The sequence below is a fragment of the Hesperophylax consimilis genome, chromosome 19 (assembly GCF_061612785.1).
Source record: "Hesperophylax consimilis isolate HC1 chromosome 19, BYU_Hcon_1.0, whole genome shotgun sequence".
NCBI lineage: Eukaryota > Metazoa > Arthropoda > Insecta > Trichoptera > Limnephilidae > Hesperophylax > Hesperophylax consimilis.
The window spans coordinates 31,288,168-32,441,600 of NC_142854.1; the positions used below are offsets into that span (position 1 = coordinate 31,288,168).

General features: G+C 34.8%; 14 protein-coding genes, 4 long non-coding RNA genes and 1 other non-coding gene across 20 annotated transcripts; 8 read left to right on the top strand and 11 right to left on the bottom strand.

Annotated features, from left to right (window-relative positions):
• Nucleotides 1-34,928: 34,928 nt before the first annotated feature.
• Nucleotides 34,929-45,736, bottom strand: LOC149415141 (uncharacterized). Its single transcript, XM_089643014.1, has 4 exons — nt 45,482-45,736; nt 41,218-41,373; nt 40,982-41,122; nt 34,929-34,933 (listed from the first exon to the last, which is right to left on the bottom strand). The coding sequence occupies exons 1-4, from the start codon at nt 45,615-45,617 to the stop codon at nt 34,929-34,931; spliced, it is 438 nt and encodes a 145-aa protein (XP_089499140.1). The 5' UTR covers nt 45,618-45,736.
• A 49,039-nt stretch (nt 45,737-94,775) lies between these two features.
• On the bottom strand, nt 94,776-113,227 carry LOC149415142 (uncharacterized). Its single transcript, XR_016303921.1, has 4 exons — nt 113,113-113,227; nt 111,550-111,724; nt 95,728-95,853; nt 94,776-95,608 (listed from the first exon to the last, which is right to left on the bottom strand). It is a non-coding gene; the product is annotated as an uncharacterized LOC149415142 (long non-coding RNA).
• Nucleotides 113,228-132,730: 19,503 nt separating this feature from the next.
• On the top strand, nt 132,731-137,576 carry LOC149415143 (uncharacterized). Its single transcript, XM_089643048.1, has 2 exons — nt 132,731-135,857; nt 137,438-137,576. Exons 1-2 carry the CDS (start codon nt 133,374-133,376, stop codon nt 137,441-137,443), a joined length of 2,490 nt encoding a protein of 829 aa, XP_089499174.1. The 5' UTR covers nt 132,731-133,373; the 3' UTR covers nt 137,444-137,576.
• A 19,505-nt stretch (nt 137,577-157,081) lies between these two features.
• LOC149415144 (uncharacterized) lies at nt 157,082-162,107 on the top strand. The gene is made up of 4 exons (XR_016303901.1): nt 157,082-157,401; nt 158,641-158,814; nt 160,772-160,915; nt 161,011-162,107. It is a non-coding gene; the product is annotated as an uncharacterized LOC149415144 (long non-coding RNA).
• A 17,566-nt stretch (nt 162,108-179,673) lies between these two features.
• On the bottom strand, nt 179,674-185,140 carry LOC149415145 (uncharacterized). The gene is made up of 3 exons (XR_016303919.1): nt 185,001-185,140; nt 180,771-180,896; nt 179,674-180,647 (listed from the first exon to the last, which is right to left on the bottom strand). It is a non-coding gene; the product is annotated as an uncharacterized LOC149415145 (long non-coding RNA).
• A 5,849-nt stretch (nt 185,141-190,989) lies between these two features.
• On the bottom strand, nt 190,990-193,864 carry LOC149415146 (uncharacterized). The gene is made up of 3 exons (XM_089643482.1): nt 193,591-193,864; nt 191,913-192,068; nt 190,990-191,817 (listed from the first exon to the last, which is right to left on the bottom strand). Exons 1-3 carry the CDS (start codon nt 193,724-193,726, stop codon nt 191,177-191,179), a joined length of 933 nt encoding a protein of 310 aa, XP_089499608.1. The 5' UTR covers nt 193,727-193,864; the 3' UTR covers nt 190,990-191,176.
• Nucleotides 193,865-206,413: 12,549 nt separating this feature from the next.
• LOC149415147 (E3 ubiquitin-protein ligase LRSAM1-like) lies at nt 206,414-213,547 on the bottom strand. The gene has a single exon (XM_089643179.1). It carries the CDS (start codon nt 213,354-213,356, stop codon nt 211,197-211,199), a length of 2,160 nt encoding a protein of 719 aa, XP_089499305.1. The 5' UTR covers nt 213,357-213,547; the 3' UTR covers nt 206,414-211,196.
• Nucleotides 213,548-228,787: 15,240 nt separating this feature from the next.
• On the bottom strand, nt 228,788-839,776 carry LOC149415148 (uncharacterized). Its single transcript, XM_089643088.1, has 11 exons — nt 839,299-839,776; nt 676,411-676,808; nt 257,572-260,806; nt 255,267-255,532; nt 253,061-253,137; nt 245,936-246,096; nt 243,037-243,275; nt 241,445-241,572; nt 236,077-236,223; nt 234,370-234,560; nt 228,788-231,569 (listed from the first exon to the last, which is right to left on the bottom strand). The coding sequence occupies exons 2-11, from the start codon at nt 676,514-676,516 to the stop codon at nt 231,443-231,445; spliced, it is 4,677 nt and encodes a 1,558-aa protein (XP_089499214.1). The 5' UTR covers nt 676,517-676,808; nt 839,299-839,776; the 3' UTR covers nt 228,788-231,442.
• LOC149415149 (uncharacterized) lies at nt 619,972-623,635 on the bottom strand. Of its 2 annotated transcripts, XM_089643171.1 has the most exons (5): nt 622,807-623,635; nt 622,639-622,728; nt 622,352-622,486; nt 622,066-622,200; nt 619,972-621,915 (listed from the first exon to the last, which is right to left on the bottom strand). In XM_089643171.1, exons 1-5 carry the CDS (start codon nt 623,012-623,014, stop codon nt 620,018-620,020), a joined length of 2,466 nt encoding a protein of 821 aa, XP_089499297.1. In that variant the 5' UTR covers nt 623,015-623,635; the 3' UTR covers nt 619,972-620,017. The 2 variants fall into 2 exon arrangements, with proteins under 2 accessions (XP_089499297.1, XP_089499296.1); XM_089643170.1 differs by having other exon boundaries at nt 622,639-623,635.
• LOC149415150 (uncharacterized) lies at nt 828,181-830,428 on the top strand. Its single transcript, XR_016303899.1, has 4 exons — nt 828,181-828,804; nt 829,595-829,721; nt 829,966-830,112; nt 830,297-830,428. It is a non-coding gene; the product is annotated as an uncharacterized LOC149415150 (long non-coding RNA).
• A 5,781-nt stretch (nt 839,777-845,557) lies between the features above and the next one.
• TRNAA-GGC (transfer RNA alanine (anticodon GGC)) lies at nt 845,558-845,627 on the top strand. Its single transcript has one exon. It is a non-coding gene; the product is annotated as a tRNA-Ala (tRNA).
• A 141,007-nt stretch (nt 845,628-986,634) lies between these two features.
• On the bottom strand, nt 986,635-987,906 carry LOC149415152 (uncharacterized). The gene has a single exon (XM_089643016.1). The coding sequence runs from the start codon at nt 987,904-987,906 to the stop codon at nt 986,635-986,637; it is 1,272 nt and encodes a 423-aa protein (XP_089499142.1).
• A 41,290-nt stretch (nt 987,907-1,029,196) lies between these two features.
• On the top strand, nt 1,029,197-1,032,576 carry LOC149415153 (uncharacterized). Its single transcript, XM_089643293.1, has 6 exons — nt 1,029,197-1,029,251; nt 1,029,823-1,029,939; nt 1,030,022-1,030,183; nt 1,030,402-1,030,670; nt 1,031,231-1,031,299; nt 1,032,141-1,032,576. The coding sequence occupies exons 1-6, from the start codon at nt 1,029,247-1,029,249 to the stop codon at nt 1,032,269-1,032,271; spliced, it is 753 nt and encodes a 250-aa protein (XP_089499419.1). The 5' UTR covers nt 1,029,197-1,029,246; the 3' UTR covers nt 1,032,272-1,032,576.
• A 23,398-nt stretch (nt 1,032,577-1,055,974) lies between these two features.
• LOC149415154 (uncharacterized) lies at nt 1,055,975-1,063,958 on the top strand. Its single transcript, XM_089643017.1, has 4 exons — nt 1,055,975-1,056,073; nt 1,058,749-1,058,901; nt 1,062,398-1,062,553; nt 1,062,649-1,063,958. The coding sequence occupies exons 1-4, from the start codon at nt 1,055,995-1,055,997 to the stop codon at nt 1,063,956-1,063,958; spliced, it is 1,698 nt and encodes a 565-aa protein (XP_089499143.1). The 5' UTR covers nt 1,055,975-1,055,994.
• A 3,504-nt stretch (nt 1,063,959-1,067,462) lies between these two features.
• LOC149415155 (uncharacterized) lies at nt 1,067,463-1,072,789 on the top strand. The gene is made up of 3 exons (XM_089643018.1): nt 1,067,463-1,067,663; nt 1,068,939-1,069,051; nt 1,071,518-1,072,789. Exons 1-3 carry the CDS (start codon nt 1,067,472-1,067,474, stop codon nt 1,072,554-1,072,556), a joined length of 1,344 nt encoding a protein of 447 aa, XP_089499144.1. The 5' UTR covers nt 1,067,463-1,067,471; the 3' UTR covers nt 1,072,557-1,072,789.
• A 2,270-nt stretch (nt 1,072,790-1,075,059) lies between these two features.
• LOC149415156 (uncharacterized) lies at nt 1,075,060-1,079,197 on the bottom strand. The gene is made up of 4 exons (XM_089643019.1): nt 1,079,062-1,079,197; nt 1,076,853-1,077,005; nt 1,076,668-1,076,765; nt 1,075,060-1,075,131 (listed from the first exon to the last, which is right to left on the bottom strand). Exons 1-4 carry the CDS (start codon nt 1,079,195-1,079,197, stop codon nt 1,075,060-1,075,062), a joined length of 459 nt encoding a protein of 152 aa, XP_089499145.1.
• An 11,562-nt stretch (nt 1,079,198-1,090,759) lies between these two features.
• Nucleotides 1,090,760-1,098,804, bottom strand: LOC149415157 (uncharacterized). Its single transcript, XM_089643102.1, has 4 exons — nt 1,098,679-1,098,804; nt 1,097,822-1,098,039; nt 1,091,742-1,091,885; nt 1,090,760-1,090,888 (listed from the first exon to the last, which is right to left on the bottom strand). The coding sequence occupies exons 1-4, from the start codon at nt 1,098,720-1,098,722 to the stop codon at nt 1,090,875-1,090,877; spliced, it is 420 nt and encodes a 139-aa protein (XP_089499228.1). The 5' UTR covers nt 1,098,723-1,098,804; the 3' UTR covers nt 1,090,760-1,090,874.
• Nucleotides 1,098,805-1,118,141: 19,337 nt separating this feature from the next.
• Nucleotides 1,118,142-1,127,115, bottom strand: LOC149415158 (uncharacterized). Its single transcript, XM_089643020.1, has 3 exons — nt 1,126,962-1,127,115; nt 1,119,864-1,120,007; nt 1,118,142-1,119,205 (listed from the first exon to the last, which is right to left on the bottom strand). Exons 1-3 carry the CDS (start codon nt 1,127,113-1,127,115, stop codon nt 1,118,142-1,118,144), a joined length of 1,362 nt encoding a protein of 453 aa, XP_089499146.1.
• An 8,829-nt stretch (nt 1,127,116-1,135,944) lies between these two features.
• Nucleotides 1,135,945-1,139,534, top strand: LOC149415159 (uncharacterized). Its single transcript, XM_089643101.1, has 3 exons — nt 1,135,945-1,136,059; nt 1,136,398-1,136,544; nt 1,138,956-1,139,534. The coding sequence occupies exon 3, from the start codon at nt 1,138,958-1,138,960 to the stop codon at nt 1,139,465-1,139,467; it is 510 nt and encodes a 169-aa protein (XP_089499227.1). The 5' UTR covers nt 1,135,945-1,136,059; nt 1,136,398-1,136,544; nt 1,138,956-1,138,957; the 3' UTR covers nt 1,139,468-1,139,534.
• Nucleotides 1,139,535-1,153,433: the final 13,899 nt, after the last annotated feature.

The window sequence follows — 1,153,433 nt, forward strand, 5'->3', positions numbered from 1 at the left end:
ATCGGCAAAACTAACGATTTTCCCCTGAATATTAATGTTGCATAAGTCGTTAATATACAACAGGAACAAAGACGGACCTAATATACTACCTTGTGGTATACCGTAGTTAGATGAACAAGTGTTGCTAAGTATGTTATTTATTTTAACTTGTTGCTTGCGCTCATTAAGGTAACTTTTAAAAAAGTTAAGTTCGTTTCCCGTAATACCGATTTGTTCAAGTTTGTTTATTAATTTACTGTGTGATATTGTATCAAAGGCTTTGGAAAGATCTAAGAAGATTGAAATACATTTTTTCCTTTTATCAAGGTGTTTTACAATGAAATCTGTGACAGCGGCAATAGCGTCCGAGGTGCCCTTGTTTTCTTGAAACCCGTATTGATTTTCTGAGATCAGTTTATGGCTCACGAGGAATCTTACCAGCTGTGAGTTGATGACTTTTTCAAATACTTTTGATAGGCTTGTTAGTAGGGTTATTGGTCGGTAATTATTTATATCAGTCTTGTTTCCTGTTTTATGTATAGGAATAACGATACCTTGTTTAAGATTTGAGGGGAAGTGGCCCTGAGTGATACTAAGGTTTATTAAATGTTCTAGGGGCAATGCAATTTCCGTAGACAGCGTTTTCAAGATCTTGGTTGTTATGCCATCAACCCCGGCTGAAGAAGTGATTTTTAGGGAATTGATAATTTTTAGAATCTCTTCTTCTGACACCGTTTGGAAATTGAGTCTTCTTTTGGAGTATTGAAGTCCTCTTTCAGTAGGATGAACGTTCCCATAATTTGGTAGACGAGAAGCAAGATTTGAACCAATATTAATAAAGAAATTATTGATGTAATCCGCAACGACCTTAGGATTTTTCGATGTGTCAATAATTTTTCCATCAATGCAGAGTTTTTGTATGTCCTGTTTGTCTTTGGCATTTTGAGTATTTGTGGCTTCTCTTAGAATTTGCCATACTTTTTTGGGATCGTTATTGCTTCCTTTGATTTTGTCTCCATAGTAGATTTCTTTTGCCTTTCTAATGATTTCCCCGCACGTATTTCTGTATCTTTTATAGATGTTTAATGAGATTACGTCGTAAGGATTGTCTTTCACTTTTTTTGTGTAGTGCATTTTTTCTGCGAATGCAGTTGATGATTGAATGACTTATCCATGATTTCAAGGGTTTAATTTTGTTTGGAATTTTTTTTGACAAAGTTGTGGTATTATTACTTAATTCATTTTTCAAAAAGTCAACAAAATATCTCCATGCATCATCTGAGTTTTTTTATTTGGAAAAGCTCTTGCCAAGATTTATTTTTAATTGAGGTTTTTAAATTTTCAAAGTTAATATTATTGTATATAAGAGACTGATCTCGTCTATTTTGTGTGGTGTCGGATTGCAAAGTGAAGATTGTTGTGTAATGATCTGTAATTGTTGATTTGTAAACGATGCTTTTGTTTTGTTTATTAGTTTTGACCATTATGTGATCAATACATGAACTTGATTCATTGACTATTCTTGTTGGTGTATTGATGGTACTAATTAATCCATGGAATTCTAACATGTTCAGGTAGTCGTGACATTGGTGATGTGGATTATTTGGGAGTATGTTGATATTTAAATCTCCCATAATTATCAAATTTTTAGTATGGGAAAGATTGGATAATATGCTATTAAGACTGTTTAGAAATGGTGTGATATTACGATTCGAAGGAGAGCGGTAAATTGCTAGAATGCAAGTGTCATTATTGTATGTTATTTGCAAACAGTTCGCGCCAATAATGTCTATTTCCGTTACAATGGGGTTAAGATCATTTTTTGTGTATACCACGACTCCATCGTTCTGGCTATCATGTTTTGTCGAATTGAAGGAAGAGTAGTGATTTATTAATTTTGGAGTATAAATGTTTGACAACCAACATTCCGTGAGAATAATTATATCGAAGTCTATATTAAGGTGGTTAAGCTGTATCTGGAGTTCATTAAAGTTTTTATTAATTGACCTAATGTTTTGGTGCATAATTGTAGTGTTTTTTACCTCTGCTATAAGGTATTTGCAAATTTTGGCATCTGAAGTAGTAAAAGGGTTGATTTGATCACCATGTTCTGCATGTACGCGATTAAAGTTAATAGCCATTATAAAATTTATAATAAACAAAAAAAAATTGTTTAGTTCCCTTGAATGAGAGCTCCACTAATCCGTGGCCATCACTGGGGGTTTCAACCTTTTATTGCTAGTGCAGGAGTTAATTATTGTTACAGTGCGAAAATAAGCATAAAAGATATGACTCACCAATATTGGGGGAAACGACCCAGTGAATGACCGGTAAAAGTTGGACTCTCAATCAAAGAAATTAATCAATTTTTTTAAGATCATCCGAATGTTTGATGTAGTGTATTTGCCTGTCGCCGTCATTTTTCCTAATCATTATTTTACAGTCTTTGTACCAGACATATTTGAAGCCCATTTCTTTTGCCTTTGTTTTAGACCTCCACAGAAGATCTTTGAAATAGGGACCAAGGATTTCACCAACAAAAATCTTCTGGAATCCGTTTCCTTGTGTTGTAATTGTATTAAGTTGCCTTTTGTTCAGTAGAATTTGTCGTCTTTTTTGGGGGTTAGTAAATCTGACGTGAAGTTTTGGGGGGACTCCAGGTCGTCTGTCCGGAATTTTCTTGATGTCGAGGATGTCATCGCTTTTTAATTCGATTCCTGAGACTGCGGCCACCCGTTTAATAATTTCTGCAGGCTGCTCACCCTCTTTTACTTCGATCCCAGTAAATTCAAGGGTGTCTTCATGAGTTACTTGCTCCACTTCTGCCAGTCTGACTTCCAGGCTCTTTATTATTCTGTCTTTTTCCGTTAGCTCCTTTCTCATTAATTCAACTTCCGAAACCAGTTTGATAATGGTCTCCATCTTAAGATGAATGTCATCGTACTGACGGCTGATGAAGTCCCTTGTGTTTCTGGTTTCTTGATTTTCGTCATCTATTTTCTTTATTATTGCTTGTTTAAATACTTCCAATTTTTTTTCCATTTTCATCTCCATTTTCTCCAGGAGATTATCGAAGTTTAAAACGTAGGGCTCAGATGAAAGGTTAGCAGCTGTCGATTGTCCTTTGCTTCTCAGATTTTTTTCTGAATTTGCCATTTTGGTTGACACTGTGGGTCAAACACTGCCTCTATTACCCTTTTGGTTGACTTGCGATGTACTGATAATTTTTCGATTTTAAACTATTGATAATTATTTATTCACTGGTCAATCACTGACAAATCAAACACTGAATTAGTAAAACTAACAATTCTCATCGGATTTGACACATCCACGGGGAAATTTACTCGCTGTACCAGATTGTTAACTATTTATTTCGGGAGCAGATCAAAACACAGCTGTCACTCGATTATAGGTATTGTTGTAATGGATATTATGTTCATACTGCAGTTACTCATGTTCTTATAAAAGAAGTTTAAAACTTCACATGTTTACCCATACTGGAGAAAAACCTTTTTCATGTTCTTACTGCAGTTACTCGTGCTCTCAAAAGGGACATTTAAAAACTCACCTTTTTACTCATACTGGAATAAAACCATTTTCATGTTCCGACTGCAACTCTACATTTTATCGAAAGGGCTGTTTAAATCGTCACAAACTTACGCATAGTGGAGAGTAACCAATTCTGACTGCATCTATTCATGCTCCCAAAAGTGACGTTTAATATATCGAGATGACAATGAATTATTTTACGTAAACATATTCAAGATCAATCAATTGTTTTCTATTTTTAAGTGTCTTTAAGTTGATTTTTTCAAATGAATTAGGTACTTCGTATGATCTTAAATGATCATGTAGACCATAGTTAAAAAATAACAGTATTAGCCTTTTTTGAAAGTACGTTTTTCATATTTGCAGCAAAGTGGATTCTACATAGGGGAGGTAGGGGAGGGACGGGCAGTCGGGAGACATAGGCACCCCCCTTTTATTCTAATCCGGTCACAGATTTTATTTTTTTCCTAATTTGGTAGTTTACTTTACCGACTGACAACACTGTTCATCCATAGACTACCTGTGATTTCTGTCAGTTGTTACACACAGACACGTTTGAAGGTAATGCACTCGTAAAAGTGAATATTTTGCTGTCGTTTCGGATCGTAATAAAGAGACAACTAACGAAAGGTATGTCTATTTTTTATTATAAATCTCTTGTATATTTACTAACTTATAAATCAAACTTAAATTCATGCTTAAATACCTAAATAAAAAGAAATACCGGTAACTTATTTTGAAAATGTAAACAGAGGGAGTAATGGGCATTCTGATGTGAGGGAGGTTTGGGCATGCCCAAAGCTCCCTACTATATATTGAGTATAGGAGGATTTTTTAAAATTCTTATTACCTGCTTTAATTAAACTATTTGAATATTTTTTTATTACAGAAAGATGCCCTTCAAATTCAAAAAGAAAGGTTTGCAACGGGATATTCCTAAATATTTGATATTGCGAGCCATAGAAGAGGTTTCAAAAGGATCAAAAATAATAACAACAGCTGATAAATATCATATCCCTAGATCAAGTTTGCAACGGTACACAAGATTCTGTAAAGGATTCTTCGCACAGATTTATAACCTCACAAATTTTCACCGACGAAGAAGAACAAAAATTGTCAAATTACATGATAGTTTGTTCTAAACATAATTATGGATTGGCAAAGATACAAGCACGGAAATTGGCCTATGACTGTGCTGTAGCCATAAAGAAAACTAATATTCCTGAAAATTGGATCGATAAATTTACTTAAAAAAATACTGTTGTGCACTATGTCGGCCGAATCGAAGACATTAGTCATACTATGGCTACAATAAAATTTGTGAGGCTGAGTAAGATAAGAAACACCTTTTTTTCCTGAAGTAGATGACGTAGCTAGTGTCCCACTAGACGACATCAAAACTAAATTGCCAGGACCAAAGACATGCAATAAAACCAAACGTGGTAGCTCTAAGTACACATTTCATAAACCTTTATGGGTTATACCTAATCTTATATAAGTTAAGATACTATTTAATATTTTTTTATTTGTTGTTAACTTTTATTTTTGAATACTATTATGGATATCAAGTGTTTTATAGGCCATGCCCAAGCCTCCCACAGGGTGTGTCCAAACCTCCCTGCCATAGGGAGCATCGGGCACTTTTGAATAACTTCTGAAATTATCTCGTAATGTTGAGACTGATTATAATTTCAAGAAAGTTGTCTCTAAAATATCTAGCCAAATGTGTGGTGAAATAAGAATTGGCAATAAATATTGATTATCTATAAGATCTAATTTTTTATGCATTTAATTGTGAAAAAGTGCCAATCCCTCCCCTACCTCCCCTACTGCTTCTATTAAGGCATTTAACAAAGTTTATTAAAGTAACATCGTGCGTTCCCCGGTGTTCTCAATTCGATAATAAATGAAAATTTGTTTAGTATGCAGATGATATCAAATTTAAAAAAATCTATATCTGACTGTGAAGGGCTACGTAGTGTCTTAGGTAGGCTCTGTTATGACTTCAACGTTTCTAATTTCCACAATGTGTCATTTATTATAAACAGCGTGTAAGTAACATCATAATAAAATTAGCGTACAATCGTAATACATTATATTAATTATTTATTCTTGTTCTTCATAAAACGTTTATGCACCAATTTATATAACGGAAAAGCGTTCAAATTGAAGTATAAAAGTAAGTAAGTATAAAAGATTTTTTTATTTTTTTTTTTTTATTGAAACATATAAACAAGGTTACAATTTTTTAACAATATAAACACCAATATTTCAATCACTCTCCTAATAAAGCAGCTGCTTGTGTTTAGGAGAGGACAACAAAAATATTTTAACATTTGGTTAAATTAAACAAAAAATATTAGTAATAAAACAAAAAATAGCAATAAAAGTAATAAAAATATAGATTAGTTAATAAATGATTCAAAGAATTTAAAAGGCAAAAACATATTTCTAAACAATAAGTAAAGTTATGAGGTGGTACAAGAGTATTTTAATTTAATTTTTTTAATATTTTTCGTAGTTTTCTTCCGATCGTATATCAAGGGGTAATTTATTAAATAATTTTACACCCTTGAATATATTGTGATGCTGTGCTGTTGTGGTTCGTGCTAGTGGCACGGTTAGTCCTCCAACAGATATTATTCTTTTGCTAATATTCAATTTTGGTAAATTATTTTTACTAAAGAAATCTTTATGTATTTGTAGGAGTGCAATTTTGTCATAAATTTTTGTAAGTGGGGGAACCGGGAAATCTTGAAAAACATTTATAGTTGGGTAGTAATATGGCTTTTTTAAGATGATTTTTATTAGTATTTTTTGAATAGTTTCCAGTGGGAGTAGGGATGATTTATATGCACCCCCCCCAAGCCACGATTCCATATTGTAGGACAGAGTGCGTCAGTGCATAATAAATATCTTTTAGTATTTTTAATGATACAGTATTTCTTAGTCTAAAAAATATATAGATCAGTTTTCTCATTCTGTCTACTGTGGAATTTATTTGACTTTTCCATTTGATGTTATTATCAATAATTATTCCAAGATATTTTATTTCTTCTTTACTACTAATGTTTATACAGTTTAAGTTACAGGGTGCGATTCTAAGGAGGCAATTTCTTTCGTGAATTTTTATGTTTAGATTTACATTTGAGTTATTCCCTGTTAGGCTATAAGGTATAAAATGGGTTTTTTCGACATTTAGTGTCAATAAGTTTTCGTCAAACCATAGTTTAACGATATTTATGGCATTATTAGCTGATACTTCGACCTCATTCCAAGAATTTCCTTCAATAGTTATCACTGTATCATCTGCGTAAGATATAATGTTTCCAATGATTGGGGGTTCAAAAAGTTCATTTACGTATAATATAAATAGTAAAGGTCCCAAAACAGTTCCTTGTGGAATTCCAAAATCTATATTTTCTATTTCACTTAATTCGTTGTTTACTTTAACCTGTTGAGTTCTTTGATAGAGATAACTTTTTAACCATGTTTTAGCTTTGCCAGTAATTCCTATATTATTTAGTTTATTAATTAATTTTGAATGTGAGACACTATCAAAGGCTTTACGGAGGTCAATGAATATACTTAAGCACTTTTTGCCTCTATCTAATGTTTTGTAAATAAGCTTAGTTAATGATCATGGATGCAGTTTAACTATTTTTTAACATGATAATTATTTTTTTAAATTTTTTATTTAATATGTAGATTTAAATTAAAAAATAAATATTTAATAAAATAAAATACTTTTTTGTTTTAAAACCACGATATTTATTAATTTAAGAACCGACCGGTTTCGCTTTACTTAAGCATCATCAGGGTACAAATTAATACTAAACAAGAAGTACATAATGTGTGTATATATATAACAAAATATAGAGGGAGACAACATGATACAAATATAAGCAACACAAAGACGGTCATAAAATACATTAACATAAGTGCACAAGTAATGGAAAAACCGCTAGATAATTATGTAGACTAATGGGTTATATCAATAAATCGGGAGAAACAAAGCATCAACTGGCATGGTGGTAAGGAGGCAAGGAGAACTGGGATTTTTTTATGGGTTTATTGGAAACAGACCTAATATTGGACTACTTGATATGTCTAATTGATTATTAAGTATCTGACTTTTGGTTTTTACAGCTTTTTTAATTTCTAGTGCCTCTAAGTTGTTTAGTCTGTTACCATGCCCGTTTTTATGTAAGATCTTAGCACCGGTGCTATGACAGAATGTATGATCTTTATCGATCAAATGATTTGTGAATTCGGAAAACCCGTTATTATTGAGGCAACGAAGATGCTCCTTTATCCTAATATTAACATTACGTGATGTCTTACCGATATAGAAAGCCGAACAATTATTGCAATTTAATTTATAAATCCCCGAATGACTTAATTTATCGTCCTTATCTTTAGAATTAATTAGAAATTTACCTATATTGTTATTAGTATAAAAGGCCGGTTTGACTTCAGAAGGAAGGTTTTTTACACTTAAGGTAGAAAAGTGATTAATAAATAAAATTCGCCGCCATTGATAATTAATATTATTATCATTGATTTGAGGACAAGGACTAGCAAAGAGGAAGCGATTAATGGCTATTTGTTTTAGCTTTTTATTTAAGATTAAATCTATAAAATTTGATTCATAGCCATTATTTACTGCTATGTTTTTAATTAGTTTTAGTTCACTATCAAAATTACTATCGGACATTGGAATTGTGACTAAACGATGGACCATTGAATGGAATGCGGAGTGCTTATGTGAAATAGGGTGATTGGAGGTGCTAAAAAAAAAAAAAAAATTTTTTTTAGACCTTATCTTATCGATCGTTAATAACCGAATTAATTTTAACATTTTTCGTAAACCCTCCTATACTGACGTTGTCATACACATCACCTCCAATCACCCTATTTCACATAAGCACTCCGCATTCCATTCAATGGTCCATCGTTTAGTCACAATTCCAATGTCCGATAGTAATTTTGATAGTGAACTAAAACTAATTAAAAACATAGCAGTAAATAATGGCTATGAATCAAATTTTATAGATTTAATCTTAAATAAAAAGCTAAAACAAATAGCCATTAATCGCTTCCTCTTTGCTAGTCCTTGTCCTCAAATCAATGATAATAATATTAATTATCAATGGCGGCGAATTTTATTTATTAATCACTTTTCTACCTTAAGTGTAAAAACCCTTCCTTCTGAAGTCAAACCGGCCTTTTATACTAATAACAATATAGGTAAATTTCTAATTAATTCTAAAGATAAGGACGATAAATTAAGTCATTCGGGGATTTATAAATTAAATTGCAATAATTGTTCGGCTTTCTATATCGGTAAGACATCACGTAATGTTAATATTAGGATAAAGGAGCATCTTCGTTGCCTCAATAATAACGGGTTTTCCGAATTCACAAATCATTTGATCGATAAAGATCAAACATTCTGTCATAGCACCGGTGCTAAGATCTTACATAAAAACGGGCATGGTAACAGACTAAACAACTTAGAGGCACTAGAAATTAAAAAAGCTGTAAAAACCAAAAGTCAGATACTTAATAATCAATTAGACATATCAAGTAGTCCAATATTAGGTCTGTTTCCAATAAACCCATAAAAAAATCCCAGTTCTCCTTGCCTCCTTACCACCATGCCAGTTGATGCTTTGTTTCTCCCGATTTATTGATATAACCCATTAGTCTACATAATTATCTAGCGGTTTTTCCATTACTTGTGCACTTATGTTAATGTATTTTATGACCGTCTTTGTGTTGCTTATATTTGTATCATGTTGTCTCCCTCTATATTTTGTTATATATATACACACATTATGTACTTCTTGTTTAGTATTAATTTGTACCCTGATGATGCTTAAGTAAAGCGAAACCGGTCGGTTCTTAAATTAATAAATATCGTGGTTTTAAAACAAAAAAGTATTTTATTTTATTAAATATGTCAAACCACAAAGTGATTGCTTTCTACAATAATATAAAAAATAAATATCCTCAATTCTTTAAACGAATCTTTGTTCAACGGCAAAAAAAATCCAACAGTTTTATTTCCTGTATCTCGAGAGTGAAAATTGGTCACTTCTCTATTTTCATCGTAATTTCGAAAGTTCATTCTGCCAGGGTGGTGTGGAGGGAGAGACTCTAGATCATGTCTTCTTCAATTGTAAAACCATTCTTCTTTCAAAGGCATGTATCGTTTGCTTATTCAAATCACCCACAAGTCTCCCCTTAGTATTCCGTATTTGATGTTCCTTAAAAACTTTCGCGTATATTCAATTCTATATAAGTTCATAGACCGGAGTGACTTCGGTATATGATTTTTTCTCTCCCCTTAAAGATAATCCACAAAAGTTAAATAAACCATATATTTATCTTAACTTTAACAGCACAAAGTACTCTTTAAGACCACGCATTCAAACCATTTTATTAAATAAAACTTTGGCCCAACAAAACATCTGAATTTCAAAGTGATAGATTGACAATGATATCTTTATCTTGGAATAATGTGTAAGGAAGGTCGCCGCATCGTCTGCATCCAACGGTCAATGAGGGGAAAGCTGGGTCACTCGGATGCAGTCAAGACAATGACGTTGGTTGACTTCTGTGTCCTCCCCCAAAAGCTGGCTAGTCGGTGGCGAATAATAATAATAATATTTGGCTAATTTATATAGCGCCGTTTTCGTGAGAAATCACCTCAAGGGCGCTGTACAAATATATTTCTTAAATATTTAATACTAGAACTACTGACTTATCTCTAAGACTTATATCTAGTGACTTACGACTAAGGCCTATAACTACTATCTTAACGACATATACACGAGTATTTACATATTTGGCAACTTAAAACTAAAATTAAAATTAACAATTTAATCTTACTAACGCCAGAAGAAGAAGGAAGTTCTATTATATTAGGGTGGATTTATTGTTAGCTGGATATATTATATGTTAAATGAATTAAATTAATGAATAAAATCAATCAATCGCCAATCGGCGAAGTATGCGTTCAACAATAAATAATTAGATCTATTAAAAAAATTATATTTAAAGATGCAAAAGTCGGTCATTTTAAATACATGTAGGATAAAGAAAGATTTTTTAAATATTTATGTTGAGGGATCAGTAGGATTTATAGGCCCTGTTAGGAGTTCTACCGAGCCGAACCCTCTGATATGAAAATATCTGGAATCGGTGAATTATTTTCCCATTTTATCTCTGGTGAGTTGACGTGTTGTTCTTGTATTGTTTTGTATTTATTTTGCTTATATAATGCACTTGCATAATGTTGATTGACTAGATGATCATTTGTGGAAAAGTGTGTGGAAGGGTTTAGTTTTTCCTGTGGGGAAGAAGTAACCCGGACATAAAATCGGAAGTTTTAATAATGTCTCCATTATTTAATTATTAAATAAATTATTAGAAGAAAAAGTTTACAAAGCGAAGAAAAATATAGCAGGAACATAGAGACAAATACACACATTAGGGGAGTTGTTAATTATATTTAATCGTTTGACTGAAGATAATATCAACAACTGTTCAAAAAAATACTAAACAGACGCAGAAAATAAAAAGGTCGTAAGTGGGATTCAAACCCGGGTTGTCTCTGTTCTTACCGGGATTATATACCACATATTTAATAACAAATTCCAAACAAAACCAGGCCAATTAAATTAGAATTTGATGAAGTCAAACAGGCGAAACTAATACTCTTTAACAAAACTACTCTGTCCAATGGAATTATAATCAAACCTGACAGGACACTACAACAAAGAAATCACTTAACTGACCTCTGGAAGGAATTAGAAGAGAGGAAAGAAAAGGGCGAAGTCGATTTACGAATCAAACATTTCAACGGAATTCCCAAAATCATCAAAACCCAAGCAAAAAACTAAAAAACAAACAGAACAGATTTTCTAGACTTACAGGATATTATCAAAATGTACGGGGAATGCGTACAAAATTGCACCAACTTAAAACTAACTCCCCAATCTTCTCACACGATATTCTGTTTTTAACTGAAACATGGTTAAATGCTGATATCAGCTCGTCAGAATTAGGCCTACATCAATATACCACATATCGTTCTGATCGAAATTCTATTACGAGCAAAAAGTCTAACGGAGGAGGTGTGATGCTGTGCGTATCCAAGAATATATCATCTACTAAATTACCGGTAAAACACAAAAGTGTTGAACAAATTTTTGTATTGCTCAATATACCTAATGGAAAAATTATTATTGGCTGTGTCTATATCCCACCTGCATCGGATTTGCAAACGTATAAAAATCACAATGAGGACATAGAAGTACTCAAATTCAAATATCCTAAAGCAAAATTCATTATTGCTGGTGATTATAACCTTCCTAACTGGACCAGCCAAGATGACAACGGACCTGCTACAAACCAAGCCGATTTACAGTGTGCTAAATGTAGTGAAATTCGTGATATGTCTTTATTTTTGGGACTAACTCAATCAAACAAGATTTTCAACTTTAACAATCGAATGTTGGATTTAGTGTTTTCAAGTGATTCGAAAATAGTGGTTGAGCTATCCGACGAATTATTATTACCATTAGATCAACACCACCCACCGTTGGACATTATCATAACAAATAGGCCTTTAACATCTTCAAAAAAAACAAGTGTCCCATCGTATAACTTTTCCAAAGCTGAATACCATCATATTACGGAGTACCTTGCCCAAACAGATTGGTCCTTTTTAGATGAGGAAAATAATATAAATGATCAATTAGAATACTTTTACTCGATTTTAAATACCTCTATAGAACAATTTGTTCCCAAGGTTAGCTTTACATCATCTAATTATCCGAAATGGTTTACAAGGGAACTAACTAATTTAATTAATAAAAAAAAATGTATCCACAGAAAATATAAACATACCAGAAATTCTAACGATTATATAGCATTTACTAAACTACGAAAACAATGTAAAGAATTATCAATAAAGTGCTATAGTGACTATGTTAACGTAATTGAAAATGAGGTACATCATCACAATGTGAAAAAATTCTGGAATTTTACTAAATCTCAACGAAAAGACAACTGTGGATATCCTAATAGCATGTTCTTTAAAGAAAAATGTGCCGACAGTATTGAGGGTATAGTTAATCTTTTTGCTGACTCATTTAAAAGTGTCTACGACAAAGATATTCCCATCAAAGCAGTCTCCAGTACGTCAGTGGAAGAGTCATTAAACCTAAGTCAATGTTTCATAAAATTAGATTCCATAGAAAGAAGCATAAAAGCACTAGATAGTAATAAATCTGCTGGACCGGATGGTATTCCTCCCATATTTTTAATAACTTGCATTGATAGTTTGATATATCCCTTACATAAACTTTTTAACAAATCCTTAGCGTCTGGCTGTTTTCCGGCTCTGTGGAAAAAGAGTTATTTAACGCCCATTCATAAAAAAGGCGACAAAAGCGATATATCTAACTACAGACCTATTTGTATTATGTCTGCTTTACCCAAACTTTTCGAGTCATTAGTATTAGATACCATTGTAAAACCTATCAACAATATTATTGTTCCTAACCAACATGGCTTTATCAGAGGTCGATCTACCTTAAGTAATTTAACTATCTACAATAATTACATATCTGAATCGCTCAGTCTGAAACAACAAGTGGATTCTATATACACCGATTTCAGTAAAGCATTTGATAAGGTTCGACATCATATTCTTATATCCAAACTCCGACTGTTAGGCATCAAAGGTAGTTTATTGACATGGATTATTAGTTACCTCAGTAATAGAGTTCCTTGTGTCAGGATTAATTTTATAGAATCCTATGTATTCGAGGCCACAAGTGGTGTCCCGCAAGGGTCCCACCTTGGCCCAATATTATTCTTAATATTCATTAATGACATTGTAAACATATTTAAAGATGTACAAGTCCTACTTTTTGCAGATGATCTAAAATTGTTTAAAAGAATACGAAATATATATGATTGCCTAATTTTACAAGCTAATTTAGATAAATTTTTTAAATGGTGCGAACAAAATATGTTATTTTTGAACATTGAGAAATGTCAAGTAATACGATTTTCCAGAACTCATTCTCATATCTTACATGAATATAATTTAAATAATGTTAAATTAACACCAGTATCACAAATTCGTGACTTGGGAGTTATATTCGAATCAAACTTAACATTCACAGCGCATATAGATGATATAACTAATAAGGCTTTAAAGATTCTTGGCTTCCTTTGTAGAACCCTAACTGATTTTAAGTCATTGGATTGCATGAAAACACTCTACATTTCACTAGTTAGAAGCCAAGTGGAATATAATTCACCTATTTGGTCTCCTTTCTATAAAGTACACTCTAACAAATTAGAACGGGTTCAACACAAATTTCTTAGGTACTTAAATTTCAAGCTTAAAATTCCAATAGAAAACATTAATTATGTAAATTTGATGAATGGACTTAATTTAATTACGCTGTCTGACAGAAGAACCATTTCAGACCTAATTTTATTATACAGAGTCATGAACAACCTTATTGACAGCCCTGCCATCGTTGCTGCTATTAAACTCTATGTACCGACAAGAAATACTAGACAAAATACAACATTCTTTTGCGACACATATAAAACCAACTATCAGTCAAACTCACTTACCAATAGGATGCATGATTTGGGCAACAAGTTTGGTGGTATTATAGATATATTCCATGATTCCCTTTATAATCTTAAATTCAAATTAAACCAACACTTTGTGGAATCATACAAATTATTGTAATAGATTTAACGATTAGATATGTTATTGTAATGTTTTATATTATATTTTGTTCTTTGTTATTGTTAAATATTATGTTGTTTAAAATGTTTCTTTACGCCATATTCTTCAAAAACTACTTGTATATTTTTTTAAAATTCTTCACTTTTATAACTCTTAGTATAAATTCTAACTCGATAACTTATGTAAAACTTATTTATAATCTATGTAAAAGCCCCTATGGGCGTATAACAACAACAATAAACAATGATTAAAATTCACATTATAAGGAAAAACTTATAATATTATATAAATGAAAAATGTGTTAAGGGATCAATAACAAAATGTATTCAATTCAATTCAATTTCGTTTATTCATTTAAAAAACATTAAAAAAAAATTTAATTTCAATGCGTTTTAAAAATATTTTTGTAATAAGAATTCTTAGATCAATAATAACAGTATGTATATCAACTATACCAGTATTAATAGAGCTTGCCTTTTAAAGGAAGTTTCATTGATGCTAAAAATGTTGATATCGGAATTGATTCTGTTCAACAGCAAGATTGCTCTCCCCACAGGCATGACCATTGGTAAGTTTGTTCTGCAAGTCGGGAGATAAAATAGTCTATGTTGTCGGTGACGTAGATAACCATCGGGAACATAGAAATGAATGCTCTCCATGATGACCGAGTTTTCAAACCATCCACGAATCAGTGTAAAGAAATGTGTAGCAATGCGCACATCCCTCCTGACCCGTAGATAGTTCATTCCGAGCATACCCAAAAGAAAGTCAGTGGGATAGAGCCACGGGTAGTAGCCATACTCCCTCATGTAGAGAAATCTCAAGAATTTCTTCTGAACTCTCTCCAACATGAGAGAATACTTTACCTGGTGTGGACTCCACTGACATTACCGACCCACTTTCAAGTCTACTCCTTACTAAGGAATTAAATAAAAACTATAAGCACCAGGTTATCTCTAAAATTCTTTGCATTGCGTAGAAAAAAAGCCCAGAATTCTCAGTGAAGTGCTACATGCCACCTCAATATGAGCATGAAATGTCAACCTACTATCAAACATGATTCCAAGATCCTTCATTGTCGAGACACGTTGTAACGGGATAAATTAAGTACCCGTTGATTTACATTATTTGGTGTGGATGTCCGACAACTGGCGACACCATGAGAGAAGGTTCGGTGTTTGGCTGACAGAACAAAAGGAGCTTCGTCTTCAGTATTCGGGTGGCGGATCCAGCAATCACACGTACGGGGAAGAAAGGACTCTTCGCGGATGGCGGTCAACACGAAATCGGGAAGTTTTTAGTTTATCATTATGCATTTCAACATTCAATATTCATTTCAAATATTCAATATTTAGATTCTTTCTGTTTGCAATATTGGTTTAGTATAAATTAATAAATTTTGTTCTATCGTTATATGGAACTGGCGCCCTTAATATTTATAGTAATGATATTTAAAATTATAATTCATTTTACTACCTACAATGTAGCATAACTTTCAATCACCATGTTAATTATTTTTACGTAATAATATACCGACCTACTAACGCATCTTCGAGGTTAGTCGCACCCTGAGATTATTTATATTTAAATTATTCTTTGAGTCTCTTGCTATGTTTTGTTTTATAATAAATTATATTCCGTTAATATGAATCTTTTATTTAAGATTATCATCTCCTTATTATTGCATACATTCATTCACACTAAAAATCTTACGTTACATTTGGCGACCCAACGTGGTTAAACCGGGTTTTTTTTGTTGTTTCATGGTGATTTAATGTGCTGTTGTGGGTAGTTTGAATAGTTTCATGTTAATTTCATGTATTTTTTTTTTAATTTTTGAATTATGGAATGCATATATGAAGCTTCACGAGTTCGTGTTGATTCGCGAGAGTTTTTTTGTTCTTCCGTCGTTATAATTGCAATCGGGGGTTTAATTTTAATTTGAACATTTTTTTTGCAGTCCGCCACCAAATACTCAGAACGCCAAGAGTTCATTATTTTTTTTCTTTGTGACGTAAAATTCTATTTCGTCATATATTTTATTTTAATTGTTACCGTTTTGAATCCGTGACGCATTTAGTAAGGCGTCATCGCATTATTTAAAACATTCTGAATCAGAATACCTACTTGATTCACTGGCAAATAATATTATTTAAATATGTACAATGATTGTGTGTGGGTAAACTAATTATTATTTTATTTCCTCAGTGCACCGGTAGTTTATTTTTTCACAATATTCGTGAACAACATGCGTCGCAATTTTTGGTAACTATTTATTGCAACAAAATTAATTGATCAAACGGAGTAAGTTAAATTCTTATTGTTATCATGGATTTTTTCTCATAAATGAATAATAATAATGATTACTATTATTTGATTCACATAACGCCATTTTTGTGCAAAATTTCCTCAAGATATATTAATATTCCTCGTTCAGGTTATGTTGAATTACATTTGCATACCAATTCAAATCCTGTATAATTTTAATAATAACATTATAATATGATACATCTTAGACATTTTCATTTCAATTGACTTAGACTTTTAAATCTTCCTGTTATAAGGCATACATATAAATTATTTTTAAATGAATAATCTTTTTTGAATAAATTGTCCTGTTATAGGAAATAATTAAACTTTCCATTAAAGATAAAAGGGAGTTATTATTTTATTTTTTTTTCAAATAATATAATAAAATATATAAATGTGAATTTCAGATTTCTACACCAATGCGTTCAAGTATCACGGGATCGCTTGCTGGTAGTTTTGGAGGAGACGTCTTTCATCACTGCGGCAGACGACTCCTGTATATTGCGGTTTGCCTGTATAAGCATTGCATAAAGAGGTTATATTGTTTGTTTATTTTGTTGATTTTCTTTGGGGCCATGCGAGGTGATATAATGATATCTTCTAGGAAGGATTTAAAGTCATTTTATCGGTTCAATTGGTTTCGTTGGAGTTGACTCAAGTAAAAACAAAAACAAAAAATTTTCTCAATAATTATTTTTTTAACTGTGTAACCTTTAATTTTTATTGTGGGTACTTTAAATTTATAATTGGTATTGCATCATCTGGGATTAATTGATAGTCAATGTTACATGCTTAATTTAGATCATGACATGGAAGTCCATTAGAATTTCGATATAATTAACTTATTGCTATATTGTGGATGTAACACATAGTTTGCCTAGTTTGATATTTTGAATTTTCTGAAGAATTTTTTCTTGAAGTCAGACATTTAATTTTTAATTAGAATGGTTCTTTTAACATTTTACATACAGAACAATGTTTCATATTTATTCGAGGAAAGATTTATAATGTCAATATTATCTATAAAAAAAAAAAAAAAAAAAAAAAAAAAAAATAACGTCACACACACACACAATTATTATTTTCATGCATATATTTTTTTTCTTTTCTCAACACATATTTGATGTTGATGATTTTTCAAGTAAAATTTACTAAAATACACTTGAATATTTTACTACAACATGGTAAAATAATGTTGTCTATCTAACTATAAATATTTATATTATTCGTTCAACAAATTCTCGTAATCGTTTGAACGCCACAAACGAGAAATGACAATTTGATCGCTCACATTTGATGCGTAAACGTAACGCGTATGTTTACACATTAAATGTATGTTTTGTTTTAGTCTTGTTCAGTGTCTTGTCATAATGTCAAGTTTTGTTTGGGTAGGTCTTAACGTATGATTTTCAACTTAAAAATAAATAAATATATATGTAGCCTGTATCTTGCAGTGGGAATGTCACTTCATGCTTGGGTAGCCTCTGAAAGTGAATTTTTCTTTTACATTGCACATGTTTTTTTAATATAAAACCGCTGAGGCTTTGTACAGCTCGTAAGGGTTGACTGTAAGGGTGGGAATGATGTATATATTTACATCTAATGTCCATAGGGCATAGAAGGCCTGTAGCGTGTAGAAGTTTTTGCCTACATGAGACAGGGGAACTATGTGCTATGTGATATAATGAAAGCAATTGGCTTTTGTTGCAATTTTTTCTCGGGAGAAAAGTACTACATGCTTTTTAGCCTCTGAGAGTACATTTTCTTAAATGCCGCCATGCTTGTATAAGCCTCTGAGTGTGCACCTGATGAAATAGTTGATAGTGTTTTGGGCATTTTTTTTGGAAGGTGATAATTTAAAAAAATAGAAAATCATAACGTTAATTTCCTTGTGAGAGCGTGTTTTTGTTTTGTGTTTTCCTTTTGTTTTTTTTTTAAAGTAAAGGATTAAATTGTTCAAATGCTAATTTCCATCTCTATTGCAGAGGATATGTTGGTTATTATTTGACAATTTTTTTTTTTTTTATTGCTGTAAATTCAGTAAATCTTAGACAATTCTTGCTATTTTCCATCTCTATTACAGAGGATATATAAGATATTATTTGGCAATTTCTTTTTTAATTGCTGTAAATTCAGTAATTCATAATATTTCCATCTCTTATAGAGGATTTGTTGGAAACTCATAAACAGTGTTTTTATGTTTAATTGTCCATTGATTTGATTTTTTTTATAAATTTGGACTATTTTGGTCATTTTCCTTCTCTATAATAGAGGATTTATCGGAAACTTTGTTTTTTGGATTTCAAAGCGTAAAATTTTTCAACAAAAAATTAATAACGTAATATGGTTATTATTAACTATTAATTAACTATTAATATTAACTATTATTTTTCTGAGGTATTCATATCGGGTAGAAACAAATACAATTGAATTTGTTATTTTAAAATAAGTTCAATTTGATGGCAATCGAAGTACAATTTTATACAATCTATCAGTAATTTTGAGTTCTTGAGCTCGTGCAGTTTATTTAAATTAAAATAAAATTTATTATTCAACTTACATTTTCATTCATCGATAATAATTAACGATGATTTAAATATTAATTTCAAATTCATACATAAATGATCTCGCATTCGAATTTTGCAGGGTAGCTCAAATATGACAACATTTATCGCTTGACTTAACAATAAATTATTTTGGTCTTTATTTCAACTTATAGATACATAATATAGGAACTTATGATGTAATCTTTACACATTTTCACACTTTAGATTTGTGATTTTCATAATTATTATTTTGAAATTTAATAATATTAACTGCCATCTTTTGGAAATTGTTCTAAACTTCGAACTCACTTTTAACTAATAGGTTCGCACCTTGGATAGGATGTTGACATTAATTGATATTAATATTGGTTATATATTTTTTTAGAAAATACCATTGAATTTTAATAGGTGTTAAATTCTATTTTACAATTTTTACCTAAATTTTTAATGTTCGTACATAAGTAGAACTGATTGACACATTTAGTTTTTTTTTCTATAATAACTGGCATTGCAGTTTGATCGCTTCTGATGCTCATACATTTCTATTTTATTTTTTTGGAAATTTAGGAAATTCCATATAATTGGTTATGACAATTTCATTATATCTTGATTATTGGGGCCAGTATGTTTCAATCAAAATTATAACTTTTGTTAGTATTTATCATCACTTCTATTTTCTTATGATTATATTATTAATATGATTAATTATAATTTCTTTTGCCTTAATTTGTAAAGTAAACCAATTAGTTAGGGGTTAGAAAATATGGGACTTTAAGAAGACTTGGAAAAAAGAAGCGGAACCAAGGATCTCAACATAGAATCAATTGACTACTACAGAGGCTATGAACATCGCATGGCTTTACTTCGCATCTCCTACGGGCAATCTCATCATCAAGACGTAAACTACTTGGATTCTTCTCAACCCCACATTCAACGACTATCAGCCTTCTACTTCATAATGAACTATATACCCTTTGGCATTCATCTCAGAAGAAATTATGGAATAGCTTGGCTCTAAAGGCTTCATGCGGAGTTGGATATTCTCTTCAAACTTCTTATAACCGGAGGGCTGCACTGTACCCAAAATAGACTTTAAGGAAGTGCCAGGAGGCACTACAAAAAAAAAAAATTATAATATAACATAAACATAATTTTTTTTTCTCAACGGAAAGGGGTAATGTAACGGGATAAATTAAGTACCCGTTGATTTACATTATTTGGTGTGGATGTCCGACAACTGGCGACACCATGAGAGAAGGTTCGGTGTTTGGCTGACAGAACAAAAGGAGCTTCGTCTTCAGTATTCGGGTGGCGGATCCAGCAATCACACGTACGGGGAAGAAAGGACTCTTCGCGGATGGCGGTCAACACGAAATCGGGAAGTTTTTAGTTTATCATTATGCATTTCAACATTCAATATTCATTTCAAATATTCAATATTTAGATTCTTTCTGTTTGCAATATTGGTTTAGTATAAATTAATAAATTTTGTTCTATCGTTATATGGAACTGGCGCCCTTAATATTTATAGTAATGATATTTAAAATTATAATTCATTTTACTACCTACAATGTAGCATAACTTTCAATCACCATGTTAATTATTTTTACGTAATAATATACCGACCTACTAACGCATCTTCGAGGTTAGTCGCACCCTGAGATTATTTATATTTAAATTATTCTTTGAGTCTCTTGCTATGTTTTGTTTTATAATAAATTATATTCCGTTAATATGAATCTTTTATTTAAGATTATCATCTCCTTATTATTGCATACATTCATTCACACTAAAAATCTTACGTTACAACGTTTTACACTTCGGGCGTCCATTGTATACCGGTAATACTAGGTATGACTCGCCCTAGTGAATGACAAAAGTAAACATTTAGAAACATTAAACTCAATCCGATTTATTTTACCCCATTCAACAATTCTATCAATGTCTCACTGGGGTTGATTGCAGTCTTCAAAAGTTAGTATTTCTAAGAAAAGTTTTAAGTCATCAGCAAAGAGAAGAAACATAGAATGCAGAATTACTTCTGAAATATCGTTTATAAATGTGGAAAAGAGGAGTAGGCCAAAATTACTGCATTGGGTTACCCCCGATTGCACAAAGAAATGTATCGATTGGAATAGTCAGTGAGTCACAAACTGCTTCCTGTCTGCAAGATAGCTAGCAAACAAAGTAAGTAGTCTTATGGAGAATCTTATTGTAGCCAGTTTATTGAGTAAAACGTCGTGATTTACAGTATCGAAGGCATTTGAAAAATCATTTTATGAACAATCTACTTGATGGCCTTTGTCTTATGATTTTGATACGAAATCCGTAAACACCAATAGGTTGGTTTCTGTCGATCGACCTTTTCTAAATCCATGCTGTTCAGAAATTAGAAACGGTTCAGCTTGTGGTAGTGTGAATTTATGAAGAATCGATTCGAACAATTTAGCCGGTGAAGATAGTATTGCCATCGGTCTGAAATTTTCCACAGAAAATATAAAAATTCCACACATATAACTCAGTTGGCAATATAACCTCAAATCGTACAAGCAAAAAAATCCTCCGATGTCATTTTAAGCAATAACAACAATTATAACTGATAAACCAAAATTTTCGCATAAAAAGTAATAATATTAAAATGGTAGCAATAAAGACAAATCAAATACAATTATGACAATGTTTTCAAACTGCTTAGGTCTAATGAAATATCATTGATTATTATTGCCAAAAATATTCACCACCAATAATAGAGCCAAATCAAAATCAGAACAAAGTCTTTGCTTTATACCTAATACTTATTGTTTGGTTTGAGAGTTGTGCGGAACATGCTTTAAGTTATAGACAGATTGACTAGGTTTGTTAGAGGTCAATAAATTGTTTACATGGATATTTTATTCTACTGGACGTGCTTTAACTTCGCATCCGAAGATACATTTGAGTTTAGAGAAGTAATTGTGGTTTTGAATTCATCAACTGTAATTTTTTTTCGAAGAAAACTTCTTCTAACTGCTTTTCACTTTGTGATGGCATTATTTATTTTTTATTAAAACACAAATAACATTGTTTACATCACTTTATTTCGATACAAAATCTCAACATGTTTCATGAACCAAGTTCACTTCATCAGGAGCACAAGTATACTAAAGTTATAATTAAAATTAGGTCTAGAAAGAAGAGGTAGAAGGAGCAGGGAGGGGTAAGAGTGGGGGAGGGTTATTCAAAGTAGGAATTAAAATGTCATTAGACGGGAAAGACCGGGTAATTGGGAAAATATTTAAAATGGGGTTTATAAAATTTTTTTTGTTTATTAATAATATCTGCTTTCATATTCACGTGTTTTCTTATTTCTAGGATTTCAAAATTATTGATTTGAGATACCTTGTAACCAGAATGTAGTATTTTAAAACCTGAATTAATATCGAAAGTATGGTCGTTATTTAATAAATGATCCGCAAATTCTGATTCACAGTTTCCCTTTAAAGCCCTAAGATGTTCTTTAATTCTGATCTCAAAGTTTCTATTAGTTTTTCCTATATAAAAGGAATTACAATCATTACAGTTGAGTTTATAAACACCTGATTTTTTAGTTTGACTATCAATATCTTTATTATTAAGAATATATTTTTTTAATTTGTTATTCGTATAAAACGCCGGTTGAATAGTGAAGGGGATGTTTTTATTTATAATTTTGGAAGTATCATTATCTACAAATAGAATTCTACGCCATTGTTTGTTTGTATCTTTATAAATAGGATAAATATAAAGTTTAAAGAATTTATGTTTAATTTTTTTATTTAGTATTTCATCTATCAATTTATTAGGATAGCCGTTATTAGATGCTATTTGTTTTATGATATTTAATTCTGAGATATAATTAGGATCCGACAAAGGAATAGAAATTAATCTATTAAGCATAGAATGGAAAGCTGCGACTTTTTGAGAAAAGGGATGATTTGATGAATTATGAATGACAATATCAGTGTACGTATCTTTACGGAAAATATTAAAATCTATTTTATTACCTATTATTGTTAAATTTAAATCTAAGAAATTTAAACTCTTATCTATACCTATTTCTAATGTAAATTGAATATTTTTGTGTATTTTATTTAAAAAGTTTAAAAACATGTTCAATTGTCTTTCTGTTCCTAACCAAATGCAAAAAATGTCGTCCACATATCTCTTCCAACAATATACATTTTTAAGTAACAAGGCACCGCTATTAAAAATCTTATTTTCTAAATTATTAATAAAAATGTCTGCAATCAAAGGACTCGTACTGTTCCCCATGGCCAAGCCATCCTTTTGTTTAAAAATTGTATTGTTAAATTGAAAATAATTTTGTTTAAAAATAACTTCGAAAAATAAAATAAGGTCATGGATAAGGTCTTTCTGTAAGTTAGATGAATTTAACAAATTATTGATGATGGTTTTACTTTCTTCTATTGGAATACTAGGGAATAAATTTACTACGTCAAAAGAAACCAACATAGCATGATTAGGAATTTCCAAATCCTTTAGATAATTAACTAATTCTAACGAATTTTTAACTGTGTATGTTGGTTGAAATATATTAGCATTATTAATTACAGTATTGATAGCTGACGCTAATTTAAAAGTTGGGGCATTACAATTAGAGACTACTGGCCTAATAGGTTTGTTCAGTTTATGTATTTTTAATAGGCTGTAAAGTTTAGGAATTTTTGGGTTAATTAAAATCAAATTTTTGTTATTTTTCATGTTTACAAAGATATCACTTTTACAACGTTTAACCGCTTCTTTCACCATTTCTTGACACTTATTAATAGGGTTATTTAGAATTATTTCAAAATTGTCCCCTTGTAGAAAATCCATTGTCTTGTTAATATAGTCAACTTTATCCATGATGATAACACTGTTACCTTTATCTGCCTTTGTAACAACCAGATTTTTTTCCCTCACCATTTTAGAAATATTCTTAGCAATTTTTATGTCAGTATTAGAAATTATATTCTTTTCCCGATTAGGAACTGTTTTTTTGTTGTTAATGTTTTTTATCCCTTCAGCACATTTATAATGGAACGATTTGGGTTGATTAATTAATGCATTGTCCATATCCACTGCCAACAACTCTAGTTCTTCTCTATTTTTAATATTAGAATTATAATGCAAGTTATGATTTAGTCCTTTATTTAATAATTTTAACTCTTCCTCCGCAAACTCATGATTAGACATGTTAATCACTCGATCATGGAATTTATACTGTTTATTTTCAGTTGGTGACACTACCGCATTAACTTTTTTATTATTATAATAATAAAAATGTGTGATTATCACACATTTTTATTATTATAATAATAAAAAAGTTAATGCGGTAGTGTCACCAACTGAAAATAAACAGTATAAATTCCATGATCGAGTGATTAACATGTCTAATCATGAGTTTGCGGAGGAAGAGTTAAAATTATTAAATAAAGGACTAAATCATAACTTGCATTATAATTCTAATATTAAAAATAGAGAAGAACTAGAGTTGTTGGCAGTGGATATGGACAATGCATTAATTAATCAACCCAAATCGTTCCATTATAAATGTGCTGAAGGGATAAAAAACATTAACAACAAAAAAACAGTTCCTAATCGGGAAAAGAATATAATTTCTAATACTGACATAAAAATTGCTAAGAATATTTCTAAAATGGTGAGGGAAAAAAATCTGGTTGTTACAAAGGCAGATAAAGGTAACAGTGTTATCATCATGGATAAAGTTGACTATATTAACAAGACAATGGATTTTCTACAAGGGGACAATTTTGAAATAATTCTAAATAACCCTATTAATAAGTGTCAAGAAATGGTGAAAGAAGCGGTTAAACGTTGTAAAAGTGATATCTTTGTAAACATGAAAAATAACAAAAATTTGATTTTAATTAACCCAAAAATTCCTAAACTTTACAGCCTATTAAAAATACATAAACTGAACAAACCTATTAGGCCAGTAGTCTCTAATTGTAATGCCCCAACTTTTAAATTAGCGTCAGCTATCAATACTGTAATTAATAATGCTAATATATTTCAACCAACATACACAGTTAAAAATTCGTTAGAATTAGTTAATTATCTAAAGGATTTGGAAATTCCTAATCATGCTATGTTGGTTTCTTTTGACGTAGTAAATTTATTCCCTAGTATTCCAATAGAAGAAAGTAAAACCATCATCAATAATTTGTTAAATTCATCTAACTTACAGAAAGACCTTATCCATGACCTTATTTTATTTTTCGAAGTTATTTTTAAACAAAATTATTTTCAATTTAACAATACAATTTTTAAACAAAAGGATGGCTTGGCCATGGGGAACAGTACGAGTCCTTTGATTGCAGACATTTTTATTAATAATTTAGAAAATAAGATTTTTAATAGCGGTGCCTTGTTACTTAAAAATGTATATTGTTGGAAGAGATATGTGGACGACATTTTTTGCATTTGGTTAGGAACAGAAAGACAATTGAACATGTTTTTAAACTTTTTAAATAAAATACACAAAAATATTCAATTTACATTAGAAATAGGTATAGATAAGAGTTTAAATTTCTTAGATTTAAATTTAACAATAATAGGTAATAAAATAGATTTTAATATTTTCCGTAAAGATACGTACACTGATATTGTCATTCATAATTCATCAAATCATCCCTTTTCTCAAAAAGTCGCAGCTTTCCATTCTATGCTTAATAGATTAATTTCTATTCCTTTGTCGGATCCTAATTATATCTCAGAATTAAATATCATAAAACAAATAGCATCTAATAACGGCTATCCTAATAAATTGATAGATGAAATACTAAATAAAAAAATTAAACATAAATTCTTTAAACTTTATATTTATCCTATTTATAAAGATACAAACAAACAATGGCGTAGAATTCTATTTGTAGATAATGATACTTCCAAAATTATAAATAAAAACATCCCCTTCACTATTCAACCGGCGTTTTATACGAATAACAAATTAAAAAAATATATTCTTAATAATAAAGATATTGATAGTCAAACTAAAAAATCAGGTGTTTATAAACTCAACTGTAATGATTGTAATTCCTTTTATATAGGAAAAACTAATAGAAACTTTGAGATCAGAATTAAAGAACATCTTAGGGCTTTAAAGGGAAACTGTGAATCAGAATTTGCGGATCATTTATTAAATAACGACCATACTTTCGATATTAATTCAGGTTTTAAAATACTACATTCTGGTTACAAGGTATCTCAAATCAATAATTTTGAAATCCTAGAAATAAGAAAACACGTGAATATGAAAGCAGATATTATTAATAAACAAAAAAATTTTATAAACCCCATTTTAAATATTTTCCCAATTACCCGGTCTTTCCCGTCTAATGACATTTTAATTCCTACTTTGAATAACCCTCCCCCACTCTTACCCCTCCCTGCTCCTTCTACCTCTTCTTTCTAGACCTAATTTTAATTATAACTTTAGTATACTTGTGCTCCTGATGAAGTGAACTTGGTTCATGAAACATGTTGAGATTTTGTATCGAAATAAAGTGATGTAAACAATGTTATTTGTGTTTTAATAAAAAAAAAAAAAAAAAAAAAAAAAAAAAAAAACTGTAATTTGTTTGAACTTGAGCCTCTTCCCTTGCTCAGGAGGTTCATTTATTAGTATTGCTTCATCACATTGCGTATCTTGCTTTACTACATACGATCACATATTTATGAAAAAAAAACATCGACATATTGAAGAATTTTTTTAAAACATTGTTTTTACTCAGTTGTTCACTTGATGAAACTTAGGTAAATAGAGAGCTGGATAAATAAATAATTATTTGCGAAATTTTTCTTGGATATTGTAAGCAAAATTTATCGTTTTGTTTTCTTAAGTATGTTTCGTTTGAATCTGCAATAACCATATGCAAATTTTTCCATAAATTTTATAGTATCTTATCGTATGGATTTCATAACATAACAATTCTGTGTGATCCGTGGATTAAGGTAAACATGTTTATATTATATTTTCTTTACAATTTTGATGGTTGTAGGAAAAACGCAATGCTGGATGAGATCTATAAAATAATTCGATACTTATTTTTTTTCGTGCATACAAGGTAGTTTTTTCCAATGAGTAAATTGGCAACCTCAGATCTAAGTTCCATAATCGCTAGTTTAGAGTGAGGTTTTTCTGTGAATTAGTCCGAATACGTCTTATTTAGGTACACTTTCGTGAAAGTGAATACTTACACAAGAAACAAAAAATTATTGCCTCAATAGTGAGTCAGCATATGTCTATTCAAAGTTCCTTTTACAGAACATGAATAATTACAGTCAGAGCATGAAAAAGGTTTTATCCTTGTGTGAATCAGCATGTGTCTTGTCAACATATCCTTTCGCGAACATGAATAGTTACAGTCAGAGCATGAAAAAGGTTTTATTCCACTGTGAGTCATCATGTGTAACGTCAATGATCTCTTATGCAAATATGAATAGTTACAGTCAGAGCACGAAAAAGGTTTTATTCCACTGTGAGTCATCATGTGTAACGTCAATGATCTCTTATGCGAAAATGAATAGTTACAGTCGAAACATGAAAACGGTTTTTCTCCACTGTGAGTAATCATGTGTACCCTCAAAGATCCCTTTCGAGAACACGAATAATTGCATTCGGGACAAGAAAAAGGTTTTTTTCCACTATGAGTCAGAATGTGTTGTATCAAATTACTCTTTACATAACATGAATAATTACAGACAGAGCATGAAAAAGGTTTTTCGCCACTGTGAGTCTTCATGTGAACCGTCAAAGATCCCTTTTGAGAACATGTATAGTTGCAGTTGGAACATGAAAAAGGTTTTTGTCCACTATGAGTCAGCATATGTCGCGTCAAATTAGTCTTTACAGAACATGAATAATTACAGTCATTGCATGAAAAGGGTTTTTCTCCACTATGAGTCAGAATGTGTTGTATCAAATTACTCTTTACAGAACATGAATAATTACAGACAGAGCATGAAAAAGGCTTTTCGCCACTGTGAGTCTTCATGTGAACCGTCAAAGATCCCTTTTGAGAACATGTATAGTTGCAGTTGGAACATGAAAAAGGTTTTTGTCCACTATGAGTCAGCATATGTCGCGTCAAATTAGTCTTTACAGAACATGAATAATTACAGTCATTGCATGAAAAGGGTTTTTCTCCAATATGAGTCATCATGTGTCGCTTCAAAGATCCCTTTTTATAACATGAATAACTGCATTCGGGACATAAAAACGGTTTTTTTCCACTATGAGTCATCACGTGTAACGTCAAAGATCCCTTTCGAGAACATGAATAACTGCATTCGGGACATGAAAAAGGTTTTTCTCCACTGTGAGTCATCATGTGTACAGTCAAATGTCCTTTTCGAGAACATGAATAACTGCAATGGGCACATGAAAAGGGTTTTTCTCCAGTGTGGGTGCGCAAGTGACGTCCTAAGTTTGACTTGAAAAAGCAGGAGTAGTTGCAACGAGAACAGAAGAATCGTTTTTTTATGGGTTGCATCTTCAGATCTGTCAATAAGTCAGAAAAAGATTTAAAATACAAGGTGTTAAGTCTAACCACAGTTAAATCATACAACGTTAAAATAAAATAAAAACATGAATTCTTCACTCCAACAGAGAAAGTCGATTTTACCTGCTGTCTGGGTAATTCCATCAAAGTGATCTCGGCATTCCTTTTTAATATCCGACAGGTCAATGTCAATTTCCATATAAGGAATTCCCCCACCATATTCTTCTTGTTGTCCTGGTTTCGCCTTGTCTGAAACAGTTTTCACATTAATGCTACATGTGAAGACAAAAGAGCAACATGAATGTGAAATTTATATAATAATTTAACGCGGGGCTTTGAAAAAAATATGGGTCGTCAAATTTTAACATGAGAATTAATTTTAAACATGAGAAAGAAATAGTGAAAAAAATTACAAGATACAAAAAATACAGAAATTAAATAAAAATACAAGAAACAAAAATATGGTATTTTAAATAAGAAAGTTAAATCAGACATTTTGACTCTGTCTTCTAATGTATGAATTTTTTGGGGTAAATAGTAATTTATAGGAAATGATAATTTTTGTATTCAAGCGAGATACTTCAACATAAACATATGAACGGAATATATTTGTTTGTATTCGCTCGTTAAAATTACAGTCCATGTAAGCACCAATAGTCGGTATGCATAGGTAGTGTTTAACAATGATTTTCATTAGTATTTTTTGTAAAGCGTGATATCATCAGCAAAGAGCAATACCTCGACATCGTATAAACAATTTGTTATATCGTTGATGAAAATAAGGAATAAAACCAGACCAAGGTAAGTCTATAAGCCTTGCTAGAATAATGCGATGTCAAAGCGCATGAATAGTCGCAGCAAATAAAATAAAATACCTCCGCTGCTCATCTCACTAGGGAATTCCTGCATCGAGATGAGCAGCTTTAAAATTATATTTAATCAAATAAGTTAAGTACATAATACAAACATAGATGGATTACATCGATTCAGAAATTACTTTCTTAGTAGGATAGGAGTTGTTTTATAGTATTTGTCCAATATTTTTGAAAACGTATTGAGTAGGCTTATTGGTAAATAGTTGTTAATGTCATTTTTATAATATTGGTTAAACAATAGCTTGTGTGAGAGCTGTGGGGAAAACGCTTTCAGTTAAAGACAGATTGACTAGGTTTGTTAGAGGAACGATAAGTACTTTAAAGAGATATTTCATTGCATTGGTTGTGATTAAGTCCTCCAAAGATACATTTTATTTTAGAGAAGAAATACTGGTTGCGCCAATGCGCAATAGAAGTTAATTTATACATACATCTCATGCACACATACCTGCGACCACTGTACTGAGATAGTATTGTTGTCCTTTGTCCTACCTTCCTTTCCATTCCTGCTAATTTATGTGCCCTTTGGTAATCAATCAGTATGTTGCAATAACCCGAACCGCTCACAATAAAACCGCATCCGCGAGATTTCATCTCCCTTATCTTATTGCCTAATTATTCGCACCGTATATCGTGCAAGCCGCTCCGTGTTAAGTGACATTGTTGTGAAGAGAAAAGACGGGAAGAAACAAGTGCCCTTTCCTAATGGTGAGTCCTTCCTTTATCCGTACAACAAATATTGTCTTATGTGCAGTGGTCATTGCTCAATCATCCAAGGTCCTTCGACAATCATTTCTTACACTTTCATAAAAACAACTACATAATTTCACACACCAAATACTGTTTTCGATTTGTAATTTCTTTAAGTCAAGCTTCTTTCCCTGCTCAGAATGTTTCATCACATTGCATACCTTGCTTTGCTAAATTAGTCCATACATTTATTAAAAAAGCATTAAAGATTCAAGAAATTGGTCAGGATTATCAGCGTATGCCCTGGGGAGATTGTTTATATTCAGCTCGTCAATTGTTGTAACGTTGGTATATTTAGAACTGGTTATTTCATTACAAAGATAATTTAAACAACTGCTTAAATGGGCACATGATGTAGGACTAATTGTGAATGTTTCAAAAAACAATTGTACGTATAAAAAGTGTTTCTAAGAAAATATCTTCCGTAATAAAAACCGTGTGTTTTCCGGAATTTGGAAGAGAGACTTTAAGTTAATTTCAGATATATGAAGGACCCCAGATGTCCACTTCAAGACCGATCCTTTAAGAAGGATAAAATGTTAACTCTTGAGCACCTTCAGTACGGCGTTTTGTTGTATGTAACCAATGGAATAATGCTTCATTGTATCAATATTGTGTTTTCAGTGCACTGTAATTAATTTAACTATAATTATATCACAACTAAGGTAAGGTTAAATCATGAGATTTGTAAGAATAAATAAAAAGATTGCTGTAGTACTTTCCGAATCCTGCAAACATTCCTTCTTTACATCTGGGAGGTCGAAATCCATATCCGTATACGGCATTTCACCTCCATTGTCTTCCCGGGGCACTGGTTCCGTCTTGATGTAAACACTCTCTGGATTAAGTAGATTCATGGCTCTGTTGTGCACAAAACATTTATCTGAAACTTCCTAAAACAGAACGTTGTTTTAACGGAACTCCAATTTCTATGAGCTGCGAATATTGTTCTTAGGTTTTAATATTGTGCCAAGCAATGGATTTTACTGTAAAAATATTTTCAAATAAGGATATACTAGTGACATTGACGATAAGACGATTGAAATCGGTGGAGAGAATCGTCGTCGATCGTTGGAATACAGTAATCTAACGCTGGACTTCCACTATATCTCTACATAAAACGGCAAAGCCGTGTATCATGAATATGCTTTTGATAAAATGTCGTGGAATATTTTAGAATTAGTTACAATTTCAATCAATGCCTTTGTAAATCAATTATCAAAAAGGTAGACTTCAAATTGATAGTTCAAACGTTCCTCAAATAAAACGTCATATGGCGTCAAAAGTTGAGCTAGATCGCACCAACATTTTGAACCGCCGACAGAATTATTGTTATTCCGACAACGGTGTATTAATAATTCGGTCGGCGGTTTTGCCTACACACCATCCGGGTTCAGTAAGTCAGATTGTGTCACGCGCCTGGCATTGCGCGTATATACAACCAGTGTTCCTGTAGGAAATAGAAAACCAGCTGAAAACGGCGGTTCACGTGTTCACACAAGTTCAGGTTCACATGTGAACCGCGTCAATAGAAACATCGCAGATGTGCATTTGCAGAAAATATCAGCATTAGAACTTACCAATGACTAACACAAGGGATGATAACTGTTTTCGTGCGTTAGGAACTGTTTTCCTAAAGAATATTATATAGAATTAGAGTTTAAAAGCGGGATGCAACGATTGGCAACGACAAAAGCATGCGTCAGTGATAATTTTTAGGTTATACTCATAAATAAACAACTCACTAGATTGATATCTTCGCGCTTTTTGTATGGAAAACGTTTGTACACTACTTAACCACAAATATAGCTGACGGAGCGGTGATGATGGACAAGGTAGAAAATCTCAAGGCTATTCAAAAAAAAGGTGCGACCATACAATATAATTTTTTTTTTTTTTTATACATACATGGTTACATAAAATATTGAAAAATGTATAAAAAATATTGAAATAAATGTACATGATTAAAAAAAATCCCACGAAGGCGAAGCCTGAGTTTGGGTATTATAAGTATTTTTATCTTATTTCTATGGTTTAAGTGGAGATACAATATTAAATATAAATTTAAGTTATTTTAAAAGAGTTACTGTAGAGATGAAATACAAGAAACTAAATCATGTAACATGTAAAAGTTTTAAAATAACACAAAAAATAAGGTAAATACTAGTTTTGAAGACATCTTAAAAAGTGAATTGGCAGACAAAGCAATACAAACAATAAAATATATCCGCTGTTTTGTATGTATGTGAAATAATAAAAAATAATGTATACATGGATATAAATGTTACAGATAGCTTTGCTAAAACTTATAAGAAAAAAATATCTAGTTCAGTGTTTTTTAGCCAAGATTTGATGTACTTTTTAAAAGATTGAAGGTTTACACACGTGTCCCTTTTAAAGGTTGTACATAAAGAATTATACATTTTTGGAGCAATAAAACTAATATGCCTTTGGGCCAACCTGGTTTTGCAGTGAGGCACAGCATATTCACAAGTGCCATGTAATTGCATTCAGCAATTCATTATATGGCCCCAAAAACTATTTTAAAAACTAAAATGTCATTGAAGCAGAAAAATATCGAAATGTTTCCTGACGGCAAGGTTCATCTGACTAAGAAAATGAATTTTTACAGCATATTTTCTCAAGATGAAACTTTATTATGACAAGAAAATCTCAAAATGGCTTGAATTTTTTTTATTAAAGGAACAAGAAATTTGAATAAATGAAAAAAAAAAGAACACTAAAGAAAATTTGCAAAACATGATTGTGCGATAATACGACAGATGAATTTTGAATAGAAATTTGAATATCACCAAAACAATAAGATAAAACAGGATACCTAATCACTTATCAAATAGCAGTTTAAAATTCACTTCATGGGTTTTTCGCCGGTAGTTGGGCTTCGGCCAGTTCAATTTATACTAACAACAGTTACATTTAATATGTAGATATTAGGTCAATGGGTAGATATATAATAGTTAGACATTCTGTTGTAGTCAGAGCGAGGACAGTGAGAGGAACACCCTTCACCCTGTGCATTAGATATGAATTATCAATCTGACGGACCGCCCTCTACTGCACTGAATCAAGTAGGTTTATCAATTTTTGTGGAGCTCCAGCCCTGAGATGGATCCCAAATTCGATTGTAAGGCGTACTTGAGATTTGTACAGAGTTAACTGCTGGATTCTTTTAACCCTAGAAGCCTTATCTACGCCTGCGAGGAGTACACACAATCGTAAATTCTATTTCTCTTTCTAACGGTTGAAGTTAGCTCCTCGTGCTCTTTAACCAACCCAGTGGCCGACAGGAGCTCGCCGATGGTACCTGTATCACTAAGGTTAATCCAGCCATTTGTGAGTTTTTGAGGTATAGTACGCCTGCGAGACGTATGTTTAGGCTTTGTGTAACTTTTTAACTAAGATTATGTGTTTTTACTTTCGTTAATTTTTCGTCCATTTTATGTTTATTTTGGCATTGTTTCAGATACCAATATGTCATGGTCTAATATATTAAACAGTAACGATATTTTGAAAATCTTAGACCAAGAAGATAGTCTTTCTCTGGGAGAATCAGCTCCTGAAGTCGAGGACAGCCAGTTTGGACGACATTCAAAGCAAAGATGAGAATAACTATGTAACTGAAGAGGCTTTCCCTTTACAAGAATCTGCTCCCACTGAAGAAGCGGACTCAAAATTTCAAAAGCTGACCTAGCATCTTATTCTGCTCATGCTTCGCAATCTGCCAAGTCAGGGCGAATTTATCGTGTTCCTGGAAATACTCTTCACGGTAAGAATGGACGCGGGATGTTTGGTCAACAAATAAGGGTCAATCATCTCACAGAACTTCAGCTATGAATAAAGTCCGCACCTCTCGAGGACCAACTCAAATAAAAATTAAATCTAGTGGGCATTATTCGATCAAATAAGCGAGAAATGCACGAAAAATTGAAGAACTCGAGATCTCGACCTGTTGGCAGTTCTACGTTTTGTTTTGATGGCCCTCTGACACTTCTATCGTACAAGCCAAAACCTGCAAATATGGTTTACCTTTTATCTTGTTGTGATGAAAATGCAATAATTAATAATTCAAGTGGCAAACCAGACATGATTCATTTCTAGAACCAAACAAAAGGAGGAGTAGATTCATTTGATCAAATGTCCGCCTCAATGTCGTGCAGCCGCAAAACTAATAGATAGTCAATGGCTGTTTCTATGGCATTTCTTTCGTTAATTCTGCGGTAATTTATGGCCACAGCATGATCAAATAAACTCTCAAACAAAAGAGAATTCATTATACAACTCAGCACAGATTCGGTCAAGCCTTGGATTCAGACTTGAAGCTCCGACTTAAAAATATAAGCCAAATTTTCGCAAAAACTACTGATTCAGGTAATAAACTTCCGGCAGGAGAACCAGAGCCCAAAAAACGTAAATACTGCGCTTTTTGCTGCTAAAAAAAAAGAGAATGTCAAAATTAGTGTGCTATAAGTGCAAAAAGTCAGTATTTTCTGAGCACAAAGTTGATGTCTGTGTAGATTGCTCTAAAATTATAGCTAGTAATTAAAAGCATGATTACTTTTAATGTTTACCCTAAGAACAAGAAATTAATCTTAAAAAATATATGATTGTTTAAAAAAAACATATGTTCAAGTTGATTTTTAAGAAGACGATTTTTTTGTTTGAACATAAGCATAATTTTTTGATTCGTTGTAATAAATACCTGTGATAGTAGTTTTCATTGATAAAACTTTGTTTTATTATTAGTTTACATTCCAACCGTAGCTTTCCATCGAAAAATAGGTCACAAGTAAGTATATTTTGGCCTACTGGCTGTCATTTACATGTGCACGCCTCTGAGACGTATGTTAAGGCTTTGTGTACCTATAAAATAGATTAGGCTTCTAGGGTTAAGAATCTTCTAGCCCTGTACACGTAAGTATTCATTTTCACAAAAGTTTGTCTTACTTTAGACTCATTCAGAGAACAGCTTGCTCAAAACTGGCGGATTCTCGATCTAAGGTCTGACTTAACACAAGGGAGTCTGCAAGAATTCCGAAATCGCGTAATTCTAAAATATGAGTACAATATTCTGTCTGCCATATAAAAGCGTACATCTAAATAAATTACATGATATTAAGGCGATGCCATATGTAGTAATGCAAAATCATGTGTTTTTGGTTTGAAAATTTGGTAGCCTAGAAATGTTTCTGTTTTTGTTTTTGATGGTGTAATTAAATACTGCGAGTAGAAATACATCTTGGCCTTTGAAATAATTGAGAACTTTTTAGAAAAGTCTTTTTATAAGCCCAGAAAAAATTAATGTATAAGGCCTATGAAAACTGCTTTAAAGTTGAAAATCTCCTACTTACGAACCCATTTTCGGTTAAGATTTTATTGTATAATGTGGCAAATTAAGTTTTTTTATAAAATGATAAAAAAATATATATTTATGGCTGAACATCCACAAAATAAAATAAAGGGCACTTTATGGCCATGTTTTTTTCTTGCATAAATGAAAACAGGCGGATGGTGTTAAGCGGAATTTAAACCTTATCGCCATCTACGTAGGGGCTATTTTTGATAGCGGCTCAATTTAAAATATCACACGACGTAGTGCATCGCCTTAAGTTGAAAATAAAATAAAACATTTTTACTTATTTTTACTCGGGAAATATTTTCAATTTGTATTGATATTTCAGGCGACTAATTATTGCTTGTAATTATTTGTTGTCTTTGATGCTATGCATAAAACCTTGTCTTATAAACATTAGTTTATCATTTAAAAATAATAAAATAAAACATATTTAGCACTTGTACTACGGTGGTTTGAGGGAAATTTACATGGCGCGCCTTGCCACTGGGCGACAGCCTGGACAATAGTGTTTTCCGGTGGCGCTGACTCATCCCGGCTACTCTGTGGCGCATGAAAACCCATGCACCCTTCCCTAAGCGAACATATCTGAAGCGCTGTATCGCCAAGGGAGGCCGGACAGCGCCCTGTATGCGTAGTTATAATGTAATAGGAGTGTATTCAAAACGCCTTGTGTATGCCTTGTCCATAGTTCGCTAGTGTAAAAACTCTTGTCGTATGTTTGGAATAGTTGCTTCTTCACCGAACGACTGCACTTGTTGAACTCCTGGCGAGCACGTTGGCTCGCACGCTCAGTACTCTTCTTTGGAGTACTATATCATTTATATGATTTAGGTCATCAGTGACAACATGCCCCAAATAATTTATTTCTTTGCAGATTTTGAGATTGGCTTTGCCGAGACACATGGGTGGAATGACAGCCGGACCCGTTTATGCTTTAAATATCAACAGTGATGATTTTTTAGCATAGTTATATATGGATATAGTTTTAAAAATGCTAATAACTTTAACACTTTACTATACGAAGTTGCATGTCATTATCATTCCAGTATACTTTGCATACGTACGAATCCATTTAGAGTTTGCGTCGACTATGTGGTATCAGTTTATTCATTACTTATATACAAACAAAATTGAATGGATTCCGAAAAAATCATTAAATAAATTTCTTACAAATTGCACAATCGATTTTATAATTATCTTTAAGCAACTAATAAAAATACTCAAAAATGGCTTATTGAGTGAAGGTTAACAATTTGCAGGTGCAATTTTACAATATGACTTAAACATTACTATATAGCAAAAAAACATTACTGATTGTACTGAATTATTAAATAGAATTTATTTCAAAGTACTTACGCGGCATGCACGTCCGTGCATTCAATTTTAATGAAAAACGCTGTAAAATAAATTCGAATCAAAATGCTTGCCTTGTAATATTGTGTTCAACATAATGCCTTGGAGACATTATTGCGCTATATTACATGCACATATATTATGGGCGAAGAATGTACGTATTATATGTTGGGCTGACACACTACGCTATAATCTTCCTCAGGAGAGGGGGTCAGATCTATTGTGGGACTGCCGCGGATTATCATTTATTTGTATGGGAGCTGTTACTTTGACAGATGAAAGGTGCGAAAAGACGGAACTCCGTAAATTGTTCTGACCCATTCTCATGACGTAGGTAAGAGAGGTGATCGCATAGTTTTCAAATATAGCCTGGCTAGCCGATCACAGTACACACGCATATCGTCGCCTAGTATGGATTTCTTCCTTGTGACTTTAACTGTGACGGCATAATATGGAAAAAAAAAATTTAAATTTGTGAGAAAGGAATATGAATTAAAAAATGTACACAAAACAAAAGATTATATAAAACGAAAAATTTACAAAAAAAAAACATTTATAGCCATGGAGAGAGGTTTTAGATATAAATCAAATCATAATAGAGATATAAACAATAGAGACACACACATTATTCACAAACCATCAGAGAAATCTTATTTTATGGACCTCTTGTATTTGGTAAGTTCGCAACTGATAATATGTTAAATCAATTACACGTGGTCTCAACTTGAATTAAACATATCTAAGGAACTTCCTTTGTACACTATCCAAGCACTTATTTCACACCAGCTTGCCTGTCTGTCTATCTATGTTTATCTGAAGGATAAGTGCATCATTTGAATATTTTATAATCTTGAAAAGCTTTAGGTCATTTGCAAATAGAATGAATTTAACATTATAGAAACACAAAGAAAAAATATTTATAAATATAATTAAAAGAAGTGGACCTAAATGAAGGCCTTGAGGCACTCCTAATGTTACTTTAAATTTAAACTAAACTTTATTATTCAATTCTACCAAAAGTTCGTAGTTACCAATGGAATGATATACCTATACCAAGACGTTTATTTAGTTATTCACGCCTTGAAGGTTTTTTACATGCGTACTTGTTATAGGTAAGTTTTCAGGAATACAATAATGAGTGTATAGTAAGTAACATAATACAGTGAGTATGAACGATATAATCAGGTACAATCAGTGGCGGCTTGTACTCGCTAAAATGGGTACTGCGCTAAAAATATTGCCATTTTATCCTTATGTCAGGACAGGTAAATCTTCAGCGGTGAAAGATACTAGAAATTAGCAGTTTTGAAGCTTGTAGCTACCTACTGGAATTATCGGTATGCAAACTGTAAACTAAAGTGGCACCATCTCACCATAGAGTTTAAAAGGCATTGGCGAACGCCGTTCATGTTTCGGAGAAATTTCAATACTATGGTCGACATCCACGCTCTGCGTCTTCATATAATTGATGTTCCCGGGTGACGTTTCTCCATGAGCGATATGGAATTCGCTCGCACCACGTGACTTAGGACACGTGATACAAAAATCTAAAATTCGAGCCTGTTGAATTTAACTTGATACTTTTACATTATTAATTTTATAACTCTTACTTGCTTATCGGTTGATATTTTAGACTGAAATTTCATGAGTTCGTTGCTCGAAGTGCCAGCCGCCACTGGGTACAATACTATTACAATAATGGTTGTCATAGAGAGTTCTGTTGAACAAAGGAATTCAATAATTGTATATAATATTTATTATTCATGTTTTTTTTAATTACAAATTTCGCAATCCCACAAAGCCACCAAATACAAGTGACTCGACAAATAACATAATACCAAAATCCGAACTGTCTAACTTCAAACGTATAAAACTGTAGATAACTCATGGTTTAATTGGTACCACATAAGCAAGCTCTAACTCCTCTTCAACCAAATAACAAAAAATTACTTAATTATGATTTTAAAGCATATAAAAACAAACTTTCATATATTATACAACATACAAAAGAAATTTATGAAAAACAGAGTTGGATCAGGCTGAAAATGGCAGTAAAAGAGTATGGACTTATAAATGAAATAAATTACATGAAAAAATACAAGAATAACGAAATCAGTGTTATTATTCATAACCCGGAAACATGTCGTAAATTAAGATAAGGTAATGCTCACTATTTTGATTAATCTTTATAACGAATTGGTTTACATTATGAATACAAAAAAATATACTTTAGATAAATTGAAGGTTTTCCTATCGTTTCACTTGAGTAGAATACAAATAAATAATAAATTAAAAACATATATGAGAAAATAGTAAAAATTATTTTTTCAATAGAAATGTATGAACGCGTAAAGGAAAGAACTTAAAAAACATCAGTATTATAGCAAATATTATCTGTGACAGTTTCATTTGATTAACTTTTTCGCTTTCTTATAAAATTATTTACAAAATAAATAAAAACCAGTTTTGTGCTTGAAATTGAACGTTTCTAGACTCCGTTTGCCAAGCGATTTCAATGCCTATTACCTAGGTATACCAAGAATATACACATTTTTGGCTTGTAGCTTCCTCTTAAAAGCTGCAAATATATTTAACACCTTCGTTGCAAATAAAGGGGAAAATATTGTCAATCCCATACATATATACTGACCCAAATGCAGCAAAAATTATCATGAATTTCAGCTAAATTTGAAAAATTATCTTAGACAACTAAAGAATAAGTTGTTTAAAATTATTCAAATTTCAAAGTTAATTTTCAAGGTCTGTGAAAGTTTTATTTAAGTTCTGCTATTTTTCACTTCTGCCAAGTAACTGGCCCATAATGATATAGTGACAGAAATTGAATAGGAAGTTCACTGAACTTGTACATTAACGTTGAAATCTGATGAATTGTTCAAATTCTATGAAACAACCCGTCCTAACAGTCCACATATCTGTTATTATTTTTTTTTAATTTGAAAATCTATTATTGATATCTGTTTTTCTAAATCTTCTTGTTTGCTTAATTTAGAAAGTAAAACCTTTGGGGAAAGGAATAAAAATAAGAGAGAGGGCAATTAAGTGGGAACCGGATTGTTGGAATAACCACAAAAGCGTTTCAATATTAAGCAATCTGAATAACATTGTTTCAGTTAGACTTTGCGATATACTTTGATACATTAAAAGGTTTGGTTTCAACCGCATTACGTAAAATATTTTTTTTTACATTGAGTCGGCATGTAAAATATTTAAACTTCCCTATCGTCAGCATGAATTAGGTTTTACTCTAGTATGGGTGCGTAGGTGCCGATTTAAATGTGATTTGTCTGAACAGCAGTAGTTACAATGGGGACATGCGTGAGGTTTTTCTCCAGTATGGGTGCGTAAGTGACTTTTTAAACGTGATTTTTCTGAGCCAGAGTATTGACAATGGGGACATGAATGAGGTTTTTCTCCAGAATGGATAAGAATGTGACTTTTTAAATGAACCTTTTGAGAACATGAATAGCCGCAGTAGGAACATGAATAAGGTTTTAAACCAGTATGGGTGCGTAAGTGCACTGTTAAACGTGATTTTTCTGAGCAGGAGTAGTTACAATAGGAACACGAATAAGGTTTTTCTCCAGTATGTGTGCGTAAGTGCACTGTTAATTCTGATCCTTGTGAGCAGGTGTAGGTACAATGGGAACATGAAAAAGGTTTTTCTCCAGTATGTGTGCGTAAGTGCACTGTTAATGTTGACTTGCGTGAGCAAAAGTAGTTACAATAGGAACAAGAATGAGGTTTTTCTCCAGTATGTGTGCGTAAGTGCACTGTTAAATCTGATCCGTGTGAGCAGGTGTAGGTACAATGAGAACATGAAAAAGGTTTTTCTCCAGTATGTGTACGTAAGTGCACTGTTAATGATGACTTGCGTGAGCAAGAGTAGTTACAATATGAACAAGAATGAGGTTTTTCTCCGGTATGGGTGCGTAAGTGCATTGTTAAACGAAATTTATCCGAGCAGGAGTAGTTGCAATGGGGACACGAATGAGGCTTTTCTTCAGGATGCGTTTTCAAGTCCGTTATCAAGTCTGAAAAATATGGCGGTAAAGCTCAATAAGTAGGTATCTTTAATGAAAATAGAATATTACGAAAACGAATTCAGACAAACAAAAATCGATTTTACCTGCAGCAGTCTCGGTAATACTCTCAGAGTGCTCTAAACATTCCCTTTTAACATCTGGGAGGTCTATGTCAATTTTCGTAAAATGAATTCCCCCTCCATCTTCTTCCCGGTGTCCTGGTTCTGCCTTGATATGAACACTCTCCACGTCAATGCTATCTGGAACAATAAAACAACAATACATTGATAGTATGTGTAAAGACATGCTAGTATTACAATTCGTCTTTTATCGGTGCAATTTATATGATTATTGTTTGTATTTATAGAAGGATTGAATTAATTGTTTTAAAAAGCTCCTGCTGATAAGCTACTTGAAGTAAGTTAAAAAAAATTTACATGAGTGACCAGATGGGTATTTTGTTAGTAAATTGGAACAATATTTATATATTTATACCGATTTCACTTCTCTCGAATATATAAAAAATATATGAAAAAATTGTAAAAAAACAAATTTGGACATTCTTAGAAGAAAATAAAATAATTAATTATAACCAATTCGGATAAAAAAAAATACAAGTACTCACGACGCGATAGCAAAAATAACCAACTATTTATATATGGCCCTAGATTCCGATAAAAAATGTCTTGCCATATTTATAGACCTCAAAAAAGCTTTCGACAGCATATCACATAAAAAATTAATAAGTAAATTAAAATCAGTAGGGATTAGTGAAAAGTCTTAGCATGGATAACTAGTTATTTATATAAAAGACCTCAACAAGTAAAATTACTCAATCAAGTCAGCGATTCAAAATATAGCGACTTTTCAATACTCCAAGGCACGGTTTTGGGACCATTGTTATTTATTATATATGTCAATGATATATTCAATATTTGCAAATATGGAGACATTGTCTCTTACGCTGACGATTCAGTCCTACTACTAAAAGCAAACACCTGGTCAGAATAAAATAACATGGCAAATACAGATATCAATGAACTAAAATTATGGTTTGATGAAAACCTGTTGACTTTAAATTCTAAAAAAACCTTATTATTTACCATTTTTCATTAAAAAACAAGAAGCACCTAGAGAAATAAACATAATTATCCACTCTGTAAAAAATACAGAAAACCACAAATGCAATATGTTATGCACAAAAATAGAAAGCAAGACCGATATAAAGTATCTAGGCATAACAATAGACCAGCGTTTAAAATGGTCCCCACATATAAATATTCTGAACAACAGAATAAGAAAACTAACATATATATTTAGATGTTAAAGAGATATTTTAAACGAAAAATTACTTAGAACCACATACTTCGCTTTCTGTCAATCAATTATACAATACGGCATTATAGGCTGGGGCGGTACATATAAAAATCAAACTCAAACAATTTACATATCACAAAAACTAATAATAAAAACCATATTTAAAAAACCCTATTCATATTCGTCCGAACTTTTATTCAAACAATTTATGGTCAGAAAATTAAGTGCATTATACTTCTACCATGCAACATTACAAATTTATAAAAAACTATTGTTCAGGATCTCAACTTCACTCTCCTGACAGAGGAATCCGGCGTGGTAACACCAGATTCCAAAGGGAAGTGTGACTGGAGTAACTCTTCAATAATAACTCCAGCTCTTGAATATTGGTCTTTATTTAAACAATAAAAAAGACCCGTAAGGCAGCTCATGTACGGTGAGCCCAATATTGCTATCTCTCTCCGCGGTTTTATAAACCACATGTAAGTGAAAACCTGGCAGCTCTGCCGTTTTGCCAAAAACGACCCGCCCAAGACGGATGGTAACAAGAAAAGGAGGATTAAAAATCCGTGGCAATACGAAATTGCCCCGGCAATCGCTGACACAAAATAAATGTTGCCACACCCATTAGGGTGACAAGCACCAATATTAATATTTCAGTACCTGAAATCTTAACAACTATATTCAAAATAAAATTGCACCCTTTAAAAATAACAGAAATCTTAGACAAACATCAATACTTCCTACTCCTAAATGTAAAAAAACAATAGGACAGTTCAACCATGAATATCTCGGAGTTAATTTTTTTAACTCATTACCAGAAAAAATTAGAAACATGAATGCAAATATAAACGAATTCAAAAGCCACCTTAAAAAGTATTCCGAACAGTTGAACCGAATCGTACCAAATATAAACCAATATAACAACACCCCCATACACACAAGCCCTGCTTATTTATGGGGGTACATCAAATACTTATATTATGTAATTAATAACTGTACTATATTGTGTAATTATATTATGTAATTGTTATATTATGTAATTCGTGTATCTTTTTTTACTAATAAAAAAAAAAATATATTTGAAACATAAATAATCATTTATTATTGTTCCCAGGAAGAAATAAAGTAAATGATAAAGACAGCTGCTTTGTCACGCCATTGGCCGTGTTAGCTTCGTTCTGCTTCAGAGACGTACAGCTGTTTTATAAACACAACTTTACATTATATCGACAAATATATGTGATATTTATTTTCTAAGGGGAAAATGGATGTTAAATAGATAAAAAACAAATCACTAAGTTAATTACATAGTTTATTATTTTTATTTATTAATGTTTTTAATCCAACAGGACTGGAAGGGTAGTCCAATCCTAGTCTGCAATATTAAATGATATATAAATACAACTATAAAAATTAAAGGGTGTGATGTATAGTAATAAGGTTGAGTATTTAAGCGATATATGGCGGTAGTCATAAAGCTTACTCCAAAGTCCGTCAGATGTCCCTAGAGTGTAACGGGTACTTGTGAGGTTATAGTAACAGGGAAAAAGCTTCTTGAACGAGAGAATTACCAACCCTCGGGTAATGAACAGAGTAGCTTAATCCAGACCTATTAATTGTAACGTAAATAAAGACAATTATAATAAAGAACCTTTTACTTTTACGAAGAGTTACCAACACCGAAATCTGCATAGTAACGCAGATATAACAAAGAGATAAATACAATTATCATAAAACCTAGCCGCAGTTCACGATGAGTGGGCGAAAACGGTAATAATAAAGTATTTTAATAATAAGGAGAGGAAATTCTAGGAAGGAAAAGGATATGAGGGATGGGTGAGTAGTGACTGACGTATGAATGCATCCCTCGCAATTCGGTGCAAGGCTATGGTTTAAGAGTCTCGCTGGAGGTGTCAAAAGTCTCCTTCATCCAGTCTCTCCTGATCCGGCCCACCACGCAGTCGATGGGTTGACGTATCAGCCGCCAAGACCTAGACAAACCTCACTCCATGAAACCGGGGAACCCCTGCTTACGTAGCAAATAACTTGGGGTGACCTATGACATGTTGGTTATCTAATAAATGGTTCCCGGGGCGGCGTTACCCAAACCCGACTCCCAAATTCGAACCCTTCCCGCGGTAAGTGTGTTAGTAAAATAAAAATACACCAATTAATGCAGACCTATTGTTTTCAATTGGTTCTGGCTTTCACCCTTCAAGGGTGATCTAGGCCATCATTTTAAATTATGGAATGAGTCAAGGTAAATTAATAAATCAATTTTGTTTAAATAGGCAAATTTCAACATTATACGGAAGATTGGAGTCCAATTCAGACTTGAGAAGAGATGAGATGTTGAATGGAGGAGAGGCAATTTTAGACAAGGCTTGATAGAAGAGAAGACATTTGTTTAGAGAGGGACAGCAAAAATATGTGATGTAAAGTTCCCACTTCAAGACCACAGAATGTACAATCTGAGGAGTCAAGAACGTGAATTTTAAAAAGACGAGAAGGAACGAAACAATGTCCAATCCTCATTCGAATAAGTGAGCAAAATTATTTTTGGAGAAATGGGGGAATTCTTGAAACAATCGGATAATCCTTTGTATTGAGGCGATTGAGGTGGTTTTGCACAAAAACGGCGGTGTACAAATCATTCAAATATTTTTAATATTACGAGCAGGCTCCCTTGGATTGACTAGCAACGTGCCAATACTCTGACCAAACATTGCGAGATCTGTCTTTGAGGATGGAAAAATGTCGGATAGAGGAATGTGGTTTAAGAGGGTAACAATAGGGCTGCATTCCTTGGCAAAACAAAACAAAACATCTAACCCTATGAGGCCTTTTCGAGGTCCGAATTGTAGAGTCTCAGACTCCCCTCCCCCCAGATCGTTGCCCAACTAAGGGTAGACAACTCCCCCGTTTGCATACCGCACATAAAGGGGCTCTTTCGTGAGGTCGATGTATGTAAAAAAAACTGCAGTTTTATTTTCGATGGCATTTTACGTCCATATATCAGTTATGTACCAAAAAAATAAAACAAAATACCTGAATTCTTTTCGGTAATGGATTCCAGGATTTCTTTTTTCATAAAAGGATAGTCTATATCGATAGGAGTTAATATCACAGCAACACTTTCTTCCACACTTGTGCCTGGTTCTAACTTGATAGTGGTGGGATCCATGCTTTCACGGAAGGATCTAGTAGTTCACCCTCCTTTGTATGCAGCGGAATTCAACAAGTTTTTTTAGTTGACAAAATGCACAAATTGACGAAAGCAATAAAGCCAAATAACATAACCAACAAAAAGTGACAGGAAGCATACGAAGAAAGCATAGATATACAAGTCGAAATTTTATCCATAGATTATACAAAAAAGAAAATAATTTTGAGCTTACGATGAAATGCAAGTGTTGCCATTCTTAATTATCAACCACTAATTTAATTTTGGTTGTACGAACAGGTACCGAAACTTGAACATTAAAATTATGATATAACTCTAGTTGGAAAGTTCTAGTATTTTTTTTAAAGAAAGACAAACATTTCCGTGTTTTTATTAACGTTTACATGAAATTACATATAACGTGCCAGTTATACAAATAAAAAATTATTATAAGTCATGCAATTAGAGTTGAGGCGGGCAACAACAATTGTGTGTATTGGTGCATATATTTTAAATAAACTTACGACAGCCTTTTGTCTTGCACGCCCATTAATATTGTTGTTGATGAGTCACCGAACCTCGGAAGTGTGCAGTTGTGTTAACATCCAGTGCTCTGTGTTTGACGGCTTGCTGACGGCGCGGCGTACTGATAAGATTTATTTATTGTTACCTTTTCTTATTCATTATTTTTGTTAGTGTCATTGGTTTGCGACGAAGTTGCGTGTATTATTTCTACCATTTTTTATTTCTAAAATAATAATTATTGTTTAATTTTTTTTTTAATTTGTTGAAATGGAAGAGGACGAAAATCGACCTCCGGACCCTGAGTCCATTTCTAATATTGTAGACGACTACGATTCTGATGATACCCAGACTTCTCGCTGCCTTAGTTCTTGTATGTTCAATAGACCATTTAGCAAATTTTTCAGGAGACGTTTTTTTTTTGTTTTAAACGGCAAATTTTAATTCTAAAAAATTCTCGATTTTGGTAATTTCGTTTAATACATATGTGTAACAGGAAATTATTAAAGATCATTTTTCGAAGATTGAAGCTTTAATTTGCCCATATTATGACTTTAAAGGTAGACGTTGAACATGGCTTGAAAATGATGATTGATTATTTTGGATATTGAACATATCGTCTGGAGATTGAACAATTCGGCTCCCATAAGTTTGAGGTATTTTTTGTTCAATTAACCAATTAGTGGTAAATTGTATATACAGGGTGATTTTCAGATTTCAAATACTTTACTTCTATTTTAGTTAGTAGTTGACTTAAAGTATTACATTAAAATATACAAACAGAGTCCTTGAGTTGATTTTTCACAAAAACTGCTCTATATAAATCATCCAATATTTTGGAAGTTTGAAAACAATGCACAAGTACAAAGGTACCTACCGCTAATATACTACTATCGGTTGTCGGTGCATGCGTGATGTGAAATATTCTTACATCGTACGTATTACGGCCTCCGTGGTCTAGGGGTACTCTTGACTAAAAATCCGGAGGTCGCGGATTCAAATCCCGGAGTGCGCAAGTAAATTTTATTTGATTCATTTATGATATTTTCACATATTATTCATTAAAAATAACATATAGTCTATTTGCGGCATGTTCCAGAGAGGAACATATGGTGTAAAGACCACCATAAGAATTGAAATGGCTTTAGCCGTGTTTGGTGATCAGATCTGAATAGATACTCACATACCATCTCTCTTCTCCTTCATCCTCCTTCCTCTCTTTCTCCTCTCCATCTCCTTCCCCTCCACACTACCTTCAGCCTCACAATATACTAATATACCCCAATTAGGGATTCCATAGTCTCACTGGCTCCAGATGGTTGGGAGCAGTTAAGACTGTGTACGGTATTCCATAAAATAAATCCCGAGTGATGCGTAAAATTATTGAAGTTCAATTCTCAGTTGAAATTTTTTTTTATTGTTACGTTACCTACATTTGATAAATGTAATTTTTAAAGTTTACTTACTTTAGAAAGATTTTTTTTCTTTTGGAAGGTCTTATTTGCCGTGAGCTTATTATTTATGTTGATTATCGTCAGTGAAATATTATTTTTTTAAATACTTTAAGCTCTTAAAATCCTAAAATTATAATATCCCGCGATTTGGGTTATGGGTGTGCGCTATTTAACATTACATTTATTGTTGTTAGTCGTTTGCCTAGTTGGTTTTATTGTAGTTCCTACATAAGAATATTATGTTTACTGTTTTTTATGTGACTAAAAAAAACAAAAAATCAGAAACTTTTAATTGAATGAATTCAAAATTGAAATATTTGGACTTCGTTTTTATCAGCGATCTCAGCAGTGATAACGGACAAAATATGTGTCGTAGATGTCTTTCAATCAGACTATGAGGACAGTCGACTTTTTGCACATTTCCATTTCCTGGCTCTTTTGTTGTATTTCTTGAATAAAAATAAGTTTTAACACACTTATATAATTTATTAATACTCATTTTAGGTTAAAGTTCTAAGTTTGTAAATAAATAATTGAATAAATATATAATAAATGAAGCATCCTCTATACTTGCCTAGCAAATTCAAGAAGTACATGTAAAATATGGTGAAAATGACAAAATTTTAAGACTTACCTTTCTATTTGAGCTACTGTTCTAAGGTTTATTGATTCTGGAGTCGGTGAAGTCATTTTTTAGTTCAATAACAGTATATATTCGCAACTAAACTATTTTTAGTGGAACAATTTGGTTGTTAGAAAACAAATAAAAATCAACATGGCTGCACATTTTAACTAGCCGGCTCCTGATTGGTTGAAAGTGGAGATTGAACATTCAAGACCTCAACCTTCTGCGGGATGTTGAACAAATATCTATGAACTTTAAAAAATATATTATATTCATAACATTGAGTGTTTGAATGTTCAATATCCAGGAGATTGAACATATAAGAACTGAAACATTGTTCCGTGAGTGGATATTGGCACTCGAAAAATGCTTAAAATGTCACTTAAAAACCAAAAAATATGGTTTTTTTGAGCTTCATTAATGCGCAATAGGCTAATGAACATATATTGACATTCATAACTCAGTTTTGCAAAAAAGGTCTATTGAACATACAAGAACTAGGACAGCGTTCTGTAACCATTCCTTCCCGAAAACGACGACCTCCGCTTTGCCTTAATGTACCTCCTAAAATTAAATCTCTTTCACAATCAAACGAAGCCCTAATCTCTCATGGAAGTTATAATGATACCATTCCTCCAGAAGCAAAAGCCATTGAGCTTATGTATTCTATTTCATCTTCAGCTCAATTTATTGTCAATGTCCAAAGGACTGAACAGGGGAAAATAATTCATCCCCTGGATTTTGGTAAATTTATTTTTAGCTCAAAACTCAATAACCTCGGTATTATAAATGGATCAATGAAACCGGAAGATCGATACAAACTATCCATAGAATTTAAATCCGCCACATTAGCTAACGATTTTGTTAAAAAAATAGGTTCTCTTTCAAATAATAAATTTAAATCTTTCATACCTACTTTCAATTTAACCAGAATGGGCAGAGTAAGAGGTATCCTAACCGATCTATCAGAAACAGAAATAGTAGACGCTCTTAATGACTCTCAATTAACTCCAAAAGTTTTAAAAGCACGTTGTTTGAATTTCAAGGATACTTCCACCGGCACCACTATATGGAAACCTTCCCAATCCGTTGTTATTACTTTAGAAGGTCAAACATTACCATCCCGTGTATTTATTTATAATAACGCTCTTCGCGTTGAAGTATACAGATTCCCTACTATCCAATGTTTCAACTGTTGCCGTTTTGGCCATTCAAAACCTATTTGTCGTTCCCCTCCTCGTTGCTTCCATTGCGGAGAGGATCATCCCTTTGAACAGTGTCAAAATACAACGAATAACCCTATTTGTATTAATTGTAAGGGCAACCATACTGCTGTTAGTGTGGCCTGTCCAGAGTTATCTAGACAGAGAAATATCAAACAGTCAATGGTTGCAGACAACATTTCCTACTTTCAGGCCTCTAAATTATTCCCTCCTACAAAAAAAATATTTTGCAGAGATAACGTTTAACGCTTCTCTCTATTTTTTCTTCCCCTAAATCCCCTCTATCATCCCACAAAGAAACGATTTTCAAACCGATAAAATCTAATCCAAAATTTATTCCTTCTTTCGATAAAAAACTACATAATGATCTTTTACTTAACCCGAATGGGAACAATAAATCCCAGGCTCCCAATGGGACTGCCTTAAAAAACTGTTCCACTTCCAATACCTTCCCTAAAGTCATGATTGAAAATTCTTCTTTTATTCAAACTTTAATTACCCTATTAATTTCCATCCTTTCAAATAACAATAAAGTAACGTCCAACGCTGCCGATTATATGAAATCTTTACTCTCTAGCCTTCCCGATGTATCCGCAACTGAGCAAAATACTTAATGGAATAGTAGAAGTCTATTCGCCAACAAAATTGATCTTGTACAGTTACTTGATGAACATAATATTTCAGTTGCTGCCATCTCCGAAACGTGGTTAAAACCCTTATACCAATTCAAGATTCCTGGATATCATTGTCTAAGACATGATAGACTGGATGGCAAAGGTGGCACTGCTCTTATTATACATAATTCTATCCCTTTTAAACAAATCATTTTCCACACTCTCTCCAATAATTTTCAGATAGTAGCAGCTGTTGTATCTGATATTACATTACTATCAATATATATCCCTCCCTCTACAATTTTTGTTGAAAACGAATGGTCAAAATTTATATCCAAGATTCGTCCCCCGTATATGATACTTGGGGACTTCAATGCTCATTCTCCTTCTTGGGGCAGTGAGTTAACAAACCGTTCTGGCCATAATCTATTAGATTTTATGGATACCTATTTTTTTTTTTTTTTTTTAAAAAGAAAGACAAACATTCCCGGGTTACGAATAACCCAACAATGTTTGAAAATCTCCTACTACCACTACAGAAAGCCGAAAATGTTGCTTGTGTTGTGATGGAGGACTTAGCCAGCCGAGGAATCGAACACGCGACGCTCGGGTGAGACCCAAGCGCTATGTCCACTCAACCACTGACCGGTCAATATATATTATATATAATTTATGTATTCCAGAGATGTGCAAAATGGGTACCCAAAACCATTTGAAATGCAAAATGGAAATGGGTCAAAACTTTTCCATTTGAAAATGCAAAATGCAAAATGGTTTTGAGAAAAGCATTTCAAATGCAAAATGCAAAATACCTATTTTCAAAATGCATTGAAAATGCAAAATGGTTTTTCAGGTCAAACAATCAAAATAATTATAGAATTTTTAAACAATTTTGTCATTTGATAATGGACATCAATGTAGAACAAACATATTACATGATGGTAAATCCAAAAACACCACGACTAAAGATTATGAAACCACAAAAGATTTGCGCGGGACTAATGTTGCCAACGTAAAAACATAGAAACTGCTATCTAACATTTTTATATTACAGCGTCATGGCCCCATGTTCAGTATTTGAATCAGTATTTTTTGTAATGGTATCACTAAATTGCCAGGGCTTCTACCAGGGAGCAACTTGACAAATGTAAATTATCTCTCATAGCGAGGTTGAGGACCGACTGATATTTGGGGCGTATGAAAAAAAGATGAGTGGAGATAGTAGGAAGAATGTTGCGAAAAATCATTTAAAATGGAAAATGCATTGAGAAAAGCATTTAAAATGCCAAATGGTTTTTAGAAAAGCATTTAAAATGCAAAATGGAAAATACCCATTTTGCATTTTGCATTTCCATTTGAAATGGATTTATTTGAAATAAAGCACATCTCTGATGTATTCTAAATGACGGATCTCCAACTCGTTTCACTGCCCCTCAACATCGAAAAAGTGCAGTCGATTTATCTCTTTGCACATCTTCGGTGATTCCCATATATATGTTCTTGGAACATTCTTAAAGATCCCCTTTCCAGTGACCATTTTCCTATAATAATTACCTTCAATCATCTATCTTCCACGCATTCCTTTTCGATAAACAATAGTTTTGAATTTAAAACGAAAGACGCGAATTGGAGAAATTTTTCTTCAGAATTAGACTCCATTGTTCAAGCATCTAAGTCTTCCCTTGTCAACACTAGTTTAAAATGTCAATTATTTCCTAACACGATAATAAAAGCTGCAGAAAAAAACACTTAAAAAACGTTATGTTAACATTATAAAACATCCCACAGCATGGTGGGATGAAGAATGCACTAGTGTCGTTAAATCCAGAAGAGAAGCAATTTCCATTTTCCGTAAATGTATGTCTTTCGAAAATTACTTTTCTGTGAAACGCGCCCAGGCAGAAGCGAAACGCGTTTTGAAAAACAAAAAGCGGTCTGGATGGCGAAAATTCTGTGAACGCTTGTCTCCTGAATCTCCCCAGTCATCCGTATGGTCCAATTAAAAAAAATCGGTTCGTCATATACTCCGCAGCGTTCCAAACATATTCTAGAAGAAATTATTATAGGTTTTGCTGATAAGATAGCTCCTCCGTCAGTTGCCAGATGTGAGGAAATGCCTTCCTTTATTTCTTATCCATCTCACTCTAGCTGGCTGGACTCTCCTTTCTCAGTAAGTGAATTAAATCTAGTAATCAATTCCCTTCCAGACTCTTCTCCTGGCCCTGATGGAATCTTATATAGTTTCATTAAAGCATTCTCAGACATGTCGGTTGAATATTTTTTATCCCTAATTAATTACATGTTCGATACCGGATTTATTCCGGAAGTCTGGAAAGTTCCCAAAATCCTTCCGATTTTAAAACCAGGCAAAAATCCATCTGAAATCTCATCCTATTGCTCTTTCGTCATGTTTAATGAAAGTAGAAGAACACTTGATAAAGAACAGATTAGAAGGTTTGTTGAAAATCACAGAATTATCTCTCCTAATCAATATGGCTTCCGGAAAAAGAAATCAACCATAGATAATTTAAGTGTGTTAACAACAGACATCCGTATATCTCAGTCCCTTAATTCTTGCACTCTGGCCACATTTCTTGATCTTTCGTCCGCTTACGACGATGTATTAATTAACATTTTGAAAGAAAAAATAATTAAAATAAAAATTCCTTTAAAACTAGTTCAATTTATTATTGATTTACAAACAGACAGATCCACTTTTCCTCAAAAACGATAAATCGCAAACTATGGAAGGGGTTACGTCAGGTGTCCATTATTATTTAAAATATATATAAGTGATTTAGACTGTGTAATTCCTGCATCTATCAAGCGACTTTATTTTGCTGATGATTTTCTTATATATTTATCACACAAAAATCTATCGCGCGCTGCGAAGGAATTGAATTTGGCTTTACATAATATTACAATTTGGCTGTCGAAAAATGGGATGAATTTTGCTACGTCTAAAACCAAAGTAGTGGCTTTTACGCGCAAAAGAAAAATACCCCCCTTTTCTGTCTGCTTTGATAATGCCCCTCTTCAAATCGTTAAGCAAATTAAATTTCTTGGACTACTTTTGGATCATAAACTTTCCTGGCTCCCGCATATTCAGAACATTTCGGCTAACTGTGAAAAGGGGCTAAATATTATGCGTGCTGTTTCCAGAGTGTAGTGGGGATCTCATCCTACTACTCTTAAATTAATGTATGGTGCTCTAGTGCGAAGCCATTTGGATTATGGAACATTTCTTTTCGATCCTCTTCCTAAATATTTGGACAAAAAACTTGAAAGAATTCAGTCCAAAGCGCTCAGAATAATTATTGGGCGATGAAATCTTCTCAAATTAATTCTCTCCAGGTAGAATGTGTTGATCCCCCCTTAATTTTGAGGAGACAATTCCTGGCTGATAAATATATTTTTAAATCTTTTTCTCGTCACCCTCGCATCGACATCGATATTTTAACCTCATCTAATCAAAATGTTGAGGAAACATTTAAAAACAGTACATCTTCTAAGTTTCCAGAATTTTCACTCATTTACACAGATGGTTCTAAGTCTGATAACAAAGATTGCGAAGCTGCGGTAAACATTCCCGAATTTGATTTAGATATGTCTTATAAATTGCCTAAAGAAATTTCTATATTTAATGCAGAATGCTTCGCAATTGAACAAGCTTTGAGTCAAATCCAGCTTTTCAATATTCGACGAGCCTTACTGTGCACTGACTCACTAAGCGCAGTGTTGAAAATTTCCTCAAATATCCATAAACCAGAAGACTATATTATTATTTATAATATCAGAAACACCCTTCAATCTTTAAAAGAATTAAATTTCGAGACAATATTGGTTTGGGTCCCTGGCCATTTAGGAATTGAGGGTAACGAGAAAACCGATTCTCTAGCTAAACTTGGAACAATTTCTGGCTCTAATCCTTTAGATTTTAGAATTCCTATCTCTGACTTCATCCCAATTCTTAAATCCAACATGATTCGCTCCTGGGAAAAAAATTGGACTAATACGAAAACCCGAACTGGTGCTTTTTATGCTGGAATACAAAATAATATTCCAAGTAAACCTTGGTTCCATGGCAAGAAAAAATCCAAAAAGATTTATATCCTGTATCTCGAGAATGAGAATTGGTAATTGCTCCATTGCATCCCATTTGTTTAAAATCCGGGTCCTAGATAGTCCACTCTGCCAGTGCGGCATGGAAAATGAGACTATTGATCATGTTTTCTTTAATTGTACAAATCATTCATCTTTCAAAGGCATTTATTTACTTTCTCTCAACAAATCTCGCATTTTCTCAGTTCTATACAAGTTCATAGACTTGAATGACTTCAATATTTGAAATTTCCTATTCCCGTATAGATTTCCCATAAAATTATAATCATCTCCCTTAACTTAAACGGCACATAGCACTCTTTTTAAGGTGAATTGCCTAATACAAAAAAAAATTCAACATCGACAAATACGGTGTTCTAAGAACGAACAGGGGTTGGAATAGCCGCACTTTAAAGGGCTATTCCACACAGATAAAGTATAAATGAATTATATGGCTTGTGACAGGCGATGCAAAAACACAATACATAACGTTAATTCACAATCAACTTACCGGGAGGAGATGGTGAAATCTGCATAGTGAGCATCATCTGTCAGCACTGGGACGTTTAGCGTGGTTGTTAGTACTCGTTATTTTAGATTAAATTGCGATAAAAATACGTCTTATGATTATTCCGATCAGACAACCGGCGATCGAGAGTTGACAGGACGAACCGTTTTTGTGCAACTGCTCGGCCCACGGCCTCCGTGGATCCAGCTGACATGTGCGAAATTTAAACTATACAGTTTAAATTCTGACGGTACGATTGGCTAGTACACAGCCTGTCAAAAGCAATCAGCGTTACGGAACATTCCGCCCACCAAAATACAACAACGTGTATTTTAAAGAAAATTTAGAAACCAAACGGGCAATGCTGTGGAACGTTGCGTGAATGAAGAACAGTGAAAAGAAATAAGAAAAAAGAAAAAAAAAATATATTAATAATAATAATGAAAATGATAAGAAAGAATGCGCCGCGGAAGCGACGATGATTAGTCACATTGACTAGGCAATGGACATAATTTGGTTAATGTAGAGCGATGTAGAGCGTCTATCACAAGAGAAGTAAGCTTAGATTCGCGAGGAAGTAGGGCAGGATGTTTATACTCGAATTCAAGCCCAGATCGAGATAACCTGCCACCCACCCTGAGCACACCGTGGTCGTCAATGAAGGGATTAAGCTTCCGCATTTGTTTCGACATAAGGTTGCCCTCTTTCAAGCGCGTGATATCATCATTAAAATGTACATGTTGAGTGCGTTTAACTACTGTCAAAAGTGGAGTGTGAATTTCGGCACGGTTTAATGGAAGATACAAACGACGAGATTCTTTATTCTGTAGGTTGTAGATGAATCTAAGACAGTAACCGAGAATGCGTTGGATCTTCTGAATCGAAGAAAATTTAATTAGTAATAGGTCCACCAGATTTTTGTCCTGTTGGACAAATAACGATCGAACTCGTTCCTCAGAATGAAGTTCAATTTCGTCGACATTGCCATCGAAAGACGGCCAAGAATCGAATGACTGGATTCGCCACGAAGGCCCCGCCCACCATAACGTGTGATCGATCAGATCGGCTGGGGATTGACCACAAGAAGCGACATCCGCTGGATTATCTCCAGATGACACGTGATGCCAGGAAGTCCCTTCGAGAGCATCTTGAATGTGACTGACACGGTTAGCCACGAAAGTCTTCCAGCGACACGAAAGAGAACGTAACCAGGCGAGCACGATGGTTGAATCCGACCAAGCAAAGGTATTGGAGATCGGAAGCAATGGTACGTATAAATCTTTGACGAATTTTAATAGATCTGCTAGAAGAACTGCCGCACACAGTTCAAGGCGAGGCAATGAAATCTTTTTTGTGGGGGCGACTCGAGACTTGGCGCAAACCAAATATATTTGGACTTTATCGTCAACATCCATGATTCGCAAGTAAACTACCGCGCCATATCCAAGTTCCGAACTATCTGAGAAGCCATGAAGTTGACACGACTCCATGTGAGGGAATGACACCCATCGAGGGATTTTGAACGACTTCAAGAGCGGTAATTGTTTAGTATAACGATCCAATTGACGAACAATGTCAACAGAGGGGGTGTCATCCCACCCAACCTTTAGAACCCACAACTTTGGTACTAGGGATTTGGCGAAAAACGTCAAAGGGCATAGAAAAACGAGAGGGTCAAAAACCCGAGCGACTTCACTGAGGATAGTGCGTTTAGTAAACTCGCGATCGAGGCATAAGACTTCGAATGAAAATGTATCATATCGTGGCTCCCACTTTAATCCCAATACCTTGAGAATGTGAGAGTTATCAACATCCATGGACACCAAGTCATTGAGGCAGTATTCCGGAGGCAGATCGGCGAGTAATTCTGGTTTGTTACTAGCCCACTTCCGCAATTCGAATTGACCTCGTTTGAACAGCTCGATAACTTCGGTTTTCGTTTGTTGAGCTTGGTCCAAGCTGTTACAACCGGTGACGATGTCATCTATGTAAATATCCGAAGTTAGCACACGACGCGCTAGCAGTAAATCATAACCTTCATATTTGGTCAACTGTTTGACAGTACGACAGGCTAAAAATGGGGCGGAGGATACACCATAGGTTACAGTGTTTAGTTGGTACTCTTGGATGGGTTCCGACGAATGAAAACGCCAAAATATTCTTTGGAAAGCACGATCTGGTTCTTGAACCAATATTTGGCGATACATTTGTCGTACATCAACAGTAAACACTACCGATGGTATACGGAATTTTAGCAAAAGCTCCAGCAGGTTCTTTTGAAGCTTTGGACCGATAAGCAAGGTATCATTTAACGAGGATCCGTTCACATCCGTCGCTGAGGCGTCGAAAACCACTCTTAACTTAGTGCTAGCGCTGCTTGGACGAAGAGTGCAATGATGAGGTATGTGATACTTTCCCTTGTGCAAATCTTTTCCAGGAACACGAGTCATGGGACCACTGTGTAAATAATCAGTCATGAAAGCAGAATATTGTTCACGTAAGGTTGGATTTGCAATGAGTTCGCGCTCGAGGGAATGGAATCTACGTAAAGCGATCTCACGCGACCCTGGAAAAGAGATATCCCTTCCCCTTTCTCGGAAAGGCAAGGATACGATGTATCTTCCCGAAGTGTCCCGTGAGTGGTCAGTGTAGTACATTTGTTCACAAAGTTGTTCCTCAGGAGTGAGGTGTGAAGACTGAGGAATGGTGTCTAACTCCCACAGTGGCTGGACCTCTTCGTGGAGCCGGTCTTCGTTAGTAACGATGAAAGAATTCGTTTCATGAGCAGGGTTCGAACAAACTGAACCTAGAAGAAGCCAACCAAATGCAGAATTGAAAGCTGATGGCTGACGTGGACCACCATTCAAATTACCAGGTCTCAGAAGAGAAGAGAAAACCTCAGCACCCAAAAGAAGATCAATCGGTCCCGGTTTGTGACAGTCAGGATCGGCAAGAGGCAAGTCTCTCAACTGATGCCACGATGACTTATCTAGACGAACAGTTGGTATGTTGCCACAGATACTAGGCAGCGTAAGTGCCTTGATGTTGAAGAGAACCCGTCCCTTAACACCGATCTCTAATTGAATGATTCCTGACGTGGTTGCGGAAGATTGGCCTAAGCCGCTAACTCTCTGAGAACTGGCTTGACGAGGGATGCCTACAAGCTCCGCAGCACGATCGGTGATGAAGTGAGCTTGACTGCCCGAATCGATCAATGCGCGAAAGGTTTGGAAACGGCCGGACGAATCGCGAATGCCAACATTGGCGGTTGACAATAGTACTATGGACTTGTCTCCTAAGTTGGTGAGGACCTGAATTTTAGAGTCGGAAGAAGGCTCCTGGTCCGTAGACGTCGTGGAGTGTTGATACTGATCTTCCAAAGAAGCGTTTTCGTCTCGATGGAGCAAAGTATGATGTTTTTGCTGACATTTTTGACATGTAAACAAAGATTTACAATCTTTAAGATAATGAGAAGAATGAAGACAATTGAAACACCAACGGTATGATTGAACAAACTGTAGGCGATCCTGAACTGACTTGAGTGCAAATACCTTGCACTTGGAAATGGAGTGGTCTTCCCCGCAACAGGAGCATTTCAGGTAAGTGGTGGAGTTCGAGGACCTATTTGTTTTAGGCTGTCCTTTCTTAAGATCGCAAAGAAGCGCTGAAGTGCGTTTTTTGGCAGCCTGATTAAAGTTCCGTGCAAGAGGTTTGTCAATAGTACTGCTATCGCGAGTCGAAAAATGTAAATCTCGTACAAGAGCTTCGCATTTGTTATAAAGAAACTCTTTGAGTTTCAAATATGAAGGCAGGTCGGTAGGAGACTGCAGTTGTTCGAATGCGCATCTTGTAGGTGAATCTAATTTCGACAGAATTAAATAACAAAGCACGAAGTCCCAATTATCTATTGGGAGATCCAATTCTTTTAAAATTGTTAAATCCTCATTAAATACATCGAACACGCGACGAAATTCAAAAGGATCGGTAGACGGAAAATTTAAATTTAGCATTTCCCGCCAACACGTAAATGCGAGTTCACGCGCGTTACGATAGCGCGCGATTAATCTTTGATATGCTTCAACGTAGTGAGCTCCTTGTACTGGAAATGTCCGAATTAACCCTAAAGCTTCTCCAGATAAACATGAGAACAAATACTGCATGCGTTCGATGTTGGATAAAGATTTGTTTTCATGAATCAGAGCGTTAAACATGTCGTAAAATTCGGGCCATTGCTTAACATTTCCAGAAAATATTGGAATGTTTATTTTTGGTAATTTAACGTTTGTGCACGCATTCGCAGTTTTACAATCGAGAGGCTGACTGGTTAACTCCTGGTAAATTTCGACAATTTGATAATACATCTCGTCAAAGGTTTCGCGAATTTTATCCTCATCAATTTCGTTTGTGTCATCTAAAGCTAATATTTCCGCGTGAGACGTTTCAAATTCAAGAACTATCTTTTCCAGAGTAGTATAATGCGCTAACAGTAAGTTGCACTTAGTTGCATCGTGCAAAGCGCTTTTTGCTATTTCATGTGTCTTGACTAACCTATTATTCGCTAATGTCCGTTTCCGGCGCAATGTTTGAATGGCTGGGGCCATGTTGAATAAACACGATTGGAAACGTACCCAAAAACGAAACAAAATAAATGATAATAATTTAATCTATTATAATTATATGCGCGGTAGGTCGTAAATACTCAAGCGCTAGGTACCTACCTAATTACTGTTCGAATTGATTATTATTCAAAATTTAAGAAACATTCCACAGCATTATCCGTTTTGGCATAGATAGATTATAATCTTAAAGTTCCCTGGTTTCGGCACCAAAAATGTTCTAAGAACGAACAGGGGTTGGAATAGCCGCACTTTAAAGGGCTATTCCACACAGATAAAGTATAAATGAATTATATGGCTTGTGACAGGCGATGCAAAAACACAATACATAACGTTAATTCACAATCAACTTACCGGGAGGAGATGGTGAAATCTGCATAGTGAGCATCATCTGTCAGCACTGGGACGTTTAGCGTGGTTGTTAGTACTCGTTATTTTAGATTAAATTGCGATAAAAATACGTCTTATGATTATTCCGATTAGACAACCGGCGATCGAGAGTTGACAGGACGAACCGTTTTTGTGCAACTGCTCGGCCCACGGCCTCCGTGGATCCAGCTGACATGTGCGAAATTTAAACTATACAGTTTAAATTCTGACGGTACGATTGGCTAGTACACAGCCTGTCAAAGGCAATCAGCGTTACGGAACATACGGTTTTAGTTGAGTAACATTTTCTGGACACCCAGTAGACTTAATTTTCTCAACTTTCGACAAGGACGTACTTTTGCCTTGACCTGACAAAGTAAAATCTAAAAATTCAAAAGAAGATACAAACAATTCACTTCTTGACACATACATTAATTTTAATATTACACTCATTTAACTTTGACAAAACTTTTTCGATTATCCTCGTCACCATATCACCAAATATACAGGAAATTATGCTCTAATTCAACAGAACCTCCAAACAAAATTATTAGAAAAAAAAGTTGAATCAAATAATGTCCCAAAACAAATATGGCAAATAATTAAAGAACTAACTAAGGCATAACACAATAATGGTAAAAAGTCGAAATAATAGAAACGGAAAATGATATAATGAGACGAAGTATTAATGTGAATGAGGCAAGGAGTGTGTGTCAAGACCGAGTTGTTTGGCGATCCGTCCTCTCTGCCTACCCCTGCGGGGAAACGGCGTGATTGTCATTAACTTAGTAAGAAAATGATATCATGTCTCTATACATAGATGCGAACCTATTTTTAAATTTTATTAAAATATTATATATATAGAACCTTTCAGGGATGTTACGCAATAGGAGTGTCTCTGATTCTTGCTCGCCATCCAACTCATGGCAAGGACGTCTGCGTCCGAGGTGATCGGCTCTCCATATATCCGGAAGGGGTGAAGGGAGAGGAGAGGAGAAGATAAGAAAAAAGAAAGAGACATTCGAGAAAAAGTTATTGTGTGTTTTATTGTATAATTTTATCTTATGAGTTTGTACATGAAATATGTAGCTAGGGAGAGGAAGTTAAATTAAGTAGGGAAGGATGTGAGAAAGGTTTTAGAGTCTGCTTTGACTTCTGTAGTATATATGGCAGAGACAGAAGATGAGGTAGATATAATCACCTATATAACCCGCTGTAGTTTATAGTTGGGCTCTCTCTGTCAACAGCTCTAGTTAGAAACTAAACTCTGTAAAATACTCGTTGTTACAATATAACATTATAAGAATCAAACCGTGTACTTAATACAAATATCTGTAAATCTCGGCCAGAATATTAACAGTTTTAGACCAGTATGGGTGCGTAAGTGCACTGTTAAGCTTAACTTGAATGAGCAAGAGTGGCTAGATTAAGATTTTAGTTCAGTATGAGTGCGTAAGTGCCTTGCTAAATTTGTTTTTTGTGAAAAGGAGAAGTTACAATGGGAACATCGATAAGGTTTTAGACCAGTATGGGTGCGTAAGTGCACTGTTAAGTGTGACTTGCTTGAGCAAGAGTAGCTACAGTATGAAGATGAATAAGGTTTTTCTCGGGTGTGGATGCGTAAGTGCCTTGTTAAATTTGTTTTGCTTGAAGATGAGTAGTTACAATGGGAACATGAATAAGGCTTTTCTTTAGTGTGGCTGCGTAAGTGCCTTTTTAAACATGATTTGACTAAACGTGAGTAGTTACAATGAGAACATGAATAAGGTTTTTCGCCAGCGTGTGTAAGAATGTGAATTTTTAAATGTCCCCTTTGAGAACATGAATAGCTGCAGTAGGAACATAAATAAGGTTTTAGACCAATATGGGTGCGTAAGTGCCTTGCTAAACTTGATTTGAATGAACAGGAGAAGTTACAATGGGAACATGGATAAGGTTTCAGACCAGTATGGGTGTGTAAGTGCTCTGTTAAGTATGTCTTACTTGAGCAAGAGTAGCTACAGTAGGAACATGAATAAGGTTTTAGTCCAGTATGGGTGCGTAAGTGCCTTGCTAAATTTGGTTTTTGTGAACAGGAGAAGTTACAATGGGAACATAAATAAGGTTCTTCTTTTGTGTGGCTGCGTAAGTGCACTGTTAAGTATGACTTGCTTGAGCAAGAGTAGTAACAATGTGAACATGAATGCGATTTTCCTTCAGGTTGCATCTTTAGGTCCATTATCATCTCTGAAAAAATGTCAAAAGAAGTTCAATACTTAGATATCTATAATTAAATCAGAAAATTATTATACCAAATTCGGACAAACAAAAATCGATCGTACCTGATGCTCTTTCAGAGCGTTCCAAGGATTCCTTTTTAATGTCCTGCAGATCAATGTCTATAACTGTATAAGGAATTTCCCCTTCATCGTCATCTCTAGGTCCTGGTTCTGTCTTGATGGGTGCAGTCTCCACATTAATGCTACCTGAAATAACACAACGGCAATACATTGATAATGCGTGTAAAGACATGCTAAATTTATAATTAAAAATTCGTCGTGGGTCGGTGCTATTAAATGCTCATTACTTAGATTTAATGTTGAATTTATTTCATTCTTTAACAAAATTCCTGCTGATAAGCTACTTGCGATTGGTTAGCCGGTTACTCCGGCATTAGCGACAGCGTTCGGTTTTGTGTTAATGGGTGATTACCCTAGTGATGTGCTAGTGATTTTTCAATTTTTCAATTCAATTCAATTCAATTTGTTTATTCCTTTAAAAACATTACAAAATTACATTTTATTTCATTTTTAAGTACATTTGTAAAATGGTATTACATAATAGTTAGCGGTGTATAAACTATACCAGCATCAATAGAGCTTGCTTTTTAAAGGCAGCTTCACCGTTGCTAAATATGTCGATAAACGAATTAATTCTGTTCAACAGCAAGACTGCTCTCCCCACCGGCATGACCATTGGCAAGTTGGTCCTGCAGGTCGGGAGATAAAACAATCTATGCTGTCGGTGACGGAGATAACCATCAGGAACATAGAGACTAATACTCTCCATGATAGTCGGATTTTCAAACCATCCACGAATCAGTTTGAAGAAGTGTGATACAATATGCACATCTCTTCTGACCCGTAGATGGTTCATACCGAGCATGCCCAAGTGAAAGTCAGTAGGATAGAGCCACGGGTAGTAGCCATACTCCCTCAGGTAGAGGAATCTCAGAAATTTCTTCTGCACTCTCTCCAACATAAGGGAATACTTCACCTGATGTGGGCTCCAAACCACCAACCCACTCTCAAGCCTACTCCTAACCAACGCAATGTATAGCACTTGGAGAACCCGGGTGTCTCTAAAATTCATCGCAGTGCGTAGGACGAAGCTCAGCATTTTCAGTGAAGCACTACACGTCATTTCGATATGAGTATGAAATGTCAGCCTACTATCAAACATGATGCCAAGATCTTTCATAGTGGAGACACGTTTTAAACTTCGGGCATTCATGGTATACCGGTAAAACCAAGTATGACGTGCCCGTGTGAAAGAAAGAATGAAACATTTAGAAACATTGAATTCGATCCGATTCCGTTTACTCCAGTCAACAATTCTATTAATGTCCGATTGGAGTCGAATGCAGTCTTCTAAAGTTTTAATTTCCAAGAATAGTTTTAGGTCATCAGCAAAAAGAAGTGACCTGGAATGCAGAATATTTTCTGTAATATCGTTAATAAAAATCAGAAAGAGGAGCGGTCCTAAATTAGAGCCCTGTGGAACGCCTGACAGCACAAGGAATAATTTTGACAAGAATATTCCATGAGATACAAATTGCTTTCTTCCAGTAAAATAGCTTGCAAAGAATATGAGAAACCGTAAAGAAAAACCTATAGTTGACAATTTATTTAATAATATGTCATGGTTTACGGTATCAAATGCCTCCGAGAAATCATTATAGCAATCTACTTGGTAGCCCTTATCTAAAGATTTGGAAATATAATCTGTGAGTACCAGTAGGTTAGTATCTGTTGATCGACCTTTTCTAAACCCATGCTGTTCCGATATTAAGAAAGGCTCTACTTGAAACAGCACATGTTTATGAATTATCGATTCGAATAACTTAGCCGGGGCGGAAAGTATTGCCACTGGCCTGAAATTTTCGACAGATGTCTTTGATCCACTTTTGAAAATGGGACAAATTTTTGAGACTTTCCAGGAATCAGGAAATATACCAGTATCTAAAGATAGGTTGAATATAAAACTTAGTGGCATTTTAAAAAATTCAACACATCCTTTTAAAAAAAATACTGGAAGAAAGTCTGGCCCAAGTGAATGTGTATGTTTCATGTTATTAATTGAAGATTTAACATCTGATTCGTCTATATGACTTATATCGGTTATAAGATTGACGTCACAGCGCCTCTGGGATCATCTGACCACTGCCTAGTGACGACATCAATCCCCGTTAGCCTCAGACCAACCAATGAGAGGCTGAGGAGAAAAGTGTGGCACTATAGGTCAGCAGATTGGTTCGGTATGCGGGCCCATTTCAACGCTTTTCCGTGGTCAGCTGTTTGTTTTCGGACTTCGGACCCTTCAAGATGTGCCCAGGAGATTGGTGAAGTCATCAAATCGGCGATGGATGGCTTCATACAATCGACTACTAAAGAAACTGGTGTGGGCTCAAAGCCGTGGTTCAGTCGACAATGCTCCGAAGCAGTCCGACGAAAAAACGCGGCTTACCGAGCCTACAACACATCTCGAACGCCCGAAAGCAGATCAGCATACAACAAATCGGCAAAGGAATGCAAGAGAATCATCAATAGGTCAAAATTCGAACACGACCTGCAGATCAGCAAAAAGCTGGCTGCCTGCCCGCATGGCAGCAGAGCATTCTGGTCGCTTGCGGGCTCAATAGGTCGAAATTTTTGCAAACCCAGTTTGCCACCTCTTACCAGACCTGACGGCTCACTAGCAAACACCGCCACCGAAAAGGCTAACTTATTAGGGAAAATGTTTGCGGAAAACTCGACCCTCGACGACGGGGGTGCTGTTCCGCCGTCGGTTCCTCACTGCGGCTTCTATATGTTGACATCGACATTCTTCTAAATAAGCTAGCTTCATTTGGTTTTTCCAAAAGACTACTCTGTTTTTTTGCTTCATATTTTCGAAATCGTAGACAGTTTGTTTATTATAAGGGTTCCAGTTCTTTGGAATTCACAGTTTTTTCTGGAGTTCCTCAGGGGTCTATCCTTGGACCACTTCTGTTTCTGATTTTTATCAACGATATTGGTTCAGTCATCACACATTCGCTGTATTTACTATTTGCAGATGACTTGAAACTATATCGTTCAATAAAAAACCATCTTGACTGTATTCTCCTTCAACGTGACATTGACTGCGTCTCAAACTGGGCCAAAATAAATGGCTTGAACTTCAGTACACCCAAGTGCAATATCGTCTCGTATACAAGATCAAAGAAACCGCATGTATTTGAATATACAATCAATGAAATTATTCTCCAACACCTAAATCAAATCAAAGATCTAGGAGTTATTTACGACAGCAAACTAACCTTTCACCAACACATCGATGATTTAATAAGCAGAGGATACAGGCTTCTCGGCTTCGTAATTAGAAACTCATATCCGTTTCATAACACAAAAACACTGACGTTATTATATAACACACTAGTCCTAAGTGTACTTGAATCAAACTCGATCATCTGGGCTCCACATGAATTAACATACACTTTACGCATTGAAAGAGTCCATAAAAATTTTTTAAGGTTTTTATTCTCGCGGCTCTATGGACGTTACCCTTGGCTTTACCCATCGATTTATATATTAGGCATGACCAATTACCACTCCCTAGAGACACGTAGAGGTATTGCTTTGCTTAAATATTTTTTCCAACTAATAAACGGTCACTTATCTAATAATGAGATACTGGCCCAATTAAATTTTTTTGTACCAGAGTCTCACTCTCGAGGACGTCATCACAATCTTCTATATAGTAGAGCAAGCCGCACTAATTTATTAATGAACTCACCTGTGGGGAGAGCTACGTGCTTTTTGAATGCGGTAGATAAGAAATTAGATTTATTTTTTGTGTCCTATAGCGCATTTACGAGATTTTTGGCATTGCATATACACTGCATAAATGGTACAATTATAACGTCTTAGGCTTTATTACCTGTAATTGTTATAAATAAATGTACAAATTATATATATAAATAAATATAAATAAATAAATGTATGTATGTATATGAAAAAGCTGAGGATCCGGCATCGGGATGTACTCCACGTCGTACGGGGGCTCGATGTTAACAAAGCTAGTGGACCTGATGGAATACCTGCCCTGGTATTGCAGAGGTGTGCTGCGGAAATAGTTCCAGTTTTGACAAAGCTCTTCAAAATGTCCCTGAAGTGTGGCACTGTGCCCTCTGGTTGGAAAAAAGCGGTAATTCACCCTATTCCCAAGAAAGGTGACCGCTCCAACCCGGCCAACTACCGCCCCATAGCGATCACATCAGTTCTGTCCAAAGTGATGGAACGTGTGATCAACGACAAACTGCTCACATACCTCGAGAAGAACAAAATTATCAACGACCGTCAATACGGATTCCGGCGGAACCGCTCGTGCGGTGATCTTCTCGCGTATGTGACGCATGTTTGGGGGCGGTGCCTGAAACGTCACGGTGAGACCCAAACGGTCGCACTAGACATATCCAAGGCCTTTGACCGGGTCTGGCACCGAGGACTTGTCAACAAATTGCATTCTTACGGACTTCCCGCATCCCTGTGTACGTGGATTGCTGACTTTTTAAGGGATAGGTCGATTCAGGCGGTTGCTGACGGTTTCACCTCTTCCTCGCACTCCATAAATGCTGGCGTCCCACAGGGATCGGTTCTGTCTCCGACTTTGTTTTTGTTGCACATCAATGACCTTTTGACATGTGCACCGATTCATTGTTACGCGGATGACAGTACAGTTCATGATAGCTTTTTGTTTGACAAGCCCCCAAAGGGCACACAAACTCCAACGGCTCGGAGGGCTTTGAAGCAGAGAATGGACGGTTATCTCGAGAGTATTTCCTCCTGGGGTAAAAATAATCTCGTCGAATTTAATGTTTCAAAGACCCAATCCTGTCTGATTACGTCTAAAAGGGATCCAAATGATAATCTAGTCTCCTTCAACGGAAGCAATCTTCCGAACAGGCCTTCCATTGATATGCTTGGTGTAACTATAAGTGACCAGCTCAGGTACGGGGGCTCCATCGAAGAGAGAGTAAAGTTGGCCTCTCAGAAGCTGGGCGTACTGTACAGGGCCCGCAGATACTTTAATAGTACACAACTGCTCACCCTGTACAAATCGCAAGTGCGCCCTACTGTCGAATCTGGCAGCCATCTCTGGTCTGGAGCCCCAAAATACCTGAAAAAAACCCTTGACTCTGTGCAGAAACGGGCGGTCCGTTTGATAGATTCCCCAATCTTAACAAACGGACTGCAATCTTTAGAGCACAGGCGTCAGGTAGGTATGCTGTCCTTGTTCTATCGGTATTACAATGGAAGATGCTCTGAGGAACTAGCGTCATTGATCCCTTCGGCACCGGTGCGTAGTCGGGATACACGCCAAACGCGCGCCCAACATTTGTACACAGTTGACACTTGTCACATGAGAACGGGTCGCTTCTACGATTCGTTCTTAAGTTCAACAGCTCGGCTGTGGAACGAACTGCCGGCCTCTGTGTTTCCTCCCTCCTACAACATGGGACTCTTCAAGACCCATGTTCACTCCTTCCTCTCCAAAAAAAGACCCTCCACACAGCATCCCCAAAGATGACATAGGCCCCGAGGGAAATTATTTTCTTCTGGGCCTCCTGTGTGGAGTAAATATAAAAAAAAAAAAAAAAAAATATCAATGTTTTGGGCTCCCTTCACATTCACCTTGGAAGCAGAAATTGGATTTAATAATGGAGGCTCATTACTGTACACTGATTGGAAATGAGTTGCAAATGCATTGGCTACATCCGCTCCTCTAACTTCCCGATCACCATGCATCATGATGTCTGTTATACCACCATCCTTGCGCAGTGATTTTACGTAGTCCCAAAATGCCTTGGGATCATGCTTGATATCACTCTCTATTGAGTCGACATACGTTCGGAATGCTATATGAACATTTCTTCTAACAACTGCTCCGAGATTACTGAACATTTCATACTCATTTTGGTCACCAGTAGCTTTCCATTTTTTATGGTGAGCATGTTTTTTCTCAATGCTCCTGATGGTATCTCTAGTGAACCACTTCGGATATCTACGTCCACCTCTGTTGGGAGGTTTCCTAGGGAAGCAAGCGTCAAATACATTATATATACATGAATAAAAATGGCGTAGCGCCTCATTAACGGTATCGAATTTAGAAAGTTCATGCCAATCCAATTGGCTCATCATCTGATAAAGTTTGACAAAATCACCCCTACCAAAAATCCATCCCCGCAAAGTGCCGTCTGTAGTTTTAGGTAATTTGGTAGTCTTCGGAGGCTTTTTACAAGAATACCGGAACTCTAATGCGGGGTGATATTTGTCCTCATATACGAGGGGAGAATCGCTATGTATGACATTTAATTCAATGTTACACAAAACGAGATCCAACATCCTCAACTCAGAATTGGGAATATCATTATTCTGGGTGAGCCCAAACACTTCGCATAAAAAATTGAGGTCATTTTCAACATCGTTGCTGCTACGCGCTGAATGGATGTTGAAATCTCCCAAAACAATAATATTCCTTCTGTTCAGACTTTAGCCAAGAATCAAACCAACGAAAATGCCATCTGTATCTGTATTGAGTAATTGAAATATCCGACAGATGTCTCCCCTAAGGGCAATAATTGTGATTATATATACCAATACATTCAAATGAATTAGTTTATAAATAGGTTTGCAAGCCCATTTTCTTCCTCTTCTCTCTCTAAATAACGCATCAATAACAACCATGAAATAATTAAGGAATTCGAGGGTCGTTGTTTTTTGTTACCAGTTATGTGTGTTTCTAAAGAATAAAACTTATCAATTATATTTCTTGGTATCATTAATTTAACGAGGCCATTATTATAACATATGGTCCAATCGAGCCGCATCGTGCACCAGAAAGAGCCGAAATATGAACCAGCAAAAAACCAAGAAGATGCAGATCATCATCAGATAAGTATCCCAACGCCATCCTATCAAAACTGTGACCGAATCCCGAATCCTTCCTATTTCAAATTATCCCAAATGAAATATTTAAATATGCAACAAAGATTAAAAAAAAAAAATTATTGTTGTTTCTGATTTTTCAGTTGCATAAAATTTTAATAGCTACCTACATTGCAAATTGATACGATTATTGTTAAATGAGCATCTCAATTGTAAGAGTTTTGTCATTGGATTTATTTAATTAAAAATAATTCACGCAAATGTTCAAATTTACCGGGTAAATTAAATCTTGCTACAAAATAATTTCAGCGAATTTCTGATTTAAAAAGTTGTCAGTGGTGAGTGGTTCTTCTTATTTAAAAGGTTGTCAGCCCTGACAAGCATTTTTACTAACACCGCAGTATTTTCATTCGTAAACTGTCAGTTGTTTGAGGTTAAAAGTTAAATTGTTTATTATTTACCATTAAAGATGGAAAAGTTAAAGCAGTTAATCAACAAGCGTGGAGTTTTGAAAGCGAAATTGACAAGGTTTAATGATATTTTTAAGACACTCGATAAAACGGAACTAGAATTACGTTATCAAAAGGTCGAAAAATTGTTAGATGACTTTGAAAAAATTCAATCTCAAATCGAAGAACTTTCGGATGACGAGGCAGAAAACGTAAGTCAACGTGAATTCTTTTGAAAATCAATATTTCTCTGTACTTGCATTAGCAAAAGGTTTATTGAATTCAGTAAATCATGAAAAATGTGAAATTAAATTACCAACTTTGAAACTTATTGAATTTCATGGTGAAATTACTGACTATGCTAAATTCGCTGAGACCTTTAAAGCACTAGTTCATGAAAATAATACGTTAAACAATTCTCAAAAATTCTTTTATTTACAATCGTGCCTTAAAAAAGACGCAGCTAAATTGATTGCCTCCTTGACCATATCGCACGACAATTACGAATCTGCGTGGCAGATACTGCAGGAACGTTACGCGAATAAAAAAATAATAGTTCATAGGCATGTTGCATCTTTATTTCAGTTAAAAGATATGAAACAAGAATGTCCAGTCGCGTTAAGGCATATTATTGATCAGGCTAATATAAATTTAGAAGCGTTAAAAAATCTAGGATTACATGTTGATTCCTGGGACGCGATTATGATATATTTAATATCTAATAAATTGGATGGATCAACTCGTAGATTTTGGGAAGAGCAGCCAATAGATGGTGCACTCCCAACGTTGAAAGAATTTATTACATGTCTAACCAAACGTGTTGAGGTACTGGAGTTCACAAATTTGCAAGAAAAAAGGCCTACCTACAAGAATGTTACAACACGTGATGATCGCAAGAAAGATTTGTCTGTCTCATTGATAGCAACCAAACACGGATGCATCCTATGTAAAAAAAATCATCCAGTGTATTATTGTAAAAAATTTCTCAAATTAAATATCCAGGGAAGATTAGAATTTTTAAGAAAGGCCCGAGCCTGTTTCAAATGTATGAGGGTAGGACATTTTACACAAGATTGCAAAAATAAATTCAAATGTAAAATCTGTGCAAGTGATCAACATAATACTTTGATACATGTTAATGAATTAAATAGTGAAAACACAAATGAAGAGGCACACAGCTCGACATCAGTGGCAAATCATACGGTGTTAAATAAAAATGAAAAGATAATTTTATTATTTATTTATTTATTTATTTATTTGTTTGTACACGCCCAATTAGGGCTTTTACATATGATACAATTATAATACATTTGATATAATCAGAGAGTAGAAGAGATAAAACAATTAAAAATGTACCGAGTATAAAAATATTAAGTTAAAAACAACAAACAGAGTAAACTATAGGATGCACATTTCTATAACTTTAGATACATTGAAAATTATAAACATTACAAAGCTCAAGATAGACATACAGATTTAATAACAATGAATCTCAAAAAAATCAAGATAGACATACAGATTTAATAACAATGTTTTTATAGGCTGACAGACATTCAGTACCGTTGGTGTTCATGTTATATTTATTCCCTGCACTGTGCAGTCGGTTCATTACTGAATTTAATTCTGCTTTCGTACCTGCAATGTTACAATGGTAAGGTACCTTCTGACGAACCGTTCTACTAGGCACATGAAAGTCAATCAGCCTAAGGAGTTCAGGGGAGTCAAACATGTTATTAACAATTTTATAAAGAAAAAAGAGATCAGAACATATTCTTCTTTCTTTTAAAGTGGCAAGGCCCATGACTTTCAATAGTGAGGTGTAGTTAATGTTTTCAATGGGAATACCTAATCTATAATTTATGTTTCGTAAAAATTTATGTTGGATTCGCTCGATAGATTTTTCATGAACATTGTAAAATGGATTCCAAATGGTTGAGTTAAATTCTAAATGGCTTCTGACAATGGATGAATACAATATTTTTAAAGTTTTTAAATTTTTGAAATCTTTTGATGTTCTTAATATGAAACCCAACATTTGCATCGCTTTAGTGGTTGTATTGTTAATGTGGGAGATAAATGTTAATTTGGTGTCAAATATTATCCCCAGGTCTTTTATTTCGGGAACAGATACTAAGACTTGATTATTCATACAGTATGTGAAAATCAATGGGTTTTTCTTCCTATAAAATTTCATGACTTGACACTTTTTTACATTAAGGGTTAATTTATTTCGGATACACCATTCAGAAAAGCTAATGAGATTTGATTGTAATAAAAAGCAGTCATTAATATTGTCAATAATTCGGTAAATTTTCATATCATCTGCGAACATCAAAGTAAATACACGTTTAAATACATTTGTAACGTCATTTATAAATATGTTGAAAAGAATGGGTCCTAGATGTGATCCCTGGGGCACGCCGCTTGTAGCTTTAAAGGTGTAGGACAGTTGACCTTTAATGCAGACAGTAAGCTCTCGATTAAACAGATAATTCTTAAACCAGGATAGTACGTTACCGGTTATGCCAATTTTCGCCAGCTTGTTAACAAGAATTTTATGGCAAACCTTATCAAACGCTTTGCTGAAATCAGTATATATAGAATCGACTTGTTGTCTATTAGCAAGTGCATTTGTTATATAATTTTCGTACAGGGATAGATTGGTTAAGGTTGATCTGTTTGAAACAAAACCATGTTGGCAAGTTGTAATGATGGATTTCACGCTGGGGTTTATCTCTAGAAGAATTAATTTTTCAAAAATCTTGGGTATTGATGATTGGATACAAATTGGACGATAATTTTCAATTGCAGATTTAAATATTGGAGTTAAGTAACTTTTTTTCCAAAGTTTTGGGAAATTTCCCGTTGACAGAGACTTATTAAATAATATGAACAACGGAATGGATAAGCTGTCTGCACAGTTTTTAATCAAGATGGGTGGAATTTGATCCGGCCCGGAACATAATTTTGGTTCAAGTGTTTTAAGGTAATTTGTAATGTCGGTGATGTTAATATTAATATTTGATAATTGCAAGTTTATATCAGAATTAAATTCAGGAATTTGTTCATCTGAAATGTCAGGTTCAAAAGCATCTTTAAAGAAATCGGCAAACATGTCAACAATTTCTTTTATGTTGCTAGAACTCCTTTGTTTATGATTCATAGTTCCGGGGATCCCGACTTCATTTTTTTTCATAGACTTTACGTGTTTCCAGAAATGTTTTACATCATGATTTATAGTATTTTCCACTTCCATTATATAATTTTTATAACAATTTTTAGACAAATTTTTGCAAACTTTCCTGACACTTTTAAATTTAATATAATTAGGTACAGATCTATGTTCTTTATAGATTTTATGAGATTCTTTTTTACAATTTATCAAATGAATTAATTCCTTAGTGAACCATATTGGATACGTTGATTCTTTATGTTGGGTAAGAGGAATATTATTTGAAATTACATTATTGAGTTGCGAGTAAAAATAGTCAGTATTGAAATCAATATCACCGTCATTTAGACTTGTCCAGTCAATGTTAGACAGTACCTCATTAACTTTATTGTAATCTGCGTTTTTAAAATTATAACAAATTCTTGAGATTTTAAGATTATCATTTCCAGTGTAGGGTATAGAAACTATAAGTGTAGGATGGTGTTTATCTATAGGGACAAAGAACTCAGGAGATTCGTAAACATTTACATTATCTTCATTTGAGAATATCAAGTCGAGAATGCGATTGTTAACATTAGGTACATTATTAAATTGAGAAAGATTTAAATAAGAACACATATCCAGAATATCCCTTTCACAATCAGAAATTGGCGAGTAATTAGGATCATTAAACTTACAATTCGGTAGGTTGTAATCACCACAGACAATTATTTTGTGTGTTGGATATTTTGTTTTTACATACTCAACGTCCTCACAGTGATTTTTGTATATCGACAGGTCCGAGTTGGGAGGAATATATACACTGCCAATAATAGTTTTACATGATTTTCCGCTTAATAGTACAAATATTTGCTCGACATCATAATTTTTATGTTTAATTAATTTAGAGTTAGTGCTTTTATTTACTGCTATTAAGACGCCCCCTCCTCTTGATTTGGCACTAGTATTATGACTCCGGTCCATTCGGTATATGTTGTGATTCGGTAATCCGAGCTCTGCTGAATGAATGGAAGGTTCCAACCAGGTTTCGGTGAGTACGATGACGTCTTGTGTGATGGTAGGAGCTGTAACTCTGAATTTGCCGAGTTTTGATTTGATACCCCTGATATTTTGGTAGTAGATGCTGCATGATCCCAGTTTATGTTTATTAGCTGGCCTCTGTAATTTCACATCAACCACCTTCGTGCGTAATTCTAAAACATTTTGATAATTCACCATAAAGTTATTTACTGGGTTATTATTCATGTGTGAAATTAACCGTTTTTTGTAACTAGTGGAACACCATTAAGCTGCATCTCGACAATTTTAGGGCTGGAGTTCACATACTTTATTGTTAAGTTTGTTTCGCCATTTTTTTTTCTGGACTCCAGTTCTTCACGAAGCATTATCAATTGCCGCCGTTGTTGGAAAGTTTGATCATTACTGGCTTTAACACCGTCCTTTAATTTTTTATTGTTAATTAGAATCGTCCGGGCTAATTGATGATCTTTAAGTTCCAATTTGATAGGTCTTATTTTACCATCAACTTTCTTTGCTCCTAATCTTTGGATTTTAATATCATGAGTATTAATTGAAATATCTATGTTTTTAAGAGCTGTAGATACCTTGCTAATATCCTCTGAGATGTTAATTGCGGTGAGATCTGACACACTCTCCGGGATATTGAAGAGAATGATATTATTTGCTCGCATCTTTCTCTCTTCGATTTCTGTCAGTACATCACACATATTAGATGGAGGAATTTGGGAGTTAACTTCTGATGACAAAGTTTGAGGAATGCTTTTAAAGGCTGATAATTCGCCTTCAAGGATCCCCATTTGCACCGCCATCAATCCAGTGGTACCCAGAAGTTCTGAAGTTATCGGCGTAATTTTTCCCATTTGCTCCTTAGTAAATTTGTTAACTGGGTCATTGATAATTTTTATTAGTGTACTTAAAAGGTCTTTTGCCTTGGTCATGTAAATCAGAGAGTTTTCGTGTAGATTGATTGAGTTCATGATTGATTGATAATTTGGCAAAAGGATATTACTCCGAGATAATATTCAAAGAGAAATAATAATAAACTGAAATTTCTCAACAGCGATCGTGAATATCGTACGTAGCGACAACCGTTTACACAAAGCGAGGGTATTATTGGATTCAGGCGCCCAATCGAATTTCATAAGAGAGAGTTTTGCAAAAAAATTAAAATTAAAAACAGAAAAAATAAATACGCCGGTGTCTGGAATACAAAATCGCATCACACATATCAATCGAAGAGTTACAATTGACATGTTAGCAGTGAATAGTGATTATAATAAGAAAATTTCTTGTTTAGTATTGCAGGCTATAACAACCGACCTACCCCAAATGACCTTCAGGAAACAAGAGTTGAAGATCCCATCTGGCTTGCAACTAGCGGATAAGGATTTCAATGTCACGTCTCCAATTGACATCCTGTTGGGTGCGGAAGTTTTTTGGGAAATAATGAATAATAATCGAATACGCTTAACGGAGGGCGGGCCAACTATTCAAAGGACTGAACTCGGTTGGATTGTTTCCGGAGCGATCGACATCATCACTAAAACAAGGCCAGTATCAATTAATTGTAATCTAGCCATTAATAAAATAGGTAACCAGATGGAAAGATTCTGGAAACTAGAAGAGGTGGATGCCATGAAACCTCAGAATTTTGAAGAAAAGGCTTGCGAAGTCAACTTTACAGAGTGTCATAGTAGAGACACGGAGGGCAGATTTACGGTAGCCTTACCAACCCGCCCTTGTATAGACCAACTAGGGAGTTCTTTGTCAATGGCTGAAAAAAGGTTTCATACATTGGAAAGAAAATTTTCCACCAATAAAGAATTGAAATGTCAATATAGCATGTTTATGAGAGAATATTTACAATTGGGTCATATGGAAGAGTGCCGAAAATCCGAATGCGATGCGAGATCATATTTTTTACCACATCATGCTGTGATGAAGGAGTCAAGCACCACTACTAAAGTTCGCGTGGTGTTCGATGGATCGGCAAAAACATCTTCTGGTATTTCCCTTAATGATGCTCTGATGGTCGGACCTAACATACAAAAGGATTTAAATATGCAAATTTTACATTTCAGAAAACATCCTGTAGTCATAACTGCGGACATAGAGAAAATGTACCGTCAGATAAACGTGCAGGAAAGCGACCGCAATCTACAGAAAATTGTTTGGCGCTTTTCACAGGATGAGGATTTGAAGCATTACAAGCTAAGGACAGTGACTTATGGATTAGGACCGTCATCTTTCCTAGCGACAAGATGCCTGAAGCAAATAGGTATTGAAAATAGACTTTCATTTCCTATAGCAAGCGATGTCATTGAAAACGACTTTTACATGGACGACCTATTAACGGGAGGAAATGACGTTGAATCGTGCCACCTTCTAAAACAACAGGTAATCAGTTTACTAAAATCTGCAGGGATGAATCTAAGAAAATGGAGATCGAACGTGGCAGAATTATCTTCCGAACCAGGTCAAGATATGCAAGGATTGATATCTAAAGAACCCCAAGAAGAAAAAATACTAGGATTAATCTGGAACAGTGAGTTTGATTACTTTTCATATGTAGTGAAAAAACCAGTATGTACCGTACAAAGCAAACGGCGGATATTGTCAAGTATCGCCTCAACGTTCGATCCTTTAGGACTGCTAGGACCAGTAACGGTCGTAGCAAAACTAATTATGCAGAGATTATGGATATCTAAGACTTCCTGGGACGAAGAAATACCCGAGGGAATATTAAAAGATTGGGAAAATTACATGAAAAATTTATCTCAAATAAACCTGTTGAAAATAAAGAGAAGAATCTTGTGGGGTCAAAACAACCTACAAATCCATGGTTTTTGCGACGCATCAGAAAAGGCCTACGGAGCCTGTGCGTATCTAGTATCCAGGGACGCCGAGGGTAAGATGCACTCTCAGTTAATATCTTCCAGGTCCAGGATAGCGCCATTAAAAAACATATCCCTGCCAAAATTGGAACTTTGTGGTGCGGTGCTGTTAACGAAATTATTAAAAAACATCAAAGAAGCGCTCAACATGGTTGAGGTGGATACATACTACTGGTGTGACTCTACCATCGCACTATGCTGGATAAGAGGACAGCCAGCTAGATGGAATACCTTTGTGGCCAACAGGGTTGCCGAGATACAAGAGGCCGGCGATCCCGCCCATTGGCGACATGTTTCATCGCAGGAAAACGCCGCTGATATTTTATCAAGAGGAGTTACAGCAAACAAACTATTACAAGCAGATATTTGGTGGAAGGGTCCAGATTGGCTAATAAGAGAGGCCGATCGCTGGCCGAAGCCAGAAAATTCCTGTATAAATCCTCCAGAGATAAAAACCAAGGCGGTATGCGTGTCTACTAATGTCACGGAGTGGGACATCTTTTCAAAATTTTCCTCTCTCAACAAGCTAAAGAGAGTAACTGCATATATATTGCGTTTCTTTAATAATTGTAACACAAAAAACTGTTAATTAACCGGGAGGTTAAGCGTGCCGGAGCTGGACAATACATTGCATCGTCTAATAGCAATAATTCAACGCTACCATTTTAAGGATGAGTTCAGGGCTTTGAGTAATAAATGTTCACTGGATAAACGTAGCGTTATTTTGTCGCTTAATCCATTTATAAATAATGAATTAATTTGTGTCGGGGGCAGGCTAACAAAGGCGAAACATTTATCATACCAGCAACGACACCCAATAATTTTACCAAAAAATAATAAGTTAACAGAATTAATTATTCGACATCTTCATTATGTACATTTACGTGCAGGGACACAAACTTTGTTATCTCTAGTGAGATTACAGTTCTGGCCGATTGCCGGAAAAACCACTGCTAAGCAAATATTACATAAATGTATAGTATGTTTCAGAAAAAATCCAGTAACCAGTCAAGTTATCATGGGTGACTTGCCGGAAAACAGAATAACACCTAGCAGGCCGTTCGAGGTTACCGGGATTGATTACGCAGGTCCTATCATGATGAAAAGCGGTATCACCAGGAAGGCTCCATTGGTGAAATCTTATTTATGCATTTTTGTTTGTTTCTCAACGAAAGCTGTGCATTTGGAACTGGTAACGGACCTCACCACTGACAACTTTTTAAATTGTTTAAAACGTTTCATTGCGCGGAGGGGCAAACCCTTTAAAATATATTCAGATAATGCGACCAATTTTAAGGGAGCATATAATCAACTGAGAGAATTGTATGATAAGTTAAAGAAATCTGATGACAAGATTCAAAAATATTTAGCTGATTTGTCAATACTGTGGGGATTTATTCCACCACGGTCACCGAATTTCGCTGGACTCTGGGAAGCAGCAGTGAAATCCGCCAAATATCATTTAAAAAGAATAACCGATAATTCAAGTTTAACCTTTGAACAATTATATACTTTATTGTGTCAGGTAGAATGCTGTTTAAATTCACGTCCGCTCACTCCTCTGTCCAACGATCCGACTGACCTGAATCCTTTGACTCCAAATCATTTCCTGATTGGCGGAGGGATAGCTTCTATCTCTGAGAAGGATGTTCGGGAGATACAATATAATCGATTGAATCAATATCAAAAATTAAATGCACTGATTCAAACATTTTGGTGCAGGTGGAAACTGGAATATCTTGCAGAATTACAAAGACGTACCAAATGGAAGAAAGACAAGACAAGGGCCTCAGGACTGTTGAAAGGGACGACATGGTCATACTAAAGGAGGACAACTAATATGTGGAAACTAGCCAGGATCCTAGCTACTCACCCTGGAGCTGACGGGAAAGTGCGGGTGGTTACCCTCAAAACCGCACAAGGAACATTGAAGAGACCTATCAGCAAAATATGTTTATTACCCATGGAAAGGGATTCAAGCATTGCTACAGGGGCGCCCGATGTACCCCCCGGACTGAATAAATAAGTTCCTGCAGTCATAAACAAGAGAAAAATCAACAAACTACCTGAAGGATGACCTTGGGCCATCAAATTTTTGCTAGCATTCATAAAAAGGAGAAGAATTATCAACCTACCTGAAGGATGACCTTGGACCATCAAATTTTTGCTAGCAGTCATAAGAAGGAGAAGAATTAGCAACCTACCTGAAGGATGACCTAGGAACATCGAATTAACTTGTTCATATTGTGATTCTCTTATTTTAGAACTTTTTGTTCATATTCATCTCATGATTGTTTTTCAAATTAATTTGTCCATATTTATATTATGTTTATTTTTCAAATTATTTTTGTTTATATTATGGTTATTTTTAAAAAAAATATTTTTTGTTTATGTGTAAAAAAAATAAATTCTTCCGTGCCCTGGCAGCATGTTCAGACTTTAGCCAAGAATCAAACCAACGAAAATGCCATCTGTATCTGTATTGAGTAATTGAAATATCCGACAGATGTCTCCCCTAAGGGCAATAATTGTGATTATATATACCAATACATTCAAATGAATTAGTTTATAAATAGGTTTGCAAGCCCATTTTCTTCCTCTTCTCTCTCTAAATAACGGATCAATAACAACCATGAAATAATTAAGGAATTCGAGGGTCGTTGTTTTTTGTTACCAGTGATGTGTGTTTCTAAAGAATAAAACTTATCAATTATATTTCTTGGTATCATTAATTTAACGAGGCCATTATTATAACACCTTCCTCTGAGAAGATCCACGTTTTCGTGAAACTTATCGAAGAATAGTTGATATGTTTCCAGAGTTGATGCCGGTGGAAAATATATTACACATATAAAAGTAACAAACAAATCGATTGTAATTTTTATCCACAAGTCTTCGATGTCAGCTTCCAGATCAGGCATGTGTTCGGCCTTAAACTTAGTTTTGACAGCTAGTGATGTGCTAGTGATGTGCTAATACAAGTACGTCATTTTCGGCACTCGCGCCTAATGACTTAGTACAAAATTTTTGGCTGTTAGAGGAAATACCCAACATGCAATTTCTAAGTCCGGAAGAGACGGAATGTGAGAATTTATTTATATCATCCATTTTTCGCACCGTTGACGGAAGGTATTCTGTTGCTTTACCTTTCTGTAAAGACCCGAAGCAATTGGGTAATTCTCTTGCTACTGCTCAGCGCCGATTTATGGCTTTGGAGCGAAAATTTAAACATTCACCGGCTTTGCGGAAAAATTATAATAAAGTAATTCATGAGTACATTGAAAACGGTTATTTAGCAAAAGTTTCAAGGTCGGATATTACCGATGACGGATATTACATTCCGCATCACGCTGTCACTCGCCCAGATAAACCTATGCCTCGGATTGTGCTCGATGCTAGTGCTAAGACACATACAGGATTGTCATTAAATGACGTTATTTAAACTGGTCCGAATTTACAAGCCGATCTGTTTTTGCTTTTGTTAGACTTTCGTCTTTTTCCCATCGCTATGACTGCAGACATAAAGCAGATGTATTTACAGATTGAAGTTCCAAGCAAGCATCGCAAATATTTGAAAATCCTATTTCGATTCGCGGACAACGATCCCATACAAACCTTTCAATTCAATCGGGTCCCTCTCGGACTAACTGCTAGTCCATACTTGGCAATGCGTACTGTTCGACAGTTGGCCCATGATATGAGACAACATTTTCCGGACGCTGCCAATGTGGCAGAGTCTAAGTTGTATATGGACGACCTGGTATATTCTATTGTAGATGAACCCAGTGGCGTACGTCTGTCGCGAGAATTGATCTCGTTGTTCAAGTCCGGTGCCTTTGATTTGGTAAAATGGACTAGTAATTTTTCAGTGGTACTTGAGAATCTTCCAGATTCTCACCGAAGTCCAGTGGACTTTACTGTTGGTTCTAACAATGCCGCTAAGGTGTTAGGCCTTTCGTGGGAACCAGCTGATGACAGCTTCTTCTTTACGTCTTCTTATGTTCAGGAGAAGTGCACGAAGCGGAACATACTCTCCATAGTAGCCCGCTTATTCGATGTTCTCGGCTTGGTCGCCCCTGTCATTCTGTATGCGAAGTTACTTATTAAAGAGCTATGGCTGTGCAACATTGGTTGAGATGATATACCCCTTGAGAGCGTTATTCAAAGGTTTTCGGCTCTCACACAGGAATTTTCTCTAATTTTGACGGTAAAAATTCCCCGCCATGTTGGTGTCCTAAAGGACAGTAATAATAATAATAATAATAATAGTAGAACTAGGCGTTCGGGTCACGGGAATAAAAAAAATAAGAAATAAAGGCATCCTGATCAATACGGCAACCACGGGCGAACAACAAAAGCTATTAAATGCACCTTGCTTCGACAACTCGAGCAAACTGAAGGCCCGACTACCGTCAAAGCGTCTACCGAGACTGATATTCTTTAATGTTCCCCGGGACCTGACCGACGAAGATTTTTTAAGGATGGCTCTCACTGGTATTCCCAACGTTGAAGACATTGAAGAAACTATTGCAGGCTGTAAACTAAGTCACCTGGCTGGTGCTCGCACAGGTAACGCTTGTCACCGTATCTACGCAGTACCCGCTACCGTACGTAAATTTCTAGTCGAGCAAGAGAAAGTATTTATAAGCTGGACTATTTGCCGCGTCCGAGATTTTATTGGCCTTACTGTCTGCACCAAATGCTACATGATTGGTCACTCATACAAGTATTGCAGAGATACCAAACCCACATGTGGACATTGTGCTCAACAGAATCATACTGGTGAGTCCTGCCCAAATTCCACCATCAAACCAGTTTGCGCGACATGCACCAGATTTGGTAAGCCTGCTGATCACTCAACTGGAGATAGGGACAACTGCCCGGCCTACATCGCTGCACTCAAGAACGACCTTGCAACTATAGATTATGGAGTGTAACATACATGAGCATAAGTGCCTCACCATCGAGAATTATAATCCCGTGACGAACTGTCTACGAATAATGTATATGAACGCAAGAAGCATCCGTAATAAGTTTGATGAGATCGAAGAAAAAGTAAGAAGTTCGCGGTACATTGTACACGTGCTCGTCATTACGGAAACGTGGCTTAAGATTGGAGAGGAAAAGTTTTACTCCCTGAATGGTTACAAAAGTGTTTTTTCTTCTCGCCCCAACGAAGGAGGAGGCGGCGTAGCAATATATGTGATTGATACTATGAAGTGTGCAATTATTGAAAATTTCTCAAATGAAAATTCCTTTTTAGGTATAACGCTTAGTAGCAGTGATAGGAAACCAGTTAACATCTATGCTATCTATCGAAAACCCAACACAAATATGCAGGATTTTCTAATACATCTAGAAAAAATACTGAACGAAAGTAGACAAGATACATTAATATTCAGAGACTTTAACATTGACATATCCATATCCACACATTCTTCATTAAATTTTTGCAACATCTTACAATCTTACAATTTTTCAATACATAACAAAACATTTCCCACGAGAGTCACTGATACAAGCTGCACCTTAATAGATCACATCTTATCAAATAGGCAAAACATTCAGACTACTATATCGAATATTGATGATCCACTTAGTGACCATAATATACTTATTGTTGATTATAAGAACAACTTAAAAAAATGTTTTAATAATAGAACCAAATCCCGGATTACGAGACCTATCATCAACAGTATGTCAGTAAAATCCTATCTTCTTGATAACAATTTCACGATCAACTTAAGCAACTCAGAAGACCCTTTTAAAAGTTTCAATTATCACATTAAAAAGGCAATAGAATCAGGTACAACTACACCAAAAACAGGATTAAGAAGTCGGGTACAACTGAATACTCCGTGGTTTGATTCCAAATTAAATACATTAATCAAAGAACGAAACCAGATTCACAAGCAGTGGAAACAAGACCCTGGTAATCTTACTCTTGTAACACTTAAAAAGAGATTGAGAAATACCATTACTAATTTTTTTTTTTTTTTTTTTTTTTTTTTTTTTTTTTTTTTTTTTTTTTTTTTTTTTTTTTTTTTTTTACTAATTATAGGCGAAATCTAAAACACAAATATTATGCGAACAGCTTTCAACAAAACCAAAATAACCCCACTAAAACCTGGAAAATCATAAACTCTATTCTATCAAACCGAACACATAAACCAACTAACGAAATAGAATCCCTCGTGGTAAATGACTGCGTAATTAAGGATCCGAGCCAAATAGCATCCGCATTTAATGAGTTTTTTCTCTCAATAGGAAAAAAGCTAGCAGCTACCATTCCGTCATTCCCGGATGACTGTAATACCGTTTTTGTGGAACCGAAGGCTTGCCAATCCTTGTACATGGCTAGGACAAACAAAGATGAGGTACTGAGGATCATCTCTAAAACTAAGCTGAAAGCAGCACCGGGACTCGATGGAGTAACACCATCAGTTCTTAAGACTTGTAAAGAAGAATTAGCGGGTCACCTTACAGAACTTTTTAATTGGTCACTGTCCTCGGGAAAGTTTCCAAATGAATTAAAGTTAGCGAAGATAATACCTATACACAAAGGAGACTGTAAAACATGTATCTCTAACTACCGTCCTATATCAATATCGTCCTATATCGGTTTTTTCAAAAGTATTTGAGACCATAATCAAAGATAGACTCCTAAAATACATATCTGCGAATAATATCCTTACACCACAACAATATGGCTTTCGGAAAAATTCTAGTACTCAATGTGCCGCCTTTGATTTTATCTCTAACCTTCAACAGTATATAGACCAGGGTGAATATGTGGCAGCCATATTTATAGATCTCAAAAAAGCCTTTGATACGGTCGATCATGAAATACTCTTAAAGAAATTGGAATATTTGGGAATTGTTGGGAAGCCCCTAAATCTCCTCCGAAGCTACTTAGATGATAGATTTTGTCTTGTTGAAGTCAAAGGTGTCTCGAGTGGCTTAGGTAAAATCACATGTGGAGTGCCACAGGGATCAATTCTTGGGCCTCTGCTTTTCTTGCTATATGTCAATGACATAACTAAATGTGGTATCTCTGGAAACCTCCAACTTTATGCGGATGACACTGTAATCTATTATCACAGTACAAGCCTGAGTGACCTGGAGTCTCAAATGAATGTAGATGTCTCAATTCTAGCTAATTGGCTGCGTATTAATAAATTGAGCCTCAATATAAAAAAAACGCACTACCTAACTTTCGGTAATAAGGATTATGTGCCAATGAATATCACACTTGGAACTGAGAAGCTCCAAAATATAGAAGTCACGAAATATTTAGGGCTATTAATAGACTCTAAACTTTCGTGGAATTCCCATGTTGAGCATGTGAAATCTAAAATATCCCCAATAACCGGCGTACTGTACCGACTCCAAGGTCTTCTCTCTACATCTCTACTAAGGGCCACATACTATGCGATGATTCACTCCCATCTGAGTTATTTAGTTAGTATCTGGGGAACTATTACTAAAAAACAAATATCAGAAATACAAGTGATTCAAAATCGAGCAATAAGGAATATCTACCGTCTACCGTGGGATACACATATCAAAGATATATATTTAAAGACAAACATACTTCCTTTTACGGTTCTACCTAAATACAATATCACTTGTACAATATTACAAATCATACATAGATCCTCACACACTAACATCAAACCAGCATTTAATTCAGACATACACCAGCACAAAACACGGTCCCAAAATCTAATACACCTAGCATCGTCTACCCACACAACAAAATTTGGTATTAACTCATTACAATATATTGCATATAGACAATACAATGCATTACCTAATGAAATAAAGCAATCAGTAACTAACAAAAAAATATTAGTTAAAACGCTTAAAGATTATTTCCTGAAAATGTTTTTAAACCAGTGAATTTTCGCTCGCTTTCATATGTTGGTTTACTATGTTTCATGTGTATAGATGTCTCTCAGTATTTCTAAAATCTCTATTCTTAACAATGTATTTTTCCTTTTTTATTTATTTTTCTTTTCCTTTTCAATATGTTGTATTTTTTTTAAAAGTGTAATATCCTTGTAAAATGTATTTTATGTGTCTGTACTTCCCGTAATGAGTTTTATCTCAACTCATTGGGAATAATGTGTTACTTACCATGTTTTTTGTAATAGTTTATAAATAAATAAATAAAAATAATAATAAATAATAATAATGATTTATTGTCTTCTTTTCTTATTAACACATAGATATAATGATATCCTCACTGGGATCTCCCGTGCTGAGGATGTCATTTACATATTATAATTTAATTATAAGAAATTAATATTACAACAAAGTATAATGTAGTATATATATATTTTTTAAGTAATTTTAAAATAAGTAAGGTACTGTTTTTTGGTATAGTTCAGTTGATTCTGTTTTAGTCTGTGTTTGATTTCAGTAAATTTTCTATTTCAGATCTTCCTATGTTAAGTATCCAGCTTTTTATTTCAGATTTAAATGTTAAAGTGTTGAGGTTTTTGAGTGTGAGTGGTATTTTGTTGTAGAGTTTAATACTGTGATATAAGAAGCTTTTTTGCCCAAAAGTTGTATTTGTAATTATTTGTTGGATAAGTTTCAATTACTAAAGCTATGGCGTTGGATGTTCCTAGATTTTTTCTGAAACCAAATTGTTTTGGTGATAATAGTTTATTTGATTCTAGGTAATCGATGAGTTGAGTTTTAACTGTTATTTCTAAGATTTTAGATAATGTGTTCAGGATTGTGATTGGTCTGTAGTTATTGATATCTGTACGATTTCCTGATTTAAAGATTGGTGTAATAGTCCCTATTTTGAGTTGTGATGGAAATCTGCTTTCCGTAATAGATTTGTTTATTAGAAAGAGTATCGGTTCGGTAATTTCATCTTGTATAAATTTTAATGTTTTCATTGTGATTTCATCACTACCAGATGAAGATGTTGGTTTGAATTTAGAAAATATTAGTATTAGTTCTTGTTTAGTTATTTGTTTTAGAGCAAATTTAAACCTTTGTGGATTTGGGTGTTTGTTTATTTTTGGGTTATAGTGTTGGGGTTTGGTTATTTTATTCGCTAAGTTCGAGCCTATGTTTGCAAAAAAGTTGTTTGTGTAGTTAATTAGTTGATGTACGTTTTTGTTGAGCGAGAGTGTGCCGTTCTCTGTGTTGATTTTTTCCAATGGGTTTGCTTTGTTTTGATTTGTGTAGGTGATTTCTTTAATTATTTGCCAGAGAAGTTTTGGATTATTATTGGATTGATGAATTTTAGATCTGTAGTAATTTTGTTTGGCCGATTTAGTAAGATTGGAGCAGATGTTTCTATAATTTTTGTAAAATAGTTTTAAGGAAAGGTCGTATGGATAGTTTTTTACTTGCTGATGGAGCTTGTCTCTTTTTCTTATACATTTTAGTAGGCCAGGTGTGATCCATGCTTTTTTGATAATTTTATTGTGTGAATATGTGTAAGTTTTTATTGAGGTGTGGTTATGTATTTTTAATTGCAATAGTTTAATAAATAATTTCCAAGCATCTTCAAGGTCTTCAGCTTTATATATCAATTCCCAGGTTTCAGTTTTTAGTGAATTTTTTAGTTCGTTGTAGTCTATAACATGTCTATTCCCCGTTAAATTTTGAGTCGATGGTCGATTTTCCTTTGCATGGATGTTAAAAATTAAAGTGTAGTGATCAGTGATAGTGGATTGATGTATGATTGTGGAATATTTTTTATTTGTTTTTGTCATTATGTGGTCAATGCAGGTTTGCGAGGGGATTGATTTATTAATTTTGTGATCCACTCTTGTTGGTTCCCTTACAGCGGCAGTCATCCCGTGGGAGAGGAGTAGTAATTGGTATTCCTGTGTTTGTGGATGTTGCCTTCCGGTATCCAATATGTTAATGTTGATGTCCCCTATGATGAACAAGTTCCTGATGTTTCGTTCTTGAAGTAGAATGGAGTCTAGTGATTCAAGAAATGGTGACAAATTTGTAGATGAAGGGGATCTGTAGATAGCGAAGATGCATGTGTCTTGATCAAGTTTTACTTTCAAACAGTTTGCGTCTTGTAGTTCGATTTCTTCTATTTTGCATTCCATCTTATTTTTACAATATACAATTACTCCATCGTTTTGATGTTTGTGAAGTTTAGTATTGAAGACTTTGTAGTTGTTGATGTTTTTATGCACATATGTTGAGGAATTTATCCAACATTCTGTAAGGATTAATAAGTCAGGTTCTAAATATAATTCATTTATCAGCACAGTGAAATCTTCGAAGTTTTTGTTAATACTTCGAATGTTTTGATGAATTATGTTCAGGATCGGTAACTCGTCCTGGATTATACGGTTTAACATGCAGGTATTTGTGGTGATTATTGGGTTAGGTATCAGTTTTTCAAGTGTTTCTGTTGTGAAAGAGGCCATTATAAAGATATAGAGTAGATGAAGTGTCTATAGGTTTTTTTTTTGATTTGTTTAAATCATCTTAGTAGGTATATCGTTAAGATGTTTTATTTCGACAACCTTTGAATCTTTAGTTTTTCTTATAAGTATTTTTCCCGATTTCACCCAAACATATTTATATTCTTTTATTAGGGCTCTTTGTTTGGTGTTCCAAAGTAAATTTTTGTAATACTGGGTTAATGCCGGATTTAGATAGACGTATTGGTCTTCTTTCCCGTTGAATTTTTTTATCGGGTCAGTATGTTTCGCTGCTAACATGATGTGAACTTTTTTGCTGTCTGCAAAATTAATTGTAATTTTTTTTTGGTTATTTGGTTTGGTAGTTGTAATTTTAAATGAATCCTCAGGTGATATGGTGACTCCTGCGAGCTCAGCAATCTGGGTTACAGTATGGGCTGGGGGTATGTTTTCTTGTAATTTAAGGCCGCTTATTTCGATACTGTTTAATAGGCCTGATTGTTCAATATCTGCCAGGTGAATCTCCATCGCAGCCAATCTTTTCTCCTTTTCTGCCATTTCTTCCTTAAGTTTGTTTATTTGTTTTGGTGAGTCCATGATTTGTGACAGTTTGAGAATGATGTCATCATATTTATCGTTAATAAAGTTGTTAAACGTTTTTATTTCTTGAAGCTCAGTTTCTATTTTTTTAAACATAATTGTTTTCATTTCTTCGAATTTTGAGTTGATGAATTCGAATATTGGGTCATCTTTGGTATTTTTGTTAGACCTTGTTTCCATGTTTTTAGTTGGTTTGGACATAAGGTTAGTAAATGATCCAATGTGCAATAAAAACTTTGATTTCTATTTTTTATAAAAATAAAATAAAATTTTATTTTGATTTTTATAAACACTATCACCATCTATTGGGCAATAGTTGAATTAAAAATATTTTCCTTCACAAGTGTGCAAACATTGCCATCTATTGATTCGTAGGCGTAACTCAGTTTATTTTATAATTTTAATGCATGTAGGTATTTACTGACATCTATTGACTAGTAGAATAAATATGCCATATGTAGGTAGTGTATCCAAATAATTTGTTAAAATCTCAGTTTTTTAAATTTTTAAGTGAGTTTCTCTTAAGAATGCAGTTCAGTACATACATAAAATTAGTTCCAGAATTTCCGCCGCACTATGATGCACAGATACACAAGTTATATAATGTTTAAAATAAACTTTTTGCGTGTTATTCCACTATTTTATACGGAGCAAAATTATACTTGACGTCTGTCATTGACTTTGTTGTAATTGTTATGTAGTAGTACAGTGCTCGTTGTCGCCTTCTGCGATGCGAGCATGAATGGTTATGGCTGCGTGATTTATTTGCACACCACTGATCTCTCTGGAAATATTTCAGTGAGGTTATTGTGTGCAAAATCAAAGGTTTCTCCCACGAGAGTGACAACTCTCGCTCGTTTGGAGCTTTGTGCCGCAGTTTTGATGTCAAAATTAATACGGACGGTTCAAGATAATTATCGTGCGCGTCTTTCTATTGCAGGATGTGATGATTTGAATACTCACATAAAATGAACGAAATGAATGTACTCCAAAAAAAATTTTGTTTAGACTGGGAGAAGATTTATTGACAGGCAGGTTTTATGAGTAAACACGTTCCCACGGGAAGGTGGAAAGAAGAGATCGCTGGGACAGTCGGTTTTTGAACTTGGGTACGTTGACAGCTCCGATAAATCGATACAAATCAGAAGTGTTGTGTGAAATTACAGTTAATTAGTGAATTCAGATGGTGTTGGAAAGCTTTGTTGAATATTGAATTAAAGTGAAATATTATTGAACCGGTGAAGTGAAAAAGTGATTGGACTCAGTGAGAATACAATAAATAATAATAATAATTGGATAATTTGTAGAGCGCCGTTTTATGAAAAATCACCTCAAGGGCGCTAAGAGTTGTGCGATCGCGATTATAATATAAAATGTGTCAAATTAAACGTGTATACGGTTCCAACTAAATTACTTGTCTTAAAAACATGGAAATAATAATGATAATGATTGCGTTTAAAACAGAGTGAACGTATTTAAAGGCAGGAAGTGTTTGATCGGAATAGGGGGGGGATTAACGATTGGCGAGATGGCGTTCGAACCACGGAGACCGTAAAACAGAGAATCCAAACAAATCATAAAACTCGGGTTCGAATCCTGACAGAGATTAGGTTAAATTAGGGAGGTATAATTTTATTTACAGAGTTATTTAATTACCCTTTTATAGGCGTAGGGAGGGGACCAAAATTGAACAAATTGCAGGGATTTCGCTAAAAGGAGGGAGGAATGCCGGTAGGGAGGAGACCGTAAAACTAAACTGATTTAGCTTTTTAGTGTGTAACCAGGTAGACTTCACGCTGAGAGTGAGAGATGGCTAACTGGGTGAGTTTTTTTATATTATTTATTAAATTCCAGAGGACCCTTTAAAAGAAGGATACACAGGAACCAAGTTTGCAACGCCTGCCACCCAAATAATATGCCCATAAAAAGGAATGCGCTAGACGAATTATCTATCAGCTGTGAGCGTGGGGACGGGCCAACGACTTTTTCATATGTAGGCCGATAATATTTGTTTGAGGGGAATAATAATAATAACCAATATAAATTCGCAGTATAAAAAAAACACCTATCTACAAAGTACCTACCAAAACACTGGCGTACCATTTAAAACGGCGATCACCACCAGCCGGGACAAGGCGCGGTGTACAGTCAGTCAAAGGGGGAGTTTTGCTAGCGTATGGCCGCCCGAATAGAAAGCGATCGGATGCAACCAGACAGAACAAAAATGAATACTTTTCATCTGTTATTTGACTTTCTAATTTAATACTTTTATCAATTGTTTGACTTTCTAATTTACAAATTGAAATACACAGGACCAAATCTAGAGTCAAAAGGGGGAGATGGTAATCTCCGAAATAAAACTACCATCCGAACAACTTTTCTCAACAGGTTCCTTTCGAGAGGTAGGCAGCCTCTTTAAATTAAATGCAAAAAATCAAACAAATTGTCCGTTTATACCTACCTGAGAGGATAGGTATTCAATAGAAGTTACCCATACCTAATACACGAGGATGCTAGTATCCTCATGAAATAATTACTGGAACAAAATATAAAAATACAGACAGTCCTCATCCTAAATTTGGCATTTCGAGTAAACCTTACATATATCTCACATGATAATTGGCTGAATGGGTAGGCACACAACCTATCGATAGAATCGGGCTAAATGTCGACAAGATCGTCGTGTGTTATCTATGTTATTGACCTAGAAAGGGATGTAAATTCCCGACGACGAGGAAGTTACAGCGTTTTCTAGAGGTGGCATGTAACTAAGGACCTTACGTGTCACATTTTCGCGATTAGATTCGTGACAAGGGATGTCATGGTTTTCCGCTTCTACACTCAGTAAAGTAGATTTTCCTGGAGGTGCATGAGGTTGGGGCAATTCTGAAATTGGTGAGGAGACCTGGTTTTCTTTATTCTGGCGTGACAGGTAGAATCACGTAGCTAGTTGAAGAGCAGGCGACTCAGAAAATTAAGGTTTATGAAATGGCTTTAAAACACAGCGGTAATGGATTCAACTCACTCTATCTCAAAAGAACCGAGGGGTACCACACACATACAAAGATAACTAGGTTTCTATACCGAGAAACAAAAAAGCCAACACAACGTTCGGTGAAACCTTTTTATACTGAATCGTCACGTGAAATAATTACGTTCATGGCCGTAAAACACGTAGACAAACTAGGGTGCACACACTTGAAGGGGTGTGTAATAAAGAGAAGGAAAAGGTTGAAAAGGGGAGATCATTACAAGGAACATACGCGTTTTCAGATTCTACCATTGCGCTCTCCTGGATACATTCCTCACCGCATCGTTGGTCGGTGTTTGTTAGCAATCGTGTAGCTCAGTGCCATGAAAATTTGTCTCCGAAGAATTTGTACCATGTCGCCGGTAGTGAAAACCCGAGCGATTGCCTTTCTCGTGGCATGCTACCCTCTCAACTCGTTTCACATGATTTATGGTGGAACGGCCCACCATGGATTCGCCACCCACCTTTGGAATGGCCAGTAAAACCGTTTCGCCCCACCAATACCAGTGAAATGCCTGAACACAAAGTTAATGTGCTCACTGCAATGTTTCTGGGTGAAAAATCGGTTCTGGGTGAACTGGCCCAGCGTATATCCACTTGGGATAAACTACTAAGAAGTGTCGTTTATATCCTCCGATTCATAAAAAAAGATATCACCTTCCTCTGGAATTGTCAATAATCTTGTGACTGCTGAAAAGGCTGTACTTCGTTCCGTGCAGAATGCTCATTTTTCAAATGATATTGCAGCACTTCTGAAAAGCAAATTCCACTCCAAAAGGCTTCAGGGTTTGTCTTTATTTCTTGATGAGGATAATTTGTTACGTATTGGAGGCCGCCTTTCTAAATCGGACTTACCTTTTGAGGTTAAACATCCAGTATTACTACCTAAACATGACTGTGTTGTAAATCTTATCATAGATCACTTTCATCACATCCTACGCCAAAGATGGCAGATTTACCTTCAAATCGTATTACTGAAGCAAAAGCCTTCGTTCATACCGGTGTTGATTACGCGAGTCCCCTCCGTATTACGCTTGCTCGTCGGAGAGGACAACATTCGCAGAAGGCATATATTTGTCTGTTTGTATGCCTTGTGACTAAGGCTATTCATATTGAGTTGGTCTCTGACTTAACTTCAAATGCTTTCCTGGCTGCTTTCAGCCGTTTTATATCACGGCGTGGCCCTGTGTCGTGCGTGTATTCTGATAATGGTACCAATTTTGTGGGTGCAAAGGCACAATTAGATGACCTTTACAAGTTTTTGGTTGAATCGGAATATGAGCCCGCGTTAAAACGAGAACTCGCCAAGCGTCGTATCGAGTGGAAAATGATTCCACCACGCGCACCCCATTTCGGGGGTATGTGGGAGTCTAACGTGAAAAGCATGAAGACTCACTTATACCGAGTGATTGGAACTCAGCTTCTCACTTATGAGGAGCTTCAGACTGTGTTGGTGCAAATAGAGTGCATAATGAACTCTCGTCCGCTCACAGTCGTATCTTCCGACCCTGATCCGGAAATCATAACACCTGCGCATTTTTTAATGACTACACCATTACAATACTTACCTGCATCTTTCCCGACGGGCAGTAAAATTAATTTCGCTCAGCGCAAACAATTATTGGATAGTACGGTTCAGTTTTTCTGGAAAAAATGGCGTGTGGAGTATCTGCACACCTTGCAAGTCAGGCAGAAGTGGGCTACCCCTGATCATCCGATTGAGATCGGGACTGTCGTTCTAGTGGGACAGGAAGATTCCCCTCCGTTGAACAGGCCTTTGGGTGTAATCACTGAGGTCCATCACGGATTGGACAAAATTGTTCGCGTTGCGACGGTGAAGACACGATTAGGGTTCTTCAAACGACCGGTTATCAAGTTATATCCCCTTCCGACTCAATAATTTGCTTCTATTTTTTGTTAATTTTTTTGGTAGTTCGAATTATCTCCGACTATGCCATGATATTCCGTTACAGTTAATTGTAATCTTGTCAGTTGAACTTTATTAAGTTTATACTTTTCGTTCTGTTGAAAGTTTTTTTTTTGGTGACTTTCCGACGTAATTCTTGGATATTATATGTGAATAGAGTCACTTGAAATTGTTTGACGTTTATTTATTTGTACGTTGTTCTCTTACGTCTTTGCAAAGTTCTGAGAACTTCCAAGGCGGGGAGTATGGAAAAGCAGTCGATTTAAAATTTAATTTAAAATTAGTGTGAATTAATTTTTAAAATAGAAACATATTTGAATTAATTCATTTTTAATATATATGATGGACAAAAGAGACATCTCTAGTCAGTTTTGGATAGATTTTGCTCTGCAGGTAAGTGATGACAAATTCCACCTCAGTCACATTTTGCATTGATCAGTTGGATTCATCCGGATTGTATAATTTGTCAAAAGAGGTCTATTTAAGACAAAAATTATTAATATATTTTTTGTCACAATAATGTGCAGTGCGTATTATTACAATGTGCTGATTCATTATTATTTAAAATTCTACTCTCTTGAGAGCTGGTTGACATATTATAATCTCCTAGTGCGAATGCAAATATATTACAGTGCTGATTTGCCGTCTGCCGCCGAATTTGAAGATCAAGGAGAAGAACTCAATTGCAAGTGCTATTTTCTGGTGAGTCATTCTGTTTATATGTATTTTGGTGGCTGGTTTATAAGTGTTACTTCTCCTGCAGAGTATATTCAATGATCAATCCATTTTTTTCATAGGGAATTAAAATATACCCTGATGGTCTGTGCTATTTACAAGCCAGATTATCACCAATACCTAATACTTTTGTTTGAGAGCTGTGCGGAACATGCTTTAAGTTAGATTGATTAGATTTGTTAGAGGTCAATAAATTCTTTAAAGGGATACTTTATTCTACTGAACGTGATTTAAGTTCGCATCTGAAGATACATTTGAGTTTAGAGAAGTAATTGTGGTTTTGATTTCATCAACTGTAATTTGATTGAACTTGAGCTTCTTCCCTTGCTCAGGAGGTTCATTTATTAGTATTGCTTCATCACATTGCGTATCTTGCTTTAGTACATACGATAACATATTTATGAAAAAAAAACATTGACATATTCAAGAATTTTTAAAAACATTGTTTTTACTAAAGAAAGTAAAATTTTTATTAAAGAACAAAAAAGAAAATATTTCCGAAATTCTATAACATAAAAGAATAAAACATATACACGCAACACAAAAAAATATATAAAACACGCAACACGCACAAACACATAAATCATTATAAATACCGATTTCCATTCTCTTTTAATATTTTTCTTTTAGTGTGATAATTAGATTTTAATTTCTAATCTTAATTTTTAGTTTAAATTTATCTTTTTTTTAATGTTGTTTTTTGTTTTGTTTTTTTTTTTTTTTTTTCTTTATTTATTTTCATTTCTTTAAATATATTATACATATTAATAGATAGTATATAATAACATAATATATAATACAAAATAGTATACATAAGAAATGAAAACCCACTAAGGCACTGCCTGAGTCTGGGTAATATAAAATGATTACTATATTTCAAGTACCTAAAGTATAATATACATTAGAAGAAAAAGTTTTTTTTTATTATAGTTATTATAAAAAGTAAAGAGAAAACATTATGTACAATAGTTTATAAATTTTCAGCAAGTGAGTTGTAGAAAGGATCAATAAATTTATAGTAAAAGCGTTTCAATATCTGCGTCATTCAGCCATAATTTTACCTCTTTAATATATTCTATCTTTTTATTTATCATTTGAGTTTGTAGTGGTAGAAGGTTAAATGTACGAGGACCAATGAAATTAAATGTAAAAATTCTTATATTATAAAATGGGGGCCTCTGCACGGGTAAATAACCCAGTGAGGCCAACATTACTGAATTAAAATATGAAATACTGTAAAATAATGTATCAATAATAAAAAATAAAAAAATTAAAAAAAACTCAGTTGGTCACTTGATGAAACTTCGGTAAATAGAGAACTGGATAAATAAATAATTATTGAAATTTTTCATTGATATTGTAAGCAAAATTTATCGTTTTGTATTCTTAAGCATGTTTCGTTTGAATCTGCAATAACCATATGCAAATGTTTCCATATATTTTATAGTATCTTATGGTATGGATTTCATAACATAACAATTCTGTGTGATCCATGGATTAAGGTTAACATGTTTATATTATACAATTTATACAATTTTGATGGTTTTTGAAAAAACGTAATTCTGGATGAGATCTATAAAATAATTCCATACTTCATGTTTTTCGTGCATACAAGGTAGTTTTTTCCAATGAGTAAATGGCAACCTCAGATCTAAGTTTCATTATCGCTAGTTTAGAGTGAGGTTTTTCTGTGAATTAGTCCGAATACGTCTTATTTAGGTACACTTTCGTGAAAGTGAATACTTACACACGAAACAAAAAATGATTGCCTCAATAGTGAGTCAGCATATGTCTATTCAAAGTTCCTTTTACAGAACATGAATAATTACAGTCAGAGCATGAAAAAGGTTTTATCCTTGTGTGAATCAGCATGTGTCTTGTCAACATATCCTTTCGCGAACATGAATAGTTACAGTCAGAGCATGAAAAAGGTTTTATTCCACTGTGAGTCATCATGTGTAACGTCAATGATCTCTTATGCAAATATGAATAGTTACAGTCAGAGCACGAAAAAGGTTTTATTCCACTGTGAGTCATCATATTGTGAAACGTCAATGATCTCTTATGCGAAAATGAATAGTTACAGTCGAAACATGAAAACGGTTTTTCTCCACTGTGAGTAATCATGTGTACCCTCAAAGATCCCTTTCGAGAACACGAATAATTGCATTCGGGACATGAAAAAGGTTTTTTTCCACTATGAGTCAGAATGTGTTGTATCAAATTACTCTTTACAGAACATGAATAATTACAGACAGAGCATGAAAAAGGTTTTTCGCCACTGTGAGTCTTCATGTGATCCGTCAAAGATCCCTTTTGAGAACATGTATAGTTGCAGTCGGAACATGAAAAAGGTTTTTCTCCACTGTGAGTCATCATGTGTACAGTCAAATGTCCTTTTTGAGAAAATGAATAACTGCAATGGGCACATGAAAAGGGTTTTTCTCCAGTGTGGGTGCGCAAGTGACGTCCTAAGTTTGACTTGAAAAAGCAGGAGTAGTTGCAACGGGAACAGAAGAATCGTTTTTTTATGGGTTGCATCTTCAGATCTGCCAATAAGTCAGAAAAAGATTAATAATATAAGGTGTTAAGTCTAACCACAGTTAAATCATACAACGTTAAAATAAAAACATGAATTCTTCATTCTAACAGAGAAAGTCGATTTTACCTGCTGTCTGGGTAATTCCATCAAAGTGATCTCGGCATTCCTTTTTAATATCCGACAGGTCAATGTCAATTTCCATGTAAGGAATTCCCCTACCATATTCTTCTTGTTGTCCTGGTTTTGCCTTGTCTGAAACAGTTTTCACATTAATGCTACATGTGAAGACAAAAGAGCAACATGAATGTGAAATTTATATATCTAAACGATTTACCTACTAAGATGATTTAAAAAGAAGAAAAAAAAAACTTATTACACTATTTACTCAATATGTTTATTATGGCTTCTACAAAGATAAAAACCAATTTTTTAACGGTAACTAACCGTAATATACCAACACCTGATATACCAAAAAAATTTGCATCTCTGAGAAATGCAACTCCAAAACTGATTATAATCAAATTTAAAAATCCAAATGGTCGAGATAAGTTTTTGGAAACAGATAAAAATTGCAATAAAAAAAACAGAGAAAAATGAAGTGAGACGGAACATTAACAAAACAGGATTCGCAAGACGGCGTGAACCTATACACATAAATTTGGAAAGAGTTTGAAACGAGAAAAGCGGAAGGGGAAACAAACATAACAATTAAGTACATAAACTCTGTTCCAAAAATAATAAAAAACGTGCCAAAAAACTTAAACAGCACCTAAAATTGTTTCGGTACTACCAAAATGTTCGCGGAATGAGAACTAAATTACAACATCTTAAAATAACTTCTCCCACATTCCCACATGATATTTTGTTATTAACAGAAACATGGTTAAATGAGGACATCAATTCATCGGAATTAGGTCTCAATAAATACAACATCTATCGTCTTGACCGTGACCCCATTACAAGCAACAAATCAAAAGGAGGAGGTGTAATGGTGTGCATATCTAAAAACATTTCGTCTAAAAAATTGCCAGTTAAACACAAAAGCGTTGAACAGATGTTTGTAATGCTAAATATTTCATCCACAAAAATCATTATCGCTTGTACTTATATTCCACCAATGTCAGATCTGCAGATATACAAGAACCACATCGAGGATGTAGAAACACTAAAATATAAATATCCTAAAGCCAAATTTATAATTGTAGGCGACTACAATCTTCCGAAAATCGACTGGTCTTTCGATAAGAACAATGAAGTGATTATTAACGAAACAGAAGTGCAGTGTGTCAAATCTAAGGAAATGCTTGATATGTCTTTTTTCCTAGGACTAAAACAGTTAAATAAAGTGCATAATTCTTATAACCGAATGCTTGACCTAGTATTTTCTAGTGACTTAAGTACAGTGGTAGAACAATCGGATGAATTGTTGTTACCTTTAGACCAACACCACCCCGCGTTAGATATTATTATCACAAATGAGTCTAGAAAATTGCAGAAATTATAAACTTCATCGTACAATTTTAAAAAAGCTGACTACCCAAATATAATTGATTATCTTGACCATATAGACTGGTCATTTCTAGAAGATGAAAACAATATTGTGAATCAAGTCCAACAATTTTATTCAATCCTAAACACTTCAAAAGAACGTCATGTTCCAAAAGTTAATTTTATTGCATCCCTTTACCCTACATGGTTTTAAATATATATAAAGAACACAATTTTAAACTTTTTTCCACTTGTTTTTTATTTGACCGTGACCGGTTTCAGCCTGTTAGGGCCATCTTCAGACTGGTACAATTTTTGTCTTAAACTAGGGTTTATATACATAGGCAAATTACATTGAGGGGAGGGGTTAACATAGTAGGTTGATTTGAATTATGAGGGGTTTTTTCGTGAAATATGATATTTCCCAAATAAGTATTGTTATTAAAATCAAATGAATTTATCTGTAGAACTATGATAATTATGCCTATTAGGACTATCAATTTAAGGATTTACCCAACATAAAGCTATCGGTAATCTATTGTGTGGTTAGGAAACATATTTTAATGGATTTTATATAATTCAAATACATATTTAGGATAGGTGACACACTGATTATAATGGGTATAGCAACGGAGATTTAGCAACTGATTCTAATTTTGTGTTCATAACATTGTTGGAGTTTACTTTTTTAGTTAGGCGGGTTATCTCTAATGACTCTAGCCTATCTAATTTATGACCTTTGTCGCAGGTATGTAAAAATTTTACATCTCTATCCTTGTCAAACGAGTGTTTATTCTCAAGTAAGTGTGCCGCAACATTCGACATTTCGCCTTTGTCATTTACCCAGCTTGAAAAATGTTCTTTTATGCGGGTTTTGAATGATCTACCTGTTTGGCCTATATAGTAAGACGGGCAATTGGCACAGTTGATTTGGTAAACTCCTGAGTTTTCCATTTTATCCCTTTTATCTTTATTATTTATTAGGATTTTACCTAATGAATTTACATTATAGAATGCTGTTTTACAATTGTCTTTATTGGTTATCCTAGATATTTTGTTGGATATATTACCAATAAAAGGTATTTTAACCCATTGTTTTTTTGTGACATCATTTTCATTGTTGTTTCAAAAGAATTAAAAGAATTGGTTTTAACTAAAAAACAAACTCACCGAATATATAAGCAATCTAGAAACGTCGATGATTTTATAATGTTTACTAACATAAGAAAGCAGTGCAAAGAATTGTCTAAAAAATGTTATAATGATTATATTAGTTTAATAGAAATGGAGGTTCATGATAATGTTAAAAAATTGTGGAACTTTTCTAATGCTCAGCGAAAAAATGATTGTAGTTTACCAAATATTATGTATCTGAATAACAATTGTGCGGATAATACCGAAGGCATTGTCAATCTTTTTGAAGATTTATTCAAAAGTGTTTATGATGATAATATTACCGATAATGAAATCCCAAATGATATATCACTTGAAGAATCACTTAACCTAAACCATTGTTTTATTGAAATAAACGCTATAGAAAAGGCTATAAAAGCATTAGATACTAATAAATCCGCTGGACCGGATGGTTTCCCTCCAATATATTTAAAATCTTGTGTTCGCAGTTTGACTTATCCATTATTTTTACTATTTAATAAGTCTTTGTCGTCAGGGTGTTTTCCAAAACAGTGGAAAAAAGCTATCTTACGCCTATTCATAAAAAGGGAGATAAAAGCGATGTATCAAACTACAGACCAATATGTATATTGTCCGCTATTCCCAAACTATTTGAATCGTTAGTCCTAGATGTAATATGTAAACAAATTAATAATATTATTGTACCCAACCAGCATGGCTTTATCACAGGTAAATCCACCCTAAGTAACTTGATCATATACGAAAATTACATAACTGATTCTCTTGCCTTGAAGCATCAAGTGGATTCAATATATACTGATTTTTCCAAAGCATTTGACAAAGTTAGGCGACATATCCTTGTACAAAAATTAAGTATGTTGGGTATCAAGGGTAATCTGTTAAGTTGGATTGATAGTTATCTTAGTAAAAGAGAGCTATGTGTCAAAATAAAATCTGTGGAATCTTACATTTTCGAAGCCACAAGTGGGGTCCCTCAGGGGTCTCACCTGGGACCAATTCTTTTTTTGTTATTTATTAATGATATTGTTAGCATATTTAAAGATGTAGAAGTTCTTCTTTTCGCAGATGATTTGAAAATATATAAAACAATACGCAGTTTAGACGATTGTTATACTTTGCAACTTAATTTAAATAAACTATATCGTTGGTGAATCATCAACTCTCTGTTTCTTAATATTAAAAAATGTCAGGTCATTCGTTTTTGTAAAATACGAAATCATACAATTTATGAATATTCGCTTAATAATGTAAAATTGACAGCTGTCACTCAAATCAGGGACTTGGGTGTTATATTTGATGAACAGTTAACATTCAATCCGCATATAAATGAAATCACAAATAAAGCCCTAAAAATGCTTGGTTTTATATGTAGAACCGCATGTGACTTCAAGTCACTAGAATGTTTGAACACACTGTACACATCTTTAGTAAGAAGTCAAGTAGAGTATAATTCGCCTATTTGGTCCCCGTTTTATAAAGTACATTCCAACAATATTGAAAGGGTACAACACAAATTTTTAAGATTTATTAACTTTAAACTAAATATTCCAATCCAAAATATAAATTATATCCAACTCATGCATCAAATAAATTTGATTACGCTATCAGATAGGCGAATTATCTCCGACCTTGTTCTACTAAATAAAATTATTAATTATAGAATCGACAGCCCTGAAATTCTTGCCACAATAAAATTATTTGTACCTTCCAAAAATACGAGACAAAATTCCACCTTTTTCTGTGACAATTTCAAATCTAATTATCATGCGCACATATCGTTAAATCGAATACAAAATTTTGGTAATAAATTTGGTAATGTTGTTGATATATTTAGAGATTCCGTAGCAGTGCTTAAACGAAATCTACATAAACACTTTGCTGAAATGTATGACTTCTCCACTCCATAGTAAAAAACCCATTTTTTAGCTTCTGTTTTTTCACTCTTTTCTTTTATGACTTTTTAACTTTAATTTATATGTTTTAACTTTACAAATTAATATTGTAATTTAAATAACAATTCGAATATGATTTTAAGTCCCTATAAATGCTGATTAATTTCAATCCATTTATTTTTCTAAGTAAGTAAAAAAAAAAAAAAAACTGTTCTCCATAATGGTATTCTGTATTATTTGTAAAACATTTATGTACTACAGATATAATAACTATTTTATTTATATATGTACGTAAACTTTTAAATGTCACATAGTTAATGTAATAACACTAATAACAATGTATGTAAAAGCCCAATGGGCGTTTAAATAAATAAATAAATAAATGAACATCTAGCCACTCACACAACAAGAAAACTATATCTCTACAAACTATTTGCAAGAAACTACCTTTTCACCTACTTATGGAGTACAACAAGGCGAGTATATATTCGCCATCTATCAACCGACTCGCGAGCAATTCAATCTAACTCAGAAAATACCACCAACCTCATTGAAGAACAACTAGAGGAAAACCAACAAATTGATGACATAAGTACAACAGCGGAAGAAATTGTTCCTGAAGTAGGCGCCAAACTGTATCCTTATATTACTTCGTACTTAATAATAACCATAACCCAATTATTGCAAACCCAGTTTGCCACCTCTTACCAGACCTGACGGCTCACTAGCAAACACCGCCACCGAAAAGGCAAACCTTTTAGGGAAAATGTTTGCGGAAAACTCGACCCTCGACGACGGGGGTGCTGTTCCGCCGTCGGTTCCTCACTGCGGCTTCTATATGAAAAAGCTGAGGATCCGGCATCGGGATGTACTCCACGTCATACGGGGGCTCGATGTTAACAAAGCTAGTGGACCTGATGGAATACCTGCCCTGGTATTGCAGAGGTGTGCTGCGGAAATAGTTCCAGTTTTGACAAAGCTCTTCAAAATGTCCCTGAAGTGTGGCACTGTGCCCTCTGGTTGGAAAAAAGCGGTAATTCACCCTATTCCCAAGAAAGGTGACCGCTCCAACCCGGCCAACTACCGCCCCATAGCGATCACATCAGTTCTGTCCAAAGTGATGGAACGTGTGATCAACGACAAACTGCTCACATACCTCGAGAAGAACAAAATTATCAACGACCGTCAATACGGATTCCGGCGGAACCGCTCGTGCGGTGATCTTCTCGCGTATGTGACGCATGTTTGGGGGCGGTGCCTGGAACGTCACGGTGAGACCCAAACGGTCGCACTAGACATATCCAAGGCCTTTGACCGGGTCTGGCACCGAGGACTTGTCAACAAATTGCATTCTTACGGACTTCCCGCATCCCTGTGTACGTGGATTGCTGACTTTTTAAGAGATAGGTCGATTCAGGCGGTTGCTGACGGTTTCACCTCTTCCTCGCACTCCATAAATGCTGGCGTCCCACAGGGATCGGTTCTGTCTCCAACTTTGTTTTTGTTGCACATCAATGACCTTTTGACATGTGCACCGATTCATTGTTACGCGGATGACAGTACAGTTCATGATAGCTTTTTGTTTGACAAGCCCCCAAAGGGCACACAAACTCCAACGGCTCGGAGGGCTTTGAAGCAGAGAATGGACGGTTATCTCGAGAGTATTTCCTCCTGGGGTAAAAATAATCTCGTCGAATTTAATGTTTCAAAGACCCAATCCTGTCTGATTACGTCTAAAAGGGATCCAAATGATAATCTAGTCTCCTTCAACGGAAGCAATCTTCCGAACAGGCCTTCCATTGATATGCTTGGTGTAACTATAAGTGACCAGCTCAGGTACGGGGGCTCCATCGAAGCTAGAGTAAAGTTGGCCTCTCAGAAGCTGGGCGTACTGTACAGGGCCCGCAGATACTTTAATAGTACACAACTGCTCACCCTGTACAAATCGCAAGTGCGCCCTACTGTCGAATTTGGCAGCCATCTCTGGTCTGGAGCCCCAAAATACCTGAAAAAAACCCTTGACTCTGTGCAGAAACGGGCGGTCCGTTTGATAGATTCCCCAATCTTAACAAACGGACTGCAATCTTTAGAGCACAGGCGTCAGGTAGGTATGCTGTCCTTGTTCTATCGGTATTACAATGGAAGATGCTCTGAAGAACTAGCGTCATTGATCCCTTCGGCACCGGTGCGTAGTCGGGATACACGCCAAACGCGCGCCCAACATTTGTACACAGTTGACACTTGTCACATGAGAACGGGTCGCTTCTACGATTCGTTCTTAAGTTCAACAGCTCGGCTGTGGAACGAACTGCCGGCCTCTGTGTTTCCTCCCTCCTACAACATGGGACTCTTCAAGACCCATGTTCACTCCTTCCTCTCCACAAAAAGACCCTCCACACAGCATCCCCAAAGATGACATAGGCCCTGAGGGAAATTATTTTCTTCAGGGCCTCCTGTGTGGAGTAAATATAAAAAAAAAAAAAATAAACATTCCCAAATCTTATGTAGATTATCATGTTTGGCTTTCCATCCAAATTTCTATTTTTATCCTTGTAACAAATGGTTTCTGCACTGAATTTTGACTTAGAAACAATAAATAACACAGAATACACTTTTAACCAAGCAAAAGAATACAAACTCCTTGTCTCAGGAAAACACAGTTTAAGCATAATATGTCAAAACATAAGAAGTATTCAAAAGAACTTTGATAGTTTCTGTGTCCTACTAAATGAAATAGATATAAGTTTCGATATCATTATCCTAAGTGAATGCTGGTTAGGTGATTCTTACACCAACTTAAACTTAAATGACTATACCACATTCCAGACCACAAGACACATAAATCAAAATGATGGTATAGTAATCTTTGTCAAAGATTCAATAAAATCTTCCATATCAGAAATTAATATAACTGAAGCAAACTGCATTCAAATATCCCTTGGCCCATGTCTTTCTATATTTGCTATATACAGACCACCTTGCTACAACAATCTCTCCCCTTTCTTAAATTCCTTAACTTCTTGAAGAACATAAAAAAACTCAACAAATAATTATTGCTGGTGACATGAATATTAACATATTAAACTGCCTACCAAAAACTACGGAATTCTTAAATCTTTTTACTCACTACGGACTTAAATCTACAATAAACTCGCCAACAAGAACTACATCACACTCCAAATCCTGCATCGATCATATATTCGTTAAAACTAGAAGAAAAACTTTTTCATCCATTATTCGCTCAACTGTCACTGACCATTTTACAACTACATTAAACATACATAATATTAACAAAGAACAAAGTAAAAACAAAAATGACAACATGCAAGACAAAATAAACTTTAAGTCCCTAAAATCGGATATTCACGATGAACTTTGGACTAACGTACTAAATGAAATAGACCCAAACACAGCGCTGAACACATTTATAAATACGATTGAAACCTACATAACCAAACACACCACAAAAAATCCACAAAAGAACTACACACATAAAGAAAAAAAAATAATACCATGGATCACGAAAGGAATAGTCAACAGTATTCATAAAAGAGATGCAATGCATATGCGAGTCCACAAAAACCCGAATGATAACAAACTAAAGAATGATTACTTACTGTATAGAAACCTGTGTAATAAGTTAATTAAACAAGCCAAATACAAATATTACAAAAAAGAAATAAAAATCGCCAAAAATGATCCTAAAAAAATTTGGGAAATTGTAAGAAATATTACTTATTCCACTCTGAAGAAAGATTCACATATCAAAGAACTATTAATAAACGGAGACAAAGTCTTAACAAACAATGAACCTAATAAAATAGCTAATTTTATTAACACACAATTCTCAAAAGTTGGATCTACCTTAGCGGAAAAAATTCTTAAAAAAAACTGTACATCAGAAGACTCTTTATCCAAACTTTGCTCTTCCATACGACCAAATCACTCGTTTAATGCTTATCAAGTAAATACAAAGGAAATCTCGGATCTTATTAAATCTCTCAAACCAAATTGCGCGATGGGACCGGATAACATTTCCAATCAAATACTGATAAATCTACGAGAATACATACTTATACCGCTTCAACACATTTTCAACCAAAGTTTTAGGCTCGGAATTGTCCCTGATCACTTAAAAATAGGATGTATTACTCCAATACATAAATCGGGAGACAAAACTCTGATATTAAATTACAGACCAATCACTTTGCTAAACTCACTATCTAAACTTCTAGAAAAAGCTATGAAAAAAAGATTACTTGCGTACCTTGAAAAACACAACCTGCTCTCAAGCCGTCAATTTGGATTTCGTGCCAAAATGGGTACAGAAGATGCTTTATCAGAATTAACCAACTACATAGTGAAAAGCATAGATGGCGGATCAAAGGTGATTGGGGTGTTCTTAGACCTAGCAAAAGCTTTCGACACCATTTCGCATAACTTACTACAACAAAAACTCAAAAATATCGGTATAACTGGTCAACCGCTAAAATGGTTTGTCAGCTACATTGAAAAGAGACAGCAAATAGTAAAAATAAATAAATACAGCAGTGACAAAGCAGATATTAGGTATGGAGTACCGCAAGGCAGCGTTTTGGGTCCCATACTATTCCTCATATATATAAATAGTCTAACTGAGATAAACCTAGGAAAAATTGAGTACAAAGTAATCAGTTATGCAGACGACACTGCAATTTTGTTCAAGGCACAATCATGGGAAAAGGTATTCAAAAACACAGAAACAGGGATGACTGTAGTAAATAAATGGCTACAAAATAACCTACTAACACTGAACATTTCAAAAACAAAATATCTAACTTTTAGCAAAACAAAGGCTGGTCAACCACATAGCCAACCACAACTACATCTTAACCCCTGCACCAATATTTCGTCAAATAACACATGCTGTACTGGTGACAAAATTGTTTATGCAGACAATATTAAATATCTAGGTTTAACTGTTGACCATAAACTAAAATGGGATCTCCATATTAATATATTATCAAAAAAAATACGAAAATTATCATACATCTTCAAAACAATAAGAAACATCATGTCATTAAATCAACTAAAAAATATATATTTCGCACTCTGTCAAAGTATTTTAACGTATGGAATATCAGTTTGGGGAGGAGCAGCAGATACTTACCTCAATTCTCTTAAAATAAATCACAAAACAATAATTAGAATTATGTTTAAAAAACCTTACCAACATCCGACGGAACAGCTAATGATCAAAAACAAATTACTAGACGTAAATAAACTATTCATAAGGAAGATCATTTACAAAAACTGTATCAAAACTTCACATCTCCACATACCTCACTCGCAAAACACAAGAGCAAAAATTAATAAGCACTTTCAAGTTCCCCATATCAAATCAACTTTTGCAAAAAAACACGAATCTTACCTAGCACCACACATTTTCAATACCTTCCTAACCCAAACAAAAACTTACGTCACCCCAAATAATTTGAATTGGCTGTTCAAAAGATTTGTATTATGGCTGAATGAAAAGGAAAGAACAGATATTCAAAATATTCTAAATAAATAACATTTCATACAATTTCTCACGAAATTATATAATATTCAAATAAAACAAATGCGAGAAACTGCAATTTTGCAATATAATTATCATGTAACCACTATATCTATATTCAATTGTCACAAAATTTAATTTACTTTTATCTATGTTACATAGGCAATCTTCTCACGGAATGTAACTAATACTAACAACTAGATACTAACAAGTGAATTGTTCGTGAAGGACGTGTTCTTATCAGTGCTCTGAATATTAACTGTATAACAGTGTTGATATGGCGACAAGATCGACCCAAGCCTGGGAAACGGTCACCGCTGCCATTAAGGACCTCACGGACCAGATTAGTGGCCTAAAAAACATCATAACAGAGCTACATAACAAGGTTAGTGATCAATCGAACCTTATTGTTGCACAAAATACTACCGTCGCCAAACTGTCGGCGAAGATAGTTGCACTGGAAGCCGCCAGCACCTACGGCACGAGGGAGCACGCAACCAGTGGGCCGTCTACCTCGGGTAATTCTACGGAAGGATCAATCCCGATCAAGTCTTCATCTAGCGGGCCATCGGCCTTGGACGAATCGGCAGAAGGTACAAACTCATCAGCATCTCCGACAAATGAGGAATATCTCGGGAAATCTAACCCGGACGAAAAAACAAAGAAAAGGAAACCAAGAAAAAATAAAGCTAAGCCACTGAATGAACCAATCAATTCTAAACACGATGATGATCAGAGTGAGTGGCAGGTGCAAGCACGAAAGCCGCGACATCGTACATCCCTCATAATAACGGGCACTAAAAAAGAAACGGCGTTGCGAGCAATAGAGCGAAAGCATTATATCCACGCTTGGCGCTTTAGCCTAGATACCGATAGCACACACGTGCACGCATTTCTCAAAACCATTGAACCGGACTCCGAATTTGATATTGTCTCATTGAAGGCAAAAGGGAACTACACCTCCTTCAAAATAGGTGTCCCGGAAGAAAAGAAAGATACATTCCTAGATGCCGCCAACTGGCCGGCAGGTATCGCTGTGTCTAAATTTAAATTCTTATCACCATCAAATAAAGAAGGTGGCCCACAATCAGGTAAATCTTTACCTACCTAAAAATGGCAAAACTAGCGTTGAAATACCAAAATGTGCGTGGTCTAAATACGAAAATAGGTGAATTTTCGAACAACGTTATTTCACAAAATTCTGAAGTTATTGCTCTAACTGAAACATGGTTGCAAACCTCTGTATTCGACGCAGAACTGTTGTCCACCAGCCAGTACACAGTACATCGCCGGGACCGAGAGGGGCAACGAGGGGGAGGGGTACTGCTCGCAGTACGTAAACCGTTAAATTCAATAAGAGTAAGGGAGCTAGAAACAGATGGCGAACACCTCTGGGTAAAAGTCTGTAAAGATAACTTCACTGTGTTTATATGTGTAGTGTACTTCTACTGCACAGATGACAGCGAAAATAGACGTATTTTCTATGAACATTTAGACAATAAAGCCAATATATTATTAAATAAGAACATAATAATTTTGGGTGATTTTAACTTAAATAATAAACCCGAAGACGTCTTAACTGATTTTTCGTATTTCACAAACTCGAATGGACTGACGCAGTACAATAAAGTGAAGAACAGTAGCGATAACATTCTCGATCTTATCCTTAGTAATATAAATGTGTGTGACGTGATGAGAAGCGAGGAACCACTGGTGAATGAAGACCAGCATCACCCGACCCTGGACATTTCCGCGCGCCTATCAAGAGCGGTTCGGTGCAGACGAAGACCCCGCCAAAACGATCGCCGCGCCCCCCGCGGGCCCCCGCCTTCGCTCCACAATTATAATTTCCACCAATTTAATTATAAGCGAGCAAACATAGAACTGTGCAATAATATTCTTTCGCATTTTGATTGGACATTTTTGTACACCATAAAATCTGTAGACGAAGCAGTGAAATATTTAAACAATGTACTGTTTAGTATTTTTGAATTATGTATACCAAATAACAAACCCAACATCACAAACGATGTATATCCGATATGGTTCAATAAGAGCATTATAGATAAACTGAAAAGAAAGGAATCGCTCAGAAAAAGATATCTATTGCACAAAAAGCAATCCGATTATCTGATATTTTCAGCGAGTAGATCCGAGCTAAAATCTGAAATAAAATTTGCTAAAAAACAATACATGGAAAATGTTCAGAATGGGATCAAAGACGACATAAAGTTTTTCTGGAACTATATTAGGTCACAAAAAGTTAACCCAACCTCACCAACATGCTTGATTGAGGAAGGCGTAACTTTTACTAACCCTAACACAATTGTAAATAAGTTTGCTGACTATTTTCATTCCGTCTATAGTCAAGTAACCCCTAAACTTGAAACCAATTTCCCAACAGCATCACCCTGGAACGTTGGAGATATCTCACTCGGATTGACCAACATCCAGGAAATAGAAACTTGTATCCGGAATCTCCGACCTGATAAGGCTACTGGTCCGGACGGTATTCCTCCTTCAATAATTATAAAAATCTCTCCAAATATCTGTGTTCCCCTTGCGTACATATTTAATCTCTGCATCATGTCTTCCACATTTCCACAGTGTTGGAAACTAACGAGGGTCAGCCCCATTCACAAAGCTGATGAAAAGACTGACGTCAGAAATTATAGACCAGTTGCAGTACTGGCAACAATTCCAAAAATTTTTGAAATGATTATCTGTGATAAAATCAGTCCACAAATCACGCCTTTCTTAAGAGGTAATCAACATGGCTTCTTACCGAAGAAATCAACGGTAACCAACTTACTCTCTTTCTCTCGACGGGTAGCACAAGGCCTAGACTGTAGGCATCAGACGGACGTAATTTACACGGACTTCGCAAAGGCATTTGACCGAGTAGATCACGATATTCTAATAAAAAAGATGCATAAAATAGGTTTTAATCAACCCTTACTGACATTTTTTGCGTCATATTTAAAAGATAGAAGTCAGTATGTAAATATAAATGGATACGACTCCCATAAGTTCGCAGCTCTGTCAGGAATTCCTCAAGGATCGAATCTCGGTCCCATGTTATTCCTCATTCTGATTGATGACATTCAGGATTGCATACGTCACAGCTCATGTCTACTATTCGCAGATGACATGAAACTGATGAAGGAAATCGAATCAGATTATGATTATTCGAAACTGCAGGCTGACCTCGATTCAATCATGATATGGTCGGTAGAAAATAAACTTAACTTCAATATTAAAAAATGCGTTGTTATGACTTATAGTCGTTCACAAAATCCGGTATTCTGCCAGTATATAATGAATGGTGAAGTACTTACACGCGTAAACATCATCAAGGACCTTGGGGTGATCTTTGATCCCAAGCTGACATTTTCAAACCACATAGTCCAGCTTACCTCGGCTTGCTCCAAAACTCTTGGTTTTGTAATTAGAACTTGCAAACAATTCAATAACAAAGAAGCAATGACCTCCATGTTCAACGGAGTGGTCAGAAGCAAGCTGGAGTACGCCAGTACTGTCTGGATACCTTATCAACTTAAATACATAAATATGATTGAACAAATTCAAAAAAAATTCCTAAGGTATGTTTACATGCGATCATACGGAATATATCCGAAATTCATGCATCACGTGGAACTGCTAAAGGAGACAAATTACCAAAGCCTGGAGACTAGGCGTGATGCCGGACTCACGGTATTTGAATTAAAGTTACTAAAAAACCTTATCGATTGCCCATATCTCCTGTCATGCTGTGGATTATTCGTTCCCGATAAATACTGTCGAAATCGTAGCCACGACCTATTCTGTATACCGCAGGGTCGGACAGATGTCATTGCCCGACATAGCATGACAAGAGGTATGACCTTACTAAAAAGCCCTACCAGCGGATATAGATGTGTTTAATATCACTATACCATGTTTTAAAAAATATATGTACATGTATTTTAATACAATTGTACCATAATTGGACTTACCTGTCTGTCGTACAATAATAATAAAAAAAAATAAAAATAAAAAAAAAATAATAAAAAAAAAATAACAAAAAAATAAAAAATAAAAAAGTATGTATGTAAATATTTAATTTACCACCACATAATTGTATCTTTTTGTCTTTTTACATAGATATATATATATTTTTTTAAATACATACATTTCTTTTGGAACAAATATAATATGTGATTTACCCGCCTCGGAACAGACTTTGTCTAGTGAGGCGGGTAAAAGAAAAGAAAACAATGTAAACAACCATGAAAGTAAATAAACGCCCGGGTTGCCGGCACTGAAACTGATATAATAATTTAACGCGGGGCTTTGAAAAAAATATGGTTCGTCAAATTTTAACATGAGAATTAATTTTGAAGATGAGAAAGAAATAGTGAAAATAAAATTACAAGAGACAAAAAATACAGAAATGAAATATAAATATTTTAAATGAGAAAGTTAAATCAGATATTTTGACTCTGTCTTCCAATGTATGAATTTTTTGGGGTAAATAATAATTTATAGGAAATGATAATTTTTGTATTCAAGCGAGATACTTCAACATAAATATATGAATGGAATATATTTGTTTGTATTCGCTCGTTAAAATTACAGTCCATGTAAGCACCGATAGTCGGTATGCATAGGTAGTGTTTAACAATGATTTTCATTAGTATTTTTTGTAAAGCGTGATATCATCAGCAAAGAGCAATACCTCGACATCGTCTAAACAATTTGTTATATCGTTGATGAAAATAAGGAATAAAACCAGACCAAGGTAAGTCTATAAGCCTTGCTAGAATAATGCGATGTCAAAGCGCATGAATAGTCGCAGCAAATAAAATAAAATACCTCCGCTGCTCATCTCACTAGGGAATTCCTGCATCGAGATGAGCAGCTTTAAAATTATATTTAATCAAATAAGTTAAGTACATAATACAAACATAGATGGATTACATCGATTCAGAAATTACTTTCTTAGTAGGATAGGAGTTGTTTTTATAGTATTTGGTCCAGTATTTTTGAAAACGTATTAAGTAGGCTTATTGGTAAATAGTTGTTAATGTCATTTTTATAATATTGTTAAAACAATAGCTTGTGTGAGAGCTGTGGGGAAAACGCTTTCAGTTAAAGACAGATTGACTAAGTTTGTTAGAGGAAAGATAAGTACTTTAAAGAGATATTTCATTGCATTGGTTGTGATTAAGTCCTCCGAAGATACATTTCATTTTAGAGAAGAAATACTGTTTTCGATTTGTGATTTCTTTAAGTCAAGCTTCTTTCCCTTCTCAGGATGTTTCATCACATTGCATACCTTGCTTTGCTAAATTAGTCCCTATATTTATTAAAAAAGCATTAAAGATTCAAGAAATTGGTCAAGATTATCAGCGTATGTCCTGGAGACATTGTTTATATTCAGCTCGTCAATTGTTGTTACGTTGGTATATTTAGAAATGGTTATTTCATTACAAAGATAATTTAAACAACTGCTTAAATGGGCACATGATGTAGGACTAATTGTGAATGTTTCAAAAAACAATTGTACGTATAAAAAGTGTTTCTAAGAAAATATCTTCCGTAATAAAAACCGTGTGTTTTCCGGAAATCGGAAGAGAGACTTTAAGTTAATTTCAGATATATGAATGACCCCAGATGTCTACTTCAAGACCGATCCTTTAAGAAGGATAAAATGTTTACTCTTGAGCACCTTCAGTACGGCGTTTTGTTGTATGCAACCAATGGAATTATGCTTCATTGTATCAATATTGTGTTTTCAGTGCACTGTAATTAATTTAACTATAATTATATCACAACTAAGGTAAGGTTAAAACATGAGATTTGTGAGAATAAATAAAAAGATTGCTGTAGTACTTTCCGAATCCTGCAAACATTCCTTCTTTACATCTGGGAGGTCGAAATCCATATCCGTATACGGAATTTCACCTCCATTGTCTTCCCGGGGCACTGGTTCCGTCTTGATGGAAACACTCTCTGGATTAAGTAGATCCATGGCTCTGTTGTGCACAAATCATGTATCTGAAACTTCCTAAAACAGAACGTTGTTTTAACGGAACTCCAATATTTATGAGCTACGAATATTGATCTTAGGTTTTAATATTGTGCCACGCAATGGATTTTACTGTAAAAATATTTTCAAATAAGGATATACTAGTGACATTAACGATAAGACGATTAAAATCGGTGGAGAGAATCGTCGTCAATCGTTAGAATACAGTAATCTAATGCTGACTTCCACTATATCTCTATGTAGCCGTGTATCATGAATATCGCACACCTAGTTTTCGAGTTGTGCTACCAAAGGGTAGCACAACTCGAAATAATTCAAAATTGAGTTATTGCGATTTTCAGAATCTGCGTCGAAAACTACACAAACTACAAAGACACCTGTTTTAAAATCTCCATCAATAATAATGTGATGGCGATGTAAGTTAGTCTTTCTGAGTTGCTCCACGTACACACACCACCAACAACAGTAACACATCACCAATTACGACATACCAGCTGTAGGGGAAGGTGCTGTCAATACGCACAAAGACTGGATTATTTCGACTTAGTTTTGTATTCGTGATTAACTGCAGTCATAAAGCGTGAATTATTTTAGTTGATTTGGTATTCGTGATTGAACCTGTCTTGTTTCTCGGGCGTTCTACATATCAACTCAACATACTCCGGTTTTGTTTACAAAAGTAAGTAATTTTAATTTTACTAATTCATAATAGCTGATTAATTTGAGTTGATAAAATTATTAAACAATGATTTAGTCACGAATACTAAAATAACACGAAATTAATTAATAAACAAGTGATACGTGTATTTGATGATAAGTAAATGAGCAAATAAATATCCTAGTAAAATAACATACAACATTAAATAAAAATATTTTTAATCGGTCACATAAAAATCGAGTAAAATGTTTTTTGCTGTTCCTGAAAAAATAGGTATTTTGAGTTGTACTACTCTTCATCTAGGTGTGCGATATGCCTTTGATAAAATGTCGTGGAATATTTTAGAATTAGTTACAATTTCAATCAATGCCTTTGTAAATCAATTATCAAAAAGGTAGACTTCAAATTGACAGTTCAAACGTTCCTCAAATAAAACGTCATATGGCGTCATAAGTAAAGCTAGATCGCACCAACATTTTGAACCGCCGACAGAATTATTGTTATTCCGACAAAGGTGTACTAATAATTCAGTCGGCGGTTTTGCCTACACACCATCCGGGTTCAGTAAGTCAGATTGTGTCACGCGCCTGGCATTGCGCGTATATACAACCAGTGTTCCTGTAGGAAATAGAAAACCAGCTGAAAACGGCGGTTCACGTGTTCACACAGGTTCAGGTTCACATGTGAACCGCGTCAATAGAAACATCGCAGATGTGCATTTGCAGAAAATATCAGCATTAGAACTTACCAATAACTAACACAAGGGATGATAAATTTAACTGCGTTAGGAACTGTTTTCGTAAAGAATATTATATAGAATTAGATTTTAAAAGCAGGATGCAACGATTGGCAACGACAAAAGCATGCGTCAGTGATAATTTTTAGGTTATACTCATAAATAAACAACTCACTAGATCGATATCTTCGCGCTTTTTGTATGGAAAACGTTTGTACACTACTTAACCACAGATATAGCTGACGGAGCGATGATGATCGACAAGGTAGAAAAACTCAAGGCTATTCAAAAAAAGGTGCGACCATAGACAATATAATTGCATTCAACAATTGATTATATGGCCCCAAAAACTATTTTAAAAACTAAAATGTCATTGAAGCAGAAAAATATCGAAATGTTTCCTGACGGCAAGGTTCATCTGACTAAGAAAATAATTTTTTACAGCTTATTTTCTCAAGATGAAACTTTATTATGACAAGAAAATCTCAAAACGGCTTGAATTTTTTTTATTAAAGTAATAAGAAATTTGAATAAATGAAAAAACAAAGAACACTAAAGAAAATTTGCAAAACATGATTGTGCGATAATACGACAGATGAATTTTGAACAGAAATTTAAATATCACCAAAACAATAAAATAAAACAGGATACCTAATCAGTCTAATCACTTATCAAATAGCAGTTTAAAACCCACTTCACGGGTTTTTCGCCGTTAGTTAGGCTTCGGCCAGTTCAATTGATACTAACAACAGTTACATTTAATATGTAGATATTAGGTCAATGGGTAGATATATAATAATTAGACATTCTGTAGTAGTCAGAGAGCGGACAGTGAGAGGAACACCCTTCACCCTGTGCATTAGATATGGATTGTCAATCTGACGGACCGCCCTCTACTGCACTGAATCAAGTAGGTTTATAGAGTTTTGTGGAGCTCCAGCCCTGAGATGGATCCCAAATTCAATTGTAAGGCGTACTTGAGATTTGTACAGAGTTAACTGCTAGATTCTTTTAAGAATCTTCTAGCCCTGAACACGTCAGTATTCATTTTCACAAATGTTTACCTTTGCTAAGACACAAGCGGACTCATTCACAGAACAGACTTGCTCAAAACTGGCGGATTCTCGATCTAAGGTCTGACTTAACACAAGGGAGTCTGCAAGAATTCTGAAATCGCGTAATTCTAAAAGATGTGATTAGAGCTCTTAAGACAGAATAGTTTTATGAATAAGCAAATATATATATATTTATTTTATTTTATTAATACTTTATTTAGAGGGTACATATTTGTTATATATGTTTAAATAATAATACTGTTTGTTTATTTCAGCTGAACAGAGCAGTGAGTACAATACTCTGTCTGCCATATAAAAGCGTACATATAAATAAATTTCATGATATTAAGGCCATGCCATATGTAGTAATGCAAAATCATGTGTTTTTGGTTTGAAAATTTGGTCCCCTAGAAATGTTTCTGTTTTTGTTTTTGATGCTTTAATTAAATACTACGAGTAGAAATACATCTTGGCCTTTGAAATTATCGAGTTTTTTTGAGAAAAGTCTTTTAATAAGCCCAGAAAAAAATAATGTATAAGGCCTACGAAAACTGCTTTAAAGTTCAAAATCTCCTACTTACGAACCCACTTTCGGTTATGATTTTATTGTATAATGTGGCAAATTAAGTTATTTATAAAATGATCGAAAAAAAATATTTATGCCTGAACATCCACAAAATAAAGTAAAATGCACTTTTTGGCCATGTTTTTTTCTTGCATAAATCAAAACAGGCGGATGGTGTTAAGCGGGAATTTAAACCTTACCGCCATCTACGTAGGGGTTATTTTTGATAGCGGCTCAATTTAAAATCTCATACGACGTAGTGCATCGCCGTAAGTTGAAAATAAAATAAAACATTTTTACTTATTTTTACTCGGGAAATATTTACAATTTGTGTTGATATTTCAGGCGACTAATTATTACTAATAATTATTTGTTATCCTTTGTGCTACGCATAAAATCTAGTCTTATAAACATTACTTTATCATTTAAAAATAATAAAATAAAACTAAATCAAAAGAAATAACTTTCTACTACAACACAAAAATACCTGTCACACTTAATCACAAACACGCTCACACCTCAGCACAGGTTCTCCTAGTGAGGTGTTCATGTAACATACAATATCACCCACACACAGTTTTACCTATATCAACCCATGTTCTTTATTTTTAATACTTTTTTTCTGTACTTTTTTCTCTGTACTACAATATAAACCACTGTAATCGTTTGTAAAATGTGTATTCAAGAATAGACTTAAATAAATAAATAAAACGTATTTAGCACTTGTACTACGGTGGCTTGAGGGAAATTTACTTGGCGCGCCTTGCCACTGGGCGACAGCCTGGACAAGAGTGTTTTCGTGTGTGAGTGTGTGGCGCTGACTCATCCCGGCTACTCTGTGGCGCATGAAAATCCATGCACCCTTCCCTAAGCGAACATATCTGAAGCGCTGTATCGCCAAGGGAGGCCGGACAGCGCCCTGTATGCGTGGTTATACTGTACTCGGAGTGTATTCAAGACGCCTTGTGTATGCCTTGTCCATAGTTCGCTAGTGTAAAAACTCATTCAGTATGTTTGGAATAGTTGCTTCTTCACCAAACGACTGCACTTGTCAAATCTCCAGGCGAGCACGTTGGCTCGCACGCTCAGTACTATTCTTTGGAGTACTATTTCATTATTATCCTTTAGGTCATCAGTGACGTCATTCCCCAAATATTTTATTTCTTTGCAGATTTTGAGATTGGCTTCGCCGAGACACGTGGGTAGAATGACAGCCGGACCCGTTTATGCTTTAAATGTCAACAGGGATGATTTTTTAATATTTTTTACAGAGATATAGTTTTAAAAATGCTAATAACTATAACACTTTACTATACGAAGTTGCATTTCATTTTCATTCAAGTATACATTGCATACGTACGAACCCATTTAGAGTTTGCGTCGACTATGTGGTATCAGTTTATTCAATACTTATATATAAACAAAATTGAATGGATTCCGAAAAAATCATTAAATAAATTTCTTACAAATTGCACAATCGATTTTATAATTATCTTAAAGCAACCAATAAAAATACTCAAAATTGATTTATTGAGTGTAGGTTAAGAATTTGCAGGTGCAATTTTACAATATGACTTAAACATTACTATATAGCAAAAAACATCACTGATTGTCCTAAATTATTAAGTAGAATTTAATTCAAAGTTCTTACGCGGCTCGTTCATTTTAATGAAAAACGCTGTAAAATAAATTCGAATCAAAATGCTTGCCTTGTAATATTAAGATCAACATAATGCCTTAGAGACATTGCGATATATTATGTGCACATATATTATGGACGTAGAATGTACGTATTATTAAATAATGTTGGGCTGACACACTACGCTATAATCTTCCCCAGGAGAGGGGGTCAGATCTATCGTGGGACTGCCGCGGAATATCATTTCTTTGTATGGGAGTTGTTACTTTGACAAAAGACGGCGCTCCTTAAATTGTTCTGACCCCTTCTCATGACGTAGGTAAGAGAGGTGATCGCATAATTTTCAAATATAGCCTGGCTAGCCGATCACAGTACACACGCTTATCGTCGCCTAGTAAGTATTTCAGTTTCCGAAAATGGCTTCTTATTGTTATCTAACTGATAAATATTGTTTTTTCTCTGTTAAAAGTGCGTTTTGACCGTGTCCTTAATTTCTGTATATTTATCAATTTACTAAATATGATCGCGTTAACTCTTTCCCTAGGGGTCAAAATTAGATGAACTTACTAATCGCCAGGGTTTAATGAGTGCCAACGAAAATCGACAATGAATAATGAACAGTGGCAGGGAGGGAGAATTTTTTTGTTTTTATTGTAATTATTGAACGCCCGTAGGGCTTTACAGACATAATATGAAATAATATATTAGTACATACATACAATAAATATCAGTATGATAAATACTTTAGTCATATAGATATAAGTTAATGCTATGGTTGTCACAGTGGAAAATATGTTGGAGTGGTGCCGATTTTACAGGGAAACATAAAATTATAATACAAAGCAGTCAATGAAGATATTCAGCAACTTAAAAAAAAATCATATTTAGTTCTCCGGGTAGAAAGTTGCTGTAGTTTTAGATGAGACATTAATGTTTTGTAGCAGATATCAATCATCATATCATCCGTTTGTCAAGCGATTTTAATGTTTATTACCTAAAATATAAGGTATACTGAGAATATACACATGTTTGGCTTGTAGCTTCCTCTTAAAAGCTGTAAATATATTTAACAACTTCCTTGTAAATAAAGGGGAAAATATTTAATCTCGTACATATATATTGACCCAAATGCACAAAAATGTTCATGAATTTCATTTTGAAAATTTAACACTAAGCTCATTCAAAATACCTATCTTTATCTAGGCATAATTTATTTTAATAACCTTCCATTAAATTTAAAAAATATCGAAAATATTCAGGAATCTCACCTTAAATTAAAAAATTACCCTAAACTATTATAAGTCCAAAATACGTTCACTACTTACATCTAGAAGTAATATTGTTTAAATCTTGTGTTGTTTCTTAATAATTTATTTACCTTAATACTAACATGTACATAATTGAACTAGAATTAACTCACCAAACACAAGAGCATTGTCTCTTTATGGTGAGGAAAGGCTACTTTAATTTCTATTGTTTTATATCTTGTTTATATCCTGTATACTTATCTATGTAAAAATATATTTTTTTCAAATATTAAATAAAAAAAAAAAAATAATAATTCAGCTAAAATTGAAAAATTATCTTAGACAGAAGTTTTATTTAAGTTCTGCTATTATTTCACTTCTGCCAAGTAACTGGCCCATAATGATATAGTGACAGAAATTGAATAGGACATTCACTGAACTCGTACATTAACGTTGAAATCTGATGAATTGTTCAAATTCTATGAAACAACCCGTCCTAAGAGTAAAAATATGTGTTTTTTTTTTTTTTTTTTTTTTTTTTTTAATTTGAAAATCTATTATTGATATCTGTTTTACTAAATCTTCTTGTCTGCTTTATTTAGAAGGTAAAACCTTTAGGAAATGAAAAAAAATAAGAGAGAGGACAATTTAGGTGGGAACCGGATTGTTGGAATAACCACGAAAGCGTTTCAATATTAAGCAATCTGAATAACATTGTTTCAGATAGATGTTGCGATATATGTTGATACATGAAAACGTTTGGTTTCAACCGCATTACGTGAAATATTTTTTTTTACATTGAGTCGGCATGTACAATATTTAAACTTCCCTTTCGTCAGCATGAATTAGGTTTTTCTCTAGTATGGGTGCGTAGGTGCCGATTTAAATGTGATTTGTCTGAAGAGCAGTAGTTACAATGGGGACATGCGTGAGGTTTTTCTCCAGTATGGGTGCGTATGTGACTTTTTAAACGAGATTTTTCTGAGCAAGAGTATTTACAATGGGGACACGAATAAGGTTTTTCTCCAGTATGTGTGCGTAAGTGCACTGTTAATTCTGATCCTTGTGAGCAGGTGTAGGTACAATGGGAACATGAAAAAGGTTTTTCTCCAGTATGTGTGCGTAAGTGCACTGTTAATGATGACTTGCGTGAGCAAAAGTAGTTACAATAGGAACAGTGTTCAGGATCTTAACTTCACTCTCCTGACAGAGCAATCCGGCGTGGTGAGTCACCAGATTCCAAGGAAGTATGACTGGAGTAACTCTTCAATAATAACTCCAGCTCTCGAATATTGGTCTTTATTTAACAATAAAAAAGACCCGTAGGGCAGCTCATGTACGGTGAGCCCAATAATGCTATCTCTCTCCGCGGTTTTATAAACCACATGTAAGTGAAAACCTGGCAGCTCTGCCGTTTTGCCAAAACGACCCGCCCAAGACGGATGGTAAGAAGAGAAGAACGATTAAATCCGTGGCAATACGAAATTGCCCCGGCAATCGCTAACACAAAAATAAATGTTGCCACACCCATAGGGTGACAAGCACCAATATTAATATTTCAGTACCTGAAATCTTAACATATTCCCGCCCCAAAACGAGTATTAAGGAATAGTCGTTTTTCATAAAATAATGTAGGAAGAGATTGCAACATTGGTACTCAGAATTTACCCAACAGGTTCACATACAAAAATAAACAATATTCAATACATGGATATCAAAATAATAACAAAAAACTTATAACAACGTATATAACCCTATGTCAGACTTGACATTAAAAAATAAAAGTCTAATAACGTAGAAACTTCTGGTGCGCTGCACCCACTTATGAGAAAATATCTTATCACTTGGCACTGTTGAGCCTGACGGCATTTTGATTCACACATAACATCACTTTTAGTGTTGTAATTTGTTCTTAATCCAGGTTGGAGGAAGGATCCTCCATGGGAAGTAGACAGAGCTGTGTCACGGCTCTTTTGGTGACACCTCTGGCCGTCCTCAAGGAGACGACGCGGACGCGTCCGTCTTGACCAGGGTGGATCTCCGTCACTCGCGCCATCCTCCAGTACTGCGGAGGTAGTTGGTTGTCTTTGATGATGACCATGTCACCAGGCTGTAAACTGCGTTGACGTCCTTCTTGCCATTTGACTCGGTTCTGCAATTCTGCTAGGTATTCCCGGCTCCATCTGTGCCAAAAAGATTGAACAACGGTAGACATCTTTTGGTAAATATTAAGCCTGTTTGTAGGCAGATGATGGATATCAAGCTCAGGCAATGCTAACAGGTTGTCGCCAATAAGGAAGTGTGAAGGAGTGAGTGCGTTTAAATCATTTGGATCTGATGATAATGGAGTCAAAGGACGGGAATTTAAACAAGCCTCAATCTGTATTAGTATGGTATTCATGCCTTCGTATGTCAAAACAGTTGACCGCATTGCTTTTTTTAAATGTAACTTGGTCATTTTAACTGCACTTTCCCAAAGTCCACCGTGATGCGGTGAGCGGGGAGGCAAAAAACTCCAGCTAATATTCTGCTGGGCTAAAAAATTATGGATTTCCTTATCAGATGCCTTCAAAAAATCAAATAGTTCAGTAAGTTCCCTATAACTACCTGTAAAGTTAGTTCCATTATCACTAAAGAGTCGTGAGGGTTTACCCCTCCTAGCTATAAATCTTTTCAATGCATTCATAAATGCCATTGAAGTTAAATTAGTCACTAATTCTAGGTGAATTGCCTTCGTTGAAAAACAAATAAATAAACATATGTAAGATTTTACACTCTTAGCATTTCTGGTTAAACCAGACTTAATTAAAATTGGACCTGCATAATCTATGCCGGTTACATAAAATGGTCTTTGGATTCGGAATCGGTCAGCAGGAAGGTCACCCATGAGCTGGCGACACTCGCGCGGACGGACTCGGAAACATACAATACATTTATGCAGTGCTCGCTTTACTGCGTTTTTACCAAATATTGGCCAAAACCGTAAACGCAGTAATGCGAGCAGAGCATTACATCCTAAATGCAAACTCTCATAATGCAGATGGGTTATTATTAAGTCAGTCAACTTATGATTTTGTGGTAACAAAATTGGATGTTTTTGAGAGACCGAGGTAATATCAGATTGTGATAGTCGACCTCCAACACACAATAACCCATCCTGCATAAAAGGATTTAGTGCCTTTACCTTGCTCTGCCTAGATACAAATCTTCCATTACTCAAAGAAGCTATTTCATCACGAAATGAGAATCGCTGAGCGTTCAAAATCAATACATGCATGGCATGTTCCAGTTCGATTACAGAAAGCTCGTCGACTCGCATCGATTTTTGTTTAGAACAGTTATGTATGAAACGTAACATATAAGCAACTACGCGCCTCAGTCGTCTTAATGAAGAATAATTATTAAATATTTCCCAATCGACAGGACTACTAGTAACCAAAACTATCCTCGCCGTTTCTGGCAACTCCGTGGGAGTATCAAATGTAGTAAATGAAACGTCATTACCTAGCTGGTGCAGACAACGTATTGATAAATAAGGCGAAGGAGCCAAACCATATGTCACCGTGTTTAGCGTATAATGTTTCAAACAATCCTCCGCATCCCTTTTCCATAATATACGTTGGTAATTTCTGTGTTCCGGGTTGATATTAATTTGACGGTACATCTTTGCAATATCTGCGGTGACTGCATATTGATGTTTTCTGAAAAATACCAAGTGACAAAATATATCATTTTGAATGGTGGGCCCAATCATTAGAGCGCGATTCAAAGAAATCCCTCGAGCGGGTTTAGCCGACCCGTCAAAAACAACACGAATTTTAGTAGTTGTGCTTGCTTCTTTAAATACAGCGTGATGTGGTAAATAATAAGTAATTTCATCGCGTTTTGGAGGTTCACATTCAGTCATGTGACCTAACACAAGATACTCATCAATAAATTCCGAGTATTGTTCCTTTAAACTAGGTTGTCTTAAGAATTTCCTTCCCATTGACGCTAATCTACCTTTAGCAATACTAAATGAATCTCCTAATTGAGATAGGTTAGATTTAAACGGTAAGTTGACTACAAATCTACCGTTTGCATCGCGTTTATGCGTGCCTTCAAAAATCCTTTCACATTCACTATCTTCCAGAGAGTGATGCTTACTATTTTCGGTTTCTTCAACCTTCCAAAACCTTTCTATTTTGTTCTGCAAAGAATTTAATGAAATATGACAAACTTTAACTGGCCTCGTATTATGACGACTCTGTACAGCTCCTGATATTATCCAGCCTAGCTCCGTTCGATGCAATGTAGGTTTACCCTTTCCTAACTGTATCTGATCCGTACGAAGCACCTGCCAGAAAACCTCTGCTCCGATCAGCATATCAATAGAAGCTGGCTGGTAAAACTGCGGATCAGCTAACCGGACACCGTCTGGAATGTTCAACATTTTTGGGTTAATCACGGTCTGTGGAAGATTGCAAGAAATCTCATCTAATACCAAACAAGATATTTCATCCTCGTATTGAGAACATAATGATTTAAATTTAATGTCAACTGTTTCCTTTACATGAATTAAATTATTATGCAAACCTGAAACAGGTATGTTCAATTTTGTACAATGCAAATTTAATCTCTTACAAGTATCCTTTGTAATAAAATTAGACATTGAACCTGAATCCAAAAGTGCGCGTATTTTGTGTGTTCCACCGTACGCGTCTTCTATTTTTACTATTACGGTAGATAGTAAAATTTCTCGCCCGTTCATGTCGCTATGACACGCTAAATTCACTGGTGCCTCCGACTGACCCTTGCCAGTTGAAGTACCCGCTTGTACATTATCAGTATTGATATGTAACAGAGTGTGATGTTTTCGATCACAAACATTGCATTTTTCCTTCCACCTGCACACCTTTGAAGGGTGCCCCGGTTTTAGGCAGTTATAACATAAATTGCTCTCTGAAACGAACTTTCTTCGTGCCGCTGGTGCTTTGTTAACAAATATTTTACAAGAATAAATGAAATGGCTGTCATTACACAGCATACAATTAACGTTGCTTGACGCTAACGTAACCTTGTTCGTAGAATTCCTTTCCTTAAAATTAAAAAACTTTGGTTTTGTTGCAACTGGTTCCGCTTTCTGTTGCATTCCACCATTATCACCTTGGATAGTTTCCAGGATCTGCGACCTTTGTGAAATAAAATTGCTAAACTGCTCGAACGTAGGATAAACTTTATAGCACTCCATGGATTCCCACAGGCTACGTGTGTGATTATCTAACTTTGAGGTTAGAATATGTATAATTAATGTGTCCCAATGTTCTGTTGGAAGCTTTAAATTATGTAACGCTCTCAAATGAATGTTTGCTTGATCAATTAAATTTCGCAATTCATGATGATTCTGTCGTTTTAACGGTGTAACATTACATAAGAAATTCAAATGTCTATTTGCAATAAGTCTGACATTTTCGTATCTTGAAATAAGCATCGTCCAGGCTGAACTATAATTATCCCCGGTTATTTCTAGAGAACTAATCAAATCAAGTGCGTCTCCGGACACATAACTAATAAGGTAATGAAATTTCTGAACATGATTTAATTTACTGTTATCATGAATTAGGGCAATGAACGAGTTCTTAAAAGTCAACCATTTATGATTATCTCCTGAAAAAATAGGTATTGAAATTGGTGGTAAATTCACTGATGTAATCGGGACATTTTCAATCTTCTTAAATTTTGATAATATTTCCTGTCCTAATGCAATTACATTAAAATATGTACCTTCAAAATTATCCCTCGCGTCATGATCTTCTGATTTATTCAATAAATCAATCTCCAGCTGAATTTTGGAGAATTCTATCAGAGAAGGTTTGATGGCATCTAATCTCGACGACAATACGCTGGGCCTAATATCATTTTCGTTGCTTAAATAGGTTTCAAATCTCGTTAATGAACCTTTCAACACCCCGCGCTGTCTAACCAACTTGTCGAGTTCCATTTTTTAGAAACGAATACCACAATAACCTGATTTAAAACAATACACAACTCGGAACGGCAGCTTGACGTTTGACGTGAAAAAAAATAATACTATGGATTATAAAGAAACCGATCACAATACTATGGCATGCAAATTGCAAAGCTTGCAAACGCGTGGCTAGATATGTAGGTAAGCAAAGCAAAGTTATTCGGCAGAATACAACAATAAAAATTATTATCACCAACAATTTTATGCTATTTTGAAAGCATCTGATTATGAACACCCGAATATAATTCGATATAATCAATACGAAATAATGTGGCATCTACACAGATTTTTAGCTTTTTTTAAATGGAATTTGAAAGGACAATGAAAGGAAGGCTACAACCTGATTTGCTGTGCATGCGAGCGTCGTGATGAGGCTCGCTTGATCAATCCAATGATGGTGATGAGGACGCCGACTGGACCACTCCCGATGATGATGAGGCCCGACTGGACCACTCCCAATAATGATCTTCCGTCTCAAATGGATCAATCCAAATAATAATCATCCGGCTCGAATGATCAATGTTCAGGATCTTAACTTCACTCTCCTGACAGAGCAATCCGGCGTGGTGAGTCACCAGATTCCAAGGAAGTATGACTGGAGTAACTCTTCAATAATAACTCCAGCTCTCGAATAATGGTCTTTATTTTAACAATAAAAAAGACCCGTAGGCAGCTCATGTGAGGTGAGCCCAATATTGCTATCTCTCTCCGCGGTTTTATAACCCACATGTAAGTGAAAACCTGGCAGCTCTGCCGTTTTGCCAAAACGACCGCCCAAGACGGATGGTAACAAGAGAAGAACGATTAAATCCGTGGCAATACGAAATTGCCCCGGCAATCGCTAACACAAAAATAAATGTTGCCACACCCATAGGGTGACAAGCACCAATATTAATATTTCAGTACCTGAAATCTTAACAAACAGGAATGAGGTTTTTCTCCAGTATGTGTGCGTAAGTGCACTGTTAATGATGACTTGCGTGAGCAAGAGTAGTTACAATAGGAACAAGAATGAGGTTTTTCTCCGGTATGGGTGCGTAAGTGCATTGTTAAACGAAATTTATCCGAGCAGGAGTAGTTGCAATGGGGACATGAATGAAGCTTTTCATCGGGATGCGTTTTCAGGTCCATCATCAAGTCTGAAAAATATGGCGGTAAATTTATTTATTTTAATATCAACGGTATAAAATATACCATATACAGTAAATTATAAACAGTGACATCAGAAAATATACAATTAACAGAAACTCTAGATGGATATAAAAAGTTGGAGATACAAGTACATGCAAAACTTATAGGTAGACTAGGTTAGATTAGTATTGATTGAAATATATGATAGTATAGATACATGATATAATATATTACAATAGCTAAAATGTTTGCATTTATATTCAGGTTTTGGTTGAAAGTAGTTAAGTGTCAATCAAGCTGTTGGTTCACCTTATTGACTATTTTTATTGACCCAAGTTTCCTCAGTTGCTCCAGACAGTTCATTTATATACATATTTATTTGACTTTTTACGTAAGTATGAGTAGACTTACATTTTATTGGCCATGATTTAAAAAGATATGATATTAAGACTTTTTTGTACCTAGCTTCTGTGCAGTTAAACAGATCCGCTACATCTGCGTACCTATTACTAATTTCATGTAATCTAGGTACAAGCGAGTGTTTAAAATGTTCAGTCTTAGAATTGTTACAATTGAAGAGGGTTTTAGAGCGAGTAGCTCTTATGGGTACATGAAATTCAATGAGGTTAATTAAATCAAGGCTGTCTACACTACCATTTACAATTTTGAACATAAATATTAAGTCGGATATAATTCTTCGATCTGAGAGTTTTAATAAATTTAATTTTTTCATTAAGTAATTATAGTTTATAATTTCAATGGGAATACCGAGTTTAAAGTTAATGTGTCTTAGGAATTTGTGTTGAATTTTTTCTATTGAATCTGAATGAATTTTATAATGTGGGGACCAGATCGAGGAGTTATATTCGACTTGACTTCGAACTAAAGATGTATACAAAATTTTCAAGGTTGAAATATTTCTGAAGCCTCTGGAGTTTCGAAAAGGAATCCAAGCATTTTTATTCCCTTATTGTTAATTGAGTTTATGTGAGATATAAAGTTTAACTTAGAGTCGAAAATGATGCCCAAGTAAAGCTCAATAAGTAGGTATCTATAGTGAAAACAGAACATTAGGAAAACGAATTCATACAAACAAAAATCAATTTTACCTGCAGCAGTCTCGGTAATAGTTTTAGAGTGCTCTAAACATTCCCTTTTAACATCTGGGAGGTCTATGTCAATTTTCGTAAAATGAATTCCCCCTCCATCTTCTTCCCGGTGTCCTGGTTCTGACTTGATATGAACACTCTCCACATGAATGCTATCTGGAACAATAAAACAACAATACATTGATAGTATGTGTAAAGACATACTAGTATTACAATTCGTCTTTTATCGGTGCAATTTATATGATTATTGTTTGTATTTATAGTAGGATTGAATTATATTGTTTTAAAAAGCTCCTGCTGATAAGCTATTTGAAGTAAGTTAAAAAAAAAGTTACATGAGTGGCCAGATGTGTATTTTGTTAGTATAGTGGAACAATATTTGAACCATAAATAATCATTAATTATTGTTCCCAAGAAGAAATAAAGTAAATGATAAAGACAGCTGTTTCGTCACGCTATTTGCAATGTTAGCTTCGCTCTGCTTCAGAGACGTACAGCTGTTTTATACACATAACGTTACATTATATCGAAATATGAATATGATTTTTTTTCCAAAGGGAAAATGTACGTTAAATACATAGTAGGTATGATTTGAGATTTTCACGGCCAAAAATAATATTATAGTGATTTGTTTTTTGTGGTATTATGCCGTGTTGCGCTACCGCCTTCTTTAGCCAACGTTTCGGACAGCATTGCAGTGTCCATCATCAGGGCAGATGTGCAATTACGTGATTACACATATGCCTTGATGATGGACACTGCAATGCTGTCCAAAACGTTGGCTAAAGAAGGATGTAGCGCAACACGGCATAATACCCCAAAAACAAATCACTTTAAGTAAATTGCATACTTTATTTATTTTTTTTATTTATGTTTTTAATCCAGCAGGACTTTTTTTTTTTTTTTTTATATTGTCACCTCACAAGAGTCCCAACTGCTCCCGTCTGGAGCCAGTGAGACTATGGCATCCCCAATTGGGGGATGTTGTGAGGCTGAAGGTAAGTGGGGAAGGGAAAGAGGAAGGTGGGGAAGTACCTGGCTATTCAGATCTAGTCACTAAACACGGCTAAAGCCATTTGGAGCAACGTTTCAATTCTGAATGGTGGTCTTACACCAGGGCGATACTGGTAGTATCTTCCACTCTGGAACGTGCCGCAAATATACTATTTATTATTTATTATTTTAATTAATTAATTGTGAAATAACACAAATTAATCATTAATCAAATAAAATTTATTTGCGCACGCCGGGTTCGAACCCGCGACCTTCGGAATGGCAGTCCAATGCGTTACCACTGGACTATGCCGGCCGTCAAAGGATAGTCCAATCCTAGTCTGCAATATTAAATTATATATAAATACAACTATAACAATTAAAGGGTGTGATGTATGGTAATAAGGTTGAGTATTTAAGCGATAGATGGCGGTAGTCATAAAGCTTACTCCAAAGTCCGTCAGATGTCGCTAGAGTGTAACGGGTACTTGTGAGGTTATAGTGACAGGGAAAAAGCTTCTCGAACGAGAGAATTACCAAACCTCGGGTAATGAACAGTGTAGCTAAATCCAGACCTATTAATTGTAACGTAAATAAAGACAATTATAATAAAGAACCTTTTACTTTTACGAAGAGTTAGTAACGCAGATATAACAAAGAGATATAATTATTATATAACCTAGCCGCAGTTCACGATGAGTGGGCGAAAACGGTAATAATAAAGTATTTTAATAATAAAGAGAGGAAATTCTAGGAAGGAAAAGGATATGAGGGATGGGTGAGTATGAATGTATCGGACGTATGAATGCATCCCTCGCAATTCAGTGCAAGGCTATGGCTTAAGAGTCTCGCTGGAGGTGTCAAAAGTCTCCTTCATCCAGTCTCTCCTGATCCGGCCCACCACGCAGTCGATGGGTTGACGTATCCGCCGCCAAGACGCAGACAAACCTCACTCCATGAACCGGGAACCCCTTCTTACGTAGGAAATCACTTGGGGTGACCTATGACATGTTGGTTATCTGATAAATGGTTCCCTGGGCGGCGTTACCCATACCCGACTCCCAAATTCGAACCCTTCCCGCGGTAAGTGTGTTAATAAAATAAAAATACATCAATTAATTCAGACCTATTGTTTTCAATTGGTTCTGGCTTTCACCCTTCAAGGTTGTTCTAGGCCATCATTTTAAATTACGGAGTGAGTGAAGGTGAATTAAATCAATTTTGTTTAAATGTGCAAATTTCAACATTGTATCGAAGATTGGAGTCGAATTCAGACTTAGAAGAGATGAGATGTTGAATGGAGGAGAGGCAATTTTAGACAAGGCTTGATAGAAGAGAAGACATTTGTTTAGAGAGGGACAGCAAAAATATGTGATGTAAAGTTCCCTTTCAAGACCACAGAATGTACAATCTGAGGAGTCAAGAACGTGAATTTTAAAAAGACGAGAAGGAACGAAACAATGTCCAATCCTCATTCGAATAAGTGAGCAAAATTATTTTTGGAGAAATGGGGGGAATTCTTGAAACAATCGGATAATCCTTTGTATTGAGGCGATTGAGGTGGTTTTGCACAAAAACGGCGTTGTACAAATCATTCAAATATTTTTAATATTACGAGCAGGCTCCCTTGGATTGACTAGCAACGTGCCAATACTCTGACCAAACATTGCGAGATCTAAAGTTCCCACTTCTAGACCACAGATTGTACAATCTGAGGAGTCAAGCACGTGAATTTTAAAAAGGCGAGAAGGAACGGAATAATGTCCAATCCTCAATCGAATAAGTGAGGAAATTATTTTTTTAGAGAAATGGGGGAATCGTTTAAACAATGGGATAATCTTTTGCATTTAGGTAATTGAGATGGTTTTGCACAAAAACGGCGCTATATAAATCATCCAAATATTATTAATATTATGAGCAGGCTCCCTTGGATTGACTAGCAATGTGCCAATACTCTGACCAAACATTGCGAGATCTGTCTTTGAGGATGGAAAAATGTCGGATAGAGGAATGTGGTTTAAGAGGGTAACAATAGGGTTGCATTCCTTGGCAAAACAAAAGGTAATTTTTGGATAGGGCCTGACACGCTTATTACGAATATTTTTTAGAAAAAAACTTTATATTCGCCTTAATTACTATAAAAGAAAACTTTTTGCATTTCGGGCGGCGGAAAATTATGAATTTAAATTTTCAATTGCGTTAACCAAAATTCACTTCGCGAATCGATGCGGCGGCAATCAGCTGCCATTAGGTACGTCACGGTTATGTTGGTATCCCTGATACATTGCGTAGATACGACTATGGCTAACTTCGTGGAATACAAATGGATTTGTATCACAAACCATGTTACACAAACCTAGCGTAGCCGGTAAACTACTTGAAAACTGGGATGTTTTTCTTGCCTTGACGCAAGCAGGCGTTATTAAGAGGCACTTTCTTTCGTATCACAAACCATGTTACACAAACCTCGGTATCCCACGAAGATAGCAACGGTCGTATTTAGCTCTTGTTAATGCATCAGTGATACCAACATAACAGTGCGTTCCTAATGGCGGCGCGTTGTCGCCACATCGATTCGCGAAGTGAATTTTGGTTTTACGCAATTGAAAATCAAAATGCATAATTTTCCGCCGCCCGAAATGCAAAAGTTTTCTTTTATAGTAATTAAGGCGAATATAAAGTTTTTTTCTAAAAATTATTCGTAATAAGCGTGTCAGGCCCTATCCAAAATTTACCAAACAAAACAAAACATCTAACCCTATGAGGCCTTTTCGAGGTCCGAATTGTAGAGTCCCAGACTCCCCTCCCCCCAGATCGTTACCCAACTAAGGGTAGACAACTCCCCCGTTTGCATACCGCACATAAAGGGGCGCTTTCGTGAGGTCGATGTATGTAAAAAAACTGCAGTTTTATTTTCGATTGCATTTTACGTCCATATATCAGTTATGTACCAAAAAAATAAAATAAAATACCTGAATTCTTTTCGGTAATGGATTCCAGGAATTCTTTTTTCATAAAAGGATAGTCTATATCGATAGGAGTTAATATCACTGCAACACTTTCTTCCACACTTGTGCCTGGTTCTAACTTGATAGTGGTGGGATCCATGCTTTCACGGAAGGATCTAGTAGTTCACCCTCCTTTGTATGCAGAGGAATTCAACAAGTTTTTTTAGTTAACAAAATGCACAAATTGACGAAAGCAATAAAGCCAAATAACATAACCAACAAAAAGTGACAGGAAGCATACGGCGAAAGCATAGATATACAAGTCGAAATTTTATCCATAGATTATACAAAAAAGAAAATAATTTTGAGCTTACGATGAAATGCAAGTGTTGCCATTTTTAATTATCAACCACTAATCTAATTTTGGTTGTACGAACAGGTACCGAAACTTGAAAATTAAAATTATGATATAACTCTGGTTGGAAAGTTCTAGTATTTTTTTTAAAGAAAGACAAACATTTCCATGTTTTTATTAACGTTTACATAAAATTACATATAACGTGCCAATTATATAAATAAAAAATTATCATAAGTCATGCAATTAGAGTTGAGACGGGCAACAACAATTGTGTGTATTGGTGCATATATTTTATATAAACTTACGACAGCCTTTTGTCTTGCACGCCCATTAATATTGTTTTTTTTTTTTTTTATAGTGAATGCCTCACAAGAGTCCCAACTGCTCCCGTCTGGAGCCAGTGAGACTATGGCATCCCCAATTGGGGGATGTTGTGAGGCTGAAGGTAAGTGGGGAAGGGAAAGAGGAAGGTGGGGAAGTACCTGGCTATTCAGATCTAGTCACTAAACACGGCTAAAGCCATTTGGAGCAACGTTTCAATTCTGAATGGTGGTCTTACACCAGGGCGATACTGGTAGTATCTTCCACTCTGGAACGTGCCGCAAATGTACTATATATTATTTTAATTAATTAATTGTGAAATAACACAAATTAATCAAATAAAATTTATTTGCGCACGCCGGGTTCGAACCCGCGACCTTCGGAATGGCAGTCCAATGCGTTACCACTGGACTATGCCGGCCGTCATTGTTGTTGATTAGTCACCGAACCTCGGAAGTGTGCAGTTGTGTTTACATCCAGTGCTGTGTGTTTGACGGCTTGCTGACGGCGCGGCGTACAGATAAGATTTATTTATTGTTACCTTTTCTTATTCATTATTTTTGTTTGTGTTATTGGTTTGCGACGAAGTTGCGTGTATTATTTCTGTCATTTATTATTTCTAAAATAATTATTATTGTTTATTTTTTTTTAAATTTGTTGAAATGGAGGAGGACGAAAATCGACCTCCGGACCCTGAGTCCATTTCTAATATTGTAGACGACTACGATTCTGATGATACCCAGACTTCTGTAACCATTCCTTCCCGAAAACGACGACCTCCGCTTTGCCTTAATGTACCTCCTAAAATTAAATCTCTTTCACAATCAAACGAAGCCCTAATCTCTCATGGTGATACCATTCCTCCAGAAACCAAAGCCATTGAGCTTATGTATTCTATTTCATCTTCAGCTCCATTTATTGTCAATGTCCAAAGGACTGAACAGGGGAAAATAATTCATCCACTGGATTTTGGTAAATTTATTTTTAGCTCAAAACTCAATAACCTCGGTATTATAAATGGATCAATAAATCCGGAAGGTCGATACAAACTATCCATAGAATTTAAATCCGCCCCATTAACAAATGATTTTGTTTAAAAAAATTGGTTCTCTTTCAAATAATAAATTTAAATCTTTCATACCTATTTTCAATTTAACCAGAATGGGCAGAGTAAGAGGTATCCCAACCGATCTATCAGAAACAGAAATAGTAGACGCTCTTAATGACTCTCAATTAACTCCAAAAGTTTTAAAAGCACGTCGTTTGAATTTCAAGGATACTTCCACCGGCACCACTATATGGAAACCTTCCCAATCCGTTGTTATTACTTTCGAAGGTCAATCATTATCATCCCGTGTATTTATTTATTATAACGCTCTTCCCGTTGAAATATACAGATTCCCTAGTATCCAATGTTTCAACTGTTGCCGTTTTGGCCATTCAAAACCTATTTGTCGTTCCCCTCCTCGTTGCTTCCATTGCGGAGAGGATCATCCATTTGAACAGTGTCAAAATACAATGAATAACCCTATTTGTATTAATTATAAGGGCAACCATACTGCTGTTAGTGTGGCCTGTCCAGAGTTATCTAGACAGAGAAATATCAAACAGTCAATGGCTGCAGACAACATTTCCTACTTTCAGGCCTCTAAATTTTCAGTTTCAGTGCCGGCAACCCGGGCGTTTATTCAAGGTTGGTTCTGTACAGATTTTTTTTTTCATTACCCTCCTCACTAGACATAGTCTGTTCTGAGGGTGGTAATTAACATTTTATATATAAACTGAATGTTTAGTAAAAAATATTTAAAAATAATAATAATAATAAAAAAAAATATTTAAAAATAATAAGAAAAAATAGAAGTAAAAAAAATGAGTAATATAAAAATAGAAAAATAAGTGTAGTACTATATGTGTTGGAGAATTATGTATAAAAATATGAAATGAGTATTTCGAATTATAATAAATTGTAAAATTTTGTAATTTTGTTAGAATTTGTGTGCAGTATGTGTTAGAAATTGGAGTTTGTTGGCTTTGCATAGATGTCTCTGTGTGTAGATGCTTGCCTTTCCAACGGACTGAAGTTAATAAATAAGTTGATAGTTTTTTCAATAGATGTCGCCATAAATGCTCCCCTGCTAAAAGTCAATAAATAGGTTGATTTATAATTTTCTTCCTCTTCTGCAATAAACATTTCTGGCGAAATAAGTGGTTTAAATTTCTACCTGGATCCAAAATCATACATTGTGGTCTTCGTGCCGCATCCGTATTATCGATTGAATCGCGGATGATAAAAGAACCAGCAAACATCTTCAACATCCAACATCAGAGGGGATCTTCAGAAAAACGGGCAAGTGACCATATCCCATATACCTACCTTATTTTCCCAGGCAGGAGAGCATGATTTATTACACAGCCGTATTTCTTTGTTTGTTTTAAAATTGAATCGGGCTGATTGTTACCAAGTGTTGTTTGAATTGATTTCATACCCATCATCGAAATTGTAGTAAGCAATAATAATTGTTACAACAATATAAAAAGAAGTTAGAATACAAAGCAAGTATTTTAAATTTCTTAAAAGATTTATTACGAGCGGTTATATTTGAAAATCCGTTAGTTTAAATTTCGAAAGTTACCGCGAGTCGGTAAAAACACCAACCCAGCCGCGAAGCAAGCTGACGCATGCGCGGTGGAGATTGTGGAGAGAATAACAATAGTGTCAAATTGTTTTCTTTTTGACAGCCATCGAGCTGTTGCATTTATAAAATTCAGATAAAATTCATTGTTTATCGGTTAGTTAGTAAAGTTCTGTGATCAAGGACAGTGCACGTGTAGTGATTGATTACAAGTGATTATCATTTGACAATACGTTCTGTGAATACCTCCTTTCTTGATATTTAAAAATGGATCTCAAAACTTTGATTAACCAGCGTGGAATTTGCAAGGCGAAATTAACTAGGTTCAATGAATATATAAACGGTGATAATTTGTCGCAATCTGAAATTGAAGTCAGATTGAAGAAACTTGAACCAATTTTAGACACTTTCGACTCATTACAAGATAACATAGAAGCAATTTCGCCGGAAGAATTAACCAAAACAGAAAGGCAAGCATTTGAAAATTTATATTATAATCTTGTTGCTAAGGCTAAAGATAAATTGTTAAATAAAGTTCAGAATACAACATCACATAACATACGTTTGCCTATACTTGAGTTGCCAAAATTTAATGGGAGTTACGAAAAATGGTTGAATTTTCGGGATACTTTTGTTGCTTTAGTTGATAATAATCCATCTTTAGAAGTTATTCAAAAATTGTATTATCTGCGATCATGCCTTGAAGGTGACGCAGCTAAATTATTAACCTCACTTCCAAATAACCAGGAGAACTATCATACTGCATGGGAAATGTTAACTTCTCGCTATCAAAATATAAAAATTATTATACATAAGCACGTTGAAGCATTATTTAAATTGCCTGAAATAAAATTTGAAAATTCCGTAGCATTAAGGAATCTTATCGATGAATCCGAATTACATTTAAAATCGTTAAATAAGTTAAATATACCCACCGAAAATTGGGATATCATGTTAATATATTTATTGTCGCGAAAACTAGATAGTGAAACTCGACATCATTGGGAAGTATTTGCCACAAAAGAGAATCTACCCACATATAAAGAGTTTATAAAATATTTATCAGATCGAGTTCAGATTTTAGAATTTGCTGGGATTACTGAAGGAAAATTTAATCAAAATAAAACTTTTCCTTTCAAATACCGAAAAGAAGCTATGATTTCTTTAACGCCTCAAATGACAAAATGTATTATTTGCAAGGGCGATCATAAGGTTTATAATTGTAAAAAATTTTTAATATTAAATACTAAGGATAGAATTATAAAGATACGTCAAGTAAATGCGTGTTTGAAATGTTTGTGCTTGGGTCATAAGCTAAAAGAATGTAAAAGTAAATACAATTGTCGTATATGCGAAAATAACTCGCACAATACTTTGTTGCATTTAAAAAAGGAAACAGATAATTCGAAGTCTCAGGATAAGGATTCACCATCAACATCAAATAATGAACCTTTAGTTACAAATCACTCTACGAAAATATCTAATAGTTTTGTTTTGTTATCTACCGCCGTTATTAAAGTGTTGAATAATAACGGAAATTTGATTAAGGCTAGAGTTTTATTGGATAGTGGTTCTCAATCCAATTTTATAACAGAAGAATTTGCAACAAGGTTGCAATTAAAACCCAAAAGGGCAAACATACCGATTACCGGAATCCAAAACAAAATATTGAATATTAAAAATAGCATAAATTTAAGAATTTTCTCGAACTATTCACCGTATGAAAGAGACATAGAATGTCTCGTTTTGAAAGAAGTAACAAGTCATCTGCCGCAAATTTCTTTTCAGAGAAAGGATGCCAACATACCTGATGGTCTTCAGTTAGCGGATCCTGCCTTCTATGAAACAAGCTCCATAGATATGCTACTCGGAGCGGAAATCTTTTGGGAAATTATGAAGCAAGATCAACTTCGAAATGGAGACTCAGGACCCATATTACAGAGAACTGAATTCGGATGGCTGGTGTCAGGACCCATCGTCACAACAAAAATAAAAAGGCCAGTAAAATCTTGTCAACTATCATTAAATATAATCCATAAACAGATTGAAAACTTCTGGAAATTAGAAGAATTCCAACCGGTGAAGCACCGGAGCCATGAGGAGCGAGCGTGCGAGGAGATTTTCAAGGACACTTATAAAAGGAATGACAATGGTCGTTTCATGGTAAGCTTACCACAGCGCCCCTGTGTTAAACAGTTGGGAGAAACGCTGCCCATGGCGGAAAAAAGACTTTGCAATTTGCAAAGGAAATTTTCTTCAAATCCTGACCTGATGAAAAAATATAAAGAATTCATGCAGGAATATATAGACTTGGGTCACATGACCCAGTGCGAAGCACCTTCTAATGAAGATTGTTATTTTTATTTGCCACATCATGCAGTATTGAAAGAATCGAGCACTACCACTAAGACTCGGGTGGTATTTGACGGTTCAGCAAAATCATCCAATGGTATATCGTTAAACGATGCTCTCATGATAGGACCTGTTTTACAGAAAGATTTAGCCGCACAATTGATATGTTTCAGAAAACACCAGTACGCGATAACAGCCGACATTGAGAAAATGTACAGGCAAATATTGGTGCGACCCGAAGACAGAGATCTACAGCGAATAGTATGGAAAAATTTCCCGGAGGAGGAAATTCAGCATTATCGACTTAACACCGTTACCTACGGTCTGGGGCCGTCATCATTTTTGGCAACTAGATGCCTCCAACAGCTGGGAAATGAAAATATATCATCAAACCACAAGGTCAGTCAGATTATAAAGAATAATTTTTATGTGGATGATTTAATTACTGGAGATGAAACTGAAGAAAACTGTTTAATAATTAAAGAACAACTAATATCCATCATGGCATCCGCTGGGATGAACTTAAGGAAATGGCGGTCGAATTTGCCCTCGTTATGTTCGAAGGAAGAAAACATGTCAGATATGATTATTAGTACAGATTCAAATGACAACAAAATATTAGGCCTGTCTTGGAACAATCAGCAGGATAATTTCCTATACACAGTGAAGTTATTAAAAAATCCAATTAATAGCAAACGACAAATACTGTCATGCATTGCGTCCATATTTGACCCGTTAGGATTAATAGGTCCTGTTACTGTTATTGCTAAATTATTGATGCAAAAATTGTGGCAGGCAAAGCTTCAATGGGATGAGCCTATTCCATATGATATGTTGAAGACATGGGAAGCATATGTGAATGAACTGCCTCAATTAAATAATTTAAGAATAGGTAGAAAGATAATATGTCAAGATCATGTAAATTTACAGCTACATGGATTTTGTGACGCCTCAGAAAAGGCATATTCGTCCTGTGTTTATATGGTGTCTACTGACAAATTGGGTAAGAAGTACTCCAATTTGATAATGTCCAAATCACGGGTAGCGCCTTTGAAAAGTGTTTCTCTACCCAAGTTAGAATTATGTGGAGCCGTATTACTGACAAGACTAGTGAATTACATTAAAGATGCTCTATGTACTCCGGATATACCTACTACATACTGGTGTGATTCCCAAATAGTACTGTGCTGGATCAGGGATCAGCCGGTAAGATGGAACACTTTCGTTGCTAATAGAGTGGCGGAAATCCAGGAAACCAGTCAGCCGGAGCAATGGAACCATGTACGGTCAGAAGACAATGCAGCAGACGTGCTTTCCAGAGGAATCGGCGTTTCACAGTTATTAATTTCCAGCATTTGGTGGCATGGTCCAGATTGGCTGACGTTGGATTCAGCGTGCTGGCCAAATTCCAACTCATTTTGTATTGATCCACCAGAGATCAAAACAAGCTCGGCACTGTTGTCTGCTGTGAAACAGGACTGGGACATTTTTGATAGATATTCCAATTTTTCCAAATTACAGAGAGTAACAGCATACCTTAATAGATTTATTTTTAATTGTAGAAACCCTTCGCAGCGCCGCTATAGTAAATTGACAGTTAGTGAGTTGGAAAATTCAGTAAACAAATTAATATCTCGGGCGCAATCATACTGTTTCAGAGACGAAATTCGAGTTTTAAATAATGGAGGTAATATACCTAGGAATAGTGCACTAAAGTCATTAGATCCTTTCATTGAAAGGGATCTAATTCGTGTGGGGGGAAGGCTCTCCAAAGGTAAAATGGTAACCGAGGGCCAGCAGCACCCAATTTTGTTACCTTCGCATCATAAATTAACAGAGTTAATTGTAAAACACTATCATTACTTGAACTTACACTCGGGAACGCAGTCATTATTGGCGTTGATTAGAATGAAATTTTGGCCGATTAAGGGAAGGAATATTGTAAAAAAAATAATAAAAAAATGTATAATTTGTTATAGATGTAATCCCAAATCCGAACAGCAGTTGATGGCCGACCTGCCAGCTGAAAGAATAACTGAATGTAGGCCATTTCAGATAACAGGAGTGGACTACTGTGGACCAATATTAATAAAGTCGGGTATTCACAGAAAATCACATAGCGTTAAATCATATATTTGCTTATTCGTATGCATGGTCACTAAAGCCGTGCACTTAGAAGCTGTGCTGTCCTTGAGCGCAGAGAGTTTTTTAAACTCTTTGAAACGGTTTATCTCGCGTCGTGGTAGACCAAGCAAAATGTTCTCGGACAATGCAACCAATTTTAAAGCGGCTAATAATGAACTAAGAGAAATTTATAATTTTTTAAATATGTCTAATGATAAAATTGATAATTATTTATCCACATTAGGAATACAATGGCAATTTATACCAGCTCGTGCGCCGAACTTTGGGGGGCTCTGGGAGGCTGGGATAAAGTCAGTTAAGCATCACTTAAAAGAATAACCAGTATCGCTTCATTAACTTATGAAGAGATTAATACGGTGTTGTGTCAAATTGAATCTTGCTTAAACTCCAGGCCACTGTCTCCCTTATCAAATGATCCTTATGACCTTAATCCCTTGACTCCCGGTCACTTTCTAATAGGAACTAGTTTGGCGGCGATTCCAGAACAAAATTTGGAACATATCACATTCAATCGATTAAACAATTACCAAAAACTAATCCAGATTGTACAATTTTTCTGGTCGAGGTGGCGGAAGGAGTACTTAGCAGAACTTCAAACCAGAAGCAAATGGACCAATAGGAATCAAAGGCAGATGCGGTCTGGCGACATGGTCGTAATAAAGGAGGACAACGTCCCTTCTTGCTACTGGAGGCTGGGACGTGTGAGCGCCGTTCATCCTGGCGCTGATGGAAGAGTTCGCGTGGCGACCATCATCACGTCGAAAGGCATCATCCAGAGGGCCATATCAAAGATCTGTCTGTTGCCAATAGATGACAACGAGGAGTTGAAAATGTCGACACCCCCACCCAACGGACCAGACGCTGAGTAAGCGCAAAATAAAAAAAGGTTTTGTGCAAAACAATATAAAAAGTTTCGTGATAAAAACAATATAAAATTTTTGTGTATTATCATAAATAAGAATAAAAAATAATAATAATAAATTAAAAGAAGATAAGGAAGAAATAATAATAAATAAAAGGTAAAAACAGTGCATAAAAAAGTGGATAACAATAAAACTTGCGAGTTTGATAAAAAATGTACAAAATAAAAAAAGGATTGTAGATCCGTATATACCAAGAAAAAAAAAAAAACACTTTAAAAATGAACGCTTATAAACCGAGATAGCCTGCTGGCTATATGTAATTTCAAACTACACAAATACATCTGAAGAAACTAATTATAAATGTGGTAATGAACTATAGAAAAACACAAACCCTTAAGAAGGATGACCAGGAAACCAGCGCTCCATGTTGTGTTGTCTATATTATTTGTTTTATGTTTGATTATTGTTATGATTTCTGTTAGAACAAGGTTATTGGAATTATCTTAGTTGTTAAATTATAGTATAGAATAGCTTAGTGAATTGCATGAATTTGATTTGAACGAAAGTAATAATTTTAATCTCATAATTAATTTGTATAATTTTAGTTAGTTTGAAATTGTCATTTCGTTTTTTAGAGTAGTCTTATGTTTAAACTTATGCTTAGAAATAGGTTACCTATTATTTCAAATATTTATTGTTAATCATTTTTTTTTGTATTAACAGTAATAGTAAATAATTACTATTTTTGTTTCTTCCAAATTAATTTTGGCATATATGTAGATATTTAGCTGCTTAATTTTTATTCTTATGTTTTGGGGTTTGTTTCAGAAAAAATGACCTCCAATCCTTTTTTTTCGGGGGGAGTTTATGTTAGAAATTGGAGTTTGTTGGCTTTGCATAGATGTCTCTGTGTGTAGATGCTTGCCTTTCCAACGGACTGAAGTTAATAAATAAGTTGATAGTTTTTTCAATAGATGTCGCCATAAATGCTCCCCTGCTAAAAGTCAATAAATAGGTTGATTTATAATTTTCTTCCTCTTCTGCAATAAACATTTCTGGCGAAATAAGTGGTTTAAATTTCTACCTGGATCCAAAATCATGATGGGTATGAAATCAATTCAAACAACACTTGGTAACAATCAGCCCGATTCAATTTTAAAACAAACAAAGAAATACGGCTGTGTAATAAATCATGCTCTCCTGCCTGGGAAAATAAGGTAGGTATATGGGATATGGTCACTTGCCCGTTTTTCTGAAGATCCCCTCTGATGTTGGATGTTGAAGATGTTTGCTGGTTCTTTTATCATCCGCGATTCAATCGATAATACGGATCCGGCTCGAAGGACCAATGTATGATTTTGGATCCAGGTAGAAATTTAAACCACTTATTTCGCCAGAAATGTTTATTGCAGAAGAGGAAGAAAATTATAAATCAACCTATTTATTGACTTTTAGCAGGGGAGCATTTATGGCGACATCTATTGAAAAAACTATCAACTTATTTATTAACTTCAGTCCGTTGGAAAGGCAAGCATCTACACACAGAGACATCTATGCAAAGCCAACAAACTCCAATTTCTAACAGTATGGTTTGTAAAATGCATTAGATGTTTAGAATATTTCTAATATCTGTTCTTTGTTTTATCATCAACCAGTTTACAAATCTTTTGAACACCCAATTCAAATTATTTGGTAAGACGTAAGTTTTAGTTTGGGTTAGGAACATGTTGAATATGTGAGGAGCCAGGTAAGATTCATGTCTTTTAGCGATATTTGATTTGATATACGGTACTTGTGATTGTTTGTGTGTAATTGCTCTCGTGTTTTGCGAGTGAGTTATGTGATGTGGTAATTTTTTATGCAGTTTTTGTAGTTGATCTTCTTTATGAATAGTTTATCAATGTCTAATAAGTTATTTTCAATCATTAGCTGTTCTGTCGGATGTTGATAAGGCTTTCTGAACATAATTCGAATTATTGATTTATGGTTAATTTTAAGGGATTTGAGATGAGTGTCTGCTGCTACTCCCCATACTGATATACCATACATTAGAATACTTTGACAAAGTGCAAAGTATATATTTTTTAGCTGATTTAATGACATAATATTTCGTATTGTTTTTAAGATGTATGATAGTTTCCGGATTTTTTTGTTATTAGGTTAATTTGGAGATCCCATTTTAGATTATGGTCAACAGTTAAGCCGAGATATTTGATATTATCCGCATAATCTATTTTGTCACAAGTACAGCGTGTGTTATTTGTGGAAGTATTGGTGCAGGGGTGAAGATGTAATTGTGGGCGACTATCTGGCTGACCAGCTTTTGTTTTACTAAAAGTTAAGTATTTTGTTTTACAAATGTTGAGTGTAAGAAGATTATTCATTAGCCATTTATTTATTTCAGTCATCCCTGCTTCTGTGTGTTTGTAGACCTTTTCCCATGATTGTGCTTTGAATAAAATTACAGTGTCATCTGCGTAACTGATTACTTTGTACTCTATTTTTCCAAGGTTTATCTCAGTAAGACTATTTATGTAGATGAGAAAGAGTATGGGACCCAAGACGCTGCCTTGCGGTACTCCATACCTGTTACCTACCTTGTCACTTTCGTGTTTATTGATTCTTACTATTTGTTGTCTATTTTCAATGTAGTTGATGAACCATTTTAGTGGTGGACCGGTTATGCCGATATTTTTGAGTTTTTGTTACAGTAATTTATGTGAGACTGTGTCGAAAGCTTTTGCTAGGTCTAAGAAAGCCCCTACCATCTTTGACCCGCCATCTAAGTTTTTGACTATGTAAGTAGTTAGTTCCGATAAGGCATCTTCTGTTCCCATTTTCGCTCGAAACCCGAATTGGTTCTTTGAGATCAGTTTGTGTTTATTAAGGTATGCGAGCAATCTTTTTTTCATAGTTTTTTTCTAGTAGTTTGGATAGTGAATTTAGCAAAGTGATAGGTATGTAATTTAAAATCATAGTTTTGTCTCCCGATTTGTGTATTGGAGTAATACAACCTATTTTTAGGTGATCGGGGACAGTGCCGAGGCTAAAACTTTGGTTGAAAATATGTTGAAGAGGTATAAGTATGTATTCTCGCAGATTAATCAGTATATGATTGGAAATGTTGTCTGGTCCCACCGCGCAATTTGGTTTGAGAGAAATAATGAAATCCGAGATTTCCTTAGTACTTACTTTATGTACATTAAACGTATGATTTGGTTGTATGGTAGAGCATAGTTTGGCTAGAGAGTCTTCTGATGTGCCGTTTTTTAGAAAAAGTTTTTCAGCCAGGGTAGAGCCAACTTTTGCAAATTGTGAGTTAATGAAATTTGCTATTTTACTAGGTTCATTTTTTGCTAGGTTTTTTTCCATTTATTGACAGTTCTTTGATGTTTGAGTCTTTTTTCGGATTGGAGTAAGTAATATCTTTTACGATTTTCCAGATTTTTTGGGGATCATTTTTGGCGGATTTTATTTCTTTTTTGTAATATTTGTATTTGGCTTGTTTAATTAAAGTATTACATAGGTTTCTATATAATAGGTATTCATTTTTTAGTTTGTTATCATTTGGGTATTTGCGCACTTGCATGTGCATCGTGTCTCTTTTATGAATACTGTTGACTAATCCTTTCGTGATCCATGGGGTTATCTTAATCTCTTTGTGTGTGTAGATTTTGGGGGGATTTTTTGTGGTGTGTGTAGTTATATAGGTTTCAAGCGTATTCATAAATGTGTTCAGGGCATTGTTTGGGTCTAGTTCATTTATGACATTTGACCAAGATTCATTTTGTATGTCCGCTATTAGGGACTTAAAATTTGTTTTGTCTTGCACGGTGTTGTTTTTTTCTTCTTTTTGTTTCTTGTTGTGATGAATGCTTAGTGTAGTTGTGAAATGATCTGTGACTGTTGAGCGAATAATGGATGAAGATGTTTTTTTTTTTGTTTTAACAAATATATGATCTATGCAGGATTCAGTGTGTGACGTAATTCTTGTTGGTGAGTTAATTGTCGATTTAAGTCCGTAGTGAGTAAATAGACTTAAGTATTCCGTGGTTTTTGGTTGTAGGTTTAGTGTGTTTATATTTATATCACCTGCAATAATTAGTTGTTGTGTTTTTTTTATTTTTTTTCAATTTTTTTGTTTTTTTATTTTTTTTCAATTATTCCCTCCTACAAAAAAATCTTTTGCAGAGATAACGTCTAACGCTTCTCTCTTTCATTTTTCTTCCCCTAAATCCCCTCTATCGTCCCACCAAGAAACTATTTTCAAACTGATAAAATCTAATTCAAAATTTATTCCTTCTTTCGATAAAAAAAACTACATAATGATCTTTTACTTAACCCGAATTGGAATAATAAATCCCAGGCTCCCAATGGGACTGCCTTAAAAAACTGTTCCACTTCCAATACCTTCCCTAAAGTCATGATTGAAAATTCTTCTTTTATTCAAATTTTAATTACCCTATTAATTTCGATCCTTTCAAATAACAATAAAGTACCGTCCAACGCTGCCGATTATATGAAATCTTTACTCTCTAGCCTTCCCGATGTATCCGCAACTGAGCAAAATACTTCAATGGAATAGTAGAAGTCTATCATATGGATATGGATATCATTGTCTAAAACATGATAGACTGGATGGCAAAGGTAGCACTGCTCTTATTATACATAATTCTATCCCTTTTAAACAAATCATTTTCCACACTCTCTCCAATAATTTTCAGATAGTAGCAGCTGTTGTATCTGATATTACATTACTATCAATATATCCCTCCCTCTACAATTTTTGTTGAAAACGAATGGTCAACATTTATATCCCAGATTCGTCCCCCGTATATGATACTTGGGGACTTCAATGCTCATTCTCCTTCTTGGGGCAGTGAGGTAACAAACCGTTCTGGCCATAATCTATTAGATTTTATGGATACCTATAATTTATGTATTCTAAATGACGGATCTCCAACTCGTTTCACTGCCCCTCAACATCGGAAAAGTGCAGTCGATTTATCTCTTTGCACATCTTCGGTGATTCCCATATATGTTCTTGGAACATTCTTAAATATCCCCTTTCCAGTGACCGTTTTCCTATAATAATTACCTTCAATCATCTATCTTCCACGCATTCCTTTTCGATAAACAATAGTTTTGAATTTAAAAGGAAAGACGCGAATTGGAGAAATTTTTCTTCAGAATTAGACTCCATTGTTCAAGCATCTAAGTCTTCCCTTGTCAACACTAGTTTAAAATGTCAATTATTTCCAGACATGATAATAAAAGCTGCAGAAAAAACACTTAAAAAACGTAATGTTAACATTATAAAACATTCCACAGCATGGTGGGATGAAGAATGCACTAGTGTCGTTAAATCCAGAAGAGAAGCAATTTCCATTTTCCGTAAATGTATGTCTTTCGAAAATTACCTTTCTGTGAAACGCGCCCAGACAGAAGCGAAACGCGTTTTGAAAAACAAAAGCGGTCTGGATGGCGAAAATTCTGTGAACGCTTGTCTCCTGAATATAGGTTTTGCTGATAAGATAGCTCCTCCGTCAGTTGCCAGATGTGAGGAAATGCCTTCCTTTATTTCTTATCCATCTCACTCTAGCTGGCTGGACTCTCCTTTCTCAGTAAGTGAATTAAATCGAGTAATCAATTCCCTTCCAGACTCTTCTCCTGGCCCTGATGGAATCTTATATAGTTTCATTAAAGCATTCTCAGACATATCGGTTGAATATTTTTTATCCCTAATTAGTTACATGTTCGAAACGGGATTTATTCCGGAAGTCTGGAAAGTTCCCAAAATCCTTCCGATTTTAAAACCAGGCAAAAATCCATCTGAAATCTCATCCTATCGTCCTATTGCTCTTTCGTCATGTTTAATGAAAGTAGCAGAACACTTGATAAAGAACATATTGGAATGGTTTGTTGAAAATCACAGAACTATCTCTCCTAATCAATATGGCTTCCGGAAAAAGAAATCAACCATAGATAATTTAAGTGTGTTAACAACAGACATCCGTATATATCTCAGTCCCTTAATTCTTGCACTCTGGCCACATTTCTTGATCTTTCGTCCGCTTACGACGATGTATTAATTAACATTTTGAAAGAAAAAATAATTAAAATAAAAATTCCTTTAAAACTAGTTCAATTTATTATTGATTTACTAACAGACAGATCCATTACTATCCACTTTTCCTCAAAAACGATAAATCGCAAACTATGGAAGGGGTTACGTCAGGGGTCCGTAATCAGTCCATTATTATTTAATATATATATAAGTGATTTAGACAGTGTAATTCCTTCATCTATCAAGCGACTTTATTTTGCTGATGATTTTCTTATATACTTATCACACAAAAATCTATCGCGCGCTGCGAAGGAATTGAATTTGGCTTTACATAATATTAAAATTTGGCTGTCGACAAATGGGATGAATTTTGCTACGTCTAAAACCAAAGTAGTGGCTTTTACGCGCAAAAGAAAAATACCCCCTTTTCTGTCTGCTTTGATAATGCCCCTCTTCAAATCGTTAAGCAAATTAAAATTCTTGGACTACTTTTGGATCATAAACTTTCCTATCTCCCGCATATTCAGAACATTTCGGCTAAGTGTGAAAAGGGGCTAAATATTATGCGTGCTGTTTCCAGAGTGTGGTGGGGATCTCATCCTACTACTCTTAAATTAATGTATGGTGCTCTAGTGCAAAGCCATTTGGATTATGGAACATTTCTTTTCGATCCTCTTCAAAAAACTTGAAAGAATTCAGTCCAAAGCGCTCAGAATAATTATTGGAGCGATGAAATCTTCTCAATTAATTCTCTCCAGGTAGAATGTGTTGATCCCCCCTTAATTTTGAGGAGACAATTCCTGGCTGATAAATATATTTTAAAATCTTTTTCTATATCGCGTCACCCTTTAGAACAAAGCCTTGATTATTTGTTCAATAACTTAAACAACGAAAAAAGATAAAACAGATAAAAATCGACTTCCTCTCCTTCTAAAAAGTTTTCTTTCATTCAAATCTCTGTCTTCTTCCCTCCAAAATCTACAAAAGATCCTATCCTTCCTATTTTCACCATCCCATTTGATTCTATCAATTATATCCCCAACGTTATAACTTCAGACTTCCGAACTGATATTTTAACCTCATCTAATCAAAATGTTGAGGACAAATTTAAAAACATTACATCTTCTAAGTTTCCAGAATTTTCACTCATTTACACAGATGGTTCTAAGTCTGATAACAAAGATTGTGGAGCTGCGGTAAACATTCCCGAATTTGATTTAGATTTTTTGTCTTATAAAATTGCCTAAAGAAATTTCTATATTTACTGCAGAATGCTTCGCAATTGAACAAGCTTTGAGTCAAATCCAGCTTTTCAATATTCGACAAGCCTTACTGTGCACTGACTCACTAAGCGCAGTGTTGAAAATTTCCTCAAATATCCATAAACCAGAAGACTATATAATTTATAATATCAGAAACACCCTTAAATCTTTAAAAGAATTAAATTTCGAGACAATATTGGTTTGGGTCCCTGGCCATTTAGGAATTGAGGGTAACGAGAAAGCCGATTCTCTAGCTAAACTTGGAACAATTTCTGGCTCTAATCCTTTAGATTTTAGAATTCCTATCTCTGACGTCATCCCAATTCTTAAATCCAACATGATTCGCTCCTGGGAAGAAAATTGGACTAATACGAAAACCCGAACTGGTGCTTTTTATGCTGGAATACAAAATCATATTCCAAGTAAACCTTGGTTCCATGGCAAGAAAAAATCCAAAAGATTTATATCCTGTATCTCGAGAATGAGAATTGGTCATTGCTCCATTGCATCCCATTTGTTTAAAATCCGGGTCCTAGATACTCCACTCTGCCAGTGCGGCATGGAAAATGAGACTCTTGATCATGTTTTCTTTAATTGTACAACTCATTCATCTTTCAAAGGCATTTATCGTTTACTTATAAAAATCACCCATCAATCTCCCCTTAGTATTCCTTATTTACTTTCTCTCAACAATTCTCGCATTTTTTCAGTTCTATACAAGTTCATAGACTTGAATGACTTCAATATTTGAGATTTCCTATTCCCGTATAGATTTCCCATAAAATTATAATCATCTCCCTTAACTTTAACGGCACATAGCACTCTTTTTAGGGTGAATTGCCGAATTCAAAAAAAATTCAACATCGACAAATACGGTTTTAGTTGAGTAACATTTTCTGGACACCCAGTAGACTTAATTTTCTCAACTTTCAACAAGGACGTACTTTTGCCTTGACCTGACAAAGTAAAATCTAAAAATTCAAAAGAAGATACAAACAATTCACTTTTTAACACATATATTTTACACATACATTAATTTTAATATTAAACTCATTTAACTTTGACAAAACTTTTTCGATTATCCTCGTCACCATATCACCAAATATACAGGAAATTATGCTCTAATTCAACAGAACCTCCAAACAAAATTATTAGAAAAAAAAGTTGAATCAAATAATGACCCAAAACAAATATGGCAAATAATCAAAGAACTAACTAAGGCATAACACAATAATGGTAAAAAGTCGAAATAATAGAAACGGAAAATGATATAATGAGACGAAGTATGAATGTGAATGAGGCAAGGAGTGTGTGCCAAGACCGAGTTGTTTGGCGATCCGTCCTCTCTGCCTACCCCTGCGGGGAAACGGCGTGATGGTCATTAACTTAGTTAGAAAATGATATCACGTCTCTATACACAGATGCGAACCTATTTTTAAATTTTATTAAAAAATTATATACATAGAACCTTTCAGGGATGTTACGCAATAGGAGTGTCTCTGATTCTTGCTCGCCATGTTTCAGATCCAACCCATGGCAAGGACGTCTGCGGCCGAGGTGATCGGCTCTCCATATATCCGGAAGGGGTGAAGGGAGAGGAGAGGAGAAGATAAGAAAAAAGAAAGGGACATTCGAGAAAAAGTTATTGTGTGTTTTATTGTATGATTTTATCTTATAAGTTTGTACATGAAATATGTAGCTAGGGAGAGGAAGTTAAATTAAGTAGGGAAGGATGTGAGGAAGGTTTTAGAGTCTGCTTTGACTTCCGTAGTATATATGGCAGAGACAGAAGATGAGGGAGATATAATCACCTATATATCCCGCTGTAGTAGATAGTTTGGCTCTCTCTGTCAACAGCTCTAGTTAGAAACTAAACTCTGTAAAATACTCGTTGTTACAATATAACATTATAAGAATCAAACCGTGTACTTAATACAAATATCTGTAAATCTCGGCCAGAATATTAACAGTTTTAGACCAGTATGGGTGCGTAAGTGCACTGTTAAGCTTGACTTGATTGAGCAAGAGTAGCTACAGTAGAAACAAGATTAAGATTTTAGTTCAGTATGAGTGCGTAAGTGCCTTGTTAAATTTGTTTTTTGTGAAAAGGAGAAATTACAATGGGAACATCGATAAGGTTTTAGACCAGTATGGGTGCGTAAGTGCACTGTTAAGTGTGACTTGCATGAGCAAGAGTAGCTACAGTATGAACATGAATAAGGTTTTTCTCCGGTGTGGATGCGTAAGTGCCTTGTTAAATTTGATTTATCTGAACAAGAGTAGTAACAGTGAGAACATGAATGAGGTTTTTCTCCGGTATGGGTAAGAATGTGAGTTTTTAAATGTCCCCTTAGAGAACATGAATAGCTGCAGTAGGAACAAAAATAAGGTTTTAGTCCAGAATGGGTGCGTAAGTGCCTAGTTAAATTTGTTTTGCGTGAAGATGAGAAGTTACAATGGGAACATGAATAAGGTTTTTCTTTAGGGTGGCTGCGTAAGTGCCTTGTTAAACGTGATTTGACTGAACATGAGTAGTTACAATGAGAACATGAATAAGGTTTTTCGCCAGTATGGGTAAGAATGTGAATTTTTAAATTTCCCCTTTGAGAACATGAATAGCTGCAGTAGGAACATGAATAAGGTTTTAGCCCAGTATGGGTGCGTAAGTGCCTTACTAAATTTGGTTTTTGTGAACAGGAGAAGTTACAATGGGAACATGAATAAGGTTTTTCTTTTGTGTGGCTGCGTAAGTGCACTGTTAAGTATGACTTGCTTGAGCAAGAGTAGTTACAATGTGAACATGAATGCGATTTTCCTTCAGGGTGCATCTTTAGGTCCGTTATCATCTCTGAAAAAACGCCAAAAGAAGCTCAATACTAAGATATCTATAATTATATCAGAAAATTATTATGACAAATTCGGACAAACAAAAATCGATCGTACCTGTTGCTCTTTCAGAGTGTTCCAAGGATTCGTTTTTAATGTCCTGCAGATCTATGTCTATCACGGTATAAGGAATTTCCCCTCCATCGTCATCTCTGTGTCCTGGTTCTGTCTTGATGGGTGCAGTCTCCACATTAATGCTACCTGGAATAACACAACGACAATACATTGATAATGCGTGTAAAGACATGCTAAATTTACATTAAAAATTCGTCGTGGGTCGGTGCTATTAAATGCTCATTACTAAGATTTAATGTTGAATTTATTTCATTCTTTAACAAAATTCCTGCTGATAAGCTACTTGCGATTGGTTAGCAGGAACAAATTTCCATTCCAGAGTGGAAGATACTACCAGTATCGCCCTGGTGTAAGACCACCATTCAGAATTGAAACGTTGCTCCAAATGGCTTTAGCCGTGTTTAGTGACTAGATCTGAATAGCCAGGTACTTCCCCACCTTCCTCTTTCCCTTCCCCACTAACCTTCAGCCTCACAACATCCCCCAATTGGGGATGCCATAGTCTCACTGGCTCCAGACGGGAGCAGTTGGGACTCTTGTGAGGTATTCACTATAAAAAAAATGAAATTTTAAAAAAAAAAAATCTAATAAAGAAAAGGTACATCATACCAGGGGCGATATGATATACCTTTATTTAGGTAGGGGGCAGCTAGACACACCTCCCAACGTAGACAAAATAACGGTTAAAAAATAAAAGAAAGAAAATCTTCGGTTTATAATTATTGGTGACCAAATTACAAATCAGTTATTTTTATTTCGAAGGAAGTGAAAATTTTAAAACTGCTGGAATACACGGTTATTCAGTATCAGTTAAAAACAATTCTATAAAAAGGTATAATCTAAGGAATTCCTTCATAACTGATTACTGATTACCCAGAGGAACCTTTTTGTGTGTGGATAAAAAGATGTGAAAATAATTTTAAGTATTAAAACTAACTATAACAATAGAACACATGATCGGTCGGTGGCTTAGTTGATATCTCGTATGGGTTCCACCCAGGCATAGTGTGTACAATTCTTCAAAAAAGAATATGAAGTTCGAAAACTAAATGCATTATACTTCTACCATGCAATATATCAAATTTTCAAAGATAATCAAGATAAATTAGCACCATTTATAAATATTAGAAAACTCATGGAAATATCAATACATCAAAGTCGAAAATGAAAATCACAATGCAGCACTTGAACTTGTAGTAAAATAGTTTAATTCATTATATTAGTATGATAAATATAAATAACAATTCAGCATTTTTTACTTCATCTGTAAAAACCCACTGAAAATATAAACTGAATACTTTGACTTAACATAAACATTAATATAACTTAAGATAACACCATACACAAAAGCCTAGCTTTATTATGATGGTACATGTTAAATGATTTCTAAATATTCTGTAAAATTATGTAACATATTTAAATTTTGAACTGTTTGAGGGCTTAAAAAGTTAACAAATTTCTGAATTCGTTAGCCATCTGTCGTGACTGCGTCCATCTGAAAAACCTTTGTGATATACGTAATGCAACTTACTAGTTGGCTGAACACTCTCGACATTCTTCAAATATTCGTTCTTCACATCTTGAAGGTCTATTTGTATATCTGTATACGCCATTTCACATTCACCTTCTTCCTGCGACCATGGTTCAGTCTTGATGGAAACACTCTCTGTGTTGGGAAGATCCATGGCACTGCTGTGAGAGCGTCCTGTTTTGTGATGGTAATTGTTATCATCTGAAAATAAACAAGACCTATAAAAAAACATCTCTTCACTAACATTTTATATAATGTTCAAACAAAAATAAAGTGTAAGTCGACCCAAAATTTTTAACGGTAAAATTATTTAACTGTTAATCACTTAACTAATGTTAAAGCTTTTGTCTATTTTAACAAATTTTTATAAATGTCCACTTTCGATGTGTATTTACATCATGTAGCCCGTAAACCTAAAGAACGTCTGCTCGTTATTTGTGGGTAAAGCCAGGTTTTTTCACACTAATTAAAATTATGAAAAAATTAACAGAATGTTAAAAATAAGTCTTGGGAAAAACACGCACAGAATAAAGATGTTCTTTCTAAGTAAGTCTTATTAAATCAAAACTAGATAAAGACACACTAGGTTAACAAGTTTTGATTGAAACAATCAAGTTTTTAAAGAAAAACACAGCCCGATTAAATAAATTATCGGATCATTTGCGATTAAAATAAAAGTAATTGACCCAAAGCACGGCAATAAATAGACTGACAGAACGACAGCCTTTGGGACCAAGACGGTAGATTTAGCAAGAACGCAAAATAATAATGCCAGTCCCACAAGACGGACCAATTTTCCTATTTTGCCTGAAAGAACAATTAAAAGTGGGAATTTCGAAAAAAGTATTACATCTCTTTTGCTAGTACTATCTCGTAAAATCACCCCTCGAAGTTATTGAACTTTACCCCCAGACAACATGTATATTAACCACAAACTTTTAACTAGGTCTATTGGAACCTTAAATTAAGAGATGAAAGAATTAATTAACAGATCATTTCCGACTTGACAGTAAAGATGGTTTATAAAGCAAATAAAAATTAAATATTACTAATCGTTTATATTTTACTGTGTGACAGCGGATGTTAGTCAAGAATAAACAAGCTTATGTACTATCGTCCGTGTCGACACGTGTTTACCTGCTAGTGTTGGGTAACTCAATATGTTATAATACGAATGCTGTAAAAACTGATCAATCAAATGTTAAGCGATATATTCCTACGATAAATAAGTACTAATTAAGGAGTTGAGGATATTTCGTCAATGTAACTAGAACCTACTTACGTAAAGGCGAAGTGCGGCGGTCACTTCCAAAGCAGTGAAGAAACGTCAATAGAAAATTTTAAACTCGCCAATAATAAAAACTTTGCTTTAAATGTGTTGGTTATTGAAATAATCTCAAGTGCTATAAATTTGACACCGTTATTGTCTTGTTTACACGAAATTACTTTAGTAAAACGAGGCAAGAATTACCGGCGACAATAAACGACAGGAGACGAAGACGCCAAATCGCGCCAAATATTGACTGACATTAATTTGACATACGCACAAGAGATGATCGATATTCCTGTCGAAGTTACAAGCAGGGTTGGTATGTCCAAAATTTATTTTTCCCTAGATTCCGGGGGGGGGGGGTTTCTTACTATTGGTCTCTGTTCAGAGAGAGATTGGACCAGGCACTCATTTTATATGATGAGAAAATATTGTCACCGGAACGCAAAAGAGCGTTTTTGTTAAATAACATAACAGAAGAAACTTTTTCTTTGTTAACTAATCTATGTTTTCCCAAGAAAGTTTCCGAAACTACTTTCGAGGAGCTATGTAAATTCTTAACCTCACATTGCAAACCTATTCATAATGTGTACAAATCTCGTGAGATATTTTATAGATGCAATCAGTCTGCTTGCGAAACAGTTAAAGAATTCGCCGTAAAGTTAAAGAAAAATAGTTTACTAACACCTAACACCGTTTTATATGTTTATTAATTGGAAAGAGATTGGAATGATTGGAACGTAGTAGATGTACTTTAGGGTGGAGTGACATTGCAAAAATCAAATCTCGGTATTGTAATAGCTGCCAAAAGATGCTTCATGTCATTCATATTCTCGTAAAAATACTTTAAAAAATCTAAACTTATGTCTTCATTCAACAACCTAGCGATTTCGTAACGTAAAAAACGTAAATTTATCCTTTTTTTCCCAAAATCTGAATACTGTCTCAAAAATATAAAATAATATCCATTACTTTCAATTGCATTTACCTTATTGAACATTACATGTTTTATAAAAAAAAAAAACACTGCATAAATTGCTCTTAAACTAGTGAGTTTGTGAGCGCTGTGGAGGTGGGGGGGATAATTTCGCTCCTATTGTTTCGTCGCAGAAACTAGATGCGACTAGCATCTAGTTTCGTTTCGGCTACCGCTGACCGTAGACGTGTTAGAATCCTTGTCCGATTAAATTTTAACACATATAATTGTTGTGAAAATGAATGCAAATTACACGAGAAGCAAAATTTTATGTCCAATATTCGGGGCACCAACTGAAATGAACTCTCAATTGTTACCTACTATCTCAGAAGTGATTAAACATTATTTATTTGTTCTTACGATATGAGCGTAATCTTAACTCTACAAAAAAACCGTCAGTATTCGAAATAAAATGTGTTATATCTGCAATTGTTGAAGGAATTTGGAAGCGCGCTTCTATTCCCATTGTTTCACACAATCGAGTGATGAAACTGATCCAAGATCATTATAACGAATACTCAAAACTTAAAAATTGGCCAGAAAAAAGTGTGCATTATTATGTTAAGTTAAATTCTTATAAAATCAAAATTAATAAACTTTTCGATATTGCTTCATGCAAATGTAACAATCTGAATATGTGTTCCTGCGAAAAGACGCGCAAGGTACCCACCAAAGAACAAGCATTCCTTGAAGACCAAAGATCCTCGAGAAAAATGATGCTGGGAGCAATAGACACCGACACAACAAAAAAATTACATCGGAAAATGAGGATGCAAGCTCGTTTATCTGAACTTGCTTCGAAGGTCAGCTCATCTAAAGCATCAGCGACAAAACCACGTCAACCCTTTTTTGATGAAAACCAATAATTTTCTTCACATTCTTCGCAACCTCCAGAAAATTCCCGTATGATGTTAAAACTCCCCACTTTGGCCAGAATCTGCGATCAGTATGGTTTGTCAGACAGGTCGGCATCAGCTGTTGCAAGTGCTACATTACAAGATTTTGGCATAGTAACCGAAGACGACTCTAAAATGGTGATTGATAGGAGCAAACTCAGACGAGCTAGACAAACGTGTCGCACTTCTTTAATAAAAACATGGCAGATGTCGTCGGAGTCAACAAAAATTCGAGGTCTATATTTCGATGGAAGGAAGGATAAAACACTGTCTCAGGAAAAAATAGGGGATGATATCATCGGAGAACGATTTCAGAAGAACATTATTCCATTTTATCTGAGCCGGGGTCTCAATGTGTTGGACATGTTACACCATCATCAGGAACTGGCAAAAACATCGCAAAGAGCATGTTACACCATTTAAAAGTGAACGGTTTTAATTTGAATGATTTATCAGCGATTGGATGTGATGGGACTGCTGTCAATACAGGCAAAAGAAATGGAACTATTAGATTCATGGAATTGGAATTAGGTCATCCGTTACAATGGTTTATCTGTCAGCTGCATGCAAACGAACTTCCCCTTCGCCACTTGTTTCAACACTTAGATGGTGCTACAACAGGACCTTTGTCACTCACGCTGGTTGACGACAGCAAACTCAACACTTCGATTATATATAGGAACAACTAACCCTTCAGTGAACCTAAAAATTCTTGCTGAATATGTTGTTAAAGCATATGCTCCGACCAGAGGCGGATTTGCAGTCTTGGCCGCCCTAGGCCCCAGACCATGTAGCCGCCCCTTTCTCAGTACCCATCATAGGTGTGGCGAGGGCGGCTGCGGGGCGTGGGGGCGCGCTGTGTGCTGTGTGTGAACACGCTCTTGCATATCGCTATTTAATATTTTGGTACTTAGGAAGTAATAATAGTAATTTCTTGTTATCATCTGTGACTTTTATGTCATGATTAGCCGCCCCTAATATCTGGCCGCCCTAGGCCCGGGCCTACATAGGCCTAAGGGCAAATCCGCCTCTGGCTCCGACATGGTTTGAGATAAAGAGGCACCCGTCGTGTAAAGATGGGGCATTACATGACTATAATAAAACTCACCCGATATTAATTTGAGCACCGATCTACGAGATATAATTAATCCAGTAATTCAAAGAAACGCCTATTTTTGCCACCCGGAAAATCTGCTACTATCCATGATAATGGATGACAACGTTATTGTAAGAGAATTGGGTTTGAGACGAATATTAAAGGCGCGAGATAGATGTCCTAGTCCATCTGTTGTTAGAGACTTTATTATTCCAACAATAAACTTTTCAGCAAGTAAATATTACGATATTATCAACTGGCAGGAATGCGAAGTTACACCGCCACCGATACTATCCGAAATCAGTAATGACGACCTAGTCAAAATGATAAATAATTTCGGTGAAGAAAAGGACAGTATTGAATTTCCCAGATTTCCCTGCCACACTCAAGCAGTCGAGAGGTGCATCAAATTAGTTACCCAGGCATCGTTGTCTACAGTTGGGCCTGAAGCAAGAGATGGATTCATTCGGGCGACAATAAAATCTAGGCATATAATGCCCGAATTTCACACCAAATCTCATTTCAAAACACGATAAATATTATAAAACTTCGATAATGTTTAAAAAAATTCTCTTTGTTAAAGTATTTTATTTAATAAAAAAAACATGTTTCTCAAAAACACGAAAAAAACAATAAAAAATCAATAATCCTCTTCAAAAAACCAAAAATAGACCCCGCCTTGAAACTATGGTAATTTTATTTTTATTTTCAGATGTGTTATGCACCTTATTAGCTATAAAACCCCTAATAAAATTGTATTTTTGCTATGAATATCGCTTGTTTATAATGCTTGGCAGAGTTTTCAGCGACTTTTTTCATAAAATTTTTTTCTAAATATAAATGTGCTGGTTGTTGAATAAAGGAATGTTTCGATCGAGTTGATTTTTTTAGACGAAAGAGGTGTTATATAAAGGCAACTTTTTTTTGCTATTACAGTACTGGCATCTTTAAAAAAAAAAGTCCCATACAACGTCACTCCACCCTAATGTACTTATAATATTGTGCTTTTCCAAATAAAACAGTGTTTACTAATGTAATAATATTGCCAATTAATAGTTTCAAACTATGTATGTACTTACCACAGAATTCCTAGTAAAAACCACTAACTTTGTAATAAAAAATCAAATAATTAACTGCAATCACCGAAAGACAAGATAATTTCTTGCAATATTCATAGAAAAAAACGTAATCGGAAACCTATAAATATCTTTGAGGAATCCCCATTAATGGTTTTTATTTTCATAAATACACATTATTTTGAGTTGTCAGTGTTAAAAAAATATTATTTAAGAATAATGGGAATCCCAATAATATAAAATTATAATAAAACCATTTTCACTATCAATCCCAGCTATATTGTCATATGTAAAAAAAAAATTTACCAGAGTTCGAAATTTCCCTAGATTTCGTAACATTTTGTGCTAATAAGGAAGTTGAGTGAAAAATATTTTGACTTATAAAAAATATGTTCATGTAGATAAAAAAATATCGATTCTAAAAATATAAATATATTTCTATATTATTATTCTTAGAATTAGTTAAACGTTCTTGAAAAAGCATTCAATAGCAATAGAGTGTATACGCTCCACGATTGGTCGAAAGAATTCTGACGTCACATGTGTCGTGACTTGTACGTTCAACGGATCACTTATGGTGCATTTCTTTCTCTTACATGAGAGATGGTCGGTTTAGATGAGAGAGGTGTATAGGCCAAAGGTTTATTTGGGTTTGTCAAATATATGTACGTATTTGTTGTTATTATTATATGAAATGGATTTCTAAAGATACATATTAGTATAGTGCTTTATAATAATATGTTGTTTATTGCATAACTAAGAAGTTTTTTACTATTATACATGTCACATAGCATGTGATACACTTCAGGCCGCCGGCCGCCCAGAAAGGTCTCACAGTGAACTGGGCTGTAAACCGTTATTTTACTTTTGGTCTTTACTTTTCTGCGCGGTGGTCCTGAATTAGCGCGTGGAACGTCAACAAGTAGCGACGGCAATACCGTACAAGTACCGTACTGGGCGGGAAAAGCAAATATTCTAACTTAAAATATTAATTTAACTATGAAATCTTAATCAATTTTCTTTTTTTTTTTAATAACATCAATTCTAATAGACGGTTAACATTGGTAAAAAAATTACTGGAATTCCTTGTTGAAGAATTAAATTTTTTTCCATACAAAATGCTTGAGCGTCGTGGTTTTAACAGTTCGAATGACGTCACACCACACCCCGCCTCTTACCGCTCGGATTCCGCTCGTTTTGGCGGGCTTAATAAAATTTAAACTTTGAGAATTAATTTAATTATGAAAACAAACTTAAAAAAAAAAAAAAATACCAGTATTTAAGTTTGAATGCGAACATTGATAAAAAAAAATTAAAAAAATGGACTCAACTTCCTCATTTCCCTTTTCCCTAGACAATATTTTTCTCCCCTAGATCTAGGGAAATTTCCCTAGACATCCCATCACTGGTTGGAATGCCGGTGCTTACTTAGTGTTGACTGATGTTTATTTTCTTCATATTTCTATTGTCTATGGATGTGTTCTGTCAATTATTTTCTTATTTTGCATTAATAATAACGATTAATTATTGCTTCGCCTTTCAAAAGGAGTATCGTGTGGTTTACACACTAATAACAATAACAGTTGTGTTAAATTGAACGAATAGAGATTATTCCAAAAACAGTCACCTTTTAATAATATTATTTTAAAATTCAAGCGCTTCTACTTTTGAAGTGACGTTTCTTTAAAGCTTTTGAAGTTTCGCTACGCTTTACCTTCTTCGTGAGTTAGTACCTGTTAAATTGACTAAACAACACCTTAAACGAGACAATACCCTAAAATAAAGCCAGAACTTAACGAAGTAAGTAAAGCAGCCGTGCACAAAAATACGCGACGCACGGCCCTTGTGTATTGAACAGGCCTGCGGTTGAATTTGCAGTATTAAATCTTTTAAATGATGAGGGAATCTTAACGACATAAGTGATGAAGTCGTGTAAAAACAATATTCGGCACGCGGCCCGTCATAAGGGATGGACTTACGGCCGACTTTGCCCTAGCAGGCCTAGAAAATCGATCTTTCCAATTGCGTTTATTTTAATTATCTCTGATGAACGGATTACAAAAAACTCAGGTACCTAGTTATTTACCTACAAATACCGTTTTTATACGCATTAAAAAAAAAACAATCATTTCATCAACTTAATGACAATAAACAACAACTTTTTGCATTTACGATGTTGAAAAATGTTTATATTTAAAATTATTTACGTTAATAAAAATTTACGAGAAAATTTGCCATACGACACACCATTTTGACAGAACATCGCGCATAATTCGCGTTTGTTTGTAGATAGTGTAGAAAACATGAAAGACACAATCGGCATAATACACAATTATTCGAGATCGCTGGCCACGCACCCCTTCATTATTAGGCGACCAAATTTTGGTCCCAAACATCATATAAATTTAGTTTCTTAGTATTTAAAGGTTTACTACTATTTTTTTTTAAATAAAAACAAAGTTGTTGTTTATTGTCATTAAGTTGAATCAAATTATTGTTTTCTTTTTTTTAAATGCTTATTAAAAACGGTAGTCGTAGCGAAAAATTTATCAAATCTCGAATGTTTACATAAGGTTCCCTCGGGAAGATTCTAATTCATCGTCTAGAAAAATGAAATCTTGAGCTAACCTCTACGTTTATTAACATAAACGTTTTATAAAATTTTCAAACCGTTTTACAAAACATATTTATTTGTAGGGTCCTGTTTTTATTAATCTCAAATATAAATAACTTGCATTCGTAAGGACCCCTCTAGAAAAATGTAAGATATTGGTAATAAGTTCATCAGAAATAATTGAAATGTGAGCGTCGAGTAAACTCCCGTGTTAGAGTCTTATATCGCTTTAACTTAATTCGTGCTTGTATAATGTTAGAAGATATCGCTTAGCACTCGATTGATCAGTTTTATCAGCATTCGTGATATAATATATTGAGCGAACTAATACCAACAATGACACGTGAAATTGTTGGTATTGGGTAGCTGTCACACATTAAAAGCATGCCATTATTTTTATTTGAGATAATTACCATCACAAACAGGACGATATCAAAGAAGGGCCATGGATCTTCCCAACACAGATAGTGTTTCCATCAAGAGTAAACCATGGTCACAGGAAGGGGATTCAGGTGAAATGTCGTATACGGATATAAAAATCAACCTTCAGGATGTGAAAAATGAATGTTTGCAGTACGCCGAGGGTGTTCAGCTAACTAGTAAGTTGCATTGCGTATATCACAAAGGTGTTTCAGATGGACGCAGTCAGAACAGCTGCGTGTTTTTTACTTCCCCTCTTGTAGTCTATCGGTGCTTTTGATTTTACCTTTCTAATTTTGCTTTAACTAAGAAAACGTTTAACTTATGATTCCCGCAAACAGTTTCTAATTCCTTAAGCTGTTGCCTCGCTATATTTTATCACTAAAATAAATCATCTCACGTTCTCTAATTCAAAAATTCTTGACGATTATAATAAGGTCTACTACGGAATGCTGTAATATGTAATTACAAAACTATCGATTATTGGCAAACTCAATTCAAAGTTTTGCGTGTTTTAAAAAAGTGTAAAATCTCATGAAAGAACTGTGTAAAAATATTTGGTGAAAAAGGTTTGTGAATCGTTTGGATTAAAGTTTTGAGGTTGTGAATTCTGGTGTACCTTAAAAATGGGTAGAAATAATATTTATTTTTATTTTTGTTAGGTTTTTTTCTAGGTTTTCTAGGTTAGGTTACTTTCTGTATATATAAGGGATCGTCTTATAGTGGCTTCACCACAGTTTGATAATAACTTAAGAAGATGAAACAGTTGTCACGCGTAATAATAATAGTTTGGGAGGCGGGTTTGAGTACCGCCGCCCGGGACCCATTTATTGGATAACCAACACCTCTGCCAAGTGGTCCGCTACGTTTGGTGATTTGGCAGTGTTTCTCGAGTTCTTCGGGCGATGTGTGTTCAGGATGCGCCTGCCCACCAGCTGCTTGGCGTGCCACATCGGGAGGGGGACCTTCTGACCTCTCCAACTGTCTCTCTTGACCCATCGCCTTGCACCGCAGTGCGATACATGAATCTTACGTCTGTCCCTCCTGGATCCACTGAAAGATTCCTACCCATCACTCATATCCTTTTCCTTCCCAAAACTTCTTCTCCACCCTTTTCTCAAGACCCTCCAGATAGCATCCCCAGAGATGATATAGGATAATGTAAAAAAAAATATATAAATAAATACTCAGCAGAATTTTTTATTTTTTAAAATTGAATTAATATATTTTTTTAAATCTTGTACGTAATGTAGACGTATGACACGATGTATGAAATTGAATGAAGTAGGCAGTATTTACCTAGATAAAGTTGTGTGGCGGTCATAATGTTTTTAAAAATAAAATCAAAATGAAAACGGCCGAACACAAACATCAAACCAGAAGTAAGGGAAGAAATGACATTTCCTTTCCAACAAGCAACAGAGCGGCTTATCAAAAAATATTCTCATATCTCGGTCCTATAATATATAACAAAATCCCCTCACAGCTGAAACTGAGTGAATTGTCTTAGTTCGGTCCAAAAATAACAAAATGATTACTAGATCTAGGCAGGACTGATTCCGAAATATTACTAAAAATGTAATCTGATAATTATTTATCACCAACGCCTAGTTAGATCTTCGCTTTTACAAACTTATTTTATCTATTCTTAAATCCTGTATTCCTCTAGGATAATTTGAAACCTGTTAATTTGACTGTCCTTAAACGGGAAACCTTTCTAGTTGGACAGTCAAAAGCTTCCTTGCAGATAATGTAATGAGTATTATAAAAATAAATAAATGCTTGGTCAATCCTATGTGCCTACTTTTACGGGATAGCTAGTTAGTCCTTATTTTCCTTCTTGTTGATTTTTCAGTGAAATGTTTTTTTTTTTACTTTTACTGTAAAAAATATGTTTTTTTCTCCGGAATGGGCTTCAAAATATCTGCTTATATGTCTGTAATTGTATAATTTTTATTCCATAGGAATTTGTACCCGCTAAGCAATTGCAAGTACATTGTCAGCAGGAGAACTGTCTTAACCAGTCAAATATGATCCCAACATAAATTAATAAATAATCATAAAAATAACCCTGATGACGAATTTTTAATGTTACACCGAGTGTGTGTTTAGTGTATTGTTGTTTTGTTATTCCAGGTAGCATTAAAGTGGAGGCTGTACCCATCAAGGCAGAACGAGGATCCCAAGAAGAAGATGCAGAGGGAATTACTTTTACCGAAATAGACATAGAACTGCCTGATGTCAAAAAGGAATGCAAAGAAAGAATTACTGAGACTGCAGGTAAAGTCGGTTTTTTGTTACAGGAATTCGTTTTAATAATTTTCTGTTTTCATATGGTTACGTACTTATTGAGCTGATTCCGTCATCTTTTTCAGACGTGCTAACGGACCCGAAGACGGATCCTGGAAAAAAACCCTTTTCTTGTTCCCATTGTAACTACTCCAGCTCAAGAATTTCGACTTTAACAAGGCACTTACGCACCCATACTGGAGAAAAACCCTTTTCATGTTCATATTGCACTAACTCATTTTCTCAAAAGGAAATTTTAAAAAACCACATTCTTACCCATACTGGAGAAAAACCTTTTTTATGTTCCGACTGTAACTTTTCATGTTCTCGTAATGGAATCTTGAAACTTCACATGCTTACCCATACTGGAGAAAAACCTTTTTCATGTTCGTATTGCAGTTACTCAAGTTCTCAAAAGGGAAATTTAAATAATCACATGCGTACCCATACCAGAGAAAAACGTTTTTCTTGTTCCGACTGCAACTATTCATGTTCTAAAAAAGATAGTTTAAAACTTCACAGATTTATTCATGCTGGAAAAATACCATTATTATGTTCATACTGCAGTTACTCATGTTCTTATAAGAGAAGTTTAAAACTTCACATGTTTACCCATACTGGAGAAAAACCTTTTTCATGTTCTTACTGCAGTTACTCGTGCTCTCAAAAGGGACATTTAAATACTCACCTTTTTACTCATACTGGAATAAAACCATTTTCATGTTCCGACTGCAACTCTACATTTTATCGAAAGGGCTGTTTAAATCGTCACAAACTTATGCATAGTGGAGACTAACCAATTCTGACTGCATCTATTCATGCTCCCAAAAGTGACGTTTAATATATCGAGATGACATTGAATTATTTTACGTAAACATATTCAAGATCAATCAATTGCTTTCTATTTTTAAGTGTCTTTAAGTTGATTTTTTCAAATGAAATAGGTACTTCGTATGATCTTAAATGATCATGTAGACCATAGTTAAAAAATAACAGTATTAGCCTTTTTTTGAACGTACGCTTTTCATATTTTCAGCAAAGTGGATTCTACATACTGCTTCTATTAAGGCATTTAACAAAGTTTATTAAAGTAACATCGTGCGTTCCCCTGTGTTCTCAATTCGATAATAAACGAGAATTTGTATAGTATGCATATGATATCAAATTTTAAAAAATCTATATCTGACTGTGAAGGGCTACAAAGTGTCTTAGGTAGGCCCTGTAATGACTTCAACGTTTCTAATTGCCACAATGTGTCATTTATTATAAATAGCGTGTAAGTGATATCATAATAAAATAAGCGTACAATCGTAATACATTTTATTTATTTATTCTTGTTCTTCATAAAACGTTTATGCACCAATTTATATTACGGAAAAGCGTTCAAATTGAAGTATAAAAGATCATGGATGCAGTTTAACTATTTTTTGACATGATATTTTTTATTTTTTTTTATTTAATTTTTATTTAATATAGGTATAGCTTTTAAATTAAAAAATAAATATCCTCAATTCTTTTAACGAATCTTAGTTCCACGGCAAAAAAAAATCCAACAGTTTTATTTCCTGTATCTCGAGAGTGAAAATTGGTCACTTCTCTATTTTCATCGTAATTTCGAAAGTTCATTCTGCCAGGGTGGTGTGGAGGGAGAGACTCTAGATCATGTCTTCTTCAATTGTAAAACCATTCTTCTTTCAAAGGCATGTATCGTTTGCTTATTCAAATCACCCACCAGTCTCCCCTTAGTATTCCGTATTTGATGTTCCTTAAAAACTTTCGCGTATATTCAATTCTATATAAGTTCATAGATCTGAGTGACTTCGGTATATGATTTTTTCTCTCCCCTTAAAGATAATCCACAAAAGTTAAATAATCCATATATCTTAACTTTAACAGCACAAAGCACTCTTTAAGACCACGCATTCAAACCATTTTAATAAATAAAACTTTGGCCCAACAAAACATCTGAATTTCAAAGTGATAGATTGACAATGATATCTTTATCTTGGAATAATGTGTAAGGAAGGTCGCCGCATCGTCTGCATCCAACGGTCAATGAGGGGAGAGCTGGGTCACTCAGATGCAGTCAAGACAATGACGTTGGTTGACTTCTGTGTCCTCCCCCAAAAGCTGGCTAGTCGGTGGCGAAGTATGCGTATTAGACAATAAATAATTAGATCTATTAAAAAAATTATATTTAAAGATGCAAAAGTCGGTCATTTTAAATACATGTAGGATAACGAAAGATTTTTTAAATATTTATGTTGAGGGATCAGTAGGATTTATAGGCCCTGTTAGGAGTTCTACCGAGCCGAACCCTCTGATATGTAAATATCTGGAATCGGTGAATTATTTTCCCATTTTATCTTTGGTGAGTTGACGTGTTGTTCTAGTATTGTTTTATATTTATTTTGCTTATATAATGCACTTGCATAATGTTGATTGACTAGATGATCATTTGTGGAAAAGTGTGTGGAAGGGTTTAGTTTTTCCTGTGGGGAAGATGTAACCCGGACATAAAATCGTAAGTTTCAATAATGTCTCCATTATTTAATTATTAAATAAATTATAAGAAGAAAAAGTTTACAAAGCGAAGAAAAATATCGCAGGAACATAGAGACAAATACACACATTAGGGGAGTTGTTATTTATACTTAATCGTTTGACTGAAGATAATATCAACAACTGTCCAAAAAAATACTAAACAGACGCAGAAAATAAAAAGGTCGCAAGTGGGATTCAAACCCGGGTTGTCTCTGTTCTTACCGGGATTATATACCACATATTTAATAACAATGATTAAAATTCACATTATAAGGAAAAACTTATAATATTATACAGGGTGTATCGGCACTAACCCGACAAACTTTAACCAGCTATTCCTTAGCACATTTGGAGTAAAAAATGTTATGGGCACTTTGCTGTCCGGTAGCATTTTTTTTTCAATTAAAAACAAAAAAAAATAAAATTTCCACACTTCATCACTGTCATTGGTATTGCGTTTCGTGTTCAACAGCTGTTATAAGCAAGTATATCAAAAAGCGTCTTCGCTCTTTCGCGCACACTAAATAATAATAGTTAAAAATGAGACGAATGGTGCCGTGCCATTTCGTTGTGATTGTAAGTGTGCGCCAATATAGGTACACACGTGCATTATTCAACGGAATTCGAATAAAATATTTGCCAGATGGGTTTTTAAACTTTGACAAAGGATAAAACAGTGGTGACATGTGGTGAAAATATGAATAGTAAATTTTTTATTAAAAAAAAAACGTTACCGGACAGCAAAGTGCACATAAGATTTTTTACTCCAAATATGCTAAGGAATAGCTGGTTAAAGTTTGTCGGGTACGTGCCGATACACCCTGTATAAATGAAAAATGTTTTAAGGGATCAATAACAAAATGTATTCAATTCAATTCAATTTTGTTTATTCATTTAAAAAACATTACAATTTTTTTAAATTTCAATGCGTTTTAAAAATATTTTTGTATTAAGAATTCTTAGATCAATAATAACAGTGTGTATATCAACTATACCAGTATTAATAGAGCTTGCCTTTTAAAGGAAGTTTCATTGATGCTAAAAATGTTGATATCCGAATTGATTCTGTTCAACAGTAAGATTGCTCTCCCCACAGGCATGACCATTGGCAAGTTAGTTCTGCAGGTAGGGAGATAAAATAGTCTATATTGTCGGTGACCTAGATAACCATCGGGAACATAGAAATGAATGCTCTCCATGATGACCGAGTTTTCAAACCATCCACGAATCAGTCTAAAGAAATGTGTAGCAATGCGCACATCTCTCCTGACCCGTAAATAGTTCATTCCGAGCATACCCAAAAGAAAGTCAGTGGGATAGAGCCACGGGTAGTAGCCATACTCCCTCATGTAGAGAAATCTCAAGAACTTCTTCTGAACTCTCTCCAACATGAGAGAATACTTTACCTGGTGTGGACGCCACCGACATCACCGACCCACTTTCAAGTCTACTCCTTACTAAGGAATTAAATAAAAATTATGAACACCAGGTTATCTCTAAAATTCTTTGCATTGCGTACAAAAAAAGCCCAGAATTCTCAGTGAAGTGCTACATGCCGTCTCAATATGAGCATGAAATGTCAACCTACTATCAAACATGATTCCAAGATCCTTCATTGTCGGACACGTGTTTTAAACTTCGGGCGTCCATTGTATACCGGTAATACCAGGTATGACTCGCCCTAGTGAATGACAAAATTAAACATTTAGAAACATTAAAACATTTAGAAACATTATAATAAAACTATCTTTATTCCCTTTTATAATTCCCAAAAGTCATCCCCTAAAAATAATCTTAATCTGAAGTTCCACAACCCTTATTGTAACTTTGCGACATGCTTAAATTGCGAAGACGTGAAATTCGGACAATATATCAAGTATTTAGGAGTAACTATAGACTGCCAACTCAAATGGATTTACCATATAGAAAAGACGGTCAATAAACTGAGATACCTAAGTTACATTTTCAAACGAGTGAGCAACATTGTCAATATAAGAACCATGAAACTTGTTTATGACGCGTTAGTACTTTCATCTATTTCCTATGGAATAATTGCCTGGGGAGGAACTTACAATAATCACGTAAAACCCTTAGAAATCGCTCAGAAATCCATCATTAAAATAATGTACCAAAGGACCAAGACATATCCCACCAACCAGTTATTTCAAGAAACAGAAATCATGGAACTAAGACGGATCTATTGTATTCAATGTCTCAAATTTATATTAACACTTCTTCTTCCTAGCACTATCCCAACTCATTGCCTAGGTAGGCTGTTGGGGTCGGCTCTTCTCGTTCTCAGGTTATAGCTTCTTCGGTTCTGAGTGTCGCTTTCATCTAGGCCGTTTCTTTGTAGGATTTTGGAGCATTGGGTCATCCAGGAGTTCTTTGGTCTACCTCTGGATGACTGTCTTTGAAGCTCTATAGACATTGCCTGCTTCACTGTGTGGTCTGGTGGTCTCCGTCTTATGTGCCCATACCATCTTAACTGTCGTTCCTCTAGCTTACTGTTTATGTCAGTGACACCCAGGCTACCACGAATGCGTGAGCTTTTAATTTTATCTTTTAATGATACTCCTGCCGTCCATCTAAGCATTCGCATTTCTGCTGATTCGAGTTGCCTAGAGTAGGAGTTGTACATAGTCCAGCATTCGGAGCCATACATTATCGCGGGTCTAACAATAGTCTGGTATGTCTTTCCTTTAAGTTTTATTGGCATTTTCGTGACGCACAAAATTCCTGTTACGGATCTAAATTTCATCCATCCCACTCCTATCCTATGGTTGACATCCGCTGCACATCCTCCGTCTCTGTGGATGAGTGAGCCCAGATATTTAAATGAGTCGCAGTTGGCTAATGTTACTCCATCCAATTGCATCGAAGGAGTTACAGCATTTGGGTCTTCAAATGGTAAATACAAATATTCCGTCTTTTTCCTGCTAATTTTTAGTCCATTTTCCTCCAGGATCTTTCTCCACCTTTCCAGGTTATTTTGTAGATCACAATGATTTTCTTCTATCAGTACTACATCATCTGCAAAAAGCATAGTCTTGAGAATACTGTTCATTTCTTGACTCGTTAGGTAATTCATGACCATTATGAATAGCAATGGGCTGAGGACAGATCCTTGGTGTACCCCCACTTTAATTGGAAATGTTGATGACATCCCTGATGTGCATCTTACTTGTGTTTCTACGTCTGTATACATATCTTGTATGGAGAGCACATATCCTTCTGGTACGTTATGAGATCTCAATGCCGCCCATATCAGGCTTCTCTCAAATATATTTACACGTCCTATCAATTTCACCAAAAACACAAATCGCTCGAGCCAGAGACATACCACATGCGTGTTCACAGTCCCTCACTGCAAAACTAGGCTGGGCCAAAGGCACATCAACTATATTGCCCCAAAATTGTTCAATTCTTTACCCAATTCCATCAACATGACGTGTCAAAACCCGAACTTATATAAGAAAAATGTTAAGAATTGGATAATAAATAATTTCGAAGCGAGTAACATTTTTCTATAATTTAAGCCATCTGTTTCTAAATAACTAAACTACCACATGTCTTTCTGTAAATTAAAGATTAATTTCTTTAAATCAAAGAAATATACATGCATCTATGCTTTATGTGTGTGTGTGGGTGTGTGTGTGTGTGTGTGTGTGAGGGTGCGTGTGTGTGTGTGCGTGTGTCTGTGTGTGTGTGTGTGTATATATTTGTAAATTTAAAAAAAAAATAGAAACTTCTGTAAAAAAAACTAATCACATTGATTTCTATAGATACTTTTAACAAGTTTAAAAAAATATATTTTAAACACCACTGTTTTATCCTTACACTATAATACCCACGCTCAGGCTTCGCCTTTGTGGGAGTTTTTTGTTACTCTTTCATTCTATATTACTATGTATGTACCTGAATTGTATACATTCGAGCCATAATCGGCAGAACAGCGTAAGCGACAATTTGTAAATTATACAGAAGAAGGTTTTTTTTAATTAACTTTCTTAATTGATTCCAAAAAGGATTTAGGTTAATCAAGATTAATAATCTTTGGTTACTGCCTGTATGAAATGAAAATACTTTTTATTTGAATGCCTCCAGTTGTCGAGATAGTGGCGGTAACGCTGTTTTGCCTGTAACCCTAACAGATTTTTTTCCCTCTGAAATGTCGCTTACGCTATTTGGAGTAGATTTTTTTTTAATTTTTTATCAAGCAATAGGCCATAAGTAACTAATAATAAAAAACATATATATTTTTAAAGTAATATTTTTTTAATTATCTTGCTTGTACTTTACAGGGAAAATTAAGAAAAAATGTTATTTTCTAAAAACAATAAAAATAAAAATGTTATTTCCAAAACAATAAAAATAAAACAAAAATATTTTAACAAATAATAAACATAATAGATACAACGTATATATTTTTTAAATAAAACCACTTATATCGGAAATTTTTAAAAAGTTTGTTGGTTTGAGCCACATTTTTCAAAACTATTCACATGTCTTCCTGGTTGGATTCAGGTAAGGTATCTTCCACTGTAGATCCATGTGGCAGTTCCAAAAATGTATGCCTCATCCTCTCAGGAATAATACCTTTCTCGCAGAGACCTTTAAGATCCCTATACTTGATCTCCGATATTGGCAATTTAGCACTGTACAGTGTTGGTGGCAGCGATTGAAGTATCGCGGCACTGGATCGGGATCTGATTGCATTGTCCAGGTCTAAGAGCTCAATCTTACTCTCATTGAAAAAGCCGTACATTACTTCAATATTTGACGAGTTGTTTTTAAATGAGGCCTGTCGTAACTCTCCAAATTTAATTTTAAATTTTGAAGGAAGGTAAGCAGCAGCAAAGGATTTCCAGTCCCGGAATTCTGACACAACAATGATTTGATAATTTTTAGGCTGTGTCCTAGCATTGGAAATTATGGTGGGCCATTCTGATGGAGCCCAAATCACCCTGCGCCTGATGAAAGTTTCAATTGTCGCATTTTGTTGGAATTTATTAGTGGGGTCTGAAGGCAATATTTCAAAAGCATCATTATTTAAAAAGTCTTCAATTTTGCAGTTATATTCTGCTCTGGGCATAATTATTATAGTATTGCCTTTATCTGCCCTTGTTATCACTAGGTTATCATTCTTTAACTTATTTCGGACAGCTCTTGCGTGGAGGGTTTCAGAATTAAATGAAGGGAGATTTGTGGGTATCAAGTCCTTTAGCCTTTCTGCACTTTTGTATAGGAATGTACTTGGAGCCTTGTGTAGCGCGGTTTCGACATCTACTGCAACATTTTCAATGGCGTCATTATAGTCACGTTTGGTATAGTGAAGGTTGTATTTCAATCCCTTTGCCAAGAGAGACATCTCCTGTGGGTGAAACTGTGTGGACGAAAGATTTTTTACGCGGTCGTAAAATTTTTTTGGTGGTACCTAGTAATACAGTTGTTTTATTTATAGATTTTTTTTGGTCACAAAGAGTTTTTAATTTCTTTTCTAGGTTTATACGTTTTTCAAAACCTTTACTAGACACATAATTTCTCACTTTATCGTCAAATAAGTCCCATTCCACTGGGTGTAGATCATGTACTAGTTCACTATGTAGGGTAATCCCCACCCTTCCCCGACCCCACTACCTACTCCGCTGCCCTGATGCTCTCTCCCTCACATTTATATACTTTCTCTTTCTTTATTGTTTACTTAATAATCTTCCTCTGTATTATATTTTAGTTTATATTTGTACTGTCCTGATGAAGGTTGAGTTCAACCGAAACCGGTCGACGTATATAAATGTAATAAAGTGGTTTAAAACAAAGATATTCTTTCATTTGTGAGATATTTAGTTATTTTACATTTGGAAACATGATAAATGGAAGTTCTATTCACGTAATGTTTTTGGTGATTTAAGAAGTACCTATCAGTACCAATTTCTAGCATACATAAATATTTTTTCTAGCATTAGAAATTTGCGTATTTTTTTGGTAAATTTCATTAAACTTCAAATTACTTAATATTATTTAGGTATTGTGAATTTAGTTTCGTTTTTTTACGTATTCTTTGGTAGATTCGAAACATATAATGTATTGGAATTGTCGTAATGTTTTGGAGAATTCTAATTTACAATAGTGTAACGTCAAAGAATTGTGCAAGTTTGGATTTCCAGGGTAGTGCCCGATTATTGTTTTGTTTAGAGTTTTTTCGGGTGGCTGCCCTGCGATCGGTTGGATGGGGGAGCAAAAATAACGCGGGTAGATTTAGATCGGGACAATACGCGAGACGACGATTCCGCGGTGCGGGTGGTTTTTGGGCGAGAAAGAAGTGAGATCGCGCGGATACCTTGAACTTATCCTTCGGAGACTTTCCGTTTAAATTTACAAAACATAAAACCAACGTTTCGACTCCTGTGTGAGATCGGCCTGTGCTTGTTCGAGTGTTGTGGCTTGAAGAGATGAAAATATACAATCGTTTATTTGAAAGTAAAAATGGTTTTATTTGTGAGTGGTTTTGAGGGGTAATTCCTTGGAGACTGCACTGGATTGCCAAGCATGCTGTCGAGGTGACGCAAAGTGCCTCGCGCACCCTTTTGCACTCTATCCCACGAATCTCTACCCGGCGCAATCTACTCACCGCTGGCGGACCCTCTAAACACCTTCAAACATTATCAAGGTTCTTCAATGCATTTATACATTATGTCTCCTTGCCTTAGCCCCATAATAGCCCTGGTGATTGACAAGGGTCCATGCTCATCAGACGGGACATCAGACGGGACATCAGACGTGACAATAGTTACAACATCATTGTGTACATTTTTTTTGTCTAATAATTTTGTCAACTCATTAAAAATGCCGAGAATTGCTGAGGATGTTTCTGGAGATATTCAGGATAGAACGTTGACACTTTTGACTGCAAAAAAAGGAGAATCTTTTTTTGCGTATGAATGATTTGTACAATTTATCAAATAATATATCTTCTTTTGAGTCAAGGAAGAATGAGGATTTCATGGCAAAGTCGGATATGATTGATAACATGAGGGTTCAGTTTGAAACTGTTATTGACCAGCTTAACGATCTTCAGTTAACTTTGGACGACTCATTTAAACCGGATTTCCAACAATTTAATGCAGTTGATAATATTTATTTGAAGGTCAAACGAAGTCGATTTAACCTTCAAAACGCGTCACGCAATGATTCGCGGGATCATTGCGTAATTAAACTGCCACCATTGGAATTACCATCCTTTGATGGTAAACGGGAAAATTGGCCGACTTTCTATCAATCTTTCAAATCTAATGTACATAATAATAAGCAGTTAACCGACGCCCAGCGTGTTCAGTATTTAATTGGTAAATTGACACATGGCGCTTTAAAGGTTACTTCAGGCATTGTACCTGGAGGTGACACATATAATATAATTTGGGATGCTTTGGTGAACAAATTTCAAAATAAACGTGCACTAGGCACACATTATTTAAATAATATTCTTGATGCAAAAAATTGTACAAACACATCTAACAGTATTGACTTTTTTATTGAAACTTTTTCTGCATCAGTAGCAGCGTTAAAACAATTAGAGATTGAAAATTTAACTGATATTATTTTATTTCATTGCGCATTTAGAAAAATTGATTCGCAAATCGCACAGATTTTCGGGCTGTCAGTTAGGAATAAAGAGATTCCGACATATGACGATTTAGTCTCGTTTGTACAAGATCAGGTCAAGATTTTAGAACGTTTAGGTAATTCAAATGAAGCCGGTAAAAAACTGCCCACCACGTCGTCATTTCGTTCTAATAAAATTTTAAATCGTTCGTTGCTAGCAAAGAGAATGTACCTCGGGTTACGGCTTCGCGCACAAACTGTTGTCTTGTTTGTAATAAAACGGATCATACAATTAAGGATTGCGTTAAATTTAAAAATATGAGTTCCTCACAGGCGCGTTTCGAATTAATAAAGTCAAAACATGCTTGCGTAAATTGCCTTAGTGGAGGGCATACAATAAACGCGTGTAAATCGGTTTTAACTTGCGAGTTTTGTAAAAAGCGTCATCACACTTTCTTACATTCCGGCAGTACGGATAATAATGCTAATACTTAATCAAGTACCCACGCACACACGTCGCGAGCATCTACAGGGACATCCTAAATTGTGATACACAATTAGAAGAACCTCCGCTAAACAAAAATAACTCATGTTCCCTTTCTGTGAAAGCGGCCCATAATACGACAATTTTATTATCAACCGCGCAAGTATTCGCAAAGAGTAAAAATGGAAATAAGGTTATTGTTCGGTGCTTGATAGATAACGGTTCACAGAACAATCTAATTACCGTTGATTGTTGCAAGATCCTCAACTTACCAATAATTCCTTTAAACAATTCCTTTGTTAAAGGAATCGGTTCAGCATCCAAACCAATTTTGGGTTACGTTTATTTGGACATTGAGTCCCGCGTGTACCCGAATAATAAATACAACATTTATGCGCTTGTCATCGACAGTATTATGGATCAGCTACCCAATCACTATATAACCAAGGGTGATATAAGTTACTTAAAGGGTATACCTCTCGCTGACTTAACTTGGAATATTCCTGGATGCGTGGATAAAGTATTAGGTGCATAACTGTTCCCATATATTTATTTAGGGAACCGGGTTTTTTTTTTTTTTTATAGTGAATACCTCACAAGAGTCTCAACTGCTCCCGTCTGGAGCCAGTGAGACTATGGCATCCCCAATTGGGGGATGTTGTGAGGCTGAAGGTAAGTGGGGAAGGGAAAGAGGAAGGTGGGGAAGTACCTGGCTATTCAGATCTAGTCACTAAACACGGCTAAAGCCATTTGGAGCAACGTTTCAATTCTGAATGGTGGTCTTACACCAGGGCGATACTGGTAGTATCTTCCACTCTGGAACGTGCCGCAAATATACTATATATTATTTTAATTAATTAATTGTGAAATAACCCAAATTAATCAAATAAAATTTATTTGCGCACGCCGGGTTCGAACCCGCGACCTTCGGAATGGCAGTCCAATGCGTTACCACTGGACTATGCCGGCCGTCATCTGAATGGCGTCGTTTGAATCTGGTAACGGCGAACCTCCAGCATTAGCGACAGCGTTCGGTTTTGTGTTAATGGGTGATTACCCTAGTGATGTGCTTAATACAAGTACGTCATTTTCGGCACTGGCGCCGAATGACTTAGTACAAAATTTTTGGCTGTTAGAGAAAATACCCAACATGCAATTTCTAAGTCCGGAAGAGACGGAATGTGAGAATTTATTTATATCATCCATTTCTCGCACCGTCGACGGAAGGTATTCTGTTGCTTTACCTTTCTGTAAAGACCCGAAGCAATTGGGTAATTCTCTTGCTACTGCTCAGCGCCGATTTATGGCTTTGGAGCGAAAATTTAAACATTCACCGGCTTTGCGGAAGAATTATAATAAAGTTATTTATGAGTACATTGAAAACGGTTATTTAGCAAAAGTTTCAAGGTCGGATATTACCGATGACGGATATTACATTCCGCATCACGCTGTCACTCGCCCAGATAAACCTATGCCTCGGATTGTGCTCGATGCTAGTGCTAAGACACATACAGGATTGTCATTAAATGGCGTTATTTAAACTGGTCCGAATTTGCAAGCCGATCTGTTTTTGCTTCTGTTAGACTTTCGTCTTTTTCCCATCGCTATTACTGCAGACATAAAGCAGATGTATTTACAGATTGAAGTTCCAAGCAAGCATCGCAAATATTTTAAAATCCTATTTCGATTCGCGGACAACGATCCCATACAAACCTTTCAATTCAATCGGGTCCCTCTCGGACTAACTGCTAGTCCATACTTGGCAATGCGTACTGTTCGACAGTTGGCCCATGATATGAGACAACATTTTCCGGACGCTGCCAATGTGGCAGAGTCTAAGTTGTATATGGACGACCTGGTATATTCTATTGTAGATGAACCCAGTGCCGTACGTCTGTCGCGAGAATTGATTTCGTTGTTCAAGTCCGGTGCCTTTGATTTGGTAAAATGGACTAGTAATTTTTCAGTGGTACTTGAGAATCTTCCAGATTCTCACCGTAGATTCTCACTTCTTTTGAAGGGCTCTCTCAGTAGAACAAGAAACCCTACCATCCGGATGGGAGACACCAACATCAAATTTGCAGACACGGTCAAGTACCTAGGTGTAACACTCGATCGATCGTCCTCATTTCTGGCTCATGTTAAAGATGTTTCAAGCAAGGCTCAGGCGCTGTTCCTAAAGCTGAGGAGACTCTCCACCGCTGAATGGGGACTACGCAGTCCGGCACTACGTGCTCTGTACAGGGGCGTATACGTGGCGCAAGTTTCGTATGCTGCCTCTGTTTGGGAGCACCGCCTGGGTAACTGCCTTATACTCCTCGCTCTTACTAGGGGCCAGCGAACTTCTTTGCTGGCACTATCTGGCGCATACCATACTGTTGCTTCGGACGCTTTGCCAGTTTTGGCCGGCATTTTGCCAATCGATCTGGAGATTAGGGAAGTCTTAACCAAGCAGAGACTTTCCAGAGGATCCCCGGCAACCCATCTTGGTGTCGTTCTGACACCAGGTGGACCGGGAACTCTCCCTGGACTGCTTCGGACGATGAGGGACCTTTCGCTTAAAGAGTGGCAGGTCCGTTGGGATAGGTCGAGCATGGGAAGATGGACCTTTTCCTTCTTCCCATCAGTTAAACTCAGAATGGAAGGGGCCTTCCTCAAACTGGACCATCACATGACGCAGCTCCTCTCAGGACATGGGGAATTCAGGGGGAGGCTTCACAGCCTTGCCCTGTCTACCCATCCCAATTGCGCTTGTGGCAATACTTACCAGTCGGCCGAGCACATTCTGTGGCACTGTGAGATCTTGAAGGATGCCAGAGACGAAATGATAGACGGTCTGAATGTCCCCATTAGTCCGGTGTGGAACACCGATCTTGTTTCTAACAGAGTTAATTTCGAATGTCTGAGGAAGTTTACTAGGATCTGGGTTGAGAGATGGTCTGTGCTTGGAGTCGCTGACTAGCGTGATAACTGAGAACCCCTGGTGTATTGCTCCTGCTCCATGACTAATTCTTTTACAAATCTCCGATTATTGTTTATGCTATTCTGTTCTTCTTATTTTTATTATTTTTCTTTCCTTACTGTACCAGCTGCTGCAGATGATTTTTCTTTCGTTTACATTTCTTTTAAATAACTTGTCTCTTATTTTCAGTTTTCTTTTCTTATGTTTTACTTTTTATTATCTTATACTTCACATGCTGTCCTCTTTACAGACTATGCAGATTTTATTTTTACACTTTCAACTTTGTTTTTTTGGCACTTTTGGATTGTTTATTGTTTTCCTTTTCTTTTCTCTTCTTTTATATGTATTTTTTTTCTTTTTTCAGTAACGGCAACGAGTTTAGAGGCTAGAACTGAACTCCGTTGTTTGTCTTGTATTGTTTACTTCTCCCCAATAGGGGTTGGACAACGGGCCTCGTCCCCGCATACCTTGCTGGAGCTTCTTTTATTTCCTTTTTTTTACCGGGGGACTCCGCCAATCACCTGCGCCACCCCTGAGGAGCGTTGGTGGTCAGAGGGGCGACTGTGCGGGTTGGGGTAACCTCCACCCTGCCTCCGACCTCCTGACGCTTCTTTCCCCTAGGTTCTTTAGGGTTTATCCCTCTTTTTCCCATACTTATCTTCAGGGCTCCACCGGGTGGTTGGCTAAGGGGTGTGGAAGTCCTGACCTGCGCCAGTCGCCCCAACCACCACCAATCTCTCAACAGGACTGCCAGTCGTGGTTCGGCGAAACTCCCCCGTCACTCTATTATGTCACTTATTTCTTCTTTGTGTTTACAGGTACTGGAGTGTGGGTTCCCTCCACCAACTATTTGCCTGACACTTTTTACCTGATTGTTTGATGTTTATTGTTCTGTGTTGTTCTTAGACTAGTAACTGTAAGCGCTCGCATTACCGCTTCCTAACACCGTATGCGGGGACATTGAAGGTCTAGCTTCATTTTGTACTTTGTAGAGCCGTTTATTCAAAAAAATTAGATTCATGCGAGAGCTCCGAAGGGGTGACCATAAGTCACCTATACCGGGGTGGGACAGGGTGGGTGTAACCTTCAAAGATTCTCACCGAAGTCCAGTGGACTTTACTGTTGGTTCTAACAATGCCGTTAAGGTGTTAGGCCTTTCGTGGGAACTAGCTAATGACAGCTTCTTCTTTACGTCTTCTTATGTTCAGGAGAAGTGCACGAAGCGGAACATACTCTCCATAATAGCCCGCTTATTCGATGTTCTCGGCTTGGTCGCCCCTGTCATTCTGTATGCGAAGTTACTTATTAAAGAGCTATGGCTGTGCAACATTGGTTGAGATGATATACCCCCTGAGAGCGTTATTCAAAGGTTTTCGGCTCTCACACAGGAATTTTCTCTAATTTCGACGGTAAAAATTCCCCGCCATGTTGGTGTCCTAAAGGACAGTACCTACAGTGCTCGTTGTCGCCTTCTGCGATGCGAGCATGAATGGTTATGGCTGCGTGATTTACTTGCACACCACTGATCTCTCTGGAAATATTTCAGTGAGGTTATTGTGTGCAAAATCAAAGGTTTCTCCCACGAGAGTGACAACTCTCGCTCGTTTGGAGCTTTGTGCCGCAGTTTTGATGTCAAAATTAATACGGACGGTTCAAGATAATTATCGTGCGCGTCTTTCTATTGCAGGAACATACGCGTTTTCAGATTCTACCATTGCGCTCTCCTGGATACATTCCTCACCGCATCGTTGGTCGGTGTTTGTTAGCAATCGTGTAGCTCAGTGCCAGGAAAATTTGTCTCCGGAGAATTTGTACCATGTCGCCGGTAGTGAAAACCCGAGCGATTGCCTTTCTCGTGGCATGCTACCCTCTCAACTCTTTTTACATGATTTATGGTGGAACGGCCCACCATGGATTCGCCACCCACCTTTGGAATGGCCAGTAAAACCGTTTCGCCCCACCAATACCGGTGAAATGCCTGAACACAAAGTTAATGTGCTCACTGCAATGGTTCTGGGTGAACAATCGGTTCTGGGTGAACTGGCCCAGCGTATATCCACTTGGGATAAACTACTAAGAAGTGTCGTTTATATCCTCCGATTCATAAAAAAGATATCACCTTCCTCTGGAATTGTCAATAATCTTGTGACTGCTGAAAAGGCTGTACTTCGTTCCGTGCAGAATGCTCATTTTTCAAATGATATTGCTGCACTTCAGAAAGGCAAATTCCACTCCAAAAGGCTTCAGGGTTTGTCTTTATTTCTTGATTAGGATAATTTGTTACGTATTGGAGGCCGCCTTTCTAAATCGGACTTACCTTTTGAGGTTAAACATCCAGTATTACTACCTAAACATGACTGTGTTGTAAATCTTATCATAGATCACTTTCATCACATCCTACGCCAAAGATGGCAGATTTACCTTCATATCGTATAACTGAAGCAAAAGCCTTCGTTCATACCGGTGTTGATTACGCGGGTCCCCTCCGTATTACGCTTGCTCGTCGGAGAGGACAACATTCGCAGAAGGCATATATTTGTCTGTTTGTACGCCTTGTGACTAAGGCTATTCATATTGAGTTGGTCTCTGACTTAACTTCAAATGCTTTCCTGGCTGCTTTCAGCCGTTTTATATCACGGCGTGGCCCTGTGTCGTGCGTGTATTCTGATAATGGTTCCAATTTTGTGGGTGCAAAGGCACAATTGGATGACCTTTACAAGTTTTTGGTTGAATCGGAATATGAGCCCGCGTTAAAACGAGAACTCGCCAAGCGTCGTAACGAGTGGAAAATGATTCCACCACGCGCACCCCATTTCGGGGGTATGTGGGAGTCTAACGTGAAAAGCATGAAGACTCACTTATACCGAGTGATTGGAACTCAGCTTCTCACTTATGAGGAGCTTCAGACTGTGTTGGTGCAAATAGAGTGCATAATGAACTCTCGTCCGCTCACAGTCGTATCTTCCGACCCTGATCCGGAAATCATAACACCTGCGCATTTTTTAATGACTACACCATCACAATACTTACCTGCATCTTTCCCGACGGGCAGTAAAATTAATTTCGCTCAGCGCAAACAATTATTGGATAGTACGGTTCATTTTTTCTGGAAAAAATGGCGTGTGGAGTATCTGCACACCTTGCAAGTCAGGCAGAAGTGGGCTAGCCCTGATCATCCGATTGAGATCGGAACTGTCGTTCTAGTGGGAAGGGAAGATTCCCCTCCGTTGAACTGGCCTTTGGGTGTAATCACTGAGGTCCATCCCGGATTGGACAAAATTGTTAGCGTTGCGACGGTGAAGACACGATTTGGGTTCTTAAAACGACCGGTTATCAAGTTATATCCCCTTCCGACTCAATAATTTGCTTCTATTTTTTGTTAATTTTTTTGGTAGTTCGAATTATCTCCGATATTGATATCCATGATATTCCGTTACAGTTAATTGTAATCTTGTCAGTTGAACTTTATTAAGTTTATACTTTTCGTTCTGTTGAAAGTTTTTTTTTTTTTTTGTGACTTTCCGACGTAATTCTTGGATATTATATGTGAATAGAGTCACTTGAAATTGTTTGACGTGTATTTATTTGTACGTTGTTCTCCTACGTCTTTGCAAGTTCTGAGAACTTCCAAGGCGGGGAGTATGGAGAAGCAGTCGATTTAAAATTTAAAATTTAATTTAAAATTAGTGTGAATTAATTTTTAAAATATAAACATATTTGATTTAATTCATTTTTAATATATATAATGGACAAAAGAGACATCTCTAGTCAGTTTTGGATAGATTTTGCTCTGCAGGTAAGTGATGACGAATTCCACCTCAGTCACCTTTTGCATTGATCAGTTGGATTCATCCGGATTGTATAATTTGTCAAAAGAGGTCTATTTAAGACAAAAATTATTAATATATTTTTTGTCACAATAATGTGCAGTGCGTATTATTACAATGTGCTGATTCATTATTATTTATAATTCTACTCTCTTGAGAGCTGGTCTCCTAGTGCGAATGCAAATATATTATAGTGCTGATTTGCCGTCTGCCGCCGAATTTGAAGATCAAGAAGAAGAACTCAATTGCAAGTGCTATTTTCTGGTGAGTCATTCTGTTTATAATTATGTATTTTGGTGGCTGGTTTATAAGTGTTACTTCTCCTGCAGAGTATATTCAATGATCAATCCATTTTTTTCATAGGGAATTAAAATATACCCTGATGGTCTGTGCTATTTACAAGCCAGATTATCACCAATACCTAATACTTATAGTTTTGTTTGAGAGCTGTGCGGAACATGCTTTAAGTTAGATTGATTAGATTTGTTAGAGATCAATAAATTCTTTACAGGGATACTTTATTCTACTGGACGTGATTTAAGTTCGCATCTGAACATACATTTGAGTTTAGAGAAGTAATTGTGGTTTTGATTTCATCAACTGTAATTTGATTGAACTTGAGCTTCTTCCCTTGCTCAGGAGGTTCATTTATTAGTATTGCTTCATCACATTGCGTATCTTGCTTTAGTACATACGATAACATATTTATGAAAAAAAAACATTGACATATTCAAGAATTTTTAAAAACATTGTTTTTACTAAAGAAAGTAAATTTTTTATTAAAGAACAAAAAAGACAATATTTCCAAAATTCTATAACATAAAAGAATAAAACATATACACGCAACACAAAAAAATATATATAAAACACGCAACACGCACAAACACATAAATCATTATAAATGCCGATTTCCATTCTCTTTTAATATTTTTCCTTTAGTGTGATAATTAGATTTTAATTTCTAATCTTTATTTTTAGTTTAAATTTATCTTTATTTTAATGTTGTTTTTTGTATAAATTCTTATATTTTAAAATGGGGGCACGGGTAAACAACCCAGTGAGGCCAACATTACTGAATTAAAATATGAAATACTGTAAAATAATGTATCAATAATAAAAAACTCAGTTGGTCACTTGATGAAACTTCGGTAAATAGAGAACTGGATAAATAAATAATTATTGAAATTTTTCATGGATATTATAAGCAAAATTTATCGTTTTGTATTCTTAAGTATGTTTCGTTTGAATCTGCAATAACCATATGCAAATGTTTCCATATATTTAATAGTATCTTATCGTATGGATTTCATAACATAACAATTCTGTGTGATCCATGGATTAAGGTTAACATGTTTATATTATATTTTCTATACAATTTTGATGGTTGTTGAAAAAACGTAAAGCTGGATGAGATCTATAAAATAATTCCATACTTCATGTTTTTCGTGGATACAAGGTAGTTTTTTCCAATGAGTAAATTGGCAACCTCAGATCTAAGTTTCATTATCGCTAGTATAGAGTGAGGTTTTTCTGTGAATTAGTCCGAATACGTCTTATTTATGTACACTTTCGTGAAAGTGAATACTGACACAAGAAACAAAAAATTATTGCCTCAATAGTGAGTCAGCATATGTCTATTCAAAGTTCCTTTTACAGAACATGAATAATTACAGTCAGAGCATGAAAAAGGTTTTATCCTTGTGTGAATCAGCATGTGTCTTGTCAACATATCCTTTCGCGAACATGAATAGTTACAGTCAGAGCATGAAAAATGTTTTATTCCACTATGAGTCAGAATGTGTTGTGTCAAATTACTCTTTACAGAACATGAATAATTACAGACAGAGCATGAAAAAGGTTTTTCGCCACTGTGAGTCTTCATGTGAACCGTCAAAGATCCCTTTTGAGAACATGTATAGTTGCAGTCGGAACATGAAAAAGGTTTTTGTCCACTATGAGTCAGCATATGTCGCGTCAAATTAGTCTTTACAGAACATGAATAATTACAGTCATTGCATGAAAAGGGTTTTTCTCCACTATGAGTCATCACGTGTAACGTCAAAGCTCCCTTTTGACAACATGAATAACTGCATTTGGGACATGAAAAAGGTTTTTTTCCACTGTGAGTCATCATGTGTAGAGTCAAATGTCCTTTTCGAGAACATGAATAACTGCAATGGGCACATGAAAAGGGTTTTTCTCCAGTGTGGGTGCGCAAGTGACGTCCTAAGTTTGACTTGAAAAAGCAGGAGTAGTTGCAACGAGAACAGAAGAATCGTTTTTTTATGGGTTGCATCTTCAGATCTGTCAATAAGTCAGAAAAAGATTAATAATACAAGGTGTTAAGTCTAACCACAGTTAAATCATACAACGTTAAAAAAAATAAAAACATGAATTCTTCACTCCAACAGAGAAAGTCGATTTTACCTGCTGTCTGGGTAATTCCATCAAAGTGATCTCGGCATTCCTTTTTAATATCCGACAGGTCAATGTCAATTTCCATATAAGGAATTCCCCCACCATATTCTTCTTGTTGTCCTGGTTTCGCCTTGTCTGAAACAGTTTTCACATTAATGCTACATGTGAAGACAAAAGAGCAACATGAATGTGAAATTTATATAATAATTTAACGCGGGGCTTTGAAAAAAATATGGTTCGTCAAATTTTAACATGAGAATTAATTTTAAACATGAGAAAGAAATAGTGACAAAAATTACAAGATACAAAAAATACAGAAATTAAATAAAAATACAAGAAACAAAAATATAGTATTTTAAATAAGAAAGTTAAATCAGATATTTTGACTCTGTCTTCTAATGTATGAATTTTTTGGGGTAAATAGTAATTTATTGGAAAAGATAATTTTTGTATTCAAGCGAGATACTTCAACATAAACATATGAATGGAATATATTTGTTTGTATTCGCTCGTTAAAATTACAGTCCATGTAAGCACCAATAATTTGGTAGGCGGGAATGGGTACCGCCGCCCTGGGAACCATTTATTGGATGACCAACACCTCTGCCACGGGTCACCCCAAGTGGTTCGCTACGTTTGGTGACTTAGCAGGGGTGCCCGGGTTCATGGGTTAAGGTATGCCCAGGTCTTGGTGGCGGGTGCGTCGGCCGACCTTCTGCGTGGCGGGCCGGTTGGGAGATGCTGGTTGAGGGAGACCCTTTACAACCGGTTACCGCTGTCCGGGCCGCTCGATAGTACAGGGGCCCGACCCTCAGGCTCACGACTAAGGGTGGGCTGCCCCATCAGCGAGTGAAAAAACCCCGCCACTGCTGTTGTGCCGGTTCGTGACCGGAGGGGACCCGGCAGCAGCGTTTGGGGATTGGATGCCCTCTCCAGCCGGACTCTCCCAGCCTATCGCCTAGCACCGCAGTGGGTGGGCTGGAACCAAACGCTCATCACTCTTGGATAGCCTGATCCCCAGATTCCTACCCACCCCTCATACCTTTCCTTTCCAGACCTTCCTTTTACCTCATACCCTTACAAAAAAAAAAAAAAACTTAAAATCATGAACCCACAACAAAACAAACTTAACATCGTTACAGCGGCGAGTAGCATGCGTCCCCGGTGCGGGCCAAAACTGTTGGTAAATTTTGCCAACATTCGCGGCCTGCACACAAATGTAAATTCCGTTCATCACCATCTTTTATCCCAACGTCCCAACCTTCTCTTCCTATCCGAAACTCAGATAGCCGAGCCGCCAGACTCCTCCTATCTGGACTGCCCGGGCTTTACCCTTGCAAGCAAGTTCAGACCCAAAGGAGGAGTCTGCCTCTATAGTCGAGCTGACGTCAACTGTTTACGACTATTGAGTCTGGAAAACTCCAGATTCGACGTAATGTGGGTGCGCGTCAATCTTGCCAGTACGGCAAGATTCTACGCATGTCTATACCGCTCACCGAACCATAACGAATCAGACACTTCCGAACTCTTCAAACATTTGAGCGATACTATTGATGATCTCTTGCCCCGCTACCCTTCGGCCGAGTTTATTGTTCTGGGGGACTTCAATGTTCATAACGAACCATGGTTGAAGTTCTCAGGCCCAACGGACTCGGCTGGCCGACAGGCGGAATCCTTTGCCATTTGCTACGGATTAGAGCAACTAGTTCAGGAGCCTACAAGGGTTCCTGATGCCCAGACTAACCGCTCCAATCTGTTAGACCTATTCTTAACTACTGTGCCACACGGTTATAAGATTGACGACACAGCGCCTCTGGGATCATCTGACCACTGCCTAGTGACGACATCAATCCCCGTTAACCTCAGACCAACCAATGAGAGGCTGAGGAGAAAAGTGTGGCACTATAGGTCAGCAGATTGGTTCGGTATGCGGGCCCATTTTAACGCTTTTCCGTGGTCAGCTGTTTGTTTTCGGACTTCGGACCCTTCAAGATGTGCCCAGGAGATTGGTGAAGTCATCAAATCGGCGATGGATGGCTTCATACAATCGACTACTAAAGAAACTGGTGTGGGCTCAAAGCCGTGGTTCAGTCGACAATGCTCCGAAGCAGTTCGACGAAAAAACGTGGCTTACCGAGCCTACAACACATCTCGAACGCCGAGAGTATTTCCTCCTAGGGTAAAAATAATCTCGTCGAATTTAATGTTTCAAAGACCCAATCCTGTCTGATTACGTCTAAAAGGGATCCAAATGACAATCTAGTCTCCTTCAACGGAAGCAATCTTCCGAATAGGCCTTCCATTGATATGCTTGGTGTAACTATAAGTGACCAGCTCAGGTACGGGGGCTCCATTGAAGCCAGAGTAAAGTTGGCCTCTCAGAAGCTGGGCGTACTGTACAGTTGAGTGTACAGGGCCCGCAGATACTTTAATAGTACACAACTGCTGACCCTGTACACATCGCAAGTGCGCCCTACTCTCGAATTTGGTAGCCATCTCTGGTCCGGAGCCCCTAAATACCTGAAAAAAACCCTTGACTCTGTGCAAAAACGGGCGGTCCGTTTGATAGATTCCCCAATCTTAACAAGCGGACTGCAATCTTTAGAGCACAGGCGTCAGGTAGGTATGCTGTCCTTGTTCTATCGGTATTACAATGGAAGATGCTCTGAGGAACTAGCGTCATTGATCCCTTCGGCACCGGTGCATAGTCGGGATACACGCCAAACGCGCGCCCAACATTTGTACACGGTTGACATTTGTCACATGAGAACGGGTCGCTTCTACGATTCGTTCTTAAGTTCAACAGCTCGGCTGTGGAACGAACTGCCGGCCTCTGTGTTTCCTCCCTCCTACAACATGGGACTCTTCAAGACCCATGTTCACTCCTTCCTCTCCACAAAAAGACCCTCCACACAGCATCCCCAAAGATGACATAGGCCCTGAGGGAAATTATTTTCTTCAGGGCCTCCTGTGGAGTAAATATAAAAAAAAAATAAAAAAAACAATAGTCGGTATGCATAGGTAGTGTTTAACAATGATTTTCATTAGTATTTTTTGTAAAGCGTGATATCATCAGCAAAGAGCAATACCTCGACATCGTCTAATCAATTTGTTATATCGTTGATGAAAATAAGGAATAAAACCAGACCCAGGTAAGTCTATAAGCCTTGCTAGAATAATGCGATGTCAAAGCGCATGAATAGTCGCAGCAAATAAAATAAAATACCTCCGCTGCTCATCTCACTAGGGAATTCCTGCGTCGAGATGAGCAGCTTTAAAATTATATTTAATCAAATAAGTTAAGTACATAATACAAACATAGATGGATTACATCGATTCAGAAGTTACTTTCTTAGTAGGATAGGAGTTGTTTTATAGTATTTGTTCAATATTTTTGAAAACGTATTGAGTAGGCTTATTGGTAAATAGTTGTTAGGCATTTTTATAATATTGGTTAAACAATAGCTTGTGTGAGAGCTGTGGGGAAAACGCTTTCAGTTAAAGACAGATTGACTAGGTTTGTTAGAGGAACGATAAGTACTTTAAAGAGATATTTCAATGCATTGGTTGTGATTAAGTCCTCCGAAGATACATTTTATTTTAGAGAAGAAATACTGTTTTCGATTTGTGATTTCTTTAAGTCAAGCTTCTTTCCCTTCTCAGGATGTCTCATCAGATTGCATACCTTGCTTTGCTAAATTAGTCCATACATTTATTAAAAAAGCATTAAAGATTCAAGAAATTGGTCAGGATTATCAGCGTATGTCCTGGGGAGATTGTTTATATTCAGCTCGTCAATTGTTGTAACGTTGGTATATTTAGAACTGGTTATTTCATTACGAGATTTTAAACAACTGCTTAAATGGGCACATAATGTAGGACTAATAGTGAATGTTTCAAAAAACAATTGTAAGTATAAAAGGTGTTTCTAAGAAAATATCTTCCGTAATAAAAACCGTGTGTTTTCCGGAATTTGGAAGAGAGACTTTAAGTTAATTTCAGATATATGAATGACCCCAGATGTCCACTTCAAGACCGATCCTTTAAGAAGGATAAAATGTTAACTCTTGAGCACCTTCAGTACGGCGTTTTGTTGTATGTAACCAATGGAATAATGCTTCATTGTATCAATATTGTGTTTTCAGTGCACTTTAATTTATTTAACTATAATTATATCACAACTAAGGTAAGGTTAAAACATGAGATTTGTAAGAATAAATAAAAAGATTGCTGTAGTACTTTCCGAATCCTGCAAACATTCCTTCTTTACATCTGGGAGGTCGAAATCCATATCCGTATACGGCATTTCACCTCCATTGTCTTCCCGGGGCACTGGTTCCGTCTTGATGGAAACACTCTCTGGATTAAGTAGATCCATGGCTCTGTTGTGCACAAATCATGTATCTGAAACTTCCTAAAACAGAACGTTGTTTTAACGGAACTCCAATATTTATGAGCTACGAATATTGATCTTAGGTTTTAATATTGTGCCATGCAATGGATTTTACTGTAAAAATATTTTCAAATAAGGATATACTAGTGACATTAACGATAAGACGATTGAAATCGGTGGAGAGAATCGTCGTCAATCGTTAGAATACAGTAATCTAATGCTGACTTCCAATATATCTCTATGTAGCCGTGTATCATGAATATCGCACACCTAGTTTTCGAGTTGTGCTACCAAAGGGTAGCACAACTCGAAATAATTCAAAATTGAGTTATTGCGATTTTCAGAATCTGCGTCGAAAACTACACAAACTACAAAGACACCTGTTTTAAAATTTCTATCAATAATAATGTGATGGCGATGTAAGTTAGTCTTTCTGAGTTGCTCCACGTACACCCACCACCAACAACAGTAACACATCACCAATTACGAAATACCAGCTGTAGGGGAAGGTGCTGTCAATACGCACAAAGACTGGATTATTTCGACTTAGTTTTGTATTCGTGATTAACTGCAGTCATAAAGCGTGAATTATTTTAGTTGATTTGGTATTCGTGATTGGACCTGTCTTGTTTCTCGGGCGTTCTACATATCAACTCCACATACTCCGGTTTTGTTTACAAAAGTAAGTAATTTTAATTTTACTAATTCATAATAGTTGATTAATTTGAGTTGATAAAATTATTAAACAATGATTTAGTCACAAATACTAAAATAACACGAAATTAATTAATAAACAAGTGATACGTGTATTTGATGATAAGTAATTGAGCAAATAAATATCCTAGTAAAATAACATACAACATTAAATAAAAATATTTTTAATCGGTCACATAAAAATCGAGTAAAATGTTTTTTGCTGTTCCTGAAAAAATAGGTATTTTGAGTTGTACTACTCTTCATCTAGGTGTGCGATATGCCTTTGATAAAATGTCGTGGAATATTTTAGAATTAGTTACAATTTCAATCAATGCCTTTGTAAATCAATTATCAAAAAGGTAGACTTCAAATTGACAGTTCAAACGTTCCTCAAATAAAACGTCATATGGCGTCATAAGTTAAGCTAGATCGCACCAACATTTTGAACCGCCGACAGAATTATTGTTATTCCGACAACGGTGTATTAATAATTCAGTCGGCGGTTTTGCCTACACACCATCCGGGTTCAGTAAGTCAGATTGTGTCACGCGCCTGGCATTGCGCGTATATACAACCAGTGTTCCTGTAGGAAATAGAAAACCAGCTGAAAACGGCGGTTCACGTGTTCACACAGGTTCAGGTTCACATGTGAACCGCGTCAATAGAAACATCGCAGATGTGCATTTGCAGAAAATATCAGCATTAGAACTTACCAATAACTAACACAAGGGATGATAAATTTAACTGCGTTAGGAACTGTTTTCGTAAAGAATATTATATAGAATTAGATTTTAAAAGCAGGATGCAACGATTGGCAACGACAAAAGCATGCGTCAGTGATAATTTTTAGGTTATACTCATAAATAAACAAGTCACTAGATCAATATCTTCGCGCTTTTTATATGGAAAACGTTTGTACACTACTTAACCACAGATATAGCTGACGGAGCGATGATGATCGACAAGGTAGAAAAACTCAAGGCTATTCAAAAAAGGTGCGACCATAGACAATATAATTGCATTCAGCAATTCATTATATGGCCCCAAAAACTATTTTAAAAACTAAAATGTCATTGAAGCAGAAAAATATCGAAATGTTTCCTGACGGCAAGGTTCATCTGACTAAGAAAATAATTTTTTACAGCTTATTTTCTCAAGATGAAACTTTATTATGACAAGAAAATCTCAAAACGGCTTGAATTTTTTTTATTAAAGTAATAAGAAATTTGAATAAATGAAAAAACAAAGAACACTAAAGAAAATTTGCAAAACATGATTGTGCGATAATACGACAGATGAATTTTGAACAGAAATTTAAATATCACCAAAACAATAAAATAAAACAGGATACTTAATCAGTCTAATCACTTATCAAATAGCAGTTTAAAACCCACTTCACGGGTTTTTCGCCGTTAGTTAGGCTTCGGCCAGTTCAATTGATACTAACAACAGTTACATTTAATATGTAGATATTAGGTCAATGGGTAGATATATAATAATTAGACATTCTGTAGTAGTCAGAGAGCGGACAGTGAGAGGAACACCCTTCACTCTGTGCATTAGATATGGATTGTCAATCTGACGGACCGCCCTCGAATGCACTGAATCAAGTTTAGTAGGTTTATAGAGTTTTGTGGAGCTCCAGCCCTGAGATGGATCCCAAATTCGATTGTAAGGCGTACTTGAGATTTGTACAGAGTTAACTGCTAGATTCTTTTAAGAATCTTCTAGCCCTGAACACGTCAGTATTCATTTTCACAAATGTTTACCTTTGCTAAGACACAAGCGGACTCATTCACAGAACAGACTTGCTCAAAACTGGCGGATTCTCGATCTAAGGTCTGACTTAACACAAGGGAGTCTGCAAGAATTCTGAAGTCGCGTAATTCTAAAAGATGTGATTAGAGCTCTTAAGACAGAATAGTTTTATGAATAAGCAAATATATATATTTGCTTTATTTTAATAATACTTGATTTAGAGGGTACATATTTGTTATATATGTTTAAATAATAATACTGTTTGTTTATTTCAGCTGAACAGAGAAGTGAGTACAATACTCTGTCTGCCATATAAAAGCGTACATCTAAATAAATTACATGATATTAAAGGCGATGCCATATGTAGTAATGCAAAATCATGTGTTTTTGGTTTGAAAATTTGGTCGCCTAGAAATGTTTCTGTTTTTGTTTTTGATGTTTTAATTAAATACTGCGAGTAGAAATACATTTTGGCCTTTGAAATAAACGAGTATTTTTTATAAAAGTCTTTTATAAGCCCAGAAAAAAATAATGTATAAGGCCTATGAAAACTGCTTTAAAGTTCAAAATCTCCTACTTACGAACCCACTTTCGGTTATGATTTTATTGTATAATGTGGCAAATTAAGTTATTTATATCCACAAAATAAAGTAAAAGGCACTTTTTGGCCATGTTTTTTTCTTGCATAAATCAAAACAGGCGGATATTATATATATGTTAAGCGGGAATTTAAACCTTATCGCCATCTACGTAGGGGTTATTTTTGATAGCGACTCAATTTAAAATATCACATGACGTAGTGCATCGCCTTGTTGAAAATAAAATAAAACATTTTTTTTCGGGAAATATTTTCAATTTGTACCTATTGATATTTCAGGCGACTAATTATTGCTAATAATTATTCGTTATTTTTTGTGCTATGCATAAAACCTTGTCTTATAAACATTAGTTTATTATTTAAAAATAATAAAATAAAACATATTTAGCACTTGTACTACGGTGGCTTGAGGGAAATTAACTTGGCGCGCCTTGCCACTGGGCGACAGCCTGGACAAGAGTGTTTTCGTGTGTGAGTGTGTGGCGCTGACTCATCCCGGCTACTCTGTGGTTCATGAAAATCCATGCACCCTTCCCTAAGCGAACATATCTGAAGCGCTGTATCGCCAAGGGAGGCCGGACAGCGCCCTGTATGCGTGGTTATAATGTACTAGGAGTGTATTCAAGACGCCTTGTGTATGCCTTGTGCTTAGTTCGCTAGTGTAAAAACTTATTCAGTATGTTTGGAATAGTTGCTTCTTCACCAAACGACTGCACTTGTCAAATCTCCTGGCGAGCACGTTGGCTCGCACGCTCAGTACTCTTCTTTGGAGTACTATTTCATTTTTATCATTTAGGTGACGTCATGCCCCAAATATTTTATTTCTTTGCAGATTTTGAGATTGGCTTCGCCGAGACACGTTGGCAGAATGACAGCCGGACCCGTTTATGCTTTAAGTATCAACAGGGATGATTTTTTAACATTTTTTACATAGATATAGTTTTAAATATGCTAATAACTTTAACACTTTACTATGCGAAGTTGCATGTCATTATCATTCAAGTAGGTATACATTGCATAAGTACGAAGCCATTTAGAGTTTGCGTCGACTATGTGTTCTCAGTTTATTCATTACTTAGGTATATATAAACAAAATTGAATGGATTCTGAAAAAATCATTAAATAAATTTCTTACAAATTGCACAATTGATTTTATAATTCTCTTGAAGCAACTACTAAAAATACTAAATATTGATTTGTTGAGTGTAGGTTAAGAATTTGCAGGTGCAATTTTACAATATGACTTAAACATTACTATATAGCAAAAAACATCACTGATTGTCCTAAATTATTAAGTAGAATTTAATTCAAAGTACTTACGCGGCTCGTTCATTTTAAGGAAAAACGCTGTAAAATAAATTCGAATCAAAATGCTTGCCTTGTAATGTTGTGTTCAACATAATGCCTTAGAGACATTGCGATATATTATGTGCACATATATTATGGACGTAGAATGTACGTATTATTAAATAATGTTGGGCTGACACACTACGCTATAATCTTCCTCAGGAGAGGGGGTCAGATCTATCGTGTGACTGCCGCGGAATATCATTTATTTGTATGGGAGTTGTTACTTTGACATATAAAAGGCGCGAAAAAACGGCGCTCCGTAAATTGTTCTGACCCCTTCTCATGACGTAGGTAAGAGAGGTGATCGCATAATTTTCAAATATAGCCTGGCTAGCCGATCACAGTACACTATCGTCGCCTAGTAAGTATTTCAGTTTCCGAAAATGGCTTCTTATTGTTATCTAACTGATAAACATTGTTTTTTCTCTGTTAAAAGTGCGTGTTGACCGTGTCCTTTCTGTATATTTATCAATTTACCAAATATAATCGGGTTAACTCTTTCTCTCGGGGTCAAAATTAGATGAACTTACTAATCGCCAGGGTTTAATGAGTGCCAACGAAAATCGACAATGAATAATGAACAGTGGCAGGGAGGGAGAATTTTTTTGTTTTTATTGTAATTATTTAACGCCCATAGGGCTTTTACAGACATAATATGAAATAATATATTAGTACATACATACAATAAATATCAGTACGATAAATACTTTAGTGAAATAGATTAGTTAATGCTATGGTTGTCACAGTGGAAAATATGTTAGAGTGGTGCCGATTTTACAGGGAAACATAAAATTATAATGCAAAGCAGTCAATGAAGATATTCAGCAACTTAAAAAAAATCATATATAGTTCTCCGGGTAGAAAGTTGCGGTAGTTTTAGATGAGACATTAATGTGTTGTAGCAGATATCAATCATCATATCATCCGTTTGTCAAGCGATTTTAATGTTTATTACCTAAAATATAAGGTATACTGAGAATATACACATTTTTGGCTTGTAGCTTCCTCTTAAAAGCTGTAAATATATTTAACAACTTCGTTGCAAATAAAGGGGAAAATATTTAATTTCGTACATATATATTGACTCAAATGCACAAAAATGTTCATGAATTTCAGCTAAAATTGAAAAATTATCTTAGACAGAAGTTTTATTTAAGTTCTGCTATTATTTCACTTCTGCCAAGTAACTGGCACATAATGATATAGTGACAGAAATTGAATAGGACATTCACTGAACTCATACATTAACGTTGAAATCTGATGAATTGTTCAAATTCTATGAAACAACCCGTCCTGAGAGTTAAAATATGTGTTTTATTTATTTTTTTAATTTGAAAATCTATTATTGATATCTGTTTTTCTAAATCTTCTTGTTTGCTTAATTTAGAAAGTAAAACCTTTGGGGAAAGGAATAAAAATAAGAGAGAGGGCAATTTAGGTGGGAACCGGATTGTTGGAATAACCACGAAAGCGTTTCAATATTAAGCAATCTGAATAACAATGTTTCAGATAGACTTTGCGATATAAGTTGATACATTAAAAGGTTTGGTTTCAACCGCATTACGTGAAATATTTTTTTTACATTGAGTCGGCATGTACAATATTTAAACTTCCCTTTCGTCAATATGAATTAGATTTTTCTCTAGTATGGGTGCGTAGGTGCCGATTTAAATGTGATTTGTCTGAACAGCAGTAGTTACAATGGGGACATGCGTGAGGTTTTTCTCCAGTATGGGTGCGTAAGTGACTTTTTAAACGTGATTTTTCTGAGCAAGAGTATTTACAATGGGGACATGAATGGGGTTTTTCTCCAGAATGGGTAAGAATGTGACTTTTTAAATTAACCTTTTGAGAACATGAATAGCCGCAGTAGGAACATGAATAAGGTTTTAAACCAGTATGGGTGCGTAAGTGCACTGTTAAACGTGATTTGTCTGAGCAGGTGTAGTTACAATAGGAACACGAATAAGGTTTTTCTCCAGTATGTGTGCGTAAGTGCACTGTTAAATCTGATCCGTGTGAGCAGGTGTAGGTACAATGGGAACATGAAAAAGGTTTTTCTCCAGTATGCGTGCGTAAGTGCACTGTTAATGATGACTTGCGTGAGCAAGAGTAGTTACAATAGGAACAAGAATGAGGTTTTTCTCCGGTATGGGTGCGTAAGTGCATTGTTAAACGAAATTTATCCGAGCAGGAGTAGTTGCAATGGGGACATGAATGAGGCTTTTCTTCAGGATGCGTTTTCAGGTCCGTTATCAAGTCTGAAAAAGATGGCGGTAAAGCTCAATAAGTAGGTGTCTATAATGAAAACAGAACATTACGAAAACGAATTCAGACAAACAAAAATCGATTTTACCTGCAGCAGTCTCGGTAATACTTTCAGAGTGCTCTAAACATTCCCTTTTAACATCTGGGAGGTCTATGTCAATTTTCGTAAAATGAATTCCCCCTCCATCTTCTTCCCGGTGTCCTGATTCTGACTTGATATGAACACTCTCCACATGAATGCTATCTGGAACAATAAAACAACAATACATTGATAGTATGTGTAAAGACATGCTAGTATTACAATTCGTCTTTTATCGGTGCAATTTATATGATTATTGTTTGTATTTATAGTTGGATTGAATTATATTGTTTAAAAAAGCTCCTGCTGATAAGCTACTTGAAGTAAGTTAACGGGAAAATATTCCAATTGTGAAAATCAAACCATCGGATTAGTTAGATTATTTTTTGCGTCAAATCATGTTTCTTCTCATAAAAATCAACCTCGCTAGGACTAAGCCTGCATCGGGGTTAACAATATTTACATTCGAGTGAATCAAACATTAGTAATCACTTTATACTACATACAAAAACTAAATATTTGAAAAAGAAAAAAAAAAGTTACATGAGTGGCCAGATGGTTTTTTGTTATTATATTGGAACAATATTTGAACCATAAATAATTATTAATTATTGTTCCCAAGAAGAAATAAAGTAAATGATAAAGATACCTGTTTCATCACGCGATTGGCCATGTAAGCTTCGTTCTAATATCTATTTTCATCATTTAATAAATGGTTTCCGGGGCGGCGGTACCCATACTTGACTCCCAAATTCGAACCGTTCCCGCAGTAAGTGTGTTAATAAAATAAAAATACATCAATTAATGCAGACCTCTTGTTTTCAATTGGTTCTGGATTTCACCCTTCAAGGGTGTTCTAAGCCATCATTTTAAATTATGGAATGAGTGAAGGTAAATTAATAAATTAATTTTGTTTAATTGGGCAAATATCAACATTATATGGAAGATTGGAGTCGAATTCAGACTTAAGAAGAGATGCGATGTTGAATGGAGGAGAGGAAATTTTAGATGAGGCTTGATAGAAGAGAGCACATTTGTTTAGAGAGGGACAGCAAAAAATATGTGATGTAAAGTTCCCACTTCAAGACCACAGAATGTACAATCTGAGGAGTCAAGAACGTGAATTTTAAAAAGGCAAGAAGGAACGGAACAATGTCCAATCCTCCTTCGAATAAGTGAGCAAAATTATTTTTGGAGAAATGGGGGGAATTCTTGAAACAGTGGGATAATCCTTTATATTGAGGCGATTGAGATGGTTTTGCACAAAAACGGCCATGTACAAATCATCCAAATATTATTAATATTATGAGTAGGCTCCCTTGGATTGACTAGCAACGTGCCAATACTCTGACCAAATATTGCGGAATCTATCTTTGAGGATGGAAAAATGTCGGATAGAGGAATGTGGTTTACGAGGGTGACAATAGGGTTGCATTCCTTGACAAAACAAGAAGCATACAACCCTATGAGGCCTTTTCGAGGTCCGAATTACAGAGTCCCAGACTCCCCCGCCCCCCCAGAACGTTGCCCAACTAAGGGTAGTCAACTCCCCCGTCTGCATACCGCACATGAAGGGGCGCTTTCGTGAGGTCGATGTATGTATGTTAAAAAAACTGCAGTTTTATTTTGATTGTACATATTTTGCGTCTGTATATAAGTTCTGTACCAAAAAAATCAAACAATTTACCTGAATTCTTTTCGGTAATGGATTCCGGGTTTTCTTTTTTCATAAAAGGATAGTCTATATCGATTGGAGTTAATATCACAGCAACACTTTCTTCCACACTTGTGCCTGGTTCTAACTTGATAGTGGTGGAATCCATGCTTTCACGGAAGGATCTGGTAGTTCACCCTCCTTTGTATGCAGCGGAATTCGACAAGTTTTTTTAGTTGACAAAATGCACAAATTGACGAAAGCAATAAAGCCAAATAACATAACCAACAAAAAGTGACAGGAAGCATACGGCGAAAGCATAGATAGCTGGTCGCAAGTTTATCCATAGATTATACAAAAAAGAAAAATTAATTTTGAGCTTACGATGAAATGCAAGTGTTGCCATTTTTAATTATCAACCACTAATATAATTTCGGTTGTTCTCAAGATATTACGAACAAGTACCGAAACTTGAACATTAAAATTATGATTTAACTCTGGTTGGAGAGTTCTAGAATTTTTTTTTAAAGAAAGACAAACATTTCCGTGTTTTTATTAACGTTTACATGAAATTACATATAACGTGCAAATTATAGAAATAAAAAATTATTTTAAGTCATGCAATCAGAGTTGAGACTATGGTATTAAAGGTCCTTTAAGTAAAATGTTTAAAAATTATCTGTTAAATAGAAAATTTAAAGTTAAAATTATTGACGGAATTTTCAGTGATGAAATGTTAACAGACACTGGAATAGCAACAGGGTCGATATCGGGACCTACGTGTTATATAATGCAAGTAAACAGTTTACCTAACGTAATAAAACGTTGTAAATGTTACATGTTTGCATATGATACTTGCATCATATGTGCTGACAGAAATCTATAGAAAATTGAGGAATTTTTACAAACAGACCTAAATAACATAATTAAATGGTCCCACGACAATGGAATTATTATTAACGCAAAAAAAAACAAAATAGGTATATGCTTAAACACTCTCCATATGCAAGTTGTCAGGATAAAGAACTGCATATAAAAAGTCATTCATACGATTGTTTTCACACAAAAAACCAATCTCTGCCATGTAAATGCCCAAACATAGAAAAAGTTTACCAATATACATACCTTGGTCTTACAATAGATGTCAATTTTAACTGGTCAAATCACATTGAAAATGTATGTAATAGATTAAGATCCATATTAGGGAAATTTTATCACCTAAAAAACTTTGTTAATAAAAATATATTATACTGTATATATAATGCATTAGCGGAATCAATTATAGGATACGGAGTAAATAGTTACGGATTAACGTATAAAACGTACTTAAATAAAATAGAACAATTACAAATCCGTTTCCTAAAATTGATATCAGGTAAAAAAAAAATACAATTATGTGAAGGCGATTATAAAAAAATGTTTTCTTTGTGTAATGTGCTCTCTATACATAGTAGGATAGATTACCAACTAACGCTAGATGAATTCTGGAACACAGAATTCAAAAAACCTGTAAACCATAACTACCCTACTAGGCATAGAGAAGCACAAATGTTCATTATTAAAATATCGCAAAATGTATACGGAGATAGAACAAAAAGACATAAAATTCCGGAATTATTTAACTCATTATCAGAAGATATTAAAAATGAGACATGTTATTCAAAAATAAAAACGAAAATTAGATCGTTCTATCTCCGTCAAACATAAAAACAATTAATATTGAGGATCAAGATATCAAGTTGAAATTAAATAAATTATTATAAGCTATTACTACTATTAAACTTATTGATCAGTTTTGTAGGATCTAAGAAAGAGAAAATAATGTACAAATAAAAAAAACTGAATAAACACATTAAAAAAAAAAACAACAATTGTGTGTATTGTTGCATTATATTATGTATAAACTTACGACAGCCTTTTGTCTTGCACGCCCATTAATATTGTTGTTTGTTAGAAAGGGTTATGCTTAAGTATGCGACTGATATCGCTGAAAATTTCAAAGTTTGTTCTTATTAGTGTCAGGAGTTTTAGAGAGCAGTTTTGAATGGTATAAGAAGTCGGGGATACCCGAGGAATACTTAACGCAATATCTCTGCACTGGAATGAGATATAGAGCCGAATTAAAGTCGATGTAATGTAATTTTTTAATAGTAACATTCTGGTATAGGTACAGTAGTGAATGGTAGAAATAGTCAGAGGCGCCCGAAAAGAACATTGCGGGGGATACACTAGTAAATATATTTATATTTTTCAATTAATTATGCAATTATTACGCAATGATTTACGTAATATTTTCACCATTGCTTTATCCTCACGCTCGCATCATTCTTCGAAAATATTCTTCAACAAGACTCCGACAATGATCAACAGCAGACAAACTTATCTGTACCTACAGTTAGAAAAGAGAGAAATGAACAAACACTTTTTTTTTCACTAGTAAACCAACACCTCCACCGCAGGTCGCCTCAAGTGGTTCGCCACGTTTGATGACTTAGTAGAGGTGCACGGGTTCATGGTGTGAGGTTTGTCCAGGTCTTGATGGATGCATCTGCCTAGCAACTGCGTGACAGGTGAGATCAGGTGAGGCCGGTTGAGGGAAGCACTTTTTGACACCTTCAGAAGGATTATCTAGACCCACGGCAGTTAGAGGGATGGATTCACACGTCACTGCTGGACACACTGATCCCTAGATTCTTACCCACCCCTCATATATTTTTACTTCCCAGAATTTCCCTTTCTTAAAAAGACCCTCAACACAGCATCCCCAAAGAAGACATGCCTCCTGTGCGGGGTTAATGTAAAAAAAAGGCCTTGAAAAAAATAATTTTCTTCAGGCCCTGTCATCTTTGTCGAGGTCTTTTAACCCTAGATTCATAACCTTATCTAAGAGGAACATTATTCATAAACATTCGTCTCACAGACGACTAAATTGAAGTGACGAGTTTTGGGGTACTTGTAAATAAAATAAATAAATTGAGTATGGCACTCTTTAATATGTTTAATTAGGTAACAAAAAAAATAATAAACGAGTTAAAATTAAATTTCATTGCTACATTCCACACACATGAGGCCGCGATGGTCCATGCACATATACTTTTTGCATTGCTTGCATTGGAACCTTGTCATATGCCGTTTTTTACACAATATCCATCACATAACCACACATAATACACATCACAATAACCACAAACCTTTTTTTGAGTACCACTTAGACCAGGTGTGGCAATGGTAGGCATTTCATCTAAAACTTCGGCCATTTTCCTTTTTAGGGATCTCTTCAAAGTTAGCATTTCGTGTCTTTTACGTAACCATGTCGTTATCACTGTCGGAATCTGTCGGGACCATTTTATCTAATTCAACATGTTCTTCGACATCACTGATTTCTACGTCCTTTTGCTGACTGGTAAAATCATCATCACCAGAATCAGATAAACGATTCAAATGGTCATCAATTTGCCGATCATCCATTCTAAAATAAAATAAAGATTTGATGTAAAATACACACAATAATACATTTTGAATGATAAAATAAGATATAATTATAAATAATAACTCATATAGAATAATATCAAATACTTACTTTTACTCTGTATAACCAGAATTCATCAAAAACAATGTTTTCAAAATAACTTGCAGTCTCGTCAAAAGTTACACTATTCATAAACATTCGTCTCTCAGACGTTCAAAGGTCTATAACTTGTCCACAAAACTTCACTGCGAGGCAAACGCACCCCCATTACTAATGAACAAGCGATCTAGGAAGGTACTTGAGAGGTCATCATTCTATCTCTTTCACTAGAGACACTAGAAACAAATTTACGTTTTGAGCGGTCTGTGGGACGAATGGTTATGAATCTAGGGTTAAAGAAAGAAATAAGAGATAGTTCTGGGAAGTCAAAAAGATGGGGAGGAATCTGGGATTCAGTGTATCCAGGTGTGACAGACATATAAATCCATCCTTACCACTGCGATGCAAGACGATGGGTCGAGAGGGTCCGGCTGGAGAGGTCAAAAGATCTACCTGCCACACAGCTGGGGACAGACCCATCCGCCTCCAAGATCTGGATAAACCTCACACCATGAATCCGGGCATCCCTGCTAAGTTATTAAACGTAGCGAACCATTATCTATGTTGATTATCCAATAATGTCTGTCTAAAAAATTAACATTTTTATATCTGTTAATATAGGTACTATTATATTTGTGGTATTTTTAAAATTATTTGAATAAGATTAATTTTTAAAGTGTTTGAAAGACTTCAGACTTAAAAATGTAAATAATTATCTGTCCAAGTAAAAACCCTCGACTCAATGAACGGTCCGTTTGACAGATTCTTCTCAACACACTTCCGGCAGGAAAGGTAGTTATACTTGCATTGCTGTAAGGGTATCGCTGTCAGATAATTCTATATCAATCTTTTTGTAAGGGTCTTAACTACAAATATGTAACGGGTGTTTCTGATTGTTTTCCATTCTGATCGTTATTGCCGGATCTGAACTGATCGGACCTTTTTTGGATTCAGAAATGAAAAATCAGATTGTTTACAACCGCAACACATTTTTTCAGCACAATGGAGCCACTCCCCCACGTAACAACTGACTCGTTAGCTGAAACAGTAATTAGTCGCCGAGGAGACATTAACTGGCGACCGAGAAGTCCAGATTTAACGCCTGCTGACTTTTTCCTATGGGGCTACTTAAAAGTAATGTTGTTTTCAACCCAATAACACCCAACTTGAATGTTTTAAAGCAAAGAATCACAGACGAAATCAACGTTATTCCAATGCTCCAGCGAGTGATTGAAAATTTTAGTTCCAGGCTAAACGAGTGAGATAAACTGGATGGTGTTCATTTACAAATGGTTGTTTTTCATAAATAAATAATCTAAAACTGCTCTGTAATTTAACAGTAATTAAAAAGAGTTTGAACTCATTGTGGTGCTTTATTTTTAAATATCAAAAACTAACATTTTGAGACACCCTTTATAAGTGTAAACAATGTATTACAAGTCTACCATTTTCTTGTCTTCTTGTCTCATCTGTGGAAGAATGTTTAAGCATAAGGAAACTATACTAAACCTGTAGAAATGGTAACAAATCCTCACACTTATGGGACTCGAGATGCGGTTTGTGTTAATATAAAAACCCAATATTTTGTAAACTAACTATCACGTCGTGCCATGTCTTCCTCGGGCGTCCCCGACTTCTGCTACCATTTACATTTGCATCATATATTCTCCATACACTCTTTTCTTCATTCATTCGCTATACATGCTCAAGCCATCTAAGTGCACCTTTCTTGATCTTACTCACTACGCTTACATCAGCCTTGCAGGATCTCCACATTTCTCAGACGATGAACATGAGAATGTGTGTGCTAAAAACATGAGACATGGTGTTAGCACACATACGCCTCAAGGATCTCATTTCTACAGCAATCAGTCTACTTTCATCCTTCCTCTGCCAGTTCCATGCCTCACTTCCATACATCAGGGCAGGAACCAGCACTCCATTGTGAACTGCTAGCTTCGCTTCTTTAAACAATTTTTTGTTAGCACCAACTGCGTTCAGTCCTCCATTAACGGAGTTACCTGCATTTCCTCTTGTTTCAATATCTCTTGTCAGCCTTCCCATCTCTCTAGAACATACTTCCTAAATACACAAACTCATCCACCTGCTCCAAGTATTCCTCAGCAACAACTATATTTCATACTGTTTTTTGTACTGTCTTTTGAATATATAATATTTTGTAATGTAATAAAATCTGTACATTTTTTATACATAAAACATCTGACTATAACTTCAGTTTATGGAGTTATATTACAAAGCAGGCAGTAATTTCTGACAGTACTTCTATAGTTGGGGTGTGGTGATTACTGGTAAACTAGAATACATCAAATGTATGCATTATTTTAAAGGATTTCTTTAAATTACAATTTTAAGCAAAATCAATTTTCTCAAAAGGGATCCTATTCTTGTCCACTTGAAGTGTGTTAACAAATGGATTGCAATCTTTACAGCACAGGCGTCAAGCGAGAATACTGGCCTTGTTCTACTGGTATTTCAATGGAAGATGCTCCCAAGAACTACTTCCGCAAAGGTGCAGAATCGGGAAACAGGTACAACTTTTGTACAAGGTTGGTATTTACATGAGAACGAGTCATTTCTACCGACTCGTTCTTGAGTTCGGCTTACAAGTCTCTATTTTCCTTCTCTCCAACAACATGGGTCTCTTCAGGATCAAAGTACACTCCTTCCTCTCCTCCAAAAGACCCACTACCCAGCGTCCTTAAAGATGATGCAGACCCTGCAGAAACTTTGTTTCCTCATGGCCTGCGGTGAGGAGTTAATGTACAAAATACATAAATAAAAACAAGATCACTTACCAATAAAAATATCAATTTTATTTCAGCAGAAGGACAACTTGAACTTATTTAGGGCGTATGGACTGGCAATGGGTCATGACTCACATCATTAAGATATGTACGTTCATATACGTGTAGCGCCCTTCGTGGCAGCGGGACGCGTCCTAAGCGTCAACCCCTTTGTGTTTATTTAGTATTTTCAAGGGAAATGAGGCAACATCCCTTTGAAATTATCTTAAAATCAATCAATCAACATTTTAAATAAACTTATCAACTATTTATTAGAACTTTATAATATTTGATTTGAGTGCAGTGTGTTAGAAGTGAATATTCGGATATTTTGCTCAAAATATTCGACATTCGAAACGATCGTCGATCGGTAAATGCACTCCAGATGTTTTCAACGGAATTCTCGGAAACTCTGAAGGGCCTAGCAAGTGTTTGTAAGCTAAGCCAAGGGTAATTTATTATCCCGACCGTCGCCTTTTATTGCGGGCAGAATGCACTGTTTCAATAATCACCAGGATGGACTCGCCGAACGTCTATGTGAGGTGTCAGCGCTTTATTAGCAGACACATACCTGGACGGATGACGAACCTCGTGCTGGCACTGTTGGTGGACGCGGTGGACTCTCGCTACAGCAGCTGGTCCAGTTTCTTCACCACCTAGGATTCTTGCTGCAGAGTCTCCATCTTCTATCTTCATGACACCTGTTCCTGTGCTTAATTTTACTTAACTTAACTTCACTTTATTTTTGTAATACCTAATACCTGCATCAACTGTAAAGCGCCCCTGAGGTGATATCTAACAAAAGCGGCGCTATACAAATTGTCCAATAAATAAATAAATAAGAGTGGGGTTCACGGTACGAGCTCAATATATATTCATACGGCTCAAAGAGTCGAATCAATTGAATGACGACTCAATTGAACGGGAGCTGTGAGCTGAATGCTGCGCTAGCCCGATACGGCTTCCAGCGAATGAATGATCGTATGACTCTTGATACCGGTATGCTGCCTTGTACCACGAGAAAAATAAGATGCTAGATAGTTAGTAGATGTAGGTACATATATCCAAGTCCAGATGTCAGACTGTCAGACGTCATCACGTCAGGTGCTCTGGGCCACTGAGCTACGTCAAAAAAAAATTAATAATATTTGAAAAGTCAAAATATTTCATCAACAAATGTAGACATAATATGTCTCGACGCCATCTAGTGGGAAATTTAGCACTAACAAAGCCTTTCCTACAAAATAAATTTGGTTGTTTACAGGTGAAAAATATAATAAGCAGAAATTGTTGATTGAAGTACTAGTACATATTGAATTATTTGGCGTCGTTCAGAGCACCTGACGGGACATCAGAAGGTACGGGTTCAATTCCCGTCGGCGGCATGTATTTTTACTCGGGAGATATTTTTAATTTGTATGGATATTTCAGACAACTAATTATTGCTTATAATAATTTGTTATCCTTTGTGCTATGCATAAAAAAACTTGTCTTATAAACATTAGTTTATCATTAAAAACTGTCTAATCTCTTCACTGATTTTGATAGAGGAATTTGTTTGAGAACTTAACATAATTAACGCCGTTGACAAATATTGGAGATTAAAGAAGTAACATGTTGTAAAATTGTTTAATTGGGTATAATTTGATGATATTAAACAGGAAAGAAAGAAAAAAACATATAATTCATTGACATTACAAAAATTATAGACACGTTACAAAGATCTCAAAGTGGCAAGCGAAAGATATGGTCTTTGTAGTTATTTTGATTAAGTGGTTTTAGTAGTAAACTGCAACGTGACGCGTGTCTTTTTATTGTGAATACTGCACAAGAGTTTCAACTGCTCCCAACCATCTGGAACCAGTGAGACTATGGCATTCCCAATTGGGGTGTTGTAAAGCTGAAGTAAGTGGGGAGGGGAAGGAGATGGGGAAGCAGGTGGTGGGAACCAACACCTCTAGCATAGGACACCGCAAGTGGTTTAACAGTCGTGCACTGGTTCATCGGGTGAGGTGTGTTCAGGATCCCACCAGCTGCGTGGCGTGCCAGATCGGGAGAGGCTGGTTTGAGGAGACCCCTTGACCTCTCCAACTGGTATCTCTTGGCCCATCGCTTTGCTCCGCAGTGGGAGGTATAGATCATTCGTACGTCACTCCTGGTTATCTAGCACGGTCGATCGATAAAAGCTTTATCGATAATGTCGGTAACTTGTCATCGTTCCAGAGCGTGACTGAGCAAACAATAGTTCACAACGACTATGTGATATTCATTTATTCAACGTGAATTGTTGTTCGTACTTTGGCCGTCTTCTGTCGTGCTCGGGAAGGATAACAAGTTATTTTTTTTTTTTTTTTTTTCATGTTCTCCATGAAACGGTTATACACCAATATATCATGGAGAAGATTACATATTAAAAGGTTTACACAGGCAGTTTTACTATTTTGTCACATGTGTTATAAGATAGTTACTGAATTGTCTGTAGGTGACACTGAAAATGTCGATGGCTAATGCAGCATCGTTAAGCAGTTGAGTCGCTCTGTTTATTGGCGCGTTCTGACAGGCAGAAGTCCTCGCTTTCGGAGCATATAAGAGTGCATGGGATCTCCCTCGAGTTTAATTGTTAGGGACATAAAAGTTAACCTCTTTCAACATAGGCGGATTGTGTATTGTACCAGAGATTAACTTAAAAAAGTGTTTGCCTAAAAATATTTTTCTGCGGGCTTCTAATGTATTGAAATCGAGCATTCCTGTTAAGAACAAGGATGGATACAGGAATGGATAGTATGTATATTCCCTCATATACAGGTAACGCATAAACCTTTTTTGTACTTTTTCTATTTCTAAGATATGGTTTATGTTCTACAATATCGATAAATTCTTTATCGATCAACCGTGCTAGATACCCTGGACATACTGATCCCTAGATTCCTCCCACCCCTCATACCTTTTTCCTTCCCGGAACTTCCTCACCACAATTTCCCTAAAAATACCCTTCACACAGCATCCCCAAATTATTTTAATTTATTTGAAATTATTTTCCTCAAGGACTCCCGTGTGGGATTAATGTAAAAAAAAAATCACACCCGTGATGTATTGGAATGTAGTTTTCAACGCAACTTTTAGATACATAAACGCTGCCTTTTACTATATCTATTTTTTTAATGACCAACGTTTGAATTAAGAATTTATTATATTATTTTTGTAAAGTCATCGGCATAATAAGTATTTCAATCTACAAGATTTTTGTGCTGTAAACATGTGACAACACTTACTTATCAAAACCTTTGTGAATGCCCCTTTCTTCATCTTATTCATTACTAATTATTATTTGGCATTCATTTATCATCTCACTTCTTCTCTCATTCATATAAAATTAAATTAATACAAGATTTATATGTCAATAAATGAATCTGAAAGTATACAGGCAAATCAAATTGTAATAGCACCAATCGGTCCTGAAAAAACGGGGAAAATTAGTAGCAGTGTAAAAAACTTGACTAAATACCCCAAAATGGATAGATAAAAGTTCAGGCTATACCGCACAAGAGTCCCAACTGCTCCAAACCGTCCGGAGCCAGCGAGACTATGGCATCCCCGGTTGGGGTGTGTTGTGAGGGGAAGTTCCTGGATATTCAGATCTGGTCACCAAACACGTCTAAAGCTATTTCAAGCAACGTTTCAATTATTATTTAAAATGATTTAATTATAAAAATAACACATATTAATCAAAAATGTAATTTACTTGCTCACGCCGGGATTTGAACCCGCTATCTCCGGATTGCCAGTCGAAAGCCTTACCCCTCGACCAAGGAGGCCAACAACATAATATTTTATAACACTATTTAGTTAATTTTTACAAATGTGTTATAATTTACCCATCTCACTCAATTTTAGTGTCGCTACGGCCAGAAATTCGTTTCAGAATGAACATTCAGATTCTCTGCAGAAAAGTCCCTTGAATGCTTTTGTATTGCGCATGGTTTGATTATTTCAATGTGCGCTCTTCGGTGGTCAGCGTACAACCAATGTCATAGTTTAAAAAGCGTTCTCGAACGCTACTAGTGACAAAATTATGGCCATGTGGTTTGCCAAAATATTAATTTTAATAATAATGTTACAATGCTATTCCAAATTCCTGTAATATTCAAAAATCTGTTAATGAAAAAATAAGAAAATACACAGATTTAGGAAATGAGATAAAAAGAATTTTGCATTCTCAGACTATAAAAATATTACCATTCGTTATTTCGGCTACTGGCATTATACCTAGCTCTCTCATTCAAAATTTAATCGTATTAGATCTATCAAAAAATTTATATATAAAGATGCAAAAGTCGGACATTTTGAATACATGTAGGATAACGAAACATTTTTTAAATATTTATGTTGAGGGATCAGTAGGATTTATAGGCCCTGTTAGGAGTTCTACCGAGCCGAACCCTCTGATATGAAAATATCTGGAGTCGATGAATTATTTTCCCATTTGATCTCTGGTGAGTTGACGTGTTGTTCTTGTATTGTTTTGTATTTATTTTGCTTATATGTATAATGCACTTACATAATGTGGATTGACTAGATGATCATTTGTGGAAAAGTGTATGGAAGGGTTTAGTTTTTCCTATGGGGAAGATTTAACCCGGACATAAAATCGTAAGTTTAAAAAATAGGTGGCACAAATAGAGTTGAGGCAAAAAACACGTCATACTTAGTATCGTGTTTACAGGTGCGTGCTTAACAATAATAACAAGTTTTGAACACGCCGTATGCAAGCAATTCATATGTGTGAATACTGTATTCGATTCAACTCTGAATGCATTAGCTTTAAATAAATGTGAATAAAATAACATTTACAGGGTGATTCAAATTTGGTGGAAAATACTATGTTTTTTTAAATTTTATTTGATACCATACAAAAGGTCTAACTGCCCGTCAGATTATCAGTATATAGGACTAGTAGATACTCTCAGTATCGCCCTGATGAATGACTACTGCTTCCCTAATGCTTTCAACTTCTTAAATACACCAATTGGGGATCCCATGGTTCCACTGAACAGCAGTGGTGGTCGGTGACTTTTTGTAGAAGGTATGCTGGACATCAAATACTTATAATCGTACTTACCGTGTACTTGATATCAAATATGCACATCTAGACGCTAGCCCACCAACAAGATACAATTGGGTACCATCTAAAATTATCTCCATAAATCCATTAAGCTCCATAACTCAATATTTCCAGTATAAGTTTTTTTTCTGCAAATGGCCGACACACAAAACTTTTTTGCATTAATGATTCAATTATACAACCCACACAATTCACTATTATCATTTAGAAAACGTTGGCGGAAGTATCCATCTTATTTTGGGGATTAATTTTTATTTATTTAAATTATGATTAAAAAGTAAATCGCAGGTTAATAATATTCAATAAGAATTCGACATCAGTATTCAAGCTCAAAGCAAACTGTCAAAGCGCGCGCATACAATCCAATGGATTAGTAATAGAGTATACGATTCTGTGCATTATACAGGGTTTTCCAATAAGAGGTGTTATTTTGATATTCAATCGTAAAAGATCAATGGTTTCGTTGCTTGTGTGACACGTAGCGCCGTCTTGTTGAAAGTAAATGTTGTCCAAATCAATACCATCCATTTCCGGCTATAAAAAAACATTAATCATCTCTCGATAGCGCAATCCATTCACCGTAACTGTTGCTCCAGCCTCATTTTCGAAAAAGTAAGGTCCCATGACTCCGCCGGACCATAAACCGCACCAAACAGTCACACGTTGAGGATAGAGAGGCTTTTCAACAATAACTCTTGGGTTTTCCGAGCCCCAGATGCGACAATTTTGCTTGTTGACGAAGCCACCGAGGTGGAAATGGGCATCATCACTCAAGATGATTTGCATTTGATTCACTCAAGTGAATTTTAATAATTTCAAAGCGTGTATCGTGCCATTTTTATTAATGGCGTAGTTTCTACTTGTCAAATGTCAAAAAATGACAGCTTCAAAAGTAACATCTACCGAAATAGCAGGCTATTCAAAATAACATCTCTTATTGGAAAACCCTGTACATATGAGCATTAAAGACATTTTTTTTACGATGGATGCTGTTATTAATATCGTATAAAGTTGACGAAGATATTGGCTTGCGGGTCTCAGTGCGCATGCGTGGAAAGAACGTACGTTCTAGCATTCTTGAATACGGTTTACTGATGGCTTCCACACCACAGTATTATTGCATGTATACGTGTGTTTTACGCGTTTCACAGTATTTGAGAATGTATGTGTATTTAGACTTTGCCTCCGAAATGAGATAATTACACATCTGCCATGATGATAGACACTGCAACGCTGTCCAAAACGTTGGCTAAAGAAGGAGGTAATGCAACACGGCATAGTACCCCAAAAATAAATCACTTTAATACTTTTGGCAGTGTAAATCTCAAGGCATATCTAACATAGTTTTTGTTTAAAAAATAATATTTTACATTTTTTTTAAATGAAAAACACATAATTTTCATTTATCTTATGAGGTAAAAATAATTATATTTCATACACAAATAGAACAATGCAATAGAAATAGATTATACAAGATTGTCCTTCGAAAGGAAGAATGGCACAATATAAATAGTCAATTTTGTCACTGAGCGATTGAAAATTTTGAAACAAATAATACGAAAAATTATATCATCTATCCACAGTTGAACAGATGTTTCAAAGCTTCACAGCTCATGATAGAAACGACTTGTAAAACTGTAAATATTACATTGATCGAAAAAAACAACATAAGATTAAAAAATTTCATGATGCCAGAGCTCACGCTAGAAACGACAAGTCAAACTCAAAAAAATTACATTGACCTAAAAAAACACAAGATTTAAAAAGTTGTACAAATTTCATGATTCCAGAGCTCACGATTTTTCTACGGTTCCATGATGACTCAACACACCTTTAAATAGTGGTATAAAGTCATTAAAAGCGATGGAAAAAAAACTAAAATATGAATACAATTACGTATCCTATTTAAGCTAGTTTTTGTTTCATCACTTTTTATCACCCCCGTTACTGCAAATTTGTGACCATTTAGGACATATTTCACCATCCTCTCAATAAGCTGTCAATAGCACTATCCGTAAGATAACATATATTTTCAATTAATTCGTTTATACGAGTTAACTTCTCGGTGCTCGAACCGAGTAATAAGTGATAGTAATAGTTTGTGAAAAATCCGTCCAATTGGGCAAGTTCGACATCCAGACTATCCGCGTCTGTCTGTTTGTGCGCTTAGTACTTCTTAAGTATGCAACGGATTTTGATAGGGTTTTCTAGAGAATTTATTCCGGAAAGTTTATATCTATAATCAATGTATATTATATTTATAGAAAGTAGAGAAAAGTTGATGTTTTGTAATCAAGTCGTAAAAAAAATATTTTAGGGCGCTTACATTGCTAACGCTGGCTAAACCTTATGAGATACATCAAAATAATGTACTACGGAATTGTATATCTTAAAAAGGCCTACAAAAAAGTCCACAGTGATATATGTCTATCTCCTAAGAGAGGATGATTACCAAGAGGATGTTGGAATGTCTCTTACTGTGTTTTGTTACAAAGCTGAATAAATACAAAAAAAAAATAAAACAATGAACAGAATTAAGATAACAATGATTTATGATCAATTAAGATAATTTTAATTTGCTCACAAAAATATTAAAAACACTTTTTCGAACAATAATATTATATAAAGGGGTTATATATGGCACAAAATTTTATCATAAAGGCTGATTAATAAGTTTATTATATTCTATTTAAACATTACAGCAGCGTTATAGAAAAATAAGCAAAAAAAAACATTAAAAATATATTTGATTTAAAAATACATAATAACTAGGGGTACGTAAATTTCGCAAATAAAAAATCGTGATTTCGCATTTAAAAAAACTCAAAATAGAAAATTTCGCATTTATTTCGCAAAAAAAAAACAGTGTTAAAAACTCAATTAAAGGCTAGCATTGTTGTAATTTCTACATTTTCATCTTTCATTGTTTGCCTGCGATCAGTAACGACAATGTTGTAGATACTAAAGTACCTCTCGACAGGGCAATTGAGACATTGAATAGCTGCTTTTGCAAATCCAGGGTAGCAAGATTTTGATGTAACTAAAACTTGCATTACATCCACAGGAGCTTCTTGGCCGACCAATCGAAGTAATTGTCTGTGAAAATGAGAGTACCCGTCAATTAGTTCTTCTTGTGGTACACTTTTAAAAAACGGAATTTTTGCGAAGCTTTCCTCTATGGAATTTGAATTGACAGAAGAAGAGGGCACATTTGCTGCTTCCGATGGACAAAATAATCTGCCAATGTGCTTGTAGCACTCATTTGTTGGATTCGGCCCCCCATGGTGTACCAACAATTTATCCAAGCTCTTTTGAGCTGCTGTCTTCAACATCATGCTGTGATCGATAGAATTTTCGGTTGATAAAATAGCCGTCTCTGTCTGTTTTGAACAGAGTTGTAATAATTGTTAGCGCGTCTGATCAACATTTGAAAGCACGTAACGTATAAAAAGATGCGAAAGTATTTAATTTTCAAATTTCGCTTTTATCGCAAATAAAATGCAGATTTCGCTTTTATCGCATCTATTTCGTAAAAACGAAATTTACGTACCCCTAATAATAACTAATAAAAATATATTATGTTCATGCAAACAGTGATGGGTATATTCCAGGAAATTTTTATTAGGGAATATTGCAGGAATTTTCATCTAAATTAATTCTCCATGAGAAGGAAGGTGGGTAAGTAACCTGACTATTCAAATCTGGTCACCAAACCCTTTTGATTTGTTTTGAAAAAAATTCAATTACAAAATTTTTAATTATTATAAAGATTGGTATATAATATTCATATAGAATTATCGGAAAGCAATGCAATCATGCGGGGCCGGTGTATAAGGTAGAACTAACCTTATCGCCAAAAGTGTGTTAATTCAAGCACGCTGAGGACAGAGCTTTTAGGTCAGGTTGTTTCGCAGAATTTTAACAAGCGAAATAGTGCATCAAAATATTGCTGGTCAATAAGTGTGTGATGTTACAGTATACAGCACGTACAAAGACTGGCGCGGCATTACTGCGGCACTGCCATTCAAATTATCAATTGTATCGAACTGTTTCTTGTGCAACGTCACACTTCTACCCAAGTTCAATTTGAAAGCTAATAACTAATTTTATTGTCATAATTTAATTGTATATTCAGAATTACTTTTTAAAATGAATAAAATTAGGCCATGAAGTATTATACACATCACTGCTTGCAAATAACATTTAAAATCTATTTTTTTATGTGAATTCAGCACAAGAGTTCCAACAACTCCAGAATAACAAATAATAATGAAACAAAGAATAACATAAAAATAACTGTACCTTTTTTTATATCAATGAGTAATTTTATAAATTGTGAGGATTTAAAATATCACATAACTCTTAAAACATAATTAATATTTTATTAAATGTACGTAAATAATTATATTTAAATAAAGTAATTTATAACAATAAAAAACTGTATATATTTTAGACTGAAATATGTTCACATAAAATTATTTATGTTGTAAGGGATAATTCACCACCCTGTCGATAGCTAATTAGATATGGGTAAATGCTGGTAACTCCATTAACCTTTCCGTTAGTATGCTAAAAAAAATTCACGCGTTCGGGTGCTGTATAGTCAATACACATCTCAAAATAAGCGATTTAATATCGGAAAAATATGAATATTCATAGCTAATCGCTTATGTATATTATATTTTATATCAAAAGTGATAATAATTGTGATTTAATTGCTGAAAACATGATGAAACCATCGGCATATGGTAAAAAATCGTGCGAGGGATCCACATCTAACGACGGTCCGCGACCGACTGGCTGGCGGCTAGCACACACACAGCTATGCGGTCGTAGGTATCGATGGTCTAAATCAAAATACAACTGCGGACGTGTGGATTTCTCATGTTCCCGCATAGCGAACATCAATAGCGTGTCATTTCCTAGCACACTCTTCGCGTAGCAGTATCACACGGTTGATTGTATTGGTGTATTTGTTTCCGATTTTTAACAAAAATCTCTGATTTTTAATTGAATTTGAAAACTATGTTATATATTATTTTTTAATTCAGTGCATAAATGTATAACGGAGGAATACCTAAAATCTGAACCCAGAATTTATAATATTTATAGAGTTATTAAAGTTATTAGAAGCAATGTGTAGTAAATACACACAACAGATAAGGAAAGGTTAATGGAGGATTGAACGCAGTTGGCGCTAACAAAAAATTGTTCTAAGAAGTGAAGCTAGCAATCCACAATGGAGTTCTGGTACCATGGAACTGGCAGAGGAAGGATGACAGTAGACTGATTGAAATCCCTGAGGCGTATGTGCGGTAAAACCATGTATCATCGTGTGAGAAATGTGGAGATCCGCAAAGAACGCAAGGCTGATGTAAGAAGCGTAATGAGTAAGATTAAGAAAGGGACGCTTAGATGGTTTGGGCATGTAGAGCGAATGAACGAAGAAAGGAGAATATATCTAGGATAGATCAAGTGAATCAAATATTTGAGTCGGACCATGTCAAGAGTCAGATTAATAGAAGAGTATGTATGAATGTGAATGAGGCAAGGAGTGTGTGGTGTGACCGAGTTGTTTGGCCTCGTCCTCTCTGCCTACCCCTGCGGAAAGGCGTGATGTTTAGTTAGATAGTTATTTTTAAAGTCCGAGTTTACTATTCGATACTCGAACCTATGAAATAGTATTGCGAGAATTTTTTTGTTTATTTATCAATATCCTATGAATAAGCAATCTAGAGAATGGTGTAATACCCATGTAGTCTTGTAGAAATTAAGATAAATCAAATATTGTAAAAAACATTATCAAAGTAACGTTATATTAAAATACACTTATCATTAAATTCCACGCTACAATAATATTATTTATTATTGTTATCAAAAACCGATGAAAAGCTTACATGATTACATTATTTTTAATTTTTACATCAGAATTAATTCAAATATTTGCAAATAGACTGTGACTCAAAATGCAACAATATTATATTCAGTGTTTTTTTCTCAAAATCAGAACAACCGTGGGGTACATAAAAACATGTTTTGTACATTGTGCAATTGGCGTGAAAAATACACATTTAACATTATAAATATCAACCGAAATAATAAGGCCATTTGTGTTATATGTTTTAAATTGAGACGAGTATATTTGCTAAGCCTGTATCACTCGGATTCTGCGCTCAATCTCCCCGCGACACATCGGACAAAGAGATTCCACGGAATCCGAACATTTAACGCAGCAGCAGAGATGACCGCAAGGAATAAACACCACAGCGCAAGTCTTTTCCATGCAAATGACGCATTCCGATGAAGGTTCGCTTGTATCCATGGATTCGCTCTTGGTCGGGTGTTCGATGACTTCGAAATCGCTGTCTCCTGAAGACTCGCGTCGCATTGGGGCAGTAGGTTGATAATCCGCATTAATTTGAGAGCCGATCTTGCGTTTCTCCGCTTCCGTATCTTCTAGATAGAATTTGATTGCGTTTAACACGCTGGTTCGATCGGAACTCAATCGCACGCCTTGTTCTTGCAACAAACTACTCGTAAGCGTGGACAGTTCCTGCTTGGACGACACGAACTTAACCAAGAACGGAAGACAGTGTATGACTCCTTCTTGTAGCAAATAGTTTGCAAACGCCGGGTCCAATTGCTGCTGAGCAGAAACGATAACTTCGGGTACCGATTCCAACAGTTGCTGGTAGCGAATCAGCCAGAAATCTGACGACGTTTTCTTTTCTTGTTCCATGGCTTGTAACGTGTCTATAAGTTGACTTCTACGCATCTCCTGCTGTCCTAACAGATCAACGAGCAAAATAGAAAGTTTAATTCTTTGATCGGCCAAACTGTCCATGTTATCGTTTAGCTGTAGTTTCTTGCGACCCAATTCGATAATTGATAATCTACCGAGGTGTGATTCTACAAGCGTTATTTCTTGTACCAATCCCCAAGTTCTAGCGTCGCATTTCTCCAGCAAAGCTCCTACCGCCGCTTTCTGTATCACTTCGTCTTTCAATAACCTGTCCATTAAGATGAATTGAAGTTCGTCTCTCGTCTTGAGAATACCTCCAAGTTGTTCGTTTGAACTGAGTTCCGTCATGAGGAACGATTGCTTAACTTCGCTCTGCGATTCACCGTATAATTTTAAAGACTTTTCATATTGACACTCTTCTTCTAGTAGACTTTGCATTGCGTTCAAAGTGTCCGTCGTCTTTAAGATAGTATAATTATTGCGACACATCTCGAGTAAGCGATCGTATTCCTTCTGATCGTGCTCCAAGAACTGTTGGATTCTCTGTGGATTTGCAGCGTTCATCTCTAGCAGGTGCGATACAACCTTTTCTACAAATTCTTCTTCTTCTCTGATCTGTTGTATGAGATTGTTTCTGTCCCTATCACGGTCGGACTGTATTTTGCTAAGATCCGAGTCCATTTTAGTCTGTTCTCGTGTGTAGTCTATTAGAAACTTTTCTTTTTGTTTCTTTGCGGCTTCGTGCATCTCGTTTTCGAGTCTGTGAAGATCTTCGTCTTCCTGTTCCCAATTGGTGAACTGTCCGCGGAGGTTCCTATCGTTCCCTAACGGACTGAGCAACGGAGGACTGTTGTCGGTTGTGGAATCGTTATCCGTAGATTCGGGCGGAATGTAGCGAATGCCGCAACTGTCACATAGATATTTCATTATTTCGACGGTGCCTTGGACAGCGACTTCGCTGGGAGGAAAAGTGAAGTTTTCACTGTCTAATTGTAAGAGTTTGATGTTCGTAGCGTTGCACAACTCCACGCATAAGACTTTGAGGTCTCTATTGCCGCATAGCAACAGTTTGCGCAATCTTTTGAGCTTACCTAATGTGGTAGGTATGTTTGTAAGGCAGTTCTTGGATACATCGAGCAGGCGTAATGAGACGAGATCTCCGATGCAATCAGGTAAATGCTTGAGTTGATTCTCGCTGAGGTACAGCTCTCTCAGATTGACCAAGAAGCGTATTTCGGTACTAAGTTTATGGAATTTGTTAGTGTTAATATTGAGCACTTTGAGGAGGAAAAGGTCACTTAGAAGTCCGCCGTCTTCGAGTGTGGCGAGCAAGTTGCCTTGCAGGTTGAGGGTTTCCTTGCGGAAGACCTTGCAGAGGGAGAATATGCCTGAGGGGACGGCCTTGAGTCGGCACTCCGCGAGGTCAAACGACGGATCAGGTGTTTCCCTCGCCAGGTACAGTTTCCTCTCCAACTTCTGTTTGTAATCCTCTCCGCTAGCTCCGTGCCGGCGGCCCATTGAAGACATGACACAATGAAACCCACTCGTAATGGAGCAACCCATCTATTATTAATTAATCAATTGGTCACAACACGCATCACACATCCGAAAACACTATTTTAGGTATTAAACTCTATGTTAATAATCGACAAGCTTATTTGTATGAATCACATTATAGATAATCACTAATTTTACGACTACATTCGGTAAAAATTGTCCAATTTAAAAAAATAATAAAATGATTAACATTCTTTGAAAGAATCTGTCAAAATATACCTATATCACCATTTTCATAGACAATTTAAAATGTGACTAACTTCTAGGGTTGCCAGTGTATATGTTCCAAAATACCCACGAGTTCCTTAACCACCAAAATTAAATAAAATTCAATTGTAATTATGGTTTATTTTTTACTATCGAGTTATTTTTGGATTTTCTCTTTCATTCTGGCTATAAGAAATTTATTTTAATATTAGATTTATCGAAGATTTTCTTCTCCTGTTAATTATTTTCTTCTTCATTGCTCATACTTAGCAGTACTCACTTTTTAAAACCTTTTTTTAATAAATAATATTTTTTATACATTTTATACTTATAAATATTGTATTATTTTAACATTTTATACTTTTTACTTTATACTTTTCTTTGAGATGTTGCACATTTACATTTTATACTTGTTACTTTTCTTCTAGTTGTTGTGCTATTACATTTTATACTTTTCTTTCGGTTGTTTTACTTTTACTTTTATTTGAGTTGTTGTACTTTTAGATTTTATACTTGTTACTTAATACTTTTGTTTGAGTTTTTGTACTTTCACTATTCTTACTTTTGTTGATGGCAACGTTATGCCGTATATATGAAAAAAAATATATGTTTATATATTTGTGACTTAATAAAACGAAATCATAATAAATTCAACAATAATTTCGGTGAAATTTTTTATACGTCAAAATGTTTCAAAACTAAAGTTTTCTTCGTCAAGATTAACGTTAAGTTTATTTATATTAACTATAATGGTTGAATTTTTACATATCGGTCCAAATCAATTACAATATTTTACAATGTGTTCTTAAATTAAAAGCTGTTTATTTTTATAAATAAAATACCTCTCGTTACTGGAGTAATCACATTTATTTAGCTACCAAATTAATACTGTTGAAAATATAAGTAAGCTCCTTGAGACTGGTGACGTCACTTAAGATAAACCACAGATTTGGTATGTTTAGTCTAGACTCAAAAATTAAAGCGGTGAAAATTATTTTAGCAAACTAAAAAAAAAACTGATGTTTAAGTTAGATGGTATAAGATATAATATAAATATTATTTTTTATTGTTTATTGATAGTTCAGGTGCACAGAATCCCCGCATTTTTCTCACAAAAGGTTCTCTCCCCAAAATACCCAATTCTTGAAAAATCTTAGAAATTTCCCGGTATTTAGGGAATTTCACAGAATTTGGCAGTACTTTTAACTTTACTTGTTTTTTCACTTATTTTCAGCTATCCAACGAAAGAAAAGTTTATTATCTATGGAATAACGAAATTAATGAAGATAAATTTCAACTTTGTTATCTAACCAATTATTTTCTAACAATAACAATAAAATCCTGCTCCAGCAAAGTTGTGTGTACTCAATATTGAAAAAAAAATAAAACTAGCTGTACCCCGCCATGCATTGCTTTGGCTCCTTCCAGAACTTTCAAGAGTATTCTCGAACTTTCCGGAACCTTCTAGACTCTCCTACACACTCCGCCATTGAGTTTGGAACCTTATAGAACCTTCTTGAACTTTCTACTTCCAGAACTTTCTAGAACCTTCATGAACTTTCTGAAACCTTCCAGACTCATTCTAAAATAATAAAATATTCACGGCCCTCCCATAACAAAGCACATTTCCGCCACCCACTTCCACCCACGCTCAGCCACCTCCACCAAACTCTTTTACTTTCGATGTGACACCAAGGGCTATCTACAACCATAACCACCGGTGGCAGTGGCTGGTTGTGAAGAAAATTAGGCGGGTAGAGAAACACAGGATTATTTTTATAATATATATTAGATGGATTAGACTAAACACACTAAATATTAAATTTCATAGATTAGATAAATATTATTTTTTGCCACTGATCACTTCAAAATAATAATTGATACTCCACCAGCACTACCTAATACTAATACCTAACACCTAATAAAGCGCCCTTGTGGTTTTTACCAGCGCCAGGCGCTATTAATTTAGTCTAGTTCAAGGCAAACCCTTTTAATAGGCCTCAATAAAATTTCTGGGTAGCATTTTTATAAAGGTTTAAAAGGATTGTAATCCTGATTAACAAAACAATTTTTTTTAAACTTTCTAAGCCAGCGTTCAAATAGGAGTTACGGACAAACATTTTGATGTTTTATTTGGCAAAGCGAGTCGATGGCGAGTCGTTCGAAATGGGTCGAAAAATTAACAACATGCCCCATTTAAAATTCTAACAAAACTTTTTGCATGCCATCTGTGAGTGAGCCCCGTAAACAGTTTATTTGTAATCTTCGTTTTCAATTAAAATGGTTTGAGTCTTTAATTTGAATTTTCGTAAGATTAAGATTAATCGTCGCGTTCGTAGATGGCGCTAGCTAAAAATATATAAATATAAAATGAACGTTTCTTTGTTTATCCCCTATCGTCCATATTCAAAACTAATGCTCCGATTTCGCGGAAAATTTCAAAGTTTGTAAGAGGTAGTGTCAGGTCTTGAATGGTACAAGTAGTCGGGATCGCCCGAGGAAGACTTAACGTATCATCTCTCGAAATAACAGTAAAAATCGAACAAAATTCGATCATATAATGTAGTTTTCTCTCTTCTCCCCACCTACTGCGCGGCGGGCCAGATCGGGAGACATTGGTTGAGAGAGACCCTTTGTCTTCTCCAACAGGACTCTATCGACCCATTTCCCATTACCCATTGCTAACCCCCTGATTCCTACTCACACCTTGTGAGTGACTTTTTGAAATAATGACGTACAGAGCTCCGGACCAAAAAGGCCCCTTTCTCTTTCATGATTTAAATTACAGGTAGAGGAGGTGGAGATTGGAACAAGACTGAGGGCAACTAGCCCGATAGCTGGAATGAAGCAGGTCAGCAAATAAGCCGAATACTTCTTCAGACGGCAGTTTGGGGTGATCTACCCCACAAGGAAGGAATGGGACACGGTTCCAGGTCCTACCTTCAGACAGGAACTAATCTGGTTCACAGATGGGTCCAAGATGGAGGAGGGAACAGGGGCCACTCAGAACTCAGTATACCTCTAGGAACACACTGTAGTGTGTTTCAAGCTGAGATGGAAGCCATCTTGGCCTGCCCACAGGAGAATATACGTATCGGGGACATGAATAAGAACATAAGCATATGTTCTGATAGCCAGGCAGCCCTAATGGCACTGGGAAGTAACCGATGCGACACCAGACTAGTGATGGAATGCAGGACTGTTCTTACAGAACTCGCTACAATCAACAAAATAACCCTAATCTGGGTACCAGGACATAAAGGTATTGAGGGCAACGAGCGGGCTGATAAACTAGCAAGGAAAGGGGTAAAAGCACCACTTGTAGGATCCGAGCCGGCCGTAGGAGTAGCAGCTTGCCACACTAAATTACATATTGATAGGTGGGTCAAATCCCAGCACCGCAAAGAATGGGAGAGGGCACCTGGAATGAGACAATCCAAAGTACTCATAAAAGGACCAGACCCTAGACGAACCAAGAAACTACTCGCTGAGGGAACTGGTAGGACTATTCGGGACACTGCCATCTCAGGAGACACATGCAGATATTGGGAGTGGAAAACATCAATAGAAGCAGGAAATATGAAGAGGATGAAGAGACTCCAATTCACCTATGGTGTCAATGTCCTGCCCTGGTGGAAACTAGGCTCAGATACCTGGAGATTACAGTAGAACCAGAAGACATAGCCACATACCCAATGACAACCCTGGTGAACTTTATTAAAGGGACTGGGTTGTTGTTAAAGGATTGAGGTAAAATGGGAGATAACACAATGGGCCTATGGCCTAAGTGCTCACGGAAACTACGTGTAAACCGTCTCTGCCCTTTAAAAAATAAATTATAGGTTGATGAAAAATAGATGTTACATATTTTGGTTTTGTGAAAAATTATTTGAAATGAAACATGGCTGCAATACGAGGAGAATTAATCTTTGCGTAGGATTTGCTTTGGTTTTTATATTTTCGTCGTACCGGGCGAGACAATTAATAGACTCGTTTTCATGGGTGGGGATACTCGCATAAAATGATTTTGCAGACTTAAGATGTGTTTTTTAAGGAGTGGGACTTCAGAGTCCCGATGGAGATGGAAAACCCTCATCCATTTGGGTGCTCCCAGGGCAATACGTATTGCTTTATTTTGGAAATGCAGTCTTTTCAAAAGCTACTCTGAAGCGTGGGCCCAGAGCCCAGATGGAACTTGCATAAGTAAGTTTCGGCCTTATTGTCAATTTATATATTAAGAGTTTATTTTTGATTGAAAATTTTCTGTTTTTTCATACATAGCATGGGGTAGAGTGCTGATAAGTTTTTATTGGCTGAGGATAAGATTTCATCGATGTGTTTTTTCCAGGATAATTTACATTATTTAAGGTTACTCCAAGGAATTTAATACTTTTTCACCCCTCGTGCCTGTTTCCTTCCCAGAACTTCTTCTCATTTATTTCCTTTGAAAAGACCGTCTACACAACATCCCCAAAGATGAAACGGGCCATTATTCTATAAGTTCTCCAGTGAAAAGCTAATGTAAAAATACTTTTAAAATTCTTTACAATAATATTTATTATAAATACACCCAGTTTTCAGGTAAACTAGAAATCAAAATCTCAAAACCTTTCTCGAAGCCATTCTATAACCTCGAACAAGGCAGAGTAAACGTTATATAATATAAAAAATGAGTGTTTCTTTGTTTGTGCACCATAGACCACTGGAAGTTCCGCCAAACAACTCGGTCTTGACACGCACTCCTTGCCTCATTCACATTCATACATACTCTTCTGACATTCTGACTCTTTACATGACCCGACTCAAGAATTTGGTTCACTTATTTGTTCCATGTCTTTCTCGGGTGTCCTCGACTTGGTCTACCATTCACATTCGCCTCATATATCCATTACACTCCTTTCTTCATTCATTTGCTCTACATGCCCAAACTATCTAAGTGTCCCTCTCTTAAATCTTACTCATTATGCTTATATTATCTCATTTCAACAGCATTCAGAGTCCCTGCTATACTTCAGGGTTAGTACCACTACTCCATTGTGGACGGCTAGCTTCACTTATTTGATCAATTTTTTATTAGCGCCAACGGCGTTCAGTCCTCCAATAATTATTACCTGCATTTACCCTTCTTTCAATATTTACATGGCAGAAATTTCTAGCACTTCGCAAACTAAGAAAGGTAAATTAGTAAGACAGAGTATATTTTTATTGTATTTGTTAAAAAGGTGCAAAGCTGTGACTCAATTTTTTCAATTATTTCAAAAGGCGTCAAACTCCTACTGCTCTGGGGCGGTATTAATTTTTAACTTGACTAACAGCGGGTTCAGACGTTTCAATTTTAGTTGATCAACTTTTATTGAATGACAATAATATTCTTTAATATTAACCAGCTGCTAACCCTATACAAATCTCAAGTACGAACGACAATTGTATTTGGAAGCCACCTCTGGGCTGGAGTCCCACAATTAACAAAGAAGGGCGGTCCATCTTATTAACAATCCATTGTTAACAGACTGCTTGCATTCTGTAATGCAGTTTTCCGCAAACTTTTTGTGTTCAAGGTACACCTATCAAATCAAAAAATTTTAGAGGTACACTAAAGAAAAAAGCAATGTTTATTTAATATTTATTACTAAAATCAATATACCTAATATGAAAAGATATTTAGTGAGAAATGTGAGCCTCTTTAACTGAGCACAGGAGATCAAAATTTGGAGCAATCCTTTATAAGACTGCTCTCATCTCTTCATTGATTGTCCTCAGGCGTTCTCTTTTTTTATTCCATTTAATAGTAGTGAGAGTTGAAAATCCCAATTCGCATAAGTACATAAGTTGTGGCAAATGGATATATATTTTAACAGCATGCTTTGAAAGCAGTAGATACTCATTTTTTATATGCAGCCAAAAATGTGCTAACTCTACTTTGGAAAATTTTAGTTTTGATGTCCGATCAGTTTTTAACTCTATGAATTCTTTCTGCTCGTTTATCGGTAAGTGTCCAAGGGAAATGTTATTCGAGAGTGGATTTCGTACCCAGTCCATAGGTTGTAGGTCACACTTGGGAAAATAACAGTTTATTTTTTCTGCTAATAGCTCCAAGTGTTTCTGAATCGACAGCAAAGACATTTGGAAACAATTCATTACTACCATTGACAGCGTGGCTGATCAACAATACCAACTTAGCGTGAAAGCTTTCATATTTGTCCGAAGATGTTAAAATATAAAAATTCCTGCCTTGCATTTTTCTGCTAAGCTCATTTAAATGAGCGAATATGTCCGCCAGATATGCAAGTTATACTACGTATTCTTCTTTTTTAAACACAGAAGCAAAATCTGAACCCTGGGCCTCTCAAAACGTCTGGGACTCATTTTTTAGCTTGTAAATCCGAGTAAGCACTTTTCCGCTAGAAAGCCATCATACTTCTGTATGAAACAGAAGTGACTGATATTATCCCTCATCTGCTCTCATTTGCTTTCTTATTATCTTCACAATACCTTGGATTTTTTCCGCGGCACACCAACTGATGACCACGGTACACCAGTGTGCCGCGGCACACGCTTTGCGGAATACTGCTCTAATGCACAGATGCAATTTTTAATTTATTTGGTTTTATGCGTAGCTGGGATTAACATGTATTTTAACCCTAGAAGCCTAATCTATTTTATAGGTACATAAAGCCTTAACATACGTCTCAGAGGCGTGCACATGTAAATGACAGCCTGTAGGCCAAAATATACCTACTTGTGCCCTATTCTTTGCTAGAAAGTTAAGGTTGGTATATTAACTAATAATAAATTACAGTTTTATCAATGAAAACTACTATCACAGGTATTTAATACAACAAATCAAATCACTGTGCTTATATTCAAACAAAAAAATCATCTTCTTAAAAATCAACTTGTACATATGTTTTTTTTTAAAAATAAACTTATATTTTTTTGAACATTAATTTCTTATTCATAGGGCAAACATTAAAAGTAATCATGCTTTTAATTAATAGCTTTAATTTTAGAGCAATCTACATAGACATCAACTTTGTGCTCAGAAAATACTGACTTTTTGCACTTACAGCACTCTAATTTCGACATTCTATTTTTTTTAGCAGCAAAAAGGTCAGTATTTATGTTTGTTTGGGCTCTGGTTCTCGTGCCTGAAGTTTGTTACCTGAATCAGTAGGTTTTGCTAGAATTTGGCTTATATTTTGCCTTTTTGTCTATATAAGTCGGAGGTTCAAGTCTCATCTCCATCCAAGGCTTGACTGAATCTGTGCTGAGTTGTTTAATGAATTCTCTTTTGTTTGATGGTTTATTTGATCATTTTGTGGCCATAAATTACAGCAGAATTGACAAAAGCCATGTTCAAAATGCCATAGAATACAGTCATTGACCATCTATTAGTTTTGCGGCTGCACCATATTGAGGAACACATTTGATCAAATTTATCTACTCCTCCTTTTGTTTGGTTCTAGAAATGAATCATGTCTGGTTTGCCACTTGAATTATTAATTATTGCATTTTCATCACAAGATAGAAGGTAACCATATTTGCTGGTGGTTTGAACGATAGAAGTGTCAGAGGGCCATCAAAACAAAACGTAGAATTGCCAACAGGTCGAGATCTCGAGTTCTTCAAATTTTCGTGAATTTCCCGCTTATTTGATCGAATAGTGCCCAGTAGATTTAATTTGTAATTTGAGCTGGTCCTCGAGAGGTGCGGACTTCATTCATAGCTGAAGTTCTGTGAGATGATTGACCCCTATTTGTTGACCAAACATCCCGCGTCTATTCTTACCGCGAAGAGTATTTCCAGGAACACGATAATTTCGCAATGAGTTGGCAGATTGCAAAGCATGAGCAGCATCAAATGCTAGTACTGATTTTGAAATTTTGAGTCGGCTTCTTCAGTGGGAGCAGATTCTTGTAAAGGGAAAGCCTCTTCAGTTATATAGTTATTCTCATCTTCGATTTGAATTTCATCCAAACTGGCTGTCTTCAGGAGCTGATTCTCCCAGAGAAAGACTATCTTCTTAGTCTAAAATTTTCAAAATATCGTTACTGTTTAATATATTAGACCATGACATACTGGTATCTGAAACAATGCCAAAATAAACATAAAATTGATGAAAAATTAACGAAAGTAAAAACATATAATCTTATTTAAAAGTTACACAAAGCCTAAACATACGTCTCTCAGGCGTACTATACCTCAAAAACTCAAAAATGGCTGGACTTACCTTAGTGATGCAGGTACCATCGGCGAGCTCCTGTCGGCCACTAGGTTGGTTAAAGAGCACGAGGCGATAACTTCAACCGTTAGAAAGAGAAATAGAATTTAAGATTGTGTGTACGCCTCGCAGGCGTAGATAAGGCTTCTAGGGTTAAAAATTGAACATACCTAGATAGCTATCAAAAATTATACAAAAAAAAATTAAAACATGATATAACAGTAAACTGATAAACTGAATATAAAACAATATTAGTAAAACATGTAACAGTGACATAAAATAATAAAAAAAAAGAACATTACTAGATATAAAACAAATCACTAAAACTACATTACAAACGCTACTATAATTTGTAGGGTTCAACAAATTGCTGGTATAGATTACGCTTAATTCTATAAATGGGGTCAATACATAAATATCAATAGTACCCCAGAATTTTTTGCTCAGATCATGCATCCATGCAATGTTGGCATGCTGAGTCCGTTCTACAGGTATTTTAATGAAGCCTGCTCTGAGGAGCTATCAGCATAGATCCCGGTGCACCAGTTCAGTTGATATTGACTTCATGAGGACAGGCTGCTTCTTTGACTCATTTTTGAGTTTCGACTCGTATGTTGAATGAGCTACAGGCATTTGTTTTTCCTTGTGTTTGCATTAATAAATCCCTTCCTTCAGCCCACTACCTTAACCCGCTTCACAACGCTGGCCAACTGGATGGCGACATAGCTCCCCTGCACACTGTACAGACAGACCTATACCTGCTATAAACCATTTCAATAATAATAATAATAATAATAATTGGATAATTTGTAGATCGCCGTTTTTGTAAAAAATCACCTCAAGGGCGCTGTACAATTTATTTCCTAGGATCTACATTTGTTATTTAGAAAAGATACCAAAACATACTTACCTGGCAAGTCACTTCCAACAAACACACTTATATTAAAAAGTTTATGCTTATAAAAGATAAAACTGCACGCAGGACACTATGTCAAAAAACACTGGTAATCGCATGACCTTAAGTCTGCTATAGTTTTTATTTTAATTTAACTGTCTTAAAAAGCCTACAACTTGTTAGTTGTTATCATTTTTATTTATTTATTTTTAATTATTAATTTTATTTATTTTATTTTATTTTTAGTATTTTTTACATTTTGTTAATTTAAATTGCCGTCGACTGTGAAAGTGGAGGTTTCTGAAATTATGGATACGACTGTCTGAAAAGGTGCGTTTTAAGTTTAGACCTAAATTCTGTCGAGTCTGCGATCATTCTCAAATCATGTGGCAGTCCATTCCAGGCTTTAGGTCCTGACACGGCGAAAGCACGCTCACCGAACTTAGTATCTGGTGTGCGCTTTGGTTCCTTCAACCTTCCGATAGCTGATGACGTTGCTGACCTAAGGGTTGACTGTCGGGAATTGGAATCTTCTGGAATACACAATTCTGATAAGTAAGCCGGAGCCATTCCGTTAAGTGACTTAAATACCATCCAGCATACTTTGAACTGGATTCTTTCAGTACATTTGAGCCAGTGCAGATTTTTGAGATGCTCTGAAATGTGGGAGTATTTAGATACTCCGGTGATAAGCCTTGCCGCGGCGTTGAAAACGGATTGTAATTTGTTGATTTGACATTTGGGGAGACTTGCATATATTCCGTTGCAATAATCTAGACGTGAAACAACATAGGAATTGACTAACAATTTAGTCGCCTCTGTTGGCAGGTTTCTCCGCACTGCTTTAATTTGCCTTAATTGAAAGAACCCCGTGCTTACAGTTCTGTTCACCTGAGTTTTAAGGGAAAAATTAGCATCCAGATTGACACCCAGTAATTTGATGCACGTTTTTGGAGTGATGTCACTTCCTGAAATGGTTATTACACCTAATTCATCTTCAATTCAATCATAAACAACGAAAGGGGAATGTAGCAAATTAATTTGTAATTAAACAATAATCTTCTGTGTACAATCAACTTTATTATCATTTAAAATTGATAACATTTATTATACATCCATCTTACTTAATGTATATTTGACTTAAATTCATTGACAATAATTAAGTGCCCCCACACAGCATTTAAAAATCTAAAAACCATAGACAAAAAACAAAAAATGATATTTATATAAGTAAAATCTTGCTCAGACTTCTATGGTTCTCTTTCAAGACAATAATCTCCTATCTCCGTTTCAATTATTTCTATGACTTACATTCTACTATAATATATTGAGCTATGGTTTCGATTATTTCAATGAAAATAACATGGAACTTACTTATAATATTATTTTTATAAATTAATACAAATGATTCTTTGCTAAGTTTTATGATTAATAATGAATTGTAATTGAGAGATTAATTTAATTATACAAACTAGTTATTTACAGTTAATTATTTTTTTCTTTTTCTTAATCCAAACAAATTATGGATTATTAAATTTTGAGTGAACGACAAATAATTTATAATTTCAAATTCGAGAGTGAAAAAAATTGATACAATTACAAAAAATAATTACTTTAATTAGTAAAAAATAGATAAATATTTACATTACCAGGCCTTTAAATAATTTAGGCATTTAGTTTTTTTTTAAATTACACATATTTGTGACGAAATGTGACAAAATTTGAGCATTTTATGTATATTTTGTGCATAAATATGAAAAATTTGTAAATTCAAAAATTTGGCCAATTTTTTGATAATTTTATATCATTTATTTTTATTGTAAATTTGGCTAACATCCATACATATCTAAGATATATTTGAATATTTAAAGGGAAGAACGGTATTGGATCTAATACTTTAGTAAATATTTTAAAAAATCAAATTTCAGAGAAAAAATATCCAATTTTTGACACATATGAGAATATTTACATTGTTTTTCATTTTTAGCTATCCAAATTAATTTTCATTTGAGAAACAATTCTAGTAAAATCTACTGTCATAAGCACATGTATATAATTGTTTTAACTATGATAAAACACTATGTTTTAATTTAGCACTCGCGTAATAGAAATTCATTAAAACTAGCAAAACTTGAGTTTGAAAACTTCAACGGTTCTTTTTGAAAATAACAGATGGCGCCACTTCAGTTTACAACAATTCTAAACCATCAGATATTGTTGCATATATTTTTAAAATGTACTTTGATTATTTGCAATAATTTTGTGGTTTCAGCGATCTTTGTATGATTTGTCATAATTTAAAAAATTAAGTTTTCATTAATGATAATAATTATTATTGACGTTTTGAAGCAATATTTTTTTTTGTAACAATGTTGACTTTTACATATTGAACAGTTTGATGAAAACTAAGTTAAAAATATAAGTGATTTCTTTTGTGATCTTATGACTACCTTCTTTAGCCTACGATTCGGACAGCATTACAGTGTCCATCATCAGGGCAGATAAGAGATGTCGCACTATAATGCTGCTCGAAATGTTGGATAAAAAAAAAGGTAGCGCAACACGGGATAATAACCCAAAAATAAATTACTATAATTATTTCAAGATATTTAAAAAAAAACAGTTATTTAATTGCATTACGAATCATAAAAAAATCATAATACACAGTATTCGGAAATTCGTAGAACAAGTCGAAAAATCTGCATCAAATTTGCAGTCGATTTATGTAAATCAAATCCAAAGTTTTTTTTTTTGGGTTCTCATGTCATGTAGAATCACTAGTTTTCCGCTTGTACTTCTAGTTTCCGGACACCTTTTATAAAAATTCAATCCTTTGCGACAACAGAAAAAACCTGCATTAAAAATTGATTGAGATAATCGACAAAATTTCTGAAATACTAACCATTTTAGTAAAAGAAAAAATTAAATGAAAATATGAATTAATTAAATTATCGCATAAGTTTATAAATACAAGAATCTCATATGATGAGTATTGGGAATAATGTTACAAAAATACATCTATGTTAGCCCATCTAGTATGGGTAAGTTAAAGTCAATGGCAGGAATACGAGTTATTAGGTGGAGTAGCCAATTTACAATAATGCATTAATTATTAATATTAGACAAACTGGAGACATTCTTTCCTGAGAATGGGACAGTTTATCATTAACTTCGTCCTGAAGGAACACGGAAAGCAATTATTTTGACAATATAATGTGTACATCGACCGCCATCTTCATTTCGAACTTCTTGCACTCGGTTTAGCAGGGTTTAGTACTAAACCATTTTCTACAGCATGGCTTGTATTAATAAATATTGAGGTGGTATGTCTCGATAACATTACAATACATCTAGACCAGGGGTTCCCAACCCCGTGCCCGCGGGTGCCATGGAACGATTTGTATGTGCCCGCCACTATTCGACAGTGAAATAATTTTTTCATAAACATTAATTAAAAATGTGAATTATTTTTATTTATTTGTTAGAGTTTAATTTTTTTGAGTGCCTAGTTTTATTAAATACGTTCGTATGTTTGCGATATTGTATGTATGAGTGGTTCCTTTGCTGACAGTACTTGTCGCAACCTGTCTAGCGGCGAGCCAGACTGCACTCTTCACGCTAGCCTGGAACGGAGAGTTCTATTTGCACATCACTCCTGGTACACGCAGAAAACCCGAAGTGAACGAACGCCACGAACTAAGCCGATGAACGCCGAAGGCGTCAAAACATATGGCACATGACTCTGCCAGCTCTGTCTGTCAGTGAAAGCAATAAGCATGGCCCCGACAGCCAAACTGACAGTAGTCACGTGCTCGTACCGTCCCGATCGGTTCGGCTATCATCGGCTCACTTCGGATTTTCGGCGTGTACAAGGAGTGATGTGCAAATAGCATTCCCCTCCTGCAACCGCATTGTTGTCATATTGATTGCGGTTGCTGCCCCGAGTTTGTCTATTAAAAATAGGTGGTGCCCGCCACCCTACCGATATTTTAGAATGTGCTCTAGAGTACAAAAAGGTTGGGAAACCCTGATCTAGACTGTTATTTTCTCACAAAATTGATATAAAGTGTGGCAAGTAAGAAACAATTTTATGTTTTCAATAAATTCTTAACCCCTATGAGACAGGCTGAATTTTGTAAATATCTCAGAGCCAAATTTAATGTTGAAATTTAGATTTGAAATAATAGAAACGATAATACAAAATCATTTTTTTTACTTTGGAATTTTCATGGACATTAATGAAATGTGTCAAAAACTTTTCAAACCAAGCTCAACACGCTGCACATTGCAGTGCACCTAAAGGCAGTGTTAATTTCACTGGACTGCAAATGTAGCCAGCCGCACAATAAAGGTTAAGGCGATGCCATACGTAATAATGCAAAATCATGTGTTTTTGGTTTGAAAATTTGGTCGCCTATAAATTTATTTATTTATTTATTATTTTTATTTACGCCCTAATGGGCTTTTACATGAAAATATACATTTACATTGATTACAATAATTGAACATAAGAAGATAAATGGAGTTAATTGTAAGAAAGCAACACATATAATAAAATTTTGTGCAAATTAGCAAAACACTAATAAGATGGATTCAATATAAAATATACCCGAGCATGAAATAGTAAGTAAAAGAAAGTTCAACATAAAAAGTAAGTAAGTGGGTGTGTTTAAACCCAGTATTAATTGTGTGTTTAACAAATCGATAAACCAATATAAATTAGAGTGTAACTTACTCGTGAGGTAAAGAACATTATAACAGAGATTTAAAAAAAAAAAAAATAACAAAATAAGAGTTGCACCTGTAAAAAGCAAAAACTAATAGAATTTAGCAATATCGACATGAATAAGAAATAATAAGATCTGAGATGGAACATAGTGTTATGTATAAAAAGTAGTTAGTAGGTATATGCATACAATTATAAGTGTATAGTAGAGCAAATAAAAAACAAACAAATATGGATATAATTTACTTGAAAGGTTTCGAATGGGAGAAGATGTAATAAAATTATTAAAGCTATAAAAGTTAATTATTAGCCGATAGAATCGAAATAAGTTGCCTTTTAAAGCTCACAAAATTGTCAAAACCAAATATATCTATAAGTTCACAGTATTTATTCGCAAGGTTGTGAATTCTAGGAATTGGTGAAAAAATAGAATAATTAGTGTTGAGGTTCTTGTTAAATTTAAAAGTATCTTTACTGCGAGTTTGCCTAGCAGGAACATTAATGCAAATAAGTTCCAACAAATTAGGGCTGTCAATTAAAGATTTGATAATTTTGAATAAAAATAGCAAATCAATTAACACTCTTCTATCAGATAATTTAAGAAGTTTAGTTTCAGCAAGCAAGTTATTGTAATTTATAAATTCGATTGGAATTTTCATTTTAAAATTAATGTACCGAAGGAATTTATTTTGTACCTTTTCTAATGATTGAGAATGGACCTTGTAGTAAGGTGACCATACGGTGGAATTGTATTCTAATTTGCTTCGTACTAACGAGCAATACAGATGTTTTAATGTTGACATACTTTTAAAATTTGCTCCCATTCTCAAAATAAAACCTAGTATTCTCATCGCATCGCTTGTTATTTCATCGATGTGTACGTTAAACTGTAGACTCTCGTGGAATATAACACCAAGATCACGAATCTGTGATACACGAAGAAGATTAGCACCATTCATAAAATAGGAAAAATTAAGTGGATTTTTGCCTTTGTAAAAACTGATAATCTGGCATTTACCTAAATTTAGTTGCAAATCATTGACAGAACACCACGCACATAGTTTATTAAGGTTCAACTGCAAAATTGCGCGATCGTCATCGTCTTTGATTATTCTGTATATCTTCAGATCGTCGGCAAATAACAGGACTTTAACATTAGTAAAAATATTAACAATATCATTGATAAACAAACAAAATAATATTGGGCCCAAGTGAGATCCCTGTGGTACTCCGCTCGAGGCAGCAAATGTATAAGAAGTAAACGAATCTATCTTGACTGCTAAGTACCTTCCTAATAGATAACTCTTAAACCATTCCAACATACTCCCTCTTATTCCCAACAATTTTAGTTTACGTAATAATATTTTGTGGTTTACTTTATCAAATGTTTCAGATGCTTTAATTAAATACTGCGAGTAGAATACATCTTGGGCTTTGAAATAATAGAGTATTTTTTAGATAAGTCTTTTTATAAGCCCAGAAAAAAAATAATGCAAAGGCCTATGAAAACTGCTTTAAAGTTCAAAATCTCCTACTTACGAACCCATTTTCGGTTATGATTTTATTGTATAAATGGCAAATTAAGTTATTTATAAATTGATTGAAAATAAATATATATTTATGCCTGAACATCCACAAAATAAAATAAAAGGCACTTTTTGGCCATGTTTTTTTCTTGCATAAATCAAAACAGGCCGATGGTGTTAAGCGGGAATTTAAACCTTATCGCCATCTACGTAAGGGTTGTTATTGATAGCGGCTCAATTTAAAATATTACACGACGTAGTGCATCGCCTTAATCCAAATGTTTGCATGTACAACAAAGATGGAGATTTGAAGAATATGTTTGTATGAACTATGAACAAAATAAATATGGAATCGCAGCAAATACTACATTCTAAATCACGGATGTGATTGAGATAACAAAATATGCTTATTCGCTTACACAATATGATTACTGAACGCTGTAATAGACGATCTACTATCAGTAGGTAGTTCTTCTTATACTTATGTGTTGCTACATTCTCTATCTCATTTCTCTAATGGCGCTTAAAATCTTCAGGATAAACAGTTGCAATAATTATTTCCACGCGACGTCTTATAGTTTAATACTAAAATCACTTAATCAAAAGTACTACAATTTGCGTATCTTTCACTTGCCACTTTTGAGATCTCTATAATTTGTAATGTTATTAGTTTGTCTAGCTAAATTTGATACACGCCTCATCTGCCTGAACAAAGCCAATGAAGCATTCTCGCTAGTGTGTGTCACACTTTATAATTTTTGTTTTTTGATTTGTGAGACATCCATTACCTGTGTGTGGCACAGTTTACAATGGAGATTGCAAAATGCCCGATAAGCGCCAATTTGAATTATTGGCATATCAAATGGTTCTTGTTAAAGGCCGATAATGAGTCATGTTATATTATAAGTTATCGAGTTAATTTTCCGATGAAAGTTAGGTTAAGTCACATTTTGTAAAATGGCTACCCCACCAGGAAATTTCAGACCCCATTTATTAAAGAGATAAGTATATTTGTGATATTATGATAATTTGATTTTGTGACTTTGCAGTTTGTCCACAATAATTCATAAGGTTAAATAATTTATTGTGTGTATATATATATAACAGTTAAATGTTTAACAAATGGGGTCTGCATTGATGAGAACATTATTTAGGGAGATATCTTAATAACTACGGTTAACACTCAAAAGGGTATAATATTAACACTAGATCAATCTATCATTATTTTTTCATTTGATATTGCTCGATGTGGCACAAAGAATACCAAATTTACAAAAATATTACTAAAATTACAACAAAGAAAAGATTTTTAATGTGACCATTAGACCGGCATAAAGGAGTATTTGTTCTGTGGGTGAGTTTGTTTATATATTCAAATCTACAGTTTTATTCAGAGATTGATGAAATTTTGCACGCTCGACCTTAAAAACAAGAGAAAGGTCAGTGTTTACATTTTGAAATTTTATCCCTTTTTCACATCCTTAACCTCAAAAAACTTTAGCGTATACAAAGAGATATGTTTCAATCATTTCTTTGAATTTAAGTAGCTATTTTGGGGAAACTACATACGGTAGATTATATACTGTCTTTATAAATATTTAAACACATTATCCAGTAAGGCGTTACAATTTACAAAAGCAGCATTTAGCAAAAAACAAGTATGTTATGATCAAAATAGAATGAGATGACAAAATTTTTTCATCGGCACACCAAGAGTTAATGCAGTATTTTAATACTTCTTGATGAAATTTTGCACACTTGACGTTCAATATAAGAGGAAAATTACTATCTTAATTAATTTTAGTGTTACTTCATCATATATCAAGTAGAATGTAGTACGAATGTAGAACAAAACAATGCTAATAATTTGCCAAAAATTTTGCAATTCTCGGTTTTATTTCTATAGTTTGTCTACGTCCACAAAAATCATAAATTGTATAGCGATTTGCGTATATAACACAAAATAACTCAATAAAATCAAAACATATCATGTAAAATTAGTATTTATAAGATTTAATGAGTGCTGCAAAACAGACTGTCCAGTTAATACAATACAAATATTTCAGTAACGACTGAAAACAGCACGACCCTCCCGACACATTGAGACCCCTCCCGTACCAGCCTTTCAAAATTGCACTGTCTGTTTTGCTGCACCCTGTATTAATGAAAATAATGATATCCCGACAGAAAATATCTTTCTTATCGAACGTAATCGCGTAAGTTAACATGTCGACGTGTAATGTTTGTTTCCCATAACTTGTTAAAATCGTGTAAAGAACAAACCAAGGTTCTGGTCTGAGAAAATTACAACACTTGTTCAATTATTTTACTAGAAAAATTTTAGTTAACTGGGTATTATATATTGTCGATTCTCAAAAAACAATGATTAAGCATTTTTTGCTTGGTATTCTTGTACCACATCGAGAGTCGTAATTAATTAATTAAGAATTATTAAATTTAATGTTCTATCTGCCCAGTTGGGTTGGAATAGACCTATTGACTTCCGAAGTGGGTCGCTCAGAAGGTACTGTCGAAGTCAGACCTCCTTCGAGGGTAAAGGGTCTTCACTCCTTCTCCGGAATATCCGTAGTTTTGGGAACCTCCACCACCGCTATAGCCGTAGATCTGGGATCCGCCGCTGTACCTGGAATAGAAGAAATATAACGATATTATTTCATTGAAATTATGTATATTTCTTGTAACATGTAAACATCATCTCGACTTGAAATATATTTTAATTGATATATACCCACTTGTAAGCATTTATTATGTTTTATAATGATTTGTTTTTGGGATATTATGCCATGTTGCGCTACTTCCTTCTTTAGCCAACATTTTGGACAGAATTACAGTGCATGATTATATAAAACCCTTGTCAGATGCCAACTTGAGTATAACTCTACGTTATGGTCTCCATTTTTCAATATTCATTCAGATAACATTGAAAAGATTCAACGGAAGTTTCTAAGGTTTATAAATTATAAATTGCATATTCCTATACAAAACATAAATTACAATTACCTCTTGGATAAAATGTCTATTGAAACTTTCAGAAAGAAGAATAAGCACAGATTTAATACTGTTTCAAAGAATACTACATTTTAAAATTGACTGTCCCGAATTACTTCAATGTATCAATATCCATGTTCCCAAAAAATCATGCCGACATTTCTTACCTTTTTACTTCAATAACACCAGGACACTAGTTTACCAAAATTCTCCGATTCCGAGACTTCACAATCTCGGAAACAAATATTCTGATCTGGGTGATATATTTCATTTGAAAACTAATCAGTATAAATGTTGTATATTCTATCACTTTTATTCTTCTAGACACAAATAGACCTATGTACCCATATAACTTCTCCGCTTCTACTATTTTGTTTTGTTGAATCTTTTAAATTCAATTATATGCGTGACGATTCATTTTTGCCATTATGTTTATATTCTTCTTTATTGTATCAATTTTTAAGTGTTTTCTCTGATACAAAATGCTTGTACTTTTTTTAAAGAAAAGCCCACTAGGGCGTGTAATAAATAAATAAATAAATAAATGATACATCTGCCCTGATGATGGACACTGCAATGCTGTCCGAAACGTTGGCTAAAGAAGGAGGTAACGCAATACGGCATAATACCCCAAAAACCATATCTAGTCTATTCTATAAAGTTGATTGTCCCTGACGGGCGGACGGCGTGGATTTGTTTTGTATACAAATCTACAGTTTTATTACGAGGTTGATGAAAATTTGCACACTTGACCTTCAAAACAAGAGGAAGGTCACTGTTTATGTCTGATTATGAAAAAACTCTGTAAAGCCCGAGCAAGGAGGGGAGACAAACCCGAGGGGAGTTTACCTGGTATAATATATTTTTAATTCTAATTTCTCATGAGTTTATCATACACAAATAAATAAATAAATATTACTAGTGCAGACCTGTAAAAAGATTAAGATAACAGGAAAATTGCTCTGTAGAACTGGCATAGTTTTTTAAAAAAAATTTTTAAAAGCGGAGACGGTTTACACATAATTCCCATGAGCACTTAAGCCATAGGCCCATTGTGGTATCTCCCATTTTACTTCATTCCTTTAACAACAACCCAGTCCCTTTAATAAAGTTCACCAGGGTTGTCATTGGGTATGTGGCTATGTCTCCCAAGGTATCTGCACCTAGTTCCCACCAGGGCAGGACATTGGCACCATAGGTGAATTGGAGTCTCTTCATCCTCTTCACATTTCCTGCTTCTATTGGTGTTTTCTACTCCCAATATCTGCATGTGTCTCCTGAGATGGCAGTGTCCCGTTAGTAGTCCTACCAGTTCCCTCAGCGAGTTTCTGTCAATATCAAGTAGTTTCTTGGTTCGTCTAGGGTCTGGTCCTTTTAGGAGTACTTTGGATTGTCTCATTCCTGGTGCCCTCTCCCATTCTTTGCGGTGCTGGGATTTGACCCACCTATCAATATGTAATTTTGTGTGACAAGCTGCTACTCCTACGGCCGGCTCGGATCCTACAAGTGGTGTTTTCACCCCTTTCCTTGCTAGTTCGTCAGCCCGCTCGTTGCCCTCAATACCTTTATGTCCTGGTACCCAGATTAGGGTTATTTCATTGAAGGTAGCGAGTTCTGTAAGAACAGTCCTGCATAGTTAGAAACACGCCAAATGAGTGCCCATCATTTATACACAGTGAACATTTGTCACGTGTCATGAGAACAGGTCATTTCTACGACTCGTTCTTTAGTTTAACAGCTCGGCCTCTGTGTTTCCTCCCTCTTACAACACTTATCACTCCTTCTTCTCCACACCACATCATCAAAGATGATACAGTCCCCGATATTTTTTTTCCTGTCTGGTAAAAACGTAAAAAAATGTATATATATCGTTGGTGTAGCGTAAGAAGTCACATTATAGTAAAATCATGTTAGAAAACTACTTGTATTTCGCTTTTATTTTCAGTAATTAATGACTGCAAATCTTGAATGTCGAAATTAACCCATTTCCAGATACATATAAGATTGAGCTGAAAATCGGCAGATCGACTCGTTTCCGAAGACAATGCATTCAATCAACTTTTATACGCATTTCTCTGAAATCGGGTGACATTACAGCCGTCAATATAATGTGAAATAATTGTCGGTCCTACCCGATTGGCATTTGGCGTGCTTGGTAGGGTTGTTTACTCGAGTTCCTGAGTAGGAAGATTCAAACCAACAAACTCAAACAGAGTCAAACTCTCAAAATGTACTTAATGTAATTAAAGCAGAGATTATCAGGTTACTTTATATTGTCTTTAAATGATATTTAACGACTTCTTGAGCTACACCGACGATATAAAATATCAATAATACAGAGCCATTGATTTTTGAATTATTATTGCAACAGTCCAATATTATGGCAGAGGAACAATGGCTAGTCTAAAGTTCTCGCCAGCGATGACTGAACTTACCCGTAGTTCCCGTTGTTGCCAGTGTAGCTCTGGCTGCCTCGGCCCGAGTCGGGCGTGTAGTGCTGTGGCTGCTGGGATTGCTGCTGCAGATTGGTGCTGTACTGTGTGTAGTACGGGCCCCACTCGGAGCGCCAAGAGTCCCCAGGATTACCGGGGTACGCCAGCGGGTCTAGCATGGCTGCCGATCCGCGCTAAACCACAAACACACAATGTTTAAAGGAACATCAAAAGGATAACACCATATTTTGGTTTTACTATTTCACGGCCAAAAACGTAACAGTGGTTTATTTTTGGGGTATTATGCCGTGTTGCGCTACTTTCTTCTTTAGCCAACGTTTCGGACAGCATTGCAATGTCCATCCCTGATGATGAACACTGTGATGCTGCCCGAAACGTTGGTTAAAGAAGGAAGTACGCAACAATCGTAAATTAAAATTATTTGTAACGATTATAAATAAAAAATTCTTGATCGCCGATTCTTTTCGTAATAACTTACTTGTTTCCACCGAAAATAGGTAAATTTTTTTTCCTCTTTTATTTAACCCAAACTATGAACCTTACACAGTTTCTCAAATTAGATTAAAACTAGCCAAAAAACTTATTTTCATGTGCCAAAACATATTGTAAACAAATAATGTTAAATTATCCATTGTTATTTAAACAAATAGCTATTAAAAAATTTATTAAATTGTTTCTCCTGAGACTGAATCTTCTCATTGAAATTAAAGTGATGTGAGGTGTTACGTAAGGTTATCCAGGGTATCTGGATAATAACACACAAATTTTTTATCATGTTACAAATATGCATTGGTTTATCATTATAAACTGTTAAAAAATGCACAAAAAGATTGGAGTTCTCCATAGACATATGAATATTAGTAGACCTGCCCTAAGTGATTAAAAGCGTATTATCCCCACTCCCCATACCGGTTCCATTGGAGCCGGCTGTGCTCGCGTATGGCCTCAAGTGAAATTTGAAAACGTGACGTCATCATTCTTGTGCGAACTATGGTCGAGGCATCATCGGTTCATTTTACGAAATAACACGGCAAAATGTTGACTTGTACTATGAAAACTTGTAAAAATAGATGTGAAAAAGAGAATAAACCCAATTGTCGTATTACATTCCATATATAAGCATTATTTTACTTTATTTTAAGCATATTCACATCATATAATATGAATCAGTTGTTACTATCACATCGAGAAACGTCTGGACGCGAAACACAAAGCTGGTTGGTTGCTGGGAAGTAAATTATGAACATTTATAAAAGTGTCTTAACTAAATACTTAAACGAAATATTCGACTCTGACAATAGAACCGAATTTTTTTGCCGAATTTGGACTTCGCAAATTTGTTCATAACGTGGCGAGTAATTTGCGCTCCCATGTAAAAATGTCTATTCATTCAAAAGCAGATTTTACTTTTAAGAAGTAAATGGTGATATTATAATGCGAGATGCCTATTTACTGTCAGATTGATTTATTGACGAATCACAGTCAGCTTCACTCCCTTCGTTCTTCAACAGTTGATTTTACCCCTCGCCATTATCTTCTCGTCTATTAATTCCTATGTCTGTGGAGTTCTCTCTTTTTAAAACTGTTAATATCTTATGTCTGACCATAAATGTCACGAATTTTATGAGGATATGTAATGTATATGTAATAATTCAACTAAGCATCTCTTGTTAGAGTGTAGGTACTAACCTTGTTACTGCGCACTTTGTGATACGGAGGCTCGGACTCCTGGAGGTACAGATCTCCGCCCATGTGCGACTTGTCCAGTTCTCGCAGCATGTCCTCGCTGAGAGGAATGGGTTGCTTCGCCTTGGAATTTTTCTGTCTGTTCACCAACTGCAATAAAACAACAAACAAACAAACTTATTTAAAAATGTGGATTCGACTTTATGTTGAGGGCGGGTAGGCACTAGCGAGTTTGTCTACATGAGAAAAAACAGAAGAGGAATGAGGTCGAAGATTCCTATACATTGGTGGCGATGCTACTAGAATATTCAAGAACGTTCGCCGATACAAACTCATTGTAGCTAGAACTCTCTAGATCAGCTGCTAGCATTTGGCGCACAAGATTCTCGAAGTACCGGGCGCTATAAAACGAGTCAGCCACTCATTAATTAGCAATTTTACAAGTGACCAACTTGCGCATCCTGCGACTGCTCGCTGCTTACCATAAATATATCACTCTCTAGATCGATATCTTCGGGCTTTTTGTATGTAACGGAATTATACAGTACTTAACCATAGATATACGAGCAGTACCTACCGTGCGGAGCAGAGCAGTAGACAAGGTAGAGGAAACTCAAGGCCATTTAAAAAAGATGCGACCATAGACAACATAATTGCTCTCAGCCTACTCTGTTCATTCACTAGCCCAAAAAAACTATTATAAAAATAAAAATGTCCTTGAAGCAGAAAAATGTCGAAATGTTTTCCAAGGGCAAGGTTCATCTGACTAAGAAAATGAACTTTTACAGTTTATTTCCTTAAGATGAAACTTGTTAATCTGAGAAGAAGAAACCTAAAATTACAAGAAAAATTCCAAAACATGATTGTCCGACAGTACGACGATGAATTCCGACATTTTTCTGCCTATTTTGAACTCATTGTTACATATGTTTCAAAACTTTAATTTCACCAAAACAATAAGACAATACAGGATAACACTAATCAATAACATGAATAAGTTGGTCGATATAATAAATAACATTTATACGTTGTGGAGGAAGACATATGCCAAGTATGTTACGTAATAACCTAAAAACTGTCAATTCACTTTAAACTTGAACTTACGTGGGTAGGTTGAATATATGTTTGTAACTCGCTAACACTACACTGGCTTATATTGTATTTTCGACGCGAAGTGATAGTATTTCGGCAGCAAATGACAACCCGCGTGTATAAATAAACCACTCTCATTTTGTTGGAATGATTTGAAAATTGTCAAACGGCAAAATTCCGTCATTTCTTTCTGTTACACGAGTCATTATGATAGAGAGCGAGAGATCAAACCAATCCTTCTGCTCTCACCAATGAGATCTGAGCTTTTAGCCATATTATTCGTTTTCTATAAGAATTTTGAGGTGGGCGTGGCGGTTTCAAGGCCAAAGATTAGAGAAATGCCCCTGCTGCTTACTGAGGCGGTCGGCCACCTAACAGGCCGGCCCCCCGCATCGCACCCCAACGTTACTCCACTGCGCCGCTACAGGCTACGTACCTACTCACCTACGCCCGGCTTTACATGGACATTTAGGAGACCAGGTCGATCTTGCCTTAGGCTACCCTGTTTCACACTGAAGTACCTGGAAGACTCTTTGTCATCCCCAGTGCTGAACACATCCTGGAGTCCGGTCTCCACCAACGGGGAGTCGACCCATTTTAGAATTTACCTACTCGACCACTCCACCGTCGTCATCTTAATAAAATGCGAAAAGTAGTCGACCGATATCGTTGAACATTTCAAAGTTTGTTCTTATTATTGTCGAGAGCGTTTAGAGAGTGGTGTGAAAGGTAGACAAAGCCTGGGACGCCCGTGAAAGACTTAGCACATTCTTTCTGCACTGCAATGAGATATGGAGTCGAAGTAAATTCGATATAATGTAGTTTTTTTTAACAGTAACAATATGGTATACAATAGTGTACAAGAAGACACGTTATTAGACAAATTATTTGTGGTAAAGTGAGACAAAAGTATATTTTATTATTGGATAATTTGTATAGCGCCGCTTTTGTGAGATATCACCTCAGGGGCGCTGAACAATATATGACATGGAAGTAATGGTTAAAGAAATCAGGAACGCCCAAAAAAGACATGGCATGATCGAATGAATCAAGTACTTATGTATGGTAAAAAGTAGCGTTTGTGATGATCAAATAAAGGTGTGTAAGGAGAATGTATGAGGTAGAAGTGAATGGCAGGAAAAGCCGAGGATCCCTACGGGAGACATGGCATGTTAAAGTTAAACAAATACTTTTTGCATTACAATAATGTTATTTCCACATTAAAAATTCCACAGTTTTTAGTTAAGGTGAAACAGATGTGACAATTCCCATACAATCTATTTTTCAGCCACATTTGAAAACTACAGATAATATTTTATTTATTTTAGTACCGAAAAATAATACTCGTAATGAGTTTATCGCGAACGAAAATTTCACTGTTCTATCACTTATAATAACCAAGTAATTAAATTAACAAAAGTAATTATTTTATGCGGGCACCGCCAGCCGAAATGTCCGAATCCGTGTTAGAAGGAGACAAACATATGTGCGAGCCATATGTTTCACGTGCACGCTATTAGCCCATTCCTACGGTGTTAAAGTGGTCAGTAAAAATGTCAATTTGCGCGGCTTGATTTGTTATTCTGATAGAATGTTCGTTTTGCTTTTTTACGAATGTTCCAGTATTACTCGTCGCAAGGAACATTTGCGGTTTTGGCACGCAGTAAAAAAGGCAAAATTAACTGTATAATAATTATAGTGAGAGCGGTTGTAATTATTTAGAACTTTCTTAAATCTGTAACTATCACTAGCTAGACGCCCGCCAATTCACATTCTCTCATTCATTCATTCAACAGTCGATTGTCTGCCGCGGTTTGAAGTGACTTTTTTCGATTTTGTACAGCATTGTTATTCCATAAAAATGAGGCGTGCCCTTTATAAGAATCATCAGTATTCCGGGAAAAGAGTGAATCCAAGACTAAGTGCGAACGGGATGAAACGTCAGCACGGCGAATCGGAATACAGGTAAGTATTATGAAATTATTTCAAAATATTTTATTATTTTTTAAATATTTTCTCGGTACCTACCTAACTAACTAACCATCACGCTTGTTATTTTATGACCCATGTCGCTCGTTTGGTATAGGGTGATTCATATTTAATGTTGCTCAAAAATTATACTCCTTTAATGCCTTTATATTATATCTTTTAGTTCCCACAAACACTGTCGCGGAAATAAAGAAAACAAGTGTTCGAATGACGAGACCCAGGAGGATAAATCCAGGACTGCTTCTCTGTGAGAAAGATGATGAATTAATTGGACAAAGTAGACCAATTCAAGCTATCGGACAAAATATTAAAACAAACATTGAAAGAAAAAGGATCTTACAGAAAAAAGAAATATGGACAGAATATGTGAAAAGAATAAAAAATAAATAAATAAGTAAATAAAAAATCTTTTACTATCGTCGTTCCCGCCAGGCATCGTGAGTTCAATTCCACAGCTGGCTAATTCCTCCATCACGACCCAGGCAACGCTTTCCGCTTACTGTGATGGCAGTTTTACAACTAGTTTATGGACACCGTGTATAAGATATTTGTACAAAAAGTTTTTTTTTTTCAATCACCTTTCTGCCCTATAAAGGATTTACTATTATTAAAATGACATGTTTGTCATTTGTGAACATAAAATATACCCATTTACAAAATACAAAAAGTTTTTTAATGTGAAAAGGCGACTTCATATTATGCACACTGTAGGCATCGTCTTTGTGGACACTCATATATTACGACGCACGTGGCGAGCTGATTTCAAAACAATGCCTATATTATTTATATGCGAGATGATGTTATGATGTTCGAGAGCCCTTTCTGACTTGTGCATATGACAAATTTGTTTCTCCGTCTGGCAATTCTAACCACTTCGTTGGTTTGATGAATGCGCCCCATAGAAATGTAAGAAAAAGTGTAACCTTTTGACTTATTCGCGAAATATTTGTAAGCAAGCAACCGCGCGAATACATGGTTACTATGTAGGTATATACCTACATCGCTTGGTATGATTATGTCCATTTAGCAAAAGCGGCCTTTAAAAAAGAGGTCCAGTTAACGCCAGCTCCCGGCACACATACCGTTGTTCCTAGCCGGCTCCTTTTATAAATTATTTAATCTTCCCAGGCATTGATTTAGTTTAGTGAATTGAACAAACCTCTATCTCGTGTCTCTTTCATACTCATGCGAAACATCGTAAATTTTTTGAAATGGAGTCTTTTTCGCAAATGGTTTTGGTTGGGTAAATAAAAATTTCCTGTACCAACGCGCGCGGAGCTGCGTGAAATGTCATTTGTACGTATTTTTTGCAATGAAATTGTGTATTTTTCAGCCGTTTTCCACGATTATGTAATTATAGGTACCATAAAAAATTTATACAGATTAATATTACTTATATACGTTCGCAAACCAATAATTCATCTCAATATTATAAAGCATAACGTGTTAAAAGTGTTTTATTAGACGATATTGAAAATAACACCATCTATCGGCATAAAGTTTCGAAAAATGTTTTGAGATGGCCCTTAACCTAGAATTTTCAACTTCAAAACTTACTTCAAACCATTCATCATTTCAATTTGGGAGGCAAGTTTAGGTACCGCCGCCCAGATAACCATTTTATTGAATAACCAACACCACTGGCAAAGGTCACCACAAGTGGTTCGCCATTTACCTGGTCCGCCATCAATAGTTTAAGGTGCTCTCATAGCCGCTGTGCCCACATGATGCACAGATGGGGCCTTAAAGAGTCGGCGATGTGTGAATGTAGTGCGGTGCAGACTACCGAACATGTGGTCAACGAATGCCCGCTCCATTCATTCCCCGGCAGGATTGATGAGGTTCACATGGCGACGCCTGAGGCCCTAGACTGGCTCGCAGACCTAGATGTCCCCCTCTGACTCCCCATACGAAAGAAGAAGAAGTGGTTCACTGGTTGGGATTCTTGGTGACCAACTGCGTGGTGGGCCTGGTTGAGTGAGACCTTTGGACCTCTTCCGCAAGACTCTCTCAGATAATCAGGATGGATTCAAATTTCCAAAACTCCTGGATGCTCTGACCCACAGATACCTACCCACCCCTCATACATTTTTCCATCCCAGAACAGACCCTCGATACAGCATCCCCAAAGATCACATAGGCCCTGAGGTGAGTGATCTTCTTCAGAGCCTCCTGTGTGGGGCTAATGTAATGCCAGATAGACGGCAGCTAGTTATTTATAAAATCCGCCGTCACAGTTCGACAGCATCGCGGCTAGGTGTAATATGATTTAGTCTGTTGTAGTACTTACCACTGTGACTCCGAAGATGACCACAAACAGAAGAGAGGCGAGAGTAATGACGATCACGGCAATACCCCACTGGGGGAGGAGATTGTTTTCATCTGCAATGCTGATGGGGTCCAATCTCTTTGGCAGAACTAGAACAAGTTGAATTTAATTAATACATGAAAGACTATACAGGACCTTGTACAGGGCTGGCAGATTCTTCAATAGTGACCAGCTGATATCTTGTACAGATATCAATTACGTCCAACAATTGAATTTAGGAGCCACCTCTAGGCTGGAGCACCAATTGATTTGATTGACAATCCGTTGTTAAGCCCCCGCATTCCCAATTTCCACAGATTTACAACATGTTGCTTTAACTCATTAAGTTTTTAACTTAAAAAAATATACACATTATTTTTTAAAATAATAACATCTGTACATTACAGTAAAGCTGAAACAGTACTTATATGAAATTCCTTCGATAAAAAAAAATTGCAAAGTAAGCTCCGGAAATTATTAAAAACACGTTTTTTTCCGTTATTTAATGTGTTATATGTGTGAAAAAATTCACAGTGTATCTTTAAATGCAACTTCAGAATTTGTCGAGAGATTTTCGCTTAATTATTATCATTTGTTTTAATATTAGCGCGTTCCCTTTAACATTAGTATTTACATATCTCCCTTTCAAACCATCTTTACTTACTTTACACTTACTACGGGGCCTTAACAGATGATCTGATGCACAGTATCGATGCAGGCATGCTGAGTCTGTTTTTCAGGTATTTTAATGAAGCCTGCTCTAAGGAGCTTGATCAAGGAGCTCGATCCATGTTACACCGAGTGAAATATCTGTTCACAGATGATGTTAACTTCATGAGAACGGGTTAGTTCTTTGATTGGTTTTTGTGTAAGTCGGTATATATGTAGAACGAGCTATCGGCATCTATTTTTCCTCCTTTAAGACCCACATTAATAAATTCCTTCTTACAGCCCGCACCTTAACCCGTCTCATAACGCTGCCCAATGGTACATGATAAAACACATTTCCTTTTGGTCTAAATAATTAATTAAAAATATATGCAGGTTCTACAGTTGTAATTATTCAACAAATCAATATACGCAAGAACATAATATGCGAATAAATTGAACCCGTAGCCTTCTGATTGCCAGTCAGCTGCTCTTACCATGAAGCTACGACAGCTTATTCTAAGCCCACCAAATAATTCAGTATGTACTAGTATTTTTCATTCAACAATTATTGCTCATTAGATTTATTCACCTGTAAACAAGTAACTTTATTTTTGTAGGAAAGGCTTTGTCAGTGCTAAATTCCCCACTAGATGGCATTGAGACATATTATATCTACATTTATAGGAGAAATATTTTGACTTAGTCAAATATTATTATTTTTTAATGATAAGATAAGGTTTTATGCATAGCACGGATATATAACTTACTAATATTTTACAACAGGTAACTATGAAAACACCAATCAAATTCGTAGGACATAAGAAAAATGTAATGATGACGAAAAAGCCCAATGATGAAGAGGAAACTTTATGAACAAATATGAACTGACAAGTTTTAAGAGATGAATATCAATAAATTCTGACCTATGAACTCAGTGAATATGGGATCCAAGATGAATTTCCCAATCTCCAGCTTCCCGCCAGACTTGTCGACCTTCCGGACGGACTGGTTGCCGCCCTTCTCCCTGTCCTCGGAGGGCTGGTCTCCCAGCATCATGTCCCCGAGAGCGTCGGGCCCGTCTATCTTGCGGCCGGTCAGGCGACCTGGAGCTTCGGCTGGGACTTCCTCAAATACAGAGCCCGGTCGAGCGTCAGTCAAGGATCTGAAAACATTTAAATGTATTTTTTATTATCTAGTACCAATGACATTACAGTAAGGAAGCAATCTTCCGAACAGGCCTTCCATTGATATGCTTGGTGTAACTATAAGTGACCAGCTCAGGTACGGGGGCTCCATTGAAGCCAGAGTAAAGCTGGCCTCTCAGAAGCTGGGCGTACTGTACAGGGCCCGCAGATACTTTAATAGTACACAACTGCTCACCCTGTACAAATCGCAAGTGCGCCTTACTGTCGAATTTGGCAGCCATCTCTGGTCTGGAGCCCCAAAATACCTGAAAAAAACCCTTGACTCTGTGCAGAAACGGGCGGTCCGATAGATTCCCCAATCTTAACAAACGGACTGCAATCTTTAGAGCACAGGCGTCAGGTAGGTATGCTGTCCTTGTTCTATCGGTATTACAATGGAAGATGCTCTGAGGAACTAGCGTCATTGATCCCTTCGGCACCGGTGCGTAGTCGGGATACACGCCAAACGCGCGCCCAACATTTGTACACAGTTGACACTTGTCACATGAGAACGGGTCGCTTCTACGATTCGTTCTTAAGTTCAACAGCTCGGCTGTGGAACGAACTGCCGGCCTCTGTGTTTCCTCCCTCCTACAACATGGGACTCTTCAAGACCCATGTTCACTCCTTCCTCTCCAAAAAAAGACCCTCCACACAGCATCCCCAAAGATGACATAGGCCCCGAGGGAAATTATTTTCTTCAGGGCCTCCTGTGTGGAGTAAATATATAAAAAAAAAAAAAGTACAAATTAATAGACACATTTAAAAAAAAACAATTATATTTTTTTACACTATGTCATCTTTATGGATGCTGTGAGAAGGGGTTTTTAAGGAAACGAAAGAGACGAAGAGATGAATCCTATAATTTCTATACCGGTTAAATCCAATTTTTTGACAAAATGATCTGAGTATGACATCTTGTTCACATTTTTGCGAGCAACAAGAGGAGCCTAAAATTGAGTTTTTTAAAACCCTCCTTATCACGACCAAAAACCATGTTAAAACTTCGAGTGAGAAACCAAATCCGCTATATCATACAGAAAGTTACTATCAAAACGCGCTATATCGGATTCAACCAATCACAAGCAGTTATTTTGCCAAAATACAATATGGCCGCCGCTCTGACGCCACGCTCGTGTGTCAAAATGATCTACGCGTGTGTTTCTAAACCCGCCATGTCAGCTCAGTTGACTTTCAAAAGCCTCTATATCACGAATATATTATATATATGAAGTGAGTATCAAAATCCGCTTTATCCATTTTATTTATCGAAATTACTTAATTATTGCTAGACATATATAGAAAAAAAAATGCTTTTCGAAATTTTATTACTCCGATTCATTATATAAAAAATTGTAATGCAATTACTCATGTACGCTAGAGATGTGACAGTTTTTTGCGGTTTTCTCCAAATCAATGAAAGTTGATATAGCGGGTATAGAAATTACACGACTCAGATATGGGAAGGAAAAAGGTATGAGGGGTGGGAAGGAATCGATAGATCAGTGTGTCCAGGAGTGATGGACGTATGAATATATCCCTCCCGCTGCGACGTAAGGCGACGGGTCGAGAGACCAGTTAGAGAGGTCAAAGGGTCGCACCAAACTAGCCTCTCCTTATTGACATGCCATGCAGCTGGTGAACACAACTGACCCGATGAACCCGGGCACCCCTGCTAAATCACCAAACGTAGTGAACCACTTGGGCTAACCTATGGCATCCAATAAATGGTTGCGGCAGTCCAAATTGAAGTAGTGCTAGCGAAGTGCATAGTACTATTGCTAAATAAACTTCACTTTTTAAAATACAGGGTTTTCCAATAAGAGGTGTTATTTTGATATTCAATCGTAAAATATCAATGGTTTCGTTGCTTGTGTGGCACTTAGCGCCGTCTCGTTGAAAGTAAACGTTGTCCAGATCAATATCATCCAATTCCGGCTATAAAAAATCATTAATCATCTCTCGATAGCGCAATCCATTCACCGTAACTGTTGCTCCAGCCTCATTTTCGAAAAAGTAAGGTCCAATATCTCCGCCGGACCATAAACCGCAAAAAACAGTCACACGTTGAGGATAGAGAGACTTTTCAACAATAACTCTTGGGTTTTCCGAGCCCCAGATGCGACAATTTTACTTGTTGACGAAGCCACCGAGGTGGAAATGGGCCCCATCACTCAAGATGATTTGCATTTGATTCACTCAAGTGAATTTTAATAATTTCAATGCGTTGTTGAAGCGTGTATCGTCCCATTTTTATTAAAAACGTAGTTTCTACTTGTCAAATGTCAAAAAATTACAGCTTCAAAAGTAACATCTAGGTACCGAAATAGCGGGCTATTCAAAATAACACATCTTATTGGAAATTCCCCTAGTCTAATCACTCTATTTATATGCTTCTGGTAAAACAACATGCAAATCAGCAGCAACAACAATCGCCAAAATTTTCAAACTGTCGTTGCTCTATTATGACAGGGCACGGACTTGTTCACGGGACACCTCATTTTTCGGCCTTGAGGTAGTATTTGACGCAACTTTTCCTCAGGGTCTCCTGTGTGAAGCCAATGCAAAAAATGACGTTAAATGTTATTGATTGGGTGAACATCTGAAGAAGCCATGAGAAGAAGAATTAATAGCTAACCTGTGGAATAGTTTCTTGAGTTCAGAGGTGTCCACTTTCTCCCCTACGTCGTTGAGCTCAACAAAGAAGTCCACCAAAACGGAGCCCTTGGAGAAGCCGTCGATGCGGATTCCCTTGTACCACTTCTTCAGCGACGAGGACTTGGAGTACACTGCGTCCAACTAGAAAACAACATAAAATTCATCATTAATTTGGGTACAAAGTAACTTCGTCCTGTGAACCATTTACTGAATAACTAACGACTCTGCCACAGGACATCCCAAATGGTTCGCTTCTTTAGGAGACTTATCAGGAGTGCTCGGGTTCATGGATTGAGAATGAGTTGTAACATATACGCTCCTCTTCAAAAAATTATTTATTTATTCATTTTTGGGAAATCGACAGTTTACATTTAATCAGTTTGTACGTAAGTATTATATAGCTAAAATAAAACCAATTATGGATTTCCTCCTTGTGACTTTAGCCCTACTGAGACAGCATAATATGGAATAAGTAAATTAAATTTGTGAGAAAGGAATATGATTTAAAAAATTTATACAAAACAAAAGATTATATAAACAAAACAATACATTTATAGCCATGGAGAGAGGTTGTAGATATAAATCAAATCATAATAGAGATATAAACAATAAAGACATAAACATTATTCAAAAACCATCAGATAAATATTCTTTTATGGACCTCTTGTATTTGGTAAGTTCGCAACTGAAAATATCAACCTTGGATAATACGCTATTGTAATTATTGCATAGTCTATTCAGGCAAGAATTCTGCTTAGAGTTAATTATATGAGTAATGTTTTGTTTAGTGTCGAATCCCGAAAGTCGAAAATCGTCGGTTTACTTTGTGCGTGCGAATTTCGCAACGCCCGACCACTACAAAGTACTGGCATAAACTTATGTCCTTCCTCTTTAAAACGAGAATAAGATGGCGGCGCTGTGCTATGTTTAGCCTAAAGATTTAAGTTTTAAATTACCCGTTGAATGTTACATTTTGTCTTGAATTTCTAGTCGGAATTTAATAGTGGCAACGATGGCAGGACTGTCAATTAAGTTGTTAATGTAACATTGCGATTTAAGACCGGTCAGTGGTTGAGTTGATCCCACCCAGGCGTCGTGAGTTCAATTCATCGGCTGGCTAAGTGATCCATCATGACAATATCAATAAGTATTTTGAGTATGTAGTTACTTAGTTTGATCTTCAATCGTCTTTCCTCACAATGATTTGCAATTCCTTCATTACGCCTTTCCTCAACCCACCTCACAATGTCGACCTATCGTTTGGCGCAATATCTTGGATATTAGTGTAAGAACTCACCCATAGATGGCGCTAGATTAGTCTATTAGGTTACCCATAGATGGCTTTATCTGTCAAGTATTAAAGAGACCGATCGTATAATAAATTAAGTGAGAACCTCCAGGTAGGGTTTTATATTATTTTAACTGCTTGCTAATTAAGATTACAGAGCCATAGTCAATCTCAAATTAACGTTAAGATTGTTTTGTTAAGCTGGAGTTTTATTTAAAAGAGATTTTTCGAGAAATCTCGGAGATAAACCACATCAGATGAACATACAGAGTACAAACAGGGGAGCTATCAAACATATTCCAATAAAAAAGAACCCTTATTTAATTGGAATAGTACGTCTTTTAACTATTTTATTTTCGGAGTTTGTAGCACATGGAAAATAATTTTTTTTATGTGAATACCGCAAAAGAGTCCCAACTGCTCTAAACCGTCTGGAGCAAGGGAGATTATGGCATCTTCAAATAATAATAATAATATATTTCACTATTCCAAATTCCTGTAATATTCAAAAATCTGTTAATGAAAAAATAAGATTTAGGAAATGAGATAAAAAGAATTTGGCATTCTCAGACTATAAAAATATTACCATTCGTTATTTCGGCTACTGGCATTATACCTAGCTCTCTCATTCAAAATTTAGGCGTATTAGATCTATCAAAAAGTTTATATGTAAAGATGCAAAAGTCGGTCATTTTAAATACATGTAGGATAACGAAAGATTTTTTAAATATTTATGTTGAGGGATCAGTAGGATTTATAGGCCCTGTTAGAAGTTCTACCGAATCGAACCCTCTGATATGAAAATATCTGGAGTCGGTGAATTATTTTCCCATTTGATCTCTGGTGAGTTGACGTGTTGTTCTTGTATTGTTTTGTATTTATTTTGCTTATATAATGCACTTGCATAATGTGGATTGACTAGATGGATCATTTGTGGAAAAGTGTGTGGAAGGGTTTAGTTTTTCCTATGGGGAAGATTTAACCCGGACATAAAATCGGAAATTAAAAATTAAGTGATTTTTTATTTTTTGTTGTTGTATCAAATAGATATAATGATATCCTCACTGGGATCTCCCGTGCTGAGGATTTCATTTACGTTTGATTAAAATATGGTAGAATGGATAATATAAAGTAATTATACATATATGGAGTAGTGTTGTTTGTGAAATGTTTATGAATATATTACATGGGCTTTTTTTGAAGTGAAACTTCTTTACGCGCGTCATGCAATTTCGAGGACCGGAGTAAAACCGACTCATGACCGAAACGAAAATGCGGGACCACCGATTAAAGTTCATTTGATCTAGTCAAAGTTTTGAAGTAACATATAAATGCTTCTTAGCTCATCCCGACAACTGGCGTTGGTGGTGTAATGGTCAGCATAGTTGCCTTCCAAGCAGTTGATCCGAGTTCGATTCTCGGCCATCGCACATTATTTTTTTGTTTTTAACGCCTTTTTCATTCAATATCTTATTTTTTAGTAGGTCAGAACATTTTTTAAAAGAAAATAATATTGCAAAATAATAAAAACACTTATCTCACTGTGATAAAACATTACTCCGCTAGAGCGCGCTTTGCGTTATTGTGTTGGATTAAAATTATTATCTAATCCGTATATTATGATAATTGTATTACATTTATTTAATTAATTTATTTATTTTGATAATATGTAATAATTTACAGAAAAAAAAATTAAAACTATCTCCCTCTGATAAAATATCCGTTCGCTAGAGCGCACTACGCGATCTTGTGTGGGATTCTATTTCTGTACATTGTACATTATTTTTAAAAATATATTATATTTTGGGTGTGATGTAGGTAACATTATAAAACATAACAAGCTCTCATATTTTCAGAACCTACATAATATAATCAATTTATGCGGCTTTGCTTACAGTTGGTGCTCAGCGTGGTTGGCTTTCAATCAGTTAAGCGAGGTTCGATTCTCGGCTGTGGCATTTTTGAAGTGAAACCTTGTTGAGGTGGGGGAGCCGCTCACGAACGTTCTCTCTCTTCTCTTCTTTCCTCTCTCTCAGACACCAGCGAACTGCGCCACGCCAAGCATCAGCTGAAACTAGAAGTTTCACTTCTGTCTTGCGTAGGCTTGACACACCCACTTTTTTTTTTGTTCAGTTAAGTGGTTTGAGTGGTGGAAAAAGGAAGGAGATGGGGAGGAGGAAGGGTGAGTTAGTACTTGGCTATTCAGATCTGGTCAGTAAATGCGGCTGAATCAATTTTAAGCGACGTTTCTATTATGAAAGGATGATTAAAAATCCTGACAGTTTCTGTACTGTATCGAGTTTAAATTTTATCATTGCGAAAACCGTTTCTGTCCTTTTCAATGAATTTTTTCGTAATTATAAAAATTCTTACAAGAGTCCCAACTACTCCCAACTGTTTGAAGTCAGTGAGACTATGGCATCACGAATTGGGGTATGCTGTGAGGCTGAAGGTAGTTGGGAAGAGAAGGAGACGAGAAAGAGGAAGGTCGGGAAGTACCTGGCTAGTCAAATCTGTTCACAAAACACGGCCAAAGCCATTTCAAGCAAGTTTTCAATTCTGAATGGTGGTCTCACACCAGGGCGATACTGAGAGTTCCGCAAATATTTTAAATATTATTTTTAATGAGTTAATTAATTTGTTTGATTTGAATCCGCAACCTCCGGCTTGCTAATTGACAGCCTTACCCCTCGACCACGAATGCCGTCTGATGCCATACAAAATACCATAAGTAGCGTTACGTGGCCTCATAAAAAACATAACCCAAAAACCTTTGACAAATTCCATGATTTCAACATTCATATCATGAGTTCACTTTTGTCCTGACTAATAATGGCATTACTCAAAGAACTTTTCTTTTCTGAACTTTTATACTATTATTATCATATCTTGTTACGTCTAAATCGTGTAGGTCTTTAACCCTTTGTATGCCATCCACCCGCGACTAGTACTCCTTGGGGCGGGTTGATTCTCAGAATTTAAACAATTCATCAAATTTTAAAGTTGATTTTCAAGTTCTGTGAAGGTTCTATTCAAGTTCTTTCATCGTTTCTATTTTGTGAAACAACTGGCCAATAACGATATATTAACAGAATCTTCATGGAATTTGAAAATCATCTTTGAAAGTTGATGAATTGTTTAAATTCTCCGACATAACCCGTTACTACGTCGTGTGATATTTTAAATCGATCCGCTATCAATAACACCCCTTACGTAGATAGCGATAAGGTTTAAATTCCCGATTAACACCATCCGCCTGATTTGATTTATGCAAGAAAAAAACATGGCCAAAAAGTGCCTTTTATTTTATTTTGTGAATTTTTAGGCATAAATATATATTTTTTCGATCATTTTATAAATAACTTAATTTGACATATTAAACAATAAAATAGTAACCGGAAATGGGTTCGTAAGTAGGAGATTTTGAACTTTAAAGCAGTTTTCATAGGCCTTATACATTATTTTTTTCTGGGCTTATAAAAAGACTTATAAAAAAAAAATACTCGATTATTTCAAAGGCCAAGATGTATTCTTCTCGCAGTATTTAATTAAAGCATCTGTAACATTTCTAGGCGACCAAATTTTCAAACCAAAAACACATGATTTTGCATTACTACGCAGTGCATCGCCTTAAATGTCCCGCAGCCAAGTGGGGGAGTAGGTAGTACCCAAAATTACTATCCTCCTTAAATTAGCTTAAATACTTGACATATCATTTTAGTTTTTACGTATTCCTGCGCAAATACATCAGTTACCATTAATAAATGACTGAATAATTGGGATTTTTATAGTTTAAAATCCCATAAGACAGAAAAATGCAAGAGTCGTCGGAAGACCCACTTGGTTACAGACGTTTTGTTTGGCATCTTGGCCTGTCAAGAGCTAATAGCTTGCTTGTTTTTTGCAAAATTATGTTTTTGTAAATCATACCGTCTTACCAGATAATCTGTTAACATATTTATCCAAAAAATATAAATCTATCGCTATACCCGTCGAGATGCGCTGTAATCTTTCTGGTGTCATCTTCAAGACTTGATGCATAAAACCGCATGATGTACTGAATAAAATAAAATAAGTCTCGATCTGTGAGTTGCGCCCGTTTTATTTAATAGCCCTTCAAAACATCATTGCCTGTATATGCACTCGACGTAACGAGAGTCTATTTTGATAGCTCATTTCCTTGCCAAACGAATAAAACACATTTTGGTATGTTATAAGATGTAATAAAATTGTGAACTACTGGCAAATCCACGGTGGCAAACTTTCGGGTAAAAACGTCAGAAATCCACGATGGATTTCTTGGCACACTGAGGGTTAATAAGCTTCGCCTACGGGAGTTGCTACAAACGAACAAAGTCAGAAAAGAAAAATAATGAAAGTTAAAGTTTGGTATTTGAAAGTTGGAAACATCTCCCAAGTCCCAAGCACTCAGTTAAAACTTTCAATAGGTGGCCTTTAAGCTTTGTTTCGAAGAACAAACCAGTTTAATGTGTAGAATGTAACTACATCATATTTTGTATCAGTTTATATTCTGTTGAGTGGCAAGTAGTGTTAGAAAATTATCAAATCTTTTTTATTTTGAATTTATTACAACATTTTACATTTTGATAGGTAATTTATTAACTTTTTAATGGAAACTAGACATTCCAAGATGAAAACTGACAGATTTTGTTTCTTTGCGAACACATTAGTTCCATTTTATCTATCCCACAGGCGATTGGGGGAGTAGTTAGTACCCAAAATTACTATCCTCCTTATATTAGCTTAAATACTTTGACATATCCATATATCTTTGACTTTTAAACACGTTGATTATTGATATTAAATCAGTGTCGTAACATGTCGTTTTAATTTAGTATATACTGTTCGCGTACTTGTAGAAATATATACATTTATATTATATACATAAATATTTATACATTTATGTTATGTTCGTGTGTGGGTATCATTCCATTTTGTGTTTTGTAGATTATTTGTATACTAACTGTATCTTAGTGGTAAATGCTTATTGATGTATGTCGCAGAAGTCATTTCCGGACATGCTTATCAAATCACGATTCCTAGAAGTAATGAGTGTTAATTCGTTTCCTATTAATGTAAATTGGGTGGTCGTGGGTTTCAGTTGCCTCCATAATTAGGCGAGTTACACAAGTTTTAGGCCATTCTAATAATTTAGGCTTAAAATCAAAGAAAGGAATTGGTGTTTAGGAGATGCTTTTGTGCTTTGGCAGATTCGTTCGAATGACCGGTTTCGAATGTTCCTTTAATACCTTTTATGTTTGAGGAATGAACCTTTTTTCCGTCGGAGGCATAGACATGAAAATTGATAGACATGCCCCAATATGAAATCCGGTTATCATTTCGAAGAGCTGGAGAGAAACCACGTGATCATATTTTTGGCACCACGAGGATTCGAGAATATGTTGCTCTTATAAGTTAAAAATTAACCCACTTCCCATCATATGAACTTCGTCATCGGTAAATAGACTTGTAGTCGATGAGAAAGCATTTTATCAACGTTTGGTATCAATCACGCACTTACGCGGTATATACAATTGCACGAAATTACAGCAGTTAATGTTGTAAATAAATATGTCAGTTCTACACGATCAGCATTTGGCCAAGGTAGGTAATGCGATTGACTCCTTAATTTGTCCCTGGGAAGACAGGTTTGATCCTCAGACAAACCAAAATTTAAAAGAAAACCGTTTGGTACAGCGTAATAGTGTCAGGACAGATGTGCTTATCACTGTATAGAATTCAAGTTTTATGAAAGCAACAAGGATTATAATTTATTATATAAAATAATGTGCATACCTCGTTTGACACTTCGTTAGCCAGAAGCTGCCATTCCTTCGTATTGTGGTCCAAAAGTTCGGGAACCCATTTTACACCTGAAAAAATACTATAATGTTACTTGAATGCTTGGTACAAGTTATTTGACATTTTCTAGTAGTTCGCACATCCATAAACCAACTACCCAACAGTTATTTATCGGAGGACGTGCACAAAATACAATAATATATTTTTGGACGCAGATATTTTCTATGATTTAAGATTTTCACGGCCAAAAGTATTTTTGTTATTTGTTTTTGGGGTGTTGTGCCGTGTTGAGCTAACTCCTTCTTTAGCCAACGTTTCGGACAGCATTGCAGTATCCATCATCAGGGTAGATGTGTTTTTGAGGTTGTGGTGAAATGTGAGCTTATGTATGAGGTTGTGATACCGTGTTGCCAGCTCCAACCCTCTGAGCTAACATTGACATATCATTTTTTATTTAAAGTGGTTTTCTTCGTTAAGCTCTGGAGTAGCCGTCAATTACCGGATACCAAGAACTATTGAGCTTAGCTCCATCGTCTCTATTAATGTTTACGGGATTTTTATGGATTTCAATGGCTTTCGTAATCAGCCGTGCTCTATAAGTTTTGGGTCTCCCCAGGATTTCAGGAACAAATCCAAAGTAATGCCCGGTGTCAATCAAATGCTCGGCAATTGCCGATTTGTCAGGGTGGCCGAGTTTACAAGCTCTGCAGTGTTCCGAAATCCTTTTGGAGATAGTCCGCTCTGTCTGGCCTACATAGACCTTGTCACATCCGGAACAGCTGAGTTTATACACTCCGTCTGTTTCCAGAGGAAACTTAGTCTTTGCAGACCTCAGTACGTCACCACAACCTCAAATAACACATCTGCCCTGATGATGGACACTGCAATGCTGTCCAAAACGTTGGCTAAAGAAGTAGTTAGCGCAACACGGCATAGCACCCCTAAAACAAATAACAAAAAAAACCAGATATTTTCTGTTTATCCACAGGTCAAATTACTAAATCAGTAGGTATTAGAAATAAATGGATCAAAAACATTATTTCTGAAGGTTCCTTCCTCTCCCAACTACCTTCAGACTCACAACAAACCTCAATTGTTGATACCATAGTCTCACTATCTCCAGACACTTGAGGGCAGTTGGGATTCTGGGATTGTGTGGTTTCCCTCTACCCTTGCTGTGTGGTTACATATCTCATTTTTATCATGTTGTTTTTTCTCTCTTTAGTTTGTTTATCTTTGAACATTTTCTTACATTGTTTTATGATGTTTGTGTTGCTTTTGATTTTCATTTTTTGTTTTCGGTAATTAATTAATGCAAATCTTGGAAGTGAAAATTAAACCACTTCCCGCCATCTGATCGATCTGAAATTCGGCAGAGAGACTATTTCTCGATGCATTGCATTCTATCATCTTTTGGTGGCAATCACGTACTCGGATATTTGTTATTGTAGATGTAAATATGTAATGATGAGATTGTCCAAAGCTCTGCAGGAAAACCTCTTGTACAAACTGTGTATATTCAAGAATAAAAAAACATTAAACGATTTTTGACTTTCTCGATCCAGTATCAAAAAAATTATTTATTGACGCTGAAGTGTAAATTCGAGAGGTGAGCATTTCTTGGATTATCAAAATCTTTGCCATTGGTCACTTCCAGGTTTGTTTTGTCCAGATCTTGGTGGCGGATGCGTCAGCCCAACAACTGCGCATTCTCTCTACCCATAGTCTTCGACCGCAGTGAGAGCTATGTCTTCGTATGTCCGTCACTCTTGGACACATTGACTCACAGACTACCTACCCCTCATACCTTTTTCTTTCCCAGAACTTTCTCTCCTTTCTTTTCTTAACCCCTGCAGACTAACTAAAATCGTTGTGTCTTCCTTACTACGAAGAGAAATATGATCTAAACGGTGGCAGAAAGAAAAAAAAAACACGCTTTGTATTCAAATCTAGAATTTAATCAATAATAATTAAAACGTGAACTTATAAAACCCCAAAAAAAATTTGCTATCAAAATTTTAATATTTAAAAAAATATCTGTTTAATTCTTACAATCAAATTTGAAATCGTACTTCTAAAACAGTTTTTAGTTTTCGGATACGTTTCTATTTATTTAAATTTTATTACAAAGCGGAAATACTTTTGACCTCCTGACAGAACATGCCAGAGGCCTTGAATTGGTTTAATGATTTGTTATTACCTCCAACAATCTTGATGGTAGCCGCCAGATCACACTCTCCCGTACATATTCCGGGTGTGGTTGGCTGCTGCGTGGTCGTGGTGGTCGGCTCTGGCGTGGTGCTGGTGGTCGTGGTGCTCTTTGTCTCCAGACCCTCGGCCCCGTCAGGTCCTGAGGCCGCTCCACCAGCGGACTCGGCAGCCGCCTTTCGCTGGGCCTCCAGAAGCTTCTCGATAGAGAATGGTGTCGTGGAAGGAGTTGGCCATCCGGTAAATTCGGTGGTAGCCCTGAAAAAATATTTTAAATAATGGTTTGTGACGTATTCAAGTGTATATAATTTTTTTTCAGTTTTCTTTGTCCGTTTTTATTAAAAGTATATTTTTTGTGTAAATTATAGACTGGGTGTCCATTTACAATACACATGGATCATTAAAGACACATTCTTTAACGCTCGAGCGATTGGTTATATATATGTTTACGAAAATGTATGTAATCCGTCTTGTATTCAATTCCTAGGAAATGTATGTAGTTCCTAAAATCGCCCGGAAATGTGTGAAATAAATTATATTAGACACATTTCCTAAGAAATCTATACATTTCCTAAATAGCAATCGGAAATGTAAAACATTTAAACTAACCTAACCTAACCTAACCTAACCTGACCCAACCTAACCTAACCTAAGTTTATCTTTATAAGAATATAACAAATAACACGACGTGTTTTATTACAGAAAGCATTCTTTTTATACATTTCCTAATACGTTATTGGAATTATATACAATTCCTAGGAAATGTATACATTTCCCAGGATATGTATGTATTTTTAAAACAATATTTTATACATTTCCTAAACAGCTTCGGAATTAAATACATTTCCTAGTACTTGTATACAATTACTAGATAATAATATAATATTTGGCTAATTTATATAGCGCCGTTTTCGTGAGAAATCACCTCAAGGGCGCTGTACAAATATATTTCTTAAATAGTTAATACTAGAACTACTGACTTATCTCTAAGACTTATATCTAGTTACTTACGACTAAGGCCTATAACTACTATCTTAACGACATATATACGAGTATTTACATATTTAGCAACTTACAACTAAAATTAATATTAACAATCTAATCTTATTAACGCCAGAAGAAGAAGGAAGTTCTATTATTAGGGTGTTTTTATTGTTAGCTGGATATATCATACATTTCCGGTGACATATACATTCCTCAAAATATTGTTTTAGAGATATATGAACTGCTTAATGCAGTTTAAAGCGACAAAAGACTGCAATAATTAAAAGACATTCTACTCTAATTAAAGCGTAAGACTCTAATAACGGGGGTTTGTTTAAAACTTACTATTAAACTCTCAAATTTTTCTAGAGGGATCCCTATGGATGTAAGTAATTTAAATTAAAAAAAAAATAAAAACAATATCTTACCATTAAAATATTTTGTATAAAACGGTTTCAAAATTTTATAAAACGATTTCAACTATAAAATAATCGGTAAGTACCAGATTTTATTTTTCTATACAGTGAATTAGTCACTTCTTGAGGGATCCCTCTAGAAATATTTGAAATTTTAGTAATACATCTATCAGAAAGATCAATTTTCTAGGTCTGCTAAAGGTATTCGACCGTAGGTCCGTCCATTACACCGGGCTGCGCACCAAATATTGTTGTACACGAGTTCATCACTTATGTCGTTAATATTCTCATGTCATTTTAGAGATTTTCTATGGCAAATTCAACCGTAGGTCTGTCCAATGCACCAGAGCCGTCGTATATTTGTGTTCATGGATTAATTTTAAGCCAATGAATCCACCTATATTACACCGTTTATCCAATATTTTTAGGTTTTATAAAAATGATATATTATGACAAGTTCATAACGTTTTCGCAAACTTCGCTCCAGTGGAGAAGTAGAAATGAAAAAATATAAAAGTAAATTACATATTATATGGCGTAATGTGTGGACAATCGAAATTAGTTTGTTTAATAGGTAGGTACTAATGCTTGTCTGAATTCACCAAACAAACACTAGACTTGTAATGTAACTTACTGAAAGCATAAGTTTTAGAGTTCACCAGAGTTAAACACAAAGAGATGGAGTCGCAAACGAAATTTTTGTTTTTGGAATACCTCACTCAATAAAACCCTAAAGTGTAACATTTAATCAAAATGGTGACGTTCTGGTTTCAATTTCTAGACGCGACTGAATCTTTTTATGACTTGTCTGTATATCGTTAATATTGTCTACAATGGCAAGAAATTAATTTCTTTAATTATTATCCAAACGATTTAATAAATTTAAATAGTATTTACCTCGTTGGCCATTTCTTGAGTACAGAAGGGGTAGACATCCCTCCAGAAATCATATCCTCATTGGAAGGCTTTGGAGTTGTCAGTCTTTTTCCAGGTTTACCCGCTCCAGGCCTTGAAGGGAAGACAAGCTTCCCAGGTGCTGCTTTTGTTGAGAGAACACCCACTGTAGAAACTGGCCCTTGAGTGCTTGCTTCAGGTTTGGTAGGCTCGTTTCCTAGCTTGAAACCTGGAGGAAGAAGCGAAGAAATGTCTACCTTAATTGGTAAAGTTGCGTTTTGTTCGGTCGGCTTAAATCCTGGAGGAAGTAAGGCAGAAATATCCAATGCCTTAGCGGTATATAAAAGCTTGTTCACTGGCTTTGCTTTTTCAGTTGTTGGCGCCAAGTGCTTAAATCCTTTAGGTAAGATGGAAGCAATATCGAAAGGTTCTTTAGTTTTAGGTTTAGTTGTCGAAGAAACAACTTCTGGTGTAGCTTTGTAGCCTGGTGGTAAAAGATGAACGATGTTATCTGTTTTGATGTTCTTGAAGATGTCTTCAATTGATGGAACTTTTTCTTCTTTGGGTGGCTTATATCCTTTTGGAAGGAGAGAAGAAAGATCTTCTTGGATTACAACCTTATTCTTTGAAGTGTTGCCAAGTGATCTGCTTTGGTTCTCTTCTTTCTTTGCAGGTTTTTCTGTTGTCGTCGTTATCTTTCTGTCCTTGAAACTAGGTCTGACTTTGAAACCGTGAGGTAGAAGGCCAGTTAAATCGTCCATCTTGATTTCTTCAAATGCGGGAACCTTCGTTTTAGGTTTATTTGTGGAAGTGACAGGTCTGGAATACGGAGAGAACTTCTTGATTGTAACTTGGTTGGGTTCAGGAGTTGGTTTCTCGCTTGTTGTAGATGTGCTTTTGACGGTGAAGATTTGAAGTGGTGTAGCAACAGAGGTTACTTCTTCTTTAGTGTGATTTTCTTGCGGAACCTCGGTCAGCACGACGTAATCCTGTTCTTCTCCTTTGAAACCACCCGATAAAAAACCACTCGAAAGCTCTGATTGTGCTTGGTCCAGTTTATCTATTATACTTTCGGTAGATTTGGTGTTGGTATCGGTTGTGTGAAGTTCTGCTACAGTAACGCTTTCTACTGTTGCTTCTTCCGGGTCCTTTGTTGGTTCAGCTGATTCTTCGAGTTTCTCTTCATCTAACTCAGAAAGGATTTGTTTCTTTTCATCTTGAGCAACTCCTGGGAAGGGGAGGAACCTTGCACCTGATACACTCCTGCTTGTTTGGACTGACGCAACAACGACCCAACTCTCTGTTGAGTTTGGAGACACGGTTGTGAGCGTTTCATCTTTGTTATCATCGACAGACTTTACGTTTACTTCAGTTTTTTCAGTGGAGCCTTTCATATCAGCAGTGGTCTTTCGAGGAAAGTTCGTGTACTCTGGCACAGAGAAAGTTCCATTGACGACACTTTTAGTTGTGACTACGGACACTACTTCTTCTCCAATAAGAATAGATGGTGACTCAGTAGTAATAACTTCTTCAACTACTTCCGTTGTTATTTCTGGTGATTCTTCTTCTTCTTCGTATTCTTCAGTCACGTATGTCGGGGGTTCTGTGTTATCGATAAGTGCGCTATCGACAAATTCCTTGAAGTTGTCGTCCTTAACCATTGTTTGTTTAGGTTTCATGGTGAGAATTTCAAATGTTTCACTCTTGACCGTCGGCATGTTGTTGGGTACGTCTTTTGGATGTTCTTCAATTTCTTCATAGTCCTCGTTTTCTTCGTCATGCCCTTCAACAATCTCCAGTGCTTTTGCAGATTTGTTTTTGGTAGGAACTTCAACTTCGACATCATCGACGTATTCAACTTCTTCATCGTAATACTCGGGAGCCTCTGAAGTATGAATATTATTAATTTCAACAATATTTTCAGGCTTCTCTTCCTCTTTAGATTCGTCGATTTCAGTTTGTTCCTCATAGACATAAGTCTGTGTAGGGTACTCCGTAACTGTTTCGTTGCGTACATTTTCGCTTATTTCGCTATCGAGTATCGTTTGCGTCGAACTTTCTTCCTCGGTCGATTCTTCAGTTTCTTCTGCTAGTTTCAAATTGTCTTTTTCAGTTGTGGATGGGTTTTTGCTTGTGACTTCAACGGACTTGATCACTTCTACATCTTCAGATCCATTTGTTGGGTGACGCAAACTATCGCCGTAATGCTCTTCAGGAATTTCATCTTCAAGCAATGACTCCAGATCAAACAAGGGCTTATGTTCCGTTGTAGAACTGTAGTGGGGTTTATTCGGACTAAAAATTGGCTTATTGGATCTTATATTGAATGCAAGGGGCTTTCCTGGAGACTTGGTAGAAGGGGAGAAACCATTTGCTCTCTCAGTTAATGGACGTGGCTTCATAGTTGTAGTTCCTTTTGGCTTGAACCTGTTTTGAGAGCTGCTGAAATAGTTTTCATTGGAAGCAGTCAGAGGTTTCCTTTGAGACTCAAATTCGTCATGTTTCGGCGTGTTGAAGTAACTGGGTCTAGCATTGATCCTATTTTGGGGCTTATTTCTAGACACCTCACCCCTACGAGGGTTATGGGTTGTAACCTTTACCTTTGGCTTATCTGTATAATCGTAAATATCCTGATTCACAGGTTCAGCAGCGCTTGGAAAATCTGCATCAAAATCGACCGGAGGAGTCCTTAAGATATTAGTATTGTAAGTTCCCTGTCCTGGCTGCCTAATTCGTGGACTGTTAAAATGTTGAACGTCCACTGGATTATTTGGGAAAGGGTCAGGATTGTTGATAGTAATCTGTCCCAAAAACATTTCAGGTTTTGAGGGATCGTGGTTATGCGATGTTTGGCTAAATGGTGCAAAATCTGGCCTGTTTGTTGAAGCAGGATGATTTACTTGATAACTTGTTGGAGAAAGTCCCCTATTCGGAAAGTTATTTTGATCATTTTGGGCTTGTTGGATCGGTGCAAACTCTGGTTGTGTGAAGTACTGACCAGCTGCTTGTCTGCTTCTTGTTGGGTCTTGGTATTGTGTTTGAGGTTGCCTGTTGGCATCAAAGCCAGTGTTTTGATAGTTTTGACCTCCCTGAGTGTTGAACACCTGTTGCTGCGAATAGTCCGAGGGTCTGAACTGGTTGTTGAAATTGTTTTGACCAAAGTAAGGTCCCCCAGTTTGGCTTTGGAAGCTGGGGACAAATCGGGTGTCGGGTTGGCCGAAGAAGAAGCCGTTTTGACCTGAAACAAGAGAAAATAAAAGTTTGTAAAAAAACATATTCAATTAAAAATAATGCAATATTTGTTTCTGAAAAGCACAGATAATATCCCGTGATTTTTCAAGTGTCTGTGCTAGCAATAAATAAATAAAACTCCAAAATATTTTATCAAATTTTCAACAAAGGCGTAAAAATATCCTTTCAAAAAACTTTGTATTATGTGACCTTTAGAATTTTATTATTTTTACAGAGTCATTGAATTTTCTATAGAATTTAAAAATCGATTAAGCCAACATTCAATATAGTAAATTGGGCTTCATTAATTCATCTCAACTTAAGTGGGGGAGGTTATTCGATAAGTGGTTTTAAGGGATGTTGAGTTATTGGTTTTTATTCTTTTGTCAAGGGTTTCGAACCTTGACCCTATTAAATAATATTAATAATATATAAAAAATAGTAGATTTTCGTAAAGTTTCGCCCTGGTGTAAGACCACCATTCTGAATCGAAATGCAACTCGTTAGCCAAGTACCTCCTCACCTACCTCTTCCTTATCTCTTTTCGCAACTCACTACTTACAGCCTTACAACATACTTCAATTAGGTATGTGGTTTTGAGCGGTTGGGACTCTTATGCGGTACAAATATTTAAAAAAACTGTGAGGCAGAAAAGGGTAAGAGGAAATTGCCTGGGTATTTAAATCAAGCCATATATGGTCAGTTAGCGATATTTGCGAGCACGGACGTCAGAAAATGATTACGACAGTCGGTGGACAAAAGCCGCTGCTTTTATCACGCCCTCCAAGTTGTCAGATAAGATGTCAATACCACAACTTTTATGCAAAATAACTGGGTGAACTAACTAAGCTCTTAGAACTGAAAGAAATCCTGTACAGAATCCATAGACTTAATTAATTCATCTTATTTCATTTTAAAATTGTAAATTTAGTATTTTAAACTTTTATTAGCCGTCTGACGTTTAGCAACGTCAATTAAAAGAAAATTTCAACAATATTAATTTGTATTAAACTGTTATATTTTGCCTTTGTTTAAAGTCAACTTGAATACAATTCTCCCGTCTGGAACCCACATCACAATATTCATGTACAAGCTATTGAAAGAATAAAACTAAATTCTTACGTTTTAAAATCGGTATTCCAGAAATTGAAGTACAACTCTCTTTTAAGTAAAATAAATAAGTTTAAATTGTTTGACAGAAGGATTTTCACTGACTTGTTATTTCTATATAAAATTCTAAATGAAACATTTGGTAGGACAAAATTGCTTGCATTGATAATCTTTCGTATTCCACTACGTAGTACTTAGAAGTCGGGGTTAATTTCAGTGCAGAAATTCTGGTACTAAATACCATATGTATTCCTTATTGCCCAGAATACTTGTGGAGAGAAATGATTATACCGAGTCATTTAATCTTTACATTCTTTCTCTTCTTTTAATTTGTCTTTCTATGAATAACAGTCTTTAATTAATCATATGAGGAAGTTTAATTTTTTACTATTCATATGTAAAAGCCCCTAAAACGGGCGTTAATAAAGTAATAAATATATAAATAAAATACCCCCGGTGTGAATTGATTTATCGCATAATGAATGTGGGTCTGGCTATCAACGGCGCAAACGTGCTCGAGAAATCAGCATTAAATCGTCGGTAGTTACGCCTTCCGATCCCATATTGTAAAGATATCGTTTTCACTGTACTATAACCCCTGATCCCAAAACATCGCAATGTTTTGAGATAAACGAAAATGTGTAACTGTTATTTTGATTGTAATCCATCGAGATAATAATGTAGGTAATCTTTAGGATGCTACAAGTTAGATACGCCATATTGTCTAATGTATTGGATTTAAGCCATCGATATACACGGTATCCGGAAACTCGTAGTACAAGCAGAAAAATGGTGAATCCACATGCAATTTGCAGTCGATTTTGTAGTATAACATTTTTAAGTACACCCATTTGAATTTTCATTAATTCGTGAATGAATTAATGAAAATCTTGATTAAGTGAAAATAAACCCACTTCCAGACATCCGATCGAGCTGAAACTCGTCAGATAGACTCGTTGTCGATGACGATGCATTCTACAAACAATGCTATTTTAATATATATATGAATTTCTCTGAAATCCGATGAAATTGCAGCAGTTAATATACGAAATTAATGTTGGTCCTACCCAATCAGTATTTGTCGCAGTTATTAGCGTGGACTTCAGTCCCTGCGCAGGAAGGTTTATTCCTAAGTCAAACCAAAAAAATATATACTTACCAGCCCAGAAGTAGGTAAAAAATTAGAATTAAGAATTCAGCTTGTTGAAAAAAGTTGAAATTTTTTAGATCAAATTTGAAATTGATCTCTTGAGGAGTTAATATTAGTAGTTTATCGTAAGTTTTTTTAACACTTGAGTGGCCGAAAAAATGAAAAAAACTGTTCAGATCGAAAAAATATTTTTTTTGTGTTCGCTCTGTGATGTAGGTACTTTCACTAGGAGTTACCGGACACCGTGTATATTTTTAAATTTAAATTAATTATAAAACAACACGTTTTGAACCAGTGACGTCTAGTTTCAGAATCCGGAGTCAAATAACTTACCGCTTATCCACGAACTCGGGTATTGTAAATCTACATATGTGCTTTATCCAATTAATTTAATATCTAACGCTAGAATAGTTGAACTCCAGAGCCAATTATGCCGCAGCATAGAACTTGAACTAATCTACCCCTATATAACTAATGCATCCCTGCAGTAATATATCCTCACCTCAGTTGGTCAGGGTTCTAACATCACCTTACACTGTTATTACTAATTAATTGCATAAGGTTCTACACATTTTCCTAATGCCATTCAAAAATAGGGTCTATTAAATTAAACACTACGAAATATGGAATAAAATAAACATTGCCTACACACTCTCTTCCAGATATGTATAATCCAAAAATTCGAAGTAAGGCTTTAAAAGAATATTTTTTTAAAACATATAAAAACAAAAATACGTAATTCTGGTCGTGTTGTACTTTGTTTTGTTTCTTTCTCACTCTTTCTGTATTGCCTGTATTTGTAATCGAGCATAATCCATTTTTACCACTGTATTAGTGGGTAAGTACAGGGTTTTCCAATAAGAGGTGTTATTTTGAATAGCCCGCTATTTCGGTAGATGTTACTTTTGAAGCTGTCATTTTTTGACAGTTGACAAGTAAAAACTACGCCATTAATAAAAATGGAACGATACACGCTTCAACAACGCATTGAAATTATTAAAATTCACTTGAGTGAATCAAATGCAAATCATCTTGAGTGATGAGGCCCATTTCCACCTCGGTGGCTTCGTCAACAAGCAAAATTGTCGCATCTGGGTTTCTGAAAACCCAAGAGTTATTGTTGAAAAGCCTCTTTATTCTCAACGTGTGACTGTTTGGTGCGGTTTATGGTCCGGCGGAGTCATTGGACCTTACTTTTTCGAAAATGAGGCTGGAGCAACAGTTACGGTGAATGGATTGCGCTATCGAGAGATGATTAATGATTTTTTATGGCCGGAATTGGATGGTATTGATATGAACAACGTTTGCTTTCAACAAAACGACGCTACGTGCCAAACAAGCAACGAAACCATTGATCTTTTACGATTGAATATCAACATAACATCTCTTATTGGAAAACACTGTATTTTCATTTAAAATATGTCTTGAATACTTAACACAAGACTGAATCTCAAAATCAGAAAATGTTAAATAGATTATGAGAAATAGTTTTTTGCAAATTGTAAAACATGCAAACATTGTAAAGCGAACTTAGAACCCGGTCCAACTAAAGTGAAGAACTACCCCGCGCCTCGTAAAAACGGTCAAATGTCAATTGATCGTTTTTGATGATGAACAAAATGGCAATTGGTTTTGCAATCAAAGGTTTAGAACCTTGTCCAACTGAGGTGGCGATATATTATTTCATCAATCTATCCTACTTGTCTCCCAACTCCAGAGAGGCCAGGGACTCCCCTCGGTGCAAAGTGAAGTAGTCCAATCAGTAGAATGCATCTGAATCTGAAATGGACCAATTAGCCCCAACTTCCTGTAATGCGGACATCGGCTGTACTGTTATAGGGGACCAAGTCTGAATCTGCACAAAATATAATTTTAAGATAGGTAGGTACTGTGAACAGTTGTAAGTACCAACCTACTTAATTATAAACCATAAATATTTAGCAGATGTACACGTAAAGAAATTATTTAATTTCCTCAGGGCTTCTGTTTAGTATTGAAACAGTTTGGGATAATACCTACCATTATTTCCCATCATATACTATTAAACCTATTCTCCATTTCCTTCCAAAACAGCCTTACCCACATTGGAAAGACGAAGATGATTTTATTGCCTTGTAAATTGTCGCAAGTCGGTACATTATTCGCATTTGTGGCAAGCAGTTGCATTCGTTGTGTTGTCGTGAATTGGAGTCGTAAATTCACATGCTTTGTGCTCTGTTTTGCAAATTATCATCTCGTTTTGTGGGAATTTTTCACCCTGTATACAGCGCAAGTTCGTCGAGAGCCATACTGCAGGGATTCATGGGAATTATTTTTTTTTTCTTTCCTTTGTTCGTAAAATATATTTTATACAGTTTTTTACATGGGTTTCGACTACCACACTAGACACATGTCCGTATTATTGTATATCCGTACATTCATGGTAGGCTGTTTCCATCATTCCACATATCCCGTGATTTTCAAACCCAATTGAATGTGCTTTAGATTTTCGCATCCTTTTTGATTTGGTTTACAGTCCATTCCGTGTAATAGAATACGGTACAGCCTCTGTATGGGATTAATGTAAAAAGCTGTTATAATATACATACTTGTTTATTAGGCTTAAAAAATCTGACGCCCTATTAAATTAATGAATTACTTGATTATATCATAAAATATTATATTATTTTTAATATTATCATCCTTTGAGATATTACGATATTAATTATTTGAGTCCTTTTACATTCTTGCATATAACGTATTCTTTTGACTTTCAACCGCAAAGAACGAATTTATATTTTGATATTCAGAATTTGTAATGCTTTTATATTTTTAACTATAATTTATAAGTTAGAAACGTTTTTCATATGTGTTACAAAAAGGAACGCAACAAACAAATTTATAGATAAAATGCCAAATGGTCGTGTAAAAAAAAAACAGGACTTCGCTACGCTCCGTCAATAATCTCGCTTATTTTTTAATAATAAACTTATGTTTTTAAGACAAGGTTTTTTGTGCATAGCACAAAGGATAAAAATTATTATAAGCAATAATTAGTCGCCTAAAATATCTAAGCAAATTGAAAATATCTCCCGAGTAAAAATAAATGCCGCCGACGGGAATTGAACGCGTACCTTCTGATGTTCGTTAATTCCTACCCGCCAAATAATTCAATATGTACTAGTACTTCAATCAACAATTATTGCTCATTATATTTTTTCACCTGTAAACAACCAACTTTATTTTTGTAGGAAAGGCTTTGTTAGTGCTAAATTTCTCACTAGATGGCGTCTAGACGTATTATATCTACATTTGTTACAAATATTTTGACTTGTCAAATTTATATATATATTTTTTTAATGATAAAATAATGTTTATAAGACAAGGTTTTTTATGCATATATGCGATATTTGCAAATTTTATTTCAGGAAACTAATTATTGTTTATTTGTTTTATGTTAATATTTTCACTGACTCAGTTTGGGATGTTATCATGAATTTTGATAATTTGACTTATTCCCTTATTCCAGTGTTGCTCCAGCGTGAATTACGTAGAATATTACACAAATAGACGATATTGTCTCCGCACCAGGAGGTGGACAGCCGACGTCAGCGGCATGCCATCGAATTAGGACATAGACATAACGTCTGGGTTTTGGATATAATTTGAATACTTCATTAGGCAAAAGGGGGGTAGGAATTAGGTTGCAGTTCAAATCCCGGATACGCCATAATACCTAGTTATAACATGTCTATGCTCGGGATGGTTATTTGAATCGCTTTCACAGTTGGAATCTGTGTTGGAAAAAGCAAAAAGCGAAAATGAAAATAATTCTGAACTAGCCGACATCTACCCGGCTTTGCTAGGGGGTTGTGAATGATTTGGAGTAAAGTTTTGATGTTGTGAATTCTTTTCTGTACTTTCTATAAATATAATATGCATATTTATTTATTTATTGACGCCCTATTGGGCTTCTAAGTACATAAAAATTACAAATTTAATTTTTGACAACAGTATAAAACAAACAATAGAAAATCGAAATAAAATATAATGATTTCTCATACATTATTTACATTTAAAAAGTGGTGGACTAATTTGGCTTTAAATGTATTGAAGTTTAAATTAAATATGTCAGCGACATCACTTAGTTCATTGCCCAACCTATGTATTCTTTCTAACACAGAATTCGTAGCGAAGTTATTGTTGTAGAATAAAATATCCGTCTAGTATATTTTGGAGGTATATGTAAAGATAGCAAGTTTATAGTGTCAGAGCAGTCTAACCTTGTATATATTGTATATATATATAAACCTTCCGGAAAAAATTCTCTAAATGCTAGTGAAAACCATATCAAAATCCGTTGCGTTGTTTAGAAGAACTCAGCGCACAAACATACAGTAAAATAGAGTAACTATTTATTAGTTAGAGAGATGTCCCTGTAGGAACTAGCACTGACGAAATCTTCAACAATATTTTTTTTTGTTTATCCTTAACTCCACAAAGAAGACCCCGAAGAAAATAATTTCCCTCAGGGCCTATGTCGTCTTTGGGGATGTTGTGCGGAGGGTATTTTTGAGGTGAGGAAGGAGCGAACATGGGTCTTGAGAAGACCCATGTTGTAGGAGGGAGGAAACACAGAGGCCGGCAAATCGTTTCACAGACGAGTTCCCATGTGACAAATGTAACCGTGTACATACATTGGGATCAATAACGCTAGTTCCTCGGAGCATCTTCCATTGTAATACCGGTATAAGTTGTCATGATCCAGATCGGGAAATCTCAAGATTCAAGAAGAATCTAGGGATTTTCAGGTATTTAGGCTTAAAATCTCTTAAACAACATACCCCAATTGGGGATGCCATAGTCTCACTGGATCCAAGTGGTTGGGAGCAGTTGGGACTCTTGTCTAGTATTCACGTTTAAAAAAAAAACTAAACCCTAACCAAAAATCCCACTCTCATTCAAAATTTACAACAATATCATAACATTTAAATTTCTGTAAAAAGCTGGAGAGGGATTGTAGAGAAATAGTGTTAATATAACAGCAAACTAAATTTCTAAAATTTCTCGAAGTCTGATTTCGTTAGAGCTTTTATATATTTTATATTTTATGTGTCACAGCCAAAGTAATAAATCCGGATATTGTATATACTATCCAGCCATTATTTATAATGTCTACCCAATTTAGACAAAGTGATAATTGACACAGAATTAATCACATTTACTAGCCATTTTATATAATATCTTCGAAGACTTGGATAAAGTAATGAATCAACTAAAAAATCTCTCGCTCAAAGACACTTCTCATTCTTTGGTCCAAAACTATACAACTTCATGCCTGATGCTTGGAAAAAGGGAAACACAGCTATTCTTTATAAATTGACCACTAATTGGTTTCATCAATTAGGTAGAAAGGAGAGTGAACTTTTACTACACAAAAAATGAAATCAAACACAAACCAAAAACAACAACAAAAACTCCAACAAAAAAATAAACCATGTAAAACTTACCTTTATGTTCTAATCTTTATCATTATGTGTATATATGTACCTACATAGTACTTTTAAATTAGAATGCTACCCAAGCAGCAGTTAATCTTATGTTTAATTGGATTTTTTATTTTATTCTATTTCTTCTCTTTGTTATTCATATTTATATCTATAAAAATATGTTAGTAGGCTTAGGCACCAGTTAAAAGTACATACACCTAATAATTTAATTATTATTTTAATACTATACTTATCAAACAACTTATCAAAATGTTAATACTCATCCTAATTTGACTGTCCTAAAACGGGAATCCTCCTAGTTGGGCAGTCAAAACATTTCTTAAATAATGTATATAAATGTATAATCGTTTACTAAAAAAATAAGGTTGAGTTATTATAGGTTAGGTTAGGTTGGGTTATTATAGGTTAGATTAGGTTCGGTTATTATAGGTTAGATTAGGTTAGGTTGGGTTAGGTTAGGATAGGTAAGGTTAGATTGGGTTATGATAGGTTAGGTTAGGATAGGGGGGTAACGAGTTGGACCGTATTTATTACATTAGCTAACTTTGACCCGATATTATGAATAATATCCGGATAAAGTGATTAATTTATCACATTGACTAAACAATTTTGTTATTATACATAACGACCAGTCATTATGGATAATATCTATTTAATCACTACGACTGTAACATATACACTCTAATAATATTTTTTTCACGATAAAATAATGTTTATAAGACAAGGATTTTTATGCATAGCACAAAGGATAACAAATTTTCATAAGCAATAATTAGTCGCCAGAAATAAACATACAAATTAAAAACATCTCCCGAGTAAAAATAAATGCCACCAACGGGATTAAAGTTGGTTGTTTACAGGTGAGAAAATATAATAAGCAGTACTTGTTGATTGACGTAGCTCAGTGGTTCAGATCACCTGACCTGACATCAGAAGGTGCGGGTTCAATTCCCGTTGGCATTAGCATTCGGCGGCGTAACAAATGCTAATAACAATTTTAAACAACATAATGATACTCATTAATGGTATTTTACCATGAAAATACTAAGAGTATCCATTAATCTATTACTATATAATGAAGACACTAGCGCACTTTGCATAATACTCCATTATCAATCACTTAGTGCTTTAGACTACAAAATTTATATCGTAGATTAAATTAATTATGTAATATTATTTTAGGGTGATATTACGCCTAGTATCCACTGAAAAGAAAATTCATAGAACTGTGATCGATACCAATCAGAAAGAAATCTGAAAATCATCAATTATTATTGATGAAGGCGACATCAGAGATATTTGATTAAAAATGTTTTGAAAATTTTACAAAACGTTTTTTAACTATAATTCTAGACGATGCATTAGTATATTCTTTTAGAAACATCTTAAATTTTAGTAATACGTTCATCAGAAATAATTTTCGATCGATTTTCCAGGTCTGCTAAGGCAAAGTCGACCGTAGATCCGTCCATTAAACCGAGCCGCACGCTCATATTGTTTTTACACGACTTCATCACATGTCGCTAAGATTTCCACTTTATTTTAGAGATTTGATATAGAAAAATCAACCGTATGTTTGTCCAATACCCCAGGGCCAGTCGTCGCATATTTTTGTGCACGGCTTGCTTCACTTAAGTCGTTATGGTTCTGGGACCTTTATTTTCGGGTATTGTCTTGTTTTTATGCAATTGAAGAAAATATTAAATTAATTATTTAATCATTGGAGGCGTTGAATATGCAATCATTAGAGGCAAGGCTGAGATCTTGGGTTCAAACCCTTTTCCGTTTTACGTGTTTCGTTTGAAAGTCGTTTGTAGGTATAGTGTGTCAATGATTATGTACAATTTGAGGTTAAAAAATAAAAGCTACGTCCTAGACCAGTAGAAAATTCAATAGATATCGCACATTAAATTTAAAAAATGAATATATTTATCAAAGACACTATTTAGTTTGCATTTAGTTCGAGTAGAATCTTGCAATTATACATACAAAATTAAGATAATTGATAAAATTAAGTTAAAAAACGTTGGCTAAAGAAGGAGAAAGAGCAACACGGCATAGTACCCCAAAATTAAATCACTATAACCATGGTACACGTTTTTAATTATTAAAAAAAAAAACAATACAAAATATATTTAAAATTAATTCATATTACCCATACTACTAAAATGCACAGGATTATCTTTATTTGTTACAAAAATGGAAGATAGTGAAACATTTATAATTGTTATTATTATTATCATAAAATTATATATTTTATTAGACTACTGTTGTAAATACTGTTGCCACTTCACTTTATTGACACAGTTGTTTTCTCAAAATACTGTGGGAACCTTTGTTTTTTTTCTGTGGTTATCTTATATATTTAAATATAAAGCTTGGTGTTTTCTCTTTCTAAAACCGTTTAGTTCATATTTCTAACTACAACGGGAAGGGAGATGCAACGATTTCTACGAGAACATAATATGAACTGTTTTTAAAAGCGAACAATGGGAATATTTGGCCTTTTCTGTGGTTGAATTCTATATTTGAATATAAAGATTGGTGTTTTCTCCTTCTAACACCGTTTAGTTCATATTTCTAACTATGACGGTAAGGGAGATGCAACGATTTCTACGAGACCATAATAATATGAACTGTTTTGAAAAGCTAACAAATGATTCTAAATACCTGTTTTTTCCCAAAACCGAAAAAATTAGAATGAGGCGTTAAAAAAAATTAAACATTAATCCCGATAATAATTTTTGCGAAATAAAATCTCATACGATATCACACTTCTAGGATGTTTTTGTGCAGTGGTAAATATCGAATATAATATGCCCGTATTACGAAGTTTGGATTACCTAAGCCAAAAGATGGCTTATCCAAGGTTTAGTTGGGCGTATAATTTGGAGGTGAAATTAGCCTAGACACTGAGACAGGTAAGTTAGGGGGACTTATCCTGTCTAATATTAAGGCTAACTTATACGGACGTTAGCAATGAGGACGGCTTAAAACACAGAATGGTTATAGGCGGTAGTGGTTCGTGGCCTATCTCACTGCGGGTTCAAACGGAGATAAAAAGTGAAAAGTTTGTAAAGTATTGATTATTTATTAATTTTCCGGAAATCGACAGTTTATATTTATTTCAGTTTGTACATAAGTATTATGTGGCGAAAATAAAACCAATGACAACTATGGAGAGAGGTTGTAGATATAACTTTTTTTTTAGTTTTTTTTTTATTTATTTATTTTTTATTGAATAAATAGTTAATATATATTAACAAACAAGTCCTGCTAAGCCAATTGAATTGGCTTGTCAACAGGTGCTTAAAGTTTAGTTACATATACATTTTTATAAGTTATAATTTACATCTTATATCTACAGAATCAACAATTTTTTCATACAGTTTTTCATACATATTAAAGTAAATATTTTTTTTCCCATGGCCAATTTTTCGCCATATATTTAACTTTATTCATAGACATTGCTTTATAGTGTCAGGAAATAAATTAAATATCTTCGGTATGTTGTATTCAAATGTTCTCTGTCCGTATTTATTATTAAATTTCGGAACTATTAACCCGTCATTGCGCGTGAATCTAGTACTGTATTTATGTTCTAATTTTTCTTTATGCTGCGGGGTAAATATATACTGAATTATGATTTTTTGCAATAGAATAGCCTTAACAGGTAAAATTTTGGCACTCTGAAACAGCAACGGTGTATTATGTCTTTGTTTAAAAATATTAGGGACGACTAGTAATTTTACAATTGCGTTTTATACAACTTGGACTTGTTTCAGATTGGTTATACTAGTATTTCCCCATATGGTTAATCCATATCTTATAATAGATTCTGCCATTGACACATAAATTATTTTAAGTGTTTCAATTGATAGGAAAAAATTTAATGTGTACATTCTGCTAGCAATTGATCTGAGACTTTTACAGGTTTTTTTAATATGTTTGTCCCATTTGAAAAAGCAATCTATTGTAACACCAAGACAGACATATTCCGTAACTAATTCTAAGCTTTCACATTTACAATTGGATGCAATTAAAATTATGAGAAATAATATAAGGATTAAATTGAAATCTGGCTGAGGTGATCTTATATGCATAACTTTGGTTTTTTTAGGATTTATTAATAGTCCTGCATCATGTGACCATTTACAAAGTTGATTAAAGTCAATTTGCATGAGTTCAATTGCAATTTTTAGATCTTTATGTGATATGACAAATGCCGTATCATCTGCGAATACAAAATGTTTAACAAAAGAGAAAAGTTTTTTCATTATAGTTACATAAATTATATATAGTGTAGGTCCCAATATGGAACCTTGTGGAATTCCTGCAGATACATTAGTAAAAGCATTATTTATTTTGGTACATATTTTTCTATTTCTAAGATAATCTTTAAATAAATTTAACACATTTCCTCTTATTCCAATTTTTTCTAAGGTTTCTAGCAGTTTTTTTAGAGTTAATTGTGTCAAAAGCTAGTTAATTGTGTCAAAAACAAAATCAAATCATAATAGAAATATGAACAATAGAGACATAACATTATTCACATACCATCAGAGAAATATTATTTTATGGACCTCTTGTATTTGGTAAGTTCGCAACTGAAAATATCAACCTTGGATAATACCCTATTGTAATTATATTGCATAGTCTGTTCAGGCAAGAATTCTGCTTATAAAATATTTGTTTTAGGATTAATGTATAAACAACGATAGTCAATAAATAAATATTTTTTTAATAAACCTGCTGACGTGTACCCGGCGGTGCACGGGTTTATAAATGATTTGGAGCAATGTTTTGAAATGATGAATTCTAGTGTATCTGAGAACAGAGTCCATTTTTTAGGTTAAAATAATATTATTCAAAGTAATGGAAAAAGTTTAGTTTTGGTATGTTTTGTTTAACTTGATCATGTTCATTTGTCATTTACTGCTGTTTACCACAATGTGACCGTTAAAAAAACTATATTAAATCGAATCTGTATTTCATTTCTGTGCAGAGATAATGTGTGAAGTCTCCCTCGGGCGTTCCCGACTACTTCTACCATTTAAACTATTCTCTAAACACTCTTGACACTAATGAGAACAAACTTTGAAATTTTCATCGAAATCGGTCCAGTAGTTTTGAGTCTATAGGGGACAAACAAAAAAAACATATTTTTTTATATATAACAGAAGATGATAAATAAATAATTACAGAGATGATGTTGTTAGTAGTAAATGTTTTGAGATTTTTCACGGCCATTATAATAGTGATTTTTTTTTGGGGTATTGGCATAGACATATGAATATTAGTAGACCTGCCCTAAGTGATTAAAAGCGTATTATCCCCACTCCCCATACCGGTTCCATTGGAGCCAGCTGTGCGGGCGTATGGCCTCAAGTGAAATTTGAAAACGTGACGTCATAATTCTTGTGCGAACTATGGTCGAGGCATCATCGGTTCATTTTACGAAATAACACGGCAAAATGTTGACTTGTACTATGAAAACTTGTAAAAATAGATGTGAAAAAGAGAATAAACCCAATTGTCGTATTACATTCCATATATAAGCATTATTTTACTTTATTTTAAGCATATTCACATCGTATAATATGGATCAGTTGTAGAAACATAATATACTATCACATCGAGAAACGTCTGGACGCGAAACACAAAGCTGGTTGGTTGCTGGGAAGTAAATTATGAAAATTTATAAAAGTGTCTTAACTAAATACTTAAACGAAATATTCGACTCTGAAAATAGAACCGAATTTTTTTGCCGAATTTGGAATTCGCAAATTTGTTCATAGCGTGGCGAGTAATTTGCGCTCCCATGTAAAAATGTATATTCATTCAAAAGCAGATTTTACTTTTAAGAAGTAAATGGTGATATTATAATGCGAGATGCCTATTTACTGTCAGATTGATTTATTGACGAATCACAGTCAGCTTCACCCCCTTCGTTCTTCAACAGTTGATTTACCCCTCGCCATTATCTTCTCGTCTATTAATTCCTATGTCTGTGGGTATTGGGTAACTCCTTCTGCAGACAACGTTTCGGACAGCATTACAGTGTGCATTACACATCTGCTTTGATAATGTACAGAGTCGAAAGAATGATAATTAATTAATAGGAAGCTACAATCCAAAAATGTGTATATTTTTGGGAGGTAATAGGCATTAAAATCGCTTGACAAACGGAGTCTAGAAACGTTCGATTTCAAGCACAAAACTGGTTTTTATTTATTTTGTAAATAATTTTATCAGAAAGCAATAAAGTTAATTAAGTGAAACTGTCACAGATAATCATAGCTATAATACTGTATTTTTCCAAAGTTTTTTCCTTTATGCGTTCATACATTTCTATTGAAAAAGTTTTTTTTTGTAGTTTACATTTATATTTTTCATTAGGTAATTTATTAATTTTATTTGTGTTCTACTCAAGCGAAGCGATAGCAAAACCTTCAATTTATCTAAAGCATATTTTTTGGTATTCATAATGTACACCAATTCGTTATAAAGATTAATCAAAATAGTTATTTACCATTAAGATTCATCTTAACTACTAGAACATTCCTGAAATGGACACATATATTTTTTATTTTTTTTTATTTAAAGAAAGCAAGAGAAAAATATATATTACAATAAATAATAAAATAAAATATAGAAAAAAAACAGAAAAGTTCCAATAAACTACTTTTCAGTAGTTTGTCGATGGCAAATTTTCACATAAAAAATATTAAAAAAAGATAAAACTTATTTTACTTAATGACAACAGTGATAACAATAAAAAATAACAATTTGTTTTAAAAATATAAAAACATATACACAACAGTGATAGTATCTACCTATAGTTTGTATTAGACTCTAATACAAACTATTTCTTTCAGCGAGCCAATTTTTGAACATAATATTTGTTTTTACATTTGTACATTTTTTTATTTCAGCAGGTAACATATTTAAGCAACTAGGTATCATGTAGTCCAGTGTTCTTTGTCCATATTTGTTTAAATGCTTAGGTACAATTAGTCCTTCATTTAACGTAAAACGAGTATTGTGAGTGTGGTCGAGTCTATTTATGTATATAGGGCTATTTATATGCTGAAATATAATTTTATACCACAGAATTGATCTAACTGAGAAAATTTTAAGATTCTGATAAAGGTATGGAACATTATGCCTTTGTTCGTATAAACTTTTATGAGCTAATAATTTAACAAGTGAATTTTGAACTGATTGAACATGGTTTATATTTGTTTTACATACATTTTACATATGGAATGCTTACTGCGGTTTAAACACTCTCCTTGCTTCATTCATATTCATGCATGGCCTCATATGTATTATCATACTTTTGCTATTATTATACCCAAGTAACATTTCCTTTAAATGCGCATAGTAATTTGTAATCACCCAGCATTTGGTTAATTAATGCGAAACTTTGCCGCAGTTAGTGAATATGGGCCAATGAGCATATTGAAAAATTCTGTGGTTCATATAATCCGGTCTTTTGGGTTCCCTGTCGCCCATTATGAGCAATACTTAAGGAAGAAATAATTATTATCGCTATGAGTTTAAATGGTGACGGGATGAAATTACATACGGACGGAATAACACATCGACGAAATTAACATTTCTTACGGCTTTCGTGGTCGAGGGGTAAGGCTCTCGACTAGCAAGCCGGAGGTCGCGGTTTCAGATCTCGGAGTGCGCAAGTAAAGTTGATTTGATTAATTTGTGTTATTACACAATTTACTCATTAAAAATAATATATGGTATATTGGCGGCAGGTTTCAAAGTGAAAGATACTCTCAGTGTCGCCCTAGTTTAAGACTGGTGTATCATGTAGTCGATTTTTTCGATTATAGTGTGTAATTATTCAAGAAGGTGTAATTCTCGCCGTGTGAAACTATTCTGGTATGTGTATTTTTACAGGTACAATTATTCTAGAAGGAGTAATTCTCTTCGTTTGTAATATTTTTAGTAGGTGTGATTCTCTTCATGTGTAATTATTCTAGAATGTATAATTCTCTTCATGTGCAATTATTCTAATAAGTGTAATTTTTTCGTATATAATTATTCTAGAAGGTGTAATTCTCTTCGTGAGTAATTATTCAGGCATGTGTATTGTTACCCGTGTGCAGTTATTCTAAAAGGAGTAATTATCTTCGTTTGTAATTATTCTAGTAGGTGTAATTCTCTTCGTGTGTAATTATTCTAGAAGGTATAATTCTCTTCATGTATAATTATTCTCGTTCGTGTATTTTTACCCGTGTGTAATTATTCTAGAAGGAGTAATACTCTTCACGTGTAAATATTCTCGAGGGTGTAATCCTCCTCTTGTTAATTTTTCTTGAAGGTATTAATCTCTTAATTTGCAATTATTCTAATAAAGGTAATTTTATTTGTGTGTTGTGATACTAGAAAGTGTAATTCCCTTGGTGTATAATTATTCTAGAAGGTGTAATTCTCTTCGTGTGTAATTTCGTCCTACGTCGTCATGTAGCAAGTTTAACCAGGTGCTTCAGGTGTGATATTTTAATAATGAGGGATATTAGGTTAGACGACATAATTAGATATTATGGCCCGGTATATCAGTCGATTTTAAGCTCGGTTTGGTCGGAATGTCAATAGCAAGGCCTAGAACTAAATCCGTATGTAGGTCGTAAGCCTAGATATTAGCAATATTACACGTATTGTCAATGATTTTAATAGAGGAACGTGTTTAATTTTCTCTTTAAAACTAAACTACTGTCTATGTGAGTAGTATATCTGTAGTTATGTTCGGTATTCTTTTTATTAATAAATAACTGCTAAATTTGGCTGAAGCGGTTTTTAATAATACATCCGAAAACAATAAAATAAACGTAGAAAATACAACAAAATGACTTACGAAAGGAAGGTTCGAGAATGTTCCGAAGCGCGTCACGTTGGCAAAAATAATTCGATATCGATGTCGCGGTTGCTGGTACTTTACTGACCATTTCGTTCACGTTGTCGATCATATAGGTGGAAAATAAAACATTCTCGAATATTCCAGTTGCTACAGAAACAAATATTAAAGAAAATCCAAGAAGCTTGTTTGGAAACTTCTAGAATAACGTTAGAGTCAAGCAGTGGGGTACCACTACATATATATGCTCACTGATGTCATGGACAGCGGCTAATTAATTTTTAATAAAGTTCCCCACTTCAATCAGCATGGAGTTAGTAATTTTAAATAGTATTTGAATTTTTGGAATAGGTTCACTTTCATGAAATTACGTCGAACTAACCACTGAAAACAAACTTTTCTGACGTTGAAACTTTTAACTCTTCAGGCCTCTGGCATATTGACCGTTACATTTCTTAAAGATGCTGTCAGACAGTCTGACACTAACTGTTTTTGAAAGGCGATGAAATAAGCTTTCTAATTGTTTTGTTAGAATTAAACATATAATTTTATAGATATTAAATTTTTGAAATCAAACATCAAAAATTTTAACATTTTAAGTTTTTAAATATGTTTACCAACAAGTCCCAACGACGGACAGGTTGTTTCGGAGAATTTGTACAATTCTTCAAATTTCAACGTTAATTTGCGATTTCTGTGAAAGATATTTTCTAGTGCTGTTATTATTTCAGGTCTGTCAAGCAACTAGCCTATAGTGATATAATATCAGAACTTGAATAGGACTTTCACAAAACTCGCAAATTAACGTTGAAATTTGATGAATTGTTCAAATTCTCCGAAACAACCGGTCCTTAATGAATTTTTTTGGAATTTCGGAATGCTTCCTAGGTATCTAAAATGTGCTACATACAAAAGAAATACTATTTTAGAAACTAAATAAAATTATCTTTGAAATATTTTCATTTGAAAAAAAAATCGATCTTTCAAAAAAATACATTTTTAATATCAAACATTGAAAGGTTAACAAAAAACTTACCAGCACATTTGACTCGAAACTTAACATGATTTTGAAAAAATTCGATATTTATAAAACATATTCTTTTTGTGTAGGTAAGTAAGAAAACTGTCATTTCACTTTTTATACCGTATATACAATAAAAAAATATATTTTTTTCAACTTTCAACTATCAATGAAGAAATGTAGTCAATTCGTAATCATGCACTTCGACATTTAAAAAAAAAATAATAATGTATATTTTATACAAACGTTGAAGAATAATTATTTATTTTTCCAATAACGGACAAATCACATTTCTACGCATTATATAAAAAAGATAAAAGTACTTTTTATAATGTATTGACGCTCCGATCAGATCTGTCCTTCAAAGGCAAAAAAACGAATTTTTCAAAAAAAATAAAAAATCGATTCAGCTACAACAACATCAATAATGCCATTTTTGTGATATTAGTACTCTAGAACAACCAAAAAACACGAGCCGCCACTGCTGAAATGCGTTCATAAATTTCTAAAACCTGGCTCTACAGACTGCACATTGCAGTGCACCTGAAGACATGATTTCACTTAACTGCTATTGTAGTTGGTCGTATCTTAAGGGTTAAATAAGTAAAAATGTAATTTTCTTTTATCCAGAATAAAAAATTAAAAAAAAACATTCTTCCTTTTTCAATTAATATAACAGTCCATAGTCCATACTGATTAAAATTAAATTTTTTACATAATTTAAACAAATTCCTAAAATATCTTTGATAAGTAATTTGTAAGATTTAATAATTATGCAGAGGCAGCTTCATACTTTAAAATTGATTCACTGAGTGTACGGAGGCATCATTTCCTGTATAAAGTAGTTAACGATAATATTCTATGCCCAGAGTTGCTAAACAAGATTCAATTCAATGTACCTGCGCGTTCAACACGCTCTTGTGTCCTGTTCAGGGTGGATCAATGCAAAACGAACTCTAAGCAGAATTCTTGCCTGAACAGACTATGCAATAATTACAATAGCGTATTATCAAAGGTTGATATTTTCAGTTGCCAACTTACCAAATACAAGAGGTCCATAAAAAAATATTTCTCTGATGGTTTGTGCATAATGTTTATGTCTCTATTGTTTATATCTCTATTATGATTTGATTTATACCTACAACCTCTCTCCATGGCTATAAATGTATTGTTTTGTAAATGTTTCGTTTTATATAATCTTTGTTTTGTATAACTTATTAGATTTTATGCTGTCTTATAAGTCACAAGGAGGAAATCCATAATTGGTTTTATTTTACTATATACTTATGTACAAACTGATTAAATGAAAACTGTCGATTTCTTGAAAATGAATAAATAAAATAACATTTAATTTGTTTTTGTTTTGCTTTAAACAAACGTTTTTTAATTTTGATAAAGATTTTTCAATTTTCCGTCTAAATTGGTTGTTGTGACACACGCTGAACACTCCCATAAAAAGTCTTTAAATTATTACAAACAAGCGTAATAATTTTTGTAGAAATTGCAATGAGGCTATTTACACATTACTTTAGTCATAAAACCCATAAAATGCAACGTCTCCGTGTTTACGATATTAGGGCCAGTGGCGTCGTAAAAGTGCCTTATATCCTCTATGGGCACCCACAGCGGCGGCTCGGGCAATTCCCACAGTAAATGCAGTGTTATTAAGTTCATATATCACCCGAAGTGCCGTCACAGTCCTTGCGGAGTTCATATAAAGTTTGCAGTGCCGTGCGGATTGCAGATTTTGGTTATTATTTGTTTGTTTAATTATGTATAGCGCACACGAGTTACAACTGTTCCCGACCGTCTGGAGCCAAGGTGACTATGACGTAAGGCGATGCCATACGTAGTAATGCAAAATCATGTGTTTTTGTTTTGAAAATTTGGTGGCCTAGAAACGTTTCAGATACTTTAATTAAATACTGCGACTAGAATACATCTTGGCTTTTGAAATAATCGAGTATTTTTTAGATAAGTCTTTTTATAAGCCCAAAAAAAAATAATGTAAAGGCCCATGAAAACTGCTTCAATGTTCAAAATCTCCTACTTACGAACCCATTTTCGGTTATGATTTTATTCTGTAATGTGGGAAATTGAGTTATTTATAAAATGATCGAAAAAAAATTAAATATTTATGCCTGAACATCCACAAAATAAAATAAAAGGCACTTTTTGGCCATGTTTTTTTCTTGCATAAATCAAAACAGGCGGATGGTGTTAAGCGGGAATTTAAACCTTATTGCCATCTACGTAAGGTGTGTTATTGATAGCGGCTTAATTTAAAATATTACACGACGTAGTGCATCGCCGAAGCTTAATGCTAAATCACTACTCTGATTAATCTTTATAACGAATTGGTGTACATTATGAATGCCAAAAAGTATGCTTTAGATAAATTGAAGGTTTTACCATTGATTCGCTTGCGTAAAATTCAAATAAAAAAATAAATTACTCAATAAAAAATATAAATGTAAAAAACTAAAAAAAATATTTTTTCAATAGGATTGTATGAACGCGTAAAGAAAACAACTTAAAAAATACAGAATTATAGCTAAGATTATCTGTGACAGTTTCATTTGAATAACTTTTTTGCTTTCTTATAAAATTATTTACAAAATAAATAAAAACAGTTTTGTGCTTGAAATCGAACGTTTCTAGACTCTGTTTGTCAAGCTATTTTAATGCCTATTACCTACAATGTAAGGTATACCATGAATAAACACATTTTTGGCTTGTGGCTTCCTCTCAATGTAGTTTTCTGCGTTTAGTTTTGTTGATAAGTAGTTAAGAATTTTCTGATTATAGTAAATGTTCGACAAGAGGGGCATAAATATGATTGTTACAACTCGGTTTCGCCAGAGCGACGTTTTTACTAAAGAACAATAATGTTTTTTCTAATTGTTTATAGGTAAATCGAGTATAAATGTGTATAACAAAGGTGGTTGAACGTTTTTGGTGTATTTAAAAAAAAAAAAATCTCAAAGATTGACAAACTTCAGGACGTCAGTATTGGTGTTTTTCTACATAATAAGATAAAAATTATGATATTCTTTTTTATATGAAACTACACAAGAGTACCAACTGCTCTTTAACGTCTAGAGCTAGTGAGACTATGGCATCCCTAATTGCGGTATGTTGTGCGGGTGAAGATAGTAGGAGGGAAAGGAAATTGGAAAGAGGAAAGTGTGGAAGTACCTGGATACTCAGATCTGGTCACCAAACACATTTAAAGCTATTTCAAGCCACGTTTCAATTATTGAGTATATTTTTTAGTTTCCGACCTCTTTCTCCTTTCACTACTGCATAATACTGTTGAAAAATTACACCACATCGACTCTGTATATCATTTTGGTGAAGTATTCCTTGGGCGTACCCGAATTCTTTTACCAAACCACTCTCTAAAACACTCCTGGCACTAATAAGAACAAACTATGAAAAAATCAGCGATATTTATTTTTTTATAATATAATATTGATTACATTTTATGATTTTGACTGTCCAACTAGGAAGAATTCCCGTTTCAGGACAGTCAAATTTACAAGTTTCAAGTTATCCTAGACGAATACAGGATTTAAGACTAGCTAAAATAAGTATGTTAAAACGAAGATACCTAAAAAGATACATAAAAAGATACATAGAGGCGTTCGTGATTTCAAATTAAATTTTTAGTATCATTTCGGAATCAGTCCTGCCTAGATCCAACAACCATTTTGTCACTCTTGGACCGAAAGATGACAATTCACACAGTTTCAGCTGAGATGGGATTTTATTATATATTTGAGGAGCGAGATATGAGAATATTTTTTGAAAAGCCGCTCTGTTGCTTGTTGGAACGGAAAGGTCAATCCTTCCCTTACTTCCGGTTTGATGTTTGCTATTTTCGAGTTTTGCCAGCGCAAACATTCACAGGCTGAATTTTTATATAATAAGAAGATAAGTATTGAAAATAGGCAATATTTATGTAGTTATTGGCACGGTTGTGTATGATGTGTCTACTATGCACGTTATTATTTATTTATTTAAATATTTTTTTGGTAAAATAGCCTTTTTTGTTTTTTAATATATATATATTAATTTTGACTGAGAATTAAACCTTTACTATCCAGGAACTGGGGAAGACAATTCTACGTAAGTCAGCCATTTATTTAGTATATTAACTGCTGTAATGAAATCCAATTTCACAGTAATGCATATATATGTCCACGTGTATGTGCGTGATGAATGAATGTAAATATTGGATGCGGAAATTGAGTCACTTCAATTGACAGATAGACTTGCTGTCGATGACAATGCATTTAATCGTTTTTCTGAAATCGGATGACATTAAAGCAGTTAATATACGAAATAAATTCTGGTCGGTCCTACCCGATGGGCACTTAGCGCGGATGGTAGAGTTGTCGACTTTCTGGATAGGAAGGTTCAATCATCAGTGAAAAAAAAAGTTTTAAAGAAGATTTAATTGAATAGATTAAAAAGTTTTTTAGTTGTAAAAGCACGGGCCGCCACTGGAAATTTACTCAAATATATAGGTACATATATGCAATGAGAGAAATATGTTGTAATGTTGTCGCCAAGGGAAAGAAAATTGTTTTCGTGGCCCCGCCGTTACTCTGTACGTGATATGTGTTACAGTGTGGCCCACTGAACATATCAATGGATAGAATGTGTTGTGGGCGTGTCAGTGTACCCGAAGTAACCTCATTTTTTCTGATTACTTCAGTAACTGATTATTTATAAATAGTAATGATTATAAATAATCAGTTAAGCCACGTTGGCGTCATTGTAGCGGCTAAAACCACGTTGGGTAGCCATTGTAACAATCTGAAATAATAATTCTAATAAGCCACGTTTAGGCCGCCATTGTCACAGCTAAAAAGGGAGCCAACATCGGGTATTGCTACGATTGTAAGAATAAATGAGAAAAGAATTCCAATATTACATTTATTCTAACATCAAGATTCAAGAGATCTCTACTTAACAACAATATTAATTACATTTCAGGGGTGAGCGTCAATACGAAGTACTGAGCGCGCGAAGTGTGACATTGTGTGTGATGACATAACATTATCTAACCTGATTAACGAGTGGAGGGCGCCAAACAACACTTAAAGCGTTGTTAAATTTTGAAAACGGTGCAATCCGATGACCAGTGAATTCTACAAGCTGATGGCATCATCGCTTGCTCATAAGAGTGTCGACTGGAGTGCTCGCTCGTGTCTTCCCTTTAGTCGCGTCGTCCTCAGCTGGCTGCCCGATTGGTACTGAACTTGCCGCTCTCGAAATTCTGTCTGGAGCTCTCTCTAGAAGGCGCCATAAAGCATGCGTCACATAAACAACTGAGAGGTCTTGTCAGTTGTTATAAAATTAGTGGCGGGGCAAAATTGAACTGCTACAATTGAATCATTCTAATGATCGAATTCATTGGCTTGTCTAGAGCCCAGTGAAAATGATAACTTTACAATATCGGATCGATAGGCGTAACTACCGACGATTTTATACAATTTTCTCGAGCACTGTCGCGCTGTTGATAGCTAGACCGATATTGATAATGCCATACTGCGACACTGGTGTGCCTCTCTATGAATTGACATTCCTAAACGTCAGACGGCTATGAAAAAGTTAAAAAAATACTAATAAATTGACTATAGAGGATTGAAATATTAAGGCGATGCCATACGTAGTAATGCAAAATCATGTGTTTTTGGTTTGAAAATTTGGTGGCCTAGAAACGTTTCAGATACTTTAATTAAATACTGCGAGTAAAATACATCTTGGCCTTTGAAATAATCGAGTATTTTTTAGATAAGTCTTTTTATAAGCCCAGAAAAAAATAATGTAAAGGCCTATGAAAACTGCTTTAAAGTTCAAAATCTCCTACTTGCGAACCCATTTTCGGTTATGATTTTATTGTATAATGTAGCAAATTAAGTTATTTATAAAATGATCGGAAAAAATTAAATATTTATGCCTGAACATCCACAAAATAAAATAAAAGGCACTTTTTGGCCATGTATTTTTCTTGCATAAATCAAAACAGGTGGATGGTGTTAAGCGGGAATTTAAACCTTATCGCCATCTACGCAAGGGTTGTTATTGATAGCCAATACTTTTAGACACTGAAAAGGGAGTAGTCGGAACTAGTTCACGAGGTCATTTCCCATAGCTTTTGTTGATGTGTGCGTTTTAGGTGAATTGATTAAGTACATGCCTGTTTAAGATTTCTTTCAGTTCCAAGAACTTAGTTAGTTCACCCCCCTTCATTAATAAGCCAATTATTTTGCATAACAAACGAAATAATCCATAAAGTCGTGCAAATTGACAGCTTATCCGACACCGTGGAGGTCGTGCTTAAAGCAGCGGCTTTTGTCTACCGACTGTCGAAATCATTTTCTGACGATCGTGCTCGCAAATATCGCTAACTGACTAAATAAATACTGAGTCAGTGAAAATAATTCTGTCAGAAAATTAAAGCATATTCGTTTCATCTAGAATAGATTGGAAGTTGAACAAAGTTGCAGGAATACCCATTTTAAAACTAATTTTGCATTAATTTAATAGCTTGTAGGTACATTAATATTGTAATGTGGATTCCAGACGGGAGAGTTTTATTAAAGTTTATTTCTAACATAGACGAAATATAACAGTTTAATACACTTAAATATTGTTAATTTAATTATTGACATTCCTATACGTCAAACGGCTACATAGACATTGACGACATGAAATTAAAAGAATTAATTCCATGGATTTTTATACGATTTCTTTCAGTTCTAAGAGCTTAGTTAGTTTACTTCCATTAATTGATTATTTTGCCAGTTATTTTGCATAATAATTAATTCCAGATTCGACGTAATGTGGGTGCGCGTCAATCTTGCCAGTACGGCAAGATTCTACGCATGTTTATACCGCTCACCGAACCAAAGCGAATCAGACACTTCCGAGCTCTTCAAACATTTGAGCGATACTATTGATGATCTCTTGCCCCGCTACCCTTCGGCCGAGTTTGTTGTTCTGGGGGACTTCAATGTTCATAACGAACCATGGTTGAAGTTCTCAGGCCCAACGGACTCGGCTGGCCGACAGGCGGAATCCTTTGCCATTTGCTACGGATTAGAGCAATTAGTTCAGGAGCCTACAAGGGTTCCTGATGTCCAGACTCACCGCTCCAATCTGTTAGACCTATTCTTAACTACTGTGCCACACGGTTATAAGATTGACGTCACAGCGCCTCTGGGATCATCTGACCACTGCCTAGTGACGACATCAATCCCTGTTAGCTTCAGACCAACCAATGAGAGACTGAGGAGAAAAGTGTGGCACTATAGGTCAGCAGATTGGTTCGGTATGCGGGCCCATTTCAACGCTTTTCCGTGGTCAGCTGTTTGTTTTCGGACTTCGGACCCTTCAAGATGTGCCCAGGAGATTGGTGAAGTCATCAAATCGGCGATGGATGGCTTCATTCAATCGACTACTAAAGAAACTGGTGTGGGCTCAAAGCCGTGGTTCAGTCGGCAATGCTCCGAAGCAGTTCGACGAAAAAACGCGGCTTACCGAGCCTACAACACATCTCGAACGCCCGAAAGCAGATTAGCATACAACAAATCGGCAAAGGAATGCAAGAGAATCATTAATAGGTCAAAATTCGAACACGACCTGCAGACCAGCAAAAAGCTGGCTGCCTGCCCGCATGGCAGCAGAGCATTCTGGTCGCTTGCGGGCTCAATAGGTCGAAATTTTTGCAAACCCAGTTTGCCACCTCTTACCAGACCTGACGGCTCACTAGCAAACACCGCCACCGAAAAGGCTAACCTATTAGGGAAAATGTTTGCGGAAAACTCGACCCTCGACGACGGAGGTGCTGTTCCGCCGTCGGTTCCTCACTGCAGCTTCTATATGAAAAAGCTGAGGATCCGGCATCGGGATGTACTCCACGTCATACGGGGGCTCGATGTTAATAAAGCTAGTGGACCTGATGGAATACCTGCCCTGGTATTGCAGAGGTGTGCTGCGGAAATAGTTCCAGTTTTGACAAAGCTCTTCAAAATGTCCCTGAAGTGTGGCACTGTGCCCTCTGGTTGGAAAAAAGCGGTAATTCACCCTATTCCCAAGAAAGGTGACCGCTCCAACCCGGCCAACTACCGCCCCATAGCGATCACATCAGTTCTGTCCAAAGTGATGGAACGTGTGATCAACGACAAACTACTCACATACCTCGAGAAGAACAAAATTATCAACGACCGTCAATACGGATTCCGGCGGAACCGCTCGTGCGGTGATCTTCTCGCGTATGTGACGCATGTTTGGGGGCGGTGCCTGGAACGTCACGGTGAGACCCAAACGGTCGCACTAGACATATCCAAGGCCTTTGACCGGGTCTGGCACCGAGGACTTGTCAACAAATTGCATTCTTACGGACTTCCCGCATCCCTGTGTACGTGGATTGCTAACTTTTTAAGAGATAGGTCGATTCAGGCGGTTGCTGACGGTTTCACCTCTTCCTCGCACTCCATAAATGCTGGCGTCCCACAGGGATCGGTTCTGTCTCCGACTTTGTTTTTGTTGCACATCAATGACCTTTTGACATGTGCACCGATTCATTGTTACGCGGATGACAGTACAGTTCATGATAGCTTTTTGTTTGATAAGCCCCCAAAGGGCACACAAACTCCAACGGCTCGGAGGGCTTTGAAGCAGAGAATGGACGGTTATCTCGAGAGTATTTCCTCCTGGGGTAAAAATAATCTCGTCGAATTTAATGTTTCAAAGACCCAATCCTGTCTGATTACGTCTAAAAGGGATCCAAATGATAATCTAGTCTCCTTCAACGGAAGCAATCTTCCGAACAGGCCTTCCATTGATATGCTTGGTGTAACTATAAGTGACCAGCTCAGGTACGGGGGCTCCATCGAAGCCAGAGTAAAGTTGGCCTCTCAGAAGCTGGGCGTACTGTACAGGGCCCGCAGATACTTTAATAGTACACAACTGCTCACCCTGTACAAATCGCAAGTGCGCCCTACGGTCGAATTTGGCAGCCATCTCTGGTCTGGAGCCCCTAAATACCTGAAAAAAACCCTTGACTCTGTGCAGAAACGGGCGGTCCGTTTGATAGATTCCCCAATCTTAACAAGCGGACTGCAATCTTTAGAGCACAGGCGTCAGGTAGGTATGCTGTCCTTGTTCTATCGGTATTACAATGGAAGATGCTCTGAGGAACTAGCGTCATTGATCCCTTCGGCACCGGTGCGTAGTCGGGATACACGCCAAACGCGCGCCCAACATTTGTACACAGTTGACACTTGTCACATGAGAACGGGTCGCTTCTACGATTCGTTCTTAAGTTCAACAGCTCGGCTGTGGAACGAACTGCCGGCCTCTGTGTTTCCTCCCTCCTACAACATGGGACTCTTCAAGACCCATGTTCACTCCTTCCTCTCCACAAAAAGACCCTCCACACAGCATCCCCAAAGATGACATAGGCCCTGAGGGAAATTATTTTCTTCAGGGCCTCCTGTGTGGAGTAAATATAAAAAAAAAAAATAAAAAAAATAACGAACTCTGACAACTTGGAGGTCGCGCTAAAAGTAGAAATCATTTTCTGACAACCGTGACGTACTTCGTCAATATTGTACTGACTTCTGTGAGTTGATATTTTCTTTCAATTCGGAATATATCACATTTCTAGTGACAATCTGTTCTGTGGGGTGGGCGATGTAGGGCGGGAAATTTATGTGCCACCGGGTGGCGAAGGAAAACATGAACTTTATGGAAAACCGGGAAGTCAGTAAGTATCTTAATAATATGCATCCACTCCGATTCCATTGAAAAAATTCAGCATAAATTTCAAAGATATATTAATTATTAACTTCCTGATTGAAGAATTATATTTTAAAAATTATTAATATAATTATAGACAGCCCTGATTTATTGAGTCTAATCACCTTCATCATACCAACTAGCTACTCGATCGAAAATCATTTTTAGCTGATACAAAAACATCAGGATTGAGTCATAGATATTCACTTGTACCTAGATTCCATGCAGTAGGCAATACTTTCGCAGAAATAGTAGATGTGTTCAACTGCATGGAATATAGTTACAAGAAGGCTATAATAACAAACTTATGTTAATGATTAAGGTAAGCATAATACCATTCATCTGCATTGAGTTTCTATATAACTAATGGCAAACTTTTATTTCAGGATTACAGTTCCACTAAGATATTATTATGTATATCAAATGTTTGTAAAAGCCCGAATTAATTAGATTAGGTTAGTTCCGGAGCAACAGCTAAAAACCAACCAATCAAGCTAAACCAACCTATCCTAATTTATTTATTTATTTATATATACGCCTAAAAAGGCTTTTACATAAAAGTGATACATGATGCAGTGTATATAGGAGAATATCTGTATTATACAGGAGATACTGACAGTAAATAGATGTAATCCATTTTAAAGTAGGTAAAAAATACACAGTTGTAAAATTGTGATTACAAATATATTGAGAAAATATTAAGAAATGATTAAAAAAAAGAAAACTAAATATGAAGCAATATTAGTAAAACGTAAGAGTAACAAAAAGTAAAAAAAGAAATTACAACAACACTACCTAATTTACGAACGCAACTCTAATTTGTAGGATTCGACAAAGTGTTGGTATAGATTATGCTTAGTTCTATATATGGAGTCAATAAATAAATGAATGGCACCCCCATACTTGTTGCCCAGATCATGCATCCTATTGGTCAGTGAGTGTGTCTGATAGTTGGTCGTGTATGTATTGCAGAAGAATGTTACCTATATTTTGTCTTGTATTCCTAGTCGGCACATGGAGTTTAATAGTGGCAACGATGGCAGGACACAACCAGGTCTGAAAAATTCTCCTGTCAGACAGTGTTATTAGATGCAATTGATTTATCAAACTGACATAATTATTGTAACCAATAGGAATTCTGAGCTAAAAATTTACGTACTTAAGTAATTTGTGCTGAACTCTTTCTATATTATTGGAGTGAACTTTATATAAAGGGGACCAAATAGGTGAATTATACTCCAATTGACTTCTGACTAATGAAATATAGAGGGTTCTCATACAATCTATGGACTTAAAATCAGTTAAAGTTCTGCAAAGGAAGCCAAGCATCTTTAAAGCCTTATTAGTTATAATACTTGGAGCAGGTGGATGAGTTTGTGTATTTAGGAAGCATGTTCTAGAAAGATGGGAAGGCTGACAGAGATATTGAAAGAAGGGTAAATGCAGGTAATTCCATTAATGGAGGACTGAACGCAGTTGGCGCTAACAAAAGATTGTCCAAAGAAGCGAAGTTAGCAGTCCACAATGAAGTGCTGGTACCTACCCTGATGTACGGAAGTGAGGCATGGAACTGGCAAATAAAGGATGAAAGTAGATTGAATGCTGTTGAAATGAGATCCCTATGTGTGGTATGTGTGGTAAAACCATGTATGATCGTGTGAGGAATGTGGAGATCCGCAAAGAGTGCAATGCTAATGTAAGCGAAATGAGTAAGATCAAGAAAGGGACGCTTAGATGGTTTGGGCATTTAGAGCGAATGAGCGAAGAAAGGAGTGTACGGAGAATATACGATGCAAATGTGAATGGTAGCAGAAGTCGGGGACGCCCGAGGAAGACATGGCACGGCCAAGTGAATCAGATACTTGAGTCGGGCCATGTCAAGAGTCAGAACAATAGAAGAGTATGTATGAGACGATGTATGAATGTGAATGAGGCAAGGAGTGTGTGGTGTGACCGAGTTGTTTTGGCGGTCCGTCCTCTCTGTCTACCCCTGCGGAGAAATGGCGTGATGGTTAGTTAGTTAGTTAGTTTTAGTTATATAGTTGATGTGTGCAACGAGTGACAAGTTTTATTTGAATATTACAGCCAAGTCACGAATTTAATCCATTCAATTATAATTATAATTCAATTATAACATTACATCACAACTGCAATTCTACAATTAATCAAAAATTCTGCACCAGCCCAAAACACGATCATAAAATCAAATACACGACTAAAATTTGGAATTAATTCCTTACAATAAATACATCGCATACAAGCAATACAAGGCTAGAAACTAAACCTAGTAACCTAAAACTTCCAGCAACGAGCAAAATAACATTGGCACCACAGACATAGGAATTAATAGACGAGAAGATAATGGCGAGGGGTAAAATCAACTGTTGAAGAACGAAGGGGGTTAAGCTGACTGTGATTCGTCAATAAATCAATCTGACAGTAAATAGGCATCTCGCATTATAATATCACCATTTAGTTCTTTAAAGTAAAATCTGCTTTTGAATGAATAGACATTTTTACATGGGAGCGCAAATTAGTCGCCACGTTATGAACTAATTTGCGAAGTCCAAATTCGGCAAAGTAAATTTCTTCTGTTTGCAGAGTCGTAGTTAGTTTCAGAGTATTTAGTTAAGACACTTTTACAAATGTTTCATAATTTACTTACCCCAGTAAACAACGATGAGCACACTTGAGAATCGCTACATTGTGATGTGATAGTATATGTTTCTAAAACTGATCCATATAATACGGTGTGAATAAGCTTAAAATAGAGTAAAATAATGCTTACTTATGGAATGTAATACGACAATTGGGTTTATTCTCTTTTTCACATCTATTTTTACAAGTTTTCATATCACAAGTCAACATTTTGCCGTGTTATTTCGTAAAATGAACCGATGATGCCTCGACCATAGTTCGCACAAGAATGATGAAGTCACGTTTTCAAATTTCACTTGAGGCCATACGCGAGCCCAGCCGGCTCCAATGGAACCGATATGGGGAGTGGGGATAATACGCTTTTAATCACTTAGGGCAGGTCTACTAATATTCATATGTCTATGATTGGCACGAAATCTTAAAGTTATTTATAATTACTGACAAATTCTTTCTTTGGAACTCAAAAAGAACTTCTGTGTTTATTTCTTTTAATGTATTTATGAAATATTTTCTATTTAACTGTGTTAAGTCGGTCTAGTCTGCTTTGAAATCTATGTTCACTGTTCATTGAATTAACTTTTAAATAAGTTTTCTTATGTATAAGTATCTTTGATTTTGTTAATTTATTTATTAATCTTAAGTAATCTCACATCGTCGTGTGTGCTAATAGTTTTATAAACATATTTAAAATAATTACAGTAATTCAATTTAATGTTTATTAATGTTGTCTTTCCAGAAAATAGTTTTATTTCTCACTGGGAATAAAATATTATAATTTTTTTTTAAATCGTCGTATATTATGTCCGGGTTAAATCTTTCCAATAGGAAAACCCTTCCAAACACTTTTCCACAAATGATCATCTAGACAATCAACATTATGCAAATACATTATATAAGTAAAATAAATACAAAACAATACAAGAACAACACGTCAACTCACCAGAGATCAAATGAAAAAATAATTCACCGACTCCAGATCTTTTCATATCAGAGGGTTCGGCTCGGTAGAACTCCTAACAGGGCCTATAAATCCTACTGATCCCTCAACATAAATATTTAAAAAATCTTTCGTTATCCTACATGTATTTAAAATGACTGATTTTTTAATTTTTACATATAAATTTTTTGAAAGATCTAATACGCTTAAATGTTGAATGAGAGAGCTAGGTATAATGAATGGTAATATTTTTATAGTCTGAGAATGCTAAATTCTTTTTATCTCATTTCCTAAATCTGTGTATTTTCTTATTTTTTCATTAACAGATTTTGGAATAGCGACATCAATGATATAAGTTATTTGATATTTGTTATTATTTTGTAATGTATTATCACTAAATAAATTTGTAAAAAAAACATGGAAAAAAATATTAAATAAATAAAATAAATTATAAAAATATGAAATAAATTAAATTAAATAAATAAAACAAACAAAATAAAAATAAATAATTTGCCAATTATTTACTTAACGTTATTAACCTACGATTGCTCACCTGTTTTTTACATTTTATTTATGGCTATTTTTCAATAATAATTATTCATACTATCACTTTTGTCATTGTCAGTATGGTCACCCCATGATTGTGGCTGTTAAGCCATTGCTTGTACTTTGTAATAACTCTAGAATGTTATTGTTTCCAACTTTAAACGTACTGCCCAGTTGTAATTTTAGTTTAAATAACTGCAGTGTTTATTGATGTATTAATTTAGTAGGTTTATGTTTATGATATTTTATGAAGTTTAGATGTATTTTATTTTATTGAATCTCCACACACGAATTCCCTAGTGAGATGAGCGGCTTATGATTTATTGGAATATAGTAATTTTTAAATAAATTAATACATTTATTTGAATTAATTTATTGAAGTTCTCAAATTCAATTGTAGGCCTAGTTGTTTCGCAGAAATTCAAATGCAACATTGTCATCAATTAACCATTCAGAGCTATTTTTTTTAAACATATTTTAAAGGTCTCCGTTAAAAGATGATTCTTGGTGTATTTCATCTTTCTATCAATTTGTAATAAGCTGACAAGATAACAACAAGATAGTTGTCTTCTTTTGTTGATAATTTTTTCTAGGACTGTTAGGGTAAACTCGACCGTAGGTCCGTCCAATAAAAAGGGCAGCGCGCCGAATATTTTTGTAGACGTCTTCTTCACTTACGTCGTTAAGGTTCCCACATTATTTGAGCGTATTGTGCCGTATTAAACCAACCTAACCTAACCCAACAGTGCGAAGCCAATAGGAATATGGCATTCCCGTGTAAAAATTCTGAAGAGAGTAGGGGTGGAAGGTGATAAGAAGGAGGAAGGTTTGAAACCACTGTAGATACCTATTTTATATTTGAAGCCATGATATATAGGTCAGACATTTAATCTAAATTGCCATTTCATACGCAAAGACATGTACCACAATACACGATAACGTAAAAAGTGGTTCATTTAAAAAAAACTGGTTCATATAAGTAGAGGTTTGAGCCAATTCAATCTGTGGCACATTCTGTTATAGTAATGCAGTACCTACCTAATGACGGAATACCTTTCACTTTTAAATTAATTTTGCTTACTCATGGTAACTCGTTGAAATACATTTGAAAGATTGCCCCTATTGGAACATATTGTGACATCAAATCTTCTATATCGTTGGCCTAGCGCACACTCCGTAGAAAGCGTTCAAAAAGAAGAAGAAGATGGTTTGCAAGGGAGATATTTAACGTAAGTCATGTAAGGTTGAAGAGATTGAGAACGCCCCCTCAGAAGACATGGCATGATCTGTTATAAAATGCTAAAACATCATGTCTTTCGGTACTTATCTCTGACGGTGTAAACTTGTCTATGATACGAAATAAAAACTATTCCATTTTGTTAGACTAGCCTCGCACGTTGTTTGATTCAGAACCTAACTGATGTCATAACCACAATTTTCAGAATAACAATAAAGTCTGCATACCTCTAACACACTACGAAATATGGAATAAAATATACATTGCCTACACACTCTATAACTCTTTTCCAGATATGTATAAAAACAGCCAGCATAATCCAAAAATTTAAAGTAACGCTTTAAAAGAACATTCTTTTAAAATCATATAAAAACAAAAATACTTAATTCTTTTCGTGTTGTACTTTGTTTTGTTTCTTTCTCTCTCCTTTTGTATTGCCTGTATTTGTAATCGAGCATAATCCACTTTTAACAATGTATTATTGGGTAAGTAACTTCTTCTAAATTCATAAATTGGCTCTGTGCTTATCTGTATATCCCCATCTGTTTCTTTTTTGTTTCTTCTTATTTGTTCTATTTAACCTTCCTTTTTCAATTTGTGTACTGTTTTGTATGTGACACTTATAATTATGATATTTTTCTATTTTTGTACTGTTTCGTATTTGAAAATTATAATGTTGATATCGAAATACCAATGTTCCTCTCGTCCTACAGTGATATATATCTTGATCGTGTTATTTATGCAATAGACAATAATGTGACAACTACAAACTACATAGAAAATGTATGCAATAGACAATATTGTGAAAATTTCAAACCACATGGAAAATGTATGCAATAGACTATGATCTTCACTAGAAAAGTTTGGTTAGCAAAAATATATTGTATCGAATTAATATCTTCATAATGTAGGGATTCTCTAGTAAATTGTATATCTTTTAATACGAATGGACAGTCAGAACTCAAGGTCGCAATTGCTCATTATTTCTGAGACAAGATACTTTATGAAATATATACTGTATATGTAACATTATTTGATGTCAAATGTGATTGAAAAATTATAAAAAATACATAGTTGCAAGAATAGGGTAGAGTAGTGTAGTAGAACTACAATTTAATCAGTTTTTTCTGTTCTACAGGTATTCCAATGGAAGCTGGTCGAAGGAGCTATCTTTTTAAATGATTACAAAGTTTTTTTTAATATTTATGTTTCATTTAGCCCAACTTCCCGGCGTTCCGTCTCACTTACACACGCCTGACATCGTAGATCTCCATCGCATTTGAATTTCGTAAACACAGTTTTGTATGCAAATATTGGCCCCAATCAGGCATATATTTGCATACAAAACACGCCCACCCCAATTGGGGTACGTTGTGAGTTTGAAAAGGGTGGAGATGTACCTGGCTATTCCGATCTGGTCACCAAACACGGCCAAAGCCATTTCAAACAACGTTTCAATTCTGTATGGTGGTATCACACCAGGGCGATACTGAGAGTATCTTCCTCTCTGGAACGTACCGCAAATATACTAAATGATATTTACATGATAAATTTGTGAAATAACACAAATTAATCTTCAAACGAATTTATTTGTAACCCGGATAATGTTAATTTAAAAATATGTTTAAAACTAGTTGGAGGTAAAATATTGTTGATGAATTTGAAATGTGAGATCGAAAAAAATGACCTTTAATAATTAGGTCCCAATGCACGAGTAGTTAGAGGCGTTGTCCCGGTAGGACAGAGCTTCTGGGTACGATTCCCCTTATTGATTCCCATATTGATTTTTTTTATTTTTCTGTGTTTTGTTCTGTTTCATGTTTCGTTTAGATTTACTAGTAGTATCATCTTCCTCAATGATATAATACATTGCTGGGTATAACTTTCACAAGTTAAACTTCTATAACACACCCCGAACTCGAAAACTAACTACATAGAATATTCAGAACGTGCACAAAATACTTAAATATCATAGACTAAAAAAAAAGAAATCAAATTGTTAATAAAGGGAAGCTAAATTAACTAAATCACTATTTTCGATAGATCTTTATAACGAATTGGTTTACATTATGAATACAAAAAAATATGTGTTGGATAAAATGAAGCTTTTTCCATCGTTTTCCTTCAGCAGAATTCAAATAAAAAACCAAATTACTGAATATAAAATATAAATATTAACTACTAAAAATGTATTTTTTCAATAGAAATGTATTAATGCATTAATAAAACAGTTTAAAAAATACAATATTATGGCTAAGATAATCTGTGACAGTTTCCCTTGTTTAACTTTTTTGCTTTGTTATAAAATTGTTTACAAAAAAAATAAAAACCACTTTTGCGCTTGAAATTGAGCGTTTCTGTACACAATTTTCTAATCGATTTTAGTGCCATTTACCTATATTTGTGAGGAAGCTGCAAGCCAAAAATGAGTATATTATCGAGAATATACTCATTTTTGGCTTGTAGCTTCCTCTTAGTTATTTTCACATTTTCATGATATTATTTTAATCTTTTTATTTTGTGTATCTTTGAACGTTATTTCATAATGTAAGTATGTTTTATTTTTATATTTTAATACTTAGTTTTCATTATCTACCTCTATACTTTTAATCTGTGCTATTTTAAAAATCTTTTTCCGTCAACTCCACATTATTTTTGTTTTTCTGTTTATATTATGAATTTATTGAACAAACTTTGCTGGTTCATGTAAACATATTAATGTAATTATCTCATTAAAATATGTAGAACTGTTTATTATTAATAACAAAATAATTAAAACATTTATTCCAATAAAATTAAAAAATAAAGTATTTGATGAAAGAATTGTAACAAATAATATTAATGTCATGTAAAGGTACAATAAATCATTAGTTGTATGGCCAAAGCTATTCCTTATAGAAAGGGGACCGTCTGTTGGCAGAACTACCAACTCCAGTCATTTGTCACCCTTGGAGCAGACTAATTAACTATGCTGTGGTCCATTTGCTACTTTATTTTTCTCTATTTTGCTCGCTTTTTCTCTATCAATCCTTGTGTACAGGGTGTTTGGTTATTGTTGTATGTTTTTACATCAACTCCAGCAAATGTGTATTTTCGCCAAAGTTTGTAGACGTTTTTACATTTTTATGTTGTCCACTCCGTTACTTTCGCGTTTTGTTTTTAAATTTTCTTCAATATCAGATTATGAGATCATATTTTACTACATCTAAACTATTTACTTCAGATATCTTATAGTGTTAGCTAACATATGTATTATTGTATTAAAAATTATTATTTCTTATCCATAAGTATCATTGTATCGCTGACAGCCCTGAATTTTTAATGTGAAGTTGCGATGCCTACTCAGCTATTCCAAGTACTATGAATTTTGTGGGTAACAATAAACTCACTACTGACTATTATCATAGACACCTCATACTTATGACAGGTCTTATACAAGCTTAGTATAAAGTAGTTCAACTATTGTTACACTGGTATAAATTTATTTTGAATTATCCATTGTCCTACGGCACTTTTATTAATAAGTGCATCACTTACAATAGTGTTTTTGTTTACACATTAATTGTTTTTTTAAATTTATTGATATTATTATCCTGTTTACCACTGTACGCTTGTAATTCGATTATCACTGTATTGTAAAATCAATTTTATGGCGTTTGAATAAATAAATATATAAATTATTAAATTCTAAATGGATTCATTTGATAGTTCAGAATTGGTTGCATCAATAAGCTTTCCAGATTCCAATCGGTAATACTAGAAGTCGGGATTTATTTCAGTGCAAAAATTGTGGTACTAACTACCATATGAATTCCTCCTTGCCCAGAATACTTATAGAGGTAACTAATTGTACCGAGTCAGTGGACATCTTTAATTTATCACTTAATAAATACAATAGATTGAAACTGAGACAGTTTAGTTATGCATAGTAAATATTTACTGTATTATTATATTTTTGCGTTTTTATTTTTAGTTTTTATTTTAAACACTTTATTTATATAAATATATACGCCTAAAAAGGCTTTTACATAAACTTTACAAATATAAGGCAAAAAAAGTCCCGATAAACTGCTTTATCACATGTACACATTGCAGGAATACCATCGTTTAAGCAATCTGAGGTATGGGTCTTTATTTCTGGTGTGATATATACTTTAAGATTAGGGGATCTTTTCTGTAAACATTTTTTTTTTTGGTATTTATGATTAAACCAGAGTCATGAGACCATTTTAAGAGTTCAATGTAGTCCTTTTTGTAAAAGGTCTAAACAAGTTTGCAAAGCACTGCTAGAAATCACTTAACCAGTATCATCCGCATATACAAAGTACTTTACATGTCTAAAAATGTATTTATTAAATAATATACAGAATATAATAATATAATATACAGAATTGGACCTAATATGGAACCTTGAGGAACGCCGGTAAAAAAATTCATAATATGTATTACTTATTACCTAGAACACTAATGGTGGGAGATAATATGGAATCTTTAGTGACTAGTTAAATATCTAACCATCACGCCGTTTGCCCGCAGGGGTAGGCAGAGAGGACGGACGACCAAACAACTCGGTCTTGGCACTCACTTCTTGACTCATTCACATTCATACATCGTCTCATACATACTCTTCTAATATTTTGACTCTTGACATGGCCCGACTCAAGTATCTGCTTCACTTGGTCGTTCCTCGGGCGTCCCCGACTTCTGCTACAGATTATTTAGTGGACATCTGTTAATTGAATTTGAGAGGCGGGTTTAGGTACCGCCGTCCCGGAAACCATTAATTGGATAACCAACACCTTTGCCGTGGGTCACCCCAAGTGGTTCGCTAGATTTGGTAATGTAGTAGGGGTTCCCGGGGTGATGTATAGGGTGTGATGTATATGTTTAGGATCGTATAGTATAGGGTCCATAATTAAACATATATGGATTTTGAAAATCTAAAAATTTTAAAAATATCACTCGCAACTGAAAATAATAATTGTGCTAACCTACACAATCAAAACAAAACGATGTACAATTTTAAAGATGTAATAAAAACATCGTTCAAGGGAGCCTGAAGTTAAAAAGATATATTTTAAAATAATATTAATGCATATAGGAAGCTATTTTTTTTAGTGTTTTACCAGACTCCCTGTTTGCAAAAATACAGAGTAAAGCATAGAGAATAGGAAAAAAGCATAAAGTAGAGACCGTTCTAGAAGAATATAATTAACACGAGTCCAGAGTCCGCATGAAGACACAATACTATATCTTCGTCTGCCAGCATCCACCTACTACTGGCGTTAGTTCTTATTTGTAGAGGAGAGTTATTCGAGCAATAAGGGATGCTGGGTTGAATTACGAATTTCTACTGAAATATAACATGCTTTCCTTCAACACTTTAGCTGTTAACACTATATGGTCGGGCATTTGGGTTGAATTACGAATTTCTACTGAAATATAACATGCTTTCCTTCAACACTTTAGCTGTTAACACTACATGGTCGGGCATTTTACCAAATTTTAGCGCCAAAATTAGACTTTCCGCAAAATATTCATATCTTATGATCTATTTGATATTTTTCGATGAAACTTTCAGTGTGTTACTTTAAAAATATGTCTCTATTTATTCGTTTAGCAATGTATGTGTAATTCCTTTATTTATGAGCAAAAACTTTCTACTTTCTTGGGAATCATATAAAAAACAGTATTTCACAATCGAATAACATATCGAAATTTATTCATACAAAATCACAACATTATTTAGAAATTTTCAATATTTATAAAAAAAACTATAACCTAATAGTGCTTCAATGTTTGATAGCGTTGGAAACACTTTCCTTTATGCAGGGGCACATTGCAAAACATGTAAATGTACCGCGTTTCACTGCGTACTTTGTGAGCGGAACATACGCGACAACGATTTTATTATTTTTATTTTTTTGTTGTGTTTCAAACACATTGTATTGACAGGTAAATAGATCCGGTTCCGCCGACAATAGAAAACACATGAACCCTCACCCATTTAGAACCCCTTGTTTACAAGTTTCCCGTTCCTTACCGCTTTGCGCAACAAAACGAGTAAACTCGTCTCCCGCGTCTTACTGTAAAAAGGCGTATGACGAGTTTTCTCGTTTCCCGCAAAGAATGTGTTGAAAACATATATGTTTGATGGGATGAATGTTATATTACATAAAATTCCCTCGGTAGAAAACTATCGCTAAATATCAGGATAAAGATTATAAAAAAACACATCTGTTTCTGTTAATTAAGATGTCATAGGTATGAATTTTTGGTTTGAATGAGGATTGAACCCTCCTCCCCAAAAACTGGAGTCGACAACTCTACCAACCAAATGCCGATCGGATATATTAACTGCTCTAATGTTATCCAATTCCAGAGAAATGCTTATAGGTCAGCGTGTGTACAAGTGATTGCTATTAACAGTTGATAGAATGCGTTGTCATCGACAACGAGTCTATCCGCCGAGTCTCAGCTTGATCGGATGTCGGAAAGTGGGTTAATTTCTGCTTCCAAGATTTGCATTAATTGATGTATTAATTTAATTTTTAATTCTGACATGACATGAATCAAGTATTTAATTCACTTGATCGTGCCACGAATTCTTCTACCATCAACTTCTATTTTTTTACTACACTAATTTCTTCGTTCTACCGCTCTACATGTCCAAACCGTGAAAGCGTCGCTTTCTTAATCTTTCTCATTCAGTTTATCCATTATATGAAATAGCCTAAAAATAAAGAAAATTTAATAAAATTCCTCACTTTCTTAATTTGGCTATCCCTGCGCCAAAGTATTTCCGATTACATTCTTTAGAATTTCATTCCGTTTCTTTCATTGTACCTTCATCCCTCTCTTCCTTTAAAATCCCTCCCCCCCACCCCACTCCGGTCAGTCATTAATCCTGCACCCCACCGAAGAGATACACCAAGATGGGTGTCCATATGTTCAAAGTGGCCCAATTATATTTAGCAGAAAGAAAAATTGAAAATGATTTTCAATTTGTTAGGCAGGGAACCATTCATTAAATAACCAACACCTCTTCCATATGATATTTTATGTGACACCTCACAAGAGCGTCCCTGCCTGTGCAGTGTACAGAGAGGGGAACTATGTCACCACCCGGTTGGGCGGCGTTGTGAGGCGGAATAAGGTAGGGGATCTAGGAAGGGATTTATTAATGCGGGCCTTGAAGAGGCTCGGATTATAGGAGGGAGGAAAAACAGATGCCGGTAGCTCGTTCCACATACGAGCCGACTTACATAAAAACGAGTCGTAAAAACGGCCCGTTCTCATGAAGCCAACGTCAACCGTGAACGGGTGTTCAGCTCGTGTCCGTCGAGTTTCGCGCGCGTGCACCGGTGCATCAGGAATCAATGCTGCTAGCTCCTTGGAGCAGGTTCCATTGAAATACCTGTAGAACAGACACAGCATGCCTACATTGCGTCTATGCATTAGAGAAGGCAATCGGTCTGTTAACAACGGATCGTCAATCAGACGGATCGCTCTCTTTTGCACAGATTCAAGCAGGTTTATCAAGTATTTTGGGGCACTAGCCCAAAGGTGGCTCCCAAATTCAATAGTCGGGCGGACTTGAGACTTGTACAGGGTCAGCAGCTGGTCACTGCTGAAGAATCTCCTAGCCCTGTACAAGTGCTCCACTACCTTTGGTTACTTAGCAGGAGTGAGATTGTTCCAGGTCCTGGCGATGGATACGTCCCTTTGACCTCTCCCGTTTAATTCTCTAAGAACTTCTTCTCTCCTTTTCTCTAAAATACACTCGTGGTATCTTCAAAGTTGTTAACGTAAATTTGAAAAATCTTTCTTAAAAACCGGATCAATTTCATATTTCTGTCTGGGGTCCAGGAGTCGAAAGGAGTTTTGTAAACTTGTTACAGCAGTTTTCTTTCTTACCCGATGTTTTGGGCGTATCCGTATGCCTGAATTGTCAATATTTAATGAAACCTTTTAAAGTATCGATAATCATTTCAATTTTATTGGCGCATAGAATTAACATTGTAGAAATAATTTCTCCTTCAAATCCGAAATCTACATATAAAATACAAGATGACTTTGTACCCGGCGTTACTAGGGATTAATCCTAGGAGATAGACATATATCATCTACGATTTTTTTGTAGGCCTTTTTAAGATATAAAATTCCATAGTACATTATTTTGATGTATGTTATAAGGTTTAGCCAGGGTTAGCAATATAAACACCTGAAAATATTTTTTTAACGACTTGATTACATAACATCAACTTTTCTCTACTTCCTATAAATATAATATGCATGTTTTATATATATCGACCTTTCGGAATAAATTCTCTAAATGATAGTGAAAATTCTATCAAAATCCGTTGCGTAGTTTAGAAGAACTAAGCGCACAAATAGACAGACGCGGAAAGCCACTTTATTTTAGTACTATCTGACGTGTACCCGGCGTTGCTAAAGGTTATCCTTAAGAGATAGACATGTACCATTAAAGACTTTTTTGTAGGTCTTTTAAATATATACAATTCCCTAGTATATTATTTTGATGTATCTCATAAGGTTTAGCCAGCGTTAGCAATGTAAGCGCCTGAAAATATTTTTTTTGCGACTAGATTACAAAACATCGACTTTTCTCTGAGGGAAAAAGCCTAGGTCACCCGTGGAAGAAACGTGGCATATGAAATGAACGAAGAGAGGGGTGAAAGTGGAATGTATAACGTGGAAGTGAAAGGTAGAGTAAGTCGAGGACTCCCAAGGCAGAAATGGCACGACCAAGTGAAACCAATACTTTTAAAATGAAAACTTTCTGTATTGTTACGACAATATTTTTGCCACATTTACAATGAACCAAGTTTTCAGTTTCACTAAAATTCACAACCTTAAAAACTTTGCTCCAAACCATTTTAAAACCCGAGTAACGCCGGGTACACGACAGCAAGTCTATTTTCTATATATATAAATAAAAATGTAAATATTCGTTTGTTCAAAATGTTAAATCTCTGAAAATTCTTCACCGATTGCTTTGAAATTTTTACAAAACGTTGCATTTGAATACGCTTGTGTTTTTTATATATCCATAATAGAAGTCACCTGTGACAGGTAAAAACAAAATTTTGTTTTTTTAAAACAGTGCTATCTGTTGGACATAAAAGCAACACGCGCTACTGTTTCTCTATCTGCACAGATATAAATAAGTCACAGGGTACAGCTAGTATTATATAAATATAGATTTCATTTCTAGTTATTATCCCTTCAGTGCCTGTTCCCCACGTTTTGGTTCTAATTAAAGTAAAACTGTTCTCAAAGTACGAACTCTTCATCGCTTTGTCGGAAGAAACACAAAAACGGATAGAATGTCGATGGGGACATTATCCTTGGGTTGATACTTGGCACAGTGTTAAAATCCTTGTCTCCGACTTGTTTTTGTTGTTTTAAACTCAGACGAAATCAACAAATATATCATCACAGAGAAGACGTCTTTTTATGTGTAAAATTTGAGTTACCACATAAATCAATCATTTAATAATATACAAGGTTTTCTAATAAGAGGTGTTATTTTGAATAGCCCGCTATTTCGGTAGATGTTACTTTTGAAACTGTCATTTTTTGACATTTGACAAGCAGAAACTACGCCATTAATAAAAATGAAACGACACACGCTTCAACAACGCACTGAAATTATTAAAATTCACTTGAGTGAATCAAATGCAAATCATCTTGAGTGATGAGGCCCATTTCCACCTCGGTGGCTTCGTCAACAAGCAAAATTGTCGCATCTGGGGATCGGAAAACCCAAGAATTATTGTTGAAAAGCCTCTTTATTCTCAACGTTTGACTGTTTGGTGAGGTTTATGGTCCGGCGGAGTCATTGGACCTTACTTTTTCGAAAATGAGGCTGGAGCAACAGTTACGGTGAATGGATTGCGCTATCGAGAGATGATTAATGATTTTTTATGGCCGGAATTGGATGGTATTGATCTAGACACCGTTTATTTTCAACAAAACGGCGCTACGTGCCACACAAGCAACGAAACCATTGATCTTTTACAATTTAATATCAAAATAACACCTCTTATTGGAAAACCCTGTATATTATATTTGCGGCACGTTCCAGAGTGGAAGATACTCTCAGTATCGCCCTGGTGTAAGACCACCAGTTAGAATAGAAACGTTGCTTGAAATGGCTTTGGCCGTGTTTGGTAGCCAGCTCTGAATAGCCAGGTATTTCCCCACCATCTTCTACTCCATCTCCTTCTCATCCCCACTATCTTCAGCCTCAAAACATCCTCTAATTGAGAATGACATAGTCTCACTGGCTCCACAACTTTAGGAGTAGTCTGGACTCTTGTGCGGCTTCACATAGTACCGCATTTTACAGCCGATACACTTTTTAAACAGGGATAGTTTTTTTTATGAAATAAGGGATGAAAAACAGCAACCCTTACAAATCCAACACAATAGTCCCCTGCAGTCAGATTGCACTAGAGGAGCGATAAAAGTGATGCAGTAGGATTAAACGTGCATTTGTAAGCTATTTGCAATGCCTCTTCCGCAATAAGCCTTCGCCCCCTCTTCCTATCACCCCTTTCACCGCCCTCTCACCGCCCCTCTAACTACCTCTCCACACCGGTTAACCAATATACGATACCCTTTAAAAGAGAAATGTTCGATTGTTTTGCTGTGTGAAAATATGTTGCTGTTTTTTCAATCAATGAATAAAAAAAATTGATTTATTTCTGTGAACAATTTAATGAGTAAAATCTTAAATTGTAATAATGAATTATTGAAGATAATTTTAGCGATTCTTAAATTAAAACTTAAAATTGAATAGCCTTAAAATGTGTACCCTTCACCCCCCCTTTGCCCCTTGTCCCCTTTTCTTGACCCGGGCCCAAAGACAAGGAGCATTGTTATCGTTGCATCTTACCGCGAACATTCGTGTCATCTTGAATACCCGCATATGTTGAACTCGGCTGTGACTGTTTTTGGAGCACACATCGTCCAGTGAAACGTTTTTTACCCGCCGCAGTGAATGTCACTGTTTGTTTTGTGTTAAGTGAGCGAATGTTAAAAAAAGGGGAATTGCCCCTTAATTGTATGCAAGCTGATAAGTGTAAATAAAGGAACCAGCTGCTTATGGAGGACGAGACCAGGGTAAGTCTTTGGCCTTTCCCAATCATTTCCTCTTGCAAACACTAAGGCAAATTCAATTCGTTTTTGTTTGTCTTAGTCTTTATCGCACCACCGCATCCAACCCCGCACAATTGCGAACGAAGGATTTGCGCACCACCAGACTTGAACCCAGGGATTCAAGACCAGACACCAGACTTGAACCTCTCTTTGCCAGGGCAGGGTCCTGTGCTTCAATTCTCGACAGAGTAATTCCACTCGAACAATGAGTGGTTCGACTCACTCGTTGTTCGAGTGGAATGACTTCTGACGTTTAGTGTATGTAGGTATGTACCTTCGACGATACTCAAGAATAAGAATGTAACCAATGTATGTACTTTCGACGGCGATTAACAGCTATATATTTTTCTGATTTTTCTGTTTCAAATTTTCGTTTAAGGCGAGGCTTAATGCGAAATCACTATTTTGATTAATCTTTATAACGAATTAGTGTTACATTATGAATACGAAAATATATGCTTTAGATAAATTGAAGGTTTTCTTATCGTTTCGTTTGAGTAGAATACAAATAAAATAAAAATTACTCAGTAAAAATTTTAAATGTAAACTACTAAAAAATATATTTTTTCAATAGAAATGTATGAACGCGTAAAGGAAACAACTTAAAATAATACCGCATTATATCTAAGATTATCTGTGACAGTTTCACTTAATTAACTTTTTTGCTTTAGTATAAAATTATTTACAAAATAAATAAAAACCAGTTTGAGCTTGAAATCGAACGTTTCTAAACTCCGTTTGTCAAGCAATTTCAATGCCTATTACCTACATTATAAGGTATACCAAGAATAAACACACGTTTGGCTTGTAGCTTCCTCTTAAGGCGACATAAGACTCTAATAACGGTTGTTCGCTCGACGCTCACACTTTATTTATTTCTGATGAACGTATTACTAAAATTTAAAATGTTTATAGAAGGATCCCTACAGATTTAAATTATTTATGTGTAAGAATAATAAAAACAGGACCTTACCATACAAATATTTGACGTAAACTGAAATATGAAACTATTTTCAACCAAAAAAATTATGCTGTAAACACCAAATTTTATTTTTCTAGACGATGAATTAGTATCTTCCCGAGGGATCCCTTTTGAAAAATTTGAGAATTTAGTAATACGTTCATCAGAAATAATTAAAATAAACCTTACGGAAAGATCGATTTTCTAGGCCTGCCGGAGCAAAGTCGACCGTAGGTCCGCCCATTACGCCCGGCTACGCGCATAGTATTTTTTTACACGACATCATCACTTATGTCGTTAAGATTTCCACTTTATTTTAGAGATTTGATAGGGCAAACTCAACCTTGGGTCTGTCCAATACACCACGGCAGCGCGTTGCATATTTTTTTACACGGCTACTTCACTTACGTCGTTAGGATTCTGGCTTTATTTTAGTCTTCAATAATGAAATTAATTTTATTGCATTTTATTTAAGATTAGAACTCTACATTTATATTTTTTTCTGCAATATTTTCTAATTCAATTTGTGGGTTCATTTTAATTTAAATAAAATAAACAACTTTGTATACACCAATAGTTTCTTCGTCAGGATAAACATATAAAGAAAAATAAGAATGAACAAACAAGTGTAGAAAAATGAGTACCTACCTGTAAAAAAAAGTATTATAATTAGCGGTGATTAATGGGTTATTATTATTAACAAAAAAAAACATCAATATAAAATAAATAAGATTATTATAAAATTTGTTGGAACCATTTGTTGGTTAACCAATACCTCTGTCATGGGTCACCCCGAGTGGTTCGCTACGTTTGGTGACTTGGCAGGGGTGACTTCATGGCGTGAGGTTCGTCTAGGTCTTTGACGCTTACAGTGTTTTCGATAGTGAGTCTATCTGTTGACTTTCAGCCCGATCGGATAACGGGAAGTGTGTTAATTTCCGTTTCCAAGGAGTGCATTAATTTATTCCCGAAAACAAAATTGAAATTCAAACAGACATTTAAAAAACACAGTGTAAATACTTGACCAACCGCTGCCATTTTAATAGGAAGAGAAAATACACTTCGTTTCAACTTAATTACTACAAGAAACAAAGATTTATATCGAGAGAGATGGTAAAAGATGCTTTGTAATTCCATTTTTTTCAAAGTTCAAAATTTACCTCATAATTTTTTTTTTTTATTTGGATAAGGTTTCGTTTCAATCTAAATACGCATTAATTACTTAATTAACCGCTTTTGTGCATGTAAATAGTTGTTACTTGTAGTAACTGTTGAAACACAGTGCGATTTACATAATCTGTGCCTTAAAGTGCGGCGATTAAGGAAATAATTACCAAAAATAGCAGTCGAATAAAAAAAACACTCCGACTTTCAATTAATTATTTTAAAGCTACTTGGAGGTGAATTTAGACTAAAATAGCGCCATTTTAAACGTCTTTCATTATTATAATAAATTATTAGAGAGTTGTCAGAAAGACAACTACTTCAAGATACGTTCGGTACACTCGAGAGACACACTTCTCAAGACAAAGCAGACTCGACAATTTGTCAAAATCCTTAGTTCTAAAACCAATCACTTACATTAAACTTTAGCGAGGCTTGTAGGAGAAGCGCTTGGTATAACATTTAGGGGTGGATTTTACAGAGTGGCTGGTGAAGGATGCGATAAATTTAAAAGTTACATTTTTTTATAATATAAATAAAATTTTAAAAAAATATCTGTCCCTGTCTGACAACAGAGTTCCTACATCAGTGACAATTTCAATGATGCATTATAAGTCACCAGCCTGTTAAGAAAACCTGTGCAGTGAACAGTGTTGATTCTCTGATAGCTCAAGTTAAAAAGTTTTTTATCGAAATTCCTACGTTTTAAGGTAGTTTTTTAAGAAAAATTTTGAATTCTTTGTATGTCAAAATAAATATTCTTCTATGGAATAATATTTTTGTATGGGAAAAAAAGTTGGATTTTTGATAAAAGTTGTTTTTCTTTTTTATTTCTACCAATCATGTAGAATCACTTCTCGAAGTTTGCGCACCTTACCCCCGGACACCTTGTTTATAATATATTTCTACAATCTGATTTCTAACTAAAGACTAGACAAACTATGAACATGTTATCATAATATAATTATTTATTAATATTCTGTACACGCATTTAATATTAATTACACATCAGTTCCAATTTTCAAAATTATTTAATAATTTTACGCATTACGCAGGAATTTTTTTTTCAAATCATATACTCATGCACCGACAGCTGAAATTAATATTTCTTAATAACGTCTTCAAATATTTGGCATCAAATTCCATTCATCCTGTATACGTAGGGAAAGACGTTTAATATTCTAAGGGCAGATACATTATGATTTGGGTGAAATATATCCGGGGGTGAGTTCATTTACACCCTCCCGTCCTCATCGGGCGGTTATTTTATTAGCAAAACTTTTATAGTTCCTATCCGCTTTTAGAAAAGGGTGAATTTTCGCGTAAGAATAAACGGGGTTGATATTTCTTTATATTATGTATTTGTAGCGAAGGTTGAAGATGTGTTCGGTGTTGAAATTAAACCATGAAATATTTTATAATAGATTTATTCTGTAGTAATGTACGTAATGGCGGTGTGGAAGGTTTAAATTGTTTTGATTAGCGAGTTAAAAATATGTAAGTAGCAGACTGTCTGATTACCTTCCCGCTGTCGCTTATATAAGGTGCGAATGCATCGTGAATCATCCAGCGGGTAGGTAGATGGGCAGTACCTACGGTGTTCGCCAGATTCTAATGCCCTTCAAGTTGCACCTAAGAACGTTCCCGAACATTCTATTTATTATCGCTACAATATGTTGCCGCCCGTTACGCTGAAGATTCTGGCGGTCGCCCAGTGCATGTAGGAATAGCGCGTTAGTTTCTAGTGCCGTCGGGCTTGACCTCTATGCAACGGTCGAAGTGTCCAGTAGGTTCTACGACGGCCTAGGTACCTTAGCTCTTGATACAGTGTACTATGTAGTACCCGACACCGTCAGACTCGACATATTTAAATATTTAAAAGCGAATATTTTATGATTTTTTTCGTTTATTAAGCACTCGTATAACTCAATTTTTACTGCTATATTTTTGATGGCTTTTGCACAGAGTGATAATCATCATTTTTTATTTTTAAATTATTCCAAACAACTGAAGGCGGGAATTGTAAGGCTGATTCTGGAACCATTCCTAGGATAACCAACAGCTCCGCCATAGATCACGTCAAGTGGTTCGCTACGTTTGTGAATTAGCAGGAGTGCCCGGGTTCATGGGGGTTGAGTTTTGTCCAGGTCTTAAGGGAGACCCTTTATCCTCTCCAGCTGGAATCTTTCGACACATAGTGGGACGGATGGATTCATTCCTCCGTCGCTCATGGATACAATGACTCCTACTTACCCTTTTCATTTCTAGAACTTTCTCCGGTTTCTTTACTCTTAAAAGACCCTCCACAACACATCCCCAAAGATGGAAATAATATTCTCCAGGGACTCCTGTATGGAGTTAGTATACTTTTTTTAAATCGCTTTAACTGCGTATGCAAAACTCTCAAAAATGAGTTCCGACTTCGTGAAACTCGGAAAAGTATTCAGCTCTGAAAGTAATTTCCGTCAAGTCAACCTACACAGCTTTTTGTCAAAATTTTACGCCATGACACCCCGGCGTGCGCAAGTAAATTTTATTTGATAAATTTTTGTTATTTCACAAATTACGGCACGTTCCATACTGGAAGATACTCTCAGTATCGCCCTGGTGTAACACCACCATTCAGAGTAGAAATGTAGCTTGAAATGGCTTAGGCCATTTTTGGTCACCAGATCTGAATAGCCAGATACTCCTCCGCCTTTTTCTTCCCCATCTCCTTCTTCAGCCTCACAATATACTCCATTCGGGATGCCATAGTCTCACTGGCTCCAGACGGTCGAGAGCAGTTTGGACTCTTGTGCTTTTCACATAACATTTACCATCAGCATTTTACACATCAGATAGATTTTTAAACGGGGATATTTTTTTATCAAATAAGAGATGAAAAACAGTAACCCTTACAAATCCAACACAATAGCCACAAAATAGCGTAATTAAAAAAAACTTACGCCATTTCGTTTTCACATATTTTTCAACCATTATTTATATATATTTCTATTAGAATTTGCGGTGTTAATAAAATTAATTTGTTTTACGTAAATAAACTTTTCTTTTTCGTAAAGTTTAATTTGCTTCGCTTTTAGTTTATGATAATGTTTATTAAGGCAAAAAAAAAAACTTTCAAAACATAAATAAACTGAAAAAAATTTACTTCGCTAATGTCGGGACATTAAAACTTTCCTTTGAATTTAGTAAACCCATTTCTGTTACTATGTAAATGCATGGTACATTGAAAAAAACTACACTAGATGGCCTAATAATTTTTAATTAATTAAAATTGAGCCCAAAATTGGATACTCTAAAATATTTGTCAACAACTTTTGCTTAAGGCGAAGCTTAATTCCAAATCACTATTTTGATTAATCTTTATAACGAATTGGTGTACATTATGAATATAAAAAAAATATGCTTTAGATAAATTGAAGGTTTTCCTATTGTTTCGCTTGAGTAGAATACAAATAAAAAAATAAATTACTCAATAAAAAAATATAAATGATATTAACTACTAAAAACTATATTTTTCCAATAGAAAAGTATGAACGCGTAAAGAAAACAAATTTTTAAAAAAGACAGTATTATTGCTAAGATTATCTGTGACAGTTTCACTTGATTTTCTTTTTAGCTTTCTTGTAAAATTATTTACAAAATAAATAAAAAACAGTTTTGTGCTTAAAATCGAACGTTTCTAGACTTCGTTTGTCAAGTGATTTTAATGCTTATTACCTACAATATAAGGTATACCAAGAATATACACATGTTCGGCTTGTAGCTTCCTCTTAAAGTGAGCTCATTTATACATGAAATAATTTTTTTTAAATAGTGAAAATTTTTTTATGGGAATATTATGGTGTTTAGGTGATGGACGGAGAGGTAAGAGGAAAGTTTATAAGTTATTCAGATCTTGTTACCAAACACGGCTATAGACATTTCGATTTTGAATGGTGTTCCATCATGAGGGCCAGAAGTAGTAATGTTTATAGTTTAATAGGAACAATTAAGAGAGTATTTTTTTAAATATTAACTGCCTTGGGGAAAATAATTCCTCTCAGTCTAGGAGAGGAAGGACTGAACATGGGTTGAATACAGGTTGAACAGACCCACGTTGTAGGAGAGATGAAACACAGAGGCCAGTAAATTGTTCCACAGGCGAATTCTTGAAGTCAATGGGCAGCCATGGAACCGAACAGTTTTCATGTGACAAATTTTAACCGTGTACAAATATTGGACCCGCCTTTGGTGTGTTTACTGATTGTGCACTGATACCTAAGGGATCAATGACGCTAGTTCCTTGGAGAATTTTCCTTTAAAATACCGGTAGAACAAGGAAACTAGAACACTATTCACAGTCTACTTTGCACTATAAGTTTTTTTTAATTTGAGCTTTGGTTTTAGAGTAAATCGAGTCTAAGTTGGAATTTTTTTTTAGTAAAATTATGTATCTCGTGATGTTTCACAGGTCTGCGCCAGTGAAATTATAAAAATGCAAGACTCAATATAATCATACTAATTGAATAAACAAATTAGTACCGCTTACGAAAAGGATAGTAATTCAAGAATACGTATATGAAAATTTTTGATCATTTATTAAAAAGCGTTGAAGCATAGACCCGACTTAAATACCCTTAATTGAAAAAACAAAGTATTTATTGCTTTCTATGATATGTAGGATAGGGCGGAGTGAAAAAACTTTTTTTCAAATTTCGTGTTTCCTATACTACCAATGGGTGCCTTGGTAGTACCCTATAAAGTACACAAAATATCATCAAATTCCAACTTCATCTTCAGGTGGCGCACTGACCCTAAAGTTCTACAAAAATTGTGTTTTTTCAGATTTTGTTAGTAAACAAGCACATCATCTAATCCAGCTTAAACGTCACAAAATGTATTTTAGTTTTAGCCATCTAACCTACCCCTCTTCCCCCCACCTTTTGACACTATTTTGCGTAACAACAGTTGCAGTCAATCAGTAATTAACAGACATTAGCGCGGAGTGCACGTTCGTTGGAACAGCTGCGAAAACTTGATTGTGATTTCTTTGTAATATGCCTAAAACAAAAAAATTTCTATGTGTTCTATGTTTGGTGGCCCAGAAAAATTAAAAGACAATGTGTTGCCAACTTATTCGGATGTAATGAAGTATTATTTGTGGATTAGAAATGACTTGCAGTGGTTATCAAATGGGAAAGATCCTTCTGTGAAAGATATATGTGAAATAATTGCAATTGATCTAATTACGTTGTGGAATAAAGCGTCTATTCCTATTGTAACTGAACGTCAAATTGTAACTAAACTATCACAAGTACAAATGCTTAAAGAAATGTCGAGTACCTAAAAAGAAAACTGAATTTTATGAAGATGCAACAAAAAAACTCTTTGATATTGCTGTTTGCAAGTGCATTTGTGTCGATTTTTGTAAATGTTTAGTGAAAATACCCAAGAAAGAGCTAGAATTCCTGCAAGATCAGAGAAGTAGCCGCAAAATGTATATCGGCTCAAAAGATATAGTGGCAACCAAGGCTTTGGAGCGTAGGCAATTACGACTGATGAGGCAAAATAAATTCCTTCAAAAACAGACTGTTGAGAAACCTCTGAGCCCCTCACCAGAGACTTCAGAGACCTCGGATGATAGTGTAAGATTATCAGACAGCAATTAAGATCCAGACTTTTATACACTTTTTCCGGCATACTCCACGCCATCCACATCAAAATCACAAACAAATCAGATGAGGCATTGATTGAAAAATCTTGCCACCGCCTGTGACAGGACTGGTGTCTCCGACAGATCAGCATCAACCATCGCCAGTGCAGTTCTTCAAGATATTGGTTTTATTTCTAAACAAGATTTCTCAATAGTAATAGATAGAAGTAAATTACGACGCGAGCGCCGAAAAGTTCGAGAAGAGTTGCAAAGAAGGCAGATTTCGAGCTTCGGGAGTTCTGACGGTAAAACAAGTGGGTTATATTTTGATGGTCGGAAAGACAAGACCATTGTGCAGGAAAAACATGATAACAAGTACCACAGGAGAGCCATTACTAAAGAACATATTGTTTTGCTCTCCGAGCCAGATTCTCAGTACATTGGCCACGTCGCGCCTCCTTCTGGAACCGCTAATTCTATCAAGGATTCAATTGTAGAATTTTTAAATTTGCACTTCGGAGATTTATCAACCATTGTAGCAATTAGATGCGATGGAACGGCTGTAAACACGGGCTTCAAGAATGGAGCAATCGCATTGATTGAAAGACATTTAAATAGACCATTACACTGGTTTATATGTTTGTTGCATGCCAACGAATTACCACTACGTCATCTTTTTAATACTTTGGATGGCAGTACTTCAGGTCCCAATACGTTCGCAGGAGTCATTGGCAAGATGTTACAGCACTGTGAAGACCTCCCTGTGGTAAAATTTGATAAAATTGCGACAGTCTTACCCGATATCGACGTGAAAATTCTAAGCAATGATCAAAAGTATCTGTATGAAATTTGTCAAGCTGTAACACAAGGCAGCGTAAAAACTGATTTGGCTAATAAGCAACCAGAAAAGCTGGCACACTCTCGTTGGCTAACCTGTGCAAATGGAATATTGAGACTATATTTAGCAACAAAGTTTCCAACTCATAGTCTGGTTGAGATTGCTACGTTTGTGATAAAAGTGTATGCGCCAATATGGTTCACCATAAAAACAAAACCTCCAAAACAGGCTGTGGAGAGATGTGTGAAGCTGGTCACTGAAGCTAGCTTGGCTGTTTGCGGAAGTACAGCACGCGATGGATATATTCGAGCAACAATAAAATCGAGAAAAGAAATGCCGAAATTCGAAACAAAATTACACTTTTCCTCTGGAATTCAGGGAGCTACCCCATACGCATATGACACGACTGAAGGCTGAAATGATTAAAAAATATATATATTCTTAATGTTCCTTATATTTTAATGCAAATAATAAAGTTAAATATGATAATAATTTTGTTTTAAATTTTTTTTAAATTTCTAGAATCGATCATTTTTTCAAAATTTCAGGTCCTCTGCGCCACCTGAAGATCATATGTCAAAAAAAAAATAAAAAATATTTTTCAACAGCTATTTATCTACAGCAACATTAAATGATATAGGGTTTTTGAAATTCTAAGAAAAATTTTTTTCGACCTCTTTCACTCCGGGCTAAATTGTAGGATTTGGGCATCGTGCATAGATGGGTCATTTTTTCTAATACAAATACCAATGTTGTAAGATTTGTGTCAATGGTTTTACTACGAACTCTGTTTCGCGATTAAAACTTTAAAGCCTTACACATTTACGAAAAAACATGCTAGCCAGATTAAAAGTTCGGCACGACCCGCTCCATCCAACTCCCCCTTCCTCTTGCCCTTCTCCGTAATCCGCGAAACAGCTGTTACCGCAAATAAAACACATTTAAAAGTTTCGCTGGCGGGCGGAACAAATTTTAAAACGTGGCGCCACCGCGAAATGGTAAACCAGGGTGAAATATGGACCGAACGTGGTGACTTTGCACACTTTTGTAGGCTTTCTCCTACTTGTTTACACTTTTTCATGGATTTTATTACGATTTCTACGTTTTACCTGCCTTAACTTCAACACTGATAGAATATAAAATAAACAGAAAAAATACGTTTAAAAAGATTTCAACTAAAGCAATTGGATCTTCAAACCATTGGGGATTCTGTGTTTTTTTGTTGTGAGGGTCTTTTTGTGGAAGGAGTGAACATGGGTCTTGAAGAGTCCCATGTTGTAGGAGGGAGGAAACACAGAGGCCGGCAGTTCGTTCCACAGCCGAGCTGTTGAACTTAAGAACGAATCGTAGAAGCGACCCGTTCTCATGTGACAAGTGTCAACCGTGTACAAATGTTGGGCGCGCGTTTGGCGTGTATCCCGACTACGCACCGGTCCCGAAGGGATCAATGACGCTAGTTCCTCAGAGCATCTTCCATTGTAATACCGATAGAACAAGGACAGCATACCAACCTGACGCCTGTGCTCTAAGGATTGCAGTCCGTTTGTTAAGATTGGGGAATCTATCAAACGGACCGCCCGTTTTTGCACAGAGTCAAGGGTTTTTTTCAGGTATTTAGAGGCTCCGGACCAGAGATGGCTGCCAAATTCGACAGTAGGGCGCACTTGCGATTTGTACAGGGTCAGCAGTTGTGTACTATTAAAGTATCTGCGGGCCCTGTACAGTACGCCCAGCTTCTGAGAGGCCAGCTTTACTCTGGCTTCGATGGAGCCCCCGTACCTGAGCTGGTCACTTATAGTTACACCAAGCATATCAATGGAAGGCCTGTTCGGAAGATTGCTTCCGTTGAAGGAGACTAGATTATCATTTGGATCCCTTTTAGACGTAATCAGTGGATGGCCTTTTTAGTGAAAGGAAGGAGAGGAAGTTCTGGGAAGGAAAGAGGTATGAGGGGTGGGTAAGAATCTAGGGATTAGTGTATTCAGGAGTGACGGACGAATGAATATACCTCTCTCGTTGCGGTGATAGGCGATGGGTCGGAGACCAGTTGGAGAGGTCATAAGATCTCCCCAAATCAGCCTCTCCCGATCTGGCACGCCAAGCAACTGAACACACCTCACCCGATGAACCCTAGCACCCTTGCTAAACCATAGCGAACCACTTGAGTGTGACTAATGCCTGAGGTGTTGCTTATCTAAAATATTGCATAAACCCCCCTCTCAAATTAAAAATAATAGTGAAATAAACAAAAGTTGTGACAGAGGAAGGTTAACAGTTCCTACAATATATGCGTTCACAATGTATACATGCAGAATGTAGATCACACTGCCTGAAAAATGTTAGGAATAAATCTAAAGTTCGTGCCAAGGCTGAACTTCCTTCGCGTTTCAGATTCCAATCTTTTAATCTGGGAAAACTTTTGCAGGGACGAGCGAATGTCGAACAAAACTTCGCAACGAGAAACAAGCGAAATTCTGCCAAACGAATATTCCAATTCGAAAGTAATCTACGTCGCGTTGTGATATTATATATTATTCCAGGGGTAAAATATGTAATGATTCCCCTCTTAACCCTTGAGGGTAATTTGTTCGGTTTCACGAACACCTCAAATGTTCTCGTTTACATCGTTGTATCTCATCGCTCTCACTGTTATTGAGAGAAACATGATCTAGTTAGATGTTAGAAAGAAGTTATTCAAATTCAAACAGAAGTTAAGGGGAACTGTTTCGCAGCCTTTTTCGTACAACACTTAAATAAGAATTTGAGGGCAAAATATCCAATCAAACTGAATAATATTTTTTTTTAAATTAAAGGGTGCAGCAAAAATTTTGTACTCATATGTAATAATATATTTATTTGTGTTTAAAATTATAAAATATAGGCAGTTAAAAAAAATGATTTTCCACGATTTTAGAAGAAAGTTTGGCAATTATTTGTGATTAAATGGTAATGATTAAAAAAATAATATTGCCTTTTTTACTATGAAAATATGATGAAATATAACATAAAAAATATGAATACTTAAAAAAACTATTTTGACAGGCTAAATTAAATTTTTATAAGACTGATTTGCGTTGGAGATTTTTGTGAATTATTAATGTTTCATCATATTTACACAGTAGTTTTAGAAAAAATATACTATTTTTATCAATATTAACAAACGAAAAATTGACAAACTTGCTTCTAAAATTGTGAAAAATTGAATTCCTTTATGACCTATATTTTATAATCTAAAACTTAAATAAATAAAATAACATATATCCGTACTATATATTTGCTAGACCTTTTGATTAAAAAAAAATATTATTTAGTTTAGTTAAGTATTTTGGTCTCAAATCAAAATTTAAGTAATGTATGCAGAATGCAGCGCAGACGTTAGAACCAGAGAAGAATTAAAACGTACACCTCTTTGTACAAACCAAAGGTTCACATGTTTAGTCGAAAATGTATTTTTTTGTTATCAGTAATTTTAATTAAGTTTCATATCTTATTTAATCACCTTTCAAAATCAGTTTTTAGTTTTCGGATATGTTCAGAAATATTTGAAATAGAGAAAAACTCTCTCGATAAATGCTTTAGTTGCATTTAAAGAGAAACTGATCTCTTCATATCTATAAAATATTAAATAACAGAACAAATGGTGTTTTTAATAATTTCATATAATGGAGGGAATATCATATAATTAACGTTTTGGCATTGCAAATGTATAAATATTATCTTAAAAAATAACACATTTTGGAATTTTTAAAAGACGTTTTGTTTGTAAGTGTTTCTTTAAATGCAACTAAAGAATTTTTCGAGAGATTGTTGCACTATTTCAAACGAGTCGTGTTTTATTAAATATTTTCATCATTTTCGCTTAATTATTATCGTTTTAATAAAAGCACGTTCCCTCTAACAAACGTATTCACATATATCCCTTTCAAACCATTTTTGAACGCTTAAGCCTGTCGAAACAGTATTGTTAAGTTACCAGTTATCAGACATCTGCTGGTTCAATTCCCGTTGGCGGCATTTATCCCTTCTCATGAGATTCTTTTCAATTTGCATTGCTATCTCAGATGAATAATTATTGATTTAATTTGTTATCCTTTGTGCTATGCATAAAAGATTATCTAATTCAAAAAAATAGTTTATCATTAAACAAATAATAGATTGAGCTAACTTCTGGCACAATGTCCCACGCCCATGCCGCAATTCTAGAAGTTTTTCTATTCGGTGAGATGGGCCCAGTTTTCTCGAAGAAAATTCGTTTCGGTAAGAAAGTTGGCCAAAAGTTTCTGGCAATTAATTATTATTTGCTTCGCGGTTTTGGTAAAACTATTTCTCAGACGTCGAACAATGTTTCTTTAGACGTCTGTAGATTAATAATGAAAGATTTTAAAACTACTTTTTGAAACGTGCTGAGATGAATAGAGATTTCAGATCGATTTAAAGTTAGAAGAAAAGTTTTTGGAGTCGCAATTATTTTCTGCGAATCGATTTGTGATTTTATTTGTGGGGACCGTAATCAGTATTTGACACACTTATCGGGAAGCTGTGGTTAATTGTTAGAATTGCAAACGGATTCTGATTTACCCCTGGTATTTAGTACACGTCTTGTTGTGAATCGATATTTTGGTCTTGAAGGACACTGTGGGTGATCACTGCACAAGCTTCCGTAATAGACTCGATATTATACACGCTTAGATAGCACTCAATATGTTCACGGCACAGGTTTTCTTAACAGAATAGTAATGTACAATGATTTTTTTGTTATGTCACTGATGTAGGTAGGTATTCCTCACTGTCAGACAGGGACAGGTAACTGAGCGAAGGTATGCAGGAACATATATTAAAGAGAGATGCATATAGGCGCGCCAACATTTCTGATAATAAGGAAAGATTGAACAAGTTATAACGATTCTCGGCCCGTTTCACCATTTGATCAAATTTTGATCAGCCGTCGAACAATAACTATCGCCATGGTAAAATGACACCATTCAGAATCTAAACGTTGCTTTAGTCGTTTTTGGTGACTAGATCTGATTAGCCAGGCACTATTCAACCTTTCTCTACTACATCTCCTTCCCTTCCCCACCGCGTAAAGACGACGCCATACCACGATCGGGGACGCGCAACTGATGCCAAACGGTCAATAGTATTTGGGACTCTTGTGCGATATTCACACAATTTTACAACCTTAACCAATATTTTCATTCAAATTAAGGAAATTAAGATAAGATATTATTTGAGATTTTCACGTTCATTATAGTATTAAAGTGATTTATTTTTGGGGCATTATGCCGCGTTGCACTACCTACTTCTTTAGCTAATGTTTTGGACAGCATTACGTTTCGGGCAGATGTCAAATAATAATAATATAATATAATGCCCTGATAATAGACACTAAACACTGTAACATATAGCGCATCACGGCATAATATCCCAAAAATAAATCACCATAATAGAACTGAGGTAATATTTCGGATAAATTTTCATTCGTAGTACAAGAAAGTTAAAGAAGTTTTGTTGAGTAAGGATTTATTAATGGGGGATGAAAGGGATTAGTGAGACACGCGAAACTTTATATACAGATAAATTTAAACTGACAGCAAGCAGTTGGGCGGGGCCAGGGCAAAGTATGGCTAAGAGATTGGAGTTTGCCCAACTTTATACGCGACACTGAACTTTATAAGTACCTACGAGGCAAGTTTGAAATGGATAAGGTTGTACTGATATTTGTATTGTATTATATACATATTTTTAACAGACCTTTTCAAGTCAGTGTTTTAACAAAATGTTTGGTGCCTGCGGAAGTAAGCTGATAAGAAAACCAGAGGTAGGAAATTAATAAACTCAAATGATAATAAAACAAACAAAAGTATTATTGTGATTTATTTTTGTGGTATTATGCCGTGTGCGCTACCTTCTTCTTTAACCAATGTCTTTATTAATGGGATTTCAATTGCCTTCGTAATTAGGAGTGCCCTATGCGTTTTGGTTCTGTCCGTCACATAGTGAACATAAGGCAAGAAAACGGCTCTTGTTCAATTCTGTCTTCGTTTGAACTGAGCTCAAAAGTTTTTGGTATCCAATAATTGACGGCTACACCAAAACTAAACGCAGAAAACCATTTTAAATTTTACTGTAATACCAGCTCTTACAGGATTGGTGTTGGCAACGCGGTATCACATCTAGATACATATAAGCACACACATCATCACAATCTTCGATTAAACATCTGCCCTGATGATGGACACTGTATTGCTGTCTGAAACGACAACAAAACTGCAACAAAAGTAACACTCTGAGATAATTTAACTTTTTTGACACCGCGTAAGTGTCCCAACTATCAATGGGTAATGGGACTACAGCGTTGCCGATTGAAAACTTGAATACTGCATGAATATAATATTTGCCTATTAATCTACACCATCCAATACACACAAACACAGCATTTATAAAAACATCACAAGTACATGAACACTACACAAGACAATACAAAAAAATACAAATTCAGCAGAGGCTGAAAGTGTTAAAAGAAACATAGGCCACGAGGGTGTACCCATACAATCTTCTTCCCGATAGTCTCGAAACAGAAAACAGAATAAGCCTGTTTAATCTTAGGTTGGGTTGTTTTATAGAATTTGAACAATTCAACATATTTCAACGTTCATTTTCGAGTTCTGTGAATGTCCTATTCAAGTTCTGTTATTATATCATTATAGATCAGTCACTTGACAGTACTGAAATAATAATAGAACTTGAATAGGATATTCAAAGAACTGGCAAATAAACGTTGAAATTTGAAGAATTGTTCAAATTCTCTGAAACAGCCCATTTAATTAAGAAAATGAAATATGTATTATTATTGCAACTTAATATATTTACATACATCATTTTTTTAATTGAGATTTTTTGTAAAGCTTTAAACATGGATCAATAAGTTCGAGGAGAAAGGTTCAACCGAAAATGACCTTTAATAAAACTTTTCAGATATTGTATGTGGTTACGCCATTAATATGAAACCATTCTTATTTAATAACACATACAAAACCGCTGTATTTGGGGGTAATATTGTTATATTTTCGTAATCCCAAAACCAGCACCGAGAAGAGAATTGTACTAAGAAATACGTGGTTAATATAATCGTGGTTAATTAAAAGAAGAGAATGAAAAAAAAAACACAAGAATCTCATCCCTGGAAAGCCGTCTTGCAGATCTAGAGCAAGTGAAGCTCTCCGACAGCTTGGAAATGGCGGGCGTGGAATTGCGGCCGGGAGAACAAGCCTCGGAAGCAATACTTCGAGTAGCCAACTCACTGGGACTGCCCTTGCAACCACAAGATATACGCATGGTGACCAGGACTCAAGATCGAAGACAAAACACCCCAGACAAACTCCACATCACCTTCTATAATCAAAATACAAGGGAATCTATGCTCTCAAAAAAAATGCGGCCAAAACCATAGACTCAAATTCTCCCATTTTCATCAGCGAGGTGCTCTCACCGTACTTTAAGGAACTTCTGTGGAAAACTAAGCAGACGGCTAAAGAAACCCACTACCAATACGTGTGGTTTAAATCAAATAAATTGCTTGTCCGCAAAGCAACTGGCGATAAAATCTTCCAAATAAAACACGAAAATGACCTAAAAAAAATGGGGAAACAAACTTAGACGACTTATCCACCTAAAGTAAATTAAAAACATTGCTAATAATTTAATATGGCCGAATTACTAAATACTATCCACTCAACTAGCACTCACTCACATTATTCAACCAATAATACAAAACTATGCGATTCAATATTTAGCACCCCAGGCACCCTTACTCTATTAAACCAAAACATAAGATCCCTTAACAAAAACTACGACGAACTAGACATACTCTTGTCTTCCTTTAAAATAGACTTCAATATTATTATACTAACAGAATGCTGGATCCCAACCTCTTTTACTGTAAAACACAAAAATAACTACTCCTCATATTTCACAACAAAATACCAAAACCAAAATGATGGAGTTGTCGTTTACATAAAAGATAATCTTAACGTATCTGTCTCAGAATTCACCCTAGAAAACTCAAATTGTTTACAAATAATCGCTGACCCAGATACGTGCATACTCGCTATTTACAGATCACCTTCATCACACAACATTACGCCCTTTCTAACAGCTCTCGACACTCATATAAAAAAAATTACCCACTTCAAAAACATCATCGTAACTGGTGACCTCAACATAAATATACTTCCACAAGGCCATCCCCAGAATATCGAATACCAACTGATGCTCCTGGAACATGGCATAATAAGTGCCATCAACACTCCAACCAGAGTTACCAGAGACTCGGAATCATGCTTAGACCACATAATGATCAAATCCAAAAACAAATTCTGTAGCGTAGTATTTGAATCCACAATCACAGACCACTACACAACAATGATAGGACTGACCACACAGACATTGAACCCAACAATTCAAAACAATATCACAAAATTTGAAACTGACTACGTGAACCTAAAAAAATGCCTAGAAAAACAAACGTGGGAACACCTTAAAAAAATTAATAACACTGAAGAAGCCTGGAATTACTTAATAACATACCTACAAACGCTAATCACTCAAAACACCACAAAAACATTCAAATCTTTCACGCACCGCAAAATAAGACTAAAAAAATGGATTACTCAAAGCATAATAAATTGCATTAAAAAACGGGATAAACTACACAAACAAGTCACACGCAACCCAAATGATACTTTTCTGAACTCTTTCTATAAAAGGTACAGAAATACTTGTTCTCTAATTATACGAAAAGCCAAAGAATTATATTACAGAAACAAACTGATTACTGCTAACTTTGACCCGAAAAGCGTTTGGTCTATTCTGAGGGAAAGTACAAATACACAAAAAAACAAAGATGATGAAATAAAAAAAATACTTATCAACGACGAAGAAGTCGACTTCCACAAAAATCCTACACTTATCCTTAATTACATAAACAGACATTACACAAATATCGGAGCAAGCCTAGCCGAAAATATAAAACAAAAGTCGTCTAGTAACGATAATCAAGAACCTCAAAAAATTCCGACTCAGTGCAAACACAAAAATAGTGTCAGTCTTTTCAAATTACATAGAGTAACTCTGGAAGACACCAAAAAATTAATACATTCCCTAAAGAATAACACAACATCAGGTCCTGACGGAATAGACTCTAAAACAATAATAACACTAAGCGAACAACTACTTACTCCACTAACATACGTTATTAATCTTAGCCTGAAAGAAGGAATTTTTCCGAGCATCCTAAAAAAGGGTCTGGTTATTCCTATTCATAAATCAGGACCTAAAAATAGTGTAAACAACTTCAGACCCATTACACTATTAAACACGTTGTCAAAAATTCTTGAAAAAGCAATAAAAGAACAGCTGCAACATTATCTGGAAAACATGCAAATACTCTCAGTTAACCAACACGGCTTTAGAAAAAATAGGAATACAGAAAACGCAATTGCCACTGTAACCGAGTTTATTACACATAATTTAGATGCCAAAAAAAAAGTAATTTCAATCTATTTGGACTTATCTAAAGCCTTCGATACAATTTCGCACAAACAACTTTTCAAGAAGCTAAAAAACATTGGCATTAATGGAGTAGAATTGGAATTAATGAAAAGTTTCATGTCTGACAGAACACAACAAGTCAAAATTGACAACAAGACAAGTGAACCACTTTTAATCACGTACGGAGTCCCACAGGGGAGTGTACTTGGCCCACTAATATTCCTCATATACATTAACGAATTATGTGACATTGAAATTGATGGTAAAATCGTGACCTTCGCTGACGATACAGTTCTTCTGTGTCAAGCAGCCACATGGAAAGATTTATTCACAACAGCTGAAAAAAGTTTGTCAATTGTCATAAAATGACTAAACAGAAATACTCTTACCGTTAACACAGTCAAAACAAAATACATCACACATAGTATAACACAAAGAGGTCAACCTCCTTCTAACTTGAACTTGTTTTTGCATGACTGTAAACAAACATCATCCTATTGCCTATGCGAACACATCGAAAGGGTAAAACAAATAAAATAACTAGGAGTTATTATTGATACACACTTACAATGGACTGAACACATTAATTTTATCACTAATAAACTAAAACGAGTCTTGCACCTAATAAAATCCATCAAAAACATTTTTCCACTAACAATACTCAGATCAATATATTTTGCACTGTGTCAATCCATTGCCACTTATGGAATATTAGCTTGGGGAAGCGCTACAAACATAACAATTGACCCAATTCAAAAAGTTCAGAAGGCAATAATAAAACTCATACTGCAAGTACCATTCTACACAGACTCAAACAAAATTTTCAAAACTCTAGACGTCATGTCAATAAGACAACTTTACGCCAAAACTGCTCTCCTACATCTCATCCATAATAATCTTCATATTACAAATCAACCAAAAGCCATAATAAAAACCAGGTCATCAACAAATAAAACACTGAACATTCCGATAACACACACCACACATGGACAAAGACACTTTCAATACTACGCAACCAAACTTTTTAACAGTATGCCCATTACTTTGAAACAACTAATGACTACAAATACATCTACAAACTTTCTCAAAAAACATATCGTAGCCTGGATAAAAAATCAAGATATTCACTTTATTCAAAAGATTATAATTCCAAACCAAACATAACCAAAATATGATAAATAAAATTAAATATTATACACGTTCTTTAAGAATTATCCAAAAATTACATACACGCACATATATATGTGTGTTTTCATGTTTCAATATGTCTGTGAAAAAAAAAAAAAAAAAAAAACTTTCTACCACAACACATAAATACCTGTCACACTTAATCACAAACACGTAAACACCTCAGCACAGGTTCTCCTAGTGAGGTGTTCACGTAACATACAATATCAACCACACACAGTTTTACCTACATCAACCTATGTTCTTTATTTTTTATACCTATTTTTCTGTACTACAATATAAACCACTGTAAAAAATTGTAAAATGTGTATTCAAGAATAGACATAAATAAATAAATAAATAATAGTAAAGAGTTTTTTCCACTTTCCTTATGTGACTTATTTCTTCTTGGTGCAGTGGCGATGCTACTAGAATATTAGGGAATGTTCGTCCATGCAAAACGTATCGTAGCTAGAACTATCTAGATATGATACTAGCATTTTAGGTAAATTATACCGACACACCTGAAGATTATCGACGCACTGGGCGCCTATAAAACGGACCACATTAATACGTAGTCAGTCAGTCATTAATCAGTAGTTAAAACTGTGAGCAATCTGCGGATCCTGCTAGTGTTCGCTGCCACCTTGCCGGCCCCCTGCATTGCGTCCCCGTTACTCCATCGCGCCGCTACAGACCACGGACCTACTTGCTACGCCCGACTATGCACGGACCGTATAGGAGAGGCTACGAATTATTATGAACCTCGCGAGATTACGTCAGTGCCCTGCCCCCGGATATCTTCCCTGGCCTGCGTTCCTCACGCGCCTAGATCCTGCGATACCATTGCTGGTCTGCGCCACGGCCCAGAGACATCATCGCCGGCCTGCATCTCCCGCGCATCTGCCGATCAGGTCAGTTTTACATTCGGCTATATTCACACTGCAGTACCAAAAAGACTCCACTTCTTCGCCAGTGTTGAACACATCCACAAGTCCGGACTCGGTGTCGAGCCACTGACTTTATCGCCTCGACCACTCCACCGCTGTCATCACCGCTTAAATCTAGTGCCATCGTCATCATGGAGAGCATTCATTTCTATGTTCCCGATGGTTATCTACGTCACCGACAACAAAGACTATTTTATCTCCCGACCTGCAGAACTAACTTGCCAATGGTCATGCCGGTGGGGAGAGCAATCTTGCTGTTGAACAGAATCAATTCGGATATCGACATGTTTTGCATCAATGAAGCTTCCTTTAAAAGCCAAGCTCTATTATCACTGCTATAGTTGATAAAATAACTAACTAACCATCATGCAGTTTCTCCGCAGGGGTAGGCAGAGAGGAAAGACCGCCAACAAACTTGGTCTTGGCACAATCAAAACACTGTTAATATTAATCTAAGAATTCTTATTAAAAATATTTTAAAAACGCATTGAAATTAACAATTTTGTAAAGTTTTTGAAATGAATAAACAAAATTAAATTGAATTGAATCGTCATCGGTCCGGAGTCATCTCACAGCTGCGCAACTGACACAAAATAAAGGCTGTGACCTCACAACCTACCTAGCTTTCATTTTCTCCTTACCAAATCTCCAAAAGTTTATTCACTAACTAACTTTCATTATCAAAAGGTTTCCATATAATAATATGAAATTACACACCAATACCCATAATATCTGGTGCACAGTTGGCTTCTGTAATGCATTATGATAGTTTTATGTTTTAAATCATGTAACTGGTTACTGTAGCTATTATCGGGTAATGAGATTTTATATCGAGGGTCGGTCGTGACTCACTTCTTGGAATAGATTTAGTACCACAGATGACGGTAGGAACTTACTCTGCTTCACCCTCGAACAGCGCCGGACTGTCGAACTAATTTTAAAATGGTGCACTTTTAAAAGTGAACCATTTTCATAACATTTTTGTGGTAGAATTTTTAAACGTGATCATTTGAAAAAAAACACCTTATGCGAAACTGTACAGTAGTTCCAAATGCCCAGAAGAAGTGGAATTATGCATTATTTTGTACTTAAATTTGGAAGGATAAGAAGAACCAATGAATAAATTTTAGGGAATTTTTTTAAGTGTCCGATTTTCAGGGCAATGAATCATTTATGTCATTAATGTACGCTATTAATTTTGAGAACTCCGTGAAAATAATTAATTCGTCAAAGCGATGTTTTTTTACAACAATACAACTATTTGAAAACTAAACAAAAATGGAGTCAACCATCCTACCGACCTTGCCAGATGACGATCATACAGGACCAACATTGATTACGTATATTAACTGCGTTAATATTGTGTGATTTAAGAGAAATGCGTACTTGTCAGAAAAAATTGTAATAATGATTTATTGAAAATCTCTTCAAATTATTAGGCATCCTGTTAAAAACGGGACTGTGAGCCGCTTCCTCATAGTGTTGGTAAATTCGTAATAATATCGGAACACGTGTTCATCCACCTGCGTTGGTTTTAATATTATATCAGAACTAAATGCAAATTTAAAAGAATAAGGTAGTACGAAGAAAATATGAACTGCAAATTTCTCATTCGCCGGATGGGTGTTTTCCAAGCGCTATACTTTTTTAACAAAGAATTAGACATTTCAATGCTCCGTATTTCATGACTAATATGTCAATCCTATATGAAAATAATGACATTATCCTAGGTAAACCAAGAACAACAAGCAGTGCAAATTTCATTCCGCCATAGCTTTTCGTTGAAGAATTTTTACCGTTTCAAAAACAAACGCAACAATAATTGCTTTAAAGTGAAAAATTTTAATGGATTTTTAATTTTTGCATAGATTTGATAGGACTGATCTCACTTATATGACATATGTCGCGATAAGTAACGTGATACGCGCTCTGTCTCGTATGTTACCATGCTAGTGACGGAGTGCGTATCACATGACGATATATTTCAATAAATGATTTGAACCACTTTTCTTTAATAACTTTTTGAAGGCTGTATAAATATGTTATCGACAAAAATGACAAAGTTTTGAGAAAGAGAGTTTTGAAAGAAGTTGTCCCGCAAGACAGAGATTCTGGGTTCAATTCCAGGTTGAGAACGTTATCTTTTTATTTTTCTATGTCTTGTTCTGTTTCATGTTTCATTTAGATTTTTTAATATTATCTTCTTCTTCTAAAATATGTTTCATTTGTATTTATCATCTAATTTTTAATCAAAATGTGGTCAGGAAATGCTTGTTAAAATCTTCCCGGTGCGTCCTGTTACTCTTCATTGATCTTAAAACTACTATAATTCGCATAACTTATTAAAACTTTCAGTATCCCCCCGGCTAATTCGTCCCTGAATCTCCCCTCAGTTCGGTGGGAGGCTTTCGCGGACCGGATATAAATGTGGTACCACATCATTTCCGGCGTAATTCAGTCATGGCGGAGGGAACTTCCGGTCTCTGGGGCGAGGGACACCTAATGGAACCCGCATTCCTATTTCAAATATCAAATTCTGGGAGCTCCAGCCTTGAGGAGGGTCTGCTAACCAGATAAAATAATGCGTTTAAGACCGCTCGGCGAAACAATCCTACCCGAATTAACGGTGGGCCTAATGCGGACAGACTAGATGTATAGAGATTCGAGATTAAATTGAAGGGATCTTATGTATCACATCTTGACGACCTCTGTCACAAGCCCAGAGGTCGTCAAGTTGTCAGAGATCAAAATCCGACAACTTGCAAGTATTGTTTTGTCATTTTTCTATTTTTGTGAATAGCGCACTCCCAATTACTCCCAACCGTCTGGGGACAGCGAGACTATCGCATTCCCGGGGAAGGAAGGAGATGGAGAAGACAAAGTTGGGGAAGAACCTGGCTATACAGATCTGGTCAAAAAAGCCATTTAAAGCAATCTTTCAATTCTGAATGTTGGTGTTTTACCAGCCCGATACTGATAGTAAATAAATAAATTGTGGAATAACAAAAATTCATCAAACGAAATTGACTTTACGTCGGGATTTGAACCCGCGAGTATCGGATATGCGAAGGAGCCTAAAGAGGAAATACGGAAAAACAAATACAGCAATCCACCTAATGACGCGACGTCTGTGTCCTTCTAAGGCACTTCGCACACGAAGATAATTACAAGCGACTTGAGTTTATATATTTATTTATTTCACTCCTATTAAGGCTTTTACATACATATATATAAAAAAAATATTTACGAAATTATACACGAAAATAGTGCAGGAAACGACTATTTAAAACAATTAGAGAAAAATAAATATATAGTCAAAATATCACTGAACTTTATCTACACAGCATGTAGGCACAAAACATAAAAAATCCAAAATATTTTTTTTCTGTTTCAGTTGACAAAATTATTATCAGTTAGTCAAATTAAATACCTTTATTTAAATATTCCACTACTTGATGAAAAAAACTTCAATAGGGTATGCTTATATATTGAAATTGATGTACTAAATATATCAACAACATCGTAGTATTTGTTTCCTAGCTGTCGAATCCGTCGCATAGGAGTGTGATATTGGGACGTTGATATAGAATTGCTACAATAATATGGTAGGTACTGTCTTGTAACCGATCTGCTTGGAGAATGAAAAGAGATTACATACAGGGTGTATCGGCACTAACCCGACAAACTTTAACCAGCTATTCCTTAGCACATTTGGAGTAAAAAATGTTACGGGCACTTTGCTGTCCGGTAGCATTTTTTTTTCAATTAAAAACAAAAAAAATTAAAATTTCCACACTACATCACTGTCATTGGCATTGCTTTTCGTGTTCAACAGCTGATATAAGCAAGTATGTCAAAAAACGTCTTCGATCATTCCCACACACTAAATAATAATAATTAAAAATGAGACGAATGGTGCCGTGCCATTTCGTTGTGATTGTAAAAGTGCGCCAATATAGATACACACGTACATTATTCAACGGAATTCAAATAAAATATTGCCAGATGGGTTTTCAAACTTTGACAAAGGATAAAACTGTGGTGACATGTGGTGAAAATATGAATAGTAATTTTTTTATTAAAAAAAACGTTACCGGACAGCAAAGGGCACATAAGATTTTTTACTCCAAATATGCTAAGGAATAGCTGGTTAAAGTTTGTCGGGTACGTGCCGATACACCCTGTATAATAAATCAGGGGTATCAAACATTGAATAAATGATTTTATACAAACAGGTTAAATCGGAAATAATTCTACGATCAGATAATTTTATTAAATTTAATGAACAAAGTACGTTATCGTAATTTAGCTAGCGTAATTTAATGCTAAATTTTTCTTGGAGGTGGGGAAATATCCATTTTTTATACAACTATAATTTAAGGGTGTACGTCAGAAAGGATTTAGCGTAGCAGGCGTGGATTTAGGTTGGAAGAAGTCTATTTCAAATCATTTTTTTGTAGTTCCTTAGCGGCGACGGATGCTTTACAATTAATATTTATTTCGTTGCATGCGAGAATCCAAAATCTTAAAATATTTTTTTTTCTATGCTTGTAAATATAAAGAACCACAATATTAATAAGAACATAACAAAGTAGGGGATTGCTCGACGCTCACGTTTTAATCATATCTGATGAACGTATTTTATAGTGAATACCTCACAAGAATCCCAACTGCTCCCGTCTGGAGCCAGCGAGACTATGGCATCCCCAATTGGGGGATGTTGTGAGGCTGAAGGTAAGTGGGGAAGGGAAAGAGGAAGGTGGGGAAGTACCTGGCTTTTTAGATCTAGTCAATAAACACGGCTAAAGCCATTTGGAGCAACGTTTCAATTCTGAATGGTGGTCTTACACCAGGGCGATACTGGTAGTATCTTCCACTCTGGAACGTGCCGCAAATATACTATATTTTATATTAATTAATTAATTGTGAAATAACACAAATTAATGAAATAAAATTTATTTGCGCACGCCGGGTTCGAACCCGTGACCTTCGGAATGGCAGTCCAATGCGTTACCACTGGACTATGCCGGCCGTCAACGTATTACTAAAATCACCAATATTTCTGGAAGTATCCCCACGGATGTATATGATTTATATTTTAGATTAATTAAAACTTTTTGAAAATTTTATGAAACGTTTTTTAACTATAAAATTAGCGGTAATTACAAGATTTTATTTTTTTAAACGATGAATTAGTATCTTCCCGAGGGATCCCTCTAGATATATTAGAAATTTTAGTAATACGTTCATCAGAAATAATTAAAATAAACCACACGGAATGATCGATTTTCTAGGCCTGCTAGTGCAAATTCGACCGTAGGTCCATCCATTACGCGAGGACGCGCCACGAATTGTTTTTACACGACTTCATCACTTGTGTCGTTTTGATTCCCACTTTATTTCAGAAATTTGATAGGTAAAATTCAACCACAGGTCTGTCCAATACACCAGGGCCGCGCGTCGAACTATTGTTATCCTTTGTGCTATGCATTAAGCTTTGTCTTATAAACATTAGTTTATCGATAAAAAAATAATAATATTTGACAAGTCAAAATATTTCACCAACAAATGTAGATATAATATGTATCAACGCCATCTAGTGGGAAATTTAGCACTTACAAAGCCTTTCCTACAAAAATAAAGTTGTTTTTTTACAAGTGAAAAAATATAATAAGCAGTCATTGTTGATTGAAATACTAGTACATATTGAATTATTTGGCGTGTTGGAAATAAGCCGACGTAGCTCAGTCGTCCAGAGCACCTGATCGGACATCAGAAGGTACGGGTTCAATTCCCGTCGGCGGCATTTATTTTTACGGAGCGACTTATTATTGCTTATAATAATAAATTCAGTATAATTCGGGTAGCGCTGTGTACGGAAACCAACTAAGAAACCTAAGAAACATACTACCTAGGAAAGACATCAAAAAAGTATTTTATGTTTTAGTTCATTCTCGTCTTGAGTACGGAATTCTAGTATGGGGATCTGCTACAGCAAATAATATTAACCACTTAGATATTGCTCAGAAGAGCATTATTAAAACCATACTAAAATTTCCCATCAGAACCCCTTCAAAAGATATTTTTAGGTGTGTTTTGACATTCTAAATTTAAAACAAATATATGCCAAGAATATTTTAATACATCACTTTAAAAACAGTAAATCTCCTAATGAAACTCGGATACATGATACAAGAGCCTCAAAAAGGGATATACGAGATGTTCCAAAATTCAAGATAAGTTTTTGCCAAAGAAACCACATATATCTGGCAAACAAACTTTACAACATCCTTCCTCCAAGTTTGAAAAAGATAGAAAAGATAAATAAGCTTAAGGAAAAAATCAAAACATCGGTAAAAGAAATTAATGCAGACATACTAGAAAATCTATTAAAAACATCATAGAAACTAAATAACAGAACATCAAAGAAATCTACCAGTCCGCCTCAGCACAGGACTACCTAGTTAGGAGGACTAAGAAGAAACTATATGAATGAAATATTATAGATTTTTATATAATGTAACTCTCATCAAACCATATTAAATAGACACTAATAAAAAATAAATAAACTTTAAAGCGTAGCATATCAGTAGGCTACTTGTGGTTGCGTCTCAGTCGCGTAGCTTGTAAATATATCTGTGTGTGAAGGGTCTTAGCATTTCAATCTGACCGTCAAGTTACGGGTATTTATCAAACAGATTACCAGTTTCAGCACAGAATAAAGAGATTTTCCTGATTATCTAGGAGCTCGAAGCCTGAGGTGATTTCAAAATCAACATCGGAGGGCACTTGCTTTGAAGCAAAATGATTTGAACCTATTTGAGGTAATACCGTAACCTATTCAAGTTCCAATATTGGTTTTGAACCGTCTATAGAATTATATTATGTAATTACCACTGAAGGATAGATAATATCTAATCCGGTAGAAGTGTATTAGGGGCGTGTCCCTGTGCCAGAATATAGCTATGGTGGTAATAAGAGTTACTAACCGGCTTCGTCCGAGTTTTAGACTGAACCGAAACCGGTTGGTATTTTACACATTTTTTTATATCTATACAATATTACGATAAAGAGGAGTGTTCCGGTTTGGATTTGTGGTGTGTTTTTTAAACAAATCTACAGTAGTTTTATTTCAAGATTGATGAAATTTTGAAATTTTTTTTTTTTTAAATTCTAACTCAAAACAGAAGGCCCAGAGGAAAATAATTTCCCTGAGGACCAATCTCATCTTTAGGGATGCTGTGTGGAGGGTCTTTTTAAGGATAGGAAGTAGTGAACATAAGTCTTGAAGAGACCCATAGAAGGAAACACAGAGGCCGGCAAATTGATCCATAGCCGAGCTGTTGAACTCATGAACGAGTCGTAAAAGCGACCCGTTTTCATATGACAAATGTCAACCGTGCACATTTATGTTGCCGAAGGGATCAATGACACTAGTTCCTTGAAACATCTTCCACTGTAATACCGGTAGAACAGGTAGATGCCTGTGCTCCAAAGATTGCAATCCGCCTGTTAAGATAGGGGAATTTATCAAAGGACCCTTTTTGATTTATTTCATCTTCTTTTCTATGGTTTTTCACTCCAAAGGGGTGTTGAATTGACTTGATAATAATAACAAGAGGAAGGTCACTGTCTATATGAGATTTCGGAAAACCCCTTCCCTTTTACTATACGTGACCTATGGAATAGGTGTTGGTTATCCAATTTATGGTTGCCGGGGTGGCGCTACCTTTACCCACCCCCCAAATTAAAATTTTGGCAGAATTCACCGATTTTACTGAAGCAGTTTCATTGCTTCATAAAATAATATTTCTGTTTCACAGTTAAATTTATTAGCGGACAATAAATTTCAGATATTTTTAATAGCTTCGTTTTTATTTGGGCATGCACAGATTTAAGCCTTTATGCCCCATAAATATATGGCCACCACGTAACAGTTAATTCTCCTAGAAATTTGATCAAGCAAAACTGATTTAAAAGAAAAATGATGTTTCCACTGTATACACATAAGATGAGTCGAAATAGACATACATCAAGTACACGAAGGATTTTAAACAGCGATTCCGAAAAAAAAAAAAAAAAAATTTTCTATCACGCCTCGTCACTGGGTATTTAGGTACAACATGGTCATGTGATATGCAATCAGTATTTACACGTTAACATACGAGACAGAGCGCGTATCGTGTGATCTATCACGACGTATCAGGGTGATCAGTGGCGAAGCTGTAGCAAATTGAAAAAACATTTCCGAATTTCGAATATACATTTTTTAATCCAATTATGCTCTGGCAGTCGCTGGTGCTGTCACAATATGTATAGCTATTTCACCCGTACAAACATATTCGTTGAATTGCTATCCCTTTCATATGCGTTTCGTTGTTGGCTTTGAAACTAAAAACAAGATTTTAAATTTTATTTATTTATTTATTTATTCATTCATTTAAATTTACACACAGTACAATATGTTATATACAAGATATAATGAAAATATATTTTGTGATTATTGATTATTGTACCTTTTCAGGTCGAAATTATTGGTTCCTAACTAGGCAAATTGCCCGTTCCAAGAAACCAAAAAATATGTGAAAGTAAGTGTGTGATTTGTCTATGTCTATAATATATCTCATTAATGTTTTAATTTGTGATGTTTAATCGTTACAATCTTATGATAGAGTCGAACTTGAGCTGTTGTGTATGTTTCGAATGTGTATGAGCAATAATTAGAATAATGGGAGATATATATAGTGTGAATGAAATGAAAAATAAATTAGCTTTAAACAACTTTATTACACAATTTTAAAAAATATGTAAATTTAATATCGAAATCAGATGTGGACAGTAATTTTTTTCTTATTTTGATAGTCAAGTGTGCAAAATTTCATCAAGAAAAATCGAAATTCTGTTTTAAGGGATGTTAAAAGAGATAGGTTTTTTCGAAACCTTATGGTACGTATAAATTTGCGAACCGAAACGCGAACCGAGACACGACTTAAGGGAAAAGAACGAAGCAACAGCAAGCGGCGTTTCGCGCCATTTGCGCTTGTTTCGTTCCTTTAACATAAGTTAAGGTTCAGTTCGGTAGTTCGGATCGCGTATGTATACGTAGCATAACATAAACAGTGACCTTTTTCTTGTTATTATTATCAAGTCAATTAAACACTCCTTTGGGATGAATAACCATTCAAAATAAGTAATATTAATTTATCTATAATTTTATAAAATTGCAGCTTTCTCCAGGTTATTACGCAACCTTATTGCTTTGTGCATATTTGTTCTGTGTTGATGTATACACACGGTTACACTTGCACGTGTAGCGACACGTGCGATCGGATGTATAGCCATGACGGGTAAATCTACATTGTCTGGCAATCGGCAATGTATCGAGGTGGTATCCAACTACAGTATATCAACCAGGTTAATCAGAGAGGGAGATGAACGATGTGAGACTGATATTACTGGCAATGTAGGTAGGAAAGAGCTTATTGAATAAAAAATAAAAAAAAACGAGGCATAAACCACGAAAAATGATTCTAAAACACATTGATGGATTCTCTGGTTGAGTTATTACACTCCTTCACATTATTTCACAACGTTAACATTATTTAAATAGCTGGAAACATCGCATTTTGACAGACTGACACATGAGATTCCCGTCTTGAAATATTTGGGTTATTTCTGACATATAATTTTTTGATTGACTATTATCGCGTGAATTTAACAAGAATTCAACAAAAATTATATTTTTTAATAACACAAATGCCTTATGCATGCGTAAATAAATAAATAAATAAATTTTCTTACTTTTAAATTACGCTAACAATGAAGCCAAAATTATTTTGTTTGGGTTTTCTCTAGGAACTATTATTATATATATTTTTTAATAATAGTTCACAGAGAAAAACAAAATTCTGGCAGATTAATAAATTTTAATGTATCAGTAAGTTTTTTTTTAACATGCACGGTTGTTTAGCAATTGTATAAAATATGCACCACGTTTATTAGTAAGGCTATAAGTGTTTAGTTTGAGATTAGAACATTGATTAAGCAATTCTGTGGTACAAAATTATATTTCAGCAAATAAATAACCCCTTATATATAAACAGGCTAGAACACAATCATAATACTCATTTTAACTTTAATGAAGGACTTATTGTACCTATGTTCGCAGTTGTTTTAATATGTTACCTGCTAAAGTTAAAAACTGTGCCCAAAAAAAACAATTGGTGAACTTACTGAAAAAATTAATTTGTATTAGCTTACAGTGGTATATTATTCTAAATACTTTTAAAATTGTTATTTATGTTTTTCATAATTTTCTTTTGCTATATTTCTGTAAAATTTTTTTGTTTTATACATATAATTGTAAAAATGTAACTGTAAACTCACTATAATAAGATTTATAATTTATAATGTAAAGAACCCGTTAGACAAACTGCTAAAAAGCAACAATTATTTTACAAGCAATAATTATTAGCCTGAAACACTCATCCACATTGAAAAATCTCCTGATAAAAGTAACATGACGCCAACGGGACTTGAACCCGTGTCCTTTCGATTTCCGGTCGACAGCTCTGACCACTGAGCTATGGCGGCTTATCTCTTATCCGCGAAATAATTCAATATATACTACTGTTTCATTCAACAATTACTGCTTGTTACATTTTTTCAGCTGAAACAACCAACTTTAAAGCAGTTTATAGGGACTTTTTAGCCTTATATTTCTGAAGTGTGTAATATATAATTTAAAAAAAGATTAATTCCTCGAGTAAAGGATCTCGGTTACATAAGTAAAAAATGATATTTTACTAAAGAAATTATTATATTTATTAAAATGCCAATTAAAAATGTACCTCGATCGTGCTATAACAATAATTTGGTATTTTATTTATAAAAGTACTGAATACTTTTTTAAATTCACTCTAAATTCAGTCTCAGTTTCAGATAAGCTAACCGTGTTTATCAAAGGGTCCGTCCTGTTGAACAATGTGATATTTGACGTGTTCCGGCCTGCTTTTGTGCTAGCATTACAACAATAGCCCCTCTAGTATTGTCCGCGCCGCTGACCTCTCAACCAGCGTCGATATAGTGAAACATGCCAGCGATATAGATTATGTTGGAGTACCATTTACATGGTATTGGGTGATTCGAAAAACAGTGTTATTTATTCAAATTAAAAATAACAAAGGTCCAAAATGGAATCCCTGTGGTATCCCAGAATTTGTAGCGTAATGACTGTGCGTACAGCTTGAATGATGGATAAATGAAAGAGATATATACGCAGTGTTCGTAAACAGGTGATACGAGAAACTGATGAACCTATTTCGCATTTGTAGTCGATACTGTGGTAAAACTTTTTTGATTGAGCGTTCGTTTCCGAGTACGAAGGTGGAATTTTTTTGGTTAAATTGGAAATAATCGCTTGCTAGAGGGTAAACATAGGTTTTAAAATGCGTTGGAGCCTAGAACAGGTCCCAAAAGCTTTTTATCCTTTTAGTTAGGTACCTAAAATTTTTGAATAAATTAAAAAGAAATTAAAAGTTATGATCGATTTTTTTTTGTATGTTATGTTCGTTAACAAAAAGAAGAGTGTATGTGGCGGCGTGGCTTTCTTATGTTTTGAGATTGATGAAATTTGGCACACATTATTTTCGACTTTTGTACAAATATCTATAAAAATAATGCAAACTGTTCGTTTGTTCAAAATCTTAAATCTCCGAAGGTTCTTCTGAGATTGGTTGGTTTTTTTTTAAACAGCGCTATCTGTTAGATGTAAAAGCAACACGGGCTATTGTTTCTCTACCTATACAGGCAGACTGAGCCACAGCAATGCGTGGCGGGGAACAGCTGGTATAAAATAATAAAATAAAACAATAGGAAGGTGACTTTAAACCACCCTATCCCGTTTTCCCACCCCTTAAAGCATAATTTTGATGTGTCTTAATGAAATTTTGCACACTTGCCGAACAAAATAAGAAAAAAAACTACTGACATCTGATTGCGAAAGACTCTGAGTAAATCCCGGGCAACACCGGGAATTTCAGCTAGTAGGTACATGAAAGTTGTCTAGAAATAAGGCAAACAACGGATTTCTAGTACAAACGGTATATTTCTTAACTTTATTTCAATGCGAAACACTCAAAACGTCTGCTTTTGAAAAATTGCTAGGTCCAACCTAATATACGTTCACACACGATGCATACGTCATATAGACGAAGAGCGTATTGTTCTGAAGGTCCACCCTACTGTATATTCATACACGATGCATACGTCATATAGACGAAGAGCGTATTGCTTTGAAGGTCCACCCTACTGTACGTTATATACCCGTCCATTACCCTACCATTTATACGAAGAGCGTATTCAAAACCGGAAAATACGCCGTGTAGAAATAATTGTATATAAATTGGAATATGTTTTTTGGCAATTTTCCGGCAGAATTTAAAATTTGTATTTTTATTTATTTGACTAATTATTCTTTCAAAGTTTAAATGGTGGCAAACCATGTTATTTATTTACGACCTTAGGGCTTTTACATACAAAAAGTTTTAATAAATTACATTATTGCATTAAAATTTACATAAAACGTAATAAAATCAACCCGTGAAACATTTTTTTTTCCTATAGAACATTTATTTTCAATCATCATATTGATTTAAATTTGTTAGTTATTAGTAGCTAGCAAGGCTATTAAACAAAAAAGCTATATTTAATTGATATTGGATAAACCCGATCATGTAATTTGGTCCTAAGTTGATAGCCTTGAAGACCAACCTTGATTCATGTTTTTCGAATTACTATACGAGCTTTTTGCAGTTGCTTGTCATGAGTTTATTTAAATTTGATTTTCAAACCCCGAAATAATTATGTTTTTAATTACAGGGTTTTCCAATAAGAGGTGTTATTTTGATTAGCCCGCTATTTTAGTAGATGTTACTTTTGAAGCTGTCATTTTTTGACATTTGACAAGTAGAAACTACGCTATTAATAAAAATGGAACGATACACGCTTCAACAACGCATTGAAATTATTAAAATTCACTTGAGTGAATCAAATGCAAATCATCTTGAGTGATGACGCCCGTTTCTACCTCGGTGGATTCTTCAACAAGCAAAATTGTCGCATTTGGGGCTCGAGAAACCCACGAGTTATTGTTGAAACGCCTCTATATCCTCAACGTGTGACTGTTTGGTGCGGTTTATGGTCCGACGAAGTCAGTGTACCTTACTTTTTTCGAAAATGAGGCTGGAGCAACAGTTACGGTGAATGGATTGCGCTATCGAGGGATGATTTATGATTTTTCATGGCCGGAATTAGATGTTATTGATCTGGACAACGTTTACTTTCAACAAGACGGCGCTACGTGCCACACAAGCAACGAAACCATTGATCTTTTACGATTGAATATCAAAATAACACCTCTTATTGGAAAACCCGGTATATCTATTTGAATTTAACTATTGTTTTTGGTAATGAAGGAATGTAAATCTTGGAAGTAGAAATTAACCTACTTTCCGATAGCCGATCGATCTGAAACTTGGCAGATAGGCTCGTTGTCAATGAAAATACATTCTATAAATTATATATGATAGAATGAATTGTTTTTCTTCCATTTATATTCTAATTTCAATTTTTGTAATGTCTAAAATGATTTATTACCGGTTAAGGCGATGCACTACGCAGGAATGCAAAATCATGTGTTTTTGGTTTGGAACTTTGGTCGCCTAGAAATTTTTCAGATGCTTTAATTAAATACTGCGAGTAGAATACATCTTGGCCTTTGAAATAATCGAGAATTTTTTAGATAAATCTTTGTATAAGCTCAGAAAAAAATAATGTATAAGGCCTATGAAAACTGCTTTGAAGTTCAAAATCTCCTACTTAAGAACCCATTTCCTTTATTTTTTTTTGGTAAACTAATGTTTAAGACAAGATTTTTTATGCATAGTACAAAGGGTAACAATTATTTTATAAGCAATAATTTTGTTGAATGAAACACTAGTATATATTGAATTATTTCGCGGATAAGAGATAAACCGTCATAGCTCAGTGGAAATCGAAAGGACACGGGTTCAAGTCCCGTTGGCGTCATATATCTTTTATCAGGAGATTTTTCAATGTGGATGAGTGTTTCAGGCTAATAATTATTGCTTATAAAATAATTGTAACCCATTTTCGGTTATGAATTTATTGTATAATGTGGAAAATTAAGTTATTTATGTATATTCAAATATATATATTTAAATGATCTGAAAAAAATTAAATATTTATGCCTGAACATTCACAGAATAAAATAAAAGGCACTTTTTTCCATGTTTTTTTCTTTCATAAATCAAAACAGGCGGATGGTGTTAAGCGGAAACTTAAACCTTATTGCCATCTACGTAAGGGTTGTTATTGATAGCGGTTCGATTTAAAATATTACACGACGCAGTGCATCGCCTTAAACCGAGTTACTGATAAAATTATGGGGTGGGGTACTTATCATCTGTTTCCCCACATTTAGGTAATGGTAGTCTAACTTAATGCTGGGAAAATAGATTTCAAAGTAACCCACAGAATAGAGAATCTATTGTCCTAATTACTTTCTCAGTAAATCGGTTTGAATGAATTTTCGATTTTCTTGTCTTGATAAAATTAAATAAATCTTAAAAGTGGAAATTAACCCACTTCCCGACATCCGATCGAGCTGAAATTCGCCAGATAGACTCGTTGTCGATGATAATGCGTTATTAATGTTAATCACATACACATACGAACATACACGCAATTATCTGAAAACGGATGATATTAAAGTAGTTAATACACACGAAATAAATGTTGGTATTACCCAATCAGGATTTGGCTCAGTTGATGGGGAGGTTGATCCTCAGACAAACCAAAAAAAATGAACACATCTATTGACAAATTGTATAATAAATGTATTTTAGTAAAAAAATAAAAAATTTTACGAGTTGATTTTTTCATGAATTGTTAGGAACAGATGAATGGAAACGCATGCGTCGTTTAATTCCGTTGTACGATATATTTGAATAAGTAAAATTTTATTTTCGTGTAGTGAATCAAATTCCATCTAAGTTACTATGATATTTTTGGCAAATGGAACACATAGTGCTGAGAGTTTTCTATAATCTTTTACAAAAAGAACAGCAGGGAGAAATTAAGATATAGCAGAAGGTTTCGGATATTGGATACGGGTAACATTATTAATTTCTGTATTGAACAAACCTTTATTTTGCAATACCTCGTCATAATCTCCCTTGCAAAACCGGGCTTACCTGAAACAAAGAAGAAAAATAATAATATAATAATAGCAATAAAGCTTGATTGAGTCTTGATTTATTTAATTACAATATTGAATATATCACTTCAATATCTCGATACGACAAAATAGACATCTTTATAAACAGCCTCGTATGTTTTAAAAAACACTTGTGTATGCATCTCCGTTTGTGCTGATAATATACAATGACAAAATGCAAAAAAAAAAATATAAACACGTATTCAGTTATATTAGTAAATTTAAAGAGATTATTATACAAATATATTTATTTTTTGTTTTTAATTGAAAAAAAATGTTACCGTACAGCAAAGTGCCCATAACATTTTTTACTCCAAATTTGCTAAGGAATAGCTGGTTAAAGTTTGTCGGGTACGTGCTGATACACCCTGTATAGTGGTTCATGTGAAATTTTGGTTTTTGAATTGTTTTTTGAAGTACATTTTAGGGTAATTCGATTTTAAATTTTTAAGGGAACAGTGGAAAATATCAATATCTCTTAGGGAATCGTAGGTTTAAGATCCGAGTAAAGAGTTTTGGACGTATTTTGATTTTAATTGTTATATCTCTAAATAGTATAAAACAAAGTCCCTATCAGCGTCTGTCTGTTTGTGCGCTTAGTTCTTCTAAACTACGCAACGAATTTTGATAGAGTTTTCATTTTCATTTAGAGATTTTTTTCCTGAAGGTTTGTATATATAATACATGCATATTATATTGATACAAATATATACGTCAATTTTTTGTAATCAAGTCGTAAAAAAATATTTTCGGACGCTTACATCGCTAATGCTGGCTAAACCTTATGAGATACCTTAAAACAATGTAAAACGGAATTGTATATCTTAAAAGGTCTACAGAAAAAATCGTTATTGTATATGTCTATCTCTTAAGAATAACTTCTGGCAACGAAGGGTACACGTCAGCTGTGTCAAATACAGTATTCGATATGGAATTGCGTTCAGGGCAACAAAATGTAATCTTTTCTGATAGAGCTTGGTAGCTCAATAATGCAGTTCACGATCTTATATAGAAACAGTACGTCAGTAAGTAATACGGTTACATTGATGATTTTCAAAGCGATACGATGGGTGTTTAATAAGATAAAAGGTATTTTTTTTCCGACTTTTGTTAATTTATTCAATGCGTAACCAAATCAGCACCTGTCACCTTGGTCACCTGTCTTTAATAATCACATTAATACCATTGAAAGAGTCCAACGCAAATTTGTGAGGAATATTTATTTTAGGCTTGGAATTCCTTTAGAAACAATAGATTATGATTTATTATTATATTCATTGAAATTGCTTAAGTTAAGTGATGAAAGAAAATTTTTTGATCTTATATTTTTATACAAAATTATAAATTATCAGTTAGATAGCCCTGACATATTAATGTTGATTCAATTTCATGTACCTACCATTAGATATAGGTCCTCTAGTATGTATTATTGTGACAATTATACCACAGTGTCAGGATATAACTCAGTTATAAATATATTGCACACACTTGGGAACTTGTATGCTAAAATCGCAGATACTTTTAATATTCCCCTTGTAAAGTATAAAGCTGCACTAATAACACATTTTAACGCCACTTATTTTAATGAGGTCACTACATAACAGGCTATTGTCATTGCTTCTTTCTTTACTGTTATTTTATTTGTTATGTTTTAACTTAATTTAATTCTTTAATTTTTCTCATCAAAATTTAATACTGCACTATGTATATGTAAAAAAAATAAAATAAAAACTTTGCATGTAAATGGCACTTGTGCCGTAAATTCTAAATAAATAAATAAATTAAACGGGTGGGAAGTATTTTTTTAATTAGTAAGGCTAATGTTTGAACATGACGTTATGTAGAATTAACATTGTTTCAGGATATCTCCATATCTTCCCCAGCAAGCTCGTTAAGCGTGTACATACAAAATAATTTACGCCAAAGCAACATTTTATTGCGTACAAATTGTCGCCAGGCTTAACCCAACATTCTACGACGTAACCACTAATGGTAAAGTTTAGGGGACTTGTGTAGTTTTAGAATTATCGCCCCCCCTACGCTATATCGCCCCCCATGTTTCGCCCCTAACAACAACTGTTGATAAAACTCTCAGAGAAGGTCAGGGAAACACTCAACTTTACAAGTAAGTTTGTAAAGTTGCCAAGTTTTCAAAGTAGGATATAGTGGTGTTGTGTGTGTTTATTAATAATTACTAACTCAATTCCCCGGCGTTGTCCCGGATATAAACAGATATAAATAGTTCATAATTTTTTTTTTATATTTCGAAAGCAAGGGTGCAAAAGACTTCAAATAATGTATTGTATATTTGCGGCACGTTCTAGAATAGAAAATAATGTATTATATATTTGCGGCACGTTCCAGAGTGGAAAATAACGTATTGTATATTTGCGGCACGTTCAAGAATGTAAAATAATGTATTTTATGTTTGCGGTACGTTCTAGAATGGAAAATAATTAATTATACATTTGCGGCACTTTCTAGAATGGAAAATAATGTATTGTATATTTGTGGCACGTTCTATAATAGAAAATAATGTATTATATATTTGCGGCACGTTCCAGAGTGGAAAATACCGTATTGTATATTAGCGTCACGTTCAAGAATGTAAAATAATGTATTTTATGTTTGCGGCACGTTCTAGAATGGAAAATAATTAATTATACATTTGCGGCATTTTCTAGAATATAAAATAATGCATTGAATTTTTACGGAACTTTCTAGAATGGAAAATAATGTATTGTATATTTGCGGCATGTTCTAGAGTGGAAAATAATGAATTGTATATTTACAGCACTTTCTAGAATGGAAAATAATGTGTAGTTTATTTGCGGCACACTCTAGAATGGAAATAATGTATTGCATATTTGCGGCACTTTCTAGAATGGAAATAATGTATTGTATATTTGCGGCACTTTCTAGAATGGAAATAATGTATTGCATATTTGCGGTACTTGGGCACTAGGGCAGCGTTGTGAGAAGGGTTAGTTAGGAGCTGTAGGAATGACTTTAACGCGGGTCTTAAAGAGAATCGGATTGTGTGAAGGAGGAAAAACAGATGCCAATAGCTAGTTCCACATACGTGAAGAGCCGTCATATACAAAGTGAGTCAAAGAAGCCAAAACCTACTATAGAATCAAGTAGGTTTATCAAGTATTGTGGGGCTACAGCCTAGAGGTGGCTACCAAATTCAATTGTCGAAATGAATAAATTGAAAATTAATAAATGTTGCTTAGTACAGTTTTCAGTACAATACATTATATGAACTAGTAAGTATACCTAATTGGTTATTTACTAACATAATATTTCAACATTTTCCAACCCAGATAGAAAATCACATATCACTCGCTTGTAAAATGAACTTGATTCAACTTGGTGTAGCGAAGGGGTCATGAAACAGAGAAGTGGAAGAACTAGGATTGTAATGTCTGGATATTATCAATTACCTCCCTCATCCCCTTACTGTACAGGAATACCAGGGGCGTGCAGTGGTTATTATATATTGAACAAGGTTCGTTAGTAAATAATAAATAAATAAATAATGTGAATAGCTGCTATTTTGTTAGAAATTAAAAAATAATTGGAAAAGTTCATTTGAAGGTTTGTCCGAGACGCTCAGCCAAATGCTGAATTGTTCACGCACATGGTGCAGGATGACGACCAAATTCACGCTGCGTTAAAACAACAGACCGGAAATTGGTCAAATAAGCATTAACAATAATTCCGCGTTCTTCAAGTGTGTATCGCTCCATTGCTTGTTCTCAACTAATTCTCTATCTGTCACACGGTGCAGGACGATGACGAAATTAACGCAGCGTTAAAACAACAGACCAGAAATTGGTTAAATAAGCATTAACAATAATTACGCGTTCTTCAAGTGTGTATCGCTCCATTGCTTGTTCTCAACTAATTCTCTATCTGTCACACGGTGCAGGATGATGACGAAATTCACGCTGCGTTAAAACAACAGACCGGACATTGGTCAAATAAGCAGTAACAATAATTTGTGATATTCTGATATTTTGTTATTTGCACTGGCCCATCAGATATACCATGTAACAGAATCCAGTGATTGGCAAAGAACCATGTAGATATTGATTTTTAAGGCCTTTATACTGAGGACGTACTTGATGGTTTAATAAGAGCACATAGCATCCCTAGAGATGACAAATGAAATGAAATGTTTTCCTCAAGTCCTCCTGTGTGGAGTTAATGTAAAAAATCGTTTCGTTATTTTGCATAATATGACATAATCACTTATTCTTATTTAGCATAGTATGCCATTTTCACTAATTCTTATTTAGCATAGTATGACATTTTCAATTATTCTTATTTAGCATAGTATGACATTTTCAATTATTCTTATTTAGCATAGTATGTCATTTTAACTTATTCTTATTTAGAATAGTATGAAAATTTCACTTATTCTTATTTATCATAGTATGAAATTTTCATATATACCTATACTTATTTAGCATAGTACGAAATTTTAACTTATTCTTGTTTAGCATAGTGTGACAATTTCACTTATTCTTAATTAGCAAAGTATGACATTTTCGCTTATTCTTATTTATCATAGTTTGCCATTTTCACTAATTCTTATTTAGCATAGTATGACATTTTCACTTATTCTTGTTTATCAAAGTATGACATTTTCACTTATTCTTATTTAGCATAGTATGATATTTTCACTTATTCTAATTTTTATTAAGCCTCGATCGTCACAAATTTGAAAAAAAAAACATATATAATACGCCTTTGATATAAAACGCAACTAGCAGAACTGTCAGGAAATTATAGATTGGTATTGATTAAGAGGCATCAAAGATGAAGTTAGTATGTATAACAAATCAATAGTTAACAAGAGTTAATCAAACTATAACTTTAGGGGTGGTTGGATTGGCGTCAGTACTAAATAACTTAGGCATGACTTTCATATACCAATAATTACACTGACACGACATTAATCAAATTACACGTTCAGACGTCAAAACAAAAAAAAAATTAAATGTAGGCTTAAAGTTCTTTTAAAATCTTTGTTTTTAACACAATCATTATTACAATTTTACGATTGCTAAAATGGTAATAATTTGGCACGGATAAACCAAGGACGGATTGTTTCAGAAAATTAGAACTATTCTTCAAATTTCAAAGCTAATTTTCATGTTCTTCGAAAGTGCTTTTCAAGTTCTGTTATTATTTCTGTTCTGTCAAGTAATTGGCCTATCATGCTATAATAACAAAACTTGAATAGGACATTCACAGAACTCGCAAATGAACGTTAAAATATGAAGAATTGTTTAATTCTCAAAGTTAATTTTCAAGTTCTGTGAAAGTTCTGTTATTATTTCATTTCTGTTCAGCAACTAGCCTATAATGATATAATAACAGAACTTGAATAGGACCTTCAAAGAGCTTGCAAATCAACGTTGAAATATGATGAATTGTTGAAATTCTCCGAAACATTTAGTCATTAGTTTTTTTTTCTCTGTAATAGATCTCTATTTAAAAAAATATTTTTTTCTTAGGTATTTTGGTTTGACTGAGAATTTTACCTTCCTCCCAGAGACTGGCTCTTAATGCTTTGAACTTTTAAAATGAATTTACTAACTAAATTTGTTTTTTTTAAGATTAACCTTATACATTTGCTAAGGTGAATATAATATTAGATGAAACTCCTTCGATAGAAAAAAATTGCAAAGAATGCTCCGATGATGAAGATTATAAATAAAATAGTTGGTTCTTCCACAGAGATCAACCGCAAAATAAAATAAATGTTACACAACAAAACAAAATGTGTTTTTAATAATTTTCAGCATATTTTGCGTTTGTTTTTCTGTCAAGGGATTTTTAAATAATTATAGTTCTGTTTCGGCAAATGGATAGATATTATCTCCAAATTAATATTTTTTTTATATTATTTTCTTGGGGTAAAAAATCTTCTTGTGTAACGCCAGATGTAAGAACCTTTATATAATGATGCAGTAATTGGCAAATGAAATAAATTTTTTGATCAATAAAGAAAATCAATTAATCAAAAACATTTTATCAATTTGACCAGATTTAAGGAACAATGCTTGAGCTTACTCTGGGTAAACGGAGACGCCTTCATCACAGTTCTATTTGATATATCTTCAGCGGGTTGTAGTTTCGCTAAAGTTGCGCAGTGTTAACGATTACACCAGTGTAATATCATAAACATGAGGCGTGCCTCAAGGCCGCCGTTATATACCTATCTTAAAGTTTTCATCTTTAAGTACTTTCCCAACAATATATTATACATACGTGAACGGGCCCAGTACAAGCGTATAGGCTAAAGTAATGGGACTTTTAAGATATGCTTTTTTCGTTCACTCTCAATATAGGTTATCTTTTCATATTCGGGATGAAAAAATTGGCATCCACAGTTGGAGTATATTGTGAGACTGAAGGTGGTAGGGAGGGAAGGAGATGGGAGAGCGGAAGGCGAGGAAGTACCTGGCTATTCAGATCTTGTTACCAAACACGACCAAAGCCATTTCAAAGCAACGTGTCAATTCTGAATGGCTGTGTTACACCGTACTGAAAGTATCTTCCATAATTTGTGAAATATTACACCAATTATTCAAAAAAAAAATTATTGGGCATTTGAACGATTTGAACCCGTGACCTCCAGCTTGCTAGTCAAGAGCCTAACCTCTCCACCACGGACGCCATCTAATGTCAAAATCATGGAACCCACGATATCTGGATTCGTAGTCGATCATCTTACCCCTCGGCCACGGAGACCGACAAAACTAAATTTGGTCATTTCAAGCAACTTCCACCAGGGCGATACTAATAGTATCCATTGATTATGATGGTGAAGATTAAATAATAAATGAAAGTCCGCTTAATCTACTAATGTACAAGACAATAATAATCCATTTTCAACCTCAAAACCTTTCAGATTAATAATAATATCTTCACTGCTGTATAATAAAATAACCTTTTAAAATTTCAAAGAAAATGTTATAAAAGAGATAAAATAATGTATTTTTTATCCTCAATTATAGTTGAAGGCCTCACTTACATAAGTTACATAAGCAAGGTTGCCACAACTCTCGTGAATAGATTTTAATCTTTAGAATCGAATTAAAGATTCTAATTTTCACTCAACACTATTATTTTCTTGGGCGCACGTGAGTAAAATTTAAAAAGTAGAAACTATATTTGTTTATTGAACTTGACCGGAGCGTAAATACATTATGAAAGATTTTTTTTCTTTTTTTCTATAATGCGTAGACATGTGATATGATCGTCATTGGAAAGATAAATAATCATTCTTCACAGTTTGTATCAAATATTTATGCATTATTACATAATAAATTTTTTTGAATTAAGTGTTTTTTCATTGACAGTTGAAATTATTTATATTTTTTTATTGTATAAACAGTGCAAAGATATTGCGTTAAGTCTTGCTTGGGCGTACACGAATTTTTATAAGGTTCAAACCACTCTGTAAACATTACTAGAAACAAACTAGAAAAATCTTTGTAATTTTCAACGAAATCGGTCGAGCAGTTTTTGAATATATAAAGGTAATACAAACTTAGAAAATGTAATATTATTATTAATTTTTCAAATAACATACTCTTGGTTATTTCTTTATCGTATGTCAACAGTTTAGAAAATTAAAAATCTATTCAACTTGAATATATTGCGTAAGAATAGTTCACATGACACGTGCATGCACCGATAAACGAAATAAGTATGCTTAGTATCCAGACACAAGGGGTTAATTTTTTTTGTATGAATTTAAAATATAAGCCAAGTGATGACCCTATTCACGAGTACAGCCATAATACGCCACGAATACGTGCCCTGTATACGTAGACAACCACAAGCAAAACACTCAACACCTATATTCTCTGTAGAACACAGCTAGTTCAACTCTCGGCTTATGCAAAGTTCGCATTGCAGATTCTATTAACGCTGACTGCATTCAATAATTCCGAACAAAACTACTGATTGCTTTTTATAAATTAAAAAAATAAATTTAATCTCTAATGCAGACAAACAATTCAATTTTTCATTTGAAACAAATTCACGATAATATACCATTTAAATCATTGAAAAGAAGATAATGCTGACAAATCTAAATAAAACATGAAACAGAACAAGACACAGAAAATGAAAATGATAATAGTCACCAGTCTTACCAGGACAACGTCTTTATTCAGTCGACCATTGCGACCTAATTATTATATGTCATATTTGTCAATCTCATATTTAAAATTCAGAATTAACAATATTATCTTTCAACATTTTTTTCCTAGATTTGCGGATGTATCTTTTTCCGAAGCTTGTACCAGTCGACGTAGTTTTTATTGCCTAGTATTTATGGTGTCTTTGTTCAAAGCTTGTACCAGTGGACGTAGTTATTATTGCATGTTATTTATGGTGTCTTTGTTCAAAGCTTGTACCAGTGGACGTAGTTATTATTGCCAGATATTTATGGTGTTTTTGTTCAAAGCTTGTACCAGTCGACGTAGTTTTTATTGCCTAGTATTTATGGTGTCTTTGTCCAAAGCTTGTACCAGTCGACGTAGTTTTTGTTGCCTGGTATTTATGGTGTCTTTATCCAAAGCTTGTACCAGTCGACGTAGTTTTAATTGTCTGGTATTTATGGTGTCCTTATCCAAGGCTTGTAACAGTCGATGTAGTAATTATTGCCTAGTATTTATGGTTTTTTTGTCCAAAGCTTGTACCAGTCGACGTATTTTTTGTTTTCAGGGAATTGATTGACTAGATAAAAAAATAAATTTTAAGTTAACAAATTAAAATGTATAATTAAAACCCTGTTAACTTTGCAAGGAGTGAAACAAAAACAAATACCCTTTTTAATGAATTTGTTTGACAAGGCACAAGGCGTATCGGTCTTCGCGGAATTTGATGAAACTTTGAAAATGACCAAAAAATAAGCCTTTTCGGAAACTTTTACTTCTCAAAAGCTAGATGGCGTCTTCAAAAACAAATCCGCTAAATGCACACCTCTTTTTTTACGTATAATATTTTTAAACAGAGAAATAAAGAAAATTCGTATATTTTAAGTTTTTATAAATAATGGGGAAACGTTTCAAAGATTAATAAACACCGTAATCTAACCTAACCTAGTCTAATCTAACATAACCTGAAATAATACTCTGGTAATAATGCCCTGGTGAAAGACCACCATTCAGATTTGAAACGTTGCTTGAAATGGCTTTATCTGTGTTCGGAGACCAGATCTGAAAACCCAAGTTTTTACCAACCTTCCTCTACCCATCTCCTTCCCCTCTATCTTCATATTCAAAACATATTGTTGTGTTCGTACAAACAGGTCTCCAACTCGTCTTGGAAGGAGTTTATAAATAATTGGTTCTTTTAGATTAATCAGGGATTTATTAATACTCCGCGTATTATATTGGTGATTCGATAGTCGACCTAACTAGAAGCTTGCTAATTGGAATCTGGAACAGTAAATTTCTCTGGGAGCCTTCCCACTGGCCCTGGCGACTACTGGCCACTGGCTCCATCTTGCGGACTTCCACGCAAGCTCTAAGCACTGCCATATGTGCGTGCATCTATGAAGCTCTTACTTCCCAACATCTATTTACCCCAAATATTGTGTTTGCAATAGTCTCACATACGGTTGAGAGCAGTTGGGAATCTTTATCGGCAAAGAGTTAAAGAATGTACCAATACTGTAAATATGGATTGTTAATAAAATTATTTGAAGACCATCAATAGGTAACCTCATCGAGATAAATGATTTTATGTACCGTAAAAACTCAATAGTCACAGTTTAACCGTATCGATCGCTTTACAATCTTCTCCCATTGTAAGAACAATGTTCAATTTTCATTCAGAAGCTGAGATTTTCATTATAAAGCGACCGCAGAATGGATGAAAAAACAATTTCCTGGACCCAGCGCAATCTCCCGCATTGAAACTCTGTCAAAGATGACAGCGTTAAGATTACATAAATGAGCACAATACTTCTAGTAGAGATGAATACAGGATATAACGGAAAATTGTGTGACCATTTAAGGCGAAGCTTAACGCCAAATCACTATTTTTGTTAATCTTTATAAAAAATTGGTGTACATAATGAATACCAAAAAATATACTTTAGATAAATTGAAGGTTTTCCTGTCGTTTAGTTTGAGTAAAATACAATTAAAAAAATAATAATCAATAATAAATATAAATGTAAACTAAAAAAAATAAAAAATTTCAATAGAAATGTATGTACGCATAAAGGAAACAACTTTTAAAAAATACAGTACTATAGCTAAGATTAACTGTGACAGTTTCACTTGAGCAACTTTTTTGCTTTCTCATAAAATTATTTACAAAATAAATAAAGACCAGTTTTGTGCTTGAAATCGAACGTTTCTACACTACGTTTGTCAAGCGATTTTAATACCTATTACCTATAATATAAGGTATGCCAAGAATGTGCACATTTTCGGCTTGTAGCTTCCTCTTAAGACGAGAGAAAACCCTATAGTAAAGCCAGAATCTTAACGTCGTAAGTGAAGCAGCCGTGCACAAAAATATGTGACGCGTGGCCCTGTTGTATTGGACAGAACCAAGGTTGAATATGCCGTATCAAATCTTTGAAATAAAGTGGGAATCTTAACGGCGTAAGTGATGAAGTCGTGTAAAGCAATACTCGGCGTGCGGTCCGGCGTAATGGACGGACCTACGGTCGACTTCGCCCTAAGTCAGTGAAAATTCTTAATAATTTTTATCGTAATTTTCTTAAATCATTTTTTTATTTGCTGCTATGTTTATGTAAGATTCTTCCCAAACTAAATGCAATCTAGATAGTATCTTGGGTAATGATATCCATTTTTATTTTAATGTGTGACATCTATTGACTCTCTTCAGCGGTTAGAACCAACTAAAGCTGTCATAACCTTACATTAAATTTAATTCAAAAATTAAAAAAATAAATATGCCATTCCTGAGAGAAAGTACAATTATATCCAATTTTCCAATTATGTCCTAAATCCTGTATCTAAATTTTGCTAATAAACAATTAGTTAATGCTAATTAAGTCTTAGCCTTAATCTTAAGTGACCTACCAGGTAAGTATTGTACTGTATATTATCTTCATATTTATTTATAAATTTTCGGGAAATCGATCGTTTACATTTATTTCAGTTTGTACTTAAGTATTATATAGCCAAAATAAAACCAATTATGAATTTCCTCCTTGTGACTTTACCTCTTCTGAGACAGCAAAATAAGGAATAAGTAATTTAAATTTGTAAGAAAGGAATATGAAATCAAAAATTTATACAAAACAGAAGATAATATGAAACGAAAAATTTACAAAACAAAACATTTATCAATACATTTATATAATAATAGAAATATAAACAATAGAGACATAACATTATTCACAAATCATCAGAGAAATATTATTTTATGGACCTCTTGTATTTGGTAAGTTCGCAACTAAAAATATCCACCATGGATAATATGCTATTGTAATTATTACAAAGCCTGTTCAGGCAAGAATTCTGCTTAGAGTTCGTATTGCATTGATCCACCCTGAACAGGACACAAGAGCGTGTTGAACGCGCAGGTACATTGAATGGAATCTTATTTAGCAACTCTGGGCATTGAATATTATTGTTAACTACTTTATACAGGAATAGTGCATCCTTATGATGCCTCCGTACACTAAGTGAATCAATTTTAAAGTATGAAGTTTTAAAGTATCTGCATAATTATTAAATCTTACGAATGACTTGTAACAAAGTTAGTACATATATAGTTAGTAATAACGTATATCATTGTAGAAGTGTATTATATATTTGTACAGCACCCTTGAGGTGATTTTGCACAATAACGGCGCTATACAAATCATCAAAATATTATTATTATTATTACTATAAAGAATTAAAATAATTGAAAGGCGAAATAGTCATTCTATGTCGTCTTGAATATAACGCCAACTGCTGCAGTTAGACGGAAGAGATTCGAGCAAGTCATGTTTGTAACTGCTACACATGGGTGACATTTGTGCAGTGCAAAGAGCTTCATAATAATAAAGCAGCAGGGGCGGATGGTTAAACCTCTAACCAAAAGATACTGAGATTTATGAAACGCGAAATATATATTTAATCTTTTTATTACTGGAATAACCTCAAATTGTACTATTTTTAGGGAAAGGAATCCGCGGGCCACAATGTGGCCCGCGAACGAATTATAAGTGGCCCGCGTGAAACATTTTTAAAAAACCCGCCAATCCGCCAATTTGAAAAAATGTCGCGGGCCCGCGGTAAAACAAACAATGCAGCTTGCGCGCGGTCACCAGTGTTGCCAACGACGGCGATTTATCGCTATTTAGGCTACTCAGAACGAGAATCAGCGACGAAAAAAATCTAACCTGTTGAACTTACTTTTGAAACAAAAATACACCGGTTTTCGACATAATACTTTTTGCGTCGAAATGGAATCCTGTAGCCACCCACCCCCCCCATGGAATTCGAAAAATTGCTGTGGGGTATCACATATGATGTTCGGGTGTGCGGAATTTTTTCTCAGCGAAGTTCCGTAACAACACCCCCCCATGGATTTCAAATATTTTGTGCGGAGTACTTATCTAGATTTTTTTTTTGTGGGGAATTATGTTTTATAGAAATTCTCTAACAACCCCCCCTCCCCATGGATTTCAAATATTTTGTGGGGAGCACTCATTTAGATTTTTTTTGTTGTGGGGAATTATGTTTTATAGAAATTCTCTAACAACCCCCCCCCCCCCCATGGAAATAGGAACCGTCAGGTATTCAGTGGCCCGCCAGTGATTCAAAATCATCAATTTCGCCCAACTGCTAAAAAGGTTGGGCAGCCTTGTTCAAGAAGGAAGATTGTACATAGATAGATTGTAGATTGTAGGAATTTGAGAGTCAATGTAGTTTGAGGTGACTGATGAATTAATCCATCCCTCCCACTGCAGTACAAGGTGATGGGTCGAGAGAGCTCGGCTGGAGAGGTCAAAAGCACCCGACACGCGGAAGCTGTGCAAAAGGATACGCCACCAAGACCTTGACAAATTTCACCCCATGAACCCGGGCATTACTGCTAAGTAACCAAGGTAGCTAACCATTTGGGGTGACCTATGTCAGGGGTGTTTGCTATCTGATAATAGGTTCCCGGGGCGGCGGTACCCGTACCCGCCTCCCAAATTGATAATATTAACAACTCTATTAAGAAAAAAAGATTCGGTAGCATCTAGGAATTGAACCCAGGACATCAGCCTTGCCAGGGCTTTGCTGTACCACTGAGCTGATCCGACCCTATTCCTTTCGGTCATATTTTCCTATATTATGACTAAAAACTACCTACAACTACTTCTTTTTTTTCGTAATACTAATATTTTTTGGCTGCTATCTAAAATTCTTCCGGATTTTATTGCAATACAGATAGTGTCCTTGATAAATATATCGATTTTTATTTTCTAATAAGTCTAGGATGAATATCCATTATATTTTTAGTGGAATAATTTATTGAGCAAAATCAGGGCAGATGTGTTATTTGAGGTTGTGTTAGAATGTGAGCTTATGTATGAGGATGTGATACCGTGTTGCCAGCTCCAACCCTCTGAGCTAACATTAACGTATCATTTTTATTTAAAGTGGTTTTCTTCGTTTAGCTCTGGTGTATCCGTCAATTACCGGATACCAAGAACTATTAAGCTTAGCTCCATCGTCTCTATTAATGTTTACGGGATTTTTATGAATTTCAATGGCCTCCGTAATCAGCCGTGCTCTATAAGTTTTGGGTCTCCCCAGGATTTCAGGAACAAATCCAAAGTAATGCCCGGTGTCAATCAAATGCTCGGCAATTGCCGATTTGTCAGGGTGGCCGAGTTTACAAGCTCTGAAGTGTTCTGAAATCCTTTTGGAGATAGTCCGCTCTGTCTGGCCTACATAGACCTTGTCACATCCGGAATATCGTAGAATATTCATAGAAACAACATCCCCAAAGATGACACAGGCCCTGAGAAAAATAAGTATCTCAGGGCCTCCTGTTTCGGGTTGATTAAAAAAATCCCAAAAGAATATAGGCTTTTTTTTAATTTGTAACTGAAGTTGGAATTTAAAAATATAAGACACATTTTAACGTTTTCAGCGTGGTGTGAATTGTGAACGTAAATGAAATTTTGACAATATACTCAGTTTAAAATAAAATAAAAATGCTATAAAATGATATAAATTATTCTTTTGGTTTGCAATGCAAACTGCAACGCGCTCAATCAATACGCATGGTAATTATAATTCTGTGCACGATCCGATGCCGTGCGCCTCGAATTATACACGAGTTTAAAAAGAGAATTAGCGTAACAAACCCGTGCGTGTTTCATACATAACAGGACTTGCCTCCTATTGAACGATGAAAAGGTATATACATAGGTTATGGAATCATTTCGACCGCCAGTCCCTCTCTGTTTTTGAAGGGTACCTACATACCCGGAATCTGAAAGTACCTACTCGAGTTTCACTCGCAGCCAACAGCCTTGCAATAATTTTATTCCATAGATATTATTCGCTTCTTGGCGCCAAATCTGCAACGTAATGGCCGCCTCGGCTGACAGCGCGGGAAGTGCATATCTAATTTTGATAATATTAAAATCTGTTCGCGCCCGGAGTTGCACCGGGAAAAGGAAATGCATTGAAATGACAATATATAAATCTCAATGTATGCTACATATTATATCTCTCAACGTAATACACGTTGGGATGAAATGCGTTCCATGTCGACTCGAAGCCTTCTCTCTTTGACTGCCTGGCAAAATGATTATTATTACTTTTTTCTACGTGTTGTCAATATTACATCATTTTTTATAACGCACATATATAATATGAACTAATAAGTGTTTAGTTGAAAAAAATGTTACTTAAAATGATTTGTTCTACTTAGATAGAAAAAAAAAATAATAGCGTTAATAACATTATGTTAAATTTTATTTTTTATCCTCCAAAAGGCTATTTTATACTTATGAGAGATAAGGATCTAAAGTCACTTTTTATTTCAAGTTTAAAAATGATTATGTTTGTTCCTAATAATTGATCTTTTTTTTTTTTTTTTTTTTTATTCTAGATAAAAGAAAATTACATTTTTCACTTATTTAACTAGAAATAACATATATATTACACATAAATATATTACACACTGATATTATTCACTTTCATTGTTTTGTTGATTGAGCATAAAACTGAGCAATTTTTTTTTAAATGTACCTATACTTTTTTCATTTTTAATTTCGTCTGGAAGGCAATTGTATATGTTGCTTCCCTCGTAACCAATGGATTGCTTGCCATAATGAGTATGTATGGTGTTTAAATGTATTTTATCGTGTTGCCGTGTAAAGTGTGTGTGTACTTGGGACGTTTTAATGAGTTCTGTATTTGTATGTATGAGTTTATTATTTATTTTGTAAATAAGAAGACATATATTATATTCATATAATTTTCTTAATTTTAATAGTTTTGTTTCCATATATAATTTTTTTGTTGATGTTCTAGATTTGTAGTGAAATAGTTTTTTGATTACTTTGTTTTGTGTTACCTGTAGTTCGTTTATATATGTTTCACATGTATTTCCCCAGATTTCAACCAAGTAGTTTAAATGTGAGTGTACGAGGCTATAATATAAACCTTTTTTAATTTTATTTGGTAACAGATATGATATCCGGCTGAATACGCTTATTAAGGGGGTGATTTTATCTTTAATATCTTGAATATGCTGTTTAAAAGTTAGGTGTTTATCAATGCACAGTCCAAGATATTTCTCCTGTATCAGGATTTGCAGGTTGTTATTTTCAATTTTTAAGGGTACATGAGGAGGAATTATTTTACGAGTTGAGCTTAAAATCATGTATCCTGTTTTTTTAACATTCATTGTTAATATATTTGATTGGAGCCAACTGTTAATTTTGTCTAAGTCACTCTGTGCATTTTCTAGTAAGATGTTTAAATCTTTACCCCAGTAGAAAATTGCAGTATCATCTGCATATAAAAAAATATCACCGTTTAAATCTAATTGGGAGATATCATTTATATAAATTTGGAACAGAAGTGGTCCTAGTATGGATCCTTGCGGAACTCCGTAGTTTATTGGTAGGTGGTTGCTATTTTGATTATTGATGCTAACGAATTGCTTTCTGTTGCTAAGATATGATTTGAATAGATTAAGAGCAGGACCAACTACACCAATTTTCTCGAGTTTCTTGAGAAGTATGTCATGGCTTACTGTATCGAAGGCTTTTTGAAGGTCAATTAGTATAGATAAAATATAATTTCCACCATCAATGCTGCTTCTAAGTTTACTGATTAAGTCATTTACTGCCGCAAGTGTGTTTGATTTTTTCCTAAAGCCATATTGTTTTTTATATAAGAACGATTTTTTTGATAGAAAGTTGTTTAATCTATCGTAGATTACACGTTCAAAGATTTTAGATAAGATTGGTAAGATAGAAATGGGTCTGTAATTTGAGGTATCCGTTTTGGACCCACCTTTGTGAATCGGTATTACTTTAGCAATTTTGCAACTATCTGGAAAAGTTCCCTCTTTAAGACACTGATTAATTAACTTTGATAAAATAGGAACCAATTCTGTGGAGAGACTTAGAACTGTCTTACATTTGAGTGTATCATAACCAGCGCTTGCATTTAGTTTTAAGGATTTTATTATTTTACTTATTTCTAATTCCGTGGTAGGTTGAAGATATAATGATTCCATGCTATCATGCACTAATGTTATTTCATTGGCTAGATTGTGTGTGATTTTGTTGTGTATATTATTAGCTAAGGAGGAGCCAATGTTACAAAAGAAATTGTTTAAGTGGTCGCATATCTCTACGTTGTTTGTGATTATTTCGTTGTTAATGATTAATTTATTACAAAAAGTATTCAAAGTATTCGATTGGTTCTGTATAATGCTGTTTATTAACTTCCAGGTTTTTTTACTGTTATTTTCGCATTTTTTAAAAAGATCACCGTAGTGTTTTTGTTTTAAGTTTCGTTTTTTCTTAGTAATATTATTTCTTACTACTAGGAATTCTGTTTTCAATAATGTGTTGTTTGGTTGTTTTTTTAGTTTCAGGTGTAATCTGTTTCTTTTGTTGATTAATTTTATAAGGTCTTTGGTTATCCAGTCTGGGTTATTTATGTTTTTTGTGTTAATTTTAGTGATGCTATTATAATTAATTTTATTTTTGAGGTAGTTTGAAAGATTGTCATAGTTTAATATCGAGTCGTTATTCATGTTAAGATGAAAGGGATTTTGGATGATATCATTCTTTAGATTATCAAAATCAATATGTGTATATTTTCGGGACGACTTTATAGATGTGTTTTTAGTATATGTGTGAATTACATTAAGGAGTAAAATATTGTGGTCGGATATTGAATTATCACAGTTCGTTAATGAGTATTCTAGTTTTATGTCGGTGAGTATATGATCAATAATTGTGTTAGTATTATCTGTAATGCGTGTCGCGTGTTTGTTGTTTATTTTGTTCAGGATGGTATAATTATTTAATCTTATTGTGTCTGTGTACTTACGTGTTTGAGTATTTGTTGAGTCAAGTAGATTTATATTAAAATCTCCAAAAATAATACATCTTTTATGTGCTTCAAGTTGGGGGCTAAGTTTATCCAAAAAGTCTTGATAATTAGTACTAGGCTTTTTATACACTACACCTATGTTTAAATTAAGTTTGTTTATATGTATCCACAGGAAGTTGTTGTCGGAGTCATACACGTTGTTGATTACATTAAAGTCCATGTTATCTTTGATAAATATTGACACTCCACCTCCAGCTCCTTGTGGGCGGCAGGATGCTTCATGCCGGTAACCTTCTAGATTTACGTACTTTACTTCCCCTTCTTTCAGCCATGTTTCACTCATCAGAATAATATTGAAACTGGAATTTGTGGATTTAAGTAGACATTCTATATCTTCAATTTTACCTTTTAAACTTCTTACATTAAGGTACATGAATGACAGAGAAGTTTGACCTTTTGAAGTATAGGGAGGTTTATATTGGTCCATTTTTTTAATTCTAATGTGTTTCTTTATTTTTGTTTTCTTCTCGTCTACCTGATTATGTTGTTTCCGTTCTCTGCTTCCGGATCCCAGTTTTTTGGAGTCTGCGTGTATTTGCTGTTTAATGTACTTTCAGGGCGATTTCTTATTTCATGGTATGCTATTTGGTCAGTGAAACTAGCATGTTTAAACATGAGAACTATTTTTTTAATTTCATAATTCAGCTTGGACACATTAAGGTATCTGTTTTCTGTGACTGGGTGTATAACGATGTTTGTGTGTTTAAGATTTTGTATTATATAGTGGAGATTACTTAACAGATTTTTCGGCGATTTATCTTGTTTACCTGGGCACAGAATAACGGTATCCGTTTTCGTTAAGTTTTTGCTTTCATGAAGCACATTTGACATAAAATTATCAATCGTAGCATCCGGATAAATGTGACTACAGCATTTTGCACGAATCGGTATTTGTTTTTCAATTTTTCTCCTCAGACGTTTACCCTGTTCGTCACCAAATATCATAATGTTTATTTCTTTTTCTTCCTCCAAAGGCGGACCTCTCAATATTGTTTTCACTCCCTCGGGAACCGTACCTTGGTCTGCAGACGAAGGCGGTTGAGTATTGCTGGTTGATGTAAGTTTTACGTAGTTTATGGAATTCTCCATTGATTTAATTTCATTAATATTTTTGTCTATGTTTGAAATCCTAGTTATGATTTCACGTTGAAAATTTTCTAGTAGTGAGTAGATATTAAGAGACATCTCTTGGAAAGTTTGAAAGTTTTCGTTTAGTTGGTTTGTTATGGATTTCAATATATCATACTGTTGTTCAGTATCGTTCACAGATGTCATCACGTTCACAGATGACAGGGTTTCTGTTTTTAGTGAAGATTTTTTTTTAGCTTCTTTGCAAATAGTGCAGGTAAAAGCATTTTTATTTTGTTTATTCAATTTACGAAAATTGCTCTCGGATATATGACAACATGTAAAGTGAAAGTTCTTATTGCACGTCTTACATAATAGATTTTCGTTATCGAATATCTCAGTGTTGCAGGATTTGCATTCCATTATTAATATTTTTTATTAGTATTATTTTTTGAGCAGGAGTAAATGAGTATTTGTGATTATTATAATCCCAGAAACTGTATTTTATAATGACTCACTTTTCGTAGAATTACCCGTTTCTTAAATCCAGTGTATTGGGTAGGAATTTTATTTAAAAATTATTTTTTTTATCGTTCACGATATATTGCACTTTAAAATGTTTATAATTATTGGACAAAAATAGTTTAAATCAATGTTAGATTTCGAACAAATAAACAATAACATCTTCATTGTTGTTATTATTTAAATTTAAATTTACCAATCTTTTGCGCGGTTTTATTTCGATTACTGTATAATAATGACTAGCCATTTAACAAATAAAGATTCGAAAATTTAAAATTGGAAATTCATATGTCATACGGCATATATTCTGGTCTAGTAATGTGTATTTTCTATCATCTAAGAAATTAAAAAAAAATTACTATAGGATTTATATGTCTTATACTGATTTATAAATGTGGAAATTCTAACTATACAATTGTTAATGTTCTCCAAAATGCCCTGGAAAGAATCTCAAACTTGTGATGTCCCGAAAGAAACCATTCATCTGTTCTGAATGCAATTACTAATGTTATCAAAATTGACCCTGGTAATAAATTACATCTTTGCGATTCTTTCAAGGATAAAGAAACCATCCTGTCACTTCGAATGCAATCAAAAATGTTCTCAAAATTTTGTTTTGACAGCATCGCCATTCCATTGTAAAAATGTGATGTACTAAATACACAATTTTGCTGTCCTGAAACGGGAATCCTTCCCAGTTGGACAGACAAAGGTTCATTTTGTTTTGTATTGTTTGTAATTTATATATATATAAAATAAATAAATGTTGTACATGAGATCTATCTCCATAATAAAGCTAGGCTTGTGTGTAATGGGGGTGTGTTATTATATTCGTTCTGTCTTTATCTATAATATGGTTTACATTTTAAGTGTTTTCAAGATGTAATTTAAAACTTTTATTGTTGTTTATATTTCTGATACTTTCTGATAATGTATTATTATAGACAAAATTTATTTATTCTCACATGTAACATTCATTTCCTGGCAACACCGCTTTACATGTTACAACAGACTCAAATCACTTGCCCGCACAGAAACTCGATTTATTCTGGCTGAGCGATTCATTAGGTTGGCATGGTGTTACTAGTTCCTCAATTCCCCATAAAAATCCTTCTGATTAATTCTTGTGTCGAACATTGGTAATCGCGTAATAAAGTCAAGCGTTTCCAAATGGTTGTTTTCTTTTCTCCTTACCTTCGAACAAGAATGTAAGTAGATATCACTCCCACTACAGTATAAAACTTTACTGTGAGAGATTTATAATTCAATTGCACCATTGTTTTTTTTTACATTTAAGAGCTGGGCGAATTGATGTTTTCTTGAGCTTTATATTGGTTTCATAGATAAATAGTATAAATTTTAATTATTGTGTGATTAACTTCTGGATTTGGATTTAAAGCGTGGTGTTTTCTCTTTCTAAATCGTTCATATTTTCCACCACGACAGTATATTTATTTATATATTCTAAGTCCACGCGGGCTTTTACAACCATTTGATATACTGTTAATGATAGTTTAGTGCAAAAGTAATCAAGACATAAAAGTTTGCAATAGCTAATAAGTTATATAGAAATGCAATCCAGAATAATAGTATTATGCTTAGCTTAGTTGTTAATATTATTGAGGTATGTTATTATAGCTTTCGTGTATCTTTATTTCGTGCAGTTGAACACATCTACAATTTCTGCGAAATAATTTCCAACTGCATGTAATCTAAGTACAATTGAGTATAAGTGACAGTTCTGATCAGATTTCCGTTCAGTTCTGATCAGATCAGGATTCTGTCAGAATAATAGAAGAGTTGTTTGACAGTCCGTCCTCTCTGCCTACGGGGAAATGGTTAGTTAGTTAGAAAACGTTAATTGAAAAATACTAAATACTGAAAACAATTAAACGCAGTAAATGGTAATCTCTCCTAGACCGATTTAAAAATGACTTGAACTTCTTCATACTCTTGGTGAAATGGCCAAGAGAAGGATTATTGCATTTACGGCTTGCGATCCAGTTAGCACCGGACTAATGGTCCTAATGTTAACTTAGCAACGTGATTTAGTTTCAGCTAAGTGCCTTTTAGCTGCCATTATTACGTCGGAGAGATGGCCTCGTGTCCGGCATTGGACAGGACCCGGACAGTCCGGAATTACAGCCAGTCCGAACATACAATGTGTCCGATATAAAAATATTGACATGATCGGACAAAAGAACATTCAATATTTATTGGAACAACTTTTCTTTTTGAAGTGAAACTTCTTTAGGCGCGTAATGGATTTTCGTGGACGGAGTAAAACCGAGTCAGGATCGACACGAAAATGCGGGTACCCCCACCACCGCTCACCGTTCAATGTTCACTGTTTTCAGTAAAAGCAACAAATCATTAGCATGCGCATAAAAGTTTTTATGTGTTTTATTTAAGTACTTTTTTACTCGGTAGTATAATTTTGTTTGGCGCATGCCTTAGCTGTGGTACAGACGTGGACAGGGCTTTCCTGTACCGTCCGTCCGCAGTTCAGTCTGGTTTAGTCGTCCGTCGAGAGCGCTCGCGTCGCGCGCTTTGCCGTTCCATTCGTATTCCAGTATATAAATATTGTTTACTGTCGAGGAAGTTGTTATAAACTTTAAAAAATATGTTTAAAATGCCGTGTAAATATACGTGTTGTGCGTTCAGCTTGCTGCTGCTGGTTTTAGTGAGTAGTGCTGCCTCCAAAAATGTGGATAATTCCGATAGAACCTTCGAGGAAAGCAATTGCAGTAAGGTGAGACAGTTCCTCGAGACCAGGAACATCTCGGCTGTACCGGCTCGAGGCGCAGACGACAAAGGTAAGAAAACGAAAAAAAAAACAGAACCCACATTCATAAATTGTGGTTCATACGGTTTGGTACAGAATTTCAGTGTTAAAAATGAGTAGTGACGAGATATTTAATTGTAATTTCTTATTCATGTCGATATTGCTAAATTCTATTAGTTTTTGCTTTTTACAGGTGCAACTCTTATTTTGTTATTTTTTTTTTTTAAATCTCTGTTATAATGTTCTTTACCTCACGAGTAAGTTACACTCTAATTTATATTGGTTTATCGATTTGTTAAACTCACAATTAATACTGGGTTTAAACACACCCACTTACTTACTTTTTATGTTGAACTTTCTTTTACTTACTATTTCATGCTTGGGTATATTTTATATTGAATCCATCTTATTAGTGTTTTGCTAATTTGCACAAAATTTTATTATATGTGTTGCTTTCTTACAATTAACTCCATTTATCTTCTTATGTTCAATTATTGTAATCAATGTAAATGTATATTTTCATGTAAAAGCCCATTAGGGCGTAAATAAAATAATAAAAAAAAAAAAATAAATAAAAAAAATAAATAAATATTGTTATTTATGTAATATTGTATACTTGTGAATAAATTGAAAATTTTTGGAACTATACATTAATCGAACGTCATTCATCTATAAGAAAATATTAGAAAAAGCAAATCCATGCTTCGTCGTTGAATTATTTAACCTCTAATTTTCAAACTAACCTAAGAGAGAAAATAGAGATGATGAAATGAAAATAGAGAGAGAGGAATACTAGAAGTTTCACTTCTGTCTTGCGTAGGCTTGACACACCCACTTTTTTTATATCCATCCAAAATATGATATTATAAATCTTAACGAAACATGAAACAGAAAAAGACATAGAAAAATAAAAAAAGGTAACGGTTTAAACTGGAAATTGAACTCAAATGTATTATAAACATACGTTATCGGTAGAGACGGCCTACGTGGTCAGGAAGTAAGGCTCTCGACTCACAAACCAAAAGACGCGGGTTCAAATCCCGGCGTGAGCAAGAATATTTTATTTCATGAATTTGTGTTATTTCCTCACCCTGATACCCGTGTGTTAAAACCATCAGTATAGCCCTGGTGTAAGTCCACCTTTCAGAATCAAAACTTTGCTTGAAATAGCTTTAGCGATTTAAAGCAATGTTGACCAGATCTCAATAGTTCTATATTGATATCTTTATATCTTAATAATGAATAATCTTAATAATGAATTATATTATTAATGAATTATCTTAATAATGAATAATCTTAATAATGAATAATCTTAATAATGAATAATCTTAATAATTAATTATCTTAATAATTTTTTTTTTATAGTGAATACCTCACAAGAGTCCCAACTGCTCCCGTCTGGAGCCAGTGAGACTATGGCATCCCCAATTGGGGGATGTTGTGAGGCTGAAGGTAAGTGGGGAAGGGAAAGAGGAAGGTGGGGAAGTACCTGGCTATTCAGATCTAGTCACTGAACACGGCTAAAGCCATTTGGAGCAACGTTTCAATTCTGAATGGTGGTCTTACACCAGGGCGATACTGGTAGTATCTTCCACTCTGGAACGTGCCGCAAATATACTATATATTATTTTAATAAATTAATTGTGAAATAACACAAATCAATCAAATAAAATTTATTTGCGCACGCCGGGTTCGAACCCGCGACCTTCGGAATGGCAGTCCAATGCGTTACCACTGGACTATGCCGGCCGTCGAAGCCGAAGGCCGTTGAATTGTCTTAGTAAATAATTATTAAGATAATTAATTATCTTAAGAATCTATTATATTAATAATTAACCATCTTAACAATTAATTATCTTAATAATTAATAATCTTTGTAATTAATTATCTTAATAATTAATTATGTTAATAATTAATTATCTTTATAATTAATTATCTTAATAATAATCTTAAAAACGAAAGATTTTTTAAATATTTATGTTGAGGGATCAGTAGGATTTATAGGCCCTGTTAGGAGTTCTACCGAGCCGAACCCTCTGATATGAAAATATCTGGAGTCGGTGAATTATTTTCCCATTTGATCTCTGGTGAGTTGACGTGTTGTTCTTGTATTGTTTTGTATTTACTTTGCTTATATAATGCACTTGCATAATGTGGATTGACTAGATGATCATTTGTGGAAAAGCGTGTGGAAGGGTTTAGTTTTTCTTATGGGGAAGATTTAACCCGGACATAAAATCGGAAAGATAGTGACAATCGACAGATAAAATCGTGACAAGAGCTGAAAAGCCAGGATTACTCTTCCCCTTTATCCTTCCCCTCTTCACTACCGTTAGCCTCACAACGTACCCCAATTGGGGATGCCATAGTCTCACTGGCTTCAGATGGTTAGGATTCTTGTGTGGCATTCACAATTGTTCAACTTTTTCTGTTTACTTTACGTAAGAACAAAAACTTATTTCATCAAGAATTTCTATTCCAATTTAATTTGATTCAACGAACTAGAAAGTCTACTTCGATCTACAAAATCAAAATTGGGCAATTATTTATTTAAAAAAAGTTGGAGCAATCTTTAATATTTAATTGCCATTACCAAATCAATTGATTAGCTGAACATTAAAAACACAACCCTCTTTCTTTCAATTTCTTCCAATCAAATAAAAACCACCCCTAAAATCACTTTCAGGAGTTTTATAAATGTATTTGCACGCAATCAGACCCCTGGATAAATATTTAAACTTCGAGTTGAATTGACGAAAGATACTTCAAAAGCAATGGAAGTTACACAGAAATAATAACATTGGTTGTATAAATGATTTAAGGTGCCATTTTGCTACGATTTTTCTCGCTGCAAGCTACGAAATTATCAATATCTAGCACAGACAATAATGTCTGTTTATTTCAGCTGAACAGATCGATGAGTGCAATACTATGTCTTCCATTTAAAAGCATACATCTAAATAAATTACATGATAGCAAAATGAAAATAAAATAAAATCATAAATATTTGTAGCTCTTGTACTACGGAGGCTTGACAGTAATTCTCCATCAATTGTGTAGGGGCGACGGCCTGGACAAGAGTATTTTCCGATCTCCGATAGTACTACGGAGGCGTAAGAGTAATTCTCGAAAAGTCTATAGGGGACAATCAAAGAAAAAATATTTCTTATACCCATGTTACACATTTTATACACATTTCATACATATTATATACACATTTCATAGACATTTTATACACATTTTATACACATTTTATACATATTTTATACACATTTCATACACATTTTATACACATTTTATACACATTTTTTATACAATGTTAATAATAAATATACCTATTATGTGTGATTCAATTTTATAAAAAAATATATTGCAGCATTTTTCAAACGTATCCATCCGTTGTTTTCATCGAAGGAATATAGTTGAACAAATTCCGCTATTGACAAACCCATCGACGTTTCCTTAGAAACCTTTACATGGAAAACATCAAATGGCGGGAAACATTCAAATAAAGTGCCCCATCAATAATGGAACGTTTTCAAACATTCAAAGAGGGAACTCTCGTCTCCGGACCAATGAGGAGAACGCGTTTAACTTGTCAATAGACAATTATATACTCTCTTTGGGTTGGTTAGCAATTATTGCTATTGGAGAACTTTGACTTTAAATGAGATTTCAAATGAGTGGATGCTGATTTTCGGAATTTTTTAAATTTCATATTGACTGTTCGGGACAGAAATGGAGAGGCCGGTTCAAGAAGACCTTTGACATCTCTAGCAGGACTCTCTCGACCACTTGCACCACTCTTGACTCTTACATTCCTACCAGATCCTCTTTCATTTTCCTCCCAGAACTTCATCTATAACTTTCTTTTTAAATCCTCCATACAGGACATGGTGTAAATTGAGTATAGCTAATTTATTAAGAACATCTTCAAATTATTAGAAATTTGGTTAAAACCGGGATCGCAGGCCTTCACAAATGAATTAACAGGTTTCCTGATAAAATTTTAATAAATTACGAATATACTTTGTAGAAATGAGATCCTAAAGACGTATGTGTGATAAAACCATGTATGATAGTGTGAGAATTGTGGATATCCGCAAAGAATGTAAGGATAGGAAAGGATAGAAAGGAAGCGTAGTGAGTAAGATTAAGAAGAGGACGCTTAGATGGTTTGGGCATGTAGAGCGAATGAGCGAAGAATGGAATGTGAGTACGTAATGGTAGCAGAAGTCGGGGACGCTCGAGGAAGTCATGGCACGACCAAGTGAATCAGATACTTAATATTCAGCTTTTTCATGAAAACGCGTTCCGACATAAACTAACTAACTAACCATCACGCCAAACAACTCGGTATTGGCACACACTCCTTGCCTCATTCACATTCATACATCATATCAGTGAATTTGGATATGCATAAAGATTATTGTTCGAGGAACGAACAACGGTTGGGATAGCCGTACTTTAAAGGGCTATTCCATACAGATAAAGCATAAATTAAGTTTATGGCTTGTGACAGGCGAATGCGAAAACACAATTCGTAAGGTTAATTCACAATCAACTTACCGGGTGGCGAATGAAATCTGCATGGTGAGACTCATCTGTCAGCACTGGAACGGGATTGTGGTTCGTTAGCACTCGTTATTTTAAATTAAATTGCGATAAAATACGTATTAAGTGATTATTCCGATAAATAACCGGCGATGGAGTTTTGAAAGGACGAACGGTTTTTGTGCGATAGATCGGCTCACGGCCCTCCGTGGTTATAGCTGACGTGTGCGAATTTAAACTACACAGTTCAAATTCTGACCATACAATTGGTTAGCACACGGCCTGTCAAAGCAAACGGCGTGACGGAACAATTATAATAAAATATTGACCCAAGTGATTATTATTCAAGTATTAGTGAAATTGTCTTCAAGAAACGACGAGGACGACAATTTTTTTAAGACTATTTTAGCCAATCTGGATAATATCTCTAGCAGTTTTACACTCAGACGAGACAATACGCTAACACAAAACCAGAATCTTAACGGCATAAGTGGAGCAACCGTGCACAAAATATGCGACGCGCGGCTCTGATGTATTGGAAAGATCTGCGGCTGAATTTGCCCTATCAAATCTCAAAGTGATGAAATCGTGTAAAAACAACATTCGCGCGCGATCCGACGTAATGGACGGACCAATGATCGACTTTGCTTTAGCAGGCCTATTAAATTTATCTTTCGGTTGGTTTTATTTAATTATTTCTAATGAACGTATTACTAAAATCTCTAATGTTTCTAGAGAGATACCTCGGGAAGTAACTAATTCATCGTTTAATAAAATAAAATCTTGTGCTTACCGCTAACTTTATAGTTGAAAAACGTTTTATAAAATTTTCAAGCCGTTTTACTTAAAATATTTTAATGTTAAGGTCGTATTTTTATTTATCTAAAATATGAATAACTTACATCCGTAGAGATTCCTCTATAAATATTTGAGACTTTAGTAATACGTTCATCAGAAATGATTAAAATGAGAGCGCCGAACAAATCCCTGTTATTAGAGTATTTTGTTGCCTTAAGGCGAAGGTAAATGCTAAATCACTATTTAGATTAATCTTTGCTACGAATCGGTATACACTATGAATGCCAAAAAATATATTATGCATAAATTGAAGCTTTTTCTTTCTTTATTATTGATCGGAATTGGAATAAAATTATTGGTTGCGTTACAAAAAATATAAATGTAAACCACTGATAATTTTGTTTTTTCTTGAGGTAACTAAGAACTCATATAAGAAACACCTTTAAAAAAATACCGTTTTATGGCTAAGATTATTTTTTATAATTATTATTGACTAACTTTTTTTCATTCATATAAAAATATTCAACAAATAAATAAAACTCACTTTGGCGCTTACGTCAAATTTAGCCAGACTCCACTGGTTAAGCAATTGTCGCCTCTATTCGTGGTGATATAAGACGCAAACATTCTAGCATCTGTACAGAAGTCCGCGGAACGTGGCACGGAACGGAAGTCGGTTGGTGACAGTTTTTTCGACAGTTTTTTCTTGTCGGCATTATTTTGGTTACGAGTTTAGAGTAATAATATACACTCTGGTTACGAGTATTATTAGTTCTCAAACGGTGAGGGAGTTTGGTAATTATATTGTTATTATTCATGGCCCAAATATTGTACTTTTTTATCTCAAAATACTTTTGAATGTATAGTTTTATTCATTATTTCACAAAATTAATGACTTACTTCTTACGGAAAAATGCTTTCCGTTTGCATTTATGTTGACTAATAATGCGTTTTTACAGGTCCATAATTTATTGAAGATGGGGAATAAAACAAAAAATGTCGTCTTACTTTGCGATATTTTCGTAAGAAAAATCGAATTCAGCGACACATGAATCGAAAAGATGCTGAGTATGGAGAGTTCTGCATAAAACCAGATATTCCTGAATCTATTTTCGAGGCGGAGAAAGAAATACTTTTGGATGAGTTGAGAGAAAAACAAAAAGATAGGAATAAAATAGAACGGGAAACAATTTTACAGAGTAACTGCAGTGAATGGATGGAGTTGCTACGTAAAATGATCACAGCATCTTCATTTGGAAAAGTTGTACGTAGAAGAGACAATATAAGCTGTGCAGCTCTTGTAAAATCGTTGCTGTACAAAGTCAATATCTCTCATGTATCTTCAATAAGTCACGGAAGAAAATATGAGAAAGAAGCTTTACATCAGGCTAGCGTTGAACACGATATTGAAATTCAACCGTGTGGGCTATTTATTGACAAGTAATTTCCATTTCTAGGAGCTTCTCCGGACGGTCTTAGCGGCGATATGCTAGTAGAAGTAAAATGTCCTTTAACGTCCTTCAAACTTGGCTTAGAAAGAGCTATTCAAGAGAAGAAAGTTTCTATTTGTAGGACAAACAAAGATGGAAGTATGAGCATAAATACAAATCATGATTGGTATTTTCAGGTTCAAGGGCAACTTCGCATTACGGAAAAAAATGTCTGTTTATTTGTTGTATGGAGTGGACGGAAATATCCTTTAAAAACTGAATATATTTATAAAGACGACGATTTCTGGAAAATAAAAATGGAACCCAAATTGGTCCGATTTTATTTACATTGCTTACTTCCTGAAATTATTGATCCAAGAAAGAACAGGAATATGCCAATTAGGAATCCTCCTTTTATAGTCGATGCAATCAATGACAAACTAAAAAAAAAAACACTCTCTCAACCTCCAACAAAGCGTAAATTAACATATTCAGAAAAAATACCAGATCCGTGTGATGTTGTAGAAATTACGCCTATAACGCAATCATCATCAATGGAGTTACAAAATGGCATAATTACAGACGATGTGTCATCAACAATTGTTCCTGATTTCAACTCTATTGATATTGAGAATGTTATATCATTTGAGAAATTTTAGGTTTATGAATATGCTATATAAATTCACAATATAAGTATTTTTTGTTTTTCCAATTTTTTTACATTATAATAAAAGCAGGTATAAGTACATTTTTTTTAAATGCATGTAAAGATAATATGTTCTAATTAGTGGTAATAATACCTCCCTAGTTAAGAAATGATCGTGATTAGAGAGGGAGTACTATCACAAGTTGATATTAGATTATATATTTAGTAGTTGCTACAATTAACATGCATGTAGAATTATATACTCATGCACTATTTTTAGAAAAAAGAACTTAAGAATTGTTCCTTGATAATTTCTAATACTGGATATTTGTTTGGTAATTTGATTGTTCTTCAAAAATTATTTGTAAATTGAATTTAAAAAATATATTAGCAACATAAATTTGATAAAAGTGAATTTTTTTTTTTTTTAAATAATATATGTAAGTGACATTTCAATGTAACGTATTATTAACAAATATTTTATATGTTTTAATAATGCATACAAATAATAAAAATCAATAAAAAATATACAGTTATTAAAAAATAAAAAATATTAATTATTATATTAATCACTAATATCCCCACAGTTTGAGTCCATCCGGCAGCTATAGCTCTGCCGCTGTTGTCAAAATAAGATTGATAGTAATCGTCCACCAGTTAAAAAGGTATTAGTAGGTATACGGAAGCCTTGGCGAACGGGGAGGCCTGGTCGGGCGCTTCCTACGTATAGCAGGTACATAGTACGCGGCTACTGCAATTACTTGTCTCGTGCAGAAAAGTAACAAAAAATGTGCACATTTTATATTCTGTTGGAAGGGGTAGAAACCCAAATATGTTTGGCGTTTATATTCGCCTTAACTAGCACAGACCCGTGAAAAATAACGCGGTAGTCTAATTTCTAAACAAATCAGTTCCAATTTTCAAAATTGCAATTAGATGATTTTCTGTTCTCTTCTCTTCACTTAGAATCGAAAATATTTGCCAATAACTGGATAATTAAATTATTTGATTAAGATGAAGCACTACAAAGTAATACGAAATCACGTGTTTTTGGTTTGAAAATTTGAACGGTTAGAAATATTTTAGATACTTCAATTATATACTACGAGTAAAACACATTTCGTTCTTTGAAATTCTTGAGCACTTTTTTGATAAGTCTTTTTATAAGCCCAGAAAAAAATAAGGTATCGAGCCTTTAAAAACTTCTTTGAAGTTAACAACCTTCCGCTTTGAAACCCTTTTTGGGTATATTGTATAATGTGGAAAATTAAATTCTTTAGAAATTGATTGTAAAACATTCAAATATTTGTGCATGAAATTTTTGACAGTGTTTTTTATTTCACGTAAATCTAAACGGGCGACTGGCGTTAAGCGGGAATTTAAACCTTATCGCCATCTACATAAATAATGTTATTGTTAGCGGCTCTATTTCAAATGTTACAAGACGTGGTGCATCACCTTAATATTGTCATGTATGACATTATTCTTTTGAATCTTTGACTTATGATTTCAAAAAAATTATAAATTAACAAAATGTGTGGGTCATACGGAGAAAACTTATTGAAACAAAATATTTATGTTTAAAACGGGACTGCAGACCTTTAAAGAATGAATTGACAGATTTTCTAAAAACTATCAGTCAAACGCGAATGTGTTATGAAAATTTCGGAAGGGGTTCATAAAAATTATAATATTTTCGAATTTCGTCGTTATATTTTTTAGGATAAGCGCAGCTGCAGGAATATGTGTTCCAATATATTCTAAATTTACTGATATTTTATTGGAAAATGGCGTGCCATTAAGTTTTTAACAGGATTTTAATAAATCAGCAGTAATCATTTTCAGAAATTGAAATTATTTTCCTCTATGTCTCCTGTGTAAAAATTTATATAAAAAAAATATTTTTGCAAAGTGGCAACTTCCATGGCTTTTTGGCCCGGAATTTGAAATGAACAACACCTTGCTATAACGCGTTTCGTTCGTTTTCGGATTCGTTTTTTTAATACGCCCTTTTAAATAAAATAAGTGAACTCTGTCCCACAAAACAAGTCCCCTTTAAAACCCGTAAGTGACTGAGTCCTGCATTAGCAGTGTTAAAGAATCATGCCTACGAACCGTACGAAGCACTGCAATTGCAGTGTCGATCTTTTACATACATTTTGTCTTTGGGATTTAATTCTAATTTGGATTAGTTGGATAAAAATTAAAAATGTCACCGTATTGAACGTGTTGGCAAACAAAAATTTATTTTTATTTATAAAAAATGTCTTGCCCGGCTTAATTACAATTTCTGTTTTCATTCTATTGGCATTCAGAGCACCAGGTTGAATTCGTATTTTTATACGCCACTACATCGTGCGACATGAATATATAACACCAATTGCATTAAGTTATTTAATTTATAAAATTATTATGTTACGTCACATTAATTTTTGCAGAGGCGGCACTATTCAAAGTGGTAGATACTCCCAGTAGCTCGGACCAGCATTTCGAATCGAAACTTATCTTAAAATAGATTTACCCGTTTTTGGTGACTAGTTCTTCCCTACCTACTTCTTCCTATTCTCCTTCCCATCCCCATAAACTCCATCTTCACAGCGTAATTCAATTATTTGGGATGCCATAATCTCATTGGCTCCGGTTAGCAGGGAGCAAGTTAGGAATCTTGTGCAGTATTCGCGTAAAGAACGAAAAAAACACTGAACTTCTTTCAAATACCAACGCTATTTTCATACGAAACTAAAAAAATGCTTTGAATTAGACAAACGTTTCATAAAGGTTTGTGTTACTACAATTTTTTCGATTTATATAAAAAAATATTCGGCCTCCTTTCGTGGGATAGAGTCTTAGCTATATCTACCCCAAATAAAATTATCAACCTTTCAACGAGAAATCTTTTTTCCAGATAGGTACCTATCACTTGAAAGAGAATGACTGGAGTGGGGGGAGTTTTGGGGGGGGGGGGGCGTTGATTTGGAGTTTGGATAATTTATTTCGTTTGATACGCCCGGAGAATAAAAATAAAAGAAAATAATACAGGCAATGATTCTGCGAGTTCGGTTGGCGGAATAACTGCCACTGATAGAAAAATGCCGTATTACCTATTTATTATTTTTATTTTTATTTGCACATTTTGAGGCATAATTTTTACAGCCTCCATTGTTTGGTGGTTACGACCGTTAGCTACGAATCCGGAAGTCGCGGATTCAAATCCCGGCGAGCAAAAGCAAATTTGTGTTTTTATTTTTTACAATTAATTCATTCAAAATAATTTTATTGATTAATTTGCGTTATTTCACAAATTACTAGAGATGTTCCGACTAGTCGGCGACTAGTCGGTAAAGCCGACTATCCGGCCACTATTGTAGTCGTCGATTAGTCGGCGACTAATCGGCAAAGAGCGCCGACTATCCGGCTTCTTACATTGTATGTATTTCTCAATAATATGAATGCGGGGGAACTACATGAAATAAAAACCTTGATTATATATATATTTTTTTATAATCAGTCTTATACATAAAAAAATGTAAAGCAATCTTTCCTTTGGTAATCAGTTTTTAAAATTACTTGCTTGTAAAGAAAACATAATTATGACATTTATTCAACAAAATTAGTACCTATCCTAATTAACATAAAAAACAACATAATATCTTCTTATCTTCAATGAACATTTATAAGTATTTCTTATTATTAAAATAAAAAGTAGATTTTTTAAATTAACAAACTCAGTTATATGTATTAAAGCAAGATTGTATGTACAAGATGCACAGTAATATATTTATATATTATATATATATTTCCAAAAATTCTAAACATGAACTGTTTGATAAAAACAAAAAAAAATGAAAAAAACATTTTTCTTATAACCATACCTACATAATCTAATCAAATCAAAGTCACAGTTGTGACAACCAAAAATATCATAATCTCCTTATATTTTTTATAACTTACTTATATTTTTTAATTAAGGGTAAATTATGATGTAAGAAGACTAAAGCTTCTGCCCTTTCTGGTAGCAATCGATTTCTTTTTGTTTCATATATGTTTCCGGCCTCTGAGAACAGCCTCTCACTGTAAACAGAACTTGCGGGACAGCAGAGGTACACTTTGGCCATGCGCGACATTTCAGGGTACCTAGAACTATCCCCGAAACCGTAATCGGCTTAGCCGACTAGTCGGTCTTATTACAACCGACTAATCGGCTAGTCGGCTAGTCGGCGAAAGTCATAATCGGCACATCTCTACAAATTACTCATTAAAATAAACAGTATTTTTGTCGCCCTGGTGTAAAAGCACTATTCAAAATCAAAAAGTGTCTTGAAATGGCTTTGGCCGTCTTTGGAGACTAGATCTGAATAACCAGGTACTTGCCTACCTTCCTCTTTCCCATCTCCTTTTCCTCCCCCCGATTTTCAGCCTCACAATATACCCCAATTGAAGATGCCATAGTCTCACTAGCTCCAGACGGTTGTGAGCAGTTGACTCTTATGTGGTATCAAATTAAAAAAAATACTATATAAAAATAGAGTCGTAGATATTTGCAATATCGTGAAAAATCACCATTTAGAATCAAAACGATCGCGATGCTTGAAATGGTTTTAGGGGGATCAAGTGTCAGGAAATCATGTGTCGGGGGATCAAATGTCGGGGGATCAACTGTCAGGGGATCAACTGTCGGGGGATTAATTGTTGGGGGATCAAATGACGGGGGAATAAAATGTCAGGGGATCAACTGACGGAGGGATCGAATTTACGGGGATCAACTCGTCGTTGGATAAACTGACGGAGAGATCAACTGTTCGGGAATCGACTGCCGGAGGGGTTCAACTGTGGGGGATCAAAAAGCGGGTCTTCGCTTCTAATGCATAAACTAAACATGAAAGAGTACAAGCAAGCAATTTTCAGATTTCTCCTCACTTTTTTTTCCCATACGTATACACGGTGCCTGGAAACTCGTATTACAAGCGGGAAACTGCTAAAAATGCATCACAGAGAACCGCAAAAACATTTCTATTAATTTGATCATTTCTATTTCCATTTTTAACTTGGAATAGAAAAAAGCTTTTGTAGCAGGGCCAACGCTTCGACGCATATAAAAAGACATTTAACAGCTGACATTTGATTTAAAAAATCTGACTTCAGACTCGAATTACTCGATAACGAAAGCCCAAATCAAAAAAAAAAATTACTACAAAATCGACAGCAAATGTGATGCAGATTCACCAGTTTTCCGTTTGCACCTCTAGTTTTCGGACGCCATGTATAATACCATACTTCCTGTGATATTAATCATAGTTTTTCCGACACTGCTCAGCGGGATCTTGCTTCCACTGCATTAAATCCTTCCGTTCTTTATTTCAGTCCCAAGTTGTCATGACATAAAACATAGGTCGGATAATTTATCAAGCCCTTGTAATGAAAAGGTTCTACTGTCCAAGAACGTTCCCCATTTTCGTACACTTAAATAATGCGACAATTTAGTCTTTCTTGACCCACCGTTTTATTTATTGTCTTTTCTTGTTACTTATATCATTTTCGTATACCTACAGTTAATTCTGTTCTGATTTCTTTTTACACGGTTGTGAAATAAGACTATGAACAAAGAGTAATTTACATCTGTTTTATTTATTTATTTATTCAAACGCCATAGAATGGCTTTTACAAAACAGTGATAATCGAATTACAAGCGTATAATGGTAGACAGGATAATAATAGCAATAAATTAAAGAACAATTAATGTGTACACAAAAACACTATTGCAAGTGATGCAGTTTTTTTATTTTTTTTATTTTTTTTTTATTTAGTTACTATATTACATTTTTTTAAACATTTTTATAAGAATTATATATATTTATATTAGTTATTAATATAAGTGCTGAAAGACAATGCATAATTCAAAAGAAATATATACCAGTGTAACAATAGTTGAACTAATTTATACTAGGCTTGTATAAGACCTGTCATAAGGCGAAGTATGAAGTGTCTATGATAATAGTCAGTAGTGAGTTTATTGTTACCCGAAAAATTAAAAGTACTCGGAATAGCTGAAATTTATTTGATTAATGTGTGTCATTTCACAATGTACTCATTTAAAATAATAAATAATGAGTGACTTTGGCCATGTTTGGTGACCAGATCTGAATAGCCACGTAATTCCTCATAGTCCTTTTTCCCATCTCTTAAAATTGAACCCAGAACCTTAGTCTTGCTGTGGCTTTGATCTACCACTAAGCTAATTAGACCTTATCTTTAACTGTATCATACTTGGATCAAAAACTACCAACATTATCTTCATTTTTTTAACGCACATTTTTATTGGCTGCTATCTTTATTTATTCTTTAAATTTTTCGCACTTTATGTAATCTAGATAGTGTCTGTGATAAATGTATATTTTTTTCTTTTAATGTGCGACATCTATTGACTTTTCTGAAATCGAAGACAATATAAGCGACTCTCAAACGAAATTTTTTACAAACAGAAAAATCAGAAAAAAAATCGGTTGCATCTCCAAATATCCTCACTATGAAAGCCCGCCTCACTCCATCCTCCAGCATTGACGCACACTGGAGAAAAATACTAGCGCCTAATATAGTCACGGCTTCCTAAAGGCTTCAAATTTCTATTATTCTATTGGAATGTGTGGGACTGCACTAACCTCCCCACATACCGGAATAAACACTTTATTATTTTATTTAATACTTCCGATTTTATTTTCCGAGTTAAATCTTCCCCATAGGAAAAACTAAACCCTTCCACACACTTTTCCACAAATGATCATCTAGTCAATCCACATTATGCAAGTGCATTATATAAGTATGATAAATACAAAACAATACAAGAACAACACGTCAACTCACCAGAGATCAAATGGGAAAATAATTCACCGACTCCAGATATTTTCATATCAGAGGGTTCGGCTCGGTAGAACTTCTAACAGGGCCTATAAATCCTACTGATCCCTCAACATCATGGGATATCAACATCATGGAATACATAGAAGTTGATAAAGAGTTTATCTGCTGAGTTTCAGCTCGGACAGATTTCGGGAAGTGGGTTAATTTCCACTTCCAAAATTTGCGTTCATTCGCTTACGAAAACAAAATCTAAATTCATTAGATCTAAATTTGATGTAATGTAATATTTCATTGAAGAAGAAGATAATTCTAACAAACCTAAACGAAACATGAAACAGAAAAAACAGATGTATTTAAAAAACATGATTCATATGTCGTATTCGTGTGAAATACACACAGAAAACAAAATCTTTAAATACTATAAAACAAAGTCAAAATCCGCGTCTGTCTGTTGGTGCGCTTAGTTCTTCTAAACTACCCAACATATTCTGATAAGGTTTTCATTATCATTTAGAGAATTTCTCCCCTAAAGTTTATATATGTAATACATCGATATTATATTTATTGAAAGTAGAGAAAAGTCAAGGTTTTGTAATCAAATCGTAATCTTCATCTAAACTATGCAACTTATTTTGATAGGGTTTTCACTATTATTTAAAGAATTTCTTCCGAAAGTTTTATGTATGTAATACATGCATATTATATTTGTAGAAAGTAGATAAAAATCTATGTTTATCCTGGAATTCATAACCTCAAAACTTTACTCTTAGCAACGCCCTGTATTCGTCGACTATTATACATATAATTTAACACAAAAGTAGCAATTTTTTTCGACCAATTAGTAAATTTAGTTGTCAAATATTTTCGCCTTGCGTTAAGTATAGTTTTGTCGAAAATGTTAACTTCAACACAAAACATTTAATGACAATGAAAACGTTCTGACAGAACAAAAAATGGAAAACCGTTTTCCCGGTAATTGGAAAAAAGTTTTGATGTTTTTTTTAAGACTTTGTGTTTGCGTACAGTGGACTCACTGTTAACTAAGCTGCTTCTGGGAAATTTATCGGGTGACTTTTTTTATTTTTTTTTTTTTTATTTTTTTTTATTTTTTTATTGAATAAATAGTTAATACATAATATCAAAAAACAAGTCCTGCTAAGCCGATTGAATTGGCTTGTCAACAGGTGCTTAAAGTTAGTTTCAAATACATTTTTTAAAGTTATAATTTACATCTTATATCTACAGAATTAACAATTTTTTCATACAATATTTCATACATATTAAAATAAATATTTTTTTTCCGATAGCCAATTTTTCACCATATATTTAACCTTATTCATAGATTTACATTGCTTTATAGTGTCAGGTAATAAATTAAATATCTTCGGTATGTTGTATTCAAACGTTCTCTGTCCGTATTTATTATTAAATTTCGGAACTATTAACCCGTCATTGCGCGTGAATCTAGTACTGTATTTATGTTCTAATTTTTCTTTATACTGCGGGGTAAATATATACTGAATTATGATTTTTTGCCATAGTATAGCCTTAACAGGTAAAATTTTGGCACTCTGAAACAGCAACGGTGTATTATGTCTCTGTTTAAAAATATTAGGGACGACTAGTAATTTTACAATTGCGTTTTGTACAACTTGGACTTGTTTCAGATTGGTTATACTAGTATTTCCCCATATGGTTAATCCATATCTTATAATAGATTCTGCCATTGACATATAAATTATTTTAAGTGTTTCAATTGATAGGAAAAAATTTAATGTGTACATTCTGCCAGCAATTGATCTGAGTCTTTTACAGGTTTTTTTAATATGTTTGTCCCATTTGAAAAAGCAATCTACTGTAACACCAAGATAGACATATTCTGTAACTAATTCTAAGCTTTCACATTTACAATTAGTCGGGATATTTTTATGGATGCAATTAAAACTATGAGAAATAATATTAGGATTAAATTGAAATCTGGCATTAGGTGATCTTATATGCATAACTTTGGTTTTTTTAGCATTTATTAATAGTCCTGCATCATGTGACCATTTACAAAGTTGATTAAAGTCAATTTGCATGAGTTCAATTGCAATTTTTAGATCTTTATGTGATATGACCAATGCCGTATCATCTGCAAATACAAAATGTTTAACAAAAGAGAAAAGTTTTTTCATTATAGTTACATAAATTATATATAGTGTAGGTCCCAATATGGAACCTTGTGGAACTCCTGCAGATACATTCTTTGTTTTACTAAAAGTATTATTTATTTTGGTACATATTTTTCTATTTCTAAGATAATCTTTAAATAAATTTAACACATTTCCTCTTATTCCAATTTTTTCTAAGGTTTCTAGCAGTTTTTTAGAGTTAATTGTGTCAAAAGCTTTAGAGTTATCGATAAATAACACAATAACATGTAATTTATTATTTAATTGATTATTTATGTAATTGGAAAAATCTTGCAGTAATTTTTCAGTATTTTTTTTTCTTTGAAAGCCATATTGATTTGGATCTATGATAGCGAATTTTTCAATGTAATTATTTAATTTATTTGATAAAAATTTTTCGAGAATTTTTTCTAACGCAGGTAGTATACTAATAGGCCTATAATTTCCCAGTTCAATGTGTTTTCCACCTTTAAATATTGGTCTAGTAATGCTACATTTAAATTCTTGTGGAATTTTTGCTTGCTTTATTATCGTATTGATTAAATGAGTAATTATTGGCCCAAGAGTTTTTATATTTCTTTTTAAATCAAACATTCTTATATTGTCAATACCTGTGCTTTTAGAGTTTTTCATTTTTTTTAACAATGTTTTCAATATCAGTTATAGTAGCTCTTGGTATAAATAAACTGTGAGGCAGTTCTTCCAGTACAATATTAGTAGCTTTGTGATTGCATTTATGTAACATGTTGCTGATGCTATCCGAGAAGTAATTCACAAAATCATTTGACACAGAATCCTCAGTTCTATCTTTTAACATATATCGTGTTATTGTTTCATCACAATCGTTTTTGGGTTTACGTCCTAAAATATTATTTATCACATCCCAGGTTTTTTTTGTATCATTAAAACAGTTTTTAAATTTATTATTATAGTAGTTAGTTTTATCTTTATTTATAATTTTATTGACAAGGTTTCGTGATTTTTTGTATTCTGTTTCATATGTTTTGTTTGTTGGTGTACTTTTCCATTTTTTATATTGTTTATCCCTTTTATTTATTTGACATAATAATTCACTGCTTACCCATTCATTTATTGCATAAGGTCGTGTTTTCGGGATTTGCACTATCGTTTTAGAACTACTCTTGTAAAATTTATTAAATAAAGATTTTATTTTTTCATATAATGAAATACAATCCTTATCCTCTATAAGTTTACTCCAGTTATAATCTCTGATATGTCTATCAATATCCTTTTGTGAGATGATTTGAATATACTTATTTGCAAAGTCTACCTGACGTTTATGACATTTTATATTAATAGCAGTGATAAAATGATCGGCAATATTATTTTCACAGACGCAAGCTGTTATTTTCTTGCCTCTAAATTTGGCAAATATATGGTCAATACACGTGCGAGTAATTTGTCCATTTGATACAGCTTCTCTGGTTACTACATTGATGCATTTAGTTAAATAATGGTTAGTAAGTAAGTTTTCATACGAAGTTACAATATTATCTTGTTCATCAAGCAAATTAAGATTTATATCTCCAAGTAAGATAATATTTTCCTTACTATTAATTGTCTCAAGATATGATGATAATTCCGTCAGAAATGAAGATTTACTGAAATTAGGAGGTCTATAGATAGCTATTATATTGACTTTAGTTTTGTCCTGGAGTATGAGCTTTCCTGATATATTTTCAAAATGTATTGATTTTAATGTTTTTAGTCTAAATTCAAATTTGTTTCTTATATACAATATAATTCCTCCTCCTGACTTATCAGTCCTGCAGTAGTTATATGCATTATATCCAGGAATATTGTAAATACACATACTTTCAGTTTGAATAGATGTTTCACATAGCATCAGAATGTCAATATGCTTCAAACAATTAATTAAATATATATGCAATACATCCCAATATTTTTGTATAGATCTAATATTTAATTGAATACAAACAAGATTATCAGACGAATTTATGTTTTGTTTTTTTATCCAATCTTCTAAATTATTTACTGTACTACTTTCTATTTCATTATCATTATCTATATAAGAAAAATTATTCTGCGCCATTTAATTCATGATGGTAATTAATTGTTTTCTTGTTTTGTTTAACAGACATATTTTGAGTATAAATTGAAGAATTTAATGTTAAATATTTAACAAAATAAAAGTGATTGTATTTGAAGCTAATTGGTACAAGTAATTTTTGATAAAGGCTTAATAAATATAAAATAAACTGTATGTTCACATCTAGTGTTATTTCAGAATATTTTTCATATTTAAAAAAAAAATTTAAAAGCTGTTTTTATAATTATGAATGTGAAATATAGTACACAGTGAAAAAATGCATGTTTAAGTAAACAAAAAAATGTTTTTGAAGGTGACGTTATGATATTACTATTAAAAAAATAATGTAATATAATAATGTTATTTTTGTTAGTTAATTTCTGAATTAAAGAATAACATTAAAATGAAATGGAAAATTGTAAGACCAAATATAACGAAGCAGACTTAATTGAAAAAGGTAATTTTTTTACATTATATTTTGATAACATAGGTCCTGAAGAAAATAATTTTCCACAGGACCTATGCTATCTGTCGGGATGCTCTTTGGAGTGTTTTTTAAGGTATTGAAGGAGAAAAGGGAGGGGAAGATCTGGGAAGGAAAATGGAATGTTGGGTAGGTAGAAATCTGGGGTCAATGTGTTCCGGAGTGATCAACGTTTGAATTCATCCTTTCCACTGCGGATGGGTCGAGAGAGTCCTGCTGGAATGGTCAAAATATCTCCCTCAACATGTCTCTCCAAATCCGGCCCGCCACACAGTTGGTGGGCAGATGCTTCAACCCTCAATCCATAAACCCGGGCAACCCTGCTAAGTCACCAAACGTAGCGAAAAACTTGGGGTGACCTATGGCAGAAATGTTGGTTATCCAATTAATGGTTCCCGGGACAGCGGTACCCATACCCGCCTCCCAAATTTAAAAACTAGCATTTTTAAACACCCGTCAATATCACGGGATATTATAATGACAGGATTTGTGAAGCAGAAAGTATTTATAAACAAAATATGTGCCTCCTTTTAAATAATAAGTTTACCTAACGAGTGTTGGTGAAGTTAGTATGAAATCTGCGACATCTTTTCAATGGAAGCATAAAAAATACATGACACAAATACATGACTAGATTTCATATTTCATACAAATTAATTTCACTCAATTGGTCACCATGAAACAGGCAGCCGCCTAGTATGGTGATTCATTATATCTACTTTATGTAAATTTCATAATAATGTAACATGTATTAAATAAATAAATAAATAAAAAAACATTCTAATCGAATAAAAAATACATGACACATTCTAATCGAATAAAAAATACATGACACATTCTAATCGAATAAAAAATACATGACACCTTCTAATCGAATAAAAAATACATGACACATTCTAATCGAATAAAAAATACATGACACATTCTAATACAATAAAAAATGTAGAACCGCTTATGAAAAGGATAGCCATTCAAAGAATGTGTATGGGAACGGGCCTCTTAAGTATGTCCACTGGACCTAGTTCAGTGAAAGTAGTTTATCTTCACTCTTTTAATTGTGCTAAGAATATATTAAGCATTTAAACAAGAACTACACTTTTCGAAGTAGAAATTATTAATCGGTACCAACTTTATGGCTTGTCTGATATGATAATTAGTCAATTTTCAAAGTTAAAATTTCATTGAACTTGAATAATGTTGCGCATTACGCGTAAATATTTCACATTATCCCCGCAACAACTATATTTTATATTGGTTAACGTTGTGTTAGTGAGAAATAAAATAACTAGATGACGTGTACCCCAGGCGTTCCTCGACTTTTCTTTACCTTCAATAAATATAATATCCATGTATTATACATATAAACCTTCAGGAAAAAATTCTCTAAATGATAGTGAAAACCCTATCAAACTCAATTTCATAGTTTAGAAGAACTAAGCAAACAAACAGACAGACATGGATCGCGACTTTGTTTCATACTATTAAGAGATAAAAATGTACTGTCACGATTATGAAAAGTTTATCAAGAAACGGCCTGTAATCCCGTTTTTAGTTCAATATGATCTTGGATGTTCTAGGATGTTTCTGAAAGTTGCAGACTATTCCCGAACATTCACAATAATTCCAGAATATTCCGGGATGTTCTGAATTGATGTGGAATGCTCTAGAATACTGTCGAATGTTCTGGACTGTTCTAAAAATTTCTGGAGGGCAAAACTTCGAGCCTGTGTCTTGTACTGTTTCATGTATCGTTTAAATTTATTATTATTATTTTGTTCTTCAATAACATAAATAAATAATGAAAAAATATATTTTATGTCCAAATTGAAACGATAAAAATGAATTGAACAGTGAACGTAGTATTATAATAAATTCACTTTGACGTATCCCTTATCTTAACACTAGATAGCTAACGTTAGTATTATACTTACTTAAGGCGATGCACTACGTAGTGTAATATTTTAAATCGAGCCGCTATCAATAACACTTCTTACGTAGATGGCGATAAGGTTTTAATTCCCGCTTAACACAATCCTCCTGTTTTGATTTCCGCAAGAAAAAAACATGGCCAAAAAGTGCCTTTTATTTTATTTTGTGGATGTTCAGGCATAAATATTTATTTTTTTCTGATCATTTTATAAATAACTTAATTTTCCACACTATAAAATAAAATCATAAACGAAAATAGGTTCGTAAGTAGGAGATTTTGAACTTTAAAGCATATAAAAAGACTAATCAAAAAAATACTCGATTATTTCAAAGGCCAAGATGTATTCTACTCGCAGTATTTAATTAAAGCATCTGAAACATTTCTAGGCGACCAAATTTTCAAACCAAAAACACATGATTTTGAATTACTGCATAGTGCATCGCCTTGATTAGCCAACTATTCGACTTTTTAATGAACATTTTTTGTCCAATTTTTTTCATATATATTTTTTTTAATTAAAAATTATATAAATGATTATATAAATTAAACAAGACAGTAAGAAAACATATCTTAATTCAAGTAAAAAATAATTCAACGTAAAAAAATAATTATTACTTATCTATAGTAAATACTTCTCTTTCTAACGATGAACCAACTATATCTGCGCATTACAGAAAAATAGATATAAAATAATTTTATAATTTATTTACATACCGGTCAGATCTGTCCTTCAGTGGCCCAAATGGAATGTGATGTTTGTGGCCAGTAATGTCCTTTCGTGGCTTGAAGGGTTAAACATTGCCAATTTACAGTGAGTCGCATGTATTCTAGATTTTAAAATTGAAAACGTAGCGTTATAATTTATTATGTAAGCAATTCAAAAAATATATGGGTTTGTAGCACGCGTCGTCGGAAGGAAAATGGAAAACAAAATAAAACGTAATTTGAAATACGCGTCAGAAAGGCGTCAAAGGTTTTGGAGGAATGTCAAAATTGGGGATGGCATTAATTCCAAAAAGCGACCCTCTTTACTGCCGGCCTTAGGGAGGATTTGCCTGGAAGGATGAAATAGCAATAAGGATGTTGTCTTCCTCGGAAACTTTGTTTAGATAAGTTAAAAACGAAATACATTTTAAGTGTACATGTATTTTAATTTTGTAGGTACTCGATACAAATCTATTCTCAAGAAAACAAAAATTATAATTAAAGAGAGAAAAGATTTTGTAAAATCTTAATTGACTCTGTTACTTGTAAAATGACGTACCTGAAATATGAAAAATTGACATGATCGTGCACCATTCGCAGAAAATTGTATGTTTCAAAACGAAATACTGTTACTTTTTTAATATGTAATTTGGTAGGTACTGAATATTAATTTTTGAGAAATACGTGTAAAGAACATTTAATTATAAGTAAGGAGAATAAAATTTATTAAAATCCACGAAAAACACGTTATTGACACTGTTACCTATAAAATGACATACACGAAATATAGGCATAATGACATACAATCGCACATTTATCCGTAAAAAAAAGTAGAACGAATAACACAAAAGTAATTATAATTTTTTTCGTAGCTTTTTCACAGTCCTCTCCAATGGTTTTAATCCAGGGCCCCAGTGCAGGCTTTGGGTATTTAATAAAGGAATAATTTCCACAGTGGGCCCGGACCCCTAATTTAATATTTATTAAGGCCGAGGGTCCGGGACGTTGAAAGGACGATTGCTACCTCGACTCATTAATAAGGAAGCCAGAAAGGACAATTAGAATTACATGTCATTACTACATTATTAATTGAAGGTGTCGGTAGAGAGATTTCTAATTCATGGAAATGTATTATTGCACTTCGAAATACATACATGTTAACATACAAGCAAATTATTACATTTGTCAAAAGACCGTACAGCGGAGAGCAGGGTAGGGTAACAGGCGGAACGCGAAGGGTATACAACGAAATATAATGAGAAAAAATAGAACGAATTGAAAGAATTCTAAGGAATATAGTCAACCAAGTAAATAGATTGAATAAAGTGAGTGAAGAGAAGAGAGAGAAAAGAGCTAATAAAATTAATAGAATTTGTAGAATTGATGCGAATATAATGAATTGAATGAATAGGTATAATGAATAGAACAAATATATTGAATAGAACGAATTGAATGAATATAATTAATAGAAAAAAAAATAATGAATAGAACGAATGTAATAATAACAATAAATAGAATTTTAAAAAATAATAGAATTAATAGAATTCATAGAACTCATAGAATTCATAGAATTCATATAATTCATATAATTCATAGAATTCATAGAATTCATAGAATTCATAGAATTAATCAAATTCATAGAATTAATAGAATTCATAGAATTAATAGAATTCATAGAATTCACAGAATTAATAGAATTCATAGAATTAAAAGAATGATTAGAATTATTACAATCATAAAAATTAATAGAATGATTAGAATTATTAGAATCATAAGAATTAATAGAATTAATAGAACGAATGAATATAATAAACAAATGTAACAGAATTAATAGAATGAACAGAATGAAAAAAAATAACGGAATGAATCTTACGGTCTCCGTGGTTGAGGGTTAAGGCTCTCGACTAGTAATCCGGAGGTCAAGGGTTCAATTGCTGGCGTACGCAAGTAAATTTTATTTGATTAAAATTTACTCATTAAAAATCATATGCAGTACATGTTCAGAAAATTCCAGACTAGAAGATACTCCCATTATCGCCCTGGTGTAAGACCAGGGCAATTGAATCACTTATACAAATTACGTACTTCATGGAAAACAAATAAATATATTCACATTTCACTCGCTTCAGCGAGATTCTTCTGGATGGTTCGATAGTGCTGGGATTACGCCAAGGCAGTTGGCTAGAACCTTCTAGCGAATGCGCATAATGTACTGGTCCAACTCGCAAAGTATTGTCGTAGGTAGCTTGCTTGGACGTTGCGAGTAGGAGGTACCTCGTAGATGGGTAGCTAGTATTGTTTACCTTGCGCAATTAATTGTGCCTATCAAAATGTCTCGAAATTTCGTAGCCCATGCATTCTAAACCGGTTGGCTTTCTGGAACACTCTAGCAGTATCAATCGCTACAAATTAATAAATTGTTTTTTTTTGTATACTATGAGCCATATTTTAACTATAGTCTATGTTGCAATATATGCAATATATTCCATTTCACAAAGCAGTTAATATAATGGGTTCAGGCATGTTGCAGTTGAACTCAGCTTTGATGCAGTCCCCGACCTCAAGCTTTTGCTTGTTGGTCTCCGAACCATTGAATTCGAATTCTTGTTGAATAGAATGAATTGGATCACCGAGCAATCCCATCCGAGTATCTACCTACTTCTAAACCGTAATTTCTTTAGAAGATAAATTTCTAGCCATTTTAGTAAATAGTATAAAATAAAGGCGCTATCCGTGTCTGTCTGTTTGTGCGCTTAGTTCTTCAAAGCTACGCAACAGATTTTTATAGGGTTTTCACTATCATTTAGAGAATTTCTTCCGATAGATTTATATATATATAATAAATGCATAGTATATTTATAGAAAGTCGATGTTTTATAATCCAGATGGAAACATTTTTGTTGTTTGTTTTTGGGGTGTTATGCTGTGTTGCGCTAACTCCTTCTTTAGCCGACGTTTTGGACAGCGTTGCAGTGTCCATCATCAGGGCAGATCCGGTAGATCCGAAGATGTGGAGATCCCTGATGATGGACACTGCAACGCTGTCCGAAACGTCGGCTAAAGAAGGAGTTAGCGCAACACGGCATAACACCCCAAAAACAAACAACAAAAATGCTTTTGGCCGTGAGAATCTAAAAACTTACCAGATGGAAACATATATGTTTGGGCACTACATTGCCAACGCTGGCTAAACCTTATGAGATACATCAAAATAATGTATTACGGAATTGTATATCTTAAAAAGGTCTACAAAAAAGTTGAGAATGATACATGTCTATCTCCTAAGGCTAACCCCCAGAAACGCCGGGTACACGTAAGATAGTTTTTAATAAGTACATGTCAATAGATGAGTCGAACATGTTTCAACTTGATATACTTAAAGATATTTTTTGATCCTAGAACCTAGGTACGATACGAAAGTAAAAACTGCTAATATATTTTGACAGTAAGTTACGTTGTTAGTTGTTTCTCAACATAGATCAAAGACCAATAATGAAATGGTCGGTGTGGCAACATCAAAAAACGGCGTGTTTTTTAACAAAAATTTTAAGGAATACTCTGCTCTTTAGATTGATCACACTAATAACTATTACTTTGGCAAAATTATACTTGAAATTGTTGGTGGTCCTATTTAACATCCTTGTTACTTTAAATGACAGATACAATTTAACATCCTTGTAACTTTAAATGACAGATAAAATTTAACATCCTTGTAACTTTACATTTAAAGTAAATTGTCATTGTTTAAAGTAAATCATCATCACTGTCATTACAGATCAAATTAAACATCCTTCTTACTTTAAATGACAGATAAATTTATCAACATTTTAACTTTAAATGACAGATAAAATTAAACATCCTTTTGACTTTAAATGACAGATAAAATTTAACATCCTTGTAACTTTAAGAAACAGATAAAATTTAAATTTGGCTAACGATTTAGTTTTCTGTTGAAACAGACGGCCCTAAGGTACTACAGCAGAAGCATATCCGGGTTCAATTCCTCTCCTGGCTAAGTTATCGATGTCCAGGAGATGATGAGATGAAAGAGATGTGAAAGATGAGGTTCGTATGTTAAGACTAGCTACTCCTTGGCATCGTGGCTCCACTCAGGTTGAATTATTGCACAGATCGTGTCGAGAGAGCGTGGAAGGGAGGAAGCTATTTTTCTCGAAATTAACGCCAGAGATATTTAAATTGCCTTTCATTTCGTATCAAAATACTGTGAGGCTTCACTGATATTGGAAAAATAAATTACTTTTGTACCATACACTGAAGAGGTAACCAAAGCGTGCTGTGTTATATTTTTGAATTTCTGAAACAGATAAGCAATTTCGTTGACCTTTCTCTCATTAGTTATTTTTTAATTCTTGAATTAGCTTAGTGGTCAGAGCACTTTTTTCTGTTTTTCTGCTGCTCTTACTTCGTTTGAGAGTCGTAAATATTATTTTATGATTACAAAAAATATGTGTCTGTATAAACTTGGTGTAATCTGAAACACGTGTACATTACCAACCTGTGTTGAAGATTTTAATGCACGTAGAAAGCCGCAAGTCACTCTCTTAAACATACCTGGAACAAAGAAATAAACTACATTAGTATGGTAATATTATTATATGAATTTTGAGATCATACATGAAAAAATAAAGCTAAGCAACAATCTAATATCAGTCCAATAGAATATTTACGACTAGTTTTTTAATAGAACTTGAAAAATTAATCAAATTACAAAGATAATATTCTAGTTCTGTTATTATTCTATAACAGAACTTGAATTTTAACTTTGTATTTGAAAAAATTGTATGAAGTCTGTGAAATAATTCTTCTTAGGTCTGTATTTCTAACTTTGTGTTTGAAAAAATCTACAAAGTCTGTGAAATAATCCGTCCTTAGGTTTGTATTTCTAACTTTGTATTTGAAAAATTGTACAACGTCTGTGAAATGATCCGTCCTTAGGTCTGTATGTCTAACTTTGTATTTGAAAAATTGTAGAAAGTCGATGAAATAATTCGTCCTCAGGTCTGTATTTCTAACTTTGTATTTGAAAAATTGTACAAAGTCTGTGAAATAATCCAGCTTAGGTCTGTATTTCTAACTTTCTATTTGAAAAATTGTACAAAGTCTCTGAAATAATCCGTCCTTAAGTCTGTATTTCTAATTGTGTATTTGAAAAATTGTATAAAGTCTGTGAAATGATCCGTCCTTAGGTCTGTATGTCTAACTTTGTATTTGAAAAATTGTAGAAAGTCGATGAAATAATTCGTCCTCAGGTCTGTATTTCTAACTTTGTATTTGAAAAATTGTACAAAGTCTGTGAAATAATCCAGCTTAGGTCTGTATTTCTAACTTTCTATTTGAAAAATTGTACAAAGTCTCTGAAATAATCCGTCCTTAAGTCTGTATTTCTAACTTTCTATTTGAAAAATTGTACAAAGTCTCTGAAATAATCCGTCCTTAGGTCTGTATTTCTAACTTTCTATTTGAAAATGAAATAATCCGTCCTTAGGTCTGTATTTCTAACTTCGTATTTGAAAAATTGTACAACGTCTCTGAAATAATCCGTCCTTTGGTCTGTATTTCTAATTGTGTATTTGAAAAATTGTACAAACTCTCTGAAATAATCCGTCCTTAGGTCTGTATTTCTAATTTTGTATTTGAAAAATTGTACAACGTCTGTGAAATAATCCAAAAAATATTGTCAGTTATTCGTAACCCGGGAATGTTTGTCTTTCCTTAAAAAATATATTTATTTATATATACAATTCGAATCCGTTTTTATTCAATTACTTGATAATTTTTTCAGTACTCAACAATCAAAAATTCCGGTTTAATAAACACAGTGGGATTTTTAATTAAAAATGGTTGTTTTGTTATGTTTTGAAATTGAGAAAATTTTATGGAGGCGCAAAAAGTAAAATGGCGTTGAATCAAGGGCAATATGTCGGCTGAAAGGGACAAACAAATCGCGATTTGCCAATTTCACGGATTAAATTTCACAGGCGGCCGTCACAAGGTTATTGGTATTTCTCGCCAATACAGGGATGACATCTTGGGTTTTGTAATTTTTAATTTAAAAAAAAAATCTTTTATTTGTTGAGGGCCCGAATGGCAATGTTAGACGTGCTGAGTCTATTATACAGTTATTTCAATAGAGTCTGCACTAATGAGCTGCATTTTTTAATTTTTTTTTTTACCTTAACCCCACACAGTAGACCCTGATTAAAATAATTTATTTCAGTGCCTTTGTCATCTTTGGGGATGCTGTGTAGAGGTCTCTTTAAGGAAAGGAAGGAGAGGAAGCTCTGGGAAAGAAAAGATCAGTGTGTCCAGGAGTGATAGACGAATGATCTATCCCATCCGCTGTGGCGCAAGGCGGTGGGTCAAGGGAGACCAGTTAGAGAGGTCAAAGGGCCAAACCAGCCTCTTACGATCTGGCCCGCCATGCAGCTGATAGGCAGGCGCACACTGAACACACCTCACCTGATGAACACAGGCACCCCTGCTAAATCACTAAACGTCGTGTGAGAAATGTGGAGAACCGCACATAATGCAAGGCTGATGTAATTTCTCATACGTATATATATGGATTTACCACACATACGCCGCAGGATATCATATCAACAGCATTCAATCTACTTTCATCCTTTCTCTGCCAGTTTCATGCCTCACTTCCATGCATCAGGGTAGGTACCAGCACTCCATTGTGGACTGCTAACTTTGCTTCTTTGGACAATTTTTTTGCTGACGCCAACTGCGTTCAGTCCTCCATTAATGGAGCTACCTTCAATCATCCTTCTTTCAATATCTCTGTCAGCCTTCCCATCTCTCTAGAACATATTTCCTAAATACACAAACTCATCCACCTGTTCCAAGTATTCCTCATTCACAGCTATATTGCACACTGTTTTCGTACTCTCTCTTTTAAACACCATAACTTTAGACTTTCTTACATTCATCATTAACTCATTATGCATACATACTTCGTTCATCCTGATATTTATTTATTTATTTAACGCCCAGAGGGCTTTTACATGGTTGGTAGTATAATTTTAATTTGACAGATACTTTGAAACATAAAAAATAAGAATAAAATTACATTCGATAAAAGCTATGCAACAAGTCATACAAACACAAGAAAAAAAAACAGAAAATTACATCTATTTATAGGTTTACATGATGTGTATACGTATAGGAGTTCTGTTGAAATAAATGTTTTAAATGATCCACAAAACTGATATATGTACAAATTGCTAAAATAAAATGAATAAATAAAAAAAAATGTTTTATCGAAGGAAGCAAACACTTCGTGATGTGACATTATATATTAAATGAAAAAAATACACTTTGTAAAAAACCACTTTTAATATGAATTAATATTAACAGCCAACCAGATTTCGCTTAGCTCAAGCTTCGTCACGGCTTAGTTGATATAATAAGCCCTGACGAAGATTGAGCTAAGCGAAACCTGGTTGGCTGTTAATATTAATTCATAATAAAAGTGGTGTTTTACAAAGTGTATTTTTTTCATTTAATATACAAAAAATATGTTTTCACAGCCCTGTTTTCGCAACCGTCACCTGACTTTGACGTTTCACTTCCGTTAACGTTAAGGGATGACGAAAAAAAGATTAAAAAAACCCCCACCTGTGGTCGGCCGAGTGAAATGGGTGAAAGGTGTTGTATGCTCATAGAATGAAAATATAATATCACGTTTTGTCGCCGTTACGTGTTACGCTTTCTTTAGGGGCATTCAAACGTCACTCGTGCCATTAATCTTAGATAAATTGTTATTTTTATAAATAAGTTGTCACTGTTCTAAATTGTTCTTGGTGGCTTTTTTGAAAGTTTGTCGTTTTGAAAACGGGAGATGTACATTTTGTGAAAAAAATTATATTTTAAAGAATTTTTCAATAAGAGGTGTTATTTTGAATAGCCCGCTATTTTGGTAGATGTTAATTTTGAAGCTGTCATTTTTTGACATTTGACAAGTAAAAACTACGCCATTAATACAAATATAACGATACACGCTTCAAAAACGCATTGAAATTATTAAAATTCACTTGAGTGAATCAAATGCAAATCATCTTGAGTGATGAGGCCCATTTCCACCTCGGTGGCTTCGTCAACAAGCAAAATTCAAAAATCGAAAATCCAAGGGTAATTGTTGAAAAGCCTCTCTATCCTCAACGTGTTACTGTTTGGTGCGGTTTATGGTCCGGTGGAGTCATTGGACCTTACTTTTTCGTAAATGAGGCTGGAGCAACAGTTACGGTGAATGGATCGCTATCAAGAGATGATTAATGATTTTTTATGGCCGAAATTAGATGGTATTGATCTAGACAACGTTTACTTTCAACAAGACGGCGCTACATGCCACACAAGCAACGAAACCATTGATCTTTTACGATTGAATATCAAAATAACACCTCTTATTGGAAAACCCTCTATATCTATTTGAATTTAACTATTGTTTTTGGTAATGAAGGAATGTTGGAAGTAGAAATTAACCCACTTTCCGATATCTGATCGGGCAGAAACTTGGCAGAGACTCGTTATCAATGAAAATGCATTCTATCAATTCTTTTTGATAGAATGCATTGTTTTTCTTCCATTTATATTCTAATTTCAATTTTTGTAATGTCTAAAATGATTTATTACCGGTTAAACCGACTAACTGATAAAATAATGGCGTTGAATATCAAAATAACACCTCTTATTGGAAAACCCTGTACAATTGTTAACCATGTAAGATTTTTTTTTGCAACCATTGTTTATAAGCAAATTTATTAATATTTTAATGTAACCAATGTAAAAGCCATATGGGCGGAAAAAAGGAGTAACTAAATAAAAGAGGACGGTTTGGAAGTAGGTACCTTACCATTCACACCTAGTCACCAAGTCATGTCACGTTTTAATAAAGATTAAGTACCTACGTATAAAGTTGTGCATAATACTGCACAATCGGCCATTCCAAGGATGTATTTATCTCATTGTATATTCCACCTACGACTTGCAAGGACAATTCCGATGCAAATAGCTTAACAGAAATGCACTTTGTTCCGGCGACTGACTGCACATTGTTCACTGCACGAAGCAACAGGAGTGCGATTTGTTTCTACGGTCAGCCGATGTCAATGACTTATTCGAGATGCACAAATATTAATATATTGCCCAATGCGCTCACTGATTCCTTATTGCCAAACATCAGCGTTATTGGCGTTTAGCACGATCCTTTCTGGATCCACTTCTTTATTTAGAAGCATATGAACACATATAAATAGAAAAAAGATATATAAATACATTTACCTAAGACAACTCAAGTCTGTCCGCAGAAATCTTCATACAGAAGCAACAAAACAACTCTTACGTAGAGTCTATCGACTCGATTAATGTAACGGCATTTATGCCAGCCTTCCAAAATGTCAAATTGATAAACTTCAATCAGTGTTTAATGCAGCAGGACGGCTCATAACCGGGGTTTCAAAATATTCGCACATTTCAGAACACCTTCGTAACCTTCACTGACACAAGTGCCCTGAAAGAATCCAGTACAAACTGTGCTGGATTGTGTTTAAATCCATCAATGAAATGGCCCCACCCTACATCTCTGAACTATGCGTCCTGGAAAACACTGGTCTGAGGCAATCAACTCTTAGATCAGCAACATCATCAGCTGTAGGCAGACTGATGGAACCTAAGCGCAAGACAAATACTAAGTTTGGTGATCGCGCTTTCCGAGCATCTGGACCGAAGGCTTGGAATAAACTTCCCCAGGAACATCCATGAAAAGTCCCACAGAGTACAGGTCTAAACTAAAAACTTACCATTTAAGCTGTCATACCATAAAATTAAATGTAAAATTCCTGAGAGAAAATTCAGTTATATCCAATTTTCCAATTATGTCCTAAATCCTGTATCTAAATTTCGCTAATAAACAATTAGATAATGTTAATTAAGTGTTAATCTCAAGTGACCTACCAGGTAAGTATTGTACTGTGTATTATCTCCCTATATAGTTAGTAATAAATAAATCACTGTAGAAATGTATTATATATTTGTACAGCGCCCTTGAGGTGATGTTGTACACAAACGGCGCTATGCAAATCATCCAAATATTATTATTAAAGCGTGGATTAAGGCTGTAAAGAAAAATCTATTTGACATCATTCTCATGTAGTTCCTTGGCGGATGTTTGTAAATATAAACAAGAACAATTGTTATTGTCTTTGTCGCTAGAGCCACTTGAAAGTGATCAAGTTCAATATAATTTGTGCAGCGCCGTGTACGGAAACGAAAGACTAGCATATCGGTAGGCTATTATCTCCATATATAGTAAGTAATAACATAGATCCTTGTAGAAATGTATTATATATTTGTACAGCGCCCTTGAGGTGATTTTGCACAAAAACGGCGCTATACAAATCATCCAAATATTATTATAATTATACATAACTGAACCGTCTCAGATAATCGATTCAAATTTGATTGGAACTTTGAATAATTAGCTAAGAAAATGGCAAAAAGATATTTTTTTAAGAAGAATAAGGAATAAATTAGATGAAAATTAGTTTATAACAGTTTAGTGGCATCTCATTTAAATAACTGCTCTAGTATCCGTTTCTTGTGCAATCAAACACAGATAAATAAATTGCAAATAATTCAAAATAGAGGCATGCGAATTGAATTAGAGTAGGTGTTACATAAGATAATGATTATGCAAAAAAAAAATAGAAATATTTACAAATTATCATAAGCATTAATTAGACGCCTAATATATCCATACAAATTGAAAATATCTCCGGAGTAAAAATTAATGCCACCGACGGGAATTGAACCCGCACCTTCTGATGTCCGGTCGGGTGCTCTGGACAACTGAGCTACGTCGGCTTATTTCCAACACGCCAAATAATTCAATATGTACAAGTACTTTAATCGACAATTACAGCTTATTATATGTATTAAAAAAAATCACTTCTAAGCAATCGAATTTATTTTTGTAGGAAAGGCTTTGTTAGTGCTAAATTTCTCACTAGATGGCGTCGAGACATATTATATCTACATTTGTTGGTTAAATATTTTGACTCGTCAAATATTATTATTTTTTAATGATAAGCTAATGTTTATAAGACAGGGTTTTTTATGCATAGCACAGAGGATAACAAATTATTATAAGCATTGGGTACAATTCCCGTCGGCGGCATTTATTTTTACTCGGGATATATTTTCAATTTGTAAGGATATTTCAGGCGAGTAATTAATGCTCATATTAATTTGTTATCCTTTGTGCTATGCATAAAAAACCTTGTCTCATAAACACTAGTTAATCATTAAAAAAAAATAGAAGTTTTAAGTTTGAGATAGCGAATAATTTACAATACCATAACATTTATATTTAAGCTAAAAAATAAGATGCTCCCTAAATACATGTAAGAATGTAAATTTTCTAAAACCCTAAAGACCCCACGTGAAACTGTGGAAATTTTATTCTTCCAAAAACATTTTTTTTGGAACCTAAAATAATCTCTATTTTAAAGGATTTAAAATTTCTATTTTAAAGGATTAAGATTTTTAGTGAATTACCGACAGATGTTAAAGAAGCTAAAAGCCTAGCAGCTTTTTGTTGGCTATGCCTAAATACTGTAAAGAATAAGTTTTAGATGTATTGTAAACTGTCCCTAATATCATAGAAATAAGTTGTAAAAAGTTTGTACAAGTAAATAAAAACATTAAAAAAAAATAACAATCGTTTTTATTTGTCAAGTGGTAAATTAAAGATGTCCACTGACTCGGTATAATTATTTTCCTCCATAAGTATTCTGTGCATGATATTCAATTTTCAGGCACACATATGGTAGTTAGTCCTAGAACTCCTGCACGAAAATAAATTCCGACTTCTAGTATTACCTCGTGGAATTCAAAAGCATATCAATGCAAGCAATTTTGGACTATCAAGTGCATAATTTACAATTCTTCTGTCCCACAATTTAAGCATATTCATTTCATTCAAAATAGTATTGTACAGGGTTTTCCAATAAGAGGTGTTATTTTGATATTCAATCGTAAAAGATCAATGGTTTCGTTGCTTGTGTGGCACGTAGCGCCGTCTTGTTGAAAGTAAACGTTGTCCAGATCAATAACATCCAATTCCGGCCATAAAAAAATATTGATCATCTCTCGATAGCGCAATCCATTCACCGTAACTGTTGCTCCAGCCTCATTTTCTAAAAAGTAAGGTCCAATGACTCCGCCGGACCATAAACTGCACCAAACAGTCACACGTTGAGGATAAAGAGGCTTTTCAACAATAATTCTTGGGTTTTTCGAGCTCCAGATGCGACAATTTTGCTTGTTGACGAAGCCACCGAGGTGGGAATGGGCCTCATCACTCAAGATGATTTGCATTTGATTCACTCAAGTGAATTTTAATAATTTCAATGCGTTGTCGAAGCGTGTATCGTTCCATTTTTATTAAAAACGTAGTTTCTTCTTGTCAAATGCCAAAAAATGACAGTTTCAAAAGTAACATCTACCGAAATAGCGGGCTATTCAAAATAACACCTCTTATTGGAAAACCCTGTAGTATGAGTAGAGTGTTGCTGGAATACCCATTTAACACTTAGAAAACGTAAGAATTTATTTTATATTCTTTCAATAGCTTGACATGAATATTACAATGTGGGTTCCAGACGGGAGAATTGTATTCAAGTTGACTTCTAACAGAGGCAAAATATAACGGTTTAATTTGAGTACATTTAAAATTTATTTACAAGCCCTTGTTAGAAATTTCCGTTATGTAGTTAACCAAAGAATGATTTGATTGCAAAGTGATGCCTACACTCTGTTATATTTAATATATCGTTGAAGATAAATATAATTTTACAAACGTGAAACAGATATATTTATCTGAGACACTGTCTAGGTCAAAAACAAAATTCTGGAGAACTTTGCAATTATTATAAAAGGTAGCAACCAAAGATAAATGAATAATTAGTTGAAGATAATATTTCGTTAATAATCGATAATATTGGTTGGAGGCGTTGTCCCGGTAAAACAGATATCCTGGGTTCGATTACCAGTTAACACCGTTAGTTTTTTATCTTTCTGTGTCTTGTTCTGTTTCATGTTTCGTTAAGAATTAATAGTATTATCTTATTCTTCATTGATATACATACACAATATGCCAGGGAATAATTTATTAAGAGTTATTTTTAAGAAAGACAAACATTCCCGGGTGACGAATAACCTGAAAATGTTTGAAAATCTCCTACTATCACCACAGTAAGCGGAAAATGTTGATTGTATTGTAATGGAGGACTTAGCCAGCCGGAAAATTGAACACACTACGCCTGGATGGGACCCAAACGCGATGTCAACTCAGCCACCGACCTGTCGATAAAGATAAATGGTGACCGGAGAAATCATCACAATGATATAATTCATCACATATTTAAAAAGTTATATAAAGTCATGGAAGGTGATGAAACAAAAACTTTATTAACTGGGTTAGGTAGGTTAGGTTAGGTTAGGTTAGGTTAAAAAAAAATTTCATCGTTTCTAATGAATTTATATCACTTTTTAAAAGTGTGTTGAGTTATTATGGAACCATATAAATATATAAAAAATCAGTCTTCGTATGTTTGTGCTTGAAAAACTAGAAAATATTTGAGTGATGTCGGTTTTAAATAATATTTTAATGTACTAATTTCTAATTTCTTATGCAATTTTGTCTAATGATTTCAAATTTTTAGACATTTTTTTATTTGACAACGTCTTTAAGAGAAAACCGCTATCGCTCCCCCACTACCTTCAAACTCACAACATACTCCAATTGGCAATGCCATAGTCTCCCAGGCTCCAAATGGTTAGACGGACTCTAATGCGGTACTATAAAAATGTTTTGCTTGCGGTTTCGATTATAACAGTTAGAAACAATGAAAAATGCGAGAGAATCATCCCTTATCAAAGGCTATTACAGAATAATAATATTAATTGAATCGTTCATAATTAAATGTCAACGCTGAAAACGACCTCAAATGTCTAAAAATCCTCAAACGACAATTAATTTTAACGCTTAACGAAAAATGACACGCTGTCCAAAACTAAAATCTGTAAAATTAACGAAATAACGATTTATAATGTCTTAAAATAATTTTGTTGTTTAAGGGGAATCACCACGAAGTAATGCAAAATCATGTGTTTTTGATTTAAAAATATGATTTCTTAAACATAATTTAGATGCTATTTTCAATGAGTGTTTTTTTAAGATCAAAAAATCAAGTATCAGGCCTATTATAAAAAAACCTGTTCAAAAATTCAAAATCTCCTACTTTCGAACACTTTTTCGAGGATGTTTTTTTTTGTGTATTGAAGCAAATTAATTTGTTTAGAAAATGCTCGTAAAAAATTTAATATTTGCGTCTGAACTTAGCTAAATAAAATTTAAAAAACCCTTTTTGGTGATGTTTTTTTCTTGCACAAATCAAAACAGGCGGCTTGTTAAACGGGAATTTAAACCTTATTGCAAACAACGTAAGGATTGCTATTGTTACCGGCCCGATTCCAAATGTTACCCAACGTAGTGCATCGCCTTAAGTCATTTTTCTCAGAATTTCATTTAGTAAAAATACTGAAAACGTGGGTTGAAATTAATTTTTCGTAAGTTCTGTCAAAGTGAACTTGAACATTTTATATTTAATGGTATACTATTTATAAAAAAACGCAGACTCGTGAAAAATCACGGAATATTATGAAGCTGAAAGGATTCATACAATATTTGTCTCAGGACAAAAGACTTTCAAAAATAAATATTGCCAAATTTTATTAAAAATATCTTTATTGACAATTTAGAGAGACGTTCAGAAATTTACCGTTGGTAAACTTTAACAAACCACAAATATTAATTACCCCTTATACCTTTTTCCTTCCCAGAACTTCCTCCCTTTTCTTTCCTTCAAAAGACCCACCACACAGCATTCCAAAGGATTACCTTGGAATCTTAGGAATCTTAGGAATGTTATTTTCTTTCAGGACCTATTGTCTGGAGCTAATATTAGAAAAAAAATCGTTAAAACAAAATAATTCCGATTGTACAATGAGTTTCCGAACACCGTGTACATGTGATCAGTTTTCTGCTTATAATATATATTATTTTTTACAAAATTTAGCAAAGTGTTTAAAATTATTTTTAAAGTAAAAAATGAGTGGTTGACGCGAGTTACAACAATAAAATTTGAATAAACGACGTAATTCCATCTGTTTAACATACCTTTTAATAGAAAAACAACTTTCTGTATTGCCGTGTCATTTCTAGCAACACAAGGACCTCTCCACGTTAGGTGCTATTTCAGCATGTAAGTATTTACATAAACACGAAGCGACGCTCATTCAACGAAAGATTCACACTAAAATTTCTTCTAAGACATTTAAATGTCAATTGGAATCACAAAGCTTTAAGCTCCGTGTAAGATGCTAAAGATTTGTTTTACGTGTTGTATTATTTTTATAAAAAATATTATTTTACGACAGATTATGGTACAATAATTCTTTAAAATACCAAAGATTAATTCCCAAAAATACCTGTTTAAACAATAAGTCAGCAAAGACTCTATTCGAAGATCGCGGAGTTTGTTAACAATGTGGTTGATTTGACAAATTAATTTTTTTATTTTATTTTATTTTATTTTATTTGGAAAACCAACATTTATAATTATTAAAAGGTATGGTGTAGTAAGTGTTGATTATTTAACCAATAATAGGTTTTCACTTAGGTATTTTAATTATTTAGTGAATATATATAATATTTATGTAAGAAAAAAAGTTACATTAGCCTATAAAAATGGGATGGCGGAAGGGAGGGGTATGGGATGGATTTACTCTGTGTAATGTGTAGCATGTACGTATGTGTATTAATAAAAAATAATAATGATAATATAATTATTTATTGATTTTAGGTTTAAAATTGTGGGGTGCTGAGTTAAATGAGTCTAATTCACTGTATGAAGTATTAAAATTGTATGAAGCACGGTGAATAAAAGCATTTTGTTTTGAGTTAGTGTTACATTGAGGGATGTTTAATGTGTGATTTTGTCTGGTTTATCTGATGGGTACTCTTAATTGAATTCTTTATAGTAATTCCGGGCAATCTATCAGAGAGGTGGCAATTTTTTGTAAAAATAGTACGTTTGCGGAGTTTCTACGACTTTCCAGTGACGAAATCCTGTAAAACGCTGCTGACTCCTCGTGACTCAGATGAGGACGATAAACCCGAAGTTCACGGTATCGTAAAATACGATACTGCACTTTCTCAATCCTTTCTATGTGTGACTTATACGTGGGATTCTTTTTCCATTGGAATTAATATCGATCAGTCACAAGGAGGAAATCCATAATTGGTTTTACTTTACCATATAATTATTATGTACAAACTTATTAAATATAAACTTTCGATTTCCCGAACATGAATAAATAAATAAATGACCCTGTGTTTTGGCGGGTGAATTTTACAGTTTGCGGACATAGAATCTATACATTACTGTAATATAAAAAAGAAAAATGATGTAAAGCTAGCTTGGGTTGAAAGAAGATAATCAATAATAATAATAATTAATCCTTAGATGCACCCCCTGTTGTACCGGTCGCACCGGGAAAGAGATGCTCCTGGTTGAGTTGGAACAATCGTATCGTTCGTATGGTATTATTGGCTAGGAATAGAATTCTGTAAAATGACTGCGTTGTATGCATTTGATGGAAAATGTGGAAGAAATATTCTTATTTTTTATTTTATATTATAGAAACAAACAGTACATGATTTACAGAGTTGAAACAATATACAGGAATAATATATTTCATGTTGTGTACCTATGATATGTTTCCTTGTAATGTCTGCCAAGTGATATATTTATTCCTTAATTACCAGGTGATTTGTGTATTTTATAGGTGTGTGTGTGTGTGACGTGTGTAATATATGTGTGTGTGTCTGTATGTATGCACATTGAATAGTTTAAATTATTGACATGATGCCACGTTTAAATTTGGGCAGTGAATCCGAAAAAATGTCAATGTTAGAGTTAAGACAAATATTATTTAGAGTGTGAAGAGCTCGGTTAATTGGCGGATTAGATGCTGCATTTGTTTTATAATTTATCGTGTGGAATATAATAAATTTGTAATCTCTAATAAAACGCTACGAATTTATCTGTTGATCCATTATTTATGCTGTCGGCATTTTTAAAGTATAATAACGTTTACCCTAAATGTACAACCGCCATAACCCCAATGTTATCGAAATGCCTAAAGCCGAAAGCATTAATTCATTATTTAAAACTAGGACCAATTAAAATTAATTATGATGGCGAAACAAATTGGATTAAATTTTGAATTCTTCCAATTACCATGAACAGTAATTATTATTATTTGCGGTTCGAAAACCAAAACTGGAATTGGGCTAGGTGGAATAGCTTGTACTAGATTAGACCTGCATATCAAATACTGGTTAGGAGCCGAATGGAGAAATGCGACGAATTTAATTGCACGATTAACAAATTCCCATCAGTGAGAATATTGTAGATCATGTTGTCAGGTTTTTAGTTAGCCAGAAGCATATTTATGGGTACCGCCGGGCCAAGAATGTCATTGGATAACCAACACCTCTGCCATAGATCCCCCAAGTGGTTCGCTACGTTTGGTGACTTAGCAGGGGTGCCGAATTCATAGAGTGAAGCTTGTCTAGGTCTAGGCGGCTGATGCGTTTGCCCACCTACAGCATGGAAAATGAATTTATTAAGTATAATCTTCAAGTTTTTGGTAATCCGGTTAATAATGGCATTACCTTTAACGAATGAATTAATAGGTTTCCTATTTCACTTTTAGTAAAATACGAATATATTATCACGATTTCAGAACACTTATTCATTTAACACTTATGCAAACAATTCAATAACATAGAAGCAATGACCGCCATGTTCAACGGAGTGGTCAGAAGCAAGCTGGAGTACGCCAGTACTGTCTGGATACCTTATCAACTTAAATACATAAATATGATTGAACAAATTCAAAAAAAAATCCTACAGTATGTTTACATGCGATCATACGGAATATATCCGAAATTCATGCATCACGTGGAACTGCTAAAGGAGACAAATTACCAAAGCCTGGAGACTAGGCGTAATGCCGGACTCATGGTATTTGAATTAAAGTTACTAAAAAACCTTATCGATTGCCCATATCTCCTGTCATGCTGTGGCTTATTCGTTCCTGATAAATACTGTCGAAATCGTAGCCACGACCTATTCTGTATACCGCAGGGTCGGACAGATGTCATTGCCCGACATAGCATGACAAGAGGTATGACCTTACTAAATGCCCTACCAGCGGATATAGATGTGTTTAATATCACTATACCAAGTTTAAAAAAAAATATGTACATGTATTATTAGTTTTAATAAAATTGTACCACAATTGGACTTAACTGTCTGTCGTACAGTAAAAAATAAAATATATATCGTAATATTTTCATATTTCGTCATTATATTAACAAGGAAAATTCAAGTGCATGAACACGAATTCAGATATATTACGAATTTACTAAATGTTTATCAGGAAACTTTCTGCAATCCCGTTTTTAGCCGGATTACTAAAAATTCGAAGAGATTCTTAATTAATTCCTAATCCTCAATTTTCTCCTTGTTTGTGGCGGCCAGATTTGGAAAGACTGATTAAGGGCGATGTTTTTTCTTCTCCAGCAGGACTCTTTCGATCCATCGCCTTGCACCGGAAGGAAGGGATGAATTCAAACGTCTGTCACTCCTGGTCACACTGACCCCCAAATTCCTACCCAAACTCTATATCATTTTTCTTCCCTGATCTTCCTCCCCCGAAGAAGGGAAGAAAAATCCCAGGGCCTCTTGCTTGGAGCTAATGTTAAAAAAATATATTTACAAAGCGTGTACCACTTCACTTAAAGTGACAGATATAATAGATTAACTTTGGTTTATGTAAACCTAACCTAACCTTTCCTAAACTGCGTTAGGAGACAAGACCTTGGTATCATAAATATCACTCAAAAATAAAATAATTTTAACGAAAATACTTAAGAAACTAGAAAATATTTTAAATACTTTTTATTCTTTTTAGGTTTCTAGTCACTTTATGTTGATATATTTTTACTGTCTACAGGTTTCGGTACCTCCGTACCATCATCAAGAAACACATACTGGCAAGAAAGAAAGGGACTGTATACTAGAGTGGGACAGTGCGTCAGTTATGGGAGAGAGGTGGGGGAGGGGAGTGTGGGATAAGTGAAGTAATGGGGAATTGTTATTTTGAAAAACTAAAATAAAATCTTTGAACTGAAATGGTACAGACTTCGTAAATGATTTTGAACCAACAATAGCTTATTACAATCGCAAATGATTTTGAACAAACAATAGCTTATTACAATAGTAAATGATTTTGAACCAAATTCGTTTATTAAAATCGTAAATGATTTTTGCTTTGTAAAAAAGCTACCTACCTATTTTATCTTTCTTTAAAAAATAGATTTTATGTTTCAACAACTTTCTTAAAATATTCGTTTATAAGCTCTCTCTTGTCTCTAGTGAATATCAAGAAATTCAACTTATTTTTTAAATAATTTGGGCTGTTAAATTATATATTAACCAAAGTCAAATACATGTAACATTGAAAATTATATTTGAAATAATTGACAGGCATCTTCAATATCAACGTTTCGCTTAGGAATGTTCATGGACAGTATTGAAATGCATTCAAAACTTGTAAAACCTAGTTCTTTACACTGAACATTGTAATACACCACTTTTATTGAATTATTGAAGCTTCGTCAGGGCTATTATATTAACTAAATTATCAGCTTAAGACGACATAAGACTCTAATAACGAGGATTTGTTCAGCGTTCACGTTTAAATTATTTCTGACGAACGTATAACTAAAATCTCAAATGTTTCTAGAGATATCCCTAAGGTTGTAAATTATTTATATTTAAAATTAATAATTAGCATTAAAATATTTTATGTAAAACGGTTAAACAATTTTATAAAACGTTTTTCCACCATAATAATCACTCCATTAAAATGTGTGATTTTAGTAATACGTTTATAAGCAATAGTTATAATAAAACCCATTGCTAGGGTAAAATCGATCGTAGATCAGTCCATTACGCCGGGCCATGCGCCGTATATTGTTTTTACACGACTTCATCATTTACATCGTTAAGGCGAAGCTTAATGTTAAATCACTATTTTGATTAATCTTTATAACGAATTGGTGTACATTATGAATACCAAAAAATATGCTTTAGATAAATTGAAGGTTTTCCTATCGTTTCGCTTGAGTAGAATACAAATAAAAAAAATAAAATCCTCAATAAAAAATATAAATGTAAACTACTAAAAAATGTATTTTTTCAATAGAATGTATGAACGCGGAAAGAAAACAACTTTAAAAAATACAGTATTATAGCTAAGATTATCTGTGACAGTTTCACTTAGTTAAATGTTTTGCTTTCTTATAAAATTATTTGCAAAATAAATAAAAACCAATTTAGTGCTTGAAATCGAACGTTTCTAGACTCCGTTTGTCAAGCGATTTTAATGCCTATTACCTACAATATAAGGTACACCAAGAATATACACATTTTTGGATAGATTTCTTTTAAGATTCCCACTTTATTGTAGAGATTTGATAGGGCAAATTCAACCATAGGTCTGTCCAATACACCAGGGAAGCGCGTCACATATTTTTTATGCACGGCAGCTTCACTTACGTCGTTAAGGTTCTATAAGCCTTGACGAGGCTTGAGATAAGCAAACACTGGTTGGCTGTCACTTAATAATTGAGTGAAAAGTGGTGTATTACAAAGTATGTATTTATTTAATTTAATAAACATAATTCCACTCTGGAAGAAGTAACTGCGTATTGGTTAGATTTTATTAATTCTAAAATGATAATCTAGTTTATTTTGAATCTATGGTAGTGGGGATAAACCAAAATCCCTTGTTCCAACATTCGAATATTGAATATTGTAAATTGTTGGAAAAGGTGAACAGCCAATAGAAAGGGCGAAAGATTTATCCCAGGATAACAGAGGAAAGCCTTTATTTGGTGTACATGGTAAATGGAATCTGATGGGCAAACTAAAAGTCCAAGAACATACATAAAAACATTGAACATAAATAAACAAGTTAGTGTTCTATTAGTAATGTAAATGATGTTTAAATTCATGGATTCCATTCGTTTAATTAACCCCTCGGATCTAAACAAAAAAAAGTCATAAAATATTTCCGCTAGATTTTCAATTTTAATTAGATTTGCTATTTTCATACCTATCCTAAAATAAAATGTTTTTGAAAGCAGATGAAAAATTCTTTCAGATTTGTACTAAAACTCAAGTACAAATTTTGTTGGAGAAACGCATTATTAAGCTTATGGTTACTTAATTTTGTATTTAATGATAAACTAATGTTTATAAAACAAGGTTTTTATGCATAGCACAAAGGATAACAAATTATTATAAGCAATAATTAGTCCCCTGAAATATCCATACAAATTGAAAATATTTTCTGAGTAAAAATAAATGCCCCCGACAGAAATTCTGCACCTTCGGATGTCCGGTCAGGAGCTCTGGACAACTGAGCTACCTAATTATTTTTTTTTAAATAACAATATTTATTTCAAATACAATCATTGAAAATATAATTTTCCATTAATACAATTAATCCAGTTTCTAAAATCGTATTTATTTTTACGACAACTTCGAACTTCAACTTCAAAAATAAGCAATATGTGGCACATTTTATATACCTCGAGAAATTCCGTGAAATTCCACCATGTCGTTGGGACTTGTTGGTAAAATTATTTTAAAACCTGAAAGGTTAAAATGTAATTAAAACACTCCATAAATTTTTATTTATTTATTTATTTAACGCCCCGAGGGTAGGAAGGCCACATGTAGGTAGTACAATTTTAATGACAGTTTTGAAACATAAGAAAGAAACAATAAAAATAAAATTACATTAAAAAATATATGCAAGAAACAAAATTAAAAATAACAAGAACATAAATTAATGTACAGCGATTTGACTGGTTTACAAAAATATAACTTCCATTTAGGAATAGTGTTAAAATAAGTCTTTTACGTTAATATTAAATATATCGACAACACCTAAGCATTGGTTTCCCATAGTGTGAAACCGTTGTATTGGGGAGTTCGCAATGTAATTGAGCTTATGTGTGTTGCATTGGATTAGTGTATTTTGTCATGTTGTTATTGTAGGTATTCGTAAGTTTATGAGTTGCAGAAGTTCGCAACAGTCGAATTTAGAGTTTAGAATTTTGAATAAAAAAGTTAAGTCGTTTATTTTACGCCTGTCTTCCAATGTGTGTATTTTTAAAGTATTTAATAAAAAATGATATTGTAAGTCTTCTAGTGGGATATTTAATGTTAAATTTATAAAACTTAGAATTTTTTTTTGTATTCGCTCAATGTTATTAATGTGAATTTTGTTAGAGGGAGACCAAACTACTGAGTTGTATACAATTATGCTTCTAACTAGAGATATGTATAACAGTTTAATGGCTTGTATGGAGTTAAAGTTTTTAGTTGTTCTTAACACGAAGCCTAGTGTTTTCATGCCTTTGCTTACAATTTGGTGGATATGATTGGCGAACTTAGTTTTTTTGAATATTTTGTTTTTTTGAATATTTAATAATGTTGCCAGTTAAGAACAGATGCGTTGCATAGATTATAGACAAATAAAGTTTGCAAATTTATAAATTGGCACTAGAGCAAACCTTTTGAGTGCAATTTTAGTTGCACACAAATTGTCTGCCTTAGGAAAAATTATTTAATCATTAACTTTTTAATTATTTTCAAGTTTAAACAGCGTATTTCCAGTCGCCATTTAAACAAATCTAGAAGTGTTGTACGTTTGGTAGCACGGCATGAAGATTATATTCCGAATCGTAAATCCTATCCCTTTGTCAGTCTGGAATGCGAATTGTTTGAACCACAGAACAGATTATTCCTGGAAGTGTGAAAACTAATGTCACCAATTTACAAAAAGATATTTCGACGCCGACTCCTTAGGAAAAATAAATTATCTTCTCGCATTGATGTATTTATTATATTGAGATGAGACATGAAGCGAAAAATGGGTTTGTGTCAGAACTGCCCACGATTTTCAACTATCCGGATTCGACACGTGTCTGTAAATGAGATCATATGTTATAGACCAATTATCTAATCCGAGTGAAGCTAGTGTTGTTTTAAAGAAGAGTATATGGTTAGTTATTTTGGGCTGGAAGTGTGAATCTCAAACACCTAACGAGATAAATATACAAAAAAACAATAATTAGTCGCCTGTAATATCAATACAAATTGAATTTTTGGCGAGTTGGAAATAAGCCGACGTGACTCAGTGCTTCAGAGCGTCTGACCGGACATCGAAAGGCGCGGGTTCAATTCCCGTCGGCGGAATTTATTTTTACTCGGGAGATTTTTTCAATTTGTATTGATATTACAGGCGACTTATTATTGCTTATAATAATTTATTATCCTTTGTGTTATGCATAAAAACCTTGTCTTATTAACATTAGTTTATCATTAAAAAATAATCAATAAATTCATTCCTATAGCCCATACTTTATTTTTAGATAAATTCCACACAGAAGGCCCTGAAGAATATAAATACCATTCATTCAGGTCATTTTAAGAAGAGGAAGGAGTAAACATGGGTCTTGAAGAGATACGTGTTGTAGGAGGGTTGATACACAGAGGCCGGCAAATCTTTCCACAAGAACGAGTCGTAGAATCTAATTGTTCTCATATGACAATTGTAAACCGTGTACATATGTTCAGCGCGTTTGACGTTTGGCGTAACATCAAAAAAATAAGAAGGGGTAAATCAATGAATCTAAAAACGCTAATAAATCGGACAAAAAAAAACGTTTACGCTCGTGCTAAACGTGCCGGGTTATAAAATTATTACTTTAAAATACACGTCGCAAAAAACATTTAACCTCAACATATTTGCATTAACGTTTCAAACAAAAGACTCGCTTTTATTCTCTGTTTTCATAAACATCGTTCAAAGTTAAACATACAAAAGAAAAACATCCCTCAGTCTGATTTACCCCTTAATGCAAGGGGATGTTACGTCTGGTCTAACCTGGCAACATTTCCCTCCCGTCACAACAATTACTGCGTTTGTCATATGAATGAACCCTCCTCCAGACTCTACAAGATGTTTTTTATATTTATTTTACATTTTTTTCCATTAAATCTACACAAGGGGTTTTGAGGAAATAACCTACGTAAACTTTTGATCAAATTAAAGGATAAATTAAATAATTTAAGTAATTCTGGCATTACAAGCTTAAATGCAAAGATTGCCCGGCATTTTACATCGGTAAAACTGCGAGAAATGTTCAAATGAAACCTTTTTTATGTGTAAAACCGCATTTTGTGAGGCTGAAGGTAGTAGGGAGGGAAGAAGATGGGTAAGAGGAAGGTGGAGAAGTACCCGGCTATTCAGATTTGGTCATCAAACACGGCCAAAGTCGTTTAAATTCGGAATGGTGTACAGTACTTACACTTAGAGTTTCTCCCATCTGGAACGTGCCACAAATATACAATATATTATTTTAAATGTGAAATATACGAATTAATCAAATTAAATTTTTTTTTTTTTTTTAATAACTTAATGAGTGAAACCTCAAATTGTAATATTTAACTATTGAAGACAATATTAGTGATTTCTAAACGAAAATCTGAAACAGAAAATCAGAAAAAGATACGGTCACATCAAAGACTCGGCCAATAAAAAAGTGCGGTGAGAAAAATGAAGACAATGTTGGTAGTTTTTATTTTTAAGTATGGATACAGTTAAATATGACCGAAGGGTCCCATTAGCTTAGTTGGTAGAGCGGTGCCCCGGCAAGGCAAAGGTCCTGGGTTCGAGTCAAAAACTCCGCCCACTCTTACCTCTCCCCACTCTTTCAATTGTATTCTATATTTGATTTTTCACTTTAGTATATACTTGCTACTGATGAGGTGAACTTTGTTCGTGAAACATGCAGAGGTTATATATATTAAAGTGATGTAAACAAAGTTATTTGTGTTTTAATATAATAGATAATTATGTTTTTCAAATAGCCTCTTTTTAAGCATATTCCCCTTAGTTACTTTTATTCCTCTCTCTTATCTCCCTCCCCCCTCGCCACCAAAGTTGATATACTGTCTCTATCTTCTAAATTAGCTATAAATACACTGTAACTTTGTAATTAAATTAATATGTTTTTATATAACTCTGACGAAGGTTCAAGATCAACCGAAAGCTGTAGGTTTATGTACAATAATGTGATATTAAAACTAAGTTGTTTTATTCTTATTATTTTAAACTAGTATAAAATATATTTTACAATAACAAAATACATTGCAAAGATCACATCAAACAATACTGAAGAAGGAGGGAAACACAATAAAAATATAATCATTACAAAAACAGTCCACTTTATTAAATGCATAAACTATCAATTTCATAGTCATATAAACACCCTGATAATAGTTTTTTGAACTTCCTCCTTCTTCTGGCGCTTGTAAAATTAGATTGTTAGTGTTAATTTTAGTTATACATAAGTTTCTACATAAGTAAATATATATTTTATTAAGTTAGTAGTTATAGGCCTTAGTCGTAAGTCTCTAGATATAAGTCTCAGACGTAAGTCACTAGTTTTAAGTCAGTAGTTCTAGTGTTAACTGTTTAAGAAATATATTTGTACAGCGCACTTGAGGTGATTTCTCACGATAACGGCGCTATATAAATTAGCCAAATATTATTATTATTATACTCAGTCTGTCTGTGCAGATAGATAAACAAAAGCGAGTGTTGCTTCTCTGTCCAACGGATTTTTTTTTTACATTGGCTCCACACAGGAGACCCTGAAAAAAATAATTGACCTAAGGGCATATGTCATCTTTGGAGAAGCTATGTGGAGTGTTTTTTTTTAAGAAAATGTAGGAAAGGATGATCTGGGTGTCAATTTGTCCAGACAATACAGGGAATGACTACTATACTGACAAAAAAAACATGTTTTTACCGGATGACATCTATATAATATAGGTATATAAAAACACACGCGTATTCGAATGTTGTATTAAAATTTCAAAGCAATTCGTGAAGAACGTTCGGAGATTTAAGATTCTGAAGTCAATCCACAAATTGTTTGCTTTGCGTCAACATTACAATACCTCATAACCGATGTCATCTTTAGGGATGCTGTCTCTATTTGAGGAGAGAAAGAAGTGAACATGAGTATTGATGAGAACCTTGTTGTAGGAGGGCAGAAACACAAAGATCTGCAAACTGTCTCACAGCCAACTACTTTTCATAATTTCATAATTTTTCCGCGAATTTTGTCATTTTGACGAAGATAACGCGATTTTGCTGATATTAAAATGTAAAAAAAAAATATTTTGCGTTCCAAGTATTTCCTTTGATAAGCTTGAATAGCCATAAAATGAAACGCAGCTAACTTCATGTCGAAAACGTCAGATAACAATCGACTGTCATGGTTTTTTAAATCAATTTTGGAGAAAAAAACAAGAAAATGTCACCACTTTGCTGTAATATACCATGTCTGATAACGTCTACAAGATATCGAAATGTCAAATTGACATGCTTGTTGTACCTCTAAGTGACCAGTTCAGGCAAGGAGGGTCCATCGAAGCCAGAGTCAAGTTAGTCTCTCAGAAGCAGGTCATACTGTTCAGGGTCGGCAGATACTGCAGATTATACACAACTGCTGGCTCTATACAAATCAACCATCTGGTCTGGAGCTCTAAAATACCTGAAAAATCCCTTGACTCTGTGCAGAAACTTAGTGTCCTTGATAGATTCCCTTGTTTTAACAAATAAATTGCAATGTCTAAAGCACAGGGTCTGGTACGTATGCGGTCCCTGTTCTACCAGTATTACAATGGAAGATGCTGCGCGGAACTAGCGTCATTGATCCGTTTGGCACCAGTGCATAATCGAGAAACACGCCAAACCCGCGCTTAACATGTGTACACACGGAGAAAACTTATTGATATAGTGACATTGCTAATTTATTAAGAATGTGTTTAAAATTATTCGTAATCCGGTTAAAAATGGGATTGCAGTATCTTAACGAATGAATTGATAGGTTTCCTAATAAACTTTCAGTAAAAAACAAATAAATATTATTAGGAAAATGCAGGTTCCTGAACACGTGTTCCGATATATTACGAATTTACTAAAAGTTAAATCAAGTTTTTTAATGTTTTAACGTAAAATACATCGCAAACTTTCTCGAAAATGTGAAAACAATATAGTAAAAACGATATGATCAGCTCAAAAACGCGACCAATCTCAACTGCAGGTAAATTCAAACTGAGTAAAATACATCGCTAACTTTCACGAGCGTTACTCGTGTTAGCTAAAAATAGAACGCTGCAAGTTTAAACCGGCGAGCGTCACTCGGGGTAGCAGAAATTGGAACGCATTTAGCGCGCGAGCGTGACTCGTTTAAAAGTATGAAACGGTTTCATAAAACGGTTTGCAATCCCGTTCTTAACTGGATTACCAATAATTTGAAGAGATTTTTAATAAATAAGCAATATTCTTTTCTTTCTTTGCATGATTGACGTTTGTCATATAAGAACGGGTCGCTTCTTCGACTCGTTCTAGAGTTCGACAGCTCGGCTGTGGAACGATGACTAGCCGGCCTCTGTGTTTCCTCCCTCCTACAACACGTTCACTCCTCTCTCTCCTCAAAAAAATCCTCCACACAACAACCAGTTATTTTCACCAGGAAATTAATTCCCGTGTGAAATTAATTTAAAAAACAAAAAAAAAACTTTAATTTATTTTTTACATTTATTTTATTCAGAAGATTTAAAATTTCTACACAAATTCTCCCACAGACCCTTTGTGCTATAGATAATGTATAATACATCGTGCAAGCTATATATCAAAGACCTGAGCGTACAGACTATAGATGGTACAGAGTCTACAGAGTGAGACATAAAAGTGTCACATTGTGGAAAACTGTCAACTGCTGAAGGCCGCACGTACACCGAAGGCAAACATCGACAGAAGTGTGTTGTGGGCGTGTCGTCGTGCTGGATGTGTTCTTAAATCAAACACAGTAGTTATTCTAACAAATTAATTACTTGCAACCAGCAGCTTCACGCTTAGACTTAAAATTCCAATGAATATAAAAAGTTCATTTAAAGGCCTTAAATACCTATGGTGAAATTTGTGTCTTCTCTACACATCCACCCCTGCCGCAGTGTAAAACTAATCTTGCATCGAAGCACTTGTCTATCAAAATAACGCCAACACTTTCAAAACATCGGAAAACAGGATTTGCTCTGGCGTTTTCTTGTGTGCAATTATGTAAGAAAACTGAAGATTTGGGTAAAAAAACTGGTTTATTAATCACTGTAAAGAAAGTACTGGAACCAACAGACCTGAATAACTTATAACGATATCTTATATTACAGTGGGGTCACCCGTCCTGATTTCAGATTTAGGGGGTATTTCACTATGTCGGGCTAAATATCTGACTAGCTAGCCGTTGGCTGGCTTTAAAGATCAGAATAACTTCTTTATTCAACGGCGACCGTTTCACCATTGTTGCCGAGCTTCCGGATAGATAACACTCGAAATAGTCTGGCAACATCGCAAAATGTTTGCAGTTACCCCATCTACTGTAACGCCTTGTTATGAAAATAACATACGATTTTCACTCTAAGTAAGAACCTGTCAAATCTGTGATTTATCTTGTCTATTGTTTATGCTCTGGCAACTTAGAACTTTAACAGGAAGTGAGAAAAAATTCAAGATGGTGGCACTTCCCGGCCGGTCACAGGAGAGACAGGCTGTCCGGTCGGGGGGTCAATTATTATTTCTGGAGGTCTGAGGCTCTAATCGAAAGTTATTTCATGGATTTGCGATTAATACCGAAATGTTCAGTTTGTGCTTCGAGATTAGAAGTCTAGTCATATTTCCCGCGAGTGGAATTCGCCCCGGGTGGCGTGAATAATGAAAACGTTTTTACCATGTGTGGCCGTGGGGGTAATCATAGTTTATCCAAGCGATCGGTGATTATTTCTGCCGATAAACTGTTTTCGCCGTGTGCATTTTGATTCAGAGCATTATTAAGTTCCACCTTGCCTCGTGGAAGGGCAACTTACGGATTAACCGTCTACTCAGGGCTGGACCACACTGGGCCGTAGGCCAGCCACATTCTGATGCCGTCTACTCCTCTTGGCTGGACCACACTGGGCCGTAGGCCAGCCACATTCTGATGCCGTCTACTCCTCTTGGCTGGACCACACTGGGCCGTAGGCCAGCCACATTCTGATGCCGTCTACTCCTACTGGCTGGACCACACTGGGCCGTCGGCCAGCCACATCCTGATGCTGCCGTCCTCTAGCTACATGGCTGATTCATCTACTCCGCCATTCGCGGCACTCAGTGTTCGTTCTTCATAACTAAATACGTTCTTATTATTTTAGACAGGGTAGATAGATTCTACGTTCTGGTCGATGGGGGTAAGTTTTCACCTTTTTTGTATTTCTCTGTGAAATTTATCAAATATAATTTGTTACGGCCAGTCCAAAGTTTATCCAGATTACTTTCATTCTACAACCTTGCAACTTCCTTTCAAACATCATGTAGATGGGATATATTTTTCCCCGCCCTGAATGGAGAATTATGCTCTACCGTCGGTAGGTCGGTTTGGCGAGCTCTTTTCCAGTTCAACCACTGGAAGGGACTCTGGCGCGTTGGCCTTCAAAGACCAACAAAGTCAAACTTGGCCACCCACTATTCAATCATATTAACAGTCAATAATGTACTTAGAAAAACCACACACAATAACAGCCTATTAACACATCTATGGGCTAAGTAAGTATCGTAACATTGTGTCAAATACATATTCATAACAGCCTGTCATGTTTTGCCGCAATGTCTATGGAATGCTAGCGTCAACGCCAATTGATCTGTGGTCAACGCCTTCATCCAGTTTCCCGCCATAGTCCGCACACCGCAAAGTGTGCATTTTTTTGGTTATGTTATGTTGATTATCAGGTCATTTTAGATAGATTCGTGTCGAATTAATACATTGTTTCTTATTTTGAACACAATCAAATAATTCAGGATGGATCATACAAGCATTCAAATTCATTCGAGCTCTTAAAACTCGCGGCCTTCGCATCGCCGCCCTTTCACCTGCTTCTGTAAATCAAAAACCTCGGTATCCATAATAATTCGCAACAAAATTCGACTCACTTCTCCGCTGTCAAACTCGGAATGTTTTGACGCCATCTTTGATTCGAGGAATAGCGCCTAACGTGAGGTTCGAGCACTGATTAGTCAAATCGAACTTTAACCCGAGCGTTAGCGTTATTCAGATATAGTGAAAACGAAAAAATGACTAATCCGCGGATTAGTGCTTAGTCAGAACATAATCAGAGATAGTGAAATACCCCCAGGGCGGATTTGTCTACTAACGCGGTGATCAAGGAAGCGTTCTAGGGTGTTCCCTACCAGAGCGTCGAGATTAATCAATTTAATTGATCTGCTTGTGGCGTGTGCTCTCATAAAATTTCTCAAACCATTTTTCTGTCAAATCGGAAAGATAGCTATGTAGCGGCAGCTACTAGTAGGTTCTAGAAATTCGATACATGCAACGCGCATCACATTGGAACCTACGAGTAAGACAGCGAATGTATGCTGCATCCACCTATCTAGAATTATAACGAAGCCGCCTGCCTACCTAATTATGGCCTGAAAGGTTCTAGACTTAACCAGCCGCTTGTGCCTAATATATAAATACAACATCGCGGTACCTACGTCAGTCAGTCTTTAGTACTCATTCGATCAGTCTCGTTCAAGTGCCCAGCTGCAACTGAAGACTGCTATAGATCACATTTCTAGGAATTATTTTATTCAGTGGCTCACTATCCTCGGGGGTTGTAAAAACCCAAATAAGTACAAATTTATCTTTTTCAGTCGCAAAAAGACATCCCTTTTCAGTTCAAATGTGGATGATACGTTACGCCAATGGCTGACATAACGGTAGGTTGAATAAAATATAAATGGGCATACTAGTGACATATTCAAACTTGCAACCTATGTATATTTTAAGAAAATTATTAAATTAATCCAATAATAATAATGTTTTAATCCTGCAAGTAATATACGTTACAACACAATTATTTTGAATCCATAATTAATAATAATTTTTTATTATTTTTATTCTGTATTTCAAATGTGTAATATTTTTATTACACATTTGTTACACAAATTATTACACAAAATTCCATGTCAAATGTCAAAATTACAATTTTAAAATTTCAGAGGAATGTATTTATTTACAGAAAAGCTTCATATGACGTATTTTTACTGTTTTTTCGCTTATTTAAATTGGTAAATTTTCGTATGTCTTCATTAGTATTATAATTATGTTTTTAATAATAACAGAGAGAAGAATTGCTCTGAATGTTAGTAGCAATCCCAGGAAACTATGTAGGTTATATATATAACAATTTTATAAAAAAATAAAAAGACGATTTATGAATGTAAATGAGGCAAGAAGTGTGTGCAAAGACCGAGTTGTTTGGCGGTCCGTCCTCTCTGCCTACCCCTGCAGAGAAATGGCGTGATGGTTAGTTAGTTAGTTAGTTAGTTACATTGTCTAATAAGACATGACAATTGAAAAAAAAATGATTGCAAGTATGTTGTCTCACGTCGCTGATGATGCGGTGCTAATTGTTAACAGTATGGAAGATTTACAGTCTCTCGTGTCTTGGATGAACGAAGTATGTATGAAGAATGAGTGGTGAATGTAAGTAAGTCTAAAGTCATGGTGTTTGAAAGAGAGAGTACGAAAACAGTGTGCTATAGTGTTGTAAATGAGGATTACTTGCAGTTTGTATGCTGATATAGATATTGAAATGCAGGTAACTCTATTAATGGAGGACTGAACGCAGTTGGGGTTAGCAAAAAAATTTCCAGAGAAGCGAAGCTAGCAGTCCACGATGGAGTGCTGGTACCTACCCTAATGTATGGAAGTGAGGCATTGAACTAGCAGAGGAAAGATGAAAGTAGACGGATTGCTGTAGAAATGAGATCCCTGAGGCGTATGTATGAAATGTGGAGATTCGCAAAGAATACAAGTTTATATAAGTGTTATGAATAAGATTTAGAAAGTGACATGGCAACAACCTTGACATACTTTCTTTATACATTATGTAATTTTTCTTTTTCCTATTTTACAACATTTTCGAATTAATTGTTTATTTTCTCTCTACTCTCTAAAATCATTTGTAATTATTTATTAATAGATATTGTATACTTTCTCCCATTTGTTCACTTATGTAATTCCCTTTTTTCTCTTAATAAATAAAAAAAAATACTTGGTTTAAAGGTTTCTTAGTATTATTTTTATCAGCTGCTATGGTAATCAGTGAAAAATGGTTAGAATGCAGGCGAGTTCTCCAATTTATGTTTTTTACTTTCCGTACCTGTATTTTTTCCAATAAATAAACAAAAAAATAAAAAATGGGTAGATACTTAGATGGGCGTGTAGGACGAATGAACGAAGAAAGGAGAAGGTATGGAGCGAATGTGGATGGAAGAAGTTAGGGACGCCCGAGGAATACAAGGCACTTGAGTCGGGCAATCTCAAGAGTCAGAATAATAGAATAGTTTGTATGAATGTGAATGAGGCAAGGAGTGTGTGGTGTGACCGAGTTTTTTTTGATGTTCCATCCTCTCTGCCTACCCCTTCGAGGAAATGACGTGATGGTCAGTTAGTTAGCTAATTTTTCAAAAAAACAAGTAAGTTATTACTAAAATAGTGTCAGCCTGGCATTCTTAGGGGTAAATATGTAAAAAAATAGTTATTTTCATCGAAGAAGAAGATAATATTTGTAAATCTAAATTAAAAATCAACTGGGAATCGAACCCATGAGCTTTGTCTATCTGGGACAACGCCTCTAACCACTCGGCATTCGGGACCTAATTATCAGTAATTTTTGACGATCTCATAATTCAAATTCAGAATTAATAATAATATTTTCAAAAAAATTTTTCACATATTTTTTGGCTGCTATCTTTTTGAATAATTTCAACCTAGATATCTGATTTTTATTTCCCAGTTGAAACGATAACCTTTTTTTATTTTTTAGTATCTTGTTCTGTTTCATGTTTTTCAGTTTAATCGTTTTCTTCAATGACATATTACATTGATGAATATCACACTTCTTATACTAATATCACATCTACCAAACATATAATGTAACTATTTTTACTTTCTCACTGTAATGTACTTACTACAACATGAAATACCATCATTATATTACAATAATGTACTGTGCACTGTGCACTCCTCTTCCAAAGACAACCTAATGCTTTTATAGAATGAATAGTATTCAAATCTCTTAATGTGAGTATAATGTTCAAAAGTTATTAAAAATAAGTAATTACAAAAGAAATAGTTGTTTTGATTATATGGAAAGGCAAAGAAGAGCGATATTCGTTAGAGCAGGTATGCTCTCAAGGCGTTTTCACCTTTGCAGTACAAGCGTGAAAAAGATACTTTTCAACGCATTTTGTACTTCGCTGTACACGTCAGAACTGTGGGTGGATCACACTGCATCCCAATGGCATAAGCTAAAACTCGCTTACAATAATGCTTATCGCCAACTATTCCGCCTACCGAGAAACTGCAGCGCCACGGAAATGTTCCTGGAGGGACGAGTACACTCTTTCAGAGCGCTTCTCCGCCATCACATGGGAAGCTTACTGCGCAGACTACGCCAATCAAGTAACAAAATCGCCACTGCCATGGTTGCCTGGATGGAATCCCCCTGATGGCCCTCTGGAGATATGAGATGTCCAAATATTCTTCATAAACGACTGCTTAAACTCATTTTTGTGTTGAATTCCGTTTTTTTGTGCTTATCGGAATAGCCTGTCATTATTATTTTTCTTACTCTAATTATATATATTATTTCAAAATTTGTAATGTATTGCATTGCACTACCCCTGCATACTTTATATCCGGGTTAAATCTTCCCCATAGTAAAAACTAAACCCTTCCACACACTTTTCCACAAATGATCATCTAGTCAATCCACATTATGCAAGTGCATTATATACAACTCACCAGAGATCAAATGGGAAAATAATTCACCGACTCCAGATATTTTCATATCAGAGGGTTCGGCTCGGTAGAACTCCTAACTGGACCTATAAATCCTACTGATCCCTCAGTATAAATATTTAAAAAATCTTTCGCAATCCTACATATATTTATTTTTTAGTATTATGTAATTTTTTTATACAAAAACACGTTTTCTTAATATCTCCAAGCTGTTTAGCATAACAATGCAACCTTTCAGATATATTCTGGTTCCAGGGATGATACAAGCTACCCTCAATAATTCTTTTAAATAACTCCAACCCGAGTGTGGTGAAAAATCCTCCCTTTTGTGACGAGGGTAGCCCGAATGTATTTAACTATACCCCGTCACAGGCCTAGCCGTAATCTTGCTGACCCATCCCCTTTCTCCTCTCCATTCTCGTCTCTCTGAAAAATTATATAAATTTCACGTCGGCAGTGTAAAGCGTTTTTTATGCGACAGGGAAGATATTTTCTTTTGAGACAGTTTCATTTCATTCCTTTGAAATGGCAGTGGGAAAAAAAGGACTTGATAAATTTTATGTTAGGATAAAAATACGTAATTTTCCTATCGGCTTCCGTGGTTGAGTGATAATTTCGATCCTTGGCTACGAATACGGAGGTCGTGGGTTTGTATCCCGATGTGTATAAGTACAGTTTATTTGAATAATGTGAACTATTTCACAATTTATTTATTCATGATTTATTTGACAATATGATGTGCAATATTTGTGTTGTATTTTGTGTTTGTTAGAAGTTAACTTGAGTACAATTATCCTGTCTGGAACCCACATTAAAATATAGATGCAAAAGTTTTCAAAAGAATACAAAATAGTTTTTGAAGCAATTTTGTTGAACTACATAAAATTTATGAAAATGCTTAACTTTTCAGACAGAAAGACTTTCACTGACTTAGTATTTCTATTTAAAATTCTAAATGATGCATTTGTTAGTCCAAAATTGTTGGCATTGATAAGCTTTCGAATTCCATTACGTAACATTAAGAGTCGGGATTTTTCAGACCACAAATTCCGGGATTAACTAGCGTGTGTTTTCCTCTCAGCGCAGGGAAATAATTATATAATTATCGCTAAACAAATACAAAATGTTGTTACTGAAACAAGAAGTTGTGTAATTGTTTTCGTTATATAATAATTACTATATATACTTACTATTTAAATACAAATGTATTATATATATTTACTATTTAAATTTTAAAGTATTATGTATACTTTCTATTTGAATGTAAAAGTATTATGTATACTTACTATTTGAATATAAAAGTATTATGTATACTTACTATTTAAATATATAAGTATTATGTATACTTACTATTTAAATGTAAAAGCCCCTAAAAAGGGAGTTTATACAACATTTATTGAGAAATTAATACAACATTTATTTTTATTTTTTTATATTAACTCCACACTGAAGAAAATAATTTCCCTCAGTGACTATGTCATCTTTGGGGATGCTGTGTGGAGGGTCTTTTTGTGGAGAGGAAGGAGTGAACATGGGTCTTGAAGAGTCCCATGTTGTAGGAGGGAGGAAACACAGAGGCCGGCAGTTCGTTCCACAGCCGAGCTGTTGAACTTAAGAACGAATCGTAGAAGCGACCCGTTCTCATGTGAAAAATGTCAACCGTGTACAAATGTTGGGCGCGCGTTTGGCGTTGCTTATAATATATTAGCGGCACATACCAGAGTAAAAGATACTTTAAAAAGTTGTTTGAAATGGCTTTAGCCGTGTTTGTTAATCTGATTTGAATAGACGTGTTTCCATCTTCTTCCCCTCTCCACTACGTTCAGACTCACAACACACCTTATTGTCTCACTAGCTCCAGGCGCTTGGGAGCAGTTGAGACTCTTGTACAAACAAATAAAAAAAAAATCATAGTTTTTAGACGGTTTCTCACTTCAACCAAAAGCAAGGTCAAATTGAGCTTACTTGCAAACACCTAGGAAGTATTCTTCTGTCGTTTTTTTTTTTCTTCGACGGGTGTTGCCAGGTTGAAACTTTTTTAATTTCCGCCCTCTTTCCGGGGTAATAATGTTGCCAACGTGTTTCAGAATAACTTATTGAAAAACTTTCGGTAAATAGAAAAGAAACTGGTATAACAGCTTTTTTACGACTCTTGGGAAATATTTTCACCTGAAAAATAATATTCTTAATCAGGTAATAGGAAATAATTCATCGTATATTACTTTATAAACACATTCCCCCTCCACTTCTTGCGGACTTATATTTTATATTTTCAGCACCAACAAAGCCTTTCATAAAAAAGTAAAATTGGTTATTTACAGGTGAAAAAATATGATAAGCAGTAATTGTCGATTGAAGTATTTATACGTTTTGAATTATTTATTCATTTTCGGGAAATCGGAAGCTTACATTTAATCAGTTTGTACATAAGTATTATATAGCTAAAATAAAACCAATTATGAATTTCCTCCTTGTGACTTTAACTGAGATAGCATAATATGGAATAAGTTATTTAAATCTGTGAGAAAGGAATATGAATTAAAAAATTTACACAAAACAAAAGATTATATAAAACTTAAAAAATTTATAAAACTATACATTTATACCCATGGAGAGAGGTTGTAAATATAAATCAAATCATAATAGAGATATAAACAATAGAGACATAAACATTATTCAAAAACCATCAGAGAAATATTCTTTTATGGACCTCTTGTATTTGGTAAGTTCGCAACTGAAAATATCAACCTTGGATAATACGCTATTGTAATTATTGCATAGTCTGTTCAAGAAAGAATTTGGCGGGTTGGGAATAAGCCGACGTAGCTCAGTGGTCCAGAGCACTTGACCGGACATCAGAAGGTTCGGGTTCAATTCCCGTCGGCGGAATTTATTATTACTCGGGAGATATTTTCAATTTGTATGGATATTTCAGGCTAGTAATTAATTCTTATAATAATTTGTCAACCTTTTAGTGGCTGAATTGACAAATGCGTCGGGTTTCTACCCAAGTTTCTAGGGTTTAATTCTTCGACACGCATATATTTCTTCACTCCGTAAGCTACATCTTTTATAACATATCAATTTAAATTTTACTTTTGTTTTCGTGAATTATAAAATAAAACAAATCTTGGAATTGGAAATTAATCCACTTTCTGACATCCGACCGAGCTAAGACTCGGAGGGGAGGCCATTTCAGATGAGGGTTGATGGAAGTGAGCTTTTTTTTGTTTAGAAAGGGACAGTCAATAAATATGTTATCTAAAGTGTTCCCACTTCTGGACCACAGAAAGTACAATCTGGGAAGTCAAACTAGTAAATTTTTAAAAAGGTGAGAAGTTACGGAACAATGTCCATTTCTTTTGTGGAAAAAATGGGTGAATTTTGATGGGATAGTCTTTTGTATCGAGGCATAGCAGGCTCCCTTGGATTGACTAGCAATGTGCCTATAATCTGTCTAAACATTGCGAGATCTATCTTTGATGATGGAAAAAAGTGGCAGATGGTTTATGAGGGTAACAATGGGGTTAAATGCTTCTTGATTTAGACAAAAGTGTGCAGAATCGTTACCCACTATGCCAACTTGTCCAGGAATCCAAATCAAAGTTACGGTTTATCCAGAGCTTTGAATCGAAGCTATCAGGACTCGAATGAGGCATGCAAAGTGTTTGATCACTTTGTATAATCAAGGAATTAATAATACTTAAGAATTTTATTGACATAAATATCATACCTTGTTCAATTAAACAATGTTACTAACTAACTAACTAACCATCACGCCGTTTCCACGCAGGAGTAGGCAAAGAGGACGCACCGCCAAACAACTCTTGGCACACATTCCCTGCCTCATTCACATTCATACATCGTCTCATACATACTCTTGTATTGTTCTGACTCTTGACATGGCCCGACTCAAGTATCTGATTCCCTTGGTAGTGCCATGTCTTCCTCGGGCGTCCCCGACTTCTGCTACCATTTACATTTGCACTCCTTTCTTTGCTTATTTGCTCTACATGCTCAAACCATCTAAGCGTCCCTTTCTTGATCTTACACATTACACTTACATCACCCACTCTTTGCGGATCTCCACATTTCTCACAATATCATTAATTGGTTTTACCACACATTCGCCTCAAGGATTTAATTTCCACAGCATTCAGTCTACTTTCATCCTTTCTCTGCCAGTTCCATGCTTTAATTCCGTACATCAGGGTAGGTACCAGCACTCCATTGTGTACTGCTAGCTTCAAATGTTAATCTTTTTAATCAAACAAATTGAGCACTGGTACAATAAAGCCTTCTGGTCATTTTCTGATTGTGATGACTTATAGCCATTATATAACCCCGGGCATATAATCGCAAAGGACCGGCATCAACGGTCGGAAAACCACAACCGGCTAGTGGAGAAGGGCAGGGAGAAGGACGAAGGGCCCTTTGTATTATAAATGGAAATTTCTACTGATGAATTTGCCAAACTCTCATTGTGTTACGTGTAAAACACGAACAGTGTTGGACTAATTTTGGGCAATCGTGGAACGTAATTACAATTTTTAGTTTGGAATATATTGTTAGTTAGGCATATGTTTTTATGATATATATAATTATATGTTTTTATGATTCTTTTTTTCTTCTATTTACATATGTATGTTAAGTTTTTATTATTTTTTTTTTCCTTTACACACGAGTTTTAGACTCTTGTAAAGGTAAACATGTTATTTTTATTATACTGTATTTTATAAAATAAATAAAAATATTTTTTTAAAAATACACATATTGTTAGTTACGAATATATTGTTAGTTACGAATACATTGTTAGTTAGGAATATACTGTTAGTCAGGAATATATTGTTGGTTGGGAATATTTTGTTAGTTAGGAATATATTTTCAGTTAGGAATATATTGTTAGTTACGAATATATTGTTACTTATGAATATATTGTTAGTTAGGAATATATTGTTAGTCAGGAATATATCTTGATGGTTAGGAGTATATTGGTAGTTAGGAATATATTTGTTTTATATATTAGCTCCACGCATGAAGATCTGAAAAAAACCCTAAAGGCGTATGTCATATTTGGGGATGCTGGGTTGAGGGTCTTTTTATGGAAAGGAAGAAGTGGAAGTTCTGGAAAGGAAAATGTATGAGGGGTGGGTAGGAATCTGAGTGTCAATGTGGTCAAGAGGTCTCCCTCAACCAGTCTCTTCCGATTCGGCCCGCCACGCAGCAGGTGGACAAACGCATCCGTCACCAAGATCTAGATAAACTTCACCACATGAACCCGGGAACCCCTGCTAAATCACCAAAAATACCTCCGCATTTGGGGTGACCTATGTCAGGGGTGTTGGTAATCCAATAAATATTTTTCGGTCAGAAACCATTCTGCCTCCCATATGTCTTGCCATGAACTCTTGAACGGTGCGTCCTAGCATCATGAAATTTGGACAGCTGATTATTTATAGATTTTATTCGTTTCCGTGACTACTTTCAGTTTTAGCAATATTGTTTCATTCAATATTTCAATCAAGGAGTGTAAGATATCTCAATTATTTTCATTATGGTGTTTTTATGATTTTCTGTGTGTAACATGAATTTCATGTGGAAACTTCACTGGTTAATGCAACATATAAAATGTATTATTTATTTAAAATTTTAAAACTGTTTGTTTTCCCAATAGACTAAAATAAAAATAAAATTCGTGAGCAACAGAGCATTGAAATAAACATTTCACTCAAAAATATAACAATTATATTTATTTGAGATAAATAAATATTTATGGAATCTACGTCATTAAAAAAATAAATAAAATAAAAATATGAATGTCTTACCGCTAGAACCCACACTCTTTTAAACCGCATGTACTTTCAGGTACTAAAATGTGATTCAATTATTAATGAGGACTTTTTTTAGTAATAACTGGTGATATCTGAACAACCTTCCTTTCTCTAAGCTGCAACGGTATCAATTGATCGTGTCTTAGATCAATTCATTGAGTCTATTGATCGTGTATACGATTTCTTTAAATTCTAAAAGCTTCTTTAGTTCACCTCCGTTCATTACTAAGCCAGTTATTTTGCACAACGAACGACTTTATTCAAAATATATTTTGACAGCTTTTGTCCACCGACGTATGAATCATAATTTGCTTACTGTGCTCGCAAATATCGTTTAAAGACCACGGATGACAGATTTAGTCAATATGGTCTATATAGTCTGTACGCCTAAACGTAAATAAAGTAAAAAATTGACCTTTAACAAGGGTCTAGAACACCACTGTAGCATTCCACCTGAATTACTCAACAAGTGTAATTTTAATGAACACAACACAATTATTTTTCAATGATAAAATAATGTTTATAAGATAAGGTTTTTATGCATAGCACAAAGGATAACAAATTATTATAAGTATTAATTACTCGCCTGAAATATCAATACAAATTGAAAATATCTCGCGAGCAAAAATAAATGCCGCCGGCGGGAATTGAATCCGCACCTTCTGAAGTCCGATCAGGTGATTTGGACCACTGAACTACGTCGGCTTATTTCCAACACGCCAAATAATTCAATATTTTTATTTTATTGCATTTATTTACGTACATTTATTTTACTCGGGAGATATTTTCAATTTCTACGGATATTTCAGGCGAGTAATTAATGGTTGTAATAATTTAATACAACACAAATTAAAATAATGGAAATAATTCAGAACGTAACAATGTAACGAAAACTCAATCTTTTAAGTGTGTGGCCACGTTTAGTCCATAATACCTTAGTATTTATATATGGGTTAAAAATTAAAAAAATTACAAATTACATGCTAAAAAGTGTTAGTATTAACAGTACAGTTCAGTTTTTGTTTTTAATGAGTTTTTATTATTCACAATGTACATTTGTTACGTATAATTTTTTTTATAAAAATTAGCGACCTTAAAATACCGAGTTTTAAAATAGCTAGTTAATGACACGGACGTGTCGAAACCGGTCGCTAATTTTTATAAAAAAATTTCTACGTAACAAATGTACATTGTGAATAATAAAAACTCATTAAAAACAAAAAATGTCAAGAAATTGTTACATAGTGAATGCCAAAGAAATACAAAGAATAGTACAGTTCATGCCTATCCTACGATAAGCTGCAATGAATTTTTGTTTCTTCCAGCGATTGTTGGCAAATTATGCCAAGTTTGCAAAACGCTTTGAGCGAACGCTTGCCATAATTTGCCAAATTTACAGAACCTAAAAATATGAGATAAATTGTGAAATCTGGGTGGAATCATTGGCTTTTAACCGCAGTAAGCAGTTTCATATGTCAACATATTAATATGACCGGAAATACATCGAGGATATGGAAAGGCAAAGAAGAGCGATATCCGTTAGAGCAGGTATGCTGTCAAGGCGTTTTCACTCTTGCAGTACAAATGTGAAAAAGATACTTTTCAACACATTTCGCACTTCGTTGTATACGTCAAAACTGAGGGTGGATTACACTGCATCCCAATGGCATCGGCTAAAAGTCGCTTACAATAATGCTTATAGCCAACTATTCCGCCTACCGAGATACTGCAGCGCCACGGAAATGTTCCTGGAGGGACGAGTACACTCTTTCAGAGCGCTTCTCCGCCATCACATGGGAAGTTTATGGCGCAGACTATGCCAATCGAGTAACAAAATCATTACTGCCATGGTTGCCTGGATGGAGCCGCCTCTGAGGGCCCTTATTATTATTCATATTTTGAGAAATGGTTTTAATATATGATAAATGTATATTTATATCACTAATCGCTCGAATGGTTATGAAAAATTTGTTGGGAACACAAAACAATGTTAATTTTTTAATGTTCAATGAACCTGCCGTTAAAAGTGGAAGCTAAAAGTTTTTCGTGTGTTTTCATATCTCAATGTTGTGAAGTCCAAATATTAGTACGTAGTTAGTGGAATATTATTATTGTAGAATTGGAAAAGATATAAAATTTTAAATATTAAAGCTAAATAAAATATGATCCAAAAGAATATCTGAAAATTTTCGAGTGTGGAAACTCGGTCAACCTGACAAATCGGCAATTCCCGAGCATTTGATTGAAACCGACAAAATTCTGGGAAGGAAAAATAACGCTTCCTTTGAGAGATTTTAATCCTTCTCTAGACAAACGATGAAATTTCAGCATCAAAGCCAACTTAGATTCTAAAATTATTAGTTCGACACTCCACAGTAAGTCCCTTTGAAACCGCAATTCCCTGTTCCCATAATCCGGGGCACAGAAACACATAGAAGATGTGCGATAATACATACCAAAGCAAACTAATCATTTCACTGTTTCAAAATGATAAAGCATTATTTGGGAATTAGCTGTACATATTTGATATCGGCAGTTGGAAACTAGCCGGACATTGATTATTAATAATGAACGATTTGCTAGCTGAAGTTACATTAGTAATGATTGAATTACAAGCCACAATCTTAACGACGTAAGTGAAGTAGCCGTGCACAAAAATATGCGACGCGTAGCCTTGGTGTATTGGACAGAACCAAGGTTGAATTTTCTCTATCAAATCTCCAAAATAAAGTAAAATACTCGGCGCGCGGCCCGGCGTAATGGATGGACCTACGGTCGACTTTGCTCAAGCAGGCCTAGAAAATCGATCTTTCCATGGGATTTATTTTAATTATTTCTGATGAACCTATTACTAAAATATAAAATGTTCCTCGAGAAATCTTGGGAAGTTAATAATTCATCGTTAAAAAATATTATTTTGGAGCTTATTGCTAATTTAATATTAGAAAAACGTTTTAAAAGATTTTCAAACCGTTTAATATAAAATATTTTAAGGTAAGATAGTGTTTTTATTAAATTTAAATATAAATAACTTACATCCGTAGAGATCCCTCTAAAAACATTTGAGATTTTAGTAAAACGTTCATCAGAAATAATTAAAATGTGAGCGTCGAGCAAACCCCCGTTATTAGAGTCTTATATCGCCTTAACTAGCACATAGACGGGAAAAATCACGCGATAGTCATAATTTATAAACAATCAGTTCCAATTTTGCAAATTCCAATTAGAGTAATTTGCTATTATTTTTTCTTTTCTTTTATCATAAATATGTATACGTATATCAAATCGTTGACGGGGTAAATATACTCTTAGATTTTGTTTTAGTGGATGAATTAATGCAAATCTTGGATGTGGAAATTAACCCGCTTCCCGACATCCGATCGGACTGAAACTCGGCAGATATACTTGTTGTCAATGATGTTGCATTTTATCAAGTTTTGGTAACAATTAAGTACACACATCCGGAAATATACGCATTTCTCTTAAATTGGAACTTGCGATATGAACCCGCAACCTTTGGATTCATGGGATGATCGTATCCACTCAACCAAGGAGACTCTGGTGAAATATCACCATTGAGAATTGAAAAGCTTGCTTGTAATGGTTTTAGCCATGTTTGATGACCAAATATGAAGAGCCAGATATTAACTTTCTCACTCCCTTCAGTCTGACAACGTAGGTAACCCGATTATGTATATCGTAGCTCAGTAGTTAAAGTCTTGAGAAATATTCACATAAAAAAGTATAAAATATTTAATAAAGGGTGTTTATTTTCATTTAAAATATGTTTGGTCATAATATTATATTTAAGAAGGGTTCGGGGAAATGGATCAAATAATGTTGGTGAACCGAACCACGTGAGAAAATGTACCACAAGAAAAAATACCACGCAAGAAAAAATACCACACGCCATTTGACAGGAGGTAAAAGAACGTGAAATAACTCCGTGTTTGAATTCTTAAATAATCATACACAGCACTGAATTAATAGGTCCTAGAAATGCAATCTTCAGCGATTTGAAAAACAACTGACCTCGCTATACATAGGATCTTTTGATTCTTTGGCCCCAATGGATCTAGCACAGTGGAATCGATAACTTAACAATATCGGATCGATGGGCGTAACTACCGACGATTTTATACCAATTTGATAGACAGGCCGATTTTAATGTTGTAATAAATCAGAAATCGATATAAATAACTTTTAAATACATAAAAGTTGGTAAATATAAATACTGAAAATCATTAAAAAAATTAGCGGAAACAACTAATCAAAAATGTAGTTTTTTTGGTGTTTCTCATGGAATTATTATTATTTTTTATTATATGAACGAGATAAAAAGTAATGTGTCAATTTTCTTGCATATTTCCTAAAAAAAGGAAAATCTTTTCTAAATTTCCTATTTTCTGCAATTTTTGAAACCTTGTCTTATTCATTAGTTTATCATTAAAAATTATAGTTTTTGATATAAGTCAAAATATTTTACCAACAAATGTAGATATTATATGTCTCGACGCCCTCTAGTGAGAAATTTAGCACTAACAAAGCCTTTAATACAAAAATAAAGTTGGTTGTTTACAAGTGAAAAAATAAAATAAGCAGCAATTTTTTGTTGAAGTACTAGTACATATTGAATTATTTGGCGTGTTAGAAATAAGCCGAAGTAGCTCAGTGGTCCATAGCGTCTGACTGGACATCAGAAGATAATATATTTATCATTAAAAAATAATAAAATATTCCAATTTATAAATACCAAAATTCAAAAAGTAATTTTATCTAGTTTATAAAATTATATTTGATTTTATGAAGAAATAAATTTAAAAACATTTGAATTATTCTGAAATTCGATGAGAAATTTAAAGTTTGTATATAAGACAGATAAACAAGCCTCTTTGGATATATAAACAGTGTATTTATCTTTCCATGTACTGTTTTATGCCAGATTCTATTAGTAAGGTTCATATATACGGTTGTTTGTCAATTGTATAAAATACTCACCACTATTTGATGATTGATTTTACGATGAAAACCTTTGTCGCCTATTTACATTGGACTTTCAACTCAAAAGGACAAAAGCCAATGAAATTGATTATGGTGTTAAATAGATTTCAGATTTCTTTAAATGTTTTCAAAATCAATTTCATCCATATAAAGGAAAAATAATCTTGTATTAGGCACACGGATGGGCCCTCAATACTATTCTATCATTCGATAGGAAGGTCAGACGTACTAGGAATGCGTGGGATATTTATTAATTATGGATGAATTTCTGATTGTGGAAAGTCTCAGGGTGAAAATAAAATAATTGGAAATACAGCAAAGGAACAATGGTGACCCATGGCAAGGAATTTGTGGAATTAACCCAATGGAATTCCACACATCTATCACGAATCGGACGAGAACTAGGATGAAAATAATATCACGAACTAAGTAATGATCTAATTATTATCACGACTAACTAACTAAATATCTAAAACTCAGGCTGTTTCCCCTCAAGGGTGGGCAGATAGCATGGACAGCCAAACAAATAGTAATTTTCACAAACTCCTTGCGTTATTCACTTTCATACATCTTCTCATCTTCTGTTATTCTGACTTTTGATGGAACTTGAACTCTTGAACTTGACATGGCACGACTCAAGTTCATTTGATCGTCCCATGTCTTCGTCAGGCATCCCAGACTTCGTCTACAATTGTCGTTCGGACTAAAATTGCAATTTGGGAGGCGGGTATGGGTACCGCCGACCTGGAAACCATTTATTGGATAGCCAACACCTCTACCATAGGTCAACCCAATTGGTTCGTTACGTTTGGTGATTTAGCAGGGGTGCCCTAGTTCATCATACCTTTTTCCTTCCCAGAACTTTAACTCCTTCCTTTCCTTAAAAATACCCTTCACACAGCATCCCCAAAAGTGACATAGGCCACGAGGGAAATTATTTTCCATAGGGCCTCCTGTGTGGAGTTAATTTAAAAAAAAAACTAATAATGTAACTGGATATTCATCATCAAGTTTGTAAAACAAATAAATGGGTGAAAAAAGTCGTGATTTTACGAAACAATTCAAAGTCGACAAAAATTTTAAATAATTCTAATTTCATCTTCATTTCATTTGCAAAAACACTAATACTAACTAACTATAAAATAACCCGTACTTAACCCTCCGGTGGGCAGTGTGGCCTGGCCAGGCCATTTTGATTTTCAAAAATGATTTTCTTTTTTTCCCGTTGACGTTTTGGCAAGCGGTTTCAATATCGGTAAACGAATGATGCTATTGCCAATGGGTTTGCGTTTAATTGGTAGAAAAAAAAATTTGAATACAAAAACTTCAAGGACTATACCATACGGGTAGGACAGGCCACATCGTATTTAAAAAATTCGTTGTCTCGACACAAATAACGTTCGAACAAGTTTGGTTTGGCTTTTATGTACATCAGATAGCATATATACATACGCAGCTGCTCAGTTAGAGTTAGTCATTCGTTGTGTACGGACGTAAAAATTTGAATACCAGCTACCCGCTCATAGGTCAAATTTATACCAGAAGTCTTTCAGATGCTGATCTTAAAGTGAATCAAGGCTCACGATTAGTGTTGGATGCATCATAGCTACAGTACGAACAAAGAGTGTGTTTGTCTCGTTGTATTTTCAAATTACAACGCAGTCATTACATCAAACCTTGTTTGCCTTTCTCGACGAAAATGTGAAAATATTTTCTTACGTTGCAAAAGGTAGACAAATATGTTTTATTGTTGTCAACTCAACATTATATACGAGTCATTAAAACTGATAAATGCTATTAAACAACTGAAATACAACATATTGACATGTTCGTACACAGTATTTGCCACCTGCCTTTATCTAAAACTAGTTTGATAGCCCACACCGAATATATGGCCTGGCAAGGCCACATTTCCCATACAAAGGAGAAAAATTACAATGCTCATCGGAGAGTTAAAATGGCAAATATGTTAATCATTTTTGTAATGTATTTCACAAGACAATCCAACATTGAATTTAATATCAAATGATATAGATATACGACTATCAAGGGAAAACTTTAGCATCAAATAGACGTCGGCCCATTTTCATCAGAATTCCCAGAATTCTAGAAATTTTAGAGCTCCGATACTATTTCAAATGTCAATTTTGAATTAGAAATAATTCCGGAATTCTCGCTAAAACAGTCACTTTGAAGGCAAAGAACCAATGATACAGATCACTCTAGGAAGGTACTTGCACATTGTCCAATTTCCTAATATATAAAAATTCAGCTTGCGTATGTTTGTGCTCGCAAAATTCGAAAAGTAACCTAACGATATCGCTGAAAATTTCAATGTTTCACCATTAAATAAAGATATGATATATCTTGTCGCCAGCTATTAGGAGATTGTGATGTCTGTATGAATTTGTATAGGTGAAAGCGAGATAGCATGCTTGCAAGATGCTATAAAAGGCGATGCATACTAGGATTGTGTCTCTTTTGTTACAAGCAGCTCCCCAATAAATACCATTTCATAGATCACCTAATGAGTATTATTGTGTACGACCTTCACCTGCTACAATACTCTATATATTACAGAGATTTAGTAATTAACAATGCCTTTCCTACAAAAGTGAAGCAGGTTGTTTTTAGGTGAACGAATCTAATAAGCAATCATTATTTAGCTGTTTAAAAATAAGCTGACGTAGCATAGTGACTAGTACACCTGACTGGCAATCAATTGCGGCTGCGGATTTAATTCCCGTCGCGTCGGCGGCATTTATTTTTTCAAGAAAGATTTTCTTCAATTTATATAGGTGTTTTAGGCTAAAACATATTGCTTATAATAATTTTTTATCCTTTGTGCTTTGCATAAAAACCTTGTCTTGTAAAGATTAATTTATCTCTTATATATATCTTAATAGTTTTAATAACAGTTCAAGTGGAATAAATTAAGAACACGTAGTGGTTAAGAACTGTTGTTTGTTCGCTGGCTATCTGCAGTCACATAAATGCATTTAAATGTTCCACTAGATATATTTTTAAAGAATTTGACACTTGCGTTATTTTACACCTTGAGTATTTTAATCGGGTTATAAAAACAGCAAGTCGGAAATCTAGCAGATTCTATGTCGATGGCAATAAGACAAATGATTACATTGACATTTGATTTTCATTTCGTATTCACAATCAAGGGAAAAGGTATTAGAATTGTTATCTCGCAATAATGAACGAAATCCATACGTCAACATCTGCCAGAGCGGGTTCAAATACCGGAGTGCGCAAGTAAATGTTATTTGATTAAATTGTTTTATTTTACAATTAATTAATTCAAAATACTTGTGGCACGTTCCAGAGTAGAAGATACTCTTAGTATAGCCCTGTTGTAAGACCACCATTCGTTTTCTCGTTTTTAACAGGAAAACGAATAATTTTACCAGATATATAATAAATCAACGGTTTTTACATCAGTAAGTTTTCTCTGCGTAGTTTATTTATGAAGTAAACTTACCGAAACTTCACCACACGGATAGGCAGAGAAAATAGGTTATCATAGATAAAGGCCACCGTCTTGCAGTTTGAACTTACCTGAAACAATACAAAGAGAAGAAATTAGCACAGTTTTTAATTTATTAATTTTTATTTGAAGTAGCTGGCTATCTGGTCACATAACACATTTAATAATAATAATAATAATTTTATTCCAGTATGTGGGGAGGTTAGTGCAATCCCACACGTCTCATATAGATATACATTTTTTTTGTATAATAGATATAATAAATTAACAAATAAGGACAACTATGCAGGGTGTGGTCTTGAGTGCGCTTGGGCCCAGCGCTCACTCAGGAGTGGCGCTTGGTGCTGGTAGGCTGCGGTCACCAACGTGTTGGCGGAGGCCATTAGCCGCATCCTGGCTCCAGTGACCCGGTGTCTCATCAGGTCGACAAATCCATTCAGTCCTAGTTCCGTGAACATTGTCGATGCGCTGCTGTATCTTCGGTATCCAAATATTATTCTACAGGCGTCATTATATTGAATTCGGAGTCGTTCCATCGACACCATGTCTCACACGTATACAGAATGCGTTGAACAGTATTTTTTTAACGGTATTGCTGCATTTGCAAAATCTGCGGGCAATCATATTAGACACTATGCTTAGGCTTCTCCTTTGTCGTTCGATATCGCCATCGTCCGATAAGTCTTGATTAATAATGTGCCCCAAGTATTTTACGTTCGAACATGCATTTATTTTTGCCTCGTTAAGGTATACGGGGAGCATCTTAATTGTATCTTGAATTTTTCCGTGGTGGAACGCAATCAATTCCGTCTTCTTCGGGTTGTTCAATGTACATCATATTATGCTGTTTCCCATATTCTTCACAAGTGTTTAAAACGTTTCAATTCTGAATGGTGATCTTAAACTAGGGCGACACTGAGAGTATGTATCATTATGAAAATATACTAAATATTTTTTTACTCACTCCTGGATTCGAATTCGTGAATCTAGAAGTCACAGTCAAGGATATAAAGGTGACACAAGGCTAATAACGGGGGCTTGTTGAAGGATCACATTTTAATTAATTCCTACGAATTGGTAGCTACAATATTTATTAAGTTTTAACACAATAGTACTCCTTACCATTAAAAAATTGTACGTAAAAAGTTTTGAAAAATTTGTAATTTTGACGATGAATTAGTTTCTTCTTGGAGTATTCAGTTAGAAACGTCTGAAATTTTTATCAATTTATTTATTGTTATATCTGCCTTTCTTTGCAGATTTAAGTGTTGGGAACTTTTTGTTGAAAAGTAAAAGGTTATACTTATAATTGTGTTTATTTACGTCACAAATAATAGGTCTGGATTTAACTACACTGTTCATTACCCGAGGGTTGGTAATTCTCTCGTTCGAGAAGCTTGTTCCCTAACACTACAACCTCACAAGCATCTGTTACACTCTAGAGAAATCTGACGGACTCTGGAGGAAGCTTTATGACTAGCGCCATCTATCGCTTAAATACTCCATACATCATATTTATGAAAATTGATTAAAATACACGCACGCAAATTTCAATTTTCTAGTCCTGCTAAGGCGAATTCGACCGTAGGTTCGTCCAATACACCGGAGCCGCGCGACGTATATTTTTAAACACGCCTTCCTCACTTATGACGTTACGATTCCCACATTCTGTTGAGTGTTTTCCAGGGCAAATTCGACCGTAGGTTTGTCCAATACACCGGATCCGCTCGTCGTATATTTTTATACACGAATTCCTAACTTACGACTTTAGGATTCCCACATTCTGTTGAGTGTTTTCTAGGGCAAATTCGACCGTAGTTTCGTCCAAAACACCGGGGCCACGAGTCGTATATTCTTATACTCGTCTCTTCACTTATGACGTTAAGATTCCTACATTTATTTATTTATTCAAAAAAACAGTTTTATCATAAAAAACATACTCTGCACATCTCACTCTGTTAGAGTTTTTGCCAGGGCAAATTCGACCGTAGATTCGTCCAATACACCGGGGCCACACGTCGTATATTTTTATACTCGCCTTCCTCACTTACGGCGTTGAACAATTCTTCAAATTTCAAAGTTAATTTTCAAGTTCTGTGAAATTTCTTTTCAAGTTTTGTTATTATTTAAAAAAATTTTAAGTAACTGACCTATCTCGATTTTATAACAGAACTTGAATAGGACATTCATAGAATTCGCAAATGAACATTGAAGTTTGATGAATTGTGAATGAACCCATCCTTAGAGTATTTGCTAGGGAAAATTCGGCCTTAGCTTCGTCCAATACACAGGACCCGCTCGTCGTATATTTTATACTCGCCTTCTTTACCTACGACGTTAAGATTCCGACTTTATTTTAGGGTATATGGCGTCTGAATGGCTTGACCACGGAAGCTGTCATATAAGTTATCTAAACAAAAGTTTTTGCACTATCTGGCATAGTCTGTTAGAGGAAATTAGTAGTGTAATTTTTCTTAGAAAGGTTTTTTTGCGAAATAATTCACGTTCTATCGAATTACTTCATTTCCCAGAGCAATCGTTACATTATTTAAATCTAAATTGCTTTCATGATTATTTTAACGTTACTTCTGCCATAATTCAATTGATTCCAAGCAGTTGGAAGTGTTGTGAGGTTTTCAGAAATAAAAAAAATAAACCATAAAGACTCAGCTTTTCAAATTTCCACAGAAACATATATTATCATACTTCGTAAAGATAAAATAATGATTTTACGTGCCCACACGTGTACACGTGATCCGCATTAAAATAAAATAATGATTTTACGTGTCCACACGTGTACACGTGATCCGCGAAGGATTAAATTATGATTTTACGTGCCCACACGTGTACACGTGATCCGCATTAAAATAAAATAATGATTTTACGTGTCCACACGTGTACACGTGATCCGCGAAGGGTTAAATTATGATTTTACGTGCCTACACGTCTTCACGTGATCCGCAAAAGATAATATAATGATTTTACGTGCCTACACGTCTACATGTGATCCGCGAAAGATAAAATAATGATTTAACGTGCCCACACGTGTACACATGATCCGCGAAAGATAAAATAATGATTTAACGTACCCACACGTGTACACGTGATCCGCGAAAGATTAAATAATGATTTTATGTGCCCACACGTGTAAACGTGATCCGCGGAAGATAAAAGGCCTGCGCCGTTTTCGAAAGCAACTTATTAAGCTTCGCACCCTTATCCGACCGAAACGCGGATTATCTAAGGTAGTATGTATCAGTAAAAATATGTACGGACAAGGAAACGAACCCGTTGAACCCAAACCGACCCAAAAAGCTACAAAACAAGTTGGCTTTGTTCTCGTACCCTAAACATATACAAGGTGTCCGGGTATTGGTGCGGTAACTTCGGGAGGAGTTAACATGATAATACAAGCGTAGAAGATAAATAATTCTGACTGTTCGAAATTCAAACGTTTTAATGTTTGCTATTGTTTAACCCTAGAAGTCATTTCGACTAACACACAGAACTCTAACATCAAAGATATTATTTGTTTCAATCTCCACTTACATTTAATAGCCTTACAGAACATATTAATTCTTCTAATTCTATGTGTAATTTAAAAATGATTGCCAATATTTTTTTTTCATCTTTGTCCTTTTTAAATTAATGGCATAGTATATAGTTTATTTACATTTTGTCATCCATACATTTTAAATTTAATATTTTGGAAGGCTGGCATAAATGCCGTTGCACTAATCAAGACGTGAGACTACGTTGGATAAGAGTTGATAAGTAGTTTTGTTGCTTCTGTAGAAAGGTTTTTTCGGATAGACTTGAGTTGCCTTAGGTGAAAAAAAGGGTTCCTACAATCCTATTTATTTGATTTAAAAAAAAGTACGATTCTAAATCTAAAATTAAATCAAAATTGACAACGAGAATGATACAGCGTAATACAAGCAGGTTTGACATAATGCTCATGTCTGACAACGTTATTAAGTGCAATCGAATCATCAAACTGACATAATTAATGTATTCAATTGAAATTTTAGACTTAAAATGTATGTACGTGTCGTGAATTCATGCCGTGAATACTTCAAGATAAATACACTTAAAATTAGAAGGCAATTGATTGACCATCTAGATTATCACCTAAATATGTCTTAGCAATATTAAAATGAATGTCCCTAATTCCCATTGTTTAAGACACCATAGCATTTTTCACCTGAATACATTCAAAAATAATATCGCCTATTTTAGCCCTCTGACCCAAATGTGTCGACTGTATAATAAGATTGAGTGTGCTGAAGTAGATATTTTCGTCGATAATCTATACAGATTCAAAAAAAGTGTTCTGCTACTGCTAAATAATATGTTTAGATAATTATATTATGTATCACTATAATTCTCGTGTCTCTTGTATCTCCTAGTATTATTTGTCATTTTACTGAACTTATGTTTAATTTTATATTATTATTTGTTTGGTTTTTAAATTATACGTAACCTGTATTTTTACCTCTATGTAATTTTTATGCAATTGTAGATATTTGTCTCCAAATTAACTGAGTTATTGTAACTGGTAAAACCCAGTATAAATAAATAAATAATGTACATAAGAAACTATATATGTATTATGTATATACTTCTGCCTCTGATACATTGCTTTAGGGTTTACAAAACGATTGCTTCCCGATCAAAGTAAAATGAGAGGAAAATAAATATTTTTTTCTTTGAAAAAATATTCGTTAAAATCATTTGAGTTGGTATAGATTACCATTGAAATTGGTTGAGAAAATTTCGCCGCTGGCCAAGTTTTATACTGTGATGACCACACGGTCGAACTCCTCACAGTAAACCAAACCTCGAATGAATAACTTCCCAAGGCGATAAATAAACCACTATCCCTTTGACCTTTTCAAGCGCTCCTACTGAAGTACCTTTTTTATATTTATAAGTTTTCCAACGTGGATATATCGGAATATTGTATGGCCGACGATCTGATGTACAATGGATTGGGGTTTTTTATGCTTAAAGCGACAGATGGGAATAAAAATACATGGATTGGTTGGTAAAAAGTCAACAAGGAACCACAGTAAAAAATGTGTCATCGAAGAAGAATCTAATACTAACAAATCTAAACCAAACATGAAACAGAACAAGAAACAGAAAGATAAAATAAGATAACTGTCTCAACTAGCAATCGAATTCAAATTTTGTCGGGAAAACGTCACCATTGTGACCTAATTACACAGACGAATTACAAAGTTTACTATCACCTCGTTTTTCGTTTCATGTAAAAATAATTAATTCAAAATTCACAAACTTTGACAAATCTTTCGCAAACACGGTCGATGACTTTTTGGAATATATTATAATTATTAACTAATGTTTAAGAGTTAAGGTTTTATGCACAGCACAAATGATAAAACCTATAGTTATATCATAGTTATATCTCCCTTGAAACCTTGTCTTATAAAGATTAGTTTATCATGAAAAAAATAATAATATTTGACAAGTCAAAATATTTCACCAACAAATGTAGATATAATATGTCTCGACGCCATCTAGTGGGAAATTTAGCACTAACAAAGCCTTTGCTACAAAAAATAAAGTTGGTTGTTAAAAAAATAATAATAATATGCAGTAATTTGTTGATTGAAGCACTAGTACATATTGAATTATTTGGCGTGTTGGAAATAAGCCGACGGGGCTCCAAAGTGGTTACAATTCCCGTTGGCGGCATTTATTTTTCTCGGGAGATATTTTCAATTTGTATTGATGTTTCAGGCGACTAATTATTGCTTATGATAATATATTATAATTAGTTGGAAGTGTATTGTAAATCACCGTAATGCAAAGGCAAATAGAATGACTTATACAATGGGTACGTCTCAGTTTTCCTCACGATTGTTTCCCGTGTCTTATCCATGACAACAAAGCGATGCCTTTCGGGCGTTTTGCAAATCTACAAAATATGTTTAAGCCCTAATAAATAATGTGAAAATCACAAATCAAATATCATATTAAACGAAGCGTTATAAAATAAAGAAAAACGTTATTTACGTAGGTATATATTTACAGAGGCGTGGGCTGTGAAAAGGATCAGACTTGTGGAAAAAACCGTCAAGAATGAAAAAAATAAAATACAAAAGAAATTTTAAATTCGTGCAAAAGTATAAACAGAAAGTTATACAGAATTTAGGTTTGAGGGCGACTCAGAAATTTAACAAATTTGTTTATTTATGGAAATTAGATTTCTTATGAATTTTGTAGAGTTTTTATTCCTCTTAGTTTATGTGGAAAATCAAACTTTGTATATTTGAAAATAGTCTCTTGTGTCCGATTCTATTCCTTCAACATTTCCGATACAGAAGACGTAGCTGACTAAAAGTTCAGGAGCTCTTGTTTTTCCAAATCATCCTTAAAGTCTTATCGGGAAAAAAAGAACAAAGGGGAAGAAAGGCATAAATACCTACCTACGTCAGTGATATTCAATTGTAATTATAACGCACGTGTCATTTTTTTCATTCGTAATATTGTCGTCGTTAATAGCGCATTTGTTAACAGTCGTGTTGTGCAAATTTAAAATTAGTTATGATCGTATGAGGTGTACCTATAAACTTTGACGAATTTTCAAGAAACCAACAGCATCAATATGTAAAGCTTTTTCCATCTTTCCTCGTATCTAAATTTATTTAAACTTGATTGAATGAATTCTGCTTTCGTTTAGAGTCCATTTAACCGTAATTCGGGGATAAAACAAACAAAGTTCTTGTATATTGTTACAAGTAAGTAGGGTAAACCAGGCTATCATTGCCCGCAACTACAGATTGCCAACTCTCACTTTGATTGTCACTTTCTCACTAACACGTGTAAATATTTCACCGCAATCTTAACAGATCATCACTTTGGTTGGACAGGGTGCTAACTTCATTTTATCTTGTTCTGATATATAAGTTTGCAAAGACGAAGTTTCATAATCTATTTACCGATTTCTGATTTTGATGTTGAATCTTGTGGAAAGCATTTTAATTTAACATACTTTAAAGGAAGATAGATATAAACATATGGAACCAGCTAAGGCATAATAATTCATTGCATTAGGTTCTAACTTTATTTGACAAATGCCATACCAAGACGCCACTCTTATATCATAATTACCTAACTTTGATGGCTTATCAAGTATTATGCAACTATTTATTGCTTGAAAATATATTGGGTAGGACCAAACGCACACCCATTCAAAATCAAAATTGCAAAATAAGCTCAGAAAATTATTAAAAATACGTTTTGTTCTGTTATTTAAAATGTTATAGGCATGAAACACTTAACAGTGTATCTTTAAATGCAACGAAAGCATTTGTCGAGAGATTTTCACTCTATTTCAAAGGAGTCGTCTTTTATTAAATATTTTTACAATTTTCGCTTAATTGTAATCGATTCTTAATTGTTGTTCTTTGTTTATTTTTTTAAATCTAACTATTTTATTCATTCTCCGATCCAAAGACGACATTGACTTTGAAATAAATTCACTTCCATTGATATTTTCATTTCTTCCATACTAAAATTTAAATCATAAATTTAATTATGCTAACATTATGTATTCTTTAATCTGTAACTTACTTTTTTAGTGAAAATACTTACCATATTTCTTACTTTTATCAAGTTCAATTTTTGCCATTAACTCTAGGCAGGTAGGTATCAACACCTTTATCTAACTTCTGTGTTTTTCCATTAACTCTAGGCAGGGATGTATCAATACCTTTATCTCTCTTCTGTGTTTTGCCATTAACTCTAGGCAGGTAGGTATCAATACCTTTATCTCACTTCTGTGTTTTGCCATTAACTCTAGGCAGGTAGGTATCAATACCTTTATCTCACTTCTGTGTTTTGCCATTAACTCTAGGCAGGTATGTATAAATACCTTTATCTCTCTTCTGTGTTTTGCCATTAACTCTAGGCAGGTAGGTATCAATACCTTTATCTCACTTCTGCTTTTTGCCATTAACTCTAGGCAGGTATGTATCAATACCTTTATCTCTCTTCTGTGTTTTGCCATTAACTCTAGGCAGGTATGTATCAACACCTTTATCTCTCTTCCAGTATGTTTATGCTGTACTTGTATTAGGTTGATTTATTTTGTTCCTCTCTTATTTTTTTATACTCTACTAGCTGTACCCCGCCACCAGTTGCTGTTGCTCAGTGTGTCTATGCAGATATAGTTATATTGAAGATTATTTGCTCTAGTGCCAATATGGATAAATTGATTTGCAAATCCCCGTAGGTAGCTTGGAATAAATTCTAATTAGAATAAGAATGTAATTTATTGATAAATGTTTTATATAAAAGACCAAAGGACTATTTTCCTTCTTTTTTGGGTCACCACATTTTCAATATTAATCCAGTCTTTCCAACACCAAAGTATTTATTTTTTAATTCAGGGACAACTAGTGATATTTGTTTCAATGTTCTGGATACATCGGAAAATTGTAGAACAAAGTATTGCTTTTAGATAACAATAATTGGGGTCAGTTCGGGAGATATAAACAAGATTCGAGGGTTCGGTTCCGTAATGGGGGTACGACTACAGGTAGAAAAGGTTAACTATTTCCCCCTTATAAAGTTTTATTTCTACTTTGATGGTATTGTAATATAGACACGGGTAGGGGGACTTGTAGGTTAGTGAGTTGAGACGAGATTTTGTCAGATTAGGTTAGGTTAGGTTGTCATGTTTGGGTTAGATTATGTTGTGGTTAAGTGAGGTTATGTTATGCTATTTTAGGTAAGGTGATCTTCAAGCATAGCTGGACACGCTTAATAGAGAGATTTTATTGAAATAACAACTATTTACATGAGAGGAGATAGTAAAAGATGTATTGAAGTTAAATTGGCTGTCAACAAAATCATGAAATTTTGTTTTGAAAGTTTCGGCCATCTCATACTTTGTATTATCCATACACATAAGTTTTAATCCTAACAAACTAACCATCACGCCGTTTCCCCGCAGGGGTAGGCAGAGAGGACGGACCGCCAAACAATTCGGTCACACTACACAATTCTTGCCTCATTCACATTCATACATACTCTTCAATTATTCTGACTCTTGACATGGCCTGACTCAAGTATCTTATTCACTTGGTCGTGCCATGTCTTCCTCGGGCGTCCCCGACTTCTGTTACCATTCAGATTTGCATCGTATATTCTCCTTACATTCGCTCTACATGCCCAAACCATCTAAGCGTCCATTTCTTGATCTTACACATTACGCTTACATCAGCCTCGCACTTTTGGCGGATCTCCACATTTCTCACACGATCAAACATGGTTTTACCACACATACGCCTCAGGGATCTCATTTATACAGCATTCAGTCTACTTTCATCCTTTCTCTGCCAGTTCCATGCCTCAATTCCGTACATCAGAGTAGGTACCAGCACTCCATTGTGGTCTGATAGCTGCTATGAAGTTTTAATCCTATGTAAATGAAATCCTCACCACGGGAGATTCCAGTGAGGATATCATTATTCTATTTAAAAAATATAATAAAGCAATTTATTTTTTTTTAAATACCTATAACATTTTTTACAATACAGTGTTTATTATAGTGTAAAATTTTTTGAACAATTGTTTTACAGTCTTTTGAAAAACGAATTTCAGCATTTAATTACCGGGAATTCTCTGGGTGAATAATAATGTGTTGTTTTAGGATCTGCCATTTAATTAGAACAGAACCCTTTTCATGGCAAGATGAAAAGAAAATTCGCCTTGCGCTTTTTTATTGTTTCGGGCAAAAAAAAAATTGTACGAAACACAAGGAAAAAAAATCACAACCGTTTTGACCTGAGGGAAAATGGCCAGCAAAGGACGTTTATTATTTAATTTAATTGGGTTGTGTTGGGACTCCTTATGGATTTCAATTTCATTAAATTATATAAGCCTAATTTTTTGTTATGAGTTGTCAAAATTGTTAGTGACATTTGAAGGAATTGACAATCGTATAAATTGGTTGGTAAGAATAAAAAAATGCATCCTGTATCAGTCAGATAACAATGAGAAAAAAAGAGGTGTAAAGCTTCCGACTAGCAATCCGGAGGTCGCGGATATAAATCGCGTTTATTCGATTAATTTTTGTATTTAAAATGATGTGGTCTGAACAGCCAGGTACTTCCTTACCTTTCTCTTCCCATTCTCCTTCCCCTCCCCTCTACCTTCGCCCTCACAACATTCTCCAATTGGGGATGCCACAATCTCACTGGCTCCAGACGGATGGGAGCAGTTGGGACTCTTGTGCGATATTATAGACTACAGTGAATATACGAAATAAATGTCAGTCCTATCCAATTGGGATTTGGCGCAGTTTTTGACTCCAATCCATGGGGACATAGGCTCGATCCACAGTTGTTATTAACACATTACATTACTTCAATTATCCCACACTTCCCTCCCCCACCTCTCTCCAACAACTGACGCACTGTCCCACTCTAATATAATGTCCCTTTCTTTCTTGATAATATGTGTACTTTTGTGTTTGATAGCATTATTTTTACAACAGTCCTGATGATGGTACGGAGGTACCGAAACCGGTAGACAATGAAAATATATCAACAAAATGACTTAAAACCAAGTTTTTTCGTTTCATTTATTAAAAATTTAAAGTCACAATGTGTTTGCTTCTTTTGAAAAATCAATTCCATTTTTAGTGTCAAAAAGTACATGAGGACTGCCAAATTATATTAATTTATTAGTATTTTTAACTTATGCGTAGCCGTCTGACATTTTGAAATTGTCAATTATAGTGAGATTGCCAGTGAATATCGAATTCTGATTTATTGCGTTATCAATACCGGTCTAGATATCTTTTGTGCGACCGTGCTCCAGTAATAGGCATAAAATCGTCGATAGTTTCGCCTATAGCATAACTCTTCGTTGGGTTAACTATTTTTATACTTGCACAATATTAAAAGTAGTAAGTTTTTAACCCTTGTCTTGCAAACAAAAAACAATTTTGGTGAAATCGAATCCTCGCTTTGGTAAAGGAGAGTTTCCGTTTCAGTAAAATCGTACACAAGTATCAACAAATATTCCCATTTAATCAATTAATTTTCAAAACTCCCGACCGCACTGGAAAATAGCTCAAAACTTGGGGCAGGAACACTGAAGAAACTAACAGATAGAATTAGTGTATTGAGGGCGTATTCCTGTTCCTATAGTAAGCTTAATTTAAGGCCCCACATAACATACTTTTATTAAGCACTTGTTAAAGTTTTTAAGCACTTATGGATGTGTTACGACTGACACATCGAATAAGAATGCCATCAAATCAGAGAACATAATTTAATATTGATATTTAAACGAGAAGGAAGCACATTGGCAGTCAGGAACCAATTAAATTAATGCGTTTCTAGAGACTGGTGTCAATCATAACGTCCGCTATCAGCGAACGAGACGCCAATAGAAGGTACTCTAATGTAAAATTAAATGATTAAAAAAATAAATATACACATTTGCAGAGTTGAAAAAATAATTATACCAAATCATTAAATTATTAAAACACATCTGATTATGTTATAGGTATGAAAAAAAATCACAGTGTTTCTTCAGATACTGCTTTTTTGCACATTCTTATTTATTAATTTGTAATTTTTTTTCAATACGTGCATACTTACCTATGTCCCAATACAATCCTTTTAACATTGAATCTATATGCCAACTTACACCGTAGTACAATATCAGCGGCATATTTCAAGAGTTATAGACACTTTCAGCATCGCCTTGGTGGAAGATCATCATTCAGTCGAAATGATGCGTGAAATGGCTTTGGTCGTGCTTGGTGACCAGATCTAAATAGCCAGGTACTTCTCCACGTTTTTCTTTCAATCTCCTTCCCCTCTCTGCTACTTTCAGCCTCACAAAATACACCGAATCGGGATGCCATAATCTCATTGCCTAACACAACCATCTGTTGGGAGCAGGTAATATACAAAATAAATTTCAGTCCTACCCAATTGGGATTTGGCGCTCGTGGAAGACCACCATTTATATTCGAGAAATTAGTTGACATGGCTTTAGACGTGTTTCTTCCTCTTACCAATTTATTTCACATCCCCATTACCTACAACAACAAAACACACCCCAATCGCGAACGCCATAATCTCACTGGCTCCATACGGTTGAGAGCAGTTGGAACTCTTGTGCGGTACTCAAAAAAAAATATATAAAAATCTACATTTTATTAGGTTTACGTAATTAATTACTATTTACGTTCTTTCAAATCGGTTAAATCACATTTCTAGGAATGGTGTGTTCAGTGTTTTTACTTGTTTACAGTAAAGAAGGCATGTAACTGACACATGATGTAGGAAAGATGAAATTAAATTTGACATTTCTACGTATTTTAAGCTCGGTGGGTGACGACCACAACAGGAAACCGGGGGTGTTTTTGAACGAAAATATGCAAAACCTCCGGCGGATATCCGGCGGCAGGCTGCGTTTAATCCCCCTGGCGGGTGAAGGCATAAGTATTGATGGGAATATTGCTAAACTTCGGCTATAAATTAGTCGCCAGTTGGTAGTGAAGCTCGTTAAAAACTTACCCCCAGTAGCGTTTAATTGTGGAAAAATATATAACTTTGCTTTGCTACTGCGTACGAATCGTTGGAATTAATTCGAAAGATTGGTCCTTCCAATCTATTTTGACCACCTTTAATTTGTCTGGTATGCGTTGAACTAGATCATGGAGAAAAATATGTAAATAATATATAGATACTTTAAACTCTTGACAGGCCGAGATGCAAAATAAAACTTCTGTAACCAAGTGGGCCTTCCGACGATCCATGCATTATTCTGTCTTTGGGCTTTTAAACTATAGAAATCCAAATTATTCAGTCAATTATTAATGGTAACTTAAGAGGAAGCTACAAGCCAAAAATGTTTATATTCTTGTTATACCTTGTATTGTAGGTAATAGGCATTAAAATCGCATGACAAACGGAGTCTAGAAACGTTCAATTTCGAGCAAGAAACTGGTTTTTATTTATTTTCTAAATAATTTTACAAGAAAGCAAAAAAATTAATCAAGCGGAACTGTCACAGATAATTTTAGCTATAATACTATATTTTTTTAAAGTTGTTTCCTTTATGCGTTCATACATTTCTATTGAAAAATAATATTTTTTAGTAGTTTACATTTATATTTTTTATTTAGTAATATTTTATATTATTTGTATTCTACTCAAGCGAAGCGATAGGAAAACCTTCAATTTATCTAAATCATATTTTTTTGTATTCATAATGTTCACAAATTCGTTATAAAGATTAATCAAAATAGTAATTTGGCATTAAGCTTCGCCTTAGATATTTGCGCAGGAATATGTAAAATACAAATATGATATGTCAAATATTTAAGCTAATATTAGGAGGATAGTAATTTTGGGTACTACCTACTCCCCCATTTGGCTGAGGGATATTTAAGCTATGGGTAATTCCGGTTAAAATCGGGATCTTAGGACTTGCGAATGCATAAACAGGTTTCCTGATAAACTTTAAGTATATTAAAATTATGTTTCATGATGACGACGTGTTCATGACTGTCCGAATATTTTTGTATTCGTCATAATATAACACCAAATTTTGCCTGTTTTTAAACGGAATTAGCAATAATTTGAAGAGATTCTTAATAAATTACCAATCGCCATTTTTCTCCGTATTCGTTTGCCAAAATCTGCATTTTTTTACCCAGTCTCATTTCCCAATCGCTCCCAACAATCTAGAGTCAGCCAGTGGTCTATTTCCTTTCGGCACCGCCGCGCTTCATGGCTAGGAAATACGTCAAACGCATGCCAAACATTTTTTGAACGGTTGAAATTTGTCACCCGGAGAAATGTGATACGTTCTCATGTGACATATGTCAACCGTTTACATATGTTGGGTGCGTGTTTTATGTGTTTCACTGGTGCCGAAGGGTTCAATGACGCTAGTTCCTCGAAGTATCATCACCATTGCAATACCGGTAGAACAAAGACAGCGTGTACTCTAAAGATTGCTACCCGTTAGTCGAAATCGTGGAATCTATCGAACGAACCGTCCGTTGCTGGAATTTCGGAGCTCCAGACCAGAGGTGCCTGCCAAATGTAACACTTGCAATTTGTACAGGTACAAGTGGAGGAGTGCTGTTACATGTTTTAAATGGAGATGCGTATAGTTGCTTACTGGCAATTGTGTACTATCTTCAATATCTGCGAGCCCTGTTCAGTGTACAGTATGCTTAGTTTTTGAGATGCTAACTTGACTTTAGCTTCGATGGAGCCTCCTACGACATAGGTCTCTTCACAAGACCCATGTTTAATATTTCCTTTCCTCATAAGACCCGCCCCACAGCATCTCCAAAGATGACATGTAATTATCATCCTCACAGCCTCCTGTCTGGAGTTTACATAAAAAAAAACTTAAAAGTAAAAGACATTATTTTCATCGAGCATACTGTCATAATTTTGTGATTCGTCTCCAATCTATCATTTACTATATCGTAGGTTGCCTGTTTTAATTGCTGAATAGGTCTTTAGGTAATCCTGTCATATTAACGACATAATAAGACGCGAAGTGTGGCCCTTAAATTCAGAAAACCAAGTAGCGTGACCTCTTCGCCCCCTTGCTTTGCCCCTTTTCCTCCCTTCGCCCCCTTCAATGGCCATTAAAACACTTCTTTATGGGGTACCGACTCAAATCGTATAAAATGTAATTGACTGAAATGCTGGAAATACAATGTATTTTAAGTTATACGCACTTTTATTAGTCTCAAATGAAAATCACATTTTCATAGTAATGGGTTATAAAAAACTGTATCTTTATTATGTAGGCGAAGGCTTCTGATGTTGTAGTTGTCGTGGTATGTATCACAATGGGATGCATGTAGGTGAGATGAGATGCGTGCTTGACGGGCGGCCAATGGAGAATTGATGATAATGTTGATTGCTGGTAGTGAATATCATGGATCTTCCGGGTACGTTAGTGTGATGTGGTTCCGTCCTCGACGCCATGCGGGCGAAGGTCGGACGATGCGCTAGGCCAGAGATGCAGGTGGATATCGAACGGCGTATGCGGCGAAGGACCGGCAAGAGTCGAAAGTAGCTGGGATTACTAGACTAGACTATGAGCGCAGCGGCAGCGTTTACGTAGACGTGTGGCTTGTAGGGCTGCCCGGAGAGTTCTTGAAGTTGTAGGTAGATCAGTTTGCTTTCGTTTCGGGTCCCGAAGTTTTCAGGCTATGCTGCGCGGCACGTACTGCAAGTCTCAAATGTTGTAGCTTGAGCTGCAAATGGCTCATATTATCATAGTAGCTTGTCGCTTAAGTTATAAGATTGCTGAATAACCTGAAGGTATGTTGCATGTTGTTTGCTTATGATGCAGTGCTGATTTCTAACATCATGGAAGATCTATAGTCTCTCGTCTCTAGGACGAACCAAATATATATGTAACAAGTCATGGTGTTTGAAAGAGGGAGTACGAAAACAGCGTGCAAAATAGTAGCGAGTGAGGAATACTTGGAGCCGGTAAATAAATTTGTTTATTTGGGAAGAGTTAAGAGAGATGGTAATAGAGATGGCTGACAGAGATATTGAATGAACGGAAATTGCTGCAATTAACGCGGTTGGTGCTAACCTAATTTGTCCAAAGAGGTGAAGCTAGAAGTCCACGATGAAGTGCTGAATCCAACCCTGATGTATGTCAGTGAGGTATGGAACTGGCATAAATAGGATAAAAGTAGACTGAATGCTGCAGAAATGAGATCCTTGAGGAGTATGCGTAGTAAAACTATGTATGACCTTGTGAAAAATGCGGAGATATGGAAAGAATGCAAGGATTATATAAGCGCAATACGTTAAAACGCATAAATGGTTTAGGCATTGTTGGGAAGTAAGAGCTTCACAGATGCACTCATAAAGGGTAGTGCATAGAGCTTGCTTGGAAGTCCGCAAGATGCCAGCTTGTAGCCAGTAGTCGCCAGGACCAGTTAGAATGCTCCCAGACAAACTTGGTATTATAAGATCTCATTTAGCCAGCTTCTAGTTAGGTCGACTATCGAGTCACCATTGTAATACGCGAAGTATTAATAAATCCCTGATATAACACAAAGAATCTATTATTTAAAATCTCCTTCCACGACAAGTTAGAGAACTGTTTGTGGGAACACAACAGGCATGTAAAGCGCAAGGACGTAGACAGGGGTGTAATGTGAATGATTGCAAAAAACCGTTGACGCCCGAGGAAGTCATGGCACGACCAAGTAAATCAAATACTTGATTCGGATCCAGTTCAGAGTCGTAATAACGGAAGGGTATGTACCCAACGACGAATGAATGTAAATGAGGCAAGGAATGTGTGCCAAGACCGAGTTTTTAGATAGTCCATCTTCTCTGCCTACCCCTGGAAAGAAACGGCGTGACGGTTAGCTAATTAGATTATTTATAAGATTTTATTTCATTGTTATACAGTACAAGTCTCAATTGGTCGAAGCTAGTGAGATTATAGCCACAATTAATTAAACCCTTTTGGACCGCACGAATATTTGAAATAACTTTCATATATTTATATAGATTGATACAACAAAAAATAGTTATAGGTATTTACAGAAGAAAGCAAAAGTTTTCAGATTTTTTTTGGATAAACTGTCAACAATGAACGGACAAAAAATGGTCCATATTTACCCCATTATAAAACAAATATTAAAGGTTCGATACCTGCTATCTCTTCAAAGAGATTCATTTTTACTATTTATTTACGGATACACTTTCGGAAAGGATGAGTTTGAGATTTGCTCTAAAAACTGTTAAAGTTTAATTCGTCTTAGTTCATATTAGAGTTTATTGCGAGCCTCAAGGCATGGTACTCTGAAAGCGCGATTTCTGAACTTTGTCTTAATGCTGTCTTTCTCGAAATAGATTAATAGTTTATTGAAAAGTAATTTAACAAAAAAAAATAATAAACACGTTGAACAAAAGTTTTAAATTTTCTTTAAAATGTCTTACAAATATTTTTGGTTTGATTGACGATTGAACCTGAGAAATACGTATATATCCGCGTGTCTGTACGCGATTGCCACCAACAGTTGATAGAACGCATTCTAATCGACAACGAGTTTATCTGCTGAGTTTCAGCTTGATCGGATATCGGGAAGTGGGTTAATTTCCGCTTCCAAAATTTGCATTGGTTCATTACCGAAAACAAAAGTGAAAATCAAATAAATTTATTTAAAAAAACGCGCTCTTGGCACGCATTCCTTGCTTCGGTCTCACACATACTCTTCTGTTATGACTTATTCTGACTATTCACAGTGTCCTGCTGAAGTATTTGGTTCATTTGATAGTGTCATGTTTTCCTCTGGTGTCCCCGACTTCTTTTGCTACTCACATTTGCGTCATATATTGTAAGTACTTACACTGGTTTCTTCGTTCATTCGCTCTACATGCCCAAACTGTATGACCGCTCTTTCTTAATATTATTCATTACGCTTTTTACGGAAAATAATTTCTCTCAGGGACAATTTCATCTTTTGGGTTACTGTGTAGCGGTTCACTTTTGCCCCGCTACCAACTCAAGAGGATTTCACAAACTCTATCTATGGTACTTTTACTCTATGGGTTGTCAAGAAGGAAGCGCAGCTCATGATTTCCAGGAGAGTATCCAGGGGCATTTAACTAAGCTTTGGCCTTGAAACTCATTTGAAACCGCCACGCCCACCTCAAAATTCTTATAGAAAACGAATAATATGGCTAAAAGCTCAGATCTCATTGGTGAGAACAGAAGGATTGGTTTGATCTCTCGCTCTCTACCATAATGACTCGTGTAACAGAAAGAGATGACGGAATTTTGCCGTTTGACAGTTTCAAATCATTCAAACAAAATGAGAGTGGTTTATTTATACACGCGGGTTGTCATTTGCTGCCGAAATACTATCATTTCCGTCGAAAATATTGCGAGTTAAAGTTGTTCGTGATAAAAATACAATATAAGCCAGTATAGTGTTAGCGAGTTACAAACATATATTCAACCTACCTACGTAAGTTCAAGTTTAAAGTGAATTAACAGTTTTTTAGGTTATTCGTTCGGTTTTTTGAACAATGCTTCATACTTGACATATGTCTTCCTCCACAACGTATAAATGTTATTTATTATATCGATAAACTTATTCATGTTATTGATTAGTGTTATCCTGTATTATCTTATTGTTTTGGTGAAATTAAAGATTTTTAAACATAAACCATGAGTTCATGAGGCTGAAAAATGTCGGAATTTTTCGTCGTACTGTCGGAAAATCATGTTTTGGAAATTTTCTTCAGTGTTTTTGCAAATGTCATTTTGGGTTTCTTCTTCTCAGATTAACAAGTTTCATCTTAAGGAAATGCACTGTAAAAATTTATTTTCTTAGTCAGATGAACCTTGCTCTTGGAAAACATTTCGACATTTTTCTGCTTCAAGGACATTTTTATTTTTATAATAGTTTTTTTGGGCTAGTGAATGAATAGAGTAGGCTGAGAGCAATTATGTTGACTATGGTCGCATCTTTTTTTAAATGGCCTTGAGTTTCCTCTACCTTGTCTACTGCTCTGCTCCGCACGGTAGGTACTGCTTGTATATCTGTGGTTAAGTACTGTATAATTCTGTTGGATACAAAAAGCCCGAAGATATCGATCTAGAGAGTGGTATATTTATGAGAGTATCAATCGGACAGCTTTGGAGTGAGGTCGCGCAAACCAACAGAAGGGATTCGGGCAACTGCTCCAGTCAACATGATTAACGGGAGACGCTGATGGCGCACATAGCTAGTTGTATGTAATCGCTGGTCATCATGTCTATCTCATAAATTTTTACAGTTCTTTCCCAAGACCTGAATGGCAGCCATTTCTTTGAATCAGGTCAGATATTAATCTTGTACACAATGTCAATTTCATAAATATTTATTGCTACCATTAAAATTCCTTCCGTGCGATCAATTCTTCGAATTGTCGCTCACCCCTTGAGATTATGCTTAACTTGTCAATTCGAAAGTCTCTAGTTCTATTTGTCTTGAATAAATGTAAATTAATCATCGTACCTCTTTTATTCATTAACAAAGCAATCCTCCTAGTCTCAAACTAATCATGTTTCAATGCCCCTTGAGTGGTTGAGTTGCACATGAATTAATTGCATTACACAGGCGACCAACGAGTCATAAATTAATAATAGCCAAAATTGTAGTTACAACTGCGTGGAGGGTTTTTCAAGGGAAGGAAGGAGGGAAAGTTAGGTAAGGTAAAAGGTATGACGGTTGGGTAGGAATCAAGGAATCAGTGTGACCAGAAGTGACGGACGAATAAATATATCCCTCCCACTGCGGCGCAAGACGATAGGTCGAGAGACAAGTTGGAAAGGTCAAAGGGTGTCCCTAACCCAGCGTCTCCCGATCTGGCACCCCACGCAGCTGGCGGGCAGGCGCATCTTAAATCTTGAATACACCTCACCCGGTGAACCCGGGCACCCCTGCATAATCCCCAAACGTATTGAACCACTTGGGGTGACCTATGGCAGAGGGGTTGGTTATCCAATAATTGGTTCCCTGGGCGGCGGTACCCAAAACCGCCTCCAAAATTTATATTAAAAAAAATAGTACAAAGATTATTAGAGATTTAAAATAGTACAAATATTAAAAAAAAATAATTCAAATATTAAGATAACAATATTGTTACATTGACGTTTTTGCGAATTGGATACCTACATGGTACCTATCAGCCTATTCATTACAATATAATGCTGTAAACATGTAGGGTGACCATGATATTTAATTGCAATAAAAATGTAACAAACTATTATTTTTTTTTAAACAGAGAAGAAAGAAAGAGAGAAAAAAAATTTACATCAAAAAAGAAAAGGATGAAAAAATTAACTTATTGTTACCTTGCCACCAGAAACATAAATACAGCAGCTTTGCATTCTTTCCTACCATTCTCTTGGTTAACCCTTAAATGCATGATTATTAATTTTTCTGGAAAAAAATATATTTTGTAGATATTTACATGCATATGCAAGGAAATATATAGAATTTATTTTATTTGTAATTTTTTAATGATATTTGATTGAAAAAAAATTGTTGCAAATTTACAACACCATGTATTTAATAAATAAAAAAAAAGTGGGTGTGTCAAGCCTACGCAAGACAGAAGTGAAACTTCTTTTGTTAAACCGTATGAACCACAATCAATTACGTATTTCACTCGTATTACACTCACGACGCAGTATACTAACCAAGCAGCTGATGCTTGGCGTGGCGCAGTTCGCTGGTGTCTGAGAGAGAGGAAAGAAGAGAAGAGAGAGAACGTTCGTGAGCGGCTCCCCCACCTCAACAAGCGCATATGGTGAGAGAGGGACAGTGAACGGTGAGCGGTGGTGGGGGTACCCGCATTTTCGTGTCGATCCTGACTCGGTTTTACTCCGTCCATCGAAAATCCATTACGCGCCTAAAGAAGTTTCACTTCAAAAAATAAGATATTGAATGAAAAAGGCGTTAAAAACAAAAAAATAATGTGCGATGGCCGAGAATTGAACTCGGATCAACTGCTTGGAAGGCAACTATGCTGACCATTACACCACCAACGCCAGTTGTCGGGATGAGCTAAGAAGCATTTATATGTTACTTCAAAACTTTGAAAATTATTACATATTATCAAAATAAATAAATTAATTAAATAAATGTAATACAATTATCATAATATACGGATTAGATAATAATTTTAATCCAACACAATAACGCAAAGCGCGCTCTAGCGGAGTAATGTTTTATCACAGTGAGATAAGTGTTTTTATTATTTTGCAATATTATTTTCTTTTAAAAAATGTTCTGACCTACTAAAAAATAAGATATTGAATGAAAAAGGCGTTAAAAACAAAAAAATAATGTGCGATGGCCGAGAATCGAACTCGGATCAACTGCTTGGAAGGCAACTATGCTGACCATTACACCACCAACGCCAGTTGTCGGGATGAGCTAAGAAGCATTTATATGTTACTTCAAAACTTTGACTAGATCAAATGAACTTTAATCGGTGGTGGGGGTACCCGCATTTTCGTTTCGATCGTGACTCGGTTTTACTCCGTCCCCGAAAATTCATTACGCGCCTAAAGAAGTTTCACTTCAATAATATGAACAATTTACGTATGAAAAAAAAAATAAAAAACCTAAAAAAAAATCTCAAAACTAATAAGTGTACCGGAAAAATACGAGTTATTACATATAAGTATTGTATTATTGTATCTACTTACCTAAGAAAATCAAAATAATAACCGCAAAACCAAACTGTAATTCTAACCTCCAACCAATTTTCGAGAATCTTCACTTTGTTGAAGAAAAAGTGACATTTGACATTCGCGAAAGAAAAAAAAGGTGATGCCACTCGATAAAATATATTACCGTGAACTTGATAATTCTAAAACGGCATGCATTAAGTATACACCAAAGAGTTAAAGGTGGTTTGAACGGTATGTTGCAGTTTTACAACAGTATGTATTTAAGGGTTAATAACTTCTAAAATCTACTGTCTTTCAGTTTGTTTTATATGCTCTGTACTACGTTCTTGGATAATAGTATGCAATCGCAAATGTTGTAAGAATCAGTTTGTGAATTTATTGTGGACTGTAATCAATTTTTAACACAACTATTGGGGTAGGTTCTGACTTACCATTGGTCTTTTCGATCAATATTATGACCTATCTTGTACACTGCTGGTTATCACTATCCAAGTTTAAGCAAAAGATTCGAATTAAAAAGCACTGAGAGATCATTTAACGTCCACACTGCACAGGTTTTCTTAACAGACTGACGATGCATAAATAATTGTTGGAACATCACTGAATGTAGGTAATCCACACTGTTAGACATGGACAGGTAATTGGGTGGAGGAATGCAGGAACATTTGTTAAAAGGAGATGCATATAGTTGCGTCAACATAGTCTGTAAACAAATGTAATAATAGGTATGATTTGAAATTTTCTCGGCAAAAAGTATTATAGTGATTTATTTTTGGGGTAATGCGCCGTGTTGCGTTACCTCCTTATTTAGCCAAAGTTTCGGAGAGCATTACAGTGTCCATCATCACACATATGCCCTGACGTAATGCTGTCCGAAACGTTTGCTGGGGTAGGAGGTAGTGCGACGCGGCATAATACCCCAAAATAAAGCACCTAAAATGTAATAATAATAAAAGATAAATAAACTTTAAACAGTTTTACCTATTGAGTTGTATTTAGTCAATGGTTTTGCCCCATATTGCATAATTATTTTAGGATTATGTAGAGAGTGAAATGACGTATTTTGCGAAAACAGTACGTCATAAGATAAAATATAGATGGTGGATTTTTCCCTCAATCACTCCACTGTTATTAACGTTGTGTTTTTCTTCACGAAAAAGGTTGTTTTATATTCAGGATAGTACATTTGTACGACGTAACGGTCTTACGCTGTACAATGAGCTGTAGAAATTGCAGAACAAACCAAAAAAAAAAACTTTTAAGAATTACTATTTTATTTATAATTTAGAATATTATTATTATTTCTAACATCATGTCAAACAACTCTATTCCAAAGCAATACTCTTTTACATTCGATCATACAAAACACTATTTCTCAAGGTCAACTACATGTCCAACAAGCAACTATAAATACATCAATATTTGGCCAAAAAAGCTTCCTATACTAAAATAATAATAATAATAATATTTGTATGACTTGTATAACGCCATTTTGTGCAAAATCACCTCAAGGGCGCTGTACAAAATTATAATACATTTCTACAATGATCTATGTTATTAATAACTACTCGTATTTATGGAGATAATATAGAGTACAATACTTACCTGGTATTTAATAATACTGTATTTTTTTCATTGTCACAAAAAATATATTTTTAATAGAAATGTATGAACGCATAAAGGAAACAACTTTTAAAAAATACAGTATTATAGCTAAGATTATCTGTGACAGTTTCACTTGATTTACTTTTTTTGCTTTCTTATAAAATTATTTACAAAATAAATAAAAACCACTTGTGGGCTTGAAATCGAACGTTTTTGGATTCCGTTTGTCAAGCGATTTTAATGCCTATTACCTATATTCGAAACGATATAAGGCATACCAAGAATACAAGCATTTTTGGCTTGTAGCTTCCTCTTAAGGATTGTATGTAACTATACTCTTGCGCTAAGGTATGTTGAAGCTAACTGTACACTTCGGTAACAGATATCACGTAAATAGTGCAGATATGTGTTTCGAAGTAATGGTACTGTTGGATATAGGGCGAGGAGATGAGAGGATTGAAATTTTATGAAGGAAATAACGTAACGATCAATCCGATAGAACTAGCCAACAGGGTTGCCACGAGTGTGGCAACTAGCTAACGAGTATGTCATCTGATGTCAGCAGTTAATATACGAAATAAATGTGGGTCCTACCCGATAGGCATGTTGATATGGTTGTTGACTTCAATTTTTGTGTAGGAAGGTACAATCATGAGTCACGTGACACGTTTCGTAAAGTACAATTGCATTTTCACAAATTGCATTATCAACGTAATTATATTTTTAGATGTAAGAAACAAAGGCGAGCAGTGGCTGATTTAACATTTTTACACAGAATTTTAAATAATATCATCAACTATATTACCGGTCGGTGACTGAGTTGACATCGCGTTTGGGTTCCACCCAGGCGTGGTGTGTTCAATTCTTCGCCTGGCTAAGTCCTTCATAACAACACTAGCAACATGTGGTGGTAGAAGGAGATTTTCAAAGATTGTCCGGTTATTCGTAACCCGAGAATGTTTGTCTTTCTTTTTAAAATTTAAAATAAAAATAAAATACCGAACTTTCAACCCTTATTAATTTTAACATACCTTTGAGACATACACGTAATGCAGCGCTATTCCACACGCATAATTACAAAACAAATGCAGCATCTAATTCCCGAACGATTAACAGTGTTCTTCATACATACAATAATACGTGTATAAACTCTACAGCCCTATTTTTTTGGATTCACTGCCTATATTTATAAGGAGCATCATGTAAATGATATAAGTTTTCGGTGGGCATACACGCACATATCCATACATACGTCTCCGGGAAATATACCATAATATATAAAACACTATAAGGAAACATATCATAGGCACTAATTCGCAAATTAATCGTGCTTTTCATACATTCAGTAATATTTGTCTAAAAGCTAACATAGATCTTTTTTCGGATTCACTGCCTATATTTATAAGGAGCATCATGTCAATGATATAAACTGTTCAATGTGCATACACACACCTATACAATACACACGTAACCCGGTAATTATTCAAAATAAATTAAGGCGATCGCTCAAAACATTTTTGCAAACTTTAGAGTTTAGTTTTTTTTTGGGTGGCGGTTTTGGGTACCGCCGCCCCGGTAAACATTTATTGGATAACCAACACCTCTGGTATAGTTCACTCCAAGTGGCTCGCTATGTTTGGTGATTTAGCAGGGGTGCCCGGGTTCATCGGGCAAGGTGTGTTCAGAATGCGGCAGCCTGCCAGCTGCGTGGTGTGCTGGATTGGAAGAGGCTGCTTTGGGGAGACACTTTGACCTCTCCAACTGTTCTCTCTTGAACCATTGCAGTGCGCTGTAGCGGGAGGGATAAATCATTCTTCCACCACTATTGGAAATACTAATCCCAAGATTCCTGTCCACCCCTCATACTTTTTTTTACCAGACCAGACCAGAACCTCCTCTCCTTTCTTTCCTTAAAACGATCATCCCCATCGCAGCATCCTTCGGTGTGGAGTTAATGTAAAAAAAATATCATGAAATATTCAATATCTGTAAATTTGTTTTATTTATTGGACAATTTGTATAACGACGCTTTTGTGAGATATCACCTCAGGAGCGCCTTACAGTTGATACAGGTATTAAAAAAAATATTACAAAAAGTGAAGTTAAGTTATGTAAAATGAAGTACAGGAACAGGCGACACGAAGATAGAAGATGGAGACTCTGAAGCAAGAATCTTAGGTTGTGAAGAAACTGGACCAGCTGCTGCAGCGAGAGAGTCCACCGAGTCCACCAACAGTGCCAGCTCGAGGTTCGTCATCTGTCCAGATATGTGTCTGCTGCTAATAAAGCACTGACACAATATCCTTACAAAGATAACAGACCTTGGCAGCACCGCTGTGACGTTCGGCGAGTCCATCATTCATCTTCATTTAATCCTGTTTCTGGTGATTGTATTAGTTAGTGGTGTATTGTGCACGCAATAAAAAGCGACGGTCGCAATAATCACTATAACTAATGTATTGTTTGTTACTAATACATAGCATAAAAAATTAAATATATGGGATTCATCAGCAATTACACGATAGGAAATATGAGAAGGTTTCAAATTAAGGCAAAACCCTGTTTCTTATTTGATGTGTTGTTATTTATTTTTTGCCCCGTCTCTGCCCGTGAAATGCGAAAATACTTCAGTACGTACATTTATTTTGCGGTTGATATTACTTGCCTTGAAACGTGCCATGATTACTAAATAATCCGCAATTTTCTAGAGTGGGCTAAGCAGAAGATATAGAGGGTACCTACCCACTGCTGTGGTGTAGCGGTTATTATTCCTGACTTTAAATCCTGAGATTGATTGATTTTTTTAGAAACTTTTAAGTATATTCAAGATATACAGGTGTAACGCAAAAATCTGTAAGTGTTTGCATGGACTGCAGTTAAATGCAGAGGTTTTGGAAGAGCTGAAATCAGCCAAGCTTCGTACAAACTTAACCCCAGCCGCAGTGCGTTTTTGTAATTAGGCATTTTTAGCTGTTCCAAAACCTCTGCGTTTAATTGCAGTCCGTGCACACACTTACTGACAAACAGATGTATGGCAGTGGGGCATGGAACTAGCAGAAAAAGGATGAAAGTAGACTGAATGGTGTTCAAATAACATCCCTGAGGCGTATGCGTGATATAACCGTAAAAAATGTGGAGATACGTACATATACGCACATACGGTAATTGTTTGGTTTCGGTTGCCTCCTTATTGTACCTTTTAAAATGTCTGCTCAGAAGATTCTCATTTCTGAGCACAAACTGCCTCCTGTTTTATATTATGTTTTGGTTTTAATATTCTTGTTTTGTCCTGTCCTGCTGTTATTTAGTGTTATATTACGAGATCTGTATTGGGTACGGTACACTGTAGGAATAATTTTAAGAACATGACCACTAATACTATAAATTACCGTTTTTAAGTTTGTTATAGTAAAGCGCACTTGAAATGAAATGACACTAAACTGCGCTATATAAATGCCATGTTATTATTATTATTATTATTATTATTCAATTTGCGTGAATTATGATTAAGGCAAAGCACTACGAAGTAATGCAAAATCATGTGTTTTTGATTTGAAAATTCAAACATATGCCTTTGAAAGAATAGAGTTATTTTCATAAGCCTAGAAAATATACAGTATCGGGCCAATAAAACTGCTTTAAAGTTCGAAATCTCCTAAGAACACGTTACGAATACGTTTTCAGCTATGGTTTCATTGTATAGTGTGGAAAATTAAGTCATTTAAAAAAAAATGTACGTAAATGGAAACAGACGAAAAATACGAAGGCAGCAAAAATCTCTAGACTAATGCTTATGTTGCATTTAAAGATACACTGTGAATTTTTTATACCTATAATTCTGAGATTCAAATATGAGATCTACAAAAATGACTTGAATAATTAGGTTCCCATGGTCGAGTTGTTAAAGATGTTGGTGACACAAAGATCCTGGGTTCGATTCCTAGTTGTGACCGTTATCCTCATATTCTACTCCATGTTTCGTTTTGTTTATAAGTATATATTTTTCTTCAATTTTATATTATATTGATATTAAATTATTTATTAAAAAAACTTAGCTTCCAATTATTTTGACTTGCATATTAAAACAACTTTTTCGAATCAATAAAACTGGGGTGATATTAATAGAGGACTGATATTTTCTTTCGTTAAGTTCGTTCTCTCGAATAAATGATTGCGACTATTTATAATTCATCATTTATTTTCTTTCATTCGGTATTTATCGGTGACAGAGGTTTGACAGTTAAGTTGTACTGCTTGATATAATCATTATTTTGAATTTTTTATTTTATTTGTTTCGTCTGGAGCCAGTGAAACTATCGCATTCCCAATTGGGGTAGGTTGTAAGTTGAAGGTGCATATGAAGGAGGGAAATTAAATGGGGAAGAGGAAGGTGGGAAAATACCTCGCTATTCAGATGTGGACACCCAACACAGCCAAAGCCATTTCAAGAAACGTTTCATTTCTGAATGCTGGTCTTACGATATGGCAAAAATTACACACGAACCAAATTGCACAAATGGGGCGAATTAGACAAATGTAGAGAATTACACAAATTTAGAGAATTACACAAATTTAGAGAATTACAAAAATTTAGAGAATTACACAAATTTAGATAATTACACAAATTTAGAGAATTACACAAATTTAGAGAATTACACAAAAGGGGAGAATTTCACAAATGGATAGAATTACACAAATAAAGAGAATTACACACATGGAGAGATTTACACAAAAGACAAAATTGTACAGATTAAGGGAATTACACAAATGGAGAGAATTACAAAATTAAGAGAATTACACAATAGGAGAGAATTTCGCAAATGCAAATAACACAAATTAAGAGAATTACACAAATGGAGAGAATTACACAAATGGAGAGAATTACAAAATTTAGATAGTTACACAAAAGTAGATTATTTCACAAATGGACTGAATTACACAAATTAAGATGATTACACACATGCAGAGAATTACACAAATTAAGAGAATTGCTACCGGTATCTGTTTTTCCCTACTTCATATATTCCGGGCCTCTTCAAGACCCGCATTAATAAAGCCCTTCCTACAGCCCCTACCTTAACCCACCTCACAACGCTGCCGAACCGGGTGGCGCCATAGCTCCCCTGCCTCTGTACATCAAAGACACTATACTACAAGAAAAGTCAAGCTTTTAATTTGTTTGGAGAAATTGAGTTGGTTTGTATTTACGTCGGATTAGTTCTCGTGAGGACTTATTTATACAACGCTATACGTCGGAAGTACTGAAACAGTTAATCGCTAGTTACGTCGTAGAAACTACTTGATGTTACATACGTATTTTGTTCAAGGGGGAATATAAACACAATCGTAGAAGAGCTAAATAAAATACAAGGCTTTATTTCGTTGAGATAAATACAGGGTGGATCAATGCAAAACGAACTCTAAGCAGAATTCTTGCCTGAACAGACGATGCAATAATTACAATAGAGTATTATCCAAGGTGGATATTTTCATTTGCGAACTTACTTAATACAAGAGGTCCATATAAGAATATTTCTCTGATGGTTTGTGAATAATGTTTATGTCTCTATTGTTTATATCTATATTATGATTTGATTTATATCTACAACCTCTCTCCATGGCTATAAATGTATTGTTTTGTAAATTTTTCGTTTTATATAATCGTTTGTTTTGTGTAAATGTTTTAATTCATATTCCTTTCTCACAAATTTAAATAACTTATTCCATTTATGCTGTCTCAGTTAAAGTCACAAAGAGGAAATCCATAATTGGTTTTATTTTACCATATAATACTTATGTACAAATTGATGTTAACTTGTCTCGCAAATGTAAACTGTCAATTTCCTGAAAATAAATTAAACCAAAACCATATACTTATCCATCAAAACTTCTGTTTAAAGGATTTAAAGTAAGAAAATTAAACACATTATACTTCTATCATGTAACATTACAAATTAACAAAGATAATATTCTAAATAAAAAATCACCTTTTAAAAATAATAGATTACTCAGACAATCGTCAATTCTCCCAACTCTGTAATGTAAAAAAAAACAATTGGGCAATTCAACTATATATATCTTAGAGTAAATTTTTTTAATTCACTGCCAGCAAGTATCCGAAATTTAAATAATGAAAAAGGTTTCACGTTAAAAAACACACTGAAAATATAAACTGAATACTTTAAAATATTACTTAAAAAATAACTAACAAAATCACACAAGCCTAGCTTTATCATGGTGGTACATCTTATATTTAAAATTTGATGAAATAATTAGTATCTTTTCTTAAATTATGTAACGGTGCAGTTTTGAAGGGATATAAAAACAGAGCAACTAACAGAAATGTCATTTATTTTATTTTATTCGGTACATCATGCCGTGTTATGCATCAAGTCCCGAAGATAACATCAGAAAGATGATGATCCCCAGTAGAGATACATTGATGAAGAAGATTTCTGAAGTTTTCCGCCGCATTTTGGTACATCTCGACGGGTAAAGAAGCGATATCTTCCCGAATTCGAACCTTGAGTTCTTCCAAGGTGTGAAGTCGATGTTCAAAAACATTTTCCTTCAGGTAGCTCCACAGGAATAAGTTGAAATAACGGCAATTTTCAAGAAATGTGAGTACAGAAAAGCATGGTAACGACTGAAAACGGTAACCCTTTTCCCTACCCTCCCGACGCAACGCGACCTATCCCAGGTTCCTGCTCACCACACGGGATTAACCGGTCCTTCAAATCTACACTGTTTTGCTGCATCCTGTATCTATGTGAAATAACCCATAATTTATTTATAAAAATGGCCTTAATATCTGACCATAATAATAAATATAAACCAAATTTCTTTCATTTGTATTCATCTGTTCAGGTTCCTATTTTCATCTATTTTTACTAATCCCAACTCTGCATATTTTGACTGAGTTAAAACACTACTATTTATGCATTTGAATATTTTTCTTGATTCTTTTGTTGTATTTGTTTATATTCATTTCATAGAGCTGTTTTAAAAAAAATAATGCTTCTAATTTTGGAAAAAATCTGTTCTTTTAAATAACAAAAAATGTCCACTACTATTGTGCACAGGTTCCTATTTTTATAATTTTGTAATTACCTATTATTACCAGCTCTGTATTGTTTTTGTTAAGTTATGTTTATGTTACACCCATGTTATGTTTATGGTAGGTTTATGTTCATGTTATGTGCATGTTATGTTATGATATGTTTATGTTATGTTCATGGTATGTTTGTGTTATGTTTATCTTTATGTTTTATAATCACATTTATTTACTCCCATGTGCTGTGTTTGTTTATAAGATTGCCAATTTCGTAATTCTGTTTGAAAAAAACGCTACTAATTTTAGAAAAATCTTTGGTTTAATAACGAAAAGCGCCCACTTATATTGTACACAGGTTCCTATTTTTATAATTTTGTGATATGCTATGTTTACGTTATGTTTATGTTTATGTTTATGTTTATGTTATGTTATGTTATGTTATGTTATGTTATGTTATGTTATGTTATGTTATGTTATGTTATGTTATGTTATGTTATGTTATGTTATGTTATGTTATGTTATGTTATGTTATGTTATGTTATGTTATGTTATGTTATGTTATGTTATGTTATGTTATGTTATGTTATGTTATGTTATGTTATGTTATGTTATGTTATGTTATGTTATGTTATGTTATGTTATGTTATGTTATGTTATGTTATGTTATGTTATTTTTAGTTTATTTATGTTACGTTATGTTATGTCATGTTGTTTAGTCAATCATAAATACAACAAATTACATTATCCTGTAATTTGTTGTATTTATTAATAAGAAAAATGTTGTAATGTATGGCCAAGATCACTCTTAATGGGTGAAAGCCAATATAAAGAATAATAATAAAAAAAACCCATAGAAGAATTGATTTATTATTGTCATATTTGGTAAATGCATAGAAATGTTTATATTATATGTGTATATTAATGATGGCTTAACAGTTATGTAAAATTTTAGCACGAGTTTTGGTCGCAGAATTTGAACAATTTCAAAGTCAATTTGCAGGTTGCAAGATTGAAGTTCTGTTATTATGTGAGTATGGACCAGTTGCTTCGCAGAACTGAAATAATAACAGAACCTGAAAATTAACTTCGAAATTTGATGAATTTTTCAAATTCTTTGAAACAACCAATCCTTAATAAATATTTGCTAAATTATGTAGAATTTACAGCACAAGTACCATATGCATACGTGATAAATTGACAGTCATAGTACAATATAGAAAAAAGAAATAAAAGAAAAATCATAAGATTAGTAAAAAAAAACAAGACAAATTAAAAAAGTAAACAAGACAAAGCAAAAAAAGAATGTACAGTAGTACTTCATTGAAAGAAATGAAGAAGAAACATAAACAAAAACAAAAAGATTTGTTAATTTTAATGTGCTTAATTGATTGTGTTTATCAGCTGTATACTTCAATAGAGGTATATTACAAACATCAGCTAACATGGTGTGTAATCTGAATGAAACATAATTGTAGCCTGAAAACGTAGTATAATTGTAACAATAATACATACTCGGAAACCTAATGGTAGGAAAATGAATTTTTCTTCTTCTTCTTGTTCTTTCGTATGGTGGGGGGGGTCAAAGGGGGACATCTAGGTCTGCGAGCCAGTCTAGGGCGTTGGCATATGAACCTCATCAATCCCGCCGGGGAATGAATGGAGCGGGCATTCAGTGACCAAATGTTCGGTGGTCCGTACCGCACCACTTTCACACATCGCCGACTCTTTAAGGCCCCATCTGTGCATCATGTGGGCACAGCGGCTATGGGATCACCTTAAATGAATCAACACGCATATACCAGGGCTACCCCAAGAATAATTTATAATTTTGTATAAAAATATAATATCAAAAAATTTTCATATCCATTTATTACCGATTTATAACAAGTTTCTCCCTAACTATTTAAGTTTTTAAGGTTTAAGAAAATGTTATTTTGAAGATAATATCTATACATTAGTTATACCAAAACGTTAATTATATAAAATAACCTCGATAGAAAATAATCGCAAATAAAGCTCCGAAAAATAATAAAAACACGTTTTGTTTTGTTATTTAATATGTTATAGTCATAAAAAAATTCACAGTGTATCTTTAAATGCAACTAAAGCATTTCACGAGATATTTTTGCTCTATTTCAAACGAGTCATGTTTTATTAAATATAAGCGAGCTCTCTCAAACATTCGTATTTAAATATCTCCCTTTCAAACAATCTTTAAACGCTTAATGCGGGCCATAACTGAAGAAATCAAAATATATTGATTCCAAAGGAATGCCAAGTCTTAAATTAATTCACCAAAATATAAAATAAATTTAACATAAAGCTCAAAGGTATCAAAAACACTTTGAAATCAATTATTCCGATCAATTTCCGAGCTTCTGCGAAAATTAAAAAATGATTCTAAAAAGCTTGGTACCGGATATATTATTAAAAATCCAATTTACTTTTCAGCGTCTATTTAAAGAGACCATCCGTCTTGTAATGGATTCGATGCTTCGAAGGCAATATTCATAATTTATTGGTCCTTTTCCATCAGGACCAAATCCATCCTTCTTTTGTCTACGTCTTACATTTTAATCATTTTTTATACGCCCGAAGGCTTTTACAAAGTCATGTACTACCTCTCATGTTTTTAGAGAAATTAACAGGATAAATATATATTTTTTAAATTCACAGGAATAAACATGACGTTCATAAAAATTAAATTGTTAACAATAATTTGAAAACTAGGTAGAAATGTAATTTTTAATAATGGACTGGTGTTTATAAGACAAGTTTTTTATGCGTAGCACAAAGGATAACAAATGATTATAAGCAAAATGATTGGCCTGTAATACAAGTACAAATTGAAAAAAAATCGTTTTATGGTTATAGCAGCTGTCCGATAATCAGAAGGCTGCAAGTTTAATTCAAGTCTATCAGGCAAGTGATTGCTTACTATCTATCGTACCTAGATCGCTAAGCAGTTGACAATATTATATAATTTTTTTGGTAAACTAATGTTTAAGACAAGATTTTTTATGCATTGCACAAAGGGTAACAATTATTTTATAAGCAATAATTATTAGCCTGAAACACTCATTCACATTGAAAAATCTCCTGATATAAGATACATGACGCCAACGGGACTTGAACCCGTGTCCTTTTGATTTCCGGTCGACAGCTCTGACCACTGAGCTATGGCGGCTTATCTCTTATCCGCGAAATAATTCAATATATACTAGTGTTTCATTCAATAATTACTGCTTGTTACATTTTTTCACCTGAAACAACCAACTTTATTTTATATGAGAAAGTCATTGTAAGTGCAAACCCTCTCACTAGATGGCGTCGAAACAAATTGTCTAAATTTTTGGTGAAGATAATAGAACTTGTCAAATAGTAATTATTATTTTTTTGGTAAACTAATGTTTAAGACAAGATTTTTTAGGCATAGCACAAAGGGTAACAATTATTTTATAAGCAATAATTATTAGCCTGAAACACTCATCCACAAGTCCCGTTGGCGTCATGTATCTTTTATCAGGAGATTTTTCAATGTGGATGGATGAGTGTTTCAGGCTTATAATTATTGCTTATAAAATAATTGACAATATTATAGTAACAAGAAGGCTATAATACTAATAATAATTAAGGTAGGCGTTATTATTTGTTATTAAGTGAAACCGTGTAAGAGTTCCAACTACCCCCAACCATCTGGAGCTAGTGAGACCATAGCATCCCCAATTGGGGTATGTTGTGATGCTGAAAGTAGTGGGGAGAGGAAGGACATGGGGGGAAAAGTGGAAGGTGGAAAAGTACCTGGCTATTCAGATCTGGTCATCAAACACGGGCAAAGACATTTGAAGCAACGTTTCAATTCAGAATGGTGGTCGATACTGAAAATATTTTCCACACTGGAGCTGGGATTTGAACCCGCGACCTCCAGTCGAAAGCCTTACCCCTCGACCACTGAGGCCTTCAAAATAATATATTTACGCTGAATATAGGTACAAGAAGGTTATAATAACATACTTCAAAATTAATAATAATAATAATTTTTAGGCGTATTAGATCTGTCAAAGAATTTATAGATAAAAATGCATATAATACGAAAGATTTTTTAAATATTTATATTGAAGGATCAGTAGGATTTATTAGTCCAGTTAGAAGTTCTACCGAGCCGAACCCTCTGATATGAAAATATCTGGAGTCGGTGAATTATTTTCCCATTTGATCTCTGGTGAGTTTTATATAATGCACTTGCATAATGTGGATTGACTAGATAATCATTTGTAGAAAAATGTGTGGAAGGGTTTAGCTTTTCCTGTGGGGAAGATTTAACCCGGACATAACGTCGAAATAAAAAATGGTGGGTTCTACATGGGTTGCTTATAATTTTACAAGCGAATTTTACTTCTTGATTACTGTACCAAAAAATTATTATGTATATCACATGTTTGTAAAAGCCTATTTAGGAGTTCAATATGAATAAACAAGATCACTCGATGTATTGAGAACACCCTGTTTATAGCTTTTTACAATCGGTAGGTTATATAGAATTCATATTAAATGTTAAAGTGCCTACCTGTTAAAAGCATAATGGATCTTCAGAGCTGAACGCGATCGGAAAAATAAAATTGGTGAATTTCTTGAAAATTTAATTTTAAACGAAATGAACATTCGAATGGTTCCGTCGATTGAATATTTTATATTTCTGATTTTAAATTCACTATTGTATTCAGTCAATGAAAGGAAGTCAATAAAATCATACACAAATCTACATTTTACTAGATTTGTGTATGATTTTATTACGCCGAATATAGTTACAAGGAGGCTATAATTCACTATTGTATTCAATCAATGGAAGAAAATTGTAAAATAATACACAAATCTATATTTTACTAGATTTGTGTATGATTTTATTACGTCGAATATAGTTACAAGGAGGCTATAATTCACTATTGTATTCAATCAATGAAAAAAAGTTTGTAAATTCATACAAAAAATCTATATTTTACTAGATTTGTGTATGATTTTACTACGCCGAATATAGTTACAAGGAGGCTATAATTCACTATTGTATTCAATCAATGAAAGGAAGTTAGTAAAATTATACACAAATCTATATTTTAATAGATTTGTGTATGAGTTTATTACGCCGAATATAGTTACAAGGAGGCTATAATTCATTATTGTATTCAATCAATGAAAGAATGTTGATAAAATCTTACACAAATCTACATTTTACTATAACCTCTACATTGTCATGTTTCATGAACAAAGTTCACCTCATCAGGAGCAAGTGTCTAATATAATATAATAAATAATAACACCACTAAGTGATAAGCTTTCAGAAGAAATTTTCTTCGAAAAATTAACATTGTGTCAATGTCAAATAATATCTAACAAGTGAGTGAAAGATACTCTCAGTATCGCCCTGGTGTAAGACCACCCGACAGAATTTTAACGTTGCTTGAAATATATTTAGCTTATCTTTGAATAACAAGATACTTCACCACTACCTTCAGCCTCACAAAATACCTCAATTGGGCATGCCATAATCTGAGTGGCTCCAGAGTTAGGACAGTAAAAATAAAATAATGACAGGGTTATCGTGATTTATTTTTGGGGTACTATGCCGTGTTGCGCTGCCTCCTGCATTAGCCAACGTTTCGGACACCCTTACAGTGCCCATCATCAGGGCAAATGTGTAATTGAAGATTGTGAAGTGTGCGCTCAGGTACGTAGATGCGATACTGTGTTGGACGCTCCAATTCTCGATAATAATTAGTTAAATTAGTGTGGTATTCGCTGTTTAGTTTTGGTGTAGCCGCACGGATTAAAATAGTACAGATGATTTATCAAAATACTGTTAAAAATGTGATTGCATGCCCATTTCCTGGTAAAACATTAGTCATTCAGAATATATCTGAGCATGTGTTCATGCAGGTGGCCTTTTCCTAGTATAAAATATAAGGAATGAAATGCGAAAACATCTTATTTTTTAAGATCACGTGTTCCTACTTTCGTGCTTTACTGATAGTTAATTATTGAAACCTGTCAATTCATTCGATAAAAGCCTGCAGTCCCGTTTTAAACAGGAAACCGAATAATTTCTTCAGATTTTTAATAAGTTAACAAGATTTTATATCTGTGCGTCAAGTAACGGAAACTAAAAACTATCAATCTGCCGTCGTCTCGTTAAATTTAATGGTGTTTTTATGGTTTTCAATTGCCTAATAAGGAGTGCTCGATGCGTTTTGGTTCTTATTAGTTTTTTCAAAATCAGCGAATTTCAAAATTTTTTCGACTATTTTTTCCAGAATCCTAAAAGACCTGATCAGATTTTATTATAAATTAACAATATTTTATATCAGTACGTTTTCTCTGTGCATCAATTAAGGGAAACCCAAAACTATCAATCTGTCGTCGTCTCGTTAAATTTAATTATGTTTATGTGGTTTACAATTGCCTTATAAGGAGTGCTCGATGCGTTTTGGTTATTATTAGTTATTTTCAAAATCAGCGAATTTCAAAATTTTTTCCTCTATTTTTTCCAGAATCCTAAAAGACTTCTTTACTTTCTCTAATGGGAAATTTGGTTAAGTTATTACAGTCGTATATTCGATCACCAATTCTTATTCCAGTTCGCTTTAATTAAACCGATTTCCCCTATTGCTCCCCATTCTCCCCCTTTCCCTAAATCTTCCCCTTCTATTCTTACCCCTGTTTCCTCCTTTACTTTCTATCGGAAGATTTCAATTTGGATGCTGATAGCTGATTTCGGGAGTATTCTGAAAACGTTTGAGAAAAACAGATAATTTTATGGTGATTATTTTTTGTGGAAACTCCATTTTGGGCCAACGTTTCGGACAGCTTTGTGGAATTCATCACCAAGGATTGTTAGCACCATATCGTATAAGATAATAACAAGTGTTTGTTGCCCGATCGGCATTTAAAATAGACTTTATGTAACTAAAAAGAGAAGATTAATTGATTTTGTTATTATCACAAGGAAATACTAGGAGAGAGAAAAGAAATCCTTTACCTGGTGATGATTTTAAATTCTTTTAGGTTTCGTTAGGGTTCCATGGATCACTTATAATTTATAGGTGTACACCTTATACAATCACGATTGAGGCGATATAAGGCTCTAATAAGGGGAGTTTGCTCGACGATCACATTTTAATTATTTTTGATGAACGTATTACTAAAATCTCAAATGTTTCTAGAGGGATCCTTACGGATGTGAGTTATTTATATTTGAGTTAAATAAAAATAGCACCTTACCATACAGATATTTTATGAAAATTTAATAAAAAAATTTCAACAGTAAAATTAGCTGTAAGTTCCAAATGTAATTTTTTAGGAAGATGGATTGTAACTTCCCGAAAGATCCTTTTTTTAGTTCAGTTTTTAGTCGAAAAAACGTAAGTTCAGCGATTTATCAAATCATTATTTTTGTTTTTTTTTTCAAAATTTTTATATTTTTAAAATGATATATTTTTTGTAACAATAAAATTTGAAAGCGTATTTTATCCTCTTTTCAAAACAGTTTAAAGTTTTCGCATACGTTCGGAAATATCCCATTTATTTGGATTTATTGTAAAGCGAAAATACTCCTTATTTCTGACAGAATGTGCCAGAGGCCTGAGGGTTTAAAAAATAATCATAAAATTATGCAACACTTAATTTAAAAGCTTAACGTAGATATTTTTTGCAGTGAAAACCTTAAAACGAGGCTTTCACGCTTGTAAACCTCGTGGCACGGCCAGGACTTGGCAAATTATGTGCGGAAACCTTTTATAATGAAATCATTGTTTAGCTTCAGTTCTTTGAATAAATTAAACCCTTTTGGCCAAAAACAAGACAAGTTCATTGAAAAAAGCGCTTTGCGTACAGCAACAGCATGTAGCTCTAAATTGTTTTAAACTAATTAACTCGAGGAATTTGGGTTTTTCTGAAAATTAGGGAGATTTTAATTTTTTTGGTTTTGGGATTCAATTATTAATGGCCTAAATATAAATTAGTAATAACTCTTTTAAAATGAAAAATGAGCGTAGAATCAGTTGTGGTTGAGAGACTAAAACGTCTAAATTTCGCTAGGAGGTTTGTTATAATAATAATAATAATATCTTTATTGTGACAAATTTTCAAACTATAACTATAGAAATACATGAAAGACTGTTTAGTGTACATTGGTTTATAAATTAGATGAGTATATAATTTTATCAACAGAAAGTAATATATAAACAGTAGGTAAAATAAATGCAAATAATAGAAATGTTAATGTAGTTATGTGTTATGGTTTTTACCCCCCATACACACAAGCCCTGCTTATTTATGGGGGTACATCAAATACTTATATTATATTATATTATGTAATTAATAACTGTATTATATTGTGTAATGTAATTCATGTATCTTTTTTTACTTAAAAAAAAATCATAGCCCGCCTTACTAGGCTTAGCCTGTGTTGAGGCAGCTATCTACCAAGTTTATTTATAGTACTATAACGTACGTACAATTATATAACAATACGAACACTCAATAGATAGGTAGCATCAATATCAATACATCATTTACCAAGTACGTTTATAGTCCTAATAATATATCTACAATTATATGAAAATACATACAATAATTAGGTTGCATCAATAACTGCGAATTTGGATGAGTGCACCGGTAAAGGCCCTATCATTACCTTTGATCCAAATTTTTACGCTATCTTTGAAATTTTTTTGTGAATGACATGTTTTTATTTTATCAGGAAGAATGTTGTAAAGTCCTGTCGCAAGATATCTAAAGTTTCGTTGTCCAAAAGTAGTGTGCGTTACAGGAATTTGAAGTACCTAAGTCTTTGTTATTACTTCGAGTACAGCGAGTATGAGATCTTTTTTCACGTAGTATGTATGTATATTTGTGTATAGGTGAGTGAGTATTGTTTTTGCGTATGTCTGCCGAACATCAAACACATTCATAATATTAAAGATTAAGTTCGAGTCAGTAATTAGAGGAAGCCTAAGAATTATTTTTATTAATTTTAATTAATTAGTTTTTTGTGCCTTATGTGTGATTGGATCTAGTGCAGATGAAGTTCCACTTCCCCACGCTATGATACCATACTCAATAATAGATGAACAGAGTGCAAAATAAACCATTTTCAAGTGTTGTGAGTTGAGGAAGTTTCGTATCATTCTGAAGAAGTGCATGGTTTTTCTTATTTTGTTTGCAATAATTTGGGTGTGAAGATTCCATTTGAGGTATGGATCAATGGTGAGGCCGAGGTACTTTATCTGAGCAGTGCGCTCAATGTAGGGACACTGACAACATTCTTCAGAATTCAAACATGTGTGTTATACGAAACAGTTTTAGATAAAACAAAATATGTGACATCTCATCAGAGCGCCCATTAGAGTAGGAAAGTAATTTCCTTCAGAGTCTATGACATCTTTAGGGATGCTGTGTGATGGATCTTTATAAGGAGAGGAAGAAGAAGAAGTTCTTGGAACTAAAAATGTATGAGGGGTGGATAGCAATCTAGGTATCAGCGTGTCCAGGAGTGACGTATAAATACATCCTTCTTTCTGCAGCGCAAGGCGATGGGTCGTTATACCAGTTGAAGAGGTCATAAAGTCTCCGCATACCAGCCTCTCCCGATCTGGCACGCCACGAAGATGGCGGGCAGGCGCTTCCTGAACACACATCATCCGATGAACCAGGAAACCCCTGCTTAAGTTCACAAAATGTAACGAACCACTTGGGGAGACCTGTACAGTGTATAGGCTGGACAGCGTTGTGATGCGGGTTAAGGTAGGTGCTGTAGGAAGGGATTTGTTAATGCAAGTCGTATTAGCTCGTGCCACATACGAGCCGTCTCACAAGAGTCGTTCGGATGAAGCTAATCAACTTAGAGCAGGCTCCATTAAAACGCCTGTAGAACATACTCAGCATTCCCGCTTTGCTTCTGTACATTAGAGATTGCAATTATTTCTATCAATAATGGATTCTTAGTCAGACGGACTGTTCTCATTTGCACGTAGGTTGCAAAGGTGGCGGCTCCTATATTTAATTTTTGTGCGCACTTGATATTTTTGTATGGGGGAATCAGCGGCTTACTGTAAAATAATCTGCTAGTCCTATACAAGACGTTCAGTTTCTTGTGCGCCAGATTTACTAGGACTTATATAGAGCCCCGATACTTGAGCCTATCTGATATACTAACTCCAAGCATTTCAATGGACTATTGGGGAGGGTGCTTCCATTGAATTGCACCAGACAGTTATTGATCTCCCTCTTTACAAATTAAAAACATTAATTATCGTTTTGTTATAAAATCCAGTAAAAAAACAGAAAATATTTGATTTACTTTAAAATATTATAAATTTTTGAAACTATTTTGAAGCAAATTCTAAAAAAAAAAACAATATTGTGTCTTTAAATATACAAATACAAAAGAAAACCAAATGCTAACTATAACTTTGTTTTAGTGATATTAAAAATATCTGCTATTTCTGCAGGTGACTGGATAAATCATCAAAATGATAATTCATCACATCTTTAAAAAGTCATGGAAAGTGATAAAACAAAAACTTGTTTAACTTGGTTAAGTAGGTTAGGTTAGGTTTAAATGTTATTTTTTTCATCTTTTTTAATGACTTTATATCACTTTTGAAATGTGTGTTGAATGGTCACTGTGTTGAGTTATCATGGAACCACTTCTGCATATTGTCTAGTTTATAAACGAATTGATATTATAATTATTTATTTAAGAATACTTTGTTGAAGTGAAACTTCTTTACGCGCGTCATGCAATTTCGAGGACCGGAGTAAAACCGACTCATGACCGAAACGAAAATGCGGGTACCCCCACCACCGATTAAAGTTCATTTGATCTAGTCAAAGTTTTGAAGTAACATATAAATGCTTCTTAGCTCATCCCGACAACTGGCGTTGGTGGTGTAATGGTCAGCATAGTTGCCTTCCAAGCAGTTGATCCGAGTTCGATTCTCGGCCATCGCACATTATTTTTTTGTTTTTAACGCCTTTTTCATTCAATATCTTATTTTTTAGTAGGTCAGAACATTTTTTAAAAGAAAATAATATTGCAAAATAATAAAAACACTTATCTCACTGTGATAAAACATTACTCCGCTAGAGCGCGCTTTGCGTTATTGTGTTGGATTAAAATTATTATCTAATCCGTATATTATGATAATTGTATTACATTTATTTAATTAATTTATTTATTTTGATAATATGTAATAATTTACAGAAAAAAAAATTAAAACTATCTCCCTCTGATAAAATATCCGTTCGCTAGAGCGCACTACGCGATCTTGTGTGGGATTCTATTTCTGTACATTGTACATTATTTTTAAAAATATATTATATTTTGGGTGTGATGTAGGTAACATTATAAAACATAACAAGCTCTCATATTTTCAGAACCTACATAATATAATCAATTTATGCGGCTTTGCTTACAGTTGGTGCTCAGCGTGGTTGGCTTTCAATCAGTTAAGCGAGGTTCGATTCTCGGCTGTGGCATTTTTGAAGTGAAACCTTGTTGAGGTGGGGGAGCCGCTCACGAACGTTCTCTCTCTTCTCTTCTTTCCTCTCTCTCAGACACCAGCGAACTGCGCCACGCCAAGCATCAGCTGAAACTAGAAGTTTCACTTCTGTCTTGCGTAGGCTTGACACACCCACTTTTTTTTATTTTTTTAAATGATAAACTAATGTTAACAAGATAAGGTTATTATGCATAGCACAAACGAAACCAAATTATAATAAACAATTATAATTATTATAAATAATAATTTGTTATCCTTTGTACTATGCATAAGAAACCTTGTCTTATAAACATAAGTTTATCATTTAAAAAATTATAATATTTGACAAGTCAAAACATTTCAACAAAAAATGTAGATATAATATGTCTCGACGCCATCTAGTGGGAAAATTTAGCAATAACAAAGCCTTTCCTACAAAAGTTGTTTACCGGTGAAAAAATATAATAGGCAGTAATTGTTGATTGAAGTACTAGTACATATTTAATTATTTTGCGTGTTGAAAATAAGCCGACATACCACTGAACTACTCCAGTATTTGTTATTCTTTATTTAATTATAAAATTTAATTTTTTTTTTATTTGTGCCCTTTTTTACTCATTTAAAGTACGCTCTAGCGTGTTTAAATCGCACTTTATGGAACGCCCATTTTTTAAAGTTACCATGGCAACATCAACAAATCAACAAAATGTGAAGTCAAAATGTCAACTTTTAACTGTCTGACTTTTTAATCTGACAGAATTAATGTTTGTGTTTTTCATTTCCATGACAACAAGATATTGTGATGTCACATCACGAATTCATTAATAGTTCTTATTTCCAAATTTTTAATAATAATATCAATATTTATGTTTTCAAAATGTACCAATAAAAAAAATAGCGTAAAGTATTCGTGGATAACTGGCCTTTAAAACACTTGCTTTATTTCGAGCACTCGGCTACGCCATCGTGCTCGAAAAATCACGCGTGTTTTAAAGACCTGTTTATCCACTTATACTTTAATATACTAATATTTGGTGTACATCTTTTCTAAAACTACTATAAAAATATTCTATTACCTAGGTACTAGTATTTTGAAATCACAGTATTGAGACATAACCCACGAAAAACTGCAAGACTTTTGGCTTTCTTAACATTTAAATGGAGTTCATTGAACATTTTGAAACCTTTATCATAAATATTGTTTTGTTTTGCCTATAAATTTCTCATGGGAAGCCTAAAATCGTTGCAGCTTCTCCTAGGATAGCCATGGACTGTACTATTCATACAAACACTTTAAAACATACAAGCTGGTATAATTTTATTTTTTAACTTGTATAAAAATACTAGGGTATTATCACAGACATAGGAATTAATAGACGAGAAGATAGTGGCGAGGGGTAAAATCAACTGTTGAAGAACGAAGGGAGTGAAGCTGACTGTGATTCGTCAATAAATCAATCTGACAGTAAATAGGCATCTCGCATTATAATATCACCATTTACTTCTTAAAAGTAAAATCTGCTTTTGAATGAATAGACATTTTTACATGGGAGCGCAAATTACTCGCCACGTTATGAACTAATTTGCGAAGTCCAAATTCGGCAAAGTAAATTTCTTCTGTTTGCAGAGTCCTAGTTAGTTTCAGAGTATTTAGTTAAGACACTTTTACAAATGTTTCATAATTTACTTACCCCAGTAAACAACGATGAGCACACTTGAGAAAAGCTACATTGTGATGTGATAGTATATGTTTCTAAAACTGATCCATATAATACGGTGTGAATAAGCTTAAAATAAAGTAAAATAATGCTTACTTATGGAATGTAATACGACAATTGGGTTTATTCTCTTTTTCACATCTATTTTTACAAGTTTTCATATCACAAGTCAACATTTTGCCGTGTTATTTCGTAAAATGAACCGATGATGCCTCGACCATAGTTCGCACAAGAATGATGACGTCACGTTTTCAAATTTCACTTGAGGCCATACGCGAGCCCAGCCGGCTCCAATGGAACCGGTATGGGGAGTGGGGATAATACGCTTTTAATCACTTAGGGCAGGTCTACTAATATTCATATGTCTATGGGTATTATAGACTAAACTTTGCCACACACTTAAAATATTGAGTTGGCGTCGCATTGTTTTTATGCTAGTATATTTACTACAGTACAATAATGACCTCATACTTCTGTTCTGATTTAACATTATTGTTGCAGTTGATGATAGTTTTGGTTCGTGTGACTAATAGGAGCATTAAAATGAAAGCAAGCGCAATGATGCAAAGCTGCCAATGAGGCAACTCAAGTCTGTTCGAAGAAACCTTCCTACAGAAGCAACATAACTACTTATCAACTATAACGTAGTCTCAAGTCTCGATTACTGCAACAGCAATTATGCCAGCATTCTAAAATATCAAATTGACAAACTTCAATCAGTGTTTAATGCAGCGGCACGGCTCATAACCGGGGTTTCTAAATATTCGCACATTTCAGAACACCTTCGTAACCTTCACAAGTGCCCTGAAAGAATCCAATACAAATTGTGCTAGATGGTGTTTAAATCCATCAATGTAATGACCCCACTCTACATCTCTGAACTATGCGTCCCGGAAAACACTGGTCTGAGGTAGTCAACTCTTAGATCAGCAACATCAGCAGCTGTAAGCAGACTGATGGAACTTAAGCGCAAGCCAAATACTAAGTTTGGTGATCGCGCTTTCGAAGCATCTGGGCCAAAGGCTTGGAATAAACTCCCTCCGGAACTAAGATCCATAACAAGTACAACAGAATTCAGGTGTAAACTAAAAACTTCATTTTTAAGCTGTCATACCTTTAAATTAAATATACCATTCCTGAGAGAAAGTCCAATTATATCCAATTTTCTAATTTTGTCCTAAAACCGGTTTCTAAATTTCACTAATAAACAATTAGTTAATGTTAATTAAGTCTTAATCTCAAGTGACTTACCAGCTAAGTAGAAATGTATTATATATCTTTACAGCGCCTTCGAGGTGATTTTGCACAAAAACGGCGCTATACAAATAATACAAATATTATTTATTATTATTATTAAGGGAATTTATGATTTTAAAAACAAAAATTATATCAGATTTCAATCTTCTGTGGGACCACTTTATTAATTTTAGATTGGGTTGTGTTCATTTTTAATGTATTATCTTGATTTGTTACGTATCCGGATGTAAAACAAAACCATACCTACTAATAATTCGCTATTCCCTGTTTTCTTTCGTATCGCCTGGAACATTGTGGATGATGGACAAAGCAATACTCAGTTCTCGTCTGATTCACAGCGAAGCCAATAAGCGATAATTGAACAAAAAAATATAGCCTTGGCAACGAACATTACACGAAGTTGATACTGATCATCGCGTCGCTGAACGTTCTTAGATATATTTAGAAATTTGCTAAAAAAATCTTCAAAAAGATAATCTTCAAAGTCTTCTCCATTAGCTCCAAACAAGAAAACTTCCTTCGGGAATGCTGTGTAGAGGATCTTTTTAGGGAAAGGAAATAGACACAGTTCTGGGAAGGAAATAGCTATGAGGGATGTGCAGGTATCTGGGGTCAACGTATCCAGGAATGACGGACACATTAATTCACCCTCCCCAACGAACCAGGGCGTCCCTGATAAGTCACCAAACGTAGCGAAACACTTAGAGTGAACTATAGCAGGGGTGGTAGTTATTCAATCAATGGTTTCCGGGGCGGTGGTACCCATACTCGTCTTCTAAAAGTTGTATTATTCACGAAATAAAACCTAGTGAAAGTACATTAATTGATTTTGAGGGGTACATCCGCCCCAGGAACTATTAATTGGTTAACCAACACCTTGGAAACGTTTGGTGTCTTAGTTGAGCCGGGTTCATGGGGTTAATGTTTATGTCCAGGTCTTGACAGCGGATGTATCTGCCCACCAGCTGCGTGGCGGGTCGAATCGGAGAGATAGATTAAAGGAGACCCTTTCGTGGCCCTACGCGGAAGCAATTGGTGTAGTCCCCGAGGCGCCAAATATTCAATGCGCTGATAACATTAACACCTAACAGTCTTAACACATCACCCTAGAAAATATTTTTTTATAAAAACGGCGCTACACAAAAATAAAAATTATCCGAATAGTCTTGATTAGACTGGTTTTGACGAGGGACGCAAAAATTATACCGGTGCCAGGCGCCGTTTGGCTTTGTGCAGACCCTGGATAAATTAATGCCATCCTACCCACCCCCATACCATTTTCCTTCCCATAACTTTTACTCCTTCCTCTCCTTAACCCGGCGTGAGTTAGGTCGGGTATGTCATACCCGATTTGTTTTTGAGCACACTAACACAGGATTAAAAAATGGCTACACTACCATTCACTTACACTAAATGCTAATAAAACCAAATACATCACTTTCAAAACAAAAAATACAAAAAACTCTGAAGAAAACCTTAACTTAAAAATTCATAGCCCGCATCACTGAAATGAGCATTGTAATTGTCTCTCATTAGAAAACGTTGACCATATAACGTATCTGGGTCTAAAAATTGATGGAAATTTAAAATTGACCAAACACATTAGCTATTTAGATAATAAAATTAAAAAAACTAAGTTATTTTTTCAAAACTATCAGGAATGTGCACATTAAAAAAGACTTAATCAAAATCTTCATGGCTCTCTGCTAATCACTGTTAGAATACGGCATTATCGGATGGAGCAGTGCAAATAAAAATATACTAAATCCACTAATTAAAATTCAAAAAGCCGTAATGAAAATTATACTGAAATTTCCTGTAAGAACTAGCACTGACGGAATCTTCACAAATCTTTACATCATGTCAATTTTTTATTTTTTATTTTTTTTATTTTTTATTGTTTAACTTATAACATTGTTACATTTTACATAAAATTAGATGATCATAGGTAATAGTGAAAAACATAAGTTATTGAATTTCTACTCCAATGAAGAGTGCTAGCTCTTGAGCTTGGCGTAGGAGTTATTTGACAATTATTTCATGTTTATATCACTAATTAACATAAATACGGTACAATAAATATAAACTTAAAAGAGGATTGTGACGTTAATTTTGGTTGTAATATGAATTGAAGTTATAACATTTGATAGGTGATATTAATTTTTTTTAAAGATAAATTTGACCTTCTTTTTGAATAAAATAAAATCTGGTATTTTTTTCACTTCTTCGGGAAGACTATTAAAATATCTTATGCCTTTGTAAATGTAATTATTGTGCATTTGTTGTGTTGAAAATAGAGGAATTTGGATGTTAAAATTATGCCTTAAGGATGAGTTAAATTTAAGTTTTTTTATTACAGTTTCTTTATATATTTGTAATATTGCATCTTTTTTATAGAGGTCTTCAATTGTTGGTACTTCGGAAATTTTGAACAGTGATGCTGAAGAGAATGTTGGTTTTTTTTTCAAAATTACTTTTATAATTAGTTTTTGTACCACTTTTACAGAGCTTAAATTTTTTTCATATGCACCTCCCCACCCAATGATTCCATACTGAAGTAATGATTGGACTAGTGCGTAATAGACTTTTTTCAGGTTGTTTCGCTTGAGAACATTTCTTAATCTAATGAATATATAGATACATTTTCTAATGCGCTTGACAAGTTCACATATGTGTCTGTTCCATTTCATATGTTGGTCTACAATTACACCGAGGTACTTTACTTCAGTTGTTTGGTTTAGTATGGTACATGATTTATTACAAACATCTTTGTTACATTTTTTGTTGTGTATTATTATATGAATGTTGGGGTAAGTTTTGAATTTATTTATTTTGAATGGTATATAAACTGTTTTTTTTGCGTTAATTGTAAGTAGGTTTGTATCGAACCAGTTTTTTAGGATTTGGATGTCATTATTTGCATTTTCATTTACAATTTTCCAGTCATTACCCTTAATTATGATAATTGTATCATCTGCGTAAGATATAACTGTTCCACTGAGGTTTTGTTTAAAAATGTCGTTTACGTACATGATAAAAAGTAATGGACCCAAAACAGTACCTTGTGGTATCTCAAAATCACTTGTGAGTGGTAGACTAGATGCGTGATTAATTTTTACTACTTGTGTTCTTTGGTGAACATAACTTTTTAGCCAACTTAATGCTGTGTCATTAAAACCCACGATCTTTAATTTTTGTATTAGTTTGACATGAGATATGCTGTCGAAGGCTTTTTGGAGATCAACAAAAATACCAACACATTTTAAAAATTTGTCTAAAGCGTCTTGTATGGTACTAGATAATTTAGCAATGGCGTCTTTTGTGCTTTTGTTTTCCATGAATCCAAACTGGTTTTCGTGAATTATATTATTAATCTTTATGAACTGAGTTATTCTTTTTTTGGCAATTTTTTCAAATATTTTTGCAATGTTTGATAGTAAAGAAATAGGGCGGTAATTGGTTGGTTCTTCCGGATTGCCGGTTTTAAATATTGGTATAATTACAGATTGTTTGTACATGGATGGAAAAACTCCGCTTTGAAAACTTGTATTGATTATATGAGTTAATGGTTTTGATACTTGTGATTTTATACATTTCAGTGTTTGTATTGTGACCCCATCAAAACCAGGGGCAGAACCTCCTTTCATACCTGAAATAATTTGTTCAATTTCTTCTGGTGTTGTCGGTTGAAATAATTCAAATTTATGCTCATTATTTACTGTAGTATTTGGGTCATTTGGGGTAAGGCCTTGTTGGATTTTTTTAGCGAGGTTTTTTCCTACATTAGCAAAAAAATTGTTAAATACATTTGCGGCTTCTAGAGGTTTATCTTTACAGCAGATTTTTGAATCATTATGGTTTACACTGTTGATTGTTTTATTTTTTAAATGTTTTTTATCGACAATTTCATTTATGATGGACCAAATCCTTTTACTGTCATTTCCAGATAATTCAAGTTTTTGTTTGTAGTAGTCATCCTTTGTGTTTTTTATTAGATATGTAAGTTTTTTTTATAAGCTTTGAAATGTTTTTTTAATGTTATATTTTCCGGTTGTTTTGTATATTGTTTGTAGAGTGTTTCTTTGTGTCTAATTGAGATGATTAATCCATGAGTTATCCATGGTTTGATTGGCTTTAGTTTTGAAGATGTTTTGTTAGATGTAATATTTCTACAAGCATTTATGTGAAAACTCAGTTTTTTATCAAATATTTTGCAGCATTCTTCTACATCGTTACATTGATATATTTCTTGCCATTCTTTTTCGTTACTTAATATTTTAGTGAGAGAATTTATATTAATATTATAGTTGTATTTATCAGTATTATTAACGGCCGTTGTGGTTGGTAATGGGAGGTTTTGATGTTTATAGTCATATTTAAATATACATGCAAAATGATCCGTTACAGTTGTTTTAATTACCGCAGATGATATATTTTGTATATCTTTGGTGTTTGTGAATATGTGATCGATACAAGATGGTCGTTGTCCGATAATGTTTCTGGTGTATGAATTTATACATGAAATGTAATTTAATTCTGTTAACATATTTAAATAGTTATCTTTATTGTTAGAGGAGTAGTCATTAGCGATATTTACGTTAATATCTCCGATGAGTATTGTTTTTTTGTTTCTATGATGTTGTAATATTTTTTTTAATTCTTCTATGTACGTGGTTATAGCAGAAGAGTGTGTCCGATAAATAGCAATGATATTAAATGAATAATTCATAAAATTTATCTCCAAGTTTAATAAATTGACATTACTCACCATTATTTCATTTACACTTGTGACAGCGTAAATATTTGATACAAATATGGCGACGCCGCTATTTCTGTTAATTTTATATTTTGTTGCATAGTACGAGTAGCCCGGTATATTATAATTAATTTCACTCGATGAATGCGTTTCTGATAATATTATACAGTCAAGTCTATTTAATTGTTTAATAGTTATTAGAAATTCTTCGAAATTTTTTTCCAAAGATCTAACGTTCATGTGTATTATTATTAGGCTGGCTGTAGGTTTTATATCTATAAAATCGTTTGTATTATTTACCGTGTCAAAAATCCTTTCGTCTATTTTATATGTATTATCTATTGTGTTTATTATAAAGTCGTTCATTTTGAGGTAGTAATAAAATTAACAATAATGTTGGCGCTGGGAATACACTTCACATTTGCAATTATAATATTATATGTGTTGGCTTGTACATTATCACTGCGTGTTAACACTTTGCGGGCGGGCTTTTCGTAATATTTTTTTGAAATATTGTGCATATTATTTAGGTTTTCGTTACACTTGTAATTAATAATATGCATCATTAGTCGTAATCGATGCGATCCCTCGCAATTTTCAGCATTTTGTTTCTATAGTTGCACCTAATACTGTTGGCTGCGTGGTCCGTGGTGTTTTTTTCTCCATATTTAGAATTTTGTCTGGTGCAGTTTACACATGCTGGTACTGTTTTTTCTCTTCCCGGACATTTTGAAAGGATGTGGTCGCCCATGCAGTGTGGGCAAATTGGAGGGCTGGTTTGGTGTAGGCATCTTTTAGCCGTATGCATGAACATACAGCAATGAAAACATTGAGTCAGTGGATCGCAATCTTCAATTTTTACTCGTTGAAACTGTATATTTAGTTTACCGAGTGCAAGGAGACTTTTTCGCATTTTGCCACTAGTTTCCATGATGTAGCTAGTGAACTGGCGCTGCTTTTCGTTTATGTTTGTGTTTTTTATCTCCGTTATAAGTGTGATTTTGTTGTCTTCACTTTCCTTGTAAACATCTTCAATTCCTTCGTTCTGGGTAATTATTCCGCAAACTAATTCGTCTTCAGTAAGATTGGATTTTAATCCTTTTATTATTATTTTTGGTCTTTTCTTTTGAATTTCATTTACCACCAAATCGGTATTAAATTATTAAAATTAAACAACTATTTTCTAAAACCATACTCAATTACATTCATAAGTACAAAACTCAAGAAATAACAACAAACACGTACAATAGAAACACTAGATCTCATGGTCAAAAACTTATCCAACAAATAACTACTAATACAACTTTTGGGCAAAAAAGCTTCTTATATCATAGTATTAAACTCTACAGTAAAATACCACTCTCACTCAAAAACCTCAACATTATAACATTTAAATCTCAAATAAAAAGCTGGATACTTAATATAGAGAGATCTGAAATAGAAAAAATGCTGATATCAAACACAGACAAAAACCGAATCTACTAAACTGAACCATACAAAAAAACACAATCTTACTTATTTTAAAATTATTTAAAAAAAAAAATTATACTACATGATATATGTTTAAAATTAAATTCATATGTTACTTTGTTGTAATATTAATTTCTTATAGTTAAATTATTATATGTAAATGACATCCTCAGCACGGGAGATCCCAGTGAGGATATCATTATCTCTATATGTTACTAAGAAAAGAAGACAATAAATCATTATTATTATAATTATTTAATGTTATTTGGCCCTACAAATTCGTTGTAAAGTTGCTGGAGGTAAGGGAGTGGAGGGCTAGGTGCAGTGTTGAGTTTAGTGTGATGGGAGATATACGTGCGCAAAGGTGGCTGGGGTATGTCACACCCGACCTCGTAGTCGGTGTTACAATTTTATAGTTATTTTAGGGGCTTTTAGATGTAAATATTAAGATTTATACATTATTTACTGTACATAACTGAATTCCTTCAGTAATAACATTTTATATTTGTTTAAATATAAATTGAAGATGGCCACTGACTTGATATAATTGTTTCCCTCCATTAGTATTCTGGGCAAAGAGGAATGAATACATATTGTAGTTAGTCCCATAATTTTTGCACTGAAATAAATCCTGACTTCTAGTATTACGTTGTGGAATCCAGAAGCTTATCAATTCTAGCAATACCGGACTAAATCATTTAGAATTTTATATAGAAATATAAAGTCAGTGAAAATTCTTCTGTCTGACAATTTGAGCATATTCATATAATTTAACAGATTGTTGTAGTTCAACATAATTACAGGAATACCCACATAGGTAGGTATTTATAATTGTAACGGACGTAGTTGACCACATTATTTAATTTCAAAAAAAATTGTTTTACTTTTATAAAATGTGCCTACCCCACGCCACTGGCAAAATCACCACTCCCCGCCACTGGCCATTTTTGTCCAATTTTCGGCCCAGGCTTTTTTTTTTTTTTTTGATTTTATGGATTCTTTCGTAATCCTCTAACTAGCTAGGGCTTATAACAATACCCTTCATGTTTCTAGCTGACTAGTACTACGGCTCATTTGGCCTTATTACTATTACCATCTGATGGTTGTATTTACTTGACTGATTTTATATTACATTAATGAGTTTTATGAGGAAAAATTCTTAACTGGATAAAAAACCTCATACAAATGACAAGAAAAAGAAAAACAATAAGTTCTGAACTTTTTACGCTGTTTTACCTTTGTGAATTACTGAATGTAAATATTTCATTTTTTCATAATTTGGCTGCGTCCTTTTCACTTTGGTGGTCTGTACATCTATCTGCAGTGAGAAAAAAGCATTTGGTGGAAAAAACGTGTGGGATAAAAACATTTTGTTATATTAAAAAGGATACTTTGCGCTAGTAATTATCGTCTTCTTCTTCTAATTCTTCACTGGCGCTGTCATCATTCTCATGGAACTTCATGATTAGGTGTTTGGGCATCCTATGTTTGTAGTTGAATGCGAGATCCGCTGGCGAGTTATAATTACCCAGCGCTTTAATTAACGGATTATCCGGGTTCAGAGTGTTATAGAATCGTGATGTGAGTTGGTATGCGTGCTCCTGTAATGTAGGTATATCTTCTCGTTCGTGTATTCTTGAAAACTTTGTCTACGAACGGCATCGATACCGCGTCGCCGGCTTACCTGCCGCGTGGATCGATGTCCAGCATTTTTTCTATGTAAAAATTACTAGGAAAAATCATTTTTTAAATGTTACAAATGTATGTATTTTACTTGTTCATCCCCTCGGCGGTAGTCAAATAAACACTATTTTCGATATACTACCGCTGAGGAGATATTAAAAAAGCTGTTTTTCACCCATATGTAAACCCATTTTTGAACAATATTTTTTACCTTTTTTGCGTGTACAAAAATCCAGGAACCTCGTAGCATAGTGAATCTTATCTCTTTCTGAGCGCTATGTTACGGGGGACCTCGGAAAAATACTAACTTAACATGTTTTACAAATTTGATCGCTTTGAGATCATTTTTACACATTTATTTACAAACATTTCTTATTTTTTGTCGTATCTTGACAAACAAAAAATCTAGTTGTCAAGATACACATTCCTATAACTACTATGCATTTAAACTATGTAATTGTCATTCATGTAAGCGTTCAAAATCTTTTCTAACTCGCAAATTTAAGCGACTACTATCACCATTGCTGCCGACAAAATGAATATGCAACATTTTGTCGGAGGCTATAAACTCATTGTTGGCGCGGGTACAACCCCCCACCACTTTTGGGCTCCTAGCCCAATGTCGGGCGCGAGTCAGGCTAATTAAATATAAGCAGCCACATAATTAAAAATAAATCAGTTCATCTTTACCACCGAAACCAAGCGTTTTATTATCTACAAGTGACTCCTGCCCAACATCTGCCTCACCTCGCCAAGTCTTCTGCTCCAAGATCTTCTGGTGTTACCTCTTCAAGACCAGCCGGCCCTCGAAAACCGCCAACACCAGAAGCGAGCAGAGACGACAGCACACCCAGTGCCCACCATTCACCAAGCCTGGGTGCGGGAGGCAGATTTCATCAAATATACTACTATCATCATCATCATCGGCCGTAAAGGAGCATTCTCATCAGTTGAAGACACGGTTTGGACCCGGCGCCTAAATCTACAGTCTTGTGCGGACTCCCGTCCAGTACAATTTTGATTAATTATCTTTTTCTTTTTTTAAATAAAAAGATATAATTTATATTTATTTATCAAAGAAGTAAAATGTTAAACAACTAAAACTAATAAACAAGACACTTTGTTATTTCAATAAAAAAATGCCTTTAAATATTAAACAAAGTATTTGATTTACTCCTCTTGTTGAATGAATAGTATTTGTAATATCTCATGTAAACAAAATAGTTAGTACACAATTACAGTACCAAAAATTCGGCACCAAAGTTTCGGGTATTTCCTACCCGCCACATAGCTGGTGTAACCATTTCTTGTTTCATTAACGCTCGGAAATCATAAACTACACAGCATCTGCAAATGTGACATAGGTCCTCAGGGGAATGATTTTCCCCAGGGCATACTCAAAATGAATGCAAAAAACAAATTCATAAGAACGATATAAATAAATTATTAATAAAATAAGATAACAAATTATTTTAAGCAATAATTAGCCTGAAATATCAATACAAATTGAAAATATCTTCCGAGTAAAAATAAATGCCGCCGTCGGGAATTGAACTCGCACCTTCTGATGTCCAGTCAGGTGTTCTGGACCACTGAGCTACGTCAGCTTATTTCCAACACGCCAAATAATGTGTGGCGCTACGTGCCACACAAGCAACGAAACCATTGATCTTTTTCGGGAAAAATTTCCGAACCGTGTTATCTCTCGAAGAGGTGATCACAATTGGCCACCGAGATCTTGTGATTTAACACCTTACGACTTCTTCCTTTGGGGCCACGTGAAATAGAAGGTCTACGCCAACAGCCCAGCGTCGATTCAAGACCTCAAAGATGGAATTCGTGAGGTTATCGAGGACATAAGGCAGCCACTTTGCGATTTGGTTATGGAAAATTTCATGAAAAGGATATGGCCCGGTGGGCGTGGTCGTGGTGGTCATTTGACTGATGTTATTTTTCACTATTAACGGCATACTTTCCTCTTCATAATTAAATAAACATTCAATCATTCATATTAAAAATGGCATTTTTCTTTGAATATCAAAATAACACCTCTTATTGGAAAACCCTGTATTAAGGTTTATAATACAGAAAATCCCTTCAACAGTTTTCTTCTAGCGTATAACGAGATCCGACCCCAGTTTAAGGACTAACTTACTGCAGGAATTATTTTCCTTCCGTCGCCGGATGCTTTTGATTGCTTAATATCAGTTTTCAGATATATTTAATTAATGCCATAACTTGCACCCCGTCCCCCGCTACTTCGTTTCAATAAAAAACTTTGTAATTTTCTCGCATTTGCAATTCTAAAACGTAAAATACACTGGCGTTTCTGAAAATTTATTTAAATTTATCGTATCGCGGGAAGAAGTTCAATTTTAAAAGTTAAATTTTGAAGATCAAATAATGTATCAGCCTTTTCAGAGTCACAGGTTAGTATTTGGAATGAGAGGGTAGGATTTTTTGCCATTATCTCTGCTTATTCCTGCAGGGAAACGAATCGAGTGGTTACGATTCTTGGCTATGAATTCGGAGGTCACGGTTTCAAATTTTATTTAATTCATTCTAGTTGTTTCACGAATTAATGAATTTGAAATAAAGTATAACCGTACTTATGTTTGCAGCACGTTCTAGAGCAGACCATACTCCCAGTATTGCCCTGGTGTAAGACCACCATTCCGAATTGAAACGTTTAATTGCCTTTAGCCGTTGGGCTTCTTGTGCACGAAGAAAAATGAGTATTGCTAGTTTATTAAAAATTTCACAAATAATTGTAACCTCCACCTTCCTCTTCCCATCTCCTACCTCTTCCCAGCACCTTCAGCTTCACAACGTACCCCAATTGGAGATACCATAGTCTCACTGGCTCCAGACGGTTGGAAGCAGTTGGGACTCTTGAGCGGTATTCACATAACTTTTAAAAAATTAATAAATTGTGAAATAACACTAATTTATCAAATAACATTGCGTGAGCCGAATTTAAAACCGTGACATCAAGGATTGTAACAACTTAACCAAAGAGACCGTCAAAGGCATTGGAATAATCAAGAGTTTGCTTTGGGAATCCTCGTGCTCTAGACCAGAAGCACAGAGTAGGAAATGCCAGTAATACTGGGTTTTCCAATAAGAGAACAAAAATTTATTATCGTTTCACGCTTAGATCCCGACACGACGACGGAGGAAGTCATTTCCCATGTCAAAACGAATACAGCTCTCAGCTGTAATGCTGAAAAGTTTATGGCGTTTTCTAAAGAATACTCATCCTTTAAAATAGGAGTCGACGAGCAGAACATAGATTTACTACTAAAAGAAGAACTATGGCCCCGAGGAGTGGTTGTCCGTCATTTTAGATATTATAATAAACGCATTTCAGGTCAAGAAAACGCGAAAAAGCCGACCGAATCAAAATGACTGCTACTATACCAGAACGTGCGAGGACTCAGGTCTAAGATGAATCAATTTCTAGAAAATGTTCTTAACCAAGAACATAAATTCATCGTGATTACGGAGTCTTGGCTAAACGATTCGATATTTAACGCGCAAATTTTCGACAGCAGATACACAGTTTTCCGAAAAGACAGAAGCACTCAACAAACACGAGGTGGTGGACTACTGCTCGCTTTACTAAACGAAGAAAACATGCGAGCCGAACGACTTTCCCATCTGGAAACGGGAGACGAAAATTTATGGGTCAAAGTCACAATTCAAGGCTTATGTTTATTTATTTGTTCTGTTTATATCCCACCCAGTTCAAAAACGCATATTTACACGACTTTTTTCGAAACTTTAATTAGTAACTTAACTTACCTTGTTGATAAAAAAATCTTAGTGATTGGTGATTTTAACATTAATTCTTCACAAAATCCACGTGCAGTGAACACTGAGCTTTTATATGTTATGGAACTTTTTCAATTGAAGCAGTTTAATACAGTACTTAACTCATGTAATCGTACTTTGGATCTAGTATTAAGTAACTTTAGTATGTTTACAAAAAAATCCGATTTCTGTCTTGTTCAAGAAGATAATTATCACCCGACACTTGTGTCAGAAATTAGTCTTGATCATGACAGACCGTTGAAAAGTCGTTGTTTACATTCAGAAAATGACTTTCGTGGTTGGAATTTCCGCAAAGGAGACTTTGAGAAGCTGTACAGCCAATTGCGTGACCACAATTGGCTGGCTATCTTGGAGATCTCCGATGTTGACGAAGCAGTTAAGTACTTCTACGATACCCTATACGCGTATTTTGACAAATGTTTTCTAAGAAAAAAAGCGCCGCGAAATGAAAACTATCCTAGATGGTTTTCGCGTGAGATTATCGGGGACATAAAGACGAAGCTTGTATACCATCGACGGTGGAAACGATCAGGTTTGGATAGTGAACACGAGTTATTCAAATCCTATCGTACAAAAATTAAACATAGCATTTCAATAGCACACAAAAAATATATTGTGGAGGTAGAGAATAATGTTAAACACGATCCAAAGTCATTTTGGAAATATGTTTCTGACAAAAAAAATGACAGAGGCCTCTTAAATCATATTATTCTGAATGATTGTACTTACAAAGGAACTGACGTACCGGAAGCTTTCGCAAAATATTTCCAATCTGTCTATAATCCAGAAAAAGCTGATTTTGATTCTTACGTACCAGGACAGATTGGATTGACAAAAGCTCAAAACATATCTATAGAAAACGTTAATAACATGGATTTCAGTTTAGCAATAAGAAAATTGAAACCAAAAACATCATTTGGCCCTGATTTCATTCCACCCTTCGTCATTAAGGGTTGTTCTGAACCACTGTCTAATCCACTTCTACATATATTTAATCTTACGATTAAAAACGGAATTTTTCCTAAACTGTGGAAGCTGTCAAAAGTTACCCCTCTACATAAAGATGGTGACAAGTGTCAGGCAACCAATTACCGTCCTATAGCAATTCTTTCCGCACCTGCCAAGTTATTCGAAATAATTATTCATAAATATGTATATGCCAAGGTTGAACCATTCTTGATCGAACAACAACACGGATTTCGACGTGGCCGTTCAACCACTACAAACTTGATGGCATATACTGATTACGTGGCGAGAGCGCTCGATAATAATGAGCAAGTTGACACGTCATACCATGACTTTGCGAAAGCTTTCGATAAGGTTGATCACTTAGTGCTCTTAAGTAGGCTTGAAGAAATTGGTTTTTCCGAAAACTTAATTAAACTCTTTGCTAACTATTTAAAAGAAAGGGAACAATTCGTTTCCTATGGTGGTTTTAACTCTAACGCGTATCCTACAAACTCTGGTGTGCCGCAGGGTTCCAATTTAGGACCCTTATTGTTTCTAATTTTTATAAATAATATTCGGGGAAAAATCAAATTCGTCCGTTTTTTACTTTTTGCAGATGATATTAAACTGTTCTTAAGAATAAGATCATTAGAAGACTGTAAAAAGCTCCAGGAAGATATAAATGCAATTATTGACTGGAGTATTGACAGCAAACTCGGTTTCAACTTCCAAAAATGCTCAGTTATGTGTTTTACGAGGTCACAAAAGATCGTATATTTTAATTACAAAATGAAAGATACATCACTAAAGCATACGGTGACTTATAAGGACTTAGGAATTGTGTATGACGCTCGCTTAACATTTCACGCTCACATTGAAAAGATCTGTAAATCAGCTACAAGAATGTTAGGTTTTGTCATACACAATTCAAAGGAACTGACAAACCTTGCAGTCATTAGGCTGCTTTACTTTAGCTTAGTGCGTAGCATTCTCGAGAGTGGATCTCAGGTATGGGGGCCAGAGGACACTGTCTATGTACTAATGGTCGAGAAAATTCAAAAGAAATTTTTACGATACCTCTATATGAGAGAGTTTGGTTTTTACCCATGGCTGTTTCCAACAGCATTTATCTCGGGAATGCTGAATATCTGCAGCCTTAGTTCCAGACGGGACGTCGCATTATTGATGATGGCTTACAAGCTTCTGAATGGTTTAGTATCAATTCCAGACATTCTGTCAAAAATAGGACTTTATGTCCCGGATAATTTCACGAGAGGCCGCCAACACAGGCTTTTAATTCTTCCCAGGTCCAGAACTAACTTACCAATGGTGATGCCCCTGGGAAGACTCACTAGGTTAATTAACTCCCTTCCAGCTAACTTGGATATTTTCCATATGTCCTACAACGACTTTAAGCGCGAAATATTGTATTTGTTTTAACTGTATACTTATGTATAATTTTTTTTCCATATTTTGTTTACCGCTTTTGCATATGTTTTAACTGTATACTTATGTATAAAATTTTCTTCAATAATTTGTTTACCGCTTTTGCAATGTATTGGTTTTTGTACTGTTTTTGCAAATAAATAAATAAAATAAAATAAAATAAAAAAAAAGATGTTAATTTGAATAGCCCGCTATTTCGGTACATGTCACTTTTGAAGCTGTCATTTTTTGACATTTGACAAGTAGAAACTACGTTTTTAATAAAAAAATGAACGATACACGCTTCAACAACGCATAGAAATTATTAAAATTCACTTGAGTGAATCAAATGCAAATCATCTTGAGTGATGAGGCCCATTTCCACCTCGGTGGCTTCGTCAACAAGCAAAATTGTCGCATTTGGGGCTCGAAAAACCCAAGAATTATTATTGAAAAGCCTCTTGTACCCGACTAAATGTCGTGTGCATACAGACTGAAAAAATAGGGGTTAGTTACACGACTCAAACGACTTTGTAAATGCCAATCAATTGACTTTCGTCCTGAAAAGGACGTTTCTGGAATATACCCGACTTTGTGCAAAATGCAAATCAATTGAACCTCGTCCTGAAAAGGACGTTTCTGGTATATATACGACTTTGTGCAAATGCAAATAAATGAAAGATTGCCTTTAAAAAGGCAGTTAAGTATGTCAGCTTCTTAAGCCACGTGGTGCCCGCCGGAATCTTGTCGATGTAGGATTCTTCAGTTGAAGGAGAAAGGCCAATAAAATTCTCAGAACTTGGCAGAAAGGGGCAGCGGCAGGTAGCTCGTAGATGCGGAGGTCCGAGGCGAGGGTGATCCAATGGAGAAAGAGAATTTAAAATTTAAAATTGGTGCTTTTTGTCAAAGTTCCGACTCGACAACGGCACATAAAAAAAAGGTCGGCCACGGTTCGGCGGCCCGTTTATGGCTTCTCATTGGTCGGATTTCTAAAGCCGTTGGAGCGTACCAGCCAGCCTTGGACCCCACACTTTCTAATTTGCTACCCGCTGGCCAATTGTTTATTGTTTATTTTTTACAAGTTACATTTTTTACATTTCCAGGAATTTGACAATCTTAAAGCTAGGTACACAATGCAGAGTTCCGTGAATGTGGACAATTTCAAAATAGTTTATTAATGTCACATCCACGGATTAACATTATACGCAAACAATATTTATTTATTTCTTATCGTAGTAAATAGTAGCGAAAGATGTAAACAAAAACAATATAAAGTCATTCTTAAATTATAATGAACAAGCGTCCGATATACTCCCCCCGGTGCAGCCCTCTGCGCCAAGCTATTTGGGAGGACGTGAAGTGTTTCGACGATCTGGACGCCCGGTACCCCTGGTTCGCAGTTGGACGGGCCGTGTTGTAGATTGTTCTGGAGTGGTGGATTTTGGGGCTGGCAGCAGTACGGCGATCTTAACGGCTGGCCGCACATATATCCCGGAAGCTGTTTGAATGCGGGCGGTCCTCACCTGACCATCAGCGGCGGGTTTTGCATCGATGACTCGGCCGCGCGGCCAACTATTCCGGGGTAGCGCAGGATCCATGATCACCACAAGGTCATCCTTTTTGATGGGCTCGGCTGGGTGGTGCCACTTCTGTCGGGCGCCCATAGTGGGGATGTACTCTCGGAGCCAGCGCCTCCAAAACATATCTGCAAGTTGTTGCCCGATACGCCATTGGCGGCGGAGACATACCTCTTCTTCTTTTTTGTCATACAGGGACAAATGGGGGCGCTTTCCGGCTGACCCCAGAAGGAAGTGGTTTGGTGTCAAGGGCTCTTCATCTCGTGGGTCAACAGAGACGTGAGTCAGTGGTCGGTTGTTGACAACAAACTCAGCTTCTGCCAGTGCTGTCCGCAGGGTCTCTTCCCTCGGCGCCCTTTCCTTTAAGGTAGCTTTCAAGGCCCGTTTCACCGACCGTACTAGTCTTTCCCAGGCTCCCCCCATGTGGGGACTGAGTGGCGGTATGAAACGCCACTCAATGCCTTTGGTAGCCATGGCGTCCATAATTCTAGAATCTTGTTTTAGTGAATCCAAGGCTTCCCTGATCTCAGCGTCTGCTCCATGGAAATTCGTTCCGTTGTCCGAGTACAGAACTTCGGGCTGACCTCTTCGGGCGGTCATTCTTTGCAAGGCCATAATGGCAGAGTCGGCAGTCAACGTAACAGCAAGTTCCAGGTGAATAGCGCGGGTGGAAAGGCAGGTAAAAATTGCCCCATAGCGCTTCTCCCGGTGTCTGCCAACTGTGACCTCCATTGGCCCGAAGTAGTCCAGCCCACAGTGAGTAAAGGGACGCACATGATGTAACAGGCGGTAAGATGGTAGCGCCCCCATTAATGGTGGAGAGGGCTTGCTTCTTCGTATGCGGCAAGTGGGGCAGTCGTGTGTTATTTTCCGGCTGATAGTGCGGAGCCGTAGAATGAAAAAACTGCAGCGCATCTCCGCCACTGTCTTCTCGGTGCTAGGGTGGTCTCCCTTCTCATGGTAGTGGCGTACCAGCAGCCGAGCGTACGGGTCGTTGCCATCCAATATGATGGGGGTCTTGGCCACGCTCGTGGTCTTTGTCAGGGCTCGTAATCGGGAACTCATCCGCAAGACATCATCTGGGCCGAGGAAGGGGGTCAAGGAATTAAGACGACTGCCAGCAGGTAGCGCCTTTCCATGTCGTATGGTATGCAGATCAGCTGCGAAGGCGTCTTCCTGGGATTTCCTGACCCATCTGATCTCTGCTTCTTTCAGTTCCTCTGCTCGTAATGTGCCCTCGGCGGGTTTGTGAGACCCCAATCGGCACCGCCTGACAAAACGGAGTATCCATGCTGTAGATCGAATTAGCCGGTTCCAAGATGAGAACCGTTCGATTAAGGGGAACGCCTCTCCTGTAGTGGTTATTAGGCCTACATAATGGGGCCTGACCTCCAATACGTCGTTGTCGGGTTTCTTGGTGGGAGATCGCTCCTTTGGCCACTCGCTTTCAGGTGCAGTAAGAAATGCAGGGCCGCAAAACCATCTTCCTTTTGGTGATAGATCAGGCACTTCAGAGTCACGTGTTCCGATGTCGGCGGGGTTCAACTTCGTCGGCACCCACCTCCAGTTAGGTATGCTGGTCATCTCATCTATTTCACCCAATCTGTTTGCCACGAATGCAGAGTAGGCGCGTGGATCAGTACGTAACCAGCACAGAACGGTTGAAGAGTCTGTCCAGAAGATAGTCCGGTTTATTAAAGCCTGGCTTTCTTTTAAGATGGTCTTGGCTAATCTAGCCGCCATGAGTGCGGCTTGCAACTCAAGACGGGGAATGGAGAGGGGCTTGAGTGGAGCCACTTTACACTTGCTGGCTAGGAATGTCGCGTGTAAAACTCCCTGCACGTCTTCTGTGTAGTATGCGACGGTGCAGCAAGCTTGTTCGGACGCATCGCAGAATAGGTGTAACGTGACGCTGCTCTGCTTGTGCCGGAGGGAGCGCCTCGGTACTGAAACGCTGCTCTCGTGAAGCAAGCTTAGCCAATCTCTCCATCTCTCGGCGTGCTCAAGGGTGATCAAGTCGTCCCATCCAACACTCGACCGCCACACAGCTTGTAGCAAGATCTTTGACCGTATTGTGAGGCACGCGACGAATCCTACCGGGTCGAAGATCTTCATTACGATGGATAGAAGCTGCCTCTTGGTGGGCCGTACAGCTTCTTCGGGGCTGACTGCATTTTGAAAAGAGTAAAGGAAGCAGTCAGTGGATGGGTCCCACACTAGCCCTAGTACTCGCTCCATCTCTTTGTCCCCGCTGCTGATATGAACTGTGGAGCTCGCCCGGTCTCCGGAAGGAATGTCAACTATGGCTTCCGGACTGTTAGAGGCCCAGTTCGTCAAGTGGAACCCTCCCTTTGCAAGAAGGGCACTCACGCTTTGTACTAGTGCGGCAGCCTCGCTAGCAGTATCTACCGCATCCAAATAGTCGTCCATATAAAATTTGGAACGAACGGCTGCCGCGGCGGCCGGGTACTCGTGTTCGTATTCCCCGGCAACCCTGTCTCGTACGTACTGGGCGCTACTCGGCGAGCATGTGGCCCCGAACATCATTGATGTCAACTGGTATGTGTCAGGTTCGCGACATGTTGGTGACTTCCACAGGTACAGTTGTGACTGCAGATCATCCCTCCTTATCTTGATGCGCAGGAACATCTCCTGAATATCGGCTGCTATGGCAATAGTCCCTTCTCTAAAGCGAAGGATGTTCCCAAGAAGAGAAGACAGCAGGTCAGGACCGGTGAGCAGCTGGTCATTTAGCGAAGTCCCTCGGCATCGACTGGCAGCATCAAAGACTATTCTAATCTTTCCGGGTTTGTTTGGATTGAGCACCGCAAAATGTGGGAGATACCACTTCCGAGGGGCAGGTGTTGATATCTCGCGATCAGACAGTTTCCTGGCGTAACCTTTAGCTACCAGCTGACCCATTTTGTCAGTATAGGCCGCTTCTAGGCTTGCATCTGCTGCCAGCTTTCTCTCGAGGGACTGTAAACGTTTCAGGGCACAGTGGTAATTGTCGGGCAACGTGACTTCCGGGTTTCGCCATAATAGCCCGGTTTCCCACCTGCCGTTTGGTAGAGGACGGGTGGTCTTTTCCATCAGGGCTGTGGCTTTGAGTTCACTCGCATTGACTCTGGCCGCAGATGTTACGCCGAGAGAGTCGACGGCAAAGTTGGATTTCACCAACTCTCTCAGGCGGATGTCTGCGGCTGTCTCCATCTGCAGGGCCAGGGTGGTAGCTGGGCCGTCGCTGCCAGGATCGGTACCACCGTGGGCAATCCACCCTAGTGCGGTCCGCGACACTATTCGCGTGGTGCCGAAATCTTCCCGCACGTCTCTTGATACTATCAAATGAGCATTGTCTTGCCCGATCAGTATCCGAGGGGTGACGCGTCTTCCTGGGACACGCTGCTCCGGTAGACTGAGGTCAGTCACTGTGTGAGCCGTAATATGATACTCATCACTGCTACCTGCACCTCTTATGGTTATTTTCACCCGGCGGGAGTGCAAGTCAGATGTGCACATTCCCTTTGCTCCATGAATTTTTAGCCCCTGGACTGGGCCACTCGCGCCAATTTGTGCCGCAGTGTCAGCATCAATGAGGGTTACCGTGGAGCCTTCGTCAAGAAGCGCGAACACTGAAGCTTCATTTTCATACGAAGTGCTCAGTACTACTGGCACGATCTTCAGTAGTACACGGCAATCCGTACTCTGGCGTCATAGATTGACGGCACCACTCACGACGGTATTCACTGGCGCGGAAGCGGGCGCGGGGTTGTGTAGCAGCCTGTGGTGGGGGGCGCGGCAGCCTCCTACTCCACACCACACTTTAGAGGTGCACTCGCGGGTATAGTGTTTTTCTAGGCACTTGCGACACAAAGAACTCGCGCGCACTGTTTCCCAGCGGAGATCAACTGATTTCGCAAAGAATGCCGGGCACTCACGAGTTTTATGGTTCCCGCCACACTGCGCACAATTAATGTTTTCACTATTGTTTTTGTTTTTATTGTTCACTCTTGAGTTAGCGGGCACATTTGCATGAACTTGTTCGCGGCGCGGGGCACGTGCAGACCGTGCGGGGTCAACCATTCCGCTTAAGGGGATAGCGTTTGCAAAACTTTTCAAAAATGCCGCGAACTGAGTTATGGTGGCGGGAACTGTTTGTCCGCGCACTTCCGCCAACCAGGCTAGTCGCAACGTGCACGGCATTTTAGATGTGACGTCAGACAGCAAGGCAGGATTAGTGAGGTACCCGTCGGTCCGCAAGATTCGCAACGACGCCACGAGGTTCTGGATTGTTCCAGAAAAATCTGCCAGGTCTTCAAGTGATGCTTCGGCGGTGAGATGCGGCAGTTTTTTCACCTTCTCCAGCATCAAGGCAGCAATTGAACCCGAGCCGCCGTATCGCTGCTCAAGGACGGCAATTATCTCGGGGACTTGCGTTGGATCCATCAGCAGGGGGCCGACGGCCTCTCGGGCTTTGCCCTTCAGTGCACGCTGCAACCGAATGAGATTCTCGCTCGAAGTCATCTTGCAGGTGGCCGTGGATTGTGAATATTGGGCCATCCACGTAGGCCACTCGAGCGGGTCCCCCGAGAAGGAAGGTAGGTCCTTGGCGGTAGATTGCCTGGCTATTAGGGCAGCCATTCTTATGTCATCCTCTACGGAGGGACGGGGGCTATCCTCGGATCGCGAGGCGCGAATTGCATTTGTAATTGCAGAAGCAAGTTGCGCCACGGAGTCCGCGCCTTGGTGTGCCCACTCACTTGTGTGTCTAGAAGTCTCATCGGCAGTAGGTGGTGGTGGAAATATTGGTGAGAACTCCTGGCTGGAGGAGGTTTGATGCTGGTAACCAGGATGGAGCTGCCGATTGAGGTGCACATTATACCCTGGCTGAGTAGGTATATCCGCATGGGACAGACTGGCGGGCTGCCCATTCTGCAGGTTGACAGACCGCGGCTCATTGTACGATGCGGCAAGGTGTGTTTGTAGATCAGGGCCCGGCGCATATAGTGGAGGCGCTTGCTGTGGGTGACCGATGTTAGATACAGGTCGTTCAACTATGGCAGGCTGCAATACCGTGTGGCCGACTTCAGGTGCCGGCTGCATGCCGTCGGTATAGCCGTAAACGGGCGTAATGATTGGGGCCGAGTTGTAGGCTGGCATTGTACCCCCGTGAGACACGAGTCGCTCGACTACGGTAGGCTTCGATACCGTGTGGCCGACACAAGCTACCGGCTGCATTCCGACGAATGCCGGGGTAGGGGCCGAGATGTTCACCGGCGTAGTTATTTCATGAGACGCCGCAGCCGGGACGATCACCGGCGTGGTTACTTCGTAGGACACCGTGGCCGGGACGATCACCGGCGCGGTGGTTGGTTGCACAGGCCTCAGGGCCGCCAGCAGGTCTGCGATCTGCTGGGCGTGCTGTTGTTGCATGGCACGCATTTCTCGACGTAACTTCTGGACGGTGTCATCGGTTGACGTAAGCCCAGGCGAAGCGACATCATCGGAGCAGATAGATGCGTGGCTCGGGGCCAGGGGGGCCGGGATAGCGGGGCCCGTGGCAAGGGGGGCCGGGACAGCGGGGCCCGTGGCAAGAAGGGCCGGGACCGCGGGCACGGCAACATCGAGACCTCGGTTGGCGACAGCGTGCTCAGAAGAGCCCGAGGTAAGTGGGCCCAAGTCTAAAGGTGGCGAAGGCCCATCTGGAGCAGCGGTGACAGCGGGGACGGGCTGGGATGTCTCTGAGGAGCTCGAAACGCCGCGGCCGCTGCGTAGAGTAGGTGACATCCTTCAAGAAGGCGTGAAGGCGTGATGACCTGAAGGCGTGTAGGCGTGTGGACCTGATGATCTGAAGGCGTGTAGGCGTGTGGACCTGACGACCTGAAGGCGTGTAGGCGTGTTGACCTGATGACCTGAAGGCGTGTAGGCGTGTGGACCTGATGACCTGAAGGCGTGTGGACCTGAAGGCGTGTAGGCGTGTAGGCGTGTGGACCTGATGACCTGAAGGCGTGTAGGCGTGTAGGCGTGTGGACCTGATGACCTGAAGGCGTGTGGACCTGAAGGCGTGTAGGCGTGTAGGCGTGTGGACCTGATGACCTGAAGGCGTGTAGGCGTGTTGACCTGATGACCTGAAGGCGTGTAGGCGTGTGGACCTGATGACCTGAAGGCGTGTGGACCTGAAGGCGTGTAGGCGTGTAGGCGTGTGGACCTGATGACCTGAAGGCGTGTGGACCTGAAGGCGTGTTGAATCCGGTTACCAGAAGGCGTGAAAGCGTGTTGAATCCGGTAACCAGAAGGCGTGAAGGCGTGTTGAATCCGGTTACCAGAAGGCGTGAAGGCGTGTGAACCCGGTTACGAAGGACCAATTATGTACCCGACTAAATGTCGTGTGCATACAGACTGAAAAAATAGGGGTTAGTTACACGACTCAAACGACTTTGTAAATGCCAATCAATTGACTTTCGTCCTGAAAAGGACGTTTCTGGAATATACCCGACTTTGTGCAAAATGCAAATCAATTGAACCTCGTCCTGAAAAGGACGTTTCTGGTATATATACGACTTTGTGCAAATGCAAATAAATGAAAGATTGCCTTTAAAAAGGCAGTTAAGTATGTCAGCTTCTTAAGCCACGTGGTGCCCGCCGGAATCTTGTCGATGTAGGATTCTTCAGTTGAAGGAGAAAGGCCAATAAAATTCTCAGAACTTGGCAGAAAGGGGCAGCGGCAGGTAGCTCGTAGATGCGGAGGTCCGAGGCGAGGGTGATCCAATGGAGAAAGAGAATTTAAAATTTAAAATTGGTGCTTTTTGTCAAAGTTCCGACTCGACAACGGCACATAAAAAAAAGGTCGGCCACGGTTCGGCGGCCCGTTTATGGCTTCTCATTGGTCGGATTTCTAAAGCCGTTGGAGCGTACCAGCCAGCCTTGGACCCCACACTTTCTAATTTGCTACCCGCTGGCCAATTGTTTATTGTTTATTTTTTACAAGTTACATTTTTTACATTTCCAGGAATTTGACAATCTTAAAGCTAGGTACACAATGCAGAGTTCCGTGAATGTGGACAATTTCAAAATAGTTTATTAATGTCACATCCACGGATTAACATTATACGCAAACAATATTTATTTATTTCTTATCGTAGTAAATAGTAGCGAAAGATGTAAACAAAAACAATATAAAGTCATTCTTAAATTATAATGAACAAGCGTCCGATATACCTCTCTTTCCTCAACGTGTGACTGTTTTGTGCAGTTTATGGTCCGGCAGAGACATTGGACCTTACTTTTTCGAAAATGAGGCTGGAGCAACAGTTCCGGTGAATGGATCGCTATCGAGAGATGGTTAATGATTTTTTATGGCCGGAATTGGATGGTATTGATCTGGACAACGTTTACTCTCAACAAGACGGCGCTACGTGCTACACAAGCAACAAAACCATTGATCTTTTACGATTGAATATCAAAATAACACCTCTTATTGGAAAACCCTATATATTTTTTTTTCTATCAATGGAAAACAAAAGGCTTTCCGTACTGTTAAATTATTTTCAATATAATTTGAAGCCCGTCCGACACACTAAAATTCAAAAGCTTCAATGCTTAATAGTGCGTTGTTATTTACAAAGGGTTTTGCCCTAAACAAATACACAATGTCCTCTCTCGTTGCAAATTACAGGCTTTTGAAGGAACCAAACCCTGACCCTTATAATGGAGCCCTATTAATATTCGCATGACCCACTGAATATATAATTCGTAGGAAGTACAACATTAAAGTTGACTCAAACACAAAATTAGGATTGTTGGTATTGGTGCCTATTTACTTACTACATTATTTACTTCATAGACAGAACATTGTACATTTCGATAGTCCTGTAACAGCACGCTACGAGAATCATTCGTAGTACGTCCTAGAACATTCTAGATTTTGTGTTTACCAAGCGAAGATTGCATCTCGTACCTACGAGAATTATAGCGAAGGCGCATCGAGCTACATGAAACGTCTGGAATGTTTTCCGACTTTCGTAGACGCTTGTTACCTATGTAAACGCGACCATATCGCTATTGAGTCGATTGGTGAATCTCGTACAAACTACGAGGGGGTGAGCTATTTGCATCACGTTCCAGAGTGGAAGATACTTGCAGAATTGAAACGTTGCTTTGGTCGTGTTTGGTGATCAGTTTTGAATATCCAGGTACTCCCCCATCTTCCTCTTTCCCATCTCATTCCCTTCTCCACTACCTTCAGCCTCACAACATTCCCCGATTGGGAATGCCATAGTCTCACTTGCTTCAGACGGTTGGGAACAGTTCTGCCACCAACTACTCTTGCCCTAGAGAGACAAATGATTGTGCTTCGGTCAAACGGACACGAACATAACACACTTCGGTTTTCCTCTGCAGTGGAGTAACTATACACTTTGGCTGTGGGGTGAGGAGTAATTAATCATCGGAAAAGACAAGGAAGAAATTATTAAAAGAAGATTTGAAAACCCTCTCGAAATTTTTGGTTTCTAAGGGGCAGGAAAATTTTGAACCTTGGAGATATGGCTAAGTAGGAAACGAATGGTTGGAGAATATAAATATTTGGCCAAAAGATTGAATGATCAAGTCAATTGACCCCACTGAATACATATTGCACACAAGAAATACCACGTTGATTTAAATAGTTATACTATATTTTGACGAAAAAACCCCGATTTTTTATCTTTAAAGATACACAACAAACTCTCACGTAGTATCAAATAAATAAAATCATAATATTTTTTTTAATGATCTTATAAACTAATGTTTATAGGACAAGGTTTTTATGCATAGAACAAAAGATAATAAATTATTATAAGCAATAATTAGTCGCCTGTAATATTAATACAAATTGAAAATATCTCCCGAGTAAAAATAAATGCCGCCGACGGGAATTGAAACCGCGCCTTCTAATGTCCGGTCAGACGCTTTGGACCACTGAGCCACTTCGGCTTAGTAATTCAATATGTACTAGTACTTCAATCAACAGTTACTGTTTATTATATTTTTTTCACCTGTAAACAACCAACTTTATTTTATTGATATTACAGGTGACTAATTATTGCTTAGTAATATATTAAATAAAATCAATTAATAACTGCACTAACTCCAATAAATCTTGCAGAAAAAGAACAGACAAGTATTTAAAAAAAAAAACGTTATGGAAAATTAATTAAAATTAATTGCATTGGTCTCAGCCGGAGGAAACCAGATACAGATTTATAATGTATTGTATGGTATAATAGAATCATACAATCAATTTTGTAAAAATGTGAGATTAGCCAATATGTCTATCACGTATGATACTGAATCTACCAGGAAAATGATGCGTTAAGAATTATAAGCAATCATGACGTCAAACAGGTGGGTAATCGACGCGCTGGACCGCTTGACCAATTAACCGAGTTTGTTTATACAGAGGGCCTTTGTATTTACCTTAATGAATAAATCATCTTTGGAGATGCTGTCTTTTTCAAATCTGTTGAGCAGAATTCTGCCATTTTATTGGAAGGCTTACCTGAAACAAAGAAACAGTAAATCAGTAATTGCATCGATTTATTTAAATAAACCATTCATATAGGAATAATAGTAATATAAAGAATTAATAATTGTGGAGTTTACGGAAAGCGTGTAAAATAAATTACAATTATAAATGTGTGCATATTATTTAAACTTCGACAGAAAAACCTTTTTTTAGATTAACCCCTCTCAGGAGGCCCTGGGAACAATAATTTCTCTATTTATGAGGGGAGGAATCTAGGGATCAGTATCCAGGAGTGAAGAACATATGAATATATCCCTCCCACTGTGGCGCAAGGCGATGGGTCGAGAGACTAGTTGGAGAGGTCAAATGGTCTCCTCAAGCTAGTCACTCCCGATCTGGAAAGCTACGCAGCTGGTGGGCAGGCGCATCATGAACACACCTCACCCGAAGAACCCGAGCACCCCTGCTAAATCACCAAAAGAAGCGAACCACTTCGGGTGACCTATATCAGAGGTTTTAGTTATCCAATACATGGTTCCTAAGCCTACACTAAAAGTCTATGTTGGAATGACGAGTCTTGTATTTTCCATTTATGTTGGTGTCAAACAACGATAAAATTTGAACGCTTAGGCCCATTGTCCACGTAACCGCACGTCATACGTACGCTTTCGTCAATTGACGATTGCAAGACGAATGCTTGCATCTTGCGTAGAAACAATGAAATCTGTGTCCACGAAGCGGCAACGTCACGTCAGCCGCTCGTCATGCGTTCGTAATGCGGTGCGCGCGGCAATATGTCACTACTCGACCGACCGCATCGCAGTATTTGTCTTTGTATCAGTGGTCCAACAGTAGAGACTAAATTTTGGTGCGTATGTTTAATCATTCGGAAAAATGATTGAAATACAGAATAATACTTCTGATAACTCTCTGGCAGCAACAAACAATCTACAATTTATATTTATTTCGATATATCTATATATATGAATCCAGTACTTTCTTCGCCTGTTTCGTCGTCTTCTAATAAAATTGTACGCTATAATCACTTCATCGTCATCACTTGACATTTTCACAACAAAAGACGTGCTTTCTCGATGCTAGTTGAAAGAAAACTGAGAAGTTTTGTAACGTGACTGATTATTGCATGAAGCAGCGTGGACATAACAAATATGCAAAATACGCCTATCTTCATTTGTAGGTTACATGCATCCTACAAAAGACGACTGTGTAGACAGTGGGCCTTATTCAATTTTCACCATGTCTGTTTCTGATATATTCAACCGTCCATTTTCTTATTCTCTCCATTCATCGTCCACTCTACACAAATAGTTTAATCTCTCAAGCGTCCCCTTTTTAATCTTACCCATTATACATCCTGGAATTGCATCCTTTAATCTGTTTATTTATCCTCTAACTGGACGTGTAGTTCATAATGACCAACCGTTTTATGTCCGTAATCAATTTTCATTTGTAATGCTTTTAGATTCGCAATATAAATAACATCCTCGTTAATTTTTCTCACATATTGTTTTTTTTTTGCTCATCATATGAATATCCAAAACACCAGTGTAAAAACTAAAACAACCCGTAAAAAACTAAGTTGTTTTGTTTGTTTTTCCCATGAGATATTGCAGAATCGGAAGATGATTTTCGATTACTCATCGACCAAGAATGAAGACTCCAGTATTTTAAATGAAATCCAGTGGATCCATCGGTCGCCAGCCAAAATGATGTCCATCGCTCTGGGTTTTTAAATTAGGGATGAATCCTCCTTCAATTCGAACCCCAAATTATCCAGGATTGGCAATCTAACCAATGCATTTTGCACTACGGTAAATTCGTAAATATTGGAGCTGCCGTAGATATAAAATGAGTAGATGTGTCCACACACCTAGTTACAAATCTTGTATTTATTTATTAATTAACGTCATTTTTTGTGGCTTTTACATATGAATATTGAGAAATATATATTATTTATTGTATATAACTGAATTGCTTCACTAACAACATTTTATATTTGTTTAAAGTTAAATTGAAGATTTCTACTGACTTGGTATAATTGTTTCCTTCTATTAGTATTTTGAGCAAAGAGGAATACATATTATGGTAGTTAGTCCCAGAATTTCTGCACTGAAATAAATCCTGAATTCTAGTATTACGTTGTGGAATTATCAATTCTAGCAATAACGGACTATCAACTAAATCATTAAGAATTTTATATAATTAATTGATTAATGTATTTATTTATATATACACCTAAAAAGGCTTTTACATAAAACATAAAACAAAACAAAATTTCATGGAATGGAGAAAAAGCAGACATGTTTTTTTTTATATTAATTTTTTTTTATTTTTTTTTTTTGTATTAGGCAATTCACCCTAAAAAGAGTGCTATGTGCCGTTAAGGCGTATTAACCAGCGACCGAGAATTCGAATTTGGTCAAAAGACAGTCTCGCAATCAGACGTTTTTAGAACGAGACAGAAATACCATATTCATTCCACTGCCAGGCGTACATTCCGCGCGGCGGTCGAAACCTACAGCATGGTTCCGATGAAATAACAATTATTGTGTTTGAATTTTCGGTTGTAGCTTTCTTCCTTATAAGTAGTTACATACATATTTGTAAATTATACGTCGGAGTGCGTAAACATAAATAAATACAAATGCAGTGCGTTGGCATAGTAGGTACAAAATAGGTAGGTATTTGAATAAACATTTTTTTTTAATTTTTCAAATATTTTTATTCACTTGTTTTTTTTTTAAATTTTATTTTACATAGGTTTTACAAAAGTGATTAACATTAAGTTTGATTGTAAAAAATCTCTCGTCTTACATATTTATCCGTTTGTAAGATAGGTATTACCAGTAAGTTTTATTTCTAATACTTAAAGTAAGTATATCAAAATATCCTCGTTTTTTTTTTCTTCTAAAACAAGAAGCTCAATTCACAATATGACATTATGAAACTGACAAAAAGTAACACTAAAAATACTAAATATGTTGAATTATACCAATGTAATAGGGAATTGGACAATAGAATAGAAATTATTAACAAAAACATGATTTGAATCGCACATCACGAATCAAAACCGTTATTTTGACGGGAATCATATACGCATAGACTAAAATGCGGCATTGCCTACTCTTTTGTAGCCAGTTAAATATATTTATATGAGGAAGATTTCGAAACAGAAATTGTACAGCTTAATGTGTAACTAAGAAAATTTTATTACAAATAAGTTTACATGGAAATGGAATTAATCTCCTTCGAAGTACTGTGCTTGACTAGAGATATACTTATCCCAACGTTGAATCCATGACTGGAAAATTTTTACCACGAGTTACCCGACACCGTGTGTACAAGGTACTGTTGCATACGTGTTGCTCGCGCAACGCCGGGTAGTAAATTATGGTTTATGATTATCGCGGTAATTACAGTTGAATCGGTCACCGTAATATACCATGCATTTCCCGACACCATGTATACAAGGGTATGGTTTTGTGCGTGTAACTCGCGTAATGCCGGGAATTATTGATATTTTATAATTACCGTGATATTCACGGTTTCAGTCACCGTAATTTCACCACGAGTTTCCCGACACCGTGTACACGTGGTTATGTTGCATGCGCGTAAATCGCGCAACACCGGGTAGTAAATGCTTGTTTATAATTACCGCGGTAATTAGAGTTGAATCGGTCACAGTAATATACTACGCGTTTCCCGACACCATGTATATAAGGGTATGGTTTTGTGCGTGTAACTCGCGTAACGCCGGGAATAATTGCTAGTTTATAAATACCCCGATATTGACGGTTTCGGTCACCATAATATCCATGATTCACAATATATTGTAGGTATTACTCGTACCTATTTACATAATAAAATAATAATAATATTAATGTAAATTACACATACCGACGGAATTTTAGAGACAATATTTGCTTCAGAATCACAATCATTCGTCGGTAGGTGATTATTTTCCCTGAAAATTAAACAACACAAAATTATCGCTAAATGTTATAAAAAATATATGCGTATTCTGACTGATTCGTTTGAACGACCCTGTAGCATATAGAGTACGTACAATGTACAAGGATAATTAAATATGACAAACCCGTTTTTTTTCTGCAAATATTTCTCCCATGTACGTTTTTGATGACGAAATTTTTGTTTTCTTATAAAACTTTTGTCCGATAGTATTTTTCTCCCCATTTTTAAACGAGGAATTTCGTTAAAATGTTATCAAGTAGACTGGCGTGGAGTATACGTCCGCTCTCCGCCCTGTCGCAGCGGGGAATGATAAAATTTCGGCTTGCGCCGCGGTAATCAGAAACAACGAACAAACAATAAACGCGAATCGAAATTAATTACTATTATATACTTTAAGAATATATTTCTTGGTCATAAATTATTTTTAATGTTTCAATAATATCATAGTAAATTATTTTTGTAAAAAAATCTCAACTATACCAATTTGTAAGGTCATAAATAAATAGTCAAAATGAGGGATTTTCGTCACCAAACGCGTCCTCGGATTTATTTATTAGTAATTTTATTTGAAATAAAAACAAAATTCTTTTACATACATATGATAGATAATTTATTGATTGTTTGTACTGTATTAATATATGATTTGAAATATTTGTTGTATAATACAACTTCGCCTTTGAAAATGTAACAAATCTGCGCATCGTCGAACGGTAACACTTTATTATGGTATGAAAATAATATTATTTTTCAAAATTTAACATTTAACTTTAATAGATAAAATAACGATCTTTCGAAATCAATTTGTGTTTTTCTCTAGAAAAGTGTCCATACGTCTAAAACTGGCCTCAAAAATGCCAAATTTCAGGTCAAGTCTACCTATTTCGCCTTAAAGTTAGGGGAGATGGTTATAATTTTATGGGAATCTTCTATCTATTTCTAGTCTTCCTTTCAATTTCTTTTCTTTTTTATATATATTTGATTCTTTGGCGCATTAATTTCACCAAATCAAAAGTAAGATTTCACGGAATGGTTGAAAAGCTTACGTGCTTCTATTTTTTTATATTTATATAAACATTTACTTTTTTCTTTTTGCATATTTTTTAATTCCCTATTTGTATTTTATTTGTTTATTTTTATTCTCTATTTTCTTTTAATCTCCTTTCTTTCTTTTATCTATTTTTGATTCTCTAGCTTATTAATTTCATCTAAATAAAAAGTAAAATTTCAATTTGATAAACTCACATGTCAATAATTTTTTACTATATTGCTATTTTTGATTTATCATATTTGAATATTCTTTTAGTTTATTCTCTACGTTTATATTATTTAAAATATATAGTTAGCAACTTCTTATATCAACCAAGAAAACTTTTCAAATTATTTATAAAGTGCAATAATTAATGATAGAACGTCCAGCGTCCTGCCAGCAGGACTTTACGTACTACCGGTAGGACGTAAGTTTTTTGTTTATATGCGGCTTTGTAGGCCTGCTAGCAGGATGCCGTTAACTGCATTGCATAGTGCGTCTCTTTCTGATTCAGCGAGTTTTTGAATCGTATTTCTGCGATCAGTCTGGCCAAAATGGCGGCGAGTATAAGACGTGGGGTCCGCGTTCGCGTCAAAGCCACGTATTTCGACGAAAATGATGGCCTAAACACATGGAGTCGCAAACATTTTGGTGATAATTACGACATTAGTTATTGTTGGGGCACTGTAAAAAAGTTAGAAAACAATTATGCAAGGGTATATTGGGAAATTGACAAAAAAATATCAACCGTGCCCGTTGGAGTTCTAATTGCTGAAACCGAAAATGACAATTTAGTGGAAGCAAATACAAATGAAGAACATTGTAAGTACAAACTTTCTTATTTTATTCATAGGCTTACGTTTATAGTAAGCCTAGTATATTCCCATAGAAAAAATAGTACTTGGAGGTTGCTTGTTCGTTTCCATTATTTACGTGATTGACAATTTTTTTTTGACAGGCACAACATAAATTAACTTTGCTAAGTTTGACTTGTATGGGTATGTATGCGTATGTATTTGCGTGTCTGTGTGTGTGGGCGCGTGCTTGCCTGTGTGTCTGTGCCTGGGTGTGTGTGTATTAAAAATATTTTTATTATTTTTTAACTGATAAACTTTATTAATGTTTATAAGACAAGGTTTTTATGCATATCACAAAGGATTACAAATTATTATAAGCAATAATTATTAGCCAGAAACACCCATACAAATTGAAAAAATCTTCCGAGAAGATATAATAACTGCCGACGACGAAAAATAATAATATTTGACAATTCTAAGTATTCACCAATAAAATGTAGACATAATTTGTCGCGACGCTATCTAGTGGGGAATTTAGCAAGTAAAATTGCCTTCCCTACTATAATAAAGTATGTTGTTCTTAGGTGAAATAATAAAATAAGCAATAGTTGTTGAACGAAATATTTCTAATACATATTGAATAATTTGACGGGACAGGAGATAGGCCGGCGTAGCTCAATGGATCGATCACCTGACCGGAAATCAGGAGGGTGTGAGTACCGTCGCGACGCGTCGGCGGTTATTATTTCTTCTCGGAAGATTTTTTCAATTTGTATGGGTGTTTCTGGCTAATAATTATTGCTTATATTTATTTGGAAAATAATTTTAAGTTTAAATATATTGAGTACCTACACCCCTTTGCGTCTGTTGATCACTAATAATGGATTTTTTTTCAGCATCGTCTGAATCGGGTTCTTCTTCTTCGAGCGAAGATGACGAGACAAGTATTTCAGTACATCCGAATTCAAGTACAAGCAACGTAAATTCTGCTCGAAATACAACAGTTGCAAAGGGTGTTACCTGGACTTTTCATGAAGCAATACGTGTCGATCAACGACAACAAGGCTATTTCAAAGCTACCTTGCTAGTACCATTGGGGCCCGCACGAAGTATCAAGGATGCATTTTTCATGATATTTCCGAGAGAGAAGCTTAGTTACATAGTCCATTGCACCAACTATTCGTTTCCAGCAAGACAAAAACTGTTGAACGAGAAGGAATTATTAACTGTTTTTGGCATATTATATGCTATGACTCTTCAAGAACTTCCAGATCGACGATCCTATTGGAATACCACCTCTGATGGAATATATCCCCCTGCAAATTTTGGACAAAGATTTGGTATGAGCCGCCAAAGATTTGAGATCATTCTCATGGCATTGCGCTTCACACAATCCTCAGACCTTGATTTTTCTGATAAATGGCGTAACACTAGAACATTAGTAACGATGGTGAATGATAAACTAAAAGATACCATCCATCCTGGGTCAAAAATAACTGTAGATGAATCCATGTTCGCCTGGTATGGAAGGGGTGCGTACTTCAAAAACGGAATGCCAGCAGTTATGAAGATTAAAAGAAAACCAAAAGGAGTCGGTTGTGAAGTAAAAACAGCGTGTGATAGTGACACAAACATTATGATCAGAATGGAAATTAATGAGGGCAAAGAAGCAATGAGTACGAAGAAATGGCAAAGAGAATTTGGCGCAGGAACTGCAACTACTTTGAGATTGACAGAGCCATGGTATGGTTCTGGCAGAGTTATAGTTGGTGACTCTTGGTTTGCTTCAGTCAAAACAGCTGTGGAGTTATTCAAAGTTGGATTGTATTTTATTGGACTGGTAAAGACAGCACATAGTTTCTATCCTGTGTCTGAGATGGCAGCTCAGTGTCCTACGCATAAGGGGGCATCTGTTGTGAGTACAGCAGAAAAAGACTCTGTGCAGCTCACTGCCTGTGCCTGGAGAGACAAAAAGATTCATACATTTGTAGCCACTTGCGAAACGACACTGCCTGGCCTGCCATCACGCAAAAGAAGGTGGGACGATGAAGGAAATTTATTTTACCGAGAAGTCGATCGGCCTAAATTAGTCCAGCAATATTTTGACGGGGCTGCGGCTATCGATATTCACAATCACATTAGGCAGGATGGATTGGCATTGGAGAAAGCTTGGGGCACACAAAAATGGGAACATAGAATATATGCCTCAGTTCTGGGCATTATAGAAACGAATGCGTATTTGGTTTTTAATAATTTCTTTCGCTCCGAACATGATCAGGTGTCTCACAGGTGGTTTACTACCAACCTGGTATTAGCTCTAACTATTAATGACGATGATAACCTACAAGAGAATGAGCCGCCACCACACGAGAACATCGCTCACAGCGGAGAACACATTCTTGAGGCCCTGTCAAAATCAGATGACAGAAAGAGAGTTCAACGCAAATGTATAGTTTGCTCCAGAGTCAACAAAAAACAGCAGAAGGCGAGCTTTTTTTGCAAGACATGTGGTCCGCGATGTGTTTTATGCTCTCCACAGACAGGAAGAAACTGCTTCACCTACCATATCGCGAATGGAATTCCAGCATAATCCTTTTTTTAATTTTCTCAAAGTAAATACAATTTTCACTTACGTTTTTTTTTCTTCATTTTCTTGTTTATTTTCTACCCTGTTATATTAATAAGCGCCCATGTCTTATTTTATTATACCTTTTTTTAATTTTCTCAAAATAAATACAATTTTCACTTTCGTTTTTTTTTTCATTTTCTTGTTTATTTTCTACCCTGTTATGTTAATAAGCGCCCATATCTAATTTTATTAAATAAAATACAGAAAGTTTGTCACCTCTGCCTATTTTTAACATGCATAAAAGTCGAGTACTGCTAGAAGGACAGCCTCTTATATTCATACAAAAACCGCAAAAAATTGCGTACTGCTGGCAGGACGCACACTCGTCGAATTGTCCTTCCGGAAGCTCCTTCCGGCAGGACAAGGGTTTGGACGTTCTATCATTAAGTAAAAGTCAATACACTAGACATAACAAGAATCGCATTTAATAAATCTGCCTATTTCTGACTGTCCTAAAACAGGTTAATCTCCTAGTTGGACAGCCAAAGATCACCGTTATATGTAATATGTCATGTTTTTTAAAAATTAATACATAAATAACAATAAATAAAAGTGATACATGATGCAGTGTGCATAGGAGAATATCTGTATTATACAGGAGATACTGACAGTAAATAGATGTAATCCATTGTAAAGTAGGTACAAAATACACAATTGTAAAATTGTGATTACAAGTATAATGAAAAAATATTAAGAAATAATTTAAAAAAAAAACTAAATATGGAGCAATATTAGTAAGACGTAAGAGTAACACAAAGTAAAAAAGAAATTACAACAACACTACATATAAGACAAAACATTTAGGACGGGTTGTTTCGGAGGATTTGAACAATTCATCAAATTTCAATGTTGATTTCCGGGTTCTGTGAAAGACCTATTCAAGTTCTGTTATTATATCAGCATAGGGTAGTTGCTTGACAAAACTGAAATGAAAACAGAACATGAAAAAATCTTTCACAGAACCTGAAAATTAACTTGGAAATTTGAAGAATTGTTCAAATTCTCCGAAACAACCCGTCCTAAAACTAATTTACCAACGCTACTCTAATTTGTAGGATTCGACAAAGTGTTGGTATAGATTATGCTTAGTTCTATAAATGGAGTCAATAAATAATAGTAGTAATATATAAATACAAAGTCAGTGAAAATTCTTCTGTATGACAATTTGAGCATATTCATATAATTTAACAGAGTGTTGTAGTTCAACATAATTGCTTGAATACCCATTTTAAAATTTTATAAAACGTAAGAATTTGTTTTGCATTCATTCAACAGCTTAAACATGTATATTATAATGGGGGTTCCAGACAGGAGTATTTTACTCAAGTTGACTTCTTACATTGGCAATATATAACAATTTAATACACTTTATACTGTTAAAATGTCTGGTTAGCCTAGTTTCAAATCCCCACATTTTAAGCTCTTATTAGAGATTTCTGTTATGTGGTTAACAAATTAAAGATTTGATTGAAAAGTGATGCCTAAGTCTTTGATTTGTGTTAATGTGTCAAGAGCATTGTTATCAATGTTGTAATAAAATCCCTGGATGTTTTATTCGATGAAATCTAACTATTTGACATTTTGAGATATTTAAGTAAAGTCTATTTTCATTACACCAAATTAATAATTGTATGTAACAATTATTATGTTAACAACCACGCTGAGGAAGCCATCTCTCACAGAAATTGTGCCTACCCACTTTATGAGGTTAGGTTAGTTTAAAAATCTACATACTAACATTAAAAAAACAAGCTCGTTGATTTTATAAATGAAAGTTAATTCCGCTAGCTGTACATTAAGTTAACAGCCAGCTAAGTCGACTTGGGACCGACCGTTAAAATGTTACCGGGTTAGGAGGCAAGTTAACCGTATTAACGGCAAATTTAACGCATCGTTAAAGCTAGGGTTGTTTATTTTTAACCCCTGTTAAAAATTGAATACACAGAAGCTTTTAACTGTTGTTTATTTTGTAAAAAGAAAGTATTATTATTTCTGTATTTCAACCCTTATTTGTTACTCAAAAATAAACAAACGTATTTAGTAAAAATGTGTGTTTTTTAGTTTTATGAATTTTGATGAATTCTTTTTTTTAATAAAATATAATACTTATTGTTTTAAAACCACGAGTTTTGAATAATTTTTAGAACCGACCGGTTCCGCTTTACTCAAGCATCTTCAGGGCACAAATTATTACTAAACAAGAAGTACAAAATGTGAGCTTACATATAAAAAAAAATAGAGGGAGACAACATGATATAAATATAACAAACACAGATTAAGCATAGAATACATTTACACAAGTGCAAAAGACATGGGAAAAACCGAAAGATAATTATGTAGACTAATGGATATTAATAATATATCTGGAGAAACAAAGCATCAACTGACATGGTGATAAGGAGAACTTGGATATTTTTTAAGGGTTTATTGAAAACAGACATATTGGACTACTTGATATGTCTAATTGAATATTGAGAATAGGACTTTTGGTTTTTATAGCTGTCTATTACCATGCCCGTTTGTATGTAAAATATGAGCGCCGGTGTTATGACAGAAAGTATGATCTGTACTTATCAGATGATTGACAAATTCAGAGAAACCGTTATTGTTGAGACAAATTCTTAAAGATCTTCCTTAATATTTTTTTACATTTTTTTTTTACTTTCGGACAACTTTACTCTCCAAATTCACAAAAACCTCTTATAATTATTCGTTTTCCTGTTAAAAATGGGATTGTAGGCCATTAACGGATTAATCCTATACAAATTATACAGGTATACTCGTATTATGTCAGAAGGTTGTAGTATTTCTGTTTTGAAATAAAATCCAAATAAATGGAATATTTCGAAACGTATCTTTAACAGTACTTTTAAAATTGCAGTCGGAATCTTTAGTTTAGTTAAACAATTTATAAGGAAGGTTTTTGCAGTCCCGTTTTTACAGGATGATTAATTATTTAATAAATCATCATTTCTTATTTTTCTGCGTGCATCATCTGCCACGATTCCAATTGAGACATGATGTGAGGCTGAAGGTGGTGGAGATTGGATGGAGGGGAGAAGGGAAGGAGATGGTGATGATAAAGGAGGAGAAGTACCTGGCTATTCAGATCTGGTCACCGAACACAGCTAAATGTTTAAAGTAATTGTGAATGGTGGTCTCTCACTAGGAAGATAACGAAAGAATCTACTATTCTTAAACGTGTAGCAAATAAATTATTTTCAATTAATCAATTGTGCAATAACACAAATTAATCAAACAGAATTAACTTTTGCCCGCCGGGATTTGTACTCGCAATTTTACTACTAAGATATGGTGTTCGGATACTCGTAGTTCAAGCGGGAAACTTGTGAATTTACGAATACATCGCACAGAGGAAACCAAAAAAAAACAAGAGAACCGTGCAATGAAATCAGTCTAAAGAAAGACAAAGCGAATGCTCAGAATAGTAAAGTATATAGAAGGATGAAGTACTATAATGCGCTGCCGGAAAACTTAAAGTCTGCACCAATTGGAAGGTTAAAGGTGTTGTGTAAGAGTCACATCCATTAGGGTAAAATAACAATTAATTAGTAATTTGTAACCTTAAATTTACAAATTACTAAAATTAAATTAATAAATAAATAAAGATAATCATGTTTTTTTACATTTAAATATATCGTTTTACTCATATTAACAAGAGTTATACCCGTAAATCGATTCCTAATGTGATGAAGATTCAACAGTTTTGAGAAGACTTATACTCTTTATTGAGTATATTTATGTTCAAAATTGTAAATGGTAGTGTAGACAGCCTTGATTCAGTCAACCTCATCGAATTTCATGTACCCATAAGAGCTACTCGTTCTAAAACCCTGTTTAATTTTAACAATTCTAAGACTGAACATTTCAAACACTCGCTTGTACCTAGATTACATGAAATTAGTAATAGGTACGCAGATGTAGCGGATCTGTTTAACTGCACAGAAGCTAGGTACAAAAAGGCTTTTTTTTGTATTAGGCAATTCACCCTAAAAAGAGTGCTATGTGCCGTTAAAGTTAAGGGAGATGGTTATAATTTTATGGGAAATCTATACGGGAATAGGAAATCTCAAATATTGAAGTCATTCAAGTCTATGAACTTGTATAGAACTGAGAAAATGCGAGAATTGTTGAGAGAAAGTAAATAAGGAATACTAAGGGGAGATTGGTGGGTGATTTTTATAAGTAAACGAAAAATGCCTTTGAAGGATGAATGATTTTTACAATTAAAGAAAACATGATCAAGAGTCTCATTTTCCATGCCGCACTGGCAGAGTAGACTATCTAGGACCCGGATTTTAAACAAATGGGATGCAATGGAGCAATGTCCAATTCTCATTCTCGAGATACAGGATATAAGGCTTTAATATCATATCTTTTAAATCATGACCAATAAAATCTAAGTCTACTCATACTTACGTATAAAAGTCAAATAAATATGTATATAAAATGAACTGCCTGGGGCAACTGAGGAAACTTGGGTCAATAAGGTGAACCAACAGCTTGATTGGCACTTACCTACTTTCAACCAAAACCTGAATATAAATGCATACATTTTAGCTATTGTAATATATTATATCATGTATCTATACTACATATATTTCAATCAATACTAATCTAACCTAGTCTACCTATAAATTTTGCATGTACTTGTATCTCTAACTTTTTATATCCATCTAGAGTTTCTGTTAATTGTATATTTTCTGATGTCACTGTTTATAATTTACTGTATATGGTATATTTTATACCGTTGATATTAAAATAAATAATATACGGTTTCGGATTTGGGCGATTAAAAACAAACCTCGTAACTTACAGAAATGTGGTTTATTTTATTTTATTCGGCACATTATATGTCGTTTTATGCAACAAGTCCTGAAAATGACATCTTTTTTTTTTTTTTTTTTTTTTATTGTACGACAGACAGGTAAGTCCAATTATGGTACAATTTTATTAAAACTAACAATACATGTACATATATTTTTTAAAACATGATATAGTGATATTAAACACATCTATATCCGCTGGTAGGGCATTTAGCAAGGTCATACCTCTTGTCATGCTATGTCGGGCAATGACATCTGTCCGACCCTGCGGTATACAGAATAGGTCGTGGCTACGATTTCGACAGTATTTATCAGGAACGAATAATCCACAGCATGACAGGAGATATGGGCAATCGATAAAGTTTTTTAGTAACTTTAATTCAAATACCATGAGTCCGGCATTACGCCTAGTCTCCAGGCTTTGGTAATTTGTCTCCTTTAGCAGTTCCACGTGATGCATGAATTTCGGATATATTCCGTATGATCGCATGTAAACATACCTTAGAAATTTTTTTTGAATTTGTTCAATCATATTTATGTATTTAAGTTGATAAGGTATCCAGACAGTACTGGCGTACTCCAGCTTGCTTCTGACCACTCCGTTGAACATGGAGGTCATTGCTTCTTTGTTATTGAATTGTTTGCAAGTTCTAATTACAAAACCAAGAGTTTTGGAGCAAGCCGAGGTAAGCTGGACTATGTGGTTTGAAAATGTCAGCTTGGGATCAAAGATCACCCCAAGGTCCTTGATGATGTTTACGCGTGTAAGTACTTCACCATTCATTCTATACTGGCAGAATACCGGATTTTGTGAACGACTATAAGTCATAACAACGCATTTTTTAATATTTAATATTTATAATATCTGAAAGATGATGCCCCCAGGAGCGATATATTGATGAATGCGATTTCTGAAGTTTTCCTACCAAATTCAATCCTTGATTTCTTCCAAGGTGAGGCCGATGTTTGAAAACATTTTCGTTCAGGAAGAAGTCGCAAATTGAAAATAAAAGGCCCGCTGGTTGGTGACGCAAAAACGGCCATTTTAAAGAAACTTGCGGACTGCGAATCTATTGTCCGGACCAAACAAGCCATGGTAACGACTGAAAACGGCACGACCCTCCCGAAACAATGCGACCCTCAACATACGGGATGTACAGGCCCTTTAAAACTAAACTGTCTGATTTGCTGCACCTAGTACGTGAACTCAATCTGAACACATTTGTTGTAAAAATACAACAAAAAACTCTCTTACAACACCTGAAATATAACCAACCGACACTACCAAGTATCTTGAATTTAAAATACGTCATTGCAAATATAATTAACCTACATAGCCCCTAAACTCTTCAATCTTATCTCTGAAAACAACCAAAACCCAACTTCATCCTTCATTAACCAACTGACACGACCAAGTATAACCAAGACCAAGACCAGGACATCTGCAATCCATGTAAATAATAATTTCAATACATTCTACATTCTAACCTTATAACATCCTGCAGAATTTTTTCATATTCCCCATTTAATTTTCTTAATTTAACCGAATCACATTACAATAATACTAATAATTGGCATCGTGTTTGATAATAGGCTGACATTTTATGCTCGTATCGAAATGACGTGTAGTGCTTCACTTCACTTCAATGCTGGGCTTCGTCCTACGCACTGCGAGGAATTTTAGAAACACCCGGGTTCTCACAGTGCTATACATTGCGTTGGTTAGGAGTAGGCTCGAGAGTGCGTCGGTGGTTTGGAGTCCACATCAGGTGAAGTATTCCCTCATGTTGGAGAGACTGCAGAAGAAATTTAGAGGGAGTGTGGCTACTATCAATGGCTCTATCCTACGGACTTTCTCTTGGGCATGCTCGGTATGAACCATCTAAGGATCAGAAGAGATGTGCATATTGTATCACACTTCTACAAACTGATTCGTGGATGGTTTGAAAATCTGACTATCATGAAGGGTATTAGTCTCTATGTTCCTGATGGTTATTTCCGTCACCGAAAGTATAGACTGTTTTATCTCCCGGCCTGCAGGACTAACTTGCCTGCAGGTCATGCCGGTGGGGAGAGCAGTCTTGTTATTGAAAAGAATCAATTCGGATATCGATACATTTGGCATCGGTGAAGCTGCCTTTAAAAGGCAAGCTCTATTGATGCTGGTAAATATGAAACTCCGCTTATTTATTATGTAATACCATTTTACAAATGAACTTAAAAAACATTTTGTAATGTTTTTAAATGTATAAACAAATTTAATTGAATTATGTATTATCAAACACAGTTTCCGGACACTGTGTACATAATAGTATGTACACGGTGAAGTCTTTAGAATGATGTTTGCTCCCTTCGTGCTAACATCATAATTATCTTTATTCCCACAAGACGAACAAAAACGAAATTAATTACATTTTCTTGCTCCGGGGGTTGCCAGAGGCGATCTACCTAGTAAACCATAATCCTTAATGGCGTACTGCGGCCTTATTCATTAAAACATCGTGTATTTTAATAAAATTGTTGTAAGTACTACAAACAAATTATATTACACATAGATTTGCAGGGCAAGATTTCGTATTTGAACATCTATATCTATAATTATAAAAAATGAATCTTTCTGTGTTTTGTCTCCTACAGACTCGAAAACTACTGGACCGATTTTTTTACAAAGTTTTTTCTTATTAGTGTTTAGAGGGTGGTTTAAATGGTAGAAGATGTAGGGGACGCCTGAGGAAGACTTAACGTATTTTCTCTGCACAGGAATGAAATACAAAGTCGAATTAAACATGATATAGTTGTACTAGACAGGGGTTCGAACAAGACTGTAGATTTGGGCGCCGGGTCCGAACCGTGTCTTCAACCGATGAGAATGCTCCTTTGCGGCCGATGATGATGATAGTGGAATATTTTATGGCAATCTGCCTCCCGCACCCGGTGCTCGGTGAATGTTGGGCACTGGGTGTGCTGTCGTCTCTGCTCGCTTCTGGCGTTGGCGGTTTTCCAGAGGAGGGCCGGCTGGTCTTGAAGAGGTAACACCAGAAGATTTGGAGCAGAAGACTAGGCAAGGTGAGGGAGTTCTAGGGAAGGAGTCACTTGTAGAAGTAAAACACTTGTTTTTGATGGTAAAGTTGAACTGATTTAATTTTATCTTGTCGCTGCTTATATCGACTTATATCGATATTATGTCGACCGAAAAGGAATGGGAATTTTAACCACGCCACATATGCGTACATAAGCTACCGCAAAATGTTGCACATTCATTTTGTCGGTGGGTTAGCTGAAGGCAAACCCTTGAAATTGAAACTCTGCAAAGATTTTGCAAGTACGCCTATATTACAATAACATAGTTTTATTACATAGTAGTTATAAAAATGTGTATCTTGACCAGTAGATTTTTAGTTTGCCAAATGACAAAAAATAAGAAATGTTTGTAAAATAAAATTGTAAAAATGATCTGGAAGCGATCAAATTTGTAAAAGGGTTGTGACAGTATTTTTCGCAGGTTCCTAGTAACATAGTGCTCCGAAATAGGAAAGATTCACTATGTTACGAGGTTCCTGATTTTTGTAGAGACAAATATGTAAATTAATTATAAAAAAATGGTTACATTAAATCGTTAAAAAAGGCGTTTTAAATATCTCCTCAGTGGTAGCATATCGCAAATAGTTTTTATTTGACTACCGCTAAGGAGATGTACAAGTTGAAACAGGTATTATTAGTGAAGTTTGCATACAAAAAAAATAAATATCGAACCGCTCGGCCGGAGTACGTGCGCGATACGGTATCGATGATTTTCGGGGTCAGCCATTTCGGGCAATTTTGGCCGAAACGGGATATAAATGAGCAGTGGCGGAGAGTGAGGAATTTTCCAGTGGCGTGGAGTTGGCACATTTTATAAATGTAAACATATGTTTAAAAAATGTGGCCAACAAGTTCCGTTACAATAGTGTATTTTTTTCATAGTAGCAATATGGTATGTAGAAAAAGTGAGGGACTTCGGAGGAAGACAATACGTTTTCTCTGCACTGGAATGAGAAACCTTTAGTAATTTTAACTAAAAAATGACGGATTTCATGAAACTACCCGAAGTGAATGGTAAAAAAAGTCAGAGGCCCGACGAAGACCTGAATCAAACAATAATTTGTGTTGAGAGGAAGCTACAAGCCGAATATGTGTATATTCTTGGTATGCCTTATATAGTCACGAATAAAGGTAATATGCATTCAAATCTTTTGAAAACGGAGTCATGAAATGATCGATTTCAAGCGCAAAAGTGGTTTTTATTTATTTTTTAAACAATTTTATAAGAACGCAAATTTTTTTCTGACGACCTGAAAATATTTGTAAATCTCTTACCCAAATCACCACAGTAAGCAGAAAATGTTGCTTATGTTGTGATGGGGGTCATAGCCAGCCGAGGAATTGAACACACACCGTGGGACCCAAACGCAATGTCAACTCAGCCACCGACCGGTCAATATTTACAAGCATAAAAAAATCTTAAAGAAAATTTTGGATTCACTCACAAGATAAAATAAATGTTAAATGTAGGGATTTTATTTCCGCGAAGGAACTATAAGAGAACGACGTAACATTGACTTTTCTTTCCAACCTCAATCCACTCCTTAAATTAAAGTTGATATTTTCTCACCTTCAGAACAAATTTAACATTTAAATCATTTTCTAACGTCATTTCTATCAATCGAGTAGTTGACGCAAATGCAACTCACGGAGTAATTTACTACCAGTACTGACAGTAGCGTGAAACTAACGTCAAACCCGTAGTTGCTGCATCGCGACATGAACGAACACTAGCAAAATAATATGGTGGATACTCCCGAGCGACGCGTATGCTACGCGAACAAAACTCGAGTCGCTTGTAATATATCCGTGTACGAATGGCTTTAGTCTCTTCAAAAGAACATAAAAACAAGTCGACTGGAGTTTGCATCAGTTGTTTGGTCTCCATTTTACAAAATCCACATAAACAAAATTGAAGCAATTCGAAACAAATTCCTAATTTTTTTTTTTGTTACAAGTTAATTGTAAGATTTGATAAGTATGCAGAGGCAGCTTCATGCTTTAAAATTGATTCACCGAGTGTACGGAGGCATCATAAGGGTGCACTATTCCTGTATAAAGTAGTTAACAATAATATTCAATGCCCAGAGTTGCTAAATAAGATTCAATTCAATGTACCTGCGCGTTCAACACGCTCTTGTGTCCTGTTCAGGGTGGATCAATGCAAAACGAACTTTTAGCAGAATTCTTTCCTGAACAGACAATGCAATAATTACATTGGAACGATAAGTAGGCATACATAATAAGTAGCCAGTTTATTTTTATCATTTGTGAAATTTAGTGTCGTTTATTTGTCGTTTCCTTACAGGGGCGAAATACAAACTGAATATATTATTTTCAATTTATTCTCGGAAAAGTGAATGATAAGAAACGCAAAAATTGAATTTAAAGAATTCATATATTAGACAGATTCCACGAATATTGTGTTTTTAATTTGCAATTTGTATTTTTGGAATTATAATGAGAATAATTTATATTGAAACCAGTGGAATATTTAATATTACGAAAAAAATACTTTGAAGAAATACATGCGGAAATTCTTAAAGAACTGTGTTTTTCGAAATTTAATTAATAATTTTTGAATATTGGTTCCTAATTGGAAATTTAATGTACAGGTGTGTATTTAGGGCGTGTCGATGTCCCCGAAATAAGGTCAATTGTTCCTTATTACTTCTGGTCAACATGATGAAATATTTTTGCAGACCCGTGAAAAATCAAGAGAAATTATAAAAAAATTGAAAATGTGTTGAAAATATTATATTATTCACACGGCTTCCGTTGTAGAGGTGTAAGAATTATTAATTAAAAATAATATATGGTATACTAGCTGCTCGTTCCAGAGTGCAAGATACTCTCAGAATCACCCTCATGTAAGACCACTATTCAGAATTGAAACGCTTGAAATGGTTTTAGCCATGTTTGGTGACCAGATCTGAATAGCCAGGTAATCCCTCACCTTCCTCTTCCCCGTCTCCTACCCCACCACACTATCTTCAGCCTCGCAACCTACCCCAATTGAGGATGCCGTATTCTCACTGGCTCCAGACGGGGTTGGGAGCAATTGTGACCCTTGTTAGGTATTTACATTCAATATATATTCACTATATTCTAACTAAACAATATTCTTCACAGAATCAATTCCAATTTTTAAAATTACGCTTAAATTTATAGTTGATTTGAGTTAATTGAACCATTATTATATAACCAATGTTAATTTTCACGGAGGACTAACGAATAGCACAGATAACCGAAATAAGCATTTGTGATGATATCGAAAATTTTAATAATCAATTTCACTGGGCTGTCCGTAGTTGTCCTGATTGGAGACGTAAATTCATTCAAATCAATGTGGAAGTAATTTATTTTACAAGTTCATTATTAATTTAAAAAATTCTATAAAAAAACGGTACATGTGCTGAAATTAACTGTACATAGTGAATAGTTTAAGGGCCGGGTTGTTAGGGCTCCAGCCTAGAGGTGACTGTTAAGTACAGCATTAACAGTCGACAGATAAATAATCAAAAATCACAAGGTGATGTTTCATTAATATGGCGTTATGAAAATGATCTAACATTATTACAAAGCGTGTTTATATTTTTTACAATTGGAGTAAAAACACCCTGTACCATCAAGTATTCAGGTAGGGAAAAGGGGGTAGCTGAATATTTCGGGCTAGCTGTCACCAGCTGACAGCTGTCATGTTGTGGGTGGGGAGAGAGGGGTAGATTTCCACACCGTGCACTTTGTACCGCAAATATATATAGACCTACCTACACTTCACATTATGTATCGGAATAATCTTGAATTGTGTAAAGTGATACGTATTATGTAGTTTGGAGTTATGGAGTATTGAATATCTCGTAGAAATGTGTTGGTTTCCCCTTAAACTTATTTTGTGACCAAAAGTCATGACTTGGTATTATAGTTCATAATTTGATGTTTGACTTTGAAAGTTGTTGGTTTGATTAACAACAATAAATTTAATTTTGGAGGCGTTTGATAATCAACACCTCTGCCGTAGTTCATCACAAGTGGCAGGCTACGTTTGGTAACTAAGCAGGGGTGTCCGGGTTTATAAATGTTTATAGGTTTATTTATGCCCTAATTGGGCGTGTACAAACAAATAGATAAATAAATAAATAAGGTTGAGGTCCAAGTCCTGGGAGGATTCGTTTGTACACCAACATGCCGGATCGGGAGAGGTCGGTTGAGGGAGATCCTTTATCCAGCAGGACTCAAAGTGGGATGGATGGGTTTGTACATCACTCCTGGACACACTGACTCTTAATTCCTACCCACTCGTCAAACCCTTTTCTTTCCCAGAACTTCCTCTACGTTTTAAAAAAAAAAAAAATTATATTAATTCCACACAGGAGGCCCTGAAGAAAATAATTTCCCTCAGGGCCTACGTCATCTTTGGGGATGCTGTGTGGAGGGTCTTTTTGTGGAGAGGAAGGAGTGAACATGGGTCTTGAAGAGTCCCATGTTGTAGGAGGGAGGAAACACATAGGCCGGCAGTTCGTTCTACAGCCAAGCTGTTGAACTTAAGAACAAATCGTAGAAGCGAACCGTTCTCATTGACAAATGTCAACCGTGTACAAATGTTGGGCGCGCGTTTGGCGTGTATCCCGACTACGCACCGGTGCCGAAGGGATCAATGACGCTAGTTCCTCAGAGCATCTTCCATTGTAATACCGATAGAACAAGGACAGCATACCTACCTGACGCCTGTGCTCTAAAGATTGCAGTCCGTTTGTTAAGATTGAGAATTTAAGAATCTATCAAACGGACCGCTCGTTTTTGCACAGAGTCAAGGGTTTGTTTCAGGTATTTAGGGGCTCCGGACCAGAGATGGCTGCCAAATTCGACTGTAGACGTTGTTCGATGTTGTTTTCTTTAAAATACCCACAATGATGGCATATACCCTAGGGAAATTATTTCAAGAGTTATTGTAAAAAAAAACAAAAACAATTTACCTTGTACTTTACAATAATATTATAGAATTTACCAAAAATTTCTCAAAGCTTTAGGAATTGACCGATACCAGGTACGAGGATTTGTTGAAAAGTTTTTCACAGAACCTTAGATTTTCGTGGATTTAGTCTCGAACATAAAGTATGGCACTTTGAAATTCGTGGAACTTTTTAACAATTCAAAGGGAAACTTCCACAAATTTTACTCGTGGTTTTTTTCTGCGAACGTGGTTTTGCATCAAGCCTTTTTCATGTGGGTTGAAACAAACATATTTTCATATTTAATTGACTAACCAAAAAATACTGCGTAATAATGGTACGTTTCTCCGTTTCGCTTACGTATGTAGAATGATCTACGTTTATTCAAATACATCTTTTTAAATTTCAATGCAAATCTTGGATGCGGAAACTAACCCATATCCCGAATTCTGATCGAGTTGAAACTAGGCTGATAGACTTGTTGTCGATGACAATGGATTCTATTTTTTGGTGGCAATCACGTACACACCAGGACGTATACGCATTTTTCAAAAATCAGATGACATTACATGGGTCAATATACGAAATGAATGTTGGTCTTTGAGTCCTTTGAGTTTTTCCACCGTCATATAATCCGGGCCTCTTCGATTGTATTACTAAACCATATAAACATAACATTATCTACTCCCTGTTCAAATTGAACAACGTCTAATAATAAAAAATAATATTGAAAAAACCAAGAGATTATCCAACAAACTTAATTTTTTAAGAATATAAAGTATTAAAATTAATGATCTTGTATGTACAACACAAAAATGTAACACCACTTTTGCTCAACATCATTACATATATCTAGGGAAAAAATACTTCAACAGCCTACCCAAAAATATCAGAACAATAGAAAATGATAAACACCTACTAAAAACAATTAAAGAGAAGTTCAATGTAAAAATTCCAAAATTATAAAAATGTTTTTAATTAATTATAAATTTTAATATTCATAATTACAAACACTAACGGCTGTTGTTCTCAATCCTACTAATCAACTGTTGAGCCGAAATTTATGCTCAACACTGCTCAAATGCACAACTACGCTCTTTTCAACGGAAAGGTGACGACTGAGCGATCCACCAATTTAAGGAAGCCAAACTACTGGATTAAGCTTGCCTCAGTAAATGACTAGTTATAAAAAGTGTCGACAGAGTGAAAAATATTAGTCAAGCTTTATTTTTAACATATTACACACGCTTGTTTATAAACATATAAAAACATCGGAATATTTATTACAGCCACTAAAGATAATCAAAGCTAAAGATGTTTGGAAACAGGCGAATCGAACGTTACTGAACAAATCACTTGGCTGATCGGAGCCTGATATTGATCGTTCGAAAAGTTGGAAACAACGGCCGTAAATTTTCTTAATCTTGATGCTCACCACACTTCTAAACACAAGCGCCAGCTTCTATAGAAGAGGAACATTAAAAAATCAAAAGCAGTGAAGACTAATTGTATGAATTATTTTAGTTAACATTATTGATTATACTCTGTAATACTATTATACTGTAAATTGATTAATTATTTAATAAATACTTATATAAAAATTTAAAAAAATATGTTTCTAACTAAATAAACATCGTGCAGTTTCTCTCCAGGACAGAAGGGATAATCCTCCAACCAACTCGGTCTAGGAACACACTACTTGCTTTTTTCACAATCATATACATATTTATACCATCATGGATTCGGGAGGACGGTATGTGTGAAGTTAGCTACGTTTAGTGACTTTCGCGAGGTGATGTTTGTCCATGGCTTGGTACCGTATGCGTTAGTCCACCAACTGCGTGGTGTGCTAGATTGGGAGAGGCCGGTTAAGCCGGACTCTTCTTACAGCCACTACATTAACTCGCCTCACAACGCTGCCCAACAGGGTGGCGATGTAGTTCCTTTAATCAAAAACGTTCAAATAGGAGTGATACATAAAAAAAAATATTCAAAAATTAAAAATATTTTTTCCTTTGAAAAAAATATTCCATGAAATTGTGTAACAATAAATTGCTTAATTTGTATTATCACGATTTTTCTTTCCGGTGATTTCTTTTTGACACGCGTGGGAACAATAAAGATATTCCCGCAGTTATTTTCATCCCGGGTTAATGGTAATAACCACTGAAGTACTATGTTCACTAGAAATGTGATCAATGCGTTGTTTTAGGTGTACACAACCGTTTACCTTCTGTGACCATGACAGGCTAAAGAAATGTATAATTTTAATTTTTTATTGTAATTTTTTCTTTTACGGCCCACAAAGGAGGCCCTCATGAAAATAATTTCCCTCAGTGCTTATTTCATATTTTGGGATGCTGTGTGGCGAACCTTTTTTAAGGAAATAATGGATTTTCCTAATCTGGGAAGGTAAAAGGTATGAGAGAGTGACAACGGCGCGCGCACATCCGAATGGTTCCGACCAATTCCGGACTTATCCGATCGTGATGTCGGGAGCCGTCATTCTCACTTGCAGTTCTCAGAATAACTCAGAGACACTAAAACAGGACATCAGTCCTTACAACAGTATTATTATCGTAAATAAAACAACATGTAATCTCGACGAACCATTTTTATATTATTGAAGACGCACACGATTTACTACATAAAAAAATACTAAATATTAGTCGTAATTAAAGGAAATTACAAATATGTGTAACTTTTTGTTTCCCTAATAAAATAAAATACAAATATATAAAAATAAATCACCACAAGTAACGAATTTTTTTTTTTTATGTTATAATGTCTTATAAACATTTGTTTATAAGACGTTTGTTTTATACATAGCCCAAAGGATAAGAAATTATTATCAGCAATAAATAAATCAGGCAACTAATTATTGCTTATAATAATTTGTTAACGAAAAATTAGCTTACTTTGTTGACACTGTTCACAACACCCATTTCTATCAGTTTTAATTCAGTGGAGATATAGGGGAGTCGGGAAAAGTGATTGGAGGCCTCCTATCAGTGGAAAAAAGGTGATTGAGAGGATCTCCACCGCTTTCCACGAAAAAAAAGCGGTTGTCACGCCGGGGATTATTGCGGTGTGAAAACCTTTAGAATTTCACTTGAAAGAAGATTAACAATGAATGAAATTGAATAATAATGATTTTGAGAGCTTTCAATTAAAAGCGCTGTAATATTTTCCGATTGAATTATGCATAGGTTTTAAATAACAGAATGTATTAACGATTTAATTTTCATAACAACTATGTACTGTATAGACACTAATATTTTAATTTATTTGTTTTTTTGCACAGACCGGCTTTTACATGGATTATAAAAAAATAATGTACCTTGTGTTGAGAGGAAAATAGGAGTGGGAAAGGAGGCCTTTACCTTATGAATGATCTTGGTTCATTTTGAATGTATGTTTGTGCAAACATTGTTGTGTTCGTACAAACAGGTCTCCAACTCGTCTTGGAAGGAGTTAATAAATAAGTGGTTCTTTTAGATTAATCAAGGATATTTATTAATACTCCGCGTATTATATAGGTGACTCGATAGTCGACCTAACTAGAAGCTGGCTAATTGGAATCTGGAACAGTGAGTTTCTCTGGGAGCCTTCCCACTGGCCCTGGCGACTACTGGCCACTGGCTCCATCTTGCGGACTTCCACGCAATCTCTACGCACTGCCATCTGTGCGTGCATCTATGAAGCTCTTACTTCCCAACAGTCTTGTTCTGAGGGCACTATAGTTTATAGATGTACATCTTTAGTATTGTTTATTATATACCGCTAGTATTGTTTCATAATACGCACGGTTTTTGTATCGCATATATTTATTGTTTCACAATACGAACGGTTTATTGTCGCTATCGAAAATATACAACATTTATTTAATTTACGATGATTAGGGCTGATAAATTATACTGTTTTACGATAATTATTATGTGGGGAGACAAATATGCAACTATATGCAACAACGACGAAAATAACAAATAAACAAATGACATTTGCTTTTGATCTTTTCAAAACTTCTTGCTTGCTTTTTTCGAATTTATGACCATTAGGAAATGGATAAATGACAAAGGAGTGGGCAATTTCGTTAGGAACTGTTTACCTGATAAATTGAATATAAAAAAATATTAGTAAAACGTGTAATAGTAAAATAAGATCTAGGAAATGAGAGTAAAAGAATTTGGCATTCTCAGATTATAAAAATATTACCATTTGTTATTTCGGCTACTGGCATTATACCTAGCTCTCTTATTCAAACTTTAGGCGTATTAGATCTGTCAAAGAATTTATATTTAAAAATGCACAAATCAATCATTTTAAATACATGTAGGATTACGAAAGATTTTTAAAATATTTATATTGAGGGATCAGTAGGATTAATAGGTCCAGTTAGAAGTTCTACCGAGCCGAACCCTATGATACGAAAATATCTGGAGGTGTTGAATTATTTTACCATTTGATCTCTGGTGAGTTGACGTGTTGTTCTTGTATTGTTTTGTATTTATTTTGCTTATATAATGCAGTAGCATAATGTGGATTGACTAGATGATCATTTGTGTAAAATTGTGTGGAAGCGTTTAGTTTTTCCTGTGGGGAAGATTTAACCCGGACAGATATCCTTAGAGAGACATAAATTCAGAAATTGCTTTAGCCGTATTTGATGACCAGATCTGAATAGCCAGTTACTCCCAAATCTTCCACTTTCACTTCTCTTTCCCCTGACTACTACTTTCAGCCTTACCAACAAACCCATATGCTGGGGGTATATTGGGGATGCTATAGTTTCACTGGTTCCAGACATTTGGGAGCAGTTGGGACTCTTTTATTTTATTTTATTTTATTTGGAAAACCAACAGTTATAATAATTACAAAGTATGGTGTATTAAGTGTTAATTATTTAACCAATAATAGGTTTTCACTTAAGTATTTTAATTATTTAGTGAATATATAATATTTATGTAATAAAAAAAGTTACATTAGCCTATAGGGATGGGATGGGGAAGGGAGGGGTATGGGATGGATCTAGTCTGTGTAATGTGTAGCATGTACGTAATAAAAAATAAAAATGATCATATAATTATTTATTGATTTTAGGTTTGAAATTGTGGGGTGCTGAGTTAAATAAGTCTAATTCACTGTATGAAGTATTAAAATTGTATGAAGCACGGTGAATAAAAGCATTTTGTTTTGAGTTCGTGTTACATTGAGGGATGTTTAATGTGTGATTTTGTCTGGTTTGTCTGATGGGTACTCTTAATTGAATTCTTTCAAGTAATTCCGGGCAATCTATCACAGAGGTGGCAATTTTTTGTAAAAATAGTACGTCTGCGGAGTTTCTACGACTTTCCAGTGACGAAATCCTGAAAAACGCTGCTGACTCCTCGTGACTCAGATGAGGACGATAGGCCCGAAAATCAAGGTATCGTAGAAAACGATATTGCACTTTCTCAATCCTTTCTATGTGTGACTTATACATGGGATTCCATACTTGAGAGGCGTACTCCAGAGAACTGCGTACATAAGCAAAGTACAGCATTTTCATGGTATTTACTTTTTTTAAATGTTTGCAGGTTCTGAGTACAAAGCCAAGTACCTGGGAAGCTTTTGCAACCGTGGATTCGATATGGCGCTCAAAAAGTAATTTCGGATCTAACACTACTCCCAGATCCTTAGCCTCTGTCATTTTGCTCAGTATTGTGCCGTTAAGGGAGTAATTAAAAGAAATGGGATTTTTATTTCGGGTGAAGCTGATGGTGCCACATTTTTTTACATTTATTTGCAGGTTGTGTTCTGCACAATAAATATTTAGGCGATTTAGATCTTCTTGCACGCGGGTACACTCATTGATACACGTGACAGGGGAGAATATTTTCATGTCATCTGCGTATAATAAAGTTCTGGAGTGGTGAAAACATTTCCCAATGTCATTAATATATATATTAAAGAGTAATGGTCCCAATAATGACCCCTGGGGTACTCCCGACGGCACGGTTTCCCAGTTCGATTTATAGCCACCGACGACTACTGCTTGGCTACGGTTTGCAATATAGGACGAGAGCCATCTGAGGAGGTCTCCGTGTACACCGATTTGTAAAAGTTTTCTCAGCAAGATATCATGAATAACTAAATCAAAAGCTTTACTATAATCTGTATATATTGCATCTACCTGTATACGCTGATCCATATTATCTTGTAAGAATTCGGTGAATGCCGTTAAGTTAGTGGTTGTAGATTTCCCCCTCATAAATCCATGTTGGTTATTATTGAGTGACGATCTCAAGGCCGAAAACATCTGGTCATACACAATTTTTTCGAAAACCTTACTAAAGATGCAGAGCTTTGAAATTGGCCTATAATTTTCGACGTTAGATTTTTGGCCATTTTTGAAGATGGGAGTTACAAATGCCGTTTTCCAGGTGTTTGGGACTATTCCCTCTTTAAGGGAGCGACTAAAAATTATGGATAGCGGTTTAGATAGGCTGCGGGCACATTTGTTTATGAAGAAAGGGGGAATTTTATCTGGGCCTGCGCCTTTTTTGAGATCTAAATCTTCAAGGTGTTTCTGTATATGATGCTGGTCGACTTCAATATTATTAATGCTAGCAACACAGAGCTCTTTGGGGTTGTCCGGTAGGATCTGGATGTTTCGAGCATTATTGTTGTAGACAGACATGAAATATTTAGAGAACAAGTTACAGATGGCAGACCCATTTTCAGCTTTTTCGTCTTTAAATGTCATAGTGTTCGGAACACTGTGGGATTTGGAGTTGGATTTTATGTAATTCCAAACTTTTTTTGGGTCGGAGGATATATCATGTTCGATTTTTAATAAGTAAATATTGTGGCATTCCCAATTAAGTTTTTTGTGGCGTGATCTTAGTAAAGAGAAAGTGGCGTAGTCAGATGGGTTTTTGTATATCTTAAACTTTTTAAAGTATTTGTATTTTTCTGATGTCAATTTAATGAGGGCCGAATTATACCATGGCGGGTATTTAGAATTCCTACATAGTTTTTTGGGGATGCAGGCGTCTATAAGATTATTTAATTGTGAATAGAATTTTTTTAATGCCGTGTTTACATCACCAATCGAAAGGAGCTCATGCCAGTTTACCTGGTCGAGACATGTATTAATTTGTTCGTAATCACCGCGCCTAAAGACGTAACCGCTTCTTAGTTCCTCCACTAGTGGATCGGGTTCCGAAAATGAAACTTCTATGATTAGTGAGGTGTGATGAGGGTCTTCTGAAATTAATGGTTCATCACATGCAGAGACCGTGACGAAGTCATTACATAGGACGAGATCAAGAAAGTGACCGTTGGTATTTGGAATTCCATTATATTGGTGCAATATAATGGAATTGTGCGGTGTTCACATAAAAATATGGTTTGGAATGGAGAGAATAGAGAATATATGAAATCGAAGATTTGGCATTATCAAGTGAACCATCTTCTCTGCCTACTTGATTAATTAATTTGATTTTAAGTAATTAAAATTTATTGAGCAAGCCGGGAGTCCAACCCGCAAGCTATGGATTCGTAGCTGAGGATCATAACCACTAGACCATGCCAAAAAACCGTAGCAATAAACTTATAACTTTAGTATGTATATAAAAATAAAACTTAACCCTAAATAACCCCTTGAAAAGAATCGAGGGCTCCAATAAAATAAAAGTGAAACGGTTTTTTATTGAGTAGAGGAAAATCAGGGTATCGAGTAATGAAATTTAGGGTCGTTAACTGGAAATTAATAGCGTATTGTGTTCTACGATGGCACTAAAACTGCTTTTGGGTGATCGTATCTTGTTCGTTTCTTCATTGTGAATTGATTCGTTCACTTGAACTGGTGAAAGGGTTCTTCCGAAGACACGAAAACTGCGTTTTGATAGTAAAATCATGTTCGGTTCTTCATTGTGAATTGATTCGTTGACTTGAACGGATGGACGTGTTCTTTTGAAGACATGAAAACTGTTTTTTGGTGATGGTATCATGTTCGGTTCTTCATTGTGTATTGATTCGTTCACTTGAAAGGGTGAACGTGTTCTTCAGAAGACACGAAAACTGCCTTTTGCTGATAGTATAATGTTCGGTTCTTCATTGTAAATTGATTCGTTCATTTGCACGAAGACACGAAAACTGCTTTTTGATGATGGTATCATGTTCGGTTCTTCATTCGGTTCGTGGGTGAACGTTGTTTGATTTAATTATATATTTAATCGGTAAATATCGAAAGTGAATGAAGGGAGTTTGTTTTAAATGTGTCACTTTGATAAAAGACTGTGAGAAAAAAACGTTTCTGTACTAAAGAATCGTTTTGGGCGTCTTCTTCATGATTTAAAAGATTAACTTGTGAATTTTGGCTCCCTTTTCATTATGAAAGTTGTATTAATTTCAATTTCATTTTTACATCTTTTTTAAACATTCAAATAATGTTAAAATTTCAATATTATTCAAAACAAAACATCTTTGGGGATGTGGTAAGGAGACGAATGAAAGATGTTGTGAGGTCACAGCGTTTATTGAATCAGAGCAGTTGTGAGAGATAACGTATAAATCCCGCAGAGTTTATGATTATCCGTAGCCTCTCCTTTAGGCTAAGGACTCACGGAGCGATTTTTACCCGCGCCCGCCGCGGTTGCGGGCCCGCAGCCTCTGTAGAATGCAGATATGTATGTAAAAAATTAAAGCACATTTCACGACGCGTTTTACGCCCGCGGCTTGTGCGATTGTTTGCGGGGCCCGCGGCACCCGCGGTTATCTTGTACCGGCGGGCGCGGGCGCGGCCCCGCCGCCGCGGCGGGTTGCTCCCGCGCGCTCTGCGGTCGGTTGGCGGGCGAGTTGTGGAACTCAAGTCTTGCAACCGCCCGTCTTGCGATAATCAACCGCCAAGATTGCGGGCGATAACCGCGACCGCGGCGGCTGCGTCACCGCAAAAAATAGCGGTCTCGTGAGTTTTGAAAATAAAACTCCATTCCGCCACCGCAGCGGGCGCGGGTAAAAATCGCTCCGTGAGTCCTTAGCCTTAAGGTTCTTGCAACGCCGGACGTAAGGAGTCCCGTGGCCTGTGAGGTAATGGCGGGGCGCGACGCGGAGACCGGTCAGGTGACAGCTCACTTGTAACTTGTAACTGCTATTTATTGACTGACTGTTGACTATTGACTATACCGAGTACTTTGGCGCTGTCGTTTATATGGGCGCAAATGCATTCGAGAATAATCCGTGCAATCGCAGGTAGGTAGATGCGCCGTACCTTGCGATGTTTCGCTAGTAGGTTCTGAGACGATGGGAGTTACACGTACGAACGTACCCGACCATTCTAGTAGCTTACCGCTACATATCCGTTGGAGGGATATGGTGATGTGTTAACGAAGTGAAATTAGAATGGAGATTTTTTAATAAAGACATGTTAATCAGTCATTTACAAGACAACATTTCTTATTTTGATCTAAACATTTGGGAAGTGTGTTTTAAAGTTATTTAAATAGTAATGATTAAGGCGATGCACTACGTCGTGTAGTATATTAAATTGAGCCGCTATCAATAACAATCCTTACGTAGATGACGATAAGGCTTAAATTCCCGCTTAACACCATCCGCCTGTTTTGATTTATGCATGAAAAATACATGGCCAAAAAGTGCCTCTTATTTTATTTTGTGGATGTTCAGGCATAAATATTTAATTTTTTTTTGAACATTTTATAAATAACTTAATTTGCCACATTATACAGTAAAATCATAACCGAAAATAAGTTCGTAAGTAGGAGATTTTGAACTTTAAGGCAGTTTTCATAGGCCTTATACGTTCTTTTTTTCTAGGCTTATAAAAATACCTATGTAAAAAATTCTCGATTATTTCAAAGGCCAAGATGTATTCTACTCTCAGTATTTAATTAAAGCATCTGAAACATTTCTAGGCGACCAAATTTTCAAACCAAAAACACATGATTTTGCATTACTACGTATGGCATCGCCTTAAGTGGTTTTTCAAACCACTGTTTTAGGAATTTCATTCAATAGCGCCATTCCTCTTGTCATGTTATTTTGTGCTAGAACATCTTTACTGCCATGTGGTATCTTGCAAAAGTCGTGGTTAGGACTACGGCTGAAGTTTTCAGGAACGTATAAGCCGGAGCATTTCAAGATCAATAATTAAAACTAAGTATTGCATATATTATGACAATAATGAACATTGCTAATCTTGTGAATTTATTTAAAGCTCGATGGTGAAAATACTATATACGAGAGATATCTGAAAAGATGTGAATATACCATGTCCTGTTTTGAACGTGCAATAGTTTTATGTGAGAAGATATAAACTAAAATATATATATACATACATACAATACTACAACCAACTATTGTGAGGTTAAGTGTCAAGTATTATAAAAATTTAATGAAACTATCGATAGACTCATTGAGTTCGATGATTTGAAAGATTCATTTAAAAATAACGAATGATTCAGACTCGCATCACTACTTTTTGTCTTTGATTTTTGTACGTGAACACTGACTGTTTGAAGAACAATTCTTTTTAGTTCAAGGCCCAATTTACTGGGAGCAGGCGCGGATTGGTATTTTTTGAGGCCATTGAATTAATGGAAATGATTTGAAATTTTCACATCCAAAAGTATTACCGTGATTTATTTTTGTACATAAATCACGGTAATACATCTTCCCTGATGATAGACACTGTAATGCCATCCGAAACGTTGGCTAAAGAAGAAATAGCGCAACACGGCATAAAATCCCGAAAATATAAATATATTTATACTAGCTGTTCCCCACCACGCTTGCTGTGGCTGAGTCTGTCTGTGCAGATAGAGAAACAATAGTGCGTTTTGCTTTTGCGTCCAACAGATGGCACATTGTCTTTTTAAAGCATGTTTTTTCCTGTCGCAGGTGACATCTACATAATTTAGGTATATAAAAACACACGCGTAGTCGAATGCAACGTTATGTCAAAATTTCAAAGCAATCGCTGAAGAACTTTTGGAGATTTAGGATTTTTAACAAAGGAACATACTTAGAATATTTTTTTTTGGATTTGCTCCACGCAGAGTACTTCGAGGATTATAATCATCTTTGGGGATACTTTATAGGGTGATTAGTGGAGTGATTTTTAGGGAAAAGGAAGACGATGAAGTTCAGGGAAGTAAAAACGTACAAATGGTGGTAGGAATCTGGGGTCAGTCTGGGTGGAGAGGTCAAAAGGTCCCCCTCAACCATTCTGTCTCGATCCAGCCCGCCACGCAGCTGGTGGATAGGCGCATCCTGAACACACCTCATCCAATGAACCTGGGCAGTCCTGCTTAATCAACAAACGTAGCGATCCATTTGGGGTGACCTATGGCAGGGGGTTTGGTAATCCCAATTGGTAATTTGGAATTTGGTAATCCCGGGGCAGCGGTAACCAAAACCGCATCCCAAAATAACTATAACATCATTAAGGTCGAATTTTTCAAATTTAGCACTCAAAAGTCACGATTCGCTACAGTAACCCAAGTCTGTCTCGACACAGTCGTACCCTAGTGATACAAACATTGAAAAACGCAAACAATTAATCTTTAAACAGATAAATATATAAATAAAATACAACTTTATCTTGTTATGTCGTTCTAGAGGTCCCCGAATTCTTCTGCCAATTTTAATAGTATTTTTACTGAATACGGCCCTGTTATACTTGTTACAAAATGCGGCAAGTCTCTCGGAACAGTGGCGTCTCATCCCAATATGATTTCCACTCCACTCAGTCGATTAAAGCCCGTATTACAGCGGCCGACGGGAGCAGTAAAGCCATGTTTACTACGCCGCTAGTTGATAGATCAAAAGTAGCCAGTAAGCACCCAGTCCTGGCTTCCTTCCTCTCTTTCATCCGCTTCTCGTCTTGTAACAATAAATGATACAAGTACTTATATAACTTTTCTTTACGAGATTATTAAAAAAAAATATATATATATTTAATTACTGGACGTTTTTGTCGTTTTGCCCTTTGAAGGCAATATCAATTTGTGATTGTTTTTTGTTAACCTCTTAGGCTTTTAAATATTTTTGTTCATTTTGCAATGTTTCTGATATATTTTAAATAATTATAATAATAATAATCTGTTTCCTTTTTTGTTTCTTCTTGTTTATTCTACTTAACCTCCCTTTTTTATTTTTGTAATGTTTTGTATTCGAAACTTATAATTCTGAAATCAAAATACCAATGATAAATTGTACTTATAAACTCCAATCTATGTATTGCATGTTCCTCTTGTCCTAGAATGAGTTTTGTAACTCATCGTGGTTGCTTTAGCAAGAAATAAAAATTAAAATGGATATATTTATCCAAGACACTATCTAGATTGCAATTAAATTTGGTGAGAATCTCGTAATCACGAATAAAGGTAGCAGTCAAGAAAATGAAGATAATGTTGTAATTGAAGTATGATTCAGTTAAATATGACTAAAGGGGATAGGGTCAGATAAGCTCAATGGTAGAGTCAAGCTTCGACAAGGCTTAGGTCCTGGGTTCATTTTCTAGATGCGACGGACTCTTTTTAGGATTTTTCTGTTTCTACTTTTTTGTTTGAGAATCATTTATATTATCTTCTTTGAAATAATTACTTTGTCTGCCATAAAATAGCATATATAATATAAATTATTTGCAAGATTAAAAATTAAATATGGGATACGAAATGCAGATAAATTATAACATATTTAACACAGGTATTTCAATGGCTTAGGAGAAATTCTCCATGTATTGTATATTGGTGATCTCTGCTACTGGGAGACAGCCTGGACGAGAGTGTTTTCCGATCTCCGGTAGCGCTGACTCATCCCGGCTACTATGTGGCGCATAAAATAATCGAACCCATGCATCGCTCCCTCTGTGGACATCTGCGAGGCGCTGCATCACCAAGGGAGGCCGAACAACGCCTTGTAAGCGTGGATATACTGTACTCGGAGTATGTTGATGACGCCTCGTGTGTACATTGTCCATAGTTCGCTAGTGTAAAAGAGCATGCAGTATGTCTGGAATAGTTGCTTCATCACCGGACTGCATCTGTTGAATCTCCTGACGAACATGTTGGCACTAACTTTGGTGTTCCTTGCCGTTTTTATCATTTGACAACATGTCCCAAATAATTTATTTCACTGCAGATGGCTTCAGCCGTATTTGATGACCTAATCTGAAATGCCAGATACTTCCTCACCTTCCTCCTTCCCATCACTTTACCCACTCGACGATCTTCAGGCTCACAACATACTTTAAATCTTGCGAGGTTTTCATATAGCAAAAAAAATCTTAGATAGTGAAGATTTTTAAAGACAACTGTTTTTACATTCACAAAATATTTTTGGATCATTTCACAAAGTGAATTTTCGTATTTTTTTATTTTTTTATTAGTGTCTATTTAATAAGGTTTGATGAGAGTTACATTATATAAAAATCTATAATATTTCATTCATATGGTTCTTCTTAGTCCTCCTCACTAGGTAGTCCTGTGCTGAGGCGGACTGGTAGATTTATTTGATTTTTTGTTATTTAGTTTCTATGATGTTTTTAATACATTTTCTAGTATGTCTGCATTAATTTCTTTCACTCATGTTTTAATTTTTTCCTTAAGCTTATTTATCTTTTCTATCTTTTTAAAACTTGGAGGAAGGATGTTATAAAGTTTGGTTGCCAGATATATGTGGTTTCTTTGGCCAAAACTTGTCTTGAATTTTGAAACATCTCGTATATCCCTTTTTAAGGCTCTTGTATCATGTATCCGAGTTTCATTAGAAGATTTTCTGTTTTTAAAATGATGTATTAAAATATTCTTGGCATATATTTCAACCACCCCTTTTCATATTATCCAACAAGTAAGTACTTGAAGACAATGCCACCGCCCCCCACTCCCCTTTTCCATCTCCTGCTTCTAACCTACTCCCATGTCTACCCCTCCTCCTTTTCCTTCCCCCGGTGCCAAGTCCTTACGCTAAACGTGGCTAATCCCAATCTATTGAGGGTTGAACTTGAGGACTTCTCATTATATTATATGGGCTGATATTATTTCCAAAATGTTCAGTTAAGGCTATACTACAAAATGTTCAGTTAAGGCTATACTACAAAATGTTCAGTTAAGGCTATACTACTATAATTTACCTGTTAAGGCTATACTATTGCAAAAAATCATAATTCAGTATATATTTACCCCGCAGCATAAAGAAAAATTAGAACATAAATACAGTACTAGATTCACGCGCAATGACGGGTTAATAGTTCCGAAATTTAATAATAAATACGGACAGAGAACGTTTGAATACAACATACCGAAGATATTTAGTTTATTACCTGACACTATAAAGCAATGTAAATCTATGAATAAGGTTAAATATATGGTGAAAAATTGGCTATCGGAAAAAAATATTTATTTTAATATGTATGAAAAATTGTATGAAAAATTGTTAATTCTGTAGATATAAGATGTAAATTATAACTTTAAAAAACGTATTTGAAACTAACTTTAAGCACCTGTTGACAAGCCAATTCAATCGGCTTAGCAGGACTTGTTTGTTGATATTATGTATTAACTATTTATTCAATAAATAAATAAATAAAAAATAAAAAAAAGTCTTCGAAATTATTGACTTATCTATTTAGCGGTTGCTCTAACGTGTTGCATACAGAATAAATCAATTATATTTTATAATATTATTAAATAATATTTTTTAAGTTTTATTAAATATCCAGGTAGAATACATAAATTATCATTTCCTATTAAATACTCTCAAAATTCATACATTAGAAGAAAGATGCAAAATAAATGATTTAACTTTCTTATTTAAAACTGGCTGACATGTACCCAGCGTTGCTGCGGGTTATCCTTAGGAGATATACATATCCCATAGCGGACTTTTCTGTGGGCCTTTTTAAGATGTACAATTACGTCGTACGTTATTTTGATGTATCTCATAAGGTTTAGCCAGCATTAGCAATGTAATAGACCAAAAAAAAATGTACGACTCGATTATAAGACATCGACTATTCTCTACTTTCTATAAATATAATAAACATGTACAGGGTTTTTCAATAAGAGGTGTTATTTTGATATTCAATCGTAAAAGATCAATGGTTTGTTCGTTGAATGGTTCAAACGTTGTCCAGATCAATACCACCCAATTCCGGCCAAAAAAAATCATTAATCATCTCTCGATAGCGCAATCCATTCACCGTAACTGTTGCTCCAGCCTCATTTTCGAAAAAGTAAGGTCCAATGACTCCGCCGGACCATAAACCGCACCAAACACGTTGAGGATAGAGAGGCTTTTTAACAATAACTATTGGGTTTTCCGAGCCCCAGATGCGACAATTTTGCTTGTTGACGAAGCCACCGAGGTGGAAATGGGTCTCATCACTCAAGATGATTTGCATTTGATTCACTCAAGTGAATTTTAATGATTTCAATGCGTTGTCTTGTTGAAAGTTAACATTGTTCAGATCAATACCATACAATTCCGGCCATAAAAAATCATTAATCATCTCTCGATAGCGATCCATTCACCGTAACTGTTGCTCCAGCCTCATTTTCGAAAAAGTAAGGACCATAAACCGCACCAAACAGTCACACGTTGAGGATAGAGAGGCTTTTTAAAAATAACTATTGGGTTTTCCGAGCCCCAGATGCGACAATTTTGCTTGTCGATGAAGCCACCGAGGTGGAAATGGGTCTCATCACTCAAGATGATTTGCATTTGATTCACTCAAGTGAATTTTAATAATTTCAATGCGTTGTTGAAGCGTGTATCGTTCCATTTTTATTAATGGCGTAGTTTCTACTTGTCTATTCAAAAGTAACATCTACCGAAATAGCGGGCTATTCAAAATAACACCTCTTATTGGAAAACCTTGTATTTTTAATATAAATCTTCGTGAAGAAATTCTCTATATGATAGCGGAAACCCTATCAACGTAAATTGCGTAGTTTAGAAGAACTAAGCGCACAAACAGACAGACTCGAATAGCGTCTTTATTTTATACTATTTAGAAATACTAAATTAGACATAATAATCGATCCCACGGCAGTGCGCATAAGAGGAACAATATTGCTAATTCTTTAATACAGCAGGATTTGACACTGCGGGAAATCAATACTCAGGTGATATTGATATGTTTAATTCTAGCTTGATGAATTTTGTAGATCACGTCAAAAACCTAATCCAATCCTATTCTTGAACCTTTGGTTATCTCTTTGTTAACCTATCAGATCAATTTATTTTTACTATTTTTGTTTCTTGTATTTTTATTTCATATTTGTATTTTTTGTCTATTGCATTTTTATTTCATGTGTGCATTTTTTATACATATATTTTTATTTCGTTATTATTTATTCCTCGCGTTCTTAATTTTTCACCATGTCAAAATTATACCACATATACCTACTAATGCAAAAGCCCTACGGACGTAAATATAATATAATAAATAAATAAATATGTATACATAACGTTACGCGCCAATACGGGCTTTTGCAAATGTGTAATATACATAATAATTAAGTTTAACAGTATGAAGTAAAATTTGTTATTAAATTTACGTGAGAACCCGTGCAGCAGAACAGTAGTATGCTAACCTTAATTATTATTATTGACATATGCTATTATATCCTTCTTGTAACTATCTTCCGTAAAGTTGAACACATCTACAATTTGTTCAAGATAACTCAGTCCTGATGTTGTTGTTGCAATCAAAAAGGAGACAAGTAACAAGTAACAATTCAACACGCCTTAAAAAAGTAATTAAAAGCGATGAAACAAAACTAACCCAAGTAACTTATTAAACCTAGATTTTATTTCATCACTTTTCATGACTTTCTATCAATTTTTAAAGTTGTGTTAAATTGTCAATTTGACGAGTTATCCGGTCACCAAACAAATAATTTTAATTAGATTTGTGTTGCTGGCAACCCTGTTCTAGGTGTAATATCCAATGGGAGTTAGGGGCTAATTCAGCTAATCGATACGTACATTATATGTAAGTGTTCTCTATCCCCTCCCCACCCCCTATTCCTACTCCGGCTTCCGGAGCGAAGAACGGATCAATTGGGATCATCAGTCGGATTCCATCAATTTGAAATAGGATGACAATATAGGACGTATTCCACTAATTAACAGACCCCGGGCTAAATGGCAAAGAGGATTCAATTTAAACAGGCTTCACTAAGGGTGATTTAATTAAGCCTTCATTAAATGTATACTGTTTTAATCATTGAAAATTTAAATTTGTTTCTCCCAAGACAAAATAATAAACATTCTAATTTGGGTTGAGTACATGCTTTCAGAAGTTGCGTGAGTGAGTTAATAATGTGAAATATTCCTAATAATAAATGTGTTACATTATTCAAGTTCAACGGATTTTTCAAAATTGGAACTACTTATATATTTATTTATTAAATTTTGATGAGAAAAATTAAAGAATTAAATTAAGTTAAAACATAACAAATAAAATAACAGTAAAGAAAGAAGCAATGACAATAGCCTGTTATTTAGTGACTTCATTAAAATAAGTGGCGTTAAAATGTGTTATTAGTGCAGCTTTATACTTTACAAGGGGAATATTAAAAGTATCTGCGATTTTAGCATAAAAGTTCCCAAGTGTGTGCAATCTATTTATAACTGAGTTATATCCTGAGACTGTGGTATAATTGTCACAATAATACATACTAGAGGACCTTGATCTAATGTTAGGTACATGAAATTGAATGAACATTAATATGTCAGGGCTATCCAACTGATAACAATCAAAAGTTACATCGATTCCATTCTTCTGCAGAACGATCTTGATTCTCTTGTCAAATGGTCGGAACTGAACAACTTACCCTTCAGTATTCAGAAATGCAGTGTCGTTACATTTACAAGGTCCAAAGATACATTCCTGTTCCCCTACCACATTAATAAACATGAATTAACACGTAAAAATGAGATTCGAGACCTTGGCGTAATTTTTGAAGCAAATCTCTCTTTCAAATCCCATATATCTGATATTGTCTCCCGTGCCAACAAAATGCTTGGATTTGTTCTTCGTAATTCAAGATCATTTACCAACGGAATCGCAATCCGAAGAACGTATGAAGCACTTGTTCGCAGTATCTTGGAATATAGCTCCATTATTTGGGCCCCTTCTGAGCAAAACCATATTCTCGAAATAGAAAAAGTACAAAAGAGATTCATGCGTTACCTATATATGAGGGAATATATGTACTACCCTTTCCTGTATCCATCCTTATTCTTAGCAGGAATGCTCGATCTTAATACATTAGAAGCCCGCCGAAAAATATTTTTAGGAAAACATTTTTTTAAGATAATCTCTGGAACTATACATAATCCACCTATTTTGAAGGAGATTAACTTATATGTCCCAGACAAGTATACTCGTGGAAGGTCCCATACCCTTTTTTATGCTCCAAAAGCGAGGACTTCTGCCTATCAGAACGCCCCAGTCAACAGAGCGACTGAACTGCTCAACGAGTCTGCATTGACCATCGACATTTTTAACGTAACCTACAGGCAGTTTAACAATTACCTTTTGACGTATGTCACAAAGTAGTGAAACTGACCTTTTTATGTGTTTTGCTATACTTTTTGTCTAATTTGTAATCTTCTCCATAATGTATTGGTGAATAACCGTTTTACGGAGAACATGAAAAATAAATAAATAAATAATAAATAAATAAATAATTTATAATTTTGTATAAAAATATAAGATCAAAAATTTTTCTTCTATCACTTAACTTAAGCAATTTCAATGAATGTAATAAGAAATCATAATCTATTGTTTCAAAAGGAATTCTAAGCCTAAAATTAATACACATCAAAAATTTTGTTGGACTCTTTCAATGGTATTAATGTGATTATTAAAGACAGGTGACCAAATTGTAGAGTTGTATTCTAGAATACTTCTAACGAGAGATGTGAACAGAATTTTTAATGTGAATGTTTAATTTTTACTTATTATATATTGCGATTTGGGTGGCCTCTGTCATAGGTAACTAAGCCAAGTGATTCGCTACGTTTGGTGACTTAGCAGGGGTTCCCGGTTTCATGGGATGAGGTTTGTCTGCGTCTTGGCGGTCGATGCGTTTGCTCACCTTGCCAGATTAAAAGAGACTGGTTGATAGATACTTTTTGACTTCACTAGCAGGACTCTCTCGACCCATCGCCTAGCACCACAGTTAGAGGGATGGATTCATACGCCCGTCACTTAAGGGCTTCTTAAGTTTTAGCTAAAAAAAAATTTTTAACTTGTGTTATATCACAATTTATTCATTAAAAATAATATACGACACTATTTCACGTTTCAGGAGTGGAAGATACTCTCAGTATCGCCCTGGTTTAAGACCACCATTCAGAATTGAAAATTGTTTAAAATGGCTTTTGCCAGGTTTCGTGACCAGATCTGAATATCCAGGTACATCCCCACCTTCCTCTACCGCATCTTTTTCCCCTCTCCGCTATTTTTAGCCTTACAACGTACCTTTATTTGGGATTGGAAGCCGTTTGGACTCTCGTGTGGTATTTACATAATTATGAAATGTTGACAAGTAATTACAAATAATTACCAGAATTTTCTCCCTCAATAATTAATAATATTTATATACTGTCTATTAACGAAACGTATTGATATAGGGTTGTCTGGAACTAAAACCCGGAAGAGGTCGACAGGGGTTTGTTTCAAGGGTCGCGGCGGCTGATGTATAACGAAGGTGTGAAATAATTAGCCAGGATTCCCCAAGGTGGGAGACCCACATTAGCTTGATGGATGGCGCAGAGTCCGAACCCTGTTCACTTGGAAACTTTGGACTGTAAACCCCGAACAGGTGCTGTGACCAGGCAAATTTTCCGGAATGTGCTAACCCTGTTTGTCGATAAATTAACCCAAAATGAATTATTGACTGTCGGTGTATTTAGATGATAATCTATCTATATATATATATATGTACAGAAAAATATAATTTTATTTGATTCAAGGCAATGCCGAGCTTGTCTCGTCATTGTGGCTGTGTGTGTCGTGGACTGTCACTGGCTGGATGTGCGCCACAGTACCTACACAGTCGACTCGATATTTCGTAATCTATGGTTTAAGACATAGTAAAAATAATCTATGGGTTGTGACAAGGCAAATTGATGGGAATAATTTCCATTATTGGTAATTGCTATCGTGATTGAAATTTGCAGCGGAATCAAATATTTGGGGCATGTCATCACCGATGACCTAAGCGATAAAAAAGACATAGAACGTCAAAGAAGAGTACTAAGTGTGCGAGCTAACATGCTTGCCAGGAGATTCAACAAATGCAGTCCTCCGGTGAAGAAGCAACTTTTCCAAACATATTGTATGAGCTTCTACACTAGCGAGCTATGGACGACATACACACAAGACGTCATGAACACACTCCAAGTACAGTACAACCACGCATACAGAGCCCTATTTGGCCTCCCCTGGCGATGCAGCGCCTCACACATGTTCACCGAAGGAAGGGTGCATGGGTTCGCTGCTTTGATGCGCCACACAATAGCCGGGACGAGGCAGCGCTACCAGAGAACGGACAACACTCTTGTCCAGGCCGTTGCCCAGTGGCAGGGAGCGCCTCTACACCAGAGATGGAGAATTTCACTCAAGCCACCATTAAGTCTTAATGTGCTCATCAATGTATTGATTTTTTATTTATTTCTTTATTCATTTTATTTTTATGTATTAACTTAAATGTAAACTTTTATGGCAGGCAGAGCATTGCACATACCGCTCTGTCCAGCTGAAATAAACATTATTATTATTATTATTAAGGAATTGACATAATAATTAATAACATTAAATGTCGTGTCTTTCCTTACAGGTAATATTTCGTTACTGAATGCTTTTCTTTATGTAAATCTTGTGAGATTAACAAAATAAACCTCTTCTTTCCTTACAGAGAAACTCAATTGTGTTTTAATTGACTGTGTCGTTCAAATCACAAGGAAAATATCATTATATAGGTATATAACTATTTAAATAAAATTGTTCGTTTGTTCAAAGTCTTAAATCTCCGAAAATAATTCACCGATTGCTTTGAAATTTTGACACAATGTTGCATTCGATTACTCTTGTGTTTTTATATTCCTATATTATATAAATGTCACTTGTGAGAGGTACGTTAAGTAAGTTAAATTCGTGTTATTTTACAATTCATTCATTAAATGGCTTTAGTTGTGTTTTGTGACCAGATCAGAATAGCCAGGTACGCCCCCCATCTTTCTCTTCTCTATCTTCTCCCACTCGCACTACTTTCTACCTCATAACATACCCCAATTTGGGATGCCATAGTATCACTGGCTACAGAAGTTTGAGAGCAGTTGTGCGGTGAAAAATCCAACTTTTGATAATAATATTTTTAATGAAATTGGACTTGATATACATATAGTACCATACAATACAGTACAATCAACGTAAAACTAGCCTATTCTTTTGTCAATAACCGGTTAATAAATACATTTCGTCGCATATTTCAATGTCCATAATACGCCCAACTGAGTGCAAAGTTAAATTAGGCGAAAACTCTGCCCCATGTTACGTTAGCTCTTGCCTTGTTCGTGCTCATATAGCCACTACTTGTAGCTATGGATATAACAGTTGTAGGGTTACGCAGTGAAAAATACACGAAAGTACGCGGCGAAAATTCCACGGTGAAAATTACACGTGGACGAATGAAATCTCGTGAAAATCAGGCCACCGTTAATCCTTACCTTTAAAGACGATGCAATGATAACTAGTGGATTTTTTTGTGTTTTTGCATTGATAATTTGATTGTTCTGACATATTATAGATGCTTGAATACATGGCTACTAAAATACTGCTAGTAGAACATAGTACACATCTTGGTCTTTGCTATAATCAAGGCTTTTTTCTCTCTACTCAGCGAACTGTAGGTGGGCTTTGGTTACCGCCGCCCCGAGAACCATTTGTTCTGCCGCAGGTCACACCAAACGGTTCACTACGTTTAGTAATCTATTACTTACTTCCCGACATCCGATCGAGATGAAACTCGTCGGATAGACTTGTTGTCGAGAACGATATTTTTTATCAAATTTTGGTGGCACTCAAGCACACACGCATTTTTCTAAAATTGGAACACGTAACTAAAAATTACAGCAGTTAATATACGACCGGTACCATCCAATCAGGATTTGGTTTAAGTGACAGCGCGTTCACTCATTTTAGTCAGCCAAGGGGAGGAAGATCCAATCCTCAGTAAAACCAAAACATAAATACATATATTTACATTTCTTTTTTATTTTAAAATACATTTTTAAAGTACACATCAGTTAAGACACAAGAGTCAGTCCCTGGGTCCAAACCAATCAATAAAATTTAAAAAAAAACTATTATGGAGAGCAAGAACATTGTTTTTAACGGCATGATTTTTTAAAAAGTAAAAATGAATTGAAAATAATACAAGATTAACTTTGTTGTCATGTGAGATTTTTAGGATTCTTTTTTCTTTATTTTTAAAGACTTTATATCGCTTTCAAAAGTGTAGTGATTGGTCCCTGTTCTTTTTAGCGAATCGGATTCACACATCGACGGTTAAAAATGACAATTTCTCTATTTTTTTTTAGAAAATGAATAATGAACTGAGGATATTTTAAGAGATTCAGGTTTTTACGTCGTTTATCTTACAATTAGGATTAATTATACCTTGACGCTAAGATATCGACATGAACTAACTAACCATAACAGGGGTAGGCAGAGAGGATGGACCGCCAAACAACTCGGTCTAAGCACACACTTCTTGCCAAAGTAAACATTGTCCAGATCAATACCATACAATTCCGGCCATAAAAAATCATTAATCATCTCTCGATAGCGATCCATTCACGGTAACTGTTGCTCCAGCCTCATTTTCGAAAAAGTAAGGTCCAATGACTCCGCTGGACCATAAACCACACCAAACAGTCACTCGTTGAGGAAAGAGAAGCTTTTCAACAATTACTCTTGGGTTTTCCGAGCCCCAGATGCGACAATTTTGCTTGTTGACGAAGCCACCGAGGTGGAAATGGGCCTCATCACTTAAGATGATTTGCATTTGATTCACTCAAGTGAATTTTAATAATTTAAATGCATTGTTGAAGCGTGTATCGTTCCATTTTTATTAATGACGTAGTTTTTACTTGTCAAATGTTCAAAAATGAAAGCTTCAAAAGTAACATCTACCGAAATAACGGGCTATTCAAAATAACACCTCTTATTGGAAAACTCTACATTTCCATCTTGCTCATTACGCTTACATTAGTTTTGCATTATTCGCGAATCAGTATACATAGTTTAACCACACATACACCTCAGTGATCTCATATCCACAGCGTTCAGTTTACTTTCATTCTTCTTCTTGCAATTCCATGCCTCACTGCCATATATCAGGGAAGGTACTAGCAATCCATTGTGGACTGCTAGCTTTGTTTATTTTGACAAATAAGAATAAATTACACGTATACAAATAACACAAATGGATCATAAAATACAGTCATGCACGATTTCATCATGTGATGAAATAGCACACTAACTAACTTTACTTAATTAAAATGTATAATATACCACATATGTATACATGTCAGCGACATGTCATTGGCACTAATTATTGTATTAATTTGTATATTATGCTGTAAAACTTAACTTAACTTATTAAACTTTAAATTACTTTTTATGTTGTCCACATTCGACGCATTGAATCTGTTTAACATCGGTTATTAAGAGGGATTGCTAGGAGGCTAGGTTTAGAAAAAGGCAAATACTCATATGATGAAATTGTACTAACTCTAAACCTCTCTCCTTTGGAAGTCCGTCGGAAAGAAATGACCTCATTTGCTTCTTCAAAATTATAAATGGTATTATTGATTCACCTACTCTACTGCAACTCATTCCCTTCAATATCCCCTCGCACAGACTCAGAAATAATGAACTGCTCTTCCTCAACCATCATTCGACAAATTATGGATATTATTCACCATTGTCCAGAATGTGTAGACTGGTCAACTCAAGTCAAAACCTTAACTTTTTTGGGATAAGTCTGAATGATTTTTGCCAGTCGCTAAACAAGTGACGGAATATTATAAGTGTCCTGTGGTCCTGACCCACGGCGTAGTCTTGACTTGATTCGACTTGTCACTTTATTTTCTTATATTATATATACCGTATGTCTTTGCTTTCATGTACCTTTGTCTACTCCTGTATTTTTCTTTTTACTTTATTCGTGTTATTATTTTGTAATTTGGACGATGTCCGTTAATAAATAAATAAATAAATAACTTTGTAACTATTGTCCTCTATGTAATTATGCACTGTTAGTTTATGCAATAAAAAAAATAAAATAAATAGAGTGTAATTTTATCAAGTGTAATTTTTTTTGCATGTTATTTGATTAAATGCAATTTCTACCTGTGTAATATCACCCTAACTCCAGTTTGTAGCTGAATGTGTTCCTGTAAGCCGGGGAGGGTATTTATCATCCCTTATGTCGAAACAAAGCCAGGATCAAAACATCCCTTTTCTGAAAACAAATCGTCACACGGCGGGTGTTGAGGTGTCATTTGGGGGTGGGATCGTAAATCATATACGTGATAACATCCAACCCCCAAACGCCACCCTTCCACCCCAACTCCGTAGCATTCCTCTAGGCTGAACCACAAACGGACAAAACTATTCCTATTCCTTTTAAAAACGAGACTGCAGGCCTTTAACGAATTAATTTACACATTTCATAACAAATTATGAGTAAAACGTGTGTTATTATTATAATATTTTCGCATTTTGTCATTATATTTAGCAGGAAAAGCGCAACTGCATGAACATTCCGAAATATTCTAGATGGACTAATATTTTATCAAGAAATGGATTGCAATCATATTTTTAACCGGATTTCATTAAATCAATCGTATTTATTTTTCGGAATAACTTTATTGAGTAAAACCTCAAATTGTAATATTTAAATATTGAAGACAATATTAGTGATTTCTAAACGAAAATCTGAAATAGAAAAATCAGAAAAGGAAACGATCACATCTGGGATTCGATAAAGATAAAGATAGTTGCCAATAAAAATGTGCGGTGAAAAAATGACAATGTTAGTAGTTCTTATTCGAAGTATGATACAGTTAAAAAAGTGACCGGGGGGAATAGGGTCCCATTAGCTCAGTTGGTAGAGCACTGTCCCGGAAAGACAAGGGTCCTGGGTTTGAGTCCCAGATGTGATCGTTTCCTTTTCTGATTTTTCTGTTTCAGATTTCCGTTTAGAAATCACTAATATTGTCTTCAATATTTAAATCAATCGTAGTTTATTGACTAAGCATAGCGAAGTTCTGTTTGCACGTTCCGCTACCGTTTCAAAATGGTGGTCGTTTTACTGTTCAGTAAAGATTCTTTTTTCAAATGTGAAATGAACTAACATGCTTCGCATTTACCCAATATTACAGTACATAGACCCACCTTAAAGAAAGTTTAAAAAAATATCATCATGAAGGTAGTCAAGTTTCTTTAGAAAAAATTGTACTGTCGACTTGAAGGTCTCCATTTTTTAAATTTTTTTCATAAATGAATCTGACAGTATACACGCAACTAGCATTATAATATCACCATTTGTTCATAGAAAATATAATCTGCTTACGAATTATTAGTCCGTTTTACAATAAAACATAACTTGAGATCCCAAATTGGGAAATAATAGTTCGCTAGGGCCAGTTAGTCTGTTCCCAGACAAACATGGTGTTTGCAGATCTCATTTAGCCAGCTCCTAGTTAGGTCGACTATCGAGTCACCATTGCAATACGCAAAGTATTGAATAAATCCCTGATTTAATATAAATAACATATTCTTTAAAATCTCCTTCCACGACGGGTTGGAAAACTGTTTGTGGAAACACAACACATTCGAAACCCCTCTCTAAACACTTCTGGTACTAATAAGAATAAGCTTTGAAATCTTCAGCTAAACGGTCCAGTAGTTATTAGTCTACGCGGCTCAATCAAGGAAAGATCAAATCAACCAGATCGTCAACAAAATAAAAAAAATTAATTTATATATTTTTTTAAATTCGAAATTTACTCTCATTGGAAATTCTCACATCAGTTTACCACGCTTTAGTACAATCGAATCTCCAATACGCTGTAATCAGCTGGGGAGCTGCATACAAAACAAATCTACTCCCTGTTGAAATTGTACAACGTCTAATTATAAAAATAATATTGAAAAAACCAAGAGATTATCCAACAAACCTAATTTTTGAAGAAATTAAAGTATTAAAATTTAATGATTTTATCCAAAAAAAAAATAATAACTCAAATTATAAAAGAAAAACAAAATCACAGATTTTTAACTGAAAGTCGTACTCGTCAAAAACATATATTTCCAACACAAAAATGTAACACCACTTATGCTCAGCATCATTACATATCTCAATATCATTATATATCTAGGGAAAAATACTTCAACAGCCTACCTGAAAATATCAGAACTATAGAAAACGATAAACACCTACTAAAAGCAATTAAAGAGAAGTTCAATGTAAAAATACCAAAATTATGAAACTACGTTTTTAATTAAGGCGATGCACTACGTCGTGTAATATTTTAAATTGAGCCGCTATCAATAACAACCCTCACGTAGATGGCGATAAGGTTTAAATTCCCGCTTAACACCATCCGCCTGTTTTGATTTATGGAAGAAAAAAATATGGCAAAAAGAGCCTTTTATTTTATTTGTGGATGTTCAGGCATAAATATTTGATTTTTTTTTCGATCATTTTATAAATAACTTAACTTGCCACATTATAAAATAAAATCATAACCAAAAATTGGTTCGTAAGTACGAGATTTTGAACTTTAAAGCAGTTTTCATAGGCATTATACATTATTTTTTTCTGGGCTTATAAAAAAATTAATCTATAAATTACTCGATTATTTCAAAGACCAAGATGTATTCTACTTGCAGTATTTAATTGAAGCATCTGAAACATTTCTAGGCGACCAAATTTTCAAACCAAAAACACATGATTTTGCATTACTACGTATGGCATCGCCTTAATTATAAATTTTAATATTCATAATTACAAACACTAAATATTCTTAATATTGATGCTCACCACTCTTCTAGACACAAGCGCCAGCTTCTATAGAAGAGGAACATTAAAAATAAAAAGCAATGAAAACTAATTATTTATTTATTTATTTATTAACGCCAACTATAGCGGCTTTTACAAAAGAATAACAATTTTTTTATATATGAATGCAGAATATACATAGATAAAAAAATACATAAAAGAGAACAATAGAAATAGTAGTACCAACATAAAAAAGTACAATGAGTAGGTTATTATAAATACAATATATTATAAATCCCGGATATTATGTAATGAGTGTTAAGAAATTAATACTTTAAAACTGTATTTGATTATAGTCAATCTGAGAAGCGCTGACAGACACTTTTTATTAAGTAGTGTTAGTTATAGTGAGATTATATGATTAGTGATATTTTATTTAACATTATTGATTATACTCTGTAACACTTTTATTCTGTAATTGATTAATTATTTATTTGATAAAATTGATCGTATTAAAAAAATATATATATATATATACCTATTAGGAAATAAATAATTAGAAAGAAGTCGAATAACAAGTTTAAGAATTACTGCGTCTGTGTTGTCCTGTACTGTTTGCGCCAACTCTTGTTGCCATATCTATATAATATATAACATGTAGTAGAACTTCTTGCAGCTGCCACGGCGGTCTACAGATCGAACCCTCCACCCTTTGGCTTCAAGTTTCACGTGAATAAGCTTAGATCTACTATTATTTCCGCAACATTATAACGGGCAACAAACTTTGCTTTCCACAACCCATTTAGGGCTTTTAACGGAAGAAGATGTCACGCGTGCTGTGATGTCTTGTCCTAATAAACAATGCACACAAGACCCCATACCTACCTGGCTCTTAAAGAAATGTCTTCCGGATATAACGCCTATAATTACCGCAATTATCCAGAAGTCACTAGTAAATTCACTTGTACCGGGAACACTCAAAAAATCAATTATAACTCCGATTCTAAAAAAACAAAATCTTGATACAGACAATACGGATAATTACAGGCCAATATCTAACCTACCATTTCTGTCAAAACTGCTTGAGAAAATCGTTGCCAAACAATTGGTGGGGTACTTGAACTCGGCCGGTCTATTTGCCAAAAATCAATCTGCTTATCGACAGTTTCATTCAACGGAAACTGTCCTTTTGCGGGTAATTTCAGATTTGATCATCGGGATGGAAGCAGGTAAGTTGGGTTTGGTATCTGTTCTTGATATGAGTGCGGCATTTGACACTGTAGATCATAGTATTTTATTAAATGTGCTTGAAACCGAATTTGGCGTTCGAGGTGATGTACTCCAATGGATGTCATCGTACCTGTCTGGACGAGTAGCTTCAGTAACTTTCAATAAATATACATCACCTGAAACTCCCATCGAATTTGGAGTTCCCCAGGGTTCTGTACTGGGTCCCATTCTCTTCATTCTATATACTAATCGTCTCGAACGACTCATTCACTCAGCTGGCTTTGAATCACAAGGCTACGCGGATGATCGTTTGATTTTCAAGTTTTGCTCCCCGGATGAAAAAGACGTCCTTAAAAACGAGGTGGTTAGTTTCATTGACACGGTTTCAAGTTGGATGTCTGTTAATAAACTCAAACTTAATCCGACAAAGACGGAATTTATTTGGATAGCTTCTCCTGGAAGACAAGCCCTCATCGACTCCAGTCCAATCCGTATTCAGAATACAAATATAATCCCTTCTACGGAAATAAAATTTCTAGGTTTCACTTTAGACAATTGTCTTTCTCTTGAATCGCAAATTTCAAAAACTGTAAGTGCTGGCTTTTTCCATCTAAGGCAGATAAAATCAATTAGGAGATGCCTTCCCTTTGATGGAGCAAAATCACTCATTAATTCGTTCGTTGTCTCACGTATGGACTATTGTAATAGTGCATATGCTGGCCTACCTAAAAAACAATTCAACAGAATCCAGTCCGTTTTCAATGCTGCGGCGAGAATGATTTTTGGTGAATCTAAGCATTGTCGTATAACCCCGCTTCTAAGGGATCGTCTTCATTGGCTTCGATGCCCTGAAAGAATAGAGTTCAAGATCTGCCTAATGACCTTTAAAGCATTGCAGGGAATGGCGCCAGCCTATATATCGGAATTATGTGTCCGACAAAACCTAAGCGATAGACAGCTTACTCTGAGGTCAGCAGATCTAGATGTTACCAATCGTTTAATCGAACTTTCTCGGTCAAATCGAGCTGTTTACTATGATCGCTCTTTTCGTGTAGCTGGCCCACTCATTTGGAATAAACTTCCCCCAGCCCTTACCAATATACAAAATTTGGCTGAATTTAAACGGGTTTTAAAAACAAAATTATTCAAAAAATCATATTTAATAATTTAAAATCATTTATATTCTCATGAATCTAAGCTTCTTTTTTAATATACTATAAAAAGCCAGGTTTTGAAGTTTTCCGGTAATTGTTTGGTTTCGGTTTCCTCCTTATTGTACTTTTATGTTTAATGTCCACCTATTATATAATATTTTAATGTTTTCCTGTTTTATATAATATTTTAATTTTAAAGTTCTTATTTTTCGTGCACTGTCACTGTCTTTTATTGTTATCCTCTACTAAAATAGCACTGTTATTGTTAAATTTTATTCTCTGCTTTTGTGTAAACCGTTTATTCTTTATTTCATATTATGTAATTAATTTTTTTTTAAAGGAACACAATAGGAAATTTTATTTTAAGTTTATTATAGTTAAGCGCACTTGTAGTGAAACAACACAAAACTGCGCTATATAAATGTTATGTTATTATTATTATTATTAATGGATTTATGCACAAAGTCTGAAACAGGTGCTGTTGGCTATTGACGTCATAGTTTTTAATTAACCACTCGGGTATTTTTAAATTTTGATAGATTCGCTGTTTGTGAACGTATTCCCAAATTTTTATACTGTGGTTGACAGCAGGTAAAAGCCTCTTTCAGATTTTAACGTTACAAACAGGCTCAAAATATAAAAAGGTTTGTTTAAAAAATAATGGATTTTGTCGCTTGTCGATCGTTTTTTGTTAAGAAAATCAACTAGTAAAAACAAAGTTACTTATTATAATATGTCTATTTTAAATTTTTATTTCAAAATTTAAAAAATAATAATTGGTGATTGAGGATTGAATCTTCCTCCCAGAAGCTGGAGTCGACAATTCTACAATATTCGCCAAATACCGATAGGGTAGGAACGACATTTATTTCGTATATTACAAAAATTACTGTTCAACGCATTCTGTACTGGCATGTTTACGTGTGAGACATGGTGTCACTACCGAACTTGCTCGATGGAACGACTCCGAATTCAATATAATGACGCCTGTAGAATCATATTTGGATACCGAAGATACAGCAGCGCATTGACAATGTTCACGGAACTAGGATTGGCCGGCCTGATGAGACACCGGGTCACTGGAGCCAGGATGCGGCTAATGGCCTCCGCCAACACGTTGGTGACCGCAGCCTACCAGCACCAAGCGCCACTCCTGAGTGAGCGCTGGGCCCAAGCGCACTCAAGACCACGCCCTGCATAGTTGTCCTTATTTGTTAATTTATTATATCTATTATATAAACATATATTATGTATATCTATATGGGACGTGTGGGATTGCACTAACCTTTCCACATCCTGGAATAAAAATTATTATTAGTAACTGTCGTAATTTCATCGGATTTCAGAGTAATGCGTATATACGCGTGTGTGTACGTGATTGCCACTGAATTATTGTGTAATGACATCGAATATCAGAGAAATTTCCGCGTGTGTACGCGTTATTGTCACAAATTTGTAATGTCATCAAATATCGAATTTCAGAGATGTCCGCGTGTGTACGCGTTATTGCCACCGAATTTGTAATGTTATCTAATATCGAATATCAGAGAAATGTCCGCGTGCGTAGGCGTGATTGCCACTGAATTGTGTAATGACATCGAATATCAGAGAAATGACCGCGTGCATAGGCGTGTTTGCCACCGAATTGTGTGATGACATCGAATATCGGAGAAATGTCCTCGTGATTGCCACTGAATTGTGTAATGTCAACAATATAAACAAAAATTAAATTTAAATAGATGTATTTAAATAATTGAGCAGGTCCTTGTGCATTTTATTTAGTAATTAATTGAATCAATCCTTTTAGCAATTTTATATTTTTATTAAAATATGAAACGTGGAGAAAAAAACGTTGAAATGAACTTTAAATTGCGTCCATATTTTCCAGTATTTTCGAACCATATTATTCAATACGCCTCGATGAGTAATTACCGTATTTAATCTAGCGTACCTGAAAATTCCCAGATTTACGTTCGCATTCGAACGAGTTCACTAAATAATGAGTGAAAATGAATCACATGCAACAACCGAAGACATAATCGTATGGAAGTGAGCCATGGGCGTGTTCGTGTACCCGGATTAAGTTGAATTTGTCCTTACTTCTGATTAAATTGATCAAAAATCTTCTTTCTTGAAGAAATTAGTACGTTATTCGTTGTCTTTTCTGGGGCACAATTAATGTTGTGAGGTTGAATTATAGAGAAAGTCCGCAATCGAATAGTTGGCTTTCAAATTAAGTTACTTTTATTGAAAATGTTCCCCTGTTATGTTGACTTCTCCCACATTTCTCTTTTTCCCACCGTTCGCCCAAAATCACCCCTAATGCTACCCTTACCTAATAAAATCTAATCATTCTATACTTAACTACCCGCAGGGGTAGGCAGAGAGGAGGGACCATCAAATAACTCGTCTTTGCACACACTCATGGCCTCATTCACATTCATACATCGTCTCATACATACTCTTCTGTTTGTGTTACTTGTGTGACTCTTGACATGGCCCGACTCGAGTATGTGATTCACTTGGTCGTGCCATGTCTTCTTGGGGTCTCCCCTACTTCTGCTACCATTCACATTAGCATCGTATATTCTAATTACACTTCTTTCTCCGTTCATTCGCTCTACATGCCCAAACACTCTAAGCATCCCTTTCTTAATCTCACTCATTACGCTTACATCAGCCTTGCACTCATTGCGGATCTCCACATTTCTCACACGATCATACATGTTTTTACTACACATACGCCTCGGGGATCTCATTTCTACAGCATTCAGTCTACTTTCATACTTTCTACGCCAGTTCCATGCCCCACTTCCATACATCAGGGTAGGTACCAGCACTCCATTGTGGACTGCTAGCTTCGCTTTTTTGGACAATTTTTGTTTGCGCCAACTACGTTCAGTCCTCCATTAATGGAGTTACCTGCATTTACCCTTCTTTCAATATCTCTATCAGCCTTCCCATCTCTCGTAAACTTACTCTCTAAAAACACGAACTCATCCACTTGCTCCAAGTATTCTATACTTGCATCATTTTTAAGATTGCTAGTAAATGACACGGGGGTGTCAAAACTGGCAGCAGATAAATAAAAATCAAGTAATAAATGCACATGTGACATAAAACACTTCGAAACAAAATGTGTTGATATTGTAACATATTGTTGATGCCCAGGAAATTGTAATATATTGTTGATACCCAAGAAATTGTAACATATTGTTGATATCCGAGAAATTGTAACATATTGTTGATACCCAAAAAATTCTAACATATTGTTGATGCCTAAAAAATTGTAACATATTGTTGATGCCCAAGAAATACAAAACAAATGAAATATTGCGTTTATTTCATATTCATGTTACGAATATAGAAAATAGCCACCTCCTACTGTTAAGTTCTCATTAATATTTGCCATCTGAATGATCTGGTCTTTGACCAGGGTGATACTGTGAGTATCTACCAATCCGTTGTACTGTACATCACGTTTCTAGAGATTATGTACAGCGCTTGTTGTTTTTTTTCTGTTTATGATTTGATTTATCGCTTTTCCGTCAGTTACCATGAGTTATTTAATGGCCGTACAACATCCCCTCAAGTACTCCAGGTGAATCAATCCGAAATATTTACTAGGGGTGCTGTGGACACTTACACGAAGTGCTTTGGAAAATTTGACTTTCGATAACGTGAGTTTTTTTAAGAGAGTTAAAACAAATCATTGACTCCGAATCTCCTGTATATTTTCGATTAAAATTATTTTGTTTTTGAAAATCAAATATATTATTTATCTTATTACAAGCGCAGACTCGTGATAAATCATTTAAATAAATATTTGGCTCTGATCATTGGCTATCAAAATCAAAAATTGACAACTCTCTTTTAAATATAATATTACATTTTTTTGTTAAAAAAAGAACAGCATTAGTAAAATAGTGATTTGTTTTGGGGAATTATAATGCTGTCCGAAACGTTGGCTAAAGAAGGATGTAGCGCAACATGGCATAACACCCCAAAAACAAATCACTATAATACTTTTGGCGGTGAAAATCTCAAATCATACCAGCATTAGTAAACTTGCAAAATTCCAACCTTGTGGTCGACCAAGCAAAGCTGCGCTATTGCTTATATCTTTCTCGGGCGTCATTGACTTCTTCTAACATCCACCACTGTACCCCACAATGTTGCTGTTAAAAAACTACATTACATCGACTTTAAGTCGACACCATATCTCATTGCGTTACAGAAATCCCTCGAATCCCTCTCTAAATACTCATGGCATATAAGAATACATTTTGAAATTTTTAGCGACATCGTTGTACCATTTTGTCGAGTCTTGCGAGCACAAACAGATGGAGGCAGAATATTTATAAATTAAGAAGATTATTCTCGAAATCTAACGACATCTAATGGTTCTAGTGCCATCTATGAGTGAGCTCATGTAATACTTTCATTAGTGTTATAACGACATGATTTACTTACACAAAGTCTTGAGTGGTCATATTGACTGTCCAGCCCTTTTGTCATCAATCAATATTAGAGTCCCAAGTAAGAAAACTAGAGACAAATCATTGTTTCATATCGAAATTGCTTCAACGAGTCTCAGGCAAAATTCTTTCTTACTAAGAACTTGCAATCATTATAATAAAACTTATTTTGATGCTGATATCCTGTCGTGTAACTTAGGAGCTTTTAAAAAAATTGTTAACAGAGTATTGAAATAGTTAACCCTTTTCTAAATTTAATACATTAAATTCATCATTTATTCATTATCACTCTTACAAATTATTTGTATTTAATATCAAATGTACGTGTGTGTATGTATGTATGTATGCATGTATGTACGCGTATGTATGTATGCAACTATGTATATGTATGTGTTTACGTATGTATTTATATGTGTATATGCAATATATGCATGTGTATGTATATATATGTATGTATGTGTTTATACGTGTATATATATATATATATATACATTTTCTCTTATTATTTCCTTGTTTTTAACATTTCTTTGTTTTTAACCTTTCTTTGTTTTCTTTGTTTGTTTATTGCTTTTTAACCTTCTTTATCTTTATTGCATGATGTGAACATTGGTTATTGGGTTGTAACCTAATTCTTTTACTTAATTTTTTCTCTCTCGTGTGATATGTGGTTTGGAAGGCCAAAAAGAATTAAATAAACATTGATTGAAGATCGAGGTGTGATAATCTACTCGAAGGGTTCAAAGACATCAGAAAAAGGGTGGGATTTTCTTAAAAAGTGAACAACGATATATCGTTGATAGCTGCTCAGAGGGTTAAAGGGATGCTAAAAAGACAGTTGGGATAATTCGCTTCTTTTCCACTTGGCGTCACTCCCCCTCCTACCCTCACTCCTGGCGGTAAAAGAGAGAATCGCCGATTTGTATTTGGAACAAAATTTGAATATGATGATACGTGGAACAGGAAAGGGAAACTAGAAAGACAAAGGTAGGAACGCCGTCCCGCATTTATGAATAGAAATGTGTCTTTATTTTTTTGCGACATTTTCAAGAAGTGTCGAATTACTGCAGGTAGCGACTATTTTATTAAACAACCCGGTCTGAACATGCCAGAAAATAATACTTTTTTTTTAAATATTGACGTAGCATTTTAGGCCTAACGATTTTTTTATAAGTTAGGCCGTACAGGGTGTTTAGTGAGGTACTTGACTAACACAAGCGATTCCTGGCATTATTTAGAGTAAAAAATTGCAAATGAAATGTTGGTCTCCGGTGACTTTTTATTTTTTTTTTTTCAAAATCCACTTGAACCTGCTATGCCTCAATATAAAAGGACTATCCCATATTTCCAACATTTCTACTAAAAATAAATTTCCTCACTTATTCGAATGAGGATTGGACATTGTTCAATTGCTTCTCATCTTTTTAAAATGCACGTGCTTGACACTCCTCAGATTGTACATTCTATGGTCTAAAAGTTGGAATATTAGATCACAAATTTGATCTTTCCCTCTCTAAACAAATATCCTCTCTTCTATCAAGCCTTTTATCAATTGCCTCGCCTCCATTCAGCATCTCATCTCTTCTCAAGTCTGAATTCGACTCCAATCTTCATATAATTTCGAAATTTGTTCATTTAAACAAAATTGATATGTAAATTCACCTCCCCTCTTTCCGTTATTTAAAATGATGGTCTAGAACAGGGGTCTCCAAACTTTTCAGCCGGAGGGCCACATTGACTACTCCAGTGAGTTCAGAGGGCCGTTTCAGGGATGAAAATATAGCTTTAGATAACGTAGCTTTGAAGATAATTTTTGATACTCGTTTCTCAGACCTTGATATCATTGCGAATCAAATAAAGATTTTTCAAAAAAATCCTCTCGATATATTCGCACGATGGTGGACGCAATGTATTGGTGCCAAGTACCTCGCCAACGAGCATATTTATTTATTCGCACGAAAAAATTCGCGGAGTTTTCGCCCCTTCTGAGCAAGGTCTTAGCCATTAGCTGTCGCGGGTCCTTGATGACACTGGTCATAAGATGTCGCGGGCCGGATGGAAGACACTGGGGGGCCGGATACGGCCCGCGGGCCGTAGTTTGGAGACCCCTGGTCTAGAACACCCTTGAAGGGTGAGAGCCAGAAAAAAAAGAAAAAAAAAGTATTTTCCAAAATTCATCTAGTCACTATAAGTCACTACTACATAATGAGTACATGTCACCGGAAACCAAAATTTCATTTGTTTTTTTTTTATTATAAATAATGTCAGGAATCACTGTTAAGTCAAGTACGTCCCTTAACACCCTGTAGTTATGGCTCCGTGCTGTGTTGAAGACTTATTATGCTGACGTCAGTAGCCGACTGGCTGCCGCGTCAGCCGTTTCCGAGGCGTTGAGAAATGACAACACGTCGATTACGTACGGTGAGTTGTTTATTATTTGTCAAATTCTTAACTACTAATTTACATGAGCTAAAATTACTCGATTTACATGAGTGAAAATTACATGAACTTTAATTATATGATTTACATGAGCTAAAATAACATGAACTAAAATGACACGAGCTAAAATAACATGAGCTAAAATAACATGAACTAAAATGACACGAGCTAAAATAACATGAGCTAAAATAACATGAACTAAAATTACATGAGATAAAAAAAAACATGTGTTAAAAAATTACATGAACTAAAATTACATGAGCTAAAATTACATCAGCTAAAATAACATGAGCTCAATTTACATGGGCTAAAATAACATGAGCTAAAATAACGTGAACTAAAATTACATGAGATAAAATTACATGAACTAAAATTACATGAGCTAAAATTATATGATTTACATAAGCTAAAATTACATGATCTAAAATAACATGGGCTAAAATAACATGAACTAAAATTAAATTACCTAAAATAACATGGGCTAAAATATCATGAACTAAAATAACATGAGCTAAAATTACATGTAATAAAATTCAATGATTTACATGAGCTAAAATTACATGAGATAAAATTACATGACCTAAAATTATATGATTTACATCAGCTAAAATTACATGATTTACATGAGCTAAAATTACATGAGATAAAATTACATGACCTAAAATTATATGATTTACATCAGCTAAAATTACATGATTTACATGAGCTAAAATTAAACCTCATAAGGAAAATTCCCTCAACCTTCTACTATCGCTGACGAGTTTTGTATTCAATTTAACTCTACTATTGTGTCATATAACTTACTAAACAGGACGTACAGACAAATAACTCTTTATTTTATTACCTTAAAATGTCTCTGAGCCATTGAAAGCATAAACTATAATATTCTTTAAATTTATAAAAAATATCAGATCGAAGGATTAAATCCGACTTAATATTTATGTTGAAAATTGTAAATGGTAGTATAAACAGCCCAGATATACTTCACCTCATTGAATTTCATATACCTACGAGAGCTACTCGTTCCAAAATCATGATTAAATGCAACACCACCAGGACTGAGCATTTCCAACACTCGCTCGTACCTAAAATACATGAAGTTAGTAAAAGATACGCAGATGTGGGGGATCTATTTAACTGGACGGAATGCAGGTACAAAAAGGGTATACATAGGGAAAAATTAGTATTGCTGATTTATTAAAAATTAGCACATTCCCAATATATCGGAACACGTGTTCATGCCTTGAAAATATTGTTGAAATATTGGTTTTTATGAACACTTGTTCTAACATCGCGATAATACAATCTCTTTTACTAAAAGTTTGACAGGAAAGAATCAATTCACTCGTTGCGGGCCTGCAATCCCATTTTTAACTGGATTACGAATAAATTACGATAAATTGGATTTAAATTACATTATTCGAGAACTGTTTTATACTGAGGGACGAATCACATTTAGGATAGTGAATTCTGATCAAAACCTTGTACTGTAGTACCACCAGCATAAAATTTGGTTTTCCTTTCCTAAACACGCTCATTAAAGAATATAAATATATACTATTAAAATAAATATAGGAAAGTCCAATTTTGTCCAACTTTCTAATGATGTCATAAATCCTGTATCTAAATTACGCTAATTATCAAATGATTAATGATAATTAAGTGGTAATTTCAAATGACCCACCAGGTAAGTATGGCACTATATATTATCTCCATATATAGTTAATAATAACATAGATCATTGTAGAACTGTATTATATATTTGTACAGCGCCCTTGAAATTATTTACACAAAAAACGGCGCTATACAAATGATCCAAATTGAGGAGATTCTTTATAAACTTTCAGTAAGTTTTCTTCGTGTTAAATCTACTATTTCTTTTCAACCAATATTGATTTAACTTGAGGCGATGCCATACGTAGTAATGCAAAATCATGTGTTTTTGGTTTGAAAATTTGGTCGCCTAGAAATGTTTCAGATGCTTTAATTAAATACTGCGAGTAGAATACATCCTGGCCTTTGAAATAATCGAGTATTTTTTAGATCAGTCTTTTTATAAGCCCGGAAAAAAATAATGTATAAGGCTGATGAAAACTGCTTTAAAGTTCAAAATCTTCTACTTACGAACCCATTTTCGGTTATAATTTTATTGTTTAATGTGGAAAATTAAGTTATTTATAAAATGATCGAAAAAAAAATAATATTTGTGCCTGAACATCCACAAAATAAAATAAAAGGCACTTTTTGGGCACGTTTTTTTCTGGCATAAATCAAAACAGGCGGATGGTGTTAAGCGGGAATTTAAACCTTATCGCCATTTACGCAAGGGTTGTTATTGATAGCGGACCAATTTAAAATATTACACGACGTAGTGCATCGCCTTAAGCTTACTTATTTGTGTTGCATGTTCTTCTATCTCTTATTTTTATATCCTTAATAAATTAAATAGAAAATTTAATTCGCCTGAAATTTCCTCTATAATTTCTAGGTATTTCAGGCGAATAATTGTTGCCTACAATAATTAGTTATCCTTTGTGCTATGCATAAAAAACCTTGTCTTATAAACATTAGTTTATCATTAAAAATAACAATTAAACATGTTGTGTACCATGGTACCATGGTACATACCATTAAAATGTTTTTAAAATGTTTATTTATCTCGATGGAAATGTTTCAGCAATAACGAGGGTAAAAGGCATTAATGTACTGCTACATCGCTTATCTGCGTAATTAGGATGCTTGGATTTTTCCCCTTTTTTAAAAAATTCTAAAAATAAAAGATAACATAATTATCTTCCGACAAAGGGTGGTTGTTGGTTTCGCAGCAAAGTGCTTTTCACAATTTAATAAGCGAGGAGAAAAGAATATTATCTTCGAAGAAATCTGCTCGGGGGCATGTTTAATGAATATTACGTATTTCCTTATTGCCGGAAAGATAAGACCATTGGTACGAAAAATACTAGTTAGTAAATAAAAATCTACACCTCTTTCTTGGCTCACTGTACTTGCAATAATAACCACGCCAAATATCAGGTGCGAAAACAACGCTGAGGGAATACGAACTGAATAGGCGCTGCAAAGAAGCCAAATGACTTTGCACAATGATGAAGTCTCTCTCCCGAAAACCCTTGTGGACGGAAGGAGAGAGGCTTATACGATTGTCTCTCATTATAGAAGATAGGTGGAAACTTGAGTGGCAATCGGCGGACGTGAGAAATGCCCATCTCTTGCACGAACCCACCAAGAGACTGATGTCTCGTAAACTCTGATCCGCCATGAATAGGATAAGGTCCTCTCAGAGCCGCTGTGCCCACACGTTGCAGAAGGTGGGGCCTTAAAGTATCAGCGATGTGTGAATGAGGTGCGGTGCAGATTACCGAACATGTGGTCAAAGAATGCCCGCTGCATTCATTCCCGACGAGCTTGATGAGGTCCTAAATTACCTCATTGACCTAAGTCTTTCCCTCTCACCATACAAATGAATAATATAATTACTTTTCGAAAAAATTCTTCGTGTATGTACGAAAAAGCTCTCTAAAGAAAATAATGTCACTCTGGAAAAATACATAAAACCACTTATGAGAAGTGAAAATTATTTACAGATACGTGTCGAATCCGGAAATTATTTTTTTGTTATTAGTTGCCTCTGATAAAAATAATTCCCTATTAATGAAGCTTAAAATTACCCCTACAAAAACTAGCGCAACAACCACCCAATAACCAGCATTGATTTTAAATCTATTTTGACGTGAAAAATCTGAAATCAACGCGCACACGTCAGGTCATATAAACTTTTTCAATGGAAGGCTTGTTAGGAACATTGCTTCTACTGAGGTAGAACAGATTGTCATTTAAAATTGTGTTGAAGCAATTTTGAAACCAAAAAGCCAATCTCTCAAACTCTTGATCAATGTAAGGAAATGTTTTTTGGTATCCGATTCTGTTGGTAGAGAAATAACATTTAAGAAGCAACAAAGGATTTTTCCAGGATAAAATTAGACATGGTAAAAAAGGTTTTAACATTTTGACATTCAAAGTTACGATTTTTGCTCCGCCTTTTATATTTGACGTTTTTGTACTCGTACATACCTTCGCCACTATATGCGAGCTTTGAGCTTTGAGGCAAGATATACATTAACTGCACACAGGAAGTCCTGAGGAAACTATTTTTCTCAGAGTGAATGTCATCTTTGGGGATGCTGTGTCTTTTTTTAGGAGAGGAATGAGAGGAATGTTGTAGGAGGGAGGAGGCACAGAATGTTGAACTATTGTGATATGACCCGTTCTTATTTAACAAGTGAATGGCAACAGAGTTAGAATATTTTCTGACTATGCACCGGTGCCGAAGAGATCAATGACGCTAGTTCCTTGGAGCATTCTCCATTGAAATACCGGTGGAACAGGGACAGTTTCCCACCTGACATCTGTGCTGTAACGATTCTGTCCATCTGTTAAGACCCCCGCTTACCCAATTTCTACCATTTTATAAGAAATTTCTCTGTAACTCCTTAAGTTTTTAATTTATTTATTTTTGTTACGTCGAAACGTTAATTATATGAAATTCCCTTGAAAGAAATAATCACAAGGTGAGCTCCGAAAATGATTTAAAACACGTTTTGTTATTTAATGTGTTATATGCATGAAAAAATTCACAGTGTATCTTTAAATGCAACTAAAGCATTTATCGATAGATTTTTGTTCTATTTCACCATTTTCGCTTAATTATTATGGTTTTTAATATAAGCGCACTCCCTCTAACATTTGTATTAACATATCTCTCTTTCAAACCATCTTTGAACGCTTACTACGGGGCCTTAAGATTCAGAATCCAGAAACAATCAAACGGACCGCCAGATTCTACACAGAGTCAAGTGTATTTCAAAGCATTTTAAAGCTCCAGGCTAGAGGTGGCTGCCAAATTTAACATTTTAGCTTAGGACTCCTAGGCCCCAGAGAGAGGCGATTTATTTCACTTCCCTATCATCATGTAGAAGACGATGTATGAATGTGAACCGTGATAAGCTACGTGACAGTTAGTTAGCTATCGCCCTAGTGAAAAACGACAATTCAAAATAGAAAACTTGCTTGAAACAACTTAAGCCGTATTTGGTGACCTGATTTGAATAGCAAGGCACTCCGCAACCACCCTATTTCTTATCTCTTTCCCTCCACCACTATTTCCAGTCATTCAACTTACCCTGATTGGGGATGCCGAAATCCCATTGAATTCTGGCAGTTGGAACTCTTGTGAGTTATTCACATTTAAAGCCTTTAATTCTCTGGAAAAAAATTGCCAAAAATTTGATATAACTAAATAACGAAGATATGTTATGTGTCACGTGTTTAGGAAAAAAGTTCATAAACCTAAATTACGAAATGTGTCACGTGTTTATGAGAAAATTTGATATAACTAAATTACGAAGTTATGTAATGTGTCACGTGTTTATGATAAAAGATGACATAGCTCAATTAAGAAGTTATGTAATGTGTCACGTGTTTATGAGAAAAGTTGACATAGCTCAATTAAGAAGTTATGTAATGTGTCACGTGTTTATGAGAAAAGTTGATATTACTAAATTACGAAGTTATGTAATGTGTCACGTGTTTATGATAAAAGATGACATAGCTCAATTAAGAAGTTATGTAATGTGTCACGTGTTTATGAGAAAAGTTGACATAGCTCAATTAAGAAGTTATGTAATGTGTCACGTGTTTATGAGAAAATTTGATATAACTAAATTACGAAGTTATGTAATGTGTCACGTGTTTATGATAAAAGATGACATAGCTCAATTAAGAAGTTACGTAATGTGTCACGTGTTTATGAGAAAAGTTGGCATAGCTCAATTAAGAAGTTATGTAATGTGTCACGTGTTTATGAGAAAATTTGATATAACTAAATTACGAAGTTATGTAATGTGTCACGTGTTTATGATAAAAGATGACATAGCTCAATTAAGAAGTTATGTAATGTGTCACGTGTTTATGAGAAAAGTTGACATAGCTCAATTAAGAAGTTATGTAATGTGTCACGTGTTTAGAAGAAAAGTTCATAAACCTAAATTACGAAATGTGTCACGTGTTTATGAGAAAAGTTGATATAACTAAATTACGAAGTTATGTAATGTGTCACGTGTTTAGAAGAAAAGTTCATAAACCTAAATTACGAAATGTGTCACGTGTTTATGAAAAAAGTTGATATAACAAAATTACGAAGTTATGTAATGTGTCACGTGTTTATGAGGAAAGTTGATATAACTATATTAAGAAGTTATGTAATGTGTCACGTGCTTATGAGGAAAGTTGATATAACTAAATTAAGAAGTTATGTAATGTGTCACGCGTTTATGAGAAATGGTAGGTAGCAATTTAAAACTTCAGGTAAAGTAGGTAAGGGATGAAGAGAACCACGTAGTTTTACTGAACTTTAGGTAGGTACCTTTCTAGGTGCTTTTAAAATCAACTCTACTTCAATCGACGTTTATCTCTTATTTTCTTTACTTACAGGCTCTGGCTAGTAGTGAGCAGTTGGGACCTTTGCCCAAAACTCACATCAACCTCTCAGGCTAATTTGTTCGGTGTTGTGAACAAATGTTACTACCCGTTGAGTCAATTTGTTCGTTTTAGGGAACAGCTGATACGATCCCATAGAAATCGTCCTGTCTCCTATACTGTCTTGGTTAGAAATATGATCTAAACAGCGCGGCGTAAAAAAGCAAAAGCACCACGCTTTATATTCAAATCTAAAAGTTTCCACATAAGAATTAAAATGTACACATCTATGAAATCAAAGGTGAGGTAGCAGTAATGTTTATAATACATTTTGTCTAATAAAATATTTGTTTTTTGCTATCAGTAATTATAGTTCGGTGTTTACACGAAAAAACGTAAGGTGAGTCATTTTTGAAACTTTTTATATATACAGGGTGTATCGGCACGTACCCGACAAATTTTAACCAGCGATCCCTGAGCATATATGGAGTAAAAAAATGTTATGGCCACTTTGCTGTTCGGTAAGGTTTTTTTAAATAAAAAAATATTATTCTTATTTTCACCACATGTCAACACTGTTTTATCTTTTGTCAAAGTTTGAAAACCCATCTGGCAATATTTTACTCGATTTTCGTTGAATAATTTTACGTTGGCGCGCTTTTACAATCACAACGAAATGGCACGGCACCGTTCGTCTCTTTTTTAACTATTATTATTTAGTGTGTACGAAAGAGCGAATACACTTTTCGACATACTTGCTAATAACAGCTGTTGAACACGAGAAGCAATGCCAATGACAGTGACGGAGTGTGGATTTTTCTTTTTTTTGTTTTTAATTAAAAAAAATGTTACCGGACAGCAAAGTGCCAATAAATTTTTTTACTCCAAATGTGCTAAGGAATAGCTGGTTAAAGTTTGTCGGATACGTGCCGATACACCCTGTATAATTTCAAAATTTTAGTATTTCAAAAAATATATGTTTAATTCTAATAATAGAATTTGAAAGCGTATTTTATCAGCTTTAAAAAATCTTTAGCAATTTTCAGATACTTTCAGAGATATTCCATTTATTTGTATTTTATTGAGAAGTGAAAATTCTCACAAGACTTTCTGACAGAATCTTTAAGAAATATAACAGTCAATATGCCAGAGGACAGAGGTGTTAAAAAAAACCACACCATAGTCATTACAATATAAAACCTCTTTTGACCCCTTTTAAGTAGCCGATGGTGGGGTTCTTTTTAAAAATAAATAAATCGTAGGCGCGTGCTGCAATCAGAGGACCACAAAGGCCGACTGTTCGCCATTACAATACCAATAGGTGCCTGGGGTGCCTATTGGTCCCCCAGACCTATAGAGCCTGGGGGACCACAGTGCGCGGAGCACCCTTCAATGACAGATTTTTCTTTGTGGAGCCGGCGAGACACGCCCCCACACCCTATATTTAATACAACACCCCAAAGCCTACAATAGGGGTGGTTCCGTTTATAAAACAGCGATTCTTCACATTTTTAACTCTATTGTACTTAACTTTTGAATTGCTAATTAGCCTGAAAAATAACAAAAAAAAAACTTTACAAAAAAAGAATTACTTTCTTTAAATATAATATGCATGTTTTATATATTATTTTAAAAGAAAGACAAACATTCCCGAGTTACAAATAACCTGACAATATTTGAAAATCTCCTACTACCACCACAGTAAGCTGAAAATGTTGCTTGTGTTGTGATGGAGGACTAAGCCAGCCGAGGAATTGAACACACTACACCTGAGTGGGACCCAAACGTGATGTCAACTCGGCCACCGACCGAGTTTTTATATTATATTTAGGAATCAAATATATTTATATATAGGACGTATAATTATTTTATAATGATAAACTAATGTTTATAAGACAAGGTTTTTTATGCATAGCACAGAGGATAAAAAAAATATTTTCAGCAATAATTAGCACAAAAGATAACAAATTATTATAAGAAATAAATAGCACAAAGGATAACAAATTATTATCAGCAATAATTAGACGCCATCTAGTGGGAAATTTAGCACTAACAAAACCTTTCCTACAAAAATAAAGTTGGTTGTTTACAGGTGAAAAAATATAATACGCGGTAATTGTTGATAAAAGTACTAGTACTTATTGAATTATTTGGCGTGTTGGAAATGAGCCGACGTAGCTCAGTGGTCCAGAGCACCTGATCGGACATCAGAAGGTGCGGGTTCGATTCCCGTCGACAGCATTTATTTTTAGTCGGGAGATATTTACAATTTGAATGGATATTTCAGGAAACTAAATTTTGCTTATAATAATTTGATGTATTTTAATATAAAGCGTGGTCCTTTCTCTTTCTTACACCGTTTTGTTCCTTTTTCGAACCATGATGATATGGGAGACAAAACGATTTCTACGAGACAATAATATGAATATGAACTGTTCCGAAAAGCGAACAAATTAACTATATGGGTAATACCAATTTGTTCCCAAAACTCTGGACAAATTAGCCAGAGCTGACAATATTATTCACTTAACTTCCTTATTTGTAGTTTTTCTTTTACACAGCCCTGCTTTACTACGTGCTCTGACCTAACCGAGCAATTTATAACACGTTTTCTCCAGTAAATTTATATTTAATACACAGTTCGGACCCTTTTGTGCGACGGTTTGTTTCCAATATACATTCAGCTCGGTACAAACCTACTCGAAAAGCTACTGCGAGTAAGTGCTTGGCAATTGAATGAGGTTTTGATACTTGGACGTGCGACGTGTGTTGGCTAAACGTTGGCACGTAAGAAATAAGAAGGTTAAATCACAAATTATTTTTTTTTGTTTTTAAATGAGTTTTATTATTCACAATGTACATTTGTTACTTATAAATTTTATTAATTAGCGACCGGTTTCGACACGTTCGTGTCATTAACTAGCTATTTTAAAACTAAATTTTTAAGTGCAGAAATATGGGGTTTTATTTAGTTTGATTCTTTGGTGGGAGGGGATTTGAGGGAGGGGGAGGGGGTTGAAAAGAAAACGGAGGGAGGAGTCAACATAACGGGGAACATAGAATCAAACTAAATAAAACCCCATATTTCTGCACTTAAAAATTTAGTTTTAAAATAGCTAGTTAATGACACGAACGTGTCGAAACCGGTCGCTAATTAATAAAATTTATAAGTAACAAATGTACATTGTGAATAATAAAACTCATTTAAAAACAAAAAATGTCTAGAAATTGTTACATAGTGAAAGCCAAAGAAATACAAAAAAAAAAAAAAATTATTTATTTTTCGGTATAACTTTATTGAGTAAAACCTCAAATTGTAATATTTAGACTTATTAGACTTGCAGAAAAGTCAATAAATGTCGCACATTAAAAATTTAAAAAAATAAGATGGGTTTATCTAAAAAGACGCTGTCTAGATTGCATTTAGTTCGGGTTGAATCTTGGGATCATACATAAAGATGCCAGTAAAAATGTGCCGTGAAAAAATGAAGACATTGTTGGTAGTTCTTATTCGAAGTATGATACAGTTAAAAGTGACCGAGGGGGATAGGGTCCCATTAGTTCAGTGGTAGAGCGGTGCCCCGGCAAGACAAGGGTCCTGAGTTTGAGTCCTAGATGTGACCGTATCCTCTTCTGATTTTTCTGTTTCAGATTTTCGTTTAGAAATCGCTAATATTGACTTCGACAGTTAAATATCACAAATTAATTATTATTTGAGATTTTCACGACCAAATGTATTACAGTGATTTGTTTTTGGGGTATTATGCCGTGATGCGCTATCTCCTTCTTTAGCCAACGTTTCGGACAGCGTTGCAGTGTCCGTCATCAGGGCAGATGTATAATCAGATTGACAGATGTGTAATCATGATTACACTGATGATAATTATTGTTCTTGTTTAAATGGGGTGCTGAAATCATTTTATTAAATTATTATTGTACCACAGATTATTAATGATATTCCAGTATAATATTTTCATTCCGATACTCTTAACTTCAAGGAAGATAATTATGCAAAACAGTTTTAACCCTTCAAGACTCGGAAGGCCACTATTAGCCACCAACATCATATTCGATTAAAGCCTCGGAAGGACAGATATGACCGGGAGGGTCCTTACATTATAAAAGTATTTTTATTTATTTTTTTTATAATGCGGAGATATGTGATTTGATCGCAGTTAGAAAGATAAATAATTATTCTTCTAAGTTTGTCTATAATATTTATAATCGAATACAAAGAAAACATCTAAAAAAATAACAAAGCGCATGATTACAAATTGCCGGAATTATTCCGTTGACCGTTAAAGTGACAGATACAGCTCCGTGATTAAATTGTGTTTTCGGTCATTATTTCTACAAAATGTCAATGTAATCTATTGAAAAAAAAAGTAACCAACCATCACGCTGTTTTCCCGCAGGGGATAGGCAGAGAGGACGGACCGCCAAACATCTCGGTCTTGGCACACACTCCTTGCGTCATTTACACTCATACATACTATTCTATTATTCTGACTCTTGACATGGGCCGACTCAAGAATCTGATTCACTTGATCGTGCCATGTCTTCCTCTGGCGACTTCTGTTACCATTCACATTTGCATCGTATATTCTCCTCACACTCCTTTCTTCGCTCATTCGTTCTTCATACGCAAATCATCTAAGCGTCCCTTTCTTGATCATACTCATTACGCTTACATCAGCCTTGCATTATTTGCGGATCTCCACATTTCTCACACGATCATACATGGTTTTACCACACATACGCCTCAGGGATCTCATTTAAAAAGCATTCAATCCAATTTCATCCTTTCTCTGGCAGTTCCATGCATCACTTCCATACAACAGGGTAGGTACCAGCACTCCATTGTGGACTGCTAGCTTCGCTTCTTAGGACATTGTTTTGTAAGGGCCAACAGAATGCTATTTATTGGAGTGCAGTGGGAGGATATTTTTTAAAGAAAGGTAGGATATGAAGTTTTGGGAAGATAAAAAGTATGAGGGTTGAATCTAGGGATCAGAGAATCTGCAGAACCATGCGATGGGTCGAGAGAACAGTTGGAGAGGTCAAAGGGTCTCCCCAAACCAGTCTCTCCCCAACTGGCACGCCATACAGCTGGGGAGCAGGCGCATCGTGAACACACCTTACCCGATGAACTCGGGCAGCCCTCTTGAGTCACCAAACGTAGCAAACCATGGCAGAGGTGTTGGTATCCAAAAATGTTTCCCTGGCGGCGGTTCCTAAACCCGCCTGCTAAATTAAAATAATAAACGTTTGAAATAATTGATGGTCATTATATTTAGAATTTAGGCTATCAATCTTCATTAATCTCCGGTCGAATCATCAAATTACAACTACATTTTCTCCAGTGTCGATTATCAAAAGTAATTGAATTTTAAAATCTGCTAATTAATTTTTGATTAACGTCTTCAAACAACGCTAAAGCAAATTTAATTAAAATAAAACCTAGGCTTTTTACGATTTAATGTTTGAGCGTAATTAATATTTACTTCCTTTGCAAAGATCTTTCAATTTGTAAGAGCTAAAATTAATATCAAAAGTCGTACACTAAAAGTTGTTTTGAGTTGACGATGTGATTAAATTCAATATCTGTTTCAGATTTGAGTTTTGCAATGTAACAGAGCAGAGCAGATAATCTTTAAGATAATAAGCAATGAATGTAAGAATTCAAACATTCTTACATCATCTTCAACCGGTGTTCCACAAGGATCTCATTTAGGAATACTTCTATTTATACTTTTCATGTTTTCATCAAAGACTAAAATAAAAAAGTGTAATTAAATATTTTGGTGATTGGTGCATGGGTAAGCAAGTAATGTGAAATATTCCTGCGTAATGCGTAACATAATTCAACTCCTATGAACCTTTAATATTCAAAATGGGAACTACTTATCTAACTAACTAACTAACCATCACGCCGTTTCTCGGCAGGGGTGAGCAGAGAGGACGGACCGCCAAACAACTTGGTCTTGGCACACACTCCTTGCCTCATTCACATTCATACATCGTCTCATACATACTCTTCTATTATTCTGACTCTTGACATGGCCCGATCTGAGTATCTGATTCACATGATCGTGCCATGTCTTCCTCGGGCGTCCCCGACTTCTGCTATCATTCGCATCTGCATCAAATATCCTAACTACATATAAAAATCACAAAAGACAGACTGATGGAATCTAAGCGCAAGCCAAATACTATGTTTTGGAGCTTTCGGAGTATCTGGACCGAAGGCTTGGAATAAGCTCCCTCCGGAACTAAGATCCATAACATGTCCAACAGAATTCAGGTCTAAACTAAAAACTTACTTTTTTAAGCTGCCATACCCTTAAATTAAATATACGATTTCTGAAAGAAAGTTCAATCATAAACAATTTTCCAATTATGTTCTAAATCCTTTATCTAAATTTCGTTAATAAGCAATTAGTTAATGTTAATTAAGTGTTAATCTCAAGTGACTTACCAGGTAAGTATGGTACTGTATATTATCTCCATATATAGTTAGTAGATCATTTTAGAAGTGTATTATATATTTGTACAGCGCCCAAATATTATTATTATATCAGACGAGCGATAAAGTGAATACCAAAAATATTGTATGAATTAATCATTTCTTTGTCTTGTCTGTTTCATGTTCAGTTTAGATTTATTAGTATTATATTCTTCATCAGTAATAATTCTTTATTCGAAATGCATATAGGTATATTGAATTGAATTGTTTGAATATAGTTACGATGCGTTATTGATATAAAGGGCGTGGTTTCACTGAAATAGGTCCAGCGGACATACTTGCCAGTTCTTATATGCGTATTCTTTGAATGAATATGTTCTTCATAATTGATGCTGCTTGTTTGATTATGAAAATGACGTGTCTGGTATTTTAATAATGTCATTGGAAAGAGATATCTTAATTTTTAGCCGAAAATGATATTTTTTAAACACTTTCAACTTCACTAATCCTAAAACTTATAATAATGCCAAAATGATAGTGTTAAATGTTATTGTTACCCGTGGAAATTGGATTGAAATTTTTCAACTTAACTGAGAATCTTTTTCTATTATTATTTTTCATGAAACAAAATACATTACGTCCAAACAAAAATAAGGTGAGTCACTTACCGTTGATGAACGCTTTCCAAAAAGTTTTACACCAATTTGTTCGTCTTACCTGAAAAATGAAAAAAAACAGCATTGTAAAAAACATGTAATGTATATGAAATTCGATGAATTGTTCAAATTTTCCGAAACAACCCGTCCTAAATCTGCATGCTAATAAATAACAAATGATTGATAGTGATGATTAGCATAAATTATTTCTACTTATGAGGCATGTTTTCAGCACATATCTGAATCTATTTGGGAATTTACAATTTTTTTGTTATTTGGCAACTTTTGTTGAAATACCGATGTGAACGAAAGTCACGAAGATACAATATATAAAAATAAGATTTGCATTACGATTTGACAATTATGTACATATAGTTGGGAACTTCACAAAGAGATTGGTATATAATATTCATTCAAAAACATTGAATAATTCTGTCTTTTCTGCCATTGAAATGAAGCTGGCGAAAAGGTAGAACTACCCTTCCCGGCATAAAGCATCAATCGACCCAACGGGTTGGGTAGTTGGAACTATAGGGTTTTCCAATAAGAGGTGTTATTTTGAATAACCCGCTATTTCAGTAGATGTTACTTTTGAAGCTGTCATTTTTTGACATTTGACAAGTAAAAACTACGCCGTTGATAAAAATGGAACAATACACGCTTCAACATCGCATTGAAATTATTAAAATTCACTTGAGTGAATCAAATGCAAATCATCTTGAGTGATGAGGCCCATTTCCACCTCGGTGGCTTCGTCAACAAGCAAAATTGTCGCATCTAGGGCTCGGAAAACCCAAGAGTTATTGTTGAAAAGCCTCTTTATTTTAGTGCGGTTTATGGTCCGGCGGAGTCATTGGACCTTACTTTTTCGAAAATGAGGCTGGAGCAACAGTTACGGTGAATGGATTGGGCTATCGAGAGATGATTAATATTTTTTATGGCCGAAATTGGATGGTATTGATCTGAACAACGTTTACTTTCAACGAGACTGCGCTACGTGCCACACAAGCAACGAAACCATTGATCTTTTACGATTGAATATCAAAATAACACCTCTTATTGGAAAACCCTGTACGTTTCCCGGCCGAAGTGTGTAAAACAACAATGGGACTAGTTTGCGTGTGATACGTTACACAAACATTTTATTTTTATTTAAACCATTACTCAATTTTGATAAATAAAAGCCACTTTATTTAACTTTCATCATATTATAATCTAGTACAATTGCAGTGTAAATATTAGACGAGATTTCAGGTAACCAAAGCAAGCATATTATCTTGCATAAAGCAATGAACTACTAGTTACCCCAATTTACGTACCTTCGGATTACCTCCACCGTACAGAACATACCCAGAAGTGTTATGATATCCTTGATATTAGTGTATGAGCTAACCCATAGATGGTGACGACTTGGGTTATACAGACTTTGGTAATAGTGAGAGCGAGTGAGATGGCTCCTCACCCAAAAGTTACTGTGCCACTAGAATGGACCAAAAGCGAATTGATGCGTAAGTGAGATGGCGCATAATTCGATTAATTTCGATCCTGGTGATTATTGAAGCAGTGCATTCTGTCCGCAATAAAATGCGACGGTCGGGATAATAAATTACCCTTGGGTTGGCGAAACTCTTGCTAGGCTCTTCAGAGTTTCCGAGAATTCCGTTGAAAACATCTGGGGTGCATTTACCGCTCGACGTTCATTTCGAATGTCGAATATTTTGAGCGAAATATCCGAATATTCACTTTTATCTCACTGCACTCAAATCACATGTTATAAAGTTCTAATAAATTATTGTTAAGTTTAATTAAAACGTTGATTGATTCATTTTAAAAATAATTTCAAAGGGATGTTGCCTCATTTACCTTGAAAATACTAAAAAAAACACAAAGCAGTTGACGCTTAGGACGCGTTAGGACGCGTCCGGCTGCCACGAAGAGCGCTACACTAATTCCAGCAAGCAATGCGTATTATTTGCGTCAAAGAATGATACCTACATAAAAATTTCAAATTTGTTTTTATTTTAATCTATTACTTCAGTTTTTTTAATTATATGTGCATGACAGTAAATTCCACATTGGCAGCGGAAAGTTTAAACTCCACAAAATTCAAATGCTGGGGTACCTAAACTTTGACTGATTTATGAATGTGAGTACCTTTCAACTCCTGGGTCCCAGATAGGTCAATGAAAATGATTTTGCTGATGTTTCATTAACAAATATCAGCTAATTCTTACACGGGGATACTCCCAAAATGCACTTCTACCCGTAAATCTCTTCGGTGGCTACTACCTACAATGCAGCAGACAGCCTTCGAACATGACGGGAAAACTCGGGAATATTAGCTTTTGCATTTGGCACAAATATTGTCTGACAAACGAGGCAGTATTGATAAAGTATTGTATGTTGTGTTAAACATGCATTAAAAACGATGTAATTGGTTTGTAGCTGCGATAAAAAATACGTATTTGTAAAAGGATTTTCACTGTGGCTTGCAATAATTACAATGCAAGCATTTGTTTTTCACCATTAAAAACGATACAGAAAATAAAAATGAAACCGTTAAAAATAAATTCATCTATTTTAAATGTATTACCAAATACGCAGAAATATTAATAATACTTCTGAGGTTTCCGATACATTCTGATGGCAACATGTTACACCAGCGCCTCTTAGCGGCATGAGTTGTGAAAAAAACTACAGTTTTTTTTAACGTTAAAAATTTTTAGAAACCGAATAAAAAAATTGTTAACCCACGTTCTACCTAACTGTTTTTTGCTCATACATTAAAAAAATATTAAAGCGACTCATAACTCTGTCTTTGTTGGTTTAGAAAAGTAATTAAATGCTTGATTTTTCAAAATATATTCAATTTTTTTTTAAGAGGACAATGTGTATATTCTTGGTGTGCCTTATACTGTCACGAATTTAGGTAATAGGCATTAAAATTGCTTGACTGGACTTGGAGTCTAGAAACGTTCGATTTCCAGCAAAAAACTGGTTTTTACTTATTTTCAAATAATTTTATAAGAAAGCAAAAAAGTTGATCAAGGGAAACTGTCACAGATAACCTTAGCTATAATTATTTATTTTTTAAAAGTTGTTTCTTTTACGCGTTCGTGCATTTTTTTTGTAGTTTACATTTATATTTTTTATTCAGTAACTTATTTTTTTATTTGTATTCTACTCAAGGGAAACGGTAGGAAAACCTTCAATTCATATAAAACATATTTTTTTGTATTCATAATATACATCAATTCGTTATAAAGATTAAACAAAATAGTGATTTGGCATTAAGCTTCGCCTTAATGATAAATTATTTTTTAAGAGACAAGGTTTACGTAGCGACGTAGCGCAATTGGTAGAGCAACTGACCTGCAATCAGATGGCTGCGCGTTCAATTCCCGTTGGCGGCAAAAGTTTTTTTAATTTATAGAGGTATTTGAAGCTAATAATTATTGCTTAAAACTATTTTTTTTTAATATACAGGGTTTTCCAATAAGAGGTGTTATTTTGAATAGCCCGCTATTTCGGTAGATGTTACTTTTGAAGCTCTCATTTTTTAACATTTGACAGGTAAAAAGTACGCCATTAATAAAAAAGGAACGATACACGCTTCAACAACGAATTGAAATTATTAAAATTCACTTGAGAGAATCAAATGCAAATCATCTTGAGTGATGATTCCCATTTCCACCTCGGTGGCTTCGTCAACAAGCAAAATTGTCGCATCTGGGGCTCGGAAAACCCAAGAGTTATTGTTGAAAAGCCTCTTTATCCTCAACGTGTGACTGTTTGGTGCGTTTTATGGTCCGACGGAGTCATTGGAACTTACTTTTTCGAAAATGAGGCTGGAGCAACAGTTACGGTCAATAGATTGCGCTATCGAGAGATGATTAATGATTTTTTATGGCCGGAATTGGATGGTATTGGTCTGGACAACGTTTAATTTCAACAAGACGGCGCTACGTGCCACAAAAGCAACGAAACCATTGATCTTTTACGATTGAATATCAAAATAATACCTCTTATTGGAAAACCCTGTACATGAAGTGAAACATCTCACATACGCTGTTATTATTTTCTATAATCAGAACGGAAATATATTTTATATAAGGGCCCCGGGAGCACTTTATTTCCAGTTATAATAATTTCTCATCTCCGATATTGTGCGGGATGAAAAATGTCTGCAAATTGATATTTTCCTTTTATTTTCGTCGGTTCCACTTTGAAGGAAAAACGTTCTTAGCAAAATTGCCTGAAGCGAAATCAAGAAGTATTAAGAAAACTTATTTTTTAGAAATTCTCAGTAAAATCTATGATTAAATGAACTCAGATTTTCGATTTTTATGTTGTTACTTTTTTTTAAGACTAAAATGGCAGGTCCACACTTCGTCGTACTTTAATTTTATATTAACTCGCTAGCGATCGGTAGTACGATTTATCCGAAGAACGCGGGTTATCGGAGTGTTTCAGAGTGGAATATACTCTCACCATCGCCCTGTTGCAAATGTCTTCATCCATGTTTGATGACCAGATGTGAATAACCAGGTACTTCCCTACCTTACTCTTCCCTCTCCCATTATCTAAAGCCTTACAAAATACCCCAATGAAAGAAATTTGAACAAACTAGATGTTATACAGAATAGAGCTATGAGGTGTATACTAGGAAAATGCAAATACTCAAGCATTAATCAAATGAGAGAGCAGGTAAATTGGATTCTGTTGGGAAATAAGAGCTTCATAGATGCACGCACAGATGGCAGTGCGTAGAGCTTGCGTGGAAGTCCGCAAGATGGAGCCAGTGGCCAGTAGTCGCCAGGGCCAGTGGTAAGGCTCTCAGAGAAACTTACTATTTCAGATTCCAATTAGCCAGCTCCTAGTTAGGTCGACTATCGAGTCACCATTATAATACGCGAAGTATTAATAAATCCCTGATTAATCTAAAAGAAACATTTAATAATAAACTCCTACCAAGACGAGTTGGAGACCTGTTTGTACGAACACAACAGATTCCAATAAAAAAGAGACTGTTATTTAATGTGTTAATTTTTGTGCATAAAGTCATGAACAACCAAATGCCAAAATATTTTAACGATGATATTATTTTAAAATAGAGATTTTCATAATTACGAAACCAGAAATAGAATTAGATAGAATTAGATTGCCACATATGAAGAAATCAGAATCACAGAACTGCCTTATGTACAAAGGACTAAAGATCTATGAATAAATGCCTGAAAGTCTAAAGAATGAATGAATTTAAAAATAAATGTTTATTGTAAAAATATTTAAAGTTATAAAATGAAATATTATCTTGTGTATATTCAAATTTTGTATAAAATAACACAATAAATAATATAAAAAATGGAGATTAGTCTCGCTGGCTCTAGAAGGTTGACAGTAGTTCGGTTCATATAAAAAAAAAACTTGATAACGAAGCTCAAATCAAAAAAACACACATAAATTAATTTGTTGAATGACGTGAATGTGAATAGTAGCAGAAGTCTGGGATAGCAAAAGAAGACTTGTCACGTCAAGAGTCATAATAACAGAAGAGTATTTATTAGACGATGTATGAACCTGAATGAGGCAAGGAGTGTGTGTCAAGATCGAGTTGTTTGGCGGTCCGTCCTTTCTGCCTACCCCTGCGGAGAATCGGCGTGATGGTTAGTTAGTTACTTAGTTAAGTAGTTCCCATTTTTAAGTTAGTTAGTTAAGTTCGTAGGAGTTGAATTATGTTACGCATTACGCAGGAATATTTCAAATTACTTGATTCACCATGCACCCAACCACCGAAATATTTATTATTTATAAAACATGAAAAGTATAAATAGAAGTATTCCTAAATGAGATCCTTGTGGAACACCGGTTGAAGATGATTTAAGAATGTTTGAATTCTTACCCTAATTGCTTATTATTATCTTAAAGATTATCTGCTCTGCTCTGTTACATTGCAAAACTCAAATCTGAAAAAGATCTAAATCTGTTTTTAGTTCAGTAATACGGGTAAAAATTATGATATATTTTTTTAAAGCAACTTTGATTCCGCAATCATTTCTTAACAATCTCAATGAACTAGTTTCTTTCATTTCTTTTTCCTGATTTTCCCATTCGAAGCCTTCAGAGTGAATTTACAGTGAAAAATTTCAATTGAACAGTGGCTTCCAATTTTCTTTCAAATGTGTCACATTTTTCAATGTATTCATCAATTTCCCATTCAATTTACAATGAAAATGAATAAAATTGGTCGGTTTTCTTTGTTGTATAATATCATCATTCTTTAACAAAGGTTTTTACTTTAAAAGAAATTAATTTGACGACGTGAAATAATATTTAAAATTAACGATTCAATCATTTTTCTTTATTTGCTCCGTGATTGGATGATGAAATTTTTGTATAATATTTAATATAAGTCTTGCAAATATGTTTAAATCAAATACTTGACTGGGGCCATGTCAAGAGTCGGAATAATAGAAGAGTATGTATGAATATGAATGAGGCAAGAAGTGTGTGGTGTGTCCGAGTTTTTTTTGGCGGTCCGTCCTCTCTGCCTACCCCTGCGGGGAAACGGCGTGATGGTTACTTAGTTAGTTAGTTAAAATATAATACACTACTTTTTAAAAGTGAAATAATGAATGTAGTTCAGTCAGTATCAAGATCCAGATTTCGAATCGAAACTTTGCTTGAAATGGCTTAAGCTATGTTTGGTGACCAGATCTGAATAACTAGTCTTCTTCATCTACTCCATGCCATGGTTCCATTGGTTAGCTCTCTCACGTGGTATCATATAGCGTACAAATGTTTTTATTGACATTTTAGCTCTGATGAAGGCTTATTTGTTCCGAAACTATCGTATGTTTTATCGTGTGTTTTTATATACCTATATTATAGAGATATCACATGTGATGGAAAAAAGATTTTTTTTAAACGGCGCCATTTTTTGGACCTGGAAGCAACACGCGCTTTTTTTATCTTTCTGCACAGACAGAACGAGCCACAGTAACGCGTGGTGGGGTACAGCTAGTATATTATATAAATGAGAGTGTCAATGGGTTGGTTTTTTTTTCTTAAAAATCCACAGTTTTTCTTCGAGATTGATGAAATTTGGAACACTTGACCTTGAACAAGAAGAATGTCACTGTCTACACGTGATTTCCAAAAAACCATTCCGTTTTTCAACCTCTTAAGGCGATGCACTACGTCGTGTCATATTTTAAATTGAGCCGCTATCAATAACAACCCTTACGTAGATGACGATAAGGTTTAAATTCCCGCTTAACACCATCCGAATGTTTTGATTTATGCAAGAAAAAAACATGGCCAAAAAGTGCCTTTTATTTTATTTTGTGGATGGATGGATAATTTGCCACACTAAAAAATAAAACCATAACCGAAAATGGGTTCGTAAGTAGGAGATTTTGAACTATAAAGCAGTTTTCATAGGCCTTTAAATTATTTTTTTCTGGGCTTATAAAAAGACCTATTTAAAAAATACTCGACTATTTCAAAGGACAAGATGTATTCTACTCGCAGTATTTAATTAAAGCATCTGAAACATTTCAAGGTGACCGAATTTTCAAACCAAAAACGCATGATTTTGCATTACTAAGTATGGCATCGCCTTAACCACTTGTGCGCCGACGTAATGTTTTTAGGATAATTAAAAAAAATCATTTCTTTGAATACAACTAACTATTCTGGGGAAACTAATAATGGTAGACTATATACAGTTTTCTTAAATATACAAACCAATTGTCAGGTAAAGTAGAACAATTCCAAAAAAATAATTCCTCGAAAAGGACTGTACTACACTGGCCTGGACAGGCCATCGCATATGGCAATAGGACTGATGGGTCTGCGATTTTGATATTAACCTTTCCTTGTCTGTGGTGTGCATTTACTACACATTGCTTCTAATAACTTTAATAACTTTATAAATGTAATAAATTATCCGTTCAGATTTTAACTGTTCCTCCGTTATACATTTATGCACTGAATAAAAAAATAATATTTTACATTATTTATTCAAATTCAATTAAAAATCAGAGATTTTTGTTAAAAATCGGAAACAAATACACCAATGTGTGACGCGAAGAGTGTGCGAGGAAATGACACGCTATTGATGTCCCACTTTAGTTAGCTATGCGGGAACATGAGAAATCCACACGTCCGCAGTTGTATTTTGATTTATACCATCGATACCTATGAGCTGTGTGTGTGCTAGCCGCCAGCCAGTCGGTCGCGGACCGTCGTTAGATGTGGACCCCTCGCACGTTTTTTTAGCATCTGCCGATGGTTTTTTCATGTTTTCAGCAATTAAATTACAATTATTATCACTTTTGATATAAAATATAATAAACATAAGCGATTTCCTATGAATATTCATATTTTTCCGATATTAAATCGCTTATTTTGAGATGCTTGTTGACTACACAGCACAGGAACGCGTGGATTTTTTTAGCACAGTAAGGGAAAAGTTAAATCAGATGTCAAATTATCACCGGAAAACTTCCAGATGCTGATCGTGAAATGAATCAAGGTGCACGAGTGTTTTTGGATTTAGATGTATAGACAGCCCTTATTTATTTAACAACATTCAATATCATGTACCAACGAAGGCTACTCGTTCCAAAATCCCTTTTAAATAAAACGACACCAGGACTGAGCATTTGAAACACTCGTTTGTACCTTGATTACACGCGTTAGTAATGGGTACGCAGATGTGGTGGATCTATTTAACTGAACGGAATGCAGGTACAAGAAGATTATAAGTTATCATATCTTTTCAAGCAATACAGTTTTTTGTAATTATCTCGATTTATGAGTACCGTTGATAACATTTCTTTTTTGTAAGAATGACAAACATTCCAGGGTTATGAATAACCTGACAATATTTGAAAATTACTCACTACGACAACAGCAAAGCGAAAAATGTTGTATCGTGATGCAGGCTTTGCCAGCTGAGGAATTAAGCTCACGACGCCTGGGCGGGAACCAAACGCGATGCTAATTCCGCCGCTGACAGTTGTTTTTTTTTTTTTTTAATTATTTATTTTTTATTTATTTATTTTGTAAGAAACAAACAGCTTTTATATAATATACAACGATAGATATAAATACATATACAAGTTAACTGAAGTCAAGACACAGAAGTTTTTTATGTTAAAGTTCATTGGAAATGAAGTTTTAATATCTTAAAATTATTTTTTTTTGAAAGGGGAGAGGAAGAGGAAAATAGGAAGAGGATAGGAGATGCTCCCGATACATTCCATACTCTCATATTAATAATCGATATTTCTTTAGGTTATTACCAAAAATGTCAATGCTGTAAAATTTTGTATTATATTGTGCATATATACGAGGAATTGGGGAATTTTTTCGAATGTTTGTTCTACACGAGGGTAGATAAAATAAATCAGATTGTCGGGTTGATCTAGACGGAATATGAAGATTTATTAAATTGGTAAGTTCTGGTGAGTCCAGACCATTATTTAGGATTTTAAACAATAAGATTTGATAAAAAATTAGACGTCGTGTTTGGAGGGAGTTAAAATTAAAATTGTTTTGTTTTGTCATCTTGCTGTATGGAGGGTTTTTTTAAGGATAGGAAGTTCTGGAAAGGAAAATGGTTTGAGGGGTGGGTAGGAATCTAGGGATCAGTGTTCCAGGAGTGACGTATAAATATATCCTTACTGCTGCTGCGCTAGGCGATGTGTCAAGAGACCAGTTTGCATAGGTCAAAGAGTCTTCCCAAACCAGCCTCTCCCAATCTGGCACACCACGTAGCTGGTGGTCAGGCGCCTCCTGAACACACCTCACCAGATGAACACAGGCACCCCTGCTGAATTACTAAAAGTAACGAACCACTTGGGGTAATCCATGGCAAAGGTGTGGGTTATACAATAAGTTGTTCCCGGGGCGGCGGTAAAACGCCTCCAAAATTTTAAAATTGACACGATGTTACGAAAACTGATTTTTTTTTCGGTGCTAATTTTATTCTTAGAGAGACTTTATCACAGTTCTAGGAATTTTCGAATCATTGCCGGCGTATAAAACGCAAGCGTTAGTAGTTCAGTTTGCTCAGGAAATGTTTCTCGATAGGAAAATTGTAAAAAAGCAAAATAATGGAGCGCTGGGAGGAGAGAAACACGGAAGATAAAAACGTCACTCGGAAGGTGGAGGGTTGGGGGAGGGGGAGGGGGAGGGTGAGGTGGTGTATTTTTTATTCATTTTACTTTCTTGGATGAGACCCCGGGGTGGAGTGAAATGTAAAATACACAGGGTGAACCAAAGGGAAAAGCATGACATCAACAATTGAACGAACAAAACATTGAAGAAAATCAGGCAACTTTTTGGATCTGTTCATGAAATTTTACTGGGAAGACCTAAAATGCATGAAGCATTTGAAATCCACAAAAAAACTAGCATGATATCAGAAAGGACGACGGGGCTAATCTTAATAATTCTTGGTATCTGGTACATGACGGTTACGCTAAAACCAAACACCGAAAACAACGATCAATACGAGGATCACCTCTATAATACATAAAAATACTTCATCGCAATCCACATATTTTCTGCCCTGATCATTGACACTGTAATGCTGTTCGAAACGTTTAAAAAGGAGGAAGCGTGAGACGTCATAATAACTCAAAAAAAACAATAATAATTCAATTATTATTTTTTTGGTAAACTAATGTTTAAGACAAGATTGTTTTATGCATAGAACAAAGGGTAACAATTATTTTACGAGCAATAATTATTCGCCTGAAACACTCATCCACATTGAAAAATCTCCTGATAAAAGAAAGAATAGGATAGATATAACAATGTTTTACGTTGAAAAATCGCAAAAATTAAATATGACAATTTGAGGTTTTACTCGTGAGGAAATTAAAAAAAAAAATTAAAACTCAATTGTACTTTTCGAAATGAGCTCATTGATAATTAATTATTAATCATATCAATAATTGGATAACACCTCTGCCATGGGTTATCTACCTCAACTAGTTCGCAACGTTTGGCGACATAGCAAGGGTGCCTGGATTCGTGGGGTGAGGTTTATCCACGTCTTGATGGAGGATGCATCTGCTAACCAACTCGTTAGCAGGCAGGATCGGGTGAGACCGGTTGAGGGACAATCCAGCCGGACTATCTCGATCCATCACCTTGCACCGCAGTGGGAGGGATGAATTTCTCTGTGGAGTTAAGGGATCATCCATCTTTAGACGACTGAAAAATTAGCTATTTTTTGCATTTTTTCTATGGTTCCTACAGAGATTTTAATGTAATTTTTTTTGGGCTTTGTAGAATAATATATCTTGATATAAATTTGTGAAATTATTTATTTTGCATAATTTATCTTTCCCTGGTAGTAGCATCCGCATAGTTCCTCGAAGAGTCACGCTATGTCAGCTACGTTGATGTTATTTCTGAGTACATTTACATGAAACACAAAAACCAAAAAATTTTGAGTTCAGTATGGTTGTGGCTACGGTGCAAACTTGAATTGACTTTGTTATGTAAAAATAATAAAATGACTGCAGATCAAAAAAATTTCAAAATTAGCCAATTTTGTGAAATATTTTGATTTTAAAAAGTCACACATGTGGCAAATAAAAGCGTTTAAATTTTTTTTTCAAAAATCTCTCATCTAATCAGCGATGCCAGCACCATACAAGATGCCTTCCGGTTGTTCAAATAGTTCATTTTCTTCAAGTCTGCATCTCTTCGTCTTAAGAAGGGGCAGAGCAGCTAGGCTAACAAATACTTGCCTAGTCAAAAAAATAATAATTGATCTTAATGAAATTTATACATCATATTTTGGTTAGTAAGTTTATTTTGGAAATCTATGAAAAGTCTATTTTTTGAAGATGGTAAAGTGGGATGATCCTTAATAAAAAAACACCCCTTTCGGATTTTTCCGGTCTGATCATTCATAATTAACCATACGCTAGAGTGAAATACATGGCAGTGAGTCACCCCGAATCCTATATCGTGCAACTCCCGAGGGAGCAGAGAAAAATGCGCAGAATTCCACGCTCATTATTGCTCGACTTTTTTTTCCGGTTGTAATGAAGTTATTGCAAAGTAAATAATGAACTCGTAAAGATTAGGAAACTCGCGGCAAAATGATGGTATTGCTAATAATGTAAACATAAAATTGAGATTAAACAAAGTGAAAATGTCGGAATTTTTTTTTATAAAACACATCGTACGATTTGCAGCTTCCGGACGCCATTGAGACTGTTGCATTAAAGCAAAAGCAGTATGTTATGAGCCTGGAGGGATTGGGAAGGTGAAGGAGATGGAGAAGAGGAAGATGGTGAAGGGGCCCGTATAAATGAATATGTATTAATTATCAACGAAAATGTCTACTTCAGCACACTTTGTTATATTAAATACTAGCTGGCGTGTACCCGGCGTTGTTCGGGGATACCAATGGTATGGAGTAAAGTTTTGTGGTTGTGAATTCTAATGTACCTGAAAACTGGTTATATATTTTTAAGGTGGAAATAGAATTATTCTAAAGAATTGAAAAGTAAGCTTTCTATAGGTTTTTGTTTAGATGAATTAAAAGGGAAGATAGTTTACGGAGACAGTGCATGAACTGGGTCCAGTGCACAACTTCTGATTAACTGCGTTTAGTATTGCACATAAGCCCATCGGTCAGACGAGCTTTCACCGGCAGCCACAAACACGTCGTTCTAGGCTCTATTTTGTGAAAAATGCGTGTTCCTGTGCTTTTGAGATGTGCACAAATCATTCTCGAGAAAAAAACCAAATCTAATGGAATTTGTTTCCATTCGCATGCAATCCAAAATAACAAATATTATTTAAATGGCTATCTAATGCGTTCCGTTCCATTTAGCTATGAATGATGTTACTTGTAGCCATTTCATAATTGCTATTCGTTTCTCGTGCGTTTTTTTATTCGATTTCAATCTTGTAACAGGAAAGTGCCATATTTTTGTTCGATTAGTATTAACATAACGCGTCTTTGTATTTATGTCAATGATGTAGACCACATTATAACATATTCATAAGACTTATTACTAGTTTCTATAAACCTTCTGGCCCTAAAAAGTATAATTCTATTGCCACATAAAAATGATAATCAAAATCACAACTTTCAGCGTAAAAGTCCCACAATTTTAGATGACAATTTCCGGCAGAAGACGCAATAGGAAAATAAGAAAAAGGAATTCTGTTGCCCGGCCAACCGTGACGAAAATATATAGTCTACTATTATTTGTGTCGGATTTTGTGAACATTAACCTCGTTTCCAGTTCTGGTCGATCTTTCTTATTGCTTTAACAAAGGCTTCCGAGTGGAAAATACTCGGTACCAGCTTGGAAAAACGTCCACCCAACTGTAATAATTTGAGATTTTCACGACTAAAACTTTGAATTTATTTTGGGATATCATACCGCGTTCAACCATCAACCAATCAATTTCGTTTCGGACAGTATAGTTTCCATTGTAAGGGCAGATTTGTAATTAGAAGGTGTTAATATTACACATCTGGGAGGTAGCGCAACCCGGCAAAATACCTCCGAAATAAATCACGTAAATTCATGCAAATGCTGATAGTGGTTGTGGGTAACTTGATATCGGATTGAAAATAGTATGCAAAATGCGCACTATTTACCTAAATGCAAAAATATGCACTATTAATGTTAAAATATTCATTATAAATATGGCCTTTAATTAAAAAAATTATTTATTTTTAATATGGCTATAAATGTATTGTTAAATGTTTTGTTTTTTATAAATGTTTGAATTAATTTTCCTTTCTTACAAATTTAATTTACTTATTCCATATTATGCTGTCTCAGTAGAGGTGAAGTCATAAGGAGGAAATCCATAACTGGTTTTGTTTTGTTTATATAATACTTATGTACAAATTGAATTAAATGTCAACTGTCGATTCCCTGAAAATTAATAAATAAAAATGTAGAAAAACATTCCCAGGTTACGAATAACCTAACAATATTTAACCATCACAGTAAGCGGAAAATGTTGCCTATGATGGAGGACTTAACCAGCTGAGGAATTGAACATACTACGCCTGGGTGGGATCCAAACGCGATGCCAACTCAGCCACCGACCGGTCTGATGCTTTAGAACATACTTTTATTTTGAAAAATCGGAAAATCACAAGAATTTTTTTCGCTTTCCACGATCATTATTTTCATACTTACGATTTCATACAGATAGTTGCCATTAGGGAAGAAATAATATTTTGAGACGGTACTAAATCGTAAAAAAAAACACCTTGAACATAACCATAGATCACAATCATGAAATCATCTGTCACTTTCATTTGCGAGCGTTGTCACGTGCTTTGTCATTACCCAATCGATGTTTTTTGTCTACACGTTCGTCTTTGAACCTTTGAAATAATGATTTTTTATAGGTACCTTTGCCTTAGCACAATTACCTACAACTTTAATAAATACATATTGTAGTTAGTACTTAAACTTTTTTTAACATTTTAAATATAAAATGAATAATTTTCACGTAATATAGTAAAACAATGAGAGATAGAAGAAACTAAATGTCCATCATCAAACATACACGTGAATTTCACAATATATAACAGCAATACACATTCAGTAATAACTATATTTTTTGTATTTTTACTTATATTTTTAATATAAAACTGAATACATGCAGCATTTTTACATAATACAGTTACGTATAAATGAACAGGTAGCAGGTGTCAAATAATGTTCACCATCTTAAAATGTAAGCAATTCGGTAATACCAACACAAGTCACTCACGGTACCAACTATTAAAAAAGAACACGTCCCTTTTTTCATCCCGATTACGCTGGTCGACATTTATTTTTTTAAGTGCTGTCCCTTAAGCATAGCTAATTTTTTTATATGTATTTAGTATCCATAAACACGAAATAAAACAAAAAAAAATTTTAATTGGTCTGGTTTTTTTATTATTTAACAAAGTTTTTTTACATAATTCTTCCATAGTATGACGGGTACTTACTTAACAAAATTTCAAAACTAATTCAATTTAATTTTTTTGCTCCTGATTTGCGCTTGTGAGTATTTTCAGAGTCTCTCTGCAGGGTCCAGCAATAGTCTGCTAGCATAGATGGACTCCACTTTCCTTGGTATCACTTTTCCATATCCGCAATGTGCTGGTGAAATCGTTCGCCGTGCTCGTCACTGACATCTCCCATATTTTCGGGGAAAAAATTCAAATGAGAGTGAAGGAAGTGTATTTTTAGTGACATGTTACACCCCATATTTTTATAGACTATGAGCATTTCAGACACAATGCTGATATAGTCTTCACTTTTATGACTTCCAAGAAAGTTCTCGACAACATTCTTGAAGGCTGACCAAGCGGCTAGCTCAACTGGTCTCAACACTGTTATAAAATTCGGATCAGTCAAGACCTCCCTTATTTGTGGTCCCACAAATGTTACTTCTTTAATTTTAGCGTCGCTGACCTTAGGAAACTTTTGCTTTAAGTAAATCATGCCATTTCCATCCTTAGAGAAGCCTTTTGAAAAAATTTCATCAAACCCAATTTAACGTGTAAGGGTGTAAGTAAGATATCTTTAGATTTTACTAAGGGATCATGTTAAACATTCTTCGTGCCAGGCTTAAAGTGCTTTCTAGTAGGCCAGTCCTTCTTGGGATAATGGTTTTTCCCGTTTCTGCTGTCCCACTTACACAGAAAACAACAATACTTTGTGTATCCCGCTTGCAGTCCTAGTAGGAGCCCTATTATTTTTAGATCATCACATATTCGCTCCATCGTCTCTTTTAATGGACACTGCTATGCAGTCCGAAACATTGGCTAAATAGGTAGCGCAACACGGCATAATACCCCAAAAACAAATCACTATAATGATCTATTGATTTTAAAATATGTACTATTTTCATGGAGGGAATAACATTAAAGAATAAATGGCAGAAGTATGGATTTTGTAATGATCTGCCCTTTCTACTTCAAACTTTTCCTTCTCTTCTTTCTACGATACATTTTCCTTAAGTCCCGTAGGTAACTTTTCCATAAGGCTTTGGTTATATATATATCCGGGGTAGGAAGGTCCTCCCTGCCGTCTTTTCTTTATTACACACCCCTTCAAGTGTGTACATCCTAGTTTGTCTACGTGACGTACGACCTTGAACGTACTCATTTCACGTGACGGTTCAGTATAAAAAGGCTTCACCGAACGTTGTGTTGGGTTTTTGTTTCTCGGTTTAGAAACCTAGTTATTTATGTTTTGTGTGGTATCCCTTGGTTCTTTTGAGATAGAGTGAGTTGAATCCATTACCGCTGTTTTTCAAAACCATTTCATAAACCTTATCTTCTAAGTCGCCTGCTCACCCCCCCCTAGCTACTCGATTCTACCTATCGTAGGGTAATGTGAATATAATAAAGTGTTAGATTTTATATATGTGATATACATACGATAAATTTATGGTGTTAGTTGTCGGCGCCATCCATGTATATATTTTGGGAGGGGAAGGAGAGGAAAGGAAATGAATTTTTTTCAAGTTAAGATTGACTCCTCCGCTTACCAAACAAAACTGATGGATGATAGTTCGAACAAGGCAATCGATATCTGCGTGTCTGGATATCACAACCGGCCGGGTCTCCCCTTGTTCCAAATCGGCAACCTTCACGCCAGAATAAAGAAAACCAGGTCTCTTCACCAATTTCAGAATTGCCCCAATCTCAAACACCTCCAGGATAAACTACTTTACTGAGTGTAGAAGGGGAAAACCATAACATCCCTTTATCACGAATCTAGTCGCGAAAATGTGACACGTAAGGTCCTAAGTTACGTGCCACCTCTAGAAAACGTTGTAACTCCCACGTCGTCGGGGATTTACATCCCTTTCTAGGTCAATACATAGGTAACACACGACGATCTTGTCGACATTTTGCCTGCTTATTAACGATAGGTTGTGTGCCTACCCATTCAGCCAATTATCATGTGAGATATATGTAAGGTCTACTCGAAATGCCAAATTTAGGATGAGGACTGTCTGTATTTTAATATTTGGTTCCAGTATTTATTTTATGAGGTTACTAGCATCCTCGTGTATTAGGTATGGGTAACTTCTACTGAATACCTATCCTCTCAGGTAAGGTATAAACGGATAATTGGTTTGATGTTTTGCATTTAATTTAAAGAGGCTGCCTACCTCTCGAAAGATACCTGTTGAGAAAAGTTGTTCGGTTGGTAGTTTTATTTCGGAGATTACCATCTCCCTCTTTCGTCTTTAGATTTGTTTTCGTGCATCCCAATTCGTAACTTAGAAAGTCAAACAATAGATGAAAAGTATTAAATTAGAAAAGTCAAATAACAGAAGAAAAGTTTTCATTTTGTTCCGTCTGGTTGCATCCGAACGCTTTCAATTTGGGACGGCATACGCTAGCAAAACTTCCCCTTTGACTGACTGTACTCCGCGCCTCTCGGCCTATATATGAAAAGTCATTGGCCTGTCTCTCACTCACAGCTGATTGACAATCCGTCTAGGGTATTCCTTTTAATGATAACATTATTTGGGCGGCTGGTGTCGTAAACTTAGTTGTATCCGTCTTTTAAAGGGGGTCCTCTGGAATTTAATAAATAATATAAAAAACTCACCCAGTTAGGCACCTCTCATTCTCAGCGTGAAGCTTACCTGGTTACACTATATAGCTAAATCACTTTAATTTTCGACCTCCTCCCTACGCTTATAAAAGGGTAATTAAATATTCCTGTAAATAAAATTGTACCTCCCTAATCTGTTAGGATTCGAACCCACAGTTAATAATCTATTTGATTCTCTGGTTTTTCGGTCTCCGTGGATAGAATGCCATCTCGCCAAATCAATAACCTAGCCCGATTAAAACTTGCTGCCTTTATATACGGTCACTCTGTTTTAAAAACGCGATCATTATTATTATTATTTTCATGTTTTTAAGACAAGTAATTTAGTTTGAACTACACATTTAAATCAACACAACTTTATAACACAATCGCGATTGCACAACACCGGGCGCCCCTGAGGTGGGTATTTACAAAACGGCGCTCTACAAATTATCCAATTATTCCTTATTGTCATTATTATTAATTGTTTTCCCACTGAGTCGAATCACTTTCACTTCACACAAACACCGGATCAATAATCTTTCACTTTAATTCAATATTCCGCAATATTCTCTAATACCATTTGAATTCAATAATTAACTGCAATTTCAAACAACACTTCTGATTTGTATCCCTTTCTCGGGGCTGTCAATCCACCCAAGTTCCAAACTCGACTGCCGCTCCGGTCTCTCCTTTCCCGTGGGAATCTGTTTACTCCAGGCCTGTCTGTCCATAAATCTTCTCATATTCTAAACAAAAATTTTTGGAGTATGTTTGTCTCGTTTATTTTATGTGAGTATCCAAACATCACAGCCTCCCTTTAGTTCTAAGCCCAGCGGGTAATCTCGCTTCCTCGTGTTAGTCGATGGGATTAGAAATAACTATAGGTAATGTACGTTTCTCGAATACCTCTGTATTTATTTTTTATTTTTATTTTAAATTTTATTTTAATTCTTCCAAAATGTTGAGCGCCCCTGTTCTTCGGTTTTTTCTTCGCAACCTACCATCTGTTTATTTTTTGGTTTCCGTGATTATCGGCTTGTTCTACTGGTGAGTTTTTTTCCGCCCTCAGCTTTTTCAAGTGTTTCGTGTCGCTATGGGTAGAAATTCAATATGTCATGTCACACTTGTTTATTTTAGAATTTTGAGTTATTTGTTTAAACAGTGTTGTTTCACCTCAATACGTTATTTGTATTATGTTCGAGTGTTATTTATTTTCATGTTGATTTGTTTTTATTTTGTGTCCTCGGCGGTGATCCGATGGTTTTGTCTGTCTTTTATTATTTATGTCTTAAACATTCTCTGCCTTTTAGATCTGGAATAAACAATAATTGTTTACATTTATTCAAATATCAACGGTATAAAATATGCCATATACTTCACGATATCTGAATGCAATGTTTATTTTAGATTTGTCCCAGCTATCTTATTCTTGTGTTATAATTAATCCGATTTCGATGTTTGTTTATCCTTTGGCTTCGTTGTTTATGAACATTTTAGATGTTTTTTTGTCGTCACAATGAATTCAATGTTTTCCGGGTCTGTCTGTTTATTCTATTTTGCCTTTGAAGTACGATGTCTCTGTTATCATTTTTGACGATAGGTACCATTTCTTTTGCTGTTAATGTGAATTAATAAGGTTTATGAAATCCATTTTTTTTTTTTCAACAACAGTAATGAATTCAAACCAGCTTGTATATCTATCTCTCCTGGTTTGCGGCATCAGATGTAATGATCTGCCCTTTCTACTTCAAACTTTTCCTTCTCTTCTTTCTACGATACATTTTCCTTAAGTCCCGTAGGTAACTTTTCCATAAGGCTTTGGTTATATATATATCCGGGGTAGGAAGGTCCTCCCTGCCGTCTTTTCTTTATTACACACCCCTTCAAGTGTGTACATCCTAGTTTGTCTACGTGACGTACGACCTTGAACGTACTCATTTCACGTGACGGTTCAGTATAAAAAGGCTTCACCGAACGTTGTGTTGGGTTTTTGTTTCTCGGTTTAGAAACCTAGTTATTTATGTTTTGTGTGGTATCCCTTGGTTCTTTTGAGATAGAGTGAGTTGAATCCATTACCGCTGTTTTTCAAAACCATTTCATAAACCTTATCTTCTAAGTCGCCTGCTCACCCCCCCCTAGCTACTCGATTCTACCTATCGTAGGGTAATGTGAATATAATAAAGTGTTAGATTTTATATATGTGATATACATACGATAAATTTATGGTGTTAGTTGTCGGCGCCATCCATGTATATATTTTGGGAGGGGAAGGAGAGGAAAGGAAATGAATTTTTTTCAAGTTAAGATTGACTCCTCCGCTTACCAAACAAAACTGATGGATGATAGTTCGAACAAGGCAATCGATATCTGCGTGTCTGGATATCACAACCGGCCGGGTCTCCCCTTGTTCCAAATCGGCAACCTTCACGCCAGAATAAAGAAAACCAGGTCTCTTCACCAATTTCAGAATTGCCCCAATCTCAAACACCTCCAGGATAAACTACTTTACTGAGTGTAGAAGGGGAAAACCATAACATCCCTTTATCACGAATCTAGTCGCGAAAATGTGACACGTAAGGTCCTAAGTTACGTGCCACCTCTAGAAAACGTTGTAACTCCCACGTCGTCGGGGATTTACATCCCTTTCTAGGTCAATACATAGGTAACACACGACGATCTTGTCGACATTTTGCCTGCTTATTAACGATAGGTTGTGTGCCTACCCATTCAGCCAATTATCATGTGAGATATATGTAAGGTCTACTCGAAATGCCAAATTTAGGATGAGGACTGTCTGTATTTTAATATTTGGTTCCAGTATTTATTTTATGAGGTTACTAGCATCCTCGTGTATTAGGTATGGGTAACTTCTACTGAATACCTATCCTCTCAGGTAAGGTATAAACGGATAATTGGTTTGATGTTTTGCATTTAATTTAAAGAGGCTGCCTACCTCTCGAAAGATACCTGTTGAGAAAAGTTGTTCGGTTGGTAGTTTTATTTCGGAGATTACCATCTCCCTCTTTCGTCTTTAGATTTGTTTTCGTGCATCCCAATTCGTAACTTAGAAAGTCAAACAATAGATGAAAAGTATTAAATTAGAAAAGTCAAATAACAGAAGAAAAGTTTTCATTTTGTTCCGTCTGGTTGCATCCGAACGCTTTCAATTTGGGACGGCATACGCTAGCAAAACTTCCCCTTTGACTGACTGTACTCCGCGCCTCTCGGCCTATATATGAAAAGTCATTGGCCTGTCTCTCACTCACAGCTGATTGACAATCCGTCTAGGGTATTCCTTTTAATGATAACATTATTTGGGCGGCTGGTGTCGTAAACTTAGTTGTATCCGTCTTTTAAAGGGGGTCCTCTGGAATTTAATAAATAATATAAAAAACTCACCCAGTTAGGCACCTCTCATTCTCAGCGTGAAGCTTACCTGGTTACACTATATAGCTAAATCACTTTAATTTTCGACCTCCTCCCTACGCTTATAAAAGGGTAATTAAATATTCCTGTAAATAAAATTGTACCTCCCTAATCTGTTAGGATTCGAACCCACAGTTAATAATCTATTTGATTCTCTGGTTTTTCGGTCTCCGTGGATAGAATGCCATCTCGCCAAATCAATAACCTAGCCCGATTAAAACTTGCTGCCTTTATATACGGTCACTCTGTTTTAAAAACGCGATCATTATTATTATTATTTTCATGTTTTTAAGACAAGTAATTTAGTTTGAACTACACATTTAAATCAACACAACTTTATAACACAATCGCGATTGCACAACACCGGGCGCCCCTGAGGTGGGTATTTACAAAACGGCGCTCTACAAATTATCCAATTATTCCTTATTGTCATTATTATTAATTGTTTTCCCACTGAGTCGAATCACTTTCACTTCACACAAACACCGGATCAATAATCTTTCACTTTAATTCAATATTCCGCAATATTCTCTAATACCATTTGAATTCAATAATTAACTGCAATTTCAAACAACACTTCTGATTTGTATCCCTTTCTCGGGGCTGTCAATCCACCCAAGTTCCAAACTCGACTGCCGCTCCGGTCTCTCCTTTCCCGTGGGAATCTGTTTACTCCAGGCCTGTCTGTCCATAAATCTTCTCATATTCTAAACAAAAATTTTTGGAGTATGTTTGTCTCGTTTATTTTATGTGAGTATCCAAACATCACAATTTATAGCAAGCTTATAGTTATGAATAGTAAGTAAAAGTGTTCCAAATGCTGTCAGATTATTCGTCTCCCGAAATTGTTCGTCTTTCTTTAAAATGAATAATAAAAAAGTATCAAATCTCGTGGCGATATTAAATTATTTTCAGATGTCAGCGAGATTCGATTTACAATGTTCTTATTGAGAAGCAAATATCTAGACATTTATTTGTGATCCTATAATCCACGTCAAATTATTTTCAGTCAGACATATGTCACCATACTTGATAAAATATATTCGCAGACAAACATTTCATATGCGTTCCATCACCGAGCTTTTCGTCAATCACTTTCAATCTGAATTCCCATTTTCTTTAGCGTATCTCATTCCATTTCTCCACATTTCCAATGTAGTCAGTCAATCTATTCAATCTCGTCATTCCTTATTTGCACCGAAGAAATAAAGAAATAGAAGTGTGCTATAGGCGTGTCTGCGTTTGTAACAAATCAAACATCGTCACAAGTAAATTATAATTAATAAGAACTAACTGACGTGTACCCGGGTTGCTTGGAGTTATCCCTAGGAGATAGTCATATGCCACTTTAAACTTTTCTGTAGGCTTTTTCAAGATGTACAATTCCGCAGTACATTATTTTGATATACCTCATAAAGTTTGGCCATCGTTAGCAATGTGAGCTCCCGAAAATATTTTTTACGACTTTACAAAACTTCACATTTTCTCTACTTTTTATAAATGTAATATGCATGTATTATATATCTAAAAAATTCGGAAGAAATTTTCTATATTATAATGAAAACTTTATCAAAATCCGATGCGTAGTTTAGAAGAACTAAGCGCACAAACAGACATACACGGATAGCGACTTTATTTTAAACTATTTAGAGATTTACTTGTGAACCCCGCAATCCTTAGTAATTTATAATGTCTTTCTTGGGCGCCTCCGACTTTTTCCACCATTCACAACTGTATACCACAATGTTAATGTTAAAAAACTACATTACATCGTCTTTAATTCGGCTCTATATCTCATTCCGGTGAAGAGATATTGCGTTAAGTATCCCTCGGGCGTCACCAACCATTTTCTAAACACTCCTGGCACTAATAAGTACAAATATGAAATTTTCAGCGTTATCGGGGGACTAGTTTTCGAGTTTTGCGAGCGCAAAAACACGCAGGGTGAAAATATATACATATATAAAGATAAAATGAGCGTGTCTCGTAAAAAACCTGTTTACCTTACCTGTGACCTTATTAAAATATGCAATGCTAAAATGTTTTCTTAGTACAGCTGTATACTATAATGGAGGTATATTAAAAACATCAGCTAACTTAACATAAGAGTAACCAATAGTGAGTAATCTATTTACAACAGAATTGTAGCATGAAACCGTAGAATTATTGTCATAAATGAAGGCCTCAGTACGGGCAAGCCACCCAGTGAGGCCTACATTACTGGAAAACTTGAATTGTAAAAAATATTGTACCTAATAAAAAAATAATAATAATACATACTAGGGAACCTTGATCTAATGGTATAAACATGACAGCAAATCAACATTATTATATTACCATAACTTATGAACTATTTCTAATTTGATAATTAAAACGTGTAATTTCGGAAAACAGAGTGTTTTTTCGGTCGGTCACTATCAGATGCATGTAAACGACATATAATAATAATAACATGGCATTTATATAGCGCAGTTTAGTGTCATTTAAACTTCAAGTGCGATTTACTATGACAAACATAAAAACGGTAATAAAAAACCGAAACCAAAGAATTACCGAAAGTTTTAGAATATGGCTTATTATAAAATATCGAAAAGAAGTTAAAATTTATGAATGGTAAGATTATTTAAATAACATGACATTGCATCCTATCTGCTTTACCCTAAAGGAAAGCGAAATCAATATGAGTAATACAGAGAGTTTTTTATATTTATAAAGATCACACTGCTTTGTATTATATGTTCAGTGCATTTCTGCTTATGGAAAGAGCGCAAAAACCCAGTAAAAAACATCCCTGCCATCTTTCAGGCTAGATGTCTAGCCTTGCCGCTAAGGGTAGCAATGAAATAACTCCGGATTGACAAGGGGGATGTTTTCCAAGAGCTACTAAACTTCAAGGAAGGTTTTCTGTCGTTTGCAGTCACTAAAGACGCCCTGGGGGGTGACATGAATTACATTTGCAATTGCGGGCGAGACATTCCGCAAGGTCGACAATTTGGACCGGTCTTAAAAATTTATTTTATTCTCTAGTAAATTTTAAGAAAAATAAATACTTGTAACAGGATATATAATTTTGTAAAAGACCATCTGTGGATACAACCAAATAAAAAATAAAAATTTAACATTTTCGAAAAAAAAATGTATGGAGTGAGTTCGGAACAAATACTTCATTAAGTATAGCTTCATTAAGTCCCAAAGAAAAAGAAATCAGATAAATACAGATATTTCTCTTATTTTGAACATCTGTGTGCAAAATTTCATCAAGAAGTATCAACGTTATGCTATAGGGGCTGTGAAAATGGTATGGGATTGTTCTTAAAAATCTCAGATTTTAATTTTGAAGGTCAAGTGTGAAAAATTTTATCAATATTGGAAAAAAAATATAATTTAAAAAAAAAAAACATACTGATCATAGACTATTTTAAACAGTTTGAAGTTTATTTAGCGACAGTACTGACCTCAGAATTTGATAGTTGCGCGTCCAGGCCTATACTCTATTCGGCCTTGACCTATAAAATCTTTGGGCGGGAAAAAAATTACGTTCCAGAATGAAAGATACTCTCAGTATCGCTAGGTTAAATACTATCACCATTAAAAATTGAAACATTGCTTAAAATTGCTTAAGCTGTGTTTGATGACCATATCTGAATAGCCAAATACTTCTCAAACTTCCTGTTCCACATTTTTTTACTCTCCCCACTTCCTTTAGCCTCACAAAATAACCAATTTTGGGATGCCATGGTCTCTTTGGCTCTAGACGGTTGGATCGATTAAATAAAAGTTGGACGAAAAAATAAATCTTTAAGTAATCAATCTTCTCGGGCGTCTCTGACTTCTTCCACCATTCACTACTGTATACCGTAATGTTACTGTTAAAAAACTACAATACATCCACTTTAATTCGACTCAACATCTCATTCTAGTGCAGAGATATTGCGTTTAGTAATCTTCAGGAATCCCCAACTTATTTTATCATTAAAACAACTTTATACAGACTCCCGGCACTAATCAGAACAAACTTTGAAATTTTCATCAATATCGGTTTACTACTTTTCGAGTTTTGTGAGCACAAACTTAAGCATGCAGAATTTATATATATTAAGACTTGAGAGAAAATCTACTCGATAATTCCAATAGTACAGCTGTAGAAAAAGAGGCTTTGAAATGGGGCTGTTTTTTATCTCAGATTCCACTCTCAGTAGCATTGCTGGAAGTCTGTTCAATTTCCTGTATTTACAGGAAACTCGACTTCCTTCTGTGAGGCTTTTGATTTGTTCCACTAAGACTGGTGACTGCTTCAAGAATTCCATTACATTACTCAAGAGTCGAGGGTTTGATTCCACAATCCACAAATCTCCCATCCATGTAGAAAAGGGATATTTGAATAAAAGGTTCCAAAGAAAGAAAGGAAAAAGAACAAGTGTGGACAGTTACATATATATATCTAGGGATTTGTTTGTTTCATGTCTATGTACATTATAAGACAAGACGCGATAAAAAGAATCAAATACTTATATCGGGCCGTGTTAGAATTAAATGAGTACATATTATTAGATAAAAAAATTTAATGATAAACTAATATTTATATTTGAAAAGTCAAAATATTTCACCAACAAATGTAGATATAATATGTCTCGACGCCATCTAGTGGGAAATTCAACACTTAGAAAGCCTTTCCTACAAAAATAAATTTGGTTGTTTACAGGTGAAAAAATATAATAAGCAGTAATTGTCGATTAAAGTACTTGTACATATTGAATTATTTTGTACGTTGGGAATAAGACGTAGCTCAGTGGTCCAGAGCACCTGACCGACATCAGAAGGTTCAATTCCCGTCGGCGGCATTTTTTTTTACTCGGGAGATTTTTTCAATTTTTATTGATATTTCAGGCGAGTAATTATTGCTTATAATATATTTTTGCTATAAAATTATTAATGAAACAATTTATTATTGTTTATCTGTTCGAGAATTTCGCTATCTGAAAAATGTTTGATCGCTATCAGTAGAAGTAAGCAAAAATAGAATGCTCGCGGAAATTTCCAAAACACACTCTTAACTGTTTTTGATGGATTTTATTTAAATTATTATGTTATGTGAAAACCCCAAGATCTTCGCGAATCGCCACACATTGCCCGGAGGCACAAAAAACATTATCTAAATCCTCTATAACGTTGTGAAATTTGGAAGTAATGCTGAACTTAAATAATTGAAATGATCGCGGTCATGTTCGAAGAAATATAATTATTAAGTTGGGAACAAAATGAGAAAACAAGTCTTAGATTGTTAGATTGCTGGATCTTTTACCCTCAGGACTACAATAATTTTAAACTTTATTTAAGGGAATAATTCACGTTCTAATCTCTTCCCTGTAATCTTGTATATTATTAACTGAGACTGTTGTACTGTTTATTTTTTATTCATATTGCATATGTGGTATAATTTTGACACAATTATAATATTTCACCTGTAAACAACCAACTTTGGAGGAAAAGGTTTGTTAGTGCTAAATTTCCCACTAGATGGTGTCGAGATATATTATATCTACATTTGTTGGTGAAATATTTTGATTTGTCAAATATTAATTTTTTTTAATGATAAACTAGTGTTCATAAGACAAGTTTTAATAAAAAAAATTTTAATAACAAATTATTAAAAACAATATTTCAGGCTTATAATAATTTGTTATCCTTTGTGCTATTCATAAAAAACCTTGTCTTATAAACATTAGTTTATCATTAAAATATTATAACAATTTAAAATTATCTAATAATAATTTCAAAAAATTTTAAGAATTTTTTAAGACTAATTTAATAATAATTTTTAATTAAATTTCATTTTCATGTAAATTAGGAGTCTCAGGACTCTACTGTAAAAAAAAACTGTCAAAGCGTCACATTGTTTCTGACCAGAATTTAAAAAAAAACGAAACGTCTTGAATTTTTTTAGTAATTATTTTTACATAAAGATTCCTGAGGGGGTGCTTATCTCCGTATGTCATAAGAAGTCAGGGACGTCTACCCTGATGATGAACACTGTAACGCTTCTACGAAACGTTGGCTAAAGAAGGAGGAATCGAAACACGGCATAATTACCCACAACAACAGTCTACGTTCAACTTAGAGCTTTATATCAACATCATTAATCTACGTTAAAATAAAACAAATTGAACGGAATACATACACCTAAATTTACAGCATGAATACGTTTAATAAATGACGTATCATTCATTGTCAAAACTTGCTTTATGAATATTCAATTTTTGTCACATCATAACAGGGTCTGAAAATATCCTGAAGTACTGGAGATTCTAGGATAAGTGAGCTTACGAGCTCACCGAGTTCCGCCTAGTAAGTGGCTTACATCCACCGAATAAGAAAACAGATAGCATGGTATCGTGGGCGTGTCCGTAAGCTCAATAATTCCTACCGCTGATTCCCCGGGGTCTAGCACAGTGAAATCGATGACTTTAAAATTTCAGATCGATAGGCGTAACTACCGACGATTTTAATTTCACAATTGCACGGTTGCGCTGTTGATAGCCAAACCGATATTAATAACGTAATAAATTAGAACTCGATATACGCCAGCATCTCTCGATGAGTTCACGTTCCTAAACTTCAGACAGCTACGTAAAAGTTAAAAATACTAATAAATAATTGACAATGTCAAATTGAAACATTATATTTAATATAAATTGGCAGTTGGATTGTATTTTTGACATTAAAAAGAGAGAAGTTCATGGGGTCATTAGTCATGATCATGACTAAAAACTTGTCCTGATCATGACCAACAACTACGATGCTGGAACGAAATCGAACAATATGTTTTTATAAATGGATGCAAAAAATAAACTTCTTACATAACAGTGGTTTACAATTAGTTGAAAAATTGTAATAATCATTTAATTATTTAAGCTTAAATTTTCAGAAATAATATCTTAAAAATCGTTTATATTTTAAACATATAATTTGTAACATTAAAAATTTCAATATCTTCGATTATACACGGAGAAAAGTTACTGATAAAATATACTGTTAATTTATTGAAAATCTGTTTTAAACGTGACTGCAGGCCTTTGACAAATGAATTTACAGAGGTCCTAACAAAGTATCAGTTAAACGCTAATGTTTTGTGAGGTCGGCGGAACACGTGTTCATACAAATATTTGATATTGATATGACATACTGATACTGTCGCATTCCGTCATGAAATTTACTAGGAAAAGATCACACGTTCTTCATATGTTCTTAATGACTAATATTGTAACAGGAAATTGGCATTTTTTAACTGCATCTTTTTTCTCCGTGTAAGGCGGGGAATCTATTTAGTATTTATTTATTCATTTATTAATCGGAAAATCGACAGTTTACATTTATTTCAGTTAGTACATAAGTATTATATAGTAAAATAAAACCAATTATAGATTTCCTCCTTGTGACTTTACCTCTACTGAGACAGCATAATAAAGAATAAGTAAATTAATATGAAATCAAAAATTTATACAAAACAAAAGATTATATAAAACGAAGAATTTACAAAACAAAACATTTATAGCCATGGAGAGAGATTGTAGATACAAATCAAATAATAATAGAAATATAAACAAAAGAGACATTACATTATTCACAAACCATCAGAAAAATATTCTTTTATGAACCTCTTGTATTTGGTAAGTTCGCAACTGAAAATATCCACCTTGGATTACGCTATTGTAATTATTGCATAGTCTCTTCAGGCCAGAATGCTGCTTTCTGCTTATTCTGAATTGGCGAGTTGCTACATAATTTGTTTAAGAATGGTGACATTGAAATAGGTCTTTATGCCTAATGAGTCGAGTAGGTACTCTTTAATTGACCAGACGTCTAAACGCCGAAGAAGTTTACGGGCTGATATGATTTAGTGTACCGGCCTTTTGATCTAGGTTGGTTTGGTTTAATACACTTCCGGGGATGATATATTCAGTGTTAACACCCTTGCTGGGTGTTTGACAAAGGGGGTGGGGTGGTTGGGGGGAGGAACTCGGAGAAGATGGGGTGATTTCTGGTATCAATTTCACACGGATTAAGTATGCGACCCCCTTGACACAGAAAGCGCTAGATTGATATTTCCACTTGTAGTTTTTTTTGGTTTTATCGTTATTCTCATACTATTTTTTGCCGTGTCGGGTCGAGGGAACATGGTAAAAAATAATACATTCGAATTTAAAAGAGTTGTAAAGAATTTTTATAGACATTGAAGGGTCAATTTTCAATTTGGGAGGCGGGTGGTTTGGGTAACGGCGCCACGGGAACCATTTATTGGATGACCAACACCTCTGCCATAGGTCACCCCAAATGGTTCGCTGCGTTTGGTATGCCTGGGTTTATCGGGTGAGGTGTATTCGAGATGCGTCTGCCCACAAGTTGCAAGCTGTGCCAGATCGGGAGAGGCTGGTTTGGACAAATAATTTGACTTCTACAACTGATCTCGGCTTTGTGCCGCAGTTGGAGGGAAATATTGATATTTCCGTCACTTTTGGACGCACTAAACCCTAGATTACAGCCTAACCATCAAATATTTTACCTTCCCAGTACTTCCTATCTTTCCTTCACAGAACCTCCATCACAGCATCCCAAAAGATGACAAAAGCCCCCAGGGAAATTGTTTTTGATGAATTGTTCAAATTTTTGGAAACGTCCCATCCGAAATAAATGTTATTGTAACTATTGGGGTTTGATGTTCCAATACGTAACCAGGCGAGTAAGAGAGACAGTAATAAATGGGCTAGATCTAAAACGGTGACGTCGAATCTGCAGAAAAAGCATTTCTAGTGTGTATTATCAATTTTATTAGTGAGGTCCGATAATATACACTTCGGAAATATGTTCCTAATAGTCCCAAATTCTCGGAGCTAGTGCTTCTGGCATCCCCAATTGAGGTACCTTGCGCGGCTTGCAGAGAGTGGTGGTGAGAGGAGATGGGAAAGAGGACGGTTGGGATGTACCTGGCTATTCAAATACGGCTGAGGCCAGTAAAGAAATAAACAAAAAATAACAAGAAAGACAAACATTACCTGGTTACGAACATCCTGAGAATACTCGATTATTTTTTTAAGCAATTAGAGATAATGATATCCTCACTGGGATTTCACGTGCTAGGGATTTATTTACATTTTATTAAAATTTAGTAGTACGGATAATATGAAGTATTTATAAATATATAATGTAGTGTTTTTTTCTGATATAAATATATAACATAGTGTTTTTAGTGCAGTTGAATGGTTTCGGCTTCAGTCTGTATATGGTTTCAGTATATTTTCTATTGCTTATCTTCCTGTTTTATGTATCCAATTTTTTAATTGAGATTTAAAAGTTATAATAGTGTTGTGAGTTTTGTATGAGAGAAGGATTTTTTTTTTCGAGTTTAGTACCATTGTATAGGAAGCTTTTAGTCCCGAATGTTGCTTGTTGGATATGTTTTTGACCCTGATATATTGTGTTTATAAAATAATATATGAGTAAAAGAGTATTGTTTTTTTTTTTAATGATAAACTTATATTTGTAAGACATGATTTTATGCATAGCACAAAAGATAACAAATATTATAAGCAATAATTTGTTATCGTTTGTGCTATGCATCAAACCTTGTCTTATTAACATTAATTTATCATTAAAAAAATAATAATATTTGACAAGTTAAAATGTTTTCACGTAGGAAGTTTAGCACTAACAAAGCGTTTCCTACAAAAATAAAGTTGGTTGTTTACAGGTGAAAAAAATATAAAATGCAGTATTTTTTCAGAAAATTTTCCTCGATATGATATATAAAGATATATCCAAAGGACTTTTCGATTTCGGAGGACACATCTAGGTGTGTCTGTTTCAGTGGTCGTGCCCACACTCCTACATAACCCGATGGCTTCATAATACCGAAGGGTAAAAGATAAAAAGAAAATGACTTTTTTCAATTTTGAGATCACAGTGTTGACCCAGTTGATGGATTGGAAGTGTTGAACTATACTTTATTTTCGGCAGCGAAAATTAAAGACGATATTCTTTGGTAAAATAATAGTGTTACATTGTTGTGGAAGTCTTCTGTATTCTTATTTTGTTTAGTGTATTGTTAAATATTTTTCTTAAATAGGAATACACTTGAATATCGGGGATTTGCAGCCAATACCTCGGTCTGTCTAAGATTATGAGTTAATAATATATCTTTCAGAACATACGTCCGTTCAATAGGACACTATGAGTTATTCTGACGAGGGAAGGCACTTGTATTGAGTTCCTGGCCTGGAGATCGGGTAGCATTAGCTGTACTCGTATTTACCATTCGGGTATAGCCGACATGTTGTCTCTGTCATGTGGCGTTATTACGGCCACCTAAGGAAATATCTTTAAACTACTCTAAATAAATATCAATAAGTTAAGTCTGCAATTAAAATTTTGTATAGAAAAACGAATGGCAACTCAAATTTTAACATTATCACGGGAATCATTGTTGTATTGGATAATCAACACCTCTGCCATAGGTCGCCCCAAGTGGTTTGCTACGTTTAGTGTTTAGTAGGAATGCCCGGGTTTTTGGAGTGAGGTTTGTCCAGTAGGCCGGCTAGATTATTTTAATTTTAATTATAAGAATATCTCTGTATCATCATTAATTGGCCCTATACTACATGAGAAAACACTTATTTTATTGATATGTAATAACACTTTCAGGTGCCGCGGTTAATTTTAAATTCACAATAAAAGTTTTTTTTTTACATGATACTTGTAGCAAAAAACAATCTGAGTAACATTTATTTTTATTATCTATGTTGGCATGTGTGGGACTATTGTTTCGTTTTCACTCTTTCTTCTCTTTCTAGTGACTTCGGTTTAAACGAAATAAAAATTAATACTAAGCAAACAGAAACTAATTGTATTACACGCGACGCGTTTGAAACTCAAAATCAGTCACAGGCATCTATTTCTTGTTGCTATACTTATTTACAAAAAAAGCCAGGTTTGATTGGGAGAGGCTGGTTGATGGAGATCCTTTGACCTCTACAGCAGGAATCTTTTGACCCATCGCCTTGCACTTCAGTGGAAGGGATGGATTCCTCCGTTTGTAACTCCTTGATATACTGACGCAAAGATTCCTATCCACCCCTCATACATTTTTCCTTCCCAGAACTTCCAATCCTTTTGCTTCTTCGTAAGGAGTCTTCTTAAAAGACTTATACCCTTAGACGATCTAGACTTTCAGAGAAATTATTTTGGCATTGAATTATCCACCTCTTTTCTCCACACAGAATCCCAAAGAGACCCAGAATTAAAATATTTTCATCAGGACCTCCTGGGTGGAATTGATGTTGTAAAAATTGGGTATTAATTTCACCTATCGGGAGAAAGGAAAATAATTCTATTTTTATTAAATGTAAATAAATGGTAAGTATGTTTACCAGAAAAGGTTTTAATGCAAAACACAAAGGATTGCAAATTATTATAATCAATATTTATTACACTGAAACTGTGATGTCTGTACGAATGTGTATGAGTGCAAGCGAGATGGAATGCTTGCAAGATCTTATAAAAGGCGATGCACGTTAGTTGTGCGCCCTCTTTTGCTTCAAGCAACTCCCCAATAAATACCAAAACATAGATCACCTAAGAGTATTATTGCATACTACCCGACACACTACAATAAAGGCACGATAATAGTCCATACATTATAGAAACACAAATATAAATTGAAAAAATCTTCTGAGAATTACCGGTCAGCTGCACGGAACCACTGTGCTACGTCGGTTTATTTTAACCACCAAATAATTGTTTATTTATTTTAATATCAACGGTATAAAATATACCATGTACAGTAAATTATAAACAGTGGCATCAGAAAATATACAATTAACAAAAACTCTAGATGGATATAAAAAGTTAGAGATACAAGTACATGCAAAACTTATAGGTAGACTAGGTTAGATTAGTATTGATTGAAATATATTATATGATAGTAAAGATACATGATATAATATATTACAATAGCTAAAATGTATGCATTTATTTTCAGGTTTTGGTTGAAAGTAGTTAAGTGCCAATCAAGCTTTGGTCAATACGGTTGTATTAAATATTATTATTGACCCAAGTTTCCTCAGTTGCCCCAGGCAGTTCATTTTTACACTACTTACATTTTATTGGTCATGATTTAAAAGATATGATATTAAAGCCTTTTTGTACCTAGCTTCTGTGCAGTTAAACAGATCCGCTACATCTGCGTACCTATTACTAATTTCATGTAATCTAGGTACAAGCGAGTGTTTGAAATGTTCAGTCTTAGAATTATTACAATTAAAGAGGGTTTTAGAGCGAGTAGCTCTTATGGGTACATGAAATTCAATGAGGTTAGTTAAATCAAGGCTGTCTACACTACCATTTACAATTTTGAACATAAATATTAAGTCGGATATAATTCTTCGATCTGAGAGTTTTAGTAAATTTAATTTTTTCATTAAGTAATTATAGTTTATACTTTCAATGGGAATACCGAGTTTAAAGTTAATGTGTCTTAGGAATTTGTGTTGAATTTTTTCTATTGAATCTGAATGTATTTTATAATGTGGCGACCAGATCGAGGAGTTATATTCGACTTGACTTCGAACTAAAGATGTATACAAAATTTTCAAGGTTGAAACATTTCTGAAGCCTCTGGAGTTTCGAAGAATGAATCCAAGCATTTTCATTCCCTTATTGTTAATTGAGTTTATGTGAGATATAAAGTTTAATTTAGAGCCGAAAATGATGCCCAGGTCATTAATTTCTTCAATAAAGGTAAGGGTTCAGTTATTAAGTTCATATGAATAAATAATTGGTTGACTTATTTTGTAAAATACAAAATCTTATTGAATGGCACTTATTTATTCAGATATAGTTTATTTAGAGTGCACCAATTAATTAACATGGTTTAAGTTATTTCGTATAATCGTCTGCAAAAAGTAATACATTTATATCGTTATCAAATATATTAACAATATCGTTTATAAACAGTAAGACGAATAATAATTATTGAGCTAGCTGCGGGCATGAAGACATGCATATAAAAGAATTCTATGGTACTTTCACATGTCAGGGTTATGAATTTTGTTTTAAAAATATTACAACAACCTTTAGAAGAAAAATAAACACTGTGAGGTACATTTTATCAAGTGGAAAACACATTGGAATGTTACAATATCAAATATTTCAGAGTTCCCAAATTCTCTTGCCGACTTTTCTGATTTTCTTCGTAGAGAAAAGGAAAATCTCTCGCAAGAAATATTCGAGGAATTTACTAATAATATTTCTTGGCGAACTGAAAATATTTTCAGACGGTATAAATCAGTAATGGTGTCGCCAAAAAAAGTTTTCATGGTAGCAAGGCTAGCAGTTCACATTGGAGTGCTGATACCAACCCTGATGTGTAATGGCAGTGAGGTATGGAACTGTCAGAGGAATAATAAAAAGGTAACTGAATGCTATAAAAATGCGATATCTGAGGCGTATGTGTGTTAAACTATGTGTGATCGTTTGAGAAAGGCGGAGATTAGCAAATAATGCAAGGCTTATGTTAGAGTAATGAGTAATATTAGGAAAGGAACGCTTAAATGATTTGGTTTCCCACCAAGACAACATGAGTTCAATTCCTCTGCTTACTAAGTTTTCTATTTTTGCACAAGCAACATTCTCCGTTTATAATGTTGGTCGTAGAAGGAAGCAAGGCTAGCAGTCCATAATGGAGTGCTGGTACCTACCATGAAGAGAAAGGATGTAAGTCCACTGAACAGAATGCTGTATTAATGAGTTCCCTGAGACGAGTGTGTAGTAAAATTATATATAATTATCGTTTGAGAAATATGGAGATTGAATTTATTAAGTATCTCTTCAAATTATTGTTAATCCGGTTAGAAACGGGATTTTAGGACATTTTCTGTTAAACTTTTATTAAATTTCTAATATATCGGAACGCGTGTTCAAGCACCTTTATTTGCACTGCTAAAATATAAAGACGTAATGCGAAAATATTACGATTTTTATGAACACGTTCACCATTAGACTTGTCAAGTTATTCGTTGGGACTGCAATCCCGTTTTTAACCGGAATACGACTATTTCGAAGAGATTAAAAGAGTATACTACAAAAATCAGTGTTTGCAGAGCTAAAAATAGAAATTTCATCGTCTGACTGCAAAAAACTTAACCTTAGAGTTTCGACAGATATAATACATACAGAATTCCCGCTGAAATTGTGTCGCGCTTTACATGCTTGCGAATTATGTAACATTTTATTATTTGCACTTGACGGCGGCTCAAACCCGACAATAGAATTATTTTGTGTGACAGCTGTTCCGCCCTGGGAAACAGTTTCACATCGTAAAAGCTTTGAAATGAAGCCCAAAGCCGTGAACAGTTTTGCTGTTTGAAGTTCCTTCCCCGATTGCAATGGATTTCGGTAGAAAGTCGTAAAATCCAGCTGTGGTGAAATTTATCATATTCGGCAGGGCTGGGATTATTATTGTTATAAGAAGACATTTTATATACTCTGTAAGGTTTGCTATTATCACTTCATCATTTTATGAATTCAGTAGCGTAACAAGCACGAGGCGAAACACCCGAAAAATATTAAATACTTGCTGACTGTAATGCTGTCCGAAACGTTGGCTAGAGAAAGAGAAAGTGCAACACGGCATACTAACTAACTAACTAACTAACTAACCATCACGCCGTTTCCCCGCAGGGGTAGGCAGAGAGGACGGACCGCCAAACAACTCGGTCTTGGCACACACTCCTTGCCTCATTCACATTCATACATCGTCTCATACATACTCTTCTATTATTCTGACTCTTGACATGGCCCGACTCGAGTATCTGATTCACTTGATCGTGCCATGTCTTCCTCGGGCGTCCCCTACTTCTGCTACCATTCACATTTGCATCACATATCCTCCTTACACTCCTATCTTCGCTCATTCGCTCTACATGCCCAAACCATCTAAGCGTCCCTTTCTTAATCTTACTCATTACGCTTACATCAGCCTTGCACTCTTTGCGGATCTCCACATTCCTCACACGATCAAACATGGTTTTACCACACATACGCCTCAGGGATCTCATTTCAACAGCATTTAATCTACTTTCATCCTTTCTTTGCCAGTTCCATGCCTCACTTCCATACATCAAGGTAGGTACCAGCACTCCGTTGTGGACTGCTAACTTCGCTTTTTTGGACAATTTTTTGTTAGCGCCTACGGCGTTTAGTCCTCCATTAACGGAATTACCTGCATTTACCCTTCTTTCGATATCTCTGTCAGCCTTCCCATCTCTCGTAAACATACTTCCTAAATACACAAACTCATCCACCTGCTCCAAGTATTCCCCATTCACAATTATATTGCACACTGTTTTCGTACTCTCTCTTTCAAACACCATTACTTTAGACTTACTTACATTCATCATTAACTCATTCTTCATGCATACTTCGTTCATCTTAGACACGAGAGACTGTAGATCATCTATACTATTAGCAATCAGCACCGCATCATCAGCATACAACAGGCAACATACTTTCAAATTATTCAAATTCGCGCCCAATCCCACCTCTTTCAATTCTTGCATACAATTATCCATGTATAGATTGAATAACCACGGCGACATTACGCAGCCTTGTTTAACACCTTTTGTGATATCAAACCACCCCGTAAAACCACCGTTTACCCTAACACATGCAACGCTTCCCTCATACAGAGACGCAATTGCCTGAGTCAGATTCGTATTCACTCCATACTTGGACAACACCTTCCATAGCTTTTTCCTGTCGACTCGGTCGTATGCTTTTTGTAAATCTACAAAGGCACAGAAAAGTTTCTGGTTTTTTGCCAGAAACTTCTCAGTGAGCATACGCAATGAGAAGATCTGGTCCATGCACCCCCTTCCACTCATAAAAGCACCTTGCACATCCCATATTTTATCCTTTGTTTCCTTTCTTACTCTTTCAATCAAAATTCTACCATACAGCTTGCCAACTGAACTAAGCAGGCTAATAGCCCTATGATTCCCACATTCCATACGTGACCCTTTACCTTTGTATAATGGCATGATCACAGCCCTTCTCCAATCTAAAGGCGTGTAACCTTCCTTTAAACATTGGTTAAAAAGATTGCACAACCATGTGAGAATTACACGGCTACCTCCTTTAAAATATTCAGCAGCAATATTGTCAAACCCAACAGCCTTACCATTCTTCATACATTTAATCGAGCTTTCTATCTCATCCATGCTAATTTCGGTAACATTCACTCCATCGTCATTCATATCTGATTCGCCGCTGGAATCACTGTCACTCACTTCGCTTTCGAAGACTTCCTCGAAATAATTCATCCATCTCTCTTTTATTTTTTCCTCATTCGTCAACATTTTTCCATCTTTTGATTTTATCACTTTCATGCTTCCGTTTTCTGGGCCACTCCGGGACCTTTTGACTTCTTTCCAAAACAACTTAATGTTTTCTTGGAAATGGTTTGTCATTTTCATTCCTTCTTCCTCTTCCAGGCGTTTCTTTCGTTCTTTCACTCCAACTCTTACTTTTTTCTTACATTCCTTATATACTTCTTTCGCTCGATACTTCTCTTCGCTGGAAGCACTGCCAGCCGCAATCAGACACAACCATGCTTTCTTCTTTTCTGAGACCAGTGCTTTAATCTCATCATCCCACCATGCATCACCTTTCTTCCTACCTTGCGTACTTATTCCACAAACCTCCCTAGCAGATTCACAAAGACACACTTTTATGTGGTTCCATGTTTCGTCTATGCTTAGACCATCCATTTCCTTCGCATTCAATCTTATCTCTGCACAATTCACATACTTACTTCTCACATTATCGTTTTGCAGTTTTTCTATTTTGACTCTTGTCGGAGCTGGTACCGTTTTCACTTTAGAGCGCCAACCGCGAAAGAGGTTTACTCTCGACACTACAAGAAAGTGGTCAGTTTCGACCTCAGCCCCTCTGAAAACTCTTGTGTCCTCGGTAACAGCTCTCAACCTAGAGTCAATTACTACAAAATCAATAATTGACCTCTCATTTCCTCTTTCCCACGTATATTGGTGGATACCTTTATGATCGAAGAAAGTATTCGACACAAACAGGTTCCACTCTAAACATACTTCAAGCATTCTGTTCCCGTTGTCATTCGTTCTTTTATCCCCAAACATACCTAAGACCGAATCAAATCCGTCACGTCTAATTCCCACCCACCCATTCAAATCGCCTGCCATTATAATCCTTTCGTTCATATTTTGTAGTCTCATTACAACATTCACACCAGTCCAAAAATCATCTTTCACTTCATCGCTTTCAGAATTAACAGGGGCGTAGCAAATAACAAGAAACACCCTTGTCAAACCGATTTTAAATCTGATCCACATTATTCTCGGACTAACACATTCATACTGCAACATACATTCAATCATTCTGGGAGACAGTAGCGCTGCAACACCTTGACAAGCCCTCTCCGTATCTGGTCTCCCAGACCAAATGACGAGCCTATCATTATGCTGCATTGTACCGCTACCTTTTTTCATACTCTCTGTTATACAAAGTACGTCCAAACATTTGCTCACCATAGTATCACACAGTTCGTTCATCTTTCTTTCCATTCCTCCTCTAATGTTCCATGTACCAATTCGACATTGATCACGTTCCGTCCTCCTCTTTGCGCCACCGAAGGGTTGGCGATGTGATGGATAGCGAACCTCATCGACATCTTTGTCGGCCATTCCCTTCCAAGTACTACTTAAACATCTTACTTATACAACTTATCATATCGTTACACACATAAAACAAATAATACATATTTATACGCTTAATATAACATTTAACTTAACAAATAAACTACCACTAAAAATAGTTATTTTATCACTATATAATTGTTTTAAAACACTCCATGTAGACAGCAAACCAAAGAGCGCGGGTTGAGTCCGATTTCATCCTTCATTTCCGATGTCATTATTCCACGCGCGGAAGGGCACGAGCGGTGGGGAGCGGAGGTTGCGGCAGGGGTTGCATGAGTCGCCAAATGACTCTTTTCTTGTGCGGGTTCAGGGTAGATTCCGAGAAACGATGATTCTGTGGCCTAAGCAGTGTCATATGGCCCACACACATGGCCCACATTTTATAACGGCACTGTATAAGCACTGTATGCGTCGGACAGCGGGGTTTGCAGTATTGGTGCGGGTGGACGAGGGGCAAGGGGCAAGGGCCGAAGGGATGATCACATCTGGTGAATGTTCAAAGCACTGATCTCGTATTATAGGCACAGGAATTCACACATCTTAGGATTAACAATATTATTTGTCACCTTTTCTTAAAGTCGTTATACGTCCACACTGGTCACAGTAAAATTAGTTTTTAGTACACTTAAGCAACTTAAATACAGTAAGGAACATTTATTGACACTTTTAAGGGCGGAATATATGAAATTTCCCTTGTAATTGTCGAAGAAAGACGGCATACTACCCCAAAAATTAATCAATATATTGAAAGCATTCAGTGAAGAACGAATATTAACGTTATAATTTATATAGATTGCATCGCATTAAATAGGTTTTTTGAAAGCGAAGTCATTTTATAATCAGAACTGATTCCCAAAGGTATAAAATGTTATTTCCATGTTTTTACCTTTACAAGATAAAAATCAATCACTTTTCGGCTCGGAAGTTATTACAGACATCTGTAATAAAATCTGCTGAGAAAAATCATAACAGATTCTATCCCGAGATTCACGAGACTCCCAATCCCAGGATATTAATTCCTCCCTTGGGACAGATTTTTCTTCTCTCCGCCACTGACTTATAAATTATAACTAACTTCATCAATTCGTTTTCTGCAGGAGTAGATAAATCGAATAGATCACCAAACAGACCTGTTTTGTCTGCACTGACTTAATATTTTTTTTATTTACGCGAGTCGTGTGAATCTTTTTTTTCAGTAAAATGTCTTTTAAAACTTAAAAAAATAAATAACTCTAAAAAAGTTGGTTTGCCTGAGGATTGAACCCTCCTCCTTGGAAACTGGAGTCAACAACGCTAACACCTAAACCAAATTTTAATTGGTTAGTACCGACAATTATTTCGTATGTTATTATTATTATTATTAACTGTTGAAAATTTGTATTTAATTTTTTTTTTAAATCCCAAATGCTATAAACCTTCTTGAACCAGTGATATTATTACATCCTCATTTAGGGTATTTTGTGAGGCTGAAGATGAGAGAGAGGAAGGTGCGGGAGTACCAGGTGGTCACCAAACATGGCTAAAGCCATTTCAAGCAACGTTTTAATTCTGAATGGTGGTCTTACACCAGGGCGATACTGAGAGTATTTTCCAATCTAGTTTCTTTCCACCTCTTCAATACTAGCTATCCGGCGTTGCCCGGGGACTTATAAATGATTTCGGGTAAGATTTCGGCAATCAGAAGGCTACGGGTTCAATTCCCGTCGGGTGCATATATTTTTTCTCGGAATTTTTTTTCAATTTATATGGGTGTTTCAGGCTACTAATTATTGCTTAAAAATAAAACATAATAGATGATTTAAAAAATTAGATGTATGCAGATTAATTACTAGACATTTCACCCCTAGTGCGCGTTCCTATAATTGAGACCTAAAAACAATGAATAGCAATTATAGTTGCGCGTGAGGTTTAAAATTGAATAGCCTTAAAATGTGTACCCTTCACCCCCCCTTTGCCCCTTGTCCCCTTTCCTGAACCGGGCCAAAAGACAAGGAGCATTGTTATCGTTGCATCTTGGTCTGCGAACATTCGTGTCATCTTGTGAATGCATATGTTGAATTCGGCTGTGATTGTTTTGGAGCACACATCGTCCAGTGAAACGTTTAACCCGCCGCATTGAATGTCACTGTTTTGTTTTGTGTTAAGTGAGCGAATGTTTAAAGGGAATTGCCCTTAATTGTATGCAAGCTGATAAGTGTAAATAAAGGAACCAGCGGCTAAGGAGGACGAGACCAGGGTAAGTTTTTGGCCTTTCCCAATCATTTCCTCTTGCAAACACTATGGCAAATTCAATTCATTTTTGTTTTGTCTAAGTCTTTATCGCACTTTACCGCAACCACCAAAAAACGCACCACCAAATTATATACTTTAATAATGTATTCCGGGTGTTCTTATGGATTAAAACTTTTCCCACAGTTATGATAGCAGAATATAAATATAAACAACCCGACTTAGGTGTAATTAAAACCACTTACCGTTGGTGAAAGTCATTTTCAGTTAGTTCGGCTTACCTGAAAAGAATAAAAAAATATTTATAAATTATTAAGTTTGATAGAAGAGAAATGATATTGTTGACTGAACCATAATATGTATCTCACAAAATTATGTTCGTGCATTTCCGCACCCAATCTTTATCCAATTACCTGCCACTGTCTGATAGTGTAGAGTACCTACACCAGTGACATTTGCAAAAATTGATTATAATTTTTTTTATTTTTTTTTTATTTGGTACGTACAATATTTTTTACATTTTAAGTTTTCCAGTAATGTAGGCCTCACTGGGTGGCTTTCCCGTGCTGAGGCCTACATTTTATAATATGAAAATATGATCTACATAATACATTTAAAGAGAAAATAATACATTTAAAATTAAAAATACGTAATACATAATAATATATTTAAAATTAAAAAAATAATACATTGAAAATAATCTTGTGTGTTTGTGAGTGATGTGTATTTATATTGGTTTTGTGTGTTACGTGTAGGTTTTATTTTTATTTTATGCTATGACATTTTGGTAATATTGTCTTTTTTGTTCTTTAATCCATTTTGTAATTTTGTCTATGAATTTATTTTTACTTTCCTCAATTTTAATTTCAAGTTTTACACTGTTGAAAGCTTTTATAGCATGGTATTGGTAGTGTCTTTGTCCAAAGCTTGAATTTACTGTCGGAGTTTTTATGTTTTCTTTGTACGCTTGTCTGACTGGTCTGTTAGTGTTATTTTGTGTATGTTGAAATTTATTTTTTTTGTCAAAAATGTAGTTAAGTAGTGTTTTAACGTATAATTGGCGTATATCTAGTACGCCACAGCTGTTGAATATTTGGTCTGTATCTACAAAAAAAAATTTCTACGTTTTATAAATTTTAAAGTAAATATCCCTGTCGAAGACTTAAAATACAATTTCTTATTAAATACTCGATTAAACGTTCTTATTCAAAATACTTAACTCTAAATTCGACTGTTGTGAACTCCTGCAACTTATAAACATACATACACCCACAGTAACAACACGACAAAATACAATATTCTACAGCAGCACACATAAGCGTAACTACATTGCCCACTCTCCGATACAACGACTTCACACCATGGGAAATCATTACTTGGGTGATGTTGACATATTCAATACCAACTTGGCAAGTTTTGTGGATCATTTAAAACATTTATTTCAACAATACTCCTAAACACATCATGTAAACCTACAAATAACTGTAATTTTCTGTTTTTTTTTCTTGTGTTTGTATGACTTGTTCCATAGCTTTTATCAAATGTAATTTTATTCTTATTTTTTATGTTTCAAAGTATCTGTCAAATTAAAATTATACTACCAACCATGTAAAAGCCCTATGGGCGTTAAATAAATAAATAAAAATAAATTTGGCTTTTACCATTTTCTGCATCTTAGATACAATGTTTATGAAAAAATGCTCATCTCAACGGCAGATAATTTAGTTGTCTACCAAATTCTTACTCTATGATTTTTCTAAATCTTCTAGAACAGAGAATGAACAGGTCGGGGGAAATGCTACAACTGACCCCTACCCCGGGATTAGTTGTACCAGTAGCGGAATTCAAATTTAAACACAGAATTGTGGAATATGTGAAATTTTGAAATATTGTTAACATATGTTCCTGCATTCCTCCACCCGACCCAATTTTCTGTCCCTGTCCGAGAGTGTGAAATACCTACACCAGTGACATTTGTAACAATTTGCAACATATGTTCCTACATTCCCCCACCAAAACCAATTCCCTGTCCCTGCCTGAAAGTGTGGAATACCTACACACATCTTTGACATAAGCACACACTTCGCCACAATCTTTACACATCTGCCCTGATGACGAACAATGTAATACTGTCCGAAATGTCGGCAACACCGCATTGTACCCCAAAAATAACTTACTATAGTGTATTTTTGTTATTTTTTTTGTGGTTTTATGCCGTGTTGCGCTACACCTTCTTTAATCAACGTTTCGGACATCGTTACAGTGTCCATCATCAGGGCAGATGTGTACTATAGTGTAATCGATATTCAAGAATCAAAATTTCGAACGAAGTTGTGAAGATTTTATAACTAGTACGTTTAGTAAAATGTTAACTTTTAGTGTTTAAAAGATTACCACATAAAAACAATGTTAAATCTGCAGCTACTCATAAAGCATGTTGTATAAAATCAGCTTAAAGCGTGTTCCTAAGTACCACAGAGTAGTTTATTCCTAGACAGGTGACGATTATTTGGCGGTAAATGTAACCAGGGGTGAAGGACGAATGAATCCATTACCCCCACTGCGGTGCAGGAGAGTCCGACTGGAGAGGTCTAAAGGTCTTATGGTTATTTTGAATAAGTGTTATTTTCTTCTTCTTTCTAATAATTAAATAGTTCACTCCACGTGGTTCGCTATTTTTGGTGATTTAGCGGGTTAACGGGGTGAGGTTTGTCTAGAGTTTGCTCACCTACTGCGTGGCTGGTCGGATAGGGAGAGACTGGCTGAGGAAGACCTCTTCAACTAGTCTCTCTCTCGACTCACTGCCGTGTACCGCAGTGGGAGAGATGGATTCGTGCGTACGTTACTGGACACATTGACCCTCAGAATCCTACCAATTTCAGTAAAAATATAAGCAAATATAGCGCACAGAGTTTTGGCGGCCGGGTGAAAAGAGCCTTCTTTCCATGCAAGAGCTTCATGGCGTATCGCCACGATTGCTACTAAAGAGTCGGTTTAACCTTCCCTTAGGTGCGCTAAAAGATATTTCACATAGAAAATTGACCTGACTCTGGAAACAAGGAAACGCCCACAGCACAGTTTTGTCGGTATTTGACTTCAGTTGTACGCACTTATTTGGTAAAACCGTTTTATTTCCTCCATAAAGGGCAGATAAAGTAATGTTCCCAAGTCTTTTACTGTGGATTTCAAAATGTGACGGATCTTATTTGTACACGAGTACAAGACAAACAAAAGTATGCAGGGGTAGACTAACTATGGAAGGCGAACCATTTTTTTACTGAATGAACTATCAAACAAACTTATTGACAGTGAATCTGTCGCTATGTAAATTATTTTAACTCTGGTTTGGTTGGTAAGTGTCATTTTCAAAATGAACACATTTGATACATATTTTTTTTACATTTCCACACGGGAACAGCCCCAGGCCCAGGTGCGACAATTTAGCTTTTTGACGCAGCCACCGAGGTGGAAATGGGCCTCATCACTCAAGATGATTTGCATTTGATTCACTCAAGTGAATTTTAATAATTTAAATGCGTTGTTGAAGCGTGTATCGTTATATTTTTATCAATGGCGTAGTTTCTACTTGTCAAATATCAAAAAATAACAGCTACAAAAGTAACATCTACCGAAATAGCGGGCTATTCAAAATAACACCTCTTATTGGAAAACCCTATATTAGGAAGCTTTGCCTGTCCAAATAGGAAAGTTTCCCGTTCCAGGACAGAGAAATTGACAGGTGTACTTCATATTATTCCTTAAGTTATTTACATAAATACATTACAAAATATTTCATTTTTCTCTGCAACTAAGTTGTGCAATGCAGAAAAAAGTAGAAATGGACTTTTTTTATTTATTTATTTATTTGACGCTCAGAGGGCTTTTACATGTAGGTGGTACAATTTTGATGACAGACAATTTTGAAACATGAGAAAGAAATAATAAAAAGAAAATTATATTAAAAAATAATATATGCAAGAAACAAAATTAAAAAGAACAAGAACATAAATTTAAAAAAATACAGCGATATGACTGGTTTACAAAAATACAACTTCGAATAGTGTTGAAATCAATCTTTGGTTTACAACTTCGAATAGTGTTGAAATCAATCTTTGGTTTACAACTTCGAATAGTGTTGAAATCAATCTTTGGTTGAAATAAATCTTTTACGTGTCCACAAAATTCGCAAAGTTAATATTAAATATCGTCGCCGTAGATGCCAAGAGAGTCAAGCCACAAAACCAGAAAGCTGAGAAAACGGCCCTCAAAGATTTTTGGCTACAAAAAAATCACATTTTTTTGTCATAACTTTTTTGTTTTTAAAGATAGAAGAGTGTAATTTTAGACATAGATATTTTGTGATGTTATCTTTTTATTAGTTAGATTGAATAAATGTAAAAAACAGTATTATAAAAGTTATTTGGGTTATATCTCTTGACCACTGAATATTGAAATAAACAGATGGTACATTTGTGTGGTAGTCAAAAGAGTTAAGCCTCTTACGCCTGTTGACTACTGAGAATTTGCGGACAAATTACTAACTTTTTTTGGACTATACTCTAAACTCTAAAGGAAAGTCTATTAACTATCTAACCACCGCGCTGTTTCTCTAAGGGTTGAGCAGAGAGGATGGACCGCCAAACAGAGCTTGGCACTGCTTGCTTCATTCACATTCATACATAACCCTTCAGTTATTCTGACTCATGGCACGGCCCGACAATAGTATCTGGTTCACTTAATCGCGCCAAGTTTTTCTCAGGAGTCCTCCTACATGTCATTGTTCATCCACTCTACATGCTTCGTTATTCCGATCACACGCTCAAACCATCCTTTTCTTAATTTTTCTCATCACGCTTACATTATTTGCAAATTACCACATTTTTCACACAATAAAAACATGGTTTTACCACACATACACCTCAGAGATCTTATTTGTCCAAAATTCATTCAGACAAGATTTGAGATTTTCACGACCAAAAGTATTAGCGATTGATTTTTGGGGTATTATGCCGTGTTGTGCTACGACCTTCTTCAATGTGTCGAACAGCGTTAGTGTCCATTATTAGAAGAAGGTAGCGCAATACGGCATAAAACCCAAAATAAATCAGGCTAATCTATCATTCTACGCTCATAGTATACTTCCTCTGCCAGTTCTATGCCTCATTGCCATACACATTAAGATTGGTATCAGCATTCCATTTTTTGCATTTTAAGTCTGTGAATGTACTACTGTATCATCCCTTAAAATTTGGTCCATAGTCAAGCAATCTATCGTATGGTTACTATGTTTATACCTGTTGAAATAAAGTTGGCTGAGGTACATAAAAAAAATTAATACAAAGTTAGATTCTGAAGAAAATATTTATTACAAAAATGTTATAATAATTTTTAAATTCCATCTTCTCCGTCACTCTCCGAGCCATCATTCTCCCGAGATGGACCGTCCTCAGGCTGCAAATTTTTATAAAAATCATGATAGGTGGACGGAATGCTGCCTTTATCACACAATTTGAGTAGGTCCTTTAATTTGTCTTGGCCTATTTTTGGCTTTGAAAAATACAGTCTTTCTACTTCTACGCTTGCACAGGATAACGTTCGAAGCCGTCTTCGCTGAATGTTAAGGGTATCAAAGTCATTTCGGCTCAATTGATACTTATAAAAAACAGTAGTGGGTTCACCTTTTCGGTATTGAAACCACTTTACTTTGAGCCACTTTAATTTGTCTCCATTTTCTGATATATTTTTGTTTGTCATAACTTTATTGCTGTATTTTTTATAGTTAAGGAAGTCAGCATAATCCATTTCCACAACCTTGTGGTATGGTTTAGAAGTTTTTGCAGTACGGGCAACAACGTACCATCCATCTGGTGTGAACACGTCTATTTTTCTTCCTCGGGCCTCTATTGTGGAGTGCACAGAATCGCACTCCATCTCTGAGTGCCCTGATTCCATAAATTTTTGATTGATGACGTCAATCGGCAGCTGTTCCACTGCACGTAGGAACATAGCGGATACTACTGAGTTCCGATTTTGACCAGAAGCCGTGTCCGAGTACAGCGTCACTACTTTTTTGGGGCCTAATGACACCAAGAGGTTCCACAGACACGTAGCGATCTCCGAAGCACCCTTTGTGCCCACACCTTCGTGCCACATGTAATTCGTTGCTTGTCTGGAAGCCAGCTCATACACCGTGAAGTTATACGTTTTTAATTTTTTTGTATAATATAACTGTCCCACTTGTAAGCTCGGAGTCAATAATATTTTTTCCAGATCCATAGTGAAGCAACTGATGCTAGGATCATTCATAGCTTGGGCTTTGTCAATTTGTTTGTGTTCCCTTGCTTCTGTTTTTCTTGTTAAATGAAGATTAAATTGATCTTCGTCTCTTGACTTCTCTTCGTCAGACTTATTTTTGTACTGCGTACAAAAATCACACTGATCCTTTTTTGGTGTGTGAAATCCATAATTGAATTCTGTCACAAATATTTGTTTGTAGAAGCCGAGCTTTTCTGGTACCACGTTACGTTCTTTACAATACTCAACATAGTCTAAGTAAATTCTTGTCTCGCTCAAACCAGATGGCAAGTATTTTCTTTTACTGCTGCTCCGACAGTAATGCGAGGCAACTACGGGCAATGACTTGATGTGGTCCCTGATTATATTCCTAACTTCCTCGGATTTTTTGTTTGGCGGTTCCTTGCGACCTCTCTGATCTATTTCAGTGACACCTGAAGGAGTCAACTTTTTCATTGCACTTTCAACTTTTGTTCCCGAGATGACAAAGGTGGCCAAAAAAAATTTTTTGCACACTTGGACTCTCTCTCCATTTAACATTACCGTATATTCGAATGTATGTTGTCGTTTGATGGTGTCTCCACTACGGTATCGTCGTTTTACTGGAATACAATTTACATTGCCACCAATGAAGGCCCATCTCGCTCTGTCGGAATCCAGACTCAGATAGTCAGCCAACATTTGCTCCTGTTGAGATTTTCCTATTTTGGATGCGCAATTATAATGGCATTTACAGCTAACATCTCTAATTGTCCTTGCTTGAACTGTCTTTCCGGATCTGCTTTGGTATTCTTTACCTGCCATTCTCAATATCTTTTGGGAATTCCGTTTCCATTGGTTTGGGGTTCTCTTGCGTTTCCTACTTAAATCATCTGTCTGTTGGTTGCTTTCCAATATTTCAGAAATGGATGTTCCTGAGGCATTAACGTGGTGTTGATTTGAATGTTCTTGCCTGTTATTGTCTTCATTTTCGGAAAGGTTCACGTTCAAGTCTGTAAAACCGAACAAAGTGGTTTATTTCTTTGAAACACTGAAATAATTATTGAATTTTACAAGCAAATGATTCGCTGATAATCACAGGTTTTACAAGCCAACATAACAACTAGTATGCAGTAGTATTGTTAACAAATAAAAATACTGACCTCCCACATGCGTGCTTGGAGCGAAGCTTCGGAGCTCTGCGTATAATGCTGGGACAGCAATCTCATCCGGAACTTGCATGCCACCGTTCTGGCTGTGTTCTGCACATCCAGCTTGCACACCATTTAGAGGAGAGCCTGTAAAACAAAACAAAGTAGTTTACTTCTTTGAAACACCGAGATAAACATTGAATTTTACAAGCAAATGCTTCTCTGATAGTCACAGGTTTTACACAGCCAACATAATAACTAGTATGCATTAGTATTAATAACAAATAAAAATACTGACCTCCCGCATGCGTGCTTGAAGCGAAGCTTCGGAGCTCTGCGTATAATGCTGGGACAGCAATCTCATCCGGAACTTGCATGCCACCGTTCTGGCTGTGTTCTGCACATCCAGCTTGCACACCATTTAGAGGAGAGCCTGTAAAACAAAACAAAGTAGTTTACTTCTTTGAAACACCGAGATAAACATTGAATTTTACAAGCAAATGCTTCTCTGATAGTCACAGGTTTTACACAGCCAACATAATAACTAGTATGCATATTGTATTGATAACAAATAAAAATACTAACCTCCCACATACATGCTTCGAGAGACGTCCAGATTTTGCATGTTCAGGTCGTGTTCTGCACGTCCAGCTTGTACAGCATTCCCCTCAGAATCTACAAAACAAGTAAAACTGTCAGATTGTCGCATTGTTTTCAAACAATCGGAATCAACATTTTTAACTAGATTCTTACCTTTGAGGTTATGTTGATCCTGTGGATTTAAAACTGCTGCATCCATTTGTTTAGCACGTGAAGAACTCATTAGGTTCTGTGGATTAGCAGCTTTAGTTGATGCAATCATTTGTTTGCCACGTGAAGATTCCAATATGTTATGTCGAACCGGTGGATTTAAAGCAGCTCTGGCTGCTGCAACCATTTGTTTTCCGCGTGAATGATTCATTTCTTATCACTGTTTCACTAAATAAAGTTGAAAGTACAAACGTTTGTAGGCACAAAACGAAATAAAGCACAGAATCGCTGAACGAACCGAACTGATGTTGTATTAAAATAACACTGACCGACGCACTGAACACTGAACTGACAGTTCGCGATTCGCGATACTGTCGTGGGCGCAGACGTATGTGCAAGCGTGAACAAACCGACACGATAGGCATTTTGCTGAGTTAGAGGAAGACAACACTATAAATCATTGTCGAATGTGAGTAGAGGTGCGCACGCTTTCGAGAGAAGTTTGTGTTGCCAATGGCGTCAAGCCACGCATAAAATTAAATTATTGGGAAGTCAAAAGATCTATGTGGCTTGTCGTCATAGACTGCTTTAACTTGTGTAAAATTATTCGAAAGTCAAAAGTCTATGCGGCTTGTAGTTTTTGACTGCTTTGATTGTTTTCATCGATGTGTGTTAGATCTATTGGCAAATTTCAAAATACTCAATAACGGAGTGTTTTATGGCTTAAATCTTTTGACCACGGCAACTTTGAAGGTTTTCAAACACTTCTGCATACTTAACTCATTTTCGCCAAATTTGTGGCTTGACTCTCTTGACATCTACGGCGACGATATATCGACATCACCTAAGTATTGGTTTCCCATAGTGTGAAACCGTTGTATTGGGGAGTTCGCAATGTAATTGCGCTTATGTGTGTTGCAGTGGAATAGTGTATTTTGTCGTGTTGTTATTGTGGGTATTCGTAAGTTTATGAGTTGCAGAAGTTCGCAACGGTCGAATTTAGAGTTTAGAATTTTGAATAAAAAAGTTAAGTCGTTTATTTTACGCCTGTTTTCCAATGTGTGTATTTTTAAAGTATTTAATAAGAAATTATATTGTAAGTCTTCTAGTGGGATATTTAATTTAAAATTTATAAAACGTAGAATTTATTTTTGTATTCGCTCAATGTTATTAATGTGAATTTTTTAAGAGGGAGACCAAACTACTGAGTTGTTTACAATTATGCTTCTAACTAGAGATATGTATAACATTTTAATGGCTTGTATGGAGTTAAAGTTTTTAGTTGTGACAATGTATTATATTCTGAATTTACCGAATTAACGTGGTAACATGTAATATATAGGGATTTACAGTGTATGCGATAAGTTAGGTGCGTGTTGGAGGAATTACATTAAAATTTACAATATAAAGAGATGAAGTTATATATAATATGTATAACTTCATCTCATATTATATTATGATGTATTTAAATAATGTTTATGAAACAAAAATCTTGGCAATGCCTGCACAAGTGTGACGGCGTGGCATCTGGCGGCCGCTGCTAAAGTAAGTAACATTTTGTACGAGACACTTTGGACAACGCATTATTTTCTCGTAAAAAACGAATTTTAATATTTGCATAATGACAGTGAGATTGATATTGCCGGAGCGAGCGGGCAACCCTGTATATTATTACCGCAGAGAGGTGGATTAAGACGTTATATTAAATACAGGGTGGATGTAAAATGCATTCACTGTTGCTAAAAAGCCTTTTAAAAAAGAGTACTCAAGTTACCTTTCAATGTCACCTGTTAAATTTGTTTTCGCACGGACAAAATTGCGCTCAGAAAGAATTACACTTTACCGGCTTGCGAAATTATTATTTTTTTGTTAAAATCTTTTTATGTAACAAGTCACTGGACCAATCATTCGGTATTTTTAAGACAAGAGGCTGCGTCGAGGACACCAGGCGTTATCATACAAACATATATCTGACTCTTGGTATAAGAGGAAAGTGGAACATGAACACAACACTAGGTTCACAAAGAATGAAGGCATGCTTGTTCCAAAATATAACGAAAAACACGGACAGCGCACCCTGGAATATAAGTCCCAAATAGATCCTGACATATTATGTTGAAAACATGACTCGTAAGTAGAGATACTTTATACTAGTCATTTTTTTTTCTAAACTTCCGATTTTATGTCCGGGTTAGATCTTCCCCATAGTAAAAACTAAACCCTTCCACACACTTTTCCACAAATGATCATCTAGTTAATCAACATTATGTAAGTGCATTATATAAGCAAAATAAATAAAAAAACAATACAAGAACAACACGTCAACTCACCAGAAATCAAATGGGAAAATAATTCACCGACTCCAGATATTTTCATATCAGAGGGTTCGGCTCGGTAGAACTCCTAACTGGATCTATAAATCCTACTGATCCCTCAACATAAATATTTTAAAAATCTTTCGTTATCCTACATGTATTCAGAATGACCGACTTTTGCATCTTTATATATAAATTTTTTGATAGATCTAATACGCCTAAATTTTGAATGAGAGAGCTATAATGCCAGTAGCCGAAATAACGAATGGTATTATTTTTATAGTCTGAGAATGCCAAATTCTTTTAATTTCATTTCCTAAATCTGTGTATTTTCTTATTTTTTCATTAACAGATTTTTGAATATTACAGGAATTTGGAATAGCGACATCAATGATATAAGTATTTTTTTTAAATTTTGTCATGTAAAACTATATCGGGTCTATTATGACTAATCGTTCGGTCTGTTAGTATAGTTTTATCATAATACATTTTATAAAATTCGTTTTCTAAAAATGAATTTGGTTCGTATTTAGTATTTAATTAGTGATAATATTGTGTATACATATTAACATTCAAATTGAACATGTACATTCTTTTGACAAATTGCTTAGTTTTAGTTTAACGGGATAGTACTCAGAAGACAAAAAAAAAAAAATTCGACGTTGATGAAATTTTGAAAACTTGACCTTCAAAACAAGAAGAAAGTGAATGAGTACATAAGATTTTTACAAAAACCAATTCAATCCTCGTTTCTCACTCCTAGGAGCAGTAATTTGATACTTCTCAAATATTTTCACGAGCTAAAAAAATAATATTTTTTTTACCAACATTTTCGCAGTCTTTGTAGAAATGTCAACTCACACGAGTTTTTCAAGCCATTTAAAACTGGGTCCGGGGACATCGTACTGGCAGTATTACAAACGGTATAAAAAAATCAATTTAAGAGGAAGCTACAAACCAAAAATGTGTATATTCTTGGTATACCTTATATTGCAGGTAATACGCATTAAAATCACTTGGCAAACGGAGTCTAGAAACGTTCGATTTCAAGCACGAAACTGGTTTTTATTTATTTTGTAAATAATTTTATAAGAAAGCAAAGAAGGTAATTAAGTAAAACTGTCACAGATAATCTTAGCTATTTTTCAAAAGTTGTTTTCCATACGCGTTCATACATTTCTATTGAAAAAAATTTTTTTTTATTAGTTTACATTTATATTTTTAATTGAGTAATTTATTTTTTTATTTGGTTTCTACTCAAGCGAAACGAAATGAAAACTTTCAATTTATCTAAAGCATACTATAAGGTATTCATAATGTACACCAATTCTTTATAAAGATTAATCAAAATAGTGATTTAGCATTAAGCTTCGCCTTAATAAAGGAATGTTTTGACAATTTCATGAATTCAAAATCATGATAGAAAGTTGCGTGTAAACAATTCTCGTGAAAGACTTTGTTACAACGTTTTATGTCGTCACTGCAACGTATTTTCAATAAAAAAAAACTACTTTCAATAAACTACAGTCTTGTAACTTTAAAGTTTTATTTTATTAGAAGGCTTCGTCGTACTTGACGGACATTACCCGGCGTGTACGTCGAAACGACCGCACCTACGGCGTGTTATGGGTACCGGCCGGTCGTAAAAGAGAAATAAAGCAACGAGCCAAGTACTCTTTTGGCCGTTAATGTCACATTGCTTGCTTTAGCGGGGAGTTTTCTGCACCCCCTGTATACAGGGTTACTGGAAATTAATGCTTTACCTAAATATACACCTCACAAGAGCGCCTCTGACTGTACAGTGTATACACAGGCGGAATGTATCGCCACCCGGCTGGGAAGCGTTGTGAGACGGGTTAAGGTAGGGGCTGTGGTAATGCAGGTCTTTAAAAGGAACGGTTTATATGTAGGAAGAAAAACAGATGTAGCTCATTCCACGTGCGAGCCTACTAACACAGAAACGCGTCGAATAAACGACCCGTTCTCATGAAGCCAACATCAACAACTGTGAACGGGTGTTACAGGGGACAATGCTGTAAGCTCCTTTGAGCAAGCTCCATTAAAATAATTGTATAACAGACTCAGCAATGGCATGGCTATATTGCATCTGAAAATTAAATATTCATTCCACAAAAATCGCCACAACTTTTGAGTGAAAACGTCTTTAATTCGTCAGTGTTTTTTTCTGATAAGCTTACTTTTTATGGCACCTCAAGATGTACACGACGACGCACGAATAACTCATATAACCCTTACTGTTGGGGAGTTATGAATAATTCTTTGGTTGCACAGAGTTAATTCCGAGGCTCTGATCTGACCCCCTCCCCGCTTTCTTTAAAATATACATTCCACAATGCGCCACCACCCTTGAGTCACGAGATATATATTTAAGTATTTTGCAACGACAAAAGCGTTTCATCGCTAACTCTAGCGGGACCTTCAAATACAGGAGCCCTTTTAAAACGCTGTCACGTTAAAATTAATGAAAACAATCCATATAATTTAAAACATCTTTCAATATTTCACAACGAGTACCATTCACCTTGTAAACTAAATCTCTTATATCTCTTTAATCTTTCCGTTTCTCCTGTATTCTCTGCAAAGGGGTCTTTGTTTCTTTAGCTCGGATTTTTATTTTTGCAAACTATTTTGAACTCCTCGATCTTTACTTTTTAATGGTCAACATTCAAATACCTCATTGATGCTGGTTTAAGTTCATTCCTTGGAAAGCCAACATCTCTGTCTGTGTGGTAAATTAAAAGTGGTTGTCAGGTTCATGTGGTGAGGTTTGTCCAGATCTTGTCATCGGATGCGTTTGTCCACCAGCTGCGGATTCTTTCAACTCTATCGCAGTTGGAGGGATGGATTCGTATGTCCGTCACTCTTGAACACATTGGACTCCAAAAGTCAACGTACCCCTCATACCTTTTTTCATTCCCAGAACTTCCTCTATTTCTTTTCCTTTAAATGATCCTCTACGCAGTTTCATCTCCAAAGATGTTAAATATTAATGAACATGGGTCTTGAAGAGTCCCATGTTGTAGGAGGGAGGAAACACAGAGGCCGGCAGTTCGTTCCACAGCCGAGCTGTTGAACTTAAGAACGAATCGTAGAAGCAACCCGTTCTCATGTGACAAGTGTCAACCGTGTACAAATATTGGGCGCGCGTTTGGCGTGTATCCCGACTACGCACCGGTGCCGAAAGGATCAATGATCCTAGTTCCTCAGAGCATCTTCCATTGTAATACCGATAGAACAAGGACAGCATACTTACCTGACGTCTGTGCTCTAAAGATTGCAGTCCGTTTGTTAAGATTGGGGAATCTATCAAACGGACCGCCCGTTTCTGCACAGAGACAAGGGTTTTTTTCAGGTATTTAGGGGCTCCGGACCAGAGATGGCTGCCAAATTCGACAGTAGGGCGCACTTGCGATTTGTACAGGGTCAGCAGTTGTGTACTATTAAAGTATCTGCGGGCCCTGTACAGTACGCCCAGCTTCTGAGAGGACAACTTTTCTCTGGCTTCGATGGAGCCCCCGTACCTGAGCTGGTCACTTATAGTTACACCAAGCATATCAATGGAAGGCCTATTCGGAAGATTGCTTCCGTTGAAGGAGAGTGCAGTTTTAAAGTGCTATTAAAAAAGTGGCACAGTTTATAGAAATAGGGTTTATTTTATATTATTTGTTACATCATGTTGTTTTATGCATCAAGTCTTGAAGATGACATCAGAAAGATGATGCCCCCAGCAGCGATACATTGATGGAGGAGATTTCTAAAGGTTTCGGCGTTATTTTGGCACATCTTGCAGCGATTTTCTACCGAATTCAATCCTTGAGTTCTTTCAAGGTATGAAGCCGATGTTTAAAAACATTTTCCTTCAGAAATACCTACAGGAAGAAATCGCAAATTGCAATCAGAACGCCCGCTGGGTGACTGAAAGAATGGCCATTTTCAACAAACCTCATGGTAACGACTGAAAATCGCACGACCCTCCAGACACAATGAGACTCCTGCGAGGTTTCTACCCTCACCATACGGGATGTACCGGCTCTTCAAAACTGCACTGTATGTTTTGCTGCACCCTGTATTATGATCAATCCAATTGTCAATTTGGAAATTTCATCCTTTTCTGGAAAGAAGTAATTACTTATAACGTCAACCTTCATTTCTACAGAATCTCCTGTCAATCTGGACAGAAGTTTGATTCCACGAGGTGTTAAGAGCCGCCAACTTTTGACAGCATTATTTCCTGTGACGGGTCACGGCCTATTACTACGGGGTTCTAACCACCGTCATAGCGTAAGCCTTATCATTTTCGACAAGAAATTCGAATAATTATAATATGTTACAGTTGGTATCGCATCCAGAGTTGATGCTAACACAGTAGCTACTCACACAGATGCATTGCTAGCATACAGTATGTTAAAAACAAGTAAAAAAAACAAACTACAAAAAAAAAATTATCTGTCACACCGAGTCACTATTGTGTATTTGTCGCTAAAAACAATAAGTAAGCGCAGGTATTTAACACAAATGTTTCCCAGTTGCGAAAAAGGACAATTATGACATATTTTAAAGCGTCATAGCGCACGATGGAAGATAAGCTGTGAGCTGAAAGTTTTTTAACAATACAAATGAAATTTTTTTTTCGAAATATGATAAATCTTTAAAAGTATTTTTGCTGTTGGAACTACGTAATATTAGGCCTATCCGCTGTCATAAGCCGTAAGCAATATAACTTATTGGCGGGTCATATCCCGTCACAGAGTTATGGTGCAAAACCAGGGGTTGTCAAACTTTTGGAAAAGTAATATTATTTACTTTACAAAACAAAAGGTTGTACAGTTTCAAAAAGTTTACCAAATCAATTAATCAACTTCACAAGACCAAAAACGATATATCTACTTACAAAACATTTAAAAAAAGATTATAATGTTTTCTAAATTATAAGTAGGTACTTTCCCACCTTTATCTTACCTTTCTTTTCCCTTCCCTTTCTTCTTCTTTCAAACTCATAACATAGGTATTCAACAATAATTTTTTTACATTGTCATCTTGGGGATGCTGTGTGGAGGGTCTCGCAGGAGACCGACAGGAAGGAGTGAACCTGGGTCAGATACAGACAAACACAGAGGCCGGTAAATTATCCCACAGCCGAGCTGTTGAACTAAAAAACGAGATATAATTCCGACCCATTTTGGACAATAAAAAAAACTGAACTTGCCAACGGCGATATCCTTGACAAACGTCACGGTGAAACAACTTTTGAGAAAGAAACAACGAGAGTTTATATTTCAGAATAATATCGGGTTTAGATAATGTTCTCAATGTTGATGAATTAATGAATTTAAAAAAAAAGTATTTGTATAACTTTTAAATTCATTCATACAGTAATATTAATTATTAATATTATTAGATTTTTAATCATTTTTAGCGCAATATAAACGTTTATTTCTATGATTTATATTTACTTACAGATACATAAGACATTTGTGTTATTAAAAAACATAACTTTTATAGAATTATTATTAAATTCACGCGGTAAAAATCAATCAACAAATAAAGTGTCCGAAATAACCTTTTATAAAACCGTTATTTCTCGTCTCAGTCTGCGGAAAATCCAACGTTGCCAGTTCTTTCAGTTCGAGCCTAGTTAAAGATATTTATTATTAGTACCACCTCGAACCTAAACTTTCATAGTCTTTATACAATGAGTAATAAAAACACTGTTTAACGAATTTGCAGTGGTCTTTTCTTTAGTAATGTAGTAGATATAAAATGTAATATTTTACAGCCAAATAAAATATCAAAAAAATGACTCGTTTTGACTGGAAAAAATTACCTTTTTCGTTTTAAAATTGGAAATGTGAAGAATTCAAGTGATAAATTAACGTGATATTTAAACAGAAAATTATTAAAAAACTTGCCTGTGATTTTTCACAGGTCTGCGTTTGAATATTATTATGTTTAGCCCATCTCACTAAACGACAAGTACTTATGGTGGGTAAGGTTAGTAAATATTTGGATCTTTCATTGATAAAGACAATATAAGCGATTCTTAAACGAAAATTTGAAACAGAAAAATCAGAGAAAAATACGGCGGGTCCTAGATTAATAATTAAATAAAATATTCATCCTGAACTTGCAGAAAAGTCAATAGATGTCGCACATTGAAATATAAATAATAATAAATAGACACTGCCTAGATTGCATTTAGTTCGTATCATACATAAAGATAACAGCTAATAAAAATGTGCGGTGAGAAAAATGAAGATAATGTTGGTAGTTCTTATTCGAAGTATGATACAGTTAAATATGACAGAAGGAAATAGGGTCCCATAAGCTCAGTTGGTAGAGCAGTGCCCCGGCAAGACAAGGGTCCTGGGTTTGAGTCCTAGATGCTACCTTAACTTTCTTATGATTTAGATAATTAAATATCAATGTCTTAATCATTAAATTATTCCAAAAAATTGTCGTGCAAAGTTTTAATAACACCGTTTTATAAAATCAAATCAATGATTGTTTAACATTTTCCTTACTGTGCTAATAAAATCCACGTGTTCCGGTGCTGTGTAGTCAATACACATCTCAAAATGAGTGATTTAATATCGGAGAAATATGAATATTCATAGCTAATCGATTATGTTTATTATATTTTATTTCAAAAGTGATAATAATTGTAATTTAATTGCTTAAAACATGAAAAAACCATCGGCAAATGCTAAAGAAACGTGCGAGAGGTCCACATCTAACGACGGTTCGCGGGCGACTGGCTAGCGGCTGGCGGCTGGAACAAACACAGCTGTGCGGTCGTAGGTATCGATGGTATAAATCAAAATACAACTGCAGACGTGTGGATGTCTCATGTTCCCGCATAGGGAATTAAAGCGAGACATCAATAGCGTGTCATTACCTCGCACACTCTTCGCGTATTAGTATCACACGGTTGATTGTATTGCTGTATTTGTTCTCGATTTTTGACAAAAATCTCTGATTTTTAATTGAATTTGAAAACTATGTACAATATTATTTATGAATTCAGTGCATAAATGTATAACTGAGGAATACCTAAAATCTGAACCCACAATTTATTATATTTATGGAGTTATTTAAGTTATTAGAAGCAATGTGTAGTAAATACACACCACAGATAAGGAAAGGTTAACAATACACACGAGTTAATGATATTATGAAATTAACTACCCATGATAACGTGTATTAACCTTAGTGTTGCAAATAATACAATATAATATAATACAATCAAATTATTAAACATATCTGCCTACATGACAATATAATAATCACTGAAGATTTAAACCGATAGAATTGTGTTGTGGGCATGTCCGTCTGCCCAATGTAAGCTCAGTTTGTCCTTACTCCTGTTGAAATATTCAAAAATCTTTGCTGATACAGATTGTGCATCATGCAATGACGTTACAATATATCCAGACTAAGTATAGTCTCAAAAATTCAACAAAAAATATGGCAAGTAAGAATTACTCTTGTGTTTCTGGTAAATACTTAATTCAAACTTTGTTCGTGTATGATAAAGATAGAAAATTGCAAAGCATTTACTGCGTGACATGTGACATTATTAACGTGAAGTACTAACCTTACAAGGAATAGTCGGGTGCCATGCGCGTCATATAATTGACATCACAGTAAGAGTCATTATAACTAGAATTAAGAAAACCAGTATAAAGAAACTAGATAACTCCTTTCACGTGTCGAGTGAAGATTCACCCATCATTCCTTCCCAGGATTAACTTCAACCGTGGCTTGTACGCTAAGCACTGACTTGCTCAGTTGCCTGCTCTCTTTCTTTTCATACGAGTGGCTACACTCTCGCTAAAGCAAGGTGCTCGATGAAGTCAACATCCAGTATCAGTAACTATTAGAGTTGTGGTGGTACGCCCCCCACTCGGGTAGGACTTAGTACACAGTGCTAAGCGCTAAGGTACCTAGGCCGTCATAGAACATACTGGAAATTTCGGCCGTTGCTCAGCGTTACGGGTGGCAATATTTATAGCCATAGCAACTAAAATGTTTAGGAACGTTCTTAGGTGCAACTTGAATCGTATTGACACCTTATATAAGCGACAGCGGGAAGGTAGTCAGTCAATCTACTACGCGCTACGTTTTAACGCGCTAATCAAAATAACTTACTACTTAAATAATCCTTTCTGTAACAAATCTATTATAAAATATAACATGGTTTATCTTCAACTTTTGCAACAGAGTCAACATTCCAATTACCATGGTAGCAAGTATAACTGCTAGAATATCTTTCCGAAGCTTGAAGGGTTAAGAGAATTAACGATAACAGTCTTATTCGAAATCTGTCTAGATTTCTGGATCACATTTCTAGGATTAATATATTCAGTGGAGAGTATCAACATCGTTTAGTCACTCCATTGTCAAAGTTTATAGGTTATAGACTTCTAATTAATAGAAACACTTTGAATTGATCGGATAACGTTAATTCAGTTATTAACTACACTATTAAGCTTTTAGATACGCGCTGTGCAAATGGTTTGAAAATTTGATAATCATGAATTTTGATTGAGTTTTCCGTATAACGGATAACTGTGTATAAACCCCAATAGATTACTGCCGCATTCTCCAATGAAAACTGAGCGAAAGCTAATTGCATAAAACTGCATAATTATTGCATTTCACAATATTTCGATGAACCATTTCTATATTGGTCGACATTTCAACTACAGCTCTACGATGTAAGGGCAGGGGAGCTATGGCACCACCCGGTTGGGCAGCGTTGTGAGGTGGGTTACGGTAGGGGCTGTAGGAAGGATTTTTTTAATACGGGTCTTGAAGAGGCCCGGGTTATATGAAGGAGGAAAAACAGATGCCGTTAATTAATTCCGATTATCAATGCTGCTAGCTCCTTAGCACAGGCACCATTAAAATATCGGTAGAACAGACTCAGCATGCCCACATTGCGTTTGTGTTTAGAAATGTGTGTAGGATGGCAATCGGTATGTTAACTATTGATTGTCAATCAGGCGGACCGTCCTCCTTTGCAAAGAATCAAGTATTTTGGGCTCCAGCCCAGAGGTGACTCCCAAATACAATTGTTGGGCATACTTCAGATTTATTGAAGAATTTTCTGATGACAGAGAAGAAATTAAATTTAAAATTCTCAAAAATAGAACGATGAGAATAATGCTAAGGCGAAATAGATTTTCAAAAGCAATTAAATTGGCTAACAGTCGAATATATGCTGAACTTGAAAGTGATGATATTGATACATAAATTAATAAATAATCTGTTACCAAAAAACTTTACAAACAAAATTATATATAACAAGGGCATTCACACACATAACACAAGAACGTGCAATGATATGAAGCTACCAACAAAATGACAAAGCAAATATACAAAAAAGGGAATGCAATATTATGTAAAGCGCTGCCGTTAACTGTAAAGTGTGCACTAATTGATAGAATCAATCTCGATTATAGGAGCCATATTTAAATTGCAAGGACAATGTAAAAACTTGGATCAAAAATAAGAATAGGGCCTTTACCGATGCATTCACCCAAATTCGCATTTATTGAGCGAATACATCTTAATACAAGTATAGGTATGTTCAAAGATATTAGGAAGTAATTTGAAAGATTCTGCCTCCACACAGGCTAGTCTAGTGAGGCGTTATTTGAGAAACCTCAAATAACTGTACTTTTATCTTCTTTTTTACGTTCATCATATTATTTTTGTATTTTTCTGTTCATTTTGTGATCTTTTAAAAAGTTACAAATCAATGTACAATAAACATCATAATATGCATTTTTTAGTTGTAATGTGCAAACTTTCTTTAAGAGGAAGCTACAAGCCAAAATGTGTATATTATTGGTATACCTTATATTGTAGGTAATAGGCATTAAAATCGATTGACAAACGGAGTCTAGAAACGATCGATTTCAAGCACAAAACTGGTTTTTATTTATTTTGTAAATAATTTTATAAGAGAGCAAAAAGTTGATCAAGTGAAACTGTCAAAGATAATCTTACCCATAATACTGTATTTTATAAAAGTTATTATGATGTATCTCAGAAGGTTTAGCCAGGGTTTTATTTATTTTATAACTTGATAACAAAGCATCGACCTTTCTCTACATTTTATAAATATAATATGCATGTATTATATACCCAAGCCTTCCGGAAGAAATTTTCAAAATTATAGTGAAAACGTTATCTAAATCCGTTGCGCAGTTTCGAAGAACTAACAGACTGATGCGGATATGTTAGGATAAGAAAATGAAAAAAGGACCCATGTTGTAGGCGAAAAGAAACGCAGAGGCCTGCAAATCGTTCCACTACTGAGCCGTTGATCAAATCGCTGATCGTTTGCTGATCAAAGTTGGCTGCTCAACTGACTAATTTGCCCACAGAAAACGTTTGGAGCTGACAAAAGCTCAATAATATCATGCAGACCATTTAATTTCAACAGCATTAAAATATTTCAAAAAGCTCTCCACAGCAAATTTCAACGAAAGCCCTAAATTTGCCCACTTGCCACCGCGTTGGGCCATCCGATAAATCTCAGTTACGTTTTCATTTCAAAATAAATCAAGAAAAGTAATCCTTCATTAACTGACATTAAAAAATGCTGACAAATTTCAATTGGTGACCTCTCAAATGACTGAGAACTGAAGGCAACAATCTCTAGAGGCGTGAAACACAGCAGACAGTACTGTTAGAAATGAGTTGTGGGCGTGTCAGCATCTCTGGAGCCTAAATAACTAACTAACCATCACGCTTTTCTCCGCAGAAGTAGGCAGAGAGGACGGACTGCCAAACAACACGGTCACACCACACACTAATTGCCTCATTGACAGTCATACATCGTCTCATACATGCTGATTAGTTATTCCGAATCTTGACATGGCCTGACTCAAGTATCTGGTTCACTTGATCGTGTCTACTTGACCAACCATCTAATCGTCCCTTTCTTAATCTTACTCATTGCAGCCTTATATTCTTTGCGAATCTTCACATTTGTCACACGATCACAATGGTTTTACCACATGTACACCTCAGGTATCTAATTTCTACAGCTTTTGGTCTGCTTTCGTCCTTCTTCTTAAATTCTTCCTTAATTTATTTTATTGGGATTTACGCTCATAGATTAGAAGAGCAGAATATACTTAAAACGAAAAAAGACTCTAATAACGGGGGTTCGTTCGACTCCCACATTTGAATTATTTCTGTTGAACGTGTTACTAAAATCTCAAATGTTTCTAGAGGGATCTCTATGGATGTAAGTTATTTTTATTAAGGAATATTAAAAACAAGACCTTATCATCAAAATATTTTATGTAAAACGTTTTGAAAAATGTATAAAACCTTTTTCAGCCATAAAATTAGCGGTAATTAACAGATTTTATTTTTCTAGACGATGAATTAGTAACTTCTCGTGGGATCCCTCTAGAAATGTTTGAGATTTTAGTAAAATGTTCATCAAAAATAATTCAAATAAATCCCATTGAGAAGATTTGATTTTATAGGCCTGCTACGGCAAGTAAATCGTAGTTCCGTTCATTACGAAAAATGTTTTTATGCGAATTCAAAACTTATGTCGTTGAGATGCTTACTTTATTTTAGAAATTTGATAGGGAAAATTCAACCTTGGTTCTGTCCAATATACCAGGGCGGCACGTCGCATATTTTTGTGCACGGCTGCTTCACTTACGTCGTTAAGATTCTGGCTTGATTTTAGGGTATTGTCTTGTCTTCAGAAAATTATAAAAAAAGTTTTTAAAGTATGAAGTAATGTTAAACTGATAAAACAAATGTTAAACAATATTACTAAAACTTAAAATAATACAGGGTTTTCCAATAAGAGGTGTAATTTTGAATAGCCTGTTATTTCGGTAGATGTTACTTTTGAAGCTGTCATTTTTTGACATTTGAGAAGTAGAAACTACACCATTAATAAAAATGGAACAACACACGCTACAACAACGCATTGAAATTATTAAAATTCACTTGACTGAATCAAATGCAAATCATCTTGAGTGATGAGGCCCATCTCCACCTCGGTGGCTTCGTCAACAAGCAAAATTGTCGCATCTGGGGCTCGGAAAACCCAAGAGTGATTGTTGAAAAGCCTCTTTATCCTCAACGTGTGACTGTTTGGTGCTGTTTATGGTCCGGCGGAGTCATTGGACCTTACTTTTTCGAAAATGAGACTGGAGCAACAGTTACAGTGAATGGATTGCACTATCGAGAGATGATTAATGATTTTTTATGGCCGTAATTGGATGGTATTGATCTGGACAACGTTTATTTTCAACAAAACAGCGCTACGTGCCACACAAGCAACGAAACCATTGATCTTTTACGATTGAATATCAAAATAACACCTCTTATTGGAAAACCATGTATATAAAGTAAAACAACAAAATAAGACGAATCACTAAAATTACAACATTACCAACGCTACATTAACTTGTAGGATTCAGCAAAGAACTGGTTAAGATTACGATAAATTCTATAAATAGTAAATATATCAGTAATACCCTCAAACTTGTTGCCCAGATTCTATTGGTTTGTGAGTGTATCTGATAGTTGGTTGTGTACGTGTTGCAGAAAAATATTACATTTTGTCTTGTGTTCCTATTGGATACATGGAATTTATTAAATACGACGATGGCAGGGCTGTCAATTAAGTTTTCAATGACTCTGTGTAACACAACCAGGGCTGACTTAATTCTCCGGTCAGACTTTGATATATTAGATGCAATTGATTCATCAAACTTACATAATTAACCGGTCAGTGGCTGAGTTGACATCGCGTTTGGGTCCTACCCAGGCGTAGTGTGTTCAATTCCTCGGCTGGCTAAGTCCTCCATCATAACATGAGCAACATTTTCCGGTTACTGTGGTGATAGAAGATTTAAAAAATATATCAGGTTATTCGTAACCCGGGAACGTTAGTCTTTCTTTAAAAAATAAATATATTTTAATTTTGGACAAAATATGTATCTACAAATTTTGTACTGAACTCGTTATATATTGTAAGAGTGAAGTTTATACAAAGGGGATCAAATAGGTTTATTATATTCCACTTGACTTCTGACTTATGAAATGTTGAGGGCTCTCATAAAATCTAAGGACTTAAAATCAATCAAAGTTCTGCAAAGGAAGCCAAGCACCTTTAAAGCCTAATTAGTTGTATAGTTTTCATCGAATATTACACCCAAGTAACGAATTTGTGACTGCGATATTAAAATTAATATTATTTACTGTATATTCATTTCAGATATCATAGTGGTACAAGCTTGTCTGAAACAATTCTCCCGTCAGAAAGATAATTCAAAACACTGTTAGAGCGATCTGTATACAAATGAGACCAAATAAGTCAACAAATACTCTACTTTACTTTTAACTAGTGAAATATATCAGAGTTGTAGATATCCCCAGTTTCAGAAATACAACAATTCAACATCGGAACGTTGCTGCTTGAATTAGTTTTACTATTTAAATTATTACACGACAGTCAATCTACAGTACAGCATAATTATAATAATATTTTGATGATTTGTATAGCGCCATTTTTCTGAAAAATCACCTCAAATACGCTGTACAAATATATAATACATTTCTACAATGATCTATGTTATTACTAACTATATATGGAGATAATATACAGTACAATACTTACCTGGTAGAACACTTGAGATTAACACTTAATTAACATTAACTGATTGTTTATTAGCGAATTTAGATACAGGATTTAGGAAATAATTGAAAAATTGGATATAATTGGACTTTAGAAGCCGGGTAATATTTTGTAAATTTGTTAAAGTTAAATTTAATATTGAAAATTATACATGAAATAATTGACAGACATCTAAAATATCGACGTTTTACTTAGGAATTTTCATGGACAGTATTGAAATGCGTTAAAAACGTCTAAGCCTAGTTCTACACACTGCACATTTGCAGTGCAGCTGAAGGAAGTCATGATTTCATTGAACTGCTATTGTAGTTGGTCGGATCCTAAGGGTTAATTAACATTAACCAGTTGGTTATTAGATACAGGATTTAGGACGTAATTGGAAAAATGGATATAATTAAACTTTCTCTCAGGAATAGTATATTTAATTTAAGGGTATTAGAGCTTAAAAAGGTAAGTTTTTAGTTTAGACCTGAATTCTGTTGGACTTGTTATGGATCTTAGTTCCGGAGGGAGTTTATTCCAAGCCTTCGGTTCAGATGCTCGGAAAGCGCGATCACCAAACTTAGTATTTGGTTTGCGCTTAGGTTCCATCAGTCTGCCTACAGCTGCTGATGTTGCTGATGGTGGATTTCCCTCCGTCTGGAAAATCATTACTTCCGGTGTGCCTCAGGGGTCCATTTTGGGTCCTTTGTTTTTCTCTATCTATATTAATGATATTACGACATGTTTTCATAACGCTCAAATTTTAATATTTGCTGAAGATATGAAGATATACCTTCCTATAAGCTCCCCGGACTGTTCTGCGCGTTTACAAGCAGATCTTGATCGACTGACGGATTACTGTCTCAGAAATAAGCTTCTTATCAATATTTCTAAATGTTGCAAAGTCACATTCACACGTAACCGTGTGAAAATAATGTATGATTACACCATTTCTGGATCGATTTTAACAAATAAAGACTATGTGCGTGATCTCGGGGTTTTCTTGGACTCTAAACTTACCTTTGATAAACACGTTGATAACATTGTCACCAAAGCATGAAAAAGTCTAGGTTTTGTACTGAGAACATGCAAAATTTTTCAAAAATATTAAGACATATCTGACTCTCTACAATTCACATGTTCGTTCTCACCTTGAGTACTGTTCACCGGTTTGAAACCCGCGCTATATTGTTTATGTTAACAGGTTAGAGAGAGAGTTCAGGAACGATTTCTCAAATTCATTAATTTTAAATCATTTAACATATACAACTCTTACGACGGAATCGAGAAACATTTTCGAATCACGAAACTACTCAACAGGAGGATTGTCGCTGATCAGATGCTCTTGTATAAAATTATTAACTCTAAAGTTGACTGCCCGGAGTTGCTGAACAAAATAAATTTCCATGCGCCAATTCGATACAGCAGACAAAATACCCTTTTCTACATTATTAGATGCAATACCAATTCCAATCAAAATGAATTTATGCAAAGGACATGTAACTACTATAATAATAAATTTTCAAATATAGACACTCATGTTGACATATTCACTGCTAGTTACTATCACTACAGAATTTCATTGTATCACATTCTAACTCATATTCACGACTGTTAAATTGATTGTACCTAATATTTTAATATTACTTGCGTGGCAACTTTTCCTTATACCTCTCCTCCCCTTTCCCGTTCCAACCCAAGTCTATTTAAGTATAGTTATAATCACATTTATTTTATTTTATTGCTATTTATTGTAGGTATATTATAAGTTTATCGTTTGTTGAATTTACATTCGTATTATTATTTTTCTTATCTGCTGCTTTATTCTGTTTTTTTTTTCCTATTTTTATTAAATATTCTAGGAAATATCTATCTGTGAATATTAATAATTGGTCTGTTTTTTGTTATCCTCTTATGTATATTGTATTACTAAGACTGTTTATGTTCCTCAAATAAATAAATAAATAAATCTAAGAGTTGACTGCCTCAGACCAATACTTTTCACTTAAATTCACTTGACCTCATTCTATTTAGTTTCATTCTTAAGTCATCTAGTCTATGCCTGCCCACTATTCAGTACTACATGAAAAAATGTACTTAACGAATTAGACAAAATTCAATCTAAATCTGTCATTTTTAACTGGAGTGATGCAATCGTCGTCCATCAATCCCCTTCAAGTAGAATGTTCTAATTCCCCTCTATATTTAACCCTTCAGACCTCTGGCGTATTCTGCCAGAAGGTCGGAATATTTCTGAACGTTTCCGAAAATTAAAAGTGTTTTTTGAAAGTTGATGTAATCCGTCTTTCAATTTCATTATTAGATAAACACTTAATTTAAAAAATTTAAAACATGGCCTAGCAAGATTACTGGTAACAAAAATAACATATGTTACTCTCAACTCAATTTTTGTCGTTTCATGTAAAAATAATTACCTAATTTCATTAAAAAAATTCAATTCTTTTCTCTTTCTAAAACCATTTATTTCATATTTTCACCATGACAGTAAAACACGATTGACCCAAACGATTTTGACCATATGAACTGTTCCCAAAAGCAAACAAATAGCCGTATAGGGTCTCTAAACACATATAAATATTTGTATAGTTGTCAACAATTTGTTGACAAATTTGTTCATATGTTTAAATTCATATCGTACCTAAATTAGGAAAGACACAGTCCTATTTTAAATTGGTTTCCCGTGGTAGTTGAACACTTTCTTGCCACAATCGTATAAAATAACGCTAAATAGGTGACCCCAGTTTAAATTAGACTTCCGAGGATTTCCTATTCAGTGGATGGATTGCTCGACACTTAACAAATGCCGACATTTTTACTGAGTTATACAGCAAAGTTAACGCAATCACAAATCACGTCCAGCTAGAAGGGCGATTTTTCTTCATAATTCTTGGGAGTCTGCAATGACACAGATTAAACTGGAAGTACCCTCCAGATAATTTATATAATCCAAATTATATACAAGCTATATAATAAGTAAATATTTTTTATTTACTTAAGCTAATGAAGACATGACAGGATTAAGTGAATCAGATGAATCGGGCAATGTCAAGAGTCAGAATAATAGAAGAGCATGTATGTGAATGAGGCAAGAAGTGTGTGCCAAGACCTAGTTGTTTGGCGGTCCGTCCTCTCTGCCTACTCCTGCGATGAAACGTCGTGATGGTTAGTTAATTTTTTGTTTACTTATGATCAATATGCACTAGGTTCTGGAGAGTTGCAAATCTTGTCTGCAAATCGATTTGTGGTTTTATTGTGTACTAATTGTGCACAACTGTTGGGATAGCTGTGGTTAACAATTAGAATTGGAAAGCGATTCTGATTTACCCCTTTTTATGTGAAACCGCACAAGTGTCCCAACTGCTCCCAACCGTATGGAGCCAGTGAGACTATGGCATCCCAAATTAGGGCACGTTGTGAAGTTTAAGGTCGTGGGGAGGGGAAGGATATGGAGAAGAGTAAGATGAGGAAGTACCTGGCTATTCAGATTTGGTCACCAAGCACGGACAAAGCCATTTCAAGTAACGTTTCAATTCTGAATAGTGGCCTTACAACAGGGTGAAACTGAGAGTATATGTCACTCTGGAACCTGCCGCAAATATGCTACATATTATTAAAACGAGAAATTTGTGAAAAAACAAAAAAAATCGAATAAAATTTACTTGCGCACGCCAAGATTTGAACCAGCGACCTCGACCACAGAGGTCATAAGTTTTCTTGCCCATCGATATTACGGCCTTGAGGAACACTGCGGGTAATCACAACTACACAAGGAACACTAATGTAGGTACCCTCCATACTTTCAGACAGGGAAAGATAATTGGGTGGAGGAACGCAGGAATGTATGTTAAACGGAGATTCTACATCGCGTCAACAATAGGCTTTAGTAAAAACGTTTTTTAAAAGGATCCCATATTTTAAGGTCCCGCCAGAATAACTGTAACTTTTTCTGATTTTTCTGTTTCAGATATTCGTTTAGGAATCGCTAATATTCTTTTCAATAATTAAATGAATTGACCTTTACAGTAACCTAGTATCTCTAATCCCATTGCAAACACAAGAAGTGAGTCGCTCGATCCTTGCACCTACCCCCAGGATAAATTGGCCGATCGGGGATTTTATTGGTCCGCATTTTTCAAGGGTATATTATTTGACAGGACCCCCGGGAAAATGATAATCTGGAGGGTGGAGAAAGGGTTTAAAAGCCCTGGCTAGCATTATATTATTTGCTAACACTAATTTTTGTATTAGTAGCTGAAAACCTTTTGTATTTTAAAGTGCGTTTTTATTGTGAGATTAGCAATTATTTCCAATTTATGGTAATAACTTTTATTGTCAGATTAGTAATTATTTCAAATTTATGGTAATAACATTTATTGTCAGAATAGTAATTTTTTCCAATTTGTGGTAATAACTTTTAGTGTCAGATTAGTAATTATTTTTAAGTTATGATAATAACTTTATTGTCAGATTGGTAAATATTTCTAATTTATGGTAATAACTTTTATTGTCAGATTAGTAATTTTTTCCAATGTATGGTAAAAACTTTTATTGTCAGATTAGTAATTATTTCAAAAACTTTGAAGATTATTAAATCAACGAAATATTTAATCATTGAATAAGTATAATACAATGAAATTATATTCACATAAAATTTAACTTCTTCGCTGATCTTGGACACTGTAATGCTCGCCGAAACGTCGGCTAAAGAAGGGGGAAGTGTCGTAACACGGCATAAAAACAAAAAAAAATAACCAAGATGATATAGGTAGGTATATCTTTTTAAAATTTACGATATCATTTTTTCGAACCTCAAAGATATGCGGATTTTAATCTTTAGAGCACACGCGTCTGACCTTATTCAACCGGTATATCAATAGAAGATTCTCAGAGGAACTAGCGTCATTGATTCTCGTGGCACTAGTGCATAGTTGGAAAAGAAGCCCAACATATATACACGGCTAACATTTGTTTTATGGCTCGTCCTTGAGTCAGATCAGCTGTGGAACGATTTGTAGCTTTTGTGTTGTCGGTGGGTCTTTACAAGACCAATGTGCACTCCCTCCTCGCCTCAAAAAGACCCTTCACACATCATCCCCAAAGATAAAACAGCCCTGAGGGAAATTATTCAATTTCGTTCAAAGGCAGAACATCAAAATTTATAGTACTGTCTACAAATCTTACATGGTGTTCATGTCTGATAAACGCCCTCCGGCCAATAAGAGAGGGGCATATAGCCCTAAATAACATTACAAGGCCCGTTTCTCATTTCGTGAGAGCCCCAATAAATAACTTCCTTGTCAGTTGTATGCAAACAGCAAAGTGGGATCGTCGACTAGAATAATCTGGGAGCGGAGTTAAATCAAGGAATATTAATATAATCATGATGATTTTTTTTAATTATGCCGCGTTACATTTCCTCCTTCTAAAGTCAACCTTTCGGACGTCGTTACATTGTCCATCATCAGGGCAGATGAGTAGATTGTCGTCAAATGTTGCAAACCGTTAATCTTCTTATGGCCGGTATTTCTGTATAATATTTAACTAACTGACTAACTAACCATCACGCCGTTTAGGCAGAGAGGACGGACCGCCAAACAACTCATTCTTGGCACACACTTCTTGCCTCATTCACACTCATACATCGTCTCATACATACTTTTCTATTATTCTGAATAAAAAAATAACTTCTATCTGTCCTACCCACTGTGTGGGCAATACCATATTGTACTGTCAGTTCTAGAATTAGAACTCCTTTGCAAGCCGATGTGCTTTTCAATTATACCTCCGTACATTACACTATCCACAAATCTCTTGTAGAGATCATGAAGCTACTGAAGTACTCTATGACTTAAATTATTGAGAACGATATGTTAGTCAATAAAGTGTCATTTTTTCAAATCTCCATTTCACCCAGAGTGTGCTCAGACATAAAGCTTGTGAGGTGCTTTATGTCTTCAATTGGCCCAAATTATGGAGGAGACTGTGTTATCAATAAAGTTGTTACATATATGAACATGGTGTAGTATAGGCTCTTTCATTAAAATAACACTCTGAAGGTAAATGTGAGTAATATTTGTATCATTGATATTTGTCCCTGCACAGTTGGTGAGGCTGACCATCTGTGCAGCCAGCATGGGACCAGAGTTCACCCCTTGACGAGCCAAAGGTGACCAAGGCCCACTGTACGTGTGGCTGGTAGAAGCAATCACTACGCCGTTATCGTTATTATAATTATTATTTTTTACTTCGACCTTTGGAGATTATAATCCGCGTGCGTTTGAGGCATCACATCATGAACCCTGAACGCCATCAACCTCGATTTCTACGATGAAGGAATGGAAGATAGTCTATGATATCTTTTGAAGATGTTGGAGTCGCACCCCTGTTTGGCAGCGCGATCTATGTTCCTCCCGACATTGCTCTGGGACCTGGGGTCTACAGAAATTACTACGTGAGACAAGATGGCGTCGGCAGCGACAGGTCAATCGTCGGCTGACTGACATAACTAGAAATCACGGGGCTGGAGCTATGTTAGTTGATCCATCCCGCCAGGTGAGGGAATGGGATGCCTCACTTATAGAGGGTGCGCAGACCGCAACACGATGCTTTGTTCCGCAACACCAAGTTCTTCTTCCATTTGCTCATTACAACAGTTTCTTCAAATCAGGTATTATTTAGCCACATTCTATTCATCCTATATAGTTTCTCATTTTATAAGATTTGTATACTGTTATTTAAAAAGATTTTACTTCTAGTATTTCGATAGCTTTTGAAATATTTCCGGAGCAAGTTTCTGGTGAACAAAATAATAGAAAGGGGAACGGAATCGAACTCTGAGAGGATGCCACCAGAATATTAAAAGCCCTACCTTGTATTTGGTGACCTCAGTATTCCCTCTCTCTGTCAGCACAATAACTCCACGACAAATTGCACGTAACCGGGAATTGAACTAGCAACTTCTGGTCGGTTGCGCAGTAGAAAAGGTACTTCCCATCTCCTGGTGACGACGACGATGATAGGACGGGTATAGGGAGTAAACTATATATCTTAAAAATAACAATCGGCTATCTGCCCGAATATGTAGTGTAACAAACACATTTATTAATTTCATTCAGCCGCCTGAATAAGGTCCACAACATGAGATTTAAATTCAATACCCTGTCTCCTTTTTTCCATTGCCTTAATTTACCTAGAATTTCATATTTTTAACAACATTTTGGCACCTCAACGCGCTTAGTACATATAATTTACAACAAAGTATGTTTTTTCCAAATTACATCTCAATTTCACTTAGTGTGCGGTCATTCAACCACGCATACAAAGTGAAGAAAAATAACGAGCGGAATCCGACCCACATTTCTTGGTCAAATGATCGGCTATCAACCTACCAAAGACCTCAATTGACCTAAATTACCGAAGTAACTACGTTAATCAAATAAAGAACTTACTGATATTTTCTGATAAACGTACTTGGCGTCATTACCAAAATTAATGCTTCAGAATTTAGCCTCGTTTATGCTTCGGCAATCAATCCATGTCCGTAAATCAATGATTTTTCCCGAAGATGGTTGATTTATAATACGGATTGCCTCGCAAAGTAAGTCGAATGGTTAACCGACGGGAAGATGGTAGCAACCTTCGACGCCAGAACCTTCGACGCCAGAACCTTACTAGGGAGTGGAGAAAAAGTTGCCTAAATAAATCTTTTTCGGATTGACGTGTAAACAACACTGGGTGTATCGATGTATTGATTTAGGAAGTCCAGAGGGTCCAGAGGGTATTACGGCTTTTTATTTATTTTTACATTAACCCCACACAGCAGGACCTGTGAAGAATAATTTCTATTTTGAAGAAGGATAGGAAGTTCTGGGAAGGTAATAGGTATGAGGGTTGGAAAGGAATCTAGGGATCAGTGAGTCCAGGAGTAACGGACGTATGAATATATCCCAACCAAATCGGCGCAGGACGATGGGTCAATAGACCAGTTGGATAGGGTCTGCCCAAACCAGCCTCTCCCTATCTGGCATACAACGCAGTTGGTGGCCAGGCGCATCCTGAACAAACCTCATCCGATAAACCCAGGCACTCCTACTATATCACCAAACGTAGCGAAGCAATCGGGGTGACCTAGCATTGTAATATACCTTTCCTAACTCGCACAAAATTATCTTTTGTCCACCTTCATCATTATGCCGACTACAATGTGTGTGTATTCAGTTGAAATTCACAAGTCATCCTGTCAACATCTAAATTGTGTATGATTTGGAGTCCCCTGTTCGACCGTGTCAAAACTGAAACTGTTTGTAGTGATGAAAAGTGAACATTAAATCTTCATTACTGATTTTTCAATGTCCCCTACACATTATCTGCCAAAACCCTGATTCAGACGCTTGTAATATAAGTGCATAAAGCTGACAAGTTTTCAGTTTGCATTGCCAAACCAGGACAAGCTTGCCAAAATTACAACTGATACTATTTCTGCTGTGCTTGCAGCTACAACAAATTCACAAGCCCGATTATTCTGTGGTCGGGACTCAACATTGCCACATTTAGTTTACTAGCTCTGTCTGCTCTGACGAATATGCCACAGGTTGGCAGTTTAGAGTTTATACCACACCAGATGTTTCTAAAGTATACCAGTTATGCAGTTACCTACGGTTGTGGGATGTGATACCTAACCAAAAGAGGGAATTGACAGTATTTGAAAACAAAATAATTTAGAACAACGCTGTAAATGGATTAATTAAGCTATCTAACCTAACCTACCTTCACTTATTTCTGTCCTTAATTAATTTCAACATATCTTTGAAACGTACACGCATTGCAGGGCTTTTTCACACGCATAATTACAAAACAAATGCGTCTAATTCCCTAATTATCCGTGCTCTACACAAATTCAATAATTTTTATGTCGAAACTCTAACATCTAGGTATATTTTTTTTGGATTCACTGCCTAAATTTATAAGTGCCATTATGTCAATGATATTATAAACTGTTCAATGAGCATACATATGTATACACACACTCACACATACACACACACATTATTACTAAGTATACATGTACATACACCGCCGCACCGGTTACGATTTATTGGATAACCAACACTCACCCGGTCACTCCGAGTGGTACGCAACGTTTGGTGACTTGGCAGGGGTGCCCGGGTTCGTGGGGTGAAGTTGGGTGGGCGGATGCATTTGTTCACCAACTGCGCGGTAGGCCGCATCAGGAGAAACTGTTTGAGCCTTTCGACCTCTCCAACAGGACTGTCTCGAAATATCATCTTGGACCCAGCAATGATTCACTATTGCTAATGTCTTTCTCAGGCGTTTCTGACTTCTTCCACTACTCATAACTGTATACCACAAAGTTACTTTAAACAAAACTACATTACTTCGACTTTAATATGTCTTCGTAACACATTCCTGTGCAGATATATTGCGTCAAGTATTCCTCGGGCGTCCCCGACTTCTTCTATAATTCAAACTACTCTCCTAGCACTCCTGGTAATAATGAGAACAAATTTTGGAATTTGTAAGCGATATCGGTAGCCTACTTTTAGTTAGTTTTACGAGCACAAACATAGACAGGCTGAATTATTATTTATAAAAGATAGTATATTATAATAAAACAAATAAAAAACTCTATTCCACTTAATTTTATTTTGACCGTAACCGGTTTCAGCTCGTCAAAGCCCTGTTGGGTAATTAATTAATAAATTGGGTAAATAATAAAGGCGAATTGTCAAATGTAGCATCACATTTATTAGAAAATAAACACTCGTTTAATAAAGACAGAGATGTTAAAGTCCTCCATACTTGCAATAAAGGCCACAAGCTTGATAGACTAGAATCTTTAGAAATTACTCGCTTAATTAATAAAATAGACCCTAACTTTGTAATGAATAAACAATTAGAATCATTTGCCAAGTCTCCGCTCTTGTATCCATTGTAATTTTCATAATAATTTCAACATTAAAATATGTAGTTAGGTTAGACCATCCCTACTTCAATGTAAACATGTACCCCTTCAATAAGTAACTTTGTAATTAATAAGCTATTAACATCAGTTGCTAAGTCCCTACTTTCTTAATTTCTATAATAATTTCTCAAATGTAAACATGTATCTTTTCAAAAAGCAAATATAATCCCATCATAAATAATGATTTGACAATAAAATTAAGTCATTAATAATGCATATTACCTGTGAGGTTTTTTCCCTAATAAATATTGAAATGAGCTACAAACCCAAGGTAATTAGCTTACTGGAATTACCAAATATTTAGAAATTCCATAATCTTAAACGACTTAGTAACAAATAAAATTGATTAAAACCCTATAAACTACCCCTCTCCCCCCTCCCCCATATGTTGTGTATATAAACCGTAGACTAAGAATTTTGTGTACCAGTCTGAAGATGGCTTTGACGAGCTGAAACCGGTTACGGTTAAAATAAAATTAAGTGGAATAAAGTTTTTTATTTGTTTTATTATAATATATTATAATGGAATTCCACCACGAATTATCGGTCTCAAAAATAGAAATATTATAAAAGATAGAGTTTTAAATACTCTATATAGTTATTGATTAGTCTATGCTATTTGTCTATTGAGTGTAGGTACTGTACAGCAGTCTGCCATGACAGCCGTGAAAAGCGCGCGCGTTTTGACAGCAAAAAAGGCGGCAAAAACTCCCGCTAACGGAGCGTGAACACTTATACTAGAGAGGGCGCCATTGTACTGTTGGGTCGAATTACAAGAACGAACTCTGATCGCTTGCCTTTACAAATACAACAATATTAGTTTCCTACACAATACATGTCGAACTTTAGGGTTAAATTACAAGAATTAACACAGATCATTTGCTTTTCTAAATACGATTAGGTTCAATTCCTCCAGTATACCAATTATTATTATAGATGATCATTAAAGAAGTTAGTACAGGGTTTTCCAATAAGAGGTGTTATTTTGAATATCCCGCTATTTCGGTAGATGTTACTTTCGAAGCTGTCATTTTTTAACATTTGACAAGTAAAAACTATGCCATTATTAAAAATGGAACGATACATGCTTCGACAACGCATTGAAACTATTAAAATTTACTTAACTTGAATCAAATGCAAATCATTTTGAGTGATGAGGCCCTTTTCCACCTCGGTGGCTTCGTCAACAAGCAAAATTGTCGCATCTGCGGCTCGAAAAACCCAAGAGTTATTGTTGAAAAGCCTCTCTTTCCTCAATGTGTGACTGTTTGGTGTGGTTTAGGGTCCGGCGGAGTCATTGGATCTTACTTTTGCGAAAATGAGGCTGGAGCAACAGTTACGGTGAATATCGAGAGGATTAATGATTTTTTATGGCCGGAATTGTTTGGTATTGATCTAGACAACGTTTAATTTCAACAAAACGGCGCTACGTGCCACACAAGCAACGAAATTATTGATCTTTTACCATTGAATATCGAAATAACACATTTTATTGGAAAACCCTGTAGTTAAAAAACCAAAGGTTTTTTTATACTTCTCTTTTTGGTTTGACTGATGATTGAACCGTCCTTTCCAGGAACTTGAGTTGACAATTCTCCTAACCTCACCAAATGCGGATTGGATAGGACCGACATTTTTTTCGTACATTAACTGCTTTAATGTGGTCCGATTTCATAGAAATGCGTATTTGTCTACGTGTGTATATGTGATCGCCACCAAACGTTGATAGATTGCATTATCATTAACAACGAGTGTATCTGCCGAGTTTCAGTTCGATCAGAGGTCGTGAAGTGTGTTGATTTCCGTTTTTCATGTAAGTATGTATCATTTGCACAAAAAGGGATAAAAATTAATTGATTTTTTTGATATTTAATGTAATGTTAAGGCGATGCACTACGTAGTGTAATATTTTAAATTGAGCCGCTATCAATAACAACCCTTACGTAGATGACGATAAGGTTTAAATTCCCGCTTAACACCATCCGCCTGTTTTGATTTATGCAACAAAAAAACATCGCCAAAAAGTGCCTTTTATTTTATTTTGTGGATGTTCAATCATAAATATTTAATTTTTTTCCGATCATTATAAAAATAACTTAATTTTCCACATTATACAATAAAATCATAACCGAAAATGGGTTCGTAAGTAGGAGATTTTGAACTTTAGAGCAGTTTTCATAGGCCTTTACATTCTTTTTTTCTGGGCTTATAAAGAAACTTATCTAAAAAATACTCGATTATTTCAAAGGCCAAGATGTATTTTACTCGCAGTATTTAATTAAAGCTTCTGAAACATTTTTAGGCGACCAAATTTTAAAACCAAAAACACATGATTTTGCATTACTACGTATGGCATCGCCTTAAAAATAACGATCATTTCGGCGGTATGCAGAGATTGCAGTAGGTTGTATTGAATTTGTGGTGAGTTTTAATGATTTGCGAGAAAGCGAAAGTAAAATGACTGTGTAATGATTTCTCTATTTTTTATTACAGATATTATGTAAATTGTACTGATTCAATGTATTGGATCACAGTCGATACGCTTGAGAACTCTGCGTCCTCTTGAGTATCGTCAAGCGTCAGAAACTGGATTATTGGATACTCAATATGACCTAAAAACATGGTGGATATTATGATGACCGTAGAGCGGAAAAAATCAAAAGGTCATAAAAAACCATAGATGTGCCAATACATAGACAGTAAAATTCTCATTCGGAGCCTACTTATTATATTATACACCAATGAAAATCTCTGAAAGTACATGCCATAGACTTTCAGAGTTTTTCATTGGTGGATATAGCTAGGCAATCATACGATGTCACAATATTTCTCCTGGGAATAAAGTTCTAAAATCCGCCGCAATGGTTTGTGGAGTCCTTCGGTGTTGCCAAATGATAGGCCTTGCCAGAAAGTAACAATTATTTACGCGAGCAGTTCCTACAGGAACAAAACAAAAAACTTTAGTTTAGAAAAGTAAAAACTTTAGAAAAGATTTAGTTAAAAAAGCAAGAAATATTCTCAATTCGGAAAACAATACGAAGATTTATGTTATATTTTGATGGACTTATATATTAAAGCGGCTTTTTACGTTTCACGTTGTTTTAGCTAAGGTCATATCGATAAAAGGTAACATTCATTGAATTTTTTAAAGTACCGGCTGCGCCAATTTGTGATTAGTTACAGTTCGTAGTACCCTAGTATAGTGGATGAACTTAGAGTAATTTTAAGGGTGGATAGAAAGAATATAATAATAAGTGTAAGTACACTATTTACAATGTTTATTGTCGCACTAATTGTACCAGTTCCTTAAAGGAAGGTTACTGGTAAAAAAACACGAAAAGAAAGCAGACATACCCATAATCATGCCGTCTCTTTCATACATTTTGATATTCGTAATAAAAAAATTTAAAACGACTTATTTTGAAGGTTATACATTCATGTAATAGCCACCATTTAGAATTCAAACGTTGCTTGAAATGGCTTTGGCCGTGTTTGTTGACCAGATCTGAATATTAATGTTCTTCCCACCTTTTTCTTCCCCATCTCCTTTCCCTCCCTCTACCTTCAGCCTCACAACATACCCCAATTATGGATGACATAGAAGCTGTTGGGACTCTTGGGTTTCACATAAAAAAAATTAAATTGATAAATATAACGCTTAATAAATAGTTCAAAATGCCAAGTTGTTTAAGACGCCTGTCCCCATAAAACAAGTTATTGGGTTCAATTCTTTGTTGTGACAGTAATCTTTTTTTATTTTTCTGTGTCTTATTCTGTTTTATTAGTAGGTATTATTTTCTTCTTCAATAATAGTAAAAAAAATATTGAAACCTTAATTTTAAATTATTCCTATTTTTTTATAAAGACAGATAACTAAGTATTTTTTAAAGGTTTCCAGAAAGAAATTACGCCATTTGAAAGAAAACATACGTTTGATAGAAAACATACGTTTGTTAGAAAACATACGTTTGTTAGAAAAATACGTTTTTTAGATAACATACGTTTGTAAGAACACATAGGTTTGATAGAAAACATACGTTTGTTAGAAAACATACGTTTGTTAGAAAACATACGTTTGTTAGAAAACATTAGTTTGTTAGAAAACATACGTTTGTTATAAAACATACGTTTGTTAGAAAACATACGTTTGTTAGAAAACATTAGTTTGTTAGAAAACATACGTTTGTTATAAAACATACGTTTGTTAGAAAACATACGTTTGTTAGAAAACATTAGTTTGTTAGAAAACATACGTTTGTTAGAAAACATTAGTTTGTTAGAAAACATACGTTTGTTAGAAAACATTAGTTTGTTATAAAACATACGTTTGTTAGAAAACATACGTTTGTTAGAAAACATTAGTTTGTTAGAAAACATACGTTTGTTAGAAAACATTAGTTTGTTAGAAAACATACGTTTGTTAGAAAACATACGTTTGTTATAAAACATACGTTTGTTAGAAAACATACGTTTGTTAGAAAACATTAGTTTGTTAGAAAACATACGTTTGTTAGAAAACATTAGTTTGTTAGAAAACATACGTTTGTTATAAAACATACGTTTGTTAGAAAACATACGTTTGCTATAAGTCATACGTTTGTTAGAAAACATACGTTTGAAAATCGATAAACGAGTGTCACTTTGTGATTTGACATATTAATGAAAATAAAACCATTTTGTTTAATTTTCGACCGGTTTCGCTCAGCACAAGCATATTCAGGGTATAAAATTAATCTAAAATATTTTAAAAATTCAACAGTTTAATTTTATAAGCTGCTTGTACTAAGCGAAACCGGTCGGTAATCGTAAATCAAATAAATAAAATGTCGTGTTAACAAACACTTCATTCAACTGCGTCAAGCCATTTGACTATATTAGTTTAAATACGGTGGTTATTAAAGATTAAAAAAAAGTATCTTTAAAATTGAATAGCTATTGAAATTGTTAATAAGGTCCTTCAATTACTATGGGAAACTTACTTTTTTTTTGCATTTGCCAAGTTGCAGTTTGGCAGAGCGTTGTAAAGAAGATTATTCAGCATCTGGTTGCCAAAAACATCTAAAGGCATTTCATACAACGTTTCTATCTTAAGAGGTAAGCGTATTAACTAAAGACAGGGTACAGCCAGACAAACAGTGCAGTTTTGGAGAGCCGGTACATCCATGGGAGAGATCTCATTTTTTCGGAAGGGTCGTGCTGTTTTCAGTCGTTAACATGGTTTGGTCCGGACAACGCCGGGGCTTCACCGTCCGCACGTTTCTAGAAAACGGCCGTTTTTTGCTACAATTTTTAACTGCAATTTGCGACTTCTTCCTGTATGGCTACCTGAAGTAAAATGTTTTTAAACATCGGCGTCGCACCTTAGAAGAACTCAAAGATTAAATTTGGGAGGAAATCACAGCAATCGCCTTCATCAATGTATCGCTGTGGGGGCCATCATCTTTCAGATGTCATCTTCAAGACTTGATGCGTAAAGCGGCATAATGTACCGAATAAAATAAAATATACCCCATTTCTTTTGAAATAGCCCTTCAACACTGCACTGTCTGTTTTGCCGCACCCTAAATACAAGTCTGCAAAAAAAACCATTTAAGAGAAAACATAAAGCAAGGGGCTTAAAACAAACATTTACTCATTAATTCGAAATGTTTCGTTCCATTTCAAACGAAAACACAATTAATTGTAGCTTTGGGGAGGCCCGTGCCACATTTAATTGTTGCTCGGGGGAGGTCCGTGCCACATTTAAAAAAGGCTCAATAACAGATCCCTGCAGCCTTATAAATAAATGTTGAGTTAATTGTGCCGAAATTTGGTCCTTGTTTAAGACCTTGGTTTTTTTCCAGTTTGTCTTGGCCAAGTGAAAAATTAATCCTAAAACACAAACGATTCGTGATTTCTGCGCTAAAGGGGTTGGTTTGTTATAATAAGGGTTGGTTTGATGCTAAACTTTATGAAGTAATTAATTTAGGGACTCTCAAACGAAAATTCGAAATAGAAAAATAAGATAAAGATTTTAGTGCGTCTAGGAAATGAACAGAGCAAAACTCCGACAACGCGACATCTGGATTCGTAGTCAAGAGTCCTAGACTACAAACAAATTATCTGCTATAATATTATTTATTTATTAATTTTGTTAGTTCTACCCATTTTTAAATACACCACGATATAGAATCATAGAAGTGGAAATTAACGCACTTCCCGGCATTCGATCGAGTTGAAACTCGACAGATTGACTTGTTGTCGTTGACAATTAATTATATCAACTGGTGGCACTCACGCACACACGCATTTTTTCTGAGATTGGATGATATTATCTTTAAAAATTTACAGCAGTTAATATACGAACTAAATGTCGGTACTATCCAATTAGGTTTGGCTTAGGTGTTAGCGGTATTGACTAGGTTCAATCCTCAGTCATTTTTTTTTTTAGTAAGACATTTTAAAGTTCACATAATCTTAAGAGCCAGTCCTCGGGGAGGAGGGATCAATCCTCAGTCAAGACTGGGAAAAAAAAAACCTTTGAAAATGGCTACTAGCCGGCCTGTAGAGATGGCGCGACTAGGTCAAAAATTGAAAGTAGATATATTACGACAAAAATGAAAAACAAATTAAGGAATATCATAATTTTTCAGACAATATTTGAAAAACAAATTAAAGAACATCCCTCATTCATTTTCTCAATAATGGGAACCCATTATTTGTCGAACATAATATTTTTTTAATGCTTACGTGACCTATTTTAATAAATTTAATTGGACTCTTTTTCAATGGTTTTAAAAAGGTCGGAAAAAAATCTTTAAATGAAACAAACAAATTAGTTGTCTTAACAAACAAGTTAAACAAATTAATTAGTCGAGAGGTAAGGTTCTCGACTAGCATTCCGAAGGTCGCGAGTTTAATACCCAACGTGCCCAAGTAAATTTTATTTTATTAATTTGTGTAATTTTACAATAATATAATTGGGTACCGCCGTCCGGGGAACCATGTATTGGATTACCAATACCGCTGCCACAGGTCACCCCAAGTGGTTCGCTACGTTTGGTGTTTTAGCAGTAGTGCCCGGGTTCATCGGGTGAGGTGTGTTCAAGTATATTTAGGCTAGTTATTTACTCAAATAATTGTAATAGCTGACGTGTACCCGGCTTAGCTTGACTTTTCTCTACTTTCTATAAATGTAATATGCATCTATTATACAAATAAACCGTCCCTAATAAATTACATTAATGAAAATGAAAACCCTACCAAAATCCGTGGTGTAGTTTATTTATTAATTTTCGGGAAATCGACAGTTTTATTTCAGTTTGTACATGAGTATTATAAAGCCAAAATAAAACCAATTATCGATTTCCTCCTTGTGACTTTACCTCTACTCAACAAAAGATTATATAAAACGAAAAATGTTCATAACAAAAAAATTATCAATACATCTATAGCCATGGAGAGAGGTTGTAGATATAAATCAAATCATAATAGAAATATAAACAATAGAACATAACATTATTCACAAACCATCAGAGAAATATTCTTTTAAGGACCTCTTGTATTTGGTAAGTTCGCAACTGAAAATATCCACCTTGGATAATAAGCTATTGTAATTATTGTATAGTCTGTTCAGGCAAGAATTCTGCTTAGAGTTTAGAAGAACTAAACGCACAAACAGACAAACGCAAATAACGACATTATTGTAGTATAATATAGAAGCTGCACATCTCGACACAATAATCCCATTGTGAGATGAACAGCTTATAATTTGATTGTAAAATATAGTATTATTTATAAATAAAAGTTCTCCGAAAATGTTGGCTGAGCAGTAGAGTAAGGCAACACGGCGAAATAGCCCAAAAATAAATAATGATAACAACTTTAACCGTACTATAAAGTAATAATGATGTGAATCTTCCGTACGAGAACGAAATTTTAATGAAGTTCGCATTGAAGAACCATCAATATTGATTACTTCAACACCAGTGCAATCTCTATTGATAGAGAGACCGAGGATTTCCTTTACGTAGCGCTGCACTCGAAGTAATTATTCCACGCTAGTCATGCGTCGGATTCAGGATACTCCGACATTGCAAGGTTTAACATAATTAATTAAAACAGTCCTTTTGACATTAAAAAAAATCGTAGAAGGGTAACAACTGCTCCCAATCGTTTGCAGACAGTGAGACTATGGCATTCCCCAATTGGGGTATGTTGTAAAGCTAAAAGTAGTGGGGAGATGAATGCGATGGGGTAGAGGAAGGTGAGGAAGTACCTAGCTGTTCAGATCTGGTCAAGTTTCAATACTGAAGGGTGGTCTTACACCAGGGAGATACTGATAGTATTTTCACACTGGAAAGATTAATTTTGTGAAATAACACAAATTAATCTAATAAAATTTACTTGTGTGCGCCCGGATTTGTACCCTCGACCTCCAGCTTGCTAGTCGACAGCCTTACCCTTCGACCACGAAAGCCGTCACTCTAACACGTTGTCCCAAAATTCTTAAATTATTTTCTTCATTGAAAATATTTTTTTTCCTGAAATATTGTATCCTAAAAATAAGTATCCTGGGATAATATCATTAAAAGTTATATATTTTAGAGCAACAAAGAATCTTCAAGGACTGAGTTGGAAACCAATTAGGACAAGTTAAATAAACCTATTTGTAATATTACCGCAGGACAAAGAGTCCCTGAATTTTTTAGTTATAAAGTTATACAAGAAACTCCGACCTATTATCAAACAAATTAAGTTTAATTAATAACTACGCTAAGTTCATAAAATCTTAGCTTAAAGCTAAATCACTATTTTGATTAATCTTTATAACGAATTGGTGTACATTAGGAATACTAAAAAATATGCTTTAGATAAATTGAAGATTTTCCTATAGTTTCACTTGAGTAGAACACGAATAAAAAAAATAAATTATTCAATAAAAAATATTAATGCACACTACTAAAAAAAACACCTTTTCAATAGAAATGTATGGACGCATAAAGTAAACAACTTTAAAAAAATACAGTATTATAGCTAAAATTATCTGTGACAGTTTCACTTGATTGACTTTTTTGCTTTCTTACCAAGAATATACAAATTGTTGGCTTGTAGCTTCCTCTTAAGGAATTATCAGTAAAATAACTGTCAAGTCACATCACCTTAGAAAATACTGAAAATATTCTTCCCAGAGCTAAAACCTTGATGTTGAACAACAGAAGTCGCTGAAACCGTCTATCCAAAATTCATATCCTACACATGATCTCCCAGTGGGCTAGTTTGGTACCGCTGCCCTGGGAACCATTTATTGGACAACCAACTCATCTGCCATAAGTCGCTCCAAGTGGTTACGTTTGGTGAGTTTGTTTTGAGTTTTGTGGTGTCCCTGATCGGCAGAGGCTGGTTTGGGGAGACCATTTGACCTCTCCAACTGGTCTTTCGGCGAATCGCCTTGCTCCCCAGTGGGAGGGATATATTCAGACATCCGTCACTCCTAAAAACACTGATTCCTAGATTCCTACCCAGCCCTCAAACCTATTACCTTCCTAGAACTTCCGTTCCTTAAAAAAAACCTTCACACCATACCTATTAAAATTTCACTTTTGTTCCTGGGAATGAATTAATGAGAATCTTGAAAGCTGAAATTGACCCACTTTACGATATCCGATCGATCTGAAACCCCGGAGATAAACTCGTTGCCGATGACTATGTATATTTATTTATTTCATCAAAAAAATTACAGAATATAAAATATATCATAAGTAAGTAAAATACCTATATGTAAGTTAATAACAATGATATAGTTGAAAAACTAATGTTACAATAATAGAACAGTTTGTAATAGAAGAAAAAGTAAATATGTATGTAAGAGTGTTATAAAGATATGGCATAATATTCTATATTTTAAGTTATGCATAACCTGCCTCACTAGGCGAACCTGTATTGAGGCAGATTTTTTAGTTAATTATTTCTCGCTTTTTGTCTATGGTTTACTTACAAATGTTTAAGATAGGTTCATATACAGCAATACATTATTTTAGGTAACATTTTTGTTTAGGTTATATTTTATTTTATTTTATTTATTATGTACCTACTGTATAAACTTTTGATGGCAACCACGTACACAAATAAATTTTGGCTCTACCCAAACGGGATTTGGCACAGTTATTTGCGCGACCAGAGACAGGTTAAATCATTTGTAAAAATAATTTATTTTTTTAAGGTTGAACAGACATTTTGAAAGTTCACAGCAGTAAAGAGGCAGTCCTTGGGGACGAAGGTTCAATCTTCAAGCAATTAAAAAAACTTGTTTTTACGGGTTGATTTTTTAGATTTTTTATGTGAATAGAGCTCCCAACGGTCCAGATCTAGTTGGAATATGACAGCCCTGATTGCGTGTGAGCAGGAGATGTGAAAGAGAAAAGTAATGAAGTACCTAACTATTCAGATGTGGTCACCAAACATGACCAAAGCCAACCCGGACAAAGTGAGTATCTATTATTCCGAGGAATGAATCAACAATTATAAAAATTCCATTATGTCGTAATCCATATCTGCGCAGTATAACATCGTGCCTCAAAAACCAAGTCAATCGTGCAATATCTGAGCGTTAAAGAATGCGTTTCGATTTTTAACAAAACCCAAGGACGTTTTGTTTGTTCGTTCATTTCGCAAGACAAAACAAAACGTTTTAATGACTGTATATATAAGCACTAACAGTTCGTTACGTGAATTAAATTTATTATACATTACCATTATTATTTAGAATGTATACCGGTCGAAGCGTGTCGTTCGGCATTTCCTCGTTCCCATCTAATTCCTCAATGGAAATTGACAAATACTCACATAGGCCCAGTTGTTTCGCATTAAGTAGCATTGTCATCAAATTGTTTACAGTAATAAATTAATGAAAATCTTGAAAGTGGAAATTAACTCACTTCCCGATATCCTATCGAGCTGGAACATGGCAGATAGACTCGATGTCGATGACAATGCATTTTTTCAACTTAAGGTGGCAATCACACATACGCACGCGGAAATTTACGCATTTCTCTGAAATTGGGTCACAAAAAATTGTCCAAAGAAGCAAAGTTAGGAGTCCACAATGGAGTGCTGATACCTACCCTGATGTATGGAAGTGAGGCATGGAACTGGCAGACGAAGAATGAAAGTAGATTTAATGCAGTTGAAATGAGATCCATGAGGCGTATGTGTGGTAAAACCATGTTTGATCGTGTGGGGAATATGGAGATTTGCAAAGAGTGCAAGGCTGATGTAAGTGTAATGAGTACGATTAAGAAAGGGACGCTTAGATGGTTTGGGCATGTAGAGCGAAGATAGGAGTGTAAGGAGGATATATGATGCAAATGCGAACGGTAGCTGAATTCGGGGACGCCCGAGGAAGACATGGCACGATCAAGTGAATCAGATACTCGAGTCGGGCCATGTCAAGAGTCAGAATAATAGAAGAGTATGTATGAGATGAGACGATGTATGAATGTAAACGAGGCAAAGAAGTGTATGGTGTGACCGAGTTGTTTGGCGGTCCGTCCTTTCTGCCTCCCCCTGCGGGGAAACGGCGTGATGGGTAGTTAGTTAGTTAGATACAGTAGTTTATATACGAAATAAATGTCGAAAACTAACCAACTAAGTTAGTTAGAAGTTAACATTGCAATCAGACTTGAAATGATTGATTGCAATGTCAACTTCTAAATTAAATACATATGAGTATAATATATTCAATATGTATTTAGAGAGTTGTTCAGCCAAATTAATATTATGTAGGTCAATATATTTAAATATTGTCAAGTTGACAAGACGTAGGCAAGACCAACTGTAATAAATACTAATCTACGTCTTTTAAACCATTGACTGATTGTTTTTTTTACAATCGAACCTAGTTTTAATGATCTATCATTAAAATAAAGCTAAGGTCAGTGATTTTCAAACAGTTTTTTACGAAACAGACATTGAAATGTATTTTTCTTTTATTTTTGTTATTATTATAATTATTTAATGAGCAACCAGCATTCTGCTGAAGCGCTCATATTTGATTTAACAATAAGTTATAAAACAGTATTTGAGTTGTTTTAAATAAATAAATAAAATAATGCTTTCTTCTCTCCGAATAAGAATTTGTCGAGCTTTAAATTGAGTTATATTAGTAAAATGGATGACATGTTGTCGAAGTTTGTTCCATGCTTCCAATACTCTATTTGCAAGGAAGTGTTTCCTAGGATTGGATGAAAAAGGTGTTTTATAGATTTCTTGATGTCAGGGCAACTATAATGTCCAGATAAAATTTTGAGAGTCTCAATCAAGTCATCCCTTGCACTTCTTTCTTATAAAGTTTGTAATCTTAGTTCATTGTATTTTTCTTTTCTTGCTAGAACATTCCCAATGAGTTGCAAAACTCTTTGTAGAACGAGAGGAACTTACAATACATAGGTGGGAGTTAATAGGTACAATTCTACATTGGTATTTCGATATCAACATTATAAGTGTCACATACAAAACAGTACACAAATAGAAAAAAAAGGAAGGTTAAGTAAAACAGACAAGAAGAAACAAAAAAGGAAACAGACAGGGATATACAAATAAGCACAGAGCCAAGGTAGGAATTTAGAAGAAGGTACTTACCCACTAATACTCGTATATTGGTAAAAATAGATTATGCTCGATTACAAATACAGGAGATAGAAAATGTTTTTATATATTTAAAAAAAATATTCTTTTTAAGCCTTTCTTTGAATTTTTGGTTAATGCCGGCTGTTATATATATCTGGAAGAGGGTTATAGAGTGTGTAGGCAATATAGTTTAGAGGTTTTATTCTTTATTGCGTAGTGTGTGTGTATATCTTCATATTATGCTTAGAAATTTACTTATCGCGACTATAAGTACCTATTACCGTCATTAATTTTTGAGTCACTATGTCGTGTTGCACCTTCTACTTCTTTAGTTAACATTTCGGACAGCGTTACGGTGTCCATCATCAGGGCGGATGTGTGGTTTGATGTGAAGTGTGTATTTATGTATGCAGAGGCGATACAGTGTTGCAAGCGTTAATCCTTTTAATGTGGTTTTCTGCATTTAGTTTTGTTGTTACGTAGTTAAGATTGCTCTGATAAATGGTAAATGTATGATTGTTACAACTCGGTTTCGCCAGAGCGTTTTTTTCTAACGAACAGTAATGTCTTTCCTAATTTTTGATAGGTAAATCGACCATTTGTATAATAAAGGTTGTTGAACGTTTTTGGTGTATTTAAAAAAAGTTTAATTCTCAAAGACTGACAAACTTCAAGACGCCAGTAGTGGTGTTTTTCTGCATAATAAGATAAACTTTATGATATTCTTTTTTATATGAAACTGCGCAAGAGTACCAACTGCTCCCAACCGTCTAGAGCCAGTGAGACTATGGCATCCCCAATGTATGTGTATGTTGTGAGGGTGAATATAGTGGGGAGAGGAAGGTGTGGAAGTACCTGGCTATTCAGAACTGGTCACCAAACACAACTAAAGGAATTTCAAGCAAGGTATCATTCTGAATGGTAGTCTTACATCAGGGCGATACTGATAAAATTTAAATAACACAAATGAATGAAATAAAATTAACTTGTTAGTCGAGAGCCTTACCCCTTGACCACGGAAACTGTAAACGCACAGCTAAGATTTAATTCTTAGGAGTCATTTGCGATGAAAAGGGCGATACTACCTGAAAATAAGAGTTTTGACCTTGAATTTCTGATACAAAAATCAGTACAAATTTACATACGCTAGAGTTCACCGCTCAAGGGTTACTACAAACAGATCACCTACTGCCGACGCAAGTTCGACTAAAATAAGTGTTAAGGCGATGCACTACGTCGTGTAGTATTTTATATTGAGCCGATATCAATAACAACCCTTACGTAGATGGCGATAAGGTTTAATTTTTATTTTTTTATATATTCAATAATATTGTTATTGGGTTTATAAAAACAGTTTATTTTTAAACAAGTTCTGCTGTGTAATTATTATTACGCGTGACAGCTGTTTCGCCCTCTGAAGGCATTATCAAAATGTTCAGAGGGCGAAACAGCTGTCACGCGTAATAATAATTACACAGCAGAACTTGTTTAAAAATAAACTGTTTTTATAAACCCAATAACAATATTATTGAATATATAAAAAATAAAAATTAAAATGGAGTTCTACAAATTAAACTTAATAACAATAAATAATGATAAGGTTTAAATTCCCGCTTAACACCATCCGCCTGTTTTGATTTATGCAAGAAAAAAACATGGCCAAAAAGTGCCTTTTATTTTATTTTGTGGATGTTCAGGCATAAATATTTAATTTTCTTCCGATCATTTTATAAATAACTTAATTTGCCACATTATACAATAAAATCATAACCGAAAATGGGTTCGTAAGTAGGAGATTTTGAACTTTAAAGCAGTTTTCATAGGCCTATACATTATTTTTTTCTGAGCTTATAAAAATACTCGATTATTTCAAAGGCCAAGATGTATTCTACTCGCAGTATTTAATTAAAGCATTTGAAACATTTCTAGGCGACCAAATTTTCAAACCAAAAACACATGATTTTGCATTACTACGTATGGCATCGCCTTAAGTCACGTTTCATCGATCAAATACAGTTTGAAAATGCCGGCGATTCGGGGTTATGAATGGTTTGGAGTTTGTGAATTCTAATGTAATTATTAATAATATTATTTTAAAGAAATTAAAAACTTTTGTCTCACTAGGTTATATCTACTTCATTTACGTATGTTTCTTATTTCAGTGCAGAGACAATGCGTAAAGTCTTCCTCTGGCGACCCTGACTTTAATAATAATAATTATTATATTTGGATGATTTTTATAGCACAGTTTTTGAGCAAAATCACCTCAAGGACGCTGTACAAGTATATAATACATTTCTACTATGTTTTTAATAACTATATATATGGAGATAATATACAGTACAATACTTACCTGGTAGGTCACTTGAGATTAACACTTAATAAACATTAACTAATTGTTTATTAGCGAAATTTAGATACAGGATTTAGGACATAATTAAAAAAATGGATATAACTGGACTTTCTTTCAGGAATGGTATATTTAATTTAAGGGTATGACAGCTTAAAAAGGTAAGTTTTTAGATAAGACCTGAATTCTGTTGGACTTGTTATGGATCTTAGTTCCAGAGGGAGTTTATTCCAAGCCTTCGGCCCAGATACTCTGAAAGCGCGATCACAAAACTTAGTATTTGGCTTGCGCTTAGGTTCTATCAGTCTGCCTACAGCTGATGATGTTGCTGATCTAAGAGTTGACTGCCTCAGACCAGTGTTTTCCGAGACGCATAGTTCAGAGATGTAGGGTGGGGCCATTTCATTGATGGATTTAAACACCATCCAGCACAATTTGTACTGGATTCTTTCAGGGCACTTGAGCCAGTGAAGGTTACGAAGGTATTTTGAAATTTGCGAATATTTTGAAACCCCGGTTATGAGCCGTGCTGCTGCATTAAACACTGATTGAAACGTGTCAATTTGATATTTTGGTAGACTAGCATAAATGCCGTTGCAGTAATGGTACAATTCAAACCTCTCTTTCTCTCTCAAACTTCTGACACTATTAAGAACAATTTGAAATTTTCAGTGAAATCGGTATCGCTATTAGATTTTGAGTCTATAGGGGACATAAAAAAAAACATTAATTTATATTAACATTTATGGAATTGAAATTCGTTATGGTTTTTTTTTTTATATTGCTTAAAAACGTATCCAGTTTTCATCTTTGCAAATCAAGTAACATTCCGTGATTTTTCACGTGTGTAAAATCAACTTGTTCGAATAATAATATTGAATTTTCCTACCTTTGATGTTATAGCAAGAATTGCGTACACGAGCAACTAATGATCAAAATTATTTGAATTCACGTTGCTCGTTATAATGTCGTTCGCAGAATTCCAACTCTACTAGAACATACAAAGGAATCAGAAACAACGTGGAATTTAATATGTGATCAGGTTTCAAAGAAAGAAAAATACGCGTTCGAAATATTGAATTACTAAATAACTAAGCATCACGCCGTTTCGCTGCAAGGGTAGGTAGAGAGGACGGACAGCCAAACAACTCAATAAAATAGTGTGAACAGTGCTAAATAACTCATGTATCACATTAAATCATCTCAAATACACGCGAAATACCAAATGTTAAATAATGTACGCCATTTTTGTTGTTTGTTTTTGGGGTTTTATGCCGTGTTGCGCTAACTCCTTCTTAAGCCGACGTTTCGGACAGCGTTGCAGTGTCCATCATCAGGGCAGATCCGGTAGATCCGAAGATGTGGATCTACCGGATCTGCCCTGATGATGGACACTGCAACGCTGTCCGAAACGTCAGCTAAAGAAGGAGTTAGCGCAACACGGCATAACACCCCAAAAACAAACAACAAAAATGCTTTTGGCCGTGAGAATCTAAAAACTTACCTAATGTACGCCATCTTTAAACTGGTGAAAATCGGTACCGAAATAGGACCCAAAAATTCATCTCGAATCCATTATGAAAAGCTGACGATGAAAACTGAACGAAAAAAATGATCGTGTAAATCTTCCATTAAATAACACTATAAAAATATATATTATTGATATTTTAATTTATTTTGTTGATGTGACGTAAGTTTTGACCGGGTGTAACAAAAAAACTGATCGAAGCATTGTTTGTTTCCTTTCCAAGTTAAGATCTCTTAAAGTTTTCATTGAAAATAATAACTAAATTAGTTTATTTCATAAAAACATTAATTCCTGTTTTTATTTATGTTGTTGGAAATTTCCAAATTGGAAAAGTTTGGCTTTGGAAAAGAAAAAATACTGTGTAAAAAGAAACTTTTTAAATAACGTAGACGAAGTAAAAACATTAATTTACACAAATTCTAACAAAAGTTATACTGTAGGTTTTGATCAAAATAATCAAAAACTAACCTATATATTTTGCTCAATTTATGAACAGTACAATCTTCATATTCTGTCACTCTTAACATCTGGGAATATAGGTTTACAAAAAAGTCTTAAGAGGAAGCTACAACCCAAAAATGTGTATATTCTTGGTATACCTTATATTGTAGGTAATAGGCATTAAAATCGCTTTACAAACGGAGTCTAGAAACGTTCGATTTCAAGCACAAAGTGGATTTTATTTATTTTGTAAATAACTTCATAAGAAAGCAAAAAAGTTAATCAAGTGAAACTGTCACAGATAATCTTAGCTATAATACTGTATTTTTTTAAAGTTTTTTTCTTTACGCGTTCATACATTTATATTGAAAAAATATTTCCTTTAGTAGTTTACATTTATATTTTTTATTGAGTAATTTTTTTTTATTTGTATTCTACTGAAGCGAAACGATAGGAAAACCTTCAATTTATCTAAGGCATGTTTTTTGATATTCACAATGTACACCAATTCGTAATAAAGATTATTTTATTTTTTTAATTTTTTTATTTAACGCCCATAGGGCTTTTACATTGTGGTAGTATAATTTTAATTAGACAGATACTCTGAAACATAAAAAATAAGAATAAAATTACATTTGATAAAAGCTATGCAACAAGTCATACAAACACAAGAAACAAAAACAGAAAATTACAGCTATTTGTTGGTTTACATGATGTGTTTAGGAGTATTGTTGAAATAAATGTTTTAAATGATCCACAAAACTTGCCAAGTTGGTATTGAATATGTCAACATCACCCAAGTAATGATTTCCCATGGTGTGAAGTCGTTGTATTGGAGAGTGGGCAATGTAGTTACGCTTATGTGTGCTGCTGTAGAATATTGTATTTGGTCGTGTTGTTACTGTGGGTGTATGTATGTTTATAAGTTGCAGGAGTTCACAACAGTCGAATTTAGAGTTAAGTATTTTGAATAAGAACGTTAAATCGTTTATTTTACGTCTATCTTCTAATGTATGTATTTTTAGAGTATTTATTAAGAAATTGTATTTTAAGTCTTCGACAGGGATATTTAATTTAAAATTTATAAAACGTAGAAATTTTGTTTGTATTCGCTCAATGTTGTTAATGTGAATTTTGTAAGATGGAGACCAAACTACTGAGTTATATTCAATTAGACTTCTTACTAGAGATACGTATAATAGTTTAATGGCTTGTAAAGGATTAAAGTTTTTAGTTGTTCTTAATACGAAGCCTAGTGTTTTCATACCTTTGTTCACAATTTGATGGATATGATTGGTGAAACTTAGTTTAATTAATCAAATAGTGATTTAGTTCGAGTGTTGTCGGCATAATATGCTGAGTTTGCAAAACGTTTTGAATGTTCGCACATCATAATTTGCCATTTTTGACTAGCGGAATTTGTTCATTTACGATTGTTTTTTTTTAATATGGGGGTCTGAGAACGTCATTTTGCAATCAAAGACGACTCCAAGATCTTAACGCTATTGACTCGCATAATATTTGCCCTTTAATGCTGTACTCAAAAACTATGGGTTTCTGGGAGCTGGTATATGTAATTATTATGAATTTTTTTAATATTAAATTCTAACTTATTTTTTTCTGACCATTCTGTTACGGAATGAAGGTCAGATTGCATTTTCAAGCAGTCTTAGGACGGGTTGTTTCGGAGAATTTGAACAATTCATCAAATTTCAACGTTCATTTACGGGTTCTATGAAAGTCCTATTAAAATTCTGTTATTATATCATTATAGGCTAGTTGCTTGACAGAACTGAAATAAAAACAGAACTTAAACATATCTTTCACAGAACTTGAAAATTAACTTTGAAATTTGAAGAATTGTTCAAGTTCTCCGAAACAACCCGTCCTTAGTAAGAAATAATTTCAATCAGAAGCTTGAGGTCATCTGCAAACAGAAGACATCTGCCATGTTTTTTTAAGCTTATGTCTTTGTAGTAAGCAAATTATTATAAACAATAATTAGTCTCCTGAAATATTCATACAATTTAAAACATCTCCCGAGTAAAAATAAATGCCTCCTACGGGAATTGAACCAGCACCTTCTGATGTCCGGTCAGGTGCTTTGCACAACTGAGCCATTTCGGCTTATTTCCAACATGCCAAATAATTAAATATGTACTAGTACTTCAATCAACAATTATTACTGCTTATTATATTTTTTCACCTGTAAATAACCAACTTTATTTTGTAGGAAAGGCTTTGTTAGTACTAAATTTCCCACTAGATGGCGTCGAGACATATTATATCTACATTTGTTGGTGAAATATTTTGTTACCTTTTGTGCTATGAATAAAAAAACCTTGTCTTATTAACATTAGTATATCATTAAAAAAATAAGTCTTTGTGGTATTTTATCATTGAAAAGGGTAGAAATATGGTCGGAGAAAATTTACTGATATGAAATACTGTATATTGATTTAAAATCTGTTAAAAATATTCGTTTTCCTATTAAAAACGGGACTGCAGGCCTTCAAACAATGAATTGACAGAGTTCGTAAAAAAGTATCAGTCACGTGTTTATACAAATATTAATATACTGATATTGTCGCATTAGATCGTGATATTTATTCGGAAAGAATACGTGTTAATTTTTTTCATACTTTTGCTGCCACATGCAGAAAAATGATCATGTTGAAATAGTGATAGCATGCCAATTTACTGATAAAATATTAGTCATTTAGAATGTATCGAGAACACGTGTTCTCTTCCTCATAAATATCATAAGGAAGGCGACAATATCAGTATTTGAATGAACACGTATTCCGCAGTTTTCATAAAACAATCCCTTTTAACTGATACTTTGTTAAAAATTCGTTGAAGGCCGTAATCCCGTTTAAAACAAGGAATCACTAAATTTTCTACGTGTGCAAATATTTAATTCTATGCCGTACTGTGATAGTAATACGTGTGCTTATAGACTCATTAATTATATTGAGATATCCTCAAACTGATAGCCAATCAAAAATGAGCCAATTTCCGTAGAAAACTGTTTGTAGCGAAACAAAGGGAACAAAAATCATACAATTGATTTCACTTTATGTATTTCAGATTGCGATAGAACTCCATTTTTTTTAATGTAAATCAAATTTAAAACTGTTATTATTAAGATCTGCAAGTATTGATGCATTATTGTGAGCTGTTTCGGCGTTCAAGACCATTTTTGAACTGGCCACGTTTAGACGACTTATTTACATGATTCTATTTACCCCCGCCTACTTTCATTTTTTATGATAGATTTAAACATTACAGTTTTCAACCACTATACTAGGCTAATACCCGTGTTATGATATCTAAAATGATTTATTACCGGCTAAATCAATTTACCGAGAAACTAATGTGACAGTAGATACTGTATAATATATTCTGTAGGGTACTTTGAAATCTGTTTCCCCCACATTAAATTGTAATATATTATCAATAGCGCATTATCCGAGGTGGATACTTTCAGTTGCGAACTTACCAAATACAAGAGGTCCATAAAATAATATTTCTCTGATCCCTTTAAACTTCTTCGGCCTTTAGACGTCTGGTCAATTTAAGAGTACCTACTCGACTTATTAGGCATAATGACCTATTTCAATGTTACCATTCTTAAACAAATTATGTAGCAACTCGCCAATTCAGAATAAGCAGAAAGCAGATCTCTTGCCTGAACAGACTTTGCAATAATTACAATAGCGTATTATCCGAGGTGGATACTTTCAGTTGCGAACTTACCAAATACAAGAGGTCCATAAAAGAATATTTCTCTGATCCCTTTAAACTTCTTCGGCCTTTAGACGTCTGGTCAATTTAAGAGTACCTACTCGACTCATTAGGCATAAAGACCTATTTAAATGTAACCATTCTTAAACAAATTATGTAGCAACTCGCCAATTCAGAATAAGAAAAAAAGCAGAATTTTTGCCTGAACAGACTATGCAATAATTAAAATAGCGTATTATCCAAGGTGGATATATTCAGTTGCAAACTTACCAAATACAAGAGGTTCATAAAAGAATATTTCTCTGATGGTTTGTGAATAATGTAACGTCTCTATTGTTTATATTTCTATTATGATTTGATTTATATCTGCAACCGCTCTCAATGGCTATAAATGTTTTGTTTTGTATATTTTTCGTTTTATATAATCTTTGAATTCATATTGCTTTCTTGCAAATTTAATTTACTTATTCCTTATTATGCTGTCTCAGTGGAGGTAAAGTCACAAGGAGGAAATCCATAATAAGTTTTATTTTGGCTATATAATACTTATGTACAAACTGCAATAAATGTAAACTGTCGATTTCCCAAAAATAAATAATTGCGTGACTGTTATTAGCTTATTTAATTGTGTTTTATTGTTAAGGTCTTGTGAACATAACTAATTAATGTTATATATTAGAAAATTCTTGCAAAACTAATTACCTACAATCAGTACAAAATTCTATGGTTAAATTACTAGTTTCAAAAAACAGAGACGCAACATTTCATCGTTGTGTCGAAACTTAAATATCTTGTCTTACTATGGGACAAAATATTGATTCAGCATATATCTGACTCTGAATATAAAAAGAAATTGGAACATGAACACAACACTAAGTTCACAAATAATGAAGGCATGCTTGTTCCAAAATATAGCAATAAATACGGACAGCGAACCCTAGAATATAATGTGCCCAAAATGTTCAACATGTTGCCAAGTAACATGGAAATTTGTGAATTCTCAAATAGATTCAGATATAAGCTAAAAATATGGCTCATAAATAGAAATACGTTGTACTAATCATCACTATCAATCAGTAGTCGTTATTTATATGCATGTAGATTTAGTGTTATTTTAGACCGTGTGCCAATAATAATAATATAAATAAAATATAGTTTTCATTCAAAATTTAGGCGTATTAGATCAGTCAAAGAATTTATACATAAAAATGCAAAAAATCAGTCATTTTAAATACATGTAGGATTACGAAAGATTTTTTAAATATTTGTATTGAGGGATCAGTAGGATTTATAGGCCCTGTTAGGAGTTCTAACGAGCCGAACCCTCTGATATGAAAATATCTGGAGTCGGTGAATTATTTTCCCATTTGATCTCTTGTGAGTTGACGTGTTGTTCTTGTATTGTTTTGTATTTATTATGCTTATATAATGCACTTGCATAATGTGGATTGACTAGATGATCATTTGGGGAAAAGTGTGTGGAAGGGCTTAGTTTTTCCTGTGGGGAAGATTTAACCCGGACATAAAGTCGGAAAAAAAAGTTGCAACAATATTATGTGTGTTTATAATTAGTAATAATATTATGTATATAAATTTACATTGTAATTGAACGTGTACATACTGTTGACAAACTGCTTAATTGTGGTTTAACAGGAAAATACTTAAAAGAACAATAAAAAATAAAGTCGTTCGTTTATTGATTTCCAAGTGTTCAAGTATATTTAATCTTAGATGATTTAAGGCGAAACTTAATGCTAAAAAGTGATTTTCGATTAATCTTTAAAGCGAATTTGTTTACATTATAAATGCCAAAAATATGCTTTAGATAAATTGGAGCTATTTCTATGGTTTCCTTTGAGTAGAATACAAATATTTAGTTTAACTACTCAATAAAAAAATATAAATGTAATCTACCAAAAAATGTATTTATTCAATAGAAATGTATGATCGCATAAATGAAACAACTTTATAAAATATATAATATTAAGGCTAAGATTAATTGTGACAGTTTCCCTTGATTAACTTTTTTGCGTTCTTATATTTTTTTTTACAAAATAAATAAAAACCACTTTTGCGCTTGAAATCGAGCGTTTCTAGACTCCCATTATCATGCGATTTTAATGACTATTACCTATATTCGTGACGATATAAGACATACCAAGAATATACATATTTTTGGCTTGTAGCTTCCTCTTAAGATGGAAAAAAGGCAAATAGGGTACGTATTAATTTTTTTTTTTTTTTGTACACCGTACTTCAAAAGCAGTAAAGTAATCTTGTGTACTTAAATTTACAAACTGATACGCACTCATAAAGTCGTTCTAAGTATTTTGTATTATTGTGAGATATACGATTTTAACGGTATTAGAAAGTAGCTACACTACGCTTTGTATTTGTATTTAAATGTCTACCACAGGCGCAGCCGTACAATTTTAAATAGTTCTATTAAGGCTGGCCGCATACATACGTTTTTCGTATTCGATTTCCGAATTCGTTTTCCGTATTCGGACATCGGAATGCACGGAATCAGTAGAAAATACATTAACTGGAAAAAACCTAATGACGTCATGTGGAACGCAGCACTTGCATACATTTTGTTTGTGCCGACGCAAACGCTCGGAAATTTCCGTTCAGTAATTCAGTGTTGCCAACGGATCTTGACCTAATATCGCCGTTTCTCATACATAAGGTAGCGTAAAGTAGCCGAATTTGGTGTTAGGTGGGACTTAAAATTGATGTTTTTACGTGAAAATAAAAAATTCGTGGGGGGGGGGGTGGCTAGAGAATTTCGGGACATGTTTAAAATTGATGTTTTTGAAGTAGCTTAATTGGCGACCAGTGGCCTTTTAGATTTTTTCGGCGCCGATTCTCGCTTTGAGTAGCCTAAATGGCGATGTATCGCCCTTGTTGGCAACACTGGTTCTGACGTTTATACATTCCGAATGAAGAAAAACGAACGTTTGCGCTAGTCTCACGGAATTCCGAATACGGAAAACTAATTCGGAAATCGAATACGGAAAACGTATGTATGCGGCCAGCCTTAAACAGAAAACCGTCAAACAATTAACCCGGTCAATTTTTTTGTTAAACGAACCAAGCGAAGTTACAATAACTTTTATAATACTTTTTTGTTTGTTTACTCCGCGTTGCTTGACTTTTCTCTAATTTCTATAAATATAATATGCATGTTTTATAAGTTTTACTAAAAGAAAAACAAACATTGCCGAGGTACGAATAACCTAACAATATTTGATTCTCTCCTACTACCACCACAGTCAGAGGAAAATGTTGTTTGTGTTGCGATGGAGGACTTAGCCAGCCGAGGAATTGAACACACTACGCCTGGGTGGGACCCAAGCGCGATGCCAACTTAGCCACTGACCTGTCATATAAACGTAGTATGTAGTATGTATGGTGCTAAAACTTGTGGTATTTGTATTGTGTATACGCAAACAATAATGCAACCTAACCAAAAGTCTTGTCATTGATAGTTATTATAGTATGTTTTGTGCTAAAACTTGATGTATTTGTACTGTCTATATGCTAATAAAAATATAACCTAAAATAAAGTATTGCTGTATAGGAACCTATATAAAACATTTATAAGTAAACCATAGTCAAAATGCGAGAAATAATTAATAAAAATTCTGCATTAATACAGGCTTGCCTAGTGAGGCGGGTTATTCATAACATAAAATATAGTATATTATGCCATTTCTATATAACACTTTTACTGCTCTATTATTATTTCAATAATGGCATTGTTACTAACTTACATATTGGTATATAACTTACAAATGATATATTATATATTCTGTAATTTTTTGATGAAATAAATAATTTAAAAAAAAAACCTTCCGGAAGAAATTCTCTAAATGATAGTGAAAACCCTATCGAAATCCGTTGCGGAATTTAGAAGAACTAAGCGCATAAAAAGCGTGCGTTTAACGTTTCATTTTAATTTATTTTTTCCAAACTTCTACCAAACATCTGGCATGCCCAATTGGGGTATGTCGACTGTGGATATTTTTCTGATATGATATTATTTTGTCTAGGCCAAAGAGATTAAAATTTTGAAGAAAGAATTTCGAAATTTAAAAAACGTTTGATCATACTAGACTATCAAATGCTACCGTATTCAATCACGATAAAATACCATTCAATTCTCGAAGAATCGATCCACAACAATCAAAAAGAACTGCTTGTATTTATTGGGCAAGAATACCCTACAATGAATGTCTCAATCAATTGTCGGAAAGTGAACAATAGAAACTAGAAAATTCTGCTATTCAGTTCAGTAGTCAATGTACCACCAATTATTCTTCTCATTTTACAATACTTAAAAAAATTATAATGGCTTCGCACGACTGGTAGCAGGTATTTTAGAAAAAACAATACGAAATACCGAGCAATAATTCGAGCGTGACTTCGTTATGTTAAAATCGCTTCCATGTTTTGAACACTTTTCGTTTTCGATCGGATGTAATATAACTTCATAGCTTCCTGTTGTACTCCTGATGGTAATATTATTTCAATAACACATTGTTTAATTGTAGACTGTGGGTAATTATGATATGGAATAGATTATTTAGTAAAGCACCTTGCTTATTTAATCCGAAGATAAGAAAAGAGTTTTTTAAAAGTTACCTCAAGAACAGAAAACAATTTGTCACTCACGGAATCTTCCAATCTGCCGAATTTCTTGTTTTTTCTGGGGTTCCCCAAGGATCGATCCTAGGGCCTCTTCTTTTTTCCATTTTAATTAATGACATTCCTGAAGTCATTCGTTTTTCTCGCTTTCTGCTGTTGGGTGACGATCTAAAATTATTTCTTCTAATAAGAAATATTGAGGACTGCCTACACCTTCAAGCTGATGTTGATAACATTTCAGAATGGAGTCACCGAAACAAGCTTCATTTCAATGTCATGAAATACGTAGTTCTGACTTTCACCAGAGCATTTAGTCTCACATACCACAGGTACACTATGCTCGGTCATAATCTCTAACGAGTTTCAAACATAGAGGATCTTGGGATTATGTATGAGAATAAGTTAACATTTCGTCCTCATATCGATGGGGTGTGCCAGTCGGCCTTAAAATGTTAGGGTTTGTTCTCCGAACCGTCAGAGTTTTTCGGGATACCCGTGCTCTGAAGATTTTATACTTCTCCCTGGTCCGCAGTAGGCTGGAGAGTGGTTCGCTTATCTGGAATCCTCATGATGTGGGGTGCTCCCTCGTGTTGGAGAGGGTTCAAAAAAAGTTTCTAAGATTTCTCTACATGAGGGAGTACGGCCACTATGCATGGCTCTACCCGACGAACTTTCTTCTAGGCATGCTGGGACTTCACTCCCTGCAGCTCAGAAGGGAGGGGTATGCCGCTACCCACCTATTCAGACTGCTGCGAGGCTATATTGAGAACTCAGCCATTTTGGAGCGCGTGAGTCTCTATGTTCCAGATGACTATCTTAGACAACGTCATCATAGATTATTCTATCTTCCTGCCTGCAGAACTAACCTGCCAATGGTTCTCCCGGTAGGGAGGAGTATATTGCTCCTGAACCAAATCTCCTCCGAGATTGATATATTTGGCGTCAGTGAGGAGAGATTCAAAGGGGAAATTCTTCTGATTCTTGAAAGAGTCTCTCCACATTGACGAGATCTTCCACCACTGCCTGAAATTTTTTTGGAAATTCCACATTTCTTGAAATTTCTTTTTTTTACGTATAAATATTTGAAAACAATCTTTTGTAAAAACATTATGTAACCTAATTTCTTATATGCATTCAACCCTAATTTGTAATTAATAAATAACTATTATTATTATATGTTTAATAGCACTTCTTAAAACATCTTTAAGACAACATTTATTTTATATGACGGCCTCAGTAGCCAAATGGGATCCTTGTATTATAAAGCAATGTAAAGTTTACTTAGGTTAGAAATCTGACTGTCCGTACATGATTTGAACTGGAGGGAGACAGAAAGAGGTCAACAGAATTGGAAACGTTTCCTAGAAGCAAACAAAACTCTCCTAGGTGTTGATTGATGACATCCCTGATTGCAGTAGTGCCACCACTTGAACGCCTAAGAACATATTGTCTTCTTCAACAAACGGATAGTGAATTGACCTACATATGACTTAAACTGCCCCTTTTTAAGCGTCCCCAACTGGGGTATGTTGTGAGGCTGGAGATTGATGGTGTGATGAAGGAGATGGGGATAGGAAGGCGGTTGGGTACCTAGAAATTCAGATCTGGTCACCAAACACGGTTGAATCAATTTCAAACAAGTTTCAATTCTGAATGACACCAGGGCGATACTGGAAGTATCATCCTTTCTGGAACATGCCGCAAGGATACTATGTTTTATTTTAAATGAATAAATTGTGAAATAGGTATAACAAATTAATCAAATAAAATTTACTTGCGCACGCCGCAATTTAAACCCGCTTTCTTCGGCTAGTCGAGAGCCTAAACCCTCCAAAATCTGGGATACTGAACAGGTCGTTTTTAAGACTCGTTCTTTTGATCACAGCTAGGCTTTGAAATACCAGCTTTTGTATAAGCCCCTCCGACAAACCAAACGTCTATAAAACCTGGGTTCATAATTATTTTTTTCTTAAACATATCCTCTGCATTGCATCTCCAAATATATTGATAGAAATTTCAGGGTTTAATGTGGTGATTATTTTTACAGGCCCTTGAAATCATTTTAATAATAATTTAAATATTTGACCATGATTTTTAAGACAATTATTCTCATAAATATTGTTACATTAAAATCATTTATAATTAACGAAATTAAGACATAAACAATATGTTAACTGCCGATTCATTAAAATTAGAAACTGATTACAAGTTATACCAGAAAGTCTACAATTAACAATTAAAACAAAACATAATTAATACTAAATAAAGGTCACAAACCTTGAGCAAACGAAGGTCCCGCCAAAAGAATGACTCCCACAGCAATCAATGTCATTTCCCGCCAAAACGACGCCATCTTTGTTGAAATTTGTTTCCTTACTAACATGGCGGTCGCCTCTCGATGAATTTCATAAGAAAACTACACAAAAACGATAAAATTTCGAAATTTTATTGCGAAAAACCTCAGTTATCCATTATTGATAGATACACTTAACAAATTGACACTTTTCACTCACAACTTTTGTTGAATTTTAAAATTATTTTAATATTGAATTTGGCACTTTTTTTGGCAGATTTTTTTTTATATTAAGTGTTTGACATTGTCGATGGAAGTCAAGTGTTTCTTGTGTTGTCTATAAATTTCTTTTTATGATGTTATTGGATGCGGATCGGCTAATCTGTAACAAAGAAAATAAATATATTAAAAATTATATATAAATGCTAGCTAGTCTCCGGCGTCGCCAGGGGTTTAAAAAGAGTTTTTCAAAATCAGGTATAGACAGTGAGCTTCATCTTGTTTTCAAGGAGAAGTATGTAAATTAACAGGTCAGGCTCAGGCCTCAGCACAGGTAAGCCACCCAGTGAATCCAACATTACTGGATAAATGTAAAAAACATAATAACATAATTCGTTGCTTAATGGAACGGAATGCATTAGAAAGAGAAAGCCATATAAATAATATGTGTATGGGTGAAACAGCTATATATTTATGAACGCCCCTCATTTCAGCTTCTCTAAATTAAACTACTGTATTAAAAACATTGCCATTATTTCTGTTAATCTTAATCTTAATCTGTCTATGTAATTAAAATGTTAGGTCAGGTTATTTCACAGAATTTGAACAATTCATCAAATTTCAACGTTAATTTTCGAGTTAAAAGAATGTCCTATTCAAGTTCTGTTACTATATCATTATAGGCCATTTACATTACAGAACTGAAATGATAACAGAACTTGAACGTTGACTTTGAAATTTGAAGTATTGTTCAAATTCTCAAAAACAACCTGTCAATGTTTGTTCAAAATCTTTAATCTCCGAAAGTTCTTCAAGAAATTTTGACACAACGTTGCAATCAAATACATACAAAATATAGACGTCACTTAAGAAACAGCGCCATCTGTTGGACGTAAAAGCAAAAGGCGATATTGTTTCTCTATCTGCACAGACAGAGTGAGCCACAGAAATGCGTGGCGGGGTACAGCTAGTATTATATCAAATTTAAGCATGCGCATATTTTTGTTCGCAAAATTCGAAAAGTAGTCGACCGATATCGCAGAAAATTTCAAAGTTTATTCTTATTAGTGCCACGGGTATTTAGAAAGTGGTTTGGATGTATGAAAAAATCGGAGACGCCCGATAAAGACGCAATAGTGAAGCATTGTAAGGTCCACTATCAGTATCTCACTGAAGTTCCCGGTGTTGCTCGGGTTTTACGCAAAGTTTTTTTGAAATCGAATGTATAATTTTCCTCAATGAGTAGTTATATAATCGAAATTCGGCTTTAAGGGGTGAAAATCGGATAAGGTTAATTTTTTTAACATTTCAAGTATACAGTGATCTTTTTCTTAACTTGAAAATCAAGTGTGCAAAATTTCATCAATCTCGGAATGAAACTGTAGATTTGTATAAAAAACAAAGCCAAGCCGCCCGCCAGCAACAGAGATTTTTCTTTATATTATTAAAATATTATATTATAGACAGATTACTAGACGAGACAAGAAGGTTTGAAAAGCGAACAAAATCAAATTCGTAACGGAATTATGAAAATTGAAATCTGTACAAAATGTACATCTTTCGATTCGATAAACTTTTACTTTACATAATATTACATGAAAGTAATTGCGAGTATATTAAAACACTGTTTTTATAACTTTCACTAACACATTTATTCACTACCAAAGTATACGCAAGGTATTTTTTATGTGAATACCTTACAAGTCCCAACAGCTCCCAACCATCTGAAGCCAGTGAGACTATGGCATCCCCAATTGAGGGATGTTGCGAGACTGCAGGTAGTAGGGATGGGAAGGAGATTGGGAAGAGGGAGGTGGGGGAGTAGCTGACTCCTCAGATGTGGTTACCATCTGGTCACGGCTAAAGTCATGGTCTTTCGGTCTGGAACGTGCGACAAATATACCTGATATTAATGATTAAATTGTGAATTAATACGAATTCATCAAATTAAATTGACTTCTCACGCTGGGATTTGAACCCGCAACCTCACGAATTGCTAGTCGATAGTCTTACCCGTCGACCACGGAGTCTGTCAAGTTTTGTTGACATTAGAGCTAGCAGTTTTTGTTGATACCGCCGCCCTGGTAAACATTAATTTGATTCCAACACCTCTGTTATTGGACATTCGAATTATATAAGGTGACTTAGCACGGGTGCTCAGGTTCTTGGCGGGAGGTTTTTCCAGGTTTTGGTGGCAGATGCTTTTGCCCGTCAACTGCGTGGTGGGCCAGATCGGGAGAGGCCGATTCGAACTCCCCAAGTGGACTCAACTTCGACCAATAACCTTGCACCGCAGTGAGAAGGATGGATTCATAGATGCGTTACTCCTGGACCTACTGGCCCTCAGATTCCGATTTTCCGTCCCAGAACTTCCTCTCCTAACTAACTAACTAAATAACCATCTCGCCATTTCCCCGCAGGGGTAGACAGAGATGACGCACCGCCAAACATCTCGAACTTGACACACTTCTCTCCTCATTCACATTTTTATACCGCTTCATACATGCTCTTCTGTTATTCTGACTCTTGATATGGCCCGACGCGAATATCTGGTTTACTTGATCGTGCCATGTCTTCCTTGGGCGTCCCCGACTTCTACCATTCATATATATTCTCCTTACACTCCTTTCTTCATTTAATCGCTCTTAATGCCTAAACCAACTAAGCCTCCCTTTGTTAATCTTACTCATTACGCCTACATCAGCCTTGAATTATTTCCGAATCTCCACATTTCTCACACCATCATGCATGATTTTACCACACACGCGTCTTAGAGATCTCATTTCTAAAGCATTCAGTCTAGTTTGGTCCTTCCTCTGCCAGTTCCATGCCTCCCTGCCATACATCAGGGTAGGTACCAGAACTACATTATGGTCTTTTTTGTTGTTTGTTTTTGGGGTGTTATGCCGTGTTGCGCTAACTCCTTCTTTAGCCGACGGCCGGCATAGTCCAGTGGTAACGCATTGGACTACCATTCCGAAGGTCGCGGGTTCGAACCCGGCGTGCGCAAATAAATTTTATTTGATTAATTTGTGTTATTTCACAATTAATTAATTAAAATAATATATAGTATATTTGCGGCACGTTCCAGAGTGGAAGATACTACCAGTATCGCCCTGGTGTAAGACCACCATTCAGAATTGAAACGTTGCTCCAAATGGCTTTAGCCGTGTTTAGTGACTAGATCTGAATAGCCAGGTACTTCCCCACCTTCCTCTTTCCCTTCCCCACTTACCTTCAGCCTCACAACATCCCCCAATTGGGGATGCCATAGTCTCACTGGCTCCAGACGGGAGCAGTTGGGACTCTTGTGAGGTATTCACTATAAAAAAAAAAAAAAAAACATCTTCGGATCTACCGGATCTGCCCTGATGATGGACACTGCAACGCTGTCCGAAACGTCGGCTAAAGAAGGAGTTAGCGCAACACGGCATAACACCCCAAAAACAAACAACAAAAATGCTTTTGGCCGTGAGAATCTAAAAACTTACCTACATTATGGTCCTTTTAATTTATTATTTTGTGAGCGCCAACCGCGTTCAATCCTCCATTAATGGAGTATCTCTCCTTTACATAAAAGTACCCTACTGATACAAATATTGCTAATTTAATAAGAATCTCTTCAAATAATTTGGTATCATGTTAAAAACGGGATTGCAGGCCGTTAACGACAGAATTAATAGGTTTCCTGATAAACTTTTAGTAAGATAACAATTTATTGTCACGTTGCTGGAACACATGTCACAAAAATTATAACATCTTCGCATTTCGTCATTGTATAGACAAACGCAGATGCATAAACACGTGTTCCGATATCATTACGAATTTACTAAAAAATATCAGGAAGCGCCCCGCAGTCCCGTTTTTAATCGGATTACCAATATTTTGAAGAGATTTTTTAGTAAATCAGTAATATTCATTTTTATCCGTGCAACGTTCGTCTTTTAATATTTTAAAATCAAGTGAATTCTCCGATAGGCACCCTCCTCTCCCCTCTCGTTCCGCCCCTATTTCACCTCCCCTATTTACTGCAGTCTGAGAGAATATATAATACATATATAAGGAATGTGTGGCATGAACTCAAGGGTAGACAAAACCTTTTAGAGATCCTTTGTCCTTTGTAGTGCATTGTATTAGGAATCCTCTCTCTAGATATTGTTACCTTGGGACAACAAGGCTGTATCTGCCATTTACATGAAACTGATATATAGATTGTTAAAAGTTTGAATCACAAATAAAATAAAACAGATCTAAATTCAAATCAATAGAGATCTATTTGATTATTTAAAAAATGTATAAAATTTTTTTTGTTTTTTTTGTTTCAAATTTCGAAAAGAATGTGACCGCACTTTGGTACCCGTTCGAGGGTCACTATCACTCTGTTCACGGTTTCATGTTGTGTGAATTATAAATAAAGTTCAGAGCATCTCAAAAATCTGCACTGGCTCAAATGTCCTGAAAGAATCCAGTTCAAGGTATGCTGGATGGTATTTAAGTCACTTAACGGAATGGCTCCGGCTTATTTATCAGAATTGTGTATTCCAGAAGATTCCAATTCCCGACAGTCAACCCTTAGGTCAGCAACGTCATCAGCTATCGGAAGGTTGAAGGAACCAAAGCGCACACCAGATACTAAGTTCGGTGAGCGTGCTTTTGCCGTGTCAGGACCTAAAGCCTGGAATGGACTGCCACATGATTTGAGAATGATCGCAGACTCGACAGAATTTAGGTCTAAACTTAAAACGCACCTTTTCAGACAGTCGTATCCATAATTTCAGAAACCTCCACTTTCACAGTTGACGGCAATTTAAATTTAAATTAACAAAATGTAAAAAATACTAATAATAAAATAAAATAAATAAAAATAATAATTAAAAATAAATAAATAAAAATGATAACAACTAACAATTTGTAGGCTTTTAAGACAGTTAAAATACATTTAAATTAAAATAAAAAACTATAGCAGACTTAAGATCATGCGACGACCAGTGTTTTTTGATATAGTGTCCTCTGCGTGCAGTTCTATCTTTTATAAGCATAAACTTTTTAATTTAAGTGTGTTTGTTGGAAGTGACTTGCCAGGTAAGTATGTTTTGGTATCTTTTTTAAATAACAAATGTAGATCCTAGGAAATAAATTGTACAGCGCCCTTGAGGTGATTTTTCACAAAAACGGCGCTCTACAAATTATCCAATTATTATTATTATTATTATTATTATTATTGTTAGTTTTTTTTTGAAAATTTGTAAATTTTTTAAAGTATATTTTTATAAGTACACGGAGAAAAATGGGTATAGCTAATTTATTAAAAATCTCTTCAAATTATAGGTAATAGGGTTAAAAACGAGATTGCAGGCCGTTTCTTGATAAAGTTTTAGTAAATTTCTAATATATCGGAACACGTGTTCATGCACCTACTTGAACAAGATAATACGTAACGATGAAATGCGAAAATATTAGGATTTTTACGGACACGTGTTTTGATATTGTGATAATATGTACATTCGTATTTTACTAAAAATTAATCAGAAAAACTATAGATTCAATCGTCGAGGCCCTGTAATCCCGTTTTTAACCGGATTACAAATAATTTAATGAGATTCATTATAGATTAGTAATACTCATTTTTCTACGTCTATGTTGAAATATTTCAAGGAGAAAATTATAAAGCAGTATGCAGAAAAAAACATTACATAATTAGACAATTATATATGCAATTATCATATTATTTAATTAATACCGTCCCTCAAAATATTAATATTTAAGCACATAAAACTGTTTACTGTGGCTTAAAGCCAACGAATCCACCTAGATTTCACCGTTTATCTCATATTTTTAGGTTGTATAAATATTGCACATTATTGGCTAGCGCTCGTTCAAAATGTTTTGCAAACTTAGCATAATATAATATGACAAGAACCGCTCGATTGGTCGCTAATCTTTATTAGGTTGTAACATTGTATCTATATTCTTCCTTCCCGTGTCCATAATCTTTTCACTTTTTCATAAATAATTTTCTCTCATTTTCTCAGTTTCAAGCCATTGGCAGATAGAACGTTGTTTTACAAAGGGAATATAAGCTCGAATTACAACGCAAATGGAACCATGTTGCTCCAAAAAATATTTAATCTATGGCAGAAAGAACTTCCTTTAAAAGTCTAAAGAATAATTATTTTAAATAAAACTTTATAGCACAATTTATCTGTGAACTAACAAAGAAATTGGATAGTACGTTATTATATATAGGGTTTTAAATAGGTAAAAAAACGTAAGGATTTTGATGCAAAAAGGTCAGTAAGATGTCCTAAAATTTCCTCTAGGGTCTATGTCTCCTTTGGGAATGCTGAGTTGAGGACCTTTTCATACACTAGCAACAATCCACACAAGACTCTTGGCAAAGTCTTTCGACAGTGAAATTGATAATCTCCACATGAAAAAAGATTATTATAATTAAAATAGTTGATCGATTTCGCCTTGGGAGGTCGAGTGACTTAGCAGGGGTGTTATTATTTTCTTCAGGGCCTCCTGTGTATACCTGAAGTAGGTTCAATATGAGCTTATTCTAGGCACGGGACACGCCCACGACATCGGCTCATCTCTTCAGTGCTTAAAACGCTGAGTCATGATTTTTTTTCACAAGCTTTTCAAAATGCAAAACCGGTGTTAGAACTGATATAAACTTCCCTTATGGCGGCCTATTTTTAGCCAGCGGCGAGATTCAGTTAAGTGTGCTATTTGGTCCCATTGTACCCTGTACTCTTTGGTAAAGAGAGGTTGTACATAACGAACATAGGCGTACAAGCTATATAGGCACGCTAGCTGATTTTGTAATCCCTCAGGCCTCTGGCATATTCTGTGAGAAGATCGCAATATTTCCGTATTGCAATAAAATCTGAAGAAATGGAAATTTCTGAACGTATCCGAAAACTAATAACTCTTTATGAAAGGTAACAAAATATGCTATCCAATTTTAATATTAGAATTACATTTAGTTTAACATTTAGTTTTTTTGATTGGAAACTACTTTTTTTACAAATGGTCACGCTACGTTTTTAAAGTAAAATTACAGATAAAAAAATAATTTTTAAAAACTCACACGTTGTATTAGACATTATTATAGTCCCCTAACTTTTTGTCCTATAAAAAGCAATTAATTAAAAAATTGCAAATTTCGGTCGCAACCTTTGGTTTCATACAGGTGTACATTTAAATTCTTCTGTGGTTAACTTCTAGATTTGAATATAAAGCATGGGGTTTTCTCTTTCTAACACCGTTTACCATTTCTATGAGACCGTATAAGCTGTTCTCATAAGCGAACGAAATCGCCTGATCGGTCAAGGGATGGGAAAGGCGAGGCGGGGATGTTTTCCAAAATATCAAGTGAACAGTGATTTTCCCATTATTTTGAAGATTCAAGATCTCTCTTGGAATAAAACTGTAGATTTTTTTTTAAAAAAACAGCTAAGATACGCCATCACAGACACTCTCAATTATAAAGATGTTTCGTACTCTATGGATCAAACGAAGTGGGGAGGTAGAGGTGGTCATTTGCAATCAAAATAACCAATCATATGGTGAACCAATTCCCTTTCAATGTTACTAATGCACTAAGAAATGTCTTTTAAATTAAAAAAAAAAATTAGTTCGACTCTGAATTGAACCTTCCTAAAGCCCTTCCAAAGTTCCTCTCCTCCAGTACTACATCTTTAACAACCCCACCAAATGCCAATCGGGTAAGACGGATATTTATTGCGTATTTTAACTGCTGTAATGTGTTTTCAGAGAAATGCGTATAAATGCCACCAAAAGTTGATAGAACGTATTATCGTCGACAGTGAGTGATGACACGCCTAAGATCGCGGGTTCAAATCCCGGCGTGCGCAAGTAAATTTTATTTGATTCATTTGTGATATTTCACAATTTATTCTTATTAAATAATTTATGGTATATTTGCGGCACGTTCCAGAGTGGAAGATACTCTCAGTATCGCCCTGCCGTAAGATCACCATTCAAATTGAAAAGTTTCTTGAAATGGCTTTGGCCGTGTTTGGTGACAGGATCTGACCCACTAACTTCAGCCTCACAACATACCTCAATTGGGGATGTCATATTCTTACTGGCTCGAGACGGTTAGGAGCCGTTGGAACTCTTGTGCGGTTTTGATAGGAAGTCTGGAAGAGAGTTAATTTCAATATCGCCAACTTGCAGTTGTCTGGGATTTAAAAAAAAAAGCAAAATTTTCCTACGGCCAACCATGATTATAAACTCTATGCACGCCTCTGGTAATAAGTGTAACAATGTAGCTAGCTGCTGTTGTAGGTAGAACTTAGAAAGCCCTAAAGTCGGATAGAGCTTTTCACATTTGAAAAGCTACTGAAGAGTGGGTTTTAAAACATGCTTTTGTACGGGACTGACGTATTTCGCAGTGCAAAGACGACTTTCAGATAATGGTATTCAGTATTTGGTATTAAAGCCCAGTTATAAGCGTTCAAAAAGAACAAGAAGATTATTATTTTTGAAAATGTTTTTTTCCTTAAATTAACAACACACAGGAGGGAAATTATTTTTCTCAAGGCCTATGTCATCTTTTGAGATAGTGCATGGAGGGTATTGTTTAAGGAAATGTATAATAAGGAAATGTGTTTTTGTTACAATGCTCAAAAACACGGTCATTTTCGCATTTTGCCTTTAGTTGCTAACTTCACGTTTCTTTAGATGACATTTGCTATATTATTGACCCGGTCTGCTTTGATTGCTTCGAAATTTGGCCAATTTGATTATGCGTTTCGTATTTGCTTTGGTGACTCGATCTATAATATTCTTCTGATAATGGTTATCAATGGGTGTTGATTGCGCGACCGATCGGTATTATTTGTCAAAGTCTTTTACAAATTACCCATTCAAATAGATTATTATTACACCTTCAATGAATGGATTTTGATTTCCACTCCAACTAACATATATTCGCCAAAGGTCAGGGTTGATTTCGTATTCTAATCAGCCTCAACGGTTCCGGAGATAAACGCGATTGGGTCTGAATTATCTGCGTAGGAATCTGCGGCAGTATTCTACTAACCTATTTCCTTCTCACTCCCCAAAACAATCAACAGATTTATAGTCTGCCTAAAGGCACCAATTTTCAGCTAACAATGGTATGAAAGGCTGGTTGTGGAAATTCGTAGGTATATAACACATTATTATATAATATTCGAGCTTTTAACTGTCATATTACTCACGGGGTATTTTCAAACATGCTAATTTCTCTTGTCTGTGATGGTGGGCGTGATGTGATATATTTCTGCGTAACGTAATGCACAGGCTATTTTGAGGAGACCCTTTGACCTCTACAACTTGTCTTTGGGCCCATCGCCTTGCACAGCAGTGGGAGGGATAAATTCATACGTCCGTCACTCCTAGACACACTGATCCCTAGATTCCCACCCACCCCTTATTCCTTTTTCCTTACCAGAACTTCTTTTCCTAAAAAAGACCCTCCACACAGCATTCCCAAAGATGAAATATAATTTTTATTTTTTATTTATTTATTTAGTAGCTATATTATACATTTTTTTTAACATTTTTATAAGAATATATATATAAAAAATAGATGTTGATTATATTCATAGTCCTCCTCACTAGGAGATCCTGTGCTGAGGGGGACTAGGTTTTGGATAAGTTATTCAGCGACTTCTATGGTATGACTCCATGTTTTGGGTAAGGGTTTCCAGAAACTTCTACGACGATGTTTTAAATATGCTAGTAAGTTCTTTTCCCGGTAATTCCTTAAGCCAAGATTTAATGTTCTTAATGCAGTTGTTTTTTGTTTTGATTTGTTTGATACTAAGTGGGAGTTTGTTATATACCTTTACTGCTAAAAATTCAGAGCTTCTTTGTCCAAAGGTAGAGTTACACTTTGGTATAGTTAGTATCTCTGTTTGTTTGGCTCTGGTTTTATGAGTATGTGAGGTGTTTTCCTGAGAATTATTTTTGAGGTGTTGTACCAAAATGTTTTTGGCATAGATTTTCTGTATGCTTGGAACGTATATATAATATAATATATAATATATAACCACTACAGCAAACAAACTTAGAAAATTCATTTACTTTTTTAGACAAACTCGCAACTTTCTCAACCTAAGCCAGCTCAAAACAATCTACTATGCACTTTTTATCAATCTTTAATAGAGTATGGTATCATAGCATGGGGAGGAGCAAACGCTGCCGCCATTGATCCAATATCTAAAGCTCAGAAACTTATAATAAAGATTATCCTCAAACTACCAATCACAAGCAGTTCGGATGAAATCTTTAAGAAAATCTGTGTTATGGACATTAGGCAACTTTATGCCAAAAACATACTAACATACCTCTTCAAACACAAAACTACTTTTGACAATATCCAAACTGCTCGTGATACTAGGACCAAAAGACATAATTTCTTACAAATCCCTTTCGCTAAAACAACTTTTGGCCAGAGAAATTTTAGATATTTTGCAACAAGGCTATATAATGCTCTCCCACTAGCCATTAGACTGAACGAATTTTTTTTGAAATATAAAACAGACATCAAGTCTTGGATCATCAGCCAAGACAGATCCATGATCAAAAATTTTATAAAAATCCCTACATAAGTATGTACTCCAACTAGATGCTGATTAACAAATTTATCATTTATTATTATTATTTATTATTTTGTATCTTTTTCACAATGTCATTTAATGTAATGAAATATTTTATGTATCAAAAAATATGTAAACATTAATTCATGTATCAAATACGTCTGTCTCGACACAGGTTTATCCTAGTGAGACGGACATCGAAAAAAAAAACCTGTAAAAAAACTTTATATTGATAATAAAAAAAAATAAAAAAAATAGGCCCTGAAGAAGCCTCCTGGGTGGGGTTAAGCTAAAAAAAAATGTAATGCTTAAAATATATTATTATTTAATTTGTTATTCACGGTGTTTTTTTAAGCATGGCGATACTGAGAGTAGCTACCACTAAATTAGGTTACATAAATATTTAAAACCTATAATGTTGTAATATTATATACATGAATAAAATAAATATTTAATTCAATTCAGTTTTCGTAAAAATTTTCATGATTAACACAAAATAAAAACGGGTTTTCGAAATGAACAAGTCTTTCAGGCATGAATTTCAGCGAAAAATAAACTAAGGGAGTTCCTAAAATCACGAAAAATTAAAAAAAAAAAAGGCTTTTGTAAACCTTTGGTGAGAGCAAATATTTATATGGTTTGCTTTTCATCAGATTTCTACGAAAATGTATTATTGTTCACTGGGGTGAAGGGTTTTTGATACGTTCCCGCACAGCAGTTAATTCCTGGAAATGTGTAATATTTGCAAAATTTACACTGAACTCTAAAACTACTCGATCGATTTCGCTAAAAATGTCAAAGATTGTTCTCATTAATGTCAGGAGTAGTTAGAGGGTGGTTTGAATGGTAGAAATAGTTGCGGACGCCCGAGGAAGACTTAACGCATTAACTCTGAAAGATTTCCGACAACTCATAAAGTTACAACTCCTAGGCACCAGATACGATAATGAAATTGATCACCTGTTCATTTGACGGTCTTGTTTTGTGTTATTTCCCAATTTATTAATTTTAAAAACATAGGTATGTAGCATATTTATGAAAGATACTTTCAGTACAGCCCAGAAATAACACTTGCATCAAATGACTTTAGCCGTGTTTAGTGAGCAGATAGCCAGAGATTTCAACTCCTTATCTCACGGCATACTCCATTTGGAGAAGCCTAATGCCTTTCGTACATGGATATACTTACAAACGACTTGACTTTCTCGCACGTAGCATACGCGCCACTCTCAACCTACTCTATTTTGCTAGTGTTCGTAGATGACGCCACGCGTCGACTAAGGGTTTGAAGTCAGTTGCAGTTGCTCGTTTTACAAAAGTGACGTCTAAAGATGATTCAAATGCTAGATTCGTTCTGGAGGTGAGAAAATATTCATGTTGATATAACTATGCCTTACCGAAATTCGCCAGAAAGGATTTAGCTGAGAAGGCGGGTTGGTGAGAAAGAAATGTCCATTTGACATCAATCTCGTGCTCCACATTTTATATTTATTTCGTTTTATGTGGGTGAACCCAAAATCTTCTTAAAGATCGTTTTTTGTTCTTGTAAATATAAAGATGAACATTATTACTATCTTCTTAATCGTAATCGACATCGTAGTAACTTTCCGGCTGCATGTGAGAAAATTACCTAATTCAGTATAATTCGGGTAGCGCCGGTAAGATTGTAAATGTCTCCACGTACGAACAGCCATAGTAATTGTAAGATTGTAAATATCTCCATGTACGAACAGCCATACTAACAGTAAGATTGTAAATATCTCCATGTACGAACAGCCATAGTAACAGTAAGATTGTAAATATCTCCATGCCAACCATGAACAGCCACGGTAACAGTAGGATTGTAAATATCTTCATGTACGAATAGCAATAGTAACAGTAAGATTGTAAATATCTCCATGCCAACCATGAACAGCCACAGTAACAGTAGGATTTTAAATATCTCAATGTAAGAACAGCCATACTAACAGTAAAATTGTGTAAATATCTTTAAAAATTAAATCTCTTTGTTTTCGGTTTAAAAAAATATTTCCCTAATTTTATTCCATAGACTAAGTCATAACGCATTTACAATCAAAATAGCTAACATCATAATGGTTTATGAATGGGGACCACAAAGTAAAGGGTTGGTTCTCTGTTCCTTTTATTTCTATGGCAATTAGTTAGGGGATGTTGTGGTGTGCTTGATTTAGGCCTATTATGTGAATGATTTATATGCAGGACACTCGGTACGTAGCATTAATGAGGCGCCGTATTATTTGTCAAGCAATATAACTGATTACTCATAATGTGACTTTTTTACAGATTAAAACTATTTTATTATTTTTTTAACTAACTAACTAATCATCACGCTGTTTCCTCACAGAGATAGGCAGAGAGGACATACCGCCGAAAAACTCTGTCTTGGTATCGGCAGACACTCTTTGCCTCATTCACATTCATACTCTAATGTTATTCTTACTGATGACATGGCCCGACTCAACTTCGTTCAGTTGATTCAGTTGGTTTTACTTTCTTACGAAAATCTTCAGACTGGTATGATTTAAAAGTATTATGGTGATTTGTTTTTGGGGTATTATACCACGTTGCGTTATCTCCTTCTTTAGCCAACGTTTCGGACAGCATTGCAGTGTCCATCATCAGGGCAGATGTGTAATCTGACTACACATATGCCCTGACGATAGACACAACAATGTTGTCCGAAACGTTGGCTAAAGAAGGAGGTAACGCAACACGACATAACACCCCAAAAACAAATCATTTTAATCTTCAGACTGGTACAATTCAAACTAAAACAATATGCATCATCAACGCCAAGGAGTCGCTGACAAACCTCACTTCATGAACCAAACGTAGCAAAAGCGAAAAGTTGTTTTGGCCATTATAAGGTTTCAAAAATTGAATTCAACAATTTTTGTCCAAATGTGAATACATCACCAGTGTACAGTAATACAGTGGTTCAGGCAGAAAGAAGTAGGGTAGGGAAGGAAATGAGGAGGATGAAGGTTGGGAAGTACCTACCTGGCAATATAATTTAGATTAATTGATGAAAGCGACCGTTAAGACTGAATTTTCCACACCGAATAGCATAAAGTACTTCTTCGGTACTTTGAAAAGCATGCAATAATTAGTATGCCATATACACAAAAAGTATCAGTATCAACTGAGAACCATATATGGTAAGTCAATGACTGGTGAAGTGAAATGTTCAGAACTATAAAAGTGCGCACGATCAAGAATTCGGTACTGAACATAGTCATTTTTTCGATAGCTGTTGGAATATTTTCGGTGGCGAGTTTCTTGTTTATAAAATACAGAAAGGGTAGCGAAAACTCTAGTCGCTTACAAGTATATCCGTGAACGAATGGTCTTGAACGATTTATACCATATTTCTCGTTAACTAATTCAATTATATTTTTTATTTTTGAAGATCATATCTGTACATTTGTTATGCCAAAACGTTAATTATATGAAATTCAATCGATGGAAAAAAATCGCAAAGTAAGCGAAAATTATTAAAAACACGTTTTGTTCTGTTATTTAACATATTATAGGTATTAAAAACTTGAATACAGTGATTTTTAAATGAAACTAAAACATTTGTCGAGAGACTTTTACTCTATTTCATACATGGAGATATTTACAAAGTTACTTTTAATATGGCTGTTCGTATTTTTTTTTTTTTTATATTTACTCCACACAGGAGGCCCTGAAGAAAATAATTTCCCTCGGGGCCTATGTCATCTTTGGGGATGCTGTGTGGAGGGAGATATGGAGATATATACAATCTTACTGTTACTATGGCTGTTCGTACATGGAGACATTAACAAACTTACTGTTACTATGGCTTCGTTTTTACGGATTTCTACAGATTCTTTTTTTTTCATATTTTCACCATTTACGCTTAATAAGCGTGCTCCCTCTAACATTCAAATTAATATTTCTCCCTTCAAACCATCTTCGAACGCTTACTGTCCTTTGAATGCTATGTCCCTTCACAACCTGTATATGGAAATGATTGAATATTGTGTTGAATACATCAAAGTGTTATTATTTTAGTCTCCACTTCTGCAATATATCGTATTTCCTTTCATCAAACAATCCCGAACAACATAATATTGCACGCGAAACAGACCTGAATAATTACTGGTCGGAATTCCAGCAAACTTTAAAATGGAAATCAGGTTTCAAAGTATTACAGATAATATAATTAATGTAATAATCACGCCAAAGAAGGACTACGTTATTTAGTAATCTATATAAATGTATGAATTTCCTTCATTAACGTCATTTTTAGAGGCTTTTACAAATAGTAAAAATTATATTTTAGAGGATTGTGATTATCGCCAATTTAAATAGGATGTTGGCTGAATGATTCTGTGCTTCTCCAATCCGCAGAATCCAAAGTTGCGTGATTACTCTCGGTGTGTAATAATGAGTATTCGGATATTTTCAATTTAGGTATTTATTTTAATTTTTTTATTTTTGGTAACCTAATGTTAAGACAAGATTTTTTATGCATAGCACAAAGGGTAACAATTATTTTACAAGCAATAATTATTCGCCTGAAACACTCATCCACATTGAAAAAAAAAAACACACCACACCACAACAAACACACCACAAAACAAACACACCACAAAACACACCACAACACACACCAAACGCCAAAAAAAAAAAAAATAATGATTAATATTTGACAAGTTCTAGTATTTCACCTAAAAATGTAGACAATTTGTCTCGACGCCATCTAGTGAGAGAGTTAGCACTTACAATGCCTTTCTCATATAAATAAAGTTGGTTGTTTTCAGGTGGAAAAAAAGGTAATAAGCAGTACTTGTTGGATGAAACACTAGTATGTATTGAATTATTTCGCGGATAAGAGATAAGCCGCCATAGATCAGTGGTCAGAGCTGTCGACCGGAAATCGAAGGGACACTGGTTTGAGTCCCGTTGGCGTCATGTATCTTTTATCAGGAGATTTTTCAATGTGGATGAGTGTTTCAGGCGAATAATTATTGCTTGTAAAATAATTATTTATTTTAACAAAACTCACGTTACAATAATTTAATGAACAATACTGATCGCCTAAGCTAGAGGAGATTTAGGGCTAAACCGACTGCTAGACTGCTGGAGACAGAGTAAATTATTTGCCGCGCGAGGTATCGCGCGCTGGCTTACAGTGATACCAGTCTCACATGAGTTTAGGTAAAAGTAATGTTGTCATTATTTTCGGCAGATGTAAACTCCCTATAATTTACCCTACAATATGTTAATACAGTACCTACATATTGATTGTACATAACTAAACTGCCTCAGAAACAATATTTTGTATTTGTTAGTGATAAATTAAAGATTCACTGACTCAGTGCAATTATTTACCTCCATAAGTATTTTAGGCAATGAGGAATAAATGTGGTAGTTAGTTCTAGAATTTCTGCTCTGAAATTATTCCCGACTTTTAATATTACGTAGTGGAATCCGAAAGCTTATCAATGTAAGCAATTCAAAAGCATAATTTAGAATTAAATATAGAAAAAATTCTCCTGTCAGACAATTTTGGTATATTTATTTAAAAGAGTATTGTAGTTCAACAAAATTGCTGGAATACTCATTTAAGAGGAAGCTACAAGCAGAAAATTTTTATATTTTTGGTATACCTTATATTGTAGGTAATAGGCATTAAAATCGCTTGACAAACGGAGTCTAGAAACGTTCAATTTCAAGCACAAAACTGGTTTTTATTTATTTTTTAAATAATTTTGTAAGAAAGCAAAAAAGTTAATCAAGTGAAACTGTCACAGATAATCTTAGCCATAATACTGCATTTTTAAAAAGTTGTTTCCTTTACGCGTTAAAACATTTCTATTGAAAAAATAATTTTAGTAGTTTACATTTATATTTTTTATTGAGTCATTTTTTTTAAATTATATTTTCTAAAATACTAAAGCATATTTTTTTGTATTCATAATATAGACCAATTCGTTAGAAAGATTAATCAAAATAGTGATTTAAGCTAGAAAACGTAATAGCCCAGCTACACTACTCGTTGATCGAAGTTGACCGAATACGATAGTGTGGGCACGAACTTCGCTTCGCTTCGGGCAACTTCGCTTCGCTTCGCCCGACTTCCGATTGTTGTCGGTAAATGCGCCCGAGTCAAAGGACTCGAAGCGTCACGGCATAAATAAACCAATCACTGACTGGTTGGACTGAGTTACTCGCGAAGTTGCACGAGTGTGTGGGCACGCACTTCGAACTTCGGCTAACTTCGTCGAGGACTTCGTCGAAGCGTCGAAGCGAGTAGTGTAGCTGACACTTTAGAATTTATTTTATATTCTTTCAATAGCTTGTACATGAATATTGTAATGTTGGTTTCACATTAGAGAATTTTATTCAAGTTGACTTTCTACATAGGCAAAATATAACAGTTTAATACACTTTATATTGTAATATTTTTAGTTAATTTAATTATAAATCCCAACAGTTGTAAGCCCTTATTAGAGATTTCCGTTATGTGGTTAGCAAAATAAAGATTTGATTGAAAAGTGATCTCTAAGGATAGGTTATTTCGCAGAATTTGAACAATTCAAAGAATTTCAAAGTCGATTTTCTAGTTCTGTGAAGGTTTTATTCATGTTATCTGTTATTATATCATCATTGGTTAGTTGTATCACAAAACTGAAGTGATGAAAGAACTTGAATAAACCTTCACAGGACTTGAAAATCCACTAGTAGAGTGGATATGAATCAAATAATTATATGCGGTTAAATGTCTTGGAAGAAAAAATATGTGCGAGGACAATGAATTACTTGGGAGTCAAGGCTTGAAGAAGTCAAGGACCCCCGAGAAGACATGGCACGATCAAGTGAAACAAATCCCGATCATAATACAATATTAGTATTTCCACTTTTAAAATGCATCCAGCTGTCAGGTACACCAGAATAAGTCTGTCAGTGACTAATAATAATGAATTTAATATTCACGCCAAAAAAGGACTGCGTTAATTAGTTATGTCTAATTGTATTATTATTTGATGTCGGCCTAATTTCTAATGTATTTTTAATGCTTCCGGGTGCCGAATATAGAAAGTAGGTTTTAAAAAATCTGAAACAACATTAAGACCTTGATATTTTTCAGAACGCAGTAATTAATGTTATATTTAATACTATCGATATGTCTTAAAACCTCAAATTATAATATTTATTTCGGCTACTGGCATTATACATAGCTCTCTCATTAAAAATTTAGGCGTATTAGATCTGTGAAAAAATATATATATAAAGATGCAAAAATCAGTCATTTTAAATACATGTAGGATTACGAAAGATTTTTTAAATATTTATGTTGAGGGATCAGTAGGATTTATAGGCCCTGTTAGGAGTTCTACCGAGCCGAACCCTCTGATATGAAAATATCTGGAGTCGGTGAATTATTTTCCCATTTGATCTCTGGTGAGTTGAGGTGTTGTTCTTGTGTTGTTTTGTATTTATTTTGCTTATATAATGCACTTGCATAATGTGGATTGACTAGATGATCATTTGTGGAAAATTGTGAGGAAGGGTTTAGTTTTTCCTATAGGGAAGATTTAACCCGGACATAAAATCGGAAAAATTCGATATGTCTTAAAACCTCAAATAATAATATTTAATCATTGAAGATAATATTAACGACTCACAGTGAAAAAGAAATCAGAAACAGATTCGACCGCATTTGGGGATAATAGAACCCAGAATTTCAACCTTGCCGAGTCTTGGCTTTACCACTGAGCTAATTCGACCCTAAATGTAAGCTATATCGTACTTAGAACTACCAACAATATCTTAATTTTCCTATCGCACATTTTAGAAGATATCTTAGATAGCAGCCAATAAAAATATGCGTTAAAGAAAAGAAGATATAGTTGGTATCTTTTTCCGATTTTTTCGTTCAACACTTTTCGTTAATATTGTGTTCGATGATTATTTATTTATTTATTTATTTATTTTATTTATTTATTTATTTATATATAATTTGTACATTTATTTATAACAATTACAGGTAATAAAGCCTAAGACGTTATAATTGTACCATTTATGCACTGTATATGCAATGCCAAAAATCTCGCAAATGCGCTATAGGACACAAAAAAAAAATCTAATTTTTTATCTACCGCATTCAAAAAGTACGTAGCTCTCCCTACAGGTGAGTTCATTAATAAATTAGTGCGGCTTGCTCTACTATATAGAAGATTGTGATGACGTCCTCGAGAGTGAGACTCTGGTACAAAAAAATTTAATTGGGCCAGTATCTCATTATTAGATAAGTGACCGTTTATTAGTTGGAAAAAATATTTAAGCAAAGCAATACCTCTACGTGTCTCTAGGGAGTGGTAATTGGTCATGCCTAATATATAAATCGATGGGTAAAGCCAAGGGTAACGTCCATAGAGCCGCGAGAATAAAAACCTTAAAAAAATTTTATGGACTCTTTCAATGCGTAAAGTGTATGTTAATTCATGTGGAGCCCAGATGATCGAGTTTGATTCAAGTACACTTAGGACTAGTGTGTTATATAATAACGTCAGTGTTTTTGTGTTACGAAACGGATATGAGTTTCTAATTACGAAGCCGAGAAGCCTGTATGCTCTGCTTATTAAATCATCGATGTGTTGGTGAAAAGTTAGTTTGCTGTCGTAAATAACTCCTAGGTCTTTGATTTGGTTTAGGTGTTGGAGAATAATTTCATTGATTGTATATTCAAATACATGCGGTTTCTTTGATCTTGTATACGAGACGATATTGCACTTGGGTGTACTGAAGTTCAAGCCATTTATTTTGGCCCAGTTTGAGACGCAGTCAATATCACATTGAAGGAGAATACAGTCAAGATGATTTTTTATTGAGCGATATAGTTTCAAGTCATCTGCAAATAGTAAATACAGCGAATGTGTGATGACTGAACCAATATCGTTAATAAAAATCAGAAACAGAAGTGGTCCAAGGATGGACCCCTGAGGAACTCCAGAAAAAACTATGAATTCCAAAGAACTGGAACCATTATAATAAACAAACTGTCTACGATTTCGAAAATATGAAGCAAAAAAACAGAGTAGTCTTTTGGAAAAACCAAATGAAGCTAGCTTATTTAGAAGAATGTCGATGTCAACCTTGTCGAATGCTTTTTCCAGGTCAAAATAAGCAACATCCACCTGTCCCCGATTGTCGAGAGTTTGTGATAAGAAATCTGAGATGCATAAGAGGTTTGATGTTACTGACATCTGGGGTCTAAAACCATATTGACGGTCATCAAGAATTGGATTAACGTGATTAAGTATATATTTATGTAGAATTTTCTCGAATATTTTCATGATGGAACATAGAACGGCAACTGGTCGATAATTCCGGATATCGCGTTTGTCTCCCTTCTTGTAGATAGGGGTTATTTTAGTTAATCTCCAGATGTCTGGGAGAATCCCGTTTTTTAGGCATACATTGAAGAGATGACATAATGGTGGTATTAAAAGGTCGGAACAACCCTTTAGTATAAATGTTGGAATATTGTCAGGACCGATGGAGTGAGGTTTCTTTAAATTTGAGAGTGCCTCCTTAACATCTTTTTCTGAAATACTGACCAGGTCGAATGAGGGCCCAATCTGTACAGTGTGAAGGGTAGAGTCAATATTGAGAGTTGGTTGGACATTTTTGTAAACAGATGAAAAAAAGGTTGCAAAACTATTAGCGATTTTATCATCAGTAGTCAATTCCTCTCCGTCAAGAATCATAGACTTAAATGAGTTGTTGGATTTTTTTAGATCCTTAATGTACTTCCAAAACTGTTTGGGATCGATAGATAATTTTTCTTCCATTGAAGTTAAATGATTTTTAAAAGCTTCACTGATTTCATGTTTTACGATGGAGCGATAGGCTGAAAAATTAGCATAGTCCAAGTTGTGACGTGTTTTTTTCCATTGCTTATGAAAAATATGTTTAATTTTAATATTTGAAATGATACTATTTGTGTACCACTTAGGATATACTCTGTGTGTCGTAGTGCGAGGTGTGGAAATGGGTATACACTTGTCGAATATATTGTAAATTGAATTGTAAAAATTTGTACATAATGCATTTATGTCTGTTGAACTTTGGCAGACCGGTTGCCATGAGCATTTAGAAAGCAATTCATATAATAAGTGGAAATTTCCTTTGTTGAATCTCCATGCGTTTATGGTTCTAGCTCCGTGATAGGAGGGAACTTCTATTGGACTTGGGTTTAGACATGAACTTGAAACACCTGAGTGAGCCTCACTAATACTTATAGACAAAGCAGGGTGGTGCTTATCCTCGTTTGTAATAGGGTCATGACATTTCTCAACACACTTTACAAGATCCTTGGCATTACATAAAACTATATCCAGAGTGTTATTATAATCATTACATATCAAGTTATATTCTTGCAAACCGTAGAAACATTTAAAATAATTAAACATGTTCACAATATTGGAGTTACAGGAAGGGAGGTTCAAATCACCTAATATTAAGATATTTTTGTCACTGAGAAGATTATAATTACTTTCTATTTTTTCAAACATGTTGTAGTATAACGAAGTTGAAGAACGAGGTGGCACATATATCACACATACGAAAACAGTTGAAGATTTCAAGGATAGCTTCACCCACAGGGATTCAGTGTCGGGGAGGTCCATTGAAGAAATCCTCTCAGCATGGGTTACAGAATCAGCACGAACAGCCAGGACGACACCCCCCGCTCGTGTGAGGCGGTCACGACGAAAGACAACATAATTCTCTGGAAATAGCTCTGAATTATGCACACTTGGTTTCAGCCACGATTCAGTGATTGCTATTAAATCTAAGCTATCTCGAGCAAATAGGTTGTTTTTAAATACTGCCAATTTCGTATTTAACCCTCGAACGTTTTGATAATATATAGAGAGGTTAGAATTATTTCTCACTCTTAGAGTGTTTCGTTTTATCATTGGTTGCAACATTTCTCCGAAAAAACCACTCATTGAATGCAACATGATTTGGCCATATGTTCGGGTCCATATAAAACGAAAGCTTCGATTCCGGGACTCCGATCCGGAAAGAGGCGTAGTCAGCTTTGGCTGTCAATTTGACAACATCGTAAACAATTTCTTTGTTTATATTGAGAAGGAATTTTACAATATCCTCAACCGTAGTGTTGACATCGAATTGCCAGGCATGAATATACTTGCGCCTTTCAACGGCTATGAGGCCTTTATGCTCAGTCGCGGTACCATGAAGTACTGGTCGTCTTTTTTTCCTATGCGTGACTCGGCGCCAATTGGTGTTAGCCGAAGTGGAGGTATAAGCTTCCGTTTCAGATTCGGATTCAGCTGTATCGGTTTCTGCAGTCTTTGATGTTACAGTATCGGTAGGTTGGGCAACGGGAGTTGACATCTTCTTCGGTTTAGATGGGCCGGACAGCGGCCTCTTCCCCTTGTCGATGGTCCCAGAAACTTGAGTTGAAACTTGAGTTGTTTCGCCTTCCTTTGCTCTAGCTGTAGCACGGGTAGACATTCGGCCTTTGTTTACGGTACCTTTCTGCTCTGTGCGGGCGGCCGGGTGACCGGGCGGCGGCGGGGGCGGGGGCGGGGGGGCAGTGACATCGGCCCAGCGGCGGGCGGTAGGCGATGTATCTACCTCGCCTCGCGATGTAGGTACAATTTTATCACTACCGACTAATAGTATTGACTTTATTTCTTTAACATCAGCTGTTAGGCTGTCAACTTTGGTGCTCAACACTTTTATTATATTAGTGAGCACATGAAGCTCATTCATAAATAAACTTGGATCGCTCATTTTTTTGGCAAAGTAATAGTATTCGGAATGAATATTCAAAAACAAACGGCGCGCGGCGTAATACGTGCGTTCCGCCGGCAAGGTAATTCTCCAACTCCTTATGTAATAAGACACCAAACTTTTAAGTGTGAATAATCCAGCCTTATGAAATTTACATGGCATCAAAAAAGACACGTTTCCTTTAAACATTTTGCACGTTTTGCTGGGAAATCTCAGCGATGTGGAAAATCTCCAGAATTCGGGTTGTCGGACTTTCGGAACTCAATAAAAAGGATTTGAAAGTCGGAGGGTTACGATAACTTTTTTCGACCTTCGAGTTTTCGACTTTTTTTATTTCTTTGGAACTAGTTTTGCCCCGAGAGTCCGGTAGCATTTACATACGGACTCACAGAGGTTTCCAGCACAAAATTCTGACAATATGCTCTGGTAACAAAAACATTCCCAGGTTACGAAAGACAAGACACTTTGGCTTCCTCCTTTTAAGGCTGGTGTAATGAGCAAGATTAAGAAAGGGAAGCTTAGATGGTATAGGCGTGTAAAATAAACGAACGGCCTCCGTGGTCGAGGGGTAAGGCTCTCGACTAGCAATCCGAAGGTCACGGGTTCAAATTCCGGCGTGCGCAAGTAAATTTTATTTGATGAATTTTTTGTTATTTCACAGAATATTCACTTAAAATAATAAATGGTACACTTCTCGTCTCCTTCCAGAGTGGAAGATGCTCTCAGTATCGCCCTGGTGTAAGACCACCACAGTTGAAACGCTGCATAAAAGTTGCTTTAGCCGTGTTTGGTGAACAGATTTAAATAGCCAGGAACTCCTCCAAAGTCATCTTCCCGATCTTCTTACAATTCCTACTACACATCACAACATACCTCAATTGGGGATGCCATAGATACAAGACATGAGAAGAAGATGAAAAAAAGTTGGTTAAATAAGTTACGTAGGTTAATTATAGGGATTTGTTTTTGGGGTATTATGCCGTGTTGCGTTACCTCCTTCTTTAGCCAAAATTTCGGACCGCATTGTCAGTCAGATTACACATCTGTCCTGATGATGGACTCTGCAATGCTGTCCGAAACGTTGGCTAAAGAAGGAGGTAACGCAACACGGCATAATACCCCAAAAACAAATCACTTTAATACTTTTGGCCGTGAAAATCTCAAATCAAACCTACGTAGGTTAAGTTTAAAGGTAAGTTTTTTCATCGCTTTTAATGGCTTTTCTATCACTTTTTAAATATGTGTTGAATTGTCATTGTGTTGAGTTATCATGGAATCAAAATGTGGGTTGTGCAATGATGGAGGACTAAAGGGCGGTTTACAAGATTATATTACTTTTGTACAGTTTCCGCATGGGTCGACTTTTTAATGTGGATTCTGAATGAAAAAAGGACGTCTTCTATTTTGACACCGGTTTTCGTACAGTTTAAGATGGTGGAAATTGTTTTTGACATAATTTTTTGTCGGTCATTTAGTGGAAATATAATACAGGGTTTTTCAATAGGAGGTGTTATTTTGATATTCAATCGTAAAACATCAATGGTTTAGTTGCTTGTGTGGCACGTAGCGCCGTATCGTTGGAAGTAAACGTTGTCCAGATCAATACCATCCAATTCCGGCCATAAAAAATCATTAATCATCTCTCGATAGCGCAATCCATTCACCGTAACTGTTGCTCCAGCCTCATTTTCGAAAAAGTAAGGTCCAATGACTCCGCCGGACCATAAACCGCACCAAACAGTCACACGTTGAGGATAGAGAGGCTTTTCAACAATAACTCTTGGGTTTTCCGAGCCCCAGATGCGACAATTTTGCTTATTGACGAAGCCACCGAGGTGGAAATGAGCAATGAAATCACTCAAGATGATTTGCATTTGATTCACTCAAGTGAATTTTAATAATTTCAATGCGTTGTTGAAGCGTGTATCGTTCCATTTTTATTAATGGCGTAGTTTCTACTTGTCAAATGTAAAAAAAATGAAAGCTTCAAAATTAACATCTACCGAAATAGCGGGCTATTCAAAATAACACCTCTTATTGGAAAACCCTGTATTTAATGGAAACCTTGCATTTTTATTTAGTTATTTGTCTTCTTAGTACAGAATATATTTTAAGATCAATATTTTTCAATACATATTTCGGTCCGTCAAAGATTATGTGTTATTTTATTACTGTAAGATAATTACACTTAATATCTAGCAGTATATACGTCCGCTCTATGAGACTCGACGAGGGAAGCAAATAGAACTGAGCTGCCGACCTAGGGATCGGCTAGCGTCGGTTGTGCTCGTATTCGTTCGTGTACAGCCGACATGTTGTCTCTGTCATATTGCGCCGCACCTATGAAAATATCTTAAAACTACATAAACTTTATGGTACATTTATAAAACATATTGTTAGTTAATTAGTGTTATTACCGATTATAAACATGTATTAATTACTGTTCGGTTATATTTAATGATTTTTTGACAGCAACAACAAGAGCAAATTACAGATATTTTCATGTTAATGTTGAAGGTGTTGCCATCTGTCACAAAATATTTAAACTTAATAAATCCCAGATTTTTAAATAGTACACAACTGCTGAACCTGTACAAATCAAAAACACTCCCCACTCTTGAATTTAGCAGCGACCTCTGGTCTGGAGCCCCAAAATACCTCACTCTGTGCATAAACGGACGGTCCGTTTGATATATACCCTCCCTACCCAGATGGATTGCAATATTTACAGTATAGGCGTCAGGTAGGTATGCTGTCCTTGTTCTACCAGTATTACAATGGAAGATTATCCGAGGAACTAGCGTCATTGATCCCTTGAACATTTTTATACGGTAGTTCAAATTTTTTCTAGGACCCGTCCTTGAGTCTAACAGCTCGGCTGTGCAATGATTTGCCGGCCTCTGTGTTTCCTCCCTCCTACAACATGGGACTCTTCAAGACCCATGTTCACTCCTTCCTCTCCACAAAAAAGACCCCCCACACAGCATCCCCAAAGATGACATAGGCCCTGAGGGAAATTATTTTCTTCAGGGCCTCCTGTGTGGAATTAATGTAAAATATATATCTCCGAAGAAAGGAGTACATCGAACTGCCACTGAGTTCGTCAAAGGTTAATTAAGTATTTGTTAGTTGTTTTTCAAAATAAGTTTCTTGCTTTTGTCCACTGTTTGTTGTTTACTCTTTTCGAGTTGTTCGGATGTGCAAATATTTGTCGCCCTAACTTACAACTTCAAAGTTCTCAAAGCTCAAATAAAGGTAGCGATCCAAACGGGAAAGATAAACACAGAAGTATAGTCTGGAGACCTTCTTCGATAAACAGAACATGGACGTCGGGTGGGAATACCGGGTTTGTTCTACTGCTATTTTAATAAGAGGTGCTTATCATCAATGACTGCCTTTAAGACGGTATATGAAACTAAGTCATCTTCAAACAAACCGAGACATTTAAATAATGGAAGGGAGGTGGGTGGAGGAATGTTGAATAGGCCTTGGCTCTTCCGATTTGACTACTTAACAAATCTAAAGCCATTTAAAGCAACGTTTCGATTCCGAATGCAAGTATTTTACGTAAGCTAAGATTTTTACGAACATACGATCACAAATATTAAACTTTTACTAACAATTAACTAACTAACCATCACTCCATTCCTCTGCAGAGAGAACGGTACGCCAAACAACTCGGTCTTAGCACACGCACCTTGCCTTATTCACATTCATACGCACTCTTCTATTATTCTGACTCTTGACGTGGCCCAGATAATGTATGCTTGTGTTGTGATGGAGGACTCAGCCAGCCGAGGAATTGAACACACGACGCCTAGGTGGGACCCAAACGCGCTACCATCTCAGCCACTGACCAGTCATCTGTTTCATTCGATCGTGCCATGTCTTCCTCGGACGCCCCCGACTTCTTATACTATTCACGTAGCAGAGCGCACCTTTCTTAATCTTACTCGCTTACATAATTCTTGCATTATTTGCAGATCTCTACATTTCTCATACACTACTCATAAATACGCCTAAAATATAAATAAACACAATATAAAGGAATTGAAAAACCACCCTCTTTTTTTACCCAAACAAGAATTTAAATATTTCTTCATGTAATTTCTCACACTTAACGTTCACAATAAGAGGAAATTAACTATCTATGTCTGTTTTCAAAACACTCTGCGTAAAGCCCGGGCTAATCCGACGACCTTAGCTAAATAAAATTAATATATATAAATCTTTGAAATCTGAAGACTGAAATGTATTGACACTAATTTTTGAAGCACATGTCTATTATCTGTTGATTTTTTTGATTGATTGTACTGAACATTTACGCTGTTTAATTTGTGTTCATTTAATTAGAGCTTACATTAATTAATTAATATATTTTTTGTATTTCTTTGGCATTCACTATGTAACAATTTCTAGACATTTTTTGTTTTTAATGAGTTTTTATTATTCACAATGTACATTTGTTACGTATAAATTTTTTTATAAAATTAGCTAATTATATAAAAAAATTTATACGTAACAAATGTACATTGTGAATAATAAAAACTCATTAAAAACAAAAAATAATTAATATATAATTCTGGATGATTTGGCGCAGGTTTTCGGTGTTATTAATTACGATAGTTACTGTGTAACTACAACAGATGGAATTACAACGATATTGGATTTAAATTAGTCAAACGTACAGGATTACATGTCGGCAACATATATAACTTTATTTGATTTAATACAAACATTTTACAAAAAGGACTAACTAACTAACTAACCATCACGCCGTTTCCCCGCAGGGGTAGGCAGAGAGGACGGACCGCCAAACAACTCGGTCTTGGCACACACTTCTTGCCTCATTCACATTCATACATCGTCTCATACACACTCTTCTATTGTTCTGACTCTTGACATGGTCCGACTCAAGTATCTGATTCACTTGATCGTGCCATGTCTTCCTCGGGCGTACCTGACTTCTGCTACCATTCACATTTGCATAGTATATTCTCCATAGACTCCTTTCTTCGCTCATTCACTCTACATACATGCCCAAACCATCTAAGCGTCCCTTTCTTGATCTTACTCATTACGCTTACATTAGCCTTGCACTCTTTGCGGATATCAACATTCCTCACACGATCATACATGGTTTTACCACACATACGCCTCAGGGATCTCATTTCCACAGCATTCAGTCTACTTTCATCCTTTCTTCGCCAGTTACATGCCTCACATCCATACATCAGGGTAGGTACCAGAACTCCATTGTAATATGGTCAAATTATTCTTATTCCTGTTAAAAACAGGACTGCACGACTTTAAGGAATGAATTGACATCGTCATTATACAATTACAGGATGCGCGCAGCTGCATAAACACCTTTTTTTTTTTTTTTTTTTTTTTTTTTTTTTTTTTTTTTTTTTTTTTTTTTTTTTTTTTTAGTTTTTTTTATTAGTAAAAAAAAAGATACACGAATTACATAATATTACAATTACATAATATAATAACACAATATAGTAGGTTATTAATTACATAATATAAGTATTCGATGTACCCCCATAAATAAGCAGGGCTTGTGTTTATGGGGGTGTTGTTATATTTGTTTATATTTGGTACGATTCAGTTCAACTGTTCGGAATACTTTTTAAGGTGGCTTTTGAATTCGTTTATATTTGCATTTATGTTTCTAATTTTTTCTGGTAATGAGTTAAAAAATTTAACTCCGAGATATTCATGGTTGAACTGTCCTATTGTTTTTTTACATTTAGGAGTAGGAAGTATTGACGTTTGTCTAAGATTTCTGTTATTTTTAAAGGGTGCAATTTTATTTTGAATACAGTTTTTATAAATTTGTAATGTTGCATGGTAGAAGTATAATGCACTTAATTTTCTGACCTTAAATTGTTTGAATAAAAGTTCGGACGAATATGAATAGGGTTTTTTTAATATGGTTTTTATTATTAGTTTTTGTGATATGTAAATTGTTTGTGTTTGATTTTTATATGTACCGCCCCAGCCTATAATGCCGTATTGTATAATTGATTGACAGAAAGCGAAGTATATGGTTCTAAGTAATTTTTCGTTTAAAATATCTCTTAAACATCTAAATATATATGTTAGTTTCCTTATTCTGTTGTTCAGAATATTTATATGTGGGGACCATTTTAAACGCTGGTCTATTGTTATGCCTAGGTACTTAATATCGGTCTTGCTTTCTATGTTTGTGCATAACATATTGCATTTGTGGTTTTCTGTATTTTTCACAGAGTGGATAATTATGTTTATTTCTTTAGGTGTTTCTTGTTTTTTAATGAAAAATGGTAAATAATAAGTTTTTTTAGAGTTCAAAGTCAACAGGTTTTCATCAAACCATAATTTTAGTTCATTGATATCTGTATTTGCCATGTTATTTAGTTCTGACCAGGTGTTTGCTTTTAGTAGTAGGACTGTATCGTCAGCGTAAGAGACAATGTCTCCATATTTGGAAATATTGAATATATCATTGACATATATAATAAATAACAATGGTCCCAAAACCGTGCCTTGGGGTATTGAAAAGTCGCTATATTTTGAATCGCTGACTTGATTGAGTAATTTTACTTGTTGAGGTCTTTTATATAAATAACTAGTTATCCATGCTAAGACTTTTCCACTAATCCCTACTGATTTTAATTTACTTATTAATTTTTTATGTGATATGCTGTCGAAAGCTTTTTTGAGGTCTATAAATATGCCAAGACATTTTTTATCGGAATCTAGGGCCGTATATAAATAGTTGGTTATTTTTGCTATCGCGTCGTGAGTACTTGTATTTTTTTTGAATCCGAATTGGTTATAATTAATTATTTTATTTTCTTCTAAGAATGTCCAAATTTGTTTTTTTACAATTTTTTCATATATTTTTGATATATTCGAGAGAAGTGAAATCGGGCGATAATTTTGTGGATCTTTACGACAGTCTGTTTTATAAATGGGGGTTATAATTGCTCTTTTATAGTTATTGGGAAATTCGCCATTTGCTAGACTTAGGTTTATTATATGTGTTATGGGGTGAATTAAGTATTCTTTCATCGATTTTATTGTTTTAGTATCTATGTTATCAAAGCCGGGGGCAGAATCTCCTTTTAGTTTCGAAATAGTTCTGTCAATGTCGATTTCTGTGACTGGGTGAAATTTATTAATTTGACATTGTGTTATTTGTTGTGGATTAGATATATTGGTCTTATTTATGGATTTTGCTAGGTTTTTTCCCACGTTATTAAAATAGTTATTTAAAATATTACAACATTTTTTTGTGTCATTTTGTACGTTATATATTATTTCCCCATCTGAGATTTCTGATATGTGCTTATATTTTTTCTTTTTATTTATTATTTCATTTATTGTTGACCATATTTTTTTATTATTGTCTTTAGCTTCTGTTATAATTTTTGAGTAGTAGTCGTTTTTCGTTTTCCTTATTAGTGTAGTTAGTATATTTTTATACTTTTTATAGTATAATACAATTTTATTGTTAACTAGTGGCCTTTGTGTTATTTTATAAAGTTTTTTTTTTTCCTAGTGGCTTTTATTAATCCTAGAGTAATCCAAGGTTTAATTTTTCTTGTTTTTGAGTTGGGGACGATTTGTTTTTTTTTTGTTGATTCTAAAACGTGTTTATTTAAAGTGTTTTCAAACAGTAATGCACTTTGGTTGGCGCATTTATTTATTAAAATTTCTTCCCATTTTTCAGTTTTTAGTGATTTTTCTAATAATTTGTAGTCTATTTGAGAATATGGAAGATATAATTTGGGTTTTGTATTTAGTTTTCTATTTGTATCATGTAGTATAAGACACGCGTAGTGATCAGTTATATTAGTTTTTCACACAGTAGATTTAATATTTTTTATTTCATTCAAATGTATATTACACCAGATGTGATCTATGCATGATGGCGTTTGGTTTTTAATTTGTCTAGTGTTATTATTAATAAAAGATTTAAAATTGAGGTGTGTCATCATGTTTATGAAATTATTTTTTTCAATTGAGTGATGGTTTGCAGAAATATTTATATTGAAATCACCACAAACAAAAGTAAGTATTCTCGGTAATTTGCTAAGATATTCACATAGTTCGTATGTAAAGTTGATTATGTTTGATTTGTGCGTTCTGTACACTGTTAAAATTCTGTATAGTTTATTTTTTAATTTTATATCTATTTTTAGACAGCTTACATATTGTATATAAATTTCTTCAATGTCAGTAATTTCACACTCATCATTAACAAATATAATTAATCCACTATTTTTGTTAATCGGTCTTGTTGTAGCGATGCCTTTGTAGTTTGGTAGCGCATTTATGTATTGATTGTCATTACAGTGCGTTTCCGTTAACACTATGCAGGTGGGTGATGTATGCAGATCATTAATATTTATCAAGAATTCATCTAGGTTTTTTGCTATGCTTCGGATGTTCATATGTAATATTAAGAATGGGTTATTGTTTGTAATACACCATTTATTGACTTCCATAATATTTTGACATATTTCTTCGGTTATTTTGTATTTTTCGTCAATTTGTTTTATTATTAAATCGGCCATTTTTAATTGTAATCAATTTTTTCTTGAGCGAAGGCAAGCATTTTCATCCTGTGTTTACATTTTTCGCTATTTGATTTGTGGTCTGTTGTATTTGAGGTTTTGAATTTTAAATTAAGTTCTGTGCAATTTATGCATTTTGGTGTTTCGTTTTTACTGTTGCAGTCTTTAATGTTGTGCTCACCCGCACAATGAAGGCATTTTGGTTTGTTGGGAAGTTGAAGACAACGCACTGCTGTGTGCCCATATTTTTGGCAATGGTAACACTGCATTAGAGGGTTGCAATCTTCAACTTTTATTTGGTAAAAACCAAGATTAACTTTTTTTTTCGCAATTAGCAGATTTCTCAAATCTCCACTGGTTTCGAGGATGATATTTTTTTGTAGAAATTTTTTAATTGGTATGGTTCCTTTATATTTTATTTTATTTGGATCCTTTTCATATATTATTTTTATATCTTCATTTTGCAGAATTAGATCCGATATAAATTCTTCATGTGTGTATTTTTCGTCGATTCCTTTAAAGATCATGCATGGTCTTTTTTTATCAATGCTTTCAATTTGTATTCCTTCAAGTTTTAATTTTGTGATTTCATTTTTGATGTTGGCCATATCATCTGCTTTTTGTAAATTGATTATTAATTCATTTTTTGATGTCTTTCTGATGCTACTTACTCCGATTCCTAGTTTAGATATTTTTACATTCTTCATGATTGTTTCTTTTATGTCTTCATTTTCGTTTTTAGTTTTTATTATAACGGGGAATACTGGAATTTTAGGTGTCGTGTATTTTCCACTTGTGACGTTAGCGTAACTTCTCGTAGTTGTTTTATTTTCGAGATTTTGATATTTTTCTAAGTTTTGATTTGTTGTGATTATTTTTTCTAATTTTTGACTGTAGTTTTCATTATTAATAATTATTTGGTCTTGCAATTGAATTATTTTATTTTGTAGTTTTAATTGTTCATATTTTATTGCTTCTTCCACCTTTTTAATATTGTTTTCCAAACTTTGTTTTATTTTCGAGTCTTTTACAGTTGTTATTTTATTAATATCGATTCTTATGTTTTCTATTAATTCCTCCATATTTAGTTCCGTTCACTCTTTCGGTCGAGTGGTTATTGAATTTACATGGCTTAATAATATCGAATTACAATAAGAAATAAAAGTCTATAAAGAGATGCGTCAGCTATTTGCTTGGTACCTAATTGATACCTAACCTCAAATCACAAAAACAAAAACATCACTTTTTGACACAATATCATTTAAAGTATACGATTTACACTGCGTAAAATAAAGCGAAATTATGTTTGGTCGCGTCAGCACTCCGGTACATGTGTTCAATTTTGAATTTTACTTGTTTTTTTTATAAATTTGCGCGAACATTTGACAAAAAGTCAGACGAACTCATAAGAGACCATAGACTGTGACCTGTATCGGATATTATGAAATAACTAATAGTTTGTTAGGAAATTAAATGCTATCACGTTCACTCCATTGTGGACTAAAAAGGAAAGGAAGGAAAGTTGTAGGAAGGAAAAAACATATCAAGGAATCTGAGGGTTGGAGTGATGGGTCGTCAGAGTTCAGCTAGTGAGGTCAAAGGGTCTCTATCAACTGATCTAATTCACCAAAATTAGCGAACCATTTGTGGCGAGACGTGGCAGAAGTGTTATGTAACAATTACCATGCAAACCGTACCTAAGAAATAACCAGAAAATATTTATAATCTATAAAAATAAAAATGTTAATGTTCATTTGTTCAAAATTTTAAATCTCCGATAGTTGTTAGCCGATTGCTTTGAAATTTTGACACGATGTTGCATTTGAATACGCGCGTGTTTTTATATACTTATAATATATGAATGTCACTTGTGACAGATAAAAACATGCCTTTTTTTGAAAAACAGCGCCATCTATTGGACCAAATGCTTTTTTATAACAGCGCCATCTTTTGTTCGTAAAAGCAACACGTGCTATTGTTTCTCTATCTGCATAGACAGACTGAGCCATAGCAACGCATGGCGGGGTTCACCTAATATTCTGAATATTCGAATTTTTTTGTTTGAGCAACGATGTAGGAATTAGGTAGTAGATGATTGAACCAGCAAGGTTTGGGTGGGCCGTCGACGCACCCGTCCATTTAGCTACTAACCAACGTTTATGATTTGAATTTTGGGTTGATCTGAACGACTGAACGTTCTCTGACCTCAAGACTTATACTATTTAAATACATTTAGGAAGTATTTTATATGTCAAACATTACGTCATGGTCAAAACGTGACAGCAACCCAGGGCTGTGCAAATGATGGGCCCCGGTTTATTTATTATATTATTTATGCATAAATTATTATTTAATTTGTATTATTTCACAATAAATTACACATTTAGAATAATGTATATATTTAATATTAATGGTGAGAATACATAATATATAAATACACACAGGAAGCCTTGAGGAAAATCATTTCTCTCAGGTCCTGTGTCATCTTTTGGGATGCTGTGTAGAGGGTTTTTGTTCAAGGATGGTAAAACGTATGAGGGGTAGGTAGGAATCTAAGGATCAGTGTGTCCAGGAGTGGCCGACGTATCAACATATCCCTCCCACTGCGACGCAAGAGGATGGGTCGAGAGACTAGTTGGAGAGGTCAAAGGGTCCTGAACACACCTCACCCGACGAACACGGGCATCCCTGCTGCTAAATCACCAAACGTAGTGAAACGCTTAGGGTAACCTATGGCGTAGGTGTAGGTTATCCAGTAAATGGTTCTCGGGGCGGCGGTACCCTAAACGGCCTTCCAAATTAAATATACCTTAAAAAATAAATTATACACGGATAAAACAAACTTATATGAATATTTATTAAATTATTCGTAATCCGGTATAAAACGGGATCGCAGTACTTTAACTAATAAATTGTGAGGTTCCTCATAAATTTTCAGTAAAACATACATTTGTTATCATGATGTGTTCACGTGTTCATAAAAAAAAATATTGTTAAAACATGTTGTCAATGTATGTTATCAGGTAAATGTAGGTGCATTAACACCTGTTCCGGTACATTCGGAATGTACCAAAAGTTTAATAGGAAACGGTTGCAATCCCGTTTTTAACCGGATTTTTATAAATCAGTTATACTAATTTCTCTCCAATGTCTACAATGACATCAGAGAGTATAAAATGAACAAAAACTCTAGTATATGCAGAACTTATAAGTCTAGACTTAGGTTAAATTAATATTGATTGAAAATAAATGAGATTATAACCTTCTTGTACCTACGTTCCGTGCAGTTTAATAGATCTACTATATATATACATTCCACATATATACATATATGTGAAATGTATATGTATAGCATCTATATAAACTGCTTGATTCAGATGTCTTATAGTGTTGGCTAACGGATGTATTATTTTAATGAAAAATGTTATTTTTAATTGTCAAGTCTGACAGCCCTGCATTGTTGAAGCTACTTTGCCATACCCGCCGGCCATAGTGGTCAAGTGGAGATAAATTTGATTGTAACAATAAACTCACTACTATGTATTTGCGCTATTATAATATTTTGCTAGATTATATCTGTTGGCAAGTCACCTTTTCTGTATATTATTTATCCTGTTTAAATGAAGTGCTTTCTATTATTGTAGCATTCGTTTTGTATACATATTGTTGTGTTCTTAAATGTAATACTAATATTCGCCTATGTACCACTGTGTAATTATAATCTCATGTATCACATTATTGTAAAAGCCTTTTATGGCGTTTAATAAATAAATATATGCGTATCTTTTACTAACTTCATGCAATCTAGATAAAAGCGAGTGTTTGTTAACATTAAAACATGATTTTGGAACGAGTAGCTCTCACAGGTATATGAAATTCAGTGAGGTTAAGTAAATAATGTATTGTTTATTTTAAAAATAAAATGCGAAAATCAAGTTCTAAATAAAAGCGATCCTTTATTTGAAGTCTTTGGAAAGCCCTGCTTCAGTTTGATGATCTCACGAGATTGATGTCTGTCATCCTCAATCTCGTTGAATCCTTCTGAGTTTGGTAAGATTGTTCATAATCATTATATAATGTAATCCAATACAATATACGATGATGCACGTTGTATTAAACACAATATATTATAATGTATAATGGAGAATCTCAAAGAACACTGAAGGAATAAATAGATAGAAATATGTTGCGGGCGTGTGCGCGTGCCCGAAGAAAACTCAATCGTGCCTTGCTTTTAATTTTATATTAACCCCACACTGGAAGCCCTGAGGAAATTAACTTCCCTCAGCGTCTGTGTCATCTTTGAGGATGCTGGGTGGAGGGTCTTTTTATGGATAGGAAGTTCAGGGAAGGAAAAAAGTATGAGGCGTGGGTCGGAATCTATAATCAAAATAATTTAAAAAAATTTCGTCTTCATCTGATTTAGAAAATCTGTGCGTAAATTTTGGGCAACGCCGGAGACTTCAGCTAAATGTACAAATAATTTCAATTTTCAAAATTCTCAATTTGGGAGGTGGTTATGGATACCGTATTGACTCCAGCATCCACTAATAATCACATCAATGACTCCAAACGCCTCAAACCTTTTTCCTTTCCAGAATCTCCTCTCCTTCACGGAGAAAATTGGGTATCGTTGCTTTATTAAAATCCTGTTAAAAACGTGATAACATTTCTTTTCCTAACAAAATTTTAGTTATTTCATAATATCCGATACACATGTTTATGCGGCTGCGCACATCCTGTTATTATATAATGACGATGTCAATTCATTCCTTAAAGTCCTACAGTCCTGTTTTTAACAGGAATACGAATAATTTGATCGTAAAACAATGGAGTTCTGGTACCTACCCTGATGGATGGAAGTGAGGCATGGAACTGGCAGAGAAAGGATGAAAGTAGACTGAATGCTGTTGAAATGAGATCCCTGAGACGTATGGGTGGTAAAACTATGCATGACCGTGTGAGAAATGTGGAGATCCGCAAAGAGTGCAAGGCTGATGTAAGCGTAATGAGTAAGATCAAGAAAGGGACGCTTATTTTGGTTTGGGCATGTAGAGCGAATGAGCGTGAATATATGTAATGTAAGGAGAATATATGATGCAAATGAGAATGGTAGCAGAAGTTGGGGACGCACGAGGAAGACATGGCACGACCAAGTGAGTTAGAATAATGGAAGAGTATGTATAAGATGATGTATGTATGTAAATGAGGCAAGGAGTGTGTGCCAAGACCGAGTTGTTTGGCGGTCCTTCCTCTCTGCCTACCCCTGCGGGGAAACGGCGTGATGGTTGGTTAGTTTTTATTTTTTATTTTGACCATATTCTTAAAAAAAATTGCAATATTTTACCCTGAGATAAATTATTTTAGAAACTAATTTTAAAAAAAACATATTACGAAATATTTTTTTCAACATCAATACATTAATTACCGACTTCAGTTCCTTTCTGTGTTATAAATCATTTCTAAGGATTCTTTCTTGTTCAGTGTTCAAGAACTACTATGTGTTTTTGCTAGCGAAGTTTGACAGACAAGTGTAAAAGCATCGCTTCATTTGAAGATGATTATATTTCCGAAACATTATTACAAAGAGAAGCCTGTAGTCATGTTTGTGTTTGACGATAGCAATAAAAGCCATTTGGATAATTTTATTATGGTATTTATTTTAAATTAACAACCCGTCCTTACATAATTTTTTTAAATTATTTTTGACGTGTGCAATTCCTGAAGGTGTTATTCATCCATGTATAATTCGGGCAGTGAAATTTGTGCTTGCGTAATTAAGTCTGAAAGTAATTACAGAAATAAACATTTTCCAGAGAAATTACAACAATTAATTTTAGAACACAATTCCACAGTCAACAAATCTTTCTGTTAATTACCTTTGTTATAAAAAATAACACGTTTTCCGTACGTTCGGCACGTTTAGTTGACAAAATGGCTAACACGAACATTAAGGACATGTTATAAACACGTTGTTAATTAGCGTAAACAACGCGTATCACGTCACTTACAAAGACTTCTCTACGTTATAATAAATAAGGTATTTAATTGCCCAACATTATGTTGCAGAAAATGGAGTAAAGCACTGTGATGCGTTATAAAACATGTTGTTAATTTGTGTATGACCAATTTCGAAGCATTAAAACAATATTTCATGATTGAATATCAACAACCCTTGCAAGTCTTTTTGAAAGATATATATCTCCCAGCCTAACATGGTCACATTTATTTATTTATTAACGCCCTTTTTCGGGGCTTTTACACATGAATATTAAGAAATATACATTATTTATTGTAGATAACTGAATTGCTTCATTAACAACATTTTATATTTGTTTAAAGATAATTGAAGATGTCCACTGACTTGGTATAATTGTTTCCCTGCATTAGTATTCTGGGAAAGGGGAATACATATAGTAGTTAGTCCCAGAATTTGTGCACTGAAATAAATCCTGACTTCTAGTTTTACGTTGTGGAATCCGAAAGCTTATCAATTCTAGCAATACCGGACTATCAACTAAATCATTTAGAATTTTATATGGAAATAGCAAGTCAGTGAAAATTGTTCTGTCTGACAATTTGAGCATATTCATATAATTTAACAGAGTATTGTAATTCGACATAATTGCTGGAATACCTATTTTAAAATTTATAAAACGTAAGAATATGTTTCGTATTCTTTCAACAGCTTTTATATGTATATTACAATGTGGGTTCCAGACAGAAGAATTGAACTCAAATTGACTTCTTACATAGACAAAATACAACATAGTTATGCTATCTCATTTTGTATTGCGGTAATAAATATGATTTTAACAGTGTTAGTAAGAGAGAATATCGCGATTTCAGTTTGTATTAAAAAATACCATAAACGCTCTCAAAAAATATAACATATTTCTCTGAAACAATATTTAGATTTTGAAAAATATTTTTCAATGTTTGCAAATGTTTTTATATGAAATGAAAAAAGTGAAAAAAAACTTTTATAATACCTTTGTAAAATTGGGAATGTTCTTTTAGTGTCGTGTAAAACACTGATTACAGTTTACAATATGAAAACCATCGGAGAGCGACTTTAAGAGAAAGACAAACATTCTCAGCTTACGAATAACCTGAAAATATTTTAAAATCTCCTACTACCATCAGATTAAGCTGAAAATGTTGCATGTGTCGTGATGGAGGACTTATCCAGGCGAGGAATTGAACACACAAGGCCTGGGTGGGACCCAAACGCGATGCCAACTCAGTCACATATTCACTTTGATTTTTCCACCTAATAACCAGACAATATTTTAAAATCTCCTACTACCGTAGGAGTAAGCTGAAAACGTTGCTTGTTTCGTGATGGAGGACTTAGCCAGGCAAGGAATTGAACACCCTAGGCCAAGGTGGGACCCAAACGCGATGCCAACTCAGCCATATATTCACTTTGATTCAATTTAGCCACTGACAGGTCGAATCTTTATTTGCATTCTAAATTTGAATATTTTAATTGCATATAATAATATATTATCCGCAATTTCAACAGTAAAAATATCATCCGGAGATAAACGGCGCAACCACAAATAATCACAGCAAACGTTAGGTACTCGTATAATCTTACATTTAGCTTTATATGTTTTATGAAATTAATAATGGTAGTAAATCTCAGCACGCACTCTCTCTCAATTTAAAGGTCTCCGAATACGGGCATGTGTCTAACGTCTGCTCTGCCGCCTAAATTATAGCACACCGGGGAGATTTAATAACGAAATGGGGTTGCCAGTGGCGTGCTCGGCTTACTGGCCGGTGCCCCGGAGCTAATTGTGCCTGCCCGAGGATTTAGGGATTAATTAAGAAAATAGATTTTGAACAAACGAATTATTAAAGTTTGTTGTTACGCCTGCCAATAAATATACCTCAAAATATTGATATGGAAACATATGAACTGCTTACTGCGGTTTAAAGTCGATAAATCCACATAGATTTCACCGTTTATCACATATTTTTAGGTTCTATCACAGACATAGGAATTAATAGACGAGAAGATAATGGCGAGGGGTAAAATCAACTGTTGAAGAACGAAGGGGGTGAAGCTGACTGTGATTCGTCAATAAATCAATCTGACAGTAAATAGGCATCTCGCATTATAATATCACCATTTACTTCTTAAAAGTAAAATCTGCTTTTGAATGAATAGACATTTTTACATGGGAGCGCAAATTACTCGCCACGTTATGAACAAATTTGCGAAGTCCAAATTCGGCAAAAAAATTCGGTTCTATTTTCAGAGTCGAATATTTCGTTTAAGTATTTAGTTAAGACACTTTTATAAATGTTCATAATTTACTTCCCAGCAACCAAACAGCTTTGTGTTTCGCGTCCAGACGTTTCTCGATGTGATAGTATATTATGTTTCTACAACTGATCCATATTATACGATGTGAATATGCTTAAAATAAAGTAAAATAATGCTTATATATGGAATGTAATACGACAATTGGGTTTATTCTCTTTTTCACATCTATTTTTACAAGTTTTCATAGCACAAGTCAACATTTTGCCGTGTTATTTCGTAAAATGAACCGATGATGCCTCGACCATAGTTCGCACAAGAATGATGACGTCACGTTTTCAAAATTCACTTGAGGCCATACGCGAGCACAGCCGGCTCCAATGGAACCGGTATGGGGAGTGGGGATAATACGCTTTTAATCACTTAGGGCAGGTCTACTAATATTCATATGTCTATGGGTTCTATGAATTTTGTACATTATGGCATAAATCGCTCGAGTAGATTGAGCTCCGTAAATTGATGTGGTACTCCCAGAGAGAGGTCGTAAGTGACGTCTTCGATGATAGACATAAAATATGGTTTAAAGTTTAAACCAATGAAGTCTTACAAATATCTAAAACGAATACAGCATTTGGACAACCAAATTTCAAGTACATTGCGACAAAAGTATATAATAATCTTCCTGACAAAAAATATTAAAAATCTTGCCTAAGCATTGGATCATCAACGAAAGTTGTGCGATAATTAGTGTACTCACATAAATCTACATTAAGGCGATGCCATACGTAGTAATGCAAAATCATGTGTTTTTGGTTTGAAAATTTGGTCGCCTAGAAATGTTTCAGATGCTTTAATTAAATACTGCGAGTATAATACATCTTGGCCTTTGAAACAATCGAGTTATTTTTAGATAAGTTTTTTTATAAGCCCAGAAAAAAATAATGTATAAGGCCTATGAAAACGGCTTTAAAGTTCAAAATCTCTTACTTACGAACCTATTTTGGGTTATGATTTTATTGTATAATGTGACAAATTAAGTTATTTATAAAATGATCGAAAAAAAATTAAATATTTATGCCTGAACATCCACAAAATAAAATAAAAGGCACTTTTTGGCCATGTTTTTTTCTTGCATAAATCAAAACAGGTGGATGGTGTTAAGCGGGAATTTAAACCTTATCGCCATCTACGTAAGGGTTGTTATTGATAGCGGCTCAATTTAAAATATTACACAACGTAGTGCATCGCCTTAAACGTTCTTAATCCCACTATTGTAACCAAATATAAATACCAACCTAAAGTACATAAATAAATCTATCAAATATTTTTGTATCCAACTTATTAAAAACCTTAAATGTAGGTACCTACTGCTAAGACAAAATATTCGTAAACTATCCTGTCTCGAGACAGGATATCCTTACTAAGACAGGCGTAGTAAAATATGTGTTAATCTATGTAAAATTGTTAAATAAATAATAAAAATTAAAAAACTTATTTCTCACTCATCTCATATGAAAACGAAAAATAAAGACGATGCTAGAATGATGACGTCGTGTAAAACTTATCTCTGGGATAGGTACATTTTTTTAGCAATATCTCTGAGTTCATCGCGTGGATTACTACCGCACAAGAGACTCAACTGCTCTCGATTGTCCGGTGCCAGCTGTATCTACTATGACATCGCTAATTATTGGAGTACGTTGTGAGGCTGATGGTAGTAGTCAGGGGAAGGAGGTGAGATATGAGAAGGTGCCTGGATATTCAGATATAATCAAACACGACCAAAGTCATAGTAAGCACCGAGTCGATTCTGATTACTGGTCTTTCAACAGGGTTATGCTGAAAGTATTTACAATTAATATACAATACTAGCGTAGTTGCCTGGGCTTTATGTAAAATTCTTTTGAAATCAGAGATATACCATATTTTTTCTCTTATTTCATTTATTTATTTGTTTATTCAAACGCCATAAAATGGCTTTTACAATACAGTGATAATCGAATTACAAGCGTACAGTAGAAAACAGGATATTAATAGCAATAAATTTAAGAACAATTAATGTGTAGGTACACAAAAACACTATTGCAAGAGATGCAGTTAATAATATAAGTGCAGTAAGACTATGCAAAATTTAAAAGAAATATATACCAGTGTAACAATAGTTGAACTAATTTATACTATGCTTGTATAAGACCTAATAACTCGAAGTATGAGGTGTCTATGATAATAAAACTGTAGATTTGTATTAAAAAACACTCCACTCTAAATTTAGATATATATAATATAATGTGAAATAACACTTCAACTGCCAACGCCAGGATTTGAACCCGCAAGGATTTTTTTATTACAATTAAGTAAGGACTTTAAAGTGATTTTCTCGATTTGAAAATTTTCGTACACCACTGCATTTTTTTCCTTAAAAGCAATACGATATCTCTTTTAGAATATCCGAATAATTTAGGGAAAAAATCTATTTGATTTTTCTTAGATAAGGATATGTCCATAAAACTTTTTGGGCAATCTCTGATAAGAGATGCTTTTAAATGGATGCTGTCCTTTAAGGCTATTTTATCATTGAATTTAATCTCCGAGGCTGATTCAATAATATAAAGAAAGAAAAATTCTACAATCAAAGGCAGGTTGCTACAAAGGTATTATATATTAAAGGATTCTAAGAGTCCCAACTGCCAGAACTTCACACAGTAGAAATAATATTCTACTATGTCATCGGAGGTTTTGCTGTGCAGAGGTTGAGTCATATTGAAATGGGAAGATACTCTCAGTATTGCCCTGGTTAAGAGGAAGCTACAAGCCAAAAATGTGTATATTCTTTGAACACCTTATACTGTAGGTAATTGGCATTAAAATCGCTTGACAAACGGAGTCTAGAAACGTTCGATTTCAAGCACAAAACTTGTTTTTATTTATTTTTTAAATAATTTTATAAGAAAGCAAAAAATTTAATCAAGTGAAACTGTCACATATAATCTTAGCTATAATACTGTATTTTTTTAAAGCTGTTTCCTTTACGCGTTCATACATTTCTATTGAAAAATATATGTTCTAGTAGTTTACATTTATATTTTTTATTGAGTAATTTATTTTTTTATTTGTATTCTACTCAAATGAAGCGATAGGAAAACCTTCAATTTATCTAAAACATATTTTTTGGTATTCATAATGTACACCAATTCGTTATAAAGATTAATCAAAATAGTGATTTAGTATTATGCTTCCCCTTAATGATCACCTTTCAGAATTGTAACAAAATGGCTTTAGCCGTGTTTGTTGATCTGCTTTGCTCTTTCACGCTACCAAACTTGCTTTACAACATACCCCAATTGGGGATGTCACTCGCTCCTTATTGTTGGGAGCAGATGGAACTCGTGTGCGGATTCAATCACGCTAGTTCCTCGGAGCATCTTCCATTGAAATACCGGTAGAACAAGCACAATATTCTTGCCTGACATCTGTGCTATAAGACGACAATCCGTTAAGTTTAATTTCAGTTATGTTTGGTTATGTATAGCAAATTGACGAAAAAGCGTGATGGTTAGTTAGTTTAAGACCACTTGATGCTTGAAATGGCTTTGGCCATGTTTAATGTTCAGCTTTGAACAGCCAGGCACCTTCCACCTTTTCTTTCTGCTTAAGTCTTCGGCCTGCTGAAGTCCGCGGCCTTTCCCGGGACTTTAACTAGTTCACATATTATAAATAACGAACCCGTTAAAAACAAAGTCTTTTTTTTCTATCAAGCATCTATTTTTAAATGTTTTAAAACTTTAAAAAATATATTTACACACATTTACAGTAATTTCAACCCAATTCAAAAAAAAAATGCTTAAATGTCCGCGTGTGTATATGTGACTGACACCAAAAGTTGATAGAATGCACTGTCATCGATAACGAACCTCTCTGCAGAGTTTCAGCACGATCGGATGTCGAGAAGTGGGTTAATTTCCGCTTCCAAGATTTGCAGTCATTAATTAACTAAAACAAAAGTAAAACTCAAATAGATGTAAGTATATTAAAAAAAATCCGAGAACAAACCGTTCAAAACATTTCCTTATTCCCAAATATCATTCAACGAAAACATCAAACCAACAAACTGGTTGACAACAATTCGTGAATCATTCGGCAATTGAATTCAAACACGAAACTACTTCCAAGAAATACCGCCAGAGTTGTTAGTGTACAGTGCAGTCATTTTGATGCTAGCGTAACAGGTCAGTTTGTATCTACTACGAAATACCGTAAAACTTTCTATTTATGCTATTATTATTACGTAGACGCCAAACCATTGCATATTTGGTTAGGTACAATGAATTCCATTTCCTAAGTCGGTAGATTATATTTCAAAGAAGAAACCCACTTACCAAGAGAAGTGGCACGTGACTTTATTTTTGGTCTGAATTCCATTCATGACTTGAAATTATAATATAATAGGAGCTAGCTTCTATGGGCCTTTTATAAAAAATACAATTCCATAGTATTACGCGTATGTTTGTGCGCTTAGTTCTTCTAAACTACTAAACGGATTTTGATAGGGTTTTGACTATCATTTAGAAAATTTCTTCCGGAAGGTTTAAATATATAATTCAGGTATATTACATTTATAGAAAGTAGAGAAAAGACAATGTTTTGAAATCATGTCGTGAAAAAAATATTTTCGGGCGCTTACATTGCCAATGCTGGCTAAACCTTATAAGATAAATCAAAATAATGTACTACGGAATTGTATATCTCAAAAAGGCCTACAGAAAGGTCTATGATGATATATGTCTATCTCATAAGGATAACTCCCAGCTACGCCAGATACACGTGAGATAGTATACATATAAATTTGGCCTGTGTATGTTTGTGCTCGCAAAACTCGAAAAGTAGCCATCCGATATCGATGAAAATTTCAAAGTTTATTCTTATTAGTGCTATGAGTGTTTAGAGAGTTGTTTTGATGGTAGAAGACATCGGGGACGCCCGAGGGATACTTAACGCAATATCTCTGCAACGAAATAAGATACGGAGTCAAATAATAGACGATGTAATGTAGTTTTTTAACAGTAATATTGTGGTATACAGTAGTGAATGGTGGAAGAAGTTAAGGATGCCCAAGAAAGACATTAGCAATAGCGGAGCATTGTGAGGCACACTAGTTTTTAAGAAAAAAATTATATTGTTTTAAACCACTGTATTATACAATTTAACAAAAATAACTAGTTGAGTATTGGTAAAAATGCATAAAAAGGTGGTTTAAAACAGCAAAATCAGATAAAGATTCGATCACATTCAGAAATTGAACCAAGAACCTTAGCCTTTCGGGGGCTTTGCTGTACGCGTAAAATATGCGTTAAGAAAATGAAGAAAATTATTCCACAAATTTCGTTTTCGTCTTAGGCTTGTGAGAAAATCAATAGATGTCGCACATTAAAAATTAAAATAGATATATCTATCCAAGACACTATTTAGATTGCAATTAAATTTACGTAGAATCTTGCAACAAAAAAATTGTATTAAGAAAATGAAGATAATGTTGGTAGTTCTTAGGTGAAGCATGAATACAGTTAAATATGACCGACGGTGATAGGGTTGAATTAGCTCAGTGGTAGAGCAAATCCCCGGCAAGGCTGAGGTCGTGGTTTCAATTCCTAGATGCGAACGAATCCTTTTCTGATTTTTCTGTTTCAAATTTTCGTTTGAATGTCGCTTATATTGTCTTTTTTGAGGTTTTACTCAGTAAGTTATTCCATAATAAATATTATTTTTAGTTGTCAAGGCGTTCTAAGACCTGAACAGTAGGTGATTAATGCTGTGAGAGTAGGAACTGAATACCTCATGGCTAAATGACGTATACAAATTACATTTCTCAGCAGTTACTAGTGACTAGTGACTAGTGAGTAAGTAGGTCTATCAAGTATTTCGATGGCAAAGTGGGTCACCTTTAGGTAAATTGCTTTTGACGGTCATTCCACGTTACCAACAATGTTATCAAAATTGACTTTCCACGTTTCACCGCGGCGAAAGATAACCCCAAATAAAATTCGAACAATTTAATTATTTTTAAACTGCAGTTAGTAAATACATAGCGGACTAGTTAATCAACATCACATTTTGAGCTGATTTTGTGGTACAACATTTTTTTTAAATTTAAACAAGTTTTATAATTGTAATTTTTAGATATAATTTGAAAAAAACGGACGTTAAGGGTTACATTTGTAATTACTTTTAAAATGCGTCGAATGGTAGACCCAGCTTTTCTTACTTATCTCCCAACGTGTTGCCTATCGCACAATCGATTAGTGAGTGTGTCTGATAGTTGGTTGTGTATGTATTGCAGAAAAATGTTATGTTATGTTGGAATTTAATAATAAGGTTGCTGATGGCTCTATGTAATACAAATTAATAATTCTACTGTCAAGCAAGGTTGATTAATTCATTAAATATAGAAAATATTTTATGATTTCAATTTTAAATTATGAGTATAAGGCGATGCACCGCGTAATGTAACATTTGGAATCGGGCCGCTAGCAATAATATTTCCTATGCAGATGACCATAAGATTAAAATTCCCGTTTAACACCAGCTGGCTTTTTTAATGTAGGCTTGAAAAAATCATCGCAAAAAGTTTTTATTTTGCGAAATTCTATCAACAAAATAATATTAAATTTTTTTACAATCACCTTCTAAAGAATTTAATTTACCACATTATACAATAAAACTATAAACGTTAAAGGGGTTCGTTGGTAGGAGATTTTGAACTTTAAAGCAGATTTTTTAGGCCTCATACATTTTTCTTGATTTCTAAAACTGCTCCATTATTTTAAGCGCCAAGATGTGTTCTACCTGCTGTATTTAATTAAAGCATCTGAAATATGTCTAAGCAATTAAATTGATAAACCAAAAAAACATGATTTTGCTTTAGGTACTTCGTATTGCTTCGCCTTAAAACTTATTTACCTGTAGAAATGTATCTACGTAAGAAATTTATGCGGCTAAAAAATTTATGCACCTAAGAAATTTATGTAAGTACCTGAGAAATTTATGTTTTTTTAAATTTTTTTTTTATAGTGAATACCTCACAAGAGTCCCAACTGCTCCCGTCTGGAGCCAGTGAGACTATGGCATCCCCAATTGGGGGATGTTGTGAGGCTGAAGGTAAGTGGGGAAGGGAAAGAGGAAGGTGGGGAAGTATCTGGCTATTCAGATCTAGTCACTAAACACGGCTAAAGCCATTTGGAGCAACGTTTCAATTCTGAATGGTGGTCTTACACCAGGGCGATACTGGTAGTATCTTCCACTCTGGAACGTGCCGCAAATATACTATATATTATTTTAATTAATTAATTGTGAAATAACACATCAATCAAATAAAATTTATTTGCGCACGCCGGGTTCGAACCCGCGACCTTCGGAATGGCAGTCCAATGCGTTACCACTGGACTATGCCGGCCGTCATAGTCCAGTGTATGTATTTAATAAATGTAAGTAGATTGTATGTATTTAAGAAATTCCTTTCCGTATGTATTTAAGAAATGTAAGTAGATACCTAAGAAATTTATGCACCAAAGAAATTTATGCACTTAAAAATGTATGTATCCACCTAAAAAAATTATGAATGAAATTTATTTACCTAAGAAATGTATGTACCAAAAAAATTTGTGTACACAAGAAATGTATGTACCTAAGAAATTTATGTGCTTAATAAATTTGTGCTATATTGTTAGAGTTCTTTACACAAAGTGGACCAAATAGCTGAATTATAACCCAACTTGACTTTTTATTAATGAAATATGAAACGTTCTCATATAAACTACGAATAAGCACTTAAAATCAATGAAAGTTCTGCGAAGTTTTCTGCCAAGCAACTTTAAAGTATAAATGTCAAGTTTTCATCGAAATATGACGCTGTAATAATATGCTTGATGAAATTCCCGGCCCTGCCCGGGCTTTAAGTTGTGGGTAAGGGGGTGTGGTGGTTGTGACCGTGCGCAAGTGTGCGAAATTTCATCTCAGAATAAATCTGTAGATTTATATAATAAAACAAAGCAACCCACAGATACTCTTCTTTATGTAGAAAGATAGATTATTTAATGTGATCACCGCACAAGAGTCCCAACTGCTCCCACCGTTTAGAGCCAGCGAGACCATGGAATAACCGATTCGGTTATTTCGTGAAGTAATGAAGGTAGAAGAGTACCTGGATATTCAGATCTGTTCAACAATCACGGCTAAAGCCATTTTAAGCAACGTTGAGATTCTGAATCCTAGTCTTTAACTAGGGCGATACTGAAAGCATCTGTCTGAAAAGTGCCGCAAATATAGAAACTATACATTATTTTAAATGAATAAACTGTGAAATAAAAGAAATTAACACGGGACCTTGAAGGCCGCCATTTTACTGTTAAGTCACGAATTTGTGACACAATGTCAAATAATTCAAACGCCGCGCCGTTCGCTTCGTTACTTTCCCATAATTCGTTGTTCGGCTCGCGCTTCTGTTCGCAAATATATGCGCAGCGTTAGCAGGTGAGGTTAGGTTAGATATGTTCAGCTTAAATCAGGTAAGGTTAGGTATATTCAAATTAGGTAAGGTTAGGTTAATTGACCCAGTTTAAAGCATTCCAGAACTCTTTTCTACGAGTGTGCATAGAAGGTTTTTTCACTCTCGCTATTTGCAAGACACTGTACAAGGAATAACTAGAACGTAATATTATACAGTAAATGTGTACAAGACAAGGCGGAGACTGTGTAACGTGTATAGCCTCACAGAACACAGTTTTCAGCTCACGGTTGGTTTCCTGCGTACTTTTACTTTTCTGCCGGTCGGGAAAAAACTCAGTTATATCCTACCGGCATTGTCAGATCAACTGGAAGGAGTGGTGAATAACCGTTGGTCGGCGTGCCATTAAGGCTCCGGTTTAAGCTTTCAACATGAAGAAGAAGATGGTTTGAAATGGAGATTTAATAAAGCATGACTTAAAGTGATTTGTTTTTGGGGTATTATGCCGTGTTTCGGACAGCATTACAGTGTCCATCATCAGGGCAGATTTGTAAAGATTGTGGTGAAGTGTGTGCTTATGTATATAGAATTGATACCGTATTTAGTTAGTGAATTACCAACTCTTGTAGGATTAGAGTCGGCGGCACGGTCAACCCAAAACTGGTAACGGGTGCCCAAGCAGATGGGAAGCCAGGTATGAGGTTTTTTATCCAGTTAAGAATTTTTCCTCATAAAACTCATTAATGTAATATAAAATCAGTCAAGTAAATACAACCATCAGATGGTAATAGTAATAAGGCCAAATGAGCCGCAGTACTAGTCAGCTAGAAACATGAAGGGTATTGTTATAAGCCCTAGCTAGTTAGAGGATTACGAAAGAATCCATAAAATCAAAAAAAAAAAAAAGGGAAGCCAGGTAGGAAGAAACACTTGAGTCGGACCATGTCAAAAATCAGAAAATAACAGAAAATTATTTTCCAATCAACTAAAAAAACTAACTCTAACTTTCCCAAAACAAGTTTAAATAGAAGAATACTAAAAACGTATGATAAAAAATAATTAAAATGTTGGAATTTTTAAAAAAGTCATCACTATTTTTTTTACTTCTAAAATCATGTAGAATCAACACCCCTTGAAGTCCCCGACTTCTTCTATCATTTTCTTCCACATCGTACATTCTTCTTTATCACGTACATTCTTCTTTATCACGTACATTCTTCTTTATCACGTACATTCTTCTTTATCACGTACATTCTTCTTTATCACGTACATTCTTCTTTATCACGTACATTCTTCTTTATCACGTACATTCTTCTTTATCACGTACATTCTTCTTTATCACGTACATTCTTCTTTATCACGTACATTCTTCTTTATCACGTACATTCTTCTTTATCACGTACATTCTTCTTTATCACGTACATTCTTCTTTATCACGTACATTCTTCTTTATCACGTACATTCTTCTTTATCACGTACATTATTCTTTATCACGTACATTATTCTTTATCACGTACATTCTTCTTCATCACGTACATTCTTCTTTATCACGTACATTCTTCTTTATCACGTACATTCTTCTTTATCACGTACATTCTTCTTTATCACGTACATTCTTCTTTATCACGTACATTCTTCTTTATCACGTACATTCTTCTTCATCACGTACATTCTTCTTTATCACGTACATTCTTCTTTATCACGTACATTCTTCTTTATCACGTACATTCTTCTTTATCACGTACATTCTTCTTTATCACGTACATTCTTCTTTATCACGTACATTCTTCTTCATCACGTACATTCTTCTTTATCACGTACATTCTTCTTTATCACGTACATTCTTCTTTATCACGTACATTCTTCTTTATCACGTACGCCTCATTTTACCGCAAATAAATAATTGTTTAGTGTCTTTTTCGGGCATCCCTGACTTTTTATACCATTCCCTACATATAACCTGCCCAGTTTCATTTTTGTTTAATATTACTATCTCCATTAGTATGTAGAGATAATAAATAACACATTTCGATATACAGTTGAAAATAATTCAAAATACTTAAAAAAAAAAATTCCTGTTGTATTAAATTTAAAAATGTACAATTGTGTGTTATAATCACTTACAAGTTCTCAACTTTATAATTTTTTTTTGTTAAAAACTGTTTACTACTATATGTTTCCTTCTTTTAATATCGTTTAACAACTGGGGGCGAAGTATGTAGACGGTACCTACCAGCGATAAAGCCATAAAGTTATTTTCCTTATTATGGCAACATTACGTTTCCAACACAACGGTCCGTCAGCCCGCTAACCATTTCATTATGATTTCATTCTTGATTTCTCCTTTGTCTCGACTGGTTGTGCCCTTTGAAATACCGTCTACATTCTAGAATCGTCAATGTAAAATTTATTGTCGCGTATAACAATGTGTTCAAATAAACTCAGTGAATTTCAATATTCTTTTATTAAAAACAACCTTCTGATATTGAGAGTCCTTTAGGATCTGTTTTACCCACAAAACAAGTAAAAAATTCTAAATTACCATTAAAAAACTACATTATTTCAACTTCCAGTACCTATATCATTCCAGTGCAGAGATAATGAGTTAAGTCTTCCTCGGTCGTTCCCGACTTTTTCTTCAATTCAAAGTACCCTTTAAACACTCCTGGCATCAATAAGAAAAAACTTTAAAATTTTCTGTGAAATCAGTTTAGTAGTTTTTGAGTCAACAGGGTACAAACAAACAAGCATTAATTTTTATGTATATGTTAAAGGAAATGTATTTAATCCATCATTGTATTCAATTCCTAGGAAATGTATGTAAAATGTCCCGGAAATGTGTGAAATAAATTATATTAGACACGTTTCCTAGGAAATCTATAAATTTCCTAAATAGCAATCGGAAATGTAAAACATTTAAGATATCAATGGGTACGCGCGGATAACGGGGCAAGAGGAGGGTATTGCATCGTCTGATCAGGCGACCGCGCTAGTGCCGCGTAAACAGTCAGTATGTACGCACGTCCAACCTAACCTAACCTAATCTAACCCAACCCAAAAGACCTTTACTTTAATATTGTGACATTTATAATTACTTAAATAACAGACTGATTAATTACCAAATTAAAGTTTAACTTTATAAGAATATAACAAATAAAACAACACGTTTTAATTTTTTATAAATTTCCTTATACGATTTTGGAATTATATAAAATTCCTAGGAAATGTATACATTTCCCAGGATATGCATGTATTAAATAATTTTTAAAACAATATTTCGTACACTTCCTAAATAGCTTCGGAATTGAATACATTTCCGGAAACATAATAATAAAATGCAATAATGTCCAAAGATTGGAGATGTCTGCAAAACAGCAATGCCATACCTCCACTCTTCAAACCAGTTTTCTGAAGGCAGTCGAGCGAAACCTACACTTCTTGGAACCGGGTACGCTATAGATACACCATGCACTAGGTACGAATAGCATATTTATAGTAATGTTTCGTTTAAAAGTAGAAGTGATCGATTGTCCGTGATGAAATCAGCGTGATAGATTTTATGCATTACTTTTAAAATTCATAGCTGTCACAGGAAAAACGCCTGGCAGATGTGAAACTTCGAAATTGATTTTTATTGAAGGAAATGTAAATGAAAGGAAAAAATCTTTGTATTTTTGATAGTAAAACAATTATTTTATCATTATTAAGATACACAAAGAGAAAAGTATAACTAATTTTTTTTTTTTGATTATTTAGATTAAATCCATTGCCAATTTTAGTTAGAACAGAAGCAAATATATCGCACAGAGTTTTGGCGGCCGGACGGATTTATTAAACATATTTTGTTTTACATTAAGGTGATGCACTACGTAGTGATTTAAAATCATGTGTTTTTGGTTTGAAAATTTGGTCGCCTAGAAATGTTTCAGGTGCTTTAATTAAATACTGCGAGTAGAATACATCCTGGCCTTTGAAATAATCGAGTATTTTTTTTATAAGCCCAGAAAAAAATAATGTATATGCCTATGAAAACTGCTTTAAAATTCAAAATCTCCTACTTACGAACACATTTTCGGTTATGCTTTTATTGTATAATGAGAAAATTAAGTTATTTATAAAATGATCGAAAAACATTTAAATATTTGTGCCTGATTATCCACAAAATAAAATAAAAGACACTTTTTGGCCATGTTTTTTTCTTGCATAAATCAAAACAGGTGGATGGTGTGAAGCGGGAATTTAAGCCTTATCGCCATCTACGTAAAGTGTGTTATTGATCGAGACTCGATTCAAAATATTACACGACGTAATGCATCGCCTTAACCCCCCCACAGAAAAATATTTTCCCTCATTGCCTTTGTCATCCTTAGGGATGCTGTATGAAAGATCTTTTTAGGGAAATCAAAGGGAGGAAGTTCTGGGCAAAAGGTTAAAAGATATCCCTCAAGCAGTCTCTCCCGATTCAGCATGCCACATGGGTAGACGCACCTGTCTCCAAGACCCGGAGAAACCTCACAGCATGAACCTGGGCACCCCTGTTAAGTCACTAAATGGAGCGAACCACTCAGGGTGATCTATGGCAGGTTTAGGTGTTGTTTATCCGCTTCCCAAATTAAATTTAAAATAAATGGTCTTTTCTAGCTTTCAGAAGAAGAGATTGATAACAGTACAAATAGAATCATGTTTTTTTATGGTTTAATATGTCCTCTGTAAATCCTTTTTAAAAGATATACCAGCCCATTATATTATAACTTTTAAATAAATCGATATATTCAAACCCTTATAATTAAATTTGTTAAAGTTTTTCTTCTTCAATAGTTTCAACCCCAAAGCAATATGCTCAGGGGGAGAAGGCAGAACTCCGTTTCATTTTTTAGTTCGAGGGTAGTTTTTCTCGGGAACAATTCATCCTTTCCGTCGGGGCAAGTTAAACAATTTCGCCCAAAGTTCGCAAAAGTATAATTTGAAAAGTTTTGTAAAAACTGCTCGCCTGCAACAATGTACTTTTTAAAATAGGCTAACGCAATGAAAAAGCAATAACGAAACAAACGACATAAGGCGGTGTTTAGTGATAGAAAGCAAAACAGAAATTAAATGCCTACGCATTACAGTAGGCCAATTAGCACAGTAGTGCCAAGTAACCAAACGCAGCCAACCACTGGGGCGACCTATGGCATAGGTGTTGGTTATCCTACAAATGATTCCCGGGGCGGCGGTACCCATTCCCACCTCCCAAATTACAGAAAATAAAAATTGGAATAACTGGGACTCTAGCTACTACAAAAGTAGCTATTGCCACCTAATTACAATAATCTTCAATAAGTTAATCCTAGTACAGGTTTTTCCAATAAGAGGTGTTATTTTAATATTCAATCGTAAAAGATCAATAGTTTCATTGCTTGTGTGGCACGTAGCGCCGTCTTGTTGAAAGTAAACGTTGTCCAGATCAATACCATCCATTCCGGCCATAAAAATCATTAATCATCTCTCCATAGCGCAATCCATTTCCCGTAACTGTTGCTCCAGCCTCATTTTCGAAAAAAATAAGGTACAATGACTCCGCCGGACCAAAAACCGCACCAAACAGTCACTCGTTGATTTTCAACAGTAATTTTTGGGTTTTTCGAGCCCCAGATGAGACAATTTTGCTTGTTGACGAAGCCACCGAGGTGGAAATGGGCCTCATCACTCAAGATGATTTGCATTTGATTCACTAAAGTGAATTTTAATAATTTCAATTCGTTGTCGAAGCGTGTATCGTTCCATTTTTATTAATGAAGTAGTATTTACTTGTCAAATGTTGATAAATGACAGCTTCAAAAGTAACATCTACCGAAGTAGCGGGCTATTCAAAATAACACCTCTTATTGGAAAACCCAGTATATTGAATATTCATCATAGACCTACAGAAATGTCAAAAGATGTCCCGTAAAATTAAAATTTGATATATTTATCCACGACACTGTCTAGGTTGCAAAAATATTCCTGTAGAACATCAAACGCAAACACACCGCAAAGATGACATAAAAAAAATTAAAGAAAATAATTTAGTAATCCAAAACTGATAGAATGAGATTGGAAATGGTAGAGGAAGGACGAAATTAGACAGAATGATATAAAAATGAGATCCCTGAAGCGAATGTGTGTTAAAACCATAAATTATCGTCTGAGAAATGAGGAGATTTACAGAGACGCTTTGATGCTTTGGGCATGTAGATTGTAGAACGAATGGAATGTGAATTGTAAAAGAAGTCGAGGACGCTCGAGGAAGGCATGGCACGATCAAGCGAGCCAGATACTTGAGTCGGGCCATGCGAAGAGTCGGAATAACAGAAGAGTATGTATGTGACGAGTACACTCTTTCAGAGCGCTTCTCCGCCATTACATGGGAAGCTTATGGCGCAGACTACACCAAACAAATAACAGAATCATCACAGCCATGGTTGCCTGGATGTAGTCCCCCCTGCTGGCCCTCTGGAGACGGGAGATGTCCAAATATCCTCCATAAACGACTGCCTGCACACATTTTTATCTTTTTTAACTAAAATTTCGCATTTTTTGTGACCATCTAGTCTTATTCTAATTATTTTATAAATATATTATTTCAAAATTTGGAATGTATTGCATTGCACTTCCACTGCATACATTCTGGAATAGACTCTTATCATTATTGTTATTTGGGATTTTTATCTCCCAAATGTAAACTGGGTACAACCCACCGAGTCTTCAAATCCCATTTCTGCTAAAGCCCAATTAATCATTGATATCATCAACTTTCTCAACCTTAAACAATTAAATCATGTTAAAAATATAAATGACAGAATTCTTGACCTTGTCATATCAAACATAAATAATAGTAATGTCAGCGAATCGCGTGAATCAATAGTATCCATTGACTCTCATCATCCCCCTTTACAAGCGACCATTTATTTGGCACCCATTGAACTCCTTAGTCCCCAACCTCCCGTTCACGAACTAAACTACAAGAAAGCCGATTATAATCAAGTGCGGTTATATCTTTCTTCGCTCAATTGGTCCCGCATTTTTATGTCTACAAACGTAGAAGAAGCAACAAATGTGTTCAATTCAAACCTTTATGATACTATTGAAAATTGCATACCAACTTCTATTGTAAAACGTAACGACTGTTACCCAAAATGGGTTAGTACTGAACTAAAAAAACTCATTCAATGTAAAAAAATTGCCCACATTAACTTTAAATCCGATAACTCCACTGACTGCTATAAAATTTTTTCTGTTTTACGAAATAAATGTAAAAGTCTATCTAAAAAATGCTATTCAGATTATATTACAGATGTAGAGCAGACTATCAAGTCAAATCCAAAACATTTTTGGAATTATGTGAATTCTCTTAAAGACAACAACGGCTGTCCTCGATCAATGTATTCAGGGCGAAAACATGCTGACAGTGATCAAGAAATAGTTGACCTTCTTTGCTGATCATTTCTCAAGTGTTTATGAACAGAAAAATGATAATGTAACTATACCTGAATTTAAATACACCAATGTAACTGACATATCAACATGCCACATTTCTCTGGATGATGTTAATACAAAGATCAGATCTCTAGATTGTAAGAAGGGGTCAGGTTCTGACAAAATTCCACCGGTATTCATAAAGGAATGCGCTCAGTTTATAGCAGCTCCACTTCAACACATATTCAATCTGTCACTTCAAACTGGAATATATCCTGATCCTTGGAAACTTAATCACTTGACACCTGTATTTAAATCAGGTGATAAAAATTGTGTTTTAAATTATAGACCAATTTGCATACTGTCTACCACCCCGAAAATGTTTGAAAGTATTGTCTTAGATAAAATTGCTGTTAAGTTTAGGCATATTATTACTCCAGAACAGCATGGTTTTGTGACCGGTCGGTCTACCACAACCAATCTTCTATTGTATGAACACTATATCTGTGAAGCTTTCACGTCTCGTGCACAAGTAGATTCAATATATACTGACTTTTCAAAAGCCTTTGATAAGTTAAATATTAATATCCTTCTCGCGAAACTGCAAGCCCTTGGTATACATGGATCATTCCTAAAATGGTTGAAAAGTTACCTCTGTAACCGCGAACTGATGGTAAAATTAAATAATAAAGTCTCATATAAATTTAAAGTAACATCTGGAGTTCCTCAAGGCTCTCATCTGGGCCCACTTCTCTTCGTATTGTTTATAAATGATTTATCTTTATGTTTCGAAAATGTCAAATTCATTCTATTTGCAGATGACCTAAAGCTTTTTAAGATTATAAAATGTTTAAATGATGCACTTATCCTTCAGCATAATATAGATAGACTTGCTAGCTGGTGTGAAATAAACAAATTATTCCTAAACGTAAAAAAGTGTTTCCACATGTGTTTTTACCGTTCACGGACTCCAATAACCATATCGTATTCAATTAACAATAATGAAATTGCATTAGTACCATTTATCAAAGACCTTGGTGTTATTTTTGACAGAAAACTTACCTTTGATCGTCACTGTGAAACAATTTCCAATAAGGCCATGCAAATTCTAGGTTTTGTAATGCGTAACACAAGGACTTTTCAAAACATTGAGTCAATTAAATTACTCTACTGCTCTCTTGTGAGATCGCACCTAGAATATGCATCTCCTGTATGGTCTCCGATTTATACCTGTAACTTACACCGCTTGGAGAAAGTACAAAGAAAATTTCTTCGATACGTTCAATTCAAATTGAGACAGCCTGTAATTGATATCTGCTATAATACATTAATGTCTGGTCTAAATCTACCACTTCTTTCTACCCGGCGAACTATTAATGACATTCTTATACTTTTTAAATTACTGAACAATCTCATAGACTGCCCTCAAATGTTAAGTGTTATAAATTTTCGTGTCCCTGTTAAATCAACTCGACTCCACCATCTTTTCCACAGTGACAATCATAGCACTAACTATTTGTATCATTCACCGTTGGCGCGTTTTCACCGCACTGCCAACACGTATACAGACCTTTTTGATATTTTCAAAACCTCACCGTCTTGCATCAAGGCAAAAATACTTGGTTATGAATGTAATTGATATGTTTGTGAAATGTTAAATGTCTGTTTGTACTGCATCTTACTGACTGTTGTGTTCTTCTTTATGTGTAACATATATATGGTGTTCTATACATATACATTCCACATATATACATATATGTGAAATGTATATGTATAGCATCAATAAAAACTGCTTGTGGATGTATTATTTTAATGAAAAATGCTATTTCTAATTGTCAAGTCTCTGACAGCCCTGAACTGTGTACTTATAATCCCATGTTTCACATTACTGTAAAAGCCTTTTATGGCGTTTAATAAATAAATAAATAAATAAATAAATAAAATAACTTATTGAGTAAAACCTCTATTTCATTAAATATTACAATTTGAGGTTTTATTCAATAAGTTATTACAAAAAATAAATATTCATCCTAGACTTGCAAAAAAGTCAATAGATGTCACACATTCACATAAAAATAAGATATGTTTATCTTAAGACACTGTGTAGATATCATTTAGTTCGGGTTGAATCTTATCGCGATCATACATGAAGATAGATATTCCAATAAAAATGTGCGTTGATAAAAATGAAGACAATGTTGGTAGTTCTTATTCGAAGTATGATACAGTTAAATACGACCGAAGGAGATAGGGTCCCATTAGTTCAGTGGTAGAGCGGTGCCCCGGCAAGGCAACGGTCCTGGGTTCGAGTCCTAGATATCTTTTTGCTGCTCTTCTGTTTCAAATTTTCGCTAATATTGTCTTCAATAATTAATTATAATTCTTATTTGAATGTGAATGAGGCAAGGATTGTGTGCCAAGACCGACTTGTTTGGTTTCTCTGCCTACCCCTTCGGGAAACGGCGTGATGGTTAGTTAGTAGAGACACCAGAGTCGGTAAGACTAGAGGATCCGGTGAAATTACTAACTGAACTAACCTGCTTGTTTACCCGTATGCAGGGACATTGGAGGGTATAGTCATAAAAAATGTAGCTTTGCTACATTTCTGAAGGAAAGGAAGAAACCATATAGTTTCCTTATAACTTCCAATAGTGATAATAGATTATTTGTTTAGTAAATTACATGTTTTCGACAAAACGCCAAAACAAAATTGTTGATAAAATGTCGCAAGTCTTTGTCAATTTGTATCTCTCCACGCAGCACTGTAAATTACTTGCAGTTGTCATAAAAAGGTCACACCCACTCCCTTTAATAAACCGTTCCAACCCCCTCCCTGGTGGCAATGACAGTACAAGTGTTTTTAACTGGGCGGGTGAAAAATAGCCCGAGGGGTGGAAAAACCAAAACTCGGGCAGGGGTGGAGAAATGAACGAAATTGGGGTAATTTCACGAACATCTCTCATTCCGAAACATCCCCAACGAAATTTGAGAAAAAATTTCAACTGGAATTACCAAAAACAAAGCGCTAAGTGGAAAATTTAAAAGCTTCCAGCTTGAATTTGTGAGCTTGGAACAAAATGGAATAATATTGTTTCTTTGATGTTTTTTGTTAACTTGTTTTTGAGTTTTATTTTGGGGGTCTTCTAAGTGCTTTAGTGGTCTTCCGATTAAATATATTTGCTGTACGTTCCATGGTGGTCGATACTTCCAGTGTTGCCTTGGTATAAGAACGTGTTTAGAATCGAAAATTTGCTTGAGAACGCTAGTAAGATGAGTGGGTTTATTTATTGTAATAATTTAGAAGATTATTAACATCAATGTGATTTTATTTAATCGTTGAAGAAAAAGATAATACTAATAAATCCAAACGAAACATGAAACAGAACAAGATACAGAAAATAACAAAAGTAACTGGACTTCTGTCTTACCAGAACAACACTCTAACCATCTACCTATTGAGACCCGATGATTTTCAATTGTTTTTTTTATTTAATATTTTAATTAAAGAATTACCAATAACACAAATTAATTAATTAGCTTTATTTTCTGTGTGTTTTTCTGCTTTATATTTAATATTTATCAATATTACTATAATATCCCGTGAAAATCGTGGGATATTATAATTGTAGAATTCGTTAGACATTATTAGTATTTAAAAAAATATATGATTCAAGCTTTGCCCTTCCAAATACGATCAGAAATTTACCTTTCGAGTGAACATCAAACTTGAAAATTTACAACATCTGTCAAAAATTTAAACAAAGAAGTAAGTACACTTTATAAATAGAATTATTAAGTAATAATAACAGTGGTACCTACCTTGGCGCTTGTCTAAATTGATAGCAAACTTTTAAATTTACGTTATCTGTCATAAATTTAAATAAAGTTTTATTATTTTATTATTATTGGTCAGTTATATCTCACAACTGCAATAATCACAGAACTTGAGTAGAACCTATACAGAAGTTTAAAATTCGATGAATTGTTCAAATTCTTTGAAACAACACGTCTTAAGTGATACGCACTTTATTGCTTGCCTGAATTGCTGCCACAATCAATTTTGAATTTGAAGATCAAATCAAATCCGAATTCCAGAGATCATTGAACCTGAGATACACATAGATACAGAGACACACAACTTCTTCGGTGATTAAAATACTAAATTAAAAACGATTCTACACAAAACGAGATCTTTTTCTTGAAAACACCTTTTTTGTTACAGTAAAGTTACACTCTCGTACAGTCCCGGAGCAAGTCCATTAACTTGTAAGAAATGTGGGATAATCTCCACACCGCTTAGGATTTCATTAGTAAATGTTAGCACCTTTAATTAATAGAGGTTTTGCACCAACGGAGTTATAATTCCACAATGTCGCTAGAATTAAAACACAAACGTAGTTAAATACCACACTCTACAAATTGAGAGTAACCATATACATATTTTTTGGATTTATTAAAATATCAAATTTTAATATTTAATTATTAAAGACAATATATACACATATATATATATATATATATATATATATATATATATATATATATATATATATATATATATATATATATTTGTATAAAGCATACTTTGAGCCACATTATATACACTTTTTTTTTAATGCCATTTTGTTTAATCAACCCTTAAAAACTACCCCCTCACAGCTATATACGTCTATGATGTACCGTTTAATATATATATCGATACATACATCTAGAGCATACTTTGAAGACATATTTTTATTCTGTACAGACGATAGTTTGAAGACAGTCCTCAATGTATGCGTTATATATAATTTCCCGTCGTGGTCTCAAACAATGCTTTTCACAGAGAGGTGTTTCGTGTACATAAAGCATACTTTCGACCTATGGTAAGTAGGAAACTTCCATTGGAATAATGTGTAATTATTAATATTTTTGACGCCAGATGGCACAAATAATAATATCAAATATGTAGATATTTACGCGCTGTGAATTTGGTACATTATGATAAAGTAATGTTTCGTCTTCAAGTCCAATCCTTTATGAAACTTTTTCGTTGAGTTTTTCGAAAGGTAAGAGTGAAAAATTTCATCCATCTCGAAAAAAAACATTTTTAATACTTATTGTTAATTTTAGCTTTTTTATAGGTACCAACAAACCTTTACCCATAGATAATAGAAACAAAGCGGATATGGCATGGAAGCGTGCCAACTGTCATCGAGCTTAGACCATACTGCACGGGTTGTACGTTTGGTGACTATGTAGGAGTGTAGATGCAGGGCATTGTTAGGTTATATGATGTTGGCGACACTACACACAAACTATCAACGATTAATGGCCTATCTTCCCTGTTCCGTTACACATTTTAACTTATGTGTTAGGTAGGTGCCTACATGGCTTTACCCATAGATAATAAAAACAAAGCAGATATGGCATGGAAGCTTGCCAACTGTCATCGAGCTTAGACCATACTGCACGGGTTGTACGTTTGGTGACTATGTAGGAGTGTAGATGCAGGGCATTGTAAGGTTATATGATGTTGGCGACACTACACACAAACTAAAAACAATTAATGGCCTATCTTCCCTGTTCCGGTACACATTTTAACTTATGTGTTAGGTAGGTACCTAGATGGTTTTACCCATAGATAATAGAAACAAAGCGGATATGGCATGGAAGTTTGCCAACTGTCATCGAGCTTAGACCATACTGCACGGGTTGTACGTTTGGTGACTATGTAGGAGTGTAGATGCAGGGCATTGTTAGGTTATATGATGTTGGCGACACTACACACAAACTATCAACGATTAATGGCCTATCTTCCCTGTTCCGTTACACATTTTAACTTATGTGTTAGGTAGGTGCCTACATGGCTTTACCCATAGATAATAGAAACAAAGCAGATATGGCATGGAAGCTTGCCAACTGTCATCGAGCTTAGACCATACTGCACGGGTTGTACGTTTGGTGACTATGTAGGAGTGTAGATGCAGGGCATTGTAAGGTTATATGATGTTGGCGACACTACACACAAACTAAAAACAATTAATGGCCTATCTTCCCTGTTCCGGTACACATTTAACTTATGTGTTAGGTAGGTACCTAGATGGTTTTACCCATAGATAATAGAAACAAAGCGGATATGGCATGGAAGTTTGCCAACTGCCATCGAGCTTAGACCATACTGCACGGGTTGTACGTTTGGTGACTATGTAGGAGTGTAGATGCAGGGCATTGTTAGGTTAAATGATGTTGGCGACACTACACACAAACTAACAACGATTAATGGCCTATCTTCCTTGTTCCGTTACAAATTTAAATTTTTGGGTTAGGTAGGCACCTACATGGTTTTACCCATAGATAATAGAAACAAAGCAGATATGGCATTGTATTATTTCACAATTTATCTTTAAAAATAATATAAGGTATATTTGCGATACGTTCCAGATTGGAGGGTACTCTCAGTATTGCCCTGGTGTAATACCATCATCCAGAATTGAAAATTTGATTGAAATGGCTTTAGCCGTGTTTGGTGACCAGGTACTTCCCCACCTCCTTCTTCCACATCTCCTTCCTCTCTCCAATACTTTTAGCTTATCAACGAGCAATTTTGAGCTACCGGCATCTGTTTTTCCTCCCTCCTATAATCCGAGCCTCTTCAAGGCCCGCATTAATAAATCCCTTCCTACAGCCCCTACCTTAATCCGCCTCACAACGCCGCCCAACCGGGTGGTGACATAGTTCCCCTGTCGGTACACTGCACAGGCAGGGACGCTCTTGTGAGGTGTCACATATATGTATATAAAAACATACCCCAATTATTTGGGATGCCATAGTCTCACTGGCTCCTGGCGGTTGGGAGCACTCGGGACTCTTGTGATGTATCCACATAAAAAAAATATTAATCGAGGAGTTATTTGTATTGTTTTCAGTTGATATTTGAATGCCGCACAAGAGTCTCAACTCCCAGCCATCTGGAGCCAGTGAGGCTATGGCGTCCACAATTGGGTTATGTTCTGCGGCTGAAGGTAGTGGGGATGGGAAGGATATGGGGAAGAGGAAAGTACCTGGCTATTCAGATCTGGTCAGGCAGCCCTGACCTAGTACGTACCCAATAAATACAATACTAGACCCCATGCTCCATTTAATGTAGTTGCTTCTCGCACTAATTTTCTACGCAATTCCTGTTCTCAGAGATTGCATCGTGTGGGGAGTAAAACTTGGTCTGTGATTGTGTGAGTTCTTTCGTATAACACTATTGGCCGAAGCCTTGAATGAGTGAGTGCATATTTGATGCAAAAGTATAATATATGGAGTTCGCAAAGTAATTTTTTTTGCGTAAATCTTTTTCATGATGAAACTTGTGCGTGGTAATCCTTCGCAAACCAAAAAAGGATTTACTAAAGAAGTGGAAACGTTTATGAATTGAAAATATATATTTTTATGATTTCGACAAAAAATGTGTAATTCGACTAAACATTCAGAAAAAATTAAGCATTTACCTTCAGCAACAAAAACACATTAAATTTTAAATCTGTAACATTTAGATGAATAATTTTTATCACAATTCTCCATTGGGAGATATAAAGTTTATTTCTCACTTCCTTTATTTCTCAAAATGTCCTTGCACACTTATTACGTTTATTAAATATTAAGTCAATACATTTGAAAATAAATATATCTACGGCCCTACTCATAAATATTCCCTAAAACTACGCTTCAACATCGTACTAGCTATTCTGGGGAGGGGACTGATCCTGCCGGATTGTAAATTTTTTACAAGAAGATTTGACGAATTATATTGGTGACGATTTTTTTAACGTGGCAATACTCATTAGCATTTAACATTTTCGGCGTGTTGTCAACTTCACGTTAGTTTATTTACGTCAATATTTAGACAAAAGTGGCCGTCATGTTATAGTAATCAGATTATACCTCAAATATGATTTAAGATTTTCACGGCCAAAAGTATTTTTGTTATTTGCTTTTGGGGTGTTATGCCGTGTTGCGCTAACTCCTTCTTTAGCCAACGTTTCGGACAGCATTGTAGTGTCCGTCATCAGGGCAGATGTGTTATTTATTGCCCTTGATTCTTTTTTTTTTTTTTACAGTAATACCGCACAAGAGTCCCAACTGCTCCCGTCTGGAGCCAGTGAGACTATGGCATCCCCAATTGGGGTATGTTGTGAGGCTGAGGGTATTGGGGAGGGGAGGGAGATGGGGAAGAGGAAGGTGGGGAAGTACCTGGCTATTCAGATCTGGTCACCAAACACGGCTAAAGCCATTTCAAGCAACGTTTCAATTCTGAATGGTGGTCTTACACCAGGGCGATACTGAGAGTATCTTCCACTCTGGAACGTGCCGCAAATATACTATATATTATTTTAAATTAATTAATTGTGAAATAACACAAATTAATCAAATAAAATTTATTTGCGCGAGCCGGGTTCGAACCCGCGACCTTCGGATCTGTAGTCAAAAGCGTATACCACTAGACCACGCCGGCCGTCTTGGTTCTGACCTGATGATGGACACTGCAATGCTGTCCGAAACGTTGGCTAAAGAATGAGTTAGCGCAACACGGCATAACACCCCAAAAACAAATAACAAAAAAGATTTTACCTCTATTCCCATAATTACTTTTTAATTTTGATAAATACCTATTTATACCAATTTTATTTTCTAAAAACTTAAGTTTTTTTACCGAGTTGCATCTCTTTACCTAACCTTAGTAACACCATTAAATAAAATAAAAACACTTTGTTTACCTTTTATAATAGAACTGCATATACTACATCTCATTTTCATAAATGACACAGAAATATTCCTGGTTTTAAATTAATAAAACAACATTTAGTATTCGATTAAAACTGATTTCTTTTATTGTTCCACAAAATGATACAATTAACGCAGTTTGCCAATAGTAACTGTCTTAATTAAAGCAGGAAACATCGAACGGAAGACATGCTTTCAGTATTTATCGATTAAGCTTACATTACTCCGACACACACTAGCTTAATTAACGATCTTAATTAATCACAGGCAAATAAAAAAAAAAATAATAATTGGATAATTTGTAGAGCGCCGTTTTTGTGAAAGATCACCTCAAGGGCGCTAAATGGTTCTAATAATGGGTTCAAGGAAGCAGTTTCCGAAAGAAATCCGAAATAGTAGTACCTAAATATTTTAATATTGTTGAGCGACGAAAATCCGAAATAGTAGTACCTAAATATTTTAATATTGTTGAGCGACGAACGAACTTTGAAACAGCCTGTAGGTAACATTCGATTCACGCGTGCCAAGTCCATGCGCGTTGACTACCATCGAGAACGATAAATGCGAAGCCTTTATTATATGCACTCACTTCTAATAATAATAACAAATTAAATAAAAACAAATCACTTTGTTTACACCACTTACACCGCTTTCTTAGTAATTTAAAAATCACCTAAAATAATAAAGTATTTTACCTTGAATTCACGGCAACAAGCTCGAAAAAAAAACTGTCCCGACGAAAAGTGAATGCTACGCCCAGACACTTGCCAAGCGTAGGCAAGCCAAACGTTGGCATCTACGCTCTTGGCGGACGTCGAGGCAACTACATCAGCTGTGACAGATGTCATTTTTCCTATTTCTATTTAAAAGCTAAACGAAGAAATTGCCCAAAAAAAAGACAAATTAATTTTATTGATAATTTGAGAAGAAATTTGAAAATAATGTAAAAAGATTGCTGCCAAAACTATGGGAAAAAATAGTTGAAGATAATATTGTTAATTTTGAAATTTGAAATCGTCAGAAACAACTTAAAAATAAGTGCTCTCGCTAGCAGAAAAGTTGCTTGAAATGGCTGTAGCCGTGATTAGTGATCAGATCTAAATAGCTATGTACTTCCCTACCTTCCTCTTCCCCATTTACTACCCCCCCTCCACTACCTCCAGCATCACAACATACCCCAATTGGGGATGCCATAGTCTCACTGGCTCCAGATGGCTTGGAGCTGTTGAGACTCTTGTGCGGTATTCACACACAAAAAGAGTGGTATAATGCATTCGTCCCGGATATACGAGAGACCCAGTTTCAACCGTTACTTTATTTATTTTTCTGTGACTTGTTCCTTTTCATATAAAAATTAACTAATTTACTTGAATTAATTATATATGTTTTTAAATTAATAAATCCATACATAGGACCCTGCTTGATATAATTTAAAAAAAATGATTATCGTTTGTCCAGTTATACATTTTTACGATATTTACTATAAACAGCTCGGAGTTGTACTCTTCTCAGGGTTAATTGCCATATACAAGGCGCAAGTTAGCAACGCTTGCCGCGCCTTGTGGACAGAATACCAACCGGACCCCGGCCTGATCGGCAGCAAGCTATCGCAAGCCTATTCAAGCCAAGCCAAACGCTTGCGGACGCTTGCCGAGCCGAGACAAGTATGTGGGCGCCCCTTAAAACACTTTTTATGGTTTGTAGAAATATCACAATATCATAAATATCGAAATGTTACAATCGATATGATATTATAAGAATGTTCGTATATTTCGGTAACAAAACCGAATTCCGAAACCGGAACTTTTCGTAGGGCAACATAATATATTTTTTAATGTAGAAACGGACTTCAAAATGTCCAAAACCCAATACAATGCTTTATTATATTATAGCTTAAAAGAAAATATATTTATTTGTGATAACTATTTGTGATTTTGATAACTCCATGCCACACCAATTTAATTTGTATGGAAGGTAAAAAACAGTTTCTCAAGAAAACTTTAAAAAAAATAACTGGCTATTCAGATCTTGTTACTAAATATAGCTAAAACTATTTAAAGCAACGTTTCAATTTTGAGCGGTGGTTTTACTCAGAGCGCCTTTCACTATGCGATGCGCCGCAAGTGCACAACAGATTATTTAAATGAATTGATTGTGAAATAAGACAAATTAATTGAATAAAATTTACTCGCAACTCCGGATTGCTAGTTGAGAGCCTTATCCCTCGACCAAACCTTACCACAAACATTATTAATTTTCTCCATCAGGAGTGTTTAAAATTTTGAAGTGGTGCATATAAATCGAACTCACATGGAATAGCACTATTATATATCCCTACGCGATAGTGTGACATAACACCACTAACCAATGATAGCTAAAATGTATCACGCCACAAGAAAGATACAGCGGCAAGGGATACACAAAACAAACAATTTAGTTTCATGCTTGATATCGATAGTTAAATCAAATCTTGATGTTTTAGACTTCGGTAGGCAGGTACCTACCTAGGTCACTACTTACTTGGACTTTACGATAATTTATGAAAAGATATGTACAAAGTAGGTAGGAATATAATTATGTTGCATTCTGTAAATTGATTCGAATTCGTAAGATCAAAGAAGATAGACCGCATACCTACCACAGTACTTACAATACTATTAGGTTCGCTATTTCGCCTTTCGGAAAAATCTCTGGTGTATTTTGTTTATCTAGGTACCTACCAAATCAGAATCCAGTCGGTGTCCCGAAACGAACGATTACTCGTACTAGGTACTGTAGGTACGAGGAGAAGGAAATGGAGCGGTAAAGGTTCCTGACTAGGTATTTATATCTGGTCACCAAGCAAGACTAAAGTTATTATAATGAACACGATAAAGAAGTGGACGCTTTATATGGATTAGGCATATTGCACGGATTAATGGAGAAAAGAGTGTAAAGAGAATACAATCGAATCCTAGCTGTTCAAACCTAGTTAATTACTGTGTAAACGTCCTAATTAAAACCTCTTCAAATCTAACAACTGAATAAATATTAACTATTTTATTCGATACTTAAATAAGTGAGATAAGGAATTAATATGTATTTATTTGTAAGAAACAAACAGCTTACAGTATACATAATATATAATACAGAGATAAATACCTACAATACGACTGCAATCCATTCACACAAGTGAATTGCAGTCAAGCCAAAAAAGTTTCTTATGCTAATATTGGTTTGGAGATGGAGTTTTATTATATCTTAAAATTAATGTTTGGTTAGAGAAAAAGGAGAGGAATATAGGATAAGGATATAAGATGCTTCCGATACATTTCATACTTTCGTATTAATTTATCGTACGCGTTTCTTCTATTCGATATTTCTGAAGATTTTTTTAAAAATGTCTATGCTGTGAATTTTTTTGTTATATTGCGTACATATTCCAGGAATTGGGATTTTTTTTCTAATGTTTGTTCTACATGTGGGCAAATGGAATAAATTGGATTGGCGGGTTGATCTTGATGGAATTGGAATTTTTATTAAATTGGTAAGCTCTGGCGAGTCTCGGCCATTATTTAGAATTTTATAATACAAGATTTGATAAAAAATTAAACACTAGTAATTATTACGGTTTTGATAAGGATAACATTTTCATTTTAAAACTGGTTTATGCCTGTTGATTTCCGTAAAATACAACAAATAGAAATGATGGTTCACAGAATGATAATACCGATAATCTTATATGGCCACTAACTGAAAATAATATTAAAAATGTATTTTAATTATCATTGGTTGTGACAACCCTTTCCTAAAAGAAATATATTTGTTCAATGTAATCCGATAGCTGTCTGGGATATATCCGGTCGAGAATATGTGGAAAGGGTTCAATCAAATTACGGAACAAACTGTTGGGTAGCTGTCTCTTTTCTGCGCGGTGGCAGGAGCACGTCAGTAACACGTGTTAAAATGTTCACGTGATCGCGGAGTGAATTCGTAGCTAATCGTTTGAGAACTTTGTTATGAATTAAGTTTTGAACTTATTAACCACCTACCTATGATGTTTTTCAATTAAATTAAAATTAATCTTGTAACCGACCAATATTTAGCCCAGTTACCTAGGTACCTAGGTACATATCTATGAACAATAAGTTTTCTGAAAAATGTAATCAATTTATTTAGACAAAATTAATGAAATTAAAAGTTTTTCGATTTTAAAGAGGTCTTTAAAGGATTTTAATGTTCTGAGCCGGGTAGCAGTATCTACCATTACATCAACACCACTACCATCACTCAAGAGTCTGCTCCTAACCGTCTGGCGACAGTGAAAGTACACATTTACAAATGTTCCGAAAGTGCCAGTGCAAAGTGAAAGTGCCGAAAATATACTATAGTATAGGTACCAACGTATTAAGTAAACTTAATAAACTGTTAATTACACCTATTTATCAAATATTTTTTTTATTCTACAAGCAATAATTATTCGCCTGAAACACTCATCCACATTGAAAAATCTCCTGATAAAAGATACATGACGCAAGATATAAGATATACAAGATAGTTTACCAAAAAAATAATAAATATTTTTTTCTTGCGCACGCCGTAATTTGAACCCGCAACCTCCGAATTCATAGCCAAGGATCGTAATCTCAATCTCAACGGCGAAACAATGAACAACTATTTTCTAGTTATTTAAAATATTGCATTATTCACGTAACATGGCGATACTGAAAGTACCTATCTACCATTCTTGAACTTGCCGCAAATATACCATATAGGTACGAACGAATTATTTGGTATAATTTATCAAATAAAATTTACTTGCGCACGCCCTAATTTGAACCTGCGACCTCCTAATTCGTAGTCAAGGATCGTCATCTCAATCTCAACGGCGAAAAATTTAACAACTATTTTGTAGTTATTTAAAATATTGCATTTTTACTAACATGGCGATACTGAAAGTACCTATCTACCATTCTTGAAATTGCCGCAAATATACCATATAGGTAGTAACGTATTATTTAAACAAATAAATATTGTGAAATTATACAAATTTATCAAATAAAATTTACTTGCGCACGACGTAATTTGAACCCGCGACCTCCGAATTCATAGCCAAGGATCGTAATCTCAATCTCAACGGCGAAACAATGAACAACTATTTTGTAGTTATTTGTAGTTATTAACTATTTTCTAGTTATTAAAAATATTGCATTATTCAAGTAACAGGGCGATACTGAAAGTACCTATCCACCATTCTTGAAATTGCCGCAAATATACCATGTAGGTACTAACGTATTATTTAAACAAATAAATATTGTGAAATTATACAAATTTATCAGATAAAATTTACTTGCGCACAACGTAATTTGAACCCGCGACCTGCGAATTCGTAGCCAAGGATCGTAATCTCAATCTCAACGGCGAAAAATTTAACAACTATTTTGTAGTTATTTAAAATATTGCATTATTCACGTAACATGGCGATACTGAAAGTACCTATCTACCATTCTAGAACTTGCCGCAAATATACCATATAGGTACGAACGAATTATTTAAAACTAATAAGTATTGTGAAATTATAGAAATTTATCAAATAAAATTTACTTGCGCACGACGTAATATGAACCCGCGACCTCCGAATTCATAGCCAAGGATCGTAATCTCAATCTCAACGGCGAAACAATGAACAACTATTTTGTAGTTATTTAAAATATTGCATTATTCACGTAACATAGCGATACTGGAAGTACCTATCCACCATTCTTAAACTTGCCGCAAATATACCATATAGGTACGAACGAATTATTTAAAACTAATAAGTATTGTGAAATTATACAAATTCATCAAATAAAATTTACTTGCGCACAACGTAATTTGAACCCGCGACCTCCGAATTCGTAGCCAAGGATCGTAATCTCAATCTCAACGGCGAAACAATGAACAACTATTTTGTAGTTATTTGTAGTTATTAACTATTTTCTAGTTATTAAAAATATTGCATTATTCAAGTAACAGGGCGATACTGAAAGTACCTATCCACCATTCTTGAAATTGCCGCAAATATACCATGTAGGTACTAACGGATTATTTAAACAAATAAATATTGTGAAATTATACAAATTTATCAAATAAAATTTACTTGCGCACGACGTAATTTGAACCCGCGACCTCCGAATTCGTAGCCAAGGATCGTAATCTCAATCTCAACGGCGAAACAATGAACAACTATTTTGTAGTTATTTAAAATATTGCATTATTCAAGTAACATGGCGATACTGAAAGTACCTATCTACCATTCTTGAATTTGCCGCAAATACCTATACCATATAGGTAGGTACTAACGTATTATTTCAACAAATAAATATTGTGAAATTATGCAAATTGCACGCCGTAATTTGAACCCGCGATTTCTGAATTCTTTTTTTATAGTTATATTATTATTGCATTATTCACGTAACATGAGAGTAGGAAGTATGTACCTCTCATTATTATTTTACATACATTTATACTTTTGAATAGGTACCTAGAAAAAAAAAACTATAAAAATAAAAAGTATAAAACTCAGTACGGGTAGTGAAGCCCACATTGTCAAAGTATGAAAATAAATTTATTTTGAAAATACAGGTATCTGTAATATGATTAAAAATTATGGAAGTATTTTTTTTTTCACAAAGCACTCTTTTCAGAGTGGAATGCCTAAAACCAAAAAAAAAACTTTTTTTTTTAATGTTTGCACAAACGTAATATGTGTAATTATTTTTATTAGATTATTTTAAAATCAGTTTTTAATACACCATCATATTATGTACGAGCATATTAATTTTATTATTATCTAATGAGAAAAAATAATACCAACAATGCGGACACCGGGTTTAAAAATGCGACATTCTCCGACAAAAGCAAGCGAAAAAGAATACAAACATAAATTAGGTAAATAGGTACCGAGCCTTTGCTAATTCGAAAATTCACAATAGAAAATTTCAAAAATCTGAGAACGATACGATAGTGGCATCTATGGATATTTTAGTAATGTATGGCTCAAAGCATGCCTTCTGCATAATTTTGAAATTGGCTTCAATCTATGCGTTGCGTATATAATGCAAAGTGTTAGTTTGGGGACAGATACTTTGGGCCTGTCCCCAAACTATACAAATGTCCCCGAAGTATGGGCGCGCTCGAAAAACTGTCCTCATTCTATGCTTCCCACACATATATATATATATATATACAGGGTGTATCGGCACTAACCCGACAAACTTTAACCAGCTATTCCTCAGCACATTTGGAGTAAAAAATGTTATGGGCACTTTGCTGTCCGGTAGCATTTTTTTTTCAATTAAAAACAAAAAAAAATAAAATTTCCACACTACATCACTGTCATTGGCATTGCGTTTCGTGTTAAACAGCTGTTATAAGCAAGTGTGTCAAAAAGCGTCTTCGCTCTTTCGCACACACTAAACAATAATAGTTAAAAATGAGACGAATGGTGCCGTGCTATTTCGTTGTGACTGTAAACGTGCGCCAATATAGGTACACACGTGCATTATTCAACGGAATTCGAATAAAATATTTGCCAGATGGGTTTTCAAACTTTATCAAAGGATAAAACAGTGGTGACATGTGGTGAAAATATGAATAATAATTTTTTTATTAAAAAAAAACGTTACCGGACAGCAAAGTGCACATAAGATTTTTTACTCCAAATATGCTAAGGAATAGCTGGTTAAAGTTTGTCGGGTACGTGCCGATACACCCTGTATATATATATATATGTCGGATACGGTTTACACTTAGTTCCCGTGAGCACTTAGGCCATAGGCCCATTGTACTATTTCCCATTTTACCTGATTCCTTTAACAACAACCCGGTCCCTTTAATAAAGTTCACCAGGGTTGTTATTGGGTATGTGGCTATGTCTTCTGGTTCTACAATGTGTCTTTCCAGGTCTCATCTCTTCTCTACAATCGCCCATGGTTCCCTGAAGGCCCCACAATGGAAGATAATCTAATCTCTCCTCTCCACTCCTCCTTGGTTCCCTAAAGGCCCCACGATGGAAGAGCACCTCGTCTCTCCTCTCCACTCCTCTTTGGTTCTCTAAAGGCCCCACGATGGAATAGGGTTTCGTCTCTCCTTTTCACTCATCCTTGGTTCTCTTGGTTTCTAGACGAAGATCTCTCACTCAAATCCCAAATTAACAAAACAGTAAGCGCAGGTTTCTTTTAAGGCACTGTGTACACGCATATGTTGTGTCTCTGGCTAGAACGATTTGGATTTTTACAGACATTATAAGGACGAGTGTATATAAATTTAAGACATTGGACACAGTAGATCCGCCTTAGTTCCACAATGTCAGTTTCCTGAAACAATTGATCGGTGGGATATGTCTTGGTCTTCTGGTGCATTACCTTAATGATAGACTTTTGAATAATTTCTAGAGGTTTCACGTGGTTATTGTGATTACTTGATATTGTTCGTCGCACTGTAGGAACAGCTCCCGCATGTTTAATTTTTTGTTATTGGCAAGGTCTACCAGCTTGCCACACCGAAACGAAACGTAGCCCCCATTAGCTGGTGTCTACAAGAGTCGTCACATCTCTCACATAGTTCCTTCCCGCGTTCGCCTTCTGGTAATAATATTGTCTCGTGTACCTTGTGTTTTTAAATAAAAGTAATCTTTTGAACAATTGTTCTTCTTCATTTGTCTCTACAATCCGTGTCCTTCATCATTATCTGCGATCGGTTACGAATGAAAACTTTATGATTTATATTTAAAACAGTTATTAAAACTGTTAATTCAAACGAATCCATTGTATTTCTGAAATCCCTGGCACCCCTCACCTGTGGCAAGCTCCAGCCACTCTAGCGGTAAGCCCTCATTATTTGATAGTCTCGGAGGCTTTGCACAAAAATGACATTTCTGATTTATACAGACAGATCGGCTCCAGTAGCGAGGAATCACAAAGTAAATTATGGTACACTTTGATATGTATCAGGCTAGATGATTGCTCTACACAAGTAAGCATACTCTCACGTACCTGAATTTTAATATGACGACATATAAACTGCTTATAGTGCTATACGACGAATGAATTCACCTATATTTTACCGTTTATTTTATATTATTAGGATTTTCAAAAAAATTATTAAATATTCGTAAATGCGAGTTAAAAATGGTATATTATGGCGTGCGATCACTCAATACGTTTTACAAACTCGGCATAATATGCCGAAAATCATTCGAGTGGTTAAAATAAGGTATTCGATCTGTTGTTGATTATTCCGATTTGACAGTTCTTAGTAAGAAACACGATCATGCGAACTACGGCGGGATAAAATGGTAGTATCCAACACGACAACCATCTTGAACGTAACAAACAAATTTATAGACAGATGGTCGAGTAAAACACGACATCGCTACAATAAAAAAAAAATAAAAAAAAACCCAAACTAAGATCCGATTTTGGAGTAAATCTATAAAAGGTTCCAGGTTTTTAGGCTGGATTTTTTCCTTCACCTTCATCTAGTCGGTAGGTACTTCCAGCAAATGCCACAGCATGCTAACAAGATGGCGTCAAATGTCACATCATGCTAACAAGATGGCTTCAAATGTCACATCATGCTAACAAGATATCGTCAAATGTCACATCATGCTAACAAGATAGCGTCAAATGTCACATCATGCTAACAAGATGTCGTCAAATGTCACATCATGCTTACAAGATGGCGTCAATTCTAATGAATAAAGCGTAAAACGGAAATTTACCGACGAATAAAATTTGGTTAGGTTATTCAAATCATTGGCAATTCGGTTAAAAACAGGATTGCAGGCCGTTTCCTGATAAACTTTAAGTAAATAAGAAGAAATATTTGTTTATGCACGTACATTTGCCTTGATAATATATATCAGACAAAATATACAGATTTTATATGAACACGTGTTTCTGATAATATATTCGTAATTTACTAAAATTTGATCTGGAAACCTGTTATTTCATCCGTTAAGGCCTGCATTCCCGTTTTTAACCGGATTACCAATAATATATTTTTAGAATAATTATTCTAAAAATTAATAATTTTTCGCCTGAAGTACTAATGCAAATTGAACATTTCACGAGAGGAAATAAATGCCGCCAACGGAAATTGAAACAACAGCCTTCTGATTGCCGGTCAGCTGCTTTGAACCACTAAGCTACGTCGGCTTATTCCAAACCCGCTAAATAATTAAATATTTACTAGTATTTCATTAAACAATTATTGCTTATTACATTTTTTCTCCTTTAAAAAACCAACTATTTTTATTTTATTGCTTCTAATCATCTGTTATCCTCTGTGCTATGCATAAAAAACCTTGTCTTATAAACATTAGTTGATTATCAAAAAATAATAATTTAATTTTTATTTCGCAATTCTCACGTGCATTTTCTAGAGCACAAGTCTGGTCAACTTCTAGCTAGACTCTCCCTCTGGTTACACAATGTTACAGATCATCTAGGAACATTTTTTATCAATGTACTTACATAGAATAAGATTTTTTTGTTATGGAATATTTGTGCGTTTGTGAAGCGGGTCTCCCGAGGGAAATTAGCAAAAACGCTTGACAAGTTGTAGACGGTTAGCTGGAAAGGCTTGCTTCACAATCTACTCGCTAAAATCAACTACGGATGATAATTATTTGTCTTAATAACCGGGAGAACGTCTTTATCCTCTTGACCATTGGGATCTAATTATTATACGTTATATTTCAAATTCAGAAATAATAATATTATCTTGCAATTAATTTTTCCCATAATATTGGCAGTTATCTTTTTGCTGTCAATATGCCATATTTTACATCGAAGAAATGTTATTTCAGTAAATATTGAATATTTATTAAAACTTTGACAAAAAGTCAATAGGGTTCCAGTACTAATAAAAATCGGATTTGACTATCCGATACACTATCTAGGTTATAAACCAATTATTTAGAACTTTCTGATAATTCAAAAAGATAGCTGCCGAAATATAGGAAAAAAATTAGTTGCCAGATAAAATTGTTAGTTCTAAAATTGAAATGTGACGTTTAATAATTATGTCCCCAATGGTCGAGTTGATAAATACGTTGTCCCGGTAATCCTGAGTTCGATTCCCAGTTAAGACCGTCATATTTTTATTTTCTGTGTCTTATTCTGTTTCATGTTACGCTTAGATTTGTAGTGGTACGCCACTACTTGACTCGAACGTTATTCTAGAAGTTCTCAAACAAGCTTCTTGGATTTTCTTTTATTTTTTTGGAATGTTTGAGAATGTTTTCCACGTAGATAAGCGACAACGTGAACGAAATAGTTAGTACAGTACCAAAAACCGCGACATCGAGATCGAATTATTTTGCCTACGTGACGCGCTTCGGAACATTCTCGAACCTTCCTTTCGTAAATCATTTTGTTGTATTTTCTTCGTTTATTTATTGTTTTCGGATGTATTATTAAAAACCGCTTCAGCCAAAGTTCGTAGTTATTTATTAATAAAAAGAATACCGAACATAACTACAGATTTATTAGTATTATCTTCTTCTTCAATGATATATTACATTGATGGGAAAAATATACAAAGGTTGAAGAAAAGTTATTCTAATAAAATTTGATTTTTTTTTTATAATTTAATTCGAATCAATCTCAAAAAATACTTAAATAATTGGAGATGCCATTGTCTCACTGTTTTTTTGCGAAAATTAAAAAATAATTGTTTATGAAAACAAGGTATTTGTTACAAAACACGTCTATTTTGAAGGCGATCTGTGTTTCTCGTAAGGTCAATGTTGACAATAAATATTATCTCGCATCGTCGACATAATCAAGAAATGCTTCCGTAAGCTCTGTAGTACTTACTAACTTACGTGTTTATTTGACTTGTAGTATAACCATGTTATCTCGTTAGCTTACCTGAGTTGTATTATTGCTGTCGTAAGGCTTGAAGGCGACGTGCAGATCATATTTTCAATAGTCCTTACCTGAAATAATAAGAAAAATATATATTTTAGTTATGTGTACAGGCTTCGTAAAGAAGAAGAAAATGGTTTGAAAGGAAGAAAATATGCAAATACGAATGTTAGAAGTATATAAATAAAAATGTAAATGTTCATTTGTTCAAAATTTTAAATCTCCGAAACTTCTTCGCCGATTGCTTTGAAATTTTGACACAACGTTGCATTTGAATACGCGTGTCTTTTTATTAACCTGTTTTAAGAAGATGTCACCTGTGACAGGTAAAAACATGTTTCTTTTTAAACAGCGTAAGCTGTTGGACAAACGTGCTTTTAAAAAATAACAGCGCCTTCTGTTGGACGTACAAGCAACTCGCGCTATTGTTTTTCTATCTGCACAGACAGACTGAGCCACAGCAATGCGTGGCGGGGTACAGCTAAAATTAAATAAATAAAAACTATTATAAGAAAAAGACAAAAGCGAAAATATTTAATAAAGTATGATAAAACAGGGCGAAAATTTCTAGACAAATGTCTTAAGTAGCATTTAAACGATTAGTACTTTGCGATTTTTTTTCTATCGAGGGAATTTCAAACAATTGTTTTTCAACTCTACAACTCAAAATTATAAAAAAATGTCTTAAAAATAACTTATATTTGTAAAGATCTTAAAAAAATTTATAAAATCAAGGGAAATGAATAATATTTCGGATAGAAATTCGGAACGCGGAGTGTGAAGCTGACAAATTACGAATAATTATAACTTATAAAATATTAAAATCTTATAAGTTTACAAATTAAATAATATTTTTATACTTGCTATACTGACAGCGAATTATAATACTTTATCCCTTTGTAGAATAAACAGTTTTGTGTTTTGGCTTTATCTTTTTTCAATAGGATTTTATTGGATATTAATTACTACCAAGAAATGCTAAATCAGGTGATTCTTATTTGAAATTTTGATCTTTAATTAAATGCTACGATTTTTTTTTGCGAAGAACCCTTTGACATAAGGAAGCATTTTTTTATGAGCATAGAAAAAATATCTGAAAGTATCAGGGCTATAAAAACTGCTTTTAAGTTCAAAATCTGCTACTTTTCGTACAAACCCGTTTTCGGTTCTGGTTTTATAATATAATGAGACAATTAAATTCTTTTGAAAATTATGATAAAAAATTTAATTATTTATGCCTAAACTTAGCAAAAAAAAATTAAACATGTTTTTTTTTTTGCATAAATCAAAACAAGCGGCTGCTGTTAAGCGGGAATTTCAACTTTATTGCCATCTACATAAGGAGTGTTATTGTTAGTGGTCCGATTCTAAATATTGCATGACCTGGTGCATCGCCTTAATTAAATGATTTATTTATTTTGTCAGGCAGTTGGTAGATCTGAGAGACAGATCGCGTACTAACTAGGCTAGAACCAAAAGGAACTAAGCCAGCGGGTGACTTTGGTTTCCATTCAAATTAATATTTTGGATGTCATTTCTAGTAGGTATTATAATCTTTCAGTGTTGGGTACGTACTTACTGTACGTTCATCACAGAATTAATCCATACGTATAAAAATGAATGATTCGTTGTTCGTTCCTTATAGGCTCAAAAACTACTGGATCGAGTTTACTGAAACTACTAAAAAAATATTTTTCAATAGAAATGTATGAACGCGTAAAGGAAACAACTTTAAAAAATACAGTATTATAGCTAAGTTAATCTGTTACAGTTTCACTTGATTAACTTTTTTGCTTTCTTATAAAATTATTTACAAAATAAATAAAAACCAGTTTTGTGCTTGAAATCGAACGTTTCTAGACTCCGTTTGTCGAGCAATTTTAATGCCTATTACCTACGATATAAGGTATACCAAAAATATACACATTTTTGGCTTATAACTTCCTCTTAATGGTAGCAGAAATCGAGGACGCTGGAGGAAGACATGGCACGACAAAGTTAAACAAATACTTACAACAATAAAATAATAGTATTTCCACTTAAAATACACTAGAATTCACAATATCAAAACTGTACACCAAACTATTCCACGTCCTAATAAATTATTCGATTATGCAATTTCGACAGAAATGAGATTTTTTTAATGACCATGCAAATATACAACTTTTCTGATTTACAAATCCATTTCCTTTGCTTCTGCCGACATGCGAATGTCATGTTATTCTGTGCGCACATGCCACGACCAACTTTCTATGCACACATTCCTTTGTATTGCAGTAAAGTGCATACAAACATATGCGAATAATGCATATATAACCAGAACACTAGCTTGCAATATGGTCATATTCATTTCATAATAATTTGTATGCTTTTCAAATTCATCTGTTTGAAATTAGTTTTTGTTTTCTTGATTGAATGAACATATTAAGGCGATGCCATTCGTAGTAATGCAAAATCATGTGTTTTTAGTTTGAAAATTTGGTCGCCTTGAAATGTTTTAGATGTTTTAATTAAATACTGCGAGTAGAATACATCTTGGCCTTTGAAACAATCGAGTATTTTTTATATAAGTCTTTTTATAAGCCCAGAAAAAAATAATGTACAAGGCCTATGAAAACTGCTTTAAAGTTCAAATCTGCGACTTACGAACCCATTTTCAGTTATGATTTTATTGTATAATGTGGCAAATTAAATTATTTATAAAATGATCCAACCTGAACATACACAAAATAAAATAAAAGGCACTTTTTGGCCATGTTTTTTTCTTGCATAAATCAAAACAGGCGGATGGTGTTAAGCGGGAATTTAAACCTTATCGCCATCTACGTAAGGGTTGTTATTGATAGCGGCTTAATTTAAAATATTAAACGACGTAGTGCATCTCCTTAATGAATAAATTAAAGAGAGAATGAATGAATACATTAATAAATAAATTAATGGATAAGTAAATTAATAAAGGAGTGAATAAATAAATTAATAATAAATTAATTAAAACATTAAATAATTCATTAATATATGAATAAAATATTGAATAAATTATTGAATAAATGAATGAATAAATCAATGAACAAATGAATAAATAAATGAATGAATATTATGGGAATCTTGGAAGTGGAAATTAACACACTTCCCGGCATTTCGGCAGATAGACTCCTTGTCAATGACGATGCATTCTACCATCAAATTTTTTTGAAAGTTCTCGCGTCTTCAACAACTGGCTCTACATGATGTAGTGGTTTTTAATTCGTGTCAAATAACGTTTAATTTACAATACGTACATATAAATATTTTTATTTAAGCCGTTAGATGAGACCAGGTGTTAAATGCAAACAAAACTTTTTAGAAAAACATCCATCGAAATCAGTGGCGTGCGTAAAAAATAAAAAATAAAAAAAAACTCAATGCCATAATGATACTCCGACTCAAGTTCAGAATTTTCCAATAAGAGGTGTTATTTTGAATAGCCCGCTATTTCGGTAGATGTTACTTTTGAAGCTGTCATTTTTTTTACTTTTGACAAGTAGAAACTACGTTATTAATAAAAATGGAAAGATACACGCTTCAACAACGCATTGAAATTATTAAAATTCACTTGAGTGAATCAAATGCAAATCATCTTGAGTGATAAGGCTCATTTCCACCTCGGTGGCTTCGTCAACAAGCAAAATGTCGCATTTGGGGCTCGGAAAATACAAGAGTTATTGTTGAAAAGTCTTTCTATTCTCAACGTGTGACTGTTTGGTGCGGTTTATGGTCCGGCGGAGTCATTGGACCTTACTTTTTCGAAAATGAGGCTGGAGCAACAGTTACGGTGAATGGATTGAGCAATCGAGAGATGATTAATGATTTTTTATGGCCGGAATTGGATGGTATTGATCTGGACAACGTTTACTTTCAACGAGACGGCGCTACGTGCCACACAAGCAACGAAACCATTGATATTTTACGATTAAATATCAAAATAACACGTCTTATTGGAAAACCCTGTATTTGTTCAACAATTTAAATGTACATACATTAGTACTTTTTGTTGCTGTTTATTTGTCGTTTTTACATCCAAGTTTACAAATGTCTGATTTATTATTAATTACAAATATAATTTTTTAATTTGCGAGGCTGGTTTGGGTACCGTCGCCACGGGAATCATTTATTGGATAACCAACACCTCTGTCATAGGTCATCCTGAGCGATTCGCTACGTTTGGTGACTTAGCAGAGGTGCCCGGGTGGATCGGGTGAGGAGTTTCCAGGACTCGGCGATGGATTCGCCTGCCATTTAGCTGCGTGGTGGGCCAGATCGGGTGAGGCCGGCTTTGGGAGACCCTTTGACCTCTCCAGCTGGTATCTGTAGACTTATTAATTGAATTCATACCTCCGTCACTCCTGGACACACTGAGCCCTAGATTCCTACCCAACCATCATATTTTTTCTCCTTCCTTTCCTTAAAAAGACCCTCCACACAGCATCTTCAAAGATGACATAGGCTCTGGGAGAAATTGTTTTCCTTAGGGTCTCCTTCGTGTATGGGGTTAGTGTAAAACAAATGCGCATCATATTAAAGTTATTATTTATTACATTAATGTCCTTATTGTATATAATTTTGATTTAAAAGCATTTTGGCAATAAGTTATTTATTATTTTTTTTGTATTAATATCATCGCGTTCAAGGTCAACATTTGTTTCACAGTTATCCAATTTAATGCCTTTAACTAATGTTTAAAAAAATGTGGCACGCTGCTGTAATTCTACAACTACAATAATAATTGCCCCCATTGAAATAATTGCAATAAAAAAATCGTGCTACAAATAATACGATCATCATCTTTGCAATAAATCATTGATGGTCAAATCAAATCGAACTGTAACATAAATATTTTGTACAACTCAATCGTCAATATTTAATTACTCCCATTTCAAACGAACTGGTTTATTTGCGTTTCTAACAGACCCATCGCCTGGTTTAGTTTCAGTATTCGACTGAGATTGTTAGTTGTTAGATCGTGTACTAGTTGTTTGGTTGTTAATTAACTAAACAGTGTTAGAACTTCATTTTTCTTTGGAAAATTATTCTCATCAATCAATATCTAAACAGTATGAAACAAAGTCGCTATCCGCGTCTGTCTGTTTGTGCGATTTGTTCTTCTAAACTACGCAACGGATTTTGTTAGGGTTTTCAGTATCATTTAGAGAATTTCTTCAAGAAGGTTAATATATGTTTACGAGAGATGGGAAGGCTGATAGAGATATTGCAAGAAGGGTAAATGTAGGTAACTCCATCAATGGAGGACTGAATGCAGTTGGTGCTAACAAAAAACTGTCCAAAGAAGCGAAGCTAGCAGTCCACAATGGCGTGCTGGTACCTACCATAATGTATGGCAGTGTAAAAGTAGACTGTAGTGTGGTGAAACCAAGTTTGATCCTGTGAGAAATGTGGAGATCTTGGAGAGTTTGGGAATGTGGAGCAAATGGACGAAGAAAGGGGTGTAAGGACGTAAATGTGAATCGTAGAAGTAGTCGTGGACGCCCATGGCACGATCATGTAAATCAATACTTGAGTAGGGCCATGTCAAAAGTCAGAATAATAGAAGAGTATGTATGAGATGATGAATGAATGTGAATGAGGCCATGAGTGTGTGGTGTGACCGAGTTGTTTGGTGGTCCGTCCTCTCTGCCTACCCCTGTGGGTGATTGGGTGATGGTTAGTTACTTTATTTTCGGGAAATTAAGAGTTTGCATTTTTTCAGTTTGTATATATGTAATACAGCTGAATTCTCTGATAGGACAACACAATTAGAATAAAAAATTCAGAATTTTATAAGAAAATTATATGAAAACAAAATATTGCTCGTGAAAGTGAGAAAAAACATTCATCTCCGTGGTCGAGCGTCGCCTCCGGAGTGCGCAAGTAAATTTTATTTTATCAATTTATGTTATTTCACAAATTGATCAATATAGTATACTTTCAGCACGTTACAGAGTGGAAAATACTCTCAGCACCGCCCTGGTGTACTACCACCATTCAGAATTGAAACGTTGCTTGAAATGAATTTATCCGTGTTTGGTGACCTGCTCTGAACAGCCAGGCACATCCCCACCTCAAAATTCTTACTTCGCTTTCAAAATTTAGCCAGCGTAATTTGCAGTCAAATTTTTAATATTTAAAAAACATATGTTAATTTTTAATAATAAAATATGAGAGCATATTTTATCACCTTTTAAAAACAGTTTTTAGTTTTCGGATAAGTTCAGAAATATTCCATTTATTTGCATTTTATCATAAAGCGAAAATACTACCGACTGACAGAATATGGCCGCGTCCTGAGAGTTTAAACTTCATTGTTATATTTAATATTTTCTTCACTCATATAAAACATTTAATTACAAAGATTCAATAACAAAATATAAATACTTGGAGAACGTCGATGAGTTTGTGTACTTATAAATTTAGAAATAATTTGTTTTTTACTCCTATTTGACAGCCATTAAACTCTAACTTTATTTAAACAAAATGTATTGTTTGAAACCCTTCGTGAATCATTGTTTGTGTTTGGTAGGCGTAGTTATTCCATTCTTACATTGTTTTCTGCAAAAAACATTTTTTCTAACTTGTCCGTTTCTTGTGCCGTTTTTCATACTTTTGCTTATTTATTGGAATAAACATTTCTTTCATCATCTCTCTCAATGTTAACTTCTCTTAGGTTTTTCGTCTTTCTATTATTTTGCTTTTTTTTATTTTAAATTACCTCATTTAAATGTCTGTTCTCAATATAAATACAGCACACTAATCCAATTTGCTTAGCCAGTGGGATTATAACATCCCCAATTCGGAATGTTAAAATTTGAGAAGAGTTCTAAGAAAGTGGAAGATTTTGAGGTTGAATATTTGAAGCCACTTATTAGTTTTATATTTTTATTAATGCTTATTCATCTTTGGGGATGCTGTGTGGAGAGTCATCTCAGTGAAACGAACGAGATGAATCTCTGTATTAAGGAAAAATATATGAAGAATGGCAGGAATCTGGGGATCAGTGTGTCCAGGTGTAAGAATCTATCTCTCCCACTGCTTTGCAAGGCGGTGGGTCGAAAAAGTCCGGCTGGAGAGGTCAAAGAGAAAACTCGACCGGCCTCCGCCACCTAAATTTGAACATACCTCACCCGAAGAACCTGGGCACCCCTGATAAGTCACCAAACGTAGCGAACCATTTGAGTTGATCTATGATAGAGGTATTGGTTATCCGATGGATGGTTACCGGGGCAGCGGTACCTATACCCGCATCACAAATTGATTGTTTGCGATTTTTTAGTGCTGCAGACATAAAACAATTAATTTGATATGTAAACCGCAAAATAAAAGCAATGGTCATTTAGAGTTAACAATCTATTTCCCAATAAACAGGTAATATTGCACAAAGGCATATTCAGTTCAGTGAACGGAAAATCGTTTTACTGTAGAAAAAATTTCAGTTAAATTGGATTAATTTATTTGTGTTGAAAAATTCAACACAAATTAATTATTTAAATTTATATTAACTTACATACATTAGATTTTCATTTTTTTTTTTTTTTTTTTAAACTTCCGATTTAGTTGTCCGGGTTAAGTTTTCCCCAAAGGAAAAACTTAACCCTTCCACTCACTTTTCCACAAATGATCAGCTAGTCAATCAAAACTATGTAAGTGCATTATATAAGTAAAATAAATACAAAACAATACAAGAACAACAACACGTCAAATCACCAGATATCAAATGGGAAAAAAATTCACCGTCTCCAGATATTTTCATATCAGAGGGTTCGGCTCGGTAGAACTTCTAACAGGGCCTATAAATCCTACTGATCCCTCAACATAAATATTTAAAAAATCTTTTGTTATCCTACATGTATTCAAAATGACCGACTTTTGCATCTTTATATATAAATTTTTTGATAGATCTAATACGCCTAAATTTTTAATTAGAGAGCTAGGTATAATGCCAGTAGCCGAAATAACGAATGGTAATATTTTTATAGTCTGAGAATGCCAAATTCTTTTTATTTCATTTCCTAAATCTGTGTATTTTCTTATTTTTTCACTAACAGATTTTTGAATATTACAGGAATTTGGAATAGCAACATCAATGATATAAGTTATTTTTTTAATTTTGTCATGTAAAACTATATCGGGTCTATTATGACTAATCGCTCGGTCTGTTAGTATAGTTTTATCATAATATATTTTATAAAATTCGTTTTCTAAAAATGAATTTGGTTCGTATTCATAATATGGTACTACATTACGGCAGTCAATCATGTTATGTTTAATTACCAAATTTTGGTGAATTATTTTTAAAACTTGATTGTGCCTAAATGTATACTCGGACGGTGCTAATATAGAACATCCCGATATAATATGTTCTATAGTTTCCGGAAAAGCCAAACATTTTCTACACAAATCATCAATTTGATTTGTATCTTTGATTATATGCTTTCTATAATTTTTAGTATTAATGACTCTATCCTGAATTGCAAGCATAAATCCTTCTATTTCTGCGCTCAACTCTCCAATACTCAACCATTTGTTTGACTTAATTTTGTCAACATACGTTTGGTTGAGATAATTGAAGTGTTTTGCGTGTAAAATTTTATTTGACCAGGAATCTAATAATTCCTGGTTAGGATTTATAAAAATGTTGGCATTCTCATCGTATAAATTTAAAGGTGTAATATTTCTATCTGCCTTGCAAATTATTTTGTGCATTTCTGAGCTATGAGCTTTCCTATGGAAAAAAGTTCTTAGCATTTCTACCTGATTATGTTTCAAAGAAGTTATTTTGACTATACCTCTACCTCCTAAATTTCTAGGTAAATTAACTCGTTCTATAGCTGAATTTGGATGATGGCAATTAAACTTTGTTAGCGTAGTTCTAATTAATCTTTCTAAGTTATCTAAATCTGTATTAGACCATTTAATTATGCCAAATGAGTACGTTAATAGAGGTATTGCCCAAGTATTTATTGCTTTTACTAAATTTTTAGCAGATAGATTGCATTTTAAAATTTTCCTTATCCTAGTTTGAAATTTAATCCTAATATCATTTTTAATACTACTATGGTCTAATCTATTTGATTGTGGGTATCCTAAATACTTATAAACCTCATCCCTTTTCATACTAGTAATTTGGAAATTTCTAAATATACTCTCGTCCCCATCTACAATTTTGCCTTTCTCTATATGGATCGTTCTACATTTATCTAAACCAAATGTCATTTTGATATCATCTGAAAAGTTTTTAACTACCTCGATCATTTTCTCTAAATTTTGTTCAGAATTCGAAAATAATTTTATATCATCCATAAATAATAAATGCGAAATTGTACTACTCTCCCTTGTACAACCCTTAACTTTTATTCCAAACTTGCTTTTAATTAACATTTTAGATAGAGGATTCAATGCTAAGCAAAACCAAAGAGGACTCAATGAGTCTCCTTGAAAAATCCCTCTTTTAATTGAAATGCCCGGTATTACTATTTTCTTACCTTTTAAATTGATAAGTAAATTGGTATTCCAAAAGGACATAATATTTTCCAAAAAGCTAATAATAATGGGGTTAATTTTATATATTTTTAATACTTTGATCAGCCACGAGTGCGGGACACTATCGAAAGCCTTTTGGTAGTCTATATAGCAAGTATGTAAATTACGTTTTCGAGTTTGAATCTGTTTTAGAATTACAGAATCGATAACTAATTGTTCTTTACATCCCATATGTTTTCTGCGACAACCTTTTTGTTGTTCAGATAAAATATTTTTTTCATCTAAATGAGTATATATTAAATCTGTTAAACAAGAGGTTAAAATTTTGTATATTGTCGGTAAACATGTAATGGGTCTGTACTGAGAAGGATTATTAATATTTTCGCTTTTGGGTAACATATAAGTAATACCCTTAGTTAGTTAATGTATTATTAGTTTTTGGTAAAATAGTCCCGGAGAAAGCTAGTTTGCACGTCATCGGCGATCATCTTCTTTTTTCTCACTCGTCTTGCATTAAAACGGTAAAAACCAGAAGATACTAGAACGATGAAGTTAGTACGACCTCTCTCTGGGACTTGTCCCAAGGTTACTAAGGACACACTTTTGAAAAGTGATTTAAAGTCATGAAGAGTCTGTAAACCTAACCTAACGTAACCTATTTAATGTCACATTACCTGTTTAACCTAACGCAACCTATTTAACCTAACATAAACTATTTAACCTAACATAACCTATTTAACCTAACCTAACCTATTTAACCTAACGTAACCCATTTAACCTAACGTAACCTATTTTACCCAACCTAACCTATTTTAAAAAAAAACCTATTTAACCTAACGTAACCTATTGAACCTAACTTAATATGTCTATAAATGTATTGATAAATGTTTTGTTTTCTAAATTTTTCGTTTCATATAATCTTTGTTTTGTATAAATTTTGATTTCATATTCCTTTCTTAGAAATTTAATTACTTATTTCTTATTATGCTGGCTCAGTAGAGGTAAAACCACAAGGAGGAAATCCGCAGTTGGTTTTATTTTGAATATATAATACTTATGTAGAAACTGAAATTAATAAATAAATAAATAAGTAACCTATTTAATCTAACCTATTTAACCCAACCTAACCTATTTAACCTTACGTAATCTATTTAACCTAACGTAACCTATTTAACTTAATTTTTTCATAACCTTTCATGATTGCCACAATCCCGAGTTGCTCGGTTACTGAAAATTAGCCGTGGAACATTGACCGCATGTTTAAATTCACCGCAACACAACTCGCTTCGAAAAATTCAGCGGAAAATTCCGCGGCGGTTCCGAAGACTGTTTGTATTACATACATTAATTAATACATTATGTATTTTTAGTGTTTAGGACAGGAAAGGATGTATAGTTTTTGTAGTTTTAAGGTGTCTCCATAGTTGTCAGTTGTAACTACGGACGGTTGAGTTTAATGCCCGAATGGTTACGAAGATAGCCGATGTTAGCCGATCTAAAGGCGAGCATCTTCAGTACGTGATTCCTCCGCTTCAAAATAACTTAGTTTATCATATTAGTAGTACTTCAATTAATATCTAATGAAATAAATGCAATAATTTCATCACTCTATTTCGCCTTGTACACCTCCTACCACCTCCCACAGTTTGCCGCCTGTACTTCTGTCACCCTGCCCTCCCCCCACACCTAATACCCTACTCACACTCACCATTCAATTACCAAAGTTTCGGTAATTTTAGATGGTGAATACCTTTGCTAGCCCATTGACATAGTGCAGTAGAGGTGGATCAGAAACAACGAATATGACCGTAAATATCTTAAGCATTAACCAGTCGGATATAGAAAAAAAAAAAATATTTATCATTTATCAGAAGTCTTTACTTAAGCAGTTGCCACTTTGAAATTGACACTAAAATTCAAAGCAAATTTGAGATCATTGAATTAGGTTTCACGCAAGACTAACTAAAGCACATCACAGACAACCGAAATCACTGTGTTTGATTCTTATTTCACAATCTTTGATAAAATGATTAGTAATTTGTTTGATAATGATATTGCTAACTTGGGTCGATTGCTATCTGAGTGAAAAAAAACTATTTGTAACGTATTCTACGCGTCTAGCGGCTTACCGCAAGGTAGCCATTTAGGTCCTTTACTGTTATTTAACTTTATTAACGATATAACATCCTGTTTCAACGGTGTTAAATTATTAAATAATCAATTTTTAATTAGTTAAAATAATGAAATTTATACTCGTTTATATTTATATTCCAGAATCGGCTTTTGTTGATCTATGTGAATATTTAGTTTAAACCATAATATTTTCATTCAATTACGAATCTTGTCAATGTTAGACCAAATTAGACGAACCTTGCCGAATGGTAGTTGCAGATTGAGACATAGCATAGATATGGCACATTAAAATAAAAATTGATATTTTTATCCAAGACACTATCTAGATTGCATTTAGTTCAGAAAAAATCTTGAAATCATACATAAAGAAAGCAGCCAATAAAAATATGCGATAAGTAAATGATGACGTTCTTAGTCGAAGTATTATAGAATTAAATTTGACCTAAGGGCATAGGAGCGGATTAGCTCAGTGATGGAGCAAATCTCCGGTAAGGCTGAGGTCCTGGGTTCAATTTCTTGACAGGAATAATTTTTTTCTGAATTTTCTTTTTCAAATAGTCTTCAATGACTATTAGGTTATTTCATTCAGTGCAAAAAAAGCACTTTTGGCGTTATTTTAAAAGTAAAAAAACAAAACGCGTTGAACAGCACAAAGGTACTTCAATACATTGAAAAATTAATATCAATAAAACATATTTTCAATATACCTAAAATGCAATCAATTAGAATATTTGAAAATATCTAAAAAAACGGTGACCGGATACATCATCAAAATGATAACTATCACATCTTTAAAAAGTTATATAAAGTCATGGAAAATGATGAAAAAAAAACTTTATTAACTGAGTTAAGTAGGTTAGGTTAGGTTAGGTTAGGTTAGGTTAGGATAGGTTAGGTTAAATTTGTTTTTTTTCATCGTTTTTCATGACTTTATATCACTTTTAAAGGTGTGTTGAATAGGCACTGTGTTGAGTTAGCATGGAACCAAAAAAACATGTTCTTACACACTTTGCTAAATATGTAACAAGTTGCTAAATATGTAAATACTCGTATATATGTCGTTAAGATAGTATTTATAGGCCTTAGTCGTAAGTCACTGGATATAAGTCTTAGAGATAAGTCAGTAGTTCTAGTATTAACTATTTAAGAAATATATTTATACAGCGCCCTTGAGGTGATTTCTCACGAAAACGGCGCTGTATAAATTAGCCAAATATTATTAATATTATTTATCTTTATATTAACTTTACAATGTTCTGTAAAACATTAACATTGTGCTTTACAACAAACTGTTTACGTTAATTTTTATAATTATAAAATAAACTTATATTGTACCTTTGTTATTATATATAATTATTGAATTCCTCTATACAACAGAAGTCCCTATGATAACTTGTATTGTACCTGCATGTTTCGATAGCTCTTGGAATTAACTGGATATATTTCCGGCCGCAAGTTTGATTCCTAAAATATTGAATACCGAAAGGGGAACGAAAGGGATCTATAAGAGGATGCCACAAGAATAAAAGTCATATATTGGTCCTGGTGTCATCAATGCTCCTCTTTCTGCCAGCACGTAAATAAACTCCACGGCATTTGCACTGAACTCGGAGAAACTCTGAAACTGTACTGGTGAACTTTCCCTCTCCTGGTGATAACTTTACAAGGACGCGAAGGTACGGAAGCATTATTAAAAATAATTATGCACTATAAACTTATTATTGTACTCATGAACAACTTACCTTCAACAATAAATATAGGCAAACGCCGACGACGGTTGTAGGTCGACTAAGGTGGTATATCTTACACTTGGGCCCAATATGACTAACAGGTCCTACCTAGTATATTCAGCCCTAAACCCACCCCTCTGCGAACACCTAACAGGGTGTACAGTTAGACACAGCTCGCTGTACATTTATACATTATACAGCGAGGCTTTGATCCGAAGACGTTCTCCTTTATTCCACAAATTGTATGGAATCCGGCCGATTGAAACTTGTATAGAAAGCATTTAGTGGAATATCTAGCGGATTAATAATTATCATTATTTGCAAGTACTTACCAACGTAATGTACATACATACAGGGTGCCCGAAATACTACACATAGGTATAGGATGTACCTGAAAGATTTTAACCAGCGATTAGTTAGATTTCTTAAAAATCTCAGAGCCTATTTCATCTTCCGGGATGCTGTGTGGAAGCTTTTTTTAAGGAAAGGAAGGAGAGGAAGTTCTGGGAAGAAAGAAAGTATGAAGGGTGGGAGGAATCTAGGGATCAGTATGTCCAGGAGTGACGGAGGCATGAATCCAAACCTCCCGCTGCAATGCAACACGATAGGTCGAGATATCAGTTGGAGAGGTTAAAAAGTCTCCCCAGACCAGTCTCTCCCGAACCACTGCTAAATCACTAAACCTAGCTTGCCACTTGGGGTGACCTATGGCAGAGTTGTTGGAAATCCAATAAATGGTTATCGGGGCAGCGGTACCCAAACCTTAATACCAAAAAAAAGTGGAAACAGAAAGTGGGGAATTTGGCTATTGAGATCTGGTTACCAAACACATTATTCGTGTTTGATGATCAGATCGGGATAGCTGGGTTCTTCGCAATCTTTCCCATATAATATTTCTCCTCTTCACTCCATTCAGCATCCTAACTGCTGGAAAGTAAGAGCTTCACAGATTCACTCATAGAGGGCAGTTCATAGAGCTTGCTTGGAAATCCGCAAGATGGCAGCTTGTAGCCAGTAGTCGCCAGGGCTAATTAGAATGCTCCCAGACAAACTTAGTGTCTCAGATCCCATTTAGCCAGGTCGACTATCGAGTCACCATTGTAATACGCGAAGTAATAATAAATCCCTGATTTCAACTCAAGAACCTATTATTTTAAATCTCCTTCCACGACGTGTTACAGAACTGTTTGTGGGAACACAACACTAACATGCCCCAATTAATTGGGAATGCCATAGTCTTCTTGGCTTCGGACAGTTGAGACCTTTGTACGGTGTAAATACATTTTATTTTTTTATTAAACTGCTACAGAACATCGAGAAAACAGAATATCTGAAATACAACCTCATTATTTTGAATAATACATGACATTGTTTTGCTCGAGGTCTGAAATTCTCTCGGATCTGTTTCAAAGAAAAACAATGACTCTGCGGATTCTAATTCTTTCATTTTTAATAACGTAAATAACAAATGAAAAACCTAAACTTTATGTTTTCCGTCTTAAATACAAACCCACAGATGGGGTCTTATGAAATTATTTTCATACTTCAATTATAAATTTGACATGGAAAACTAGGTCGAAGAAAATTGGATTATGAAATTAATTATAAATTTTATATAAGCATATTAGATGTACCTACAAACAATATTCAATATAAATGTTTAAGATTTACCTACAAACAACCAATATTTTATTAAATTTGACGTGATGAATAATTTAGAACATGATACAGATATAAAAAAAAAAATTACTGTGAACAAAAAATACACAATATTAGTAAAAATACAAACAACAACAAAGATATCTCTTTAATACGGGTAAATTTTATTAATTAATTATTATAAGCATTAATTAGTCGCCTGTAATATCAATAGAAATTGAAAATATCTCCCGAGTAAAAATAAATGCCGCCGACGGGAATTGAACCCGCGCCTTCTGATGTGCGGTCAGACGCTCTGGGCCCCTGAGATACGTCATATGTACTAGTACTTCAATCAACAATTACTGCTTATTATATTTTTTTCACCTGTAATCAACCAACTTAATTTTTGTAGGAAAGGCTTCGTTAGTGCTAAATTTCCCACTAGATGGCGTTGAAAAATATTATATCTACATTTGTTGGTGAAATATTTTTACTTGTCAAATATATATATTTTTTTATGATAAACTAATGTTTATAGGTTTTTATGCATAGCAAAAAGGATAATTAATTATTATAAGCAATTATTATTTCTTATAATAATGTATTATCTTTTGTCACTTTTGTGGTATGCATAAAAACCTTTTCGTATAAACAATAGTTTATCATTTATGTAGGCTAATTTGTTCGGTTTTGGGAACAAACGGCTATTATCCGTTCGTTATAATTTGTTCGCATTTCGGAACAGCTTATATGGTGTCATGAAAATCGTTGTCCCCCTTACCAGCATGTTAGAAAGAGAAAACTCAAGTGCAAAACTCAATTCATATTTGAATTATATAATTCAAATATGGAAGTTAACCACAGAATAATTTTTAAAAGGTTCTGATAGCAAATTTGAGAAAATTTTATGAAACTTTGTTAATTTTTCATTAATTATTTTTATATGAAACGACAAAAAGTGAAGTTGCAGTAATATTTATTATTCATTTGACTATTTAAATATGTTTTTTTTGTTTGTTATAAATAATTGTAGGTCAGTTTTTAGACAAAAAAAAAACAAATGGTTAACCATTTTTAAAGCTTTTTCATGAATGATTTAAAAAAAAATGTATTTTAATTTTTTAATATTTATTTCTATTGATATAATTTCGGTGGTTTAGTAACACAGGGGTCTATTACAAAAAACATAGTTTTGTGATACAAGCAAATAAAGATTGGCATTCAACAATAAGACTTACTGATAAGTCCAACTATATCTCAATGGCTGTATTTACGAGATAGAGCTTCGTGTCTCTAAATACATATGATTATGGTATTACCGAAACCAAGCTTAACCATCGGAGTGATTTTTTGGCATATTTCGCCATTTTGCAAAAACGTTTCGAGCGATCACTTGTCATAATATGCCATATTTATAGAACCTTAAAACATGGGACAAAAGGCGAAACCTAGGTGGATTTAGTTGCTTTAAACCGCAGTAAGTAGTTTGATATGTTTTCATATTAATATTTTGAGGAATTGTTTTAATTGAATAATATGGAATTTATATATATGACACCAAACACCCTAGTGTCTTACTTAAAAACACCAGTTTTTGTTGTTAGGCGTTTGTAATACTGATCCTCCGATTTGAAAGCGTATTTAGGATACGTGCCCAAATATTTATATATGCTATATTATATAATTTTAGGTTTTACTCAATAAGTGATTCCAAAAAATAAATATTCATCCAAGGCTTGCAGAAAAGTCAATAGATGTCGCAAATTAAAATAAAAATAATATATGTTTATCTAAAGACCACTGTCTAGAATTCATTTACTTCGGGTTGAATCTTGCGATCATTCATAAAGATAGTTGCCAATAAAAATGTGCGATGAGAAAAATGAAGACAATGTTGGTAATTCTTATTCGAAGTATGATACAGTTAAATATGACCGGAGGAGATAGGGTCCCATTAGCTCAGTTGGTAGAGCGGTGCCCCGACAAGGCAAGAGTCCTGGGTTCGAGTCCTAGATGTGACCGTATCTTTTTCTGATTTATATCTTTCAGATTTTCGTTTAGGAATCGCTAATATTATCTTCAATAATTAAATATTACAATAAATTATTGAATATTATTTGGATGTGATTATACACAAATTAGCATATTTTTTTCTTTGCAGAAGCCTGAAGGGTTGATTAATAAGATATGATGTTAAATCAGTTGACATCACCGGAATAGAAATTTTAATCTTGTTAACAAGGTATCTTCCCGTAAAAACCGAATACAAATTATTCAGTTAACGGATGCCACGCGGTAAAAAACCTCATCTTTTCCACGAGTAAAAAATAACACAAGGTATTAAAGCAGATTTCTCTGAATGATAAAACGAACGTCTCGTATTTCATCGTGCTGTTGGCCCATTGGGAGTCTACCAGTACTCAGATAACCTTGGCTCTAATTCAAAGATTTTTCTTATTTCTTATCTAAGGCTGCTTGGTAGTCCTTGGAGACGTCATTATATTACTTGGATCTGACTCTACTCCATGGTAAAACCTCTGTCTTGTCTTTGGAAGGATACAGACCTATTTATCTTACATATTAATACTATTATCTTGCTTTTACGCGTGATTACATTACGTACCTACTATTATTTCTCACTAAACGGCACACACATCAATGAAGTAAAATATATCAGGGACCTTGGGGTAACACTGGATGTTAAATTAAACTTTATCCAACACACTGATGACATCATTAACAAAGCCAATAAAATGCTGGGATTTATAATTCGCACAGCAAAACCCTTCCACAACATAAACACTCTATATTCCCTTTACACCTCATATATTCGTCCGCACCTGGAACACTGTGCACCGATCTGGACTCCTTTATACCAAGCCCATATCGAAAGAATAGAAAGAATTCAAAAAACTTTTTTTAAACACATAAATTATAAACTAATATATAAATAGAAGACAACAATACGAATATACACATTACTAACGTGTTTGAATCAGCTCCTGCTAAAATATTAAAAAAATAACGAATTTAAATAGATCCTGATCATAAGTAATACGTTACTCTAGTGCTAATTTAGTAACAGTGCAGTGAAAGTAGTGCATCACTCCACATACGTGTTGTGTCAACTCAAAACCTAAGTTTATTAAAAAATAATCCGCCATTACCGCTATTAGGTACCTAATTCCACCGAGCGCGACTTACTACTCTAGTGTGACTGTGTGCGTGTCCGTACTAGCCGCTCAGCGCAAGTACTCACTCCTTCCCGCCGATACAAGTCAGGGCAGCTAAACCTATCTCGCCAGCTACTTTATCATGGACTCCTGCGATACATATGCATTCATCACATTAGCAAACAATATTATACGTGATTTAAATACGACCATCATGGATCCCACTAATAAATTTACTAAAGAACAAATGGGTAAATTAACGCCTCAACTCTCAGTGCTACTAGGCAATATTAGTTTGGTTTCCACAAAAGTTGGTTTTCTTGAAGGTGAATTGAATGCCTACAGGAACATTTCACCTAATCATTCCAAAAATTTATCAACTACCAACATCGAAACGGAACAACTAACAGGAATTTGCGAAACTTTGAATGAAATGGACGAGAGAAAATCGCGATCTAAAAATGTAATAATGTTCAATGTTCCTGAAAGCTCGGGTAATTCTCAAACTGCAACAATGAGTGAAGATCTGAATAATGTCAAGAATATTCTTAACAATGTTGATAATGTAGATACCTCGCTAATTAAAGTGTATCGATTGGGTAAGAAGGACACTAATAAAACACGCCCCATCAAGGTCGAACTGTCCGATAAATATCAAGCCAGAACTGTTCTACAGAAAAAAGGAATACCGTATGGAAATGTAATTATCAAGACCAAGAACGACTTAACAATGCTTCAACGGCAAGAAGTACAAAACTTGTGGAAGGAGCTGGAAGATCGAAAAAGCAAGGGAGAAAATAATTTAATTATCAAATATATCAACAATAGACCCAAAATTATAATAAATATACCAAAAAACTTATAACCGCGCCACGTTACATCTTCTACCAGAACGTCAGGGGACTTCGGACTAAACTCAGTGACTTTAGAACTAATGCACCCACCATCACACAGGACATCATCTTACTCTCTGAGACCTGGCTGGAACCATCGATATACTCAGCGGAGCTCGGTCTACCTAACCACAGTATCTACCGAGTTGACCGAAATCGGAACACCAGCTCCAAATCAAGAGGAGGAGGCGTCCTGATAGCAGTAAATAAAAAAAATTCATCGAAATTATTAAAAAACAAAAACAATGATGTTGAGCAAATTTTTGTAATGTTAAACGATAAATCCAAAAAAACTATCATCGGATGTGTATATATTCCACCAAATTCTAATATAATAATGTATAAAAATCACTGTGAAGATGTCGAGCTACTCAAATCTAACCACCCTAATCACAATATTATAATTTGCGGTGATTATAACCTACCTAATTGTAAATTTAATGATTTGGATTACTTACCATTAACGGCGTGCGAGAGAGAAATCTTAGACATGTCGAACTATTTAGGTCTATTTCAATGTAACAATGTGCTGAATTGTAGTAATCGGACACTTGATTTAATTTTTTCTACTGATGAGGGTATAAAAGTCTATGAGTCAGCCGAATCCTTTGACCCAATTGATAGTCACCACCCTCCACTTACAATACTAGTACCTATTACAATAGAGTGTGACCCTCTAATTAAAAATTGTAGTCGTAATTTCATTAATGCTAATTACCAGGACATTAATCATGCACTTAACAAAGTAAATTGGTCTGTTCTCAAGGAAGGTGATCTCAACTATAGCGTAGAACTATTTTACTCTCAACTGAATAGTATCATTTCCGACACAATTCCTCTAATTCCTCATAAAGTACGAAAGTATCCGATATGGTTCAGCAAAGAATTAATTCAGTTAATTGTTATTAAAAAAGAAACACATAAAAAATATAAAGAACACAGAACAATTCCCAACTATACGGCATTCAACAATATTAGAAGAGATTGCAAAAAAATGACAAAAAGATGTTATAAAAATTACATTAATTCGGTTGAGAACACGATACTTCATGATGTAAAATACTTTTGGAAATACACAAAATCAATGAAAAACAATGATGCTGGTATTTCTGGTAATATACGTTACAGACAAAATAGCTCCAGTAAAATTTATGAAATTGTTAACATGTTTGCTGATTACTTTAAGGACGTGTATGAACCTGATATTCCAGATGACTTAATTCCTTACTTCAATTCGGATATAAATTTACACTTATCGCAAATACACATTGATATTGAAGACATTATAGTCTGTATTAAATCACTTGAACCCAAAACGAGCTCGGGACCTGATAAGATTCCTTCCATCTTACTTAAGAATTGTGTCCAAAGTTTATCTGTTCCGCTTAATATACTGTTCAACAAGTCACTCTCCACAGGACACTTTCCACAAATATGGAAACTTAGCTACCTAACTCCTGTATTTAAAAGTGGTGATAAATCCTTTGTTGAAAATTATCGGCCTATCTGTATTCAATCGTCTATACCTAAACTTTTTGAGAAATTGATTCTTAAGAAAATCAGCTTCTTTGTAAACTCTTGTATCGCAACTTGTCAACACGGCTTTATCTCCGGCAGATCAACTTTGACTAACCTAACATTATATGAAAATTTTATTTCCAATGCACTTGCCAACAAACAACAAGTTGATTCTATATATACCGACTTCAGTAAGGCGTTTGATAAGGTCTGTCATAAAATCCTCATTAATAAACTTTTGAAACTCGGCATTAATGGAAACCTTTTATCTTGGTTTAAGAGTTACCTACTTAGGCGTCAGTTAACTGTCTGTATTAATGATCACTTATCCTACATGTTCGAAGCTACCAGTGGCGTACCCCAGGGTTCGCATCTTGGTCCTTTACTTTTCAATTTATTCATTAACGACGTAACAAACATATTCACCCGTGTTCTCATTCTAATGTTCGCTGATGATATGAAGATATATAGAATTATTGACAATATCGAGGACTGTCTAACACTTCAATCTAATATTAATAGCTTTTACGATTGGTGTCTTAAAAACAAATTAACTCTTAATGTAAAAAAATGTCAACTTATGAGATTCCACAGAAAAAAAAACCCATTTTTGTTCACCTACTTTCTCAATAATCACACCTTATTATCTGTGGATGAAATAAGAGACCTTGGTATAACATTTGACACTAAATTAACATTCATTAAACACATTAATAATATAACCAGTAAAGCAATGCAAATGTTAGGATTTGTCTTACGGATTTCAAAGGATTTTAAAAATTTAAAAACTGTCAAATTACTTTACACTTCACTTGTTAGAAGCCAACTAGAATTTAACACCACCATTTGGAGTCCTTACTACAGTGTACATGAGAATTCCCTTGAGCGAGTCCAACATAAATTTTTACGTTATATTAATTTTAAATTGGGAATATTCGTCGAAAACATTAATTACCCCTCTCTGTTACAATTATTGGGACTCGATACATTAAAAGAAAGAAGAATTTGTTTTGACCTATTTTATTTATTTAAAATCGTTACCAACCTGTTGAACTCCCCTGAACTTCTTTCGTTAATATGTTTCCATGTACCTAGTCGATCAGTTCGTTTCAAATTACCCTATCATTGCAACAATACAGGATCTAACGCTGAACTCAATTCCATAATGAATCGCCTACATGTACTTGGTAATAAATATGTTTTGGATGAATCTATAAACATTACTAGCTTAACCTCATACAAACACTATTTAATTAAAACTGTATGTCAGCGCTTCTCAGATTGATTATAATCAAATATAGTTTTAAAGTATTAATTTATCCGGGATTTATTGTATATGAATTGTTTATATATTTATATATATATATATATATAAATATATAAACAATTGTTGTATTGTATTTATAATAACTCTTTCTATTGTTCTCTTTTATGTATTTTATATTTATATTTTTTTTATCTATGTATATTCTGTATTAATATGTAAAACAAATGTTATTTTTTTGTAAAAGCCGCTATAATCGGCGTTAATAAATAAATAATAAATAAATAACTAAGCTTACACTTCTCAAATTATACCGAATCCATTTAATTTCATAATTTTAACTCCCTCCAAACACGACGTCTAATTTTTGATCAAATCTTATTGTTTAAAATCCTTAATAATGGTCTGGACTCACCAGAATTTACCAATTTAATAAATCTTTATATTCCGTCTAGATCAACCCGAAAATCTGATTTATTTTATCTACCCTCTTGTAGAACAAATATTCGAAGAAATTCCCCAATTCCTCGTATATGTGCACAATAAAATACAAAATTTTACAGCATTGACATTTTTTGTAATAACCTAAAGAAATATCGATATGAAGTAATGCGTACGATCGATTATAAATATGAGAGTATGGAATGTATCGGCAGCATCTCCTATCATCTTTCTACTTTCCTTCCTTTAACACCAAATTAATTTTAAAATATTAAAACTTCATTTCTTATGAACTTAAGCCTAAGAAACTTCTGTGGCTTGACTTCAGTTAACTTGTATATTTATATCTATCATTGTATATTATGTAAAAGCTGTTTGTTTCTTACAAAATAAATAAATTATTTACTGTTCTTCCCCCTTACGAATAAACGTGTTTTAAATTTTAAATATCTGATAAAATCCATCTATTTGATAACCAATACCCCTGCCGTATGTGACCCCAAGTGGTTTATTACGTTTGGAGATTTAGCACCTATTGCCTGGCGGGCCGGATCGGGAGACACTAGTTGAGGGAGACCTTTTAACGAATACTCTCATGGCAGTGGGAGGGATAATTTCATACGTCTGTCACTTCTCCATACATTGATACCCAGATTCCTACCCATCCCTCAATTTTTTTTCCATTCCCACAACTCCTCTCCTTCTTTCCCTAAAATGACCCTCCACACAGCATCCCCAAAAATAACATAGGCCCAGAGAAAATTGTTTTCCTCAGAACCTCTAATGTAAAAAATAACATAAGATTAATTAATTTATTTTAATGGCAAATTGTAGATTGCTGTTTTGGTATTACACCTTGATTTCCTCATCTTCGCGTATTCCGACAAAATAAAAATAAATCTTTATGTTTTTTGACTGTAAGTTATGTTTGTTCATAATTTAATTGGTTTCCTCATCTAAATGTTTGGTTGCCATATTTTTAAAAGTTTTTCATCTCCATGGGGTTTTTAATATCATTTGGAAGGGTTTATATAGTTTCGTCGTGTGGAAATGATGGTTTTCTGTCCAAAAAAGTGTATTTAATTGTGGGATGTTTTAGATTTGAGGTTTTAGTCCTTGTGTGTGAGTTTTATAATACTGAAAACATTTGTTTTTAAAAATGTCTTTGATGGAGTTTTTACGTAATACTTATAATTAGAAATTTACGAATTTAAAACACTAACAATAAGCCATATAGGAAAATAAAACAAATCCCGGCGTGCGCAAGTAAATTTTATTTAATTAATCTTGTTATTTCACAATTTACTCATTTAAAATAACATACCTACAGTATACTTGCGCCACGTTCCGGAGCGAATGATTCTCTCAATATCGCCCTGTAAGACCACCATTCAGAATTGAAACGTTGTTTGAAATGGCTTTAGTCGTGTTTGGTGACCAGATCTGAATAGTCACATTCTCATTTCCCTACTCACTACCTCCAGCCTCACAACATACCCCGAATGAGGCCATCGTGCCATCTAGTTTCTGAATTAAAAGTTTTCTCGTCTGCATTTACGGAAAACTTGTCTTTATAGATAACAACTAAGGATTGAAAGTTTGAGGCAGCACAAGCGCCCATTATCTATTAACTGCCGGTGCACTTGGCGCAACCCGGCAATCCGGGCTAGTCGGAGTATTTGGGAGAAGTTTGCTAGACAAACAAGTACGGCTAACAATAGACAAACAAACTTACTAACTAGCTGGCTAACAACTATTCGCTTTGGAGAAACTGCGTTTCAACGGCTGCTGCTAACTTCGCTATGGGTATTGTATTTCACTTTATAATTAGGAGTATAGATCTATAAATGTCGTTGAAACTCAAATCCCATTACAAATAAACGCTTTTTATCTTTTACACAGCCATGAGACGCCTGGCCGAATAGAAAATTAAAGCATATTTAAAACAAAAGTAAAAACATGGCATGACGTTGGAAAGCCACTGAAGAAAATGTTTCTTTTCTGAGATATTGATTGATTCCACTTCAGAGCATAATTCATAGTACCTACGTGTGCAAAATTTCAGTTCGTTCGGCATCACATAGCCTGAGAAAACGGCTTTCAAAGTTCGAACCCAAGACTTGCAATTTTGCCCGTAATACTAATTTTTTTTTCGAAAATGCTACTTTTCTGAGATATTGTTATTGATTCCACTTCAGACCATAATTCACAGTACGTGTGCAAAATTTTAGTCAACTCGGCATCATACAGCCTGAGAAATTGGCTTTCACGGTGAAGAGGGGGGATACTGCTCGTATTAAAAGCAATACTCGTAATATCATAATCATTTTCGCATTTCGCGTTTTGTTGTTAACTTCACGTTTCTTCAGATGACATTTACTATGTCATTGACCCGCTCTACTTTGAATTACTTTAAAATTTAGCCAATTAAATTCAGTTTTTAAAGATTCCTCTAATAGTGCTGCAAATGAGTATTACTGCTTTTTTACATTTTCATTGCGCGACCGATCGATTTTGTCAAATCAACCATATTGTTAACAAAGTCAACGTTACGAGTTACACAAATAAATTAAATTAAAATTTGATCTTCTATACTAAGTAACAAAAATTAATTTTATGATTAGTTTACTAGAACAGGCACTGCCTATTAATTTAAAAACTAATGTTCAATGAGCCATAATATATTCACGCCTGTCAGCTTAACTTTGTCATATTATTGCATATCAATACACACCACTCAATATCCATGTATACATTATTTAGCCTAATATCTTATTTACAATTTTATCAAATATACAATAATCTTTCTATATAAATAAAAATAAAAATGTTCGTTTGTTCAAAATCTTAAATCTCAGAAAGTTCTACACTGATTGCATTGATATTTTGACAACAATTGAACTTTTTTACAAACCTATATTTTATGGATGTTAGATGTGACAGTTAAAAACATGTTTTTTTTAAACAGCGCCATTTGTTGGACGTGAAAGCAAAACTCGCTATTTTTTCTGTTTCACAGCAACGCGTGGCAGGGTACAGTTAGTAAATTTTGTTTGCGAATATTTCAAAAATGTCTGTAATGTTATTGGACAACTTAAGGATAAGAAAATAAAACTATGCGCGTACCGCACAAGAGTACCAACCATTTTTAGACCATGGAATCCTCAATTGGGGTATGTCATGAGATTTAATGTGAAAAAAGGGGAGAAGGAGGAAGGTTGGGAATTACCATATAAATTAATTGAATTAATAATCATATAATAATAATAAGCTCTCTAATTAAAAATTTAGGCGTATTACATCTATCAAAAAATTTATATATAAATATGCAAAAGTTGGTCATTTTGAATACATGTAGGATAACAAAAGATTTTTTAAATATTTATGTTGAGGGATCAGTAGGATTTATAGGCCCTGTTAGAAGTTCTACCGAGCCGAACCCTCTGATATGAAAATATCTGGAGTCGGTGAATTTTTTTTCCCATTTGATATCTGGTGAGTTGACGTGTTGTTGTTCTTGTATTGTTTTTTTTATTTATTTTACTTATATAATGCACTTACATAGTGTTGATTGACTAGCTGATCATTTGTGGAAAAGTGAGTGGAAGGGTTTAGCTTTTCCTATGGGGAAGATTTAACCCGGACAACAAAATCGGAAGCATAAAAAAAAAAATAATAATTTGATAATTTGTAGAGCGCCTTTTTTGTGAAAAATCACCTCAATATCTATTATTCTATACTATTCAACGCATTCTTCTTCTAATATCTTTGTAAACTTCACTGTATGCGAAAAAACTGTGGGTAGATTACACTGCATCCCAATGGCATAAGCTAAACGTCGCTTACAATAATGCTTATCGCCAACTATTCCGCCTACCGAGATACTGCAGCGCTATGGAAATGTTCCTGGAAGGACGAGTGCCCTGTTTCAGAGCGCTTCTCCACCACCACATGGGAAGCTTATGGCGCAGACTATGCCAATCAAACAACACAATCTTCACTGCCATGGTTGCCTGGATGTAGTCCACCCTGATGGCCCTCTGGAGACGGGAGACGATAAAATATCCTCCATAAACGGCTGCTTGCACACACTTTTCACTTCTATTCCGCATTACTAAGTTTCACCAATCTAACTAAGTTTCACCAATCACATCCATCAAATTGTGAACAGAGGTATGAAAACACTAGGCTTCGTATTAAGAACAACCAAAAACTTTAATTCTTTACAAGCCATTCAACTATTATACGTATCTCTAGTAAGAAGTCTAATTGAATATAACTCAGTAGTTTGGTCTCCATATTACAAAATTCACATTAACAACATTGAGGGAATACAAAAAAAAATTCTAGGTTTTATAAATTTTAAATTAAACATCCCTGTCGAAGACTTAAAATACAATTTCTTATTAAATACTCTAAAAATACATACATTAGAAAATAGACGTAAAATAAACGATTTAACGCTTTTATTCAAAATACTTAACTCTAAATTCGACTGCTGTGAACTCCTGCAACTTATAAACATACATACACCCACAGTAACAACATGACAAAAATACAATATTCTACAGCAGCACACATAAGCGTAACTACATTGCCCACTCTCCGATACAACGACTTCACACCATGGGAAATCATTACTTGGGTGATGTTGACATATTCAATACCAACTTGGCAAGTTTTGTGGATCATTTAAAACATTTATTTCAACAATACTCCTAAACACATCATGTAAACCTACAAATAGCTGTAATTTTCTGTTTTTGTTTCTTGTGTTTGTATGACTTGTTGCATAGCTTTTATCAAATGTAATTTTATTCATATTTTTTATGTTTCAAAGCATCTGTCAAATTAAAATTATACTACCAACAATGTAAAAGCCCTCTGGGCGTTAAATGAATAAATAAATTACGTTATCTGTGTATTCTTATTATTATTTGTCTGTTGTTTTAACCCTTCAGGCATGGGGAGGACATTACTAGCCACAAACATCATATTCCATTATAGCCTCTGAAGGACAGATCTGACCGGGCCGTCAATACATTATTAATGTATTTTTATCTTTTTTTCTATAATGCGTAGAAATGTAATTTGTTCGTCATTGGAAAGATAAATAATCATTCTTCACAGTTTATATCAAATATTTATACATTATTACACGGATAAAATTTAAAGTAATTGTCAAAGTGCATGGTTACGAATTTCGTAATTTTTTCATTGACAGTTAAAATTTTTTTTTACTGTATTAACGGTATAAAAAAGTGACAGTTTTATTACTTATTACCTACACAAAAGTAATATGTTTATAAATATTGAATTCTTCAAAAATTATGGACGTTTTGAGTCAAAATGTACTGGTAATTTTTTTTTGTAAACATTTTCATTTTTGATATTAAAAATATATTTTTAGAAAGATCAATATTTTTGTAAATGCAAATATTTCAAAGATAATTTAATCTAGTTTCCAAAATTGTAATTTTTTAACGACAACTTCACAAATAAGTAATATGTAGCACATTTTAGATTCTTCTGGACTTGTTGATAAAAATATTTAAAAACCTGACGGGTTAAAATACGGAATTAATTTTTATTTTTTAATTTTTTTTTTATAGTGAATACCTCACAAGAGTCCCAACTGCTCCCGTCTGGAGCCAGTGAGACTATGGCATCCCCAATTGAGGGATGTTGTGAGGCTGAAGGTAAGTGGGGAAGGGAAAGAGGAAGGTGGGGAAGTACCTGGCTATTCAGATCTAGTCACTAAACATGGCTAAAGCCATTTGGAGCAACGTTTCAATTCTGAATGGTGGTCTTACACCAGGGCGATACTGGTAGTATCTTCCACTCTGGAACGTGCCGCAAATATACTACATATTATTTTAATTAATTAATTGTGAAATAACACAAATTAATCAAATAAAATTTATTTGCGCACGCCGGGTTCGAACCCGCGACCTTCGGAATGGCAGTCCAATGCGTTACCACTGGACTATGCCGGCCGTCATTGCATTGCACTATCAATTGCATTGCACTATCTCTCTATAAACTCTTATAACCATATCTGGTCACCAAACAAAGCAACGTTTCTCATGTCCGAATGGTGGTATTTCTTATTATTTCTTCTCTGCCTGACCATCGGGTCATGACTGTTTATCACAATTTCCGTTCCAAATATAGACTTTAATTTATGGCAATGTAATAATGACTACATTTGTGAGTCAATGTGTGATGTACGCAACAAGTATGACAGAATCTGCTATTATAGGATGACGAGATATCTGAAACAAACTCCCACGCTATTTATTGCAAAGATAATTTCCTATCATCAAATCGTGGAAATAACAAGAGTAGGTACTAATATACTAGCACAGCACATTTTAGTACTATTTCACGTTATATTTGCTTTACTATATTACTCGTAGCTTCTTACGAGGTCGAGCGGTTAATAACATTTAAAGTTCTAGGGTTCTAGTCCCGGCGTTCCCAAAATAATTGATGTGTTATTTTGCATTATGACTGGAGAAAACCCTAAAATAAAGTCGGAACGACGTAAGTGACGAAGCCATATATAAAAATAAGTGACGCGCGGTCCTGGAGTATTGAACACACCTACGGTCGTATTTGCCCTAGCAGTACAACTCTATATGTAATATCTTTCTTCCATCGCTTGGTTGCCAACATCAAATTAACTTCGCGCCCTGGATTGCAATTTCAAACATTAATTATTAAAACACTAAGAGAAAGCTACAAGCCAAAAATGTGTATATTATTGATATACCTTATATTGTAGGTAATAGGCATTAAAATCGCTTGACAAACGGAGTCTAGAAACGTTCGATTTCAAGCACAAAACTGGTTTTTATTTATTTTGTTAACACTTTTATAAGAAAGCAAAAAAGTTAATGAAGTGAAACTGTCACAGATAATCTTAGTTATTTTCTTTGCGCGTTCATATAAAGAGCCAAGCTCAAGAGCTAGCACTCTTCATTGGAGTAGAAATTCAATAACATATGTTTTTCACTATTAACTATTATTACCTAATGTTATGTACAATGTAACAATGTTATAAGTTAAACAATAAAATAAAAAAAAATATATATATGTATATATCTATTTAAAAAAGGAAAACTATTAATATGAGGAAAACCTTCAATTTATCTAAAGCATATTTTTTGGAATTCACAGTGTAAACCTTTTCTATATAAAGATTAATCAAAATAAGCTTAAACCTAAGCTTCGCCTTAAATTATGGTTTGTGCCAGTTTTTGTATTTATGAATTAAACACAATATGTAAATATGAAAAAAATTATTTAAAACGCACTTAAATGCTCCGAACAGTCGGGACTTTTGTGAGGTGCGCACATTTAAATAATGAATGGTTTAACTTCATCGGGTTTTGAACCCGTTATCGTTCGTGTATATCTCAATCAAAGAGGTCAATAAACATTCGAAACAAATCAAAACTTCTTCATCAAACAATCCTGATAAAAGCTTAACTTGTTTAATATTCACAAAGTGTAGCATTTTCTTTACAAGAGTTTCTTTAGTTATATTCGTACAAACACGAAACAATAATTAAATCTCCCCCCCCCGGAAGAAGGATCTATGTATTAAAAAAGGTGTTTTTTTAAATGTAATTCTGATCAACACTGCTGCGTTTAATATCTGTTGTTGAATTTTTTTCCTAAATCCTAATAAAGAAAATAAATTATCGTACAAGTAAATAGAAAGTACAAAGGATATAGCTTATAGATACAATTTTTTTTTACAGCTAACCCAATTAACTAGACGTAAAGTAGATATTATAGTATTAAAGTGTTTAAAAACATAAATAGAAACCGCGGTATTTAATTCAATTTTCCACTAACAATATTTTTTTAAATTATTGTTGCTTATACAGTGTTAAGGGGCGAATTTAACCTACTTTAGCGAGTGATTCCTGAAATTATTAAAATTATTCTTGCTTATGCAGTGTTAAGAGGCGCACTTAACTTACTTTAATCAGTGATTTCTGATATTATTTAAATTATTCTTGCTTATACAATGTTAAGAGGCGCACTAAACTTACTTTAACCAGAGATTACTGATATTATTTTAATTATTCTTGCTTACACAGTTTTAAGGGGCGCACTTAACTTACTTTAACCAGTGATTCCTGACATTATTTAAATTATTCTTGCTTACACAGTGTTAAGAGGCGCACTTAACTTACTTTAACCAGTGATTCCTGACATTATTTAAATTATTCTTGCTTACACAGTGTTAAAGGGCGCACTTAACTTACTTTAACCAGTGATTCCTGTCATTTTTCCTAATGGACACATGTCTTATTGGATTTATTCGACATTATTATTTCAAATTAATATTTTATCAAAATAAAACTGTAGGTTTGTACACAAATCAAATCGCCACAAACAGACACTCTCCTGAACAAAATGGATTTTTAATATGGATCCTTCTTCTGGTGAAGTATTCAATTAGAACGAGCGCCACAAAGCTTAGTTACTCTCTCCCACACTGATGCGCTACAATACATACATAACAAGCTGATGTTGCCCGGCGTAGCTCGAGGTTTGGATTGAAGTTAAGTTTTGAGGTTGTGAGTTCGAGTGTACCTGAAAGCTCGGTCCACTTATTTGATTAGTGTCGTCCTCAGGCGTCCCCGACTTCTACCATTCACTTCATGTAGTATCATGAAAGCCCCATTATTACCGTTAAAAAAAACTGCAGTGTGTCGATTTTAATTTGACTTCGTATCTAATTCCAGTTCAGAGATAAAGCATTAAGTTCTCCCCATCAGTCTACCACTTGCCATTGTATATCGCATTGTTACTATTAAAAAACTAGATTATATCGACATTTATTTGAGTCCGTATTTCATCCCAGTGCTGAGATAATGTGTTGAGTCATTCTCGGGCGTTCCCGATTTCTCCTACCATAAGAATAAACTTTTCATCGCTATCCGATGTGTGGGTATTGGAACGCGTATGGGACAAACAAAGAAACTTTAATTATAAAATATACAGGGTGTATCGGCACTAACCCGACAAACTTTAACCAGCTATTCCTTAGCACATTTGGAGTAAAAAATGTTATGGGCACTTTGCTGTCCGGTAGCATTTTTTTTTCAATTAAAAACAAAAAAAAATAAAATTTCCACACTACATCACTGTCATTGGCATTGCGTTTCGTGTTCAACAGCTGTTATAAGCAAGTATGTCAAAAAGCGTCTTCGCTCTTTCGCACACACTAAATAATAATAGTTAAAAATGAGACGAATGGCGCCGTGCCATTTCGTTGTGATTGTAAGTGTGCGCCAATATAGGTACACACGTACATTATTCAACGGAATTAGAATAAAATATTGCCAGATGGGTTTTCAAACTTTGACAAAGGATAAAACAGTGGTGACATGTGGTGAAAATATGAATAATAATTTTTTTATTAAAAAAACACGTTACCGGACAGCAAAGTGCACATAAGATTTTTCACTCCAAATATGCTAAGGAATAGCTGGTTAAAGTTTGTCGGGTACGTGCCGATACACCCTGTATACATATAGATAATCTATTGTACCATGCTAACTCAACACAGTGACTATTCAACACACATTTAAAAAGTGATATAAAGTCATTAAAAACGATGAAATTTTTTTTTTAACATAACCTAACCTAACCTACTTAACCCAGTTAATATAGTTTTTGTTCCATCACTTTCCATGACTTTATATAACTTTTAAAAGATGTGATGAATTTTCATTTTGATGATAAAATAAAGTTGGTTTTTTTTCAGGTAAAAAAATGTAACAAGCAGTAATTGTTGAATGAAACACCAGTATATATTGAATTATTTCGCAGATAAGAGATAAGCCGCCATAGCTCAGTGGTCAGAGCTGTCGACCGGAAATTGAAGGGACACGGGTTCGAGTCCCGCTGGCGTCATGTATCTTTTATCAAGAGATTTTTCAATGTTGATGAGTGTTTCAAGCGAATAATTATTGCTTGTAAAATAATTGTTATCATTTTGATGATTTATCCGGTCACCATAATCTATACAAGTACTAAACTATACCTCTGTATAGTGTGGTATATTTTTTTGTTGTAACCGACAGAATGTGATAGTGTAATACGTGTTCGGTGACTTGCCTTGAAGGACGTTCGTGCACCTAGCGAGGGTAACCAAATATCTATCTGAATTCTGGAAAATAAATGCTTGAGTATATATTTTTGGGTGATCGGATAAATCATCAAAATAATAATTCTTCACATCTTTAAAAATTTATATAAAGTCATTGAAAGTGATGAAACAAAAACTTTATTAACTGGGTTAAGTAGGTTTGGTTAGGTTTAATTTTTCTTTTCATCGTTTTTAAGGCGATGCCATACGTAGTAATGCAAAATCATGCGTTTTTGGTTTGAAAATTTGGTCGCCTAGAAATGTTTCAGATGCTTTAATTAAATACTGCGAGTAGAATACATCTTGGCCTTTGAAATAATCGAGTATTTTTTAGATAAGTCTTTTTATAAGCCCAGAAAAAAATAATGTAAAGGCCTATGAAAACTGCTTTAAAGTTCAAAATCTCCTACTTACGCACCCATTTTCGGTTATGATTTTATTGTATAATGTGGCAAATTAAGTTAATTATAAAATGATCGAAAAATTTTTTTATATTTATTCCTGAACATCCACAAAATAAAATAAAAGGCACTTTTTGGCCATGTTTTTTTCTTGCATAAATCAAAACATTCGGATGGTGTTAAGCGGGAATTTAAACCTTATCGTCATCTACGTAAGGGTTGTTATTGATAGCGGCTCAATTTAAAATATTACACGACGTAGTGCATCGCCTTAATGACTTTATATCACTTTTCAAAGATGTATTGAATAGTTATTGTGTTGAGTTAGCATGGAACCTATAATTTGTAGGATTCAACGAAGTGCTGGTATAGATTTAATTTAATTCTATAAATGGAGTCAGCAAATATGCCAATAGTACCCCCAAACTTGTTGCCCGGATAAAGCATCCTATTGGTTAGTGAGTGTGTCTGATAGTTGGTTGTGTTTGTATTGCAGAAGAATGTTACATTTTTACTTGTATTCCTAGTCTGGACATGGAATTTAACAGTGGCAACGATGGCAGGACAGTAAATAAAGTTGTTAATGACTCTGTGTAACACAACCAGGTCAGACATAATTCTCCTGTCAGACAGTGTTACTAGATGCAATTGTTTCATTATGTGTGATAATTTAAAAGCGTAAATAAGTAAATATCTTTATTTATCTGTAACCAATGTAATCTTCTATATCTGTAATATTAAATAAATAAAGTCATGCTGTTGAATGAGATGCAATGTACAATAAGTTGTGAATGATGAATACTTGGAACAGGTGGATGAGTTTGCGTATCTGAGAAGTATGTTTTAGAGAGATGGAAAGGCTGATAGAGATATTGAAATAAGGGTTAATGCAGGTAACTCCATTGATGGAGGACTGAACGCTGTTGGCGCTAACAAAAAAACTGTTCAAAGAAGCGAAGCCAGGAGTCCACAATGGAGTGCTGGTATCTTTTGATGCATGGCATGATACTGGCAAAAGATGGATGAAAGTAGACTAACTGCTGTTTTAATGAGATCCTGAGGTATATTTGTCGTAAAACCATGTATGATCGTGTAAGAAATGTGGAGATCTGCAAAGAAAGCAAGGCTGGTGTAAGCGTAATTGAGTAAGATTAAGAAAGGACGTTCGGATGGTTTGATTATGGATAGCGAATGAACGTGTAGCAGTTTACTTTCGCCCTCCTACATTTATGGTTAATTTATCCATAACTTTATCTTCTGACCGCCTACTTGTCTATGGGATTCTCGGTCTATGGTTTATCGGAGCAGCAGCGCCAATGACGGTCACCGAGGAAACCAGTACCAAACGGGCGAGGGTCGAGGACCTTACAACTGGAGCGTTTGGAGCGATTGCTCCAGGCGACATTATGGGAAGAATTGTTCCTGTTTAGCTAGCTGTTGTAATCGCTGGTCATCACGTTATCCTTTATAAATTTTGCAGTTCCAATCTATGAGTTGCATGGCGCTCTTTTATGAAACAGGTCAGATTATAATCATTGTTTTCCATTGTCAACATTTCTTGTAAAATTGATGCCATTTTTAATTCCAACTGTGCTTGTGATCTTCGTTCGCAGCACACACCTTGAGATATTGACTATATTTAACTAAAATAATCAATGTTTCGTTCTTTGCCAATAAATGAGATCTTGTGACATTCCTATGTTGTTTCAATATTATCTTTCCCATACCTACCTCACATTATGTTATTTGTTGTTCTTAACTTATATTAACTGTTACAATGGCATAATTGATCATTTTATTATGTCACAATGGCGTTCAACGTGGTAATTTTAGTTGACGCAATAATATTGCATTACAAACGAAGAAAGAAGTTCAAATATGACGCGATTTTCGATGTTAGAAGAAATCGGAGACGCTCGAGGAAGACATGGCACTATTCTAGTTAGTTAGTTTGAAAACTTTAAAATTATAATATTGATAAATGCCAGCAGTTAGCATACTACAGCGTTACAAGTGACTCTGCTACTGCCTTCACTAGAGGTACAAGTGACCGCGGTGATGTAAGTGTATGAGTGTGTCTATAAAGTGAATAATAATTCCTACTGACCGTAGGTAAGTCTGCATTCCGCAAACGTGCTGCTAAAAGTGTACCTGGAATGCCAACAAGTTCACCGCAACTAATAATAATTGATAATTTACAAGCTATCACATGAACAATTATTGCGAATTTTTCCACCTTTTCCGGTAGTTTAAGGCGATGCATTACGTAGTGTAATATTTTAAATCGAGCTGCTATCAATAACACCCCTTACGTAGATGGCGATAAGGTTTAAATTCCCGCTTAACACCATCCGCCTGTTCTGATTTATGCATGAACAAAAACATGGGCAAAAAGTGCCTTTTATTTTATTTTGTGGATGTTCAGTCATAAATATTTAATTTTTTTCCGATCATTTTATAAATAACTTAATTTGCCACATCATACAATATAATCATAACCGAAAATGGGTTTGTAAGTAGGAGATTTTGAACTTTAAATCAGTTTTCATAGGCCTTATACATTATTTTTTTCTGGGCTTATAAAAGGACTTATCTAAAAAATACTCGATTATTTCAAAGGCCAAGATGTATTCTACTCGCAGTATTTAATTAAAGTATTTGAAACATTTCTAGGCGACCAAATTTTCAAACCAAAAACACATGATTTTGAATTACTTCGTAGTGCATCGCCTTAAATGTTTTTTGCATCAAAGTATTAAAGAGTACCAACTGTTCCCAACTGTCTGGAGCGAGATTATGGCGTTGAGGAGAGGAAGGACATGGGAAAGATGAAGGTTGGGAAATACCTGGCTAGTCCGATTCGGTAACTAAACACGGCCAAAGCCATTTCTATACCAGGGCGATACTGAGAGTACATTCCACTCTGGAACGTGCCGCAAATATATGTAATTTGTGAAATAACACAAATCAATCAAAGATAATTTTCTTGCGCACGCCGGGATTCAAACCTGCTTTTTTATATCCTTCCCCTATCCACAAGACAGTTGGGGGCAACTGGGACTCAAAAATGTCTCAACAATTGAGTTCTTACAAAACCACTGACACCGATCAATTGGAACTAAAAAAAATCTCCACCGTTTCCTTGAAAATGCAGGCGATTATAGGTGCCCACATATTTAGCCAACGACAACCAATCACCGCCAAATAACACCGGAGTAAAAACAGAGAGTTGTTTTGGCTAAGTCAAGTCACCCACAGGTAACAACTTCACTGTTGGTATGCAACCAACATTCAAACCTGTTTCAGACGCGTCGAGTAGTGAGGTAAGTTATGCAAAGGTGTTGGTAGCAGCTGGTACAAGTTTTGCGTGAATTCAATTATAGATAAGAAACTAACTAACTAACCAACAATGGACAGAGAGAATAGACCACCACATCTTTGTTTTATTGACATTCATAATCTCTTCTGTTATTCTGATTATGTGTGGCTCAATTATTTAATTCACTGCTTGATCTTGTAACGTCTTCCTCGGAAGTCCCCGACTTCTGATTTATATATTTTTATTTGTTCACCTGCTCTACATAAAGCCCAAGCCATCCAAGTATCTCTGTGTTATTTTTACCCTTGCATAATTCTCATTATTACTTTGCCAGCTCCATGTGATTTTTCCGAATGATTATCATTCCGTTAAGTGATTCATTTTGTTCCCAGGTCGGGAATATATGACGTGAAAACCACAAATATGACATTTAACATACCCATACATGACATACAGTGCTATTCCACGTGTTTAACTATAAAACAAATGCAGCATCTAATTCGCCAATTAACCGAGCTCTTCATTCTCTAAATAATATTTGTCTTAACTCTAACACTGACATTTTTTCGGATTCACTGCCCAAATTCAAACGGGCATCATGTCAATAATTTAAACTGTTCAATGCATACATACAGACACACACACGCACACAAACACTCACACATACATAACACACGTCACACACACACCTTATATATACTACACACGTCACCTGGTAATTAAGAAATAAACATACCACTTGGCAGACATTACAAGGAAACATATCATAGGTACCCAACATGAAGTATCTTATTCCTCTGTATTGTTTCATCTCTGTAAATCATGTACTGTTTGTTTCTAAAATACAAAAAAAAAAAAAAAAAATTGACCTTAAATTTTTTGTCATTTTACCTAGCTTGAAATGCTCAAATGACGTCTTAGATAACTGTGATTCATCTGTATTAAATATCATCTTATTAGTATTATTATTGCTTAAATTAACATCTTCCTGAGACAAACCCTTCTTTTTCTTGCATCCACCTGTGCGTCATTTTCTGACACTCCTTTCTTGGTCCATCCTCGTTCCATCAGCGGTCTGTTCCGTCAAAATATGTCAATGCGTCCGAACTCAAGAGTCAAAATTATACTGCCGGATCCGGGTATTTTTTATACATTAAGAAAGGCTTTGAGAAATTAATTTCTCTTTGGACTTTCTGTCATCCTTTGTGATGTTGTGTGTAGTAATGATCAATGAAGCTAGTTCCTCGTCCATTGAAATGCCGGTAGAATACAGCAATCCCACCCGTGAATGTGCTATAAAGATTGTAATCTGTTTGTTAAGACAGGGGAATCTATCAAACGGACGTTTCTGCAAAAATCGAACGGTTCTTTGCAGTTCTAACAACGCAATGTTGCGAATGGTGGTATATCATCCGAGCTATATCTACCACTCAAATATCAAACAATTCCAGAAAATCATTCACTTAACAGCGTCAATTGTTCATAAAGAACTCCAGACAATTTATACCTTCCACTTTACTGGCATATAATAACCTAAAATTAATTTTATCTGTCAACATTTTTAAATAATTAAGGTTGCTTCTTGCCCAGAACACACAACGATAGACTTGAAAAATATATTTTCTATACATGTTTCTTTCATTGTACCCATAGACATATGAATATTAGTAGACCTGCCCTAAGTGATTAAAAGCGTATTATCCCCACTCCCCATACCGGTTCCATTGGAGCCGGCTGTGCTCGCGTATGGCCTCAAGTGAAATTTGAAAACGTGACGTCATCATTCTTGTGCGAACTATGGTCGAGGCATCATCGGTTCATTTTACGAAATAACACGGCAAAATGTTGACTTGTACTATGAAAACTTGTAAAAATAGATTTGAAAAAGAGAATAAACCCAATTGTCGTATTACATTCCATATATAAGCATTATTTTACTTTATTTTAAGCATATTCACATCGTATAATATAGATCAGTTTTAGAAACATATACTATCACATCGAGAAACGTCTGGACGCGAAACACAAAGCTGGTTGGTTGCTGGGAAGTAAATTATTAACATTTATAAAAGTGTCTTAACTAAATACTTAAACGAAATATTCGACTCTGTAAATAGAATCGAATTTTTTTGCCGAATTTGGACTTCGCAATTTTTTTTCATAACGTGGCGAGTAATTTGCGCTCCCATGTAAAAATGTCTATTCATTCAAAAGCAGATTTTACTTTTAAGAAGTAAATGGTGATATTATAATGCGAGATGCCTATTTACTGTCAGATTGATTTATTGACGAATCACAGTCAGCTTCCCTCCCTTCGTTCTTCAACAGTTGATTTTACCCCTCGCCATTATCTTCTCGTCTATTAATTCCTATGTCTGTGATTGTACCCTATAGACTCCTAACTATGTACATGACCGAATTCGTTGAAAATTCCAAAGTTTGTTTTTATTAGTGTCAGGAGTGTTATGAGAGTAGTTTGAACGTATTAGAAGTCGGAGACTTCCGACAAAAACTTTAGCACTATCTCGGTACGGGATTTAGATAACGAGCCGAATTTAAGTTGATATAATTTAATTTTTCTAAAATAACAATATGGTGTACAGAAGTGAATGGTAAAGAGTCGGGGACGCCCGAGGAATACACGAATCAAATGACTATTTGTGGTAAATGAGGCGTACGTGACGATCGAAAAAAGAAGTGTAAGAATAATTAACGATGTGGAAGAGAATGGTAGAACTCGGAGAGGCCCGAGGAAAGCATGGTACGATCAAGTGAAACAAATTCTTTTATACGGTAAAATACTTATGTTTCGTCAAAACTAGACTACAAACGATTCATAAGCCTCCGAGCAACGAGTAAAATAATAATAATCAAGGTTCAAAGTGTATTAGGTCCACATTGTTGCAAGGACCGACGAAAACATGTTTCCATGACATGTAAATCTAACAATGTATTTATGAATGTGTATAATTAGTAAGTGTATTGTAAGTGGTAGTATTGAAGTTGATCTCATTGAACGTAATAAATACATTCACCAAAACCGGTTTGGAATGGTTGCATGTAAGTTTATATAATAAATCATCTGTAGCGAAAAGCGAAATCAAATATGCAAGATTATTTTTATATTCTCTTATACCATGTACCCCTACAACGAGTAGAATCAATCAGAGATCTTGGAGTACTGCTAGATTCTAAAATGTTATTTAAGGGCCATATTGAACATATTTTAGAAAAAGCTTATAAACAATTGGGATTTATTATACGCATTACAAAACCTTTCACTATAGCGCACACACTAATTCTGCTATATATGTCATATGCAGAGATGTGCTTTATTTCAAATAAATCCATTTCAAATGGAAATGCAAAATGCAAAATGGGTATTTTCCATTTTGCATTTTAAATGCTTTTCTAAAAACCATTTTGCATTTTAAATGCTTTTCTCAATGCATTTTCCATTTTAAATGCTTTTTTGCAACATTCTTCTTACTATCTCCACTCATCTTTTTTTCAAAAGCCCCAAATATCAGTCGGTCCTCAACCTCACTATGAGAGATAATTTCCATTTGTCAAGTTGCTCCCTGGTAGGAGCCCTGGCAATTGGGTGATACCATTACACAAAATACTGATTCAAATACTGAACATGGGGCCATGACGCTGTAATATTAAATGTTAGATAGCAGTTTCTATGTTTTTACGTTGGCAACATTAGCCCCGCGCAAATTTTTTGTGGTTTCATAATCTGTAGTCGTGGTGTTTTTGGATTTACCATCATGTAATATGCTTGTTCTACATTGATGTCCATTATTAAATGACAAAATTGTTTAAAAAATCTATAATTATTTTAATTGTTTGACCTGAGAAACCATTTTGCATTTTCAATGCATTTTGAAAATAGGTATTTTGCATTTTGCATTTGAAATGCTTTTCTAAAAACCATTTTGCATTTTGCATTTTCAAATGGAAAAATTTTGACCCATTTCCATTTTGCATTTCAAATGGTTTTGGGTACCCATTTTGCACATCTCTGGTCATATGTAAGGTCACAACTCGAGTTTGTCTCAGTCATTTGGAATCCTCAATATCAAACATACATTGATCGTATTGAAAATATCCAATCCAAATTTATTAAACACCTTTCGTATCGCTTTAGCGATCATCGGTTTGACCCTACCGCTTTAAATTTCTGATGCCCTATTCTTATACAAAATCGTGAACAGTCTTGTTGATTCATCATATCTGCTAGAAAAGATTGCATTTCGTTCCCCTGAACACAACACCAGATCGAACGACTTATTTAGAACACCACACTGTAAAGCCAAATATGCGCAAAACTCTTTAACAGTTTCAGTGCCGGCAACACGGGCGTTTATTTAAGGTTGGTTCTGTACAGATGTTTTTTTTTCATTACCCTCCTCACTAGACATAGTCTGTTCTGAGGCTGGTAATTAACAATTTATATATAAACCAAATGTTTAGTAAAAAATAGTAAAATAAAAATAATAAGTAAAATAGTAGTAAAAAAATGAGTAGTATAAAAATAGAAAAATAAGTGTATGTGTTGAAAAATTATGTATAAAAATATGAAATGAGTATTTCGTATTATAATTAACTGTAAATTTTTGTAATTTTGTTAGAATTTGTGTGCAGTATGGTTTATAAAATGCATTAGATGTTTAGAATATTTTTAATATCTGTTCTTTCTTTTACAATCAACCAGTTTACAAATCTTTTGAATACCCAATTCAAATTATTTGGTAAGACGTAAGTTTTAATAGGACGTATCTGTAAAACTCACAATGCCTCTAGAGATGTTGACATTTACAACTGTAAATTGAAAACATATAAAATGCTACTTACTAAACTGATAACATATTTTTTTATTTTGTGAAATAATCCTATCACCTTAGTTTATTTTATTGTTTTTATTATAATCATGTGAAAAGTGTATTACTACTAACTGTCTTTAATTTTTTTATAACATTTTGTAATCCCTTATAATGTTTATTCTTTATATTTCTTTGTCATTTATAAATATATTGTATAGGTGCAAATATTGAATCAATGGCTAGAATTAATGGAACATTATTGGTCAAATATTGTAAATAATTGCTGTTTATGCTAAATATATAAATGACTGTTTGTTTCCTAAATAAAATAAAATACTTGTACATACTTGCACTGGCCATCTCAGATCGCCCTAAGAAAGACCACCATTTGGAATTGAAACATCGCTTAAAATGGTATTAGCTGTGTTTGGTCACTATATCTGAATAGCCAGATTCTCTTACATTCCTTTTTGAAGTGAAACTTCTTTAGGCGCGTAATGGATTTTCGATGGACGGAGTAAAACCGAGTCAGGATCGACACGAAAATGCGGGTACCCCCACCACCGCTCACCGTTCACTGTCCCTCTCTCACCATATGCGCTTGTTGAGGTGGGGGAGCCGCTCACGAACGTTCTCTCTCTTCTCTTCTTTCCTCTCTCTCAGACACCAGCGAACTGCGCCACGCCAAGCATCAGCTGCTTGGTTAGTATACTGCGTCGTGAGTGTAATACGAGTGAAATACGTAATTGATTGTGGTTCATACGGTTTAACAAAAGAAGTTTCACTTCTGTCTTGCGTAGGCTTGACACACCCACTTTTTTTCTTCTTCCTCTCCCCACTACGTTCAGCTTCACAATATACCCCAATTGGGGATGACATAGTATCACTGGTTCCAGAGGGTGTTTTTGATTGGAAAGATTTGTTGTGTTTTATTTGTGATGTACGAGATGTAGATTCACCAGTTTCCTGTTTATACTACGAGTTTCCAGACACCGTTTTAAAAAAGATATACTTATATATGTAAAGAAAAATATAATTTTCTTTAATTCAAGGCAATGCCGAGCTTGTCTCGTCATTTTGGCTGTGTGTGTCGTGGACTGTCACTGGCTGGATGTGCGCCACAGTACCTACACAGTCGAATCAATATTTCGTAATCTATGGTTTAAGACATAGTAAAAATAATCTATGGGTTGTGACAAAGCAGATTGATGGGAATAATTTCAATAATTTGTAATTGCTATCGTGATTGTGATTAAGGAATTGACATAGCAATTAATAACATTAAATGTCGTTTCTTTCCTTATACGTAATGTTTTGTTACTGAATGCTTTTCATTATGTAAATCTTGTGAGATTAACAAAATAAACCTCGTCTTTCCTTACAGAGAAACTCAATTGTGTTTTAATTGACTGTGTCGTTCAAATCACAAGGAAAATATCATTATATATACAAAACCAAATATTTCGTACAAAATATCCGATCATTAATTATTCGCTAATTGCTTGGAAAAAATCGCGCTATCGGTTTGATAACGAGGCTATTAAAAGCTGACTAGTTTTAGTTGGAATTACGAACTAAATGTCAGGAGTGACTCAACTCTGAACTTCTATTAGTTTAAAATAACATTATATTATGATGAAAGGTACACACCATTCTCACTTAATGCTACGTATACATACGCGAGCCGAACTGCCGAACTGAACCTCAACTTATGGGAAAGGAACAAGGCAACCGCAAAACGCCGCTAGCAGTTGTTTCGTTCCATTCCCGTAATTCGTGGCACCGTTCGCGTTCAAGTTCTCAAATGTATACGTACCATTAGAAAGCAACCGATAGAAGAGATCAAATGATTTTCGGTGTACGATTATTATTTTTATTTTATTTTTACTATCATTCAAACCAGCTAAACTACTTATGAAGTTTGTCAGCAGATATCAATTGACAATATTTTATTTATTTACATGGTATGTTTTCAAACAATATATATAATAATTTATATATAATAAGTTTTTATTCAAAATACTTAACTCTAAATTCGACTGTTGTGAACTCCTGCAACTTATACATATACATACACCCACAGTAACAACACGACAAAATACAATATTCTACAGCAGCACACGTAAGCGTAACTACATTGCCCACTCTCCGATACAACGACTTCACACCATGGGAAATCATTACTTGGGTGATGTTGACATATTCAATACCAACCTTTTGTGGATCATTTAAAACATTTATTTCAACAATACTCCTAAACACATCATGTAAACCTACAAATAGCTGAAATTTTCTGTTTTTGTTTCTTGTGTTTGTGTGACTTGTTGCATAGCTTTTATCAAATGTAATTTTATTCTAATTTTTTATGTTTCAAAGTACCTGTCAAATAAAAATTATACTACCAACTATGTAAAAGCCCTCTAGGCGTTAAATAAATAAATAAATAATAGTGATGTAATATTAACAATTAATCAATGGGTTAAATTAATATAAATAGTTTCACAGATATAGGTAGGTACAGATATAGGTAGGTACAGATATAGTTAGTTACAGATATAGGTAGGTACAGATATAGGTAGGTACAGATATAGTTAGGTACAGATATAGGTAGGTACAGATATAGGTAGGTACAGACATAGGTAGGTACACACATAGTTAGGTACAGACATAGGTATGTACAGATATAGGTAGGTACAGATATAGGTATGTACAGATATAGGTAGGTACAGATATAGGTAGGTACAGATATAGGAAAGTACAGATATAGGTAAGTACAGATATAGTTAGGTACAGATATAGGTAGGTACAGATAATGTGAATTCCAATAATGTAGCAATACAAGGACTTCAGTATGGCATCTGTATCTAATAGTAATTTGCTTATATTATATTTGACTATAGTAGTACACGGACTTCAGTAGGGAGAGTGCTGGTACCTACCCTGATGTATGGAGGTGAGGCATGGAACTGGCACTGGTAATGAGTAAGATTAAGAAAGGGACACTCAGATGATTTGGGCATGTAGAGCGAATGAGCGAAGAAAGGAGTGTAAGGAGAATATATGATGCAAATGCGAATGGCAGCAGAAGTCGGGGACGCCCAAGGAAGACATGGCACGATCAAGTGAATCAGATACTAGAGTCGGGCCATGTCAAGAGTCAGAATAATAGAAGAGTATGTATAGAGTAGTAAAATTTGCTGGAATTTGTATCCGTGACCTCTGAATTCATGGTATAATTTACATATTTTTTATCTTAGCTTAGTTCAACAGTCCACAATGGAGTGCTGGTACCTACCCTGATGTATGGAAGTGAAGCATGGAACCGAAAGGATGAAAGTAGACTGAATGCTGTAGAAATGAGATCCCTCAGGCGTATGTTTGGTAAAACCATGTATGATAGTATTAGAAGTGTGGAGATCCGCAAAGAGTGCAAGGCTGATGCATGCGTAATAAGTAAGATCAAGAAAGGGACATGTAGAGCGAATGAGCGAAGAAAGAAGTGTAAGGAGAATAAATGATGCAAATGGTAGCAGAAGTCGGGGCCATGTCAAGAGTCAGAATAATAGAAGAGTATGTATGATACGATGTATGAATGTGAATGAGGCAAAACGTGTGTGGTGTGACCGAGTTGATTGGCAGTCCGTCCTCTCTGCCTACCCCTGCGGGGAAACGGCGTGATCGTTAGTTAGTTAAAATAAGAGAACAATTATTACTGTCTATATCTGATTTCTAAAGACCGTGCAATAAATCTGTTTTGTTCAATTGTATGTGTTTAGTTTGCCTACATTATAATGTGTCAGTGAAGTTACCCAGTGACGCATAAAACTGGATATCGCAGCGTGGAAATACCTCGAATGCACGCACACTGACATAGAATGACCTTCGGTACAGACTGCTGGCAAAGGTATGTTTCTGCATTAAAACTCACATAGTATTAGATTGTACTCATTGTTTGTGGAATTTTGTAGCAACTACAATACCCATGTAGACATTATAGATACACAGCATAAGAAGAAATATCACAGAATGATTAGTATTCAAATTTTTTTAATGATAAACTAATGTTTAAAAGACAAGGTTTTTTATGCTTGGAACAAAGGATAACAAATTATTATAAGCAAAAATTACTTGCCCGAAGAGGAAGCTACAAGCCAAAAATGTGTATATTCTTGGTATACCTTATATTGTAGGTAATAGGCATTAAAATCGATTAACAAACGGAGTCTACAAAGGTACGATTTCAAGCACAAAACTGGCTTTTATTTATTTTGTAAATAATTTTATAAGAAAGCAAAAGAGTTAATCAAGTGAAACTGTCACAGATAATCTTAGTTATAATACTGCATTTTTTTTAAAGTTGATTTCTTTATGCGTTCATACATTTCTATTGAAAAATAATATTTTTTTATTGAGTTATTTTTTATTTTTTTTATTCTACTAGCAAAACGATAGGAAAACCTTCAATTTATCTAAAGCATATTTTTTGGTATTCATAATGTACACCAATTCGTTATAAAGATTAATCAAAATAGTGATTTGGCATTAAGCTTCGCCTGAAATATCCATACAAATGGATGGCGTCTGGCGATATTTTTACTCGGAAAATATTTTCAATTTGTATGGATATTTCAGGCGAGTAATTATTGCATATAATAATTGATTAGTATTACACTAACTGACGTGTAGGTACTCGGTGATAGTGAAAATCCTACCGACAGACGCGGATAGCGACTTTATTTTAGTACAATAGAAATATAAAGTTTCACACATGGCTAATATTTGAGAAATAACTTCAGAAGAATTCAGAAAATAATTTTTAGCTCAATAACCATATTGGCATTTCTTCGCAGGGGTAGACAAAGAGGACTATTTGCTTTAGTCACATTCATACATCGTCTCATACATACTTTTCTATTATTCTGACCCTTAACAAGAAATAATGCTTGACTCAATGAAAATGCGTATTGCTATTTTATTAAGAATCTCTTCAAATCATTGGTTATCCGATTAAAAATGGGATTACAGGCCGTTTACTTTTAAACTCTGAGTACTTTCCTAATATATCGGAACACGTGTTCAAGCACCTGCACTATGTCTTGATAATATGCAATTACGAAAAGCAAATATATTATTATTTGTATAAACATGACGATAAAACATTAATTTTTTAAAGGAAACCTATCAATTCGTTTCGTTTTTAACCGGATTATGAGTAATTTGAAGAGATTATTAATATATAAGCAAGTAATTAGTATATGAGCTTGTGTGCATTGAACATTTTATATTATTGACATGATGCTCCTTTTAAATATGGACAGTGAATCCAAAAAAGTCGATGTCAGAGTTTAGACAAATATTAGTGAATTTATGAAGACAAGAGTGGCAAAGAAGATGCTGCATTTATTTTTTAAATAATCTTCTGCAATAGCACTGTATGGCGGGTATGCCTGAAAGGTGTATTTAAATGAATTAATGACAACATTTGTAATGATTTTTTGTATTTTTATTTGAATTTTAAGTGTACCGAGTTTATTCACTCTAAATACAAAACGTTATGATACGCGCAAGTATGAGTTAGAAATACTTCAACAGAGGCACTAGATTAAAGGTCGTAGGCAGTAGGCATGGTGAACGTGGGTGGAAGGATATTACGCTGGGAGCGGGTTTGGCGCTTGCCCGCCGACGCGTTGAAGTCTCTTAGCATTTCAGATATTCTACCTACAAAAGAGCTATTATAAATAATATAGAGCGATGATACTAACGAACTCCTAAGAATGAATATTATGTAACATTATAATTTATTCAATCACTCTTTACAAACATTAAAACATTACAGTATTGATGTGTCATTGTCATAAACAAAACGATAGCTAATTGTAATTGAAATTTTTATTCTCTAACAGCTTTAATAATGAATAAAAACTTCCCAACCATTAAACGGTGTTTTATTTACACATTGAATTAAGACTAAACAAGCTCAAATTAGATTTTGTTATAATAAAAAAATGTCTTTTACTGTGCGCCGAAATAGCTGGCAACGTTGCATTTCAACAGGCTAACACATTAAATTCCCGTCACCGACTTATTTCACCATTCACTACTGTATAACACAATGTTCGTTTGTGCGCTTAGTTCTTCTAAACTATTGAACGAATTTTGATAGGTAAGTTTTTAGATTTTCACGGCCAAAAGCATTTTTGTTGTTTGTTTTTGGGGTGTTATGCCGTGTTGCGCTAACTCCTTCTTTAGCCGACGTTTCGGACAGCGTTGCAGTGTCCATCATCAGGGCAGATCCGGTAGATCCGAAGATGTGGTGATGATGATGTGATCTACCGGAGCTGCCCTGATGATGGACACTGCAACGCTGTCCGAAACGTCGGCTAAAGAAGGAGTTAGCGCAACACGGCATAACATCCCAAAAACAAACAACAAAAATTTTGATAGGGTTTTAACTATCATTTAGATATTTTTTTCCGGAATGTTTATGCATATGATTCATGCATATTTAAGTCTAAAAATAATATTTAGGGCACAACATTGCTAACGCTGGATAAACTTTAAGACATACAACAAAATAAATTACTACGCGATTGTATATCTTAAAAAGGCCTACAGAAAAGTGTAAAATGATATATGTCTATCTCCTGAGGATAACCCCCAGAAACGAAGGATATAGGTACTTCAGCCAATATCTCATACGGTTTAAAAAGCATTAGCAAAGTTTTTTTTACGACTTGATTACAATATTATTTATTTATTGTTTTTGTGTTTAGTTCGTAGAACTCCATTTAATTTTTTTTAATAAATTTAATTTAGATTAAATTTGATAATATTATTATTAAGTTCTGCAAGTGTTTTAGTTTTTTATTATTGTGACAGCTGTTTCGGCTTACAAGGCCATTTTCAAACTGTGGTTAGTCCACATTGAGACGACGTATTTATAATATTTCAAATGTAAATTTTGAAGGTGCATACATTGATTTATTACTGGTTAAACCGATGACATGATCTATTGTTGGTTAAACCAATCTATGTTTTCCCCTCAGTAAATGGTAATGGGTTCTTAATTATTTACTAATGTCTTTATTGCTATGAATTATTTGGGTGCATTATACTCGTTTATTGATTTCTAATTGTTCAAGTAAATCCAATCTAATGCCCTTTTCTTATATATGTAATATATAATAATATAGAAGAAAAGGGCATTAGATTGGATTTACTTGAACAATTAGAAATCAATAAACGAACGAATGACCCAAATTTAACACTAATTAATAAAGTACGGAAAATAATTTACTCACCACTTCTCAGTATTTTCACGAAACCCAAGCAGTATAATGCACCCAAATAATTCATAGCAATAAAGACATTAGTAAATAATTAAGAACTCATTACCATTTACTGAGGGGAAAACATAGATTGGTTTAACCACCAATAGATCATGGCATCGGTTTAACCAGTAATAAATCAATGTATGCACCTTCAAAATTTACATTTGAAATATTATAAATACGTCGTCTCAATGTGGACTAACCACAGTTTGAAAATGGCCTTGTAAGCCGAAACAGCTGTCTCAATAATAAAAAAACTAAAACACTTGCAGAACTTAATAATAATATTATCAAATTTAATCTAAATTAAATTTATAAAAAAAAATGATTACAATACCTCAACTTTTTTTCTACTTTGCTATATTTTTTTCTATACATACAATATGCACGTATTATTTATATACAAACCTTCCGGAAGAAATTTTCTAAATAATAGTAAAAACCCTATCAAAATCCGTTACGTAGTTTAGAAGAACTAAGCGCACAAAAAGGCAGACGCTGATAGCGACATCGTTGTTTTTTACTATGTAAAGATTGCTTAGAATTTCACCAAAAAATCTGATAAATAGTAGTAATTTTTTTAAATTTCTTGAAATTCTGCTTTTAGAATTACTTCAGTTTTTCGCCTTAGTGCAAAAGTAAAAACTTTAAAACAACTTAAATTAACAATTCTGCATTTCGAAATAATCTTCACTCAACTTCGTTGAAATAAATTAGATTTCTTCCTCCTCAATCCGTCAGGTTTTTTTGTGGCAAAAAGTAACTTTTTAATCAAGTTTTTATAGAAGCATAGATCTAGATTTCTATTTTTAACCTTCTCTCTCTTTCTGCAACCTCCTAACATTTGGAATAATTGTATCATCCTCGTTGATGCAACGAATGACATGTCATCAAAAAAGTTAAATCTGTGACATTTTGGGAAACGTTCGTTACGAAACAGACGCATTTAATTAAATTGACTTTTAAATTTATATTTATAATAATAAATGTTTTAATATCTTCCTTTTTTGTAACAAACGAAGATGATGAAGTCGTAATTTAAATCTTATTAAAATTTAGTACAACGGACAATATTTATGCAGTAATTTTAGTTTAAAAAATTTTTTTTTTTTAAATGCTTGCATTAAATATTTAAAGACGATTCACTACGTAGTAATTTAAAATCATGTTATTTTGGTTTGAAAATTTGGTGGCCTAGAAATTTTTCAGATGCTTGAATTAAATACTGCGAGTAGAATACATCTCTTGGCCTTTGAAATAATAGAGTATTTTTTTAGATAAGTTTTTTTATAAGCCCAGAAAAAAATAATGTATAGGCCTATGAAAACTGCTTTAAAGTTCAAAATCTGCCTACTTACGAACACATTTTCGATTAAAGTTATATTGTTTAGTTTAGCAAATTATCCAAATTATTATATGTGCCTGAACATCCATAAAAGAAAATAAAAGGCACTTTTTGGCCATGATTTTTTCTTGCATAAATCAAATCAGGTGGATGGTGTAAAGTGGAAATTTAAGCCTTATGGCCATCTACGTAAGGTGTGTTATTGGTAGCGGCTCGATTCAAAATATTACACGACGTAGTGCATCGCCCTAATATTTTAAAACATGTAGGTATGTTTATTTGCAATATGCAAATCAATATGTAATATCACCTTTCAAAAACAGTATTTAGTTTTTTGATACGTTGAGAAATATTGCATTAATTTAGATTTTGTTGCAAAGCTAATATACTCGGACCGTCTGACAGAATTTTTTTGAGAAATGAAGAGTTAAGCATTTTCTTTATTGATTTAAAGACTCGAGTTTTTTGTGCACCATACGCAAGCTGTTTTATGAGCACAGCCTGCGTATGTTTGTGCTGATAAAACTCAAAAAGTTGTACATTGTTGATTTTTCACAGTAACATTGTGGTATGTACAAGTGAATGGTGGAAAAAGTCGGAGACGCCCAAGAAAGATATTAGCAATAACGGAGCATTGCGGGATCCACTAGTGAATCAAATACTGGAATCGAGTCATGACAAGAGTCAAAATAATAGAAGAGTATGTATGAATGTGAATGAGGCAAGAAGTGTGTACCAAGACAGAGTTGTTTGGCGGTCCGTCCTCTCTGCCTACCCCTGCGATCATCATCAATCATCTTGTATCGGATAGATGCAAATCCCAGTGAAAGTGGGGCCTTTATTTTTTGATGATTTGTTTTGCAATACTTACGATTTATTCAAATGAGAATGAGGTCTAATTTCTTTTGTATTTAGTCCTTACCTGAAACGAAAGGAAAACATTCGTTAAAACAGTTTTCAAATAAAAACATGATCAAGTGGTTAATACATCAAATGCACAGGTTTATACAGTGAGTCTACCTGAGCGGTAGATAAGTACTCTCAGTATCGCCCTAGTCAAAGACGACCATTAAGAATCGAAACGCTGGCTGCTTGAAATGGTTTATGTTATTGACAAGATCTGAATAGCAAGGTAATTTACAACCTTAATTTTTCTATATCCTTCCCCTCCTCTACCTTCAGCCTCATAGCCTACTTCAATTGAGGATGTCATAGTCCTACTTGCTAAGGCGGTTGTGAGCAATTGGGACTTAATAATAAATTAATAATAAATTTAGCTATAAAATTAATGCATAAAAGTAAGGGAACAAAACGTGTTATAATAGTTCTACGTCACTTGGTCTAATATAAACACACAAACATTTTAATTTACATTTTGCTTATATCTTCTAAAATAAATTTAACATATTTTTTAAAATATGCTTTGGGTACATTTTTGATTACACTGGGAACAAAGCTATATAAGTCGATGTAAATATTTGTGTGTTTTTGATTCGTTCAATCTTTTTATTCTATTTTTTTCTTTCTGTCTTGTGTGGTTTGTGGAGAGGATTTTATTTGAATGTTGTTTGTCTTTAAAGTAAGTTGTTGATAAAAACTAAAACGTTACAGAAATTTGTTTGTTTTACACTCATTATATATCTATTTCCTCAACGCTTCGAGATAATTTGTTCGCTCTTGAGAACAATTCATATGGTCACACAGAAATCGTTGTCTTCCATACTGTTGTAGTTAGAAATGTGATTTAAACGGTAAAAGAAAGAAAAAACACCACGCTTTATATTAAAAACACTATATTAGAAAGTAACCACAGAACTGTTAAAATATGCACCTTTATGAAACAAAAATTTAACAACCGCAAATTCAAAAAAAAAATTTTAATCATTATTTTAATATGAAACGACAAAAAATTGAAGTAACTTTAATGTTTGTAAAACATTTTTCTTATAAAATAATTGTTTTTTTGATAGATATATATTTTCATTACAAGTAATTTTAGTTACAAAAAACGTAAGGTGAGTCATTTTTTTAAATGTTTGCATTCAAAATTTTAATATATAAAAACTTGTTTGTTTATTTGTAATAATGCAATATGAGAGCGTATTTTATCACCTTTCAAAAACAGTATTTAGTTTTCAAATACATTCACTAATATTTCATTTATTTGGATTTTATGCGGATGGGGCCTGAAGCGTATTGATTTATAATGCAGAAAATTTAAAATTTGTTCTATTCTGGATTATTTAAATTTTAGTTTAAGTTACCTACATTAGTTAAATAAAGAATACTAGAACACTAGTCTATGTGTGGTAATGTATATCGAGACGTATGAAAGAGAAGAGAAATGGAAAGGTTTAAAGAGATGATGAAATAAGGGTTAATGCAGGTAACTCCATTAATGGAGGACTGAACGCGGTTAACATCCCAGAACTTCCTCTCCTTCCTTTCATTAAAAATAAGCTCCCCACAGCATCCCCAAAGATGATATAATTATATACTACTGTCTAGAGTTAATACAAAAACAAAACTAAAAAATCATTCCAATAAGAAAACGAAGAAACGTAATTTAAAGGGGACACGACGTAATTTAAAAACTTTAAGGCTCCGTAGTAGGCTTTCGGAAAGAAGAAGAAGATGGTTTGAAAGGGAGATAATATAAATACGAATGTTAGAGGGAGCGCGCTAATATAAGAAAACGATAATAATTACTCGGGTAAGTTTTTAGATTCTCATGGCCAAAAGCATTTTTGTTGTTTGTTTTTGGGGTGTTATACCGGGGTGTTATGCCGGTAGATCCGAAGATGTGTCTTCGGATCTACCGGATCTGCCCTGATGATGGACACTGCAACGCTGTCCGAAACGTCGGCTAAAGAAGGAGTTAGCGCAACACGGCATAACACCCCAAAAACAAACAACAAAAATAATTACTCGTTTTAAATAGAGCAGAAATCTCTCAACAAATTCCCTAAGTTGAATTTAAAGATACACTGTGAATTTTTGCATACCTATGACTTATTAAATAAAGAAAAAAAACGTGTTTTTAATAATTTTCGGAGGATAATTTGCTATCGAGGAAATTTCATATAATTATCGTTTTGGCTCTAGAAATGTACAGATATTATCTCAAAAAATAACAAAAAATATTAAAAAATAAAAAAAAATAACAAAAAATATTAAAAAATAAAAAATAATAAAAAATAACAAAAAATATGCTATAAATTGGTAAAAATTCGTTTTAAATAATTTCGAACTACACAATGTAGTTATTCTAGACCTCGTTTCTCTAAAGAAGTTGAATACAACTTGTATTCGTACAGTTAATTTGCAATGCAAAATTAACGTACTAATACTTTCTTCAAAGAAAGTCTTCTAGAATTGTAATGTATTCGAGTCGATCAGTGAAGAAACAAAACCAGTAGAAATGTGTTGCTGGAGTATTCGCGTGCCCGTCGGGTTTTCCTCACTTATAGGTAAATTCATTAAATGACTCAAGAGATTCAATATACACCATAGACATATGAATATTAGTAGACCTGCCCTAAGTGATTAAAAGCGTATTATCCCCACTCCCCATACCGGTTCCATTGGAGCCGGCTGTGCTCGCGTATGGCCTCAAGTGAAATTTTAAAACGTGACGTCATCATTCTTGTGCGCACTATGGTCGAGGCATCATCGGTTCATTATACGAAATAACACGACTAAATGTTGACTTGTACTATGAAAACTTATAAAAATAGATTTGAAAAAGAGAATAAACCCAATTGTCGTATTACATTCCATACATAAGCATTATTTTACTTTATTTTAAGCATATTCACATCGTATAATATGAATCAGTTGTTACTATCACATCGAGAAACGTCTGGACGCGAAACACAAAGCTGGTTGGTTGCTGGGAAGTAAATTATGAACATTTATAAAAGTGTCTTAACTAAATACTTAAGCGAAATATTCGACTCTGAAAATAGAACCGAATTTTTTTGCCGAATTTGGACTTCGCAAATTTGTTCATAACGTGGCGAGTAATTTGCGCTCCCATGTAAAAATGTCTATTCATTCAAAAGCAGATTTTACTTTTAAGAAGTAAATGGTGATATTATAATGCGAGATGCCTATTTACTGTCAGATTGATTTATTGACGAATCACAGTCAGCCTTACTCCCTTCGTTCTTCAACAGTTGATTTTACCCCTCGCCATTATCTTCTCGTCTATTAATTCCTATGTCTGTGATATACACGTATCTTTTTTTACTGGCTGACGTAAACCTGGCGTTGCTTGAGGTTATGAATGGTTTGTAATAAAGTTTTGAGGCCGTGAATTAGTCTATCTGAAAACTGGGTGTAGTTTTCAGATGGAATAGTGTTATTGTTAAGTATTCAAAGAGTTTATTTAGATAAATCAAACGAAAATACTTAGTTTTAAGTCACTTCTTTGATATATTTTCACTGTTTACAGGTTTCAGTACCTCCGTACCATCATCAGGATAGTTATAAAAACAATGCTATCAAATACAGAAGTACAGTTTTTTTTAAAAAGAACATTCCCGGGTTACGAATAACCTGACGTTTGAAATCTGCTACTACCACCACAGTGAGCGGAAAATGTGGCTTGTGTTGTGATGAAGAACTAAGCCAGCCGAGGAATTGAACACACTACGTCTGAGTGGGACCCAAACGCGGTGTCAAATCGGCCACCGACATATTACACACATATTTTCAAGAAAGAAAGGGACATTATACTAGAGTGCGACAGTGCGTTAGTTGTGGGAAAGAGGTGGGGGAGGGATGTGTGGTTTTAGTGAAGTAATGGGGAACATTCTTTTTAAATTTATTTTTTACTTTAATTGAACATGTTTGTATTTTACGAGAGAATGTATTTTGTCCTCCTCGCTAAGAGTTCATCTGTGGTATGGATGTCCATCAATGCTATCCGAAACGTTGGTTAAAGAAGGAAGAAGCCCAACACGGCATAATACCCCAAAAATAAATCACTAAAACACAAACGTGTAAATTTAAAATTATATCAAGAATAGAGTTATTTAATTGACATTGACAAGTGATTTAATGATTTCACTGTTAGCCAACTGGTCTACCCATCTGGCATAGGTCTTTATGTAAACTAGTTTGATTTAATTTCGGTATGGGCGTATAATTAATAGGTCCCACTCTAGGGATTTTTAATTCAGTGTGGTCGAATCTGAGAAGAAGTGAGAACAGCCGGACCGGAAAGCAACCATCAGAACTTGTGGCCTCGATGCGAGAGGTAACTTAAAGGTTTATTCGAGGTCGCGGCTCGGAGCCGGCGAAAGATAAATTGGATAGAACCATTTTGTTGTTGTGATTGCAACATTCTTACGGATACCAATTAAGATTAAAATGGTCAGCATGATATTGAGGTTTTGCCAGCTATAAAATATGTTCTACTAGCAGAAATTAGTTGAGCTGATAATTGTGTCAGCAAATTAAACGAGATTTACTTATTGTTTACAAGCTGAAGTCCTCGGCTTTGCCAGGGATTACCTTGGAATAAATTGTAGATTTGTATAAAAATGCACAGCCACCTGCCCGCCCGCCACAGATACTCCCCTTTATTTAATATGTACACGGTTGACATTTTGCATATGAGAACGGGTCGCTTTTTTGATTCGTTCTTGAGTTCAACAGCTTCCCTGTAAAATGATCTTCCGGCCACTGAGTTTCCTCCCTCCAACAACTCTTTTCAAAACCCGTTTTCACTCCTTCCTCTCTTCAAAAAGACCCTCTACAAAGTATCCCTAAGATGGCAGATTGAAGTGATGCAGCAAACCTTTGACTCTGTGCAGAAACGGGCGGTCCGTTTGATAGATTCCCCAATCTTAACAAACGCACTGCAATCTTTAAAGCACAGGCGTCAGGTAGGTATGCTGTCCTTGTTCTATCGGTATTACAATGGAAGATGCTCTGAGGAACTAGCGTCATTGATCCCTTCGGCACCGGTGCGCAGTCGGGATACACGCCAAACGCGCGCCCAACATTTGTACACGGTTGACATTTGTCACATGAGAACGGGTCGCTTCTACGATTCGTTCTTAAGTTCAACAGCTCGGCTGTGGAACGAATTACCGGCCTCTGTGTTTCATCCCTCCTACAACATGGGACTCTTCAAGACCCATGTTCACTCCTTCCTCTCCACAAAAAGACCCTCCACACAGCATCCCCAAAGATGACATAGGCCCTGAGGGAAATTATTTTCTTCAGGGCCTCCTGTGTGGAGTTAATATATATATAAAAAAAGATGCCCTGAAGGAAATTATTTCCTCAAGGCCTCCTGTGTGAAGTAGTAAAAAAACAAATTACCATCGGTACAATGATTGCGTTGTATATATTTTTACTCGAAATTAGATAATAAGAAACTAAATGATAGGGAATCTTCGTATTCTATTGTATTTTTTTTTAAATTTTATTTAGTTATACCCCGTTATCTGCAGACCAGTGACCGACCTCCGATCAGGTGTCCATCCACCTACTTTATTGCGAGCGTTGAAGCTATGAGGTGAATACTAATTAGCAGTATTGTCGCTGCCCCTTCCCGTGCCATGTTACCTATGGACGCAACGTCCCGTAGAGCCAACTTTACCACTGATGCGTAAAATAATTCAATATGTACAGGGTTTTCCAATAAGAGGTGTTATTTTGATATTCAATCGTAAAAGATCAATAGTTTCGTTGCTTGTGTGGCACGTAGCGCCGTCTTGTTGAAAGTAAACGTTGTCTAGATTAATACCATCCAATTCCGGCAATAAAAAATCATTAAACATCTCTCAATAGCGCAATTCATTCACTGCAACGGTTGCTCCAGCCTCATTTTCAAAAAAGTAAGGTCCGACGACTCCGCCGGACCATAAACCTCACCAAACAGTCACACGTTGAGGAAAGAGAGGCTTTTCAACAATAATTCTTGGGTTTTTCGAGCCCCAGATGCGACAATTTGGCTTGTTGACGAAGCCACCGAGGTGGAAATGGGCCTCATCACTCAAGATGATTTGCATTTGATTCAATCAAGTGAATTTTAATAATTTCAATGCGTTGTTGAAGCGTGTATCGTTCCGTTTTTATTAATAACGTAGTTTTTACTTGTCAAATGTCAAAAAAAAACAGCTTCAAAAGTAACATCTACCAAAATAGCGGGCTATTCAAAATAACACCTCTTATTGGAAAACCCTGCACTAGTACTTCAATCAACAATTACTGGTTATTATATTTTTTCGTCTGTAAACAACCAACTTCAATTCAATCCAATTCAATTCCCGTCGGCGGCATTTATTTTTACTCGAGAGATATTTTCAATTTGTATTGATATATCGACTAATAATTGATTATAATAATTTGTTATCCTTTGTGCTATGCATAAAAAACATTTTCCTATAAACATTAGTTTTGTTTGGCATCTTGGCCTGTCAAGAGTTGAAATATGAAATATTTTAAATAGGAGTTTTGTTCTGCGTTGAAGAGGTTAACACCTACGGTAAATTCCACCTATGGAGGTACGTTCGTGAACCTCTTAAAGGTCCTAAACGAATTTCATAAATTAAGGACAATGTAGACTGGAATACGTTTATATTTTCTTAATGAAGACCTCCTTAGTCCTTAGTGCCAAGGACCGCCACCTCGTCTCCCTCCATTTCCATTTCCTCCGGTTTGTTAATACCGTACTAAATTATTTAAGGCTCCGTTATGAGCGTTCAAAAAGAAGAAGAAGACGATCGCGGAAAACGCGCGAGAACGGAGAGCGCTAAAATTAAAAAAAAAATCGATCATAATTTATTAATTGACATAAACGACTGAAATTAATTTAAAAAGATTATTTTAAAGGGAGAATTTTAAATACAAAAAACAATAATAATTAAACGAAAATTATAACAATACCTAATAAAACATGACTCGTTTGAAATAATATAAATGGTTATCACGAAATCTGCATCTCGAGACTCATCTGTCAGCACTGGAACGGTGATCGTTATATGGTAGCACTCGTTATGTTGAATTGGATTGCGATAAAGTTTAAGGGATTATTCCGATAAATAACCGACGATAGTACACACATCGGTTTTACAAGACGAAGGTTTCAATACGATAGTATGGCTCACGGCACTCCGTGATTATAGCTGACGTGTGTGATTCCAAACCGTACAGTTCAAAATCTGAACGTACTATTGGTCAGCATACAGCCTTTCAAAAGCAGATCGGCGTGACGGAACAGGTTATCTTTCACAGTTAGTAAATGTATTTACATATTGGTAAAAAACATTCATTTTGTGGCATGCATATGTGTAAAAGTGGTTTAAAAATTAGGACTTAAAGTAAATTTTATTTGATTAATTTCTGTTATTTCACAATTTATTTATTTAAAATAATATATTGTGGAAGTTACTATCATTATTGCCCTGGTGTAAGACTTACATTCAGAATTGAAACGTTGCTTGAAATGGCTTTAGCCGTGTTTGGTGACCAGATCGGAATAGCCAGGTACTCCTCCACTTTCCTCTTTCCGATCTACCTTCAATCTCACAATTTACCCGATTGGGGATGCCATAGTCTCACTAGCTCCAAACGATTGGCAGCAGTTGGGACTTTTGTGCGGTATTCACACAAAAAAAGTGTGTTTATAATATGAAGAATTGTGCAAGTAGGTAGGTTCTTTTTTAACCCTTGAGACGTTGTTGATTTGCACGGATAGAAGCTTCTCCAATCTTCCATTTTTTCCGTAGATTCAATATTTTACTGAATTTTACAATCATTCAGATAAAACTGTTATTTGGTAATTCTTTGCCAAAACAAAAACTGTTCTGAAAACTAGATGAAATACTCTTTGAGATGTGTGTATTACAAGTCAACATATTTATTTCAAAATAAATAAATTTTGATATCAAAAATGCCAATAGGCTTAAAAAAAACTTACCCGTGTATTTTCATTAAAAAATGTATTAAAATTTACGAAACTCGGAATTTTGAAAACACGTTCCATCACTCAACACTTTTTAAAATTAAAGCACCACTTTGCTTTTTATAGCTTTCATATAATTTTATTTTAAAATTGAGGGTTGAACTTTGATATTTTTATTCAACATGTTTACAATAACCTAAATTATTGAAAACTTTAATGCAAATTTACGGTGTTATTACCAGATTGATGAAAGTTTGCACACTTAACCTTCAAAACAAGAGGAAGGTTAATGTCTACATGTGATTTCAAATAATAACATATATTATTTTAAACTAGAAGGATGTCCGTGGTTTGTTTCTTATAAAGAGTTACAGTTTAATTCAGAAGATGATGAAATTTTGCACGCTTCCAAACAAGAGGAAGACCACTGACTACAGAAAATTTCAAAAACTACCTTATTCAATTAGTCACTGATCTTATCATTTTGCTTTCCAGAACTTCATCTCCTTTATTTCCTTAAAATCTCTCCACACAGAATCCTTCAAGGATGACACAGGCGCAGATGGAATTTTATTTTCTCAGAACCTCCTGCGTAGAGCTATGTACTAGCTTGTGCTGTATAATTTACTAAAATTAAATAAAAGACGACATTTTTCAAATCATAAAGTTAAGTCAAAATTTCATTGAAAGTAAGAAAAACTTTTAACTTCACTTCAAAGGCCAGTTCATTCATCAAAAATGTATTTGGTGTTTTAATTTATATTGCGTGAACTTATAAATTGGAAAACTTTTTCTTTCAAGGACTTGCTTTCGTCTAACTTCTGTACATGTTAATATTGAGTGTCGAATTTATATTGAGTTCAGGTGAGCTGAAGTTATTTAAAGGGCGTCTCCGCGTGCCGAAATAACTTTTTTTTTTGATTTTCTGGTGAAATAATTGATTATAAATTTATGTTCAATTTGTGTATCGCACAAGAGTCCCAACTGCTTCTAATCGTCTGTAATCTAATGAGACCATGGTGTACTAAACACCTACGCCAGTGACATTGACTGTAAAATGCCGGTTTCCTCTCGGGGGTACCTTGGGTAAAGACTTGCAATGAAACACAACTTGCGAATGTCGTCGGACAACTGACTGGTTGGGCCAGTTGTTTGCGTATTTATTGGGTTCGAATTCAACAATTTCTACACGTTTTAATGTGGAGCAATTATTCTTATATCTAAACAGAAATATTATAAGGCGTCATAGCGCCGAGAATTAATTACTAAGGTCCCACAGTTTTGTCGTGCGAGTAATTCATCCTTGAACTGGCGATATGATACGTGTGCGGTGATTTAAAATCTTATCAAATGTGTGATAACAGATAAATATTGATTTTCTTGATTATTTAATGATTATTTAGGTACATCATCTGCTGTCCGGTACATGTGGCTTACGCAATAGGGTATTTTCATTGTTTATTTATTTTATTAATTAATATTTTATTTTAATGTTGACGAATAAATTGTTTAAAATGATTTAAAATCTTCGATTTACCGCCAAAATGACTTGTTTGTTTTTAATCATGAAATCGACGGAGATGACGTTGGCATTTTCTATATCATAATGACGTTGTGAAAAGTTGAATCTTTTTCGGAATGTGCGGTTTTACATCATTTTTTATCAATTGAATGAAGATATTAAAATACATATTTTAAGTACGATAATCATAATAACAAAAATAAACTTTAAATTGTCCACGTATTTTTAACGGTATTAATATATTTTTTTAAATACACCATTGGTATATATTGTGAGGCTGAAGGTAGTGATCAAAGGGAAAAGATGGGGAGGTACCTGGCTATTCATATCTGGTCACTGAACACAGCTAAAGCCATATCAACCTACCTTTCAATTCTGAATGGTAGCCTTTTAACAGCGCGATATGCAGAGTAACTTCCACTCTAGAACGTTCTGCTAATTAATTTTAGTTAGTTAATTTATTATTATGAAATAACACAAAATAAATTTAATTTATTTTACTTGCGAAAGCCTGAATTTTAACCCGCGACCTACGGATTGCTAGTCGAAAGCCTTACCCGTTGACCATAGCAACCATCAGTTACGTTATATTATGTTAGATTAAGTTAAGTGATTTGTGGAGTATGGTAATAATTAATTAACTATTAATTTATGGATATTCGATTTAAATGATGCAATATGTCTATGATATAATTTATCGTTTACTACAAAACAATGCTTTAAATTTTATAAGTCAACTTATAAATAAATATTTATTCTATATTACTGATTGTTTATCAGATGTGTAACATTTTTAACGCGTTTGATAGTAAAGCCCGCAATAAAATTGTCACCCTTGAATACCTACAGTAAAAAAGGTGGAAATTATTTCAATTGTAAATAACAAAATAACTATTTAAAAAATAAACTAATTAGAATGTTGTAAATTCATTTATTTATTTATTTACTAGTTTTACCTCGCCAAGCGTGGCTGTGGCTTAGTCTATCTGTGTAGATAGAGTAACAATAGCGCGTGTTGCTTTTAAATCCAGCAGTCGGAGCTCTTTATAAAAAAAACATGTTTTTATCTGTATAATATAGGTATATACAAATATACGCGTATTCGATTGCAACGTTGTGACTAAATCTCAAATTCTCGGTGGTTTAAGATTTTTAACTATTTAGTTAATTTTAGTTCGATAACAATTAATTAGTTCATTTTAATTCTCCGAAAATTGAAACAGAAAAAGATCCAGTTGGACTTTTGAATTTTAAGAATTGTTAAGATTTGAACATTTCTTCAAATTAAAAAGGTAATTTTCAAGTTCTGCGAAAGATTTTTTTCAAGTTCTGTTATTATTTTAGTTCTCTCAAGCAACTAGCCTATAATTAGATTAAAAAAAAACAGAACTCGAATAGGACTTTCACAGAACCCGAATATAAACGTTGAATTTTGATGAATAGTTCAAATTCTCCGAAACAACCCGTCCATTCATTTTTATTAATATAGATAGATAAATATAAAGCGATGAAAATGATACAGAAGAACAAATATTCAATAAAATACAAACAGAAATCCTAAAATACAATTCATTGTTTTTCTAATACCCATCAAACGTTTTGAATTCAAAGGGTAAATCATTTATCCAAACGTATCTCCACCCCTAAAGCGTGGGGGAATGAAATTGCTAAGGGATGAATCGAAATTACTTTTGAAAATACTAATAATAGAGCTTTTGGTGATCCCAAATAACTTTTATTTAATACGCTAACTTTGAAACGTGTTGAACCGACTTTACAATTTGATGAAATGAAACGTTTCGGATTTTCAGATATTAATTGGACGAGTTTCTGTGTGAACCGTTTTGCGAACTGAACTCAGACCTTGATAAATATGAACGGACGAATCGATGACATAATTAATATTTATTTCATTGATTCAAATAGTACTTAATCTTTGAAGAGAATACAAGCGACTTTCAAACGAAAATTTGAAACAGAAAAAGATTCCGTTGCATTTTGCAATTAAACCCAGGACTTCAACCTTTGTCAAATCAACAATTTGTCAAATTTCAACGTTCATTTACGGGTTCTATGAAAGTCCTATTCAAATTTTGTTATTATATCATAATAGGCTGGTTGTTTGATATAACTGAAATAATAACAGAACTTAAAAAAATCTTTCACATAACTTGAAAATTAACATTGAAATTTTAATAATTGTTAAAATTCTCGAAAACAACCCGTCCCAAGCTTAATGAATTTAAATCAAGAGTTAAAGGACGAGTTATTTTAAAGAATTTGAACAATTCATCAATTATCAGTTTTGTGAAACAACTTGCTAATTATGCTATTATAACAGATCTTGAATAGAACCTTCACAGAACTTGAAAATCAACTTTGAAATTAGATTAATTTTTCAGATTTTGTAAAACAACCCGTCCTTAGTGCTGTTGTTAATACCTTAAAAAAATTTCATGTTTATTGTTTAATTTTTATAATGGACACTTTTTTTAAATATAATTTTAAAAATATAACTTTCTGTATTATTTGTTATATATGTACGAAACCAATTTTAAATTTTGACTCATAAATGGTGCAGCAAAACAGACAGATAGATAGTGTATTTTTGAAGGTCTATTTACAGAAATGTGGTTTATATTTATTTTATTCCGTACATCATGTCGTTTTATGCATCAAGTTCTGAAGACGACATCAATAAGTTCTGAAGACGACATCAGAAAGTTCTGAAGACGATATCAGAAAGTTCTGAAGTTGACATCAGAAAGTTCTGAGGACGACATCAGAAAGTTCTGAAGACGACATCAGAAAGATGATACAATGCGGAAGACTATTTCTGAAGTTTTCCGCCGTGTTTTGGCATAGCTCGATGGACATAGTGGCCATTTCCTGCTGAATTCAGTCCTTGAGTTCTTCCAAGGTGTGAACCCGGTGCTTAGAATTGTTTTCCTTTGGTCTACAGCAGGGGTCTCCAAACTTTTCAGCCGGAGGGCCACATTGACTACTCCAGTGAGTTCGGAGGGCCAAAACCGTTTTAATTTCTAGACACCCATATTTTCTGTCCTAGGGAGGGTGGGGATAGACAATAGAATTTTCAGGGATGAAAATATAGCTTTAGATAACGTAGCTTTGAAGATAATTTTTGATACTCGTTTCTCAGACCTTGATATAATTGCGAATCAAATAAAGATTTTTCAAAATCCTCTTGATATATTCGCGCGATACTTGTGGACGCAATTTATTGGTGCCAGGTACCTCGCCAACGAGCATATTTATTTATTCGCACGAAAAAATTCGTGGAGTTTTCGCCCCTTCTGAGCAAGGTCTTAGCCATTAGCTGTTGCGGGTCCTTGATGACACTGGTCATAACATGGAACAATTCGGATGGAAGACACTGGCGGGCCGGATACGGCCCGCGGGCCGTAGTTTGGAGACCCCTGGTCTACAGGAAGAAATCGCAAATGCTCAAATCAGGGCACACCCCTCAGAGAGAACATCTGTCACAGTTTTTTCATTTAAACGTGAGCATTACGGGCAGCACCGTTCTGTTGACACCAGATGTCTCCCAGATCTGTTTTCTCCATTAATTAAATCTTTCAATTGAGGTTAAAAAAAATCCAACACGGAAACATAACGTTGCGTGTTGATAGTCATGGTTCGTCCATTCTCCTCAAATCATATGGCCCAATCACCTCAAATTTGGAAATCGGACACCACAGGTCACTTTTCTGGAGTAAAGAGGTTTCTCGTGTAGAGTTAGTTACCTTGTGCAAGATTGAAGTGTAGCCGTAAGGCCATCTGGTTATGCGACGTAAGAAAATTGTGGACGTGTTGTCCGGACCAAACCATGGTAACGACTGAAAATGGCACGACTCTCCCGAAAAAATGAGACCACCCCAAGGCTCCTACCCTCACCAAACTGTGCCAGCCCTTCAAAACAGAACTGCCTTTATTGCTACACTCTGTATAAAGCGATTATTAATATCTACCATTTAATATAAAGATAAAGTTTTATCATCAAATATACAAGTTATGTCAGAGTTCGTGATTTTTAAAGGGACTGCGCTTTAGGTAACGTGTAATTATTATCGATCCTAAACCATTAGGTAATATCCCTTAATTGTTCACGAATCTCCGCTAATTTTACAACAATTATTATTAAAATTATTTGTATTATATATGATCGTGTAATAATGTATAGGACAGGTGCAATATTGTTTCTCTGACATGTAATCAGTGTTGCCAGCGTTGCTTTGAGTAACATTATATTGTGTTTGCAACATTGTGTTATGACAACACCGCGTCTCATTCGAATTTCAATTTCAGAACGTGGAATTTACATTTTGAAATTGGAACGGGACCGTTCTCATAGACGAGGCAGTGATGAACCACAATATTAGACAAGCATAGACAATACACAGATAAACATAAATAAATATACGAGGATAACACTGACGAATTTTGGTTAAAATGTAATTGTTTTTCCATTGTTGGTACTTTTACTGTTTTTAAATTGCTTTTAAACATAATTAGTAATTACAGTAATCTTTCATTTCTTGAACTTTGTGACCGAGAGGCTAAGTTCCTTGCCTCCGGACTATTTAGAATCCTTGCGTGCTTTGGAATACAATGCTAACAATGCTGAAATATGTGTCATTTCAAATTAAATGAATAAAAAGAGTAAATTTGTATATTTGGGAAACGTAATGAGTTGTAAGATACTCTCAGTATCGCCCTTTTTATGTGAATATCGCACAAGAGTCCCAACTGCTCCCATTCGTCTGGAGCCAGTGAGACTATGACATCCCCAATTATTGCGGTATTTTGAAGCAGGTACTTCCAGACCTTCCTCTCTCTCATTTCCTTCCCCTCCCCACTGCCTTTAGCCTCACAATATACTCCAATTATTGGCGATGCCGGAGTCCTGATGGTTCCGGACAGTTAAATAATAATAATAAATAAATATTGGACAATTTTTATAGCGCCGCTTTTGTGAGTTATCACCTCGTACTCTTAATCGGTTCTTATTCACGTAGAAAAATAATATTTTGGTTCTAGCCCATTTAGCACCATTTTAGCACGCGCTCTGTCTCTCTTACATTTGAATTTGATATTGGTAGTGAAATTTAAGAAAATAATGATTTAAATCACGAATTACGCCCAAAAGTCAATTCTCTTTTTTTTTCTAAATTCTATGGCTACGATATTCCCACTGAGAGTGCAGTTGCAACCTCTCCGTCTTTCACTTTCCTCGTTTATGCAAAAGAGGGAGAAGTCACAGCGGAGCTATCACCGGTACGAACTTATCCTTGATGTTTGTTTACCTGCCTGAAAGTTTCCGCCTTGTTTGTTTGTGGTAGCTAATGGATTACCCTGTTTGCCCCCGCCCGGGGGGTGGGTGGTACTTTTAGGGAGATAACAAGCAGTCACGGTTTTCTCAAAGGAACATAATATGTGCAGTTAATTCCCAACGACGAAGAATATTTATTCAATTCCTCAGGATTAAAATATGGTAATACTTATTCCCTGGTTACACTGATGAAACAATTTACAGATATTAAACTTTTCATGGTCTATGATTTGTTTCCATATAATGTCTTATATTTTGTATGTATATTCTGTAATTAATACTTAGTCACATGGTAGTGTATCGGTGTATATTTGTGCGCGTGTGTGTGTGTTTGTGAATGTATGTGCATTGAACGGTTTATATTATTGATATGATGCTACTTATAAATTTGGGCAGTGAACAAAATAACAATGTTTACGTCTCAAAGGTATGTACATTTGATATTGCATATTGTGACACACCAGCACTAAACCAGTCTTTAATTCTTTAAACACGATCATAAAATCAAATACACTTACGAGTATTACATCTACTTACATGACTAAATTTTAAATTAACTCCTTACGATACATCGCATATAAGCAATATAACGTTTTACCTAGTAACCTAAAACTTCCAGTCACGGAAAAAAAACATTGGCAAAAGCTCTTAAAGAGATTTATATTGAGTTACACCTTCTCTCTTTGGAACTCTAAAAGAACTTCTGTGCTTATTTCTTTTAATGAATTTATGAAATATTTTTCATTTAACTGTGTTATGTCTATCGAGTCTGTTTTAAAATTTTGGTACACTGTTCATTGAACTCCCCTTTAAATTTGTTTTCTTTTGTAAAAATAGGTATCTTTGATTTTATTAATATAATTAATGTTGTCTTTCCCGAAATAAGTTTTTTAAAGCACACTTGGAAAAATATATTATTGTCATTATTTGTAATGATCTCTTCCGATCCGGCCAGCCACGCAGCTGGTTTTGCAGACGCATCCGGGCACCCCTGATCCGAACGTGAAGTAGCAAACCACTTTGGGTGACCTTTGGCAGAGATTTTGATTATCCAGTAAATGGTTTCCGGGGCGGCGGTACATATAACCGCCTCCTTCCGTACCTAAGCCTATAATGTTTTATTTGCTCTATAACTGTTATAATGGCTGCGCCAGTGTTTTCAAATTGTTTCTGAATTATTAATATAATGATTGTCTACTTTAGTTTATTGTTTAACCAAGTATACAGATTAACGATTAATGCTATCTAGTTGCCAGCTGGGTTGTGAGAGAGAGGTGAACCTAATGCATGGGCTTTTATACTGCTATAATATATCTATCTCGCTCTACACCGACGAAGTCAAACTCCTGAATTTATTTATTTTACATGAACTCCACACAGGAGGCCCTAACAAAAATAATTTCCCTAAGGGCCTATGTCATCTTTAAGAGTGCTATGTGGAGGGTCTTTGTATGGAAGGGAAGGAGAGTAATTTCTGGGAAGGGAAAACGTATGAGTGATTGGTAGGAATCTAGGTGTGTCCAGGAGTGATGGATGCGGTCGAGAGAGACCAGCTTGAAACGTCAAAGGGTTTCCCCAAACCGGCCATAAAGCCGGGCACTCCTGCTAAGTCACCAAACGTAGCAAGCCACTCGGGCAGAGGTGTTGACATAATACAATGTTAAGTGAAACATGATTGCCTAGCGACAGGCACAGTACATCACCGATAAAATAATGTGTTTTGAAAATGATATAAAATGTGTATTTTATTCCCATCAAAGATAAGTTTTATGAATGCTAACATATCTCCAATTAATTTAAAAGCTCGGTATTCATATTTCCAACAGTATCCGCGTTCAACCCGCCTTTCAAAAAGCTCTCAAAGCTATCAAAGGTGGAAGTTACAACAACTTGAGTTTATTTTACAAACAACATTGCTTCAAAAGCTTCCGAAATAACGTAACGCCTGCCTTTGCAAGTTACCCCACTATTGTGTGTAACTTCAAAACCACTTATAGTGTCGTATATCTGAAGGATCTGTGGGAAAATACATAAATCTTGCATACGTATTCAAATTGACAATTTTACACGAGACTGCATACAATAAGATCATGTTAACGAAGTTGCTTCGAAATATACGTTGGAACCTAACTGGGTTAATTAAGCCTGCATGTTAACTTAGCCTGCAATTATCCTTATGATGCCAATATTTGATAGGAGGAGAGCATCAGAAGAAAAATACATATTGTAAAATATTCCATTACAGTAATCTATTCAGTTCAGTTTGGATTTCATTTAAAAATACCTTTTTTTCTTTACGCGTTCCATTACAATAATCTGTTATCTTTGTGGCGTTTCATATAATAATATAGTCTGTTGGTAGCATATCATTACAATGATTTGTTAATTTTGTGTGTTACATTATAATGATCTGTTAATTTTGTGTGTTCCATTACAATAATCTGTTATCTTTGTGGCGTTTCATTTCAATAATACGTTCTGTTGGCAATGTTCCATTACAATAATCTGGTAATTTTGTGTGTTTCATTACAATAATCTCTTAATTTTGTGTATTCCATTACAATAATCTGTTATCTTTGTGGCGTTTCATTTTAATCATATTATGTTCTACTGGCAATCTTCCATTACAATATTCTGTTAATTTAGGGTGTTTAACTACAATAATCTACTTTCTTTCAGCGGTTCATTACACTAATCTTTGTCCGTTTTTTCAACAATCTGTTCAGTTTTGATTTTCCAATTGAATAATTTGTTTTATTTCGGCGTTCCATGACAATAATCTGTTCTCATTGAGGCTCTTAATCACTCAAAGTGGCCCCAGAATCCTTGGTATATATAAAAATACGTTTACAACGGCTTTTTAAAAAACTTTACCTGAAAATTTCCACCCACCACCTTCTCTCTCCCTCATTCCTCATCTTTACCAATGCAGGTCTCATTCACACTTCATCTCTGCGTCGGAAATGCGATAACCAAAAAAATTGAGTCAATTTTTTTTATATAATTGTCTTAACTTCGAAATTACAATTTTTCTTTATATGTTTACAAGTTGTTCTAAGACGTCTACATTAACGGTTCATGAAAACTACAAGAATAGAATATATTCATTTCATTATTATTTTACCAGCGCAAACCCATCAGTTCCAATTTTTATTTAAAAAAAAAACAACAAAAATAATTTATGTAGGTTGGTTGGTACTTTATCGATTGTCTGAATTTTCCACACAATCAGTTCCAAATTTGATAATGACACATTAAATTCACGACGAATCCGATTACATTGAACCAGATTACAGACAGACCCACAATTGAAATAAGTATCTTAGATTTGAAAGAAAATCGAAATTTATTACACCAAAATTATTGCAACAATACTTTCATTATAAAAATACAATTAATTCAATCATCAAAAATAATTTCGGTTATCTTCGCTTTGAATTTAAGTGTCGTTTTCAAAACTGGAATTATTTGTTTGGAGAAATCCCACGACCGAATTAGGTCATCCATCTATGTATAGTGATTATATTTTTTAACAGCAAATTATTTCTATTGCCAATTTCGAATTTGCTGAGAATTTAGACTATCCTGTTAAAACAACTACTAGCATTAAAAACACAAAACAACGCAAACGAAGAAAAGTTTTCAAATATTATAATTGGAGGTTATACTCGTTAACTTATTTAAAACAATACCGTCCAAGACCTGTAGAAAAGTCAATAGATGTCTCACATTTAAATAAAAATGAATATATTTTTCCAAGAGACTATATAGATTGAATTTAGTTCAGAAAGAATCTTGCAAACAAACATGAAGATAGCAGCCAGTAAAAATATGCGTTAAGGCGATGCCATACGTAGTAATGAAAAATCATGTGTTTTTGGGTTGAAAATTTGGTCACCTAGAAATGTTTCAAATGCTTTAATTAAATACTGCGAGTAGAATACATCTTGGCCTTTGAAATTATCGAGTATTTTTATAAGCCCAAAAAAAATAATGTATAGGCCTATGAAAAATGCTTTAAAGTTCAAAATCTCCTACTATATAATGCGGCATATTAAGTTATTTATAAAATGATCGGAAAAAAATTAAATATTTATGCCTGAACATCCACAAAATAAAATAAAAGGCACTTTTTGGCCATATTTTTTCTTGCATAATTCAAAACAGGTGGATGGTGTTAAGCGGGAATTTAAACCTTATTGCCATCTATGTAAGGGTTGTTATTGATAGCGGCTCAATTAAAAATATTACACTACGTAGTTCATCGCCTTAAGCGAATGAAGATGATGATTTGAGATTTTCAATGCCAAAAGTGTTATAGAGATTTATTTTTGGGGTATTATGCCGTGTTGCGCTACCTCCTTCTTTAGCTAACATTTCGGACAGCATCGCAGTGTCCATCATCACATCTGCCCTTATGATGGACTCCGCAACACGGCGTAGTACTCCAAAAACAAATCACTTTAAAATGAAGATGAGTTCTTAGGCGAAGTATGATACAGTTAAATATGACCGAAGGGTGTTGGGGCAAATTAGTTCAGTGGTTGATCAAATTCCCGGCAAGGCTGAAGTCCTGGGTTCAAGTCCTAAATGCGACATAATATTTTTTCTGTTTCAAATTTCATTGGAGAATCGCTAATATTGTCTTCAATTATTAAATATTACAATTCGAGGTTTTATTGAAGTGAAACTTCTTTACGCGCGTTATGCATTTTCGAGGACCGGAGTAAAACCGACTCATGACCGTCACGAAAAACCGTGATCATTTCGCTATAGGAGCCAAGCTAATATTATATACCTAGTTTAGGTCACTCTCCAAACTCAGCTTCGCGGTCTAGAGGCAAAACGCCCGACTGTCGTCGTGAAGAACCGAGGTTCGATCCCCGCTTTAACTATTTTTTTTTCTTTTTGTGATTTTTTTAATACGAGGAAAAGTGATAAAATGCTCTCGTGCTGCGACTTTGTCAGGCATACATATAAGAAGATATCTACATGATTTGTAATAATGTAGTAAAAAATTACATAAATTTGTTAATTTTAACCGAGAGTCTCCCGAAATGTCTAAATCCATTTAGTGAGACTCTAGACCGGCAGGTGTTCGCTCGAGTAATTGGCTAGGAGTAACGGTCGGTACCTATATGATATTTTGGTCGAAATATAGCTTACAAATCGAGCCGGTAGAGTCGCTCGGTATTTTGATTAATTATTTTTATTTTGAATCATTAAAATTACTAATCAAGGCCGATAACGCGACTAATTACCCTCGCAGACGTGCGTAACAAGTTTTTTTATGTAAAAAACACAGCCGTAAGTGAGTTTTTCAAAATTTAGAAATGTTTTTCAAATTCAGACTCCATACGGGTATGAGACTGTTAAAACACGATAGATCTTTTCCAAAACGGACAAATATACGAAAATATTTTGAAAAACGACAGATATGACTTCACACTGCCGATATATCTTCGATTCGACCCTATATAAAGCGTTAACGAGACGTTATGTGATATTATTCATTTGCTGTGTTTGAAAACGAAAATTTGCGCGGAACAAGTCAATTGAGGAGTACACGTTGTATACGCGGTTCTCGTCGCGCGAGATACCTCTCCTCGCGGTTTAGAGGCAGAGCGTTCGACACTCGTTATGCAGGACCCGGGTTCGAATCCCATATTTTTATAACTTTTAATTTTTTTTTATCACATGCTACTTATAAATATGTCAATATTAGGAATCTAGTTAAACGTTCATTTGTTAACAACACGCCTATAAATAAATTTATGCTTTTTAAAACTATAATGTACAGCATTCTGAATAATAATAATATGAAATGAAAAGAGAGAGAGAAGAATACTAAAAGTTTCACTTCCGTCGTGCGTAGGCTTGCCACACACTGTATTTTTTATTCGTTAAGTTATTCCAAAAAAAAATGTTAAAAAGTTGATGTTTCTGCTCTGGATCTGGTCTTCGCTTTATGTGGATGAAAATATTTATACAAAAAGGTGGCCATTTATTTCTGAGATCCTGAATTTCTACCTATCTCAAAGGCACCGTACGAATCCTGAAACGGGAAAGAACGTCAAAGAGAAGACGGAACTCAGTTCTTCAGTTTCCGTTTAGAAGTGTTCCGCATTTTTAGTTTGTCTTACAGACTATTGCAGACTATGGTCTACTCAGCTCAATTGTATCGAGTATCTATTTGCAATTCAGATATTAGTGCTAAGGGAGATAAGCATTGATGTATTTTTAGTCAACGCAGTTAGGCCATTAACCATTATCAGTAGATAAATCACGGGATATTATAATTGTAGGTTTTGTGAAGTGTAAAGTGTAGGCAGCACGGAGGGGTAGGCAGAGACAGGCAACACACGCCAAACAACTTGATCTTGGCACAAACTTCTTGCCTCATTCACATATCATATCAAGTATTTGGTTCACTCGATCGTGCCATGTCTTCCTCTTCTCCTTAAGCTCCTTTCTTCTCTACATATCTAAACCATCTGAGCGTAATTTTACTCACTATGCTTAGATTAGCCTTCGTTGCGAATCTCCATGTTTTTCTTTATTTGATCGTGCCATGTCTCTTCCCCTGGCGTCCATGACTTCTTTTTTCATTCACATTTGCGTTACATATTTCCTTACCACCTAAGCATCAATTTCTTAATCTTATTCATTAATAATCTGTTAATTTTGTTCTTTCCATTACAATAATCTGTTATCTTTGTGGCATTTCATTTCAATAATATGTTCTGTCGGCAATGTTTCATTACAATAATTTGTTTATTTAGTCTGTTCCATTACAATAATCTGTTATCTTTGTGGCGTTTCATTTCAATAATATGTTTTTTTCGCAACGTTTCATGACAGTAATTTGTTAATTTACGGTGTTCCACTAAAATAATCTACTTTCTTTCAGCGGTTCATTACACTAATCTATGCCCTTTGCGGACATCATCCGATTTAGCATCAATTTCTTAATCTTATTCATTATGTTTACATCAGCCTTGCATTCTTTGCTGATCTCTACGATCGTTTCTGATAGGATCATACATGGTTTTACCACGCACTTGCTTCAAGGATCTCATTTCCACAGCATTCAGTGTACTTTTATCCTTCCTCTGCCAATTCCATGCCTGATTGCCATACATTAGAGTAGGTACCAGCACTCATAAATGGACTGCCAGCTTCGTTTCTCAATCCTCCATTATTAATGGATTTACCTGCATTATCTCTTGTTTAATATCATTAATATAATTATGCCAAAAACAAATATTTCAAAAGCTCAGTTGGCATTTGCAACACAAAGTGCTACGTACCTATCTATACAGCAGCCCGTCACATATGAGCATATCCAACTAATGAAACAATCATGTAAATACGGCCGTTTCGCCAATAAACGCAGTGTCTGGAAAATTGAGTTTAAATAATAAATTGTGTGTATATATGTTTGAATGATTTTCATTGGGATAAATTTCTGATAGAAAATTACAGGAAAGAGATTCACAAAATTTCCTGAAAATTGAAGTAATTTATAATAGAACTAGCTGAAGTTTCCGACATTGCCTGTAGAGACTGTAATTTTCTTCTTATTTTGAATTTTCAATTGTTTCTGGCTTTCACCCTTCAAGGGTATTACAGTCCATTATTTCAAATTATGGAAATAAGGGAAGGTTTTCAAAATTATACAGATGATTGGAGATGAATTCAGAAGAGATGAGATGTCGAATGAGGGGAGGCAACTTTAGATAAGGCTTGATAGAAGAGAGGATATTTATTTATAGAGGGATAACCAAAAAAATATGTGTTATCATGTGTGCCAAATTTCAATTTCTATATAAAATATGAATCCTTTTAATGTCGTTAGGAATTAAACATAATACTAAGGTTGTTAATTAATTAAATGGCATTGTATTGGGTTGCTTTTAAAGGTATTTCAATGGAACCTGCTTTGATGAAGTAGTAATACTTAGATGAAGTCGTATGACAATATTAGATGAACTGGGATCAAACGGTTAAAATACTCGACTTTGAATCCAGAAATCGTGGTTTAAAATCGCGGCATCAAATATTCGGGGGATTACCTGTCCAGGGGATCATCTGTCCAGGAGATCAGCTATACGGGGAATTAACTGTCCGGGGTATCAACTGCCCGGTGATCAAATATCCGGAGATCAACTGTCCAGGAGATCATCTGTCCAGGAGATCAGCTGTCAGAAGGATGAACTGTACGGGAGATTAACTTTCCGGGGAATCATCTACTCGGTGATCAAATATCCAGAGATCAGCCCTTCCCGAGGCAAAAATTCGGGGACCAACTGTAAGAGGTGTCAACATGTGAAATATGTATTTTTTTTATTCATATGTCTTATTTCACATTTAATTTATATCAAATTTATTTTAACTTTTTTATAAAGGTCCAACTGTCAAAGGAATCAACTGCCTGGGGGATCAACTCTCCGTGGATACACTATCCTGGGGATCAGCTTTCTGGGGGATCAATTGTACACGGGAATCAACTGTGTGGGAAATGACTTCTCCGTGGATAGAATATCCTGGGGATCAACTGTCCAAGGGATTAGCATTCCAGAAGGTCAACTTTCAGAGGAATCAACTGCCCGTGGCGACAAATATCCGGGGATTAACTGTAAAGGGGATCAACAGTCTAAGAAATCAGCTATCAGAGGGATCAACTGCTCGCTGATCAAATATCCGTGGATATACTGTCCAGGGGATCAGCAGTCCGGGAGGTAAAATTTCGGGGATCAACTGTCTGGGGAATCAACTTTCCAGGGGATCAACTGACTGAGGGAACAGATATCCGGGGTATCAACTGTCCGGAAAATCAGCTGTCGGGGTTCAAGAGTAAGGTTACTATAGTATTTGTAAGGTTTGAGTTCCCATTTAATTTCGGTTCACCGACATTTCAGTCTTGTTCGTCAAAAAATAAAATGAATTTGGACTACCCAGCTTATTCGTTCCCAATATATAACGAAGGGTGCAATTTATTATGATTTCCATAACGGATCATGCGGAACCGTTGAACGAACAAATGCATCTCGAATTCAGGTTTCGTTCAATATGCAAATGCATTTATCAATTTGATAAGTTCTCAACTGAAAATATCAGCCTTGGATAATCAGCTATTGTAATTATTGCAAAGTCTGTTCAGGCGAGAATTCTGCTTAGAGTTCGTTTTGCTTTGATCAACCCTGAACAGGACACAAGAGCGTGTTTAACGCGCAGGTACATTGAATTGAATCTTGTTTAGCAACTCTGGGCATTGTTAATTATTTTATACAGGAATAGTGCATCCTTATGATTCCTCCGTACACTCAATGAATCAATTTTAAAGAAGATGATGAATGAATGAATGCTTACCGGGGCGGCGGTATCTTTACGTACCTCACAAATTCTGGTCTTAATAATTAAATCTCACCCACATCACCCTATGTTATCGGTTCGTTTGAACACCAAGAGTTAAGAGTTAAGAATTAAGCGATAATGGTACAAGCGTTGTAAATTTATATAATTAACAAAAGAAATATAATTACACAATATTATTTTGTTTGCTCGCTGCTTCTGTTAGGTATCCACTTATATTTTAATTCTATAAAGCATTTCAGTACTATTAGCTCCGGCAGTTGAGACAAACACGCATAATTTAAATTCGTAGGTAAAACGAGTTCATTAGGAACGTTCATTTATTTAGCGTCCGTAATGTATGAATTGCGCTGGGAATTCTCAAACAAAGATAAAACAGAATAAGCAATAGGATACTGAGTGCGTACTGGAACATACGGTTACAATAAAATTCAGGGAAAAATATTATTTTATTTATTCAATTCAATCCACGCAGGAGGACATAAGAAAAATCATTTCCCACTAGGCCTACGTCTTCTCTGGGGATGTTGAGTGAAAGTTTTGAGGAGAACTTTGAGGAGACGAAGAACTGAACATGAGTCTTGAAGAAATCTATGTTGTAGAAGGGAGGAATCACATAGGCCGGTGAATCGTTCCACAGCCGAGCTGTTGAAAACAAGAACCGAGTCGCAGAAGTGACTCGTTCTCTTGTGACCATTGTCAACCGTGTACATGTTGTGTGATTGTTTCCCGATTATTCACCGGTGCCGAAAGGATCACACTGAAAAAAATGAGTTAGCTAAAGTGTTAAGCTAATTGAAGTTGTGTAACCATCGCCTAAAGTTCAGCTACTTTACCTAAAATACTTTATGTGCAGATACCGTCGTTGTTTAGTAAAATGTGCTTGAGCTAATACAACTAAACTTTAATAATAGCACACTAAAAGCATACTTACCTAAACAAAATAATCGGTTTGGTTAATCAAGCTAAAGTAATTTACTAAACCTATTTCACTTTAGTAACTTAAGTTTATGTGTTACTTCCCAAAGTATTTAGCTAAATTTAACTAAACATCTAGTTTGGTTAAATGTTTTGTTCATATAGCAAAACTGAGGTTGGAATATCTAAATTTGGTATTTTTACATAACAATTAGTTGCTTTGCACAAACTTAGGCAAAGTGCAACAAAACTTTAGTTAAAATCTCCCGAACTTTGGTAGATCTGTTTATCGCGCAGGTGTTCATTTACGACGCAGTTATCAGATCGCCACAGTTCGCACCATACGTGAATTGACGTTCGTTGCGCGCGTTGCGAATTTATTTTTGAATTGAATTGAATTTATGTTAACCGCTGTTCCTAGTTCCTAGTGATAATGGCAGACAAAACCGTGGAGGATTATTTAATTTCTTGGAATCTGGAGGCTTACATAGAAACATTTAAAGGTGAGTTTTCTTTTTTCATTTTTTTATTGATTTGGAATTTAGATCATGGAACTATGATATTATATATTATGATAATATCCATTCTATTTGATTTAGAAACTGGCACCTTCATTATTCCATGACTCAAGTACCTACGCAATAGATTTAGAAGATTTGTATTTATTATGTACCTAGTTTGAAGAGTGCGTGTTGACGCTACAACCAAGATTGTGTCAGGAGTCATGACACAAGTTACAGAGAGTGGTATATAAAAAAAAAATAATAATTGGATCACTTGTATAGCGCCGTTTTTGTGCAAAATCAACTCAAGGGCGCCTTTATTTCTTTGTTTGTTTCCGCCAGTATTATTTTGTATTGAACGAATGTTGTTTGAAACTGTAGTATTTTCTAAGTTACAATTTTACCCTAGCCAGAAACTAGAACCAACCAAACTAGCTTTGAAATCGTATATATTATATTTTAATAAATGTGTATTGCAAATTATTAATTCGGACATAACATTTTGAACATTGAATTCTGTTGTTTTTTTTTGGGAGGGATATTTTTTTTAAATACAGGGTTTACCACCCATTGTTAATGTTTACATTTGAAATTTTCATATAAATGAAATAATTTCATTATTAAAACTATTTTATCTCCGCTTGATTCATGATACAGGGTGTTCGGTATCTGCTGTTGTATAAATATACATTTTTTTAATGAATAATTTTCATTCCTTTGAAAAATAAATTTGTATTTTCTTGTTTTGAAATTTTTTGTATTATCTCGTCGTTTTTTTTCTTTATTTCAGACTCAAGCCACTCCTGATAATATCTCAAGATGATATTAAAGAATTGATTCCGACTGTAGGGCACCGGGCACTGCCTACAGCACACATTAATGCGCTCAAGGATGTTATTAATCCACCTGTCATAAGTGTAAGTTTTTAAAAGCAGTAATGATGACATATTGTTTACCTAGGCCTTTTTTGGCTAACCATTTGGAAATAGTTGTACCGGACGCGATTTTGATACAAAAATAATAGTATTTAAAATAATAATTCCTGTAATTAATGAATAAATCGACTGCCGGGGGGTCAAGCAATTCCAAAGGGATAAAAACAAAGCTTGACCTCTTCACCCTTTCTTTCCCCTTTGTGTACATACCCGCTTTTTGTTTCAGATTGAAGATATACCTTCAACTTCCAAACAAACAACGCCCATATATTATCAACACGATGACTTCCTTGTAAATGACATTTCCTTGTTGGAAAATAAAAACAAATCACAAAGAATAACGCAAGAAGCTTTTGAAGAGCAAATTTCGAATGTAAGTTAAATAATTTTAGTAAGTTTCAGATACCTAAGTAACTTAGGTTAATTGTTTTATACATTCCGATATATGTATTTTAGTAGTGGCAGCGTAGAAAAGCCATCCTGTGACTGATATTATGATGATTATAGAAGTGGTTATTAGTTATGTAATCAATATGCAATTTAATTTTGTTTTCCAGGACTTACGCAATCATCTCCTATCAATCAATGAACGGCAAGCACTTTTAATGCAGTTTGAGTCAAAGGGTCTGTTGGACAATTCTGCCAGACTGTGCAGTACTATTATAAGTAAGGAATTGCAGGGTAATCCAGATAGATCCATTTCAAGCAAGAGATTTTATGAATTTGCTTTTCAAATCACCAAAGTCCTTAATAAAGAAAGCGCAGCTGTATATTTCACCCCATATGTGTGTTTTGGGCCTACCCAAAAAATTGCTGCTAAAGGTAAATTACTAGACACATACAGGCAGCGCCGAAAAGAATTTGCCAAATCAGGACACAAACATCTTTTACTATATTTAAAAAAAATGATAATAAAAAATGATAATATAAATGTGTGTATGATCAAACGTGTTTTCTTTTTTGAGGCTTTGCTGGTAGCTGGAAACAATATTTTGAGAGACGATTCTTAACAAAATAACTTTTATATGAATGAGGTTTTTAATAAGTACTTTCTAGTCTTACAAAACATAATATTTATTTATTTAGGTTTCATCTCTCAAAAGGGTTGTAATAAACTACCTGCAACTCAAAGTATTTAACCCATGATTCTGAATTATGGGTATAATCCTTCGAGTTGATGGTGGTAACATTTACACCCTGTATTGTTTTCAGCTAAACTGCAAAGCTGCACTTCCTATTTAATTTAGATAATCTAACCAAAAAGCTAAGCTACAGTACCTAAAGCTAGCTAGCAGTAGAGAGCTAAAACACCTATATCGGTAGGGCTATTCCAACCGAAGTTTAGTTAATCAACCTAACCATTTTGTAATATTAACTAAATAATAAGGTTACTACATCTAAACAGTTCAGTTTTTCTAACCGAACACTACAAAATGGTTTAGGTATATAATTTTTAGTTTAGGTAACACAACTAAACACAAAGCTGTCTCAGCCGATTAGTTTAGCTAGAATACCTGAATCGTTAAGCTGTCATAAATACAGTTTAGGTAACACAACTAAACACAAAGCTGTCTCAACCGATTAGTTTAGCTAGAATATCTGAATTGTTAAGCTGTCATAAATACAGTTTAGGTAACACAACTAAACACAAAGCTGTCTCAACCGATTAGTTTAGCTAGAATATCTTAATCGTTAAGCTGTCATAAATACAGTTTAGGTAACACAACTAAACACAGAAAGCTGTCTCAACCGATTAGTTTAGCTAGAATATCTGAATCGTTAAGCTGTCATAAATAAACTGCTGTTTAGCAAACAGTAGCTAAAAGTTCGGCAGTCACCACAGCAACTAAACTGTTTAGTAGATAATTACTGAAAATTTGGTAAATCGTACCTAAACATTTCTTTCAGTGCAATGACACTAGTTCATTGGAGCATCTTCAATCGTAATACCGGTAGAACAAGCATAACATATCTACTTAACGCATGTGCTCTTAAGATTGTAATCCATTTGTTAAGATAGGAGAACCTATCAAACGGAAAGTTCGTTTCTGCAGAGTCAATTTTTATCTGCAAAGATTTTAACAATAAATTTTCTACCAACTTTCTTTAGAGGCAAACTATATTGCAATGAAGACTTCGGCACACACCATATAAGAAAGAAATAAATTTGCAGGAAAGGAAATTCTTTGAAACAAAAAGGTATGAAGGGTGGGTAGGAATCTAGGGATCAATGTTTCCAGGAGTTACTGACTATAAATTCATCCCTCCCAATGCGGTGCAAAACGATGGGTTCCAACCAACCTCTCAGGATCCGACCCGCCACGCGTTGTCAAACGCATCCCCGCTAAGTTACCAAACGTATTGAACTTAGTGTCAAACAATTCGTAATAAAAAATAACTCCATTAAGGGCATTAAATCTTGGCTTAACCCTAGATTCATAACCATTCGTCCCACAGACCGCACAAAACGTAAATTTGTTTCTAGTGTCTCGAGTGAAAGAGATAGAATGATGACCTCTCGAGTACCTTCCTAGATCGCGTGTTCATTAGTAACGCGGGTGCGCTTGCCTCGCAGTGAAGTCTTGTGGACAAGTTATAGACCTTTGAACGTCTGAGAGACGAATGTTTATGAATAGTGTAACTTTTGACGAGACTGCAAGTTATTTTGAAAACATTGTTTTTGATGAGTTCTGATTATACAGAGTAAAAGTAAGTATATGATATTTTTCTATATGAGTTAATATTTATAGTTACATCTTATTTTATCGTTAAAAATGTATTATTGTGTGTATTTTACATTAAATCTTTTTATTTTATTTTAGAATGGATGATCGGCAAATTGATGACTATTTGAATGGTTTATCTGATTCTGGTGATGATGATTTTACCAGTCAGCAAAAGGAGGTAGAAATCAGTGATGTCAAAGATTATTATGGAATTAGATGAAATGGTATCGACAGATTCCGACAGTGATAACGACATGGTTACGTAAAAGATACGAAATGCCAACTTTGAAGAGATGCCTAAAAAGGAAAACCGCCGAAGTTTTAGATGAAATGCCTACCATTGCCACACCTGGACCAAGTGGTACTCAAAAAAAGGTTTGTGGTTATTGTGATTATAAAAAACGGCATATGACAAGGTTCCAATGCAAGCAATGCAAAAAGTATATGTGCATGGACCATCGCGGCCTCATGTGTGTGGAATGTACCGATGAAATTTAATTTTAACTCGTTTATTATATTTTTTGTTACCTAATTAAACATATTAAAGAGTGCCATACTTAATTTATTTATTTTATTTACAAGTATCCCAAAACTCGTCACTTAAATTTAGTCGTCTGCGAGACGAATGTTTATGAATAATGTTCCTCTTAGATAAGGTTATGAATCTAGGGTTAAGGAACTACCGGATAAAGAACTTACTGGCATATTTCAAACGTCGTCTATAAGTTTCTGGAAAACCTTACCCAAAACATGAAGTCGAACCATACATAGAAGTCGCTGAAAACTAGTCCCCTTCAACACAGTATCTCCTAGTGAGGAGGACTACGAATATAATCAATATCGATTGTACATATATATAAATAAACACATTCTTGTAAAAATGTAAAAAATATATATTTATAGCTTTTAAATAAAAATTTTTTCAAAACTACTTGGGGTAACCCATGGCATGGATGTTGGTTATACATTAACTGGTTCCAGGGGTGGCTGTATCGATTTCCACCTCCCAAATTGTAATTTAACCTAAAAAAATATTATAAAAAACTATGCCTTTCAAGGAATAAGTTCGTTAACACGTAATTGTCAAAAATTCACTCACTCCCTCCCCTTAGAGGAGTGATCCCCCATTTTTTGGGTGGATTCTGCAAATATGCTATATATAAAATTTTATGTATAAATACATGTCGATAATTTTAACAATGATGTGACGATATGTCCGTCATTTGCATAATATTTTTGCAATGATCACACAATATGAATGCAAATTAAGTTACGCAATGTCCAGTTAGTTCACAAATGGCAAATAATATAATTTCAACGTCGACGCATTCAAGTACGAGTAGTGACACTTTTAGAGAATTCGTATTGAATATAACGAACGCAAAGAGAACTTTCTCTTAATGTAAGTAGGCTGAATTCAATGATTTTGTCGCAATAAACAAACTAATATTAGTAACACTGACGAGAAAAGCAATAAAATGTTATTTTTTTACAATGATAAACTATTGTTTAAAAGACAAAGTTTTTTACGCATAGCACAAACGATAACAAATTATCATAAGCAATATATTAACATATTGATTTATTTTGCGTGTTAGAAATAAGCGAACGTAGCTCAGTGGTCCAGAGCACCTGGCCGGACATCAGAAGGTGAGCGTTCAATTCTTGTCGGCGGCATTTATTTTTACTCCGGAGATATTTTCAATTTGTAAGGATATTTCAGGCAACTAATTTTTGCTTATAATAATTTGTTAGCAATAGAATGTGTTGCTGTACTAAAAAAGTAGGCTTAATTTAACGAAAAATTAGGTAACGAAACTTAATCTGCTCTTTTAGAGACGGCACCAATTTAGTAAATTATGAAAGGAATAAACATTTTTTTGTTTTAATTTCTTCTTTCACCCTTCAAGGCGGTTTAGGCCAATATTTCAAATTATTGAATTTATAAAATTTCAATATCGTACCGAAGATTGAATTCGAATTCAGACTTTGAAGATTTGAGATATTGAAAGAAAGAGGGGCAATTTTAGGTAAGGCTTGATAGAAGAGAAGATATTTGTTTAGAGAGGGACATTAAAAAAAGTGTGTGATCTTATGTTCCCACTTCTAGACCACAGAATGTACAATCTGAGAAGTCAAAAAAGTGCATTTTAAAAATGTGAGAAGGAATGGAACAAGTCCAATCGTCATTTGAATAAGTGAGAAAATGTATTTTTTGTTGGAATGGAGGAGTTGTTGACATCACGGTTTTGATGGGATAGTCATTTTGATAGATTGAGGCATATTAAGCTCATTTGGATCAACTAGCAATGTGCCAATACTCTTTCCAAAAACTGCGGAGTATTTAAAGATGGAAAAACATCAGACAGGGTAATGTGGTTTACAAGGGTTTGGGGAATTGATTAATGAGACAATGTACGATAGGTTGTGATCACAGCGTCTAGGGTGAGTCAGTAGCGCAGTTATGAGATGACGATGGTATTAGGTGTAAGCGGCGATGATAGAGGTGGAGTGGTCGAGGCGGTAAAGTCGGTGGCTCGACACCAAATTGAGCATGTGTTCAGCACTGGGAATAAATACGAATTCTCCTACTTTCTGGCAGCATCTTTAACAAATATAACGATCAATATGCCAGAAGCCTGAAGGATTAACAGTTGATTTTAAATAAACCTTCGGTGAGCATTAGTGAAAAAAAATAACCTGTTTTATGTTCGAGTTGTTCATTCGATGGTGACTCTAATCAATATGACCATGTTCAAATGGACTCCAAATGGCGCGGAGCCAACTGGCGCCGCCGTGTGTGTACAGCTTTAGAAACAAGCAACAGAATATTTATCAATGAACTATTAACTGGGTCGATAAACAGCAACGCGCGGATAGTTGCGAAACCTGAGTTTCACAAGAATTATTACAAAAATGCAATAGTAATTGGATTACCGGCTGCGCCAATGTAATATTATGGTTGTAGGCTGTACCACTATTATTTTAAGGTTCTGGGATTAGTCAAACAATGATACTTCACGATTGATTATTGAGTTTTCTAAATTATATCACACATCAGTTCCGATTTAAAAAAAATTAATTAAAATAATTTTCTGTCAAAATATTGTTTCCTCTTCTTCAAGACCCATGTTCGCTACTTCCTCTTCTCAAAAAGAACTTCCACACAGCATCACCAAAGATGACACAGGGAAATTATTTTCCTCAGGGTCTCCTGTTAGAAAGACATGGCACGACCAAGTGAATCAGATACTCGAGTCGGGCCATGTCAAAAGTAAGAATAATAGAAGAGTATGTATGAGACGATGTATGAATGTGAATGAGGCAAGAAGTGTGTGCCAAGACCGAGTTGTTTGGCGGTCCGTCCTCTCTGCCTACCCCTGCGGAGAAACGGCGTGATGGTTAGTTAGTTAGTTAGTGTAGAAAAATGCTTACTTTTAATAATTATCATTAACTTACAAACGCCAAAATTGCCTCAAAAATCACGAAATAATATAATAATGCCAATGGCGTGTGGTATAAAGCGCAAAGTAATACAAACGCATTTTAATATTTATTTGATTTAAAAAAAATATTGTTACTTAGCTAGGTATTTTAGCCTCAAATCGTAATAGAAGTTTTGTCGTATGTTAAAGGCCGCCCAATCGTTCCTCTTAGACATTTGGTTTTTGATGAATAAAAACACAGTAGAGAAAATGTAAACAAGATTTCTACTTCAACATAGTTTGTAGGTCAAGAACTGTCGAAGGCGCTGATGAAATAAAACGATAGACATGTATTTAATTCAAGTCCGTGAGCTCGAAGTGAGTAAATTTTTTCCTTAGAAATTGAACCCAATACCTTTGCCTTGCCGGGGTGCCGCTCTAACAACTGAGTTAATGGGACTGCATTTAGTTCGAGTTGAATCTTGCCATCATACATAAAGATATCAGCCAATGAAAATGTGCGGTGAGAAAAATGAAGACAATGTCGGTAGTTCTTATTCGAAGTATGATACAGTTAAATATGACCGAAGGAGATAGGGTCCCATAAGCTCAGTTGGTAAAGTGGTGCCCTGGCAAGGCAAGAGTCCTGGGTTCGAGTCCTAGATGTGACCGTATCTTTTTCTGATTTTCTGTTTCAGATTTTCGTTTGGGAATCGCAAATATTGTCTTCAATAATTAAATAAAGACGTTGTTTAAACATTAAATAATTAATAAGAAATATTTTTTTTTAAATATCAACCGTCTAATAACTATATGTAAGAAATATAATACAACAATATGTAAGATATAAATCAAGGGCCTGACTAATCAATGTGTTTTATTCAGAATACGTTTATTAGAAAAAGGGTTTGTATTTGTTTTAACAAAAAAAGAGTGGATAAGTTTGGGTAGAGTGAAGTTAAGTGAAAAGTTATGGAATATAATCGCTAATTTAAACAAGAACTTTTCACTTAACTTCACTTGACCTAACCACACAAGAGTTCCAACTGCTCTCAGCCCTCTGGAACCAGTGAGACCATTTGGATCTGGTCACAAAACACGGCCAAAGCCATTTCAAGCAACATTACAATTCTGAATGGTGGTATCACACCAGGGCGATACTGAGAGTATCTTTCACTCTTGAACTTGCCCCAAAAATTCTATATATTATTTTAAATTAGTACATTTTGAAATAACACACATTTACTTGCGCACGAAGTGATTTAATCCGGCGATCTCCGGCGCGCTAGTTGAAAGAATCACCCCGCGACCACATATATAGTCGACAGAAAGTAAATTTGGTTCTTTTGGGAATATGGAAAGTTTCGATGTTTTTCAGTAAACAATTTGTTTTTCTATGGCAGAAAATCATATTCATTGACCATTCTGTTGTCTGTAGTGGAAAGGGTTTTACTTGAATTGATGTCATCAGTTTTCTTTTAATCGATACAGATCACTCGTCTAGGGATTATGAGTTCAGTGGTGTAATATTGGTTTGTCAATCACTCTATATATATATATATATAATTCAAGACACCGTGAGAACGGTAACTTTAATTAGTTCTTTGTTTTCTCGGGTTTCATAATCGATGGCTTTTGCAATGATGGTTGTAATGGGAATTTGAAGGTAGGAACTAAGCTTGAATTAAATAGCTAAAGTGGAAGAAATATAAAGTTAACGCTGGCCAAGAAAAATATTAACTAGTTGACGATGTACTCTTCAGGTTTCTGGCATGTTGACCTTCATGTTGCTTAAAGATGTTGTTCGATAATGTGTGTGTGATTTAGTTTTGGGGTATTATGCCGTGTTGCGCTACCTTCATCTTTAGCCAACGTTTCGGACAGCATTGCAGTGTAAATCATCAGGGAAAATGTGTAATTTGACATCTGCCCTGATGTTGGACACTGCAATGTATTTCCGAAACGTTGGCTAAAGAAGGAAGTAGCGCAACACGTCATAATACTCCAAAAACAAATCACTATTATATATATAGAAATATATATTAAATTTTAAATATTCAAAATTTAAAATTTAACCCAAAAAAGTTTTAAAAATTGCGCACAATACGTTTTTTCGTCTAAATGTTGAATTAAAATTACTGATAACAAAAAATACGTATCTTTGTAGACAAATGTATTATAAACATTATTGCAACTTCACTTTTGTCGTTTTATATAAAAATAATTAATAGAAAAAGTTCCATATTTTTTATTAAAATGGATGCGGAACCCCTGTTTTCATTAATAAATAACTAAAAAAAAATCATATGCACGAAATAACTTTTAAAATGATTTTAATATGAACGAAATAACTATTAACATGACTTTGATATGAACGAAATAACTATTAAAATGATTTTAATATGAACGAAATAACTATTAACATGACTTTGATATGAACGAAATAACTTTTAAAATGATTTTAATATGAACGAAATAACTATTAACATGACTTTGATATGAACGAAATAACTATTAAAATGATTTAAATATGAACGAAATAACTATGTATTTGATTGCACTATTTTCCATTTCCTGAAACTGATATACTTACTTTTCATTATTATCTAACTTTATTTAAGTGCGTTTTAAACTGTCTCACTATTATGTATATTTTCCAATTTGTTTCCATTTAGATACTATACTTTTAATAACGCCCTGCTGAATGATCACCATTCAGAATCAAAAGGTTGTTTGAATTATTGGATTTAGCCGGGTTTGGTGACCAGATCTGAATATCCAGATTTTTCACAACAATCCTATTTTCAATCTTACTAACTTTTCCACTTCCGCCTCACAAAATAGCAATAGTCCCAACGGCTGCTAGCAGTTAAAGCATTGCAAAGTTATGGGTTATTTATTAACTTCTCAAAATTGGAACTGATTTGTCAATAATTGAGTGAATACCTCACAATAGTCCAAATTGCCACAACCGTCTGGAGCCAGTGAGACTAAGGCATCCCCAACTGGGGTATGTTGGGAGGTTGAAGGTATTGTGGGGGATACCTGTCAATTTAGATCTGGTTACCAAACACGGCTAAAGGCATATCTTAAATAATAAATTGTGCAATCAAAAAAGAACGTTTTGAACCCGCGACCTTCGGATTGCTAGTTGAGAGCCTTACCCCACGACCACGAAAGCCGTATAGATAAAAAAAAAACAAGAAAATTTATAATCGTTATTCTTTACTGAATTTGTTTAATTCGATTCAAAATGAATTGATTCATTTTGTTTACATTTAAAATTAGCGATCTTAATTAATTTAAAAAATACAACACTAAATCATCAACAAAAATAAGTTTCTAATGCATACTAATGTTTGAAATAATATCCACAACGTAATTAGAGTCAAAAACATAGAAACTCACCTTTATATTGCAAGAATGTTGAGAAACGATGCAATATTCTGACAAATCCGTCGGCACGAAGCATTCACTTTCCAAAATGAATATTATTTCTGAATGGTAGAGTAACAAACACTTTAAACAATTTTAAACCACAATCAAAACTGCTAATATTTCAACAAAAAACGACACAAGAAACACATACAAAATTTGTAACGTTTTCAAATTTTTAATTCGTGGAACAATTAAAAAACAAGAAACTATTAAAACGTCACAAAAAAACAAGCGCAATTTTAAAACTTTCAATTTCGAAATGTAATTTTTAAATGTCAAAAGAACACACGGAGCCGTGAACGCGACACAAAATCCAACTCTCCACTGGTGAGACAAGGACAAAACTTGGCGTGAATGCGATGGAAGTCTCAATCTGACACGCGATAGAAGGAGACAGAAATGTTGGCCTACGAAAATAGCGCCACTCGTAAAACGGAGATTTTTGAAACTAAAGTTCGGGCGCCTTGCGCGAGGGAAGGCCCGGTTAGTACTGAACTGGCATGAAAGCCTTCGCAGTGCCGAAGCGAACACCTTTAGTATGGGATTGACTAAGCACAGAAGGCAACAAAACAACTAGGGAATTTTCCAAGCGACACAAAAAGCGAAAATTCAACAAAATAACAATCAAATTTCAACGTTCATTTGCTAGTTCTGTGAATTTTCTATTCAAGTTTTGTTATTATATCATTATAGGCCAGTTAATTGAAAGAACTGAAATAATAACAGAGCTTTAAAAGAACTCGAAAATTAACTTAGATAACAAAAATTCATCATATTTCAACGTTCATTTGCTAGTTCTGTGAATGTCTTGTTCAAGTTCTGTTATTATATAATTATAGGCCAGTTACTTGACAGCACTGAAATAGTAACAGAACTTGAAAAAAACTTTCACAGAACTTGAAAATTAACTTTGAAATTAGAAGAATTGTTCTAATTTTCTGAAACAACCCGTCCTAAGAATAATTAATTTTTTTATTGGAACAACTTATGAAGGTTATACCAATGTAATATAAGTTGTCTGGGGGTAAGGTGCGCTAACTTCTTGATGTGATTTCACATGATGGTAAGAAGTAAAAAAGATTAGTAAACTTTTTTCTAAATTCCAATTTTTATTTTCCCAAACAAACATACTTACTAATAAATCTATACGAAACATGAATCAGAACGACACAGAAAAATAAAACGATAACGGTCTCCACTGGTTACCGGGACAACGTCTTTAACTACTCGACCGTTGGGAGCTAATTATTAGATGTAATTTTTGTCGACCTCATTTTTAAAAATTCAGAATATTATCTAATTATTCACATATTTTTGTAATTTGTTTTTTAATGGTTACAAAGTTCTAAAGAATTGGTTTGTACCCTAAATAGTGTCTCGGAAGATATTGAATATCTGATTTTTATTTATAAGGGAAGCATAATTGACTTTTAAAAAAAATCTATATAATAATCAACAGAATTGAAACGACTTTAGACATGTTCATATACAGGGTGTCCGGAAACTCGTAGTACAAGCGGGAAACTGGTGAATCTACATCACATTTGGAGTCGATTTTGTGGTATATTTTTTTTTTATTTGAGCTTTCGTTATCGAGTAAATCGAGTTTGAAGTTGATTTTTTTTTTTTTTTTTTTTTTTTTTTTAATCAAATTCTTATAAATTATTACTGAAGATCAAAGAACCCAACTAATTAAAACTATTTGAAAGTAAAACAAATGAAGAAACTCGGATTTGAAGCATTATTTTGAAATCACCCTTCATTTAACCCGGTGTAATCATAAAATATTTCTGCTCTGCAGGGTTAAAACATCTGTTATTCAACCCTAAACACCAGAAAAAACTTTAACCCTAAAATAGCCGAAAAATATATTTTTTTGGTTTTTTTTTTTTTTTTTTTGAAAATGCTCAAATCAAAAAACTTTATGTTTTTTTGGGTTCCCCATGTGGTGTAGATTCTCCAGTTTCCCGCTTGTACTACGAGTTTCCGGACACCGTGTATTGTCCAGATCTAAATAGCTATCGGATATTCCAAACCTTCCTCTTCCCATCTCCCATCTTCAGCATCAAAACATGCTCAATTGAGGAAACAACAAAATTAAAAAATACGAACATAAAAATTCCTATCGGATTCTGGTACGATTTTAATAATCACATTAAAAAAAACAATTTTCATGGATTCTTATTATTATTTAATTTAATTCCCATCATTAAAAAAGGTTATTTAAATTTTATTTGATAATCTTAAATTGCGTTTGTACCTTTTTACGCCAAGTACAAAACTGACATTGAGTAAAGGCTTAGAGCGGTCCGATATCCACAGTAGAATATGGTGGGAAGTTTTATGCAGTGCGAGAGAGACTACACGCTTACTGTGGGAGGGAGAAAGAAACGCGGAACTGGCAGCAGGGCGTGCAAAATTAGTTATTTTATATTTTTTATTAAAAAAATAATTGATAGCACTTTATTGTGTGTAGTTATATAATAATATTTTTAGTAGCGAAAATTTTTTTGAAATATTTTTGAAGTGTACAAAATTTAGCTTGTATCAAGCTTTTTTATCTACACGGTGCCCGAAAACTCGTGTTACGAATATAAAATTATTAAATCTACGTATTTGGAGTCAATTTCGAAATATAATATAATACTGCTCTCTGTCAAGAGACACTTTAAAAATATTCTGAAAAAAAAAACTACTGTCACTTAATAAATCTCACAAATATCCTTAGTTTTCCATAACTTCCCTTCTTTTTTAAAATTTATTATATTAATATATTATCCTTCACTACTATCAAAAAAAATACTACGGCAAACATACATTTATGTACAATGAATTATTTAAGTACTAACTAACAACAACATTTATGTACACTCCCCTTCCATACACAAGCAAATGCTTTCAATGGAAGAGTATTAAAAAGACCCAAGATGTAAAATGAATTATGTACCATGTAAACATGTTATTAAAAATAAAAACATAATTACAAAAAAAAAAATATATATATATTTTTTTGATTTGTCGCGGGTTCAAATCACGTCATGCGCAAGAAAATTATTATTTGATTAATTTGTGTTATTTCATAAATTTTTCATTTATAATAATTTAAAGTACACTTCGGCACGTTAAAGAGTGGAAGATACTATCAGTATTACCCTGAAGACCACCATTCAGAATTTAAACGTTGCTTGAAATGGAATTAGCTGTGTTTGGTGACCAGATCTGAATAACCTGGTACTCCCCGACCTCTAGTCTCACAACATACCCCATTGGAGATGCTATAGTCTCACTGGCCCCAGACGTTGGAAGCAGTTGGGACTCTTGTGCGGTATTCATATAAATAGCATCAATTTTCGAGGAAAATTTTTCGGGATATAATAGTAATATAAAAATTAGATAATTTATGTAGTGCCGTTTTAGTGAAAAATCACTTCAAGCACCATATTCCGCTGTTCAATGTTTTTTTTTGTAATACGTTGAAGCGCTGACCCAACTTCGAAAGTTTATTTTAACATTCGGTTGCCAAAAATACGAAAAACAGTTTTTTATGTTTTATTTTTATTTTTATATTTACTCCACACAGGAGGCCCTGAAGAAAATAATTTCCCTCAGGGCCTATGTCATCTTTGGGGATGCTGTGTGGAGGGTCTTTTTGTGGAGAGGAAGGAGTGAACATGGGTCTTGAAGAGTCCCGTGTTGTAGGAGGGAGGAAACACAGAGGCCGGCAGTTCGTTCCACAGCCGAGCTGTTGAACTTAAGAACGAATCGTAGAAGCGACCCGTTCTCATGTGACAAATGTCAACTGTGTACAAATGTTGGGCGCGCGTTTGGCGTGTATTCCGACTACGCACCGGTGCCGAAGGGATCAATGACGCTAGTTCCTCAGAGCATCTTCCATTGTTATACCGATAGAACAAGGACAGCATACCTACCTGACGCCTGTGCTCTAAAGATTGCAGTCCGCTTGTTAAGATTGGGGAATCTATCAAACGGACCGCCCGTTTTTGCACAGAGTCAAGGGTTTTTTTCAGGTATTTAGGGGCTCCGGACCAGAGATGGCTGCCAAATTCGACAGTAGGGCGCACTTGCGATTTGTACAGGGTCAGCAGTTGTGTACTATTAAAGTATCTGCGGGCCCTGTACAGTACGCCCAGCTTCTGAGAGGCCAGCTTTACTCTGGCTTCGATGGAGCCCCCGTACCTGAGCTGGTCACTTATAGTTATACCAAGCATATCAATGTTCTCTGTGTGATGTATATTCACCAGTATCCTGCTTGTACTAATACATATTTCCGGACACCGTGTATAGTCGATTACTTTACTTTAAAGTTAAGCATTTCAGGGTTACAAATAACCGAATCATATTTAAATTCTCTCTACTAGAAAAAAATCTTGTGCAACAATGGAGGACTTGGGTACCTAGCATATGAAGTGAACCCGCGACGGGCGTCTAGATTGATACCAGGTACATTTGTCAACTAAGCTACTAACCAGTTAATAATTATTGTTCCACATTACAAGATCCCGGTAAACTTTTTAGACTCGTTCTTAATAGAAATAAATTAATGAAATAACTTGAATAAAAATCTGGTCAAATTATTCGTTTTCCTGTTTAAAACGGGACTAAAGGCCTATCAGTGAAGCACGAATATGTAATGGGGAAGTCGGAACACATGTTATTAGTTATATTTACTAGGACAAGGCCACCTGCGTGAACACGTGTTCAGATATATTCTGAACACGTGTAATGACAAATATTTGGAAATTTAAAAAAATCTTAAATCTAATACGACTAATGTAAAAAAAATGTGTCAGGATCTCGTCGTTTTAAACACGTTCGTGAAAAGTTAGGTCTATAAAATATTGGCAGCCCTGCCATCGCGCCGTGTCGTACAGTTTAATTGTTTCAAGAAGGCTGTTGAGTTAAATCTTCCAAATTTTATTAGTGCGCTCGGCAGGAATTTAATAATATCGCCAGCTACTGAGCTACTGAGCTACTGAGCCGGGTTTAGTATCATTTCACAGGGAGCTTTGCAATAAACATACAAAACTAACACCTCCAGGAACATGGGGCACTTTAACGTCAAGCGCTGATTTTCTCAATGTATATATTCGTTTTTTTTTTACATAAGCTGCACACTTTCATCTTTTTGCGTTAGGAATATTGGGGAGGATAGGAATCGGGTTTCAGTGTATAAAGCATTGCAAGGAATTTCAACCTGGAACCTTCAAAGCATTGCAAAAAATGCCGCCAGCCTATATATCGAAACTATGTGTCCGACAAAACTTGAGCAATAGACAGCTGACTCTAAGGTCAGCAGATCTAGATGTTAGTAATCGTCTAATCGAACTTTCTAGGTCAAATCGAGCCGTTTACTGTGATCGCTCTTTTAGTGCACCAGGCCCGCTCATCTCGAATAGACTTCCCTCAGCTCTTACTAATCTCCAGAATTTGTCTGAATTTAAACGGGCTTTAAAAACAAAATTATTTAAAAAATCTTACCATTCATAAATCTTACTTTCTTTTAGATATTTTATAATAAGCCATATTCTAAAACTTCCGGTAATTGTTTGGTTTCGGTTGCCTCCTAATTGTACCCTTTTAAAATGTCTGCTAAGAAAATTCTGATTTCTGAGCAGAAACTGACTCCTGTTTTATATTATGTTTTAGTTTTAATATTCTTGTTTTGTCCTGTCCGCTGTTATTTTTATTCTTAGTTTTGTCATCACTTTGTACAAACAGTATATTTAGTTATTTTTTTTTTTGGTAAACTAATGTTTTAGACAAGATTTTTTATGCATAGCACAAAGGGTAACAATTATTTTATAAGCAATAATTATTATCCTGAAACACTCATCCACATTGAAAAATCTCCTGATAAAAGATACATGACGCCAATGGGACTTGAACCCGGGACCCGTTACTTGGTGTTTCAGGATAATAATTATTGCTTGTAAAATAATTGTTACCCTTTGTGCTATGCATAAAAAATCTTGTCTTAAACATTAGTTTACCAAAAAAATAATAATTAATATATGACAAGTTCTAGTAATTTTCACCAAAAAATGTAGACAATTTGTCTCGACGCCATCTAGTGAGAGAGTTAGCACTTACAATGCCTTTCTCATATAAAATAAAGTTGGTTGTTTTCAGGTGAAAAAATGTAATAAGCAGTAATTGTTGGATGAAACACTAGTATATATTGAATTATTTCACGGATAAGAGATAAACCGACATAGCTCAGTGGTCAGAGCTGTCGACTGGCAATCGAAAGGACACGGGTTCAAGTCCCGTTGGCGTCATTTATCTTTTATCAGGAGATTTTTCAATATGGATGAGTGTTCCAGGATAATAATTATTGCTTATAAAATAAGTATATTTAATGTTATAATATTAGATCCGTATTAGGTAAGGCACACTGTAGCAATAATTTTAAAAACATGACCACTAATACTAAATTATCGTTTTTAAGTTTGTTATAGTAAAGCGCACTTGAACTGAAATCACGCTAAACTGCGATATATAATTGCCTTGTTATTATTATTTTAAATATATTGTGGTGCAAGTCGAGAGCGTCCGGTTGGAGCGGTAAAAACATCTTCCACTACCGATCTTTCCAAATCCGGCCCACACGTAGAAAAATAAGTATTTCTAATTCAATTAAAATCTTTTCAAATTATTGGTAATTCGGTTAAAAGTGGGCCCCTATTCATACTCCTGCACTTGCCTTGGAATGCGGCAATATTATGATTTTTATTAACACGTTCCGACATCGTGATAATACGGTCGTATTTTTACTAAAACTTTACTAAGAAAGCTATCGATTCATTATCAACAAGTTTTCTCCGTGTATTACAGTAGGTGGACAGACGCTTCCTGGACAATCCTCATCTCATGAACCCGGGCACCCCTGCTAAGTCACCAGGCGTAGCATGCCACTTGAGGTGACTTATAGCAGAGATGCTGGTTATGCAATAAATGGTTCCCGGGGCGGCGGTACCCATACCCGCCTCCCAAATTGACTACAGGTGTTACAAAGAGACTAGCGGGGAGACGGTTTCTCGGAGGAAAATGATTGAGATTTAGGTAATTTAAAACAATCTTCATTCTTAAAAATAACATTTGAAGGTTATTTCATGATTTAATTTTTGCATTTCGGGGGAACTTAGAATTTTTGAGAAAAACATGGAATATTTCCTATTTAATTAGCATTTTTCTGATGTGAAACCGCACAAAAGTCCCGACTGCTCCCAACCGTCTGCAGCGAGTGAGATCATGGCATCCAAAATTGGGGTATGTTGTGAGGCTGAAGGTAGTAGGAAGAGGAAGGAGATGTGGAAGAGGTGAGATGATCTGATCTGATCGCAAACACGACCAAAGCTATTTCAAGCAACTTCAACAAATAGTGGTCTTACATCAGGGTAATACTGAGAGTTGCTTCCACTGTGGAACGTACTGCAAATGTATATTATATGTTATTTTAAAATATATTTGCGTATGCCGAGATCCCCGCCCTCCGCGACCCGCGAGACCTAGAGGTCTAAAAAATAACAATCACGGATTATTCATTACTGAATTTGAAAAATAATATTCCCTGGTCATTTGTAAACACATTATAAGCCGAGCCTATAATGCCGTAAATGCATCAGGTGTACCAGCCCACCGTATAATGCCGTAAATGCATCATGTGTACCAGCCCACCCTATAATGCCGTAAATGCATCAGGTGTACCAGCCCACCGTATAATGCCGTAAATGCATCATGTGTACCAGCCCACCCCATAATGCCGTAAATGCATCATGTGTACCAGCCCACTGTATAATGCCGTAAATGCATCATGTGTACCAGCCCACCCTATAATGCCGTAAATGCATCAGGTGTACCAGCCCACCGTATAATGCCGTAAATGCATCATGTGTACCAGCCCACCCCATAATGCCGTAAATGCATCATGTGTACCAGCCCACCCTATAATGCTGTAAATGCATCACGTGTACCAGCTCACCGTATAATGCCATAAATGCATCATGTGTACCAGCCCACCCTAAATTGCCGGAAATGCATTATGTGTACCAGCCCACCGTATAATGCCGTAAATGCATCATGTGTACCAGCCCACCCTAAATTGCCAGAAATGCATCATGTGTACCAGCCCACCCCATAATGCCGTAAATGCATCATGTGTACCAGCCCACCCTATAATGCCGTAAATGCATCATGTGTACCAGCCCACCGTATAATGCCGTTAATGCATCATGTGTACCAGCCCACCGTGTAATGCCGTAAATGCATCATGTGTACCAGCCCACCCTATAATGCCGTAAATGCATCATGTGTACCAGCCCACCGTATAATGCCGTAAATGCATCATTTGTACCAGCGCACCCTATATTGCCGTAAATGAATCATGTGTACCAGCCCACCCTATAATGCCGTAAATGCATCATGTGTACCAGCGCATCCTATATTGCCGTAAATGCATCATGTGTACCAGCGCACCCTATAATGCCGTAAATGCATCATGTGTACCAGCGCACCCTATATTGCCGTAAATGCATCATGTGTACCAGCCCACCGTATAATGCCGTAAATGCATCATGTGTACCAGCCCACCCTATAATGCCGTAAATGCATCATGTGTACCAGCCCACCCTATTATGCCGTAAATGCATCATGTGTACCAGCTCACAGCCCACATCACTTGATTTCATCTTAGGTTAGGTTAGATTAGATTTGGTAACAATATGTCCTTAGTTCATTGCACAGTGAACATGTTTCTTGATTTCAAGTTAGTTTAGGTTAGGCAAGATTAGATTAGATTGGGTAGTAATATATCCTCATTGCACAATGGTCATGTTACTTCATTTAAAGTTAGGTTAGGTTAGGCAAGGTTACTTTAGATTAGGTAATAGTATGTCTTTAGCTCAGTGCACAGACAACATGTTACTTGATGTCAAGTTAGGTAAAGTTAGGCAAAGTAAGATTAGATTAGGTAATAATATTCTTTAGTTGATTGCACATTGAACATGTTATTTTTATTTCAATTTTGGTTAAGTTAGAAGGTTAGTTTAGATAAGGTTAGTATGGGTTGTATAGGATAGATTAGATTAGGTTGGGTAACGTTAAGTTTATTTAGGTAAGGATACGGTAAGTTAGGTTAGGTTTGTTTTGTAATTAGTATTTGATATCTGCCATAATTTTTTTTCTAATATTTTACTTTTATTCTTTTATTGTGTCATGTCACACTGGTACGAAAAAGGAACAATGAAAATTCACATGGAACTTTATACAGAGGCTTGCATTTATTTACCAGTTCATATTTAGTTTGTCGCGTCCCAATAGAGTACTTCACAGCCCGCAAGTACCAGATTTTACCTCCCTCACGCCTAATAACTTGTAAGGGTAGCGGCCAGACGCCGTGAGGAAGGAACCCAGAGAGTGGACTGGTTGCTTTTTGAGACTTCAGATGTTCGCAACCAGCGGTCAAAGTTTCAGGGTTGCGTCATCAGTTGATGTGTTAAGGATAACAAATTATTATAAGCAATAATTAGTCCCTGTAATATCAATACAAATTGAAAATATCTCCCGAGTAAAAATAATTTCCGCCGATGTGAATTGAACCCGCACCTTCTGATGTCCGATCAGATGCTCTGAAACCACTGAGCTATGTCGGCTTATTTCCAACCCGCCAAATAATTCAATACGTACTTGCACCTCAATCAACAATTACTGCTTATTTTATGTTTTCCATGGGCACGGGTTCAATTCCCGTTGACGGCATTTATTTTTTTTCAATTTGTATTGAAGAGACAGATATTTAGAAGACAGTCAACACCCCCATAGTCATACACATACTCAAAGGCACACAACATAAGTCAACACTCTCATAGACATATGTATGCAATTACATGAATACAATCAATGGACGCTAATGTATTAATAAACAATATCTTTATAGAAAATACATAGACAGATATATAGAAGACGTCAACACTCACGTAGACATATGCTTGTAATTACATGAATAGAATCCTATAATTTCTATACCCGCTATATCCGATTTTTCGACAAAATGATCTGAGTATGACATCTTGTTCACATTTTTGCGAGCAACAAGAGGAGCCTAAAATTGAGTTTCAAAACCCTCCTTATCATGACCAAAAACCATGTTAAAACTGCGAGTGAGAAACCAAATCCGCTATATCATACAGAAAGTCACTATCAAAACCCGCTATATCGGATTCAACGAATCACAAGCAGTTATTTTGCCAAAATACAATATGGCCGCCGCTCTGACGCCACGCTCGTATGTCAAAATGATCTACGCGTGAGTTTCTAAACCCGCCATGTCGCCTCAGTTGACTTTCAAAATCACGAAGTGAGTATCAAAATCCGCTATATCCATTTTATTTATCGAAATTACTTAATTATTGCTAGACATATATAGAAAAATAAATGCTTTTCGAAATTTTATTACTCCAATTCATTATATAAAAAATTTTAATGCATTTACTTATGTACGCTAGAGATGTGACAGTTTTTTGCGGTTTTCTCCAAATCAATGAAAGTTGATATAGCGGGTATAGAAATTACACGACTCAATACAATCAATGGATGCTAATGTATTTATAAACAATATCATTATAGAAAATCTTGATCAATTAGCCAATTTTTTTCATTGATTGATTTGTTTTTTAAATCCATTGGCAAATTATTAAAATGCAGGGTATAAATAAGGATCGTACTTAACTGACTTTAATCATTGATTACTGACATTATTTGGAGTAACTTTTTGTTTTCGGTGACATTTTTATGTTTTTTTTTTCATTAAAAACATAGAAATTATTATTTTTTTGGTAAACTAATGTTTAAGACAAGATTTTTTATGCATAGCACAAAGGGTAACAATTATTTTACAAGCAATAATTATTAGCCTGAAACACTCATCCACATTGAAAAATCTCCTGATAAAAGATACATGACGCCAACGGGACTTTTTTATCAGGAGATTTTTCAATGTGGATGAGTGTTTCAGGCTAATAATTATTGCTTGTAAAATAATTAAAAACATAGAAAATCATTAGGAATCGGACAGTTATGGTTGACGTGAGAAGGGTTTGGGCGGTCTCTCGACTTTTTAAGATTTCTTTAAAAAAATGTTTTTGAACAGCGAAAAAAATATATATAAAAAAGTCACGTGTTACAATAATTGATTAACATTTTTTACTTCAAATAATTTCCGGAATTACTGGTTAATTACGTAAAACAAGTATGTTCCGTAACACTCTGTATATAATAATAATAATAATATAATATTTGGCTAATTTATATAGCGCCGTTTTCGTGAGAAATCACCTCAAGGGCGCTGTACAAATATATTTCTTAAATAGTTAATACTAGAACTACTGACTTATCTCTAAGACTTATACCTAGTGACTTAAGACTAAGGCCTATAACTACTATCTTAACGACATATATACGAGTATTTACATATTTAGCAACTTACATATAAAGAATAACATAAGTAAATATTCGTATTTATTAGCAATGTTTGCAATGAACTTGACAATAAAATAACTGTAAACCCCAATAACAATATATCTTGAAAACAATAATAAAATGATTGTAAGTTCTATTACCATTTCCTGGCATGAGTTTTATTCTCGTTGTTTTTCATGTTTAAAAAAACAAGATTTTATTTTTATTGTATATAACTTGTAACATTTTCCTACCTCTTGAGTTTATAATTCTTAGATTTCATTTTCTTCTAACTTCAAAATTGATCACCACCATATTATTTAAAATTATCATGATTTTCACTGTCTTCGTGTTTGTACATTCTAGAGAATCGTGGCATTATTTTTTTATACAATACTAAAGTACACAAAACCAAGTTGCTCTGCGATTTATGAAAAAAAATATGATAATATAACAATTTCACATTTTGTATACTTAACGCAGAAAATAATATTTGTCTCAATATTTATTCCAAGACCGTCACCGTATCCTTGTGTACTAATCCTTCGAGCAGGAGATAAACATACCCTTAGATAAATATATCTGCAGACTGGTTAGTATCTCTTTTACGAGTGTGCAATATATGAGATTGAAATAATATTGGATAATTTGTATTAACAAACATTACATTATATAGGATGGGGAGGAGCGTATAAAACCAAATTAACCCTACTTGAAATAGTACATAGAAGATGTAATGATCCACCCTTTCTACTTCAAACTTTTCCTTCTCTTCTTTCTACGATTAATTTTCCTTAAGTCCCGTAGGTAACTTTTCCATAAGGCTTTGGTTATATATATATCCGGGGTAGGAAGGTCCTCCTTGCCGTCTTTTCTTTATTACACACCCCTTCAAGTGTGTACATCCTAGTTTGTCTACGTGACGTACGACCTTGAACGTACTCATTTCACGTGACGGTTCAGTATAAAAAGGCTTCACCGAACGTTGTGTTGGGTTTTTGTTTCTCGGTTTAGAAACCTAGTTATCTATGTATGTGTGGTATCCCTTGGTTCTTTTGAGATAGAGTGAGTTGAATCCATTACCGCTGTGTTTTAAAACCATTTTATAAACCTTATCTTCTAAGTCGCCTGCTCCCCCCCCCACTAGCTACTCGATTCTACCTATCGTAGGGTAATGTGAATATAATAAAGTGTTAGATTTTATATATGTGATATACATACGATAAGTTTATGGTGTTAGTTGTCGGCGCCATCCATGTATATATTTTGGGAGGGGAAGGAGAGGAAAGGAAATGAATTTTTTTCAAGCTAAGATTGGCTCCTCCTCTTACCAAACAAAACTGATGGATGATAATTTGAGCAAGGCGATCGATATCTGCGTGTCTGGATATCACAACCGGCCGGGTCTCCCCTTGTTCCAAATCGGCAACCGTCACGCCAGAATAAAGAAAACCAGGTCTCATCACCAATTTCAGAATTGCCCCAATCTCATACACCTCCAGGAAAATCTACTTTACTGAGTGTAGAAGGGGAAAACCATGACATCCCTTGTCACGAATCTAGTCGCGAAAATGTGACACGCAAGGTCCTAAGTTACGTGCCACCTCTAGAAAACGTTGTAACTCCCTCGCCGTCGGGGATTTACATCCCTTTCTAGGTCAATACATAGATAACACACGACGATCTTGTCGACATTTAGCCTGCTTTTTAACGATAGGTTGTGTGCCTACCCATTCAGCCAATTATCATGTGAGATATATGTAAGGTCTACTCGAAATGCCAAATTTAGGATGAGGACTGTCTGTATTTTAATATTCGGTTCTAGTAATTATTTTATGAGGTTACTAGCATCCTCGTGTATTAGGTATGGGTAACTCCTACTGAATACCTATCCTCTCAGGTAGGTATAAACGGATAATTGGTTTGATTTTTGCATTTAATTTAAAGAGGCTGCCTACCTCTCGAAAGGTACCTGTTGAGAAAAGTTGTTCGGTTGGTAGTTTTATTTCGGAGATTACCATCTCCCTCTTTCGACTTTAGATTTGTTTTTGTGCATCCCAATTCGTAACTTAGAAAGTCAAACAATAGATGAAAAGTATTAAATTAGAAAGTCAAATAACAGAAGAAAAGTTTTCATTCTGTTTTGTCTGGTTGCATCCGATCGCTTTCTATTTGGGCGGTCATACGCTAGCAAAACTTCCCCTTTGACTGACTGTACCTGCGTCTTGTCCTATATATGAAAAGGTCGTTGACTCGTCTCTCGCTCACAGCTGATTGACGGTTCGCCTAGCACATCCCTGTTAATGATAACATTATTTGGGCGGCAGGTGTTGTAAACTTAGTTCCTGTACCTCGGTTGTATCCGTCTTTTAAAAAGGTCCTCTGAAATTTAATAAATAATATAAAAACTCACCCAGTTAGTCACCTCTCATTCTCAGCGTGAAGCTTACCTGGTTACACTATATAGCTAAATCACTTTAATTTTCGACCTCCTCCCTACGCTTATAAAAGGGTAATTAAATATTCCTGTAAATAAAATTGTACCTCCCTAATCTGTCAGGATTCGAACCCACAGTTAATAATTTATTTGATTCTCTGGTTTTCGGTCTCCGTGGATAGAATGCCATCTCGCCAAATCAATAACCTAGCCCGATTAAACACTCCCTGCCTTTATACGTTCACTCTGTTTTAAAAACGCAATCATTATTTTATTATTTTCATGTTTTTAAGACAAGCAATCTAGTTCGAACTGTATACGAAATCACGTTTAAATCAACACAACTTTATAACACAATCGCGATTGCACAACACCTGGCGCCCCTGAGGTGGGTTTTTACAAAACGGCGCTCTACAAATTATCCAATTATTATTATTGTCATTATTATTAATTGTTTTCTCACTGAGTCCAATCACTTTCACTTCACACAAAAACCGGTTCAATAATATTTCACTTTAATTCAGAAACCAACAAAGCTTTCCAACATCATCTGAACTCACTAACCAATTGCAAACTCACACATCACTTCTGGCTTGCATTCACCTCTCGGGGCTGTCAACGTATCCGAATTCAAGACTCGACTGTTTCATCGATCTCTCCTCCTTTCCCGTGGGAACATGGCACTTCTAGCCCGCCTGTCAACAAATCCCATCTGTTAGCCCAAACAAAAAATTTTTAGAGCACGTTATTTTATTATTTATCGTTTATTTTTGTGGATATTCAAAACATCACAAAGACTCATCAAAATTATTCTAAAGAAACAATTAGACTATTCAACCCAAAAATTATTCGATGAATTCAAAGTACTACCACTAAATAAAATTTATCAAAAAAACGCATTACTTCAAATCCATAAAGACAAACTAACAATAAAGTCATTCAGCACCAGACCGAGAACCTTCGGACAAATAATAATCCCTAAACTTAATACTACAACAGCCCAACATCATTACACATACTCAGCAATAGAATGCTTTAACGAACTCCCTATAGAAATACAATCCGAGAGTACAATTACATTACAAACTTGACGTAATGCATTGTCATCGACAGCGAGTCTATCTGCCTAGTTTCAGCTAGATCGGATGTAGCAAAAAGGGTTCAATACCACATCCAAGATTTGCATTCGTTCACTTCTATTTTTGTTACAGCAGTAATTTTTAAATTATTCTGTGTTGTAACATTTCTCCCTGTATTTAATTTGTGTAATATGTAATGTGTTCAAATTGGACACGGTCCGTTTGTAAATAAATAAATAAATTAGCGATGTAGGAACTATTTAGTTTAGACAAACGCATTTTCTAGTTAATCGCCACACAGGTACGCATGCGCGTTCCAACGAATCAGCCAGTGCGATTTTTTTAAAGCCTTTTTTTATTTTTTATTATATTTTTACACACTTTACAAATATAAGGAAAATAAGTCCGAAAATAAGATAGGTTTATCTAAAAAGACGCTGTCTGGATTGCATTTAGTTCGGGTTGAATCTTGCGATCATACATAAAGATAGTTGCCAATAAAAAAATGTGCGGTGAAAAAATGAAGACAATGTTAGTGGTTCTTATTCGAAGTATGATACAGTTAAAAGTGACCGAGTGGAATAGGGTCCCATTAGCTCAGTTGGTAGAGCACTGTCCCGGAAAGACAAGGGTCCTGGGTTCGTGTCCCAGATGCGACCGTTTCCTTTTCTGATTTTTCTGTTTCAGATTTTCGTTTAGAAATCACTAATATTGTCTTCAATATTTAAATATTACAATTTGAGGTTTTACTCAATAAAGTTATTCCGAAAAATAAAAAAAAGTCCATATAAACTGCTTTTTAGCAGTCCTGTTGGCGTCATGTATCTTTTATCAGGAGATTTTTCAATGTGGATGAGTGTTTCAGGTTAATAATTATTGCTTATAAAATAATTGTTGCTTTTTAGCAGTTTGTCTAACGGGTTCTTTACATAATAAATCTTAGTAAAGTGAGTTTACAGTTACATTTTTACAATTGGATGTGTGTTTTAAGCAAAAAAAAAAATTTACAGAAATTTAGCAAAAGATAATGATGAAAAACATGAATAACAATTTTAAAAGTCTTTAGAATAATAATCATTGTTAGCGCCAAGTCTTCAGTAAGTTTACCAATTGTTTGTTTTACAGTTTTTAATTTCAGCATGTTACATATTAAAACAACTGGGAATCATATAGTTTAACGTTCTTTGTCCATATTTACTTGTATGCTTAGGTATAATAAGCCCTTCATTAAAGTTAAAACGAGTATTATGATTGTGTTCTAGCCTGTTTATTTATAAAGGGTTATTTATGTGCTGAAATATAATTTAGTAGCACAGAATTGCTCTCACTGAAAGAATTTTGAGACTCTGATAGAATTATGGAATATTATGCCTTTCTTTGTATACATTTTTTTCAGCTAATTATTTAACCAATGAATTTCGCACGCATTGAACATGGTCGATATTAGTTTTACAGGATTTACTTTGTAAATAATTCGTGTGCTGAATAAAGTTACTTAAATAAAACGCGTAAGTATTTTTCATCAAATATCCTTCTGCGATATTAACCCTAGACACCTAACTTTCGTGTGTACCCTAATAAACCTAACCATTCGTCGAATCGACGAAAAAAATTTTCATCAGTATTTTATCTATTTAATACTTATTTAAAAAAAAAAATATTTTCAAAAAATATGAAACAAAGGTTATATTGATAAACAAAACTATTTATTTAAATCTAATTGGAAAATATATCTGTTTTTAAATCTTTTTAGTAAGGCACTAGGTATTTATAAAACTAGAAGTGAGATCATACTTAGAAAATTAATAATAAAGAAATAAAAATAAAAACAGCCTCTTTTCTTTGGCAAAAATAATTAAAAAGATCACGATCCCTTGTGTGAAAAAATAAAAAAAACTAGTTTTTTGAAGCGCAACTAGTGCAAAAATCAATTTTATGTTCACCACAAATTGCAGTGCTGCACTTTGAGCAATAAGTCTTCGTCATACGCCTTTTTTTATACGGACATAATCCACAAACTTTTCTTTTTCGCAAATTAGCAGTCTCTGTCAATTCAGGGTCATTTCTGGAGGTAGACTGACCACTTTGATCTTGAATTTCAGTGCTGACACGTAATATATCTTGTATTTTACTTTTTATGTGTGTTGGCATTGTACGAATTTGCAGTCGTATTTGGAGCCAAGGTGTTACAAGTTGTGAATGAATTTGTGTCCTCTTCCGTCAATAAACGTTGAATATTTGCAACAGACAGCGATTTTTGCGAAGCCATAGCGAAAAAACTGCAAAAAACACTACAGTAACAATATACCAAAAAGTCACACAAACCCTAACCATTCGTTGAAACGACGACTATGCGCGTAATATATCAAAAAATACTGCACTTACCCGCCGAACACTGCCACTCCCCGTAAGAGTTGTACGAGCACAGAGTTGGCAAGGAACGACACGATCATCCGCGCATGCGTTAAAAAAGGACAGCATATTTTGTGTCGCGTAATCGTTGAATCGACGAAGGTTAGGTTTCTAGGGTTAATAACTGAAAACCGGGGTGAAATTCAAATAGATGTATTAAAGGCGATGCGCTACGTCGTGTAATATTTTAAACTGAGCCGCTATCAATAACACTCCTTACATAGATGGCGATAAGGTTTAAATTCCCGCTTAACACCAACCGCCTGTTTTGATTTATGCAAGAAAAAAGTATGGCCAAAAAGTGCCTTTTATTTTATTTCCTGGATGTTCAGGCATAAATATTTAATTTTTTTCCGATCATTTTATAAATGACCTTATTTGCCACACTAAACAATAAAATTATAACCGAAAATGGGTTCGTAAGTAGGAGATTTTGAACTTTAAAGCCGTTTTCATAGGCCTTATACATTATTTTTTTCTGGGCTTATAAAAAGACTTATCTAAAAAATGCTCGATTATTTCAAAGGTCAAGATGTATTCTACTCGCAGTATTTAATTAAAGCATCTGAAACATATCTAGGCGACCAAATTTTCAAACCAATAACACATGTTTTGCATTACTACGTATGGCATCGCCTTAAAAGGTTGAGAAGGCTTAGTATAAGTTCCCGGGGTTGTTGCGGGAATGAGAGGAAATCGTTATTTAATAGCCCATTGGGTGTAAGTCTGCCTGCAATATGTTACGAGATTGTAGGAATTAGGGAAAGGGATTATAACGTTGGGGTTAAGGATCCTAATCCTGATTATAGTTTAATTTAGAACCCTCCTGGTGCAGGACTATTATCATTGGGAATTGAAATGGCATCTTGGCATCATTTTTCAACAAAACGCCACCAGAATATTGGTTCGTTCTGAATAACATGCTTACAAACGAGCATTTCACTTGTAATAAATTATTATTATAAGCAATAATTAATCGCCTGAAATATATATGCAAATTGGAAATATCTCCCAAGCAAAAATTAATGCCGCCGACGGGAATTGAACTCGCACCTTCTGATGGACCACTGAGCCACTTCGGCTTATTTCCAACACGCCAAATAATTCAATATGTACTAGTACTTCAATCAACAATTACTGCTTATTATATTTTTTTTCCACCTGTAAACAACCAACTTTATTTTTGTAGGAAAGGCTTTGTTAGTGCTAAATGTCCCACTAGATGGCGTCGAGACATATTATATCTACATTTGCTGGTGAAATATTTTTGACTTGTAAAATATTATTATTTTTTAATGGTAAACTAATATTTATAAGACAAAGCACAAAGGATAATAAATGATTATCTCTCAGGGCCTATCTTATCTATGTGCCGAGGGTCTTTTTAACCTTTTCTTATCTGTGGTGTGTATTTACTCCACATTGCTTCTAATAACTTTAATAACTCTATAAATATAATAAATTCTGGGTTCAGATTTTAGATATTCCTCCGTTATACATTAATGCACTCAATTAAAACATTTATAATTAAAACACACAAACAACATAATATTTCACATATTTTTCAAATTCAATTAAAAATCAGAGATTTTTGTTAAAAATCGGGAACAAATACACCAATAGCGTGTGACACTGTTACGCGAAGAGTGTGCGAAGAAATGACATGCTATTGATGTCTCTCTTTAGTTGGCTATGCGGGAACATGAGAAATCCACACGTCTACAGTTGTATTTTGATTTTTGTGTGTGCCAGCCGCGAGCCATTCCAGCCAGTCGGTCGCGGACCGTCGTTAGATGTGGACCCCTTGCACGTTTTTTTAGCATCTGCCTATGGTGTTTTCAGCAATTAAATTACAATTATTATCACTTTTGATATAAAATATAACAAACATAAGCGATTAGCTATGAATATTTATATTTTTCCGATATTAAATCGCTTATTTTGAGATATGTATTGACTACACAGCACCGGAACGTGTGGATTTTTTTAGCACAGTAAAAGAAAGGTTAAGAAAAGAAAGGAGAGAACGTTCCTGGAAGAAAAACGTATGAAAGACAGGAGAGGGAAGGGTATGAATCTGGGAGTCAATATGTTCAGGAGTGACGGACGTAAGTAACCATCCCTCCGACGGCTGTGCAAGGCGATGGGTCGAGAAACTGAACTGACTGGAGAGGTCAAAAGGCCTCCCTCAACCAGTCTCTCCAGATAGAACCTGCCACGCAATACGCCAAGACCTACACAAACTTCAACCTATGAGGTACCCCTGCTAAGTAACTAAACGTAGCGAAGCACCAGGGGTTTCCTATGGTAAGGATGTTGATTATTAAATAAAAGGCCTCCCAAAACGCCATTTTGATTGTAGTTATACATCTTTATCCACACAATGTCACACTATTTTCCATTTTTATGGACGTGGACGCAACCATATATCATTTTTATTAAATTTTTTTAAAGAAAGACAAACATTCTCGTGTTACGAATCACCTGACTATATTTTAAAATCTCCTACTACCACCACAGTAAGCGGAAAACGTTGCTTGTACTGTGGATGGGGGACTTAAGTCAGCCGAGGAATTGAACACAATACGCCTGGGTGGGACCCAAACACGATGTTAACTCAGTAACCGACCGGTCAATTAACCACTATCAATTTTTTTTTTTTTTTTTTACATAATTATACATTTATTTATAACAATTACAGGTAATATAGCCTAAGACGTTATAATTGTACTATTTATGCAGTGTATATGCAATACCAAAAATCTCGCAAATGCGCTATAGGACACAAAAAATAAATCTATTTTTTTATCTATCGCATTCAAAAAGCACGTAGCTCTCCCCACAGGTGAGTTCATAAATAAATTAGTGCGGCTTGCTCTACTATATAGAAGATTGTGATGACGTCCTCGAGAGTGAGACTCTGGTACAAACAAATTTAATTGGGCCAGTATCTCATTATTATATAAGTAACCGTTTATTAGTTGAAAAAAATATTTAAGCAAAGCAATACCTCTACGTGTCTCTAGGGAGTGGTAATTGGTCATGCCTAATATATAAATCGATGGGTAAAGCCAAGGGTAACGTTCATAGAGCCGCGAGAATAAAAACCTTAAAAAAAATTTATGGACTCTTTCAATGCGTAAAGTGTATGTTAATTCATGTGCAGCCCAGATGATCGAGTTTGATTCAAGTACACTTAGGACTAGTGTGTTATATAATAACGTCAGTGTTTTTGTGTTACGAAACGGATATGAGTTCCTAATTAATTAGTTAATTAATTATTAGTTCCTAATTACACATCTGCCCTGATGATGGACACTGTAACGTTGTCCAAAACGTTGGCTAAAGAAGGACTTAGCGTAACACGGCATAACACCCCAAAAACACTTTTGGCCGTGAAAATCTTAAATCATATTTCACACAACACACGGTCATAATGTTGCAGGCGAACAACTCGATGCCATATGGAACAAACTAATATGAAAGAAAGCATGGAATGCTGAAGTTTTTTTGAATAATCAGTATTGTTTATTTATTATATATTTTATACATTAACCCCACAAAAGATAATCAATGGCCATACGTCTAGTGAATTCCTAAGAAAAATTGATAAACTACAGAACAAACACACGCATGAGACGAGGAAAAGAAATGAATTGAGACTCCCCTTCAGGAAAAAAACACAGAGTCAAAAGTCATTGATGTACGGAGCGTTGAAGATATTTGCCAGAAGAAATAAAATCAGAAGAAAACATAAAAACATTTAAAATTAAATTACGAAAATATGTGATTGATTCATTTTAAATGTGTTACTATAATTATATGTATATAAGGATTGTATTAGGACATAGATAACTATGTACCTACTTAAAATACCGCAATAAACAATAAACAATAAACATGTGAATAATTTCTCTCAGGGCCTATGTCATCTTTAGGGATGCTGTGTGTGGGTATTTTTTTATGTGGGAAGGAGAGTTAGTTCTTCAATTATTTGGTTATTCAATTGTACAATTTGTTACAAATTTGTCGGAATTAATTAAAATATGAGCTTCGAACAAACCCCCGTTTTATGTAGCCTTAATTGCTTTTATTCTGGTGACAAAACTCAGACATTTTTCACAAGTCTAGTAGAGAGGGAAATGTCTAGTCTTGCCCACTTCTCTTGTGCTGTGACTTCTCGTTTAAAAAAGGAGAAGTAATGTTTTGCTTTCTCTACATTTAATTGTATTACTCGGGCTTTGTGTTCAAATTTTAACCCTCTAACTCAATTTCTTCAACACAGCTTTATGCAAATAATAAAACACACATTTCTTAGTTTAAAAAAATTATAATGCGTTTTCAACCCTCAGGATAATTTTTTCAGGCTTGCGAACAAAGAGTTATTACCCGTAGAGTCAATAACAGCTCATATGGTGTCATAGAAATCGTTGTCTCGTACTGTGATAGTTAGAAATATGAACTATACGGTCTAGAAAGAAAAATTACCAAGCTCTGTATTCTAATATAGAAGTTGAAAACAGAATTATTAAAATGTGCATCTCTTTGAAAACAAAGGTTCCGACTGCGATTTGAGAAAATTGTGGTTACTTTAAACTGTGGAAATTGATTTGAATGAATAGTAAATAATTAATTATAATAAATAATAAAAACCTTATAATATTCAATAAAGCTTGGATCAATAGAATAAATACTTGTGTTATATTTATTTATAAAATATTCTATTATTTTTCTAAGCCTTCAGAGACAGTGTTAATGGCCGCTTAAATGTTTCGTTAAAATTTATGAAAGAAAACCAACTTATGCCGCTAGAAGGCGCTAGTGTAGCATGCTGCCATCAGAATGTTTGGGAAATGTCAAAAGTTGGAGGTATTATTAATATTGAGGGTATTTGGTGATTGTCAAATGAAATTACTGACTACACTAACACCATCTGTGTGAAAGAAAACGTACTTAGATTATATATAGCGGTTTGTACCTGTGCTGCGTTGATGTAATGGTACGTATACATTTGCGAACCGAAACACGAACCGTGCCACGAATGACGGGAAAGGAACGGAGCAACTTCAAGCGGCGTTTCGCGCCATTTGCGGTTGCTTCAAGTGTGTCAATATTTTACGCACTTTTTCCAACGATTCCCTCCATCAGATCCAATTAGCTGTCAATTGCTGCCATTTTAAGTGTCTTAGGACGGGTTGGTTCGGAGAACTTGAACAATTCTTCAAATTTCAAAGTTAATTTTCGAATTCTGTGAAGGATTTTTCAAGTTCTGTTATTATTTCAGTTCTGTCAAGCAACTAGCCTACAATGATATAAAAACAGAACTTTCACAGAACCTGAAAATGAACGTTGAAATTTGATGAATTGTTCAAATTCTCCGAAACAACCCCTCCTTAATATTTTTCTCATATTTTCCAACGATTCCCTCCATCAGATCCAATTTAGCTGGTTATTTGTTGCTTTTTTAAGTGTCTTAATATTTTTCTCACATTTTCCAACGATTCCCTTCATCAGATCTTATGAAGCAGTATATTTGCTGCTTTTTCTTCATATTTTTCCCACATTTAGCTGCTATCCCCTCATCAGTTCCAATTTTGAAATTATAGTGCGCAGAATAAGATAAGGTTATTCAAATAAAACAAAAAATGGTGGTATTGTTTGTCAGTCTAAATATTTTTTTTATTATCTCATACTGTTGATGGAATTTTAAACCAAATATTTCCTGTGTACTTTAAAGGTTTGTTTTGCGGGAAAATATTGGGTTGGAAACGAATGGAAACAGAAATATTAACAATTTTTAAACAAACAGTTTTGAAAACAAACAAAACCTGTTTTGAAATAATAGAAATATCTCACGTACGCCGATATGGATGCTGTATAAACACTGAATAAAAAAAAACCTTAGAAATTTAATGTAGGAGATTCCGTGCGTCCTATTTTGGCTTATTTTTTTCTTGTTGGAATTGTTATATTATTTTCACAATATATCGTATTTTTATCGTTATTAATTTTTGGGTACTAGGCTTATTTGTTCAAGTTTAGTAATTAAGTGTAACCCCTCGAAAAGCAGCAATGCCTGTAGCTTCTTTAAAATCTGTCGGTAATTTATTAAAAATCTTAAATTCCTTAAAATAGATATTATTTTGAGTTCCCGACAAATTTGTTTTTGGAAGTCTAAAATCTCCACAGTTTCTCGTGGGGTAGCCATGTATTGCGAAATTAAAATTGACATTCTTAAACATGTATTTCGGGAGCATCTTATTTTTTTGCAGGCGATGCACTACGTCGAGTAATACTTTAAATTTAGCCACTATCAATAACAACCCTTACGTAGATGGCGATAAGGTTTAAATTCCCGCTTAACACCATCCGCCTGTTTTGATTTATGCAAGAAAAAAACATGGCCAAAAAGTGCCTTTTATTTTATTTTGTGGATGTTCAGACATAAATATTTAATTAATATTTAATTTACCACATTATACAATAAAATCATAACCGAAAATTGGTTCGTAAGTAGGAGATTTTGAACTTTATAGCAGCTTTCATAGGCCTATACATTATTTTTTTCTGGGCTTATAAAAATACTTATATAAAAAATTTCTCGATTATTTCAAAGGCCTAGATGTATTCTACTCGCAATATTTAATTAAAGCATCTGAAACATTTCTAGGTGACCTTATTTTCAAACCAAAAATACATGATTTTGCATTACTAGGTAATTCCTTAAATATAAATATTAGGGTATTATAACTTATTCGCTGTCTAACACTTTACATTCCTAGTTTTTTTCTGCATAATAATTATCTGAGAATATCTACTACAATGCAATACTGCTCGCACGCCTCTATTTTGAAATATTTGCAATTTATTTATCTGTGTTTGATTGCATAATAAAATGTGGGAACATGTCATATGATCTTTTAGAAATCGTCGTGATTTTGTTACTGGAATGGAGAGAAATATGATCTAAACCGCGATGGAAAGATAAAACGCCACGCTTTATATTTAAATTTAGAAAAATAACAAGTTCACCACAATTAAGCAATTTGAGAAAAATTTATGAAATTTTGAGAATTTTTTACTAATTATTTTTATTTGAGACGAAAAAAAGAGGCAACGATAAACTTTTAAAAACTATTATGTGTTAATTTCCAATCAAAAACTTTGAAATCATATTTATCACTTTTCAAAATTATTATTCCATTTACTTAGATTTTCCGACAGAATATGCCAGAGGCCTGTGAGGTTTATGCTTCTTTAGCCAACATTTTAGTAAGGGCAGGTGCATAGATTATGATATTGTGTTTATGTAATATGTAGAAGTGGTGCCGTGTTGAAAGCGTTCATCTTTCTTAACGAGGTTTTCTGCGTTTAGTTTTGGTGTAGTCGTCGAATTTATTTCATGAACACGTGGAGCATGCCTCTAAATTTATAAAAAAAAACAATTTAATTTGGCGATCGCTAAGTACCTATGATCGTTAATTATTAATATGAAAAAAAAAACAAACGTAGGAAAAACCAGACGGAACGGACGATCTAAAAAATAATACTTTCGAGCATGTAAACTCTGCCATCATGACAAATCGGCATTTGCCAAGCATTTTATTGAAACTGGATATTACTTTGGAGTTGTTCCTGAAATCCTAGGAAGACAAACACATAGAGCACGCCTAATTACCGAGGAAATTGAAATTCATTAAAATCCCATAAATGTAAATAAAGATGACTTCCTCTTTCAAACACCATAACTCATTGTTAAGACATACTTCATTCATCCTAGACACGAGAGACTGTAGATTTTCCATACATGCAACAGGCAGTATACTACATACTTTCAGATAAATCACACTTCCAGAAATTTTGTTTTCAGAGATCGGACCGAAAATCTGTAGTTCGTTATTTACTGAAATAATAAATTCTATTTAATTTTATAGGAATATGTTTATTTTGTATTCGAATATTTTAGTTACCTTCAAATTTTGTTTCCAATTCAAAATTTAATTGATTGAATGATTAATCTTTATTACGAATTAGTGTACATTATGAATACCAAAAAATATGCTTTGGATAAATTGAACGTTTTCTATCATTTCGTTTGAGTAGAATACAAATAAAAAAATAAATTACTGAATAACAAATATAAATGTAAACTACCAAAATAAATATTTATTAAATAGAAATGTATGAACGCGTAAAGAAACTTAAAAAAATACAGTATTATAGCTAAGATTATCTGTGACAGTTTCACTTGATTAACTTTTTTGCTTTCTTATAAAATTATTTACAAAATAAATAAAAACCAGTTTTGTGCTTAGAATCGAACGATTCTATCCTCCGTTTGTCAAGCGATTTTAATTCCTATTACCTACCATATAAGGTATATCAAGAATATACACATTTTTGGCTTGTAGCTTCCTCTTAATACCGCACAGGATTCCAAACCACTCCCGATTGTCCGGAACCAGTGGGATTGTGGCATACCTAATTAGGAGTATTTTGTAAGGCTGAAAGGAAAGTGGGAAAGGAAAGGAGGATTAGGTTAATATTGGCTTTTCAGATATGAGGGTCTGTAATAACTTTACAATATCAGATCGACAGGTGTAACGAACCATGATTTTATTTCAAGCACAGTCGAACTGTTGATAGCAAGACCGATATTGATAATGCATTAAATTACAAATTGACATACGCTGGCAAGACTGGAGATATTTTATATGAATTGACGCTCCTAAACTTCAGACGGCTACGTAAACGTAAAAAAAATACTAATAAATTGACAATGTCGAAATGAAATAATGATTTTAAAATAAATTGGCAGAACGCATGTACTTTTTGACACTAAAAGCGGATTTAATTAGTTCGTGAAGTCTTGTTTCTCATGGCGGAACGGAATCAATTGATCGCGTCTTCAAATAATTAATTTAAATTAATTTATATATTTTTGAAAATTCGAAATTTTCTCTTATTGTAAATTCTAACATCAGTTTACCACGCTATAGTACAATCAAATCTCCAATACGCTGTAATCAGCTGGGGAGCTGCATACAAAACAAATCTACTCCTTGTTGAAATTGTAATCATAAAAATAATATTGAAAAAACCAAGAGATTATCCAAAACACCTAATTTTTGAAGAATTTAAAGTATTAAAATTTAATGATCTTGTCCAAAAAAACATAATAACTCAAATAATAAAAGAAAAACAAAATCACAGCTTTTTAACTAAAAGTCGTACTCTTCAAAAACATATATTTCCAACACAAAAATAAAACACCACTTTTTCTCAACATCATTACATATATCTAGGGAAAAATACTTCAACAGCCTACCTGAAAATATCAAAACAATAGAAAACGATAAACACCTACTAAAAGCAATTAAAGAGAATTTCTATGTAAAAAAACCAAAATGATGAAACTATGTTTTTAATTAATTATAAATTTTAATATTCAAAATTACAAACAATAAATATTCTTAATCTTGATGCTCACTACTCTTCAAGACACAAGCGCCAGTTCTACAGAAGAGGAACATTAAAAAATCAAAAGCAGTGAAAACTAATTGTATGAATTAACTCTGTAATACTATTACACTTTAAATTGATTAATTATTTAATAAATAAATACATCGTTAAAAAAATATAACGATCGTATATACGATTTATTTAATTTTTCACAGCTTGGTTAGTTCACCTTTATTCATTAAAAAGCCAGTTATTTTCCATAACGAACGACATAATCCATAAAGTTGGGCACATTGAGAGCTTATACAACACCTTGGAGGCCACACTAAAAACAGCGTCTTCTGTCTATTGACCATTAAAAAACTACATTATACATATCGAATTTAATTCGACTGCGAATCTCATTTTAGTGCAGAGATAATGTGTTGAGTATTCCACTGACGTGTCCGACTTATTTTACCATTCAAAGAAATCTCTAAACACTCCCTACACTAATAAAAACAAAGTTTGAAATTTAAAGCAAGTCAATTAAATATTCCACAAACCCCCGACTTTTCCTACCATTTAAAGCACTATTTTAACACTCCCTACATTAATAAGAATAAAATTTGAAATTTTTAAGCAAATCGGTCCAGTAGTTATGAGTCTATAGGGGACAAACAAACAAACATACAAACAAACAATATACGATTACAAATATATAAATAAATTATTGAAGACAATATTAGCGATTTCTAAACGAACATCTGAAACAGAAAATCAGAAAAGGATACGGTCACATCTAGGACTCGAACCCAGGACCCTTGTCTTTCCGGGGCACCGCTCTACCACTGAGCTAATAGACCCTATCTCTTGCAGTCACATTTTTTTATATTTTTTATAGTGAATACCTCACAAGAGTCCCAACTGCTCCCGTCTGGAGCCAGTGAGACTATGGCATCCCCAATTGGGGGATGTTGTGAGGCTGAAGGTAAGTGGGGAAGGGAAAGAGGAAGGTGGGGAAGTACCTGGCTATTCAGATCTAGTCACTAAACACGGCTAAAGCCATTTGGAGCAACGTTTCAATTCTGAATGGGGGTCTTACACCAGGGCGATACTGGTAGTATCTTCCACTCTGGAACGTGCCACAAATATACTATATACTATATATTATTTTAATTAATTAATTGTGAAATAACACAAATTAATCAAATAAAATTTATTTGCGCACGCCGGGTTCGAACCCGCGACCTTCGGAATGGCAGTCCAATGCGTTACCACTGGACTATGCCGGCCGTCATAGTCCATTTAACTGTATCATACATTGAATAAGAACTGCTAACATTGTATTCAATTTTTCAACGCACATTTTTTATTGGTTACTATCTTTATGTATGATCCTAGTCTTAGATGTGACCGTATCCTTTTCTGATTTTTCTGTTTCAGATTTTCGTTTAGAAATCGCTAATATTGTCTTCAATAATTAAATATTACAATTTGAGGTTTTACTCAATAAAGTTATTCCAAAAAATAAATATATAAATCTTCGCTTACGTCATTTAATTAATCTCTCTCTATCATTCGTATTAACATTAAATATCTTCCTTTGAAACCATCTTCAGTAAGCTTATTCTTCTTCTATTTGAAAGCTATTAAACTATTTGAGCCTTAAAGGCATTTCAAGTGAATTACCTAAGTAGTCCTTCTCCAGGACGATACTGGCAGTATCTACCACTGACTTTGACACGACTTTTATTACACTTTTGACGATATTGAAACCCAAAATAAAAGTGTCAGTCACATTTCAAAGAACATTAAAAGCTCTCTCAGAAGTGTTTCCTGAAAATTGCAAGGGGACTTTATTTTTACCTCAAACTATCACATTTATTCCGTCTTCCGTACAAGTCCTGTGAAACTCAATGAACGATTTGTCACGAAAGAAAATAACGAAAAATCACGGACATTTGATATATTTATTAAAAAAAAACATTTTTTTAAATGCAAAAAGTGTAAGGCTCATCTAAGCGTAATGAGTGAGATTAAAAAAAGGACGTTTAGATAGTTTGGGCATGTAGAGCGAATGAGCGAAGAAAGGAGTGTAAGGAGAATATACGATGCGAATTTGAATGGTAGCAGAAGTCGGGGACGCCCTAGGAAGATCATGGCTCGCGTCGGAAAAAGAAGTGTGTGCCGTCCTCTCTGCCTAATCCTGCGGGGAATCGGCGTGATTGTTAGTTACTCAGTTATTTAGACAATTTAAAAAATGTAGGCAGGTTATTTATCGGTTTTGTGAATTTGATCAAACAATTTTGAAATTCAAAGCAAATCCGAGTTCTAGAGTTCATTGATCCAGAATCTAGTATTTTAATGATTAACAAGCGCAAGTCCGTGTCAAATCATAGGATATTAGAATTAAAATTTTGAAAATGTCAATTTAAACATTTTATCGTTAAAATATTATGTTTTATCTCTTGTCTGAATTTATTGGTCATGCACGGAGTAAAATGAGTGTTGATAATTTCTTACAAATCTCTTCAAATTATTGGAAATCTGATTAAAACAATAATAACAAACAATAGTACAACCTATTTTAGACAAAGACACTTTGTGACTTGTTTGCAGGGGACGACTCACCCCCAGTGAAGGGGGAGAAAATATTAAATACCGCAGACATATTTGTCACGTTTTCTTACCTCTGGGGGTAAACCAACACTCAATGATATCAGCCAATTAAGGTGAGGTGACAAGATTTATTAATTATTTTAACTATTAATATCGCACGTGCTTCCAACCTTCTGGAGCCAGTGGAGCTACGGCATCTCCAATTGGCAATCCCAAATTCAAAAATCCCAAATAAGTAGTAAAAGGTTTTAAGACGAGATACAACGTGGTGAAACGTGATAAAGCTTGGGACAACATGATAAAACGAGGTAGAACGTGTTAAAACTTGGCAGAGCATGGTAAAACATAGTGAAACACGGTAAATTGGAAAAAACGTGGTAAAACAAGGTGAAACATGTTAAATTGGTAAATCGTAGTAAAATAATGTAACTTGGTAAAACAATGTAACATGGTAAAACAATTTAACCATGGTAAAACTCAATAAATCGTGGTAAAACAATGTGACATGGTAAAACTCGATAAATCGTGGTAAAATAATGTAACTTGGTAAAACAATGTAACATGGTATAACAATGTAAAATGGTAAAACAATGTAACATGGTAAAACAATGTAACCATGGTAAAACTCAATAAATCGTGGCAAAACAATGTGACATGGTAAAACTCGATAAATCGTGGTAAAATAATGTAACTTGGTAAAACAATGTAACATGGTAAAACAATGTAACCATGGTAAAACTCAATAAATCGTGGCAAAACAATGTGACATGGTAAAACTCGATAAATAGTGGTAAAATAATGTAACTTGGTAAAACAATGTAACATGGTATAACAATGTAAAATGGTAAAACAATGTAACATGGTAAAAATCGATAAATCGTGGTAAAACAATGTAACATGGTAAAACTCGATATGTCGTGGTAAAACAATGTAACATGGAAAAAATGAATAATCGTGATAAAACAATGTAACACGGTAAAACAATTTAACGTGGTAAAACAATGTTACATGGTAAAACTCGATAAATCGTGGTAAAATAAATGTAACATGGTAAAACAATGTAATGTGGTAAAACAATGTAACATGGTAAAGCGTGGTTAAACGCGGTTCAATGTGATAAAACGTGGTGAAACTTGGTAAAGCGTTTTAAAACAGGTAAAACCTGGTAAAAATTGATGAAACGTATTAAAATCTGCAGATTTAATTAAAATACAAACAAAATCTTGGATTAATTTCCCCCCTTAAGCAGCTCTTTGATTTTCAATTCGTAATCCTTCTGTTCTAATTGCTTAATTATTTATAATTAATCTCGAATAACACTGGAATCACTGAACGGATACTATATACTAGAAATTACTTCAATTTAGATTCAAATGAAATCTAATGACGCCACTGACCTTTTGGTTTAGCCAATTTAGCACCCGCTCCGTCTCTTTTATACTTGCCCGACATCATTTATTACCAATCGAAATCGGCATTTGAAAAGTAAGGGAGTTTCTCCCTAACTTTATATTACGAAATACGCCAACATAGCATTTCATGTATTTTCCTCTATTCTATCACAGGTATGTTCTAAAAGTGTTATTATAACGGAGCGGTCGTATTAAGGAGATTGCACGGAAAAAATGACTATGACTGATTTATTAAAATCTTGTTAAAAACGTGATGGCAAGCCATTTCCAAATAAATTATGCATCGGATTGCTGCGCTTTTCCTCATAAATATAATATAATGACGAAATTTGTTCCGACATGCTCATAACAGCGACAGTTTGTTAGGAGATCTGTCAATTCATTCGTTGAAGGCATGCAGTCCCGTCTTTAACAGGTAAATGAATAATTTGACCATATTTTTAATGAACTAACAGTATGTTTTCTCCGTGTGGCTTTGATTAAATTGTTTGAATGTCAAAAATTGAACTTATAAATAATGTGTTTATATTACTTGTAAACGAAACAAAGATGTAGGTAAAACATGATTAATAGTGGTAAATTAGTGATTGATAGTGGTTCGCTACGTTTGATAACTTAGCAGGGGTGCTTTTTTAATCTTGTTGATGGGTCTGCCATCTGCCATACACCGCAGTGGGGGGGTTGAATTTACAAGTTCGTTACTCATGGACATCAGTATATTGAGATGAGACCATGAGTATAGTGTACAATGTGGGAGGCGGGTTTGGGTACCGCAGCTCTGCAAAACATTGATTGGAAAACCAACACCTCTGCCACAGATCACTCCGAGTGTTTCACTACGTTTGGTGATTTAGTAGGAGTTTCCGGGTTCTTCGGGTGAGGTGTGCTCAGGATAAACCTTCCCACCAGCTGAGAGCTGATCAAGAGAGTCTGGTTCGGAAAGACCCTTCGACCTCTCCAACTGTCCATCACTCCTGGACACATTATCCCTAGATTCCTACCCATCCCTCATACCTTTCTTCCTCCCAGAACTTCTTTACCTTTTTTTCGTTAAAAAGACCTTCCAAACAGCATCCTCAAAGATGACATAGGCCCTGAGGTAAATTATTTTCCCCTGGGCCTCCTGCACGGGTTAAATGTAAAAAAAACATTATTACCTACTCCCCAAATATTTTGGCTACCCAGATTTTTTTCTCCTTCCTTTACTTGAAAAGACCCTCTATAGAGCATCTCCAAAGATTACGTAGCTGGGGAAATTATTTTTCTCAGAGCCTTCTTTATAATGTAACTGGAAAGTTTAAACTTTTCGAAAAATTCTTTAATATAATAAATATTAAATAAATAGTTATTTTTTATTTATTGTTATCAAGTTTAATTTGTAGAACTCCATTTTAATTTTAATTTTTTATATATTCAATAATATTGTTATTGGGGTTATAAAAACAGTTTATTTTTAAACAAGTTCAGCTGTGTAATTATTAATCCACGTGACAGCTGTTTCGCCCTCTGAAGGCATTATCAAACTGTGGGTAGCCCACTTACAGACGATACATTTATATTATTTCTGAATAGGTATTTTAATTTCAATTACTGATTTCTTAATTGATTTCTGAGTAAAGTGTTAGAAATTATTAAAGGTTATTACCCCAGTAAAGTTTCCCCAATTACTGTAATGTTTAAATTTGACTGAAGGTCTTTATGTTAGTTATTCCCAAACGATGACTCATAGGGTTATTTTAATAGAATAATTAAGTAGGTACTTCATAATGTACTCATATTTGCACTAGGTTTGAAGATATCTAGTAGGGATGAACGAATTATATTTGTTTGTTAATTTATTAAAATAGCTTTCGGATTATTAGAGTTTTTGTTAATTTCTAACTGCTCTAAAAGATTCAGTTTACGGCCTTTATTTTACGGCCACCCACAGTTTGATAACGCCTTCAGATGGCGAAACAGCTGTCACGCGTAATAATAATTACACAGCAGAACTTGTTTAAAAATAAACTGTTTTTATAAACCCAATAACAATAGTATTGAATATATAAAAAATTAAAAGTTAAATAGTTAATAAATAAATATAATTGTAAAAAAGTATAAGAAAATAAATATTCATTTATACATTTTTTTTCTTTTCTGAAGAATATGACTTTGACTAAGGTAATCCACTGTTCAACGTCCGTACGCAATGTTGAAAGGCTTCTTTAAATAAGGCCTCCCTTCCCAACATTATGTTTGTTCATTGAGATATAAAAAACTAGATGGCCCTCGATAAAAAAATCAAGACAAGTCTAGGATTTCAGATATGCCTCAATAGAAAGGTCTGTCCCATCAAAACGGTGCTTTAAACAATGAGTTCTGGACATTGTTCCGTTCCTTCTCACCTTTTAAAAATTCACGTTCTTCTCGGAAAAAAACGATCCTGTTAAAAACATCATGACGGAATGCGAAAATATCAATATTTGTACGTTCCACCGTCCTCATAAAACATTCGCTTTTAACAGACACTTTGTTAGAAACTCTGTTAATTCATTCGTTAAAGGCCTGCAATCCGGTTTTTTGCAGGAAAAGGAATAATTTTACAAGATTCTTAATAAATTAACAGTACGTTTGTACTATTACTTTACGTTTGTGATTACTCTATGTTTGCTTCACTCAAATGTAATTTTTTAACCTCAATACAGGTTTAGCCGCACTGAAGTTGATTTTTATGACAAAATACATGATTTATGTATATTGAAATACAATAAATAAATTTAATATCAGGATTTTCCACGTGTTGTAAGTTTTCTAAGTTTGTAACTGTATCACAAGACACTTCCTTGACACAATCCGTACGCCGTTGCGTCAAGTTTGTAACTGTATCACTTAACACTTGACACAATCCGTACGCCTTAGCGTCATGTTTGTAACACTGCATCACGTGACACTTCCTTGACACAATCCGTACGCCTTAGCGTCAAGTTTGTAACTGTATCACATGACACTTCCTTGACACAATCCGTACGCCTTAGCGTCAAGTTTGTAAAACTGTATCCCGTGACACATCCTTGACACAATCCGTACGCCTTAGCGTCAAGTTTGTAACTGTATCACATGACACTTCCTTGACACAATCCGTACGCCTTAGCGTCAAGTTTGTAACACTGTATCCCGTGACACATCCTTGACACAATCCGTACGCCTTAGCGTCAAGTTTGTAACTATATCACGTGACACTTCCTTGACACAGCCTTGGCGTCATTTTTGGTGTGCTTATATCCAACACTGTTCAGAATCTACCAATGGTCCCTATTAACGTAATAATCCAAACATCAAAGCTTAAAATAATTATCTGTCGAGTGTTTAAAAGATTTCAGAATTTTAAAACGGAATTCATGGCGAATGAAAAACAAATTGTAAATAAATTCATCAGAGGCGGACTTACAAATTATTTCACATATTTACATTATTTCTCTTGAATACTTTAAGATTTTAAAAACATGTTGTTCTAAAGACAATATTCATACATTTGTCGAGTCAAACCGAAAATTATTAAAAACACATTTTGTTCTGTTATTAAACATGTTATAGGAATGAAAAACAGTGTGCAATATATATTTTTTTTATGATAAACTAATGTTTATAAGTTTTTTTATGCATAGCACAAAGGATAAAGGAAAATAATTTATTATCCTTTGTGCTTTGAATAAAAAACCTTTTCTTATAAACATTAAATTACCATTAAAAAATTTTTGAAAAATCAAAATATTTCACCTACAAGTGTAGATATAATATGTCTCGACGCCATCTAGTGAGAAATTTAGCACTAACAAAGCCTTTCCTACAAAATATAGTTGGTTGTTTTAGGTGAAAATATATAATAAGCAGTAATTGTTGATTGAAGTACTTGTAAATATTGAAAATTTTGTGCATGTTGGAAATAAGCCGACGTAGCTCAGTGGTCCAGAGCACCTGACCGGACATGAGAAGGTGCGGCTTCAATCCCCGTCGGCGGCATTTATTTTTATTCGGGAGATATTTTCAATTTGTATGGATATTTCAGGGGACTAATTATTGCTTATAATAATTTGTTATCCTTTGTGCTGTGCTTGATAAACCTTGACTTATAAATATTAGCAATATGTTAAATCGCTTCATTCCTAAATTTGACCCTGCATTGCCGTACCAATTATCAAACAGAAAATATGTATTTCCTAAAAAGAGAGAGCGTATTTACTAAATAATAAAGCACTTAAGTGACACTTCACTTTAAATTAAGATGAAAAAATATTCCAGCATTTTAATAAACATTTTATTATTCGCATTCTTTTTCTCAAACTTCAGACTTTTACTTTAATTTAGGAAATATTATTCATTTTGGCATTTAATAAATTCTTTTATCATTTTGTGATAGTCTTTATTGAATTTGAATTGTAAAATATGTCAGGAGATATTAAAAAAAATACCCCGTTAAAGTTTTTTTACTATGATACATCTATGTACAAACCATTTTATTGTATTTATATTATTATGTTGTTAAATATTCTAAGGTTTCCTGGGATCTTTAGTCAAATACCGCATTGTGTATTAGGAACAAATGTTAATTTTTATTTCCACCGCTAGATGAGCGTTACATACTTCAAAAGAATAATATATAGTTGTGTATCATCTGCATACTTGTGCGACATACAGTGTCTAACAGATTGCATCATGTTAGCGGTATATATGGCAAAAAGCAATGGCCCTAGTATCGATCCCTGCGGTACCCCTCGCGTGATTTTAACATCAGATGAATGTTTTCATCGCTTTTTTAACATATATATATTATGTGATATATAATATAATAGGACTGACATTTAATTCGTATATTAACTGCTGTAACTTATTTGACTCCAAAAGATAAATAATATATGATAGAATGCATTGTCGTCGACAACGATTCTGTCTGCAGAGTTTCAGCTCGATCTGATGTCGAGAAGTGGGTTAATTTCTTCTTCCAAGACTTGCATTAATTCATTACCGAAAAAGAAAGTGAAATTCAAATAGATTATAACGCCCTCTCAACTGTACGACTCTCGACTAGCAAGTTGGAGGTTTATTAGATTAATTTGTATTATTTCACAATTTACTCATTTACTATAAAAGTGGAAGATACTCTCAGTATTACCCTGGCGTAAGACTACCATTCAGAATTGGAACGTTGCTTGAAATGGCTTTGGACGCGTTTTGTAACCGATCTCCTCTCCCTCTCCACTGCATTCAGCCTCACAAAATACCCTCATTGGGGATGCTATAGTCTAACTGCTCTAGACAGTTGGAACTCATTTAACAGATTAAAAACAAACTCTAAATAACAGGCTGAGGTTTTAAACAAAGCCCATACTTATTTTTGCAGGCCACACAACTTAGATTTGAATGGAAACCAATGTCGCCACTGACTTAGCTTTTGGTTTGAGCCCGTTTGGTATGCTCTGTATATCTTACATCTAACCGCTTGCGGTTGTTTGCGTTCCTTTCTTATAATTTGTGGCTCGGTTCACAAAAGTATACGCAACATTACATCGCTATCCCATAACAATTCATAATAATGATAAAACACAGAATGTTGACTTTTCGATCACGAAACTAAATTAACTAAAATTAAGCACAATTCAAGTTCCTAAGCTCTATCTAATTTTATTAATTACAAACAGACACAGAAAAAAATACTTACCTGGTAGGTCACTTCAGACAAACACAAGTTTTCAATTTGGGAGGCGGGTTTTTGTACCGTCGCCCCGCGAACCATTTATTGGAAAACCAACATCTCTTCCATAGGTCACCCCGAGTGGTTCGTTACATTTGGTAATTTAGCAGTGGGTTTAACCAGATCGGGAGAGGCTGGTTTGTGGAGACCCTTTTACCTCTTTAACTGGTCTCTCGACTCATCGCTTTACGCTGCAACGGGAGGAATATGTTCGTATTTACGTCACTCCTTAACACATTAATCCCTAGATTCCTAATCGACCCTCATACCTTATTACCTTCCCAGAACTTCTTCTGCTTCCTTTCCTTAAAAAAAGACTCTCCACACAGCATCCCAAAATATGACATACGCCCTAAGGGAATTTATTTTCATCATTACCAAAAATACATATATACATACCATATATATATACTGTATACCATATTGTTGCTGTTCAAAAACTACATAATTTATTTATTTATTTCACGCCTATTAAGGCTTTTCCATAAATATATATAAACAAATATTTAGGAAACTATACATGAAAATAGTGCAGGAAACGATTATTGAAAAAAATTGCAGAAAAATTAATATAAAGACAAAATATCACTGAACTTTATCTACACAGCATGTAGGCACAAAACATCAAAAATCCAAAATATTTTTCTGTTTCATTTAACAAAATTATTATGTGTTAGTCAAATCAAATTAAATACCTTTATTAAAATATTCCACTACTTGATGAAAAAAACTTCAATAGGGTAGGTATGCTTATATATTGAAATTGATGTACTAAATATATCAACAACATCGTAGTATCTGTTTCCTAGCTGTTGAATCCGTCGCATAGGAGTGTGATATTGGGACGTTGATATAGAATTGTTACAATAATACGGTAGGTACTGTCTTGTAACCGACCTGCTTGGAGTATGAAAAGAGATTACATATAATAAATCAGGGGTTTCAAACATTGAATTAATGATTTTATACAAACAGGTTAAATCGGAAATAATTCTGCGATCAGATAATTTTACTAAATTTAATGAATAAAGTACTAGGTTAAGTATTTAGGTTTTCTCTAGGAATGCCCATTTTAAAATTTACATATCTTAAAAATTTATTTTGGATTCTTTCAATCGCATGTGAATGAACCTCATTATTTGGGGACCAAACCGTGGAATTGTATTCTACATGACTCCTTATTAGTGACATATAATAGTCGCATTAACTATGTATCTCATTTCAGTGCAGAGATAATGTGTTAGGACTTCTTCGGGCATCCCCCATTTCTACCATTCAAACCAAACCTCTCTAAACAATCCTTGCACTAATAAGAACACACTTTGTCACACAAGTCTAAAGGGCAGTCACTTATATTAAAACAGTAGTGGAGGTAATCCCCATCTCTAACACGAGAATAGATTTCTCAACTCAGATGGGTAGCATTGTCAAAAAAAGCTAGTAAATAACCTCTACCCATTTATTGTAGTCTTGTAAAATCAGTATGGATGATCTGCAGTCTCTCGTGTCTAGGATGAACGAAGTATGCGTGAAGAATGAGTTAATGATGAATGTAAGTAAGTCTAAAGTAATGGTGTTTGAAAGAGAAAGTACGAAAACAGTGTGCAATATAGCTGTGAATGAGGAATACTTGGAGCAGGTGGATGAGTTTGTGTATTTAGGAAGCATGTTTACGAGAGATGGGAAGGCTGACAGAGATATTGAAATAAGGGTAAATGCAGGTAACTCCATTAATGGAGGACTGAACGCAGTTGGCGCTAACAAAAAATTGTCCAAAGAAGCGAAGTTAGCAGTCCACAATGGAGTGCTGGTACCTACCCTGATGTATGGAAGTGAGGCATGGAACTGGCAAAGAAAGGATGAAAGTAGATTGAATGCTGTTGAAATGAGATCCCTGAGGCGTATGTGTGGTAAAACCATGTATGATCGTGTGAGGAATGTGGATATCCGCAAAGAGTGCAAGGCTTATGTAAGCGCAATGAGTAAGATCAAGAAAGGGACGCTTAGATGTTTTGGGCATGTAGAGCGAATGGGCGAAGAAAGGAGTGTAAGGAGAATATACGATGCAAATGTGAATGGTAGCAGAAGTCGGGGACGCCCGAGGAAGACATGGCACGACCAAGTGAATCAGATACTTGAGTCGGGCCATGTCAAGAGTCAGAACAATAGAAGAGTATGTATGAGACGATGCATGAATGTGAATGAGGCAAGGAGTGTGTGCCAAGACCGAGTTGTTTGGCGGTCCGTCCTCTCTGCCTACCCCTGCGAGAGAAACGGCGTGATGGTTATTTAGTTAGTTAGTTTATTTTGTTAAATCATTTAAAAACAACAACAAAAATAATAAAAATGAATTCTGTAAAAGCAAAAGAATCTAGTGACATTTTTCCGTAAAATTCCCTAGCACTTTATTTGGTGAACAATTCCATCAAAAAGCGATACATATTATCATTCGATCGAGTGTAAAAACAATGGGTCGTTCCGCACACAGTGTTGTCCCAACTCGTTAGCCAAAGCAAACATCCCCCCAGTTCGTGCTGTTCTCCAAATTTCCCGATATTTATTTTTTCCCCATTTTCGGGGAATTTTTTCGACACGTTCAACCTTTAGGTCTAGGCAACAATTTCGCCACATGAAACTAAAATAAACAGATTCTAGTGTTGGCGGAAAATGTTACAGAGGCGAACTAAACTTCAGCTCAAACGATCTCACAGAAATCGTCGTCTCAGTTGTAGTTAGAAATATGATCTAAACAGTGTTTGAAAGAGAAAACACCACGCTTTGTATTCAGATCTAGAATATAACCACAGAACAAGGAAACGACCGCAATTTGAAAAATAACTTTTACATTTTTTTATTATTGATTTTTATATAAAATGACAAAAAGGAAGGTGTTAATAACGTTTGTAAACATTTGTCTAGTGAAATAAGTGTGTTTTTATATTTATTTTTTCCTTTTCAGTAATTTTAGTTACAAAAAACGTAAAGTGAGCAATAACTTTTTTATTCCATATTTTTTTAATATTTCAATAAATATATGTTTATTTTTTTATAATAATGATGGTGTTTTTTAAGGAAAGACAGGAGAGGAAGTTCTGGGATGGAGTAAGGTATGGGTGGTGATGGTATGAATCTGAAGGTCAGTCTGTCCAGGAGTGAGTCCGGCTGGAGAGGTAAAAAGATATCACTTCTCAATCTATGAACCCGGCGTCCCCTGCTGAGTCACCAAACGTGACGAAACACTTCTGATCCATGGCAGAGGTGTTTGCTATGCAATTAATGGTTCCCGGGGCGGCGGTACCCATATCCGCCTCCCAAATTGATATATACTGACAAAGAAACCTTTTGGTTTTTAATAAAAAATTAGTAGTTTACACAAAGTTTGTTATTTTCAATTCAATTAAAATGATGCCACAAAGTTATTTTGCAATTATCACTGTTCAAGGAACGAACAAGGGTTGGAATAGCCGCACTTTAAAGGGCTATTCCACACAAATAAAGTATAAATGAAGTCTATGGCTTGTGACAGGCGAATGCAAAACACAATGCGTAATGTTACTTCACAATCAACTTACCGCGAGGCGATGGTGAAATCTGCATAGTAAGCCTCATCTGTCAGCCCTTGAACGGGATTGTTGTTCTTTAGCACTCGTTATTTTAAATTAAAATGCGATAAAAATACGTATTATGATTATTCCGATAGATGACCGGCGATGGTGTTTTGACAGGACGAACGGTTTTTGTGCGACTGGTTCGGCTCACGGCTCTCCGTGGTTATAGCTGACGTGTGCGAACTTAAACTACACAGTTTAAATTCTGACGATACGATTGGTTAGCACACGGCCTGTCAAAGCAATCGGCGTTACGGAACAATCACACAACAAATACCTGGAAATAAAACAATCTGGCACTCAAAAAAAATAAAAAATATACTCACATAGTACACATATTATACAAAACCGGACCAACAACTATTTAAATATTGCTTATGTTTTACAACTGCCGTAAGTTTTTATTTTTTATTACTTTACATTATTTTATTTTATTTTAATTTAATGAACAATAAAATAGTACATTTTTATTTACGCCCAAAATTAGTCACTTAAAATTGTAAAATGGGGGCTTCAGCATGCAGTGAGGCTCACATTATCAAGTCATATTTTATAAATAAATTATTCAAGAAGAAAATTTTTAAAATTTATAATTTAGGTATTCCCAATCTGCCTCTGTGCTCAGGTCACATATTCCGTGTTCATTCAATCAGTGTTGCGACATCGTTCCGGCCCGTCAGCAATTCTCGTTCCCGCTCACTCCCCGGAACTGCGCTCCGGCAGGAACCCAGTTCCGGACCGTTATATTCCACTATCACACTACGGACGACTAAACTCACTGAATAGATTTTTCCATAGAAACGTATTGGTGGCACATGCTTATGCCCGAAGTAAGCTTAATCTTCCCGTACTTCTGCTTAGCGTGGTTAGTAATAATAATTAAATTATTTTTGAGCAGACAAATTAATGATTTGAGATGCTCGAAGCAGATAGGGCTAGTGTAGTCGGAGATCAGTTACATGACGTGACAACTATGCAATACGGTTGAAAAAAAAACAACTTGAGTTTTGGGGAATGGTAAGGTCAAACAAATGTAAGATGTGGTATGGTATCACAGTGTTGATAGAGTAAGTTTAAATATCAACATCAAAGAACGGCAGTGGAGTTTTCGGAGCTACGAAGTCGGTGGCTCTATGTCATTGCGGGCGGAGACTGGACTTGTAGGTGATGTTCAGCACTGGTGAAGACCATGGATCTTCCTGAAGCTGCAGTCTGAAGTAAGAAAGCCGAATGTACGATGGACCTTGTGGGTCGCAGTTGCAGCTGGACGCTTGAATTGAACTGACCGACTGAGTGCTAAAGACTGACTTGGTACCGCAACGTAGAGCGGATTTATATAGGGAACACTTGCGCCTGGTAGAATCGAGAATCTTCCCAGCCACAAGTAGCTCGGCACGCTTTCTCACATCTCGTAGGTTCCAATGCGATGCGCGTTGCACATATAGATGTTCTAGAACTTACTAGTAGTAGCTTGTCGCCACAGATTGCTAAATTTAATATGATATGAAAAAGACAAAGTTTGTTTGTCACTACAAGTCACTACAGAGATCGCAAATGATTTTTTTTTGTGTAGGGGGCATGCTGTTTCCCCGAGGAACAACTGACGAAAATAAGCAACTACCACGTTGTCTGTACCCAATACTTGACAAACAATGTTTGACACACAACGGTGGAACCAATCAAATTGAGTTCTCTAGAGCGCCCCTGTCTGCACAGTGTGAAAGCAGGGGAGCTATGTCACCATGGGTTGCGAAGTGTTGTGAGGCGGGTAGAGGTAGGGACTGTACGAAGGGATTTATTAATGCGGGTCTCTTCAAGACCCGGATCATATGAAGAAGGAAAAACAAATGCCAGTACCTCGTTCCACATAGCGTTCCATAGAATTAAAGAAGCGCCCATTCTAATGAAACAACATCAACTGTGAAAGGGTGTTCCGCTCGTGTACGTCGAGTTCAAAGAGATCAATGCTGCTAGCTCCTTAGAGCAGGCTCCATAAAAATACCTGTAGAACATACTTACTACTTTTATATTTCATACTTAATATTCATGTTTTATATTTCTTTTTAATTATTATTATATTTGTATTTTTTTTTCTTTCACCACTAGCATCTCCGCCTAATATCAACTAAACCTTGTTTACGCATGCTGTGAACATTTTTAATTGGGGTGTTAATATCTGTGCACATTCCCAGCGAAATAATATAAATGTAATAATTTTTAACACTCTGTAAATGTTTCGAACAATAAATAAATAAATAAATAAATAAATACAAATATATACAAACCTTTCCTGGACAGTTCGCACATCATCTCGTGGTCTCGTTTGGTATGGGTCAGTGAGACCATCAAACCAAATGTTGGATTAGAGGCCGAGGTAATTGTTTTCCCTGAAAGAAAATGGATCCATAGGTGTATCATACTATCGTGACCAAAATATTATTTTATTTGCTTACTTGGAATAACCAGATCACCACCATATCCTTCACACTCGTATAAAATTCATCCTTCAACCGTCGAATTTAGTTTTATGTAATTTTGGTTAGCATAATCATGTACCTATGTATGTATGTTTTCTACAATTTGAAAAAATTGGGTTCTTGCATTTTTTTCAAATATCATTTTGTTTGGAAATTATTCTTTATTTTTCTATTTTGCTTATAAACGTGGAATTTCACAAGCCTGACAATATATTAGCCAATTAGCGATGGAAAAACGTTTTTCTTAGCTTAATATTTGTAACGGACGTACTGCTCCAATATCAGCCGACGTCGCCCCATATTAAAATCTGCTATTTACCTTAACTTTGCCTGTCCTTAAATTGAATAAACTGCCTGTAAATGTATGAAAAATTATGTAAAAATGTATATTTAATGTCAATACAATAAATGAAACGTCGGAGCTTGGCTAGAGGTATACGGGCATTGAAGGTTACACCCGCCCTGTCCCACCCCGGTATAGGTGACTTATGGTCACCCCTTCGGAGCTCTCGCATGAATCTAATTTTTGAATAAACGGCTCTACAAAGTATATAAATGAAGCTAGACCTTCAATGTCCCCGCATACGGTGTTAGGAAGCGGTATGCGAGCGCTTACAGGTATTAATCCAAAGACAACACAGAACACTAAGCATCAAACAATCAAGTAACAAGTTTCAGGCAAATAGTTGGTGGAGGGAACCCACACTCCAGTACCTGTAAGCACAAAAAGAACAAAGTGAAATAATAGAGTGACGGGGGAGTTTCGCCGAGCCACGTCTGGCAGTCCTGTTGAGAGATTGGTGGTGGTTGGGGTGACTGGTGCAGGTCAGGACTTCCACACCCCTTAGCCGACCACCCGGTGGTGCCCTGAAGATAAGCATGGGAAAAAGAGGGATAAACCCTAAAGAACCTAGGGGAAAGAAGCGTCAGGAGGTCGGAGGCAGGGTGGAGGTTACCCCAATCCGCACAGTCACCCCTCTGACCACCAACGCTCCTCAGGGGTGGCGCAGGTTACTGGCGGAGTCCCCCGGTAAAAATAAGAAATTAAAAGAAGCTCCAGCAGTGCATGCGGGGACGAGGCCCGTTGTCCAACCCCTATTGGGGAAAAGTAAACAATACAAAACAAACAACGGAGTTCAGTTCTAGCCTGTAAACTCGTTGCCGTTACTGAAAAAAAGAAAGAAAACCAAAAAAAATAAAAAATACATATAAAAAAGACGAGAAAAGAAAAGAAAAACAATAAACAATCCAAAAGTGCCACTTAAGAACATCGGTAGAATAAGTAAAACAAAAGTAGAAAGCATAAAAATAACATTTGCATGGTCTGTAAAGAGGACAGTGTGTGAAGTATAAGATAAAAGACAAAGTAAAAGAGATAATTAGCTAAGCAAAGATATATAAAGAGTGTCTGCAATGTCTGTAAAAAGGACAGTGTGTCTACCTTAGACACAAAACATAAGAAAAGAAAACTGAAAATTAGAAGAAAATAGGATACAAGTTGTTTAAAAGAAATGTAAACGAAAGAAAATCATCTGAAGCAGCTGGTACAGTAAGGAAAGAAAAATAATAAAAATAAGAAGAACAGAATGCATAAACAATAATCGGAGAATTGTAAAAGAATTAGTCATGGAGCAGGAGCAATACACCAGGGGTTCTCAGTTATCACACTAGTCAGCGACTCTAAGCACAGACCATCTCTCAACCCAGATCCTAGTAAACTTCCTCAGACATTCGAAATTAACTCTGTTAGAAACAAGATCGGTGTTCCACACCGGTCTAATGGGGACATTCAGACCGTCTATCATTTCGTCTCTGGCATCCTTCAAGATCTCACAGTGCCACAGAATGTGCTCGGCCGACTGGTAAGTATTGCCACAAGCGCAATTGGGATGGGTAGACAGGGCAAGGCTGTGAAGCCTCCCCCTGAATTCCCCATGTCCTGAGAGGAGCTGCGTCATGTGATGGTCCAGTTTGAGGAAGGCCCCTTCCATTCTGAGTTTAACTGATGGGAAGAAGGAAAAGGTCCATCTTCCCATGCTCGACCTATCCCAACGGATCTGCCACTCTTTGAGCGAAAGGTCCTTCATCGTCCGAAGCAGTCCAGGGAGAGTTCCCGGTCCACCTGGTGTCAGAACGACACCAAGATGGGTTGCCGGGGATCCTCTGGAAAGTCTCTGCTTGGTTAAGACTTCCCTAATCTCCAGATCGATTGGCAAAATGCCGGCCAAAACTGGCAAAGCGTCCGAAGCAACAGTACGGTATGCGCCAGATAGTGCCAGCAAAGAAGTTCGCTGGCCCCTAGTAAGAGCGAGGAGTATAAGGCAGTTATCCAGACGGTGCTCCCAAACAGAGGCAGCATACGAAACTTGCGCAACGTATACGCCCCTGTACAGAGCACGTAGTGCCGGATTGCGTAGTCCCCATTCAGCGGTGGAGAGTCTCCTCAGCTTTAGGAACAGCGCCTGAGCCTTGCTTGAAACATCTTTAACATGAGCCAGAAATGAGGACGATCGATCGAGTGTTACACCTAGGTACTTGACCGTGTCTGCAAATTTGATGTTGGTGTCTCCCATCCGGATGGTAGGGTTTCTTTTTCTACTGAGAGAGCCCTTCATCAGGAGACCCTTTGTCTTGTGGGGAGCGAAGGTCATCTTATTCCTCTCCCCCCATTTAAGGAGGGTGTTCAAACCATCACCAGCCTTTTCTTCAATTTCCTTTCTGCTGTTCCCCGAGACAAGATACATCTTATCATCCGTGTAGTCGATCATGATACATCCTTCAGGCAAGGGTAACCTAGAGGAGTCGTCAAAGTCAATATTCCAAAATTCAGGTCCCAGAACGGAGCCCTGGGGACAGCCCATATTTACTTCACGTTCTATAGTAAAATCACCATGGGATATCGAGACAGTTCGTCCCGATAGGTAGTTGTCAACCGATTTAAACAGGCGTTTTGGACAATTCCTACTTTTAACCTTTGTGCGTATCATGTCCCACCACGCGAAGTCGAAGGCACCAGTTATATCTAAGAAGATTGCTACAACGTACCTCTTTGAGCAGACCTTCACCCAGTTAAGCGCAAACGAAATGGCGTGCACGGTGGATTTACCCGGGACGAAACCAAATTGAAGTTCACTGGACGGTGAAAGTGTACTGCGAAGTCGCTGCCGAATTAGTATTTCCAGGATCTTGCCGAGGATTGGGAGCAAGGTTATCGGGCGATAAGCCTTTACGTCGGTGAGTGGTTTGCCGTTCCCTTTAGGTATAATCCTGAGCACGCCCCTCTTCCATTCAGAAGGGAAAATTCCTCTTCTCAGGCACGATTCCATCACTTGAAAGAGCTCCCTCTTTAGCGTGGACCCAGACATGCTTCACTATCTCACCATTAAGTCTGTCATGCCCTGGTGCCTTCTTTGGACCCAAACCCTTAATTATAGCACCAATTTCAGCTCTAGTGACAGGAGTGATTCTATCCTCTTGGGCGAGGTCTCTGGGTGGAAGCCGTGCCAGATTTCTAATCTGTTTTTGGTGGTCACTTTCCCCAATTACTGACTCTACAGGGACTAACTTGCCCAAAAGTGTGTTGAGAGTAGAGGCCACGTCCACAGTCTCAGCGTCCCTCCCATCAATCTTCCCAATTAGACTAGACAAATACCGATCCGAACCCTTGACGGATTTTTCAATTGCGCTGTGGATTTCCCACGGGTTGGCGTTGCCCACATCTTTAACCCAATTATGCCAGGCAGCTCGTTTCGCAAGGAGAACCGCATGTTTGAAAGTTGCCCTGGATCTCTTGAGAGCGGCCTGGAGGGTAGCTGTCTCCTCCTCCGTACAGCATCCCCTCCTGGACAGTCCCAAGGCCCTATAGGCTCCTTTATAGGCCCCCTTTAGCGAAGTCAGCTCAGGTGACCACCACGGCGTTCTAATTTTCGTCTTTGGGTTTGATCTGCCCAGAGAAGAATTAGCCGCAGATACAACGGCCGAATTGAAAAAGTTCCCCAAATTGTCCGGATCATTAGCTGCTACGTGATGAAAATCCCTTAATGTATCTCGTAGCGCCTCCCCAAAGTTATCCCAATTCGCCCTTGAGGTGTTGAAATTCCAGGAGGATCTTGGAGTTTCAGTTTTCTTAACACCTATTGTAAATGTGATTAATCTATGATCCGAAACTATTGCGCATTCATGGACCCTCCAATTAGATATCCTGGCCGCAACTGATCCAGAGCAAAGAGTTAGATCAATGTTGCTCTCTCCCATTGTGTTTGAAAAGGTAAAGAACGAACTCTGTTCGTTAACGATACAAAGGCCTTGCGCAGCAATAAGGTCTTCAACGGCATCAGTCCGTGATCGTACTGAATGGTTTTTATTATTGTCAAACCAAAGAGGAGAGCGAGCGTTAAAGTCCCCTCCGATAACTACGTTACGACCTTTAAGCGCGTTTAGGGCGCGCGTCAGACTCAGGATATGTGGTTCTACCGGATTCCCCCATTTAAAATAGACTGAGATCAGATAGATCTCAGTATCAGCAAATTTAATACATACACAGGTTTGGTACTCATTAGACAGCCCTGCCAGAAGGAGGGGGCTGATCAATGATGTATTGACCAGAACACCCGCCCCCGGCGATGAGCCGACTTCGAGTACCGCTCCCGGAAATTCAATTGGTGTTTTACCTTCCCGGGTGTACTGCTCCTGTATAAGCATTATGTCAATATTCAGGTCAGACATGACCCGCTGCACATCCAGTGTGGCCAACCGGGATCGCTGCAGATTGATCTGACCTAAGGAGAGAAGATTAACAGGAGCCATAGTCAGTCATTCTGACTTGGGCGTTAATAGCGGCCAGATGGGCAGGGCAATCCCTATCCCCAGTGGGGTGGTCAGCTGACTTCCTGAAACGGGTACAAGTAGCACAGACAGCGGGAAGTGCCTTCTTGGGGCAATCCTCATGAGAATGACCCACAGCGGCGCAGAGCAGGATTTACTAATGTGTCCATACTGTTGACACTTGAAGCATCTAGTAGCTCCAGTATAATCCCGGGTGCGGCAGGCGTTCCACCCAAGGAAGCACATTCCGCTGTCTAGAAGGACTTTGCGAGCGGCAGGATGACATGTCACCACCATGTTCATGGTGGGGATGGGGACGGCGGCCGAGAATCTGATGCGGCTGCAGCGTGCCCTGAAGGGAAAGGCACGAGAAGCCGTCAGCCCTCTCCTCCTGGACCCGGCGCAGGTGCCGGAAATTATGGATGTCCTGGAGCACCGCTTTGGGGGCGCGCACTCTGTCGCGGCTGTCATGTTCGATAGGATAAAGCGGCTGACCCGACTACAAGAGGACGCATCGACCGAGCTTCTCGTGGAGTTCTCGGGCACGGTGCAGAACATCGTGGCTTCGCTGGGGAACCTGCAGGGTGATTACCTCTCTAACCCGGCCCTCCTCAGCGAGATCGCCTCGAAGATGCCGTTAGCCCTACGCCTCTTGTGGTTGGGTAAGGTGGCCAACCAGACGCACGCGGCCACCGTGGTGCAGCCTGCCGCGTTCCTGAAGCGGCTGACCAACGCGGTGCCGCGGTCGGGCCTCACCGAAAATAGCCGAGCAGCGCGGCCGAGCAGCTCGGTCGAACATCAGCGGGCCGCCCGCCAGCTCGGGACAACACTGAGGATGGCTTGTCCGGACACCGCCCCACCAGCCTCGCTGCCAACGCCCTGGACCATGCCGCCGGGGACCATGCCACCGGGGACCATGCCGCCGGGGACCATAACGCCGGGAACCATACCGCCGGGGACCATGCCACCGGAAATGCCGCCGAGGACCATGTCGCAGCACGCCGCTTGCAAAGAGTGTAGCCGAGCTCCACGGGGGGAGTGTAACAGACGTACTGCTCCAATATCAGCCGACGTCGCCCCATATTAAAATCTTCTATTTACCTTAACTTTGCCTGTCCTTAAATTGAATAAACTGCCTGTAAATGTATGAAAAATTATGTAAAAATGTATATTTAATGTCAATACAATAAATGAAACGTCGGAGCTTGGCTAGAGGTATACGGGCAGAGGAGTAGTGTGAGAGCTGGTAAAATCATAAACATGTTTAATTCGGGCACGATTGTTAGAACCGTGCCAAAACGTAGTGGGAAGCCGTGCCGTGCGCCATGCACCGTCATGGCGTCACAAATGACCGGTAGTACGCCGTCATTACGTCCCACGGGCACGGTTCTGAGGATCGTGCTCAAACAAAAGAAGGCCGTGGTCACGTTCGGCCACGGCCCGAAACTACCGGCCGAGCGGCGCGGCGCCGCGATAGCGTCGCAAACACGGCTCACGGATTCCAGGAATCAAAGAGAAAGTGAGCCCGTGTGCGCGTCGTGCGCCCGCTGGCGGCTATAAAACGGGCAACAGGCCCTCAAAACGTCAGATCTCCAGAAACCACCACCAGCTCTACACCTCTCTCTCTCTGCTCTGCCCTCTACCTCGCTCCGACTTCTGACTCTGCTCGCCTTCTTTCACTCTGACCCCCGCCTCACCCTGGACCACGGACTGCCTACCCCTTCGGACCAGACTCGGAATCAGCTCAAGAACAAGCGACAAGCAATCGGACCAGCTCTACAGCGGCTTCAGAGACGGCCCCGTTCTACCCCTCCACGCCACTGAAGGACGACATCTCACGCCTCCACAGATTGGGATCACCGGCCCCTTACAGTCTTGTGTGTCACACGATTACGTCTGATACAATATTTATGACATTAATGAGGCATTGAAAGTTTTGTATAAGGGTATTATTATTATATTTATATTTTGTATTCTTATTGAACTTCTGGGTCATAGGCATTTACGTGTTTTTTGAATTGACACTATAAAAAAAGTTTTAAAAGGGTTTTTCATTTTTCTTCCAGCTAACCGATATGGTAAATTACAAAATTTAAAAATGTATTCCGATACCTAAAATTACACTCAAAATTCTTCATTTCTCGTACATTGTGCTACATATACATCAGCGAGCCAAACTGCCGAACTGAACCTCAACTTATGGGAAAGAAACGATGCAACCGCAAGTGGCGCGAAACGCAGCTTACAGTTGATTCGTCCCTTTCCCGTAATTCCTGGTAAGGTTCGCATTGCAGTTCGCAAATGTATACGTACCCTTAGAGATGGCAATCGGTCTGTTAAGAATGAATTGGCAATCAGACGGAACGCCCTTCTGTCCACAGAAGCAAGTAGATTAATCAAGTATTGTGGGGCTCCAGTCCAGAGGTGGCTCCCAAATTTAAATGTTGGGCACACGTGAGATTTATATAAGGTTATCAGTTGGTTACTATTGAAGAACAGTATATATTATTTAGTGTTATAATATTAGATCTGTATTGGGTAAGGCACTCTGTAGGGATAATTTTAATAATATGACCACTAATACTAAATTACCGTTTTTAAGTTTGTTACAGTAAAGCGCACTTGAAGTAAAATGACATTAAACTGCGCTATATAAATTCCATGTTATTATTATTATTAATAATTTGCTAGCCTTATAGAGACGCCCAGTTTGTTGGAAGCCAGATTTACGAGTACATCTGAGAGACCCGATACTTGAGCCCGTCTGATATACTTACTCCAAGCATTTCAGTTCTATTTCAAAGCGGTACAAATCACATTTCTAGAAATTACCTGATCAATGGGTACGGTGGACCGAACGTGACTGAAATCAAAACCCTTTCATAGCAAACATAAAGTGCATTTTTAAATGCACTTTTATAACAACAAAAATCTTCAGATAAAAAGTGAATTCATGTCATGTTATTTTAGTGGCTGAATGAATTATTTTATTTACGAATTTGTTTATTATTTGAACATCGCACAGAATACTTTGTTTAGCCGAAGTCATGATGGTGAGCTCTGGCATCATTAAATTTAAGGTTAGTAAACGAAGAAAAATGAGTATGACTGATTTATTAAAATCCTGTTAAAAACGTGATGGCACACCATTTCCTAACAAACTATCAGTACATTCAGAAGACTTATTAATGCAGCTTTGCTTATTCTTATAATTATAATGACGAAATTCCAAAAAAGTATTTTAATAACATAATCATTTCTCACCCACAGTTTGAAAGGAAACCTGTCAATTCATTCATTAAAGGCAACACTTTGACCAGACATTTAATAAATTAGCAATATTTTCTATCAGCAAGTTTCAGTTTTAATTCCTAGTTCCATGGAGAGCGAAATGTCAATTTTACCATCAATATTGATCATTCTGTATCAATTCGTCAATAAAGAACCCCTGAAAACATTATCAATTCGTTAATAAAGAACCCCTGAAAACATCTATATCAATTCGTCAATAAAGAACCCCTGAAAACATTATCATTCTGTATCAATTCGTCAATAAAGAACCCCTGAAAACATTATCATTCTGTATCAATTCGTGGATAAAGAACCCCTGAAAACATCTGTATCAATTCGTCAATAAAGAACTCCTGAAAACATTATCATTCTGTATCAATTCGTGGATAAAGAACCCCTGAAAACATCTGTATCAATTCGTCAATAAAGAACTCCTGAAAACATTATTTACGGCCTTTTTTTTCTTTATAACATCGAAAAAAGTAATGATGTATTAACGCGGTTAACACTATCAAAAAATTGTCCGAGGAAGCGAAGCCAGCAGTCCACAATCGTGTGTTGGTACCTACCCTGATGTATTGCATTGGCAGAGAAAGGATGAGAGTAGACCGAACGCTGTGGAAAAGAGATCCCTGAGGCGTTAGTGTGGTGAAACCATATATGAACGTGTGAGAAATGCGGAGATTCGTAAAGAAAGCAAGGTTGTTGTAATTGTAATGAGTAGGATTAAGAAATGGATGCTTAGATGCTTGGTTTGGGCATGCAGAGTGAATGAACGAAGAACGGAGTGTAAGGAGAATATATAACGAAAATGTGAATGACAGAAGAAATTTGACGCCCAAGGTAGACATGGCACGATTAAGTGAACCAGATATTTGATTCGAGCCACGTCAAGAGTCTAAGAATAGAAGAGTGTGTTTGAGACGATGTGTATGAATGTGAAAGAGGCAAGGAGTTTGTGCCAAGAATGCTTCTTCGAATATTTTTCTGAAAGCTTATCATTCTGTGATGACATTATTTATAGCATTAACTGGTGGGCGGAGTTTTTCAGAATTTTATTAATTTCACTCTTACTCCTCTCCACTACTTCTACTGTTCAATTGTAATCTATATTTAATTTTTGACTTTAGTATACCTATACTTGCTCCTGATGAGGTGAACTTTGTTCATGAAACATGTAGAGGTTATATATACATATTAAAGTGATTTAAACAAAGTTATTTGTGTTTTAATATAATATAGCAATATAGTTGGTAATTGTGTATTTGAGAAACACTGTTTTTGTTCTCTCTCTTTCAAACACCATGACTTTAGATGTTCTTTTTAAACTATCGAAAGTTTAAAGTATTTAAAATTTTTAGTATCTAAAATTTGATATGTTTAAGACAAACAAAGCTTTATCTTTTTGTTTAAAGGTTTACAATAATTAGACCAAAAAACTTTCTCTTTGTATATAAGCTTACAAATTTAAGGCAAACAAAGCTTTCTCTTTGTATTTAAAAGTTTACTAGTTTGAGAAAATAAAGCTTTATCAATGTAAGTATTTAAAGTTGACAAGCTTAAGACAAACAAAGCTTTCTCTTTGCATTTAATAGTTTACAAATTAAGGGCGAAAAAAGCTTTGTCTTTGTGTTTAAAAGTTTACTAGTTTGACAAAATAAATCTTTTTCAATGTAAGTATTTAAAATTTGACAAGCTTAAGACAAACAAAGCTTTCTCTTTGCATTTAAAAGTTTATAAGTTTAAGACGTACTTTTACAACGATCAAACAATTAATCAAAAATTTAATTACTAACCAACAATTAAATTAACGAACAATTCAAACCCCCAAAATTAACAAATCAATCCTTGATCAGGTAAAATTGGATATTTTCGTCACGGGTGCTATTTATTTACAAAATATATGTTTGACTAAATCCACTATCAGAGGTCAAAGGTGTCCTTCATAATTATAAACTGTTTGGAATAATGAATAATTAATGTTGCCAGGTGAACGTGAGATAAATTATAATATTATCGCACCGTGGCAACACTACATTATATCGAAAGGAAAGTTATTGAAATTTGAATATTATTTGCACAGACTGTTTCAGAACAAAGTAAATAATTTAAAGCGTATGTTTGCGCTCGCAAAACTCGAAAAATAGTCTAACGATATCGCTGAAAATTTCAACGTTTGTTTTTTTTATTACCAGAAGTATTTAGAGAGTGATAAAATAAGTTTTAATGGTAGAAAAAGTCAGGGACGCCCGAGGAATATTTAACGCAATATATCTGCATCGGAATGAGATAAGTAGTCGAATTAAAGTCGATGTAATGTAGTATTTTAACAGTAACTTTGTGGTTTACAGAAGTGGAAAAAGTCGGAGAAGCCTGAAAAAAACATTAGTAATAGCGAAGCATTGCGGGGTTCACTAGTTCATAATAATAATAATTAATTTTACTCTCGTACATTGTACAAAGCAACCTTGTGTGTGTGGCTACATTGCCAACAGGTTGTACAACGTTGTGAAGCGGATTAAGGAAGAGGTTGTGGGAGGTCTGGTTTGAACTTTTGAGTTTAATGTTAGTACTTTGAATTAAGTGTTTAGTGCGCCCTACTGTCGAATTTGGCAGCCATCTCTGGTCCGGAGCCCCTAAATACCTGAAAAAAAACCCTTGACTCTGTGCAGAAACGGGCGGTCCGTTTGATAGATTCCCCAATCTTAACAAACGGACTGCAATCTTTAGAGCACAGGCGTCAGGTAGGTATGCTGTCCTTGTTCTATCGGTATTACAATGGAAGATGCTCTGAGGAACTAGCGTCATTGATCCCTTCGGCACCGGTGCGTAGTCGGGATACACGCCAAACGCGCGCCCAACATTTGTACACAGTTGACACTTGTCACATGAGAACGGGTCGCTTCTACGATTCGTTCTTAAGTTCAACAGCTCGGCTGTGGAACGAACTGCCGGCCTCTGTGTTTCCTCCCTCCTACAACATGGGACTCTTCAAGACCCATGTTCACTCCTTCCTCTCCACAAAAAGACCCTCCACATAGCATCCCCAAAGATCTTTTATATTAACTCCTGTGTGGAGTTAATAAAAAAAAAAAAAAACTCGCAGGTAGATTTGTTCATAAACTGCCCACTTCAAATTATTATTATGTTTTATAATAAATTAATATTTTTAATGGAAAACCTCTTTACCTTTAACTTGGTCAAAAAACTTCAACTGCTGAGCTCTGACGTTATGAATTCCGCGGTATTTTCGGAAGTTTACAATTTCATTTAATTCACATGAGAAGCTTTGAAACACCCACTTAATAGAATAATTCTGTTTAGCGTCATCTCCTCGTCACGGCAACTGACTCACCAATAAACACATGTGACCTTCACAACTTTCTTTCATTTCGTGCCTCACCGTTGATCCCCAAAGATACATAGCATCGTATTGAATGTTAATTCAATTTACTGAAGGATTTATGAGGGCAGTTCAAAATGGACGTAACACTTTTCACATTTACTTTACACAGAAGGTCCTGAGGAAAATAATTTCCCTCATGGACTATGTCATCTTTTGGGATACTCCCAGCCTCAAGCCGATCAAACCAGCCTCTGACAGCTTTGGACAGGTGCATCCTGAACACACTTCACCCGATGAACCCAGACACCCCCACTAAATCCCCAAACGTAGCGAACCACTTGAGGTAACCTATGGCAGAAATGATTTTTGTATGTTGATAGGTTAATTATGTCTGTAAATTGTCGAGAATCAGAAAAATGGAATAGTACCATAGATCATATTTTTTATTGATAAACTAACGTTTATTTTTATTTATTTATTTATTTTTATAATATAATATTGATTAAATTTTATGATTTTGACTGTCCAATTAGGAAGGATACCCGTTTCAGGACAGTCAAATTTACAGGTTTCAAGTTATACTAGACGAATACAGGATTTAAGACTAGCTAAAATAAGTATGTTAAAATGAAGATACAAAAAAGATACATAAAGATTCATAGAGGCGTTCGTGATTTCAAATTACATTTTTAGTATCATTTCGAAATCAGTCCTGCCTTGATCCAACAACCATTTTGTCACCCTTGGACCGAAGGATGACAATTCACACAGTTTCAGCTGAGAAGGGATTTTATTATATATTTTAGGACCGAGATATGAGAATATTTTTTGATAAGCCGCTCTGTTGCTTGTTGGAACGGAGAGGTCATTCCTTCCCTTACTTCTGGTTTGATGTTTGTGTTCGGCTGTTTTCATTTTGTTTTTATTTTTATGAACAAGGATTACAATTTTTTTATATGGCACTTTCGGACATCTAGTACATCAAATTCCTTGAAGAGAGCGTCACTCGAATATCTGAAAGGTTTCTTCATAATAACACGTAAAATAGATTTCTGTGTCTTCAATAACGGGTTTAATGTTGTTGTTCATTAAGACAAAGTTTTATGCATAGCATAAAGGAAGGAAATAAATTTATTTTTACTCGGGAGATATTTTCAATTTGTTTTAGTATTTCGGATGACTAATTATTGCTTATAATTATTTGGTACCATAGACATGAGAAGAGTACATCTCATAAGACGATGCGGGAAAGTGCATGTGTTGTGTTGCGGACTATTCCCTCTGCCTGCCGGTTAAATATTTTACAGCTTGTAAAAGACGCTTCTGAAACGCCCGGTAGATGGCAACAGTCTGTCACTTCCCAAACGTCAAACTATCTATTCAAAATGGCGGTCGAAACTGTGCTATTGGATTTCAAGTGGAAATAACATTTAATTATGCGTAGCTCAGTTTTAATTATGGATTGTACTGTAGTGATATTGTTATAATCCTTTGTTGGTAACAACAAACAATACTGACGAAATAAACCGAGAAAGGGTGTATTAGGTATGCCAAATATATATGTTTTTCATTAGCTCTACACAAAAGGCTTTAAGGAAAATAGTGGCCTGGTTCATCTTCGGGGAGGCTGTCTTAAGGTTATTTTCAATGAAATAAAGAAGAGGAAGTCCTGGAAAGGAAAAAAGTATGAGGGGTGAGTAGAAATCTGGGGGTTGGCGTGTCCAGGATTGATAGACGTATGAATCATTTTCTTAATTCAATTCAATTCAATTTGTTTATTCCTTTAAAAACATTACAAAATTTCATTTTAATTTATTTTTAAGTACATTTGTAAAATGGTATTACATAATAAATAAGTGGTGTATCAACTATACCAGCATCAATAGAGCTTGCCTTTTAAAGGCAGCTTCCGAATCCGAATTGATTCTGTTCAACAGCAAAACGCTCTCCCCACTGGCATGACCATTGGCAAGTTAGTCCTGCAGGCCGGGAGATAAAACAATCTATGCTGTCGGTGACGGAGATAACCATCAGGAACATAAAGACTAATACTCTCCATGATAGTCGGATTTTCAAACCATCCACGAATCAGTTTGAAGAAGTGTGATACAATATGCACATCTCTTCTGACCAGTAGATGGTTCATACCGCGCATGCCCAAGGAAAGTCAGTAGGATAGAACCACGGGTAGTAGCCATACTCCCTCAGGTAGAAGAATCTCAGAAATTTTCTCCCATTGCGGTGCAAGGTGATAGGTCGATAGAGTCCTGTTAGAGTGGTCAAAGGATCTTCCTCAACCATTGCCTTCCGACCTGGCGCCAAGACCTGGACAAACCCCACCCCATGAACCAAATCACCCCTGCTACTGCACTTGGGGTGACATATGGCAGAGATGTTGGTTATCCAATAAATGGGATCCCGGGGCGGAGGTACCCATACCTGAATCCGAAATCGGAAACTCAAATCATTTTATATTACATATTTAAATACCAAAATTATTCCCTGACCAGATAACAAAGAAAAGATCTTACAGAAAAAAAACGGTTGGTAGCATTCCCACACCACCATTACTTTTTACGTGTTAACGTTTTTCGTTCGTCCCCGGGCATAATTTTGTTTCTGGAGCACCTCAAGGAATACACGACAACGCACGAATAACTCATTTAACCCTTTTCGTCGCAAAGTTATGACTGATTCTTTGGAAGCGAAGAGTAAATTTCGGGGATCTTGTCTTCCTCCCCTACCGCACAAACTAACCACACGGCCTCCGTAGTCGAGGGGTAACGCTCTCGACTAGCAAGCTGGAGGTCGCGGGATTAAGTCCTGGCGTGTGAAACTAAATTTTATTTGGGTTATTTCACAAATTACTCTTTTAAAATTATATATATATTAGCAGCACGTTCCAGAGAGGAAGATACGACCAGCCTGGCCTAAGAGGCCATCACTTTGAATTGATACGTTGCATTAAATATAAAAAAATGCAAAATGTCCTACATCGGTTCAATAATAACCAAATGGTTGATTGGCTTAGGTAGGGAGGAGTCTGAAAACCTATTATATAATGTCACTTAAAACTATACTAATTTACCTATGTCATATTTAGTAAAAACTTAATATAAGACTGAAAAACTATTATATAATGTCACTTAAAACTATACATGTTTACCTATTATTGTCACATTTAGTAAAAACTTAATATAAGACTGAAAAACTATTATATAATGTCACTTAAAACTATACATGTTTACCTATTAATGTTACATTTAGTAAAAACTTAATATAAGTATACTTAATTTTAAAAAAAGAGTAAAAATTAAATTACATTTGGCATTTCACAAACATTTGGTTCCTTAGAACAGGCAATCTGCCTAGCTAGGAACTAAATTCGACCTAACAAAACGTAATAACACTTGTACCTACTCATTTTAAATATATGCTCTCATTATGCTATATTATTACTCTTATGTCTGCTTTAAATGTATCTAATGTAAAAAATTAATAAATAAGTAAAATAAAATGTCTTTGGCCGTCTTTGGTGACCAGATATGAATTTGTGTTTATTAATTTGAATACCGCATAAGATTCCAAACTACTACCAATCGTCTGGAGCCAATGAGACTATGGCATTCCCAATCGGTGTATGTTGTGGGGCTGAAAGTATTTCGGAGATGAGAGAGATGGGTAAGAGGAAGCTGGGGAAGTACTAGCTATTCTGATATGGTCACCAAACGCGGCTATAGCTATTTCAAGCAACGTTACAACTCTGAATGGTGATCTCACACCAGGGCGATACTGATAGTATACAAATATAAAATATATTATTTTTATTTAAAAAAATGTGAAATTACACAAATTACGCAAGTAAAATATTACACACGTCAGGATTTGAAGCTGCGATCTTCGGCTTGCTAGTCGAGAGCCTTACTTAAGTACTTCTTTACCTTTCTCTTTCCTATCTCCTTCCCCTTCCCAGTACTTTCAGCCTCACAGGAGTATGTTCATATTGGGGATGTCATAGTGTAACATGTTCCTGACGCTTGGAAGCAGTTGTGAGTCTTGGGCAGTTCCACATAAAAATAAAAATAAAATTAAAATATGACTATTTCTCCAATATCTTATTGATGTTACGAAGATTTCCAATTTCAAAAATAATATTAGTATTTTATCCAAAAACTTTACCGTTTCTTTTGTAAGTTGATTCACGATAACTTTAGTTTCAGTCACATATAATGTTACCTTCAATAACTTTTCGAAAATCTAACTTCTAGGAACTAAATAAACCCAAAAACTTTTTTTCAAAATGATTCCAATAAATTATTAAAACCAATAAAGTGATTCTGTCGCATAAATGGCACTCCTACAACTACACTGTCATACCGTTCCAATGTTGAATACTCTCAGTATCGCCCTGCTGAAAGACCGTAAATCATATTCAAAACGTCGAGCATCGCATACCCAATTATTACAGATTTATAACAAGTTTCTCGTTAACTCTTTAAAGTTTTTAAGTTCAAAAAGAATATAATATGTTATTTTTGAAGATAATATCTATACATTTGTTATGAAAAAACATTAATTGTATAAAATTCCCTCGATAGAAAAAAATCGCAAAGTAACTAAACGAAAATTAATAAAAACACGTTTTGTTCCGTTATTCAATATAGTATAGGCATGAAAATTCACAGTGTATCTTTAAAAGCAACTTAAGCATTTTTAGAAAGATTTTAGCCCTATTTCAAACGATTCGTATGTTATTAAATATTTTCACAATTTTCGCTTAATTATTATCGTTGTTGTTTAATATAAGCGCGATCCCTCTAATATTCACATTTTTCGCTTTTTAATCATCTTTGAACGGTTAATACAAGGCCTTAAAACGGCTTTAGACGTATTTTGTGAAAAGATCTAAATAACCAAGTTCTTCCTAACCTTCTCTTTTCGTTTCTCCAATCGCTTCAGTAACACAACATTCCCAATTGGGAATGCCATAGGGAGCTGTTGGGACTCTTATGCGATATTCGCATAAAAAATAACAATCGGCGTATTTTTTGCGTTGAGTCCAAGAATATACACTTAATAGTGCACAACCGTCCCAACCGTCTGAAGCCAGGGAGACTATAATACATAATCGGTGTACGTTGTGAAGCTGAAGGTGGTTTAGAGGGGAAGAGGAAGGTGAGTGAGTACCTGGATATTCAGTTCTGGTCACCAAACACTTAAAAACCCATTTCAAGCAACGTTTTAATTCTGAATGCTGGTCTTTTACATATGTATAGTGTAGTACCATGGATTCTCTCGCTGCAGCAGCTGGTCCAGTTTCTTCACCACCTAGGATTCTTACTGCAGAGTCTCCATCTTCTATCTTCGTCTAATATTACAGCGGTGCTGCCAAGGTCTGATATGTATGTAAGGATATTGTGTCAGCGCTTTATTAGCAGCAGACACATACCTGGACGGATGACGAACCTCGTGCTGGCACTGTTGTTGGACGCGGTGGACACTCTCGCTGCAGCAGCTGGTCCAGTTTCTTCACCACCTAGGATTCTTACTGCAGAGTCTCCATCTTCTATCTTCGTCTAACGTCACAGCGGTGCTGCCAAGGTCTGATATATATATATATATGTTAGGATATTGTGTCAGTGCTTTATTAGCAGCAGACACATACCTGAACGGATGACGAACCTCGTGCTGGCACTGTTGGTGGACGCGGCGGACTCTCTCGCTGCAGCAGCTGGTCCAGTTTCTTCACCACCTAGGATTCTTGCTGCAGAATCACCATCTTATATCTTCGTGTCACCTGTTCCTGTACTTCATTTTACTTAACTTAACTTCGCTCTTTTTTTGTTATATTTATATTTTCTGTAATACCTGCTTTATTTTTATAATTATTTTTTTTTGTAATACCTTCATCAACTGTAAAGCGCCCCTACAAAAGGGGCGCTATAAAAAATGTCCAATAAATAAAATAATAAAATAAAATATAACTTTTAATTAATATAGTATGAAATATTACACATTCGTCAAAAAAAATTTCGCACCACGGGATTTGAACATTTGAACCTGCGCGAATTGCTAATATACAACATTTAATGTTTATCTGAAATATGTCTATGAAATATGTCTAGGTACTTGTTTTTATTTTGAGTTATCACAGTATAACAGCGGCACACAGTGGGCTGAAAATCGCCTTTCATAGACATAGAGACTTGAATTTTCAAGGGTATTTTTTTTGGCTAGAAATGGATTCTGCTGATCATTACTATGCTATAAAATGTCGTACGAAGCAATTGCGTGTACAAATGAAGGAGTTATAATTTTTTTAAGAAAAAATTAGATTCATTTTAATGCTTAAATGCTTTACATACGAGTATGCTTTGTCTAGTTTACAATATTTTATTTACACTGCAAGCCTAAAAGCATTTAAGCATTAAAATGAATCATCAACATTAAAAAGGGTTTTTTTCATCTTTGAGGATTAAAAAAAAAATCGCACCTTGCGCCACAATATGAAGTATGTCAAAAAAATACAAATAAATAGTAGTATTATCTGTGTGTAAGGATAGAACGGCCAACCTTATGATTCCAGAGATAGCCTCATTTTTAATGTCAGCGCAATACAATTTTTTCTTAAAAAAATTATAACTCCTTCATTTGTACACGCAATTGCTTCGTACGACATTTTATAGCATAGTAATGATCAGCAGAATCCATTTCTAGCCAAAAAAAATACCCTTGAAAATTCAAGTCTCTATGTCTATGATAGGCGATTTTCAGCCCACTGTGCGGCAGTGCGTTATATTCAAATTTGGAAGTTCGTTCGAGAAATGTTGCCAGTCCAGGAAATGTTCGAATTTCTGGAAATAATAATAAAATATTTAAAAATAGAACAGTCGTGCGTGGAATTTGGAAAATTTGCTCTCAGTTCCTAGTGAATGATTCCGTTCCGCATTCAAATTGGCAATTGGAACACATCAAATGTTGCAAGGCTGAGGAAAAAATTACGCACTTTCCCCACTGGGGGCATTCATTGGCGTTACGGTGTTTTTACTCGCCCATTTTTTAAATGGCAGCAACGATGATATTTTATAATACACATCAATTTAATTAAAACCATGGAAATCGTTAAAATATGTAGAAAGAAAAGTTTAATTTTCTGATGATGATTATCGTATACCGTTCAAGAGATGTTGGTGCTCCAGCACACGTCTTTTCTGCCTAAAGTTAAATAAGTTGTTTGTTTTAATTATCGAAACGAAATAATAACCCAACCTAACCTAACCTAACCTAAATGCTACGTGTTTTACAGTGTTTTGACCAATATCGATGAATACTACAGAAAATGATGATTTATTACATTCCAGGGTCCGTTGGTAGTATTTTTTAACTGCCAAAGTAGTCAGGTCAATTTCACAATATTAAACACCAAAGAAAACTTATGACGAGAAGCCAAAATATAGAAGAATAACATTTTAAGTGTCTACAATACAAAGGAATAAAATACATAGACAGTTATATACAGTCGACGCACTCAAAGGCTCACAAAATACTTAAATAAATATACTCATGGGATGTGAGTATAGATCATGCGATATGGACAGAAACTCGCTGAGGGAACTGATATGACTACTAACGGGACACTGCCATCTCAGGAGACACATGCAGATATTGGGAGTGGAAAACACCAATAGATGCAGGAAATGTGAAGAGGATGAAGAGACTCCAATTCACCTTTGGTGCCAATGTCCTGCCCTGGTGGGAACTAGGCTCAGATACCTGGGGAGACATACAGTAGAACCAGAAGACAGCCACATACCCAATGACAACCCTGGTGAACTTTATTAAAGGGACTGGGTTGTTGTTAAAGGATTGAAGTAAAATGGGAGATAACACAATGGGCCTATGGCCTAAGAGCTCACGGGAACTACGTATAAACCGTCTCCGCCCTTAAAAAAAAAACTCATGGGCTTATTTACATAATTAATTATGTCAACATAAAAAATGTTGACATTTTAACCAATTTTTTAAGCATTTTCTTGAATTCATTGGACCAATTTGTTCACTTTTTATTTTTATTTTTTTTTTTATTTTTTTTTTTTTTTCTTTTTATTTAGGAAGCAAACAGTCGTACAGTAAAAAATTATAACAATAAACATTTATATGTTCTAGACCAATTAAGTTCCATTAAATTAAATGTAGATTTAGTATTTTTTACCTACACAACATATTAAATGGCAAAAAATAAACATAATAAAGAAATACATAAAATTAAAAACAAAAAGAAAAAATACAACTTTTCGCATAGCTATACTATTCACTACGGGTGATAATAATGTACTTTTCACAACAACAAAAAATTGAATAAAATAAAATTATTTTAATTTATTATCTGAATTTTATATGATATTAAGTTATGGTTGAAAATGTCTACATCTCGTAAGGCATTGTGAGTTTCACAGATACGTACTATTACAGAGTTTTGCGCGTATTTGGATTTACAATGTGGTATTCTAAATAAATCATTCGATCTGGTGTTTTGCTTGGGGCAACGAAATGCAATCCTTTCTAACAGATATGATGAATCAACTAGGCAGTTTACGATTTTGTGTAAGAATAATGCATCAGAGATATTTCTACGTTTATTTAAAGTGACAGGGACAAATCGATGGTCACTAAAACGATACGATAGGTGTTTCATAAATTTGTTCTGAATATACTCAATGCATTATTAGATCTAAAGAGTGAAGATAAGTGAATGTTCGTTGCAGGTATTTATTTGTATTTTTTGGAATCGATAACGTTTCAATGCCTAATGCGTACTAAGTTGTACACGGCATTCGGAAATTTGTAGTACAAGCGGGAAACCGATAAATTTATCATCACACAGAGGACACAAAAAAAAATTCGTTCCAAGCATTTCGATTTTTTTTTTACTTAAAGAATTAAATAAACTTTTGGAACCGGTTTTGCGCTATGACGCATTTTAAAAGCCATTAAACATATTATATTAACTCCGTAGCAGTCGATTTTGATTAATTTTTTGATTAACGCCGTTTTGGACTTTTACAATCAGATTATAAATTAAATAAAAAACAACATTAAATTAAGAATATCAACAATATAACATAAATAATAAAACTTAAGAGGATGCTAAAAGCCAAAAATGTGTATATTATTGGTATAACTTATATTGTAGGTAATAGACATTAAAATCGCTTGACAAACGGAGTCTAGAAACGTTCGATTTCAAGCACAAAACTGGGTTACATTTATTATTCAAATAAATTTATAATAAAGCAAAAAAATTAATCAAATGAAACTCTCACAGATAATCTTAGCTATAATACTGTATTTTTTAAATTTGTTTACTTTACCCGTTCATACATTTCTATTGAAAAAATACTTTTTTTAGTAGTTTACATTTATATTTTTTATTGCGTAATTTATTTTTTTATTTGTATTCTACTCAAGTGAAACAATAGGAAAACCTTAAATTTATCTAAAGCAATTTTTTTGGTATTCATAATGTACACCAATTCGTTATAAAGATTAATCAAAATAGTGATTTAGCATTAAGCTTCCCCTTAATGCAGAAAGCTTGAAATAAATTAAAAAGGTATTATTAATACTTATGCCAGTGCATAAAGTATGATGTGTCGTTATTGAAGTTTACTTAAGAGTGATATTTGAATAGTATTCAATGGGGCGATGTCCTTTATAGTAACGCCACTGTTGAAGCCTGTCACCCCTGCCTACAGGTAACAGCCAGGCGAGAAGCTTTGACATGGTTCACTTATCGAAAATTCGTGTTTTTGATTTAGTTATCGAATTTTCCGCGCTCGATTTCCTATGGGAAATTAGGTAGCCGGACAAATCAGACCATTTTTGAAAAGTTATATTTATTACAGTCACGAAAAAGTTATGAAAAGAAACTAGATTATCCAGACGGGCTACGTGGTATTTGTCAACAAACGTTAAAAGCAGTTGAGTCTCTTTGTGCTATATTCGTCATTAACTGACACGTCCTCATTAAACTTGTTCTATTATGAAAAAAATGTTTAAAACAGTTTTAGAAGTAGAGAAAAACAAGCTATATTTACAATTTGATATTATGTACAAAACAACAAAAATTACTGCCATGATTAGTTTCTTAGAAAACAGGCACTATCTAGTCAGAAACGTTAAATGTTAACTGTGCCGTAATGGAAGTATTATTTAATTTATCATTAATTATTAATTAAACATCTTTGTACAATATCCAATATCTTATTATTTTATTTGGCCTAATTCGTTACTTATATTTTTCTGAATCAAATTTAAAATAAAACAAACAAATCTTTGCATTTAAAAGTTTCTCATACATAGGTACTTTAATTTTTTTATTTGAATGTCAAGCTGAAAGTAATACACTCGGCGTCACAAAAATCGCACATCTTTGAAAATAAATTTCCAGCAGTGGCGGCTCGTGTCTTTTGGGTGTCCTGGAGTGCTAATAATACAAACATGGCATTATTGATGTTGTTGTAGCTGAAAACGATATTTTATTTTTTTAGAAAATTCGATTTTTTGTATGAAGATTTTCAGGAAATTTCAGTTTGGAAGAGCGCCGCACGGATTTCATGAAAATCTTCATACGTAACGTCGAATTTTCTAAAAAAATAAATTATCGTTTTCAGCTACAACAACATCAATAATGCTATTTTTTGTAATATTAGCACTCTAGTAGAGTTTCAAGCGTAAGTTTTGAACGCAATCTAACAATATTGATATCCTTTTTTGTTATTTGTTTTTGGGGGTGTTATGTCGTGTTGCGCTAACTCCTTCTTTGGCCAACGTTTCGGACAGCATTGCAGTGTCCAAAAAACACATCAAAATAACACATCTGCCCTAATGATGGACACTGCAATGCTGTCCGAAACGTTGGCTAAAGAAGGAGTTAGCGCAACACGACATAACACCCCAAAAACAAAAATACTTTTGGCCGTGAAAATCTCAAAACAATATTGATATCCATTGAAAGTACATTATACGATCGCTCATTAGAAAAGAGTTTCATTTCATAAACGCTACTAATTTTTGGAGTAGGTACTCTTTACGGGTGCCACAATTTGTGTCATCTTCATGGGCTATAAAATAAGCAGTCAAACCACTTGAGCGATTTTTGGCATACTATGCCAAGATTGAAGAAACGTTTGTTTAGGTTTAGGTTTTATAAAGGTGTCAAATTTATAGAACCTAAAAATATAGGATTAACAATGAAATCTAGGTGAATAGGAAGTTTTATATGTCTGCGCATTAATATTTTTTTGAATGGTAATAATTAAAGAATATGGTATATAATATATGTATGACACCAATCGCTTGAATAGTTAAGTCTAATGAAGGTCATTGAAGAAGAAGATAATACTAGTTAGTCAACAAGACACAGAGAAAAGGTTGAAGCCAGGATCTCTTTTCTCATCGGAACAAGCATCTAAAACCTCTCGACCATTGGGACATATTTATTAAACGTCATATTTGTCGGTAGGTATCAAATTGAGAATATTTCAAATTCAGAACTAATCATTTCCATATTTTTGGCAGCTAACTTTTTTAAAATGTTTACAAAGTTTCTAATGAAATTGGTTTATAACCAAGATAGTGTCTCGGATAAACATACCCGATTTTTATTTATAAATGTAGGTCATTCACTATCTGAACGTTGAAGAGGACACATTTGAATAATCATAGCTAGAAAACAACCCCTTTAAAAATGGACACCGCTGCTGACGATCCGCTCAAGTGGTGGCACTACTGCAATCAAAGATTCGACAGTGTGATGTTGCTCGGCGGTTGAATCAGCGATAGATTTTAAAAATATTTTTTTTGTTAACAGTACAAAATATTTTCGTTATGACTAATGTTCTACTCCCTTCGCTCTCATCACTTATTCCTGTTGGAAATGCCATAGTTCCACAGGCTCCGAGGTTATTGAGGAATGTGACTAATGTGCGGTAAGGTAATCTGCACAATTTTTATTTATTTTTTATATGTCCTTTCCAAATGCAAAATAATATTTTTATGCATAAATTGTGTAATACCAAATCATGTTTATTTTAAACGAACTCCATCAATAAAATTATAAAAAAATAACATTTCATGTGGTGTATAAGAAGTTATGAAGTTGTTTTTATGATAGTGTAAGAAATGCTTGTCGAAGGACCTTGGATGTTTAAGCAATGACCACTGCACATAAGACAATATTTGTTGTACGGATAAAGGAAGGACTCACCATTAGAAAAGGGCACTCGCTTCTTCCTGTCTTTTCTCTTCACAACAATGTCACTTAACACGAAAAGGCTTGCACGATATTGGCGCGAATGATAATGTCATAAGGTAAGGGAGATGAGATCTCGCGCGGATGCGGTTTTACTGTGAGCGGTTCGGGTTATTGCAACATACTGATACCAAAGGGCACATACAAATTAGCAGGAATGGAAACGGAAGGTAGGACAAAGGACAATAATAATATCTCTGTACAGTGGTCGCAGGTATGTGTGTATGTGTGCATGAGATGTATGGATAAATTAATATCTATTGCGCACTGGCGCAACCATCATGTTTATACTGACTACTTGCTTGTTCCTTCCCTGTAGGCTCTATAAAAAATTCAAGTTGCCCCCTAGCTTTGAAGCTGACAATGGCCCTCGACATATATGTTTTTCACAATCGTCTTCCGATGACAAATTCATACATATAAATCCGAAAACCGTGTTCCATTTGGAGCCATAGAACAAGAGATATAACAATTTGACTTGAATGTTGCAAATCACGCTATGAATTAATATATGGTCACACCTGCTAGAAACGATTATGATTGCAGAAATTAAAATGAAGCTAATGTCTGCTTTGGGTTATTAATTAGGGGTATTAATCTAGCGGCCCACTTGAGGGTTGAGGATGGTTTATGGGGGTAGTGGATGTACCTCAACTGTAGGATTGGGGTGTAGTACAGGCTGTCACAAGTTACAATGAAACTTTAATTTGAATCTAACTGACTTACACCCTACGTTGCTCGGGGATTTATGAATGGTTTATCGTAAAGTTTTGAAGTTGAATTATAGTGTACCTGTCAACTGGGTGTATTTTAAAAATGGAAATACCATTATTGTATTGTAATACTATTTGTTTCACTTGGTCGTGCCGTGTATTTCTCGGATGTCCCCGACATCTTTTACCATTCAAACCAATATCTAAAACTCCTGGCACTAATAAGAACAAACTTTGAAACTTTCGGTTTGTCTTGTATTTCCATTTTTTGATATATTCAAACTATTTATCATGGTCATCTTCAGACTGGTTCATTTACTCGAAATACTACAGAATATTGTATTTGCATGATTTGAAAATTTTACGGCCAAAACTTTTAGAGTGGTTTATTTTTGGGGTATTATACCGTGTTTTGTTTTGGTGTAGCCGTTGTCTTTCTGCATATTATTTGGATTTTTATAAATATTAATTGCCAAAATTATTAGGGGTGCTCGGTGCGTTTTGGGTCTCCACACAACTTCAGTAATGAGTTCAAATTATACTTGTATCAGGTCGATTCTTTTTGCAGGACCCAGTGCTGATAATTGTTAACCCCATCCGTGTAAGGGGACAGGCACTTTAAATCAGGGGATCTAACATTTTAAGCTGAAGAGGAACAGAGTGATATTATATATTTAGAAGTAAACCTTAAAACCAATTCAATAAAATATTTTAGTTCAGAAGACGTCACGCACACCTAAAAATACGTAAGCGAAATGAAAAAGGCAAAGAAAGAAACGCTTAGATGGTTTGGTCATATTGATTGAAAAAATATTTAAAAAAAGGAAAATAATTTTGTGATATGATGGTGAAAGTTTGGTATCTGGAAAGCTTAAAGCAGATGGCGCTGTTGTGATTGGATATCATTTGAATGATATATGACAGCTATGCGATACGGTATAAAAGATATTGTTTAACGGGTTTGAAGGAATTAGAAAAAAATTGTTCTATAGTATTGCTGGTATCGACGCTTACCTTATCGATCCGGTATACTATTGTGGTGTCATGTTGGATAAAATAAAGATGGTTATATTCCACTCAATTTATGTTTATTGAATTAACGTAAATATATTCACACGACACTAAATCAGAAGATACATGGGCGAATTACACACGCGAGCAGCTAGCCCGAACCAGTTCCCAGCAGAGAATGGCGGTCACAGGAATCTCCACTCAGTAGGTAAGTAGTGCGCTGTTATTTCTTCGTTGGAATACAATAGGAGAAAATATATTCTGTGGTTACTGAATGCGCGCGTGGTAATTGCCTATAGTTCTTTAAGACCCACACAAAAAGCCTTGAGGAAAAAATCCCTCAGGGCTAAAGTTCTCTTTGGGGATTCTGTGTGGAGGATCTTATTAGGTAAAGGAAGGAGAAGAAATTCTGTGAAGGAAAAATATATGGGGAGTGGGTAGGAATCTGGGGGTTAATGTGTCCAGAAATGAGATGGGTTGAGTCCGACAACAGGTCACCCTTAATCAGTCTCCCCCGATCCGACCCGCCACGCATTAGGTGGGCGAACACATTCACCGCCAAGATCTTGACAAACCTCATCCCATGAACCCGTGAACCCCTCCTTAGTCACCATACGTAGAACACAAATTGGGGTGACCTATTGCAGCAGTACAATTGCGGTATACATGTGATATACTGATACTAAGTTCTTATTTTACATATACATATATAGTAACATTTTCCTCTTATAACTAGTGAAGGTCTGGTCCAAAGAGGTATGTTTCAAATTATCTCTTACAAATCACAAATTCAGCCATAATTAACTATTAACCCGGTCTACCTACCGAAACTATAAATTTCAACCACTTGATGAAAGAATTAAAATGATTATATCTCTCAGATAGAAGACTAGTTTCCGATATGACTTTGATTTGTTAATGGAATTATAGACAGCCCTGACTTACTCAAGATTATTAGTTGAAACTTTATTGCAGTTTCATCAGCAAACGAGAAAATTTTACCTGATATATCAATGTTACATAGGTCATTTATATATATAATAGAAAGAGTGGAGGCCCTAAAACAGTAGTTTGTGGGACACCATGTTTACCATGTTTTGCGTCTCTATATGAGGGAAGCGTTGCATGTGTTAGGGTGAACGGTGGTTTTACGGGGTGGTTTGATATCACAAAAGGTGTTAAACAAGGCTGCGTAATGTCAGCGTGGTTATTCAATCTATACATGGATAATTGTATGCAAGAATTGAAAGATGTGGGATTGGGCGCGAATTTGAGTAATCTGAAAGTATGTTGCCTGTTGTATGCTGATGATGCGGTGCTGATTGCTAATAGTATGGATGATCTGCAGTCTCTCGTGTCTAGGATGAACGAAGTATGCGTGAAGAATGAGTTAATGATGAATGTAAGTAAGTCTAAAGTAATGGTGTTTGAAAGAGAAAGTACGAAAACAGTGTGCAATATAGCTGTGAATGAGGAATACTTGGAGCAGGTGGATGAATTTGTGTATTTAGGAAGCATGTTTACGAGAGATGGGAAGGCTGACAGAGATATTGAAAGAAGAGTAAATGCAGGTAACTCCATAAATGGAGGACTGAACGCAGTTGGCGCTAACAAAAAATTGTCCAAAGAAGCGAAGTTAGCAGTCCACAATGGAGTGCTGGTACCTACCCTGTTGTATGGAAGTGAGGCATGGAACTGGCAAAGAAAGGATGAAAGTAGATTGAATGCTGTTGAAATGAGATCCCTGAGGCGTATGTGTGGTAAAACCATGTATGATCGTGTGAGGAATGTGCATATCCGCAAAGAGTGCAAGGCTGATGTAAGCGTAATGAGTAAGATCAAGAAAGGGACGCTTAGATGGTTTGGGCATGTAGAGCGAATGAGCGAAGAAAGGAGTGTAAGGAGAATATACGATGCAAATGTGAATGGTAGCAGAAGTCGGGGACGCCCGAGGAAGACATGGCACGACCAAGTGAATCAGATACTTGAGTCGGGCCATGTCAAGAGTCAGAACAATAGAAGAGTATGTATGAGACGATGTATGAATGTGAATGAGGCAAGGAGTGTATGCCAAGACCGAGTTGTTTGGCGGTCCGTCCTCTCTGCCTACCCCTGCGGGAAAACGGCGTGATGGTTAGTTAGTTAGTTAGTTAGTTAGTTATGTTTACTAGATCAAAATTGCTCCAGCATTCTACAATTTTAGTGTATTGTTGGCAGTTTAGTATGAAGTTTGTAGAAGCATCTGACCTTTATTTCCAATGTTGGAAAGTTTCTTTAAAAGAGTTCTATGGTTAATGGTGTCAAAGGCTAGAAAAAATTGTTAGAGTTTTGTTGTTTGCATCAAGGTTAGAATATAAATTATTGGTCTAATCAACTTCAACATACAAACCAGATCTACTCGATAGAATTTTATTTTAATTGCCCTAACAATATCAGTACCGCGTTAATTCGATACTCGCTTGTACTTAGATTGCATGCAGATGGCGATACTTAGTTACAAGAAGGATAAAAAACATACTTTAATAATAACAAAGATTAAGGTTAGCATCATACCATTCTGCTACATAATCGATATAATTCTAAATAATTTTACTTCATGATTAGTGCTTCACAAAATTATAACGTAAAACACATAAAACCATATTTTTCTCTACACCATTTTATTTAAATTGCTGAGTAAATTATACAATTTATACAAACTGCAACATAACAAACAAATTAACTGATCAAATAAGTGCAAATGGTCTAGTTAAAACAGTATATACGATGTTGTAAGGTTGTTCGTTTTTCGTGTTTTGTTTTTGTCTTTCTTTGTTTGTTATTAATTTATTTTGTAATTATTATGAGTACGATATTGCTTGCGGGTCAGATTCAGACGGCGGACCGCAGTTTACATCTCCTGCTCCAGGCAGTAGGCAGGGCAGCCCAAGTCAGCGACGCGGAACACTTGACAGCCAAATAAATCTCGTCTTTATTTACTGAGAACATTCGTGGGCTTTTCGCTTTCCATGTTTGTTCGTGATTTGTGAGCGAGGTGATTCATGCGTTTCTGTTGTACCCATAGCAAGCAAACTGAAACTGTGGAACGGGGGAATGTAGAACTGTGGAATTAAAGATTGGATTGTAAAAATGTGGATTTAAAGACGCCGGAAAATCGAAAAAGGCGTGAAAATTTGAATAAACATTTCTCCAAATCTAAATAGTATTTTTGTCCGTTAATGCGGGCATTTTCGCCAAATTTTGGACATTGCGTTTTTGCCTTGTCCCACCATTTTGATTGGATTTTTCATAGTTATGTAAAAAAGAATATAAGAAAGTTATGTATTTTTAACATGACATGTGTAAAATCGAATGTTAGAGGGAGTGAGCTAATGGTAAAAAAACTACATTCATAATGCGAAAATAGTGAATATATATAGAGATTGATAATTAAAGTAATATTGAAAAAACCATCCAAATTTTCTACCGAGATTCTCTTTTCAATATTCAATGTACCCACAATAGACAATATATATAAAAAATATTCAATTCTACAAATTTATAAAGAAATACAGTTAAATAACTTACAATTCAATTCATCAGCAAGATATCAAAAAACTATCAAAATCCCAAAACTCAATACAAAGCACACACAAAATACCTATCTCTATCTAGGTATAACATATTTTAACATCCTTCCATTATATCTAAAAAATATTGAAGATATTCAGGAATTTAAAATAAAATTAAAAAATTACCTAAAACTACTATAAAAGTCCATATCTTACTCTTATTATTATTTCCTTCAAATCATGAAACTGTATTATTGATAAATCTTGCCTATTTCTTACTTATCCCTTTGGTTTTGCAAATATATTATTTACTTACTTACATGATTCCATATAATTGAGCTAGGATTCACTCACCAAACACAAGAGCCTCGTCTCTTTATGGTGAGGAAAAGCTATTATTATTTACCTTTATAACACTGTATAATATATATAAATTGTATATTTATTGTAAAAAACATACAAATATTAAATAAATAAAATAAAAAATAAAAATATATAATAAAACACGACTCGTTTGAAATAGAGCAAAAATCTCTCGATAAATGCTTTAGTTGAATTTAAAGATACACTGTTAATTTCTTCATATCCATAACGGTTCTATGATAACTCAACACAGTGACAATTCAACACACTTTTAAAAAGTGATAAGTCATTAGAAACGATGAAAAAAAAAATTAAACCTAACCTAACCTAACCTAGCCTACTTAACCCAGTTAATAAAGTTTTTGTTTCATTACTTCCCATGACTTTATATAAGTTTTTAAAGATGTGATGATTTATCCGGTCACCACCCATAACATATTAAAAAACAGAACAAAACGTGTTTTTAATAATTTTTGTTTTTTTTTCTCTCGAGGGAATTTCATATAATTACCGTATCGGATTTACAAATGTATAAATATTATCTTAAAAAATAAAAATAAAATTTGGAACTTAAAGATTTAAAGAGAAATATGTTATAAATCGATAAAAAATGGGAATGTGGGGCTTAAAAAGGTACAATACGAAGTTAACCGAAACCAAACAATTACTGCTTGAGAATATGGCTTATTATAAAACATTAAATCACTGATGTAATAACAACAAAACTTTTTTACAGCATAATTTCTTTGGCATTTTCACTAGCATTTGGTTCCATAGAACAGGCAATCTTCGTAGCTAGGAACTACATAGGACCTGTCAAAAACTCATGCCTCTTACAACTGAACTTATAACTGGATATAAATTACAGTAAGTAACTAACGATGTCAGATATGATTTGGGATTTTCACAGCTAAAAGCCGGAATCTCGCATTTTTCATATTTATTTGTTTACAAGCTGTGAGCTGTGAGAACAGGTGAGCTGCGAATTTTGAATCAATTTTATTAGTAATTCCAATTTTTAATCAATTTTATTATTGATTCAAAATTCGCAGCTCACCTCTTGGAGAAAAACCACGTCCCGCTTGACAACAACAAGCCTAAACCTTTACACATAGAAAGAAAGGGTTTTAGATTAAATTTACTAGAACAATAAGAGATAAATAAAAGAACTAATGATCCAAACATAACCCTAATTAATAATCAAACAAAAATGATCAATTCTCCCCTGCTTAATATTTTCAAAAAACCCAAACAACATAATTCCTTCGCATAATCACCCACATACCAACAATTAAGAAAACCCTTAGGTCATTAATTTTAACAGGTGTGCAAACACTGCTGGATTACCAAATATTTTGGTTATTCCAATTCTTAATGAATCATTTTTGACCATTATAGAAATTTTAATGGGTGGGGATAAATAAAATCATATAAATAAGTCGTCGCTGTGTGGACATATCCACAGTTTGATAATGGCCTCAAAAGCCAAAACAGCTGTCACATTAAAAACTGTAAAAATAACAGAAATACTTGCAAAACTTAATAATTATTATAACATTATTAAATTTGATTTACTGATAATTTATTTAAAAAATTAAATGGAGTTCTACGAATTAAACACCAAAACAATAAATAAGTACGTGACTCTCTCCACGGGTAAGTTCATGAACAAATTGTCGCTCCACAATATAGGAGGTTATGGCGATGTCCTCGAGGGTGAGACTCTGGTACAGTGCTATTAATTACTGGCCTAGGTATTTGTTTACAAAGTAATGTAGAATGTTATGAATTTAAGCCTTATAATGTCGTTGTATGGTACATTAATAGTTTTGACATAAGTCACCTACGTAAGCTACGGACGAAAAAAACTTGCGTTTTTAAAGCCAGCCGAAAACTACAGGAAGAAAAAATTCTTATCATGCTATTTTATTAAGAATCTCTTCAAATTATTCGTAACCCAGTTAAAAACTGGATTGCAGATCCTTAACGAATGAATTGATAGGTTTCCTAATTAGCTTTTAGTAAAATACGAACGTGTCATTACGATACCGGATCACGTGTTCATAAAAATCGTTATATTTCCGCATTTTGTCATTGTATATTATCAAATCAAATTCAAAACGTGTTCCGATATTATAGGAATTTACAAAAAAAATATCAGGAAACGGCATGCAATCCCGTTTTTAACCGGATTACATACATTTTAAGAGATTTTGCAATCAATTTTTTCCCATAAATGGCAGCTACCTTTTTAATTGATCACAAAATTTTTAATAAAATTGGTTTGTAACCTAGATAGTGTCTCGGATAAACATATCCGATATTTATTCATATTTGGCCCAACCTTTTTTATCTTAATTTTTACTGATGACCTCAAAATTTATTGAAATATTCAAAATATTTACCATTGCAACATTCTTCAAGAATATATAAACAAATTATTAATTTGGTGTAATGAAGATAAACTTTACTTACATCTCAAAATGTCAAATAGTTAGATTTTCTCGAATAAAAAATCCTGTGATTTTTGATTACAACATTGATAACAATACTCTTGAGGCATTAACACAAATCAAAGACTTGGCATCACTTTTCAATTAAATCATTCATTTGTTAACCACATAACATAAATCTCTAATAAGGGCTTAAAATGTTGGGATTTATAACTAGGCTAACCAAAAATTTTAACAATATAAAGTGTATTAAATTATTATATTTTGCATATGTAAGAAGTCAACATGAGAACAATTCTCCTGTCATCAACCAACACTATTAGTAATAATAATAACATGGCATTTATATAGCGCAGTTTAGTATTATTTCACTTCAAGTGCGCTTTACTATAACAAACTTAAAAATGGTACCTAATTCAATATTAGGAGTTCTTAAAATTATTCCTACAGTGTGCCTTACCCAATACAGATCTAATATTATAACACTAAATACTGTTTATACAAAGTGATAACAAAACTTTGAATAACAATAACAGCAGGACAGGGCAAAACAAGAACATTAAAACTAAAACATTATATAAAACAGGAGGCAGTTTGTGCTCAGAAATGAGAATTTTCTGAGCAGACATTTTAAAAAGGTACAATAAAGAGACAACCGAAACCAAACAATTTCCGGAAGTTTTAGAATATGGCTTATTATAAAATACATGTTAATTCAATTCAATTCTGTTTATTCATTTCAAAAACATTACAAAATTGTTAACTTCAATGCGTTTTTAAAATATTTTTATAATAAGAATTCTTAGATTAATATTAACAGTGTGTATATCAACTATACTTGTGATAATAAAGATTGCATTTTAAAGGAAGCTTCATTGATGCTAAAAATGTCGATATCCGAATTGATTCTGTTCAACAGCAAGATTGCTCTCCCCACAGGCATGACCATTGGCAAGTTAGTTCTGCAGGTCGGGAGATAAAATAGTCTATGTTGTCGGTGACGGAGATAACCATCGGGAACATAGAAATGAATGCTCTCCATGATGACAGAGTTTTCAAACCATCCACGAATCAGTCTAAAGAAATGTGTAGCAATGCGCACATCCCTCCTGACCCGTAAATAGTTCATTCCGAGCATACCCAAAAGAAAGTCAGTGGGATAGAGCCACGGGTAGTAGCCATACTCCTTCATGTAGAGAAGTCTCAAGAATTTCCTCTGAACTCTCTCCAACATGAGAGAATACTTTACCTGGTGTGGACTCCACTGATATTACCGACCCACTTTCAAGTCTACTCCTTACTAAGGAATTAAATAAAACTATAAGCACCCGGTTATCTCTAAAATTCCTTGCAGTGCGGCAGTGAAGTGCTACATGCCGTCTCAATATGAGCATGAAATGTCAGCCTACTATCAAACATGACTCCAAGATCCTTCATTGTCGAGACACGTTTTAAGCTTCGGGCGTCCATTGTATACCGGTAATACCAGGTATGACTCGCCCTAGTGAATGACAAAATCAAACATTTAGAAACATTAAACTCAATCCGATTTATTTTACTCCATTCAACAATTCTATCAATGTCTGACTGGATTTGATTGCAGCCTTCTAAAGTTGGTATTTCTAAGAAAAGTTTTAAGTCATATTCGACTACCATAATACGGGCGTGTGTCTAGTGTGGTAGTCGAAAAGCATGTAAAAACTGTACACATTAATATTTCATGAATAAAGAAAAAAAAAAAAAAAAAAAAAAATATCAGCAAAGAGAAGAAACCTAGAATGCAGAATTACTTCTGAAATATCGTATATAAATATGGAAAAGAGGAGTGGGCCTAAATTACTGCCTTGGGGTACCCCCGTTAAAGCTGTTGAAAGAATACAAAACAAATTCTTACGTTTTATAAATTTTAAAATGGGTATTCCAGCAATTATGTTGAACTATAACACTCTGTTAAATTATATGAATATGCTCAAATTGTCAGAAAGAAAATTTTCACTGACTTGATATTTCTATATAAAATTTTGAATGATTTAGTCCGGTATTGTTAGAATTGATAAGCTTCCGGATTTATTTCAGTGTAGAAATTCTGGGACTAACTACCATATGTATTCCTCTTTGCCCAGAATACTAATGGAGGGAAACAATTATACCAAGTCAGTGGACATCTTCAATTTATCTTTAAACAAATATATAAAATGTTATTAGTGAAGCAATTCAGTTATGTACAATAAATAATATATATATTTCTTAATATTCATATGTAAAAGCCTCGAAAAGGGGCGTTAATTAATAAATAAATATGGGTTAACTATTTACTTTTTTTAATAAATAAGTAACATTCATTTTTCTCCGTGTAGTAACGTCGTCCCATATATGCATAATTAGGTTTATAGTAGCCCACCATCCATGTTACCCCTCTAGAACTCCTGCTCTCCGGGCAGATGGGAAATTGAATTATCCCTAATGGAGACAGGATTAGTTGTAGGTAACTCAATCTGCCGGCCCATGAGATGTGCAACTGTGCAATCGTCGACATCAGTTGCTCGGTGGGGTATATGATAACATACATACATGTGTATTGGAACTCGTGGTGCATGCCTTCCATTGATATGTGTGGTGTAACTCTAAGTGACCAGCTCAGGCACGGTCAGAGTCAAGTTAGCCTGTCGGAAGCTGGGCGAAGTACACAACATTTGATTCTGTTCAAATCGCAAGGGCGCCCAGCTGTTGAATTTAGCAGCCACCTCTAGTCCAAAATACCTTTAACTCTGTGCAGATATGTTTGATAGATTCCCCTATCTTAACTAAAGAATTGCAATATTTAGAGCACATGCGTAAGGTTGGTATGCTGTCCTTGTTCTACCGGTATTACAATGAAATATGCTCCAAGGAACAAGCGTCATTGATCCCTTCGGCACCGGTACACAACATGTAAAATTCACGCCCAACTTATGTATACGGTTTATATTTGTCACATGAGAACGGGTCGCTTCTGTGACTCGTTCTTGAGTTCAACAGATCGGCTGTGTTTCCTCCCTCCTACAATATAGGTTTCTTGAAGACCCGGAGATGACATGAGCCCCGGGGGAAAATATTTTCCTCGTGGCCTCTTGTGTGGAGTTACTGTTAAAAAATGCGAAAACTGGCTATATAGTGACCGAGCGAAAATAAATTTTTACCCGAAACCGAAACCGAATTTCGACTTCTGTTATAGTTTTCGCCAAAACCAACCGAAACTTATAATCGTAAAAAAACCACTATACTTTTCACGAAAAAAAAAATTGTCAAAAGTATTATAAAAGATACTGTCACTTTACTTATTTTTGCTTGATGTAAAAATATTTATTTTAAAATTTTTATGTTTTGACAAATATTTTTTCAAATGCTAAATGTTAATTTTCGGTAGCGTTTACTATATTTTTTAAATACAAACTAAAAGCGCATGCTCTTTCTTTCTTACAATGTTTAAATTGTATTTTCCAGTGTAATACAAAATGAGATAGCACAATATTTATGAGACTACGTCTGGCTGGTTTATATATTTTAATTTATTTATGTAACACCTCACAAGAGCTCTCCTGTCTGTACAATATAAAGGTAAGGGAGCTATGTCGCCACCGGGTCGGGCAGCGTTGTGAGGCGGGTCAAAGTAGAGGCTGTAGGAAGGGATTTATTAACGCGGGTCTTTAAGAGGCCCGGATCATATGAAGGAAGAAAAACAGATGCCAGTAGTTGGTTCAAACCATTTACACAAAAACGAGTCAAAGAAACGGCCCTTTCTTATGAAGCCAAAATCAACTACTGTGTACGGCTGTTCCGTTTGTGTTCGTCGAGTTTCACGCACCTGCGCCGGTGCACCGGAGATCAATGATGCTAGTTAATTAGAGCAGGATCCATTAAAATACATGTAGAACAGATTCAGCAAGCCCACGTTGCGTTTGTGCATGATTGAAGGCAATTGGTATACGCAAGCTTGTAAGTAAATTTTTATACGACATACATATAACATTTTGTAAAAACGACAACAGTGAAAATATAATTTTTTTGTGTTTGTTTATTATGTGAAATATTTGTTGAGAGTCACTTGTTGTAAATGGTGTAGACTCTTTGTTTTAAAAAGTATGTTTAAACAATATAAAATATCTAGGCAATATAAAATATCTTCTCTGTTCAATAGCCAGGTACTTCCCCACCTTCCTCTTTCCCTTCCCCACACCTTCAGCCTCACAACATCCCCCAATTGGGGATGCCATAGTCTCACTGGCTCCAGACGGGAGCAGTTGGGACTCTTGTGAGGTATTCACTATAAAAAAAAGGCAAGTCTGGCCCTCTTATAACATCCTCCCCTGGCTGAGATAGCCAGGGGAGGATGTTAGGAAGTAAGAGCTTCACAGATGCACTCATAGAGGGCAGTGCATAGAGCTTGCGTGGAAGTCCGCAAGATGGCAGCTAGTAGTCAGTAGTCGCCAGGACCAGTGGGAATGCTCCCAGACAAACTTACTGTTCTCAAATCTCAATTAGCCAGCTTATAGTTAGGTCGACTGTCGAGTCACCATTGTAATACGCGAAGTATTAATAAATCCCTGATTTATCACAAAGAACCATTTATTTATAGTCTCCACGACGAGTTGAAGAACTGTTTGTGGGAACACAACAGTAAATATTTCCAGTTTATTCTGGACTAATTCTTTGTTCGTTCTCTGTAAGCTCTATAGAAAGGTTGATTTGATTTGAATATAAACCGTGGTGTTTTCTCTTTCTAACATTAAAAGTGAAGAACTTCGCCTGAAAGGACTGGAAATTTCGGTAAAACGTTCAAAAAGGCTTCACCAGTCTTCAAACTGCACGAATAGAAAGTTCGGGCAGATTGGTCAACATCACACACTTCCAGAGATAATAAATAACACATTATGTTCACTGGGTTGGTACGTATGCGCTTAAAACTTATAGGTTCTAAATACGCGTCAAAGTGAGTTACGTTAAGCCCCGTTTAAACTAATATTAAGACCCCGCCCCTGCGGGATTAAGGTATTAACGTCAGGGCGCGTTTTACGTTCGAAGTTTAACGAAACGGAAGGAATATTAAACGTATTTAGATTAACCTTAAAATAATGTTTTTAAAATTTAACTAACTAACCATCACGATGTTTCTCCGCAGGGTTATCAGAGAGGACGCACCATCAAACAACTCGGTTCTGGCACACAATCCTTGCCTCATTTACATTCAAGTATCTGGTTCACTTGATCGTGTCATGTATTCCGTCGTCCCCAACTTCTTCTACTATTCAATTTTCTACATTCACTGTACCGGCCCAAAACATCTAGGCATCCCTTTCTTACTCATTACTATTATATCAGCCTCTTTGCGGATCTCCGTATGTTTCACACGATCACACATAGTTTTGCCACACATACGCCTCAGGGATCTCATTTATGTAGCGTTCAGTCATAAATTTATATCTAATTAATTAATTATTCATGAAGAAGAAGATAAATCTAATAAATCTACATGAAACAGAAAATAAAGGACACATCCTTTATTTCAGTCTATCTTTCCCCCACAGACGACTTTAATATACAAACTTAATTAATGCCCATTACCCAGTTTGGGAGAAAGTTCAGAACTGTTCCGAGAAAGTAGAACCCCAAACTACAAACCCCAAACCAATGGTCACTAAAAAAGTCCTTCTTTCTTCATATTAATGCCCATTCCCCAATTTTGAAATTTTCAGATAAAACAGAACCCCAAACTGGAGAATCGGCACTAAGAAAGTTCTCCTTTATTCATATTAATGCCCAATCCCTAGTTTAGGGTTCAGAGAAAACAGGACCCCAAACTGGGGACTGGGCATTAAGAAAGTCTACCTTTCTTCATATTATGCGATTTTAATGCCCGTTCCCCAGTTTGGGTTTCTACTTTCTCTAACCGAGATGGTCGAAGTGTGATGGATTTCATTTATGATTTCAACGTTTTTCTTTTGAATGACGGATCTCCTGCTAGAATCTCATGCCTCAAGACAAACCCAAGTGCAGTGGATCTCTCCATAATATGCTATACTAGTCTGGCCCCTCTCTCCAGGTGGGTGGTGTCCCCCGACCCTTACTCTAGTGATAATTTCCTGATCACCATCACTTATCAAACTTCGATCCAATCAGACAAGTCCCATATTTCGACTTAGAATACAAAACACACCAAATGAGAAGAATTTGATTCGCATGTGGACTAAATTTACCCGCCACCGATATATTATGTGTCAAAGATATATTTATTATGACACTGTCATAATAATCGAAGGTACGGATTGGAATACTGTTAATAACTTGGCAAATGCTGATATTAGTATACTGAAAATTTGGTTCGATAAAAATCTTCTCTCCTTAAACACAGAAAAAACAAAATTTATCCCATTTTCAATAAATAAATTTAAATCAGAACCAGAGTTAAACATTATAATACACCAACACAAATGTGGCAGAACTAACTGCAATCAAACTTGTCCTATCCTTAGTCCAACATCCAAAATCAAATATCTTGGTGTATATATAGATCAATATTTTAAATGGAAAACACACATTTGTGAACTCGTCAAAATGATTAGGAAATGTATTTATATATTTATAAGACTTAGAAATATTCTTAGACTAGAAAACCTAAAAACAGTGTACTATGCGATTGTTCAATCTATATTACAATATGGTATTATTGGTTGGGGAGGAACATATAATAAAATTTTGAATCCACTTAAAGTAGTTCAAAGATTGGTAATCAAAGTAATTTTGAAAAAACCGTCAAAATTTTCTACCGAAATTCTTTTTACAATTTTTAAAGTACCTACAGCAGACAAAATGTATCAAAAATATTCAAAACTTCAAATTTACAAAGAAATACAGTCAAATACTCATAACTTGCAATTCAATACATCAGCAAGATACCAGAAAACTATTAAAATCCCAAAATTTAACACTAAGCTCATTCAAAATACCTATCTTTATCTAGGCATAATTTATTTTAATAACCTGCCATTAAATTTAAATAATATCGAAAATATTCAGGAATTTCACCTTAAATTAAAAAATTACCTTAAACTATTATAAGTCCAAAATACGTTCACTACTTACATCTAGAAGAAATATTGTTTAAATCTTGTGTTGATCTTAATAATTTATTTACCTTAATACTAACATGTACATAATTGAACTAGAATTCCCTCACCAAACACAAGAGCATTGTCTCTTTATGGTGAGGAAAGGCTACTTTAATTTCTATTTTTATATCGTGTTTATATCCTGTATACTTATCTATGTAAAAATATATATTTTTCAAATATTAAATAAAAAAATAAAAAAAATAAAAAAATAAAACTAAATAAATAAATGACTTCAAATCAATGCTCATAACTGCACTAAATAAATCAAATCCTCCCCCTAAAACTAAAAAAACTCCCTACAAACTCCCTGGGGGATGAGGAATGTTCCATGGTATTATATCGGGGATTATTAAAATTAAAAGACGGTTGACTCAGACCTGTGACGTTTATTGACACTCCGCACACTCGTTATAATCTCCCACGTGACGCATCAGGACTGCCAACATGGCCATACATAACATCCTTTCCTCCTTTATTTTTTTTTTATTTTCAAACAATTTGCAATACCAAATAAAACTTAAACATAATCACTATGACTAAATCTGACAGGAGGTTTCACCAATCTGCCAGCCCTAGTTACTACACCAGTTTTCCCACTAGTGCTGGGTAAAGGCTCACTATCATTTTTATTTTCTTGACTTCCCAAGTCATACCATTTATCGGGATTTTCATAATTTGATTTTAACTTTATACAACTTTTTTTTATTTGGTTAACATGGACCTTTTTTACCTCTCCTCCGATTAAAAGAATTAAATACACCCATGAACTTAATTTTAACTTAATAGTTCCCTGAACCCATTTCATAGGACCTTTCAAATGTCTTAAGTATACCAATACATTATCATTTTCCTCATACTCTGTCAATGCATTTTTACTTGATTGCTTACTATTATTTACATTATTTTCTTCTGTCAAAACATGAAGAGGTGTACGTGGCTCATACGAAAATATTTTAGCCATAGGAGACAACCCCGTGACAGAAGTAGGGGTGGAACGATAAGTATACAAACAGTCTATTAGACGTTGAGCTGGTGACAAAAATTTAGAATTTTTTGAAAACATAAATTTAATTAAAATCTTTTTGAATGTTTGAACAGATCGTTCTGCTAATCCATTTGACTCGGGATTATACGGTGGAGAAAATAATAATTTAATAGATTTTTCTTTACAAAAAATAGAAAATTCTTTACATGAAAATGGAGGACCGTTATCACAAACAATAGTTTTCGGAAACGCAAATCTGGAAAAAACTTCACTTAATTTTGATAACAAATCCGAATATTTAGTATTTTTCATATAAAAACATTCTATCCACTTTGAATATGAATCACACACTAATAAGTATTTGGATCCTTTTAAGCCAAAAAAATCCAAATGGACTCTTTCCCATGGACTTTCAGCAATAGGCCAATTATGACGCACATTTTTGTTAGCTTTTTGTGCCGACTGACACATTTCACATCTAGAAATAATATCTTCAATATCTTGATTCATACCTAACCACCAAACATAAGAACGAGCAAGAATTTTTGATCTGACTATACCAGGATGACCATAATGTATTAAATTTAAGACTTTAGACTTAAGAGATTCTGGTATTACAATTCTGTCACCAAATAAAAGACATTTTCCCTTGACCGACAGTAAATTTCTGAACTTGAAATATTTTTTAATTTCTGGACTTGACAAGTTTTCAATCCAACCGATTGAAACATACTTAATGACTTTAGATAACATTTCATCCTTTTCAGAATGACTTTCAACTTCTGAAAATGGAATTAAGGGTGTTGACATGTATACAAAATTACATTCCTCTACATTAAATTGTTGTTCACTTGGCAAACGTGACATCACATCAGCTTGAGGAATTTTCAGTCCATTTTTAAAAACTAATTTATAATTGTACGCGGACAATATTATAGACCATCTTATGAGACGTGATGCAGCTAAAACGGGGACTTTTTTATCTTCGGCAAATAAAGACAACAATGGAGCATGATCAGTATATATAGTAAAATGACGACCAATTAAATATTTATGAAATTTCTTGATTCCAAAAATAACAGCAAGGGCTTCCTTGTGCAATTGGCTATAATTTCTTTGAGCTGAATTTAACGTTGCAGACTCAAAAGCTATAGGAAATTCTTGATTCTTTACGACATGACTTAAGACACATCCGACACCGTATGCACTGGAGTCGACTGTAAGACACAATGGTTTTGACGGATCAAATAAAACTAACATAGTTTTATCTGACAAGAGAGACTTACTATTTATAAATGCTTTTTCGCATTCATCAGACCAACACCATTCTACATTCTTTCTTAATAAATTATGGAGTGGTTCTAGTACAGTAGGACACATAGGAATAAAATTCCTATAAAAATTCAACATTGACAAATACGATTTTAGTTGAGTAACATTTTCTGGACACCCAGTAGACTTAATTTTCTCAACTTTCGACAAAGACGGACTTTTGCCTTGACCTGACAAAGTAAAACCTAAAAATTCAAAAGAAGATACAAAAAATTCACTTTTTGACACATTAATTTTTATATTAAACTCATTTAACTTTGACAAAACTTTTTCTAAAGTATTACAACACTCCGTTTCATCTTTACCACCTACACAAATAGCATCAATGTATGCAGCACAGTTTTTTATGCCTCCCAAGACTGTATCAATGACCATTTAAAATGTGGCAGGAGCCGATGACAACCCAAAAGGTAAACGATTGTAAACATATAAACCATTACATGTATTAATTGTAAGTAATTCTTTACTAGAATCTGACACAGACATCTGTAAATATGCATTTGTTAAGTCTAATTTACAAAATACTTGACAACCTGAAAATTTATTAAAAATATCCTCTGGACGTGGAATAGGATATTGATCAATTCTCAATTGTGGATTGACTGTAGATTTTAAATCTGCACATAAACGTATTTTTCCATTTTGTTTTGGTACACAAACTATTGGAGAAGACCAAGTACTATATTTAATTATAATAATTAAAATAAAATAACTTTGTTTAAATACCACTTTATTGTATATATTTATAACCAACCGGTTTCAGTTCAGCCCGAACCTTCATCAGGGTGAATAAAAACATATTAAATTAATTACAGAGGTGTATGGGTACTTATAGTTAAGCTGGAAGAGGGAGAGAGAACATCAACTTTGGTGGGGGTGGAAGACTTAGGTAGGAGAGAGGGGGTAAACATAGGTGCAGGAAATGGAAATATATTTAAAATGGGGCTGTTTGTTAAATCTAATTGTTTATTTAGTAAATTGATTTTATTGACTTTAAGGGATTTTTTTATCTCGAGTGCTTCTAAATTGTTGAGGCGTAGACCTATCCCGTTTCTATGTAATACTTCTACACCTGAAGGCTTATCAAATGAGTGATCTTTATCTATTAAATGTGTTGCAAATTCCGAAAAACCTATGTTGTTTAAGCATCTCAAGTGCTCAACTACCCGCGTTTGAACATTTCTTGCAGTTTTACCAATGTAAAATGCTTCGCAGTCGTTACATTTAAGTTTATAGATGCCAGAATGACTTAAATTATTTTCTTTATCTTTTGAGTTAATTAAAAGTTTACCTAGGTTATTATTGGTATAAAAAGCGGCTTTAATTTCTGTTGGAAATTTTAAAACACATGAGGACGAGAAATTATTAATGTATAAAATTCTACGCCAACCATGGTATTTATTTACTGCGATGTTGGGGATACTATTGTACAGGAATTTATTACAAAATATGAGTCGTTGTTTTTTTGCAAGGATTTTATCAATTAAGGTATGTGTATATCCGTTATTTATTCCATTTCCTGCACCTTAACTTTCCCATTGCATCCATCACACTTAAATTTCCATTTCCTGCACCTATGTTTACCCCCTCTCTCCTACCTAAGTCTTCCACCCCCACCAAAGTTGATGTTCTCTCTCCCTCTTCCAGCTTAACTATAAGTACCCATACACCTCTGTAATTAATTTAATATGTTTTTATTTACCCTGATGAAGGTTCGGGCTGAACTGAAACCGGTTGGTTATAAATATATACAATAAAGTGGTATTTAAACAAAGTTATTTTATTTTAATTATTATAATTATGTATACCCACAAAGTGTTTGCTACAAGTGAAAAAAAAAAAAAAAAAAAAAAAAAAATTACTATATTTAACTTTAGAAATTATGCCTTCGCTTTCAAGACGATCTAGCTCTTGGCATACTTCTGCACGCAGTGCATAAGGGACCTCATATGCTTTGTGGAAAACAGGAGTTGAATTATTTTTTAAACTTAAATTTACCGAAAACTTTTTAATTGGTATGTCGTTATTCGTTTTAGAAAAAGAATTTAAATATTTTTGTGACAATTTTTCGACAATGTTTGATTTATTTTTTCCACTGACAGACACTGAATTTACAGTATTATCATTACCAATATTCGACATAAAAGAATTTATAAATGTATTTTCCCAAGACGGATTCAAAACATTTATCCAATTCCTACCAAGAATAGCTTCAGACGATAGATTTTTAATAACTAATACTGGTAAATCCACGACCAAATTAGAATCATCTTTTACACTTACTTTTGCAATAAAAAATCCAAAACAATATAAATTTTGACTATTTGCTGTAAACAAATTACCATAGAACTGACTTAATTTACAAGTTTTGAAAAATTTTATGTACATTTTGTGACTTATCAAGGTCGATGAACTCCCTGTGTCAATCATGAAGGACATTTTCCTACCGTTTACAAACAAATCAATATTAGCTGTTTCAGACACGGACATATTTAAAACATTTATATTACCCACACATTTTACATGATTAATAACATTTGATTTTACACTAGAACAAAATGTTGACGTATGACCGTATGTATTACACTTGTAACATTTCCAATTCCTTGACGGACATGACTCTGGTTGATGACTGATAAAACACCTCTCGCATCTTTTTCTGGGATTTCCACGTGATGGAGATGAAAGACGACTTGATGACATTGAACTCCTTTGACCTTGTTGCGGACTAGTACTCCTTTGACGTGACGTTTTCGGCTTTACTTCGAAAACTCCCGATGAAAGATCTTCTTTGTGTAATATTTCTGCAGAACAACTTACTGTCTCCATATTCTTGACAATTTTTTTTGCTTTTTCGAAACTCAGCGATTCATCTTCAGACAGTAATCTTATAGTCATGGCTTCATTTTTCACACCGCACACCAATTTATCCCTCAAGGCTTCATCCAGAAATGCTCCAAAATTACATGATATTGACAGACTTTTTATTTCTGAAATGTAATCATCAATTCCCTCGTTCGACTGTTGTTGACGATTATAAAATTTATATCTTTGGGCGATCGTACATTTTTTTTCTTCGAATTTATTTTGAAGTGTTGTTACAATCTCGTTAAAAGTTAAGTCTTCAATATTTTTCGGATGAACTGTTTCTTTTAAAATTTAATATTTTTCCGCACCAATAATTATACAAAGATAACCAATTTTCTCTTTGTCCGTAATATTAATTACTTTTAAATAAATTTGAACACGTTCTAAAAACATTCCGAAGGTTTCACAACTCGACTCCTATTGCGGCACTGGCAAAGTACTCGTAGACATGTTAAAATGATTGAAAAAAAACACAGACGCAATCACTGTTTTACTCTGGACTATTAAATGAATATTACACGTTTTTACATTAAACTTTTTAGATTATCCTCGTCGCCAATTATTATATCGGGGATTATTAAAATTAAAAGACGGTTGACTCAGACCTGTGACGTTTATTGACACTCCGCACACTCGTTATAATCTCCCACGTGACGCATCAGGACTGCCAACATGGCCATACATAACACATGGTAGTATAAATTCGGAATGCCAAATCTCTTTCCTACCGTTACAACTTGACTATGGAGAATTATCTTATACAAAAACCGATACCAAAGCCAAAGGAGTATTCAGTCAAATATTTCCTTCAGTCAAACATCTCCTCGAGTATCTCATTAAGTTAATACATGAATTCTTGGACTAAATGACTTGGACCCCCCCCTGCCTATAACTGCCATCCACAATACACCTATGTCAAATCATTGGCTAGATTCTCCATTCTCTCTACTTGAGCTAAAAATTGTTAGTCAATAGTCAAGCACCCATGCCAGGTACCTTGTATGGTATACTTTACAGCATATTCAAAAATAGTAATGATAATGTTCTACATAATCCACTTCTGAAGCATCTTAAATTAAATCTTTCAGACTGACATAATTCCTGGTAACTGGAGTTCTCAAATATTCATCCCACTCCTAATATCGAACAAATCACCCAATTTTGGATCCAACTATAGGCCAATCGGCAATCGCTCTTTCATCCACCCTCAGTAAAATTAATAAAAAAAAGGTTAGAATTTTTTGTCGATAGTAAACAGCTTCTCTCTCCATCTCAATTTGGATTTAAGAAAAAAAAATTACTCAAGATAACCTTGCTATCATCAGCACTGATATTAATTTATCCATTTCTCACCAGGAAGTTTGTCTTGCCGTCTAGATTTAGAAGGCGCCTTTGAAAATATTTCTATGCAAATCCAGACAATCAAACATTTAGGCACTGACCTACCCCCATGTTTGTCCAATCTATTATTAACCTATTTCTTGAAAAACAAATTTTAATCGAGCCACCAGATATTACTCCTCAAAGTAAATCTATTTGGAAGGCTCTATCCTAAGGGGATATATTATCTCCATTACTGTGTAATATATACACGTACGATATGCAGGTCACTTTTCCCCCTCAAGTAAAAGTTATTGAGTTCGAATATTACACATCTTTCTTCTTATCACCCAAAAACATCCCACCCGCCATCAAATATCTTATTGAAGCCATGGCTGCCCTTTGCACATGGCTCACTTTAAATAGTCTAGAACTCTCAGTCCAGAAGACTCAGTGTGTTACTTTCTCCAACCGCCGTAAAAATCCGCCAGTTCAAACTTATTTAAAACTTCTCCAATCCCCAACACCTCTGAAGTTAAATTTTTGGGAGTAACATTTGATAGGAAACGTAAATGGTCTTCCCATATTCATAATATAGTTACTAAATGCGAAAAAAAATATCATCATATCATTAACTGGCGTTTTGTGGGGTGCTCACCCTACTTGCATTAAGCTGCATTATAGGTACTTAATCAAAAAATGTACTCAGTAAATTAGACAAAATTCAATATAAATCTTTGCGAATAATAACTGGAGCGATGCAATCGTCGTCTATCAATTATCTTCAAGTAGAATGTTCTGATCCTACTCTTATTAAGGTATGTTTGTTGACATGTTTATTCTTACATTTTTAAATTCTAAATGTCATCAGGTTATCCCCAGAGTCTCATTTTTCAACGACCCAACACATTCATCTACTACTATCAGAACTCGAACTAAACCATTTCCTGCCATCTGTAAAAATTTCCAGTTTCTCTCAGATCATCAAATTATCCAAAATTGTCTTTTTCCCTTTCACAAATTGAAATGTAGTCACGTCACCCTATCCCCAACAATTTTAGAAGGGATCGGAATCCTTAAAAGCCATTCCAATCTTCTGGCGCATATTGCCAATAATATGTTCAATCACATTATTTCATCTATATGAACCAACTCCTCTCTTTTATTTTCCGATGGCTCCAAATCTCCAGAGTCTCTTAACTGTGGAATAGGTGTTAACGTTTATTACAATAATTCTTATGGCCGAATATTTAATTCAATCAAACCAATTTTCAATATTTTCAGCCGAGTGCATTGCAATTATTGAATCTCTGAAATATTTAATAAAAAATGATTTTGGTCACTCCCTTGTTCTCTCTGAGTCTCTCAGTTCCATCCCAAAACTTAAATCCAGCCCTCTACTTCATCCTGATGATCACTTTGTATGCCTTGTTGGAGTGCTGATAGCCTCCATTCAAAGCTCTGGTAAAACCGTAACTCTGATTCGGATTCCTGGACACGTTGGCATCGTGTGTAATGGATATTGCGGATTCCTTGGCAAAACAAGGAGCATCCAACCCGATTGTTAAACCTTGTAAACCACATTCCCCTATCCGACATTTTTTCCATCCTGTAATATAATTTCAAGTATTGGCACATTGCTAGTCAATCCAAGGAAGCCTGCTATGCCTCAATACAATGGACTATCCCATCAAAACTGTGGTTTCAACAATTCCCCCATTTCAACAAAAAATAAATTTCTTCGCTTATTTGAATGAGGATTGGACTTTTTCCGATCTTGTTCCTTCTCATTTTTAAAATGTACGTGCTTGACACCTCGGATTGTACAATCTGTGGTCTAGAAGTGGGAACTTTGGATCATATATGTTTCGTTTGTCCCTCTCTGAACAAATATCCTCTCTTCCATCAAGCCTTACCTAAAATTGCCTCCCATCCATTCAACATCTCATCTCAAGTCTGTATATGACTCCAATCTTCCATAAAATTTTGAAATTTACCCATTTACAAAATAGATACATAAATTCACATTCCAGAGCCCCATAATTTAAAATGATGGTCTAGAACACACTTGAAGGGTCGTAAACAATAGCAAAAAAAGATTAAAAATGAAAAATGCGATTTTTAAGTCAAGTTTAATTTGCACCTGTCAAATAATGTTCTTTTTGGGCGCAGTACCTAAATAATCGTTTGAAAAAATCTTAAATAGTAACTTATGTAATTTTCAATACGAATTCAATTAGAGTGATTCATAACATAGACATGGATACAATTTTTTTTTATTATTTTAGGAAAATTTTTAGTCTGATAAATTATTTGCCAAGTGAAAAAAACGAACAATAGAATTTTGAAGTTTGCGTAGTGATATTAATTTTATTTTAAATCTTGTTTTTAATTCGATTGAACTTAAAATACATGTTCACAATTTATTCATTTATTTTAAAACATTTTTGTCAACAGACGAATTTCACGCATTTGTGAATTCATAATAAAAAAAAATGAATATAACTGGACATTCTCCCGGGAATGGTATATTTAATTTAAGGGTATGGCAGCTTAAAAAGGTAAGTTTTTAGTTTAGACCTGAATTCTGTTAGACTTGTTACGGATCTTAGTTAGGTACTTACTTTTATGTTATTATTACTATTATTTTACTAATTTTATTATTTTAATGAGTATGCTAAACAAACGTTATTTAACTAAGTGTGTTAATCTATTTTTTTTTATTCTTTTATTTCTAAAATGTTTTTCTTTCGTTTATTTCTCTTCTCTCTTTTTTGGTAAAAAAAATTGTATGCTAATTCAAACAAATTTTGAGTCTCCTAAAACGGGAATTCCTCCTAGTTGGACAGTCAAAACATTTTTTACAAAAGATTATATGTATATCCTGTACTAAATAAATTAAAAATTCCAAGTATAAATTGTTACTGAGATCTTTGTGTTTGAAGTAATGCTATGTTGAGTAAGATTTGAGATTTTCACGGCCAAAAGTATTATACTGATTTGTTTTTGGGGTATTATGGCGTGTTTAGCTACCTACTACTTTAGCCAACGTTTTGGACAGCATTGCAGTGTTCATTATCAGGGCAGGTGTGTAATCTAAGGTTGATTTTTTTTTTGTGAATTCTTTCGTAATCCTCTAACTAGCTAGGGCTTATAGCAATACCCTTTCATGTTACTAGCTGACTAGTACTGCGGCTCATTTGGCCTTATTACTATTACCATCTGATGGTTGTATTTAATTGACTGATTTTATGTTACATTAATGAGTTTTATGAGGAAAAATTCTTAACTGGATAAAAAACCTCAGGTGAAATGTGTGCTAATGTATGAAGATGCGATACCGTGTTGCCAGCTCCAACCCTCTAAGAGCTGACATTGACGTATAATTTAAAAGTGGTTGTTTGCTGCGTTTAGTTCTGGTGTAGCCGTCGATTACCGGATACCAAGTACTACTGAGCTTAGATCCATCGTCTATATCAATATTAACAGGATTTGTTATGAATTTCAATTGCCTCCTTAATCAGCCGTGCTCTATAAGTTTTGGGTCTCCCCAGGACTTCAGGAACAAATCCAAAGTAATGCCCGGTTTCAATCAAATGCTCGGCAATTGCCAATTTGCCAGGCTGGCCGAGTTTTACTGTCCTATTGTATGCAGTCCGAAACGTAGGCTAAAAAAGCGAGAGGCGAGACTGAAAACAGTATGAAAACATTGTTTGTCATTTACCTACATCTACCTATGTCACTAATGGTATATACCTAATACGGATATTCTCCTACGTACACTTTATGCTAATCAATTTTATGTAAAATACCTTTTAGGGATATAAATAAATAAACATGAAAAAGGTTTTTCGACAAGATGGGTGAGCATGTGTAGTTTTTAATTTCTCTTTCGGGAGCATGAATAGTTGCAATTTAAGATTTTGAAGGCCAAATTTTTTTTTGATAATTGTTTTTAGGGTGTTATGCCGTGTTTCACTAACTCCTTCTTTAGCCAACGTTTCGTACAGCATTGCAGTGCCCATCATCAGGGCAGATGTGTAATCAATGCTGTCAGAAACGTTGGCTAAAGAAGGAGTTAGGGCAACACGGCATAACACCCCAAAAACAAATAAAAAAAATGAATAGATGCAGTCAAAAAGGTTAATCTCCAGTATGGGTAAGCTTGTGACGTTTTAAACTTCCCTTCCGAGAACACGAATAGTTGCAGTTGGAACATGAATAAGGTTTTTCTCCAGTATGTATAAACATGTGAGTTTTTAATTGTCCCTTTTCAGAACATAGGTAACTGCAGTATGAATATGAAAAGGGTTTTTCTCCAGTATGGGCACGAATGTGACATCTTAAACTCCCCTTTTGAGAACATGAGTAACTGCAGTATAAACACGAAAAAGGTTTTTTTCCAGCATGTGTAAGTTTGTCAAGTTTTAAACTTTCCTTTTTAGAACATGAATAATTACAATCGGAACACGAAAAGGGATTTTTTCCGGTATGAGTGAGCATGTGGAGTTTTAAACTGTCTGTTCGAGAACATGAATAGTTGCAATCGGAACATGAAAAAGGTTTCTCTCCAGTATGCGTGCGCACGTGACTTTTGATATTACCCTTTTGAGAACATGAGTAACTGCAATACAAACATGAAAAAGGTTTTTCTCCAGTATGGGTAAGCATGTGAAGTTTCAAGGTTCCCTTACGAGAACTTGAAAAGTTACAATCAGAACATGAAAAAGGTTTTTCTCCAGTATGGGTAAGAATGTGCTTATTCAAACTTCCCTTTTGAGAAGATGTGTAACTGCAATATGAACATGAAAAAGGTTTTTCTCCTGTATGAGTGCGTACGTGCATTGTTAACGCAGAATTGCATGAGCAGGAGTAGTTACACTGGGAACATGAATTTTTTTTTTCTCCAGGGTGCGTCTTCCGGTCCGTTAGCATGTCTGAAAAAGATTGCGTATAAAGCTCAATAAGTATGTATGTAAATGAAAACTAATAAAATCATACAAAAAATCGGTTTTACCTGAAGCAGTCTCTGTAACACGTCCAGAGTGCTCTAAGCATTCCTTTTTAACATCTGTCAGCTCTATGTCTATTTCCATATAAGGGATCCCCCCTCCATCTTCTGGGGGTGTTCTGGCTCCTGCCTTACTGGCTACAGTATCCACATTACTGCGACCTGAAATAACCAAACAAGAAAACATTGATGGGTAAAGACATTAATTCGTCGTAGGTGCTATTTTTATGATTATTTGGATTTATGGTTGGATCATATTATAAACTTACAGTATTTTAGTTGGTACAAATTCCCATTGTATAATAAATATGAGATCTTAAAACTTTAAGCCCCTGTAGAAAAAAAAAAAAATTTGTTAAGAACTCAAAAGCAAAAAAGGTAGGTACATTTAAATTTAATTTATTTCACAAAATTTTTAAAATGAAACCATTTAAAGCTGTTCAGGAGAAAATTTTATCTATGAAGATTTTCGTTTACTTTAAACTTTTTGAAATTTTAAACTTTTAAAAACACGAAAAACATAGAATTGAATTTTTCCAATGAACGATAATTTTGTCATTGAACCGCATCGAGCCACATACCTTTTGTTGATAGGGAGAACGTGAGATGATTCATTTTGGTGATAAAATATGATGAGGAACAACTTAGGGAAATTAGAAACTGCTAGTGGGAATCATAAGTTAAACGTTTTCTTAGTTCGTCAGTTTCCTGTTAAATAAAGCAAAAATATAAAGGAAAATCAAGAGTACCGATGGACGACAGGAGGGAAAATAGAAAACAAGCAGCGGTGCTGACTGCGTCCATCTGAAAAATATTTGTTATATACGCAACGCAACTTACTGGTTGGCTGAATATTTTCGACATACTGCAAACATCCCTTCTTAACATCTTGAAGGTCGATTTGTATATCTGTATACTCCATTTCACCTGAGCCTTCTTCCTGCGACCATGGTTCACTGTTTATGGAAACACTCTCTGTGTTGGGAAGATCCATGGCACTGCTGTGACAGCGTCTTGTTTTGTGATGGTAATTGTTCTCAGCTGAAAATAAACAAGATCGGTAAGAAAAGTTCTCTACACAAACATATAAAACCGGACCGATAATTATATTCAGAATGCTTTTTTAGCAGTTTTTATAACTGCCTTAATGATTTAATATTTCTAAATTTACTTTTCTTAATATTTCATTTAATTTAACGTAATTTAAATCCATTTAAGTCCATTTTATTTACATACACAATTTTGTAAAACCAAATTGTAAAACGGGGGCTTTCGCACGGGTAAAGCACCCAGTGAGGCTTACATTCCCAAATGTAATTATTATGTACCTTGCATGTAAAAGCCGTCAAGGCGTGAACAAACAAACAAACAAATAAATAAATATAAAAATATACTTATAATGTATCAATAAATAGATATATAAAAACAAACATAATCTTCAGATTAATATAAAATCTAGTCGACTCAAAACATAAAACGGATTTCGTAAAAGCATCTTTTTGTAAAAAAAAATTAATATATATTAACTACAAACCATCAATTAAGTCTAATGAAACCATAAATTAAGAGATTAATAAATTAATTAACAGATAGAAGACTCATTTATGAATTAAATTTCATATTCGTTCATGAATAAAAGAAACAAGGTTACATTGTTTGAACCATTATATATTTTAATAAACGCCGCCGAAGAAACGTCACTAGAAATGAAGAAGCTCTGTAATAATAAAAAACTTTGCTTTAAATGTGTTGGTTATAGAATTAATCTTATAAGTGACGTAAATTTAACACCATTTTTGTCTTGTTCATACGAAATTACTATTAGATGGGGTAATAATAATTACTAGCGACAAGAAAACACGCGAGACGGAGACGCCAAATATTTTGACATAGCCACAAGAGATGGACGATATTTCTGTCTATGCTACTTGGAACCGTACCTATGATGTCACTGGAACCGCCGATATGATTTCCATAGGGAACCGGATATTTTTTGAACTGATTCATTTTGGAATATTTATTTTATTGAACGGGAAAAAAATATACGAAAAATTGTTTTAAAAAGCAACAAAATGTTTTAATTTTACAGGAAACAATAACTTGTATTCAGAATTCTGTTTTATTTTCCACTAACCTCTCGACTATATGCATGGACCTAATAATGGATCTTTAGGATTATGACTAAATACTGGCGTGGTGTAAAATAGGCGTTGGCGTCGAATAGCGGCTGATTTATTTGAGATGTCGAAGTGTCAAAATGACAACTCCGCGACCGAGTACCATCCGAGTACTGATTACGACTAGCGATGTGCAAAATCGATGTATCATCGATACTTATCTCGATATTCTTGACCATCGAAATATGTCGATTCATTGTCATAGACAAATCGATTCTTGAACAATCGATTCTTGGAAATCAAATCTGTCAAAAAATATTCAAAATCACAGTGTCAAACAATCGTTTTGAAACTTCATCGAGCAAGAAGTCGGGACAGTTTTTTTTAAAAGTAATGCATCTGATATGTCCCTAGGTATCTACGTGACTTGAATTCACAGAAAGACCAAAGCGCACACTTGCGCCCGCATCTGTCTCTGTAATTTTACACGCAGATGGAGGCGGCAGTTCGAATTATTAGACCTTAAATATTTACTGAATAGCTTCGCTGGTCCCGCAACAAAAAAATAGAAAGCCAACTTAGAAATACACCCATTAGTCGGCAGATTTATCTCTAGACCCTCATCAAGTAGTAATTCTGAAATGGGAACGTTAAGCCAGCGACCCGGCAATAAAAAAAACCTTCGCCCAAGGCTAGGCTAAATTGTAATTGTTTGAAGGTCATATTTAAAAAACGTAATTTTAAAATATTTTACATTAAGTATTTTTATTTATTTATTAAGTTAAAAGAAAATAACATTTCACTTTCTTAACTTAAATATATAACATTAAATAAATAGTATTCTAATATTGTTCTAATAACTTCTAGATGTAAGAGTAATTGTCAACTTAGATTAGAAATTTAATTGCAACCAGATATTAATTAAGTGTATGCATGCATAATGTTAAGATACTTAAATATATATATTAAGATTTTGAACCGTAAGTTAATCAGAATCAGCCAGACAGCGCAATCTAGCGGTGAGAATGGCGATGCCAGCGCCACGGACTCAAACAACGTACCGAAGTGGTGTAAAGCGGAACCACTATAGTTCAGCACCCCACCACAGGCGCGCTACGGTCGCCGGATTGCGCGGGTGAATACAACTGATTCAGCTCTCAACAGTCACGCTCTCGCCTCTCAGGAGTCACCATCTCGCGTCCGCCGAGAAACCTCTTGCCCTCCCCCTTGGAGTGGTCACCGAGGCTCTTCCCGTAACCCCGCGAACTTCCGCCCAGGAAGCCAGAGTGGTCGCCAGACTTCCGCCCAGGAAGCTGCCCTCTCAGAAGTCGCTGCCTGCCGACTCCGCCCTTCGGAGCCTTGGCCCAGGCTGAACTGATTCCGCCCTTCGGAACCAGCCCAAGTTGCCGCTTTTGTGTATCAGTGATAAGTGCGACGTGGAGATCCGCGGTTCCAGAATCATCGTAAAGGGAAGTGCCTGAACAATTTTTTCATATTTATCCCGTAACGTGACCCAACTTTTAAGACATTGAATGAACAATAATTTAGGATTAAGAAAAAGGACAATTAACTTTATGAATTACAATTTAAGACTATTATTAAACCTAGATTAAGATAAACCCTTCTTTATACATTTTTGTTTTAAATAAATTTTAAGAGTGTTTTGTAACTAAGTAACTTCTCTTTTTTTTACTCGTTCCTCCTTTTCTTTTACATGAATAATATTAATTATTAACTTCCCTTAAGTAGAGTTATAACACATCTTTATGATTTTTCCGTAAATTATGGAGAACCCATAGCAAAGATATTGTCTAATATTTTTCATCTGTTTATACAAAGTCGGAATCACCCACAAATGATCCAATGCCGTACGTTACTAAATGAAACCAAAGTTTAGGTCATAGATATTAGCTGTTAATTTCCGATATTATCTAGCAACCAAAGAAGCTATGTGAACAGTTTATTCATATTTTAGGTTGGGATTTACGACGCTCGTAAATTTAGTGTATAAAAAATGGCATTCTGACTTTAACAGTTAACGTACCGTGCTAAAAACCCCATCGCCGTGCCGTCCTGTAACACAGCGTTACACTATGAGTTTTGGAAATGATTACCCATTTTTTTATAAAAATACTGTTGTGGATAATTTTTAGTATGCTTGCATTATTTTATTTTTAAAAATATTATAGAAGTATAAAAACTGAAATATTAAAAAAGAATTGGATAATAAAATATAATTCGTCGTTCAACGTACGTGCCGCTTGCTCCGCCGTCATGCACCGAACAAGCCACATGCTTTTGTGGAATGCGGCATCGGGAAGATGACGGAATCATTCGGGAGGGTGGATACAAGCTTTACACCATATTATATACAGAAGGTCAAAAGTACAATCTCCTTTGAAAAAGACACACTTTTAATAAAAACCTTTTTATTTTTATTGACACATTACTGCGATCAGATAATAATTATTACAACTAAGTAGATAAATTTAAAGTTACTAGACATTCTATAGCTGCCTTAGTGCCATTAGATAATAATTATTGTAAATTTATATAAAGAACACAATTTTAAACTTTTTTCCACTTGTTTTTATTTGACCGTGACCGGTTTCAGCCTGTTAGGGCCATCTTCAGTCTGAAGGGACATCTTCAGTCTGAAGATGGCCCTAACAGGCTGAAACCGGTCACGGTCAAATAAAAACAAATGGAAAAAAGTTTAAAATTGTGTTCTTTATATATATTTATAATGGAATTCCACCACGAAATAACAGTTTCAAATATTAAAATATTAATAATTATTGTAACTAATTAAATCAATTAAAGATAATAAGATATACTAATATAATATAATACTTCAACAAAACTCTAACCCCCCCCCGTATTTATAGTAATTAAAGAAACCAGAATTTAAACTTCACTCGGAACATGTAAAACAGTTACTTTTGAATTGCCATAGCAGATTAATCCACAACTAATTTTTAACACATCATTCGGAAGACAAAACAGCTTTTAACTTGAGATTGAATGTGTGTGCGACTCCTCAGCTTTGATTAAAACTATACTCAACACATGAAATGGTTTCCTCCGATTTTCGTAGCACACAGTCTGCATCTTGCATTATGTATCTGCATTTCAAACACAAAAATGGTTTCCTTCAAAATGCTTCCGCAGATATATCCACAGCTAGAAATTAATCTTTATCTTCTGAACACGAAACAGGTTTTAATTTATGAGTGAATCTATGTGCAAGTTTTTAACTTGAATTAAAACTACATCCAGAACACGAAAATGGATTCCTACGATTTTTGCAGCACATGACTATGTGCAACTTGAATTTTGTAACTGCACTTCAAAGACGAGAATAGTTTCCTTCGTAAATGCGTCTGTTATTTTATCTGTAAGAGTCCCTAGTGTGATTAGCATTCCATACACACTTTCTTATTAGACATTTAATTCCTTATTAGTAAAATGATAAGAAATTAAATTTAAAATGGGATGTTGAAGACTGAAGCCCGGGTTTGTCTTTGGAAATCTCCTCTCCGTAAATTACGCGTGGCTAGAATTCTTGCAGTCCCATTTCTTGGTAGGTACTCTGTGACGGACGTAACATATCAGTTCGTTACAAATTTTAACTCTTAGGACGGGTTGTTTCGGAGAATTTGAACAATTCTTCAAATTTCAAAGTTAATTTTCAGGTTCTGTGAAAGATTTTTTCAAGTTCTGTTTTTATTTCGGATTTTTTAAGCAACTACCCTATGCTGATATAATAACAGGACTTGAATATGACTTTCACAGAACCCGGAAATCAACATTGAAATTTGATGAATTGTTCAAATCCTCCGAAACAACCCGTCCTTAGAGTCCCTAGTTTGATGAGCATTACATACATACTTTCTTATTACACATTTAATTCCTTATTAGTAAAATGATAACAAATTAAATTAAAATGGGATGTTCGAACGCCTATAAAATTGCGTGTCTAAATTGCTTAATAGTATCGAAGGTGCATACGTTAGTACCGGCCAGCTTTTATACCTTTCTCAGGGTTTTGCAACAATGCCTTAAAAGTGTGTCTGAAACACCATGATACAAAACTCATGGGCTGCAGGTTCCCCACCCCTGAATTAATCATAAGCAATGTTTATATTCTATCATCATCGCATATAAGTGTAGGGATACAAAAGTCATTTTGTTTACCTACACTTAATTTTGTTCCAATTAGCTTTAAATTATCGTCAAAATTTCCCTAAATGGTTTTACAAGGACCTCATTAACCTAGTAATATAACAGAAAAAAGCTCATAAAATTTACAAAGAAACAAAATATTCTTTTCAGCAAGTAACGAAAAGATTGTCAAATATTTATTATAATTCTAATATAAAGAATGTTGAATTTTTAATACCTACCCTGAAACTATGCGCAACAAAGAAAGACATTGTCAATTTGTTCGCAGACTTTTTTAAGGATGTGTATGAAGCGGATATCCCTGACGAAAATATTTCAAATTTAAAACTATCTCAGATTCACATTGAGATAAACATCACAGTGTGTATTAAACTACTGGAACCTAAATCTTCCCAAAGCCAGATAAAACTCCCCCCATATTCCTTAACTCTGCAGATATTGTCTCTAATCCATTATGTCGGTATACTGATAAAACCCACTAAGTGCATGATTGACGATTTTGAGAAAAATTAATTTGAAAGTTTGACTGTGTAAAAGTCATATTCGCATTCTAAAATTTCAATTCTGTAAAATGCTGTTATATTTATAGTTTAGTTAATTTATAATTTTCATAAATCATTTCAACTTAATAAATTGCAAAACCCCAAAAAAAATTCTAAAGATAAAATGGTGGGATTTTAACTGGTTTTATCAGTACACGATATAAGCCAGTACTTTGAATTTAATGCTCAAGAAAACGTTAAATAGCTTCAGAGGATTTAATTTGTAGGGGAATTAAACCATTATTCAGAGAATTTTATTGTGTATTAAAACAAAATTTAAAATAAATACAAAATGGCATTTTTTAATTAAGTAAATCAAAAAAGCGTTCAAAGAAAAAATAAAATAATGAAACTATTTCGATATTTAAAGGTAACATTAATTAAGGCAAAAATGAATTATTCTTGAGTACCATTATCTTCAAGTTCACATTTATCATTAGCGGGCTCCGGAACTCGATCCTTCAGATCGATATTGGTGCGGAGTCCATTGTACCATCCATGTAATTCTTCAGGGATAGTTCCCTTTTGACACAGTTTCAGTAGGTCATTTTTCTTGGCCTGACTTATCGCCAGTGGTTCAGCATAGAATGGTTTTAAGTCCCGGAGAATAACTTTGGAAACATTATTTTTTATTTGTAGGTCAGGTGAATTAAGAGAAGATCTTGTAATTAATTTTCTGTTAGGTGCTTTAAAAATTTCTGCAATATTTATGTGATTGAATGTGTCAGACATGTCGTAATTCAAGAAGATTTTTTCCGTTGCTCCTTTCACATACCTAAATCTTTTTATTTTTAACCATCTTACTTGTTTGCCTTGGTCATCCTTCGTTCTGTTTATCATAACCTTGTCAGCGAGGTATTTTAAGTCGATGAGTTCATCATGTTTGAACTCTTTAACTTTGTATGGCTTGACGGTAACTATTTTTTGGTCAATATCCGCTTTTTTGTGATCTAGGTCGTTCGAAGATATTAACCCAATCATGCACAGAAGAGTTTTTCTTAACATGTTCTATGCTACTTTGCATTGAATTTGTGTGTGACCAGATTCTAGAAATTTCTGATCAATTATGTTGATGTGCTCAATGTGTTGAACGGCCCAAAGTAGTATTACTGCTACATATTGTTTTCGATTCCGCCCTCCGCATGTGTCGGAGAACAAGCTTATTTCATTAATATTGTCCGGTAAGTAATTTTTGAGGTAGTAGTACAGGATAGAGCCTATTTCGCAACTCCCACGCTTTCCATTATTTCGGTCCATAGAAAACAGTACGCATTGTTGGGGGCAGGTGCCTCATATAATGTAAGATTATACACACATAATTTTCTTACATAGTAGAGAAGGCCGACTTTTCTGCTTGGGATTTGTAAAACTGCCTGTAGATCGAATGTTAGCGACATGAAGTTGTTTTCATTGTTAGACCTCTCTTTATATTTTTCCTTCTCCGTATTGCAAATATCTTTTCTTTCCATGTGTTCTTTGTAGTTTTCTTCTAATTTGCTTTTATCACTAGCCTTTGCATAGTTTGAACAAATTAGGCACTGATCCTTCTTTGGTAGAAAGAAACGTAGATTTTAATGTTATTTCTGTAACAGGTTCGGTAATATCCGTTTCTTTGCAATGCTCTACGTATAAAGCATGCATTTTTCTTATGGACAGAGATCTGTCCAAATACTTACGATTTGACGATTTTCTCACGTAGTGAGACTCCATGCTTGGAAATGATTCGATGTGTGATTTCACATGATTAACCCTAGAAAGATAACCATATTTTGTAGTACATAAAAGATAACCATACGCTGCAGAGGCGCATAATATATTTATCATTTTTTAAAATTAAATACCTAGGTAATGTATTTCTTTAGCGGAATTATTTTAATGTGTGGTTAATGAACAAATAATAAAAAATTTTTTTACTGAAATTATTTATTTATTTTAAACATTAAACTTAAATTAAAAAAAACCTCTAGAAAAATACAATAATATTAACCGTATTCTGTTTACAGGAAAATATTATCACAAATTTATATTTTTTTTATATAAAACTAATTAAATTATTTTAATTTACTAATAAACTATAAAATAATCAGTCAAAACTATAATTATTTTGCTAAAAATTTGGTTTAGAGGCATTCAAAGCAAACATCTTTTTTGTGTTCGCCGCAAACTGTTTTTTTGCATTTGGCGCAAGTCATCATTGACATTCTTTTTTTTTTTACCTAAGCAAAAGCTGCAATACCGTCTTTTCTTGGCTGGAGGTTCTTCTTCATTATCACTAGAGCTCTGCACATCTGGATTCGGAAGAATATTGGTGATATTTTCTCGCACACGCTTGAGCAAAATAGGAGCTTCGAGTCTTTCCGTCATCCACGGTTCAGATAACTGAGTGCTTAACTTTTTCATGTATTCCCTTCTATTTAGAGGCTTTTCATGTTTCGCTAGAACGTTGTGACAGTATATGACATAAGAATTGACGAATGCCATGTACAGTATGCCATAAAGCATAGCCATTGGCCACCTATTGGTTTTTCTTGAACATGACATTGAGGAACACATTTGATCGAACGTGTCCACCCCGCCTTTAGTCTGATTATAATACATTATAATATCAGGCTTACCGGTTGTGGCGTTGATGACACCTTCTTCATCACACGATGATATCAGGTAAACCATCTTAGAGGGCTTCGGCTTGTACGAGACTAGGGTCAAACATCCATCATAGCAGAACATTGACGTGCCTACGGATCGAGACCGTGTATTTTTCAAGTCTTCGGGGATCTCCCGTTTATTGGATCGTATGGTTCCAACGAGGGTTAGTTTGTACGGCTCGTGAAGAAGGGATTTCGCGAGAGGAACCGAAGTGAACCAATTGTCACACGTAATATTCCGGTTTGTGCCATGCAAGGGCCGAGACAACTCCTTTACATAATATTCACCTTGTGGCAAGCCATTAGTGTTTGTGGCTCTTCCAATATACGGCATTGCATTTAGCATGTACTTTGTTCCGCTATCACACATCATAGGGATTTTTATCCCGTATTTGCTGGGTTTATTGGGGATGTACATGCGGAATAGGCACCGTCCTCGAAACCCCAATAATTGCTCATCAATTGTGACGTGCTCACCCGGTGTATAATTCAGTTTACACAGAGTTATAAATAATTCCCACAGTTTTCTAATGGGAACAAGTGGATCTTTATGACGTAAGGAGGGCCGTATAGATTTGTCATCAAATCTCAGACATCTAATCAAGAAATCGAAACGATCTCTACTCATCACTGCCACGTAACGTGTTCCTGAAAAATTACTATTGAACAGCTCATCGGTAGACAAGTGATTGTCTTTCATCGCCGCACTCAAGGTCAGTATCCCAAACAAAGCTCGGACTTCTGTCATAGACGTATCTTTGAAAGTGGCTTTGGTCATGTTTTCTCGACGTTTTACAGAGATCTCAATATTCGTCCAACGGACGATCTCACCCACTATTTCGTCGGTAACAAACAAAGTAAAACATAATACTGGGTCATACACATTGCGACACATACGCGTTGGACCTCTGTTTGTGCGAATTATATTTATGGCAGATATCCTACCACGACTTTGTCCTTTTATTGTTGACCAGCAATGTTGGTTTTTACCCCTTAGCACACGGCGATCAGGAACAATTATACGGCGGTCACGACGTGATGTTTCCAAACTTCCAGGCTCTGAAGATACTGGTGGAGTTATAATGTCTTCATTTTGTGTATCATTCAATTCTTCTGGCACCTCATCATCAATGAACTCATCTTCATAGTCACTCTGCATTTCATCTTCACTCACATGATCTTCTGTTTCACTGCCACTCTCCTGATGTCCATCATGCTCGTTCTCTTCTTCTTCAGTTAAAAATCTCAATATTTGATCATCAGATATAATTCTTCGGCTCGTCATTATGAAGGTTAAAAAAACCATGCTAAAACAAACAATAAAATACCTATAATAAACATGTAATGTAAGTATAAACAAATTTATACTTTTACTAAAAGTCACGCAAAAGATAACCATACGCCTTTGGAGCGCATTACCTGGTCATAACTTGAAAAATATGGTACTTACCGCGTAAAAACGACCGTCCCGCGACGCTGTGCACCGACGACTGAGCTAATGAAAAAGGACAGCTAGATGCGCGAGCTCTTACCGACAGCGTTTTCTTACCGTCGCGGGCGCCTCTGAGGCGTAGGTTATCTTTCTAGGGTTAAAGATGTCCACCTTAGTTTTATGTGGAGGCTCTTTTTGACCTCTCTTTTCACCTTGAGTGTTAAATCCCTGTGCATTTTTATTCTTGATTGCAAGTTTAATAACGTCTGGTGATATGCAGAGAGTTTTGGTCATGAAATTTTGGCAAACTTCTATCTTGTCATTCCCTTTGGGAAAAAAACATTTTTTTGCTCACAATCTTTGTTTTTTGGGTCTGACAGCCAGAATGCGCTTTGGTTCTTGAATGTGCAAATTTGTTAACAAGAAATTATTCTTGTCTTTGAAGTCAAGCTGCCAGTTGTGTCTAAAAAGTATATTACGTTCATCCGAAGTAAAGTTCTTGTTACATCTGTACTGGCATTTATCACAATTAGCTGGCTTGGGCACCTTAGAAGTCTTAATTTTTGTTTGTGTCACATATGTTAAACCTTCAGCCCTTCTCATTTTGGCTTGATTCACAGCCCATTCATGAGGGTCCGCATCACGCCACCTCTTTAATGGCCCAACATCCGTTAATAGTCGATCCAGGAGGTTTTTAAAACATCACCAATTATTTGTTTAGCAAGTATTCAGAGTATCCAGTACCTATATTAACTTCATCCATGAGCGGTTGTTTTTCACGTTCCGGTAGTACTCCCAAGTCCCCCAAAGTAATTAAACTGTCTTTAGAACTATCAGCAATTGTGGAGGAGTCATGAGGTTTGAAGGATGGGTCGTCATCTGAAAAATCGTCTCCAAAGAGTGATTCAAGTTCTTCAGCAATCAATTGTTGTTCGTCATTAAGTTCGGGCTCTATTCCTGAATCGAGGGCGCTCGTAATCGCCGTCGAAAGTACGTACGTTGGTCGTCGTTGCTATTCCCGAAATTGGTCGAAGGTACATACTTTGACGCCAAACGTCAAAAGTCATTCCACACAACATCTACTGGGTGCAACCAGTAGAAACAGGGAGTCGCTATATGCACAGCGACTAGTCGACAGGGGGCGTGGCCAACATATCCGAGCATACCCGAGCTGTTCCGAGTTGTTTCCCACTGCCTGTGATGCAACGAAACGTCAGAAATCACCAGAAGTGCCGGTTTAGACCGTCTTTTAGAAGTTTGTTAAGTAATTTCAAAAAGAATTCAGAGACGCGTGTTATCAGTGGATACATTGACAATGAAGCAAATTATGAAGCATTTCTGTGTTCTGTGAACGCGTTGGGGCACTCTTTTTCAACGAGAGACAGTATGAAAAAGAAGTTGGGAGGTAAGTTCTAAACCTTAGGACCTAGGTCTAGGGTAGGCCTTCCCATTTCTTCAGTTCATAAGCAGCTGCTGATATTTACGAGTTATTCGAAATTAACATTTCCAATCTTTCAGATGCAGTATACACGTTCTGCCCGCCTACAGTGGATTTCTTTGGGATGCCATTTACATTCGGTATGAATGCGTACAGAGAGTGCGCCCAAGGCCCCCGACTACACCGCCCAAATAACAGCAAGGGAGAGTTGAGTTGGTATGTTAATACACCCTAGAACCAAATCAGCCAGGCCTACTCCCCCTCGTCTTTAAATAGTAGCATTGACAGAGCACCGAGGACTCGGTGGTCATGTGGTGTTATGTATTATAATTATATTATAGCCACTGTGAGCGATGTCGCATAAGTAACCTCGGTGTTGGGTACGTAGATTCTTGCTTTATCTGTCATGAATTTAAAGGGGTTGTTACCATAGTGTTTATATTTCCTGTGTGGTGTTATGTATTATAATTACATAATAGCCGTGATGTAGCATAACGCATAAGCTACGTTGGTGTTGGGTACATAATGCTTGATTTATCTGTCATGTTTTTAAAGGGGTTTGTTCCCTCAATGTTTATATTTCCTTTGTGTGGTGTAATGTATTATTTTCCATTAATAAAATAATATCAAATATGTATCAATGAATTACCCAACTTCCTTCATTGCTCACTTATCCTTCAACATGCTATATGGCATCCAAATTTTCACATAGACTCCAAATAATGCTAGTTTTTTATTGTCCAAAAGTTAATTATATTTGCAGGAATTAGAATGTGGTCGCCATACCAAACAGTCTTGGCTCTGGAATCGACTTTATGATATTGGCCCTATAGTAATGTAATCTAACCAAATGAAATCAAGGTGCAAGAATCGTATTAAACGAAAGATGAAAATTAGCTATCGGCTGTTCGGCAATATTCGGAAATGCTCGGCCGTGACGTCACAAAAAAAATCTGAGCGGAGAACCAATTTCAAATAAAGCGAAAACAAGAAAAAATAAATGTCTTCTGAACTTTCGAAGTCCACACAAGAACTATCTCATGCTACTCAAATCAGCTTGAGGTGACATGGAAAACGGGATGCTGCCAAAATATCAACAAAATATTCCGAATCGATAATAAACTTCGGTTCCAGAGAAGAAAATACAGAAGTCTGTTAACAAAGCCACTTTTTTTTATTTTTTATAGTGAATACCTCACAAGAGTCCTAACTGCTCCCGTCTGGAGCCAGTGAGACTATGGCATCCCCAATTGGGGGATGTTGTGAGGCTGAAGGTAAGAGTGGGGAAGGGAAAGAGGAAGGTGGGGAAGTACCTGGCTATTCAGATCTAGTCACTAAACACGGCTAAAGCCATTTGGAGCAACGTTTCAATTCTGAATGGTGGTCTTACACCAGGGCGATACTGGTAGTATCTTCCACTCTGGAACGTGCCGCAAATATACTATATATTTTTTAATTAATTAATTGTGAAATAACACAAATTAATCAAATAAAATTTATTTGCGCACGCCGGGTTCGAACCCGCGACCTTCGGAATGGCAGTCCAATGCGTTACCACTGGACTATGCTGGCCGTCATGTTGGAACATTAGCATTCAATAAGAGTGATGATAGCGACTCGGCCAGTAGTTCATTAACAAAAAATGTCATTTGGTTTTGTTCTTATATTATGTTAAAAAAATATTTTTAACTAATAACTTTAAATAAGTACTTCGTTATAACGCAACCGAACCATTATACCATACGCATTTTATTAGTAATTAATTTTGTTTTAAAAATTCCGTAACAATGGCTAAAATAAATGTATATTTTTTTAAGTATTTTTTTTATTACATTGTGACCCTTTTGCGTCAAATGACATGAAAAAATATTTTTGTCTAGCTAGATCGTGATTTGGGACCACTGTGGGGGGCTTTACAGTTGATGCAGGTATTACAAAAAATATAAATATTACAAAAAATAGAGTGAAGTTAAGTTAAGTAAAATGAAGTATAGTAACAGGTGACACGAAGATAGAAGATGGAGACTCTGCAGCAAGAATCCTAGGTGGTGAAGAAACTGGTCCAGCTGCTGCAGCGAAAGAGTCCACCGCGTCCACCAACAGTGCCAGCAAGAGGTTCGTCATCCGTTCAGGCATGTGTCTGCTGCTAATAAAGCGCTGACACACTATCATATCACAGATACCAGACCTTGGCAGCACCGCTGTGACGTTCTACGAAGATAAAAGATGGAGACTCTGCAGCAAGAATCCTAGGTGGTAAAGGAACTGGACCAGCTGCTGCAGCAAGAGAGTCCACCGCGTCCAACAACAGCGTCCAGGTATGTATCTGCTACTAATGATAAAGCGCTGACATCTCACATGGAGACCCTGGCAGCAATGCTGTGACGTTCGGCAAGTCCATCATTTATCTCCATGGAATCCTGTTCCTGGTAATTGTTGAAGTGGTGCATTCTGCCCGCAATAAAAAACGACAGTTAATAAATTACCCTGGGCTTAGAAAAAAAACTTGCCACGGTCCAAACTTCCCTAGTTTCCGAGAATTACGTTGAAAACATCTGGAGTGCATTTACTGATCGCCGTTCGTTTCGAATGTCCAATATTTTTGAGCAAATGTCAGATTATTAACTTTTAAAACACTGCACTCAAATCACATATTATAAAGTTTATTTTTATTTAAGTTCAAATGTTGATTGATTGATTTTACAAATAATTTCAAAGGGATGTTGCCTCATTTCCCTTGAAAATACTAAAAAAATACAACGCGGTTGTAGGACGCGTTAGGACGCGTCCTGCTGCCACGAAGGGCGCTATACTACTGCGTTATGTCTCGTTCACGCACGATAGATATTCTATAAGAGTGAACAATACGGTACGAAACCTAAGTAAACGTGGCAAATTTAGGACTTTACCGACATTATTGATATTCCGATAAATCACAAACCCAGATAGTTTCGTGTGAATACTACTAATCAAAGCACATAATGACCTTTAGCTTATTTCAATATTCAATGCTCAACTATCTAAACGTCGCTATAACAGTCTGTTGAAATCACTTATTTGCATTTAACGTATTTCAACTGTCAGCACTCTTCATTTTAACATCAACAACATGGTAGGTTCAAAACACCTATAAGACTTTAACTGGTTTCAACTGTTAACAAAAATCATTTCGTTCATCCGTGTTAACATATTATCATACCGGTTATAGTAATTTAGAATTTTTTAATTGAAATTATTTCCTGTGAACGTGCATGTAATGAATAAATAAATGACGCTAAAGTCATTTAAATGGTTTTACGTGATATAATATTATTCGTTCGGCCAAGTGAAACATACTCATAAAAAAAAATTAAAGTGTTATAAATTGTTTTCATAGAAGATATTTGAAAAAAGTTTCCACTAAAGGGATTAAGTTGTTTTCAACGGAATACATTTTTAGGTAACAAGAGGGTTAGAGGTTTTTAGAAAATTCTAACTTTAAAATTAACCATCGAAGGATGTTGTGGGTTTTAACTGTCGATAGAGCTCATAAAACTGAACAAAACGGCATTTTTAACTCATTTCGGCAAGTTTTGTCATTGAGCTGGTTTTACCAGTATACCGACAATTATCTACTTTTAAATCAATCACTTTCAACAGTTAGGTTCATGCATATATGGAAAACAGCTTACTTACTTCCATCTTCGTTGATAATAATAACAAAGGACGGCTTCTTCACCAGAATTTTTTTTAAGGGCGGAGACGGTTTACATATAGTTCCCGTGAGCACTTAGGCCATAGGCCCATTGTCTCTCTCATTTCTCATTTTACCTCAATCTAGAGCCTAGTTCCCACCAGGGCAGGACATTGACACCATAGGAGTATTAGAGAATCTTCATCCTCTTCACATTTCCTGCATCTATTGGTGTTTTCCACTCCCACTATCTTCATGTGTCTCCTGAGATGGCAGTGTCCCGTTTAAAGTCCTACCAGTTCCCTAAGAGAGTTTCTGTCCAAATCGGGTAGTTTCTTGGTTCGTCTAGGGTCTGGTCTTTTTATGAGTACTTTGGGTCGTCTCAAGCCAAGTGACCTCTTCCATTCTTCGCAGTGCTGGGATTTGACCCACCTATCAATATGTTCATCATAATTTGATTCTGGAGACATTTTTGACCGCAATACATTGGGGAGGCCGGACCACTATCCCAACGGTATAAGGAAACTGCTTGTTTATCTCCTACGTCGTACACGTCAACACTCTTTATTTTAATAAAACGAAACTACGTTTAATTATAATGAACGTTTTCAACGCCGCGGCAAGGCTTATCACCGGAGTATCTAAATACTTCCACATTTCAGAGCATCTCAAAAATCTGCACTGGCTCAAATGTCCTGAAAGAATCCAGTTGAAGGTATGCTGGATGGTATTTAAGTCACTTAACGGAATGGCTCCGGCTTACTTATCAGAATTGTGTATTCCAGAAGATTCCAATTCCCGACAGTCAACCCTTAGGTCAGCAACGTCATCAGCTATCGGAAGGTTGAAGGAACCAAGGCGCACACCGGATACTAAGTTCGGTGAGCGTGCTTTCGCCGTGTCAGGACTTAAAGCCTGGAATGGACTGCCACATGATTTGAGAATGATCACAGATTCGACAGAATTTAGGTCTAGACTTAAAACGCACCTTTTCAGACAGTCGTATCCATAATTTCAGAAACCTCCACTTTCACAGTCGACGGCAATTTAAATTAACAAAATGTAAAAAAATACTAAAAATAAAATAAAATAAATAATAATTAAAAATAAATAAATAAAAGTGATAACAACCAACAATTTCTAGGCTTTTTAAGACAATTAAAATACAGTTAAATTAAAATAAAAACTATAGCAGACTTATGCGATGACCAGTGTTTTTTGATATAGTGTCCTCTGCGTGCAGTTTTATCTTTTATAAGCATAAACTTTTTAATATAAGTGTGTTTGTCGGAAGTAACTTGCCAGGTAAGTATGTTTTGGTATATTTTCTAAATAACAAATGTAGATCCTAGAAAATAAATTGTACAGCGCCCATGAGGTGATTTTTCACAAAAACGGCGCTCTACAAATTATCCAATTATTATTATTATTATTATTATTATTGACTGTAGACCTTCCAGTGTTCCTGCGTATAGCCCTTCTTAGAACAAATGCATATTAACATTCGATAACAAATATACAGCGCATTAAAAATTAAGAATTTTGAACAAATTTTTCCTGATTATTGTCGGATCTAGGAAACAAAAATAAAAAGTTTATAATTAAATTTATATGCACATTTTGAAAAGGAAGTAAAAAAAGAGAAAAGCTTACTTTACTTTACTTTAGCTAGGAAAGTTTAACTCAATACCGCAAGACTGTCCCCTCGTGAATATGCGTTGTAAACAGTGGCGGCTCGTTACTTTTGGGTGTAATAGAGTGCTAAAATTACAAAAAATGGCATTTTTGATGTAAATATATTTATTTATTTTAAATTTCAGTATATTTGCACAGTGGGAAAGGTAAGGTTATTTTTTTTAGTAATTACCATTAAGTCAAAAATTAGTGCCAAACTTGACTCTAAAATCGTACCAAATCGATTACTTTAATGGCCCATATTTTATAATTTGAAAAATGAATAAATAAATTAGCACATATCCATACTGAATATTTACGATGCCATAAATTTAAAAAAAAAAATTCTCAATTTGGTTGGGTATTTTGGCTCAAATCCAAATTTAAATTTTGAATGAAAAGGGCCGCACAACCGTTCCCCTTAAACAAGCTTAGGTAATTAGTGAAATCGTACACTTGAGTTGCGCGGTGAGAGAAGCTCGTTTTTTACTCGAACTTAAGTTGGCAACAGGCAGTTGCCCGTCAGTTTCAGTTTAGTTTCGGTTTCCTCGTGAGTTATTAGCTAAGAAAATGACAAAAAGGTATTTTTTGAAGAATAAGAAATAAATTAGTGTATAATGGTATAGGAGCATCTCATTTAAATAACTGCCCTAGTGTACTTTTCTTGTGCAATCAAACACAGATAAAAGCTTAAAATAGATATAAATAAAATAACTTGCAATGAGAAATTAACAGTTGCAATGAGAAAATAAGTGAGGTTTTTCTCAAGTATGGGTCAAGTAAGTGCCTCGTTAAACTTGAGATTTTTTTAACAGGAGTAGTTGCAGTGGGAACACGAGGTGTTTATCCTGTATGTGTATGTAAATGCCTAGTTAAACTGAATTTGAATGAACACGAGAAGTTACAACGGGAGCATGAATAAAGTTTTTTTCCAGTATGGGTGCGTAAGTGACTAGCTAAATTTGATTTGTCTGAACAGGAGAAGTTACAATGCGAACATGAGTAAGGTTTTTCTCCAGTATGGGTGCGTAAGTGCTTATTTAAATCAGAATTGAATGAACTAGAGTAATTACAATAAGAACACGAAAAAGGTTTTTCTCCAGTATGGGTGCGTAGGTGCCTCATGAAATTTGATTTGATTGAACTAACGTAGTTACAATGGTCACACGGATAAGGTTTTTCTCCAGTATGCGTACGCAAGTGACTTTTGATATTACCTTTTTGAGAACACGAGTAATTGCAATACGAGCATGAAAAGTTTTTTTCTCCAGTATGGGTGAATAAGTGTTTTCTTAATTTTGATTTGCATGAACTAGAGTAATTACAATAGGAACACGAAAAAGGTTTTTCTCTAGTATGTTTGCGTAAATGAATGGGTAAATATGATTTTTTTGAACAGGAGTAGTTACAATGGTCACATGAATAAGGTTTTTCTCCAGTATGCGTACGCACGTGAATTTTTATATTACCTTTTTGAGAACACGAGTAATTGCAATACGAACATGAAAAGGGTTTTTCTCCAGTATGGGTAAGGATGTGAAGTTTCAAAGTTCCCTTACGAGAACATGAGTAACTGCAATATGAACATGAAAATGGTTTTTCTCCTGTATGAGTGCGTACATGAATTGTTAACGCAGAATTGCATGAGCAGGAGTAGTTACATTGGGAACATGAAATTTTTTTTTCTCCAGGGTGTGTCTTCCGGTCCGTTAGCATGTCTGAAAAAGATTGCGTATAAAGCTCAATAAGTAAATACGTATATTATAACTATTAAAACAAAATCATACAAAAAATCGGTTTTACCTGAAGCAGTCTCTGTAACTCGTCCAGAGTGCTCTAAGCATTCCTTTTTAACATCTGTCAGCTCTATGTCTATTTCCATATAAGGGATCCCCCCTCCATCTTCTCGGGGTGCTGCTCCTGCCTTGGTGGCTACAGAATCCACATTAATACCACCTGAAATAACTAAACAAGAATACATTGATGTGTAAAGACATTTTAAATTCGTCATCGGTGCTATTTTTATGATTATGTGTATTTATGTTTGGATCATATTATATACTTGTTACTGTACTTATAGTGATATAATCCTGTTTTAGTTGGTAGAGATTATGTGTATTTATGTTTGGATCATATTATATACTTGTTACTGTACTTTTAGTGATATAATCCTGTTTTAGTGGGTACAAATTCCCATTGTATAATATATATAAGATCTTAAAACTTTAAGCCACTGTGGGAGAAATTATTTTTGTTAAGAACTGAAAAGCAAAAAAGTTACATTTAAAGATACCACTGAAAAATCAACAAGGGAATTATAACTAACTAACCATTCCGCAGGTGTCGGCACAAAGGATTGACTGCCACAGAACTATGTCTCAGCGAACTACTAATTAAAAAAGGGTTTATTTATAAACAAATTCTGCTACGTAATTATTATTATGCGTGACGGCTATTTCGCCTGCTGTTGATATTATCAAACTGTGGTGAAACAAACTAAAGGAAATCTATTTATATTATGATTTCTATATAGATTACTTACAAATTACTTGGCAAACATTGGTTTTATTTTTAATATATTCTACGTCCAGATTCTTATACGAAAACTTTAGAATTTTTCTGTCCTAAAATATATTATTTGTACAGGGAGTACTGAAACGAATGCCAAGTTAATATAAATATCAAAAAACGGATTCTAACGAAATATTTTAGTTCAGATTTTAATTTATCGATCCTTAAACCAAATAATGATAGTGAGACTGATCCCTCTCAAGCATTTAAAATAGAAAAGTATGTAATAAGCTCATCAGATTTTAATGGAATCATCTTATCAACACAAAGCAATGGATCTTTTTAAAAAAGATATTTTATCTTATAGAGTACAATAATATTGAATAAGTTGACATGTTTAGTGATTGGTGCACCGGCCAAAATATTTATACGGCAGTCATGATCCTGCATTTTTTTAAACGCAACAAATGAGAGCCTTGTTTAAACCATTCATTCTTAGAATCCAGTCCGGGTAATGATATTATTCATGCAGATTTTGAGAAGATGTGGCAGCCCTGCTGCAGACTCTTAGCTCTGAGGTAACCCTGCGGACTTGCAATTTCGTGAAGACACGTCATCATCAAACTATACAGCCTAAAATCTTAGTGTAGAATAACTTATATTTCAAGTGTTTCAAAGTTCAAAGTAAAATCCATAAATAATAACTCTAGTTTATTGATTAAACAAATACATTTCAAATAGACAAATCTCCAGTAAACCGCTCTGTTCTTCTAAGAAATCACCCAATAACTCGTTCTCCTTTGGTCGCCACCCACTCCAACACCTAAATATGTATACGTATCTGTCAGTATTGTGTATATTGAGTTTTTATCTTACTGTTCTCCTGATGAAAGAAGGGTTTTTCCGAAACCGTTTTTTTTAAATATTTAATGCAGTTTGTTAGCATTGTCTAATAAAATTAAAGTGTTCTAAAACAATTTCATATTTATGTTTATATCCATAATTAATGATGTTTTGTTCGATGTCAAAGATACCACCACCTAATTTTTTTGTGGTGGCGATATATCTTTGTAATATTCAAATAATTATTAATACGCTAAAACTAAATCCGGATATATGAGTATTTATTAAATGGGTTATTAATATAACCCCTTTAATTGTTTCTTGAAAATAAAACATTAAACCACCTATTTATTTTAATTTTCCGTTCACAATCCAAATTTCGAATGACAGTGAAACTTTTAAATTCAATAAATTCGATAACAAAATGTTCAACATTAAAAATTTTTAAAATGAAAACCTATTAAGCTGTTCAGAATAAAATTGCATTTATGAAGATTTTCGTTTACTTCCTGAAATTTTAAACTTTAAAAAACACGAAAAACATAGAACTGGATTTATCCAATGAACGATAATTTTGTCATTGAACCGCATCGAGCCACATACCTTTTTTAGAATAGAGAACGTGAGATGATTCATTTTGGTGATAAAATATAGTGAGGAACAGCTTGGGGAAATTAGAAACTGTTAGCGGGAATCATAAGTTAAACGTTTTCTTAATTCGTCAGTTTCCTGTTAAATAAAGTAAAAATATAAAGGAAAATCAAGAGTACCGATGGACGACAGGAGGGGAAATAGAAAACAAGCAGCTGTCCTAACTGTGTCCATCTGAAACATCTTTGTTATACACGCAACGCAACTTACTGATTGGCTGAATACTCTCGACATACTGCAAACATTCCTTCTTCATATCTTGAAGGTCGATTTGTATATCCGTATACTCCATTTCACCTAAGCCTTCTTCCTGCGACCATGGTTCACTCTTTATGGAAACACTCTCTGCGTTAGGAAGATCCATGGTACTGCTGTGATAGCGTCTTGTTTTGTGATGGTAATGGTTCTCAGCTGAAAATAAATAAGATCTGTAAGAAAATCACTCTAGTCAAACATATTTATGCAACCGGACCGATAATTATATTCAGAATGCTTTTTTGCAGTTTTTATAACTGCCTTAGTTAGGTATTTATTTTTTAAAAATTTACTTTTCTTAACATTTCATTTAAATTCGTTTAATTTAACTCAATTTAAATACGTTTTGGTCCATTTTATTTACATACACAATTTTGTAACATCAAATAGTAAAACGGTGGCTTTAGCACGGGTAAAGCACCCAGTAGGCTCACATTCCCAAATCTAATAATATACTTATAATGTGTCAATAAATAGATAAATAAAAATAAACATAATCTTCAGATTAATAAAAAAACTTTAGTCGACTGAAAACATAAAACGGATATCGTAAAAGCATCTTTTTGTAAAAAAAAAATATATATATTAACTACAAACCATTAATTTGGTCTAATGAAACCATAAATTAAGAGATTAAAAAAATAATTAACAGATAGAAGACTCATTTCCGAATTGAATTTCATATTCGTTTATGAATAAAAGAAACAAGTTTCCATTGTTTGAACCATTATATATTTTAATAAACGCCGCCGAAGAAACGTCACTAGAAATGAAGAACCTCTGCAATAATAAAAAACTTTGCTTTAAATGTGTTGGTTATAGAATTAATCTTACAAGTGATGTAATTTTAACACACAATTTGTATTGTTCATACGAAATTACTAATTGGATGTGTAACGTAATTTTCACCGCATGTATTTATCTTACCGTATTCCGGTGAAGTGATCCACCATAGCTGGCAGCAATATTACGTTAATTGAAATGAACACGCGGAATATTAATTGAGATATAATAATATGTTGTATATTTAATTAAAACTTTAAATACAAGAGCAAGGACTCACATTTAGTAAAACAGGGGTGGTTGGCTACTTCAAAGCACAAACGTAATATGAACTTGGCAACGACATTTACTTGTAAAATTTTATTAACTAAAACATCTTAAAATAAGACATCACCAAATGAGCGCCAGTCTAGAATCTATTCGAAACAAATTTATAACATGGTGATATCTATAAATTATGTGTCTCTTTCATTAAGAATTATTAAAATGTCTCACGTGTGTGAATAATCTCCCGACAATCAAGCAGCTCGTTCTCACGTGTCCTCTCCACCGGGCACCGACCTCGAAACCCAACTGCCGACTTCTCTGGAACTCAAAGCGCAGAAAAAATTTTGTATCCTCCGAGTGACAGCCGTAAACCACTGACAACGCGTGTCTAGAAGTCATACTATGTAAGCGGACGGTTCCTACCGCTACAGATGGGGTAATAATAATTACTAGCCACAAGAAAACACGCGAGACAGAGACGCCAAATCTTCAATGACTGACGTTCATTTTTGACATAGCCACAAGAGATGGACGATATTCCTGTCAATGTTACTTGGAACCGTACCTCTGCTGTCACTGGAACCGCCGATATGATTTCCATAAGGACCGGAATTTTTTTAAACTGGTTCATTTTGGAATATTTCTTTTATAGAATAATGAAAAAAAATATGAAAAATTGTTTTTAAAAGCAACAAAATGTTTTAATTTTACAGGAAACAATAACCTGTTTTCAGAAATCTGTTTTATTTTCCACTCACCTCTCGACTATATGGATGGACCTAATAATGGATCGTTAGGTTCATGCATAAATAAACCAATCACTAGATTGATAACTTTGTCCTCTAGTAGGGAGAAATTTTGTCCACCGATGACGTGTTACAAGATTTGAGTCTTAAACAAACCACTCAGCAAAGTGGAGGAAACAATAAAAAAAAGCGCGGCTATAGACAATTTGATCTCCCTATGTAGGCACCTAGGGAAGATCATATTGTGCTATTCATCAGCCTTAAATATTATTTAAAAATAAATGTTAGAAATGTTAACAGATTCTCTCAGGACGACAAGGTTCCAACTCACAAAGTGCGGTCCTGCGAAAATTTGCTATAAGGTTTCTTTCCTTACGGCACATTTTCTCAGGACGGCGCTTTGTAAATGAAAATCAGTCGTCATGAGGACGTCGTAAAAATAGCTTGAAATTAATTGAAATTTGAATTCCTTAACATTAAAAGAAAAAACATTTTCATACAATGATTGTCCTTTTCTACGACAGTATTTAATGTTAAGATTTTTGTGTTTATCAGAAAAATGAAAAACTTTGTTACATGTTGTGAAGTATGTTTATTTCATTTCACTAAGATAACAGAAACAGGAAACACAAACAAATTTATAAGCACAAAACACATTTAAAATGTATACCAAGACTGCGAATGAATCTTTTTCTGGTTTAAATATTCATTTGGGTCGCTAATATTGTTTCAAATGATTAAATATTTCAAATTGATGTTTTCATAAAGTTAATCCAAAAATAATATAGATAGCACCGAAACAGGAAATGCTAGTATATATAAGCACAAAACACATTTCAAATGTGTACCCAAGACAATAAAGAACACAGAACAAGAAATACAAGAATATTTAAGAACAACATACATTTTAAAGGAGATGTTGAAAGACATTCATTAGGACGTTGAGTAAGTAATAAAAAATAAATATACCATAATTATGACAAATAAAATAATGAAGAGAACCATTTCTTTCTACATTTTGAATATTTTAAATGACGTAGGATGGCCATTATCCTCATCGAGTCTGGTCCATTATACGGTCTTGTGTCTTTACCACATATTTTTTTATTGATATCTACACACCAAGAATTACCGATGACAGTGAATTTAATAATTGCATCGACCAATTTTGTTTTGTGTCCTACAATTAATCCAATCAAAAGACACGTATTTGGCAATAGTTTCGTTAATTAAGGGGACAAGATGTAAATTTTCACAATTATGATCAAGTACATACTCAACAACATAAAGAATTTCCAGAGCATTGATAGAAAAGTTTTTAGACGGGTAATTAAGGCAGTCTCTCTGTAATGTGTATTCACGCGATAAAATGTAAGAATGCATGGGATCATATGGATCACCAATGCAAGATGATTTACAATATTTCACTTAATATTTCAACCAATGATTACATTATTCAAAACAAAAGGAAAAAATAATGATTATCAAACAAGAAACTATAAATATTCTTACACAAGGATGCATCGTTTTTCCGTGCGACGACTGAATTACTGCCGCTGGGTCCTACAGGAACCAGAAAGGAAAGGAATAGATCTGCATAATTGATGAAGAAATTTTAGAATATTTTCAAGTAACATAGAACAAATGTTTACCTTCGTAATCTTCTTGACCTTTTAGTAGAAGGAACCACACCGCTGGTACATGGGATGATATTACGTTCTGGAATAAACATATTTACTGCTTTAACTAAAGTTCGTGTACTAATCTAAGAATATTATTCCTTTTCAAGTAACATTGAACAGATGTTTACCTTCATAATCTTCTTCAATCCTTTTGGAAGAAGGATTTTTATATTGCAAGACGTAATCTTTGTCTTTGGTGACATCACACCGTCCTGTAATGTAGGGTGGACTGTCTGTCAGTACAGCCCTTCGCACAACAGATCTTGATAATTTTACCTTCAGACATTTTCACAAAAAACAACTCATGAATTCACGACAACAAACAATCTGAATCTGTCAGAAGGACGCTACAATGGCGTCGCATGGTTTCCTGGGAAATGGAGCGTAGCCTCTCTTTCTGTCACACGGGTTTTATGCTGGAGAGAGTGAGAGACCGAACCACGACGGCTTTTCATTGGATAGTCTTGTGAAAACGTCATCAAAAAACTAAAAAATTATCGGAGTTATACCCCCCTGGAGGGCAATTCTCGTTCTTTTAGCCTTAAGCTAAATAATAGCATTCGTCAACGAATGCTATCGTTTGCGAAAGCTAGCAGTCTGTGCTTGTAACAACATCTTTTCTTAACTATTAAACGATTCACGATCTTCTGATATCCTTAGAAATTCGATTTTGGAGAGACCTAGTAAAAATCCTAAAGAAGCGTGGTTAAGAGCATCTACGAAATTTTTAAGAGATTTTTGAAAACACAAATTGGTGAAATATAATTAAGTGACGCAAGGATTCTAACTAAAACTTAAAAAAAACAATTACTCTATATTATAATGCATTTTAATAACTGCTTATTTTATTTGTGAATGACATAAATAAGCCATTTATCGAAGATTTACGTTTTGTGAAAAGGTACTTACCTCGCTGGATAGTAATGACTTTGTTACACATTCACCACTTCTAAAGTGACGTTTGCTGTCGAACTAACGCCGCTAACTGTCACCCAAGTTGATTTATGTTGTCACCGTTTTAAAGTTGGTTTGCTGATTAAGACAAAATTGTTTAAAATGAGGTAAGCAAATGCTATATGTTGTAAGTAAAAGCATGATATCATTTAGATGCTTTTCACCCCAGACTAGACGTGGGTCGTAACGTCATTTTCAAGAAACGTAACGAAACAAGTTTCTTGGTCGGCGTAACCTGTTTCAAAACGGTTATTTTTGTAACTAGTTATTTTCATTCACTTACCCGTCCTCGCGTGACAAATGTCAACCATGTACATGTGTTGGCCCCGCGTTTGGCGTGTCTCCCGAGTCGGACTAATTAATTAATTAGTTCCGACTAATCACGAATAATATACAATGGTTATTGATATTTACAGTTTATTTGCACGTTATATTTACTGTTTATTTACACCTTTTCATCGTTTTCACTGATATTTTTTTATTATTTACACTGTATAATTATTTGGTTGGTTTGTTCATTACACTTGTTTTGTTTGTTTGGCTATTTACACATAGTTTGTAAGTCTTATAATATTATAAAAATTATTTACATTTTTATTTTTATTTAATGACTAAAAGAGTTTATGACTCTAACAAAAATCTTTTTGGATCTAAATTAACATTTAAATACATCAATTGGGCAACTTTGTTTGTCTTCAATTGTGTGCGGCGGTTATTAATCGTGAGCCCTGTCTTGCTGAATATCCTCTCGCACGGAACTGAAGTTGCCATTATGTTGCCATACTTGCGCAGAAGTATAGCAAGGTTGGGATAAATGTGACGGTTAAGTTGCCACCATTGCAATGGACAGTTAAATTTCCCACTGTCGTTAAACATTGGTAGAATATTGTCTTTCAAATAAGAGTTTACTTCTTTGATGGCACAGTTATATCAGTTGCAAGTATCTCTTCCAGCATTTTCTTTGCTTTTTCTGCCTCATTAGTGTCAGAGAATACATTCATTTTGTACCTTGGGTCTAAAATTGTACATATCGAGAATGTTCGACTTCTCTCAACACCTTCTAGTCTTTTATCTAAGCCTGTCCGAAGTGCAGTAATTACATTGTTTGTAATTAGAGTAAAGCCTTCCAGAAGCAGTTGATTACATGATTCTCTAAGACAACGTGTCATGACTATGATGGTACTGGCTGTCATATAATCTTCGCCACTCATAGCTTTCGTAGCTTCGTCGAAAGGTTTTAAAACCTTGCACAGTTCGTGAAACATTGTCCATTCCTCAACAGTTAAGATTGGTAAATCTTTTTTAAGAATTGCAACAGTGGCACATATTTGATTTTCTAGTTCGACAAATCGCTGTAACATAGCAAACGTAGAGTTCCACCTGGTTGGTACTTCCTGTATCAAGCGCTTTGGTATCACGTCCGGCTTTTCCTGTGATTGCACTTTTAATAATTTTTCTAGCGCTGCTGTACTTGTCTTAAAATGTCGGACGATAGTTTTGACTTTATCCAAAGAAGCTTGGACTAAATTCAGGGCATCTTGCACTATTAAGTTCAACGTATGGCCATAGCATCCGTAATGCTTCCACCCTATATCAGCTATGGCTTTTTTGACGTTAGCTGCGTTGTCACTAACAATAAAATTTATCTTATTTGTTACATTCCACTCGTTGGTCGTTTCGAGCAATGCAGCTTGAATATTCGCACCGCTGTGCATATCTTTAAACTCTGCACATTTTAATAAAAATGTTTTAAGAACAAGATCTTTTGTTATATAGTGCCCCGTTACAGCTATGTAAGCATCATTGACCCGAGACGTCCATAAGTCTGTTGTTAGAGATAGAAATTCAATATCGTTTATTTCTTCTTTTTTTCGTAGAACTGTTTGGTGGTATAATGTGGGAATGAGAATGTTAGAGACAGTTTTTCGAGATGGTAACTCGTATCCAGGTATGTGTCGGGCAATTTTTTTAAAAGCACGTTCTTCTACTAAAGAAAAAGGGTGATAACTATCTATAAATAAATTAGCAAGGTCATTATCAATTTGTCTTTTTTTAGTTAGTGTTACTTTTTTTCCAATTACGTAGCTATCAATGCGCTGTTGCGCAGCGCGGTATATGGGTATGGTACTTGCAGCAGTGGACGTAGAAGCTGACGCAGCATCGGAGCTGGATAACGAGGGCTGAGGTTGGACATCGCCTGGGGGTTCCTGCCCACGACTTTGTTCTGGGGTCCTTGCCGTTGATTGTGCGGTACAAATGCTTATATACGCATGGAGGTGTTTTCGCTTCAAATGTGTTTTCAAATTCGCGGTTGAACTTTTGAAGCTATAAACTTCACCACAACTGTTGCATTTCGCTTTTTTTTCATTATCTAGTTTTTGAAAAAAGTTCCATAAAGTACTAGAATTCACTCGAGACATTTTTTTTATACTATTTTTTTATACTATCGACAAGTTTTTTTTATACTATATTGCACTTTATTTACACTATATTTACACTTTATTTAGACTTATTACAATCCACACTAATTATATTTACATAATAACAAAGAAACATTAAATTTACATAAAACACCAAAATAACATATAAACGTAAGAAAGTACTCAAAATTATACACAAGTAGGTATAATGAATAACGATGAACTAAGACAAACTAAATTATTTTACTTTAAAATCTTTAAATTCAAAAAGCGGTCGCTCGCTGTCGCTTCCCAGAGACGGGGACTCCCGCTTTTCGGGAATTTTCGATCGGCCGGCCGTAAAGGCGTAAAGTACAAGAATTCACTCGAGATTTTATAAGTTTTTATTTATACTATATTACACTTTATTTACACTATATTTACACTTTATTTAGACTCATTACAATCCACACTAATTATATTTACATAATAACAAAGAAACGTTACATTAAATTTACATAAAACACCAAAATAACATATAAACGTAAGAAAGTACTCAAAATTATACACAAGTAGGTATAACGACTGCGACGAGACAAGACAAACTAAATTATTAATTATTTTACTTTAACTTTAAATTCAAAAAGGGGTCACTCGCTGTCGCTTCCCAGAGACGGGGACTCCCGCTTTTCGGGAATTTTCGCTCGCCCGGCCGTAAAGTACTAGAATTCACTCGAGAAATTTTTAAATTATGTATTTATATATATTTTATATAAACTCCTCACAGGAGGCCCGGAGGGAAGCAATTTCCCTCAGGGCCTATGTCATCTTTGGGGATGCTGGGTGGAGGGTCTTTTTGAGGAAAGGAAGGAGTGAACATGGGCCTTGAAGATACCCATGTTATAGGAGGGAGGAGACACAGAGGCCGGCAAACCGTTCCAAAGTCGAGCTGTTGTACCAAATAACGATTCGTAGAAGCGACCCGTCCTCGCGTGACAAATGTCATCCGTGTACTTACATGTGTTTGCCCGCGTTTGGCGTGTTTCCCGACTATTCACCGGTGCCGAAGGGATCAATGATGCTGGTTCCTCGGAGCATCTTCCATTGAAATACTGGTAGAACAAGGACAGCATACCAACCTGACGTCTGTGCTCTAAAGATTGCAATCCGTTCTGTTAAGATAGGGGAATCTATCAAACGGACCGCCCGTTTCTGCACAGAGTCAAGGGTTGTTTTCAGGTATTTTGGGGCTCCAAACCCGAGGTGGCTGCCAAATTCTACAGTGTGGCGCACTTGACATTTGTACAGGGGCAGCAGTTGTGTACTATTAAATTATCTATACAGGAAGATACACTCAGTATCGCCCTGGTGTAAGACCACCATTCAGAATTGAAACGTTGCTTGAAATGGCTTTAGCCGTGTTTAGTGACCAGATCTGAATAGCCAGGTACTTCCCCACCTTCATCTACCCCATCTCCTTCCCCTCCCTACTACCTTCAGCCTCACAACATACCTCAATTGGGGGTGCCATAGTCGCACTGGCTCCAGACGGGAGCTTTTGGGACTCTTGTGCGGTATGATGATGGACACTGTAACGCTGTCCGAAACGTTGGCTAAAGAAGGGGGTAGCGCTACATGGTATACCCCAAAAATAAATTGTTTCGCACTGGCTCCAGACGGGAGCAGTTGGGACTCTTGTGCGGTATTCGCTCGGCTGCCCGGGAGGTGTATTTCCAATCCCTTTCACGTTTCAGTCGCGCTAAAATTATTTAATTATTTTCAATGTAAAACAAAACATTGGAGGTAATAAAAGCGGTCTATCCTCTCTGCTTACCCTTCTATAATTACGGTCGTCACCCTCATACAAACAGATTTATTTTTTATTTATTTATTACATAAGATACATTTATAAGCAAAAATAACATAATAATATTTCAAAATAACTGTCAATATTAAAATGTGTACAAGTGTTATAGATAGAGCAACGAAACGCGTAGGCGACTGAAACGAGGACTAATGGTGATTTATATGCATAACATAACAATACCGCCGACTACCGCGTTACATTACGAAACGCGGCGTTACTGAAACGCGGCAGAGATTGGAAATACGCGGTCGCATGCGAAACGACCGAAACTAGTCTCACATATGCATAACAAATAACAATCCGTCCCGCCGACGGCGCCGACTACCGCGTTACGTTACGAAACGCGGCGTTACTGAAACGCGGTCGCATGCGAAACGGCCGAAACTACTTTACATCACACCCAACACCAAATAACGCATTTACAAAAATAACTACTTGTAATTTTATCGAGACTAGTTATTTCCGTTACATCGACGAAACTAGTTATTGTATCTAGTTACGTTAAATAACGCTCACTCCTACCCCAGACTGAAACGGAATTAACAACGTATTATGTCTGTGTACAATTGAACGATTGCATTTTTAGGTTACCTTTCGAATCTCATAATATTTTTTACTAAAACTAAAAGTAAAAAGTGAGACAGCTATTTTATTATTATCTTCCATGTACATCATTGTGTTTGAAACCTAAGAATAGTGTGTAATAGTTACATGTCAAAAATTGTCGTAAAATTCAATTTCAGTGTGCTGCAACAGAGTGGCACGGTCAAGACAATTCGATAAATGCTGCTGGCGGATCCATGATAGCCGAGCCAATCTTTTAAAATAGAGACGACATTTAAAACCTAGGAGATTAATTAAATAATGCTGGTCCACACAAGACATCCAATGGCAAAAAGTAAGTTTATTTATCCACTTTGAATAGTGCCTGTTTGACAATGTGTAGTGCGTTTGATTTATGTTCTGTAATGAAAGATTCGTTTCAGATGTGGACCACATTCAAATCTAACGTGAGGACCAAGTTGCCAAAATGCTGAGAGACCACCTGCACACTGGCAGCACCTCGGTGAGAATAATTCTCACTGAGTTAGAAGAAAAAATAGTCGTTCCCATTGGCAGAGTGTCAATTGAAGGACTAGAAGTCCTTCCCAATGACGATGTACACAGTTTATTTATGTTGTATGGCGCTATATCATGTTTGACAAGTACACGACTGATATTATGTGTCGAAATGCATAGCGGTTAAACACAAGATACCTTTGGCAGAGAGGATATGCCGATTCAAAATACCTGATATGTGTATACACAAATTTATTAGCTAGTTTATATAATATGTTTTACTAAATAGTCAAATTTCATAAGATACAATTTGATATGTTTATTTATTTCATAGAGATCTCTTCTTCCACGTGGATATCGCTGATGAGCCTCCTGTACTTGTAGAGATGCTAGAGGTAGAGATGCAGTGTGTGCGGCAGTGGTGGAGTGTTGGGTGAATACCCCGTGACAAGCCCTACACCGCCAACCACTCCTCCCACAGTAGACAGACCCCCCCCTCCCCAAGCCAGCCAAGGAGAAGACCTCGATTCGTAACAGGTCATTTTTTATACAAATAAAGTAGCTTCACGTCCATTTAATCTAAGTTCGCAGAAAAACCAAGCATGATCGTATACATCAAGTAAATAAAACAATAGATAGTTTTATTTATTTATATGAATTTAAATTATATTTATTTTATTTTATTTTATTTTATTTTATTTTATTTTATTTTATTTTATTTTATTTTATTTTATTTTATTTATTTATTTACGGACAAATAGTCCATTAACAACATATTAATTACACGAAAAAGTTTTATAAACAGAGATGACAGTGAAAGGAGAGCATATATAAATGAGGAGCGAAGACAATAATAATGACAATAATAATATTAAAGTAAGAATGGGAGATAATAATAAGTCAAAGCATGAAGATGGTTCAAAGGGCATTAGAAATTAGACATTGCGTATTGACTGTCGAAAGTCATTTAGGCATATACCACAAAATTCAATGCTTTGACTTGACAGTGAGTTGACAAGTCTCGACATTCTGGACAAAGGAGAATGGTATCCATAATTGGTAGAATGTTGATTGACGAATAGCAATTCATTATTTCGGAGTCTACGGGAAGGGATGTTGAATTGGATAAGTTGCAACAAAGCAGGTGAGTCTGTAATACCATTGATAATCTTAAATATGCAAATCAGATCAGTGTCCCTTCTACGTTTCTCCAAAGAAGAAATGTTTAAAGTTTGTTCAACTTCATCATATGAGTACTCTCCTCTTTCAAGACCCAACCTCCAAGCGATTCCTCGTAGGAAGCGATGTTGTACGGATTCTATGTGACAAATGTGGACAGCATAGAAAGGAGACCAAATAACACTAGCGTATTCAAGGTGAGGGCGAACTAACGAGCAGTAAAGAGTTTTAAGGAAACTTATATGTTTAAAGTCAGAGGTTATTCTATGAACGAAGCCGAGTAGTTTAAGTGATTTGTTAACAATGTTGTTAATGTGCTCACGGAAAGAAAGTTTGCAGTCAAGAGTGACCCCAAGATCCTTGATAGATGTTACAGTAGATAAACAAACATTGTTTAATTTATAATCAAACTGAATAGGTTTTTTGGTTCTATAAAAGGACAAAATTTTACATTTATCAACATTAAGTTCCATTCAGTTTATTTTGCACCAATTATTAAACGAGTCAATATCACGTTGAAAATGTAAGCAGTCAAGGTAGGATTTAATTATCTGAAGAATCTTATTATCATCCGCAAAAAGCCAGAAGCGTGTATGAGAAAAAACTTTGGTGATATCGTTAATAAAAAGGTTGAAGAGAAGCGGGGCCAAATGAGCTCCTTGGGGAACGCCGGACGTTACGTCAATGTTAAAGGATTCAAAGTTGTTTATTTTAACCCTTTGTTTTCTATCGCTCAAGTAAGAGCGAAGGAATGATAACAACGGGTTTCTAATGCCTATAGCATAAAGTTTGGCCATGAGAATCGAGTGATTTACTTTATCAAAGGCTTTGGAGAAATCAGTATAGAGTACGTCAACCTGAGTGTTGTCTTCCAAGGCTTTAAAAATGGTATTTGTAAAGGACAATAAATTAGTTGTTGTAGATTTCGCCGATCTAAATCCAGGCTGTTCATCAATCAGAACATTTTTGAATATAGGAGTGATTATCTTTGTAATTATCGACTCAAATATTTTTGGAATACAAGATATAATTGATATTGGTCTGTAATTTTCAATGTTTGACTTGTTCCCGGATTTAAAAATGGGTCGAATATATGAAATTTTATAATGTTCGTAAGATCAATTAAAAATTATTAGAGATATCAATTAGTTAATAAATTTTTCAGACCGAAACGAGAGCAGAGCTGATGAGAAGCTGATGGATCAGCAGAACGGCGCTATGTTGATGAAGAAAACTGGTTCTTCGATTCTGCTTATCTTGCGTGGATTGTGCTCCACGACGTATGAATTTATAATTCGGGTTGATCGTGCAGACTCATACACATATTCTTTTTGTTTTTAAATCGAATTTAATATATAAATATTTTTGAACTAAATATAATGTTTCCCGTTCTATGTTGAGAGAAGACAATATTATTTGTTGTGTACTTGTTTTTGTTGAAAAATTATTTATAACTAGGTATGTGTTGTCAATAAAACGTTTATTATGTACTACATGTCATGAATTATTTATACCTATGAGATATGAGTTTTCCTATTTCATTCCAGAGTTCCATAAAACAAGGAACGCAGCTTCATCACTTTTCATTTACATCCAAGGTAACCAAGTTCGGATCACAAATCTGAAATGTTCATTTTTTATTATAATATGACTTTCTTGTGCATATTAAATTACACAAAATGAAGAGCCCACCATTTGCACGTTTAAGGAGTGATTCCCGTGATGATTGCAGTACATATATTCCTGTACTGCAGGACGAACGATAGTTATATGAGTGAAGTCAATTGCTCCTATAGTACCATGGAAAGGATCACCGGACTGCTCAAATATTTGTTTGGCCTTTTGCCTATCTGCAGCAGTCAAAAGAAATTTAACCCACGTCTGGAGTAGTGTGTCGTTGAAAGCCAATGAAAAATTTAATATGCATCGGCTAACCGACGACTGACAGACAGCCAAGCCCCACTCGTGACCTATACCTCTCTGGTACGAGCCCACAGGATAAAATCTTACTGCAGTAAGTACCTGTGAAGAATTCAGCTATTAATAGTGTATCTTATTTTGTCATGGATTACATAGTTAATTGAATGTACCTCTCACCTGTGACTGGACAGACAGTCCATGCTTTCTTCTCGGTTGTAAGATGGGGGATAACGAGTTCATTAGGAAGTGGCCAATTTCCTTAGATATTCTGAATAAATTCAGGAACTCCGTTTGCCCCATTTCCATGGGATTTTGGGCGTCTCTTAAGATACGGAAAGGGATTCTTACTTCGTTGTGGTTAACTTAAATACCCACTATTTCGAGCGCCAGCCATCTTGCAGCCATATTTTCTTAAACTTATTATTATTTATGCAGAAATCCTCAATGGTATGTGTAGTTTATTGTAAATTAAATCACTTTTATCTGGCTTTCGACATGTTACGTACTTTACAAACATCGCAATTACGTTATTCAATTCATTTAATAGCATTATTGTGCCACAAACAAGTCACTAATCATGTTTACAGTCAATACTTACGATAATATTAAGTTTTCTTTTGTTAAAACTACGCAAATATTGCTAATTGTCAAAACGTCACACTTAAATGAAGTAAATTCTCCGCGAATGCTAGCATTCGGCCGGCGAAAGAGAGCTCACGGGGTACCCTTAGCGGAAGGCTATGAATTTTGGCGCGCAATAGGGTACATGCAGTACATGCAATATAGTGTTTTCAATGCATGTAATACATGTAAAAAATATAACTAAACTCGAAAATCATACTTAAAACCCTCAAAAAAATTTATTGAATTAATTAATTCACTTATTAAGTTGTATGGAAATTCAAATATCGATAACGAGACATGATTGGCTAGCGAATTGTGACGTCACAACACACTCACTTGTCCCACTTCAAGTTGTTTTCGTTCCAGTTGCTTGTTGAAGTTGTTGAATTAGTTTGATTTTGATAGTCGTAATCAATCCTAAACCCATTTGTTTGTATATAACACATATTTTAAATACATACTATCATGACAGACAGTGGTTTTCTACAAGGACAGTCTGATAATTTGCCAAAAATCGACGCGATTATGATGGCAGTTTTCTTTTCGCAAATTGATTTTTTTAGTGCAGAAATGCGAGGCGTTAAAGTTTTACGGTCAGTAGGTAAATCACTATTATGATGAGTATGTAATGTTTCATGATATATAGGGTAGGGTGGGGCAAAGATCCGCAATTTTAGGTTTCAACCTTTTTTCTCACCCAATAAGTTAAAGGTCCTGCAGGTTTTGGCTTCACTGGAAATCTTAATTTATGTGCTACAATATACCATTTTATTACTAGCGAAATAAGCACCATTTAGGAAAAAAAAGGAAAGGTAGACAACCTTGCCTTTGCGGACCTTTGCCCCACTGTTTGGGGTAAACGTCCGCAGATGCGGGGCAATTGTCCGCAGCTGCGAATCTTTGCCCTATTGAAATGAAATACACGGAAAAATTAACTTTAATCAGTTTATTTATTCACAGTTATGAGTAAAACCATTCCAGTTCACTGACTGAATAAACATTTCGGGTTGTGTTGGTTTTTTTGGCTCCTTTATACTCGAAACGACTGATCCCCATTCATAATCGAGAATGTCAGGCCGGTCGGGCCATTTCCATAATTTTCCAGCTTTCACCATTGATGATACAGTGGCATGGGTTTCTGAAACGCCAGTAATAACTCCTGGAAACAGTTTTTCTTCATATCGAACGGTACAAAATTCGCCTATGCACCTCTTTGGAGGCACCATCCGCTCAGACGATTCTTCCATCTTCTGATCACTGTCAGATTCTGAGTCGTTGTAGACCGAAGTTCCAGATGAAATAGACTGAGACTGAGATGAGTCATCTGAATCAAACTGAAGTCTACGTGGTGGCTTCTTCTTCTGCTTTGCTGCCATCTTGAGCTTGTCTTTCCGTTTCATTGCATTTTTAATTTTACGATCTTCTCTTTCTTTGACCAACCTTTCAGCTTGTAATTTTTTTTCCCAGAGGGCTTTCTTGTGCGGAGAAGATGTTAGGAGTGTCCACTTTAAACTTCTTCCGCTCCGCTTACGTCGTGTTGCTTTGGGAAGAGGTAGTATGTCTGCTGGAGACACAACTGACACAAGAGATGACGTGGAGACAAGTCCAGGAGAATCAGTAGATAAAACAGGATCAGGCAGTCTTGAAGGTCCAGGAACAGGGAAGTCGAGAGCTGAAGGAACAGGATCAGGCAGCCTTGAAGGTCCAGGAACAGGGAAGTCGAGAGCTGAAAGAACAGGATCAGGCAGCCTTGAAGGTCCAGGAACAGGAAAGTCGAGAGCTGAAGGAACAGGATCAGGCAGCCTTGAAGGTCCAGGAACAGGGAAGTCGAGAGCTGAAAGAACAGGATCAGGCAGCCTTGAAGGTCCAGGAACAGGGAAGTCGAGAGCTGAAAGAACAGGATCAGGCAGCCTTGAAGGTCCAGGAACAGGGAAGTCGAGAGCTGAATTGCAGTTATCGTTGCCAAAGTCTAGTGTTGGTTCTTGGACGAAATCTTCTTCCGGGCTTTGGTCAAGTACTGACGTAGGAGCCTGAGGCAGCACTGAAGGCTCAGGAACAGGGCAATCGGGAACGGCATCACAGTTATCGTCGCCAAAATCTAGCATTGGTTCTTTAACGATATCATCTTCTTCCGGACTTTGATCCGTCACCTGGCTCGGAAGAAAATCAGCATCCGAGAAAACCCCGGGGTCCAGGGGAAAGATTCCCGTTGCGCGGAAGGAGGCAGTTGCTTTTTCAATGGTAGCTGTTCTTTCATAAGCCCGGTTAAAGAGCTCAGCGACATGATAAACTGTTATTACCTGCCCGGGGTGGGACGATTGCCACGAATCCGTGACCTCGTTGTAGTAGGTTTTGAGGGGTTTGAAAAACACCCGGTCGAGTGGTTGAGTTTTGTGGCTCGTATGGGGTGGCAAGCTGAGCATAACCACATTCAATGCTTCAGCCTGAGATATTGATTCGATTGAAACATGCGAGGCATGAATTTTAATTTGGGAGGTGGTCAATGGGTACCGCCGCCCCGGGAACCATACTCTGGGTCACCAACACCTCTGCCACAGGTCACCTGAAGTGGTTCGCTACGTTTGGTGACTTAGCAGGGGTGCCCGGGCTCATAGAGGGTTGTGCGTTCTGGATCACACTGATGAATGGGTCAGCCTACTTACTGCGGGGCGGGCCGGGCTGGGAGAGGCCGGTTGAGGGAGATCCAGTAAACCGGTTATCGCTGTCCGGGCCGCTGGATAGTACAGGGGCCCGACCCTTGGGCTCACGACCAAGGGTGGGCTGCCCCATCAGCCAGCGAAAAAACCCTGCCGCTGATGTTGTGCCGGTTCGTGACCGGTGAGGACCCAGCATCCAGCGTTTGGGGCGCACTGGGCGACCTCCACAGCCGGACTCTCCTGCCCATTGCCTAGAACCGCAGTCAGAAGAACATACCCTACATTTGGTGTATCCAGTTGCTCAACTCTCCAACTCCCCACCCAACCTTTTTAACCTAATCCTTCCCAACCCATCCTAAATCCCACAAACAAATAAAACAAACTTAAAAACTATGAACTCACAACAAATCAATATAAACTCAGCGACAGCGAACAGTAGGAGTCCTCAGTGTGGACCGAGGATGAAGGTGAATTTCGCTAACATTCGCGGTCTGCACACCAACCTAACTCCCATCCACCACCACCTTCTCTCACAAAATCCCCATCTCCTCTTCCTTACGGAAACACAGATTGCCGAGCCCCCAGATACCTCCTATCTGAACTGCCCAGGATATCATCTGGAAAGTCTTTTCAGGCCAAAAGGAGGTGTCTGCCTTTACAGCCGCGCTGACATCAGCTGCGCTCGTCTCGCAAATATCGAGAGCGCAAAACACGAAGTGTTATGGGTACGCGTGGATCTCACCGGTATGATGAGAATTTATGCGTGCCTATATCGCTCACCAAACCTTGCCGAATCAGACACTGTTGAGTTGTTTAAATACTTGAGTGACACTGTAGATATTCTCTTGCCCCGTTACCCATCGGCCGAGTTTGTAATCCTGGGGGACTTCAATGTTCATAATGAACAATGGCTGAAGTTCTCGGGCCCAACAAACTCTGCCGGTAGATCAGCGGAATCCTTTGCTCTTATCCATGGACTAAGCCAACTCGTAGAATCTCCGACCAGAATACCAGACATCCCATCACATCGAGCCAACCTACTCGATTTGTTTCTCACTAGTGAACCACTCGGGTACAGAGTGGAGGTGACAGCGCCCTTAGGATCCTCTGACCACTGCCTGATTACCACCTCTGTCCCATCCTCCATGAACCGTCAACCCGACAAACATGTAAAGAGGAAGGTATGGCACTACAGGGCAGCGAAATGGGACGGCATGCGGTCTTTCTTCGGCGCCTTTCCTTGGAGTACTGTATGCTTTAGCTCCGAGGACCCATCAATTTCTGCACGTGAGGTAGGAGAAGTAATCACATCAGCAATGGATTGCTACATTCCCTTCTCCGTCAAATCCTCTGGAGCGGGCACAAAACCGTGGTTTGACCATCGCTGTGCTGAAGCTGTCAGACTCAAAAATACCGCTTTTAATGCACTCCGGAAGATTAGCTCCATGAATAACCTTTCGGAATACCGAAAACGGGCAAGGGAATGTAAGAGAGTTCTTAATAGAGCTAAGAGCGATCACGACCAGAGAATTGCGAAAAAGCTGGCTGACTGCCCCACTGGTAGCCGTGCTTTCTGGTCACTCGCTAGCTCGATCGGAAGAAATTTCTGCAGAACCACTTTCCCACCTCTGACCAAGCCTGATGGTTGGCTGGCTAACTCGGCCCGTGAGAAAGCTGAATTATTAGGCAAAATTTTCGCGGAAAACTCAACTCTTCAAGATAACGGAGAGACTCCCCCTTCCATTCCGCACTGCGGTTTTCAAATGGAGGAACCGAAGATCCGGAACAGAGAGGTTCTCCGAGTCTTGAACGAGCTGAAAGTCGACAAAGCCAGTGGGCCGGACGGAATACCCGCCTTGGTCCTCAAGAGGTGTTCTGCAGAAATGACTCCAGTGCTCGCGAAATTATTTAGGCTCTCTCTCAAAAGTGGAAAGGTGCCAGATCTTTGGAAAAAGGCAATCGTTCACCCAATCCCAAAAAGGGGGACCCCTCCGACCCTTCTAACTACCGCCCCATAGCCATCACTTCCATACTCTCGAAGGTATTAGAAAGGGTGGTTAACAACAAATTGCTCACATATCTCGAGAATAACAATATCCTAAGCGATCGGCAATATGGATTTCGTCGTAACCGATCGTGTGGCGATCTACTCGGATATGTAACGCATATTTGGGGGCGGTACATGGAACGTTTTGGTGAAACCCAAACCGTTGGGTTGGATATCTCCAAAGCCTTTGACAGAGTCTGGCACCGGGCGCTTGTCGGGAAGTTACCATCGTATGGGATCCACCCAACCCTGCATAGTTGGATTGCGGACTTTCTGAGGGGAAGAACAATTCAAACCGTGGTTGACGGCTCTTCTTCCTCACCGCACCAAATCAATGCGGGGGTGCCACAAGGATCTGTGCTGTCTCCGACGCTGTTTTTATTGCACATCAATGATCTCGTTGAATGTGCACCAATTCACTGCTACGCTGATGACAGCACCGTTCACGAGGGTTATCTTTTTGACAAGCCCCCTTCCACCTATGATGTCCGAACAGCTCGGGAAGTTTTGAAGCAAAAAATTGACCACCACCTAGAGATGGTTCGTGCCTGGGGTAAGGCCAACTTGGTCAGTTTCAACGTTTCAAAAACCCAAGCGTGTCTGATTTCGGCAAAGAGGGAGATCAATGACTGTCTGGTGCAATTTGATGGGAGCACTCTCCCCAATAAAGACTCCATTGAAATGCTTGGAGTTACTATATCAGACCAGCTCAAGTATCGGGGATCCATAGAAGCCCGAGTAAATCAGGCCTCCAAAAAGTTGGGCGTCTTGTACAGGGCTAGGAGATTCTTCAACAGTGACCAGCTGCTGACCCTGTACAAGTCTCAAGTCCGCCCAACTATTGAATTTGGGAGCCACCTTTGGGCTGGTGCCCCAAAATACTTGATAAACCTGCTTGAATCTGTGCAAAGGAGAGCGATCCGTCTGATTGACAATCCGTTGTTAACAGACCGATTGCCTTCTCTAATGCATAGACGCAATGTAGGCATGCTGTGTCTGTTCTACAGGTATTTCAATGGAGCCTGCTCCAAGGAGCTAGCAGCATTGATTCCTGATGCACCGGTGCACGTGCGCGAAACTCGACGGACACGAACTGAACACCCGTTCACGGTTGACGTTGGCTTCATGAGAACGGGCCGTTTTTACGACTCGTTTTTGTGTAAGTCGGCTCGTATGTGGAACGAGCTACCGGCATCTGTTTTTCCTCCCTCCTATAATCCGAGCCTCTTCAAGGCCCGCATTAACCAATCCCTTCCCACAGCCCCTACCTTACTCCGCCTCACAACGCCGCCCAACCGGGTGGTGACATAGTTCCCCTGTCTGTGCACTCCACAGGCAGGGACACTCTTGTGAGGTGTCACATAAAAAAAAAAATAAAAAAAATGATTGTCCAGGATAAGAAGAACAGGAGCTTCCGGAGTGGGTTTGGCATGTTCTGCAAAGTGTTTTAACCACTTAATAAATGTAGGAGTGTCAACATATCCCTTGTCAGTGACCGCCATCTTACAGCCGACCGGGCCATTTTTTATTAAAAGAGGATTTTCCCTCTTTCTTTTGAATATAAAATAGGGCGGAATGTAGCCACCGTTGGCGTTGAGGCAGCAGATAACGGTAACTGTTTGGCCTTGTTCGGCACTTACATTTTTAGCTACTTCTTTCTGGCCCTGGTCGGACACAATTTTCGGAAGTTTGTCTGGAACAGTCTGGATTCCAGTTTCGTCCATGTTGTATATGGAACCAGGAGCAAACTTGTATTTTTGATAAGCCGATTCTAGGTTACCAAAAAAACCTTCCACTTGATTGCGATTAAAACCCATTTTTCGGGCCACTGACGTTTTTCTCGCAGTTCGCAAACTTAGTTTGTGTCTCTTCATGAAAGAAATTGTGTAATCCTTCCCTGCCATTCCCTTTTCGTTATTAAAGTTGTGTCGAATCTTGTTTTCTTCAGCATATTTGAATATAAGAATTCGGAGCGTTTTGAAGGAAACACCATAAAACATATGGTTCAAGGTTCGGCAGTGATCTACAATATCCTTTTCTTGCAAATGAGTGAATGTTGTTGTGAACCGGCCCAGTTTTCTGGCGCCGCCTTCCTTTTTCAACCTGTAAGAAATCAAATCGACATTCAGAATAAAAGATTAATAGTGATTCCTAACTCGTAATAATTTACTGAAGGGGTAACCCACCTCTTCCGTACAGTTGATTCATCGAATCCCAACTCCTTCCCAAATTATTGTCCATAGATCGCCTTTCAAAACCTGAATTATGGAATTGAACCAGTAAAAAAGTAAGCAAAGCGTATAGTAAATTACATTTTCAACTGAAGATGATTATTACATCAAAACAAGAATTCTAACCACATTGTTTATGTTGTGCCGGTCGGACGCCTTTTGTGAGTCGTCTTCTATCAATGTTGCCAGCATAAAAATGTGTTTAAAACCACGACAATATTAAGCGATCATTTTAAATTGACGGTGCGGATCATTTCCCACTGCGGATCTTTGTCCCACCCTACCCTATTGGATTTTCAAGCAATACTTTTATTAAAGTAATACGTTTTATATCAGTATTTACTTTTTCTAGTAAAATTTGACAGTTGTAAAACCTAACCTCCTCATGTTTGAAACTGACTTTCAGTAAAGTATAATATTTAGGTCTGTGAAATAGTACAAAGATATATTGTGCCTTATAATAATGAATGTAATTATAATTTGTAGATCCTGCAGAGAGAGTTACGGAGACAGTGCCATCGGTTACGTCCAAGTGAAACGTATTGGTGCCACTTGCACTGTGAAGGCCCGGGTAACTCCAGAGCACAGAGTCCGCACGAAGGCATATTCTGTCATTTTGGTATGCAACGAAGCAGAAGAAGTAATCGAGTCCTGCAAATGTGAAGATTGTCCGGCATCACAAGGTTGGTGAAAGAGAAGAGTCTTCTACTCGTATTTTTGTTTGTTGATTCATTTGTGTCCCTCTTTTCAACATTACATTACTGGCTATAATACTAATTATTGTTATTGTTTTAGGCGGTTGCAAACATGTGGTAACTTTATTATCGTGGTTGCACCGAAGAAGCGAAGACCCTCCAAAAACATCCACTCAGTGTTACTAGAAGCGGTCTAAGATGGCTGCTATAGGAACCACAATGAAATTTATAAAGGCGAGCGATTTAGGGAAAGCTGCTCCTGCTGCTCTGCCGCAGGGCGATAGATCTTTTTTAAAGTCAGTAATAGACAGCAGCATCGAGCTTGGTGTACGAGACATTCAGCTGGTGAAATATTTTATCCACCCAACGGTGATCGAAAATCTTTCCATACACAGTATGATTTGTAATTTTCTGTCCAATGATGTGGGATCAACATCAGAAGATTTTTTTAAATATTGCCAACAAAATATGGACACCGTTGCCTGTCAAAGGGCAGCTCAGATGACTGTTGGGCAGTCAAACTGTCCATTGTGGCACAACTTGAGATACGCTAAAATTACCGCATCTAAAGCCCATGAAGCTGCTCATTGCCAAACCATGGAAGGCTCACTCGTTGAGAGCATTCTAGGTGCTAAACTAATAGAAACTAAGTTTCTTAGGCGTGGCAGACTTCTAGAGGCTGAAGTGTTGAAAGAAGTGGAGGAAATACTTCAAATAAAATTTGAGAAGTGCGGCCTGATTCTTTCTAATCAGCATCCATTTTTTGGAGCTTCTCCAGATGCAGTAGGAGAAAATTACATTGAAGAAGTGAAATGTCCAAGTAGCGATACAGCTTTAACTCTTAAACCCTACCTGGGGTACTGGAGTACCCCCCTGGTGTTTAAAATATCAACAATTTTAACAATATTGCACTGTTGCAAAAATCGCTCTAGCTAATCTACTCTCGATAATTGACGCGTAAGTACGTCAGGAAGCCGTCACCGCCCGGTAAGTGCATTCGCGTCCACAGGTGTTCCGGGGTACCCCAGTACCCCGTGGTAGGAATACTGTTAGTTCTTCCTTCCAGTTATACTTGAATTACTGAAGGTGTTTTTCGACATTTCTCTGGTAAGTTTACACATTATTTATGATTTACTTTACTTTGTGATCATGGTTATAGAGTACAGTGTTGATAGGGAGGGCCTGCGCCCAATAACGAGACATTCATGGACTAATAATGTGTTATGAATGTAATGACAGTGTATGCAGTGTAATGAGGTGTCTGTATTGTTTTCAAATATGGCATCCCAGACTCGAAGTCTTGGGGGGAGGGTTAAATTGCAGCTGCTTTGTTGGTATCTGATGACGAAGAGCTCAACCTAGGAGAAGATTCAGAAGATATCTCGGGAATGCTGGGTATATGCAGCCTTAGTTCCAGAAGGGATGTTGCATTACTCCTGATGGCGTATAAGCTACTAAACGGTTTAGTATCAATACCAGACATTCTGGCTAAAATAGGATTTTATGTCCCGGATAATTTCGCGCGAGGCCGCCAACACAGGCTTTTGATTCTTCCTAGGTGCAGAACTAACTTACCAATGGTGATGCCCTTGGGAAGAATCACTAGGTTAATTAACTGCCTCGCAGGAAATGTGGATATTTTCCACATGTCCTACAACGTATTTAAACGTGAAATATTATTATTCAATACTTAAAATTGTAAATCTAAATTTGAAACTTTTTTCTTTGTCCCACTTGTAAATGTACCTATTTGTTATTCACTTTTTTGTAAATGTTAATTATCGATATTGCAATGTTCTGGTTCATACTGTTTTTGCAAATAAACAATAAATAAAATAAAATAAATAAAATAAAATAAGATGAGCCCGACGGTGTTATCGAGGATTTCCGGGAACATTCTGAAGTCGCACCTCGTGAAGACAGTGATCAAGATAGTGTGGAAGGAGATGAGGAGTATTTAGTGCCTGACAATTACTAGGCTGGTATAAATGAAGACGGTAGGCGCTTGGTTGATTCTCCATTAGTTATGTATGGAAAAGGTCATAATAACCGACAAAAGTGGACTGGTGTTAAGCCTTCTCGCTCAAGAATGCCACGCCGCAATATTTTGTTGCACCCACCTGGTAACGTCTTAACAGAAACCTGACATGTGACAATTGGTTCACGTCTATACCCACAGCCAAGAAGTTACTGGAAGAAGGGATAACATTAGTTGGAACTGTAAATAAGAATAAACGAGAAATTCCTCCCGTTTTCTTGGATACTAAAAATCGAGAGAGATGCACATCAATGTTTGCCTACAACGGACCTCTCACACTTTTGTCGTATTGTCCTCTGAAGTCAGCTAAGAAGAAAGTTGTAATCATGCTGTCCACCATGCAAGAGAGCCCTGAAAAGGATAATGAAGTGTATCTTCCAGAAATAATACATTTCTATAATAAAACCAAATGCGGGGTGGATGTGTTCGACCAACTTTGTAAGAAATACTCGACGTCCAGGAACATCAAAAAGTGGCCCATGTGTCTCTTCTACGGGTTGCTAAATGCCGTTATTGTCAACTCTTGGGTCTTATTCAAGCTGTTAACTAACATTGATGAAGAGAAAATAACCAAGCGGCGTGAATTTCTTAAGAGTTTGTCAATGGCACTCATAAAGCCTCATATGAGAGCAAAATTACAATAGCAAAGTTTACCCCGGGATATCAGAGAAACTATACGTGCAGTCTTGAATATTCATAGTGAAGATCATATATTATGCCGGTCCCTAATAATCTCAAACCTGGTCGCTGCTGTTTTTGTCCGCGCACAAAGGACAGAAAATCTCGATCTGTCTGTAACACTTGTCGCCTCCATATTTGTGTTGACCATCAATACAAAATCTGTCCTTCATGCAACGACAAAAATGTCTATTAGTTTTTATTAATAAATTTTATTGTCTTTTTTTATTACTTTGCCATAATAAAAAAATATTTTTATTATGGCAAAGTAATATTAATTTAACGCAGAGGGCCTGGTAGGAGACAAATGTCTTGGCTGCGAAATATACGAGAGTGGACCGGCATTAGAAGTGTGGAGGAGCTATTCCGGGCAGCGCAAGACAAAGAGACATTTTCAAGAGTGATCGCCAACGTCGGGGGGACCTGATACGGCACATAAAGAAGAATATTAATTTTAAAAAATATCAAAGACTTTTATTTTATTCATTTTTTTTTGCGCGGGGTACTGCAGTACCCCGTGGTAGGAATAATTACATTCCCAGAGTGGTAGGGTTTAAGAGTTAAGAAGATACTTCACGGTCACCATGGACAAACCTAGTGATAAGTACATTAGCCTGGAGCACGGATGTATGAAAAAAAAAAATTATGATTCAGAGTTCTAAGAGGGGGGGATTTGTGCCTTATGTTAAAATAAAAATACGTGGGATTTTTCATTTCATTTAACCCTTGGGACCTTCTAAGACCCAAACAGTCCCAAATGCTGTGCGCGCATTATACTCTCCTAAGACCATATTTGTCCCAGAACGACCGCACATTATTAAAATGCATCTATCTCTCTTCCTCTCATCTAAAAATTAATTATTTCTTTTATGTTAGAAAGAGAACGAAATAGTGCTTGTTATTGTCTTTGAAAAAATGGAAGCTTGTAGAAGGTTCGATCCGTGCAAATCAACAACGTCTCAAGGGTTAATTAAGATCTTCTGCCTCCGAAGTGACCCCAAAAATTGAAAATTAGGGTAAAAAAGTTAAAAGTTTATAAGGCGATACATTATGATTAATTTAGTGGTAAGTAGGTGTTAAATGATAAACAATATATATTAAGATGTTTATTAAGGCATCGCTCTAAAAAAAAATTGAAACATAATTATACATTTATTATTTAGGTTTAAAATCCTTTTTTAGTTTAAAATTTAGGTATTTTGTTCCACGATTCCAGCCTGGCATCACCTAGCCGCGACTTTCTTGTACACTGAGAAATGGAAGCTTCTGTCGTAGTCTTTAAAGCTACATACAAATACGCCACTACACGGAAGGGAGCCGTGGCAGCGCGGGTTAACGCACAGCTATTGCTCGCACATTATCCAGCCGCGGCGCACCGAGTTCGATCCTCACACCGACCAAAAAAAAAAAAACTTTCCTTTTTTTTTAAATAAAATAAATTTAATTAATTAATTAATAAATAATCCTACACCATCTATCTAAAGAAATAAGAACTAATTATCGACGACATCACAATTAGCCAAAATCACAACCAGGCATAATGGCAACTACCAATAAAGTCCAAACACGATCAAAACAAACCGAATCACCACATCGAACTGATGCCTGTGCAGACCAGCAATATCATAAATTTATAAAGTATGTCGATAAAAAGATGGAGGATTTAAAGCAACAACTATTCAAAAAAATTGAAGATGAGACACTGAACATAAGAAAAATTTTTGAATTTGATATATCAGATATGAAAAAAAGTGTTGACCTCAGCCGTCAATATCTCATAAACATGACAGAAAAAATTGATGAAGCAAGCAAATCTCTTGAATTCGATGATAAACAACATTTCAAAGAAAAATTAAGGAAACATGAACCAATTGTTATAATTAAACCTAAAAATCATGAACAAAAAAACACAAAAACACAAGAGGACATAAAGAACAACATAGATCCAGTTGATGTGGGCGTGGCCGGAATCAAGAATTTCAAAAAGGGATCAGTTATAGTGGAATTAAAAAACACAGAGGCAACAAAAAAGATCCGAAAAGAAGTTATCACTAAGCTTGGGGATAGATATGATGTTGATATTCCTAAACCCAAGAATCCAACAGTAAAATTGATAGGAATGACGGATAAATATACCGCCGAAGAAATAGAAAATAAAATAAGGATGCAAAATGATTATATAGACAAGGAAAACTCAAAAATATCGGTAAAATTTATAAAAGAAAATAAAAAAAGTAGTGAAAACAATAACTTTACTGTATTCATAGAAGTAGATGGAAAAACACACTCAAAAATGTTAGAGGAAGCGAAGATAAATATTGGATGGAATAGATGTGCTGTCTTCGATCATCTCTCAGTTTTGAGATGTTTCAATTGCAACGGATACAGACATAAAGCAGGCGTTTGTAAAAATAAAAAATCATGCGGAAGATGCTCAAATGAACATGATACGTCAGACTGTCAGGAAAATAGTGACAAAATCAAATGTGTAAATTGCAAACTGACAAATGAAAAACTTTCATTAAATTTGAATGATAATCACCATGCATGGAGCAAAGAGTGTCCTATTTACAAAAGAAACATAGAATCGGAGAAGAGAAAAATTGATTTTTTAGGATAAAAAAAAAGACAAACGTATACTATTTAAATATTTCAAGTCTTTTGGCCCACGTAAATGAAATTGAAGTTTTATTACAAGAATTGAAACCAGAAATTTTAATGTTAAGTGAAACATGTATAACTAGTGATATTTACGATTCTGAAGTATCATTTATTGGGTATTCAACTGTAAGATGCAATTCATTTAGTCGGCATACGGGAGGAGTTCTAATGATTATTAAAAATAGTATATCTTTTAAAATAATATCAAATGAAGTGTTTGATGAAAAAAATACATGGATACTGGCAGTACAAATAAGAAAAAACTTTATTAAAGGAACATACGCTGTATTATATCACTCACCAAACCAAAGCCATTCAAAATTCTTAGATTTTTTCGAAATTTGGTGTAGTAAAAACATGAAAAATCAAGATATGTTTTATGTAACCGGTGACTTTAACATTGACATGAAAGTCAAGAATACCTACAGTAATAGACTTCAGAGTTTAGTGAATTATCTAGGAATGAAACAACTTGTGACCAAACCAACTAGAATCTCAAATACATCAGCAAGCATTATTGATTTAGTCATAACAAATCATTTTTACTTGAATGTTAATGTTATGGATACTCCAAAAATATCTGACCACGAAAACATATTAACAATATTTGAAACGACCACAAGTCCGAAGCCACAGGGAATACGAAATATAACGTATAGAAAAAAAAATAACTATAATAAGGATACATTGTGTACAGCATTACAAAACAAAAAATGGATCTGCGATACCCAAGGAAATTTAGACGGAAAAGCCGATGAACTAGTAGGACATCTGAAAACAGTAGTAAATGAGCTAATGCCTTTAACTAAAATATTAGTTATAATAATATTAAAAGATACAAATAAATGGTATACGAAATCCCTACATATTCTACGAAAACAAAGGGATACAGCCTATAAAGCCTGTAAAATACAATTCACTGAAGAAAGGTGGGAAACTTATAAGAAACTTAGAAACATGTACAGCACAGAAATAAAACATACCAAAAATTCGTATATCAGGCAAAAAATAATTACCTCTCAAAGTGACTCAAGAAAAATGTGGACTACACTTAAAGAAATTATAAGCGGCAAACAGAGGGAAAACATTAAGGAAGTTCGGTTTCCAGATGGAGTTGAAGATGATACACTTAAAATAGCCCAAAAATTTAACACAAATTTTGTACTTAGTGTCGAAAACATAAATAAGAGTATTCCATTAGTCGCAGATACCTCTTCTCAATCATCGGAAAAAAGAGAGAATAAAAATATTTTCAGGTTTAATAAAATTGACAATGAGTATTTAATGAAAATCATTAAAACAATGAAACCAAAATCATCGCCGGATGGAATTACTATAAGCATAATCAAAGATGCACTGCCAGCTATAGGAGACAGATTAGTTGCACTAATAAATGAATCTCTGACTAAGGGAATTTTTCCGCAGTCATGGAAAACCTCCATAATAACACCAGTGCCCAAAATAATAAATGCTAAAAATTTCGGAGACTTCAGACCAATAAATGGATTGCCTAAATATGAACAATTACTAGAATGCATTGTGAAAGAACAGATGAGTAAATTTATAGAAAAAAATAACATCCTAGTAAAAGAACAATCTGGGTTTAGAAATAAATATTCCTGTGAAACAGCAATAAATTATGTGATAAATGAATGGAAAACAGCTATGGATCAGAAGAAAATCACAATAGCAGTGTTCTTGGATTTTAGACGTGCTTTTGAAACGATAGACAGAGAAAGACTAATAATGAAATTGAAGGACATAGGAATCCGTGCTAATGAATTGCAGTGGTTTATTGATTACTTAAAAAATAGAAAACAAAAAACCAAAATTGGAGATACTATCTCTGAAGAACGAGAAATCAACATTGGAGTTCCTCAAGGATCTGTTTTGGGACCGCTCCTATTTATTTTATATATTAATGATATAGTGAAGTGCTTAAAGTACTGTTCCATCAAACTTTTTGCAGATGACACACTTTTATATATTATAGCAAATAATATTGAAGATGCGTTGTCAAAAATACAAAATGAACTTAATGAATTATCTAAGTGGTTAAACATAAATAAATTGAAATTAAATGTAACTAAAAGTAAATTCATGGTATTAGGGAAAAAACTAAACGTACATACTGTCCTAAATATAGACAATCAAAATATCGAAGAAGTAAAAGAAATTAAATACCTGGGAATCATAATAGATAACAAGTTAAAATTTAACACTAACTTTGAAATTTTAAAATAAAAAAATGGCGAAAAAGGTTAATTTCTTAAGTAGGATAAAAGGAAAATTGGACATTAAAACAAGGATATTGGTCTACAATACCACTGTAGCATCCCATCTAAATTATTGTACAAGTGTAATATTTCTAAGTAACAAAACCCAAATTAAGAGAATGGAAGTAATCCAGAACAGAGGCATGAGGTCAATACTGTGTTGTAGCAGGTACACCAGAATAAAAACCATGCAACGTCAACTCAATATTTTAAGTGTGTGGCAACGATTAGTTTATAATACCTTAGTGTTTATTTATAAGCTAAAAAATAAAATGTTACCTGACTATATGTCAAAGAATGTTAGAATTAATAGTGCAGTTCATTTATATCCTACGAGAAACTGCAACGATTTTAGGCTTCCTAAAACACACTTATCAGAAACACAAAACAATATTTATTATAAAGGTTTTAAAATGTTCAATGAACTCCCGGTAATTGTTAAGGAAGCTAAAAGTCTTGCAGTTTTTCGTGGATTATGTCTCAATGTTGTGAAATCTAAATTTTAGTATGTAAGAAGTAAATAATATTGTAGTAGTCATAGAAAATAATATATTAGGTATAAGATGTAAACTCTTATAACTAAATAAAATATACATTAAAAAAAAAAAAAAGCTCTTGAAATTTGAAATAAACTTGAAAAATTATACATTTATTATTGAGGTTTAAAATCCCTTTTAGTTTCAAATTTAGGCATTATGTTCCGCGATTCCAGCTTGGCATTTATGGCACCTAGTCGCGACTTTCTTGTGCACTGAGAAATGGAAGCTTCTGTCGTATTCTTTACAGCTCTTTCAACAGCTTGAGTATGGCAGGAAAGCCTTATAAACAATAGTTCGCTTTCGCCACCAGATTCCACGATATTCTGAATTTCCTGGTCCGATAAGTTTTTCAAAATCGGTGGTTTGGTTAAGTTTTCCTGCCAATTTATTAAATCAATATATGTAGAAGCATTGAAATCTATCAATGGCACTTGAAACATTTTAGGTGTTGGAGGTTGAGCAGTACTGCCTGCCTTTAGTATGCGGCGGGCTGCCAGCTCTCTAACATGTTTTTTATCATCTGTTATCATCGCAAGTAAAATCCCTTCAGAATGCGCAAAGTAGCCGTTTCTTTGGATAACAGGATCTATAATTTTTTTTAGAGTTTCTGGCAGGTATCTGGAGGCCTTAATGATATTGAACAGATGACGCGTGCCATCTTTGCATGATGGTTTATTTTTAATTGAGAACCAAGACGGTGCGTAAACTTTGACCACAAAAGTAGCCAGAGTTTTCAAATTTTCAGATGGTTCTTCAGTAGATACATACAAACGTAGTATTCGGTTAGCACGCGTGATCCAATGGGCATGTGATAGTTTTCCTGGAGATTTATTGCCTAGGTCTTCTGGAAATTCACCTGAAATTACCGCCGAGACAATTTTATGCAAGTACTGTTGGTCTGAACTCAGATCTTTGGCCTTTTCTGGTAGTATTTGACCTTCGATGCGTTCAAATTTTTTAACAGGCAGCTTTTCACAGGTTTCCAGCGATTTTCCCAGTGGACCAATATAAGATTTAGGTTCCGAAGTACACCCATCGAGATGAAGAAACAGATGTCTCAAAGGCAGTTCGTTCATGTGAAGCAAACAAATTATCCACTGAAGTGGTTTTTGTAGCTTTTTCTCAAGCAGTCTTATAATTCCAGCATACTTTCCAGTATTTAAATTCGTACCATCGCAACCAATTGCCATAATTCTATCACCCTGTTATCAACCCTGTTATCGCGGTTTCTATTCCTTTTGCTGTCCCAACATCAGGTACCACGTATCCCATGTAAATAGATCACGGCTCTTGAATTAGTGAGATATGTTCCTCCACAACCATAGTCCTGTAGCATTTACTGCCCTTTTTAACAATATTCAAAGTTTTGTCTTTTTCCCGTCAAAGTATAAGGCCAAGAGCTCTGTAATTGTTGCATTTTCCGTTATTTTTTCTCTAGTTTTAGTTCTCTCTCTTCGTAACTTGTGCCGATCAATGACCTCAACATCAGACCCAATGTCGAACAAAACAGATGATGCTATTGTTGCTGCTGCTCTGTCAGACACTCCATACCTATCACATGTCTTCGATAACGTAGGAAAATTAAGCGTCGATTTTTTTATTTTCTTTTAATGGCGCCTTTGATCATGGAGCAATCAGATTTTTCTGTCTCTGATCCTTGTTCGCGTCACTGTAGGAATAGATGCCGTTTGCCATATATTTTCAATTCTCGACGTTACTATGTCTGCTATCTCGCCAAAAATTGATTCTTTTGCAGTGGCTAATTGCAATTTCAGTTGATGTCTCGTCCACTCATAGTATTTCACTACATCTTCATAAGTAGGTAGAACGTTTTCTTTCATCTCACAAACATCACCAAATAGAGGACATTTGAATACACTCCGAGTTCTTTGCATGGTTGCAACGAAAGATTATCGAACGTATTTTTAACGATAAACGAGCGTGCGACTGATCCGAGCCACGAACAATAGAGCACTGACGAGTGACGACACGCGACTCGAGACGCGACAAGTGCAAGCAAGCTCAGTATCACCTCCCGCGCTTCCTCTCTCCCCTTATTTAAATTATAAAACACAAATTCGAACTTCTTTTTATTTTGTGTCAAATCTATATTATACCAAGTAAACTTTCTTGATAAAAATAGGTAGGTATGTTTATTCAAAAATATCGTACATAAACATTACGTCAAATTAGAGTGTAAAACCGATTATTTTCATAAATTCGATGCCGTTGCGGAGGCAGTTACCCTAAACCAAATGGTATAATATTTTACATGGCTTAAATTAAACCTAAAAGGCACCAAATTTTGACTCTTACATTACCGTACAGTGAAAAAAAAGATTTCACTCCACTCTAAAGTACATGGCTCAAATGCAATTGCAAATGAATTTTGCAAAAAAATGTAAAAGTATGTATTGTGTAGCAAAGCCAGACTTCGAAAGTTCGAAAGAGGTTATTGTCTGTTATGTAGAATACGATAAGAATTACTGTTTAGATTTAATGGACAAATGCCTAACATTTTGGTTCCAAGCTATTTATAAGAATCTTAAATTTACATAGCTACTACTAGCGTTCAAATTAATCTATTTTGTATCTCCTGTAAGTGTTTTTTTTTTATTCAAATTTTTTTTTTAAAAACATTTTCCACCAGTTTTTCCTTCACATCCTACATACAGTTGTTAACTAATATTGTAAGATATATCCTTTCATTACCCACGGTAAGGAATACAGATCAGTGCAGATGTACTAATCATATAACACCTGCACATCATCACACGGGAGGGTCTCAGACAAATAATAACAACAGTTGCTTTAAATATTACATTTTAATGAGTAACCCTTGCAGGTTAATAAGACCACATACTACAATAATAATGTAATCAATTACGGGAATATGATTATGGTCAGTACTTGCATGCATTCTGAGCATTTGGAATTCTCTAATTCTACTTATGACGCGCTCTACGTGAATGCGCAATGCGGCAATCCTTTTGGACTGCTTTACTTCTTCGCGGCTAGACTGAACATTCGCAAAAACACTCGGTGGGCGAATCAGTTCGCAGTCCATCTGCTGCAAAATATGGGAAATATTTTTAAAACCCCGGTCCGCCATTACAGTCATCCCAGGTCTCAGGCATGACAAATAACCGCAGTCCTCTATAATAATTGCATCAGACGCACGACCACCATAGCCACATGAAACATAGTTTACCAGACCATCTGGTGTACACGAAATTAGATATTTCAGTGTATTACATCCTTTATACTCTGACCAACACATGGATTGGTGAATCGGATTTGAGGGCTTTTCTATTTGTATTTCTAGACAGTCTATTATGGACTGAACATTGCCATACCTTGCCCTGAAGGATATTGGTAGCTGAGCTCTTATATCGGATGTGGTTGGCCAAATTATGAGTTCCTGAAATAAAGTCGCTAATATTTTGATAGTCTTGGAGAAAATCCGTGCTACAGAGGACGCCGACAAACCAAAGTGAAGCGCAAGAATAGCGAACGAATCATCTAACCTTATTTTTTTAAGTGCAATTAATACATTAATTGTTTCTGTAGGTGCTTTGGCAACTACAATAGAAATAATGTGATACATTTCCTTAGGGATTCCTAAACAGAGTCTAGGCTTTCTCTCTATGACAAGCATGAAAGATTTTCTCATGGTCAGATTTACAAGTCCAGTATCAATCTCGGACCCATCAAAATTGTTACTGTCTGAGTATGCAGAGGGAGTGTAATCTGAATCATTGTCCTCGGAACCAGTGGACATAATATCTATATTATGATGAGTAGGCTCGCAGTAGCCACCTTTTGCAGAAACAGGCTTTGTGGGTGAGAACTTCAATGGTGAGCATGCCGTGTTTGTCATTGTTGGCACGGTTGAAGTAGACTTGCTTCTGTAGGTAACACGACAGCGAATATCTGCTTGTACCGCCTTATTAACCATTTTACAACGGCTATCAGCAGCTTCTGGAAGGGAGAGAATGGCTGTTGAAGTGGAGAGCTCCGAGAGAAGACTAGCTGCTGTAGATGTTGAGGGCTCTGGGTCCAATGGTGCGTTCCTCGTGGGCTCCCCCATTATCATCGCGTCTTGAATTAACCCGGCACGCAATTTTTTTTGTCCTGTTTGCCTTAGGCTTGGTAAAACTTTTTTTTGACAGGCAAAAATATGTGGGATCACATTTTTTTTTCAATCTCATTTTGCATCCCATCATTTGGACTTCCATATAATTTTCTAAATCCTCTTGGAGCTGTAAATACAAAACAACAAAATTATTTATTTATTGTGAATTACAGTCAGAGTTACCAAAAACATTTTACATGGAAGAAAATGACATTATTAAAATAATAACTTAATATAAAATTACAAAATAATAATAAATGTACGTACAAAATATTGTTTTTAAATTTAAATGTATCTTTTGTATTGTAACACGATTGTTAAGAGATTTCTTAACATATAACCTGAAATGACATTATTATGATAAAATATAATATTGTAAAACTATGTAGTCTAATTCGTACCCAATATAATCCACTGCCCATCAGGATGAATAAGGCTTTTCTTTCAAAACATATTTGTATGTAAAAATTTTATAAGCAATTTTCTACAAGGCTTAACGTCGTTAAAAATATTACAATTACCCTCAGTTTAGGGCAGATTTTTGTTTTAGAATATACATTTCACATAAATGAATTTAGCTACTAACATTGAAATGATCTTCACAGCAAGAATGACGAGATTTAGCAGAAAGTACACCATTTTTTTAATGCACCTTTTGATCGCGTAGCACCACTTTTTACGCATAATAACATCATTTGTGACATGTATAAATAATTTGTTTGGTGTCGAAGATGTTGTATTTGTACACTTTGGTACTATACAGTATTTATACACGGTGTTTGCGGACATTTTCTTCGAAAAACAAATGATCAACTGAAGACTGACTACTGGATCCTAAAGCGCGACAATGTCAGCTGTCAAACAAGAGGTGTGTTGTGACGTCACAAGCCAAAACCGCACGAAAGAAGTCGTTTTAGCCCTAATTTGAAATGTGAATATTCAAAACGTCGTTCAAAGATTATTCCTATCGTAAAAAAAAAATTGTTTGAAAATTCTAGTTTGTAATTTTTTTCTTTAATTTTTGGTAAAAAAAAAAAAATGATTGTACCATATTGTCAACGAATAGTTCGTGTAGGTTTTTATTTTTAGTGGAGGTTATGTGAACCCCACTTTTTTCGGTTCTGGCCGGTGGCCAGTTTTGTGGAATTTGTGTTTTGGACTTTGAAATTGTAAAGAGATTGGTCTTAGTTGTGGCTAGAATATTATGCCTGTTTAACCCCGCGTCGCGAAGTCACGGATTGCTGTTGGTTCTTCCAAAGTCCGTAAGACTTGGAGCCTGGTTGGAACACGTGCTTCTCGGATGAAGATTCTACAGACGCTCTTTGAAGGTGTAGCCCCTTTCTCCCCAAAGTGAAGGATGACCTTGCTTCCCTGGATTCCACGCCGTCCCCGGTAGATCCGTGGTTCCGTCACGGGTCCGTTCCCCTCTACCTGAATCAAGTTTTCGTTCGCCATCCGTTGTTTTCCTTCGATACCCGGCCACGTTTAGTCAGCATAGTGTGTTCAGGAGTCAATCTGGTATGTGAATGCTTTATATTAACATAAAGATGTTACATTGGTATACTTTGAACTCCCATGTTGTGTTCTTTTGATGGTTACATTATAGTTTTGATAAAGTTCATCCTCTTTTATTTCTGATTTCCTACCTACTTGACAGAAAACTAATCCCATAATCATGAGTTGAGATCTCTGCTCTGCCGTATTAATTCCTCTACTTTGATCCAGATTATGTCACCATTACATTGGAATGTATAACTATTACACAATCGAAAATCGAAGGATTCCATCTGTCATCGAGAGAACCGGAATCGCTTAATACGAATAATCCGAGAAAAATCGTTAATTTGAAGGAAAGGACGATTTTAGTGTCGTTAAGTAGAACGAGAATCGCCCTCCTGGGTTCATGACTAAATACTGGCATGGTTTAAAATTGGCGTTGGCGTTGAATAGCAGCTGATTTAGTTGAGATGTCGAAGTGTCAAAATGAAAACTCCGCGACCGAGTACTGATTACGACTAGCGATGTGCACAATCGATGTATCATCGATACTTTTCTTGATATTCATGCCAATCGAAATATGTCGATTCATTGTCATAGACAAATCGATTCTTGAACAATCGATTCTTTGAAATCAAATCTGTCAAAAATTATTCAAAATCACAGTATGAGACAATCGTTTTGAAACTTCATCGAGCAAGAAGTCGGGACATTTTTTTAAAAATAACGCATCTTTACGATTTTCCGTAAATTATGGAGATCCCATAGCAAAGATATGTTCTAATATTTTTCATCTGTTTATACCAAGTCGGAATCACCTACAAATGATCCAATGACGAACATTACTAAATACAACCAAAGCGAAGGTCATAGATATTAGCTGTTAATTGACGATATTATCTAGCAACCAAAGAAGCTATGTGAATAGTTTATTCATATTTTAGGTTGGGATTTACGACGCTCGTAAATTTAGTGTGTAAAAATGGCATTCTGACTTTAACAGTTAACGTACCGTACTAAAAACCCCTTCGGCCTGCCGTACTATAATACAGCGTTACACTATGAGTTTTGGAAATGATTACGCATTTTTATCTAAAAATACTGTTGTGAATAATTTTTAGTATGCTTTCATTAATTTATTTAAAAAAAATTTTGAGCATAAAACCTAAAATATTAAAAAAGAATCATTTATTGGATAATAAAATATAATTCGTCGTTCAACGTACGTGCCGCTGGCTCCGCCGTCATGCACCGAGCAAGCCACATGCGTTTGTGGAATGCGGAGTCGGAAAGATGACGGAATCATTTGGGAGGGTGGATAGAAGCTTTACACCATAATATATACAGAAGGTCAAAAGTACACTCTCATTTGAAAAACACACACTTTTAATAAAAACCTTTTTAATATTATTACTGCATTACTGCGATCAGATAATAATTATTGCAACTAAGTAGATAAATTTAAAGTCACTAGATATTCTATCTATATTGATTGGACTGGGCAGAGGAGAATCTGAAAAAATGTTAAAAAACGTCACGTAATAAATAGACATAGACTAATCACACACTATATATATCTTACATTATTCTAATTATTGTTCATACACAATTGAAACATACACAACAGCTCAAGTTCGACTCTATCATAAGATTGTAACGATTAAACATCACAAATTAAAACATTAATGAGATATATTATAGACATAGACAAATCACACACTTACTTTCACATATTTTTTGGTTTCTTGGAACGGGCAATTTGCCTAGTTAGGAACCAATAATTTCGACCTGATAAGGTACAATAATCAATAATCACAAAATATTTTAATTATATCTTGTATCATATTGTACTGTGTGTAAATTTAAATGAATAAATAAAATTCTATAGCTGCATTACTGCGATTAGATAAATAAACTGTTCATAAAGAAGATCATCTACAAAAACTGAATAAAAAATTAAAACACACGCAAAACACGAGAGCAATTACACACAAACAATTACAAGTACCGTATATCAAATCAAATTTCGCTAAAATACATGAATCTTACCTGGCTCCTCACATATTCAACATGTTCCTAACCCAAACTAAAACTTACGTCTTACCAAATAATTTGAATTGGGTGTTCAAAAGATTTGTAAACTGGTTGATGGTAAAAGAAAGAACAGATATTAGAAATATTCTAAACATCTAATGCATTTTACAAACGATACTGCACACAAATTCTAACAAAATTACAAAATTTTACAATTAATTATAATACGAAATACTCATTTCATATTTTTATACATAATTTTTCAACACATATAGTACCTACTGTAGCGGTTATGTCACCGCTCCTAGGGTCATCAATTCATAACCAGACTGCACGAGTTAAACAGCTGAGACAGCAATCAGTCTTACGAAACATTGAATAAAAATATCGGTACCACAATACGTAAACTGCTGATTTGCATACAGGGTGATGCAAACGCTCATACAATAAACCGAGTCAGCGGTCCTGCGGGTTCGTCGTCCAGACGCTACTCCAGCCCGTGGCAGACGAGAACAAAGGAATCAGCAGCTATATAAGCGGTGGAGGACCTAAGTACGTCAGTCATCATTCCACGTCACTCCAGTCAACAAGTTCGACGCGACATCATCCTACTCGAGATCTCCGACTCGGCATAATGGAGGAATCGGCCATCATGGCCGGTTCCCCCCGCGTCACGCTTCGATCCTTCTTCACCTCAACGCCCTGGCCCAGGCTATCATTCCTGGCCAGCGCTAACCTCACGCGCCTAGACTCTGCGATCAGCTTATCGCCGTCTGCGCCTCGGCTCCGCAACCATCGTCGCTAGCCTGTACCTCCCGCTCATCTGCCGACCAGGTCCATCGCACCTTCGGCTACCTCGTTCACGCTGAAGTACCCAGAAGACTCCTCGCCTTCATCAGTGCTGAACAAGTCTACGAGTCCGATCTCCATCAGTCCAGTCATCGCCGACTACGCCTGGTGTCATCATCATCCTCGACCCAGAGCCATCTCCCAACTGCGCAACTCAACTAATGTATTATCCTGACTCTCAATAAACACTGTGACAACAACATCATATTTCATTGTCTCACTACCAATTCCCATAGTACTACACTTATTTTTCTATTTTTATATTACTCATTTTTTGACTACTATTTTTTCTTATTATTTTTATTTTACTATTTTTTACTAAACATTTGGTTTATATATAAATTGTTAATTACCAGCCTCAGAAAAGACTTTGTCTAGTGAGGAGGGTAATGAAAAAAAAACATCTCTACAGAACCAACCTTAAATAAACGCCCGGGTTGCCGGCACTGAAACTGAAAGATAATAATTATTGTAACTAAGTAGATAAATTCAAAGTAAAAAGATAAACTTTAATAATATAATACTTCAACAAAACTCTAATAACCCCCCCCCCCCCCCCCCCCGTGTGACTGTGACCGTGTTTGTGCGACTCCTCAGCTTTTGGTTTCCTCCGATTTTCGTAGCACACAGTCTGCATCTTGCATTTTATATCTGCACTTCAAACACGAAAATGGTTTCTATATCCAGAGCTAGAAAGTGATCTTTATCTTCGTAACACGAAACTGGGTTTCATTTAAGAGTGAATTTATGTATGTACCGGCCAGCTTTTATACCTTTCTCAAGGTTTTGCAATAATGCCTTAAAAGTGTGTCTGAAACACCATGATACAAAACTCATGGGCTGCAGGTTCCCTACCCCTGTATTAATCAAAAGCAATGTTTATATTCTATCATCATCGCATATAAGTGTAGGGATACAAAAGTCATTTTGTTTACCTACACTTAATTTTGTTCCAATTAGCTTTAAATTATCGTCAAATTTCTTTTAATAGAACAGAAAAAAGCTCATAAAATTTAAAAAGAAACTAAATATCCTTTTCAGCAAGTAACGAAAAGATTGTCAAATATTTATTATAATTCTTATATTAAGAATGTTGAATTTTCAATAGCTACCCTGAAACTCTGCGCCACAAGGAAAGAAATTGACAAATTGTTCTCAGACTTTTTTAAGGATGTGTATGAAGCAAATATCTCTGAAGAAACCCATTTCAAATTTAAAACTTTCTCAGATTCACATTGAGATAGACATCACAGTGCGTATTAAACTACTGGAACCTAAATCTTGCCCAGAGCCAGATAAAACCATAACTCTGCAGATATTGTCTCTAATCCATTATATCTACTCTTTAATCAATCACTTTCAACAGGTAGGTTCATGCATATATGGAAAAGAGCTTACTTTCTTCCATCTTCGTTGATAATCAGTTTCAGTTTCAGTGCCGGCAACCCGGGCGTTTATTTAATAATAATAATAATAATAATAAGAATTTATTCCAGAATGTATGCAGGGGTAGTGTAATGCAATACATTCCATATTTGAAATAATATACATAATGAGTAATAAAAACAATAATAAGGTTGGTAATAACATAGGTGATTCCAACAGGCACAAAAAGCGGAATTTAAGTGAAAAAAGATAAAATATAAACACAAAAATGAGCGTGAACAGCCGTTTATGGGGGATATTTGCCCATCTCCCGTCTCCAGAGGGCCATCAGAGGGGACTCCATCCAGGCAACCATGGCAGCGATGATTTTGTTACTAGATTGGCGTAGTCTGCGCCATAAGCTTCCCATGTGATGGCGGAGAAGCGCTCTGAAAGAGTGTACTCGTCCCTCCAGGAACATTTCCGTGGCGCTGCAGTATCTCGGTAGGCAGAATATTTGGCGATATGCATTATTGGAAGCAACTTTTATCATATGCCATTGGGATGAAGTGTAATCTACCCACAGCTCTGACGTATACAGCGAAGTGCAAAATGCATTGAAAAGTATCTTTTTGACGTTTGTACTGCAGAGATAAAAAACGCCTTGACAGCATACCTGCTCTAACGGATATCGCGTTGATTCTGTACATATGTTTTTTTTCATTACCCCCCTCACTAGACAAAGTCTGTTCTGAGGCTGGTAATTAATAATTTATATATAAACCAAATGTTTAGTAAACAATAGTAAAATAAAAATAATATGAAAAATAGTAGTAAAAAAATTAGTGATATAAAAATAGAAAAATAAGTGAAGTACTTATATGTGTTGAAAAATTATGTATAAATATATGAAATGTGTATTTCGTATTATAATTAATTGTAAAATTTTGTAATTTTGTAGAATTTGTGTGCAGTATGGTTTGTAAAATGCATTAGATGTTTAGAATATGTCTAATATCTGTTCTTTCTTTTACAATCAACCGGTTTAAAAATCTTTTGAACACCCAATTCAAATTATTTGGTAAGACGTAAGTTTTAGTTTGGGTTAACATGTTGAATATGTGAGGAGCCAGGTAAGATTCATGTCTTTTAGCGAAATTTGATTTGATATACGGTACTTGTAATTGTTTGTGTGTAATTGCTCTCGTGTTTTGCGAGTGAGTTATGTGATGTGGTAATTTTTTTATGCAGTTTTTGTAGATGATCTTCTTTATGAACAGTTTATTTATGTCTAGTAAGTTATTTTCAATCATTAGCTGTTCTGTCGGATGTTGATAAGGCTTTCTAAACATAATTCGAAATATTGTTTTATGATTAATTTTAAGGGATTTGAGATAAGTGTCTGCTGCTACTCCCCATACTGAAATACCATACAATAGAATACTTTGACAAAGGGCAAAGTATATTTTTTTAGCTGATTTAATGACAAAATATTTTGTATTGTTTTGAAGATGTATGATAGTTTCCGGATTGTTTTTGTTATTAGGTTAATTTGGAGATCCCATTTTAGATTATGGTCAACAGTTAAGCCGAGATATTTGATCTCCCATCTAGGGCCTCTCTTGTTTATTTTATACATAAACGACATGAATCGTGGTATTAGTAATTCTTGTTTCCTATTTTACGCTGATGACATGAAATTATATAAATGTATTGGCTCCATAGATGATTGCGACCAATTACAAGAAGACCTTGGTAAAATTGAGGAATATTGCAAAAACAATCAACTATATCCAAACATAGATAAATGTAATGTTATTACTTTTACACGAAAAAAACATTCAATTTATTATACTTACAAACTAAACCATGTACCCCTACAACGAGTAGAAACAATAAGAGATCTTGGAGTAATACCAGATTCTAAATGTTATTTAGGGATCATATTGAAAATATTCTAAAAAAAGCTTATAAGCAATTGGGTTTCATTATTCGAATTTTTTAATGTTTTGTTTTACTTTATTTATTTTCATTTCTTTACATATATTATACATATTAATAGACAGTAAATAATAACATAATATATATTACCAAATTGTATACACAAGAAATGAAAACCCACTAAGGCACTGCCTGAGTGTGGGTAATATAAAACCATTACTATATTTCAAGTACCTAAGTATAATCAACAACAACACAATCATAAACGTCAGACGACTATTTGAATGCTCCAACATTAATTTAATCAAAAGTGAGGTAAAAAAGTTAAGTGGATCACTTCAGTTAGTGAAATACAGTGAAGTTTTTCGCGCACTATCATCGCGTGATCTTAGATCCTCAACTGTAACACCGGGAAGTATCATAATAGTGTTTTGAAATTAAAACAAAAAACTGCCCACTAGATTTCACAGTTAACTCATTAAAAATTAAAGTTATAAAGACTGCATTTCGATAAGAAGCAAAAACAAAACAAAGAGAACAATAGTGAATAAATCACAGTTTTTCGGTGAAGATAAAAAGTGAAATAACAAAATAAAAGGTGCTAAAACCGTAACAAGTGCGACAATAAATTAATAAAGACAATAAATAAATTAATGTTGAACTTTACACAATTATATTTAAACGTATCCCACAGCTCTCACCCAAGGCTTCATAGCTCAGTGGTCTAAAGCGTCGGCATCGCTATTCTGTCGATCTTAGTTCAATCCTCACTCCGGCAAAAAAAAGGAAAATATCTGAATATATATATATATATATATTTCTTTTTTTTAATAAATACTCAACCCAGAATATAAAACTATCTTTTGGATATTAATAACAGCTTCACAATCAGCTACCATCACGGATTCAAACCAAAACATAACCTGTGTAATTGGTTTTGCCTTCCTATAGGCGCTAGAGAGTGTGCCATTGTTTTTGCCCACCAACAGGAGCAACCCTCAAAATAAAAAAAATAAAAAAACGACAACACAACATGTCTAAATCTCGCAGTAAATTCTCCAGCGCGAAGAAAACCACATCTTCACCACAAACTGGCACCATGGACACACCGTCGGCGACACATCAATCTATGATTAATATAGACAGTGAGTCAATATTTGAATTCATCAATATGAAATTCGAGGAAATGAAGACAGTAATGCTCAATAAAATTGAAACAGAGCTGAAAGAAATAAAAAACTTCACGAACTTCATCAATGACAAATATGATGACATTATGCAAAAACTTCAACAAATCATGGACATTCCAAGCACCGTCAACAAAATCAAGGAGGAACTGGCGGATAAAGAAAACAGATTGTCTACGGTAGAAATCCACCTGGCGGATATAGAACAAGCAGCCCTGCTGAACACCATAGAGATAAACGGCCTAAAATTACAGGACAACATATCCCCAGTCCACGCTGTTACACGGATCGCTGAACTCGCAGGCGTTACGATGTCCCCAGAAGATACATACAAAGTCACAACAAACAAAACAAATGATCAAACAAAAATAACTATTAATTTTAAGGATACCACAAAAGCACAAACCATGTTAGAATCCAAACACAGTGACCCGATAAATAAATTCAACGGAGAAGGAGCCAAATATGTTTATCTTAATGCGGCATTAACCCAATATTACAAAAATCTGCACTGGAACACCAGAAAAAGGGCCCAAGAAAAAGACTACAAATATGTGTGGGTAAAATCGGGAAAAATTCTTGTCAGAAAATCCAAAGACTCAAAGGTTGTGGAAATAAAACACCTAAACGATATATCTAATAAACTGACATAAACACTACTGTACATCTAACACAACCTCACATCATATACTTACACAAATACACACCAACATGGCAATGGAATATATAGACTCGAACAATCAACACTACTGTGAAAGTACAAATGATATTAACCTCTGGTCCAACTTCACAAAAGAAAAACATAGAATCAAAATATTACACCAAAACATTAGATCGATCAATAAAAAATTTGATGAATTTTTATATACCTCCAACAGCTAGATAATAATTTTGATATCATTGTGCTGACAGAATGCTGGTTGAATGACAACTATATACCAAAAACAATCAAAAACTATAATACACACCTTACAAGAATATACAAAAACCAAAATGATGGTATAGTTATATACATCAGTGATAAAAATAACACAACCATTCAAGAAATAAACATCATAGACTCCAACTGCATACAAATTACATATGAAAAAAAAACATGTATCCTAGCTATGTACAGATCTCCATCCAAAAACAACATCACAAATTTCTTAACTGAACTTAACAATACATTAAATGATCTCAACAAATACAAAAATATCATCATCATAGGAGACCTTAATATAAACACTCTACCAAACGGACACCCACAAAACATAGAATACCTAGCAATACTAGCACAGCATGGACTGGAGCCAATAATAAATGTCCCAACACGAGTCACACAAAACACTAAAAGCTGTATAGATCATATAATGATCAAGACAAAACTAAAAACCAAAACAGTAGTACTTGAAAGCACAATCACTGATCATTATATGAATATGATAGCAATAGACACCGAAAACACTATTTCGAACCAACATAAAATATTTACAAAAAAATAATTGACTACTCAAACTTAAAAGAAAAACTCCAAAAAATAGACTGGAATACAATATACCAAATAGATTATGTCGAGGAAGCCTGGAATACATTAACAAATACCTTAACGCGAGAAATAAATAATTACACGACAATAAAACATGTAAAAATTACACACAAAGCAAAAAAAATTAAACTATGGATAACACAAGGAATATTAAACTGTATTCGTAAACGAGACAAAATTCACAAACAAATCAAACAAACACCGTATGACATGGAACAACTTAATTACTATAAAAAATATAGAAACATATGCACGAAAATTATTAGAGTAGCTAAGGAGTTGTACTACAGAGAAAAACTTAAAAAAGAAAACTATTACCCAAAGGAAATATGGAGAATATTAAGGGAAGTTACATACACACAAAAATACAAACAAAAAAATACTATCGAACATCTAAATATTAACTCGAAAAAATTAGATGCCAAAACAAATATAGAAATTATGGCAAACCACGTCAATAACTTTTTTGCAACTATAGGGAAAAATTTAGCGAATCGTAAAAAACACAGCACAAACACACTAACACAAACAAACAGATCAAACATCGATACTCAACCAACAAAACACAGATTTATATTAAAAACAACTTCGGAAATGGAAATTAACAAAATAATAAATACATTAAAAAACCGGATTGCTCCTGGATTAGATGAGATAACAACGGATTGCATTAAAATAATAAAAAATGAAATATTAAAACCTATAACACACCTAATCAACCTTAGCATAACACATGCCTGCTTTCCTAATACTCTTAAAAAAGGACTGGTAATCCCTATTTATAAATCCGGAGATAAAATGGAAATAACTAACTATAGACCAATCACCTTGTTAAACTCACTATCAAAGATTTTCGAAAGACTATTAAAAAACCAAATAATAAAATACCTGGAAGAAAACAAATTAATCTCGGACAAACAATATGGATTTAGAGAAAAAAGAAGCACAAAAGAAGCTTTGGTAAGTACAATAGATTATATACATAGCAACTTAGATCAAGGGTTAAAATGCATAGCGATATATCTAGATTTGGCTAAAGCCTTTGATTCAATCTGCCACAAAACACTTTTTAAAAAATTAGAAAATATGGGTATCAAAGATAAAGAACTCCAACTATTGAAAAGTTACATGAGCGACAGAACACAGCAAGTCAAAATTAATAACTATACTAGCAAACCACTGCCGATTACACACGGAGTTCCACAAGGAAGCACACTAGGGCCCGTTCTTTTCACAATTTACATAAATGAACTTTGCAACATGGAAATAGATGGAGAAATAATTAGTTACGCAGACGACACAGTTTTACTATTTAAATCTAAGGATTGGAATAATGTATATAACATAGCGAATCTAGGAATCACGCAAGTGAAATAATGGTTGGACTCAAATACACTTACACTAAACATATCGAAAACAAAATTCACAACGTACAGCATAACTGCAACAAAAAAGATGGAAGAACAAATAATATCAAAAATGGGAAAAAATTATGATGTGAATACATCAAAACCTAAGAATCCCAAACTTAAAATTATTGGTTTATCGGATAAATACACTCCGGAAGAAATTGTATCCAAAATTAAGATGCAAAATGATTACCTTGAAACACTTGATAGTAAAATTGATATTAAATTTATAAAAGAAATTAAAACCAAACAAGGAGACATTAACTACACCATTTTCATGGAAGTTGATGGTAATACATACAATAGAATGTTAAAAGAAGGAAAAGTAAATATTGGTTGGGATAGATGTCGGGTGTTCGACAACATCTCACTTCAAAAATGTTACAAGTGCAATGGCTACATCCACAAGGCACAAACAAGACTGCAGAAGTGAAAAAGCATGCACTCGATGTTCCGGAACACAAACATGACAACGACAACGAAAGCTGTCAAAGAGACATCCAATGCATTAACTGCAAAAAAATGAATGATCGATTAAAATTACAACTGCCAACTGACCATTTTGCTTGGAGTGATGAATGTTCAGTGCACGTGAGAAAAGTTGAAGCGGAAAAAAAGAAAATTGATTTTTTATGTCACTAAAGACCTGCTCTAAGGTAAACAGTAACATAAAAATATTTTCGAACAACAAATTAGGAACCGAAGAGATCTTGTACCTTAATATACAAAGCTTGCCTGCACACCATGAAGAGTTACAAATTTTACTCAAAGAACGAAAACCTCAAATGATCATGCTCAGTGAAACGCATGTCACAGAAGAAATAGAAGAAGTTGAAATAAAATTTACGAACTATAAGGTAATAAGATGTAATTCGAATAGTCGGCATACAGGCGGAGTAATAATGTTACTGAAAGATAATATAAATTTTGATAACGAAAATCACAAAAACTGTACCTGGATCTTAGCAATAAAAATTAAGAAAGGATATAGACCAGGAGTATACTGCGTAATTTATCACTCCCCAAATGCCAGTAAAAGTGACTTTATAAATTATTTTGAAAACTGGTGTTCAAATTTTTTAAAAGAAACTGATCTCAATATAATTATTGGAGACTTTAATATAAACATGAAATGCGAAACAGATTTTTATACAAAGAAAATGAAAAGCATCATCAACATTACAGGAATGAAACAGTTGGTCAAAGAATACACTAGGATAACACAATCAACCTGTACACTCATAGATCTTGTTTTATCAAATGATTATGAACTAAATGTAAAAATATTAGATACACCTAAAATAACAGATCATAGCATCATTAATATAGTGATGGCAAAAAATAAAAATATCAAAAATATCGAAAAAGTTATTAAAAGAAGAAACCTGAAAAGATACGATAAGAGTAAAATGATTCAAGAATTATTGATTCAAGATTGGAAAGATGTAAATAACTTAGATTTTCACAAAAAAGGTGAAACTATTATAACCAATATGACTGATGCAATAAATAAAATAATGCCTGAACAACGTATAGTAATTAAAACCAATAATCAATGGTATTCCAAAAAACTAAGACAAATGCAATATTATTAATTGCAATATATAATTAATTATGAAAGTTATTCTTAAAGTTCCTTTAGAAACAAGTACTGCAGATATATTCTACAAATTCCATGTATTAGATATTCGACAAATTTACACAAAAACTATCTTAACTCATCTGTTTAAAAATAAAACACATCCATTTTATGAAAATACTCAAAATATTGTAAACACGAGGCACAAAACCAAAGAACTTATACAAACACCTAAAACAAACACAACATTTGGTCAAAGAAATTTCAAATACATTGCGTCAAAAATATACAATAACCTACCTGAAAAAATAAGAAAATCGAATAATATTAACAAATACAAAATCCTTATCAAACAATGGATCATCGAAAAAGGTCGTGCAATAATTAGTCACCTCACCCAAATATAATCCTCTATCTCATTATTGTTACCACTACCTACCAACCTGAAAATTTTTGTCAAATATTTTTGATTTATTGAAAAATGTACTATACTTTAATATTATAAAATATTTGTAAACAAGTCTGTCTCGGCACAGGATTTCCTAGTGAGACAGGCAAAGTAAAAAAAAAAATATGTAAACATTTTTATATAGATGCACATAATAAAAAAAAAAAAAATAAATAAAATAAAAAATATGAACGAGATACTTCTTATAAAATAGCAAAAATTACAAAAGATAACGAACATTGGAATAGATTTAAAACAATTCGAAACAAGTACTCAAAACTTATAAAGGATACAAAAAATGAACATTTCATCAACAAAATTCAACGGGAAAGGGGAGATCCAACGAAAATGTGGAAAACACTTAAGTCAATGATGAAAAATAAATGTGAAGATGTGGAAAAAGATATCATATTCCCAACCGAATTGGCTGGCGAAAACAACATGGCTGATAAGTTTAATAAATATTTTGTGACAAGTATAGAAGAAATTAACAAAAATATCCCAATAATAGAAGAAGAAGAAATTTTCAATTTTGAAGAAAAAACTTGCGAATTAAAGTTTAAGAAAATAGACGGCCAGAAACTTCAAAGAATACTGTCCAAAATCAAATCAAAGCCCAGCCAAGATGGGATCACTATTCAAATATTAGAACATGCATTACCTGTAATAGGAGAAGAGTTTCTTAGTTTAATAAACGAATCGTTAGAAACAGGGAAGTTTCCTGAATCATGGAAAACGTCTATGGTGATACCGATTCCAAAGATTTCGAACACAAAAAAATGTGAAGACTTTCGACCTGTAAATATGTTACCAAAATATGAGCAAGTGATGGAATACATAATTAAATCTCAACTTGAAGAATACTTGGAAAATAATAGCATCCTTTGTGACGAACAATCTGGATTTAGGAACAATAATTCACGTGAAACAGCGTTAAATTTAGTAATTGATGATTGGAAGGAAGATATAGATAAAAACTTGCATATTGTTGCGGTGTTTTTAGATTTTCAGAGAGCTTTTGAAACAATAGATAGAAAAAGAATTATTAAAAAATTTAAAAAAATATGGAATAAAAGGGAAAGAACTGGAATGGTTTAAAAACTACTTAAGCAACAGACAACAAACAACAAAGATAAGAAACAATATATCAAATCCGATTGAAAATAAGCTGGGTGTACCGCAAGGATCTGTATTGGGTCCGATATTGTTTATACTCTACATAAATGATATGGTAAAAATATTAAAACATTGCAAAATAAGACTGTTTGCAGACGACGCACTGATTTATATTGCAGAAGATAATTATGAGAAAGCAATCAAAAAGATAAATAGTGACTTAGAAACATTGTCAAAATGGCTCATACTAAATAAATTAAAACTAAATGTAAATAAGACAAAATACATGCATATAGGCAAAACAAATACGCATGAGGAACCAAAGGTTTCTATAAATGGAGAAATCATAAAAAAAGTGGAAGAAATTAAATATCTAGGTGTTATTATAGACTCAAAATTGAACTTCTCAAAAAATGCAGACTATACAATTAAAAAAATTGCAAAAAAATATCATTTCTTGGTAGAATCAGAAACAAAGTAAATAAAGAAACATGCCAGATAATATACAATACAATTATATCACCACACTTTATTAACTGTCAAGTATTCTTTTTCTCTGCAATAAAGAGAAAATGAAAAAAATGCAAATACTGCAAAATAAAGCAATGCGAATAATACTTAAGCGCAACATATACACACGGATAAGAGACATGTTAAAGGAGCTGAATATTTTGACGGTGAAGCAAACTGTGTATTTGAATGTACTTATTTTTATACATAAAATTAAATTAGGGATGATGTCTAAGGAACTGAAAAGAAAAATAAATTACAATAACGAGATACACGGACACGGGACGAGAAATTCTAAGCAAATTAGATTGCCAACAAGAAAAAAAACAAGCACCCAAAAATCTCTGATGTACCAGGCCGTTCAACTCTATAACAAAATCCCGAAGGAAATTGCTGTGATAGAAAATATTAATAAGTTCAAAAATGAATTAAGAAAATATGTCTATCTCAATTATTAATGTTTCTTTTTTTTGTGACTTTATTGAAATATTTAAAGAAAGATTATGTTTGCCAAACAATGTACCTACATGTTTATATGTTTATAAAACTATTATGTAACACACACGAAGATGTGAGCTAACTTAAGATTAATAAATAAATAAATAACTAACACAGGACAGCCAAAAAACAATACAAACACCATAAAAATACACGAATGCATAAACACCAACATCTGCGATTGCCCCCGTCTAGAAAAAACAGAACAAATAAAGTATCTAGGAATCGTAATTGACCATAATCTTAGATGGACACATCACATCAAACAAATCACAAATAGGCTCCTCAGAACAATACACATTTTCCTAAATATAAGAAACATATATAAAATAAAACAATTGAAAACAATATATTTTGCACTATGCCAATCAATAATAGAATATGAAATAATTGCTTGGGGAGGAGCAACAAACGCAGCTATCACTCAAATAGAAATCGCACAGAAAACGATATTAAAGGTAATACTCAAAAAACATAAACTAACCGACACAGACCAAATATTCAAAAGCTGTGACGTACTTGATATACGCCAATTATATGTTAAAACACTACTAAACTACATTTTCGACCAAAAAAACAAACCCCAACTGACACAAAATATCACTTATAGACCGGTCAGACAAGCGTACAAAGAAAACATAAAAACTCCGACGGTAAAAACTACCTTTGGACAAAGACACCATAAATACCACGGTATTAAAGCATTCAACAGTCTTCCACTTGAAACAAAAATTGAGGAAAATAAAAATAAATTCAAACACAAAATAAAAAAATGGATTAAAGAACAAAAAGACAATATTACCAAAATTCTATAACATAAAAGAATAAAACATATACACGCAACACAAAAAAAATATATAAAACACGCACAAACACATAAATCATTATAAATGCCGATTTACATTCTCTTTTAATATTTTTCTTTTAGTGTGATAATTATATTTTAATTTTTAATCTTTATTTTTAGTTTAAATTTATCTTTATTTTAATGTTGTTTTTCTTTTTTTTTTTTAATGTATAAATTCTTATATTATAAAATGGGGGCCTCAGCACGGGTAAACAACCCAGTGAGGCCAACAATACTGAATTAAAATATGAAATATTGTAAAATAATGTATCAACAATAAAAAAATAAAAAAATATTATATATAAGTAGAAAAGTTTATTTTTGTTTGTTTATAGTTATTATAAAAGTAAAGAGAAAACATTATGTACAATAGTTTATAAAGTTTCAGCAAGTGAGTTGTAGAAAGGATCAATAAATTTATAGTAAAAGCGTGATCTGCGTCATTCAGCCATAATTTTACCTCCTTAACATATTCTATTGTTTTATTTATCATTTGAGTTTGTAGTGGTAGAAGGTTAAATGTACGAGGACCAATGAAACTGCTATGTGTCTGCATTAATTTAGTATTTGTTTGGGGGGTGTAAAATATATTATTTGTTCTTTTGCTCATTTTATTTTCATTTATTTTGAAATTTTTTTTTTTTTTAAATAAATATTTCATAGTTTGTAATATAAATAATTTACGAATGTTAAATAATTTAGATTCTTTGTATAATAGGTCGGTCGAGAATGTTTTATTTTTGTTAAATATGACTTTAATTATGTGTTTTTGAATTATTTGTAGGGGCTTAATAAATGTATCAGGTGCACCACCCCATCATATTATGCCATAAGTGATTGCAGATTGCACTAGGGAGAAGTAGATCATTTTCAATTTTTCAGCGTTTAAAATTTCCTTGAGTCTATTTTTTTTATTTTTTTATTTCTTTTTATTTAGGAAGCAAACAGTCGTACAGTAAAAAAATTATAACAATAAATATTCATATGTTCTAGACCAATTAAGTTCCATTGAGTTAAATGTTAATTTAGTATTTTTTACCTACACAACATATTAAATGGCAAAAAAATAAACATAATACAGAAAAACATAAAATTAAAAACAAAAAGAAAATATACAACTTTTCGTATAGCTATACTATTCACTACGGGTGATAATAATATAATTTTCACAACAAAAAATCGATTAAAATAAAAGTATTTTAATTTGTTAATTTATTAAGCTGAATTTTATATGATGTTAAGTTATGGTTGAAAATGTCTACATCTCGTAAGGCATTGTGAGTTTCACAGATACGTACTATTACAGAGTTTTGCGCGTATTTGGATTTACAATGTGGTATTCTAAATAAATCGTTCGATCTGGTGTTTTGCTTTGGGCAACGAAATGCAATCCTTTCTAACAGATATGATGAATCAACAAGGCAGTTCACGATATTGTGTAAAAATAATGCATCAGAGATTTTTCTGCGTTTATACAAAGTGACAGGGACAAATCGATGGTCACTAAAACGATACGATAGGTGTTTCATAAATTTGTTCTGAATATTTTCAATGCGATCATTATGTTTGATATTGAGGATTCCAAATTACTGAGGCGAATTCTAGTTGTGACCGTACATATGACATATATAACAGAATTAGGGTGTGTGCTACCGTAAAAGGCTTTGTAATGCGAATAATGAAACCCAATTGCTTATAAGCTTTTTTTAGAATATTTTCAATATGATCCCTAAATAACATTTTAGAATCTAGTATTACTCCAAGATCTCTTATTGTTTCTACTCGTTGTAAGGGTACATGGTTTAATTAAATAAAACATCTTTTTTACGTGAGAAAAAACATTTATTCAAAATTAACTTACATAGACTGTTATGGCACTTATTTCAGTCTTACATAATACAATAAGGCTTAATTAAAAGTAACTTTTCTTAAAAATTTTGGCAAATCTTTGTTTGGTGCTCTAAACATATGAAACGTTTACATTTCTGGCATTGAGCGCGTGACTTACGATCTTTTGACCTGGGACAAAATGAACATCTTCCAGATTTTGATTTTGAAGGGGTTGTAGAATCATAAGACTGTTTTTTTCCTAATATTCCGCCAATACTTTCTCGGAGATGCATCGGCAAAGTTTTGTATAAAAATCGATCTTCCAAGTGAGGTTTTATAAGGTCAAAAGCTAAAGTCTTCAGATAAGTTCGTCTATTCTTGAAAATTTGTTTCCGGTAGCGTTAGATGAATGCAGTAATATCATAGAATTGATTCCGACGATATTCAAAATTCCATAGAAGACACAAAGGCTTCAGCGACGAGTTTTACGAGACACACTGTAGGTATGTATGACAAAGTTGAACAAACGTATCCACACCCCCCTTGGTTTGGTTGTAAAAACTTATCATTTCTGGTAAATCAACAGATTTGTCTTGGTCTGGTTGGAAGTGTGTAGTGGAAAGCATAAGCACGTTTTTCTTTTTTCCTTTGCTTAGCTTTGGAGGCACATATGATAGTAAAGTAAGTTCGTTATGAAAAGCAAACATTGATGTATTCATATGGCGGTCTTTTGTGTCCAAGAAATGGGTAGGTATTTCTGTTTTGTTTTTTTTCAGTGTTCCAACTGTTGTAATATTTTTTGAAAGCAGTTTTTCAGCAGCAGGGATTGAAGTAAACCAGTTATCATACGTGATATTTCTGTTAGATCCATGAATAGAAGTTGAAAGCTCCAATGCACAATACTCAGCAACTGGTAATCCTCGTGGTGTAGAACCTTTTCCTGTATATATTATACTATTTATCATATAATACGATTTTGAATCGCAAAACATTAATAATTTTATACCGTATTTATCCGGTTTTGATGGTATATACATACGAAAAGGGCATCTACCGCGAAACCCAAGTAATTGCTCGTTAATTGTGGTACAATCTGAAGGTGAATAGAGATTTTTGAAGTTTCAACAATGTGATCAAACAGTTCTTTTATCGGCGCCAATTTACTATGCTGCCTTCTCTCACCTCTGGTCGAACGATCATCAAATCGAAGGCAATTTGTTAAAAATTCGAATCGTTTCTCACTCATAGTACATCGAAAATAGTTGATGCCAGTATTTTTATCAAATATTTCTTTGACAGTCAAATGATTAATTCTTAATACTCCAGCTAAATAGTATAAGCCAAACAGAGCTTTCAACTCAGTAACTGTCACATCTCGTACAAAGGAAGGTCGAATGTTCGTAGGAGCAGAATCATCATCTTCATTTTGAGAAGCTATTAGCCTGTCTGACTTATACGTCTTGCGCTGTTCAGATATCTCTTGATTAGTGTTAGTTACTATAATCTGCAGAATCTCATCAGTAAAAAATAATTTCCAACTATCCAAAGCGCTTGTAATGAATTTAGCAGGACCTTTGTTTCCTGGTGCATGAAATATTATATTTCTTTGTGGAGTACGCGATGTTCGAGGATGAGACCCATACTCTACCTCGCAAAACATCGGGTACTGTAAGAACTGTTACTGGAGAATTTGTAATTCTAACCTGGAAATTATCCTCTTCAAGCTCTTCTTCCGAGCTTTGAAGATCTGCTTCACGGTCGGAGCTATCCTCTTCCTGTTCAACACGAAAGTCAGCAATAATTTCATCAGGTTCATCTTCCAATTCATCCCCAAAAACCACATCTTCTTCATCATCAGCATACAGAAGAAGGCGTATAATTTCATCTTGCGATAGATTTTGACGTAAAGCCATAAAAAAAAAGAATTATTCAAGTTACACGCAACTAAATGCAAAATACCTAAATATAATAAATAATAACAATTTTTTTCCAAAAGAAAGTTATGTATTATGCAAATAAAAATAACATTCAAATAAAGAAACACGTATCAAATAGCACAATAACATGCTTTATTTCCCAAAAACATAAAATCATAGTAATGAAAATAATTACCTTAACCGTACCCAGGGGTACTGGAGCGCCCCACGCACGTTTTGCCACGACCACACACTAGCAGGACTCCCGCTCGACTGATGCTTCGAAGCGACTCCCCCCCACTTGCAAATACGCGGCGGCGCGAAAACATCCGTTGTGAAACGAAAAAGTTATCGCAAATTTTCATTTTTTTTTTAAATTTGTACCCCAGGGTACGGTTCTAGGGTTAAACGTATGATTGGGTTGTATGGTAGAGCATAGTTTGGCTAGAGAGTCTTCTGTTGTGCCGTTTTTTAGAAGATTTTTTTCAGCCAGGGTAGAGCCAACTTTTGCAAATTGTGAGTTAATGAAATTTGCTATTTTACTAGGTTCATTCTTTGATAGTGTTTTTTTTCCATTTATTGAGAGTTTTTTGATGTTTGAATCTTTTTTCGGATTGGAGTAAGTAATATCTTTTACGATTTTCCAGATTTTTTTGGGATTATTTTTGGCGGATTTTAATTCTATTTTGTAAAATTTGTATTTGGCTTGTTTAATTAAAGTAAAACATAGGTTTCTATATAAAAGGTAGTCATTTTTTAGTTTGTTATCATTTGGGTATTTGCGCACTTGCATAATAATAACAAAGGACGGCGTCTTGGTCAGAATTTTTTTTTAAGGGCGGAAACGGTTAACATATAGTTCCCGTGAGCACTTATGCCTTAGGCCCATTGTCCTATCTCTCATTTTACCTCCATCTATAGCCTAGTTCCCACCAGGGCAGGACATTGACACCATAGGAGTATTGGAGAATCTTCATCCTCTTCACATTTCCTGCATCTATTGGTGTTTACCACTCCCAATATCTGCATGTGTCTCCTGAGATGGCAGTGTCCCGTTAAAAGTCTTACCAGTTCCCTAAGAGAGTTTCTGTCCAAATCGAGTAGTTTCTTGGTTCTTCTAGGGTCTGGTCCTTTTATGAGTACTTTGGGTTCTCTCAATCCAAGTGACCTCTTCCATTCTTTGCAGTGCTGGGATTTGACCCATCTATCAATATGTTCATCATAATTTGATTCTGGAGACATATTTGACCGCAATACATTGGGGAGGCCCGACCACTATCCCAACAACGGTATAAGGAAACTGATTGTTTATCTCCTACGTCGTACACGTCAACACTCTTTATTTTAATAAAACGAAGCTACGTTTAATTATAATGAACGACTGTAGACCCTACAGTGTTCCTATATACAGCTTTTTTGGTACAAATACATATTTACATTCGATAACAAATATACAGTACATAAAAAAATATTCATTTTGAACTAATTTTTCCTCACTATTTTCGGATCTAAGAAACAAAAGTAAAAAGTTTATAGTTAAATTTGTATGCACATTTTGAAAATAATAAGACGATAGCTAGGAAAGTTTAACTCAATACCACCAGACTGTCCCCTCGTGAATATGCGTTGTAAACAGTGGCGGCTCGTTACTTTTGGGTGTACTAGAGTGCTAATATTTCAAAAAATGGCATTATTGATGTAAATATGTTTATTTATTTTAAATTTAAGTATATTTGCATAGTGGGAAAGGTAAGGTTATTTTTTTTAGTAATAACCATTAAGACAAAAATTAGTGCCAAACTTGACTCTAAAATCGTACCAAATCGATTTCTTTAATGGCCCATAATTTATAATTCGAAAAATGAATAAATAAATAAGAACATATTCATACTGAATATTTACGATGCCATAAATTTAAAAAAAAAAATACTCAGTTTGATGGGTATTTTGGCTGAAATCAAAAATTTAAGTTTTGAATGAAAAGGGCCGCACAACCGTTCTCCTTAAACAAGCTTAGGTAATTAGTGAAATCGTACACTTGAGTTGCGCGGTGAGAGAAGCTCGTTTTTTACTCGAAACCAGTTGGCAACAGGCAGTTGCCTGTCAGTTTCAGTTTAGTTTCGGTTTCCTCGTGAGTTATTAGCTAAGAAAATGACAAAAAGGTATTTTTTAAGATAAAGAAAAAAAATAGTGTATAATGGTGTAGTAGCATCTCATTTAAATTACTGCTCTAGTTCACTTTTATTGTACAATCAAAAACAGATAAAAGCTTTAAAAAGATATAAGTAAAATAACTTGCAATGAGAAATTAACAGTTGCAATGAGAAAATAAGTGAGGTTTTTCTCATGTATGGGTCCAGTAAGTGCCTCGTTAAACTTGAGTTTTTTTTAACAGGAGTAGTTGCAGTGGGAACACGAGGTGTTTATCCTGTATGTGTATGTAAATGCCTTGTTAAACTTGATTTGAATGAACACGAGTAGTTACAATGGGAGCATGAATAAAGTTTTTTTCCAGTATGGGTGCGTAAGTGACTAGCTAAATTTGATTTGCCTGAAGAAGAAAAGTTACAATGCGAACATGAGTAAGGTTTTTCTCCAGAATGGGTGCGTAAGTGCCTATTAAAATCAGATTTGAATGAACTAGAGTAATTACAATAGGAACACGAAAAAGGTTTTTCTCCAGTATGAGTGCGTAAATGCAATGGTAAATATGATTTCTTTGAACAGGAGTAGTTACAATGGTCACATGAATAAGGTTTTACTCCAGTATGCGTACGCACGTGACTTTTGATATTACCTTTTTGAGAACACGAGTAGTTGCAATACGAACATGAAAAGGGTTTTTCTCCAGTATGGGTGAGTAAGTGTCTATTTAAATCAGATTTGAATGAACAAGAGTAATTACAAAAGGAACACGAAAAAGGTTTTTCTCCAGTATGAGTGCGAAAATGCAATGGTAAATATGATTTTTTTGAACAGGAGTAGTTACAATGGTCACATGAATAAGGTTTTTCTCCAGTATGCGTACGCACGTGACTTTTGAATTTACCTTTTTGAGAACACGAGTAGTTGCAATACGAGCATGAAAAGGGTTTTTCTCCAGTATGGGTGAAAAAGTGTCTATTTAAATCAGATTTGAATGAACAAGAGTAATTACAAAAGGAACACGAAAAAGGTTTTTCTCTAGTATGAGTGCGTAAATGCAATGGTAAATATGATTTTTTTGAACAGGAGTAGTTACAATGGTCACATGAATAAGGTTTTTCTCCAGTATGCGTACGCACGTGACTTTTGATATAACCTTTTTGAGAACACGAGTAGTTGCAATATGAACATGAAAAGGGTTTTTCTCCAGTATGGGTAAGCATGTGAAGTTTCAAATTTCCCTTACGAGAACTTGAAAAGTTACAATCAGAACATGAAAAAGGTTTTTCTCCAGTATGGGTAAGAATGTGCTTATTTAAACATCCCTTATGAGAACATGAGTAACTGCAATATGAACATGAAAAGGGTTTTTCTCCAGTATGGGTGAATAAGTGCTTATTTAAATCAGATTTGCGTGAACTAGAGTAATTACAATAGGAACACAAAAAAGGTTTTTCTCCAGTATGAGTGCAAAAATGCAATCGTAAATATGATTTTTTTGAACAGGAGTAGTTACAATTGTCACATGAATAAGGTTTTTCTCCAGTATGCGTACGCACGTGACTTTTGATATTACCTTTTCGAGAACACGAATAGTTGCAATATGAACATGAAAAGGGTTTTTCTCCAGTATGGGTGAATAAGTGTCTATTTAAACCAGATTTGGATGAACAAGAGTAATTACAAAAGGAACACGAAAAAGGTTTTTCTCCAGTATGAGTGCGAAAATGCAATGGTAAATATGATTTTTTTGAACAGGAGTAGTTACAATGGTCACATGAAAAAGGTTTTTCTCCAGTATGCGTACGCACGTGACTTTTGAAATTACCTTTTTGAGAACACGAGTAGTTGCAATACGAGCATGAAAAGGGTTTTTCTCCAGTATGGGTGAAAAGGTGTCTTTTTAAATCAGATTTGAATGAACAAGAGTAATTACAATAGGAACACGAAAAGGGTTTTTCTCCCTTATGGGTAAGAGTGTGAAGTTTCAAAGTTTTCTTACGAGAACTTGAAAAGTTACAATCAGAACATGAAAAAGGTTTTTCTTCACTATGGGTAAGAATGTGCTTATTTAAACTTCCCTTATGAGAAAATGAGTAACTGCAATATGAACATGAAAATGGTTTTTCTCCTGTATGAGTGCGTACATGAATTGTTAACGCAGAATTGCATGAGCAGGAGTAGTTACATTGGGGACATGAAATTTTTTTTTCTCCATGATGCGTCTTCAGGTCCGTTAGCATGTCTGAAAAAGATTGCGTATAAAGCTTAACAAGTATGTATGTATATGAAAACTATTTAAATAAAATCATACAAAAAATCGGTTTTACCTGAAGCAGTCTCTGTAACACGTCCAGAGTGCTCTAAGCATTCCTTTTTAACATCTGTCAGCTCTATGTCTATTTCCATATAAGGAATCCCCCCTCCATCTTTTGGGGGTGTTGCTCCTGCCTTAGTGGCTACAGTATCCACATTAATGCCACCTGAAATAACCAAACAAGAATACATTGATGTGTAAAGATATTTTAAATTCGTCGTCGGTGCTATTTTTAAGATTATGTGTATTCATGGGTGGATCATATTGTCTCAGCGAACTACTAATTAAAATGGGTTTATTTATAAACAAGTTCTGCTACGTAATTATTATTATGCGTGACGGCTGTTTCGCCTGCTGTTGACATTATCAAACTATGGTGAAACAATCTAAAAAACATCTATTTATAATATGATTTCTACATATATTACTTACAAATTACTTGGCAAATATTGCTTTTATTTCAATATATTACACGTTCAGATTCTTCTACGAAAACTTCCCTCTCAAGCAGTTAAAATAGAAACGTATATAATAAGCATGTTCATCAGATTTTAACGGAATCATCTTATCAAGCAATGGACAATGCAATGGATCTTTTAAAAAACATATTTTATTTTATAGAGTACAATAATATTGAATAAGTTAACATGTTAAGTGATCAGTGTACCGACCAAATGGAAATATAAATATGGCAGTCATGATCATGCATTTTTAAAGCTTGTTTTTGAGCCTTCCAGAATCCAGCCCGGGGAATGATATTATTCATGCAGATATTGCATAGATGTGGCAGCCCTGCTGCAGACTCTTAGCTCTTAGGCAACCCTGCGGACTTGCAATTGCGTGAAAACACGCCATCATCAAACAATACAGCCTATAATCTTAGAGTAGAAGAATTTATATTTCAAGTGCTTCTAAGTTCAAAGTAAAATCCACAAAAGATAACTCTAAATTATTGAATAAACAAATAAATTCATATTTTAGACAAATTTTCCAGTACCGCTTTGTTCTTCCCAGAAATCACCCAATAACTCATTCCCCTTTGTTCACCTCCCACTCCAACACCTAAATATGTATACGTATCTGTCAGTATTGTGTATCTTAAGTTTTAATCTATATATTATTTTCCTGATGAAAGAAGGGTTCTTCCAAAAACATTTTTTTTATATTTAAAGCAGTTAGTTTGCATTGTCTAATCAAATTAAAGTGGTCGAAAACAATTAGATGTGTTTATATACATAATTAATTTTGTTTCGTTCGATGTCAAAGATACCACTTAACCTAATTTTTTTGTTGTGGCGATATATCTTTGTAATATTCAAATAATTATTAATACGCTAAAACTAAAGCCGGAAATATGAGTGTTTATTAAATGGGTTATTAATATAACCCCATTAATTGTTTCTTGAAAATAAAATATTAAACCACCTATATATTTTAATTTTCCGTTCACAATCTAAATTTTGATTGACATGGGAATTTTCAGTTTCAATAAATTCGATAACAAAATGTTCAACATTCTAAAATTTTAAAATGAAACCATTTAAAGCTGTTCAGAAGAAAATTGTATTTATGAAAATTTTCGTTTACTTTCTGAAATTTTAAACTTTTAAAAACACGAAAAACATAGAACTGGATTTTTCCAATGAACGATAATTTTTTAATTGAACCGCATCGAGCCACATACCTTTTTTTAGAATAGAGAACGTGAGATGATTCATTTCGGTTATAAAATATGGTGAGGAACAGCTTAGGGAAATTAGAAACTGTAAGCGGGAATCATAAGTGAAACTTTTTCTTGGTTCGTCAGTTTCCTGTTAAATAAAGAAAAATCAAGAGTACCGATGGACGACAGGAGGGGAAATAGAAAACAAGCAGCTGTCCTGACTGCGTCCATCTGAAACATCTTTGTTATATACACAATGCAACTTACTGGTTGTCTGAATACTCTCGACATACTGCAAACATTCCTTCTTCACATCTTGAAGGTCGATTTGTATATCCGTATACTCCATTTCACCTGAGCCTTCTTCCTGCGACCATGGTTCACTCTTTATGGAAACACTCTCTGTGTTGGGAAGATCCATGGCCCTGCTGTGATAGCGTCTTGTTTTGTGATGGTAATTGTTCTCAGCTGAAAATAACAAGATCTGTAAGAAAAGCTCTCTAAACAAACATATACAACCGGACCGATAATTATATTCCGAAAGCTTTTTTAGCAGTTTTTATAACTGCCTTAATTATTTAATATTTATAAATTTACTTTTCTTAATATTTCATTTAATTTAACGTTATTTAAATACATTTTGGTTCATTTTATTTACATACACAATTTTGTAACACCAAATTGTAAAACGGGGGCCTTCGCACGGGTGAAGCACCCAGTGAGGCTCACATTCCCAAATGTAATTATATAAAAATATACTTATAATGTATCAATAAATAGATAAATAAAAATAAACATGATCTTCGGATTACTATAAAACTCCAGTCGACTCAAAACATAAAACGGATATCGTAAAAGCATCTTTTTGTAAAAAAAATCTAACAATATATTAACTACAAACCATTAATTAGGTCTAATGAAACCATAAATTAAGAGATTAATAAATTAAATAACAGATAGAAGACTCATTTCCGAATTGAATTTCATATAACAAACATTCGTTCATGAATAAATGAAACGAGGTTACATTGTTTGAACCATTATATATTTTGATAAACGCCGCCGAAGAAACTTCACTAGAAATGTAGAAGCTCTGCAATAATAAAAACTTTGCTTTAAATGTGTTGTTTATTAAATTAATCTTATAAGTGACGTAAATTTAACTTATTATAAATTTAACTTAATTACTATAAGATGGGGTAGTAATAATTACTTGCGTTAATAAAACACGGGTGACGGAGATGCCAAATATTCAATGACTGACGTTCATTTTTGACATCAGTGTTGCCAACTGAGCTTGACCTAATGTCGCCGTTTTTCAAACATTATGTAGCCTAATTTAGCCAAATTTCAGTTACTCGTATAAATTCTACCCACATACTCCCCACAAATATTCTACGTGAGCTTGATTCCCCCATTCAAAAGAGTGCTCCCCACAGAATATTTGAAATCCAAAAGGTAAGTTCGAGAGGTTTTTGTTATGTTTTTTTTTTATTTTTTTTTATTATTATTTGTGATTTGGTTGATTTAAATAACTTATCTCTGAAGTAGCCTATAGGCGACCAGTCGCCTTTTAGATTTTTTCGTCGCCGATTCTCGTTCTGAGTAGCCTAAATGGCGATAAAACGCCTTCGTTGGCAACACTGTTTGATATAGCCACAAGAGATGGACGAAATTCCTGTCTATGTAACTTGGAGCCGTACTTCTGCTGTCACTGGAACCGCCGATATGATTTCCATAGGGAATCTGATATTTTTTGAACTGGTTCGATTTGGAATTTTTTTATTTTATCGAACGAGAAAAAATAAATGAAAAATTGTTTTAAAAAGCAACAAAATGTTTAAATTTTACAGGAAACAATAACTTGTTTTCAGAATTCTGTTTTATTTTCAACTAACCTCTTGACTATATGCATGGACCTAATAATGGATTTTTAGTTTCATGACAATATACTGGCGTGGTGTAAAACAGGTGCGTTGAATAGCGGCTGATTTATTTGAGAAGTCGAAATGTCAAAATGACAACTCCGCGACCGAGTACTGATTACGACCAGCGATGGGCACAATCGATAAATTATCGATACTTTTGAGGTGATTTCTCACGAAAACGCCGCTACATAGATTAGCCAAATATTAAATATTATTATTTTCTCGATATTTTTGACCATCGAAATATTATGTCGATTCATTATCATAGACGAATCGATTCTTGAACAATAGATTCTTGGAGAACAAATCTGTCAAATATTATTCAAAATCAGTAATCACAGTCGGAGACAATCGTTTTGAATCTTTATAGAGCAAGAAGTCGGGACAATCGTTCTGAATAGTCAAAATTCACCGAAAACGGAAATCGAGACAGTCGTTTTTAAATGTCAAAATTCATTTGAGGTTATATTTCAAGGTTCGTCAAAAATACCTAGGATTGCTTGATAATAGAGATATTGACAAAATGACAAGAAAATGCAAAGCGAACGTTATGAATCATCAGCTTTGTCGAAAGTGGTCTGCGAGATTATAAAGGTGTTCGGATCATACAAAAATTCATTACGATAAACCAATTGTTTTTCAAAAGTAATGCACCTTGATATTTCCAAAAATTATTGAGAACACATTGCAAAGATATTCTCTAATACTGTTTATACCAAGTCGGAATCACCTACTAATGATTCAATGCCGAAGATTACTGAACACAACCAAAGCTTAGGTCATAGATATTAGCTGTTAATTTACGATATTATCTAGCAACCAAAGAAGCTATGTGAACAGTTTATTCATATTTTAGGTTGGGTTCGACGCTCGTAAATTTAGTGTGTAAAAAATGTCATTCTGACTTTGACATTTACCGTACCGTGCTAAAACCCCTTCGCCCTGCCGTCCTGTAACACACCGTCACACTATGAGTTTTGCGAATCATTATGCATTTTTTTCTAAAAATACTGTTGTGGATAATTTTTAGTATGCTTGCATTATTTTATTTTTGAAAATATTATAAAAGCATAAAAACTGAAATATTAAAAAAGAATTGGATAGTAAAATATAATTCATTACATTACAGACATATACAGACCTATTTCATTATTACATGCTTTGGAAAAAATTCTCGAAAAATATATAGCAATATACCTAGATGGATATTTAAATAAATTTGGTATCATTGACGAATGTCAGTACGGGTTCCAGAAAAAAAAAGCTGTGACGCACTACTTAATAATTTTTCTAATTTCATAAACACCCAGCTCAACTCTCAAAAACATGTACTTGTACCTACTCTTTATTGATTTCTCTAAAGCCTTCTTTATGCCATGCCCCACCGTAGTCTTTTCAAAAGTCTGATGCCCCACCGGCATCTTTTTTTATGAAACAGCAGGTAAATTTTAATATTATAATGTAATATGTTTGTAAACATATGAACCCCTAATTTAATTGAATAAAACCTTTTCTAATACATATATTACAACTGATATTAAATTCAGTTACGCTTGCTACAAAGAAATTTTACGTCCGGATATAACTTAGTTAATTTCGGTTTTAGGTCCCCTCTATTAGTTATTTCTAATCGATTTAGTTTTTTAATGAGTAAATCGCTTATGGCGCTAAAACCATATTCCACCAAATAAGTTGAGGGAAAGGTTAATAATAATTTTAATGAGTAAGTCGCTTATGGCGCTAAAACCACATTACACCAAATAAGTTGAGGGAAAGGTTAATAATAATTTTAATGAGTAAGTCGCTTATGGCGCTAAAACCACATTCCACCAAATAAGTTGAGGGAAAGGTTAATATAATTTTCTGGCATGCAAAGTAATGTTAGGATATTTTGTGTTAGTTTCTTTGCAAATTCTTAGTGTAAGTTTCTTCTTTAAGCCTTAATTTCACATTCGCACTCACACTGAGCAAAAAACCGTTATCATGTTATTACTGTAATTCTTCATGTTCACGCAAGCCAAATTTAATGGCATACCTGGTCACTCATTGACTCATTGAGGACTCAGGATAAACTGTTCTCATTTTCTTCTGTCATTATTCATTTTCACAGAAGTCACAGTTATTGCAACACGTTCTCACTCATTCTAAGGAAACTTTGTTATTATTTTCTTACTGTGAGTATTCATGGTCAAGCATAATAAGACACATTCACACTTATACTAAGGAAAATCTGTCTCTTTTCTCGTGTTCTATCTGTAACAATTATGTTCACAGAAGTCAAGCTTAAGGCAAAACCATTATCATGTTCTTACTGGAACTATTAATTTTCACAAAAGACAAACTTAGTGACTCACATTCGTATTCACCCTTTATCTCAGGATAAACCCTTTTCATGTTCTTACTACGATAATTCATGTTCACAGAAGTCACGTTTAATTAGAAACAATAGTTATTTTGTATTTCTTTGGCATTCACTATGTAACAATTTCTAGACATTTTTTTTGTTTTTAACGAGTTTTGACGAGGTATGACTACCAGAAATTTCAAAACCAGAATTAGGGAACACGAACTATGCTTAAAAAATAATAATTTCTCCGAGTTCGCTAATCATTTGATAGAGACAGGCCATAGGTTCAACCGGGATAAAAATAAGTTTAAACATTCTAACATTAATAAATATTTTAATTTGTGCGCATTAGAAACATTAGAAATCGACAAAAAAATTAATTCAAGCATTAATATAGTAAATAAAATAATAGCACCTTGCAAATCACCTCTATTGATAATGTTCCACGTTATTTTGAATCCTCCCTCCGTTTCCCTCTCAACCCCCTCCCCCTCCCTCAAATCCCCTCCCACCAAAGAACCAAACTAAATAAAACCCCATATTTCTGCACTTAAAAATTTAGTTTTAAAATATCTAGTTAATGACACGGACGTGTCAAAACCGCTCGCTAATTTAATAAAATTTATACGTAACAAATGTACATTGTGAATAATAAAACTCGTTAAAAACAAAAAATGTCTAGAAACAATAGCACTCATGCTAAAAAAAAAAAATTTTTACTGTAATTATTCATGTTTATGGAAGTCAAATTTGACGATCCACATTATCACTCATATTTAGGATAAACCATTCTCATTTTATTAGTGTAACTATCCATGTTCACAAAAGTCAAGCTTAAAAAGACAAATTCGCACTCATACTAAGCAAAATCCATTCTCAAGTTCTTACTGTGATCATTTGTGTTCACTAACTTCCAGCTTAATGTTACAAATTCGCACTCATGCTTAGGAAAAATCATCTATCATCATGTTCTAATCGTATTATATATTTTATTTTATGAAAATTAACAGTTACTTGGTTGGTTTATACATGTGCAATTTACTTTACTGAGAAAACAATTAGAGATTTCCTCACTATACTTATACATTATGTAGGTATAAAACAATTAAGCAATACAACAACTACAGCTACATCCTGCATAGTTTCTGTGATTTTAGATAATTATTGAAATTGTAACGGGTTTCATTTTATTTTAAGTATAATTTGGCGTATATTTCAATTTTGTACATCTCAGGCATTTTTGTATGACCGATGAGTATTCCCTTTTATATGTGGAATGCCTACGTGTCTCATCTCTGAAGCGTGGTGCCCCACCACTGAGGCGCTATGCCCCACCGGTGGGGCGTACGCCCCACCGTGGGAAACACTGCTCTAAAGCCTTTGATAAACTATGCCATAAACAAATAATAAAATTTCTACAAATTAATTATAGGAATCCGTGGTAAACTGCTAACTTTTTTTTATTAACTACTTATCAAATAGAATAATGAGGGTAAAACTATTGAATGAGATGAGTAAATCAAAATTTTTAAGGTCTGGTGTCCCACAGGGGTCAATTTCGAGTCCAAAATTGTATATTATATATGTCATAGCTATGTCAAAACTATTTAGAAAAGCGCGCAGATTCATTTTCGCAGATGACACCGCACTTGTAGATAGTAAAAATCACTAATGAAAATCTTCAAATAGCGATTCAAGAAATACAAACCGACTTCGATGAACTGCTAAAATGGGCACACGATGTAGGATTGGTTATAAATGTAAAGAAAACAAAATGCATGTATATCAGATCACCTACATAGTTTGAAAATGTGGAATATTTCCAAACTAACCGCACATAACTTTGAATGCATCCATAGAAAAATAATATCTAACTGCCAATGTGAGAAAATTGATTTTGTCAACGAGTATACTTATCTGAGATTAAAAGTAGATAACACATTTAAATGGGATAAGCAAGTTACTAAAATATGTAACCAGCTAAGAGCTCTAGCAAACAGTTTTTATAAATTAAAATTTGTCTTGCCTCATAGCACACTCAAACTAGTATATTTCTCATTAGTAGAATCTATTCTTAGATATTGAATTAGAAGCTGGGGACATACAAGCATGACATATATTAAGTATGTACAAAATTTGCAAACCTCTATCATTAAAAAAAATTGTATCACCTAATATGTATAGACAAAGACACAATGTGCAACTTTTATATTGTGCTGAGGGCCTGCTCCCAACAAAAGGTTTATTTTGGTTCCTTACCATTAAAGATAACTGGGGCGATAGTACTTATAAAAAACCACTGGTACATAGGTCACAGCACACGTCTTACGGAAAAAAGGGCTGAAAATACCCAAAATAACAAATAAGTATGGAAGCCGAACGCTGGAGTACTATGTACCAGTAATTTTTAATAAGCTCAAAAATAAATTTGTTTTTTTCAGAAAATAAGAGTTAAAGCATGAAAACTGTAAAGATGTGGCTTATAAATGAAAAATCTGTATATCTATAAAAAAATAGAGCAAACAAAGAAGAAAAGGAAAGACATTATTTGAAAGTTTTAATTCTAATATAAATGAATGTATTTATTTTTTTTTCCTTTCAATAACAAGCTTTTTTTTCCAGAAAAAAATTTAAAATGACATTTTTCACTTAGTTAACTAGAATTTTAATTCTACTGTAGCACAATGCTACAGTACGATGTTATTCACTTTCATAACTACCGACCCATAAGTCTCTTAAACTCCTTTTCAAAAATCTTGGAAACTGTAATGAAGAAGCAAATTGTTCATTTTCTTGAACAAAACAAATTATTATCACCATCCCAATATGGCTTTAGGGAAAATCTAAGCACCAATGATGCCATAGAAAATCTAACAAGCATAGCCATAAAAAACATAGATGAAGGGAAAAAGTGTTTGGCTTTATTCATAGATCTTCAAAAAGCTTTTGACACAATAGACCATAAAATATTACTAACTAAGCTAAAAAAAATAGGAATGGCCGAAACAACAATGAACTTATTAAAGTCATATATAACAGGGCGAGAACAACAAGTACAAATTGGCAAACAAAAGAGCAAACCACTATCTTTAAACTATGGCGTCCCTCAAGGAAGTGTACTGGGACCGATCCTATTCATTATCTATATCAACGATTTAACTAACCTTACCATTAAAGGAAACATAATCAGTTTTGCTGATGATACTGTTTTATTATTTCAAGAAGAAAATTGGACGGATACATTTAATGAGGCTGAAAAGGGGCTTAGTGCACTTCAAAATTGGCTTAAAATCAACTCGCTTACCCTTAATATAAGCAAAACAAAATATATAACATTTTCAATAAACGCAATGAGCCAACCAATAAAATCACTAGAACTAAAACTACACGAATGCCATGGAAATAATATACAATGTTACTGCCCCGTCATCGAAAAAACACAAAACATAAAATATCTCGGAGTAATAATCGACGAAAATCTTAGATGGGACCTACACATCAAAGGTATTACGGAAAAACTCACAAGCCTCATATATTTCTTTAAAAATCTAAGAAACGTATTAAATAAAAAGGATATGAAAAAGGTCTACTACGCATTATGTCATTCTCGAATTGAATATGGAATCATAGGATGGGGATCTGCTACACATAAGTACCTACACAACCTAAATACGATTCAAAAAGGAATCATAAAGACCATATTGAAAGTACCAATTAGAACGCCTTCAATTGAAATATTCAATTCCTTTGACGTACCAAATGTACAGCAAATATATGCCAAAAATATATTATTGAAGCTCTTCAAAAATAACAAATCCTCTACTAGACTGTGTATGCATAACACTAGATCGAACAAAAATGATATAAAAAATATTCCAAGATATAAAACCACATTCGGACAAAGAAACTATACATACTTTGCAACAAAACTCCATAACATCCTTCCCCAAGACATAAAACTAATAAAAAATCCTAATGAATACAAATCATTAATAAAAATATGGCTGAAAGAGGTCAATGAAAAAACCCTAATGAAAACACTAAAAACGATATAGAAGACACTAAAAACGACATAGAAGACACTAAAAACGACATAGAAGACAAATAAACCATATTTAAATAACTTTAGTCCGCCTCGGCACAGGACCCCCTAGTGAGGAGGACTAAGAAATACAATATTTTATACTTAATTTCACCAATATATTTTGTATGTAACATTTATTTTATATAGTCGCTAAAATAAAAAAAAAAATAAAAAATGTGTGTTATCGTATATGTATTACTTTTGAATGTGTGTTATCTGTGTGCTATATTGTCTTGTACTTTTGAATGTACGTTATCGTATTGTCATTCAAAGTGTTTGTGTACTTGGGACGCTTTAGTGAGTTCTATGATTGTATGAAAGAGTCTGTTATTTATTTTATATAACGGGAGATATTGAATTTAAGATATAAACATTGTATATTGAGATAGAACCTGCAGACAAGCAGCCATGTGGCAGCTTCGTGGGACTATCTACACATTGTCTAAAAAAAAATGTAATGATTTTCAGTCAATAAAAGCCACCTTTTAAAAAAAAAAAAGATAAATTTAAAGTTATAAGAAATACTAATTTAATATAATTCTCTCAACAAAACTCTAATAACCCCCCCCCCCTCACCTAATTAGCAATTTAAAAAACCTGGGACCCCGTACAGCAGCGAACAGGGGCACTTAACTTCAGTCTGGTCTTGAAGCACATTTGAAACCGTGTCGCCAATATTTCATTTTGCGGACTCATCTGTCGACGCAACTCGAGGGAAACTATTCTCGCGTTCCGAGTGCAGTTAGAAAGTTTTAGTGGTAGACTAAAGGGTAAAGTAAAATCGAAACTTTCCAACCCCTTTGACATCTCGCTATCTACTATAAGGTCTGGTGTAACAGAAAGAGAGAGACCAGGCACATCACCAAGATGTTTGACAGGTTGTTATACATCGCAAGCGACTGTTGACACGTAATTTTATCAAGGATCCAAAATGTTGCTTGCTAAAGTTCTTCGAGATAAAAATATGAAGCCATGTGTTCGCGGCTGAAAAGATAAATATTCAACTCTACGGACGTAAAATCGAATCTGATGTGAATTGACAGATTTTTCATAACATCACTCTATCTTTACTTAATTTATTTTCATTTCAAATGGGCCGTTTTCTGAGTGATTTCAAAATATCCAAAAGATGGTGTTTACCTGTCACCTATTCTGTCGACCAAATCGAGGTCTTCCAATGAACTGTCATTTCGATAGCTATTTGCAATTTTTTTTCCGACAACAAACCTAGTTTGCTCGATTTGTAAGTAAAATGCACAGAAATTACGGTCAGTGGACTATTTTCCAATTGAAGGAAGAATTGAAAGGACGTAATGCCAAAACTGTTAAAGGTTAGTAAATACACCACTATTGCTTATTTATATTGCCAATATAATATCTTTTCTAATTTATCAATAGTTATTATCATAATGCGTTTTATTAAAGACTCGAAGACTATGATAAACTTCATAATTTCAATCCGTTGCAGACGAAGATGTCTTGGAAATGAAGCCGGAAGATTTTCAAGACATCAACATGGCCTCCAATATTCCAGCACTGACGCGGGAAGAACTACATAAATTCATTGTTTCAGTTTGAAGAACACCGTTAAGTATGTATTCTGAACAATTTGTGTTCGAAGTGCACATGAAAATGGCACAACCTATATTTTAGGAAAGTGTGCTTCGGAAATATCTTTCTTATGCTGTATATATACACTATAATTGTAACACTATATTGGAATGCCAATGTGAGTGTGCAGCCGACAATGCACATTGCAATAAAACTATAAAAGCGAAATAAGAAATAGCTGGGCCCATAACCTGTTGTAATCTTTTGTGTTTATTAAATTAAAACATATAACACTTTTTAATAACTGGTTTTATTGACGATGTACGTATTACAAGAAAGATGACAGCAGTGTACAGAGCATAGATAAAAGAAACGAAATCCAAATGGGTTTGCAATTTTCCATGTTAAATCTTTTTAATACATTTTCTAAATAAGATCTTTGACATAATTCAGTTACACCATCTTTCAAATTCTGTTTAACACTGATACCAAGAAAATTTGAAATTAGTCCCAAATCTTTCATCTTAAACGCATTGTGTAATTTTAATTTAAGATCACTTAATTCCTGTTCATTATTACTAAACATCAAGAGGTCATCGACGTAAAGTAAGACATAAGTTTGGTTTTCTCCATTACATTTAGTAAACAAACAAGGATCATTCTTTGACTTTACATAGCCTGCTTTACTTATTACATGGTTAAATTTTTCATTCCAATATTTAGGGGATTTTTTTAGCCCATACAATGATTTATTTAGTTTTACAATATTATCACAACCATTATATGCCCCTTCCGGTAATTTAATAAACACAGTTTCCTTTATATCCCCATATAAAAAAGCCCCAGTGACATCCATCTGATGTATTGATAGTTTTAATTTTGTAGCAACTGAAACAAATAATCTAAATGTTGACAATTTGGCAACAGGTGAGTAAATTTCATATAAATCTTTTGTATCATTCTGTTCAAAACCTCTGGCAACCAATCTTGCTTTATATTGAATAATATTATCAACTTTCTTTATTTTGAATACCCACTTACTACTAATAATGTTTTGTTTTTCAGGTACAGCGCAAACTTTCCAAGTATTATTTTCTTTGAGAGTATCCAGCTCTTGTTTTACAGCTTCTTCCCACTGACAGGCATCACTCCTCTGCATAGCTTCCTTATAGGTGCCTGGTTCTGTCTCTGCAGTGTACACATTTTGGCAAGTATAGAATTGTGGCGCCTTTCTGACACGTTTGGTTTGACGAGGAGAAGCTGGCTGTAATGTACTATCACTATCGTGTTCACTATCTTCATCACTTGTTTCTTCAGGTTCATATAAGCTGTGCTGCTCATCATCTGACATCTGATTTGTAATGTTTGGATCACTCACAACATCTTTTACTAACTCTTGCTGGTTATTGTCAGTTTCATCGTTGTATTCTTCTGTTACAGACTCTAGGTTTAAGCTATTACATTTCCCAATAACAGGTTCCAGAAAAATGACATCCCTCTTTATTTGAACATCATTTTTATCAGGATAAAAAATTCTATACCCTTTCACATTTTCTCCGTACCCTACCATGATTCCATTTTCTCCTTTAGAATCCCATTTTCTTCGTTTTTCTTTTGGAATATGAACAGCTACGGGCGTACCAAAGATATGTAGGTTACTGAGATCAAAATGTTTGTCTGTCCATAATTCATAGGGTGTTTTTCCTGGTTCATTACTTCTACTGGTTCTGTTGAGAACATAGGCTGCAGTGTTGACTGCTTCTGCCCATAATTTTTTTTGAAGGTTCTTGGCACACAGCATTGACCTTGCTGCTTCTGTTAAGGTTCTTATCTCCCGTTCCGCCTTGCCATTCTGTTGTGGCGTGTATGGTACAGTAGTTTGGTGTACTATACCCCGGTTTGAGAACAAAGTTGACACAGCCTTATTAATGAATTCTAAGCCGTTGTCACTTCTAAAAGTGATTATTTTGTTACCCGTGACATTTTCAGCTTTGTTTACAAAATCTTTAATATAATTAATCACTTCGTCCTTCTTTTTAATAAAATATACAGTTCTATAGCAAGAGTAATCATCTTTTAAAATCAAGAAGTACCTCGCCCCGCCGACAGATACTGCCTCCATCGGCCCGCAAACATCGGCATGTATCAGTTCACATGTTTTAACAGTTTTTGTCTCAGAGTTCATAAAGGGCAGCCGGTGTAATTTACCCTGTAAGCAGCCTTGACACTTCTGAAGAGAATTACTTGAGACTTTAATATTATTGTTCTCTAACACGTCTTTCACCTGCTGTATATTCTGGTGAACAAGTTTCTCATGCCACTCACTCAAACTTGATTTAACTGTAGTTACATTTGCAAAGCAGTTTTTATATTTATAACGAACATCCATAATATACATATTTCCAACACGATTTGCTACCGCACATACTTTATTATTCTTGGAAAATTTGCAAATGTTTTGATCTGTCAACATGACATAACCTTTGTCAGCCGCACAATTTACAGAGAACAAGTTTATTTTTAAGTCTGGCACGCACAATACATTATATATGGTTGTCTCGACCCACCGGTGTCCATTGAATACTTCTAGTTCCACTTGTCCGCAACCAATAACATTTATTTGAGTACCATCACCTATTATCACAGACTTTTGTGACACTTCTGGTGAAAATGTCGAAAACAGATTTTTGTCTTGACACATATGTTCGCTGGCTCCTGTGTCCACCAACCACTTTGACTGTTGATACAGTTCTTTAGGTATTTTTTGTACTACAAACGCATTTTTCTCCTTTCCTTTCTTATGCCAGCACTCACTCTTGATGTGCCCAACTTTGTTGCAATAAAAACACTTTTTTTCACTTTTGTTTGGAAAGTTACGATGGTTATTATTCACATGACTCATACACTCAGATTGATAATGTCCCATCTTATTACATTTGAAACACTTTATATTTCTTTTAATTGGAGCAGTTTTCTTTACCATAAACGCAGATGACGGCGATGCGAGTTCAGCCTTTTCCCTTACTCTCTCCTCTTCCACTAACAAACGAGCGACAAGGTTATCATAGGTTTGTTTGTTATCTGGCGCAGACTCCCATGCTGATATGAAGTGTTTGTAAATATCTGGCAATGACATCAATACCTTCGTAATTATGAATTTTTCCCAAATTTCTTCACCCATTTGTTTGAGTTGATTTTGTAACTCCTGTATTTTTGACAGGAAGACTGACATCTCCATTCCTTCTTCATATTTATATTGGAAGAATCTTTGCTGGATTATGTGAATACTTGTTTCACTTTTTTGTTCAAAAATGCTCGTTAACTTTCGCCACATCTCTGCAGCAGTAGTGCAAGATAATATATGTAACATCACTTCCTCGGTCATCCTGGTCACTAACATTGTTTGAGCCTTAGCATCTTGTGTCTCCCATGCTTTCTGTTCCTCGGAGCCTTGCCCTTTTACGCCTTCAACGACATTAATTAAATTTTGACCCCGTAACAACACCATTGTTTGAAACTTCCAAACATTCCAGTTTTTTATTCCTTCCAGTTTGATAACTGTATTATTTCCGTCCATCGTGTCTTTCAATTCCTTTCTTACTAGTATTTCCTTCCTTGCAGCCGAATGTAGCAAGTATTTTTTTCCTTCCCGGCAACTTAACCTCCAACGCCAACACGGTGTGAGGTTTATTTGCGTTTCTCCGGTAATTGTTTTCTACTAGTCACTTCACTGTACTTTTATTTTTGATAGGTATGTGGCCTGTGGTGATCTGGGCCCATAACCTGTTGTAATCTTTTGTGTTTATTAAATTAAAACATATAACACTTTTTAATAACTGGTTTTATTGACGATGTACGTATTACAAGAAAGATGACAGCAGTGTACAGAGCATAGATAAAAGAAACGAAATCCAAATGGGTTGCCACACACAAGATGTTGCCAACTTTTAAACTAACATTATTATTATAGAAAATAATGTATTACATTGTATGTTTTAACAATCTGCAACTAAAAAAAACAGCAGTTGTCTCAACAACAGCTCCTTGATTTGCCTACTACTTCCATTTTTTTTTATTAAATCCACACAGGAGGCCCTGAAGAAAATAATTCCCCTCAGGGCCTATGTCATCTTTGGGGATGCTGTGTGGGGGGTCTTTTTCTGGAGAGGATGGAGTGAACATGGGTCTTGAAGAGTCCCATGTTGTAGGAGGGAGGAAACACAGAGGCCGGCAATTCGTTCCACAGCCGAGCTGTTGAACTTAAGAACGAATCGTACAAGCGACCCGTTCTCATGTGACAAATGTCAACCGTGTACAAATGTTGGTCGCGCGTTTGGCGTGTATTCCGACTACGCACCGGTGCCGAAGGGATCAATGACGCTAGTTCCTCAGAGCAAATAATACTGTAACCACTGGAACGATTTCGGTCGAAAAATCGACCACTTTTATTTTTCTGCGATTGATATCGGTCCAAAAATGGACCGATTTTTCTACCATTCGTAAAATATTTATTGTAATTATTTAAAACGTTTCCATGGCCAGCTACTTGTTTTATCGAATAGCTGATAATATATTCTCTTTGTCTATGAACTTATCCGTTGTCTTTGAAGTGTTATTTAACGAGTTTTCGCGGTTTTTTTATGGCGTCCTGTCAAAAACAAAATTATAAATTTTCAACATTCACGAAATTTTGGACTCTTCCTAAAATGCCGTAAGTAATTAATTTATTGGGTTTTTAACGCATAATTATATATCTGTGTAATCATGATTGACCTATCTATCTTTGAAATCCGTTTTTAATTCGTTTGTTTGTATTATATTGTTTTGGTTGAAGTTTTTGTGTAAGATTACGTCAACTGAAGACGTCATCTGTTTTTGATTTACAATAATGTCTTAAATACTGCACTCGCGCATTTGAAATATAGATATTCCATCACAGTGATTCAAAAAAAAGAGATATATATAAGTTTTATTTGAATTGGTTCATTATTAATACAGATATTTGCTAACCAATTATTTTAAGTCATATGTCAAAAAGTTGACTCTTTTTCACATGTAAAATGGTGTAAAGCCTTCGTCACACAATAAAAATTTAGTAATTTAGTTGTATAATTAATTAATTTGTTTACTTTTACCAAATTTGTGCAGAAACAGCTGTCGTCCAGGGAAAGGGATCACTCCACAACCCAATAATTATTTTCAAATTTTATATTAGTGCAATATTTAACAAAATTTAAACATTTAAGTACTTACATTAAGTGTTTTCAATTTAAAATTTATAGAGCGGTGCTGACTGCAAGAGGAGGCAGAGGAAAAGGGAGACGTGGGGTACGAGCTGGTGCCGGACTACCTGCACGTGGACGTCAACGCAGAGCTGCAATTGCAGCCTCGTCTGGAGTGTTAGTATTTTTTAATGTTTTTTTATGAAAGTACTTTGCTGTGGCCGTTGAACTCATCATATATTTGTATTTATTTAAACAGCGACCCTGCTTTGCTACTGGTGCGAGAGGATCGCGTCAAGGCCCTAAAGGCTGTTAGGGCCCTGCCTGCTTCCATCCGGCTAGAGCTGGAAAGCCGAAAATTCAAGAAGCAGGCGGCGCGCATTTTGCTCCCTACCGCACCTCCAAGAAAAACTAAACAAAAGTAAGTAATCGTATTTAGATGCTTGGTACAATATTATTGTTTTTTCCTGACAGCGTTCCACTCTTACAGTGAGAGTTGGTAAGTTCAGCGCTCTGTGCATTTGGCACATTCAGTGCATATTTTACAGAGTTCTTATTTTATTGTTTATTTACATACTGTACTTACTGTTTCACACGTGAATGAGAACAATTTTCTATGATTTATGTAAATGTTTTCAGAATTCCATCTCCGGAGAGAACAACGTGTCCCTTTTCACAAGGGACGCCTTCACCGTTGCCACGACCCGTACCACCACCGTGGATGTCCACTCCCGCACAGACCCAATCAACGGCTCCCAATGCACCAATTATGCCTATCCGTGCAGCATCTCCCGAGCCGTTACCTGGGACATCGCGGAGTGGGGAACTCTTCTCTCCGGAAGCCGGCTATCACAGCGAGCTGTGGGTGGACGTACCATTCTACGAAGAATTGTCGGCGTTTGGGAACGGTGAGTTTATTTTTTGAAATGTCATACCAGGGGCTCAATATAAAATCAATTATCTATATTTTATATTGATATCCCTAGCACAGTTTCACTGTTGGTATATTGGCAGGAAATAAGCATAGTACTTAAAAATTCCACATAACAAACATACAAAATGTATTGTTGTTATGTCGTGGATGCATCATTACACATCTTTTTTTTTTACCGGTTATTGCAGAGTGAGAAATAAGACATGCCGAACTTCTTTGCGAGGATTACATTTGATTCACCGGCTTCTAAACGGTGTAATACAGCATTTTTTTCTTAAATTGAAAAAACACTTTCGCTTCACGGGACTCATTGTGTTGCGAGGCTGTATTGGTAGGTGGGTTTTGTAACCGGACAAATTATCATTAAAATAGGTCGCTTTACGTAGTTGGTCACTTTAAACGGATACGTTTTCCTACTAAAAGCTATGAAACCTTACTAGAGTTTACATTATCGTCACTTAAAACAGTAGACCGTTAAATGCAAAGTCATTATATCCAAATTCTACTGTAAATTTGTGTTTTCTTTTATTTCAGAGTCAGACATGGGCAGAAAAAGTAACGTGGACGAGGCAGCTGTACTAGAAGAGTCTGTACTTGGAAACCGTGAGTTATAAAACTAACTAACTTACCTTCACGCCATTTCGGTAGGCAGAGAGGATGAACCACCATGCAACTCGATCTTGGCACACACACTCTTTTCTTCATTCCATACCTACCTGACTGTGCTATTCTGACTCCTGACATTGCCCGCCTCAAGTATTTGATTAACTTTTTATATTTTTTTTTATATGAATACCTCACAAGAGCCTCAGCTGGAGCCAGTGAGACTATGGCATCCCCAATTGGGGGATGTTGTGAGGCTGAAGGTAAGTGGGGAAGGGAAAGAGGAAGATGGGGAAGTACCTGGCTATTCAGATCTAGTCACTAAACACGGCTAAAGCCATTTGGAGCAACGTTTCAATTCTGAATGGTGGTCTTACACCAGGGCGATACTGGTAGTATCTTCCACTCTGGAACGTGCCGCAAATATACTATATATTATTTTAATTATTATTTTAATTAATTAATTGTGAAATAACACAAATCAATCAAATAAAATTTATTTGCGCACGCCGGGTTCGAACCGGCGACCTTCGGAATGGCAGTCCAATGCGTTACCACTGGACTATGCCGGCCGTCAAAAGCCATTTCAAGCAACGTTTCAATTCTGAATGGGGTCTTACACCAGGGCGATACTATGGGTATCTTCCACTCTGGAACGTGCCGCAAATATAATATATATTATTTTAAATGAATTTTGTGTGAAAATAACACTAATTATTCAAATATAATTTATTTGATTTGATCCCGCGACCATCGTATTGCGAGTCATAAGCCGTACCAGAGGCAGTGGGTTATCGTAATATAGACACATTAAATTAATTTGGGTTTTCTGTTGTTTCAGAAATGGACAGATCGAGCGACGAGGATGACGAAGCGAGTGACGTCGACCACGAAGAGAGCGATGAGGATACATGCCACCAATACCTTATCATAATATTATCAACGTTTCACCTAACTCCGCTATGGCCATAGACTTTAGTAGACAAGACCAGGTAGATAGTGAGGCAATGCGTTTGATTCTGCCGCCTGAAGGTTACTCTTTCGATTGGTCTAATGATATCTTACGTTTTACTGGGATAAGGGAGACTTTCACAGGCACGCCGGGACCAACTTTCAATACCGACGAAATGGGCAAACCTGTGGATGCCTTTCTTAAAATCTTTGATGCAGATTTCGTTGAACTGATCGCGAGAGAGACCAACAGGTATGCAGATCAATGGATTGCGAAAAAACAATTTAAGCGTCATGCGCGTACCAATAAATGGGCTCCCACGAATAAAGAGGAAATGTATGTATTCTTGGCAATTTTAATGTATCAAGGTATTAGTCTTTTCCAGATCTAGTCACTAAACATAACTAAGCCAATTCAAGCAATGTTCAATTCTGAATGGTGGTCCCTCACCAGAGCGATACTCAGAATCTCACTCTATAGCGAGGCACAATGATATTATTATGTATTGATTTTCTTAAATTATGAATAAACCAATAAACTGAATACATTTTTATTATGACAAAGTGTGTAAACAATGTTTAAATCAAAATACTGCTCTTTCATTGTAACCATACAACTGTAATATTGATTTAAAAGGATATTAGGGCTTAATAAATAAATCAATTATTGGTTCCATCAATTATTTTCCCCTCATCCATTTTTTTTCGATACCTTTGCGTTTAGATATAAAATTATCACTATGATTTTATTTGCCATTCTACGGTCATACAAAGGTTTGATATATATATACAAATTTATCATCATTTTACATATTCCGATATACCCTATGTAGATTGACCTTAAGGTAGCTGTCAGTAGTGATTTTTCGTCAAATATTGGTGAATTTCATCAACTTTCAAAGTATCCCCCTGAAATATTGGCAATGTTTATATCTATGATGTATATCTCATTTTAAGCCTTATTTCCTCGTTTTGCACGTTATATAAAAACATGGTTACAAATCTCCAGTTCTAATTTACAATTATTTAAAAAGTAGCACCATGATTTTGACATCGTGAAATAGGCTATCTGTATAATTCATCAAATGAATAAAATAAAGCCAACACGGCGACTATGCTTATTAATAATTGTAGACAGTTAATGTATCTTCCTAACGTAATACCAGTTTTTGTGGTAAATTTATTATATAGTATAATACAGTGATTTCAATTTTGACACGTCACGCACTCAAATTTTAAAAAATTATTTTCTAACCAAACTTTTGAAGAGAGCATAACGTACAAAAAATTATTTTCCCATTATATTCTTGCATCTGTGGTTATCAAACAGGCCATAGAGAACATAAAAACGTAGAAAATATTCTATAAAGATATTTAAAACTGCCACTGGCGGCAATTTCAAATCACAAAAACGCTAATTTCGCGCATTCATAAAGTTTAAGATTTTTTAATAATTTATCTATCAATTCTAAAAATATAGAATAATTATAAAAATATAGGTGAATTCATTGGCTGTATAGCACTACAATCAGTTTTATGTCTCCGTATTAAAATTCGGAGGTTTGATTTTTTTAATGTTGGCGGAAAATATTCAAATTCGTCGCCAAAAAACCGCGAGCAATCGGAGAAAAAAGTTTTTTGACGCGCGATCGTTCGAGTGGGTAATACCGATAGAACAAGGACAGCATACCTACCTGACGCCTGTGCTCTAAAGATTGCAGTCCGTTTGTTAAGATTGGGGAATTTATCAAACGGACAGCCCGTTTTTGCACAGAGTCAAGGGTTTTTTTCAGGTATTTTGGGGCTCCGGACCAGAGATGGCTGCCAAATTCGACAGAAGGGCGCACTTGCGATTTGTACAGGGTCAGCAGTTGTGTACTATTGAAGTATCTGCGGGCCCTGTACAGTACGCCCAGCTTCTGAGAGGCCAACTTTACTCTGGCTTCGATGGAGCTCCCGTACCTGAGTTGGTCACTTATAGTAACACCAAAAACAAAAACATTAAATTCGACGATATTATTTTTACCCCAGGAGGAAATACCAACGTAAGAAAATGTCATCAAAATAAATTATTTTGGCGTTCATCCCATATAACGAAAGCTGTTCATATTACGTAAACAAAAATTAGAAAGCTAAAATTAAAAAAATTCCAGATGCAGATAGTTTCCTTTTATGGAAATGATGTACAATAAAAAGATTTTATTTAAAAAAATGGTATGAAGCGTGGCCTGCGATCCCTAATAATTACAAACAGGGAAAAAACCTCACAGGTAATATGCATTATTAATGACCTAATTTTATTGTCAAATCATTATTTATGATGGGATTATTATTTAAGTAGGGATGGTCTAACCTAACTACATATTCCCTACTTCAATGTAAACATGTACCCCTTCAATAAGTAACTTTGTAATTAATAAGCTATTAGTATCAGTTGCTAAGTCCATACTTTCTTAATTCTTATAATAATTTCTCAAATGTAAACATGTATCTTTTCTAAAAGCAAATATAATCCCATCATAAATAATAATTTGACAATAAAATTAGGTCATTAATAATGCATATTACCTGTGAGGTTTTTTCCCTAATAAATATTGAAATGAGCTACAAACCCAAGGTAATTAGCTTACGGGAATTACCAAATATTTAGAAATTCGACAATCTTCAACGACTTAGTAACAAATAACATTTATTAAAACCCTATAAACTACCCCTCTCCCCCCTCCCCCATATGTTGTGTATATAAACCGTAGACTAAGAATTTTGTGTACCAGTTTGAAGATGGCTTTGACGAGCTGAAACATTTGAATTATTAAATAAGTGAGTCACAAAGGAAGCTAATTTGTAATTTGGGGAATTACAGCATGATACTACAGGTCTAATGGGGCTATTAGTTTTGTGGATTTTTATGAATCCATATAGTCTTGGGATTTTTGGGTTTTTCGTGAGGAATTTGACATTATCATATGACAGATCTTGAAAAACTGGGGATTTACAAACTTTTAATGCGTTTTTGATGTGTTGTTGAAACTTATTAGTAGGGTCAGTTCGTAGAGTTTCGAAATTGTCATTACTGATGAAGTTGTGCACTTTAGAGCTGTATTCCGAACGGTTCATTATTATTATTGTATTGCCTTTGTCGGCTTTTGTTAAAACTAAATTTTCATTGGTTAACTTTTTACGAATATTGTTTGCTTGTTGATTTTCTGGATAAAACTTTGGAATATATTTAGGGATTAAATCTTGAAGAATTTCAGCACTCTTATATTGGTATGTAGTTGGAAAGAATTGTAAGGCTGTCTGCATGTCCACTGCTACATTTTCAATCGCACTGTTAACATTATTTTTAGTATAGTTGTACGAGACAATAAACCGTCCGTACAATAACTGTAGATACGAAGGTAGCTGGGTACATTTGTCAGCGTTTTCAGTCTTGGTAGATGTTGTAGAGGATGGTAGTGGAGCTTAAAGCCACGATCAGAGAGGAATTTATTTCCAGATCTGAGCTGACGAAAAGAATTTATTACTGGCAAAACTGAATTTACTACTGAATAAAAACACTTGAAAATATTTCTTGAGACTTTTGGAGACTTGGAGATGGTTTTTCAGGAGAGAGGATTCCTTCTCAGAAGTAATTGTTGAACTAACTTTGTATGGAATTTGGTTCTCTATTTATAGAACGTTTTCAAATCGAGCCCTCTCGGAGGCGTTATATCCTCTTTCGTGAGGAGTAAAGTGGTTAGGTATTTTTCCTCTCTGCAATTATCTTGTTGAGAGGAAAGTTATATTTTAATATGATACCTTTAACCAAGTCAGTTCAATCCACCAAAACCATCTCCCGCAGTCCCGTTTATTTATTTTATAAATAATTTTACAAGTTTTCATATTGGGTTTGAAGTTAAATATCTTTGGTTTGAACATTTCCCATAGGGTAACAAATATAGTTAGATATAATTATTCATGTTATTTTATTAGTATATAATCATTTCTTGATGTTGATATTTATTTCGTAGTTATATCTTGCATCTTTTTCCCGTAAATCCAGTCTGATGATATCACAATTAATCACATTTGAATCAGTTATCAGTGTTTGATAAGGAAGTCAAGGTGATATGCTGGGCTGTGATTGGTTGGAGACGGCGGCCATCATGGAATTCCATCCGGGGAGTAGTGGAGGGGGTCCTACGTAAATACTGAGTAGCTTTCCTAGCCGTGGTCACTTCGTGGGTTGGTGTGTCCGAGGGAGGTGCTGGATGATTATTTTCAGATGTGTTTCAGGTTCTGTTATTATATTGCTATGTAATTATCTTGATTAATCACATATAATACATCATTTGATTGAGTTATTTTGATGTAAAGATTTCCAATTGTGTCGGCGACACGGTATTAAGCGGTTTCGGGGTTTGAGTGTTCTTGTGATTTTGGCAATTGTGTCGGCGACACGGTATCAATCGGTTTCGGGGTTTGAGTGTTTTTGTGATTTTTGCGTAAATATGAATTCTCTTGAAAAATTCTGGATGTCTGGATACGTATGATACAATAGTGAAGGTTGTGTTTTAAACCTTTTGAGAGTAATGTAATCTCTTTTGGGGTAAACTGTACAGAAGACAGATTTTGTACCCGATCATAAAATGTATATTGTGAAGCTGGTGGTTGGCTATCATTAGTTTTAGAATTACAGAGATTTTTTAGTTTTTTTTCCAGGATAAAACGTTTTTTGAATGATTCTATTGAAACATAATTCCTAATTTTATCGTCAAAGAGATCCCATTCAACTGTGTGGAGATTATGCGCTAATTCAATATGTAAAATTTTGACTTTTAATTTAAAGTTATTTCTTTGTTTATATGCATTAATTAAATCTTCTTTAAACCACGCCATTTAAGCTTTATGAATTGAAGAGGACACTGGTAAATTATTTTCAAAACTTGAAGTCAAATAATTGGGGAACACTTTCATTTCCACCAAAGTTGATGTTCTCTCTCCCTCTTCCAGCTTAACTATAAGTACCCATACACCTCTGTAATTAATTTAATATGTTTTTATTAACCCTGATGAAGGTTCGGGTTGAACTGAAACCGGTTGGTTATAAATATATACAATAAAGTGGTATTCAAACAAAGTTATTTTATTTTAATTATTATAATTATGTATACCACAAAGTGTTGCTACAAGTGAAAAATTTTATTCCTTTCTCTGGGTTTTGCAACAATGCCTTAAAAGTGTGTCTGAAACACCAGGTCATGATACAAAACTCATGGGGCGCACCAAAAAGCCTCGCTGGCTGCAGGTTCCCAACCCCTGAATTAATCATAAGCAATGTTTATATTCTATCATCATTGCATATAAGTGTAGGGATACAAAAGTCATTTTGTTTACCTTCACTTAATTTTGTTCCAATAAGCTTGAAATTATCGTCAAAATTCTCTAGATGGTTTAACAAGGACTTCATAAACCTAGTAATAGAACAGAAAAAAGCTCATAAAATTTTAATAGAAAGTAAATATCCTTTTCAGCAAGTAACGAAAAGATTGTCAAATATTTATTATGTTAAGAATGTTGAATTTTCAATAGCTACCCTGAAACCATGCGCCACAAAGAAAGAAATTGACAAATTGTTCGCAGACTTTTTTAAGGATGTGTGTGAAGCGGATATCCCTGACGAATTTTCAAATTTAAAACTATCTCAGATTCACATTGAGATAGACATCACAGTGTGTATTAAACTACTGGAACCTAAATCTTACCCAGAGCCATATAAAACTCCCCCCATATTGACGGCCGGCATAGTCCAGTGATAACGCATTGGACTGCCATTCCGAAGGTCGCGGGTCCGAACCCGGCGTGCGCAAATAAATTTTATTTGATTAATTTGTGTTATTTCACAATTAATTAATTAAAATAATATATAGTATATTTGCGGCACGTTCCAGAGTGGAAGATACTACCAGTATCGCCCTGGTGTAAGACCACCATTCAGAATTGAAACGTTGCTCCAAATGGCTTTAGCCGAGTTTAGTGACTAGATCTGAATAGCCAGGTAGTTCCCCACCTTCCTCTTTCCCTTCCCCACTTACCTTCAGCCTCACAACATCCCACAATTGGGGATGCCATAGTCTCACTGGCTCCAGACGGGAGCAGTTGGGACTCTTGTGAGGTATTCACTATAAAAAAAAAAATAATAATAATAATATTCCTTAACTCTGCAGATATTGTCTCTAATCCATTATATCTACTCTTTAATCAATCACTTTCAACAGGTAGGTTCATGCATATATGGAAAACAGCTAACTTACTTCCATCTTCGTTGATAATAATAACAAAGAACGGCTTCTTCGTCAGAATTTTTTTAAGGATGGAAACGGTTTACATATAGTTCTCGTGAGCACTTAGGCCATAGGTCCATCTCCCATTTTATCCCAATCCTTGAAGAAACAACCCAGTCCCTTTAATAAAGTGCACCAGGGTTGTTATTGAGTATGTGGCTATGTCTCCCCAGGTATCTGAGCCTAGTTTCCACCAGGGCAGGACATTGGCACCATAGGAGAATTGGATAATCTTCATCCTCTTCACATTTCCTGCATCTATTGGTGTTTTCCACTCCCAATATTTGCATGTGTCTCCTGAGATGGCAGTGTCCCGTTAGTAGTCCTACCAGTTCCCTAAGAGAGTTTCTGTCCAAATCGAGTAGTTTCTTGGTTCGTCTAGGGTCTGGTCCTTTTATGAGTACTTTGGGTGTCTCATTCCAAGTGACCTCTTCCATTCTTTGCAGTGCTGGGATTAGACCCATCTATCAATATGTTCATCATAATTTGATTCTGGAGACATATTTGACCGCAATACATTGGGGAGGCCCGACCACTATCCCAACAACGGTATAAGGAAACTGATTGTTTATCTCTTACGTCGTACACGTCAACACTCTTTATTTTAATAAAACGAAGCTACGTTTAATTATAATGAAAGACTGTAGACCCTCCAGTGTTCCTGCGTATAGCCCTCTTAGTACAAATACACATTAACATTCTACAACAAATATACAGTGCATTAAAAAATATTCATTTTCAACTTATTTATCCTCACTATTGTCGGATCTAAGAAACAAAAGTAAAAAGTTTATAATTAAATTTATATGCACATTTTGAAAATAATAAGACGATAGCTAGGAAAGTTTAACTCAATACCACCAGACTGTCCCCTCGTGAATATGCGTTGTAAACAGTGGCGGCTCGTTACTTTTAGGTCTAATAGAGTGCTAATATTACAAAAAATGGCATTATTGATGAAAATATATTTATTTATTTAAAATTTAATAATATGTGTATAGTGGGAAAGGTAAGGTTAATTTTTTAGTAACTACCATTAAGTCAAAAATGAGTGCCAAACTTGACTCTAAAATCGTAACAAATAGAATTTTTTAATGGCCCATATTTTATAATTTGAAACATATATAAATAAATTAGCACATATCCATACTGAATATTTACGATGCCATAAATAAAAAAAAACATCTCAGTTTGGTTGGGTAATTTGGCTCAAATCCAAATTTAAGTTTTGAATGAAAAGGGCCGCACAACCGTTCTCCTTAAACATCTTAGGTAATTAGTGAAATCGTACACTTGAAATGGGCGGTGAGAGAAGCTCGTTTTTTATTCGAAACCAGTTTGCAACAGGCAGTTGCCTGTCAGTTTCAGTTAAATTTTCGCATTTCCGCGTTATTTATAAGCTAAGAAAATGACAAAAAGGTAATTTTTTTAAGAATAAGAAATAAATTAGTCTATAATGGTAGGGTAACATCTTAATTTAAATAACTTTATAATAGTATAGTAGCATCTCATTTAAATTACTGCTCTAGTGAACACGAGGTTTTTTTTCCTGTATGTGTATGTAAATGCCTTGATAAACTTGATTTGAATGAACACGAGAAGTCACAATGGGAGCATGAATAACGTTTTTCTCCAGTATGGGTGCGTAAGTGACTAGCAAAATTTGATTTGTCTGAACAGGAGTATTTACAATGGGAACATGAGTGAGGTTTTTCTCCAGTATGGGTGAATAAGTGTCTTTTTAAACTTGATTTGAGTAAACAGGAGTAGTTACAAAAGGAACATGAATGCGGTTTATTTCCAGTATGGGCGTCTAAGTGCCTATTTAAATCAGATTTCCATGAACTAGAGAAATTACAATAAGAACACGAAAAAGGTTTTTCTCCAGTATGTGTGCGTAAATGCATTGGTAAATATGATTTTTTTGAACAGGAGTAGTTACAATGGTCACATGAAAAAGGTTTTTCTCCAGTATGCATACGCACGTGACTTTTGATATTACCTTTTTGAGAACACGAGTAATTGCAATACGAACATGAAAAGGGTTTTTCTCCAGTATGGGTAAGCATGTGAAGTTTCAAATTTCCCTTACGAGAACTTGAAAAGTTACAATCAGAACATGAAAAAGGTTTTTCTCCAGTATGGGTAAGAATGTGCTTATTTAAAGTTCCCTTATGAGAACATGAGTAACTGCAATATGAACATGAAAATGGTTTTTCTCCTGTGTGAGTGCGTACATGAATTGTTAACGCAGAATTGCATGAACAGGAGTAGTTACATTGGGAACATGAAAATTGTTTTTCTCCATGATGCGTCTTCAGGTCCGTTAGCATGTCTGAAAAAGATTGCGTATAAAGCTCAATAAGTATGTATGTAAATGAAAACTAATAAAATCATACAAAAAATCGGTTTTACCTGAAGCAGTCTCGGTAACACGTCCAGAGTGCTCTAAGCATTCCTTTTTAACATCTGTCAGGTCTATGTCTATTTCCATATAAGGGATCCCCCCTCCATCTTCTCGGGGTGCTGCTCCTGCCTTGGTGGCTACAGAATCCACATTAATACCACCTGAAATAACCAAACAAGAATAGATTAATGTGTAAAGATATTTTAAATTCGTCGTCGGTGCTATTTTTATGATTATGTGAATTCATGGTTGGAACATAATAAATACTTATAGTATTTTAGTGGGTACGAATTCCCATTGCATAATATATATAAGATCTTTAAACTATAAGCCCCTGTGGGAAAAATTATTTTTGTTAAGAACTTAAAAGCAAAAAAGTTACATTTAAAGATGCCACTGAAAAATCAACAAGGGAATTATAACTAACTAACCATTCCGCAGGAGTCGGCACAAAGGATTGACTGCCACATAACTATGTCTCAGCGAACTAATAATTTAAAACTGCTGTTGATATTATCAAACTGTGGTGAAAAAACCTAAAGGAAATCTATTTATATTATGATTTCTATAAAGATTACTTACAAAATACTTGGAACTTATTGTTTTTTATTTTTAATATATTCTACGTCCAGATTCTTCAACGAAAACTTCAGAACTCGGCACTCCTAAAATGTTTCATCTGTACAGGGAGTACTGAAACGAATGTCAAGCTAATATAAATATCAAAAAAAGGATTCTAACGAAATATTTTCTGTAGATTTTAATTTATCCGTCCATAAACCAAATAATGATAGTGAGACTAATCCCTCTCAAGCAGTTAAAATAGAAACGTGTGTAATAAGCAAGTTCATCAGATTTTAATGGAATCATCTTATCAACGTAAAGCAATGGATCTTTTAAAAAAGATATTTTATCTTAAAGAGTACAATAATATTGAATAAGTTCACATGTTTAGTGATTGGTGTAGCGGCCAAAATGGGAATACTTATATGGCAGTCATGATCCTGCATTTTTCTTAAACGCAAGAAACGAGCCAGAGCCTTGTTTAAACCATTCATTCTTAGAATCCAGTCCGGGGAATGATATTATTCATGCAGATATTGAGAAGATGTGGCAGCCCTGCTGCAGACTCGTAGCTCTGAGGCAACCCTGCGGACTAGCAATTTCGTGAAGACGCGTCATCATCAAACTATACAGCCTAGAATAGTATATAATAGCCTAGTGTAGAATAACCTATATTTCAAGTGCTTCAAAGTTCAAAGTAATATCCATAAATAATAATAAACAAATAAATTTCAAATAGACAAATCTCCAGTAAACCGCTCTGTTCTTCCCAGAAATCACCCAATAACTCGTTATCCTTTGGTCGCCACCCACTCCAACACCTAAATATGTATACGTATCTGTCAGTATTGTGTATATTTAGTTTTTATCTTACTGTTCTCCTGATGAAAGAAGGGTTCTTCGGAAACCGTTTTTTTTTATATTTAAAGCAGTTTGTTAGCATTGTCTAATCGAATTAAAGTGGTCTAAAACAATTTCATATGTTTATATCCATATTTAATATTGTTTCGTTCAATTTAAAAGTTACCACTTAACCTGATTTTTGTTTTTGTCACGAAATATCTTTGTAATATTAAAATAATTTTTAATACGCTAAACCTAAAGCCGAAAATACGAGTATTTATCGGGTGGGTTATTAATTTAACCAATTTAATTGTTTCTCGAAAATAAAACATTTACCCACCCATATATTTTAATTTTCCGTTCACAATCCAAATTTCAATTGATATTGAAACTTTCAGTTTTATTTAATTCAATAAATTCGAAAACAAAATATTCACCGTTCAAAATTTTAAAAATGAAAACATATTAAGCTGATCAGAAGAAAATTTTATCTCTGAAGATTTTCGTTTACTTCCAGAAATTTTAAACTTTTCGAAACACGAAACACATAGAACTAGATTTTTCCAATGAACGATAATTTTGTCATTGAACTGCATCGAGCAACATACCTTTTTTGGAATAGAGAACGTGAGATGATTCATTTAGGTGATAACATATGGTGGGGAACAGCTTAGGGAAATTAGAAACGTCAGTTTCCTGTTAAATAAAGCAATAATATAAAGGAAAATCAAGAGTACCGATGGACGACAGGAGGGGAAATAGAAAACAAGCAGCTGTCCTAACTGCGTCCATCAGAAACATCTTTGTTATAAACGCAACGCAACTTACTGATTGGCTGAATACTCTCGACATACTGCAAACATTCCTTCTTCACATCTTGAAGGTCGATTTTTATATCCGTATACTCCATTTCACATTCGCCTTCTTCCTGCGACCATGGTTCACTCTTTATGGAAACACTCTCTGTGTTGGGAAGATCCATGGCACTGCTGTGATAGCGTCTTGTTTTGTGATGGTAATTGTTCTCAGCTGAAAATAAACAAGATCTTTAAGAAAATCTCTCTACACAAACATATACAACCGGACCGATAATTATATTCAGAATGCTTTTTTAGCAGTTTTTATAACTGCCTTAATTATTTAATATTTATAAATATACTTTTCTTAATATTTAATTTAATTAAACGTAATTTAAATACATTTTTGTTAATTTTATTTACATACATCATTTTACAACACCAAATTGTAAAACGGGGGCTTTCGCACGGGTAAAGCACTCAGTGAGGCTCACATTCCCAAATTTAATAATATAAAAATATACTTATAATGTGTCAATAAATAGATAAATAAAAATAAATATAATCTTCAGATTAATATAAAATCTAGTCGACTCAAAACATAAAACGGATATCGTTAAAGCATGTTATGTAAAAAAAAAATATATATATATTAACTACAAACCATCAATTAGGTCTAATGAAACCATAAATTAAGAGATTAATAAATTATTTTACAGATAGAAGACTCATTTCCGAATTGAATTTCATATTCGTTTATGAATAAAAGAAACGAGGTTACATTGTTTGAACCATTATATATTTTAATAAACGCCGCCGACGAAACGTCACTAGAAATGAAGAAGCTCTGCAATAATAAAAAAACTTTGCTTTAAATGTGTTGGTTATAGAATTAATCTTATAAGTGACGTAAATTTAATACCATTATTGTCTTGTTCATACAAAATTACTATAAGATGTGGTAAAAATAATTACTAGCGACAAGAAAACACGCGAGACGGAGACGCCAAATTTTCAATGACTGACGTTCATTTTTGGCATAGGCACAAGAGATGGACGATATTTCTGTCTTTGTTACATGGAACCCTACCTCTGCTGTCACTGGAACCACCTATATTATTTCTATGGGTACCGGAAATTTTTTGAACTGGTTAATTTTGGAATATTTCTTTTATCGAATAATGAAAAAAAAATATGAAAAATTGTTTTTAAAAGCAACAAAATGTTTTAATTTTACAGGAAACAGTAACTTGTCTTGAGAATTCTGTTTTATTTTCCACTCACCTCTCGACTATATGCATGGACCTAATAATGGATCGTTAGGTTCATGCATAAATAAACTAATCACTAGATTGATAACTTCAGCCGTAGGAAGAAATTTTGTCCACAGATGACGTTTCACAAGATTTGAGTCATAAACAAACCACTCAGCAAAGTAGAGGAAACAATAAAAAAGCGCGGCCATAGACAATATTATCTCACCTAGGGAAGATCATATTGTGTTATTCATCAGCCTAAAATATTATTTTAAAAATAAATGTTAGAAATGTTAACAGATTTTCTCAGGACGACAAAGTTCCAACTCACAAAGTGCGGTCCTGCGAAAATGAACTATAAAGTATCTTTCCTTACGGCACATTTTCCCAGGACGGCGCTTTGTAAGTGAAAATCAGTCGTCCCGAGGCCGTCGTAAAAATAGCTTGAAATTTCTTGAAATTTGAATTCCTCAACTTTAAAAGGAAAAACATTTTCAAACAATGATTGTGCTTTTCTACGACAGTATTTAATGTGAGGATTTCTGTGTTTATCAGAAAAATGAAAAACTTTGTTACATGTTGTGAAGTATTTTTATTTTATTTCACTAAGATAACAGAAACACGAAACACAAATAAATTTATAAGCACAAAACACATTTTAAATGTATGCCAAGACTGCGAATGAATCCTTTTCTGGTTTAAGTATTCATTTGGGTCGCTAATATTGTTTTAAATTTATAAAAATTTCAATTTGAGGTTGTCATAAAGTTAATCCAAAAATAATATAGATAACACAGAAACAGGAAATGCTAGGATATATAAGCACAAAACATATACAAAATATGTACCCAAGACAATAAAGAACACAGAACAAGAAATACAAGAATATTTAAGAACAACATACATTTTAAAGGAGATGTCGAAAGACATTCATTAGGACGTTGAGTAAGTAATAAAAAATAAATATACCATAATTATGACAATTAAAATAATTAAGAGAACCATTTCTTTCTATATTTTGAATATTTTAAATGATGTAGGATGGCCACTATCCTCATCGAGTCTGGTCCATTATACGGTCTTGTGTCTTTACCACATATTTTTTTATTGATATCTGCACACCAAGAATTACCGATGACAGTGAATTTAATAATTGCATCGACCAATTTGTTTTGTGTCCTACAATTAATCCAATCAAAAGACACGTATTTGGCAATAGTTTCGTTAATTAAGGGGACAAGATGTAAATTTTCACAATTATGATCAAGTACATACTCAACAACATAATGAATTTCCAGAGCATTGATAGAAAAGTTTTCAGACGGGTAATTAAGGCAGTCTCTCTGTAATGTGTATTCACGCGATAAAATGTAATAATGCATGGGATCATATGGATCACCAATGCAAGGTGATTTACAACATTTCACTAAATATTTCAAGCCAATGATTACATTATTCAAAACAAAAGGAAAAAATAATGATTTTCAAACAAGAAACTATAAATATTCTTACACAAGGATGCATCGTTTTTTCGTGCGACGACTGAATTACTGCCGCCTGGTCCTACAGGAACCAGAAAGGAAAGGAATTAAAGATCTGCATAATTGATGAAGAAATTTTAGAATATTTTCAAGTAACATAGAACAGATGTTTACCTTTGTAATCTTCTTGACCCGTTAGTAGAAGGAACCACACCGCTGGTACATGGGATGATATTAGGTTCTGGAATAAACATTATATGTTATTCCAGAACAGAATTGGGTCAAGAAGATTACGAAGGTAAACATCTGTTCTATGTTACTTGAAAATATTCTAAAATTTCTTCATCAATTATGCAGATCTTTAATTCCTTTCCTTTCTGGTTCCTGTATGCATTTCTTTAAATATAGTTCGTGTTCTCATCTAAGAATATTATTACTTTTCAAGTAACATTGAACAAATGTTTTTCACAATCTTCCTCAATCCTTTTGGAAGAAGGATTTTTATGTTGTAAGACGTAATCATTGTCTTTGGTGACATCACACCGTCCTGTAATTTAGGGTGGACTGTCTGCCACACAACAGAGCTTGATAATTTAATCTGCAGAGATTTTCACACTTCTTGACCTTTAGAAAGAACCACACCGCTGGTACATGGAATGATATTAAGTTCTGGAATAAACATTTTTATTGTTTTAACTAAAGTTCGTGTACTAATCTCAGAATATTATTCCTTTTCAAGTAACATTGAACAAATGTTTACCTTCATAATCTTCCTCAATCCTTTTGGAAGAAGGATTTTTATATTGCAAGACGTAATCATGGTCTTTGGTGACATCACACCGTCCTGTAATGTAGGGTGGACTGTCTGTCAGTAGAATGATATTACGTTCTGGAATAAACATTTTTATTGTTTTAACTAAAGTTCGTGTACTAATCTCAGAATATTATTCCTTTTCAAGTAACATTGAACAAATGTTTACCTTCATAATCTTCCTCAATCCTTTTGGAAGAAGGATTTTTATATTGCAAGACGTAATCATGGTCTTTGGTGACATCACACCGTCCTGTAATGTAGGGTGGACTGTCTGTCAGTACAGCCCTTCGCACAACAGAGCTTGATAATTTTACCTTCAGACATTTTCACAAAAAACAACTCATGAATTCACGACAACAAACAATCTGAATCTGTCAGAAGGACTCTACAATGGGGTCGGCTGGTTTCCTGGGAAATGGAGCCTAGCCTCTCTTTCTGTCACACGGGTTTTATGCTGGGGAGAGTGAGAGACCAAACCACGACGGCTTTTCATTGGATAGTCGTGTGAAGACGTCATCAAAAAACCAAAAAAGTATCGGAGTTATACCCCCCTGGAGGGCGATTTTCGTTCTTTAAAGGCCTGATTATAATAGGAATAAGCGGTAAGAATAGGCCGGTGCCGTAATCCGTAATATTTTAGATCATCGTTTATAATTGAAATAGGAATAGAATAGAATACGTCCATAGAAGTGACTATGCCGCTGTCACCTGTCAATTTCAACTGTCAACCGAGAGTATATTCTTCCTCCATCTTATAAAAGTAATATTGTTTTATATAAATAAATATTGAAACGATGGATTCATCAGATATTGTTGCATGTGGAATGTTTTTGTCAATTCTGGGGCTAGCATACGCTGCAATAGGAGACACACAATTGGAATAAGGAAAAAACGACGTTGGAGTGTGCGTCCCATTAATCATAAAAGGAAGAAAACAGGACATTTCCATAATTTGTTAAAAGACATGGCGACGGTAGACAACGATCAATTTAAGAAATATACAAGAATGTCGCAGACCAATTTCTATAAATTGTTAGGACTTCTACAACACAAATATTACTGTTCGATTGTCAAATACATAAATAAACCATTCTTGTCAAATAGTAGATACCATAGAGTAAGGCTGCCCAACCCCAGGCCCGCGGGCCACAATGTGGCCCGCGAACGAATTACAAGTGGCCCGCGAACGAATTATAAGTGGCCCGTGAACCATTTTTAAAAAACCCGCCAATCCGCCAATTTGAAAAAGTGTTGCGGGCCCGCGGTAAAACAAACAATGCAGCTTGCGCGCGGTCACCAGTGTTGCCAACGAAGGTGATTTATCGCTATTTAGGCTATTCAGAACGAGAATCAGCGACGAAAAAAAATCTAACCTTTTAAACAAAAATACACTGGTTTTTGATATAATATTTTTTGCGTCCGAAATGGAATCTTGTAGCCACCCCCCCCCCATGGATTTCGAAAAATTGTTGTGGGGAATCACATATGATGTAGGCGGAATTTTTCTCAGCGAAGTTCCGTAACAACCCCCCCCCCCCATGGATTTCAAATATCTTGAGGGGAGCACTCATTTTGAATTTTTTTTGCGGGGAATTATGTTTTATAGAAATTCTCTAACAACCCCCCCCCCATGGAAATAGGAACCGTCAGTATTCAGTGGCCCGCCAGTGATTTTAAATCGTCAATTTGGCCCAACTGTTAAAAAGGTTGGGCAGCCTTGCCATAGAGTATCGATCGAAAATACATAAATCTCGGTATATATCTCAGCTTTCTATCTTTTATATCCGTAACCGCAAAAGATAAAGTTGGACCATCTTTTCGGTTATGGAAAAAAATAAGAGATTATTGCCATCTATTATAAACGGTTACACAGGTTTCCTATCTTCCAACTTCTACGGCCAAGGGCTTTACGGCTTATTCTTACCGCTAAATGAAGAAATCACCTTGAAATACCTTTCAAAAATAGATATTAAAAAAGGACCAGGAATTGATAGGCTACCCGGAGTTTTTATACGCAACTGTAGTAAGTATATCTGTCTTCCGGTTTGCGCCATCTATAAAAAATCATTGACAGAAGGAACGTTTCCCCTCAAGTGGAAATCAGCAGTTATCACACCCATCTATAAAATCGGTGATAAGCATGACGTTAAAAACTACCGTCCAATTTCCCAACTTCCTATTTTAAGCAAAGTTCTAGAAAAAATTGTCTTTGATCAATTATACTCGGCTATTTCCACAATAATTACACCGAATCAGCACGAATTCATGAGAGGTCGGTCTACGACATCCAACCTGGCCCTTTTCATTAACTTCTTGCATGACAAGATGGATGATAAAGAGCTGGTTGATACTATGTATACAGACTTTTCTAAGGCTTTCGATCGCGTAATACACTCAATTCTTTTGAAAAAGCTTGTCTTATTTGGTATACACGGTGACCTATTTAGATGGATCAAATCTAACATTAGTACCTAACCGTAATCAAGTAATCTTAATCAACGGTGTCTTCTCAAAATCCATCGAGGTAAAATCTGGTGTCCCCCAAGGATACCACCTATGTGGGATCATGTTTTCAAAATTCCAAATATGTACTTTATGCCGACGACATAAAAATATTCAAAGTTATTCGTTCTCTTTCTGACTGCGAAGCGTTACAGAGTGACCTAGATAGGCTTTGCAAGTATTGTAAAGTTAACTGTCTAGATATAAACGTTTCTAAATGTCACACTATGACATTCACCAGAAATAAACTTGTAATTAAGTACCTACTCATATTCACTCAACAATGAACCTGTCATCTCTAAAACGGAATGTAAAGACCTCGGCGTTTACCTTGATAGCAAACTTATATTTAATAAGCACATTGACTCAATCGTTAGTAGGTCATATAAAATGCTTGGTTTCGTGCTACGTATAAGTAAAATATTCAGTAATTAGCGTACAATTGTAATGTTATATTTCGCATTAGTCAGAAGTACACTGGAATATGCATCGCCTATTTGGAATCCGCAATATAAACTTTACATAGATAGTATAGAACGAATCCAAAACAAATTTATAAAATATATTACCCACAGATTCAACAATAATTTTGGGTGTACATTTGAAACTTTGCAGCGAAGACGAGCAGTAGCTGACTCAATATTTATACACAGAATTTTAAACAATGAGATTGACTGTTCTGAACTTTTGTCCCTTATTAACATTAATATACCTTTGAGACGTACACGACATACAGTGCTATTCCACACGCTAAATTATAAAACAAATGCAGCATCTAATTCGACAATTAACCGAGCTCTTCATACTCTAAATAATATTTGTATTAACTCTAACATTGACATTTTTTCGGATTCACTGCCCAAATTCAAACGTGGCATCATGTCAATAATTTAAAGAATTCAATGCGCATACATACAGACACACACACACACACACAAACACTCACACACACATTACACACGTCACACACACACCTATAAACTACACAAGTCACCTGGAAATTAAGGAATAAACATACCACTTACCAGACATTACAAGGAAACATATCATAGGTACACAACATGAAGAATCTTATTCCTGTATATTGTTTCATCTCTGTAAATCATGTACTGTTTGTTTCAATAATATAAAATAAATAAATAAATACAAAAATAAACAGGCCTTAAGCGATTATATATTTTTAATGATTTTATTGGTGTGGTGATTTATTGTTTTTTCCTGTTATTAAAAATAAATAGCTGTTTATTAATAAAAAAATATAGATAATATGCTCAGGTACCTACCGTTGTTTTCTTATTTAAATGCTTAGTAAAAAGCTTACGAGAAACATGTTTTTATTTATTTTCGAAATAGTGCATCACTGTCTAGAAGAGACGTTTTTACGATTTAATCTATGTGTATGAATCATCGGTGTTTGATCAAATAAATCGATAATTTCAATATAAAGTAACGTTTCAGAGAAAAAACGAAAAAAACATGAAGAACTAGATTGAGTTAGTATGTATTTTAATAAATGTTGTGAAAAACCTCGGTCATCAGCCCGATATATTCATTTTATATTGGGTTTTTATGTCCGTGGAGACGAAACATTATAGTATTTCTTTTATCAACTATTGATTTCACTGAAATATTATTATTTTAATTCATAGTCTAAGAAAATGGTCATACAGAGTAAACAATAAAAATATCATTGTCAGTATGAAAACATTGCTGTTTCCCATTTATTACAAATTAATTAAGAACATTATTACCAAAATGCGGCCCAATGGATGTACAATATTCATATCCCCCCCACCATCTTCGGAAAACAAAAAAAGCAGCATCTGTCCGCAGCTACTGAACCCCGTGCGATTACATCAATTAATCACTCGATTCTTTTGATGTTTCGTTCTCAATAAAATAATAATAAACATATATATTTGGATGATTTGTATAGCGCCGTTTTTGTGCAAAATCACCTCAAGGGGGTCAAACATGTAAATGTTTCGGTGCTGCACATCACTAGTTAGTAGGCACTTAACTAGTTTGTCAGAGTTCTGGAAATAAAATAAACTTAAGAAAGGTTCTAGGGCAAGTTTTTTACATTATTTTTTTATAAATTTTTGTATTCTCATATTATTTGTTTTCAATTATTCATTTATTTGTATTAACTTCATTTGTATTATAAATTATTATCAGCAATAATTAGTCGCCTGTAATATCAATACAAATTGATAAATATCTCCCGAGTAAAAATAAATGCCGCCGACGAAAATTGCAAATGAATACTATAAAACGTACGTGCGTTAAAAAAGTGGGTGTGTCAAGCCTACGCAAGACAGAAGTGAAACTTCTAGTATTCCTCTCTCTCTATTTTCATTTCATCATCTCTATTTTCTCTCTTAGGTTAGTTTGAAAATTAGAGGTTAAATAATTCAACGACGAAGCATGGATTTGCTTTTTCTAATATTTTCTTATAGATGAATGACGTTCGATTAATGTATAGTTCCAAAAATTTTCAATTTATTCACAAGTATACAATATTACATAAATAACAATATTACAATTAAAAATTACAAAGAAATTACAAAGACAATTTACCAATCATGTGCCATTTTCATTGTCAATTTCATGAATATCATTTCCTAATGTCGTGATAATTGGGTTATGGTAACTAAAGTGCGAGATATATACATTCCAACAATACTACTATATTGTGAAATATTTATCAACTCTTATAGGTTATATTTACCTTATGTTAATGTCATCACTGTGTGAATCAGACTCTCCTCTTCTTTGGTGATTCTCAGGGGATATTTCCTCTTGTGCCACTGATGTGTTCATCACCTCTTTCTCGTCACTACTCATTTTTAACACTGAAATTCTGTACCAAACCGTATGAACCACAATCAATTACGTATTTCACTCGTATTACACTCACGACGCAGTATACTAACCAAGCAGCTGATGCTTGGCGTGGCGCAGTTCGCTGGTGTCTGAGAGAGAGGAAAGAAGAGAAGAGAGAGAACGTTCGTGAGCGGCTCCCCCACCTCAACAAGCGCATATGGTGAGAGAGGGACAGTGAACGGCGAGCGGTGGTGGGGGTACCCGCATTTTCGTGTCGATCCTAACTCGGTTTTACTCCGTCCCCGAACATTACGCGCCTAAAGAAGTTTCACTTCAAAAATTCTTAACTTAACTAACAAACCAAGTGAAATTTCATATTCTGAAATGGATCTCAAGGTTCCTTGTATTAAAAAGGAATACTTTAAGCCTTCTGAAAGAATTCATGAAACGATGGATAAGCCAAATTTCCTCAATAATATTTTTGTAAACTCGTATTTACAGTATTAGCTACAGGTTTAAATAAAAGTTTAATCAAAATATATATTACTCTCCTGTTTTCAAGACCCCCTACACAGCATCCCTAAATATGACATAGGCCTCGGGGAAAATAATTTCCCTGCTTTTTAGAGTTAATGTAAAAAAACACGAATAGCTTAGACGTTTCATAGTAGTAATAGGCTACTCAAAGGGAAGTTTTCCACTTCACACGAGGACCTCCGAGCCTCTCCTGGATATTTAAAAAAAATATCTTCTATTTTATTATATACGATGTTGATATGATTGCCCAAATGACTCGGAAATATTTGCTAATAGCTGGAAGTTGAAGGTTGCCTGTGCATGTTTTCTACAGCGTACTATTAAAAGTCTAGCTGAGCAAAAAAACAAATAAAATAAAAATATATTTGATCACTTATGCTGCTACACGGCTGTAATTGCACGAATACTTTATTAGTAAAGCGCACTTGAGGGAAAATAACACAAAAATACTGTGTAATGATTATAATCCATATCGGATGAGCGTGGCCTGGGGGCGGGCGGCCTGTCTTTGTTTTTTATACAAATATATGGATTCATCGAAGGAAACCATTCTCAAATTCGGAGAATAGTCATTTGCTTGCTCCGCGTGTTAACTATGATTTAATCCTGTTGAATGCTCTTATGCATGATCAGCCTTCAGTTAAAGCCGGTCTTGTACTCCAGTAAGAATAGTCATTTTACTCTGGATGATTCGATCGTGAGATATAGATACTGTACCAATGTGCCCCGTGAATCAATGTGCCCCCCCTCCCCCTAACCGTAATCAAGTAATCTTAATCAACGGTGTCTTCTCAAAATCCATCGAGGTAAAATCTGGTGTCCCCCAAGGATACCACCTATGTGGGATCATGTTTTCAAAATTCCAAATATGTACTTTATGCCGACGACATAAAAATATTCAAAGTTATTCGTTCTCTTTCTGACTGCGAAGCGTTACAGAGTGACCTAGATAGGCTTTGCAAGTATTGTAAAGTTAACTGTCTAGATATAAACGTTTCTAAATGTCACACTATGACATTCACCAGAAATAAACTTGTAATTAAGTACCTACTCATATTCACTCAACAATGAACCTGTCATCTCTAAAACGGAATGTAAAGACCTCGGCGTTTACCTTGATAGCAAACTTATATTTAATAAGCACATTGACTCAATCGTTAATAGGTCATATAAAATGCTTGGTTTCGTGCTACGTATAAGTAAAATATTCAGTAATTAGCGTACAATTGTAATGTTATATTTCGCATTAGTCAGAAGTACACTGGAATATGCATCGCCTATTTGGAATCCGCAATATAAACTTTACATAGATAGTATAGAACGAATCCAAAACAAATTTATAAAATATATTACCCACAGATTCAACAATAATTTTGGGTGTACATTTGAAACTTTGCAGCGAAGACGAGCAGTAGCTGACTCAATATTTATACACAGAATTTTAAACAATGAGATTGACTGTTCTGAACTTTTGTCCCTTATTAACATTAATATACCTTTGAGACGTACACGACATACAGTGCTATTCCACACGCTAAATTATAAAACAAATGCAGCATCTAATTCGACAATTAACCGAGCTCTTCATACTCTAAATAATATTTGTATTAACTCTAACATTGACATTTTTTCGGATTCACTGCCCAAATTCAAACGTGGCATCATGTCAATAATTTAAAGAATTCAATGCGCATACATACAGACACACACACACACACAAACACTCACACACACATTACACACGTCACACACACACCTATAAACTACACAAGTCACCTGGAAATTAAGGAATAAACATACCACTTACCAGACATTACAAGGAAACATATCATAGGTACACAACATGAAGAATCTTATTCCTGTATATTGTTTCATCTCTGTAAATAATGTACTGTTTGTTTCAATAATATAAAATAAATAAATAAATACAAAAATAAACAGGCCTTAAGCGATTATATATTTTTAATGATTTTATTGGTGTGGTGATTTATTGTTTTTTCCTGTTATTAAAAATAAATAGCTGTTTATTAATAAAAAAATATAGATAATATGCTCAGGTACCTACCGTTGTTTTCTTATTTAAATGCTTAGTAAAAAGCTTACGAGAAACATGTTTTTATTTATTTTCGAAATAGTGCATCACTGTCTAGAAGAGACGTTTTTACGATTTAATCTATGTGTATGAATCATCGGTGTTTGATCAAATAAATCGATAATTTCAATATAAAGTAACGTTTCAGAGAAAAAACGAAAAAAACATGAAGAACTAGATTGAGTTAGTATGTATTTTAATAAATGTTGTGAAAAACCTCGGTCATCAGCCCGATATATTCATTTTATATTGGGTTTTTATGTCCGTGGAGACGAAACATTATAGTATTTCTTTTATCAACTATTGATTTCACTGAAATATTATTATTTTAATTCATAGTCTAAGAAAATGGTCATACAGAGTAAACAATAAAAATATCATTGTCAGTATGAAAACATTGCTGTTTCCCATTTATTACAAATTAATTAAGAACATTATTACCAAAATGCGGCCCAATGGATGTACAATATTCATATCCCCCCCACCATCTTCGGAAAACAAAAAAAGCAGCATCTGTCCGCAGCTACTGAACCCCGTGCGATTACATCAATTAATCACTCGATTCTTTTGATGTTTCGTTCTCAATAAAATAATAATAAACATATATATTTGGATGATTTGTATAGCGCCGTTTTTGTGCAAAATCACCTCAAGGGGGTCAAACATGTAAATGTTTCGGTGCTGCACATCACTAGTTAGTAGGCACTTAACTAGTTTGTCAGAGTTCTGAAATAAAATAAACTTAAGAAAGGTTCTAGGGCAAGTTTTTTACATTATTTTTTTATAAATTTTTGTATTCTCATATTATTTGTTTTCAATTATTCATTTATTTGTATTAACTTCATTTGTATTATAAATTATTATCAGCAATAATTAGTCGCCTGTAATATCAATACAAATTGATAAATATCTCCCGAGTAAAAATAAATGCCGCCGACGAAAATTGCAAATGAATACTATAAAACGTACGTGCGTTAAAAAAATTCTTCAAAAAAATACTTGAATATTACTGAAGATATGGCAACACTTAGATTTCACCATAATCCCAAAAATTATTTTCTTTTCCGTATTATCTATGGAACTACTTCCGTTGAATGCTTGTCATTTTTTTGTTGGTTATGTCATTTGGTTTTCTTCCTTTAATCAATTTGTACGTCTTGACCTGAAACAATGAACCCTATTCTCAAGAAATCCTCATTAAAGTTGAAGTAAAACAGAACTACAAGATCCTTACTTAAAATCATGAATTCCACCGCCCTCAAGTTAGAGCCAGGCACAAGTGCCGAAGAAAGTGTTGCTATGATATATACGAAAATCGATAAAGACTATCCTTTAATGAAAAAAGAAAGCCCGGAATCCATTACCGAAACGAATTCAGGTATTTTGTTGTCTTTATTTGGAACACAACAATTATTGTTATACAGACCCAAAATTCAATTGCAAATAAAACTGCAGGTTTTTTTTACGTATCAACATGTTCATACCTACATCTCGATTCTTCATAATACGCTATTCTACTGGATTATGTTACTTTCGTTTATTTTATTTTCAGGCCGTATCTGCATTCTCGTATTGCTCATACCTACAATTAGATTCTACAAAATTTGCTGTTCTGCTGGGTTGTTATTTTAGTTTTATGATATAAACCTGACATCGCACTGGAACGTCTTTTCTGTGCGTTAGGCAGACGGGAAACTCTCTAACCTTAGGTTGAGCAACGTTTTGAAGTGGGTTTGGGAAGAGTGTGGTGGTAGGGACTTCTTTAATGCCTACCTTGAAGAGGTCTGCATTCGTTGATGTATTTGATTATTTTAAAGCGGAGTCAGTATATATATAGATTACGCGAGCACTCGCCATGTGTCCATTGTGCTTTTGCCATTTTTCCTCCTTCCTTTGGGCTTGTTTCTGGGTCCCGTGAGGAGCACTGTTTGAGTTTCATCGCATTTAAAAAAAAAAAAATTCACTTATTTAACTAGAAAAAACTAAAATATATATTTTTTAATTACTTCACACGTAAATAGATTAAATAACAGTATTTTCCACTGTAATTGTTTGCTAATTGTGAATAAAAGTAAACAATGTTCTTTTAAATGTACCTCCCCTTTTTCGTTTTTGATTTTGTCTGGAAGGCAATTATATATGTCGCCCACCTCGTAACCAATACTGTTGCTGTGTAAAGTGTGTATGTATTTGGGACGTTTTAATGAATTATGTATTTGTATGAATGCGTTTATTATTTATTTTGTATTTAAGGAGACATGTAGGTATTATATTCATATAGTTTTCTTTATGAAAACAGTTTTGTTTCCATTTATCATTTTTGTGGATGTTAAAGGTTTGAAGTGAAATAGCTTTTTGATTACTTTGTTTTGTTTTACCTGTAGTTCATTTATGTTTCATTCTCAAATTTCAATCGAGTATTTTAAATGTTAATGTACGAAGCTATAATATAGTCCTTTTAACATTTTATTTGGTAACATATATGATAACCGGCTAGCAGGGAGATTTTATCTTTATATGGTTGCAGAAGTCGTGAACGCCCGAGGAAGACATGGCACGATCGAGTGAATTAGATACTTGAGTCGTGCCATGTCAAGAGTCAGAATAATAGAAGAGTATGTATGAGAAGATATATGAATGTGCATGAGGCAAGAAGTGTGTGCCAAGACCGAGTTGTTTGGAGGTATGTTCTCTCTGTCTACCCCTTCGGGGAAACGGCGTGACGGTTAGTTACTTTTTAGTTTTATCTTTAATATCTTAAATATGCTGGTTAAATGTTTAATAGTTATTAATGATAAATTTATTACAATAAGTATTCGAAGTATTCGATTGGTTCTGTATGATGTTTTTAATTTATTTCCAAGTGTTTATAAATATTTTCATTAATTATCATCTACTTTTGTTTTAGTCTATTTTCGTCTTAACTGCATCAATAAGTACACTCCATTAGTAAACTTTTCTTTTCACAAAATTGCTACCAGATTGTCTCTATACAGGTGAATTGGAGTTCAACGGAGCCTTCAAATCTCAAGGTGGTCACTAACAAACCAAGTGAAATTTCATATTCTGAAATGGATCTCAAGGTTCCTTGTATTAAAAAGGAATACTTTAAGCCTTCTGAAAGAATTCATGAAACGATGGATAAGCCAAATTTCCTCAATAATATTTTTGTAAACTCGTATTTACAGTATTAGCTACAGGTTTAAATAAAAGTTTAATCAAAATATATATTACTCTCCTGTTTTCAAGACCCCCTACACAGCATCCCTAAATATGACATAGGCCTCGGGGAAAATAATTTCCCTGCTTTTTAGAGTTAATGTAAAAAAACACGAATAGCTTAGACGTTTCATAGTAGTAATAGGCTACTCAAAGGGAAGTTTTCCACTTCACACGAGGACCTCCGAGCCTCTCCTGGATATTTAAAAAAAATATCTTCTATTTTATTATATACGATGTTGATATGATTGCCCAAATGACTCGGAAATATTTGCTAATAGCTGGAAGTTGAAGGTTGCCTGTGCATGTTTTCTACAGCGTACTATTAAAAGTCTAGCTGAGCAAAAAAACAAATAAAATAAAAATATATTTGATCACTTATGCTGCTACACGGCTGTAATTGCACGAATACTTTATTAGTAAAGCGCACTTGAGGGAAAATAACACAAAAATACTGTGTAATGATTATAATCCATATCGGATGAGCGTGGCCTGGGGGCGGGCGGCCTGTCTTTGTTTTTTATACAAATATATGGATTCATCGAAGGAAACCATTCTCAAATTCGGAGAGTAGTCATTTGCTTGCTCCGCGTGTTAACTATGATTTAATCCTGTTGAATGCTCTTATGCATGATCAGCCTTCAGTTAAAGCCGGTCTTGTACTCCAGTAAGAATAGTCATTTTACTCTGGATGATTCGATCGTGAAGCAAGTTTCTTTAATTAAAACAATGTGGGATAACTATACTTTCTCGGAGAGAAACGACTGTAATTTTTAATGTAATGCATAGTTCGACTCGGTATTTCAATATAGTATTATTCTTTTATTTTTTCAGGTAGCATTTATCTGGAGAATGTTCCCATCAAAGCAGAACCGGGAAGCCGTGTAAAGGGTGAAGCTAGTATTCCCTTTACGGAAATGGACATAGAACTCTCGGATGTTAAAAAGGAATTCTTAGAGCGCTCTGAAAGAATTATCCAGACACCAGGTAAAACAGATTTTTTGTTTATTTAAATTAATAATGCGCGCTTTCCCAATTTTAGCGTTTATGTAAATCCTCTGTACTTGTGCTTATCTGTTATCCTTTTCAGACTTATTAACAAACTTGATGAAGCATCCTGGTGAAAAACGATACTCTCGTCGCCATTGTAATTAATTTTGCTCTCATGAACTAACGTTAGAACAGCACTTGCGTTCGCATAGTAGAAGAAAACCTTTTTCATATTCCAACTGTACATCTTCATGTGCTAGAAACACATATTTACGGCGTCACATGCTGACTCGCAGTCGAGCTAAACCTCTTTCGTGTCTCGTCTGCAACTATCCGAGTTCTCAAAAACCTCATGCTCACCCTCAGTAGTGAAAAACCCTTTTCGTGGACCGACCATAACTTTTCATGTTGTGGGAAGGGATATTTAAAAATTCACATATACATATATAAAAAACTTTTTTCATGTCCCGACTGCGACTTTTCTTGTTCTTAAAGGGGAAATTTAAAGAAACTAATGCCGATTCCAAGTGGAGAAAAACCGTCTTCATGTGCCAAATGCAACTATTCTTGTTTTCAAAGGTGAGGTTTAAAAAAACAAATGCAGATTCACAGTGGAGAAGAACATTTTTCGTCTTCTAACTGCAACTTCTCATGTTCTCGAAGAGGTTTATTAAAATCATTTGCTCACAGTAGAGAATTTATCTTTTTGATGCATGATGTTTTTTTTATTCGGGTATTTTGGCTTTCCCGACTTTGATTTTTACCCACAGTTGTGAAAAACCATTTTCATGTCTCGACTGCATCTATTCATTTTCACTCTAAAGTTATCTTCAAAGCGTCACGTCGTATGCTTAGTCACAGAAGACTTGTTTTATCCTCTTTATGTAACTATTCACCTTCAGTCACGTTTGCCTTGGTAATACACATACGGAATCATCAACAGAATGTCTCGAAACTGTTTCTAGGTCTAAAAGGTTTGAAGTAACACTAGAAACCCACCATCATTCAAAATTAAAATGTTAAAAATTGTGGACCCTTTTGATTTTCTACAATTTATCCTGAATCTTGTGGTAAAAGATTTGTTTTCATTTTTAAACAAAGTAACAAATATTTTCTAAAATCAAATTAATTGAGATTTTATTTACTGAATAATGTTTTTTACTGTGATTCCATCTAACGCAACTTTGTTCAGGCTCTTACTTGATTATTCTCTGTAATTTATAAATAATATGTCCTGCTGACAAAATGTTCTGCTGACAAACTGCTTTGGCAGTTTAGCGGGTGTAAATGATAAAAATTTTTTTTTTAAAATAAATGCTTTTGCTTTGCTTCATTCATTGATTGCGTATATACCCTTCACTTTCTGTAACTTTTAGTTTTTATCATTTCATGTTATATGTATTGCATAATTGAACAGTAGTCTGTTAGTAGAAAAAAATAAATAACAAAGAAATGGTTAATATTTTTGCACTTAAAAAAAGGGAATACCAAATAAGTGCCTCAACCGCATAAAAAAAAATAATGATTAAAAAAAAAACACCACCTATCTGTTATATTTGAAACTACCATCACATGCCATTATTCTATCAACTTTAACGTTCTTATTCAAAATACTTAACTCAAAATTCGACTGCTGTGAACTCCTGCAACTTATAAACATACATACACCCACAGTAACAACACGACAAAATACAATATTCTACAGCAGCACACATAAGCGTAACTACATTGCCCACTCTCCGATACAACGACTTCACACCATGGGAAATCATTACTTGGGTGATGTTGACATATTCAATACCAACTTGGCAAGTTTTGTGGATCATTTAAAACATTTATTTCAACAATACTCCTAAACACATCATGTAAACCAACAAATAGCTGTAATTTTCTGTTTTTGTTTCTTGTGTTTGTATGACTTGTTGCATAGCTTTTATCAAATGTAATTTTATTCTTATTTTTTATGTTTGACAGTATTTGTCAAATTAAAATTATACTACCAACAATGTAAAAGCCCTCTGGGCGTTAAATAAATAAATAAATAAAAAAAAACTTCACAAAAGACACAATCAAACAAAATACACGACATCACCAAACTAATGGAAAAATAATTGTTTAAATTTAACGACTTGAATCTATAAAACTGAAGGCTTGGCAACATCTATTCGAACATTAAAATCGGGAAGAATTATAATTATACACTTTTTATTCGCTTCGGAGATCAGCTAACTCAGAGAGTGAAACGGAACATATTACTTTTCGTTCGGACGATCGATACAGGTGTAACCTATTCCTCAGTGAACCCGTGAAGGGGTTGTTAACGTTTATTACATTGTCTGACTTATTTTGAACTGCCTATAAATACATGACATACTTGCAAATTGATTTTACCCAAAAATGAAGACTGATTGTGTTAAAATTGTGAATTTAATTAAAAATCCTGGTATAATTACTAAATAAATCATTTAGTATAGATTTATGTCGATATATAATACCTGTCCAATATTTTGTTTTGTATGCAATGTTATCTAAGACAACCAACTGCAAGTAGTTTATCAGGAGGAACTTTGTTTAACAATATAATTCAATCCAACAAAAAATACAAATAAAAATCATGCACATAAAACCAACCCAACACGATTTTTTAGTGTAATGCAAGCAAGTCTTTATTTTATTTAGTTTTTCGCCCAGCTAGGCTTTAATATATATTATGAAATCAGAATATACCTAATGAGCTATCGAAAACTATACACAATGGTTTTAAAGCATAAAATAACATTAAACAATATCAGTAAAACGTGTAACAGTAACTTGAACAATACAACATATAAGAAAAATCAAAGTACATTACAAACGCTACTATAATAGTAGCATTTAACAAAGTGCTTGTTTGGATAACGCTTGGTTCTATAAATGGTCTCAAAAAATATAACAATAGTAATCCAAACTTGTTGCCTTGATCATGCATCTTATTGGTTATTGAGTGTGTCTCATAGTTGGTTGTATATGTATTGCAAGAAGAATGTTTCATTTTGCCTTGAATTCCTAGTCGGTACATGGAATTTAATAATGGGGACGATAGCATGGCTGTATTCCTAGTTGGTTCATGGCATTTAATAATGGGGACGATGGCATGGCTGTCAATTAAGTTGTTAATGACTCTTCTGTGTTACAACCAGATATATTGAAACCATATTTTTTTTTATATTGACATCCATAATTCAGACAACGTTTTTAGATACAATTGGGGCCTCAAACTAATAAATGTATTCAATTGGAATTTTGAGCTCAAAATTTTTGTACTTACATAAGAAATTTGTGCTGTACTCGTCGTTTATTGTTAGAGTAAACTTTACATAAATGAGACCAAATAATTGAATTATATTCTACTTGACTTCTATGAAATGAAATATAGAGCGTTTTCATACAATCTACAGACTTAAAATCACTGAAAGTTCTAAATACACATTTTTTCATTGTTTTGTTGTTCCAGGTAGAATCATTGTGGAGACTGTACCCATCAAGGCAAAACCGACACCCCCAGAAGAAGATGGAGGTGGAATCTCTTATACGGAAATAGACATAGAAGTTCCGGATATTAAAAAGGAATGCTTAGAGCAATATGATAATATTACCGAGACTGCTGCAGGTAAAATATTTTTTTATTTGTCTTAATTCGTTTTCATAATTTTCTGTCTTCATTATAGATACCTACTTAATGAACTTTTTCCACCATTTTTTTAGACATGCTAACGGACCTGAAAACGCATCCTGGAGAAAAACCTCATTCATGTTCTCATTGCAACTACTCCTGCTCGGAAAAATCACGTTTAACGAGGCACTTACGCACCCATACTGAAGAAAAACCTCATTCATGTTCCCATTGTAACTACTCTTGCTTAGACAAATCAAGTTTAACTAGGCACTTACGCACCCATACTGGAGAAAAACCTCATTTATGTTCTCATTGCAACTACTCCTGCTCAGAAAAATCACATTTGACAATGCACTTACGCACCCATACTGGAGAAAAACCTCATTCATGTTCTCATTGCAACTACTCCTGCTCGGAAAAATCGCGTTTAACGAGGCACTTACGCACCCATACTGAAGAAAAACCTTATTCATGTTCCCATTGTAACTACTCTTGCTCAGACAAATCAAGTTTAACTAGGCACTTACGCACCCATACTGGAGAAAAACCTCATTTATGTTCCCATTGCAACTACTCTAGCTTAGACAAATCAAGTTTAACTAGGCACTTACGCACCCATACTGGAGAAAAACCTCATTTATGTTCTCATTGCAACTACTCCTGCTCAGAAAAATCACATTTGACAATGCACTTACGCACCCATACTGGAGAAAAACCTCATTCATGTTCTCATTGCAACTACTCCTGCTCGGAAAAATCGCGTTTAACGAGGCACTTACGCACCCATACTGAAGAAAAACCTTATTCATGTTCCCATTGTAACTACTCTTGCTCAGACAAATCAAGTTTAACTAGGCACTTACGCACCCATACTGGAGAAAAACCTCATTTATGTTCCCATTGCAACTACTCCTGCCCAGACAAATCACGTTTGACAATGCACTTACGCACCCACACTGGAGAAAAACCTCATTCATGTTCCCATTGTAACTACTCTTGCTCAGACAAATCAAGTTTAACTAGGCACTTACGCACCCATACTGGAGAAAAACCTCATTTATGTTCCCATTGTAACTACTCCTTCGCAGAAAAATCACGTTTAACAAGACACTTACGCAGACATACTGGAGAAAAACCTTTTTCATGTCCCCATTGTAACTATTCCTTCTCAAACAGGTCAGATTTAACAGTGCACTTACGCATACATACTGGAGAAAAACCTTATTTATGTACCCATTGTAACTACTCCTGCTCAGAAAAATCACGTTTAACCGTGCACTTACGAACCCATACTGGAATAAAACCTTATGCATGTTCCTACTGCAGCTATTCATGTTCTCGAAAAGTACATTTAAAAAGTCACATTCTCATCCATACTCGAGAAGTGTTGCCTCTGTAACTACTCCTGATAAAAATAAAAAAAACACATTTAAAATTCACCTACGCATTCATAGTGGAGAAAATCTCACTGTCACTACTTCTTTAAATCTGATTTTTGTTAACGAAAGCGTAGATTAAAAATGTCCGATCCAAAATATATTTATAACTTTGTAAATTGTCTCAAAGAACACAATGTGTGTCCTAGATCAATGTACTCGGGGCGTAAGCATGCAGACAATGATCAGGAAATAGTTGACCTCATTACTTAATATTTTTTAAGTGCTTATCAACAAAATTGTGATATTGTAATAATACCTGAAATTAAATCTTCATTATACAACACGTCACATTTCTCTACATGTCATTAAGAAAAAAAATTCTTCATTATAAAATGGGATTACGTTTTGACAAAATTCCACCGGTATTCATAAAGGAATGTATTCATTTTATATCAGTTCCTCTTGAAAACATATTTGTGTTTAATCGGGCGATAAAATTTGTGTTTTAATAAAGACCAATTTTTATACTGTCTACCATTCCGAAAAAAATATTGTCTTAGATAACATTGCTGTTTAAATTAGGCATATGATTATCCGGTGACCGGATAAATCATCACAATGTTATATATATATATATATATATATTTTTTTTTTCTTTGGTTTGTCAACAGTGATTCATATCAAAGCTCTCGAAATACAATTACATTAATTAAACTTGGTTAATACTATCACTAATTATAGACAAACACAACATTGATGAACACAACACTGTAAGTAAAGTCTAATGTACATATATGCACCTACATGCATGCATGTATACACACATACATACACTTACATATACATTTCATAACAGCAACAGTAATTATGTTTTAGATCAACACGATAGGTAGCTTTAAGTCTTGTTTACGTTTGATTTGAAGGTGGCCAGTGATGACATTGACAAATCAATGGGATGACTTTTATATGTCTCGTTAAAATAACGGTACATTCTCGGTAAAGGTGAGTCAAACCCCAGCTTAGTTTTATATTTTTTAATATGTAACGGAATATAATGTTTAAGTCGGCAACCAATTCTAGGAACGTTGAAAATAATTTGATAGAGTAAAAAAGGGCAGTTTATTAGAGCATTAACAATTTTGAAAAGAAAATTTAAATCAATATTTAGTCTTCTCTGTTCAAGGGTGCGTACATTGTAGAAATTTAGTCTATCGTTGTAATGAGGAAGTGATCGAGCTCGCTTATCACAATACGCTAGGTGGTACATAAAATGTTTTTGAACCCGCTCTATTCGCTGAATATGAACTTTGTAGGTCGGACTCCATATAGAACTTGCGTACTCCAACACGTTGCGGGTGAAGGAATTGTACCTACAGCGTTATTTTGATTTGGGATTCTGAAAATTTTTACTATTTCGTTTGATAAATCCTAGCATTTTCAGGGATCTAGAAATAATGCTGTCGATATAAGGTGTGAAAGTTAGTTTTTTATCAAATATTACGCCTAGGTCCCGAATGGTTGTGACTTCCTGGAGTTTAGTACCGTCGACAAAATATTGAGTTGAGATAGAGTTGCGTTTACGTGTAAAAGTTATGTGGACACATTTTAAAGAATTCAGAAACATTCTATTGTCAATGCACCACTTAGAAACTCTGTTGATATAATTTTGAAGAAGTATTGAATCAAGTAATGTGTGGATAATTTTAAAAATCTTACAATCATCGGCGAACAATAAAATTTGAGAATCCAAAATTACATCGCACAAGTCATTTATAAAAACAAGGAACAAGATCGGGCTCAAATGGGACCCTTGAGGTACTCCAGACGGCACATCTAATCCTCTTGACTCATAACCATCAAATACTACTCTTTGTTCACGGTCAGTTAGATAGGAGTAAAACCAGTTTAGCAAGGTACCATGAACACCCATGCGTTTTAGTTTATGTATTAATAATCTGTGATTTACCTTATCAAAAGCCTTGCTAAAGTCAGTGTAGATGCTGTCTATCTGTTGACCTTTATCGACAGCTTCGGTTAAGGTAGTGACATAGCAAAGTAAATTAGAGGATGTAGATTTCTGGGAGAGAAATCCATGCTGTTTTGGAGTAATAAGATTTTTGAGATGATAATTCAGACTTGGACAAATTATTTTTTCGAAAATTTTAGCAAATGAACAGAGAATGGAGATGGGTCTATAGTTTGTGACGTCGTGAAGGTCGCCACTTTTAGGTATAGGTACAATATTTGCTTGTTTCCATCTTGTTGGGAAAACGGATGAAGACAACGATTTCCTGTAAATGATAGTCAGAGGGAGTGCGAGACTGTGTGCAAACTTTTTAATTAGGATAGGAGGAATTTTGTCGGGACCCGGACCTTTGCTCTGGTCGAGGTTAAGCATTGCTATTTTTATATCGTGCACACTAATATTTACTGTGTGCAGAACGCCGTTTGATTGATCAATTGAAACGGGATGAGGTTGAGTCTCTTCGTTGCCTCTTATGTTATCTTTCTCATATACTGATGAAAAGTGTTGGGCAAATAGTTCACTGCTTTCCTCGCCATTGGATGACTTTTTTTCTCCATACGTCATATTTTGGGGGATAGTACTGTTATTTTTTTTCTTTTGTTTGATAAATCTTCAAAAAGTTTTAACGCTATTATGATTGTTCAGACTTTAGCCAAGAATCAAACCAACATGCCACATGTATCTGTATTGAGTAATTGAAATATCCGACAGATGTCTCCCCTAAATAATTGGGCAATAATTGTGATTATATATACACCAATACATTCAAATGAATTAGTTTATAAATAGGTTTGCAAGCCCATTCTCTTCCTCTTCTCTCTCTAAATAACGGATCAATAACAACCATGAAATAATTAAGGAATTCGAAGGTCGTTGTTTTTTGTTACCAGTGATGTGTGTTTTAAAGAATAAAACTTATCAATTATATTTCTTGGTATCATTAATTTAACGAGGCCATTACTGTAACATATGGTCCAATCGAGCCGCATCGTGCACCAGAAAGCCGAAATATGAACCAGCAAAAAACCAAGAAGATGCAGATCATCATCAGATAAGTATCCCGACGCCATCCTATCAAAACTGTGACCGAATCCCGAATCCTTCCTATTTCAAATTATCCCAAATGAAATATTTAAATATGCAACAAAGATTATTGTTGTTTTTGATTTTTCAGTTGCATAAAATTTTAATAGCTACCTACATTGCAAATTGATACGATTATTGTTAAATGAGCATCACAATTGTAAGAGTTTTGTCATTGGATTTATTTAATTAAAAATAATTCACGCGAATATTCAAATTTACCGGGTAGAATCTCGCTACAAAATAATTTCAGCGAATTTCTGATTTAAAAGGTTGTCAGTGGTGAGTGGTTGTTCCGTTCTGATTTAAAAGGTTGTCAGCCCTGGCACTGACAAGCATTTTTACTAACATCGCCGTGTTTTCATTCGTAAACTGTCAGTTGTTTGAGGTTAAAAGTTAAATTGTTTATTATTTGCCATTAAAGATGGAAAAGTTAAAGCAGTTAATCAACAAGCGTGGAGTTTTGAAAGCGAAATTGACAAGGTTTAATGATATTTTAAAGACACTCGATAAAACGGAACTAGAATTACGTTATCAAAAGGTCGAAAAATTGTTAGATGACTTTGAAAAAATTCAATCTCAAATCGAAGAACTTTCGGATGACGAGGCAGAACACGTAAGTCAACGTGAATCCTTTGAAAATCAATATTTCTCTGTACTTGCATTAGCAAAAGGTTTATTGAATTCAGTAAATCATGAAAAATATGAAATTAAATTACCAACTTTGAAACTTATTGAATTTCATGGTGAAATTACTGAGTATGCTAAATTCGCTGAGACTTTTAAAGCATTGGTTCATCAAAATAATATGTTAAACAATTCTCAAAAATTCTTTTATTTACAATCGTGCCTTAAAAAAGACGCAGCTAAATTGATTGCCTCCTTGACCATATCGCACGACAATTACGAATCTGCGTGGCAGATACTGCAGGAACGTTACGCGAATAAAAAAATAATAGTTCATAGGCATGTTGCATCTTTATTTCAGTTAAAAGATATGAAACAAGAATGTCCAGTCGCGTTAAGGCATATTATTGATCAGGCTAATATAAATTTAGAAGCGTTAAAAAATCTAGGATTACATGTTGATTCCTGGGACGCGATTATGATATATTTAATATCTAATAAATTGGATGGATCAACTCGTAGATTTTGGGAAGAGCAGCCAATAGATGGTGCACTCCCAACGTTGAAAGAATTTATTACATGTCTAACCAAACGTGTTGAGGTACTGGAGTTCACAAATTTGCAAGAAAAAAGGCCTACCCACAAGAATGTTACAACACGTGATGATCGCAAGAAAGATTTGTCTGTCTCATTGATAGCAACCAAACACGGATGCATCCTATGTAAAGAAAATCATCCAGTGTATTATTGTAAAAAATTTCTCAAATTAAATATCCAAGGAAGATTAGAATTTTTAAGAAAGGCCCGAGCCTGTTTCAAATGTTTGAGGGTAGGACATTTTACACAAGATTGCAAAAATAAATTCAAATGTAAAATCTGTGCAAGTGATCAACATAATACTTTGATACATGTTAATGAATTAAATAGTGAAAACACAAATGAAGAGGCACACAGCTCGACATCAGTGGCAAATCATACGGTGTTAAATAAAAATGAAAAGATAATTTTATTATCTACAGCGATCGTGAATATCGTAGGTAGCGACAACCGTTTACACAAAGCGAGGGTATTATTGGATTCAGGCGCCCAATCGAATTTCATAAGAGAGAGTTTTGCAAAAAAATTAAAATTAAAAACAGAAAAAATAAATATGCCGGTGTCTGGAATACAAAATCGCATCACACATATCAATCGAAGAGTTACAATTGACATGTTAGCAGTGAATAGTGATTATAATAAGAAAATTTCTTGTTTAGTATTGCAGGCTATAACAACCGACCTACCCCAAATGACCTTCAGGAAACAAGAGTTGAAGATCCCATCTGGCTTGCAACTAGCGGATAAGGATTTCAATGTCACGTCTCCAATTGACATCCTGTTGGGTGCGGAAGTTTTTTGGGAAATAATGAATAATGATCGAATACGCTTAACGGAGGGCGGGCCAACTATTCAAAGGACTGAACTCGGTTGGATTGTTTCCGGAGCGATCGACATCATCACTAAAACAAGGCCAGTATCAATTAATTGTAATCTAGCCATTAATAAAATAGGTAACCAGATGGAAAGATTCTGGAAACTAGAAGAGGTGGATGCCATGAAACCTCAGAATTTTGAAGAAAAGGCTTGCGAAGTCAACTTTACAGAGTGTCATAGTAGAGACACGGAGGGCAGATTTACGGTAGCCTTACCAACCCGCCCTTGTATAGACCAACTAGGGAGTTCTTTGTCAATGGCTGAAAAAAGGTTTCATACATTGGAAAGAAAATTTTCCACCAATAAAGAATTGAAATGTCAATATAGCATGTTTATGAGAGAATATTTACAATTGGGTCATATGGAAGAGTGCCAAAAATCCGAATGCGATGCGAGATCATATTTTTTACCACATCATGCGGTGATGAAGGAGTCAAGCACCACTACTAAAGTTCGCGTGGTGTTCGATGGATCGGCAAAAACATCTTCTGGTATTTCCCTTAATGATGCTCTGATGGTCGGACCTAACATACAAAAGGATTTAAATATGCAAATTTTACATTTCAGAAAACATCCTGTAGTCATAACTGCGGACATAGAGAAAATGTACCGTCAGATAAACGTGCAGGAAAGCGACCGCAATCTACAGAAAATTGTTTGGCGCTTTTCACAGGATGAGGATTTGAAGCATTACAAGCTAAGGACAGTGACTTATGGATTAGGACCGTCATCTTTCCTGGCGACAAGATGCCTGAAGCAAATAGGTATTGAAAATAGACTTTCATTTCCTATAGCAAGCAATGTCATTGAAAACGACTTTTACATGGACGACCTATTAACGGGAGGAAATGACGTTGAATCGTGCCACCTTCTAAAACAACAGGTAATCAGTTTACTAAAATCTGCAGGGATGAATCTAAGAAAATGGAGATCGAACGTGGCAGAATTATCTTCCGAACCAGGTCAGGATATGCAAGGATTGATATCTAAAGAACCCCAAGAAGAAAAAATACTAGGATTAATCTGGAACAGTGAGTTTGATTACTTTTCATATGTAGTGAAAAAACCAGTATGTACCGTACAAAGCAAACGGCGGATATTGTCAAGTATCGCCTCAACGTTCGATCCTTTAGGACTGCTAGGACCAGTAACGGTTGTAGCAAAACTAATTATGCAGAGATTATGGATATCTAAGACTTCCTGGGACGAAGAAATACCCGAGGGAATATTAAAAGATTGGGAAATTTACATGAAAAATTTATCTCAAATAAACCTGTTGAAAATAAAGAGAAGAATCTTGTGGGGTCAAAACAGCCTACAAATCCATGGTTTTTGCGACGCATCAGAAAAGGCCTACGGAGCCTGTGCGTATCTAGTATCCAGGGACGCCGAGGGTAAGATGCACTCTCAGTTAATATCTTCCAGGTTCAGGATAGCGCCATTAAAAAACATATCCCTGCCAAAATTGGAACTTTGTGGTGCGGTGCTGTTAACGAAATTATTAAAAAACATCAAAGAAGCACTCAACATGGTTGAGGTGGATACATACTACTGGTGTGACTCTACCATCGCACTATGCTGGATAAGAGGACAGCCAGCTAGATGGAATACCTTTGTGGCCAACAGGGTTGCCGAGATACAAGAGGCCGGCGATCCCGCCCATTGGCGACATGTTTCATCGCAGGAAAACGCCGCTGATATTTTATCAAGAGGAGTTACAGCAAACAAACTATTACAAGCAGATATTTGGTGGAAGGGTCCGGATTGGCTAATAAGAGAGGCCGATCACTGGCCGAAGCCAGAAAATTCCTGTATAAATCCTCCAGAGATAAAAACCAAGGCGGTATGCGTGTCTACTAATGTCACGGAGTGGGACATCTTTTCAAAATTTTCCTCTCTCAACAAGCTAAAGAGAGTAACTGCATATATATTGCGTTTCTTTAATAATTGTAACACAAAAAACTGTAAATTAACCGGGAGGTTAAGCGTGCCGGAGCTGGACAATACATTGCATCGTCTAATAGCAATAATTCAACGCTACCATTTTAAGGATGAGTTCAGGGCTTTGAGTAATAAATGTTCACTGGATAAACGTAGCGTTATTTTGTCGCTTAATCCATTTATAAATAATGGATTAATTTGTGTCGGGGGCAGGCTAACAAAGGCGAAACATTTATCATACCAGCAACGACACCCAATAATTTTACCAAAAAATAATAAGTTAACAGAATTAATTATTCGACATCTTCATTATGTACATTTACATGCAGGGACACAAACTTTGTTATCTCTAGTGAGATTAGAGTTCTGGCCGATTGCCGGAAAAACCACTGTTAAGCAAATATTACATAAATGTATAGTATGTTTCAGAAAAAATCCAGTAACCAGTCAAGTTATCATGAGTGACTTGCCGGAAAACAGAATAACACCTAGCAGGCCGTTCGAGGTTACCGGGATTGATTACGCAGGTCCTATCATGATGAAAAGCGGTATCACCAGGAAGGCTCCATTGGTGAAATCTTATTTATGCATTTTTGTTTGTTTCTCAACGAAAGCTGTGCATTTGGAACTGGTAACAGACCTCACCACTGACAACTTTTTAAATTGTTTAAAACGTTTCATTGCGCGGAGGGGCAAACCCTTTAAAATATATTCAGATAATGCGACCAATTTTAAGGGAGCATATAATCAACTGAGAGAATTGTATGATAAGTTAAAGAAATCTGATGACAAGATTCAAAAATATTTAGCTGATTTGTCAATACTGTGGGGATTTATTCCACCACGGTCACCGAATTTCGCTGGACTCTGGGAAGCAGCAGTGAAATCCGCCAAATATCATTTAAAAAGAATAACCGATAATTCAAGTTTAACCTTTGAACAATTATATACTTTATTGTGTCAGGTAGAATGCTGTTTAAATTCACGTCCGCTCACTCCTCTGTCCAACGATCTGACTGACCTGAATCCTTTGACTCCAAATCATTTCCTGATTGGCGGAGGGATAGCTTCTATCTCTGAGAAGGATGTTCGGGAGATACAATATAATCGATTGAATCAATATCAAAAATTAAATGCACTGATTCAAACATTTTGGTGCAGGTGGAAACTGGAATATCTTGCAGAATTACAAAGACGTACCAAATGGAAGGAAGACAAGGGCCTCAGGACTGTTGAAAGGGACGACATGGTCATACTAAAGGAGGACAACCTGCCGCCTAATATGTGGAAACTAGCCAGGATCCTAGCTACTCACCCTGGAGCTGACGGGAAAGTGCGGGTGGTTACCCTCAAAACCGCACAAGGAACATTTAAGAGACCTATCAGCAAAATATGTTTATTACCCATGGAAAGGGATTCAAGCATTGCTACAGGGACGCCCGATGTACCCCCCGGACTGAATAAATAAGCTCCTGCAGTCATAAACAAGAGAAAAATCAACAACCTACCTGAAGGATGACCTTGGACCATCAAAATTTTGCTAGCAGTCATAAGACGGAGAAGAATTAGCAACCTACCTGAAGGATGACCTAGGAACATCGAATTAACTTGTTCATATTATGACTCTCTTATTTTAGAACTTTTTGTTCATATTCATCTCATGATTGTTTTTCAAATTAATTTGTCCATATTTATGTTATGTTTATTTTTCAAATTATTTTTGTTTATATTATGGTATTTTTAAAAAATTATTTTTTGTTTATTGTAAAAAAAATAAATTCTTCCGTCCCCTGGCAGCATGTTCAGACTTTAGCCAAGAATCAAACCAACATGCCACATGTATCTGTATTGAGTAATTGAAATATCCGACAGATGTCTCCCCTAAATAATTGGGCAATAATTGTGATTATATATACACCAATACATTCAAATGAATTAGTTTATAAATAGGTTTGCAAGCCCATTCTCTTCCTCTTCTCTCTCTAAATAACGGATCAATAACAACCATGAAATAATTAAGGAATTCGAAGGTCGTTGTTTTTTGTTACCAGTGATGTGTGTTTTAAAGAATAAAACTTATCAATTATATTTCTTGGTATCATTAATTTAACGAGGCCATTACTGTAACAATGATTAACCAGACACGATTCGATTTGTTGAATATATTTAAAGTAGCAATTACTAATGAGTTTGGAACAACGGGTGCGTAAGAGTTCGTAAGAATTTCTATCACGAGGATTTTTATATTTTTTATAGAGAAGTCGAAATTTATTTTTTTCCTTAATAACTTTAACGTCTAAAAGTAACTAACTATCCAACTTATACGTCTTTAAAGTCCAGTGAGTACCAGTGGGGATTCTGCTTGTTACAATTTACAATTTTGGTTACGCATTTCTCAATTATACGATTCAGATGAGTGTAAAATATAGAAACCATATTGTCTACCGACATGAATTCAGGTAAAAGTAATGCCCAATCTAGTTCTTGTAATCCCGATTGAATTGAATGTTATCATTTTTGTTAAAATCATATTTAAGTAAGGTTTTATTTTTTAGCATTTTTTGTTAATTTTAAATCAAAACTATAGTCAATCTCTAAGGGTGGATGATGTACATCAATGCGACTTAAGATATCGGTACTTTGCCTGACTTGTAGTTCATGTGAATTGGATAAATCGAGATCTAAGATTCTACCGTTACTGTTTACAATGTCATTGAATTGATTGAGGTTATTTAGGGCAAGAAAGTTCACAAGATGGTTGCCGATGTCATAATTATAATTTTCTGGAGATAAGAAATGAGTCTGGTTAGGCTCATTGCGGGTCCAACGAATACCTGCCAGGTTGAAATCTCCTATAATTCATCACATCTTTAAAAAGTTATATAAATTCATGGAAAGTGATGAATAAAAACTTTATTAACTGGGTTAAGTAGCTTACGTTAGGTTAGGTTAAAAAAATTTCATTGTTTCTAATGACTTTACATCACTTTTTCAAAGTGTGTTGAATTGTCAATGTGTTGAGTTATCATGGAACTGATTATTCCAGAACAACACGGTTTTGTAACTGGCCGATCTGCCACAACCATTATTTTATTATAATAGCCTATATTCGTCTCGTACACAAGTAGATTCTATATATTCTGACTTTTCATAAGCTTTTGACAAAGCAAATTTTATCCCCTCGGCTAAATTGTTTGTTTTTGGGAACAGCTCTCGTTGTCTCTCTTACTGTCATGGTGAGAAATACGATCTAAACCGTGCACCGTTAGAAAGAAAAAACACCACGCTTTATGTTCAAATCTAGAAGTTAACCACCTCAAATCCAGAAGAATCAAATCGTGCACCTCAGTAAAATCTATGTTTCCGACCGCAATTTAGAAAAAAAAATAAACTTTATGGATGTTTTATTAATTATGTTTATATAAAACGAAAAATAAGTGAGTTAACAATTTTTTTGTTCACGAAACATATAACATTACCCACCACAGTGTCACCTACTCAAACCTACCTCACACCCAGCATAAAACACCAAATTAACAACAGTTCTAAATTTATGTATTATATACAAATGTAAATATTTGGTAGACACTGTAATGTATGTATAGAAATAAATAATAAATAATAAAAGAGAGAAGAGAAAGAAAATGGGCTTGCAAGCCTATTTATAAACTAATTCATTTGAATGTATTGGTACATAATCACAATTATTGCCCTTAAGGGAGAAATCTGTCGGATATTTCAATTACTCAATACAGATACAGGTGGCATTTTCGTTGGTTTGATTCTTGGCTAAAGTCGGAACACCACCTATCAATATGTTCATCATAGTTTGATTCTGGAGACATATTTGACCGCAATACATTGGGGAGGCCCGACCACTATCCCAACAACGGTATAAGGAAACTGATTGTTTATCTCTTACGTCGTACACGTCAACACTCTTTATTTTAATAAAACGAAGCTACGTTTAATTATAATGAAAGACTGTAGACCCTCCAGTGTTCCTGCGTATAGCCCTCTTCGTACAAATACACATTAACATTCTACAACAAATATACAGTGCATTAAAAAATATTCATTTTAAACTAACTTTTCCTCACTATTGTCGGATCTAAGAAACAAAAGTAAAAAGTTTATAATTAAATTTATATGCACATTTTGAAAATGATAAGAAGATAGCTAGGAAAGTTTAACTCAATACCAACAGACTGTCCCCTCGTGAATATGCGTTGTAAACAGTGGCGGCTCGTTACTTTTAGGTCTAATAGAGTGCTAATATTACAAAAAATGGCATTATTGATGAAAATATATTTATTTATTTAAAATTTAATAATATGTGTATAGTGGGAAAGGTAAGGTTAATTTTTTAGTAACTACCATTAAGTCAAAAATGAGTGCCAAACTTGACTCTAAAATCGTAAAAAATAGAATTTTTTAATGGCGCATATTTTATAATTTGAAACATATATAAATAAATTAGCACATATCCATACTGAATATTTACGATGCCATAAATTAAAAAAAACATCTCAGTTTGGTTGGGTAATTTGGCTCAAATCCAAATTAAAGTTTTGAATGAAAAGGGCCGCACAACCGTTCTCCTTAAACATCTTAGGTAATTAGTGAAATCGTACACTTGAAATGGGCGGTGAGAAAAGCTCGTTTTTTATTCGAAACCAGTTTGCAACAGGCAGTTGCCTGTCAGTTTCAGTTAAATTTTCGCGTTTCCGCGTTATTTATAAGCTAAGAAAATGACAAAAAGGTAATTTTTTAAGAATAAGAAATAAATTAGTCTATAATGATAGGGTAACATCTTAATTTAAATAACTTTATAATAGTATAGTAGCATCTCATTTAAATTACTGCTCTAGTGAACACGAGGTTTTTTTTCCTGTATGTGTATGTAAATGCCTTGATAAACTTGATTTGAATGAACACGAGAAGTCACAATGGGAGCATGAATAACGTTTTTCTCCAGTATGGGTGCGTAAGTGACTAGCAAAATTTGATTTGTCTGAACAGGAGTAGTTACAATGGGAACATGAGTGAGGTTTTTCTCCAGTATGGGTGAATAAGTGTCTTTTTAAACTTGATTTGAGTAAACAGGAGTAGTTACAATAGGAACATGAATGCGGTTTATTTCCAGTATGGGCGTCTAAGTGCCTATTTAAATCAGATTTCCATGAACTAGAGAATTTACAATAAGAACACGAAAAAGGTTTTTCTCCAGTATGTGTGCGTAAATGCATTGGTAAATATGATTTTTTTGAACAGGAGTAGTTACAATGGTCACATGAAAAAGGTTTTTCTCCAGTATGCGTTCGCACGTGACTTTTGATATTACCTTTTTGAGAACACGAGTAATTGCAATACGAACATGAAAAGGGTTTTTCTCCAGTATGGGTAAGCATGTGAAGTTTCAAATTTCCCTTACGAGAACTTGAAAAGTTACAATCAGAACATGAAAAAGGTTTTTCTCCAGTATGGGTAAGAATGTGCTTATTTAAAGTTCCCTTATGAGAACATGAGTAACTGCAATATGAACATGAAAATGGTTTTTCTCCTGTGTGAGTGCGTACATGAATTGTTAACGCAGAATTGCATGAACAGGAGTAGTTACATTGGGAACATGAAAATTGTTTTTCTCCATGATGCGTCTTCAGGTCCGTTAGCATGTCTGAAAAAGATTGCGTATAAAGCTCAATAAGTATGTATGTAAATGAAAACTAATAAAATCATCATCATAAAATAAAATCGGTTTTACCTGAAGCAGTCTCTGTAACACGTCCAGAGTGCTCTAAGCATTCCTTTTTAACATCTGTCAGCTCTATGTCTATTTCCATATAAGGGATCCCCCCTCCATCTTCTCGGGGTGCTGCTCCTGCCTTGGTGGCTACAGAATCCACATTAATACCACCTGAAATAACCAAACAAGAATAGATTAATGTGTAAAGATATTTTAAATTGGTCGTCGGTGCTATTTTTATGATTATGTGAATTTATGGTTGGAACATAATAAATACTTATAGTATTTTAGTGGGTACGAATTCCCATTGCATAATATATATAAGATCTTTAAACTTTAAGCCCCTGTGGGAAAAATTATTTTTGTTAAGAACTTAAAAGCAAAAAAGTTACATTTAAAGATACCACTGAAAAATCAAAGGGGGAATCATAACTAACTAACCATTCCGCAGGAGTCGGCACAAAGGATTTACTGCCACATAACTATGTCTCAGCGAACTAATAATTTAAAACTACGTAATGATAATTATGCGTGACGGCGGTTTCGCCTGCTGTTGATATTATCAAACTGTGGTGAAAAAACCTAAATGAAATCTATTTATATTATGATTTCTATAAAGATTACTAACAAAATACTTGGAACTTATTGTTTTTATTTTTAAAATGTTCTACGTCCAGATTCTTCTAAAAAAACTTCAGAATTTGTCAGTCCTAAAATGTTTCATCTGTACAGGGAGTACTGAAACCAATGTCAAGCTAATAGAAATATCAAAAAACGGATTCTAACGAAATATTTTCTGTAGATTTTAATTTATCCGTCCATAAACCAAATAATGATAGTGAGACTAATCCCTCTCAAGCAGTTAAAATAGAAACGTGTGTAGATTTTAATGGAATCATCTTATCAACGCAAAGCAATGGATCTTTTAAAAAAGATATTTTATCTTAAAGAGTACAATAATATTGAATAAGTTGACATGTTTACTGATTGGTGTAACGGCCAAAATGAGAATACTTATATGGCAGTCATGATCCTGCATTTTTCTTAAACGCAAGAAACGAGCCAGAGCCTTGTTTAAACCATTCATTCTCAGAATCCAGCCCGGGGAATGATATTATTCATGCAGATATTGAGTAGACTCGTAGCTCTGAGGCAACCCTGCGGACTTGCAATTTTGTGAAGACGCGTCATCATCAAACTATACAGCCTAGAATCTTAGTGTAGAATAACTTATATTTCAAGTGGTTCAAAGTAAAATACATAAATAATAACTCTAGCTTATTGAAAAAACAAATAAATTTCAAATAGACAAATCTCCAGTAAACCGCTCTGTTCTTCCCAGAAATCACCCAATAACTCGTTCTCCTTTGGTCGCCACCCACTCCAACACCTAAATATGTATACGTATCTGTCAGTATTGTGTATATTAAGTTTTATCTTAATGTTCTCCTGATGAAAGAAGGGTTCTTCCGAAACCGTTTTTTTTTATATTTAAAGCAGTTTGTTAGCATTGTATAATCAAATTAAAGTGTTCTAAAACAATTTCATATGTTTATATCTATAATTTATGTTGTTTCGTTCAATTTAAAAGTTACCACTTAACCTGATTTTTGTTTTTGTCACAAATTTCTTTGTAATATTAAAATAATTATTAATACGCTTAACCTAAAGCCGAAAATACGAGAATTTATTGGATGGGTTATTTATTTAACCAATTTAATTGTTTCTCGAAAATAAAACATTTAACCACCCATATATTTTAATTTTCCGTTCACAATCCAAATTTCAATTGATATTGAAACTTTCAGTTTTATTTAATTCAATAAATTCGAAAACAAAATATTCACCGTTCAAAATTATTAAAATGAAAACATATTAAGCTGTTCAGAAGAAAATTTTATATATGAAGATTTTCGTTTACTTCCAGAAATTTTAAACTTTTCAAAACACGAAAAACATATAACTGGATTTTTCCAATGAAAGATAATTTTGTCATTAAACTGCATTTAGCAACATACCTTTTTTGGAATAGAGAACGTGAGAGGATTCATTTAGGTGATAAAATATGGTGGGGAACAGCTTAGGGAAATTAGAAACGTCAGTTTCCTGTTAAATAAAACAATAATATAAAGGAAAATCAAGAGTACCGATGGACGACAGGAGGGGAAATAGAAAACAAGCAGCTGTCCATCTGAAACATCTTTGTTATATACACAATGCGACTTACTTGTTTTAATAAAACGTTCCTTCTTCACATCTTGAAGGTCGATTTGTATATCCGTATACGCCATTTCACATTCGCTTTCTTCCTGCGACCATGGTTCACTCTTGATGGAAACACTATCTGTGTTGGGAAGATCCATGGACTGCTGCGATAGCGTCTTGTTTTGTGATGGTAATTGTTCTCAGCTGAAAATAACGATCACTCTAGTCTAAAATCACTCTAGTCAAACATATGCAACCGGACCGATAATTATATTCAGAATGCTTTTTTTCAGTTTTTAACTGCCTTAGTAATTTTTTTTTTAAATTTTACTTTTCTTAATATTTCATTTAAATTCGTTTAATTTAACGTAATTTAAATACGTTTTGGTCCATTTTATTTACATACACAATTTTGTAACATGTAAAACGGGGGCTTTAGCACGGGTAAAGCACCCAGTAGGCTCACATTCCCAAATGTAATTAAATAAAAATATACATAAAATGTGTCAATAATTAGATAAATAAAAATAATCTTCAGATTAATATAAAACTTTAGTCGACTCAAAACATAAAACGGATATCGTAGGAGCATCTTTTTGTAAAAAAAAAAATTAATCTAATGAAACCATAAATTAAGATATTAATAAATTAATTAACAGATAGAAGACTCATTTCCGAATTGAATTTCATAATATACCTAAACATTCGTGCATGAATAAATGAAACGAGGTTACATTATATATTTTAATAAACGTCGCCGAAGAAACGTCACTAGAAAAGTACAAGCTCTGCAATAATAAAATGTTTGCTTTAAATGTGTTGGTTGTTCAATTAATCTTATAAGTGACCTAAATTAAACACCATTAATGTCTTGTTAATAGGAAATTACTTTAGAAAGATGGGGTAATAATCATTACTAGCGACAAGAAAACCCGCGAGACGGAGAGCCAATTATTCAATGACTGACGTTCATTTTTGACATAGCCACAAGAGATGGATAAAATTCCTGTCTATGTAACATGGAACCGTACTTCTATTTGTTATCAGAATTCTTTTTTATTTTCCAATAACCTCTTGTCTTATAATGGATCTTTAGGTTCACGACTAAATTCTAGCGTGGTGTTAAATAGGCGTTGGCGTTGAATAGCGGCTAATTTATTTGAGATGTCGAAGTGTCAAAATGACAACTCCGCGACAAAGTACTGGTTACGACTAGCGATGTGCACAATCGATATCGATGATAATCGTAACATCGATACTTTTCTCTTTATACTTGACCATAGAAATATGTCGATTCATTGTCATAGACTAATCTATTCTTGAACAATCGATTATTGAAAATCAAATCTGTCAAAAATTATTCTAAATCACAGTATGAAACAATCGTTTTGAAACTTCATCGAGCAAGAAGTCGGGACAGTTTTTCAAAATATTGCATCTTTATGATTTTTCCGTAAATTAAGGAGATAAAAATATTCTCTAATATTTTTCATCTGTTTATACCAAGTCGGAATCACCTACAAATGATCCAATGCCGTACATTACTAAATACAACCAAAGCTTAGGTCATAGATATTAGCTGTTAATTTACGATATTATCTATCAAACAAAGAAGCTATGTGAACAGTTTATTCATATTTTAGGTTGGGATTTACGACGCTCGTAAATTTATTGTGTAAAAAATGGCATTCTGACTTTAACTGTTAACGTACCGTGCTAAAAACCTCTTCGCCGTGCCGTCCTGTAACACACCGTCACACTATGAGTTTTGGTTTTTCAATACTGTTGTAAATAATTTTTAGTATGCTTGCATTAATTTATTTTTTAAAAAAATTCATCATAAAACCTGAAATATTGAAAAAGAATTGGATAATAAAATATAATTCGTCGTTCAACGTACGTGCCACTGGCTCCGCCGTTATGCACCGAGCAAGCCACATGCGTTTGTAGAATGCGGCATCGGGAAGATTACGGAATCATTCGGGAGGGTGGTCAAAAGTACAATCTCCTTTGAAAAACACACACTTTTAATAAAAACCTTTTTATTATTTTTGCTGTATTACTGCGATCAGATATTGCAACTATTTAAATAAATTTTAAGTTTCTAGATATTCTATAGCTGCATTACTGCGATTAGATAATAATTATTATAACTAAGTAGATAAATTTAAAATTATAAAATATACTTATACAATATAAAACTTCAACAAAACTCTAATAACCCCCCCCCCATATTATTAGCTATTTAAATTCTTCGGACCCCGTACAGCAGCAAACAGGGGCACATAACTTCAATCTGGTCTTGAAACACATTTAAAACCGTCGCTAATATTCCATTTGCGGACTCATCTGTCGACGCAACTCGAGGAAAACCATTCTCGCGTTCCGGGTGCAGTTAGAAAGTTTTAGTGGTAAACTAAAGGGTAAAGTAAAATCTAAACTTTCCTACCCCTTTGACATCTCGCTATCTACTATATAAGGTCTAGTGTAACAGACTAGGCACATCGCTGAGATGTTTGACAGTTGTCAAACATCGTAAGCCAATGCTTAATTTCATCAAGGATCTAAAATGTTGCTTGCTAAAGTTGTTCACGATAAAAATATAAAGCCATGTAGTGTTCGCGGCTGTACAGACACATATTTAACTTCACCTAGGTAAATTCGAATCTGATGTGAATTGACAGATTTTCCAATTAATTTATTTCATTTCCAATTCCGCCAAAATAGTACCTACCTAATATGATATAAGATTTTCACTGCCAAAAGTATTTTTGTTATTTGTTTTTGGGGTGTTATGCCGTGTTGCGCTAACTCCTTCTTTAGCCAACGTTTCGGACAGCATTGCAGTGTCCATCATCAGGGCAGAGTACCTACCTAATTTGCATAGAGTTAATGTCAATAAACTCGTAATCAGGAATACTAACACAAGAAAATGTCATCAACATAAATTATTTTGGCTGTTATCCCATACAATCCCATTTCACAATTTCACATTTCGAATGTGCATAAAAATTTGCGTAAAATTTCACAAATTAATGAAGATAGTTTCCTTTTATGTTAATTAAATTGAATAAAAAGGTTTTATTTAAAAAATGGTATTATGCGTGTAATAATTACCAATGAGTTTCCTCGGAATTTGGCAGCATATGGTGAGACTAGAATTTAAACTTCACTCGGAACATTCAAACGGTTTTTTTAAAATCACTACAGTAGATTGAACCACAACTGAAATTTAAACACATTATTCGGTACATTCAAACGGTTTTTTAAAATCGCTACAGCAGATTGATCCACAACTGAAATTTTAACACATCATTCGGAAGACAATACAACTTTTAACTTAAGATTTTATTATTTTTTATATTAACTCCACACAGGAGGCCCTGAAGAAAATAATTTCCCTTAGGGCCTATGTCATCTTTGGGGATGCTGTGTGGAGTTCGTTCCACAGCCGAGCTGTTGAACTTAAGAACGAATCGTAGAAGCGACCCGTTCTCATGTGACAAATATCAACTGTGTACAAATGTTGGGCGCGCGTTTGGCGTGTATCCAGACTACGCACCGGTGCCGAAGGGATCAATGACGCTAGTTCCTCAGAGCATCTTTTATTGTAATACCGATAGAACAAGGACAGCATACCTACCCGACGCCTGTGCTCTAAAGATTGCAGTCCGCTTATTAAGATTGGGGAATCTATCAATCGGACCGCCCGTTTTTTCACAGAGTCAAGGGTTTTTTTCAGGTATTTAGGGGCTCCGGACCAGAGATGGCTACCAAATTCGAGAGTAGGGCGCACTTGCGATTTGTACAGGGTCAGCAGTTGTGTACTATTAAAGTATCTGCGAGCCCTGTACAGTACGCCCAGCTTCTGAGAGGCCAACTTTACTTTACTCTGGCATACATATTATGATATATTTTTTAATCTTGGTGCGAATCATCAGTTTTGATTAAGACTGCACCCAAAAAATTAAATGGTTTCCTCAAATTTTTGTAGCACACAGTCTGAATCTTGCATTTTATATCTGTCCTTCAAACATGTGAACGATTTCCTTCCAAATGCTTACGCAGATACATCCACAGCTAGAAATTTATCTTTATATTCCGAACACAAAACTGGTTTTAATTTTTGTGTGAATCCTTGAGCCAGTTTTCAACTCTAATTAAAACTACATTCAGAACACGAAGATGGTTTCCTTAGATTTTTGCAGCACATTTATTTATTTGCAAAAACAGTATAAACCAGTACATTGCAATATCGGTAATTAAAAAATAAAACAAAAGTTAATACCAAATACATTTACAATTGGAATAAAATAAAATTTCAAAAGTAGGATTACAATGTAAGTCTTGAACAATCATATTTCACGTTTAAATACGTTGTAGAACATGTGGAAAATATCCAAATTTCCTGCAAGGCAGTTCGTTAACCTAGTGATTCCTTATTAGTAAAATGATAAGAAATTAAATTAAAATGGGATGTTCGAACGCCTATAAATCTATATGATTTAAGATTTTCACGACCAAAAGTATTTTTGTTATTTGTTTTTGGGGTCTTATGCCGTGTTGCGCTTACTCTTTCTTTAGCCAGCGTTTCAGACAGCATTGCAGTATCCAAATAACACATCTGCCCTGATGATGGACACTGCAATGCTGTCCGAAACGTTGGTTAAAGAAGGAGTTAGCGCAACACGGCATAACACCCCAAAAACTAATAACAAAAAAAAATAGATGAATTGGAGTATCTTCATCCTCTTCACATTTCCTGCATCTATTGGTGTTTTCCACTCCCAATATCTGCATGTGTCTCCTGAGATGTAAGTGTCCCGTTAGTAGTCCTACCAGTTCCCTCGGCGAGTTTCTGTCCATATCGAGTACTTTCTTGGTTCGTCTAGGGTCTGGTCCTTTTATGAGTACTTTGGAATGTCTCATTCCAGGCGCCCTCTCCCATTCTTTGCGGTGCTGCGATTTGACCCACCTATCAATATGTTCATCATAATTTGATTCTGGAGACATTTATGAACGCAATACATTGGAGGGGCACCACTATCCCAACAATGGTATAAGGAAACTGATTTTTTTTGTTTATTATACTGATTTTTGTTATTTGGTTGCGCTAACTCCTTTTTTAGCCAACGTTTCGGACAGCATTGCAAAGTCCATCATCAGGGCAGATGTGTTATTTGATGTGTTATTTGTCCATCATCTGCCCTGATGATGGACACTGCAATGCTGTCCGAAACGTTGGCTAAAAAAGGAGTTAGCGCAACACGGCATAACACCCCAAAAACAAATAACAAAAAGACTTTTGGCCGTGAAAATCTTAAATCATATTTGAGGAAACTGATTGTTTATCTCCTACGTCGTACACGTCAACACTCTTTATTTTAATAAAACCGAAGTTACGTTTAATTATTATGAACGACTGTAGACCCTCCAGTGTTCCTGCGTACAGCTCTTTTTAGTACAAATACATATTTACATTCGATAACAAATATACAGTACATTAAAAATAATCATTTTGAACTAATTTTTCCTCACTGTTGTCGGATCTAAGAAACAAAAGTAAAAAGTTTATGATTAAACTTATTTGCACATTTTGAAAATAATAAGAAGATAGCTAGGAAAGTTTAACTCAATACCACAAGACTGTCCCCTCGTGAATATGTGTTGTAAACAGTGGCGGCTCGTTACTTTTGGGTTTACTTATGTTACATAAACGTCAACCCAAAAGTCACGGTTGTAATTAGCCTGGTAGCGAACCCCATCAAACCATTTTACCGAAAGTTTTTATGAAGACATCTAAATTGACGATTGTCAGATAACAGCTAAAGTGTTCTTTTCTGGTTAAGAGGGACGGCTGCGCGGCCTTTTTATACAAAACTTTAATTTGTATTTGAGGCCAAAATACTAATATTGGTCTACACAAAACTAAATTTTTATTTTTGTAAACATTAATTATCGTTTTATTTATTTGTATTTTAAATTATAAAATATTTGCCAACGACACCAATTTTTCACGATTTCGATGCGATTTTGACGATTTTTTGTGAGTTAATGTTAATTAATAAAAAAAATATTTTTTCTCAATTATTTATTATTATTATTTATTGAATAATTTGTAAAGCGCCGCTTTTGTGAGATATCACCTCAGGGGCGCTTTACAGTTGATGCAGGTATTGCAGAAAATATAAATATTAAAAAAATAGAGTGAAGTTAAGATAAGTAAAATGAAGTATAGGTACAGGCGACACGAAGATAGAAGATGGAGACTCTGCAGCAAGAATCCTAGATGGTGAAGAAACTGGGCCAGCTGCTGCAGCGAAAGAGTCCACCGCGTCCACCAACAGTGCCAGCACGAGGTTCGTCATCCGTCCAGGTATATGTGTCTGCTGCTAATAAAGCGCTGACACACTATCCTCTCACAGATACCAGACCTTGGCAGCACCGCTGTGACGTTCTACGAAGATAGAAGATGGAGGCTCTGCAGCAAGAATCCTAAGTGGTGAAGGAACTGGACCAGCTGCTGCAGTAAGAGAGTCCACCGCGTCCAACAACAGCGTCCAGGTGTGTATCTGGTGCTAATAAAGCGCTGACACCTCACATAGATAAGAGACCCTGGCAGCACCGCTGTGACGTTCGGCAAGTCCATCATTTATCTCCATTTAATCCTGTTTCTGGTTATTGTTGAAGTGGTGCATTCTGCCCGCAATAAAAAGCGACGGTCGGGATAATAAATTACCCTGGGCTTAGTAAAAAACTTGCAAAGGGTCCAAACTTGCCCAGTTTCCGAGAATTTTGTTTTTGTTGAAAACATCTGGAGTGCATTTACCGATCGCCGTTATAAAATTTACACATATTATAAAGTTCTAATAATTATTAATATTTATTTTTCGGAATAACTATATTGAGTAAAACCTCAAATTGTAATATTTAAATATTGAAGACAATATTAGTGATTTCTAATCGAAAATCTGAAACAGAACAATCAGAAAAGGATACGGTCACATCTAGGACACGAACCCAGGACCCTTGTCTTTCCGGGACAGTGCTCTACCACAGACCTAATGGGACCCTATCTCCCTCGGTCACTTTTAACTGTATCATACTTCGAATAAGAACTACCAACATTGTCTTCATTTTTTCACCGCACATTTTTACTGGCAACTATCTTTATGTATGATCGCAAGATTCAACCCGAACTAAATGCAATCTAGACAGCGTCTTTTTTAGATAAACCTATCTTATTATTATTATTTTTTTAATGTGCTACATCTATTGACTTTTCTGCAAGTCTAGAATGAATATTTATTTTTCGGAATAACTTTATTGAGTAAAACCTCAAATTGTAATATTTAAATATTGAAGACAATATTAGTGATTTCTTATCGAAAATTTGAAACAGAACAATCAGAAAAGGATACGGTCACATCTAGGTCCTAGGTCTGACCGTATCCTTTTCTGATTTTTCTGTTTCAGATTTTCGATTAGAAATCACTAATAATGTCTTCAATATTTTAATAATTATTAAGTTTATTTAAGTTCAAATGTTGATTAATTGATTTTAAAAATAATTTCAAGGGGATGTTGCCTCATTTCCCTTGAAAATACTAAAAAAACACAAAGCGGTTGGAGGAAGCGTTGGGACGCGTCCTGCTGCCACGAAGGGCGTTTTACACACAATCTACAATTTAAAACAATGAAATTTAAAATAAAACATCATTAAAAATACGTTATTTATGTCTATTTAAAAATATACAGACGACAAATTTGCGTTCAAACGTAAATCGGTGGTGTGAAAATTAAATTTAAGCCCATCAAAATAGTATATTTCATTATATTTGCATAGTGGGAAACGTAAGGTTATTTTTTCACTAATGACCATTACCATTTAGGTCTTTTGACCAAAAACCATTCAGTCATTAGGGCCAAACTTGACTCTTAACTCTAACCTTACCTGTGCAGTACCTATTCCAATATAAATCAGGGGTGTTGCACTGTGCGGTTCAAAAATATTAACGAAAAGTTTCAGATATCTAAATTAATATGGAATCCATTAATTTCTATACAATTGCAAAGGAAGCAATTAACAACTGTCATGATGAACTCTAATAATAAATTTAACAAAGAGCAGATTGCAAAAATAGTACCGGAGTCCAACAACATCATGGCTTCAATTTCTCATATGGCGGCTATAATGGCGAAGTTGGAAGGTGAACTCGCCGTTTACAAAAACTTGTCTCAAAATCAACCGACTCAAAAAATTCCAGACCTTTGTGAAACCATAATGTAATTGGAAGAAAGGAAGGAAAAATCAAAAAATGCAATCTTTCTAAACGTACCGGAAAGTGAGTTGTCTCAAGAAGAAAATTTGACAAATGACTCAAAAATAATAATATCCACTATTAAAAAAATTGATGACATACCAACACAAAATCTAAAAATATACAGACCTGGTGCTACAAAACCTGGAGTCATCAGACCAATTAAAGTGGAATTTGAAGATTCTTTCCAAGTAAAATACATTCTTCGGAATAAATTTAAAATTACCGATGGAATAAATATAAAACCGGACTTGACAATAACTCAACGAAATCACATGAAGAATCTGATAATAGAATTAGAACAACGGAAAAATAGCGGAGAAACAAATCTCACGATAAAATATGTTCATTCTATTCCGAAAATCGTTCAACAGCATACACCAAAAAACTACACAATAAACGAAATCACTGTTACCTATATTATCAAAACGTCAGAGGAATTCGAACTAAACTGGAAACTCTCAGACTAGAAATAACTACTTCAATATTTGATGTGTTGATTTTCACAGAAACTTGGTTACATCCGGATATTCACACTACAGAACTAGGAATGTCAAGATATAACGTTTTCCGCCGGGATAGAAATCAATCTACAAACGATGACATTAAAAACAATAAAAGAAGAGGTGGTGGAGTTCTGATTGCAGTAGCGAAAAATATTGTCTCCAGACAGTTAAATACAAAAAACGTTGAAATAGAGCAATTATTTGTTATGATTAATACAGGTAAAAACAGAATTTTATTGGGTTATGTGTACATTCCGCCTAAATCTGATATTAATATTTATACTAAGCATTTTGAAGATATTGAAATTTTACAATTAAAATATCCAAAAGTAAAAATAATTATAACTGGCGATTTTAATCTTCCGAACATCATTTGGAATGAAAACTTTATGGAATTGACAGGTATAGAAAACGCTGGCTTGTCAACTATAAACAAAGAAGTTATAAGCATGTCAAATTTTATAAATCTAACACAATTAAATAAAATTGAAAATCGTAATAACAAAATACTGGACTTGGTATTTTTAAGTGATACTTTAGTAACTGTAGTAAAATCAAGTGAAATATTACCTGTAGATAACTATCATCCTCCATTAAATATTAGCGTATCACTAAATAAAATACCAAATCTACAGTGCAAAAAATCACTTCACAATTTTAATAAAGCTCATTTTAATCATATTAATGAATGCTCAAATGCTACTGATTGGACTTTTTTAAAACAAGAAAATATTAACAAAAATATCAACGTATTCTATAAAATAATTCACAATATCATAGAAAAAAGTGTGCCTTACATTAAATGTAAAAATAATGTTTTCCCTCAGTGGTTCAATAAAGATTTAATTGACTTGACTCTATTGAAGAAGAAAATACATAAAAAGTACAAAAATTCTAAATCAATTAAAGATTATATTCAATTCAATTTAATTCGACGCCAATGTCACGATCTTTCTAAAAATTGTTACAGAGAATACGTGGAAAATTCAATTGCAAATAACGACATCAACACTTTATGGAAGTACTCAAAGTCATTAAACAGAAATGAAATAGATATATCTGCTAGCATGTATTATAACGGCATAAATGGAAATAATGCAGAAACTATTGTTAATTTATTTGCTTCATTTTTTAAAGATGTATATGACAACACAATTGATAATAGTGAAATTCCTTTTTTTTCATTTAACATCAATTTACAAATTTCTAACATTCACATAGATATAAATGAAATTAAAACCCATATTAACAAATTATATATTACAAAGTTCGGGTCCTGACAAAATACCACCAATTCTATTGAAACACTGTATACATGCCATGTCGTATCCCCTCTATTTAATTTTTAATATGTCATTATCATCGGGATATTTTCCAATTGCATGGAAAAATAGTTACATCACACCCATATTTAAAAAAAGGTGACAAATGCGATATACGCAACTATAGACCTGTGTGTATACAGTCAACTATTCCAAGACTATTTGAAAAAATGATTTTGGATAAAATTATTTTTAAATAAAATGGATTATAACAAGGTTTCAACACGGTTTCATGAAGAATAGATCAACTCTGACACATCTACTAATATGTGAAAACTTTATAGCGAATGCCTTTGCAGATAAATGTCAAGTAGATTCGATATATACTGACTTCAGCAAGGCGTTCGATAAAGTTTGTCATAAAATATTGATAAATAAATTAACCAGTATGGGTATAACCGGGAACTTTCTTAAATGGGTAGAGAGTTATTTAACAAATAGGCAACTGTTTGTAAAGTTAAATGACGTAATATCGGATGCCTTTTCTGCCACGAGTGGTGTGCCACAGAGCTCCCATTTAGGACCAATACTGTTTATTTTATTTACTAATGACATTGTAGACGTTTTTTCCGATGTTGATATCCTGTTATTTTCTGATGATTTAAAATTATATAAAAAAATTAAAAATATTTGTGATTGCATAATTTTACAAAAAAATTTAAACAACTTGTTTAATTGGCGTATATGCAATAAACTGCACTTAACATTAGTAAATGTCAAATAATAAGATTTTATAAAATGAAGAAACAATTTATGAATACAATCTTGACAAAATTATATTAAACTCAGTAGAAACAATAAATAATCTAGGTATTATTTTTAACTCAAAACTTACATTTATTAGCCATAATATAACTAATATTATTAAGAGAGCAATGAAGATTTTAGGATTTATTATTAGAATAACCAAACAATTTTGTAACATTGATACTATTCGCATTTTATACATAACGCTAGTGAGAAGCATTTTGGAATATAACTCTACGATTTGGGCTCCACATTACAATATCCATATTCAAGCGATTGAAAAAGTCCAGCATAGATTCCTTAGGTATATTAATTTTAAATTAGGTATTCCAAGAGAATCCGTGGACTATAATTTGTTATTAAACTGGACTAATCTCGTAAATTTATCAGATCGCAGACAAATCTGTGATCTATTAATATTATATAAAATAAATCACTCGGTCCTGGATACCCCTGATTTAATAGAACTAATACGATTTCATTGCCCTGGTCGCGCTAACAATAGACTGACTCTACCGTCCTACTATAATAACACACATACATTATCAAATTATTACTCACCAATCAGTCGATTACACATTTTGGGAAATGAACATGCTAACATCGGCGACATGTATTTCTTAAAATTAGCGCAATACTCTTTTATATGTTTATTTATAAAAGGCAGTATGGCCGTTTATGTATTTAAAATAAAATAAAATAAATAAATTCGTAAGAAATAGATTGTTTAATGACCCATATTTTATAATTCGAAACATAAATTTATAAATTAGCACATATCCATACTAAATATTTTGATGCGCATCCTCTCACCTTAAAAAATCTTAGTGAAGGTAAATAGTGAAATCGTACACTTGAGTTGCGCGGTGAGAGAAGCTCTGATGTCAACCAGTTTGCAACCGGTAGTTGCCCGTCAGTTTCAGTTTAGTTTCGGTTTCCTCATGAATTATTAGCTAAGAAAATGACAAAAAGGTATTTTTTTAAGAATAAGAAATAAATTAGTGTATAATGGTATAGTAGCATCTTAATTTAAATTAGTTTATAATGGTAAAGTAGCATCTCATTTAAAATACTGCTCTAGTAAACACGAGGTTTTTTCCCGTATGTGTATGTAAATGCCTTTTTAAACTTGATTTGAATGAACACAAGAAGTAAAAATGGGAGCATAATTAAAGTTTTTCTCCAGTATGGGTGCGTAAGTGACTATTTAAATTTGATTTGTCTTTACAGGAGTAGTTGCAATGGGAACATGAGTAAGGTTTTTCTCCAGTATGGGTGAATAAGTGTCTTCTTAATTTTGATTTGAGTAAACAGGAGTAGTTACAATAGGAACATGAATGAGGTTTTTCTCCAGTGTGGGTGAATAAGTGCTTTCTTAAACTAGATTTGCGTAAACAGGAGTAGTTACAATGGGAACATAAATTTTTAGTATGGGTGCGTAAGTGACGATTTAAATTTGATTTGTGTGAACAGGAGTAGTTACAACGGGAACATGAGTAAGGTTTTTTTTCCATAATGGGCATCTAAGTGACTATTTAAACAAGATTCCCATGAACTAGAGTAATTACAATAGGAACACGAAAAAGGTTTTTCTCCAGTATGGGTGCGTAGGTGCCTCATGAAATTTGATTTGTTTGAACTAACGTAGTTACATTGGGAACATGAATAAGGTTTTCCTTCTGAGTGCATCTTTAGGTCCGTTATCATCTCTGAAAAAAGGCAGATAAAGCTCAATACTTCGGTGCATATATAACGAAGCAAACAAATTATTAAAACAAAATTTAGACAAACAAAAATAAATTTTACCTGAAGCACTTTTAGAGCGTTCTAAGCATTCCCTTTTAATATCTGGCAGGTCTAAGTCTATTTCGGTATGGGGAATTTCATCTCCATTTTCTTCTTGGGGTCTTGGATCTGCCTTTATGGGTACACTAACCACATTAATGCTACCTGAAAAAAAAAAACATTGATAATATTTATTATAGTTAATTTGAGTTCATTAAACATGCATGATGCCCAATAATGTACATACACGGATGTTTTAATAGAAAGTTATAACAAAAATAATTATGTTAGTGTGCAAAAGTAAAGGACAAACAAGAATGGGTTAAAATAGAATACAAATATGTCCATAAACAATTTATTATTGTCACCTGCACTCATAGATATACCATTCAACCGTACTGATTTGGTAGGTAAAATAATGCCTGTCTTTAAATATTGGGCTTCATCGCAATATCAGCTTGACATGATAGATGGTAAAACTTGTTTTTAAGTTACTAAATTTATTTTTTATTTATTTATTTTTTTTGTATTTCTTTGGCATTCACTATGAACAATTTATAGACATTTTTTGTTTTTAATGAGTTTTTATTATTCACAATGTACATTTGTTACGTTTAAATTTTTTTTAGTTTTAAAATAGCTAGTTAATGACACGGACGTGTCGAAACCGGTCGCTAATTTTATTAAAAAATTTATACGTAACAAATGTACATTGTGAATAATAAAAACTCATTAAAAACAAAAAATACTAAATTTATCATTAAAAAAGTCTATTTCATTTTTAGAGCACTTTATAGTGAAAAGCTAATTCACTACTTACCCGGAATATCCACAAAAAATATATGGAAACAAAACTGTTAACGGTAAGAAAACTATATGAATATAATTGTTAATCGCGTGTTCGATTCCTCGGCTGGCTAAGTCCTCCATCACAACACAAGCAACATTTTCGGCTTTCTGTGGTGGTAGTAGGAGATTTTCAAACATTGTTGGGTTATCCGTGACCCGGGAATGTTTGTCTTTCTTTAAAAAAAAAAAAAAAAAAAAAAAAAAAAAAAAAAAAAAAAAAAAAAAAAAAAAAAAATAAATAAATAATAATAATAATAATAATACATGTCACCTTATGTAAAATATAAACTCATTCATACAAATACAGAATTCAATAAAACGTAAAAGTACACACACACAATTCAACATACATTTAAACACCAAACATACTCACTACGGCAAGCAATCCATTGGTTACGAGGGGGCAACATGTATAATTGCCTTCCAGACAACATTAGAAATGAACAAAGTGTAGGTATATTTAAAAAAAAAATGTTAACTTTTATGCTCAATCAGCAAAACACTGAAAGTGAATAATATTGTTATGTTATGTAAGTTATTTATAGTAAGATAGTGAAAATTTAATTTTCTTTTAATTGATAAAAAAAACTTTTAAAAAATATATAATAATTTCATTAAATATTCTTCGTGTATCGGTGCCGTTAAATTATTATTTTTTTGTATTTAAAGTTGGATCGAATTATATAGTTTAACAAAGCTCTTGCTGATAAGCTACTTGCAGTTCTTTAGCGGGTACAAATTCCAATTGAATAATTTGTAGTTTGGTTGATTTTATTTGTTGCACAAACATCAAATATTTGTTTCTTGTCAGTGTTCGAAATGTAAGATTTACCATCGGTTTTACGAGTTTTAAGAGATTGAAATATTTTCTAGGGGAGCGGAATGGTGCGTTTGGATTGAGAATGTAGAATAATGGATTGAGAATGTAGAACATGGATGAATTAGTTATAACATTAAAAGAATTAAATTTTTTCCCGGGCCTGATTGTCTTAACAGAGACACACTCTGCAGGCGAAATCAATTACACTATTCCAGGCTACACATACCATGCGACAATAAACAAAATAAACAAAAACTCAGGTATCGGATTATTTATTTCTAACCAGTATAATGTTCTCAATATTAAAGAAATAATTAATGTTAGTAATGTTAACATATTAAATATAGAATTTAAAGACGTAAATAAATATTACAACATTATTGCTATTTATCGCACGCATAAATCGATAGTACCTCAATTTATAGATGAATTAAAAAATATTTTGTTAAATTTTAGAAATAAAAATACCATTATTGTTGGAGATATGAATTTAAATATCGCAAACGACTATTCTAGTAATGATAAAGACACATATCTAAATATGTTAGCAGAACTCAATTATTTATCGTGCATAAATTCTTATACTAGAAATGTTGAAGGTCAACGCCCCTCATGCTTAGATCACATTTTTACAAATATTCCTGATATCAAAAATATAAAATCAGCTGTCATTCATACATCTATCACTGATCATTATTCATGTATTTTTAACTATAAATCAAGCAATCCAACTTTGCCATTATTTAAACAAAATAATTACTCAAAAAAAGTACTTAATATGGATACATTAAAACACCAATTAGAATCAGAAAATTGGAATAAATTATTACAATGTAATGATGTCAATATATGTTGTAAAATGTTTGAAGAAAAAATATCTAAATGCATAAATGACTCGACAAATAATAATATAATAACCAAATCCAAAGTGTCGAACTTGAAACCTATAAAACCATGGATTACTCATGGTTTAGTAGTATCTGTACGACATAAGCAAGCTCTTTACAAATTAACTACTCAACAACCAAATAATAAAAATTTACTAAATCATTTTAAAGCATATAAAAACAAACTTTCATATATTATAAAAAACACAAAACAAAAGTATTATAAACAAAAGTTGAATCAGGCTGAAAATGATAGTAAAAGAGTGTGGACAGTTATAAATGAAATAATTGACAAGAAAAAAAACAAGAATAACGACATCGCTACTTTATTTCATGACAACATGAAAACATGTTGTAAAGAAAATCCCTCAAAAGCTGCAAACATATTTAACACCTTCTTTGCGAACGTAGGGGGAAATCTTGCCAATCTCATTCATACTGACCCAAATATAACATTTCCAGACTGTAGTATTGATACTGACAATAATATAGCAACATTCCAAGTCACCACAGAGAACGAAATAATATCAATTATAAACGGTATGCAAGGAGGTTCTGCCCCGGGTTTTGATGGAATAACAGTTAATATTTTAAAAAATATTAAAAATCAAATTTCTAAACCGTTAAAACACATAATAAATGTAAGTTTCCAAAACGGAGTGTTTCCATCAATCTACAAACAAACTACCATTACTCCAATATTTAAATCTGGTAACCCAGAAGAAGTTAGCAATTACCGACCCATATCAGTAATCTCGAACATAGCGAAAATTTTTGAAAAGATAGTTAAAAAAAGGATAAACCAATTTGTAAAATGTAATAAATTAATTAATGAAAATCAGTTCGGTTTTATGGAAGGTAGAAGCACTCAGGATGCAATTGCAAAATTAACTAGTCTTGTTCATAATTCATTAGATAAATCATTAAAATGCATTGGAATCTTCATAGATCTTAAAAAAGCTTTTGATAGCATATCACACGACAAACTTATAAGTAAATTAAGAAACATTGGATTAAGTGGTACAGCTATAGAATGGATAAAAAGCTACCTTTTCAAACGCCCTCAAGTCGTAAAAATCAACGATGTACTTAGTCAACAAAAAACAAGTCACTTCGGCATACCTCAAGGTACAGTCCTGGGACCGTTACTGTTTATTATTTATGTAAATGACATATTCAATCAAAGATTAAATGGAAAAATAATATCTTATGCTGATGACACTGTCATAATAATTGAAGGTACTGATTGGAATAATGTTAATAACTTAGCAAATACTGATATTAATATACTGAAAAATTGGTTCGATAAAAACCTCCTCTCATTAAATACTGAAAAAACAAAATGTATCCCATTCTCTATCAACAAATTTAAATCAATACCAGAATTAAAAATTATAATACATCAACTTAAATGTAACAGAACTAATTGCAATCAAGAATGTTCTATACTTAGTCTAACTTCTGAAATTAAATATCTTGGTATATATATAGATCAACATTTTAAATGGAAAAAACAAATTTGTGAACTTGTAAAAAGAATTAGAAAATGTATTTATATATTTATAAGACTTAGAAATATGCTTAGACTAGAAAACCTAAAAAGAGTGTACTATGCAATTGTACAATCTATATTACAATATGGTATTATTGGCTGGGGAGGAACTTATAACAATATATTAAATCCACTTAAAATAGTTCAAAGATTGATAATTAAAGTAATATTGAAAAAACCATCCAAATTTTCTACTGAGATTCTCTTTTCAATATTCAATGTACCCACAATAGACAATATATATAAAAAATATTCAATTCTACAAATTTATAAAGAAATACAGTTAAATAACTTACAATTCAATTCATCAGCAAGATATCAAAAAACTATCAAAATCCCAAAACTTAATACAAAGCACACACAAAATACCTATCTCTATCGAGGTATAACATATTTTAACATCCTTCCATTATATCTAAAAAATATTGAAGATATTCAGGAATTTAAAATAAAATTAAAAAATTACCTGAAACTACTATAAAAGTCCATATCTTACTCTTATTATTATTTCCTTCAAATCTTGAAACTGTATTATTGATAAATCTTGCCTATTTCTTACTTATCCCTTTGGTTTTGCAACTATATTATTTACTTACTTACATGATTCCATATAATTGAGCTAGGATTCACTCACCAAACACAAGAGCCTCGTCTCTTTATGGTGAGGAAAAGCTATTATTATTTACCTTGATAACACTGTATAATATGTATAATTGTATATTTATTGTAAAAAACATACAAATATTAAATAATAAAAAAAAAAAAAAAAAAAAAAATATTATACTACTAGCTATCTATATAATTAAGGATTATAAAAACATACGTGTATTCGAATGCAAAGTTGGGTAAGAATTTCAAAGCAATCGGTGAAGAACTTTTGGAGATTTTCAGATTCCGAACAAACGAACACTTACATTTATATCAATACTAGTGAATCCCCCGCAATGCTTCACTATTGCTAAGGTCTTTCTACTTCTTTCACCATTCACTATCGTATACCAAAATGTAACTATTTGAAAACTACACAGACTTTACGATGATTAAGACTTCTTTAAGATAACGGTGCAGAGATATTGCGTTAAGTATTCCTAGGGCGTTCCCAACTTCTACCATTTGAACATCTTTAAAAATTCCTGGCACTAATAAAAACTAACTTTGAAATTTTCAGCGATATCGGTCGACTACTTTTAGAATTTTGCGAGCACAAACAAACGCAGGCAGGATTTTTATATTTTAAGATTTTATAATATAAGACGTTGTCCTGCCACAGACCACCGCCTTCTGTGTAGGGAACTACAAATTTGACGTTTTATGTATTTTCGGATTAGAAATCTGAAAGATTTTTTAGATCTATACAACAGCGCCACCTATCGGGTTCAAACCTATCCTAAATTTAAAACCGGAACCAACCATACACATTCACAAAATTTCATTGAGATCGGTTGGGCGGTTTCGGAGATTAGCACGTACGAACACAGTGACATGTGATTTATTTCAAAATAGATAAATGAAAAGATTTTTTTTTGTTTGTTTTTGGGGTGTTATGCTGTGTTGCGCTAACTCCTTCTTTAGCCGACGTTTCGGACAGCGTTGCAGTGTCCATCATCAGGGCAGATCTGGTAGATCCGAAGATGTGAAACGTCGGCTAAAGAAGGAGTTAGCGCAACACGGCATAACACCCCAAAAACAAACAACAAAAATGCTTTTGGCCGTGAGAATTTAAAAACTTACCAAATGAAAAGAAGTTTATGAGACTTAATAATAAATAATGGAGAGGCATCTGTTGTTATCCAACGATGGAGGAAAAAGTTTTAGAAATTATGAGCTGTTTGGGGGAAAAACACGTTGAAAATTTTCTTAGTTCATCAGTTTCATGTAAAGCAATATTTAAAATCAAAAGTACCGATTGACGACAAGACGGGAAGTAGAAAACAAGCAACTGTTCTGACTGCGTCTATCTGTCCACCTTTGTGATATACGCAATGCAACTTACTAGTTGGCTGAACACCCTCGGCGTACTGTAAACATTCCTTCTTCACATATTGAAGGTCGATTTGTATATCGGTATACGCCATTTCACATTCACCTTCTTCCTGCGACCATGGTTCACTTTTTATGGAAACACTTTCTGGGTTGAGAAGATCCATGGAACTGCTATGATGGCTTCGTGTTGTATGGTGGTAATTGTTGTTAGGTGAAAATAAACAAAACCTGTACAAAAAACCACTCTAAACAAACATGCCATAAATTGTTCAGATGAAAATAAAATTCAAGTCGACTCAATACATAAGACAAATTTTATAAAAGCATTGTTTTTATATATAAGAGATATATTAACTACGAATCATTAACTATAATACTAAACATATTATAAACAGTTGATTATGATATTATAGACAGTCCCGATTTACTTAGACGAGTTGCATTGCATGAAATAACGTTGCAAATGTATCCCTAAAGTTAAAGAAAACAATGTTGGTTGATAGGAGATGACAAAAGATGTTATAAAAATGATTTTTACTGAAACGAAACTCTTCACAAAGGTTGAAGAATAGATAAACTTATAAATCGCTTAATAAACAAACTCACGTACTCTCGTCCGTCACGACACGTGTTTACCGGCAGGTTTTGGGTAGCTCAATATTATGTTAGAACACGAATTCTGTAAAATCTGATCAATCAAGTGTTAAGCGATATATAATTACAATAAACAAGCAATAATTAAGGAGTTTACGTGTAACTCAGTCAATATAACTATAACTTACTTTCGTAAAGGTAAAGTGCGGCGGTCACTTTTTTTTCACATAAGCGTTGTCACTAGAAAAGTAGAAACTCTTCAATTATAAATACCTTGGTTTAAATGTGAAATTTATTGAAATACTGTCAAGAGACATACATTTATTTGTCTAGTTCATATGAAAGTACTCTAGAAAGACGGAGAAACAACCAGCAAAGGAGACGATGACGACGAACATATTAATTTGACATATGAACTAGAGATGATCGATATTCCTGTCAAGGTCACATGGAACCGGTTCCTTTCACTGGAAACTGCAACGTTGTAATTTATTTGAGTAACCGGTTATTCTTGGAACTGGTTAATTTTATAATACTTCTTTGTCCAAAAATTAAAAAATATTCCAAAAAATTCTAAAAATAATGACGTTACCATACATCGCGAATCGCTATTGTCCCACAAACTCAAGATAAAATATGGCAAGTAAGAAACACACTTATGTTTCCATTATATTCCTTGTTCAAAAGTATGACAAAGATAGACATTCAATAAAATATGTGCGTATTAACAAAATAAACCATTGCGAGCGGCGTTCTCGTATTTTTGTCGAACTCTAAAGTAATATCTAAATTACGGGTGTGACTGAGATAACAGGATAGGACTCTTATTCGATTACACTATGAGACGAACACGGAATACCGTATGAGACGGCTTACTTCTATGGCGTTGACATTCTTTAGACTTATGTATGTGTTACTAGGTACTCTATCTCACATTTTCTAGTAAAGAATTTTATTCCATTTTTAAAAAAAATATTACCAAAGTTTGAATTTTTAATGTCCGCCAAAACAATCATAACCCGAGCGGTAAGGGGTAAATATGTGCGGAATATGTTCACGGAAGTTTTAATGTCCGCCAAAACAATCATAACCCGAGCGGTAAGGGGTAAATATGTGCGGAATATGTTCACGGAAGTTTTTATGTCCGCCAAAACAATCATAACCCGAGCGGTAAGGGGTAAATATGTGCGGAATATGTTCACGGAAGTTTTTATGTCCGCCAAAACAATCATAACCCGAGCGGTAAGGGGTAAATATGTGCGGAATATGTTCACGGAAGTTTTTATGTCCGCCAAAACAATCATAACCCGAGCGGTAAGGGGTAAATATGTGCGGAATATGTTCACGGAAGTTTTTATGTCCGCCAAAACAATCATAACCCGAGCGGTAAGGGGTAAATATGTGCGGAATATGTTCACGGAAGTTTTTATGTCCGCCAAAACAATCATAACCCGAGCGGTAAGGGGTAAATATGTGCGGAATATGTTCACGGAAGTTTTTACGCAAAAAATGGTAGATGCAATCTGGTCTATGACATATTATTATATAAAATGACATTATATTAACATGTTTTACAATATGTGTGTATTTATGGACGCTTATGAAGATCACAGTCACAACCATCGATAAAACTAAAAATACAACCACAAACATGATCTCAGAATCTCATCATTCAAATATAAAATACAAAACTACTGTATGGCAACCTTTCCCGTTTATTCGAAAAGTACTTGAGTACAAACTATAGAGAGAACTGTATAGTATAGCTTTTAAATCACTTTTTAAGAAAGGTTTATTAATTCTGAGACTAAAAATATAGATTTATATACGTTTATTCAGAATCAGTGTTTTTTGTTCTATATGAAAATATTTTTCCAAAGTCAAAATATTTTTTACTCAACTTCCTAATGGCACTGAAAATCTTTGGGAAACAATCAAAATTATGATTATAAAATAGTGTGTTTGTATTTGGATATGAAATCTTATTTCTTAGCATTCAAAAGTGTTTAAAGTAATCTTTATAAATAAAAATGTTAACGATCGTTTGTTCAAAATCTTAAATCTCCGAAAATTCTTCACCGATTGCTTTGAAATTTTGACACAATGATGCATTCAAATACGCGTATATTTTTATATGCACATATTATATAGATGTCACCTGTGACAGGTAAAAATATGCCTTTTTTGAAAAACAGTGACATCTGCTTCTTTTGAAAAAAAAACATCATCATTCTGTTGGATAAACATGCTTTTTTGAAAAAGACACACGCACCATTGATACAATATCTGCACAGACAAAATGAGACACAGCAACACGTGGCCTAGTAAATAGTGAAAACATTTTCTCAGCTTCCTAACCTAACGTGACGGGTGGCAGCTCAGTACTAAAACTACGAAATCGAATACACCACAATTGGCTTGCTTTTGGCTTATCACAACACATTTTACACAATGCTGGAAACCGGCCATCTGATAGTATTGTTATGCGATCGTCTGGACGATGTAGGCCCTCTGATTGGTCAAATTCAAATTGTCTGTTTCGGGTAAATTCCGCTAACTTGAAAATTAAGACCCGATTTCACACTAAAATAGGATCACCAGATTTCTTCAAAAGCATCGTTTCTGCTCATATAATTTTTGGATAATATCGAAGAACATATTATGTTTTAGAAAGTTCACAGTCCATTGGATTAATTACATTACAGTAAAAATTATCCACAATTACGTTTTATATATTTGACGTCTGTCAAGAATCAAACATTCTGAGGTTCCTTAAAAATGTCAATCCCTCCTTTACCGGCCGCTGGAGTAGTTTCCCTATTGGCCGACAGAGCGCATTAGAGCGATATACAAATACGTACAATTTCATTTATTCAAACAACGGTTATTATTTACGTGAAACTATCGTTTTAATACGCATTTACAAATAAAACAAACATTTGATTCAACTTAATGACAATAAACAACAACTCTTTGCATGTACGATTTTGAAAAATATTGCTATTTAATATTATTTGCGTAAATAATAATTTCGCACTATTTTGAAAGAACACCGATATGATATACGCGGAAGTATAGGCACTGCCTACCCAATAAAATAACATGACAGACAATCGGAAGATAGAAAAAAAGCTTCGTTGATTGTAAAATTAGCCAACAAATCTCTAATCTGACATGTACTTATATGTATAGTAAAACAATCATTTTGACAGGTATAAATATTTATATAATATATATAAAGGTATTAATTACATAAAATTAAAATTCGCTTTCGTTGTATTGGATGACAGCCAGAATAATTTCTATTGATGACATTTTCTTTTTTTGGTATTCCTGATATGAATGGCTAGAATTTTTACCATTTACTCTATGCAAATACTAGGTAGGTGGTACTATTTTAGCCAAGCCTGAAAAATAAAATAAAGGTATTTAGGTTTGTTTTATAAGTAAGGAAATATTTTAAAAAGGTTATTTTAGGTTAGGTTGGGTTATGCTAGGTTAGGTTATGTAGGTTAGGTTAGATTAGTATAGTTCAAGTTTATAGGTTAGGTTAGATTAAGTTGGATTATTATAGGTTAGGATAAGTCAGGTAATGTTAGGTTAGGTAACGTTAGTTTGAGTTATTATAGGTTAGGTTAGATTTTTATGGGTTAGGTTATGTTAGGATAGGTTAGGTTAGGATTGGTTCGGTTAGGTTAGGTTGGGTTAGGTTAGATTGGATTATTATAGGTTAGGTTAGGTTGGATTATTATAGGTGAGGTTAGGTTAGGTCAGGTTAGATTATTATAGGTTAGGATAGGATATAGGTTAGGTTAGATTATTATAGGTTACGTTAGGACATAGGTTAGGTTGGATCATTATAGGTTAGACTGGATTAGTAACTCTTTTGCAGAATATCACTGAAGAGACACTATTATCGTGTTGCTGGTGCACTTATAAATTTCTAGTTGTAGACTCATTTGTGAATTTGACATTTAGTAACGCATTTTCTTTTATATTTCCACTGCACCCAGTGGCACTCGTCGCCGGCGCAACAAAGGCCATCAAGCCTTGCACCATCAGTACCACTGACAGAACAGTGGTGCTCCTTACCGGCGCAACAAAGGCCAGCAAGCCTTGCACCATCAGTACCACTGCAGAACAGTGGTGCTCCTTACCGGCGCAACAAAGGCCAGCAAGCCTTGCACCATCAGTACCACTGCCAGAACAGTGGTGCTCCTTACCGGCGCAGCAAAGGCCGGCAAACCCTTCGCAATCAGTACCACTGCTAGAACACTGAACACATCGGCATAGCAAAGGCCAGAGAGCACCTACTGGGCTAAAAAATGGACTTACTGTAATAATGCGGGCTTCTGAAGAAATCATAGAATTTAATGCAATGTTTCACTCAAAAAATTATTACGTAAGCGCCAAAGTGGATTTTAATTTTTTGTGAATATATTAATAAAAACGGAAAAAAGTTAATCAAGTCAAGTGGTAGCAAATAAACATAGCCATAAAACAGTATTTTTTAAAAGTTGTTTCTTATACGAGTTCATAGTAAATTCTTGAAAAAGAAATCTATTTAGTAATTAACGCTTATATTTTTCATGACGTAATTAATAATTTTATTTTAATTATGATCAAGCCAAGCCATAAAACAAGCTTCAATGTATCCATGGTATATTTTTGGTATTGATAATAAATAATAATAAAAATAATAATTGGATGAATTGTATAGCGCCGTTTTTGTGAAAAATCACCTCAAGGGCGCTGAAATCACCTCGAAGGCGCTCCTATACCGATTCGTAGTAAAGATTAATCTAATTAGTGCTTTCACTTATAGCTTCACCTTAACACTTTATTACAAAGATAAAATAAATACATAGTGCAGAAACAATCTATCAAGGACTGTTAAGAAAGACATACATTTTTTAAACCGTTATTTTTATGACTTGATTTATCAATATTATACGCCTATACGGGCATTTACAAACATGCTATAATAATAATAATAATATTTTATTCCAGAATGTGGGGAGGTTAGTGCAATCCCACACGTCTCATATAGATATACATTTTTTTGCTAAATACATAATAATTTAGTTGAAGTTATCCTGAAGTACAAATTTATTTATTTATTTATTTATTACAAGTAAATTATTTAACATTACAAATGATAACAATATGCAGACTTATATATTTTTTTCTTTATTATTCTACTACTCCATAATTTGAGCTCCAGGAGCTTGTGTTTATGGGAGGAGTATTTACCTTTAGAATAAAAATAATGTTCTAATGTTTTTTTTAAACAATAATCAAAACTTATGATATAAATACAAACATAAACATAGTTTGGCGCAATCCGTATTACATATACCATCATTTACACAATTTATAGAATGAATTGTTATGTTAATTAGGTTATTTGGCACATCTTCTTGTTGATTGAAATGAAAACCATATGTTTTTTCTGTGTTGGGAGATAATAAATTGCCATTGAACCATTTTTTTATAACCGTCATGTCTTGATTGGCTGCATTGGTAATTTCGTTCCATGTCTTTTTTTCGATAAATATTTCAGTGTCGTCAGCAAAGGATATAAGTTTACCATTAAGTGATAATTTAAACACATCTTTAACGTAAATTATAAATAAAATGTTCCAATAACCACTCGAACGATCGCGCGTCAAAAAACTTTTTTCTCCGATTGCTCGCGGTTTTTTGGCGACGAATTTGAATATTTTCCGCCAACATTAAAAAAATCAAACCTCCGAATTTTAATACGGAGACATAAAACTGATTGTAGTGCTATACAGCCAATGAATTCACCTATATTTTAATAATTATTCTATATTTTTAGAATTGATAGATAAATTATTAAAAAATCTTAAACTTTATGAATGCGCGAAATTAGCGTTTTTGTGATTTGAAATTGCCGCCAGTGGCAGTTTTAAATATCTTTATAGAATATTTTCTACGTTTTTATGTTCTCTATGGCCTGTTTGATAACCACAGATGCAAGAATATAATGGGAAAATATTTTTTTGTACGTTATGCTCTCTTCAAAAGTTTGGTTAGAAAATAATTTTTTAAAATTTGAGTGCGTGACGTGTCAAAATTGAAATCACTGTATTATACTATATAATAAATTTACCACAAAAACTGGTATTACGTTAGGAAGATACATTAACTGTCTACAATTATTAATAAGCATAGTCGCCGTGTTGGCTTTATTTTATTCATTTGATGAATTATACAGAGAGCCTATTTCACGATGTCAAAATCATGGTGCTACTTTTTAAATAATTGTAAATTAGAACTGGAGATTTGTAACCATGTTTTTATATAACGTGCAAAACGAGGAAATAAGGCTTAAAATGAGATATACATCATAGATATAAACATTGCCAATATTTCAGGGGGATACTTTGAAAGTTGATGAAATTCACCAATATTTGACGAAAAATCACTACTGACAGCTACCTTAAGGTCAATCTACATAGGGTATATCGGAATATGTAAAATGATGATAAATTTGTATATATATATCAAACCTTTGTATGACCGTAGAATGGCAAATAAAATCATAGTGATAATTTTATATCTAAACGCAAAGGTATCGAAAAAAAATGGATGAGGGGAAAATAATTGATGGAACCAATAATTGATTTATTTATTAAGCCCTAATATCCTTTTAAATCAATATTACAGTTGTATGGTTACAATGAAAGAGCAGTATTTTGATTTAAACATTGTTTACACACTTTGTCATAATAAAAATGTATTCAGTTTATTGGTTTATTCATAATTTAAGAAAATCAATACATAATAATATCATTGTGCCTCGCTATAGAGTGAGATTCTGAGTATCGCTCTGGTGAGGGACCACCATTCAGAATTGAACATTGCTTGAATTGGCTTAGTTATGTTTAGTGACTAGATCTGGAAAAGACTAATACCTTGATACATTAAAATTGCCAAGAATACATACATTTCCTCTTTATTCGTGGGAGCCCATTTATTGGTACGCGCATGACGCTTAAATTGTTTTTTCGCAATCCATTGATCTGCATACCTGTTGGTCTCTCTCGCGATCAGTTCAACGAAATCTGCATCAAAGATTTTAAGAAAGGCATCCACAGGTTTGCCCATTTCGTCGGTATTGAAAGTTGGTCCCGGCGTGCCTGTGAAAGTCTCCCTTATCCCAGTAAAACGTAAGATATCATTAGACCAATCGAAAGAGTAACCTTCAGGCGGCAGAATCAAACGCATTGCCTCACTATCTACCTGGTCTTGTCTACTAAAGTCTATGGCCATAGCGGAGTTAGGTGAAACGTTGATAATATTATGATAAGGTATTGGTGGCATGCAGAAGGTATCCTCATCGCTCTCTTCGTGGTCGACGTCACTCGCTTCGTCATCCTCGTCGCTCGATCTGTCCATTTCTGAAACAACAGAAAACCCAAATTAATTTAATGTGTCAATTATATTACGATAACCCACTGCCTCTGGTACGGCTTATGACTCGCAATACGATGGTCGCGGGATCAAATCAAATAAATTATATTTGAATAATTAGTGTTATTTTCACACAAAATTCATTTAAAATAATATATATTATATTTGCGGCACGTTCCAGAGTGGAAGATACCCATAGTATCGCCCTGTTGTAAGACCCCATTCAGAATTGAAACGTTGCTTGAAATGGCTTTTGACGGCCGGCATAGTCCAGTGGTAACGCATTGGACTGCCATTCCGAAGGTCGCGGGTTCGAACCCGGCGTGCGCAAATAAATTTTATTTGATTGATTTGTGTTATTTCACAATTAATTAATTAAAATAATATATAGTATATTTGCGGCACGTTCCAGAGTGGAAGATACTACCAGTATCGCCCTGGTGTAAGACCACCATTCAGAATTGAAACGTTGCTCCAAATGGCTTTAGCCGTGTTTAGTGACTAGATCTGAATAGCCAGGTACTTCCCCATCTTCCTCTTTCTCTTCCCCACTTACCTTCAGCCTCACAACATCCCCCAATTGGGGATGCCATAGTCTCACTGGCTCCAGCTGAGGCTCTTGTGAGGTATTCATATAAAAAAATAAATAAAAAGTTAATCAAATACTTGAGGTGGGCAATGTCAGGAGTCAGAATAGCAGTCAGGTAGGTATGGAATGAAGAAAAGAGTGTGTGTGCCAAGATCGAGTTGCATGGTGGTTCATCCTCTCTGCCTACCGAAATGGCGTGAAGGTAAGTTAGTTAGTTTTATAACTCACGGTTTCCAAGTACAGACTCTTCTAGTACAGCTGCCTCGTCCACGTTACTGTTTCTGCCCATGTCTGACTCTGAAATAAAAGAAAACACAAATTTACAGTAGAATTTGGATATAATGACTTAGCATTTAACGGTCTACTGTTTTAAGTGACGATAATGTAAACTCTAGTAAGGTTTCATAGCTTTTAGTAGGTAAACGTATCCGTTTAAAGTGACCAACTACGTAAAAGCTCGACACAATGAGTCCCGTGAAGCGAAAGTGTTTTTTCAATTTAAGAAAAAAATGCTGTATTACACCGTTTAGAAGCCGGTGAATCAAATGTAATCCTCGCAAAGAAGTTCGGCATGTCTTATTTCTCACTCTGCAATACCCGTTACAGAAAAAAGATGTGTAATGATGCATCCACGTCATAACAACAATACATTTTGTATGTTTTTGATAACAGTGAAACAGTGCGAGGGATATCAATATAAAATATAGATAATTGATTTTATATTGAGCCCCTGGTATGACATTTCAAAAAATAAACTCACCGTTCCCAAACGCCGACAATTCACAGCCCGCTGTGGTACCCGGCCTCCGGAGAGAATATAGAGAGTTTCCCACTCCGCGATGTCCCAGATAACGGCTCGGGAGATGCTGCACGGATAGGCATAATTGGTGCATTGGGAGCCGTTGATTGAGTCTGTGCGGGAGTGGACATCCACGGTGGTGGTACGGGTCGTGGCAACGGTGAAGGCGTCCCTTGTGAAAAGGGACACGTTGTTCTCTCCGGAGATGGAATTCTGAAAACATTTACATAAATCATATAAATTGTTCTCATTCACGTGTGAAACAGTAAGTACAGTATGTAAATAAACAATAAAATTAGAACTCTGTAAAATATGCACTGAATGTGCCAAATGCACAGAATGCTGATCTTACCAACTCTCACTGTAAGAGTGGAACGCTGTCAGGAAAAAACAATAATATTGTATCAAGCATCTAAATACGATTGCTTACTTTTGTTTAGTTTTTCTTGGAGGTGCGGTAGGGAGCAAAATGCGCGCCGCCTGCTTCTTGAATTTTCGGCTTTCCAGCTCTAGCCGGAAGGAAGCAGGCAGGGCCCTAACAGCCTTTAGGGCCTTGACGCGATCCTCTCGCACCAGTAGCAAAGCAGGGTCGCTGTTTAAATAAATACAAATATATGATGAGTTCAACGGCCACAGCAAAGTACTTTCATAAAAAAACATTAAAAAATACTAACACTCCAGACGAGGCTGCAATTGCAGCTCTGCGTTGACGTCCACATGCAGGTAGTCCGGCACCAGCTCGTACCCCACCTCTCCTTCTTCCTCTGCCTCCTCTTGCAGTCAGCACCACTCTATATATTTTAAATTGAAAACACTTAATGTAAGTACTTAAATGTTTAAATTTTGTTAAATATTCCACTAATATAAAATTTGAAAATAATTATTGGGTCGTGGAGTGCTCCCTTTCCCTGGACGACAGCTGTTTCTGCACAAATTTGGTAAAAGTAAACAAATTAATTAATTATACAACTAAATAACTAAATTTTTATTGTGTGACGAAGGCTTTACACCATTTTACATCTAAAAAGAGTCGATTTTTTGACATATGACTTGAAATAATTGGTTCGCAAATATCTGTATTAATAATGAACCAATTCAAATAAAACTTATATATATCTCTTTGTTTTGAATCACTCTGATGGAATATCTATATTTCAAATGCGCGAGTGCAGTATTTATGTAATTATTTTAAATCAAAAACAGATGACATCTTCAGTCGACGAATTTTTACACAAAAACTTTCACCAAAACAATATATTTGAAACAAATGAATTAAAAACGCATTTCAAAGATAGATAAGTCAATCATGATTACACAGATATATAATTATGCGTTAAAAACCCAATAAATTAATTACTTACGGCATTTTAGGAAGAGACTAAAATTTCGTGAATGTTAAAATTTAATATTTCGTTTTTTGACAGGACGCCATAAAACAACCGCGAAAACTCGTTAAATAACACTTCAAAGACAACGGATAAGTTCATAGACAAAGAGAATATATTATCAGCTATTCGATAAAACAAGTAGCTGGCCATGGAAACGTTTTAAATAATTACAATAAATATTTTACGAATGGTAGAAAAATCGGTCCATTTTTGGACCGATATCAATCGCAGAAAAATAAAAGTGGTCGATTTTTCGACCGAAATCGTTCCAGTGGCAGTCCCTTGGGGAATTCCAAATTCTAAAGTTGCATCCACACGTGAGTTATTAAATGTACTTTTTGGTTTCTTTGAGTTAGATAGCTTTGTAGCCAATACCTAACCTTACCAATAATACCGATATAATTTAATTTATTAATTAGTTTTGTATGGGAGATACTGTCAAAAGCCTTATGTAAATCAATGAAAATGCCAAGGCATTTTGGACATTCTTAGAAGAAAATAAAATAATTAATTATAACCAATTCGGATTCAAAAAAAATACAAGTACTCACGACGCGATAGCAAAAATAACCAACTATTTATATACGGCCCTAGATTCCGATAAAAAATGTCTTGGCATATTTATAGACCTTAAAAAAGCTTTCGACAGCATATCACATAAAAAAATTATTAAGTTACTTAAAATCAGTAGGGATTAGTGGAAAAGTCTTAGCATGGATAACTAGTTATTTACATAAAAGACCTCAACAAGTAAAATTACTCAATCAAGTCAGTGATTCAAAATATAGCGACTTTTCAATACCCCAAGGCACGGTTTTGGGACCATTGTTATTTATTATATAATATGTCAATGGTATATTCAATATTTCCAAATATGGAGATATTGTCTCTTACGCTGACGATACAGTCCTACTACAAAAAGTAAACACCGGGTCTGAATTAAATAATCAGATATCAATGAACTAAAATTATGGTTTGATGAAAACCTGTTGACTTTAAATTCTAAAAAAACTTAATATTTACCATTTTTCATTAAAAAACAAGAAACACCTAAAGAAATAAACATAATTATCCTCTCTGTGAAAAACACAGAAAACCACAAATGGAATATGTTATGTACAAACATAAAAAGCAAGACCGATATTAAGTACCTAGGCATAACAATAGACCAGCGCTTAAAATGGTTCCCACAAATAAATATTCTGAACGACAGAATAAGGAAACTAACATAGGTATATATTTAGATGTTTAAGAGATATTTTAAACGAAAAATTACTTAGAACCACATACTTCGCTTTCTGTCAATCAAATACAATACGGCATTATAGGCTGGGGCGGTACATATAAAAATCAAACACAAACAATTTACATATCACAAAAGCTAATGATAAAAACCATATTAAAAAAAACCCTATTCATATTCGTCGGAACTTTTATTCAAACAATTTAAGGTCAGAAAATTAAGTGCATTATACTTCTACCATGCAACATTACAAATTTATAAAAAAGAAAATTCAATATAAAATTGCACCCTTTAAAAATAACAGAAATCTTAGACAAACGTCCATACTTCCTACTCCTAAATGTAAAAAAACAATAGGACAGTTCAACCACGAATATCTCGGAGTTAATTTTTTTAACTCATTACCAGTAAAAATTAGAAACATGAATGCAAATATAAATGAATTCAAAAGCCACCTTAAAAAGTATTCCGAACAGTTGAACTGAATCATATCAAATATAGACCAATATAACAACACCCCCCATACACACAAGCCCTGCTTATTTATGGGGGTACATCAAATACTTATATTGTATTATATTATGTAATTAATAACTGTGTTATATTGTGTAATGTAATTCGTGTATCTTTTTTTTAAAATAAAAAAAAAAATAAAAATCTAAAAATAAGCAGCTTAGTAAATTAATAAAGAATTAACCCCATTTTTAAAAACAGTTCCTCAAATATAAATAAAATTCGGTCGAACTGATTTGATTGTGCATTACTCAGTCTGCCATATTACACAATATTATTACAAAAAAAAAAAAAACTTAAAAAAAAGGAAAAAAAAAAAAAAGTTTTTTTAATCTAAGGCATGGTATATAGTTGAAGTTAGTTCTGCAATGGCATCATGAGTGCCTAGTTTCTCTCGAAATCCAAATTGGCTAGGACTAAAATTATATTTTATTTTTCAATATAGTACAAGAGATGCTTTTTTACGATCTTTTCAAAAAATTGTTTGATACAAGAGATATTTCTTCAGGGCTGCCAGATCTATAAACGGGTGTTACAATAGATTTTTTATAAACGGAGGGGAATATTCCACTATTCAAACTCATATTTATAATGTGTGTAATTGGAATGCTTAATAATTCGTTGTTACTTTTCAATATTATATAAAATTCATAAGATTGAAAAATTCAGTTTCTATATTATTTTTTTAATAAGGTAATGCTTCTTAATTCATTCATTAAAGTAAATTCATTTAATCAATGTGTTCAGTAAATTCACTGCATAGGTGCTTCTACCACTACGATGTTCAAATAGCAGGATTTAACAAATACCAACACTAATTCTATTAATAGCACAAGATATCACGAAGTAGCTATATTCTGGTATGCAACATTTATTGTATTCGCTTGTGAATGCTTCAGTTAATACTATAACGTCCGGATTATGATTTAGTAAATTAATTGAGAGTAAAAATTCATTGAAATTTTGTTTCATTGATCTAATGTGTATATATAGTACTGAGAATGAATTCTGTATTTTATCCACGATTTTATTACATTAGCAGTATAGACATATCAAATACAATTATGACAATGTGCATAAGTCTAATGAAGTATCATTGATTATTGTTACTATCTATAATCAAAAACAGAACAAAGTCTTTGCTATGTACCCAATAATAGTATCTACATTTTTAAAGTTCTAAAAATGTGAATAATAAATTAAACAAATGGTACATGAACTATTCTAAACAATTTGAGCACATAATCAACGTTTTCTGTTCGATGTACTGTGCAAACTGGTTTAATACAAATATTTACTGATTATTCTCGATCTTCTACTATGTTCCGAGCAAAATCTACAGCTTCTAGTTGAAGATGATTCTATGGAATTTGATAAGACTTTTTTTGTTCACCTGATTCATCTAGAACTGTAAGATTTTACATATAATAGAATATTAAATTGTCTGTACAGATAGCGAGCAAATTTGAACGTTTTATGTGACATCTCTTATTCTCACAAATAATTAAAAGGAAATAGTCATATGAACGTGGGTTGACCTAATTGGAATGCCATAATGTGTTGGTTTCTCTGTCAATGCATAAGACTTTTGCTGTCTCGTCTATCAAAATGTGTTGATATTTAGAAAAACATTTATTATTTTATACATAATATTTTTGATATTTTCTAATTGAATACAATATTAGCGATTTCTGAACGAAACTCTGAAACAGAAAAATCAGAAAAGGATACGGTCACATCTAGGACAATACATTTGATATTTTCGATGGATGCAAAAATATGTGATTTAGGAATACCTAAAATATCGATTTAATTTTAAATGTATTAAAAGGAGAATTTGCAAATTGAAAGAGCGTGGAAGTCTGTTGTTGCATTATGGAAAATGTGATGTTCTACCCTTCAGGGTAGTCAGCCGTGGACTTCTTGCCACAGACTTCCAACACTCCTTGGATGGAAGATACCTCTTTCAGTAATACATAGGTTACTTGTTATTAACTGGTTTATTAGAATATCGCGTGTACAATATAACCGCGTTCGTCAACCTTTCTCTGAACTAGCTAGATTCGATCTGCCAGAGGGATTCCAAATGAATCCTAACCTGAAGCTGAGACGCCCTCTGTCGTCGGAGGCTAAAACTACGAGCACTGCCATCTGTGTCTAAAAGCCCGAAGCTTTATACACAACATCTTCCCCCTGCTAACTAGAAACCTGTCTACGATATTTCATTGTTACAGTATTAATTTTTAAAATCACGAATCTATACAATCGCAAACAGATGTCACTAAAATCAATATTATTAAAATCAAGAACTAAATATTTGAAAATATATCATTACACACAAAATTAAATAATTCATTAAGCACTGACTCTACTCCAAAAAGATGTTGACTCTATAAGTAGCTGATTCTTTCCCTGGAGGTCATTTCAAAGACGTCTGGGACGAAGTCGTCCTGCCCATGGTGCTGGTTCATTTTGTGGTGGGCTTCTGTTTCTCCCTGGAGAGCTGAAATCAAGAGAACACCGGTTAAAATCTCTCAAAAGGAGTGACGTGTCAACCTCATCTGCCCAGCATTTCGTCATATCAGACGCGAAAGGTTCACTCTCTGCCTCTTCCTCTCTATGCTCTTGACATCCTCTCAGTTGATCAATATGCCTTTTCCACGACATCTGTGTCCCCACAATTTTAATAATATACAGTTTTTTTCCCAGTCTTTTTTCAACAATTCCTTTTGCCCAAGAACATTTATTCACTTGTCTGAAGTCTCTCGCTAAACACTTCTGACCTATCTGAAAACTTCTACAAACAACCCCCCCGAAATTCCTAAACTGATTTTCTTGACCTTTAATAATATTCGCATTCGCTAAATTCTCTGTCGAGGTTGCTACGTTTCCTTCAAAACTTTTAGGTAAAAGGCTACTAAAGGTTGATTTTAATCTCCTACCAAACATTAGCACTGAGGGTTCAATTCCAGTTGTGGAATGTGGAATATTTCTATAATCACTTAAAAATTCATATAATCTATCTCTATAATTTGACTTAAATACGTTATTAACAAGAATTTTCTTTAAAAAATTCTTCACTGTTTTTACCGAGTTTTCTGCCTGCCCATTGCTTTGGGGATGACGCACTGGCGTTGTTAAAAACTCAATATTATTATACTCTAAGAAATCTTTGAACTCCTGACTAGTAAAAACGGTTCCATTATCAGTTACAATACAGTCCGGGTACCCAAAATTTGAAAAAATTCTCTTCAACTCATTAATCGTATGACTTGAGTCTGCTTTCGGTATTTCCACGCAATCTACCCATTTTGAGAAAGCGTCGCAAATAACTAAAAACATTTTCCCCGAAATTGGCCCACAATAATCCAGATGCAGCCTCTTCCATGCTGATCCTGAATTAGGCCAGACTGATAAATGACTCTTAGGTGGTAACGGCCTAACTGCTGCACAATCTTTGCAACTTTGAACGATTTTCTCTAAGTCCTTGTTCATTGACGGCCACCAAAAATAACCTTTGGCTAATCCCTTCATTTTTACAATGCCCAAATGCGATCTGTGTAACAAATCTAAAACTATACTCTGAAGCGAACTTGGAATTATAATTCTATGTTGCCAAAACAAACAATCATTTTCAATAGATAATTCATTCCTTTTCATCCAGAATTTCGATAAAAAACTATCGCGATTTACCCACTTGGGCCAACCTCTACGAAGATGCCCTAAAATTCCTTGAATTTCTGGGTCTGAGCCTGTCGCTGCGACTATACGCTTTACATCTAAGTGTTCACACTTTTCTATATAGCCTATGAAATCGGAACCTAGATCGTCTACCGATTTTTCCTCTGAGTTTTCCAACGGCAAACGCGATAAATAATCCGCATGATTATTAGCTGATTTGACGTACTCAATTTTGTATGAGAACCCTGCCAAGATGATCCCATAACGTTGCAACCGATTAGCTGCTAACACCGGTATATGTTTATTTTCTCCTAAAATCCTCATTAGAGGCATATTGTCTACACATAATGTAAATTCTCTTCCATATAAATAGCGAAAAAACTTGTTTAACCCAAAAACAATAGCCAAAGCTTCCAAATCAAGGATGCTGTATTTTTTTTCCGCACTTGTTAAACTTCTAGACGCAAATTCAATTGGTCTCAACGATCCATCCGCGAAACTATGGAACAAGGAAGCTCCGAGCCCCGAGCTACTTGCATCAGTATATAGCTTAATAGGTAAATTAGGAAAGTAATTCGTTAGTATCCTATTACTACTCATTAGGCATTTAATCTTGTCCACAGCGTCTGAACACCTCTGATCGAACTCAAACCTCGTATTTTTCTTTAAGAGATTATGTAACGGTTCGCAGATTGAAGACATATTCGGAATGAAATTCCTATAAAAATTAAAAAATCCTAATAAACTTTTTAATTGTTGAACATCTGCTGGATACGGTGCTTTTTTAATAGCTTCTAATTTGTCACTTTGAGGTTGAATACCCTTTTCCGAAATTACGTATCCTAAAAAATCAATTGTTTTAACAAAAAATTCACATTTCTCCGTATTGACGCATAAACCACATTCTCTTAAGCGATTACACACCGCGCGAATATTATTCTCGAGATCCCGCTCATTGATCCCTGAAATTATAATGTCATCTAAATAAAATGCCACGCCTTTTAAATCTTGCAAACAACTTGCTATAGTTCTCGCAAAAATTGCCGGTGCCGATTTAAAACCGAAGACCAGTCTATTAAATTGGAATAATCCCAAATGCGTATTAATGCATGTAAATCTTTTACAATGTTCCTCCAATTCTAACTGACAGTATGCTTGTTTTAGATCCAGTTTCGCAAATAATTTACCTGAACTTATCTTATGAATAACCTCTTCTATCTTGGGTAATGGATATTTTTCCAAATTCGTAATCAGATTAAGACTTCTTTTGAAGTCAGCGCAAACCCTAATGTTACCGTTCTTCTTTACGACAGGTACTATCGGTGATGCAAAATTGCTACTCGTTACCGGTGATATTATCCCGTCTTTTACCATAGACTTTAATTCCGCCTCAATTTTTTCTTTAATTGAAAAGGGAACCGGCCTAGCATTAAAAAAAATTGGACTCGCATCTTTATTAACCTTAAAAGACACCTTAAATTTATTAAATTTACCCAGCTTTTCAGTAAAAACATCCGGAAATTCACGAATAAAATTATCCTTATATTCCTCTTCAGGGTCCACCGAATTAATTGTATTTTGTACTGAAGCGATTTCTAACCCAAAAATATCCATGAAATCTCTACCTACAATTAGATCTGAACCTCCCGCAACAATTATAAATGTAACATTATTGTTTTTATTTTTGAACTTCACGTCAAAAATAACTTTGCCAATAACTTTCAAAGGATTCCCTGCGTACCCAGTAATGATACGGTTATCCGCCAATAATTTTAATGAACCAAAATGACGCTTAAAGATTTCTTCCTGCATTACACTTAACGAAGATCCCGAATCGACCATCGCTCTAAAATGCTTGTCGTTAATTATAATGTCCGCTGTGAACGGTTTTATTGAAGCTATCACATGATTATTACAACAAAAATCCTCAACAATTGGATTTACACTATTTGAAAAGTTATTATTCACACAAAATTTTTGCAGATGACCTACTTCATTGCATTTGTAGCATCTCGCATTGCGAAATTTGCATGAATTAGTACAATGGCCCGTTTTCTTGCAAATTCGGCACTGGGTTTTCGCACCCGATGGTACTGTATACGTCGATTTGTTTACAGATGAACTCGCGGCAAACTTTTGTTTATTGCCCTTAGAAAAATGCCTACTGCTAGTATTCTTACTGATGATGTTAACCTCTGATTTAACTGAATTATTTGGAACGTCTAAAACTGACATACTATTAGCTATTTCCTCTAGTTCGCTAAGTGACAATTTCAGCCCTTCCAAGTAAATCTTGTCTTTAATGCGACCCGGTAATAATCCAATGGCAAACATATCTACTAAATTTTTCTCCAACCTAGCTTCAAATTCACAATAAGTTGACAGAGACCGTAATCTAACCCCAAAATCTTTAATGGATTCGCCCGCCTCTTGTCTTGCTGAAAAAAATACTTCGCGTTCTTTGAATACTGAACGCTTTTTACTACAATGTTTTTCAAGAAGTGCCCATAATTTATCAAACGATACGTCCGTAACACTAAGTGGAAAACACAAATTTATCAACAAAGAGAGTGTATCCGGCTCCAAAAGATTTAACAGAAACGCCCTTTTTTTATCCGCGTTAATCTCATCATTTATAACGAAAAACTGTTCTAGACGAAGCTTAAACACGAACCAATCTCCCTCGAGATGATTAAAACTCGGAATTCTTCCCGATTCCATATCTACACGAAGCACAGACCACAATAAAAACACACAAGAAAAAAAAAACAAATCCCGGAACAATAACCTCCAACAAAAAAAACAACTACTTAACTCAGAACTCTTCTCTCCGCCGCCAATCTTCCAGAAATTCCTTCAAAAGTTGTTATTATCCACCGCTCGCCTTGGCAATAGATAGATGCTGCAAACACCGCACGTCCTGGCAATGTTTTATTGTTCCAAATAGGTCCACCGCTCGCCCTGGCAATGGTCCTCCTTTGGATTCCTTTGTTAAAATGGTCCTCTGGTAAATTGCCTCTTAATTCCTAGAACAGAAATCGTCGATCCTAGGCCTCCACGGCCCTGGATAATCTTGTCTCCCTTCTCCACGAAGGAAAACACAATAGAAAGTCACCCCGTGACTTAGCCCTCACGTTCCCGGTTGACAAAATTTTGCTGCCGTGTGACAACAAAAAAAAAATTCTCCAGTTATCCTTCGACTGCGCCAGCTGTGATGTTCTACCCTTCAGGGTAGTCAGCCGTGGACTTCTTGCCACAGACTTCCAACACTCCTTGGATGGAAGATACCTCTTTCAGTAATACATAGGTTACTTGTTATTAACTGGTTTATTAGAATATCGCGTGTACAATATAACCGCGTTCGTCAACCTTTCTCTGAACTAGCTAGATTCGATCTGCCAGAGGGATTCCAAATGAATCCTAACCTGAAGCTGAGACGCCCTCTGTCGTCGGAGGCTAAAACTACGAGCACTGCCATCTGTGTCTAAAAGCCCGAAGCTTTATACACAACAGAAAAGTAATGTTTAAGGTCCTTGAGTCAGCGTGTGACATTTATGAAACACCATTTCGTGAGTGTAAATAGTTACAGTCGGAACATGAAAAGGATTTCTGCATGCTGTGAAATGATTACCAATAATTACATTATACATCTCGGACAGAAAAATGGTTTTTCTCTACCATGAGTAGAGATCTCACTTTTTAATATAAGTGTGTTTGTCGGAAGTGACTTGCCAGGTAAGTATGTTTTGGTATCTTTTCTAAATAACAAATATAGATCCTAGGAAATAAATTGTACAGCGCCATTGAGGTGATTTTTCACAAAAACGGCGCTCTACAAATTATCCAATTATTATTATTATGAGCGAGAATGTGACATTTTTAATATTCATTCCCAAATAAATATGGATAACTGGATCAGAAAGGCGAATACAGATTTAATACAGAATAGGTGGGTAGGTGCCTTTTTCAATGTGATTTTACTGAGCAGGAGTAGTAACAATGGTCACATGATTAAGGTTTTTCTCGAATATGAGTAAGAATGTGACGTTTTAAATCTCCATTTTCGGAACATGAATAGCTGCATTAGGTACATGAATAAGGTTTTTCTCCAGTATGTGTGCGTAAATGCACTGTTAAACTTGATTTGTTAAGACAGGAGTAGTTACACAAGGAACACGAATAAGGTTTTTCCCCAGTATGTGTGCGTAAATGCACTTTTAAACGTGATTTGTTTGAACAGGAGTAGTTACATAGGGAACACAAATAAGGTTTTTCCCCAGTGTGTTTACGTAAATGCACTGTTAAATGTGATTTGTTTGAACAGGAGTAGTTACATAGGAAACATGAATATGGTTTTTCTCCAGTATGTGTGCGTAAATGCACTGTTAAATTTGATTTTTTTAAACAGGAGTATTTACATAGGGAACAAGAATAAGGTTTTTCTCCAGTATGGATAAGAATGTGAGAATTTAAACTTTTCTTATCAATAAATGAATAGCTGCAGAAGGTACATGAATAAGGTTTTTCCCCAGTATGTGTGCGTAAATGGACTGTTAAACGTGATTTGTTTGAACAGGAGTAGTTACATAGGGAACACAAATAAGGTTTTTCCCCAGTGTGTGTACGTAAATGCACTGTTAAATGTGATTTGTGTGAACAGGAGTAGTTACATAGGGAACATGAATAAGGTTTTTCTCCAGTATGGATAAGAATGTGAGAATTTAAACTTTTCTTATCAATAAATGAATAGCTGCAGAAGGTACATGAATAAGGTTTTTCTCCAGTATGTGTACGTAAATGTACTTTTAAACGACATTTTTGTGAACAGGAGTAGTTACATAGGAAACATGAATAAGGTTTTTCTCCAGTATGTGTGCGTAAATGCACTGTTAAATTTGATTTTTTTAAACAGGAGTATTTACACAGGGAACATGAATAAGGTTTTTCTCTAGTATGGATAAGAATGTGAGAATTTAAACTTTTCTTATCAATAAATGAATAGCTGCAGAAGGTACATGAATAAGGTTTTAATCCAGTATGGGTGCGTAAGTGCTCTACCAAATGTGACGTGCGTGAGCAGGTGTAGTTACACTGGGAACATGAATGAGGTTTTTCTCTAGGGTTCATCTTCAGGCCCGTTATAATTTCTGGAAAAATGGCATATAAAGTTTAATACGTAGTTATTATAATGAAATAAAAAAAATGATTAAAGTGAATAAAGGCAAAAAAAAATGATTGTTCTGCTTTTTATATCGGAAAAATGGCCCGGAATGTCAACTTAAGAGTAAAAGAACATATACGATGTTTAAACAATAACGCCTTTTCAGAATTCGCGAATCATTTAATAGAATCTAATCATTCATTCGATAAAATCTCTGGAACTAAAATATTGCATAAAAATGGATCTGGAATTAGATTAAACAACTTAGAAGCCCTTGAAATAAAAAAAGCACTTAATAATAATTTAAATATAATAAATAACCAAATTAATTTATCTGATAGTCCCATATTAAATATATTCCGCCGCTGAAAGTGTTATTTCCTCCCCCCCCCTCCCTCCTCATCATCCTTAATAATTTGTCTCCACCTTTTCTATTTGCATCTCTTTCTATCTGTTTTGTATCTCTTTCACTAATTGTTTTCATTTACCTATATTTATATGTGCCTGTATCTAATTAGCTTTAGTTGATATTTAGCCCTGATGAAGCTTGGGACAAGCGAAACCCGGTTGGCTATCGTTATTAATTCAAAAATAAAGTGGTGTCTTACTAAGTGTATGTTTTTTCATACAAAAAACTCTTTTACCTGCAGGTCTTTCAGAGCGCTCTAAGCAATCTTTTTTAATATTCGGCAGGTCTATGTCTATCACTGTATAAGGTATTCCCACTCTGTCTTCTTTTCGGGGTCCTGATTCTGTCTTGATGGGTACAGTCTCCGCATTAATGCTACCTGGAATAAAAAAAACATCAACAATATATTTTTTATAAGATGTGTGTAGCGATGCTACTAGAATATTCGGGAACGTTTGCTCCTGCAAACGCATCGCAGCTAGAATTCTCTAATTACATTCGGCACAGCAGAGGCGGCTCTGGGGTTCCGGAAGTCTTATCTTATCTTGTCTTATCTCTAATTATTAACACATGTTACTTTAATATACATTTTATTAATGAATTTTGTTAACACCGATGCGGAGTTTCCCTATAATTTAAAAAATCTACAAAAATCTGTACCAAGATAATTGCATTGGATAGGTAGGTATAGAAGTGATGTGACTGATCTTGTTGATTCTAATACTTAAAAAAATGATAAAAAAGCACTCTAAAATTTCTCGTATATTAAATCAATCCTCCTTTCTTTACTTCTGCGAAATAAACAATTACACGGCTGTGAAAATGATCTATTTTCGAAACATATATTTTTTTGATGCTAAGCATTGCAAGTGAGCATAGTCCATCTTGACTCATTGTTTTCTCAAAAATGTTTTAAAACGTTTAAGAGTTAAAAACATATTTCACGTTTAACTGTAGTCACTGGGATCACGCAAATAAATTTTAGAACTTTTATTTTTACTGAAAATATTTCTAGAAAATCATTGGTCATAAGTGTAAGCATGGTGTAACTCATTACGTTGGTAAAACACTATTAACTCAGTTTTTAACTTTGAAGAATCAATTTCGTCAAAGTCATCGAATAAACTTATTTGTGCTGTTGGAAAACACTGAATAAATTCAGCAAAATTATCTTTATTAAATAAATTCGATAAAATGAGATGATCGCCATATTTAAACCTATTTTGTATTTCTACTAAAATAGTGTCACAAACCTGTATTGCCACTGAACAACTATTTCCATCAACGCGCCTTTTCTTACATTCGCCTTCTAGAGAACTAAATGAATCTGCAGGGTTGGAACTCAGTTCTGCTCGTATGTCCAAAATACGACGTCTAAATTCATCTGTTTTTGTATTAAAAGTGCACCAAAATTTCTTTTTTGCACTTGCTTTTATAAAATTTCGCAGTGAGGCATTATTTTATTGAAAAATGTTAACCAATAAATAAAAAACTCTTTTCTAGGTTATTTATCAAATTTTGTGCTTGACTTTAAGTATTTTGATGATTTCACTTTTCCAAAATTAAATTTAAAAATATTTGATGTATGCGTGAATAGTTATTTTTTATTTATTAAATTACATTAGATAGATGTATATAGCAAAAATGACAAATAATAATATAGCAATAACTGTATAAGTATATTAAAAATAAGTACTAGAGTAATTATGAATTAATGCATTTGGCATTAAAACACCACCTAGTTGGAGCTGCCTTTGGCAGACGACGTTTAACTGTTTCATCTAAACATTGCATTCGTTTTGGAGATATGAAAAAAAACGGAAAATCAAAAATAGAAAATGGTCTCAAAAAACACTTAAAAGTCCGTCGTTATGCTTTTTGTAAAATAAGATTTAATTGGTTTCGTATTAAAATATCGTTTAATGTCTCTATTTTTATGTTTTGTAACATAAACTAATTGCATATGCGGTTGGGGCCACCCAAGAGACTTTATTTGAATACGTTTATCATGATTCAACGAATTGTTCGCGATTTCTTTCAATATGATATCAACAGAATTCGACACTTAGAATTCGACACGTAGAAGTGCTCTATCTTACTCTAGGACACTCTAGGTCAGTCATACTCAACCTGCGGCCCGCCAAGCCATTTTGTGCGGCCCTCAATACATTTAATATCAGGAACATGATTTACAAAATCTGGCATTCTATATCACGTTAATTTGAGATTAATTACGACTTTGACGTAGAGACATTGAAATCCGAAGAGGATAGTCGTTGTGTCAACATCAGATCTGGTATAAGAGTGTTAGCACACACTAGATCTATCTCCAAAAACAAAGATTTGACAGACAAATATGCGCGCAAATAATTTTGCTCGTGGCGACACATAAATTTTTGACAGCTCCAAATTTAAATGGTTACCAGTGTTGCCAACGAAGGCGATTTATCGCCATCTAGGCTACTCAGAACGAGAATCGGCGACGAAAAAGTCTAAAAGGCGATAGGTCGCCTATTCAGAGACAAGTTATTTAAATCAGCCAAATCACAAATAATAATAAAAAAAAAACAAAACCTTCACCTTTTAAACAAAAATACACCGGTATTTGATACAATATATTTTGCGATCGGAAAAATGTGAGGAATTTTTCGAAATAAATGGAATTACGTAGCTACCCCCCCCCCCCCCCTATGGTAAATATTTTGTGGGGAGCACTCATTTTGTGGGGATTTATGCTTTACAGAAATTCTCTAACAACCTCCCCCCCATGGATTTCGAATAATAAAAGGGGGGATCAAGCTCACGTAGAATATTTGTGGGGAATATGTGGGCAGAATTTAAGTGAGTTCATTAGAATTACTGCAACTGAAATTAGGCTACTTAATGTTTAAAAAACGCGGACATTAGGCCAAGATCCGTTGGCAACACTGCTGGTTACTCAAATGGTTTTCCAAAAAAACGGGGGTAGTGGGTTTCATGATATTTTTTGTCATACCAGTATAGTGTTGCGGCCCGCGTAGCTTTACAAACATATGAATGTGGCCCGCAGAAGAAAAAGGTTGAGTATCATTGCTCTAGGTCATGTCCAAAAAAGCCGTTAGGGTTAAACGCAACGCTCGTTGTATTCTACGTGTTCACAGATGGCGTTAATTAATTAGTTTTGTTTAAATACGCTTTTGCAAGGTATTGCTTTACAATATTAAGACAAATCATTTGTTTGCGCCCGTATATACGCAATATGAATATGAATCAATAGTTTTGTTCGTTTAAAGACTTAATTCTTTCGAGAAAGGCACACAAATACAATATTTTACCGATGATTCAATCCAATATTGTATTTGTATGCCTTTCTCGATAGAATTGAGTTTTTATATGGACAAAACTATTTATTCATATTCATATTGCGTATATGAGGGCGCAAACAAATAATTTGTCTTAATACTGTAAAGCAATATCTTGCAAAAGCGTATTTAAACAAAATTAATTAATTAACGCCATCTGTGAACACGTAGAATACAACGAGCGTTGCGTTGAACCTTAAAAATATATTTTGGATGATATTAATAATTCACAATAGTGTTTACCTCCTTTGTCTTTAAAGCAAGGAGAAAGAAAGAATATCTTTTTCGATCAAAGTTTAAAGTAACCTATGCTTGGTACATACAGGAGCTTCTCATTTGGGCGCTAGATGACACTGAACCCGCTACGATTACGGATTACGAATCACCGCGAATATTTAAAGATCATTAATAATTGGGTAGTTTGATAATCTAACAATTCATAGACGACCCCCTTAGCCTACCACATACCTACCCCAAGGGGATAAAAATGCAAATTTTTCATCTGCAGCGCTTTTCCGTGTATTTGTGGGAGTAACTAATATTCCACTCCCTTCACTCCAGTTGGGAATGACACAGATCCACAGGGCTCCAAGATTATTGAGAAATTGGGACTGGTGAGTGGTGTGTGCAATTTTATTCAAATTTTTTTTTTTAATCTATATATTTAGATAATCTACCCAAATTTAACTACTAACTCTAAACTCAGTCCATTGTTTGTCAGTAGACTTAAAAATTAAACAATGAAAATAAAAAGTACCTATACGTTCATTTTATTGCCCCAGCAAATGCACTGATAAAAATTATAACTTTTGTTTTGAACCTCTGTTTTCTATTGTAACTGTACGAGACAATTTACCGTCCGTACAATAACTGTTTATACGTAGAAGGCTGGGTACACTTGTCAGTGCGTTTCAGTCTTGGTGGATGTAGTGGAGGCTTGTAGTGAAGTTAAGAGTCGAGTTCAGAAAGGAATTTATTTCCAAATCTGAGCTGACGAAAAGAATTTATTACTGGCAAAAACTGAATTTAATACTGAATAAAACACTTGAAAATATTTCTTGGGGACTTGGAGATGGTTCTTCAGGAGAGAGGATTCTCTTTCAGAGGTAGTTGTTGAACTGACTTTGTATGAAATTAGGTTCTCTATTTATAGAACAAATTCAAATGGGGCCCTCTCGGAGGAGATTTTCCCTCTTTAGTGAGGAGTAAATTGGTAAGGTATTTTTCCTCTCCGTAGATAGTTTGCTGAGAGGAAAGTAATATTTTGATGTGATAACTTCAACCAAGTCAGTTCAATTTACCAAAACCATCACCCTAAGTCTTGTTTATTTATTTTGTAATAAATTATACAAATTTTCATATTGGGTTTGAAGTTAGATATCTTCAGTTTGAACATTTCCCAAAGAGTAACAAATTTATTAAGGTGTGATTTTTTATGTTCTATGCTAGCATATAATCATTTCTTGATGTTGTAATTTATTCCTTGGTTATATTCTTGATTATTTTCCCGTAATTTGAATCTGATGTTTTCACAAATAGTCACGTTTGAATTTGTAATCATTGATTGATCAAATTCTCAACGGCATATGCTGTGCTGTGATTGGTTGGAGACGGCGGCCATCATGGAATTTTTTCTGGAGAATAGTGGAGGGGGGTCAACGTAAAAAATGGGTCGGTTTCCTAGCGGTGGTCATTTAGTTGGCTAGTGGCTCCGAGTGAGGTGGTGGATGGTTATTTTCAGATGTGTTTCAGGTTCTGCTGCTATATCACCATGTAATTATCTTGATTAACCCATTGGCCTCAAACGACTATTAAGGCTATTAGTTTTGTGGATTTTCAAAAATCCATAAAATCTTGGAATTTAGGGTTTTTGTGGGATATTTAACATTTTCATGAGAAAAATTGGGGATGTACAGTATTTTAATGCATTTTGATGTGCTGTGGAAACTTATTAGTTGGGTCAGTTCGTAGAATTCCGAAATTGTCATAATTGATGAAGTTTTGTACTTCTGAATTATATTCCAATTCAATTCAATTCCCTTTGGAAATAGGTACCGACTTAACTTTGAATTTTCTAGATCTAACTATAAATATCGTTGTCAGTAAATTAGATTATAATATCTATCGTAAACCTACATATACTGATACCATCATTCTCAACTCATCCAACCATCCTACATCCCATAAACATTCTGCTTTTCACTCCACGATACATCGATCGATTACCGCACCATTGAATAATAATATTATTTTCAAAGAATTATCTTTCACTAGCAGTTAAAAACCCGGTTCGCGGGTTTTTTACTGCTAGGCCCTGCGGGCGACACAACAACAGTTACATTTAATAGGTAGCTATTAGGTCATTCACAGAGAGAAGGTGAGTATATATTATTAAAACACGGAACAGGAAGGAGAACATGTTCAATTTAGGCATAATACGAATGACAGCTGTTGGAATAAATGAAATTTTACGTATGTGTTATGGAATATTTCATATGAAACACTATTATTCACTACATGTCTACAAATGATATTAACTGTTACTGTATCTAATAGAATCTGATCTCATAGGAAACTTGCAGTGCTTAATTGTTCGTTACAACCGTCAATGTCTTTAAGGTAAATCAATATCGTATAGTTTGTCACAACGATTTGAATTCGACCAATCAGAGGACCGAAACCGTCCAGACAGCGTAACGTGTAGGATCGCGTAATAATACTATCAGATTAAACAAATCGCTTTAAATACGGGTATGAGACTCACCTCGTTGACAATGATCTTCGATATATAAACTTATTTGTAATGATTGTACCGATTTTTATATAGGAACAAAGGTGCGGAACGTCAACATAAGAATAAAATAACATCTTAGAACTATTCACTATTTCGTTAAATCCTAATGGAATTGGAATTATATTAAATATTAATAAGCCTTAGAAATTAAAAAAGCTGTCAATTAATAATTTGTGAGTTTCAAAGACAACTAATTTCAGACCTATTTGCTAGTTATTAACTTGTATTATTTATTATCCTTTAAAAAAGTCTTGTCTCTATACCTCCTTAGTTTAAATCACATACTCCTTAGTTTAATTATTTTTTACACGCCGATTGATTAACCATTAATTATTAGTTTTTTTTCTATACAAACAACGGACATTATTTTTCTACTTTTTTAAAATCTTCTGGTTTATAGTACATATCAGTATTATATTTATATTAATTTTTTATATCCCTTAGTAAATTATTTTCCTGTTTTCAGTCTTACTGGTTTACAACAAACATGAATAATTGTATGCATATATACAAATGTACATACTTAAATTATATTTGAAACTTTGGTTTATTTACAATAGCAGGTGTTATTATTTGCATTTGACGTTAACCTTCGTATTAGCATTTGATTTATTTTGTATATAGTTATGTATGTTACACTAACATACATAAATTGACAATTTCCCCTGTAAAAGAATAATAGGGCGTTAATGAATAATAATAAATAATAACTCCAACATAATTAATAATCAAATAAATTTAACTGGTGGTAAAATATTTGATTTGTTCCGTTAACCTCCCCTGAAACTCTTTTGCTCTCCCCTTACCTACCTCTTCTATAAAATTTTGTATCCCTGTTTTCTATTTGAATCTCTTTCTGTCACCAATAAGATGTCTTCGTCACTATTAGTCTCTTTCTCTCGTTGTATTTTCTTATGAATATAAAATGTGTCTGTATGTAATTACAATGAGTTAGTATAATAGCCCTGATGAAGCTTAAGATAAGCGAAACCCGGTTGGCTATCGGTTATCAATTCAAAAGTGGTGTATTAAAAACTTTGTTTTTTCATTCAACTTTATCTGATAACCGAGAAGAAGTTTTGGAATGTTTTGTAATGAAATATGGCGAGAGTATAAAATATTCAAAATAATGATAACAAGCAGCTGTCCTGACTGAATCCATCTGAAAAACATCTTTGATTTACGTAATGCAACTTACTAGTTAGCTGAACACTCTTGACATACTGCAAACATTCCTTCTTCACATCTTGAAGGTCGATTTGTATATCTGTATACTCCATTTCACATGAGCTTTCTTCCTGCGACCATGGTTCGTTCTTAATAGAAACACTCTCTGTGTTGGAAAGATCCATGGTACTGCTGTGATACCGTCCTGTTATGTGATGGTAATTGTTCTCAGCTGAAAATAAATAAAGCCTGTTACAAAACGTTTCTACACAAAAATGTGGTATAATATATACATTAAAATAAAACCAAAGTTGACAGAGACTGAGACTTGGCTCCAGCAACGCGTGGCAGGGTACAGGTACCATATAACATAACATGTAAGTTCCAATATTTTCATTTAATTTTAATAGTGATATTGCTATATTATTTGTTTAAACGTATTGATTTTAGCTGACGGTCTAAAAAACAAAGTTGTAAAAACAATAGAAGTTTAACTTCAAATAAACTTATATCATAAGATAGATGCAAGCTTAACAAACTTTAGGTATCTAAACTGCGTTGAAACTTAAATGCGACATAACAAGATTTTACAAGCTAATTAAACATTTCAACTATAAGAATAAAATAAACAATACTTCCATTGCCCCTGTCAATGAAATTACTATTTTTGACAATATTTCACGAATCCAAATTACAATCCACTCCAATTCCATGGAAAATGTTGAACCAAAATTTCTTAGATATATTTTTTAGGTCTATTGAAATCATGAATTAAGAGATGAAAGAATTAATTAAAAGATAGAAGACCCGTTAACGACTTGATTTTCATATTATAAACACTTGTTTATGGTATTATAGACAGCACCGGTTTGCCAAGACTAGTTGCATTGCATGAACTGACTGTGAATAACTCGTTCCAAAATTCTATTTGATAATGATCAAGTATACGTCATTTGGCTACTCGCTTTTACCTAGCGTGCATACAGTTGGTAATGCTTATGAGAAGTACTAGATGTGTAATCGCAATATTTGCGATTGCAGAAAATGTGATCTTCAGAAAGTATCGTTAAAAGATGCACTTTCCGTAAAATTAAATCATTCTCGAGTATTAAGCCAAAATGAGTGCAGAACTGTCAGTTGGAATTTGGATTGGTGTAGTTTTACGTGGGTCAAAACAGTTTTTCATATTAGAAGTACATAATATTAGTATGGCAAATGTGTCCCTAAGGTTAAAGAAAACAAAAATGATTTAATAATTTAAGGGTGAAAAAATAAAACGCAAATAGTGACGTCTATTTTGATATTGGGTGTAAATGCGAGACAAAATGTGACATTATTATGACTTTTACTAAATGGAATCCGGTACACTATTTAACCCAGGTTTAAGATTAAATGAACTTACAAATCGCGTGGTTTTATTGTGTGACAGCGGCCGTAAGTCAACAATGAACAAACTCGTGTCCTTTAACCCGTCACGACACGTGTTTATCTGTTTGGTGTTGGGTAGCTCAATATATTATAATAAGAATGCTGTAAAAATTGATCAAGCAATATATTCTTTCAATAAACAATCACCAATTAAGGAATTTAGGTGTTACTTATTCAATATAACTAGAACCTACTTACGTAAAGGTGAAGTGCGGCTGTCACTTTCAAACGTTGAAGAAACGTCACTAAAGAAGTAGAAGTACTTCAACTATTAAAACTTTGCTTGAAATGTGTTGGTTATTGAAATAATCACAAGCAACATAAATTTAACACCATATAAATAATAATATCTGGCGACAAGAAACAACGACAGAGACCACGAATATTGACTGACTGACGCATAAACATAAATATACCACTCTCTAGATCGACATCTTCGGGCTTATTGTATCGAACAGAATTATACAGTACTTAACCACAGATATACAAGCAGTACTTAAAGTGCGGAAAAGAGCAGTAGACAAGGTAGAAAAAACTCAAGGTCATCTAAAAATAAGGTGCAACCATAGACAATAAAATTGCTCTCGGCCTATTCCATTCATTCACTAGCCCAAAAAACTATTTTAAAAATAAAAATGTCCTTGAAGCAGAAAAATGTCGAAATGTTTTCCAAGGGCAAGGTTCATCTGACTAAGAAAATAAACTTTTACAGTGTATTTCCTTCAGATGAAACTTGTTAATCTGAGAAGAAGAAACCCAAAATGACAAGAAATTTGCGAAAACACTGAAGAAAATTTCCAAAACATGATTGTCCGACAGTACGACGATGAATTCCGACATTTTTCTAACTATTTTGAACTAATGGTTACATGTATAAAAATCTTTAATTTCACCAAAACAATAAGATAATACAGGATAACACTAATCAATAACATGAATAAGTTGGTCGATATAATAAATAACATTTATACGTTGTGGAGGAAGACATATGCCAAGTATGAAGCATTGTTTAACAAAAACCGAACGAATAACCTAAAAACTGTCAATTCACTTTAAACTTGAACTTACGTAGGTAGCTTGAATATATAATTGAAACTCGCTAGCACTAAACTGGCTTATTTTGTATTTTTTATCACGAACAACTTTAACACGCAATATTTTCGACGCGAAATGATAGTATTTCGGCAGCAAATGACAACCCGCGTGTATAAATAAACCACTCTCGTTTTGTGCAATCCTTCTGCTCTAACCAATGACATCTGAGCTTTTAGCCACACTTTTCTTTTTCTATAAGAATAATGAAATCGGCGTGGCCTTTTTGAAATGAGTTTCAAGGCTAAAGCTTAGTTAAATGCCCCTGCGCATAAATAAACCACTCGCTAGTTAGCTAGCCTTTTGTAGGGAGAAATTTTGTCCACTATATAACCATAGATCTGCCGATGACGTCATCATGGCCATTAAGACAAGGTAAAGGAACCAATAAAAAATGGCAATATGACGATCGTATTGTGCCATTCATCAGCCTAAAACATTATTTTAAAAATAAATGTTAACAGATTCTCTAATGACGAAAAATTACGTGACTTGAATTCGCAGAACGACCAAATTGAAGACGTGCGCCCGCATATGTTCTCCGTAATTTTACACGCAGATGGAGGCGGTAGTTCGTATTATTAGACTTAAATATTTAGTGGTATAGAATGGCCAGCAACCGATTTAAAAAAAAAAATAGAAAGCCAACCTAGGGATACACCCATTATAGACCCTCATAAAGTCATAAATCTGATATCGGAAAATGTTAAGCCAGCGACCCAAGGGCAATAAAACCCTTCGCCCAAGACTAGGCTATATTGCAATCATTTGAAGGTCGTATTTTAAAAATGTAATTTTCAAATATTTAACAATAATTATAAATCTCTACAAATACCTAAGAGTAATTGTAAATTTAGGTTAAGAATTTAATTTTCAACGAGATATCAATTAAGTGTATGTATGCATAATATTAAGATACCTAATATATATTAAAATTTTAGAACTTTAAGTTAATCGGAAGACTAGATTCAGCCAGCCAGCGCCATCTAGCTATGAGAGTGGCGACGCCAGCGCCATGGACCCGAACAACGTACCAAAGTGGTGGAAAGCGGAACCACTATAGTTTAGCACCCCAGAACAGGCGTGCGACGGTCGCCGGATCGCGCGGCTGAAGACAGATTTTTCAACAACCAACAGCATTTTTCAACACTTGGAGCGGTCGCCGAGGCTCTTCCCGTAACCCCGCGAAATTCCGCCCAGGAAGCCAGAGTGGTCGCTAGACTTCCTCCCAGGAAGCTGCCCTCTCAGGACTCTCTGCCTGCCGACTCCGCCCTTCGGAGCCTTTACCCAGGCTGAACTGATTCCGCCCTTCGGAACCAGCCGAAGTTGCCGCTTGTGTTATCAGTGATAAGTGCGAACGTGGAGTCCACGAATCCAGAATCATCGTAAAGGAAAGTGCCTGAACAATTTTGGTATATTTAGTTAGTAACGCGACCCAACTTTTAAAGACATTGAATGAACAATAATTTAGGATTAAGCAACGGACAATTAATTTTAAGAAGAATTAAGAATAGTATTAAGCCTAGATTTAAACTAATCTTTAACTTTATACACTTTTTTTTAATAAATGTTTAATTTTGTTTGTAACTAAGTAACCTATTTTTTTTACTCGTTCCTCATTTTCTTTTACATTCATAGTGTTAATATTAAACTCCCTTGAGTATAGTTTTTTTTTTTTTATATATATATTAACTCCACACAGGAGGCCCTGAAGAAAATAATTTCCCTCAGGGCCTATGTCATCTTTGGGGATGCTGTGTGGAGGGTCTTTTTGTGGAGAGGAAGGAGTGAACATGGGTCTTGAAGAGTCCCATGTTGTAGGAGGGAGGAAACACAGAGGCCGGCAGTTCGTTCCACAGCCGAGCTGTTGAACTTAAGAACGAATCGTAGAAGCGACCCGTTCTCAAGTGGAAAATGTCAACCGTGTATAAATGTTGGGCGCGAGTTTGGCGTGTATCCCGACTATGCACCGGTGCCGAAGGGATCAATGACGCTAGTTCCTCAGAGCATCTTCCATTGTAATACCGATAGAACAAGGACAGCATACCTACCTGACGCCTGTGCTCTAAATATTGCAGTCCGCTTGTTAAGATTGGGGAATCTATCAAACGGACCGCCCGTTTTTGCACAGAGTCAAGGGTTTTTTTCAGGTATTTAGGGGCTCCGGACCAGAGATGGCTGCCAAATTCGACAGTAGGGCGCACTTGCGATTTGTACAGGTTCAGCAGTTGTGTATTATTAAAGTATCTGCGGGGCCCCGTACAGTACGCCCAGCTTCTGAGAGGCCAACTTTACTCTGACTTCGATGGAGCCCCCGTACCTGAGCTGGTCACTTATAGTTATACCAAGCATATCAATGGAAGGCCTGTTCGGAAGGTTGCTTCCGTTGAAGGAGACTAGATTATCATTTGGATCCCTTTTAGACGTAATCAGACAGGATTGGGTCTTTGAAACATTAAATTCGACGAGATTATTTTTACCCCAGGAGGAATTACTCTCGAGATAACCGTCCATTCTCTGCTTCAAAGCCCTCCGAGCCGTTGGAGTTTGTGTGCCCTTTGGGGGCTTGTCAAACAAAAAGCTATCATGAACTGTCCGCGTAACAATGAATCGGTGCACATGTCAAAAGGTCATTGATGTGCAACAATAACAAAGTCGGAGACAGAACCGATCCCTGTGGGACGCCAGCATTTATGGATTGCGAGGAAGAGGTGAAACCGTCAGCAACCGCCTGAATCGACCTATCCCTTAAAAAGTCAGCAATCCACGTACACAGGGATGCGGGAAATCCGTAAGAAGGCAATTTGTTGACAAGTCCTCGGTGCGAGACCCGGTCAAATGCCTTGGATATGTCTAGTGCGACCGTTTGGGTCTCACCGTGACGTTCCAGGCACTGCCCCCAAACATGCGTCACATACGCGAGAAGATCACCGCACGAGCGGTTCCGCCGGAATCCGTATTGACGGTCGTTGATAATTTTGTTCTTCTCGAGGTATGTGAGCAGTTTGTCGTTGATCACACGTTCCATCACTTTGGACAGAACTGATGTGATCGCTATGGGGCGGTAGTTGGCCGGGTTGGAGCGGTCACCTTTCTTGGGAATAGGGTGAATGACCGTTTTTTTCCAACCAGAGGGCACAGTGCCACACTTCAGGGACATTTTGAAAAGCTTTGTCAAAACTGGAACTATTTCCGCAGCACACCTCTGCAATACCAGGGCAGGTTTTCCATCAGGTCCACTAGCTTTGTTAACATCGAGCCCCGTATAACGTGGAGTACATCCCGATGTCGGATCCTCAGCTTTTTCATAAAGAAGCCGCAGTGAGGAACCGACGGCGGAACAGCACCTTCGTCATCGAGGGTCGAGTTTTCCGCAAACATTTTCCCTAATAAGTTAGCCTTTTCGGTGGCGGTGTTTTCTAGTGAGCCGTCAGGTCTGGTAAGAGGTGGCAAACTGGGTTTGCAAAAATTCCGACCTATTGAGCCCGCAAGCGACCAGAATGCTCTGCTGCCATGCGGGCAGGCAGCCAGCTTTTTGCTGATCTGCAGGTCGTGTTCGAATTTTGACCTATTAATGATTCTCTTGCATTTCTTTGCCGATTTGTTGTATGCTGATCTGCTTTCGGACGTTCGAGATGTGTTGTATGCTCGGTAAGCCGCGTTTTTTCGTCGAACTGCTTCGGAGCATTGTCGACTGAACCACGGCTACAAAATAATAAATAATTTACAAAGTAATGTTTAATAATCATTAATGTTAACTAAAATAACTTTTCACTTCTATTAATTTTTTTAATATTCCTCTTCTATACAAGCTGGCGCTTGTGTTTAGAAAAGTAGTGAGCATCAAGATGATGAATATTTAGTGTTTGTAATTATGATTTAAGAATTTAAAATTAATAATTAATTAAAAAGATAGTTTCATCATTTAGGTATTTTTAGGTTGAACTTCTCTTTAATTGCTTTTAGGAGGTGTTTATCGTTTTCAATTTTTCTGATATTTTTGGGTAGGCTGTTGACGTTTTTTTTCCATAGATATATGTAATGATGTTGAGCAAAAGTGGTGTTATATTTTTGTGTTGATAAAATATGTTTTTGACGAGTACGACTTTCAGTTAAAAAGCTGTGATTTTGTTTTTTTTTTTATTTGAATTATAATGTTTATTTGGACAAGATTATTATATTTGAATACTTTAAAATTGTTCAAAAATTAGGTGTTGATGTATAAGAAGTTATGAAGTTGGTTTTATGATAGTGTAAGAAATGATTGTCGAAGGACCTTGGATGATTGAGCAATGACCACTGTACATAAGACAATATTTGTTGTATGTATAAAGGAAGGACTCACCATTAGGAAATGGCACTCGCTTCTTCTTGTCTTTTCTCCTCACAACAATGTCACTTAACACGAAGCGGATTGCACCATATCGGATGATAATTAGGTAATAAGATAAGGGAGATGAAATCTCGCGCGGATGCGGTTTTATTGTGATCGGTTCGGGTTATTGCAACATACTGACTGATTACCAAAGGGCACATAAATTAGCAGGAATGGAAAGGAAGGTAGGACAAAGGACAACAATACTATCTCAGTACAGTGGTCGCAGGTATGTTTTTAAAACCCTGAATGTAATGACACCAAAACAATTATACGCAAAAGATATACTAATTTACGCATTCAAAAACCAGGACAACTTTACACAGACAAACTCAGACAGACTCACAAGATCCACATTACAACACATGTTACATCAACCTACAACTAAAACAACTTTTGGACAAAGAAAATGCAGTATTATTCTATAAAATTATTTAATGTCCTCCCTTTTGAAATAAAAAACATTAAATAAATAACTGACTTCAAAATAAACATTAAGAAATTGATTATGGATAAGGGAAGGAAGAATATAGATATAATTTTGCAACCCAACAAAGACTAAAGCTCGTATTATGTTTTATTTTTTCTCTAAATATTGTTTTTTAATTTTCTATGTAGTATTTTAACATATGTACTTATACTATTTCAAACATATAACCATGTACAATGTGACCTTAGAACGGGGTACCCCAGTAAGGACACATTATCTTATATAAAAAATTGTTAAATAAAAAAAAAAAAAAATAAAAAAAAATATATATATATATTGTATGTGTGTATGTGTGCATGAGATGTATGTATAAATTAATGTCTATTGCGCAGGTATGTGTTGGATAATCTCTCGGTTTTTTCAATATTATTTTTCTAATAAGACGTTGTACAATTTCAACAGGGAGTAGATTTGTTTTGTATGCAGCTTCCCATCTGATTACAGCGTATTGGAGATTTGATTGTAATAGCTTGGAAGACTGATGTTAGAATTTTCAATGAGAAAAAAATTTCGAATTTTCAAAAATATATAAATTACTTTCGTTATTTTGTTGACGGTTTGGTTGATTTGATCTTTCCAGTTTTTGTCTATTATTATTCCTACATATTTAATTTTATTTGAAATTATCAATGTGGAACAGTTTATTGTACAGTTTATTTAAATTGTCATTTATAATTATTTCAAAATTATCTGGAACGTCATTTGATTTTATTGCAAATAGTATAACGTGAGTTTTTTCGCTGTTTATAGATAGTTAGTTTATTTCAAACCAGTGTTATGAGTATTTATGTCTTCTGTTGCTTTTAGTTTTACTAATTCCCATGCTTTAAATTATTTATATAAAAAACAATATGACTTTCATAAGATGGAGGAAGAATAATATAGGTACTCTCGGTTGACAGTTGACATACACAAGTATCAAGTGCATAGTCACTTTGATGGGCATATTCTATTATATTCCTATTCCAATTATAAACGACAATTACGGCAACGGCCTGTTTTTACCTCTTATCTCTATTATAAACGGGCCTTAACGCTCTGCTCAGACTGCAATTACATGGAATATAAAAACTTATATTAGATAATACAGCAAAAGAATGAAGGCAACTTAATATTCAGGTGATAATTAATACAGAGCTGGCAATAGTAAGAAATTACTAAATTATAAAAAAACGAACCATAATAGCGCGCGTTTTGCGTCATTTAAAAGCGCAAATTTTTTACAAAATTAGTAATATTTTTAACAATACTACGGTAACATGGAAATGAGAAACCCAATATAGCAAACGAATAAATAAAAAACATACATTCCCGTACTACTCGATCGTAATATCTTTAGAACAAACAAAGAACTTTATGAATAATGTTTTTAACCATTTAAAATGGCAACACTGCAGATTTTTTAATGAACTCGTTTTTTGATCTTTTCGCTTAGTATCTATGGATAAAATTCCACAGAATGAGCCCGTCATTTTTGTTGGTTATGTTATTTTTAGGTCAATTTGTTTACCTCGAACAAAAACAATCACTCCTTCTCTTAAGTTATCCTTCAAATTTTTCAAACTTGTTATGAATTTGAAGTAAAATAGAACAAAAAGATTCTTACATAACATCATGGATCTTACCACCATCAAGTTAGAACCAGGAAGAAGTGCGGAAGCGAGTGTTCCTGTGATACATACGGATATAGACTATCCTTTTATCAAACAAGAATGTCCGGAATTCATTTCCGAGAAGAATGCAGGTATTTAAAATTATTTTTTTTTACGTACAAAAAAATCCGAGTTTTCCGAGTGTTCTTAGATGCATCGATTATGCCTATACCCACATACGCTGTTATGCAGGGTTATCTATTTTAACCTTACAGGGTTATATTTTTTTTTTGAGATATCTGACACCTTACGAGAGCGCCCCTTTCTATGCATACGGAAGAAATATAATAACCCCCCGGTCGTACAATGCTGTGAGGGGATCTGGGTAGATAAGATTGGACTTCTGTAATTCGGACCTTGGAGAGGCCTGAATTTAATGCAAATTTATACTTTCGATTGTATTTTACGGTGAATGTTTTTCTCTTACCAGGTGAAGTGAGTTCAACGGAGCCTTCAAATCTAGAAGAGGGAGTCACCATCAAAGCAACTGAATTTTTTTATAGTCGTATTGATATCGGAGTCCCTGATATTAAAAATGATCGCCTTGAGCCCTCCGTAAGAATTCACCAAACGACGGGTGAGCCAAATTTCCTTAAAACGTTTGTTTATAACTCGTATATATAGGGGCGAATGTACCTACCTACCTACTGAAGAGTACCTACTGCTGTATCAGTAAAATGTGATTTTTTAAGAAGGTGATTGGTGATTACCCAGAAAACCCTTTTAACTTATGGACAAAAGTTACTTATCGATGGAAAGTATATGAAATACTCTATAAGATGTTTTCCTGGTGCCGAAACCTCTATCCTTATCAAACATGGTGTGTCAGCATGTTATTCGGCAACTTGAATTTTGCGAATTTAATTTGTAACATGACGAAGTGAGGACATGAGAACTGAGTACGAGTCTTCATGTTTGTCTTTCGGTTACTCGAATACATTTTGAGATGATACATTTTTTTACTCACAAAACCAAAAGAAATCATAACATCAATGGCAGTCCCACCTCTTGAATCACCGGTTTCAAACCAGCTAGTGCTGTTAGTACTGTCAGTTAGTACTCTGGCAGAGCGACGCGTTCAATTGTCCCCCTCGTATTATTTTTTTTCATTATTCCTCAGTGTTTAGTATTGAAACAGTTTTTAGAATTACCTACCATTTTTTCCTTACTATCCATCTCCTTCCCTAAAAACAGACCTACCCACATTGGACATTTGAACATTTATGTTTTGCACTAATTGTCGCAAATACGAGTCGAATTCGTGTCGTTCAACAAGAAGGTGCCACCTTGGTTTTGTCGTCGTATCATATGTGCAAATATCAAAATAAATTCGTTTTTCGTTCGTCTCATTGTGGAGGAAAATTCACCAGTGCAAGTGCATTCGAGAGCCCGTATTTTTGCCCGGATTCATGGGAGTTCAGGTAGGCTGTTTTCCTTCTTCCGCTTTCCCGTGATATTCAGAACCAATTGAATGAGCTTTTAATTATCGTTTTTTTACAGTTCACTCAAAGTGTAATAGAACACGCTACACTCAGTTTCAAGTTTGTTAGTTGAAGATTTGAAAAAAAAATATACTGTAAAATTCGTGAGAACAATTATTACGGCGTGCTTTGTACTTGCATCTTCTTTTCACTATATTTTCTCGCTTTCGCAAATATAAATCTTCTTCAATATTTATATTTAAATATAAATATTGAAGAAGATTTGATATCTTAAATTTCCGATAATTCTTTCGATTTCTTTGAAATTTAGACACAACGTTGCATTCGAATACGTGTGTGTTGTTATATACCTATATTACATAGATGTCACCTGCGATAGGTAAAAACATGCTTTTTTGAAAAACATTGCCATCTGCTGAACAAAAATTTGTTTTTTTTAAAGCGCCATATTTTGGATGTAAAAGCAACACGCTCTATTGTTCCTCTGTCTGCACATTTAAACTGAGCCGAAACAACGCGTGGCGGGGTACAGCTGGTTAAATAAATGTAATCCTCGTGTTCCGTGTTATTTTAAAATTCGAGTTGAAGTTGGTACTAAATTCGGAGGAAAACCATTTTCGTATTCCGAATATAACGATAATTTATTTTGGTCTGTGGGTGTGAACTCACACGCAGCTGCAGCAGAACTCTGAAGTTAAAACTGTCTCGTGTTTCGAATATAAAATTAATTCTTGTTGCAGATTTTGCTAAATTGGCAGAAAAACCTTTTTCGTGTTCCGAGTGCAATAGTATTTAAGCTTGTAACTTTCCAATTTGCTCTTCTTAAAACCAATCTTGTGTTTCGAACGCAATTGTGAAAAATTCGACTTACGTTCAGTTACTTATCTGCTGATTGCTATTCGGAGGAAATAGTTATAAAATTCTATTTGATAACCAAAACCTCTGCCAATGATTACCCCAAGTAATTCGCTTGGGTTCATGGAGCAAGGATTGTCCAAGTCAAGACCAAGACAAACAGAATGAATCTTCCCAACATCCTGAACCGGGAGAGAGGCCGGTTGAGGGAGACCGTCTGACCTCTCCAGCCGGACTCACTCGTCCAATCGCCTTGCACCGCAATGGGATTCATATGTCCGATATACCGATTCCTACCCTCCCTCCACTCTTCACATGGAAGCTGACAATGACACTGTCCAGTACTCTCTAAATGCATGAACAGGCGTTAGTAAAAGGATAATCATCCAGACTTTTTAAGCCGTCCCGTATGAATTGCAATATTAGGGAACAGGACTTAACTCTGATTCAATAAACTCGCAATCGTTTTGAATGTTAGTGCCATTTTCCTATGATATAAAATTTGAACCAAAAATCATTTGAATTGTTAGTTCTTAAGTGTTTGCGCTTTTCCATTTTAAAGAAAGCGTTATTAACTTTCTACCTAGATAACGGTGTTCTTCAAAAGTTAAATTTCTGATCGTTCTCTAATTTAAAAAAAAAAAATGTATATATTATAAAGATTTTTTTTCATTTTCTTGTTTTTTGAAAGGTATGGATTCTGAGGCAAAACGAGCTAAACACGCCAAGTTTATGCGCAAATTTCGCAAACAGCATTGTGAAAAACAGACAAAAAAAGAAAGAGCAAAAGTAAAAGAAACTGAAGGAGAAGCCAGCAAACGTCGGGCTTTTATGAAAGACATGGATCCTGAAGCCAAACGGGCAAAACACGCCGAGTACATGCGCAAATATCGCGAAAAACAAATAAAAAGGGAAAGAAAAAGAAAAGAAGAAACCGCAGAAGAAGCCAGTAGACGTCGGGCTTTACAAGCTCAAAAAAAGCGAGACTTTCGACAATTACAGCAACAACAAGAAAATGAAGAAGAAACCACCCAACGTCGGGCTTTACAGGCTCAACAGATGCGTAACTTTCGAAAATTGCAGCAACAACAAGAAACGGAAGAAGAAGCCAATCGACGTCGGGCTTTACACGCTCAACAGATGCGCGACTTTCGACAAATGCATCAACAACAAGAAACTGAGGAAAAGGCCAGTCAACGTTGAGCTTTACACGCTCAACATATGCGAGACTTTCGACAAATGCAACAACAACAAGAAACTGAGGAAGAAGCCCGCCAACGTCGGGCTTTATACGCTCAGCAAAAGCGAGACATTCGACAACGTTCTCTAAAATTCCAATCTATTAATCACAAACCCTTCAGTAGACATAGCCAACTGTCGCCCAATGAACGTTGAACGTCAAGATTGAGGGTGAAATTGAGGAATTTAGTCATTCGTTAATAATGATTTATTTTGGAAATAATTTAACAACGTCATGTGATACTTAAAATTCATTATTAGGGATGTCCGAAAATTGTTAGTGGTCTGCTTTTTTAAGAGAATTCCTAATTGGTATATTTAGGTATAAACTATCGCTATCTACATATACTTATAAACTTCTCTGGTGATAATTTAGACGTTATTTGTTTGTTATAAAACAAAGCTATTTAAATTTGATGACATTATTTTGGAACAAAGGATGCCTTAGCATAAGGTTCTAGTAAGTGTCAGCCCTTTAGTAGTTGATATTGCATATGAACCGGTCCTGAAAAATAACTTCAAATGTTCCTTAATTTATACTGTTTATTTAATTTAATTTTAGTACATAAACCAGTCACGATGCCAAAAACTTACATAGGTACATGAATATTTAAGGAGTGATATTAATTAAATATTAAATTTAACAACATTAATGAGCAAAGTGAAAATTTGCCCAAATGTAATTTACAAGCAAGACATGGGTAAAAGGTTGAATAAACAAACAAGAAATTTAATATTGGCACCTGTGCTGATGACTCACATAATTGTTTTTATAATAAAGGGCTTTGTCAGATTATCAGCTTTTTATCATAATGAATGGTAGAACTTTCGTGTTTGTTTTTTCTTTATATTTATGATTATTTCTTTAGGTTCGCGGTAAAGGAGTATTAGAGTGGTAAGCTTTAATATGGAAAATGTCTTTTTTTCCTTTTGTGTATTTTCTTGGTGCGGCTTTAATGTTAATTTGGAGTAAAATATTTGATAAAATATCAGCTGATGCATGCATACTTTTGCGTAGAAGCAATATGTCAGAATGTTTACGTCTAGCTGTTAGAGAGTGTATTTTACAGTGTGAATTCTAATCATTATTCGTTCCAAACTGATAATGGATAAGTAATTTCAAGAGTTCATTTTATTTGTATGCGTTCGATCCTATGATTATTGATTATGTATTGAGAGACCAGATAGTGAATGCGTATTCCAAAATACTTCGCACAAATGATTTACATTTCTTTAAAGTTATTTTTTGATTTTTACAGATAATTCTAATATTATTTACGATGCACTTTTAAAAATATATCTACCATAAGTTATTAACACTTTACAATTATGGTTCGATAGTAACCTACTCACACAATAATTATAACAATGCAAAAAAGAATGTCTCATTCTCTTTTCAGAAAATACCTAAACAGAACGTTTTTTTAGTATAATCCACGATGAAAAATGAGACAAAGTAAACTCTTAAACATCTGGGTGTGAACATTAGTCAAAACTTAAAGTAGAACAGCTACATTACAGAGAAGCGAATAAGGAAATTTTTTAACATTTACACTAAACCATCTATATTTTATTACTCAGATGTTGGGTAGAATCGAAATAAAACGGTGATGTCAATTTAAACATTTATTTACACGTGTTCATTTACGTGTATTATACAAGTTAATAGTATATGAAAAACCCCTCTCTGCAATTATTCCAAGAAGCTAATTTGTTTGAAATAAGAAAAATAACTGTTTACAATGTTTAATATATATATTTGCTCGAAATACCCTTTTTACAAAAAATGTAAACCGATTTAGTAATAGGTTAAATGTTTTTAAAGTTCCACTGTCTAATACCAGACTTGCGCAAAGACATGCGTATTTTATAACACCAAAAATGTATAATGCTCTCTATAAGACTACAGAAATTGAATGTAAAAATAAATCCTCTTACAAAAAATATAAAAATGTAATTAAGTCTTGGATAAATACCATTGATACAAACATTTACTTGCCGTTACATCTGACTTGCTGAAAATATAAAATATAAATATCCCATTGAAAATATAAACTATAATTACTTGATGAAAAATCTAAATTTATTAAAACTCTCAGATCGAAGAATTATATCCGACTTAATATTTATGTTCAAAATTGTAAATGGTAGTATAGACAGTCCTGATTTAATTAACCTCATTGAATTTCATATACCCACGAGAGCTACTCGTTCTAAAATTTTGTTTAAATGCAACAATATCAGGACTGAGTATTCCAAACACTCGCTTGTACCTAGGTTGCATGAAGTTAGTAATAGATACGCAGATGTGGCAGATCTATTTAAGGCGAATATAAACGCCAAACATATTTGGGTTTCTACCACTTCCAACAGAATATAAAATGTGCACATTTTTTGTTAATTATCTGCACGAGACAAGTAATTGCAGTAGCCGCGTACTATGTACCTGCTATACGTAGGAAGCGCCCGACCAGGCCTCCCCGTTCGCCAAGGCTTCCGTATACCTACTAATACCTTTTTAACTGGTGGACGATTACTATCAATCTTATTTTGACAACAGCGGCAGAGCTATGGCTGCCGGATGGACTCAAACTGTGGGGATATTAGTGATTAATAAAATAATTAATATTTTTTAATTTTTAATAACTGTATATTTTTTATTAATTTTTATTATTTGTATGCATTATTAATACATACAAAATATTTGTTAATAATACGTTACATTGAAATGTCACTTACATATATTATTTAAAAAAAAATTTAATAAACTTTTATCAAATTTATGTTGCTAATATATTTTTTAAATTCAATTTACAAATAATTTTTGAAGAACAATCAAATTACCAAACAAATATCCAGTATTAGAAATTATCAAGGAACAATTCTTAAGTTCTTTTTTCTAAAAATAGTGCATGAGTATATAATTCTACATGCATGTTAATTGTAGCAACTACTAAATATATAATCTAATATCAACTTGTGATAGTACTCCCTCTCTAATCACGATAATTTGTCAAATAGGGAGGTATTATTACCACTAATTAGAACATATTAGATTTACATGTATTTAAAAAAATTACTTATACCTGCTTTTATTATAATGTAAAAAAATTGGAAAAACAAAAAATACTTTTACTGTGAATTTATATAGCATATTCATAAACCTAAAATTTCTCAAATGATATAACATTCTCAATATCAATAGAGTTGAAATCAGGAACAATTGTTGATGACACATCGTCTGTAATTATGCCATTTTGTAACTCCATTGATGATGATTGCGTTAAAGGCGTAATTTCTACAACATCACACGGATCTGGTATTTTTTCTGAATATGTTAATTTACGCTTTGTTGGAGGTTGAGAGAGTGTTTTTTTTAGTTTGTCATTGATTGCATCGACTATAAAAGGAGGATTCCTAATTGGCATATTCCTGTTATTTCTTGGATCAATAATTTCAGGAAGTAAGCAATGTAAATAAAATCGGATCAATTTGGGTTCCATTTTTATTTTCCAGAAATCGTCGTCTGTATAAATATATTCAGTTTTTAAAGGATATTTCCGTCCACTCCATACAACAAATAAACAGACATTTTTTTCCGTAATGCGAAGTTGCCCTTGAACCTGAAAATACCAATCATGATTTGTATTTATGCTCATACTTCCATCTTTGTTTGTCGTCCAAAAAGTAACTTTCTTCTCTTGAATAGCTCTTTCTAAGCCAAGTTTGAAGGACGTTAAAGGACATTTTACCTCTACTAGCATATCGCCGCTAAGACCGTCCGGAGAAGCTCCTAGAAATGGAAATTCCTTGTCAATAAATAGCCAACACGGTTGAATTTCAATATCGTGTTCAACGCTAGCCTGATGTAAAGCTTCTTTCTCATATTTTCTTCCGTGACTTATTGAAGATACATGAGAGATATTGACTTTGTACAGCAACGATTTTACAAGAGCTGCACAGCTTATATTGTCTCTTCTACGTACAACTTTTCCAAATGAAGATGCTGTGATCATTTTACGTCGCAACTCCATCCATTCACTGCAGTTACTCTGTAAAATTGTTTCCCGTTCTATTTTATTCCTATCTTTTTGTTTTTCTCTCGACTCATCCAAAAGTATTTCTTTCTCCGCCTCGAAAATAGATTCAGGAATATCTGGTTTTATGCAGAACTCTCGATACTCAGCATCTTTTCGATTCATATGTCGCTGAATTCGATTTTTCTTCCGAAAATATCGCAAAGTAAGACGACATTTCGCTAGTCTGTTTTCTTCTGATTTTTTTAGTCTGCCTCCAGGACTTTAAAAGTTGTTTATGTAATGTATACAGTGGTTTTAGAGAGTTGTGGGATACAACCGCTGCATAGCATCGCCCTTGATAAGATTGCTTATTGGAATAATTTATCCTTTTTCTACTAGACGACCGACTAAAATTTTTGAAGCATTTGTGCGGTTTTGCGGTAATTTTTATTTTATCGGCCCTAGCACATATGCAGCAATACTTATTTCTCACCGCCATGAATAATACTTTTCCAAACTTTTGGCCAATTATAGCTGCAGCACCTGACAATGCAGAATAATTGTTTTTGTAAGACCGCTTAGACCAGCATCCGTCAGCAACGACATTGATCAATGGTATACCATTGGAATCAACTCGCCCTTCCATTAATGCTGCATCTCTTTCTTCGGCTGCTGCTGACTCCATCGAATCTAAGGCTGTATGTTGCCATTGTTCACATATTTCGGTGTGTAATTTAGTATATTGGCCATAACTCATAGCTGGTAAATCAACCGAAGCAGATAGTTCATTCAGTTGCGATAATCCACCTCCTATAGTCATTATTCCCGAAACGATAGACCTATAGGGAAAGAGGAAGGTGGAGAAGTACCTGGCTATTCAGATCTAGTCACTAAACACGGCTTAAGCCATTTGGAGCAACGTTTCAATTCTGAATGGTGGTCTTACACCAGGGCGATACTGGTAGTATCTTCCACTCTGGAACGTGCCGCAAATATACTATATATTATTTTAATTAATTAATTGTGAAATAACACAAATCAATCAAATAAAATTTATTTGCGCACGCCGGGTTCGAACCCGCGACCTTCGGAATGGCAGTCCATTGCGTTACCACTGGACTATGCCGGTTATACATATGTATTGGATTACTCACCTATTGTACTGCCCTAACGCGAGTCCTCTTTTCCTGAGATTATTTTTTCGTTTTCTGAGCTTGCCTACATTGGGATATTTGTATTTCGTGTTATTCCCCATCTTCAATAAATTATGGACCTGTAAAAACGCATTATTAGTCAACATAAATGCAAACGGAAAGCATTTTTCCGTAAGAAGTAAGTCATTAATTTTGTTAAATAATGAATAAAACTATACATTCAAAAGTATTTTGAGATAAAAAAAGTATAATATTTGGATGAATAATAACAATATAATAACAAAACTCCCTCACCGTTTGAGAACTAATAATACTCGTAACCTTCGAGTGTATATTATTAAAGCTCGTAACCAAAATAATGCCGACAAGAAAAAACCGTCGAAAAAACTGTCTCAAACCGACTTCCGTTCCGTGCCACGTTCCGCGGACTTCTGTACAGATGCTAGAATGTTTGCGTCTTATATCACCACGAATAGAGGCGACAATTGCTTAACCAGCGGAGTCTGGATATATTTGACGTAAGCGCCAAAGTGAGTTTTATTTATTTGTTGAATATTTTTATATGAATGAAAAAAAGTTAGTCAATAATAATTATAAAAAATAATCTTACCCATAAAACGGTATTTTTTTAAAGGTTATTCTTATATGAGTTCTTAGTTACCTCAAGAAAAAACAAAATTATCAGTGGTTTACGTTTATATTTTTTGTAACGCAACCAATAATTTTATTCCGATTCCGATCAATAATAAAGAAAGAAAAAGCTTCAATTTATGCATAGTATAATTTTTGGCATTCATAATGTATACCGATTCGTAGCAAAGATTAATCTAAATAGTGATTTAGCATTTACCTTCGCCTCAACTGCACGCAAGGTAGGTACAAGAGGGCTATGCTATCAAATCTTTTCAATCAATATTAATTTAATCTAATTCTACCTTATTTGCACTATAGAAACTTATGTACTTGTATCTCTTGTTTACTTACTTACTTACTCACTCTCTACTGTCATTTCACAATCAAATGCCACATAATATATTTGTAATTCTTTTTTTAAAATATTTCTACGATTTTAACTGTGACATGTTATCATTCTTTATGGTATATTTATACGGTTGATATTAAATAAATAAATAAACATCTGATGTAACTTAAAATTTTTAATTTATTTATTTTATATTTTTCAATCATGTCTTTTGATTTGTAATTTAGTAAACACTGATTTTTTTAATTTTATTTTGTAATCTTCTACAAAGATAATGTATGTATGTGAGTAAAATTTTATCTGTTAATAAACACAAGTATACCCACGAACTGGTGATGCCTGTGTGGGATTTTTTTGGTTAATCTGCTAAATGTATTATTCTTTACTTTTTAACTGTTTAAATAAAAAAAAGTGTTTCCTTTATTATAAAAATATACCAATGTATGTACCAGAAAAATATTAATAAATAAAAAAAATACACAACATAACCTGCGACTCTATAATAAGAACTGATTACATCTCAGAGCGTGTACAAGGTTCCTTTGGAAACGCTTTTAGGTTGGTCTAACTGCAAAGCATTAATTTGTACATGTCATATTATAAAAACCAAAACTACTAACCTTGATACAAAATGACGGGCGCTTTGGGAGTCAAAATTGACCTCACAAAATATAATAAAATCTAGAAACACGATGTCCGGTAACTTGCTAAGCTATGCTAGCTAACTCGTGGCCATGTCATCCAGAGATTCACCCATCAATCCTTCCAAGAAGATCGCTTCCGTAAGCTTTCCGCTGAACAATTACTCACTCGTTCTTCGAGGTGAGGCGTATTTATCGTAGGTACCCAGTAAAAGTACCGGCTATTTTCATGCGATACTTTGTACTTGGGACTGAATCTCCAAAACACCTACAAGTATTTTACACTGGGACTAAATATTCCGGGAATTTTTTATGGGCATTTTTAATAGGTATTTTTGATGGGTATTTTTGAATAGATATTTTTGATGGGTATTTTGAATAGGTATTTATGGTGGGTGTTTTTAATAGGTACTATTTTGATAGGTATTTGTAACAGTTACTTATTTGGCAGGGAATTTCTTAGCCACCCCCCTCCTATGAATTTGAAAAATTACTGAGGGGATTTTTAATATTTATAGATTTTTTCATATGAATTTTTGGGGAATAATTTTTCACATAAATTCTCTAACAACCCCCCGCACCCCCATGGATTTCGATGGAGTATTTTGTCACCGGTATTCTTACTAGGTATTTCTTTGTAGTACTCGCAGGACCTACCTCTAGTTGCACTGTTCCGTTGTTAACCAAACAAGCGGCTATACACTCGAAAAGGCGATTGTTTCAAGTCAATATCCGTTCCCAGTTACTGATCTTGTCAACATTCGATTCCTGGGGTAGCAATTATAACTGTTACAATGTATATACATTTTTACTGGTAATATTTAAAATTTCAAAAAATGTGTACTATGCTCTTGTTAACTATTTGCTTATCTACGTCATTTTAGGTTGGGCAGGATCACAAAGAACCAAAACTATAAATAAACCACCCACTATATTGATTACTCAGTGCTTTTTGTTTCCAGCAAGTTAGTCCACTATTTTAACCACCAACAGATTATTGTCGCTATGTATTATGTACCTTCGCTTGCAATATTATCAGCTCCGTTTATTCAAATGAATAAAATAACTCCATGTACTTATACCACCTACTACCTATTTATTAATCGAAATGTAATAATATTATTTTTATGTTACTTTTATTCTTAAATAAATGTTAAATATAAATAAATATATTCTTAAATTTATTTACATTTACTGCGTAGTGCGTATCTAATTTAGTAACAGATATTGTAGTCTATTTTCATTATCTATACTTTTGTTATCATGATTTATACATTTTATTTATTTCTTACTTTATAAATAAAAACTTTCTTCTTTTCTTTACCCAATATAATATATTGTAATGGCACTACTCCCCAACTCAAACACGAGAAACGTTTTTCTCTATTGAATTGGGTAGTTGCGTTAAAAATAAAACATTTTTATTGTAATTAGTTTTTTTAGTATAACATATTTATGTTTTTATATAAAAGAAATATATTTTTAAATAAAAAAATATTTAATTTAATTATTAAATCGTTTTATTTATCTGCGCCTTGTTCTATTTCATGTATCGTTTAGATTTACTAGTATTATCTTCAACTATATGATATAATGATATAAATTACATTGAAAGGTAACCTTCACAAGTTGTAAAGTAAAAAGATTTCATTAAAAAAAAATTAAAACAAATAAATTGATACAGAGATTACAGAGCATCCTCCTTGAAATAGTCGTCACTGATATCTTGGCCTTTGACATCTAGAAATAAGGTTACAGAAATATTAACACTGACACAATGTAACACATAACCACTTACCATAGCCAAAAATATTAATTTGAGAGGCCTCGTTTAAATAACATAATTCTAAATAATTGGTTGACAATACATGTTAAAATCCTCAATATTACTTGAATACTCATCGCCATCGTCACTTTAAAATAGTTGTTGACTCTATATTCAAAATAAAATATAAAATGTTATTCTGTACACGTATGTTCATAATTTGAAAGTTCATATGGATAGAAGTATTCCTAAAATTAATAATTAAGACGACACTCCCTCCATAAACACGAGTTATTCTCAACTAGGGAGGTATTAATAACAGTTTGAAACATGGCTGTTTAATAACATATATTATATACTTACCCTATAAATACTTTGTTATGGCTTTGTAATTTTCTACATGGTTACTCTCACCTATGTTCCTACTTACTTCTATCAATATGTACTATTTGTAATCATTCTGCTAATAATAAATAGTGATTAAAAACAGTGAATTTGTTTTATTTAATAGGTATGGCATCATTTTTTTTTACTAAAACATACATAAATTATACCAGTAAAATCACCTCAGATTTTCTTACTCAATGATTCTTTACTTTTACTCTCATTTTTCTGAAAAGCATCCTTATTGTAAAACCACAAAGTATCAGCTTTTCATGAATTAGAAACAATTTATTTTATTGGCGACCTTTTATTTCTAAATTTTCACAAAATGGCGCCTTACATGTTATCCTTTTAGCATTTATTTAAAATTAAATTAAATATTTTAAGTGATGACATCAAACATTATGATGTTATATATATGCATATTATGTGATTATATGTAATCACATAATATTTTAATTTTATTTATTATTTTATTTAGGAAAAAAACAGTCATTTATATATTTAGCATAAACAGCAATTATTTAAAATACTAGACCAATAATGTTCCATTAATTTTAGTCGTTTATTCAATATTTGCACCTACACAATATATTTTTAAATGACAAAGAAATATAAAAAATAAACATTATAAGCAGATAAAACTTTCTAAACTGTTAATTCGTTTGATAACTTTGTTTTTAAAAGACAATTGTGTTTTCCGATTTCAATCAGACTCCCCGGACACTTCGTATTTATTAATTACAATTAACCAGGTGTTCGGGGGTAAAGTGCGCTAACTCCGGGAGGTGATTGGAATTTAGAAAAATTTATTAATCTTTTTTACTAAGTTGATAGCTATATCATGTAGAATCACCTCCAAGTTAGCGCACTTTACCCCCGGACATCCTGTTTAACCTTTTAAAAGTATAAAATCAAAAAAATCGTTATCTATATTGCGCTTCCCGTACACAAATAAAGTGTAACACGTTAAACAAGTGCATTGGATTACAAATAATAAATAATTATAGTGATAACAAACATATTGAAACTGTTAAGGCGACACAATACCCTGATAACGGGGATTTGCCCCGACGCTCACATTTTAATTATTTCTGATGAGCTTATTACTAAAATCTTAAATGTTTCTAGAGGGATTCGAAGGGATGCAAGTTATTTATATTTAAGATTAATAAAAACAGGACCTTACAATTAAATATATTATGTAAAACGATAAGTACATTTTATTAAATGTAAAATGTTGTAAGATAAGCGGCAAGTACCAGATTTTATTTTTCTAGACGATGAATTAGTAACTTCCCGACGACTCCCTCACAAAAGATTAGAGATTTTATTAATGTATTCATAAGAATTAATTAAAATAAAAACACTCGCGAAAATCCAATTTCTGGCCAGATACACGAAAAACGACCGCCAGTACTTCAAAACTCTCTATTGTGCGTAGTATATTTGTGTGCGGGTTGACAAGGAGTTACTACGTATTGATTCAGACGCCGCGAAAGTTCCGGCCTGTAAGGTTGTGTCACCCGGCCGGTCGCTCCGGTCATTTCTTTTACGTATTTTTTTATTTAATCAAACGATACTCTGAAATCTATTAGTGAAATTTTCTGTTTTTTATAATTTAACTTCTTCCTCAAGTGAGTAAAGGTTTTTTTATATAAATAATAAATATAAATATAAATAATAACCAATACAAAAGAATACATTGTTAAATGCGTAAATGTGTAGGCACTTGAGAAAAAAGGTGACACTAAAGTATTGTCGTTATGTTATTATATATCATTTCTAGCCCAAGTAGACTTTTTTACTATTAATCTTTTTTTTCACGCGACGCGACTGTCTGTCCGGTTGTCACAACCAGCGGCACAGAATGTTATAGAGTGCCCCTTCACTAGAATCGTTTTCCTAGTTTTATTTATTTACGCCCTACTGGGCTTTTACATTAATTTCTAATTATACAGTCATGTTAGTTGTAACAATGGAATATCTAATAAATTATGGTAAAATAAAAGGAGTTTTTTTACTAAGGAGTGGTATTCTCTTATACAGGGTGTATCGGCACGTACCCGACAAACTTTAACCAGCTATTCCTTAGCATATTTGGAGTAAAAAATCTTATGTGCACTTTGCTGTCCGGTAACGTTTTTTTTTAATAAAAAAATTATTATTCATATTTTCACCACATGTCACCACTGTTTTATCCTTTGAAAAAGTTTGAAAAGCCATCTGGCAAATATTTTATTCGAATCCCGTTGAATAATGCACGTGTGTACCTATATTGGCGCGTGTTTACAGTCACAACGAAATAGCACGGCACCATTCGTCTCATTTTTAACTATTATTATTTAGTGTGTGCGAAAGAGCGAAGACGCTTTTTGACATACTTGCTTATAACAGCTGTTTAACACGAAACGCAATGCCAATGACAGTGATGTAGTGTGGAAATTTTAAATTTTTTTGTTTTTAATTGAAAAAAAAATGCTACCGGACAGCAAAGTGCCCATAACATTTTTTACTCCAAATGTGCTAAGGAATAGCTGGTTAAAGTTTGTCGGGTTAGTGCCGATACACCCTGTATTTCAATAAAGTGTTTGTGAAGAGTTCGTTTCATTACTAATACTCCAGGGCAATTACCGATTCGCGATCGTAATTATTCCGGTAGTCCCAATTTTTTTATATGTTTTATAAACTGGTCCCCTGATGTAAAATCTGAGTTTCCGACCTTGGCACGCCTGTGCTCGCGCCGCCATTTTGAAAAAAACCGGCCGAAATCGCTCCAAAATCTAGTTTTTCCAAAATATCTCATTCCCAATGCAAATTTCGGCTAAATTAGCTAAACAATTAAAGTAGAACATAAAATTACTTACTACTTTTGTGTAAACAATTTTCTTCAATCTCTAATAGGTACCGAGGTAGAAAGTCGTAAAGGTGCGTATATTTTTGAAAAAAACAAGTTTTTTGCGCGACTAGCTTTTGTTTTTTGTAAATATCTCGTTTCCAGTACAATTTTGTGAAAAAATTATTGATACTAATTTTGTAGAAAATAAAATTTCATAAAATAAATAGGTATTTAATTTATGTGTTTTAACTCTAATATGTATCCAAGCTCTTATCCACCAAAACCAGTTAAATTACCCAACAACAAATTTTTGAAATTCGAAAGTTTTTTTCCATAAAACAAAAACTCTACATCGAAAGTTTTTCTCCATACAGACAATTAGACATATGTCACCTATAAAGTACCTAAAGTCATTCGAATATTAAAAAGAGTCATTAATCTTTTAAGTTTAGATTGTTAGATCATTTGTTGTAGATAGAATTGTGCAATTATCTCCCCAAGTTACTGCACTTAATTACGTTGAAATGATTTTCAAATTTAAGGTAAAATTGAACCAATTTATAATAAATCTCTTGGCTAATATATACTTACGTTTCAGTTAAATATGGGAAAACAGAAGACAAAAGGAGTTTTATCCCGAACAAAATTACGGCACCAAGGAAAATGTTTAACGGAATGGAGAAGGTACTACTTAAATACACACATAAAAATAGATCTTTGGGATACGTTTTTTACAGAACATAATTGTACAATGTCAGATTAAATAATTTTATATATGTAGATATATACATATATACGCAGTCGATAAACTTCTGAGCATATTGAATTTGGAATATAAGAAGTAAATTAATTTTGATTTCCGGTGACATATTTTTATTTTTACCGAAATGCATTTTTTACACCAAATAAGCTCAGGAATTGTTGGTGAAAGTTTGTCGGGCATGTCTTAATACATCTCTAAATAATTAGGGAATAGAGACAGTATAAATAATTAACAATATTTCTCATTTTAGGAAAAATTCCGCAAGACTTCATCCAGATAATATTGCAAATAATAAAGAAAATACGAGTATTGTGTTAAACACTATACCGACACTCAACATGGTAATTTTTTCACAATTTCTGTAAATATAAAGTAAATAATATTAATTTTATATGATTAAATAAGCGCTCTAAAAAAATTAACAAAAACTGACATTATTTTTCAGCACGGACCAGAGATGAATGAACCTGAAAAGTTTTCACTATTTGCTGGCTCTAGTTCTTATGACACTAACGTGCATGCCGTTTCCAGCCCCTTATAGCTAGGTCTGACGCAGGCATGACGATTGTTGTCAACTGATATGTTCTCACAACAATAATTGTTGAAGAAAAATAAAATTAAGGAATGAAATTTAAAACACTTTACCTCTGTTTCAATTTTTGGCCTGGTTTTGGTGGATTAGAGCTTGGATACGTATTAGAATTAAAACACATAAATTATATACCTATTTATTTTATGAAATTTTATTTTCTACAAAATTAGTATCAATAATTTTTACACAAAATTGTACTGGAAACGAGATATTTACAAAAAATCAAAGCTAGTCGCGCAAAAAACTTGTTTTTTTCAAAAATATACGCACCTTTACGACTTTCTACCTCGGTACCTATTAGAGATTGAAGAAAATTGTTTTCACAAAAGTTGTAGGTAATTTTATGTTTCACTTTAATTATCTAGCTAATTTAGCCAAAATTTGCATTGAGAATGAGATATTTTGGAAAAACTAGATTTTGGCGCGATTACAGCCGGTTTTTTTTAAATGGTGGCGCGAGCACAGGTGCGCCATGGTCGGAAATTCAGATTATACATCATGGGATCAGTTTATAAAACATATAAAAAAATTGGGACTACCGGAATAATTACGATCGCAACCCCCTTTTTGGCGCTATGTGTACTGGCCTATAATACGGAATCCCCAAATATATCGACAACATTCTCACATTTATAACCCAGATAACATGTAGGTACGTTTATAATCAACAAATCAATACAAAAACCGACCAATATCATATAACAACAAAGGCAAAGGCATATGGCAACAAAGAAAAAAAGAACAGGTATCCGCTAGTAAGCAGGGTGAAAAAAATCAAAGGCAGAATAAAG

Coding starts and splice junctions, on each gene's coding strand:
- LOC149415141 (XM_089643014.1), bottom strand. CDS start 45,617: ATGGATCCCACCACTATCAAGTTAGAACCAGGCACAAGTGTGGAAGAA. Junction 41,374..45,481: donor CATTACCGAAAAGAATTCAG/GTATTTTGTTTT, acceptor TTATTGTTCCAG/ATAGCATTGACGTGGAGAGT. Junction 41,123..41,217: donor TATTACCGAGACTGCTGCAG/GTAAAATCGATT, acceptor CATATTTTTCAG/ACTTGATAACGGACTTGAAA.
- LOC149415143 (XM_089643048.1), top strand. CDS start 133,374: ATGGATCTCAAAACTTTGATTAACCAGCGTGGAATTTGCAAGGCGAAA.
- LOC149415146 (XM_089643482.1), bottom strand. CDS start 193,726: ATGGATTCCACCACTATCAAGTTAGAACCAGGCACAAGTGTGGAAGAA. Junction 192,069..193,590: donor CATTACCGAAAAGAATTCAG/GTAAATTGTTTG, acceptor TTATTGTTCCAG/ATAGCATTCATGTGGAGAGT. Junction 191,818..191,912: donor TATTACCGAGACTGCTGCAG/GTAAAATCGATT, acceptor CATCTTTTTCAG/ACTTGATAACGGACCTGAAA.
- LOC149415147 (XM_089643179.1), bottom strand. CDS start 213,356: ATGGGTTGCTCCATTACGAGTGGGTTTCATTGTGTCATGTCTTCAATG.
- LOC149415149 (XM_089643170.1), bottom strand. CDS start 623,014: ATGAATCATTCACGCGGAAAACAAATGGTTGCAGCAGCCAGAGCTGCT. Junction 622,487..622,638: donor TCGAAGCATGTATGTGGGAG/GTTAGTATTTTT, acceptor TTTGTTTTACAG/GCTCTCCTCTAAATGGTGTG. Junction 621,916..622,065: donor TCCAAGCACGCATGTGGGAG/GTCAGTATTTTT, acceptor TCGGTTTTACAG/ACTTGAACGTGAACCTTTCC.
- LOC149415148 (XM_089643088.1), bottom strand. CDS start 676,516: ATGTTAGTAAGGAAACAAATTTCAACAAAGATGGCGTCGTTTTGGCGG. Junction 236,224..241,444: donor TCATCTTCGGAGTCACAGTG/GTAAGTACTACA, acceptor GTTTTATTGCAG/TTGGTGAACAGACAGAAAAA. Junction 234,561..236,076: donor ACAAAGTGCGCAGTAACAAG/GTTAGTACCTAC, acceptor TTTGTGGTTTAG/CGCGGATCGGCAGCCATGCT.
- LOC149415152 (XM_089643016.1), bottom strand. CDS start 987,906: ATGGGGGAGCCCACGAGGAACGCACCATTGGACCCAGAGCCCTCAACA.
- LOC149415153 (XM_089643293.1), top strand. Junction 1,030,184..1,030,401: donor CCAAGAAAAACTAAACAAAA/GTAAGTAATCGT, acceptor AAATGTTTTCAG/AATTCCATCTCCGGAGAGAA. Junction 1,030,671..1,031,230: donor ATTGTCGGCGTTTGGGAACG/GTGAGTTTATTT, acceptor CTTTTATTTCAG/AGTCAGACATGGGCAGAAAA.
- LOC149415154 (XM_089643017.1), top strand. CDS start 1,055,995: ATGATATATACGAAAATCGATAAAGACTATCCTTTAATGAAAAAAGAA. Junction 1,058,902..1,062,397: donor AAGAATTATCCAGACACCAG/GTAAAACAGATT, acceptor TTGTTGTTCCAG/GTAGAATCATTGTGGAGACT. Junction 1,062,554..1,062,648: donor TATTACCGAGACTGCTGCAG/GTAAAATATTTT, acceptor CCATTTTTTTAG/ACATGCTAACGGACCTGAAA.
- LOC149415155 (XM_089643018.1), top strand. CDS start 1,067,472: ATGGAAAAGTTAAAGCAGTTAATCAACAAGCGTGGAGTTTTGAAAGCG. Junction 1,067,664..1,068,938: donor CGGATGACGAGGCAGAACAC/GTAAGTCAACGT, acceptor TTAGTATTGCAG/GCTATAACAACCGACCTACC. Junction 1,069,052..1,071,517: donor ACGTCTCCAATTGACATCCT/GTTGGGTGCGGA, acceptor AGTATGTTTCAG/AAAAAATCCAGTAACCAGTC.
- LOC149415156 (XM_089643019.1), bottom strand. CDS start 1,079,197: ATGGATCTTCCCAACACAGATAGTGTTTCCATCAAGAGTGAACCATGG. Junction 1,076,766..1,076,852: donor TGTTACAGAGACTGCTTCAG/GTAAAACCGATT, acceptor AATCTTTTTCAG/ACATGCTAACGGACCTGAAG. Junction 1,075,132..1,076,667: donor ATTCTGCGTTAACAATTCAT/GTACGCACTCAC, acceptor TATTTGTTGTAG/AATGTTAATGTGTATTTGTA.
- LOC149415157 (XM_089643102.1), bottom strand. CDS start 1,098,722: ATGTCTCTTGACAGTATTTCAATAAATTTCACATTTAAACCAAG. Junction 1,098,040..1,098,678: donor AATTTCACATTTAAACCAAG/GTATTTATAATT, acceptor TTTTTTGTACAG/GTTTTGTTTATTTTCACCTA. Junction 1,091,886..1,097,821: donor CGAGGGTGTTCAGCCAACTA/GTAAGTTGCATT, acceptor TTTTTTTTTCAG/GTAGCATTAATGTGGTTAGT.
- LOC149415158 (XM_089643020.1), bottom strand. CDS start 1,127,115: ATGGATCTTTCCAACACAGAGAGTGTTTCTATTAAGAACGAACCATGG. Junction 1,120,008..1,126,961: donor CAAGAGTGTTCAGCTAACTA/GTAAGTTGCATT, acceptor TTTTTATTCCAG/GTAGCATTAATGCGGAGACT. Junction 1,119,206..1,119,863: donor GCGCTCTGAAAGACCTGCAG/GTAAAAGAGTTT, acceptor CCATTTTTCCAG/AAATTATAACGGGCCTGAAG.
- LOC149415159 (XM_089643101.1), top strand. CDS start 1,138,958: ATGGATTCTGAGGCAAAACGAGCTAAACACGCCAAGTTTATGCGCAAA.